A 999419-nucleotide genomic window follows, 5' to 3' on the forward strand; every position below is an offset into this window, starting at 1 on the left:
TAATTCATTTGCCCAGAAAAATAATTAATGCAAAACCGATGATGGTTTTTGTTTGTTCCCTAAAACAATGTTATCAGTACATGCCCTCAGTGCATTTTTACTGCAATTATAAAGGTTTTTCCAGCTGGAAAGTGAGTCAGCTTAACTTTTTTCTTTTAAACTAATGACCATTTAATGTCAGATAAAAGGTTTAGAGGAAAGGATTAAGTACCACTTTCAACGGAGATGGTGGGAGATAATTGACTCAATTTACCCCTGACATCGGTGCAGGACGCCCGCGCCTGCGTGCGCGCGTTGAAATACGGCAGTGCGAGGGACCCCACCAGAGACCCGGAGCTCTCCCCATGCAGGTGGGGGCTCCCTTTTCCCCTTCATCATTCCAGCGCGTCCCATTCGACATCCCTAACAGGTGTCCCTGTGCCCTCCGGGAAGACACAGCTATTCCCCATCTGGAACTAGCAACGCCCTTCAAACAGCAGAGGCAAAGCTGCAGGACGGATGTGGGGTCGATAATAAAACCCCAAAAAGTAGATAATGAAACAAAATGCTCCAGTTCGGGTATCTGCCCACAGACGCGGGCACAGCCCTCCCCTGATTCCCCAACCTCCGGCCACAGCCACGTTTTCACTCACACCCACTGCCGCTTCTCTGGAAACTTCCAGACCAAATAACTTCTGCTAATCTTTCATCTCTGCATGCTCCTTTGATCCATTTTTCTTCCCCCCCACCCCCGCCCCATCGCTGCCATTTGCACGGACTTGGGGCAATTCCTCCTGGAGCGAGGTTTTTTGCCGTTTGCCCGCACGGACAACCCCTTTGCGCAGGAAAGGGGCTGCTCCGGGCGGCGATGCTCCCGTCCCCTTGCTGCCAAACCTTGCCCGGAGGTTTTTCCCCGTGTCCCAGGGGACAACGTGGCCCTTTTTCTCCTCTGGCTGTGAAGCCGCCAGGAAAGGCTTTGATTGCTGTTCTGGTGAACGAAGCACTTGGCTTGGGTGGAAAGGTGTTTAATGAAGCACATGCCGTAAAGGTATGCACCCCATCGCAAAGGCCTGCTCCCGGCTCCCTTGCCATGCAGCGCTACACGGAAGCCACCTATAAATTTAAATGTCATGAATTCCACCTAAGGGCAGGGGTTTGGTTTATGCCCCAAGTCGGTCGCTTTTTGAAGGCAATCCCTGCCTCGGGGGGCGGCTGTGAGACGGTATCTGCCTTGTCCCACGCATCCGGAGAGCGATGGCCCGGGGAGGGCAAAGGGCTTCTCCAGGGCTCGCAGCTGAGGTGGCAGCGGTTGGTCCCACCACCCGAGCGGAGCCGCTGTCTGCTTGGAGGAGCCAGCTGGGAAGGGTGAGGGTCTGTTTTCGCCGTCTTCTTCCGAGAGCATGACGTGATCCCGGTTCACACACCTTGAAGAGGTACGAAGCAAACATCCAGCCCTGAATCACTTGGCTGCTGCGGCAGATGGTAGATTAGAGCACCTTGGGCCGGGTTCAGACCACCTACCGCGACGTCTGGGCTGGCCAGGCCAACCCCGCTCCCCCAGCAGGCGATGGAGAGGACACCCAGTTACTCTGCAGCGCCCTGGAGCTTTCGGAACCAGACTCGCCTCCCACCCGGCAGCTATTTTTTGATGCTTCGCAGCAAATCGCGCCGTGCAGCCCTTCGGGTTCCGTAGCAAAGGGCCCGCCGCGCGCGCAGATCTCCTCCTGAAATCACGGGAAGGATCCAGCCGCAACATGCCAAATGGATGGGACTTGAACACCCAAATCCTCCGGGCGACGAAAGATCTCAGCCCGAATGTATGCGAGGAGCTTGTAAAATCAGGCTCCCAAACCATTGAGCTCAAAACTCGCCGTGTTCAAGATCAAACGAGTAATCTCGACGTCTCCACCCCCGGAAAGGGATCGCTTAGTTGCCTGGCATGGCTGGTGTGAAAGGCAGCAAGGGTTGGAGGAGGCCTGGGTGACCCTGTGAAGGCAGGGGCTGGTAGTTCTCCTCTCCAACTCCAACCTTCTGGTGAGGGTGGCCACACAGCACTGCCACGTGCCAGCGCTGGAGCTGTCTCAGTGGTGAGCAAAATGGGATGGTGCCTCTGCCATGCAGGAAGGACTTTGGGACCCAAAAAAAAAAAACACCAAAAGAAAACACGGTCTAGGGTGGCTGCCACCTGGGCAAAATTCTCTCTGGGAAGAGGTGCCTGTGGAGCTTCTTGTGGGGGTGGAAAGGCAATGGGAAGAGGATGGACCCTACAAAGGTCCTACAAGGCCACCACAGAGTGTCTTTGCTGCTCCTTCAGCCAGCACAGGAGGGCGAGAAACGGCAGGCCTATGTGATAGGACCGGGAAAGGACCCAAAACACACCTGGAGGTATCTTGTGCTTTCTTCAGACGTGTTAAGCATGGATGAAACAAGGACGAACCACCATGGCTTTGGCTGGGTGGGATGGGAGAAGCACCTGCCATGAGGGGGTATGCTGCCCTTCCGAGGCCGGTCTCCAGGCTCTCATAGTCTGAACCCAAAGGTTAATCACCACGCCGTATGTTAATTTTCCCAAGTCAAGAACCGCTCTCTTTCAGCAGTTTTGAAGTTTGCTGCCTTTCATTGAATTTCCCCGCCTGTGTTAGGAGAGCAGGTGAGCGGGAGATCCCAATTTACTTTCTCTGCAGTCTAGACTATTCATTACTTTCCTGTCTCTAAATGAAGCAGGCGCAGTCCTTTCAATACCTCCATAAAGCATTCCCTCCCCAGGCCTCTAATCATTTTCATTGTCAGCCTCTGAACACTTATTATTTCCACTATATCCCCTTTGGAGATCAGATATCCAGAGAGGAGCCCGGCACGTTAGCGAGGGTCTCCTCCGGATCTCTGCTGTGAGCAGGCAGGCTTTCAGAAATATTTTACATCCCTCTCTCTAACCATCCTCATATTTTGTTTTACTTTTCCGACAGCAAAAAAAGGAAAAAAAGACCCCGGAGTCGTTGCGGATAGCTCAATAAAAGCGTAAATGATTACAATTAATTTGGATCCCGACGACGTGCATGCATAGCTCGAATTATTCCTCGCCGTGCCTTGCCTTGCAGTCATCAGGGGTGAATTTTATCTGCCATTGTGCTGCCCATTCACCTAGCTTTGTGTGGTCTGACAATATCTCAACCCAAGGTGGTATATGGTTGCAGGCACTGCCGCTCTCGTTATTTACAATGGCTAATTAAGATCCTGCTACAACCTTCATCCCACCCTTAATTCTTATGAAGCAGCCAACAAAAGGTTTTGATTTCCTTTTTGGCTGGAAGACCTTTTGGCTTCTGCAAAAAGGGGATTAAGAATGAAAGCACATAAAGGTATGTGCACAATCACAAAGTCATAACAGCTCTCCGAGTGCAGTCTCCCAGGAATGAAACGCAGCATTAGCAAGAAGGGCTAATTGGGACCGGTTTTAAAGAGTGCACATTGTGTAGCCGAGTCCGGTAACACTTTTGATCAGGCAGACAACACAGCCACAAATTGCTTTCTTCCCCCTCCAAAATACCTGACCCCGCAGGAAATGGTGTTTTACCTTTCCCAAGCAACAAAGACAGACAGACGGGCAGACGGACGGTGCGCGCGAGCTGGGTGAGCGCCCCACGTCCCACCAGCAGCCTGGAGAAGCCCAGCTCTCCGCAGGCAGATGCAGGGTCCCTGTCCCCCTCCCTTGACCCCAGGGTGCCCAGGTGCTGGCTCTGATGGCGATCGCCAATGTCAACGTGACTTCAGGATGGGATGGAGCCATACACATGTAACTCGCCCAGGTTTTCTCCCTGGGGAGCGTTTTGGGCACTGCCGTCGGCTGCGGGTTGCAGAGCAATGGCTCTCCATCACCTCTTTGCCTTCCCGGAGAGGCGGGTGCAGGTTCCCGGGCTCCGGTCACCTCCAGAGAAGCCTCCCCATGGCAAACCTTGCTCCGGAGGAGGCAGCCCTCCCCGCTGCCCGGCTCGCCTTCGGGCGGGCACCCCTCAAAGGCTCTGCCCGGTGTGTCCCGGTCCCCGGAGCCTGTCCCCAACCCAAAGGCCTCCCTTCTGAGTCCCCACGTCACCGAGCCAGCTCTGCAAGCCAAGCTGGGGAATCTGGTTCGTTAGCTCTTGGCAATGCCATCCCCCAAAATGTCATGGCATGCAGAAATCTATGAAAACCAGAGACCCGAGACATGTGTTTTTGTTTGTTTGCATGTGCCAACATTTCCAATGGCTCAGAAATGTGTGCCTGCGAAGGCCGCATGTGTGTTATTCATTTAGGATCATTTTCAGCCTTTATAATAGGAGGCTCATTTTATCCTTTTGAAAGCTCTCGAGCAGAGATGATCACAGCCCTAAAGCCTGCCATGGCTGTAAACAACATTTAAGCTCCACATAGCTGTCTCTCCTTGGAAAATAGTCCCACGAAGGAGTGGAAGGGTTTTCACTACGTGCTCGTGTCAGATACATAGATAGATAGGCAGCTCACTCCTCTAGGCTCCTTTGTAAGCCCCAGCCAAGATTTTTACATTCTGATTCATGCAAATGCGATCATATGATCAAAGTAACATGTGCTACCTCCCAGGAACTAATGCACTAATCGTTGGCGCCCCGCAGGCCATGGCCTATCGCACACCATCGCTTTGCCTCCTTGTTCCTGACGCTGCTTCCTCCTGTCCTCGCACACAACATCCCTCAAGCAGACAGCTGGCTCCCAACCAGCTGCGATGGGGGCTTCAAGCCGGCTCTCCACGTGGCCTAGCTAATCTCTTGGAGAACCTTCCCTCGCGTCCCCTCCGCTCCACCCAGGGCAAAGTCTCTGATGGAGCATCTCTCCCGGCTACCAGTGGAGAGGTGGCGTATCCCACAATGGGCCCGGGTCCCTGAGTTGGGAAGTTTGGGGGTGAAATCTTCCAATTGCAAATTTCTCCCCTGATTTCCATAGCTCCTTTCATTTGCTCAGGGTGAAAGCAGGTTCAGAATTGCCCCTTTTTGGGAAAAAAACAAACAAATGAAAAAAAGGCCCTTCCAAGCCTTACTCCATAAGCTGGTGAAAAACGCAACCCAGGGGAGGAGCAGGTCCTCGGCACCCGTCTGGGAAGGAGGAACTGTGGCATCACCTGTGGTGCTTCCCCTGGGTGGGCCATGATGTCCTTCATCCAGGACATCCCTCAAAATGCACTGGGAACCTTTGCGCTGACTTAACCGAGGAAGCAACTCCCATTAGAGGCTTCGATGCGGTTACACCTCCTGTTATACCTGGCCGCCGCGGTTGTTTTTTTCAAAACAAAGGCGGTGTTTTCTATCCTTTAGGCCCAAGCAGACCAATTCATCTCTCTTCAGATTGGTTTGATGTGGCTTGGGAAACTCAAGCGGTCGTTTCCCAAGCCTGGCGTAACTCGGTTGTGCTTCCTGTGGCTCAGCCATGGGTCCCCCAGGCTGGCAGGCGCCGGGGATGTGCAGACAGTTACCCTTTTGTCTGCTCCAAAACTGGAAATCAGCTCTTGCCCGGGGAGGTGTCGGCCACCTTCGGGCTGCCCTGGTTGGACTACAACTTTCCATAACTTTCTGAGTAGAAACGAATCCCACCCAAACCAAACACGGTCAGGTACTGCAGCGATCCCCACCAGCCCAGAGCTCATGGCTTGGCTTGTCTCTGTGGGCAACCACTAAATCTGTAGGTCTTGACCACCGGGGAGATCCCAGCATGTGCCAGACCTTGCTGTGGGACAGAGACCTTGCAGGTGATGCACCGAAGGGGATGCTCGTAGTCTACGTCTCCTTGGGTTGGCACCTCAACGTGAGTGTTGTGAGCTTAAAATGCCATGGGAGAAAGGAAATGGTGTTATGAGCTTTTTTTCCCATCAGTCAGGATTCTCTGGAGAAAAGGGGATGGCAGCAGGGGGGCAGCAGAAACAGGTAAGACACGACGAACCTGGAGAACGTTTGGGCTCTGGGCCCCTCAGCAGGCTCTGGGGAAAGGTGGTGGGAGTTATTGTCCCTGGCCTCGGCCAGAGGAGCAAGGTGGCATTTGCTAAAGAAACATCAAACTGCCACAGAAGCAGCGTTTCAGGTGGGGACTGATATCTATTCGGAGATTTTGAAAACGCTGAGAAACAACTGAGAAATAGGCAGGTGAGATTTTTTTTTTTTTTACACATCAAATACTGCTTTATGCTTTCAAAATGAAGCTTCTCATTTCTCTTTTTTTTTTCCTTCCCCCCTTTAAAATTACCTATATTTATAGAGATGAAGCAAATTGTTAAATTGGGTGAATTAAATGCTTTTGGTAAACCCAGATCTCTCCACCCAGTACTTTGTCTCACTGTTAGAAAAAGAAAAGTTTCAGTTTGACCTGGTTTTTCCTCCCTAATTTTTCAGCTCACACCGTTGGAAATAACAGAGTCTACGTAGGTTACATCATTCGTGAGGAATCTCCTCTCATCCGCCTCCAAATGAATAACAACAAACATTCAAAAAATAATTGAAGTTTTATATATATCCCTTGGCCATTCAGGTGGTATGGCTGGCACGAGACATAGGCACTTTAAACAGCTGTTGTGAATCTTAAGTATAAACTTCCACCCTTTGGCACCCCACCAGGAAATTATGCATAGGAATATACCTGCTTTCCCTTGCAGCAGACAAAAATCACGGTGTTTAATACCTTGAGAGTGGACGGGAGAGAAAAGCTCTTTTCCCGGGGGACGTCCGGGCTTTGTCTGGCCCTTTCTGCTACGTTGGACGAGCGGGTCCGAGCGGGGCTCTGGGCTACGCCGAGACAGGGAAAGGGCTTTGCAGGGGGTATTTGCAGCTACACCGACCCACACACGCCTCCTCCTTCTTCATCGGCAGATACCTGCATTGTAGAAGGAATTCAGTGCCCTGAAAAAGAACAGCTGCCACTCCACACACACGCTTTTTCACATGTTACAACCTTGTTTTTCAACAGTAGGAGCCAAATTCATGTATGTTTTCTGTTACTCAGCCTATTCAACCTAGAACCAACTCCGTTTGCTCAGAATCGGGTCTTCCTTGGTGGACTGACCCTCCTAGACGAGACAAAATCTAGATGACCTTCTTCAGCTGAAGGCTGAGGTCCTGGCTGAAATCGCATTCCACTGCTTTTGTGAAAGTACGGAGACACCAAAACGCTCAGTGAATCCGGGGAAAGCTGACGGACATCCACTGGCCAAAACACAGCCTGTAGCACAACGCATGTGCCAGTCACGCCTTGCTCCGAGAGCTGCTGTAGGCTGGGTGTTTGCTTAAACCAGACCTAAATTCCACCTTGCCGTGTCTCCGCCAGCCAAGGTAAATAAGCTATTGCAAAGACCAAGACGATTCACGGCGGTGCAGCTGGCCGGGCTGAGCCCAGCTCAGGCCTCGTGGTGCTTTCCAGGATCCTCCCCAAGCTCCGCTCCGTTTCCACGTGCATCCCCCTACAGACCCACCGGATTCATGGGCACTAGAGCATCCAGCTTATTTAGGCTATGGCCTTAACTCCAGAAGTCATGGACGTAAACACTGGTTCTTATCTTCTCAACACTGAGCATTAGGGCAGCATCCCTTCCCCAGACCTTGTTATTTTTGTCCCGAGGGCTTCTTCCTCACCTTGCCTCACCTTGTGACATTGGGTCCCAAAAGCCCACAGAAGCTAGTATTAATTGTGCAGGTGTCATACACGCTGGCGTGTAAGAGGTGATGTGGCTGAAGGGCTCGATCCCTCTGCATAGGTGGGCTGCACCTTTGGGCAGGTGCAATAATCCCCCACCTGCAGAAGGGCACAGATAAAACCGCGAGCGTGGCCCTGGAAGAGGCTTCCCCGCTGCCTCACATCTGCAAAATGCTCATCTCTAACTGTGAGAACCAACGCTACGGAGATGATCCCGAGCTAAAGAAGACTACAAGGACAGCCCAAGAAAATGAGCAACAAGTTTCACGTGCCCATGCTCCCGAAAGACATGTTGCCAAAAGCCGGCCGTTGGCAAGAGGGACAGATCAGGCTCAAACGGGGCAGAGCGGGTGCTCCACGGTGTGGAGCGCCCACGTTTGCATCAACAAGGCAGAGGCAGAACAGAACTACTGGCTGTCAAGCAGGAAAGACCACGCCAGCTCCAGGGCTCCAGCTGCAGGGTTGTCAACTTGGTCAACTGCTCCCACTCGCTGATAGCTTCACAGTCCAGGAAAGGTCCCTGGTGAGCTGGAAGACACCTTGCCCAGGGACCAGGACACTCTCTGTCTCCTCAGCCAGTGGTGAGCCCCACACAGGCACACGACAACGCCATGATGAAAGGTTTGTCCTGCTTGGACCAGACGCAGAGCCTGGCTGAGCTTTGACCGCCAACCCTTCACCATCACAGCAACAGCATGGGAGCCCCACCACCCAGAAGGTCTCACCAAACAGCTGTCTGGTCTGTGCGACACGCTCAAAGTATTGACAAGAAACTTCCCTGGACCTACAAAGCTTCCCTCCTGGGATGGACTCACCTTTCGGCATGCCCAGCAGTGCCTGCGCCCGGCTGCATGACCAAAGCCAACCATGGCATTATCAGAGCGTGCCACTGTCTGATCTCAGCTATGAAAACATTGCTACAAATCCAGCAGTATTTCTGACACAGTAGCTACAATATGCTTTTATTAAGTCCAATTAAGCAGTGTATTTCTGTAAAATGTGCCCACCCAGAGCTCCACACACATGAATGCCATCCGTTGCTTCAAGCAATCGCCTAGCGTTACGCCCCTCGCTGTTGAGGTTATTTCCACAATAGTAATTAAATCCTCATTAAGAATTTTCAATTATAAAGTAAATGATATTTAATAGCCTGCGCGAGGAATCTCAGCTCATATTCAGGGAGCTCGAAGACTTTCTGAAAGGAAGACATGTTAAACACCGCAGACAAGCCGCTGCTTTAGTCTGGAGGCCAGCAGAGAGACTTGTCCAACGGGGACGTTGACAACCACTTGCAGCTTCTGGCCTAACCACCAAGCACAACCCAGGCGCAGAAAGACCACATGCCTGGTGGCCGCAAGCACAAGGCCGTCTGTCGCTGGGCATGTGATGGATTTCATAGAATCACAGAATGTGTTGGGTTGGAAGGGTCCTTTAAAGGTCATCTAGTCCAACCCCCCTGCAGTAAGCAGGGACAATTTCCCCTGTTTCTGTTCGTTCTGGAACATCTCCTCCCCAGAGCACCCTTTTGCCCAACGTCAAGGTGCGCCTGAAGGGAACCTGGTGTGAATTCTTCTCGTCTTTGCCCCGCTTTCGTCGTTGTTAATAAAGCCTAAAGAGAGTAGATGTTCAAACAGAACTACTTAACGCACACCATCCTCAGCCAAGCAACCTCTCTGACAGCACCTAACCCCGGTGAGCACCAATTCTCCTCACCACGCTGACTTTTCACAGCCCAAGGGACCCATCTCACTGCTGTCCAGTAAACCAACAACACGAGTGCCAGAGGACCCTAGTGACAATCCCCTAGTTGCCACGTGCCAGTCTCCGAACCCAGTGGACATTGCAGGACCGGCAGCAGATCCTCCCTGGTTGCCCTCGGCCTCACAGGAGGTCCCTTCTGCCCAGCCTCCTCCGGCATTTGCCGCCTCCACCCCTTCGAATTTCCCCGACGGCAAACAAACCCTGTTGTTCTGACAGCGAAACCGTCAGTGCCATGGGCCGTGGTGATAGTTCAAGGAGAAAAAAGGCACCCATAAATCCTTCCTCACTCTGGAAATCAACTGGGTTCCTCCTCTTGGAGGCACCGACACAGCAAATCTCCAGCCGCTCCCAGTCCCCCACCCCCAGCGCTCCTCTGAACTTTCCCCAAATCTCTCCCACATGAATCAATCTGAAGGCAAAGCTGGCAAGGCCTTCCAGCCCCCACCAACCAATTCCACCACCGCGCCACCGGGTCCCGCTTCCGTCCTGGCCTTCCAGGTGCTCCAGGAGAGCAGCTCCCAGTATATTCACTGGGAGAGGGGCTGCTGGAGTGACCGCCCCTGCTCAGCTGGGGTGAAGGCATCACCTGTAAGGCTGCCCAGGTTTTTGTGGAGCAGCACGAAGTGACCCTGTTTAGCACTGTTCTTTTTTCTCTAGGCTTGCGAGGTTTGGAGATCGGTTGAGATAAGCATCCTCAAGCTTGCACGCTTATCTGCGCCATCTCCCAAAGGGCTTTGATCTGCAGGATTTGGCTGCAGCTCTCAAAGTTATCTTGAGAAAGCTTGTTGGGGGGGGGGGGGGGGAGAGTCGTTCTTCTGATTAACAAGAAAAAGCTTTCCGAGTGGCTTTGAGCATTTGCAGCCCTGGCTGGAATCAGGGAGCGTAGCAATGTCTGCACGCAGGGAGAAGGGAAAAAGTCAAGCGAGCTTCTCCTTAAAGCTCCACTTGGGCTCAGTTGTCATTTCGGCTAAAATTTGAGGTCAGCTATTGCATCGTCCTTCTTTTTTTACCCACTCCCTGTTTAATGCTGCATCACCCAACCCATGGCGGGGGTCGGTCGGTATATAGGGAGTCACACCTCGCGGCTCGACATCCTCCAAGCCCTGCGCAGAACAGCTGCGTGGAAAGCGGGATGGACCGCCGAGGAGAGCCACCGCAGGGCTGGGAGAGCTACGCGGGGTGAGGGAGAGGGATTCGCTCGGTCCAGGGCAAGTTTTTAAAAGATAAGAATATTGAATTAAATAGCTGAAACAAACAGCCCCTCTCAAAACCTCCAACGAAGGCGACACAAGCCACGCGTAAGTACGTGCTAATTGAGTCAGACGCTAATTTTCCAGTTTACCTTCTGCTTGGCCAAAGCTTTAGGAAATATTCGTTGGAGCGAGAAGTATCAAATTTAGCTCCTGCTCTTGAAAAATGCCAGCGTGGGTTCCCCCGCTCTCAGCCCATCGTCACCTCGCGCAAAGATTTCTTCCTTGTGGGAACAACGAGGGAGGAGGAGGAAGATGGTGTGGAAGGAAAAGGAGGAATTACAAAATTAGAAATGCGGTTTATACTGGGAAAACTACCCCGAACGTACCCTGCTGCCCTCACGTAAAAGATAAATCCGCATTAAAAAAACCACTACTCGGGGAAGGGGAAAGAAGTGTGAACAGCAAAAGTATGTACGTGTGTTTTAAATAATTTTTTTAATTGTTGAGGCAGTAATACTTGGTTCATGGAACTGCAATATACAGAGAGGTGAAATAAATAGCTTATATATATATAATATATATAATATAGCTGGTTTTAAAATATTCCCTTATCATTGGTGTACTAGGTCATCTTGTAGTCACTTGAATGTATTTAGCAGCATTCTCCAGAACTGAGCATAATGCAGGATCACGGAGCCGTGACACCTTATGTCGTCAGAAAGGTTACAGAAGATCGATGCGTCGAGAACTCCACGGAAAACTCAATCACTGCGGCACACACCATCTTGTCTGGGGCCGGCGTGCAGCAGACAATAAATAGATTACTGCAAAACCGGCACTTTTCGGGGCAGGGTCTCAGTAACTTTGGGAAAGAACTTTGGTTTTCTTTGGTTTTATTTCTTTATTTTTAAGAATTACTTTTTTTTTTTTTGTTGGGTTTTTTTTTTTTTTCCTCTCCTCTGGGGATATGCTTGAAAAGTTGTCCTTTCCAAAAAAAAGCGAAATAAGCACCTGTGTGTCATCAACAACAAGAAGTCAATTTAAATAGAGCAGTTCATTTTGTTTTTCAAGTCACAATAAATCCCTAACAGCTTTTCCCCAGCGTTTGCCATCTAGTCTTTTATTAATTTTTTTATTTTTATTTTTTTTTTTTTTAAACACAATGTACAAAAATAGAGCTTCTTCCTTATTTTTAATGTAAAAATATTCCTCTGGTGCAGTTTTTTTTTTTGTTTGTTTTTTTTTTGTTTTTTTGTTTTTTTTTGTGGTTTATTATTGTGACACTGTTTTTGTCTATTTTTAACTGGGGTTGGTGGGTCGTATTCTCTTAGTCCTCTTGGTGACTGTTGTGTACTTGAAAGGTTTCTGTATCTCCACTTGCCCCTTTGGGTACCTCTTCATAAAATGTACATCTTGCTGGTTTTCCCGGGTCTTGGGCCCTTTCCGTGGCCGCCCCTTTTTGGTGAATCCAACATACCAGCCCGAATATTTTGCTGACATCAGTGCCGTGTAGTTGTTTTCTAGGACTTTTTCAATGAAGACGCACTCCTTGCTGGTGCCGTCAGGCTGGAAAAGGGAGGGGGGGTGGGAGGGAAAAGAAGAAAAAAAAAAAAATCGTCATTATCCAAATGCAAGCTCAGTGACCAAAACCCAATTCGGCATAAATAAAATCATCACATCTGGACCTTGGTTTTGGTTCAAGCATTGTTAATAGGAGCCGTAACAAACATCAGCTGAAATAGAAATGATTTTTTTTTTTTTAATAAAACACGAAAGCATGAGGTCATCGGTTCATTTTTTTGAACACTCCTATCCAAGGAGAGAAAGACCTTTTTTAAAGACAACGGTTATGTTTATCCAGTCCAGCTCCTTCAATTGCAAGCAAAGCAAGACGTTTAGCTTTGCTTTTTCCATTAGGAAAGGAGGATGAATTGAACTCATGCCAGGAAAACATCATACTCAATCAGAAAAAATAAAAAAAAAACCACCCCAGAATCTTATATGGGCCAAACAACAGCGTTGCCACTTCTACCGCTCGCTTTTGATACGTTTTTCCGAAATACTTTATGGTCTCGCATCCCTAACTACCCAAATCCCACTAAAATCATTACAAGCCTTGGTCTAAGCCTTCCCAGAGCTTTGCGAACTCGCATCCCAACAGCAACATCCTGACACCTGGCAAATAACCCGCTCACTCTGGGGATGAGCCGGATGGGTCCCCGGCCCCACTCCAGTCCCTGTATCCAACCGGTTATGTCGGAGCCGCATCGCACGCCCCAGGCTTGGCTCCGACTCGCATCCCTGGGCGACTCCAGCAGTAGAAAGGGCCGTTCCTACACGGAGCAGCTCCCCAGGTGGGTCAGCATCCCACTGGCACCTGAGGCGATTGCAGCTGGAGGACTATGGGGTGTCCACAGCCACCAGATCCACCCCAGCTCCACATGCCCGATTTCACACCCTGCTCTCTCAGGGTTGGGTTTTGTTTGGAAGAGGGTTTCATCCCTGGTGGCAGAGGGGACGTGGCCCTTCTCCTTTCCCCACCTTTCTAATCTCAGCCTAAAGGCAGCCACCCAGAGCTCAAGTACCTGGCTTAGGAAACCACGTCCCTAAATGACGTTGTTCGAGGGAGCCAGGATTAGACGCAGAACCGGAGCTCAGAAGCTCCTGAGCATAAGTGCTGCTCCCCAGCCACCCTGCAGCAAAACGCCCGCCCGGCTGGGACTCCTTTCCCGAGGCAGCCTGGTGCAAACCCACCTCCCCGTCACTGCCAAGGGCTGCCAGTTCCCCAACTGCTCGCTGGGCCGAGATTTTGGCAAACAGGGTGTATTGGATTTGCGTGGCAAGGTTTTGGTAGGTGGCTTCTGTGAGAAGCTGCTAGAAGGTTCCTCCATGTCCGAAAGACCCAGTGCCAGATGGTTCCAAGGTGGACCCATTGCTGGCCAAGGGCGAGCCCATCAGTGATGGTGGCAGCACCTCTGGGATAACATGGTTAAGAAGCGGGGAAAAACCCAGACTGCAAGAGAGCAACCAGGAGAGAGGAGTGAGAGAAACAGCTATGTAGACACCAGGTCAGTGAAAAAAGAGGCGGGGGAGGTGCTCCAGGTGCTGGAGCACAGATTCCCCTGCAGCCCATGGTGAAGACCATGGTGAGGCAGGCTGTCCCCCTGCAGCCCATGGAGGTCCACGGTGGAACAGATCTCGCCCTGCAGCCCATGGAGGTCCACGGTGGAACAGATCTCCACCTGCAGCCCATGGAGGACCCCACACTGGAGAAGGTGGATGTCTGAAGGAGTTGTGACCCTGTGGAGAGCCCATGCTGGAGCAGGATCCTGGCAGGACCTGTGGCCCCATGGAGAGAGGAGCCCATGCTGGAGCAGGCTCCTGGCAGGACTTGTGACCCTGTGGGGGACCCACAAGGAGCAGTCTGTGCCTGCACCTTGTGGAAGGGATCCACGCTGGAGCAGTTTGGGAAGGGCTGCACCCCGTGGAAGGACTCACACTGGAGAAGTTCACGGAGAACTGTCTCCCGTGGGAGGGAAGAATGTGCGGAGTCCTCCCCTGAGGAGGAAGGAGCGGCAGAGACAAGGTGTGATGGGCTGACCACAGCCCCCATTGCGCGTCCCCCTGCGCCGCTGGGGAGGAGGTAGAGAAACGGGGAGTGAAGTTGAGCCCGGGAAAAAGGGAGGGGTGGGAGGAAGGTGTCTTAAGATTTAGCTTTTATTTCTCATCACCCTACCCTGATTGGATCGGTGGTAAATTAAATTAATTTTCCCAAGCTAAGTCTGTTTTGCCCTTGACGGTAATTGGTGAGTGATCTCTCCCTGCCCTTATCTCAACCCGTGAGCCTTCGGTTATATTTTCTCTCCCCTGTCCAGCTGAGGAGGGGAGTGACAGAGCGGTTTTGGTGGGCACCTGGCACCCAGACAGGGGCAACCCACCACAGAGGGTTCAGCTCAGCTTGGACATCTAGACTAACAGACCCAGAGCTGGACTTTGAACACAGCAGCACGCGGATCTCGGGCTGGCTTCGGGACACTGATTTGCCCAGCACACGCGGCACCGGAGGGGGAGTTGCAGCATCACACAACCGCGTCTTCGGCGCAGAGGAAATTCTTCTCGCCTAGAATTTTCTGCCAGCAAATACGTCCTTTAACTGCTGAGTTATTTGGTGCTACACCTAGAACATCACTCATCGTTGTGTGCACCAGCACTTCGGTTTCTGCATCAAAAGACATTTGGGAGTAGATACAGGCTCACTTCAGCCTTGGATGTTGTTTCAGCTCTGGGTGTCTTAGGGAGTCCGGACAGGGATAAGCACAGCATGGAGCATCGTACTGGACTTCATCTAATGCTCAGCAAAACCAAAGGAGGGATTTCCATTATTAGCGTGATCCAACTCCCTGCTGAAGTCAAATACTGAGTTTTTCAGCACAGCAGGCCTACGCTTACTGCTATGTCTACTATTACACTCTCTCCGGGCACCACGGCTGGGGTGAGGAGCCCAGCCCCACACCCTTACCACCCCCTCCCCGCGGCCAGGTCAGCCTGCTCTTTCCGAGGAGCCTTCCTAAAAAGTCCTGCAGTCACAGCAGAGTTTGGTGCGGTTTGTGGGAAGGGCAGGGGTTCGCGGGACAGGAGGGAAGCCCCCCCCGTGCCGAGCTGGCTCAGGCTCCCCCACGTCTCTGATCCCCAAATAACCGTGTACGAGCTACAAACGGAGCTGGGAGAGGGGAACCATCAGGCACGACAACACCAGCCTGGAAAAAGCTTCACCATCACCAGCCTCCCGGACCAGCCATCCCTCCCTGGACTGATACCTTTAGCAGAGCTTCAATTCCAGCGCTGCAACAATATGTGATGCTTACCCTAAAATCATTAACGTAACATCCTGCCTCAAAGGTCCCGTTACCGCGGGTAGGTCCCATTAAGAGGGTGGGGGGATCTCAGCAAATTCTGCATCAAACATGAGCATCCAGGGTCCGTGTTCCCTATATGTGCCCCCTAGATGGGGGCAAAGCCAGCTCTGGCCACAGGACCGGCAATCTCCACACTGGGCTAGACACAAAGGTCCTAATTTGATCATCTCCAGTTGGAAGCTCACAAACACTTTAATGAACGGCAGAACTGGGCAAAGCTCAGTGGTTCCAGTTCCTGGGGAGGGGGGTTGTTCTCCGAGCCCTGGGTTTGATCAAAGCCACATGAGTGGGGAAAGGGGGAAATCAGTCGGCACCACGGGGTTCCACCAGGTTTCAATGGGAAGCCATAAAACCAGCCCCAGGTTGCTCAGGGCTCAGCCCACTGCAAAACCCTTCCCCGGTGAATGGAGAATTTTTAAACAATAACCATGGCTGAGTTTCAAACCCACCCCAACCCAGGTGCTGATGAAGCGACCGGATCCGTACCGCAGGGGGAGCAGGTAATTGGAAGGGTTGTTTCCCCCGCGCTCCTGGAAAGGTCCTGGATTTGAGCCCTGACCTTGTTGCTAGGAGAATTAAGGTGTTTTCGTGCAATTTGGGAGGTTTCCGCTTGTACTGCAATGTCAGTTTCTCATGGAAAACCAAGACTGGAATGAAAAGAAAACCTGTGTGTAGGAGGGGGAAGTTATTCTATTAATAACAAAAAAGTATTTACTTATGCCTCCAAATTTGCCAACAGAGCCTAAGACGGGAGGTGGAGGAATAACAAGGTGCAACTTCAGGCCAACCTCAGGGCTAATTTGAAGTAAACAAGGTGCATGAGATAAAATAACTTTGTTCTGGAAGCGGAAGAGCTAAACGGTTTGATAACGTGAAATTACAGTAACACTTACAAGTACCTCGAGATAAATCAGGATAAGGACCTCACTTCCCCAAACAGAGCATTCCTGTTCGTGCTAAGACACGTCAGAGACAGACAAATGATTTTCAGATACTTACAAGATGATTTTACAGCATCTGCTATAATCCCCAATACAATAAATCACCCGCACACGTTACCTATACCGCGGAGAGCTGGACCCATGGCAATCTATTAGGGAAAAAAAGCTATTTATAAGGGTTTTCAATAATTGTTAAGTGTCCCCTTGTTTTCACCAGGTGCCCATCACTGAAGGTCTAATCATGCCCCTATTTAAACGGCAGCAAAACGATTGTTGGGTCTGTCACCCATCCCCTCACTCCTCCAAAGAGAGGAGGATGGAAGAGGAAAGGGAGACGGGCTTTGGCCGAGCATCAGCCCCTGCTCCAGCCACCTCTCGCCCTTCCCCAGGGGCTCTCGGGGCAAACGCCTGCTGCCGACACGGGGCTGCACCCTCCGCCGCCGCCGGCAGCCGGGGGATGCTGGCAAGCCGCATTTCGTACACGCTCAGCTGTCAGGATGCACCTTGCGGAGCGCTTGCCCTTCGAAACGTGGAGGTTTAGGTTTTGAACTGGTTCTCTAACCTACGGCAGAGCTCTGGAAAGGCCGGGAGCTGTGCAGGCCCCGCCTGGCCCGGTGCCGTGGCACTGCCGCGGGACGGGGGAGGACGCGCGCCCAGCCCCGCGTCCCCATCGGCGCCGCTGAGCAGGGCTTTGCGGTCCCTCGGTGTCCCACACGTGCTCGGGGGACGAGCTGCTCCTGCGTTTCGCTCACCACCGTCCCACAGGCAACGTCTCCAGCCAAACTCCCGGCACGGAGCGGGGCGAGAGCCGGCGCAGAGGCACAACTCTGCTCCTGCGAAAGGCAGGAGGAGTCGGCACCTCCTTACACCTGTGAGGAGCCACCCCCGAGTCACCAATTTTGCTCCCGGGAGCTGACGCCTGGCCGTGTGACAGGGCCGTTGCCACCGCAGCGGTGACAACTCGCAACTCGGTTCTTTGCCCAGAAATAAATTCACCGCCTTTTTTTTGTTTAAACACGCCCCTAATAGCCGTGGGAAGACGCAGTAGCTGCTAGCCAGACTTCTGACAAACAGCTTATAAAACCCCCGAGCTGATAAACGTCTTATAAAACGCCTGATCTAAACGCCACCTTCCACACAAACCCCTCGGGCAGCACCCAGGTCTGCGCCGAGGCGAGGGAAAGCGCAGCCGGGCTGGTAAAGCCCAGGCAGCACGAAGCACTGGCTCTGGTGGGGCATCTCCAGTAGCTCATGGCTGGGGACGAGCCCCAGTGACAGCAAACAACTGCCCCGTGACAAGGCGGTGGGACCAGAGTGGTCCCAGTCATGGAATCATGAAATCACAGAATGGTTTGGGTTGGAAGGGACCTTAAAGATCACCTAGATCCAGCCCCCTGCCCTGGGCAGGGACACCTCCCACCAGCCCAGGTTGCTCCAAGCCCCGGCCAACCTGGCCTTGAACCCCTCCAGGGATGGGGCAGCCACAGCTTCTCTGGGCAACCTGGGCCAAGGGCTCACCCCCCTCACAGCAAACAATTTCTGCCTCAGATCTCATCTCAATCTCCCCTCTTGCCGTGGAAAACCCTTCCCCCTCATCCCATGGCTCCCCTCCCTGATCCAGAGTCCCTCCCCAGCTTTCCTGGAGCCCCTTTAGGGACTGGAAGGGGCTCCAAGGTCTCCCCGGAGCCTTCTCTTCTCCACGCTGAACCCCCCCAGCTCTCTCAGCCTGTCCTCCCAGCAGAGGGGCTCCAGCCCTCCCAGCATCTCCGGGGCCTCCTCTGGCCCCATTCCAACAGGTCCACGTCCGTCTTGTCCTGAGGACTCCGGAGGCAGCACTGCAGGGGGGTCGCCCCAGAGCAGAGCAGAGGGGCAGAATCCCCCCCCTCGCCCTGCTGCCCGCGCCGCTGGGGATGCAGCCCAGGGTGCAGTCCCTTTACCAAGCAGGGTTGGAGCGGCAGCAGCCACCCAAGGGACATGTGGGGCGTGGGACCATCCGTACCCCACGGTGCGAAGGTTCAGCTGAAGGTGGTGGAGCAGAAGGAGCTGCGCTGGAGCCAGGGGCTCTCCGGGTGCCCTCGGCACACCACGGAGCAGGGCCGGGTTGTTTGCGCAGAGCATTTGGCGAGGGGCTCTCCAGTATTAAACCTGAAACACGCTGAACTGACACTAAAGCGGAATTACGTGCCAAAGCATTTGCTGCTTCTACAATTACACTCCGGAGCGCTTTGGTGCTCCTGCTTTCCTTTTTTATGACCCAACTTGGTCTCATTGTAGTTTGGCTCTCTCGTTTTAAGTTCTCCAAATGGAAAGGATCAAAGGGCTCTTTGTTGTCGTGGCGGGGGCGCTCCTCCGAGCGAGGCATTGCTGCCGCTAACAGCTTGCCGCGCAGGGGGAATTGGCGGCCGCCCCTGTGCCACCAGCCCGAGCCAAAGCATTAGCAGGTGCAGCAGCCGCCTCCGCCTCCTCCCCATTAGCCGGCCACGCTGAGCCACCTGAGCAGCGCTTTTTTTTCGCCCTTTTTTTTTTTTTTTTTTTTTATGGCAACGGGAGGCCAGGGCAGGTTTTTCTCATTTATGCTTCACAAATCTGGCTCCGTGGGCACCGGCAAATCCAAACTTCCCTCGGCTTTTACGGCAACAATAAGCCCGCGCGCGAGGGGCTCGGGCGACAGCGCGGCGCGGGGAGAGATGCCTCCGAGGCTGAAAGGTTTCTCCGTTTGCAAAGATCGGGGCACAAATTAAGCCCTTTCGAGTGACGCTGTGCGAAGCTGCCGTTAGCTAAAGCTGATGTTAAAACACTTCCCCCCCCCTCAAGCCCCTCCTCAAAGGAGGCTGCAATCAGGAGCTCTCTGGGTGAGGCGACAGAACGCGCTGGTGATGTGCTGCAAAGAATAACAAACACCAAACCGTAGGAAACACCTCTGTGACGGCCCCGCGATGCCGGGTTGGCACTGGGCACAGCGAGACCCAACCTTCCCAGTGGGACGGGGATGACTCCCCGCTCTAATTATCACCTCTCTGCAAGTTCAGCCCCCTCCCTGGGCTCAAAGTCAAACTGTGGAGGTACAAGCTCTCCCTACAAGCGGGATCGCCTCCCGCTGCAAGGAAAGCAAACCCCCTCTTCCTAGTTTTTTGGCAAGGAAAAGCCTGAAAATGGACTCTTTCTGCATCCCTCCCCCTCCGCAGACAGACAGAGGGGGGTCCCGAGCACCCCACCGTGCTGGATCTCACACCACCCCCGGGCACGGGGGACACCCGCTGAGCTCTGCAATTATTTCGCAGGCTTGATGAACACTTCCCTCCAACGCCGGCACTGTTGGGTTCACACACGGAAGAACTCCTGCCCTCTATTTCCTAAATTTCGGAGAAGGGAGGGTTCGGTTTTCAGGAGACGGGTGGCTCAGCAGCCCCAGGGAGCCGCTCCTGAAGCATCCCCGGGTGAGGACCCAGCATCACTGATACCCCCAGCGCTGTTTACGCAGCACCCACCTAGCGACACATGCTTTTCGGGAAGGATATTACTTCTCTGCGGTGTTGCACAAGCTCAGCTCGAAGTCAGAGCTCAGCCTGACTCCGCGTGGCTTGGAAAACCCCGAGTGGAAGAAGGTAAGGCAGGAGCTACGTTAGTGTGGCAGCTTTTAACACTCCCCCTTCACACGTACACCTTTTAAGGGTAGGTCAGAAAGCGTGACGAGGTGGGTACAGCAGCTGCCAGCTCCAGCAATGCTGTGGGAAATGTTTCCCCCTCGCAGCATGGCAGACCCGAGCCCTCCGGCTGCTGGCGAGCTGGGCCCAGACATCCTCGTGCGCTTCGTAGGCATTACCACGGGCAGATCCATCATAAGCATCCTGATGCTCAGCATCCTGGATTTATGGCAAGGCATCCTCGCCACAGAGACACCTCTTGACCCAAATGCACATTCTTGCTCCTCGACCGGGCTGTAAATCAGGGGGAGCCACATCTATAACTGCCAAGAGTCACTCAGCCTCATGCATGTTTCCTCCAGCTCGCTGCCCTCTGAACCTGCGCAATCCTCCCAGGAAAATACTTAGGAGTCATGATGGGCAGTTCAATAAAAGTGTCTGCCGGCGCAGCGGAGAGGTTAATTACGTGTACAGGACATCTAAGTGCATTCACGAAGGAGGGGAAGTAATACAAAACCCTTGCGGAGGAGGTTCTCTGAAGAGAGGGTACGTCTCCACGCGGAGGCCCTGTTTCAAAGCAGCGTTGCCCGTGTTTGCACCTACTCGCCCATCGGCACCGGGGTGCATCCTGGCTCTCCTGAAACCACGGTCTTGCATGCATGGGATGGGACCCACAGGCTTCGCGGAGCCCCGTCCCTCTTTGCGCCAGACACAACACAAGCTGGAAGACCCAAGGAAGGAAGAGAAGGGCTTAAAATTTTTCTTTCCTTCTACCTCCTATTGAGAAATTCCACTTTTCTCACTCATATCTCTTCAGTAACTGCCCTGGAAGAGCACTTTGTCACAGGATGAACAGGAGGATACAGAGTGTAGGGATGAACCAAGCAAGGCTGAGGCCACACCACGACATGCCTCCTAACCTGCTCCTTCCGTCACAGGCACATTTATTGCCGGCAGGACGGCACGTATCCGCAATTAGAGCAAACTAGGTTGGCTTCATCCAGAAATATGTCCATTTGGTTAATAGAAATTCCTAACTGCATCTCAGAGAGCTATGTGTACTTAACTGTTAGTGATGGGAAACACCACAGAAGTGCCTAGGCTGGAAGGGACCAACCATCAACCTAACACTGACAAAAACCACCGATCACTTTTTAAATGAAATTTATGAAATCAATAGAAAACTTAGGAAAATCTAATTTAAGTCAAAACTGCGGGTTTCTGGCAATGGGAAGGTACTGCTTCAGGAGAACTGAAACCACGGCCAGGTTTCCGACCCGACATCTGAGCAGATCTAAGACATCTACCATTACCTGTGCCTACCTGACCCAGTTGCACGTACGCTTCTAGGTGCTACCTACGGTAAGAGCTGGGAAGGCATTTCTACCCATCCCTACTAAGCACAGCTGGGGTTGGCTGCGTTCCCCTTTAGAACAGTCATTTTTCAGCCTCCACCACGACTCACAGGCTAGTCCTGAACCTTCCATAAAAGCCAACCAACTACGAGCAGCAGCATATTTTGTGTAGGCTTAAATTCATTATATAGGGACCTGTGCCGCTACAGGAAAAAATTTAAAAAAAAAAAAAAAAAAAAGTGTTGAAAACACTGTGTCTAGACAATGAGTGGAGCAAGAACACGGGACTCTTAACAGTTGCTGACCCCATAGGAGGTCTGGTAAACCCCAGGTTTATACCCATTAAACAAACATACGCGTCGACTTTCTAAGTTATCGCTTCAAATGAGTGCAACCTCATTCAGCTGATGCTCTGGGCAGTGACACCAGTTTCCCTGGGGCAAGTTTAAATCAGAGGAATTTAGGACCAAGCAAGGTCATCGATTGTCTGCAGGATGACATTACTTCTCTTCATGTCAAATTATATTACTAAGGAAAAAAGAGAAATCCATGATCAAATCAAGTGCCATCCATAAAAAACGATCGTCAAGAATTGCTTCAGCCTGTGAATGACAAACTTCCTTCTGTATATAGCAGGTGCAAGGCTTTGGAGACCTGTCCTCCTTTAGGAAAACCTAATATCTTTAAGCACTCGAAAGACAATGTAAGAAAATGTCAAGAACAAAAATATACTTAAGCAATATCTACTTTTCTTTGACCTTAAATGTATTGTAATGGCCATATCGAATAGACTATCTTTTGCTGCGGTTGGAGCACAGGTTTTATTCTCCACCTCAAAATTAGCCTCCATTCTCACTTCATATCCAAAAATGAATTGAGAGTCAAACAGAAACAGTCCTTGAGGAGCAGGATCCACCTGAACGTGCATCTCAGCTGCACCCAGTTGAGGAAGACAAGGCTGCGTGGCTTTTTCACTCGCTGTGAGTTAAATACACCAGTGTCTTTGCAAAGTGACATTCAGAAGAAACATCACCCTCATCACAGAGACACTCCAGACCCGCAAAAATCGCACTTGGGAGATAAGATGCTCTGAGGAACGCAATTAAATTCAACTTGATGCACGTGTCAGCACAAGACGCGTACAGCACACCCTCTCTACCCAAACAGGGTGAGGCACGTCCAGGGCTGGGGGATCCCCTCTCAATAATTTTAATTAATGTTTAACCTTAAGGAACTGAAATATTCCAACACGACACACAGCCGCAGCCACCGAGAAACACAGGGGACAGGATGTTAGCAGCTTTGTGGCGACACTTGCTCCCTTGAACACAGAAAGGATTTAATTAAATTGTCACGTAGCTTTCAAGAGGGTGGTATTTTTTCCACCGAAAGGGGATATATATATACATATATATATACAGCTTCCAGCCGCGGGATAAAAAAAAGCTTTAGGGGTCAAGCCTGGTCTGCATTGTGAACCTTGACTTTGCAAAACTCCAATTGGAGAGAGGGAATTAGTGCTTTTTAAGAATTTCCAGTTGAAGTTTGCTAAAGAGGGATCACTGGAAATAAAACATAAACCTGTTACATAGCTCTCTGGTGAGGAGACACAGCCCAGACAGAAAGTTCATAAAACCTAGCATAAAACCAATATCGTGAAGAAATTTATTTTTAAAAAAAAACAAAAGGACCTTTTGCTTTATTTTAGAGCAGACACTTAACGCATTGCGGCCGTGCTGAGAAGCTCAAGCTAACTGGAGACGTTCATACCTGGCTAAAACGTGACTGCAAGGACCTCTTGACCACCTGGCCTGGCCTGTGAGATAATGTATTAAGCACCAATCCCATCTCGGATGTTCCCGCTGCCATCCAAGGAAGCCCTGCTCACAGGATTCACAGCTCATGTCCCGCACGGTTCCTCTACCCACAGTTTGGCTAAACCAAAAGCCCCTGTCCTTGCTCAGCCCAAGAGGATCAGCGTCCACCCGGGATGCTTAGAAGGTCGCAAGAACCGATGGCAGCACAGAAGGACTTAGCACAGACCTTCAATAGTCCCATTATAAGATGTCAGGTGATGGCCAACAAACACTGTGAACGTTCTGCCTGGCTAATTCTAAATACGAATCCAACCTCAGCACCACAGTGTGGGCTTAAATGTGCTTAATGACGTGCTCCATTTATGAAACCCGTGACCGAAGTCCGTCAGACCATGCAGGTAAAGTGTAGACACAGCACTAACAGCTCATCGGCGAAGTGAAGACGTTGGTAAATGGCCTGTGTGGTGACCCAAGCCTCCCTCCTCATGCAGTGCCGTGAGTACCACAGTCTTCTGGCTCAGAGAGCCTTCAGGGCTTTGGCACCCGAGCTTACACACTCACCCTGAGGCCATGAAATGTCAAGAATTGATGCGGTTTCTAACCGTTTGTGAACTCAAGGGGTCTTCTCCATGTAAGGGCGTTTCTTCCGTCTCCTCAACCCCTTGTGCACTGCGTGAGGTGAAGCATCACCGGTGTCTCCCAGCTCTTCCCTCTGCAAACCCTCCCGTCCCTCCTTCCCCCGCCTTGAGGACATTCAGTGTCTATCTGCAGCCACCAAACTGCTCTCCCTCTTCTGAACGCACGGAGCTTCAAAATGACCCCTGCTCTCCCTGCAACACCGAGATCAGCCGCCTGCTATCCCACAACCCCACAAAACATCTAAACTTCTTCCGCAGAGTTCATTGCCTGCAGTCACCTCGTTTTACCCTGTCCTCCCCACCTCCAGAGAAACTTCTGGGCAAAACACTGCTGTAAGCAAAGGGTCACAAATACAGAACCAGGACAAGGCCCGTTGCTCATAGCAGATATTAACACTGCAAAGGTCCAGTGAGCTCACAAAAACTCCTACCACCTTGAAGGAACCACTGCAGCATCAGAGCCCATCCACTTTTGCGCCAAGGCAGCCTCAGGGCAATAAACACTGGAAGGTAGTTTGGCTGGGCTCAACCATAAATGGCTTCTTGGGCATCATTACACGGTTGTGCCATCCAGAGCCGGGACTCTTGGAAAAGCCGGGTACCGCTCGGTGTCTGACTCTGCTGAAGGACAGGAGCTGTGCCACAGGGCTCCTGCTCGCCGGGTGTGCAGATGCAACACAGCCGGCCCTACCTCACCACCCCATCCCTCTGCTGCCTACAGCTTCGCAACAGAGGGCAGAGCCACCACAGCCCCCTGGGGAGGTGCACGATGGGGTCTGGCCATCTCTTACCACATTACACCCACCAAGAAGCGACATGAGAAATTATCGTGTCCACGCACCCTGAGACTGCGTGATAACAACATCCCTACCATAACATAGAATGGTAGAATCACAGAATGTGTTGGGTTGGAAGGGACCTCTAAAGGCCATCTAGTCCAACCCCCTGCAGTGAGCAGGGACATCTTCAACTAGATCAGGTTGCTCAGAGCCTCATCCAGCCTGGCCTTGAATGTCTCCAGGGATGGGGTCTCCACCGCCTCTCTGGGCAACCTGGGCCAGTGTCTCACCACCCTCAGTGTAAAGAACTTCTTCCTAATGTCTCGTCTAAACCTGCCCTGCCCTAGTTTTGAACCATTAAAGCATCTAGCAACCCCTCCTTGGGGAACTCTTCTGACACATCTCCAGCACTGTGAAGATCTGAAACTGCAACAAATGAACCAGACGATACAAATTCCACCAGCATCCACAAAGGTTTGAATGCGATGCTTCAGGTAGCCCAGCAACGGGAAAGGAGCAGCTGTGAAAGGTGTTACAAAACGCCGCATGATATCCGGGGGCTGAGAATGGATTGCTGAGTTTAGCTTCCGCTCCTGCTTTTAATTTCACGAGAGCAGCCAGCTTCTAAGTTCCCAGAACAATAATTTAAAATTTTTTACACCGGTTGCAGGAAAAAGCCTGATTAGGTGAATGCAGAAGATAGTAATGGCTCAACCGAAAGAAAACTGTGTTTGCCACCTCATTGCTTACAAGACCTTTGCCATCCTGCAGGCCCTGATTCAAGACTTTCAGACACTTGAGGCTGGTTTCGGATCAGGTCCCTGTTCAAAGTTTGACAGGGTCCAAGGCTGCTTGGCTCCAGGTTCCATTGAAGGCGTTTATTTAGATGACTTAAACTAAAACAAACTCACAGGGGAGCGAAAGCCTGGGAACAGTTCGCTTTCAAAAAGGACCAATCCCACCCCATGTGAAGAACCAGACTACGGTCCAAAATGAGATCTGAGCGAGATCCAGCAAAAGCCGTGTCAAGTTTTGCTTTGGCATGAGATGCCAAGTCAGAACAGTTTATGTGTCACGAAGAGATCCGCAAAACGCACTCTATTAAACCCGACACCCCACTAATTCTGGTCGTGTCTTTGTCGCAAATTCAGCATTCAGCCCCAGAAATTGTTACGTTTTACAAGCCCCTTCCAAGCAACCCAAATACCGTGCAACTCCGGGAAAGATTCTGGATAAGCATCAAAACCCTGTGAAAGTCAGAGTTCTGCCCCAAATCCAAGATGCAGTTAGGCGTGGTTTTAAATACACAAGCTGAGGAGCGCAAACACCTCGTCTACTGCATCAAAGTTCCAAACTTCAAACCTCCGAGTCCCCCTCTGCCCTTGCCACCTCCTGATGTCTTTCCAGTACGTTTGGCTGGTGCAGGCAAGCACCAGGGAATACTCAAGGCCAAACGCCATGCAGGACTTGGGCACGCAAAGGGCATCAGGCTTGGAGCTCATCCCCAAGTCGCTTTGCCTCAGGCTAACACAGACCCCTGGTTTCCCACCATTGGTGTTTCAAAGGTAGCTTTTCGAGAAAGCTCAACCTCAGCCTTGACCAAAGTCAACTGATGACAAAGCTGGTCCAGACACACTGATAAGGCTTTGGAGAACCCACCTGGTGTCTCCCACCCAGGTAAGTCCTCTTGTCCTGCAAAGCGTGGCTCCCACCGAACCACCTGGAGCTCCTGTAACACAACACGCCTCTTCTCCCGTAAGGCCAGAGGTATTATAAAGGGCCAAGATCGCATGCATGGGCCGTAGCGAGCGCCTTCACTCTTTGACGCCATCAGAGCTTTTTTGGCCAACTTTCCTGACTAAACACACACATGCTTCAAGAAACCCCCTATTTTAGAGCTGCAATGTAAACAGCCCCAAATTATTACTATCCCCCAAAGGCTACTGCTGGCAGGCATCAGTGATAAAGCTCTGCCAGAGCAGTCTGGCATCTAGCAACAATTTGTTTGTTGTCCTGCAAAAATACAGAGAGCCTTGCCATATGGTATAAGCAACTTTTCTGGTAACATTAAGAAATATATTGGCTTGGAAAGCGGTTATCGCACCAGAGAAAAAAAAAAAATAAAAAAAAAAATCTTACGTCTCGGAGGCAGGTCTATGGTGTAAGTGGTGTGGGCACAGCGGTGCTGGTCAGGGCTGGGAGAGGTGATGGCGGCCAGCAGAGCCACGCCACCTCCAGCCCCCGGGGCAGACGACGTGCCCCTGGCACGGCCACGCTTTGGCTGGCAGAGCTTTTCCACGGGAGCTGGACCGTGCTCGAGGGCACAAGCTCAGCACTGCTCGTCCGTGCTTTGCGAGCGGCGGGAGGGCTCCAGCGCCACAGGCATGGCGTCAGCAGAGCTGTCCCCAAAAAGGACCCGAGTTACCTGTCACCGAGCTCAAGCCATGCCTCAGCCACCCCGAACGGCGAAGGGGTTCCTACCTTTCAATCAACAGCTTTTTCCCCACTGCTCATATTAAGCGTAGAAAAAGGAGAAACAGAACCAAACTCATTAAAATGTTTTCTCAAAAATAATGCATATCTGTTACAATGACTTTCTGAGAGCGTGCGTATAACAGCTCACTGAGGATTTCTGAAAGAAAACCCAAAAAGAGATGGTGCAGGTCAGCGTGTGGATTTGGTGGGAAATCACCTATTTTATAGTATCGGGTGCTGTCAGGCTTGAATTCTTAGAGGCGGATGAACTGATGTAAAGAGAAGGGACTTCTCGGGATACAACTCTACCGCTCTTACTTTCTGTAGAGCTCGCAGGGATGACACCTGTGGTAGACCCCCTTCTGTCTATCACTTTTCTAACTCTGCCCCTGTTCCTGGGGTTTTCTCCATAGCCACGTCCTACCTCAGAAGAAGGACTCGCCCCCATGCACAGTGGTGCGGCAGTTCCCCACAGACTCGCAGGGTCAAGGTTACAGCCACATGATGTGGAGCAGCATCACACGGGAGCACAGCACACAACTGACAGTCGCCACACTGTCCCGACTCCACCTGCACTCTGAGTCCCATCCCACCCTGAGGAGGCGGCTTCAGCACCCACCGCCCGCTTCTCCTTCCTGGAAGAGCTCAGGGAGTGACTTTGTGCACTGAGAGATGTTCTCAGAATGAAACCAACAGAGAGAACCTGCTGCTGGGTCTGGAAAAGATGTCATCCACCTCATGCCATGAAAGAACATTAGTGGGATTGCTTGGAGCATCTTCGGAAGAACTTTCTGGATCAAATCGAAGATGCACTTGGCTCTTTCCCCATTCTTCTCAAATCTTCTGGATTCCTTCCAGTCATTACTTAGCTTCCCTGCTTCTGTATCTTGCTCTGAAAACTGATGACTCTCTTGCTATGGTCTGCAGTAAGCAGCCTCTCCTCCTGCCTTGCAGGAAGCCAAGGTCCATTCTCCTCTGCCCTCGGTCAGTGCAGAAAACAGGCCTGTTCCCTCCTCTGCCTTTAGAGCTGGGAGTGCTCATCTGCTATAACCTCATCACTAGTGCTGACCAGACTGTGGGATCCCATGGGAAATTCCCTGGCATCAGTGTCGGGGGACCAGGAGATGCTCTGGTCTCCATGTAGCAGCCACCAGGCAGTGCCTAAAGTAAGGGGCAGGACTTCCATCATCTCATAACGGTGCTGACAGATCCGCTTTAAGCTTCACAGAGATCGCCGACCTCTTGCAAATGCTCTCCTGAGGAGGGCACTGGAACGGGGCAGGGAAAGGAAATCTCCACCGCGTCCTGCAATTCTAGATAGCACAAACTTGCTGTAAGGACAGGCACAGCAAGAGCAGTTAGAGGTGGCCAAACTAATTAACAGCCACCTGCTCACACCCCGGGGCTGCTATTCCTTGCTCCAGAGACTTGAAAGACGTATCTTTGACAGCCTTTTACAAACACGAAGTCCCCACTTCATTGACGGTCCCTATCTCAACGCACGAGATAAGAGAAGCTGGGGCAGAGAGAAAAACCACAGGAGGGCTCACCAGGAGAACCACAGTTAGAAACTCAGAGCTCTTCCAAAGAGACCATTATAGCTCCTCTTCTCCCCTGACCCTGAATTATTGCAAATGTTCAGAGTTCTTGCGTTCTAGGCGACCAGTCTCACTGTGTCGTGTCACAAGTGGCCAAGTCTCATTGTACCTTTCCTTGGAAGGAGAGCTGGACCTTTCAGTCCTCTTCTCCCCCGTGTTTGTAAGAAGCCTCAGATAATAAACAGTAACAACAATTTTTAAAAAAGGCAAAAACGTTTTTAACAAAAGCACCTAGTATTCCTGGTTCCGAGTTTTCGTACTTTAATCGCTCACCTTGTAATACAATTCCACCACAAAGTTCAGTGGTCCATAGATAACTTCAGCAAAATCAGAAAACTCAGGACCTACAAGTGCTACAGGTGTATACAGAGAGGCACCAAAATCCCACAGGAAAAAAAAAAAAAAAAGGTCAGAAGGAAAAAAATAAAATTAAACCTTTCTTGGGCCTTCCTCAACACAACACCAAGAATCAACGAAGAAACACAATCCAGTTTGTTTTCCCCGGGTGCTGCTGGCCTTTAACAGAAAAGTCACTCCCTGTACAACACCCACCCTGTCTCCAGTTTTCATAAGCAGCACGCGGAGCGTCGGTGACCTCAGCAAGTTGCATGCTGTGACAATAAATAAAGCAAGAAGCCTGCCCAAAACACCTCCGAGCCCGTTGGCCAACGTTGGCTGGGAACACGCATGTGGTAACAACCAAGGGAGGGAGCAAACCCAAGGTTTGGGGCTCCTGAGAAAGCTCCATCAGAGGGCCTCCACTCGTAATCGCTGGCGTCGGCGCAATTTCTGATCAATAATTGAAAAGACGCAAAGGCTGCTCTTCTCAGCCCCGTGCGTTAGTCTCTTGGCCTGCAACGCAACCGGCTGCGAGGTGGGGAGCGAGCCGCGGTCCCGGAGCTCCTGCGTGCGTCACCAGATCCAGAGAGAGCACCGACAACCTGTTCCGGTCCGCAATACCCTTTGTAGGTGATTATGGGAAACAAAAAGGACTAAATTCGAAGCAGGTTTTCAACTGGGGGGCATCCAAAACTGCTGAGTGAGGAGGAGAACAAAGCCAGATGGCATAGGCTGGTACTGTCGGGGATTATGCAGTGTAAGGCAATAGGAAATGAGGAGAGAAAAAGACCCGGGTTGGTCCCGTGGCTCCTCTCTTGCCAAATGAACATACCGGGGCGACCGTGAAACAATCACTTTATGGGTTTCATTCCCCTCCACCCCCAGACTGAACTTAAATATTTGTATAAGCCCAGGCGTAACTTTTATCTACTGTTTTCCTTGGGGTTTACTAGCTGTTTAGAGCATTCAGGCTAAAAAGCATTCCCTCAAACTCTTGCCGCAGAAAGAGCTGAAACTATGATACTAATTAAAACCACACTCTTTGGTATCAAGAAGACATGCTATTATTTTCTTTTTTCGCTCATGAGAAGCTGTTAATATGGGCAACGCGTCTGGAACATTTTCCTTCCAAACGCTCTGCTCCGTACCCCCTCCTGCTCAGGTCGGCTGGTTTAGGAACTTGTCAGCAGTCTGGGGTGGGAAGGCTCATATTTACAAGAATAGATTTAGTTGGGTTTGGGTTTTTTTTATATAACAAGCCATTTGCCAACTCAACGTTATGAAAAGCACACCCAGAAAAAAAAAAAAAAACACCAACAAAAACAAAAACCAAAACCAAAAGCTTTACGCTCTATGAAAGGTAACGCGCTAAAAGAACTGTCCTGCCTCGGTGCCCAATGGGCCAAATCGAAGGGCGACTCTTGCCAAAATATACTGTATGTTTTGAAAACCAGCCTCTGACTTTGCCAGGATGCTCCCGGACACTCGGCGCAGACCAGGAAAGGATGTGGGTTGCACTGTTCCACCCGGGGGTAAGGTCTATTAAAGAAAAAGGTAAGATTTCACGCTCATTTTACCCCACCTAATTCGGGCGCTTCTAAGGTCTCCGTTACTGTGGTATCAGCACCTCATAAACATTAACAAAATTATCCTTACAACGTTTCAGGGAAAAATGCTATTATCGCGTTTAAAGGATGGAAAATCAAGGGCGGGGGGGGAAACACCAAACCCAAGGGCCAGGTTTGGGTTCAGTGCAACGTTCAAAAACATCCACGTGTATCCTGAGAGGTCTAAGTCCGGTCAAAAAACAAAGTTCCTCGCCCAAGATCAAACGACGGTGCCTCGCGCCGGGCAGGAATTGCACCGCAGAAGAGCAGGAAGCAGGGAGAACCGGCTGCTTCGGGCCCACCCTCCGGCAGCACCCATTTCCAAATCCCCACCCCCACCCCCCGCAAGGATTTTGAGCCACGTGCCGGATGCTGCCGGCTTCGGGCAGGCTGCGGACAACGCGGGCTCAGCGTCGGCAGCAGCATCCGCCCCGCTCCCGAGGAAAAGAAAAGCCGGCAGGAGGCATCCTCCGGGGAAGGCACTTGTCCCGCGAGCGTCACTCTCGGGACCACGAAACTAAATACTGGTTCATCGGCGCAATTTGGTTTCTGGTTTCTGTTTGGGAGCGTGGCTTTGGCTGCGCCGACTCAAAACAAAACGCGGCTTCCCTTTTTCACAGCCGCAAAAGACGCCAGATTTTAATTCCCGGTGGTGCAAAGCGCGGGCAGCGGAGGAGGGGGGGCCTTCGAGGGCTGAGATGTTTTATTTTATATTTATTTTTTGTTTATATTTTAGCTTTCTGCGAGCTCCTGCCTGGTTAGCAAGCTTCTAGGTTCGCCAACAATACAGAAGGACCGCCTAAGTTACAAAAACAAGTTAATCCATAAAAAAAAAAATACGACTTCATCAACAAAGTTAAGCGAGATGGGCGAACGCGCTGTAATTCGTTACATGCTTCCATTGTGCCGGGATCCGAAGTAATAAAAGATTCCTGCAAAGCTAGAACCGTGAGGCCCAGCCCCAGTAGGATGTTCGGATTCCAGTATTAGCTCTGCCGCAGCATCCCCCGGCTCACCACCCAGCGCAGCCGTGCACTGCCTTCAACCTCCCCGGCACCCCGCTCCGCTTCCCCTTTTATTTTGGAATTCCACCCCAAAGAAAGCCCAAGTCAGGAATTTATCGCGGAGGTGGCCACGACGCCGGGAATGCCGAGATGCCGTCTCACGCCAACGCCAACCCGTCCGCATCCGAAGCGCCGTCGGAGGAGCCTGGGGCTGGCGGCGGAGCTCGATTTTATGGGGGCGGGAGGGAGGGCTCGGAAACCCCACGTCCCCTCCCCTCCTGCTTCTCATTTGGGGCTGACAGGCGAAGCCCGAACACATCATTACAGCCTTGAGGAGGCTGCTGAAGGTAACACTCATGTTACAAATGAATTAATAGGAAACACTTACCTTCCCCACGAGCTTGCCTTTCCTGTTCATGCAAAGGTAGAAGTCTGTCTCCTTCCCTTTGATCCGGACTTGACTGCCAAAAGTGTCTGTTTCCACTAGAAGCTGGGCTTGTAAAGGAAGAAGAAAAAAAAAAAGAAAAAAAAAAAGAAAAAAAAAAAGCGTTTACCAGTGTGGTCCCATTAAGTCCCAGCGTGCAAAGCTCATCAGCGCGTTGTCCCATTCCCTCTACCTGACCCCCACCGCGCCGGGATGCTCTGCAAGGGAACAACCCAAGGAACCACCTTGACCTGGGGGCTGAGCTCCAGGCTCGGTCACAGGTGCAGATGTGACACGTCTCCACTGACTCCTAGCCAGATGCTCCAGATTTAGCACAAAATACGGATAGATGTGCGCGTGGTCCATCAGTCCACCCCAACCCCACCACCAGTGCAGAGCCGGATGCTCTCCTTCACGCTGCAGGAGGGTTCTCAGAGGGTAGGAACATGGATTATTCTTCTCGTGAAAATAAAAGATGAGCAGGACAAGAATGAAAACCCTTTCCCCGCAGCCAGCAGCCCTCAAGCACTTCACAGAAGTGGTCCAGCTCGTGGTGCAAAACATCGCAGTGATCTCCTGAAGATCACCGCAACTGCTAGCAGGAGAGAAATTCAGCACCGCTCATTCTCTCTGATCAACACCCACCCCGCCGACGTCCTCTGTGTGTCTAGCTACGTTCCCAGGAGGCCACTAATTGCCTTCTGGCAGTCCAGGCCCGTGACTCCTGCTCTAGCTGGGAGAGATATGGCAAATCTTGTAGTGCCTCACACGTTTCTTGAGGCCAGAGCTGGTCTGCGGCATCGCCAGGAGCCGTGGTAGAGGACAGGTTTCTGCTGCGTCTCCATAAACCACCTGCCTCGACACAATTATATCTGCAGAAGCGGCGTAGCGTGCCATCATCACCCCGAAAACCTAGCCACGTCCAAATTCAGCGTTTCATTCCGCCTCTGATCTAAACAGGAATTCCAGTCATGCTCGAGGTTCGGATTCCAGGAATTTCCCCGGGGAGGCAGGAACGGGCAGACCGGACATTTTGGTTCAGATCCATCTCGGATACGGAGGGGGAGAAAGGAGACATGGTCGAAACACAATGCAAGAATGTGTAAGTGTCAGCGAGTGCAAATCCACGGTTCGGCTCTGGAAATACTCACGCTCGTAAGAGCCGAGCCTTACCGTAGAAACACGGCTTTTGCCAAACTCTGGAGAATGTTTGATCTGTGCTGCAAAAAGGCACGTTCTTTTTGGCATTCACATTTCAAACTTTAAAACCGTCTAAGAGCAAATACGTTCGCTCGAAGGGTTTGCCGTGGGGATAGAAATAGGAGTTTGCTTCATTTAAACACATTAATATTTTTCCCACTTGTAAAGTCAGCTTTTGGCTTCCGCGGCAGTGCAAATATCACAAACCTTTAACTCACAAGGGCCCTAAACGGAGTTTTCCCTTTGCAGCTCAGTCACATATGCAAGTTCAGGCTTTTCCAGTTACTAGCTGTTTACGTTTATTTAGATATATTTGTAAAACCTGTTATCACAGGGGAAATTTAAAGAATAACTTCTTTCTGACAGCGAGCGGGATAATGCCTGTATTACAGCAGAGTATTACTTGCAATCAGGCATGAACACGGATATTTATCGCGGTCTTTCAGAAACGCACCACGTTTTTGGGTATCGGCGGTGGAGGGCAGCTTGCCAGCGATGGCCGGGTGCCGTGGGCTTTCCCTCCACACCTCCCAAGGTGGCATCGAAGCAGCGACAACCCACATCCATCAGTGAGGAAGGGCCGCCCGAGCCAGAAAGGATATGAAGATGCGCCACGATGGGGGAGGATGGCACAGGGTCAAAGATGGGTCCTCAAGGGGGAGAGGAGCAGCGTGGTACCTAACTTGGTGAATGCCCCCTGCCTCAACACGTTCAGGGAGGCCGCTCAGACGCCATGAACCAGGGAGCAGCCAGCAGTAGGACTATCTTGAAAGAGGTGACCGTGAAAGGTCTTCCCCTCAAATGAACGAGGGCCTTAGAGGGGACTAATGGTCACCCTCAGACGGGGAGAGCAGCAGCCCACGCACGAAGGAAGGTTACGGAGCCAGTCCCAAAAATTGGCCCAAAAACCACGGCCAACACCCAGAGCATTGAGGAGTTGCCCGTAGATCTACAGTTTGACACCCACCCAGGGACGCAAACGGGCCCGGGGCCACCCACCGAAGGGCATCAAGCGAGGGCTCCACAGCTCGCAGGAACAGGAGACGGCAAGTTCCCGTCTAAGCTGCAAGGCAACCCCGGCCCTGCCAGCCTCCGCGCTGACACGAAAGCTGCTACGAATAACGCTGAATATCCCACAGGGGTTTTGGCCAGCCAAAATGGGAGCTGAAGTCGATAAAGCAGTCCAATGTGAGACCCTCGATCCGCGGGGTGACCCGCATCCCTCCGGCGCAGGGTCCCCCCCGGCAGCCCGCGCTCGGACGGACAAACACGGGGCACGCCAGCTCGCGCTCCCCACCCCCTCGCTCCGCAGCCAGTATGAGTAATATCCAAGCTGATTTTAATTTGAAAAATATCACCTTAAAAAGATGCCGGTTCCCTGCTGTGCAAATTAAAACCATCTGGATGGAGCGATTTCAAATAATTAATCTAGGTCTCCTTTGACACCGCTACTAATTAAAATATGATACCTTCCTCCCCCTTTTTAAATAAAGAATTTAAATAAAGTTTAAAGATCTAATAAAATAATGTCATAATTTAGAACTAAATGGAAGTCACCTTTCCTGCGGGCTGCAAAGGTTACGCCGGCGTGGAGATCCCTCCCGGGCTAATGCTGCAGCACGGACCCAGCAGCAGCAGATGGGCGAGCACCCAGCGCGACACCCACCCCAGTAAATACACCGGCATCCACAGCCCAGCGCCCCAGGGAGGCTCGTGAGCCCCCGAGATCACCCTGGCGCCCGGCCCCTAGGAGTGGGGAGCAGAGGGAAGGGGGTTCGGCAGATGCTGTCTGCTCCCCGCCGTGACCCCAGCTGCCGAAGCCCAGGCTAAGGCCACCCCTAAGTACCCGCTTTTGAAAAACCCAAGGCTTAAGACGCTGGAAATGTGTTCTTATTTCTAGGGATCCTTGACCTCTTTTTCTACAAGAGGTGTCAGCGCGGCTTTAGGGTTGGGTTCATAACCCAGTGGCACCCCTTGCAGCTGATTCTCCTTTTTACAACAGCCATCTCCCTAAATTCTCGCCGGAGCCGAGACAGGGACCTTAGATAACACACCTCGTCAGCTTAAAATCAGCTGGGATAAATCCTAGTCCTGAACGCTGCACCAAGAGTTTCTGGGGGATGGAGCCTGCTGATGTCTCCCACCCCACTCGCGTGCGGCAGAAGATCTCGGTCACCACCAACGGGACTTAAAATAACGGCAAGCTGAGCTCGGCTTGCGGTCTCGTTCGCCTTCACGCTAAAGATGCTACCGCCGCAACGAAAGCGCCAGGGAAAAGCCAAGGGCTTTTCCACCCAGAGCTCAGGTAAAATAAGTCCCACCAAGCTGGAGCAGCGTCCCCGCGGCAGCCTGCCGCTCAGCACACCTGACTTCCAGCTCCGTTTAGTCCCTGGATACACCGGAGAGAGATTACGATCTTTATTTTCAAAAGCCCTGCGCTCCAGCCTTCAGATCAGGTATTATTGTTTAAATTCTTTGACAGCTAGATATTCTGATATATTTTCCAAGGCTGGGGGCGGGGGGGGAAAGAGCTAAAGAGAAAAGATGTCTTTAGAGGGTGAGATCTTCTGCTACATGTTTTTGCCTTATTGGCCCATTTAACCTAAACCTTCCTGAAAACTCCCACTGGAAGAGACTGTAATTCCTCACATGTCTAGGTGAAAAGGATTACATATATATGTTGAAAAGCTATCTTCCAGCTAAGAAAACATGAAGTCAGGGAGATAGGCGAAGGTGGCAGAAAATATGCCAAATTATCTTTCAAATATTTCCTGGGAGTGGGAGGACGGGAGCCAGAAAAGCACGGGGAAAGAAAGGAGAAAGAGGGGCACCTGGGAAGCGGGAGGTTTACATACAGCTATCACAAAAGCCTAAGCGCCAACCGGTTCCAGATAAACGAAGAGATAAAGGGGAAAACACAAGGAAGGCGCAGAAGGACTGGATACTTTGGGTCTATCCATCCTTTTTTAGCCGTTTACGCTGCCCACCGGCATCCTGAAGCAGGCCAGCTAAAACAGATTTCCTGTTTAAAGCTCTCAGAGGAGACTGACATTTTGTTGCTTTTATTGTTGGGTTTTTGGTTTGTTTGTTTGTTTTTTTTTTTCCCTAATGCAATTACAAAGTTGGGAAAACCATTCTCGGCACTTGAAACCATTTTAACGAATGAAGAAGAAAGACGTAGAGACGCACCAAGGGCTGGGACCGCAGCGTTTGTGATGGAGGGCGGCTTTCCAGTTTAGTCATTCTGATGCTGTGAACCCAGACGAAGCCCACGTCCAAAGGTCCCAGGATACATCCCATCCGACGGGAGAGAGTAAAATTTACTCTCTGGTAAGACTGAAGGTTTCAGTGGGACCCCCCAGCACGGCCAAGGGTGCTTAAAATAGCTGAAACCTGCTCAAACGCAGCCTGCCCCCTGCCAAACCCACGGGGATCCCGGACGGGACTACGACACAGGAGAGAATGACCCTGTCCCTACTTCACGTCCATGATGTAATAACGAGGGAATGACGCCAAACTTAGGTAAAGTCTGGAGGGTCTAATCAAGCCTGCAGGCTGTGAACAAGTGAGGGAATCTAGGCTGCATCCTCGAGTTTTGTTTGCGTGCTTGTATTCTCCCTCCCAAGCGTGCCATTTTCAATAGTTGTAACCCATGCAGCCCAACCCCCTTCTCAATTATTCAGGTGCAAATCCGGAGCGACTACCGAAATCAAAAAGGCTGGTGCTCAGGAGGGCAGAGCTCTGACCCGCATACCGCGGCAATTAGCTCAGCGAGTCTGTCTTGAGCGAGCGCAGGATGTGTATGTCAAATTATTAAAAGGAATGGTCGTGGGGAGGCGGAGTAAGAGCAGATCCAAGCTCCAGGTATTTTCTTTTTCAAGGCACGGCTTTGCCCAAGCAAGGGGACTACCCGGTCTCAGAGCAGGGGGAACGCACGAGGAGCGGGCTTTTAAAAATGCCATGTCTCTAAAGGAGGTTTGCTTTTAAATCTCAGTTAAATGTCATACGTTTTATTTGGTCAGCTGATGCAGTTAGGGAAAAAGACGTGATGTGGAGGCACAGAAGCCCTGTCAACGCATCCCCAGACGCCAAGCGCCGGGCCCCCACCTTCTCCATGCCTGATTTTGGGGTGGGAAGGGGAGCAGGACCGAGGGCTCCACGTGAACAAAGGACAGACTGCAGAGACAACCTGCCACCCGCCTAACGGCCTTAGTAGCACTCAGGAACCAGACAGGTTAAATATTTGCATGGGAGACATCAGAAGAAAATCTATAATGCAGCAAAGACCTCAAAGGCACTTAGAGTGCAGCAACCCGATCCTGCAAATACTCTCACACAAAGGACTCCGCACACATCGGAAGTCCCTGGAGTGCTGATAAAGACCTCCGCACAGCTTCAGGGTCCTGCCTCTGCCACTGGCGGCATGGTTGGACATGCCGGGAGCACGGCTTCGGACACGGAGGTGTGATCTTACGCACACACACACACCCCCCCCAGGGCCGTCTCCTTGCCCTGCCAACCTGCGAGGTACCCGAGAGCCTGATGCGATGCAGAAAAGTGCAGGATCGCGGCACTTTTAACAGAGAAACACGGGCTAAAGTTCTCCTTCCTGGCGCACTCTGGGACACCCTCCTCCGGGTTTCACCTCTGCGCTAGCTGGTAAGAGCTTCACTCCCCGGGAGACGCTTTCAGGCCCTCTCATCTGCGAACAACCATCCGACACCCCGAAGGCGTCCTGTCCCATTCCCGGGATGCCGAGCGATCCCCTCGGCGCTCACTGGGCACGTCTCCATGACATGAGGCCAAGACAGGTGGAAATACCCACGCTGGTGCCAGCCACACCGGCCCGGCCCGGGTCCCCAGCCCCGGACAGACGTAGCAGGCATGGCACGGCACGGCACGGCACGGCACGCCGCCGCAGCGGTTAACCCCGCCAAGACGCCTGGGGAGTAAAATATCACTCGCACGCTCCTGAAACCTCCACTGTTTAAGCCTGTCACACCATCACAGCGGTCTCGCCTGTAGGGACGCCCGCCCCAAAAATTCAGCAGTGGCTAACTAAACATGCCCAGGGAACGATGCTGATGCTGAGCGTTCCCCGAGCATCTCAGGGACCATCTCGGGGCGAGCCTGCCTCCTCGCCCGGGAGGAGATGACAGATATGGCAATATCAAGGAAAAAAAAGGAGATTCTGAAAGAAATAAGTACTCTTCGCAGGACTGCCCGGGCTCCTGAAGGATGACAAAGCTTCCAGACACGGTCCCGATCAACTAACTCTATTCGCCGCATCTTGGGAGAAGCTCGAATGAAAATTCGCTAATTTGAGGCCTTCTATCAGTCCCTGCATATGAAAATTGTTTGATAGTTTAGCTGACGTAAGACCGGGATAAATATCAAAGTAGGTCTTAGAGATTTTCGCCCAACTTAAATAAAAATTTAATAAATCCCTGATTCTGTGAAAAAAAAAACCAAAAACAAAAAAAAAAAAAAAAAAAATACCCGAGGACAACGTGAAAATTATAAATATCATATTGCTGGCTGCGCTACCCAGAGTCCGGTCATCTTTCACCCACGTGAAAAAATGAATGTAAAATACTGTCATTCTGACACGGAGCCGTTTGCCCCCATTTGTAGATCTAAGAAAACAGGATTAAGCGGCGGGGAATCAGACTTGGCCTCTCGCAGATGTTTCATACATAATTCACCATAAGAGACACTAAAAATATTTTGGCAGTTGCTTCAATGACGGCGAATAAGCTTATTTAGATAAGATCCAGTAAAACTGGAGGCGATAGGTTGCGTGCTTTAAAAAAAACAAAAAAAACAACAACAAAAAAAAAAAACGCCGGGACGGGGAGCGGCAGCGAACGAATTCTGCGCTGAACTTTGCCACCTGCGCGCTGGCACTGACTAAGAAGCAGGGCTGGAAAGAGAAACGTTAAGAAATGTTAGCACAGAAATTCCTCTATCTCACCGGGGTGTCTTGCTGCCTCCAAACACAGCTCAAGTGGACAGTATTTCTACAGAGGCAGGAAAACTGCTTGACAAGCTGCCAGGCTCCGGAGTCTGGAATTAGTGAGGGATGAGCCTCAAAAAAAAAAAAAAAAAAAAAAAAAAACCACACAAAAAAACCCAGCTCAGAAGCTCTGTTATGCTTGAAAAAGCACCTAAAATGAAAAATAAAGGGCCAAACCCTCTGCTGTCTTTGATCATTCTCATTTGAATAAATTCCTACTGACACAGTCAAGGCCAACAGACAAGGACCGCCGAACCTGGCCCGGAGCACCTAGCTGAAACGCATCCAAAACACCGGAGTCTCTTGGGGCTGGAAACAGCGTGAACCTTCCCTGTCCCGCAGAGGGTTAGAATTACCGCAAGGACAAACCCTGCTGAAGTTATTTTGACTCTCTTGCTCCCAGTCTCAGTCGGACCCCCAAAAAAATACTGATGTACACCAAAATGACAGTAAGCGGAGAAAGACAACTATGGGAACCCCACGTACTCTTGCTTCTCCGACGCTGCTTTATCCTTGGCCAGCAGCGTAGGATAGACCACGTTTACTCGGAAGCGCTCGCCCAACTCTCTTGGGCAACCTGGTGGTTGGCTGCTCATCCTCAGCGATGAAGAAGGTGTGATGGTCGCACCGCCATATCCTCTTACCTAGGAGTCCCAAACACATAAATCCACAAAAATCCCCCCCCCAGTACGCCAACACCACGATGGCTTCACGTACTCCCGAAGTTAGTCCATCCACTGTTGTATTTGTGAGTGCTCCAAAACGGGGGTAAATCAGGAGAAACGCGGAAAAACATTCGCAGTGTTTGTTGAATTAAGATTATCCTGATGTTAAGTTCTACCAAGCAGGTTTCTTATTCCGTGCCAGTAAAAGTTGAAATTACGACAATTAATTTTACGGACAGGAAGAGAAGCATGCTCGCGCATTCTCTCAAAGGGGCTCATTGTAACTTTGCCTTCTTCCAGCAAGTAAAAAAAACACGCCGAAAATAAAGTTACAAGATGCTCCGGTGTTTTCAACGGGATTCTTGTGGCTCTGGAACCCAGCGGAGCGGAGGCAGCAGCGCAACCTACCCGAAAAAAATGTTCTGGCACTTGGGGAAAATTCCTCTAGGTTTTAAGATTTTAAAGAGGGTTTGCTCTTAGAGAGGGACGCAAACACAATTTCGAAGACACCTGGACTTTTTAACGCTTGCGCCGCTGAAGCTCACTTCGGCCAAATAAAAGATAACGTATCGTTAAATGAAGTACGGAAAATTGTCACTCTTCGATAAAAGTACGAGAGCGTGATTATTTTGGGGCGAGGGCTGAAAGAGTCGGACAAGAACTGATCTTCTGTAGCACCTGGGGACACACGTCCTCTGGAACCCCCGGCAGCCAAAGCGAGTCCCTCGGGTGAAGCCCCTCGGAGGAGGGTCCCCTGCATCACTCCCTTCGGAAAGGTCTCTCCCTGCAGACACAGCACAATTCTTTCAACTATTCTCAGAGCAGCGGCAACAGAAATAACAACAGAAAAATCAGATAGCCCATTAACTCTGCCTTCAGCGCCTTCGGTTTCGTGTATTCATTTTTGGAAACGCGTTCATCACGTGGCTTTTCTTAAACTATTACCCCCCAGTCCACAGCATAGGTAAGACTATTTACTTGCCTTTTACTGAATTTTAATTGCATGAGAAGTTTTAAAAGTCTTTTTTTTTTTTTCTCCTAGAGTCATTTGGGACAAAAGGCATCTGGCACTGGGTATTTAAATAAGACCTGTCAGAACCGTAAAATTAGTTTTACGTTTTAATAAAGGTACTTTTAAAATCTCAAGTATAATTCTGCATTCAAACCATAAGTGTTTGGATTAAGAAAAGGAGAACCCGTGTTAAATCTTAATATAAAAAGTAAATCAAGTACAGAACTAAGCCGGTCCTCCTCATCTGTGGCGTTATAAACAAGAGCAGCAAAGAAAAGGGGCAATACCTCTAAGAGCTTATTTTGGGGTATTCTGGGTTTAAAGAGGGAGCACATCACATCAGGGCTCTTCGGCCAGCTCTTTTAATCAGCGCATAATTCACTTTAAAAATCTTCAGACATAACAGACGAAAGACAAACCCAAAGGACAAACCCTCCTTCCAGCACTTGCTAGCCCATGCCCATGGGCACGTCCCTCCTCCCGACCAGGACACCTTGCCACTCTCCTACGTTATCTCCCTCTGCAATCTGTGGAGCAGACAGGAGGAGGAAATTCCCCACCACTATTTATACGTAGCAGACTTGAAATATTTCCAGGCAGTCCTGATGGCCGCATCTCCCTGCCAAGCCTGAGAAGCAGGGCCGCCCCTCACCTTTGCCACGGGAGGACGAAGCCACCTTAGAAACCTGCCAAGGTGGCCAAGTCACCCCACGCTCGCTGCCACCACCGGAGCTCAGCCGAACACTGCTGCTGCTGGAGGAGCTGCTGGTGGCCACGACAGCGTTCAAGGCCAGGCTGGATGAGACTTTGAGCAGCCTGGTGTAGTGGGAGGTGTCCCTGACCATGGCAGAGGGGTTGGAACTGGTCTTTCTTTAAGGTCTTCCTTTAAGGTCCCTTCCAACCCAAACCATTCTATGATTCTATGACACCCCTCTCCACCAGAGCCACCGGCACAAAGGAGCCCGAGGACGTGCCACACAACCCATGGGGCAAGAGACAGCCCTTGGCCAACACCACCTCATCCGCCAAGGCTTTATGGCCCAGCCACCCTGGGACTGACCTTGGCAGAAGAGAGTCATTTCTCCATCCAGGACCTCAGAGGAGCAAAGGAACCGGCTAAACTTGAACTAAGAAAGCTCCTGGTGGGGAAAGCTTTCCCTAAATGCAGGTGTCCACCAGGCCTGGCCCTCCACCGAGGTGACAAAGTGAGCAGAGACCCTTTGTGGACAAGGGGAGCGGGAAGAGCCGCAGGTGCGAGCAGTTTCCATCCTCTCCACGGCAGCCACCGCGCTGCCCTCCTCCTGCCGCCCGCCGCCCCGGCCCGGTGCGTCGCCGCAGGTCCACCTCCGGTGGGAAGAGTTAACGCTCATCCCCCGGCCGGGGCCGAATGAAAAGGAGACAAAAAAAGCAGGATGCTGGTGAATGACAGCAGTGGGTGGCCGGCGCGCTCGGCATACAAGAGGCACAGCCGAGTGTGTCTGGCACCAGACAATGATTTCGCTGGAGGTGCGCGAGGCGGGAGCGCCCAGCGCCATTCTCACGGCCGGGCAACGAGCCATGTCGGCTAACAAAACCGCTCGCCGGGAAGCCTCCCTCGCCTTGCTCCCGGCTCCTCACCCTGCTCGGGTTTGGTTGGGGTTTGTTTTTTTTTTTTTTCTGTGTTGTCCTTCCTGCTGGGGCATTTGCAACGATTAAAAAACAAAACAAAACAAAACAAAAAAAAGCCGGGTCAAACATCCTCAAATGGTGTATTTCGTGCTTCCCCTCAGGTTGCCGCCGTTTCCCTGCCATTTTCCTACCGGCCCTGGGAGCGCAGCAGTATTTACGGGGCAGGCAGCTGACCCCTCGGCTGCGGTGGGCGAGAGCGCCTGACGTTAAGTGCTGCTAATGCGTTCTGCATTTGTGCTCGGGGGCAGGAAATCTCAACTTCCAGTGCCAAGGGGTTAATTATAATTTATATAGCACGATCTCAGGCTGTGGGTTTGGTTTTGGTTGTGGGGTTTTTTTTTTGTTTTGGTTTTTTTTTTCCTCCAGCTAATTAAGAGGTACAATTACCTTTGAGAATCAAAGGGATATTTTGGTACCCAGCTCTTAGAAACAGATTACAGGCACTTAAAAAGTAAGGGCATCTTTGCTTTTCTCCGCGTGCTTAGTCTTTGATTTAGATCATTAACAAGAAACGGTCATATTCCTGACCCACCACCACAACGTCGGGGAGACCACCTATGGAAGCCATTGCAATAGGGTAACACGTAGCATTGCCGCTTTCCCAGCAATTACCTATGTTTCCAACAACTTTTTTTTTTTTTTTTTTTTTTAAACTAACACATCACCTCAAGGCTCTGGCAAAACTTTCTGCTTATTAATTAACGAAGCTTGCTTGATAACCTTGAGGTGGGTAATACCCAAGCAGACCGGTCTGTGCTCAGACTGCAAGCCCAGGACTATTTGCTCCCAAGACAAGTCGTGGGTTGACGAATATTATTGCTGTATTAGTAATAACGAGTAGTAAAGCACCCCAGGCAGGCCTCAGGAACTGGAGCGGAGGGATAATTAGCAGGGGCAGACGGGAGCACCCATCGGGGAGGCTGGTGGGCAGCACCCATGGGACCCAGCGGGGGCCGGGGGCTCGCTGGGAGAGAGCCCATCGCCTCCGCAGTCTCCCTCCGTCGGCTCCTTGCCTTCAGGTTTGTGTTTAACGGCTGCGGGTCTCTCTTTCTCACCGCTCTCGGAGGCGTTTGCTGAGCCGTTTGCAAAGGGTTAATGTGATTGAATATTCAGACACAGGGAGAGGGGGGTTTGGGCTAAAGACAGCCAGAAAAGGTTCTGGGGAACCCTTAAAGTCCCGCTCCGGGGAGTCACCAGAGTTATGCAGGCCACAACCTCAGCTTGACTTGGCACAGGCGGCGCAAATACGTCTCCCACCAGCTGTTAGGTTTTTAGGGACGCAGGGGGCCATCGGTCTCGGGGAAATGAGGCGCCGAAGTTCGAAACTGATGCTGTGTGACTGTTCAGCAGCCCCCAGATGCGGCGGGCTCCCGCGCAGCCGCAGCAGCTGCCTCCCCCTGCACCCAAAACACAGCTCGAAGCAGACGTGGGGCCAGCAACGAAGACCAGCTCTTCCTCTAAAGAGGGGCTCAGCGTTAGGACCAAGACGAACGGCTGGGCGTCTGGGTTAGAAGTGAAGCCGATGCCGCCAAAGCCAACAGGGGAGCTCAGCAACTGGTGTCCAACAGCCTGCGCGCACCGCGGTCGTGGGTTTATCGGGCTGCCCTTTGAGGTGCCGACAGCAGCAATTGCTGTGCTGAATTGGCCGCGAGGCGTACAAACCCAAAAGACGCCGTGAGGAGCATCACTGTTCAATTAGGAGGAGATAACGCAGTCGACACCTCGGCCAGGAGAGGTGCCGACCGGCACTGCTCATCTTGCAGGAGCTCCCAGAAGTTCGTTTAGAAACCTGACAATCAACGCATCTCTGACAATCAACGCGTCCTAGAGGTATTTCCATCCCTTGGAGGCACTCTTTGACAGGCGACTGCCGGAGAAGGGGCACATCAGCTGCCATAAGCCATTTTACGAGAACACCTACAAACCCACGCGGAGCCGTACCCAGCAGAGCGCTTCCAGTATTCCTGGAGACACCAAACAGAATGTTCCCTTTCGCTGCAGCAGACCTAAGCGCAGATCAGGAAGGCTGTGTAAAGGTTGAGAATAAGCAGGGTAAGAAGGAGGGACGGTATTTTTTAGAGGATTTATTTCTGCGTACGGGAAGGCGTCTCCCTCCTCGCCGGGTAGGGCAACCGGGTGCCGGTGCAGGCAAGAGGCCGGGAAAGGACCCGGCTCAGCACTGGGAAAAGCATGGATTACAAAACTGTTGCTTGTAGTCCCGGCTTAAGCCACTAACCCGTGTGACGTTCGGTGAAAAGGACTTGGTATGCGCTTCATCAGCGACACGGCCGAGTTATATGGGAAAGAAAAAGAAAGGAAGGGCAGATCCGGAGGGGAATACATCCGTACCGGCGTTACCTTTCCCTACAGCTTGCTATTTATTGAAGCGGCAGCAAAAAGCTCCAGCGCGCTTCAGCATACAAACGCTGACACGGAAATTCAGAGCCCTGAACCGCTTCCAACAGGGAAAATATACTGACCGCAGTCTGTTTGGAGGTCAAACAAAATCAATAGCCTTTCCCTCCAGTCTGTCTCTAAACTAAGCTTCTTTCAAAGACATCCAGAGAAAACGGATCATCTTTTGTTGTTGTGTGCGGTTTTGGGTCGGGCTTTTTTTGTTTTGTTTTGTTTTGCTTTTTTTAAGTGGTCAAACATTCATACGAGCGTAAGAAACTCTTTTCCTCCCTCAACATACTGAAAGGATTGTATAGAGGTCAAAACTGCCCATCAGTTTTGCTACACAATGGATGAGTTATCCACTTCTCGGGGAGGAAACCAAGCTGGAAGCCGCTTAACACTCGGTGAGAGAGGAAAAAATAAATCAGCGTATTCGCCTGATCGGGGTACGTTTAAAGCCGGTTGTCAATTAGTTCAACACAGTTTGCTGTTACAGAGCACAACAATTTAGCCCCAGGAGCTGAAGTTTGCCGCGTTTCCTCGGATTCCTCCTGCTGAGAGACAGATATTGGCTGCAGCCAGGTCAGGCACCGGGGAGGAGGAGGAGGAGGAGGAGGAGGAGGAGGAGGGAGGCTGGAAGTCACAGCCGCAGAGCGGGAGCCAGTGATGGGATACAGCAGGACTGGGGACTCCTTCCTCCCATTCAAAGTACGCGGTAAACCGGATTCGTGGCCAGAAAGGAGCAGAGATGACAAACTGGTTATTGCAGTGGTACAAAGCCTGCCGGGCCACTCCGCAGCACACACACCTCGTAAGATAAACTCTAAACCCCAAGGGTTTACATACCCTTGTGCGGACGGTCTCATCTTCGCAGCTACAAGCGGGTCACCCCCGAGCCGAGGGAGAGGGCAGGAGGACTGAAGCGGCAGAATGCAAAACTCCGCCTACGTCCAATTTTTTAAATAATGTAAATTCTTTAAAATCCCAGTACAAATAAAATTAAAAAAAAAAAAAAAAACAAACACACAAGGAGAAAAGGGAGGGACAAACCACAAACAGACACTTCCTGCGGGTCCCACTCAATGCATCCAAAGGAGAACCACCGCCTTCAAAGCGACGGACCAGTGATGCTGTTATCTGCCAGCTCCGTTCCGATAATCAGTGTTGAAAGACACCCTCCAAACCACGAAACAATTTAGGTTGGGAAGGCTCTCCAGAGGTCATCCAGCTCAACCCTCAGCTCAGAGCAGGGCCATCAGGGCTAGAGACCATCGCTCCCCAGCTGTGCCCCAGCTCCCCTCCAACCAGTTGCTCTCCCCGAGAAACCTGACGTCCTGGTCTCGATTTAAGCATTCCTACGGGTGCGCAGTCACCGCGTCCGAGATGGGGCTGGAGAGGGACAGATACACCTCCCGCTGACTGGGGTCCCAAGAGAAACTGCGAACAGCAGGAGCGAGCTGCCCATGGCAATGCCCATGGCCGTGACCACGAGCCTCCTCCATCCCTGCAGCCACAGCCCACGGAGCCACACCGATTCCTGTTTACCTAACGGCCATCCCACCCCGCCGATGTTTGCCGCTGTCGGTACCTATGCTAGCTATGTTAAAGCTACTACATGTCTGTAACCCCCCCCTCCCGCGAGCAGCGCACGCGGCACGCCAGCACGGGCAGGGACGCGCATCCTGACTCATCCTCCGCCCCGCGCTCGCGTATGCCGCAGGAAGAAGGATTTGTTCCACCAGCCGCCGGAAAGGCCGCCTCATTTCTGAGCGAACCTATTTAGCATCCTCTAATTAGGATCCTGGCTTCTTCTCATGCCCACGCGGGTCTAAGAGTTCCGGCGCCAGAAAATCCTGGCGAAGCTCAAAACAGGTTACAGCAATGGTGGCTGTCAGATGTTCACCCAAACTCACTACGGTTGCAAGAACAAGCAAGGCTAGTAGCTAGACACAAAAGCGCGGCCCCTTTGCAATGCTTTTTATCTCCCCTCCTCCGGTCCTCCCAGGTGGGACAATTTACCCGGTGACTATGCAGCTCTTACATTTGCTTGTTAGCACCCCCAAATTAGTAGGTGTAAAGTCAATATCCTCTTGCCTATTTACTCCTAATGAGTCACCAGCCAGCAACTTAACTTGAAAAAAGAGACGGTTACAAATGCAGATGCAGAAGCAAATGAAATAAAGGCAAGAATCACCGCTGAGCAAACGTCGCACAAAGGCAAGGGGCCGGGCACACCACGCAGCACCCCGCCATTGTCACCGCACACCACGCAGCACCCCGCCATTGTCACCGGCTAAAACCTAACAGCTTTGATTTGCCTCCCACCGGCTAAAATGGTTTGAAATGCAAGGTCTTAACAAAGGTGCAAGACACAGGAGGAATGGGAGGCACTGCTGGGCACTTAATCTCCTTTCAGCCTCACACAGGAGCTCCAGGAAGGGCTCTGCTGAAGGCGGCGGAGCTTCACGAGGGTAGGGCAGAGGATAATCAGGCCTCGGCTGTAACAGAGATTCAGCCCTGCGATCCCTCCACGCAACCAGCAGAAAATGCTATTTGGGCTTTATACCGAAGTTCGTTTTAGGCGAGCTCCTTTGCTACCGGAACCCGGGACCACGTCACTGACCCCAACAGGACAAGCCCAGCTTTCAGCAGCTGCGGAGTTCACCCTCTGCCTCGGCGCAATGCGTGATGCGAAATTGAGAACCCACAGCAACCTCACCCCTGCGAAAACCTGCCAGAGCAGCAACAGGGGCTTTGTGGCGAGGACACCCCTCACACCCCCACCGCACGGGGGCACGGACACCCTGTGAGCCTCATGGCTGGCCCAGGCCAAGCGTTGAGGCCATTTGGACATTATTTTTTTGGATTTACCTGGTGTTTACGTGCCGTCCTGTTCTTAGCCCTTCCCTGCTGCTTCTCCACGCTGAGGTCTTCACCGCCTCCAGCGGCTGTGGGTGATGCCCCCTGCTGCGAGAGCTCCCCTCCGACCACCCGTTCCCTCTTCTGCTTCTCCTTCCAAAAGCACTTGAGAACATCAGGTATAAACCAAACCGTACCAGCCACGTCAACTTGAAGCCAGGATCCCAAGCCCACCATATGCTTAAACCCCAGTGGCTTGTGTCACCATCCTCCGTCCCACCAGCCCCAGCTCTCGGATGAGGAACAGAAGCTGCCGAGCTGCGTCAGAGAACAAGGACTCCTCTCCACGGCACTACCTGGGGCTGGATCCTTCCAGCCAAGGCAGGGTCAACAGCAGATGGCGGGATTTTTTTCTTACTGCTTTGGGAAGAAAAGCGTCCTTTTTGGCAGCTGCAAACGCAGAGGAGGAGAAGGCCTCTTAGGCACTCATTTTGGCTCTCGGAGACGAGGGCAAAATAAATCTGAGCACTACCCAGTGATTCTTCAAGCTCAGCCCCTCAGGTAGCGTCAGCAAAGGACAGGCACATCCCCAAAGCGACTGCAGCAGAAGACAGGGAGGCAAAGCTCAGGAGGTATTTAGAAGGTCTCAGCCTCCTACGTCACCATAATGGCATGAATTGCCTGTTACGGGCATTCAGAAAATACTTAAAATTCATCAGGGACCAAAGCGTGCGCTATTTATTGCTGGCACAGCTCATTAAAAGGGATGCTCACGGAGTGCAGCCACGCGACCATCTCCCTCCAACCCCAACACCCCCTTCTCGTCCTCACCGTAAGAAAAAAAATGGTTTGTTTTTTTTTTTCACTGGGTCTTCTCACTCCCTTTACTTCCAGCTCGCCTTCCCCTTCCTGCGAGCGCTGAGACCGCAGACACTCTACACGTGTTCTCCTCTGCATCCGACTGGCAGGCAGTCTGGAAAATGCCAGTATTGGAACGGCCTGAATTCAGCGGTTTCTGAATGCTGATCGGACACTATTTCGTTCAAGCCACAGATAGTCATTTTTTTTTGGGGGGGGGGGGGTATTTTCAGCTCCCTTTTTGGACTCTTCCAGATTTCCGAGCGTCATGCATCAGCAATTTCTCCTCTTCGGAGCTTCGTTATTTTTCACCTTTCGGCCGAGCCCGAGGCTGGGTGCACTTTTGCAGGGGACCGGGCTCTTCCCTCCTCTTCCAGACGGTCACGCAATGCGACTGGCGTTGTTAATGTTTGCCGCGCTCCACCTCCCAGCTGCGGAAATTCCTGACTATCTGGTTTTCTAAAAGAGCTGAGGTGAAATCTGAGCGATTAAAGTGCCTTATTATTTTTTTTTTTTTATGAAGTCCAACACCTTGCTTGAGGAAACCCCAGCCTGAAAACAGGAATGGTCTCAGGGCATCTAAAAACACCAAATAATTACTTCTAACCAGGCTACCGGTGTGGTGTCCATTCCCACCGCCCCTTCACCATCTCTCCATTTGCGATGCTTTCATCCTGACGGCACACCTGCGAGGTGAGGGAATGGTGCAAGCCCTGCTTTGGAGATGAGGGAGGGACACACGAGGAGACCGAGAGGATGAAATTCGTGTTGCTCGGTTACACACGAGGAGCAAAGGTCCTTCTCTCTCCACTGTCTAGAGGGTCCAGCCTCAGTGTCCCACCACCAAACCTGGGCAAAGGGGAGCACGGGAGATGCTCCAGCTGAGCGACCTGGGTAACACCACCGACATTAAGTCTCCAGCAAAGCAAGCTACCGACTTTGCGTCTCTCAAACAGCAAGCCAGCGAGATCCCACGTTCTTTTCAAGCAGATGCGTGTCCTTTACACACCAAGTTTGGAATTTCCCATCCTGTCTTTAATTCGGCATCTTCTTAATAGGGTTGTTGACGTTTTTCATTTCCTCCAAACGTTTCTCATGAAGGGCAAATCTCAGTGGCCACCTGACAACACGCGTGGAAATGTACACCGACGCCAAAATTCGCAAGACAATTTGTTGACGATGTTTTCCTTCCTCCCTCTCCAAAGTAAAAGCAATAAAAAAAAACCCTTTTGGAAATGTAGACTAGCCTGTTCGCAGGATACTTCTAATTGCTTCCCGAGAACCGACTTGAATTCATGACCAGCCCAACGCTTAGATACGGGAAAACCTCAGATACCACGATACAAGGCTTGATACCAGACGCTAACGTAAAACAACTGCAATAAACTCAAAGGAACACCCTCCGTATTTGCGCACAGAATCGCTCATGGCCTACAAATACGTTTAAAATTACGCAGACTTCTTCCAGAACTTCATCATAGAAGGGTTTGGGTTGGAAGGGACCTCAAAGGTCATCTCCCAGTATCCACCCAGCAGCCCCCAGCTACAAATGTCAGATAAAAGTAATCTTTGGACTAATACGCACAGTGCGTATTCAGAGTCACGGAGGAGAAAGGAAAGCCCTAACTTTGTTTCTGCGTTATTTCACCAGAGCCAGGGAAGAACCTTCAGCAAAGCAGCTGCCGGAGCTTGCTGGGAAAAAAAGCGTAATCCCAGCAAGGCAGGAACAGATAATATCATATTGACCTGTCTTCGGGGTCTGGCATTCACATTTTCATAAAGCGTTTCGGAAGATAAATCACTATACTAATAATATTTGTATTGATTATCTAAACTGGAGCAGCAATCGACTCCATTGTCTCACTTCCTCTTAAATTGCTCACAGATGGGATCCTATTTCCTATTCTGCATTTCTAATGGGAACGCTTAAATCACAGCACAGAATTATACACACACACAAACTGTTAACAAAAACCCTGTTATGACTTGCACAAAAATAAAGATTTTATTTATTTTTTTCCCACTTTGTAGCTCGCTTTCCACTCCACACAGAAATTAAAAATGACAAATTATCAGCAGACCTCGAAATTACTTTTCCTAAGTAATTTCTGGGTCCCTAATATTTACCGACAGACAGGCCTGTGTTTTCCAAACCCTGATCGGCGATTACGGAGACCTGGAGTTTGGACACAGACCTGACGGTGAGTTATTTTTGATCCCCATGAAAGTCAAGGATCATTAAACTATCTCAAGGTCCAGAAGTAGGGAAATCAAAAATCACTGTAGTGTCAGAGGAAAAATAAACAGCGGTTTCTGCTGGTTTTGTCCCAAAGCTCTCAAGTACATCACTTACTACAGGCACAAAACAGGGACCGCTGCAGAAAGAGCGGAACTTCAGGTGTGAAGCTGGCCACGGCGGGAGGCCGGGGTAGCAGCTATCAAAACCAAAAGTAAAGAAAACCAAAAGTAAAGGAAATTGGCAACAAATACGTCATTTGAAATAGGTTTGTCACGACTCAGAAAGCAAAAGGCTTAGATTTTCCTTCCCAAACTTCTCATCCCGCCTAAGCAGAGCTTTCCCCTACCCTGGCGCTGGCACAGAAAACGGCAGAAGAAAAAAAAAAAAAAAAAAAAGTCTTAAATGTACAGATGGTCACAGCTTACAGCGCGTTTCAAACAGCTGCCGAACCTGTCAGGGCTGCCTGGAAGGTGAGGGCAGCTCCTTGCTGCCCACCGCGGCCTGGCACCTCCAGCCCCATCATCTCCAGCCCCATCACCATCCCCTCCAGCCCCAGCCCCATCTCCAGCCCCATCATCTCCAGCCCCAGCCCCAGCACCCCCAGCCCCAGCACCATCCCCTCCAGCCCCGTCTCCAGCCCCAGCACCATCATTCTCCAGCCCCAGCCCCATCACCTCCAGCCCCATCACCTCCAGCCCCAGCACTATCCCCAGTCCCATCATTCTCCAGCCCCAGCCCCATCACCTCCAGCCCCAGCCCCAGCTCCAGCCCCAGCACCTCCAGCTCCAGCACCATCCCCTCCAGCCCCAGCACTATCCCCAGTCCCATCGTTCTCCAGCCCCAGCCCCATCACCTCCAGCCCCAGCCCCATCTCCAGCCCCAGCACCTCCAGCTCCAGCCCCATCCCCTCCAGCCCCATCACCCCCAGCCCCATCCCCTCCAGCCCCATCTCCAGCCCCAGCCCCATCATCTCCAGCTCCAGCCCCATCACCTCCAGCCCCAGCCCCATCTCCAGCCCCATCATCTCCAGCCCCAGCCACCCCACACCGAGGTCAACAAAGCAGCCCTTCAGTCCATCCCACGCCTGCTTTCAAACAAAAACCTCGCCACTGCCCCACTGCAGACGAAAAGGGGAGATATTTTAAGGCAAAAAAAAGAAAAAAATTAATAACAATAAAGCAACGAGGAGATGTTGGGCAAGGAGGGGAAAAAACCCAGAGTCACAACACAGCAGCTGGACGGCAAAGGCTTCTCCGGCTCGGGCGGGTCCCCAGGACCCATATGACTGTACAGCTGCCATGGTGAGTGATCGTCCCTTGCGCCGAGGTCAGCTCTGCCCCCGGGCGAGGTAAGTGAAAATAAATGGTGGAGAAGATAAAAGGTCTTTTTTTTTTTAAAAAAAAAAAAAAAATTATTTGTCTTGTTGTCATGTCAAAACTGTAATGGGAAGAGACTGGAGGCAGCGATACGTCGTTTAAATAGGAAACAGCCATCCTGATGGCTCAGCGGAATAAATGACAAAGCAAATCACAGTTCATGCGGGGCTGAGCTGCGCCGGGACCCACGGGCCCTTCGCACATACCTGGTTCCTGGGAAGAAAAGCACGTTTCTGAATGTCCAGACAGTGGAAATACGGCTATATTTAACTATCCCAAATGGCTCCTCGGGCTCCGTCTCCCACCTCTCTCGCAGGTTAATTCTGCGCCGTCCAGCCACAATGAATTCAGTTATTTTTAATTCCTGATCTTCCCAGGAGGGGGATCAAAATTGATTTTAACTCTTCTAGGAGGGGAAAGAGTTAATCAGGTTTCCCAAGGCAGCTTGCTGTTAAGGTGCCAGAAATACAGAGGGGAAAGAATGACTTGCTAAAGATGGGACAATGGCACTGGTATTTTGCATTTGTTTCCAGGCTTTGAGATAGAACAAATGGGAGTCATTAGTGAAATGAGTTTAGGGAGTTCTAAATTAGCTGTCAGGCTGCCAAACCCGAAGAAGTGCTATGTCAGCTCATTAATTCCGGAGAGCACAGGATCACCCAAACCTAGGAAGGAATCCTGCAAAATGTAGAGTCAATTAAAGGAGGCTATTTTGCTATAATAATATTTTCCACACGTATTACACCTCCTCATGGAACAGAGCCCACTTCGACCACAAATGAAAATCTCTGGCGGGCTGGAGTGTGGCTGATGTCTAGACAGCTGTAATGTGCTCTCTATGGGCTTGTCCACTGGCATCTCTGGGAAGCTCCGGCTGGAACAGGAGGTGGGGACTGCAAGCTGCGGGGCGCATCGCCCCGGCTGGGGTGGCCCCAGCAAGGAGACGCCCGTCTCCCCGAGCTCCTTGCTTTCCCCGTACCACCCGGCAAAGCGCATCCATATGGGGACGTGATGTTCTGTACCGGGAACGCCCGTGAGAGGCGGAGGTAATGCCTGGCGTCGTGCGGGCACGCCACCTCTTGAACTTGCTTCCCTTCTTGGTCTGCCTGACCTCGGATTTGTAGACACACCGCTAGTTAACCTCGCCAACACCTCCCCAAAGCTCCTCTCGCAAGGGGCGTCTCACGAGTCCTGAGCTAAACCCCACTGAGCTCAGGGGGAGTCTTGGAGGGTCCATCCCCCTGGGGGGCTGAACACGCGGGCAGCGATGGGGTGGCGAGGAGGAGAGATGTCATACCTTATAGCAGCTTTCCAGTGTCTGAAGGGGGCCTACAAGAAAGCTGGAGAGGGACTTTATGCAAGGTAGTAGTAATAGGACGAGGGGGGACGGTTTTAAACTGGAAGAGGGGAGATTTAGCTGAGATCTGAGGAAGAAGTTCTTTGCTGTGAGGGGGGTGAGCCCCTGGCCCAGGTTGCCCAGAGAAGCTGTGGCTGCCCCATCCCTGGAGGGGTTCAAGGCCAGGTTGGCCGGGGCTTGGAGCAACCTGGGCTGGTGGGAGGTGTCCCTGCCCAGGGCAGGGGGTGGCACTGGCTGGGCTTTAAGGTCCCTTCCAACCCAAACCATCCTACGAATCTATACCTGTGCGCTGCCCCTTGCACGGGGTGTCCTCAAACAAAGCCTTCCATGCTGTAGACTGGAAGGTTTATAAACAAGGAGTTTTATAAAAAAGATGGTTTATAACCTTCTGGGGGAGCCAAGAGTGGTTTGTTTTTTTTTAAAACTGTGACAGACTTGTCAATGGACGAAATACCACCGGATAGCAACCTGCCTAATGACCTACCCGCACACGGCACATCCCAGCCGTCAGGACACCCAAGCGCTCGCCGCAAATAAAAGTGACCTCCCCAGAGAGGGCAAGCCCAAAGACCTCTCACACCCCCCCCGCCCTCGCCTCTCCGCCGATGGCTATCGCTTCTCACCGCCCCGCCGGACAGCAGTAGCCGGGGACAAATTAAAACAAAAATCACATGGCTGTGAAATACAAATGAGGCAAAAAAATGCCTTCACCCAACCAAGAGAGCTCTGTCTCCCCAACTGTGCCGGATACAAAGATCGTGAACAAACAGGATAGAATGTCTTCTGCCTTTTGTGAAATGAAAATAAATGAAAGGATCTAAGGTTTCAGGTCACTGATCCCTCTCTTCCCTATCTGTACCATTTATCGGAGGTAGAATATAAAGGTTCCAGGTCCTTTTCTTTTTTTTTTTTTTTTCTTGTCAGCACTTTAATGGTTGTTTTTTCTCCTTCCCCCTTTCATTTTCCGAATGAAAGGACCACTTAGGAACCTGTAAAGTAATAATAAGCTTATAACAGGAATATTGTTTTTCTGGGCCAGTGCAAACTCCTTCTGAATAGGTTGAAGAGATTAAAGTAAAAACGCAATCTGTAAATAGATCAGTCTTTTAATTATAGTCTGTTAAGAGATAATATTTTGCTCACATAGATCGTCTGTTATCTAAAGATCTCAGAGCACTTTAGGAACATCAATTAAGCCTTAAAAAAAAAAAAACAACCTTGGGAGATAGGTAAGTGTATTTAGATTAATTAGCGTTGCTGTGAGCAGCAGGCATTATTATTAGATTTAATTTAGTCCAATAATTGACTTATCTGTTAATGGATTCTAATTCATCTGAGAAGGGATCAAATCCATCTGATTAAAAGGATTACATCGACTCAATTAATTCTATTAACTGACTTAATTTGCCATTTAATAATTTGACACATGGGGCCAGATCTCGGCCCCCGAGAAGACGTAACCCAAAAAACGACACACCGGAATTGTTACGCCGGCAAACCCGTGCAACAACGGCAGGAGCAGGCATTTGCCCCTCGCACAGGGCATTTGCAGACCTGGATAAAACATTGAAAGGGGGCTTCCTTCGGCCGGGTTCTCCCAGCCCTGCCGGACCTTCTCTCCCTGACCCAGGGCTGGCTGGGTATCGCGCGGTACTCACGGGGCCGGGGAGCCGGGGCGGGGGGGCTGAATTCAGCAGTTCACCGCCTGAGACCTGCCACCTCCCCTCTTTTCTGGGCGTTCTCTTCAGGCAAGAGGTGAGAAGTTTTACAGAAGTCAATAAAAGCTTGCAATAAAACCAACCTCCCTTCAAAGGCAGGGCGACCCTCCCACGCCAGCCATTTGGATGCTGCGTATGTGCAAAAACAAAAAAAAAAAAAAAAAAAAAAAAAGAGAAAGGAGGGGGGGAAGGCATCTCTTCACTTCTCTTCACTTGGACACCGTGCTTTACCCAGTTGCGAATGCATAGGAGGAGGAGAGGGGAAAGAAGTGCTAAAACATTATTAGCTCCCCCATCCTCAAAACTGGCTAGTGCTAATTGCTGGCGATGAGCGCTATGGACCTTTAGCCACAGCCTGGCTGCTCCACCGAGCTTCCCACATTCAGACGGAGCCTGCGCTGCCCCGGCCTGATGTCACCTTCTCTTCGTGGGGCTGAGTTCTTGGGAGAACTCAGGGAATTCTCAGGGGCACCTTTTCCCACGTCTCTTGCCTTTTCTCAGCCATTGGCTCTTGCTGGTCCTCCCCCAGCCTTCCCCGGGCTGCGATCCTCGGGACACCGACCCACATCGCCTCCGCCACCCTCTCCCCTGTCAGCGGGGACGGGGTTAAGAGGGTGGAAAAGTGGTGGGAGACGGGCACCGTCAGCAGGGGGGAGGCAGCCAAGAAAGGAGCTGGGCGCTCCTGGCCAGCCCACAGGCAACCAGAGAGGGAAAAGGAGAGAAAGGGCAGGAGGAAAACCCGCCATCTGCTGCGCCAGAGGAGAGGCGTCCTCCCTCCTCCGGGGGCAGATCCGACCAGCAAGACGGAGACAGGGATCAAAAGTTTGCAACTGTTGAGATGCCCAAGACCTGGTTTAAGCTTCTCTCTGGTCTTGATCAAAGGTTACTCCGTCATAATGCCTCGGGGGGAGGGGTTCCCGGCACATAATGAATCCTGTGTCATTGCCTTTGTATCCAGTTTTGGCTGCAACACAGATGGTTCTCACTTCAGTAACTCCGACATCTCTCCCCCCTTCATTATCACAGCGAGGAGCTCTGCGTGGTCACATCCCGGACCTCCGCGTCCCACCTCACTGTCTCCCCGATTATCATGCTCGAAGCGTTCCCGTGCCAAGCACGACGATGAACAGATTTCCATAACCTTTCAGCAGGGCTAGGGACGGGAAGGCTTTTGCAGCTTGACGCGTCAAGGAGTTTTATTAGGAGATGCAGGGGAGGGAAGAGGCCGGGGGGGGGGGGTGGTCAGCAAATGGCCTCCAGGGCCGGAGCACTCCGGGTTGTTAGGATTTGTTAGCGGAGAGGATTTTGCTGGCGAGCGGCGAGGCAGGGAGCTCCCCGGATGGGAGACGCGGGGCTCTGCGATTGTGCAGCATCGCCACCGGTCACCAGCGCCGGGGATGCGTTGTTCAGGCGCCATTGCATATGCATGAAGGGGACAAGATGGGCTTTGACACATAAATTAGCACTTGTCAGCTGCTCATGGGCACACTTCCCTGCTGCACCCCACTGTAAATGCTGCCTTCTTTCATGGAGAGGAAAGCTACATCACCGTACCTGACAGTCACTGCGGGCAAGAGCGTTCCCCGGGAAGCCGGCAGCCAGCACGCAGCGACTAGTTTACATATCAAACCTTAAGAGGATGAATGGGATAAAATGACACAATAATTAGCAGCCGAGTGGCACTTTCCACTCTTGTTTTATCTGGAAATTTGGGAACGACAAAGGAGGAGGTCGACGAGACCTCAGGGCTGGGCTTTCTCTGAGACGTTGGGCTACGCAACAGCCGTGGGGGTTCATTTCGCACCAGCCAGGTGCTTTCTAGCCATCGCCCTGCTCCTCCGTCCTCTAGCTGCCCTCCACGCTCGGCACGGCGTGTACCTCATCCCGCCTCAAGGGACAACCGGTCCAGGATTTTGACCTGCCATCACTGTGGCCCACCTCCACCTCAGCCGTGCTGCCCGTGAAGCCAACCTCGCGTGAACCTGCACGCCGGCCAACACATACGCACACCTCTCCAGCAACGCGTGGACGCACAGGGCCGGACATCCGTAGCAGAAAAAGGACCGGTTTTCTGAACAGCCCTAAAATCCTTCCAAGCATCCAACTTCAGCAAAAGTATCTCTGCTGCAACCATCTCGGAATGTACCAGAATTACGGAGTTTTTTCGTCATTCAGCCTGCTAGCAGCATTTCTAGCACCTTGCTTGTGGGCAAATCACCGTGAGAATGACGCTGGCCTGGGGGAAGTTCAAATATGTGCATCCCAAGATACAACTTAAGCTCTGGACTACTCTCAAAGCTCCGAAGTCTGCTTCATTTCAGCTCAAATCAAATATCCCCCCACACACACACCTCGAAAGAGGAGAGTGCTTCATTGAAGCACTGGGTTCATCCAAACATGAGCCTGGAGTTCACGGGGGATGAACATCCCCCATCCACCAACCTGGGTATCATTGATGAATTCCAGTAGACACCCTGGGAGCTCATCCGTCGGGCAGAAAAAGATTCTCCTCTCCAAGCACCATCATACACTAACAAATCAGGGCATGGCAGTACTGCGGGAACCGCCTGCAGCTGGGAGTCAGACCGACAGCCTGCTCCAACACAACAAATCCCACGTTCTTAACCTGGAAAAGCGGGGTGGGTTTTTTTTCGCTTTTATCCTGTTTTTTATTGCCCTTCTTATTTTTCTCCCAAGAGGTTCCCAACATACAAGATTAAAGCCTTTGACCCAGAGTCTGGGGGATGCCAGTAAATATTCTTACCATATTTATCTCCATCTTCTCCTTTGGCACTGATCCTCCTGCCGAGCACTTGGATGTGTTTCCCGCTTGTCCTGCTGTAGAGCTGATAGAGCCGAAGCTGCTTCCTGCTCACGTCGTCCCTCGCCCGCGTCTGGTTCTCCACGTGTATCCGAAAATCTACATTCTCCTCGGCAGCGAACATCTGAGAGCGGGTGGGGAAGCGGGGAGAGAGAGAGAGAGAACAGAGCAGACGGTGAAACAAAGCAGGCACCTTGGCCAGAAAGACGGCACACCAACCCGCGCGGGCCGACGGGCGCGTGGCGCAAGAGGACTCGGATTTGGCTGCCCTTCGCTTGACAGCTGCGGCCGCGGTATCAGGCACTCAACGTGTAATTCTAGCCAGAGCTGGCTCCCGACAGCAAACCAAACCTGGGTTTTTTTACAATCAAAGCGTGGGGTTGGGTTTGGTTTGGTTTTTTTTTTTTTGAGTAAGAACTTCTGCTCAGTCCTGCTTTGATTTAATCCTGGCCAGCCACCTTGGCCATACGTTAGGTGCTCCTTTGCATATGCATAGCCTCTACCAGATCACACGGACACGTGTCGGGGAAAGGGGGTGGACAACTCCAGAGAATTTGTGCTTCACCTTCAGCCACCTTCAGATTCCCCGGATTAACTGCAGGGAAGAAGTCAAAGGAAAAAGCTATTTATGCTGACATTAGCAGACCGGACTCTAGCTTCGCACAGGCATAAAATCTACTACGATAAAAGTGTTGTCTGTACATGGGCACTCTTCAGGCTAACTTTTTTGCCAGCCCTGCTTTTCAGTGAAGCCAGCTCATCGGTGACCACCTATGGAGGCATCTCTGTCCGCCTCAACAGGGCCACGGCTTGGGGAGATGCTCACAAGGGCCAGCGAGAGCCAAACCAGCACGTCCAGCCGCAAGGCCGTTATCAGCAGGGGTCTGATTGCTTCAGCCACTGCATCTTTTTTTCAATGGATTAAATTAACCTTAGTTCACTACAGCCTTAAAATAGCACCAGAAACTTCCTCCGACGCATCTGCCCTTCTCTGGAGGTCTCGTTTCCTATCCTGACCGTTCCCAAGAAACACCAAAACAGGATTCCTGCTTTTGCTTCCAGAGAGTCATCGTCCCGCCTTGCCCGAGGTCAGAGGACCAGACAACCCAGACGTTCTCAAGATGCCCTCCCAAAGGGGAGGCTGGGCAGCCCGCGCCCAAAAGCGCTTCACGCCCAAACAATACAAAAGCCCACAAATCACTCCACAATCCGTCCCCCCGAGAGCGTTTGCACCACGACATCCACGCTGCCCGCTCCAGACTCATGTGTTGGTGACAGACTCCCTTCAACAGGACCAACAAATCATTCAGAGACCGAAAGCAAAAGATTATCGAGTGGCGCGCACACACGAATAGGCAATATTCAATTTGAACAAGACAAAGACCGTTCAAAGTCTACTCGTTGCCGGTGAGCTCTAATCCTGTGTACCGCTTGCGTATAAGACAAAATGCACCGTAAAATAAGAATCTCATGGGAATTTAATGATGCCTAAGTTTGGGACCGGCAGAGGAACAATATTTACTCCTATCAAGGTAGGTACCTCTCCTCCTGACACATTCCTGCTACGGCACGCGTGCCCTCCCCGCCTGCAAGCAACAGTGTTCTGATATATTGGGGCGGGGATGGAGCTGGCAATGCAAACGAAAAAGGGTCAATAAATCCTCGTTCAGGTCCATTCCAGGCTAAAACGCATAAGAGCAAGTGGCCACAACACGAAAAGCAGCCCCACCTCCGCCTCCTGCACGTGTCATCTCATACCAGCAAATATCTCGAAGCCGAATACTCCCCGAAAGTCAAAACCTCAGAAGAACTTTTTAGCGTTTCCAGTCAATCGAGTAGACCCGCAGATCAGCAGCGGGAGGAGAACTTTGGGCAGGCAGTGCTGCTTAGCACCAAACCTTCACCGAGCAACCCAAACAAAAACATTATATTCAACGCAGCGGCAACAGCAACGAGGTTCACGGGGATGTTGCGGGATCGCCTTTGCTGCCCTTATTAAATGCTGGGATCATGCTATTTGGATCCCAAGTCCTAGGAGGGAAAGCGATTTAACTCTCTTACGTTACCGTCAGAAGTCAGGAGGAGCCTGAGCTAAACGCGTAGGCTGAGCAAAAGGGGATTCAGGGTCTAAAGCTGGGTCTAAACAGACATTCAAGGTGACAGCCTAGAATTACACAATTAATCGCAGCCATATTACCCACTCTCAGAAACCAGCGCAGCACAAAGCCACGACCCAAAGCTACGGACGGGAGAGAAGCGGCAGCCCTGGCACCTGCCAGGAGGGCACCGGGGGATGCTTTGGACATCAATAATATTAATTTATTTATTTTTTTCCTCCCTAAGTCTCTTCTTGCTTTCTTTTCAAATGCTGTTGTTGCAAAGCATGCTGAACTACCAAAACCAGGGATGCTCGAGTAACGTTGACAGTCTGCCTCCTGCCCACACAAGCAAGGCTATTTGCAGTTAAGATTCTGGCTCTGTCGGTTTAAGATTTAAAACAGATTTTAAATCAAGATGACGTCGTTACATTGCTTTCACCACATGTTAATGAATTTCACATTTTTCCAGGAAAAAAAAAAAAAAAAAACAAAACAGGTGGGATCTGAATTGGGGGAAGGGCAGGTTGCTTTGCTTTCTTGGAAACTTCAAACAGAAAAGGCAAGCCGTCTTCCAGCGCGTGTTTTAATTCTCTCTTTTAATTGTCTCTGGAGCACTCGCACCGCAGAGGCCCCAGCCCGCCGCCGCGGTGCCCGGGTGGACGCTGGAGCAGCCATGGAGCCATCCTGCGCTGTGGTCACCTCCGAACATGCCACGAAACCGCCTGTGCATGTTTGTCACAGTTCTCCTGCCCAAGATCGGCTAATTGAGTGTCTCCTCCCTTGGCAAGAAGAGCACAACTGCAGCCCAGAGGGATGACATCTCCTCCTCCGCCAGCCAAGGGCCTGGCTGGCATCATCTACAACGCCAACACCTTGTCCAAGCCCAGCGGGGACCAGCAGGGGACACCAACCCCTGAAATAAAGCCAGCCCAAGCCTGCATCACTCCATCGCCTCTCCAGCAACAGGCCCAGCTCTAAGCCAGGGAAAGAAATCCTGGAGGAGGAAGGTGCTGGAGGTTCTCCTTGCAGCTGACCTGTCCCCTGGCCAAGCAGCCGTGGTCCAGAGCTGCAGCGAAGCCACCAGGATTTAGCCGCCTGCTCAAAGGTAAGGACGCGCTTAACCACGCTGTTGAAACAGGATGCTCTGCTGGAGCGTGGCCAAGGTGAATTAGCCGTGCCAGCCCAGGCTGCATCTGGCCCGCAGCAGAGAGTATCGATACTCTAAAATAAAATTTCATGCGGTGTCGATTTCAGGAGATAAAACCTATTTGATCATCGCTGAAATCCATTCTCACAGTATCCCTGCCCTAAAGAGTTTACTCCCTCAAGCAGCTAACTTTACGGAGATAAGGAAGTCCATTTATATATACCATAAGAGAGACTCTCTTTCATAAATCTCAAAAAAATTAGTAACACATGCCTCCTTCGGTAACCGAGCGCCAACACTCGCTCCAGAAGGTCACCTAAAACCAAGCCCATCCACCCCCAAATACCTTGCCGTAACAATCACAACACACAAAAACGAATGCAGAAACGTCTTTAAGTCCCAGCCCCACTTGAAAACTTTAGGGCTTTCACGTCCGTTCACCAAAGCAAAAGGAAATCTTTTTTTTTTCTTTTTTTTTTTTTTTAACTATTAATATGTTATTACATCACATAAAAACATCATACAGAAAATGACCGCTTTTTTTGGAGGGCCTTTCAATCGGATCATCCACGCTGGAGGTAGCAAAACCACCAGACTGTGGCTCCGGAGTGCAGCACAACGGGTTTTGGTGGGATTGGGGGTTGTATCGCGGTCTGTTCTGCAGATCTATCCAACTGCTACGGGCCGCCGTCTATGCGGGACAACTTCAGCATCTCGGGAGAGCAGGTTTCATACAACTCCGTCTCGTTCTTTGCCAACTGTTTATAGTCTCAGTCATTAAACCAGAGCACCGAAATTGGTTTCAGTTTTATTCTCCTTCTCTTTTTCTTTTCAAGCAGTTCCTCATCCACTTGTTATTTACTTATCACTACACCTTTCAGTGATAATACACAGCTACAAAGCCACCCTAAGAATAGAGTCGGCCATACAGAGCTTACGCAAGGGGAAAACCAGCATTCCTTTTAAAAACAACCGCCGACCCTCACCTCAAGCACCTGGTGCCTCAGAAAGGCCTCGCTCCTGAGAAGCAGCAGCCCAATTCAAGGTGGGCGCACTCAGTCCCATCTCCTTTCCAAACAGCCAAAGAAACCAGAAACGACATCAGTCTTCAGACAGCCCGCTCTAGGAGATTTTTCAAGTGCTTTTCTGCCGAATGATTCTCAAATAACGAGCAGGTTTCATTTTAAATGGCTTCACAACGATCCTTCAGCTTAAAGAATGACCCTCCTTTTTGTCGAATCCCAGGTGGAGGGCGAGGGAAAGACCATTTTGCTGATGCAGCCGGAGGTTTCGCCATCAAGTAATCCACGAAATGCTCAAGAAGGGCAAAAGCCTCCGACACCAGCACTGCGATGTTAGTCCTGCACCAGCTGGTGCCACATCTCTGCAGACATCGATGCCTTGTTGTGAACGGGAAGCGATCACAGTCCCGCCAAGGTCACCAAACCCCTCGCGGTGCCAAGCCGTGTTTACGGGATTGGCTTTCCATCCATCCAACCAACCCCCGTGCATTTCGTGTTTTCCATTGTGAGCTTTCCAGGCAAAGGGGACGTCAATCTGTTATTGTGCGTGTCATAAAGCGTTACAGCTAACACAGCACGGCCAAGTTAGCTGGGAGCTGGGCTTCAGGATTCCCTGGTTTTTTGCTTTTTATCCTACGGAGCCTCCAAGCCTCATCAGAGAGCAAACCATATGTCATCCCCCAAACTGAGCGAGGAATACGAAATCCCTCTCGCTAAGGGCCGTACCGATTGCAAAAGATAAACAAATCAAGCTATTCAAAGTCCTTTCAAACCCCATCTGATAAGCAGGAAATACTTATTACCTTTCAGCCATCAAATCAACCTAATATTAATGATTTTCTCCGTGACCTTCGAAACACACGAAAGTTGAACTCGATAAGGTCAACAAGAGGATATCCAAGACAGATCTCTCCCAAGTCCGCAAAGGCAAGTAACAAACCACTTTGCTTCCCTGACTTTGGCAAAATTCCTCTATGCCAATTACAGCAGGATTTGCTAGCTCACCATGACAGCCATCCTCCATGAAACACAATGCACCCCTTATTTGCTGCTTTTTCCTCCTCTTAACTGCAAAGTCAAGCCAGCGCCGGGATATCGTTACCTTCAGGATACAGAGCCTAGCTCGAGGCCAGGCAGAAGTGGATGCGCACTGCTTTGACGCAGCCGCTTCTTTGGGCTCAGAAGCACATTTGGAAATCCATCTAACACCAAGCCGCTCCGTATTCAGGTGCGCAGCGGGAAGCCGGCACTTCAGAGTGAATCCCCACGCGTCCAACGGAGGAAGGCTATGGCGTGACACCGCCAGAACCGCACAAGTGTAACTAAGCCTTTCAAAATACCAGAACTTAGACCTTTGGTGTTTGTTTCCTCCTGTTATCCACGGAAAAATATTTTTTTCCTTGAAAAAGGAATATCCAGAAAGCTAAGGTGCACTCTCAGTCTTGGGAGATGTCACCTGGGATGGTGACTGTGTACCCTCCAGGAGGCTCTGCGAGAAAAGGCAACACGGTGCCCCGTGGAAGTGGTTGCTCACAAGGACGCAGACATGAGACTCCCAAACTCCACAAAAGACTCCACCAGTGGCATTTACAAGTATTTTACTTGAAATGCTTTTTGATATTTTATTTTTTGTGGGTGAAAAAAAAAAAACAACATTTCATCGGACAAGCATGAATGTCCTATTTAAAACCAAGATGCCAAAAGATCTCGCTCCACGAGAGCTGTACCACTCAATCGCCTGTTCGTATATCAAGTCATGAACCATCTTTTGTCTTTGCTTCCTTAGAAGGCTGTTTCAGAAACACTTCCCTAATATTCTCTACCTTAATTTTCTACCTCATATATTTACATCCGTTTATTCTTTTACCAACAGCGTCCTTCAGCCCGAATAATACTTTTCCCCCACTTCTCCTTGCGGTGCTTTCAGGCTACTCCCTTTCTCCGCTCCCTTCCCAACCTCCGTTTGACCATGCTGGGAAAGGAAGAGGGCTGAGGACCAGACCGCCTCCACCACCCCTCCTGCGCCTGCCCTCATCGCAGAGGAGCTCCTGCCCGCGCCAAGCTCTCCCTTGGCATGGGGCCATGCAGAAGACATTGGCCCATCACGGGGAGAAACGCCGAGCTCTCCCCTGCTCTTGCACAGATACGCTTGGAAACCGAGCCCCTCACTCCTTTGACTTGAGCGCTTTCAAGTTGCTGCAGTACGTGAAATTCAATGACGTTGGCTCTTTGTTTAATGCACTCCAAGTGAAGTGCACGTCGGGATGGAGCCGGAAAGGAGAAGGAAACGGGGTGACGAGGGGGTCGAGCCTGCCTGTCCCTTTGGATTTCAGAAATGTTAAACAAGACCCAAAGAGAAGACGTTTCCAGGGCTTGGAAGAGGGGACATACGGCTCAGCGAGGTGACACATACTTGGATCCAAAAGCTGCTCTGCAAGCGGAGCCTCCTTTTCTCCCGAGAGCTGCCTGCCGCATTCAGAGAGGCCATACATTAAATCTCCCAGGGCAGCGTCAGGCCTTCGTTCTCTCCAAAACACGCAGCCCCTGAGAAACAGGGCTCTCCCTCAGCCAAACTCCCCAGCATCTTCCCGAGATCCCACCAGCTTTCCAAGCCATGCCCCACTGCTCTCCAGCTCCCCTAAAGCAACGCGTCCATCGGGCAGGAGACAACAGCGTTACTGAGCCTGGTATGGAACCAGGAGGAAGGCGGGAGGGAATGCCAAAAAAATGGAACCTGAGAGAGTTGGAGGAAACTAATGTTTTATGGGCCATCAGTCAGTATTTGGCGATTTTCTAGAGAAAGATGATGCCGCCTTCGAGAAACCCAAGCTTCTCTTTTTGATGACGGAGTGAGCCTTCGCCAGAACTGTGAAAACGCACCGTTTGTGAGACGGTGACATTTTAAACTTGTTCCACCTTGGGGAATGGTTGGGTCTGGGGAAGAGCAGGGTTTCAGTCTTGATTAATGACTGTTAAAACCCCAGCCGTATTCATGCGCAAGCCGAGGAAGGGAAGGCGCCTCCAGCCAGCGCCGCCCGCCCGTGCAAAGCCCAGCACGAGAGTGCTGCTGAGGGGCTGCAACACCCCCGTCCTCCACTTCTCCACCTGCGTCTGCACACTCTCACCGAGCCAGAACCAGGTCACGGGCTGCGGCCCCCAGTTCATCATAGAATGGTTTGGGTTGGAAGGGACCATGAAGATCAATCTAGTTCCAGCCCCCCTGCCCTGGGCAGGGACACCTCCCACCAGCCCAGGTTGCTCCAAGCCCCGGCCAGCCTGGCCTTGAACCCCTCCAGGGATGGGGCAGCCACAGCTTCTCTGGGCAACCTGGGCCAGGGGCTCACCGCCCTCACAGCAAACAATTTCTGCCTCAGATCTCATCTAAATCTCCCCTCTTCCAGTTTGAAGCCATGACCCCTCATCCTATCGCTACATGCCCTTGTAAAAAGCCCCTCTCCATCTTTCTTGTAGGCCCCCTTCAGATACTGGAAGGGGCTCTAAGGTCTCCCCAGAGCCTTCTCTTCTCCAGGCTGAACCCCCCCACCCCTCTCAGCCTGTCCTCACAGCAGAGGGGCTCCAGCCCTCGGATCATTAATATAATCACCAGGAGGAACAGCAGCTCAGCAGCCTGCAAGGGGGAGCCCACCCCTATGGCATCCGCCTCCCCAGGAGCCTGTGTCCTGTTGTGGGGCAGCAGCACCCAAGGGGCCAAGACCGGGCCATCTCCCAGCACCAAAAGGCACCTCTTTCTCAGTGGGACCAGTTCCTGCTACCTGCGCTAGCCCAAGCAAACCAACCCCGCGCATCCCAGCTGCAGGGGTACCTGCAGGACACCATCTCTCACCACGAGCTCTTGACAGTTTTGACTCTCCAGAAATACAATTCCCACCTTAATTCTTTCTCTTATTTTCCTCCAGTTGTGATTTATTTTATTTTATTTTTTTTTTAATTCGGGGCTGGTATTATTTTACCGCAGCTATCAATCAGGCAATGAGCGATCAGGGCTTTTTCTTTCTCCCTTTCTTTCTTTGTCTTTCTTTCTTCTTAATGCTTGTTATATCTCTGCTACATACTTCCTCTCCACACAGAAATATCCCTTCAAAGCTTGATATTATTGAGCAGCTTTCAACCATGCCCAGCAGAGCCATGTATTCTCCGCGTTTGTCCGGCCTTTGTTTCTAGGAATGAAATACCAATGGCTGAACAGTGTGACTTCATTTCACTCCTTCATTCCAATACTTGTTCTATTTCTATCCCACTGGGTCAAACTCACCTATTGTGAGACCTCACCGATTTCAATTACATCAGGGATTAATTTGTTCCATTGCGTTGAAGCTGTTAATACAATCCGCGCTGGCTCCAGATGAGAAAAGGCACGGTGGGGACCTCCCTCGCAGGCAGTGTGCTTAGCAGCGGTCTTGATCTTCATTTTTGTTCGGCGGTGGGGTGGGATGGTTTTTTTGTATTTTTTTTTTTCTTCCCTTTGTGCCCCTTTGCCCCTCTTTTCACAATCTTCCCCTTCCTTTCTAAATTGCCCTTATCAGAACTGGGTGGTCCTTCTGACTTCCACGGCGGCTGGCAAAACGTCGCCTTCCAAAGCCGCTGCCCAGGGCTTGCGAGGGAGGTCGGCGCTGGAAGGAAGGTCCGACCCGAAGCCACCAGACGCAGACGCGACTGCTCCAGCTTTGGCACCTCCTCTCCCCCGGGATGATCGCCAAGAGTCGCTGCAGGTCCCCGCAGGTCCCCGCGCGCCCAGCGGGATCTGCAGGTGCTCCGTTCCGCAGCTCCCACCGTTGGCCGAACCTCAGTCGACCGAGGTCTCGAGGGGAAAACCGGGATCCTCCACGGACGCGCCCAGATGCACATTTGCCAAGTAACTCAGGTTGTCCTTTCTGCGGTTCCCAAACTGAGACACGAGACCACGAGAGAGCTTCAAAACGTCCGGCCCTGTGGTCTCGTAGGACATCTGTGACACCAGCTTAAGGCGATCTCGGCAATCCTGACTCAAAGTCGTCGTTTATCCACGTGATGTTTGTCTCAGGAAATAGAGATACCGCTGCAGGGAGACTCAGGGCCCATGTGGGTGCAATGCAGTTTAGCTTTGCTCGAGTGCTACAACTCTGTCCCGCTGCTCTTCCATCGCAAAAAATCCCACCCCATCTTAGTGAAACTATGTTTTTTAGGAAATAGCGTGACGATTCCAGAATAATAAAAACGGGAGATTCAAAAAGATAAGTGGGGGGGGAAAATAGAGCATATTAAAATAAAACCAAAGAAACAGCTCAACAAACCGATTCCTCCCTTGCCTACTGAAATACATTACATTTCCATGGTGGTTTCATGAGGTCGCCTCGGGCTTCCGCGGGGCATCCCTGCGCAGCCCGGGCCGCGGGAAGTTGCCAGGGTCAATGCCGTAGCTGCCCAACTTGCCAGACAGAAAGCGGACAGGCTGGGTTCCAGGGCTCCAAATTTGTTCCCATGTTCCGCACCCAGTTTTCCAAAATGTACAACATTCCCATTTACTACTGCACTAATTTTTTTTTATTTTTTTTTTTTTTTTACTGGAAGAAACATAGAAATAAGCTGAACTCGTGTCACCCAGCTGTTTATTTAGCTCTGCCACCCGCCGTAGGCCTTGGCAGAGCCATGGAGGGACAGGGTGAAGTCCCCGCGTCCCTTCCAGGCGCTTCCCCACCTGCCACCCGCTCCGGTCTCGCCGCCTTTGGTGCCAAGTGTTGCCTGAAGAGCACTGCCGTGTAATGACACGGCGTAGGACCATGGCAACCCAAATCTTGGTGCCAGCAGAAACCCTCGCGCCTGCCCAGGAACGAGACCTCATGGCACGCACGTTGCTCCGGACACGTCCCGCCGTGCAGACACACAACCCATGGAGAGAAGCCAGGAGCGGCTCTGGAGGACGGGCCACACTATAACAGCCTTCACAGCAGCCCTGATCTGCAAAAATAACTGCTGCCACAAGCCTACGCTTTCCAAAATATTCCTCTTCACCGTCAAAATCTCCTACCGTGGTTTCTCCCCAGATGGTTTTGCTCGGGAAGAGCGAAGCTCCCGTCGTTGCCACTTCGCTGCAGTTATTTCTGACACCATCAAGTTCAGTGAGGACAAAACAAACCACAAAACAATTCCCCCCCTTCCCGCCGTGCTTCTAAGGGGTGCACTCTCTGCTCGGGGGGACGTTTCAATATTCATTAATTCCCCACACCAGTGGCAAGGTCCTTCAGGCGTCGCACGGGCCACGCACGACCCAGGGTCCCTGCACGGTCTGTGCTGCTGCCACCGCTCCTCGCCGATAGCGCCAGGACATAAATATCTTTTAGAAGGCGATTCGTGCCCGTGTCCCTCCTCGTGGCACGGGTGTCACGGCAAAGAAAACCGCAGCAAGGCTTTGCAGAACAGCCCCAACCAACCTCGGTGAGATCATGGATCCACAAAGCCAGCAGCTGCATTCGGGGAGCACGGCACGCTACAACTGCCTTCACTACCTTAACAACAACAAAAAAAAAAGTTCATTTTCTTTATGGAGAAAATACTCCTGCTGAAATAAACTGCCCAGATACGCAGGAATTAAAACCATTCAGCCATTCAAGCCGTCACAAGCCGTTGCCCGTTAGTGTTTGTGAGCCGTGGAAACGGGCCTTCAGGAAACAAAAACCTCGAGAGGAAACCATCGAGTCTCTCCAGCCCAAATCACGCCGAGAGCAAACCCGGTCCCGAGGAGGCGGCAGGGCAGCAAACCCGCACAGCGAGCCACCGAGGAGGTCCCTTGTGACGCTGACCCAGCAGCAGCCGCAGCCGACCTGCTCCCCAACAACTTAAAACCCTTTGCCCAAAGCACAGGAGCCCCCCTCACAAGGGCGAGGGGGCTGTCCCTCCCCTGTCCCCGCTCGTCCCCGGCGTGCTGCCGGCCCAGCACACGGTTCGTCCCCATCGCCCTCCGCTCCTCGCCCCGCGTCACACCCGGCTGGAGGAGCCCAGCTCGGCCACGCCGGTTGGGTTCAGCGGAGACCAGGGCAGTCCTGCCAGCGGGGCGCTCCTGGGACAAAAGCTGCAGGCACCCCACTAAAAATACTTACCAGCAATTTGGTTTTTTTCCTCTCCCAACGAGACCTGAGCCCAATTATTGAAAAGCCTGCCAGGTTCAAAGCACTCCCGACCTTTTCTCTTCTTCCCTCCGTCATCGACATCTTCCTCCCAGGGCAGATGCTCCAGCCGCAAGCCCGTTTGGCGCCGGCAGCAGGGCAGAGTGGAAACCCTAAGCCCACCCCCCCCGAGACCAGTCAGGGGATTTCCAAACCCTGGAAAAAGGCAGTCTCGTTCACCCCTAGGACTCACACCACCAGTTTAAAGCGCAGGCCCATCAGGTCCAAGGTGACATCTCCGGCTCTTCTGCTTGATGCCAGCCCAGCTGGGACCTCCACGAAAACAGGAGCAAAAGCGCAAGACATGGGAAACGCAAGCGATCCTTGGGAAAACACCGCTGTCAGAAGGAGACAGAAGATCACCAGAGACCAATCTCCCCATAAAAGCAATAAACATTTGCAGTGGCAGCACCGCAGCAGCGATCCGATGTTTACCCTGGTAGCTCCTTTCATCCCGGTCCCCTGACATCGTCCAAGGAACACAGAGATCCCTGCTCCCACTGCAGAAAAGCAACTCCCTCTAGGGTAAAACATGGCAACTGCCGAGCAGCGCACACGAGTTCAGGGCAGGATTTCCAAAACGCCTTTTCCCATTGCATTTGCAAAGAAAATAGAGATGTGGCTAACAACCACCTCCCCGGACAGTAGCTCCCAAACACTGGTCTCATGTGAAATCCCAGCGGCTTCTCCAAAAGGACGGAGCTGATTCAGCAGGGACGCCTGGAGACCCGATCGAATTATCCCGTGCCACTTCTTTTCCTCTCTGGAAACCTTTTACTAAGTTCCAACTGGTCCTGCTCCTGCTTATTCTGGCAAGACAACACCTAGTGACCCTACGCAGGAAGGGTGCCGAGGGGAAGGGGACCTCCTCAGGTGTCACTGCTCGCTCATGCCATCACTGGGCAGCCTCTACGCAGGGCTGGGATATAAGAAAAATGGTTCGGGATATAAGAAAAATGGCTCGCGGTGTAAGAAAATGGTTGTGACCAAGGACAGGGAGGTTAATCCACCTAACAATAAGTGGAGGCCAATCGGGGGATTTACTGAAATTGCGGGAGTCGTTCCGCTGGGAATGTTTGTGCTGCTGATACCTCACTTCTGCCTCGCGTTCTTTCCCGCTATCCTGCCTCCGTTTTTTTCATGCCTGCTTTCAGGACTGGCTGACGTTAGCTGTGTGAGGCCCAAAATCCCTCCCGTAGCTTGCACCCTCCCCTCCTACATTTAAACTTTGTCTTCTCCATCATTCACCTGAGCATCTTCTTTGCTCCCACCCTCTCCAACGGCACCGCTCCGAAGGGAGACGTTTGCAGGTTCACCGCAAGTGTTATGGAAACTACGGAGACCACCGAAACGTCGCCGGAAACTGGCAAATACGCAGCAGCCTCAACGGTTACGTGTCTCGTGAATACCAGCCTGCTAACATTAGTTATGGAGGGGGGAAAGTCCTGTCTCTCTGGGCACATCTCCCTCTCAGAGTCTAATTACGACACCTGATGGGGATGCCCAGCATGGGGGGAGCCTCTCCGGGCTCTTCATCCTGGCTCTGCCGTAAAGGCCGTGACAGCAGGGCTGGTGTTGCTGGACGTGGCTGACGCATGGCAGCACGACGAGGGGTCGCTGCGGACCTGCCCTTCCCCAGCCGCCGGAGCTTCTCGTGGTCAAAACAGGGAAAGGAGTTGTACATGAAGAAGACCTCTACAAACTTCAAGCTACGCTTCACAGAGACGGTGACTCCTCCTCAGGTCTGAAAACCCCAAAAAATACCAACCACCACTGGGCATTTCCTTTTCTCCTCCCGCTTCCCACTCGTCAGTGATGCTGGGAATATGTAACGACGTATTCTCTGTCCTTGAACTTCACCCACCATATCCGAATGGTCTATCAGACGAGCCCTGGCTTGGGATACTGTTGGAAGAGCCAGGGACACAACACTTCCTTTTTACCAAGCAAAGTACACAGCTGTATCAAAACCCAAAACTCACAGAAAGGGGACAGAGGGGACGCAAGATTCACCCGCCCTGTTCACGCAGGGGTCCAGAGATGCTCGGTGCTGCCACAAGGAAGGCTTAGGTTTGGAAATGACGTTGGAGGGAACCGGGACAACAACAGCACGGCACAATCCGGCAGGAGACCAGCTCCCAGGAACAAGCCACTGGAGCTCTCTGAACCCACTGGGACCTGTTAAAGGCAAAGCCCTGGGGTAACAACAGTGTTGAGGGCGAGCGGTCAGGGTGAAAGGTGAAGCAGGCCAGCAAACGACCTCAAAATAAATGGCAATTTGTGAAGTCACAGCCATGGAGATGAGCACCCCCTTGTCCTTCAAACAGCTTTTCCCCATTTCAGTTGCACGCTTTGCCAACACATTGCTGACGAGTTTCCTTTTCCTCTCCCCAAGTTACCATGACCCAGCACCTGCAATATCAGAGTTGTTCCTGCAAGTTCTCTTCCCATGTACATGAAAAACATCTTGATTTACAACAGTCTTGCAAGCTATTTCTGGAACAGGGCTTTCCAGAGATGATTTTGATCGGTAATTCACTTATTTGAAACATAAGATGCAAGATTTCCTGCGCCTCTGCAAGGGAGATATTTTCTTTTGATCTTGCTTTACGCTTTGCCTGCCTTGCAAAACCTATTTCATGAACTGTAAGGCAGGACGGAGCTCTCTGGATGTCCTCTGAACCCCAAGCACATCACCACGGGAGCCCCGCTGAGGTAGGAGGTGGACAGAACCAATTTCCATTTGAAAATGTGCTACTTACTTACTTCAAATAAATCTTTTCAAATCAGCTCACCTGGGAAGACCCCCTTTTATTTAGCAAAATCCAACTAAAGTCACCATTAACAACAGCCTTTTCTGTTTCCTATCATTTCTCCAGGGTGGCCCTACCTGAAACCATGCCCTGAGCTGCTGCACAGTAACACACCGCCAAGCTTCCAGGAGCGACCAGCAAAGCCCAATTTCACACTGAAAACATCCCCAAAGTAAGACCAAGGTGTTCAAAAACGGCTTAGAAGTTCGCGTTCAGCGAACAAAGCGTATGGCCGGCTCCAAAAGTTTCAAGGGAAAACAGAAGAGATGGGAACCACCTCTGTTTCAGTGTCGGCACCCAAGATGCTCCTCATCAAGCTCGTCTCACAAGCCTGCAGAGAAGCTGCCAGCCCTTTCCACCGTGCCCTGCCAAAGGTGGGCAGCAAACTGAGGACCTACAGGAGCTAAGCGCTGAAGCTGGGCATCCCCCGGCCCCAGCGCAAAGGCATGTTGGAGGAGATGCATCCCCGCACCTCCCAGTTCACTGATGCCCTTCCCAAAACGATGCTCCTGTACCGTCACAGTCCCTGAAGGGGGCCTACAGGAAAGTGGGGAGGGGCTGTTGGCAAGGGCAGGTAGCGACAGGCCGAGGGGCAATGGTTTAAACTAGAGCAGGGCAGGGTTAGATCAGACATGAGGAAGAAGTTCTTTCCACTGAGGGTGGTGAGACACTGGCCCAGGTTGCCCAGAGAGGGGGTGGAGGCCCCATCCCGGAGACATCCAAGGCCAGGCTGGATGAGGCTCTGAGCAACCTGATCTAGTTGAAGATGTCCCTGCTGACTGCAGGGGGGTTGGACTAGACGGCCTTTAGGGGTCCCTTCCAACACAACACATTCTATGATCACTGCTGCTTTCAGCCCGCGGCATGCTGCCATGCACGGTGGCAGAGTCCCCTCGGCTACACGCGGTGACGTGCTGCAAGGCCTCCCGGCAACGAGAAAAATGGCTTTGGAGCAGTAACTGAGGGCTGCCAGCTCGGTACCTGCCAGCACAAGGGTCGAGCATCTATTTGGCGTTCCCGGTTTCCCTTTATAAAAGCCCTGCTGCCACAGCGTCCCCTTCCCGAGGAAGCCGGAGGGTACCGCACCGTTGCCTGCTCCTGACGTGGACATCAATTCTGCTTAAACAAGTCCCCCCCGACGCAAACCCCAGCCTGCTGTCTTGGGCTAACCGGCTCCGCCAGCGTTTTCACTGTGACTTATCAACTCCATGGAGCGCCCACAAAACCCATCAGCCATTCAGAGGGAGCAATAAAAAAAAAAAAAAAAAAAAAATATCCCGGTTGGGTTGGTCCGTAAAGGTTCTTCCTCCACCGCAGCCAGCCATCGCCTCATACCTGCCAACAGCCACAGAACTTCTCCTTCCCCAAAAAGTTCTTTGAAATACATTCCCAAGCCCTATTATCTCTCCCGTTTATACCGCGCTCCTTCCATTATCGAGAAATCTCCGAGTAATTTATAAGCCCACAAGCTCCTGAGCTAACAGGGCAATAAATCACGTTTATATACCCCGTCGCCTACTGTTCGGAGGGACGCGGGGCCGGGCGGCCGCGGGGCTGGGCGAAGGGAGGTGGCAGGGAGCAGCCGCCGCCTCCCCCAAACCCTCCAAACCCTCCACAACTTGTTCGGAGGAGAAGGCAGTTTTGTTCTGCATCAGTCGAACGTTTTTGGTTTTTTTTTTAAGTATCCAGAGAGGATTCCAGCCTGTGTCCTACCTCACCATGTTTTCCCCAACACGAGCACACAGAAGAGGGTGGGGGTTTGGGGTTTTTTGTTTTGTTTTGTTTTGTTTTTCTTTTTACAAAAATCAAACCAAAAGGAGGAGGACGTTTTTGGCGCTTTTCCTCGAGGAAAGAGGTTGCCCATCTAATAATCCCTAACTGGGCAGTGGGTTGTTGGGCTTTCATGTGTGCCTCCGAGCCTCCCCTCGCCGTGCCAGGTCGCTGGTTTGCTTTTCCGCCGAGTTGCAAAACCCCTGAATAACAAGGTCTGTGCGTGGAAGTGCTGACACAAACCTTAACTACAGCATCCTGAACATGATACCAGAAGAAGGACGCTCCCTGTGTGGCCCAGCCTATGGATAAATAAAGCATTTCAGCAGCCAGCGCCGACAGATCATAAACCTCCACGAGCATAAATACCAACAACAACCCAAAAAGATTAGAGGGCTTACGGGCGAGGCAGGCTGGGATGATTTAGAGTTGGGGTGGAAGGGTCATTATTGCTGAATAGGTGGGGGGCAAGCGGGCCAAAGAAATCAATAAACCATTCTGCTCCCAGGGAAGGAAGGGGCCACGCTAATTGTGCAAACACACATTTCCCGTTTGAGGCTTGGAGCTCCCCGGCTCACCCGACAGGGACGGATACAGGGATGGACACAGGGAACTCGCACCGTCTTGCTGAGAAACAAGGGCTTTCGCCCCGAGACAGGTGCCCCAGGAGCTCCATCGCTCACCCAAGCACCTCGCTGGGTGCAACTCCCTGCTGGAGGCAGCTTCAAATGAGCAATGTTCATCTCCAGCTCCGGTGATTTCATATTTTATGAAGTTAATGTATAGTTGGGATAAGGATCTCAGCTGCTTTCAGCATCACCGTCAAGTCAGAGCTTTTCCAGTGCCCGGTTCTAGCACCGTACGGCCAACCAACAGGTCCTGCCAGCACCCGTTATCTTCAAGCACCGAAGACAAGCTTTGGGACCCACTTCACCCCTGATAAAATAAGCACGTTTGCAAGTTGCCAGGCTTGCATCGGAGGTGGAGGTGGCCCCCAAATTAGCCACAACGGATCGCTGCATCCTACGGCGAGGACGGACACAAGGCTTTGCAGCCTGGTTTCCAGGCACACAACGGCTGAGCCGCAGAGTTCAAAGGCGACAAGCCATTCCTCCATCGCCTCTTCTCCTTCCGTCCTCCCCATTCGTAGAACGGTTCGGGTTGGAAGGGACCTTAAAGATCATCTAGTTCCAACACCCCTGCCATTCCCAATTCTTCTACCTTTTACCCCCACTTTCTTTCTAAGGAACTCCCAATTCTTCCACCGTTTTTCCCCACTTTCTTTCTAGGGAACAGAGCAACGGCAGAAGACACCAGCTTTGGAGAGCGAAGCCCATTTGTAAACAGAATAAATATATACTATACAAATAAACAGCTACTTGTACCTAATGGGCCAATGTACCTAAAAGCCCATCGTTGGGACACACCGCAGGAGGTCGGTCAGGGAACCAGCGGACAGTGGTAATGCCGGTTATTCCCAGGAAGAAACCCCAGCTCATGAGCACGTACGGGCGCGAACGGTGACGCTCTGCATTCCCAGCTAACCAGGACCGCGAGCTGATGCTGGTGGTAAAGTACAGGAACCTGCTCTAGTCCCTCTGTGCGAGCCAGTCTCCTCCTCTGCTGCCTTTTCAAAGATATTTAAAGAAAACGCTCTTTACATCAGTTAAAAAAATAGGCCAGGTCATGTCCAGCTTAGTGCCTGCAGTTAACAGAGTTCAACGTTACTTGGGATCTGGAGACTTTTTAAAAATCGGTAATTTCATCTTCCCTCCAGAAATAAATTCCTCCACGGTTTCACTGCGAAAATATTCCTAGGAACGGACAATCCTGCTGCTCGCGTACTAAAGACCGCATACACCAAAAAAAAAAAAAAAAAAATCAGATTAATATTGAGCCTTATCAAAAGTACGGCATAAACCATGTGTTGAATTTAATCCAAACCAAACCGTCGATCTGCCTTCGGGATCAGATATAACAAACATGTGAGCCGAGGGCCAGGAATGAAAAGCCCGGTTTGTTTTCGAATAGCAGATTTGTACCGATCTCTGTTAGCTGCGCTCCCGCGTGGAAATCTTTCCACTGCAAACGCCGGGCAAGTAGGATTTCTTATCTTCCTGCTTTGTTGGGTTAGGGAAAAGTTTCATTTGGCTTGAATTCGTTTAGAACGCAGGTTTCCCATTTTCAGGGAACAATTCTCAACAGTTTTGGAAAAGAAAGCCTTTTTGAAACGTTTTAAGTAGGGGGGAAAAAAGGAAAAGAGGCATTACCATCGCTAAGGCGCCTTCCGAGGTTTGGGGTGCCGCCTCCCCGCGCGGTTCGCGGCTACCGGGGAGAGCCCAACACGCTTCGCTGCAGCCACCACCGGTGGGGAAAAGTGCCGCTGGGGGGAAATTCAGGCCAGCCGCCGGCAAACACGGCGAGGAGACCTTGCGACGTGAAGCTGGAGATTCCCCAACGGCCCCTTTCTTCTGAGCACCGGGATGCTGTGAAGCGCCCCGCCTCGGTCCAGCCACCCCCTGTCCCCCTGCGCTCTTGAGCATCCTTTTTGGCGAGGGGACCTGCCGGGGCGGGCCAGAGCCCCACGGGCACCCGGCACACAAACGGTGCCAGTAAAAGAGTACAAACTCTTTTATGTTATTAAGAGTACATGCTTCATTTATTTAAATTTAAATGTATTAAAATTTAATATAGCAGCCTTCCAGTGCCTAAAGGGGGTCTACAGGAAAGCTGGGGAGGGACTCTGGATCAAGGAGTGTAATGATAGGACGAGGGGGGAATGGTTTTAAACTGGAAGAGGGGAGATTGAGATGAGATGTGAGGCAGAAATTGTTTGCTGTGAGGGCGGTGAGCCCCTGGCCCAGGTTGCCCAGAGAAGCTGTGGCTGCCCCATCCCTGGAGGGGTTCAAGGCCAGGCTGGACGGGGCTTGGAGCACCCTGGGCTGGTGGGAGGTGTCCCTGCCCAGGGCAGGGGGGCTGGAACTAGATTGATCTTCATGGTCCCTTCCAACCCAAACCATTCTGTGATACAATTCCCAATTTATTGGTCTGGGAATGCCTACAGGGCCCCACCGCCCGGGCCCGGGACCGGGCTGAGAGCGCAGCTTTGCCAGCCCAGCCTTGCTGGCCCAGTCTCGGAGTTAACCCAGGTTTTCTTCAGAAGTGAACACCCCCCCGCCCCCAACTCAACCTGCTGTTCCTCAGCTCCTCGGCACGCAAGGGCGATGGCGCACGCTGGGGAAATGGGGCGCCCGGAGAGAAATGCAAACTGCGCGAACAAATTCCCTTTCCTCGTTTGCTACATTCCAGCGGCAATTAAATCCCTGTTACCTACTCCCTCAACACAAACGGCACAAAAGCAAGCCCTCTGCCTCCCTGGCAGACCATTCCCATCTATTTGCTCCCTCTCCAAACCGGCGAGCGCAGCCGGAGGCTCCGCCGCAACGCTCACGCCATTGGGGTCAGGAGTAAGGACGATGCTCTCGGGGATCATCCCAGTCCCATCCCTGACCCTACCAGTGCTTTGGTGGCTCAGCTGCACCTACACAGGTCTGGGGAGGTGGGGGGGAAGGGGGGACGGACAGATGGACATGACAATCCCAGCAAAGGACTGGAAGAGGCACCCCATCGCCGCGTCCACATCTGCAGGCATCTTCACATCTCTAAGCATTCAGCCCTGCCATCTAGCTACCGATTTTGCCACAAATCGGTCAGGTTTGGCGGGGGAGAACTCAGAAGAATTCTCTTGTAGGGGCCGAGATCATGCTATTAATACAAATAAAGTAAAATCCACAAAATAAATACCCCGTATAACTCCGTGCCTGCCGGGCTGAGCCGCCCTCGCTCCTCCCTCCCAACCTGGACAGACCAGCTTTGCTCCTCCTTGAAAACCCCCACGGAGAAACGCACCCGCTCGGACTTTCACATCTAATTTTAGGTGAAGTTTGTAGTTTGCCTGTTCCCCAGGACAGAAAATGCCACGCGTCCGCGGCATCACGCGTTATTCCTGGAAAAGGCCCCAGCAACCAGAGCTGCTGGTTTTTCTATTGATTGCTGGGGGGGGGGGGGGGGGCTGTTTGCTATTCCGATCTCAGCTGGTCGGAAGTCTCCCCAATCACCGCAAGGTCGCGACCACGGGGTCAGAAACCTGCACGACATACATCATAATTTATTTTACAGATAATCAATACCGCACTGCGCCGTGCGGTCTTACAGTACAGCCTCACGCGGAGGGAAACTGATGCGACTCCTCCAGGACGGGCACCTTAAGGCCCGGCAGCTGAAGGGGGGCAAAACCAGCTTTCAGGTGGGAATCAGGGCTGGAAGCAGAGCACGCACCCCACTCGCTGTTGGTTTGTACGTTCGTATCACTGCGTCAAAATTCTGCCCGTGGTTCGAACGCAACTTGGGAAAATAAATATTAGTAACTGGTCAGGTTTATATCTGATAAGTTTGATGGGAGAAGCCCCGGGAGCGGCACGGCCGGCGGATCGCCCAGGGCTCGGAGGGAAGGAGGTGACCCCAGTCCCCACCTGCGGGTGAGGGAAACCCCTGCGACCTGCGGACCAGCCCCCGCTTCGCAGGGATTCGCAGCACCAGAAGAGCAGCAAAACGCCCTTCCATCAATAGCCGCCCTTCATCCCATTTTCTAATTTATATCCCCGGGGCTTCACCCCCCGCCAGCCGTGCCCAGGGTCACCCGGCGCGCGCGCTGCGAGCCCAGGGATTTACCAGGCTCTCCGCCGCTCCCGGCTTTTTCTTTTTCCTTTTTTTTTTTTTTTTTGTTTTTTCCTGTTCTTTCTGGATTTCTGCAGAAGAGTAGCTCAGGGTAGTCCAAAAGATACAACAGCTTTTTTAACAAGCTGTCCTTAAAAATGATGCCAAAGACGGTATCTTAGCAGGAAAGAAAGGGATTTGAAACACGCAGCAGGAGAAAAGGGAACTGGGAGGAATAAGGAGTGCTGGAAATAATACCTTGTAGGAAAAGCAAGCCGTTATTAATTAATCGCTGCATTCTGGTATTTGCATCCATGCAGCGTGCAGTTCCCTGGGACCTTCACCACGGTTTCGCATCCATCAATCGCAACGTGATTTGGATGATAAAAGACGAACAGAGGAAACACGGGGCACAGCCTGCCCCGCACCACCCTGCCTCCACTCGGTGCTGCCCCCACCCCCGTTGTTTGCAGGATCGGGCCCCTCAGCCTGGCCACCGCCTGGGGTGCTCGGCGAGCCCCGGCACCCCCCGCCTGCCCCAGCGAAGCCGGGAGAGCAAGGCTTCGCCTTCCAACCTTCCATCTCGGCGTGGGGCTCTGCCCCATCTCCCGGCCAGGCGGCGGGGAGCCGGACCTGCCGGACAATTCCCCACCACCCGCTTTTTATCCCGTTTCAACCTGCCCCCCCGGCACGGGCTGCGATGACCCACCACCGCAGGCTCAGACCTTGCCCCGTGCCTCCAAAGCAACGCTCCCTCCAGCCGGCATCGCCAGCTGGCCCGACGGACACGCGCTCGGCTGCAGCCATGGAGCAGGAGCAGCAGGGCAGCGAGACGGGAGGATGCTCTTAGACCCTCTTATTGCACTCCCAGGTCAACACGCTGAAGGCATTTCCGATTTCCCAGCAGCACGGCTCCTTTTCCACTGGCCGCAGCAAAAATAAAGCGGATAACCTCACGAAAAAGCAAATGCGTGCCGCGAGCGGGGCGTAAGTGGAGTTTGGTGCTGTACCGGGGGAGGATGGTCTGTCGCTACGTGGAAAACTCATGGAAATACAGCTGTTCTTGCGGGCAAAACGGGCAGGGAGGTGTGGAAGCCCAGCCCCGTGTCGAAGGGAGCCGGGTAGCCCAGTGCCGGGGCCACGAGCCCCGCAGCCTGGTCCTGGCCAAGCCGGGAAGATTGGCACGTCGGCTCCCACCCACCGCAGCCCCCGGCGCGGCGAGGAGCTCGCACAAAGGGAAACACGCAGACCATGACAGGGTAAGCCTCCTCCTTCCCCTCTCTCTTCCCCTTTCTTTCTCTTCATGCTATGGCGAGGCTGCTGAATGCCGATAGGAAAATACTTTGGCAGAGCCAGACAGTCTTTTCTATTTTGGTTTTCGTTTTTGGTTGGGTTTTTCTGTTGGTGTTTTTTTTTTTTTTTTTTCCTTATTTTCCCTGCAGCTGCTTCGCTGGATGCCTAATCCTCCACGGACATCTGGAGAGGGAGCAGGACGCAGGAGCGCCGCGCCAGGTAGGCAGCGCAACGCGCAGCTCCGCGTAACTTCTGGTTGTACCTGCTGTTACGGCACAGCGGGCGGGCGAACAGAACACAAAAACCCAGGGGAAGACAGACAGCCAAAAAAAAAAAAAAAATTAATAAGGTTCGGACCTGTCGGGGCCACAGATTCCCAGGCGGAAGCACCCCTCAGCCTCAGCAGCAGAGCATGAGAAGGTCGCGCTTTGCAGCCGAACATCGCTCTCCGAAGCATCCTGGGGGCTGGCGGCTGCCGTCCCCCTGGGGGCCGCGCGCTGGGCTGATGGCAGGAGGGTATTTAGGTGCCTCCCTGCGCCCAAGGCTTGGCGTGACCTACCCCAGCCCTCCGCAGAGACCCCAGGCAAGGCCCTGGCAGCGGGTATCCATCCTCACAAACCCCCGCCCAGGCACCAAGAGCAGCCGCTCCTTTATTTCCCCCCCTCCCCTTTTTAAATCACGCTGTTCCCTGAACACATTTTTTCACCTGCTGTTATCACAACTGATACCTAAACTGTCCGTATCTGGGGAAAATCAAAGCCAAAGCAGCAATTGCTCAGCGAGGGCTGGAGGCAGGAGAGGAGAGCGCGCGGCAGGGGTTTTCCCAGCTCCTAAGGAAAGGAAGAGACCCATAAAAATACTCCCAAGGATCCAGGAAGTAGCTTTATAGATCCAGAAAAACGATTTTCAACCCCAGGGGAGTCTTTCTCTTGAGCTCAGCCTCCCGCAGAGGAGGGAGATATCCGCTCCCCCGGCTGACCAGCTTGGCGCTATCGGCTTACAGCAAAATCAAATATTCCGAGCGGCCACCTGAGTCCCCCCTGACGCTGCTCATCCGACCTGAGCCCCCAGAAGGCCTCGGCAGTCACCCCCGCGCCCCCCCTCGCCACGTCCCAAACGCACCCGCAGGGCTTGGGAAGCATCACCCTTTGCCTATTCCACCCTTTTCTCTCCCGCCTCGGAATGCTACGGGCCGAGCTGCTCTACGAGCAGAAAACGAGCGGGGTTTGAGCGGGCATCCCTCTTCTGAAACCCAGCACTGCTCCAAGCCCAGCAGCCATCGCCTCTGCCCAGTCTTGGATGTGCCGGGTGCAATAAGGAAAGCAAAATAAATAGACGTTAAATATAACCGCCACGATGCGCCCAGCTGTCTCCAACCGGGGAAAATCGGAACCCCGCACCGACAGCGCCCTGCTACGCGCTCTCCTCAACAACACCCGAGTCCTCCTCTGTTTCTCCAAAGCATCTCGCACCTCTCTAGAGCTCTGAGAAGGCAAACTGCAGGACGCGCGGGTGTGCGGCTCGACGCCTCCGAGCAGCCGCTCCGCTTCGCTGCCCGTTGCCACAACACGCCCGGAAAACGCCAAGCCCCCACGTGCCGAAGGAAGTTCACGTTTGTTTCTGCCTCGCTGGGATGGGAATCTCGAAACCAGCCTTGTCCTTGCGAAGCTTCCCGCGAAACGTGTGTTTGGGGAGGGTCTCCTGGCAGAGGACCTGCCCCAGCACGCTGCAGGCGGTGGGAAGCAAAAGCAGCGTGTAACTGGGGGGGCCGCGGGCTGCCTACCCCCATCTCTGTAGGAGCAAGACCCACATCTGCACTCACCCCGTGCTGATCTCAGTTTCTCGCCTCCCGTGGGAGAACCAGGGCCCGCATCGGGACAAGTGCCAGGACACCGCCACTCAGTGGGGTCAGGCTTCCCCGATCCAGCCCAGGCAACCGCCCCGAGGTCTCTCCTCTTCTCCATGGCCCAAGGTGTCTCCTCTTCCTCCACACCCCAAGGTCTCTCCTCTCCCTCCACCAGCCTGAGCTCTCCGGAGGCCGGGAGGCAGGAGCAGGGCGCGAGGGGCAGCTTCAGGACACAACACTTCACAGACGGGTGCAATGAGTCAGCCGGAGGGGAATAAAAATCCCTCGTGGCAAAGCGGCGTGGTGGTTTCCTGGAGAGCAAGGGGGTTTTGAACAGGAGCAAACGATGTCATACATGACCAAACCCTGCCTCTGCGGGTCACAGGCCAGCGGAGCCGCAGGAGCAGGCACTGCATCCACTGCCACAGTCCCGCAGCGTCACAGACCCGGAGCCATGGACCATCTCATCAGCTCCAGCCCGTGATGGGGTCATGCACTTCCTCAGCATCGCTGAGCTCCTCCTCTTCTAATTAAATCAAGCTTTGCAGTTTCTCTTATCTTCTCAGGGCCTAATAATTAAGTGGGCTGCGACCAGAAAAATCAACAGAAAAACTTCTCGGCCTTTCCCAGACCACCCTTGCCCTATTTTGTCCTTCACAGCGTCGCTTCTACAACCTGCACAGGCGCAGGGCGGGTACTGCGGCACGGCAGGAACCACAGCAAGACAAGGTTGGAAAGCGGAACTCAGGTCAGAGGTTTTCATGGAGGAGGTTCTTCATCTGAGGAGGTGCGGACACCCTGGCAGAGCGGGAGGCAGGTGCCGGCATGGGGACGCTGCGCCGAGGACTGGGTGGTCCTGGGTCCAGGCGGAGCAGAGATGACAAGCACGGGATTTCCCAGGTCTTGGCAGGCGGGGCTTCGCCGCGAGGAGCGGGAACGGTTCGATGCGTCAAAGAAGCACCTGCCCCATGCCACAGCGTGGGCTTCACGAGCGACGCAGCGATGCCCGAGTCCCAGGGCCTCCATCCCTGGCAGCACAGGCCGCCTCGGCCACCATCTCAAGACAGATGCTCCTGCCACCCAAGGAAGGCGAACATGAGAATAACCCTGCTGGGGCTGCGTCGCCCAGCACCCTGCCTTCGGTGCCGGCCACCGGCGCTGTGCCAGGAGGGCGAGGGCAGGGCGAGCAGGGACCACAGAAGGGGCGGCCAGGAGCCCCGTGGCAAAGCCAGCCGGGGCGGGCTGTGACAAAGACCACGCTCTGGCTTGTCCCCAACGGTGTCCCCGGTGCCGTGCGGTGGCACTGGCGTCCGAGCCCCCCTCCCGGGGGGAGGACGGCTGGGGAGGAGCAGACGGGGAGAGGGGAGGGAGCCGCTCGGCAAGGCTCACGCCTCCGCCATGTGCTGCGCGCAGCCTCGCCAGACCGCAGGATCTGGCTCACTGAACGCATGGAAGAAGCAACACTTCTCTGTGTCTCACTTTACAAAGCCCCAAACAATAACTGTCTGTCGCTGCACAGGAGCTTTGGAGAAACAGAAGTTGCTATTGGCATGGCGCGCGGCGGCCTTCCCCTTACACAACACCAGCAGATGTGAAAATAGCCCGGTGCTGCCTCGCGCGCTCCTCTGACCTCCTGTTTGCTTCTGGATCAGCTTCCAAAGCTGGATCTTAACCTACAAGAGCCATAGAAGCAAAGGATTTGGCCCTATCGGGGACCTCTTCATAATCTAAGGCAGACGCGCTCCACGCAGAACACGCCAAGGTTTGGCAGGGCAGGGGAGAGGCTGAGGCAGCACCAGCCCCGGCCCCGGGGCCGCCCGCGCCGGCATCGCCCCACGCTCCGGCTGAGGGTGCGCTGGAGTTGGCCCAGGGACAGAAGAGCTGGAAGCTCTTGCAAACCAGGGCAGCACCCAAAACCTCACATCCTACCGCTCAGCCTACACCGACGCCACCTCCAGCCCCCACCTGCCCCACGGAGGGGGACCTCCGAGCTCCTGAGGTCCCACGTCCCAGAGCCCGATGTCCTAAGGGCTACCAGGGCTGGCACAGCATGGGAGATCCCTTCCATCCATGCAAGGTGCTCCCGGGGTTTCTCATCCACGTGAAGAGCAAGGACTGACTCCAAACCCAAAACCGGTCCAGGACATACAGAGGGAAAAAGCACGTGGAGGGCAAATTTCTCCTGGAAGGGTGAAAAGGCAGCGGAAGAATTAAACCGAAGGACGCTAAAGATAAGCAATAAAGGGAGAGTTTAGTAACCAGAAGTGAAAGGACATCTCCAAGAACAACCTGCATAAATAAATTAATCTCTCCAGTGCCCCCAAGGATATCCAGTGTCCCTGCTGCCTTCGGGACTGCGCCAACCCCAAGCAGCAGAGGAACTTCCCGAGCTGCAGGAGAAGAAAACAAGGCAGAGACATTGCTGTCACTTGGGAAGGGGCCACAGAACGAGCTGTCCTCCTCGCAAGGCACGGGGCTGCTCCCACAGCCATGCCGGCGCGCACCCATCGCCCGCCTTCCAGCAGCTCTCCCCTGTGACCCACCACACACCACTCCCTGTGGGAATGTCACCTGACGGCAAAGCCCCGGAGGAGTTAGACTCAGCCGGGAGTCTAAACCCTGCTCCCAAAAAACCCCCATCCCTCCGACCACCCCACGGTCCGGGCTAGGGAACACCTCGCCGGTGCTGCCCCAACCCACCCACGGGTGATGCTACACCCGACGGCATCACCTACGGGCTCGGCGCCACCGAGAAAGCCTTTATCCACAGCTGAGCCACCGCAGCGCCTGACCGCAGGCAGCTGGCGCGGCAACCCGTCCCAGCCTCCGCACACGAGTAACTAACGTAAGATACAGAATACCCGAGCCGTGGTATTTTGCCCCGAAATACCTCCATCCCCAAAGCAGGCTGGAGGGATTTCTACCTTTGCGCGCAGAGCCGCGGGGTGAACGGGCAGCGGCAGAGGAGCGTAATGCTAAGACCAACACGCGGGACAAGCCGCTGGTCGCGGCTTGCGCAGGAGGGCGAAAGGCGGCCTTAGAATATAATCCATTTCAGGCGCTCTTAAATCTCCCCAATACAACGCAGAGCCCTTTAAGCAAGACTAAACAACTTCCTTTAGCCTAAATAAATATTAAACCTAAGTGATGCATTAATTTACTCCAGTTCACCAAAGGCTAACTCCTACCCAAACTGATCATTATAAAAGAAATCCTATAATCCCTTGCTCCCATTCAGGCTCAAAACATGTAATCCCGTGAATAAATCCAGCAAGAAAGTGTAACAAAACGGGCAATAAAAACTTACGGCATTCACATCTTTTCATCTACCATTAATACTGTAAACACTCACTCGAAGGCCCTTGAGTATGACTAATCTAATGTTTTGGCTCCCAACGCTAATCGCCGAAAGAGCTCGCCTCTCGCCGTAACACCCAGCGAGACCCCGCCGCCCCCCCACCCCCCCCCCCCACCCCAGCGGGGGCCCAGGACACCCCCCAGCGCCCAGCCCCACCAAACCCCCGCCTCAAATCCCGCAAAACGCTGCGAAACCAGGGCGAAAAGGGAGCAAGTATGGTTCTAATAGCGCCGGAGCGCAGAGATTTTATTCCTCCCCCCCCCCCTTTTTTTTTTTTTTATTATTTTATTGCTTTGGAAGCCTGCGAGCTCCAACTGTATAAATGCCAATAACTTCCCAAGTTTTAAGGCTGCTGAAGTAAGAGATCAGATTTTAGCAAGTGCTTTCCAGGCAGCCGGCCAAACTTTTTCTGATTCACTAAAAGCACCAAAGGGGGGGGGGGGGGGGGAGGGGGGGGGAGAGGGAGGGGGCCGGAGGGCTGATTAACTTCAGTTACCGCACAAGCGCAAAAAAAGAAAAAAAAAAATAAAAATAAGGAAAAGTCTCCCCGCTGCAAAGGGTGCCGTCGCTGCGAGCTCTGAGCTCTGCGCAGCCTGTTATTCCTGGGGCTTGGGGAAGTTAAAAAAAAAAAAAAAAACCAAAAAAAAAAAAAAAAAGAAAAAAAGAAGAAAAACAGCACACCACACACACAACGCACCGGAGAAATACGGCAAACGCCTCCCAACCGCAGGGTGATTTACAGCTGCGGATCCTCTCCCGATGAGGAGGCTGCTCCGCCGAGGGGAGGCTCTGCTGGTGTTAGGTTCAAGACGGGGTTTTCAGAAGGGATGAGATAAAAAAACGTGAATTTTTTGAGGGGGTGGGGGAGGAGGGGACGGGGCTGGTTGGGGTTTTAGCTTGGCCGCAGGGATGGAGCCCCCTCCCGTGCTGCGGCCGAGCTCATCCAGGACCGTCCCTCGCTGCCATCGGGTATCTGCGAGAGGACGAGCAGGTGCAACCCCATCCCCGGCACCCCTGCAGGGACAAGGGGGTGGCACCCGTGGCCCCCGGCCCCAGCAGGACGGAGCCACCGAGGCAGCGGCACCTGCTCTGCCCGGCCTCGCAGGTGGGTCCCGCTGCGGGATGGATGCCCAGCTAAAACCCCCATGCCGGGGAGGCGCGGGGCTGTCGCGGGGGGCAGCGGGCACCCCGTCGTCCCCCCACCCCACCCTAGCCGCCGTCCCCGTCCCGCGGGCGCCTGGGCTGCAGCAGAGCCTCGCCGCTCAGGGTGTTCCTCCAACGGCTTCATTCCTGCCGAGGCAGGATCAAAGGCAGGATCTGACTTGGACGGCTTTCTACTGAATAATGGGGAGGGAGCAGGCAGCCTCCTTCTCCTGGCTAGGAAAACGCGTGTTTTTCAAAGTATCAGTTTTTGGGAGCAAGTTCCCTAGGAGGGGAATAAAAAAAAAAAATAATATATATATCTAATAAGGAGGAAAAAAAAAAATAATGAGGAGGGCGAGCAGGAGAGCGCCTGCTCTTCCAAGGCAAGTGCATCAATCAACATTGTGCGAGGAGGGGAGTCCAGCACTCCCTCTCACATCATTAGCCAGGCTAATGCACTCCAGAGGATCCCGCTACGGCAGGGCAGGCTACCGGCGCACCCAGCCCGCAGCGGGCGGCCGCCCAGCCGCCGCACCAGCGGGCACCCAAAAGCAGCTGGGCGAGAGGGGCAGCCCCTTTCGCAGGGCCACTGACACACACTCCAGCATCTGGCGCAGGGATCGGTTTTAATACGGCTATAAAAACTAGAGGGGGGGGGGGGGGGGGAGGAAAAAAAAAAAAAAAAGAAAAAAAAGAAAAGTGAAAGCCCTAGCCAAAACTGCCTGGCACTCCGAGAGGTCAGCACGCCGCCTTTGTTTCTATTTTACAACCAAAAGCGTAAGAGGACAGAAAGGACACGTACCTGTACCTGAAAGCACAGCAGCAGGAAATGTAAACATCTGGAGAGGAGAAAAAAAAAAAAGCAACAAAAGATCAAATGATGCGGTAAAATGGTTAAAGTTGAAATTTTTATTATTATTATTTATTATTTTTTTTGCGCTTTGTTTTTGTTTGCAATTTTTTAAAGGGCGCAGAGCGATGCTCTGCTTATAAAAAGGCTCGGGGGGTCCCGATTAACCACCTGGTTGCGAGGAAAACGCAACCGGAGCCTCCAAAATGAAAGTTTAAAAAAAAAAAAAAAAACCAAAAAAAAAAAACCACACCACAATTTAAAAAAAAAAAAAAAAACACGTTAAAAAAATAATAAAAAAAAAAAAATAATGCCATAATCCTTACAGGCAAGTGCAGGCTGAGAGCAGTGAATACATCGCTGGGCGAGGAGAGGGGGGAGGTCAGTGGCTTCGGGCTAGCGGAGTGCAGTCCCCCACCGCCGCCCTGACATGGGAGCGATCCGGCCGCCGGGCTCCGCTCCGCTCCGCGCCGCCCCGCGCTGCTCCGCGCCGCCGAGAAGTTGTGGTACCGCCCGCTTTGCCTCCTCCGAGTGACTCGCTTCGGCATCAGCTCTCCTCTCCCCCTGTCTCTCCTCCTCCTCCTCCTCTTCCCTCTCTCTCTCTCTCTCTCTCTCTCCGCCTTTGGGGGGGATGAAGGTGCTTATTGTCAGTAACTTCCGATCATCAGCAAGTGCCCCCCCGCCGCCCCCCCGAGGCGGATGAAGGCTCTCGGCGGCCCCGCGCCCCGCTCCGCGCCGGCGGCATGGCGATGCGCGGGCGATGCGCGGAGCGGGAGGCGGGACCCGCCCGGGCGGCCCCCGCGGGGCTGGCACCGCCTGCGCGGATGGGGCAGCACCGCCTGCGCGGCCCGGACGGCAAAGCGTTTAAATTTTAAAAAAAAAAAAAAAATAAGGAAAAAAAATAAAATAAATTTTTAAAAAAGGAAAAGGGGGGGGGGGGGGCGGGGACGGACAGCGCGCTGCTCCAACCCCTCCCCGCCCCGACGGAGCGGGCTGTGCCGCTGCTCGCCCCGAAGGCGAGGGGAAAAACACACACACACACAGCCCCCCCCCCCCCCCCCGCCGCCAGACCCACCGCTCCGCTCCGCGCTCCCCCGCGGTACCCTTACCTCCGAGCGCGCAGCAGCGCGTCCCCTCGCCCGAGCGGGAGGGCGAGCGGCAGCGGGGTCCCGCCGGCCCCACCGCGGCTCCCCCCCCACCGCCCGGTGGGGCAGGGCAGGGCATGGCGGCGGCCGGCCGGGCCCATCGCCCCCCGGCCCCGCGGCGGCGGCGGGACAGCGGCCCCGGGGCCGGGGTCCGGGCTTTGCGCGGCCGGCGCTGCCCGCCCGCATGGACACGCTTCGCCTGCCCTCCAGCGGCCGCGCCGCCGCAGCGCTCCCGCAGCGCCCGACCGCTTCCCCCCGCTCCTCACCCCTTCTTGGGGTTGGTTTTTTTACTAAGGTAAAGGGGAAAAAAAAAAAAAAAAGAAAAAAAAAAAGAAAAAAGAAAAAATCCCCACGCCGAGAGCGTGCGGTAACTCTGGCCCCGTTCTCTCAAAGCTGGTTTGTAGCAGACAAAACGCCAGGAACTGTTAACCTCCGCGCACAGCCTAACCCTCCGAAGAGAGCCGAGCGTCAGTTAACACCTTATTAAGTGAGAACGTAACCATAGCTCGTAACTAGCAGCTTTCCAAATTCGCCGCTCGAGTAACAGCGGAGCGTTGGGCCCCGCTGGTCCCACAGCCGTGGGGACCGAAGCGCGGGCTCCCGCCGGGTGCTCAGCCGCAAATCAAGCGGCATCCCTTAATCCCCGGAGTTCGTCACTGGGGATCCCTCAGACACCAAATCGCAGGGGTTTTCAGCCCATCGCTTCAGGCCCAAGAGGCACAGAAAACGTTAAAATTTTGAAAACAGTGACCAAAGCAAAAATACCTCCAACACACGTATGTGATGTATCTAATAGACTTCAAACTTCTTGTGTTATGGATCCACAAACCAATGAAAAAAATCCAAATCGCCGTCAATTACCGATGCCACCGACATCAGTGGCACCACGCACCCCCCGTACCAGCAGTGCCACAGCTGAAGGCTCTTTCCGGGGATGGCCAAGACCATCAGAGCCGCCTTCCCAAGCTCTGCAAGTTGAGCTCGCCGAGATGCCTGCACAGAAACGGTACGAACAGAATTTGGGCACTCGCAGGATGAGAGCATTTAGCTCAGGTGTGGAAATATTCGAGACAGTCCTAATCATCGCAAATGTCTCTTTCCCTCAAAGCAGTTGGGGTGGGGAGGACTCCAGCCTACACCACCTTCTGCCGGCGGGCGCTGCTCACTCACCCATGGGAAAGGCACCCCATGGCGGGGGGGTCAAGCCCAGCATTCCCACGTGCATCAGCCCATCACCTCGCTAAATCCAGTATCTGCCGCCCAAGGGGACCCCGCACAACACAGGCGGCAGTTCTGCAAAGCCAGAAGGCGATAATTCCTCCCTGACACTCGTAGCCGCTCGCAGTCATCTGCGAGCACGAGCTTTGACGGCTCCTCCTCAGCTTTCCTGACCGCCAAACCTGGGAGCAATCAGAAAATCCATCTGAACTGTCCCAGAAACAGCCCCTCATCCTCAGCTGAAACCCAGACTTCTCCTGCTCCACCAACAGCCTCTTTTCACCTTCCTCTTTTCCCAGCCTGACTTACCCTTGCGGAAGGAGGATCCATGCAGAAAACGGGTACCCGAAACTTGCTCCCCGTCCTTGCCGTGAGAGCGCCAACCTGCTGCACGTGTTACCATTGGCTTCATCCTGCCAAGCCTCAAAGCTCAACCTTGCACACGGGTGACATTTTGTGCTCCTCCCACGAGAACTGAAAACACTCAGCAACCGTTACACGGGAAGTCGGGATTTCTGGGTGAGATTTTCAAATCCAAAGCGTCCCATGCACGACCTGCCCCGTCTTCCACCCAAGCAGAGCCTTCAAGCTGCTTTACGTTACCAACACATGGGCCGGCCTCAAGGGCCTCAGGGTCTTTAAGTAGGATGATGTCTTACACCTGTAGAGCCCAGTGACGCGAACGGTATCTAAAGGGAAGCTCGTGCTGTTCTACCGTGTGCCCTCGCCGGTCTGATGTAGGGATGCCACTGGTGATGCACTGGGGAAGGGACGGAAGTGCCGCGAGCACCCGTCCCACCGCTTCGGAGCTTTGCACGGCGGCAGCCCCACCACCCGCCTCTGAGAAAAGGCTCCTTAGATGGCAACCGGTGGCCTTGCCCAACACCCGAGCCAGCCCAGGGCTGCTGCGCCCCGATGGAAGCAGCACAGATAGAAAAGTCATTTGTGAAGCTGCTGCTAATATTTATAATGTCAATTCCCCCCACCAGCAGGGAAAAATCACAGCAGCTACAGCATTGCTGCGAGCCACCCACGGAAAAAAGTCATCACAGGCGATGCTGCCTCCCACCGCCGCATCCCGACCGGGGCTTTGGCTGCCAGAAGGGACTGGATCTGCACAGACCAAAAGGCACCCGGACACCTCAAACGGCGAGAAGTGCCAGGGCAACACCCGCCGGGGGGTGTTTTGAAGAGGGCACGTTGGATTTTCCTTTTTTCAATTACGAAAGCATTTCAGTTGCGATCGCGCACGAGCTCTATATTTAAACTAGACCCAGGTTTTGTGCCTCGTTAAGTTCGACAAAGCCCTTTAATCTTTAAAATCCCCATAGTTGCCTGGAGAATAATACTGATATTAAGCGAATCTCGGGCTACCAGCCTTGAAGAACACCGGGAGCACAGGAAATAAGACGAGGCAGCTCACATGTGTCTGTGGAAAAACAGAAATACCGCTTAGCTGCCTGTTGTTGTGAATACATCTATGTCTATAGACAATATGAAGAGGTCTGCGCCCACGCGTGTTGCTTCACTGCTGAAAGGCTGCTATTTGACCCCATTCCCAACACAAACCCAGCGCCCACTGGGGGAAGAACACCTTTATTTTAAGGTGTTTATTTTTCTGACGGCACACCGAGGGTGCGAAGGCTGGCGCAGCACGTTCCCGAGAGCTGGATGCTCGCGACATTCGATTAAGCAAGAGACGGGCCAGGTAGGGTCTCTGCACGGCAGGGCGATGCCTGGGATCTCCCAGGGTTACTGCCTCGCGCTCACCCGTGCAAAAGCCTGAATTAAAGGCTCTGTCCTACAGCGCCTCGGTGGCTTATTGGATTAGCGGCTGCTCAAATCAAAGTCCGAGCAGCATGACCTTTCCCTCGCAGGGCTGTGAAGGTGCCCCCGGTGAAACGAGTTCCCCTCGCCCTGCTCCAGTGGTTCATATCGCCCGCGGCGCGGACGTTTCACAGAGCGTGGAGCCCCTTCAATGGGGCCGAGGACTTAGCAGCATGCTTGAGTGGGAAACCTTCCCACCCACCGGACACCCCTGCGGAACGTGAATGAGAAGCCGGCGGCGAAGGCTGGCGCGGGATGCGGCCCCGCCGCACCCGGCACGCCTTTAGATTCAAGATTTAAAGGAAAAAGAAAAGGCCCGGGCTGACGTTTTACAAAGACCAAGTTCAGCTCCGCATCTCAGCCCTGCCACCGTTTGCTCCCATCACCTTCCGCACCTCCAGCCTTGGGTCATTTCAATAAGCAAATAAGCTTATTTTTAACCAAATAACCAAATTATTAACCAAATTTTATTTTAACCGAAGCAAATAAGCATTTCAACCAAAAAATCAACTCGAGAAGGAGTTTCTACGTTTTATACCCTCGGTGGTAAAGGGAAAGACAACTTTTAGAAGGGCTGTGGGCCATTATCTTCTGTCTCTACCCAGTTTGCACACAAAGGGGCAACTCCACGCCAAGGATTTTAGAAACGCCTCTGCCACGTAGCCTGGACAGGCAGGGAGGGAGGGGATGCTTTGCCGTTAGTGCCTTTTGACAGCAGAGCCACCTCAGAACAACCCTGAGCCGCTACCCAGGAGGACGGGACTTAAGCCTTAGCGCCGTGACGTTCAGTCCCAACCTTGCGGGAGGAACGCGGCGAATAAATCAGGCAGCCACAGAGCGCCGGGCTACGGCCCGCGCTTAAAGCCCTGCAAGCACGAAGCCATATAAATATATAAACATGCAAATCGCTTGCAGGATGCTCACACAAGTCACCCACGTGGCAGGATGGCCAACAGCCCTGCTGATACTCACACGTGGGAGACGAGAGGGAAAGGCCGTGCAGAAGGTCGACAAGTAAAGCTGTAACTTCTAAATGAAAAATGCATCCCCCGAGCCTCGCAGGGAACCGCAGGGGAAGGATGCTCAGCGTCAGGCGGGTCAGAGCAGCCAGGAGCAGCGGAGGCGGAGAGCTTTGTTCTCTTTCCATAGCCCTCTTTGTCCCCAGGCGCCCTGCCACGCTCCCCCGGCACAGTACGGGGAACAGCGGAAGGCAGCAGCTCCGCACTCCCGCGCCTTGAACATAAGAAGAGCGGGCGACGATTCGGTGTTCAGCGATTCGGGTGCTTTGCAGCCATGGTTGGTCCCCAGCAGCTTTGCGCACTGCCAGGCTGGAAAGATGCTGGGTGCCGGCGCTCAGTCCCTAAAGCTCCCGGATTCCACTGCATACCAAAAGGCGTAGGGAAGGCTCACTTATCTGTCAACTCCAGACGGAATTTAGGTTTTAGCGCGCTGAAGTTTCTCCCCGGACACAAACAGACGGCGCGTGGAGGAAGAAAAGTCAACCCAAACCATACGTTGTCAGCTTTCACACCGGGGGCTGACCGTGCCCCGAGACAGACGAAGGGCCAGGGAGACCCGCGCAGACCCAACACGTCTCTGCAATCGCTCCGCTGCTTGCCTGGACTCTGAAAATGCACGGAGGCGTAGGAAATGAGCTGAAAACACCCAACAAAGGCGTAAATACAGTGAAAGCAGAAATGCTGAATTCCCCCACCGAGCATTTGAAACACTCAATCACAACACGCGCAACAGAGCCTTCCTGCACGGCCCTGAAAAAAGAACCCAAAATAGTGCTTTTGCTGCCGGGTGCCTTACGCCCACCGCGTTTTTAGCTTGTGACCATTGAGCTGTGCTTTGTAAGCCCCACAGATCAGATACCACACTGGAAGACATGAACTGCGCCATGCCATGCCAGCCAGTGGAGATGGCACCAGGAACTAGAGACGTTAATCCCGCAAATACAGAAGCATCAGTCCCCTGCAGTGACCCAGGACCTGGGTGGGTGGGTTTTAGTCGAGAGACCTGAAGACTGGCACTACTGAGACGCAGGTGTGGCATAACCCCATCTTTTTAGCAGGAAGTATTTGCTATTTAATAGCTGCTGGCCTTCCTGGAAAAAGGTGAAGGTCTCTATCCGGAGCCTGGATGAAGACAACACGTCCACCCTGCAGCATTCGGGAGAGAATAGTTGCGAGGAACGATCTGAAGTCCCTCAATGGCAAGCGAGAGCTCAGGGAGATGTGTCAGCCCAGCTCCGCTGGAGTTTTACCCTGCCATGACCAGGGGAGGCCTCTTCTGGCCACCAGGAACTCCTGCCTTGGAGAATGAAGACTGAAAAAGCACAGCGCAAACATAAACAAACAAAGTAACAGAATGGAATACAAAATAAATAGGAAACACAAATAATAGGATACCAAGCGCAGCAGCTTTCATTCTGTAGCATAAGAGGGACAACAAACTGGACGGCCTCCTGTGGACTGGAAGGGGAGGGAGCCGGGCAGGGCAGAGGTGGCCAGGAAAGGCCAAAAGCCACCACCAGCCAGCCCAGCACTGCAGACAGGCCATCCCAGCTCCAGAGAAAGCTGGGGTAACTCCCAAGAGCTTCTGCATCCGATAGTTCTTCTGGACTTCTTGGGAACAAAGGGAAGAGCAGCGTCTCCTCCAGCTCTAGACCACAGACATGTCTCAGGCCCACCAAAGGGAGAAGCAGCATGCTACAACCCTTGCTCTGATGTGCACCGTTACTTCGTAAGAAGAAAAAAAGCTAACAAAGCCTCTTATTCAGCAGCCAGGGTGGGTTTCAGGGTTTGCAAAGGTTTTTCTCCACTGAAACACCTCCTGAGTTTCAATGGGATTTGGGAACTGAAACCTCAGATTCCTCAGAAAGCTCCCGCAGGCTCGTTAAATAAATCTCAGTGCTTTATCAGCAGAGGAACGAGGAAAATGACGTCACAGAAAGCGATGGACCTCTCTAGCTAAAGGAGAGACAAGTGGACCAGTTTGATACGCTGTGTATCACCACCTGATACACCAACTCTGGTGGCCAGGGTCCCTCAGCCGGTGCATGTCCCCACCCCACGTCCCCCAGCCTGGCCACCCCTGCTCTGGCGTCCTGCCTGTCCTCCGCAGGAAGGATGCCCATGGGCTCTCCCTGGTCCCACCACCCAGGAGCGTCGCAGCTCTTCTCTGAGAGCATGCCGCAGCTGCTCGAACGCTTCTGAAGGGAGGCAAGAACAGACAAACCCCTGCAGACAGCCCTACACAAACCGGTGGGAAATTCCACTTCCCAGCCTTTGCGCTGCATTAAATCCTAAGGCTCGGCTTGTTGGATTTATATTCCTCCATGGTTTCATTTTTCCCTAAAAAGAAAAAAAAAATAAATCACAAGCTGTTAAGCTTCAAAACTTAATATTTCCTTAACTTGGAGCTTTTCAGCTCGACAGCTCTTAAACATAAACCTCTTTGACTGAAGTCTCCTGAATTAGGCTGTCTCCAGCAAGTCACCATCTCAACCCCCGTCTGCGAAAGCCTCCTTCTCCCGGGGATGACCGATCCCTTCCCACACCACCACTGTGGGCTCCTGCCCACTGCCCCTGCACCCCTCCGGGTGCCACCTCACAGGCAGGACCTCACCTGGAAGCTGCACCACCACACACGTCCCCGCAGCTGGCATGTGCCACCCCTGGGGCACTTCAGGGTTGATGCACACATAGCTGCAGGCACTGCACAACTGGTGACGTCCCGGACCTCTCAATGCCCCCCATCATTGTCCTCAGTGACGGCACAACTCAACAAGCAACTCGGAGCAACTCAAAGTGGGCCTCAAGGCAGACGCAGGAGAGCTCTTCCAGAAAACAACGCTGAAAAAAGTATGTTTCTACTGATCCTTCTGAAAAGGAGCTGTAGGTCACACCACACTTCAGAGCAAGAACTCAAAAAGTCTGACAGATGGGTGGGTCATCTTCTTTGCCGTTTACACAAAAAAAATATACCCAAACATGGCCTTTTTATGGAAAACCAATGTCACAGGGCAGCAAAGGGATATCTCTGGAGGACCCATTTTCCTGGGGCACGCACGAGCATCTCACAGCCCTACAAGGGAATGCTCCGTCCACTTGGAGCCCAGAAGGGCTGGGCTTCTACCATCAGCATTCTTCACCATGACTGAAATGAGGGCACCAGCCTCTGACATGCTCTCGGGGACGCTTTACCAGGCAACACAGAAGAGATAACGGGATTCATGCAGGAGCACCGCATCTGCAAAGGGGTTCAAACTTCCTCTAGAGAGCGCAAGACTGACAAGGGAAAGACAGGGCTGTTCCCAACAGCAGGAGGTAGAACAGACCAGAAGTGGAACCGACAAGGATTAGAAGTATAAGAGAGCAGAAGCCTAAGGAGCGGTGACGAACCAAGTTCACAAGGAGAAGGTTATGGCAAGATGTAGAACTGGGAATGAGGTGGAAGGGACTATCTAGAACTATAAAGCCAGAGGGAACAAGCAGAAGCATCTCTCCTGGTTTGAGACCGTAAAAAAAGAAGTCAAGTCTCCAAATCTCCCTGTCCTTCTGTGGTCTCTGGAGGTCGCAAGGGCTGGGCCCCCTTCACTATGGTGATCCCATGCCATGCTACTGCCCTCAGGTATGCGGGGGGTCATGTCATTAAAACCTATTTCCATGTGAAGAATTTGAGGAAAATGCTTATAACTATGGGAAAGAGTTAAGGGGCAGGGAAGAATGTCCTAAAGGCCAGAGGCGGCCTTACTACTAAACTGAAAGCTCTACCTATTAGCTGTAGTTGTCCGCCGTTCTCAGTGCCCACACACGTTCCTTTACATAGAGGTAACGGCTAAAGCAGCAGGTTATTACGGGAAGCAACACTCAAAGCAACACTGCGATAACATATACTGCCTCAACACAGCGCGATCTGTGTCACCAGAAGCCTCTCATCAAGGGCATTCTTGGGCAAGCGTCACAATCACAAGCTTTGGGACGAATGTAAGGAGTAACGGGGAAAAGTTACACGAACCAGGCACGGATAAAGGTGACTATGGCAGTGAAACGCCAAGTACTTCAACAAGCTACCATATGCCTTCAACTCTCCCTGCAGGTATTTCTCATGGGGGGGGGGGGGGGGGGAAAAAAATCAATTAAAAAAACCTGAGGCTTAATTTGAAAACAGCTTTGAAAACGTGTATCCTCATTCAAGAGGAACTAATTTCCTCTGAAATACCAAGTAAGCCAACAGAATTGGACTGGGCTCGGCAGGCTTACAGCCCCAGCAATTAATTGAAGGGCTCTTCAGTAAGACCGCAGGACCCTTCTAACGAAATTCCCCTTTTCCCTTTAAGGCCCTCCTGGCTCGGTCAGGGCCAGCTGGCAGGAGCGGTGGAAGGGGAGAAGAAAGTTTCTTCAGAAAGTAAGGAACAGAGCGAACATCATCCCCATGCACCTGACCACAGGCCATGCACGCATACAATTACAAGAGCCCAGCGGTCTCCACCACACACTTATCCCACCTTAATTAACGTTGAATATATTTCCTTAGTTTATTGGGTCCAAATAAGGTATGGCTTAAAATCCACTTGCAAAAGACAACCCAACTGAAGACAGCCACTGAAGAGATGATCCAACACAACACAGAATTGCTCCCAAAAGTGTAAATGCCGATAAAAACCAACCAGCAAGCAGACAGTAGGGGATTCCCTCTGCTGTCTCCAAGGGGAAGGACAAGCCAGGCCCTTTCAGACACACCTCGAAGTCCTGTACCCCTTCTCCTGCGCCCACAATCACACGAGCCCAGCTCTCCTCGTTCAGATTCCGAGAGCCAGGACTCCCTGACAAAGCAACCCTTAATAAATACCAGATCACAAAACCTCCAAACCTCACTCAACGCAACCAACTGCGCTCGCCGCTGCTTGCCAGGACCTGCCGACAAGGCCAGGGAAGAAAGGCGCTCCATCTGACGCCTCGCTCCAAACCACCCAATTCACGTGCAGCTTTTTTCTATGACATTTCCCTAAGCAGGATCCAGTCTTTACCACCCCTTTGGGAAAACGGCAAGAGGAATAAGGATCTGTGTGCTTGTTCCACGGGGAAAGAGGGAAGGAGAAGTTGGGAGAGTTTGGCTGCTTGTCATTAATGGCACTTTGGAAGGAGATAGGACATAGCTTGGGGTATCTGGGTAAGATTTCTAGAGGAGAGGACAGCGAGCGTGTTCCAGCATGAACTTAGCCCCTGAGGGACTGTCTGGGTGGCAAGAAGCCCAGAACCACCACCCATCCTGGCCCTGTTTTCCATTACCTCAGCCCACACACACTCCCTCCCACCCTCCTGCCAGCCACGCTCCAGTCGCTCCTCTCCGAAGGCTGAACAATTGCCGAGCACAGGCAAAGGAACAGAGCCCCGTACCCACCATCGCGCTTGGGCTTGAGACACCATTTTGGCAAGACAGTTTGATTCACAGGAGCAAGCAGAACCCTGGGACACACCTAAGGTGGCCAACAAGCGCTTTTCTTGAACACCCCAAGGAGTAAGACACAGACCAAGACCTCCTGAAGCTGGAAAAGGCTGTTTTACTGCAGGACAGTATCCTTATATTATCATTTCCTCTGAAACCAGACGTCCAGAAACACCGGAGACTTGGGAGGCAAAACAGATCCACGTGGAGCAGCCAGATCCGCAGCCAACACCACACAGAGGATAGTGTTGCTGCACACCCTGCCTTCCCCATGGCCTCTGCTGGGGAACACCACCCCGTACCTGCTCATTGTAAGGAAGGAAACACTTTTGGGAAGAAACGAAGCATGAGAAAAGCAAGGAACACAAGGATCCTGCAACAGGAAAGGCAGGAGGGGCAGAAATTCCTGAAGAAAGGAGAGGACAGCCACCTGGAGAAGTGTTTTATCATTCTGTAAAGGGAAGGAGGGTTTTTTCCCCATGGTGAAGCCTGTATTTGCATCAATGCACTTGGGTTACGTACCTCCGTGTTCTTCAATAAGCCATCCTCAAGGACCAGGATCACACAACCCTCAACACAGCTATCAAACATCAGACTTTGGTGCAATCGTGTCATTATTATCATGGTCGAAAACACGTTTAATCTCTGCACAAAGTCAAGAACAGTATCTCAATAGCCCACATCTGGTATTTGGGATCTTCTCTTCAACAGGTATTTTCACATCTGAGCTTAAACTAAGATTTTTTTTAATTCAACCTTTGAGGCAGCGGCTCAAAGAACTCGCGGTGAAGAACTGACAGCTGCATGTGAACGTCCCAGAGGACACGGCTGCACAGCCCAGCAGCCCCATGGAACCATCGGCTGGCCAGTCCCAACAGGAGCGGAGCGTCCGGAGCAGGAGCGGGCGAGCTCTGGTGCTGGGAGGGATGGGGCAGAGCGCCACGCAGCCGGGAGCGGGGCAGGGGACAGCCACACTGACCCCTGCTCACAGCCAGAGCTGCAAACCAGCAGAAAACAGAGAGGAAGCTAACCAAGTTATCATTTTTATGCCACGACGCAGACGCCTCGCCACGCTTAACGGCAGCCTGACGCGTTTGACTTAACGTTATACCTACGCACAGGAATACGTTTTCCTTCAGAACTGCCCACGTAGGCTCCGTCTTCCCCCTGCCACCCTTCTGCCCAGCACGGCTGCGCCCCGCAGACCCGCTTCCCTCCGTGACCTATCGGCAGACAACACCCTGGCCTTTCTTAAACGTTTAATACTCCGAATATTTTATTGGCTGGATAGCTTCTTACTGAAATTACTGTACAATTTTCACTTGTTTCAGCCAAAATTGAGGGCAATTTTGCTTAAATAAGCCTGTCTGTGCCATTAGCTCTATTTCACCAGGGAAATTTGCTCTCACTTGTGCACATGACATCATCTATTGACATAACCCCACCGAAACAGGCATTTCAAACCCTTATACCCTGCCATTTCACATGCTGCAATTACGCTCAAGCTTAAATGAATTTTTGACACTAGGCTTGCACTGTGTTTTGCTTCTCTACCATGCACTTTGCTTAGCTTTGTTTTTCCAAAACGAAATATTTGCTTCTGGAGACTTTGTATTGATTTCCACCGTGCCCAGAATCTCCACTATAGAAACGAAGGTTTTTATACCAGCAAACCTTGAAAAATATTTCCTGTGACAGTCTTAGAAACCAAATTATACATTCTGCTTCTAGAACAACTTGGAAAAAAGGAACCTCCAGTAAAAACTAAGAGAGCCCGTGCCCAATTAGCACAACGCAAAGTTTTTTACCATGTCTTGCGAAGGTAACTGCTGTAGGACCTCAGCTGCCCAAGTGGGAAAAAAACCTCAACCTGGTAAAAGGCTGCTTTAATGCCCTTCTGTTCTCAAAGTGAGATTTTTCGGCTGTGAAAAACAGAAACCAGTTGCATTAACTCTCACGCACAGCAAGGATTAAATCAGTTTAATAGTTACCATACAACCGCTTAAATGTTTTAAGCATCCTTTCTGTCTTCATACCATTACTGCAGTGACTACACAGAGATACAGCATTCAAGCATTTGAAGCGATAACAGCATTGAGACAAGAGCTTTGCGGAAGAGTTCAGTGCCAGGCGTGATATCCACCTTTTCCTTCCCCTCCACCTGAAAGAGCCCTTACACCTGGCCATTTCTACTTCGTATGACAACTAACAGTGGTCCAAAAAAGTTATTTTAACTCAGCCCCTTAGTATCATCAATACCCGACAACCAGAAAAGACCCAGGGAACTGTGCTAAGGACTACCTGCTTGTCTGAGCTTTTGGGATTTGCTGGAGATTAGCTCCTCATCATTCCCAGGAATGTATCCGCTGGCATCGATCTCCCTCTGTAAACTCTCCAGGCACACCCTTCAGGCGTTCAAGCAAATTCTCTTCTCCACAAAACCCTCACGGGAGTCATTACGCGAGACAACCTCAGAGACTGCAGCCCCTCAGAAGCAACAGCACAGCCAGCAATTCCCAAATCAAAAGTATTACATTTTACAAGCGGAGTCACAAGCCCTACAAACTCAGTTGTGAAGAGAGAAACCATAAACCAAAGAGCAGTGAAGCAGGTCAGAAATCGAGATGCAGGAAAGGCTGTTTTAGGCAATTATATCATTAGTGGTCACTTCCAGACAAGACTAAAGCCCCGCTTACCACTTAAGTCTTCTCACCACTCATCTGCCCCGTAGCTGTAACGCTCATGGAACTGGACTAAAGCTGACAACATAAATGAGACTATCTGATGTGTACCTGGTAGAGAGGAGCAGCTAAAATACTCAGCAGTCGTTCCTATGAGAACTTTAAAGCCCTGTTATCTTCCGGCTTCAGTATGCAGACTACCCCCCAACCCCATGAAAAAAAAGAAACGATAGTACTTTATTAAAATACTAAATTTTATTTTTTTTTCCACGTACATTTAGTCTCCCCACCATTTCCATTTGTCTGACCACCACCACCACCACCATGCCTTATCAAAACATTCCATACATACTTAAAATGAAGCTGAGGGTGGAGTCCTGTCTTTAAAAACTAAACAGGCATTTTGGACAACACATTCTTGGCAAAGTAATCTGGATGACATTTATCAGACATGGTAGGGAAAGCTCTTTCAGCATTTGTAAAAAGGACAGCCAAATAATGGTTACAGAAGTAAGACTGCAGATTTTAATGAACTGCTTAAACTGTTTTCTTTTCTTACAGAGTCTGTCTCCACTGCCAGAGAGCTTGAATGACCTGGAAGTGTACACAAAAAGTTAGAAATTGCGATCCATTTTTCTAATTATTTTCAGTTTACTATCTCCACTTACTCCACAAAATATTGACATTAAATTACAACCAAAAAAAAAAAATAAATGCATTTCTTTCCGAGAAAATCAAGTCGAAAGCAAGACATTTAGGTCCTTTCTGCTAGAAGACTTATTCGCTGTAAGTCACAAGAGTAAGAATTCAGTGAAGGTAAGCGAGAGGATGGGTGTGGACCAGCTAGGCAAATATTGGCTGAACTCTGCCTACCCTGGCTAATGTCAGACCAACTCCAGTAGCTGAGGCTAACTGCTTTTAAACATTCTTTCAAGAACCTATCAATTTGTCTATCAGACAAGTTTACTCTGAACCGCTGAAGGAAGCAGGAAAGCGTAAGGAATTCTGTCACTGGAAGAAAGTTCTAACTTAGAGGAATTTTGATAGGGAAATCTAAGACGCATTTTAGCCTAGTATACGTCGAGTAATAACTAACTCAGAAACTCGCTTCCTGATACCACCTTTTGGCTTGCCCTCTTGTAAGAGTTCAGTTGACTTTGGGAGAAAATGTAGCATGAAAGCCATAATCTCAATCGCAAAACAGTTCCCCCTCCCAGACACCCTCCCCAACAAAAGGCTGAACAGCAGACTGGCCTAGGTGGCCAAATTCAGCAGCAAGGAAAACCACAGCTCATTTCCTTAGCCAATATGGTGCCAAAAGGAAAATTCTGTGGGTTTAGTAAGCAAGAGATAATTTACCAACCATATAAAAGCTGGAAAAATGTAATAAAATATTAGCTTTCCCATCTTAGCCAACTAAACCCTTAAAACCGTTCCCATTTATTTAATTTGAAGTATTGTTCGTGGTTTGTAACCCTTTGAAACAGTCCAAAGCTTGTAAAGATTAAGAAGTGGAAAAGAATCCCTAAGTCAGGTTATAAAAGTTTTTGGACCTTATCAAGTTCCAATAAATTCAGTTACCTTCTGGTCCTCCGTCCTGAAGCAATTCTTAACATAGTTGGCAAATTTGGGTTCCAGCTTAGGAAGGGAAGAACCCTATTTTGAAAAAAGCAAGCAGGTCATTTAATGACTCCAATAAATTACTTATTAAACTTAAACCCTTTGCAACACACATGGAGATTTACTGAACTTACCTTGCAACATCCCAAACCAATCTGCTTTTAAACCATTTTTAAAAATTTGCTTCTCTACAGTACCCAGGTATTTCTTCCAGAAGTGCCTCCACACCGAAATGGCTGTACAAGCATATCTGCTCATGCTCAAAAAGATAACCGCAAGCGCTCAGCACGTAAGATAACCTTGTTTGTACTCAACATGGGCAGGCTATTCAGATAAACTGAAACTAATTCCACGTTTACGGATTCTTACTACAGCGTGCAGCTTGAGACGTTACCTTTGTAGGTAGGTTTTTTGACTTCATCTTTTTAAAGCGAAAAAACCAACCTGATCTCCCACCTACCCTTTAAAACTCATTCTAGTACACCAGATCTAGGAATTTAACGAGCTGTTCTAGAGATGTTTGCTTGTATCTCTGGAATTGTATTTGATACGTACTCAAAGATACAAAGCAGATTGAGCAATTCATGGATCTAGGTTTATCTTCATGTCTTCTATCTCCAGGCAAAATAATACAGCACGCTATTTTAAAGAGACATTGATTTACTTTCACATGCCTCGTGAGTAATATTCTTCTCGTTTTTCAGGTACATCAGCTGAAATCTACCTTGCCAATTATGACGGTACACTTAGCTGCTACTGGGCACATCGCAGAAGACAGCAATTTCATGTTCAAAGGAAACAAAGCTACATTAGGAATATCTGAAACTGCAGAACTGCAACCAAAAAGCTGGGATTTGGACAATGTCTTACCCCTCGATTCTGTGAGGCAGAGATGCTTTTCTGTTGGCTCGCTGACACCTACTTACTACACAATACAGCGGTTCCACTTTCCGACACCACAGTAACTTGCTGGCTGTCAGCTAGGAGTACTACTGTATATGGCAACTCACAAACCTTTTGCCTTACTCGGGTACGGTCTAGCACCACCTTGGCAAACACTGAATTAAGGTGCCTGCTATTGCTTCCACACAATTGTGCTCAGACAGCATTTTGCAGTAAAAACTCTTCAGCAACAGAAAGTATATGCTAAGGCTGCTTGCCAGTTAACCTGGTCTGCATGCTTCCCTCCATAGGGACATCTGTCCGCGAGCGGCTCGGCCACTTCTGCTGACACTGCAGCAACACCACTGATTGTGGCTCCTCTGAGTCATGCAAAAAACCACCGAGCACCCACCGGATCCAAGAGGTTAATCTGACCTAGTAGAACGATACCATCCGTCGCTGTCAAGTTCACCATTTAGGGATACGCATTTTGATCCTGATCACAACCTGTCATTGCTCACTCTGCATCCACTCTGTATCGAAACACTTTTTCTTACTTTGCATTCCTGGGACAAAACTGCCTCGAAACATCAAGAATCTAAGTAGAAGATAATTCTAATTCTTTAGATGACTTGATGGCCAGCATAAGAGGGAAAGTTTACCATCTCAGATCAAACTAAAAAAACCCTAGAATTCTTCATAACATCTACATCAGTGTAGGCTTTAGCCAAAAACAACTCTCCAATAAAGAATCTGGTTCAGTCACAAATGATGTACAGGCACACTCTGGAGAGACAGTGAAGTAAAACCAGAACCGGCATCACCTCGATGTCAGGTCGTCACCACCACCTATTCCACAGCACAGGTGTGCACTGAAGCACCCCGGCTAGCACACAGGTTTCCAAACCTGGCTAAAGGGTAAAGAATTGCTATTATCAGCTACATTTTTACCCATCCAGCCTAGAACTGAAACACCGTTTTCTTTTTTATATTTAAATACCAGCAAAGAATAATACTCATATGCATAACCATGGATTGTTAGTCAAAGCTGATAGCAACCAAAAGCCAAGTGACTGCTCTGTGACCTTCGAAAGATGAAACATCCATTGCAGGGAGACTCAATTAACCCCAGATCTCCATTTCAGAAAGCAAACACCTCCAGGTCTTCGCTGATGCGTTAATGCATATCACAGGCAGCTATCTCCCCCTTCTGGAAGTTACAAAGCCTTACAAGCCATCTGGGTACCAAAGCTGGATTCTGCTCTAATACCAAGCAATTCCAAGCACGTGAAGAACTCTGCTTCACTCTAATTGTCTAAAATAAAATGTGTACACTAGTTAAAACAACTTTAGGATAAATGTCACTTAAGGTTTGTTGCTTGGGTTTTGTTTGGGGTTTTTTTGTTGGTTTTTTTGTTTGTTTGGTTTTTTTTGTTTGTTTTTTTTTTTTTTTTTTTTTTTTTAATTTTAACTGAGACAGTTCACTAAGAAATCCCAAATTACTACTAACCACTACCGGAGGAACACAAAAACAAAGTAGGTGGTTTTGCTTCTCATGAGTACAGAGGCTTCTTTTTGGCCCAAATGAGTTTCCATTTCTCTGAGCTTCAATATCAACATGCTCTGGTAATAGCACAGCAATCATTGACACGTACCCATTTCTTAAAATTCCAAAAACTCACCTTATCTATGGACGCTTGCATTTTTGCTTTTATCTCCTCTACCGACAGAGGGACTTTTGGTGTTTTGGGAGTTAGGGATTTATCCTTCTTGGAATCTGGAGTCTGAAAAGTATTCGTTTCATTAAAAACTTGCACATACATAAAGCTGCTTAGTATATAGTATCAAGTTTTCTAAAAACTTGTTAAAACCTACTGTAGAATTTATACAGAATAAAGGAACCAGCTGTCACATAGATACTTCAGATAGTTTCCAAAAAGTCACAGAAGTTAAATTTGTGCTTCTAACACATTCCTCATAGAGAAGGAGAAGAACATTTAAGTTTGGAGTTACTATAGTTAGCGTAGCTAATATCCTCTGCTTCCGGGCACAGCTCCTTCTCCCAACAGAAATGGAAGTGAAAATAACCCCAACATTCAGTGTTCTAGAGTTTACTCCACAACCGCAGCCAGATTAGGTCATGCTTTAAAAGGCACACCTCCGTACTGCTTTTCAGATGCTATCCTGCCATCCAGACCGCACTTATTTGCGTATCAGCCTTCCCGGCATGCGTGTTCAACGCACGCAGCAAGGAAAAGCTGCATAAGGAAGCCTGACAACTAGAACACAAATGAACAAGAAAACTGTCTGTTCTCAAATGGATCAGTTAAGTGAGACTTCCTTAACAGCAGCAGCCGCAACACAGCTGGCACTTGTCCTCTTGTATAAGAAGCTACGCAAAGAAATAGACTTGTATTTTAAACCATGGGATCATCAATACTCCCAAGGAACAGCATGTCTGACTTTGACTCTCGGCTGTTGTAGTTACGTATTGATCTCTAAAGCATTTCACAGAAGAGCACAAAGCAACGAACAGTATCACCAGCATGCTTCATATAAAGATTCAAAAACCTAACTTAATGGTTAGTACGCTATTGAAAGTTACTGTTAGGCAAAGAAACTACTTTCCACCCTAGAATAGGCATTTGTTTTACTCACTTTTGATTTAGATGCTGGTGTGGACGGCTTAGAGTCTTTTCCATTTTGCTTTGCTTTCTGCATATTTTTTCCTGAAACAGGAACAGGCTGAAAAGAAAACATTTAAGTTCATTTGCAATGAAAAACGGCTAGTAAATGTTAAGCTCATTAACATAATACTCAAGACTTACTGACAAATACATTCTATTTAACCTGCAAAAAAAAAAAAAGCAATCTCACTGCCCATGCAACATGAACAACGTCCATTATTTAAGAAAAAAGAATTACACTACAGGAACTCACAAATGTTGGTGCAGCACAAAACATAACCAAGTTTTGTTATGATGCCTTACAACTACGTGGAACCACCACTATCTTCTCCTTACATATTACCTCTTTCCATATGTATTACCGTACAGACTTCTGGGGGCAGATATTGCATAAGACTAATTCTAGATGGCACTGCAATTCCAAGATCTGACTTGGTGCTACTTGTTTTTTGTAACACAACCTCTTGTTTGGCATTTCATACAGAAATATTATCTGGGATGAGTGTGGGCAATGCCACATGCACATTTAAGAACTGGATTTTTATATATCTATGTATAGATCACGGGACCACTTCGTTCAACCACGCTAGATTTAATTAGATAGCAGGAAATCTGCAGTTCAGATGTCTTCACCAGGCCTTAAACTATTGCGCACTACCACCTATAGAAATTCATTAGGACAGAGCAGCATATAGTGAAGTAAAACATTAAGTGTTTGTTTCTAAACAGCAACTATGCAGATTTAAATTCAAGCCAAACTACTCGTGTTCAAAAAGATTACTACCTTCTACCTCTGCAGTTGCCAAGCTGTCTTAGCTTATTTTACCACCAGACGGCACTCAAGGGCTGATGTGATTTCACATTCGAGCACTGGGCTGCCTGAAGTGAACCTTTTCCAGCGGGCTCACACATTTAGACCCTCCTTTTACTCCAAGTTAGGTTGCTAAAGTGGCCTTTTTTACAGCGCACAGGACCGACAACTCGCATCTTTGAGCGGGATTTTGCTTGCTGTACCCTACACCAAATCACACCAGTCTTACAACCGCACACGCGCATATGCACGCTGTTGAGAACACAGCCACCCCTCTGCAACGTGGACTGGATGCACATCCACACCTCAGCACTCTTACTGTCTCATTATCATTTCTTTATACAGACTAAGCTAAATCAAAAGGATCCTGTTCACACATTCCAAACAGCTGCGCTTTAACTCATTGATTTAAGCGACTATCGGCCCAACTACCGTCATCCCTTGTATTGCTATCTAGTCTATTATAGAACAGAATACTGCACAAAGACGACGCTTCAATTAGCTTCTGCATTACGATAAATCCAAGGTTGACACCTAAGCAGCTACCTCACTGATGCAAACACAGCTTCCCCCTGCTTCTGTTTTAGGGGTCTTCATATGAATCCCCAAAGATGCCTCAAAATTAGGACAGTTAATTATAATACCTATTTGTAAGTTAAGAGGTGCTAGCACTTGCTCCCCATTTGAATAAACTCAGCTGCATACATTAAGTCCAGCTGGTGTCATCACTCACTTCCTTTCAAGTTCATTAAACAGGCTGTTTAATCCTTCATGGGCGAAGAGCGTCACAATGTGTGTGTGTATATACCACTTACTTTCTTCATTGGTGTTTTCATTTCTTCCTCATCATCCTCTAAGTCATCCTCATCCCTACAATTAGAAAGGTAGCCAATGTAACTCAAGATTCATACCTGTAGCTTTAACCACACTAGGAATTAGTCTTCTCCCCGCAATAAAATGTTTTATTCATGAAGGAAGCAAGTCACCTTCCCAAGTCTACCTTATACCTTGTTTTAACACATGGCAGGGTGTTAGGTCAAATACTCTACTTACTAAACTAAAGTTAAAGCGATTAAAGGCGCTGCCTTCTGCTTTAATACTCAACGCACGTATCTTAAGACTTCCACTATCTTAAGACTTCCACTACTAAGAAAGAAATTATGCTTTTATTCTAAGTTAATGAATAACACAAAACCAAGTCTTATAACCCAGTATGACATATCTGAATAACACTAATTTAGACTGACAGATTAGCACAGAGATAAATGAGGTAATTCTGCCTTTTTGTAGCCAAGATAAAGTAGCTCGTTTACTTAACATCCAGTTATGTCACACAATTCATATTCTGGAAGTTTACCCTGTATTTCAAAACACATTATCAAAACAAGAGTACATACTCATCATCATCATCCTCATCTTCATCATCATCCTCGTCATCTTCTGATAATTTTGCTTTTTTCTTAAAAAAAGATCAAGTATGTTAAGCGCCAATACCATTTTGTCTTAATATACACCAACTTTGTCCAAAACAAATTGTGGCATAATGACAAGACTATCTTTCTTTAATTTAGCTAAAATCAACAAGTTACAGCTGACAAGTCAGAAGCTATTGACAAATTTACGCTCCGCTCTGAGCATACAAACCTTTCCTTCCACACTACAGTTTTAACAGCATTTAAACTCTCGCAGTACGCCGATGATTAATACTAGAATCTGCACGCACCCAGTTACTGCAGTGGACAAAACTTCCACCTAAAAGCAGCCTTTATATTCGCCCCTCCAGCAAAGCTTTGGAAGCTATTTGTACTTAACTACACTTCCGTAATTTAGTACTTGTCAAGACCCAAGTACAAAACAATCCTTCCCCACAGATGTCAAGCAACTACGTATCAAGTAAATCACCACAAGCCACCTAACTGCTTACTCCTAGAGGCGGCGTTAACAGCAAAGAAAATTCAGCAGGCAAGCTGCCTGCTGGTGTTTTATATACCTGTGGTGTTTTAGCTCCTCCTCCACTCGCTGGTCTCTTTGTTGAAGTGTTCACAATTTTTGCATCGTCTTCCTCATCGTCTGATTCTGGTTCTTCCTCTAATGCTGATAAAATGATGGCAACGTGTAAAAAAATCCGTCTCGTTTAACAATACTTAAAACAAGACTGCTAGTAAGAAACCCACAACTAAATAGGTAAAGTCTTACTGAGGTGCTGAAATGATAGGAGGAAGCTTCCTACTAGCAATCTAACCACTGAGATCAGAAACTTTTTGAGTTGACTGTACGACACTGAAACCCAAAATGAGTGAATAATCACCCATACGCTGCCTGTAACACTGCTCACAGAAAAGAAGCCATAGAAAGTCAAGAATAACATCAAGGAGACACACTTAAGAGAACTTCCAGGGAGAAAGATCAGCCTCAAAAGACAATTCCACAAAGGAGAAGACTAGTTGTGGCTCAGATTTTGGTGCAAACTCAAAACTGTTTCCTGGGCAGTCTTCTCACTCTCAACTGATACGCGGTGAGACACTAACACCAGGAACCTAACACCCATTTTTAAAGACAGAAGCGAGAACTCAAATTGCAAGGATGACAAACTCCCCTTACCCATACAAACCAAGAGGCAAGAAAAGGTACGCAAGCACTTCTCTGAACTCTTTTGACCTACGGTCACCTCACACCTCCAAGGACAGCGAATTCAAGATTCAGAGGGTCAGCATTAGAGGAAATACTGCTTGAGATACTGGATACATCACTCCAGTTCTGTTGGTGCTGACAGGTAGCAAGATCACAGGTTAGTAACCAGAGTAACACATACCTACGAGATGTTGACCGCTGACGTAAACAGGCCCTGAACCACATTTCAACCTCAAGACCACCGGCGGTGTGATCTCGAAGCCACCTAATGAAACCTAAGGAAAAGAGGATTGTTATTTATTCAAATTTTAAAGGCAAAGTGTGCTTAGCAGACAACCCATTCAAACGAAACCAAGAGCACTAACATCTGTAGACTCCAAAGCTAACACAGTTACTCCACATTTCCATCCGATAGAATATTCCAGAACTGTTTAAGAGTCAAATCACGGTCAAAAAGCCACTACAGGGTTTACTACACTCTCATTGCTTATCGTAATTAAAACACAATTTTCAAAGCCAGACCAATCCACAAATCTGTTTGAACATTATCCATCACACCTGCCCCCAGCACTGTGCAATTCCACTTGTACAACACCGATTCAAATTACATTCCGGATGGCAGGAATGACAACTAGGGTGCCCTTTAATCAAGAAAGGGTAGCAGTCACCTTTAAAATCTCTTAAGAGCTTCGGACCTGCAGAAAAACTAGATTTTCCTCATCCCAGGCTCAAAGCAAGCAACACGTGCTACAGATTGCATCTGCTTGCGAACACCCATTTGTCTATGTAGAGATGATATGCATAATTACTACCACTTCTTTAAAAAAAAAAGCATAATTTGAACAAGCCTATCATCTCCAGATGACGAGAGTAAATCCACTAGGCAAAAAAAATACATTCATATTTAGCTTGTATTTGCTTACAAATGCCAAAACTGGCACTTGTCTGAACCCACCCACCACTATGCAGTTGCACTAGAATTCAGTCAACCAAAACCCTTTCCAACTTGTCTTTCCCACCTGTGACCAATTTATAGTAGTTTTCCAAGTTCCTGTACTTACCGTAGGCTGCACTGACATTTTCAGAGATGCCAGTACTACTTTAATAGGGTTGCCTTCATAGTCCAATGCTTCTGCTTCTACAACGTGTAATTCGTCTTTGGCTCCAGCCCCTAAAGTAACCTGTGAAGAGCAGTGCACATTCTAAGCACCTTCCAAAAATATTCAGAGGTCTTTTTAAACTCCATTCGCTGTTTCGTAGCGCTTAAAACTGAAGTTTGCATTTCTGACTGCTAACGATTCAAGCTGCACTCCTCCCCAAGCCAGTATCCTGGTTTCCCTATAACACTGGCACTTCCAAGGTGCAACTCAAGGCATGTGTTTTGATGAGAGTGAAAAGCAGACCTTTCGCTACTGGATTATTGCATTTAAACGGGCCAGTGACAAGTCCGGTCAGCAGCGAAGCTGGCCCAACGGAAGAAGTACAAGCGCGTGCCTAAGGAAGGGAAACAACTGCCATCACTACTACAGAATCACAGCCTTTATCCTTCTCCTTCCTGCCATGTTTCATGTGCCGATTGTTTCACTTTACCACACTACAAACTTTTTGCTTACTTGATATTCAATGAGAAGTCTTAACAACTGCCCAGTTCAGTACTGTCAATTTATGTATATGCCTTCTGCATTAATTCACCAATTAACTGAGAGTTGCTGCCCTAGAGCATTTCAAAACTCAATTTTCAAATACTGGATTCCTTGAAATGCCTGGATTCCTTACACTGAGTACAAGTCTGGCACTTTCTGAAGATTCAAAAATCATCGCTGCAGGGAAGCAAACGAGTGACAGACATGGGACAGGCCTGAAATTCCAGTTCTCTGAACCTCTGGCATCTGAGTCAGGATTACCATGCAAGAGATGTGAAAACCCAAGAATCTGCTTGAGTACTACAATTATTCTCAAGACAAGTGAACAAGACTCTTGTTTCCTTTCCCAATGCCCATGAAGAGAAAGCTTTTCACCCTCTGTGGAACATGTGGGTGTAAACACTTCAGGCAGAGGCATATAACTCAAATTTCCACTTTCCAAGAGCCAGGTTTTAGGCAGGCTATAACGATCCACACAAGATGTATCAGCCTGAAGACTGAGGAACAGGATATAGGATTCACTCCTCCCAGCAAGTTTTCTTACTCTTAAGTTTAAAGAGGTGAAATTGCTGCTCTGATCTCACCTCTCAAATGGGTTAGCAACAACACTGAATCATTCAGCTGGTGGGACTACCCACCAGGGCAAGAATTTAAGAGCATGCCCTCCACCCCCAGTCACTGCTGTCATTTCCACCAGCTGAAGCAATCCTGCAGCACTGCATTTATTTACTGAGTGTCTGGAAAGTATCCATTCATGTGCTTTAATTTCTGCACTGAAGGAATGCACACTGGCAATAAATAGGTAATGAAGCAGTGATCATCCCTCTGTATGTTCTCAGCTATCATTTGTAAGACATCTACAGAAACCCTCATGCCACTTTCTACCTCTACATGCACCAATCCTCCCCTTTTCACTTTTTTCCTTTTGCCTCCCCACTTCTTTCTGTGCCTCATACCCAAGTCCATCGCCACATCTGCATCTTAGCTGACAGATGTCAGTCAATCTTTATACATCTAGCCTTTTATCAGGTGCGCAGATCAGTCACCAGGTATTTGCTACCTTCACACTTTATCTTCCATCAGCTCCTTCCTCTGCTTGCCAAGGCATTTTCTGTTTGTAGCTACGTCTAAGATCTTCCAAGCCTCTTAGACGTTTCCAGATTGACATTAGTATTTCAACCTCCATTCCACCTGCGCATCATTTTTTTGTCTTTAAAAAGGCAGGTTATCAGATTAGACTTTTTTCCCCACAACCCCAAAAATTTGTATGCATCCAGTCTACTTTACTCCCCCTGAAGAGTGCACGGCATCAAAAGAAATGCTATAGGTAATTTTCCAAAAATGGGATCTTTGGATAAAGCCGTATAACTCAAGTATCACTCAGTGACTAACTTCATTCTGCATGACAAACATTCAGCTGTAAGAACTATCCGCATGAGTTTGTCCTATACGCACTTTACTGTTACATTCTTCCCTCAAAAGAAAGTCTAATTAAGATCAAATTAGTCATTGTCAAGTCCAGGCTGTAATTTTCATCATATGCAAGGACTGAAGACATATGATTCACAAAACCATAATGCCTACTTTAAAGTGTTGCAAGTACCACTGTGAACAAGTTTGGAGAGCGTTACTATGCAAGTCTCCCGCAGGAAGCAATTCTGCTGCACGAAGTAATCCACGATTATAAGACTCTTGTGTTTCCAGGTGTCATCAAGGTATCTTTGTATTTAAATAAACACAGTAATAAACCATAAAACAGAGAGATGCTACAACTCTTTTTAATTCCTTGCCTGTGAAGTTGTGGCATATTATCTTTTTGCTAACCAAAAGTAACATCTTCAGCCCAGAGCAAAAGCCTTGAAATGTTGTGCCTTGCTTGCTGTGGCAGCATAAAGATCCAAGGACACATCTAAGAATATCCTGCTCGGCCAACAGGCTGTTAGATGAATTATCTGAACGAAAAAGAGCATTTCTCAGCTCCGTCCTTGGAAAGGGCAACACTAAGAACAGTAAAACAAAACATAACCGCTCCCCCATTTAGAATTAGTTATCAGCACTGGAATTACGTTTGGGGAGTATACAGAAAAGCTTTTCAAACCAAAATTTCTAATGAAGTTCCCATACATGATTCTTATAAACCTGTCGTCCCCCGGGCTCCTGCAGCATCTGAACTATTGCATTAGAGATATCAGTGTGTATATTCTGGCCTTAAATTCCATTTAGTGTACCTCTATTAACCTACTGTGAATTCATTTTTAAACTTTTCCAGATTTGTACTGCTTGCTGTAAATTGCTTGCTGCATCAGTAGTTATTTTAAACTGTTGGCTTTTTTTTCCAATACAGCAAATACACGCACAGACGTGGTATGCCCCACTGCCAATAAGAGCTTATTATTTAATAGATTCACATAAAAGCACTTACCATCTAAGAAAAAAACCCAAGGTTACGGAAATAAGAGTACATGTTAAAAAACACTTCTCACAGTATCGCACAGCACTACTTAAGAAATAAAAACGAAACAATACTTGCCGTTCTCAGAGACAACTGATGCTCGTTTTCTTCATCATCTACTTTGAACTGGTACTCCTTATCTGCTTTAAGCTCGCAGCCTGCGAAAAGACCGTTAAATCATAAACGCGCTCTGTAATTTAGACGCCGGTATCGGCAATTTACAAATTTGCGCAAAAGAAACCACGGCACCGCGGGCACGCCGGAGAAACACGTGGGGCGGGGAAAGCCCCGGCCGAGCCCGCGGCCTACGCGCAGCTCCTCGCCTGCGCCTCTCAAGCCCATCCCCTGCAACACCATCCGCCTCCAGGCTCCTCCGCGCTGCGCGGGGATGGGGGATGCCATCTCACCCCGCACCGGCCCCCCAGCCTGCCCCGGCCCGCTGCCCCCCTCCACGTGCTCCGCCTCCCGTCCGCGCTGCCATGTGCTCCGCGCCCGCCCGCTCCGCGCCCGCCCGCCTCCCATAGAAACGGGCGGGCGGGCGCGGCGAACAAAAGCGGGCCGCGCCGCCGCCACGTGCCAGCGGCGCGCCACGTGGGGGCCGCGCGCGGCTGTAACGACCGCGGCCTCCGCGCGTCCCCCCCCACACGCGCACACCCCCCCGAGGCCCTCCCCGCCCCGCCGAGGCGCGGCACCAGGCCGCGGCCCCCCACGCCGGCCCCGCCGCCTCCCGCTGGGCCCCGCGGCCTGCCCAGAGGGGCCGGCAAGGGAGCGGCGGTCCGTTACCGAAGAGGAACGTCTGCGGGCGCAGGGGCCCCATGCTCTCCATGTCCATGGCGCTGTCCTCCATCGTCTGGGCCTGCAGGGGAGAGCGGCGGGGCAGCGAGACGGGATGCGGCACGGTGGGCGGACGCGCACTAAAGGAAGCCCCGCGCCCGACCGCTCCCCTCATATAGCCCGGCCGCTCTCGCGAGACCCGCGAGACCCGGTCCCGCCCCCGCGCCCCGCCCCCGCGCATGCGCCGTCCCGCCCCCGCGCTCTCACGCGGAGGATGGGAGGGGGGTCGCGAGCGCGGCCCGCGCCGCCCCGCCGCGCGCGTGGGGTCGCTGAGGCGATCGCAAAATGGAGGCGGCCGCACCGGCACCGGGATCGGCGGGCCGGGGGCGGAACGCAGCGCCCCCGGCGGGCCGCTCTCTCAGGCGTGCGGCCGGCGTGGCCTCGCCGGGACGGGGCGGTGAGCGCCGCCCAGGCAGGTGCCCGCTACAGCCTGAAGGGAGCGGCCGGGAGGCGGCGTGAAATGGCTGTCCGCCGGCGCGAAGGGCCCGATGCCCCGGGGTGCAGCGGACCGGGGCAGGCGCACGATGGGCGCTCGGTGCTTGCCTGTTCTCCTCAGGTGCTGGCCCAGCCGGCTGAGGGGAAGGAGCTGGCAAGGGCAAGCCGCCCCGCGCGGTGGCCAGCCTGCACGGACAGCCTCCCTCAAGAGCCTCTGCGGCTGGCATGGCTCTGGGGCCTCGCCGCGGTAGCAAAGAACCAAAAGGCTTCACGCTGTGGCCAAAGTGACAAACTCCGCTGAGAGGCAGGGTGCATAAGCACAGCCCAGGGCTTCCACACCCGAGCCACGGAGCTTGAGCAAGGCGATGAGCTGCGTCTGCGTCTGCCCCTCCGTGCAGACCAAGGCCCTGTTGCAGCGAGAGGTACCCTCCGTATTGCTCTATGGCGTGTGCCACGAGCTGACGGCTCCCGTCAGCTTTGATAAAAAAAAAAAAAAAAAAAAAAACCAAACAAAAAAGCACTACTGGTCTCCGTACCTGTTAGGATGAGCTGCCGTTCCGAGTTATTGCTCCCCGTGCCACTGGGCTCTGAGGACCAGGCAGCAACGATATTTTAGGAACCCCTTTTCAGCTGGTATGTGGTGGGGCGGAATTTTTCCATGTGAATTGGCACATGGGGACAGCTGCGTGTCATAACACAAAAATCAGGTTGGTTTTTTTTTTTTTTTTTTTGGAGTGAGAGCCACAAGCTCCGAAAACGCTCGCTTTACACATTACCACGCGTACTCCATCACTGGCCCTGGGCACGGCACACCTTCGAGTCGCTGTTCCAGGCTGTCCTTGTGTCTGGAGGCTGATCTGTAAAAGTCAGATGTGTCAGGCGCTGTAAATTAGCTCATCTCAAAATTACTTTTACCTGAACACACACTTTTCAAAAAATAAAAGTATACAGCCTCTTAGTGCTCATGGCTCGCCATTAATTTGAAAGGCATGGTTTGTATTCACAGCATCTGCATTCATATTCATAAAGTAAGAAATTCTGTTGCTGAAAATGAGACAAATGGAAACAAAAAAGAACCGATGCAGTGGTAAAAGAATCTTACCTGTCAAAAGGTGGCATTCACCTTCTTTCTCAATCTCGCACAAAGCTCACCTCTTTGAAAAATAGCAAATCCAGTTCCACAATACGTATATATTCAGCTTCTTTTCAAATGTAAAGTCTCCTGTTTGCAAGATACAATTATTTTTTTCCGAATAGGAGGTTACCTGAGCCATGGGCTCGCCAGGATACGTCCCCCTACGATCCTGTTAACATTAAAGCAGATCGTCTGCCGAGGTGTTGTCGAGTGGATCGCCACGGGCTGACTAAAATACAATAATAATAAAATTGACTTGTGTGTGAGAACAAGGTATAGGAATAAATAGTAGAGCAGCTGAGTGAGGACGGGGCTTTGGGCTGCTGTGAGAACCCTCGTTCGGAGTCACAGGATAATTTTGCCCGGAAGGCAAAATTTTGCCTGGAGGTCACCCGGTCCGGCACCCTGCTCACCATGACACCAACACGGGTGACACTGCGAGGGCACCGTCCCTGCAGTTTGTCTGGGCCAGTTTACTACAGCAGCACAGTAACCGATACTAATTACATCTGATTTGGAAATGCTGATATGGGTTAAAATTAGTGAGGTTTTTTCCTCTTTCTCTTCTCATCTTCTTACCAGCTCTTCCCTTTGCTTAAATGTGAGGCAACACGCTTGTAGCGTGCGACAAGAGTATGTAAGCAAAACCAGAAAAACTAACAAATTTTTTTTTTTGTCTTCCTTTACATCCTCTAGTAGAAACATTGTTAATTTGCAGCCTGTGCACCGCTTGTAGGTATAGAAATAACACCCTGACGGGTGTCAAAGTCAAACAAGAGGAGAGCAGGGCCGTCCCTTCAGCATCACGAACCACCCTTCCCGTTTGCCCCACTTCAAATCTCCCTAGGAAACCAGGGAAGGAACAGTGTTTATTTCATTTTCTAACCTTTGGTTTCGGTCATTTCTTTTTATCTTTAAGGAGCAATTACTTCTAAGGGTGGTCCTTAAAGTGGGAAGCGTGGCAGTTTGGCAAGGAGAAGACGTGCACCGGGAGTGGTGAAGCGGCAGAGGCAGGGAAACCCGCTGAGTGTGGCGGCTGGTGTCACCGACAGAAGAACAGCATCACTAATTAGTGGGACATCTCAACCAAGAGGAGCTGTACGGATGCAGACAAGCCGTTTGTTTGATTTGGCTTGAAAATGGGAACTAGTATCAAGATTTAAAACGAAGTGTTGGCATCACCCCGGCGAGAGACAGGCTGGAGCGGGAAGGTGAATGGTAATGGCGAAAGGCTGCGGCTGCTTGCACGTACATTTACCTGGTGTAACGCCCACAGGAGTACATGGCTACTGGTCAAAACCGCCCAAAAACCTGCCCCACGCGGCGCTGAGCGGCTCACAGGGCAGACTGCCGTTACAGAAGTCCGTCCAGCGCTGTCACGGGGGGGAGCGGTGCAGCCGCAGCGTGTTCTTGTGCGTACTGAGTCGCTTTTAATTCAATTACAGTCTTCCATTACTGAGGAAATAAATGTGGGAGGAAACAAAGGACAGACACAGAGAAGCAAAACAGGGGTAGAAGTAGGAGATATATGCTTACTGCGTCTTGTTTGGCTCCACAGGGCTTTAGAAGGGCTGTCATATATCATGACATTTATTATTTCTGCCATGTACTAGGATGAGAAGTCCATTACAATATCGATCATGTTACTATGCTCAACTCCACGCAATGTAATACTCAGCGTAGCTGAAAAAGCTTACAAGTGATTTCGAAATAGCTGTACAGGGAGAATTGAGGAAGAAATCGGAGTCAACATGGTTTCCCTTAATGGAATTCTCTTTTTAGTAAGCTTTTACAAAAGTTAGGAAATTGCATTTTAAACACGGTTAAAGCCGCAGCACAGTTGCAGTCAAGCAATCAGAAGCTACAGATACAATAAAGATTTCCTATGCAATCTTAATTTACACGCTGGCATAATGACATAATCTTCAGCTGCGTTGCCACATAGCTGTCACATAACATCTTCACCGGGCTCCTCCTCCTTTCACCGGTCAATAATTTCTTCCCTAATGAACTCCGGGCCAAAAATCTTAAAAGGCATCAAAATGCTTAGCCTTCCTTGACATCAAAAAGTCTACTGTCAAACCTGAAAATCCAGATATTTCAATTTAACCTGAAATAACTGCAGATGCCGAGCATCGGACGGGGCAGCACAAGGGAGGCACGAGCTATTATCATTGGTGTACCATTAGCGGTACCTGGCATCAGGAGCAGGACGCCGTCCCAGCATGGCAGCAAGGACAGAGCTCTCCTGTAGCCGTTAGATCATCCCAGGCTCCCAGACCATCCTGTGCCCTAAACGCGGAGGTGCGGCACAGCTGAGAGCTGCTCTGCCTTGTGGGGTGGCTTTGAGAAGAGTTGTCCTCAAGGTGGAGAGCAGCCCTGAGGAGAAGGAGTTGGGGGTGTTGATGGACGAGAAGCTCGACACACTCCGGCAATGTGCGCAGGCAGCCCAGAAACCACCACCCCCCGCAGCCCGGGCTGCATCCCCAGCAGCGTGGGCAGCAGGGCGAGGCGGGGGGGATTCTGCCCCTCTGCTCCGCTCCGTGAGACCCCCCTGCAGTGCTGCCTCCAGCTCTGGGGCACCAACAGCAGAAGGACACGGAACTGTTGGAGCGGGGCCGGAGGAGGCCCCGGAGATGCTGGGAGGGCTGGAGCCCCTCTGCTGTGGGGACAGGCTGAGAGAGGTGGGGGGGTTCAGCCTGGCAAAGAGAAAGCTCCAGGGAGACCTTAGAGCCCCTTCCAGGAGCCTACAGGAGAGGTGCAGAAGGCCTCTTTAACAGGGAGTGGAGCGATACAACAAGGGGGAACAGTTTTAAACTGGAAGAGGGGAGATTTAGCTGAGATCTGAGGAAGAAGTTCTTTGCTGTGAGGGCGGTGAGCCCCTGGCCCAGGTTGCCCAGAGAAGCTGTGGCTGCCCCATCCCTGGAGGGGTTCAAGGGCAGGTTGGACGGGGCTTGGAGCAACCTGGGCTGGTGGGAGGTGTCCCTGCCCAGGGCAGGAGGTGGCACTGGCTGGTCTTTATGGTCCCTTCCAACTCTAACCATTCTGATTCATTCTGTGATTATAATTTCCCTCCACTTCCAGGTGGGTTTCCAGCCAGCTGAGGACAGGGAGATGTGATGGAAGACCATCCTTCGTTGGTTGCCTTCTTTCTTGCCTGCAGTCTGCTTTTGACTGCTGATCCTGCCATGGGTGGACGCTAGAACTTTTCTTCATCATCCTTCCTTAATGTACTGTCTGTTCCACCCCCGGCTTTGCCTGTAACATGTTATTTATGCAGAGCAGCATGAAGGTCTGCACCGGAAGATCCTTCAGCACTGGAGAAAGCTGCATACTGGAAGGGGAGCCAAGGCAGGCTGACGACCTGCCCTACGTGCTCGTGACAGCACGTGCTGGTGCAGCTCCATCTCTGCTATGTTCTTGCATAGAGCTTTCAAGGCATCCTTCTCAATGTTAGGGCCTGATTTCAGACATTCTTCCCTAAAAGGGAGGAACGACAGACCAGCCAGGATGCTCACAAGGAAGGCACTCGGGTTGCGCAGCTAGATGACACCAGGCATAAGCGTCACAACAATAAAACTTGAGGTAGCCTGAAATTTATCTTGTTTGCTTCTTCTTTTTTTTTTTTTTTTAATTTCTTAAATACTCTGAAAGTCATACCAACAGACATAGGGTTTTAAAAATTTGGTATGAATGATCAAGCCTTGAGTATGGGAAAATTAGTTCTAATTTAGAGATACTACAACATGTATCTGAATATAGGTCCCTTAACAAAAAGAGATCGGAATTGTACACTTGGTCTTTTTGCGTGCAGCTGGGGTTCAGATATGGCTCTACTCAAGCCCAAATGGTGGTAGTAGCCTGGATGTCAGCCAAGTATTTGCAATAATAAACAGTCTAAGTTGGATTTTTGTAGTGACTTGGACCATATCAACACTTGATGGACCAGGTCAGGGCTCTGAGTGTCACGGGAGCTAGATGTTGGAGTATCTGGGTTGGCATGGCCACACTTTGGGAAGGGAGGGAGGGTATAAGAAGGATGCTTCTCCCATCGAGTTATATGACCTGATGCAGGAATGAGCTGTCTCTGCTTGCCTGGCTTCACGCTGGACGTGCACTAGAGCCATACCTTTAAAGAGAAGAGGGAAAAACTGTCTACCAGGTACAATTCAAGGGGAAACAGTATCCTGAACATTTTCACTACCCCTTGCCAATATTCAGGACAGTCCTTACCAAATGAAGGTCTCTGGTCCTTAAACAGGACATAATCAGCAGATAAACTGAATGCCACCAATTTCTCTGTATTGTGCACATACACTGCTTCGCAGCAAGCAACGTTTTAGGTCAAGGATCCTATGGGCGCTCCCAGGTGCTGTTTCTTCCCTGGGAACCGTGACTCCAGGGCAGGAACCGTGACTCCAGGGCAGGAACCGTGACTCCAGGGCGTGTCTTATGCACAGATTGCTTCTCCTGCGCTGTTTTCTGGATTATTTTTTTTTTCCTGGAAAAAAATTTGCCCTAAAAATCAACACACTTTGAAACTTTCCGTGCCCTGTTGGTCCCAAAGGCGAGACCACCTCCCAGTAGAAAGAGCAGTAAAAGTTTGGAGTTGGTGGTGCATGTCTCAGGCAGGAGTATGTCAGTGAAGAGCCCCACAAGCCATGGATGTGTACCGCTGGCAAGGCAGACTACACGTCACCGTTTCAGTTACCCTGCTCCAATGATGCCGGATGCCCTTGCCCCTTGAGCTTGTCTACAATGTCTCCCCCTGGAATATCATTTGCCGCTCTACACTCCTACTACACCTGCGGCCAGCCCACGGCATTTCTCTGCTTGTTAAACCCAATCAACTTAATTCCAAAATAATGCTCTGCATCACTGCCGACATGCATGAGTTCTGATGACCACCTAGAGGCGACCAAGGCCATGGAGAGAGGGGAGAATACATGGTACTCCACGTAAAAGAGCCTGTTCTGGTCACTTTTCACATCTACTTCTTTTACAGTACAGACTTCAAAATATTCTCCCCCACGGTTCCTGCAAGCTCTGGGTAGGGCAGAGCTAAGGCCATGGGGTGGGAACGCAGCACGCGCTTGTCCAATTCCTGATTTTCCTGTGTTTGTTGTACTCCTCTATCTCTATAGCTTCGCTGTCAGAGCCTGAAGTGCGGCTCCATTCAACGTTTGGGAGGCAGGTAAGACACTGTCGGTCAACTGTAATTTTGGGTAGATGCTCTGGGTACAAGATTCCCTCTTCTGAGCTGCCTGTTCTTATACCAAGATCAACAGCACCATCTAGTGACCCCAAATCAGCTTCCCACAGCCCTGGCTGCCTTATCTCCCACATACCATACGTTCCTTCGGGTCTCCCAGATGAGGTTTGTCTGTGCTTAGCTACACTTTTCCTGCTAGAAGGTCGCTTACTAGAAGGTCTTGCATGGTGGAGGCTGAGGGCACCCAGCCATGGTCGCAGACCTCTGAGCTGGGATGGGGTGATCCAAATTAACTCGCAGGTCAATAAACAGCACTGAGTTGCATGCCAGACCCCGTTTGGCTCAGCAAGAATCTTTTCTGCCTTGCTGGGCACCTCTCACAGCTTCCACATTCAAAAGAAAGCTGTTCCGGGAAAGAAAATAATCCTCCCTTATCCTTCCCTTGGTTCTCTGCTGTGTTTGACCTTGCTCACACGTTGTGTAAGGACCCCAAGCACACCAGTCAAAGGTCACGTGTTGTCCCCCAGATCCCACTGGTGTATGTAGCCGATAATACAGATGTCAAGAGGGTCAAAAGCACGGCCAACATTATTTCTCGTCTCCCAACTTAGAGCAGCAGGCAGACGGGCAGCTCCACATCTCCAGCATGCAGCGAGCCCTTCTGCTCCTTTCCCCATCGCCCCTACCCGCAAAAAAAACCCCACAAAAATATAAATCTGCAGAATCTGCACACTAACCTGGAGAGGACGATGTTTTCTTATCATCCCACCTCCTGCAGTGCTGCGTTTCACCCACAACACTCTCCAGGGCCCCCATGCCGGGTATAAAGACAGAAGGACGTCACGTCGCTGGCAGTATCATTTTATGTCTTTTTTTTTCCCAATCAGGGCAATTTCCACCCTCTCTACTTCACTACTGCATTCTCTCGGTTCCTTGAGTCTTCATCAGGGCACCTTGCAAGCTGAGGATGCTGCAGGGAAGGAAACGAAAGGACATCACGTTTTTGACTGCTCATGGTAAGGAATTTTGATGCAGCAGGCACCTCCTCCAGTGTCAAAGTCATGGCCAGGAAAACCATACTATGTGAGATACGCGTGGCGAGCTCTTATATTTCTATTTGCTCGTGAGGCTAAAACAGGTCCGCGTTCCCAGCCTGGAGCCATACACCAAGATCTGGATCGCAGCTCTCAGCTTGGGAAAGGTCTTTCAAAAGAAACCGCTTCAGAATCTTGAAAAAGAGCAAGACGGATGTTTAAAGCCATCCCCGTAAATCACTTTCTTTCCTGGACTTTATTGAGCTTCTCTAATGTAGGCAACAGTAATAAGCCATTCCGCATTCTGGGTTATATTTGCCCAGCTGGGGTAGCGGCATGAAATTTTTAAGCATCGCAGCAGCATTCCAGGGTGGTTTACTGGCTCCTGCACATAAAATATCCTCAGTTCACCTTATATCCTTATACATATAGATGCTTGTATGCTTATAGGCTTCCAGAGGCTTTTGGACAAAGATATTTACTGAAAAAATGAACATTTATCACATTTTCAAACTACAGTTTGTGAAAATTTTACGGATGAAACAATGGGCTCTGGTCTGATCTCTGATCACAAATGTGACTTTAGAGATGTAATACACAGCTCTACGATCGGTCTGAAGCATTGCAAAGGTCAAAAAAATCAAACTGCATGTTAGGAATCACTGGGGGAGAAACAGAAAATATCATTAGGTCAGTGTATGAATGCAGGGTACAACTACATCTCGCCTACCACTATAGGTAGCAATAGTCCTGTTGTGGAAAAACACAAAATAAAGGGCTATTCAATAACAAGAAGCATGGAGAACGAGAAATAACTGTCTGCTGTCTCTCCTAATACGAGAAATAGAGGGCATAAAATGAAACTTGTAGGTGGCAGATTAAATAAAAAAAAAAAAAAAGAGGCGGCAGATCCTCACCCACCACGTTGCAGAACTGTAGAAGTCACTGCCACAGGACGCTGGGGACACCAAAACGTCACGTGCATTGGGTACACGCGTCAAAGAAAAATCAGTCAAGGGGGTGGGGGGGGGGAGGGTCAGGCAGACAAAAGACAACATGCTGTGGCTCAAGAAGTCCTTGAACAGCTTGGGAAGATATTCTAGGGAAAACATCGCTGTAACCTTCACCTGCTCCTAAACATTTCTTCCAGCCACTGTTGGGGACCAGGCAGCGGGCTGGCTGAGCATTTCATCTGCTCCAAAGAGGGAGGAGGCGAGGGGCTCCTCAGCCCAGGCTCCATGACAGATGTTCCAAGCAGACCTGCAGCTCAAGAGCCCTTCGGCCCGGGCTTGACTGCAGCCCAATACGCACTGCAGTGCTGGTTACGAGACCCAGATGCAGAATCAAGTTCAGTTTCGAGGCTGGTCACACACTGCAGTGGGGTCCCAGGTCTGGCATCAGAGGTTTAGGATATTTTGGCCGGCCATTTCCATCCGGGCGTAGCCATCTCTGACAGTCCCACAGTGGAAGACGGTTCAGTTATGGCAGGGGCTCCTACATCCTTGTACTGTCACCTACATTGGAAACCCGACTTCAAATGAAGTCTCTAGGTTTTACTGCTGGTGATAATTTGCAGCAGGTCGAGACCGAAAGGTGACGAAATATCACATGACCATCTTGATGCTCATCTCACAGCTTCATCCTACAGTGGGGAAAACTAATCCCCAGAGCAGTTACATACAGCGGCCAAGTTACCCAACTCTCTTGACTCCTGGATGACACAAAGGAAAACCATGTGGACCTCCTGTTTAATTCTCTGCATTTCCCACACCAGTTGGGAGCTGGCTGGTAACCAGTTGGTCACGAATGGTGCATGTCTGTGTGACTCAGACTTTTGAAAAGCAGGTGATGGGTTTACCGGTGGTTGGGGTGGTCCAATGGGATGTTAGTTCTCAAAAGAACATCAAACTTCTTTACGAGAAAGAGGGTTTCTAGCTTCCTCAGGAAGAAAGAGATGATTTTCCAACACTTCTTCAATTTCATCTGAAATTTGGAAGTCTGAGTGCTAGCAGCGACCTCAAAATAAGAGTTCCCATCTGTCTTGTACCGCGCTTTTTCAGGCTTTGCTCTCTTTTTGCAAATCTATTTGGCAAAGCTTCTGTGGAACTCTTTGCCTCTTTGCCAAGATCTTCACTTTGTTTTGTTAAGTCAAAACACTAACTGGTCTGGTACAACCAGATGTACTGCTCACATCTTGGCAGCTTCCTGCTGCTGCCAGGTCGGGCTCGTCAATTTAATTTACCTTGGTTGTGGTGCCTTTTAACATTTAATTACAAAGCAGCACTCGTCAGTCACTTTACTTATCATCTGCCATTTCTGTCACCTCAGCAAGAGCCCAGAATCCTTCCAGCTTCTTTGGCCAGCAGAGCGTTGAGGTGGGAAGGTCTGTCCCAGGAACACCTTTACTAGCTAGCTGTTGACAGGTCAATTAGCGCTTGGCACTCCTAAAGTTAGTGTCACCCACGTGCTGTCATTGTGTTGCGCTCGCTTGCAGGATAGTTCATCACTCTTGTACGTTCCTGTCTAGCAAACAGTCCTGGCACGTGGCAGGGACACCTCCCGTGTGCCCGGGGCATCCCTCGGAACAAGCAGCACGTGGCTGTGCTGGAGCTGAGCAGGAGAGCAGACGGATGAGCACCACAAGCTCCCTGAGGTCCACCATGGCGTCCCTCTGTGCTCTGTCATGGCCATTGTGGCGTCCATCAACAGGTCCCATCAAACCCAACCTGAACAGAAGCAGTTCCAATCAGGTGCAAGCCCACAATGTGTATGTGGGCCGTAAGGAAGCAAAGGTCAACTGAGGGGGTCCCAGACACCCACTTGTTAGACCTGGCATTATTGTTACCTGCCACCAGCATGCAAGGTCCTTGCAGAGCCATGGTACCTCCACTGGTCCTCCCAACACCATCCCATAATGCGCCTGCTCCTCCCTATACCGCTGAAGGGTGCGTAGCCTCTGGTCCACAGAGGCTCCACTGGTTTTGTTTTACAAGACGTAGCATCGTTATAGAGATGTTTCCAACAGGAATAGATCCTAAAAAAAAAAAAAAAAAAAAGTCACTGCATGTCATGAAAAAAGGGATTAGATAGAAATGTCATTAGTTGGCGTAAGAACCTCATCCTTTAGGTATGTTCAGTCCACAGGAGACAGAGCAAGGATTACCTTGGCTCGCTTATTTCTTGTTAATACATTGGGAAACAGGGATCAGTTCTGCAGCCACGCTCAGGCAGCGAGGCTCACCTCCCCTGGTGGCACCAGCCCCAGAGGAGTGTCACCGCTGAGACAAGCTCCTTCTCCGACTCAACCAAGGGCCCACGGTCCGGGTATTTTTCTCCTCAGTGGCAACATCGGACCGTTTCCATCACGGTTTTGGGCTCTGGTTGTGCCATCAGGTAGGCAGAGCCCTTCGTTAACTAACGAGACGTCGGGGAGCTCCCAGGGTACCCAAGCTAGGCTCATGTCAGTGCCTTTACAGGATGGGGACTCGCATGTGGGTCTGATTCCCCCTCGTAGGAAGGGTGAAGCAATGGGGGGAAATAAATCGAAGTGCTACGAGCGAGTGGATTTGTCAGAGGGAAGAGGCGTGAGCCAGGGCGATGCGTTGGGGATGTCTGTACACCAGAGGGCACTCTGAAATTGCATATGGCGAAGGGAAAATAGATCAAATTATCGGGGCTGGGAAAAGATCTAGGAGAGCAGGAGGAGCGGGGATTTCACCTGTAAACAAAAGACTTTTTAACCTTTATGCCACCACGTAAGGGCGACTTTAAAATATTAAATATTAGAGAAACAGAACATTTTGCTAACAAAACATTTGTGAAGCCTTGGAATCAGCAGTGTTTAAAACGGTCCTTGCAGCGTTTAAGTTTTGGCTTGATTTACCTTTCATTGACGGAAGTACAACTTAGCAGCAACTTTGCTGCAATCAGACCCATTTAATCAACATTAAATCCGGCCTTTTGCTTATCTGAAGCTGTTACGGATGACTATTCTGCAAAAAAAAAAAACTTCACAGTGCCATCATCTTTCCTGGAAAGCTATGGAAATACGGGCACCGACATTCCTTTGGATAAAATCGCTGAATAAATAAATGCCGATGGCTGGAGGGACCATGCCAGCCGGACCTTGGCTGGCCATCTCGCCGCTGGAAGGCAAAAGCAAAGACACAGAGGACCAGATTAGCTCTCCAAAGCCCCTGCTTCCAGCCCTGGAAACATCCCCCTGGGGCACACGGCACTGCCACCCTCGGCTCTGCCAACAGATTTCTCCTCCAGCGTTAAAAGTCCGGTTTCTTTCACCAGCATTAGCATTTAAGATGATTCCCTGCCTGCACCCTTAACAACCTAACCATGTCACAGCAAACCCAAAAGCGATGGGGTTTGGGTGACAAACCCCAAAAGGATGGGGTTTTGGGTAACGAACCCCAAAAACACGACATCTGCAGGAAAACGCAGGACTGCCCGCAGGGTTGGGGCGAGCCCTGGAGCAGGTCGAAACCCGCAGGTTTCCCGGGGAAGGGAATCCTGGAGGTGGTGGAGGGATCTCTGTAAGTCAGTCCGAGGATCCCAGCTCAATAACAGCGAGACAGATAATAGCATTTGAACACTATCTTCTCCAATTCAATTGTATTGATTTATTGCCTGTCCAATGAAGCCATCAAGTGTACAAAATGGTTAATCTTTTTTTTTTTTTTTTTCCCTCCTGCTGTCTGCTCGGAGGAGTGAAGTTGTAAACACAGAGCCGTGTGCGAGGTGGGTATTTGACTTTTTTTTTCCGCTGGGCTGGCTCCCTCCTGTTGATACAGGGGGCTTAGCAAGGCCCGTCTCACCTGCACGACTTACCGACTTTAAAGCCTTACCCATTTAAGGGAGGGAAACAATACTCCAGCCCACGCCGGACGACCCGAAACATGCAGGAGGTTGCTGCTGTTGGAAAAACACCGTTTCAAAATAGAGGGTGGCACAGTTGGCTGGGACGAGCGGGTCCCCGGCTCCGGCACTGGACGGCTGGGAGAGAAGGAAAACGATTTTTTTTTTTTTAAAAAGTCTTTTCTTTCAAAATGTACATTTGCAATTAAAGGCTAAGTACGCTGTATATTTTATTAATGATGCGGGATAGCGAGGCATTTTAAAGCTCTCTCTTGTTTTGATGATATTTTTTTTTTTTTTCGGAGGAGGAGGGGAAGGAATTGAAATGGAAAGCTTAACACTTATAATTTCAAAAATTTGGCTTATATTTTAGGTTCTGGTAACATGCAATTACAGGCACTTAGAAAGAATTCCCTTTTTTTTATACTATGCCCTAGAGCATAAAATTAAGAGGCCAATTCAGGCTTTGTACTGCTTTCAGAGGCAGTTTGCTTCAGCATAGATCAACACGGAGACTGACTGTCGCCTTTCTATTGAATTAGGTCTATATTTTTGACAAGTATGGCAGCAGTATCATCACTTTAATCACCAACAATCCATTGTGTCTCTTTATGCTAATAAATAAAACATTCCGTGTTAAATATTTCCCAGTAAGCACTTGAAGACCTGCAATCACCACTCCTTCTATATGTTCCCAAGTAAAATAATATAATGGCAATAAAATCAAATGATGTCTAGGAGTTTTATAGACAACTAATAGCAGTTATTGCAAAGTGCACATCAGATACCAATTGAAGGTTACATTTCTCTTTAATATAATATAGCATGCATATTTCACTAACTGTCTCTGTATATGAAATGAATTAAACAATATGATGATATAGGTCAAAAAACGGAGTTCTTTAGGAGAGGCTTTAGGCAGAAGAGTTTTACCGGAGCTGTGTGTTAAGAGTGGGAGCCTCTGGAGCGCTGGATGCAGAACATGGGGACATCATCCTAAGTTAGAAAGAAATTGCCAGAGAAACCTCCTGCCCTTCCCGGCCAGCCTGGACCCTCCGGAGGGCAGGGCCAGCCTTCCCCATGCACTGGGGCTTTGCTCGAGGGGTTGACGGTGGCAAGAGTCTCGCAAACCATCACAGAAATGGCCGGGAGGGACCCCCAGCCCATCACCCCGGCCTCTGTTCCGGAGGAACACGCTGGTCTAAGACCAGCTCCTGGGGTCAGTCTCTGCTCCTAAATAACAGGCAATAGGACAAGAGGAAACGGCCTCAAGTTGTGCCAGGGGGAGGTTTGGGATGGATATTAGGAAAAATTTCTTCACCAAAAGGGTTGTCAAGCATGAGAACAGGCTGCCCGGGGAAGTGGCGGAGTCACCATCCCTGAAGGTGTTTAAAAGACATGTAGACGTGGTGCTGAGGGACCTGGGTTAGCGGTGGGTTTGGCAGTGCCAGGTTAACGGTAGGACTTGATGATATTAAAGGTCTCGTCTAACCAAAACGATTCCATGATTCTATTCTATAAACATAAGCACAGAGCAGAAATTCAAGCCTTAGGAGAAACACGACCAGATCGACAGAGAGCAAATGAAGGCACTCGAGCATCCTGCCACCCACCGTCCAGGGGGAATCTGCCACCAGCTCGGCCAGGGCTCGGGGATGGGCTCCCGCAGCATCCCGCATCCACCAGGGACACGGGGCGTGCCCCATGGGGTCCACGGTCCCACCGGCTTCCCTGCTCCCACCACCCAGGTTACCCTGGACGCCCCAGATCCTCCTGCCCCTTTCTGCTTGGCCATCCCGGGGCCGTGCAAGCCCCGGCACGGCTCCGATGCCTCGTCCTTCATCTCCCTCATTTCCCTGGCTTCATTCCCACACTTCCCTCTGGAGTCCGGGAGCCTTGGAGTCACCCTAAAGAAACCCTCCCTCAACTTCAGCTTGTCGAGAGATTTTTCCCATCCCCGTTACTAATATCCCTAATATATTCAGGGGGCCCCGCCTCAGTCAACATGAATTGTAAACCATTCCTCTAATCCCCTCAGCAATACCCTTCCCCAAACCTTTTTTCTATCTTAATTAGATATTCTATCCCTTTGGTTTAAAATAGTATTTAATTTCACTTAATGATTTCAACAAAAAATATTAGGATTCCCCAAACAGACATGTTCCCTCTGAATTCTCTCATTCTTTTTTTTTTTTCAAGGGCTTCGGTTTCATCTTTTTGTTGCTTTGTCAAAACACAGCTAATTGACTGTCCTAAAAGTACAATTTTAGTAATTTCTCTCAATGAAGCATCGCCGCCTCCTCTATTAACACTGCCTAATTGGACTTTGAATCCCCAGCCAGTGACTTCACCCATGCTACGGGCCCGGATCACTGCAACAGTAAATATCAGCATCCCGGTTAAATGTAGGTTGGCTCACATTCCCCCAAAATTGGCTTTCTGCTCCTCGGAGTACAATCTGATGTAATATTACATTAACCATTTTTTTTTTTTTTTAAATTTTTTTTTCTGGGGGAATTGGAGGAAGGGAGGAGAAGCCGAAGCGCAGATCCGCATTTCATCTCCTCGGGAAAAGCGCGTTTGCTCCCCGGCGCTGGTGAAGAGGGAGCGCTGCGGCTCGGCAGAGCCCGGGGGGAGCCTTTGCAACCTCCCAGCCCTCATTTCCAAGTTTGTTTCTAGCAGCTCCAACTCCGGAGAGCGCGGCAGGTAAGGAGAGGGTAGCGCCGATCCCCGTGGGCCCCACGGCTCCGCGGTGGTACCCACCACCCCATCCCCAGCACATCGCCCGGAGATGCATCCCAGGACAACCCCGCTGTGGGCAGCCGAAACCATTTCCCGTTCTTTCCCCTCCTTCCCCAAAATACACGCTACGTGGCACGTGGCTTTCAACCATCGAAGACCTTGGCACGCACCGGGGCGGGGGGGGGGCGGGTCGGGAAGGTCGACTGGCCATGCCACACCGCGTGCGGCAGCAAATCGCCCCCGGTATTATCTGCAGTGGCTCTAATTATCTTACAGCATCTGCTATTAAAATGCAAGCATCAGGCCAAGCTACAAGTAGAAAACAGAAACAGAACTCCTCGTTGATGCCTGTAATAGGCACCAAAGGCATATAACTCTGCATAATTGCTAATTGTTATTACTATTGCAGTTGATGCCAGAATTGCCCAGAGATGCCTCTTGCTGCTCGCATCCCTGTGGGATTCAGGAAGGGTGTTGAATCCCACCAGGGCCGGAGGGGTTTCCTCGGCGGAGACACTCCCCCCCCGGGGCGAGGGAGGCCGAAGCCTCCTGACCCTTTTCACAGAACGCCAGCGGCGAAAACCGCAAGGGACAAAGTGAACTGCAAGTTTTAAGTGGGAGATGAAAGCGCGCGAGGATTTACAAGGGACGGGTCTTTGAAGCCCCGGACAAAGCGCTCCCCGCCACGCCACGCTCCGGCTTTCAGCTCCGACAACGAAACCCTCCGGGGCCTCATGCAGCCACTTGACCTCTTGCTCCCCCCATTCTCCCGTGCCCAAAAGAGGGTATTAACCCCCCTGAGAGGCAGGCAGCCGAGGGGACTCGGGTTCGACGAGCCCTGCGCACAGCTTCGGTACACCGTCAGAGACCCCAGTCATTGTGCAGGGGTCGGAGAGCTCTTGAAGATACACAACACTACCAAATATCTTTTTTTTTTTTTTTTCCCCTTTTCTGCTGCCCTCAGTGAGGATCAGCCACAATCTAACTCTACATTGCTGAAACGCACTGCGTTTTCCATCGCTCCCGCTCAGACGGCTCCTCGATCCGGGTGCGAAGCCCTTAAAAATCCCACCCAGAAAGCCCATTTCTGCTCCCTGCTCACACGACCCACTCGCAAATCTACAGCCAGCTGATCCCCCCCTCCTCCAAAGCCGTCCACCGGGCGGCTTCTCCTTCTTGCCAACGGCCCAGGGATGGTTTTTAGGGCTGGTCGGGGTTTTGGTCCCAAGGAGACGGGGCCGTGCAGCACGGCAGAGGGCACTCCAGCCCGGCCAGCCGAGCGGGGAGGACCCCCCCATTAAAAGATGTTGCTATCAGCTCTTTCCTTATTGCAGGCAAGTGCTCCAGCGATAAATGTTTTCTTGTAAACATGCCATAGATGGAGGTAGGAGCCAACAAAATGGAGATGCCAGGAGCTTTTTGTCTTCGTGATTTAGTTTCTTATTAGAACATGCTACTGGGAAAGAAAAGATATCATTGATAAGACTGACATCAGAGTCAGCCAGTAAAATTAAAACCCCAAGGACTGGCCTGGCCCTTTTCTTGTCAGGCAGGAATACAGATTCTCTGCCGAACCAACACTTTCAGATACTCGTAAGTGTTAGGGACAAAACTTTCAAATAAAGAAAGGAAGGGTTTTTGTTGCCTTCAGTTGCGGCAGAACAATTTTGGATGCTATGAAGGGGCTGGCTGTCCCCTTGAGCACTCGCCCTCCTGCCCCCGAAAAGGACCCATCCCAGGGAGGTGCCGGCAGCCGTGGGCTCGGCGCTGGAACCATCCTGTGCTTCTGCAGCCTTCCAAAAAGAACTTTGGGCTAAACGATGCTAGAGAAAGCAGGCCTCGAAGCACCACGGTGAGCGCGTGAGGCCAGAGCTTGAGAGGCCACGTGCGTGGGGTGACGAGAGAGAAAACCAGTTCAACACCAGTTCCTCTTGACGTCTGCAGGCTCAGGGAGCTGGGGCGGGAGGTATCACAAATGCCGAGCTGTTCCCGGCCACGTCTCGCATTTCCGAGCTCAGATAAACGCTCTGATTTAGTCTCACCGGCCTCATTCTCCTCTTTCATTTTTACACAGAGAAAACCTTGCCCAGAAAGCACAGGTTTTTTTGCACGACAGGGTGAACGGTCCGTTCCGCGTCCGGGTCCTTTATCGCAGGGCACAGAGGGCAGAGCCTTTAAATTCGGCCGCCTTGTTCCCAACCCTGCGACCAGCAGCGCACGCCGAGGCCCCGGCTTACAGACCCACCGCCCGCCAGCACCGTGCCGGCGGGGACAACCTCTCCCCCGCCTTGCGCGATGTGGTTTGGGGTCCTTTGGACTTTGGGGGCATTTGGACTTTCCTGTGCACCAGGAGGGTGCACCCCTCAGCCAGCGCCGGGGGTGACAGGGGGCAGAGCTCTGCGCGTCTGAGCTTGGCTTTGTCCTCCGAGAGTAAAGGGGGACACAGCAGGTTGATGAGGAAAGATGGGCTTACATATGCACGGCTCACGTACGGATCTAACCGAGCGCTGCCCCTTGTCCTGGTTTAGGGATGTGTTTATCTTAGAATTAAGCCCTTACAATAACCTTACAGCCGGCACTTCAAATAATCTTACAAATTAGCACTTCTGTACGTGCTCAACCAGCAGCACCAGGGAGGTGACGGGACTTAAATCCACCTCCCCTTTGGCAGCACCAGCCCCGCGGCCACCCGCCGGGCAGTGGAGCAGCAGCATTTAGCCGGGCTCACAAGAGGGCTTCCTTAATAAATTCTGATTAATAGCGAACAAGTTCCTCCTCTCCCTGCCCCTTCCCCAGCCTCTCTACAACCAGCCGCCCGAACCCGCTTCCACACGTGTGTTCCACCTGAGCCTTACACCAACGTTACATGTCATTAACAAAACATAAACCAGCGGTCACATCTTAACGGGAAAAGTTAAATCTCTTTATGCAGTTAAATAAAGATACCTTGTCCAGTCATTAAGAAGTGATTAGCTTATCTAAGGAATAACAGCGCTCGTGCTGTCAGACTGGCACACAAACACTAAAAAGAGCAGGGATCAGATATCACATTAGGCTAATTATAAAGAGAAGAAAAGACAAGCAGAAGCATAAAATAGCCATGTGGACAGTATTTTGCTGGATTTTTTTCTTTGCACGGAAAAGGCTAAACGCATTCTGCAAAAGAGAAATTTGCGTATTAAAAAAAAAATTCCTCTTCTGGTTTTTATTCATTTAGTAGGGTACATAAGCAGGCAGCGCACATGCATGCAGCCTGCCAGGTTGGGTGAAGCAGTGGCCAAATCCTGGTCAGGACCAAGGTTCTGAAACCCAAGAGAAATCCTTAAACCTCTGCCCGATCCACCTGCAGCACAACCCCAGCCCTTGGAGAACCTTTGCAGAGCAGAAGGTGCCCGTCCCGCACACCGCCTGCTCGGCCCCTCGCCGTGGCCACCTTCCTCCTGCGCAGCCACAGAAGCTCCTCGGCGTTTTTGGAGATTGGGTACACTCAGTTTCTTGCTAATGGTCACCAGAGCCACCGTGCCCAGCCTCAAAGTCCAAAGATGCTTAGTTTTCATCAGTAAGAAGCTCAGCACCCTTCCTGCAATTTCTATCCTGTTTACGCTCCTAGAAATGAGGTTTGCCCTCCCGCTGCTAGCCACCAGCTGGATGGGTTCTACCTGCATCTCCCCTGTCCCACCGTGGCTTCCAGTGCAGGAACTGAGCATCGGTTCTGCAGCAGCCACGCCATCCTTGAGCAAGATTCACGGGCCGGCTGTCCCGAGACCTTAAGCATTTTAATCCCAGGTTATACTTGGGGAAAAAGCTCAGCTTCTAATGCCAGGAGACGAAAATCCGATATACCAAGCCAGAAGGTGCCCAAGAGGAAGAAGGTGCAGCAGAAAGCACCAAAGCTCTTGGGTCCTGGCCGGAGAGAAGAGTCTGCTCCTACCGGGGGTGATGGCTGTGGCTGCCCTCCCTCCTCCCAGGTTTGTAAACCACACGGGTCTTCTCTCACTCAAAACACAGAGAAGTGATGCTGTCCTTAGGACACCGAAAGCCCGCATTAGTGTCCCTCTTCTGCTCAAATTACAAAAGATGGTTGACCCTGTTTTCTGAAGGATGCACGAAACACCCGTTGCCATATAGACCCAGTACTTTCACCCAGTGAATACGGCAAGTCCTTGCTCTGTGCCCACACGACCTGCAAGGTCCGGTCAGCTTTGTCGGGACACGGGCACCGAGCACCAGCGGATCCCGGAGCAGGAGCCGCCCATCGATGCCATCCTGAACATGGCAGTGCACCTGCCGCGGGGACACTGTGCGGCCAGAGCACAGCTATCACACAGGACCACAGAATCACAGGATGGCAGGGGTTGGAAGGGACCTCTGGAGATCATCCAGTCCCACCCCCTGCCAGAGCAGGGTCACCCAGAGCAGGTGGCACAGGAACGCCTCCAGGCGGGGTTGGAATGTCTCCAGAGACGGAGACTCCACCACCTCTCTGGGCAGCCTGTGCCAGGGCTCTGCCACCCTCACAGCAAAGAAGTTCCTCCTCATGTTGAGATGGAACTTCCTATGGTCACGTTTGTGCCCGTTACCTCTTGTCCTGTCGCTGGGCACCACTGAAAAGAGCCTGGCCCCATCCTCCTGACACCCCCCCTTGAAGTATTGATAAGTGTTGATAAGGTCCCCCCTCAGCCGTCTTTTTTCCAGACTGAAGAGACCCAAATCCCTCAGCCTTTCTTCACAAGAGAGGTGTTCCAGTCCCCTCAGCATCTTGGTAGCCCTTTGCTGTCCCCTCTCCAGCAGCTCCCTGTCCGGCGTTAGAAATCCACAACGGTCTTGGCACTTGAGAGGCTTCGGAGAGGCAGAAAGCTGGGTGCCTGGTTCTGGGAAGAACCCCCAGAATTAACTGGAGGTTGTGAGGATCTCCATTTTGAATTTGGGCTTAAAAGCTTAGTTTTGCGGGAGCAGGCGCCTGCCCACCTTGCTCCAACACCCGGCTAAGCACAGAGCTGTGCTCGCCCTCCAGCCACAGCCAGAGACATCCCCAGCTCTGCAGGGATGCGCCGATGCTGAAGGGATACCCGTCCCCTCCTGCCACAAGTCAGGACACCACCCACAGCAAAGTTTTCCGACAAAATTAAAGTACTGGCCCAATACGCAGAGGTCGGGACCCGTGCCTGAATGACCAGTACAGCCAGAAATATCCGGTCCCTGCTCGGGGAGAAGGGAGGTGGTTTTCCATTTTTAACACCTGCGTCCTTTTTAAAGCTTTTATTCGCCAAAACCTGATATTAATAATGATGACAGATCCTACTTTCCTTGAGGTAATGCCAATTTTAATGCATTTTTTTTACATAACTATAGTATTATTGAGGAACAAGTAGTAAGTGATAGATACTTTAATGTAATATGAGTCAATACGTATTTATATGTGCTTTATGACTTAATCAATAATGCTACATTAGCAAGAATAAATACGGTGTTTCCTTTTCTGGCCCTGGAAGGAACAAATAAGGAAAGTCACATTATCAAGTTTAGGAATGAATAAAAACTCCGCGTTTCCCAGACAATTCAGGAAATCTCTGACATTCATTTGCTCTCCAGAGCAGAGCAGGTACCTCCCTGGGGCAGGCGGCACCCGCAGACTCAGCCTGGGCCCCTGCTTCAAGTATTTTACAGACAGCTTCCCAAGAGGAATTTTAAAAAAGGCAACAGGCCCCAGCAGAGAGCGGAGGTCCACTTCAGCATCCCGAACCTCAAGCTGGAGGAAGGGTTTTACCAACGAGAAGGTGATTTAGTACATCTCAACCCATTCACTGCCGCGAAAACTACAGGTTGTGACAGGCATAGGACGCCCGTTTTTATTGTGGAACAGAAACTTTTCCACTTATTATTTGTTCCAGGGCACCGGCTTCACCCAGCACAGCAGAAAGAAGCCCAGTCCCACCAGCAAGATGTATGTTGATCCTACGCATCCTACATATCCATCCTACAGTGGCAGGCCTTTGCCTGGAGGAAACCTGCGGGGAAAGCGCATCCCCAGCTCCTCTCTGCCCTTGGCTGCCCCTGGGTCGGAGTCACGCTCCTGGCTTCTCCTTGGGTACATATCCCGGACCACCAGCTATCCGTGCACGGTGCAGTGCCACCTCACCTTGCCCCTGAGGGACTGACGCAGGGAGTGAGATCCACCACGTGCAAACTGAGTTTGAGCACCTTGATGGGATGCGGGACAAGAACGGCTTCTGATGTTTCTTGGAGTATCCTCAAACGGCACCAGGAGAGAGAAGCCCACTGCTATCAGCACTGCTGGGAGCCAAATCCCGGCAGCGTCTGAGAAGAAAGATCACAGCTCTTCTTCCTGCCCCAAAATCCCCCAAATCCAAGCAAGGAGTATGTATTACTACTAGGGCTTCCAAGAATGGTGGCACTTCTGGGTGGAGCAGAGTATTTAGCACTTTCCCTTACTCGTGATCTACCCTCCAGGATCTAACGAGATGGACACAGAGCGACGCTGGTCTAAAGAAACAGCGCTGGGGAGCGGCTTGCAGTTCAGCCTTCTCTAACGGCACCGAAAATGGCTCGAGCTCCAACGCTTAAGGCTAATGTTTCCGACACCACTTAAGGGCTTTGTCTTGAAGACCCCAGTGAGACTCCTAGCCAGGGAGTTTAAGGCAGGGTCTTAACTTATCTCATCTGACTAAAGACACTCAGAGCGGGGCTCGGCAGTGACCGGCGTCCCTCGACGTCGCCCAGCACACCTCCTGCCCACCTGGCTACAGGGGCTCGGCTCATTTAAAAACCTCCTTCCAACATGAGAAGATCTCTCTTTGAGATGGACCATTCGGTGCCTTCCCTCACCAACACTCACCCAACCAGAAGCGACCGGCCCAGCTCCATGAGGACTCGTCCATCCTGGCTTCTGGTCGGCCGTAGGCTCAGCCTTTGGCAGACGCTGTCCCTGTGCCGCAGGGGACCAAGGTGGAAGGTGAACCTGAGATAGCTGTGACCTGAGATACCATTTCATGTGCTCCTCCAGGGGGATTAACCTCTGGAAACCCAGCTAATTGCTCATTACTTCTACCTTTGGCCCGAGCCAAGCTGGTTCTGTCTCCGTCCTCCACCGCTGGCCTTCTAAGCTACTCAAAATATGGGTTTTTTTCCCTAGAGCTGGGCTAAAAGCTTGTGCCAGCAAATGCCGAAGCTCCTGCTAGACCCAAAGCTGTGGTTTGCATCTCCCAGGCAGGAGCTGCCCACTCACACCCCAGCATCACTGTGAATTAAACGCAGCCTCTTCCACCCCGGTGGCCTTCTCCACCCCCTCCCATGGTACCAGGGCGACCCCCACCACTGTCCTCTTGCCGTTCTGGATTTACTCCAGTTTCCATGGGGCCGGAGCCTGACCTTACAGCTACGACTTGCGTTAAGGACAGGAGCGGGGGAAAAAAAAAAACCAAACAAAATCTCCTCTATCCTCGATTTGGAGAGTTTTGGCAGCATTTGTTTATTTTTAACGGACCGCCCCCGCCACATTTCAGACCTTTTCCTGTTGTGATCGTTAGGACTTTTAACTGGATCATAAATCTTTTATTAACGTTTGGTATTATACTAATTAAAACTGTTCCATATATGTATTATTAATTTCTCCAGCACTTCTTGCAAGGGTGACGTTTTTAGCTGGCTTAGCAGAATACACCGTAGTAAATAAGGAGAAACTCATTTCCAGGCAATTAGGCTTGCAGAAAAATAAGTTTCTTAATGGAGGGCACGATCATTACAAATTTTACCTAAATAAACAGGGTTTCTTAATGGTAACTCTTCAAGCTAAGTAAACAGATTGGTGTGGTAATGTCCTAAGCAATACTTAAATGTAACTGTTTAATAAATTGGTAAATTACTCATTTCATCTTAGAACAAAATGGTAATACTGTAGTAATAACCTAGTATATATTCTGTAAATATGAAGCATTATCACTTTAGCTCTGAAGAAATCACCACAGTGATATGTCAGCATTGATCTAAAACTGCAGCATTTTATCTCAAGTTTATTACCCATTTTTGAGAATCGCTGAGATTTTCAGAGCATAATGGCAATAAAAGAAGAATTTAAAAAGCGCTTAAATGTGCATAAGTTAATCAGAGGTATCCTCGGGGGGAAAAGGAAATTTGGTAAAACATGAATTATAAGCATCATTTAAACTTACTTTGGACACTAGAGATAATAAATGGCACCATAATTTAGAAATAGCTTTTAACATCAATGACTGTAAGTAGCACTTTACTGTTCATAAGAATTGCAAAGCAACGGTGCTGAGGCCAATTTTATTAGCCATTTTTTTCTTTATAAAAGCAATCCAACCATTTCCAAACTGAGCAGACAGGAACAAGAGTTACGTGTTAATATGCAAAATGCATTTGAGTTGGGGGTTTTTTTGTTGTTTGGGGGTTTTTTTAGGGGGGGGGGGTTTGTTGTTTTTTTTTTTTTTAAATAGCCAGCAATAAATTTACCAAAAGATACAGTCCGGAGACAATTGAATGATCGTTGAAGGAGAATAAAGCTTTCTCCGAGTTTACATATTTGGCAAAAGCAGATGAGAGGAGGAAAAGGAGGGAGGGAAAATCGTCCGTGCATCCCTATTTACTGGGGAACGTCGCGGCACTTCCGAAGCGGAGGAGAGCAGCGGTAAATCGGGGGGGGGGGGGCGGGGGGTGGAAAAAGGCTTCTCCATGCCAACTTTTCGGGACTGACAAAGCCGTGAGGCAGGGGTCCCCGCGGTCCCTACAATACCCCATTAATGCGCCGCCTTCCCCGCCGGCAGGGCGGCCGACAACGCGGCTTTCAGGGCTACCAATTATCGTCCCTCGCGCTAACCAGTTTGGGACAAGAGCCCCTTTGAGCGTTATTTGGAGGGCGAGGGGGCTGGGGGTGGCCAGCTGCTGTGCCGTGGGGGATGCCGCATCCCAGCCCGGCCCCCGGGAGTCCCCCAGGTGTCTCCCTGCAGTATCTGCCACCGGCACCCACCCACCCCCCCAGCGCCGGTGGGCACCCGCAGAATCGACGCGAACACGGGCTTTACCCCGGCAGTGCCGTCCCCACACGCTTGCGGAACAAGCAAACAAGCCGAGCTCGAGAATTAAAATTTATTTGAATTGTTTTCCGACTCATCCTGTGACCAGCGAATAAAAGAGATTAATATTCTTGAGACTCCCCGTGCCTGAAGCATCCGAGATCCTTGACACATGGAGTAGCCCTGCTTGGCAGAACGGGTTGTTAACTCCGAACCTCAGGAGAAAGCAAATATCTATATTTTAATTATTTCACTCCTGGCCACTTTAGCGTAATCAAGATCTAACTACAGGCGCTATCCCGCATTGCCAAACCGACTCCTCCACGCTTTCCGAGCTGCTGGGAGCCTCGGCTCTCCAGTTTGTCCCCCAGCAGCTCCTGGGACGTGACGTGGTGAGGCACCATCCCCAAGATAAAATAAGAATAAGGTCACTTGTATTATTTCCTGGGGAAACAAATTCAAGCCGTACTGGTAACAGCCCGTTGCTGGTGTTGTGTCGGTGCTGGGAAGGTTAATTCAACCACTAAAAGAGGAGCCTCAGCCCAGGAACTGAAGCCGTACAGCAGAATAAGTAAGAGGCGGGGGGAAGCGTTGTACTGATTCCTGAGAGCATCCCCTGCTCCAGGACTTCGCCTCCAGCGAAGCACATTTCCAGCGGGAGAGATCCCTCTGGAGGTGAAGAGAGGGGTAAACAAAGGGAAAACCAGGAGGCGAAGCAAAACTGAGTTTCCTACGTAGGACTCTGAAATGGCAGCGTCGAGCAAACAAGCGTGCCACCGGTCCCGGTGGCTAGAAGCTAAAATTATACAAATTCAGGCAAAAAAAAAAAAATCCCAACAAACAGGAGCAAGGGATCCCTTTTTACTGTGACTGTGACTAGGCACCTGAATTCCAAATCGACTCGCCATCATGAGGGATGTTTCATTCAAGCCTGGATTATTTTCCACATGCCATGTCTTAGCTCAAATCAGGCTTTATTCAGGATAAAGGCAATACCTGTGGTATTAGGCACTGAATTGAGATGAACTTGCCATGCAACAACCATATTTTAATTTAGCCTTCATAATTAAAAGCAAATCTCTGAATACGTTAGGCTGATTTTTTTTTTTAAGCATCCGTTTACCTCTTCCCGGTGTTCTAAGCGGACGCCTTAAAACACCGGAGGTAGGTACCAAAAAAATCCTAACACTGAGATTCCTTGAAATCTGGCAACATGTTTTTAATTAGAGAACTGGAGCGCTGCGCTCCGCGAGCTGGGAAAGCCCAGCTGAAGGGGTTGAGTTTTGCAGCCCTTTTTTAAGGCCGGTTTGAGAGTGGGGGCTCATGGGGGGGGGGGGGCGGGAGGCGGACAGGGGGGTTTGGTGCCAGCCTCGCCAGCCAAAAATATACAGCTCCATCCGATCTCTTCGCGAAATCCGCCGTCCCTCCCCACGTACGGCCATGGGTCTAAGCAGGCGTTTGTACACGCAATCAGGAAAACTAAATGCATGCAGTTATGAAGATGGAAACTCGAAGCAGAAACGTGCGCCGAAGCATTTGGCAGCCGACAGGATTGTTAAACGGTCCCCGCGAGCCAGATTTTCAGTAAATCAGAACAGCTCTATGGATGGCCCGTCCCAGCGCAGGCGTCGTTCCCGAAGAGCGCAGCAAACAGACTTGTGCCGCAAACATCGGGAGGCGGCGAGTTCCCTCCGGCCGCCCCGAGTCGGATGCACCCTGTCGCTCCTGGCAGGCGCTCACAGAGGGAGAGGAGGAAAAATCCCCCGTCGGCTCTCCCTGGGCGCTGGGGAGTGAACGGCCCTCGTTTATTGGCGATATTCTGAATTGACGGCGGCCTCTCAGCCAGAGCGGACGGGTACTCACTGAGCAGGGGAGGCTGGATCCTCGGCTGCTCCCGGCCCCTGCACGGACGATGCCAATTCAGATCAAGCCCTGTTGTACCATAACGACATTCGGAGAGCACAAGCCAAGCGCTGGGAGCAGCTGAGCTCTCCCACTGCCTGGCGGGTTCAGGAAGAGTTACAGGTGTAGGATTTGGCTTGGCTGCTTTGGGGTTGTTTTTTTTTTTACCCCCCCGGCTATTTTCATACACGTTTGAGCCTTCCGTGACACGTCGCTAAATTCCATACACAAAAATTACCTTAAAAACAGATATTATTTTTTTTAAAGAATTAAAAAAAATAGTAACGTACTGCGCTCTAACCAAGTGACAGCTATAAAAGATACAAGCACAGCCCCTTCCACAGCTACTTTAAGATCCCCCCCCCTCCGATATAAACCCCCGGCGGCGGGTGTCAGCCCCTACCTGGGGGCCGCGCACCGGATGCCCCTGCCCGGGGCCTGGGATGCAGCGGAGCATCGGGGATGTCCCCGGGGGGGCCTGGGCGCGCAGGCGGCCGAGCAGGTGGCTGCGCACGCTGCCTCTCCCACCTGCTGCCCCGTGCCGAGCTGCAGTCAGCTTGTCAGGCCCTGCTACTGTCACCGAACACAGATGTCGGCTGGGCAGCCGTCCCCCGCGCCCCGCTTCCCCCGGCCGGGCTCCAGCCCCTCGCCACGAGGCGCCGGCCGAGCCGCATCCCGGATCACCCCGTTGTTCCGTGGGGCGTTCGCCCGGGTTCCCTCACCCACCCGTTCTTCTTCCTTCCACCCGCCGCCTTCGTGTCGTCGCCGCCGCTTTCTCCCCTCTGCAGGATTTTTGGGCCCTTCTTGCCCTGTTGTAGTCTGTTTGCTGGCTTCTGGCTTGCTCGGTGATCCGGTGGTTTCACCACGCATCTGTCCCAGTGCTCGCCATCCCATGGGATCTATGCACGGAAATCCCTGCCTCCCGCCCCTCCGCATGGACTCGCACCAAACCCGCTCCATCTCCAGGGCAGTGCCTGGTTGCTTGCTCACACACGGCCCCACTGCGCTGCGGTGTCAAACGCAAAACGATGTCTTTTCCAGCAGAGTCTCACAGCAGAGCTTCCCACCACTCCAGGCAGCTCCGTGTCCCTTCCCCACTGCTGCCTACTGGGGCCTTCCCCTGCTCTCTCCCAGCCGTTCCCATCTCTCCCACCTCCAGCTTTGCTCTTTGTTTCCATTCCTGGCTTCTTCCTTCCTTCCATCTCCAGTTTCCATGCATGGACAGAGGTCTGGGACGTCTCCTCCTGCTGATCTTCCCCTGCATCTCTCCCACTTGCTGCACTTCCACCATTCCCTCCCCTCCGGCCCCACCAGCTCCATCCACCAGAGCTCTCCCGTGTCCCTCACCGCGCCACGGCCAACACGGCCGGTGTGAATCACACCGGACACCTGCAGTTCTGCCTCTCTTCATTTTAAGTAATAAGAAGGAAGAGTCTTGGCCAGAGAAGACAAAGAGCACACTCATGAAGAGGAGCCAACGCTACGGGGAGGTGGTCGGTTTGCAGTTGGGAAGCTGCAGACTGGCACCAAAAGCAGGCAGGGAGGCAGAAGGAAAGCGAGACAGACAAGACGGAGGCAGGTTCTCTTTTTTTTTCTCCCCCCGCATCTGAAATAGTGAAGAGTGACGTGCGTTGTGCACATCGACCCCGTTTCCTCCGGTTTAGGTCCCACTCATGGCGGTCCCACCCGAGCTGCAGAACCACAGCCTGGATCTGGACGAAGGACTGACGGAGTCTGCCGCGCGTAGCCCAGAGAAGGGAAGACAACCGCCTTCGCGGATCTGGCAGGGTCACCGGGGAAAATCGCTTGTCCATGTGAATTTTGAACAGCACGGGAAGAGAAAAAGCTTGAACTGGGGAGCGGGAGGTTTGTGTCGGACGGGAGCTTCCCTCCCTAGGAGCGGTTTGAGAGTCAGCCACGCAGAGGGGGTTGGAAGCTCCATCTCAGAAGGTTTTTGGACAACCGCCTGCGGTTTGAAAGAGAGTCCTGACACGAAGAAGGGCCTTTATTTCCCCTGCCTTATTCAGTACGGCAAGCGAAAAGAGCGTAGTGATTTTTACCCCCACCCCCCCCGCATGCAGCAGAACTATTCCCTTTCCCCTCTGAGCACTTGGCAGGGATCGAAATGGAGAAAGGCAACTTCATAGAGATCAATGTAGGAAAGCCACAAGCATGACAAGGCAGTAAAAAAAACCCCAACCCTAAAACCCTAGGATTTCTACCCTTGACAAGTTTAGAGGAGGATCACGTTTCGGATCTCCAAAAAGGTCGTGCAAGTGTTGTTTTTCTCCTGAACGTGTCACTTATTCCAGGTACTCCAAAATATTTCAGCCTGGGAGGGGCAGAAAAGGCTTTTTCCCTGGTTGGGCTTTCAGAAACGATCTCCTCTTGCCACACGAGGTATGTGTGCCCTGGCCCGGGTGGCTCTGAAACGGTGTTTCGAAGTAAAACCGCTAACCCTGACGTGCCAAATCCGGCACGGAAAAGCCTCCTTCCCCACCGGCCCCACGCTCGCCAGGGGCCTCCTCCTGCCGGATAAAGGGGTCGCATTCAAGTTTCCAAGCGCTCCCGACGAACAGTCCCAGGACACGAGAACCTCCGCTGCTGGTGACAAGCTGGAAGCGCTGCCGGGTGCGACAGCTGCTCCGCTGGAGCGCCCAAACGGCAGAGCTCCCCGGCGCACGGCGACAGCTTCAGCGAGCGAGTCCCCGACTGTGCAAACTGCTTTCAGAATCAATTACCCATCTCAGCCTCTCCTGGGCAAGATGCAACATCCCGCTTGTTTGGGGGTCCCCCCCCCTGCCCCCACCTCCGCTCCGCCACCCTACAACAAGACGACAGAGCGACGCCAGGATGCCATTTCAGCTGTAAAATGCTATAAGAGGGGGGGTCTTGGCTCCAGGCGGAGAGCAAACGCGTGCCCAGGCAGAGAGGGAAGCTGGGAGCAGGGTGCTCCTGAAGCCGAAATGAAGGCTGAGGAACGGCACAAGACCAGAAAGACACAGACGCCACGAGGAGGAGAAGGAATATTTTAAGACGCCCCAGGAAAAGCGCGGCCAAGTACCGCTCGGAAGCACTGTTCAGGGGCACAGGTCGGGAGAATCCACGAAGCAGGGTGCAGGACTGGAGCTCCCCAGACCTATTTTTAGATGCCAGAACCAAAAGGAGATAAATTACCACTGGTAATTCATAGGTCTCCGCCGCCCGTGGAGGAATCGGCTCCTACGCATCAGCCCCGCAAAAAGCCACGTTCTGCTGGTGCCTGCCCACGTGTGAACCTCAAGGGTAGAAAAGGCATAAAAGTGGAGATTTGACAAAAAAGGCTGGAAGGAGCGCTGCCGTCAGCTCCCACACCTGCAGCTCGGTGACAGCCAAAGCATCCCTGTCCTCCTCTCCGCTTCACCTCTGCTCCCGGAGCCGGCGCTGGGTTGGAGAAGGAGGGGAAGGATGAGCAGAGCCCATGGGCTGCAGACAGGAGGCTTCGCCCCCGCCCGCTCCTGGGACGCCCTTTTGTCTGGACTCAGGAACATTTTCTGCTGTGGCAAAACTCCCTGTTCTCCAGATTTCCAAGGAAAACAGCTCACGCCGCGGCTGGTGGCACGGCTGCCCGCAGCGATGGAACGGTGGAAGGGAAGAGACGCTGCTCCCCCAGCCAGCCCCATCCCGGGCTGCGGCACACGCCGAGCCCCGGCGCCCTCGCAGCTCTCCTTCCCCTCAGTCCCAGGGAAAGATTTGGAGGCTTCTTTAATTATTAAGCGTTTTGCTTTGTTTTCCCTCTCCGCTTGAGCACACCGGCTCTTCGGAGGCCGGAGAGCGGCTTTACGGAGCGCCAGCCCTGGCGGGACCGGCCATGGGGCCGGCACCAGCCGTTCCCACCCGCGGCTGCTCCTTCCCTCCCAGGCTGCTCCCATTACCATTAATGGGAACGACGCGTGCCGAGGAGCGAGAGGAGAGAGCCTAATGCCTTTATATTACGCCACCAATTAAGTACTGGGGGTCATGTCCTCGGCTGATGTAAAGTAGAAGAGATCCACTGAGCTTAATGGATCTCTGCTGATTTACACCAAAGGCGGAGCTGGCCCTCGCTCGCTTGTATTAAAACAGGCAAAACTGTTCCAGCAGCCTTCGTGTTTAACAGCTCCGTACTCTAGCCAGGCTGTGCTACCACTCCAGTCCATAAACCACAAGCTTTATTAACTAATAATTAGTTTTTCCGAGTTAAGTTTCACGGTCGGGTTTTAAGAGCTGCCGCCCTGGGGTCAGGCGGGGAGGTTCGAAGGGACCGACGGAGGTGGGATCTTCAGACCCTGAAGATACAGAGGGTCTTTTCCACAAACGCGTCCTCACCTACCGCCCCGCGACCGTACCCGGGAGTTAAACGCCTCGAATTCAAGCCGAGACGTTTCTTTCGCAAACACAGAGCGGATTTTAACCGCACCACCGACCTCCTGGATTTCAGCAAGGGTCCCGAGCTGTGCGAAGGGAACTGGGCACCAGCATCTGCCCGAGAAGGGCACAGTATAAACGCTGAGGTGTAAAGTAGCGTAAATTCAGCTAATATACGCATGTAACGTGGTGTAATTCAGGGGTAAAGTAGTACCTGAGCACACAGAGCATTTCTGGCCCAGGGTGAGCAGGGTGATTTGGAAGGACACACTAACGCCTTCCCTAATTTTATTTTTCCGGTTGCACGTAACTAATCATTGAGCAGAAAAGCGGTGCGACACTGGGCCACCTCCTTCCCTGGCAGGCTGCTGCCTCGGGGTGCTCGGGCGCCTTAAACACACTAGCCCAAAAAAAAGGGACTAAGCTTGAGAAGAACGCTGGAGGAAGCTATAAAAAAAAATATTTTTCCAACGATAGATAATTTACTCTCACTTTAAAACACAACTTCCCAAACCGGTATACGTCAGCTTCAGCAGGCACGCGGCTTTGCTCCTTTTCTTCCCTTCTGCGACCGGGTTGAATAAAGAGCATTTAGTGCGTTTCTGCCACCAGAAGGAATAAAAGGAGCATGCCATACGGAACTGGGGGGGGGGGGGGGGGGCAGGAATCACGACAGCCTGCTCACACAAATGTTCTCAACGAGGAACGTAATATGGACAGCTCTTCCAGAGACAGTTCTCGCGCAATAACTTAAACAGTACAGATTACTACTTGGGGAAATAAAAGACAACATAACTTTGAAACTTGAAAAGCTCTTTCTTCGTTGTAATCAATTGCAATAATCCATGTCAGTGATTTAGATGAAGATCAACTTTACCTTTCTTTGCTGATGACACAAAACTAAGAGCAATAAAAAAAAAAACCCAACACCAAAACAAAAAAAAACACTTAAGTGCCTTTGCGCACAACTAATGGATTGGATGTGGCATGTGCCAATGGAAGTCGGAATGTATAATGCAGCATCCACTGGATGCCAAATTAATGGGATCATTTGGGCATTCTGGAACACTTGTGGCATTGAGCTTAAGTCATTTAAGGAGCCTGGCAAGGGTTGACGACCTTCCATTTTCAAAAGACTGAAGGCAGCCGGTAATACCACAGGCAAAACACGGCAATGAATTGTATCCCCTCCATCCAGCTGCCGTTTAGTCCAAAGCCGAAAGACAACAAACCCAAGACAATGAGCCCATGGCTGGCGTCCCTAATAAAAAAAGTATATAAAACTACTGTTTCACCTGGACAGGCAGCTGGATGTTCAGGCGCACAGAGGACGGAGCAGACACCGCCAGGCGTTCACATGCAGCCCGACCTTCCTGCCAAGCTTGAGGACCTTCGCTGGGCCGTGGGGCTCACGCACATTTTCCACGGTGTCCTCTTCCTCCCTGGCTTAGGTCCCAAAGGAAGCCGGTCATAGCACGGAGGGAAACGCATCTCACGGCTAGATATGGCACACATACCTGAAGAGGCGCAGGGATTCGTTCAGAGGGGACAGAAACCGCTGGGTCTAATCCCTCCGGTGCTGCCACGGGGCAGAGCGGCAAGGAAGGACCCAGCAAACGCCACGCGCTGGTAATAACGGAGGTCCCGCTCCCACTGACTCTTACACGCAAACGTCTGTGATGCTCCACAGCGAAGCAGCAACGCTCAGCTGCGCTCCCGGGAGGTGAATACTGGCAGGCGGAGGTTGGGAAGTTCACTGAGGATCAACACGGTACCCTTGATGTCTGTACAGATGCTCCAGATGTTACCAGGAGATCTGCTGCGGGACTCCACAATCCAGAAGCGGATTTAACCTTTTTATTATTATTAATTTTTTTTTTTTTTTTTTTTTTTTTCAATCTTGAAGGTATTTTGAAGAACGGGCTGAGGTCTGGATTTGCGAGGGTGTTTAGAAGCCGCTCTGCTCCTCGCACCGGTGAGCTCAGGCCACTCTCCAGCGGAGCACGGTGCCTGGACGTCCAACATCGCAGCCGTTCCCTGGGCTCCACCGCCCAGCGCAGAGAACAACGCATCGCTCCTAAAGAAGTGCCGAAACATCCTAAAGAGAGTGAGAGCCATCTCAAACACCTCTGCTCCGTGCTCCCCAGCTTTTCCAGCTCTGGGCATGTCCTACAAAGGACGTGTGGACACTTCTGAACGCACGATGCCGAGAAGCCTTTAGGCAGCTAGCTCTTCTCTTCTATATGACTTGGAAATAGCATTTTACCTCTTACCCTTAGAGAAAATTGACAGAATTAAAATATCTAAACACCATTGCAGTTCTAACCTTAGCAGCAGATGTTCAAGAGTACTGAAATGCCTAAAAACGCAGAGAAACCCCCCCAAGAAGGGGGGAAAAAAGCACATAGGTGCCAAACTGCCACCAACTGTGCTGTAGCCCTGCCCCATCGAATCTAACCAGGTGCCTCCAGGAGGCAAACTCAGATCCTCAAAAACACGGGTGCGCCAAGTAGAAATATTTATTCCACTGCTGTGAGTCAGGAAAAAGTTAGGAGGTTAATGGACTCGAGAGGGTGGGCAAGGGAAACACGCGGCGTTGAAGGGAAGTGCCCTAAATGGCCTAAAGCAGACGGTGCGTGTACCCCCTTCTCCCAAAAATGCCCACCTGCAGAGAAGGCAAACACCTTTGGCCACCTGGTCCAAGCTGCTCAGGCAACACGTGAGGAGGGATTCTACCAACGGAGCGAGAGCATCCACACCAGCAAGCGCCCACCTGAGCGAGCCGCGGCCCTTACATTATTCCTCATCAGCGATGGGGATGGCTGCGGTGGAGAGATACGTGCTTCAAGGAAAATTGATAGGCGTAAGGGAGGTGTAAATCTCAGCATTATTTATGTTAGCTGTAAATGAGCTAAATTATGACCTAGCTGAGCGAAACACTTTTCTAAACCAAGGCTTTGAATATTGTGTATTTCGCATGTTTAACAGGCCCGGGCTTTCATCAGGGAGCGGAGAAGGAGAGCTAATAACCCATTGATTTTAGGGCCCATTTAGGAAAAGAATTGCCTATACAGATCTGATCACCCTGCATTACTGCGTATCATCTAATACCCTGGGCACAAAATAATGCTGAGAGAGGCAGATTACAGAGCCATTTTTATCCGGAGAGGGGCTGTGCCTGTGCAGGCGAGCGCGGTACGGGGGCTGCTTTGGGTTCGGGCTTACGGCAAAGCCAGGAGGGACCCCGAGGAAACGGCCCATGTTCCTCCCCGCGGGTCTCGTTACCCTGAGCTCTGCCTTCTGCATCCACCCGCTCAGCTCCACGCGGGAAATCACTTACACACGGGATTTAACCAAGTTCCGAAAGCGATCTGCCCAAGTCCCACTGATAATTCGATAATCCTTAACTCTCCCTGCCTTTTTCCACCCCCGTCCAGCAAACACCAGTTTTCCTGAGATTAAAACTTCCGAACAGGAGGGAATGTGAGCACACAGCGTGGGCTTCCCGGAGCGCACGCGCACAGGCACAACATTTCGCTTGCGGATTTAAGCCTGCTTCGGGAAAATCATCCAAACGGCAAGAATTATCAATTTCCTAGCGGAATCAAACATCAACATATCAAAACTCAGCTCGATGGGACGCACGGCGTCTTCAACACTCTCAGACCACATCTTTTATCACGGGACTTACACTGCCCACACTCAGATGACTGCCCCTGAATTAGCCGTGCTGCAATACAGTTGGAAGAGCCGCTGCTGCCCTCACGCTGCCTGCACACCACCGCGCTTCATCCTCTGCTAAATGGAGTGTTTTAAGAAGTCTCCCATGGGGGTAAAGGACCCTTCAGTAATGAGCGGGAGGGTAGGGGATAAGCCACGCTGCCCCACAACTAGCCAGAACCCATGCTGCAAGAAGACTGTATCAGAAATTGTGTGGTCAAACTGCTGCCCCTACACGACAGCCCGACTCGAGTTGTCCACCACACAGCCCAAGTGGCAGGATACGGGCAGGACAATCGGAAGGATCAGGCCAGCAGCCAGCCCACCCCCAGAAGATGCCGTCTCCTCCACGGGGCACCCACACCCGCCAAAATTACATCCCTTGGTCGGAGAGGCTCAAGCTGGTAGGGTCTAAAGTCCGTGCAAATCCCCGTGGGTGGCTTTGTCTATTGATGGACCTTCAGAGATACACGGCGGGGACCATCGGACAACCCTGTCGCACCTGAAGCGGGCTGGCAGGAACACGGCTTTCATCCACAAAGAGGGAAATATTGTGTATTGGTGTTTCCCCGGGGCTGCTATAAACACCGGGGTGGGTTTACCAGGCAGAGTGATCGGAGGTAACCCCCACTTCTGTCCCCTTCAGCACGACCACTCGCAGCAGCACCCCCACACCGCCCATGCAATCTTGTTTTACATGACACGGGCAGGCGAGGCAGCCTGTCTCCCTCGTACTCAGCGCAGCTCAAAACCCCGAGACCAGCTCCTCCGAAACAAAGACACCAGCCATAACCCCAGTGAGCCCAAGCACGCTGCAAACCAGCGCATAAGCCCCGCTATTTGGTAGCTGTTCAGACGGCTGAAACGGAAGCTACTGGTTTCTGAAGTCTTTTGGAAAGTTGGCAATCCCAAGGCTTGATCTGGCTGCCTTTGGCACAGCCCATGGGCAACAGTGGCAAGGAGAGCCCGAGCCCAGCCTGGGCTGTCACCGCCGAGCTCAGACCCACTTGCGCTGCTTTTAATAACAGGGCTGTAAACGCTCCCCGGGTTTGCACTAGATCCTCGCCCGCCACAAAGCTGATTACTGCAATCTGCAGCATCATTATGCTCTCTGCAAATACACGGCTTCTGGCGTACAGCAGTTTGGGAAAAACTGCAGGGAAATCAGGAATACAGAAGTTTATGATCATGGGACGCCCAAACAGTTAAAGGCTGTCTTGAAAACAATGCAGTTTATAGATGTTAGAGGCTACGGGTAAAAACAGAACATCGAATACACACGTGAATACGAGTACCCGTTTATTCCAACCCCCTCGCGTTATTCAGAGCTTGACTCTTCCAACATTTTCGCCAAGGCGCGGGTTTCTCCTGGCTGCTCCGCGCTCGGTGCCGGGGGTTTCTCCTCTCTCCGAACGCAGCCCCATCCCCTGCCCCTGTGCCCGAGCGGCGGCGGGTGACAAGCCCAGGGCGGGTGACAAGCCCAGGGCGGGACCCGTCGCCGGGCTGCGGCGTGAGCCCCCTCCGCGGGGCCGGCGCCCGACCGGCAGCACCGCACCGCACCGCGGGGGGGGAACGGGCGACACAAACGGGGAAAGGTCGGGGCTGGCGCGGAGGAGGAGCGGGGCGGTGCGGGGGGACAGGGCCAGGGCCACGCACGGCAGCAGCGCCGCGTTTCCCCACACCCCGCACCCAGGTATAGATTTCCCCGTTGTGTCTTTGATTTTTTTTTTTTTTTTTTTTTTGACTTCGCTGCCAGACACCTCCCCTCCATGGGTGCTTTCCGACACCAGCCGAGCAGCCGCACGGTCCCAGCGCCATCACCCCCGGCGTGACAGGATCCGGCCCTGCCTTTGGACCTCCACAACCTTCCCCCGACAAACCAAACCCCGGCTGCGACCCGAGCCCCTGCCCCGCTCCCGCTGCGGAAAGGGCTGGCTGAGGAAATCATTTCCTTATTCCCTCGCCCTGCGCGACTCGCCGCCCCTAAAACGCCGTTTGCCGTAGCCGGGCCGGCGGAACAGCGAGCCCAGCACCGGCAACGCCTTTCGACTTCTACGGGCTGCCGGTGGCCGCACTCGCCCGCCGCGGGAGAGGCAGAGCCCACCGCCCCGCGGGGTCCCGCCCGTGGCTGGGGGGAACCCACCTGGACCAGCGCTGGGTTCTAAAAAAAGTGTAAAATTTTGCGGCTTCCCCCCGCCCTGGACCCGCAGAATTACGGGAGTTTGTTCTTAAAAATACCGCTCCCCACCCCGCGCCTCCCCGGGCTGTTAAACGAGCTCCGGTGCCGACGGGCGCCCCGGGAACCGGCACCCCGGTGGCCCACGGCCACGGCAACACGCCGTGCTGTCGCCCACGCCGCCGAGCAGCGGCGGGGCAAACGAAAACCGTTGGGTGCCGGCCGGGAGGCGGCTCGGTAGCGCGGGGCCGGGCTGGGACCGTTACCGGGGACCGGCGGGACCCTGCACCGGGACGGCTCCGACGTCGTCCCCAGCCCGGGGCTGCTCCCGGCCGCCGTCCCCCGGCGGAGCGGGCGGCAGCACCGCGTACGGCCCCCCCGGGTGCGCTACCGGAGCCCCGCTGCGAGCCCGCCCGCCGCCCCCGGCCCCACTCCCGCTCCCGGCCGGCTCCTCACCTCCGTCTCCGCCGAACGACGAGAGTCTCCCGGGCGCCGCCCGCTCCGCAGCGACCCGTCCCCGGCGCGGCGGCAGGCAGGGAGCGGAGAGGCGTTTTTAAAGAAAACGTTTATTTACACGTCTCGGCAAGTACAAAGTATTATACATGGTCTGTGTCAACCCCAAATCTTCTTTATTATGAAACATAAGGCGCTTTCTCTAGAGCCGGTGGCGAAAGGAGAGGGTGCGGATGCTGTTTCGGTGCGCTAAAGCTCGTCGGCTGGAAAAGTGAGGACAAAACCGAGTGCGTGGTGCCTGAAAGGAGCCCTTATTACTACGGTGAATAAATTACAGCTGACATTAACTTCACCTGGGACAGATGGAAGCGACCGCTTTTCAGCTTAATAGGGTTTCCTAAGCTAATGAGTCATCACCGGCTCCACTTAGTCCCCTCCGCTAAGTGATAGGTAGGTATTTTTTTTTTCTTTAGACTATCCTCAGAACAGGAAAAAAAAAATAGCCTTTTGTTCCAAAGCCAACACAAAATACCTATGTTCAGATTTCGATATAAATAATCGAGGTTTTATATAACTCCATATTAATAGTGCCCAAAATCTCGATGCATAAATAAATTAAATTATTAACACTTCTTACAAAAAGTGACATTTTTCCCTTCCTAGTGGAACATCGACACGAATATACAAGCGGAGCGCGGGGCCCCGCCACGGCAGCGCCCGGCGGCTCCGCTCCGCGCCGGCCTCGGGGAAGCGCCGCGGCGGCTCCGGCCCCGGCTCCGCTCCCGCTCCCGCTCCCCGGCCCCGCGGGCCCGGTCCGCCCCGTCTGCGCCGAGCCGCGGCCCCGGGGGCGAGGGGGAACCGCCGGGCGAGCTCCGGGAGCGAGTCCGCTGCGTGTCCGGGCTACCGGGCTCAGACGAGGGAGGTGACCGGGGGGATCTTGGCGCTCTCCTCCTCCCAGGGCTGCAGGTTCTGCAGCGCGAACAGCGACGAGTTGTGCAGGCACAGCGGGTCGGGCTGGATCGACTCGTTCAGCGACTTCTGGAAGGCGTCGTGCTGCAGCTGCAGCATCAGCCGGCTCGCCTGCTGCCGCTCGGCCTCCCGCTCCTCCGCCGTCTGCCGCCTGCCGGGGGGGTGGGGGGGGGTGGGGGGGAGACACGCTCAGCCCGCGCCCCGCCGACCGACCACCCCCCTCCCCGGGATGCTCCGGGGCCGCCGCGGGAACCGGCCGCGGGAATCGGCGCATCCCGGGGCCGGGCACCGCCGGGCCGCGAGGCCTGGAACGGAGGGATCGCGGGCGGCGGGAAACGCCTGGAAATCCCCCCCCTCATTCCCCAATAATCCCCCGTTTCCCGGTGTTCCCCCGATTTCCCAATATACCCCCGGTTTTTTTTCGAATAATTCCCCTTTTTTCGAATACTCCCTCGTTTTTACGAATAATTCCTTTTTTTTTTTTTAATACTCCCTCGTTTTTACGAATAACTCACGGTTTTTACGACTAATCCCTCGTTTGTACAATTAAGATGCCGTTTGTACGAATAACCCCCGTTTTTACGAGCAATCCCTGGTTTGTACGAATAAACTCCCGTTTGTACGAATAATCCCCGTTTTTATGAACAATCCCTCGCTTGTACGAACAGTCCCTCGTTTGTACGAATAACTCCGGTTTTACGAATACCTCCCCGTTTTTACGAATAACCCCCGTTTTTACGAATACCTCCCCGTTTTTACGAATAACCCCCGTTTTTACGAATGGGGGACTATAAAAAAGAAAAAAATATATAAGTAAACATAACACTACTATTATAATAATAATAATAATAATCCCGCTCCCCCCCCACCCGTTTGGCCGCCGGCGAGGAGTGCGCTGCCGGCCGGAGCCGGGGCTCGGCCGGGAGCGGCGGCGGCGGCGGGACGGGGCGGCCCCGGGGGCGCGGGACTCACCGCCACTTGGTGCGCCGGTTCTGGAACCAGGTCTTCACCTGGGCGTCCGTCATCTTGAGGGACTTGGCGAGAGCAGCGCGCTCGGCCGAGGCCAGGTACTTCTGCCGGTGGAAGCGCTTCTCCAGCTCGCAGATCTGGACCCGGGAGAAGGACGTCCGCGGCTTCTTGCGCTTCGGCGGGGTCCGGTTCTGGTAGGGATGCCCGATCCGCCGTGTCACCGTGAAGGGCGTCAGCGCCGCCGCCGCTGCCCGGGTGGGAAGCAGAGGGGTCAGCCCCGCGCCCGCACGGTGCCGGCCGCTCCCCCCTCCCCTCCCCCGGGGCCGCGGCTCTGCCCGACGGCCGCCCCCCGAAGGGACCGTGTCTCCCCGAGGTGCCGCTTCCACCTTTCGCCGGAGGGATGCGGAGGCGAGCGGGGGCCCGGCCGCCCCCCCGGGGCGCCCGCGCTGTCCACGCCGGCAGGAGAGCGGTTTTTCGGATCGCGGCGAGCGCGGGGAAGGGAAACATCCGGCGGGCCGCCTTTGCTTTTATTCTTACTGCTATTACTAGGGTTATTTCGTTTTCTATTTTTTATTTGCCCTCCCGTTCGTTGCCGGGGAGGGCTCTCCCTCTCCGCCCCGGCGCCTTACCTGTGAACCGGTCCTTGACGAAGCGCCGGCTGCTCTCCATCCAGGGGAAGTTGAGGCTGCCCAGGCTGGGCACGGCGGGCATGGCCGGGATGGCGCTGGAGATGGGCGGCGGCACGGCCCCGGGGATGGGCCTGTGCGCCGGCACCCGGATCACGCCGGCGGGGGCCAGGCTGAGGTTGACACTGTAAGATCCCGAGTCCTCGAAGGGCGCGGCGATGGCCGGGAAAGGGGCCGGCAGGCCCGGGTAAGGCGCGCCGCCGCGGCCGCCGGGGCCGCCCAGGAAGGTCGCGCCGTCGGGGCCCCGGGGGGGCGGCGGCGGCGGCGGCGGGGGAGCGCTCTCCTGCTCGGGGCTGTTGAGGATCTGGTCGATGCCGAAGCTGATGGGTTCGTGCTGGTGCTGGCCCTGCGCGCCCGACGGCGGATCCATCCTCCTCCGCCGCCGCCGCCGCCTCCTCCCCGGCCGCCGCCGCCCCGCTATAAGCGCTGCGCTCCGCCGCGCTCCGCGGCCCGGCCGGCCCCGCCGCGCCGAAACTTTGCCTGAGCGCGCGCCGCCCCGCCGCGCGCCGCCCCGTCACCTCCGCGGGCGCGCCCCGCGCCGCCCCGCGCGCCCCCCGCGCCACACCCCCGCCGCCATTGGCCGCCGCCGCCCGGCCTCTGCGCTCCCATTGGCTCCCCCGGCGCGGGGGGCGGGGCGGGGTGGGGCGGGGGGCGGCGGTGGAGGCGGGGGGGGACCCGCCGCCGCGGTGACATCACCGGGGCGCGCGGCCCCCATTGTTCGGCGGGGCCGCCGTCCCGCGCCACGACGCCCCCCCGACGGGCGCCCGCCCCCCCAACAACGGATCGGGCCCGGCGCCCCGCGGCCGCCCCGGGCTCGCAGGGACAGGCCGGGCGGTCGCCCCGACGGGGAGGGGGGGACGCGACCCGGGGCCGGCGCCGGAGGGGACACACACACACGCGGAGCTTCCGCGGGGACGGATTCCGTTCGCGCCCCGGCAGCCGGGGCCCGGCGCCGCCCGGCGAGCGAGTTTGCAGACGCTCCCTAACGTCCAAATTGGACTAAAGGCGTTAAAAATTAAATAACGTTCAGCCGCATTTACTTAGTTTCCCGCTTATAAAGGGAAATGAAAACAGGGAATAGAATTTCCCCGTTAATAGAATGTAATGGCATTTGATCAGCACCTGGCAGGGCCATCCCGGGACGCCGGAGCGGTGACAGGAGGGACTTGATTAGTTTTTAAACCTCGGGATTCAATTACCGCGACGCGCCCCTTCCTTCCGACGGCGGCGAGCGCGGCCCGACCCGCCCGAGCCACCGGCTCCGCTCCCCGCCCCGACGGCTCTGCCCCCGCCGCCGCCGCCCCACGGCCAACGCGGGCCCGGAGCGGGGGCCCTTCCCCGGTCCGGCCGGGCGCTGGCCCCGACGGCCGCCGCCGAGCTGCCGGCTCCCGATCGGCGGCCGTCGGGGAGGGGGGGGCTTCCCCGGCTCAGCGCACGGAGGGACCCCCGCCCCGCCCCGCCCCGCCCGGCGGTCATTAACACGGCTATTAAACACCGGGGACCGCCCGGTGCCACCCCCGAGCAGCCTAATCGGATTGTCCCCGCTCGGTGCCACCATCAGTTGTGTGTCCCCCCCTTCCTCTCCGGAGCGGAGCTAATCGGATTGACACGGTCCCCGCAAGATGGTGCGGGGCCGTCCGGCCCCACCGGGAACGGTCCCCGGGGGTGTGGAGGGGGGGGACGGACCCCGCTCCGACCGGCCCGGCGGCGGGAAAGGGAGAAAAGGAGGGGGGAAAAAAGGGGGTGGGAGGGGAGAAAAAAAAAAAAAGGCAACGGTGGGTGGATAAATAAATAAATAAAGTGACACCCAGTCCTGAATCAGGGCAGGCTTTGTTAGAGAAAATTGCAGCTTGATCTGCATAATGGGAACTCGGGCTGCCCAAGGCTATCTTTTTATTGCATGTGTGTCTGCTGTTATCAATTTTGTGAACGATTTCACAGGGAGCCTGGCAGACTTGAGCTGGAATAATATGCAAAGATGAGCTTTGAATAATGAATGATGTGCTTTTAAACCAATTCCAAAGTGTCTGTGATAGTACAATATGAAAAGGGGTGGTAAGTAATAGTATATTTAAAAGGCGCTAGTATGTTTTTATTACTATATTTAAAAAGATATCTATATTATTTTTGTGAAATGGATAATATATCACAGAGTCTTTGATAATCAGCTAAACAATACATTTTTCTTTGGGAAAACTCTCCTGGTTTTACACAGTTAAATATAGAGTATCAGCGTACAGCTTTGTAACGCTCGGCTACCTTATTAAATATTAACACTATTTTAATATTAGCTTTTAAATTTAATATGTTGACGTTCTGCAGTTTTACTTTAATTATGTTTTATAATTAATAACCCGGGACGTATGGTATCCTTAAATGCGGCTCTCCCGCAGCCGCCTCGGCTCCCTCGCCCCTCGGCGGGCCGGGGGGGGCGCGCAGCCCCGCGCAGCCCCGCGCAGCCCCGCGGCCCCGCTCCGCACCCCGAACCCGCCTCCGCTTCGCCAAGTGCCGCCTTTGGTGGCTCCGCGCCGGGCTCCGCCGCCCCCCCCCCCCCCCGCCGTCCCCGGGACTCACCCCCGCTTCCGTGCGCCCGGCGCGGAGCGAGCGGAGCTGCGGCCCCGACGGCGCGGCCCGGGACGGAGCCGGGTCCCCCCCGCCCCCGCGGCCCCGCTCAGGGCTGCCCCCCCTAGCGCGGCGGGGGCCGGCTGGGGTGACCGTGGTGCGGGGACGGACTCGCCCACCCAAACCCTCCGTGCCATCGGGGAGCCAGAGCCAGCTCAGGGCCGGCCCCGCTGGGTGGGGGGAAGGAGCGGGACCCCCGGGCAGGGACGGGGCACCCGCAGCGTGTCCCCAGCGCCCTGCGCCAAGGCAGCCCCCCATCACAGGGGGGAGCTGGGTGCAAATAGCCCTGCACCCAGCGGGGCTCCGGCAGACACCAGGCAGAGCACGGCGTGGTACAGCACGGCACGGGGAGTCTTTGCATGGCAGAGCGTGGCACGGCGTGGCCTTTGCATGACATGGCACGGCACAGCACAGCGTGGCACGGCACAGCATGGCATCATCTTTGCACGGCACAGCATGGCACGGCCTTTGTATGACGTGGCATGGCATGGCACAGCTTGGCACGGTACAGCACGGCATAGCATGACGTGGCACAGCATGGCATGGCCATTGCATGGCACGGCACGGCATGGCACACCCTCTGCATGGCACGGCACGCAGCCAGCTGCGAGTGCCCCAGCCGGGCAGCCGGCCGCAGGGTCACCTCTCACCCCGGCACAGGGAGGCTGAAGGGGTGCAGCCCAGCAGGACGGTGCCTGGCTGTGGGGGGGGTGCGTGGCCAGCACCCCCCGGCCAGGCAGCCCCACGGCGCCAGTGGGGCAGCCCCCAGAGCCACGTGGGCAGGGGGAGGCTGGGGAGGGAGAGCCCGGGGGGGGTGTGGGGCGAAGCGCTGCCATTCCCGGTAGAACTCGGGCAGCACGCTGTACAGGTATTAACTGAGATAATAAGCCGAACCCGCGGTGCCGGCAGAAGCAGCCGGCGTGGCCCCGCTGTGGCACAGCTCCTTCGGCCCCGGCAGGGTGCGTGGCTGGGCTGGGGGGGCCCGGGTTGGGCAGCGCTGGGCAAGAGAATGCTGCACCCAGCCACCTGCAAAGGCATGGCAGGGGGGGAGCATAATTAAGAGGCAGAAAATAAGTAGCGCTATGTAAGAAGAGTGACCGCCTTCCCGGAACCACTGGGCAGAAGGGACCCCTGCCCGGTTTGTCACTGGGAGTCACTGGGGGAAGAAAAGCAGCGTCCACCTCCCCCGTCCCCAAAGCCCAGAGCTGGCCCCAGGCCTGGCTGCCATGGGGGGTCACAGAGGGGGACGTGCCACAGCCCGCCACGGTCTCCGGGTTTGGTTATGGTGTGCACATGTGCTCCTCAGCCCCGGGAACGTCTTTGGGCTCGAAACACGGAGGGCCCCATGAGGAGGATGTCCTTGCGGCACCCGCGTCCTCGCAGGACCCCCATGTGCCCGGCAGCAGCAAATGCCACCGTTCAGCTTTTCAAGGGCTTCCTGTAGGATGAGGTAATAAAAACACGGGATGAATTACACACTGATCCAACCCCAAACGCCTTTCAGGAGCGAGGCAGCTCCAGCACCTTCTTCCACTGTGCCACCAGCCCGTCGGTATCTGCATTTGGCACGCGTTTGCCGGGCCCTCGGCTGCACCACGAAGGGAAGGGAACAGGGCTGCAGCTCCGGCAGCCATGGCTGCTCCTGGAAAGCAGAGGAGCGATGGGGATGGTCCCTCTCCTGGGCACTTCCCAGGGAAAATGAAATCCCCATTGGGAGGAGATTGGAAGTGCCAGGACGCTATTTAGTGCCTGGGGGTCATGAGGACAGGGAGGTGGCATGGGCTGGGGGCGTGCAGAGGGACTTCAGCTCCTTCCCACCAAGGGCACCTGGAGGTTCCCCAAGGACGAGCACAGCCCGTGAGAGCAGGGACGAGCGGTCCCTGTTAGGACCAGTCCCAGCACGGGGCAGCTGGAGACCAGGCAGAGAAGGACCATTCCCCAGGGCAGCCTCGAGCACCCCCCGCCCCCTCCCCCTGCCATCGCCTTGGGGCCAGTGACGGACGGGCACAAGAGGGACCCAGAGCAGCCCACAGATCTAAAGATGGCTGCACCCCAAGAGGGTCTCGTGCCACCCGTGCCAGCCCCGGCGCAATGCAGGGCCCCCCAGGGACGGGCTCAGCCCCATGGGTGGTGGGGGGGATACGCAGCCCTGCCTGGCACACGCAGCATCCCTCCATCCCTCCATGCAGCTCAGCCGCTCTGCTGCAAAGGAGCCTCGGTTAAATGTTTACTGTCAAAATTTAGCGTGGGCCAAATGATCCATTACACCTTTTTTTTTTTTTTCTTTTTTTTTTTTTTTTTAATGTTTACCATTAATTATTTTTAAAATGAGGCATTTTGTTTCTAAGGTGAGAGGGACAGGTTTCTGGGCACGAGACCAAGAGAAACCACTGCGGGGCTCCTCCAGCCTTTTCAAACCAGTAGGCAGCGTTTTATAATAATGGGCCGTTAATTGATGGTTGCATTTCTGCGCAGTTCCTACCGCGCCGCCTCGCGCAGCCGCCCGAGCACACGGGGCCGCGGCGTGACGGATGCTCACGCAGGAAACACAGGGGCAGGGAGGCCCCTCCGGATGCACAATGGGGTTCCGGACCGGTGGGCTGCCAATGGCCCACCCAGTGCCCGCTGAGGCTGCTCGCATGAGGGATGGGACGCTGCGGTGGGATGGAGTGGAGAAACCGCCCCGGAGCTGGGGACACTTCCACCCCACAGGCTTTAAACACCCCGTACAGCCTGCAGAGGCTGTAGGGGTAGAGGTGCAAGTGCTGGGGGCACACATGGCCAGTCGTGGCCGTGCCACCATCGTCCCCGGGGCTACGGTGCCCAGCAGCGCCCGCAGAGCTCATCCCGGGAGATGGCAGAGGCGAATTGGCCCGCGGCAACGCTGTGGAAATACAGGCTGAGGGGCTTCTGTGGGCCCAGGCAGCTCAGGGGCTGGATCACACCCGAAAGGGCTGAGCGTGTGCTTCCATCGCTCCTGAGCTGGGGTTTAGTCCAGCCGCGTGCTGGCCCTCGTCCCGCCTCGAGGAGCTCCTCGGAGCTGTGTCGGCTCAGCTGCTTCCCGCATTTCCAGCTCCGCTTGCACTGCCCACCCCGGCATGCCCCCCGTCCTGCACGCCTGGGGCTCCAGAGGCTCCGATTCCTCTGAAAGCTCCTTCCTCTGGGGCCCGGGATTGGCGATGGTGGCGGTGACCCTCACCCGAGGTAGTGCCCGGCGGCTGGAAGCCGGTGCCGAGAGGAAGAGGGGTTTGAGCAGTGTCCGACCCACAGCTCGTGTCTTCAGCAGTGTCTCCATGCTGCCTCGCTGGCCCTTTTTCTTTAAAAGCCATGTCAGCTTTCACGTATCAAACTCCTCTGCTGTCCTCAGCCCCCGCTTTAGCACGCAGGAGCTGGCAGGTTGGGCGCTGATCTCTGTCCCCGGCAGCTGGGAAGCCCCTCGAGCCCCAGCCCACCACCAGTGCCAGCCCCCGGCACAGGGCTGCGGGAGGCACCGGCAGCTGCGGGGACGTGCCATCCCCTAAAGGCATCGCCCATTGCTTCAGATTTTGTCCCTTCCCTTCGGGTGACGGGGAGCGGCGACGTCTCGCTGCGTGAGAAAGCAGCAGCAGATGCCGAGATGGTTTTTGCTGTAGCTCCTGGCTTTGGCAGAGGATCTGGGAGCGGGCAAGGCCGGCCCTGTTCCCCGCAGCCTTCGCTGGATGGATGTCGCTGCAGAAACCCAACGGGGTTTTGAGTGTTTAGCACATCACCGATTACATACAATTCACGTGGAAGGCAGCGCGACAGAGGACACAAAGAAGTTGTTCCGCTGTAGCCCTGGAAGTAGCATCCTTGTGGGGCCGGCGGGGTGATGCCGGTGTTGGGGCTGGAGAGGGACAGGGCTACTCCGCGTCCTGGCACGGGAAGGGGAAGGTGGAGGGGATGGTTGAAGGTTGAAAGCAGTTTATGCTCCGAAAACTGAGCTCTCAGCCCGTACCCCACTGCCAGCAGCAGCGCCCAGCCGGGGGGACACCGGGTGGGCAGGGTGGGGTGTGCGGACAGGGAGCCACCGTGGCCAACGGGCCCCAGGACAAAGCAGCGTCCTCACTGCCACGTCCCGGTGACGGAAAGGGACCCTGTTACAGTCGGGCCGGGGTGCGGAGCTTTCGCGGGCAGGCAGCTCGCTGCCCGGGGAGCGAGGCCGGGGTCGGGCACTGGGCTCACTGTGCTCAGCAGAGCGGAGCCAGGGTTTTCTCGGCCCACAGGGGTTAAATCAGCTGCTCTTTTTCCGAGGCAAGAGCCCTGGTGCTGCCGAGTCTGAAGGTCAGTCCCCTCTGCCCCTTCCCTTCAGCTCGGGAGGGTGCGTCCCCCGGCTCCAGCCCGGGAGAGCTTCACATCAGGGGGCTGGGGGCAGCCAAGGACCACCCTCACCAGCCAGGGACTATTCGCTCTCCCCCTCCGTGAGGTGCCAGCCCCCTGAGCGGAGGCTGACCACGGACAAGCCTCCTTATCCCTGTGAAGCGGGTGGAAACGGTGAAAGGCTCCTCACGGAGCAGCCAGTTAAAGGCGGCTCTCACAGCCCCTGACAGATGCGGTTTCAGTTCACATTTCAAAGCACATCTTTACGGGGTTGGTAACCTTAACCGCTACGTTAAAAATGCTGAAACTTCGTTTTGGTTCAGAATCCACGCGTGGGTCCAGGAATGCCTGAAACAAGCTGAGCCGGAGCGGGGTACGAGGGGAGGGAACCACGGCCAGGACGGAGGAGGGCGGGCAGATGGGGTTCCATTTCTCGCTGCCATCTCTGATAAAATCGGGCTGTGGCGACGGGGATGGGGAAGGTCCCGGTACTGTGGGCAAACCCTGAAAGATGGAAAGATGGCGGGCAGCAGCCCCAGCCCCGGCGGGGAGGTACCGGGGGTCCAGGCACAAACCTGGGAAAGCAGCCGGTGCTTCAACGTGGCTTCCGTCTCTCCTTTATTCTTATTTTATATACCGACACGCAGCCGCTGCCAGATTTTTCTACGAAATGTGACTTTTGTTGGGCAAATTACATTAGGATGGATGCCGCAGGTATCCATTAAGGTTTATTTATCGTGATACTGTTTGGATCTCACGCTTATAAATAACTTATGTTATGGCTTTTGTTTGTAGAAATGTAACTTACATATTTTATTATGCTTTCTGTAAACCTCAAAAAAGAATGTTGTCAAAGCAGCGCCTCTTAACAGCAGTCTAAACTACGGGACATAAAATCTACACTAACATTATTTTTTAATATGGCAAGGAAGCGCGTTATCCCTCTACAGTTTGAAAGGTTGGCTGTCATCATAAACTCCTACTACAATAAAATAGTAACAAGTCTAAGGAATTATTTTGAAAGGTGTGCAGGGCCTGGTGGCTGAGTTTCCTCAAAGCCTTGTGCAAGCAGGGCCAGGTGTTCAAACTCGGCGTTTTCCCCCCAAAAGGCGCCCCGCCGTGCGGAGGCAGCTCTCGGGCGGTTTGCTCTCCCTCGCAGCGGGGCAGACGCTTCCCTGAGGTTGGGCGGTCGGCGCTTTTCACTGTAACAATATAAAACACCTTTTGGGGAGAATCAGACCTCTTTTATGGTCCCAAGTTGTTCACATCCCAGGGCAGGCTCATGTTGGGTTCTCGAGATGGAATCACTCGGGGGCTGAGCGGCGTCTCCCTTCTGACGTTTCCCATTCCATTCTTTCCACTTTTTTTTAAAAAGAACAAAAAATCCACCCCCCGCTTCAGGCAATTATGTATTTTAAAAAAGCCAACCATAAGGCATTACACGTGCTTTGTAAACACGAGGGAATTCTGGGCTGTACCCCCTTTGACAGCGCCCTTTTCAAAAGCCGACAGCAAAGAGTCTCGACAAAGAACCTGGAGCCATAAACCAGGCTCTGTTTGCCCTGCGATCCGTCTCCTGACCTAAAAGCAAGCGCAGTTGTATGACCAGCTACTCTAAATATTCCTGTGGGCAATTGTTAACCAGGGCTGAAACGCTGTTCAAATCACAGAATGGTTTGGGTGGGAAGGGACCTTAAAGCCCAGCCAGTGCCACCCCCTGCCCTGGGCAGGGACACCTCCCACCAGCCCAGGCTGCTCCAAGCCCCGTCCAACCTGGCCTTGAACCCCTCCAGGGATGGGGCAGCCACAGCTTCTCTGGGCAACCTGGGCCAGTGCCTAAATACGCATCTCGCGTTTGCCCTGTTTGTGAGATGCTCTCTAGAACCTCACTGGGGCTGTAACAAGGGACGTGTTCGAAGGGAGGTTTCGGAATCGTACTTGGGGAGCCAGCAGCTGTATCTTAAAGCCAGCCCTCAAGTCCGAGTGTGTCCGGGAGCACAGGCCGATGGTTTGCAACCACTATTCACTTCCACCGTACGACAAAGAAAACCGGAGTCACAGAACCCACCAGCTCCCACCGGAGCCTGTAACGCCGGCGCATGGAGCTGCAGGGCTTGGGCAGGGGCTGCCCAGAGGAACTGCCCGAAGGAGGCAGCACTGCCGGGCACCCCGCGCCCAACGGGGACACGGGGGTCCTGTCCCCAAGCCCCTGCTCACACCGACACCTGCACCCACCGCCGGGGGTTCAGCTTTGCCGCTTCCGACACCTGAGCCGGCAGCGCAGATCCCGGTTCCCGTTCAGGATGGAAATGAGAAGCGAAGGACGGTACAAATTCGTACAGGTTTGATGTGCTGATAATGATCACACACAAAATCAGACCTCGGCATCGGGGCTCAGGTAGCGACACCCCAAACCCGCAGCTCTTCAGTGACCCCAACCAATTCTTTCCTCGGGTCCTCGGCGCTCTTGGACACCAGAGCCTCTGGCTGCGGATTAAAGACTTTCTTCCAGCTGAGCTCAAACGGAAACAGAAAACTGCGGAACAAAATGACTTCCTTTCCGATTTAGTTCCTGCAATTTAAAAATGTGCAGGAAAATAACAGTTGCAAAGAAAAAAAAAAAAAGGGGGGAAAAAAAGCTGTAAGAAATACAGGTATGAACTTTTCCTCTCTGTTGGCCACAATTAAAAATTCCCATTCTTAACTAAGCAGTTGTGAATTTCTACTAACTACACAAATGTAAGCAAGCATGAAAAGCACACGAAATCTATTATTTACATAAGAAAAAAACTCCCAACCCAATTCAAAGCCAGTGCCAATAGCTTGTAATGGCACATAATAGCTTTGCTACATCATAAACTAATTGGCTTATTGCTTAAGTTTTACTTTTTGTCAGATCTTGCTCGAATTCATTTGCGTACTTCCTTGGCCCACCACAGGCCGGTATTAATTGTTCCCCACAAAACCCGAGTGGTTTGGGCTGGGGGAGGGATGGGGGTTCTGGTACCCACCGGACTCTTCAGCATCTCCGAGAGGTGAAGACGCATCTGCTGAATTTGCCGTTCCGTCTCCATTGTGCCACACGCCCTTTAAAGACGGGCAGTGAGTCCCCATAATGACCTGCTTTCTTTTTTGTAGCGCTGAGCAATTCTATTCTTTTTAAACAGTGTTTTAACAACTTTATTTTCTTCTGTGGGTTTCCCCCCCCCATTTCTAAAGACCTGGAAAATGTGTACTTGTGAAATTAAAATATCATCAGTACTTCATTAAGGCTTCCTCCATCATCTCCTATTTTATTACGTGCGACATCCTCAATTTTCTTGCTAGACTTATACCCCAAAATGTTCATTTTTAGTCTTCTACTTCATTGTCCACATTGTCATTAAGCGCCAGTGCTGAAAAGAAATATATAACATTTCGTAGAAAAATAGCAATTTTATTATTTCAAAAAGATGTCATATAAAATTTGTACTGTCTTTCATCTCATTTTCAAACAAATATGGCCTGGAGTCTTTCGTTGATGAGATATTATTTCCTATTATGTGTAGAACTGAGAATCATTAACTGATACAAGTTTAGAAGGAATGCATATTTATTTTGCTCTTTGGTTAAGTACTGTTTCTAAATCGTTTCATAAAGATAAAACAACAGGATAATAAATTCTGATAAGAAAGGCTGAAAACGTTCTTCAAACTAAGGCTGATTTTCCATTGCTTTCACTATTATAAATCCTTACGTTTAGGCCAGAGTTATAAAAAGGCAGAAGATATTTTAAAAAAATAGTTTTCACAAGGGTCAAAAATCTATCTAACGATATAACAGGGTCCCAAAACTTTCCGAGTCGGTGAATTAATCAGTGCTCCGTTTCCAAAGTCCTCGTCAACTCATCATATCTAAAGTGCTGGGATCGGAGGCCCCTTCGCTGCGCAGAGCTTCGGCCACATCTCTTCGAAAGACGGACATGTTCTGAGTGAACCTGGGGGCAAGAAAGAGAACCCAGATGTTTGGTTAAAGGTGACCTGATGCTGAGAGGTGTGTTTGAAGGCTCGGTAAAAAGAGTTAACCGGAATGTAAATTTTAAATTGAAAGAAAAACAAGAGGAAGACTCACAAAACCATTAGGTGCCCTCAAAAACCAGTCCTATAAAGTAACAATGAGCACGTAGACATGTACGGGCAGCATTATAAACTCAGCCTACCAACGCTGGGAAACATTTCAAAACTCAGCCGGGAAACGACTGCAAGGAGAAACCTTTCCATCTCCCGTCGCTCAGAATGTGTCCTTTCTCCAAACCTCCAGCAAAGGGCTCTGTGGGACACGGCCAGATGGTCATCAAGGCGCTCTCGGACCCACCTTCCTCCCTCCTGAGTGGTGTCAGAGTTCAACCCGTCTCTCAGTGAAACGCGGTACCGTCACCCATCTGGCACAGGATGAATTCACAAAAATATTCCCCGACAGTTCTCACCTGGCAGGTGTAGGACGCGAAGTGCGTCCGGTGGCATCGCATCTGAGACCGAACGACAACCTGGACTCAGCTTGCGTGACAGCCCAAACCTGATCTACTCCCTTGGCCCATCCTTACCCGAAACGAAGAGTTTAATTGCCATTTATCACATCTCAGGTATGTATGTAAAAAGAAATAACCAAAAACCACACCAAAAAAAAAAAAAGATTTTAAAAGCCGGAAACATATATCGCCCCCTGCATTTAGGTGGGTTTTTTTTTTTTTTTCCAAACATTCTTTTGTTTGTTGGCTCAACTCTCTTCACTTTGATTGTGTCAGACTTTGCTGGCTCGCCGTAGCGAAGCTAATAAAGTTTCCCCAGGAACGGCTCCTTAGGGCTCCTTCCTGTAAAGGACGGCTGGGCAGGTGCTCGCGGAACTGATGGGATCTCAGCAAAGGTCTCTGTGCAGGACCAGGGGCAATAACCACCCCCGCCTGCCCCCGCTGCACTCGACTTTATGGGCAGCTCCAGCAGCAGTGCGGTACGCGGGGCTCGCTGCGTGTGGAAACACAGGATGCAATTACGAGTTCATTCTTTATTCTATTCATTTTTTTTTTTTAATTTTTTTTTTTAACGTTTGTGCTTATTTCCTTACTAATGGAAATTGATTTCTGCTCGATTTTTAAACAATCACAGTTAAAAGAAGCCTCCCGGTTCCACAGAATAAATCGGAGAAGGATTACAAATCAAGAGCTGAAAACAGAAAAGCCATCGTATTAACTCATGCTGCTCGTCGGGGGAGTGATGGCTTAAAAGTCTTCCCAAGTTAGACAGGCGGATGCTACCGAGACAGACGAGCTGCTCGTTCCACCGAATTATCTCTCTCCCCCTCGCACCTGCACCCATCCCTCCCCGCCTGCCCTTCCACAGAAAAGCTCTCCCAGAGCTTCCGCGCCACTGCCTACCCGAGTGTACTCCAGGTGAAAATCCCCTTTAAATCCGCGGATATTTGAACCTAACGCTCGCCAAATCTACTATTTGCTGGCAGCCCCGGTGACGGGTGCCTCTGCCCATGCCCTGGACGGGGAGAGCCAAGCCAGCAGAGCCGGATCCTCCACGCCGCCCAACGACCTCGGGCTCCTGCCCGTCCTGCTCCCCCCAGCCTGGCCGACGCATCCAACCACCCCCCTTTCTGCCCTTCAGGTCTGTCGTTCTCCAAATAAGAGAAAATGCACATCAAAGTATGTTTTTTCGCAGAAAACAACGTTATCTTAAGGACTTCTTGCCTTCAAGAAATACAAAAATAAAAATAAATTATAATAGTTAAATGAAGATACAGAACTAAGAAACTATCCAGTTATAAGAACGAGTTTTACTCGGTTTTTAATTTTTTCCTTTTTTTTTTATTTCTTCTGTTTTTTTTGTCTAAATCCTGAAGGACTGTTGAGTCAAACGAATCCCCTCGGCACTGACAGCTCTAAGGTCAGACTACGTCCCACCGCCCGCCCCTGGCGGCTCAGTTTTCCTTTGTTTTAACAGGCATTGCCCCCCTTCCCGGTGGCTCTCTGCCTTCTCCCCAGGTTTTCTGCTGATGCAGAATACAAGTTACACACAAAGCCCGTCTGATTTATTAGTGCCACGGATGTGAGCTCTGTGCTTCTCTGGATTTGCTTCCAAATTCCCCCTTCTCTGGCTGCCATCCACAGTCAGGCCATAAGGAACTTAAACGGGAATTTAATAGGAAAATGCAACAAAATTGTGGACATCCTAACGGTAAATTATTTAAGAATTAGACAAGTTCAACATAGTTTTCACATCAACAAACAGAGAAGAAGTCAGAGAAGTAAAATCACCAAATGGTTTTAGCCATCACTTCTCTCCAAGGCCCTTTCCAGTTTGTTTCAAGCTTTCCAAGAAGTTCCACCGTCTGGACTTCAATTCTGCCCCAATACTGTCAAGGTTTGCTTTGGTTGAATAATGGACATGGAAGAGAAAATGCAGCGAGCTAGTAACAAAACGTTAGCGTGAACATAAACTCGCCATTCCTTTTCTGAAGGCTTCTATTCTGTTTTTCAAATGAGGGAGGACCAGGTGAATTTGTGACTCACGTTAAAAACAAAAAAAACATCCTTGCCTCATTTATCTACAACGTGGAAGTAGCCCCGCTGGGTCCTTTCTCACTCTGGCATTTCCCAAGCAGTCTCCCAACTCCAACCCCAGCTAGAAAAGGCTCAGTCGGGGCAACAGCAGTGCCGGAGGCGGCGGCAAGTGCTTTAGCAGAGGGGTTTAAGGTTGGGAAAAGGAATCTCTGAGGCTCACCCGCTGAAATAAGGCAGTTTTTCCCAGGTGAAAAAACAACAGTTGCGGCCTGGCAAACCTTGACTTTGGGATTCAATTAGGAAATACGTTTCTGACCAAGAAATGACATAATTATCAAATGTTCCGGCTCTAACCGTTAAGTCTAGGGATGAATTCTGTGATAGGACATTGTCTTCCTTTCAAGAGGAACCGCAGTTTAAGGCTACCTGGAATACTTCCTAAATTTTTTTCCTAGTTAAAGTTTCCATTTGTCTTTTATTCTTTCAGCTGACTTATGTGTTATGAACTTACCTGTCCCTGTTCTTTACCAAAAGGTTTTGCTCGACCCCTTCCATAAGATTCCTGAAGCACTGGTCAAGGACCTCACGTTTGTTGTCAGGCTGGCTGGTTATCAAGGTGGCCCTTAGTTCACTGAAGTACTATGGGAGCAAAAGCAGAGAATATTAAAAATGAGGTCTGGAAATACAAATTCAGAGTTACTCATCTACATCTGGAGCACCTTGAGCAAGAGTGTCACACGTTGCCCTCTGGGAGAGGAGTTTGGCAAACAAGCACAAAGAGGTGCTGACATGCACCAGCGTCAGCCATACACTACCACCGAAGTTTAGTGCTAAGAGGTGACGTGCCACTTTACCAGCGGGTGTTGGCCACCTAACCAGTTCCAATACAGAAAGCCACCCAGGAGGGGTGGCAGAAACACCCTCGACTACTTCTCAAGTCTTTTCAGACTGTGCACTTCGCTGTGGGCTCTAATCACTTCAGTGCTGTGATGAGACAGACTCCCCTTGGCTTCTTTTGACTTTCTATATACATCCCTATATACCATCCCCGTTATATTCTGGCAGATTTATAGGCTGGTTCAAGTAGAACTTTTTATCACCTTAGAAAAATCTAGGTTTAGTCTAGAAACGCAGAACCGAAGGGGACCTCCAGTGTTATCCACCACCCTACTACTACAGCCAAGCAAGTCACATAATCCTGTTTAGCCTTTGTTATATTGGCTGTGTCAGTCAAAGTCTTATGGCCTTGGGCATAAGCACATCCATGGCATAAGCACTGATATATACAATTATTCAGAGGAGGATGAACCCGTGCCCAAGTACTTGGCAGAGTTTCTGAACAGTCTGATACCACAGCCAAGAATATTATTGCTGGTATTCTCCAAATTTCAGGCGTAAAACAAGAGAACTTGTTCAAGGTAGGATGAAAATCAGTTCTTAGTACGCAAAATTTAGTAGACTTTTGAAGTTGATGTAACTTGTTGGGTGTCATACAGAAAGCACAAAAGTCTGTGATTTGTTCGCTAGATTTTTTTTAAAACCTTTAACAGGTTTAAAGCTGTTTAAACCTTAAAAAAAATCTCAAGTTAAACACACAACTTTGCCATCAAAACTACAGCTCTTCTGTACACTGAAAAAATATGGGACATCGAAAGCAAATGCAGTAAAACCATAGCACTAACACTAAGCTCTGACAACTCAAGAGGGTTATCGGAAGTGTTTGCTTTAATGTCTGCTGGGCAAATCGCTTGCACTCCGTCCAGTTCCTCTCAAACCAGGAACATCCTGTATTACGCATCTCCGCTGACCACCGTGGCAGCTCTGGAAGTGAAGGCAGCAGCTGATCAAATAGCTGGGTCCCAGACTAAAACTCAAAACTGGGAACCACCTGGGAGCCGGCGGGAAAGACGAAATACCCGCCTGCAACAAACACGCTCCCAGGAGCCCCCTCTCAAGGTGACAAACGCAGAGTTCAACGTAGAGAAGGCCACAACCCCCAGATCTTGCCCGGCCTCCACAAGTTGTTTTTAGAAAAGAGGCATTCCGAAACTTCTTCAGTCAACCCCATAGTGGGAAGCATTAACAGCAAGGCGTAACATCGCTGCCTACCACGACTGAGCGCAGCATCCCCCTGAAGACTCCCCCGGCATCCCTGTTTCAACGCCGCGGAGCTGGAGTTGCCAGGGCTTCTCTGTGACACCACTTTTGTGAATGCCTGCGTTCTTCGGCTGAAGGACAACAGCAAGGAGGAGAGGCTGTCGCGATGTTATCACCATACAGAGGGCTTTTTCTGCCAACCTCTTGCCACCAGGATTTAAACTAAACTTGCTGCTGCACCTCAGTACGGGAACTGCATCCGGAGCCACGTGAACCACCCCATTTCACACTAAGCTGATGCTGTCTCAAAAGATGTAGTGCTGGTTTAGGGTAGACGCTGAGTACTCATTTGGGCCTAATTATCCCGATCGGTGCAAGGAGGTATAAATCCCAATTTTTCTGAGTTCCTAAGTAAACCCGACGCCTCCCCTTTGAGATGAATTACAGGCAAAGAAGATCTCATTAAAACAAAAGAAGTGAACAGGCAGTAAAACACGGTAGATGCGCGCTTGCCGTCTCGGGAACTGTAGAGACAGAGACCCTGTCTGAAATAAAGGAACCCATTTCCAATAAATAAACCACCAGTGCACTGCAACGAGCCAAGAAAAGATGACTTTTACAGCCACACGTAAGTCCGTGTCCTACTTTTTCCAAACACGAAATAAATAACCTTGATGCAAAAGGGGCAATACAAATATCGTAAATTGTATTTCCTGTTCTCCACCCTTCCAAAAGAAATGTAAGGCTTGTTCGTAAGTAAAGGCGCTTGTACATATCCATGTCTGCTAAGCAAAACACACAATCATTAGAACTAGTCTAATTTCAGTAAAAAGAATATTCTGCCAGTCACAAATTTATTCCTCATGATTTACAGCTCCGTGGTTTTATCTTCAAGTGAAATATTTAATTTCTTCTTATACCGAAGCATCAAAACCACGTAATTAATATGTAGTCAGGCTAATACTTAAACGCTATAAATCAGAAGCATTATATAAACAAAAGTGTCGTCTCGAACAAGATTGGGAATGCACAAAACTACTTATTTCCCACTTTTATAATGATGCAGTGACTCAGAGCAGATAGAAAATGATTAGTTTTCCTTCCAAAGTAGGAAATATTGCTTCCATCTGTAAAGTATAATATTGTGATGTCATAAAGTTTTCCTAAACACTGAATTTGCCCTTATTCCCTCTCAATCATTTTAAAAGAACTGCTCTCTCTTATAGAGCTTGGATTTAAATCACAATAACACACCAAGAAGATGAATGACAGTGCTATTGGATATGGCTAAAATTGGATCCTTCAGCACAGGTGAATGATGAGACAGCGCTTCTCTTCTTGATATATTTTCTTCTTCTATTAGTTTCCTTCCGTGGCTGGGATTTCAGTTTGAATTTTAATGTATGCGGTTGCTGCTAATCTTAGTGTCTTATTTTTTTCCAGCACCCTCTTATTGTATAGACAATTCATTCTCCAAAGCAGTAATACACTGAGGCTTGTGACTGCCCAGGAGATAAAGCAATTCAGAATAAAGTTAGAGCTAGCTCTGAAGTATGGCGAATACAACAGGTCAATATCTGCGGAAACAACGCCTTGCCATACCAAACATGCACACATTTAGATCCCCTCCCATTCATTTACTCAGACGGTTTCCATTTCAGACAATATTGTCTCTATTAAGTCACCAGGGAAACATGATGGGTATATCCAAATTCATAGTTTCGGATTTTATTGAAAGGGCAAATTGCAGAGTATTTCCTGGTTTACAGAATCTGCCACAGATGCACACAATCCAAATTGCAATCAATGCGAGTGCTTAAGTGTAAGCACTCAGATAATATCCCCCCCCCCCGCCCCCGGCCCCTCTAAAGCTAGTTGTTCCTGTGAAACCTTTCAGCAAAATAAATTGGTTAACTATTTTTCTAGGAAGCATTTTTTCTGATGCGATTTCCACCGTGGTGTTGTTTCATATTTCTATCTAAAAGCCAGGCGAGCTTGCAGAGCTTCTATTCCTGCTTAATTCTGGAAAAGCGAAGGCACAGAATTTATTAAAAAAAAGGCTAATTACATACTTGCGCGATCTAAGGTTGGGTGTAAAAGCTGGGGTAAAGGTTTGAGAGGATTTTTCATCAAAACGAAGCCACTCTGCGACATATCTGCAACATGCCTGTAGAGTACATGAGCTGAACCCCACGCTCCACCCGGAACGTGAGCACGAGGGAGCCAGGTCCCAAGGGAAGAGCTGGGGGATTCGAAGGGCAACAGCGGCTTTGTTCTATGTGAAATATTGCTTCAACTATTTGGGCACGTGAAGAGTGAATCTGGTGGGATTTCTGAAATACTCACTTTCTCATTGAGAAGTATAAGTCCGAGCAGCGGTCTTGACACAGACCATTGGTTTCTGCAGTCTTCAAAAATGATGGTGTTCATTAGGATTGACATCATCTGCAAGAAAAGTCAGACAGTTTACATGAATATGGATACTCGTGTTATACTGCATGATGTGGCGAGAAGGAAAAAAAAATCAGTGAAACCTTTCCTAACCATGCCGGAATCACTGACATTTCACATATGAGCATGGAATTACAAAAGCCATTCTTCCAAACAAATATTTCCATAACCAAAACTATCAGGTGAAGAAAGTTAAAGGAAACGAATGTCAAACTTGGCCCTAAAGGAAAAGCTGAAGTTAAAACAAATCTGAATTGAGATTTAGAGCTGTGTTAATTTAAGGTACAGGCTTTGCCTTTACTACAGGGATTCGCCCCGTTGCCCCACGTCCTGGTTTGAGGACCACAACATCACACTACTTCTGGGAGAGCAATACGCGTGCGACCAGTAATCTGTATTAGTTTCACATTAATCCCTAGCGGCTCTTCAAGATTCTGCTTTTCTCACATCCACCTTTCTTCGTGCAGGACACCGCAAGGTGTTTGAAGGCAGCACTCCCTGTTTCAATGAAGGCAATCCTGACTCCAGCAAGAAGCCTGTGAATCTACGCCATTTCCATCGCAGTTACAAACCCAGCCTCTGATTTTAGACATTTTACTTTACTTCTGTGACTGACTTTACGCAGCTCTACAGCAGGGATAAAGCCACTTCATCAACTCTATAAAGCACTGAGATCTATCAGCTCCTACAATTAAGTTCCACTGGCACCCAAAGTGAAGGTAGATAATTTATTTTGCTCGTTGGCTGGCACGTAACCAGAGCCTTCAGCTAATGCCACGTGGAGCGTTCTCCCTCCAAGGCCTCTTCTGGTCTTGCTGTGCTCCTGTACCTCTCCTGTGTGCAGCTAGGAGGGGTAGGACTTATTTAAGGATTGGCACAACTTTCGTAAAAAGAAATTACAAAATAACTATAGAATCCACTTAAAGATAAAATGCTCTAAGATATCCTCAAGTTATGTTAGTCCAAAATGCCAAAGGCCACAACATATGCGAACCTAAAAACATTACTCAGAGATTAAACAGGGGGAAAATTTGTAAAATGTCACCAGTAAATAGTTTGACTCACATTTATAAAACATCTACACCCTAAAACCAAACATAGAGGAAGTAGAAAATCATTAAATCCTTTCTTCTAGGCCAATGAGTAGCTATGAGCTGGGTCTCCAGAGAGCTGCCACACTGCAAACTAGCCTGTAATAACTGACCAAGGCGAAGTCAAACAGCATGTTTCACTAAATGAAAAAGATGAATCCGAGCACTACAAATCACCTGGAACAGAGATATCCACAAATTATTGGAGCTTTCAAGTTAGGAACATACGGTCTGGCATGGGAAAGGCCAATTCTTCACCTGACTTCGCAGTTTATACAGCAGGCAAGCTATTTTTCATTGTTCATAGGACAAAACCAGTTCTATATAGCTTTGGAACTAATGCAAACAATTCAAAATCTCTGCACGAGCACTAATAGGGGCTTGTTTTCCAGACATGAAGAATAATTACAACCTCTTGTAATTCATTCATCGCCAAGGTTTTCATCTCCATAGCTTGCAACAAGGCTGGCTGTTAGGACAGAAGCATTTTTTAAAGTAATTAAACAAACTCATTCAAGCTGTGATTTAGTCAGAGCACCACCACTGACATACCCATATTTCTTAGAAGCAGTGCTACACATGTAGAAAGACTTTCAATGTGACGTTTAATCTAAAAAGAGCACAACTGACCCAGAGGGAGAAGCGCCACCTCTTCAAACTCCAGCTTTATCAACCAGCTCCCTAAGGATGTCTTTAAGGTCTCCAGCCCAGAATGGCTACTAAATCGCAAATGAGCAAAGCAATTATTTTAGTAAAGTTTTTGGCCTAAATATGGAAGAAGGCTGAAGTGTCCAAAATTCACCAGGGGAACACTTGTCTCCAAGCGTAAGTAGTACGGACATTACTGACCGAAGCAAGGAATATGATGAATGTTACAATTCATAAAACCAAGGCCAATATAAAGCAATCTAGGTAACAGTAACTATTAATTGTGTGTTTCGATATTGGCCAACGAGGACGTGAAACAGTGAAAGCCTCCCTCCCACTTCCGAGCTTTTCCTCTGACGAGATCCTACTGACAAACACTTTTAATTCCACTTCTGACTCTAAGGATTAATGAAAGAGAACCGTTTTAGGAATCATTAGCCGTGCAGGGAACACCGCATTCAGGACTTAGCTAGGTCTCATACCTGGACGTGCGTTTCCTCCGTGGGCCAACCCATTCCTTTCAGTCAAACGAGACCGTTACAACACCGCAAGCGCTAATGCTGTCACGCAAAGGTGCCTCTGCTTCAAGGAGCTGCTGGGAATAGCGGTACCACTGCACTGATATGTAGCATCTGCCCGTGAGCTCTCTGGAACAGTGATTAATGCCTCTCATGAAGTTACGTACGTTTATTACTCGCAGAGCTGGACCATTTGCAATCCTGTTGCCTCTGCCAGATACCTTAAGACATCCCACTTCTTGCAAAGATTAAAAAAAAAAAATAAAATCAAGGTGTATGTTTTAGGATTAGGAGTTGCACGCGTAAAATGAGGGCAAATCTATCCTATCCAGACCTCTGTTGGAGGTTGTCAGGAGCGCATGATGGCACAGGCAGAAGACAATCCGCAATTACTGAGCTAATTCCACCAAGATGAAGGCCACCAAAATCCATGGTAACAGCCTTCAACCTCCTTTTCCTGTTTTCCATGTTTCTCTATCACAACTATTGCCGCTGCTTTGGTTTACTCCGCACCTTTGGTTCCCCGTGCTATTTCTGCGTGAGCCTACAGCAAGCTGTTTGCACCCCAGACCCTTCTTTGTCTTACAAGAGAGGTTGTACCCGCGGAACAAGTGCTTGGAGACCAGCCCTGCTGGAAAGAACTTCTGTCCAAGGGAGGCAGCCTGCCTGGAGTCATCTGCAGGGCAGCAGAGCTCCTCTAGACAAGGCTCATGCTACTTTATAATGAAGCTTTGCCTCAGCAAACAGCGCATTTACTGGTGATGTACCAGGCTTTAACTCTTTCTTGGGCAGAGGTATCAGGCTTTCATTTAATTTTACTAATTCCCTCTTTCGCGTAATATACAACAGCTTCTTCCTACGCTGACAAGTGTCAACCTCCGCTTCCTCCTTCAGACCTCGTCTGATCAGTGTTTTGACTGTTGTAATCAGGAGAAACAGGCTGACCCATGCAGGAAAGATTTTCTAGCTCCATATACATGCCCATTTCTGTTTCTCCCCTGCGATGTTCAGGCCATGAAGGAACTGAAACTCTTTAAGCTTCTGAAGGAGGCTCCTTCTTTGTATTTCATTTGCTGACATGCATTTACATGTATTTGTGTTCATGATGGCAACACGTACAAAAATGATAACTGCAATTTTCTGAAGAGGAGATCTTAGAATGATAGAATCGTCTAGGTTCGAAGATCAAGTCCAAGACTTGATCTGACTTGGACTTTATGTCAAGCCCAACCATTAACCAAACACTGCCAAAACCACCACTAAACCATATCCCTAAGCACCACGTCTACCCGTCTTTTAAATACCTCCAGGGACCATCTACTGACACGATCATGTTCATGATCATCTACCAACCTCCAAGAAATACCTACTAACGAGGGGGTGAGGTGCCATTACCCGGCCGGCACGGCTGTCCCAGCACAGCCCCACTCACCCCCGGGCCACCAGCTGGACCCCAGTACGGGAGCAAGCACTCAGCAGCCAACGGCAGCGGCACCGTCCGCATTTTTATTTCACTTCTTTGGAGAACTGCAGAGCATTTCCCAGACGTTAGTTACCTTCAAAAGTGTGCCACTGAGATATACCAGCATTACCATCACATTTCACAGAGGGGCCGACCGAGGAACAAAGTCTGCGAAGCCACAGTGATACAGACTGAGCCTGGGGCACCCCCCTCAGCTCCTTCCACCATCACCCAACCTTGCTCATGCTGTTGCTGGAGACCTGCAGTCCCTCTTACTGGGCAGCAGAAGCAGCTGGTGGGGTTCAGGGGGACCGGCATGTACGCGGCATGCAGGTGTCAGAGAGAAACCCTTGCTATGGTCCACCGTCCTTGTTCCACCTTTGGCAGGAGTCTCACCATCTAATTGGAGATCACAAAGCAACTCCATGGCGAAACAAAGCACAGAGCTCCGATGCAGAATTGATCAAACATATGGGTTTTTTGTTTTCTAGGTGGAAAATACCCCACTGGTAGGAACTGAAACGCTTTATTTGAGGAAAATGACTCGTGGGACCCTGCCCCAGAGCCCCTGCAGCGTGGTGGCACTCCAGCCCTCGCACGGACTCAGGCAGAAAACAAGGTCTCAAGGTGGGAGACAGACATTAAAAAAGGCGGAGGGTGGGGGAGCAGATAATCTATTTTCCACTTAGTTCAAAACAGCAACCTTGCCTCTGTTCTCTTCTCTTACGCATAGGGCATCACTTTATCCGGTTCAATAATGTTTCTCCTGACACATTTGTTCTTTACAGAAGGAACTATTGACAGAACAGGCCAGAATAAAGAACTGTTCTTCCAATAAATTAATTCTTCAGAGCCTCTCTTCCTTCAGAGCCTCTTCCTTTCTTAGGTGGAGGAGGAAAATGTTGGTCAAGATAACCCTCATTATAAAAACTTTTTCTAAAGAAGCTGGGAAAGAAGCTGCCTTTCCACTAAAAAGCCTTTTTTTGCTGCTCCGTTTTATCAAAAGAGCGCTTGCATCATCGCAAGTCCTGTAACTCATTTCTCTCTCCCATATTTGAGATGAAGATTTTATTTTGCTGCATCTAATCGCATTTTAACAGAAAGAACATTATGTTAACACCAGAGACAGCAGCATGTATTCCGTTACAAAAGGCTGAGAATGGTCTAAGAACACACACAGACATTAACCAAACGCTCGCCTGCTCAGAACACTCCTTTTTTCCACACAGATCTGGAAAAGATTCAGATTTTCATTGTTTAGCACCCAAAACTTGGTAGGTTTTCACAGCTTTGCCTTCAGACAGTCCGCTCTTAATTTAGGAGCTGCGATTACTAATTTAAATGTCCTTTGGAGTTCTCAGTTCTTTCATCATCAATTCTTCCTATATCAATAAATGGATCATCATTTACTAATAACATTAGGAAGATTTAAATGCTCCAAGATTATTAAATACCTTAAATTTTAATCTGTTGTTTTAAAATATTTATTTTACTAGAAAGCCTAAGTTTCAGATTGATTTTTTTCTGTGTTCAAAGTTAAAATTTCCAGATGAAATAAGAAAACTAAAGCCTTTATTTATGATGGAAGTGAGAACCGCCCCGTTATTCATGAACTAAAAATATTTAAGCGTCAGAAACAGCAGATGAGTTGGGATGCGCAGCTTTCCTTCTGGACACCCTCCCGCCTCTCCCATCCCGCTGTGGGATATATACATATATGTACATAAACATTAATAACTAACATTTCATGGCTCATGAAGCTTAAAGAAGCTGCAGCAATTACGAAGACTTAAAAAAAATTGTGAGGGACCCAATCTCCTCTGTCAATTTGAACTTGTTCAATTGGGTCTGGCCTTTTTGTTTCTTTTTATGAAAAATGGCTGGAAAAACCCAATCCTGATGTCGGGACAAGGCACCTGGGTGACACCCTGCATACCATGAACCAGTATATGCCTGCGTATGATTTAAGTGTCCGTATCGTTCCCAGGGTATGCCTATCGGTTATATGCTACATCCTGCCAGGAGAGTCTCCTCCTGATGCTGAGCAGGGATGGAAAAGCTGGCTGTAGATGGGAAAGAGAGAGTGGAGCTTGGCATTTCCCTGGATAGGTCTTCAGAACTGCCCAAAGGGCCACGAGCATGGGGGATTTCACTTGAGGTAGGTCCGAATCATAAGCCAGAAGAAATAATAATAGAATCAGATTGTACTAACTCACGTCAAACCTCACTTTGTATCTGACCATCACAGAGTCACAGAATTGCCTAGCTTGGAAGGGACCTTTCAGATCACCGAGTCCAACCATTGACCTAACACTGACAAAACCCACCACTAAACCATATTGCTAAGCACTACGTCTATCTGGCTTTTAAACTCAAAAGGATACACTTAGGCCGATAGTTTAACGCTAACGACAAGCACCTGCAATGGACCCATCAAACTGACTCCACCAGATCCACTGCAGTTTCTATTTTCTTCACTGCCAAAATAAACCGTCCTATGTCAACAGTACAGTAACACAGAGCAGTAGTGCAGAGTGGACTTTTCCAAGCTCAGCCTTACTCCCACTCACCGTTTCCTACCTCCAGCCAGCAGCAAAGTGCCTTTCCAGCAGCCGAGAGGATGGCAAAGCAGATGTTGGCGCTGGGCTCGGGAGCCACCGCAGCACAGCTGGAGCAGGAGCAGCAGCTCCATCCCGCGTACCAGCTGCTCACAGCAAACCATTCTGCCCTATACTAGCATGTTTTCAAACAGTAATTTTAATATTTTCCCTCTAATTTGAGGGCATATTCTAACACGACAGAACAGGTTCTTTTCAAATGACGGTTGCATCGGAATTTTTTACCTGAAGGACTGTGCTACTGGGTCCAGTCTCGCCCATCAGACCCAGGTCCATCTGTCCTAAGGGAGATGGTGCTCCTGGGTGCGCTGTCGTCCATGAGGGATGGAGAAGAGACACCAGCCGCCTGCTACAGACTCACCTACAGAAAAGCAGTAAGTCCCACAGGATGGAGCAGTTTTGCCTAGTCTAAGGGTTGGCTACACTAAATGCTGGAAGCAGAACGGTTAACTGCAGCAACGCTGAAGATGCCTGATGAATGAAATGCCTCCTCTTTCTGCAGGGAGGAGGGGATACATTTCATTAATTATTACCTTCCAGGGTGTGCTGACTTGCTTCCGTCTGCGCTGAATTTCATGTAAACCCTCTGTTGAATGTCACGTACTCCGATGCTGCCTCAAGTGCTAGATTTTGTATTTGGGTATCTGGTGTAGCTGACAGATGTTTACAAACTCGCATATCTGCACAGCTCCTTTTTGCCTATCCATCTGTGCTCCCCGATAGACAGCAAATTATTCCACCTCAGGCTGGAATAATTTAAGATTGTGACATCAGCCCTCGATCTGCATTTTTGAGCTGGTGGCATTCAGAGATTTTCAGTTACAGACACTAGAGTACCATTTTAAATTAACCTAAGATGATTATTTAAGATTCAGCCATTTCTAAACAAGTGGCTGTGACTGTACAGCGCTACAGTCGTTTTTAAAGATGACAGAACTGTGATTAACCGGGACTTTTGGAATGTACAATTTGTCATAATCTGTAACGCAAAATACAGGTTGCTTTGGTGTAGGAAAAGGCTGAGCTCTTTAAAAACCTTATAAAAGTATTAATTCCCATTCTCCCTCTGCTTTTAGCAGCCTGTGAGGAAGGAGCCAGGCTCAGGTCTTTGTAAACCCAGTTAGTCTCATCTCAGAAGAAAATCCTTAAGTGCTTTTTCTAGTCCGCGTGGTCGCTTGTACAGCCAGCACTCGTATCTGAGAGGTGACACAGGATGAAGTCGGTGTCTCCTACCAGCATCTCTGACCAAATGACTAGTTATTTAATCCTGTTGGGAGGGGAGAACAGCAGCTTCACCTACACCAACGTCTCCCAGCAAGCCTGTCCTCAGGAACGTGAATGGTCCCATGCCTAAATCTCTCATTCTTCTCCTTAACTGACACTGAGACTCGCAGTGTGCATCATCTTTAAATTCCTCAAACGTGAGCCATCGCTCTCCTCGTCTCCAGCTCCTGAGAAATTCACCCGTCCCTTCCCTTGCACCAAGTGCCGGGAGCTGATGCACAAACGCGGCTGGGGATTTGCAATGTTGCACCAGGATTTCAGCACAGGAACTGGGGTTGTACCTGCTGGATTTCTGAAGTCTCAGTTACAGGAAGGCCTTCCAAAATGGCCAGGGAAGACAAGGTCAGAAAATGCTATTCCTGGAAAAATAAAATCATTTAGTCTAAAACCAATCTGAGGCTAATCTCAAACTTAGGCGACAGAAATGTTCCAAAAATGTAAGAAGCTGCATATGGGGGGAAAGGCTGAGCGTGAGATCAGCTCTAAATCCTTCTTCCAAGGAACCTCAAGGTATCTCGAGCGGGCGTTTATCCCCGAGCTTGAGCCAGCCCTGTGCCGACACTGGGTGGAGGTGTGCTCAGCGCAACCTGGGGGACGCACACCCCACACGCCATGCAGCAGGTCCTTAAGCTGGGATTCAGCTTGTGCTCACCTGCAAGTCAAGCCCAGCCTGGCGTCTACCCGTAACCCACCCGTCCCGGCAGCAGCACTGGGACACGTGTGGAGCTCTCTTCGAAGAGCCCCGATGTCGCCAGCTCGGATTTGCCGGCAGCTCGAGCGTAGGCACAAACCCGGTGGACGTTTGCCAGCAGCAGAGCCAGAGGCAGCCACCACACAGCAACAGCAACCGGTAGTAGAGAAAATTAGAACCAGGATAATTATTTTACCCATATTTACCTTAGTTTAGCGCCGAGGAGGAGACAATCAGCAGGGACAGGGGGACAGGCTGGGCTTTTAAGCCACACCTTGAAGGAAACCAGAGTATAAGACACCCAGAACTTGGCTCTAACCACTGTTCAAGGACCATCCATACAACAAAGTGACCTGCTCTGCTGGAACAGAGCAACGCACTAGCGTGGAACTTAAAAAGACTAATCCAAGTATTAATCACCTATTGCCTACCAGATTTCAAACCTCTTCTGTTTTCAAACTGTTCACGCATTAATTCTAATCTCTTCTGTGGAACAATTAAAAGTATTTTGGTTATCCTGATAAACTGAACCGCAACCAAAGCTCTTGCAAATAAACATAAAAGACAGATGATAAAGATGGTAATAAGCATATTGCTGCTGTGTCCTGAATAGTCACCGACACTTCTTAGCGAATATCATCTTTCACAACAACAACAAAGGATAAGAGCACAAGGCTATTTCATGCAGTCATCCAAACAAAATGCACTGAATATTATATTTCATACTAAATACATTACCCTGGCAGTTTGACACTCAACATTTCAATAGATATTGCGTCTCTCTAACATTCTGCCTGAATTTCTGCAGATGGACTTTTAAGTATCAATGGAAGATTACTTTACTTGTCAGGCTAAAAAGATTTTAAAGAATGGTTGCACACACTTCATTTTTAATTTTTTTTTTTCTTTCTTTCTTTTTTTTTTTTTTTTTTAAAGGGGAAACGAATCACGAATTCAGAAACACGGTTACGCTGAAAGGTCAAATCCCATGTTGTGTCGTAGTCCTTTGTGTGTAGTGTTCTTTCAATAGCTAAACGCCCTCGTCTCTGACGCGCCCAGCAAAGCACTGGGAGGATGTGCTCGAGTTAAACTAAGCTAACCTAAACTATGCCAAGAGAAGCTGAGAGAAACTAACAGCGTTCCCAAATCTCATCAACCTGTTATGATATTGGGATTTTTTAGAAACGTATTTTACTTTATTTTTAAACTGTGTAGGTTCCTGGAGATAGCCAAATACACAAAAAATCTCGATTTTCAGTAAGAAAAACCCCAGAGAAGTGAACACGAGGGAAAAAAACCCCAGCTAACTAAGTTTCTGGATCTCACGATTTCAGAAGACACCCTGAGCACACAACTACCTCTCAGGCTCAGAAACAAAATAAAATGACTGCGATTCATTAGCCTAGGAAAAACATGGATTTTGATGTTTTTCCTCAATTCCAGAGTCTTGAAAATCGGCAATCTGTCAAGGTTAAGCGGCACGTGTATTTAATGTATGCCAGCCATTACAAAGTTTTCGGCAGCAACCCGGCCCATTTCACCTGAGACGTACCTTTCCTCAGCTCACAGCCAGCACTGACCCGCTCAGAACGCCCCAGCCACTGCCTCGCCAAACACCGCACATCTCTAGACGCGCGTCATCTCGCCCGCTGCCAGCTTCGACGGGCCACCGCTATCATAGCCAACCGCAATTAAGCGCCCCTGTAAGCCGCTGCTATTCTGGAATTTTAAATTTGATTTTTTTATTTATTTTTCCTTTTAAATCGGGGAAGGTGTTTGTTGACCGAGAGCGAGTTTCATTATTCATGTGGCAAGTCTGCCAGTAGCAGATCATGGAATGGATTGTTACCTTTCCCTATCCATTTTGTAAAGATATTGCTTTCTTTCTAGACTGCAAGCATCACTTCTAACTGGATTTTGAATTATAATGTGAACTTTACAAAATTATTGGTGCTATTCATATCGCTAGTTAGATTCTACGGAACAGCAATATTTTTTTGCCCTTCCCCAAACCAGCACCTCTTAGTGTTTTATATCAAACAACCAAGGCCAGCAGAAATCGAAACATTTCCAAGTAATGTAAAGTATTACATTGCACTGAGTAAACAAGGAATAAAACATTTTTATACTTCTCCTTAAACTTATTTGCTTTTTGAAAATATTTATGCAGCATAGGAGGCGGGAGGTTATTGAGAAATACAGCCAGTTCCTCTTCTTTAATTGAAACATTTACGCTTTTTGTTCTGCTAGCAAAAAGCAATGAACAGTAATAACGCAAGATAAATATACAAGAAACTTATAGATACGATTGTAAAACAACATCACCCTAATGTTTTCATTTAATTACCCTGAAACGTATTCTATTTAATATTCATTACTCAAAAGCCAATTTAAAAGAGAAAAGAGGTGAAGGGACTTATTCAGAAAGACGGACTGTCATTCACGGCGATAGTTATCTAATATACGGAAGTTAATAAAGCAGATTAATCTACAAGTCGCTTTAAGCCACGGCTGAGCTGAGAACAACCGCCTCTTTGACCCCTCGGGCTCCCGCTGTGCACCAGCAGCAGGTGCCAGCTGTACCCAAAGGACGGCCCAGGCCCTCCCCGGCACTGCCTTTTCTCGCCGCGCTCCTGACCAGCAGCTGACCCTGCAGGAAGGATTGTTCCCCGCGCCGCCCTAAAGGCTACATAACCCAGTAAGCGAGAGAAACAACAACAACAAAAAAGCATACACACGCACACACACACACGCACGCACGCACCAGCTGCCTCGCCCGAGGGCGCCCATCCAACACCCGCACCTCCAGCGGGCCGCCAGCCCCGACAACGACGCTTTTTTTTTTTTTTTTTTGTCTCCGACCATGAATTCTGGACAATACTTCTTAACCTCGCGGAACCAAACTTCTCTCCCTCCCCAAAGCCGTGGCGTGTAAACGATAGCGCAGTCGCGGGTGATTAAGAGGAGCTTCCCGATTTGATTTAGCGCCGTTATTAAGAGCGTGAAATCTTCAGATGCATCGCTAATGATGATGTATTTTAACATTAAAAGTCTTAAAATTAAATTACTCCATTCACACGACAACGAATCACAACAAGGCTTTAAACAAAGCAGAATTAGAGAAGACACTAAGCTCATTAATATTTTTTGATTTCTTAATTGACGGCACTCGTGTAGCGATAGCTATACGTTCAGCAATATACTTGAGACTAAGGCTGCCACCGCCTTTATACACGTGCAGTAAGAAGCACGCGTAAAAGAGAAGTAACCGTATTTTTCATTAAGATAAGATGGTTTGACATAGTTATTTTGCTGATACAAATTACACAACCACAAAAACAATCAGAGTAATGATTAAATGCAGTTATGTACATGGGAGACTACTAGTGCAAATGTTAACATATTTAAATGGGTTCCCTTCATTAAAAAAATTATATATGATATTAAACCATCAATCAAATCAAAACACTAGAGTCTAAACGTATTGTCACCGGTTAAAATAAATGACTCTGAGACTGAATTTTGGCTCACTCAATATGGTGCCTTTTCTGTTGCTTAGCCACCCAAGTCTCTGCTGGCTTGGGCTACAGCTGGTATATCTCCATCCCTTTCAATTAATACAGAAAGTTATGATAGTATTGGATAACATTTTTAAATTGTGCTAAGAGGCTGAAAACAGATGTCCCAATGAAAAATCCCTCTCGCTGCTGTATCAAAGCTTTCAAGGCTCGAGCTGGCAAAAGCCGAGCGCTCTGGTCCCCATTCAGCTGAGCTTTTCCACACATTTAATTTTAAGCATCGGAATAATCGCACCTGTGGGTTTGATCCGCTCTTAAAATTAAGCATATGTTCGCATACGTGGCTCAAGGTGCTCAGCGTCTTGCACAACTGCCCTCTCTCAGTACAATTCTCATTTCTTTTTGCGATGTGCTTACATGCAAGTGCCGCTGCACGGGCCATGAAACATGCATTATAAACACATCTCCTCTCCGTGTTTTTATTTCAATTACTGTGCATAACTCCACACTAGCTCTATATGGCACTGAGGTTTATCTGAAAAGCGAAACCATCACTGATTTTACTACATAAAAGGGAAAAAAGGAGAGCAGCAATTTATAACCGGTATTTATTTATATAATAACGCCACTTGGTTTTTCCTTGCAACTGGCGTCTTTGCTTTCTGTTTGACATTTGCTACGCAGTGCTGCTTCCCTTAGCGCACCTCTGTCACTCGGGGACGTTCTAGGCGACTCCAGTGCGCAGCCTGGCAAGGTTTTACCTGTCGCCGTTAAACCCCACGTCCCCCTGTTACCGCGGCGCTGCCCACCCTGTCCCTGCTCCCTTTTCCAGCACGGCCACCATCACCCAACGCCCTCAAAGTTCTTTGGTCACCCACGTACCTTCCCACCCACCTACTGCAACACTCCTTTGCTAGAGACCCCTCTCCAGCCCACGTACTCCACCGCATTTCCCTATGGCAGGAACCCCCAGCGCTTCCCACATTCCTGCCCCTTTTCCCCACCCTTTGTCCCCAGAAACGCTGAACCCCCCCCCGAAGGGCTCCAGCACTGGCACGACCTCCTCCAACAACAACTGTCCACCAGAACCATCCTGACATCTGTCAGAACTACGGGCGAAAGATGCTACAAAACTGATTGATTTTTGGAAAGAACTAACACGAACAGCACTTTACCACACCAAAATTGAACTAAGAGCCTAATGTCTACAGTTCAGCAAGATAAGCATTAACAGAAGATAAAGGCAGCATCTTAACACCAAAAATTACACCTTCATTTATTAAGTGGAGCAAACACTGGCTTCACCTGTCAATCCTGCAATAACGGGATAGGAAAGTAGGAGCCTTTTAAAATTATTTATTAAAGTGCTTATAACACAACGTAATGTAACAGCAATAGTTGAATGTAATAAACTTAATACCGCTTTCTATCCATTTATCTCAAATTACTTTACACATGTTAATTCAGTTTACTTGTAAGACACCATCAAGAAGCAGTTGTTTGCAGATTAAGCTCAGCCTAAGCAGCTCGCCCGGGGGAACAAAGCCCGTGGCACGGCAAAACGTAGGGCCAAAGCCAACAGGCAGTTACGCTTGAAAAGGAAGCCTGTTATGGTTTGAGAAACCCACAACAATTTCTTGTCGTTTAGACAATTATTCTCTCACCTGATGACCCGGGAAGGGGAACGGGGAAAAAAAATCAAGGAAACCTGAGGGTTGAAATATAAATAGATTTAATAGGATAAGACTAAATAATTAACATCAATAATACCAAAGAACCAGTACTGATCCTGATACCAATACAAAATATGCAAGGATTATATTCATTATATACTGATATATCAGTATACTGATATATTTTATATATATTATATCAGCAGGAGCCGTGCACTCCCCGCAGGGACAGCCAAGGTGGGACCCTGCGCGCGCTGCGGCTGCGGGAGGAAGGGAAGGGCTCAGGGCTCCGGCACCGGGGCGAGGAGTGCTCAGGATGGCAGCCAGGGAGGGAGGGAGGGAGGGAGGGAGCTCCTCAGCAAACTTTCCAATTTCTACCGAATGTGCGGTTCCTGGTATGAAATAACCCTGTTGGCAGCTTGGGTCAAGTGCCCGGGTCTCGCTCCTCCTCGTCCCTGCACCTGGGGAGCTCGAAAACACCGAGACCTTGAAACCCGCACCCCAGAGCTGGCTAGAAAGTAAATATTTTCACAAATTCGGACATTAGTGTCTTCTAAAAGTGCACTTTTCCCAAGCATTAGATGAGAAACTAGTCCTGTATTGCTCAAACCAGGACATTGCTGTAACTTGCACCTAAATCTTAAGAAGTTGTTTCACTTCCATGTTCCTCCTGTCTTTGCACAGCCACATCTGTGTATTAAAAAAAGAGCTGCTATGGGACTCCTGTTAGCAAATAAAATAAGAATTATTAGGCTTTAATTACACAACTCTGGTACTCTGGAGGCTGAAGGAGATGAAAGCCCCACTCCTGGGTGAACACCCGCTGACGGAACCGCAGCAGGGTGCTGAACCACCGCACTGAATGGCGGGCGAGCGCCCAGCTGGGAGCGCTCGGGCAGAAAACCCCTGAAACGCCTCCATGGCTGTTCCAGTGCTGCTGAGAACCAGCAACGCACCTTGTACACCCATCACCGGCACAACCCCGCTATCCCTCCCCAGGGGGGCCACCGCTCCCGCACCGGGCAGCCTCGGCCAGTGGGACGGCATGGGGCATGGCAGGGACCCCCATGCCCAGAGACCTGCCCGATCCCCTGCCCCATCCCAGCAGGCTGGGAACCATCCCGTGGAGAGCCCTCCTCCCAGAGAGCGGGCTGTTCCTCCAGTGCTGCTGGCAATTTTAATTATCCAGGTACTTCCAGAGATCCAACTTGGAAGAAAGGTTCCAACTAGTAAATAATTGCAGTTATCATTGCATCAGTTTAGTTTAAAGAGCTGACAAACCTCTCTAAACTCAAAGCACAATTAGTCATTAGGGTCTAGTTTTTCAGCACTGTTAAGCAATTTGTAACCCATTCCTTTTAATAGGGTTATGCATTACTTAACCGACACAGATGTCTTGAAAACTGAAACCGCTGGTTATGAAGCAGCAACCTTGTTCATTAGCTTCCATGATAGTCAAATCATCTATAAAACCAGTGTTTAATGGCCAGCCGATGAATAATCAATGTCTCACTTTTCATCTGAGTGTGAAAGTGAGAATAATCTAATACACCGTCCCCCTGGTAAAACGCGAGGCCTTGGGTTCCGTTTCTATTCAGGGCTGATTTATCACCCAATGGAAACCTGATGTAAACATATGATCAATGAGTCCCATCATTGCTGATAATAACCCCCAACCGGCCCACTCCCTCATCTCAAAAGCCATCCCTTTAGGCTATTAGTTTCGTCCAGCTAATCCTCTCTACTATTTCTGCCTGCTGCTTTTACCTTGGCCATCCGTTCAGTCCAGCAGACTCAGAAGTAATTTTATACGCAGCAGAGAGCGGGTGGAATTGATTTTTCACTCAGTGCTCAGTTCCCATCTGAATAATTATCAATTTTACAGCCTCATAAAGGGAAGAGTCAAAATTTCAAATCAATTCAAAAGAGCTTCTGAGACTACAGAAACTGTGCATGAGAATAAAGGTCAAAGTTGTCAGTGACCTCGGGAGATGATGTCAGATATTAGTACACTGAGTAGTTGACATCAGAGGCACTCAATACGATATGACTAGTGCTAATGCAAATCATATTTATGCTGACTACTGGAGACCAGCCATTAATATTTAAAAGAGTATGTGAAAGCCTGCATTCAAAATAAATATAACGTATTCCGCAGAATCTGAAGTTAATAAAGACAGATCGCTGCCTAGTCACATGCCGTGAAGCCGAAGATTACTGCATATTAACAGCCGAAGTATTACATCAAGATTGCCGCAAATGCGGGGAAGTCCAGAGCCCAGGCTGCCGTTCTGTCCTTTACCCTCAAATCACTGCACGCACGGTACGCCACCGAGCCATCTGACGCACCCAAAGGCCGACTTCTTCATTGCTAGGTTCCCACGAAACCCCTATTAGGCAAGTAAAACAGAAGAACTCGTAACGTAACAAGGGAATCATCATATTCTGGTAACGATGTTAATAATAAACCTCATTAATATTCTCGCAATATGCTATATACTGCCAGGAAGATACGAGCTACCATTAGCTACTTTTCACCTTCAATTAGAACAGTAAACAAATAACTGTGGTGACCGCATGCCAGCTTTTTTCCAAATGAGGGCGTACCTATTAGGCAAACACAAAGACAACCACACCAGTCATCTGCATTTTGTTAACAACTTCCGTTTTCATCGAAAGCCTCCAGACCCATGAAACACGTTTCCTGAAATGGCATCTTTGCGATGGCATTAGGAACCCGGAGATTCTTATAAATACGCATTTTCAAATAGTTTAATGAGATTTTAAGGGACCGTGGCACAGAGCAAAAGTGGAGATAAGTAGCCCTGATCTCCCCATGATGTACTTGGGCTGTGAGAGACCAGATGGAGTGGGGAAGGGGAAATCTCTCCTAAGCACTGCGGCGGCCACTTCCTTTTCAGAAGCATGAGATTTAATTTCTATTGTATTTACCTTTAGCAGAAAAAATCCCACTGAGTCACCCACTGCAAAATAAAATACTCAAACGCAATAGCATACAGACATTCAATTTACACATTTCATTACCAAAATGTGTGGTTCGATGCCAGAATTTGTTCTTCTTCCTCTTCAAATCCTTCAGAGGGCTTTCATTCCCATTTGTCTATAGAAATGTGTTGATGATCTTACCTCCTTTTACGAGCAAAAATGAAACACCAAGTTTTAAGACACTGTACAGCCAAATATAGTACCTATGCTTTGCAGTATGACAAAAAATACCTCCAGCCTTTGGTTGTCATGAGAACACGGCTGACACTACTCAGGGTTGCGTACCAGCATAGGGAGGTCGGTCCTGTTAGTGAATAGCCCATGCTACCCTGGTGTTCAGCACCACAAAAAATTGCAAGTGTCATGATACCCCACGGAAAAGCCCGCTAATTCACCTGCTGTAGAACTTCGGGGTTCTGCTGCATGAAATGAAGCAATCTCTGTCCGTCCTGGGAAATCTCTCTACACCTTAGAGTCTTCTTGCCTTCTTTAGCCAGGTGCTTGAAGAGGTAGGTGACAATGTAGTCTAAACTAGCGCAACAGCTGGAGGAGACAATTGTATCTGTGTGAAAAAAATGAAACCGTTTTGAAATTGTTTCCATAAAAGAATAATTAATAATGACATTTTATAGCACTTGGAGAGCTCAACTTTAATAATCTCTTTGACATTAGGCTAATCGATACATCGACACGTCTATTTTTGATACATGAGTTGACTAGTGCTGAAGACTGTTTTTATTAACACGCAGAGGTATTAAACCTTTGCTTTTGAGTAACTGCGTAGCGTGTACTAAAAATCTGATGAACTCCAGTGAATTTCATTCACTCCTGCATGAATGCTGCTGCCCCTCTGCGTAGCGGGCAGTGCAGGATGAGGGCGGATATTTTACCGATACTCCGTTTCACATTGCGAAGGCTCCAGATTCCTGGAAACTAAAATTCTGTGTTGATCTGCTTACTGAAAAGGCAAGGCTCAATCGAGTAGAGCTGCTGCTGCCCAGGTTTTTCTCAAGCAGTTATTTCACAATGTTTCTCTGCCCCAAATAGCTTCCAGTCAAGTCAGGTGGCAAAGAATGAACAGGGGCCATCAAAGAACAGCCAGTCAGTCATTTTGCTTAACAACTAATAATTCGAGCAGGTTAAAGTACATTAAATATGGCTGGCAACAACAAAACAACAGTCACTAACAAATACTTCACAAATGTCCCCAAAACTGAAAGCCATGGCAGCAAAAGAGGACGCTGTTGAAAAGCAAAAGCAAAAGCCACTTTCCATCTTTACTTACTGTTTCTCTAAGTAAGGGAGATTAAAAGCTTGAACCTATTTGCAGCGTAAATATGTCTGCCTGACGCTCTCTGCGACCTCAACCACCAGACCCAACCCAGCGGAGCGTTTAGGGCTCCGTCCTCTCGCCACTGGCTTCAACTGGAACCTGCCCGGGCCTTCTACAGTTCACAGTGTTTATTTCAGGTGGGCCGCGGGAGTAAGGGATGTGTGGGGGCTGCAAAAGGAATTAAACTGTTAAAATGCTCATTCTGCGGGAAAAGGGATTAGAAGGATCCAATTAAGTGTACCTTGAATTCTTTAAACTACACTAATTTGGAGGCCTGCCAACCTTGCGGTGTTCATTTAAACACATCCCTCTAGACACTGAAGTATTTTGATCCGTGGCTGTTTAACTCCTTAAGCTCGGCACTGACACTATTAACCCTTTGCCATCTCAAAACTAATTGTATTTTGCTAAGAGTGTTTACATTTACAGGCAGAGAAGATACAAATGGTCTCCTAAGACTCGATCTTCCAAGCAACCAGCTGACTTGGCAGCAGACGTCAGAGCCATCTAACAGCTCACAGAAAGGAGCTGGAGCATCCCCACTCTGCCTTCCCTGGACCAGCGGGTTTCCCGGGACCGGATTCCACGGGGCAGCATCTGAGGATGCGTTGCCGGAACAAAGCTGAGTGCAAAGTTACGAGTCTTGCCAAAGGACAGACTGCAGAATCGGGCACTCATCATCATCTCAACCAAAACAGTCCTGCTTATAAACTAGAAATGCAATTCGTGGTGGAATTGAATCACCATCAATAACAACAAGTGAGAGATTTGAAAATACATATTTCATAGGAGGGCTCTGCTGTATTTCTAAACCCGTGCTTAACTCTATTTCTTTTTAAATTGAATAATACAAAGTAAATCACTATCATCAGTTTACAAAACAGCAGTAGTTCTAAACATGCTGATACTGTACAAGTAGATATTTTACATTCGACAGTAAGTGATTTTAGCAGGACAGCAGACAGGTCTCTGCTATCATTTGCTCACGAGAATCTGATATGAGTGTTAAGAGCTACTTAAATTTGCCTATAACTATATATCAAATATGCTTCCCTATGCTCATTTTTCCTTTTGATTGCAAGGATATAACAGACAGGGAGCGTCAAGCAAACTCCCTTGAATGACTCTTCTGGGCATGTGGAACCTTGTGCTGGAGCACAACGGTGTTCTCACTAAACGGCAGCGAGACAAGCCAGCCAACAGAACATACACAAGGAGCAACGAGGAGCTACCACTTCTGAGCTATGGACAGAAGAAATGGATGGAGAAGACAGAGTAAAAGCAGAATAATAAAAGAAACTGAGAAATCAGGAAATTGGGAAAAAGGGACAGGCTGAGAGAGCTGGGGTTGTTCAGCCTGGAGAGGAGAAGGTTCCAGGAGACCTTAGAGCTCCTTCCAGTGCCTGAAGGGGGCCTACTAGAAAGCTGGGGAGGGGCTGTTGGCAAGGGCATGTAGCAACAGGCCGAGGGGCAATGCTTTAAACTAGAGCAGGGCAGGGTTAGATCAGACATTAGGAAGAAGTTCTTTACACTGAGGGTGGTGAGACACTGGCCCAGGTTGCCCAGAGAGGGGGTGGAGGCCCCATCCCTGGAGACATCCAAGGCCAGGCTGGATGAGGCTCTGAGCAACCTGATCTAGTTGAAGATGTCCCTGCTCACTGCAGGGGGTTGGGCTAGATGGCCTTTAGAGGTCCCTTCCAACACAACACATTCTACGATTCTAAATGCAGCCAAACCACATTTCTCATTTCTGGTCGACTCAGCTCTGTCTCCTGTGAACTAACCCTTTGGGTCATGAAGCAAGCAGGCCATGGTTACAGAAAACGCCAAACCCAGCTCCATGGGATCTGCATGGATCCAGCACGGATCCAGTAACAGTTCTGAAGTTCGGTCAAACAAAACTGAGCTCTCTGGACGTACTTGCCAGCAAGGCTGGTGCTGGTGGTGGGCAGGGCACAAGGCTGACGACTCTGGCACCAGTCACCACCAACGTTCAGCTAGACCTTTTGATTTCTTCTTCGCCAGTATGCATTCATTTCATTTTTTGGGTGCCAACTTTACACGCCCGTTTTTATTCTCTCTGTGTTTTTCCCTGATGCAGGGAATTCCAATCAGACATTAGCTCAAGTAACTAGAAGCTGAGCGTGTATGTTAGAAGGGGTTATATTATTTTCAAAAAGCCAACAATCCTTCCAAACAACTCGAGGATGCCTTTTGGTCTCAACAATATGACAACAGCATGCTGGAGGGGAATTATTTTTCAACAGTTTAATGACATTGCTGAATCCCTGCAAATTAAAAGATTTTGTTCTGGTTTTCACATAAAGGCAAGGAGAGGGAGTTAAGTGGTATTTTCCCTGTCCATCAATTGCTTACAGTTCAATACTGGCATTATTTGCCTTTGAGACTAAACCTGGAAAGTAAATGGATTTAGCAATTTAACATCTAAATTAGGCAGCAAGACAGAAAAAATGTTTTGCTTTTTCCTCAATGAATAGCACGCTATACTATTAATCATATGAGAATTAGAAAAGCTTCGCAGCTATTAGTGACAACATGCCAGGCAGACTACATTAAAAGGCTCTGATCCACTGAGTCAGCTGTGAAAAAGCCAGGTAAACACTTTAGAAGAGAACTATTGGAGTGTTTATCCTCGCAGTAAAAGCTTAGATGAGGGCTTCCATTATAGCTGATTTACAGCTAGAGGCTTCTGAAGGAATACCTATTCTTTCCCCGTGTTTAGAAAGCGTGGAATCAAGCAAGGTATTTACTCAGTAACAGAATGAACGCTCCTCAGAAATAAGGATTTGGGGAATGTTTACCCTACAGCTGACAACAATGAGAGTCTCAAAGGCTTCGCCTACGTAAAAGGGAGTAGAGGAAAAAAAGTCAGATACTTTTTTTTCCCCGTGAAAGAGAAGTGATCTCCTGGTATTTAATTTTTAAAATAAAAAGACAGCTATTTCATTTTTAGAAACATTTCTGAAAGCAACTGGTATGTTCTCATCAGTTTAAAACACAATTCCCCCTCAGATGGCTTATAGCCCTGAGCCCTACTATTCTGAGATGTTCTTGTGGCACTGATGTAATTCAGTGAAAAGGCAACGCTTGGATCCGCTTACCCCTTTTCCAAGGGCAGAAGGATGTATGTGACCAAGTAACGCATGAGAAATAAATTTGTATTTCACTGTCTGACAATTGGAAATGCCTCAAATATCAAAATTTGAAAAGGGATAAAATACTTAGCAGAATGACTCTTAAGAAAACGCAGTGACAGGTAGCTAACTCTTGAGGTGATTAAAAATAAATAAACGAACACCAAGAGCTATGAAGTGACCAAAGAGTAGTTCATCAGGACACGTCATCAGGAGAGTATGGAAAATTATTCCGTTCACTACAAAAATAAACCCTCCTGAACACAACTGAGGAATTTAAATGCTGACATCGATATCAGTTCTTGATGCATGTAGTATTAAGAAACATGATATTAAGGACAAATAATCACTTTATCACTTCAACATGAAAGGTTAAAAAAAAAAAAAAAAAGGGCATTTTCCATCTGACTCATCCTGGAAGTAAGAGGTAAATTATTTTATTATTACAAAAGTAAGTATTGCTTTTTATGTGCCAGAGAGATTAGGGGATGCACAGGCCTTTGGACAGGATAATTTGTTTTAGAAAGCGAGACAATGCAAGTGGAAAATGTAAGAAAATTATCAGTGGGATCCTACGGGTGTTGGCAGAAACCAAATGCGACCATCCTCCAAGTCCAACCTCCTGCCCAAAACAGGGTCAACATCAGAGAGGTGTCTTAGGACCTTGCCCAGTACCTGGGAATATCTCCCAAGGATGGAGATTCCACATCCAACCCTCCTCCCCAAAACAGGTTCCTCATCAGAGAGGTTCCTCAGGACCTTGTCCAGTATTGGGGAATATCTCCAAGGACGGAGATTCCACATCCAGTCTGGGCAACACGGAAACAGCCAGGTCTTCCTGACAGGCAAATAGACCTGGCAATTCTCTAAGACTGAGAAACTACTTGAGTTTGGAGGAATCAGAGTAAACAAAGAAAAAAACGAACACGAAAGCGAGCAGAATAGCTTCTGATGGACTGCATCAAGCCTTCAGTGAGGTCACACCAAGTTAAAAATTCTTACACACTTTGTTTTAGTCTCATATGTTTGTATTTATTTTAGGTACTTTAAGGACCTTAAGATGAACTGAAGGACAGCTTTGGCTAAGCAGATCTATGGTTTATGAAATGTAAAAAAAAAAACAAAACAAAAAACCAAAGCGAGCTGTTAACATTTTTGTTGATACTTTTCTCAGCAGAATAGCAGCAATTCCACCAAATAGTTTTCTAAGATAACATCTATGCTCCTAAAAATTAATAATTCTTCATGACTAAACTCCAAGCTACTTAACTTACATACTTTTCTTACCCCTCTTCCCCACCTTGAGTGAGAGCTTACGTAGCTTTGACCTTTTCTTCCCTCTCTTTTACATGAATTCAAATTGGGTTTCAAAAAGACGGTTAAAGCAAACCTGGTATGCTAGTGAATTCTCTAAATGAATATTACCAACATCTCAAACGGAAGAGACGTAACGCGGAGCGCTAATGGGGATCAGGAGCAGGGCTGGCTAAACGGGTAGCTGTCAGCCGAGCTCACGTTCAGTACAACGTACCCACCGGCAACCCACCCCCAGGCAGACTCCCAGCACAACCAGCCTACGGGCAGAAAGTGCTGCACCATCATTACAGGTGACAAAGCACTCAAAATATCCAGGAGAAGATGGATTTCAGCATTATATAATAAAATGACCTGAATATTTCTTTAGCGCTGTTGCTTAGCTGTTCACTACCTATTTTCTCTCTGAGAGGAGGCTGCCTCTTGCAGCAAAAACTGCTGAATGTGTTTAACATCGCAAATGCTTTCCGAGTCTCGGTGCATTCACACATTCCTATGGGGCTTGACTGACACTTGGTGGTAATGAGAAACACCAGCTATTACAGAGTAACATCTATACACACTAATGTTATATGGCCTTTTTTTTTTCTCCTTAGTAACCGCCCTAATCAATAAATACTACTGTAAGGTTTGAACAGCTTCTCAGTCAAAAACTAGATAAATGCATGGCATTCCCAGCTGATCAGAATGTAACTGCGTGATTTATTTTTCCTTCCCCCAAATGCCCGGTCTCCTCCTCCGTATTCCAAATGACTTTAGGTTACCATTCCCACCCCAGCACCCAAATTTTGGACAGTGATCTGTTTAAAAAGCATAAAGTAAACCATTCAAGAGACTGAAAGGAACTGCAATCCTGTACATTTATCGTTATTTTTATTTTTATCATTACTCTAAGCATGCTTCTGTTGCACTGATTCTCCTCTGAAGTACCTTCAGCAAGTACTGAGCAACCAGTTTCTTTTTTCCATGGATGAAGATACATTTCCGTTTCTCAAATCATATCGCAGCTGTGCAGAACAAGCACGATTTATACAACAGCGATGTTGATCCAATAAAAACAAAACCCCACAGATTCCCGTACACATTTTAATACGTGTTAGTTCTGAGTAACAAATGCATTAATTTTCAGTACAATCCTAGTGAAGGCACGTTAATAATTTTAACGGCTTTGGCTTGTAAGAAAAGATAATTTAAAAATATTATCTGTAAAAACTTACAGGTTGGATGTTGAAAAGAACTTAGCTCCATTAACCAAAACAGTCACATTCTTAAAACGTTCAAAAGCCAGCATCTTCCACTGTCGCTTGATACTCATTTTTTTAAGATATAAATGAATGTGCTTCTTTGAAAATCCTAGATACCTAAATACTTGAACTTTTTCTTTAGGCACGTTTAACTGATTCTTACCTACTGCAGTAAGTCCTTCAGATATCGAAGTAAGAATATAGATTAGGACGTGAGGTTCTAAACTGGTGATGAAACTCATGTGATCTTGGGTCAGACACTCCAAAAGCGGGTAGTAAGACTGGCTTAGTTTTCGATATTGCTGAAAAAAGAGTACATGTTTGCAGTAAATATAGATATTACCATCGACTAATATTAACAACATTAACAGATGACAGAAGAATGATCCTACAGGTTTTATGATGTGATAAATTCTAATTCAGCCACTAAATCAAAATATTTAGAGAGACAAAATATTTCCTGTCTTTGGTAGATTTCAACTTTTCAATTTTACCATAGGACATAAACTCACTATTGGTTTAAAATAAGCTCAGGCTAATACAATAGTGCTATCAAGCTTTGACATTCTACGCAGCTATCAGTCTAGTAAAAGCAGTACAGCGTCCTGCCCGGGGTGTTAGTTTGGCAGGATTACGGCCCGTATCTTACCTTCTGCAGGAAATCTTATTAAGATTTAGCACAGATTTCCCCAAAATCATCTCAGAGATGGACTTTTTGGGGGCTTAAGTGAGGTCCTGTCTCAGGCTGTGCACAGGTAAAGGCACTTGCTTCAACCCATTGGCCCAATCAGCGTCTTACTCTGAAGGACCCTTATTTAGGACACTTATTATTGGATGGCTAGGAATATGCTAAAATATGCACACTGCACTATACAACCAATACACCAATTTTAATTGAGAGCAACTTTTCAGTTCCGAGGACTTTATTTATGTGGCAGGCATAAATCTGGGTATTAACCATCTTCAACTACTCCAAATTTGTCCCTTCCTGCAAGAAAATGACAGTTCTGGAAGAAAATGTCACAGTTCAAATTTAGGCTGATATTGCACAAGATCTGTTGTCTTCCCACAGAGAAGTGGGAACACGGTGTACTTTAAAACAAAATTGTTAAATTTTATGGGGAATGCACAGTGACAATTTACAGATTGAAACTAATTGCAGAGTGTCTGGATACGTGAGGATGTTTTACAGGGCATGCAGGCAACTTAACTGGGTTCGCAAGGACAGAAAGGAGCAGAATTTTGCATTTCTCTCTTTCACGGCAAGCCTCGTGAAAATTCTGGAAAAGCTCCTGTTTCACAGGGCTTACCTGTATTTGAGATGTTACTATATAAACACATTCAAGTAATCGAACTGAAAACTGCATCTGAGCTGTTCTAGATCCCTCTGTCTCATTAGAACAATACAAAGCCTGTGGTGGTGTTATTTCATATTTCACGTAAAGACTCCCAAGATGAGTAATTGCTTACTAGCAAGTCACTGTGGGATACTGAAAGCAGCATTTTGACAAAGGCCTGAAGTACATTGTCAAAGTGGTTGTCCCCGTACAACTTGAAGACGCCAAAGCTGACATAATTTCCACATAAGGCAGATTTGAGTGCAGAGTAACAGATGGAAATGCCCTTGAGTTTCAACGGATAAACCTGATCTTTTGACAAAGTCCCAAGAGAGAGGATCTGATTACCTGTTTTCATAAAAAGAGAGAGAGAGAGAAAGAAACTTATATGAGCAGCTGCAAATCTAAAATATTTTGATGGCACTATCTAAACTTATTTTTTGTCTTTATTGTCATTATTATTTGGAAGAAAAATTGTTTCTGCATTTGATGTAAAAGATCTGTTAAGTAAGCATGACTGCAGCTTAAAAGCCACCAAGGAATTAGTATGCAAAATTTAAAATATAAGCTACGGAATTCCCATCATCGATGTACAGCCAGACCACGACTGGGTCTACCAGCACGAATTCCTTAATCTGAACGGAGCCGCAACACATGGTTTTACAGTTTTTCGTGCTGCAGCAAAACCTGGTTTTGATCCATTACCACGACGGTCTCTTGGGATGGTTGCTGATGTACACACACACTAAATATATCCCTCAGAAAACAAATATGTCCATTACAAAAGCCTCTATTTTGCCAGTCACAGATGGGAATGACTTTTTAATTAAAATCCATGTTTATAATGTAAAAGTAACAGCTAACTGTAAATATTTGCTGTTGCTATTAACAGATAATAGCGACTTTCGGATCCACTGCGCAGCAGCACAGATCCCGCTGCAATCCTCTGTACAAACCTAATTATTCAAAGGCCTCATTACCAAGTTTTCTAAGTATCTTGTAATAATTTAATGCTTGTCTTCACAGCACCCCAGAGTTAGTTAGTCTTCATGACAAATTTTTTTTAACCCCAAGTAATTAATGAAAGTGAGATAGAACAGTAGAACGAACACAGCCAAGATTAAGACCCCATCTGATGTTGTCCTCGGCCTGCACAAAACCCAGCTCTTCACTCTGTTACTACTCATCATTTTAACTTGGTCATTTTAACTAGAGGAAAATAACACAAAACTGTACATTTTTTTTAAGTTTTCCTACAAAGAAAAGCACAATAGTCCACAGAGAGATGCTTGGATTGTTTGCTTTCAGTGTCTAAGCTACCTGTCATGGCTATGACGACAACTTGGACCAAGGAGCAACAAGCAAACTGGACATTAACTACTCAAAATTCCAAATGTTGCCAGTTGAGAGAGGTAGTTATGACAACTAATTTTTGCTTTTATAATAGGCAATTAAAAAATGCCCCTAAAAACTTGCCTGACCTCACAGATTGTGTAGTATTGTTCAATACGCATTGAGGCCTAAGATTAAACTGCGTCTGTCTCCACGCAGCTCTCCTTTCTACCCATGCAAATTTCCACCTGCAGATCATATACCTGCCTTATTTTAATTCTTTCTCTTGATGTTATCAGTTGATATGATTTACAGCATATAATTAGAAAAATGAGGGGGAAAACATGTTTTTTGTTTCTAAACACCCAACGCATCAAAGGATCACCCACTTGATATCACTTAATGCAAAGAGGGAAAAAGACCTAAGTTAATCGTTTAAAACATTAACGTTGTTTACCACTTCTTGCAAGTACAAAGCAATTTATCCATCAGGTTGTAAAGGAAAAGTAGATTTACAAAAAAAGACTGAGAGTACGATCAGGGATTGCTTAGAAGTAGTAACTGGGGTCTGTAAGAGGTGGGAATGTCATCCCTAGAATTACGGAAGGTAGGAGAAGAATCAAATATTTAGCTAGGAAAGATGGTCACTTACAATCAAAATCAAGCCCTCTTAATTAAAAACATTAAAAATTTATCAATGAAACTACAGAATGGTTTTGATACCGTAAACAGTCACACGAGCACCTCTACTACCCCAAACGCTGTAGTCAGGAACACAGCGTAACTGCGGAAGAAGGTACAATTCCAGTGACTGCTACTGCATAGAAATTCATTCCAAACGTTGTTAAATCTCTGTTATGCTAAAAACAACCAGTATCCAAAAGATCCTCTTCAAAAACCAAAACAAGTCAGAAGAACATCTTCTAGTGTACCTGGATATTAATTTATTGTAATACTTTACACTACTGAGAATTTGCATTTACGTAAAATTCAAGGTAAACTCCACTTAGCTTACTACAGTGCCCCATTTAAGATATCCCAGCCAGGTCATCTTCATTAACATTAATCTTTCTGACAAGATTACTGATCTGACCAATTCCTGAGAAGACCAGTGAATTTCAAATTCAGGGTAGGGGGTGGGGAAGAGAAATAAAAAATAATACAAAATTCTGTCTGTGAGATCAAGTGGGAAGGTGCACACCATTTTTGAAAGCCGCTTTGTAAACAGTGTACAACTCTTAGGGCTAAAGCGTGCTGTAAGTTAACCTCATCTGGTCTCCTCCACTATTAAATTCTCTGCTGAAATAACAACAGAAATATATATCAGAAATAAGCAAAGACAAAGTTCTGGATCCCAGAAAGTAACAGCCCTGAGTTTATAGCTGAGCTCTCCGAGCACAACCTGGTGAAATCCTAGCTCCTTGACGTACTTGGTGTAATACGCAACAACAGATGGAAAAGAGCTTAGTAGTTGTCAACATGGCAATTATGTACTTAATATGGAAATTAATTGGAAGCCGATGGAAAAAACAGAATGATGAGCAGAGAAGCTGAAAAAACCCTAGGAATCCCTTAGCCTGGGAACATGAGTTCTAGGAGGTATCCACTAGTGTCGATCTATCATTTTTATTACTTAACAAAAAAAAAATAAATATCACCCTTATAATTAAAACTTTCCATCCATTGACAGCATAAAGCATTCACTGCAGGAAGGCACAAGCCCTGTCGCCTCCCCCTGGGTGGGCACGGCAGAAGAGGCGTTCAGTACTATCCCTTCTAATGAAAACCCCGAGAAGAATCTGGGTCCAGCGCAAGATTAAAAGCTGCTTTTTGCAAGTGGGCAGAGTCCACAGAGAACCGCTGTGTGTTCATGGACTCATTTTAAAAGGGCCTAAGAGTGGGAACCGCTGATTTCAAATTAGCAGCCGAGGTGAAAGACCACGCAGCGCCTGTTACCAACGCCCCAAGCCATCAGCCTATGATTCAGGGGATGCTAGAACAAAGACCAGTGTTTTAGCATTAGTTACTGAAAAAAATATGAAGTATGGTGCTATGCCTGACTAGATAAAAAAAGAATGATCTACTTGTAACATTTAGCAGGAGCTTCAGGGGAATATTTTTACACACCATGGATACTACTGAACATAAACTAATTTACCGAGGTACTTGGAATCAGGTCAAGAACAACTCCTCAGCTACTGAGGATACGCTTACATTTATAATCCCTGTAGTGGAGGACCAAAATACAATTTTATAAACTCCTATTGTTAAAAGAAACAATTTTAAAGAAATTAAATCAACATAAAAGTGACCTTCGACATGCTGAATTTCAAAATTGTGCTTAAAATTCACGGCTCCTGTCAAAATGAAAATTCTGTGTAGACTAATCAGTGTTCCTGCTGAGTTAAAAAAAAAAAAAAAACACAAATGAAAAAATCCAACTTGCACAAATTTCTGCTTAATGCGGGAGAAACTGGATCGCACAATCTTAAAATATACCGACTTTGAAAATTCTCAATAATTTCCTGCAATACAACTTTTTGCCCTGCATTTGACAGCAACGTCACTTACAAAAATTACAAACCCTCTGAGCCTCAGAGGCGGATAAAAAATTCCGACGGGAATAAGAAAAGGATTTTTAAAGACACTGGGCAAAACTGTTAGCTAGGAAATAAGGGCTTTAATTGAAGCCTGAAAATGTAAGAATTTCATTACCCACAGATTCCTTAGGTACGTAAACAAAGGAGCTGGAAGACAGACGTGTGTGTATGCAGAGGGGGGACACAAGGCGAGTTAAAAACCCAAACCGGGATGCTGTGACCGAGGATAGCAGAACCGTGCCTCGGAATCCCGCCGGCAATAGGCACCGGAGCTCTGCGTGCAGCTCGTTCCCTCGCTCCCTCCTGGATGCGGGAGCACGTCAGGACAGGCAGCTTCCCTTTCAGCTCTCCTCCTTAATTGCTTTTACAGTAGAAGCTATAATACAAAAATGATTTCCTTATGGCTGCGTTTCATTTAAGCAGGGCTTGTTCTAGATTTCAGTCCAATAAGTGCTACCTATAATAATACAAATAAATCATATTCTAACGTGTGTGAATTAGATGGAGATAAAAAAAGACTTTGGTGAGATTAAACAAAGGTCGTGAAAATTTATCACATTTATAGAGAAAAAGTGTTTTTTGCCTTTTCCCCTTTCCTATTTTTATTATTCACCACTGCCCCATAAAGATGGTTTTGAATGTATGCTTTCCAGGCATTCGGAATGCTAGGGCAGTATAAAGAAGTGGCCATATATAGAAAAAGAAAGGCAAACATGAATCATAAAGATGAGAGTTAGCTTCAAAACCTGATCTTTTCTTTTATTTTTTTTTAAAAGCTTCCACAACAACAAACCATGCATAAAACCTCTCGAATCAGCACAACGAGCATGCATAGCACCAAGAAAAAAATTGCCAAAAAAACCTGATTATGAAATCTGAGTCAGTAATGAAGAGCAATACATTTTGGAACCACTATCGCAAAAGAGAGGAGGGCAGAGCAACGGCAACCGAGAGCAGTGAGCTCTCTGCTTTTAAGCCAAGCTGCTGACTAGAAATACCTGTTATACAGCAAGAATCGCTTTCTCCAAAATTTTGAGGAAGAACCGTTATCTTATGAAGTTGCCGGCACCGAATGGATTACCACGCTAAGTTTTGAAATACATGTTCTGGAAGCAATTTAAAGCTCATTAGAAATAATTGTGTCTGGCTACTGGAAAATGTGGTAAAATTTAATCCACATCCAAATGCTACCTGGGCTGTGAGGAGAGGAAATTGTTTTGTGCTACTGTGGCTAACCTCATCCCTGACCTTGAGCAGTAACTGCTACAACAGCTGAAAGCTGAAGCAAAATTAAAAACTTACATCAAAGTATATCATGACAGAATGTAGATAAATAAAAACAGCATATTGAAAATATCATTTTTATGTCAGTCTCCTATAATGAAAGAGAAGAGGTTTACTAAAATGTAAAGAAACCACAGAACAAAAATAGATGGTCCCAAGATGCACTGAAACATCATTCCTGTACAACTGGGAGTTCAAAAACACATAGTAAGGAGACTTGTACATACAGAATTAAAAGTGAAATATATTGGGGATGAAGAATGGCGAGCGATACTATTCCAACTCCTTTCAATTTTCTCCTCTCAGTTGTTTATTTTAAATCACTCGCTCACTCAGACTGGCTCTAGCCATAATGGACAAGACACAACACCCCTTGCCAAGCAGCTGCAGAGCCCTAACGAGGATAATTGACTATTTAAGTGCTTTTTGCATCCTACGCCAGGCTTTACATCTTTTGAACATATAGCATTTGTAAAGACATCTCCGAATTGTCTTCAGCGCTGGATCGGTATCAGTGATAAATGAGCAGGACAGGACGCACCAGTACTACCCTAATCGCAAAGCTGGAGCTGTTAAGCCGAATTAAACACTCGCTGATGCGCTACTTTTCAAAACTACAAAGAATTCCTACTTTTAATTTTATTCACTGACAACTGAAGGTGTTTAGCTTATGTTAAAAATAGCTATTTGGGATTTTTTCTCCGCTTTGCACTCAAACATAGGAAATCACTATATGCCAGCCTAGAGGAGAAGAGAGTATATGCTTTAGTCTAGAATTAAAGAGATTTCCGCATCCAGACTCACAAGTGTTCCCATACCTTCACATCCCAGTAACACAGTTCAACCCTCTCCTTCCCCCGTTTGTTTTCAGCCCAAGCACAGACCTTGCGGTACATACAGCTAGGAAGTGTGGGTACCGCTCGGACATAAACGGGCATCACAAACGTTGGCAAAATTGAAGATGGAAAGAACGCGACATGCTGGGTTACCAAATGCTTGTTTCAAAGTCATTCCCATGTGAACAACCACACAGGGTTTACAAAAAACAAATCCCCATATAAAGTCCAGATGATTTTCATCGCCTGAAGAAGGCCAGATCTGCAAAGCGTGTGTTACCCCAAACTGCTTTGGTCAGTGCAGGACTTCGGAAAAATCAACATTATGTCAATAATCACCAGTGCGCTGTGCTCTGATGTTGGTGAGAAGGATCACCTGATGCCACCTCGTTTCAGGTACTAATTCCTTGCCTAAGTGTTGACAGGCCAGAGATATATTTCAGATCACATTTTCATGTACCTATAGACTTATATAGCAAGAAGATTCCCAGTGGACCTAAGCCATAACTGAAAATTTTCGCATTTAATTTGGTGCAGGTGAAATTTCTGAAAATAATACTTATACGAGCATTTTCTATATATCGTTACGTGTGAGAGAAAAGAAGGAAAAATCCTGTTCTAAAACAAATGGCCTCAAGGTGTGCCAGGGGAGGTTTAGATTGGCTTTCAGGAAGGTTTTTTTACGCTGAAAGGGTTATCAAGCATTGGAACAGGCTGCCCAGGGAAGTGGTTGAGTCACCATCCCTGAAGGTATTTAAAAGACCGGCAGACGTGGTGCTGAGGGACACGGGTTAGTGGTGGGTTTTGTCTGAGTTAGGCTGATGGTTGGACTCGGTGATCTGAAAGTTCCCTTCCAACCTAGGCAATTCTATGATAAATTTGAATTTCACTTAACAATGGAAGTACAATGCAATTTAGACATATTTTCATTTATTGTTTGTACGTTATATCCTTGTAAGAAGAGCAACCAGGCCAGGCTACGCGGTCTGTAGGAGAGGGACCGAGCCTTTCCCTGGAGGGCTACTGAGCCATGGATGGAACCTCTCTCTGCCCAGGGCAGGGCAAGGAGGAGAGGCAAGAGGCAGCGAGCAGAGCTGGGAGCCTGCTGTTCAGACAGGGATTGCCAAGAGGAACCAACATGGCCAGGTCTCCAGGTGATGGAAAGAAGAACATCTCAGGGATGAGAGGAGTTTGGGTGGAGTTTATGGCAACCCCCTCGGCCAATGGATTAACCAAAGCCCAGACTGAAAGGAAGGATCCTCCCACCAGGACAGCGTGATGAAAGAAAGATGTTTGGTTCTACTTTTCCCCCGTCTCACATCAGCAATTTGTATTTCTCTCAAGTTTAAAAAAAGGCAGCTATTATAGTAGGGATTTCAATTAAATCTATCTTCAGTTTCAAGTGTCTTTTTGATCAACTTAGAGGAGCCAACTACAAGCTACGGGCATAGACAAGAGGTTTGGCCAAGTTGGCAACATAAATGAGCATATACTGTCTGTTGTCATCTCTTGACATTTACTGGGTATCTTCTATTTTCTTCTCTAACGCTTCAGCCATAAAATCACGCTGAATGTGAGAATCTCAACCACGTTCAGAATTTTAAGTTACTTGCAGTAACGGTAGAGCAGAAAACCTGAGAACTGAACCCAAGGATTACAAGGCATGTACGTATTCATTCTTTTAACTGAATCACACAGTTTTTCAGAATGTGGGGCTGGAAACATTGCTCAAGAACACCAAAGTGAATTTTACCATGATCACTTGGTTTACTTCTGTATTTTTCCCCAGATGTCCGCCAAGATTACTTATGCTTAAAAGACAAACAGGCTTAAAAGAAAAGTCATAGAGTATTATGCATTAAAGTTTTCCTTAAAAGCACAATTATTAAGATTTTCAGGAAGGAGCTTGGAACTGATGTAAAATCCTTTAATATCAATATTTGTATAGGAATTTGTATGTTCAAAAGATCACACATAACTAAAGTAATGAATCCTTACAACATATTTCCAGAAGAGTTATGTCTTTCTGTACACCGGAAAGGAAATCTCACAAACTAGTAATTGGTGATAAAAGCTAAAAATGTTAACCGCAATTATCCAAAACTGGTTAATTGTAGTAACTTCAAATACTTACAGTGGGCAGTAAAACCCTCCCAGAGTGTAAGCTAGTGACCGCTTCAGCAATAGCTGTAGCGGTTTGCAACAGGGCTAATGTGGGCTGTTTATCAGAGCGCCCGCAGCTGAGCCCTGGCGATGGGCCGGCCAGTGCTGCCCATCTGTGCCAGCGTGGAGCCAGCTGGGTTATTTGACATCTCCGCTCCAAGCGGCCAATTTAGCCCACTGTACTGGGAGGTCTTTCACGTTGACTTCGCACTGAGTCCAGTCCCGGAATAAATGCTAGCAATCACTCATGGAAAAGAAAACTTAAATAATTCCTCTAAATGTCACACCTACGTAGTGGAAAGATCACTGATGGGACCCTTTCAGACACTGATGATAATATGAATGTGTTTTAAAATCAAAATGAAAAAAAAATACATACATACATAGAGTGGAGGCTTCCTCCCACATCTACGTCTTTCCTCCACTTTTAGTTGCTAGGTGATTTTAAACTTTTCTTTTGGAGGACATTAAGAACAGTCCTCCTCTTAAACCTGTGCCGAGTAAAATCTCATCCCTCCATAGGAAAACAGTTATGAAAGACACAAAAGAGAAGCGTGAGAGAAAGCTCTTACGGTCATTTCACTTCTTTCTATGGCACGCGTCTCCAGACAGATGCCACACATCCTTAAGTATCTTCCACATAATTTAACAAAGAGGGCAACATGTGTTTGAGCACAGGCTTCAACAGGCACTACAGCTCCACTGCTTAGTTTTAAATCTTAAATCCACACTGTCCTGAAATTTCCTTTTACGTTGCACAATTCAATTCTAGCACGAGACAGAAAACGTTGTCTGGTCCTTATGTGCAAGAGCTACCAATATTTTAGGGCTGAGAATTTTATCAACATCACACACACACCACGAAAGCTGCACTTGAAAGAAAAGGTTTCTTCATAGAGTGTTTTTCAGGCATGAATTAGGAACGAAGCAGGGTGAAACCAGCTAGTGTGGTTCACTCAGCAAGGTTCAGAAACTTGATGCCAACAACTGAGATGGATGGATGCCCAATAATACGGTATGTTTTTCATAAATGCAGAGAGGACGGTAAAGGCTGATTAAATTAAAAATTCGATCTAAAAAATTAAACGGGAAAATATAACTGCAATGGAATCGGTACCATAAGATAAGTAGGGTTGAAGCAGCATCATGACTACACTTGATTATTTTTTTTAAATCACCAAAAGAAAGCTTACAGCAGCTAAGTACAAAGGCTAACAGAAATTGAGTAGGAAAATCTAAAAATTTACCTTGTATCTTTTCATAAATGGAAAACCTTATTTCCCTTTTGTTAATTTTTCTAACAAGTTTGCTTAAGAACACAGCCGAAAAAACGTGCTAGCTTACTGTGTACTTTCCGTATTTGAAAAAGAAACAGAAAAATGACTTTGCAAGAAGCGAGAGTTACTTGGATGCAATTTTTTCCATCATAAGTAAACGCTATATTCAATCTGCATATACTGTTTCCATGCCCTACAGATCAAATGCAAAATGACATTTGAATTTTTTTTTATACAGTCATGTAACACACAGTTTCCAGATCCGAAAAGCAACTTGAAGGCAGTTAAATGCACCAGTTTTATTTCTTTAAAAGTAACAGGACATTTATGGCTCTTCCTGTTTACGCAACGTACAAATGAGGTTGCTCTACAAAAACTTGGTAATGTTCCTTTCAAATATTTAGAAAGCAAAATTGTAAGCTACAAAATTAGTTGCAGTGTAATATAAACTGCCGGTGTCAAAGACCTGTTGCAGTTGCATGCAGGAGTGGGAGTAGTAAAATGGAGCAACTTATTATAAACACTTTTAACAGCGCTCTAGGGTAAAGCTGTTATGGTCCTATTATGTTTTGGAACTGCCGGAATATAATTTGAATCCATAAAACCAACCCACACCTATCAATCAGTAGCCTCGATCAAACACCTCATGAGTATTTCTATCTTTGCTGAAATATATTTAGTTGCCAGAAGACTGGCGTTCGAGTTAAAAAAGCGATACAAGCGACCACGCTACCTGAACGGACCCTCATCTCTGAAAGTCGATGAGCTCCACACATCTGCCACGTAAGCTCTGCGCTTTGCAGAGGGCTGGCACTGGCTGTGCCGCATTACCGTCCCGCTACCGACTCCACAAACCCATCGGTGCTCAGCAATATGAACTAACGGGATTTGCGTATCACCAGTCAGGCAAAGGATTACACTGCAGAGGAAACGTGAATGAATACCTACCATAGGTACAAATCATTTTACTAGCTTCTCTGAAGAGAAGAATTCCATTTGGAGATGATACATCAAAATTTAAACGTTGCGATCTAAAAAATAACAGCAAAAATATTCAGATGGTCATCGAAGCAGAAAACTGCAATGGATTCATTCCTAAAACAAAAAAAACATTGCCTGATTACAAGGGACAATTATTTGATAAACTAATTCTAGCTTTCAGTCCAATGATATGTTATCTCTAGTTATCTCCATATGTTGCCGAAGAAACAATCCTTTGACAAAAGAGAGAACAATTTTAACCAAAAAAGGTGATCCGACAATACACACAGACCTTTCGGTGACCCGTGAACATCTTGTGCCCATACACAGTTCAGAAGGCGGCTACAAAGGCTCCATAATCCCAGTGCTTCGGCTAACTTTTACCCTGCTTTTGCATCTGTATAGCTTTTAAAACCAAACGAATCCCCCACTGGTTATTCTGCTACGTCAGATCTGTGGCAATTGCACGCCAGTCCTCCGAGTGTGAATTGCAACACACGCTTTTTATGAACATTCAGACCTGAAGACGACTGCGCCAAGTTGGCTCCCCGATGCACAGTATTACCAAAACCAACACGAACCAGTGTGTTCCCAATCTGGAAACCCAAGAAAGCCCTTGCCAAAGTCCACGCTGCATCTTTCCCATTTGTCTTTGGGATAAAGAAACCTAACTTCCAGTTCAGGCCTAAAAGTTAACTTCCAATATAGGTCTTAAGCTTCTAAGTAACTTCAGCAAAACTTACCCTTAGTGTTTATTTGGACTGAAAGGGAAAGGAGTCATGTAATGATTCCACAGAATCACGGAATCCCAGGTTGGAAGGGACCTCAAGGATCATCTGGTACAACCTTTCTCGGCAAACGCATGGTCTAGACAAGATGGCCCAGCCCCCTGCCCAGCTGAATCTCAAAAGTGTCCAATGGTGGTGAATCCAGCACTTCCCTGGGGAGGTTACCGAGCCATCGCTGAGTGACGTGAACCAGAGTATCCCCTGGGCCATTTTTGATCAAGCGTGGAGCCCTTGTATCACCCCTATCACAGATAGCAGAGGTATCCTTCTCTGCTGCAAGTCCAATTTTTTGTTGTCCGAGTCTCCCTTTGCAGGGTCCTTCGCTGCAAACTCTGGAGTAAATCTGGGTGTTTATAAATGAATGAAACGTGCCTCATATAAAACATCTGTGCTTTTCATATGCAAAAAATGGTAACGGCTGGCAGAAGTAAAACACCCAAACCCAGCACGTCATCTGATCAACGCCACCAGAGTAGCATAATGCACAATCTGATACCCTGTAACACATTTTAACCATGTCAAAGTATATTGTACGATGCCTTCCAACCTGTAAAAGCTAATGCAGTACACAACTCCGGAAAAAACACCATCCCAGGTGATGTTTTCTAAAGGGAACACGGCAGATTTTCTGAATACCAATAGGTAGAAGCATAACATGAATATGGAAAGTAGCTTGAAGAGCTGCCTCTTGCATAAGATTTATTGTTCCAGTTCCTCTTTGCTTTTGTTTACTGCTATTAGAGTGCTGTGCTTACGCTTTAACAATCTCCTCCTTGAAGTAAAGTTGCGGCACTATGAGAGCATACTGCTTGTGCATTGCACCATGAATAAAAAATAGGTTAAACTTTTCCAGCAATTTATTATACTGCTACCAGGATCAATGATGTAATTAGCCTACGCTAACCAAAGAGGGAGTCACATTAAGTCAACACAACCAAGAAAGGGGGAACCCTGCCGTAAGGCTTGTGCAGCCATCCAGGAACTAAGCGCCCATCGTACACACCAGCGTCTGACCGGGAGCCACGTCTGAACTTTAAGGCGCCAATTTCCTCCCACTAGATTAAACTAAGTATTTTTTTTTTTTTTTCAAACTTCAAACATTTCAGCTTTTTTCCTTGAAAGTTTGATTTGCAAGGCAAGACGAGAAGCGATGAGAACACACACTGCTTTGCTGAAAACTTTTAATTACTTTGAAGATACTCAGCACAGAGACTTTAACTATCAATTTTTCATTTAAAAATCTTTTTTTCCTTTGGGCAGTACACTAAATATTTCCAAGTGTAATGATAATTTCCCCAAATAAATTGTTCTGTTACTGGTGGTAAAACCTAACTACTGCAATGTCAAGTATTGAAATCACCTCCCGGAATCATTGTGAGGCCTTTTTTTAGTTAGCCCGCAGAGAAGATTTTAGATGTGGGAGAAGTTACCTACGTGCTGATTATAAATATTGCCGTATTAGATACCATTCTGCCCTGTTTTGGCTGGAAGAGCTGAGTTGCAGAAGAAACTGCAAAGGGAGTTTTACAGGCACATGTGTGTGCTGCTTGGCTTAAGGCAAAAATTCAGCCTGCAGCAAATCTTGACAGCAGACAATTTTCCAATATTTAATTATAGTCGGTAATTTATCCCTAGTTAAAGCATATACTTCCACTAACACTGAATATAAAACCACAGTAGTCTCTCATATACATTCCTGTAATTAATCCTTACCTTAATTTTGTAACATCTACCATTTTGGTAAAACAACACAATGACAGTGAAAGCTGGGTCCTGCTTGCGAATTTTGTTCCGAAATACAAAAGTAGCTGTCTTGAAGTCAAGGTCAGCCGTCGTGAGGACAAGCAAAACATAGAAAGATGGAACACAGAACGCGCACCACGGCAGTATTCATCACTTACATAGATTTCATGTGCTTCTTACCTGTTTTGCATGAATTCTGCCATCAGCTTCAAGATGGGGGTTGTACAGGCAGGTTCGCGGTACCACAGTTCCACGGCTCGTTGCAGAACGGAAATGTAGGCAGGGTATCTTCACCAAAGCAGTTAAAGAGAGTGCACTCATCAAACAACATCTTGGGAAACAACTTCCCCTAAAACCGTGCTGCAGCGTTAGAGGGGTGGGCCAGACAGAGACCCCACAGCTCATCCTGACAGAGGCACTGCCTGAACCTGTACATTTAAGCAAGTCTCCACTTAGAATCCAAAATCCTTTGGAAACATTAATGGTTAAGTGGGAAACAACATACCAGAGCTGTAATGAAGGAAAAGGAAAGCGGCTTGTATATGTGAAGCTAACCTGTAAGCACATATATAAAGTTATCTCGGATTTTTAATGAATGGCCTAAGTCGCAAATGGTAATTTAATTTAAAAACAACACAAATTTACAGATTAGCAAAATCTGGCCCTCAAATTTCAGTGCCGCCTCATATATAATATATTTGAAACATAAATGGTTGAGAACAATTTGATTGTATGAAGTTGTTTCCAGAGCACTCAAGAAGAGAATTCAGGCAAACTGTGTGCGGGGGAGACCAGCAAAGTTACGATTTCTGAGAACTCCTTCAGGAGAGCTGTGTGCTCAGCAGCACCCAAGAGAGATCCAGGCTTTTAAAGCAGGATTTAAAAGAACGCAATACAGAGAGAAAAATAAGTTTAGCAGACTCTGCTAGGTAACTTAAAAAAAAAAAATCTTGAGTCACTGACTGTATCAAGGTATTTTATGCAACAATGTGATAGAAAGCTGACCCACAGTTTTCCCAATATGCTGGAAAAAAAGAGTTTATTTGGATAAGAATGCGCATTGGTAAATGGAAATGAGGTAGCACAGCTTGAATGGCAAAGAATTAAACAGGTTTTTTTTATATTGAATCAAGGGATTTTAACTGTACAATTTGCTATTAAAACATGATCTAGTTAATCTCGTCAATGGTCTTGTTTAATAATATTTTTCATTTTTAACTTTGTTTCATGTCATATAATTCTGCTTTATTTAACCACGCGAGAAATAGCAACTGTTCTTAGGAAAATACTATTGCCTACTCAGACAATAAAGGCAACCGCCGTGAATCTTACAAAGTAGAATCCAGGCCAAGCACTCAACATGGGATCGTGAAAAAGAAGTCTGGAATACATGAAGGTTTACGTGCTTCTAGGACACGTAGCCAGAGTGACGGCTCGGTTGGCTATAGCTCTGGTGGAGGCTGAAGCCATCAGCCCTAGCCCCGCTGCGGGACAACGGCACTGAGCAGACCGACGGAATGCGCTCTGGCTACTGCTGTCTGTCAGAGGCACCTAAAAACTTGTGCATTTTTGCTGCCAGCTGCTTGAGGCACTGCAGGCATTAAATATATACAGCGGCTGACATGGGAAATACACTTTTAGGCCTTGCTTCGTGCTCCTGTGTGGCATTCCTTACATTTTAAATCCAACAAACTAGAGTTAAACGTACCATGAAGAGTTATCCAGTAATAAACTGGGATTTAAATTGAAGTCTCGCTTATCTGAAATATCCTCAAAGGGCATAGATGGTTCATGCCATCTCATACCCGTAACAACTCACTGATGCCAGTTCCATTTTTTCCGAGGCGGACTTCCAACCCAGCTCACTCCCAACAGAGGTGGCCACTATTCCCCAGATGCAGCAGATGTCACACAAGGTACAGAACTGAGCCGTGCTATTAATTACCCTAGGGTTATCAACAACCCTAAGTCAAGTCTCTTCCTTAGCCTTCCTCGTAGCCCCACATATGGGAGATTGTGCAAGGCTGCAAAGCCCCACGGTGGAACTCCATGGGGTAGAAAACAATTGCCTTTTCAGATTTCATGGAGAAGAAAGTAACTTGACAGCCAAATGCAAGTCATCAGTGTCGAAGGCTGCTAATACATCCAATCTGATTATCTATCTTCATTCAAAACCTTAAGCACTGAGTCCATATTCATTGACAAGGAAAGACTGGAAACTATAGGCAAATTTTATAAAAGCTAGGGTCAACGGAAAGGCTTCGCCAATTTATTATTTCTTTTCTAAATCCGATAAACTGGAATAAATTGGTTTTAAATATATTATTATTTTTAAGTGTTTTTAACCACAAGCTTCAAGGAATCTGAAGTCATGAACTTAACCGGACCAGTCAATTCAAGCTCAAAGGAATTCAAACTGCAAAAAATGACAGTGGGGTTTGAATCAATGCAACTGGCAATAACAGCTATTACAAGCAGATTACCGATCAGGCAGCCTTGTTTCATGAGAAAATGCATTCTCCTTTTCTCTTGTGATCAGGAAATTTCAGTCTCTACAGCTGTTTGTTTGGCTCTCTCAAGTTTGTCCCTAATTGTGAACCCTTAAAACATATAAACTTCAAAATCTAATTCTTCAAAAATAGAATCATTTTTAACAGCCATCTTATTGCTGCACGTGGTATTACTTTGTTAAGAAATGCGATGCGAATTTGGATAAATACGTAACAATGCTAGTGTGGTGAAAAGGTTGTTTTGCTTGTTCTAGTCATCCACATCTGAAGCTGCATACAATCCGATATCTGAATATCTCGGTGAATTGGAACTTTTAAATGACCATTAGATAAAACATCTCAATGGCAGAACACTTTTCCATAAACTTAGCGTCTACGTCTCTAGACACATAGATATTTTTATATAGGCAGCCCATTCCATGCACTCACGCATATACTCTCTACATGCTATCTAGCTGACTGCAGCTCTGAGTCAACCTAATAATTTTATTCTTGCAACCCATTTCCTTATTGCAACCTTTTTCTTTTACTGACAACAGAAGTCATTAACTACTGAGAATCAACCGGGAGGAACGCAGGAGAAATTGCCTATGGGTTACCACCTAACTGTAAGAAACACTAAATGAAAGTACGAAAAAAGTGGGTATTGCCCTGAACTCACAACTGAATCTCCGTGGACGTAGCCGACTGCGAGACCAAGGGCCGGAGACTACAGCCTGATATTACTATGGGGGAAAACAGATTAAACATTCAGTGTCTTACCCAGGCAGTCTTCAAGTAAACAGCAGAATGAAATACCTAAGGAGAACCGTCACTGGTAAGAAAAACCAGGTTTTGATGCTGCTCCTATTGGCATACCATTTTTTTTTTTTTTCAGGCCACACCTGTGCGTCCAGGACTGACCTACAAATTACAGAGGCCACACGTTCGGAATACAAAAGGCAAATAAACTTTCCAAAGCTCTGGTACTGGAATCGTCATTGACAGCTTGACATATCAATATTTCAGGAAGAATAAATGACTTTCATATCCAGGGTTTCAGGTTTTTGTTTTGTTTTGTTTGTTTGTGCGATGTTTTTCTTCATCTTCCATTACCGGATGCTTTGGGAAGATGCTATACATAACACTTGGAGCTGCTTAAAATATTTGGAAATATTTTAATGAAGTCTTTTGAGAGATCACCTAATGCAACTTTAAAACAAATTTTACTATTATTATAAGTATTTTCTCTTCATCCCTTGCCAGAGGAAAACTATAAATCTTGTCTCAGCTGAATGAACACCATTTATCATATTCATTTTCTTGTCAATACAATTATGAAAAGCCTTTGGCCTTTTTCCAAGGAGCCTGATTTGCTCGAGAAACTCAATTAGTATAAGCAAGCCTGCTACAAAACAGCCCTATTTGGCAATCCAGCGCAGCTTCAGCATACCTGACGATTCACCTCTAAACCAGGATCCTAATGACTCAAGCGTAATGGTAAAATACAAGATACGACGGTGTCCCCCGTGCCTCCCCCCCTGCTTCTCCCCTCCCTGGACCAAAAGGACTTAAAAGAAATTATTTCTGCTCATTTTTGCCATCTACTGGACAAAACTTAAATCCTAAATGTTGCGATCAGAAAAAACCAGAAGAATCTCTCAGGTGAGAGATTACCAAGCGTCATTTGTTGTGTTACGGACAGGGCTTAGAACCAAAATATTTCCCGCAATCCCTTGGAAAGTTCATCAATACATTCTCCTACCAGCAATATACAAGTGACTATATCTGACAGTTTTCAATAGAGAATAAACATCAGTTTATGGTATATGAAAAGCTTAGCCCTTTATCCCTTGCCTCTTTGTATCGTTTATTTATTGAAGAAATGCAAGTAACTCAGATTTATTTTGGCTAATATTCTGTATGTGCCATTTTCAGTATTGAAATAATAGGGCTTCAAACGTAACAGAATAAAATCTGTTTGGAAAACAGCTTTTCTTTGCTATTAAAACCATTTTCTGATGATATATTTGAAATTACAAAAGAAATGTGTTGATCCGAAGATATTTAAACTTTTGTGATAAAACTGGCATTTGACCTTCCCTTTTCCTCCCGTTTACATTTCTGTCTTTATATACGGTAACCAGGAGTTGTGATAACAGCAGCTTATTCTGCTCTAATGCTTGGGATCGATACCTGGATGAAGCCGGGCTCAGCCAAAGGAGGTGAAATCCCCTGAACCGAAGCACGCACTTATCCTTCACAGCCAAGGGTGAGGAGGAAAAATAAAAATTTGAACCTGTGCAAGGGAAAAGAAACCGAGAAGGCCTGAGCTCTGAATCCCACGCAAAGCTACGTTTCAGTCTATTTTTATTGTTCATGCAGAATAACAAAATCCAAAAGTTGGAGGCTGTTTTTATTGATTTGAAATAAACTTAATTCGTAAACTGGAAGGAATAAATTAGTTAAAAAAAAAAATAATCAGGAAAGGGTCCCCAGGATTATATATCCTGGATCCTTGTATAAAGAAACACCTCCACGGATGAATCCATCTCTTTCAAATGGAGAGGAGTAAATCTCTCTTCTCCCTCCTCTTACAGCTGGAGATTTGCAGTTCTGCACAGGAGAAGAGCATGACACCGCACCAGGAAAAACCAAGTTAAAACAATCTGAAATGGAAGCAGCGCTGAGCTGCTTTTACATATCTTTCTGCTTTTATTATTAAGTTTCAGGGGAACACAAGCACAAACAGTACTAACGAAGTTAAACGTACCCAATGGTGCCCACTAGAAAATGAGATGCTAATTCACAGTCTGGCTTCAGCAGTTTGTGGGGGGGGTTTTTTGTTGTTTTTTTTTTCCTCCAGTCCTCTAAAAATGAAATGAAGGGATGCTTTCCACTGATTTTAAGAGAAATAAAGATTATACTGCTTTATGTTTTGGGCTTACTTTCTGCACGCTGACCCTGCACGCGGCCAGAATCACTGCAGGCCTGTGAAGGTCTCAAATAGGGTTTTTATCTGCATGGGCACCAGGACCCTACTGCCCACCACACAAGGACATCTACCAGATCCCACCAGGCTCTGCCGTACAGCTTTTCAATCCTCAAAGGCTCATTTCCTCGTTGCAATTCTACATCGACACATCCCTCTTTCTTAACCAGGAAGGTTATTAGTGAGCAGTAGGGTTTTATTATTTACTTAAAATAAAAATATTTTTAAAAAGCTTGATTTCTAGTAAAGCATGCGATTGTATTTGAATGTTATTTTTTTTCTGTCCACAAAACAAATACATAATTAACTTCCATAGCTTCGAGGGATCTAAATTATAAACCAAATATTTTCATAGCTGCTTCACTGTGTATTTCAGCAGTTTGTTACTAATATGATTGTGAAGAGAGAATTACAGCTACTGTATTTATAGAAATACAAAACATTTTTCTATAGTATTAAGAAAATACCCATGAGTATTATTGTGTTTGTCGGCTTAAAAATGTATACAATATTTAAAGCAAATAGAGTTCCATTATCATTACTTATTGAAGGAAACTACAGCCTAAAGATGATAATTTTGTTTGCAGATGTCCATTTTCTTCTGGATCAAGAAGACTGCAGGTGTTGCGATATTAATAGAGTTGACATAAATAGAAAGTAACTGACTAAATTAAAGACATGATTCATACCAGAGAGAGAAATCTCCCCAGATAGCACTTGTATAGTATTTTTTAAGCACTTTCGATGTTAAACCAAATGTAGGTACATTGTGTTTGCAGTTAAAGATGCAGCTTTTTTTTTTTTTTTTTTTTTATGAAAACATTAGGGATTTATGAAGGGAAGAAAAGCACTTGGATAGGTTTTCTCGCCGAGTAGTGTGACACAACAAAAAAGTGACCTCTCTCTCCCTGGTCCTTCCCAGTTAACTGCATGGTTGCCATTGTGCTGTAATTTTAGCTGATTACACATTAGTTCATTTAGCTTTGTTTCCTCTTCCCCACTGTGCCGCACTATTAAACTAATGCAAGGGGCCTGGTACCCCTCTGTGCACAGAGCTGGTATTGTCACAGCGTAATAAGGATACATCCAGTGGAACAGCATGGTGTAGCTGGTCTTTGTGTTCAGCGCAAAGGCGATCCCGCGAAGATCCCTCGCCAGCCCCATCAACATACGCTGCCAGTGGGAAAGAGACACAGTAATTGATTTTCACGTTAGCGCAGAGCAGATGGAGTAATAATCAGCCAATAATGACCACATATCTGATTTTGATTCATTAGTTTAAATGTCTCGCTCAGATCTTTCTTTCTCTCTTTTTTTTTTTTTTAATCAAAACCCACAAAGATTCTTTGAACAAACAAGATTTTCCACAAGTTTTATAGTGATAACACTAGGAAATGCTTTTGATTATTCTATATGCTACCCGAATAAATAATGCAAATTAAAACATAATATATGAATCCTGTGTATTGAAGTTTAAAAGTGCTTCCTGTATTAATATATTTAAAGTAACAATAACAATAAAATGTTAATTTAAGCTTGTAATACTTTGAATGAGGCATAAGACTAAGTGATACTCGTAACCAGCTACAATTAAGGTTGCACTGAGATTCTCACTGTACTGTTATTTTAACGTATCTTTTGTTCTTTTTTTAAAAAAAAGTATTTTCCCAAGTTAGATTTCTTCAGAAAGCAACTTTTGTGTTTACGGAAGACCACGCAAATCTCTATACCTGTATTAACATTAGTTCTGAGCAGCATTTTTTTTTTTTCCCCTTTAATGACTGAAGCGTGGCTTCAGAATCCTTCCAGCCGAAATGCAGACCACATTTTATGCATAGATAATTAGCCCCTACTTAGGGGATGTTTTCAAGATAATTAATAGACATCAATAAGAAACCCTAGTGAATGAAAAAATATTTTAACAATAGAAACAAACTTTGCAATTTACTTAGACATAAATAATATTTTTCAATAATTAAGTAGTTTTAATAAATTTTATCCAAGTGTTGCAGATGGGAGTTGTACTTTTTTTTTTTTCATAATAAAAGACCACAGGACTGCAAAGTCTGGTAAAAAAAAAAAAATAATCATAGAAGCATGGCAAAAAACCCAGTAAGGATTTCTCTCTTTAAAACCAGAGTTTATAATAACGTACCACTTGGTGCTAACACTGTAATACTTACAGCGTTGAGAAATACAAGAGGTAAGATTCACATATTAATTTTTACTTGCTGATATAAAGAGCAAATTACGGCTGATGCCCTGTTAAACCGCTAAATGTCACCTTACACACGGGCTGATTTCTACTTTTCGCATACGGCCCCGGCAGTCCAGCTGACCTGGGTGGCACACGCACAGAGATTTATCCAAGCATAAACCGAGGTCTCTACGAACTGTCGGTGAGGTTGCCAGGAGTATTTTAATATTCGCATTTCCTTTCTGTTGCGCGTCGAAAAGGCCTGAACTTGCAAGATGCCGAGAGGTCTCAACTCTCATTAACTTTAATGGGACTCTGAAATCACTGGAGAGGAAGTGTTCAATACTGAGAAGATGCAATATGAAATTGTAACTTTATATGCATCTGTATTTTCACACTTTGTGTGCTGTTTTGTCCATGCAGAAAATAACGGGTTAGCAGACATGGTGGCCAAAAGAGAACGAAAGGAACTCGGCAGTAACACTTTATAGTTCTTTCTGAAGGGATACAGAGATGCAACAATATGTACAAGGAAGCAGAAATCTTCCCGATTGATTTTGGTTCCTTTGTCCATTCCGGGCACAAAAGGGAGATGAACAAGCCAGCACAAAGGACAGGCTGGAGCAGGAAAGAAGGGGAATTCCAGCCCCTGGCAAGTCGGGAACTTGCCTTTGTTTGAGGATGTGCTGGGAGGGAAAGAGCTCACCATCTTACTGGGGCTTGGAACATGGATTAGGGAAGGACAACCAGCCAAACCCATATCCCTCCATCACACTTACTCTGCCTTTATAAAAAACAAAACAAAACAAAACACAAAAACGGTTCTAAGAAAACACTCTTTTGCAAAATTATTTGAGAAACAGTTTGGTTGTAAGACCTTAAAAACTATTAATAAAAGTAGATGTGCGACTTTTCTTTAAACCATGGTCCCAGATTTCTGGGAATTTACACCAACACCAGGCAACTTCGGACATCATTTGGCCTTGAATTCCAAAGAAAGGAGAACAACTACTACATAAACTACATTTCTTGCTTTTCTATTCTTTAAATGCAGGTATTGTTATTAAAAAGCCCATAGCATCAACCACACTACTCTTAAGAAATGACCTCAATCTACAAGGCACCATAATATTCTTGGCCTGTGAAATCCCAGCAAACTGAGCGGTTCAGGTATTATCCACTGGAACTCAACTTTATAAACTAACACTGCCTACGGTTGGCAATGTCCGAACAGCCCATATAATAGCCTACGGAATCCTGAGATAAATCCTCATCCATTTAAGTCACTGGTAAAAATATCTTTAAACTCTCATAGGAGCAAAAATCACCCTCGATTCCACGCTCGCTTAAGTCACATTTAGTAAGAAAAAAAACCACCAACATCCCAAAATCCCAAGACAACCTAGTTTTAGTCCATTTATGCGCTTACGTGCATAAAATTTATTAATGACAAACGATGTTAACCACTTATACATCTACTTTCTGTCTGTCGCCCTGTGGGACTGGAAGTGCCCTGCAAACTTAACAGAGTAATTTGAAGAAAACACGGAGCCACTGCTCCATTCACAAGTGAACACCGGCCACTTCTGGGGCAAAGTGACAGGTAATAACGCCCCTGGCAACTGTGAGACGAGGAAGACGAGAAGCGAAGGACAGTGAATACAAGAAACAGAGCAAAAGCTTGTCAGCGGGATGTGGGTTTCTTTGCTTTTCTTGCTAATTGAACAATTTTGTTCAAATTTTGGTTTTGAACTATTCTTCCCTGAATGTCAGCGGTAGGTTTACTTAAGATGAATGAAGACAAAGCAATTTTTAAAATAAATTCAAGTATTTTGTTTCCAAGTCCCAAAGAAGATTTTTCAAAGGAAAGGAGCTGAAGATTTCAGTATCCACAGGAAAAAAACCCACCCTGTGAGTCGCCGACGCGTGCCAAGTGTCTGACTAACGCAATTTAAAACAGACGAGACTACTCACGCCACCCACCCCCAAAACGGGGCTTGTAATGGAAAGTCTGACAGACCCTTAACTATAGTGGCACTACTGGGTGCAGCTATAATATTACCCTCATAATTCTACTATATAATAACAACAAAGGAAAAAAAAGGTGAAGGGTCATTGCGCTTTGTCTTTAGAATTAAGATGGCTGTCTTCATCCTTACAGCATACTCTTAATTCTGGAGACACGTCTTAATAACCTCTAAATAGTTCCAACAAAAGAGCCGTGTCAGAGGAATGAGCAGGCCCCAAGGTGTTTCAACTGGAGTGTTTTCATCTGCCTTTATTGCTCTATCCCTCTCCAGAATTAAGGCAATAACCTGTGATAAATTATTCAGGAACTGCTACAGGGATCAAAGCAAAATCATTCTGTTAAAGTGCTGTTTGCAACATTTGGCACTTAGTGTGAAAACTTTTAATGTGTGCAAGCTGAAAATCAAGGATTTTAAATAATTTAACAGCATGGAGTTTCTACAAACCAGCTAAAGATAGCACGTTGCTATTTAACTGCTTTTTCCTCAGATCCCTTTTTTTTTTTTTCTCCATGCGTTTCTAGCAAATCTGATGATGTCACAACGATAAACAAAGTACTACTGAGATTCCGGCTGCCCAGTCGATATATTACTTAACCCGACCGTCAAGAGAAACCTTGAAAAATCTTAGGAGAAAATCAGCCACTGTTTTAATACTGGACATTTTTCCTATTAATATAAAAATGTGAAGAAGGGAAGTAGCCAAAAAGAAGAAAAAAGGAAAGCAAAGCATATAATTACTTAAGCCATCTTCAATTATATTTGATCTCCCTGGAAAAGAAACCTAAACATATGTTTTGTAGGCGGATTTAATGATTACAAATGTATTTTAAAAAGAAAGAGCTCCCTTGTTGTGACTGTTTTTCAACGGTGTATTTCAGAAATATTAAAAAACTCAAACAAACCCCGGCCAGTTAGAAAGTCCTAGTAAAAACCACAAATTAAATGAATTTGGCAGTCCTGGACCATTTTCATAGTGATATTTTAACAGTGTCATCTCCCCGTGGATGGGAATACTAAGCATTTTATTGAAGAACCGAACTGGTTTTGTTTTCAGTACTCGCAAAATGAAGTACCTGAAAGCACTTTTGCATGTATTATTTATTCATCGTGATAGAAAAATAGCTTTAACCTAATAAATTACATTTAAGAGAATTTAGAGCAAAAGTTTTGTTTATGATAAAGCAACAGATTTAGTTCTTTATCAGTAGCTTAAAGCACCAAGTTTTCTGTATACAAATTAGACAGATGGTGCTTACAGTAGAATTTACTAAAGGTCTGTCACAACAAATGCAGCCAAGCTGCATATTTAATCACTGCAGAACCTTGTCTACCTGCAGCTGCCAACTGCTAATCCAATTTCCCTGATAAATGTGGCAAGAGACACGATCAGCAATAAAGAGCATCTAACTCCATTTTCCTGCAGGGCGTCTTTTGATGAACATTTAGGACGGAAGCGGGGAGTGCACTGTGTGGCCCTGGCTCGTGGCAGCTGCATGCATTTTGAAGACACAGTTCTCAGGTTACTCACTTAATTCTGCCACTATCATTATGTTGCTATTGATCTCAGTAGCTCTTGTCTACACAGCATTACTCTAGATGAAGCTGAATCAGGCAGTTATCATGCATCAAACTTGCTCAAAAGCCTGGAGATTTCCCCTTAATTACTTGTGATTTTATTTGCAAATACCGTTAAAGTGTAATCAAGCAGTCACTTTCCAGGGTCGTTAAGAACTTGCTAGTTTAGGAATATATCACTGGCACTCCATTAAAATTTCTCTACTAAGATGGTTTCAAGCAAACCAGACAGGACAATGGCAAAATTATTTTAATAAACTCAATCCTCACACGAGATAAATAGCGTTCCCTACAGAAAGGGTGATGCTATCAAATGACCTCTTCGTTCTGATTTTTGGGATTTATAACTTGAAAATATAAGAAATGAATCCAAGACAGATAAACTGCATCTAATAAATGAAAACGTATTAAAATTAAATACCTAAAGCAACAACAAATGAGGAAACCAGAAGTAATTAATTGTTGAAATAACCTTAAGTACTTTTTTTTAAAAAAAATATCAGCCTAATTCAAGCGATTATTGTGAACTGGGCATCTTCTGGTACTGTCAGACATGTACTGTAGACAAACTATTTACTAAATATTTCTAGCGTATCTGCTTATTTTCTTACAAAAGGAAGCGGGTAAATACGATGATGTAATATTTAAGTTTCCATCGTATTTTAAAACGGCAAATTAAAAATTCCAGCGTGGGTTTCTTCCAAATGACCCCGTGTAGCTGAAAGGCGCGCTCCAGTGCGCATCGTCAACTATTTATGCAGTGAGGGTACAAGGGGATCTCTTTAATGCGACACCGCTCTAATACATTATCATTCCTGATGATGCAGCTTGTATCGAGCAAGTCTTTTCCTTCCCTAAAATATACTGTTGTTTTGACACAAACAGCTTGCTACACTTAAGGATTTTACTAATAAAACATAATGTTGTGCTAGATATTATGACTGTTGCCACAGCTGAACTGACTTGTCAAATCAATCCTAATATGGCTCCCACAGGCACATAAAAACCTTATTTAGCTATCAGTTATCCTAATCACTTTGTTCAGTTTAAGGGTGCAATACTTCAAGACCAGTTCCTATTTATACATATATGCCCAGCCATTTAATAAAGTCTTGATTTATATAATAAATTCTTGTTTGAAAAAATACTTTAAAGCCGCGGTGTTTTATCAAGTGTGTTACAACATGTCTCCTCATGCCCCCAAATAAATATGTTAATATACGCAAGCGGGACACTTGCATGGCAGAGGGGAATATGACATATGAAAGGGGTAAGCTATCACCGAAGACAAATCTGTCCCTTTGATTATACATGGGGATCAAATGAGGTCAACTTGATTTGCAAAGGGCTGAAAAATCCCAGGGCCTCTATAAAAATCTTTGTACAAAGTTTATTTAGGATAGTCAGTCGTAGCCTTTGTATCTCGACTGTCTACATTTCTAATTATATAGAATATATAATATATATAAGGTATAAATACACAGGTATAAATATACATCTAAGCATACAGGTATATACACACCAAGAGAGACAGAGAGGAGAGATGACAAGCTTGCTGCTAAATGCTTGCCCCACTATTAGTTCTTCCCATGGAGAATTTCTTCCCCTACCATTGAAACAAACCTACCTTTGCTTCTTCTTGTTCAAAGCTACCGTTGAATATCCGAGTCACGCTTTCAAACGAAACTGTGAGGGGGAGCATGAAATTCTCAAACTCATCCTCGTCTTCACCTACAGGAAAAGAAATCACAACAAAAAGCATCACACCATATTCAGTCTGTCGTTCGGAGGGGTCAGTCTCTTCGGCTTTTATAGAAAAATCTCACTGACATCATGGGAACTTTCAATATGACCTACAGAAACAAAAACCTGAGGTCTGACATATTTTTACTGAGTTATAAACAAAGAAGACGGATTGTTGATCGCAAACAACGTGTATCTGAGGCTGGCACGTCTCTGCGTTTCCCAGCTTTCTCTTTTTCGTATTTCTGCTGTCTCTGTTAATCTGACAGCGTTTGCTCAGTACCCTGGAAGAATATTCACAGAAGAAAAGTGAAGGGTCAGCAGTTAGAAAACGTTAAATTTAAAACGGTAACAACAAATTAGACCCTTTCACATGTGTACTTTTTAGTGTGATGTTTAAATGATCATAGGCTATTTTTTCTACCTCCTACCTATTTAGTATACGGAATGAAGCTGCCGTGGAAATAAATCTGGACTGCACTGGGGTTATTCATGTGACACTATTCCCTCATTTGTTTCAGAAGGTGTGAATTTTTGTTTCAGAAGGTGTGAATTTAAAGTAAAAGAAACAAGATGTTGTGGGTAGGGAAAAAAGAGATTGTCTCGGTTAGACAGGTGAAAGAGAACCTGGAAGTCTGGATTCGTTCTGTTTTGACATAACACTGAACGAGGACCTATAAACAACTTTTTAGAAATGGCCATTTGCACGAGGATTGGTACTTACGCTACTTATCTTTAGGCCCTTAATGAGGGTAGCTTGCCTCTCGCATGCAGAGTCCCCTCGAGAGTAATTCAGAGTAGGAATTTAATTTATGTTCTTTAAAGAGCTCTTTGCTATAGGGCTTCTCTCTCTTCTCTCTGCACTGGCAAGTCTGGCAAACTAAGTTGCAACTGAAGTTACGAGCAGTCTTTTGTGTGTCAAACCGGTTGTGCAAAGTTGGTGTCAGCTTAGTGTCAGTTAGTGTTAGTTTCTACACTTCATATACCCATCTGTAAAATGGGCCTAATTCCAGCCTCTGATCTCTAGGAACGTTGCAAAGACCAAAGCACTCACCCCAGTACAACAGTAAGAGTGAGAGAAAAGGCCAAGCAGAAAAATAGTCACGACAGAAAGCAAAGCATGGACTAAGACATAAACCCAGAGGACAACCATCATGGTTTTGGCTGGGATGGAATTGTCTTTCTTGCTAGCAGCTGGTGTAGTCCTGCGTTCTGGGTTTGGGATGGGAATAGTGTTGATAGGACAGTATTGGTTTTGGTTGTTGCTAAGCAGTCAAGGCCTTTTCTGCTCCTCACACCGCACAGAAAAAAAGAAAATCAAAATACTCAGTAGCTTCTCATTAAGTCAGAATGACAAACCTTCTGAACTGAAAGAGGCAAATATCCTCTGAGAGAAATAATTGTGATCCTGCAATTAAAACCGCCTCACAACAATGTGGATATTTACAGTGGAGAGGAAAGGAAAGCAGCAGCGGCAATCCCAGTTATGGCACTTCCACAGTTCTGAATACTTGGCTCTGTGATCTGAACCGCTTCCCTTTAACACATGGCTTTCGTGCCCAGCTTTCCAGATTTTTTTCTTTAAAGCAAAGGAAATACTTTCAATAACTTACTGCTACTGCACTGGCCAGCCCCGGTTATGGACCCTTCACGTTGCAATCTATGCTCAAGAACTTTCTTAAACCAGCAAAGTAACTGACCCAACCCGCGACGTGCATCCTGCACCTGGAGCTGAACCAAGGAGGCCGAGATGCTTCGTGCTAGATTTCAAAGCTACTGCTGGCAGCAACAGGGTCTGGTGGACTTTGGGAAAATCCCATCCTGTCCATCTTTGCCCGTCTCCTCTGCCATCTTCCCTCTGCTCCTTTCAACCCCAGTCAGTGTTTTTATTTATCTTCTCTGGACCCTTATGTCCACCTTCTGACTGATCACAGTAACCCCAGACTGTTCCTCCAGCTTTTTGTTTCCATCTCCTTCCTTTGCCAACTCCAGCTCCTCAGGCAGTTCCAATACAGTATTAGTTTCTGTGCTCCCAATCTCTTTGCTCAACCAGCTTCTCTCACCCTCCTAGGAGCTAAACTATTTCTATAGGCATTGCATATCCTGATGCTTTTCTCCTTTTAATTGCTCATTAGATTTTCCTCAGAGCAAAAAAATTAGTAAATAAAGACCAAGCATTCAGAAAGAGTCCCGTGCCAGTATGGTCCCATGCCAGCGCAGAGGCTGACAGAAGCTATTTGGGTACCGCTCTCCGCAGGATCGACGCTCAATTGCCATTTGCAGAGTTCTCAGGAGAAATTGGAGTTGTCACAACATCGCAAAAATAATACTCCCTCTCATCTAGGCTGCTGCGCGTCATTAGAAGATAATCTCCACGAGGATACTATGCACACATCCAAATTCAAGATGAACCCTCCCAGAAGGTAGAATCTCAAGCGTACTTTGTTAAACCAGGACAGCAGTCCAAAGGACTACCAGAATGTCCAATGTTGACCGGGACCAACACTTTAATGACAAACTCGTTAGTTCTGGAAATCTAAAAACTATTTCTGTTTTAAATTTCAGTGTAGGCAGTCAAGAAAGAATATACAGTTAGGATCCTACATAGTATTGCCCTATTAATCGAATAACTTGTAACTTTTGGAAAAGCAACACAAACTACCACCTATAAATTCTTTTGCATTCCTGTACAAGCCACATTCACATCCCATCAAGAGTACGATATTAATAAGGAAAGGAAGAAACTATCCTAAACAAACCTGCCATGGTAAATTGTTCATTTTTGGTACGTCAAACTACACGTACGCATCCTTATTACGTCATCTGAAAGAAAAGAGATGCCTCGCGTGTTAAGTTATAGTAGCTCAGCGTGTGGCTTACGGCAATAGTGTTTTAAACTTGCTTCACTTGGGGCAGTTTGGCGCCGAGCATGAGTGCGTATACCTGTAAGCACAGCACCCGGACAAATCACGCCCAAGAGCTCCTGAAGGTATATTCTACAGCTTGGATCTACCCCTTTTGGTAGCGCGGAAGAAAAATATAAATTAAAATTTATTAATCCTAGGAAAACCTTTTATTTAAACATAACTTTTAGCGGTGTTCTTGGATTAGTTTTGGTTGCTATATACTTCACACAAATATTCAGTTTACTTTAGAAATCTTGGACTAAGAATCTTGGACAAAATGATGCAATTCTAAATGACCAAAAAATATAAATTATTAAACGTACAGCCTGGGCCACGTAAGGAATTCAAAGTCTAATTATAGTCACGTGACCTTAAAGTAATTCAACAGAAACCGAAGTGCATTTTGAAGCAAACACCATTTAATATATTGCTGTTCTTTCCTACAATTAAATTTTGCCAGTCACTCCAACAGCACATTGTTCAAAATGTAAATATTCTGAATTTACTGTATTCAACTAATCTCCAAAAAATACTTCTACGTCAAACAATTACTAAAAACAACCCCCGCCGATAAAAGTTCATCTTAATTTTGTTTCCACGCAAATTGTTTATCATTCACGTAAAAGGATTTTATATAAAGCTGATTTAATTTGGAAAAAAAAACCTCAGAGAAGACAATCGGTACACTGCTTTTTTTGTCTAAAAAAGCTATTTTGCACAGTTTGAAAACATCTTCTGATTCACAAGAATGCTGCCATTCAATGCTTGCACACAGTTTGTGTATGCCTTACTTTTTGAATTTGGATCCTAAAAGCAACTTACACCTGTTTGTGTCTCTAGATGTGCTTTTCTATCAGTTCAAACCCAAACAAATTTATTCCAGTAGAAACACAAAGTAAATATTGAGGTATGCTTTTTCCAGATGTTCCTTAATCATTTCAGATCTTGTGGAGCTGCTAATCCAGAGGAACCACAATGACCTCTATCAGCTCGTAGCCAGTCATAAGCCACACGCCTGCATTTTGTCTGACATATGTTTACACAATCTCTACTTTGAGATGTAGTTTTTAAAACCTCTGATCTTGGTTTTACCAAATTCCCCCCCACCCGCAGGAAAAGTCACTGAAACTGCATGTGTAACCCATTTTATATTAGAAAATGTACCTCTTGCTTATGTTATACAACACCGAGCCAGTACCAAAAGCTGTTTAACCACAAGTAAATCCAGGTCCAGCTCACAGTTGCCATCCTTTAAGAAAAAGCTGATAAATACGGTTCGGTCTTGCCTCGAAGTTAACTCTTTTCAGCACCGTTCAGCAGCAGACAGTACAGGGGAGGAACAACTACTGTTGGCTTACGATTGTGTCGATCTCTTCTGCACACATATTGCCTAGGTGTGCGGCCCTCCTTGTATGAGGGCTAGAAATCAGGAGACAGAAGACTTCTCTTATTTTCTGAAGGCCCCTCACCAGTGGCCCGCCTCGCGACACCTACAGGCATCCATCCTCAGGGCCGGCAGAGCCTCAGCAGACGTAAGCCTGCTCAGAAGAGGCAATTGCAGAAGCGCTGCATTCTTCACCGTCAGCTTCTTTAACACGGGACTTGTTTCAGTGCTCATTTTGAGAAGCCCAGCCTTCCCCATTTAGCCAACAGAGCGCTAACCACGCAGACAGTGTTCTGCCTCTTACTCTGGTGGCCAAGGGCAGTGCCTGGATTCAAATTTACTGGGTCTTTTATCACATCTAGCTATTAAAGAGTGCACCGTGTTTTACATGTGTCCGGCCTCCCTCGTTTCCAAAGGGCAACTCAAAAGGTAACCCCAAATGCATGTTTAAGTATTTCTGGCTGAACTGCAGAACTCTCGTCAATCTTTTTATTAAAACTTGGATGGTCTTGTATATTGGAAACGCGCACAAAGAACTGAAATTAAAGAAAACCTACTAGAAGCTGGAAGGTTCTGGCATAATCGGTATGTCACCTGGAAATGCAAAACACTTACTCAAGCACTTAATGCTGTAAATCTTCAAACTTAATGCAAAAAGTGCTTCTGTGCAAAAAATAACTCCTCTTGCTTATTTCTGCAACAGAAGGCAAACAAATACATTGGTATTGCTTCATCTCCAAAGTTGACAGGCAGTGATTTAAATACCAATGATAACATATTTACTGTACAATTACACTGCTGTTTGATGGGCTTAATAACCTTAGAAGTTCATAGTATTACACAAGACAGTGGTGTCTGGGGGATGTGGGAGAAGGACCTTACCTAAATCCACCATGAGGAGCCGCGTGAGAGCAGTGTAGAACACCGTCCGGCACCGAAGGTCACTGAGGCTGTAATTATCGCTGACGCCCAAGAAAGGGAAATGCTTACTCTGTGGAAACAGCAGAGTACAAAAAGTTAAGCGTTCTACAAAATCTACTACACACAATGTTTTTTAACGCCGTAAGGAAACTTACTGTGTGATTCTGAAGCATGAATTTCACAGCCTCGATTTTCACAAGCTTTTTCAGGAGACTATAAGTAGCAGGCGTTAAGGAAAAATCAGCCTCGCAGTGTTAACGATTGTGTCATTGGGTTGTACAAACTTTCAGGATTTTTTAGTGAGAAAAAACCCTCAACTGAAACAACAACGAATGCAAATTAAAAAAAATTATCTGAATTTCATCTAGAAATATATGTCACGGAGATGTTCTTTAGAACATTAAAGACCACAATCTATTATTAATTAAAGCAATTACTTTTTATGGCATATATTCTAGTCACAAAAGAGACAAATGAACTAAATGACTTTTATCATTAAACGGAGAGTTTCTGCTAATAAATGGTGCTGGTTTTTCCCCAGATAGGCCCATGTTATCAGCATGTAAAAAAGAAAAAAAGAAGAAAAAAAAGAAAAAAAGTGGTTTTGCAAGTGGCCGTGTTGAAGATGACCGGCGTTGGCAGGCCTAAGCAGCACTGAAGTAATGGGGTGGAAATCACAGAGGTTTTTTTTTCAGTTACGACAGATGAAAATGCATCTTGTACGTACTAAGCTACGTTAAACATTTAACCAAGTAATTTCAGATGTCTAAGAATTAAATGGAAATTTCTTAAGAACATACAAAGTCTCAGAGCAAAGTCTGTGGCAAAGTACAGCTGGGAATTTTGGATGTATCTATACATACTTCCACAGAAGTCCCAGTTCCGTCAACTTTATAGAATTGAAGATTGGTCACCGCGTCCCTCCGGCAAAGCCCGCGGCTGAGGCTCCCCCTGGCCCAGCAGGGTCAGCTCGGCTCTGTCTGCACCTCCTCTATCAAAGGCTCCCTGGGAGACGCACATCAAATGACAGAGTTTCCTGGACTGCACGTATTCTGCAGAGCATCTATTCCAGCATCCCTTACTAGGCAACTACACCTGATGGAACGTAGTATTTTTCCGAAGGTTTCTATTAAAAAGCAGGAGAAATCGTATTAAATCAAAAGTTGAGTTTGCAAAAACTATGTTATAGAAGGCCGTAAAGCTCAGATGGTCAAGACTTGTTTCCCAACTTCAATCCTCTCCCAGCTGGGTGAATTACGGACATCTCTAATAGCATGAGGACACAGCGATTCCCTGTCCCAGATGGTTCAAACATTTGGGGTTGAGACAACACTGCGTATTCCAAAAATTGCCACGCCGACGCCGGCGTGAGCTTTTGCTCAGAGGCAACCGCTGCCAGGAGGGATGCTCGCAAACACGGAGCGAGGGAACGGCCAGAGCAATGGTCTGGATTTTCCCACTCTTGTTTCTCCTTCATTTGGCATAAAACTGCTGTACGACTTTCGGCAAGTCTGTTAAATAGCACTGTTTCAGTTCGGCATCTGTAAAATGGGGATATAAAAGGCTTTGTGATATCTGAGTATAGTAATACGCTTTTTCAGGAATTCCACGGAAAAAATTCAACCCCCAGAAACATCAAATGAATGAAATGACTTATGGGCTTGTACATGTGACAAGGAAAATTATAAAACCAGGACTCATTGGTTTACTGGACACTGTTGATCCCTGGCGTTGATGAAGTTCTTTAAGGAATAATCAGCAGGGCTGCATAATTTAGACTGCTCAGTAGTGCCTAGTCAGGGACAAACACAGAAGATTTTACAAACAAATACCCGTAACACTTCTTATCGTTACTGGGGTTTTTTTCTGGGTGCTTGCTTGACTCCGCCATTCCTGCACGTAATTGACTGAAGACTTTGATTACTTTTATGTGAATAAACAATTTCCCATTTCATTTTAAATGGATTAAATTCTTTTTACGCAGTTAAAAACGTAAGGATAGGTTTTATAGCTGCTATTGGAAAACCTCCTAATCTAGTTTTTAAGATGATGCTCCTTTGTCGATCTATAACATTTGACACAGCGTTACCTGTTTTATATCGCAAAGCTACATAGTTGGGTTTTTCCCCCCTGTGTTACAAGGGACAGCCTCTCATAAGGTAACAAAGACATGGATCAAGACTTCTTGAGACTAAATATTTTGCCTCAAGTTATTGTATGAAACAACAATGAAACTGTAGTTATTTTGCTACAAAAATATACAGTGGAAAAGTTAATTATTAGAAAAAGCTAAACATGCATGAGGGAGCACTATGGCTTCAAAGACATAAAGGAATGACTAACATATTCCATTATGTAAATGAATTCAAAGATATTTCACGACTGATCAGCTAGGAGGGACATAATGATTTATAATTCAAATAACTGAGCTTTGAAATCAAATTGGGCTAATATATTTCGAAATATGCAAACCTGGAATAATTGTGAAAGTAACGTAAACCATGACACCAGCTCCAATCATTTGTTGCCTCTACTGTTAATACTGACTTCTGTTTTTTCTTCCTTTTTTTCCCCCCTGTTATATAGTACATTTGCTGGAATTACGGTTGCTTTTAATTCCAGATTATCCTTTAGAAAAAGACTGTTATACTCATAAAAAAAGAAAAATAGCAATTTCTAAGACTGTATAGAAGCCGATTGACGCACACGAAAGTCCTGAAATTAAATAAATTATTATTTTAACCTTTCGGGCTAGCCACAATTTAATCTATATCAAATACTGAAAATTGATCCACTGGATCCAGCGTCTTAACAATACACTATTTCTTTCAAAGCAATATATACTTAATGCCTTTTAAAAAAACCCTAATACAATGTGAAAAGGCCAAAGTTTGCAATGCCAGGAAGTAGTTATAAACTACTTCATATGTTTGAAATAAAAAGTACTTCAGTATTATTATTAAAAAAAACCCTATTGGTAGAGTTTTTTATAGGAAAAAAATACATATCTTTAAAAGCCAAAATGACCAGTGAAATTGGGTTGTACATCATTTTCTGGGAAAAAGGAAAAACAGCTTCGACAGGTGTAATTTATCATTTTTCTGATTTAATACCAAAGAAATATATTAAAATAATAAAAAGAATCCTGAAATCCTCAAAATTTGTAGTGATAAATAGCCCTCCCTGTCTTTATTGCATTATGCCTACTAACAGAAATATTGCATGGTGGATTTTGCCAGACAAGGACGATTATTTTCCAATAAAAAGTTGCATATTAAATTCCAGCACAAAAGTGGGTGTCTAATACTTTTGAAATCTTTTATGGTTTGCCAGGGAACACAATTTTAAACTTAACTAATACAACATCACGGCGAAGTGAAGCAGCATTAGAGCTATCTCTGTACGACCCCACCCATCTAAGCAGAAAAGCTACTGTTCTCACAATTTGTCTGAAGCATTGCCGTTGTGAAGTAATTGAATGAATTTTTTGGTATTTCTGTTTGTAGTTAATCCCTCTTTTTACTAGTCTTTAAACATTTCACATCGATGTTTAAGATGTGTATTTACGCAGACAGTGCTGCTTTACATCCCGCAGTCTGAAACTGCCCTTGCAACAGTTTGCAAGTTTCTGCAAAGAAAAAAAAAATAATCACAATTTCATCTCAATTCGACTCTTCAGGAGAACTTAGGTTATTAAATATTTACTTTTTCATCCTTTCAAGGCCCTGGTATTATTATATCTATTTCACGAGCAGAAACTCATTTATTGCAAATATAATTTGAGTAATTCAAAACTGAAACTATCCAGACATTGCAGCCTTGGAAAAGTATTATTTGCACCAACAGTTTATACACTGACCATCGTTTTTGAGAGCTACCATGCCAATGCCTGCCTTCGAAAGCCTCCAGAAGACGACAGGAAACGCTAGCTGCTTGTTGGCTTTCGCAGTAATACGAGGCTGATTATGTCAGCAAGTACACACACAAAAATAAACACGCAAGCACTTTTTTTAGGTGCACTATGTTACATTTCTTGGTGATTTTGAAAGTGTTTTGAACCCTACTGAAGCAATAAGTATATAGTATCAAAGAGGAGAGAGCTCATTAGTCTCTTCATAAATCTTATTAATGAAATAAAGGGCTCTCCTTCTATTTTTGTCAAATTCCTTAGTAATGTTTCACTTTCAAGTCCTTTCCAGTCCTATTTCTGTGATGCCACGAGAACATAAACACATGCATACTTAAAATATCAAGTTAGCTGCTTAATGGTATTTCAAGTAAACATACAGAAGTACACATTGTATGATTTTCATTAAACAAAATTCACTTATGGAATGTGGAAACCCACACTCATCTTTCAACCCAAGGAAATATATTAAAATTCTTCTTATACGATTAGAGTTCTACAGAGAAATAAAATGATACCAATTGTCACATTCCAGATGCCTTCCCCTCTGCTTGTCTAGCAATCTCCCCTAGAAAATTACTGAAAAGTTGTTTTTATTTTGAAATAGCAAAGGATTTCAATATTGAATGTTTTCATGAGCTCTGGTGGTTTATTACCTGTCGTATACCTTTAAATATTGTGTCACACCAAAACCAGCTACTACTTTTTTTCAAATCTTCTTGCTCAATTGACTGCAAATTCAAAGAGCAAACATTCTTCTCCAACTTACAGTAAGTGAACTGTAGAACAAGATACAAAAGGTTTGCAACAGGTAGCAAGTCAGCATCCATGACTTGGGTAAGAATTTCACAAAAATACTTGAACCCAGACAGAAATCCACAAGCTTGGCAGGAATTCTAAGATTCTAAGGAACTTAGAATCAGGCAACAATAAAACATGTGAAGAGGCTCGTGTTTAAAATCTAACTCGTGCTTCGTATCTTAGTTGGCTCTTCCTCAAAGTAGAACCAATCCTGTTCTCAAGCGCCAACAGAACGAATCCTCTTCTTGATACTGCAGAACTCATCGATGGTACTGACGTCAAGATTAGGAATGGGATACGTGACCATGAGCAACTAGTTATGTGATTTCTCTTTCATTGGTAAGAAGTAGGTGGAAAAGAACACACCTTTTGAAAACTGAGTAAATATTGATACCCTAATTGAGTAAATGAGTAAATATTAATATCCTAATTGGTTTAAAAATGTGTCACACAAAACAACAAAAATCTCACATTAATTTTTACCTTATTATTTTCAAGCAATACGTTATGTCAAATCTAATAAAAAGGATATCCAACAGAAAGGTCATTTAGAAACTGAAGAGTTCTTGAAATCACGGGCTCACATCTTCCCCGGTATTTAAGGTTTGTAACACTAGAATAAACAAAAGAGTGAGATTTTATAACACATTTTCCTCTTTTTGAGAAGTGCAGTGCAAAAGCTCAGAGTAGCAGTGCATTATACTACAAATGTACTTCTGTAATGCGTCTTAGGATTTTCCATTTATGAGACAGAAAATACTATTAAAGGCATGTCATGTCTTTTTCCTGAACATGGGACTCAAACATTTTTGTAATGTTGTAACAAATACATTAATTTTTTTAAAAAAATCCACCATCTATCATAATGAAATAGATTATCTGAAGCTTACCCCTACTTATATCTTTCTCACTCACTTTTCAACACAATATCTGGCCACTTCTGTAGTATTTATCTACCCAATTCTTCACAAGATAAAACCAAATTGCTATAAATTCCCCAAGAAAATTTCCGTAGGAGAAATGGGGCACAGAAAAACTAAGGGCCAATTCACAGAGCTACTGATATACTCAATTCCCAGTGAAACTCTACCTTGCAGTTCTTGTACTCATCCCGATTTTTCCTCTTCCCTACACCAAACACTTAACTAGAGTCAAGACAGTTGGATAGGGATGATCCTGCATTTCCCTAACTGCAACCCCTCTCAGACACAGGCATTTAGGAAGCATACTCTGATTAACGAACCAATGCATAAATTATGATATAGGATAACACTAGACCTATTATCAATCCTTGGGGACCATCACGTAAAACAACTTACTATTTCTGACAGCAAACTCTTACAGGTAGCCTTTCAGTGAAATCGTGCTGCCAACACCAGGCGATGACGACTTGCTCTACGACCTTCCCTAGGTTAAGCATGAGACACGGAGCCGGGACCCTCTACAGGTCCTTCTGTACCGCGTGTAGGTCAGTGCAAGGACACCTGCAGATGGAATCTGTTGCGCTCACCTACCAGATTTATTAGGAGTTGAAGAGGTGGCAGTAGCCTTCACATGAAAGGGGTAAACTGATGCCAGGAAAGCGGAAGAACGTAACTTTTCTCAAAGGAGGAGTAAGTTAAGAGTCGCTGGTTTCGTAGCCCGCCGTTTCCTCACTTTCTTAGGGGAATGTCATGTAAGCCAGTAACAACAATCTCACTCAAGCATCAATGTCCGATATTTACTGGTTCCACTGCAAACTTCAGCCAGTGGGTCCAAGAAGAAATTAACACCTTCAAAGTAGCTCGAATATATTTATCACTGAATTATATACTGACTACTAGTAACTTTTTCTAGTACTCCTTTGAGGATCTAAGTAGGGCTGATCAGCCTATAACAAGTGTTTTCCTCCTGACCGCCTTTTTTCAAGGCAAGTATTGAGCCCTGCCCTTCTGGGACAGCCACCGTCACCCCTTAACTGCTCAGAAGCCCCCGTCCTCCAGACAGGGCGATAATGCCGTGTAAGAGATTCACGGCCGCATTTCTGATAGTGGATTCATCTGGAGAAATAAAACTCAGGCCATCGAAGCCTTTTGAAACACAGCCCGTTCAAATGAAAAGGCAGCACGACTTCCTGGCTCTGGAGGGTTTCAATTTTGGGAATATAGAACTTGAAGAAGATACGTTAAACGCCTTAAAATCAGCACTGATTATTGCTTTTACATATTCACAGGCTAAGGAATGTACTACACCACATAAACTAAATCTCTTTTTCAGGAAGTTATAAACTCAAGAACGCAGTTTAAAGCATCTAACTGTTTAGCATTATTTGCTCAGGAAAAGGCAAATAACAATGCAATTACCAAAGCAGCATTCCTCAATTTAGATTCACAAACAAACATTGATTTACTTTATAAAAATCTCTATGAAGAGCTACAGAGGTTCAGATTGCCTTAAAGAAATAGCCCATTCTAGCAAGTCCATAATTCACAGTTTATCCCTACTATGGGGAGTTCTGGAGATGTTTATAGTTGCACTAAATCCTTAACAAGTACATACCACACAAAGCAATAAAAATGAATTTGGACTACCCAGATTTGACATCAATATCAAAATCATAAAAAGGCTATTTTGCAAAAGAGCAAAATCTTTGTCCTTCAGTAGCCAGATGTACGACATTTAAAGAAAAACAAGAAGTCATGGTGACAGCTTGAAGAGAAAATTAAAACTGTGTAAGGAAGGCTCTTCATCCAACATTCAGGGTACTGTTGTACACATCTCTTCTTTCAGTTCATGGTTGTATTTGGATGCTGAAAGATGGAGTAATAATAAAAAAAGCTACAAAGTACTCGCAAGTGAACAGAGGCTGAAAAATTTCAATTATAATCGCAGCAATTCCCACTTCTGTTTCTGCCTTATCAATATCAGGCAAGATGACAGACACATAAAATGCAATATTTTAAGAAACATCTACAAAACATTGTAAGTATCTGAGAAAATTTGTAAAGATCTAGAGAGGAATCTCATAATACAAAAAGCAGTTTTCCACTATGTAAGGAAGAGAAGCCAAGGAATGAAAGAGGAGAAAAATTTACAGCTCTCAGAGAAATTATGGCAAGACAGCCCTTAAATCCAAGCGCTAGTGTCCTTGCCTCTTCATCTCTCAAGTGGCTTATTGATTTAAAATATGAACTAAATGAAACAGAGTCAAAGGAACCAATCATAAAGTTCCACATGAGTCACGGAAAATAAGAGCTCCATCAAAAGCTACGCCAATGCTGAAGTCACCAAAACACCTACGGTAGGTGAGCACTGAACACATTTTAAAGGCAAGTACAAAAAAAAAAAAGTGGAAATAAAAAGTGGCAGAGTATTCCCAATTTTGGTAACAATACCGGTATCAAAATACCAAACTACACACACAAAACCAAAGAGCACCGGTAACACTGATCCATGCTGAAAAGCTACGAAAATTTTAAAAATTCAAATGAAACAGCAGTAAGAATCCAGTAGACTTTCAAATATTTGCTTTTAGTTTGCCTTTAGTAAGAAGACAAGAATAAAACCTCAGCCTCTAATAGCTGCACCAAAGAAGCTTCCCAACCTCCGAACCCCCCAGCTTGCTACGGGACTTTGTCACGACGCCTGCGTAGTAAAGCAGCTCCAGCAGCACACCAAACATCTCTCCCCTTAAGGCACTGACTTCAAAGTATTATTTTAAAAGGCTTTGTATTTTTAACCTAAAATCTAGAAAGGGAAGGTAAATAATGATTATATACTTTAATTTACAGTTCTCTGGGAAAAGGCTTGTCATATCATCCACAGAATAATCAAAATTCTTTGCACATTCCACATCACAGTATTTGGTCAGGGAAAGAATCAAGGCAAAAGATATATCCACTTCCAGCCTCTTACATCCATTTCATTACTTTTCTGTTTGTATTCTATTGTCCTTAATTTCCCGCCCTGTCCTCAGCTTGTGATTTGGGGAAAGACCTCTTCAGACACACTGCTCTTAAAAGTTCTGCGTGGTTCACAGCAAAGGACAACCTTTTGTACAAGATGCAGCAGTTCTTAGGGCGATATCGGATGGGAAATGATACCGCTCAGGCATAGGAGTGGAACGTCCAGCTTAGAAGAGAAAAACAGGCGGTGCAATTAAAATAATTAAATTTTAGAGGAGGAGACGGAATCAGGGATGTAAGGTAGGAGAGCAAAAGCCAAGCGTAGTCAGCACTGAAAAGGGAGTGCTGAAGAGCGAGTATATACCGTACGAAGAGAGAAAATCCATTTGGTCACACGGATGGTGGTACCTTCTCTACTTACAACGTATGCCAAAGTGCTCAAATATTGCTTACAGACCATTTGTAAGCGCCCAAAGAATTCATCCATCCTCTTTCCAGGAGGCCTTGAACTCCTTCTCTGAAGTGTAATGGGAGGTGTGTGTCACAATAAAGCTGGGGAAAGCCAGGAATGCTGTACTACCTGCACACGCACAGGTCGCTGTACCTCGCCTGCACAGGAGATCTGGTAATATGGCAAAGAAGCAGTTGCAAGAGATAAGTTGCTACTGGCCAGGAGAGATGAGAACCGCTGCAAATCAGCAACTTTGGGTGTGCCGGTGTCTTTGTTTACGAACCATGTAAATTTAGAATGATCTTGGTCTCAACTTAAGAATATTACAAATACACTTGCATTATAAAATCATTAAGATTAAAAAAAAAAATAATCATACATTTTAAACAAAACTTAGGTTGCTTAAGGTATCTGCTAACCAATTTCCATTAAAGTGCAAGAAAAATGGGCATCCAAATCCCCTAAAAAGACTTGGAAAATCTCTTCCTTATGTGGTACTTAAATTTCAGTAATAACAAAGATGACGATTTGTTGGCAAGAAAGCTCTGTAATATTTTAATTATTCCTTGTGGATTATCGTCATTTACAACGAAAGCTCTCTGTGGCTGAATGACAGTGATTGGATATATACTTTTCATTAGAGCTGGACAAAAGTGAGTAGTTACAAAAAATGCACATTCTGCCATGAATAAAGGGCCAAGTTTTAGTTTGCTATGATTCATGGAGTTGTATCAGCATGAGTGTTCAGAAGATCCAGACTTTTTATATGTATGTATTACTTAAATATTGTCACATGGAATATCTCTGTATGTATGTATATGTGCATCCACCATAGCGAAATCATTACAGCATTTAAAAAAAAAAAAAAAGGCAAAAAAACATCCAACAGCAATGTTTGGGTTTGCATCTTTCATTTATGTGTCGGTTGTTTTATCATGATCAAAAATACTACATATTTGGGCAAATATTTTGTAAATCTAACTCAGAATAAATCACTTCCACATGAATTGGATACTAACTGAAAGGAACCAGAAGAGGATCACAAAGAATAAGTGAAGAAAAGGAAAGGTGCTTGCAGCCACAATAAACACAAGACGCTTTCGGCCAAATGCCCAGGACGGGCTCAGGGAGCAGATGGGACTAAAACTGCTCCAGTTGAAATATTTCCTTGCCTCTTACCTTTACAGGGAAGGAACAAAGCAGGTAGGTAGCTGCTGCTCAAAGAGGTGACAAAGGTCCTTGAACCTACCCGGCTCTTGCTAGGATGCTGAACGCAGCTGAGAAGACTGAAGATGCCTTGCATATTAGAAAAATTTCATTGGAGGTTAGGTATCTTTTCAGTTGGCCTTTCCCCTTCCACACTTACACCCTGTAAGGTGACAGTCAAAGCAAGCAAAGACAGTGGGTGCTAAAAGAACCATCCTATAAAATTTCTGGTAAGACTGTGATGAAAATACAGCCATTAATGGATATTCCGACTACATAAAACTCCATCCCTTCAGAAACGGTTTAACAGGAATTCAGTAAAAGGCACATTCATTAACTTCCAATGAAAAGGTGATAAAAGGTCTAGGATGTGATGTGACAGCAGTACTTTAAACTCCAGTCAGAAGGGCTAAAGAACACCTACTACATTGACAAATCTCAAAATATTTCCGTACTTCAAAGAATATCTTTTTCATAGAGCCTTTAATCCATGAACTGAGCAGTGGCTACTGCAGCTACTAGTAGCTATGACAAGTATTTCAAATTGTTTTCTGTTAAGGAAAGAACTCGCTGAGTTTGATCACCTATCCCCCATCGCAAAGCTGCTACTAATGAATTCAAAAGAACTGGTTAAAGCTACATATGTGAAAGCGAACTACTGAAAACACAGAGATCTGGGAAAAGACAGCTCAATAGAAAAGGAAAAATGTCATTTATACATCTAAACATTGAGCTCACATCAGGCTTCAGGAAACTAGAAACTCCATGTGTCAAAGAAGTTAAGTCTCCAATAGCAGAACAAAAAAAATAATTAACATGTCCTGGTAGACTACAACTTGTTTGACTACCATAAACTCAATTGCTATGTTTACTCCTCACACCAATTATAAAATGCTTCCTGCACACATCCTTCACTGGATTCTTAACGGCAAAGCAGAAGGAAATAACCTGACCTTGGCTTTTGATCATCCCACAGTGCTAATGGCAGATTACAAGAAGGTACTTTCTCCAACACCTCCTGATTCGAAAGACTGATTTGCCTGCCATTAGCCAGGCAACAATACCTTTTCAAGCACAACTCCTCTATTTCACATAATGCTCAGCAGTAACAAAACAGAAACTATACACTTTCAAACGTTTTGTGCAGTTACTATACGAGAATTCCACCACTTTAACAAGAGAGTGCACACTAAAACTTCCCCGGCATTTCCTTTTAACCTCACGTTAAGGAATAACACGTGACAAATTTCACCTACTTAAAGGAAAAAATGGATCTGTAGGGTAAGACAGAACAGTAGACTAGTGGCCTTATAAAATAACAGTGTGGTTAAAAATATTGACTACATAAACAAGAGAAAAAGGTGAACGGTCTCACAGCCATGTACCCTGCCCACCGCTGCTACCAACGTGCTAAGGTTATTCTCGGTTACAGAGCACCAGAAATGCCACCAGACCAGATTGCCCCATCTGACCTGAGTTTTTGGGTTATCTATCGGTATGTTACCGTTTCCCACCCCAGTTTTCCAACTGGCATGCTATCACTGGGGAGAAGCTAGTTTATTCTAATTGACAAACATGAATGTGTTTATCCAGTGGTTTCACAGCTAAGTCCTAAAGCTACTGGCTTAATTGTCCATTTCAGGCTGCACCATCCATTCTGCAAAATGAAATTGATCTTCAATCTAATCAATGAACACTTCACAAAGATGCTGCATGTTTTTAGAAAAATACAGTAAGCCATGAGGAACAAGAAAATAAAAATATAAAGTGTGTAATCTAAAAAGCAGCACTGATTTTTGCTTTTTACATACCTGGCTTTCTTTTAAAGTCTTCCACGTAACATTAAAACCCTAACTATATTTTTTTCTTAATCTACAGCGCTTGTGCAAATACAGCTCTATCCAAACTAAACACACGTAGTAATTATCACACAACTTAAGTGATAAACTGTTATTTCCTCAATTGGCAAAGGCAACAGAGATTTCCTCTCAACAGCAGCAACAAGTAGAAAAAGAGAAGCAAGCTGATGCATCTGGTCTCCAAACACGTCCTCTTCCCCGCTTTTTCCAGAGTTGTTCAAGTTCCACCGTAGTTTGAAAGGACAAAATGAAGCCCAGCCGTCTAGTACCAAGACATGGACTGCTTCCAGAAACCATACAAGAAGCATCCATCAATATTTTTCCACTCATCAACCTCCATTTACCTGTCTTCAAAGCACACTCCAGACAAATATCAAGGTTTGACGGGTACTACTCTTATCCTATGGCAAGATACAACACTCAGTTTCTAGTTTCGAGCAAGCAAAGCATTTCTGCCTTGTCTTCCGCAGAAAACTTAAGTCATATTACAAAATGACCTTGTCTTAATTGCTACTATTTCTCAAGGTTGGTAGTCATGGCAGCAAAAGACGAGCCACGTTTAATACTGTCCAAAGAGGTCACGGCTAACCTGGCAACATCGGCAGAGACGTTTCTCTAGTAAAAGTCAAAGTCTACTGCAAGTATTTACAGGTCTTATAAGTCAGATTTAGAAGACGTGAAGTAAATGACAGGATGCAGCATCTTCCTCGCCGTAGAATAAAGAAGTAAGGTACTGCTTTCTCTTTCTCCAGGCACACAAGGAATTCGTTGTCTCCTGGGGACTCCCAGATTTTTTTAGTGGATATTCACAATTTTTCAGAGGGACCATTTTGTTTTGCTTCAAGAGCAAAACGGATTTTAGATGAAACTCTTTTTGAGTCAGGAGAAACTATCAAATCTCATGAAGGACATAAGTAATAAAAAGACAAAATCCTAGTAGTTTTGCTGGCACCCAAGGAAAGCGGCTGCAGCAGAGGCATGAGAAAAAGGTAGCTGCTCCAGAGTAATTTTCTAGGATTATTCTTAAGAGAAAGTATTGCAATGCTCATCTGCCAGAATAACACGCCATCTTGTTCTGCCAAACACCAGAGATGAGAAGACAGCTCATAATAATGCCCCTTGTCTCCTTCAGTATGAGGCCTTAAAATCCTCCTCTGTGAATCTGTATTTTTTAAGAGAGCAAATTTTTCCAGATCTTGCCAAAAAGCAATCCAAAGGAGCCTCCCCAAACCAAAGCGAGATTAGTTTAACTTGGTCCGTTCCCCACTGTAAATTTTCACGAAGCTTTCCAGGCAATTGCGCTGACACCTGAGGGTGGCAGGAATGGGAAGCGGGGAAGGGCAGGGACTGCTTACACCAGGCTGCCACTGAGCAAGAGTCTGTGAAATCTCAGCTCCGGTCTCCCACAAGCCCTTTCCAGAGGTGATGCAGGCACCACAGAGGACGTATCTAGCTGCAAGTATTTATTTAGGGGCCTGCAGCACCTTCAGAATACAATATACGGGTGCTTCTGAAAACGCTTATCCCTTACTTCAGATGTTTAAAATTTACAGAAGACATTTTTCTAGCAAAGAGCAAACTTAATGATAAAATAAAACTCAGATTTTATGCAAACACTGAAGTGAAAACAAAATACATTGGAACCAAAGTAAACACTCACATTTTGGTCATAAATGTTTCCAGAACATGGTTGTCATCTGTTATTCCTAAGACTTCTGACATTCGGGCATACACCTGGAAATAAACATTTGAACAGTAACATATTATAGACAATTACAAGCACCAACATTTTCATTTTGTATAAAACCTTCCCTATTTTGATTTTCCATGAGAAAAGTACAGGCACAAATGCCTGTCCACCCAACCCAGCTGAAGCACTTGTAAGCAACAGCTCATACACTCTGCGACGTTGTTTTGTGAATTTGGGGCTGATAGGCTTTTACTTGCCCTTGCATCCATTTCTTCCTGCAAAGGAGACGTAACCCAGTAAGCTCACTTTGTTGTGCACAGAACAACGCAGTCCCTATTCAAAAAAACCTGTTCCGTTATAAAAAATGGCAAAGGCATGGAGAAAACATTCTTCACTTGGTGTCTGTCCCCAGTAGGATGTGATTCAACACTGTCTTTAGCTTGCATTTGCAAGTTCTTGCACTGCCAGTCATAAAATCTGGTAAATTAGGTACCCTTCAGACATTCACGTTTGTGTTCTCGAAGGGAGGACCAAGGCCTTGGCAGCAACTAAGTTTAGTTGTATACTTTTCCCCTTTATTTCAGATCCAAGACATACATTAGAGGGAGCTTTCCCAGCACCCTGCCTAGCAGCTCAAACCGCTGTTACGATGCGGTAACAAACGCACAGGATACAGCCACTAGATTTTTTTTTTTTCCTTACTGTGCAATCTTCATCAAGTTTTCTGGTAATTTTAGTAATTTAACATTTAGTTTGGATAAAAAACATTTAGTTGGGTTAAGTCAACTTGAGAATCGGAAGGGAGACGTATTGCAAAATTTCTTTACAATCCTCTGCCAACTCGCTTTACGCTGAGCTCAACTCTGCTATTTGCTTACGACTGGGCTAAACGCAGATCTCCCAGTCAGCACGTTTCATTTCAGACATTTTAACCTTTAGCGACGCTAAAATAAGTATTAGGGGTTAGATGTAAGTCTTCCATATGATGTGATCAAGTCAAGCGTCACCGAGGTCTGAGATGAGAGCAGCAGGCAGAGCACACGCCGCCCCGTTACCCAGCGGTGAAAGCCTGGTGCCATCTAGCTGTCAATTTTGCTCGCCGACATCCCATATTCCACGCAAATACCAACCAACTTTAGATAACTCAATACTTCTGTTACTCTGCCTCAACTTGCTCCTACCAACTTCCCTTCTGCTAGTGATCTAATCCCACGACTTTGCTTAAAAACCAAACCAGCAGTATTCTACCTCTGCGGAGGTCAGTAATAATAATATAAATAATACGATAAAAATTGTATTTTCATGTCCCAAAGACTTTAGTTTTAAACCCAAGCACAACAAAGGCACAAGGAAATAAACTGGCAGCTCTAACCAGAAATTCCACCAAGATCAAGGATAACTTAACAAGTTAAGCTAACTTATCCTTTTATAATTGTATGAATGTAATTTATCGTGACAAAATCATAGACTGCTTTAGGTCAGAAGGGACCTTAAACATCATCTAGTTCCAAATCAGTAGTGAAAGGACAATCAAAACATGAAAAAAGCCATCTGTAATACACAATACGACCCTTCAAACGTTGCAAAATATTTTCATGCTGTAAGCGTGAAGTTATCATGTAATTAAACGTAGCAGCAATAATATATTCAAATATAAAAAGAATATCTTCTGATTTAAAACAACAAAAAAAATCACCTTGCTAAATAGCGCGCTGCTGAAACGCTACAGCAGGTGAAATTTTAGCAAAGTTTAAGAATGTCTGTATTTGAGGAAAAGAGAAAAAGAGACAGCGAGGAACACAAGCATGTCAGGAAAATCCCATCTCTGGGCAGAGCTCTCCCTTCCGCCCCGGGAAAGCAGCGGGAGCAGCGCCGGCAGCAGCGCTGGGCTCTGTTGTCAAACTGGGCCCTCCCCACATCAGAGTTTAACAAATAAAATACTAAACCAGCAGTCAGTGTTGACAAAGAGCAGTGCTTTAATCCACAATTATCCTTGTAACTCTTACTACTCCTTTTATCATCCATTAGCTTTGATTCCCATTATCCCATCAAGAACTGTGTCAACGCTTTTGTCCCTGGGGATTTCCCACAACTACCAGGATCTGACAGCCAAGCTTGAGTGCTAAGCAGGATCATTACCTCTTAAATCCACTTATCTGATCCACTGAATAGTAAATTGAAAAGCTCATTAACAGCAACAATCTGATTTGTTTTCACATGTGACAGGGTCATTTCAAGTCAGCGTGAATACAGCGCTTGTAATAAAAACTACCGCCCCTTCCCCAACGTGACAAATTGTACGCCGAAATAAATGTGATATTTTAAACACCACCTTCAAGATCATTTTCCAAACCGACATGCGCTCTTGGCATGTAAAAATAGAAAAGCAAACAACCCCCAACCGCAACAATGAAACGCCCTTAGACTTTTAAGCGCTATAAAAAATTAATGATAAAGCATTTTGGGCGTATAATAATAAAACACACTTCCACAACAAAGCCCGTGCTACATATTCAAAAGGCAGAGAAAAGGGCTGTTGAAAGGGGCGCTGAAAGGCGTGTGGAAGCGCTCCCACATCCAGCCGGGCTCCGGGGGGCCTCGGGACCTCCTCCCTCTGAGACTTCCAACAAGGGAAAAACCCGGCTTAGGCTTTAGTTCCCTCCAGACGTTTCAAGGAAGGAGCCGCAGGATAATCAACTTTTAGTAGGAAATAACCACTTCAAGACTCCTGGAAAACCTTTACACCATCATTCCCTAATCCTTACTACTGCAGGATTTCGAAGTTCCAAACCAAATCCTGCACCGACAACACGATCATCACCAAAGATGTAAGCTTCTTAATAAAATATCCCACCACCACCATCTCATTCTTACAACAGTTATGAATATCAGTGAAAGAAAAAAAAAAAATCGTCAGAAGCGCTAACGTCAGGGTACAATGTTGGATTCGCTCCTCGGGTCCAAGCGCAGAGGCGAGGTCCCCAAAGCAAGCTTGGGCTGGTACCACCACCGCAACCAATAACCCCCGGCACTGCTACCTTCAAAGGTGACAGCAATGGCCACGGCAGTGAAGAGGAAGAAGAGACCAGCAAAACACCTCCAATAATAATCAATAACAATTGCAAACATATTAAAGTAAGCGTGAAGGCAAGGGATCCAAGCCTCCTTTTTCCCCCTCCCCTGTTTGTCCCATTAAAGCCACCTCAGTGGGAGGAAGACAGCAGGTCGACAAGCTCCAGTACCAGGGAATATTTTACGATCTAGCAGATTTTTCAGTGGTTCAAATCACATAGCCGAATACTTCCCAACTACCTGCACTGTACCTGCTGCATTTCAGAAGGATGAGAAAATAAAATTGTGAAAGCAATGTTTTATAAGGCAAAGCACTTCTATGTAAATACAGTTCAAGAAAACGAAGAAATAATTCACTAGTCACAGTACAACTTTATTTCCCCATCTTCTCTACTCTTTGACCCCAGATATGTTTAACTTTGCTTTGTCTATTGAGGTCTTCTCTTTTTGGTACTACCATTATAACTCTGAAGAAGCTAATTATGTCAATTCTTAAATGTGAAGCAGATTACAGAACTGGGAAGCTCAGAATATGAGTTCCTAAAGGTTGTATGGCTATATAATGACAGTCACAGAAATTCAATAACAGCACTGTATGGAATGTACTCAAACGCACCCCATGAAACAAATTAAAACAGAGCAATGAATCTCTCACACTGTGCAAATAAGAAAACACAAGAAAATGTTGGTTTCTATATGTTTCATAAGGGCTATTATAATGAATTAAGATTTTGGATAATGAATCTTCAGAAAATTACAGTAAAGTTATTACCCGTAGGCACAGCATAAATGCGTAAGATATTATAACTTCCTTGAAGCTCTCCAGGCCTCGCTGCAGAGAACTATCACTGCAACATTAAAGTATTTTGTCAGGAACATTGAGGGCAAAACCAGCCCTTAACCATATTCACCCCAGGCTGCAGGAAGCGGAGTGTGGGGAGCATCCATGGCCGGGCAAGGAGAACACCTCCGTCCCTGGGAATCCACACGATGCTGGCCGACCACGGCACGTTTCTGAAGCCGCCGTCCCACCCTTCTGACGAATACCCCTGCACATCACCCAGTACAACTCCACACTTGCTTGGCATCCAGTGCCATGACACATTTAGTAATTTCCACTGCTTTTTAAATCCAAATCAGGTATTTTGAATTTTTGGCACTTAAAAGCTCCATTACAACACAGCAGACATCTAGCTTCCAAATCAGTGTAGCAGGGTGCCAGATCATCATCTTTACCTCCTGACCAAACTAAGGGTTAAAAAGCTTTGGCTTTTCTGTCCTCTACAGAACAGAGGAAAACCTCGGTCACCTCCACTCCTGACCAGCTGTCTTAAAAAGATCACAAAACATCTTAACTCTGAGTCTGAACCAAGAGAATGGGCTAATCTGATGTTTTATAATTAGCTTCCTAATGAAAAAAAAAATCCAAAACAGGCCATAAGAGTTTGCCTCAGTTAGTTCCCGACAGCACCTCCGAAGATGAAGTTGGGCTTTGGGCTACGTAAAAAGTAGGCGACGCTCCCGTTCACTGCTACACGTGTTTGTAAGCAACCAGAGGAACTGCACTGATTACAGACATTATATACTGTCTACTGTCTTACCTATAAACCTAGCTTAATTAAAATACTGCACAAAGTTATCCTCAATTTTAAGAGACCTAGTAAAAAATAACATTTAAAAATTAGGGTCTTGTTATTACAACTATGCGTTATGTTGTAGGGGAACGGGTAAATCTGCCGCGTGGCTCAGTCGTTGTTACAGCCGTTATTTCCTCCCTGGTCTGTTGAAATTCTCTGTCATCACCAGTTCAGGCAGTCAGAGGTATTAACAGTTCCCGCAAAGGCTGTTTTCCAGGCTCTCTTCCCCAGTCCCTGCCCAAATTCACCGGGCTCTGGGAAGTGGGAGCGATTAACTCCCTGCCTCCTGCTCCAGAAAGTAAGATGCCAGCAACAAACCTTCCCTTAAACGGAAACTGATCTCTATTTCAACGACTTCTCTCTGCTTTTATTTACTTATTTATTTATTTCTCCTTTTCTTAACTCCCGTTTTCTGAAACATCTTGAAAGAAAGATTTACAATTCTGGTGAACTTACTATGGGAGACCTACTATGAACTAACTGTGGTTATTACCGGTGCGGCATGAGAGGCATTCTTCCGAAGAAGAAAAAAAAAAAAAAGAAAGAAAATTGGTTATCTACTAGCTTTTCAGTTAGCCAATTGTTAAAAAGGCGCTTAGCTCTACAATTCTTGTTTAGACTTTCATTTTTGTAAAGCACCGTTAGAGATTTTTAATTCCACTGTCTCTTTTGTTCTCCTCCAGGGCTTAAAGTACAGTGAAAACTGAAAAATACTATTAACAGCTATTACTTTTTGAACATCATCTGGAAGATTTTTAGTTTTTGAAGCACAGTTCTGTGCTGCGCTCTCCATCAGAGCTATGCACTGCACTGCAGAGATTCAAGTCATAGGTGCCGTCAGGTATTTGTTTAACAAGACGCCAAAATGCTGTTTTAAAATCCTCTAATGACGGAAACGAACCCAATACTGTACAGATCACAAGAGTAGATCTGTGCCAGTCAGAAGATTCCAAAAGATAAATATTATAGGTACTTCAGTAGCAGTAATCAAGACCTTTACTTGCCCCTGTAACTATTAGAAGTGTCCAGCTTAATTTTATTCAGTCGCTTGATTCTATCTAGACGAGTGGCCCACTCAGCACGCTCACGTGCAATAAACCTCAATCCTAACGCATCGACGTTAGTTTGGCACTTAAAAACAAGTAATAAAAACCATAGCTACTTATTGTAGTTCTAAAATTTCTCTATCAAAAACTATTGTGTTGTAGTGACTAACACAGCTGCAGGTGCTCCCCGCCTCAGGGTCAAGCCTTAAGCATACGGCTTTTAGCGCTATTACCTATTTTGAAAAGGTTTTTTGCACCAGGGCTGTACGCGAGAGTGCTTTTGCACATTTATCCCACGGCATAAGGAGAGGTGTTACAGCCACCCCAGCTAATACTAGCAATTTGAACAACCCTCTTTGGCAAGCCAGAAATAAGATAATTGTTCAACATAGGCTGGCTCTTCTGAAATACTGGAAGCATTGCCTGTAATTATAGACATCTGTCATTGCTAGCCACTCAGTAGTAACCCTGACATCAATATACAACTATAACACTAAACTGCCTGCAGGCACAGCAATGGGAGCCAGAGACGAGAGGCGGGCAATCATCTGCCTCATCCAAACTATCTGTCAAAGGTTGCTAACCACAAATAGCTCTTACGTTTTTGTATCCTTAGGATAATATGTTGATTTATTTTAGATCCTCTAATATTTACAGTCTAGGCCATCCGCTAAAAGAAAGAACCCAACCTGATGGCTAATGGAGGCCGTTAGGGTTCAGAACCACCATGGAGGGTCACAGCCCACCTCTCCAACGCCCAACACCGACGGCTGCTCGGAACACGCACCTGGGTGTCAACCACCGTCCCTCCTCCAGGCTCACGCCTGCTCAACCTATAGTCATTGCTCTTCCCTCATCAGCCAAGATTTTAATCTACCGACCCGAAGAAATATTTACATTTTCAACCTTGAGAATATCAGTGCAAAAACGTGCCCAATAAGTTCCAGCATCCCAGCGCTCACCCTGCCAGTAGAGAAACGAGAGGAGCTCTGCGGAATTATCGTCAACGGATGATTTTGAAAAACGAATTGCATTAATGATATAAAGTATCTTTACAGATTAAATACTTCCCCGGTTCTTAGCAGGAAGCTGACGTATACCCTTAACCAAAGAATAAAGTTTCTTGAAATTTACAGATAAACGTGGATAATTTCTTTTTAATGCTAAGGTGAAAATCATGCTGAAACCCTCAATCTCTACTTTTTTGTCTCCGTCGGAAAAACAATCTCAGAAAGGGTCAAAAAAAGATTGTAGGTTTAAACTAATTAGGAATTAACATCCTTACAATTATCATAATTTGTTATTAACAAAACTGAGATTTCTTAGTATGATTCACAACAGCCTCTGCTGAAGAGAAACTATTAATTACTAGACAGACAGTTAGCTTACAAGTGAGCTGCATTTTAAAAACCTCCTTTAAAATACAATTGCTAAATGCCTTACAGTGCTGTAATGTGAGACAGGTTCAAATCTTATTACTTCACTGAAATTAAAACCTAAGTTTTAATACTGTTCAAGTCGAACAATGATTCCACACTTTATTGCTTTTGAAATCCCTTGATGATCATAGGAAAAAATGCCCCCGAGAAAAAGAGACTCTGTTTTCGATAAACAGAAAATACAGTTTGCACTCTTAGCCTCTTTGTCATCACAAAAAAAGGATTTAATGCCAATTCTTTAAAAAAAGACTTTTTTCACAAAATGTGCACCTTGTGTGCCATTTGTAAAATCAGCTCACTTTCTTTTATTTATTACTGCAGCGCGGCAAGGCAATAAAGCAGCTACTGATAGCTAATAAATTACATGCCTTTTAAAACAATTCTCCAGCTACAAAAACTTGTAACTACAAAGGCTTACATTTACATGGTACATCCTCTGAAATGTCTATATTTATGTTCTATTTAACCACATAAATAAAATCTGACCCTTTATTAAACAGCCGAGGACAAAACAGGGGCTACACGCGAGATTAAACAAAGGGTAACTTTTTAAGGCTTTTTTAAAGATTTACATAATTAAACACAAAGTGTAACAAAAAATTGGCCTCAGCAGTTCAGGTGCAAAGTGTTTGAAAAATAAAACGCATTTTTAAGTATGCCCTTCAAGCTACCTTCAGGAAAAAGAGTGATCACCAATTTTTCAATTATTGCATGATAACAATGATTTACTCCTGAATCTAAAAATTACGTAAGGTTTTCAGTAAAAATTGCAACATATTAAGGCAATATAAAACAATAATTCTCCATCGTATACCATGAAAGCCAGTTTTTGTATTTTTAATTAAACTAAATATCAGAGCTTTGGGAAAGCATTTTTTTTTTTTTGGTTAAAAGAGATTTAAAATGAAAAAAACCTGCAGTCTTCTTTCATCACGTATCTCTCTCCAAGAAACGCTTTAAATCTATACGTATCTATTAAACTCATTGAACTGCTCTTAAAATATTTCCCCTTCGTGGCTGGCCGAGCAATGAGAGCTAATCTGCGCAGAACGCTGAGGTGCCCTGTCTTTTCCTGTTGTACCGCATTATTTTTAGGCTGATGTGCTAAACTATTTTCATACTTTTGTTCCTTACCATTTGATCGTCTCATAAATCATTAAAGTAAGCACTGCATGCTTTTTAAATCGTCTCTATATCATCATGCGTCTACATTTGAGATGTGTAGTTCTCATATTCATTTCCTCCGCTCCCTGTTACTTTTATAGCATCCGGGGCTTTGGTTTTGCTCTGCTCACACAACTTTTTCTCATTGCTGAAGTTCCACAACGGCAGTTCTTTAATTAAGCATGAAACCAAACCTGAACTCCCTACAAATAAATGAAAACATTTAAAATACTGCTGTTCAATTTTAAGATAACAACCCCTGACACGTTAGTAAAGACGCTGCACGATTCCGAATTCCTCCCCAAGCCCACCACCGCCACGACCATCAATCATGGCGAATGGAGATGCTGTGGGGCAGATCTTTCACTCTGACTGAGCGTTGCTCGATGCAAAATGAGATGGAAAAGAGTTTTCAGATGCTTTTCTGCTCCCTTAATCCTAGGGCCACCTTTCCCTATGGTAACACTTCAGTAATACGTATTTTCTTGTATTTTGCACATGTCATCAGGGCTTAAAATATCAAGACAAAAATCTTCATTATCTAAAGCAGACAAAAAGGAGGCTTAACAAACCAAGCAGCCAAGCCAACAAGCAAAGCCAAGCCCATGGTTTCCTAATTAAGGTTAGTCCGACTACTTGTGGGGATGAAATATAGCTGCAATTTTAAGATGGTAGAGAATAAGGAGTGACTGGAGCCTGGTGCATCCTTTGCCTAACAGGGTGCTGAGTATGTAACAGGACTCTTACAAAAACAACAGTTTGCTTTGAGATATATATATCTATGTGTATGTATAAAAATATAAATAAATATATATAATATATATTTACACATATATTTAAATACAAAAAGAAATAGTGATACTCAGCCACTGAAAATTCAACAACTCCTAATTTCACCCAAGAATTTAAGCTAAAACACAGGACACTGAAATCAAGGAAGAGCTTAGGAGAAGGGAGCAACGTGGTCTGACCTATGAACAGAGAAAGTCTTGAGAGGTGTGTTTTGAAGAGAAAGTTGTCAATATCAAGCTTTTGTTGAAATTAAGCATCTATAAATGTAGCCAAAATTTGACGGAGCATACTATAAGTTAAGGAATTCCAAACACAAATGTACTATACCGGTAACACAGAAATAGGTCCAACTCCGGACCACCAGCAGGGAAGAGAATTATAGTTACATTGAGTATTTATTGAAAGGCTTACAAAACTAATAAAAACTAATGAAACCGATCAATCACAATTGGTCATGAATCTTCGTCAATAAGTATTCTCAGCAACGTGGGAAGTCTCAGACTTCAGCCTCTGATGTTAAAGTAACGCCGTGAAGTTGTGCACAGAAAAGCATACTGCCTTGGCTCCGGCCGGAGAAACACAGGCTAGCATTCAGGCCAAGAGGGAAAAATACAGAACATAAAAATAAGGCCATCTCATCCAACATTTAAATTAGCCACACTAGATCTGAAGAGAGAAGCCTCGTGGAAGAGGCAAGAGCAGCTGTCCCAAGAGGCAGACGTCACACGCCACCTCCACGGGTCCTCCAGGACTCGGGAACGTGGCCGCATCATCCACATGGTGCAGCTGGTCCTTCGTCTCATGTCATCTTTTTACAGCATGACTGATAGTAATGGTCTTTAATAATAGAGAGAGCAATATTTTGGTTCGTTTTGCCGAGCTCTTAAGCAAACAAGATAATCAAATCTATGCAAACATGACAGATAACAGACCGCCGTCAGACACGGCTCCTCTCTCCAGTGGAAGAATCTGAAACACTGGAGCAGGGAAGGCACATCCAGTGCTGACTCACGCTTATCTTAGGGATATTGCAAAACTCATGTTTTAGCTCCAACAGCACACACGTTTAGGTGATTATATAAAAATCTAAATAATATTCTAAATGTTACTGCCATTCAGCAGATTAGAATGAAATTGGTTATTAAAGAAAATGCATAAATTAGATGTACTTGTGCTGCTAAGAGATGGTCTATTCATTCAAAGCTGGTCTATTACATTAATGCTACTTAAATCATCCGTTCCTGTGCATATTCTTACAAAATCTGAAATAATAGTATGATTTTAAATCAACTTACATACAAAAGTTTCTACATATCTTGCGATGAGCCACATTATGGTGTAGATGATATCTACACAAATCATTTAATACTTAAATTGATATAAAAAACCCCTTGCTTCAGAAATAAAACTTTTGTTCCCAGAAGACTTCTTTCTCAATAGAGCTACATGCCTCAAGAAACAACTCGTCAGTGGCGAGAATGCTCTGGAGAAATAATACGGAACCTTCCTCATGGCCTTCCTAACTGCGGTTCTTTTGATCCAAATTGACGCCAACTACCGACTCTCCCAACAAAGGAGATACAGATGAAACCCATGTGGAACACATCACGGAAATACTGGGGGTTTTTTCCCCGCTCCTCGCTTCAGAAAAATGGCAAGTGGCAGAAGACAGCCAACTGTTTGCCTTCCTGTTTAACTAAAGTGCGTTTAAGTCAGACAAGGATACTTTACAAATCTGTTCCTGTACGTGAAACAGGAAAACGTTACTAACAATTCTGTATTACTCTATAAGCACGCAAACATCAGAAAGAGTTCTAAATAGTCTGATAAAAATAAAATTTTGGGAGGATCTGTGTATCTAACGAAAAACAAAGCATAGCCCAAATGCAGTATGTTTTGCAAATTTGCGTTCAGGATGTGGAAAATGCTTATACACAAGCCAGCAGCCCCCCCCGTGCCAGCCCTTGTGCTGTCGGGGTGGGACACCGGCATCGCTGCTCTTCCACTGGGCAAATGCACGAAGATGAACTAGTTGTTCTGCCGTCTGCTAATCCAATTAGGTACGAAAATCACAGGCTGGTACTTAAGATACTGACCAAGTCTAACGCAGACCTGAACGAGACACTCTGGAGAAAATGTTTATTTGCATTTTTATTTTAACCGAAATGCACGTTTTCGTAAGGGAAAAAAGAAACCCTTCCTACTTCAAGCACTCCACATACAAAACTAAGTCATACTGCTTTAAATATTAAGGCTGTCAGTCTCCCATTTTTTTAACACATTATACACAAGCTAAGGAAGCCAGCTGGCTCCTGTGGTGGCTCTAGATACCATAAAAAAGAACATCCAACAATTAACAACGAATTATCTCTTGCCTTTGTTGTATGAAAGAAGCGGAGCTCTGACAGCTTCAGAACATCTGTGAATAAAGGAGACAGTTGGCCGTAAGGTGTTCCACTAAGTCATCGTAAAGTATGTCAGTAATACTCAGAAAACGTTTCTCCTTTCTCTCGCCCAACTTCATATTCAGTGCTTTTGGCAAAATATGTTCAAACAAGAAGAGTTTCCATACTATTATTTATTACCTATCTTCACTCATCTGTTATCAACCTGAAGACAGCTAGAGATTTTTTCCAGGGTGAAAGTACTGCTAGGGTGGATTATATTCTTAAGGACTGTTGAAAGAAATTTATGAAATACCTTAATTCTACCATTTTAGCTACAGAACCACAGATTAAAATTGAGAAGAGGATATTTTTTGGCCCAAAATAAACAAAGACTCCTCTCGCCTTGCTCCCCAAATCGATTCCCAGAGCCACCCTTGTATTAAAAAGGAGCCAAGACTTGACTTATGCATGAGTGGTAGCACAGTGAAACAGGTGTAACTACAATTATCTCAATTCCAGCCTGATGTTCAAGTTTGCATTGCACTCTAAACCCCAGAGTAAGAAAAGACACCAAGTTATGGAATATGAAGCGGTGGAAATGACCAGTGGTATGGTGCCATACTCCACACTGGTACAGCTGACGCCCAATAGTACGGGTGCCTTCAGCTAAAAGAGGACTGTGCTTTTTAAGAAACATTTCTAAGTAGTCTTTTCTCCTTCCCATCAGCGTGGCAATGTAATTTAAGGTGGCTTTATAGGCATTTCTCACCTTAATATCTGAACGTCTTTTAAATGAGCCATACCACACATGAGCCAGCCCTGTGCCCCATGGCAGAAAGCAAACGGCGCTGGGGGGCATCGGGCAGAGCATCCCCAGCAGGTCAAGGGAGGGGGATCCTGCCCTCTGCTCAGCACGGACGAGACGCATCGCGGTCTAGTGACACGCTTGTATTCTCTTACGATACTTACTTTTAAGGCAGTTCTGTTTTAACCGTTATGAATTTTCAATTTAAATCACTAATCTTAACTCAAATTTAATTGCATTTTAACTTTTTGCTCTGAGAATCATTTTAATCACCAAGTCAGATGTTAAAGCTTTATATTAAAAATTAAGAAAGCCAGAAAAAAAGTCAATATGGATTTTTTGAAGATACATATAAAAAAAAAAGTAAAAAGCCTTTTCCCTCCCACTTTTAAATGTGGATTCACAACCAGCAAGCTTTTACTGGAGGATTAACGCTTTTACTGGAGGACTAACCTGCATTTTCATCTTTCTAGCACCAGCAGAATGGCACAAAGAAATTGAAGCAGTATTGCCGTATCATTTCAGAAATCTGCATTACTAAGAATTAAAATGAAATACAGGGTGAGGGAGGCCTTTTTTTCCATAGCTGTACTTTCAGCATTCCCCTGTATGTCCCTGCTTTAATTCTTCTGGCGCTGTTAGCGGGAGGAAGGAATCGGCAGCAGGCAGCCGTCCAAGTGCCAGGGCGCAAGAAGGCACGTACTAATCTTCAAATGGCACAGTGAAAGGACAGCCCTATTAATACAACACGACACACAACCAACCCGTCATACTGCTCTCCCTCTTACTACTCAGGCTTTCCAACCACCAGACGGATGGCACACAGTGGCAGGGAAGGAAGGTGGGTAGTTAACTCTGACACTCTAATGAAAGCCCATTTAACAGCACTGCCTGTAGCCTATGGACATCCAGAAGCTACATTAAATTGCTAATGGCTTACTTAAAATCTACTTTTGTCAAGCTCAGCCTACGTGCACAATTTTTTCTTTTATTCACAAGAAGTTTTTTTTTTTTCTTTTAATCTTTTAATTTTTCTGCGCTGTAACTTTTAATATCTGCACGGTAAGTGTTGCATCTTTCAATCCAAATATGACCAAATTGGGACAGATGGGTCCTAATAAGCCCATTTACTGTACACACAAGACCCAACCACTGGAGCTGGGTAGGTGTTTTACAAATTTTCCCCTTGCAAAAATGCAACTCCCTCAGTATTAAAGCATTCCTTGCAAATATCCCAGTGGCCCCGAGAGCAGCAGGGGAATGCTGGTTCCCTGCTATCCCTGCTCCGAGGCCAGCAGGCTGGTCTTCCCCTTGGATTGCTTTCCACAGGGGAAATTCTGTTCGGCTGCAAGATCTCCCATCCGAACACGTGCATGGCTGCACCTTCCCGTACACAATTACCCATCGCAACTTTGAACACGGAGAATGCCACTAGAGGGCTCACATATTATAAAGATATCACATCATTTCCATGCATGATGGAAGTTCACAGAATCCACGTTATTCCACTAGTAAAATTCTTTTAAATCCAGAAAAAAAAAAATTGTCATTGCCAAATATGTTATTGGGCCATGGTTTAACTGAAATAGACTGAAAATGGTCAACAATCGATTGTGTAGCTAGTGTTAAGTCAGCAAAATATATCTGTATTTTCCATGAAAAATAAACAGTTACAATTCTTGCTTTCTGTGCAACACAATTTACCATCCAATGCAGGTCAGTGTCAGTGTCGTACTATGTAATACAATACTATAATGAGACACTATAGATAGCCTTACACACTTAATGGTGACTTAAATGCAGATTTAATTGGAATGATTATACTCAGTAATTACAAAGGTGATAGAGATGCTGGCTCTGAATCGCTTCATTTAGTGAGAGCCGTATAGAACTCCATCCCGCAACATGACAATCGTTTCCCGTACTATTTAGTGTGATAAGAGTCCGTGGTACCAGTCCCGTGGCAGGTCGGGCCTTAATTGCCCGGCATCACCAGTTTGCCACTTCAGAGCCCAACACCCGAACCAAGGGCAGCAGTGGAGTAACTGCCAGGACTAACCTTATACCTCTCCCGCAAGAATAAAGAGAGGAGATCTAGCTCAACAGGAATCAACAGGAAGGAAAAGAAATATATTATGTATGCACTAGATACAGACAACGCATTTTTATTCCTGTCCCCATTACACTGTGCTCCAAGACAGCGAAACCGGGAATGAAATATATCAATCAATTATTAAAGGAATTAAGTTGAAAATATTTTGATGCCAAGTGATAAGGCTCTAAACAAGTGTTTAATTTCAGAGCTAAACACCAATACTATACATTTTAGACAAGAATACTAGACGACAATGCATCCTGTTTGACTTAAAAATCAACTAAATAAAAATTAAGATTAACACAGCAGCATGAGAACAAAATTAACGGTCTATGGCAGATGAATCCTCTATTGCACCTGTCCTCCACTGTGCAAAAGAACATCAGCCTGCCACTGATTATTTCTTTTTGACATGATTTATCGCCTACTATTCTTTAAACTTGATAAAGCAAATTAATCTTTGATTGCAGGAGCCACTGGAGGTTGTCATTAGTCATGTAGTTTGGTGAGGCTGCATGTGTTTCATTTACCAGTCACAAAGAAATGAAAGCCCAGCAGCCATCACTGGCTGCTTCAACTGTTTTCCTGATCCACCCAAGAGAAAAGACAACAGAATTCAGTACGTGGGATTTTACGCAGCTACTCTAGAACTGACCCACATAAACGGAACAGAGTATTTGCTTTTCCAGAAAGAATGCTGATGCCCCAAAATTTATGTTCACAGGCAGAAAAGAATTGTCAACAAACAACAATTTGATCCAATTAACATATATTTCAAGCTAGCAGTCTACTGAGTTGTATGAAGGGCAGTTTTATGGATTAAAAAATGAAAATGGACTCCTTCTATAATCGTGTACTCATCTAGAAGACACGCTGGAAAAATCTGAGCGAGTCTAACAAACACACATAGACTGAAAAATACCCCCATACATATATATATATACACACACAGACGCACACACACATATATATATACACACAGACACACACACAAAGTGTGTCCCAGCACGTTTTCAGCTATCTTTTCAAGCCTGCCTGATTTCATCATAACTTTCTGTGCCCACATCCTCCCTCCAGCTCCAAACCCACCACCTCCCTCTCCTCAACTGGGGCGGGCTGGCAGCACCTCAAAACAGGGACAAATGACAAATCCGAGTGATTTTACTGAGCGGTCTTCACAGGATTGAGAAGAGTCGTTCCGGACAGAAAACAACTCTGAGATTTAGCTGCAGAGCAGCCGAAGCGGGTTGGTCTGAAATGTGCCTACGCTGTCCAGGCAGTGCCCCGAGTCACGCAGCCTTAAATAACCACAATGAAACATATTCCACAGAAAAGGTCAGCAATTATTTCCGTTCGAAGTTCTCCAAATCAAAGGAACTGTTCCAAATCAAAATGTAATCGTATGTTTGGTAATCCTACCTTAAAGTACAAAACTGACTGAAGCACACTACAAAGGGCTACTGGTTGCACCTCCAGATGATTAAAGGACGCTTGTCAAAACATAACAGAGTTCCGGATACCATACGGACACGGACAGAATAGAAACAACATTCCTATATTAGGCAGTAATACAGTACAGTATGTGTATGTTAAAAATCAGCTCGTTTATTTATATATCACTATATTTAACACAAAACCTATCTAGAGTCTTTCCTTCAGCATCTATTATAACTACAAGTTCTACATTTTGAAGAAGTTTATTAACTGGTGACAACTGGTAACTTTTGAAACCAGTCAGAATTTTGATGTAGAAACCCCAAACAATTATGGGGCCATGCTGTCTACCTTCTTTAAGTTACATATTTAGAAAAAACAGTAACGTGCCAGGAAGCTCACAGAACCAGGAAAACAAAGGAACATGATCCAGCAACTCAGGGTGCTCCTGAAATTGAGCACTGCCATTATTATTTGTATCAACCTTTTATTATCGCAACTTCATATGTTGAAGAAAAAACTCTGGAGCATTTTTTCTATCTCTGTCTGCAGGTTGAAAGTTAAATAAAGATTTACAAATTGTTGCGGGCTGCTTAATTTGATGCATGACTGTAATTTTATCTTTTTTAAACGGAGTACTTTAATTTGGAAGTGTTTATACGAAAACTACATTTTGCTACCAGAGACGAGTTTTGTATTCCAGAATTAATAGTAACAAATACAAACAACTGTAGGAAAAATCCTCAAAAATATTGCCACAGGATTCTTTATGTAGATACTTGAGAAAGCAGAATAAAAAAGAAACAGTCACTTAACTGTGAATTATGAATAGCAGTTTTCCACATAAAAATGCATTTTTAGAAGGTGGAAACCTCTATATTCAGTAGATGTTCCGCTTTTTTCCTTAGTTGCACAGATAATTCTATGTTTATTTAACAGAAATACAAGTACAATAACTTACTATTCATATATAAATACACACTTACTGTTTGGCTCCATTGAGAAGCTATAAATTCCATCTATTGAACATTAGCTAAAAAATTACATGTGTTTATCATCTGGATTATTCTCAGATTAATAGAGATAAATGACAAAACATAATCAGCACCAACTCTGCAACTTAATCATTGCATCTGAGCTATAGGAAACACTTAATTACTCTCATTTACTAGGTGCAATCTAATGAGAAGACATTAGCCAAATGAAAAGAATGCAGTACAAACAAACAAAATAGTTATACCATCATTAAAAAGAAACTCTGACAGTGCAGGTGACAGCATATGCAGGATAAATTACCATAATGTCCTAAATGCTGAGCTGTCAGCATGCTAATGCAGTGATCGGATACCCTGGGAATCTCCGCACTATAGCTGTCAGAAACAGGGATCATAAATCACCGCTCTCCACTCTCCTGCTCATTATCACAGCTTTCTTATACACCGTTCTCAGCACAATTCAGCACAGACAGGCAAGAAACAGTCACCCTCATATAACATGAACGCAGCGCTGCTTTCAGCATCCTTCAGAACAGAGAGAGAACACTTTTATCCAGAAATCTAAAGCATCCCTCAGACTCAGTTTCACAATAATAGACTAAAATATCATGCTGCAGATTCTCGCCTTTTGCTTAGAACAAACTAAATTCATCAAACCACAATAAAGGAAACGATATTTTCTCCTACACACAGCCACTTCTTTTATATTAAGATAATTACTTGCACGTATTTGTATCTCGGAATCTTCGAAGGGATACACAAATTAGGAAACAACCATGGTAGAATGGCACACCCAGGCCTGCAGGTGTGTCAGCTCCGCCTGCACGCATTCCCCAGGTGTGCCAACTACGCGAATGTAGGAAATAGCACGCTCATTTTCTTGCAAAAGAGATTTTTTTTTTTTCCTTCACTACATCACTGGAAATATAATGAAAGGATGAAATCGGGAAATCAGGTACGTGTTTATGTCTTCCACAGCTACTCCCACGTTTCATTCTGGGTAACACACACGGCCACTGAAGCCACCATCCAGGCTAGAGGACAGCAAAAGAACATCTTAAAGTGGACCCAACATTCACTAGAAAAAACCAAAAGATATACAGTACCTTGGGCTACTGGTACCTGAGCACATGCAGGTTAAAATATGCTTTAGGATTTATATTTTTTACACTCAAAGAGATAGGCAGAGTTAACATTCGTAGCTCAAACTGCCGATGAGAAGAGATACTACTGGTTGGTGTGGGAAGCACCCTGGGCCTGGCACCAAATCCCACCTTCAATCTCAGACACTAGCTTCAGGATACACAAACAGAAGGTGAGAATAAGAGAACGTATGGTCCTCTTGCTCCCAGTACCTCGTACCTTTGACAGCAGGAACATCAGAGGGAAAGAATTTGTAAGTCCTTCTACACAGCTTTTGAAGACATACACCTAACATAAAAACCACAAGAAAGCAGACCTTGTGAACACGAGAACTTGCATATTCAGTCAAAATCTTCTCCCTGATGGGGTTTTATCTGATCTCCAGAACTAACCGAACCCTCAAATATGACTTCTGATTCTACTAAGTTTTGTTTAAGTTATACCAAGTTTATGTTTTGCTAAACACACGCTGAAGTCAGCTGTACTACCAGAAGGGGACAATTTACACAGAACTGTCTCTCAGGACTTTTCTACAGCTATCTTCTACAATGGAACACAATTCTTTCAACCTCACTAGTAAGCGTACTTCAAATATCTTCAAAAATTATAACTTCGGCTTGAAGAGTCCATTGTGAAGGAGCAAATAAAGAAAAATACAGCGCAGAGTTCTCCTAACGAAAGCATCTGCACCCAACGCTCCCTGCTCACATTTTGTGAAGCACCAACCATCAGTGGGAGCGACCACCGCTCTGTTGTACCCAGCCCAGCCCCCCGAGCTGAGCTGCGGATAAAGCCTCTTGCCCCCGCAGAATTACAGGGGCCGAGTAAATCATCACGCACAGTACAGATGCTTGAGTTGAAGGTTAGGGTTTTCTTCCCCCCCCACCTTTAATCAGGTAACGCCACTTTGGACAAAAGCTTGCTTCAGATTGTTCCACACAACACAAACCCACAGTATCAGTCACGAATTTTTGGACACAAGGATTTCTCTTTTTGTTTTCTCTCCCCACCTCCCCGCCCCTTTTTATCACTAGTGGCAGTGATGAAAATCAGTGAAAAAGGAGTGAAATAATACCTTTGTTTTTCATTTGACCTTTCAGATTTGCTACGCAGAGCACAATAAGCATTCATTAAACTTTGAGAACTGTAAAGTTTCAGATACCTGTGGGTGGGTCCAATTGAGCGTTCTTCTATACACACACATTCATCTTACCTTGCCTTATTTTGAGAGGCAAAGTCGTAAGTGATAGAAATGCTAGAGAAAGTGCAGCAAGTTTGAAAGATGAAACTATTTGATCTATAACAGAGCAACCATAAATCACCCTCAGATGGAGGGAAGAAATGAACTTTGAGAGCCTGAAATGATAAATTCTGAGAATTAAAGAAATTTTAGGTTCCCAAATGCAAGAGAAGAGATCCTATTATTAAGCAACCTGATTTTCAGATGTGTCAAATTCCTGCTGATTTCCATGGCATTAATAATACTGATTGCTTCCAAAAATTAGGCCAAGGGGCTTTTCCATTCATGGATCTTAAATATTAACGGAAGCGTGATAAAGAAAATATTGTTCAGATATTGGAAGCCTAGTTTGTATTTAATACATTTATTCTTGTGGGAAAAACTCTTCCCCTTTCCCAATTAAGATGTGGGAAAAAAAATAAATAAGCACAATAAGGAATCCTGTTTATCTGAGATTTTGAGCTTGTGTCTGCAGAAACTAAAAAAGAAAGAAACTGGAAGGTTTTTATTTGTGTAACGCAGATATCGCCTATGTGCAAATGCGTTTGAGAGGGATAATTATTTTAACACTGTGTTTCATACTATCATTCAAGCAACTCTTCAAAATATCTTTTAGTAAACATATTATGAAGCCATTCATTTACCGGAAAGGCAGAGGGAGAAGACGGAGAATGGAATGACAGACAAAGAAATTCAATAGGTAATAAAATATTTTTGAATTGCTTTCAAAGATTCGGAATTGAATTTGGGTGACATTTCACGCACTGGTAATTGGTAATGGCAATATTCCCTGAGTGCTTGCGTGCAGCCCTTCAGAATTCTTGCCGGACATGTAAAATCTAAACTAACAAATACCGATTTTCCTCAACAGACTTCAAAACCAGCAGTTGTGCAAGATATATCGTGTGGTCACAGCTCAATGCGTTTGCTTTAAAAAAGAAAACAAAACACCCCCCCCCCCGAATTTACCACTGTCATCTCATTCCCAACACATCCCTTCGTTTGCTCCAGAAACCCTGCAGTACCTCACGCCAACTCTGACACTTGTCTTCGGAACAAGGACAGGGGACACCAGTGCATGTCGAAGTTGGAAGACCTGAAGTTGGAAAGATAACACTCCCAGTGGGCAGGGAACTTCTGCGCAGATAGCGGAGCACGCAAATCTACATCATTAAATCCTGACTGAAAACAAAATTAATTTTTTTTATTTTTTTTTTTTTAAGTAAAAACTTACATTATTTGTATTTTATAGAACATGTGTTTTCCCTACATTCTACCCAGGAATCTATAATTTCTTTTAAGAGAATTAAATACAATTTTATTTTTTCCAAATCTAACAAGTAAGGATACGGAAGGAAACGTAACATTTTGAATTCATGGACCATGGTTAGACTAGTCTTACACAAGGTTCATACTATTTTTTACATAAGGCTGTGTGTGGTCTGGTAAAAAAAAAAACCAACCAAACCAACTTTATAAGGCTCCTTTCTTGTGAGAACAAATGGTCTCCTAAAAGCCCTTCACTTTGTTTGCTGATTGACAGCCTTAATTAAAAATATGACCCAAATATCTTTAAACCAGTTCACAAATCCATACTTACAGAAAATAACATTTATTGCCTTTCAAATATGACATATTCTAGTAATTCTGTGTTTATTTGTTTAAGTGGGTTTTAAAAATCAGATTTTCAGTACTAACAAGAGAAAAGGGCGAATAAGAATTATTGAAGCACGTGCTAAAAATCTTCTATATATTATGGACATGTAATAGGATTTTTTTCTCTATCATAAGATATTGCAGGGGTGGACAGATAAATTACTGTCTGTATTCATAGAATAATAATGAAAAACTACTCTTAAAGGGAAATACTTCCAGATCTGTAAAACACTGGTGACAGCAGCAATCAACCTAAGAAAAAGCAGTCACTCCTTGACTGATAGCCTCATTCATTCTTACGATGAATGAAGTATATCACTGGGAAAACAAACGTAAAAAGTTTGTTTAAAAATACTCTGCATATTCATACGGTACTGTGTAACAATAAAAAAAATCAAATCTAACTAGAATATAATTTGCTCTGTATATAACAAAGTAGCTATAAAGCATTATCATTGAGTACTAATCGGAATAAATATTTAAATTCAGTTTATCTGAGGACAGTTAACAGACTCGAAGGTTAATAATCTCAAATACTGTTTTTAATTCATGATTTGGTTTAAAAGCTACAACAAATAAATGGACTCTGAAGTCCCTAAAGAATGTAAAACTGATTTTCCACAGACTGAAGGGTTAAGCATTTGCGACATCGATCAAAACATTTATATTAAAATATGGAAACACTGATAAAATTGTCTCATTTTAAAAAACGTGGATTTCTTTTTATAAAGCATTTCTTAATTCAGGTTTATAACTAATTTATTTGTGAACCCTGTTAATGACAGACACAGGGTGTGACCTTCTGTGTATAATGCACCAAAATATTGAAGCTATGAATTAGGTATTCCTTATATTTACTATTTAATGAATCGTAAGTACTTTTGTTACTTTCTGAGGAAATGAGCAAATTATAATGTCTTTTCTCTTCATAAGAAACCCTCTTTGGGCAACTATCAATTGAGTATGACTGTAATTGATAACCTGAGCTGATTTTACATTCTGTTACAAATCCCGGTTCAAAAGGTTAATTATGGCCCGGCCACAGCTCACGCGGGAACGGGAGGCCGTTTGCTGCCGCCTGTTTAATGAAGATGTACTGCCCGGGTTCCAGCCTCCAACAACCATTTACATCCCCTCCCTCCCGTCAGCTGTCAACGCCAGAGTTTATAACCCTGTCGGCTCTCTCATTCAGAAAATATAGCCCTCTCTTTGGCCTTTCGGATACTTTTTGCGTTGCTTTTTTTATTCTGTTAAATCCAGGGCTCAGTAAGGGCGTGTCAATCCAAAATGTGCTGCTGATTAATATCCAACAAAATTAAAATGAGGAACGACCAACTTTGCTACTTTTTCAGTCACTGAATGTAACCGTGCATCAAAGTAGCCTCAGAGTCTTAATGAAACACATACACAATCTTAAAAACATTTGAGAATTACCACAACGAACCACTTACACGGCAAGCAATGATATAACGAGCAGTACATTATAAAAGAACAGTTAAATGATTTCATCCAGAAGACCTGCAAAAATAAGACCCTCTTACGCCCTCCAGACATAAACCACGGTTTCTAGCGCAGAAGAAAGGGGCTTACAATTTCCCAAAAATCTAAGGTGCTAGGGCAGAAAAACCACCAAACACCCTGCAACTGTACCAAAACGCACACTTCCGGCCACGCGGCTAATTCCGGTACGCAAAAAAAGAAGGAAGCAGAAATTTACTGCAGATACACAGTGTGCTTTATTTAGTCTTTCTGTCCTTGGAAGCTGAAGAGGAGGCAACGCAGCCATCTCACTGAGATCCTTAGCACCACAATTACCTGTCGGGGTGCACTGGAGAACACTAACAGTATTTTCAAACTTCACTTATAGTACACAGCACCGATTAATAAAAATCCTCTTTTGACCTACTGTATTGTACTCCTTATGCAAAAGGCAACCATTGACAGAAAGTAAAATAGGCAGTGAAAAAAACCAATTAATGCCAGCCAGTTGTATTTTCCCAGCTAACTCACTGAGGGCGTTCCATCTGCAGAAACACAACTACTTTCTGAAGAAGCCCTGCCTTCTTTTTCTCTCCAACCTGACAGTCTTTGAGTTGGAGATTATTTTCAAGTTTCGCTTTCAGACCAAAAAAGGAGACAAAAATCTTATTATTTATACTCCATATTCATAGATTCGCATGTATTAACACAAGATTTTTAAAAGGGAAACCTAAAATTAGCTTCTAAGTGATTAAATTGTGAAAGAACAGTTAAAGTATAGAAAAAGACCTAAAATATTTAGAAGGGACCTTGTGGATGCCGAGTAGTTTCTTACCAATACAGGCAACCACATCACTTAATCCTTTTATAAACTGCTCAAACTTCATTTTAGAATCTGTTAATAATTTTCCTTCCATAACACTCCCTTTGGGAGGCTGCTCTGGAACCTCCATCCTTGGATGAGCAGAAACCATTTCTGAATTTCTAGCCAAAGGTTATTGATAGCCATATCCATTTGTTCCTGTGCCAACAGCATCCTTAGTTTAAAAAGCTCTTTTCCCTCCCCAGCATTTCTGGCCCCGGCCCTTCCCTTCTCCATCCGTATTCATGGCCATCAATCCCCTCCCATCTCAGCACTCATCCCTGGGGCTCACCAATGCGGCAAGACGAGGTCTCCATCTCCGTTTCCCCTTTACGGCCTTTTTTCTCTTTTAAATGAATCTCTGACGTTCCATACAAAGGTGGTGAACGCGCACATGTTTTTTTGCGTCACGTTTGCAACGGGCCAGGAAGTCTCAGATAATAGATTGCTATACCTCAGGTGCCGAGCAATTAAGCCACTCCAACACAATCTTTTGTCGTCATCTCCCACCATGATAAAGATAAGCCAAATAAAAATTCTGAACCTCCAGGCCAAAGGAGTTTGGTGTGTTTGGTTTTTTTTTTAAGATAACACAATCTTCATAAATGGACGTAGAAAGGAAAAAAAAAAAAGAAATATAAAGTTTGCAATATGCTACTGAGGCATTCAATGGTTAATCAACCCACATAAAGCTTATTCATCTTTAGTAAAACACCATGAAATCATCAAAATAAAGGCTAGTAATGATAACACATATTTAACATTAATATATTGCAGATATTAAAACTCTAAAATGTATATGATGCTGAAGGGCTGAAAAACATTAAGAGAAGTGCTTGCTATTCAGGGAAAATCTCCAAAGAAGCCCAAACTTCTGGCCCTGAAAGAGTCAGGTATCCATGCCTTTCTTCTTATAATAATGAAAAAGAACTAAAGGCAAAACTTCAGCCTGTTGTTGCAGAGCAAGAATGCCCTGAATGTATAAAAATCAACTACAAAGTAAGCAAAATTATCTACTTAACAGCAGCAAATCTAGAACATGAGCAGCTAAACTACTTAACATGAGCTAAAGAGCCGGCAGATTATATGCATATTTCCCTTTTCTATGCTTCTTTGCTGTGTGTTGTTAGCTATTAAAAAGCAGTATTTATATTTAAACACATCAAAGTCATCCGAAAATAAGGTTCCAGTCCTGAAACATCACTGCCATTTCTGTTAGAGATTAGTTTTATGTTAAAGGAGAGCAAGACTGCCTACTGCCATCAAAACCCACCTACTGGAATACATGTAGGAAAACGCCTACAGAGCTGTCCTGTAAGGAAGACTTTCCTTATTTTCCATGCACTGGTGTCAAATTTGGGTACCCTGCAATACGTTCACTGGCTAAGCAGACAACATAAAACCTCATCGCACACCCATGCTCTTCACGTAGGTAAATAATCCTGGAGGTTTCAGGAAAGCTACAGCGGCGCTTAAAAATAAGCAGACGCTTAAGCCACCTGCTGACGGAGGGCAGACTTCTCACCGTGCTGGCGAAAGGATGCGCTAATGGGATGCGGCTCTATTCCAGCCCCACCACTGCAGGACACAAGGGAAAGCACAACGCCAAACGCAGGGCAAGAAAGAAGGAGGAACTGCTTTAAATGTTTTTCGCCACTCTGTACTCAATACGGCTAATCAATTGAGATAAACTACTGAAAATATTCCATCAGCCTGTATGTAATAACTCCAGTTTAATAATCATTGAACACGGTTGTAGCCAAAGTACTGCAACCTTAAATCAAAGATCACTTCATATCAGGAAGTCTTAAGGGACGATTTTGTCTAAGAGTATATGTGGCACGCTTAGATATTAGCATAAAACTACAGTCGCTACAGTTATTTTCAATATAAAAGGTTGTCTACAAATCAAAATTAAATCCCCTTCACTTTATTCAGAGTAAATGGCTGCATAAGGATGCAAACAAATTAACTGAAAGCTTGAAAGTCAAGTTCTCAATTACTATTTAACAACAACTTTACTATATTTGAATATAATTTACTGTATACTTAGCTGTTTTAAAATGGAATCCAATACTGTATAATAAAAACCCAAATGGCACAACAAATGATTGATGATGATGCAAATGTATGAACGCTTGGGTCTGAATAGTGCTGTTTGTGGATATATTGCTAAATACTGTACCATCCTAGCGTCTAATAAATCATTCATGAAAAGCAAAACTATACAATTTGTTGTGCAACTGCTCCAAACCTGCATCCTTTCTAAACGACTGCTGAGGCAATGACTTTAGAGCAGCTTTTATTCTCGGTTATTAAAAGAAGTTGAGAACTCTCACTTAAATGAAGCTATTTCTATCGACGTGGGGAAAAGAGCTAAAACGGAAAAAGTTATAAACAGCAGCCATTAGAATGACAGAATAAAGACACGAGTTCATCAGTTTAAATATTATCAAATACACATGCAATTATTTTGCTGACCTGCACCATCCATTAATTAGCAATATTACGAAGCGGCACCACACTTCGATGCGTAAAAAACACAAAACATCTGCATGATCAGAGAGAGACATATCTAACATCATCTTTATAATAATGATGAAGAGTTCTATGCAGAGTGTTCTATTTGCAGCGGTGATTCATTGGGCTAAGGGAAAAAATGCTGACACTTTGAGAAGATATTTTCCCGTAAAAGGTTGAAGTCCTTAAGCAGCAAAAAACACCAACGTCCATCATCTTTAAACTCTATTGATTTCTGGTGAAGATTTAAAAGGCTGTTTACTTATTTCCCATCATTTCTGTCAGAGCTGTAACAGTTCTCTTCCCACTGAATAAACCTCTCATGATCCTCTTGGTGATTAAGGTCAGACAAAATGTCAAACTCCTAATGCTAAGTGCTTTCACATTAAAAATTAATACCAAATCACCAAGTAAAATCCAAACAAGAAGTCAGACATGTAAACAGTACACAATAAGGGTAATACTGACCATTACAAAAAAGAGCTGTAATGCATACATGAGAAAACATTTGGCAACAGGTAAGAGCACATTCTTTCACTTTTGCATCTTTAACCCCCTTTCTTATTTTAGAGTTATTGTACTATGTTTGACACAATCCTTTTAAAAATCCTTTTTCCATTAAAGCTTGCAGTCGTCTCCTCTATTTACCCCCAAATGCCATTTACTATATGACTCAAGTATTGCAAGGATTGTTTTTATTTTATTCTGAACTTCAGCCAGGAAGCAGGTATTATTTTTACAGCTGCTGCTGAGTACGAAGCCAGTATACAGGTAACCAAAGGACATCCAAAGGTCCCCCGAAAACTAAACCAAATTAATTGCTAATTATCTAGACAGTATTTTAAACCAGAAACCATCGTATGCTTGAATATGTACATACATGAACAGAGGAATACGGAACATGGCCCTGAAAGAGGCTTCCCGTGGCTTTTTATCCAGGCTGCTGCTACTTCAGGCAAACAGACCATATTACTTCATTCATAAACTTATCAAGTTCAATCCCAAAACTAATTACTTTCTTCAACCTTTTAAACAGTTACTTGTATCCTGAGGAAAAGCATGAAACCAACCGTGTAGAGCCCAACCTACAGGGAAGCCTGCAAGTAACTACATAATAAACTGTGAAGGGAAATCTTAAATAAGGTACAAAGACAGCTAAGGGTGAAAATACCAGTTTTGTATAACTAACTGGGAGTTTATTTAAGCAGATCACTTTAAAGTTTTGGTCCGGCTTGCCAATCTAACTCCAAAAGATTGCTCTAGTTTAAAATACATTAACAAGATAAATGAGATATTCACAGGTGTTAGGAGGAGGAAAGAAACTCTTTATACTCAGTGGGTTCTGCATGACCAAACTGAAGCCATTTTTGGTTTTGTAATGTTGGCTGTAAGCGGTAAGAATTGTTCTGTCTCCTCGTCTTTGAGCTGATGCACCAAGCACTTACACAGTATTCCCAGTCTGCAGTGGAGAGAGCTCCGTTTATTTACGCACGCTCCTTACCTACATAGCTATGCATGCATTTGGTGCACCTGCCTAGAAACTGATGAGGAAAATAAGAGTATTGTGCAGGCGTTTGCGTAAGTACCGTGGGTTTGCTTGACTCTTAGAAGAGTTAGCTCGCTTATCAGCAAGAACAACTGATTTACGAGCAGCTCCTGTCATGCTGCGGATACTGATAAGCTCCTTCACGCTGCCTGCAATCCTACTGACCTGAGAGACGACAGGACGTCATAATGGAGAAGGATGATTCTGTGACAGACTTTAATATCAGATTAGGAATATTAATTAAATGCAATCAGTTTGCACGACAGATCATTAAAAAAAATCATCACAAAGCATAGTAAAACCAAAGTTGCTACTCTTCTAGTTAATAACCAACTGGTTAGCTTTTAAAATCAAAATAACTACACAGGGAATTCAGGTTTGTTATATGCTAATTTTTTTTTTTTTTTTTTTTTTTTTTGGGTGCTACCTTGCTCCCACAAGACTCTGATGTGAAAAGAGATGTCCATGAAGGGTCACAATCCTCGACTGTAAAATACAACACTAACACAAGACGTTCGCTTCGTACGCTTTGTTTAGCAGAGAGGAAACCAAGGACAGATTAGTGGCCTGGCAGCGATATAACAGAGAAAACGGAGAATGAAAGAACCCTTAAGATCTGCATCAGTTTTGTGATATATTTAACCAGAAATTACATACGTTCCCATAAAATACTCCTTGGGAAGCCCAATGAGAACCACAACTCTACTTAAGCGCACGTTGAAACTCTGTAGTTGAAACTATCAGAATAAAAAAATAAAAACCAATGAAAAAAATCACCATTACTCTTGCGATACATTATGGATGGTATGATACCTGCAACACCAACAGAACATGAAATTTCATACATGGCTATCTAATTATACACAGTAGGGTTAGATAAACATATGAATTACCGACATTTAGCCTATATCGCACCTTAAGAAGTTGTCGGTCAATGAAGTGAAACATGCTTATGCAGAGTACTCAGTATGGTAACAAAGCGCGTAGAACCCCAGTTAAGCATATTACGCGTATCTCTTCATTATCACAACTTTAGAACTTGATCTGCAAATTGTATTTACCCCTGTTTAAAGATTAAACATTGGAAAACACAAATGTAATAGAACTCAAACAAAAATAATTTTCATGCTTTATCTGAAGTATTTCAGATATTTCAAGATCACTTCCTATATTAATGGCTATAGTGTTTATTATTTCTTAAATACTCATGTCAGATATCAACACCTAAATGCTTTAGGAAAAATCTTGCATTTCTGATCCAACTAAAACTTCTATGATTTACACTTGTTCTCTTTTTTATTAAAAATCACTAACTATCGTGAATCTTAAAGCCTTTTAAAAAGTCAAAAAAAAAAATCTTTATTTCCTGCCTTTAAGGCACAAATCTGTATACAAGGGGGTTTTTTGTTTGTTTTAGAATGAGTAAAATTGCCTAATGACATAACGATTTGTGTACAGAAAAATGTTGTAAGTTACTAAACAAAAGAAATTATTGCTAAGAATCTTTAAAATGACAAATATTAGTTGGAACTGCTATAAAATCTCGCTGCGCTCGTTTCCTTGATGTCCTTGCCTTCCATGATTGCTTAAGGATACTGGTTATGATCCCTACTCTCAGCATCACTTCATTTTATTTGTAAATCAATGAGTGTTAAATAGAGATGTATAAACAATCTGCAGCACAAAGATGACCTCCCTCCAGTCCAAACCACCTCTATGCACAGAGGTGCCTCTTGCTCTCCCTCCAGTCCATCATTCTTGTTCGCACAACGGCATTGACTGAGCAAGGAGAGCAGAGGACACGTCAGCACGGCACAGGTCGCAGTCCAGCAGTTCCGGCACCCACCTCCCAGGTACGAGATGCAGACCCGACCCCCCTCTCGCCTCCTCAAAGCTTAACACAAACTGAGGAGCTGCCTTCCTCTTCCCAGGGGAAACATTCCAGCTGCTTATCTGTTATACACAGAAGGGGAAGTATAGAACGTGCTGCAAGGTCGTGGAAGAAATTCATATTCCAAGGATGTCAATGAAAAGAAACATCAACTGAGGATGGATCAAGGAGTCAAACTGCAACCTTAATTTTTACACTACCTGCTCATTATGAAAATAAACTGCTGCACTGTAAGACACCCTATTTCCTTTGTTTTCCTGGCTCTCAGAGTCCCTGAAGTTTACAAGTCTTTTGCTACTGTAGGCTGAGAAGTCTTATCTTTTTGGAAAGACTCAAGCTCCTGGTCAAGTCTTCTAACAAGAGGTTTAATGTCCCGGCATGACAGGGCAACATAACGCAGTATTTGCAGCAGAAAGATGTTCACATACCCAAGAATTTGCCTTTTGGATTTCATTCAGTGACCACACAGTCTCTCTAGTGCACCGTTGAGTCACAGCAGGAGGTCCACCAAGTGGGTACAAGGAACGAAGTTCAGCGCTTCTTAATTAGCAGATACTTGATGTCAATATTATAAAGAAATCAAACCAAATAAAAATTTTAACAACTGTAATGGCGAATTTTTTCCAAAGAAGAAATTCTGTTGATCTGAGGAGAAGAGAAAGGTTTAGTTCTGGACCTCCAAAACTAGAATTTGAATATAGAATATAGAATAGAATTCCTGTAGTTCCTGGGGCATGCGAAATTCTCCTGCCGTCATGCACAAGGAGACGTACTGGATAACAGCAGGTCCCAAAATCCTGCTGTGAAAAACGCCAGCTCAATCTCAAGGTAGTTGTGAGACTCTCACTCACTTCAATGAGACTTAACTGATAAAAGTTTGACACGTAAGAAGTATCCAGGGACTTGCTAGACTTTACTTTTTAATTTTATTTTCATCAATCTACAATACTCTAAAGACTACTATTTATTCTCAATATCTTGCTCTCAAAATCCTCTTTGAGACTCACAGCAAGTCCTGCTAGTGAGGAGTATACAGGTACCTGCTGAAGAACTATTCTCTAGATGGTTAGATAATGAGGAGAGAAAGAAAAGTCAAGTAGCCGTAGATCAGAAAGAATTCATGAGAAGTATGTTAATTGATAATACCAAAGTTGTTGTTTGATACTGTTTCCACTCCCAAGATAGGCCTAACTTGCTATTTTGTAGCAGTTTTCTGTCACTCAAAGAGATGAGCGAGGACACTCATCTTCACAGCAGAAACTTATGCACATAAATCCTCACTTTTCAAAGTCAGAACACAAACCTATATTCAAACACTACACACAGACAAAACAAAAAAGATGGTCCTTATTTCCTCCCTGGATTTCCAGTTAATCTGTAAAACCGAGCTTCTAAACTACTAAAGAAAACTAAGGTAACAGCCTGTAAAAATGAAAACTTCATGTACGAGAAGAAACAATGAAACAGATTAATTTCCGCTTTTATAAGCCAGAGATTAATCACGAAGGAATATAATTAAGAACATCTAAATTACTCCTCACTGATAATGTTTTGCTTTCCACACTTACTCAGCTTCAAACAACAGCCCTCTCATGTACATTTTATATTAAAGCCTTATAAACCTTCTACAGATGTTTTGAAAAGTCTTTTTTTTTTTTTAAGGGAAAGAGGAAATTATTTAGACTAAATTAACCGGAAGCCTTTAAGACCAATTCTTCTTACTTTGAATGTGCAGATTTTCATCTACTAATGCAATTAAGCATGTGCTTAACCTTTGAAAACAGTAGAATTTGACTATATTTGTGTTTTACATTATACATGGATAATCTACTGGTCTGGAACCTCAGGGAATTATGTTACTCAATGATTTCTGTTTAGTTTGACCCCACCTCTGACGAAAAGCAAGTGATTTTTCCTTCACGTGACCAACACTCAGGAGTCTTGAACCACATCAACTTTTCCAAAAGGGTGTTTTTCAGAAAAAAACCCAACTTATTCTACCTCACATTTCAAAAATCTTTCTATGCCAAGAATTTCTTCATCATTTGAATATTTTGAAACTAGAAATGTGATTTTTAGAGAAGAGTCCACTATGAGCATTACAAAACTGTTGAAACCGTTTAAGTTATATATTCTAATTAGTTTGGCAGAGCTAATACAAATTACGTTTACAGACTAACAATAATAAAATTGAAGTACTAGTTAAATATCTAAAATAATTAAAGGAATCATTTTTAGCCTGGCATAATTAGCTAATTCACTTTACAAGCATTTATTAAAATGAATTCACATGTTATATTCCATAGGTAGTTACACAATAGTGTTTATACAGGAAAAATATAATGAACCAAACTCTTTGTATCCAGCCCTCCACAATTAAAACGAAGACTCCCCAAGTAATATCAATCTAGGATAGACTAATTAAGTTTGGTTTGATAACCATTCATTTCTTCTATTGCCTCTGAGCAAATTGTTTATTAGAGAAAGTTATTTTACACAAATCAAATCAAACTGGGTAAACCATTATATTTGAGAGAAACCTTAGCCATCAGTCAATTAATCCATCATTTTCTCCAGACACTTTTGTTTAACGAGCAGATCATATTATCAACAATTTAGATATCCTATGATTCAATTATGACAGAAAATTTATTGACAGCTTCTCTAATACTTTTGTTATGAATAAATATTAAATGTTCTCCACTTTTGATGAGCAAACCAAATGCAATCATGTGTTAAATCTAATAGTCAAAACCTGAGTGATACTTCCAAATGAAATGTTTTAAAAAAATATTTAAACCATAATAATTTAAATTATTAAAAAAAATATAAAATCAAATGTACGTTGCAGTTTCTAAGAAACAAGCAAACAAGTTATTTTATTTCCACTAGCTGACTAAATGAAAACACAAACATAAGAATATCACCAAACATGCATAGCAGGGGGGTTGGAACTAGATGATCTTTAAGGTGCCTTCCAACCCGAACCATTCTGTGATTCTGTGAATATAAATAAATGGCTTCATGTAGCATTCTATAAGACAAAAGGCATTATTGTGTAAAAATGGTATCACCACAATATAAAGTTAGAGACTCTTTCTGCAACTACACGAAGGAATTGCCTAAACATTAATAGAAGTAGATTCTCCAAGCCTAATGTGAAGATATTTGCTGCTAGGAAGCATGTCTATTAAAAAAAACAATTTGTGAGATGTTTATAATTACTGCTGTCTTAAACTCAAGAAAAGAATATTGCCGAACACAGATTACTCCCAGAATATTCAAACCTCCTGACAGACAGCTCTCTTTAAAGAAATAAGATACTGACGCATTTACAACTGAGCTAACCAATTCATGATGAAAGGACCAGAGGACAATGGAAAAGCTCTATCTAAACTAATGTCCATTAAAGAGATAATGGAATTACGCAAACTTCTATCAATATATTAGAACATCATTATTACTTCAAAGTATTTTTCCTTGAGACAGGGAAGTTGCTTTTATAATGAGGTGGGCTGTAAGTAGGTTTACAGCTGCAAAGGAGAAGTACTGCAGCTGAACATCTGAGAGCTAAGTATCCACATAATGAAAATGGAGCATGCGTTTATTGTCTGTCAGCATCTGAAGAGTAAAAACTGCTTAACAGTGAATAAAAGAAAGAGGTGCTCACGTGAACCTCAGACAAAAGCCCTTCTTCAGGTTTTCCTGGTCTAACACATCCCATTCCTAAGAAGCAAACATGGTTTTATATGTAGATTCCATATCAGCAATATCTTGCGACCATTCCTTAACATGGAATGCTCTTACTGTATGTCTCCAGTTAAAAATATCTTAAATACATCTTTGTGGTCAAACATCTATAAAATACAACAAAACCCTAATTTCCTACCCCATCCTTACCTCCTTCAATTTGGACTGGTATATAATAATGTATTGTGGTTTAGAGACACTGCCTCTACTTGTTTTAAGGCCTGAAATGACATTGTGAATTTATGCCAAACGGAAGCAAAAGAAAGGCCAAATGTACTTCATTAAAAGGCACATATTTCCAAAAACCCTGGCAAAAGTGATTTCACATCAAGTCGCTCGCTGCCTTTCAGTAATGGCACACTCTCCACTGATGGTTTCACTGGTATCTATTAAGAAGTCCAGAAGCTATCATGCAGAAATACGGAATATTGCTATTATTTTATGTTCTGAATTGTCAGGTACATAGCAGAACATTAATTTACAGTAAATATAGAGTTTTACAGAACTCAATGGGACTCTGTACTTACAGGCTTTTACTTCCATATAAACACAAAAGTTCTGATGCATCGGTGTTGTAGCACGCTTTACAGAAAATGGACATTTCAAGAATTTTTTGTGGGAATAGCTGCTCATTCAACAGGAAGAACTGCATAAGTTCTTTCAATATAACTCCCAAATCAAAATCTGTTACTTTAATTGGAAACCTATAATTAAAATTACAAAGAAAGTTATAAAACGAGTGAATGTGTTGTAAGAACTCCTTTCTGACAGCTGCCCATGTGCCTGAGAACACTAGTTCAATATAAATCAATAGTAAAGAAGAATGATTAATCAACATAGTTTTTCACGAGGCTGCTTGCTAGCAAGACAGTCGCATCCATGGTAGCTCCCACTTGCTTTCACGGACAGCAGCAATTATGCGGTCAGGACCAAAAGCCAATCCTGAAACGAAGAAACTAGTAACTACACAGCCACGCAAGCGGCAACGACAACGCAAGAAAGACAGGCAAAGGGCAGAATTACCTTTTCAGCAGTAAAGTGGTTTTATATCAACTTAAATGGACCATGAAACTGTATTGTCAAACTTCATTAAGTGTGATTTCTGGAGCTGTGACATCTACATTGATTCCTCTTCCAACAGATCCGATTTCTACCATACATGCATTTCAAGCACAAAATTAGCTTTTTTGCCAAACGAGGCCACTTACCAGTACCCAGAACTCCCTGCAGCGTAAGGTCCACTTGTGTGTCTTACCGCTATTGCAAACGTAGCCTATTACTTAAGGATAGGGGCCTTTCCCCTTTGGTAAACATATCATATCCACAAGATTAAACTTAAAACCTCAACTTTTACATGCATGACAAGACAATTTCATGCAAAGCATGCCCAGTCCCACTTCACTGAGCACTAGAGACAGGTGAGCTTAGAAAGGGAAGACCAAGAGGAAGGAAATCTCTATTTGGACTATGCAGCTAAAGGATTCCTTTTACTGGTAAATAATTCTTTTTTTTTTGGTTTGTTTTAGTAATAATTCAGATGGATATTCATACAGTGAGATAAAACAAGTAGTAACACAGAGATTCATGTTTATGTTACAGAAGGCTCCAAGAAGCCACTCAGCAGATGAGAAGAACGAAGAAGCTTTTCTGTGTGGACACAAATGTAGATTTATCTCTGGAAGAAAGCGTTGGGATAAATGGACAAGGCTTCATTTTGATAGCCTCTGTGAAGTTTTAACACTGTCTGTTACCTTTTTCAGCAACCTCTGCATGGAGATAACCAAGCCCTCAGGAGCTGGCTCTCCCAACTCCTCACCATCCAAACGCCTACAACCCTTGCTCATGCAAAAATTCAGCTCCTCCTAACTTCCAGAAGTAACATATTTCTACCTGCCTAAAATGAGAAACGGTTACCACGTTTTGCTGTAATACTCTAAAAAGTTTAGAGGGGAAGTATCAATTATTGATGAGTGATGGCATAAACTATAGCACAAATTTAGAAGGGTGAGAAGACTTGGATCCTTCTGAAGAGGCTAGTAAAAAGGATGTCACAACATCACTGAAGGATGTTGACACCTTCTTGTCACCATGACAGACCATTATACCTTTTCCTTTTTCAGAAACGATCTTTGAAATCTCATGGTAACAAACAGGGTACAAAGAGAAGCTTCCCTCTCCGAATGTCTCATGGCTGGAAGGCCTAAGTACCAGTCACCAGTGAATAAAGAGGACTGAAATTAATTTTGCGTTTTGACCTTGTCATGCCAAGCCAGAGAGGTGAAAACACATCCATCTCCATCCTAAAACACCTACTGCCATCAGCAGTGCCCAGACTGGCTCTGTTGGGGCTTAGCTACCTACTTACTATCCCTGCCATGAGTTTTCAGGAGAAGCAGTGTGATACTTCAAACTTTAGGACTCAGCTAGCAAAACTTTTCTGATTAAACATAATGATGTAACCTGACATTTGAGAGAGTAACCAAAGGAAGACAAGTTCGAGACCTGGACGTCCACGCCTGAAGTGATATAAATGAGCACACACACGGACAGAGATGTCAAGAGTGGAGAATCACACCCACGTTGCAGTTCGGACAGTCTTGAATACTATTCCTTCATTGTAGTCATGATGGGGAAAGATTCTTCTAGAAAATAGCAAGGTCTTTCCGTAGGAGATCGACAGTCATTATTGGGTAAGCTGAAAGTACAGAGTTAATCTCATTTTTTCACTTATCTACGGTAAAGTTTATCAATACTTCTCTAAGAAGAAAATCCCAAAGATTCTCTTCCTGCTCACAGCAAGAATATTGCTTAATGGACATGCAGATCTCAAAAGTGCTAAAGCAAATGCACTTACATTTCAAGGGCCATGCCTCCCACAGAACAGGCAGACAGTAACGGCCTCCACTTGGGTTGTCAGTCCAGGAGAGGTGACCAAGCTAGAACACTTTAGTGATAGGGAAAGCCAGGAGTGGAATTGAAAGAACGCATGAAGAAAAGCTTTGGTATAAAATAAGCACTTAAATAGAGCTAAGAGTATTTTGCCTTTGCACTCACACAGGGTGTGATAACACCTACACTGATGTTCTACCTGTAGGACTGTAATGGCAGAGGAACTGTCACAAACTCTTCTGGTGAGAATCTACTATTTGTTTACAGGATAGCAACCCATGCAGAAATGCAAAAAGTTAAAAGGCTATTTATACTTTCCCCCTTTAACAACAAACGTTCCTAATGAAAACACTGTAGCATCTGTTAGTCACTTACACATAAATACATTCGTAAGAACTACACAGGAACTTCCCATTATTGGGGAAAAAAAAAAAAACAACAAAGAAAACATTTACTTCTGTAAAAGACTTGCTTATACAGTCAAAGCCTTATTCACACTTGCTAAATCTGACTTTTAATAAAAATGAGTCATGAGTCACAACAGAGTGATTGGCAGGTTAAGTGTTATTTTATTTAAAGAAACTTAGCTGAAAGCCCGACGAAATCTCATTTATCTCCAAAATGTACCTACCTGAGCTTGACTGTTAGAAAAACTGTTGGATTGACAACGCTAAAATGAAAAATAAGTCTGACAAAAAAAGAGAAATCAAGCAGCTGTGCATGGTAAGAAAGCTCTAAAGATATATTTGACTCTATTATTTTATATACTTACTAATCTGACTTTGGCTTTCTGCTCAATTACGGTGTTGGCAAAGCTAATTGGAGTATACTTAAAATGGTTAAATATCTACATGAACAATTGCATTGCCATTTAAATACTCTTGCCCATACTGTCCTGTAGTTTTTATACACAGAAAACTGTACGAAAAAAAGTCAACACTTATTTGTAACTAAGCCTTCTGACCAAAAAGTTAGACTAGTTTTCAAATACAATATCCAACACAAGAAAACTGGAAATAATTACACATATTTATTCTCTCGCACACTTTATACATCCATATTATACCAGCAGTATAGTTTTTAAAAATTAAATTTGATTGATTCTCTTTGTCTGCTGTGTGGCTAATGGGACAGATGATAATAAAGCTCTTGTATGATAGCAAGTATTAGCACCGCCCAGTGAAGTGATTTTTATGTTTATATTTAGATAATACCTCCAAAAGAAATACATTAGGTGTCTGTTTTTAATAAGAGTTACACTAGAATCAACACACCTACTGCTACTTGAGAATAAAAACAAGAGTTGGGAGCACACAACTGAGGTACTGTAGGGTAAACCTGCAGAATTATGGTCACTCAGCGGCAAATCACTCAAGTCTTGTAACAACATAATGCTCCTAGACATTGAATGCCGCTCCTAGACCGTATGGGGGTACACAGTCACAGTCTTATTTTACTTTCTCTTTGTTGTAAGGATCTGCTGTCTCTCTCTGTACGCTTGCCTACAAGCTCTCAGAAACACTAATTACGTTTTCACTATGGCTGATAACATACAGCAAAGGATGTTTCTACCTACCTTCTCCAAACGTACACTGATAGTTTGGTACCCGAACACAACCAAAGCTTGTAGGTCCTACTGAAACACAAGTAATTGATCACTGCAATAACCTGGAAGCAATTCAGAAACTCTGAATGTTTCCATTAACCCTCAGCCAAACAGGGCCTACCTGGCCTAGTCAGAATAAATCCTGTAATGGAATATCTTGAATTCTACACCAAAAAAAAAAAAAGCTCTAGGATTACGAACGAGTTAACTCAAATGTCACTTCAAATTCACTGAAGAGACGTATCAAAGTTGGAAATCATTGTGAAAGACGAAGAAAAAGTGAGTGCGAGCAAGCGGGGAGAGAAAGGCCTGAGGAAGGACATGGGAACACAAGGGGGAGAGAGCGAGTACGTGAGTGGGCTTGAGGCATCTGCAGAGAGCGACACAAAACTTCTTCTGGAGCTGCGGTTCTCTCTCCACTGACTCTTTGGGATTAACTCTGGGTGACCTATGGGCCTAAATCCACTCCAAACTTTAGAAAACTGACGTAAAACCGATTTTTCTTGTAGCTGAAGTAACACCTTGAGCGTACCCTGCGAATGCTGGTGTTGTACAGGAAAACCCCCAGTTCTGTCGCGAGAGATTTTTTAATTCCCAAAGTCCAAATTCAGTGTGCTTTCTCCTCTTTTAAGATCAAGGTATCATGAACTCTTTCACTGCAGCTCCTAAAATTCCTAATCTACGCTTTGCATCTGTCTGTCTGGAGAGCGTAATCACTCCTTAACAGCTGATGTCTGCTGATGCACTTTTTCTTCTGTGTTTCTTCCCAGTGCAACCCAAGAGAAGCATGCATTGCCACGGACGCCCTACCGCCCACCCCGCCACCTCCACAACCACACCAGGACTTCAACAGCGGACAAGCTGTCTCTGGGGTTGAACGTTGCAGCGCAGCTCCCCGATTTTAAATGCTTAAATACAAAAGAAGGCCTATTTGAAATATGAAAAGGACGTGACTCATGAAATGAGGAAACAGTAACTTGATCATAACAAATATATTTGACCTTTAAAGTAGTAACAACAAACATTAAAAACACTCAAGTTCTCCTTTGCTGCCAAGTTTATTTTCCTCATAAGTTGTGCCCCATTATGCTACAATAATCCTTCATTATTCCAGTACAATAATGCACAGTCTATCGTCTACCTATAGTTGTCTGGTGTCTATTTAGTTTTATAGCAAGCAAGCAATTTGAGAATATGGTAATAAAGCCTCAATCACAGTAATGATGTATGATGGGCTGTAATTTCTGTGTGCTAATGGTTTACAAACAGTATCACAATGATGACGGGAATCTCATTGATTCATTATATGAGCGCAATAATATCAAAATGACTTAATATAGATCACTATTTACTCATGCACATACTGATAACAACCTCTATATATTTCTATATACAGATATATAGAAATAAAATTAGTATTAGTCTTTCCACATAAAAGTTCACACGGCACAAAACATTTTGTGTTGAGTTTCCTAAATCAATGTTTAAAGTTGAAATTACTGCATTGAACGGGTTCTTTGAAAAGCAACCCATTGATTTTAATCTGCTTGAAGCAATCAATTACTCCCTGTCCTCTTTATTCCAAACTGTAATGAAAACTAAACTGCGTTGTCTTGAAAACTAAATGTGAAGATGATCATAAACAGAATTTAAACTCCATGGATTATTCATATCTACCCATTTAGATTTGCCATTTCCATTATGAGTACATTTGCCATGAGCATTTAATGGACATCTAAAAGGGAATTCATTAAAGCAGGAGCTGTTGGCAGCACTTATGGGCTTCAGACTGCTTTATGTTTGCCTTTAATAGCTCACTATTATAAAAGTGATATATTGTGTTCATCCCATTAGTAGTTTGCAGAAAGGTCTGTAAGACATAACAAATCCTTTTGAGTATTGTCAGAATCAAAACTAAATCACAGGGTATTTTTTTTTCAAGCAGCATATTACGACCCCAACAATGTACCATTTTAGGGCATCTAAACTTTGATGATCTTAGCCAAGTAAGAATTTAATGACCCTACACGACAGTTTGTTCTTTTTTTAATGAAACATACATTAATTATTAATGCTGTCTCAAATGCACAGATTTTTAAAAACTTGTCATAACTATTAAGGTTAAGCATGCTTAAAAATGAAGCATGTGTTCTCAAAAAGTATTTTCTCACTTGTTTTAGGCCAAAGTAGTATCTAGGCAAGTTGGAAGCTTAATGCCACCAACCTGTAGGTGAAGACACTGAAGAGCAAGGAGCCTCCATCCACCTGCTTCCCTCCCCTGGCCCTCCGGAGAGGAACACAAGGGGTATATTTGCACAAGGTACTTGCTTATTGGCAAATGAAGAAAGCAAAAGGCAAACTAGAACAAAGTCAAACCGCCTCGTAATCAACTGCTAAGAGTAATCCAAGGTCCATGGATCGAAACACCCCTACACATCACAGCTCAGTTCCAGCTGACAGTTCTATATGCCTCCAGAAATAACATTATATAGTTTACCGTCTAAGCGTATTCAAGCTGGCAGTATGAAAGTGTTACTGTGATTAAATCTTTATAGAAAACAAAACAAGCAAGTATTTGATTATTCACTGCTCGTTCCCCACAACCATTACCACCACCAGCCCTTTCCACCAGATACAATTCCGTTGTTAACTTGTGCTCCCTCTGCTGACTTTCTAGTTGTAAGACATACTATCTTTCCCAATAGATGCTATTTATTTATTTATTTGTAAAGAAAATGGTGGATTTCACGATGCGTACAATTAAAACTCTCTACTTTTAAAAGGATTACAAGTACTAATAAATACGAGTCATAAGCGTCTCTCTGATACTAGATATTTACTTTGCAAAACACAAACTTCATTTAAATCCCCGTTGTTTAGGAGAACACTTTTTTTCCTTACCTTCAAAGGGTACTGGCAGCTTTACAAAGCAGGCCTGGTACTATATTAAACTTGGCCACAGGACCATGACACTCAGGAATCACTTATACAGAAGGGCTGTATAAACTGAAGTCAGCTGCAAAGCCTGGGTAGTTCGAACAATTCTCTCATACCTCCATACTTTCAGCAAGCAAGTTCTCTAAAAGATGATAATTGTGAGGGAATAGGCAGCATTTATCATCAATCAAATTCAAAAGTGTTCAGCACAGAGCATCAGCTTATGTGAAAAAATGATGTATGTGCGCTGCAACTACTACAAGTGCTGGAATTTCTAGTTCGTGGAAACTTACCTGTGAACTCAGTTTCTGCAAGAAAATTACAAATCACCATAGATTCTACTTGGAAAATTATGCAGTGCCTTGTGTAGCCAAGCTCATGGACAGCACAACCAGAAAAAGTAGATTTATCATTTTCAGTCCTGATCTCAGCTGAAATCATTGATTTCAGAGCGTGCTATGAACACCTTCAAAAGAGTCTCATTAGTCAAAGCTACAGAATCCAATAGTCCGTTTGAGGGTAGAGCAAAAGCCTGTATATTTAAGGAAGACCATGGGAATTCCTAAACTTTGACAAGTTCATACTGTAAAATGTATTCAAAATGGTTAACAATAGATGTGAAAGGGTTTCCAGCCTAAGCAGTTTGGCCTTGAAAAAATAAGCTCATGTCAACGCCTTGAAAAACTTTTGAGGAAACAGGCTTCTTCAAAACATCTATACCAACCCTACCACAGATACCTAAAGTTGCTGATCTCTCATTGCTTAAAATAATCCTCAGTGGATTATTTTACTTGGATGGAAAGCACACTTAAAGACACCGACGTGTCACCTGGACCTTTATGAGTGGTCCTGCATCTGAAGGCAACAAGCGAAATCTTCTCTAAGGAGCAGAACTACCCAAGGTAGGTTGGTTTGCCACAAGACCTCCCAGAAAGATGCTAGTCTTCTGTGCACACAAAAAAAAATAAATAATACAGTAGCAATGGGTTCAATTTCCTTTTTCTTTCCAAAAGTTTGGTTTTTGCTCCAAGTTTTCAAGGACAGGCAGCCTATCTCTCTCAAACTTTCATACCACGAGCCCTAATACAGAAACTTCAGATAACGCCAGTTGCCTTAGTTTCTGAACTCACTAGGTCAACTGAATAGAAAATAAGGTCTTCAATAGCAACTCAGCGAAAGCTGACAAAATTTCTCTGAACTGCTAAAATTCTTCCTACCTGCTTGTAAGGAAACATATTTGCTGAAGAAGCGATAATTTCTGAGTACATACTTCAGCATCTTATGAAAAAGAAATAGTTCTGTTCTAATGAATAATCACTCTACACGTTTTTTACACTCAAAATTATCTCATCACAAGGAAAAAAAACTGACTTAAGAATGATTCAGCATCTTCTTTTCATCCCCATTTTTATGACGGTTAAGGCTGTGGAAAAACCCCCTCATCCCTATCCTACTTTTCTGGTGAATGACTCTGCTCTTAAATCTCAGTAAATATTTCCAATGAGCATTGAAGCAAGAACAACTTTAAAAAGGATGAGAAAAATAGGTTGAAAATACCCAATTAAAATTCAGGTGTCCATAAAAGTCACTCACAATTTTTCCGCAGCGATGTCCGCTTTTCTTTTCCTCATCATTTCATTGATTACTTTTAATGACAGGAACAGAAGAAATTCAGTTTCCAAACTCCCTGGGCTTACTATAGAAAAAGTAATGCTTAAAATAGTACCTAAGAAGAAACTCACCAAAGCCAGTGACTTAAATGAAAGATCCCACTAGTGTAATGAAGGAACCTGCGCTTAATTGATGTTTGGACGGACCTTTTGAACTGCTGGTTTCATGCCTTCTTAGCCCAGGAAGTCCATTCTCTCTTTTTTTAGGGATTTCATGTGTCCACCACGTCATCAAAAGAGGGACTAAGTGCAGTAGGCAGAAAAATTAAAATTAAGTTAAACCTTTCTGTCACAGAGATTCTCCAAGTATAGCATGAACCTTTACAGCTCAACTGAGAAAGGGAAATTCCCCTGCACAGAATTACCGGTCATCTGATCACCAGCTATCAAACAACTTTATTTATTGTCTCCTATTCCTATTAGGAATTAACAACTATTGTTTCTTCAGTGTCCTTGCATCTCTTCAATCAACTTGAAGGATAAGAGCGTCTGTTGTAGTTATACAGACCATTCACTAGCGTATATCTACAAGTTGCTGAAAGCACTGGTGGTGTGGTTTAACCCCAGCCAGCAACTCGAACGACGCAGCCTCTCACTCACCCTCACCAGAAGGGTAGGCAGAAGAGGGAGAAAAGGAGGGGAAAGGAAAAAACACTCAGGGGTTGAGATAAAGACAGTTTACTAGACAATAATGGAAAAGGAAAATAATAATAATAATAAAAGAATATACGAGGCACAAGTCACACTCACCTCCCACTGAATTGGTTGCCCGAGCCGAGCACCCCTCTTCCCCCAGCCAACCCCCATTTCTATACCGAGCATGACATCTATGGTACGGAATATTCTGTTGGCCATTCCATTGTTCTGTCTATGCTCCTTCTCAGTTTCTATGGGAAGCTGAAAAAAGTCCTTGACTAATACAAACATCACTTGGCAACAACTAAAACAATAAGCATTATTGACATTCCTTTCATACCAAATCTGAAAGCACAGCAACCACTATCTATCTCAGCCGAAACCACGACAACTGGGGAAAACAGAGCGCAGGCATTATCAAAATGCTTGTATGAGCCATGAACTGACACACAAATAGGAACAGGAGCGCGTGCCGGAAGCCCTTTCCTTGTCTGAGCAAAATGCAGTTTCTGCAGAGATTTCTGTACAAACCTTTCTTGGTAAAAGTTATTTTCAGACAGATGCAAAAAGAGGGACACAGGTATGACAACTCATCTGCCCCGGAGGAAACCTTTCACTTAATTCATCAAGAAGCATTTTACAATGACGTGGGTGTTTTCTTCGATACACTAATCTCAGAAAGCACTATCAGGCCATTTACGTAAGGCATGCGAAGCCAAGGGCAGTCCAAATAAAAAAAAAACAACCAACCACTTGATTCAGAAATCTAATGACTTCATCAACCTGGAAAGTGTCCAGATCAAAGGAACTGCAAAATAGAGGAAGTAGCTGAAGCCTCATTTATATCTCAAACCCCAAAAGGTTTCTTATACTATATCCTGGATTTGACTGCTGCTGCTCTGCAGGAAATAGTCCTTAGCAATTCAGCTCCATTGACTTTATCTCTTCTAGAGTGGGAGTGATGTATTGCTGGTTAGACTGCGTGGTTAGGTGACAACAGCTTGATGAAAAGAGACCAAGTTTTCTGTACATGCTCCTCCGCAAATGCTTTTCTTCTTCATTTTTAAAGGGTCAGGTCAACATTGATCTTTCAATACAAATACTTGTAAATAAGTCTAAAAAGCGTGAAAAAAAATATATGAATAAATCACCATAATAGGAATGCAAACTACCCAATCCTGTTTAATTAGAAAAACAGGAGTAGTGATATGAAAGGAAATGGTAAAAGGAGAAACAGAATGTTCTTTGCAATTCTGGATTATGGCAGAACTTGTGCCTATAACTAAATAAGCAGAAAATGCTCCAAGAGACTGACAGTGTATCTGCAACGTTTAGCACAGGTCAGAAACTGGACAAGGTCAAAGCCAGCTGATCTTGAGGTCACAAAGAGTGGAATTCTGTACTTTATCTACTCAATAATCGCGTTTGTTTCCCATGTAAGAACAGAAAACGTCAGTGCATAAAGCTACCTGGAAAGATTATTACTTGAGTAAAATATCTTCTCATTTAGGAAAAAAAAAAAAATCTTTAAAATGAACTTGAGTTACTGCTGTAGAACAATTCCTATTTAAGAACACTGCTATACAAATACATATTCCCCATATAAATTGAAAATGACAACACTATTCTGAAGGAAAATTTAAAGGATCATCTAGAGGACTGTTTTAGTAATATACTAGTTGCTGGTAACTAAACTAAGTTCCTAAGTAATTTTGAAGGAGATGCTAAACAGCTGATCGGCTAAAATCAAACAAAAAGCCTTTCAGCATTGCTGACCAGCGCAGACGATGAACACAGGACCTAACCTGAGTGATGTGCAATTCAACCAGTACCAACAAGAGCAATCTAACCTCCTAGGATTTTACTGGTTTGTTCTTTTTTGACAGATGTACTTATCATGTGTTATTTTGCATATTTTTCCTCTCTGAATTACACAAATATGCAATAAGCATTTTCATAATTAAGTTTAACTTGACTCATAAAAATTGCCGTAGTCTAATATTAAAGAATTATTCACTCTGCTGTGAACTCTGATGGTTAATTTACTTACTGCAAGGTCTGGGAAATTAATTCATTAAGCCACTTAAATAATGAGGCTATGAGGCCAACATACAGCAACAAAACCAATATATTTTAGATGAGTAAGTCACAAGATTTCCTGTTTCCCACCTCCCCCCCCAAGATTCCCTATCCGCTGTTTATTCCTTCTTGCTAAGTTGGCATGGGATAAACAGCACAAGTGGAAAGGTCCAGCAGTTAGAAGTTACTTGGAGAATCTGCTTGAGGTGCAATGATAACTGAATTATTAAACAAAGAACATAATCAATATAATAATTCCAAACAATATAATAAATACAAAGTAGCATTTAGTGACATGGACAGAAAACCTACGTAGTGTCATTACAACCGAGTCCAGTCATCAAAGACAAAGCAGAGGCAGGTAAGCAGACGAGCAGGAATGCAAAATGTGAAACTACTTTTGTAAAACAGAAAAAGGATGTATATTAGGCTGTATCAGATAAAAATCACTGAGCTATGTAATAGTTCCCCTGTGCTAGAAAAATTTTAACTACACTTGCATTCAAACTAAGATGAAAAATGCCTGAAGACTGATTCTCTTTAGCATGTATCCCCCACATCAGCATTCCCTAAATCTCAGTTTCTGAGACAGGTAAGGAAATTAAACAAACTATTGGCTAACAGTCACACACCAAGGGAACAGAACAGAAAATTAATCGATGCAAATATTTAAAAGTCAACTACCACCACACTTATTTTGCTTATAAAAACAAAACGTGAAAAGAAAGGGCATTTTACTACAGATCCAAACGTCTCCATGTGTGTGGAATTACATAGAGGTGACTTCGCCTAGTTTTACAAATGAACTATCCACCTAACTTCATAGGAAATTTCAGGTTCTTCTGTCAGCACAAACACTAGAATTTTTCAGAAAGTAAATCAATGAACAGACTCACTCTCATTCCTCTTTAAAATATACTTCTAACATTATTAGCAAAGCCTTTTCCTTATTCTCTTCTTAGCACGCAACAGGCTTTTTTGTAGTTAAATTGCTGTACTAAATTGTCTGAAATGTAACGCTACCGCAGGAAAAATTAATCATGTTTGCAGCATTTTGTGACACGCTGTACCAGTGTTTTATCAGCATTTTGCTGTTACCAGTTTCTCTCTTCTCCTGCTACCAGTTCAATTTGTTCTGGGCACTTGCTATTAGAAAAATTGTAGTCTCTCTCAAATCACGAATTATACTCACATCCAAATTACCCAATAATATATTTGCCAAACACTTAAGTCGTCAATAATTTGGAGTGGAAGTAGGATTAGTTTTTAAGTCCGGAAGTGATGGTATCAATTCTGAAACGTTTAAATATTAGTTTACAAATATTGCTTATAGCTTAATAGCATCATAGACGTAACTTCACAAAGATATTGGCTCTAGACAGTAATTATATCCTCAGCCTAATGTTGCAGTTAATGGACATACACATTTCAATGATAATTGCAATGCCTGAACGTGATAATGTGCCTTTATTAGCAGCTACAAAATAAAGCTCAGTTACAGCCAAGTGCAGAGCTGAACTATGCTAATTATTTATTTTTAAGATTGCCTGATTTGTGTTAGAAAATTCTAAAATAAAATAGCACAGCACTTAAACCTGTGCTTTAATTGCAAACATGCGATTAAATAATACCTATATGAAGATTCATGCAGGTTTTAGTTGTCACAAGCAATGAGCTAAAAGACAATAAGTTGGTAAGATAAAGGTGTAGGTAAACGAGGAGCAAATACACTGCACAACAAAAGAAAAAAAAAAAGGAGATTTTAAGGATTTAAAGATTTTAAACAGCATTGCAACGTAAAATTTGGGAAAAGAGAAAGCAAAACAAAAATTCCCCAAGCAAATGCAGAAGAGAAAGTGCTGTATAGTCTAAGAAGAAAAATATATTGATTCCTGCATAAAACAACCAAGCAAAAAATGCCAGAAATAAGGACACGTGAAAATGAAGAATACTTTACAACTCAACTTCATGAGGAAACCAATGTTTATGACTCTGCAAAGTTCTTAGCGTTTGTCTTTATGTCCTGATAGGTTCTTTGCTGCACAAAATTTCCAAGTAATGGAGAAATTCAATAAAGAAATGTCTAAAAGTAGTTAAAGAACAGGCACGGTGTATTGTGATTTAAAGTTTGCCAAGGCATTGTAAGTAAGAATTGCTGTCTAGTCCCACGAACTAAAATGTCACAGATTCTAGCTCACTTCTTTTTTGTTCATTGGTTTGTCTTTTTTTTAATTTAAAAAAACAGAAAAACCAAAAATTCTGCACTAAGTACTTAAAGAATTCTTCAAAGTATTAGATTTCTTCAAAAGAAATCCAATTATTTTTCACATGAAGCAAGATGGTCGTCAGTGCAATCCACAACCCAGAATTAAAAATAACTACACATTTTTATAAGCAATGGCACAACTAACTTATCTTGTACAACCTTTAGACAATTAAATAAAGTTCAAATATTAGTTCAGGAATGTTTGCTGAAAGTTCTTTCTGCTTATGGCAGGACAGGAACTAGGACAGAAAACATGAAAGCAGGTCTGCCTGAGTAATATTTACTTGAGTAAATCTTCTCTAGCTCCTCAACTTGCTAGAAATTGCTAAGCCAGTCGAGAAGCCAGAGTCTCAAAGAGGAGAACACCAATGCAATACACACGAAGCAACATTTTTTCTGAGAACTAGAACAAATAAACCCCACACTGCCAATTCTTTTGTCCAAAAAAGCTGATAAATTCCAAACAATGAGCTGCTGCAAGCCAAACTGGCAACTCCAATCCCACAAAAAGATCCTGCACTTCAAAAGTCTGAGCTACAGATTTGACTAGTTTTGTGGTTGTCTCCATGCTGGAAGATAGATATTTCGTTCAAGAAACATTAAATGTTCTCATCTCATTTTTGCTCCTTAAAGCTTTGGAAACAGGATTTTTCTTTAAAAGGTGTCAAATAATACAACTGTATTTGTCCATTTCAGTCTTACCTTTCCCAGCATTTTGACCATACTGAATGCTGAATGTACGTAAAATGCTTGAAATCTCTTGGAAATTTAAGTTGGTGCCTTGTAACCTCTTAAGTTCTGTAGGTAAGCATAATATCATACTTGCTCTGTTTTAAAGCTAAAAATGTTTAAAAGAAAATGTTTACAAAAACGTCATTAATAAGATTTCTTAGGATATTTGCATCAGTTCTACAGATTTGGAAAAATCCTGCAACAATCTGATCACCCACCACAATAACACTTGCTTATTTTGATTTCTGTACTGGCAATTATATTCTATTTAATTCAACATGGACTGCTACAGGAATTTGGAGGCTTTTTATGACCAGAACTATGCAGTGTTTCCCTCCCATCATTTATCTGGAAAAAACACATACCTGTTGTGTTTGATAAAACAACCCCAGTTCTGCTTGCTACATTCCTTTCCTGCACATATAACCAAAGAGGGAAGGCTACGCGCTGCCTCAAAAGGCAAAGAATTTTGCAACAGCTGTTGAAGCCTTTCATCAGTAGCAGATGGATCCCAGCCCCACTGAAGTCAATCCCTACTTTCTTTTCCTATATGAACTGCACGGAGATTGGCTGAGCACGGTGCAGTAGCTATGAAACAGAGGAAAAATGAGATTTGGCCCAGGGAAGTGAAAAATACCAGTGCCAATATTTTTCTTCCGAAACAACCGTTCTTTATTCTTCCTAGAATATGCCTTAGAAATAAGTTGTACCCAATTCTCACTATGATGCTTCCTTAACAAACTCTAAATGTTAAACTTAAATGAGAGGCATTTCATGCAATCTGAAAAATATTCAGTTCAATTAAAAATAATTGATGCATGGTGAAATAATTCTTCCCAAAGCTGCTGTAAAATCTTCAAAAAATAAAGCTACTTAATAATTTTCATCTCCTACAGGCTAGAGAGAAGCATTATTGCATATTAAAAATTGGAGTGTGGTTTTCCCAGAGGTAAAAGAAAGTTATTAAAACAACCTATTTATTGTTGATATAACTATCCATTTGTGCTACACAAAAAGTAACAATTTCAGTACATTAAAAGAAAAGCTAATTAAGGCATAATTAGTATTTTCTATGTTTTGATAATTAAGGGTTAGTTGGCTATTTCTTTTCAAATTTCTATTTGATGTACCCCAGCAATGCCTTTAATGAGCAGCTAACACTATTGAATCCCTGATGGCTGAGGAGTTTAGTGACCACTACTACATTACTTTCATTTATCACTGCCTCTTTACCTATAAATTAAAGTAGCCCTGTAGCTATGTTGATCTACTTTATATCAATTTCTTCATCTATATCAGCTGAATATGTATGGCATTAACCTCATTTACTAGTTTGGAAAAGCTGAATTAAAATGAGATCTAATTTCTAGTGCACAGAACAATTTCAAAACTGCCTGCTAATTTCCAGCACCTGTCAGTGTTGTGATCTTCACCTCGTTGTAATGAAATAAAACAGTATATATATTTTACAGCTCAGAGAAGGATAATCATTCATAAGTGTTAAGATATCATTAATCACGAAGATGCGAGGACCCAGAATCTTTGATGAGACGCCCAGATCAACGGCTTTACTTGCAAAGATCCCCATTAAAGTCAGTGGGACTGCTGCAGATCTCTGGGTCTTAAATTGGGCAGGGTGAAAAGTAGTCATATTCTGCACTGCTATGTATATTTTTTTTCCCTTTTTTTTTTTTTTTTGGCTAGGTCATGCTTCTGTGTCTGCAGGCAATGTAATCAAAGAAACATACATATGCTGAAGAAATATAAATATAATACAAAACTAACATAAGTCAACAGAATACACATTAGAAGACAAACCTGTGTTCAGAGGCTAGATGATACCTGCTTACGTGCGGTTTTAGCTTTCAGCTACTGCAAACAACATACAGCAAGGAAATAATATTTTTTCCTCCCCTCTAAACACACTGTAGTCTAAATTCTAAACCCTCAAAATATTTTCTTATCATAACGTAGATCTACCTCATATGTCAAGTCTATAATTTAAAAGCTTTAAAAACATATATAGATGCATCTCTGAATGTTAATACAGTAACTTCTTTATATTGACCACATAAGCAAACAAAATATGTACAGGATACAGTAAGAAGTCCCATGTACATCCCCTCACCCCAGTTTCTAATCATGTTTCTTGTATCTGTAAAGGCTCTTGACGATACACCAATCTATGCTCGACACCCTTCTTCACTCTCACCTGCCCGAGACTGCAGACCAGAGGGGGTTCCCCAGACTCCTGAGCTGATGCACCTTGGGAAGGTGACAACTGTATCCCTTCATTTGCACACGGGGCTGTTTCCCAGAAGAATCAGAATTCTAACTCCCACTTTTCTCCCTTGGGTACCTACCACTTTCACTGGGGCAAAACAGAAGCATGGCTCACTAGAACACTCTGCACACTAGCTTCCCTCCTGGAGGGATCCCTCAAATGACTGCCACCTGGTACAGATTAAAATTACCTCCAGACCTCTCTAAACACATCCAGGGCTACTGGTTGATTGGAAAGAGCAGAACAGGGAGCCATTAACTGCTTCACAGCGGAGCAAAAATATTTACCAATAAATTCTTTTTAATATACAAGAAACCACGGAGTTTGCAAGCATAACTATGCTGGTTAAGACTATGGGTGGGATTGCTTAAAAATTGCTCTGCCTATAAGAGCTGAAAAAAGAACATAATCTGTAATCAGGCTCTGTTAAAGAGCACAGCTGACTCAAACACTTGCTAATTCTAATGTTGTTTGCCCCACACTGCCCTTACCTAACGTGTGAACAGGTTCCAGTTTCGAGCTCTGTTTCAGGACTGGCAATGGTAAACCAAAGGGATAACTCTAGTTAAATAGCGCCACATGCTGTAGAAAGTAAACATGACAAGCGCAAAATTAAGATAAAATCCTTCATCTCAGGCAGAACGTCACCAAAAAACCAGAGTGTATGTACATGATAGACAGTTCTATACCCTAATGCTAAACCCCACAATAGACTTATTAAATACACTCATATTATTAATGTAATTTATTTCTCACGTATAAAACCACTTGTAATCGCCCACTAAATACTTCTATTTCCAATGACAACATATGTAACCAAAAGCATTCCCCCCCAAAACTGAAGATGCAGAGGAACTAGCAATAAAAACAACTTTACTTCTGGAAGCATACATTTTTTAGGAGCACACTATTAGCATAACTCTTAATTGTACCTCAAGAGAAAAGTCTTCAACGAAAACCATCTTTTTAATAAAATAATTCTAAGCTGTACAGACATGAAAAGCTGAACTGAACACTGTTGAAAGTGTCAGGACTCCAAGTTATGAAGATGCCTTAAACTTGTTTCAAGTCAAAGACACAATTCTAAGTTAACTTAAGAAATTTTAGTAATTAACTTAGCTAAGTTGAATTTCCTATGATATATTAATCGGCAAAACTTATCCAACAAGTTGCAGTTTGATTTACTCTTGGCAGTCTCTCACTAGCAATTAGAGACAGTGGGAGAGCCAAACGCGGCCGCCCATGCCATCAGCTGCTCATCCAGCCTCTCCGGGGGCCGTTTGGAAGAGACGCAGCTTGGACCACCCCAGGGAAGGCTGCGAACCCCTCCTGTTGCTCAAATCTCTGATGTGGCTGGAAGCAGGGAAAGGTCCTGGCTAATAAGTCTTGCCATTTTATCCTTGTTTAGCCTAAACTGGCATCCCGAGTGCAAACATGCTGAAGTCTATCATGTGTGTTAACAAATCAATTCTGCAGTAACACAAGCAGCATTCAAGCACAAGGAGCAGACCTCCAGGTCTGGTCTACCTGCCACAGCAAGGAAAGATCTTGCATTGTTACTCATGAAGCATCTGCTCTAAATAAAAAAAAGGCAAGTAAAATACATTCTTAGCAACGCCACCTTATTTTTTGCACTTGCCATGGGAAGTTAGCAACTTAGCGGAGATGTCACCAGATCGTCTCTAAATCACAAGCTACCCGATGAACATCTCACCTGTGGCTGGATAACTAAGACAAGATCTTCCTTAACATGGATAAGTGAGGAGCAAACTCATGTTTTGAGCTGGAAAAGGAGTCAGTCTCCTCTGCCAACTCTCCATATTCAAAGATAGTGTCATTCCTGTCATCTCAGTACCCATTTTCCTTTTAAAATGGTTGAAATGAGTTACTTGAAACATGCCAGGCTAAAACAAAAGCCTGAAATAAAAGAAAAAGTCTTTATCGGTGGTTGATCGACGTAACACACAACGCAAACAGGAGGGCTCATTGCCCCCCTAAGCATGCCTTTCACTGGCTAAGCCATAGCAAACAACCATGACCATTCATAATAGTCTTAGTAGGAAGCATGAGATTAGACCAGCAGGACTTCTGGTTTATTCTGCACTTTACGGAAGAATGAATTAAGCATACCTGGACATAAATCAAAAGCCCCCATCGCATCTTGGGTAGTACACGCCAGTAGTCCATTACTGGTACAGTTAAAGAGCTTTTCCTAAGTCTTCCTTGCTACAAATAAAGCCAATTACAGCCTGTCTTTCCCTTGAAGGGCACTGAAAACATCTAATCGCCAGCTTTTCGAAAACAACTCTTGGCATCCTTTTTTTTTGTCCCACCCCAATATTCTATTTGCTAAAGCAAGACACAAAGGCACTGCTTTGGTTTATTTGTGTTGTTGCACTCTCCCATGTGTCTACAGTTTACTTAAAAGTGTGGTGCCCAAAACCAGACACGGTATTCCAGCTGAAGCCCAGTCAGAACCAAATATCCAGAATGGAGTAAGAAATTCCAGCACCTGACACAATATTCCTACTACTACATCCACAAAGATGTTGTATTTTTCTTGTGTGCAAAACCAACACATACTGTTGAGTTACCCCTGCTTAGAACACATCTCCACAGCATTTTCTGCCTGATCAGAGATTTCCCATTGGTAGATGTAAGCGGGAATCTTCATTCCTACGCATGGTGTTTCACCAGCATTTTAAACTTTCAGGTTATTTCTCCAGCTTACGAAGACCTTTCTGGATTCAAATCCCGTCCTTTGCGATCACATTGCCTCCCAGCCTAGTGCCACTTGCAAATATAAATAAATAATTGGATAGTTGTTGATATGTTAAGAATATTGCAAAGGAAAAGTCTCGTTCAAAACAGCAATGTTTCCTCTAATAAACAACATGTGTTTGACGTCAGGAATCAGATTTCAAGGCAATATTACACTCCGTAGAGTAGTGGCTAACAGCGGCACACTACAGTAATGCTAAAGCTACCACAGATAGAAGCTGAGACTACAATTTCAGTAAAGCACGCTGCAGTGCTTTTCCAGCCAATTTGTTCCCTACTAGCCTGCCAGCATCCAAATCAGCAATATGCAACAAAAAGATGACTCTATGAAGGCTAAGTCATATCAGCATTTAAACAAAATATGTATCGATAGACAAACAGATATTAATAGTGTTGTACAGTACCTGAGAATCCAGTCTAGTATTCAACAGAAATATAATAAATATGTTCATTCAAATGTCTATCTGACGCGAAAGACAGTATCTTGATGTATTATTTTTGTATCATAAGTGTAATCGTACTAAAAGTATATTACAGTGTCATGGAAGAGATCTCCGAGGGTTTTGCTAGTCTTCCTTAGTCAGCAAGCCCCAGTGGAGTGTTTAATAAGAATTTACCTAGCCAATTTTCTTTTTCTATAATGAGTTTGCTTTTGTTATGTACACATACTTAAGAATATGCGTTAATTAATGAACAAAACTTCTATATTTATATAGACTTGTTCTACAATTTCATTAAGACTATTCAGCCTCCTCTAACACTGTTTTTCTGTATGTAAGCATATGATCAAATAGAGAAATAGTCTCAAAAAATTATTTCAACGTGGCTGAAGCATGCAGAATTTCCATTATCCAGTCTGTAAATAAAACAATTCAAGCAATCCTGAATATTTATATAAATGTGTATTAACTTAGTCATTTGATATATGTCTCATTTTTCTGCTTCCAAGTGTGAGCCTTTTTATTGCATATTTGTAGATAGCTGCCAGCAAGACACACAGTATCAGAGGATTTACAACTGTGAGGGTAGAATGCCATCTGCTGCTATATTTGCTGCTACAGCAGGATAAAACAGAAGAGTCACACAAGTGCTGCCTTCTGCCTTTCTCTTAACTGCAAAACGTATACAAACGCCTCTTTTTGTTTTATTAAAAGTTTAAAAAACCCCACCAAAACTGTGAGCACAGATGCCTTTACACACAGCTTTTGTTACAACATCTGGTAAAATAATGTTGGACCATGGGATTCTATCAATGCAAATAGAGGCCGGTGTATCTGGCCTATTAGAACAAAACCAAAAAGGAAGTGTAATTTGACTGCAAACTAAATTATAGTGATAGATAATGTAATCAAACCACAAAAAAAAAAAAAAGGCACACTTTGAAAATACATTTGCAATGAACTACGGAGTGGCTAGACTGCAGCTAGAATTTAGAGACAGCCCCCCTCGAACTGTTATGCACCATGAAAGCCTTGCTAAATTCCCACTTTCCCAGTCTGGTTACACGCAAGACACACATCATAAGCAAAGGCAGTATACGGAAAATGATGTATTAAGAGTTTCATTCACGTCCACTTAACCAGGTGAGGGGGAAAAAAAAAAAACCACAAAAAAACCAAAACAAGACAACAAAAAGCCATTTTCTCAAATTCATACTACAGTTTTGCCCCTCGTCCTTTTGGTAAAAGCTAATTCTTTCTGTTCAAAGTGCTCTCCAATATCAAATGAACACATTAGCCAGCATTTTTCTCAATAATTAACCATTTAACCTTCCACACACAATGCAATTGCAGAGGCAGTCTTATGGTTATTCAAAACATATCGCTGAGCTGGATAAATCCATACGTATTGAATTCTTGTGTAGCTGGCAAGCGTTCAAGTTTCACATTTTTTCTACCAACAACGGAGCTCCAGCTGATTAGGTATAAATAATGTACTTTTTTGCACTCTGCATCACCCCCACACAAACGCTTCTTCCAGCTTTCTGTAAGGATGGACATAAAAAGCTTGGGTATACAATCTCCTGTAACAATCTATTATAGCCTAGTATACATCAATAGGGCTTCTCCATACAGTTACACCTCAGTCAGAATATAAGGTGAAATCAAAACCCTCAAAAATTGGATAGAAAGAAAAAATAATCCGGGAATTACAACTACTGTACAGCCATGTTGCCTTTGCAGGGCCGTCAGCAGGAGTTTTGCTAATGAAAATACCAGGAGCTTGAGCACGTTTTACTGTGTACCTTCTATTACTTAGCATGAGAGCAGTGCATCATATTTAAAAATAACAAATCAGCTTTGAGAAGTGAAAGGAACACATTGCTTTCATGAAAAAGTAATTCAGTATAGTGTAAAACTTCATTTTTAATATTAAGTGAGGAACCATTCGATAAAGTCGAAGCACAGTTCAAACCTGAAGGGATAAAAGAATTCTCGAGATTGGGACCGCTCACCAGAAAGCAAGGACAGAGTACTACACAAGTAAAACCAAATCTCAGTCACTGTCACAATTCTTGCTAAAGATTTGCTTGGGGCTCCAACAGAATTCTTTCAGTCTTTCTCAAGATCAATTGATCTCATCTTACTGACATTCTCTTTATAACATCTATATTATGACTGTCCCCTACAGTTAAGGTGAATTAACTGCTGCTTCTTCAAAAATGCATCTTACTTTTCCCCCTTCCCTATTTAAAATGCAGAAAAGCCAAGTAATGTGAGAAATACAGTGGAAACCACATAAATGAGTAACTGTCAAAAGAACAGAACTATTAAAAGAATAAATCTTGTGTACCCAGCTGTGAAATATAACACAATATAGCAGAACTCAGCTAAATGTTTGAAATAAAAAATTGAAATGCAAAGTAACCTAAAATGGTTTAATGAACATAGCTGTTAAAATATTAACTCCTTGCATGCCAAAACTCAAAAGAATACATGATACGGAACCCGCTCAGATGAACAACGCAGGAATAAGTTCTCTCTCTCTCCATCCATCTAGCCCATCAGCCACCAGCTAAGCTCAAGACCTTTTATGTGTAAGATATATTGGCAGGTCAATTTCTGCACAGGCTTTTTTTATTTCAGATGTTGTGGTTTATAGCAAATATTTACCTTTGAGGTGTGCTGAAGCTGGTCTCCCACATATGTTTTACGGAACTGATCCAAGAACCACAGAATTGCCAGTTCTACTTTTTCATTACTGGACTGCGGTAACTGGGCATCCATCAAAGATATCAGCTGAAAAACTCTTAATGACAGAAAAAAAAAAAAAAGACGACAACATTTTCAGGAAGAGTTCTCCAATTAAATTATACTGTCATAGCTAATTTCTTTAGGAACCCATCAGCCATTTTTTGTTTGCCTAAGTTCCTTCTAGGATTTTGTTTTGTTTAGATGCTAATTATGCTAATTGACCACTAAAAACCTAAACATAATGCTTTTCTAATTACTTTGTGACTTAAAATTTTCTCAGATACGTATGTTATACTGTGGTGAGTTTGTAAAATGTTTTTTTCTTTCTTAGAGCATCAATTCCATGATGAAAGAAACAAAGAAATCTGAGAAGCACGGGTTGCAAACTGCAAGTGCAAGATAAGAGCTGTTCGAGTTCCCTGGAAATTTAAACTATTCTCCTTATAAGTAAGTTTATGCAGTATATAACGCACTGTCTGCCTCGCTTCTTCCCATTTCTGTCTCTCCAAAAACATCTCAACAAACATGTATTTTCTGACCTAAATCCTTACTTGGTATATATATCTCCATATTACCAGGACTAATTTCGAAGAATCAATTTTGGCCTACACCAGCGAAGAAAAATTTAATGCCTTTTTTTTTTTAAAAAAAGAAAGAAATATTTCCTTATTTAATTTCCCCTGTTCTTCTGCTATCTATTCCTTGAAATCCTAATTCACTAGCAATTCAAAAAATTATTCTCACCTTTTGCCAGTTGTGAAATATATAGTCAGTAGCTACTTCATCTGTAAGCCTGTATATTAAAACCTCTCACTTTTAATAAAAACATAGTGGAAGACTGCTAACACCACAGAGCCCCAGGGTAGATTAGGAAGGCAAGAAACAGAGGAGGGAACGTAAAGCTTTTTATCCAATTCTGAGTTCTATGCTGTTTTTCCTGTGTTAGCTAGTGGATGTAAATAACAGGATCAAATATGCACGCCGTTTTTAACAATCATTGTTTGCACCCACAAGTATAAGAAAGTGTTTCCCACAAGGAATACATGCCATTCACAATAGTCCCTAACTCATCCCTTGCCCTAAAACTTGCACTAAGACGACTCTAGCACACATATTTTTTAAATCTAGAGCCTTCTTTTTTTATTCCAAGCTCTAGTGTAAAAATAAGTTTAAATTTTCAGTGGTTGCCCAGCAGTTCCTCTGCACTTTACATGCATTAATTAATATAAAGGAAGTTGTGCAGAAAATAATAGCCATCACTCACAACTAGTTAAACTAAAACTTGATACAAGCATAACACACAAATGAACACAGGTGGCTACATGGGCATATCTAAACGCTGCTTACAGTAAGAGACATATTTGCCTTGAATTCTCTTCCCTTCCTCTGAAACGTAGTTTTGAAATGATACCCCTAACGACTCCTTCACTGCTCACAGTGATGAACCAGGAAAGATCGAAGCCAATGAAATTGTCTTAATCCACAGAAAGTAAGTACAGTCTTTGAGCACCCACCATCCAAGAAGTGGACAAAAACTGCAACATTTAAATTCAGAATATCTGCTGATACTAAACATCATTAAAAAAATAATCAAAATAAAGAATTCAAAACAAGCACTACTTACCGACAGGATAATTCTCCATCCATGGCATCATGTTCATCAGTACTAGTGTACGTTAATCGTCCTCCCACAAAAGTACCCACAAAATAGACAAGCCATGCCAGACGTCCTAACATTAAAAAGAAAGAAGAACAGTTAATGATTATAAACCATGATGCTAGTACAATACATCTCCATAAGGTATCAGTAGTTCTATAAGGTATCAGATTGCAGAATGCTGCCGAGAGAATGGTTTGGTTTCTCCCTTTACCAGACTGAAACCTACCCAGACAAATCAACTAACAAGAACATCCTATTAACCTGGACACGCTTATAAATAAAACACAAAAGAATTAACCTAAAATGCAAATTAAGCAAACTCAGCCTGGTAAGATTAGATATGCAATTAATCTAGTATCCTCACTTGCCTGCCACAAGTTACTTCAAGGCATGGAACAATTTTACCTACAGTGGGGATGCTACATCTACTTATCATAATAATTGAGACTCACTACAAATCTACTTGTTTCTTAGTTCTATTTCAAATAAAGAATTCTTTGAAATGTTAAACTGCTATCTAAAGTGATCTGCATCTAAGACAGTATTTATGTCATAAATATTCTTCAAGAAAAGTTTGTGAACTACCAGATAGTTTTGAAAGTCTCTGTGGGCTGTTTTCCAAGAGGGTTTGAAAGACAGAGCTCACCCCTTTCAAGCCCTGCTGTCATGCCTTCCGATCTGGGGGATTATTCAGCTGCCAGTTTCCACTAAAGCATTTACAGGATCCACTGGCAAAGTCCTTATCAAGTAAAGTACAATGTCAGGATGATAATTTCTGTAAAGGTAAGGTTCCATAAATAACCCCTTGAGTTCATGTACGTAGTGTATTTTGTATAGACTTTCAAATACCAAAATCCTACTTTATGAAAATGGAACTCTTAAGTTTATAAACACTGAACTCAGGGGAATTCTTTTTGCCTTTATCTGCTGCAAAATCATTGCCATGTTGCAAAACCTGGATTATTTTAATCTCTAACACATTAAGGTGGAATATTTTAAATTGGACCTACTGATACCTACTCAAGCCACACAGATTCCTACTTCAGCTTTTTGAGTTGTGAATCCAGTAACTAATTGTTTCTCAGGAAAGATGCATTATTTTTCCCTAAAGTAAAATCAAAACCAAGACCCGAATAGCAAAGTAACATAGAGACCTGTTAAAACTTCAGGATACTGATAAAGGTTTCTTCCTCAACTGAAATGCACTGAGACTATAGAACATTAAAGCTACTTTTAGACTCCATCTTTCTTCGGCAAAACAGACTTTGTAATAAATTAACACGAATTGTTTGAAAAAAACAACCCAGCAAAGACAACTCGGAATAGTTTCCATGTAAGTTAAATCAAGTTACAAACAAGGCTTCTCAATAAGTGAGATACTTACATAAACTAGAAAAAGTCTTGCCCTCATGGTGAGCATTTTACCAAGTGACAACAGTGTAACTCACAAGAGTGAAGACAATACCCTGATGAATAAAGTGTCTTCTGAACACATTTTGAAGTTGAACATAAAGGATAAACTACAGAAAAACAAATGAGGTCACGATGTGACCTGTGATTTCGGATATTTCTACATACGACGACATGCACAGTATCTACCAAAAGTCTTGAGGTTTTATTTCATGTTTGTTTCAAATCTCTGATAAACTAGTCTTCATTTACATAACATTAAATTTCACTTCCCTCATGTTTTGCATTGCTGTATTTTGAAAAACCCAGAACTGAGCACTGAATGCTCTACTTCCAAGCTCCTTCAACGAGCCATGATTAACAGTTCTGAGTATCCTTCCAGTATCCTTATGGCCTGAATCTGGTGACTATAGATCATCAGTACTTCTGTTTCTGTCAAAGGTATATAGTTCAGTATGTTCTAAACATAAAAAGGATGCTGTGGTCAAATATACATGAAAAGATAGTGCAGAGTATGGAATAACATGCAGATGATTTCAACACAAGTACGGGAAAGCATTACGGTTTATCCTAAATCTCAGTCTTATTTTTAAAAAAATACCACATAAGTACGTGTCCAGGTTGGACGGGGCTTGGAGCAGCCGGGTCTATTGGGAGGTGTCTCTGCTCAGGGCAAGGGGGTTGGAACTGGATGAGCTTTAAGGTCTCTTCCAACCTAAACCATTCTGTGATTCTATGTAATACAGTTTGAGATCTATAACAGAAAACACTGTGTGACAGGGAACAAATGACTTTTGAGACAAGACAAGACACGACACATGAAGAAGACTACCAAATATCTTCTCGTATTGTTCCTGTTCCACTCCTAATAACCTGGAAGGACAGTATCAACTGTCCTACAACCAACATATTTCCCTGTTTCAAGACCTGTGCTTCTTCACAAACAAGACTCTTCCAAGGCAAACCCCATCGGACACACTACACATTACAGTAGCAACAGCAGTTAATTTAGGACACTAAGAGATTGCACCATCATTAGCAAAACATCAAGGAACTGAAGCCTCCAAGAGAACAGACATTGCTCAAATGAGTTTAGCATTAACAGCTACTAAAGAACGGCCATTTGAAGATGTACCAAAAAGCAACTGTGAAGTGGTGCTAGTTGGTTCAAAGAGCCGAGCCACATTTAGGCCAATAATCTTTATAAAAATAAAACCCTGTCTTCCTTTTTACAAATTGCAGTAACTCATTTTTAAGCACGTAGTTATTTTCCTGCCGATAGCCCTCTTCTCTCAGCACAATAGCAATTAATAGGTATGACTTCCTTCCCTCCTTTATACCTTCACTATTTAAAATTTTCAGTGCATTTGCTTTTGCAATTACTGAGGCAGACAACATCTTTTCTTTTAGAAAATAATTATAGCTGTAATAATCTGTAATTATGGTTTATAACAGCAATAATCCCAAAGAAATCAGTCATTACCATAGATCACAAGTAATCATTAACTACTGTTAATGACCCATTTCTTGGGGATTATTGTTTTAGTAAACCATGACTGCATCACTATTGATACAGAGAGCAGGACAGTATAATAAAATGAGATCTTAATATTACATTAACTTATTTTGTAACATTAAAAGCCATTAAACATCTAAATTTAACTATGTATATCTAGGGGATACAATGGTTATTGTTCAATATGAGCACAAGTGTTTAGTTTGCAGAAAAGAAACACAATATTTAACCTGCATCAAATGTTTTCTGACGCATAACGGCAATCCCCAGAGCACTGACACTGAAAGACTCCAGCCGACTGCTTCCCTTTGGCCCCCCATGACTGGGGAACCCAGTATAAATTCAGACCACAGCTGGTCAATGAAGTCAGGTCATTAGTGAAAGTTCTCCCAAATAAAAAGTTGATAGGTGCATAGAAGAAAGTGGAATTAATAAAAAGATAAGAAGGTCCTATGTAAATTAGTGAAAAATGGCTCCTATATAGAAGAAAACCAGCATATTCAAACTGTCGACAAAAGAACGGCAAAATAAATCACAAACATTTAATAGCATGCAAAGAAACAGCTGTATTATGCAGTAACCTGTCTCACCTTTTCAAAACAACACCCTTTATCCATGTAAAGATGCAACAGCCATAAGATAACTATATCAGGAAAGAGCCAGTAGTTATAAAGACAATATAAATGTGACACAGAGAGGACCCAAAATAGGTATATGAAAAAAAACATATTTAAGAAGTACTTATTATTTTTACAGCTTACACTACAATAAGTAACTTGAATTTCTTGAAAATTAGGTAATTCATCTTAACAGAGCTGTCAAATAAATGAAGGTTTTTAATGTTGCATTAACTTTAAAGACAGATAAATGCAAAAAGAACAAAAGTTAACATCCTCACTTCCAAAAAATGCTCATCAAGTTGCAGCTGGTTCCCATGAGGCATTAAAACGTTGATTTTTAGAAATCAGACGTTTTTACAGCTCTCATGGCTATATTCTAAAGGCGTAACAAGATGTTAAAACAAACGTATCAACTGTCAATGTATCATATTTAATACAACTAGTGAAAATGTGGTGCAAGGTGACTTGATCATTAATTCCTGTTTGAGACAAGGTCTATCTGCCGTAAGAGCACCACTCTTTCATATGCAAGTATAGGGGTACTGGAAAATAACACACAAAGTAAAAATTAAATTAAATACTAACCTTCCTGAACTGTGATTTCTAGTGGATTCCTACTAGAAGAGTGCAATAGTTTCTGGTAGTTTTGTGCATTTTGGTCAAACAGCTGTACAAGAAGCGTACAGGTCTTTTCGTATTCACACCTGCTGACTGTGCACAGTTGCTCCAGCTGTTGGAAAACAGTAGCTGTATCATCCAGTGGATCTTCTAAGCCATCTCTGGAATAGAGATAAAAAGTAAGCACTTAGCCGCTATTGCTTAAAAGCTGATGCTGTTTAACCATGCAGATCTTGAACCACTGTCACTGAACTGCTGAACTATAAAAGCCTTAGCAGCTGGTGAACACAACAGACAGACATACGATCTCATTTTATTTACACACACGCCCATACACATCCATACAAGCACAGACACAGTATTCTGTTTGTGCCTTCCTCTCAATAATACATAGTTTAAAAAGCAAAGAAGAGAGGAGATGAGGTTGGCAGCATGAACACAGAAAGGTAAATCCTGAAGGATTAAGGTCCGCTGTGCCTGAATAAAATATCAATGAGCAGAATCTTTCTCAGATTGGAGGAAAGAATGAAATACTTAGTAGAAATGGATTTTGCATATTCATCAAATTAAGCCAACAAGCAAGCTTCAGTAAAATTCCATGCAACTGCTTTATAAATTTTTATTTTATTCTGCTGTAAACAAGCTGTGACCCTATGGAATGCCGGTAACCGAGACCAATAGCTCTTGCCATGAAGTGTAACTATACTCATTACACAAATCCCAATAGGAAAGGTTTATTCATCAGAAGGTTACCCTTTTGGTGCACAGGCAACAATCAATCTATAGAAAAAGACAAGATCAAAAAAGCTAACAAAGCTAACAGTGCTAACATTCGAACTTTGAAAGATACACAGCAGCTGAAAATCCTGATGTTCCAGATGGGCTGAAACAGACCTCTTTCTCAGGTATTTACAAATATACGAAATAGAAGTTCTCCTTCTATTTTGCAGAAAACCACTCTCTTGTAGACCCTTTGTAGAAGAATCATTAGTTCTTCACTCAGCCTTATTCAAACAGCAGAATAGCTACTCAAACGCCTGAAAAGGGCAAAAGTTATTTTCCTTCCATTGTTCCAAGATACTTCTTTGTCTGAAGGACCAGCTGGATGGCTCCTGAACGGAGGGTGACGTTATCGACTACACTGGTTTGCAAGAAAAATGGTCATTCCAGAAAACGGGATTTGTTTGCAAAGATATCAATTAATCTCCTTGGAGCAAACGGAAGAAGTCTTATGAAATCAGTTCCCAGACATCCCATGTTTCTCAAGAACGGTCTGGACATTTGATATTAAAGTCTACATTTGATATTGCTGTCTACAGAAATGCCACAACTAAGGGCCTTCATCACGTAAGAGAATAAGACAATACCCCAGAGGTATACAAATCACTTAGAGCTAGGAACAGATACATGCCAACAGCATGACCAAGACTGTCTTAAGAATGATACGTGCTGGCAGAAAAGATCACTACTTTCCTCACCTTCTCCCTACTTTTTCAAAAATTAGAAGGCTTACTCCTTCACAACGTAACAATGACATCCAGGAGAATCTCTCATCAGTGCTAAACACAGAAACTGAATTTTCAGTGCTGATGGTGATGCTGAGGAAGAAAACAGCACATTTCAATGGAGCTGGTCATGCCAGATGGTTTGACCCAGAAGCTTAGCCCTACTTACTGAGTGCTTCAAGTCTGGAAGCTGATATGGAACGTACCACTCAATAGAGAAGAAAGCCGAGACATGAGGGTTCAACCCTGAGATACCACTACAGAAAAGCTGAACAGAGAAGAAAACTTAAAAATGCCAAAAGAAGCATAGGCTGGTTGAGAGGAGGCCCAGAAGAACTGACTGCACCTGCAATCACCTGCTTGTCCTTCCCTGTTGTAGCTCTGGAAATTCCCCTAGGTACTCTTAATTCTTGTTCCTGAGACAATGATAGAGAAGCTCGTGATTTTGAGCCATTAGGAAGTCAGCTTTTAACATACCTATGGTGAGAACATAAGGCAAATAACACCAACTATGGGTCAGTCTCTAAACAGTAAGATTTGCAGATGTGAGATTTTGCCTGAGACAAAAGGAAAACAATAGTGAAGTGGAATGCGCTTCCTCACACAAACAGAGCAAGTGACATCATCCCAGTAATGTAAAATTGAAAAGGAAAAGCAGATGTGGCTTGTTCTGCAGTCCTGTAGTCTGACAGGAGATCCTTCCAGCAGGAATTCATAAAAGCCCTTGGAGAAAATTAAATCCTTTCAGCAATCTAAACATTTTTTTCTTATTTCCTATATTATAGTGTAGACTGTAAAGCCTTTACTTAGACTGTTAAAAAGAAGTTTTGAACTAAGAAATTTTAAATTGGCCAATTTCAATCTTGCCACTCTCTATCTTGTTCTATTCTGTCTCATCCTTTCTTGTGCATGGGGTTCATTCTGCTTTCCCCCATTACTCAACCCTCCATGGCCCTAGAAAGTGACTCATCGAGAAAACACGTCACAGCTGAACAATATAGTTAAATTTAGATAGTCTTAAAAAAAAAAGGGGGGGGGGAAATAGGCTTTTTTCAAAGCACAAAAGCCCAAGAGAGGAAAAACAATTAGAATTTACATTTGATTTTGTCCTGGATTTAATAAGCAAAAGGAGAAAAATGGTATCAGCCGATTAAGATAATCTAAAGAAATCACCATGGTAACCAGAACCAGCGTACTTAGATTTTAAACATAATCGAAATATAATATGCCAACAAATCAGAAAATTAAACATTCCATATTACAGTTTTAAAGTTGCAATTACAAGTTTACCTTATAACGACAGGAACACATTCCAGTCTAGAAGTAATATAAGCTTTTGTTATCTCAGGTGCATATGTATCTAAGAGGTGGGGTTCTGCCGTTTTCACAAAAGGTACAGACGCTACCATTCTTTGCCACAGAGTTAGCAAATAATGAACGCTATTTGGAGCAAACTCCCAGTGCTACAAGAAAACAAAACATACTTCTGTTAAAGCATCCCAGTGTGAAATTTCAGTTGCGAAACGTGATGCTTTTACCTTAAGTAGTCTTACTCATTCACGTAACTACTAAAGGACCCAGTCAGAACTGAGACACACATTATAGAGTAGATGCAGAATTACTTGTAGACACTCTCGCCTCCTTCAAGTGAAATCCACGATTCGAAACGCAGAGCTAGGCCTAGGTTCTTACACAGTGCATGCTGAGATTCAAATGCTAGAAAAGGGCCATTAAAAAATCCTAAACCTTGAGTGGAAAACTGTCTAGAGCCACCCAAGAGGAAACGCAAAGAACAGAAATGCACCTCAACGTTATTTTCTCTTCAGAACTTACGGAGCTGCCATTGGCAACGCAGAAACGCAAAGGTCAAAATGTTCTCCTTAAGGTCACTACCTTCAGCTGTTACTCTGAAGAGCAGAGAAAGGTTTTGGAGGAAATGCTGAAATAACAATCGTATTACTCAAACAGTGTGCATGCCTTTACCTCGCTGTGCTTAAAAAATTAATCTGTAAGATTTTTAACACTGTGAGAATCTCGATCCTGTGATACGTGTCCTTCTCCTACAGATATCGGTCCCCCAAAAAGTTAGACGTTATTCCAGGTAGCTTCTGCTCTCAGCAGCTCAGCATACAGGCAACTGCGTGTGTGTACATATATATACGCACAAAAGTAGAACTCAAGAACCTAGTCATTGTAGGCACTTCAAAGTTTACATGGGCGCACAGGTGTAAGTATTTTAGGGTTGGATAAAGGGTTTAATTTGTTGGATTTTTATTTTTTTTTTTAAGGGTGAAGACTAAGGCTGGAGGATTAACATCCATCAATCTCCAAGTTCAGTTGTCATTTTCGCTTTAAATCTGCTCCCATTACAAAACTTCATAGGAAGAGCGTGAGGCAATTCTAAAGAACTCAATAATCTGAGTTTCATCACTGACAAAAAAATATTTTTACGTAAAGAAAAGCCCCACCACCTCCTCAAAAAACACCAACACGGAGAAGCAGGATCAGTCCTCTTTGTCATTCAAGAGTTGAAGAAAAGAGAATACTTCTGTATATATTCTTACCTGTAGGCTAGTAATAGTAAAATTTGCTATAAGTTGGATGACTTCAGGGTAATCTTTCACCACTACTAGCTCTCCCAGTTGATAGTTTGTCTTTAGCCGAGCCAAAAACCGACAGAATTCATGGTAATTACCCGGATCAGATAAACCCTAAATTTGAAGAAGCAAATTTTTACAAGTTAACAGCTTAATCTGATAGAAATTTTATGAGCATTATTGCTAATTGGGTGACAATTCTATTTGCATAGGGGTTTTGCTTTGTTTTGAATAGAAAATCAAAGCAAACAGATGTCTGGCTGAAAGTGGTTTAGATAGATTCAGTAAATTAATGAAGACTGTAACTGGAAAAAACAAATCCACACCTGTTTTAGCATTTCAAATAAATAAAATAATAAAAAAAAGATACCTGTGGATTTTCAAGTATTTGTTTCACTCCTTTGATGAGATTACCAAGATATTTGGCACGTTCTGGATTGCTGAACAAAGATCTCCTTGTAGAAGCAAACTGAACTAAACAAGAAAGTGCCTGAAGAATAAAAAAAAAAAATATCCTAAGATTAAGAAAAGTTAAACTTTCAGAATAATCATCTCAACGTTTGCAGCAATCCAACGTATTGCTGTCTGTAGTACATTCTGTGGCTGAAGATTATTTTTGCAGCAATGTCTGTACCATCATTGAACACAATTATGGCTCAGTTTTAAAATGCCATTCTAGAACAGCTTCCGACTTCAGCAGAACAATTGGGTGGAAGTTTTCTATGTGGCTGAGTAGTGCCAAACTGGTGGAGGAAGGATTTAAATGCTTTGAGTTTCAGAAATGAAAACTGGGGCTGAAGTTCAAAGAAAAGACATCATGACTGGGCACTGAGCCAGGAGTCTCACAACATGCTAATGCACAGAGTAAAACAGGGTCTTTAGGACAAAGTATAGATGTAAAAAGACTATTTTCCGCAATTACTTGAGTGCAAATCACTGCGTGTCACTTACTAACTGAGACAGCATTGGTGGAAGAGAATGATACAAATCAAAAAACAGGTCCAAGGTCTCTGGCTCCAGGAAAACTACGGAAAAAGATAAGTTGGTTTTATCACTCTCTACAAGCAGTAATTAAGTACCTTTATTTCACTAGTATCATCATCTTTTTAACAAAAACAAATAAGAGTGACATATCACTGTAGTATCAACTATGAGTAGATGCATTAGTTCATTGAACAGTATTAAACAAAGCATTATTCTCTTATCACATTTAATCTATCCTATAGTTCATAAAGAATCCTTCCTTTAAACTGCAGATGATGCAATACTTTGACAGTTGCTGGTCTGTAATAGATGTAGGTAAACTGATTTCTTCAGGTTACTACAGTAGTACACTAAGACACAACAAGTTCCACGTAAAAAGGATTAGTTTAGTCTATATTTAAAGAAACACAAATTTTTAACAAAAGTTCCACGGCCTATCCTGAAGTCTACAGACTGATAAACAGAAAATCATACTTTTAAACACCGAGTTACCTATTCACTGTGGAATCACATCAAGTGAACTATAACATTACCCTGTTTTATGAAGGGGTAACAACAGGGTACAAAGAGTTCACCAATAATTCATAATTAAGCAATCCCACAAATTAAGTAACATTTCAAAGTTGTTCCATTTATAAGCATGATTTTATATGAAGACTTGTGTAAAATAAAGCATCCCATAACAAAGGTTCATTTCCTTAGGCACTCTTTGTGTTTAACAACGGACAATTTAAACTACCTAAACTAAAATCTTGGGAAAACCTGTCCCCTTCTCCTTCCTAGGGGGTCTTGAGAAATTACTGTGACTTGCCCAAATTCAGCCTTTTGTCAGTATTCCCGTGCTTGCCATATATTATTGCTCTTCATCCCTCACACTGCAATTAGAGGCTACTGTACATTAATGGAGATGGAATGGAGTTATGCATGGAAACTGATGAAGAACAGCATCATTGAAATAAGGAAGAATATCAAACGCTACAGAGTGTCACGCTATACAGGTAAGCCAGATCTAAACCCCCCATCTCGGGTGTGGGAAACTGTGTAGTTGCTTTAGCTAGAAGTAACAGACTTCCAATCAGGCTCATTATTTTGCCAAGAAGCTGGATAAATTAGCCTACAAGGAGCTCCATGCTGCTAGTGCTAAACTGTGTCCATTACCCAAGGTAATTTCATCAAAGCTAGCTTGGACATATTTATACCAGTCTGCCATCTGCACTGTATAAGCCCAGCAAGTCAAACCTCTGGAGTCTAAGAGCCAAGATGCAACCCTTCTGCTGTCTCCATTAAGAGGCTCACACACTAGAGGAAACAAACACGCTACGAAAAAATTCACACAGTTTTCTCATCAGGAAGAAAACAAGAGAAAACAGACATGCTACAAATGCTGTAGCTCTTTCAAGCTGTTCATACGTCAGGGATGAGAACAGTATTTAGCGTCTAATTAGAATAATTTGATCTACTATGAATATCTTTGTTATAGACTACATTTACTATTTCTGCCTATAAAAATAAAAATAGCAAAAGTATGATAAAAGTAGCAGAAGAGGTTTAAAAATAACCCACCAGCAAAAAACTCCACATTAAAAACTACTTTATATTTGCAAGTACTGTGACGAAAGAAGTAACACAATCCACAGGCTACAGACTTCAGACTACTAACAATTATGATCCATTCTTACTTGTTCTCCAGTTTGTTGGAATCTGTACAGTGCATAGGTCATCTGCAGATTCATCAGCTGAATTTCCAATGAAATCAAAATTAAGACAGTTTAGTACAAGCTTCAAAAGATGCATTGCTAGATTCTGTTGCCGTTGGTCCTGAAGGGTTAAAGGTTTTGCCAAGAGCTAAGGAGAAAAGAAATCCCATTAGGTCGTCTGCATAGAACATGCTTTAAAAACAACTTTGAAAAAGTAAAATGTTTGGATGTAAGTTCAGAGCAAGAGAACACATACTGAGAGAGAAAGAAATCCTGCAACAGTAAAAGGTATAGTCTTTCCGTGAAGGCAAGGGGCAAATCATCATTACCACCTCAGAGACATCTTCCACACCAAGCTAAAGCTCACAGACTTCTAAACAATTTTTAATCCTTTTGCCTAAAATACTTCTAGGTAAAACTCAGCATGTCACTGATCCTGACTGCTAAAACAGTGCTGATGTTCACTGCAAAAATTAAACTGTAAGCATTCATATTTTTCAGCTCCAGATCAGCGTGGAATATATGCCATATACATCATATAGTTAAAAATTATCTCAACAATCGGGTATTTTTCACAGTTTGATGTCCAGGCTGCTAAACAGTAAGAGTTTCACATTATGTATACTCAAAAGACTGTTCCTTTGGTATGTCTAGAAAAACCTGGCATTAAAAAACAATGAAATGAACAGGCTGTAATCTGAATGTAGCTATTTACAACACCTGTACAAATACAGCTGTCAGTGTCTCTGCTGCTTTATAACCCCTGTAGTGTCAGAATAAAGAGGTACTTTGTAAGCAAAACAAGCTGTTGGGATCTGGAAGTCTACACTCAACATACTGTGAGCAAGAACACATGTTTATCGATCCTCTCTGTAATTATGATAATTTAAATAACATTTTATCTTAATGAAAGTACTACCTCAAGATTACACATAGAATATAAAGGCACTGAAAACAAACCTTAAATTCATTAGTCGCTGATGCAGTTCATCAGCATTAAAAAGAAAACTGACATAATTTTGTCTAGGAAAAAAAATAAAATAAATGCAAATGCAACAATTTTATCTAGTTCATCTGCTCCTTATTTAGATTCAAAGTCACATCTCTCAAATTTATCAACAAAAAGTTTTTAAATTCAGATGATGGTAATTAAAATCAACTGTGTGTCATCAGATGCCTCATTAACTTGATAACAACTGTTGCACCACATTAGAATAGACACTAAATTATTAATTTGGCTTTGAAATCAACATTGAATTTTTGTATGTCTTTTATAAACATAACCTGTTTTGCCACTAATCCTGTGTGTCACTTTCAAACTCTTGGAATTATTTCAGTGATTCGACATTTGTTAGTTGAGTGTATTTTTCAGTGTATTACAGACAACAAAATATTTCTAAAACCAGCTTCTTATACTAAAATTGGCATTATAAAGATACCAATTACAATTTTCTTATATTTCTCTCTGGAAACCTGTGTGATGTCACTCAGACAAACCTTTCAACATATGAGAGACTAAAAAAGTACCTAGGAAGTGGCTGCTGCAGGATACAGGTTCTCACAAATACATTTATTGTTTTGATGTGTCATAGGATTTACTATACCTAAGAAGATTCTTCAAAAAATATCCAATTCTTCTTTTAAATTATATATGTCGTCACTATTAATATACAATTCCAACAGTGTTTTAAAACATCCTGTGTACATTAGCAGGGCATTCCCTCTTCAGAGGTGAGGGCTTACACATTATTTTATTGCAATATATATATTAAAAAAATACTCTGCCTGTCACCTGAGCACTGGTAGCTTACCACGTGTCCTTTAAACATATTGCCAATGTAAAGTAAAACATGCTAGTTAGACTAAAAACATACTGTGAAAGAAATATAAGCAAACACAGTTTATCTCATACCTCAACCCTGAGAATTAAAGCTTGCGCCAAAAAGTAATCACTACCATTTTCTACTGACCCACTGTGATGGCATCTGTGTTTAAATCCTTAGCTTAAACACCTGTGTCCAAATTACAACACCTAATTCATTGGATTTTCATGAAAATTGCACAAACCGGCTCTCCCAAATAAGTCAAAGAACAGAAATCAGGCAACATTTAAAAAATAAGCTGCTCCCAAAAGCAAAGAGTTGCTTGAGCTCAGGAGAAGTAAAATGGTACCTCACGGTGCCCCTTCCACTGCTACGGAAGGCCTTCTTCAGCACAAAATGGGAAGCGCAAATTCCAGCTCTGATCTCAGTTCACCCTACCTGGTCCTGAGAGACCAGCACGCTGCTCTTCACCACCTCTGTCAAGGCTCTTGAGAGGCTGCAGCCTGAATTACCCCAAAGTGTTACAGACAGCATAAAGGAACTAGTGAAGGAGAGAACACCCTTGGCCAGATTCGACTGTGCTGCCACACCACAAGAGAATTCGTCTTTCTGTTTGGTTGCCACTAGTTTAATCAATAATTCTTTTAACAAATATTGAGATGGCAGGCCCAGCAAAACTGAGATACAATTAAATTATGAAAAAAATCAAAAAAGAAGACTAGCTCAGAATTTAGTCAGGTCATCCTTTAAGGCAAGATATAAAGAGAGAAAGACAGCACAGAGACAAAGATTGAGAGAGCGAGCAAGAGAGAAATGGAGGAAGGAATATTGGAATTTTTGTCTTTGAACATTTTTGGTCACTTGAGCTTAATTGGGTGTCACGTAATCCATTTAAACACAGAATTCATCAACTCAGAACATATAAGGACTCAAACTGGGACAATCATGATGTTAACAGTTTAGGTTCAATTATAAAGAGCCTCACCTCCTTTAAAAGAGAGCACGCAAGCATCAGTATGTCCTTTAGAAAGGTGTCACGGAACGAGGTAGCTATTTTACGGTGTTTTGCTGAAGGTCTTGAATAATCAACCTAAGAAAAGTTAGGACAGAGTAAACAACGCTCCCTTCTTTGCTAAAACTAGATGATAGGTATATCTGGCAGATTAATTATTTGACACTAGAAATGAAAATTATGGTCCAGCACTAAATATAGATCTTGACAGCTTCCTGAAGCACCTCCTTTTTTTCCTTCAAGGTTGTCTCTCTTTCGGGATGGAGAGGTTGGAGGCACTTCCTCATGTTAAGATGTACACAAAAGTAAATCATTAGCAGAAATACAATTGAAAAAGTTGATCATTCACTTTGCTTTACTAGTTCTAGTGACGGCAATGGGAGAAAATTTACCCATAGCAGATATGGTGTGTCTGGTACAGGTAGAGTCCCTGCACTAAGAATTTCTTGTCTCTCTATATATTGGTGGGGAGAGGAAGGTGTGTTAATCCCTTCACGGCCAATAAATGTTTTTCCAACCATTTTTACAAAGGGCAGAAACATTCAACACACTGCTTGATCGGCAACACATACACCCCTCGCAGAAGGAAAGAAAAACCAAACGTGCTTACTAGATTCATTTCCTGAGTCAGTTCTGAGAGAATCATTACTCCTATTGTACAATGGTCCACAGTGCCCTACAGAAAAAAACAGATATGATTGCTCAAACATCGCACCTTGTATTTAATATTTTCCAACACTTCTAGAACCAAGAGGAATTCTTAGGCTGAGATATCCAAAGCTGTTTAGAAGGCTTTCGGGCCAATTTCTATCAATAGTAATAGAACTAGACCTTCAAACTCCCTAATTAGCTCTGAAAAAAAAACCCCTCATCGATTAGCTCTGAAAAAAACCCCTCATCGTAAATCCTAAGAATTGTTTGATAATAAAAACCCGTCTCAAAATAAAAGTCTATGTAACTGCAATCTAGAAATTCACTATTACACATTTCTCAAAGGTCTGTTCAGTATTTTAGAACTGGTAAGGCAAGCTGCATGAAATTCAGATCATTAAAAAAAAAGTAAGCCATGGATGGATGACAGGGCACACAGGAAAAAAAAAAGTTTTGGAATGCTCTCTACCAAAAGAAACGAGTTCTCTTCACTCCACAGTAGTATACAATGCACTGGTTTGAACTGAATAATATATTCCATCTCTGACAACTTGTATCTAAAAAGCAAAGCAGTAGGCGTCAAATATTCACACCTGAGGGTATGATCTCATCATCAGTATTTAAGTTCCTTGGAACGTTTCAAAATTCAGATACAGCGCAGAATTTTGCATTTAATTAATAAAATTTAGCTGTCTTCACTGAGCTATTACAAAGCATTTATAGAAAAATTAAATCTGCTTTTTTAAACCCAACTAAAATCAACTGCAATTAGGCCTTGCCATTGAGTTGGGGGAAGATCTCTACTCCTACTTTCACAGCTGCAGTTTGCAACCCTAGCTCTCCTGGCATCCAAAAAGTAATGCCATCCTGGCCAAAAATGTTCCTGATATTTGTCACAACCACACTCATTATTTTCGCAACTCTGAAGATCATCCAAAGCTCAACTAATGAAGAATCTGCCTGCTTACCAAAGGGCCTGAATTTTCACTGTCATCTATTTTGTGTTATCACTTACACCAAAGCAAATCAAAAGTGAAAATTTCGGAGAACTCTCCAGCAAAATTTATATTGTTACCCTATCTGCATTCAGTAAGATTAAACATCTCATACTGTAATTGGAACAGAACTTTCTTCTGTGTTTCACATTCTTAAAATAGTCTATATGAATGTTCCTTAGATCACACAGACCTACAAAAATGGAAAATGCAACCTCCCCTTTCCCACAGGTGTAAAAAGCTGCATGGGGAATTATGGAGCTGGGAACAGAACTGCAGACCTAGCCACTCACCCCTTCCGTATTAAATCACACTCACATTCACTCTGGATGAACTTCAACCTGGAATGCTAAAGCATAAGTATCTGAAACTACCGTATGTTAATTATTACCATATTAGCATTGCTTAGGGATTATTTTTTCAATATTTATATAAAATTTAATTCACAAGTAGATCTATGGCTTAATTTTCTTTTCTACAGGAATTCTTAATTTAACTAAAGAAATCTCTTAAGAAGCTAAATTTTGTATTTAAATCCCTACTTTTAATGAACTACACACTGAAGAGTCACACTGCAATCATTTTAATAATAAATGCAAAATCCAATTACAGTACATTCATAAAAATAACTGCAAGATGGTGAAGTATACTTGAGCTTGTTTTTAATAAACAGGATATTGCAGCTTATCTTTTATTAGACATTCCCAATGTAAATAAAAAAGTACATTAACTTGAACAGTATTATAAACAACGTAAGACTGAAAAACAAATGAGAAACTCAGTGGCAAGAAACATAATAAACAGTAACTTCCTATTTTCTTGTGCTGAGTTGCCAGGATCACAACACATACACACAAAATGGCTCATTTTGGAAGTAAATCTCCAAATAGCTTAAGTTTTCTGATTATTTTTTCTCTAAATAAGTACTAGGCTTTACATTCACACAGACACTCAGAAAGATTAATATGAAATAAGTTTTTAAGCAGCTTAGCTATCTCCCATAAAACTTTTTAAGAACCTTTTTATACATGTTAAATGTATAAAATAACCAAGCCTGGCTAATAACCCATGACATCCAATTACACTCTCCAAACTTCTTTCACAGAAGATGCTGGATGTCCTTTATCTTTAGCTACTGTGTCTGACAGTACTTACTCTACATTTGACATGTAAATTTGCATGGTGAACAGTCCATAGTGAATGGCTGCACTCTGACATTAGGAGGAATTATTTCCAATTTTCAAATACTATGTGCCAGGATCACCTCCCTATCTTGTAACTCCTCTCCTCTGGAACAGTGACCGTGGCAGTGGGGGAACAGGAAATTATATGGAAGGAAGTGTAAAACAAGAACATTCCTGCTTCATCCAATTACTGGAGAGGGAAGGCGAGTGATCTTTCCTCCCAAACTTCCTCCTATCCCTACCTGGAATGCATATTTTTTGTGATTTCTTAGATTTAAATACATATGCAAAAATAGATAAAGTTATAAAACACTATATTTATTATCTATCTCCCTATATTTTACGCCGTAATCCTAGGAGAGACAGAACGCCTTTTCTTTTTTTCTGTCAGGTCTCTTTACATGTATGGAGAGAGAACATACGTATATGCAGGTATCTAAGCACCTATGCACACAAATATGAATCATCCATTTCTCACAAAGTGAAAAAGGAATGGGGCAACCAAGAACCACAACCATGTAACAAATACATACAGTATCTTGCAATTTTGGATAGCATAGTTCCATCTTTACACAAGCTTTCCTCAGAAACTTCAGAAACAGGGCTATCTAGAGAATTCTGCTAAAATGTAAAGTGCAGGTGAAGTCCCACTGCTTATACAAAAAAATCAACAAGGTAAGACCATAACAGTGAACACTCCAACAAATAGTTTATAAAGCTACCTTTTTGATCAACCCTCCATGACAGGCACTTGAAAAAAAGATAATTTGAACTAGTTCCAGAACTGAACAGTTCAGTACAATTCCAGCTGTCATTATTAGAAGAATCACAATCAGATTAATGCTTTAAAACATTTGACTTTCTTACTCTTCAGATGGTGCAGTCCCAGTGTTTCTAACCAGGTAACTGGAGCTAACGCTATCAGAAACGTACCTCCGCATCCATTGAAAAAAGGATTAAGGCATTAAATAGAATGGCTTGACAACAGGGGCTCACGTTTTACAGACAAATTATGAAAAAGTGCTTTGGAAAAAGAAAACCAACAGAAAAACCAACACGACAGCATAAGAATACTGTGAGGTATCAAAACGCACATACTCACACAGGTATCAAACCTGCCCTGGTTCTTCATTGTAGGGCGATCTTCTGTTTTAAGCAATGCTCTTCAAACTTTTTCCACCCAAGTGTACAACAACTAAGTGACGTAACATGCCAATCGCTAAAAATGAAGTGGTCCAAACAGCAAAAAACGGCAGAAGTGAACAATTGTTTCCTACCTGCAAAAATTTTTTTACATCAGCAATAATGTCTCTGAAGATGAGCTGATCTTTTAGTACCTCAAACCATCCTAATTTTGTAATTTTTGCAATGACTTGAACGAGAGCTTGGATGACAAAAGGAGCCAGTTTGGGTTGAGATGCTACATAGTTCAGAATGTAATTTCCTGTAAAGAAGCATTTTAACATCAGCAACACATCTTCCATAAAGAAAATTAATTAAATGGTTTAATAAAAACTTAAGGCATGGATTTTAAAATAAAACTGTATTCTTATGGTTAGTACAATAACTCTGAGTTACATTAAATCATTAAATACAGCTAAATATTTAGTAACACAAAGCACATGACATATACGATCAGTATTCTGGGATACATATGACAATAGTTTGTGAATTCAGAGAAGAGGTAAAACAGTAATTTTTCATTCTGGTCCTATATATTGGGCACTGACTATTTCACTAGGTAACAGCAGCTCTCACAGACAATTCAAAATACACAAAAGTTTTTTCAGATGATGTTCCCTATTGAATGCTCTCAATTCAATTTGGAACATCTCTTTGGGTAATGCCCATTGCAGCTGCAGAAATTCCCCTCTAACCATAAGGAAATTAATCTGCTCCAAAAGCTGTTGAAATGTATAAAATGAAAGTTGATGAAAGCTAATTTTTACCTAAAAGAACACTGAAATCTTTGATAAGAAGCATCGGATTCTCAGCCATGCATTTCAGAGTACTACTACCCATAGAACGGATAAAACAGTGCAGATTTTCTAAAAATCCAAATCGAATCATACATTCCTCGTGCAAAGCCTTTCACTATTAAAGACCTAACGTATATTGCTTATCTCTTTTAGGATATAGCAATGACTTGAACGTAGATGCTAAGAAGAAAGGAAAATTCTGTAGGATCTTAATCCTTCAAGTAAGAACCTGACCTGGAGTGACTTTTACAAATGTTAAGAGCTGATCATAAGCAATGCTACATGTAAGTGACTGGTGGGCCTACAAGGAATACCTGCATCTTTTATCCTTTACAAGTGTGAACTAAATCTCTCTAGCATCTTGTGAGATAAAGAGTCTATCTTGAAAAAATAGTATTTTTAAAAAATATTAAGTAATCTGAGCTAACATATTTATTTGTTTTAATTTTGAAACTAGGAAGTGTTATTTTTGAGCTAATTGCAGAGAAATAATGGAAGATCTCACAAGCACCTTTACATTCACTGTCTGACAATGACTACCATATGAATAACACGCTTGGTAAATGGGGAGAAATAGAGAAAAACACTAACTATCCACTGGATTGTTGCTGTGCTAACATGAAGTTTTAGATCCAACTAATATAATGACATTTTAACCACGAACGCTACTTACGAATGTCAATCCTTTGTTCAACAGGTAATGGAGATGCCCTGCTTATAAGCTTAGACAGGCATGTTGCTGCTAGAAGCTGAGCATAGGACGTCTACAAAAACACATCAAAAGATATTATTCAAAAATAGGCTAATTAAAGGCAGTGACAATAAGTCAAAACCTGATAAATAATCAATAAACCAGATTGGTTATCAGGTTCTGGTTATGTTTGTTAAGTGTACCAAAAATTTATTTGAGGATGTATTTCAGAAATATCTTTGTTTCATTAAAAACAAACATAAATTACAAAACGCTAATAAAATACTGGAGACCAAAAAATATCATCCCTTTGGATGGAAACCATTCACCTAAAAGTAATTCACTATTCAGTGGAGTTCTTTAGTTTTGAAACCTGTTTTTAAAATCACTAAAAAGTTTAGAACTATGAGATGATTACCATGGGTCCAGCCCTGGATAAAAGATATTTTTAAATGTGTTTCCTTTTTTTCTTTCTCTCTGTTTTTGAATTATTTGAAAAACACAGCAAGAATTATACCGGATTCAGCTTGGACTATTAAATCAAGATCAACTCCCCTATCACTTTATCTGGAGTTAACCATGAAATTAAACACACAAAACTAAACTGAGTAATGCTAAGGTTTAAACTAACAGACAACAGATAAGCAGTTTAAAGGATTTTTTTTTTTTTTTAAATAATTTTTTTCCCCATTGTAGCTCATAGCTGGAAATAAGAACAAGGTGATGTTCAAACACTGGGTTATACCACACTGTGTTCAGACACTGCTCTACAGAGGACACAATCCCCGATTACAACCCTTCTGAAAGTAGTACAATTGAAAGCTAAGATGCTTCCCCTTTTTGTCTGTGACATCTCTAATGTAAGGTATCATCACTTCTACAAAGAACACCTCCAAATGAAAAAGATTCTAGAATCATTTATGAAACAGAGTATGTACAAAAAAATCATAGAATACCAGGTTGGAAGGGACCTCAAGGATCATCTGATCCAACCTTTTTTGGAAAAAAAAGGGAAAAGCATTTTGCTTTTATTGTACTGACATGGTAATGGCCCAAAGCTGAGAAACCTATGTGAGGTTCCATCAGCGTGATTATATTTATGGGTAACACTTCTTTCAGATACTTACCGTTCCTTGTTCTAATAGAAGCTGGCATTGACTAAGACATTCTGGGCTATCAATAAGCTCCAAGAGTACCTTCTCAGCTTGCATTCGCTGGGCTAGATCAGTTCCTTCATATAGGTGGTTACATAGTACTTCCAGTTCTGCCAGACTCTGTCAGGAAAGAACACAATTGAAACATCCATGAAGGCTTTTCAACCACGTAAGATTTCTTTAAGCGTTTATAAACCTAGATACTATACCAGTAACATGAACTGTTACCTATCCTAAGCTTTCCAGATGATTCACATTTAAATAAGAGGCCTTCTGTGACAAAAAGCCAAAAATAACTCTGAAAATTAAGTTGGCATTTCTTATTCTCTCAGCTACCGAAGCATTTTCAGTATGGTTCAATCCATCTGGTTTTCTGAGTCTTCAGATGCAAAGCCCACAGCTTTTCCAAAGAGAGATGAAAAGATGGAGAACAGTGAACAGTTTGAGCTATGCTACTTGGAAAACTTGCAGCAAATTTCATTTTAAAAGCTGCAATTACTCGTCAAATTCCTACACCTGGAAAAAAATAGCATCATCTGTATCTGTTGATGCAAATACCAGTGAAAGACGGGACAATTCAGAAGCTATAGTAGCAAAAAAAGAGCTAAAATTCCTCTCCACCTAGAAGTTGAAAAAAAGGTCTCTGGTAAGAAGGTGTGGGGGGGGAATATCTCTCTCCTGTGTGAGGGATATGATTTATTTCTACTAGTCACTGTCTCACAGGAGATAAACCCTTTTTAAGCACGTTTCGCAATCACCACACAAACAGAAGTTTCAGCATCCATCCCAAAGCCTACGTAACTCTCGTCAATAACTGGTCACACCATTAGAAGGTACCCAGTAAATATTTCATGACTTGAGTTTGGCTTAGAAAGAAGACGCAGAGAGAAACCTGCAGAATTTGACCAGTCTCATTTAAAGTCAAAATCCTGCTCAGCAGCCCTTCCAAACAGATGTTTTGTACTTGAAATAAAAGATTTGGTTCGGCACAATCTAGCATCACTTATGCTGTAGCTCAAATGCCTTTCAAAAATCCAAGACAGTAACAGTGTCTTTGACAACCAAAGTACATGCGATTTTGTCAATCAAAGCATGTAATTTCTGAGACGCACTTCTTATCTTAAAAAAATAAATCATGGTCTTTTTCCCATATTTTTCCTTCTTCTTGTTGTGCAGATGGAGTTCTTGGGTTTGTTCAGCTTTTTCAGAATTTCAGTAATAATGACACTTCAGGAGTCCCTGATTTGCAGTCAAAAAGTAGCCATGACTTGTTGCTTTGAAGAAATTGTAAGAAATAGCACATTTGACCTCTGGAATGAACACATCTAATACCTCAAATAGAGCTCAACAGAGACATCCTTTGTTTCCCTTCCATGTTCAAAGGAGTGGAGAAAAAATAAGGAACAGGTAACAATCCCAGTAACACAATTTTAAATGAAGCCCGATCCACGCCAAGTGAAAATTAAGACTCATAAAATTCAAGCATACACGTTAGAGAACATATAATACAACACAAACGCCACATAATTGGGATAAAACATGGGAATAAGGACATCTAGCAAAGATAGTCTTCAGACATAAATTACAATGCATCTTTCCGTAATGGAACAATTCTAATATAATCTGAGAAGCACGAACCAAATTATCATGCCATAACCAGCAAAAATTAAAGACCCTTCTATATTTGACCTGAAATTTGACTTCCAAGTCGGGCCAACCTCAGCAACCAGTTTGAGAAAGTCCAGAATAAAACTGGGATATCGGCCCAATCACCAAGGCCTAAATCATCTGTATACTAACTAGCATTAAAATATCAAACCATTTATAAGCTGGCTAAGCAATAATTTATATACAAAGAATTGATAGCGGATTTCAAAAACAAATAAACTTTAATGCACGGTATCAATATGTTAAGGTTACACCAAAATTTAGAAATTTAGGCTAAGGATTAGAGTTAACTTCTTATTGACAAGTTAAAACTGTGAAGCATTTTATCTGATGGATGAGGGAATCCCACCACAGATTTTTAAAGCAAGCCCGAACAACAACTAGATAATGATCTTCAAAGAAAAGCTGGTTTATCGTCTATTGAGACGGATGGCCTTCAGCACTTTGAAATACTTTATCTGGACATTTGGTCTCAAGAGAACATTATGACACGTTTCTTATTGGTAGGCTTGAGGTACGGCCAGAGATGTCTCAGAATTCTCAGACTGCCAAGGAACTTGTTAGATGTTCTCTGGGTTATATTTTATGTGTAGTACACCAAGAAAACGTGCCGTGATTCAGATAGCGAAACCAAAAAATACAACCTGAAATCAGCAAATACAACCATCTTGTATATGACGGCAACTCAGATGAGCAATAGATATTATTCAACTTGATTAAGAAAAAAATATTTGGAGAAACCAATGAGAAGTCAAACACTAGCTCTCTATATTAGATGTATATTTTCTTCGAGAAAACAGAAGACTGTCACAATCCCTTTTTATTGTGACACAAAACATGTGAAACTGATGCCTTCAGAGACCTCCTTTACTCAAGTTCTTATCAATAGCTGAAAGGTGACTCCTAAGAAAACAACAATACTGTCGACGAAGAGGATGTAGCAGTGAGCCGCTGGCTGCTTTAGCAAGTCAGGAGTAGCAACAGACCTGTATAAAAAGTGGCATTTTTGATCACAAAATGCAACTTTTCCCAAGAAGCAGATTCACATCCTAATGAAAAAGCTTAGATACTGCGATTATTTTTTTTTTCAGCTTGTCACACTTTCATAATGTTCAAGAATAAGCTAAATAAAGCTCTGCAGACACTTCTGGTCCCACCTCCCCAGCTCTCAAGAGTCCCTGGCAGCTCTCCTACTAGCCCATGAAAGAGCCAAGGTCCAGAAATGCCGGGGGCCCAGCTCAGCAGCAACCCACCAGGCAAGCGGCCAAGGAGCCAAGTGAACTGGCAGGAAACCAGGTAAGTTCACGCTTAAAGTTTTGCTGACACTGACAAATTCCCACAGACATTCTGATTTTAATCAGCCTTTTCTGACTGAAAACATGCTATGAAGAGGGTTCCACCATCTCAACGTGAGAGCAACAGGACAGGCATAACCGTTGAAACGCTACCATATGAGGTGACAACAAAAGGTATTTTAGTGGTCCTTTTACATAGCGCACCTGGTGCCCAAGTATTTCAATAAAGGCCTTAAACAGCCACTGTGGAAGCTGCTGCCACCACTCCAGTGGAACCCCAAGGGACTCCAGGTGAATACCTGACACCTCAGGATGCTGTGTCTTCTGGGGCCGCTTTCCCGCCCCCGCTTTTCACCTCCATTTTCTGAGGCACCGTTTCGGTGGACAATGCCCCCCCCGGACAACTCCCGGTGAGGGGCTGCCTCTGGCCCTCAGGGCTGGGGCCGAGCTGTGGGCCCACCAACGCCTTCGGGAAGAGGTGGCCACAGGCGAGCAGGTGCAGCTAGCTCCCACAGGCCTGGAGTAGCCACGAACCCAGCATCCCAAGCGAACAGACACCAACGCGATGGGAAGTGTGGAAAAGCCATGCACAGCCGGCCAGCCCCGCAGCTGCCGGCGCCACACGCCCCCCACGCTGTGACATCGCGGCTCCAACTCCCACGGCGAGGCCAGCACCACCCGCGTCCCCCCCGCAACCCGACATCCCCCCCCGCCTCACCACAGCTCACCCGAGACCGCCACCGCGGTCCACAGCACTCCGACGGAGCCCGCTCGCCTCAACACCGCCCGCTCCCGGCCACCCCCGCCCAGGGCGAAGCTCCGCACGCCGCGGTCCCCTGCCCCGTTCGGCCGCCGCGGCCGCAGCCGCCCCGCAGCACGCCCAGGGCTCCCCCGCGCCCCTCAGGACCTCCCTATCCTCTGCCGTGGTTCTGCCCCAACAGCCCGGCCGTGCCCCAAGGTACCCCGCCGCTCCACCCGCCGCGCCGCGGCCGCTGCACTGACCTGGAGGCGCCGCGCCATCTTCCCGAGCGGCGGCGGGAGCGGGCCGCGGGGAGGGGCGGTGTGCCCGGCCGGGGCTGGGGGCCGGCCGGCTGCCGGGGGCGGCCGTTGGGGCGGTGCGGGGCCGCCTCCCGCGGGCGGAGCGCGGCAGCGGCCCCGCCTGGGCCGGGGCGAAGGGGCGCCGGGCGCGGGCGGCGCCATCTTGTCCCTGCAGCCCCCATTGGGCGCTGTGGTGTGCGGCGAGCGGCTGTCGGCGGGCTTGCCTTCCCCTCCTGCTGCCCGCAGCCAAGCAGAGGCATCTCTCCTGACTGAAAAGGGCATGTTTTTAACTAGTTACCGCATTTAGGTGCTGATGAAAATTGATATTTTGCTTTGCACAATGCAGATTAAGATACACCTTTCCAAAGAATTTACTCTCCAATTGTGACAGCACCAGCGAAGGGAAAGCTTTCCTCAGTGAACGTGGGAGCTTCAGGTCAACACAGTCCATGAGAGATTGTAAGAATATTCCCAATTTATAGCCAGCAATTCACGAGTTGCATGGGTGTGATTCAATGTAGTGTTAATTTCCTACATTTATAGCTCAGTAAACATGGGCCAAGCCAGCACAATGCCTCCCTGTCTGTGCTTCTTAAAAGACGCAAACTAAAGCCTGGGGTGCTGAGGTGGATTTTGAACCAGGGCAGCATCTTGGATGTTGATTCCAGTTTGGGAAGTGCTGGAAGGTTGCTGAGAGTAGAAAAATCCTTGAACTCCGCTTCAATCCAGGAGGCCAAGGAGCGGACGCTGAGGTGGTTGCAGCTGTGCCTGAAGGGACGGGTGCCTCAGTTACTCCAGATAAGGGGGAAAATCCCCCTCTACAGGTGCCTAGAAAGGAGAGCAGAAACTAAATTGAGAGAATAGAGTTGTCTCAGTCTGCAGTTGGATGAGATGAATCCCATCTTTGCTAAGCGCTGGTTCAGATAATGCGTGGGGTCTGTGACATCAAAATTAACATAGATATTTCACTTCTTAAGTTCAAGCACTGCAAAGAGAGAATCTTATCCAGTACATCCTTTTTCTAGAGTTAAAGGAATAAGTCAGTGTTAGTGAAGAAACACACCATGTAAGTGGGAGACAGAAAAAAGTCAGTATTGAGATTATCCACGTTAAGGACATAAAGTGACTTGAACAATGTCTACGAGTATCTGCATGTGAAAAAATGTCTTTTAATGCAGCTAGATTCTTAACTTCAAAGAAAAAGGTGTAATTGATTCTAACCACTATGACGTGAAGCTGGACAACTTTGGAACAGAACTAAGCAGTGCTGGCAACTCTCTGCCGGAATAACTGGCACCAAAGGATGGGGTATTCCCTGTCCCTAGAGCATGTGGTCGCTTTCCTAAAAGGTGATGCTGTAGGTACGTGAGCTGCTGCCTTGGGCAGAAATTGGTGAGGTTGTCCGGCGTGGGTTGCAGAGCCCGTCACAGACTGCGTGCACCTGCAACATTGCATCATACGCAATCAGAGAGCAACCAGTTTTTGTCACTAATGAAGAAACCTAAAAAAGGCCAAAGCAAGAGGAGCATGTCTGTATTCCTTGTCCTGCTAAAGGTGAGCGGTGGTACTGTACGGCATAGGGCCACACAGTGCCCAGGGTAAAACTCAGCAATGCGTATTAGTTTAGGCTTCACGAGACACTTTTGGGGTCAGTGGCATGGGGAGGAAGGAGGATTCAAGATCAAGAAACGAAGTGTGATGGAGGAGAGGCAGCGAGGCCTGCTGCTATAGCCAGCTGAAAGCATTTATGAATATTGCACCCAAAAAGCTTGAAATTTTTGTTGGGCACGCTGTTGTTTGGTGTTTTAACACAGTAGGAAGGATTTTTGCCTCGACTTCCCCTGCTTTGAACTCCATGGTAGTCCATGTCATTTTTTTTCCGGTTAACAGATGATACAGGGCCTGAGCAGTTTGTGTACAATTATTTGTGTTTCCCCACCGCTCCATTGCCCACATTGCAGAAATTCCTATGTGAAGTGTGGTAGCCCCAAAGAAAATGTGAAATGAGGACTAGGGAATGAAATGGTGACTTGGGGGTAAGAAAAGTCATCCATAAATTATAGTGTGGAAACTTTGTGAGACTTTCTGATGCAATACAATTATAAACTGTCGGAAGAGCCAGAAGCAGCTTGCCAATGCAGGTCAAAAAGGTAAGAGGAAGTTCTTGCGTATCCTTCAAAGACCTTGACCCTGTGAGCTGAGTTTCAGCTCTAGCAATGACTCCGTGTCCTGCTGCAGGTGATGGGCTGTTGCCTAGGCTGTGCCACTAAGCTACGCAAAGGCATGCATAAATGAGGTTAATAAGTTAAATAGTTCAAGAGCTGAGCGTAACCTATGGACAGCATAGGTAGCTAAGCGTACGGGAGTGTGTTTTCTCTTAGCCAGAAACACCCTCTCCCCTCCGACCCGGGTCTCCTTTCTGTGTCGGCAGATGAGCACGGACAGAAGTGAGAACACAGAGCTTGTACCACGCGGGAGGCAGGGAGCACAGGCTCTGCTGTGTGCTCAGCGACACAGTGCAGCCATGTGACTCTTTGTACCTTATTTAATCATCAATTGAATCATTTAATCTCTCAGATGCAGGCAATTGCATTTCTGTATCCGATTTCTGTCAACTATAGCCTGATTATTTTAAGGGGAAAAAAATTGGTCTAGCTAAAGAATTAATGGATTCCTAGACTAATACTTGACAAAACTCCTGAGATTTAACACAGCAAGTAAGAATGTTAGACTGTGAAATTACCCCAGACTATGTCAGAGTCCTAGTCCAAAGGACAAAGCTGCATTAAGGACTGTAATTTATTAATGAACTTTTATGCCATTCCGTTATCTTTATATGGGAGGGGGAAGTGACCCAGTGAAGGTGCTTATGTGATGGGCATTGACAGGAGGAAGTTGTGCCATGAAATTCAGACTTGCTTCCCTGGAAGATAACGACAAAATTCTTGCTATGTTCCAGGGAAGCTGAATTAAAGGAGGATTTTAGGTCTGCCTCACAAGAGACCTCCCTGCAGTATTATTATACAGTTTCCAGCTCAAGTCTGCCTTGTTTTCTGCTAGGTGAAATAAAATCAACTTCCTGAATTTGATGTTACTTTGGATTATGTGAATAGATCTGTTGCCCCAGGCAATGCATTCACAATTAGATCCATTTGTTTGCCACGCTGCTTAGAGAGGGCTGAATCTTCTCCATGCATTTTTTTTAAATTTATTTTAAGTGATGTGATTAAAGCATATAAACAAAACCAGCCATTTCTGTCCCTCCCCCAAAAAGAAGTAGCAAAGATCAGGGTACATCACATCAGGATTTTCCCTACCATGCAGTTTTCTTACTGAAAGGAATGGCTGATAATTTACAACAAATTATTAAATATATATATAAAAAAAATACAGAGAGAAATGCAATATATTTAATTTAGAACCCTTTGTTCTGGGAACGTTAGCTTTATTTAAATCAACATAGTCCATCAGGCCAAACAGTCGCAGACTGATATTGGATGTGGTTCTGCTACACATTTTCTCATTCAAACATTCTTTTCTTTCTGTTTTTCATTTTTTATTAACAACAGCAAAAGGCCCTCAAGAATTCTAATTTATTTCAATGGCTAATGATTTCAAGATCATTTTTTGTGCCATGTACTAGTCTATGCCAATATATTGCCACAATTTAGTGACTGGTTTAGTAATGTAATTCACTCATTTGCAATGCAGATCACAATTGATTTTGAATATGTCTGCAGATTAAATAGTTCCATAGAAATTCTCACTTTTAAAAAAAATTCAGTGATTTCTACCAGACAATTTTATGTTCAAATTAATATATAGTAGATAATAAGAAAAAATTATTAGACATATCACTAAGAAGACCAGGAAGAGACCAAACCAACAAAATCAGTAGTTAAATAAGAAGCCATTTCAATGACACAGTGGCATGCTTTCTACTTACAAGTTCACAGTACTCCATGAAGTCTGGGACAAAATAAATTATTCTTTGCTTGTTTGCTACCTGGACACAGATCAATAATACCTCAGGGCAAACGCAGTCTATAGCCAATCTCTTAATGTAATTCAAATTGAAAGGAAAAATCTGCCTAATGGCAAAAAGCACAAAGCGGCACAACATTACAGGAGGAGTTTGTGATGCACTGCATATACATTAATAAAATCTACACAGTATGTGTATGTATACAGTAAGATTACCCTTAAAGCTTCCATAATACCATTAATTTAACTTAAAGTTACCTCAGTGTGTGCAGCGTATGGGATAAAGACGACTGCAAATACTGAGGCTTTACATTCAGATGCCTGAACTTTTGCTTCCTTAGTCATTCTGTGATTCTGTGATTAATGTCGTTCAGTAATTTACTGTTATTCATCTGTCCTCAGCCAATGGCAACCCGTAGGTGTAACTGCCTCCCAAAGGTGGTTTTCATAGTTTGGTCTCTTCCATCACCTATTAATGGTGAGCCAGCCTTCACGTAATTAGTTAACAAAAGCAATTGGAGACATTTTACAGGGTGATTACTTGGAAGTTTTGTGGTTTTGAATTGCATTTCATTTGCTGTCTAATTCATGCCGATCAAGAAGTGGTTGAGACAATTGGAAAAAACGTGCATGTGTTCTGGTGGTTTGAAGAAAAAAAACAATGCCTGCTTTTCTGTCTGCCCTTTCCAGAAGTGTGGCAATGCGGAAGATGTTTTAGTTGGACATAGTATAGATGGGTCAGACATAGGAGCACGTCTTGGACATACAGGAGCAAGTCTTGGACATGTAGGAGCAAGTCTTGGGCAGTCTGAGACAAAGGACAGATACTGGCTCTGTTGTGCACATCTCGGTGTGTCTGAAGGGCATGCACTGAGCTACAGATTAGCCGCCTTCTTTAAACTGCAGTAATTCTCACCAAACACGATGCTGTTAGGAGTAAAAATATTGATCCCAAATCTTGAACCGTTGCCTCGGCTGGTGGAAAGGAGCCAGCACTCTTAGGAGTAGCGCAAGAACAGTTACAAAAAGAGGCCAAAAGGTGTGCTCATCTGTTTGAATGCACAAGAATTCTTTTCTGGGCGCTTTGGAATATTGCTAGTAAAACAGCTTACTTGCTTTAGACTGTGATTGCTTCATGTATATATTAATTGTAAACAACCCCCCAAAAGACAGATAATTTGCCCTTGATGAGACTAACCATGGAAAATTTCAAATGAGATGGGAAATCTTGCTGAAACTTACAAGAAAATATGAACTAAGGAGATTAAAGTCTCTTTTGCAACCTTCATATTTAGGCTTGTTGCCATGTGAACAATCTCTTGATATTTCTTAGTACATTATAGAAGCATGGAAATTGATACAAGGTACAAATTCTGTTTAACTATGGACATTTTTGGTAGACAAATTAGAATGCTTGAAAGAAATTACAATTTACATTTAAAAAATGCATATTAAATTTGATCCCTTCAGTATACTTAGTAGGCAGGTGCATGTTTAAGAATTTTATTTAACAGTCTAAATATATGAATTTACAACTGTTCTTATTTCTGGTAAGTAGCATGATACACTTCAGCCAAAGTTCAGTTTCAGGAAGGTGGATACACAGGTGAATGTGTGTTATCAGAGGAGACGTTTACAGCATAGAGACTGCTAGTGAATATAATAGAGTCTAAAAGGTGTTGGACAACAGATGTATAACAATTATTATTCAGAGTTGTTTCAATTTTCATAGTCCCCGGATTCATATTCTTCCTCATCTTCATCATCAGAATCATCATAATAGTCCCCATATTCAACGCTGTAGCTTGCACTTCTACTGCCAGCAGTAAATGCAGATGCAGGAGACGAGCCTGCAAGACATAATTGCATCCAGATTAAATTAGTTGTAGATAGGAACAAGAGGAAAGTATGGGTTTGGATCTGTACAACAAGCTCAGTGTTTCTGAATCCTTGTTAAGCTATCTATTAAAAGGAGAGGGTTTTTATCCAATGACTTGACCTCATACCATCAAAGCTCTTGGTATATGAGCAAATTTCTGTATCATTCACATTTTAAGATGTTGAAAATATATTTAATTCCCAATACTAGTAAACTATGAGTTCAGTTCTCTGCAGATCCTATGCACCTGAAAATATGACCAGAGCTAATACAGCTGTGAAAACCACTTGCTGAAACAAGGTCAGTGACAAACTAGACTGGTGACAAACTGCCCTAGAAGAGGAGGCAAATTTAAGACAATGCATCTTTATCCTGCGTTTGCCAGGAAACCCAGTCCTCCCCGGAGGAAGAAGGATGTTATTTTGCAAGACTGGGCCTAATGCAAAACAATAGTAAAGCTATTTCTTAGGTCTTTGCAAACACTCTCATTAAGGAGCAACAACTGTTTCCTTCCTTACTTTATGAAAAACAAACAGCTAAGCAGAACTGCCATGGTTCAAAGACTCCCTCAGCTACAGCAGTTGTTGTTCTGGGTGCAGAGCTCCTACTAACATCAAAGGAATTCTGTAGGATAAGGATAGTGGAATAATATGCGTCTCGGCTGTGTGGCTGTAATCCACAACTTTCTGTTTTCTGAAAGCTGGTAAAATTTGCATCAAAATATTACAATACTAACGTGTAAGTATTTTTTTCCCCAAAATTCAGAAGCACTTCTGACTTTTAAATACCTAGGACTAAATCTCCTGTTAGGGGATAAAATAAAAGCAAAGCACACAGAAAAATTAAAATATGGACATCTTTAGGTAATTTCTCATATCCTTTATTTGCATTCTGACAAACCCACCCTTTGCAGCCTGCTTGTATGCATTTTTATATTCTTCACATCCAAATAAAAAAAAAATTACCATCAATGACTTTCAATCTTGCAGAGGCATATGTTGCACCGTACTTATTTTTGGTGTGGCAGATGTAAACGCCTTCATCTGATTTTTTGAGACCTTGAATCTGCAGCCAGCCTGTCACACCATACTTCTGAGGCCCACCTCTTGCCTTTGAAAAGAGAAAGAAATAGTTGAAATTAAGTAGCTAGGAGACACCATGATACTTCTCAAAATGGTTGTGGCTGAATTAAACATCGTTCCAGTCTTTGCTTTTTGTTTATTGCCATCATGCTTTGGTTCTCTTTGATTCTACTGCCTTATATTTTAACACCCTGTTGTCTCTGTGCCTCCAAGTTCATGCTTCCCCTGCTCTGCTGTTTAAACCTCACAGTGCTCTGATTCCCTGTCCTTTTGGTGCTTCTGCTTCCCAGTACTCCTGTCCTGTGTCCCAGCACCGCTTTTTGCTGCTGCTTCAAAGCATTGCCACCTCTTCTCAAGCTCATGAATTTCTGCAGGATGACAGCGGCAAGTCTGGGTGAGTTGTTGAGGGCCCAGGGCCCTGACCAAGCTGGTGCTTATCCTGGTTTTAATGGATTGGCATGAGATACCATGAGCTTTCACGCTTCTGTGACAGTCAGTTTCAACTTACTCTGGCTAAAGCCTCTTGAAGGGGCGAGCTTTCTTTTCCAAACAAATAACACAAAACCGTTAACAAATGTTAGCAGAGGTGCTCTCATGCTGACTCTGTTAATGAGATAGGTTAACAGGGTTCAGTTTAGCCTCCGAGGTGACGAGCATTTGGATGTGGCTTCTCGCACCATTTTTTCTGAGGAACTTTTAAGTCTACTAATCCCACCTGCATTTATCCTGTCTCTGGAAATATTTCTAAATAATTTAGACTCTCAGTATTTCAGTACTTTGGTACTTTAGCTAGCTTTTCCTGTGCTTTTTCTGTCTGCCTTTTTCTTCAGGTTATGTCCTGTGGCCATTGGATCGCCTCATTTTTGGGTTGTGTATCCAGAAAGCTAGATTTTCCATGCATTTCTCTGCATGGTCTCTGTTCATATTCTTTGTGCATTGGGGAAGGCATGCAGATGCAGGCTTCAGCCTTACTGCAGTCTGCCTGTACATCTGGCTTTATTAGTTCATTTCCCCAGAAAATTATTTCCATTTAAAAGAATTTGCATTTTCATTTATTTAATTTTAGCTCAAACTTTCAGGCTGTATCTAGATTTGCTTGAACCGATACTAATGTCATTCTCCTCTTTCCCCTCAGATTAAAACACAGTGTGCTCCATAAAATGAACAAGTTTCTTTGCTTTTCTTTTGAACGCCTCAGGGACTGAACCCAAATGGCAGGTATCCAGAAACAGCATATTGCAAAGAAGAAGTTTAGATACCTGCCAGAATTTACTTCTGCATCAAGAGTAGAAAAATGGTTGCCAACAGCCATCCTTCCCAGCATGCACCTTCTTTTTGGTAGTAGCCTAAATGGTTCCATTTATATGTTCATGTAGTTTTTCCAGAATCATACCTACATAAGGAGAATCTTCCATCTTTTCTTTCCCTGAAGCGGGCTGGCTGGTCCCCTCCCTGCAATTTCTTCTGCTTGGACTGCCAAAATAACGATCCTTGCACTGACTGAAATCAGAATCCTTTACATAGTCAGAGGGCCCCTGTTGGGAATCTATTTATTGCAACAGTATTGTATCCTGTGGGAGGATTTCACTGACTAATTCCCCTACTCCTCATCCCAAATCCCATATGACATGGAAAACTCAGGTTTTACCTGTACTGAGATGTGGGTGTCATCTCCTGGCAGAAACATTTTATTCCCCTTTTTTTTCCATTCGAGGTGTGGCATAGGATAGCCTGACACCTCACAGCCAAAAATGACATCATTGCCTGTGAAATTCTGGACATCCTGAGGTGGCATAGCAATAACAGGAGCTGCAAAGAACCAATGTAACCGTGCTTTAGAAGACAGTGAGCAAAAGACAACACAAACACAAAAGCATTTAACATAAATTCCTAATTTAGGTGATAAAACCAGGTTGCCCTTTGCCATCTCACACATTATGAAGAGCCACATGATTCCAAGCAGCTTTTAAAGCTCAGAACAACTTGTGTCTCATTAAAGGGTGAACAGGCTTTTTAAAAACGCGTATTTCAAAGGACCCATCTTTCCCTTACACAAACCCAAACTGAAATTCCAAGTTTAATTTGTGTCCCATGAGCTATCATTGTGGACTAGACTCAGGGCCCACCAGTAAAGCAGCCAGTACTCGACTAGACCTTCAGAGGAAAGCACAAGAAATTCTGTAGCAGACAATCACAGAGTTAACTTGATTGTACATGATAGTGCTTCTTAATTTGTGTTACATTTCGCTTAGCTTAAGAGCTAAAATACTGAGACTACTAGCTTGTCAAAATTTGTTTTCTGAGTGCGTTATTGCCTTGACCTTCCTAAATTTTGTCCCCTTCTCTTACCTATGGAACCTCTTACCCATTGCTGCAAGTTACAGAATGACACCATTAATAGGTTTCACAGTTATCTTCAATTGCTATCAGTTTCATCTGACGGTCTTGTTATGAGACAAGTGATAAACTGATTGAAATCCAGTTATTTTTATAAGGTTTTGTGTTATTTTTTTATAATTATTAGATTTCCACTTACTTGTTTCCTATTGTTTTCTTAGCCTCATCCCCCTCCACTGTTTGTTTATTGCTTCTGAATTATCCTCTCCGACTTTTTCCCAAAGAAAAAGCTGACGTTAACCACGAGAGGGAGCCAGTTTAGGGATTTGAAAACTTAAAAAAAAGTGGACTATCACCTGACGCATTCGTATACAATTTAAATACATATCCCTCTGTAAGTACTTAAGAACATACTATATGTTATCAGGAGATGATAATACTTATCAGCAGAGAGCGAAATAACATCTTTACTGTTATCGTAGCTTTCCTGTTTTGGAGATCTCTGCTTTTTTCCTGATCTATTTGTCCTCAGCAAGAAATGTTTTTCCTTCTGAAGTCTCTTTTCTTTCTATTTCCATGCCAGTGTTTAAACATGAATGCATGTTCTGGGCAATTAAAATTTTATTTAATTATTGCTTTTATTTTTGTACAGATCCCAGATGCTTGGAAATAGAAACTGATAGTAAATAATAAATATATTTTACTTGCAATATTTGAATCGATATGTAGGTACAGTGTTTATGGTTCAGCATTTGAAATTGTAACAGCCTGTTGCAGGTTTTCGAGCAAAGTTTCTAATATATTTGTCAGTTTTTCAGAATCGATATCTGTGCAGAAAATATCAAATGTACACTGATTAAAACTAATTGCAAACAAATTCTACCAGCAAAGTTTCAACTTCCCCATTTATGAATGCCTCATTAAGCAATCCTGGTACTCTTCAAAAGTAAGATTTTCGAAGTAGGATACTTAAACCCTTAAATGCTTGTTCTTTCATAAGAACTGTACATTCAGAACCTGTATATTATTTCAAAAATCATGTATTAAATCAGCATTAACTGAATAGCTTGGATGAGAAATTTTTTGCTTATGAACTTATCATGTAGGGTCTGATATTAAAACATACTTTGAAATATTGAATCTCAGTGCAACCACATTCCTTTTAATAACACATCCACTATAGTTAAGATTAAAGTGTAAAAAAGAAACCACGTCTGTGTTGACTCACATGAGTTCTTTAAATTATTGCTGTACAGAGGCAGCATGAAAACCTTTTTAAATAGGCTGATGTTGAGTGGTTAGTGCTTTTGTTCTGGTGTTAACACAGGTGTCCTACAGATACACAGAAAACACTGAGGTATGGCTAAGAACCGAGTCCTGCTTACGTGACCGTCCACAGACGGGGCTCAGCCGCGCAAGGCTGAGGGCTCTGGCTTCACAACGCTGTGTAAGCACATCCTTAGACTCCAGGACGTGGGAGTCTGAATTACAAATCTACATTATAGCTGTTCACATACGAGAAATTTGTCTAGCACTGTCTACCATACACCAAGAGCAATTCCACACTGGAAATACCCCTTTCTCCATTAACTGTAAGGAGAATCCAGATGATAGCTTGGATGGAAATGCCTAGGCATGGTCTGAGTCCCACCCAGATGAGTACTTTTAGAGAGGTCGTTAAGGCTTTGCCAGACCAGGGCTGACCAGGACTGGCATCATGAGAGGTCACGCCCATAGCAAGTAGGAAGAACCACAGTTTTGATTTAACCAAACTGCCTTTTCTGAGTCTGAACACACAATAAATACTTGCATTATCTACTCAAACTTGAAGTGCCTCCAGAAATAAAATAATACTTGTCTCACAACACCATTTTGCTGTATTTTACAGAAGAAAATTGAAATAATGATGTATCATTTTAACAAAAATCTACAAACTTCATTTTTCAGTGTTTCAGATTTTGTGTTCAGCCAACTTCTCCCATGCATGTCTGTGTGTACTATTTTTGCACAACCTTGTCTTTAGAAACAGATCTTTACTGTTATGATAACATGTCATTTTGATTCCTGGAGTAGATACATTTTTTTTGGATAGCTACAGAAAGCATTCTCATGGCTCAGTATCTGGAGGTGAATGCACAGTAGTTGCTCCTTTCCTTTTACAGTCCCAGTCATGAATTATCCTCTTGTGATACATAAACCAGAAGCCAGGAAAAGTCAAAATACTGCTTCACCTTTCACAACCAACATTAACCCAGTATCACTCCAGACTAATGAATAAGATAATATGCCCTCCCCCCCACCCCCTTAACTCATGCTAATTTTTGCTAATCTATGTCTGATTTGATGAAAATGGCAGAAAACTTCGTGAATTGATTGATTGTTTTTTACTCCAAAATTTACATTTAAAATAAATTATATGCTACATTTAAAGAGAATCACTGCTAGATTGTACTGTTACTTTGTTAAATCATCAGCAAGAGAGGTTTGAATGTGAATGGGGATGGATTAAGTGTGGAGAATCTGTATATAGTCAATGTACTTAGTAACCTTGGTAAATTATTAGATAAACTGATCAAAACTAGCTTTCAGGAAAAGAAGGGCTTTTTCAGTGTTTCTTTAGGGAGCTAGGCCTTTTTCTTCTCCTTTTTCTGGTGACAGACGAAAGATAAAAGGCTGTACTCTTCTGATGAAAGGAGTTTATTGTTATTTATTTATTCATTGGTTGCTGTATACAATTAATCCATTTGGCATCAATAGGAAACAGCAGATGCTTTGAAGGAGAAATAACAAAACAAAGTACTTTGAGTTGAGTGAAGGTTATATTTATAGCTTGGTACCAAAACCCCACAGTGTTCAGTGTTTGTTTCTCATGCAAATTGGAGTCAGCAGAAAGCTAGTGCCACAGTGAGGTTGCTCCTCTTAGAGCCAGACTCCCCGTTGCCTTTTGTCATCAGCTGCAGCCATGAAAAACCAGTCTAAATCACGGTGCGCTTTCACATGCCCGCTGTGCTGGTTCAGATAGCTGCTGTGGCAGAGAGGGGGCTTACTAGTTGTCTCTTACTGGGGACAGAGGCATGGCACCCCCTGGTAGCACCTCTGTGCCCTACTGCTTGCTGAAAGGCCCAGGCTCCTTCCAGGGTCTGAAACAGAAGCTACAAACGCAGGATGGCCAGCTGCTGCTCTGAGAGGGTGAGAAGGGGGGCACTGGTGCTCCCCTTCCCCGCAAGCCCAGCACCCGCCTCAGGATCAGGGGCTCTGCTGCAGCAGGGTGCATACACAAGCTGGGCACTTCCCTCTGTGAGAGCCAAGGAGACGGGCCCCCATTTTTCTTAACTAAACTCTGCACCGCACTGACACGGCTATGAACTTGCCTCCAGGCTTCTGTGCAATTCAGTAAGCTGAGCCATCCTCGGAAATTTTTCTGCATTCCTGGAGAGAGGGTCCAGCCTTTCTGGGGACCCAGGGAAGCAGTGGGAAAGCGCTGGGGGTGATGCCTGCATGCAGAGCAGCTTCCTCCTGCTTGATGAGCGGTGTTGTGCACGTCAGGGGTGACTGCAAGGCCTGGTGGATGGCCAATTAAAAGTGGGAGTACTTCCAAATTAAAGCTTTTTGTACACGGCCAGTTCTGTTTAATTGATTAGAGCAGACCATTGCTTTAATCCTGTATTCCTGAACAGCTGCCTCTGCTGCAAAGTTAACATCAGTTGCTACTTGAGTGGCACTTCTAACTGAAATATTCGCGAAGGGGCTACACCGCAAGAACTAGGGCTATTTTAATCCCAAATAAGAACACCTACCCGAGGGCTAACAGGCTTTCAATCATACTGTGGGCTGGTACGCATTGAGTTTTCTGAATGTCTCTTTACTGACAAGCCTCGTTTTCCCAGCTTAATACCCTAATGACAAATAAGAGATTCTTTAATGGATGTTTCTCTTGCAACTAGAGAAAGAGGAAAGAAGTCTGGTATTAGCTGTTCATCACTTTTCCTTTTAAGTATTCAATATACAGTGTTCATTCAATATAAAAGGGATTGGAGGGAACAGATTGCTAGCAAGGAGTGGGTAAAATCTACCCAAGTTACTCTCATATATGAACCTTTGACAGAGACGCATTTTTGGATTCTCAGAACTGTGACCCATTTGTGACCCAGAGACCTCTTCTGTTTACTTCATTTGAGAAAATATTTCATTAACTTAAAAAAAATAAATAATTCTCATTCAGGAAACAAAAGCCTGTTCACTTTTTCCTTTTCATTTTATATTCATGTGACTTTAGGTGAAAGGTGCCCAGGAGTAAAGACTTGTAATAATGTGAAGAATGAGAACAGCGTATGAGCAGGAGGCAGGACTCCCCTGTACAACCCAGCTAAAAATCCTTCCACTAACAGTCATCACAGAGAACTGTTCATGCACTCTAAGTGTCTTTAGGGAAATTCTTTCAGTTTGCTTTTGTTCTAATCGTTGGATTTCTACTTAATGGGTTAGCTAGATTTTATGATGATTATGAAATTGGATTATTTTGGACTTTTTTGTGACAAGAATAGACCTGTTAATTAAGCCCTATCTTCTTCTATTGCCTCGACTTCACTGATTAGCATATATACACACAGGTGGATACATACATGCATACACATTTATATACATACATACATACGTGTACGTGTGTGTGTATATATATACATGAATTAGATCTGCCTTGCTATCACCACTTTAATATCAAGCCAGTCCTCATGTAATAATAATCGTTTATCCAGTCCTCCCAGACTATCCTGTCTGTTACCTACTCCCAACTACACATACAATTTTTGTAACAAATATCTCATGCTCTGCTCATTCAGAGCAGAACTGGTCTGTAGATCTATGGCTTATTAGTCACCATGTGATTTAAATCCACTAGTCTAATATAGAGGCTTATAACATACAAGATTAAGTACCAGCTGCCGAACCGCATATTTAACAAAATAATGATCACTATAACAGAAATGGAGTATTAGTTTAATAAAGTTAGACTACTGTGTCTAGTAACAAATCTGAAAATAAGAATCAGATCTTTTTTCAGTTTGGAAGCGCCTCTGTACGTATTACCTGATTCACATGGTCCTTTATGTTTCATGCTGATATTTCTTTTCGTAGCGTAAGCCTTGTTGAACTGACAGATGTTCTCATAGGTTTTCCCTTCAGGTCCGCAGATACTCTCTTGAGACTTGCACACACATTGGGGCTCAGGGACTTCCCCAAACCTCGCTTCATCAGCATCCAACCTGCATTCCAGGTTGTCCCCACATTGCCCGTAAAAATGGTTGCCCTGATCCAAGTCGCAGATCTGACCTTCCACATTTCCACATTCAGGACAGCAGCCGCAACGGTCTAATACAGTCCCAGCTGGACAGTCTTTAGGCTCAGAGCAAAGTGCCAAATCGCATTTTCCACAACTCTCTCCTTCCCGTAACAGCTTCCACCAACCTCGATGGTACAAGGCAGGGAAATTCTCAGAAACCTGCACCAGTACGACCAGCACTGCTGTAACCATCGAGTGCTTCATCTTGAGAATGTAACAAACAAGCAGAAAAGGTCCTTGGAGTAAAGCCAGAGGGGGAGAAAAAAAAAAAAAAAGAAAAAAAAGAATGACCTAGTGAGAAAAAAACATCACAATCCTTTTTTTGTTTTAGAATATAAATTCTACTGAAAACACAGGCTTTAAGAAGAAATTAGCATCAGATTCCTAATCTGGAACTGATAATAAAAACGCATACAAACCCACCGGCTTTTCTCTAATGCAGTTTGGAATGCAAGTATTGCTTGCACAGAAACCAAACTGCCCCTTCTGACAGCTGAGTTGAAGCTCTCTGAAAAGCTGTTTGCTCAGTGTCTCCTTGAGCCAAATTTGCGAAGCGTTGCTCTGCTGAAATGACATTATATTGCAGCTATTGTAGAAAAGGGAACAGGGCTAAATTAGTGTAAAATGAATAAATTAACTGTAATGAGCTTCTTTTTTTCCCCTCATCAGTCGAAAAAAAAAAGGGTCACAAAAAGATAAATGTGGGTACAAGGTGGCACCCAGGATACCAGTACCCTTGAGCTGAGCCAGTGCTCTAGAGACTGGAGCAAGGTTTAACACTAGATTTCATCCATTAGAGATCGCAGCTAGAGGGTTCTGAATTAACAGTTTGCTTACAGGCTCTTTACAAGCAAGGGACAATCCAAGATACCAGGAATTGACTTTAGACTCTTGGATTTAAGATGAGAGGTGCCTAGACCCATTAAAGAACCCATTGTTCTCTCTACATTTAGCTTCTTTACAGTTTGGTTTGCAACTCAAAATAATGTGGTCCACGTGCAGAAGGTTTAGGACACAGACAAACATGAGCAAGCCACCACAGCATCTCTAGACACACCAGAAGGAGGTTTTGCTAAAATATTAGATGCATCATTCGTCTTTTCATAGCACTGTCCTGTCATCGTTTCTTAAGAGGTACTTAAACTGTGACTTATGAAGGAGGATGAAAGAGGTAACTGATTTCTTTTCCCACTTTTTCTGTGCATAAATTTCTGTCAGTTCAGGGAGATGGGTCTGCAGGGTCATTTCTTGCCAGGCGTTGCGCTTTCCTTTGTACATCTCAGGATTTAGGCATGCTCCGTATCATCCTACCTCATTCCAGAAAACTCCCCTCCCTTGCAGTGCCGAGGGAGATTTCTTGTCTGTAGACCATAGGCTGCTGCTACCACTGCGCGAACCACGTGCAGCTCAGCAGAGATGCGTCTTACTGGCATAATGGACTTACAGACCCTGCAAGTATGACTCAATAGCATGGGTCAAGGATCACCACGCCTTACAAATAGAACATCTCTCTGTGTTTGTTAGCTTAAAATAACTCTATGTGCATCACATTTTCAAGATGTAGGACTAAGACATTGTTAACAAGATGAAGTAAAAGAGAAATCATGCTTGTGCCTACTCGTCCAGAAATCATCCATAAGCAGCTTTTTCTACCGTTTTTATATTCACGGTGCTTAGCTGCTTACATAAGAGCAGTGAAGGATGTGTTTTGTTGTACCAGCCTTACATCCTCCGGTCACATCCACAAAGGCAAATCTTTTGGGGACGTATGTTTACTTTCCATCCCAAACAGCTCCATGGCTTTTCCCAAGTTCAGCATCATACCTTCTGCACCAATTGAGATTACCTCTCGCTTTGAGTGAAGTAGCACGCTGCTTCAAAGTCACCTTCTTCTCCCGAACTGCATATAAAGCGATTTCCCCCTGGCCTGCATTGGTGGAATGCTTCTTAAAGCCAGCCTGGAGAGACCTACAGGGCACTGCCTGTTTCCATGTCATGGCTGGGCTAATTCATATTCTGTAATGCATGTTTTTGCTTTGAACATGGAATCAGGCTGTGAAGGAGTAAATTATGTGTGTAATTGATGCTTTTAACATTGAGAGTCAGGAAAAAAAAGTAACCACTGAATGTAATGGGAAATTGATTTCTTGTCCCACCTTCTTATTCTGCTTAATGTGTTTTTTTTCACACTTCCTCATCAAATTCGAATTGGACATTTAGTTTTGCATTATAGGGTGTTCTCATCACTGTCTATTCTATTATTTGTGCCTACAGCTGTAGGGGATGTGTATCTAGAGGACAAGGATTTGCTAGGCTCATATAAAGTAAAAAAATGTTTATAGTGGTGAAACCATATATACAAAGTGGAACCAAAGCGGGGAGGGGCTGCAGGCCAGCAGTGCCCCTGTTAAGGCTGAACTTTGCCTGTCATCTTCCAGAAAAGGTGTGATTTGAGAGCTATAAAACAGAAGGAAGTGCCTCCTGTGCCCTGGCACTGAGGAAACCCATCATAAATACGCAAGAAAGCATTTTTGGCATTTATCTGACTACTGTAATCTGAGTTCTTAGTGGGTTGAGCCTCTAAATTAAAAACTGGCCATGCCTGTGGTCTCGTTTGAACAGCTGCCCCTTGGCAGGTGATCTACAGCTGAAGGTTATTTGGCCACTGATTCCTGAGCTCACCTGGAACAAACTGGGGAGGGGAGAGGTTAAAGCACTGTGGTGTGATGTGGAGACATGGCCTGACGGCTCCCTAAGATGGCTTTCATTAGCAAGCCAGCTGTGACAAGCTGAGAAGAGTGATGCTGTAACTCTCCACACTGGATGAACGTGTGGCAGGGTCGGAGAAAGGGGGAGCAAGGACAGAGAGTGGGGTGTGCAGATGGGTTTGAAGCAGCACATCTAAAGGCATAGTCCCACCTGGTTCAGTAGTAAAATATGCATTATTTCAGTATGTCTCTAATCCCTGAAGCTTGCTTTGGTGGGTTTGGAGGAAAAAAATACTGATTTTCATCACAAACCTTGAATTATTGTAACCCTAAGCATCTCCCAGAACAAAACACACGCCCCAGTGGATTAATGTCATTGGTGGAGCTGCAAGACAGGCATCAAAGTACACTGTCTGCTTTTCAGACACCATCCCCCAAATGCTGCCTGGAGAGCTGACAAGTGGCACAGACGAGGCCTCCACGACCCCTCCAATGAGGGGAGGAGGTACACAGCTGCAGAGTGTGAGGGGAGCTTTCTACCATCAGCTGTGAAATAATGTTTTGATGAATAATTTCTTTAACAGGCAGGTTGAACAGTGTTAGTGTCCCCCTGGTCTCAGCAGGAAGGGTTGTGCTGGCCATGCAGCAATTCCTTGACTTTTTCTGGATATTTCCATGTGGTGTGATCAGCGTGAGGAGTTCTGCCAACACCTCATGGAAGGGGCAGTATCCAAGTTGGATGGTGGGCAGTGAGGGGACATGGCAAAATGGCCCAGCTCTTCCTGTACCCTCAGACTGCATCTTCCACCAGGACATGGGCAACGTCTTTCAGAGTAATTCCTGTAAGTAAATTGTTAAGGAAATTGTATTCCTATTCATTTCCTGCCGCCTTCTTGAGGCCCGGTGTTATGCTAAGCTGCTGACTTGTATTGTATTGTTCTACTTTGCATGGTAATAGTTAAGGTACATGTCTGATGCAATTTGAAATCCTATTGCTAGTGATTCCTGAGGTGCTGCTTTTTCAGACAAAATGTGGTTCAGGTCTTCATTGTGTCTGTAGTTTTACTTAAGTACAAGTTTCTGAATCTGGTTCCTGCCAGACTCACAGATCTGGTTCTTACACAGAAATACTCAGGAGGAATAATGGCAAAACCCATGAAGTTTTTAAGTGTCCCTTTCTACCTTCTCTGTCCTGCAATGTTTCCTCTCCTTGAACAGGTTAAGTCAAGTTTGGAAACTACAGTGCTCTGTCTCTTAGATTGCATTAAGTACCTATTCTTGAGATTCCTTTAGAGTAGATCTTGGTTGACTCAATGTGTTTCCATACAAGAAACTTTATACTTGTGTTACGTGTACAAAAGAAGCATTAAAGAAAATTAATATTTAGTCTGTTACAGTGGGTAATAGCAGACTACAGGTGGCAGTGCTTATCGGGTATGTGCATTACCTGATACTGTACCAATCTCCTAGGATAATTTTTCTTCCTGCAGTATCCAGAACGGAGCTTCAGTTGAGGTTCTCAGCTCACCTGAAAACAGTATTTGGTTTTGTAGAAATAAGTGACAAATGGTGGAGATTAATGACAGATGAGGCAAAAATGGTTGGATGCCATTTGCGAGTTCCAAACGGAGCTGCTGACCAGCAGCAATGCAGGCACCGGCAGTCCTGGGATCTCCAAACATTGCCTTTCTTGGTGCCAGTCCTCTTTGCTGACACGTTGCTTTCAGGACTCTTATCATTAGTGCTGTAAGCACATGAAGTATAAGTTAATTCTACTGTAACGTGATTATTAAATCCATTAATCAAAGGCAGGAGATCCGTAATTAACTTATTCTCCAGCATCAAGTAAATGATTCTGCTGTGAGCTTTAAGAAAGCAATTGTTCACTAATATGCAAAATACAGCGGGGCTATTAGACTATAAGGCTGTGTAATTATATAATGAAATTATAAATTTTGCATATTTTAATAACATATATATTTTAATTATTTTCTTTGTAAAGTTAAAATGGAGGATCATTATATTTGCCTTTTTTTTTTTTAGCTTTAAAAAAAGAGTTAATGTTTGTCCCCACCTGAAAGTTGAGTGCTTTCATGTAAGGCTTTGGCTAGGCTTTTGGTGACTCGCCTTGAATCTATCTCCAGCAGGGGCTGACTACAGATTTCTTCTGTTTCACGTTTCAGCATCGTCATTGCTGGTGACTGTAGGCATTCAAATTTACCTGGCAAAGACAAAAGAAGGGCCTGCTAGCACTGTTTTAGCACCAATGCTTGGGTTTGATTTTAATATAAGACTTACTGATTCCTTTTCTCGGGCACATTCCAAGGGGCCAGATATTTCAAGGGTTCTCTTCAAGCTTGCTTTGGGTCTCTGCTATCCTTTAAGTAGACCTAATTTTCTGAAAGCTTTGTAGTTTTACCCAGAAACACCCGAGCCTCCTGTCCCATAACTGGAAGCATTTAGGGAGTCAGCGGTAGGTCATCAAGCATTTCTCTGAAGCTGTTCTTTTGAGAGGTGAGAGTTACAATGAGGAAACTTGCACACAAAGTATCACTAGGGCATTTCCCTTATGTGTCCTGCCCACATTTCCAGCCCAACAAATCTTAGTTGCTCATCTTAACCTTTCTCTATACGCTTTAATCACAAGTGCAATATAGAAGCAATAGCCAGCATCAGAGGCAGAGAGGAGGCTTAAGCCCGAAGATGACACTTGTGGTGCTAGTAGTTACCTGTACCAGCAAAGTTCTTAAAAAGAAAAAAACCACAGTGTTTCCTGGGAGAGCCTAACAGAGAGGGAAATCTCTGAAACTTGCAGATGATGAATATGGAGTCATTTTTCTTGGCAGCCTTAATGTTGATGGATAGGACAGTTTGCCTTGTCCAGTTTATATAAGAGCAGCTGATATAAAATGACTTCATAGCTGGATATTTATGAGAAGTTTCATTTCAAATAATATAGTTTTTGCCTCTGGCAGTGCTGTGGTTTAGCCCTGTTATTACTGGGAACTAAATCTTTAGGATATTCTAACTATAACTGCAGGGCCTGTTTGATCTATCCAGCAAAGTTAATATTTTTCAAAGCAACGGAAACTTTATAATGGAAAGTCTCATTAGCAAAAACTACCTGTCCCTAAACGCAGCCAGGAAATCAGGCACAGAGAGGAAACTTGGAGGATTTTCCTTCAGCTTCACCTGCTTTCTCTCACACAGCAATACTGAATAAAGAGGTGTTCTCTGTTAAAGCAAATGTACAGATAAACTGTAACGATCCTCCAGAAAAGCCACTAGAAACAAACTTCTGCTATAAAGCAAAATTATTCTCTCTTGCAGCAGCTTGTCTCTGCTGCGCATGGATCTTGCATAAAATACTTTTATCTCGAGGGAAATGGGATTCACCCCCTGGTGCCAGACCCTCCGCCCAGGCCAGCATTGCTCAGAGATCTGCGCAGGAGAAGGGCTAAGGAGGAGGTACTCGTACCCCCACTGAAACTTCCAAGGTTTTTTTTTAAGGTGCGAGTCTTTCTTGTCTTGTGCCAGAGCAGTGGTATAAATGGGATATTCTGAAATGATTCAGCTGCCCCTTTGGAGCATGCAGAGCTAAGGCTGCAGTCAGTGAGGCCCCCCAGCCTGCATGATGTTGGTAGGGCCCCTGTAGTCCTGCAACAGTCTGAAAAGGCAGAGGAGGAGCTCCTGGAGCTGCCAGCAGGGCTGAAGCGTCCCTTTCCTCAGGCTAAACCATAAACCAGACTCCAGCCCTTCTTCCCATATCTCCTTCAAAGACACAATTAGCTCTGACCCTTGTTACAAAGGGAAACAAGTCTGCAACAGACACAGGTTCAAGCGGTGAGCTCTGGTAATACAGCTTCCAAATAAGTCTTGCAAAAAGCCTATTGCCTGGACAAAGGTGGTCAGATCAAAATGACCCAGCAAAGAAGCTGAAGAAAAGAGCAGGAATCTGCTTCCCACCACTGCTCTTTGGTTGGAATTGTTGCAGAATTTAACATAGACATTTATGTTAATCTGTGACGAGAGAGCTTGAAAAGAGGTGCACTGTGCTGTCAGGGGAGGTGACATGCAGGTTGTGTGTGGGGAGGGGAGGCTTTGCTGATTTTATTCTGGAATGGTTTGGGCACCCATGAGTTATGCAGCAATAGGAGGTGGAAGCTGTGAGAGAGGACAGGAGGAGGATTCAGAGTGAATAAGGACAGAAAGAAATGCTTGCAAGAAGATCAGAGGGCCAGCGCTTACCTCTAAGAGAATGGCTGAGAGCACAAGCAGTGCCTCTTGCTGTTACATTTCTTGATGTTCTCCAGACTTTGTGTGTTGTCTGCAAACAGGACTGCATCAAAGAATCCTGCAGATTGGCACTCCTCGGCTTTCAGGCTCATGCCTCCAGTCAGAGGAGTAATCTTCAGACAAGATCATACATCTAAATACTTGGAGATTAAAAAACAAACAAAAGAACATTGGTGGAGCTCTATCACAAATGCTGAAGACCACATTGTGCCTGTGGGAAAAGGAGGCTTGTCTAGGGATATTTGCTAATCCTACCTCTCATTAATGCTTACACTTTTGGGCTCAGGATGGGGCAGGGCTCTGGGTTGGATTTGCCAATTTCTAGAAGCCCAGCGTTCGTCCTGGCCCTTTTCCTATCCTGCTGTTTCTGGGGGTCACAGTAACGTGGGTTGTTCATCTGTGATAGCTCTTAGCTTTGCATGTTTGTTCCTAATAAAAGGCATGGAAGCTGGAAACAGCATTAAGTGAGGGAATATGAATGAAAACTCTGCATGAGCACGAGTTAAGTAAAGGCCTAAGTCCATTTAAATCAATAGCCGGACTCCCATTATCTTAAATGGGCTCAGGGTTTCACCCAGCGCTTTTAGCTTAGCCAGCTTTCTGTTTGAGTTGGCAGGGCAAATGGCTTTGTCCCCGTCCAGCAGGGCGTGCTTCAGATTGTTTTTCTGTCCAGGCTGATGAAACACTCTTAGAAGTCTCAGTCTATCCCAGCCACAGTGTGGCTAGAGACACCAAGCACAAACATCTTGCATGATGCACTGAAAGTCGTAATGTTTTTGCATTAAATGCTGACCTACTTGTCTGGAAGCACAAGCTGTCTTGAAGAGCTGGTCTGGTCACGAAATGTAGTGACAAATACAAGACAACTGACACGAATCTAAATCTGCACTAAAGAGGCTTTCTATTAAGCGACTACCTCAGCTTATCGAAAATACCAGTCAAGTGGTATCCATTGATGCTGCGGGAGTGGGTTGCTCTTATTTTATCAGCAGAGTCAAAAGGATGCTGCTGTCTTGCTGCTCTCCTGTACTACAGCACATTGCAAGGTAGAGCCATTCGCGTTTGTGCTTTAGAGACGGGGGTTGTGGACTGCAGGGAAAGAATGTGGCAGGACATCTCTGGGAAAATCTAAACTGAGAGTATAAAGCCAAAACTTACTGTCTCCTGGGGGAGCTGGGGAGGGGGGGAAATAATCTCTGTATTTAAAACAAGGCACTGCAGGTGGGCATATGTCTCAAACTGGATAAACGTAACATTCTGGAGTGGTGGGAGAACTTGATCCTACAGCAGTGATGACAGCCATCTGCATGGTCTGACCCTACCCATGGAGCTTAATTCCACGTTCTCTGAAGTCTGAGGATTTGTTTTCTAGGGGCCTCTATCCAACAAAAACATAATAGAGTACCAAATTAATAAAAATCTACATTTTTGTAATTCAGTAGAACTAAAAAACACTGAAACAAATACAGGCCATTTCCATCCAAATCTCTCCTCTTCTGGTAGAGGATAAATGAAGGGACTCTGCAGTGTGAAACATACTGGAAAAACCAAATAGAGGTGACTTCAGGATTCACAGGCTTCCAGAGGGCCAAGTTCTCAGGTCATGCCTGCAGGCAGTTCAGTGCGAAGCAGATGCGGCTGCCCAGCAGACCCAGCTGAAGCCCTCTCCCTGTAAAGGCAGGAGTCAGGACCTCATCGTGCAGGTACACCCTGAATCTGAACATCTCTTCAGTTTCAAAACTGTGCCAGTATACGCACATCTCTGCTTAGGATCTGGGATCCCCTGTAGAATACACTCACATTGTACATAAGCCTTTGTTTTTGGAGGAGAAAAAAACCCGCGTCTAAAACTAAATTTGCTTCTTCTTCTCAGGTCCCAAAATATGGATTTCTTGTTTGCAGGCTTAAGTACCTACACAAATCTGAAGAAGAAAAGAAGACATAAAACAGATTTTTGTGCCTAACCAAAGCAGCTTGTAGTTCAATATTGAATTCTCCTGGTAGATTGTTTCAAACCACAGGAACTTTAAGGAAAACTGCAGTCTGTTTGAGACACAGATCTCAAAAGAGGAAGCAGAAAGAAATAATATGCATCAAATTATTCATTCTGGACTTAACACTCACCTCAGATTAACAAGAAGCCCCTTGTCTGATCCCAAGTGTAACAACAGGCTGTAATTTAAAACAGCTTTTATTCATTAATGAATAGAAAAGTTATTTCAGTGAGAACTTGGAGAAAACCTCTGCCAATTACCCGCACTAAACAGTCCTTCCTTGTAAAGACATGACTTGCTGGCTGGCTGCATGTTGTGACACTAAATACAGTAAGCAAATGAGAGTGGTTTCTGCTACCAGTTCAATCAGTAGGTTTGAAATGGAATTAACCTTTTAAAAATGCAAAGTATTCCTTACAACAGATGGTAGTGTTTGCATTTACAAATACCTCTCGGAAATCATAATGTAAACCACATGCTCTGAAACAATAGGATTCCTGAGCTGAACCTTTCATCCTCCTGAAAATGAAAAATAACACTCTCCGAGCTCAGACTGGTGGCTGCTGCAGCAGGAGCAGCTCCTGCTTGTGCTGGGGTGAAGTGGGCACGAGAAGAATTATCGGAAAAACAAGAGGGGGGGGCATAGAAGGAAGCAGGAGGATGTTGTGATGTACTAAGAGGTGATGTTTCTCTATCACTGACTGCTACACTCTTAGACATATATGTATTACGTGTTAGCCTGCATTATCTCTCCTCTACAGTGCATCTCCTTCATATTTTAAACTGGATAAGTGAATTCCCAAAATGCTTTATGCTGCTGTGGCTAGATTTGGTCCCTGCGCCCGTGAGGGTGACTCTCCATAGCATATTATGAGGCTTTATATTCCTCTGGGTTGCACCAGATACAAGCATTTGCATCTCTTGAAAGCTCCTCAAGTTACCCGTGTTGCCTGACTGCTGCGCACTCTCCATCATGCTTTCTATGCCAACACGCATTCACAACCATTTGTCCACGAAGGCTTAAAGTAAGTCCAAGCATACTTAAAAAGAGACAAAGATTCCAGAAGCTGCAGCTTTAGCAAGTACATGTAAGGAAAGGTTACAGCAGACCAGAACATCACTGCAAAGCAGAATTATCTTAAAAAGGTAGTCTTTTTCTCCATAGATTCACATTCTGCCAAGAGCACAAACAAACTGGCACCGTGGGGGAACAGTAAAGGTTGGGGTTAACTCTGTCCTGTGGCTTATCCAGGTTTGTGGTGCCGAGTTCTCTCAGAGCTATAGGGCAGATGTGGTCAGTGGGAGGTGAAACAGCTCCCAGCCCAGGAACTATCAGCCTAGAGGCTCTTTCAGAAAGTAGGCTGCTACTGAAACCCTCTCCTGTAGAGCCTGCGCAAGGCTGAACCCTTTAGCAAAACAGCACTGTGTGCAGTGCTTACCTGCGGCTTTGCTCTCATCTGCAGCTCACGTGTTACGCACCAGTCCTTTGTGGGAAAGGCTGATTTTCAGTTGGTGTCTGTCAAGATATCTGGGCTTATCTTTGCACACCAGTAACACGGAAGCTGTTCTGCACTCCGCACCTATCAGGACGTGAAAGTCTCATCTTGAATTCAGTGGTGCTTCTAGCTTGTGTTAGACAATACCTGAAAGAGACAGGAAGGACTTGGGATTGTGCAGGGCATCATCCTGACCACTCCGAAGAATGTATCTGGGCTCACAGTGCTCATCTGTCACTGCCCTCTGCCCAGCGTCACGTGTGGGACAACAGCAACACCAGGAATACCACCAGCCTGCTCCCGGACATCAGTGCAGCTAAGCTGACTTGCTTCGCTGTGTGATGTATTAGCAAAAATTAATGTTCGTCCCTCTGACGTGCCTGCTGTACCTACAGTAGGATGGAGGCTAGGTGGCTTGCTTACTTTGTCCCTTACTTTCCAGATCTGGTCCTTGCTGAGCATTCCTTTGACCAGCGAAAGGGCCTTAGGACCACTCTGTGCACCCCACTGAGGCCAGCGTGAGTACCTTGGTGTACAGCTGGGCTATATAGGGAGACAATCACGTGTGAGGTGTATTAAAGTGGTGAAGTCCATCAATGAGAGAGAAAATTACATGTAGGAGCAAATAAAGCAGGAGTCCATGCTTTCTAGATTTTAAGACTTTCTGAAGTAAGATGTGTCCCCTGGCCAAGCCAACAGCTCTTTAAGAATATTCTCAGGAGGTATCGGGGGGAAAAAAACCCTCCTTCCCATACAGTCTTCTGTTCCACTCTTCTTGAAGTTACCAAAACCAGCAATAAATGAGAATAGACAGAGCTGACGCTTTTGAAGACAACATGCTGTTCTCTAGGCTGGGTCAATAAAAAACATTTCACTGCACAGAGGTATAGCTTAGAACAAGTCCTGAGCAACTTTAAAGCAGCAAAGTTGTAATGAAAGCTGCATCTAATGAAAACAAGCCTTGAGAGTGGCAGTCTACTATAAGGTACAAAGAAATTCCTTTTGTTAATGTTAGTATTTGGCAGCCGGTGTAGAACACATTAGGGCATTTTAGTTGGGTTTTAAAGAAAGAAATTGACACAGAGAGAAGGCAATGATTTTTTTAATAGAGGATCTCTCTGGGGGTTTGTGTTCATATCACAAACATTCACTTTATTACATTTTACGGAATGGACTTTAAATGCCAATATATACAAGCCAACATTTCATTATTGGAGTTTGTGTTTATTTGCTTGCCATTGTCAGGCTGTTCCCCTTTGTCTTCTTGTGCTGCTCGCGTTGTAAAAGCTGTGATTTATGAATATGTGGTTTAGATCCATCACAATATAGTGTGGTGAAGTGGTTCGATAAAAAGTTATTAAAGTAAAAAAAAAAATAAAATCTATAGTTTCACATGCTTTGCCCACCTTCTATAGGAACCCCCAGTAAGAGACACTTACACTGAGCAAACACTGTGTGCATGAGACACTAATACAAGCTACAGGCCTTGCTCAGCCAAAGCTCCTGCGGAATGGTAGCCACCGCAGGCAGTTACAGTTTTGCCTACATAACTGCAGGATTATGCCCTCAAAGTTATGAAAGTTGCATAGGCCAAAAAGAGGGGGGTGAAAACCTGCCATAAAACATTAATTTTAAAATCAGAAACTTAAGACTTCCAGTAGCTTTAAGCTACATAGTACCAAATGGCATTTGGTTCTCAAACGTAAGCCTGTGCGCCCACATTCAGTTTATTTTTAAAACAAAACTCTCAGGCCTGCTGATTGCAGGATAAACAAAGCTGACTGGCAGTTTCCAGAGCCCACTTAGAATCTGAATTTCTACAGAAACGTAATACTGTTTCAGCCTAAAATAGAGAGTGAAAGGCTGATTTAGATCACCATACCTCACCCCATGCTTGGTTTTCTCACCCAGCAGCACTGCTGACTTGCCACAGCTGCACAGCCACATAAAAGAGGGGATGACAAATTGGCCACTCTTGCATATGGCTGGCAAGAAACAAGAGCTGCTTATAGCAGTGAAAGCTGAAGGAGGCACTCTCCAGGATGAAAAATATTTGTGAGGAAGACATGTAAGATGGTAGGATCTGTTCAACTGCAGCACAACAGGAAGAGTCTAAGAGATGGGTTACAAAACAATTTTGCTGCCTATGTTTCATGTTCCCAAATCTCTGAAAAAAAATACAGCTCTACAAATGAAAAGCCCCCTGTCTGTCCCAGGGATGGCTAACTTCAGCAAGTAAGGATTACCTCAGTGAGTCTGACAGGTATTAAAAGCAATGAGGCATACCATGGTGCCGATGCCAGCAGCACCGAAATCACCAGGGTCTGGCAGGGCATCACCCCCGGGACCAGGAAGCACCATGCACGGGAGCCGTCCCTCTCTGCGCATGGCACACTGCTGCCTTTGCGTTCTCAGACTTGAACAGAGGAGCTATTGAGACAGCAATCACAGCCCCTCTGTTACTATTATCTCTGGCAAACAAAGAATAACAGCTATAATCCTACATCTTTTTGGAGATCTAAACTAGAAGGTTCCAACCTGCTTCAGGCTACCAAGATAATTTTGCCACCTGTAGTGCTCTGTGGCCTGCCACATGCAGTCCTACACACCCCTCTCTGGCCAGGCAGGAGGCTGAATGCTGGAATGAAAAGCAGGTACGAGCACAGAAGCCCAGCACAGCCACTCAGCTGAACAAGCAGTTGTCCAGAGTCAATGTTGCTAATGCTGAAGCACCAAGACTTTGTGTCTTGCATACCTTACCACTCTTCTGCTCTGTACCCTCAGGAAACACAACAGAGCATTTTGTCCACATTGGATTCACTGTGGTTGGATACCCAGATGCCCATTGGCAAGGTTCCTCTCCTGCTAAAGTAGGAGCATGAAACAACTCATTTCTACTAAAAATATAGGTAATAAGCCCAATAGAACACATTGACAAGCATGAAAAACAAAGGGAAAAGCAGTTTGGAGTAATGGTCTACATTGCTGGGGTTCTGAATTGTGAAATAACCAATAATCCTGTGCATTTTGTTTCTCAAGACACATTTGATTTTCTCATGAGTTTTCATGGTCAAGCCACCGCAGTTAACATTGTCGCTGGAAATCTCAATGCTTGTAAAGCTGATTTTCCGTTTATAGCTGGTGATGGAGCTGTTGAGGATGTTAGTGATGTTGACTTCCTCCATTTCTTTAGTAAGTTCATTTGCAGGCCCCTAGGAAACAAGTGTACAGTTTTAGGGTTTGTCTTCTCCTGCAGAGGAAAAGTGCTTTAATCAATAAGGAGGCCATAAGGATAAAAGAACACAGCTTCATAGGCATTCATCAAAACCCCCAACAGTCAAACAGGCCTTTCAGCTGCTGCCTATTTTTAGGAGTGCATGAAGTCCCAGAGATGCCTGTGTTCCCACCACTGTATTTCTAGAGGTGTTCTGAGATCTTTGAGCGAGTTTCACTCTATGTCACTTGAGCAATCCAACATCTGTCTCCTACAAGACATGCATCTCTTCATGTCTACACAGTAACTTAATGGCTGGGGGATTCAGCAGCAAGGTGGGAAACCTCTTTTCCCTCTGACAGGATTTGGGCCCTCGATGACCACTGGACTATAATCGTCCTTGACTGTTTCATTTCTCCCACTGAAGCAGAGCATTTTGAACAATTCACGCTCCCTTACAACCTCACAGAACATTGTGGGACTGATATTTGATACTGTCTTTGGGGAAGGAAGGAAGAAGGGTTCAGCTTCCTTCTGGTAGAGGAAATGACCCTCCAGATCAGTGTCCTAATCAGAGTTATTCCATAGAAGAGCAAAGAGGTGAGTTACACTGGCTCTTCTTTGTCTGCATTTGGAAAGGAACAGAGGTGCATCACGCTCTCAAATGAGCTGAGCTCAGGGCTACGGACCTGATTCTAGCAGTAGGCCAAAGCGCCTTCCTGAATGCGGTCCTGCAAATCTAACGTGACTGTCAGCTAAGGCTGCTGCTCCTTGGGCTGGTGAGCAGAAGTCTATGTCAGAGACCCAGAGGCCTAGTGCTATTCATGCGTTTGTTGCACACAAAAATTTAGATTTAAGGACAATCAAGAGAAGCAATTGTTACTGTATCCATAACAGAAAGACCATTTGTCTTACTCAGTTAACGGAGGACTAATGTCCATCTAAGATAACTAGGCTTATTAACGTAGATCAGGCTTTACCTCTTGAGGTGCTTTAGCTGCACACTTTTGTGATGAGCTGTAGTGAGCCACTGCATATTCCACAAGGGCACCAAAGATGAAGCTGAAGCAGATGCCAAGATAAACATCAATAGCCTTAATGAAACAGTTAGTTTTTGAAAGTGAACTTCGTGAGCCGATCATCAGAGTTGTCATGGAAAGCACCGTCGTGACTCCTTGGAAAGCGGAAAAGGAAAGACCTTCTCTAGTGGACGCTTTGGAAAAAGCTTGGCCTGTCCTTCTGCACGTGTTGTCACTCTATTGCTAGCCAGATAGAGCAGATCCCTTCTTACCAAATCCAAATTATCCATCAACTGTAATGCTTTTCTAGCACTAGCTACTAGCTTTACACAGGCTCTCCCTACCTTTGACAACTTGGCTCCCAGAGGCACTTGGCTCTCTTATTTTTTTTGCTTTCAGTAAAAAATTCCTCCCCTCCCAAGCACATCACAAAGAACTTGTGCTCTGCTCTCTGCTGTGAATCTATCAGCAGCCTTGGCCCTACACAGCTCTGCAAGTGTGCCAGCCACAGCGCATCTTCGTGCCTCATACTGCTAACCCAGCTCTGCCACAAGTAAAAGCAGAATGTGAGCAGACCAGTTATCACTGAGCAGAGAGCTCAAGAAAGCTACCATCTACCCAGCCCTCAGAGGCCCCTCTGCCTGCTTAAATCTTCTCCCTTCCTCAGGCAGTAACTCACCAATGCAGGTTCTTGCAGGCACTGAATCCAATGTGATCCAAAAAGAAACCCAGGACAACATGACGAGCAGAGTGGATGGCACATAGGTCTCCAAAATGAAGTAAAGGACATTTCTTCTCAGCTCAAACTGCAATATCAGTCGTGGGTAACTGCCTGTTCAGGAAAGGAAGAAACCGCAGTGAACGTGGGATTCCCAAGGACCCTTGCACTGCAGTTGGGACAGCCCCGCACCAGCCCTTCGGCTGCTGTAGATCAGCAGAGCTGCACCGAAACGCTGGGAGATGCATTACTTGTACAAGCCTGACTGCTTGCCTCAGAGGCCTTACTTGTCTCACAAACCCTCGGCAAGGGGACGCGCACACAGCATTGCTGGACAGGAGACATCTAAAACAAAGCGCGGCTCGCAAAGGGGCTCCTGAACTCAGTCCACAGTGGAAATTTTATACCAGTGTCTTAACTCAGAGGAGAGAGGGGCTGATCTCTGAAGGGCTCATCTATTCTCTTACGCTTGACACAGCACGTTTTCCCCAATAACCTCTTTGAAGGGGCATCATCAAGTTCAGTCTTATCTGATAGCTGAGAAATAAACAAAGGATTTTTCTCTTGATCTCAGCAGGCTCTGGCTCACGTCCCAAAGCATCCCAATATCTTATCACCACAGGGAATTCGACCCCCTGCATTCATTAGTAATTTGTGATCTTTGATAACTGTGTCTTTTTGTGCTCAAAAATATTCAGTCAGTTTTTTAAAATCAATTTGTTATAATACTGACATACGGGCTCTGGGGCTGGACAGCTAGTATTTTCAGGAGATATTTCTGTTGTTTAAACAATAGTTCCCTTTGAAATGCAGAAACAAAACCCATGTTGTTCGTGGGCTGTGCACGCTACAGTAAACAACAAAACATTGTTGTTTTTAAAACCTGGTCATTCTAAGGAAGTTTTGCCCCCTTTCATAGCATCTGTGATTGGAGAGAAGAATATTTACACTGGTAAAGACATTGAATTCTGATATACAAAGGGATCTTATTTCATCATAACATGATAGAATTGTAATTCACAAGCAAAATTAGATTTTAGAAGTTAGTTTTAAGCCCAGTTACTGTAAATGTGGCTCTCTACAGTACTTATAGCCTGCACACCTGGGAGGAAGGGAGAGAGTTTATTCAGGTATGTGTGGAAAAGGAAAGAAGTGGAGAACTTAAAAAAAAATAATTGAAAATCCATCAGGTGAATATAGTTTATTGAAAACCCCACCTTTCTGCGGATTTCCATCTTACAGAATATCCTGATTGCAACTAATTGGATTTCACCATCTTTCTGTCTAACTCTTTTTGTGAAATTAAGATTTGCTAAAGACTTCGCTCGAGCAGGCTTGAGTCTTAAGATACTGACAGACAGAAGGGAAGGGAGGTGGGAGGGGAAATACTTGAGAGCTTTTCTCTGTCACTGATTTACCTGTTTCCTGCTGTGACGTCGAGACCAGGGTATAGTAACGTTCCACTGTGTACTGCGAGAGACGCAACTTTTCTATGCCGTGCACAGAGTCATTTCCTCTCAACCACGTGAAGATGACATCGTTTTCATCATAGCCCCCTGAGGAGAAAACAAACACCCGCGTTACTGTGGTTTAGCCAGTAAAAGCCCAGCTATTGCCCTGCCCTGTCTCCTGGGTGGGGACAGAAACACGATGTAGGCACTGTAGCCTGGACAAAGACCCTCCTAACTGTGTCAGACTATGGCTGGACGTTGGCTCTTCTTTCATTGCTGTACTGTCAGTCTGCTGGTTCAGATTTCAGTAGGAACGCACGCCACCGTGAATGATACACAACATGCAAGGCTGCTGAGAACCTATTTAAGTCATTTACACGGGGTATTTCTATTTAAAGTATTTTAACATTTTAAGAGATAATATATTCCGGTCATCTGCAGTTTGATTACGTGCAGCAGGATAAAACTACTGCAGCAATCAACCCTCAAATATAGTCTCTTCAGTCGTTAGAGGAGAGCAGGAGAAATGCAGTGGTTAAAAGAAGAGAATGCAGATCCCATTGAAGCATATTTCACTCAACTGTCTGTTCAAGTGCTTAAAAATACCAGAAAAGGTGTCTACAGTTAGTCGAGAGCTTGGAGCTGAGACTGCTATGCAGTTGTGAACCAGGCTCTTCTGACTGTATACGCGTTGTCCAGAAAACTTGCTCATAAAAGCAGCTTCTCTACAAATCATTCCTCCTATCCTCAAAGGCTTTAAGTTACTGAGGACAAATAAATACATCCGACATTTAAGTAACACCGAATTCCTGCCTCAAAATGGTGGAACAGATGAGATCAAGCAGTTACCGGTAAACTCCATATATGCTGGCTGCATAATTGCCTCCAGGAATGTAAATGCCAGCACACCATGACCGCAGGTTGGACTGAGGGATGAGGCTTGTACTGAGTCACCAGCCTGCCATTCGATTCAAAGATTTCACTTCATTTGTGAAACAAGCCCATCAATCCCATTAATTTGATCCTTTTATTAAGTGCCCTTCTTTGAGAAAATGAGTAGGGACGCTTTGATTCCGCTAATAACCCGTTCATCCCGGTAGAAGGAATAAGATGCAGTTGCAGCTCTATTTTTATCTAATTGCGTTTTCTTATTAGACACAAATTACCAGAGCTTGAGTGTGATGAACTCCTAAATTAGTTGTCCAGGGTATGAATCCCTGTGTAGAATCCTAAGCACGTGCCTTTTCAAAGTTTCTAAGCAGTTTTATAAATCGTGGTTACTCAGGAAAATTGCATAACAAATGATAGATTGTTGTTAATTCATCTGGCATATATTTAAATAGTATTATTTCTGGGCACTTATCCTAATGAAATCTCCAGTGGGCAATGTGCATGTAATTTCATTGGAATTAAACAGCAACTGAGCATGATGTAGGACCCAATCACTTTGAAAACAGGCCCAAACAAGCTATGCTTTAGCAGAAGAGGCCAATCACTGTTATTTCAGAAGCTACTCTTTGTAATAAAGTTAACCATGGTGAACTAATATGATTTTAATGTGAAAATAATATGTGCTTCCAAAGGTGCTTCATGCTGCAACCCCTGAAGTTAAAACCCGGTCTTTTCAGTACTGAGATTTTAGATGTTGGGTTTTGGGACACGAAGCGGGAGATTGTTGCTAGCGTGTTGTGGAGCTTCACAGATAGAGAGCAGCAGCACTGCTCTTGCTGAGCTCCGTGTAAAAGCCCTGTAGTGTCCTAAATTTCCCTGGAGTCTTTCCCAGACAGCTTTGCCATGGATGACTTTTTTAAATTTAACTGAGAGCAGAACTCACTGATTCCTTTTCTTGAGACTTCCAAGGCTGAGACTCCTCCTGTTGATGGGGGTCCCATCATCTGCATCACTGTGACAGACAGCCCTCATGGAGAAGCAAATACCACACCGTTGGGTTTGGCCTTAGTTTCAGTTCCTGAGTTTGAGAGGCACGTTCAACTCATATTCTAGGAAGAACCACCCTTCACACTGTCTTGTTACAGTGGAGGTTTGGGAGCTGCAACAGGTGGTAGATACCTACAAATGTGAAAAGTTGTTCTTACTGTACTCTAGCCCACGTGCTCACCCCACTAATTAGTTTGGAAGAAGCTGCGTTTGCAAAAGCGACCAAATTTGGAAAAACAGACATTATTACTTCATCCTTTCTGTGCAAAATCAAACTACCGGCTCTTTAATAAGAATATGATTTCTTACCACTCTTTTTATATAAATTGCAGAGTGACAGGAATCCTCTAGAAACTGTGGATTCCAACACAAGCATCTGAAGAAGGATGAGACAAAGTTGTTTTCTTTTAGACATTACTATTTGCAAGGATAAAAGTCTACTCCAGAAAGCCACTGTGATGAATCCAAATATTCAATTACATACAAATAAACAAATTTAAAGTAAAGTCAGGTTTTTTTTAAATGTTATACTCACAGCTTTCTAGCTGCAGTCTGCACGTTTGTGTGTCCATGGGATATTTTGACAGGTCCATGTTACAAGCAACAGTTGTAGTGATTCTGTAGGAAAAGAAAGAACTCCGAAAGTTGCAATAAAAGCCTGTAATGAAATATCTCTGGTTTTCATAGCAAAGTAGACCACAAAGACTCTGTCATTTAGATAGTTTTGGCCTATAAAATGAATGGACTGATCATTAGAGAGAGCCCTGCTTAAGAAGATATGCTCTCTGCAGCTACACTGATGAAAATGTAACCAAAGGAAGAATTTTGCTTTGCTGTCGTGGGAAATTTAGTGTGAAATCACATGTTTTCCAGTACTACGGTTTGCACATCTTAAGAAGTTACTACTTGTCACCTGAGGCACAGTAACTGCCTGCACACATGCTCTGGCTCGCTCTGATGTGGGGGGTAAATGAGTTAGTTTGCAGGACCTTTACTTTGCAGTCAAGGTACCTGGGAGACAGTTACTGTGAGCTGAGAAGAGAGAACGCTATAGGAACTGCTAACAACTGCAGCAAACATTTCTGCAGTACACGTACAAATACGCTTTTTGCTAAAAAGCGGAAATCATGGCTATGTGGCACTGGATAAGCAAATAGTTTCCCACTATCTGTTAAACTTCTACTGTTACGATGTCCTCCCTCCCTCCCTCCCGCCTGACTGGGACAACATCTAAACTCGTGAGCTTTCCAAGCAGGCGCTGTGCTCAGGACACAGCACATACCATGATGGGGAATCCCGATCCTTGGCTGGCATTTCCAGGTGGCCAGAACAGGGGGCAATGGATCAGAAAAGTATGGTCCCGGTTGGCTTGTTGACCCCAAACTCATTACCCATGACAGTTGGCATCTGCTGTGCAGCATAACTCTGGAAATCTATTCTGAACCACCATCGTCAACAAAGCCAAAGGCTGATCTACCTTAAGGCATACAAGATAGTGCCATTAGAGAACAGTCTGATGAGGCGGTTCCCCACGGTGACGTCGTGCAGGAAGGACCTTTTTGACTCCACTATGTATGTGTCTGGTACCCAGAGCAATTCCACTAGGCGAGCATCTAGCGTGAAGCTCTTGTTGCCATGGAAGACCAACCGGGGGTCTGTCCAGCGCTGCCGCAGGTATATCGTAGCTGTGTAATCCTGGGAAAGAGAGGAAAACCTGTAAGGATGTGTGTCCAGAACACCTACGCAGCATAGCTAGGGGTATGCCATGGGTGACAAAGAGGCGGGAGACACATTTGTTTAACCTATTGAAACTCAGCTTCAAATACACGCAGTAAATCTGATAGATTTTCATCATAGCTTTATTTACTGTATTACACTCTACAGTTTAGTGCTTGAGGACTAAATGTTATACTCACAGTACTTTTTTTTTTTTTTTAAATGAGCAATTATTGTAATTGATTTTTGTGGCATAATTACGAAATTGGCTAAAAATACAAAAGTACAGCCTTGTTCACACATTAAGGAAAAGTATAAAATCAAGAGGCTTCTGAGGTAGAAAACAGCCGCAGCTGGCATGAAGAATACAACATCTGTGGTTCCCTGATAAGGGTGCTTGTGAAGCTACATGAGGTACGGGGCGGGATGCAATTATTCCGCGGCTTTACCTTATGATATATAGCAGATACGGGAATGGGATGATACCGTGAAACAGATAAGCTGCCAATTAGCTGCCTGCTCGATACTTGGAGCCAACATCTTGTCAAATTTTGATGAAATGCTGTCCTTTGTGTGAACTTCGCTCATTATAATGTTATTATAATACCAAAACACACCTCCCTCCCGAAGGCTACCCGCCTCCAAGGTGCGACCACTCCTTCTTGAGTCTGCGCCCTGAATTTCTCGTAAACTATACCTTTAATTGTGAAGCGAGAGAATTTTACACCAATCATAATAAAAGTATGTATGACTAAAGTCACTCAAACTCCACTTTGAAGATAACAAATAGTATAAAAATAGCCCGAGAGAGGGGGGATACCCAGGGAAGACACCATCGCGAAGAATTCCATTGCTGATTTCCGGGATCAGTCAACGGGCTGAGCCTTTCTTCCCCCCATAGGGACGCCTTTGGGTAAGACCTGGATTATACCGAGTGCTTTCTTGGGAAACTTAGAAATTTCTCTAGAGAATCTCTTTCCTACATTTATAGCCAGGCTATATCGCTTACAACTTTGTTGCACGTTTTGTAGATGTCACAATACTTTCATTTGCACGTGCTTTGCAGACAGCGTATTTATCACCGGCAATCCTAAGAACCTCTATATCTGTTGTTTAAATAAACTGCACTGTTTAAGTAGCTGGTCGTTTCGGTTTCTCACTGAACGCGACCAAAGACTCGAGAGTGGCTGTGCCAGTTCAGGAGCACAACTAGACTGAAGGTGCGGTCCACTATTAGCGTACCCAAATCGTAATAGTTTAATACATATTAAATGTGATTGGACTGATAGTGGCGAATTGGGCATCACTCAGAATTTAAACCTAGCCGCACCTGGCCTCCCACCTCGGTGAGGAGGGTTAGAACGCAAGGGGGTTTATTTTCTGCCAAAACCGCTTGGCCCCTTTCACGCAACAATTTTTTTTGTGTCCATTTTGCAGGTAAGAAAACAGATGGGAAGCGCACACTTGAGGCCACTCAGCAAGTCACTTATATTAAAAATCAGTCATTGTCTAGAGTTGGAAAATTACACACGTACTATAAATGTGATCGTGAAAGAGACATCAGCACTTTGAAGAAAAAAGGTAAGCAAATCCAACCTGTTGTTTCACTGAGGTCTTAAAAAAATGCGAACAAATGAAAAACCAAATCCGGTAGCATCCTTTTTTACAGGAGTTTTGAATCTAAGGACACTAGGATTAATTTGAGTTTACCCTGCCAAAATCCACCTGCAATGACTGGAGTATTTTCACAGTGCCCCATCATACAAGAATAAGCAGTACTCGGCTCTAAAGGTAATTCTTTACCGAGCCTTCTGGAGAGACACAGGGCACTGTTGTACTATTTCCCTTCCTTCCTTATCAACGAAGTAAATGCAACCAGTTATGCCTTTTATTTTCAAAACACCTCTGTCACAGACAGACTGATAGTGGCAATTGTATTAAGAGTGTGAAGTCATTCTGTTTTACCACAGATGTGCTGCCTGTCTGCGGAGGATGAAGCAGTTCTGTTTCATGTGATCTCTAGTCTGTAAAATGCTTTAAGAGAAAAGGTCTAAGTAAATATCGGGTATCGGCATTTAGCTTTTGCAACTTCAAAAATTTTACTCTCAGCCTATGACAGAGGAAAAAACCACTGTTATGGCGTTCAATACAGTGAATTATAAAGTGACAAAAGTGAAGAATCCTGGTTATTTCCAGCTTTTATCGAGGTACAGAGTAAGCCTCTGCAATGTTTTCCATGTGATCAAAGCAATTTAGGTGGACCGTCAAGAAGAAAAACTCCAGAACAAGAGCTATTTTACAAGGCCCTTTCATTAAGTTAGAGGTATGTGAATAATTGATTTTGTTGGTTCTGCCACTTCCCCAAAATCAATAGCTTTATCAAAGTTACAATATTTTATTTAGTGAATTTGTTTAATTTTGGGGGGGAAGAGGGAAAAAAAAAAAAAAGTCAGCGATGTTCTTGAAAATGCTGAAATTAGGTGTTGACATTCTTCCTGACTGAACTTCGGACTGTTTGGACTGAAAGTATTTGCTGAATTTACCCAGGTTGCCCATAGTTTTGGTCAAGCTGAAACAGGAATTTTCAGCAATCGGTGTTTGAAATCCAGCTGTTATCAGAAGTGGAGGGAACCAGACTCATCAGTGGTGGGAAGATGTTCTCTGTATATTTGAAAATTATTATTTTTGTTTCTTGGGATGACCAGTTCTTTGAGCCTCAGACGGTGCTCACAGCTCAGAACCCCATTTCTCCTCCTTGAGAAGAAACCCTGTCTGTGTCTCCAGGCAGCGCCAGCAAGTCCAACAGAGGCCACCCCTACCCTACGCAGAGGACTCCTACACGGAGGAAAGGTATGAGAGAGGATTTTTTCCACTTCAAAGGAGCCTGATTTCCAGGAGGTGCTGAGTTTTTGACCAGTGGGACCTTTGGAGCCATCCCTGTTTACTTAAAAGCCCACGTTACTATGGTATCTATATAGTCTGCAGTCATGAAGGAGCCCTGTTCTCATCACACCTCTGAATACTGAGCTGTTCTCATCACACCTCTGAAAGTGGTCAACAGATACAGAAAAGCAAAACAGCTTGAATATGATGCACAGGAATATATGGCAAGTCTCTCAGGCAGATCCTACTCTTATCTCTTATAAAATAAAAATTCTTTCACTTACCATGTCGCTCTCGGATATACTAGAAATACTTGCAATGTCCAGACTCATTGCAATTTGAACGGGTTCTCCTGTGGAGGGAAAGAAAAGCTTAAGCTGAGAGAAGTGTAGAGCGAAAGGCACAATAAAACCGCTCAGGATGCTGCGCAGGGTGGGCTCTGCTCACGTGTCCCAGAAGCCCAAAGGGTTAGACACCGTTGCAGAGCATTAGACTCACAAATGACGTCATGATCCAAAATAAAGTTTTCCCTTTTAGGGAGCTGGAGTTCTGTATTTGGTGATGGTAGCAGAGAGCAAACACCCACCAGCCCTAGCTATGAAGATCAGCAGTTTAGATAAGCGGCATTTCAGTGGCATTTGCCGACGGGCAGGCAGCCAGGCCAGGTTATCCCTTGGTACCCCGTGCACTACACCCGCAAGGGGCAAGAACGGTAAACATTGTACAAAGCAGTTCTCGCGCACAGCTCTGGGAGGACTCTCCACAAGCAGGTAGCAATCAGCATCCCTGTTTCTCAGAGAGGAAAAACTAAATGGCAGAGAAATTCAGTGAGTCTTGAGACCATGCGCTGGGTTACAACCAGAAGCGCAACGGCCTGCACCTCCTTTTCGTTACTATATTACTGTCCTATTTACAAGCAAATTTTCAGCACTAAAATCCTGAATCTTGGTAGTTTCCACTCTTAAAATCCACCACGAGAGGGCAGCTCCTCCCCAGGAAATGTCAGGGCCGGGGGCTGGAGAGGGCTGCGGTCCTGCGCGGAGCACACGGCGGGCTCTGCCGAGCGGTTGTTGGACAAGCAGAACGACACAGGCTTTCCCTTTGGCTTCGCCTGGTTTGTCTGATCCCCAGCATCAGTCTGGGGCTCCGAGGAGGGCTTGGTGCTTTCTAAGACAGCCCTCTCTCCCTGGGTGACAACACAGCAACGCCTTTCCTTGGGACTCGCTGAAACTCCTTTTCGTCGTGTAAATCGCATTTAGGAAAGGCCAAGAGACACAGCTGCTAAATCTCCTTCCACGCGGCTTTGGTTTTGTTGGGGTTTTTTTGTTTAATTATTTTAAACGGTTCCAAAATCCAAAATGTATTTCATTTGTAAAATGAATTCGTTTGTATATTTTTTAAAGTAGCTGTCATTCACGTCCTCTATCTTATTTTCAGAAATTTAGACACTTGAAGCCCACTCAAATTAATGACTAGAGGGTAGATCTGTGAGGACTTGGGGCTTCTGGAGGAGGTCAAACCAGAGTCCTGACCTTTTTGGTTTAACATTTTTGGCTCAGGTAGGTGTCGGCTGGTGTAGGTGCTGTTAATCTCCATTACACCGTTCAGAAGCATCTGTTCACTGACGTGGCAGGATCTAGAGAAGCTTTTCTATTCCTGCATGAGATCAAACATTCTAGGCATAACAAGCTGGTAAATTCTGTATTGTCCCAGAAATTTATCACCATGGTCAGGAAAAGGAAGAAGCTCAAAGCTGCCAGTAGCAGGTCAGTCTGCAGGAGCTACGACGGGAAACATCCAAGTCCTGGTGAAAGCTGATGGGGAATTGTTCTATTGAGCTTAGTTTCATTAATGGGTTCTGGCAGGAAAACAAAATTGTTAAAAATAAAAATTTTCATAGCTGTTTTTTAAACTTTCATCAATATTTTTCAGGTGCTGAATGTCACTCTGAGAAACCCTTTCCTCTGAGTGGTTACAGCACTCACCTGGAAGGTGGGAGACCTGACACCCAAATCAGACAATAGCCTCAGGTAAGTTCCTAAATACCCGACTGTCCTTCAGGTGCTCCCTACTTCCTAGAGTTTCACCAGGGTTTAAAGCAGGTTTAATTTGTGTCTCAGTGCAAAGTGAAAGCATCCATCAAAAGTCAGTATTTCTGGCCGGGAGAATGACTTCATTTCTCTATAGCCACAATCTACTAAACAGATATACATGAACAAGAATAAAGCAGAAAACCACAAGGGTCAGAGTCTAAACAAAAGCATTTATAATTAGAGCAGAATTTAAGTTACTCTGTCAGGTCTTTCACAGAGGTATTGAAGTTTATAAATTCTCTGTTCCTAACCTCACAGATGGGCATGTTCTCGCACCCCACACGCGCATGCACAATCTATTCAAGACAGCAGCGGATGCGCAGAGAGGAGGGCGGCCTTGGCTACTTGCTAATTTCAAAGGAACACAACCAAAGGGACTGGGGCATCCTGAAGAAAGCTTAAAGCATGCTCTCCCCTCCCCACAAGCCTTGCATACCACCAAAGTAGGGCCTAAGGTATTTGTTGTATCCCATGGTGAGGTTCTCAAATCCAGGGAGGGACGCTGTGTCGCCGCCGCGCAAGTCGGATATGTGACCCAGGGAGCACCTCCTGGGGACACAAATAGGTACTGTTACGTGTGGCTGGGCACATCTGGTTTCCCGCTCATGCTCAAACAAGCAAACAAACTACAGAAAATGGTTATTAAAAATAAGTAGTGAAATCACAAGCACTTGCTCACATTGCTTACCTTGGCTAAATAATTGGCACCTTGAAGAGGTGGGAAAATGGCAAATTATCTCAGCTGATAGCTACAGGTTTGCACACACGGTAGCTTAAGGACATTCTTAAAATGCCCCAGACAAATCAAGCAAGGTCTATGTATCAGAAGTCATGACAATAACCCGCGGTCTCCCCCTTCCCACCCCTCCTCATACAGTCTCTGTAAGGAACGTGCATTTCTGTTTTCCTCCTGCTTGTGACAGCCTGAGACAAATCTTGCTGACCAACAGCTCCTCCTCCCCCGTCTCTAGTCCCCTGAAGAAGCTGTCACGCTCGTGTTAGTGTCAGCAGCGTCCCCACAGCTGCTGTCAGGAGTAAAACCTCTGGGTACACCGACGGGGAAAGGGAAAGCACTGAGCACTTCACAGACACCAACGAAGCGGCCAACCCCTAGAGCTGCTGTGCGTACAGAGGGTTCAACTAATTTACAATGTCAAAATGAATGTTTCGTGGATGGACAATAAAGCTAGTACCTGACATTATGAGGCTCACAGATCTGTACCGTCACACAGGCAGCTGGAGAGACAGGGCTTTTGGACCGTAAAAGTTAAGTTTTATGGTGCAGCGTCCCTGTGTGGTCATGTGCTCACTTGATGAAAATGTGAATGAGTGACTCATTAAGAGTTTGTCAGAGTCTCGGGACCACTGGTCTGTGCAGTAAGAAACTTAGCAAGACGGTTACTCAAAGCTCTGATAAATTTTTTTCTTCTATTCCCTTTAAAGCTGGGTTAGTAGTCCTTGGAGCTTTGCTGTAGGTTTTAAACCAAAAAGGACCGTCCAGCAGAACGATGCTCACATCGTGAGCAAGTTAATGCACAGCATAAACATAAACCATTCAAGAAATTTAGGACTTGTAGGTCCAGGGAAGGTAGTAACAGTGCTGGGAGTCCTGCGGCAGACGTTTCCATTTCCAGCAAAGACTGCAAACTGTTCTGGTCCTGAACAGCAAATAAGAGGTTGCACTGTTAATGTACATACTGTGTTTTGGGGACCTATGCGGGCTGCTCCCTTCTATGCCACAACCCTTGCTGCACCCAGCTTTCTTTGGATGGGCTGGATAATTGGGAGCATAGTTTCCGTTTGACCCACATTATTTATATGAAACGTAATTCAGACATTCCCTGTAAAACAAAACAAACGCTTCACTTACTTACCTTTGGGTTGGAAGGAAAAGACACAGACTGAGGAAGCAAAAGTATCTGCAGAACATCTCTGGAGATTATTTCTGTATTTGCTCTGCTTGTCTGTGAAGCAGAAAAGAAAGGCAAAATTTTGTGAGTTAAGAAAAATTATTTTGAGGGAAGGGGACAGGGAAAAGAAATCCTGCACAGTCAGAACCACACTCTGTGTGATGTTTAACATTCCCAACACACAGTGGCTCCTGCCCTTTTTTCTAGCTTGTGTTTTTCAGCACCGTGCTATCTTAATGCTTTCCACATAAAAGACACTAGTGACAACTCAGCTCCTGCAGTCCTTGACAGGGTCACCGAATTTTAGCTGCCACTTTGTTTTCGATAGGGCTTTTCTGCTTTCAGCATGGGATGGCGATTAGCTGATGTTGAGAATGGCACCATGGGAAGGGATCTATGAAACAGAAAAATGTTTTGGCAGTCAGACTCTGAAGCCAAGCGAGATCCTGCCCACGTATGATGGATTCAGCATCTTTTAGTTCAAGGCTCCACTAATCAGCCACACAGAAATGCTGCAGCTCTGCGCTCCATTAGCTTGTACCTGGGATAAACACGTGCTATTAATAGTAATGTTGGCAAGTCACTCAGCATGCAGTACAGGATAAAATCATTTCACTTTAAATGGGTTTCGTTGACTTTTCTGGGAGCGGAACCAAATCTTGGCTCCTGGCCCGAGGCTCCCACGGGCTCGTGCTGGCCTTGGAGCAGGTGCCACGATGGGCAGCTCTTAACCAAGCTCTGCTCCGCTCCGCATTTCTGCTCCCTGCCTGAAGCGCCGCTTCAGCTGCACACCTTTCCTTGAGCATAGGGACAGCGCTCTGCAGGATGGGCTGGGCAGTACAACTGCCACAGCTGCCACGGGGAGATCGTTACTCAGCCATCGTTAGTTTGAGCTGGAAACACAACACTGCTCGATCTGCTCCGCTATGCTATTTGAAGCGTGTCAGAGTTTTCCTGCAGATACCGGCAAGCCAGCATCATTTTTGGATGGACATGAGTTTTCCTCTTTATTATACTGTTACAAACTGGGAGTGACTACGCAAATCATTAGTCCCCATGCCTTGCCACCAGCGAGAGCAAGATCCCAGCAGCTAAGGCCTCAACTTCAAACCTGGCTGTTCCACAGTAACCCAAATATCAGGAACTGGGTTAGATTCTTCCTGCAGCAGTTCACCACAGCCCAGAGGACACTCTGCCTTCTCAGCTAGTTGCACAGCTCTGGTGCTGTGCCATGGGACAACAGGGTTCCAGTCAAGGAGAACATCTTGGCCCATACAGAGCCACTAAAAACACCTGAACATTCAAGAACCACCAGTGCAGGTCATCCCACTGGAGAAAGAATGTTTTTAAAAATAAAATATGCTCTAATATTTGTCCAAAATCTGAATTCCTAACAAGGCTTTGCACTTCTAGCCCTTTCTCTGAACGTCACGTTCAGATGTTTCCAGATGTTACCGAGTGCTCCTCACTATAAGGTGATTGTGCAGGGCTAGAGAGAGAATCATTTACCCACCCACAGCAACGTCAGACCACAATTTTGGTGTCAAAGGAGGAGGATGAATCCAGGCAGTTTAAATAAGAACTTCTAGGAAGAAAGGATAACTCTACAAATTAACATTTAATTAAAGTATGAGAATTCATGAACTTCAGCTGAGGAGCAGTCCCTCATGAGCATCTGTTTTGCACAGGGGCTGTGACTGCTAGCATTTTGGTGCATCGGAGTAAGTTTCTAAACAGTTTTATTCTATCTGATCCCAGTTACCAAAACCTTATTTTGAAAAAAAAAAAAAAGAAAGCCAAATTCTATTTATTTTGATGACTGACTAATAGAATAGAGACCTCTTATGTAGTCAAAAGCCTTCTTGGGACCCTGTCACGTCTTCAATTAGCAGAAGTGAAGCGTGCACTGCAAGTGTGCTACTGCCCTACAGTGAAGACCACTGAAACAAACCCACTCAGGTACATTTATAGTTGCTGCTGCCACAGACCCAAGTGAACTACACAGTCTAAATTTCCCTGTGACATTGCTAATTCTTTGCAAAACAAGGAAAATCTTGTTTTCCTTCAGAAGGTGGCTGCGAAGATAATAAATACATGAAAGACTGCGAGGCAGCGACAGGGGGATCTGTAAGTACCTAACAGAGCTAGGAACTAGCCATTCCAAAACACTCATGGGCAACTAAAAGCTGACACCAGTCCCCAGAGCTGAATAACCAAAGCATTTTTTTTACTCTTCAAGTGTATCAGTTAATACTGTTGCAGTTCTGCTTTTATTGGGCAGGAGCTTTCATCAGAGGTTACCAGCTTCGTTAGTACAGTACACTGTGAAGAAATTAGTGTAAGACTGTGTATTTATGTTTCTCTGTCCAGTAAAGGATTTCAGTTTTCTCTGATAGGACAAAAAAAACCCCAAACCTTAAACACTGTTTAATCTGGGCGTTTTCCTACGCTCAGTGAAAGCACGGCACAGGCAATACCAGAACAGCAGTAGTCATGAAGGCAGCACTGGTACAACTGGTGGGGAGACTGCTTCCAATGCCCAAGTTATATAAAAATCATTCATTACGTAGACTGAGAGATAATAAAAACCTTGAGAATATAATAGCTTACTTACTCAGGTCCGTGTTCTCCTACTGGCTGTGCAAATTATACAAAGATACAAGTGTTATAGTAAAATAGATCCAACTTAGAGTCCTCTGCGGAAGGCTGTGTCTGCTTCCAGAGAAATTTCATAAAATAATGCTTCTTCACAGCAAGCAACAACAGCAGCACGCGTATCCACTGCAGCTCAGTCTGTGCTTCCTTAACTCGGCTTTATTCCTCTATCTTTGATGGAGTGGTAAGAGAGAAAACACAAAAGGAGGAAAAAACTCACTGGCAGCCGCAGTGATTGTGTTTATAGGGAATGGGCTGTGAGGTGACAGAGATGTACAGTCACCCGACAGGGCCCAAAACGGTACCCGGGCTCCTTCGCACCACACCAAGGTAACCCAGAGCGACCGGCTGCCCCATCTCCGGGAGTCATGAGCTGTGAGGGAAGCCGGCAGGAACCACTGCTGTCCTGCGCCACCTCCCACTTTACTCTGTAAGCACTATGTCTCACTGCACAGAGCAGAAAATGAGCATATTGGCCAATTTATAATGGCTGATGACATCCCAATGCCAGGCAATAGGAGCATTTATGAGAATCTAAAAATCCACCCAGGACCAAACCCGTATGACCAGTGTACTAAGCTTAAGGTAGTAATTTACAAGGTCAGATTTTACTAGAGCCAAATTGCTATGACTGCAGAACACGGCACACAGGCGCGCACGCGTCTCAGAATAAAACCCGGCTAGGAAAGATACAGAAAACAAAATAAATGCTGAAATAAAACCAGACTGCATTTAATTTGCCCATTTAGGTGTTACCTCTATTTATTACACAGAGTTAAAGATTTTCATGATGAACTCAGGCATCATTTGTCTGTTCTACTTCCCTCGTGCTGTAAGGGAAAGCTCTGCAGGGAACACCGCGGGCTGCCTGTGCTGCGGGCAGGGGCGGTTCACGAGCACCGCTGGGCACAAGTGGTCCAAGGGCAGCCTGTGTCCCACAGCCCAGGTCCTCACACAGTCCCCGCAGCACCCGAAACCTCAGCCTGCCTGCGCCAAACACAAGCGAGGCCATATCTGAAAATTTTAGGCAACCATTTTCACTGGGGTGTTTTCACAAGTGCTTTGATTCCCAGGACAAGGTTTGACAAACACCATATGAGGACACTTATTTTCATCTCAGACGTGGAGCGATGTGGCCAGGCTTTGCCATGGCTTGTCTCTGCTGGAGAACCAGCGCAGCCCTGGCAGCGCTTTCAGAACCTTTCTTCCACCCAGGCCCAGGCGCGTTCCTCACTCATGGCCAACACGGCCGGCGCACGGGGATGGTGCTGCAGAGAGGCTGGACTCAGCCAGGGACTCCCCTTTTGCTCCCTGTGTTCACTCCCGAGGAGTCACTTTCCAGGAGAAGGCGTCCCTACACCATCACCAGCAGTTTCCAGCTTCATGACCGCCTCGTGCTGAGCTTGCTTTGGCCACTGACGCGAATGCACTAGTTGCCAAATACAATTGCAAAATGATGAAAGAGGCAAAGAGCATCATACACCCTGGGATCAGACTTCCCTGGCTTTGCCAAAACGTGACTTCAAGGGCAACATATTCATTTATCTAGAGAAGGTTTTGAGTGATTTAAGACAGATATAATCTGTCTTCCCTTTTTTAATGATTCTTTTTCCCCCTTGCCCAGCCTGAACTACGAGCAGTTTTCTGATCTTGAAAGACGACTGCTCTGGGGATGTGCGTGGGCAGGGGATTCTGTGAGGAAAGGTTCACGGCCTGACAACTGCTGCTAAAGTCAGGTATTCTGATGATTTATTAGGACAGCTGTTCAAATTTTAACTTACTGACCAAACAAACCATTAAAGGCTTTCCTTTTCAGTTGATCTAAAATGATTTGTCTCTCAATTTCCTCAACTTTAACTTGAAATTTATTGTTTTGAAACTTTAAAGCTTGTTCTCCCCAGAAAAAAAAAAAATAGCGAATTGCTATGTTTTTTATTTTTGAATGTTGAAAATGTATTTTGTCAGGCCAGGAGAAAATCTGAAGCAACTGCAAGGAAGAGAACGGAGTTAACAACAGGGAAACTTTTTTGTGCAACGTTTTTATGCAAGCCACTCTTACTGAAAACATTAGCTATTTGACACTAAAATCAATTTATACAGAAAACCCACCATTATTACAGAACTAAAGAGCTGGTGGGATCCTGTCACGTGTCAGCAGATACACAAGCTCCCTCCTCGGCTGGTCAGGACAAAAAGGGACACTGGAGGCTGACGGAGGAAAAGGGGACGGGAGAACCTGGGAGCAGTGCCTGTACCGGCAGGTAGGCAATATAGAAATTATTTCTTATTTTTTAGCTTCAAAAATCTCCTTTCTTGCTTATGATATTTTCGAACTAAAACAAGAAATTGAGAAAAGACTTCAAGTCTGTTAAGTAAGAGAAGATAAAACAAAGCACATAATTTGGGGTTGAAAGGAATGTTTCATATTGACTTAAATTTTCCATGGTTTTGTGTTCTGCCAAAACCTCACTCAGTTTCTGGTTTGGTTGGAACTGGACTTTTTTCTGCCCTGCTGGTTTCCCTGTTTGAGAAAATCTGAATTCAACCAGGTTGTTTTAACAACTTGACCAAGTCCAGAAGGCCCTCATTGGCCCAGTGGTTGCCGGGAAGGGCAAGAGGTGCGTTTCAAAGCAGACGCTGTGGGGGCCCGGGCCCCAGCAAGGCACGTGCTGGCTGTGGCGGGGTGCGACAGCGGTGCTGAGAGCTGCCTGCTCAGTGACACACACCAACTGCTTTAGTCTGCTTTTTGTTTCTTTTCAGTTGCTTGGAGCGGTTACCTGAAATCGTGGACAGTTACACGTGGTACTTGTAGAAATCCTTCAAGAACTTCTGTGAACTTCTGCTCTTGGTAAAAAATAGATTCTTTCCATCCACATCACTATGATTACATCACATGAAAAATTACCTCTCAATTCCAGAAACCGCAGGCGCTGCCGAGGTGACTTGCTGAGGCTATAGCACGCACCTGTGCTTGCTTGAGGCAACCCTCGCCACGTTTCAGCGCACGGCCGACCCTCAGCGCTGTGTGGGGACCAGCCCCTACGGCGGGTGACCCACCCACCCACAGGCCATCAGTGACCGCCCAGAGAGAGTCCCACGGACAAAGCGACACCAGGTAACTTAAAAATACAGAGCGCACTCCTAATTTCATATGCACTGGTACCACGAGTGGCACACACGTTTATATACACAGACATTATATGTATTACTACTCTTAAGAGAGGGGAACCAGGCCTGTTATTTGCATGACACCCATAAACCGCAGGCCTGATTCCTGTCTGTCTTACTCCAGCGGAAGTCAGAAGCAACTCCAAGATACAAGAAAGGTTTGCGTAAGATTAGATTCAGTTCTTACATAAGAATGCAAAAACCATGCCTGAGTAACGCATTTCTGTTTTCAAGATGTAAACTCTCATCCTTCAAGCTACTTGTGGGAAGTGGCAGCTTATGCTCACGCATCTGCCCACCCAACGTGGTGCACAGGTCTGCCTGCAGCTTGCAGGACTGAGCTCTGTAAGTACATACAGAAAATCTTAAATTATATAAAAATCAAGGTTTCTGAGATTTACTTACGTGAAATAAATTCTTCCTCCAAAATGTCAAGTTTGGCTTCTGTTTGGTCAATTCATTTGCTCTGTTTGAGCAAATACAATGTACATAAAATTTATAACTAATTACAGTTTTATACAGAAATTAGGCATGCTCCAGGCGGCTCTTCTTCTTCTGCACTAGACACCTAAACTCTAGCTCATCTAAACTTGCCTGCAGTTGTCAATCTCCGGTAGCTGCAGACCCGTGAGCTCGCAGCTGGCTGTGCTCAGTCCCGTTGGGCAATTACTTGGGGTTTCATTCACTGGGCAAACCTGCCCCTCGCTGCCGGCAGGGATCCAGCGCTGGGTACAGAAAGTTCAGCTTCCCTCCTCTAACAGGCAGGCAGCTCGCGAACCCAGCAGCGCCGCTTTCTACGATTTTGCTCTCTACTTGCCAGCCCCGTAATTGTAACACTATATATACGGTCCCTCCCACCTCAGCAGTTCTGCTCGCTGAGTCGCCTCCATTGTGTATGTGCAGGTATTTTATGTGAGACATAATTATTCCTGTTCCTATCAGCTGAGACAAGCATCCACAGGATTAACTCCCTCGCGGGACACCAAATTGTGCACCCCGAGTACCTTCTGAACTGTACGTGTGAAGAAGAGGATAATAACTGTAGGTACCTGTTACATTAACAGTAAATAAAGCAAAGGTGGTTTGCTGAGGCGCATTACTGAGAGCTCTGCTCAGTTCTGGGCATGCTAGAGAAGGAAATGGGAAATAAAAGGTAATTATTATGGAAAGATTCTCATGTGAGCAGAATTTGGAAAGAATGAGAGCGTGTCATTTAGAGAGAAAGTAATTGCAGAGACACAAAGCTAAAATAAAGGAATACAGAGAGAAAATGCATCAGACGTTTTGTTTCTGATTATTCTCACATTCTATGAGACCGAGGGCATGGTCAATACACCAAAAGGCTACAGCAGACACACAGCCACAGCGAGCATGTGGAAATTTTTCTTCCAAGCTTCCAGGCAATAGGTAAATGTAAAATAAGAAACCTGCAAATGCACCGGGTAATTTGGGATGGCTTTCCTTGCTCATCTTTGATGGCTGTGACAGAGGGAAGCAGTTTCCCTTGCAGCGCTCTGCTGGCTGGCCGCCATCACAGAGTTCTCGGTACCATCTCCTGAAGCGTGCGTTGCGGGCGGACCCGCAGGGCTGTTAAGCAACGAGTGTGATTTAGCCGAGCGATTGCTACGTGCCCTGGCCCGCCCCGCCAGCAGGAAAAGCAGGAGGGACTCGCTGACCTCTCAGAGGAGGAAAGGAGCGATGGACAGAATCGCTTTATTTTGTCTTCATTCTCGCTGAGCATCTGCCTGCTTGGAGCAGATGGGTGCCGTGGTGTGCCAACCTCAGCAGCACCTTGCCGAGGGGGGAAAGGACCTGGCGTGGCTGAAGGGGGGGAGTAAGGATGGATAGAGCCGCCAGTAACTCATTAATTGAAGGCTCGACAACACGCTGACAAATGAGCATGTGAGAAAAAAATATGAGATGGGGCCCCAAGGAGCACGGTTCAGACGTAATCATTCATCTTACACGCAGATTAGTCTGAATTTCTGTGGGGCGGTGAAACACTCCTCACCCACAGTCAGTTTTAGGGGAAAACCAGCCATGTAATGTCCGGAATGCCTCCACAGCCCACTTTTTCCCAACACCTTTATTTTGCTCTCGCAGGCAGCACAATCAAAGCTGCACTGCAGCTGCACGTCCTTTCACGCCAACATTCATTTTTCCTCAATAAATACTCAATATCCACAGTAAAACCACGCACATAGAAACACAACATGCCAGCATTTAGCTTTTAGTGATAAATCCCTTTACCTATTGCATGAAGAGGAGTAATTCATATATGAATAAATAAAACCTTAGAGCCAGTGAGCACACCCACAATAGGCCACTACAGCTTCGTATGAACAATTTAGCTTTCTTTATAATACTTTTAAAGCTGTCACAACGCCTTGGCATGGTGGGATTACCTGCAATGACTGGCAGGCCGGTCCCCATGTGCCTATTAACTGCATGACCTTGCAGCCACCAAGAGCTTATTACATGAAGAGAGTCACCTCTGGACACCAACTGGAAGCAGATGAAGTACTGAAGAAGCGTGACTGACTTGCCCACAGTAGCTGCCGCAAAGAAAACGAATTGAAACCAAGTGCCCCACGTGCTGTTTGCCTTCCGCTTGCTCCGTGCAGTGAAGGAGATGTGTCCCAGGCGTCCTGAGAGCAGAGCTGTGGCCCAACAGAGAGCTGCGTTCAGATGCTATAAATTTTACTCAAATCCCTGCATTTGATGTTTCCCACTGACTAGGTGCCTCTGTGGGTTATAAGAACACTTAAAAGCCAGTCCACCCAAAATTCCAGACGCGAGGTGACCAACTCTGAAGGCACCTCAGATCCTTTCAGGTTTGTCAGCTCTTGCCAACGGTTGGTGGCAGCTTTGCACCCCTTGCTTACATTGTCCCCGCTCCCAGGGCACCACATTGCCACGGTTTGGTACCCTCAGCCCGGGCTGGGAGGGTTTGAATATGCCCCCCGGGGCCTCAGTGGTCCTCCCATCCCTTCCCTGAGACAGGCTAAAATACCTAAAGGTATTTAATCCAGATTCATTTTGATGTTACCTTCTTTTTAAAGACCATTCAGCACCATGTTTCATAGTGCAACATGCCATTTAATAGAGCAGTAAAACAAACAAGATTTTTTTTTTTTCTATTTGGACTTCTCCTCCTTTTAACTCACTCAAGAAACAGCATAAATGTTGCCCATTTCTAAGAATAGTGACTTAAGGTAGCAAGAGGCCAAGGCATTTGTCTCATAAGTGTTATCAATATCAGTCAGACTATCTGCCAAGAGAACGGCTCCTGCAGAAGACGTGCCAACAGCCCGTGGCTCAGAGCAGTACCCAGTCCCGCAGCTCTTCGGGAACCGCCGCTGGGCTGCAAGACTGCTGAACACAGGCAGCCACCGCGGGCTCTCCCCACGCAGCCGCCCTACACTTTGCACTGTGTTATCTTCCCTCCTTGTTTCACTTAGCCAGACCCCAACCATCCCCCCTCGCAGCTGGCATGGCGATGCCACCCCGTGGCAGGCGTTGGGCTGCGGAGCACCACCTTTATTTAAAATAATCCTTCACATGCGCAATCATCGATAACTGCTAACCTACTCCCTAGAAGACACAGACCAATTGACAGATTATTATAACCCCTTAAAATATTAATGCCCTATCAGGAAGCAATTTCACTGGGCCTAGAGACTCTTCCATTATTAGAAATTATGCCCCAGCCTTAAATAAATTAACTCAATAAATGTCTTACCATGAATACAAATTCCTGCTTAGGGCTTGCAAATAAAATGATTTAGAGCTGTTCTCTGAGGAAAGATGAGGTGTTTAAACTTGCAAAAGAGGAAGGGCTACCGTATTCATTAGTCTTTTGTTTTAAATGGACTTCTTTTACACTGAAGGCATCCCTTTCGGAACAGAGGGGGAAATCTTTGGAAAATTAAGTTGTTACAGTTTCTTACACTGGGCCGCACGGTTTCAATTCTGCAGACACCCAGATCTCTGCTGTACTCCAAAGGCAGCTCTGGGGCCGAGACCACCGCAGCCTCGGCAGCAGCTGCCCAGCGCCATCAGCACCACATCCCTGTGGGGCATGGGGGAGACCCCACAGTTCATAGGGTGTCTGTTAATAAAGCTTCAGCCTTAGCAGGTGTTTGTGATTTCAAGAAAACATAAGCATGAGCAAGCCCATGAATCATCCCAACCTCCTGTCAAAGTGTCTGCCCTCTTCGTGTCGATGAATCGACTGCAGCAACGTGAAGGCCACACTGTCAGATTTCATTAGAGCTGCATTTCACACCAAAGGCCCCTGATGTTTCAAGAAGAGTATTACAGCTCAGCATCCTTTTACGAATCTCTGAGCTGGCAAGAACAACATGGAACATCAGCAGAGTAATACCTTGTCTGTCCATTGTGCACACTTCCACCATTTCCATTTTTGGCCACTTTTTTAGGAGCAATTATACACACACACAGACTTCCTGTGCGCTATTGTACTGCCTCCAATGCAACTGATTTTCTCAGGTGAGCACAGCCTGGTTTGCTCTATCTGGCCCATCCTTAGGGACAGGACAGCCCTGGACGGGTAGTCTGCAACCTCAGGAGATGCGTAGGCAGCACCCCATGATTTGGTTATCTGCCTGGCAGCAGCTGCCAGGTGTCACCGCCCGCCTGTGGGACATCCAGAGCCATGTCCTACAGCAGAGAGGGGCACACCTCGAGCTCTGCTGCAGCGAAGCCCAAGCACAACATTTCCCCAAAGGACGTGCCTTAGCTCAAAATACAGTGTAAAGACAGACACGTTCCTAAGACAGTGCAGGTAAACAGATGCCTTCTGCAGATAACAATCAACAGGAACACCATGGGGAAGATAAAGTCTCTGTCTTTTCTTTGTGCTCAGGAATCGATTTGATGAGATTTTGATTGCTGATAACCACAGCACTCTTGTTTGCCCGTGAAGAGCTCACATGACTCTCTCGGTCCTGGTTTAAGATTAGAGCATGCCCCGAAAATGGACGCAATGTTTCCAGTTGTTACTTTTCAGTTTGTACACACATGAACAGTTCAGTCCCAAACCGCAGGTTACACATAAAAGACACAAGTCAGGATGAAAACAATAGCCCCACTGATTCCACTGGACTGCATCATAAAGGTTTGTAAAGAAGACCATAGATTCAACTTACTGTTTTCCCTTAGACAGAAATTCCATCAAAAGCCACCCACAGAGACGCTTAACACAGGGAATTTTGCAAGCGGAGCAGGGCGATTGCCTTGGCAGCAGCCTTCTCCTCAGCGTCTCCTCTTGCTGGCATGGACTTTGCACTTGTACCTGTTGCATTCCCAGCTGACCCAGCAGCAAGCTGTTGGGCTGGTGACATGAAGCTGCCCAGCACGAATGCTTGCTTGCGTGCTGCAGCTTTTAACCACGGCATCTGAATTTGCTTCTTGCCACCCTTGAGGGCTGGGATAAATATAACCCCAGCTTACACATGCGAGAAATGGCGAGAATGGGCACGTGGGGGCAGGGAGAGGGGGCGCAGCCTGCTTGGGTCGGGGGGAGAGGCAAGCAGAGGAGAGCAGCTCCCCCTCTCCCTTCCTCCCACCCTCACCGAGCCCCCCATCCCCAGCCCTGGGAGCCCACTGCTGTGCCTGTGCCACCATGGGGCCTTCAGGCAACCACTGGCACCTGCGGGCACCACTTCCCAACCACGGCTCCCGGCTCAGAAACATCCCGCCTGCCTCAGTGTCCCCACAGACCACGCATTCAGCAGTCACAGGCAGCCACCAGCTGCCCTCGACAGGAGATACCCCCCATGCCGGCCCCATCCACAGACAGCCCATACAGACACCATCAACAACCAGTTACGTTACATTTAAGGCCACTTAGCCCTCAAGGTCTATCTGTGCAGGGATAATGTTTCAAAGCAATTTGGCAAAAAGTAAGGTTAGAGGAGCAACTTCCCAGCTCTGTGCAACAGATTGCAGCCTCGTGGCTTCCTGGGAGTGTGGCACTTGTGCCGCTTGTGGTGGCCACCCCCTCAAAGCCCCTGCTGCCACCTCCCTCCTGTCCCCAGCACCTGTGGCTTCCCGCTCTGTCTCCAGCGCTGGCCAGGCTCTGCTCTGCCGCGGTGCAGCCGGCGATGGTCCTCGCTGAGGCCGGCTGATGCTTTGGGAGATTATTCCTTAATAGGCTGATCTCTGTGCTAGCAAAGGACCGGGGAAGGGAGGAATACATTATCAGCTCTAATCTGGCATTACAGCGTGCTTGCTGCTTGGGTTCTGCCTCCCAAAAGCAGAATTAATTGCTGGGCTAGAAAATGCACATAAATCAATCAGCTCATACACTACATTTATTTTCTGTAGCTATGCATTGGGCTCCTGGCAGCTTAAAACAGCAGTGACACCCACTGTTGCTACAAGGAGGGATAAAGGTTGGGCTCTTGCCAAAGGCTACCTGCAGAAAGCTGTGGTTGCCCAGCACACAGGCAGGGCAAGGTGGTGGCACAGCTACAGCAGCCACCTGGAGCTAAACACCATCACAGCAGCAGTATTTCTGCCCCATTTCAGCGTTTAAGGTGACTGTCAGTCCAGACCCATTGCAAAACTTACCTTCCTAGCTTTTCTAAAATAAATGCCCGAAAGTCAGGATAGAAAGAGGAGGCAGAAAACGGATATTGCGAGAAAAGAAATGTCATCTTCTACTGTAGACTTATTTACAGCAAACTCCGTGACTTGACAACGGTGTCTACAGCAACAAGGAAAATAAAACACTCAGTCATTACCAGTGTGCTCTTTTTGAGTGGAACGATAGAGCAAAGACAAACCTCAAGCCAGACTCCCCAGTCTGCCCAGGAACCACCTCCTGCTCGGTGCTTTCCCCCCCAGGGGTCTGGTCCTTGGCTGCGCTCCCCAGCCCTGGCTGCGATGCAGGTCAGCCATGACCATCGCCTGAGGCCTTTTGCCAGGTGTAAATGCAGGTAGTGACCTTTCTTTCCCACTTCCTTCCCTTCACCACGTGTCTGATGTGAGCAGAGCAGGACATACCAACACCCTCAGTGCCCTGCTCCTGCCCCTACGTCACCTCTGCCCTGCACTTTTCCTCCTGCACTAGGAAAGGGACTTCAATGCAGAAGTCCTCGCCCTTGCAGCACTGCCTCCCTGCAGTGTGGTGCCCTCCACGCCTCCCATCCCATCCCATCCCATCCCATCCCATCCCATCCCATCCCATCCCATCCCATCCCATCCCATCCCCCTGCACAGAGGTGCCTGTGCACAGCGCACCCCAAGACATGATGGGACAGAGACATCCTCCAGGAAAAGAACGGGGTAAAAGAGGGATGTGAGCTGCTGCTGAGCGGTGTTGGAGGTTAGAGCGAGCCTCTGTGTTCTCTGAAAAATTCCATCCTTGCTCCATGCCTTAGATACCCACGTGAAAAATGGAGATAATAGCTGTTCACACTGTCTCCTAGGGACCTCTAAAGACAAAGACTCATGGAAACGTGCTTTTCTGTTGATCTTCCCTTATTTTGACTCTCAGTCACCAGGATTTGTCGTTCTTCTCTCTGGCACACTGCGGGGTCACAGAAGCCAGGTGCCCCATCCAGCCTCGGCGTGAGCCCAGGCTGCCCACGGACGCGGCCCCCAAGCAGCATGGCATCCCACTCCAAAACAGAATTTATGTGTCACAGAAGCAAGAGGTGACATTTTACCTCTTATCCAGTATTTAAAACCCTTGCAATGTGTGAACACTTTATGAACTGCCAGTGAAAGGAGATACGGGGCACAGGGGAGCCGGGCTGCAGGACGGCTGCCTGTCAGCATGGTTTCCTCAGCCGATGTGTCCGCAAGAGCAGCCGAACACCCCTGGGCAGCCCTGAGCCAACCTCACAGCAGCCTGGTGTCCAGCACCCTGAGAAACCTTACCCAACGCTGTAAATTATTCATGGCTAGGCAGCTATTCGCTGTAAAACACGTTCCAGGTTCCAGCTGCTCTTTGAAAAACAAGCAATGCTAACAACAAATTCTCTGTCACCCATACCCGCTTGTTCTCAACACGTCTAACGTGCCAATACTGCTGATACTTGAACCAAAACACATTTCAAGTAGGAACAAAAGTTCTGGACTGCCATCAGGCATGTTTTTTCCAATCTGAAAACCCATTTACTTATTTCCATTATGATGTTGCCCATTACAACCTGAAAACATTATTTTATCTGCGTGCACATCAGCACCCAATGTTCATGCCTAGATTCTCGTACAGCTTTCTAACGTCGCTTTAAAATAACGAATATACTTAAAAAGTAAAAAAAGGTCAGTGTAACCTCTTGTCAGATACAAGAATGAGTTTGGGAACAGACAATTAATTGGACACTCAGTTTCAGGAGCACAACACTTTGTTATTATCTCAGATTAATGCACAATTGCGGTTTAATCTTTGGCCAAAACTCTTACCTGACTCATTGTGAATGATGTCATTCCTTTCTGCTCCCTAACTTATTAAATGCATATTTCATCCATATAAGTGACTTCAGCTGTCAAAAGCTGGACAGATGTTTTAACTGGCACTAGATTAGGATCTATTGCGGTGTTGCTTATTTTTATGTTAATAGGATGAAATACTCTCCGAGACAGCAGATCAGATCAAGATGTACTTATCAGACAAGCTGCAGGAACTACTAGTTTCTGGTTTACCTGTTCATGAGAAGGAAAGTTATCTCTATTGGTAGTGCATGTTTTTTGGAACTGTTCTGAACGCCACAAACATAAAAGCAGCTTAATTAAAAGATTTTTCTTTTTTTTTTAATCAAGAACTTTCCCCCTAAAGGACTCGGTCTACATTGTTATATTGTTTTCAGGGGAAGGTGGAGTCGGGGTGGGAATATTTTTAAGGAAAAAAAAAAAAAAAAGTAAGCCAAAATACTTGGGCCAACACTTAAAATTGCTACATGAATGCTTTATATGCTGCTCTCCAAATGGGATGGCACTTACCGGTGGGATTCATCCCCACTGAGGCACAGCAGTGCCGCCACTGGAGCAGCTGTAAAGCCTTGGGGAGGTGATGATGCAGCAGGGACCCCTCAGCACCTCTGTGCATCTCCTGAAGCGCTGCAGCAACGCACCCAATTCAAAATCTTCTAGGTTTCCATTTTGTCCCAAACAGTCACGGAGAGCTGATATGGACACACTCCAGTGTTTTGCTTCTGAAGTGGCTGGATGCTGGTTACAGGAAGACACTTTGTATTATTATTATTATTTTCACTATTCAAGAATACTAATTCTTGCTTTATGTTATTTTTGAGCTGAGGAGTTCTGGATAGCGGAAGACATTGCATTCACGTTATCCATGTGAAAAGTAGCAATGCGCGCTACCAGCAGATGAGTAAGAGAGCAGATAAATGTCCTACCGGAAGCTCTCGTCCTCCGTCACTTGCCGCATCCCATCCCACAGCCGCTCACTCGAGAGGAGCTCCGGCACAGCGCCAACATCGAAAAGTCACTCAGGTACACACTCGTCAGCTGCATCGGGCCCAGGCGTGCGCACGTTCTGTATCTCCATTGGAAAGGACATCTCTGACAAGCTTACTCACAGAGCACTTAAGTCATTTCCAAGATTAATTTCCAAGGAACGAGCATTTTCTGCTTTTGGAGGAAACAAAATGAGGTGGGAAAATCACCTTGAGGTTCACGTGGGTTTAGCTTCATATTTAGCTTACAAAACAGCAGTAGTAGCTTTGCCACCAGAAAGAGAGCTCTCGTTACCAATGCAGTACAGAAACATTTTTTGTGTTTAAAAATAGTCTCAACTATTGTTAGAAGGGATTAAGCAATGTTTTTTTTTTTTTCCTTTATCAACACAACAGAGCAATGTGGACAAAGTAAAAGGGTAACTGTTGTTACTCTGCGAATGAGGAAATACTGTTTTATCTAATTTACTGCAGCCTGAGGTGAAACATTAACTTCGCTTTGAATTATGATGGGATATAAAATAGCCTGAACGAAAACATTGCTGGGCTCTCTTTTGAGGGCATGAACTTAGAGGTCTTCAAAACTGAGTTTGAATGGTATCACCTTTCGTTTTATTGAAGCATTCACTGCAATGTTTACCTTTGGAGTAGATTATTTTAAGCATCATGGAAAAAGGGAAAAGGAGAGATATTTTACATGATGGATGTTTCCCAAAAGACTATGAAAATCTTTTAAAGGGATAAAAAGAAGTAATTGCAGACTTACCTTCAGTTTTGCATTTCAAAAGATAAAAAATAGTCTCAGCAGCATTTAAATAGTTCAGTAAGTGCTACCTGCAGAGTTCCCTGCTCCTTCTGCGTGACGAAGCTGGTGTTGGCTTCCCACATGTTTTGGGTCGGAGCCAGATCGGTGCTCCTTGTATGCGTATCTGGGATAAAGTCTCTTTCAGGCCACTCCTCCTCAGAGCCGTTCTTGATCTTTAAAATGTGTCAGGGACATAGATACCTGTCCGCCAGGGAATGCACATCACATCAAAAGGGGAATTGCAAAGAGGAGGAAAAAATCTGCTATTTTCACTCCAGTGATTATTTACAGTTTATGTTTGTTACAGCATGAAGTACCTGCAGCCCTTGCACAAATAAAATAATGAGTTCCTGTTACCCAAAAATCATTGAAACACTTGTGAGCTGATGGAGAACATGACCTTTGGGATGACTCTGATAACTATCTGACAGAGAGAAAATGTCTGGTGTCCTTAAAGGCCCTATACCCTATTTACTGCTACAGCTACGGTCACGTCAGATCATCACACACCCCTGAAGAAGTTATGTGGCATCTGGAAAAGTACTGACCAGTGTCCCCACGGGACCGTTGGTACCCAGATGCCCTGGCAGAGCGCCAGTACAATTACCAGAATTTGCTTATGTGGAGCAGTATATCTGCCTACGCGCTACAGCAAAAGGGAGACCACTAAAAGGAGGAATAAACCCGATGTTATCACTCATGCAATTATTTACAATTTATTTCTGTCGCCACATTAAAGTAGTTAGCACTCAAATAAAAATGGCTAATGAGAGAAGCTACGCCACCACCCCAAAATACGCCGTGCGGTTTCTGTTTCAGCTTGGCAGCCCCGGTGGATCGTAACCATCGTTCAGAGCTGCAGGACTGTGTTACATGGTACGAATGACAGAGTGACGGCACTGTCCCCAGCCGCTCCCGCCAGCAGCTCAGGTGCCACCCTGGCTCAGGTTAGCTGGCTCTCTGTAAGTCTCGTCTGCTAAAAGCGCTCTGGGGAAATTAATAGCTACTTTGGGAACGCTGCGCACTCTTCCCTGTAATGTCCCACGAAGCACACTCTTGAGACACAAACCTGACGGCATGTCACATTTGCACGGGAAAATTTAACTCTAATAAAGATTAATACATGGGGACTCACCACCACATTTTTTCTAATTGTCTTTCATTAACATTCTCAGCAACCTTGAACGAACACCACGGCCTTTTGTTTTCCTGTTTGCCAGCCAGGGACTGCACGAGGCACAGCCAGTTCTCGCTCTATAGGAGCAACGCATTTTCACTACGGACTCCTGCACTGAGGTACCACAAACTTTTAATCCCCAAATGTCTCATAACAGCCTCTGCTTAGAGGAAAAATCTGCTTTGCAAAATTGGAGCAATGCAGTGTGAATTATTTGTGGTGAAACAAGAAGAAAAATAATTCATTCTCCTCTGTAAACACCCTCCCGCACCAGAGCTATTCGCACAGCGCTCCAGGAGCTGCTGCCTGGGACTCTGCAAGCGCGACGTCTTGCCCAGCTCCTCCCCGGCCAACTCAGCTCACCGCAGTTTCCCTGAGGCCCTTGAAGATATTTTTCAGGACATGGGACTTCCTCAGGGAACAGGCACAGGGTATAGTGCATTTGTGACAAAGAAAATAATAGCACATAGAAAAGGAAGGAGCTTTTGAAAGACCAGACAGACATATGGTCCGATTCTCATGTTGTTAAATCAGACCCCTGCAACTTTCCAGCAAAAATCCTGTAATTTCTTCTTACGCCAGTTTGCTTTAAATCTTCAGATCCTCCCTCCTTCATTGCTCTAAAAGCTAAAATACATTTTTATAGCTGCCTGAGAGCCCCTGTTCCTGGCCAAAGACACCATCGCACTATTATGCCTGTTCCGTCACCTGACTACTGAACACCAACAATAGCCCAAAATATCCCTCAACGTTGGGCAGCTCAGCTGCAGGTACCAGATGGCTGTTCCTGCAAACCCAACACGAGCACTGCAAGAGCCTTTGAAGGTTGTTTTATTTTAACGAATGACATTTTGGTGTTAAGAAAAAAAACATCGTACTGGGAAATTCAGACTATCCTGACATGTGTGGTGATATTTTATGGACAGAGTTGGTGACTATAAAAATCTATTGCATCGTCACGATAGTGATGATATTGGCCATTTTGCCCAGCTCCAGGCAGGGAGCGGGGCAGCACTCAGAGGTGCCTCCAGCCATGGGGTGGGTACAGCCTATTCCCCATGGAGGTCTCAAACCATTTGCTTGCTTCGGTGCCAACACCCCAATATCTGAGGGCCAGATGTCTTCTGGGTTAATTCCTGACTCTGCACGTGCTGTGGGCAGAAGCTGAGGGTTTGGGAGAGCTGCAGTGCTGCCTCTCATTGAAAACAAGGAAGAAACTCGCACCGCCAGGGCCCAGGTGCCCATATATCAGTACACTAAAAATACCTTGAGAGCGAAACCATAGAAGACCAGCCAAACAACATCTATTGCTCCCCTCTTTGCCAAGCGCTAAAACAAGCCAAAGGAGAAAAATCCCAGCACCAGAACAGGTTTGACCAGCTTTGTCACATTTTTGTGCTCCCTCCTCTCTAACACAGACCCAGGCAGGGTTTTGTCTATCCCTTCCAGACTTTGTCAGTACCATAAGGCACCTCTGGCCCCTTCCCCGAGGGAGCTCTAGCCCACTGCCGTTACCTTCCTCCAAACCCTTACAACAGGGCAACCTCTTACTCCATGGACTTGTCCTTGGAGGGAAGGAATTGCTAATGCACAAGGCCTCATGTAGGCTATGAAAGTCTTAGTTCCCAGCTCTGTCAAAATTACCTCCACAATCAAACAGCTTCTCTTGGCTCCTACACAAACGCGGGCAAAAGGCAGCACCTCCCAGGCTCACTGAGGGCTCTGGAGATAGGAGATGGCAAGGTGTTCAGATACTGTCAACACGGGTCACACAAGTGTCATAAATACTGTACCAAACCCACAGTAAAGCCACCATAAAGCCACAGTAAGGGAACAGTACTTCTCTCCTTGTCAATTATATTTCTGAACGTGGCTTTGCTGTATCTAAAATTACCTGGAGGTAATGCCCCATCCCTGGAGGTGTTCAAAGGCCAGGTTGGACGGGGCTTTAAGCAACCCGCTCTAGTGGGAGGTGTCCCTGCCCAGGGCAGGGGGCTGGAACTAGATGATCATTAAGGTCCCTTCCGATCTGAACCCTTCTGTGATTCTACGTACAGGTCTCTGCAACGTCACACCAGTTTCTGCAATGATCTTTTTTTGCCCTGCGTCACAGGCTGTAATGGGATTTCTGTTCCAACTGGGCATTAAAAGTGCTCTCAGAAATGTGAATTTTCAAGCTCTGAAATTCTGCTTTTGTACTTTGAAGATGCCAAAAATCTAGACAGTATTTTTGCTTTCTTACACGTTGCTTTATGGCATGCACTAAATATTCACTGCTACAGTAAGACATAAACTAAAAGCTTTAATATTCTGTTAATTTATTGCTAAAATCACTGCAAGACATTGCTCTGACTGAGATCTCTTACCTTCTTTTCATTTCAAAATGTCTCGTTTGCTTGTGTCCAGCTGTTCCATTTGAATACAAAAGGAGACTGATCTAGAAAACAGTTCAAGAACTTGTTTGTAGCAGATGTCCTTAAAGATTTTAGCATTATGGTATCTCAGCGTAGTGCAAAATAAAACAAATATAAGGCAAATTAACTACTTTAAGATAAATTTTTAAAAATCTGAAACAAAAATCGGGAACAAGTTGGAAGTATTTTTGCAGCTGAGTTTGTCATAGAAACACATAGGTTTTTCCAGAGTTTTACTAGTTCTCAATTACAGCACAGACAGGTCTTCTCTCCTCTCAGTGCAATGCCCACCCGCCAAAATCCATATTGTTTTTCTTACATACAACTGGTTGGTTAAATAACGGTGAGTAGCTTTCCACAACAGCTCGTGCCCTGTGAAGGAAACGTAAGTCTCTTGTACTTCTTCATGTTCCGAGTTCTCTACAATTTAGTATATGTGTTCAGACAGAATACTGTCTCCTTGTATACTTTCACTGATATATATTTTCAACTCCTATTGATAAGTAAATCAATAAAGTAATTTGAACAAAAAAGTTGGATAAGTTTCTGTGAAAATGTCACCAAAGTCTATCTAACCCTGGGATTGTACGATGAATCTTTGATTTTTTTAAATCAACACTTTCCAATAACTTAGTATCCTAATGGAAAGTTCTGGGTCAGCACTAACTCTTCACAGCCGTTTTAACGAGAGTTGACTGTTCATTACTAACAGCGGTCCTTTCATCTCCACCCTTTACAACATCAGCGTACACACTCCTTGACTTTCCCTGCAAATATAAAGACTAAATACATCCTCTAAATAAAAACCAGGAAAATGGCAACATGGCTTCATCATTCTTATGCCCCCTTCACTCGCAGGCAGAGAAACCTGAGATGTGGCTTGGGTTTTGGAGACAGTGTGGGCATGGTCACGAGCAAGCCTGTGGCATAGGGAAGGATGGTCACAGGGTTTCAGGAGGAGTGTTCAGGCTGGCCAGAATGGCCTCATTCTTACATTTTTTTAACCTGGATTCCTGGCCCTGGATGAGGGTAGTAATCATCCGGGCTGATTTTCTTCTGCGGCTAGACTTCAGATCAAAACTCATTCCTACAACCGAAATGCTGCCTTGTTGTGCTGCAACCCTGTCCCTGTCCTCCATTTCATGGCAGCTGGCCATCGTGGCAAATCCCAACAAGAAATAACTTTAAAAGCGTCCCAGGTTTTTAAAGGAAATACTCCCCCCCTCCTCCTACCACCAGAAGCATTCCAGCCTCTTGCAGAAGCCCTTGTCCTGAATTAGGAGTGCAGATTACCCTCATACCATCTTGGCTCTTCCACAGGCCTCTGCGTGCAGTGTGGGGAGCTGCCTACGCTGGCCAAATGCAGCCCCAGGGACAGGACAGCAGATGAGTTCCCAGGGGGATTTCACAATCAAATACAGCAACTTATTCTGTGCTGCCCCAGGGAGGTTTCCAGCCAGAGCCCCACTGATGATGATTGTAGTGATGGGCTCCCTACAATAACAGATGGAGAAAGACACACTTTTCTTTTATAAGACAAAAAGGAAAGTTTAAACAAAACAGGCTAGAAATAACCACATCCACTGAGGATCTGGAGATCCTCAGTTCATTTTCCACCTCCTGAAAGGCGAGTGGGACAGGTCTCCTGTTTGCAAAGAACCAGCCTCTCCTGGCAAAGCAGCAGGGGCAGGTCCATCGCCAGTTCTCCAATCAATTAGAACATACAGGATTTCTGCTTACGCAGCTCCCATGCTTTATCCCACACAGTACACACCTGATGCAATAAAAGGACACCAAATTTTGCTTCAGTTCCTTTTCTGTAAATTAGAAACAATTACTTTGCCCTAGATTCTGTTCTTCAAAGTTCACCTTCCCTACTCTTAGATATATCTGCATTTTAGACATATCTTCAATGACCACATTTATAAAAAAGTATCACATGCCCCTGTTACTATAATCAGTCCTCAAAGCCGGCTGTGGAAGATGATTATGTATGGAAGTGGTTAAGTTCGCACTGTGTGACACCTGACATCTCCTGCCCCTGGGATAACAAAAGGTGGTGCAGGCTGGAACCCGCCTGGCTGGCCCTGGCTGCGTGCGCCGGGAGGGATCTCAGTGACATCTAGTGTTCCGTGCCACAGCCCAGCAGGCAGCACAGCCCACTGCACACACCGCCTCCCTGCTGCCCCGTCAGACCCTGTCTTCCAAAACCCAGACATCTATTTATTGGCTGCGGAAACAGAAGTTATTTAAGCAAGAGGTAAAAATTATGATGATGGTAATTTATTTTTTACAGAAACCAAACCTATTCTAGCTGAGAGACAGTGCATGGGATAAATGCCACTGACAGGGTACCTAATATGTTAATTCATGAAGAGTGAGAATCATTATTGGCACAGCTCCAGTTAACTAACCTGACACCAGGCTCTGGGCTACGATGAGATACAAGCCAATACATAAAAAACGTCAGTGTAATTTAGAGCAAACAGGAGGCTGATCAGTCCTATTTGATTATTATTCTTTTTTTTCCAAATCTAAAATCAGTGTAGTACACACAAATACAGATACGATATGCCTGGATTTGTCAAAGGTGAATGATCTAGACGTCTTATGTACATAGATATTTATCTTAACCTCCCTTTTTTCTTTTTTTTTTAAAGTATTTGAGAGCTATCCCACAGCTGGGTTATTTCAGGGGCTGAAAACGTGGCTGAGTCTTCTTGGAGAGCAATTGGTATGTACAAACAGGAAAGCCCCATGGGGAAGTGACGGTGCCTGACCCCCTCCATCTAAACCACTCGAACTCTAGCTCCTGACTTGCAAGATGCACACTTTTGGGACAGAATTCAAAGAATTACAAATTCAAAAAATTCAAAACTACCACTGGAAACCTGTACGTGCTCACCTGTGCTGTGCAGGCTGGGGTGACCGTCACCTGGACACATAAGGATGCATCACCTCAGCTGGCTTCAACGCTGTCAGCTGGAGACAAGAAAAAAATCGGGCTTCAGCTGACACCGATTTCATTGTACTTACTACATAGGTAGCTTATAAAGGGATGCCTATCCTTGACTGGCCTGTTGTGGTTGATAACCTCCCACATTAACTTGATGACTTAAATACACTGAAGATTTAATATCAATATTACCAATACCTTGCCAATTTGTTTTTACTTTAACTGCATTTTTTATTATTCTTTAACCTTTAGTTAGTGTGACACAATTAGCAGCTGTGTCTTCAAATTTGTCTGGTCATTTCTGTTTATTTTTAATAACATTTATTTATAAAGACTTTCTTAGGTATTCCTTTCATTTGGCCTAACTGACTGAAGATCATGCTAGACTCAAGTCACCTTGTTCATGTCCTCTGTACTTGTCTGCTATCACCAATTTGAACTTGCTTCACAATGGCAAAGGAGTTTAAATAATCCTGAGCAATGAATCGAGGGGCACGTGCTGCGGTTTCAGACAGACTGCAGTTAAGGAGGTAATTCAGGATGGAAGGCAGAAAGTTAACAAGCTGCCCTCTTTCCAGCAGGAGTGCTCAGCTCCACTTAGGCTTGGACCTCTCAGAATTGATCCCAGATATCTGGCTTTAGAGATGATGGTAATCTGGGATTTCTTCCCTTAATGAAATTTGTTAAATTAAATCTAGACCAACAGATACCTGTTATCCCACTGTGCTCCCAGTCACATCTCACTCTAGCTGGATACAAGCCTCACTTTCCCCAGAACGCTGCACAGTTTCTCCACGTTTCTCTGTCTCAGGTGCATCTTCTGGCCCCAAATGCAAGAGAACCGGGTAGCCGATAACTTCTACTTGTGCAGAGAAGTAGATCTTCAAGTGCCAACATACCCAGGCCTCTTCCATTTCCAGCTTTGCTGGACCTGCATGGGTAAGCAAAGATTACAGAACTAATCTCACAGTAAGAAAAAGCTATTATTGCATTCAAAAGTAACCTTTTTCACATGCTGAGTTGTGGCACGTACCTCGGTTTCACCCTACTGCGCTCTGGAGAACCTTCCCAGAGATGCTGTGGGACAGCCCTCATCCCTGCCCTCTTCCCCACTGTCCCTTCAAACTATCAGACACAACGCCCCAGACCACGTAGGCAGCAGGATGGGATGCTCAGCCTGCAGTGGTGATGGGCTGGAGAATAAAATCAGAGGTGGCTAATGTCTCACAACAGTAACTAAAACTTCAGACAACCAACTCGAGCAAACCTGATGCTGAAAACTGAATAAAAAGCATACGCACATGCTGGTGAGCCAGAGTCTACTTGGCCTAGAAGGAGCTGGGTGCACGTCGGACCTAGTGAGAGGCGCAGGCGGCTTCAACACCTTCCCCTTGCAGGGACAGTAAGAAGTCCGGTTTGGCATTTTCCACAGGGAAATGTCGTCTCCTCTGAGCGGGCTGGTGCCTGGGTGGTAGAGATGGCTGTCCCCAGGCTTCTTGCTCCATCCGCGCAGCCAAGAGCTGGCCGGGGGGAGCACTCAGCTGGGCAACGCGACCTGGTTAGGCACTGCAGTGAGACCAACACCACATTCCACACAGACATCTTTATTTTCACATTTCTGCACGTATGCAAGAGAATGTTCTTTTTCCTGGGATGTGCTGGTAGACATACTATACCCTACAGAATAGAGTTTAGCAATTCTTTTTATATATAGATATAGATATATATATATGTACACACATATATATAGTCTCGCAAAATTTCTTCTGCATTTTTTCCATGTGTCAGAATGGATGTTTACAACAAATCAGAGCTAAAGGGACACTGCGAGGTTTTGTTTTATTTTTCTTATCTCTAAAGTAAAAGAGTGCTTGCATTTTTCTTTGACTTGATTGCCTGTTCTCCTGGTTATACTTAAGCAAAAATGCTGAAGAGAAAAGACGTGCCTATAAGCTTTCAATCTTTACTACTCTGAGATACTATCAGTGATGCAGGTAGAATATTTTTGAACTCTTATTTACACAAGGGCCGGACTATCAGTTAGGTGTATGTCACTGCACCAAATATAAGAGCACCCCTGAATCAGTGATGCAAATAAATCATTCGCATGTAAATGTTAGCTCACAGCACAGTTCAGCAGTTTAACAGCCTCTATGCAGACAGATATGTGTTTATAAGAGTTTTACTTTTAAAAGATCCCTGTAAATTTTTAACCTGACAGTGTCCCTTAAGAAAAAAAGTACATACTGGCTTAAGAAAGGACACCTTCCAGGTATTTTCTTTTTATTATTAAAACCAACATTTTTAAAACCATTCAACAAAAAATTTAATACAAATTACCATTGGAGAATAGCAATTGTGAAGCTATGCATTGCTGCTCCATTAACATGGCTTCAGTTATCACAATTTATATTATTTGCACATTTCCTTAGGTCTTTCATGGCACTTCCATGAAGAAGGAAAAAAGGTGGTTACACTGCTGCTACCATCTTATCAGAGGTGACACACAGACACAAAGATGTTTGTTCTCAACACGTGTCGCAGTCAGGCAATGCCAGAGTTCTGCCCACAATGCTCGAGGCTCAGGATACCTGTACCTCAGATTTATAGCTTGACTTGTAGTTACTCACAATATTGCAATGCATTCAAAGTAACAGGAAAACAAACAGCGACAGTAACAGGCACGTTATTTTTTTTTTTTTTTTTTCATTATCATTAATCACATTCCTATTTTTCAACAGATTGTTGCCTAAAATGCATGTTAGAAAGGCTTTTTTTAGAAAATGCTGGCATGAAAGTGCAGACTAATGTTTGTAACTAATGAAACAGTCAGATCAATGATTCAGATGTTATTTAAACATTCACAACTTTGAGAAAATTTGCACAGCTGATAGCACAGACAGATAGTCTAACTGTAACTTAGAAGCCAGCATAGTAACTACCTTCCACATACTGGCAGTAGGATTTATGACAGTATGAGATTAGAATAGCATACTATGTTTTATTTAGAAAGCTGTAGTAGTAAGTATTTGCCATAAATATTGCAAGCCCCATTTATGAGCAATGGGAGGCTTTGCAGGTTTACAAAGTAACATTCACGAAAAACATAAAAAAGAAACCCAAAGACATTTCCATGCAGAGTACGATTCTCTCACAGTCACTGGATCTCTGTTGGCTAAAGCACACACGCCATATACGTGGATGCTGCTCACGGAAAACCCAGAGGCCTTCTATGCACTGACGCATATCAGTCTCTGGCTGGTATTGGTGGGATCAGGGACAAACACAGGATAATAAATGGTTTGGCAAAGGCAATGACTCTGCCACAAACAATTTTCAGTTAGAGCTATGTGAAAATACAACTGTGTGTCACTTTGCCAATCCTCCTATGTCAACTCCACTGGACGACCCAGGGCTGAACACCAGGTATGCACAGGTGGGGTCTGGACTCCTGCAAGGCTGAAATCGAAGTTATGCCTCAAGAGCAGAATCAGGACCAGTGCGGCTTTCAGCATCTCCCTCTCTGCCTAATGCACCCCCATCGCTGAAAACTGACGCTGGAGAGCAGATAAAGGGATGCCAGAACTGTAGGGTCACTGATGGGAGCCTGATTTCAGCAATGCACTTAAGCACGTACTGAGAGGAACATCCAAATGTTTGATGCATGTTGCCAAACTGGGTCCACACTCAACAGAAAGCAGTTATAGCCCCTATGAGACAGGCACCCAGCGTCACCCACACAGAACTGCTGCTGGAGACACAGAAAACATACCTGAGGCCAAATTAATCACAGTAACTCCGGAAATTAATTTAGCTTCAGGGACAATGGTATCATGCCATTAATAATGTTTTCTTTTGAAAAGGGCACATTCAAAACTTTTCAGGCTGTATGTGCCATCTCATGAGCACATTTGGAGCAACACTGTCAGAGGAGAAAGGCACTGTGCTAGCCCGATGCAAATGCTTGTTTTCCATTATCTTGTCCACTTTTCCCTCAGCTGAAATTAACTGCTTAGACTGATAATAGACAGATGCTCTTTTGGTGTGGGGAAAAAAACACCAGGTTATTCATTTTATTAAATTCTGTCATTTGCTAAATCAATGGCAAGAAGAATCAAGAAGGAAAAGTATGAACGTTGTGTCTTGTTTCAGCTACAACTGATGTTTTTAATCAAGTGCCTATTAAATAAAAACTAAATAGACAATACCGGACAACTGGAGGACAAGGCTACTCTCACAGCATCGCATCACTCTGCGAATCACCGCACATTATTGGAGTAGCTATGCTCTGTGTCATTGCTAGGAAGGAATTAACTAATGGTATTTGTATGAAAGGCAGTGAACAGGATAGACTAGGGTGTCACTCTTGCGTAAATATAACTTCACTCACTTGAATAGCACTTTTGATGACAAGTGAGCTCGCCACCATGTGAGAAACTGAAGGGAATAAAGTTAAGACTACAGAGAAGTGTATGGAGGAACAAAGTAACAGGGGAAAATGTCCCGTCTTGGGAAATTAGCATAGCATTACACTAGCACTGATTAGATCTACTTCTATAATCAGGAGTACTTCAATAGATTAAATTTTTATAAAATATAGGGCTCCAGAAATGAGGCATTTTATATATTTTGTATTATAAAAAGCTTCCACTTACATAATTTTTAAAATATATCTTCACTGCTAACAGTATATTTGCAATATAGTATCTGGTATAATAAAAATATATGCTTACTGGATGGGAGCGATGAACCACTACGGCAGGGACTCTCCTTTCTGTGTGGTCTGAGCAGCTGGAAAAGTTGGCTTTTCCCTCCCCTTCCCTTGGTTTCTCAGCCATCACCTGCCTGGAGACTGCAACGGCACTCTGGTGTGTTAACTTTCTTAAGCGTCCTCTGCAAAGCAGGGTCTGAAGCCTGCTGAAAAATTCCTCAGCTGAAAAATAATCTACTGGGCAAAATCCAACCTTGGTGTAAATTCACTACATGATTCATTCTGTTTTACTAATTAAAAAACCCAGACCCCCCCAAACCATTGCTCTATTTGGCATTAGTAAGGAAATGGGACTTTTACGAATCATGCAACTGACTTGTAGGAAAAAAGATTTTGCTGTAGAAAATGTCAAATTAGCCCAAGGGACATATGGGCCTGGCAGCTAATGTACAGGGCACTCGGTGGGTGCCAAGGCCTGTATACGGAAACACAGCTGCATCATCTGGGCCCTTTTTTGCACTAAGTAAAACTGGAAAGCTTAAACAAATCCATAAAGTGGGTAACATTTTACTGTAACTTCCAATGGAAAAATACAAACATTCAAATGATGAATCTAGGAAGCATGTGCCAAACTACAACGAAAGGCCAACAGCACACGACCATGGCGCTGCTGAGACGCAGACTGGAGAACGACTTGGTGTCCCACCATGTGCTGGGACTGCAGAAGGTGCCTGGGACCAGAGCAGGTATTCATCTTCCTGTACCAGCCCTTATAAACCTGCCCGGTCTTGCAAGAACTTACCATCATTGCACAGGATTTGTTCTGTAGTTCGAAATTTGTATGTGCAACACACGTTTTGCTCCTTTCTGGCTCACCCTGGTGTGAAGATCCTCTAAGCTACTGTGTTCAGGAAAAACTCCAACAAATTCAGTGTGGTGGCACCAGTGCATGTGAGAGGAAAACCAGGATCTCTGCAGAAATGGGGATTCTGGCTACACAGGCTGTCTGCTTAGTGTCCTGGGTACATTTACTGTACATTTTTTACAGACCACCCTGGTAGATTTGACTTTTGTCAAAGCAGATCAATGGCAAGGCATTCATAAAACATTTTGCCATATGGTAATATTGACTGAGCTTTTCACTTACAATAGATGGCCGAGTAAGCTATCGACATGTGCTATCATATGTAATCAAGCTCGCTAGATTAAAAGCGGGACTTGTGCCTAGCAAACAATGCTGTATATTACTCATTGAACTTCGAGCAGCAGTTCTCTCTTGTCAGGTTTTATTAAAATATTCACATGCTTCCAAAACGAAACAAAGGTCCACCGGCGTCTCTTGGGGAGAAGAGGTGGGATCGGTTGCATTCAGTTGCCATTTGGTTGGAGATGTCATACAAAATCCTCACACACTGAACATGGCTGAATTGTAAAAATCTTTCACCCAGAAAGGAGGTCTTTGTTACACAGAAAGTCTCCGACTCCTCCAGCGTTCACCAGACATGGTTACATCACATTCTCAAAGAGCTGTAAGGATCGCATGATATTGTCGTCCTGAAAGCAATGAGAAGACATTTTCATAACACTGACAAGCACGGCTCGTAACTTTGCACAGCACAGGAGGGGCTCTGCAGCTGCTACTGCAGGCAACGGCCTTGCTTTCATAACGCTTTTCATCCTCGATGAGCTGGAATTGATTCAGTGATCAGGTCCTGATTCAGCAAAGCAGCTGTCTCTTACTTTGGCACCTTAGTTGGTTTGAGGCATGCAAGCCCAGGGTCTTCTCATAAGCTTGACATGCAGCCTGGGCTGTGCTTTACTGAAGAAAACTGGACACCAGCACTGAGCTGGTGACTCCGCTGAATCCTCAGGCTTTAGTGCCCAACTACATTTCGTTGACCCTGAATATGCAAATATGCATTTAGCTAATATGCTTCAAATGTCCAAATGAAATTGCGGGTTTCAAACTGATAAGTAAGCTGCCTTGAAGGACCACTTCACTTCAGAAATACAACCAGCTCAAACCCAAAATACATGCAATCTCAGCCTCTCCGAGGCTCCTAGATCCAAACAAGAAAGTTGGAGACACACAAGGGAAATCCCAGATCGTTTCTCATGATGTCTTGAAATTGTACTTCAGGTAATAACCAGAGTAATATTCAAAAACAAAATTCTTTTTCCCCCCTCAGGAATTCAGTTATTCCAAAACTTAGAATAACTGTTTGCCTGTAACACGAAAATAATTTTCCACATTGAGCAACTTACGAGATCTACTGCATCTCATTCCTCTTTTATTTTACAGCTGCATTCATCTATCTCACTTTTCACAGAGTTTGGTGGGTACCAGTACAAGGTATCACCTTGCATGGGAAACCAATCATCCTCTCCAAAGCCATACTAGGAGTTCACTGCCCCATGAGCCATACCCTCAGAAACGGCAGAGGTAAGCACGATAGGGCACTTTGGTTTCTTTTCCATAAAGAAAAAAACCAACCAAACAAACCCAAAACACCAACATCTTACTGTTGCCAGGCTCACTCCTATCTGCCAGGAAACCACACGTGACAGTGCATCGGACGGCATAGCTCCTAGAGCAAGCATGTCAACAGAAGGAACGAAACCCAACCTAGACCATTAAACACACTCTAACAGTTAGCAGTAAAGTGAAGCTGCTTCAATACTGAGGCCGCTAATCATACATATGCATCCAGCCTGAAGGCAAATTACAAACGTGAAAAATAATATGCAACACAAACAATCCAATTAAAGACAAGGCAAAAAATAAGCTAAACAATCAGGAGGGACCAAGAATGAAGTAACTTAAAAAAATTAGCCATGTATTATTCATCTGCTAACAAGGATTTTGCCGCCTGAAGTCCCTGACTAAGAAGTAACCTGGATGTTGCCAGAGCCAGACTTAACACAGGAAGAGCGGGAAGCCAGCCGAGCCCTCCACAGGGAGCATCTTCCCGTTGCTCAGCTACAGAAGAGCTGTCCGACTGCAGAACAGGAAAGATTTTTCCAGGGAAAATCAAATACACAAGAGGGCTGGTATGCAATTATTTGCACCACTGTAAACTTTCTAAAATGCATAGACCACTGTTGTACTGATTAAATATTAGAAATATCTGAACAAACATTCCACAGCCGATTACAGTCTAAGACAATAGACACTTGGCCAATTGCATGTTAATGCTGATGTCTTTGTGCCAATGCTAAAAATACCAGCAAATATTTATTACAGGCAACCTAATGTATGGAATTTGCAAGAGGAAGCTCATTTCCAAAACAGAGAAAAAAAAAATATCATTACTATGATGAAAGCATTTGCTTTTAATGTTTGACCGTGAAAACTTCAACTGGTTTTATAAGTCAGTGCTGTAACCACAAGATTTTGAGAGACCTTTGGCTCTGGGCAGTTCCAGCAACTGGTACCTGCTGCTAATGACATCCAGGGGGAGCACGCAGACACAATATCAGTCTCTTAAAAAAACACCAAAAAAATCTCAAAAACAACAACAGAAAAAAACACTAAGGAAGGGCATTATGAGCTTTCTCTAGAGTCATCTGATTGTCTACAGAACCAGGTAGTGCAGTTCACTCAGGAAAATAAAAGCACCAGCCACCAGCACTGGAAATGAAGAGGACCTCTCCAATGATTTGACTGAGCACCACCAGAAACTCAGTCTTGAAACTGACTTTTTCACAGAGCAAAGGAAACCTGGAATCCTGAGCAGCATCTTGTTTCAAACGGAGTTTGTCCAAAGGGAAAGCAAATGCTGTGGCATGAGCTAGGCCTTTCATTACAGTTATAATTTTGTCCTTACCTCCTGACATGATTCAATAAACTCATCTAAAGTTACAACACCATCTTTGTTTTTATCCATTTTCTGCAAAATAAAATAAAACAAAAAATTATTTCCATAGGTAATACTGCAGTGACAGTATAATACATTATTTGATGCAACGTGAATAAACCTACGTGACTTTACCAGCTTAGATTGCAGACTCAGTGTCATTAGGTAAATCTGTTGACTGCTAAGGACTTGTGTACTCTGCTATTTGGAGCACTTTTGCGGTCATCACCAACTAGTCTATTCCTTCCTTGACATACACATCATCCTCCTTATTACTTCATTTATTTATTCACTGCCTCACCAACCAGCACCCATATTCCTGTCTCTCTGTACGGGCAGGTGAGAGAAGAAGCACTGAAGGGCAGCAAGGCTTCAAACTTGCTGGATGTCACACCCCACAATGCAAAGGGTTGGGCTAAGGGGCAATGGGATACCTTGGAGTAAGAAAAGCATCAGACACTGTAGAGTTAATCTGAATGGCTGATAGGGTTTATTTTGGAATATATAGCGGGGCATAGGATTCAACTCTGAGCTAAACTTACAGTAAAGCATATCAGTGCATAGCTCAAGCGTTAAGAAAAACACAGCAAAAATCGAGTACCTGGAAGAATACTTCTACATGTTGCCTTGGAGCATCTTCCTTGAGCACTGGATATGTGTACTTTCCCATCATATCATAAATTGCCTTTACGATATCCACCATTTCCTGCAGTAGTGGCATGCCGGCACAAACACAAAAGGGAAATTAGTAGAAGTGATAGCACATTTCTTTCTTTCGTTACCTTTTTCTTCACCCTCTTCACAGCACAGAGAATGCCTACGCATATGCATGAAAACACAGACAGATGTATCATCATATATAAGTTCATCTATAAAAATGAAGTGCTTCATTCTGACAGTGCCATGACTTTGCCACAGCCACATGGGAGGTGGCTGCAGTGCTCACTTCCCTGCTCTGCCCAGGCAGCACTGCAGGACTTGTGGGACGGTGCTGGGCACTGTGGCACCGACTGTCCTAGAGCTTCCTCCAAGGCCAGGGACCTTCACAGCAGTCACTGGGAACCCAGCCCTTCTCCACACCTTGCACAAACTGCCACACAACTCCACAACCAGTAGCAGCAACCACAAAACCCTCCAGGTACACACAATAGTTTTGAGAAGACAGACCAAGATATATTTGCAAAATATTCATGTTACCATGCTCAAAACCCAAGGCTTCCCACAAAGGGAACAAGCAATACCAGGTAAGAAGATAAAACCATATGATAACACAGGATTTGGGAGTGGTGCTGGGGGCTTGCAGTGCTTCAGGTAAGCCCACACCATACCTCCCCAGTGCAGCCAGAAACCCCTCATGACTCAGTCACCGAGTAGCTACTGTCACCGTCACCTTCCCCTTTGCAAAGGTTATAACGTTCATAGCTGTGACTAGGATTTTGCTCCTGGCTAAAACAATCCATTAAAGGTGCTATAATATAGAAAAATATGTCTACAAAACCATGTAATTTAAGATCACTGTGCACTTTACTTAGACACAGATAAATGCTCGAGTCCAGTCTGATTTGCATTTAATTAGCTACATGTAAAATTAGTTGTGCCCTGCAACAGAAACCAGTTGGCTCTCTCCAGAAATCAACCACACTTGTCGGAAACAGCCTTACCTCCTTGTTTATATAGCCATCCTTATTTATGTCGTACAGATTAAACGTCCATCTTAGCTTTTCATGAACAGTTCCCCGCAACAAAATGGACAATGCCATCACAAAATCCTGGTTCAAGGCAGAGAGAGAAATGCGAATTTTCATCACATCCTTTTCTAAGCCACCTTCTTTATATAATGCCAGTCAAAAGACTTATCTTTTTAGGATAGAGCATATGGTTATCAACCTCTTCTGACTCCCTTTTCCAAAAGTGTGTCCTCTCTGACTGAACTCAATGGACATAGCATCCGCTAAGATGATCTGAGTACTGACACACTAATAAATGTGTATGAGGTAACAAGGAAAATCAGAAAAGTCAAGTACTCAGCTGCAGCCGCTGTAAATCTTATGATAAGGGTTAGGCAGCTTAGCAAGGCTGGAAGGGCAGAAAGACCTAATGGGTGCTGCAGCCTTAAACTCTTCTAGTCCTGGGGTGAGGGGTATGAAAACAGCAAGAGATTAAGAGCAGATCCAGTCCAAGACAGGCAGACTTAGATCCTAAAGTTGATAGGACATTGGCTGTTCCGGCGCCTTGGACTTGTCAAGAGCAGCACAGCATGCTCAAGGCCAGGAAACGGGACACCATCCTTGCTAGCCATTCAAGTTTATCATCCTCCAAACTCTAAATACTGCACAAATGCAAGCATGGCAAAGTACACGTCTGGTTTTTAAGAGCAGTGCCAGATGCTCCAGTGGCCATTCCCCTCCTAGAAATGGTCTGCTGCAAGGAGTCACTCAGATTGCCACCGCCTCATTCAACACAGCTTCTTACCCGCAGATCGTGGGTGCTATGAAAGAGGGAGGAAAATCTGGCCTTTTTTCTGCACCCATCTTGCGAGGGATGGAGAGATCCCAAATTCCTCTAACACAGGGAGCCTCAGGTTTTGGCCTCTGGCAAAATCTCTCAGACTTGACCAGATGCTATTCCCCCACTAATTACTCAGTCTGGGACGCAGCATTTTAATTGTATTTTTTGTTTACAGTAGTTATTACATCTAATAGCTTTGAATTATTGTTTATACTGCACAATGGCTCAGGCACTGTAAGCAGCATCCCTACAGGGATTTATTAGCACAGGCAAAGCTTCAAGCTAACAGAGCTATACAGTTCTTGATACCTCATTTAATGTACTTAGTCGTTCCTATGTTATCTCCATTAGTTCTGCATGGGGCAGTGCATCGCTTCTTAGAAACCTTTGCTCCTTTTTACCAAGGCTCAGAGGAATTTGAGTTTGCTGAACAATGCAAAAAAGGGGACAAAATGCTTATGTTTGATAACCTCTACAGAGACAGGTTTGCCAGGAAGGAAAGCTTAGCACTTTTCTCTTTTTAAAACTTATCTAAGCATTTTCCCATGTCTCAGGCTGTTTAGGTTTCTGGAAGCCTCTTACTACTGAGCATCTGCCATATACAAAACTCCCACTACAGCCATCGCTACAGAGACACGCATACACACATTGCAACATTCCCATTTTACATTTGTTTAATGAACAAATTTGCCAGTCTTACCTGGAAATTACCAGAGTTCTTGGCCATTTGATGGAAAAGGCAAGACTGTCAATGATTTCTAGTTTTATGATCTTAGTTAACTGTCTTCAAAACTATGAAGTTCATCCTCCACAGGCCTATGACTTAACACATCCCTTTGCAGCACTCCTACAGCTATGTGTGTGAGCTTGAAGAATGGCTATTTGTAGCCACAGCAACAGGCCTTTTAGTTAAAGGGTGGATTTGGTTTCCCTAGGAACGAAGTACCTGAGATACTTCTTCAATATATCAAATAAGCTTAAAAAACCCAAACACATTCCAGGAACATAAATATAACCTTGCAATGCATGATGACTGCAGACGACACACAATGTACTGGCTTTTCTTTGACATGCAAATTATCTGTGCAAATCACTGTTCTCTTTTCATATGGGACTGTCTTCAGCCTCTCCTCTCTACTACATAAATCTCTGCACTTCCTCCCCATGGTACTGACTAACATGATCTGTATGTTTCTTTAGTGAGAGGAAACATGCAAAGCCATCTGCATAAAATAAAGTGAACCAGAATTTAAAATATCAACTGATTTTAGACTGAAACCTCTAACCCATCACCCAACAAGTCCTACTAATTTACAATGAAGAGTTGATGGAGAAGGTTAAAAACACAAAGCTGAGAAAGAGGCATCAAAGGAGGACGCAAACCGCTTACCTCAAACTTCACTGAGCCATTTTGTGCAGTGTCAAATGCGTTAAAGAGATAATGTGCATACATGCTAGCATCTGGGGGAAAAAAAAAAAGGCACAGATTGGTACAAGAGTTCATTATACGCTAATGGCTCTATGCAACATTCATGACTTTATTTTCCTTTTGTATGAAAACCAACCTTGTAGTACTGCCAGATATTCTATGACCTCGTAAATGTTGACATGGACTTGCATACTCCTCATGCCCTCCCTTAAAACAGCCTTGAAATGTAAAAGTTTTTGTTACAGTAGAAGATATGGATTATGGGGTTGCACTTGACAGAATGAGAAAAAAAAAAACAAAACAAAAAACCAAAACTTCCCAAGAGAGTCTCTGGGGCAAGTGGAGCATTGGCTCTGGTGGGAAATGCAGCAAAAGCACCAGAGTGATTGCAGCATGTGTGCTTCCTTCCTCTATCTTTTTGCTTTGTGTGAGATACAGCAGAGATGCCCCAGGCTGTTCAACTTCATCTAGTTCCAGTAAGATGAGTTTGGCCCCTGACTGTTAAAGAGCAATCTCATCCAAGGCATATTTTTGTCCTTCTGAATCTTAAACCACTGGTTTTAGAAAATCTTTTCTATTGAGAAGAACAGTTTCTATGGCCATGTAAAGAATGGCTGTTAACCAGTAAAAACAGTCATAGTATACGGAAAAAAAATAATAAAAATCAAATAGGTGTATGACCTTAAGACCTTCCCTGGCCTGTTCTCTGCTCTGGAGGCCATTCACACTGTTCTCTGCATTACCAGAGCCCAGCTTTTCAAGATGGAAGCAAGTGACATTAAATTAACTTAATTATTTCATTGCTATTCCAGCAGCCATGCACTTTTTTGTCTCTTCTGTTCTTTGCCCCTAGCACGCTGCATTAGTCTAGCCTGAGCGTTCGTAACGTATGGGTATTCGGGTGAAGCCTGGTGCCCTGTGCTATGCAGACAGTCAGGTGGAAAGACCCAGCGTCTTTTTACTCTGATTTCTATGAAGTGATTAAATATTTTCCCGTTGTTCAAATCCAGGAAAGTGTAACAGTGTGCAGAAAAATCAAATACTTAAGTCACTGTCATCTGTAAGGATCGAATACACTGGACTTTAGGAAAAAAACTGGCTACTGCATTTTTAAGAGAAGGATTACGAAATAAAATAGCTCTAGAAGAAAACCATAGAATTATCTGTGTGACACTCCTACAAAAAATTCCTATTAAGCTAAACTAAACGATAAACCAAAAATATTACACTAGATGTCTTATTTCAATAGTGTATAATGTCCACAGATCACTAGTATCACTTGAGGAGGAGGAAAAATGAAAACCTGTCAAGGATGGGAGCCCTACGTAATGAAAATATCACAGGCTTGGGATGACAGTGCACAAAGTTTTTATAATTCAGAGGTACTTTAATACCTCTGGAACGTACAAGTTTATTTGGAGAGAGAGCCATAAAAGTGAGAAAATCTCTGAGGAATCTGGAATCTCACAATTTATGATGCTAAGGTTATGCAAACAGTCTGGAAACCAAGTGAAAGAAAACAGTTGTAAAATATGAAATCACATCTGTTGTTAAACTGCTTTATTATTAAGCTTGGTTACACTACCATCATCATTAACCAAGGGAGAACCACATTTCAAGGGAATGGGACACACAAAAAGAAGAAAAAGCGAGTCTTTGTCAACATCAGTAGGGCAGAAAAAAGTTATCTATCCATGAAAAATTAACTTTCTGTACCTGGTATTTTTTCACACATGGGAAGGAAGGCGTCACCTGACGTGTGTCGCTCAAAGGAGTTAATGCGGTTACCTGAGGTAACTGGAGTTCCTTGGACTTACCGGAACCGAAGTCGAAAACACAAAACACATCCAGAAGTACATAAAGTTGAAAATACTTTTTTTTTTTTTTTTTTTTTAAAATAGTTGGCAAGATGTTCCTGTTTATTGCAGGGGGGGTGGACTAGATGACTTTTAGGCGGCCATTCCAACCCAAACGATTCTATGATTCTATGTTTTTCGTAACGGAATCATCAAGTCCATACTGAAATTTAATGTGAACTTTTCATAGGTGTACATCTTTGAGGTCATATGCATTGTAAAACATAAACATAATGTGTTTTATCTTGACATTTATTTGTGAAACCACTTGTTAATGATCTTCTTAAAGTAAATGCACGTGCATACACACACTTGTGCAGAAACTTCCAGTCATCATTCCATAGTGAGTGCAACCTGCAGCCACTACAAAGTGGAATATATTCAGAAAGCCTCAAATACTGCAGCTTTTACTAAAAAAGCCACTTAAACCCATGACTCATTCATTTCAATTTGGGAACAGTATCCCCATGGAACATATTCAGTTAGAAGAACATACGTGTTTTTAAAAGGCAAGAACACACATTAATTGAGAGTTTTAATACAACACTTTATATGTTCCAAAACATGATGTGACCGTGTCTTAATTAGTCACACAAACACCAAAAATGATCATTTTTGCATCAGGTAGCTCACAGCATACATCAACTAAGAACTACTTTAAGAATTTTAGGGAAGTTTTGATTAATTTGCAGGCCAAAATAAAGTCTGGGACTCTTCTGACACACACAGCAGTCCAACAGCAGGGAAGCAGGACACACAGAGGGGAAGTGATTTAGCTTTCTACCATCCAGAGAGTCAGTACAGAAAAAAGCATCAGTCCCCAGTTTCTCTCCCAGACTAGTGCACTGTTTACCGGAGAATAAAGAGATGACAACTAGGGAAAATCTTTAATGTGGGTCTGTCTCTATTCTTGTGAAATGACTGTTCAAAGGCTCTAACTTAATTTTATTACCCTGCTGTCTGTGTTTCTGTTTAAGATCCTGCAAAGCTTAAGCTCATTTCACTTTTTTTACATTATCTGAAGTAGTTTTGCAGCCAGCTGGCAGTAATGAATGTTAAGGCATGCTTCAATAAACCCAACAGACGCAAAGTAATACCGCTTACCTCCATGAGGAAAAAACTGTGCATAGATCTGTTTGAATGTTTCTTCATTAACAACCCCACTAGGACATTCCTGTTGGAAAACCAAAAAAGAAAAATCAAGGAAAAAAATCCCAGCTCTATAAAGGTTCATTTGGAAAACCCTACAAGCCCAAAGAGAGCAATTAAACAAATCAAATTCCTATTCTCACAGTGCTCTGGATGCACAGGCTGTGCAGCTGAAGAAATTAAAATAATTCAGACTGCAATTTCATCTTAAGTATCTCATAGACTAGGTTCACCATTATTAACATTTTTAACAGCATTTTCAGCAGTGTTTAATCCCTGTTTTATAGGATGACCTAGAAAGGCAGCGCGTGCCTTTTGTCATATGAAGCTCTCATCTAATAATTACAAATAACGTTACTGCCGGCTAACCATTCCCTGTCGAATGCCCCCGCATATATGAATTCATTAATCCTCAGCAGAGGACTGTAGCCAGATACTTGACACCAGTTCCACGGAGGCTAACGGTATATACTATGCTCGTAAGTCCCTACAAACAAGCATTAGTATTAGGCTGAAAAAGATTAGATCGTTTTTAACCTGTTTATCCGATCAATCTTCTGTAAACTTCCAAGAAGCCAGACTGTGCCCCTGCAAAATCTTCTAACCTGGCAACCTGTGGGGTTATTTTATTTTTAAGCTCTGGTACTAGAATGTAAAGCATTTCATTTCACTTTTGGCTGCTTCAAATAAGGACAAACACTTAGGAAGGAGGTGGCAGACTGAACTTCTTGACCTACTTGATTAGCATTCAGGAAGGGAAAAGGGAATCCCTGCCTGGAAGGCTCACACTTACTCTGCTACAGCTGAGCAAAATCCAAGCCGTTATGGTAGGTTGGGGTGGGAGGTTCTCTCTGGGCATATTTGCAGAGTCTGGCAAGCGCCTGTGAAAAGCGAGACGGGGCAGCTACACGGAGCTGAGCTGCCGGGTGCTTCACCCCGTAAGTGATACCTGAACTGAGGTCCTCACATCTTCCCCAGCAGGATGTGGGACCACAGGCAATAGAAGAGATGGGTGAAAAACAGCACAAGAACTGTCTACAATTTGTGAATCCTGTTTCCTGATTCTCAACTCTTTTTATAAACTTAAATTACCTGGACAATTTAAGTAAAATTCAGGCGCAAATTTAGCTTAACTGTGGTGGCTTTGCCACCCCTCCCAACAGCTCAGTGCTGTTATAACACATGCTGACGTACCACAGAGAGCCCTGGGCACTGCCATCTGACTATGTGAAGTTTTCAATTATACAGAATATTTTTCAGTTGATGACACTCTTCATCACAAATGTGCCTATCAACCAATTTTGAAAACTAAACCAGAGTAGAAGAGTAACATAACCAATGGACTGATACTTCTTCTCAGAGCACAGAATTATAGATATAGAAAAGTCGGCTTATTCCTGTGTTCAGAAATACCCACTGGCAGAGACACCACGGGTCTGATTCCCTGCAGCAGGCAAGAGAGCAAACACTTGACCCCAAACCTTCTTCTATCTGCCATTTGTGATTTTGTGGATCTTCCCTTTGTCATCTCTTTTCCAGGCTGAAGCATCCCACCCTGAGAATCACAGAAGGCACCAAGCATTCTTTGACAACAATCCCTTCTCTGCATCTTTCCATTTCCACCATACCCTTTTTGAGCCGGCAGTCCAGGACTGCACACCATGTTCAAGATGCGTTCCAAAGTAAGGGAAATTCATTTAAAGGTTTATTCTCCTGTGCTAATGCGTGGCAGCACAAGCAAGCTTGGGGATGAACAGACGTGAGTAGAAAGAGCACAGAGCTGCAGAGCCTTTACGTCCAAACACGCTACTGCCACATTACACTAGCTGGAATATGCATGCTACACCACATGATGCTTTTGGGGTGGAAATCCTCCTAATCTCCCTATAATTCTGTGCTTGGCCTGGACTTCATTAACAGAGCAGGCTTGGGCGTGCATATCATGGTCCTAGGCAGGTTTGCAAAGCAGGGCAGACATCAGTACTGCTGTAGTTACTCACCACTGGCAGCCTGGAGCTGCCATAGGTGCACACACTCGCTGCGTGTTACATCCCACTCTGCAGATCCAAGACAGACAAACGCTTATTCTGGTAGCATTACAGGTTGTTCAATTTGAGATAAGTAAACTTAGGAAGTCTAAGAAAATCCCTTTGAACTGGTGACACAGAAAGCTGGAGAAAGATTCAAGTCTATGACTTATTTATTGATGAGTTGTTTAGATACCTTTTAAGAACAAAAAGGACTTTGACAAGAAATTCTTCCACCATGAAAAGCCTCTAAAGGTAAAAAGGCTTTTTTTTCCAAGCCTCTGATCTGCCAGCATAACCCGCTGCTGATGTGCATTCGCTAACCATGGAAAAGGGACAGAACAAACAAGAGAAATCACTTTGTTCTGTGCAAGTCACAGAAGGAGAGCCATAAGGGGTACTTCAGGTGACATCAGAGGCAGGTCCTTAATCACATACCCGTTCGCTATTGAATTAGGGTGATTAGATCGGAGTTCCTTCCTCCAACACAGAAGAAAACCTGTTGTCTTCTACCCGCTATTTGGGTAGAAAACCATCAGTAATTTAGGAGAGATTTGAGCTAAGCAACAAATTATTCTTTACTTAAAAAGCCCTGAAATTATCTTTTAGTCTGTCTTCATGTCCTGATAACTGTCTTTCCACTGGTTAGGTTTAAGTGTCCCAAATAAAACCCAAACCTGGCACTGTGGTTTTGACCTTGCCGGGGTCACCCCTTCTCCACTGTTAGTGTTCAGGGCTTGTTCCAGAGCAAGGGGATGAAAAGACGAGCTGGACTACCTATAGCCAGTAGCTGCAGGACCAGACTTGGTTTTCCATTTATAGACAAAACTAGCAAAACTTTCTAATTCTGTACAGCAGAACTCCTGGTTAGATGAGTATTTTCAAAACTCATCAAAGCTCCTAATAGAACAGCCACTTCCAGGCTTCGATGTCATGAGAAAAGTGGTTACTTTTTCATCTGTTTGTGACACTTCTAATAAGCTAGGAAGCATTAAAAGAAGAATAGTTGATAGAAGGTAATAGCTACCATAAAAGTATTCTCCCAAAGTTCACGTTTCCTAAAGCTTGTAGTCTAATGTGAGTTAAATAAATAATTTGATATTTATTTATAGTATCTTTTAATCATAGATCAGACCAAGTACCCTACCAAGAGACATTCTTTGGGTAGAAATTTTCTCCTTGGTCACTGGAGTACTGCTGCTCCAAGACCCGCACTGGGCCTTTGCAGAACTTCACAGTATTTGACCAAATTGTCACTCTTTTTAAAACCAGGTCTAGCAGAGCACCTAACCATCCTTTCCAGAGTAGCACCACTGGCCAAACACACTGAGTGAAGATGTATTTCTTTCTCTCATCTTGATAAATACAACTATTATATTCACTGAAAACCATCACTTCACATGCTTAAAGCCAATTTATAAAGGTAGGGACTTAGCATTACCTTCTCTATACCTTCCACGACTACAGAGTCCCTTGGACCTCTTCCACACTATATTAATAGCCCATGTTTACTAAGAGCTCCAGCCCACCACTGCCAAGCCCGAGAATGAAGCTGAAGTCTGCGAAGGGCAGGCACAGAGGAGAGGCTGCTGCTGCAGGCACTCTCCTCACAGAGGCTGAGTCTCCTGTAGCAGTTTTGGCCATTGTGCCTGATTAAATTTTCTGTATTTCCACATGATCCTTATTGCTTCTGATGCTCCATCTGGAAGCCAAATGAAAGTTTGCATCAAACCTCCAGGAGTGCTGGGGAGAGGCAGCGCTGACATTGATCAGCTTGTTTAGCTCTCTATAACTGGATTGCTTTCAGACACATATGCTAGTACCAATTCATTTGTACTTAATTGACCACAATTTTGTCTTTATAAGAGTCAAATAATGCTCAAGAGGCCTCATTAGTGCTACAGTACAACTTAATACAGCCAACTCAAAAGAAATCTCTCTTGTGAAAAGGAGCAGGTAAGCTTGGTGTCAGTTTAAATTCCACTAAAGATAACAAAGGTTTACTCATTTAAGAAAAACGTCTTGGCAGTATAAAAAGCATGGTCCTTCTCCGTAACATTCCTAAGGCCTTCCTTCGATGGCAGAGGGTTCGATTTCAGGTAAACGCCTCTCTTTTCTTTAACCTATGAATTCTTTTAAAACATCTAACAAGACCAGTGAACATTTTTTTGTATCATCAAGCATGGAAACAACCCCTGATTTTCAAAAAGCTAACTATCGGGCATTGGCAGCGTGAGTCACGCATCGCATCTACCCTCGCAGACTTCTTTTTAAAATACTAAAGCACAAAGGAGCTGAATCCACATTAAAATAAATATCTCAAACAAAAGTTGCACTTGCTGTTCTTTCTTCTGCTGGAATCAGAAATTAACTCCATTGATCACTTTCAAAGATGTACCGTGTGGGCGGGCAAGCAAGCAGCAGCAGCGCTGAAGTGGGGCTAAACGTAACCTGCCCATCAGATTGCTCTCAGCTCCCTTGGCCAGCACGTGAAAAAAGAGTATTCAGGGGGTCACAGTTTGCTAAACTGGAGGTATTAAGACCACAGATAGACTCTAACATATTCTCCTTCAGGATCCACAATCCCGATTTGCATCTCTAAGCATTCACACATCCCACATATTTTGTTGCTCTTACTACGTTCTCCCGTTTTGGAAATATTTAGGGCGTTATTAAAGTATCAGGATGTTTCTTCCTTGCTTATACTGCTTGCTTTAGTCTCCAAAAACCTGATTTCTTGCAGATAATTGCATCTCCTAACACATTCCATTACAGACTTACTAAAATAGTCACGCTAAAGCAAGGTAAGAATGTCTCCAACAGCCTCTCAGTTATTTGGGTTGTCTGTTTTCTGATTTAATATTAGAAAATTATCCCTTGCTGCTAGCAACGATTTCCCCTAACAGCACAGAGCCCCCTGAATCGAGCAAAAAATCCAATAAAAATCCCAATCCTTTTAAATCCATGCACACAATTCCAATGAATGCAAGGCATTAGAAACATGGTCTAAATGGGAGGTATTGAATTACTGAGCTCAAACCTCTGTCATTGTTGGTCACTTCATTAGTCATCAATTTATCAATTTTAATCCTAAAAATAGTTTCTCATTCTCCTCCCTCCAATTCCATAACTTTTCCCCAAACTTGACTCTGCTGGGGAGTGGCAACTTTCTTCTAATTCCAGCATATGCCTGTTCATGGCCATTTTGTTCCCATGCCAACATTGCTTTTTAGCTCAAACAATTCTCTCTCCTAATGTATTACAGACAGAAAGTACCACATTTTATTTCGTAAAGCTAAAGCAAGGCAAGACCCACCAGATGTTCTGCTAGTTTTTGCCATCTCTGTTACCTTGCTTTTGCAGAACCAGGGCCAAAGCAATCAGGCCAAATACCTTGCATTAATCTGGCTCCAGCCTGACAGCAGCTACCTCCAAGGTGTAAAATAGACTATTCCGCACAATGCTAATGCACCTTGGGGACAGAGATAACTGCTAAGATAAAAGTGGACTTTTGGTCCTGGCATCAAAAGATGTTGGAGGACGGCACTCTTTCACAACTGGAAAAGAAAGCTTAAGGCAAAGAGAGAGGGGACATTTGGCCAGGCAGCAAGAATGCGGGCCTGGTTAGCGTGCTCTGCTTCTCTGGAGTGGCAAGGGATCTGAATTTGCTGGAAGCCTCCATCAGTCTGATGCAGAAACACCAGACCTGACAAGGGATACTGGGAAGAGACTGGGAAGGTCTGGAGGGAGTGGGGAAACCGATTTCAGAGATGAAGAAAGAGCAGGAATAGAAGTACTGAGAATTAGGACCCTGGTCAGCCAGGGCACTAGTCCAGAGGCTACCCCAGGCTGCACTGAACTGCCTTTGGTCAAACACCATCTATGTTTGTGAACATCAAAACCTCAGCAGCTGGGCTGAGCAGGACCTTGTTCTCCCTGCGTCCATTACAGGTACCTGTAAATGGCTCTGTGATTATCCAGGTGTTGCCTCATAATTAAACAGCACCTGTGCAATCACTGAGAGCAAGCAGTAAGTACAAGCCAGAGAGAGGAAAATGACTGTATTCCCACAGGGATTTTGAATCTCCAGATGGCACTGTAACATCATCCCAAAACGCAGACGGTTCAGTACAATAGCAAATATGGTAACAGCTGAGTCAGTTTGCCCGCTGTGCATAATTACTCATCCCATTGAAACCATGATTTACAGGCTACAAACGCTAAAGCTACCCTTTCATTTCAATTTAAGCCTTAGATATTAAAGCTTCTTGCACATTTTGTGCAAAGCAGCTGGAGGAAAACAGACTGCTGTCCTAACAACCTGATATCAAACAAGACCTTGCCAGCGCTGCCAATTAATACCAAGACCTTCAGCGAGGTCTTAGGAAAGGGTTTAGGTCACAAGTTAAATGCACTTGTCTGTCATTCTCGCCCTGGGAGGTAATGCCTGTGTACTGCAAAGCGATAGCACAATTGGGAGGGGCAAGGGATAAATGTCATATCTGCTGAGAGCGCGGCAAGGCTGCCTCTCTGTTTGCCTTTGTAGCTGCTGGCACAGCCAGCTCCTCTTCTCAGCACGGAGCAGTGCTCTCCCACACAGGATTCCCACCAAACACAGCAACACAGAAGGCATTTCAGAGATCTTAGCAAAACACAGCGGTTAAGAACTCTCTGAGTTTATTCTCCCACTGGAGGCAGTCATGTCATATTATACCGTACATTAACCTGTCAAGCTCTATCTCAAAAGCCATATGGTTTCTTGGTGACTGCCCAAAGCGTGAAGAGCTTTCAAAACATCAGTCTTCAGTGGTGAGAAAACCTCACACATGAAACGACCTCCTACGTGCAGCAAAGGCGGTACAAATACAGCACATGCCCCGAACAGACCAACACAGAAAGCTGAGCTATGGCCTTGGCCTGCTTAGGTGAGCGGTGAAATAGAGGACGAAACCACCAGACTCCTTGGAGAAGTCAAGTATACATTGGAGATGTGATTCAATCACATTTCAAGAATCTGTCAAAAAGAAAGCCCTTCTCAATGTCCAGCAGGTTTCCCTCAACATTGCCTGGATTTAAGGTTGCTCAGCTTCGTTTTGGCAAGTTTTTACCCAATAGACTTGACTTGCTCTTTCCAAGAAATGTCAACACTTCACTGTGACAGTAGCTGAAACGCTGGAACTGTCCTGCAAGACAACTTAAAACCCACACTGTTTATTGAGCTGGCTTGATACTGATCTATTAATCATCATGAAAACATCATCTGGCACAAACCACCTGGGTGACTAAACACAGACCCTCAGGCAACCATGTAATGAGTATTCATTCTTAAAGGTCCATAAAACATCTGCTCCATGTAGCCTCAAAATTCCCTGTTTCTGTTTATTATGATGAGTCCCTATGAGGCAGCAGCAGGTGACCCAGAAGCTGAGGCTCACAGAGGCGCAGACTCCCTGCTCCCACAGAGAATCTGGCTGGAACGGTGGATCACAAAGAGGAGCATGGTGCTGTTCTGTGCACAGTCATGCCAGCTGGCACGATTCTCGCTTTCACCTAGATCTGTAGCCTCTCTCTTGTCTCCTCAGTCTTGATACCCATTTATTTTTTTTCTTTTTGGCTCCTGCCACTCCAGCCTTATTCCCCACCTTATAATCGTAATGTGCTTTAATAATATCCTACTACAGGAGTAAGATTTCTCCAGCTAGAGAAAGGAGAAAGAAAAACCATCCTGGGCAGCTAATCACAAGCAAACAGTACTGCTCATATTTGAACACGAGGAACTGACAGCAAGAATTAAATAAGTAACCTTAGAAATATTTTCAGGTTATCCTGAAGTACAGGCATGGTTAAGGAAATTACAGTGTGCTTACTGACATCTGGGAAACAAAACTGATGAGAGCATTACGTGCTAAATATTCATCCAAGCCCAGTTTTAGGCAGATTACGGTATCATAAATATTAGATGTAGAGGCAGATTGTGCTCATTTTGCGATGGTAAGGGAGGTCTAGCACAAAACTCTTAATGTTTAGCAGGGGAATGATACAAAATGCAGCTGAGCAGTTGAGGCTGGTAGGGACATACATACTAGACTTGGTTCACTACAGTGCTGTTCTTACATTTTTAAATCCTCTGTAAAGCACTTGAAGTTCTCTTTTAGTGAAATTGGTTTGTGCTTCAAGCTGTTCCAGTCCTTCGGGTCTATGGCACACCGTAGTCATTTCTAATTCATCTTCAATTTTATCTGAAAGAGAAGACAGGAAAATATTTATTTTGGTTGTTACCTTTGCTCTATTAACATGATGGATAGGACAGACTGGATTTCAAGAGCAGTAGAGAAAAAAGAAACCATCAACAGAACTGATGTGTATAACCATTTTCAACCTCTTGAAAGCAAAATAAAAGCCGTATGAGTAAAGCAATAGCTCACATTTCTTACTGGGCTGCCAATTAGCACCCCCATTCACAAAGCCAAAATTGGGAGTGAGGAGAGAAGGGCAGGCAGCAGACTCGTTGCTCCAAAAGGCAACACCAGATATTTCTTATCTAAATATTGAAACAGCATGGAGGAATAGGCCTTTCAAAGTACTAGCTTTAAAAAAAGCTGTGCAAATAGAAGTGAGAGAGCAGACATGCTTAAGCATATTAGACAAACGCATTATGCTGAGGGTAAACAGTGAGGGAAACTCTTCTGTGTGCTAACCAAAAAGCCTGTTACAGAGACACTAAAGGTCACTTCAATCCTAAGAGAAATTCAAATGATGTCCGTAGTTGCTGAATCTGGAATGAATCCAGCCTGCATTTGCATGGACTTTTTGGGGAAACAGATAAGCAATGGAAAACACTTACGTGCATTTTATTCAACAGATCACTCTCCCACAAGGAAGAAAACCACTTGAGACAGATCCCATCCTGTATTACTGTAATCTCACCTCGTTTTTGATGCATGTTTTTACCTGGCAAGCCCATTTCCCCAGCAGTGTAGGTAATGCCCAAATCCATACAGACACTTAGTGTATGTCAATTTGAGATTCTTCAAACTTCAAGGACCAGATGCAGGTTTCAGCTGACATGAAAATCCCATCTACATCCCAAAATGCTTGGAATGTGCTTTTATGCTTGGCATAAAAGCTAACACTCTCCTTATTATCAAAACTGCACAACTTTTCCCCCGTAAAAATGTTTTAGATTATTGGGCTCAAGTATAATATAGTAATTCCTATTAGTATAATAGTATATTATAATATATATACTAAATATAGCATAATATAGTAAATCCTAAGGCAAGGATTTCACAAGTGTGTGAGGAAATGGAGTCACTCTGAATAGAGGAAAGGCGTGAATTCAGAGCAGAGTGACCTCAGTGAAAGAACAGATTAGAGTAACGCTATCTTTTCATAAGTTAATTAATTCTGTACATATATATGAAGGTTATTAAGGGATGACACACATAAGTGAGTCATAATGGTTAATTAACATTGGTTCATTGTTTCAGTATTAAGAAATCAGTTTGAAATATTGGTGAATTCGGGATTAGCTATTCTCCTAATCCTCTGTGCCTGGAGTTTCAGTCAGCGTTTGTGGGGCTTGAGCAGTGAAAATACACACCTAAATACCGTTTCTCACGGGAGAACAGTATTGCACAGCAAGGGAACAAAGGTAAAGGACTGTAATAGCATGGGACAGGAGGAGAAGTATCACAACCATTTACGATGCAGAAAAAACTATTAAACACTGGCAAGTGGCCAGAGGAGGTCTGAAGGAGACACCTTCTCCACACAAAGAGAGCATGAAGAGTCTAGAAATTATAGCTCCTGTTAGAAGAAAGGGGATGAAAAAGGACGTCTGCTACAAGATAAAGAACAGATAACGTGAAATTAGGAAGAAAAGCCTTCTTCGAAAGAGAACACATGCCCCAAAATGAAGGAATGCTGAAGAAGCTGTAGAGAGAGAAAAAAGTGGGGAAGAAATGCCTTAAAATGAGGGAAGGGGAATGAGTGGTTCAAAAAAGGAGAGGAAATCCATTTAGAAGGAAGCCAGGTTAGGGGGACTCATCATTAATCCGTACATTCTGTAGCAAATACCTTGTTTACCTTTGATTAACTGTTAAGTTACCTAAGCCCCTTTAACAAAATGCATGTAACCTCAGACCCCTTCCCCTGCATTTCCCTGCTGTCTCCCAATGCAATAAGCACTTTACACACGACCTTGACAGTTGTTTTGTTTTTCCATAGGGAGACATACATTTTGCGGCGTGCTGTATATAAGCAAGTTAGGCTCTGAGCCTTTCTCTGCTCTGTAACATGCCCAGCTTTTCACTGACATTTCCTATTGATAAAGTCACTCTAAAGCTATTTAGAACTTCAGTCAGTGTAAAATGTAAGTGTAAAATACTGGCCATCTAGTCTTTATATCCTACAATATAATTCAACAGAGAGGAAAAAAATAATAATCTATGCAACCTCACGTAAGCAGTGAGGCTAACGATGGAAGCCAGCCTGATAGATTACTCTCATACTTGGTTTTATTTACGTTCCTACAACGTGGCTGTTCACGTGGCTTCTACAGAGGCAGGAAAGATCCAGCTGAGAAAAGTCACGCTCTTTGCAAAAGCATTTTGATATGACTGATTTTTTTGCGGGTATTTTATTTGCCATATACTTCTTAAGCAACCATTTTTCCAAAACACTTATTGGAATTTGTGTTAGTATTCTCAAAACCAAGTAATTAAAGAAAAAGGTCTCACCCATGGAAAACTTGCTCTATAGCTCCATGATGGCTTTAAACAAAATCTGCAGAATTACAGCTCAAAACTCTCACTTCTTTGGCTTATCCAGATGTCTTTTATATGAGCAGAGCCAAAATTATGGTCTTGGAATTTTTTATTCAAGAATATTTTGAAAAAATTATTACTTGTTGAACATTGTAATTTAATAATGATACATTGTCTTTTGACAATACTAGCCTCATTCAGTGAATCATTATTTCAAAAGAGTGCAATTCATCTTCTTCAGCTTATCCTGCAAGAATAGGTTTTTCCAACGATCAGTTCATGAGCTTTGGTCCCACAGGGCAGATATTTCTATGTTAAAAATAAGCCAGATTATTGTTGTAGATTTGATTCTATTTCCCATGCTGAGAAATGCGGCTCTTTTCTTTATAACAAGCTGCAGAAAGGAAATTATGAAAAATTAATCCCTTTCAAAGGAACAATCTATTTTTTCCTTCCTTTCTCTGTTCCAGAACCAGCATTAATCTCTGCCTCTGAAGAGCATCTGATGGTTCCCTATAGGTTAATCCTTTCATCTGCTTCCTCTTCCTTTCCCAAGGGAAATATTTTGAAACTTAGCAAAAAAACTTGTGAAGCTTTAGATCCGGCCAACGGGGCACTCAAAATGACACCAGACCAACAATTTTCCAGTAAACACACTGTAAAAATTATAGGAATTGTTCCTTTGGTGGAACATGCCCTGATGCAACAGAAGAATCCTGGGCTTTCCTTGGAGCCTCACTGCAGAAAATAAATACAAGATCTGTTAGTTCGTTTTGTCTATCACTTGCCAACAGAGAGCTATTTTCCATGGTGTTTCATGATAATACCTGTTTTAAAAGAGAAAACTTATTTTTGGAGTAACTACTTCACATTAATAGGCCTCACAGGTCAAACGTTCCCTCTCTTGAGTTCATCAGATATTTACATTTAAACTTTTCTCAGTTGTCATCCCACATTCAAAGACTTGCCTTCAGCAACGTCTCTGTTCATCTCTCCTCCCGCCCTGGCGAAAGCCCGCAGCGGGGATAGCTCGGAGCAGGGGAGGACCTGCAGCTGGAGACCTGAGGACACAAACTGCTCTTCTGCGCAAATCCATTGTTTCCAACTCAATAGCCCCCATCACCCACAAAGATTTTTTTTGTCGTTATTTGTTTCCTTTCAGTGTTTTCTCTCTAGTCAGCTCTTTTAAACCTTTTTCTTCCATTCTCTGACACCCTATAAATTAACCACAGTAACTTAAGTGGCAAAAAAGGAGATTGTCCATTCCTCATCTGCCCTTGCCTTTTATCATGTATATTGTATCTCCTCTTATTTACATTTTCATTATCACACTGGCTCAGTCCCTCCCAGCTCTTCAGGGATGTCACCGTATGAAATATGAGCCCTTGCATTTATAAACGCTGCAATTTTATTAAACTAAAGCTCACTTTATGGTGGCAAGTGCAAGCAAAAGTGTTTATACAAAGATACAGACATGCAAATTTAAAGTTTTATTAGGAAAGCACGGTGTTAAGATATTTTATCTAATGTCATGTTCTTCCTCAGCTTTGCCTTGTTTACAGCTTGCTGAACACCCCCGAGTGATTTTTGAGCATGGGAAACAGGCATACCACTGGTTTAAAGTTAATTTTCTTCTTCAATTTGCAAGTGCAGGAACAGACCTAGGGACTGACTGCAGACACTGCAAGGGATGTGCGCGGTCACCTCCGCAGCTCAGGTGACACGTGTGACTGGCCACAGCAGAGATGAGATACAGCTGCTGCTTACAGCAGCCCTTTTGAGCTGGAACCAAGCACAACTCTGCTCAGTGGAGACACCCACCTCAGGGGCTGGGTACCATACAGCTGGTTAGGGAGAACCTGAACCTTAGCAAAAAGGTCCGAATTTATTATTATGGGGTTTTTTTTGGTTGGCTTATCTGTGCTTAGCAATTAGGTGTACTCAGTAACTAAAGCAGGAGGTTTCTCCTGCTTACATGTACTGATAAATGATTTATTTTTTTATATTTTTTAAGTCCAGCACTTGTTGAAATCATGCCTGGATTAATCCCTTCCACGTCAGACAGCTGCGTTCTCGGTCGAAGATTGCCTACACTGTTTAGTCGGTGCAGAATGCGCTCGTGCATTTGCTTAGCTGTTTTCTTGCAATGGCTTTAAAACTGGAGGAGTGAGAAGTAGCACTTTCTGATTTAGAATTTGCCTCTGGCCATATTTTTATGGCTGCTTCAATAGCAAGGTACAAAGTCTGGGCCTGGTAGAAGCGCCTGCAGTAATCTTACTCCAAAGTAGGTCCAGATTATAATAATTACTTAATTTTGCATTTTTGTGGAAAATATCGTCTGTATTTGCTTAGCCCATAGGACAGGCACATTCTGTATATCAAATAAAATACAGTGGGCCTTCACTTTATGAAGAAAAATAATCCTGACATACTTGCATGCACATACATATTTTATGGATTGTTGCTAATGAAAGATATTGTATTTCATTTCTCTGCTGCTTGCTCAAGAGCAGAGAATGAGTTTTCATTAGAGTAGATCAATATTTTAACTGAATACACTTTAGAAATTACTTAACGAGGCTTGGTTTATACATCCTTTCATATTTGTTCCAATTTTACCTTTTGTTATCTTTACAATTTGAAGATTTCCATACTTAGACTGCCTGCAAATGGCCCTGTGTTTCACTGCTGTAAACTTTGCTGAACAGGATTTGCATTTCTCCAAGTGATAAACTGGAGTAATTTAAGCCTATTCATGTAAAAGCTGTCTTGTACATCTACATGCCTACAGACAAAACTGTTTCATCATCGAGGAAAACAGATTTTCAACCACAGCTGACTACTGCTCTCCATCACAGAACCCGGCAGAGGGACTCAGTCCTTCCCTTACCCATAGTAAAGGCAAAAAAATCTATTGATTTTGAAGGAAAACAACCTGCTCCAATATTTCACTTGTCCCAGTCTTTCCATTCCATTGGACACTGGCACATTTATCTGCCATGTTATGGAAAACACATTGTCAATTTATCTTAAAAATACGCAGGTAATGTAACGCACATCCAATCCAGCTACACCACCCGAGGCACTGCCTAAAACCAGTTCCTACACGTGCAACGCCCATTCAAGACCCAGTCCGTAACTTGCCAGCACTATCAGCAGAGGGCAGACAACGTGCTCGTCAGCACAGAAGTAGAGTCCCTAAAAATCCTCTGCTGACAGCACAATCTTCTAGTATTCCCTTTAGTGACCTATTTCCACGCCTCATCAATATTCTTCAGCTCCAACAATCCTTTCCTCATAAGCAGAGCAGATTGGCATTGTCTGTGACCAATTTAAAGTTGTATTCATGTATAAAATTCGTGTATAAAATTGGAGACAATTGTTATTTACCAGCTGCTTGCTCGGCTCTGGTTTTGAACAGTCATTGGGCCCAAATTTATTAACCAGCCCGTCCTTCCTCTTGCTGGCACCTGCCTCGACACAAGCAACATGTTGCACAAAAGCAGAGGGTGGGTTTCGCTGGGCCAAATTCACTCGTGAAACACGAGAAATCTCAAGCACCCTTCTCACAGTGGCCACCTAAAATACTGCAGCATGCCCAGCCCTCCAACCTATGTGCCCAGCAAACGAGCAAGGGCAATGTCTCATTACATCATTAGGGCTGGCCAAGGACAACCCAAGGCTTAAAACACAGTTTAAAGGGAGGGTGTAAATGATGATTTAATAAAAATGCAAACGACCCTGTCCCCTGCTTCCAGAGGCTGCAAGGTGAAACCATGTAGTGCCAGGCTCCATGGCTAATGGGAGGATTTTGAAAACATGTTGCTTATAATAAATTCTCTTTTTGTTAAAGAAAAAAAAACGAAGACGTAAAATACAGCTAATGTGCCCACTGTTAATTGTAAAACTGACAAGTATTAGATGAAATGGGTAATTTTACAAATACAGCAGAAGGGGATTAAATTACGTGCAAGAATTATTAGACCGCATCTCATTTTTATTAAAAAAAAATTAGCTATATTTTAGGAGCAAGGACCTGAAGAAAAAATTAACTCTAGTTTATCCATGACATCTTTGAAATTAATCTCCAGACAGAATACTTGCTTGGCCACATCTCGCAGGAAATAGATCCTGCCTGTGGGAAACCAATTGCAAATATTTGAAAATTTCATGAAGAGAAATAACTAAAGGCCTGAGTCCATAAATGCTCATTACGGCAGAAAGTTATGGGAATGGTAGTCAGGCGAGAGCTGTATTACTGATGCACTGGCTTCAGCGATCCCCCATTGGCATAAGTGGGAACTGTAGGAAATAGCGCTTTTGTGAAGTCCTTCGAGGTCTGTGGTTCCAGATCCCTGGGGCAAAGGCAGCGACCGAGTTCAGCTCCGCTGTCTGAACAGTGAAAATATTTCTGTGCAGTTCCATGTTCTTCCACCAAGACAAAAATCTAAGTCTTAGCCTTTAAGCGACCCCATCTGGCAAATACTTACAAAACACCAAGGCTAGCATAGCAGACAACAAGAATACTGTGGGCTTGTTCCTGCCGATGTTCCCAGAATGACAGCTCAGATAGAACTTAAAAACATGTAATCTGCACATTTATGAATCTTAAAAAAGGGTTAATTAAACCCGCTCATGGTAAATAAACATCAATAAAAAAATGGCACTAAGGTACTTCCTGACGTATCAAATATTAAACACATTTAATTAAATTTGAATAGTCCTTTATTAATAAATTATTATTATTATTGCCTGGCTGGAGAAATCGATTTCCAAACCAAAAGGACTCTCCAGCCAATAAAACCAAAAGGAACTGATGTCTCTTTATCCACTCCCTTTTCCTGGAATGATTTTTTGACTTATTCACGTCCATTTTCACCATAAATCAGCAACATCAAATTTATTACACAGTCCAGCTTAGCAAGGTTGTTCTGCCTGTGTGAACCTGCAACACCACCAGTTGGCAGAGAAAAGCTACATGAAAACCCAACACTCTAGAAAATTCTGATATTTAATAAAAAAAAAGTAATAAAATTTTAAGATTTCTTGTCTAATCCTTGCAATGATCGATGCAAAATGTCACGTATGAATACTTTCCTCTGCCTCTATAGTCCTTTAATTAGTTTCACATTGGTACACAGGGAAGCTAGAACAAGGTTATCCTCTGAAAAAGGAGATGCAGGAATAGTCAGAGGACACAGGTACCTCCAAAATGTCTTTCTAGTACACAACTAAGACCAGGTACAATGATTTGAATGTGAACTACATAACGTCAAATTTGACTTTAATTGTTTCTGCAGACACCGTATTAACTCCACGCATCATTAGAAATAGCTCTGCTGTGGCCATTCCTCAGGTAGGAGAGGGCAGGGTGTCCTCCCAGTGCAATGGACCTTACCTGGGACAGTACCTTTTTTCCCCAGTTTTCCTTGCACATTCCCACCTGTCTTGTAGCAACACTTATAAGGGAGGGGACTTGTCAAAACAGGTGGAAAATCGCCAAAAGCTTGATGGGTTCTTTGCTGCTTTTCCATGGGGATGCTGCAGAAAATGTGCTTTTTAAACAAGTGCTTTCCTCCGAGCAGCTGTTCAAAGGTAAATTTGCAAAAAAACCTCACTAGAAAGGTTAGAAAATCACCTCCCTGTGATAATTTTTGGAAAATTCCCACTAATACCACCTCAAAACTTTACATGGAGAGTACCTGTATGTCTAAGTACTTGACTTAGCACATCATGCCATACAGCACTGCACACCGAAGGACTTGGAGGTTGAGTAAAAGCTGGGACTGCCTTCATCAGTGGGGACTTGGCTGCTCCCCAGGCTGCAGCCTTACCCAGGAACTGGGCAATTTTCAAACACCTTTAATTGTATTTGCTGCCAGCGTGGAAAATTAGAACAAACTCAACCAGGGGGAAACTGTTTCCTGTCTTAAGAAAACTTCTGCTACAAAAATTATATGACCGATCGAGTCAAACTGGTTTAAATTTTACCTCTCTGATACACGTAAAACCATCGGGCAGGGTCTAGGAAAAAGTAAGAAAAAAAATTAACAAAAACAAAGTGACAACCATACATAGCTTTGTCTTTTGTTAATTTTAAGGTGACATTGGATGTGTTCTGCAAGTGCCATAGGGTTCCCTTTCCAGTGACAGCAGGATTGTTTCCAGGTGTATTTTACATGTTTTGGCTTGGGTTTTTTTCTGAATTGCCTCTTTCCTTACCCCCAGGGGCAGGAAAGGAAGTCAGAGCTTGCTGTCCCCTGCATGACCATGAAACTCGGGGCAGCATGTGAAGGGAAGCATGCACACAGTCATGCACCCATGCAAGCATCCATGCATACAGCAAGACAGCAATGCAGCAGTCATCCTAGCAACTCTGATATGGGATAAGGAGGACTTTGCATGCAATTTTTGAAGTCTGCTAAGAGGCAACAAGAGGCCTGCAGCCTTCTGCTTCCTCTCCACAGCTTAGCTCTTTGACAGCCTGCAGAAATAAAAAAGTGATTAGAAAGAGTGAAGAAGCCTCAGGTGGTCTGGAAGCCTCTAACTGGTGCTCTTTGCAGTCACTGCATTTGCAACACCGTCAATTTGTACTATCTTCACATCCCCTGGAAGAAAATTTTATTAGCAAATTAGGTTAAAAGTAAAAGAAATAAATATTTATTTTAAAGATATGTATACGGCTTCTCATGGCATCAGTTTCTTTTTACGGGAGAACTGGGTACACAATAGGATCTACAATAACCTGAAAAAGGCACAAGAGTTTTGGTCAGATATTACTCCCTGCAGCTCCTTGACCCTAACTCCAGCCTGGGCAGTTCCTGCCCTCAGTCCATCTGCCATCATCTACTTCCTTCATCTCCATGGATTCTGTGCCTCCAGCTGCCCAAACTTTCCTAAGACACCCTCTCATCATACCACCGGCTCTACAGCATCTCACCTGCTGCTGCCCGGGAAGCCACAGTGAGCCCACCTGGTTTCCTCTCACACACCACCCAGAGCAGTTTGTCCTGCAGTTAGTGCATCAGTTACAGGAAACGCAGTGTATGGAGATGTGGTGGGTTGCCCCTGGCTGGATGCCCAGTGCCCATCAAAGCCGCTCCGTCACTCCCCTCCTCAGCTGGACAAGGGAGAGAAAATATAACAGGAGGCTCACGGGTTGAGATAAGGGCAGGAAGAGATTCCTCACCAATAAGAAAATGCCTGGTCAGATAGTATTGCCAAATTGTGGTGCTTGGCCTTGCTAATTCTGTCCCAGCTTTCCTCAGCCTGAGGAAGGAACAATTAAAGAAAAAAACCCAAGACCAACATAAGAAAATGACAGTGGATGTTCCAGTTGGCTGCTGCAGTGCAAGAGCGATGGTGATACTGAGGACAATCACATCAGAGGATCAGTAACGGAACTGAATCCTGAATGACAGACTACTTGCACAGGGATATCATTCACAGATTAGTGACTGCAGACACCTCCACACTTTCCCCTTTTGAATTGAAACTTCATGAATACTTCCAAGAGAAGCTGGTCTCAAGAGCAAAGAGCCTACAAACAAGCATGGATTTAAATCACGTATATAGACCACAACACAAACTAAAGACAGAGCAGTATGTACTAGCAGCTTTACTGAAAGCATACAAAAACAATTAGTAACATTTAATAAACTCCACTGTACACATGCAGTATAATCACATGACTTTTCAACCTTCTTGATCCATCAAGATAGGTTTGCAATAAATAAAGAGAATGAGCAAGTTGCTTAAGAAGGCCCTGAATATCTGCTGAAGCAAAAGATGTTGAACCATTAGCCATGAAATCACCCACCACCAGGGAAATTACACTTTGCTGGGCAACCTGAGGACAGGAAAAAAAAATAATCTCCCACTTCAAGTCTAATAAAGGGAGTTCTAAATTTGCATGTTAACACTAGCTGCAAACTAATTTCCATTGATGAGAACAAAGAAATGTAAATGCAGCCATTAGAAAAAGCATGATAATAGTGTCCTGATTTAGTAAGGGTGAAACCAATGAATAGGAAGAGCTGGAGTACAGGGAGAGGTCCCACTGTAAATACTGGGCTTGAAAGGAGGAAGATGCACCAGAGATGATTCAACAGATAGCAGGAAGACAATAGATGTGCTGCAAAAAAGACAAAGATCATCTCTTTTTCTGTATTGGGTAACCTTGTGGGTTATCAAAACTTTAGACTATAGATAATACCTTCTGGAAAGAAACAACGTTTTCTTTTCTTCCTTATAGAGATAGGAAAAAAGCCCTTAAAAAAAGAGAAACAAAAAAAAAATGCTTCTTGTAACAATACGTTTTTCTTCATTGTATGAAAAACTTCACAGAGTCAGCTTTCAAGGGTTCAATTGCAAATTAATTCCCTTCCACATTATTAAAATTATAACTAAGAGGTTTTGGTTTACAGTCTATATTTTGTACTTAACACTGAATTGCTCTTTTTTTTGAAAAACAGCACTTTTCAATAAACTCAACAAAAAACTTCTTAATCATCATCTCAAATTCATACGCTTATGTCTACTTAGCATATTGAACAGTAGAAACAGGAGAAACTACAATATTGTTACCACCACTTATCTTATGATTATTTCCCCCACCCAAACCCGCCAGATTATGGATTACTCTCTGGGCAGTGAAATAGAGCAATTTCTGAACAACGAAGTATCAATGAAAGGGAAAGAAACTGGCAGAAACTCAGTTTATAATTTCTGAGGATTATTTCTAACATGCTAATGGTTTGTCTACAAACAGCAGGTAATGCCATAACGAATCCATCAGGGCTGTGCACATGGAATGGGACTGTCCACCTGTACCTGACCAGGGTGAGCTGCAACAGAACTGCAGGAGCAAAGGCAATATAAAACTCTACTTAAACCATACAAATCCAGTTGCATTTTTCAATGTAATTTGACTTAAAATATTTTCATTCCTTCACAGCCTAAAGAAAGATGAAGGAAAATCAAACACAAACCTTGCAGGTACCAAAATAAGAGGCGGAAAGCAGTGATAGAAAAATGGAGAAATGCAAGACTGAATTTGCAGACACATAATCCTATTTCAGCAGTGTCAGACTAATAAAATGGTTAGATTTCCCCTGCGACATCTGCATGGCAGCATTTTTTATTTGTGCCCATGCCCAATCCTCTGAAAATTCAGAAACTATCTGAACAACAGTGCATTTGTGCTGGCCGGGAAGCCATTACACACCCCAACATTAGTGTTTGATTTTGTTCCTATTATCTGAGAAAACAAGCACGGCAGATAGTATTTATTTCAATACAAAACCCAATCCTGTTGTAGAGCAGAGTTCTGGTACAAGGTAAAAAGAAGATATTTGCCTTTTTCTCTCACTTTTAGGAAACTAGAGTGCTGCAGGGTGTGATAGGACATTGAGCTGGCCAGAGGTACATCTGCCCAGATCTCTTGTTTATCAAGAAGGCTTTCAAAATCCAAAGGCAATTTTTTAGACTCTAAAACAGACTAATTGTTTGTTTAATGGAGTGAATTTAGAGGAACTCAATGGAATATATAAAAAATGGCTTTATGCACAAATCCCTCGCTGCCAAACATACTGAGGGGATGGGTCCTTAGCTCCAGGATTGTCTTCAGCCAGCTCTGTTTTCTCAGTTACAGGACCCCCAACACAACCTCCCTGCCCTCAGGGAGAAATAAATTTGTTACATAAAGGTTACAGGACCAGTAGAAAAACTACTGTCCTACAGTTGTGTCACATCTGTTATGGAGGTGGCAAGTAAATAAAATAGGAGCTTCTTTGCCCTTGGCAGGCTCTAGTTAGGTCAGCTGAAAAACTTTCTCAGATTATGCGATCTGCTGCTTCTCTGAGTAGTTGGGGGGGGGACGGGGGACAGGGGGGGATGGCTCAAAAAATAAAGATCTCAGTGCCCAGTGTCAGGGGAGGGCAAGCTGCATACTTGCCACAGTACTGGAAATGGTAAAGACTCTTCTCACCGCATACTCTCAGGCAGAACTGCTCCTACACCTCACAGAGAGAACCTCTCCTTTCTCTACAGACCTGAGCAGCACCACCTTCATGTCACTGACAACATCAAGCTGGACACGGCCCCCTGCCTAAACCAGGCACCTCTGCCCCACCCCTCCTCGCCTGTACAAAGAGCTTCTCAGGATGAACAGCCTTTTTTTTTTTTTGTACACTTCAATCTTAGTCACTTTTGAGTGATCTCATGAGTAGCACAGGATAAGCACGTTCTATTTCTCAGTGTTACTCCTTACTGTTTAAAAAGTCACATTTCCTTACATTGTTGTAACAAAGCAATTTCCACCACAAATAAAGCTTCACGTTACACTACCCACACCAGAAAGTGAGAAGTGTGCTCTTGATTATTTTTGTGCTTTGTAAGAAACATAGTGCATCACTTAGCATTGAAACAAGATACTGAAATGCCATTTGGTAACACACCAATTCCCAGCTGAAAAGATATTTAAAAAATGAAAAATATTTACATACTGACTTTTTACACAGTTGAGTAATTTTTGTATGGTTTGCTAAACAAATACATTTCCTGCAATACATACATTTTACAGGTCATGGAACCTGGCAGCGCCTTCCATCTTACTCTGTTAATATGAAATTGTGAATACATTCAGCATCACTTCAATTCAACTTCAGACATCTCTGCACAAATGACAGCTCAGGCTGGCATACATTCACCTTCTGAGAGTAATTCTATTTTGTGTGTTTTGTCGGGGTATTAAAGGCTATCTCCCCCAAGTATATAGAATCTTAGTTCCATAGATGGGTATATAGCTTGCAGTCTCTTAGGGCAGCGGCAGTTTGGACACAGCTCTAGGTAGTGTCTAATGAGTTAAGAGATGTGCTCATTCCCAGAATAAAACCCTGAAACATCTCCTTAGTGAAACAACACCTTTTCCGGCAGGTGTCCAGGCTGGGGTGTGCCGAGGGGCAGGGACACCAAGCCTGTCTGAAGAATTAATCCAAGGACAAGCACACACAATCAAACCATTTCAACGGCAAGTCACAGCTACAATTAAACTGGAGGACTGCATGTGGAAAGATGAGGAAGCTTTTTCTCCAACCCCCCCAAAAAACCCAACCCCAAACCCCAACTTTTTGCTCCTTCTAAGATGCCCTTCAGCGGGAAACCTCAAGCCCAGCAAGAAAATCCTCCCAAGCACATTAATGGCCTCACAGCAAAATTCACAATAACTCATTGCCCTTTAGGGGAATCAAAGAAACAAACATTAGAATACACCGTTCCCCTGAAAGAGGAGTTTTGCAGAACTTGCAGTATTTTGCTAGAAACACAAAATGGTTTATGCAGATCAGTTCTTACATCCTTAGCAGGACTTGGACTGCAGAGCCCAGGTATTCAAGAAGAGGAATGTCTAACACAAGCTGCAATGCAACCTAAAAGCTATCTTCCTTGATAGCACTGATAGCTTCTTTCAGCCTCCTAGTCATGATCATCAATAGCATCAGCAGCGTTATTTGCTCACGATAATGTATTACAACCAGGCAGTGCCGTTTCACAGCATTCAACTGCTTATGAATCTATTTCCAGCCCTGCTATAGAAATGAATTATACCTCAGCAGCTCTCCAGCAGAACAGGAAGAAGTGAAGGTAATTTGTAAAGCTCCATCAGTAAAGTGGGAATAATAACACTTATACATCCAGACACGCTTTCCCAGCGCTTCACGCAAGTCCCCTCAACTTCATTAGCACTCCGTTATTGCATCTCCCTCGTTATAAATGGGTCTGACTTTGTACTCTGGTTTTGTGCAGTTGCATAAGACAATGCTCCACTCCAGTTACAGCAAGGACTCTCCCAAGACTTGAATTTTTCCAAGGTTGATATTTAGGCACTGCTTAAAGTACAGTACTTGCTTCTAAACCACTTCAAGTACTTCAAAGAGCAATCTAAGGACGCAGCCAAGAGTAACAGAGGGATGAGGCCAAAAGATGACCAACAGGAAGAACTGACGGCAAACGAGCATCTGATTATGAAGATAGGCTCAGAGAGTTGGGGTTCAGCCTGGAGAAGAGAAGGTTCCAGGCAGACCTTATAGCAGCCTTCCAGTATCTGAACGGAGCCTACAGGAAAGCTGGAGAGGGACTTTTTACAAGGGCATAGAGTGAGTGATAGTACGAGGGGTAATGGCTTCAAACTGGAAGAGGGCAGATTTAGATTAGATATCAGGAAGAAATTTTTCACTATGAAGGTGGTGAGGCACTGGAATGGGTTGCCCAGAGAAGCTGCAGGTGCCCCATCCCTGGAAGTGTCCGAGGCCAGGCTGGACGGGGCTTTGAGCAACCTGGTCTAGTAGGAAGTTTCCCTGCCCCGGGCAGGGGGTTGGAACTAGATTGATCTTTAAGGTCCCTTCCAACCTCAACCATTCTATGATTAAACAAATATAAAAAACAGTGACTCATCTGAAGGAGGTGCACCACATTCTTGCACCATATTCCCAGAGCTACTGGCAGTATACGCTGCTGAGCTTCCTTTTGACTCTAGCACTAGTATAACCAATCAGGTTTAATATGGCTGCTGCTGTATGAACACAGCTATACACCTACTGCCTTACCCAGAAAAGCAGGGACATGGCTTCCCAAGCAGGGAAGCAGATACCTTTCGTGCCGTGCTCCGCTACGAGCCTTTATAACAAGAGCCATAAATCGGCCATGGGGAAAAGCGTAATCACAGAAAAGAGAGAGACTCAGGGCTGGTACAACAGGGAAAAACACAGTTAGCAAAGGGTAGAAAGTATTTAGTCTACCTTACCAGTATCTGCCTGAGAATAGCACAGTGACCGCCAGGGAACAGCTAGGAAACAACACATAATGTGGTAACTAATCTTCTTCCCAACAGCAACACCAGCAACTTCTCCTGAGTTGTCCTGTATTTCATAGAACAATCTGAGCAATCCAGGGTGATTTCCAAAAAGGAGAGAAGCATTCCTGATAGAGGCATGTTAATTCTGTGACTAGGCGTGCTCCTCTTCAGGGACTTTCACCTGCTCAGGCTCTGTAATGTAACGTACTCAGGCACTCACATTACAGAATTGTTTCTGTGCTGTGAAGTCAGGCTCGCCCTAGATCTGGGGCAGGTGCTGAACTCCAGCTAGCAAGAATCCTTTACTGTGCAAACTAGCAGCAGAACTAAACAAAAAAAATCAGTATTCAAGAAAGCTGCAGCTCTTGGCACTTCACAGTCTAGCAGTGTGCCCTGGGAACAACCTTTCAGTATTATTCTCAAATCAGTATTCCTCATTTCTATCAACCTGTTCGCACTTTGTAGGATTTTCTTCTTGGAAAAAATGAGACATAAGAATGGCTGTCTTGCACCAGACCAAAAAATTCATCTAACCCAGGGAAGAGAATAAGAACAAGATGAACATAGAGCGATACTCCTGAGAGCCCTGTCCTGGTCTCTAGCAAGCTGAGCAAGATTTCCCAATCCAGAGCTGATATCTTTGCACCCAAGAAATGCACAGCTCTTTAGTAAATTTTGAGCCTAAGTACTTTCCTAATACGCACAAGTATAATATAACAAGCTTACCTGCTGTAATAAAATGCAATCTGGATAGCACTGAGCATCATCACAGGGAACAATAATGTTCATGGCTGAGACCTTTATAGCACCCAGCTGAGCTCACAGAGGGTAACTCCCCTTCTGGAGCTTGACTGGATCCTGGTCTCTGTCGATTGTATCAGCGATCCTGAAGTCAGAGCTCCACCATTGCACAAATACACGGTAGGGACAGTTCCCATAGCAAAGGTATGTCATTTCAGCAGGAAACAAAGCATAAAGAGCGTCCTTTCCAGTTTGGCCAGCAAGAACAAGTGCGCAAGAGTAGAGCAGAGGAGCTTTTCCCGCGTGCCAAGGCTGTGGCAGCCTGGGCAGCCCTGGCTCAGGAACATTTGATTTACAGCTGCCCCTCTGTCAGTAGATTTGCTCAGAGTCACACAGGGAGCCTGGGACAGAGCTGAGCTTACTCTGAGATACCTGCAGTCACACCTGGGTAGAGGAAGAAATACACTGTTAAAGATCATAATTCATAATTTTTTTTTTTTAAATTGGTCCGAGGTAGAGATGAAGAACAGAAAATGGAAAAATGTTCAAGCAAATCCTATTTCCTGAAAAATTACTATCTGGCTAACTGCAATGAAATGTCCCTTTCCACTGACAGTCTAATAGAATCACAGAATCGTTTTGGTTGAGCAGCTGGAGATATGACAGCAGCTGAGGGGCAGTCCTAGCCACCAGCGAGGGGCACAAAGCCCCACATGTTGACAAACATCAGTCCTGCAGAAGACCCGTTTAATATTAATGCGTAACTAGCCTGGCAGGAAACTCCTACCACTGCTACTCAGAGCATTAATCTAATAGCTTAAACATATTACTATACTTTTACCAGACTAAAGTTTAGATCAGTAATTACCACTTGGGGAAAAAAAAAGAAATTAAACTGTGGAAGCCTCCCACGTATGTTTTAGTAAGGTGCAGAGAAGGCAAATAAAAGATATGGAGGCAGCAATCTCCTGAAAAAAGCAGCACCAAGCCACTGGCCTTAAACAGGTTCCCCCAACCTGGGAAATGCAGGGCGAGCCAGGACCAAGGCAAGATTTCAATTTCAAAGCAGCAAGGGAAAAGGAAAACCATGAGAATACGTCAAGCCATCCAACTTTGATGCTTTTTCTGAAGAAATATCAGAAATTCTTCAGAGGGCACTTAATAAATGAAATAGTTATAGAAGACTTCTGAATTATAAATGAAATACCTGAACTTAATTTTTTTTTCTTTTTTCGGAATAGGTTATTCATCAAAAAACCTCTGATGAGCCAAGACAATGCATTACAAACAGACTTATTCTCTCTGAGAAGAATTATTGCTGCCAATGTTTTTTTTTCTCATTGAAAAGCAAATGAGACACTTCAAGTCCCTGACTTATTACTGCACCGATTTCCATGAACATTGGTTTGCTCTAGCTTTGAGTTAGAAAAAGGCTTTTGGAAGAACAATAATCAATGAATATATAATGGAGGGGAATCAAGCAATCAGAAATAGTAATTAGTTCAGTGCCTAATTCAAGGACATGTTATCCTTGGGTTATGATGGGAAAAGTAGAATTTTATATTTGTGCATTCAGGCAGGTTTTAACTACTGTCTAAAAACTAAGTTGTTTTCCCCCTTGGGGCACCTTTTTTGAACAGGTGGGATTACATACACTTGGCACTGGCTGCAAACTGACAGGAGAACTAAGCAGATGTTTGGAAGACAATGGTGCAAGGCCAAACACAGCTTAAACTACATAAAACCCTTATAATGGACACTCTCAGTCACAGATACAGTTCTTTAAGGTCATGATTGCAGGGGATCACAATTCACCTGAGACAGATTTCTTTATTCTGGACTGGGACTTTTCACCTGAAGAGAGAGCGTTATGTGTATATGTATCAACGGCCTCGCTGTGCCTTCCCGGAGGCATCCCTGTGCTCAGTCACTGCAGGCTGCTGGTGGGAGTACCTAAACGCAGCCGCAGACGTGAAGGATTGCTGCAGCAGCCTCTGAGAGAGGACGAAGCATGCTGGGCCCATCACCACCCAAGGGCCAGATGCTGCTGCAGGCTGGTGCCTCCTGGTGGGTGCCCCATGGCCATGAGAGCGCCGGAGGGGCGGAAGGTCCTTGTGTCTGAGCCACCCTTTGGGTGCATGGGCAGCTTGGGCTGAGTTCCCCGACAGGGCACGGAAGCTCTTTGGAATTCAGACTGTTTTGTGGGATACACGACTCTTTCAAAGGCGACATTCCATATGGTGAAAAATAAATAACTTATTTTCCACAAAATGGAAGTTTTGACTGTGATTTAGAAAACTTCATTTTCAAAAAATTTTTGAATGTCATTTCCCACAAATATTCACATGTCATTGTAATAGAGGCAGAAGCCATCTCCACCTGCACCATGTTTGTGGTCAGTCTGTCTCAGTCTATTTACAGCGCAGCAGCTTCTTGCAGCTTTTCCTCTGTTAAGTTATCCAGTTCCATAAATTTTTACTTCATTACTGGGCAGGCACCTACACTGGAATTCTGCACAACAGAGATTTCACACTAAAGATCTTTAAAAAAAAAATTAGTTGTTATTTCTACTTTTTCTACCTTAAGTTTCAATTTCTTAAAATCAGTTGGTTTGTTTTTAAAATGAAGCTTTGTTTGTTTGTTTTTTAAACAGAAATATTTCTTTTCCCAAGCTGAAAACATGTGTGGGTTTGCTCACATTTATTAAAAAAGAAAAGAAAAAAGAGAACATTTTCTTTTCTTTATTAACATGCACATCATCCTGCTTGGAAACAGTAGTGTGTAAAATAGAATTTGTCAGATAACTATAAGGCAATGCTAGCACCGCCAGCAGAAGTGAATTTGGGAGCAGGTTTCCTCCAACAATAGCAGACAGGATAGCTCACCACCACGTTATGGCAATTCACCTGTGCAAAGACTAAAAAAAGTACGAATTGTTTTGGTCCAGGCAGAATCGAGGAATGAAACACCGCTATTAAATATCTACACTACAGATCACATCCAAATGAGACAGTATCACCCAAAAGATCACTTCTTTCCATTTCACGGAAGGTGTTTAAGTTGAGCAGATTGCTCCAAAATGTGAAGCATAATTAAGCAGAACATAAGTACCAATAAGGCTCTATTTGCACAGAAGAAACTGCTCAAAAAATACGGTTCCAATACATATCCAGATTTTTCAATAAGACATGAGAAACTTTGCCAAAATGCATTTGCTCATGTAAAAAGGCTTTTTACTGAAATACCTAGTACGCGACTGTGGGGGAGCGGACAGCATCAAACCTCAGTTACAGCTCTAGGAACAGAGAGCTGGCAGTGGGCATGGGTACATTTCTGTAGATACGTTGTTAGAGGGCAGCACCTACACCTCAAGCATTTCAGTGGATCTGATCTCAGGCAATATATGGAAGCAACCAATAGTGCCTGGACTTCTTGTTCGTAAAAAACATTAGCGTCCTCATTTCTGGTTTGCCAAGAAGCTGAACAAGAAGTGGGTCTTCAAAACACTAATGTAAATGGACAGTGCCTAAAACACCCTTCTGCCACTAGCAACTCTCTAAAAATAGCCCACATACTTCTGACTCAGAAATAGAGCTGCTTCAGTACCTATGTATTCATTCAAATTCTTCAACCACATCTTTAACTGTTGTGCTCAAGCATTTTGAACACAGATGGCTATAAATCAGGTACTTGCTTTTATACGTATGCATCACTGCCCAGGACTGAGGGCATTAGCTCGCTTAGCTCTTCATCCAAATAAATGTTCGCTCCTGATGTTAATTAAAAAAAGTACAGAAAACCCCACCCAACACGCTAGATTCTTCAGAGTTAGAAAAACTCCACTGTGAAAGCAATAACTTGTTTCAAGACATGTAAGGAAATAAAATCTCCGTTACAAGGAAACGTTTTTCCCTTTTGCCAGGGCCGTACCTGGCCTGTGGTGACGCTCCCATGAGCAGCTGTTTCAGTCAACTTGTTTGCCGCTAATCCCTTCCCATCGTCCCCCGTTACTCTTCACCCCTCACCTTCCCCCACGTTCCTACCTCTGAAAAACGGCATGAACATCCTCCAGGCTAAGAGCAGGCTGTTTTGTGCTCTGACGGGCTCTGATCCGCTCTCCAGAGAGGAAGCGATCCAGCTTCACACACCCACTCCTCCCAAGGATGGCGAGCACGCGCCGGGCTGCTCTGCACAGCCTCATTAATCCACAGCCATAGGAACGGGAGACAGCTTCAAATGTTATATGGGGGCCAGAACAAACCTCACTGGAGCATTTTGATCCAGTTATAAGTGTTCAGAGAATTAGCAGAAGACCATTTAAAACACATTCCCTAGGAATGAGATGGGACTTTTACTACGAATTACTAAAAAGTGATTTCTTTTCAGCAAGTAGTGACACAATAGCACCCAGGGAAGCAAACGGCTTCCAGGTCAGCCTTTTCTTTCAGTCAGGAGTTCAGGTCTCCCTCCCTTCGCTCAGCAGTCTGCAGTGGTCTGCTGAAACCCTACAGGCACCCATCAAGTGGTTCAACAGAGCAAGGAGATACCTTTGGAAGTGCCCTTAGCCACTTGTGCCTTTCCTAGAGTGAGCAAACAAAAATACATGCACAGTGTGACGACGACAAGATTTTTCACGTGGCTTTCTATGTCCCACTGTGCAGCATAAAAATCAAGGGAGAGAGGGATACGACCAGACACATTGGTAGCAAGCAGTAAGCAACCCATAAAATAGGAGCGAAAACCCAAGCCTGCCACACATATGGTGACAGACTCTGCTATGGTCAATATACCAACTATACCAGCACCATATACCAAAGCAGGGACAGAACTGAGCTAGGCCTCCCTAGACTCCCACGTAGGACCCAAACCACCAGCAGTTACCAGCCAGACAGCAAAGCAAACAGGCAAGGAGCTGAAACCCCAGCAAACAATGGGAAAGTTTCAGGATACAGACAATAGCTTAGTAATTTCCAAAGTTTAGCCCAGCTAGTGCTGCTGTGAACCTTAAAAATTTGTTCCTGCGGCAAGAGGTTAATGGGACACACACAATGCTTGCTCCCATTCTTCTCTCTCTTTATTCTGCTTCTCCTGGAGGGGCAACAGGGACTGCTACAAGGCTCAACACTGCGACACACCCTGCTTAGGATGTATGTGCAACCAACTACGCACTCCCCGAGTCGTCATGAAGTCAAAACACGTAATTATTTAAAACTATACTGTCCTGAAATTAGGAGCTTTAAACTCCACTAATTCATCTAAGGATCCTTCTGCTTCTGAAACATAGTAATTTTCAGACTGGAAGGGAACAGCCATGTGGCTTATGGTTTCCCAGGCTGTGGCCTGGCTTTGATCAACCCCCCTAAAAATACTGGCAAACTCAGAGATCTGGTCTATTTTCAGAATACCACCAACAGAGAGTGATTTGAGGCTAATAAACTTCAGTGCTTGTAAACACTGGAGCTGTTGTGGTTGACAATGTCTGAGGACTTCTGCAGGCAGAAAACAAATACACAATTGAGGATATGGCCAATGCCAGAATGCAGCTTATTAAACTTTCATGCTGAGTCTGATTACTTTCATTTAGCAACACAGATGTGCAACCAGGATGAGGAGATACAGTGCCCATGAGTACTGGGAAATGGCTGGCAATATGAGCAAGATTTGGAAACCAGTCACCAGAGCAAATGCTGCTCACATGTGCGCTCATCAGCTCTTACCAGTGACTCGATTTTAAAAAAGCCATGGAAACATTTTAATATATTAGGTTTCATAATTCTGATTCTTCCATTCTGCTTTAGGAATGTCACATAGTAGTCCACAAATGAGTGAGAAGAAGACAGGAGAGCATTGCTAAGAACAGTTTTTAAAAAAGGAATTAAAAACACACTGCAAACATGACCAGCATTAAATTGGGATATTTTGTCTGAAATGTCATCAATATTTGCTGAGCAACTCTGATCTATTCTGTACCACCAAAATTCTAACACACCAAGAGGCAAAAGAAACAGGTTTAGATGGACATGCCATCATGGGTAAGTTCATCCCAGCATTAGCCCAAGAGCATCTCAAATACAGAGCTGCTTGTGTCCATGAGCCCTTTGGCACTTTCCCTTTTGCCCTGGGCTCTGACATCAGGATGCCACAGGACCACCGACACAAGACCCACAACCCGTGTGTTGATGGGAACTTCTGGTCTAGGATCTACCTAGGGAGGCCTGACCTGTCTGTACAGGTGCGCCCCCTGATTTCTTTTAGGGAGGAAGAAACATTTAGCTTGAAGTATTTCAACTGGATCACGTGAAGAATAAAGAAGGAAAATTTCCCTTTCTGAATGCTTCAGATTTCATCCTGTAATTTCAATTCCCCTTTTAATCATCTACAAGAAATTTAATAAAGCTTTGGCCTAATCCCAGAATAACAGAAAAATGGAGAGTTAGAGCTTTGCACATACAAAAACACATAAAGGGAGCCTCTGCAGCTGGAGTCAGCGTGTGCTGCCAGCCCTGCGCCAGCAGTTGGGAGCCCACCCTCCTGCCCTGGGGCAGCCACAGCAGCCCAGAGGTGTGGGGATAGGGCACCCGCCTCTCCTGGCCTCAGGGACAGGTCTGGCAGCTTCACCTTTCTCCTCTACTATTTGTGCCTAAAAAAACCCCACCCACCGTCAGACAAGTACTCGTGCAGAGCAGCAGATGGATGCGCATGGCACTGCAACAGACCCACAGAAAGCTGAGGTCAGTGCTGTGGGTACAGCCACGGCCCCTCATTGCCTGTGGGCACCACCAGTGGCTGCTTCGCTTCCCAGTCCTGCTGCTGGGTGGGATCATGGACCGTTACAGCACTGCAGTCAGGAGGCGTAGTGGACATAACATGGACAAATGAAACGTTTTACTCTTTCCACACTGTGAAATCTCATTTTAAGAGAGAAAGGATTAACTGTTTAAGTAGTTAAATTAATTAGGACTTAATTAAGATACATTTAGACATGCATCCTCAATTCGAGGTTCCCATGTGTAGATTTAAGAACCATGGGAGAGGGATTAAGGTAATGTTAATTATGTTCCATTTATATTGACTATTTAAATAGCTATCCCTTTCCAATTATGAGCTTCTCTAACTCATTTTCTTCAAGAAAAGCAGCCGTACCCTGAAATTCTCAAGGATGTTCTTCAGACAAAAGAAATGTCTCCCCCTACAACTGTAAATTTATTGAAGCCAAGTGAAATTATTCTGGATTTCAAAACATGGCATGTTAGAGTAGCCCTCTTGCGGTCCTTGCAAGTTTTTGAAAACAAGCAGACAATCAGGCAAACACAGGCGGGTTAGTATTTAGACAGGTGATGCTTCATGTCAGTGACAAGCAGTTCAGTAACAATGCAAGAAGCTGGACCACAACTCTCTTATTAAGACTTAATAATAACAAAGTGTCCATGATAACTTGGCAAATCAGTGACAAGGATGAGCAAGTTTTAACATCCCACCAGAGCAAAGCTATCTCAAAGACTGCCCTGGGGCCAGTACAGGGATGCATCCTCAAAACCCAGGTAGATTCCTAGAGAGTTCAAATTATCAGCCTCAGGTCACACACTTCTTGTTCCTCCTGCCTTAATGCCTCCTTCCCTTCCCTTCCCTCCCTCCTACTGCAGATAAAGGTAGATCTCCTGCCGCGGCCGCACATGTCGCTTTGGGACTGTTCACTCAGGGGCACTGCGAAGGCTGATACTGCTCCAGGAACTCACTTCAGGAATGAGAACAGAAAGCACAGATTGCTCTTTACAGACTGTACTAAGAATGATTAAAAAAAATATATATCTTTTTACAAGATTCCAAACACCTTTTGAGTAACAATGATCTAAGTTATCATTAATGGCATATGTCAAAGAACTTTATTTTTTTAACCTGGCCGTGTCTTTATGAAATGAATGCTGTTTTCACACTATTTAGTTTCTATAATTTAAAGATGCACGGACAAAAAACCAAAAAAAAACCCAAAAAAACCCCCCAAACTTATTTTCCTTTCTGCTGCAATGAGAAACCACATTTATTTCATATAAAAATTTACCACCATTATTTATTAACAGGCAGAAAGCTTCTGGGTATAATAAAAATTTGGTACATAAAGCTGCAGCTGCCTGAGGAGAGGGGGAATTAACTCTAATGAAACTGGTTTAAAGAGCCTCATAATATCACTTAAAAATAAAAAAAGAGAAGGGGGTAGAAACAAGAGGAAAAAGAAAGATTTTTTGGGAAATCACAAAATATTACCTGTTCTTTCTGCTAAATTCTCATATAAAAACAAAAGACAAGTTTTTTTCTCTTGTCTTTGCATTTAAGATGTATTCCCGGAAGGAGCATTTTCTTCTCCGCATATGTTAGTATTGGAGGATGCGGATTTCTTCCTCGGTGGCAGATTTTTTTATTCTTAGTTTAGAGACTTTTGCTGGTCATAACACAGGTGATGTCTTTAAACACAACTAACCTCCCAGTTACTTGTTCCTTGGAGATACAAGGAGCCCAGCTCACAAAGCTTCACTCAGGAAAATAATTCCAGTAACACCCAGAAATGGAATAATTTCCCTTTGCAATGCAGTGGCAGGACCGAGGAAACAAAACATGTCGAGAAATTCAGTTACGGGGAGACCATACAGTCACTTGTACGCTCAAACCTGCACCACAAAGATAGCTTAGAGCAGGGTATCTCTCTCGCCCAGCTAAGGCAGGCAGTGATGCCATTCCATTTACTAAGGCATTACAAATTCTCACCACACACGTTTGCTTTTAGATACCCAGCTGTATTTAGGTTTTGTGGGTGCTTTGGTCACCTGAACTTTAGCATTTGGTAAAAAAGCTTTGGTGCAAGTAATACATATGTATCCAAAGCCCTCAGTACAACAGATATAGAATTATGTAAAATTTTAAAAAGATTTTTAGAAAGATCATGAATGGTAGGTGTCTGTAAGCTCAGACCTTTGTATTGCCTTGTCAGACAGGCTCTGCAAGCAGATTTGCTGTGCAGCCTGTACCGTGCTGTGATTAGACTGCTATGGGGCCTCAAAGAGCAGGGAAACCCTTGCACAAGGTTATTCATCTTGGCCATTTTAATGTATAAAATTCAGGTCATGGTTTATTTATAAAAGCCAAAATACACTATTACTATAGGACACAACTCAGACTCAACAAACTGCTGGTTTCTTGTTTGGCTACTCAGCAGCTAGGCAGAGCTTTGCATTATTGAACTCGCCTGTAGAATCACCTTCTAAGACGGAAAGATAAGCTGCCAAACTTCACCCTGAACTAAATCCGCAGCTGAGTTATAAATCAATAACCAAAACTCACTAGACAGGATCTCCATGGGTTTTATATTTTTGTTCCTGAAGCAGTCTTTCTCCTTCACTCTTTCCCTATGGAAAACTGCTCAGGTTCATAGTACATAACTAAAAAATAAAGTATGGACCCTGCAATATGAATTTCAGCAACACCCCAGCTGAAAAAGCTGGCAGTACAGTGTTCAAAGTACAGGTGGGCTTGAAAAAAATTCATCACTGCATTGTGATGAATCTTGGTGCATGATACTACAGCAAAACACAATGGTTACATGGCAAGCAGGATTGTATTTAGATTGTTGCAAATGACATCCACTAATCACCACAATCAGCCTGTATCCTAACATTATCCAAGATAAACCACATTTCATTTCCTAATTCTTTATTATAATGAAAATTAGATATTTGTATTTAGTCCACTATGCAGCCTAGATGTGTTTACTGACACAGACAGAAATAGCCCAAACCCATCACATAGTACCAAATATGAATTGTTAAACATTTTGCCAATAGCAAGATACTAGATAAGTCTCTAGGAAAGGGGGGAAACATCATTCATGGCTGTTTTGGTTAGAATTTTTCCCCCAGAATCTAAAAGGATGAAATGCAAAATATGGGCTCTAGAGATTTCATTGGAAGTGCAGAGAACAACCGCAAACCACACAGATGGAAGTGTCACAAGAGCGCTTTTCCTTTAGCTCCCGCTGTATCCCATAACCTTGATTAAACTAAGCCAAATCCTTCCTCCAAGATTTCATATTAAACAAAAAGGTTTCATGCTAAACAACTTAAATTAAACAGCATTCAAAAAGATATATTCATGCTTAAGTCAGCTACTTGTATGTTCTTTCAACTTCTACAGCTCCTAATAGGACAAACGGCACTGGGCTCCACTTAACTTGTGCTGCGCACGGTGATCTTCACAACGCTCGAAGCAAAGGTGGCAGAACCTGCACCACTACTTACGCTTTTTATAAGGCTAATTATGTGTCTTGTTGCTGCTCTCTCTCAGGAGACCAAGCCAAGCTGCTCGCTTCTTCTTTGAGGAAAGAGTTGTTTTCTCTTGCAACAATGAAAGAGAAGCTTGTTGAGAATAACATCTTTGATACAGGAAATCGTTAAGATTGAAAGCTTTTCAGGTGGGAGAGTACTTGGAGACAATACTATATATGTTTGTTCACCTCCCTCTTACCCACATACTCCCTCTGGCCAGTGATGCACTGACAATTTGCAGCCCTCATGATTATTTTATGAAGCTGATCCTGTTTTATTCTACCTCAGCATCAATGGGCAGGTTTATGGTTGAGAAAGCTGTAGAATTTGAGAATAAACTAGCTGGATAGCTTTGTCCAAACTTTACTACGCTGTCAGATACAGCTCCATTATGACCAGTGCTACCCCAGCTGATGCTCTCCGACATCTCTCTCAACAGAAAATGGGAATTATGAGGTACAGAGAGAACTCTGGAGAGGGCATGTGTAATTCAAGAGGGATGAAGTGTGTACTCTGCATTTCAAAGTGGTTCTGTAGTCCACAAATGCAGAATCCTTTTTCTATGCTATTAACTACCTTAGAAAGTTTATAATGGTGTTAATATCGCAGAGCGCTTTAATTCTGAAGGAGGTACAATTTCAGGGTTAGTGAATTGAATGTCTTTTAGCATGTTCCAGACAGCTAACTGATATATATACATTATTTAAATTATTACAGAATTGTGGGGATATGAATTAAATTTTCAGCGAAAGCAGATAAAAATGGGGGAGAGGTCTGGAAGAACAGATATACATGCCCAGCCATAAGTAGTCTGTATTAACATCATCATACACAGAGAACATACTAAGATTTTCAATCATTTATACATTTAACCTGCAACCAAACACCAGCTCCTTTTGTGCTGCATAGACCCAACCTGCACAGCTGCCACACTTCCTCAAACTCTATTATGTTTCAATTCCATGAGAAAAGCCTGGATTATCATCTTGTAGCTCAGTGTAAATGTAAAAACATATTTGACACCAACGGAATTTAAGAGCTTCTGTCTGAAAAGTATTATACATTGCACGCCTCGCGCACATAAGATCCTTTTTATTTTTTACTGTTGCTTCTGTAAAACTGTTGATGCAAGGAAAAGAAATAGGCATGTAAATAGTGCTCTGAGAAAACTTAAATAGCGACAAATAAAACAATAAAACTGATAGTCATTATCAAAGTATTGTACTTCTGGAATAGGATGGGAAGAAAATTAAAGCAAGCTCCATTCTGGCTTCAGACAAATAATTCCCTGAACAGTTCTAGCAGGCAAAAAGTTGCATTAGAAATTAGTCTTCATTACCCAGACCTTACTGATGGGACTGATTTCATGGCACGTCAGCGAGCAGGACAGTGGCCATACAGGATTAAAATCCAGATCTTTTCTATCCTCACCCTGAATTTCACCTATCAGACAGTATTTCAAGTTATATGCCCCATTAGAAGGCAGGTTGTCGTGATTTGGGCCAGGTTGGCCAATGGTAAGACAACAGATGCTCCCCCAAACCAGGACATAGGTAAACACCATAAATAGCTGGAGCAGATATATTCTGCTAGTTTGTTTGGATTTCTAGATTTGATAAAAACTATTCTAGCACTCCCTCAGTGACACAGTTCTTGTGCTACTCCAGTGCCTGCTGCACAGGAGGAAGTCACCGCGTTAAATATATTAAAGTAGACAGAACACTACATTGTATCATCAGCACATGCACTAACTTAGCTCCAGAACACACCGTAATAAGATCAGTGTATCATTACAGGAGCCTCTAAGGTGTACAAGCAATTGCCCAATTGAAAGGAAGAGAAAAATTACATCACCCTGCCAGGGTCTACATGCCGCAAAACCTGAAGGCATCTGAAGTAGCTGACAGAGCTGGAAGGATCTAGAGAGGTGTCTGAATTCCTTCCTAACAAGACTGGCTGACATTTCAACCCCTTCAGAAATATTCTGGTCTTCTCCAAAGCCAAGTATGCCCAAAGGAGTTTTGCAAGAGGACATTTAGTATCACAAGATGGCTTCCTTAGAAAGCTTGTCCTTGCACTGGTGCTCTCCATCCACTCCAGCAACAGCCCACCGCTTCCTCATCACCTTTACCAGTCAAAGGATGGCTGCATTCAGGTGCAGCTCACAACTCAGACATCCATTCTAATCCCCTGCAATATGACAAGCTCTCACTGCAAGGAAATAAAACTTCTCAGCATCCAGATAGACTTAGCTTTTCATTTAAAACATCTTCAACTCGTGTCTCTAACTTGCCAATACATTTTAATTAAATTTATCAGCAAAGATGTGCTTCACCGAAGATTGTATCTATCCCCCTGTGGGATTAGTAGATAAGGACATTTAGAGCTTAGACTGGATCCTTCAGATCTGTTGACACTACGCAACTTTGCTCCTGTAATACATTTGAAAGACCAAAAAAAAAAAAAAATCTTCCTGTGAAAATGAAATCTCTCCGGATTACACTTAAAATCTCTGCTTTAACCTTCAGGAGGCTGGGTTTTTTGATTACATTGTTTTGGAAACACTCTCCCTGCTAAACAAAGTAACCTGCATGGGACTGATGCACAATCCTGCCTGAATCCCCCATCATCCAACTGCTCTTCCATCCCAAAATACATCAGAGAAAAGTCTTGAAGGGGAAGAGACAATAAACAGTGAGAAAACAAAAGACCAGGCTCATCAAGGGTACCCAATTTGATCCAGACCAATCAATCACAGACATTATCACATCCGCCAAGCAGCCTGACACCTAGTGCAGTAGCACTGGGGCAGCTCTAACTTCGTAGCCAACTTCCACAGGTTATAAATTAAGGATAGCTTTGACAGCCTCTCAGAAATAAGCTCTGCACAAGGACAAACTCATCTTCAACCATGCTGCCATTCAGTTTAGAAAATGGTGTGCATATATTTTTCTTAACCCACACTAGCTTTTCCTTAAAACAAGCATCTGCTTTGCAGGCCCTGCATGCACCAAAGTCTACGCCCTGCTCCACCCTGACTGCATCTACCCCCACTGAAACTTGATATGATGTGGATCCGCAGGTACAAGTGCAGCACATGGCATCAAATCTGGCCTCACGCATGCTGTGTTTCTGAAGTAGACCGGCTACCTGTAGCTTGCTATTTCACAAGGTGAATTTGATGCAGCATGCTACAGTCCACAGTCTCTCTTGCAGGTCTAGAAAACAGGTAAAGCATAAGATCGTCCTCTTTAGAAATATCCTACAACAGCTTATCATCTACGTGTTCTGCTGTGGTACGTTGGTATATTCTTTCTGCATGCCTACCATGGTCCAAGCAGGCCTCTTTGAAGTTATGCTTAGTAAAATAGCTAATAAAGATGGTTATGTAGCTGATTCATCACTACCACAAAGGTTTGCACTTTTCAAACCATTAACAAACTTCTAAGTCAGCTCAACACCCAAGTTCTTCAAACACTAACGGATAAAGCACAATAAGCACTTCTATTTCACAGAGTAGCTTGCTTTTTATCTCCCCTCCAGCGCTCTGTCTATCCCACTGAAAACACATGCCTTTCTTCTCTTGGCCATATGCTGCAGAATTTCATGGAGGGCACTTCTATACTTTCAGTCATGCTCACTCCTCCAAAATGCTTACATGCAGTCTGCTGTGCTTGGGCTTTCTCTTGAAGGCACAACGTTGATTAAGTAAAACACGTGGTTTGAGCTCCAAAAGACAATGCAAAACACAGGCCGTGCAAGACATCTTCCGTCATATTCTCATCCTGTGTTCCTTCCTAGCTTCCCAGGACTGGTGATCACTGTCTCTTCAGGAAAATGGGAGACCAAAGACAGGAACTTCTGTTTGTCCTGGAAGAGACAAACAGCTAAAGGAGAGGGAAGGATTACAAGACCACATAATTTTTTTGTCTTCAGTTCTCAGGAAATACTGGAACAACCAGTGATGTATACTTACAAACGTGGGTCACTGAATTGTCAACATTGCCATAGAACAAAACTGAACTTATATAGTACATCCTCATGCAGAGGAGAGAAACAGCAAATGCATTACATCTTCGTCTGAGTAAAACTTTTTGGCCCTGTCTCATATATCATTCTCCTCTGGAACCCAGGGAAAAGAATGGTCTATGAAACTGCCGTGAGGTAGATGGAAGCTGGCTGGATAGCAATTCAGAGGGCAGCTCTCAGTGGTTCAGCACCAGAACAACAGGAAGGATCACGCAGTACGCCACTGAAGTCTTTCCTGGGTCTATTCATGGTCAATGTGTTTGCTACCAAGCAGGATGATCAAACAGAACAGGTATCATCACGTTGGAAAGGATGGCGGGAGACCTTCACAAATTTGAAAAAAGGCCTGAAGGTAACTAGATGGAATTCAGTAAAGACAAGTGCAAAGGGTTACAATTTCAACAAGCAAATACACCACACAAACACAGCTGGCCGGGCTGGAGATGTGCGCATTACTGTGGGTCAGAAGCTGAACATAAATGATCGGTCTTGTGCTGCTGCAAAGATGACAAGCACTTCACCAGAAATACGAAAAGGAATACGCTTTGCCAGCCATGTGAAATAATCCCTCTGCTGTGCTCAGCGGCAGTTAGGTCACAGCTTCAAGAAAGATATGCATTAACAAGAGATACTTCGGGTAAGAGCAGTGGAAGTGATCAGAGGCTAAACCACGTAACAAACAAAGACAGACTGAAAGAATTAGAGTTATTTAGACCAGTAAAGAGGAACATGAAAAAACATAACACTCTTTATGAGGCTTGTACAGAGATAAAATAAATCCTCTGTTCTCTATGTCCATTGGTAGACTGTAGACAACATAATACTCGTAATGAGTTTGTCGGCTGACACAGACAGGTACAACCCTGCTTTGAGACAGGAGGACAGACTAGGGGAATTCTTCACCTTCCACATATACTTGCCTATAATTTTATGAAGCATTTACATACTTTTCCTATAACAGCTTCCCACCCACCCCACCCCGAACAACAGTTAAAAGCTACAGCTTTGGCTCTGACCAGGTGAGTATAACGCCTCCAACAGACTTCCAGTTTTGTGCCTGTGCAAGTTATGGGGTGCTTGTGGGATACTTGTACCTACTGATGCTAACCCCAAATTTGGAAAGTAAAATGCTTTTAAGTAACTGAATTGTTATGTCTCACTCAAGGAATTTGTTAGGTAAAAACCGCGAAAGTTTCAGCATTATTGAATATCCCTGAAGAAAGATGTTTTTTACTGAATTGCTGCAGAATGTTAACTGTTTTCTAAGCAGATCTTTGCATAAGGAAGGAAGAAGCTGCTAGTCTCTAATTCAGGATCAGTACCACAGTTTATTGCTTCACTCTCCCTTTCCTTTTAGAAAAGATAGAGTGCAATACTGTCCCTTGGGAATTGGGAAAATATGATTCCGTCTGTAGAAAGGTTAAAGTTTTTGGCAATAACTTTAATACTGTTTTTTATAGAGATCAATATCTGCTGATATGGTTTAGGAGACATGATAATCTGCCACTTTCCGCTTCTCAGTACTTAACTCTCCACTCTAGAATAACAGACAGATAACAGGAGCATTAATAGCACTAGAAAAGGGGTACTGTGTTAATTCTACCTGTTAATAATAAATAATCAAATATAAACAAGCTCCTGATTGCTTAAGCAGGAAGGCACTAATCAAAGTAAGCAAGGAGACATTCAACACTTGCAGGGAAGTCTCTGGACCAGACTACACGCTAAAGACAAAGTAAATGTTCAAGAAAATCTACCTGGGAAAGATGACTGGCTAGCAACTTCAGTGTTGCCTTTTTTACACACATGGTTTCTGTTAGTCTTGCCTGAACACAGAAATTCAAGTAAGTGGAACGAGTAGTTTTAGTACCAAGTTGGGAGGGTGGGATTGCCCTGGGGCAGAGACACTAAAGAGCAGAACTACAGGTCTGGTCACAGGTTCCGTAAAGCAGTAATATTTATAAACTTTTGATAAAAAGCAGAGTGACATTAACAGGGCAAAGTGCAAAAGACAGGGTAGAATTTCAGATCAGCAGAGCCAGTCAACACAGCTTTGCTCCTTGAAGGGCTGTACCCTGCTGTCATATAGACACTGGGTTTGAGAGCTCCGCAACCCTGGTCACACTACAAGGCTGCTGAGCGACAAAACTCTACAAGGGTGGAAAAGGAGGCAAAACCAGCAGTGACAGAAACAGCGTATGTATCTAGATTAAATCTGAAAGCCCAGGAAGTGTGACCTGAAGAGCAGAACTAAGTTGATAAGGCACCAGAAAAATAAAAATTGGTATGCACACGTACAGACATACACGGCAGTTTTACACAGACACAAGAGGACACAGGACAGAGCTGTGAAACATGGGAAGATTTACTACAATGTGAACATAAATGAGTAAGAAACTACTATTTCAAGAGAAAGGTTAGTAGTAGAGCAACTATAATAAACTTCAAAGTATAACCAGTGCAGTAGTGCAATACGCTCTGGTAAACACACAGCCATGAGTAATTATAGCTACTAATTAAATCACACCATAGATCCAGAAGGTTGAGGCAGAATCTCTGCTGCTAAAACAAATCCCTTCTAGTTAAAAGGTTTGAATTGTCTGTCTGAAAGAGTGCCGGACACTAAAAGCTTCAGTGCTAAAACAGCAATGGCAAGAACGACTCAAATTAGGTTCCTCGGGGATTGGAATGACTGCAATTAATCCACAATGTCACAACCTCTCCCTCTCCTTAACAGAGCTGAAGCTGAGAGAAAAGCCACAGCGCATCAGAAGCGGCTGTCAGAAGCTAATCTAGAGAGACTCCTTAAGCACTAGCAAATGCCACCAGGCCTGGGAAATCAGAAGATGACGTGCAGCAAACAAAATTCACTCCCAACTGCGAGCCAACAGCTCAGGCTGTATCAAGGCTACCAATCTTCAGAGGCTGCTTGTATAATGAAGTCTAGGGGCCATCTAACTGGACGAGAGAGGAATGCCTGGAAGTGCTGCTACACATTCAGAGATTTCATTACAGGAAACTTGTAATAATTAGTGGGAATAACTTTAAAAAAGCTAAATCGAAATAGATTAAAAATGCATACAATGCAGCTCGCCAGACTTACACGGACAAAACCCTATGCAAGGAGAGTGCAGACAACATATGAAAAAACAGGAACTGTCAGTTTAGTCTTGGCTGCACAACCCTAGATCTGTCCCCTTGTGGGTATAGATTATGCAATGTTGTTTTACTATATGGACATGAAAAATACCCTCATGAAGCAAGACCATGCTCAGAAGTATTAAGACTAAGCAGTAGCAATAGTTCAGGCATTTATCTTCTGACTGCTTCCCTTTGTAATGTGGGACTTTGTCTTACAATGTGTCTAAACGAACTGAGTATTTGAAAGTGTAGTACACCTATGCAAACATGGACATATGAACACAATGTTCCCATGATACATCCCTGGCTAAAAAAAAGTGAGGCTCTGAAATTGATAAACCACCACAGGTTAGTTGTTTGTTTGGGTTTTTAAAAAATATATTTTTACTGACTTATCTCAGAACCAGGGTCTCACTGTTTCCAGATGAACAGTAAATAATCACGTAAACTCACTCAGACCAATATCCTATGAAAAACCTGAGAGCTAGTGGAGATGCTGGGATTTAACAGTTGCAGTAAGAACCATAGCCCAAAATGTCGATCTACCAAATTGATTCAGTTTCCTACACTCTCATGAGCAGGAAAAAAATAACAACTTTGCACAGAGTCATGAAGACACGGGCCTGCTTACGTACACCACCACAGCTTATGGACAGCTCGAAGGCTAAAATCATTCAAACTCACACTGCTGCAAGATGTGGAAATGGATGGGGTTGAGAGGGAAGGGGGAAGGCTACTGCATCCTCAGAACTCTTCACACAGATGGGGAATGATCCAGGATGGCCTTGTCAAAAAACTCCTCCTAGCAAAGCTACTGATACCCGTAACATAACTAGTTACGTGACTTCATGTGTAAAAGGAAAGAAGTGTACCACCTCGTATGCAGATGATAACACATATAAGAACAAGAGGAAAGTTCATCAAAGAATAAAAACATCAAAATTTCCATCCCAGATCAAACTACGCATGTTTTCTCTCAGATTTTGTGAACTGTACACAAAACAGTCACCTTTCCTTGCAAAGAGCAGTGCTTAAAATATGGAAGTTCAATCATAGTGGCAGGCCCATTACAAGGCTAACGTGGCCTGAGGAGGTAGGGGAATATTCTCACTTCAGTGGCATATTGAAACATATCATGTTCTATCATACAACTAACTGGAGTTTTTGGAAGTCCAGTTCAACAATCCTTAAGGCTAACAATTGTTTTCCTTAAAATATTAAGGCCCTTAACTTTAGAAGTTTTACAGGTGCCTGCCTTTCTTATAAAAATAGGTCCCTGCCAGGAAGGCAAGTACGTGAAATAATGGAAGCCATTTTCGGGAACTTTCACAAACATTTTATTTTGCACTGCCTTGTATTTAAAAGTAAAAATGTTTAATTTGCATTGTACTTAGCTCATCTGAGCGAGTATGACTGAAAGTCAAGGTAGGAATGTGCCACACCAGAATACAGCACAGAAAAACTTGAGGATTGAAAAAAATTGCAAGCAACATGATCCAGCCAGCACTAGCACCAGACACACCGTTTAATTAACCAAAAAATGGCAATTCATACTGGTGGGAAAGAACAAAAGAGAAACTGCATCAAGGAAACCAACAGAAACAGGATCCTACAGTGAGAGTAACTGAGGGCTCGAAGATGCAGTGCGCAGGCGCCTGCTACCCTGTGCTTCAGAGAAGATGTACTGTAATTATAGACTGCATTTTTGTAAAACCTCTCATTGGAGCTGTTTGAAGAGTATGAATAATAGTTATTCTTATCTTGCCTATGAAGTAAAAGTAATTGCATGAATATAGCAAAGGGGAGAACTGGCATAGAGGGGAAAGGAACTGGACTCTTGGATTCATGTACTGCTCCAACCCGTCCCAGCATTGACACTACTGAGGCTCTTCAGAAGCGCCTCCCAGCACGGCACCCTACACAACAGGCTGCTTCATGGGGGCTGAAGTCACCCCTGGCTGATGGCAGAGGTTCACACCAGCTGTGTCTCTGAACAGGCTGGGGTGGCAGAAAGAACGCATGATTTCTGCCATGGATGGAGAAAAATCTATGCAAGGGTCAGAATAATAGAAAAGAAATCACCGGAAAGGATGCAAAGAAACATCTCAATTCAGCTTTAATACAGCCTCTGCACCATCAGCATTAATAGGCTGAAACCAGTATTTTCAGTCCCTATTACCTCATAGTTGAGCACTTTCACAGGGTGCTCTGGAGAAGAAAGGGATTCCAGTTTTTAGTCTGTTCAAACCTCTCCCCTTTCCTTCTCTGAAGTGGGTTTGAAGTTCCCAGCTGAAGCTAGAGGAAAGAACATGCTCTCACAAGAGCTTTTATATAAGAATATTCCTATTCCACATTTGGATTAATCAGTACTACCTTACTAAATGATGAGAACAAGCCAGAATATACATTTCACTGCAGGTCAGCTAGTATCTGTAGCAGCTGGGCAATAAATGTCTTTGTAGAGCCGGGCTCAGGGGGCCAGAGCAGGAACCCTGGTCCGCCCCATGTGCAGAGCTGATCTCCTCTTCAGAGGCTTTAATCTTTACGTACTATTACCTAAAACCATACAGTACCTCATTAATCAAATCAATATTTTATTGTCTTAGGCTATTCCCAGCCCCAGCACTTGCAACAGTACCACAAGCAATAATAACAGGAGGTGACCAGTTACCAGATTATAAATCTTACCTCTTAGCTTAGGATCTGAACTCAGGCAGAGTTCCTGCTTCAGGATTCAGCTGGTTTTGTTTTGAACTCGGCTGCTGACAAGTAAAGAACAGGCCTTTAGCTCCAAGGTCTGGATTACTTTAAGGGTTACTTACTACAACGGTAATTGTTTATCTGCTGTCTCCATATTACATCATGTACTGGACACACCACGTGAAAACAGATGCGCCGAGAAAGACTTGGAAGCACTTGTTCTAGTGAAGTTACAGGGAACAGGCTTTAAGACCCCATCTCCACTGGCAATCCTATTAAAACTATTTCTCTCAGTGGCAACTGAAATCTACCAATTGGCAGTATATTTTTGACATACTGTTCAATCATGCAGACACATACAGTAACAACCTCTGAAGCATCTGAGATAGCTGATTTGTAAATTTATTTATTCAATCAAGAAAAATATTTGAGCATCTGCTTCTAATCTTCTGTCATAAAATAAGCGACTACAACTAAAGAAAGAAGGCTTTCCTGCACTGAAAAGCTAAATCCTTGACAATATACTTGATGGTATATTTCACTCTACTTACTTTCAGGGGTTTGTACTCTGCCATAGGTATTACTGAATCAATACTGAACTAGTCCAAAAGCACAATTCATATTTGCTCTGGGTCCCTCTAACTTGAAGAAATACGATTTATGAGTGCTTCAAGGGTACCTGGAGGATGGATGGATGTTGTGCAAAGAAGTTGAGTTAAAGCCCACTCATAAAACAAATGTATAGCCAGAATTTACTCTCACTTTACAGAAAAGGTTTTTGGTCTTCAACCATAAGTTAGTTCAAGGTTTCACCAGGTGTTTCCCCAAATGATATGTAATACATATAATTGTGGATGCATTGTTGCACTAAAGAAAACTGATTTTCAGCTTTTAGCCCACCCTTTCGGTTGTGGATGTGTGTAGCTCTTAGGAGCTGGGAACTACCCTAACAAGGCAGCTCTGTCAAAGCACAGAATGGCAGCAAGGACACGGCCAGCAAACACGAACCCCCAAGAGACAGAACAGTGAGACAGAAGCATAAAGCAACAAGTTATCAAGATTTCTGTATCTATTTGGGTCACAAAAAAATTGCCCCATGCTTTGCAGAACTTTTCAGTTAAGCAAATTTTACCTCTTAACTATATCTAGACACTATATCCCCCTTCCCCATCTGGTTTTAAGCAAATTGGAACAATTTAATGAAAAATTCAGAAAACGCCAACAGTGCAACTGGCAAAGATCTGATCTTAATAGAGCTGTTCTGATCGGCTGAGTTTCAAGGGATCATTTCACATAGACTTGCTCCACCTGCACTTCAAGTGGAACAAAAAAAACCAGGAAAAAAATTCTTTCCTATTAAAAAATGCCTAGCAGTTTTAGGTTGTGCTCGGAGATTAAAACTGCCACTAATGTCTCTGGTTTCAGCTGTTTCCAGTCAAACAGATGAATGAACTGACAGCAAGAACAGGACCTCACCTCTGGAATGTAACTAACAGAGAAGGTGGAACAGAGCAAAACTGCATTCAGCTTCAGCAAATTCTAAAATTTCACATTTTACAAATTACTTTCTACACTATTTCCTTCTCCATAATTATTGCTTCTATGTTAGACTAATGAAAAATCAGCACTCAGGTTTTGCTTTGGTTTTTTTTTTTTTCCTTCCGTCCCCCCTCCCCCCCTTTAAACAGGACAAAGGACCACTGCTTAAGTAAGCCTGTTCCATCTGCAGGAGACAGAGCAATTCTAGTTCTAAAAAAGAATAAGAATATAGCCAGTTTCAGTGTCTTATTTTAGTGTTATTACACACAGCCATGAGAAAGCGCATAGAATTTCTATATGTTTATAAATAAAAAGCAGTGATCACTTCTAGTGCATATAAAGATGTTGGAAATATTTATGTTGCAACGTAAGCACCCACTGTACTTTTCCCATCGCTGCCACCTAGCACATCAAAGAAATGAGTTTAATGCCACCTTAAAAGATTTCCAAGTGATTGAAATCTGCACTGCACGACATTAATGACCACCTGCATTACATTAGTGTTACTATTTACACATATAAGTAATTCTTAGCACAGGTACTGAGTCAGAAGGGAAAAACACAAGCTTATATAATTTAATGAGTACCAAATAATGAGTACCAATACCACATCTTGGTCTCCAAGTGAACTGTTTTACAGCCAGAAGAAAGTAATTCCAAGAAAAATTATCCAAAGCTAAAAAAGGTTTATAATATCATGCTCCTGTACACTGTCAGGTAATCCATCAGCAATCAGGAACTAAGTGTAACAGTTATTCTGACAGTGTTCCCTTATAATGAGTTAAAAGAGAGCGCTAAATCTTTCTATATTTGTGTGGATTGAGTGATTATTGACTGATGACAGCAAACAAAATGCAGAGCTGTTCAGCGAGTACAAGTTGGGACTATTTGCTCACTTTTGCTCATTTCATCTTTGAACAGGCAACTTCCTCACCTGTCACATATTTGACTTTGCTGGGGAAACACTAGGGAGACTCTTCTGGGGAAAGCAATTGCTTTGAAAAGAGCAGACATCGGAATTACAGCAATTAGATCTGGAAAGAAGGTATAAAAATGTCCTTGCAGTTAAACAGGTAGCAATGAAATTGCCTCAAAATTTGACTTGACAGCTTATTTTTAAGGTGAGCACTTCTCTTGCCATTATTTGAAATTAATTGTCTTTGTCAGATATCTTATTTGCAATCATGTAATTGAACTCCAGTGACATTCTAGGAGTAAACTGAAAGCTCCCATGGTATTAATTTTGCAATAAGGAATATCAACATTCAGGTAGTGACAAATACACGCCAATTTACATCTCCTCTTAGTCTAAATAAAATAAATCTTTTATTTAGGCAGGTTTTCATATTTGTTCCTAATCCTGCAGGAGGATTTCTAGGATTATGTGACAGCACTGATTTTACAGTAGCAAGGTTAAAATTCCATCTGCTTTCTTGCTTTTAACATTATCCAGTAAAACATATTTAATATACAAATTTCCTCTACTTTTGTTCAATCTTTTGTAAACCTTAGCTAACCCATATTTTAAAGATAATACATGAATGTTTATACCAATATAAAATGTTTATGCTAATATGTTATCATTGCTTTTTCCTTCGCTAGATAAACTTGGCACAGTCAATGATCAAAGCAAGAATACACTCAGTGACTTGAGGGTCCCTTTGTTTTAAAAAAAATAATAATAAAATGTTATTGCCTTCATCATGAAGTTATTTTCATTCAAAATTTAGTTATACCTACATCCTTTTATGAATAGATAACATGATCCCCAAAGCTCACTTAATTGTTAAAACACATATGCTTTCCTCAGCCAGGAAAACATTTAAGAAAAAAAAAGTTCATTACATTGGTAAGACGAAGAGAGACCAAATCTTCCAGTTCAATACATGAAAACAGAAATATTTCTCCCTAGGTTATTTTACTTCTGGTTACGTTGCTGAAGTGTCTGGAACAGCAAATACAGAGAAGTTTTGCTTTATTCACATTCATTCTATCATGTCTTTAATCTGCAAATGTCACAAATAAAATTATTTTAGGTATCCATATGAAATCATGCACCTAATTATCAGCTGTGCTTCCATTATCCCAAGAGAGACTCTCCTTTTCCCAGGTTGGTACTAATTTATTTTTAAGACAGAAAAAGAATTAACAATAAGAAAAATTAATTAAGATAATGTGATAAAATAACATACGAGGCAAAAAAAAATAAAAATCACAGCTTCAGATTCTCTCTGGCTATGGCAATATACCTAAAGCAAACAAAAGTCTTTAATAAAGCATAAAGCATAATTCATTCTTTGCAGCCTGTATGATTCTTAATAAAGATGAAGACAATCAGTGCACTGACAGACAATGCTTTCTTTCCCACAGCCTATCTGCTACTTACAGTGGCTTTCCTGAAACAGATTTAAACAAAAGTAAACAGGAGCTTGAAAACTTGGAAGTTCTCTTACCATCTGACAAGTCAATTAGCCCGAGGTAGTGCAAAAGTTTCAGAGAGGAGCACACCACCACCACAATCCCTAAAGTCTGGAGTCCCTCCGACTCGCCTTTAGTCCACATCCTTTAAGGCACCACACAGATACCTACTGGTGTGCCTGCAAACAACTGGCAGACATCTAAAGCTGAGAAATCCTCTGTTTGAGGCTTTTCTTCCTACTGCTCAGCTAAGTGTACAGCACATTTCCCTCTCCCCCTCTCTCGTTCTCACACTCCCTCCCTTTCTCAACCTCTCTCCCTATGTCTAGTTCTCCCTCTTCCCTCCCCACTTGCCTTTTTTTTTTTTTTTTTAAAAAACATGCAAGAAATTTCCACATTTAACAGTAATCTCTGGTTTTATTTTCTTTCACGTCAGGGTAATTCTCTCAAGAGTTTACTCTGCCCCTGAACAACTTAGCACTCTGTTGCCAACCTCAGCAACATCTCACACGTTTTTTTTTCTTTTTCTTTTTAAGATACCCATGATACCAGTCAATTTTTGCATTTGGGATTTTCTCAGTAATCCTGCCAACGCAGATGCTTTTTGTCAATGCCTCTTCTGTGCTGCATAAGAGAATATGGCACATCATAGGGGAGGAAAGGAAAGGTCTTTCCATTTCTTAATTCCTCTCCCCACCGACATGCTGGGATATACATAAATGCACTTCCTACATACCTGTACAGAGCCCAGAACCTACACAGCAATTGTTTGTAAGCAACAACTCCAAACTCTGTCCCTCTGGGTTAGCTGCTAGACAGCAAAGAGTGCATTTTGCTGGCATTTAACATTTACCCAAACATCAGTGTGGACCAATGCTGGCCTGGAAGAAGCATCCTTTGCCAGCAGCTAAGGAAGACAGACAGACGCACTTGTTCATCTTTGCAATATTTCACCAGGCTGCTGGCATGGGGTGGCACTGCAGGTTGCTCTCAAATTAAGTCAATTATGTATTTCTCCATTAGCACCACAGACAAGCAAACACTTGGCAGGTTGAGTGTTTTATCAGGATGGCAGGTGCAAGATTGCAACACCAGTGAAAGGCAGATTTTTCAAGCATGCTCTTAGTGGAAGATGCTGGTATGCCCCATGTGATACGTTCAGGAGAAAAGAGAGAGCCAATGTCTTTTATTTTCCAGGACTCAGGAGCTGCCATTTTCGCCACACTGTGCCCACATTCCTACCCTGCTCCAGGCAAGCGGTAGCTCCCTTTCCCCACAGTCCCAAACGAGCAGAGCAGGCTGGCTTTCACCCGCCACACTGCTGCCATAACCTCTTCTGATGCTGCCTCTGCCTTAAACTACTGCCGAACAGTAACATCAGGTGCAGAACCCCAAAGGGATTTTGTATACCACATTAACTAACACACTTGAATTGCTTAGAGATGTTCATATTAAAGCCAGGTTGGAGGTGCAGAGTACCCTCACACACTTGAGTGATCAAGTCACCAAGTAATGAATGCTTTAATTGAATTTGAGCTTTGTTTCTGTATGCAGGTGGCCAAGGAAGAGATCACACTTGCAAATGTGTTATTCATGAGGGTTTTCTGTCATTGGCATCTACCTATCCAGAGCTCAATGGTGTGATATCAAAGCCACTTCTACTGATGAATACGGCAGACCAAAGGATTTTTTTTTTTTTTTTTTTTTTTTTGTACTCTGTAGCATCTGCCACATTAGGTTTTCATTGCCCTGGCTGTATGACTGGCTATGATGCCACACTATGGTTCATAATTCCCACATTAACACATTCGGCTTTAAAGATACCAAGGAACTGAAGTCACTGAAGTTTCTTTGTGATGCATGAATCTCCTGAATCTACTAATTATCACCAAAAAAGCAAAACTAAAAAATGATGAGACGATAAGCAATGAAACTCAAAACGCCTGCTTCCTACCAGTATGCTGTGCAAGTCTACAGTTGTCCTACCATAGTGTCCCACCTTTGCATCTTCTAAAGCCCTGCAGCAGCACCTTAGCAAGAGGCATAGGGAATGGCATGACTAACTGGTAGTTCTGTTGTTTGTGTTACTGCAATTTATGCCAACTCTAACGTTTCTGATTCTTTAGGTGTTTCTGATATAAGCAACTGCAAAATAACATTTGCATTTGGTCCCTAGAATCCTTGTTGCATGCATGCCAGAAGCTCAGAGTCCATTAGACAGGATATCTAATGCTGTCAAAGCCAAATTCATGATTTTTGCCAAGTTAGTTTTTTAAACAGTCTTGGAGGGAATGCTGAAGGAGAATTTTTCCATTCAGGACCTTCAGGCTGGTTTGGGATCACCTTGAAGCCAGCAGTTCTTCCTGGATGCTGTTTCTTCTCCCTCATTTCCCAAAACTTCCCTCCTTCTAGTCATTTAGCTCATTCTTCACCTGCTCGTTACTGCTCAGAGAATGAGGATTCCTTACATTAGATATGTTCGTGTCATGTTATGCTAACTCCTTATGAAAATTGCTACCAGTTGCCTGAGAGACAGAGCATCAGACCCCTCCAGCCAGCCAGCTTAGAAGCCACATACTGAGCTACCATTATGGTGTGACTATTAATTCAAGCAAATCAGCTTTCTGCTGCTATTTAAACATTCAAATAATCAGGAATGACTGAGTAGAGGGTTCGCTATGGATGCCTTGTGGGAGGCAAATCCTATGGACCCAAATGTTCATCTGTGTTTTCCCCACTATAAGAACTAATTTAAGTAAAAGAGAGCATCTTTCCTCAGAATTTTACTCTCCCAGCTTGGCCTGTTAGTTACACCAACACTCATTCTTTACCGAGAGAAACTGGTTCTGTGATTTAAATGAAACAAAGGCTACTCAGTTGAGTTCTCCAATAGAAATCTGCACAGAAATAGAGGATGATCAACTCTTAACAAGAGGCAGAAATATTAATCATGAGTTTATTAGGTATTTTATTTGACTCACTCACAGAGCAATGAGGAAAAACCCAAACCAATGACAAATAAATAGTGGGATTCAAAATTTTTGAGTTCTACAGCCTAAAAAACATTCTGCAGATCTGCAGCAGCTTTTGGATCGATGCTTCCCAAACATTCGTAAATCTGCTGCAAAATACACACTGTTTTCCTCAGAGAGGGCAGCTCAAGGGACTACATGATTTTAACTAGAATCACACATAAAATAAATAGCACAAACTGAAGCACCTGATTTTCTATCGTAGCCACAGAACAACACATTGTATAGAACAGCAACTGGAAGAACATTTTCGTAGCTATATACAGCCAAGGTTAAGCTCACCAGTGAAGCAATAAGCTTTATTTTTGCCAAATCCTAAAAACAAGAGCAATGTAAACAGCCAAATGTTTAAAATACCAGATGTCTTGATAATAGATGTTCTTGCTAATGCCTACCCTACATATCTCTCACATGCAGCAAGAGAGGTTGAATGCCTCAATTAACTGTGAAAAAGGTTTATGCTTGGTATGTGCAATGTGTGCCCTCTGGGAACATAAGTAGGAACTTTCTAAAGATCAATCAAAATAACATGTAATGAAAAGGATTTTGTGGTAACAAAAGAACTGCTATGATGAATCATATCAATGATTTACGTAATCTATAACCAGCTCTTAAAATTGGTTGGGGGAAAAACACATCACATGAAGGTGCAAAAGCCACAGCCAAATACAGTAATATTCCCCATAGCACAAGCTTCTCCCAGTGACCAAGCTATCTGGGAAACATTTACACTTCCAAAGAGGAGGATTTATCTTCTCACTTTGTTTTAAAACAAATGCAGGATGACATGTTCTCATTATCCACACCTTTAAGAAAATTCCAGTGGTATTCTACGATTAGACTGGTATAAAAACCTGAATATTAAATTTTTGTCATTTTGATTGAATATTCCTTTGCTCTTGTGTTATAATAAAGAATAAACAGGAACACCTGATTGATTCTTCTTGTACAGTTCATTATTTCAAATATCGCTAGAACACCTCTGTTTATGGATCTTCTGATACTTAGCAGTCCTGAACAGTCTTCTCACACAGCTATTGTCCATAAATCTATTTTCATTGCAGGTCTCTGAAGCCCTTCCATTTCTGTTGTATTTTTGAACTGGCATAATGAGATCATTCACAGTATTGCAGGTGGCTACAGCATCAAAAGTATGAAATTACTTTTCTATACATCTTTATCCAATATGATTTCTTTTTTTGCGTGCATAAAGTTAGTGGGTTTTATTGCTATTTTTATTTTAAGCTAAGCGAACCAAAATGAAAACTTTCTCGTGAGTGACTTTAACTTACCTAGTCCCAAGCAATGATATTAACTGCTTAAATTGCAGCTTTTTATCAGCTTGCCTTGGTCAAGAGTCATTCATCTGCCCTGTTCACCACAAGGCGGTTAAACCCCTTTGGTGCTTCTCAGATTTCTCAGGCTCTGACTAGCCCTAAGTAATTTGTGCCATCTGCAAATTGTGTGGAGAGAAAACCATTGATTGGTAACTGCTAACTACAATTTCAAAACAATTATGCTATGAGGAAATAAGCAAATCTGATATTTAAGTAATTGATGTTTTAGGGTGCCCATCTAAAGTACAAGCAATCTCTGTTAAACTAATAGCCATTTTGTGACAATAAGCTCAGGTCCCTTCCCATTTGCACCACTACAACTCCATCCTGACCCTTCTGACTGCAAATTAACTTGGCTTCATATCACACTTGCATTTCCCAGCAGTTATTCAGCAGCTAGGAATGTTTTTGGAAGCCCTGGCTAATTATCAGTTATTATTTTTGTCACTAGAGATACATTCTGTATAACGATAGGTGAACCACGAATGTCTCATTAGTTGGTTTGGGTAATACAGAAATTTGGATGCTTTTCTATTAGTGCTGCACAGGGAGCTGGGAATAAGGAGCTCAGTTCCTCAGCCTGCTACTTCCTCGCTGTGTGAGTGCAGGTAAGTAACCAGCACATGAACCCTTGTCCTGACATAATATGAATTGTTCTTCTATGACAAAACCAGCTATAACTCCATCAAAAATTTCCCCCATAGTTCAATTCTTCTGATGCGTGTGAAGGAGCTGCTATCTTTGTTCTATCAATGTCTCCCACTTTGCTGGCAATGGTATGATGTTGTTGGGTCTGAAGACCCATGCACAACTTATGCGGGAAGCAGGAGGATCCCACACATTTTTCCCCTTTAAGAGGGCTGTCTAGAGTTAGCAACTTCCAGCCTCCTGTGAGTCTATTAGTACAACTCACCTCACTAACTTTGAAAAGATGCAGGAACGTCTTTGAAAGATTCCAAAAATCCAATACATCATTACTAACTTTTTTAGGCCAGTTGGAGGCACAGACAAGTACATCCTACCTTGAAGCTACCACAACTGCTGAATGGAGGACTTTGCTTTACTCTGGACCTCATGATGGCAAAAGCTGGTGAGTGTAAACGATGCACACACAGACCAAAGCTAAAGCAAGCTTCCTATCAAGCTACAAATCATGAGAAGACCAGCAACCACTGAAGAAACCATATAATCTTGAAGGTCTAATATGAACCACAGTTTACACACACATAGTCTGAAATTGGATAGTATACAATTGAGGCAATATATAATTCATGAAAGGGTAATAATAACCTCTCCCAACTATTAAATACCATTGACAGGAATTCAGACAGGCTCTCTTACACTTTTTCCTTCTATTTAACTGGTTTTCACCTGTTTCTCTCTAGATTTTTATTTGTAAACCAACATAGTTGCAACATAGCCACAGCAGCAAAACAAAAACCAGCAGCCTCCCCTAAGACCACAGATGACTATTAGACTTGCAGAAGTGCAGTGGCTGCTCTCAGGACTGACCCAAGGAAGTTCTCCAGCACCGAACTTTCTCTCTTTTTAGTGCTGCTGTTTAGGCCAGATGAACTGCTAGCAACTGCTTAATAATAAGCTCAGCTGCACTAGGAGGGGAGACAGGGAAAGGCTGCAGGACTTATCTGATTGTCCTACTTTTTAAGCAGACAACAAAAGTTGAGGAGGACACATGCTGCGAGGGAAGGAAGAGTAGGGGAGAGGAAGTGAAAAGTTAAAAGAAGAAACAGCATAAGAGGGTATTTCAGGTCTGAAATAAGGAACACTGAACAAGGGGATGTAATGCAAAGACCAGATCTGGGAGAGGCTGGGATGGGGCCACGCACAACCTGAAACTGTGCATAAAAATATAAACCCCGATGTTTCAATTATACTGGAGGTTCATTCCTCACACAGGGAAAAATCGCACAGCACCAGTCCATGCAGCCAGCCTGTGCTGAGCCCCACATCCAGCTGAGCATTATCCCTGGAACCCACATATGGAGGTGAGCACTCTTCTCATCAGCAAATATGCATAACTGATGGCACTAAAAAGCAGACAAAAGAAGTGTCAAAAACCACAATCACCAGAACACAGATGTGCTCTGCAGTGGCATTTTCTTGCTGACTGGACTTCTGCCACGTCTGAGGAGACGCGACCCCTCACTCGTGGCACTAGCAATAACTGCTTGCAGAACCTGAACAGTAAAGAGGCATAAAGCTGAAAGCCCCTGCTATCAAGTCAGGCTGCAGTAACTTTCTCATCATAGGTGGATTTCCCCCATATTATGTATTTCCCATGGGTATCAGCTTGTCACAGCTTCATTCCCAGTTTTAATAAAAGTGACGATTAACAATGCAGAACCTCTGCTCTCAGACTTTTTTTTTCCTAATGGGCTTTGTTTTTCCACATTAATATTGAATTAGGTATATCAGAATAACAATGAACAGGTTGGTTTTCTTCCCCTCCCAAAGACTTAGAAGTTCATAAAATTACATCACAGAAAACTGATGCAGGATGAATCACAGTTTAAAAACTAAACTTGCTTAATATCAATCACAGACAGTTATTTGACATAAGCGCATTTGTTATTTACAGTTGGTACAACGACAAGTATCTTACCTTTCCCATTCACGTCAACTCGCTGATGGCTGCTAAGATGCTGCTTCTGACCACATCTTTTGCATATTCCAACATTATGGGTAAAGGAAAAGCCCTTGAGGGGTAAAACCATCCAGCACCACATATGCTTTACTACTCTCACGCTCCCTCTCCCTGATGGATCCTCTCTTGACATCAGTTAGAGCAAGAGAATAGGTAGCTGGTTTTCATTAAAATTATGTGAATCTACTGGTGTCTCCAGGCACTTCATAATTTCCCAGAAGTGTTAGTTGGAAGGAATACCAGATATCACCCACTCCAACCTGCCGCCCAGAGTAAGAGCTGCCTCCCTGCCAGCACAGCACTTGCCAGACTAGTCAAGACTTTAAGACCTCCAAGGATAGCAAGTCCACCACCTCTGAGACAGCTGCTCACTCAAGTGCTGCACCACTCTCCTAGGGAAGAGGTTTCCCCTAATGTTCAATCTAAACCTCTAAAGCTGCCACTTGGAGCCACTGCCTCTCTGTTATAAAAATGTGTATCTTTCAACAGTGCTTGCACTGGGTCACCTGTAAGCCACAAGCCTTCCACCAAGCCGCCTAGCTTTTTTTTTTACCCATGGGGAAAAAATGTACAGGCTGCTCTTTGCAAGGCAGCACTCAAAGCCAATGCTTCTGGGTGTGTTCTTTAGAGAAAGCCTTTGAATATGGGCCAAGCCATTTTGCTGCAGTTTGGTTTGCTCCACTGCTGCCATCCAAAACCTTTCAGATTATCCCAAGAAGGGCTAGACTACAGGCCAACAGCACGGGCCCTTCCCCATCTCATCAAAGTGCTTCCAAGTAAGATGCAAAGAGTTTAGCTTCCTAAATTAGTGGTCCAGTCATAAAGTTATCTATTATTTCAAAGGTCAGACTGTAAAGCGCACAGATAGGAGCACTTTCTGAAGGAGAAACATCAAGGCTATCTTCCAATGCGGTCTAATCAGCAAGCAAGAAAAGGGCTGGTTTGGATTGTAGCTCTGAAGGTTGCATGTCTGACTAAAGACAAGGATTAGAAATATCAGGAGCTGTAAAACACGTTTTGGCCGTGTTGCACACATTGCTTGGCTACTCAAGACTTCATATGTGATTCAGCCCATAAGAACACACAGTGACAGGAGGGTGGCTTTGCATCTTGAAGATCAGTGTGATTCTGCACTAGTCTTGAGGGCAACAGAATCCAAGTAATCATGAAAAGACAGTAAAGAAATTAGTTTTGAAACTCTGAGAGGTTTGTAGGAACAGTTGCAAGTTTGGAGGAAGAAGAAGAATGCCAGAAAGCCTGGCCTTCACAAGCAGTTAGTATCCCTCTTGAAAAGCCACAGAACGACACTGAGTGCCATAAGATATATCTCTCTTGATGACACCTGTGCCAAGCAGATAAAGAGAAACTCATTTCTTTGTCTCATTAAAGGTCTGTGTAGTTATTTAAGGACTGTACTACAGAATATGATTACATTTCCCACCATTCCACTATGGTAACACATGTAATTTAGTCATCCGTAGTCATCACATCATGTTTCCAATCAAGACATTGGCTTCTCCCCCCTTATTTACAAGTTTCCCTTTATTTTTAGGTAGTGAACTGAAGAATCAGCCTGTATGGTGCATTTTTTCCCCATGCTCTAGTGGAATATTAAACTTTGCTCCTATTTTTGCATGAGAATTATGCAAAATATTGCCCGGTACAGATCCTCTCATAGATTTTTCTTAGTTACAATATATGTATTACAGGGTTAAGCACTGAACAACACTCTCCGCTTGAAGAATACTGTTCTTTTGCCTGTTACAATAAACCATATTTTCTCACCACTTTTCATGCTGTTATGGATTTTTTACTTTTAAGTGGCCTCAAGCAATGAATATATGCACATGGTTTTCTAAATAAGCATATATTTCTTTCTCTTACTGACCTGTTATATGAGGAAATACCTTTAAATATTCTTGTTGGCTCTTTAATAGAATCTCATCTTCATTGTACCATCTATGCATTACTTGCACTAAAGTTTTCATTTTATCATCTGTAATTTATATTCCTGTTCTCCCCTCAGCTTGAAAGATTTAATTTAATTAGTTACTTGCATAATTATTCTCCAAAAGATAGTGCCACAAAAATAAGGTTACTACTAGATCAGAGTAATAAATTCATGAAGGAATTATGAAACTGTACAAAACTAATCATATTTTAGATACATCACAGTGAATTCTGAAACAGTATAAAACTATTTTAGATACATCATCGTCTCAAATCACATCATCACAAAAACATTTGGAAACCTGGGCCAAGCAGCAAAACTCTCAGCATTTAATGCTTTGTAATGAAACAGAAACCAAGAACAAGGAGGTCAATTTATAAAGCCAAAGTCTGAAGTTACACTTTCTAAAGAAGTAATATCAAGTTTGTAAAATATAACATAGACAACAAAAACTAAAAAAAAACCAATTTATTCTGTAATTCTAAATACACAGAAAGTTGAAGAACTAGCAGAGGGCGCTCTGAAAAGGGGGCTGGTTTTGCTTCTGCCTCCAACTATTAGATGCATACAGCTATTTCATGTAATTTGCACTCAGTATAGCATTGGATCTTCTGTATAGGGGTCAGCTCTCCAGAGTTTACCAGACTGCCTCTGATTTATGAATTATGGTTTAACTGCTCCTCTAGTGGCACCACTATTTAAATTCTGCTTCTGGGCACGGCACAGACGGGCTGACATTCATGGAAAATGAAGGTCTGACCAATAAAGCACTTGAAGAGCTGTAAAGCGAGTGCACGCGACAGAAACTATACTTAGAATATTAAAGCTAAGCAGTAGCCCTAGATAATCAACCTCCTTCAAGCCTTTTCCCTTATGTGTATCTAAAAATACTTCATTACCGATCAAGCTGGACATTGGTGATGGAGCCAGCATTCTACTCACTGCCACACTGCTGCCACCAGTGATAGAGCAGAGGAGAACAATATGGCAACAGCATATACTGTCTGTACTGGGGAACTGCAAGGACAACAAGGGAAAAAGAGTCAACCTCAGAGATAACCCCTTCAAGAAAATCAGCAGATCAGGAAGTAAAGTAAAATGCCGAAAGTACATCAAGAGATATGAGATACATGGAAAAAAGCAGTAAGGAAAATGAAGGTGCCAGGAGTTTTCTGCAAGCAGATTTACATTCAGAATTTAAGCTGGAATTCAAGGGCAAAAGCAAACTGAAGTAGATTTATGACTATAATGTCAGATCTGGCAAAGGGCAGCACAGGTAAAAGAATGATTTGTACACAGCACGTCCCAGGTCTGTAAATATTCATATTTGGGGCACACTATGTATCATACACACTTCATCAGTTAAAAATACTCCCCCAATAATCCACAATCCTCTTGAATAACTAGATGTATTACAGGGGCATTTCCATGGTTGAAGATGGTATCAGAAGTATAGCTGAGGGGAAAGAAAGGTGAATTTCTTCAAAGTCGTCAGCATGCACAACTCAAAGGCTAACTTTTTTCCAAGAAAGGATAAGACACTTGAGAGCCAGCTCCTGACAGAAGAAAAGTTCACCTGCATGAAAGAGTTTGTTGGATCTTATTGCAGAGGCACTTACCCTCTGAAGCAAAAGAGCTACGCATCTCTTGGGCTAATCCCAGTGTCAAACAGAAAAAAACCAGGCTCGGGTAAAGACGGACAGAGTTCAGTGCGGTTTAGAAGCACTGGACCTTGTGACTGGAGGGTTTCTTCCAATGTCTGCAGAAGAATGTCCCTTACATAGGCTCCTACCACAGAGCTCTCCAGACAGCAACTGTACCGTAGGACAACACTAACTTCAGTGCTGTGAGCCTGTGTGAATCTACACGCATACAAAAACTCATCACATGGGCATTTACATATATCATTTGTACTATGCCATTTCTTAATAAAAATCAAATACAGCATGCAAGGTATGAAGATGAAAGGCTAAATCCCACTGTGATTTGCACTGGTCCAGTTCCACTGTCAATCTAAATTTTGGTCAGCTCAAGCACAGGAAGATCATTGCTCTTCAAAACATTACAACTGACCATCCAAAGAGCTTTTTAAGGAAAAGTTGATTAAATATGTCCACATCAATTAACTAGGTATTTTCATGATCTTCTGTAGTACTCACTGGAGATCTTAATAAACCGCTGTCTCTACTTAAATATTCCTGTCAATTTGCTGATTGGAACACATTCTAATTAAAGGGAAATAGTATGATAGAGGACACTACTTTTCCCTCCTTCCCCACAACTTAATTAAACTGCAACTTATTAATTGCAAGGTACTTTCTTGTGAAAAAAGTGCAATGCCTAATTGCCATTATTAAACTAAATATCAGTTTGGATACATCAGTGGATTCTTCACTGCTGCTCAAATATATCATAGCTCAGGCCTAGGGGGTAATACATTTAGATGAAATGAAAGGGTATTTCAGTTGTGAGCACTTAGAGCTCTTTCAGGCAAAGAACAAACTCAAAATCTAGCAGTGATGCCAAATTATGTCCGGAGGTATTGGAGATGATAGTTTAGTTAATCTAAAACACAAAACACTCTTCAGTACACTGCAAAATCCTTGGCTGGAGTTTTCTATATCCTTAAGCATTTCACATTCACAGTGAGTAGCTAATTACGATTAACTCTTTTTGCTAATCATCGGGAAACCATGCCCTACAATAAACTTTTCATATAAGATTTATCCTCCAGTTACAGCTTAAAAATTCTGAACAAAACTATTGACAGGAATTCTAGAGCTGTATCTCTAGACATATCTCTGCCATTTCCAGAGACAAAAAAAGATGGCAGAACATCCAGGCACTTTACTGAATAAGTACTGAGCAGTATCACATTTCCAGCTGGCCTTGAAAATTGAAGGATGCTTCTCTGCAGAAAAAGAAAAGCATGCAGGAAAAAGATTTAGGAAATGAAGGCAGGCAGAAGTTCTCCCAATTCTGACAGACCATGAAATCATCCTGCCAGTTTAGGCTTCTTAGCGAGAACTATAGCACTTTGGTGATGGAAATTTAACAGTTTAAGCAACTATATGAAGGTTTAGTTTGCTTGAGGGAAGCTAGATGATCTATGCTGAGAAAACGCACTATTTTCTGCCCTCCATTCCCACCATTTTATGTGATATTCAGTTATCAAAATGCAGCCTTTACAGACAGGCCACCATCTACAACTGAATAGGAACAGAGGCTCAGATGGCACGATTAGCATCTTTCTGCATAGTTTTGCCATTTCAGCTGTATCGGCTACTTACAAGGATTGTTTTTAGATTACAAACAAATACATGCATCTGTATCTTAAGGCACCATGGAAAACCCCATACATCATAATTACTTTTCCGGGGGGGGGGGGGGGGGGTGGGGACCGGACATAAATATGTTAAGCTTTGTGAGCCTGAACACCGCAAGACTCTCAAATCATCCAGTTCTACAAAGTACACTAATCCTGATTCAGTTGTTAGCTCCAATATCATCAAAACTGGAAAGTGGAAAAACACTTGATTTCACACCTAAGCACATAGGCAAATTGGCATGGATCCTGCTAAATAATTGATCTGAACAGGAAGGAATTTTCTAGTGTCTAGTTTGTTGCCCAGACTGCAAAGCTACCATGGACAAAAATTTGATTCCTGTTTATTTCTCCTGAATACCAAATAAGTAGTCTGTAGCTGTTAGAATGTAAGCACCAGCCAGCATTAATACTGAGATTTCTTCAGACCTGGGTATAAACTATTTTCCAGTGTGAGATAGATATATAGATAGAGATATATATCTATATATATATATCTTCCTGAACAACGAAAGAGTGCCTGGAGAGTCAGTTAAGAGAGAAATAGCATCTTCTCAAATAACATCATCTCAAATCTACTAAAAATTTCACTGTTATAACTCTAGAAAGAGAAGGTGAAGTTAGCATATTTATTCAATACATTCAGTTCAGTTTATACAGTAATTGTGCTCAGAGGGGGCATTAGACAGCGCATAGACTTGAAAATGCCAGACAACAGCCTTAAACTTTAAGTGTCAACTGAGGATTCTGGTTATCTCTTGTTTATGGTGATGTTAACTGCACAGACACTCAATTGACTTTAACAGCACAATGTCATTTCAGGCTTTGTTTTGGTCTCTGCTACAACTCCAAAGCACAGAGACAGGGGAATTAACTGTGCCACTAAAGCTGAACCAACAAATCTTAAACAGGGGTTTTACTTAAAAGAAAAGCTGTGCCATGCACAGGTGAAGGACTGCTCCTTGCATTGTAATGAATTGTCAAAGCTGAGCAAACAGGAGCAATTTCTTCAATACCTCTCTCCCTCAGTGGGCTGAAAGCAAAGGATGCAGACTCCCCTGCTCATAGCCAGGCAGCAGCAGAGCACGATAAACTCCTCATGCTTTGTATCACAGACATACACAAATGAATCACAAGGGCATGAGAGGCCCCACTGCGACTTAGTGAGGGCTAGTTGCAGATACGCTAGAACTGTCAATGTGACCTGGATGGGAGCTACATGAAGTCTTTCTCTGCCTGACTGTCCATAAAACCCCTATACTAATAGTTTGGCTTTGGGGGCAGTGCTCTATTTCTACCCTATTTATTTTTATCTTGGGCACCTCTAAGTCAACACCACTTTGATACTGGAATTAACTTTTTCGCCTTGATGTTCAGACTTGGTTAGCTGAAGCCTTGTTCTGCATCACTGCCATTATGGAACTCTTCACAGTTACTGCTGGGTTATCACTCACACATTGCTTCAACTCATTAACAGCATTTAAATAGCAAGGGCATCAGCCCTTGCTTGCTCCTAACTGGTAGTCAGAAAAAGAGAGAAAAAGTGGATGTTAGCCCGATACTTTAGAACCTGGTTGCTCTGCTGGGGAGAAGTTGTGAAACCATGGCCAAATCACAGACACCGAGATGTCCCAGTGTGTTTAGGGGCCCTGAAAGGAGGTGCACATCCACCCTGAGCTCTGTGCTTCGCTCCCCCTTTTGCAAACAGGCTAATGGCACTGCCTCAGAGGGCTCTTATGAGAATAAGTGTGCTAAGTGCTGCAAAACACTAGGGAGTTACGGTACGGGGGCATTTAGAGAGTCTTGAAGCAGGGCTAATAAGGTGACACATGGGTAGAGGAAACGTGAACGTAAACCATACAACACAACAAATTGAAGCCATGAAACATCCATTGGTATCATTGGAGGCATTAGCACAAGAAAATAACTGTATGTCACAAAGTCTTAATATCCTCTTTATATGAATTTCAGCATCTCAGAGCTTGGCAAATCACTGCTGACTTCCTCACAAGCAGCCAAGGACACTTGTCTTCCAGGGAATCATTTGGGATAAAACTAGATTCCTTCCCAGGTCTCCTTGGCATAATTTTGAAGGTTTCTTGAAAAATAGTTCTGCCCTGCTCTTCTAGGATGTAGGAAACAAATTTTCAGCTCACTCCATTTCAAAGACTGTCCAAACCCCATAAAGGGGTCCCCTTCATGCGGAGGTGCTCAGTAAGACATCAGCTGCTGGGCACGTTGTGATATGGGTTTGCTGTGACTTTAGGGGAGGCACAGACCAACATTTCCATTTTAATAAAGAAATCAGTTATAAAAGATGCCATCAGGGGAAGGTAGTTCCAGTAATGGGAAATTAACAAGTTTCTGTAATTAGCCAATTAATTATCTTGAATCTAATTCATTAAGAACTTGCATGTTCTCATTTCATTCATTTCTCCTCCTGGCCTCCTCTTTCCAAGTAATTGTAATTGCAGAAAGAGGTGGGAAAGGTTAGACCCAGAAAGAGACATCTAGTTCAACTGCTACGCAGTCTCCAAGAACACTCCAAAGCCAACCCACATTGCACAGTCATCCCCACTCCAAGGAAAGCCGGAGAGACTCAGCAATTGGCAGGTTTGCCCAGGGCCAGCTGCCATTACACAAAATAGGGGTAATTTTCAGTAGCAGTCTGAACGTGATATTGAACTACTGATGAACCAACCCAGATCAAGGCAACACCTGGCCGCACAAACCTCTGTGCGGGGTAACCCTTGTGTATCAAAACATTCAGGATGCACTGCCTAGAGATGCCTCAAAAACCTTCTCCAAGACCCTGCTCTGCCAACACAGCATATGCTCAATACATCGCAAAAATCAGCAAAGGGACAGGTACAGGAAACCTTAACTCACACCTTTCTATCTGCCTGTCACTGGGTCCAAGCTCAAACATTAAAGCCTGATGTTTCCAAAGGGCATAAGGAGAGCAGCACTTCAGCTCTGCCTGAAAACCACTAAAGGAGAGGGAGTGCTGAATCCCCTTTCACAGCAATTTTTTTTCCAAGTTATCAGCTCAGCTCCCTGCGTCCTTGCTTTCTTAGCATTTAAGATAAGGAAAAACACAAAATGCTGGATTCGCTTTCATTTCTGCTTATAAATCAAGCCACAAAATCTGTTTAGCCTCTATCTGTTAACTAGGAAAACATTCACTGGCTATATTCTGAACAGGCGCTTCAATTCAGTATTCTTTAGTATAGGATTATTTCTTGAGAAGCAAGGTTGACACAAAGGTCTCCATTTCCCAGCTACAGCGAAACAGAAATAAGCCCTGAGAATCCCCCTTTTGTAGTAAGACTGCAGATATTTTTTCCAATTCTGGATTATATGGTTTGTAGACAATATTGCTTAAATGGGCTTTAAATTTATATACTGAATTAAAATTTAGCAAACGGCTAAAATATGGGACAAAACGTCCACACAACCTATGAAATAAACAAATTCCTGCAAAAATAAAAAAAAAGGGCAAATTATTTAGACAGAAATTCATTTTATGTAAATACCAACCAGGAGAAGATTACTGCTTCTATTATACAGCTTTCACCTATAGTTTTGGAATATTTTACAAAGAAAACTGTAGTAAGGAAATTGAGAAAAAGCAAGAGAACCTTTCCCAGAGCTCTGAAGGGAAGCCAGGGCCAGAGGTCAGGTTTTTTGAGTTTTGAAGCAGCTTAGCTTGGTACACTTCCTTTATCTGCTGTCTCACCTGAACCCCATAAATCGAATTATTCAGGTTTATACACTACTTTGCCTTCATTTTGTTCACTCTTAATTTTAATGCTGTTGAACGGGCTTATCCTTTAGAAAGCTTCAGAACAGAAGAGAGAAGAATATGCGGAGGAGGGGGAGACAAAAGACAGGAGGAAATAGTGAAAACTGGGTGATAAATCAAAACTAAAAAGAAGAGAAACATCTGATAAAAGTCAGTTTATCCATGCCATATGTGCCAGCCAAACTTATGTCGATTATTCTTCTAATCCTAAATAGAGATGCCTGCCTTTGTTACGAGAAATATGTCAACTTACTGAACCAATTTGAGGAAAAATGCATTTCAAAGTCAGAGAAAAAGGTTATAATGAGGAGATAGTCTACCACAGCCCCAATAAGCAGCTCAAAAGCCCAGGACGGATCTAAAGCATTTATCTACATCCAAATACTTTTGGAGGTAAGAGGAGCACAGCCTAATGTCAGGTACTCCTTGTTTAAATCTGCAGTTACCCAACAAGAGCAATTCTGTTACCCCTGCAGATGATACTGGGCACAGATGGAGACAAAGCAGAGGCCAGCAGCAGGTTTTCCCAGTAGGATTTTATTTCAAGGAGTAATTTCATAAACCCATTTGAAATTCTGCTGAACAAAGATCGCTCTTGGACTCAAAACTGAGCAAGACACAGGCAAACTGCAGCTCATTAAAACTTATAGGCCAGTTCTTGAGGTCCTTTGCTTTTACTTAGCAAATACCCATAAAACCATTTTGACTTTGCAGAGAGAAAAAACAGGACAATCATGGGGAAAACAAAACAAAACAACCAACAGAAGTACTAAGGCTGTAGACTGTTGAAAGGGAAATAAACACTGAAGGAGAAAGCAGTATCATTCTTGTATCTCATGGCTGAGCATTTTGTTTGTCGAGCTATCACAAACCCCACAAATTCTTCTCTGAACAATAAAAGGTTTAACTTCATTGGGAAGCTACTCTTTTGAGAGAAAAAAAGTTAAGAGAATTTGTAAATTCTATTTGCTCTTCAAAAGACTCTTTTGGACTGAACTCTGGTATGACACAGGAAAAGCACATAAGTGGATTAGCAGTAATGATTCTTTTAGCAATAATGCCAAGAAAATACTGCATTTGTGCTGTGAATTGTACCAACACACATCATGCAGAGAGTGGAGACCAAGCTCACTTCATTTCAGAGGAAGACTGCAACAGCTAACAGACACTTCAGCAGAATAAAGCCGTTGTCTTAAAAGACAAACTTTTGTACAAACCACTGGATATTATGTCTCCATTGGTTGTTTTCTACCCTTGGAAGGAGCAGGAAGGGCAGTCAGAGGGTGAAACCAATAGACAGACAGCCGTAACTGTGCAGGGTAGGAAGCATGCTGAGGGGATCCTTGAGACAGCACAAGGTGCATGCGTGAGCACATGCCGAAGGGGATTTTACCTCCCATCTCAAACATCCCGAGCGAATTTTCTAACCATTAACGTATTGCTTAAGAGAGGTGTCACGCTTTGTACCAAAGGTACCAGACCACTCACGCCTGTGGGGTTTAAAACAGCAGATTTGGAGGAAATTTAGCAAAACAACCCAAATGTACTTGTTAGGCACATCAACAAGGCTTCTGTTGTCTGTCTTTTATTAAGTAAGAATATTAGAGGGAGGGAAAGAACACACACATCAGAAGGAATTTGAAGTTACTTATAATCCAATTCGGTATTCTCAGCACTGTTACAAAAAAGTCTAAAAACTGGTGACTTTGTTTATATTGATTTGGAATTTCCTATCCATACGCATTGAGATGGAATAGTTACTTCTGCTCTAACATTGATTACATCCATTCAATGCCGAAGTTCAATACCACATTCAGAAAAGAATAAGTCACCTTTGGGACAGAAGAAAAAAATTCTCTTGCCTTCATTCCTGAACCTGCATGTATTTTTGGGTACCCCCAATAAAGCAGCAGCTTTAAACAGATTAAGTTATTTCCTTAAAATGAGTCAGACCTACTCTCCCAGGCTAGGTCCCCTCCAGAAGTCCGCATTTTAAGTGAAATTTATTCCACAGTCCAGTGGTTTTCAGCACTGAATTTCAACTAGAGCCTCAGAAGTATGCTGTAAAGTTATATACGTATCTGTAAGTTGTTTATTTTAAGCCACATTAATACTGCTCAAGACATAGGAATTTTAAGCCCACTTTAAATTAAGCTGGACCCTTGCCTAGCACTAGCTAACGCACTCTTTGTAGATACACAAAGATATTTTAAGTCCCTTTCCAGTAACATTTTTTGCTGGTACCATAATAGAGACCTTGAAAAGCCACGCATAGGACACCTGGATATTATGCCATCAGGACTTTCGCAGTAATGCATAAGACACAAAATTTTTATGCATCTTGGTTCTCAGAATTATGCTAGAGCACTTTTCCAAGGTCATTTATAATCACCATCTGCAATGACAACAATGCCTGCAGTCTTTCTCCTTCCAGGTCTTATCACAGGTCATTCCTCTCATGCTTTCCAAAACTATCCTAGAAAAAAAAAAATTAAATAAAAAAATTGTCCTCCTCCAAGAAAAGTTTCTTTCACCAGTACATCCTATACTAAATTGTCAGGCAATGATAGTTTACTTCATCAGCTTTACACCAACCCGTAAAACCAGGAAATTCATTCTGGACTCCGAGCTATAACCAAGAACATAAAAAGGCAGGTTACAAATAGACATGGGTGCTAATGTTTCTGAAGTGATGAGCTCCAAGGAAGTAATTTGAAATACATAATTTCTCACTGCTCAGGAGAAAGCAACAATTTTAAATTGACACAGAGGTAGGCAATCTGTAACAATAAGAAGGCATTCACATTTGGTGGTCTATCCAGAAAGCCACTCAGAGGGCAGGCACTTTATAAGAATTTTTCATTAATTACATCCAGCACCAATACAAACAGAAAATTAATTAACATGTATTTGGAAAGCAATACTTTTTCTTTTTGCACAGAGAATTTTTTTAAGTTCTACACAGAGAGAGAATAAAATAGCTGTAGCTGAAAAGCTCACTATAGCAGATTTAATAACCTTCACTCAGATACATTATAAAGCTATTAAATGTCTGCCATTCAGGTAATTATTGGAGGTTTGCCATATCTTTTACTGTCTCCAGGCCAAGATGTGAGGAAAAGGAGAGGGGAAAAAAAACAAAACAGGAAGGGAACTTAATGGATCCAGCCAAAGAGCTTTCCTCAGTAATTATGCCTGATTGGAAAATTGTCTGCTTCAAAGAACAGAAACCTGAAGCTTTATTAGTAATGAGAGATCTCAAGTTTCTAATTAACTGAAAACAAAAGTACCACACATTTCACATTGTACGTTCTTGTCACACATAAACCCCTGTTTTCAAATTACTCTCTGAAGGACTAATTTGCACATGGCATGATGGAGAGGGGGATGGGGAATCTTAGAAGTAAAATAACATAAATCCAGTGCTTCAGGAAATACAGCTTGGCTGTCTAGAAATCAGACTGTTCAACTGACCAGCTAACTACCCTAAAGCTGCCCAAATTCAAGTGCAGATGTATACTACCTTTTATGCTTACCTTTATGTGAAGGGTAATAAACCCAGGCTCACTGTGAAGCAAACCAGGAAAAGTATTTGAATTCCATGTTTTTCTACATGAGTAATAAGCTGGAGCTGCACGAAGTTAGGGAAGAAGCCTGCACAGCAGAGGGCAAACTCCAGTGCAGGTTATTTTCACAGGCACGTTAACACCCCTTCCCCTTGTACCTCTGCAAGAGCACAAAAGTCACCTTCTTTAAGGAATAATTCTGTTCTTACAGTTTCCCACTCTGCGTACTGGGAATAAGCACTGGAGTTCCCAGTTGAAGACAGAAGTCCCACAAGTGACAGACCTACTGCAAACACCCACCACGTTAGAGTCCTGGCCCACAGAAGCCTCATTCAGCACAAAAAGTTATACCTACCCTTCATTTCTGCGCACCAAGAGCTACCTATCCCTCTCTTTCACCAAGGCTGGCAAGGCAGAGCTGAAGGACAGGACCTGGAGGTCTCCACAGAACCTGTGTATCTGGAGGACACCTGAACTCAGTGGAGACTGGACATTACGTGCACCTCAAACAGACCTATTTCCAAGCACCTGCTTGTGAAATTCTGTACTTGGTGTTCAATTTGCATTTGTCGGCCTCAGTATCACCTTTAACTGAACCAACACTTCTGAACAGCAACAGTCCTTGCACCGATTCACGTGATGTCCTAACTTGATCTAATTTCCAGCTTTTCAATTTCTTTCCCATTTTTGTAGGTTATTAGGAAGGACACTGTCTGACAGCATGAGAAATGGCAGAAAAGATGTTGCTTTCTGCATGAATTTGTATCTACCAGGAAAACATAAGTAATCTCACCAACAGGGAATTGAGAGGAAATAGAAGTAAATTCTTCCTGCTGAGCCAGGCTGCTCACTATGTCCCAAGCAATGAGTTTAGTGATCATCAAGCATAGGAGAAATGTCCCACACTGTTTTTAGTTAGTGACTTTTGCTAATAGGCCAGGTAAATATTTCAAAAAGTTCATCCTGTTGCAGGTGAAGGCAACATCTTCCTGTGGCATCTCCCTGCAGCCTGGCGTTACAGGGCACACACACTGCTCTGCTAGAGACACTGGTACTATTGGCACACCGCTATCTAGTTAGCAAAGCCCTGTACAGCACTGGCCATGCACACTCTGGTGTGCCAGACAGTTCCCATGGGGTTTCAAAAGATGCTACACCTACTCGTTGCTGATGCTGACAACAGTAAATGCTTGAAAATTGATGCCAGAGTCACTGCAGGCTTGGAAGACAGACACAATGCACAGCACTTGCCCCGTTGGACATGGAGCACAAAGCTGACACCACTTCTGAAGCAATATGCTACACTTGTGCAGTGCAAAACAATACAAAAGAAGTGGTGTGAAAGAGCTGGCACCAAGGTCATCCAAAGCTGGAACCACAACTCGATATCGATAACAAAGGGATAGATAACGCTGTTTCTAATCCCAAAGGGGGAGATAAAGACCTACTCCTATCCCTTCAGAGCAGCAGGGGGAAAAAAAAAAAAAAGTCAGGGTGGGAAGACAGAGCATAAATAAGGGTATATATGGACTTATCACAGATGAAAATAAAGACTGTTGGTTTCTGCAAATCCATGCAAGGGAGTGGGGTATGTCAAAGACTAACTGAACATGACTGCATTTAGATTAGAAAATTGTGCATGCATTTGAAATTCTTGAAAATATTAACAATTAAAATTGTTATTACCACATTGGCTGGGGAGGGAAGTAATGAAGAACTACACTTTCTAGAGCACTCAGAAGTAGCTGCTATGTGCATAGGCTCTTGTAACATGGGACTGAGAAGGAAACCTCCACAAGTCTCCAGGGCTCCGAGAGATCACTGAAGAACACAATTCTTACGCTGTCCTAAAACAATCCGACAATTCACTATCACAAGGCTAATTGCCTGTCCTTTCAGAGATTGCCATCAACCTGCCACTGGATCACAAGCAATTCATTCTTTATGGAGAGGAGCTGTAACATACAATTTCTCCTTCAAGCTACGCAATATTGTTATTTAGATATGATACTTTTTCAGCTTTTCAGATCTCATCCAAGAGCTCTGAGGGTACCATAAACCACGCATACACTTCAGTTTAAGTCTGACATTACAAACTACAGCACTAAACGTAAATCTTCCATGCTGTTTAAGATGGCACTGGTAAGTCTTTTCAAAGAACCTCGCCGAAATACCTAGCAAGGTCTGGGCCAGGACATTTCCATGCTTGATCTCTTTGCTAATATTATCAGCAAGAACATGCATTACATCCAGCTGTGGAAGCAGACAGAGAAGAGCTCCCCTGGCCAGTGACAACTGGAGTAAGACTGTCTTATTTCACAGATGGTAAATCCAACAGTTATTATCTGGTAATGACAGAGCCAACATTTAATCTATCACCTACACGGATAATCAAAACCAGGATGCCTGTCTCTACTACATGTCCAATGGAAACAAAAATGGCATGCAGAGAGGGCAAATCTCATTCCCCATTATATGCTGCACACAGTATAATAGAACTTTGAAAACTTTCTTTACCCCCTGCTAGAATGATCCTGAAGCCATCCCTGTACTTCTCATTTCATCAGAATAAATCAAGAAAAGCCTAATTTGTTGAAAGATAAATACAGCATTTACTTTAAGAGGTACAATTTATCTTCTCTCCTCTGTCAAATTGATTTTGCAATTTCATCTCCTCATTGCTCTAGTGTAAGATTGAGAAATTAACTTTTTTTTTTCCTTACACAGAATCACAGAACAGTTGATGGTAAGAAAGAATGGAAGGCACTGCTCTGAAGAGACTTAACTAGAGCCAGTTGCTCAGCTTAGTTTACAGTCAGGTTTCCACTGTTTCCAAGGATGGAGACTCCACAGCCTCTCAAAGTAACCTATTCCAGTGTTTGACCTAAAACCTGCTAGAATCAACCAGCAACCTTCTGCTGACTTCAACGCGTAGTGAGTAACCTTGCACTCATTATTTAGGCTCATATATACTCTAGAAAGATCTTGGAGGTTTTCCGAAATCAAGTGCTTCTGCACTCTACTGCATGAGACAGTTTGATGCATTGGTATAGGAACAGGACATAAATCATTCAGAACAAGCTGGAGTGAAATAGCTTGATGTCTGTACATTTATCAATTTTCCATGTCTCATTTGAAGACAAAAAACCAAACTAAATCTCTCAAATATGCTCTTGTAATTCACAATTTAAAAAGCAGAGAACTTTTTTTCTGTTTCATACTGAATTTGTCTAGATACTTTGGCTTTAACAACTTGTAATAATATCAAATAAAAGATCTTGGCTTAAGACCAAATTAAGTATCATTGTAGTAATTCATTAACTGAATCAAACTTAAAAAACCACCAGAAAGGCTACACAGTTTACATAATCATATCATGAAAACAGTGTCTTCAGAAAACTGGAATATTGCTGTTTCAGCTAGCTCTAAAAAACCCTCCATCAGCTTTTCGTTATCTAGAACCAAAGCCTAGGAAGTGTTTTGGTGCTTGGAAGGCACCACTTCATTGGAAAGGACAGTAGAAATAAAGAAAAAGTCAAAAAAACTATAGTACTAAGGAGCAAAGAAATTTTGACAGAGCAAGAGTTTTCATCCCCCTCTACACTTAGATACCTAAGTCTATTATAAAGGCTAAAACACTTAGCTAAAGCTTTTTTGCTGCACACAACCCACACATATACCCATGTTTTGTTTGGTTTTTTGAGTTGCCCTAGCTCACACTGATGAATGCATCAGTAGCAGCAGAAAAAGATAAAACTTTTGTCTAAATCCAGGCAGTCTGGATGGGGAAAGTGAATTATGTAGGGGCAAAAGTGGCTTCGTGTCCTTTTGCCTCTATTGACAGACTCAGGAGACAAGCGCAGGCTTGTGTTAGCCCCTGATTCTGGCTGATGAGACCACGAATCTAAAGCAATCTTTCAAGTTTTTGTTGATTCAGTATATTCATTCTATTCTCTTCACCTTAAAGATAGTAGAATTTATTTCCTCCTTAAGAGAAAGGAAATATTGTGGGAGAAAAATGTTACTTAAAATGTTCAAAACTGAAAAAAATCTCGATCACATTAACTACTGCAAGCTGTCTCCTTTCTTGTTAGGCTCGGCAAAGGTGGCAGTGCATTAAATCACATACTACTGCAGATGCAGCATGGGAGGAAACACAGTGCTTTCATTCCTTGCGCTTGCCGTATTTTGTAAGGCAATCATGCCCACGCTTGAAGAAAGGACTTCTCCAGACTCTTTCTCCCAACCCCCCCAACCCTCTTAAATGCATTATATTCCTCCCAGCTCCTATTTTACCGGGATGTTTTAGATGAAACTTTTTACTTATCCGTTTTATTACAGCAATGTTAATAAACCTTATCACCATGAAAACTACAGCATGGATAAAACCCGAGTGTAGAAAAAAGATTTGGGGAAGGGCATACCAACATGAAGTTCTATCAACAAGATCTGACAGTCTGTTTGTACAGTTCTTTATTATTCACTTGGTATCCTGCAAATGCTAAGCAATGCACAACATTAGTTCTTTCCCTAATTACAAACCAAATGAAAGCGGTATTTAGTAGAGGGATGATGGTTTAATTAAAAAGAAAACATTTCATAACTAAGACACAGCCATGAGAAGCAATTACACAAACCTTCAGAGATCATTGAAAGCTCTGGTCAGCCCTTTTAGGAGGGAGGCTCAATTTTGGACTCCTTCAGCTAATTCTATTAGTCAACATGCACTTTCTTACATAAGGCAAACTGCTTCACTCACAGAGGACTGCTACAAAGTCAACAGTAAGCTCATCTTTTCAGTGTGGACAGCTAGTTTATCCTTTTTTCTTAACAAGTCACATAAGCAGATAATAAATACATAATATTTTAAAGAGTTTTAAGAAAAGTGTTCCACCTCAGCATGTTCAAGTTAATTAATCCATAACAGTCAGGACTCAGAAAAGACACATACTCACAGTAGCATGATTAAAAGTCAACACAATAATAGTGCCCTGCAAGTTGTAGTGCTAATTGGATTTATTAATTGGATTGGATTGAAAGGGTTCAGTTCTACTTTTGCTGAGGGAAAAAGAAATGAGAGACAAAACAAAACGAGAAAAGAAAGACTGATCCAAATATCTAGATATTAGATACAGGTGTTACTCTTCATTTGTTTACTCAGTTCACAAGCAGCATTGGACAAGTCCCCAGGCAGCTCAATAAATTTATATTCTGACAACCATTTAATGATGGCACACCATTACTGTTGGACTGATCTTCAAACTGTACAGGAATTATGATAAGCCTTCAATAAATGAAAACAGACTTCAGTTTGCCACAAGAAAGCCACAAAAACCCAAATGAGCCAAGATGCAATAATGCCCAGCAGGTGTGAAGATATAAGAAAAAGCAGGGTACTGCTTTATTATAATAAATACTAGCTACTATGGTCACAGCCACTAGAATGAAACTCGACACATTTTGAGTGATCTCTCCTTTGTGACCCTTTACCTCACAGAGCTGATGTACACTTGATTTTTTATAAAGATCTGTAGCTCCAGTCTCAAGTTGGTGGAATGGGAACTTGCTGTTTCTCTCAGCACGTCTCAGCTATCAGTCACACATCTTGGACCCACAGACCTGAACTTAGAGGCTTCTTCTGCAGTTCTTTATCATCTACATGATAAAGGAGAAACCTAGCAAGCACAGAGCAGGACATCGGTCCATCTGTGAGGACGCAGGTATTACACCTTTGTCATCAATGCATTGCTGTGAGCAACCTCCCTGGGCAATAAATTAACCTCACATTGTAAAAGTGAAAGACTGACACTTGGAAGAAGTTTTTAAAGGAATACAAGGTCTCTAATTTAATTCTTAATCACCAAACGGATTCTGAAATCCACAGTGAAAGAGGCTCTTAGTTCCAACCCTTCAAATGCAGGCTACTGTGCACTTCCCCCAAACCCAAAGGAAACCTGCAGTCAGCCCACACTGTAGCATTAGGAGTTAGCTTCTACTTCACGTCTTTTTGGAACTGAACTAGTATCCAAAAACTGTGGGATGGAAACAGACTAACACATTCTTGAACAAAAGGATTTGGAGATAAAAATCCTGAAAATCCTACGCACCGGTAACAGGTTGCTGAGCTATCTCTTTCCACAGAATAAAAATAAATATGTGTTATCAAGCAGGCTGATTGCATAGTAAAGATTTGTTGATCAGAATACACTAGAAACGAGAGGCTCAGTTGAACAGAAGCCATGCTTTATTTCATGCAGAACTGTATTATTGATTTTCCTGAGGTCTATCATTCATTTGAATACTGACTCATTCGATGGCACTGAAATGAGAGAGTTTAAATTAGGTTGTTTGGTACTTCTGGTGACAGCTGAATTGAGATTTCGAACTGTTTCCATCCATTGCTACAAACAGAATAAGCTTCGATTTGCCTTCTGATCAAGTTTGTACAAAACATACATCAAACAAAGCAACTTGCATCTCTTGAAGGAAAAGAGAAGGTATGTGAACTACTAAGAGAAAACAGAAGTGAAAGCTCTAGAGATTCAAGGTCTTTCATTTATTCTCACAGTAGATACAACAGCATCTCTGTGCTGTGTCTGCACCCACAGCCGCTACCTGCGCCAGCCCTGCTCTGCAGTGCCGATCAGATTTATGTGTCTGCTGCCTCTGAGCAATCTGTTACATTGTATGGGGAAGAGGCTTTAGCTACCTTCATTCAGATGCAGCCCTTTCATAAAAAAAAAAAATAAAATAAAATCCATATTCACTAAATCAGTAAAGCAAATCTAGGACAGATTTTAAGACAGCAGTCAGGTCACTCCCCCCCCCACACACACTGCACAGAACACCTATGGGGTTTGGTCACTTTCCTTCCTCTCTTCATTTACTGAAAACTCAAAGTGTTTTCCTTTACAGCCTTTTTGATACTACATGGCTACATCACAGGGTTTTTTTGGTACAACTGCTGTACCTACAGTAAAACAGCAATTCACATGGACCACCCACTGTGTGACCATCAACTAATACTTAGCAGCTGATGAGCCAGGCTCTGTGCATGCACATTCAACACATTCATCACAGTGCTCAGAAATGGCATTTAGTAGACAGCAATTAACTAAATTGGTATTCCAGAGTGAAACCTTTCCATCACGTGAAGACCACAGTTAACGATATTTGCTACTCTCATCCTGTACAATATGTAACAAGCATTGATGCATGCTGAGCATTTACCAGCTCAACCACAAGCCATACTAGGAAATAAGTAGATGCTGCTTTCCCTGCATCGTAAGTATGCTTTGAGAGGTGCTTCACATTGAGAAAATAAAAATGTTAAGTTAGGAATTGGTCAAGCTGGCAGTTACCCACGGAGGCAGACAACTGGGGGCTGCTGCCTCCATCACCAAAGGGGCTCAAGGGAGCAGCTGGTGGTGAGGTACCACCACAGGGGGTAAGGACTGACACACCCCTCTGGCTGCTCCCCCTCTTCCTCTTCTCCCACCTGCCCCTTGTGCCAGGGCCACAGAAATTAAAAGCAGAGGCTGCTTAGGCAGACTACACGTTCCTTCCAGATATGAAAACAAACCCATGTACAAAATACTCATCTGCTTCCCCTTCTTCTGCCTTTCCTCTCCCCACCCAGAAATACATGAATGTCTTTTCAATGACATCTACCTGTTCAGCAGAAATTTGAGAGCATCCTAATCCTTTCCAACTTTGGCAGCCCTGAGAAATCACAGAATCATATCACCAACTTGAAACCATTTCCTGCATATCTAACACACATGTTATTTACAGCACAGCACTCCCAGTATTAGTCACCCCTTTGTAGCCTGGACCTGTGCAGGCAGTGGGGCTGCATGCAATGTTAGCACTGCCATGTGAGGGGACAGCATGCTGATGCCTGCAAACCGGGATGGACTGGGGAAGCTGCATGGCTCTGCTGAGCACTTGCTTCAGATGAGCATGGGTAAGTGTAGGTCAATGTGTTATTCACATCTTCCAGGCACTGTGCACTGGACCTGCAGAAGCTTTGAACAGTCACAGTAGGAGCTGCAACACTCAGCAGCTGTAAACCAGCATGGCCGTTTACCAGGCAGAGGGTCCCAGAGCCTGGGGAGCAGCCTGCACCCTGCCAGCTCGTACCACCTCTGCTCTTCCCCAAGGATGAAGTGAGGGACAGATGTGATTCCAAGTTCAAAAAGTTTATCCCAATTTTTTCCCCACCAGATCTAATGAAGGTAATCTTTTCCTTACAGACTTTGTTCCTCTTTTCAACACCAGCATAGATAAACAGCGCTATCTTCAGCTGGTTGTCACAAGTGTTTTATATCCGTTAGAGAATGATAATTTTCAAAAAAACCGAATTGAAGCAGGCTGAAGTGTGGCTTTAAGATGCTCCTCACAGGTCGAGACAGATGGTGACTTATGAGCACAGTAAGATTTGAAAAATGGACACCACGGGATTAGGCTCTGCAAAAGATGTTTCCTTCCATAGGTTAGAATAATGCTTCCTCCTAATGATACCTCCGTTTTTCTGCCTATTCTAGAGCTGGAATAAATCTGTAACCTGCTTGATAGATCTTTAGTTCAAGAAGGAATGTAAGTCTTCAGTGCAAAGAGGTGTGAGGTGATGCTGGCTGGCATCCACCCTTTCAGGACTTGGAAGAATTTAATAAGGAAAGCTCCAGTGGATTCTTCATTTGTACACACGCAGGTAGATGCAAAATGTAATCCACAAAATGGTGGGGTTTTAAAAGATTACTGAAAATTCACGCGGATCACAGTACATTCAGAAGAGTTCTGCTGTATGTTTGTGAAAGCTGAATTATTTCATTTTCTGTTATAGTTAAATGGCACTAGTGCTTGTGGAAGTTATTAGATCTGCCAAATTACATTTTGTGCCCCTGATGTCAGCTGAACTTTATCAGCCTCTTTAAATGCTAAAACTGACATCTAAGAACAGAAAACAAGTGCTTCAAGGAAACTCTTTGGTTATATTTGCTTAGACCATATCAGAATTTCACTTAATTTCCTGATATAAGTTATTTTACACACTTACTGGAACAAGTACTATTCACAAACTCATGCAAACGCATATAGGTAGTACTGAGCTGTCTGCCTACCTTGTTGACATTGTATGCATCTTAGCTAGAAAAGCGATTCTACTTTATACTCATCTCTGGATGGTCAGGAAAATTTACACACACTGAGTAACCAAGAAGTTTGCTTGGAGATAACTCTGCTGCAATGTTTGCAATACCATTTGCAGGAAAGCTTTCTTTATTTTGCTCAGATCAGCCATCTAAGAGGTAAGACCTTGTATAATTCTGAAAGGGCATCTGGCCTAAAAATATTCCAGGGATATTATACCTGCAGCAAGAAAAACACAAAAATAGAGCATTTTTTTCTTCCCACACAGTTGTGAGGGAGGGTTCAAATGTCAATTGCCACTAAAACATCTTTAAAAACTTTGTTCAGTACAGCAGTCTGAAATTCCAGAGATAAGACTTACTTCTCTGCAGGAATAAACAGTGTGATACATTTTAAAATGGAAGTTTGGTGGTTTTTTTTTTTGGATGTAAATTCTCATCAAAAGCTTCATCCTCAAACACATTTCACAGTTCATTCATGCTGAGAAGCACTTCTTATCTTCTGAACCTCCAGACTGTTGGGCTGAACAAAATGTGTACGGTTTGCTTTTAACTGTTTCAGTGCATCGCACAGAGAGGAAAGCAGAACGCCAGAGGGATTTCCCTGACCTAAGCAGCAGTCATTTAAGCTGAGAAACCCAGTAAAAATCCAAGTCATTCCATCTTCACTGCTATTTTAATCTAAATTAATCAGCTCAGTTTGGCTATTGTTAATTAAGACTCTTCTCTTTCTGGAAATGCATCTATCAGCTGTATTACCATTTCAGCTGTGGTTAAAAAACCCCAAAAGCTAAATAACTCACTGTAAGACAGAAATCATCAAGCATATTACAACTCTACCTGTCAGGAAATGTAATAAAGACAAGGCCTGGATACTCTAGAGAAGAGGGACAATGAAAGACTTTAAGCAGAGACAGGAACAGAGCAAGGACAGTCTACTTCTACGCAAATTCTTAGTCTTACATAATACCTTGCTAATTTGACAAAAGAATAGATTCTGGAGGATTAAGAAAATATTTAAGAAATCCATTTTTTTTTCTAAACAGTATATTGTCTGCTTCTGCAAGAGATAACTGTGCAACTAAGTTTATAACTCAGTTTATATTGCTTTGCTCCCCTGCCATTATATCCCTGCTATACGCTTTGTGCACAGAACAAAGAAACAGACCTTCAGTATTGCTGCTCAGAGTAGTCTGCTGATTTCACAGCTCTGCTTCCTATCCCTGGTACAACCCAGTTTTTTGTAAAGATGATGCATTAACAAGAGTTTTTCCAATCAACTGTTCTCTGCAACACCTAGATTCTTTGTTTTAATTAAACAGTTAATTAAGAAATCATTAATTTCCTTAAGAGTGAAATCATGTAGTTCCTTCCAATTTGCATGATCTTGTAAATATAATTTAATACAAACAGCTCCGAGATCCATCTGGATATTCACAGAACAAACCATGAATAATAGGTTAATGATTGTAAAGCACTTTGAAGACAAGAAGTGGCAAATACTCTCATCTATCTGTGCACTTTGTTTAAACTTGCCAGGGGCTCTAATAACTGAAGCACCTTGCTGAGTGAATAAAATTGCTAGTTTCTCTATTAAAACATGTAAAATGTGATTCTAGAACAAAATCACAATGAAGCAAGCAACAAAACCAAAACATGTATATATTTTGAAAAAAGAGGTGGGAGGGGAATAAATCCTGAGCACTTTTGTTGTCAAATGCCACGATGATTAGCCTTTGGATTTTTTAAAAGTAGTTAGATGCTACAAGAATCTTAAATTACAAAGAGACAAAAAGACATTTTTGTTGAAAATGGCATTTCATCAGGTTCCTAGATAATAACAGACACTACTAAAATACTAGTTCCTTTACAGTGCATTAAGAGATAACTACAACAAAAGTTAGGCTTGTAAATAAGCAGTGAAGAGGAAAAATCGGATTTCTTTCAGGTGAGTATTTCCTCCAGAGGCGACACAGTCCTGGCAGTCCCCAGCTCCTGCCCCATCAGCCGTTGGGCTGGTAACCCTCCAGCCCAGTGCTGGGAACGTTCCCATCTGAACAGCATTTGGGACACAGGCCAAGCTCAGGCCTGACCTACACCCACCACAGGCCTAAAGACTTAAGCTGACCCTTAGGCAGCATCAAAGAAGAAAACACATAGGTCCATTCTGTCATGTTTCTGGGGAGGGGCTCATGAAACTAAGCCAGGACCCAGGTTATTTCTGCAATGCAAGTTAAAACTTCTCCCAGCTCCAAAAATACCACCATTTTATTTAAGGCATTAACGTCCTCTACAAAGGCAAATGAACACTTCATGTCGTGCCTGGGCCAGTAAGACTGAATGTTCTGCCTACCAGAACTAATGAACTTCCGTGCTTTTGAGGGCCACCTCATTTAGCTAAAGTTCTCACTTAAAAAAAAAAAAAGTCCTTTTTAGCACACCACATAGACACTAAGATCACACACCTCTTCTGTCTTCAGCCATACAATAACCCCCTACACTGTATTGTTCACCTACCACTGCACAGTATTTCTGCCAGTTATCTGCACACCACCTGCTTCACACAGTCTGCAAACACACAGGCACACATTGCGTGGGTTCATGAAGTTCCTTTAACAATATTTATTCCCCTTCCCTCCAATAAGACACAAGGAAACCTTCCTAACCAAGAAAACATCACTCTTTCAGAAAAAGAAGTTACAAAGAACAAATTCAATGCTTATTTACTGATTTTCAGTCCTCACCTCTCCACTGCCTATCCAAAAACTCTACTCCTCTCCTCCCACTTCAGAGAGGACATTTTAACAGACAACATTTATTCCTGTAGAAGATCACAGCAGCCCGCTTCCCTTATCACCCTTTACACTTCCCTGCTTTCAGTTGTACAGCCTGAAGCCTCTGTCTGTATGCTAACATTTCCCCAGGAATTCTTCTTTTAATCTGTTGAATGGAGACCTACTTGAAAGCAAATTCAAAACGATGAAACCTCATTCCACTCTCCCTGTAAGAAGCAAGTACAACAATGCATATTTAAATGCTTTGAGAGCATGGACAGGATTTGCCCTCCAAGGGCTCTGCCCTGTATTAAGTGCATGGCGTGAGCCAACAGCTGCCGTAACTACCAGCACCAGCTGTACTGCAGCCCAGCATTAACGCTGCTCACTGCTATAAGAACCAACGGACATGGTCCCTACAACCCAAATCCACCATTTCACCACCAGCTCTACCAGGACATACTCCAAACTCATCACAGCTTTGGCCAAGCCAGGGTCAGCCCCATGCAGCAGCTCCTTTCATAAGGCTCTCTGTAACCATCTGCTCTTTCCATTGAGCTTTTCCCTCCAGTGAGGATATACATTTTCCTATTCATGGGTGACACGCCAGCAGTGGCAGGCAGGGAAAGCGGGCCAGGCCACCTCCAGCTTTTCTAAGGGATTTCACCGGCTCAGTCCCCAAGGACAATAAAGACCATTCTCCTCCAGGCTCTCTCCTGAAGCAGAGCTCCTCCACTGCCCCCATCGGCTGCTGTAAGCACTGTTCACAGTATTTTCATCAGGAGAAAAACTGCAGTCAAGGTCCATTTCCAGGTTGAAAAAGTGATCTCTGTAGCATGCAATTAGGCAATTTTATATATGACAGATTCACAGGAAATGGTTTATTAACATTTCATTCAGTAGAGGCAAGGTAGCTAAAAATTACTCTAATTAGCAACTTTCTGGATTTTTATAGTTATCCCCCCTGCTTTTAAAAGCCCAAAGGCCCTTTTTATCAAAAGCTTTGATTAGATTAGGATAAGCAAATTACAGTGAAGTTAGCCCAGACCTTTTTCCATTTACATGCTTACTTTCCTGTAGCTCATCAAAAAGCAACTAAAATCAGTCGAGGTATCCAGGAAATCTATGATTTATAACAGTATGAATGGCAATAGCCAGAGCTCGTCTTAGCCAGTAATTCTGATAGATACATAGTGCAAAGTGTGAAATTTACTCAAACTTTGTTTGAATATAAATGTTGAGGTTTAATTATTGGAAAACAATCTTTTAGACAAACTTGAAGCAAGAGAAACAAAGCAGGGGAAGCAAGGATAAACACAGACATACATTTAGACACGCACCATTTTAACAGTTGGTGTAAGTGAAATGGAACCGTATTTCCCATATATTTTTTTTTAAATTTCAGTAACATTTCAATTGTCACGATTCAGCAGTGGTTTAACAAATGTTAATTTGAGAGCCTACACATACTTAAATGATTGACTTCTCTTTCCAGAGGGCAGAGCCGTGGGAGCTGTTGGTGGTGGTACAGAACAACAAACTCTTCGTTCTGTGCTTCATGGGAAGGGAGAAGACTTACGGCAGCTCCTATAAAGCCACTTGGTGAAAATCCTCCTATTATCTGGCTCAGCACCAGCCTCCTGCTCCACGGCATGCTGCATCAGGAGTATTAAGGATTCATGTTCTGGGTGTTTGGAAAAGCTTTTCAAATCCTGCCTACGATTAAAGGAGTCTCTAATAGCTGATCAAGGAGGAGCCTATTGTGGAGTTTTATTATCAGTTGGGCCCACAAGCCCCATGCTATCTGGCATAGACCTGCTGACACACCTGCCTGCACCCGCAGCACCTGAGTGCCAGGCTCCAACAGCTCTCCCACCAAGCAGCCCCTGTGCTATGGCAGCCCTGGCCTGCCAAGAGCTACAGTGGCAAGGTCCTGCCTCTGTGCTCAGAATGAGAAAAAGAGCGAGGGCTTGCATAAAAAGCAATTACCACTTTTTAGAAAAAAAAACAGCACCAAACCTCAACTATATTTATTGCTAATCATTACTAATTCATTTTGGGTGCACTGCATTATAATAGCAAAGCCATTCAGTATTCACAAGGGCTGAGAACATAGACTGAGGTTCTCACACACTGCCTGAGAAGGATGCAAATGTTATGGCTCCTTTTTTAATGTGGAGGTTTGGCTTTGTGCCCCAGGAGCAGAAGAGCGAACTATCCTGCATGCGGCAACACACTCTCTGCTTGTATGTGCAGCCCTCAGAAAACAGGGCCCTAGGGAACAAGACAAAGCTTGGAAATCCTCACAGACCTGCACCACATTTCACCTTCCTCAAAGGTTACTCGGTGGACTTTGAACAGGACAAGGTGGCTTCTAACACAACACACACTGCCCTGCGGGCACCAGTCACCTCCTGCCACCTTGTTACTACATGCCACCACCACAGAGGTTTCCCATATCTTCCCCCACAAACACTGCAATAGGGCATTACCTCAACTAATGTAATGAAATAGAAACAACTATGGTGTCCTCCAACATTGGCATCAGGGCCTGACACCCTTCTCCAGAGAGCAGCTAAATGGTTCTCCCTGCTTGCAAGCTCTCCTTTTGCCTGGGAAATCTTGCCCTTCAAGCCGAGAATCACAACTTGGGATGATTTCCACCACCTCCATCTAATTCACTGCAGTAAGCACAACCAGGCTCTTGAGCAACAGATCACCTGCAAGCTACAGCTCTGTGTCCATACACAGACTCCCAGCAGCACTGTCACATCTCTGCTAGTGAATGAGACCCTCTTTGCTAAAAAACAAACAAAAAAACACCCCTCAGTAAAGCTGGTGCAAAGGCTCCCTCCTAAAATTCCTTCAGAAGTCACCAAATCTAAGTGATACGTGGCAATGATGTCATCACCCTAAACATTAACAGGGCTCATGTTGAAAGTTAGAGAGGAAGGATCCCCTTCCTGTGTTCATTCCCAGTAACAAACCTGGGCTTTAGTTTTATACACTATGATTCTCCAGTGAGATCCAGAGAGGACTAACATACATTTAAGGTCTATAGCTTTCCCAAATTTCAAACAAAAGAACTATATACACACCACCACATACTTTCCATGCTCCCTCCCGTCACTTCCACTTTCCTCATTTACAGAAATGCTGAAGGAAAAAAACCTCACTTGCTATGAAAAAGACAATTCCACAAGTGTTTGTATTCTGCTCCTGATAAAACTCCACAGCAGTGACCAAGTGTTATGCCTTCAGGAGAAAACAAGCATCACCAAAGCTAGCTTCTGTGACCTTCTGACAAAATATTATCTGCTTTCTAAATACTGCATCCCGAGTGACTGTATGTTTAATAACATGAGGAATACTCTGTAGCTCTGTTTTTAGAAAGGGAAAGATTGATCTCAGGCCATTTTGATGCAGTCTGCTTTTGGCTATGATATTGCTTCACTGACAGCAATTAACTAAGGTCAGCAATATAATTTACCCCATTTTAAATTATAGTGTAGAATCATTGCACAGAGGAGCACATAAAGTGCGTGAGATTTAGCAGTGACCTGGGAGCTTGATCATTAAGCACACAAGGGGGCATATTCTCTTCACTCTGAGTGCATTTCCCATTAATGCTAATAGCACGTTGAGAAGAAAATATACTCCATAAACTGTCATTACTCACTTCTTCCCTTGCTCTTCGACAAATGAGTTGTTGATGTAGACTCAGAGGTAGAAAGTACATCCAATTCTCTCTATGCCAGTACTACAGAAAACCAGAAAAGCTCTTCCTTGCAAGTGCAGACACTCCTACATCTCACACTGTGGATTTGATTAAATCTGCTTTTAAGCCATTCAATTCCATTCAGTATTTGAGCAGAATTCACAGATACGCTAACACTGCCAGGAAGGACAGTCCTCTTTCTTCCATTCTCACCCGCTGTCCTGCCCCCTGTGTTGCACCAGCAACGTGGTGCGTGTCTGATTCCTTGGAGAGTCAATCCACCCCATTAACTGAGCAGAAAAATAAGAACTTCTCTTCTAGCCAATGAGAAAACTTGGGTATCTCTAGATGACTACTTACTCTCAAAGAGGGTAATTTTTTCCACAGTCAGCTGGCATCCTGGTGGCATTCCAAGTGTATAATTACTTTCTGGCCATTCACATTCCCATAACACTTCTCTGCAAGATACAGCTTTCTTTCTTTGTGTCCTAAACCAACTGTGAAAGAGCTGCCACATGTCACTTTACCAGTGGCCAAATGTTGCTGATGAATAAAGTAGCTCTGAACAAGGAAAAATATTGGTCCAAGAGGAAAAATTGCAGGTGTTGAAATGTCTGCTTTGGATATCATCACACAATTCACACACAAATGGGAGATCTGGTCATTTTTCACAGATATGAGGGACTCAAAGTGATAAAGTTGTAACAACCTCTCAAGGAGGAGCCTTCAGAAGTAAAGGCAGTTATGGGATGAGACAGTCACCAGAAATGTAGATACAGCCGCAGTCCATGCTAGCAGGGGAAGAAAAGGGAATTTTGGGAGGGCTACCCAGGAAGCATCCTGCCTCCTGCAGCTCCCTGCTACACCAACAGCTGCCGTCAGAGCTCAGAGCCAAAGCTGTCATCCCCACGCTGTCCTTGTGGCCCGGGGTTAGGCAGGACACTTGGTGCTGGCCCAGGAGCTCTCTTTGCCCTGTCTGGACAGCCCATTCCCGCTCCCCGCCTGTCCATTCTCTGCAGGGTAATGGGAGCTGCAGGTAGAGGTGCTTTGCTCCATGGTGCTTCTGACAGTTCTGCCCCTCCCCACATTTATTCTTGGCCTCAGCCACCTCAATTCCTCTTCTCTCCTCAGCCACTAACAGGGCTGTTTTGGGGAAAAGTGGAAAAACCACATCTGGACTAGATGCCCATCAGCATTTCCTTTATCGAAGCGTTTGCTTTCATCAGAGCGCAAATAACACTTTTATTTCTTTGGCTGCTGGATTTTGCAGGGGAAGAAGAGGATGCTTCTTGGAAAACTGACTGGAAGTAAAAGGCTACATGGACAAATGTGGGTACATATAAGTCACAACAAGTAGAGGGAAAAACAAGCCTGAATGTGCCTTACCAATAGTGCCCCATGCCCCAGCTCTTCCATCACCTTGAATCCACAGGGCTCCTTCCTCCAAACTCAAGCTGGCCCCACATAATTCAATTTGCTAAACACAATAGTCTCACACTGACAAAATTCAGTTTTATCCAGAGTAACAAGAAGCCTTAAAACAAGTCTAACTTCTTGAACCTGATCACCCCCTTTCAATCTGCATTTCCATCTGCATTGGAAAAAAACCCAACCCCATAAGAGTGAAATACAGCAGAAAATCCCACCCTCTCCTAGAATTTGTTGCTTCCAAAGCCTCTACCCAAGCTCCCCATGCAGCCATGCCACACTCCTCTTCCCTGTAAACTCTCAGGCCACCAGCTCATAAACTACACCTGAGTCCTTGACACAGTGCATCTGCCTCCACTAAAACAAAACAATGGAGACACAGATTTCTTTTTTTTCAATACATTTACAAGCTGGTTGCTCAAAGCCCTCTTGGTTCGCTTGAGAACTGACAACAGTTTGAATCAAGAACTCCTTATTAAAACATGCAAGTCTAAAACAACTCCACAGCCTTAGACAATCAACCTTTATTCCGAAGTAATGTCCACAGTCCACCACGATTTCCAGACTGAAGTCTAGCAGGGAATCAAAACTAAGCAATGCATTTAATTCAGCTTCAGAGCACTCCTGCTCTCTGCAAGCCTAATCCACTGTGCAGCTACACAAGCTCCCTAGCACACAACCCAAAATTTTTCCTAGACTAAAACAATTGGTAAGTCCATTTACAACTAAATAACCTAGCAAAGAAAAAGCAATATGCAAAAAAGGCTTCAGAAGCACTTGATATACTTAAAGAAAAAAAAGACGGTTTTGAAATTCGCACATCAATATCTTTAGCTTGAACACAACTGGAGAAATAAATACACTACTCAATAAACGGTCTTGAGAATAAGTATTACAAACATGCCTGAAACAGCTCTACTGCATCTGAGCATGTCTCTAAGCCATTCAAGGGTGCCAGGGTGGATAGACATTGCACTTACCCCTTTTGAGCCTTTTCTTGCCTGGTACGCAGCCTTCCTTGCATTAGCACTCAGCTCAGGCGCTCACCTAGCAGCAAGAGCCACTCCTAACAAGGCACCATGTTTCGCACAAACACATTTTTTTCAAGCAGAAATGCTGCATAACAAATGAATCTCAATAATAACATTATATATTAGTAAATATAACATTTAGCAGAAGCATACATATACCCCCAGAACATACTCACATTGAGACACGCTGCAACACAGGCATTTATTAACCTGGAATATATATCACAGGTTTAATGGAAACAGCTGCAAATAAACTACAAACAGGTGGACTGAGTTATAGGAGGTCTGCTGATTGGCAAACGAGCCGTCACCTCAACCTCTTGCAGCAGCTGAAGCCGGAGATGATCAGAGCCTGGGGCTGGTGTCCCTAATGGCCACTTCTTCATCCAGCCACTGTCCTTAAAGGCTGGTGCTGCCAGTCCCTTTCTTTTGCCATGAGGCAGAGTCTTGTCTCCCTGTGCAGGGGCAGCGCGCAGAGCGGCTCTGCCCCTCCATTCCCACTCCCTCTCAGCCAGCAAGCACTAGCCTGCCAGACTCCTGACAACGTGCACATGCAGCACCTTTTCATTTTAGCAGGGCTCATGCCATACCAAAGGGCAGAGTAGGTTCCTTTGAATCAAAAGCTTTCAACAGCACACACATAAGTACAGAAAAGGAAAGCTTTATGGAGGTAATAACTGCTTTCTGTTATCACACACACAGATTCCTCTTAAAATTCACCTGCTATGCATGAACTGGTAGAAAGTGCTGACGCTGACAGGTATGTGAAACCAATGTCTACACGAGCAGTTTTCATATTAAGCAGGTCTTCAAAAACCACCAATAAACTAGAAGGAGCTGGTGCTATCTGGTGTTGAAGGTTGGGGTGTTTGGGGTTTTTTGTCCTGTTTTGAGGGGATTTTTTTTTTCCCCAATTGTAGGTCAAAATTAGTAGTTTTAATTAAATAACTTGGCTTTCAGAGGTACTGAAACCCATAAAATCTCTGAAAAGTTCAGGACTTCAAGAAAACCAGGTTATTCCTTTCAGGCCTAGCTATTAACATGGATAATTTTTAAAAATCATTTTGTCTTAGTTTCTTCAGCAGCTATTTTAGGACACATTTCATAGTCTATCCTGACACTTGATCAATTCAAATCAGTGTTAAAACTATCACTTTCACAAACAGTACATTCACTCCAAATGGGAAAGTGAGCATCTTATATATTTAATCACTGAGCGTAGTTCTTGTAAGGTGATGCTCTGACTTGTGATACAGCACATGTGCTACAGATTAACTGTAAACTACTTTTAAATATTCAGTATTCTGTGTGATAATATCAATGATCAAAGATGCAGAGAAATTCTACTTATTAATTAATAAACCAGGCTTTAAACCACATATGCAGAGCAACCAGAAATAGGAAGCTGTCATTCATGAAACATAAATCACCATTTTAAATTTCTTTCCCCCCCTAGCTAATCACAAACAGTAATGAACCATGGACAAAAAAACTTAATGGCTTTTTGGGGAAAAAATCAATGCCAAAATGGCCCATTTAACCAACTGATAGTAATTGCCTAAAGAACATTATCTAAACTTCAGGTTTCTGACTAATTACTGTAACAGGGAAGACATGAAACACGGAAAGAAAAGGGAAAGGATTCACAACTTTTTTTTATGGCAAAACCTGCAAGGGAAATTGAAAATCCTAGTCATACTTATATGGATCTTGATATTCACAGCAGATTTTCCAAGTTGTATGAATTTTTATCACAGATTACTCGCATCCAAATATTTACTTTCTTAATGGACATTTTTTCCTTGAATGAATGCTAAAATGTGTACTGAAGCAGAAGGTTATAAGTTAATTGCTATTGTCATTTCTATTCAATTACTGCCTACACTAAAGCTGTCATGCAGTAAAGGCAAGACAGAGAGAGACACCACTGCTAATGGTGAATTCCTTGGCTTTTATCACTGTGTCAAAACATTATCATTCTGTAATCACAGGCTTTCATGCAACATAGCTCAAATGGCAGCAAAATCCTGATGCAAAGCATTTTTAAGTACCAGCTTAGTGATGGCAAGGAGGATTAAGCACTTAAGCACTGCTTTTTAGTAAACTGGTACTCAGAGGAACGCCCAACCTAAGCATGGGCCAACCCTTCCATGCCACAGGGAGACAGGCTCCTCCGAGGTGCTTTTGACTGGCTATACTTTGCGTAGGCAGCAGGATGGTGGTGGGAAAGAAAAGGACTGATCCTGTAACACAGGGCAGTTGGCACTTCCCTCCAGTGGATATTCACTGCCATGAAGCCATTCCTGCAATTCAACTTTGGGGATCGGGATTCCTGGCATTCATCAAGAACAAAAAAAACAAGTTTATATTGCTTTCCTGTGCCCTAGGTTTCTAAACCCAAGTAATACTTGGAGTGTTCTTGCTAACAGACACGATGGTTGCTCTCTGCCTTTGTGAATATTAAGCCCATCTCTATTACATGATGAACCCCAACTAAAGTTGCACAAAACCACCTGGACCAGAGTACCTCTTGGTGTGAGATACGTTCTCCTGGGAAAGGGGAACATACACTCAAATCTCACTTCATAAAGAAGGAATTTCACCCCTACACCAGACCAGTGCTCCAGCCTCTTGGGAGAGGAGTTTCCTCCTCAGGCTCCACAAATCTAGCTCGTGGTTTCCTTAGCACCTGCCTAGACTCAACTCTTACTACTCCGTGAACTACCATAACTTCTAAAATAAGTTCAAAAGAAGTGTATTGTATTTATGTCACTTAAGCCACTTATTTTTGGCTAAAACTAGTTATTAAAGGCGTCAAATTTATGAAGGAGTTTGACCGTTCTGCTGCATAAATATTTCAATAGAAAAAATTCAATACCAATTCCACAGCTGAATCCATCAACTCCTTTCAACCCCAGTGTAATGCTTTCCTCTCTATCACAGTTCAGCCCTGAAACAAAGTAATCTGAGACGTACACAGAGCGCATCATAGACATCATAGTGCTAATGGATTATGACACAAGATAATGACACATCAATGTAATATTCTATTAACAGATCCACAGCTACAATCATTAAACAGCAGCTGAATCTACCTATCGAACTGTGCACGGATTGCACACTTTCAGCTGTGGACATTTTTGCATGGCATTTGCAAATCCCTGAGACGGAAAGTAGATTAGCATTTGTTATTTTTAATCACATTAGGCACACACACTTACCATTCCTCTGCACATGTGTAACCTTCACTCCACACAGGAGGCTCCACTCCTATCCGCAGACCTTTGAATGCTGCATTTAGATTTTCTTTCTGCAGAAACCACTAGTGCTCACAGCAAAACTTCACCAAAACACAGGCCTGCTTCTAAGAAGCAGTATTTATTATAGATGAATTTATATGCCTCAGCAGCTCTTTTCCCTTAAGTCACTCAGACATGATCCTTTCCCTGGAAATGAAGCATGAAAGCGTGGGAAACTATTCACAGCTTGATGACTGCATTTCTTTAGGTCTGCGAGCCAAATTACTAGGAGTGTGTGAATACATAGAAAGCTCATTTACAAATTAGGCTGTTAGAAAACTTGGATCCAAAAAGAGGCATCTGTGTGTTCTCTGCGTTACAAATACTCATGTTAGGTTGCCTAAAAGTACTTGTTTCTTTGGGTACTGGATGATACGAAGACAAATTATGAAGATGATTTCTTAGATACTTGTATGTTTAAAAAAAAAAAAAAGCACAGCAATTTACAAATAATAATTTCTTCTGCTTCTCAAATACCTAAGGAATATCACTGGGTCAAACCATGAAACCAGTACCAGACTCCCCGGGTATGGAAACCAGGGCAGGAGAGTACACAGTACTGTACAGTTCCCAGATTGGGTGTTGGAGCATTGGCCATTGGTCATGGAACATTGACCATTTCTCCTTCAAATTTCAGGATGAGCCTGCCCATCCCCAGCTAGAAGGCAACGATACCAGAGGCGTGTGACTGATACATTCCCCCACTGGTCTTACAAGCAGTACTGCAGTTTTCCAAGTACTTGCAGTGGCACCAAAGAAAAAAAACCACACTAACCTAAAAAAAGAATTCAGCGAAATGGCTGAAGTCTTGCATTAAATCCAGCTAAGGAGCAAACTTCCAACAAGTGTTAATTTATGGTGCTTATAGCAGTGACTACCAAATCCTCTGAGTACACACAGATACTGAAGCCTGCTACGTCCATGTGAGTTAGGGTTTAGTTACCAATTCATTAAAATACATGGAATTGACATGCGTGAATTTCCTTGTCTGTTTACAAATTTTACACATGACTAAACAAACATCAAGTCTAAAATCCAAGGTTTTAGACTTTTTTTCTTCACTTAGGATCAGATTTTGTCACCAATACTGCACGTATTACAGATCATGGCAAGATAAGTAGCTGGAATCAATTTTATTGTAAGAACCATTTGTTTGAATTAATTCCTGGAGTAATGAGTAATTTACTTTCCCATTAGAAGGGATGACAGGCACCAGAACTTGCAGAAAATCATCATTAAAAACAACAGATGTTGTATTCACACTACTGAAGAAAACTTAAGCCTAATGTATCTGGGTGAAAGCCAGGCTTTTATTGAGAAAACAGTTAAATATATTTTTTAATTGAGTGGCTCCCTTGGATGTTACAGGTCTATGCTGGTGCTATGTACTTCCCCAAATTAGGACTAATGTTCAGAGAGAAAGAACATCTGAATTGGATCATACTGTCTGTACCATATTTTTTAAAAGCAAAAATCTTCAATGGCATAATTTTCTGTCAGTTTATGTGGTTAGAAGGGCAAGTATTTTCATTTAAAACTTGATAACGAAAGAAAGCTGCATAGCTTGTTGTGGAATCCCATACCGACCTCCTGTTTATTTGGTTTGTAAATTGTGTTAGGTTTTTCCCTACAAGCTGAATCCCATCTCCTCAGACGCCCTCAGTCCTCCCATCCTTTCTCAAGACCAGAAACGTGGTTTGGGGATTACGTTCATGTGGACTCACAGATTGATCATTTAGAAATTGTTACAACATAATGTAACATTCGGTTAAAAATGGGTCTTAGTTAAAACATTTTGGTTAAAAACTAAGATGCGTTTTGAAAAGTACCTTGGCTTTTGAGAAAAATGGTGGTGAACTTTTTGACTGGAAATTTTGGGAATTCACTTGGAATAACCGAAACCGAATTTTCTCTCCAGCATTATATCATGAGTTTCACATTATTTTATACGTAATGTTTATCTATTTCGTTTCTGATGAGTGCTGACATACAACAGCCTTTTTATTATCTTTAAAATAAGGAAAGCCATCATTTTCCAGAAACAACTGAAACTTACCTTCTAGATCAAAGCTTTTCTTCACTCTATTTTCACAAGTTTCTTCCAGGCGGGGACACCTTGTTCCTCAGGCTCCTCTGACCTCTCCGTCCCCAGGCCTGTCCTGGACGAGGGTGGTCACGGCTCCTCCCTGCAGTTTGATTTCCCGCTCCCACCCTTCCCGCTTTACCCTACCAAGAGCCTGAATTCCTTCCCGGATATAAAGCAGAACTCCTTTTTGAACAAAGTAGGAGACTGGGAAACTAAAATGCCTGCCAGGGCCTTGGGTGTCAGTGCCCGGCTGCTGGCGAGGGCTGAGGGTGGGCTCCGTGAGGAGAGCCCCGCCCTGCCCCCTGCTGGACTCAGCCGGTTCCAGCTGGTTCCAGCCAGTTCTGCAGCAGCCTCGCTGCCAGCCACGGCTGAGCCCCTCAGGGAAGCTGGTGGTACCTCTGGAAAGCGTTATTTAACAAAGGCCAAAAGGCTGCCCGTGAGTGAGGAAAAACAGGGGAGAAAGAATCCTGTGAGAGCAGGATGGGGGAGTGGGAGAGCACTGGGTGGGCTGCTGGCGGCTGGCCAAGGGCAGCCCACCACAACCAGAGAAATTCGGCAATTTTTGATGAAGAGTCAGCGTCGTGGTCCATTTTTCTCATGGTTGGTGTATTTAAGCACAGCAAAGAGAAGAGGAGGGGCAGCAATCTCCTTACATATACAATCAGAACAGCAGTTTTCTTTCCAGTAACAGATAGTGGTTCATTGTACTGGCCCAGTTTCACCACGGCAATAAAAAGGAAACAAATGCTTTCCTGATATTGCTGACACCCATTTGGATGCTGTTGTTAGGCTTCATCTCCTGTCACAGGACTCTCTCTCACAAAAAAAAAATAATACCTGTAGACAATCATTTGCCTTTCTAGGTGAGTTCTTCCCCATCAGGAGACATCAGGCACGCCTTGTGCTCTCGTTCAAGTTTTTCTCGTGAATCGGCAACTGGAACGTACCACCTCAGCCCAGACAGCAGGCTGGACCTTAACCTTTTACAGATTCTGCTTTTAATTAGTTGGCTCCTCTTTCTTACACAAATGTTGCCAGGACTGGAGAGAGCGGGAATCGGGGAGAGCTGGAAATGCCTGTCACACTGCAGAACTCTGGAAAGGCCAGGGCAGTCTCTGCCGCTACCTTCAACAGGCACTAGGAAAGACATGAAAGGTAGGTGCGATGGCAAAGCCCACAGCAAAGGTGGAGAATGACACTTCAAACTATTTTCATGACAAGCGGTTTTTCAGTAAACAGAAACATTCCTGTCTGGAAAGACGCCATTTAGTCTTCCAGAACATGCCCTCTTTGCTCTGTTTACTCACACAAGGTGGCAACAGCAAGTCAGTAGCTGTATGTCTTCGCTCATGACACAACCCAGTTCACCGTTAAATGCCCATTCCCCAACAATTCGATCTTGGCTCACAGGAAAAAGAGATCCAGTTATGTGTGTGGGAAAACTGAAGCACTCAGACAGAACGTGACACTGCAACAGGCTGTGTCCTCCACCCAGCCCTTCACCGCTGCTGTTTGAGGGAATACAGCCCATTTACACCAAATTTGTAGGATCCTGAAAATGCCAGAGGTCCCTTTGCCTCTGAGAGGGCAAAGCTATGAGAGGTATGGATAAACTCACCGGGCAGAGGCTATCAGGACTAAGTAGGGAACAGATTTTGCATTTTAACAGCTGAAATTCAAAACTTCTGAGTTAGCTAGGGATTAATCTAAAGCCCTTGGCTTGAGTCAAAAAGAAGTGCTTTGGGGTTTTTTTGTTTGCACTTTTTGTGTTTTTTAAAAAACAGCGCTTTAAGCATTTAAGAGAAAAATAATTTCCAAATCATTTTTTAAAAGTCATTGTGAAATGATTTAATATTTTCAAAAACCATCTATTCCATTTTCTAGTCAAAACCTATTTGCCTTGTACTATCTAGATTTCTAAAACTATGGAGACTCTCCAATTAATATTCAGGTTTTACTTCAGGTTCGAGACAGCGCAGGGGAAACCTGGCTCCACTGAAAGGGTCAGCAGCGGAGCGAGGACGGCGAGGCACTGAGGTGGCACCGGCGGGCAGAGCAGCACTGGCAGACGTGCAATAACACCAGATTGGTGAGGTTCATTTATTTATTATTTTTTCATCACTGTTCCCTAAGGACATGAAGGTCTATAAATTTCAGTTTCCTCATTGCAATTTCAGTGTTTTCCTGCATGCTCAGGAAGGACAGAAACTCCTGAAGCATATTTTTACAGTCACTCTGTTTAATGCCACATTAGTAAAGGACGCGGTTTAGGCTTTGCTGTTATTTTTAAAAACATACATTAACTCTATGAATTACAGGTCATATGTATTGTAATATATTTAGAATTGTTTGAGACTATCCTAAGAAAATGAGGTGTTTAGTTAGAAAAGAAATTACCTTAGTCTCTTCATGGGCTTCTAAAAAATCTCTTAGAATCTCTCTATGTGTTTAAGCTGCGTGAATATCTTCGGAAAACAAGTATCTTTTGATAAGGTAGAAACAATTTCTTGAACTTTATATATGTATATCGAATGCAAGTGGGTTTTTTTGACTGTCAAAGACACAGCTGTTCCCTAGTCAAAGGCTTTGCAGCACGCAAGACAGTTGTGAAAGCTTATTTATGGCTGGCTATATTTTTTTTTCCTAAAGGAGAGTTGAGACCAAGAGAAATATTTGACCAAGAAATTTCATAAAAGGTAAAAAAGCACTGAAAATTATCTTAAAAGCAGTGTCAAACAGCCAGCCCTCACAATAAATTCTGCCTCGGGTACATGACACTCATCTACAATTTTTGTAATTTGAACTGGAAAATTTACTTAGAAAATTTCAAAGGTGACAAACATTTTATTACCCCACAATTAAATCACAAATTAGTTGGGAAAAGCATTAAATGAAATAGTAGCTTTAGGAATGTCCCCCCAGAAGGTCTAATCCAGAAGAATTGAAAGCATCAGTGGAAATGGAAGGTTCTTGTCCCAACATACATTTGTAAATGAGCCTGATTAAATCACATCATAAGTGGGGAACTAACTTGATTGTTGAGGGCCCATTTTATGGCATCTTAAGGTCAGTTTAAAACTCAGCTAAATCTTATCTGAATGCCTAAAATGTGTACCTATGCTATGTAAAAGCTGACTAATTACTTCAGCAGTTTCTGCACAGGACCATTACTGGTTTGTGTATTACATCAGTTGAATCATTGCAAATGATACGCGATCTCAAAAGACACACACAATTTTTGTTAATCATAGCATAGAATCATAGCGTCATCGAGGATGGAAAAGACCTTTAAGATCATTGAATCCACTGCCAAGTCCATCACTAAACCATGTCCCTAAACGCCACATCTGCAGGTCTTTTAAATACCTCCAGGGACGGTGACTCAACCACTTCCCTGAGCAGCCTGTTCCAGTGCTTGACAACCCTTTTGATGAAGAATTTTTTCCTGATATCCAATCTAAACCTCCCCTAGCGCAACTTGAGGCCTATCACTTGTAGCTTTGCAAGTGAGCCGAAGGGTCCCCTTACTGTAACAGACACTTCTGTTTCACCCCCAAAGCTTGCTGCAATGTACTGCAAAGGAGAAGACTGAGCTTTACTCAAAATGATATTTACAGAAAAAATTCAAGACTTTCATGGGACCAATTAATTGTTATGCACAACATCTTCCTAAAGACACAAGCAAAATTCATTAATTAATTTTCATATTTACATGCAACTTACATTTGAGGGAATATTTTAATTTAATTAAGCTTTTCACCATTGAAAGGTGTTAGTGCAATCTTAATGATCTAGCAGTGAAATTGGAAATGAAACACAAACTCAGCTTTAGACTGTCAAACACACATTAAATGGAATAATTTGTCATTTCTATGATTAGAGTTGGATACAAGCCAGAGACCTTTAGCTGCAGCATTTTATTTCTTTACCAGTAATCTCTGACAATCAGTACTATCTTAGAAGAAAGCCATATTACATATGTGTGCCCTGCATCCTTCAATTCATCTGATGCTCCCCCTTACCAGACTGTGTTTTTAATTGCTTGATCCTGGGATTTTTAAGGATATGTGCCTGCATCGGGATGTCATAAAAAACCAGAAACTGAAAAAAGTCTCAAGACAAAGAAAGCTCATATGCTGGGTAGAGGTAAAATACATTGTCTTCTCTATAAAAAGTCCTGGAAAATTAAGGAGGCAACATCTTGCTGTGCAATAAAAGAAACAGGACTGCAAGGGGAAGAAAGGATGGGTTTGCTTATGAAGTATTTGCTCAGGGCACTAAATTAAAGCTCTGCTAGTAAATTTAAATATATTTTCTAACTTTCTGAGAGCCTGGTTTTACAATTCATGCAACTTTTGCACTGTGTCACACAGCACGCATTCACACAAACGCTACAGGCTCTCATTAAGAAGGTTCAGAAATCAAACACACTTCTGAGGGCACCGCAGTCTTCATTCTCCTGTCTCATACCTATGGAGCCTTTCACGGCTGGGTGACACAGGCTTCCCCATGCCCACCCCAGCAGGTCCCCAGCTTTCCCTTCTGTTCCCTCACATGGTGGGTTTTCCCCACGATCTCTGCACAGAGATGCCTCCTGACTCCCAGATCAGTCTTCTCTAGCAGGTCTTCCTATCTGAGCGTTCCTTCTTCTAGATTCTTACTTTGATATTGCCTCCAGTTTAGCTCCTTAATTTAACTACTGACTAGATCCTTACCCATTTAAATCCTCAATTTACCTCCTCCACTCCCCCTGACCCTCACAGCTCCAGGAACACCAAAAGCCAGGAAACCCCTTTTTCTCTTGCAAGTTATGCAGGCTTTCCTTCTCCCCACACCCAGCTGTGCATCTACACTTTTTGCAGCTGAAGCCAGAAGTTTTGCCTGCTGTCCAAACTGTCTCTCATTACAGCAGTACTGAACCCAAGATAAAGAGCAATGTCCAACGATTCATACTCAGAGCTTTGCTACCCACACAGATATACTCCCTGAGTTGCAGGACCCAAGCCTTGTTGCTAACACAATCCTTCACTGCCTGGCAGCTTTCAGAGCAACAAGCATCCTGGGGTGGGTGCCTTCACTGCCTCTGAAATGCAGGTCTGAAGTATCTCAAGTCAGACGCTCCAAAAATATCCCACACTGAAAGATAGCGCCTTTGCCTGAAAACGTGGCTCTTCAATTTTAAAATGCACAAGTGGCATAAGGGTTTTCAAAATGGACTTGCTACCTAACTTCATTTCTAATATAATAAGCCTAAGTCTATCAATTCTCAGTGAGTGAAATGAGTGACAGGATTTACAAAGAATGTTAGCTCTGAAATACTGCACTATCTTACGGTTCAAAGAAGCAATTAAACTTGATATAGTTGGGAGAACAAATAATCCCAAAAGCCGAAAGCACACTTTCAGATTTCAATGTAAACAACAACAAAAAAGCGCCATAAGAACACTGTGGTAAAATACAGATCTAAATCATACACACTGTTTCTGCTTCTGTATAATTTTGCTGCATTGCTTAATAGCAAACATTGGAAGTGAAGACCTGTCACCAACTGCAACTGAACCTGCATCTCATCCTTTCTCATAAATTAGCAGAACTGTAAAGCTGCAACTATTCCAAGTTTTTTAAACACTTAAAATATTCTGTTTATTACTTTCCCCATTTGGTCAGCAGGTTAGTTCTGCAAATACTGCCAACTGGTTCCAGTAGAGAAGAGAGAAGTTGCTGCCTCTTTGGTATGACCTTCTCTATTTATAAGGGTTTTCTTTGCAGCAGAAATCTGTCATCACAACACTAGTCCCAGCTACTGTGCCAGAATATCCCGTTTCCAGCCAAAACATCACATCTGTACTTTTGAATTAACCTTCTCAATTCAACTCAAGGTCACTTCATTTTCTCCTTCAGCATCATTTAACCACTATCCCTTGCAGTCCCCAGAACCTCATGGTACTTCCAGTTCCTGCCATGTTTCATTTCCCTTCACACCTCCTCAAATGCCCTTTCAGTCTTTCCACGTTTCTAGTAAATTCTCTCCTAGCTGATCTTCTGGTTTCCTGGTTCCTGTAGGTCTTGGCTGAGGTTTTCCTTCTGCTTGTGCCTTTCATGCTGCAGATGGTTGTGCAAGCTTTTCTCTACAGCTGCAGAACTACTCTTCAAACAGGCCCACGCACAAGACCTCACCTCAGATCTGCACACAGACAGCATTGCCTAGGAGTGAAACACCCAAATGTGCATTGCCTGGTGTGTCCCCTGAGGGCAGGCTCCCACACCAGCCTCCACCACAAGCTGAGTGGTCGGACAGAGCCGTGAGGCTCCTTGCATGCCAGCCCAGTGGTCCCTTTTCCTTCATTGTCCCTGACAAATCTCCAGAGCTAAAGAGGACACCACAGAACAAGATCTTATTCCCTTCTGCTGCTACAGGCAATCTCTTGGTCGAGAATAGAGGAAATTAACTCAGCAAGTGGGGTTTTTTTTAACATTTTCCTATTGTTAAGAAAATCAGCTGGTGATGTATCCCATCCTTTTCAGTTTGGTGTCATCTGCTAAAACAAAAAGTTTTGCCAGAAACTTCTTTTCAGCTAGAAGCACCTATTGACTTCTAACATTTTCTGGTACAGGATGGCAGATCCAATATAAAATTTGAATGGTGGCTAATTGACTATTTCAAAGGAAAGGAAAGATTTGCTAAAGATATCCCCAAAGTAATCTTGGATTCATTTATTTTCTTTTACTTCAAATAAAAGTATGCTGTTATAGTAATGTGTCACAGAGTTCACAGCAAATGTCAGCAAATCCTATAATGAAGCCTGCTGTATTTGCATATGCAATTAATACTGCATATGGTAGCATTCAGTTTGTTAGTTATCTCTTTAAACAGTGTTCAGTAATCTGCACTTCAAGAAGTAACACACCATGCAAAGCTTTTAAAGTGCCTGACAAACATTTCATTAATCTTCAGCAACTTCTTGAGGTGCACATCATCATCCTTACTCTACCAATGGATAAAACTTTGCACAGAGAATTAATGTACAATGTTTCAAATTTTATTGTTTAACCCTTATTAAGGCTTAATAACCAGGTCATGCATCAAGGTGCCAGAAGGAAACAGAAAAGGTCCAAATGCTGACAACACAAACAGCTAAGGCATGGGGATATTTCCGCATGAGGAGAGATGAAATAAGAGTAGAGCTAGTTAAAAGAGAATGAACATATGGCAAAGGAAGCATAAGCAACCAGAGCACAACTTGCCAGTGCCTCTTCCCTCCTCAACGTGGTTTAACAGAAGCTGCAAGGGGAGATGCACTGAAACTCGAAGGCAGGGCATTTAAAAAGGAGACAATACTTAGTACAACCAATGTGAACCCATGACCATAGGAACTCTGTAGCACAAGAAAGGGCTGGGGACACAGTGCCAGGCACAGGGGGAGGCAGGAGCCACCACCCCCAGCGTCTCCCTTCTGCAAGGCCGTAGCTCTGGCTCAGCCTCTCCATGAGTTGCAGGAGAAGTAAGTACGAGCAGCAGCTCTAAGTGAGCTCCTCTCCTCTCCCTGAACATGGCTGTTCCCTCCAAAAACACTTGCGCTCCAAATAAACACAGCATGCATTCCTCTTCCATCACCCTGCATAAGGATAAAAGCAAAGATATACCATTATGTTTGCTAAAATACATAGCTGGAATCAAACCTGCTTTAGGTTATGAACAAGCAATACACCGTGCAGGGCTTGGAAAGTGCCTCCCAGATGAGAATATTAATTCACAATTGTTGGGGAGGATTTTATACTTTTCTTTTTAACCCTACCAGTTCTCTTCCACTGATGTTTCCTGCTCCTGCCTCTGCAGCTGTCACTGTAAGACTCACTAGGTCACCAAGAAGAAAAGCATAAGACGACAGACTGCCTCTGTGCCTTTCAGAGGAAGAATCGGAACAAAACAGGCTTGCAGCCAGGGTTGCGTGGCTTGCAGTTTGCATGCAACTTTTCCAAGTGCTCTGAAGGTAATCTGGCCTGATGTCATTAGATTTGTAAGCAGGGAAGTTATTTGATTGCTGAAGGCGTTTGGTTTCTGAAGTCAAAAGGAAGACTACTTCAAAGATGAACACCTGAAATCCATACTGTAGGAGAAGGTGCTATTGGGGGGGGTGAGGGGAAGAAACCTTGGCTCCTATCATAGTAGAGAGTTTAATAACCCAAACTGACAAATCAGGAAGATAAGAGGAATGCAACTTTTTGTGTGTGTCAGCATGTGAAAAAACGACCTTGAGTAACAAAGACAGAAGCCTCTAGGAAGTGATAGTATACAGACGTGCCTGGAAAAAGCATGGTATTGCCAACAAGGTTATCGAATTCAGTAATTTTTTTTCACATAGGATGTGGAAAAAATCAACTAGAAAAGGAGTCATCCAGACTGGATTCTAACTGTAAGTATGGAAATGGATAAAATCACTGATATGGGACTAGATTTTTTAATAGGGAAGGAAAAGGGTAGAGGATACTTAGATAAGCCAGAGGTTTTGAAATTGGCTGGGCCTGATATAATTCGTCCTCGGCTGATGAAATCTCAGGGCTGTTAGAAGTTCTTGGCAATCCAGTGTTGAACAGGGATGAGGTGCAGAAGACTGAAACAAGATAAATACACTTCCTGTCTTTACAAAAGGTGGAGGATGAGGAGAGGGGGAATTAGATACCTAACAGCTTAGCTGCAGTTCCTAGAAACAAATAAAACCAAACAATTGGTAAGCAGAGAGAAAATCACAAGAAAATGAGTGGCTGCCCGATTGCATCTGTTCCGAGTAATTGGTGTCAAACCAATCTAGTTTCCTTCAATAGTAAGACAATAGATTTTGTGTCACATCTTGATTTCTCTAAAGCTTTTCACAGTATTTCATCTCACTTTCTTGTATATAAGCTAAGAAAACACAGTCTAGAGGAAAATACTAGGGGTTGGATGCAGAACTACTTAAAAAACTACCCAGAGTAGTGTCAAAGGTTCATCCTCAAAATAGAAATAAAAAACTGAGCCTCATGGGTGGCTCTCTTAGGTCTGGTATCAGTCATTAAGAACAGCAGATGAATTAGTGTACTTAATAGATTTGCAAATAATGCCAAGCTGGGAAAGGGGGAAAATAGGTTGAAGATCAAATGTTGAATTGAAAAATATCTTAAAAGTTGAAGTCTGAAAACAAACAAAACCAGGTTTCTATTCAATAAGAACAAATGCAAAAAATCTACACCTATGCTGGAATAATCATCTGCACAAAAGTGGGGTGGGAAAGAATTTTACTGGTATTAAAGCTCCATAAAAAAATTCAGGAGCTATAGAGGATCAAACCCCATGTGTTACAAAACACGGGCAAATGCTCTTCTAGAAGCACAAGCACAGAGATAGCCAGCAAGACAAATAAAATACCCCTTCTCCACACTATGAAAGCCTCAGCTGGAGTACAAGATCCAATTTTGGGTCATGCACACCCAGGAAGATATAAGCCAATTAAAGAAAGTCCAGAGCTGTGAGAATGATCAATAGTCTAATAAACAAGACCTAAACAGATTGAGGTTGCTCAGGAATGGAGAGACCAAAAAGAGATGATAAGTACACAGAAGACTAGTGCAGAGGAAGAGGTTAATCTATTCTACGCGTCCTTGGTGGATGAGAGAAGTAACAAGCTTCAAGCTTAGCAAGGAAGAATCAGTTTGGTATGTGGAAAAAGCTTTTCACTGAAGAAGGTAACAAAGCACTGAAATAAATTGCCTAGAGAGACTGCAGAGGCTCTGTGTTGGGAGGGGTTTATGAACAAGTCAGAAAACAGCTGCCAGAAGCCGCCTTGGGGCAGACGTATGGATCAAATTGGGTCCACAGGAGTCTACGCTATCACAATGCCTCTGCTGCCTTATGCCCACACTGCAGCCTGCCAGCTCATTTTCATACAAACCACGGGAAAATAATCAAAAGCAGATATCCTGTATTTGGTATGGAAATGACCTAAAAAGGGGTATCTTCCCCTTTCCTACTGAAACCCTTCTACACCTTAATACCTTGCACGTCTATCATGCCCCGAGTGCTAAAGGTCTATACATACCTGCAGGTATTAAGGGATATTAGGAGATGTGATAGATAAAATTCTCAGCAAGAACATGCAAGGTCATACAGAAAGTCAGTGACAGAGCAAGTAACGCTGTTTCCTCTGGCTCAGGCACCCTTACTGTCGCCAGCTGCTCACTCTCCCCTCAACTATTTTAATATGAATGTACAACAGTCATTAACCTTTCTCACCGGACCAGAAAACTAAAATCCAACTCCACTTTCCTGAGCTGCTCAGGAAGTTATTGCTATCTTTTTCCCATGCATAAATATAGAACCAATTTAATTTTCTGGACAGTAAATTTTTAATTTAATAAAGAGTTCAGGCAATAGAGCTGGATGTTACAGAATTACAAGCTCTGTAACAGCTAGCTGCTATGCTTTGGGACATGTTCATCCTGATAGATACACTCTGCTAGAATTAGCACTCACTTCATGCTAAAAAAGTACTTATTTGCACCTCTTTGGGCCCAGTTCCCCACAATACCGTGCTCAGCAAAGAACTGAATTCTGTCCGTGTTCTTGCTGGTGCACCTAGGACACATTCCTGGGTCACATCTGGAGCTAACTCTCTTCTGCAGTCTGGGCTGTGGCATGCTTCCCAAAAGCGCCATTTGTTAACAACCACCCTGCTACTGCACAGGGTACAGTCATAGATTTTCCCCACTTTCCTGGCTTTTGGTACTTTATTAAGTTCGCTACAAAGTCCTGCAAATATTCTGGGGAGTAAATGCTCTGTGGGGTAGCTGGTGGCCTGTGCCTAGAAAGGGACGGACTTGACATCAGCATCGTCCCTTCTCGGGTCCCTTTAGCTGTGCTCCCAGCTAAATCTGGAGTTGGCCAGCAGAGCCCCTGGGTCCTGACTCTGGGCTCGTCTATTCCTTCCACCTCCCTTTTCTATTTACATCTCCTGTGTCCTGGTTTATGGAGGAGGGTGGCTGTCATATTGCTTCACTTCACTGAGAGATTTCTTTATAATTTGTATGCATGTGTGTTTGCGTAATGGCATGCTGTGGAGTTCAAAGCTGTTTTCTCACTTTCAAAGTAGTCCTTGAGTGGAAGTTGTCCCAAGTCTGATGTGCACCAGGCTTGTATTTTTGTTCTTGATTGAGTACTGCTGCACTATATTCTTTTTAAAACTCTAGCTATTCTGGGAGAGGTGTATAATTTAATATGTTCAATAGATTTCTTGTCAGGCATTCATGTACAACTTCCTTCATCTTGCATTCAGATGTTTGATTTTCCACAGTAATTGGATTTGCCGCATTTGTGTTTACTTTTATGACCTATGGTAAACGCTGCTTTTTTAGCCAAGGACTATTAAAGGATTTGCCGAAGCCTACAGTAACCTACCATGTAGGTTTTCTGAAACTTACAATGTTAGTTTTCAGGCAATTCAGAATTCTTTTTACATAGGGTATTAATGTACAAATTAATATAGCCTGAACACTACATTAAGCAAAAGCTCTTCTGTACAGTAGCAGTGGGCATGCAGTGTAACATTATTAACTGGCTCTATGGTTAGATGCACAGCAATCCAGCACATTTGTAGTGGGCCAGCCCCAAGTATCCAAGCAGAGACCAGGAAGAATAACTTTGCCCGCATGAATTGCTCTAAAGTCCATTCACAGGCAGAACTGGCCTCCCCATTGAATCAAAATGAGAAAACTGAAGATACAGTGCAAGGGAGACCTTCAAAACCTTCCACAGGGACAGAGCCAACGTCCCAAGGAACTTACAGGCTGACCTAGGACTGCAGAAAACAAAAGCTGTGAAGATGAGAACAGTATAACATCTGAAGCCTAGTCGCATCATCTCTGCCTGTAAAACCGAAATCAAGAAAAACTATCTCCTTTGCAAGCACTACGAGATGCGCTAAGGACAAGTGCAAGACTATTACTATTGAGACTGGGGGGCTGCCATCACATAACTAAGACACCAGGCTCTTTGCTTCTGCCAGCTTTATTAGTACGTTGCCTAGTTCTTTATTTCAGAACCAGTTTCCTTTCCTGTTGAATAGATGTGGGAGAGTCAGAGCTGCAGGTAAAAAGAGAGGCCAGGAGTAACGATGGGTTAAAAGACAAAGGCTTCAGGAAATCACACACTGGGCACACTTTTAAATTTTTCTCTGATGCTTGCACTGGTGGTCCTCAAGTTTCTCCTACAAGTCCCATCACATTTGTTTTCTTTCTTCTCAACAATATGCGCACGTTGTATCCTGGGTTGTCATTTGTGCTCAGTACTCACAGTAGCTGCTTTCAACCTTTTCCTTTTGTATTTAAAAAGCCCAGCTGGGAGTTCTAAGCAGCTGAGCTCAAAAAGAGGCTTTTAAAACCAAGAAGCAAAAGTGCAAACAGCTGCAGGGAGCGCTACTGAAACCTTCAAAAGGTGGAAAGGAGCGTAAATGCTCCAGTACAGCTTGCTGATTCACTGCTTGTTCATGCAGGATGCAAACCTGCCAGCAGTGGCTGTGCTCTGTACGGCAGTCCTAATCGGCTTGTTCTGAGCAGGACTGACCACAGGTTTTTCCTGAATGCCTTTGCAGGGACAAGCTGGTGGTAGGAACTTGGTCCTTACAGCATTCCCCACTATTCATCAAACTGTCTGGTCTGCAGGCGGTCTCAGCACAGGATCCTCAAGTTGTATAAATGTGAAGAGAGAAATCAAGGAAAGTAAGTGTCCAGCAGGTAAGGGACAGCGGATGGTGAGCAGACAGCCACCAACAGCCAATGCTCCTCCCGACAAGCAGAAACAAGCCAGTACACAACCCTGCTAAGAAATAAACTTAGGTGAACAGGAAGCAACTGACATGTTCACGTTCTTGGGAAAGGAAAACAGAAAGCAATTACTGGAGTCATTCTTACTTACACAGGCGAAAAAACCATCATAGGGTGTGGGTAAAGGAAGCAGATAAGTGATAGCACGGGCAGCATATTCAGGTCTCCCAAGTTCCATGATGGGTAATGATTTATCATCCTAGTAAGTTTTCAAGTTATATTAGACTGGTACAACAGCTCGCTTGCTGTCCTAGACCTGATGCCTTTTGAGTTGCAATGTATTGCTCCCTGCTAAAAGAAAGCCCCAAGGTGCGTCCACCAGCTGCTGCTCTTGCAGACTTCGGCCTAACCTTGTGCATGAGCATCGGTCCCACACAAGGAGGCCCTTAAGGACTGGCAGTGGACAAAGTGGGAGAGCAGGAGCCCTGTGGTCCTTACCTTCTCTTTGGTCCATTAAACTCTGACCTGTCCATCCCCCAGGCTGTATTTAACCTCCTGAGATGCCATAGAAGTACTTTTTCTTCAGGCTATTTCACTCCTGTGGGCTTCCTTAATCCGTTTTTTTCCAGTGTGGAAGGACACCTCCTGAAGTAGGATCCTTGAGGTCCTCCTCTTGTGTTCATTCCTGGGCTGTCTCTTCACCCTATGCATTTTGGTTCATAGAAGGCAACAATCCTCCACCCTCAAAAGATAACGCTGATTCTCCTATGGTGTATAACACTGTGACATCTGATAGAACTACAGTACATCACCCCTGAGGTAGAGGAAAATGACTTACCTACATTTTCCATGAAATACATTAATTTAATATGTACTAACCAAGGCAGTACAAATTAGTGACTGTATGTGAGAAAATGTGAGCTCAAAGCATTGCAAATGTGCTATAGGAAGCACAATATTTTGAACTGTATGATAAATGAAAGCTAAGACGCATCACAGTTTTATGGAGTCCCTCTTCTTTTTCCCCTCCTAAAATATGCATATTGTACAGTAAAATTTTCACAAGAATGAACTGGGGAACAAAAAAAACTGGGGAAGATGTCAGAATTAGGTCATCTCAACATTGTTGGGATGTTTATTGAATTCATATTTTTCCACCTCATCAAATGACAGAATAGAAGAAATTCTTTAGGATTAGCAACAATTCAGAGGTCAGGACAAAAGGCAAAAAAAGGGGACAATTTTGACAATTGGTAAAATGCTTTGAATCCAGGAGAATTGAACTATGAAGCAATTTTAAGCACAGAAGCATCCAGTTAGGACAAAAGTGGGTCAGGTGTTTAATGGAAAAGCACAGACTAAAGCAAAAAGTTTTTTTCCAGTTCACAGAACAGAAAACTTGGATTAAATAACAAGCCCAAAGCTAGAGGGTTTTGAGATATAAAAATAAAATTGACATTCTGTCAATACGAACTTGGTATTATTAAGTAGTATCCTATGAGTGCCCCAGAGAGACGATGTCCACCACAGTGGACTCTGTGGGAATCGTGGGGCTACAGAAGCTCCCCTGACCTTTCAGAAAGATCTGAGATGATGCAGCTGTACATAGAGACAGGCTTTCATATCAGCTCACTGTATCTTGCATCCAATTTCCAGCCACCTTGTCCTACAGTAGGATTTTTCAGTGATACATATGTTCCCTTGTGAATGGAGGTACAATGCTGACATGGAGCCGTGCACCATAACTGACACGGTAACAGCAGCTCACAGTGACACTTGGAGCTCACCCTTTCTTTTCCTGATACAATTCTCCCTGGGGACACCTGTATACTAGCAGTTCCTGCCTGAGAAAATAAATCTCATAATTTTTTGGAGACTGATCTGGATGATAAAACCTAGGCTGTTCCAGTTGTGAGCTTCTTTAAGTTTTCCCAGCTCCTCTTGAGCTTTAAAATGTTCCCCTAGAGCCTCCCAGGGCACTGTCTCCAAGGATGCCCACTCATGCTCAGTGGCATCATGTATCACCATGTATTTGTAAATATAAATATTTTAATCTGGTTAGGATAAGAGTGTGCATCCCTGGCCAGCCTCAGTGTCTGCAGCACTGAGCCCGGCTGTACTCACTCTCTATTAGCTGCAGCTCAACAGCACAAATCCACTCTTTACCCCCTCAAGGACCTTCTTGCTCTCTGGGGCAGAAATCGTTTCTACAACTGAAGCATGAAGTGTTGTGCTATTTATGAGGCTTTTTTATTATTACTATTATTTTTACCTCCTTTGTGGGGTGTTTAGGCAAAGTAGCCTGTTAGGCACTTGAAGGGACAGTGCACCAACCGCTCTTCATTCACATGGCACTAATGGAGTAGCCAAAGAGATTGTACGTGCTTCTGATTTCTCAGACACAATGAAGCAGCGCTTCAGCATGGCTGAGAGAACCTTTTACAGTTTTTGCCATGTTGAAACTTATGTAAATCTTCTTGTAGTCTAAATTTTGGTGATACAGGAAATAGCGTAATTATTAATGTGAATGTATCGACATCTCAGAAGTCTTCTCTCAATGAAAACACCAAAGAAATTAAGTGAAAGAGGTTAATGAAATACTACTTTACAAGAGTTCTAATCCAAATCATGACACAAGTGAATTCAAGCACAAGCATATTTAAACCCCCATAAAACGGGGCATTTCACTAGCCCAGAGCAAAGCGACTCCTCATCCCCACCTAGTGACAAAGGTGAAAAAATTATTCAGCTTTCGTTAAAAACCAAACATAGGCTCCACTGGGTATCGCAGCTTTCACACACACTGGCCACTTGCAGTTCACCTGCAACTAAACCTACTTCAAGCTAAGCTGAAATAAATTATTCAAACCGTTTCATTATCTCACGAGATAAGAATATAAAGTAGTCATACTTGTATTAAGTGGGATTTTAAAGGCTATAGAAACTCTTTAAAATATTATTTTAAGGGCCAATAAGTTAATCTTACATTATGCAAAAGCTGCCTCTGAGCAAATAGCTATGCTTATAAAGCCCAACCGAACAACTGGACTTCATATGCAGCCTCCTTTCATATGTACACAGATCATTTTCCTGACAAAAATAGTGATCAAACAACATTTGAAATGAGGGCAGCCATTCTTAAATCAAAGTGAAGAAAAAGCTGCATGCACCCTATGTTTGGAAGCTGTGCAAATATGCTCACAAAAATCAGGGCCATAATACAGCATTTCCAGTTTCAGGAGAAAACCTGAGTGAAGTACAGTGTGAGAGTGCCACGTTATTCTTACAATTTTGAGTGACTGTTTATTTCCCTGCTTTTGCACAATATGCTGGATGGGCTAACTTCTGCCCCGACTCCTCTATTTAAGAGACAAGAGGAAAGATGATCACCCAGAGCATCACCCGCATATGGACTGTTCTGTACCTCCCCACTGGACTGAAACCCTCAGCATGGAACAAGGAGGTACAAAAAATGAAGGAAAGTTCCTCGGAATTCTGTTTAAAAAGGAGTCTGGATGAACGGGACACAAAGGATGCCATGCTAGAGGGCCTTCAGGCTCCATCTCCCAGCCCGGTGCTGACAGCTGCTTAGGCTAAGGTGGGCAGGCTGCTGATCTGCACAAGGAGAAGCCGGGATGTTTAACTAGAGGCAGTCATATCAGCCCAGCACGTTCATTAACCTGGGTCTTTAATTGACATGCTCAGCAGGTGGATAACGTATTTCTGAGAGACTCAGCTCTTTAAATTCCCTCAGCGGAGGAGGCTCTTGTAAGGAACTAAACAAAACCCTTCCAACTAAAGGATCCAAATGAAGAAATGACAGTGCTGATGCCTGGTGCTCTTGGACCTTCCCCAGAATACCTCAGTCCAGCTGCGCCGTGTACCCACTGTGGGTCTCAGCCGCTCGCTGCAATTGATGATAGCACAAGGAGCATGATCACAGTATGAGACTCACTGCGCAAACAGGTTTCCAACGTAAGGTATAATGTTTTAGTGGTGTATTTGAGGAGGAAAGAAAGAACACTCAGTACCTGTTAAAATGCCTGCGTGCCGTTTGTGCTGCCAACATCCATTTGGGTTTGTCCCTTCCCACATTTGGCCTTCAGCTACAACTTACCCTTTGGTCTCCTCTGATACGTGAAGCAGGTTAGCCCCACTTAAATCTTTTCCCCTTCCACACTCTGAGCTGCCTTACGAGAAGACATCAGGCACATCTCAGTGATGTGTAAGAAACAGACTTTATCTCTCCCAAGAAGTCAGTCCCAGTCCTATCAGAATTATCAGATTCTCTCTCCTCCTTGCTGTTGTCCTCTATCTAGGATGTTTGGTAAACTGAAATAGCAGCTGATATAAACACAGACTGCCTGCCAGAATAAAAATAACCTTTTTGCTTGATATAGAAGAAGACCAGGAATGACAGCAGTGTGCCAATGAGGGAAGTTAATTCCACTTAGTCACTGTGATACAAGACAACACTGAAAAACGCATTTAGGAGACAGAATTTTTATAACATTTTTAGAAGTTCTCTTATCTTATGTAGCAGTAGGAGTCAGGGAAAGACTATTCTTACTCATCCTGCTCTATCTGCAGTGAATGCTCCTCCCCACCTGAGAGAAGAGGTACATTCGTCTGCCCTAACCCGCTTTGCTGCCTCCAACTTGACAGCTTATTAGGAATTATACACTAAGACAGAATCTTATTTTGTTACTTTCTACATCTGAAGGAAATGTATATGCCTGAGGAGTACCCTGAATATGAGAAAGGTGCAGCTGTGTATTTACCTGGAAAACATCAAGCACTTTCAATGGAAAGATTTTTCAAGTGTAGGTGATAAGCGGAGATGTAAAATATCCAGCTGATATTACAAACCAAAAGCGATGTAAGATTAGTGGAAAAAAGTTAGGATCCTAATTCTGCATTACACCCACCACGTCTTCTGTGACGCTCTCTCGTCCAACTTCTGAGGAGTAAATTAGATGATCGCTATGATGAGTCTGTCGTTGGTGGCAGAGCAAAGAGAGAAGTTTATTATGTGCACAGCAGTACATAATAGCACACACTGTTAGCAGATTCTACTGATTTAAAGTCTACTGATTTAGTACCTTTCCATTTAAGAGTTCCAAGTATTTTATGGTCAAGGTTAAGCTTGGAGGAAAGTGAATCTGGTCATTACTTTTAACTCCACTTTACATATGAATAAATTGAGCATGGAGAGAAAAAGAAATTCCGTCTCTCTGAGCATCACCTTGGAGAAGTGAAAGGAAAACTCTGACAAACTCCTGTTGTGGTTAGGATGTAGAAAATTGTGACAGACCGTAGCAAACAAGCTTATTTCTGTTCAGAAGGTCCCTATCCTTTGGTTATTCCGTGCTCACAAACAGTGGCACAGTCCTGTTAGCTTTCATGACTGTGCACAAGTGATTTGTAGGCCAGAGCTCCTCTGTAGGTATAAATGCTTTCCAAAGATTTCCTCAGCCACACAGAAAGCCAAGAACATGCAACAGCTAAAAATCCCAAAGCTGGAGCAGAAAACTGAGTACTTGCTACAAAGAGTTCATACCGAGTCCAGATCTGAAGCATGCACCCCCAAAATACATTCATTAATGACACCAAATAACACCACTGAAACTGCCCATTTTTAGATTAATTGCGGTAGCTTAGTGCAGACCAAAGCAGAGGTGTTGACCAAGAGGTGGAGGCTCTCTTGAAGACAACGTTGCGTGGCATGCTGTGGTCAAAGGAGTGAGCGTGCACCTAAGTGCGCACCAAGTACCAACACAGATGAGAAAAGAGACAGCAAAGAACCGTGCTGTAACTGGTAGGGTAACACAGCGAAAATATTACAGCTCTGATAACGATTTCCTTTCAGCCAGCGAGTGTGCGACAGCTGGCCAGCCTTGTCACTTTTTGCAAGTACACTGTGTATCTCTCCGTTCGCAAAGGCAAATGCATACACAGTTATCTTGTTTGTTATTCTGGAAGATGCTGTTTTGGCTCAGTCTGTATGCTCAAGGACAGCCTTCTGAGCTCATTCAGGGGCACTGGCATGGGGAATTTTTTTTTAAAGACAACAAGCAGTCACAGATGGGCCAGATAGGGGATTAGCAAAGTGAGAAATCTCAGTGTGGGCACCAGAAAATACAAAATCAGGCCTTTCAATCTATTCTGCAACCGTGGAATTAGCAGTGCTCTTGGCTTTTCTTGCATAAAAGTACCAGCGCAGTCTGAGATGCCCTGCTCACGGCTCACACACTCCATCCAGTTCACCACACGCAGAGCTATGTGTACTGCAGCAGTCGTGCCATTGCCTTGAGAGCACTGCAGTGGCCTTTATGCAAAACCTTTGCCCAACACCCAAAACAGCCAGGCTAGAGCAAAGCAACATATGGGAAGTGAGCCAGGGCCTAGTCTCAAAAAGGCAACTTCTTAAAGAAAATAAAGGAGGAAAATTAAAAGGAGGGTAAGAGATTTGAGGAACACACAGCTAAAGTTCAAGATTACATGCTATCAGCTCCCAAAAAGGTGGGAATTAATATACAGGTGTTCAAACCAAACTAAGACTACAAAGTCCACGTGGAGATTTGAACTTCAGAGGACAAGAAAATCACCTCATCAGCCTGCCTTTCTCCAGAGACCCTTAGCATCCCTTCCCTTCTCCATTCTCCACACTGTGCATTGCAGACACTGTATAGTTGCTCCTACGCAATGTTCACAAGAATACTGTTTCTGTAACAGTTGTCACCACAGAGGAAAAAACTAGACACGCTGCCTTTCATAGAGTAACTACTTACACTTAACACAGTGTTACACTCTTCAGAGGACCATTGCCACGATACTCGGACCTCAGCGGTTTGAGTCTCTGTGCTCACAATGTGAGTGCTGCTGACCCAGGGGCTCTGTACCTGGCTCAGAGGTGGCTGCTGCTGCGCACGATCGCACACCCTCAAAGCTGAGCCCGAGCCCGGCCCCATGTGAAGTGGTTGCATGAAATCAGCATAGAAGGATGACCATCAGCAAAGACGACTCCCTGCAAAGGGCTAAGACTGTATCTATTAAATAATTGTTACGAAAAAATACTGCAGTGGTGGTAGGGCTGACAGAGCGTGCTAGAAATGCAAGGTACAAGATAAGCTCTGGGAGAACACCGAGTGATATCTGAGACCTGTCAATTCATGCACCATTCTGATTCCTGGTGCAAATTACTCATACTTGGTCTGGACTGGCCCACAATGAGCTGCCTTTGTCTTTAACGTTTATTCAGTAGCTGGGAGATAATATAAATCAGTCACACCATCAGATCACTCTACTGTCCAGTAGCAGAAGAGATGGGCATGATGCTAAATCAAAAAGAAAAGCACAAGTTTGGCTTCTAACAGCCCAGAATGACATTTCGGTTTGATACTGTCTGCTAAGTCACAGCCAGTACAGGAGTCTTCGAACAAAAACTATGGCTCTTCATCACTAGAGACAGCAAGTCTCGTATCTCAGGGAATCCGGGAGCTGCTGCCTGGTCTGTTGGGGTAAACTTCACTTCTTCCCTTTACCCCACAACAAATTCTGGCACCTGATAAACCACCAGTTGAAGCTGAAGGACAGTAGCTTTCCTCATGAACATTGTGTTGAGCAGCTGCTACAAAAACCGTTCTCCACTATATTTTAATGCAAATGGAGCAGATGGGGAATGGCATGTAGGATTTGGGTTTTGTGAACTTTTGTATATTGTTTCAAAACCGGTTTCGGATACAAACAGAAGCTCAGTTAGGAAAACCCTGAAGTCCTCCCCTCCACTCAGTTAAGGACAGGTGGTTTGGGCTAATGCTTTTGCAAAGCAGGTTGAGTGCTCTGCCTGATATTTAGACAGGGGCACTTTCTCAATAGTACAGAGTCTTCTCAGCTGGTCTCCTGTCCAGATGCACACAAAGGTTGGATACAGTAAGAGCAAAAAGCCCAGTCACAGCCAAGAACTAAACTCCAGCCCTGCCATCCCCATTTAGTGACAGTGACCTTCAGAAAAGCATATTCATTACTGGCTGGAAGGGTGCTGCAGAGTTTCAAGAAGTTTAGCCTGTGTCTGCCCGTGGTATTTCTGGTCCCTCTTCCTCCATTTAAAAATGTATAGATTTTAGATTTCATGTTTGCAAAAGTCACTTTGAAAGTCCCTATATAGACAGTACTGATGAGTTTCAATAATAATTACAGTGGTTTCAGCATGTAGACAGAATGTTAGCAGTGTACTTTTGTACACTGTTCAGTACAAACATGGTCCACAACTGTTTCAGGAAGCTGGAACTGGAGCCATGAGTTATCTAGCCCAAAGGCACCTTCCAGCTATTTCAGCTGTTGTTTGCTAGCACTCCATATGCTGTGCTGGAGATTTAGTACGCACCTTTCTACTGCTATATGTATCCAATAACTCTTTTCTCTTTGCATAACAAAGTGTGGGCACAGAAATTTGTTTTCTTGCTAGGATAACCCACACTTGAAGAATTTATACTATTCTGGCAGTGTGGACTCCTGTGTAGCAGCATACTCTGCAAGTCCTACGGTGTAAAGCAGGGCTACTAACATTAATAGAAGTTAACAGCAGTTACAACTTTTTGCCACTAGAATATTAAGTATAGTTTATTTGTATAAAAAACAGCACGTAAGCGTTAAGAACAAACCTATTGTAACAAACAATAAGTTTGTTAAATAATGAGTGACAACCCCATTCAAGCCATCTGACCATTAAAGCAAAGCAAGCAGCAGATTTCACAAGGACGAGCGCTTCACTAGAGCACGTATGTTCTTACACAAGGGTGGACATCGCAGAAGCAACTGCAATGAAACGACCATTGTGTATGTTTTTAAACTAGAGCCTGAATACGTCAACTTCACCTGAAGTTCTAACATCTGGATGTAAAATTTACCTTATCCCTTTTTCAGTATAATCCATAAAGAATTCTGAATCTCCTGCTCAGTATTTTAATTCAAACTTCATCAGAAAACAACTAGACATCATTATGATTCACTCTGAATTATTCAAATATTTCAAACTTTCTCTCTCCTTAGGGATTAGTGGTACCAAATGTGCAATTCCCCTCTCATGACATGAGTATAGCTCACAAGTACGTGAGAGTGGGCACTGGGAAGATGCAGCTACCCAAACCCCAGAAGCGCTCTCTCTTAAAGCTTCCTTCTTCAACGCTCTTTTTAAAAAAAAAAAAAAAAAAATATTTTTTAACCAAGTTGCTGGATAGCATCTGCCCTTTGAATGCATTCAAGGCAGACAACAGAAGCATTCCAAAAAAACAGGTGCCCAGACAGAGCAATTCATAACGGACTTTGGTAGAGCTGGAGAGAAGAAATTAACTGTACATCAGGTACTGTATAACACTTTTCTGTGATAGGAGCACACAGACTTCTGAGGGCTCACAAAAGCCAGAATAAATGCATTTTTCTGTTGGCACTCTGCCTTGCTTGCACAATTTGGTCATTTCAATAGATCTTGCAAAGCTAGAGCTGATACGTAAAGCAATTGCTAAACAATCTGTATTACTGCCCTAGCTTCAAAATGCTGTGCAACAATTATCACCAGGCACCTCTTAATTAATACAACATATAATAGGTTATGAATAATAATCAAAGAAGCAGGAAGTAGGAGAAACAGGTACATGCATGAGTACTAAACCAAACCACCACCGAACCGAAAGTTTTATAACTTTTTCCTCCAGTAAAGTACTTGCTGCTAGTCTCCAAGGTTCTTTGAACCTTGTACGAAATGTTGTCATGTAATTAATATGAGGCCAGAAACCTCGCCTTTTCCAGGCTGTCATGAGCTCTGAAGCAGAAAGGAATAATTGTTCGGTATCTGTGGGTAGCTGAAGGTTATTTTAATACCCGCGTACTTGTAGCTTACCGTGAAAAACGACCCTCAAGTTTCTATAAAAAGCAGCTGTTCAGTGTATATCATATTCGGGAACATTTAGAAACACTGTAAATCTACTTTTCCTATTAAACAGTGAGGCTATCTGCACAGACATGGTTTGATTTGTAGAGCTCACTGTCTAAAATTCATCCCTCTGCTTCTATTTAATATTTCCAGGTTTCTACATGAATTACGTTGTTTATAAAAAACAGAGAGGTAACAAGAATTAAAGTATCTTTAGCAGTCAGCTCCCTCAAACTATCTTCTACAAAGCATATTTACATTTCAATCGGTAGTGTTTTCCTAAAACATACATGAGACCAGAGAGCAAGACAAGGCAGATTTCTTAAAGATAAATATTCTGAAAGAAGGCTAAACTGATTACAACACAAACATTCATCCAAATAAGCTCAGCAAGGTTTTTGGATTTTCTGTTAATAATAGCCAGTAGCTAAAAATAAGCCATGACGTTTCCAGCAATTAGAAATTGAGAAGTTACAATTATAAACTTACTAAAATGTAAACCCTTCTTTCATTCACAGCTTCGGAATACAAGCTGCAGTTTACTAAAGCATACAAATCTGTATTGAAGTTCTTGAAACAATCTTAAACATAGACAAAGAACAGTTTAAGATTATGTCACATTTATTTTCAGAGCTGCAATGAGAGCTACAATACTATATTCACATTTAAATACATTTCATTTGTCTAAAGAAAGCATTTAAAGTTATTTCAGTTGCTGTTCAGCTCCTCTACTCAAACACTGCACATGCACATACAGATTAAAGTATAATGCTCTGCAGCAAATGGCTTTCAGAATAAAATATTTTCTATTTCTTAACATCCTACCTTCATAATTGCCTTCTAGGAGACCCAGATGCTCAAGTGCCTTCACAAATCCAACAATTATCACCAGTACAACAATCATTTCAAGTCCCTCCAAGTTCATCTTGAAAAATTATTCATGTAAAAGCATCTTTTCTTAGGGAGCGTCCTGACTTCAGAGTTAGACTTTAATTAAAAAGCCCTCCTAGTCCAACACATGCCACACAACCAGATTAATACAATGCCAAAGAAGCCCAGCATATTCCCACCATAAAACATTTCCATTGACAGCAAGATGAACACAGGAATGTAAGGAAGTCAAACCTTACCATGTCTGCATCACTTGCCTGCATAGATACAGATGTTTCAGTCTCTAAGGCAACAGAATATACAGTAACCACTTTGTTTAGCATTTCCTCTCTGTCACAGCCAAAATTCACCAAATCTGTCTGATAGCTAGCAAAATCTGATGCTCCTTTTTCACACCGAATTACAGTTTTAGAGAGATCCTGTAGTTTAACAACACAGAGGAAAAAGTGCTTGATACTACAGTGAACTTCAGAAAACTCAAAGCAAAATCATTTCATTTAGAAAATGACTTATTGCTGTATTTCCCTATCGAGTGAAATACAATTACTGAATGTTAGCTACATGTTCGAATATCTTGTTTTCCCACACTGCACACAAATTTTACATCAAATACAGAAATATAGTAAAATATTTAACATGGTAGACTTGTTAGAGGATTTTAGGCAGTTTTAAAGTTTGAGGGATATGTGAGGAAAAAAAAAAGCCTTTCCCTTTTGCTGCACAGCCCTGGGGGCTCTGTGCAGATGGTGGAACAACTGCCCTTGGTGTAGGTCAGCTGCTGTTCCCATGGCTGTTCCCAGACGAGGAAAGGCAAGAAATGGCATCAAGGACACAGTATGCCCATGGCCGGAATTCCGTGCGACTTACTGCTCTGCCTCAGGAAGCACTTTTCCAAGCACTCAGAAAAACAGAAATTGTTTCGAAGTCCTTGGACCTGACAGTTCGGAACAGATTCTCTGGAGGACCTTACTCTCACCTGAGCACCGTAATAGCAGACATTAGCAAGCACTTGTCTGTCCTTTCGACTTACTTTCACTCAGCTTTCCATAGTTGCAGCCAGCTTCAGACAGGCACAGAATTAAAACAAACAAACAAACAAACAAAAAACCAACAAAAAAAACCAAACCAAAACAAAACAAAAAAACCAAAAAACTAGAACCAAAACCCAGCAAAAACCCTTTTGAAAGTCTGGCCGCTTGTTCTGGTAACTTTTGATTATTTGGCTTGCAGTGGCTGCCACTTCCATGCACAAGGTCACCTACCACACTCGCTCTTTTAGCTTGTTTTGAGAAAATATGACTTTGCAAGTAAGATACATAAAAGTCTAAACTTATATTAATATTGTAATTGTTATAATATTACATTAATAATAATCATCCTCAAGATTGAAATCTGACTCACTGTTTTCAGTTATTGTTTTTTAACCATTTGTGTACTTCTCTCTTTAACTGATGTTTTATGTTAACATCTCCCAGGATATTTTTGTCCAGTTGCGTTAAGGACTTACATGATGTTACGAGGACTTGAGCGCCAAGGCCTTCTGTACGCACGCTCGCTTACCCTCCTGGAACTACGAAATGGACCCCGTAGTGCTGTATAGAGCAGAATCAGTCCCACAGACTCTTTTAAAAACTGGTAAATGGTTTTCTTATTCATTTCAACAATGCTTTGCTGTGTTGCAGGGTGTTGCTAAGGGCCTGGACAAGCTGTTTCCCATGATTATTCCAATGTATTAATATTTTAGAGGTATTCCTTCATTATCAATATAATTAACATCATCAGCATCTACAGCTCTTCTTGGGTATACCCATTAAAAAATAAATCTCTACTTTTCTCTATCAAACTTCATTTGAGGATCTCACAGCTCCTTACCAAATCTCTCATTGAGCCTGACCACTCCTGAGGGGAGGTTAAGAATTTACTGAAGTATCAAATCCAATTACCAGTGGAATGAAACCATCTTTGGGACAGTCCAGACATAAGGTATTATAATTTACAACAATAAATAATGTTTTAGTACAGAAAGCAAAAGAAAGAAACACCACCAGATGGAAATGGACTGGGATAGAGGGCAAAAAGAAGCAAACAAGCTGAATTTTAGTCAAGTTTAAAACCTCTGCTCCTACTAAAAGTGACATGAGCTGGGTGATGACAATAAGCATTCAGGATTATTTTCTTTCTGTTTGGAAAGGGGATTTCCTACAGTCCAGTGCACTTGTACCACTATTCTGGTTTGCTCCTGCTCTAAGTTGAGCCACCAACACAAGCAATTAACAAATAAATAATTTCTTTTTCTTGTCAAAAAAGTCCATTTTGTAGAAAATAAAAGTGTTCCACATCTAGAAATGGATCTCTTTCATAAAAGCTACATTTCCAGAGCAGCCTAGCTCCTTAATATGTTCAGGCATCCTCCCTCCATGCTTGGATTGAAGAGGCAAAGCCCAAGTTCTGCTTTAGCCCGTGCAGAGCAGAAAGCTGCCCTTGCTCAGGGCTTGAGCTCCAACCGGGGAGTGCCTCTCCCACCCCCAAAAAAGCAGAGAAGGGACTTCCACAGACCCTACCTTCCTCTTCTGATGCTTTTGGTATTGAATTATTGGTTGCTCTGTACCCTACTTCATGGAAGCTATTTGAAAGGCTTCCTCTTTTTTTCAGACAAAAAAGCAATTTTTAAACCTCAGAGTACTTCCCAGCTGTTTTCTGGCCAGCCCAAGACACCGGTAATAGTCTCTTTGGGGAGAGCGAGAAAAGGAACAAACTCAAATATACTCCAATCAAAACTTACTTAGCTTGGGCGAGCCGACAGAACAAAGCTGCAGGCTGTGCATTTCATACTAGTTACTTCCTCATAGCAATATATCATATTTGTAACAAACTCTCAATATAATTTCCAATTGTTCTTTTTTGAACCTGAGCAATTCACCGTGAAGGAAAATGCTTCTGTCAACTGAGAAGCACAGGAGAGTGTTCTGGGAGGAAAACAGCCAGTCACCGCTGACTGTAGTACCTGATTATCCGTTCCCCTCTCCACGTGCAGCGCAACGGTGGGCATTGCAACCCTAATTCAAGGAGGAAGGCTGGGCGCCCGGCCAGCAGCATGCTGCAATGCCAGGGGACAAGTTATCCAGTGGACTTCCAGGCCATCACAGTGCACAGGAGGGACACAGAACAACAACAAATCCAACGCTGTCACTACGATATGCATGCAGAATCCAGCGTTCCTGGGAGTTCATTACGTATGGACGCTAGCCCTAAGTAACTCCTTAATTAGCATCTGCTTTGCAGTTAGTATTCACAGCATGAAATAAAAATTAAGGTGCATGAAGGATGGAACAAAAAGGAGAGGAAGGGGAGGCACACACAGATTAAAAAAAAAAGCGCAAAACTACAGGCAGCTTTTTTCTAGGCAGACTTTCTGGGAGATGCTCACATACTGTGCTCTGATGTTGGGTGAAGTTTGAACTGGTGCAGAACTGGGCATCCAGATGGGTCTGGCAGGTAAGGTGTTGGGTGCAAGGCTGGGGACAGCACGGATAAATGGCTCACGCCACTGTCCTCACCATGCTTGTGAGAAACATCACCTTTCCATTCCCAGCAAACAAGGAGAGGTCTCTAAGCTAACTCACATGTGCATCAAACAGCAGGAATTGGGAGCACCATCAGGAGAGCACCAAGACAGTACCTATTTGTTCGTTAAATTTTCCTGTACAGTTACCCTTAAGGGCATGTCTAAGATTTGACCCTCCTGTACCAGTTCACTCTGACAAGGGTACAACTGACAGCAGAGCCCCTGAGATTGCCCACTCTGATTAAACCCAGCCGCTCCTGATGGCCTCAGAATTACATCTACCAACTGAAAACAAGGTGGATCACTGCAGAAAGCCCCCCCAGCACTCATGGGCATCCACCCGGGGACAGCTGTGACACAAGCAGAGCTGCAGACCTTTCCTCTGCTGCCTGGCCCTTCACTTCACGCGAGAAATAAAGAAGGGGACGGTACCAGCTGCAACATGAGACTGTTTTGCAAACTCAGTGTATTACAGAATTACACGGCTAATTCAGGACAGGGATTCCCAAGCTAGTCCATATGCTTCTGCTCCTCAGTTCTTATTGCTTCGCTCCTCTAGACAGTAACCAGTCTCTCAGCTGAGTCTTGTTGCAGCAGACGCTGCCTGATCCATCATTTTATTAATAGTATGATTACAGTATAAATATTTCATTCCGTGGTGTGTGTAGGAGGCTTCATTATGCCTCGGTATCTTTGCATGCGCATCCTTTTTAAATACAGCTCTGTTAAACTTCTGGAAAATGTGTCAGTTCCAGCTCTTTCAATATTTCCTTTAATGCTCTCAGTATTTTCTCAAATGCTAATAATGTTAAATTCAAGGCCAATTTATTCAGTGAATAAAATCCACATCCAATAAAATAATTTCTTTTATAATACAGTCATACAAAAAGATGCAGTGAGAATTTAATGCAAATGGGAATTAAGTCTTCGAAAAAGAGAGCTGTCATTTTCCTACTTTATGTGCTGTATAATGAAATGGTACAGTAAGTATTGGTTAGGTGTCCAGGGCAGTATTTTCACAATTCAGTGTTTCAAAGATAAACTTTGCCCTGTTCTAGTTTTGTTTTGTTTAAGTGTCCTAGTCATAGCCTTAATATAGATAGTATCATCTTATTTTTTTCAGAGTACTGACCGTGTTCTTGATATAGATACTGCCAACGGTGTTCAGTGATTTAATCCAGGAATTATCAGCAGTACGAACGCCCAATTACACTTTTAACACAAGCAACTGCCACACTTCTGTTTGCGGCTCCATCCTAGAAAAGGCAGAACAAAACACTTGCAAAGTGTATTTCAGTTTTCCCAGCCCCCAGGGTCTGCTAGCAGCTCACGGTTCTGATTTCAGAAGCAACGTGTGACTTTCTCAGTTTAAATAAATATAAAATATTAAATTAAGACATCTCAAGTAGAAGTTTAATTTTCAGGTGAATGCTGAGGAGAAATTCCAGCTTGAGTCACAAAAAAAAATAATGATACTTCGGTTATGGTTCAGTGATACCAATGGTCTCCAAAAGCGATTACGAGGCACACATCTACTTCCAAAGTAACCGTTAACATCTGTACTAAGCTTCTAGTTACAGCATGGTCTATTTTTTAAAGAGGCTGTTTAAACCTGACTTAGAAACGTAAGTCCATGGTTCCATATGCAGGTACCCGCAGCAAGAGAGGGCAAAATCAGCTGCGAGCAGAACAGCAGCAAACCAGCACTGAGAGCCGCTGCGGAAGCAGCAGCTGAGAGACAACAGCAGTAACATCCCCTAATGCTCGGTAATGCGCTTTGTGAACCATTTCCAAGGGTGCGGGTATATCATGGACCCAGGTCACATGTGGAGAATGGGATGCACGGTGTGATGAAGCAATTTGACTAAGGTCATTGAGCCTGTCTTGGCAGTGCCAGTGGCAGAACATGAGGCTCCCAAATCATTCTTCAGTATCCTCCAACCATACGAAACCATTCTGCTCTCGTGGATTTAGCAAGGAGGACAATTAACCTTGTGTAAAAACCTGTCATTTCAGATGAAGCATGAAATCGGGGTTAAAAGAGAGAGCCACCACAGTCTCGTGTGGCTGTCAGGGATATGTGCTGCTTGCAAAAGCACTGCTTACGGATCCTCATTTCCTTCCCGAAGCTTTAGTGAAATTGGATGCATCACAGTGACAGGGCTTTAGAGAAGCCTTAGCTCCCTCCACTGAATGACAATGGAGAGCGTTCCAGACACCCAACACAGGGAATACTGTGACTGCCTTTTCTCTGTTATTTAAAGGAGATAGATGGTGCTAATGGTATGAGAAAAATACCCATATGGTGCAGAGCAGAGCAGGGGAAAAATAAAGCAAGTTTTCAGAATTTTGGTGAAATTTTACTTTGAAGAATTTTTCCTCTAAGCAATCATCACAGTAGAGAACAAGGCTTAATTACAGGATCTGCCAGCAGGAAAAACCTGGAACATCCAGCATCTGAACATGCAGTCACCTGGTTTATGACAAGCAAAACTGTATCAAGTATTCACTGCACAAAACTGTCCCAACCACAGACAAGGCTTAAATGTGTTACTGTTGTCGTTACATAAATGTGAGGGAAAACCTGTGAGAAGGATTCCCTTCACTGAAAGAACTGAACTAGGAAAAAATGCAACTCCTTTGATTTTCTTGGATACACCATTTTTCTCTGCTTTTTAAAAAGTTTAAAAGTGGCTAGCATAACTATTTTTAATATGCAACAGAAAATTCCTAGGGAAGAGGATCAATGAACCAGGAGTCTGCTCAAACACAAAGAGGCACCATTGGATTGAACCAACCCTGCCTCAACAAGCAGTATATGATACCCAAGAACGGAAACATTTTGTCTTTTTTACATTTTACTCTCCATTTATGAGACTAACATATAAGAAATTCTTGAAGAAAAAAACCCCTATCTTAGCACAACATACAGACCTGCCAAAAACCTCAAGATCTATTTTAATCTTTAACTTAATTACATTAAGCTCTCACCTTCCTGGTCTTATTGTAGAAGATGAACAGCCCAGTGGCTAAATCCCGTACTTGGCTTGCAGCTGGAGCGTGCGGCAGGCTTTGTGACCACTGAAGCAGTACACCCGCTGAGAGCTGCAGGGATGTGGCCACATTCTCATCCCAAGTACGACTTATAGCCCAGCCACGACGCCTGACCCGCAGCTTTTGCCGTTAGTTTATAAAACTGCATGGCAGCATTAGTAGGCTGGTTGCCTTCACTTGCTGAATTCTAATTATAATGAGGAAAAAAAAGCCTCAAGACAAAGTCATCTTCAAAAAGAAAAATAAGAACTATATTTGAAGACAAACTATCCTGCAAACTCTCCCATCGTATGTATCAATTTCCAGCAACAAACGTCCTATAATCTAAAGAATCTGCTATCTATTGCATAAAGACACAAGTTCATTCTGGTCATTGGCCACGTCTACCTCTTTTTTCAGCCATGGCTGTAGCGCTGGGTATCAGCTCAGTGGATATTCTTCTGCCATTCTCATGTCTGCAGCCACCGGGGAGGTGGCAGCAAACAGCACCCTGCAGGCTCAGGCCACAATCACCACAGAATGATAGAATAGTCTGGGTTGGAAGGGACCTTTAAAGGCCATCTAGTCCAACCCCCCTGCAATGAGCAGGGACACCTTCAACTAGATCAGGTTGCTCAGAGCCCCGTCCAACCTGACAATATGACAATTCTCCTCCCTCCCAGCTCTTAGGTGAGAGGTAAGTACAGCTTAGCAATGCATGTGGTTGTAGGGCACGAAGGAGCTGCTTCCCACCACCACCACCAGCCCTGCTGGGCACGTCCTGGGGGCATGAGGGGCAGGACAGTCACTCCACTCTCCACTTACTTTCCAAGGTCTTCTCCATTCTTGGGAGGGCCATCTACACCAAGTAAAGGCTTGTATTCAAACTTACCTCATTCAAAGGGCTGATGAGAATCAAGGTCATGTCTATGATTGCACCACTAAGAGTAGCAGAAGTAGGGCCTGAAGCAAAGGTTCTGACTTGGGCTAAAAATTCAGTATATATGCAATATTGTGGCACAGGCACACTTTCAAAGACACAGATATCCCAATGCATTATTAAGGTTTTGCATGAAGTCTCTGCTTCCTTTAGATTCATATCTAACTCTCTCTACATCACTTAGAAAGCTTTGGCACTTGAGAAACCCATTGAAAAGCCTCCTTTGCACCGTACTTTATTGACTTAATTAGTATCTACAGTTGCTGTTGTCAAAGGATGGAATCGAGTTACCCACCAACATTACAACTAGTGAGCCGTGAAAGCACATTAGTGCTATCACCCAGTCAGCTACTTAACACAATATTTAAAATATATATTCAAACTGTATTTTCAATGCCAGTATTCAATCTATAGCTTGAAAACAGATGTAACGTCAGCATTCTTATTAGAGAAAACAGCAAGAAACTAGCCCATGAAATAAAGCATTTCACAGCAACGGATAATGGCATTGCACTCCCTTTCTAGTGGGTAAAAGTGCACAGGCTTATGGGTGGAAGTAGTTTCTTCACCCATTACTGGTAGATACTATTTAAATTGTGCAAGTTCACACTTCAGACACATAGAGTGAATCTTAATGCAAAAGAAACCACGTAGAAGATTCAAAATTGCCTACAAGTAGATCTAGTTGTGCAATTCCTCAAAGCTGATAATTAGTTGTTCAAAGCACTCTGCCTTTGATTAAAGTTTGTCCAATTTATGGCAGAAGTCCAAAGACTGTTGTAAACTGTGGGACTGCTGTCACAGAAGGTCCTGCCCTGTCCCAGGGGATCTGGGAAATGCAGTCTGCCCAGCGAGACTGGTATTCAGGACATACTGGTGCTGGGGAAAATAATGAGAGGATAATTAGATACTGAGTATCTGAGAATCTCTTGGTTCAACACATCTCACAAAATATATTGCTTTTGGAGTAATTTTAAACTGGTACCAAAATCAGGACTACAAAACCACCCTGGGATTCACCACCATTGTTTTGCTTCCAGATCTACTGCGAGTCCCTGGTGATTGAATTTTATCAGAGAATCCAAAATACCACTTCCTTTTTGAAGGAAGCGAATCTTATACTTAAACACTGCTCTCTAGAATAGCCAGTTTAGCCAATATCATGTCAGATAACATAGAGTAACAGCTTAGGAAAGGTTATTTATTAATGGAAGAAAACGCTATATTTGTTTTAAATCAGCCTTCTGAAGATGCAACATGCTGCTTGACAAGTAGACTGCACAGAAGTTACCTGATTTGTCTTATGTGTGGAAGCACTCATTTCTCTTATAACATTTGCCATTAGACTTGCTTAGTAAGGAAACCATTTCAAAGTGACTCAGTGTTGAATTTTGGCTTTCCCCCTTTCTCTTTTCCGAAATTAGAGCTGTAAATTGAGCTATGCAGAAGATATTAAAGTATGCCCTCTGCAGCGTAGCAGGTCACAGAAATTCACATCTCAGGCTCACACGCCACACAGTAATTGCACCACCACGGCCCTGGGCAGCTTCCAACTGCTCAAAGCCAGGCCCAAGCTGAGCGGCTGATCCTGTACAGCAGCAGGAATGAGAAGGCTGTGTCCACAAGGCTGCTAGAGATGACTTATAGAGAGAGATTAAAAAACTAAATATTTATAACTTGACTCAGGAAAAGGTGTTAACTGTCCATTTATATTTAAAGGGCATAAATATCGAGGAGAGAGAGGAATTGTTGCGGAGGTTTACAGAGCATAACTGAAAATAATGGGATGGAGCCATGCCAAAGAGAAGTGCAGGTCTGACCCTGATTTTCAAATACAGGCAAGACTCCCACTTAGACCCACAGAACTTCACGGCCAGAGTACTCTGTATCTGGGTTAATTAAGATTTCCCGAAATATTCACTGAAATCTGCGCTCGCTGACGAAGGGCACCAACAATGCATTTCACTGAGATCATTTGCTCTCTGAGAGCATTTTCAAAGGGCTGACTCATCTCGTCTTGTCTCGCCCCGGTCTGTGCTGGGAGTGCTTTGAAATATGGAAGCGTGCAATAGAGACGCTCTCTCCTGCAGATGCCTGACCAGAAACCCAGGGGAATGAAAGACCTTTTTCCATGAAATACATATCAACACACACCCCTACAGTGCAGGGGAAATCTGAATGTGCTGTTTGATCTTTTTCAATACAGATTAGTGGATAACAGTGACCCCCGGTCTCTATGAACATCAAATAAGAAGTGTGCAAACATGGTCAGCAACCATATTTTACACATATTTTACAGAGGAACTGTAGCTGGGTGGACACCTGCAAGAAGACAGCAGAAAAGTAATGGGGTGTTGACTGAGGTACTCAGTTCTCGAGCTCACTACATCCCACAGGGGGGAACTGTGTAATGTTATCTAATTTGAGCAGCCTGCTCTAGTGGGAGGTGTCCCTGCCCAGGGCAGGGGGAAGGAACTAGATGATCTCTAAGGTCCCTTCCAACCCAAACCATTCTGTGATTCTATGAATTTCCTAGAATTCGTCCTTAACAAAGAAATGGTCACTCTAAAGAACAAACAACAGAATTTAATCGACTCAAAATAGGCAACAGAATTAGAAAGGTTTATAAGGACAAGGGTGACAGGAAAGAAAAAAAAAAAAAACAACAAACAAATTTAATTTTCTCCTATCCAAAACCGAATGCAACAGGCTTTAGAGATCGGGCAAACTTCCAAGCGTTGTCTAACCCAACGACGATCAGCTCAACACAGGAGAAGGAATCACTGAGATGCTCCAGCTTTGCTTTCATACCACACAGTTTTTCTTGGTGATACATTTACCTTCAAACTCCCCCACTCTCTCATGGATTGATTAATTCTTAACTAATTCAAGAGAACATTCCACTTCCTCCTCCCAAAGCATTAGTTGGTCTCAACTCTTTTAAGGTGCTAATAAATTTCTGTTAGGCCAAGTGCCATTCCCCGGTCTTGACTAAATTATTAACGGGCTGTAAACTGAGAGCAAAAAAAATGCTTTTCAATTTGGTGAGGCAAAGTTTAGTACTCCCATACGCTGTGCTTATATTTAAGAGACATATCAACAAATAAACTTGCCTGAAGCATGTTGATAAATGCTCGTTGACACTTCTCAACTCAGATCAAATACAACAAAAAACAACTGCTTTGGGGCAAACATCTCAGGGATACAGAGACAGACATCCAGAAGATCTAGAAAAACTACACAGAATGAGGAAATCATGTTTTGTCATGATAATTGTGTCATAGTGGCAATTTATTCACCTGCTAAACTGTTTATGGCTCTAACTAACAAGCAGAGAAGAAATATCACAGACCTATATAAAGAAAAATTATGAAGATCTGCACACCACGGTAACAGAGGGAGATGGTTACAGCAAGAAACAAGTTACTGATGAGATACTTGAACACACAAAAGATGATACACTCCAGCCACGGAACGGAACGGATGCATCTTCTCTTAAGGCCTGTCTGCTTAAGATAAAAAATATAAATGGATTGAATTGTGGGGTTAAATTCAGCTGAGAGTTGAAAGCAGGAAAAAGAAGCTGATGTTTTACATGCATGAGCCTGTCTAAAGAAGAATTTACCTGTCGTCTGAGACTTCACAGACAGGCTGCCTTACAGCCACACTTCCCAGCCACAAGACATAACACTTTGCTTGGTGTAGCGTGTTTGTCTTTTCACTGTCAAACATTTTCCCAATAGCAAAATATTGCATTTATTAGAGAGCAAAGCACTGGTGATCCAGACACTCCTAACAGCTTGAGTGGATGTGTAGCTATGCTCAGTGTTTTCCATTTTTACAGGAAATAACATTATGACTGAACTAAAAAGCAGATGGGCAGTAATCTGACAGTTTTCAAACATCACAGATACGTATCTGTTGGTTGTAGGGAAGCTGCCATTGCTTTGGCATACAGGAGACAGTGGCACAGAAAACATTTTCTTCCATATGCTATTTTCCACCTTTTTTAATAGCGATAATTTCAGACAAAGATGAAGAGATGGTGAAAAGAGGTCTGAAATGCAGGCACCCACCTGAAGACAAAGCTGAGCTAGCAGGATTAGCAAATCTAACAAAACCAGAGGCTACCTGATTTTGTACTACTGAGGAGAGTTTACGTCCTCCATCAGAAAGAAAGGGGCTATCGAAAGATGTGTGGCATTCTTATTACGTCTTCAACATCGTGAGAGAAAGTTGCACCAGGAGCACAAGGTGCCGGTTTCATTCTCCTCAGAAGCCTAGAAGTGATGCTGCCAGCTAAATATACGTTATCCCAGTATAGGAAGCCTTTTTATCCTCAGAAACTTTGGTTTAACCCTTGTACCCTTGTGACTAGGACTAAAATTCTGTAACATCTAAACTATGCTCGAGAAGGCCACAGATATTTGCAATTTTACATTGCCACAAACACCAGAAAAAGTGCTTCAGAACAAAACAGGTTTGTCTCTGGGTTTGGCAAGAACTGAGCTGTTCCTCTGTTCATGGTGTGGCACTTAATATAGATCTGCACATTGATGAGACGTTATTTTAAAAGCCTATGTACTCCTCCATATATAAATGACTACCAAGCACTCAACTTCCACCTCAGGGAAGGGAATGTTTGGAGAACAGATGGTGAAATGGGGTTCCTATGTAAATCTTCAGTTTTTTACATAAATTACTTCACAGAAATCTCAAGACATGCTCTGTCTTTTAGACACTTCTTAGTGCCAGAATCATGTTATGGACTTCAGAAATAGGTGGGTTATCCAGACACCCTGATGATGTACCCGTTTCCATCCTCAGTACAAGCATCAGCAGTACAGAGAAACATAAAACTCAGGGAGAATTCTTATGTCAGGATGTTTTTCTGACACAAGGGAGACGTTACTATGGGAAAAGGAACAATGAGAAATAATGTAAAACAATACAAGACAAACAAATCACCTGAAAACAATAAAAAAAAAGCCAAGCCCCGTTTTTCTCTTCCACAGTCTGTTTCACAATAAATTTAAGCCATTTAACTCCAAAGCACTAAGCATCTCTACTTCAGGTGGCAAGTCATTTGGTTCCATTTTGTTTCAGGGGAGGGAAGCTTCTTTCTCAGCTACTAAATTGCAGTGGAAAACCAAGAGCAGTCTGAGGTTTCCTCCGGGTTTTTAACTGAAGTTGGTTACTTTATATTTCAACTTAAGGTTACAGGCTAAAACATTTCCACTGCTGCATTACTGCTCACGCAGTGCCCATGAGAGTCGTATCAGTATGATTTTTCACCTAGGGAGGCCTCGGGGAGTTGACTGGCGTTTCAAGGACCAGCACGGCTGAGGCTGCTTAGAGGAGATTTAAAGCACCCTGTTCTCCAGCACCTTGCATCATAGCGGTGCTTTCAAGCCCACGCCTGCCAAATATATAAATCTACAGAAGGAAATGCATGAAATTTTGACTCTGTGGCTAAAGCTGAGCAAACAGTTCTGTCAATTAAACACAGAAGTCATATTTCATTTCATTCAAAATCAGAGAAGTCTTTACACATGAACATGAGCACAATCAGTTCCCCAGCCCGCGGGTACTTGGAGAACTACAGCAAAAGAAAAAGTGCAGTAAACAGAACTACAGTTAAACTACCATGGCTGCTTTATCTAGGCTAATAAGTACCATTTGGGTTCCAGAACTGAAAGGTTTAAAAAAAAAAAAAAAGTATACTTTTAATCTTAGAACTTTACAACTTTATTTTCTTCCCCTCCCAACCACATTAGCAATTTCTTTTGCAAAAGCGCCTGGTAAGCTCAATTAATCATTAAAAATACCTTTTCGGTCACATCAAACTCACTTAAATGTCTCGCCTTGTGCTGTGCCTAATCAAGTAGGCAAGACCGAAAGTGAAGGTGCCCCCTGCACCCTGCAAGACTCCTCTACTAATCCCAGGACACCAAACAAATACATTTAAGAATATATTTTAAAATGTATTTTTAAAATGTGCTACGGTTCTGCACTCTAGTCGCTCAAGAGCAGCACAAAGACCCTGAACAAGCAGAATTCTTTTTATAAATAAACATAGCCCAGCCTTTATAAATACTGATTTGATATTAAACATAAGAAATAAACTTACTCATTTTGCATACTAAAATTGCAAATATCTCAAAAGCAGGAATCCTCTCCACCCCTTCTCTGTTGAATTTCCTTGTTGCTTTTCCACTGGTGGTATCCCAATGACCTGCCTGATCTAACCACAAGCCTCTCCTTCCTACACTCATCCAAGAGCAATAGCTTCTGACTTGTTCCCTTTCTCTACTGAAACAATGACAAGGAGGATTTCGACATCAACATAAAGGTATAAATCACAAACTCAAGGCTGTCACAATAAATTTCAGAGTGCAATACCGCAATCAATCCTCAGAGCACAGCCCACCAGGTGAGCTGGAGTAGATGCTTCCCATAACAATTCTCTTTCATATAAAGGACTTCCACATATACATATTTCCCAACGCTCCTTGTTTCACAGCCTACCACAGTCTAAATCCACAGTGCAGCTTTCTACAGACACCAGACAAACCAGTTACTGCTGAAGATAACTGCCAATCCTAGCCTTCTGGGGTTTAGGATTCATTTTGTTTTAAGGCAGAATATTTTTCTTTGTATATCATCATTAGCCTGAGGGCAACAAAGGAATACTACTCATTATGTGAGCCTTACAGAAGAGGTATATTTTTAAAAATTAAATTCCAAAGCCTGATGAAATCTACCATAGTGCCGAGTTCTGAGATACGCTAGGGTAAACGACGGCTATATACAGGCAGCCTTTTCAAAAGCACTCATTTTTGACTTACCTCCTAAAACCCTCAGCATCGTTTCTGCAGCCAATGTAAGGACCGTGTGACCCGAATATTAATTTTTACTTCAGTGTATTTGCAGGTTATTTTTTGTTTATTTCTTTAAATTGGTGCTTCTTTCCAAAATGGTACTTCTAACTTAGACTACATCAGATGTGTATTTTTAAGGGTTTATTTTTGATTTGTCAGTATTCATATTCACATCGAATAACTTTTTATCTGCTTACATCTAAAAACCCTTGAAAGAGGCATTTATACATTTCAAACAGAAATGTTGAAATACAAGCCTGCTTTTTATTGTAATGAGACACGATGGATGGTATTTCCACATCCCACCCCTCTTCCATTAATAGTTCCAGAGTTCCTTAAAATAGGAGAACTACTACACAGCCTTACACTACCGCATATTTATTCCATTGATAATGTGCAATGTGCCTGGTTCAAAGTGATGCTTATTGCTCTCGGAGGCAATGAATAAATTGTTTGAGGAGTGTGGAGACTGCTCCTTGTGCAGAACTCCCCAAGCCAAGGTTGATGAGGCCATCTAAGGAATGTGGAGGGGGACTACAGCTGGGTACCTAAGGTATGAGCTCAGGACGTCGTGTATGAAAAGGCACAGAAATATCACATGTCATGACACAGTCGATGGTACACACATACATTAGAGACTGATCAACTGCTGCAGAGGAAAAGAATCTGCTCACCCAGGCTTTGGAAACCAAACTGATTTCAAAGGCCAAAAATGTCAGGATGGAATCAAAAGGCTTGGAAAGGATCAAAGCGTAACCCTTCAGTGGTGAATTATTTGTTCTATACCAGGATAGTGCAGGATGCAAGCTACGGTATAAAACTGGTAACCAGAAGGTGCTCAAAAGTGGATGTGACTGAAAATTGAGGATGTTATGTCTAGTATGGACAAAGAGACACGTGAGCACGACCAAAACCATCGTAATCTTTCTGAAGAAAAAATTACAGCAGCTACTACAAAACTGTAGGTCATTCAGAGACAGAAATATTTCATATGTGAATCTAGTACCACATTTTGCCACCACCTCAAATCTCAGCTTCACTCCAGAAGTGAGGCACTCGCTCGCATGGGAAAATACTCCCTTGGTATTTCATCCTCAACATGTTAGTGGTGTTATAGCTGTAAAGAACATATGGCCCCTTTCCTCAGTTGATAAAAAACCATCCTAACATCAGTCAACAGAAGCAGAGAGGAAAGGAAAAAAGCCAAGCAGAAGAAGTTTCTTGGCATTCATATAAAATTTTGCTGGCTGATCTGAACAGTAATTGAAATGAGATAACCAAATGCACAAAATCTAGAGTGGCGCAGAACTAATCAATGAATGTGAGGAGAGTGAGTAGCTTTTACAGTGTCCAGCTGAAATAAGAAAAAATCTGTATTTGGAAAAGGAACAACTTTAAGCTTCACAAATGACTGCAAGAGAACATGCCTTGTGTTCCATTTTCTGTATATGGATCATCAATATCTGTCCTGAAAATAGCACTGATCTGAACAGATACCACAACATGGGCGTACAGAAATATTGCAAGATTTTTGTTACTGGTACATGAACAGGAACCAGAGATAGGACAACAGAATCCTTCATAGTATGGACTTCTAAAGAAGCCACTGTTTGATTTACGCAGACAACACTTCAAAAGAAAGCCAACACCAGAATTCAATGAGAGGTGAATTTAATTGTTCCTGGAGACAATGGGAGAAGAAAAGAGAGGAAGAAAAATTCAAAGGAAATAATGTTCAGCTCTGACACAATAAACATGACACCATCTCAATGGAGTCTGCTCATTCCAGTGCAAGGAAGCTTGCAAGGTTAAGAGGTTTCTTACTGCTAGCAGGAGTTGTCACAGAGCAAGGGTTAGGTAGGAAGCAAGCATGCCAGTCCAAGAGCAGTATCTTACTGACTTATAGCAGGATCCTATTGCCAGGTGGTTAACAAAAGCTAATCAGTTTGGAACAATCCACAAAGTAAGCTTTTCAGCGTGCGACCTGTTAACTTGGCTCTATTCAAAAGGAGGCATTGGAATTTTTATATCTGGGACTCTATCATAATTAAAGAACTCTCATTTAAATGATCGATGAAAAAACATTCAAAAGGGTAACATGGATTTTTAGAATATCAGCGCCATGCGTATTTCATATTATCTCCACCCAATCTTGGTTTAAGGCTGAACTGGAGAAACAGTATCCCACATAATAATTCTCAATAAAACCTATTTGTTTTGTGGCATTCACATCCAACATAAACAGTAAGGTTGCATTGTGTCTGCATAGCATATCGATCTGCAATTATATTATGCATTCCATTTTCATTTTAATTTAAAGTATTAGAGCTCAAAAATAAAGACAACACTCTGACCTGGTTAACAGGCTGGGACAGCTTGAAGAAGGCTTACTTTGTTCACTTACATTCCCAAACTGAACAGTTCAAACAGACCAATCCAGACTTACCTGCAAGAAAACAGAATACAAATTTTGGGTTACAGCTTCAAACTTAACAAAAATCTGTCACTGAGAAGTGAAAATAAATAATGGATCCCTGAAAAAATTTCACAGTACTTAGAGTTAAAATAACTTTTTGCAGTATAATGAATTATTTATTTAACTGTATTTTTTTTTCCTTGCCCTTAAATAATTAAGATGGCCTTTTTCATCCTGATAATTTAATTACCAAAGGTTGCATTGCCAAAGGGCAAAACATAGTATCTGTTGACTTTCTTCTTCTTACAAAGCCCTGTTTTGTCTGCTCATATAGTCTTGCCCCCCACCCCCAGCTCTCCCTTCCCCTGCTGCTTCACAACGCAACCGAGTATTTCAGCATTGCTTAAAACAACACGACTGAGTGCGAGAACTAGGAAAGATGAGGTTTGTACACTTTAAAATGAGCTTTTAAATAGAAGAAAAGTAACAAGCCACCAGCCACACGGCGAACTTCTGTGTCTGCAATGGAAGCAAGCGCTTGGACCCTAAACGAGGGAGTGAAGCCAGCTGAGCTTTTACAGCAGTGTCCTTACATCAGTCTCCCAGCTGTTTTCTTCACAGAAGGAAACTCGGGTGAAAACCGTTTGAGAAACACTTTTTCCACTTGCCAAAGCACAGTGAATTCATTAATGGCAGTTTAATAAGCATCATGAGCAGGGACTCTCCCATGATGGGTGACAGGCTGCCATGTCCACCTCAGAGTGCTCCACGCAGTATATCCCACCCCGGGTTTCATAGGTTTCTAACACCACTGGCTGCCCAATCCATCGATATGATCCAGACGCCAAACGACAGCATGCTCCTTTATAAACCCGAAGGATGATACCACCACAAACAGCTCTCCCACACGCAAGGTCTCCACTCCCCTTCACCCCACAGCCCCGGGTGCTGCGATACGCATTCCCCAGCACAAGCGACAGCAGCCGCTCCGCAGCTCCCACCCAGCAGCTCTGGGGCTGCATCCACCACTGCACACCTCTGTAGCTGTTCACAGTAAAACCTAAGGAGATCTTTTGCCATCCCCAGTGTCAGTGTATTTTGACAGCTCTGTAGGAAACATCAGCCTATTTTTCAGACGGGAGACTTTCCTACTACTTTCCTACCAGTACACAGGATCTGACTATCCAGAGTGTGTTTGTCTTCCCGTGGCAGATGGGCACGCCTGGTCTCCTTTCTCCTCCTCCTCCTGCCCAGGAGACAAGCCCTGCAGGGAGGCAGGAGGGAGTCCACAGTTTTTCAGCTCAGAATTGGTGGGGGAACACAGGTACCTGACCTGGGGGTCTGTCTCAGTGGGGGCAGTGGGATCTGCCAGGAGCCACCACACAGGGGACAGCAATCCCATCACTGAAATGAGAAGGTACAGGTAGTCCAAGAAATGCTCCTCATCTGAAAACTCAACGTTTACGTAAAAAGATCCCGCCAAAAAATGACTTCCAGGCTCGGCACGCTGCCCCTCAGATGATATTACAGCCCCAGGCACCCAGTACTCAGTATGTCAGAAAGGAAGAGTGGCGGTTCTTGCCAGGTACACGTTACGTGGTACGCTCCAAGGATATTTTCACGCCATGAGGACCAGGGCTTGTAATGTGAGGCTGCTCCTATCTATCTATAGAAGGCCTCATCTGCTCGATCTCCCTCGTCAGGTGGCCTGTAGCAGACCCCCACTGTAACGTCATCTCTCCCTGCCCTCCCTTTAATCCTGACCCATAAGCTTTTAGTCCACTCTTCATCCGTCCCCAGGCAGAGCTCGATGGACTCCAGCTGGTCATTGACATACAGGATGACACCCCCTCCTCATCTCCCCTGCCTGTGCTTCCTGAAGAGCCTGTATGCCTCCATTCCAACGCTCCGGTCACAGGAGCCATCCCACCACATCTCCATGACGCCAATAAGATCGCAGCCCTGCAGGCGCGCGCACGTCTCTAACTCCTCTTGTTCATTCCCTGTGCTACGTGTGTCTGCATAGAGGCATTTACATTGGGCCCCGATGAAGGTGACTTACCACCACCACGATGAAGACAGCACTGCCCTCTCTAACCGTCGATCGAGTTAGATTTATCTACTTTAACATTTTACCACCACACTGCTGATTCAGGCACTAGCGTCAAGGGGCTGCTGGAAAAGGCCGGTTGGAACTGCAGGGTCCGACACGGTCTCTCCGACACGTTAGAGCTGGCAGAGCCGTGCTGAGACGCGCACAGCACCACTGAACACACCAACACACCGGGGCTGTATTTAAACACTCCTGGAGGACCTAACCTGAATAAGTAACCGGGAACAAAGATCCAATATAAATCTAAAAAGAACCTTATCCCCACCTGGTGGCATTGATATAATTGTCAAGAAACAAAAGCAGCGAGCCAGCAGTCAGCCTGAGCTCGGAAATACCATTTCCTCCAAATTGCATTTCAATCCTACTATAATGGAAATACGCTATTCGGTATTTGTCAAACGCTGACAGTTAATGGCAGATGCAGTTAAAAAATGCTCAGATTCCTGGCCTCCGAACTTAATGAAAGACTTACCAATCTTTTAAACAGAAAAGCGCCGCTGCGGCTTTCCCTGTTCAATCTGCACCTTTCCCATGCTCTGTGTTACAGCCGCCTTCCTTTACCTTGGGGGCTTGATTTAATGCTGGGAGATGGTGGGATACTGCTGCCCTCTGCTGTCACTGGCTCATACAGACACAAACCCTGCGCTCTGTACCCAGGAATAAAAGTCATTAACGTTGCAGGAGGAAAGAGAAAAATGGCGATAACTAGAGAAATTTAGGTTTATCTCTACGAGGAATTTTCCTCCTTTCCTGGTGAATAAATGGCTCCAATGTGCGCTTTACTCACTTTGCACATTAACACTCAAAATTTCAAAGGGACTATTTGGGCAATTCTACGATAACCTTATGTTGCTGCACAAGTAAACTTTGATGCTTGTATGTGCAATACTTGAAGAATCTCTCTTCCCTCCTACAGGAATTTGCATTTGTGGCCCAATCCCCAATGCCCACACAACAGCAAACATGCCACAGCGGATGGTAGCAAAGGGAGGAGAACTTGCGATGGGTTTCTAGCATACGCACTGTTCTGCACCTACTGGGGCAAGAGCAGAGGCTGCCCGCTCGCCCAGCCCAGCGCAGGGTGACACTCACTGACAGCGCCGAGAGGGTGCTGTGCCCCCGCACAGGGCTCGGCGTAGCCTGACACGGGCGGCAGGCAGAGAGGAATGGGGAAGTAAGAGCCAAGGAAGCAGCAGGCAGGAGCAGCCAGGGCCTTTCTCTTTTTGTTGTTGTTTCATTTTATTTATTTTCCCAATCCCCACCCAGTGCCATGACAGGAAACAGCTAAAAGGCAGAGCTGAGCCCCAGCCTAGCTCTGGGTGCCACCAAGCCAGAGCAGCCGAGGCTGGCTAGCCTGTGGCCCAGGCAGACGCCAGCTCCAGCCAAGAGCATCCTTTAAGGCTTGTTTCATACCACAGCCTTGCCAGGCTCAAACTCAAAGCATTTAAAACCTTCATTCAAATGAAGTCGATGGATGTTAAAACACGCAAATATAGTCATAAGCATTCCATCGGATTTGCGTTATTGAATTTCTGCCCTTAAACAAAACTGCTGGCGATGGGGTGCTGAGAGGTGATAAGAACATCACAGTGCCTGTCCCAGCCACAGGACACCTCCGGGACCATGCCTGGCCCTGGCAGGAGCAGGATTTAAGTCAGAGCCTCTTCTAGTGAGTACAGAAGGGTGATGGTCACTGAGAAGAAAGGACTATGATAAAAGATGAAGGGGGTATAATAGAGGGTGCGATGAAATGTAAGAAGCATTGGTTTGATGTGGATGTGTACTAGATCAGGCTGAAAGGAGAGGAAAGGATAGCCCTGAAAATGAGGGTGTAGGAAGAAGACAAAGATATGACGTCCCGACTGAAAAAAAGGAAATGCACCAAGAGGCCATTTGTGCCAGCAGCTGGCACCATCCACAAGGTGGTGCCTTTATGGCTTTTGCTCCTTGTCCTCTTTTGTCTAGCACAGCACTGGAATGACAGCCAAGCCAGAACCATTACAAATATTCGTCAGTCCCTTCCTAAGCGACCTCTCTCCTTTTGGGAGAACAGAAGATTACGTGAGGTAAGGGCAAGACAAGGTGCTTAAACGCAACGGTTACCTGCGGACCAATTGTTGGAGAAGAAATAGACTTTTTAACCTGAAGTCAAAGGATGGCAGTGCATTGCCTTCTGGCTAAAATCAGCCGCAGCAGATGTTTTGAACTTACTGTCTTATATTAACATAAAGCATATACTTAGAGTCAACAGGGACTCCCTGATAACTGCCAAAATTATAGGCGCTGCTTTGCTAAATATTGCCGCTTTGGAAAATTACACCCTTAACACTCAAGCCTTCTTTCTGTTTTTATACCCAGTTTAGGAAAGTAACTCAAAACCGAAGCACCTACTGAGATACATATTTCTCTCCTGAGCGGTGGGGGCCTCCCTTTATGTGAGCAGCACCCAGGTGATGGGCTTATTCTGACTTGGCGATACGCTCCCTGCATTCCACAGTTTTTAGGAGGAAAGCAAGAAAACTAAAAACTCCTCGTTATTAGAAAGTCTGCTTTACAGACCACTAAGACATCTTCTCCCAGGTACAAAGAAAGCATTGGGAGAAGGGCTTAGTTTTTTTTCCCAGCATAATCCACTTTGTAGGTACTTTCTTAACAGCTTCTCCCTGTTTATCACTCAATTGACAATCCCATGAAAGAAATCATAACCCTGAAGCTAAAGCAGCTTTGCATTCTCAGGATTGTTTAATGACAAACTAGAGTGATATAGACACCTTTTGGAGTAAATTACGAAACGTTTGCCAGTGGCATAGGCAGGCACCAGGCCTCCAGACCACAGAAACAATAAATAATTAGTCTGCAGCAAACATGTTAAATACTTGGCCAGTGTTTTGTATTTACACTATCAATTTCTTTGCATTTCCCAAGAAAACTTGTCATCCTGTGACCATCTCCTTTCACTCTTACACCTCCTGAGGATATAAGACTGTTACCTTAGCTATAGATACACATGATGATGTGGTATTTTCATACCCAGTACGTGTATATGCAAACCAGTTTGGCCATCGCCAGAAGGATTCAAGGCCTTGTGCCAGCTGCTCCGGCACATGAAAAAGGAAGCAGATCCCAGCTAGACAGTCCATCTCAGGGAGCTTGTGTCACACCAGAGACACAGAGACCGACAGCTGATGTCTCGCAGGTCCCCCATCAAGTCCTCTTTGGTGGCAGTTACTGCACAGTGAAGTTAACGAACCAGGGCCCCCAGATCCGTTGTGTGGTGTAAGCTCAGAATAAGGCAGCAAGGCCCCCCACCAAGAACATCCCAGCTTTTATGCAAGCACAGCAAACCAGTTTCTTCCTTGCCTGACTCCTACAGAATTAACCACTCTCAACTTACAGGAAACGAGGGAAATGTTGTCATTTATGTCTGACCTCTAACACAGCCGATGAACTAAACATCTTGAGCTGTGAGGGCACTCTGCAGAGCAGGAATGGAGAAAAAACAGCCTGGAGCCCAGGAACTACCCAGTTAAAAGGGCACAGACAGGGTGATGGACACCCAGTTCATCTTAGCATTACTGATAGCCCACTGCACCAGTGGCAAGTTGTCATAGTGCAAATTCTGCAGGATGGGTTATATTCCACATGGTTAACCCCATTTAGAAAAGCGTTCAGGCATATGGGTATTCCCCTCTCTATTCAGAGCACTCAAGGATATACTTGGCTTTCGAGCTGATGACATCTAAGCACACGCCTAATTACTGATTTGAAAAAAGTCTGGAGATGCTGCAGTGATGGATAACACAGAAAACCCTAAGCGAAAGCAAGATCTTCTGAAAAGCGAGTGGCTAAATTGAATGAGCTACACCCCCTGTAACTGCTAGGTCAGAGCATTTTGCAGGCTACCCATCCGTAAATTAACACGTTTCCACCAAAGCCATACAGCTCCTAGCTTTATGGCATTTAAAGGCTGTCCTTAATATTGCTTTTATGCAACTAATGCAACAACAAACCAAGTCTTTTCATTATCAGCCTATAATTTACAACCAGTAGAGACATAAGTGGTTGGAGACTGCAGTCCCTGCAACCACTACCTTCACCCGTTCCTTATGCCAGGGAAACTCCTCCTCCTTAGAGAGGATGGGGCGAAAGAGGAGGGAAAGGAAATTCCTTACAAGCCCAGTGAAATCCATATAATTGAAATGTGCCTGCAACATATTTTTGCATCAACAACAAATATTACAGCATGAAACACTTCATAAAAGCATGAAAATGCGTCTGGGGAGCTCTGGAGATGGAGTCCCTCAGGTCTTTGGCTGTACCAAAGAATAGACGGGGCAAGGCCAAGGCTGTACCACCAGCTTTTCATTTACTCTAGTCATTCTCTCACAATATATATGGCAACAATTAATTGCTTTTTCAGAAGCCCCAAACAATGTGACTTTCTGTTACAGAAGAGTTAAAGGTGAGTTTTGTCTTAACCATCTCAGACATTATTTTTGCAACTGAGGAGACTCCAGTCACAGAGACAAGAAATAATAACTAGTTACCTGATGATTTTCATGTTTTGTTTTGTTTTTTAAATTGATAAGCAACGTTAAAAAAGGACAAACAACAGCGTAAACCCCCTCAGCTTTTTCCTTTACCCAGATACCAAGCGCAGTCCAATCTACAGTGATGTTTGTGCTTCTGAGAGACTGGGAAATCCTCCTTTGAGTACATTGCTCCCTTGGTTTTGTATGATGGTTAAAAAAAGCTTAATAAGCAGCCTGAGATTTCTTACTTGCCATTTTTCCATTTCCTGTGTTATCACAGGCAGTTGGCATAGCAGCTGATAATCTTAACAGAGTGAGAGAAACATTTTTATAGAGAGACTTACAGGAATTAACCTATCTCCAGTGAATTCATTTCCCCTTTGAGTTTTTCTACAATCTCAAAGGCCATCCCCATTTCACACTCTCGGGCGGCTCAGATGATGTAAAGTGTTCTGTCATAATAGCATCAAAGTGAGAAAAAGTATTACATTTCCTCTCGGGTACATGGATGTTTAAAGTTCAGGAATTTGCAGTATATGTGAAGTTTCCGGGGTTTTAATTTCCTTTTTTTTTTTTTAAATTACCGTGTAGCAGCTAAATCCTTCCTCAATTTTGCGTGGTTTGTCCAGCCTCCTGTCAGTAAGATTACTTCACAACACACTATAGATGCAACTCAAGGCACCAAAGACCGCAGCCATCCCAGTGCTCCTCACTCGCAACCGGTGTAAGGCACCCGGTGTCCCTCTTGCCTGCGAATCCTGGGGCGTCCTCATCCATGCTGCCATCCTGCCGACACATGGACATGGCCCAGCAAAACACCCGCTGTGCCTCGGGTGGAGTATAATTATGCCGGGGGTGGAAACTTAGCACAGATTTCTCCACCTAAAAGGCAACTGCAGTCCTGTGGATGGCTTGCTGCAATTAGTAAAAACAATAGGGTGACCATGAGCCAGCCATGTGCCCTCGTGGCCAAGAAGGCCGATGGCATCCTGGGGTGCATCAAGAAGAGCATGGCTAGCAGGTGGAGGGAGGTCATCCTCCCCCTCTGCTCTGCCCTGGTGAGGCCACATCTGGAGTGCTGGGTCCAGTTCTGGGCTCCCCAGTTCAAGAAGGACAGGGAACTGCTGGAGAGGGGACAGCAAAGGGCTACCAAGATGCTGAGGGGACTGGAACACCTCTCTGATGAAGAAAGGCTGAGGGATTTGGGTCTCTTCAGTCTGGGAAAAAAGGCGACTGAGGGGGGATCTTATCAACACTTATCAATACTTCAAGGGTGGGTGTCAGGAGGATGGGGCCAGGCTCTTTTCAGTGGTGCCCAGCGACAGGACAAGAGGTAACGGGCACAAACTTGACCATAGGAAGTTCCATCTCAACATGAGGAGGAACTTCTTTGCTGTGAGGGTGGCAGAGCCCTGGCACAGGCTGCCCAGAGAGGTGGGGGAGTCTCTGTCTCTGGAGACATTCCAAACCCACCTGGAGGCGTTCCTGTGCCACCTGCTCTGGGTGACCCTGCTCTGGCAGGGGGTGGGACTGGCTGATCTCCAGAGGTCCCTTCCAACCCCTGCCATCCTGTGATTCTGTGAAACGTGGAAAACAACTTTCTGCTCTGCAAAATGAAGTAATAGCTCTCAAGGACTAACCGTAGCAATTGCTGCAGGAAGGAAATGAGAAAAAAAGCTAGTGCCAGGCAGAGAGCGCGGAGGCAGCTGGCTAACTGAATTAGCAAAACAGCTGCTCCTGAGCACTTCCATTTAAACTGCTGTGTACAAATTAGAAGCCAAAAGATTCCCTTCCTCTCTGCTGTAGTGGGAAATACAGCTCACAAAAATGAAGCGTTGCTTTGAAAGTGACAAAGTCCACTACAATAAAAGGGCAGTAATTTGGAAATCCTACCAGTGTATTACAGCAGTCCACCCACAAAGCTGACTGGAGTGAAAGGACTCACTACTCCCATTAGCCTGAAAACATGACATTCGAGCTGTTCTCTGCCCTGCACAGAATTACCAACACTTCAAAAGTCATGGGTAAACAGACAAATAAGAATACACTTCTGTTTACCAGGCTGGGGTCAGTCTGATCTGTTTCTGACTGCTGCCAAATTCAATAGCTAATTCCAACCTAAAAATACAAACAAATATAAAATGTTGCAGGCTTCCATTTTGAGATGATGTTGCAGGACAAATTTGGCTGCCTTTAACTTTTTATTTTAACTGTTTTCCCCAAAGGTAGGGGCTCCCTTACCATAGCCCTTAAGTGAAATTTTGGTCAAAACAAAATCTTATTTATTGCTGGTTTGCTTTCGTTAGTTGAATTTGAATCTATCATTAGATATCTCCTGTCACAACAACAGCTCCACAAAGCTGATATTTTAACAGTGCTCGTCCAGAGATGAGTGCACACAAGCTGATAGGCCACGAACAGCATTTTGTTATGCCTTGCCATACTTTAGGAAAAAGCCACCCACCAGGTGTTTCGGAGATCGAGCTCCAATCTTACATCCTACAACCCTGATTCTTCTGGTATCTGCAGTCTATAACAGCGTGAGTCCATTCTTCGTAAGGCAGGTATTGCATCTATCACTGCTGCTTTTTGGATGTTTTTTCGATGCTCGGGACAGCTCACTGAATACACAGGTCACAAGTTACTCTCATCATGAAAGCCTGTCGATTTCACATGAAGTAGAAAATCACCCCCCAAGCCAGAGGGCGGATGTTTTCCATGATGAAACAAAACCTCAGTGTAGTGAAATGAGACCCCTTTCACTACTGCCCAACCTTCTAGAGTAATCCATGTGAACCAGAGCCCACTTTAACCACCTTTTTCTCCTGAGAGCCCCTGGGACCAGTCTAGTGTCTACAGGAATTGGACGCCCACCTTCTGCATGACCAAGGAGGACTGTCCACCCAGTGTACACAGCCCACCGACCCTCTCTTTCTCCATCTCTGAAAGACCCTCAATAAAAAGGAAAAATTGGACAAACCTACCACTAGAATACGTCTCATGGCTCCTGACAGAGCTGATGGGACACTGCCGCTCTAGTTCTTCAGGTCAGCATCACAGTGTTTTCAACTCCAACAATGCTGTCCCTGCAGACTCGGGCAACAGTCCTGTCTTATTGGAGGTGGTGAGAAGAACAGAGACTGGTTTCCCTCCTTGTCCAGGGCTAGTGTGGCAGCTGGCAGTAGATGCCCTGCTTCTCTCATTCCTTGTCCCACAGCAAGTCCCGCCATGTCACAAGGCCTTCTTACGGAGAGACAGATTCCCAGAGCCTGACTGCTGTTCTTTGGGTGCTGATTTCCATAAACTATAGCTATAAAATACCTCAGGCTCTTCTTGGATTTTACCCCCAGGTATATCCTTTTTTCTCTCCGGAGAAGGAGGCTATTAAGAGTGATCAGCAGCTTTCATGCAAAAGCCTTGCCTTTTGCAGGGGTCTCTGCAGATTTTCTCTATTTTAACGATGACATTGGGAAGTATCCCAAAGTATCCCAATGACTCCCTGCTTCCCAGCGACGTTAGAAGTGCTTGTACTCTATCAGAGACAGAAACCAGCCCATGCTGCAAGAAAGATCCCTGCATGTGATTAGGAAGAACGGATGAACCCTCTTTAGCTAAACTGAAGTCTCTGTGGCTCGTGCAAGAGCAATAAGTAAAGCTCTTTTGTCTGAGCTGCATTTGCCCCAAGGACTGCCTTGGCTCTACACAGACACCAGCATTTTCATCTCTGCAGAGCTGTTGCCTTTGCAGAAGAGGAGCACCCTGCTCAGATAATTCCTTTCCTTTCAGAGAAAAAAAGGTTAGACTAAAAGCATATTTTTTGTTACGTATAGGATGCATTATCTTAGTCTGCTGAACTGAATCATAGGCTGCTAAGTGCTCCATATCCGCGGGTACAGCTCCATGACTGAATTACAGTGTTTTGTCCTGGCAAAGATGGGCGGGGGGAACTGGAATGGGGGCATTAGTCACAGTGGAAAAATAACACTGCGAGACGTGATCATCTCGCACATTTTGAGGAACACGCATTGAACTACTGGTCCTTACTTTTCAGTTGGAGGTATTTCTACTGTTCTGCCTCCAAAGCAAGCTGTCTCATGCTATGCAGAGCCTTTCCCATAAGTTCAACCAAATTTTAAATGCAAATACCTGAAATAGGATTTATATAAAATAGAAGCATATGGATTCACAAGTTGAATATCTCTGAAACAAGAAGAGCTAAATATAGAGATCTGGATACGGCATTTAAACTTAAAATCCTACTTCATGTGCTAAGCATAGAGTGATACCCCTCCACAGGGAGGTCTATGCAAAACCGGTGAGCTCTTCTCATTAAGAACTGTCACTTCATATTATGGATGAGGTAGTCGAAACAACCGTTATTTTAAGTGCAGCCCTTCTAAATTATTCTGCAAGGCCTGTGGAGTAGAGCTCGGCCTATGCTGATTCCAGATCAATATTTGCATGGCAAGAAAAGAATCTGTGAGAACAGGTAAAAACAAAGATGACCCATTTTTGTAGGGTTATAGATATGCTTGGCTAAAGCAAATAAAGGAGAATCATTCCCAACAGCAGTCTAAGGTGAAGCTAAATGCTGCTGATCCCCACTTTGGGCAGACTAGCGCACAGAAGCACATGTAGAAATCCCCTCAAATCCAAGGCTGCCAGTGCACATTTCTGCCACAGACCACCCTGACTGCAGAAGTGTCCCCTGCCTTTCCAAAGGCCAGGGACCGTCCCTGCCCCAGCCCCTGAAGGTGTCTCTTCCTCTCAGACTCTCACACAATGTGCTCCTGAAGCAGCCCGTGTAGTCAAGTGGGCGCCCATCCTGCTGCCTTCTGGATATTTGGCAGCAATGTGCCACTGCTCCGGCTCTGCGTGAGCAGTCAGACGTGCTGGTTTCAAACATCGCTGCAGCCGTTACAACAGAGCTCTCCTGCTGCTTCAACATCACCTTTCACTCAAGTCAGTTATCTTAAAAATGTAAAATATGTATTCAGACCACACACAATAGGCACAGTTAGAAAAAAGTGGCAAAGACACAGGTGGTAAAAAAGGAAAGAAAAATAACACTTGAGCGACTTCACACAGCCTCACGCTCAGAACCCTGCCTTTCTTTCCCACCCCTCAGCCCCAGAACTGTAGGCACTTACCTCACCCCTGGGGCCGGGGCTTCTCCTGGCCAGCAGCCTGCACGCCGTCCCCAGCAGGCTGCTTTCCATACTCTGTCCCTTTTCAGGGTTTGCCTGGGTTGTCACCCAAAAGTCCCATGGATTCCTGAGCCTCCACTACATCAGGAAGCGGTTTCAATGCTCCTCCTTCCACAGGGACTGTCCTCCCTTCTTCAGAAATAAGAATATCCCCTGGGCAGTCGGTCACCAAGCACAGGGGTCCCCACCTGCTCGTACGTTGCTACTACAGCAAGGGGCAGAATTTCTTTCTTATTCCACGAGGCAATGGGGAAGGCTCTGCAGAAAACCTTTTCAAACACTGAATTTATACTTTGCATCAACATGTAAATTGAAACCATAGCTGGCATTTAATATACGCAGCTCATCGTTAGCTCTTGATTGAGATCAGACAATGGCAATCAACAGCTCTGGGAGGGAATGGATTTGAGATGACCCCAGTCAGATCCTTCATTACCATTTACATGTGAATGCAAAACACACAGCCTAATCAGCAAACATTTTCCCAGTTAAGGGTATTCTGATGGTCTGTTTTTGGAGATATTCTCTGACCTGCTTTAATCAGGCTGAGGTGATGCTCATTTGTAACTCTATTTCAAGCAGGCAGGGATCTGCTGGGATGGATGAAACCCTCCTGTTAGAGTTGCTGCAGAAGGGAAACACCTATCCAGCCACACGGGGTGAATTCTACGGGGTGTTTTCCAAAGTGTTCCATGTAGTTACGGATGAGCCTGATCCCTCCTTGTGAGCTGCCTTGTGGAGAGCCAGGCTCGAAGGGGAACTCCTGCCAAATTAATTCTGCAATGCTGTGGATGGTACTACAAGCTACACACATTATTGAGCTAAATTAATTTCTGCTGTACCTGACCTGCAGCTGAGAAATGTTGCTTACTGGGCTGGGAATAGCTTGTTTGTTGGATCTATAAAATATTGTTACTTAAACAGTCTGGAGAGCTTCTCTGACACAAGCTCTCTTTCCCCTGAAGGGTTTTCTTTCTAACTGGAGTTATTGATCCCTTTGGCTTTAGACAGGAAATAATCACTGCATTAGCAACCACCAAAATGGTCTTCAGTCCCCAAAGACTGTTCCCTGGCATGTCATTGATTTGAATTTTTTGAGCTGGGAATGTTGTTAAACTCTTTTCTGATAAAAAGCACAGCAATGTGCAATGCAGTTTACATTTGACTTTGTGATCTGGAGTTACAAAATGTGTGTGTGTGTATTACTTTTCAAGTACATCTCAAACAATTGCTGCTAAATTTTGCTACAAAGCAGCGCTACTTTATTTATTATGGAGGAAAACTCAATCGGTGCAAAATAGACATCTCCAGCTCCAACGTGCTGGGCCCACTTTCTTAAACCTGCTGCAACAGAGAGGATCACACCAGTTCATGGGCTTATATTAGAGTCCCATTCGTGTCCGCTCCTTAATGGAGACGTCTGACCTCAAGCCGGCAGCTCTACCAGAAGATCGTGCGATCTCAAGCTGAGAGCTTCCCAGCAGAGTCCCCTGCCTGTTTTTAAGACTGCATGTATTTTCACCGATGTCACTGAAGTGTTTTGCTCTAACTTACGAATACAGAACTCTGTGAATCCACGACATTTGCATTGAAAACATCCCACTTGAAAACTGTGTGATTGGGGCGCTGATGAAGTGCTCTCTTGAGCTGCAACCTCATTTATGGAGAACGCTAATCCATTAAAAAGGGCTTAGCTTTCAGAAGAACCTGCATGACCTCCATAGTAATTTCAAATTTATAGAGCAATTTAAGAAAATGTTATTTGCAGGACATGACTGCCTTGGCAAGAAACGGCAGCATCAATACTAACCTCCAGTAAGGGCTCAGAAGGTTTGTAATCAACTCAGGTTCAGCGTATCTGGCTGAAGAGATCTCTTCTAGTATTGGTGACCAGTATTGGCTGAGTCAGTGTAGTTCAAAGAAAGCAGTGACTATGATTTTTAAAGATCTGTCCTAGCAAGATTATTTACCAATTTACTGACATTCGCAGAATCAACACATTGACTGTAATTTTCCAATCTCCGTATTGTATGCGGAAAGTAATGTGAACTTTTTGAGTATAGGCTGGTCTAACTGAATTCCTGGCAAAAGACCACTGAGCTGGTTACCGTACAATCCTCCAGGTCTTCCAATGTTGATATGTGAATATTCTTCATGATTTATTTTAAAACAGAAGCTTCTTCTATGTGTGGTGTAATGAAACAACTTCAGTGGTAGCAGCAGTGGCCCTGTGTTCAAAATACCACTGTGATGCCTCCACTGTGATGCTGCACACGTCTTGAAGCGACATAAAACCAAAAGGGAAATACCCGTAAAAGCGATTTCACTTTCTTTTACAAAAGTAAAGAATTTTTATGGGATACTCGGTAGCAATAATTTCATGAAAAGAAGAAAAATTCTGGTTTAATCTAGATTTCACAAAACCTGCTTCCACTAGCCAGCTGCTTTGACTAAATCTGCTATAGTCTTTTTTTTATTGCTACCGTCGGTTTATTTTTTCATCTCAGTAAACAAATGTAAATTCAAGTCAGCAATTAAAAAAATTAACTGTGTTCATAATATGCCACCTCCATTAATAGACAGCAACGTGCTGTAAAACTCCAGGCTAAACTTTAGCTTTCCTGCAAGATCAAAAAATGTCCAGTGTAGCTTCAGACATGCATAACGCTAGATAGCCCTTTTCATACCTATCTTTTTCAATACATACGTTATTCTAAATCTACTTATTAGTGAATAGTTAATTTCCATAAGCGCTTAATTTACAACCCTCATCAGCAGGCTTAACAAGCCAAAGTCAAGACCCCATTAAACCTGCATTTCATGTTCCTCGGGTTTACACAGTAAACCCCATCAGCCACAATTTGTTTTCATCTCTTAATCAGCTAATAAAAATTCAAGAGTAATTTCTATTTGTGCTGCACTATGGAGTTGTAAACATTTATGGAGACATTAAGAACAGGCCATCAAAAATATTAACATGCAGATTTTTACCTCTCACACCATTTCCTCACTGTTGAGGTGTCTCTGACACTTCCCCAGCAGAGCAGAGGCAGGAGGAGCAGAGATGGTGAGTGGTTTGTTCAGAGCAGAATGAAAAACAAGTTCAAAACCAAACCACATTTTTGGCAAAGTAGCAAATTTGCTTTCTTTCACTGAAAAGGGCATGAGGCTCCTGGGGAGGGAGGAACCTGATTGTCCTGACCAGAGCAGCCCCATCCCAGCCGTTGCCTCCTGCTGCAGGCAGGGATGGTGGGAAGGAGGGATGGCTGGAAGGATGGATGGTGACGGTCCTGCCCCTGGGCCGCCCCACTCCCTCCATGGCACTGTAGGGTCCCTGAGTTCCTGAGGTCCCTGCCAGCCCCCATTCTCCAGCCGCATGACCAGCAGTGCTGCAGCTCAGGGAAGAAGCCATTAAAAGCTGTTTTGGAGGGAAATGCTCTGCAGTGGCCATAGTGGTCACAAGGGAGAGCAGCAAGGCCCTGCATCATCCATCCTACTGCCAAACCACTGCACCTGGCCCCAACAGCAGCCCTCGGGGGGGCAATTATCCTCTACATTCACGTATTTCACTGGGTGTGAAGTGTAAATGATGTGCCATGGGGGGGCCTTGCTGCACAGTGGTGCCAGGGGAGGGACGAAGGATGCACTCCCCCGAGGTGGCCACCCCCGACCCTTGGGGCCACTGGTGCCCCCGAGCTCCTGGACACACACGGCCAAAGCAGCCCAGGCTGGGGGAGCCTGGCAGGACCCACCTCACACTAATGTCCAAAGAACAAAGTTAAAAGTTTATCAAGAAGTTTTGGATGGGACACGGTTGAGACATCACTGAAGGTACCTAACCTTGAATAGGATGTGAAACAAAACTGTCTGCTGTGGTCGTCTGCTGTTGCTGACTTAGACATCAGATAGCAAAATATATAACTTCTAGACCAAAGTGAAGCCAAGAGTATATCCCAAACAAACCGTGGGTAATTAGAATGCTAAGATACTCACCACTTTGTGAATAATGAGCATGCTAACCAGGTAACCTCCCTAAATGTTTTAAACATGAGCTTAGACGCATATGTATAGTTAGGAGTGGTAAATGAATCCTTATTAACAAAACAGCTGTATTTTATCCTTATAAATATCGGGCAGTTAGGAACATGTGATGTGCTGTCTGTTGTTAAATGCCCGGCACCCGATTCTGCAGAAGTGAAATAAAACCAAATATCTGGACTCAGTGTGTGGATTGGCTCTCGCACACTGGGTGAAGAGCGCTCGGGGAACACCACCACCACTACCAGCTTCAGTGAGAAGCTTAACAACTACTTCGCCCTCCCATGCAGCAGCCTATCATGGGGGGGGACGGCACAGACACTCAAGTCTACAAACAGGAAGCCTCAGTGGCCGACTCTGCTGCAGTGGTTTTGGGCCTAGGCAACAAAATGAGGATTTGCCTGTCCATCCCGCATCATGTCACTTGCTACAGCTCGCCACAACCATCTGGCTTTTCTCTGGTTCTCTGCTAACAGGAAGGAGAAACTCTGCCACAGCCTGAGAGCTTCAAGCAACCTGCTTTGGGAGAAGCTGCTTAGAACAGCTACCAGGGATTTGGGGCTATATTTTAGTGGTTCTCGGGTTTCAGCTAGTCTGAGAGATCGAGGATTCCCCCACAAGACGTGTGTAAAACTAACCTTCTGACCTGACCAGATGTACCTGCCTTACCCAGCTATGGCAGTGGTCCATTCTCACCAAGACAGACAGCGTGTTTCTAGCCAAAACGTGCTCCTCCCTGTGGGATGTTTCAGAGCAGAGGAGGGCAGCTCACGGAGGGGTTTCAGTTCTGAAGAATTTTTAAACTGTTTGTCTGAATCCAGTGAGGATAGAGGGAAGGATATCAATTTTGCTTCAGCTCTTTTTTTCTGCCCAACTCAAAGTGATCAAAGATGAAGATCTCTGCAACTAACGAAGGAAGAACAGCAAAATTAAGCCAGCTGTCCTATATTAGTGCTGTTGGCCTCAGGTTTCTTGGGCTCAGTCATCTCTTTCTGAGACGAAATAATGTTGTGTTCCTCAGAAACGTTCCAAAGATTCCCTTTTTGCTTCCTATAGGGTGCAAAGCATTGAAACTTTGACAACTGCTATGCAAGAGAGATGGTTTTTGTCTTCAGCTAGTTTAATACTCTCTTATTCTAAGCCCTTATTAGACAGAATATAACATATAAAGGACTTTTAAAGCTTTGGGTAACTCTTCAAAATTACTTCATCAGTTTAACTTCTGGAAAGTCTGTGCAATACATCAGCCGGCACTGGGAGCTGGAAGATATCTGGTGATCCCCGTGGATAAAAGGCACCCAGAAACATTAGGGTTTAAAACTTAGTTTTAAACAAGTTTTTTTTAAAATCTTGCTATTTGGTTAAACGCTGCACAACTTGCAGAGAGGGCCTTTGTGGAGATTTAGCAGGATACAGATGTTTATTCCAAGCATAGAGGAACGGTCACTATCAAAAATATTGCCTTTACACACAATTAAATGACTTTTCTCCTCTTGCACTACCTGACAAATTGCATAGCAACCACAAGGATGACTCAAGGGTTTTAATATACATAGAACATTCATAAGAGCATTCTCTACATTATTTAAACGTCAAAATGAATCTGCCCTGAGCATTCTTAGCAGTACCCTCAGCCAAGTGGTTCTTAGACGCAGTAGCTCGATGAGGAGATCGTACGGCTAGAAAGCAACCCCATCACCCAACAGATGTGTTCTCAAACTGTGATTTTAAAAATTAAAGAACCTGACAGTAAATTGCTTCCTCTCTGCAGGCTCTTTAGATCTTCCTATGCAATTAAACACATAGTTATATCGTGCAAAAAAAAATAGAGATTGGTATAAAAAATCCTGTTTAAAGGCCACTGCCCCTGATTAAATTCTACAGGGCTTTTAAAGGTTAAGACTTAACCTCAGCTGCTCTCGGCTCACCAGCTTCAACGAGAGGTTTGCAGCAACGTTAATCAGCATGAAATAATGAGGCTGTGAGAGGCAGCGTGTGATTTCTTTATTTCACCTTAATTATAATTTAAAATTTTAATGTCAGGAATTTGACAAGTGTTCGAGCACGAGGGATTATTGCCTCAACAGCGGTTAAGGTCAGGCAGAGAAATGTGCTCAATCCCAAAGAAAAGCAATGAATTTGTCCTGTAACAGCAACGCAATTCAAATTGTTCTGCCGGCTGCTGCTGACAGCAAATGGGCTGGTTCAGAAGCCCAACGCTCCTTCCAAAACGTGTGTGTCTCATCTCCAGCCAGAAGTTGACCGTACCACAGGGCCAATTTTAGCAAATACCAGGCTTTTGGGAAAGGAGCATTTGACCCCACCAGAAGAGAATCTGTTCTATAACAACGAGCAGCTATAATAAAGTTGTATTGCATGGCCACGTTCCTGCAACAGGTCACGACGTTGGTCTTGCTGGTAAGGAAGAGGCAGGGGAGGCACTCCCAGACCTGGCCCTGGGATTTTCCTTCTAATTCCTGGTCTCCCTCAGCTGCAGAGCAAGGCCAGAGGTCTTACCCCTAAAGACTGGAGATATCTCAGCCCAGGTAGGACATCACACCAGTGTGTGGCCCAGCACGGGCAGTGAGGACAGCACAGGCTCATGGTTTGGATGGTTGCCAGGACTTGGGCTGTAGTCCCTGTGCCTGCATGAGACCATTACATGTGTGTGAAGCTGTGTTCCCTCAAACGTGGAATACTCGGACAGCATGGCCTAAGGCCAGCACTGCTCCTTGGACACTTGGCTGGACTCAGAGCCAGTATCACACTGTCTCCTTTTCTCACTTGCAGCACATCACACTCCCTAAGCAATGTATAATGCCTTACAAAACCTCTTATTTTCACGATAAAGATTCCAGCCCAGAGTTACAAAAATACAATTCCTAAAATACAGGTTTCAGATTATACAGGACATCTTAGGCTGCTGGGAGAAAGGACCATGCCGTACTGATCCAAGAGATTTAAAAGAATTAGTAGAAATTAAAATGAAAGCTAGAATGAGTTGCTACCTAGGTAAATGGTTTACTTGAGAAGATCATCACAGCTTTACAGTGGGGAAATCATGCCTTACAAGTGGACATTGTGAGAGACACGACAGCAGCTATGAATAGAGGAGAAGCACCCCAGACCCAATCTTTAAAGTACTAAAAGAAAGAAAACAGTCATATGATGGCAAGTCTCTTTGCACAGCAGAAAAGATTTCAGTTCCTTTGGCAGCGGATCTGTTTTCCATATAATAGCACCTTTTGAAAGGAATTTTTACAGGCAGGGTAATTAATAATATAAGCCGGAATAGAGCAGCATTATTCACTGGTAGCGCTAAAGGAGCAGCTGCCACAGTAGATAGGCATTACTGCGTGTACTTAACCAGGGCTAATAAATAGGATTTTTAAGAACAAACCTTCTCATAGTGAGTTCTTTCAAGAATGAATATGAGCAGGAAAACAGTCCGTTAACTCAATTAGTTGTAACTGTGTATAGAATTACAGCGCATTTATACCTCTAACACCAGAAGAGCCTTTACTTTGATGGAAACAGGGTTTATATCACAACAGCTGGTATGATGCTGGGCAGGGAGAACTGAAGCTAGTGGATGCAGCAGGATGCCTGTCTGGCAGAAACTAGGAGCAGAACTTCAAACTGTTTCCGTAAGACCAGCAGAACCACAAATAAGCTCATTCTCAGTCTCAGCAATAACTTAAAACGTGGTTTTGGCAGTGCTACCGACACTGCCCTGAGGCTGCATCAGTAAGGTTTCAAAGCACCTGATATATATCATATACTTCCGTAATTCTTGCTTATACTTATGTTAAGAAGCTAATCTGTGCAATTTGCTTTGAACTCTATTACAAAATGGCAGATCCATAGTGAAAATGACTATCCCTCTTTTAAAACTGCCACAACACAGGCTGTCCTTTCATAAGGCAAATTGAAGCCCAGGGCTGCAAAGATGTGGCACTGAAGGGAGAGGACAAGCCCGGATTATTCTAACACAGCCGATTCTCCCCAAACTGGTGTCAGTTCTGCCTTCAGCATCACCACCTGATGAGCATCAGTGGGATGCGGGCCTCTCCTTCAGGTTAGACTTTCAGCGCAAGGGATGTGCGCCCGCTTCGGGTTATGGGGTGGGTATGTGAATTGTGGACATGCAGTTGAAAAGATGGAATTAGGCTGGAGTGAAACTTATAATGAGTAATCCAAGTGTCTCATTGAATCAACAAATAGTTGAGGTTGGAAGGGACCTCTGGAGACAAAGTACATAATGAAGGACATTTTCCATGCAGTACAATCCTCCCTAACAGTTTCACTTCAATGACTAGTGAACCGACGGGTTTGCTTTCCAAAACCAAATATTTCTCCTGTGCATTTCACACTCAAAGTCATAACCGAAACTCAGCCCAGACTACAAAAGCCTGTGTGCTCACACTCCGCTTCAGCCAGCCCAAACGGGGCTGCAGCCCCCCTGCCCGTGTCCGGCAGCACATCCTGAGCACAGGGTCACCGAGAGCCCGGTTACAGCCCTCACCCTGCACTGCCCCCACGGTGCTGGTCGGCAGGACCCTGCCGCGCGTACAGCCCTAGGGAACAGCCCCGGACCTGCTCCGGATCAACCACACAGAAACACCTGTGAAAAGTTTATAAAGGAACAGATCACATCTGTAAATGCGACCGCACAGTTCTGGGCCTACGAAGATCAATTTTTTAAGGCTTTTCTCAATACCTTGCTTCTGAAAAAACATTATCTTGTCCACAAAAGATCTTGTCGTTCTGATCCTTTGTACTTTAAATAAATACTCTTCCAGGTGAGAGTCTTCCACTACCCCTTAATTGAGACGCTTCAGACATAAATAACCAGCTTTGCACAGCTGGATAAAGAAATTTGACTAACAACAAAAGTGATGGTGCACAGGGTCTGGTCTTTAAAACCACAGCAGAGAAAACATCGTGCATTGGTACAACAGCAGGTCCAACACTAGATTAAGGAGCTCAACACATTATACTGAGCCCTCACCTCAGTGCTTTGACAATGCCTTTTGGAATAGGGTAGCACAACAGAACAACCGTCTGCTGGTTTGCACTTTCTTCTCGTTGTTTTCTGTTCAATGAGTAAACGCAGCCTCCTCCTGTACAACATGGGGGCAATTCCAAAAAGTTTAGCAAGTTGTCCTGAAGATGTGATTGCACTGACACAGAAAATAGTTCAGACGTTCTGCCGAGGCCACTGGAAAACATTTCTTAAGCATAAAGCACTTAAACTGTTCTACTTTCTATGCAATCCTGGTTGACATTACTGTTTTGGCAGAACCAAACTGGCTTGCTTTGCCCACTTCCCCAGGCAAGTGCGAATTACTTCTTATTCACCTAGGATCTCAATCTAGTGTAAAACAACTGTCATTTTGCAACAGGAGTGAGTTAAACGAACGATCAGCATTAATTCCAGCAGGCTAAACTCATACACTAACACTCTTACTTCTCCAGGTATCCACTGAATCTATTAGATATCCCATTTACTTGCTCTTGGCCCTCCAGATTTCAACCTCGCCCACCCTGAATTGTACCAAACACCACTCTAGCTCCGTAATAGCTCTAAACATAAGGCAGCAATAAAAAGAAAATCTCAAATACATAAGACTGAGATAAAGGTGTAGCTGGTAATCTTTCTTGAAATGCTTTCAACAGAGGTAGTTTGTACAACCAACTGAAATCATATGATGCTTTAATGTACTTTCAAATCGTTTAAGTTGAATTTCCATCATATTGTTGATTGCAACAAACATAGTAAATATCTTAAGGATTTGAATGTTTATTTTCCTAATTAAGTCCACTCTCTCAGTGTGCCCAGTAGCATGTAATTAGTAGTGTTTTAATGATCTAATCCCCAAAGAGGTGTATTTCATCTTTCTTTCTTTTCTTTTACTAAAGCTGTACTTCAAAGTGAGCCCTATTCCCCTGTTACCTAAAAACCTGGCTGTAATTCTTGGGAGTGGGGAGTGATTCATATTTGAACAGCCTTCTCTCATTTTTTGTCTAAAAGCAGTAGAGCGGCTCAGCCGCTGGGACTCAGGATCCGGGCTGGGATGTGAGATATCAGCGTGGAGGAGCCCCGGCCAGGGTTTGGACACTGGCCACCTCTCAGGTCTGGAAGGTGGCAGGTGTGTGGTGGGGAAGGAGGAGGGTGTGGGTGGCCTGGGGGACCTCTCCACAGGAGGTGTAAAGTGGGTGTAGTTGCAGAGAGGGTGGTGCTTGGCATCCCATGAAAAATTGAAAAAGCATCTCCAGAAGCGACGAGGTTTAGCTACTCCCAATGCAGTACAACCCACAGTGTATCAGAGCAATCCTTGTGTTTTATGCCCTTTGATCCTGTTATGGCTCTCCTGTTATTTTAAAGTCATTACCCATGAGATAAAAGGTCGTTTGTTTAAATATGAAATAACTGGCTCCCTTATAGCAGAAACTCACAGAAAATGAGGCTTGCAGGGCTAATTGAATTTGAGCTATTAAAACGATTACAGATTTATTGATGATGGACTATAATGTGCTTGCATTAAAGAAACAGAAATTCCAATGAGACTTACTTGTTAAGGATGTGAGTTAATGACCTTTATATTTAATTATATTTTTTAATATTTTTTTTTATTTGGCTGTTGGCTTAAGCTCCAGCAGTGAGACGCCTGCAAATGAGTTAGTAGGTTTCCATGTGACAAAATTACTTACATTGCCTGTATTTTGAGTTTGAGATAGGAGGACTTTAAAATATGCAGGCAATTAATCACTGACCTTCCCTCCCCATATTCTCTGTAGTGCAACTACAGTGAAAAATATTCTAGGAAATTGCTGACAGGTGGATATCTAACTTGATGGGAAACTACTTCTGTGCAGAATCACCTACAGACATTAGTGAGCAAGGAGTGTGAAAATAATGCCAAATGAGCTGGCCCCTTCCATGGTCAGCTGCACGCTGAGACCCCATACATCCAGAATTGTGGTTTTGCCCCAGCCGCTGTTATCCTAACAAAACAGATGTGCAAAACCTACAGCCAAGGCAAAACCTTCACAAAGAGATACAAGACTCTCTGTCTTTCCCTGGAGATTACCCGTTCATGGGATAGAAACTCTGTGATGCAGAGACCCTGGGAGCGGTACGGATGTGAATTTTAACACAACAGGTAGATGTAAAGTGAGCCCGACCAGGGCATGGACTAGAAGAACCACAATTTTTTTCATTTCCAAGACTAGAAGTTGAGTTATGGGACAAGGAAGGACTCAAGAGTGGTGCCTGCCTAAGTGACACAGTTCACATGAAAAAAGAGATGCATGTAATTAGCATGTGTAAATATCTTTTGCACGTGGAAGGAAGGTGTGACAAATAGGAAGGTATAGAAATATTTTGGCACACGTGCTATTCTGTGAAGCTGTTCTGGTAATTCAACCTTTCACTTTTCCGTACTTTGCATACATGAATGTTGATGAAACATAGTTCCTTCCCAGGAAAGATTAAATGATAGATTTAAATAATTTAAGTAGAAACTAGAATCCTGACATTTCATTTAAAATGACATGAAAATTGAGACTGGCCTAATTTATGGGTGGCAAAGCCTTGCACCTTTTATAAAACTGCCTTCCCCGGAGAAGGAGCAGAGCGGGCACCTGGCAGCACAGGGAGCTCGCGTTGCCGACGGCAGCAGGGAATGCCCAGGGCCTGTGTGTGCCAAATTATCAACCAACAGTCCCAGATCTGGGAATCTAGAGTGTTAACTCCCACGGTGAGATAAAGCCTGTCTCTACTGATGCGAGGGCAGCCGCCTTCCCTCGCTGTCTGCCTGCATTTTGCCAGATGAGGTCAGCAGCACCCAGCTACGATGAAGTTCCCGACCGGCATCCACACAAACATAAAGCTCCTTTCTGACAGTTCATCTTATATATTTCAGACCATTGTTATATTAGCCAGACTTATCAATACCAGGTCTGCAGGAAGCACAGGTTTTCCAGTCTAGCTTGTGGCATGGACCACAGAGACACCAATAATTCTCATGCATTTAAACACCCTTAAAAATGCTTGCTTTTGTTTGCTTCATCTCTTTTTGTTATTTTGATCCTGCCGGAGTGTTGGTTTACTACCCTATACAGGCACAGAGCTGTCGGTAAGAGGAAGCGCAGGGTGTCAGAGAGACAAAGCAGGTTAGAGCTGCTGTAATTATTTCCGACACGCATGTACATTTCAACAGTTGAGTGCATTTAAAGAGCAGTTTACATCGGGCTTTTACAAATGTGATTATTTTACACCATCAGACATAGTCTTAAAAGCCTTTCCCGTTTACCACCTACTGTTCCTCCTGTTAGCAAATCTTCTCACACTTTTTGTCACTTGACCTGGAATGCACTCACTCATTGTGCTTATTTCCACAATTTTCAGACAGCAGTTCTCTTTTAAAAATATTTTCGCTAAAACAAAACCTTTAAGGCCACTGCAACCAAATTTAAGCACCGTCGCTGCCTCTTTGCGCAACAGACCTGGAGAAACTGGCCTACCTTGACCCGCTGGTCTCATCCCTCCAGAGACTTTCTCCTCCTTGCCTTGCCCTTGGCACCAGAAGTGCTGGGTTTTCCCCAGAGGTATGACAGCTCCCCGCGAGGCCACCAGTGACACTGGCAAAATAGCGTGACACAGCTCCAGGACAGCCCTGACCGCTGAATTATTTGATTCCTTAGCTCTGCCCCTCTTTGTGCACGCAGGCACACACGTACCTACTGAGCACCCTGAAACAGCCACTGAAGAAACTGAAGCATTTCCTTCCGTGATGGTGTAACTCTACGGTTCGGCTGAGCAAATAATTTGTGCTTGGATTACGACCAGGGAAGGAAAAAAGCAAAGATTTCAGCTTGATCTCAGCTTTACTAGAACTAAAATGCCTCATTCAGTCTGGAGGGAAAAGTCACTTTCAAGCACCTCAGAGTGGCTGGAAGCATCACCTGGCTGCTGGAAGACCAGGACAAGCCCAAAACGCTCTCGCAGCCCTGTGGTCAGAGCAGGTCTGCCCCCCCAGCTCTGACACCCCGAGCAAGCACCCAGACCAGAGGAGTCTGCAGATTCTCCCCCAGACTAACCATTTCAGCAGCTGGTGGGTACAGCTGAGATGCTCACACTGGTGATTTACAGGAAAAAGCATTAATATGGCTTTTAAATGATATAGATTATACTACAAAATGCAGATTATAGATCCCCATGCTGTTGCTGGAATTAAATGCTGCCTCATCATAAGCAACACAATTGCTTCAAGAATTGTTTGTTGAGTTAATTTTCAGGTGTCTTCACTGCTCCTTACTATCAGTTACATAGATACATATACAAGTACATACATATGTGTACACAGAAACATTTCAAATACCCTAAATTACCTACAACAGATAGCGAACGTTTTATTTTTCTGCCTATAGAGTCCATGAGAAGTTGATAAAAAGAACAGAGACTGAGATTTATGTGCCACAAAATAACACGTCATCTCAGATTCAGACTGCTCCAACTCAGTCCCGATGTCTGTCTTCACCAAAGGCAGATTTAATTTCCCGCTGGCAAGCCAAACCCGGCCAACCCAAATGCCTCTATGTGGGCTCCCGAGCCCAACGCCAGTGTTGGCAGGGCTGGCTGGAGCTCTCAGTCCCTGCCCGCACCGGCGCAGCCAGCGCCTCGGGCTGCACAGAGCCGTTTGCTGCCCTGGCAGCTCAGGCCACTTCTGCATGTGCTTGAAGATGCTTTTAGAGGTGACCTGGGGCTGCGCGCATGAAAGGCCCAAGAGTAACTGGGAAGACTAAGTAACATCTGCCACGAGAATTTAGGCTCCTAACACCTTCGAATGCTTTTCAAAATGTTGACTAAAATCTTGCCTGTAGAGCATCATCTCAGAGCTGAGCTTTACATCCCAGAGAAACTAACCCCTCCCAAGCACAAACCTTCCCATCCTGCCTGCCTGGCATCGCTGCCTCTGGTGTCACGGAAATTCCACTTCCTCATACTGTTTACATTGATTTCCATCCTTCACTGACCCGCACATCACGCCCCATGCTGCCAAGTCTTTTATCATACTCTGAAACACAAATTTTCCGTAATTTCTTTTATCATACTCTGAAACACAAATTTTTCGTAATTGGACCAAAGCACTTCACTGTCCCCTGAAGCTGCACTCTTGCTTATGCCCCTGCCAATAATAATAACTCTTTTTACAGTCCTTTTTTTTTTTTTTGCACTGCACAAAACCACAAATTTAACCTTATTAGAGGCAACTAGCTGCTTTTGAAGGCTACTGTTTTCTGCTGTTCAGACCAAATAACATGGGACGTATAAACAATATTATCACCAAGCACAGGATGCCAAACTGCTGCTTCCACTGGGAGGCATAATCTTGAGAATTTTCTTTTGAACCATCAGCTAAAGATTTAAAGACCAAAACTCAGACCGGGCTACTGAAACGTCAGTGGAAAACTAGAATGTGTGGCTCACAGGTTGTGGATTACCGTTGGAACAGTAAAATAGGAAAGGGTTTGACAGTCATTTGCTCCTTATGTGCTGTCAATATGGCTGGCACTGCCAGGGAGAGGAGAGGGTGCTCTGCCTCCCCGCATTTACAAAAGAAAGAGTGCCAAAAATAATAATCAGAGAAGACACCCACACAGGAGGAGATCTCAGAGCTAGATGTAAATCCCTTTCCTTGTAAACCGCAAAGGTAATGACATGATGTATGCAGATTAGTACTTGTGAGCCTCAGAATAAATGGGTTTTCAGAAGGGATTTGACTAATGAGTAAGTGAAACTCTTCTGGCAAAAGGACTTAATGCCTAAAAAGCAATACTTTAACATTTTTTAAAGCACAGAATTCCTTTTATTTATTTCTTTGTAAAGCCTTTGAGCATTTTTGGTGCCTGCAGTTAATAGCAAAGGCTGAGCTGAACCTGCTCGTAGCTGGCTGGAAGGTGCAGCGGGTGCCCTCCACGCTGGCCGATGAAGATGAGGGAGGGCAGCGCTGCGTCCATAGGCTGCCACGGGGCAAACCCGGCAGAGGCAGGAGGATGAAACGCTCCGTCAGCCCGTGGGCAGCCTGCGGGGCTGCTGCGGCTGCAGGCAGGGCCCTGGGGAGGGGAAGGCTCAGAGCCTGCCTGGCAGTTGCGCTGCACAGCATCTTCACGCACCGGAGTTAATAAAGCCACGTTTAACTAGCTGATTTATGAGAGTGCATCATTTGTACAGCTTAAGGGGGTTGTAAACAAGGAATGTGTTGGCACCATATGGCGGGGGAAGCGGTTGTAGTCTTCCCCTCCAAACCCGCGGCTGGAGCATCATGGGCTCGTAGTTCAGTTGGTTCCTTGCATTTCTCGTTAGCAAGGATAATAGCATGAGAGTCTCTCTGCTAATCTTTGATTACAATAAATAATTGTGTTTAATTGTCTCCTCTTAGAGACAGAACAAGATCTGCCCATTTATAGGCAGGCCAGGCTTGGGGTTTTTTTGCTAGTCTGTTTTTTTTGGAAAGGGCATAGTTGAAGAGGATTCCGAGGCAGGCGGAGTCTGATTTAGTGGAACATAAAGGATGGGTGCAGCCCCACACACAGGCACTTCCCCGGCGTGAACAGCAGATCAGATGCTGGCTTGGAGCACGGCCTTCACCTTCACACCAAGAGAAATCTAGACAGAAACCCCCATGGTTCCCACTTTGCATTCTGCATGTGTCTACACAGGTAATGGCTGTGCTCCCTGCACCAAAGCAATAGCAAATGCTAAATCAGAAGAGGTCAGAGGCTGTTCCCGTGGCTGGGGTATCTGCTGAGCTGTTACCAACCCATGAAGCAGAGTCACCCCGGCGCCAGTCGTGCCAAGGATGCAAGCAAAGCCGGACTTCTACCAGCAGGAGTTGGATTAGGTCATGCCAACAAAACCTTCAGAGTTTGCAAGACTTGGGAAAAAGCTGAGCCAAGGTCTGCCAGGAAGACACGGGCAGCTTTCACCTGGGGCAAGGGAGCATCGCAGCCTTTGCCCCGACTTGGTAAGATTTACCGGGGGGTGCTGCACAGGATTGCTGCTCCATCAGGGGCGGGTGCTTCCCCCATCACTCTCCCGCAGCCCCTGCGGCGATCTCTGTCTTGCCCACAGCAGCAGCAGGCAGGTTACTAGGGTTTTATAGCAGCTGCCTTTTCCCCTAATTCATAGTTGTTAAAAGCTCAGCTCGCTGTAAATCCTCTGTCTCACAAAGCCTGGACATGCATCCAGCTCCCTCAGGAGCCTGAGGTAGGGTAACTGCTTAGGAAAACAAAATGTGCAGAGTTGAAGATTTCAGCCCATTTTCTCCATCTTTTGGGACAGGCAAACCAACCTCTGTAGCATGCATAAACCTCACATTCAAACACTAAAACTCAGTGATGTTTAACTTCTCTTCTCCCCTTGTGTATTGCTTTTCCTCCTGCCAGCTGGAGATGAGAGAGCAAAGGGCCAAGCAGATGGGGCAGGAGCATCAGTTGCTGGGAAAAAGCAAGCAGCGGAGCTTCCATCAGCTAAAGGAGGGTGATGGCAATTAGTCAGCAGCACACAGCAGGGCCACAGTGTCATAACTGCACCCCCCCAGTGCACATGGCTATTTTAGGTAGAAGCTTTTAAAAGCTCATCTATGAAGTCAATGAACTGTGGCTCGAGATGGCTCCCTCATGAGGCAGCGCCTGGCTTCTTCAAACAAAAGATCAGCAGAAGATTTTCTCTTTTACCACATGAAGTTACATCCCCTTCTATGTTTAACTCTTGAGTAGATCAACACCGTTTCCCGTCACAGCTATGGGAAGAATCGCGCCACACCAAGCACAAAAGACCAGGAGCGATCCAAGAGACCTGGGCTCCAAGAGATACACTTGTCTAAATAAAAATCCTTTGGCAGAAGACCATTAAGTTCAGAACCTGTCTGAAACGTCAATTTTATATCTTAAACTGTAAGATATATCTTTTTAAAAGAAATCAATGTTGTGCTACTGAAATCTCATCAGCTAATTGCCCTGAAAAATGTCTCTATTCCCGCTGTCCAATGCACCAGCCTCCTGCTCTGTCCCCACTGGTGGCTGTGAAGGCCGTAACCAGGAGGAGATGAATTCTGCCCCTGCTGTCACTACCACCTCTGCCAAGAAGTGTGCCAAGCATGAGGGGAACATGTATTTCCCAACAGACATTGGATACACATCGCCAACTTATTTTTCTTAAGTCACTAGTGAATAATAAGAGGGAAGGACCTCCCAGCAGCACAGGCAGGGAGCACGTAGTGTCACACACTCAAGTAGGTGACTGTAGGTGCGGATATTTTTCACGATAAAGTAAACACCAGATGGGACTGTACACAGATCACCAGCTCGCAGCTAGAAGTAGGGCTGGTAAGAAATCCTTGGCCACAATAAAACACCAGTTTATCAAGCCCCAGTTCTGCTGCTGCTGAGCAGCCCTGGTATGTGGGACATGGGGAGCGCTCTGCAACTCTCCCTAAAACTCATGTTCATGCCAAGAATGCCCAGAGGCTTTCCAATTCATGACTATCTGGGTTCATCGCAACTAAAATAAATCAACTCCCCCACCCCAAAAATCTACTAAGAGTTTGATTTAAAGTGAAAAAACCTGCTTATCAATGAATGCTACCTGTAGCTATCAGCAACCAAAGTGTTATACAACCAGTACGAAACCTGCTGTGAAAACGGATGGGAAATACAAAAAAAAAAGAAAACCTGGGTATCTAAATTATTTACAGAAATATGCTTCTGTTTCACTAAGCTGTGACACCCGGGAGGAGAACGGGAGGGAGTACCGCGAGAGCAAGGCTGTTCTGTGTCTGCAGCACACAGACCGCACGCTGGAGGATGGCTCCAAATCCGCGTTGAGTGCACAGTAATTACGGGAAGGCAGCATGTGTCTGCGTTAATTGTGGCAGCCAGCCGGGCCAGAGTGATTCACTGCTGTTCACAGAGCCACCGTCGCTGGCAGACCAGGAAAGCCTTGAGCCATATTCAAAATGAAGCTCTTGATATAGGTTGCTGCCTTCAAAGACATTTCAAAACAGAGTGTCCATAAGGTTAAATGTCATTTATTTTCCCCCCTGACGTGGGCAAACCTTTTTCATTAAGACGTGGGCATTAATGCCATCTTGCAAGCATGTCTTGGAATCCAAAGAGGGCTCTTAATCATTTCAGAGAGGGTGGAAGAGATGGAACTATATTAAAAATATTTATTGCATGTACTAACACAGAGGTCCCCAGCAATCTAGCAGTTGTATGATACGTCTTTGGTCCTGCTGTAGAAGGGTAAAAGCAAAGTTGCTTAAAAAAAATTCCTATATTTCTAGATAAGCAGCTGCAGAATTAAATCAAACTAGGATGGAAAATGTGAAAGAAATAAGACAAGAACCGTAATACACCATTCTTGAGCTGCAGATTTTTTAAATTGTCTGTTGATTGATGATTTTATTTCTCTTTTTTGTGCCTTTTCATCCCAAGCGAGTGATTAAAAGCCAGACAGAGGCGTTCTTCAGGCAGGCCCTGACGCGGTTCCCCGCTGGAAGAGGCTGGGCGGCAGGAGTGGTGCCCGGGGCGCCCAGCACCCGCAGCAGGTGCTCGACCTCCTTCCTGTGTGAGGAGGCAGCACATGGCGTGCAGCACCCCACAGCCCCTCTCTGGCGGGGCCACAGGTTCAGCCATTGCAGACGCATGGCTGAACCCCGGTTTTAGTCAGAAGAGCTGATTTCCGGGGCTTTCTGCCCGCAGAAGCCTCATCCTCCCATAGAGCTACTTGCGGATCTCCCCAAGGCCCCACCCAACGCACCCCTACTGGCAAGTCCCTTGAAGAAGACACATCCTGTGAACCAGTTGCTGATGTTTCACTTGCAATTAAGATTTGTGCTGGAGTTGAGGCCTTTGTGATTTCTATTCATGGTGCGTCTTAGAAGCAGCCAAATTAAAATCCTTATCATTAAGGAGCTGATAGCTCCCATAATCGCAAGCATCATTCTGTATTAGCTGGAGGGAGCAGCATGACTCACTGGCTAACAGAAGTAGATCTGTTCATAAAATCAGAAAACTTTGAACCAGAGAGAATTTCCTGAGCCATGAATTACTTTGGAGAAAGTACTAATTTCAAACAAATTACTTCTATAATTTGTGCTGTCAATACCAAAACCTTCTAAGCTAAGAGTCTTTTTGCCGTGTGTTGCTCTGAATTACCCTTGGGGCTGACCTACAGTGCATCAATTCATGATTCAAAAGAAAGATTTTCCCTGAGGGATGAGTCACAGCTCTCTACTGTCTTTCAGGTTAAGCCACAGTCCCCCTTATTTTCCACAGAGTACATATTTTAAGAGTTGATGAGTTCAACAATTGCTATGTTGATCCATTTGCCCAGAATACTCTTAAAACAAATATTAAAATATTCTTATTCAAGGCACCTGTTCCCTATGGAGCTATGTTTCTCTGTGACAGAACGATCTTGAGGGAGAAAACCCATGAGGATACAGAGCTAGTGCAGGTTTAAACAGGATTTTTCAGGTCTTCCGAGGTCAGAAAAATGAAATGGAAAGGTGGTAATAATTGCAGCATGCATGAAGGGGTTGGCTTGTCTCACAGAGTTCATTTCAGGAAGACTGCAGTGCTAAAATGGGGTAGTTTTACTCTAGGAAGAGGCTGCAACATGCAGCCAGCCAGGCAACTAATTTAATGTAAGTGGTGACAGGTCACAGCCCCGCAGGACAGCAGCTAAGCCACTGTCAAGCCCATTGCAGCTTCAGTAAGAGCTCCATTTAGTTACAGGCTCAGTCCAATTTGGAGAATTTAGCCCAAGACTAAAATTAATAAGTGGTCTGACTGGATGAGGTGACTATTCTAACCTCAGGAGTGCTTAGACTAAGGTTTAATACCAACCTCAGATCTCTCATTCGAAAGATTTATTCTAACACTGGGCATTTTTAATGTAGCTGTGAGCTGAAATATCCAGAGTGTGCCACCAGAATTTCAATACCTTCTCTTGCTTCCCGTAGGGCTCCATATTAAAAAAAGTATATTTTTAATGCTCTGGAGTCTGTCTGCTTTCTCCTTAGCAGTACATGGGGAGGGACGCAGCCCAAACACGAGAGAGAAGGACAAATCCCCCAGGTCTGCAACGGGGCGGGAGCGGGACTGGGCCCCGGGTGTGGGATGGGGAGGGCACCCGGGCTGCCCTGTGGCCCCTCGCCTACCCAGCACCCACAACAGCACCCACAGCAGCACCCAATGCTGGAAATCATGGAGAAAGGTGGGTGGCTGGAGGGGTTCTGGTGACGGAGCTTGATCTTGGAAAATGTCTAAGAAGGGAGAAAAGAATTGCAAACCCTGCCAACGTGGCCAGGAGCACCCTGCGGGACCACGTGCAACAATAACGATAGCGAGTGTCTCTCGTTGCAGCCCTCTTGCTATCAGATATTTGTCAGTACCGGACCAAATTGCTGAAGTCGTTTGATAGACAGGCACCAGGTTTTCCTGTTATGACACGTTGCCTTTAAATTGGAATTTAATATTAAATGCAGCAAAGACCCTGTTGGATTGTTGTAGAGCACTGTTGTACTTGAGGAGGGTAAAATTATAAATGGATTAACAAAACTGTTCTTAAGAGTGAGATAAACCCTAGATCTGTTACAAGTGTAAAGAAGCCAGAAGCATGAAACATAAAAAATTATACAAAGAGGAAAAACCATCTCTCAAATTACAGGACAAGCGAGAGCGCTGAAGAACAAGCAAGTGAAATTAAAGCCCTGGGTTGTTGCACACAAGACCTGGAAGGCAGAGGGAATGTTTTCTGAACAATTTGCCACATCAGGCTACCAGTAACTGGAGCCATGGGAAAGCTGGGCATCCCAGCTTCATCCAGTTGCACATCACCAGCGCCCTGCTCCCTGCGTGTTCATTTCACTTATTAGTTTTTTTTCACCTTTTTTTTTGTCCAGAGCAGGGCAGTAGCTTGGCTCTCTCATTCCTACAGCTGGTGCCATGCTATCAGCAATGCTGTTTCCTCAATAGTTTTCCTTGAAGATGGAATGGCCTCATTAAAGAGAGTTCTCATGCAGGACATAAAAGGGGCGAGTGGCTTGGGTGGCTTAGGCTCAGTGAGCCAGATGCTTGACATCGACCCTGAATGTCAGCTTACCCTAATGTAATCAGAGTTATCGCAGGGCAAATGCCTGGGGAGTTCATGAAGAATCACGGCTTGTGGAGTGATTCCATGGAAAACTCAAGAGAAATATGAAGAAACAGAATAATTGAAAGATTTGGTGATAAGGTATGAATTGATTCCTCTATCCCTGCCGATAGAGTCTGACTCCAGCAGCTACCACTGCAAACTCCCTTGTGTGACACCTTTACGAAACAAACGTGCCTATTAAAAGAAAGCAGAGACTTGGTAAAGAATACCAACATACCAGGGAAAAGCCACAGATTTATATTTTAGGAATAGAAAAAGAAAAACATACCCTATTTTACATTAATATGTGCTTGAGCTCCATAATTTCCATATAATATGCAGTTTACTTCCCACAACTTAAGGAAACTTCATTGCCATGAAATAATCTTGATTAATATTTGCAATAGTAGTAATAAAAGCCATAAGAAGACACTAAAATTAGTCTTTTTTAGATTATTTTCATGCTGGTTTTTCGTGGGTAGAAATGTTTGGTTAAGCCTACACTTGAAAAACCAATAACCGAATGCAACAAACCACCTAGAGCTGTATGATCTCGGGGACTGCATGCCAAGGCTTGTAGCTTTGCATTGTATATTCTGCTTCCAAAGGCTACATCCGAGTTAAAAATACCCTCTTGGTGTCACTTCATATCAGCTTGCTTTTTAAAAACCTCCCTGCTCAAGGGGCGTACTAAAGATTTGCAAACTCCCCAAAGAGGCAGGTGGCCTAAGGAAAGAAGAAGAAAACTTGTACAGAAACCCAAATTTGCCACGGGAGAGTGGCAGCACAACAGCAAAACAAAGCAGCCACCCTTTGGGAAGTAACATCCAAAGGAGAGACAAAACGCTTCGGGAAAGCAAGCGGAATTGGTTCCTGTTACGGGGCGCTCACTGATGGCGGTTATTAGTATCACCGCTGGAGTGCCAAGCTCTGTGTGGGAGGAGCCAAGTGAGGCTCCTCACTTGGACGGATATGGGTTTTGCAGCCATGCGCAGTTACAGCTCTCAAAATCAAGAGACGCATCACCGCATGGGCTCACAGAAAGCCAACGAGCAGCAAAGATTTTTATAACATGACACCTGAGTAAGACAAGTATTTTGTGCCCACAGGTGCACGCTAAGGACTGGGTGTCACTCTGGATCTCCAACCTGTAATAGCGTGTCACCCAGCGGTCACTCAGGGGCCACGACGGGCTCGACCCACTTCCTCTGTCCCCGTTCCCCAAGCGCGAGCGGAGGAGAGAGCCCTGCGGGACGGCCAGGCTCGTGCCCCCGCCCTGAAGTGCCGCGGTCCCTTCTGCATGGGACTGCTTTTGTCCAAAGCCCTCACTTGACACCGCGGGGCTGTTGGCAGCATTTCCCTGGCACTGATGGTTATTGCACATTTTCAAAGTGCTCTGGATGTTGAAGCCTCCTCCTAACACCCAAACCAGGACTGGTGACCCCAAGGCAGCCCGGAGCAGTGGTGCAGGGCTGTGGCACCCCAGCGCCTCTCTGCTGTGTACATCCAACAAAGAGGATTTTCTTGTTTTTCTGTCTTTCTATTTGGGTTTCACAAACTCAGGGGTTTAAATTTAGCCATCCCACAGCTCGCAGTGGAGCTGCATGATTTATCACAACGTGACGGTCAGAACATTTTTTTTTTCCCCATCTGCTTTGGTGGAGATGTCGTTCCCTGCACTGTTAATGTGGAATGGGCACCAGCTGCCTGTGCTATCACACAGTCCTAGCACTGAAATACTTTGCCAAGTTTTAAAACAGAATTCAAAACAGCCCACAAGACCCCTTGGGCTCTCTGTGCTCTCCCTGAAGCCGTAGTGGCTGTGCCCACTGTCGGGAGAGACCAGCTGGACGCTATTGGTGCTGGCCGTGTTCTCCAGGCTCACAGGGAGCATGGGGTCTGCAGGCTAAGCTGAGGCTGGCTCTCCCGGACCCTGGAATGAGGAAAATCCCAGAAAACATCAATATCGCTGCAAATTCCAGTTGTAGACAGTAGCTCCTTGCTCCCATATCTCCTACTTCATCTGGGCAAGAATCCACAGGCATGCAGGAGCAGGAGTCTGGCTCAATGCACATGAACAGCTAGCTACAAAAGCACCAGGACTTTTACGTATACCCAAAATGATTTATTCCAATTCTGCTGACCATTGTACAACCAAACGTCAATTCTGAATTTGCTGCACTGTTAATGAATGACCAAACACAGCACTATTTCATCTCAGAAGCAAAAATATATGGCTTTGTAAAATTATTTATGCTTCAAATTATCTCAAGTGTACAGAGAGACCATTAGAAAGCAGCAGTACTGATGCTCTGGTCCAGCTTTGCAAACATCACAGTTATTGTCTAATTTTAAGATTCTTCCATACTGAATATTCAATGTCCCACCTTACTACCTCACTGAGAACGCAGTGGTCCAGCTCTTGCAGCATGGCCCTACTAGCCATGGCACGGCTTAACCTTCTACCGGGCTGCCCTGCACATGCCAAGGGGCTGCTGAAAGAGTTTCTCCAGGGCCTGCTGTCCCCCTGGGCCTGGGCCATCCACATTCCCCTGAAGCACTTCCAGCCACACACTCCTGAGACCTCCACAGCCAGAGGCTGAGTGTTTGGGGCTCCTGTGAAGTCCAGCCCCAGGGTGGCAACTGACTCCCATCACAGCACCCCCTTTTTCCCCAGCAAGCATCACCACAGGAAGAAGACATATTTAGACAATGAGAATTTCAAGCATCTTTTTATAGGGTTCTCTCTCATGGCTTATCCAGGCACGTTCTTACCTATGTTAATTTGTTCTCCTCCAGTCTAATTACAACTCAATGTATAAGACAGTCTCATTAAGATCTTAGCTTAGGTTGGATATTTATATTCTCAGAATCCCCAGCAAAATGTATAAGAAAACTGGTGTCGGGTACACCCGCAGCTGTAGGTATGAGTATATGAATGAGCAAAGGGCTCATTCATTCCCCACAGCAGCAGATGGGCAATCACCAGAAGCTCCACATATGAAGGCTTGAATTTTTTGTGTCCTGCACTTAGGGGAATTATGTGCCCTGTTCTGGAATGTTAAGGCTATACAAGCACCTCATTCCCTTTGAAAAATCCTGCCTTCATTTTGGTACAAATAGAAAATGCAGCTGCTAGCAAATGCAGAACTGATTTTCTGACACCAAGGAGTGAGAAATGTTGAGGGTTTGACTAAGAACAAGAGAATATAACACTACAAACACCTGACTGCTGAGAGCTATCAGGGACACAGCAGAAGGAGCTGGTGAAATCACAATGCTTGAAAGGTTTTGTAGGGGGAGAAATGCCCAGGGGACTATCACGATGGAAATACGAGGTCAAACTGAAGTGTGAAACCTTTTGACTACATTTCCAAGGAAGAAGTTCAAGATTTCAGACTTTGATCAATCCTTTGTAACCACTGTGACATCAATGAAATAATATGATAATTGGTTGCTAAACCAATACAGGATTGTTCTTACAGGAATGTTAGCCACTGGTTGAGTAGTCTGAAGAGTATTTGGAAGAATATTAATGAATTTCAGTCTTGCACAAAACCTGTGCTTTCCGCACTTTTCAGCTGGGTATGCCTGATAGCTTGGTTTACCTTTGTATCAAAAATCAGTAAAACACCATGAGAAGGTGTAATCCTGGATGCAAAGGAGTCACCCCGACATTACGTTCCCCAGCTAGCCTTGTGTGCTACAGCCCCTCTGTAAGCCATGCCACAGCAGGCAGTAGCCCGGGCTGGGCAGCGGTGGGAGATGGGACTTGCCCTGGCTGTGCAGCCCCAGCCCTCCAAGGACCAGCATCACTGACTGCCTGCAGACACGTACAGCCGCTCTGCTGCCTTTAACCCAGATAGATGGGACAGATCAGACACACACCCCACGCTATATATCAGGAATTACAGGCACGTTGTCTAAATACAGACTTTAAACCCTTCCTCTTAGTATAGTCCAATAAGCAGCAGTACAAATTGAGGTGTATCAGGGTTAACTGAAGATTAAAGACTCCAAAGCAGCACCTACGTGGAACACTAAAATTAAAGTTCTCTATTACTACATCATTACAGAAGAGGCTTTCCCTATGGAAAAAGGGAGAAGCAATCCAACTGGCAGCACTGGATCATGAGCCGTGGTTGGTCAGGGACAACGCGGGTGAACAGGGTACAAAAATTCCTTAATAAACTGAAAAATAGTTTTGCTGAAAAAGTTGTGCTTGAAGTGGCTTTTCGTGAAGATGAAAAATTATAAGTTGTTAGCAAAAGTAAAGGCAACAAGGTTTGTAGCAAAAGGTAGTCTCTTTTGGCAGGCCAAATGAAATAATCAGTCTAAAACAGATAAGGGATTTGAAGTGCTCGAGCCTCCAGGATTTGCCTTGTTTGCTACTACGTTGGTCGGTCTAATAACATGAGACTCCTCTTTTCAAACCTTGCCACCTTGGATCATCTTAAGTGATGGCGTAGAAGCTGCTTAATTACAGTTTGGTGTTATGATTAGCTGGGATGTTAAATTCTCTTATTTTAAAGAGAGTAATAAAAACCGCTTATTTAGTCTATAGATTTTTGTCCAGAAGTCCAATTTTTCATGAGATTTCAGTTGTCAGAGTGTATATACAGCAAAATGTAGCGTTTTACTGATTGGACGCACTTTCCCTCCCCTTCCACATGTTCCAGCTCAGCAACAGAGGCAGGCAACTCTAACCAAACCAGAAGGGCAGTGATTTGGGTTCACTGAGAGCAGGAAGAAAAAAAAAGCTTTTACTTAAGTCATAGGAAAAGGGGAAAAGTTTGTGTACCTCAGATGCTGTATTGATACATCAATAAAGTTCAGCCCGGGCATGTCTGGCAGTGCTGAGCTCAGCAGCACCCCCCTCACGGAGTACAGGAAAAGGATGGATCCTTCTGGATCATCAGGGAAAGCATCACCTGGAGAAAACAGACTCCTGTCGCAGCCTTTAGTAATGATCCTTTTCAGCCACCATCAATCTTTACTGCTCACTAATTGAATTCACTGTTTAGCTGACGGTGCGCTGGGTGAGCCTGTGGGCGACACAATCCTTTTTCATATATTCTTCAAAGCCACAGAAACTTGACCGTAAAAACACTGCATTACAGCAGGCAGGCAGATAACCCCTGTGACTCTGCTCCTCATGCAAGTGATGTTAGGAGACCGAATGGGAGATGAAGGAAAGGAGCAAAGGAATGGATGAAAGCAAAGAAAAGTGATTCTGCCTGCAAACTGGCACCAAAAGAGTATTTGATACTGTCTGTTAGCTGTGGTGGCATTCCCCTAGTGACAAAAGAGCCACACACCCCCTACCCTGAACCTTTCATTAAACCTCAAAAAGCAAAGGAAGCCTCTGCTCTAATGCAGTCATTAAACAGGGTAAAATTTAATGGCACTTGTCAGAACTGAGAAGTTTCAGGCAGACTGGCTGGTACGCAGCGTTTCAGCCTTTCACTAGGGAGCGGGTCCTCCCAACAGGCTGACGTCAATGGGAAGTGACTGGGAGAGCTGATTCCAGCATCTGGGGGGGGCACACACACTACCAAGTATGGAATACTGTATGTCCCAACACATATGAGGCAAAGGCTCAGTGATGCTGAAAGCATCGTTAGGGTAAAGCAGCAGGACCAGGCTCTGTGGATGCTGATAAGAACTATTTACTTCTGAAACCTTTTCCCAAATGCAGTGCGCAGATACTTGGGAGCTGCACCACCTACACGCACAACACAAATGTAGGTGGTGAAACTGTTCTTTAACTCATCGGGAAAAAATGATTTTGTGAATGAAATAGGAACTTCCATGGAATGGCTCCGTCTTCTATAACTCCTCATAGCTACAAGCAGAACGCAAGATCACCAGTTTTCAGATCAGTAGATAAGGATTCCTCTTTGCTTTGCTTTGCTTTCTATACCAGAGATTTTCTAGAAGGAAAAAATTATTCAGAAACATTCCCAACTTTTCCTTGTTTTAACCTTGTGGTAGGAAAAGAGCCAGCTATTTCCAATCCTCTATAGCAGAATGTAAGAGGTAAAAACCTTCTAAAACAACACTACACTGTCAAAAAGCACACGGGGCTCTCAATTTACAGGCATTTCGCAAAAGAGGTGGTTAGACCTCTGTAAGCCATCGGCGCTCTCTGGCAGACGCACTTCCCAAACCGCTGCATTCGTTGCCCCTTGCTGCTGCCGCCCTCCCCCCCCCGGCTCCCGCAGCCCCCTGCTCTGCGGAGCAGCAGCCTCGCAGGGAGGTATCATCTGCAGCCCTGTACTCTGCCTTGCTTCCAACCAAATGTCCCACCGGGACTGTAGCTGCAGAATACAAACACAAAGCCCAGCGTCTGCTCTTCTATAACCAACTCCACGCAGAGGGAATTAGGGAACAAATCCCATCGCACTTAGCCCTGTAGTTTCCTCAATACAAGATAATGTGGCTCAAGGACAAGATCATCAATTTAAAAAAAAAAATAAAACAACACCGTACAAGAATAAAATGTAAGGGAATACCCTACAAATAGTCTCCTAAATTAACTCACATTTGTACAAGTCATCAAAGGGTGACCCAACACACTCCTGTTTGAGGAGGTACGATACTTAAATCTTTGCACAACAGAATTCTCCTCTGTTTTGTAACTGAAGGTAAAAAAATATTTTTTTTTTATGGTGTGACAGCAGGAATAGGAAAGATTAACCCTGGCTGCACGGAGCTGCGTATGAACAACCCTAACACATCCCATCCTTCGTACACAAGGTGAATACTGCTGCAGCTATCTGTCCTTCCCTAGCCTGAGATTTCATTAAATATTTTTCCAATTAAGCAGCCTTTTTTTTTTTAATGAACATGGTGTGCTGAAATAAACTTATTTCTGCATAAAGATGATCTAGCTCAAAGTGAAATTAGAAGAGTGTCCTAAAGGACGTGTTCAAGGCCTATAAATGTTAATACTGTATTTTCCGTAGAACTCTGTTTGATAAACTTCTTTATGAATATTCCAGGCATGATTTCTATTACAGCCACATTTCCCCACTCAATCGCTGGATTTCATTTCACTATGAATAAGTAACTATCCAGGGATTTTTGGCAGCTTAGTGTTGTTCTAACCCGTTGGTCTTGTAATTACTTCCAAATGTTGTTTTCGTGAAGCCGTATTCTTCTCGATGTATCCTAAAGTCCCCAGCTATCTTCTATACTTAGCCTGTTATATTAATGCTAGGGAAAATTAATGTATAAATAGCATTAAAATTGCAAAAAGCTGCTGCCTGGATGTTTTCCAGGTACATCTTTGAAAAGGGAAGGGTTTTTAAATGTTCTACACCTGAGGATGCACCAAATCTCTATCTTCTGGAATGTACGTGTAACTTGGTATTCAAAAAAGCTGGGGTTTGCTCCACAAGTCCTTCAGGCAGGGTGGCTCGAGACGGTGGAGCTCATGGCATAAACAACAATCAAATCTTGCACAGATTGGCTCTTCCTGAGAGACTGTATCACCCTTTTTAGTTCACATCCTATTTTACCACCTAAATACCCTGCTGATGTAAGGATACCAGCACCAAACAGAGACCATATTTTAAGACTGATGCTGGGACTGAAGTATCTGAGGGGACGATTTCATCCTCAGTATGGAAAAAGAAGCGCCACACACTGTGCCAGATGCCAGGGGAAGCTCTTCCCAGAGCGAGACTTGACCGCCATCCAAGTTCATCAAGGGGGTTCTTCAGTCTAGCGATCCGTACTGAACATTTATGTATTCTTTTGTATATTTATATACTCATGTATATGTAGATAGTTATACATATGTATATATGAATTTTCCAGACCACGTCAGCCTGAAAAACTGTTTTGTCCAGAAGGGAGAGCTAATGATGAATGAATTCTCACTTTGGCTTTTGTCTTTATTGACACCTTTTAGGCAAGTCCTGCACTTGCTCTCTGTATGTTCAGGTGGGCAAAGTGACCCAGACAGCAATTGCACTGCGGGGCAGAGAGGTACGCGGGGAAGGATCTCTCCATCACTCACAAGGCGGGGGCGAGAGAAAGGTTGCTATGGGCAAAGCGCCTTAATCCAGTCCTGACTGGGACCTCCCTCTGTGAAATCACGTAAAACGATTATTTAAGGAATAATTAAGATAAGTTTCAGGAGTGCAGCCCTGAACTTTCCTACTACCCAACACTGGAAAGGCCCTAAAGCCCAGGAGAGATTAGAAAACTGCATCCTCCTAGATTCTGGCAGGAGGTTACCAACATGGTTACACAGCCACCAAAGAGCTTTCCTTGTGATTTAATCCAGTGTGGCAGGAATAAGGAAAAGCATTATATCAGTTAAATACTGGTTTACAGCTTCATTGGGTCTTTTCTTACAAAAAGGCCAGGCGTAAACCTGCACGAATGGATTAATTTTATAGCAAGAACAACTCCAGCATCCCTCGGGTGACTGCTGGACAAGGGCGCTGAGTCAGCAGAAAGCCCGGCGCGGTCCCTGCCGCTGTAACGTGCAACATGCTGACGCTCAATAGAGGCTGGTCGACTGCTCTCCTTGCCTGAAGTCACTGGAAAGTTGTTAGACCACTTTAATTTGTAAACCTATTGATGAGCATTTAATGTTAATGAAATGTTACTGCTGAGTAATTCCGGCAGATGAAACTCAGTTAAGTTCATTGTGCATCTAATTTATTTAGTGCTAAATGTTTGCCCTTATTTTCTTTACACACTGAAGTGAGATTTGGATAAAAACTTTGCATCTCAAATAAGACAATTCTGTGGAAAGTTAGGCAAATTTCTATGTAAATGCTTGACTTTGCCTTTTACATGAAACTCTGCGCGGGGGCACGTTATCTTACCAAGATGGAAACGGGAGGTGTAGGCTGCTCCCAGTGCCTACGTACTCATAAAACCCACGATGAAGGAGATAGTTCTCTTCTCTACCAAACCGTTTTAGTAAATGCAATGGCAGTGAACAACTGGAAGAGATCTTAGACAACCCCATGGGTAGGGGAAGGTTCTGGCTGTGCCGATGGATCAGGAGGAGCCTGATTCTGCCACCTCCAGGTACCAAATTCAGAACATCTGTGGTATCCTGCACCGTGACCGCCACAACATCCTAACTGGCCATCAATTTATTACATTACACCCAACATATTAATTGCGGTAGCCATCAGGAAGAACAGACAATCTCAGTGTAAATAGGGAGGTATATAATGCCCTGCGCACCAGTCCTGGCGTGCAGCACGGGGCACGCATGCCCGTGATGGGCAGGGGCTGGAGGAGCTGCTCTGCTCACACACCCCGCTCCTGTGCACTCTCCGCCGTGGTGAGTGGCTTTTGACACACAACAGCATAGGTGAAGACAATCTGATATAACACCTTTCAGCTGCCTTTCTCAAAGAAATATGACTGAAATAGGACAACATTAATATCCACCCCCACCCAAGAAAAACAAATCACTCTTTGCTAGCACACTGTACCATAACCCTGTTTACCAATACTTTCTCTATCTTCTACCTGCAAATGTAACCCTGAGCTAAAGAGATTTTTCCATTATATTCATTTCTAAATGACTGACTAAATCTCACAAAGTAGATGGGAAAAAACGTGCCCTATCGCAGATCCCTGCACAACTGCATGAGAAATGTTTTCTGATTTGTCCTATCTCTACCTGAGCACGCTGACCCCATCAGGAGGCCGGCAGCGAGGAGGAGGAGATGTGCCGAAGCCGGCAGCTTAGCTCCTCCGGTCCTCATTAGTATTCATGGGCTTCTATAATGATATTAGAACACAGCTCCGCAGTGAAGTTTGGGCACGCGTCCCTTACAAACTTCACCTGGTTTAAGCAGAAAGCTGTACTCAGGGGAGAAGGGAGGCAACCCAAGGGAGGTACGGCTGTAATTTAATTGTTGAATGTTTATTTGCCAGCAAATCCCTAAACGGTGATATATTATTACACAATGTGCCAGCCATTAGCTCAACTCATCCCTCTGTTTCACAGGGCAAGATAAAGCATGGGGAATCCCATCGGAGGGAAAGCTGCTTCAGAAGGGTCAGCACCTCTAACCATTAAGGTCAGTACGGAACAAGCCAGCGAGTCCAACTCCTACCCCCTGGCACGGCGGAGCTCCTGCCAACCCCGGCCTGGCAAACAGCTTGGTACATGAAACACTGGAGCTTGCATCAACATTAGCGTTACAGCTTGTCGGAGGATACATCATGGAAAAGCCCACGTTGAGGATTTTTCAGTACTGTTGGGATAGGATTTTGCTACAGCTCCACATGAAAATAAGCTGTGCTCTTTTCTTTTCTTTTTTCTTTCTCCTCTTTTTTAATAAAGGAAACATTTCACGTAATCAGAATAGTTGGAAGGTGGCGTGGTTTAACCCCAGCCAGCAGTTAAAACCACAAAGTCACTTGCTCACTCCCTGCAGTTGTGATGGGGTAGAGAATCAGAGGAGCAAAATTGAAGAAAAACTCGTGGGTTGAGATAAAGACAATTTAACAGGTAAAGCAAAATCCACGGACGCAAGCAAAGCAAACCAGGAAATTCATTCCCTGTTTCCCATCCACAGCCATCTCCAAGAAAGCAGGGCTCCATCATGCATAATGGTTACTTGGGAAGACAGAACGCCATCACTCCAGATGTCCCCCTCTTCCTTCTTTTTCCCCAGCTTTATATACTGAGCATGGCACCACGTGGCATGGAATAGCCCTTTGGCCAGTTGGGGTCAGCTGTCCCGACTGTGTCCCCCCATCCTGGTGGGGCGGTGCGAGGAACAGAAAAGGCCTTGACTTCTCAGCAACACCCAAACCCACCAGCGTGCTATCACACTATTCCTACCCCAAATCCAAAACCCAGCACTACGCCAGCTGCTAGCAAAAAAGTTACCTCCATGCCAGCTGAAACCACAACACAAGGAGAGATGGACATCGAGGCAGAACATCTCTTCACCATAAAGCGTGAGAAATAGAAACAACAAGCGTTCTGTTTCTTTCTTTTTTCTCACATTGGCCAAGGCCGTGACTTGGAGAGCTGGGACACCTTGCAGCAGGTAAAGGCTCAGGGGACACGCGCTGCCCCAACCACTGCTGGCATGGAGCAATCTCAAGCATGTGGCTGATTTCCAGAGGTGTTCTCTACAATGTTAGTGAAACTTCAAGCTCAGGCAGCAGCTAAAATAAAATCAAAACAATAAACATTCATTCTGCAAAAAAGCTACCAATGAGCAGTGAGCAGAAAGGAGTGGGGCGCTGGACACAGAGAGCCTGTGCTGGGAGCGCTCCACAGGCCGGAGGGGAATATTTCACTTTTACTATTTCTCACGTTGAACAGGTGTGCACAAAACTGAGACAATAGGAAAAAAAAATATTTGTTCCTCTCTGAGATTCCTTTCAAATTCTTCTAAATGCAAATACCTGAGTTACCACCTTTTCTATTTGGTGTGCCTCTGAAATGAAAACAAGGCTTTCTGCAGGTTTTTATTGTCGTTCTTTTTTGCTTTTCCCTTTGTTGTGAATGTTTCTGAATGGAAGGTAACAAGTCACAGTGCTGCAGAGAAAGCAGTTAACAGCCATTCATTCTGCGCAGGCAAAACAGAGAGCTTTGGCATAGAGAATGAAAGAAAATAAGGAGAGAGGAGGCACTGCACTTGCATTCCTCTCATGTTCAATCCCCCAGTGAACTCCAACCGACGTTTGGTACCAGTTTGCCAATACTTTGCTTTTATGGTTGAATGATAAATTATTAGATTTATCTGATGCCTAGCAACTATCAATTAACACTTGGAGACTAGATTAATTGATACGCCTTAATTTCACTGTTGTTTTCTTCCGGGCAACATGCCTCCAGAGACCTGGAACCCCTCCTGCTTAGAATGAGTAATATTCTTCGTCTCTGCTCCTGCCACACCACTCACAGGGATGGATGTTTTGGCAACACATTTTTATTCATTCAGATTGTCACAACTGCATTCTGCGTCTGAGACAGCTCGAGGTGCTTGATTTATGGTCCTGTCCTTTAAAACATGATCAACTTTGTAAAATCAATCAATGGAAGCTACTATGGCAGATTAAACAAGGGAGGCTTTTCTCAAAGCAGGTTGTGTGCTGTCATTTTATTATTTAATGTTTCGCTACCAGTAAAGCAATTCTGAAGTCTCCGTGATGAGCGCTACCTGGCAATAGCTCGTCTATTTGCCAAACTAACATCAAAGTAATGTCCATAGGATTAACTATGGAGTCAGAAAGTATAAAACCAGTAGATACGAGATGACATATATCACACAAATACAAATCATACAGGCACTCCACTACATCATGGATTAAATCTTTGTAATAGATTATTTATGAAGTGTCTGTGGGGGGCGGGAGCAGCCTGTTAGCGATGCTGCCTGACACTGCCCGCTACAACGTCCTCTGCTCATTGTTTTAAGTTAAAACTTTATAGAATTTGAAAAACACGTCAGCCTAATTTTTTCATTTTGGGAATTCGGCCATAGCAACTCAGCTGGTTTTGTAGATGAAACTACAGAAAATCACCTGCTTTTTCTTCTATTAAAATAAGTGGACAATCTCTTTGGCCTGGGCTTTTCCTTTCCCCTGGCTCCTGACGCGTTTCTCCCCACTAAACCCACATTTCCAGGATTTACAGCCAGGACTGCAGGTTAATTTTGTACAGAAAACGTTCATTCTGGCATCCCTGTGTTTTGAGTGCTTAACTTGGCCACATTTGTGTTCTTTGATGGGAAGTACCTGTCTGCATGCGATGGAAGATCACCGTGAAGCCAGCATCTCTGCTAGAGGAACCGCCATGTAAGAGGGAACATAGATAACACTTTTTATTTAGCTATTACAGCTAAGGCGCAGCTCACAATAATAAAGGAAGAGCACTTTCCCATTAAAAGAAAGGATAAGCGAGGATAAGCGAGAGCTGAAAGGTTGCTGAGTCAGCTGTTGGGAGCACAAACACAGATGCCCCCTTACTACAGACAAACTGCATCCAGCCTGTCAAGACCCAGCATCACATGCTGCAGACCAACTCAGTGGAAGTGCCACAGGAATCTCTTTATAGATACCACTAGCCTCAAAAAAGAACTGTTTGGGAAAACCATTATGAATGCTTACCTTCAGCATTCATGGTTTTTTTACATTTGCAAACCCACCTGCTGTGTGCCCTTTCATTGACAGAAGGGAGGTTCATAGCATGAGGAATATATAAATATGCATCACTTCATCCCCAGTGAGATAAACAAACAGCTATATAGTGCCAGGGAAAAGGTGGAAATTTCATCTCCCTTATTCCCTTTGCATTTTTATGACAGATGCCGTTGGATTTCTTTGGCGGAGTTCCTGTGAGCTCAAGCATGAGGAGCATCCCATGAGACGTGGTGTGAGGACAGCCCTGAGCAGCCAGAGCATGCTGGGGGACCGCAGCCCGCCCCGCCTGCACCCACAGCCATCCCGCCCAACAGCATGGCTTGTGATGTTCAAAGTGGTCTTGGGTGAGGTACTGGAGTCAAAATCCACCCCTGAAAAAGGCACCGCGCTTTTGGGCACTCCAGCTGGGAAATGGGCTCCTGACCCTCTGCACCTGCAGCCGTGGGACAGACACGTGCTACGCGTGGCTGCGTCCCTCCCCGCTGCCCGGGGCGAGGAGGCGGCACCGGTTGAACACACTGAACATGGCTCTAGGAACCAGAATAAAGCAAAATGTACATAAACAAAGCAACAAGGTAAGCTACATAAATAACCATTTTAAAGGTCTGTGTTTACTATCTGTCACAACCTAGCTACTCCTTATATTCATCTAAACCAACCACAGTAAACTTTCAAAATATTGTTCTTTTCCACAAAAACACCCAAACACGATCCATCCGGCAGCACCCAAGTGCCTGGCAAGCAGGGATCGTATCCGAGGGAGAAAGGGCATTGCTGGGGGTCAACTATCTCCTTCCCCTCCAGACACACGTGCTGCAGTTGCCCCTTCATGCCCAGGAGCCAGAGTTTGCCCCATGGCCCTGCTGAGGCCAGCAAAAGCCTGGCTGTGGCCAGGGGCTGCACCAAAGCCCTCCCAGCATCCCAGCCCAGAGAAATTACTCAGCTCTTCTCCAATGCGGTCAAAACAGTTAGCAAATAAACAACTAATACGGAGTGGAAGAAGCGTTGCTGAACAGCAGATTGCAGAACTGTGAATGAGATTCATGGCTGTGTTACTCACAGTCGTCTTACTCTGTCTTCAATATTTTAATTCAATGGCATAAACATGATTTTATTCATTGCAAAAAGCCATTTGGGGGGATGCTGAATTATTTATTGTTTGAAGCGGCCAAACAAACTGCTTGTCAAAACAGATTTTAGAACAGAATCTCAAGTAAGGAAGTGCAGTTTAAAAGGCGCAGGGTGTACCCTCTGTATTTTGAACTCCTTTCCAAAAACCTGGGCAAAGGAGCTGCCTTTTAACTCCTAGGTGCTGGTTTTTCTCAGGGCAGGCATGTGGCTGCCCACTCTGTGGTGCTCCCAGCTTCTCCCATCCCATCCTGAGCAACGAGGGCTCCCCAGCATCCCCGACACCCTCACACAGGGCACACCTGAAGCCTGTGCTGAAACCAGGGGCAAGATTTGCTGCTTGGCCCATCCACAGCCCCTGACTTCGTAGAAGCAGAGGAGTTGCCCTAGTCTTTTTTAGCATGTTAGATTCAGACATCAATTTGCTGGGCTTGGAACCCCAGTAATAATTAAGTTTTTTTAAAAAACGCTCCTGTCAGCACTCCCACTGGAGGCTTCACACGCACTCGGGGAAGCAGCTGCTCCCCAGGCTGCTCATGGGGCACAGCCAGCTGTGGCCGATGTGCCAGCTACCCGTGTTCCTCACCAAAGCAGCAGGACACCAGGCTGTGGTCACAGATGGGGCAGAGATGGACCATGCGGCTGGAAGAGCACTGCCTCATCGGAACACGGCGCTGCTGGTGGGCAGTGGCTGCCTCCAGAAGATACCCAGCCCTAGTGCAGCCCCAGCTAAGCCCTCACTCACATGTACCACACCACCAATATGCAAGTGACTCACTGCAAATCACTTTAGGTGTCTCAAATCTTGTTACAGAGACTAATATAAACCACATCTAATTCTTACTGCTCACTGTGGCCTTGAACCAAATGACTGTAACAGAGACTAAAGCAAAATCAAAGTAAAACAAACAAACAAAAAGAACTCTCATGGAATTTTGCATAAACTATGCCAGAACATACTCCCTAATTTCTTAATTTCACCAAATTCGATTAACACACTCTTGCTTACAACACAAGTTGGAGGTGGCCCTCAAAGGACCAATAAGTTCCCGCAGGCAGTATGTGTTTATCTGGTTCCTCCATTGAGCTCAGAGCCCTGTGGTGCCAGAAATGCCAGAGCAGAGATGTTGGCTGCACGTAATGCCTTAGGCCACTTCTCAGTGTCTTAAGGCACACTCCATGAAATGCCATTAACCTGCACAACGGTTCCCAACCACATTATACCAAGATGAGATAGAGAGCAAATGGATGGGGGAATACTTGACAGCAACCTGGGTCGGCCATAGGACCTGTCTTTTTTTATTTGTCTACAAACTGTATGTGACTTTGCAGTACCATTCTGTATAATGCTCACATCTGTAATATTTGTGGTTTGTTATTCTTACACTCTATGTGTCTAGATGCTGAGATTCGTGGTTTTAAAGATTTGAGAGAATGGGCAATGCTCACTGGCAGAGCGTCTGCCCAGGCAGAGGGACGGATGGTGGGAGCCCTTTGCACAGGGCTCATGCTGTGGGGGAAGGATGGAAATCTGACCCTGGAGCATAAACCCAATAAAAATCCCCGAGGCAGCACTGGGGTTGTTTGATAGAACAACGAACGTCAGGAAATCTGAAGTTTTGCCACATCTGCTCCCCGCAGGTTCTGGCACTCCCCTAAATCCGTAACATCCCCACTGCGAGGGACCGTTTCTTGCATCCCCTGCTGCATGTCAGCGCGGTACAGGAGGCCCAAGATGCTCTTTGCACAGCACTTAAATTCTACGTCCTTGTTTGAGCATTCATAGGATGCTATTCTTTTTAAAGTACATTTCAGGCCAACGTCTATGAGGCCATCCAAAATACCAAGAAACCTGGATATAAGATATCAGTCGGGCTTGCAAAACCACCCCAGAAAATTCCCAGGATCAGCACCAAATCTGTTAGCAGCTTTATACCCTGAGAGCAATTATTCTGCAAGCTTTCACATCTGTCATTTTCAATTTTATTTACAGTTAAGATTGCCAGAGCCATAAAAGAAACAGGAAGGCTTTAGCATGAAAGTGATTCCTGCTGTTTTGAAGACTGGTCAGGTAGTCGAGACTTGATTAAACAACAGCTCTTAGGTATTTTCCCATTTCCCTTTTGTTACCTAGCTAATGTTTAAACATTGTTAGTAAAAAAAAAAAAAAAAGGAAAGAAATAGAAATAGGGATTTTCCTGAATTTCATTTTAAAATAATTTACTTTTCTGTTGTGGAACGATCATGCTGACTTTTCCTTTGTACCACAAGAGAATAAGAATAGGGGAAAAAGAGTTTCAAAGGTTTTTTTAAGAACACAAAATATTATGTCAAAACTGTGCATGGAGGTACAGAATTACAAAGCTCTCCATCAAGAGGTTTTCACACCAAAGAAAGCATTAAGCAGAAGGTAAATGATCTGTAGGTATATTAAGAGGTATGTCAAATTGTAATTAAATTAGTGAAAATTATTTTCCTTCATCTCCTGCATGCAGAAAGAAGTCATGATATTGCAGAACCTGTATTTAGCTGGAAGTAATGTTTCCTGTACTCTACAGATAGAGTTTTCACACGAGAGGCTTTTTGGACCACCTCGCATGAAAATAACAGCCGTCATTTAGCATCGCTTTTTGACATGAAGAAAATGGTTTGCCAGTGTGGTCTCAGCATCTTGGCTGTGCCTGTATCACCGTTCATCATGAGATATGGCGGAAAGAACATGTGTTACGCCTTGGGGTCATTTTGATCGCAAATGCATTTTCTTCCAATTTGTTTCAGACTATTTTCTATTATCCGCCAAGTTTTGGAATACCATTGGGTTCAATTATTACCCAAAGAAGAAATGGAGCTAGAGTTAGCAAGAGGGCATATTGGGGACTGTGTAATAATGTAGAAAACATTTTTTTTAAACTCTCTAAACCAAAGGGCATTTTTCTGTAAGTATGAATATCAGAAATCATGAGCTCTTCAGCAATGGTGGGGAATGGTAAGACAAAGAGCAGCCTCAGGTTGTGGGACACATGCTAGGAACATTTTAGAAATTTCGAGGAGAGAAGCAAGTAATGCCCATGCCTGGATGAAAAATCATTCATTGACAACCCAATTTGGAGCGAGGAGTTGGAGGAAGCTCTCCTGTGTCTCCAGGAGGAGGCCAGGCCAGTTGGGCTGTCTGGTTGTGAAAGCTCTTCTTGCAGGCGGGACATGTCAAGAGGAGGAAATAAAATGCAGAGATCCAGCAGCAAGGACATGGTCCCGGAGAAGGGTGTTGCAGAGAGGAGGTCTGACCCAGGCTCTCCCATGCCTTGCCAAGTGCTCTAGTCACTCGGCTAATGGGCTTTGGGAGGGGGAGATGTTACTGCCACAGCATGCTAATAAAGCACCTGCCTCTTTGCTACACTTATAAGGGCTGGAAAACAAAACATTTTTTACATGACAAATGAACAATTCCAGCATTTTCAGTATGCTAATTGACAAAAACCATTCCTCTGCTCTGCCCGTCCTCGGCCTCCCCTACTTTCAAGCACTTCTCCTGCTTGTTCTCTGCACACATTGCCTTTGCTGCGGTCCAAAGCTCCTGTGAAGCGCAATTCTTTAAATGCACTGTAGTTAACCCACCTGGCAACAACCAAGAATTTAGTCCCTAGACTAATTTTGCCCTCTACCAAGTAGTCAGTAAAAACTTCAGTCCCTGGGAGGTACCATAATCCCCCCAAAAATATGTCCTGATCTTGGTGGCTCATTGCTCACTCATCTCACTGGCTGCATAGCTGATGAATTGCCAAGCAAAACCCAGCCCATTTTGCATGGCCAGAGGATGCTGGAATATCATCTCACAATGACACCGGACAAAGAAAAAGCCATTAGCATTAAATTAACCGCTCTCAGATAATTTCCCAGATGAATCACCATAAAAGGCTCTGAAATGGTCTCTTGCTCTTTTTCTTTGCATAACATTTCATTGTACTCAAGACTTGAGGATCTGTAATTCATCAGGCTTTCATCTGCACCAGGGCATTGTTTTCGGCAGAGCCCCTGATTATGGGAGAAGTGGCAAGGCCGAGTTTGCCAGGCTGGAGGATTGACCTGTAAGCAGCAGAACACAGGTCATGGCTCCCGTGCGAGAGGAGGTGGCTCTAACAAAGAATAGAGCACAGCTGGGTGCTAGTGATACCCCTCATCATCTCATCTGGGCAGCATCCAACGCTTTTTCCTTTATGGATGATTGTTCATCGGGAAAGGGTATGACATGGCGTGACCAGTCCCAGGCACTGGGCAGTTGCGTAGCTGTTCGCAAAGCTCAGACAGGCCACCTCTGTCTCTCTCTTGAAAACCTAAGCCATCACAGTAACTGCAGCGATGGTATCATGGAATTTTTTCTAAGTCAGACTTTTGGCGGCTGTCCTCTTTTCCCCTGCCCTCAACGCCCTGCACCACCGCCCTCCCCACTCTGCTCCAGCACTGACCTGCCCCACAGCCCCCGGGCACCCTCCCAGCGCTCTCCAGGCAGGTCCCGCCAAAGGCTCCCTGACCGGGGAGGTACCAGGGAGCAGGGTGTCCGCTGGGCTGATCTCACAGCCAGGCTGGGCCCAGGCCACGTCCTCCTGCACACAGCAGCCTCCGAGACAGAGAAGGAACCCTGCGCCGGAGCAGCCCTACGTCCTTTTGTGACTGGCAGAAAGGAATTAAGAAAACAAGCTCTTACCATCCACAGACAGCCGTGAAAATAATTAAAGAGAGTAACTGCCATGACAGGGAGCTCCGCATCACGCAAGAGGAATGGGGCTAATTATAATCTCCAAGGCAATGTTGAGCACTGGTTGCTAAACACACCGTGTGAAATTCCAGCTGCCTCCTTCACAAACAGAGATAAACACACAAAATCATTTGCTCCAAGCACACGTGTGTGGTTGTTTTCCTATTCAGAGTAACAAGATCGCTACAAAGCTTATGGTTTTTGATTTGCTGAAAAATTTGGCCAAATCAATAGTTTGTGACAAAAGAAAGTAACAAAACCTGTAATAAACACAAGCGACAGAGAGTTGTTGAAGAAAAAGAAAAAGATTTGTGCAGTTCATTAGCTCTGATGTTCTTGCATCTAATGTGATTTTGGGTGGAGAAAAGTGACACAGTGACAGCTATTAAAAAGGTTATCATATATTTTTTTCAGAGTCCAAACTGTGCTGCCTGGCCTCCATGCAGAAGTTCCAGGCAGACCCACGGCGCCAGGTGGGCTCGGCTTCAGCTCCAGCCAGCCCAACACCAGGAACCCGGCAGCAGGAATTCAGGTCTCTGACCACGGCTCACAGCCCCTACCCCTGCGGCCACCGAACGCTGGGCGGTTTGCTGCACGCTGCGGAGTTTTGCCACTTTATCCCCGTGTATTGCCACTTTATCCCCGTGTATTGCCACTTTATCCCTGTGTATTGCCAGTGCCGTCTGGCAGCAGCTCCTGCACTCTGGTTTCTGTGCAGTTATAAATGGATCAGAGACCTGTCAGGCTGCCAAGTGAACCATCATTATCATTCAAGATATCATTTAGCACATACTCCACATGGCAGTCAATTGCTTGCGTTATAATCACCTCGTAAAACTGTGACTCCATAGATAAAATATCCCTGCGAGACAGTCTTTACCTGTTACATTAAACTTACAGATATTTAAAATGTCAGATAATCTTTCATCTGAATTGCACTGCTGTCTAATACAGTCAATCAGCCAGCTCCGGCAAGCAGGTTTTGGTTCTCGGGAAAGAGGCGGGAAGAAGCAGCTTTTCTGCATTTGCTCACAAATGTCCCATTTGTCTTCAGATGCAAGAAACTAATTTTGCTGTGTGTAACCCTGAGTCCTTTGGATATTACGCTGTTAAATTTGAAAGATCATCCTGCAGTTTGTCACGGTGCAAAGTCATCTCTTTTATGTTACCTTCACTTTTAGTATTGTTTCGTTACCTTAATTTCAAAGTAAAATTATGCTAAAAAGATATAACCATTGTCCGCACATTTTTTTTAAAAGTGTGTTTCACTGTTAGCATTTAGCCTACCAGAACTAGTGTGGTTAGTAAGCTGAGGAGTCTGGTTTATTATCTACACAAGCTTCCAGAGAGGACAAAGCAAATTCTTTTCCCTTTTTCTCAAAGGCAAGACGATGGAGCGCTCAAGGCGATGAGAAGCGTGGCTCAGCCCTCCTCCAGAGCCCCCTCTTCCCGCAGCCAGGACTGCTGCTCCCTCCAGCCTCTTCTGGTTTACACACAACCGCGTTTGCACAAACACCCAGGTTCCCCCCTGCTCGCAGGCAGTGCCGCCAGCAGAGCCATGGCTGGTACAGGCAATACACCACAAGCCATGCTCCCAGCACATGCCAGCATTCACACAAACATCCCCACTGTCCTTTGGGACACTGTGGCCCCAGCAGGGTCACCCCATGCCTGTGCGACGCTGTGCCCGAGCCTCCCTCTGCTTGCTGGGCAGGGTCACTGGTTCCAGCTCCGCTGTTCTCACCAAGCCTACACAGAAGCTGCAAACCTTCCCTTCCTCCTTTCAGGGCTCTTACCCAACTCCACTCATTCCCCAGGTTAGCAGCCAGGACCAAAGGAACAGCCCTATATCTAAGCCTGGTGAAAGCCAGTGTGACAACGCAGAACTAGCCCCTGCACTCGCTGGCACAAGATGCCAGTGCCTCTTCCTTTGCCGTGTTCAAGCAGAGGAGATACTCCAAGCAGCAAGATAAACAATACTGGTATTTATAAGAGTTCAACTCTAATCCTTGAGCACACACCTTTGACAGCCAGGTCGCATGCAGCATATTTCAAACCTTCATGCTGTGCTCCAAAAGCGGCAGCACTGTCCCCTAGCACAGCCAAGGCCACCTATTCCCCGGACGCTGTCAGGAGACAGCAACTGAGGCAGGTGTACGACTGCCGAGACCAGGCGGAGTTGGCAGTTGGGTGCTCAGAGCGCAGCAAGGTCCGAGCGTGCCCGCAGCACGGCCGGGGCCTCTCTGGGAGCCGGGACAGGCTCCTGGGTGCAGCAAAGCTTCTGCTGTCACAGCCTGCTCCCCCGATGCTCGGCAGGAGTTTCATTTATATTCCCCAGAAACGATAGCAGGAGTCATCTCCACCTCTTCTGTGTAACTCGGTTTACTGATAATTGCGTTTATTGCTAGCATGCTGTTGTTTACATGTCTCTGTTATTAGATTGCTTTGTGGGGAGCTGGTTTAATTCAACATTCGACACCTGGGTTTATATTACTCTGTGTGAGCATCAAAAGGCGAACCCAAGAGACACGTTGTACACTCTCGTCCAGGTTCTTTCCCCAATTCCCAGAAATGCTTAATCAAGTTAACATCTCACCGAGGCATCTCCAGATCTGTTCGTAGGGATTTCTGTGTTTCTTTTACCATGCAAAACGTTTCACATTGGCCACAACATTGTTATGGAAATAGAGCGTCGTAGATTTGGACAAGAAAAAGAATTCCCATGACAAGTCTCAGTTTAAGGCATACAGGACGCAATTCAGAGGACGCTGGGAAATCACATGCAACTGCACAGTAAAGCAGAACCTGTGCTTAGAACGAGCACTGGAATCAGGCAGGGGGAGCTTCCATCACCAAACTTCCCCTAAAGCTAACAAAACCCAGGGGCGTTTAAAGGCCTACATTAATTACTGCATGTGCGCATTCAGCACTAGCGCTCATGAATGAAGCTGCTCTTTGCAGGAGCAACGGCAATTTACAAAGGAACCTGTTGTTATAAATGTCTACAGCTCATTTTGCAGGTAGCAGAGGCTCAGCAAAGCCCAGTCTGAGCATCTGCACATCACCAGGCCATGCCCAAGGTCCCATCATGCACTCTCAAGCGGAATGAGACAGGTCAGTGGCATTATTTCCAATAGAAATAACGTGGGGTTTGTTGCTCTTAAAAAAAAAACCAAACATAGAATTAAGAATTTCACATGCTATAGTCACAGCAGACCAATGTAGGAGAACACAGTTTCCTTTCTGGAGGACAACTACGAAGTACTTGCAAGCAGGGTCAAAGCCACCTGCCTTCAGTCTGGGGGGACCAATCTCAAGCAACATACTTCTAGCTCCCCTTCCTTTACCTCTCCACATACACCTTTCAGCCAGCAAGACGATGAATAGCGTAGACATTCACACGCTGTACCACCTCAGGGTATCGTCTTCTATTTGTTACAAGAAATAACTATTTTTCTATATGCCGAAGCACAAAAATGCAGCAGCGACAGTTCTCCTCCTCCTCTTTCTTCCCAGCGTGAGTCAAGCACTATTAAAGACCTGCACACTTCAAGTGCTATTATTTGACTTTATATTCCCCATTGGCAAGCTACTTGTGAAGCTCCAATGCTGATCAAGAGAAGTCACCAGACACAGGGATCTAGCTCCACATCTTTTTAGGCTGGTGTTTAAGCGTGACCCAGCCTTTACAGCATTTCTGCTCTTGGATGCGAATTAGCAGTTCTGACCTCTACACCTGCTTCCCACAGGCAATGCTGACCCCCCGGTTTCCCAGCCATCCCCATTAGCTGCATGGTGGTCTTGGCCAGACTCAGCCCAGCAATGCAACCAGCCATCAAACCTCTTAGCTATTTGTTTGCATCTTTTTAGTTCCGATGTGTTCTGCCCTACGCACAGGTCTACATAAAGCTTACTGCCCCATCCCTCCCTCTACTTTGAGCAGATGGCTCCTGTGAAGCACAGCGGAGCCAGCTACAAAAACCATCATTACAAGCGTCGTGGGATAAGCACGGCAATCTCACCGAGAGTCCGAGTCCATCCTTATTTGCACCTCAGTGACGTGCTGCAGCGCTTTGCCTTCCCAAGCCCTAACGAGGCAACACATGCCCAACTAACCTTTAGCTTCTTAGAAAGGGGTCCAGCCTCTGAACACCCTACTTAGAGCTCCCCGTTACATAAAGGACGTGATATGCCCCGTTATACTCTCTTCTTGTATAAATCCTCCATTACCACAAGGAGAGACCAACAGAGGGAAGCAACTCCCTTGCGGCTGGAGTTCCTCTGTCACATTCACCCCGTGGATCCTGGAGAGCAGATCACACAGAGCGACCATAGCCCTTCCGCTACGGCATAAGATAGGCATGCGATGGTTCTGAAGGTTGGAAAGTGCACTGCCAAAGTGAATGCTTGTAATTACAAGTTTTTCAAGCAAAATAAAAAAAACCAAACCCTGAGAGCTGGATTTTTAGAGCGAGATTTCTCTTCCCGTGTTTTCATTTCCTCAGAATATTCTGGCACAGCTGCAGAATACTTTTAACTGTGGTTACACATTTGCTTTAACTTAATACTGATCTATTAACGGTGATACTATTGATCTAGTTACTGTGTTATCAAACAGTAAAAATACATCCTATGGCTGTACCTCAACAGACAGGCCTTGAACACTGTACACAATCAAAGAACTGAATTGCACAAGAGACTTCCAAAAAACTTCTCCCTTCTTCTTTAACCCCAGTTGACAACTAAGCACCACACAGCCGCTCACTCACTTTCCCCTGGCGGGATGGGGGAGAGAATTGTAACAGTAAAAGTGAGAACACTCATGAGATATCATGAGAAAAAGACAGTTTAATAAGTAATGCAAAAGCCACACATGCAATCAAAGCAAAACAAGGAATTCAATCACTGCTTCCCATTGGCAGGCAGGTGTTCAGCCATCTCCAGGAAAGCTGAGCTCCATCACACATAACAGTGACTTGGGAAGACTTGCCATCACTCCGAATGTCCCCCCCTTCCTTCTTCTTCCCCCGCCTTTATATACTGAGCATGAGGCCACAGGCTATGGAATATCCCTGGGGTCAGCTGTCCTGGCTGTGTCCCCACCCAGCTTCTTGTGCCCCCCAGCCTACTCCCTGCCAGGGTGATGTGAGGAGCAGAAAAGGCCTTGACTCTATGCAAACACTGCTCAGCAATAACTTAGACATCCCTATATCATCAATATTGTTTCCAGCACAAATCCAAAACGTAGCCCATACTAGCTACTACGAAGAAAATGAAGTCTACCCCAGCCAAAACCAGCACAGTGCCACAAAAATTCCTCTTAAGTTATGGAGACATTTCCCAAGGCGATTTTAGTCATGACAATGGGACTATATTGCTTGGTAAGTTCATTTCAAAGTGGGTGAATTCTCCAAATGCAGGAATACTACCAGTGACTGCTTCTGCTGCCAACAAAACTAGGGCCTAAGGAAAAGGAAAAAGACTACTATTAATAAGAGGAAGTTTATTTAAAAGTGAGCTCATTACTCACATCTCCACCATAAGAGAGATGTTTAAGTCACAGAAGCACAACAGGTGACGGAGTGGGCTTATTCCTGGGACTGCAGCAGTACCGGCACCTGCGTGTTAACTCCAAACATGGACTCAGTGCTCAAGAGTGGGGAAAAAAGTGATGCTTGGTCATTTGGATCCTGTAAGGAGGCATAACATTAGCTATGATAAGCCTTACAGCAGCCACTACTAGGTACTTCAGTAGATGCTCTATAACAGACTTTATTCATCTTGAGGCTCAGTTCACACTTTGTCTTGCATGTGTTAATAGAAGGGAAAAAAAAAAGTTAATTATTATCTCTCTCTCCTGAGAGGTACGTGAAAGTAGAATCAACACAACGCTACAAGCCCACCAACTCCAGTGTCTCCACTGAGCACACCACCTTGGAGAAGCAAAAGCCAACAGATATGTTCTTGCTTATCCAAATATTTAAGTATTGACACAAAGTCCCTGATAGAGTCTTCATTTAATTGGTAATGTTTTTTCCCAAGGGACACATGGACTGGGGCCATCTATCCAGTCCCCTTCTGTAGCAGCATTTTCTTTGTTCCCCTGCATCATTAAGCAAGAACGGACAGCAGTGATAAACTACTTTTAATTCTTGTCTGTATTGGCTACGGAGAAGTCATTGTCAGCTAAAATAATTGGCAACTGCCACTATTCTTGCTGGTGAGCTCTTTCTCCAGAATGTTTTAATCTTACTGTGGTCCTTGGCATATGCTGCAGAGCTCTTGTCCTGGCTTTTCACTTAGGATATTTCTAATTATTATTATGCTTATTTATGGTGTCCCTGAAGGAAGACATGTGCAGACTTTAATAGCAATGTACCAAGAAAGTTATTGTAAAGCACTATAAAGTAGATTGGATCTTTGCAATAACCCTGATTTTTGGCACGGAGTGGACACAGAATTAACTTCACTGCCAGAGTCCCCAGAGCGCGGAGCGGAGACAGTGACCTCGGGCCACCAGTCCCAGCTGTGAGAGCAGCCTGAAGGCTACCCAGTCCCGCACAGGGGACAACCCAGCCCCACCACTAGTGGGAAGATCAGGATGCAAAAATTTCCCATCTCCCCAGCAATAGCTCAGCCAGAGAGACAAAACCCATCAGGTCTCTGAACCACCCCTTAGGCTCTGTGCTAAAGAGGAGCCGGTTAAAGCCTCCCCAAGAAGTGATTTATGCCTTTTGTGCTCTCTCTCATCCTTGACAGGGAGCTCAGTTTTACACAGTGACAGACTGTCACCTCAGACCAGCAAAATATTAAGCACAAGGGCAGATCAAGTCCTTGAGCATTTCCAAACACCTTCAATGTGAAACACATCCATAAATACCTGAGTTTATCCAGGAAACCTATGTAAAGAGGAGGAGAGTCTGACCTTGCCAGATTATTTCTTGCAGATGCTTCCACTGATGCTCAAACACTTGGGGCTCACCCCTGTTTTGTAATTAATCAGTGAAACATTAAAGCTCACTTTAGGTCTTCAATGTTCAGGGTAAGCCTCTGAATGTAAAAGAGACGATATGATCTGCAATTGCTTTGCAGATGAAGCAGAGGGTGCCATGCCCAAATCTCCATCTCTTTGATGGAGATCTGAGGACACAGAATCATAGAATAGTTTGGGTTGGAAGGGACCTTAAAGATCATGTAGCCCCCCCCCGACCTGGGCAGGGACACCTCCCACAGGCTGCTCAAAGCCTCATCCAACCTGGCCTTGAACACCTCTAGGGATGGGGCAGCCACAGCTTCCCTGGGCAACCTGGGCCAGGGGCTCATCACCCTCAGAGTGAAAAATTTCTTCCTAATACCCAATCTAAATCTCCCCTCTTTCAGTTTAAAACCATTACCCCTCCTCCAATTGCTACATTCCCTCATAAAGAGTCCCTCCTCGGTCCCCCCAAAGGCCCCACGCTGCCTGCACCACTTTGGAGATCACATCCTCCGTCCAAGGGACCCCAGCACAAGCTCAGCTCACCAGCTAAGTGCCGTTCCCCTCACCAGTAAGGTCTGGATCCTTATATTTGAGTGCTGGAGCCCAGTGGCAGCCCCAGGTAATTGGCTTGTCTCGGCAAAGGCATGAGCCGGCACTCCAGTGGGCATGACCTGCGGCTTACCAAAGTCCCCCCAAGGGCTCTCGGCCCCTGTGCCCCATGCTGCCTGCACCGCTTCAGAGATCACAAGAGCAAGTCAAGATGCTCCTTCTCTGAAATGAAATTCGACATAAATAGCTGTCTGGGTCTTTGTCAGCAGCTCCTCGCTTCCTCCTGCCCAGGGGCAAAGCCATAAATAAGTTTCGTGCTCTCAGGAAATGTGACAGTTATTATTCAATAACTGAATTATAGGCTCATTCTTGGAAAGGAATAACAGAAGGCAGGGAAGGGAAGGGAAGGTACCGTTTTACTTCACAGGAACTGAAATACCTCAAAGAAATATTAAATCCATGATAGGAAACACTGGTGAACGCTTTGTACTTTGGCAACTTTCTCTCATTTTGGTATTACTGCTTTCAATTTTTAAAGGTGTTTGTGATGTACACAATACAGAACAGCAAACACATTAAAAATGCATTTCCCTGTCACGTTGTATCTTTATAATGTGCTAGGAGTTGTGGAAGTGGGGAAGGTTGGGATCCGGTGGGAAGGTAGGGAGTGCAGGCGCCTACCGGGGCCATGTCCCACGCTGTCCGCACCCATCCCGGCAGCCGCCAAACTCCGAAGCAAAAACTGTCACTTCAAATATAAAACTTCAATGTGGGGAGCAGGGAGCTCACCCTATTTTTTCTTGTAAAGAAAGAGAGATCTTGTAAAGATCTCATGAGAGCCGAGATCCCTGTGTGGGACAAGCCCTGTGCTCACCATGGGACGAGGTGTCCAGAAACGCCTGTCGGCTGGAGGGATAGTGCTAAAAATTGAGGCTTTGTCCTTGAAAAACCAACCCGGAAGGGAGACACAAACTGGAGAGGAGCTGACTGCCACTGTGGCACACAAATACATGGGTTTCTTTTGACAGATCCAACTTTTGCCTGAATGTATCCAGGCCAAAGGGATCCTGGATTCGGGAACAGCTGGTCAGCCCAGAGTGCAGCGATGGGCGTAGGAGCAGGGAGAGACTGTCCCCTATGCCCATGGACACAGCATCTGCCCCACATCATACCTCGGTCCATGTGTACGCTCACAAAATGACAAACTGATTCACTCGGCCCCTGCACGTTTGGTATGCTTAGGTTCATTCATCATGAAAAATCTGCTCTGTTTCCACCTCCCTCGGAGGAACACCACTACCTCACACGACAAGCCTGCCAGCATCAGCCTCCGGCGTGCTCAGCAAAGCCTCTGCTTCTCCAGGTGCCTGGAGCCAGGTTTCCCGGTCCCACCAATGTCCCCTGAGACACTCAAAGCCCATCTGCGGTGCAGGGGGCCGGGGAGCACAGACACCTGCACCCCACCTCCCACCGACCGCCAGCCACGCGAGGTTCTGCCTTAGCCGTTAACAATCCAATGACAGGTGTTAAGAGCACACAATATTGGAAATATTCCTTTTGCAGAAACAATAAGTAGTGGGTTGTTGATGCAGCAAAGCAAGGGCTTGTCCTGGGAGCCCTTTATGAAGGCACCTCCACCCCGATGGGCAGGCAGCCCCACCAGCTGTGGGTGGAAACGCCGGGCAGGCAGCATGCGCCCATGGAGGGAAACAACATGGAGTTTGAACCCCTGAGGAAGATGTTATCCCATATGCTCCCATTTCACTTACGATTAACAACAGACTTCATGGCTTCTACAGCATCTTTGTAATAAGTCAAGCTGTGTGGAAAGAAATGGGCCATGCTAAAGCTCTTATTACCCATAGAAAGATATCATTCAGCATCAATGAAATGGATAGCAAATTTCCTTATGCACAGAAATGATCATTGCTTCAGATCAGGGAATAGCACCAGATCTAAAACGACACAATATTATTAGTTGTGAAGCGATCATTATGGGGAGAAGGTCTAATAAGGCTCTGCAGACAGTAATGAGGAGGTACACAGCTCTTGAGCTAAACAGACTCATTTAGCCAAAACAGCCTGACAGAGAAAGTAGGGAACGAAAGGTGTTGTTAAGTTATGAGGAGTACTGCCCTATTACTGCAGGCTAATTAGCAATTTGGAATGGCAGTGAATCAAACGCTATCGAACACCACTTTTTTTCTTCCATCAAAGACTGTCCTTTTTCAAAATCAGAGGCTTTCCAATAATTGGCTGGTATGTTTCTCTCTTTCCAGTTTTTCCCCTCCCCATTAATTTTGTGGGTTTCATTTAAGTCTTCCCTTTTTGGAGGGTTTTGGGTTTTTTTGAACTTTGTAATTGCTTTTGGAAAGAGCAGAGCCTAAGGCATGATTTGCAGCCCTCTCTATTTCAAGGAAAAAAAAACAAAACAGAATCAGAACAATAACTATTTAAAAAGGTGGCAGGAAAAAAGCATCGCAGTTTTCCTCCTATTCTGTCAGCGGTTTTAGCCCAGTTTATAAGGATGTAGTGCACAGAAGGACAGGGGACCTGAGTAAGCCAGGAATATCGCGTTCCGTCACCACTCATGGTGTATATCACGACATACCCAAACGTGCACTTGCACAAGGGACTGCCACAGAGGTGCACAGGCTGCATCTCAGCCCCAGCCCTGGTGATGTTTTGAGCTTTCTCGTTTGTTCTCCTTGACCTTTTAAAATTTCTCTTTTAGAATAAAATGATAACTTCTGCAGAGCTAGATACGCTGATTTTACGGCAACATGTAAATGAAAGCACAAGTATTGTGCATGCCACTGCTGCCGCTCACCCTGCAGCGCCTGGCAGCACCAGGAGCCCTGGAGTCCTCCCTGCTCTGGAGATGGCGGCACTCGCGCCACCGCCGCCACCACCACCACCCCTCCCGGACAAAGGAAACCCCACATCCCTCCAGAGCCCCGTCACATGCCTTGCACCCTGCAAAACCAGGGCATTTTAAAGGTCCTTATGTCTGATTTTCTAAAGGCATTAGGTGTATAGGAACTAAGTTCCAATTCCCCAAGCCTGTCAGGGAGACTCAACCTCCTAAAACCTTACAGCCCTTCTGAAAAGAGACTTGATGGCATGTTTGTGAAGGGATTTAACTACCTAAAGCCACAGCTGGGTAACCCCACACATCCCGACAGAGGTATGTACCTAGGCCTGGGGGCGGGGCTCTCCCCTTACCAAGTGCATTTTCAGGCTTGACTAAATCCCCTCATTTTCATAGCGAAATGCAAGACGCGGGATCCTTTTAACTTAGAAACCTCACCAATTGGTCTGTGCCTTTCAAATGGGAAAGTAACTAAACAAATAGTAGTGCCTGAGTCATGTGGAAGCATTTTGAAGCGCCAGGAACCTTTTTGAGCATTACTGGGTGCTTTTTGCCTGAGCTGCACCTTCTCCATCACTGCTGCCAGCTCAGCTGACTTTGCAAAAGACTGACTTCTGTAAAGCTGGGAGTGGTAGAGATTAACCCCCACTTCAGCACTCCCTGCCCTGCTGTACGAGGGACCCAGCTCCTCCGAGACAGCATCCCTCGAGAGCGGCTCTCATTCCCCTGGGATGCCGAAAGCCATCCCTGCAGAGCCAGAGCGGGAGCCCGGCTCCCACATGCCACCTCTGCTCCCATTCACAGCAACTTGTGCAGCATCTGGGTTTGTGTTTCCATTCCCGTAAATAACGCTGAAGTGCTTTTAGTGGGAACAGAGAGATTTATCGATGGTAACAGTAAAATTATTTTATCTGCATGAGCCAGAGACAGCATATGTAGTCTATCAGGTGCATTTAGCCTGCTACAGCGACTAGAACATTTTCGTTAGAAATAGCAACAAGAGCGTTACGAAGTTGGAAACAACATCTTGAATGATCTGCCACGATAAGAAAAATGCTTTCCTCTTCATGTTTGCCTTCTTAAACTCTACTAATTTAGTAGAAACAGAGTTTCCCAGGCAGTCATGAAGTCACTAATTGTGCTTCGATGCTAGCCGGGTTCCCAGGGCAGGGAGAGGAAACGCTGCTCCTCCCGGAGCAGTCCGTAGCTGCAGACCTACCATGTTTCTCCTTTGGAGAGGCGGCGAGCACGCTCTGTGTCACAGTTACAGTTCCAAGATAAATTCCAATAATAAAAAAGTCACAACATCAGAAGAGAATTGCCTTCTCGGTCGCAAGGGAGATAAACTGGACGGGAGCAGCAGAGGTGTAAATCAATTCGATGGGTTTGACAGGGAGATTACAGACAGCAAATCCTGAGCTGCAGCACAGAGGCAAACAGAGTACAGTGGCCAGGATAAAATAAGCAAAACATCTTGGGAATTGAAATTCAATTTTTTTTTTTTTTTTTTTTTTTTTTTTTTTTACAAGCTGAAATAAATTAACTTCATTTTCCTGAGGGACTGCGGATTGCTTTCGTGCAGCTTCCCCCGCTCCTTCCTCCAGAAAAGCCATCCTTTCCCAAGCCTGCTTTCTCTTGAAATGGTGCTGCTAATCCAGTGCAACAGACTTGCTGCTGTAGTGAGCACATTCTCCAAAGGTATTGCTTTGAGCAAAAGAAAATATCAGTAACCTGGCTCATTGGAAAAGTTTAAATATCTGATTAGTCTCGCTTTGAGCCTGATCCTGCTGATTTGCCACCCGCCTGAGAGTGCAACTTCCTGGCCACGCTTGCTCAGCGCGCAGGAGCCCAGTGGGAGGCAGTGTCAAAACCTCCAGGACCCCATAGCTCCTGCCCTCCCACGGGTCCCAGCGGGTCCCAGCCCTGCCACAGGCCCTTCTCCAGAACAAGTGACAGATGCTGGCCAGAAAGCAACCTATAGCTGAGGAATACATCAGCCTTCCCGCAGCTAAACATGGGGGGTCCTGAGTTCAATGGGCTGATACACAGCAATAAGAGAATTCCAGCTAATGCCAACACAGTATTAAATGCTTTGGGCTATTTTGGCAAAAGTGTCAAAATGTCTGTAGGTCAAAATGACTGTAAAATCTGTCATTTTTATTTTTCTTAATAAAAATGAACTTCTGGGAAATTATTTTATTTTCTGGGAACTGCATCTTCTCTTAAGAAAATTGTTTGAATAGGAATTTCTCAGCCAGCTGTCCCAAAGTGCCATTATTCAATAACACCTTGGTGAGGGCTCTTTGCACAGCTGCAAGGGGCACCATCTTTAAAACGAAATGTAAGTCACGTCTTCCATTTCCTAAGTTCATTTGTTATATTTTAACTCACTTCTAACAACCCCCTTGCAGACACAGACCACTGTGTTTCCATTAGAAGCAGTTTGCTGCCTCTTCCATCAGCTGGGAGCTAATCAAGCAGAATGATGACTATTCCAAAGCCAAATGGAGGAAAAGTAAGGGCGAGCATGAAGTAGACAAGCACAGAGTGTGTAACCTTCCATGGCAAATATCAATTTACTTATCAAGCCGCCCAGCTGTTTGGAAATACGCTACTTCATCTGTGGTAAAGTTTTCTTTCAGGCCTGGGAAGAAGCTGAGAAACCTGCAACAGGGCCAGGAGGGCTCCAGCATCTCTCAGCAGCAGCACTGTTAAATACTCCAGTTCTCTTAACTAAAACCTTTAAGGTAAGCGTGGGCTGTAAAAGGAGCAATTACCTTAACTATATTTGTAAGAGAAAGGAATTTATTGTAATGAGAAGCGCTGGAGTAGAAATCATAAAAAGAGCAGGCGGTTTTAGCAGAACATACCTACACGTAGAGGGACATAAGCAATAAGACAGATGTGTCTGGGAGATTTTGGGGGTTTCAGCAAGTTTAAGATATTCAGGACAAATGCCATGATGAAAACACAACCTGGGACTGAAGACACGTCCCTGCTTGGCCAGGCATTCAGACATGTGTTTTGGACCTGCAACATCAGTGAGATCAAAATATGTTCAAAAGCACTGCTGAAATGGGGCTTCATAGAACCTATGGTGGCAACCACAGCCTCAAATTTCCTTTCTCAATACATTTAGTAGGCAACACGTGATTTCTGCTGCCTCCTGAAGATGGGGCTGAATAGAAAGACAATGATAATCCCGTACTGCAACAACACACAAGTCTTTCTACCCTCCCCATGCAATCCAGGAAGCACGTGGTAAGCCTTCCTCTAGGACTAGAAAGGGATTTCATGTTTCAGCTGCTGGGGTTGTCCTTAACTGGATCAGTACCAGGTTCAGGCAGGAGGCCATGGTAACCGAGGGCTGAGAGCTTGTGCTGTGGTGCACGACCACAGCCTCGCGCTACACACGGCTGAGAGCCAGGCCTGGTGGGGACAGCCCAGCGATGCCCTAACACACAGCCCTGCCGCAAGCAATGCTCCCCCCCGGTTCTCCTCCAAAATAAGCCAATTGAGTGGGTTTCTGAAAATACCTGTTTCTGAAGGAGGTTTCCGGGATGAGCTTAACCAAGATATCTAACATTTTAGCACTTTGCTAGTGTTTGTGAGTCATCCAGGCTCTTTTTACTCAAAAGAGAGGAAAAGCAAGTGATTCATCTCCTACTAAAATAGGTGCTCAAGGGAGGTGGGATGGAGACTTGCATGGAGCTGCCTCTCTCTCTTCCAGGGAGCACTAAGAGCGCCTGCCTCACTAGCCCAGTCACAACTTCTACATTGCTAATTTATGCAAGATTAATTATGCAGAATGAATTAATACAGCTAACCCTAGCCTTCACAAATTATTATTGAACAGCACGGGCAACCAGGAATAAAATGAACTAACAAAGAACAAGGCAATTAAAAATCCGCCTGTGTTTTAGAGGGAAACTGGAAAAAGTTTAGCTCAGGTGTCCCTCTGCACCTGCGAGTGATGGGTAAAGCCAGAAGGCAGAGAGGCAAAAGTCTTGGGTTTGACAGCACCTACTTTTGAAGCACTTGCTATTTTGACTGCTTTTGAGCTAAATTCGTTGGAAAAGATCAAACCTCAAGCTTCAATAGAGAAATATGAAAAAGAAGCTATTTGATGAGGAGGGACAGGCTCAGAACCTAGGTTAATTTAGTTGTGGCCCAGAGGTGCAAGTTCTGAACATATGTCTGAACTCCATTAATACTGCAAAATACTTTCTTGCTTCTTGTTTTACTCCTGTGAACTGGATTAACTCCTGGATCCGCATTACTAGGTCTGCTCCTGAACTACCTTTAAGATACTGCTCACGGGCTTGATGGCCGGCCCGGGTCCTTAGCCAAAATCTAGGCAACAACGGGGCAAAATCCTGGGGCAAATCAGGCACATGCAGATTGATACCCATCTTCCATGGTGCAGCTGCTTGCTCTGCCCACAGGCCTGTTCCGCGTTTTATAAATCTAAGCATTTTACAGAATTGTAAGAGGTCTCAAATTCATCCCAACACAAAATTAATTTGAATGCTAAAACCTCACTGCTCTCATTTCATAGTCATTCCTGTGTTTCTAAATGTTGCGCCCTGACCCTTTCCCTCAGAGCAGTATATATTGCCAAATTAAAACCACAGGCAGTTGTTGCTAATGATACTAATTATTGTTGCTAATTGTAAAAGTAACAAGAAGGTGATTAAAAAGTATACAGTATTCAGTGTTCCTTTGAAGTGCCTTTAGGATGGTGATTTGCATTTCTGTTTAGCATAGATGGCACCAGAGTGAATAGTTATATTTTAATAGTCCTTATGTAAAAAATAACATGGGAAAACAAAAGAGTGCAAGAGTTGCTGACTTGCACTGTCACTAAGAATGGGGTCAATATCAGCCACACTGAACAACTGTGGCAGTGTTAAAAATTACTGCACAGGTGGAATAAACAATAAAGAAATAAAATACAAAGAGAAATTCAAGCTCTTACTTTCCAGACTTGAGCCCAAACATTTAGATCGCTCACCACTTTCCTTGCCTTCCCCCTCGCCCCCATGCTAACAGTTTACATCTTAGAGCAATTTTATTCATTAGATCTTGGTTTAATATTGAGTTAATACTGTCCTATTCAAGGAAAGATTTGCAAATGAAAGGAGAGATCCCCTTCGCTTTCTGCGTCATTCTAGGATCCAACCATGACTTAGGATCCAATATAAATCAGGAAATTCTATTTCTGATAGAAAAAGCTTAACAAAACAAAAACCAACAAACCCCTCAGAAATCCAAACTAATAAACTGGAGGCTTTATTTCCTTTGTAAACAGAGGAAAGTTAACAATTGGCATAGCTTGAAAAGAACCCAACTGTTTCATACTTTGCCATCACATCCTTGCCATGCTAACCCATAGAGGAGATAATAAAAAAGATGGAATAACAGTATGAGTATGGAAAAGTATGTATTTTGAAATCTCAAATGGTTGTAGTCTCAGATCATTCTTATTTCCTAAGCAGCTTGACTTATTTGGAATTTATCTGCGAGACTACATAAGCACGGAGTGTAGCGCAGCGTGCTCATGCTGTAAAAACGAACAGGGCATCTCCTCGGTCCCTGGAGCACTGACACCTCTGACTTGCCAGCATGTGCCGATGACTTGGCAGAGATTTCCTTACGGAAACATTTTTAAATAAGAACTGATGATATTTGCCCCTGGAAGACACAAATAATTTGGGCATTTTAAAGGCTCAAAGGTATTTTAAAGGTATTTTTGAATCAGGGTGAGGAGAATTCTTAGTCGTGTCTTAGTGAGCATTTGTGGATGGACAGACTAAAACTCTAAGGAACCATCTCTTCTATTTTTTGAGGATGCCTTTCAGCAAGCAGAAAGAAACAACCTTTGGAAATGTACTTTTAACATCAATTAATTCACAGCGAACTCCACTTAGTGCAGTGCTCCAGTAAGAAGTGATCCCTGATCAACTGAGTGTAACCCCCAACGTACAACAAAAATGACCCGGCAGCACCGTGGTATTATCAAAGTAGTTCACTCAAAGTGAACTTCAATCAAAGTAGTTTTTGGAAGGTTCTGGGTTAATTTCCTTGGCTTGTCTGCTTTAGCTTGCATTGTATATCAGGCTTCTTCTCAAAGCCACCCAGCTGCTCTCCTATGGAAAGGGAACCCAAGATCCTCCTGGGATAGAACAACTGTTAGAAACAGGAGTTCATATCCATGTTCAATTTTTTCTTTCTAAATTTGATTCCAGACATCAAATAATGAAATTAACAATCGTATTATTACTTTATTTATTACCTCAGAAAGGTACAGTTTTGATCAAGTACAGCCCATTCTTTTTAGATGTTACAAAGCAATTTAATTCATTTATAAAGGATTTCAGACTGTCAGTACCAGATCTAACATTATAATCTCAGATTTGAAAAAGACAGATGACATCACTTGTCCCCCACCAAACGTGCATACATTATAGATTATTCCAAAGCCTCATGAATAGGGTAATTTGTAATCATTAAAAATTAAAGAGAATGCTGCTGAACAGAAAACAAGAAGGGCAAATTTTGCTCTTGGCTCTACTGCAATTCCCCCGCAGTGGAGCTGGGACTGTTTTATGGCATAATAAGGGAAAGAGAAGGAACATTGCCTCTCTGCGTGGCAGACAACCGCTCAGAGCTGCACAGGTGGTACTGCCCCAAGAGAAACCACAGGGGCAAAGGATGCGTCAAGCCCTGCTGGCAGACCCACTGCAATGCAGCCTCCTCTGCTCGAGCACAAAGACTTGGAGCAGCTCTGCAGGCTGCCCCGTGTTGGCTGGTGGCCTCCAGAGATGCCCCTCCTTTACCCCTTTCCCTTCTGCCCTGCACTGGCCTCAGGAACAACCTTCAAAAGATGAAACAGAGCTACCAACGTGTGTGGCCTGTGGTCAGTAAAGACGGTTATCCTGTGATCACAGGATAAGGTGCTCTGGCCCTTTATAGTTTCCAAGCAGATTTTTGCTCAATAGCAATTTAAGTGTTTGGAAAACAAATGTCATTTTCACAAGTATTCCTGTCAGTATTTCCTAAGAGGGTCGTGGTTCTCCAATGCACTTGGTCAAACCTTCTCAGTGCCTGTCCGGGCACGCAGTGACTGCTGTCCCAGGCATTACCAACTCTAAGTTACACATGTCCTGGGAATAATTAACTTTAAATTCTCTCTTTAAAGAACAAAACCGTGGCAAGGACCTGAAATCACAGTCACATTATCTAGCTATTTATGAGGCTGTCCCAATAATGAAACACACGTCCCTCGAGAAATGGTACCAGCTCAAGAAAAGGCTTTTAACTGACATTTAAATGTCAAGCTATCATGTTAAATGTTATGGGCATTTCATTGCTCAGCCCAGGAGAAGCATGAATGCATCAAAAGCTCCTTAATAAGCAGCGACATTAAAAGCTGATGGGCTTTGTCACCTGGAAAGGCAACTATGGATGATGTGTTTAACCAGGGCTGATGGATATCTACCTGATCCAGCTGCATGAATGCAAACCAAAACACATCTTCAGTAGGCCACAGGGAGTCTATCAAAATAATTATTTCAAGGATAATACATTCATTCTGTCTGAAAAAGTCCTATTTCCCAGAGTTATATTGATTCTCTTTGCTTTACTTATTGTGAACCTGCTTGTATCCTACTGGATCCTTAAGGGCTAAAACTAAGTGAAAACTTGCTTTGTTCATCATAAGAGAGAGTAGTAACTCATTATCCACAGCCGTGTGTTTGCCTAGAAGACCATCAGCAGTGCCTCTCCATTGACAACCTACATTCATCTGAAACGATCCATTAGCCTTGTACATGTAATTCAAAAAGGGTACTAGCAATAATCTCTCTGAATTAAAATAATACACCGCAGTCCAATAAATTCTTTAAAAGGTAGAAGAGGAATCAGTCACGCTTGGCAAACCCAACAACCTATCTTTCAAAGCTCCAACAATAGGCTAAATAAAGTTAAGAGCAGATAATAGACGTAAAGTGCCAAAGCCACCAAAGGAGTAATGAAAGATTCAGATCAATACTTGATATTCCCAAGCCCATCTCCAGAGAGTCTGCCATGGCTGTTAGAGAGTGGAACACAGTAACGGTCACATACGTGGTCTTTGCTAGTATTTGTTAGCTTTTGTTAATATTGCACAGTCATTTCTGGCAGTGTATATAGTGTGTCAAATTTTAATTTTCATTAGTCAGAGTTGTGTTACCATAACTACTGGCCAAAAATACGAATTTCTTGGGCTCACCTAGAACTTAAGCTCTCTCCCCTAGCTATAGCAGGCTTTCAAAGTGTTATCTGAGAAAGCAAGCTGGTTTTTTTCCTGCCCTTCCTTAGGAGGACCAAAAATAATGAAAATATAGAATATAATTAAGACGTTTAATCTTCCTAATCTTCACTGCTATGCAAATGTAACTCCTTTCAAATTAACAAGAGCCATATATATATATATATATATGTATTATTGGGTGTGGGCCTATGTGAAGACTACATAGTGATTAAAAAACTAAGCTAGACTTGTTTGAAAAAGTGCTGAATTGATATTAAGAATTATAAAAAGATGTAATGAATGGCTTGGTACCCAGCAGCTGACAGTTCTCCCAGTAACAGGTGATGCTCATCTCAGAAATGGCAGAGGTGCTGAATTTAAAAACTGCCTCCAGTATTGTCACTGATAAATGATCGTATCATGATGAGCACTGAACCATGCATCACTGGGGATGCCAACTCAATGCATTCTCTGCTCCTTTCAGGAACCGAATGACTAATTTCTATATATTGTATAAAATTGAAAAGTTATGGAACAGTCTTTACAGCAGAGACCACTTGACTCCTGGGATTCATTAAAATATCTTTGCATTATAACACAGCTGAGTAGCAGCGCAAGCCAAGAAATTTAGCAAATTTACCACGGAGTTTCTGTCAATAGCAGGACTTGGCAGTTGTCACATTGCCAGAGTTAATGAAAATCGTGGCTGGGGCAGAGAATCCCACGGCTGCCATCAGCCATCACCTCAGTTTTGACAAGTGAGGCAGGATTATTATTTTGTACCTGTGCCCAAGCGGATAATTAAGCTGCAATTTTAATGATTACAGCTGATATTAATGGGTAGAAATGCCCAGAATATTTATGTAATCCATGCATACACATCACTAGTTTTCTTTGTTCTGGCTTTCTTATGAAAATATCCTATATGGAAAGCTATATGTAGTCACTTAGCTCTCTGCTATGAACTCACTCACAAAGTCCCCGCAGTAACACTTGTAGCACTCTTGCAGATTTGCCTTAAGGCCTAGCTTGTGCCCTGGCTTTTTCTTAACATGAGCAGCAGAAGAAATTGGTCCTGCCTCCTTCCTCCCGGGTTGTCAGGCCCAAGGATGCTAACGGGATGCTTCAAACCCTTTGCCAGCTGCGGAGCAGGGTCGCTCCTTTCAGGAGCTGGTAGGGGACACGCATTTCCCCTGTGCAGAAACAGGAAGGAAGACAGGAGGAAATACAGGTGCCTACCAGGGGTGCTTTTGTTGCTTTATGTATTAAAGGTTTGGAGGAAAAATGGGCTCAGCAGAATACTACTGCACTCAGCCCTAATAGGTACAGCAGCTGGAGTAAGCGGAGCAGGACCTTTGTGTCAACCAGGCTGTTGGGCATTCGTTTTTGTACAGATGAGGGCCAATGTGGCATGTAAGCCTTTGATAGTGTGACTGCTATATTCTTGCTCTTAGCTGGCTTTCTATTAAAATTACCACGTTACATGTGAAATCTGTGCTCAGCGTAGCACAGAAATAGCTAACACAGTGGGAGCTAAAGATTTCCTTGCCTGCAGGATGCCTCTATGTTTTGTGCAATAATTCACATTCCTCTCTCCAAAGTCTCGGTGGAGAACAGTATTTAAAAGGAGACGACACAGACCCCTTCTCGCTGATGCTGCCTGCAAGACCCGTGATGTGTGCATGACCCCTCTGAACCGAGCGCGGAGCTGTTTGGGGCAGGAGCGTACAGCATCCCTCCTCTGACCACTTTCCTGCCAGGTAATCCAGGTAGGATGTAGGTATTTGCCAGACCTGATAAATGAATTCAGTAAAACTCAGAGATGCTCCTGTTAATAACAGTTTCTTTTTCCCTTGGTCAGCCTGATTTTCATCACGCTAATTTTCTTAATGCTTATTAGCACTCTTATGTCTTTTAATGGGAAGAGGTTTGCTCTTAAATAGTAGTTTGAGACTCAAATGTTCCCAAATTGCCTTCTAGCATGGCTATGTTGACGCCTTACATATGGACCATCTTTCTCTATTTTATTCCACAACAATAAAATGACACTACGGAGATGCTTTATTGTTGGCTATTCTATTTATGATGATTCTCTTGTTATAGACAGCTCTGGCACTGAATTACCACTGGCTATTGGAAATTTCTCATCTTTTAGAATGAATGCCTTTGAATGGCATTGAAAAGTCCTGTTCCAAACACAAAAGAAAAGCTCAGCCCTTTTGAGAAAGGACAACCGCTATTTTTCCTTTGTTTATCTATTCAGGACTGCTTCAGGACTAATTAATTCAGGACTAACATAGCTTGATAGATTAAACAGGATCTAAAAAATTACAAAATGAAAACAAACATAGTTTGCTTAACAAACTATATATTATATATTATATATATAATAAGAAATATTAGGAATATATTTTCTATATATTAGAAAAAAAAAAGATACAAATCAGTCCCAATATGAACTGCATACATCTTTCTTAGTTTCCAAAAGTTATGTATCTTTGATTATAGAAATGCAGTGGCAGGCACTAATATTTCAGGCATGTAACTAGCTTACACATAACTGGATTTGATAATAACCTTCTGTATCCAGGCAATAAGGCTGTGATGTAGAGACGTAACATTAAGCTGGTAATAAAACTTTTTCACTCTCATGAAGCCTCAATTTCAGTTAGATAAATGTGATAATTAATTATACTAACCGCAGAATATCTATTAAGATTTTAGTATTTTATCAGAACATTTTAATTAATGGTTAAAAAAGCAACTCTAGCACTATAGGCACTCAAGCTTCAGATGCAGGGAGTGCTCAGTTTCTGCTGAGGCCAACAATGCCCAAGTCCTGTTGGAAGCATTTAGAGATATTGAAAATTTGACCATAAGTATCTTAAACTTTATATTCTTCCCAAATATCACTTATGATTTTTTTTTTCTTTCTAGCCTTACAAAATATGGTGATTGAGAAGAATTGTAAATATCCTGTCCAATGCATACAGTAAGGCTACCTGATGCAAGCATTGAGAAGTAACCATATTATACCTGCAGTCAGAGCAGAAACATTTAAGGTACCTTGGTAAGTCCTCCATCGGCTTTGTAGTTACAGTGTCTTGTCCCTGGTTGAATTTCGTTATTTCTGTTGCCAGGAATGGGAAGAAAAAATACTGATTGCACAATGTACTGCCTCTGTTAATCCAGTTATGTATCTGTTGTTCCAGATTCTGCACAATCAGTAATTTTCTAGTAACATGAGACCAGAGCAGAAGGGAACAGAAAAGCTCCTCACTGTGTGGGCACCAGGTCACTGCCTGAGACATCTTTAAACGCACTGGGAAAGATCAGGCTGCCAACGCGACTCTGGTCTCCGCCTAAGCTCCATTAGCTATATGGATGGTATTATTGAAAAACGGGAAGAATTGATTTTTACACTATTTTCATATTAGCACAGTGTAGGTTTCCTCCATCACCAGTCTGCCAGCTCACAGGTAGTGCCGTTCAGCTGCAATGTTCCCTACAGCATAACAGGCAGGATGGGCAGAAACGGTCTGCCGAGGCTCAGCCCCTGTTCTTTGGCTGCACGTTCCCACCTTGTAAATATCCACCTTTTCACTCTTTAGACATTGCAAATGACCAGAAAGGAGAAGGAAAAGGGCCCTGATTTCCTCTAGAAAGGAGCCTTCCAGGAGATACCCCTCTCTGCGTGCCTCCCCATCACCCCTCTGTAACAACTTCTGCATGTTCCAGCTCAGTCCAACTAACTTGATCTGCTGGTGGGGAATCATAGAATTGCCTAGGTTGGAAGGGACCTTTCAGACCATCTAGTCCAACCTTCAACCTAACTCTTGACAAAAACCATCGCTGAACTATATCTCTAAGCACTATGTCTACTCGTCTTTTAATTGATGCCTCAACCACTTCCCTGGTTCCACTTCTCCTGGAAAACAGGAGAAAAGCCTTGAGGACAGTTAAACTGCTACGGGTGCCATGAAAACAGGTAATATACAGGCAGTAGCCAGAGGAGAAACTTTTTAGAAGTGCCTATACAGAAAGAAGAGCTCCAGCATCAGAAACCATTGGAGACTTTGCGTGAGAAACACGTGGTTCAGGCGTTGTGGCCCAAAGCAAAGTTCTGTTCATACCAGCCCCTGCAGCACACAGACCGAGCGGCTTTTTAACCTGCCGCAGGCTGGCGTGGCCATCAGACAAACATCAGTCTCACCTCTCCTGAGCACCAGTGCCTGCCTTGCCACCAGCTCCTCCTCTGCGCTGGCTCTAGCCCTTGTGCAAGTGGATCCTTCAGGCACACACCCAAGCTAAGTTTTAACGCAGAAGACCATTATACAGAGGAGATGGGAAAAATTACTGCTGCTTTAGCTCCAGACTAAGAATTATAGGGAGTACTGGAGGTAAATAACACTCATCTGCACTTAGGTTTTGGTTTTCAGTCAATTGCATTTAAACTTTTAAAGCACCCTGAGCTGCACTGCAGAGTTAATGAATTCGACAGATAACAATACTGGCATGAAAAGCTAAACTCAAAGCACACATCTCTGTTTCTGCCTTATCAATGATAATTGCGTTCCTCAGGAGCCAGAGCCCTTCACACACGCAAACCTCCCACTGCTCTTAGTGCAGAAATGCTGCCTGCGATGAGACTGCGGGTCCCAGCTTCCAGCTCAGGAGAGTAAAGCACAAGGGAGCTGGGTGGGCTGCTAGCACCGACAGAAGAGCTGAAGCGAGGTGTGTTTGGGGAGCGAAGACAACCCAAGCGGTTAAAGCCACCCTCCTGTGCTGTTCACTGGAGAGTAGAGCTTTCTCGTGATCTGGAGGCATCCCAGATTCTCTGGGTGCAACACAAACACAGGACCTGGCTGGCACAAGAGGCTATGGCATCCTCAGATTGTCTCAGAATCCCTAATGATCTCTAAAAACTAATAAGGTTAATGACCAAGACTAATCAGAGGCTAATGATTAATCCGGGTCATCAACAAGGTAAGTGCGGAGCTCAGCATTAGAAGATGAAGCAGGCTGTATGATGAGGGAGATGGACTCTAATAAACTGACTTTCTCCACACCCCTGCACTACCATGTCTGCACATAACCCCACTTGAAGCTCACAAGAAAGTTACTATTTCCTGACATTAATATCTTTAAAGTTTTCAGAAATAACTGAAATCAATCTCTTGAGTTCACGGCGCTAGAAGGTTAAGGAGATCCTCAATGTATTCCTTAATTGGTAGAAACTGTCATAGCTCCACAGGACTATACTCATCTTAACGAAGCTCTGACAGTTACCAGCACTTGACTGTTGCTCCCTTTGACTCCAAAATCAAAAACCAGGGAAGGAATGAGACACTCTGGAAAGTACAGGTTACAAAAATTCAAGTTTTCCTTTCCAGTCCATCTCAGGGCATCTGAAAAGCCGAGGTGCCTGGCGGGTCTCTGCATCAGGCAGCACCAACTCTGTGTGTAAAGACTGCGTTTTCTTTTCACCTCAATTTGAAAACCACACAAGCTTCCTGCAGGCGCACTTGGTAACCGAGGCCTTAGTTCACACCACGGAGACTTGAAACATTAAGAGAGGCTTGCTTACCATTACTGCCTATTGAAAGATGGTGTATTACATCTTGGTGTACAAAAGCCCCTTCTACCTGGAATTCATTATAATTTCTTGTCATTTAACAGCATACTCAAAGCACCTCTTCTCATTCAGCACCCAATGCCTCTGTACGCCCGGTCACTAAGGGAACTGCTTATATTAACCCCAAACACTAGGAATGATGTTCCCTTCTGCTGCCTGGGACAGGTTCAAGTCAAATATCCTACACATGGATTTAGAGGACCAGGAATGAGAACTGGAGCTTCAGAGCACCTCCCTCCCTGCTCCTGGGCCGGGCAAGCACAGCCAAACCAGGCTCACCTTCCCGCTCTGGGATGGATGTGCTCTGTATGACATGGCCTCTCCCTGCTAATCCCGCAGCACAGAACCCTGACAACGCCGGCTCACATTTTGGTGAGGAACTTGAGGTGGGCAGGCAACAGGGAAAGTCTGAGTCATTAACATAACATCACTAACAAACTGTGCAACAAAGTCAGGAAAACAATCGTTATTATTTTGAATTCTTACAAAAAATTCAGTCCTATATTTTTCACTGCAGGTACAAGGGGTCTCAGAGTAGTGCAAAGATGTGACTGTATCTGGCTATAAACAGAATGAAAGCTCAGATTCTCTCCTGTAACAGAGATCATGGACAATCAAGCAAGTTTTCTTCTATACATTGATAAATCCTGGGCTACCACACCAAGCTGCCACCAATGGGTCTAGGACCTGAAACCAAACCCTCCATGGGGAGTTCTCAGATTTAAACAACATCCACTGCAAATCATCACTTCATCTCATTACCCTGTTAATTGTTGAAAAGAATTCGGAAAGAAGAGATGGGTGTACAAGAAGGGTGCTGTATTGGGTTGTTGTACTCCAAAACACAAAGAGAGAGAACTATTCCTGACACAGTGCATGTCTCTGCTCTTTCAGCATTTGTGTAATTATAGCCGAGTCTTTTGAACATTCGATGCATCTCACAGAAAATGAGACATCCACATATTGCAGCTTAATGAAAAGAACTGAAGGAAATGTACCAAATTATTGGTTAACAGGCAGCTGCTTCATAAATGCTTTCTCCCATCTGTTTTCTCCTTCTCCTTATATCAGCTCATTCAGCCTAATCCCTATAAAACGCTGAGCCCAATGTTTCAGGGCTTCTCTAAACTCCCCTGTCAGTGCTCACGGGCAGCTTCAGCAACCGTGTCCTGGATTTGGCTGCTCCCACCGCTGCACGTGCCCCGGGCACGGCCAGGCAACATGTACTCTCGTGCAAACACACCCCATCGTGCAGGGAGAGCTAATGCTGCAGTCAATACCCAGTCAGAACAATTAAAAATATATCTTTATATTTTTAGTGAATTCAGACCCTAATGCTAACAAACCTGTCAATACAGGGTTGAGTTCTCCCACTTTTCTCTTGAGCTCCCTCATTTCCGTGGAGTCACTCAGTGATTAGATAGATGCGCGTTAAGTAAATGCTGCGTTCACAAACGCCTCGCACAAGTTTGCTCCTGGGAGAGTCATTAGACTAAATACTTTGTTTTGCAGGCCGATAACATACAGAAGATTCCCAGCGGCACAGCCGGAGCAGGTTCCTCTGCTCTCCTGTGAGACCTCAGGCGTTAGCCACCGGTGGAGGCTACTGAACTTAGAGGATTAATGATCTGATCCAGTAAGACGTATTAATTTGCAGCTTTCTGAGCAACACGAGCAGCAGCCTGTCCGAAAGATCTGCCATGGAAGCTCTCGTGCAGGAGCAGCTTAGTGGCAAGGGGTCTGCGTTGAGGCCGTCTCAGAAACAAGGCTGCTCCATGCCTGCCCCGCTCTCCAAATTGTTGTTTGTCTCCTCTCACACCATCTAGCTGCTGCCACACGTGGTATTAAGATCAACATGCACTGATAAGGGCCAAGTTTGCTCAGCCACAGGGATGTCAAAGGGATCAGTTGATGGTCACTATGCTGGGTAAAGCCTCTTCTGATCTCAAGAAGATTCTTGAAAATCACGCCCAGACAGGCAGTGCATTGCTGAAAGAGGGGAAGATGCTTTTCTTTTCCCGCTGTGCTCTACCTCTTACATGCAGGGCTACATCCTGTCCCGCTGATCCGGCTTAATCTAACATAAGAGCGGACAACAGCAATCAAATCCGCACGGCTCCCCAAGGAGCACGCAGGAGCAGGTGTGTGCAGACTGCGAGCAGTGAGAGCCATCAGCCAACTCCCACACTCCCCACTGTGTGGCTCAGCCCAGTAATCTGGATAATATCAACACTAATTCCTTCCTAATTTACCAAGCTAGCAAACCTGCACAAGCAAACAGGTGTGTGTACTTGTTGTTTTTTTCCCCCCTAGCAAAAAGAGTGATTACATTTCTCTTCATTCCAACTAGAGCTGCTATCATAAAATATTCAGCTCAAGCCATCCAGTTCCACATTATAATTACCTGCCAAAAACTGCTAACAGATCTGCTTCTGCCATCAACATGAAGCTGGCTAATCCTCTGGGAACCTCTTTTTAATTAAACACCTAATACAGTACGATAAACATTGAAAATACGCACTGCTCCTCTATTAACAATGCAGCTTGATTTCTGAAGTGCACCTAATCAATTCAAGTGTAATATTTACCGTGGCAGCAAATCTTTAGGGCTTAATATTTCAGGTAAAGGTTGTTTTAGCGATTCTATTAAGAGAGGGAATGAGTGAGCGCAAATAAAACACACAATCCCAATTCAGCTTGATTGTTTACTCCAACCTTGGGTTTCCCTTCTCAGCTGCTCGCGGTGACCCAGGACTCGAGTTCGGTGTGTGCTCAGCTCCAGACCTTCCCTTTCCCCTCCTGCTCTGGATTGGGAGTTTTAAGTGGCAACATTCACTTAATCTGTAAATGCATCTTCCACCCCTCGCACAACATGGCAGGGGCTATGAATATCTCATGTAAAGCAAATTAACATTAGTTAAGCTCTGGCTCTGTAGCATCCCCATCTCTTCGTTCCTTTGGTGCATCTCTCACCTCCATCTCAGTCTCACAAAGAACCAATCCTGTTACCACAACCTCAGTGTCACCAAAATGTCCTTGTGGACCCTCGGTCATGTTTGAATTGTTGTTATCTACTTACCTGATAGGCTTGGAGTGCATCTCTCTACCTGGTGCATCAGAAGAGCTTCATAAATAGTTTGACTGCCGTGATTTTACTAACGAAGTTGCTGCAAACTGCTGTTTGTAATACATAGGGGTGCACGCAGGTTCAAGGGTACGGTGCTGAGAACGTCCCCCTCCAGCTGAGGGGGATCTAAGGAGCCAGACCTGCCTGACCTCCCCAAGCAAGATGTGAGCACAGTCCTAGGGACCTCCCCTCCACAGGCATCCCTGGCAATACTCGAATCCAGAGTCCCAGAAAGAAACCAAAGGATTTTAAGGATCAAACAACACAACCACTGATGACAAGGGATAGCTACCACAATTAAGACAGATTGCCTATAAGAATTGTTATATGAAAGTCTTGTTTTCTGGAAGAACAGAGCCCAGTGCAAAGCCATGAATCATTTAAAAGCCATGCAAGCCAATCTGGTCACTACTACGGTACGGATTTGAACAAATAGCAAGGTTACAGAAACTCCCTGTGTTTTGAAGGCAATTTGCCCAGTATAATAAAACCTACTTTTGAATGAAGAGCATGTACAGCCTAGGCATACTCATCTGCACTCCTTGAAAGGAGGCACATTCATGGCTGTGAATGTGTTACTGTTAGTCCTAAGGCTCTGAGATAGATGGAGTGTGATTAACACTTGTCCTCTGATTGGGAAACCCAGCTCCCAGCCCAGAGATGGAATTAGATATTTCCCACACGCAAGCTGATTTCACAAATGACATTTTCCCGACATTTCATAATCAAGCTTTTCATGCACCTGGAGACAGGGAAACAAATGAGGATGAGAAATCCCTTTACTCCCAGCTACTCCAGAGCAACCTCTGCAGCGAGTGCCTTATGCAGTGTGGTAAAGGCAGGTGCTCCTTTTGCCAGAATAGCAAATGTCCAGGACTTAAAAGCCATAGCTGCGATTTCCTATCTGGAATAGGATGTTTAGTTATTGTGTTGCATATACTCATGTAATAAGCAGGATCTTTTTTCGCTTATCCGGAAGAATGAGTTGGAGAAACAAATCAAGCTGTCAGGGAAACGAGGACATCTCCCCTCTGCCGATAGCTAAAGCCCCTTATTTCTGATTCAATTCACAGGTGCACTCATGCATCTGTCACTGAAATCAATGAGACTTGAGCTTATAGATCCCAGTGTAAATTTATGGATTGAAATGATTCTGAAAAAGCATTAAAATACCATGGGGCCAAAGGCTGTCTGAAATCACATTCACAGGTTTTTCTGTAACCACATCAAGTAGCAAACATAGCCCATGTCCCTAAGCCAGGACAAATAAAAGTACTCAATAAAAAAAAATAAAAGAAAAAGAAAATGTCAAGGGAAAATATAACGGCATTTACATGCATTTCTTCTAATCCAGATTTCAACTTTTGCACAGTTTCTCCTAAGTGGGACCAAGACAAGCTGGCTTGCAACTAAAAAGGCGCTACTGAATGCCTTCAATAAAGACTATCTCAGCGCCTCACATACAGCCCGTTCACAGACACTAAAAGCTAAACACACGAAGCTTTGCAGAGGGGATCGTGCTCATAAATGATACATGACTTAAATTCATACCATGCTTAACAACAGTCAAGCAAAAACCAACCGTGAGTCTCTCTGGACTGCACCCCCACAGGCTCGGCAGCGCAAGAGTTTGAGGCGGGTTTGCCAAAGGCAGAGCGACTGACTTTATTCAATACCAACTCCTGGGCGTTATTATTTGGAGGGCAGGGACTCTGCGAGACATCCTCCGACTGCCAGCCCAACCCTCGCATCACCACAGGGGCTGCCAGTACTGTCACCTTGGTGCTGGAGAGGGTCAGTGGCGCAGGCATCTCGGCAGTGGGCAGCTTTTCTTAACGTGCAACACCGGGTACGGGAGCAAGGCAGGCACGCTAGACCACCTTGTTCCTCCCACGGTGCAAGGAGGTGGCACTATCATTCTACCCAAAAACAATGTAAAGAAGGAATTAGCTGCTGTTTCTTGCTCCTTAATTATAGATACCTTTAAGAAACACCATAGATGTCAAGCTCTGTTTTCTGGATGGGATTTTCAAAGGGCCATTAATACCATGTCAGATCTGTCTTGGCCTCTCCAAGGAGGTGAACCTGGGAGAGAGCAACTTGGCTTTCCACCTGCTTATTCCATGAGACATTTATTGAGATGTGGCTGACTCAAACCTTGCAGTCACGTATGAGCAATTGTTAGCAGTAGACTGCCTGTAGGGTTACACTCAATACTGCATCCTGCTGAACACTCCTCTCCTCTGGCTCTGAAAATCAGGCCCTTCAACAAGCAGCTCTCTTCCATCCCCAAGTCTTCACTATCGGGTACATGTTTCTCTGGTTCATCTATTTACAGAGGGACTGTAATGTCTGCAGGGGTTATGAGCTACTTCCCACCTTTGTTCAATCCTCAGTGTCACCATCTCAAAATGGAAAAGGAAGAAGAGTTATAATCTTTCCACTCGGGATCTGTTTCTAGGAAGAAATAATTTTTTTCAGTCCTTTTCCCCTGGGGATGGCCAAAGTGCGCAAGAGCTGGAGAAAGGTGCACGGCACGTAGTCGAACGTACCCACCAGCCACTGAATTGCAGTGACCTCCAGGGAGGATCAAAGAGGCCCAAAGGCCCCAAAGCATTTGTTAGAAGGCTTTAGTTGCCATTCCCTTTTCTTTTTCCAAAGAAAAACTGATATTTCAATCAGGCAGAAGGAAGTGCTTTTAGGCCGTTTATATACATTTTTGCTGTAGTTAAATAAAATGATGAATAAATGGATCTGCCTAAGTCAATATGGGACCAGTCTACGGAGTGTGTAATGGATAATCGTATTTATACTGGTGTTATCTTGGTTGATTGCATTAAGATAGGAGTGTGTAACCTACCATTCTGCTTTAAGCTCTGCAAGAACCACCATGCTGTCTGCAGCTGATGCCAGCCAGGACTTCAGAGAGATGCAAAACACCCGTTCAGCTAAGAGAGTCATGCTAGCTGTCTAAAAACATGTAGTATTTAATAACAGAGAGAGATCATCTACCAGTCCTCTAGAAATCCAGAAAAGCCTTTGTAATTCTTTTTATATTTATGGAAATGAGCACTCAGGGAAAATGTACGTGCAAATAAATCATTCATCGATTAACAAAAAATACCAGAAGAATTTAGGTCATGAATATAAACTTCCCTGCTCTCAACACACTGAAATCTCTATTAGGTTCCTTTTAAGTTTCAGCAAAACAAAGTGGTTTGTATCTATTTTTCCAGCCCTATCAGTTTCACTAAGTTATCGGTCCAATGAGAACTATGCAAAACTTGCAGAAGTCATCCTGTTTCTGCATTTGCCATGAGAGACAGCAGCGGTTTCATGTGCCATGGCAATGCCCAGGCACCAGAGTGACTCCTGGAGATCGCTTCTCTGACACTACGGGCGCTCGTGCTCAGCCACAGCAATTTGTAACAACCAGGTGTTAACTGAGGGTAGTGATAAAATCCCTCCAAAACCCAACAGTAGCTCAAAGGAGGGCTTCTTAATAACGTCTGTACTTTTGGTGCTTTTTCAAGCTTCAATGGGAGCAGATTTTCTAAATGAAAATATAAGGAAAGTCAAAATATGGTCAAATATAAGGAAAGTCAAAATACCAGAGCCCTTCTCTGCAATTTTTGTGTCTCAAATAAGGATAATGGCCAGTGTCTGCATGGGGGTCAGGCCCATAGAAATAACGTAGAAATTATGTACAAATTGATGTTCTCAGTTTTGGTCCAGGATCACGTGCTGCCTTTTTCTGGTAAAACAATGCTGACTTTTCCACATTCAAACAATGATCAAGTATTTAAATCCTTTGTCAAAAGCAAAGCATCAGCAAAACAAAACAAAACATACAAACAAAAAACCAGAGCAGGTGGAACTTCACTGTAAACTTTTTCCTTCAGGCAATGTCTCACCAAAAACAAAGCAGCCCTGCAGGACTCAGTGCTGCCGCGCGCACCTCTTCCTGCTGCAAGGACTCACCATCTCCAGATAAGCTGTACGCAATAGAGCTATGCTGTTGTCAGTTAATTATCATCAGTCTTGTTGCGCGAACAAATTTTTAAATGAAATTTTCATCAAATTACTGGTTACTCTGCAGCTGGGCTGAGTGGATACACCGGCCTGGGTCTGATCAACAGCAGTCAAGAAAAAACAGCTGAGATTTTCTAGCAAAGCAGCACTGATATCACTCTTGGGTCCTATGATTCAGCCTGCCTTCCACCTGGAGATCATGAGCATGGCACAACACGCAGACTATGGGACAAATGCAAATATGACAAAATGAGCTCTGAATCCTGAAGCCAAACAGTCACACAAGCACAGAAACTGCTGCCATGGCTGTTGACCACATAGAAAACGGACGGTTTTTGCTCAGGTATGATGCCCTGCCTTCTTAAAACCACTTTGGATACCTTCACACTAGGCTCCGCAAAGCGCTGCAGTTTCTTATAGTTTTAGGAGAGATGGTTTAACTAGAGACAGTGACTGCGATGGGGGTGTTTTCCCACCCGTACAGACCAGTTTTCCCAGACACCAAGGCCCAAGGGATCACGGCCAGCCCGCTCCTGGCATTCCAGCACAGAATGGCATGAATGTCACCCGACAGCTGACCCAATGCAAAAGAAAATTCCTTAAGTTTCCTCTTTGGCTGTGCCTGTGCCTTCTCATTAAGTGTTTTGAGATCCTCACAATATGTCTTTCAGCAGCTTAGCTTTTGAGGATGACGTTTCCTTGCTACTCCGGCTTTTGTATCGACAAAAATCTGCATTGAATCAACTTCAGAAGACAAAAAGCTGTCCCTTGCTTCTCTCTGCCAAACGAAGCAAGGAAAAACAAACTTAAAAAAACCTCAAGCCTGACCACCGACACCACAGAGTCCTACATCTGAATTTTTGTGGAAAGGGATCTGACAAGCTCGCCTTCTCGCTGACCTCCCTTAGCTGAATGCTGTTGGGATACACGTTTACAAATCAGGCTTTGGTCTCTAAACCGAAAAAAACAGTTGTGACTTCTCCCTGCCTCTGACCTCCACACCGTTTGCTAAGGTGGTAACTCCTAACACCAGCGCAACTCCATCGGCTCTTCCCAAGACAATCCTCATGCAGACCTGAATGTCAGTGTCCAAAATTTAGCCCTAGCCTGGTTTTCTGTTTCTTGGAGGAAGTTAAAAATATGGGGCACTGTACAGATTTTAAGCACCGCTCTTCAATCAAGTGAAATATTAAAACCAAAACTAATTCAGTGTCAGGCAGCAAGCATTGGGGGACCCTGCCTTATCTAATTTGCTGTCATCTGCAGTAATCTCCGCTATTAATATTACCGTGAAGAACATGTCAAAAGCTTAAATTCATCACTTCAGCATGGTCATTCAGGGAACGTGTGCCAGCAGGAGTGATTGCTCCTCTTGCCTCCTCAGCCTCTGGTCTGAATGTTGAAACCCCAACTGCAGTGCAGCAACCAAGATACAAAAAACCACCCAAATGGCTGTGCAAGGTTTACGGCCATCAGGGATCAGTGATAAATATTCAACAGAGTTCAAGGAATACATGGGGGTCCAAGTACTTCCAGGAACAGCTGCCCACCATTAAATGTGGGATATGGAGCTTCTGTGGCTCCTGATCCCAGTACAGACCGAAAAGACAGAGACAGACCAACCATCACTCCTCACCCGACATATAACTTGCATTTTTGGTTTGTATTAACAAATACAATTAGAAGATGAGTGGACCAAGGGGTTGTTAACCTCACACAACGTAGTGAACTGCTGCTTCCCTGGGAACATGTTCTCCGCTAAAGTCACCTGGTGTCACAAATGTCACAACTGGCCCAGCACACACCACAGTAACACCTCTATTTGCTCTGCAGCCATACTGACAGTGTTTCAAATCAGACGTTTATGCCTCACCCCACACCTTTCTAAATATTAAACTGTTCTCTATGTTCTGACATCTCCTCCCAGTTAGACCTTCCTTCCTACAAAGTATACTTTTCATTTGATCTAATTTAATCTTTCTATTCCTTATTGAATTCCCTGACTTAATAAGATCGCAATACCTTATAAAGCAGAGGGCAACAAATGGCAGCTAAATAACGTTGCTATTATATCATGGAGACCTGAAATGCGCAGAAAATACTCAAAGAGGATGAGAAGAATACGTCCAAAGCTATCTCTGCAGCAGAGTTGCATATTGTACACCAAAAATCTTGGACAGTATGCCCTGTGCTGGGGGGGCAGAGGGAGGGCATTTTCCTGGATCTGCTGTAATCAGAAGCATCCCCTGCCAACTTGGGCACTCGTGCTGACAGATGGTACGTGATGCTCTTCAGTACGAACATTGCTGGCGTAGGGCTGGAACGGGGGATAGGAAATCCAGTTCAGCATTATTCAGCTGCTTTTGGATATCATCCAAGAGAAATAACCCATTGCTTATCTCCTGGAGACACCACACCACCGTGCACTAACGCTGTCTTTATCACAGTGATTACATGAGGTAAGAGAACACCCAGCAGAATCCCAGCTACAATTAATTGACATCTAAAGGCCCTCACAAATTGTACGTGATGTTCACTGTCCCCTCAATACCTTTTGCTGCTATTAGCTGTGGTCACTGATTTGTTGCTGTTAGTCAGACTAATAAATAGTACAAAGTATTTTATCCCTTCAGCCAGAGCTGGAAACCACTCAAATGTAGTTCTAAGAGATTAGAGTTACATTGCGGTCTGGTGAAACACCAATCTGCTGAAAGAAGAGTTGTTGGGAGGGAGGGAGAGCCCCACCAGTGCCTGGGCAGCCATTAACCCCTCTGGTGCTCAGCTTCTACCACCAACCCCAAATCTCGTGTTTTATTGACAGGCTTGAGCCCTGCTAGAACCAATACAGAGCCTAATCACTAGTCCAGGAAGATCTTAAAAGTTTTATGCAAAGCAAATGCTGAACTCTCTTACAGAGCACACAACAAGGTGGCCCCGGAGCTCTCAAACCGGGTTGGACATCGCTGCCTACATGTCACAAAGCACAGACACCACCAGAGGTTAAGAGAAATTTAAAAAAAAGATGTTTAACAACTATATTCTGTGCTTTAACACATTTCTGAATAAAACCATTTTGGCATTTTTTTTTTTTTTTTAAATCTTTGTTTACCAATTTGGATTCATCACAGATTTTGAAATACAGAGACATTTTCTGCAGAAATGTCAATACTGACGCTTGTGCAACTCCTGGTGTTGGAGCTGACTATGAGTAACCGTGTAAAAAGTTACAGAACAGGCTATGAAGACTTAAAAGTTAATCTAAGTATTTATGAATAAAACTGCCATCTTAACCCACACGAAGTCCTCTGTTCCTGCAGGCCTGCCCAGCCATCCTTCCACCGCTCCTCAGACCCCCGTGCAGCCACCTCTCGCACCAGACCAGCACCATCTCCCCACAGGCACCCCACCATGCACAACAACGACAACAAAGCAGGAAAAATCAAACCACACCAGAACCCAACCGTATGGTCTGCAGACCATGAAAGAGAGCCCAGCTTGTGAGAACGCTTCAAAGTTCTGCAGTATTTTTTCATGTTTTGATATTTGCTTAGGGTTTTTTTAGAATTCAGGCTTCAAGCAAATCAGTCAATAATGAGAAGTCAGCACAGAAGACGCTCAACTCTTTCGCTGATGGAGTCTAATGCTGTCTGATTCATGCATTTATTATGGACATTAAATAATTTAAGTTTTTTTTCACTCACTTGTTCATTGTCTGGCTTTTCAGCCTAATGAATGTATTCATCTGTTTACCACCAGCAGCAAATAAGAGTTTGTGGGATGATTTTTTTTTTCTTTTTTATTACTCCATTCCACTACCCCATACTGCAAAACTTCAACCACATCTCTCCCTGCCATTGATTAGATTCTGAAGTCTTTTAATCAATAATCATTATAAGCCTGAATGTATCCAGAGGAATGAGATGGTGAAAGGGGATTAGTGTGGCTAACATGTGTTAGATTCTCTTGAAGAAAAAAAGAATACAAAGAATAATAAAAACACAAAGCAGGTTGAATCTTCATACAAGGTGCCTAGTTACGCACAGTTCTCATGTCACACATGAAAGCAAGTCCTGTGGGTTTGGGTTTTTTTTGTTGATGTGGTTTGTATTTTTTTAACTTGATGACGTTCAGTAGTATATAGAGCTTAAACTGCTCATAAGAAAAATGCTTTCTCAAATCCTCCCATAGATATTTTCTCCAGCAGACTTTCATGACTTTCCTATCTTTATAGGGGGAAAAAAGCATACTACAAAGCTAATGCTGATTAAGATACTTTGTAGTGTAACGGTAGACTCAGAAAATAATACAGAAATTTTCCATTTTGGGGTTTTTGCTGTACTACATAGTTCAAAAAGAAGGTACCCAAAAGAGACAATCATAAAACCTGCAGGATGACTCTCCAGAATCAGAGACCTTTCACTGATAAACTAATTGGAGATATTTTTGCTGTTTGCTTGCCATTGGAATAGTGTGGACCAAAGTACATCCTTTTCCAGGGTTTCCAAAAAAGTACATACTAGTTTTAAGGAGGGAAGAGAGGAAGCAAAGGTCCCCTCAGAATTATTCACACCTGAGAAATGAATGCCACGTACTCAGTGGTGGCAGACTCGCCGAGCTGAAGAGTGAGAGGATGGATCAAGCTCCCTTCTCCCAGGCAGGCTGGGCCAGGGAGGCTGCTGCCAGCTGCCCGCCGGGCTGCTGGGCTCCCCCTGCGAGCAGAGCACGGATGCTGCAGAGGGGAGACTGTCACGGAAGAAACAATCTGGGAAAAGATAACTGATATTAACTGACATCTGTATTCAGAAGAACTTGAGAGACTTTAACACCGCACTGTAAGAGGTTTATGTGTATCCTAGCAGGCATCTGCCAGTACAGCCTTTTTCCTTTCTAAATAATTGCCGTATTTTATTTTTTTTTTTTATTCAGTCCTTTCTGTGACATGCAATACACTTATCTTGCTGCTAGGATTAGTGACTCAGGGCCGCCATTCTGTATTACATTCTGTAGGGCTCTCATCAATACAGGATTTAGGTACACAGCGAGATGCTGGCGGGGAGGCTGCGGACTTAAGCAAGCCGGCCACGTGCCCATGGAAGGGCAGCGTTTGACCCTCTTGTTATTGTTTCATATTCTCTTCTGCAGAAAATATCAAACAGCAATTCAGCGGAGGAAGAACAATCATTTTTCAGATACCACATGAAAGAAATACCAGTCTGGTCTGCACTAGATTATGTGGGACAATATGTAATACATTCCTAGCAAGTTATGACATTGATTCATTCCTTGTATTGAATTTGTTCACAGTAATGAATGTATTACTTGTTCCCTGAAGGCTCCAGTCTTTCCTCTCACCTTTATTGATCAATGGTTTATAACTTCGAAACTATTTGCAAAAAGTGATTAACGTAACTTACTTTCTAGTCTTAAAAACAGCGTAAGCAATTAGGGTTCATATAGCAAGCCCCTGCCTAGCCAAGAGTAAAACTGCTGGAAGCGGGTGGCATTATCTGATACATTAGCCTATATTTCAGCACAGAAAACACTAAAAGGTTGCATCAACACTGAACTGAAGCACGTTCATCTCTTTGAAATCACTTTATAAAATATGGAGGATGGGCTAAGAAAAATTAATGGCTACTGCAAAATCTCTTTATAATCTTTAGAAGTGGTGCATGGAAATAACCAGGAAAGTGTGATTCTTAATCAAAAGCTATGGCGTAATTCTTGGCATCTGCAAGACGACCAAAGAACTAATAAAAGCTTGCGGTTGTTAGGGTGGGAGGACATGGGAAGGTGAGCTAAACAAGCCTTTAGGAGAGATGCACCATTTAGCTACAAAGGTAAAGATGAGACTGAAGGATGCAACTTGAAGCAGATGAATACCACTCTTGAACCTTTCAGTAATTTCTTAAAACAAAGTAGTTAATTGGGTCGAAGTCAGTAGTAGAGATCTGTATAACGCATTCCCTCCCTAAGCTCTACACCATAAAGAAACAGCAACAAACCCTCTAACAAACTCCTACAGGTAACTGGCAAAACCGGCAGCTGCTGGAAGAGCCTAAATGAAGGCAGGGGGAGGACAGGCAGAGAAAAAGCCTGACCCGAGACAAATGTGGCCGTGCCTGGAGCTCTTTAAAAAGCCTGAAAATGGAAAAGAAGTTGCGTTAAGTCATGCTAAAATGGTTTTATCTAAAGCTGCTTCATTTGCTCTCATTTGCAGAAGGGCAACAACCTGCGAACATTTAATGCGCACATGAAGCATGCACACAGTGACATCGCCAGAAACTCTGCTGTAGGTTTGGAAATAACAGCTTGCACCCAGGTAACATTTTCAAATATGATTAAAGTAAAGGAATATATTCTGCAATTGAACAGTGATAATTTTTTTATGCAGTCCCAAACAGGGCTGTTTTTTCAAGTTCAATAAATTGAAAAGGTAGGAAAACCTGTTTTGCTGCCTGGGATTCCAACATGACTTCAGAAAAATGCAGTACATTTGTAGAGCAATAGCCACAGTCGGACAGTCATTTCTACTCCTAAGTACAGATAACCAGGATGAAAATGGTCTCTGGACAATAGCATTCACAATTGTAAGAGGAAGGAGTGAGAGCAGCACAACAAAAGCGGTGCCAACAGAGAGCCCAAGGGTGCAGGAGAGCACACTCCCCTTTTTCTAGGAAGTTTCTCTCTAAACTGGGTCTTAACCCCAATATCAGCTTTCAGACTCCATCACTTGACATGAAGTGATGATAGAAAGCATTCAATATAAATGCCAAACATTAAAATTCCCCCAAAGCAGGGATCCAGCCTGGGTGGTCTCGGTTCCTCCAGGGGACCCTCAGTCCAGGGCGCATGGGGAGCTGATCCCAGCCTGGATTCAGCAGACTTTTGCCAAGGCTTCAGGCATGGGATGTTCCTCTCAGTTTTGTAGATGCTTTTAAATGCAAATGCTTTCTAATAATTTTCTAGTCTTTCAGCAGCCAATTGCCAAAGTTCCCACTGCATGTAGGGAGTGGCTATCAAATTGATGTCCCAAAAGCCCTGAACCTTTGCTGAGTGGAGCTTGTAATGCCACCAAGATAATCCTTAGGAGTGGGAAGCAGCAAATTATCTCAATCAAATTATCCAGAAAATCCTGGTGAAGTTTGGGAAGCCCAGCAGTAGATCGTGAGCGTTTTGAAGCTTTCGGGTGTCTTATCTCCCTCTCTCCAAACACACCATGCTGCCAGAGCATGGCTGCAGCGCCACATGCTTTCAGACAGCAAGCACAGAAAATGAAGGTTTTAAGTGGGAAGAAGAAATAGAAAAGTGATCTCTTTGTGGACAATACTTAATGTGAAAAAGACGTGTTTTGATAGAGGTTGCAGTTACGCTGGAAATGCTTCACCTTGGCACTGTATTAACTCCGCTTTCAAGGAAATCTGTTGATCCAACAGAAGACAAGCAGCAGCACAATGCCCAACCCCATAGTGTCCCCATAACACAAAGCCTGCCTTCTCCTTCTCACTGACAACAGGAAACAATTTTGTGTAATTAGTAGTTCTGCTATATCTCTAAGTTCAGTTTTACAATGTGTGAGACTGACCTAGCGGCTGCACTCCCCCAGGTTTCCCCTGGGCTCTCAGCTATGGAGATACAAGGTGTTCCGGGAGAAGGGGACAGGCTTGCTTGGCAAGAGGCAGCCAGGCACCCTGGGAGTCCTCATGTGCTTCCTCCTGCAAGGCGTACCTGTCGTGGTTTAGCCTCAGACGGCAACAAAGAACCACGTGCCGCTCGCTCGCGCCTTCCTAATACAGGAAGGATCGTAAGAAAAGGCAAGACTCTTGGGTTGAGACAAAGGCAGTTTAACAGGACAGCAAAGGGAACAGGCAAACAACAACAACAACAACAACACGGATAGGGGAATATACAAACGCGATTACGGAACCGCCGCTCCCCGCGGCTCCCCCGGCCGGACCCGGGACGCCCCAGCCCGCTTTTAAGCAGCAACTTCCTGCCCCCTCCCCCGGCAGCTCAGGGTGGGCGTGGCTCACATGGCATGGAATACCAGGAAAAGTTAACCCTATCCCCACCGGAACCAGGACAGTACCCCACTGGGCCAGCAAGACATACCGCTATTTCTTGGATCTCTGGAGAAGATAACCCAGGTACTGCTATAGAATGCCAAAAGCACGAGAACTGGGCTTGGGCTGTGCCCAACAAAAGCTCTCAAGACACACGGGACAGGGCGAGCGGCCGCACCACGACGTGCTCCCACTGGTACCAGGACCTCTTTACCCTTTTCTCCTCCCAGGTAAGATGGTGCTCAGATCATCTCGGTGCTGCTTCTTCACGTCTGAAGATATGCACCTAGAGGAATGCTATTCTTGCATGTTTTCTTCATTACACTTACGAATTATCACTCAGTGAATAAAAACACATCTCCCAAGCTCAGTGTGCACCAGGAGGAGATCTGTTGCCTCAAGGCTTCTCCTCTGATAAATCGACATTATGATATAGTTTAAAAACAGTAACAACCAAAAAAATCAATCCGCTGCCTGTAGGAAAAAACGTTGTGGCCTACTCTCACGGATGGTACGAAAGCATGTGTAACCATCATTCATCTAGAAGAATACAATGCAAGACACTGCTCAAAAGAGCAAGTTTTTGTTGATTTTTTTTCAATGAAAGCAAGTGCAAGCATACAATATAGCCAGTCTTTTCCCTGCAACAGCCTTACCTTTCTTGTACTGTATATATACCAGAAAAAAAATATAATTCTAAATGTATTTCCTTTACAGATATGTCCAGATCCCCACAGGCCAAATTAGTCATTAGCATAGTTCACTTTATGTTACTAGAATTATACTAACATGAGTAAACACCACTGTGTCTCTAGCAAAACGAAATAATTGGAGAAAAATCCCCATCTAAACAGAAACATTTGTCACTTTTGCATTCAGTAAAACAAACTGGCTACCTCACTTTGTGCACTGGTATGTAGGTCTTACCATAATATGTGCTGTTTTCAGGAAATTTAATATTATTTACCAACAATGCGTTGTAATATTAGAAAAATGTTTTCCAAAACAGTGGTTTCCTGAGGTCCAGAGCTTTGTCCCTTACAGCCTGTAACCACAACTGTTTTTTCCAGTTTATGAGCTACAAAATTACTAGGAAGAGTGATGAACCTGAGCCTCAGAGAAGCAACAGCATCATCCGCTGCATGCAGAAATCCTATAAACTGAATTTGGAATCCAGAAAAGAAGTGACTGCAGTCAAGGCAGCAGATAAAGATGGTTGGAGCGTGCTTTACAGCGGAGGTGAAGATCATCATCACCAGATAATAAGGTTACAGGCACAGAAGACAAACGGGAGAGCTGAGTTGAAAGCAAAAGTGGATGGAGGATGTGCTGGAGAGTTACTGCTCATGTGCAGGAGCACTTGTTTCTTTGGCTGGTGGTGTGTTGCCTATAAAGCCAGCTCAGAACACAGATATTTTGGCATGACTTTTTTTTTTAACAGCACCATAGTGCAAGTTATGACACAAGTCACCAGGAGTGATTTATCATAACCCGTGCAGTGGAAGACAAGGCAACTCATTTTATAACTAACTAAATAAAATCAGGTTAATACTAAGGTAGAAACTGGAATCTGAAAATTGCCTTTACTTACAAACACACATACATATAAGGGCTCCCCTCTGACAGTCATGCCATGGTTTTTAATATGTTCCTTCTAACACTGAGGCATATGCAAGGATCAGGGGACAGCCAACTGCAGTAATAAGTGGGACTATTTTGGTGGTTATTTTAAAAGACATTTAACACTACAGTTTGTTCATCTGACCACAGTACTCATTGCTGGGGTATACGGGTCACGGGACTTCCATGGGATTTTTCTTGCCTCATAATCCCAGGGGTGCACTAATCACAATGGTAGAACAGACTTCTCCTAGGGAATGTCCCTAAATCAGGAATTGCAGGGTCTTTGGGACAACTGCATCCTAAACCAAGATGCTTCTTAAAATACAGACTAAAGAAAACATTCTTTTTATCGTGTTTTGAGAACTGAGATCAGTTTGAGCATTCACAAAGAAACTGTAAAAAAAAAATCTATTCTCTGAGCCTAACATTTTACATAGACAAAGCATTTCTGGTTAGAAATGGGTGCTTATGATGCACCTTCATGCTCCATGTCTAACTGTGAAATCACTTCCCACATTGGTAAAGCAGCTGCTAAATAAGGAATCACATGCAAGAGAACCAAGAGTCTAAACAGCCCCAGAATGACATAGTTCTGAGTAATAAGCACAGTACTGAGCAGAAACTACGTCAAACCATTGGTAAAGTGTTCCATACAAATGAAAAAAACCCCTATGTTTTACAAAAATTGTGTGCCTAATTGAGCTTTTTATTTTATTTTTAAAGATACCCAGGTCAAGGATATTCTTAAAGTTAAGTTGTGGAGAGTTTTTTCCAAAGCCTCTCAAAGCTTACACACCTTCATATTGGTTTGCAGCTCATTTTGCTTTGCAAATGAAGTCTGTGATTTGAGTTACAACCTGAACACCCAACCCAGCTGAACAGTGCCAAATTTTGAATGAGTCAGCAAGCAATCACCAGTTGAACAAATAATTGAGACTCAACTGCCTCCAGAAAGAGCTAATTTTCCACACGTAAGAGAGCTGCCTGCCGCTCCGGCACACGGCCCTGCAGCTCAATTAGTAGCTGCTGTGGTTATTAAACAAGGTATCCTAAGCAAGGCATCCTACCTCACATTTCCAACAACAAAGAGAAACGGTTTTGATTTGAATCACTGATTCCTCAGGAGCTCTAAAATACAGCTCTTCTACGCTGGCTACAGAAGAAGGATTCTGAAGCCTAATGACCCACTTTAAAATGTGAAATAAAAGCAATGGTCACATTTTAGCAATAGGCAAAGCAGCTACCTTAGGGACCATAGGGACCAGGAGATGCCTTTCCATACTTACTAACCACTGGTAGCACAGAGTGGGGCCACAAACGTCCCCTACCACATCCGTTTTTTGTTTGGCGTTCATTTTTCATATTTCGCCCATCAAAAATTTAGGCATTGAGTCTAAAAAATAGTCAGTGAAGAGCAATAAGCAATTTATCCCATTTTCTCTTTGACGGACAGATTGTCCTTTGGAGAGATGGATCATTCCCCATTGACTGTAACTGGGCCCTAGAGTAAAAGCTGATCTAAACATCTACCTTTCAGCCAGCTGGAAGTAGGGGAAATGAATCATACCGTGGGTACTCATACAAATACTACAGTGATAAAAAAAGAAAAAGAACCAAATGACTCCCACTTAGAGGTAATAATCATTTGGGGGCCGCTGCAGCTGCACACTTTACATTCAAGTGATAGACACTTGTCTGAAATTAGTACCTAACATTCAAATACAAGCCTGAATGGATAATACCTCCCAGATGCTACAGACAATATCAGTTTGGACTAGAAGGGTAGCTCTTATCTAAAGCCATGTTCAAATAGGGTCAGGAGATCAAAAAGCCCTAACGTCAGGCACAGAAGAAAAGCTGTCTTACTGCTGTCAGTCTATGCAGCTCAGATGATCTATTACTTAGGGCTTCAAACAGCATCTAAGTACCAAGCAATTCAGCACAAAAAAAGGCTTCCTGACCCTCAAATCAGTTGACTTTAAAGAAATGCAGATGCAAAGCACATTTTAATGAGGGGACATCTTGATTTTAGATCTAAATTTGTTTCTGATAAGGTATATTCCACTCATTATCTAAATTGTGATGAGACTTTCGAGTTCTGCGCTGATATAAGTGGTACCTAAGGCACAGGAGGAATAACTAAAGAATTCACAGCAAGTCAACTCTGCAGACTACAGCTTGTTTAGCAATTACACAACGTATGAAACTAAAGGAATTTAAAATCAGCAGCATCTCTTGGAGTCCTATGCAAGAGTTCACCCCCAAACCCAAGTCATTAAAATGACAAGTCAAATAGGATTAAACAAGATTCACACGTCTGTTCTGCACTGATTACAACCTCACTCCATCACTCCCAGGGCGTTTTACTGATTGACAGCATACAAAATAAGGCACGTTCAGGACTGACCTGATTCTCCTTGTCGACATACCTGTTATGACATTGCTTCATTACCACCCAACCTTTTTTCCCCCCACTCGGACGCAATAATGAGAGAAAGATGCATTTCAGAAAAGAGAGATTCTAGTATAAGAAGCGAAGCATGGCAGGGTTTCACCCCCAGATCACTTTAAAAACGTAGGCCCCAATTATTTATAGGAAACAACTTTGCAAGCCAAGGCCAGACGGTGTCACCTTTACCAGCAATGACAAACAAACCCCGGAGCAAACACACGACACATCTTATCTGAACACGGAGAAAGAAAGTGGGCTGTGCAACTCTGTGCCCAAGCCCTGGCAATCATAAATTGAGCCAAGGATGAGAAGCAGCTAATCCCACCGGTTTATAGCTTTCCCACCATGAAAACTCCACTCTAGTTACTGCTACAGGGTGCGTTCTGGCATTACAGGCCACTGTCTGTAACATTTATTAATGAGTCCGGAACAGGGTAAGTATCTGCAAAGTCTTTGGTGGTGTTTTTTTTTGTTCAGAATGTCTCCATGAACCGAACACATTATTTTTTAAATTGCCATTGACCTTTGGATACTTTAGTATGCAATACAAAAATTTTAATCTCTCCTGATCAGCAGCATAGGATGCCTGAAACGTTTCTTTCTCTATTCAGTTTTGTAGCCAGTGTTTTTTTATGGATTAAAAACGTTCTTCTTGAAAAATACCTTAAAATATTTCCTTAAGCTTTCTTCAGACTACTGGGAGCATTACTCACAGTCACGTTCAACCACAATTCACCTGAAGTCCTTATCTGCTTGTGTTTCTCCATTTGTATGACAAGGGAAAAAAAATGAAGTTCTGCTGTCTCGCGGTGCAGGCTGGTTCTCTGAGCTCTGCCCCATGCAGGGAGATGAACACTGTGGCAGGCAGTGTGGCTTCTCGCTCCTGACCGCTTGCCCTAAACACAGAAGTGTAACTTTTGCACAGTGACTTTACTCCTGATACAAAGGCTTTGATTTAGTTTTTCTGAGTGTCCCCGAGCACGAGGTTGTCCCTCGCCTCATGCTAAGGCGCAAGCACACAGGCATACAAAGCTTAGTCTGCTTTCCAGTTGAGATTTTTCAAAGCTTTAGCCCGTAGGTGGAATGATGTGTCATCTACCGGGCTTGCGAGCCATCTGTTTATGTGGGACAGCATTTGAAGATGAACACTTCTGAACTTCTCCTCCCAGGGCATAGGTGATTTAGGGACAAGACATAAGGAGCATGACCAGTGGCCTGCCATAGCCGTGTTTCTTCCACGCGCACCTGGTGATACCAGGCTGCTTGAACAGCCCTGCAGGAACATATTAGATAGAAGAATTAAAAAGATGGGGTCTATTTTAAAAAAAAAAAAAAAAAAAATACTGTGCAACCACAGAAGTGTTACCATGTACAGGGCGGCAAAAGAGTTCTCGATAACACTGTAGGCTCTGAAATTAAATACAGTTCCTAAGAAAGTGTTTGGAGATCTGTTAAAGGAAGGATTATCTTTCTGTAGATAAAGATATTTGGAAGGTGCTGTATACATACCCTCAAGCTACAGTGTGAAGAGCTTTTTATCATAATTTCAAACTTAACCCAAAGATGATATAAAATCCTACAGCTTTATGTAACATACAACGTACAAACATAAAAGTCATAAGTGATCCTACTTAACAGACTTTTGGTTTTTTAAAGTGAAGTCTTTGGAGAAGGTTTTCTGGCATCAAGAACCTTATTTCTAGTTACAAGAGCAAAAGAGCACATGTTGGCTTTTGATGGATGTATTCTGAAAAGATGAAGCCACAAGGAAGCACAAGGGTACCACAGCCGCAGGGAAAGACCTGGTTTGCTGCTTTTATTAGGCACCAGATCTGGAGGAGAGAGTTTGAGAGCTTTGTATAAAAGGCTTATAGCCACCAGAATTTGAAAAATTCCATGAAAGCCTTCTGTTTTCACCGGGGCAAACGTGGCAGGAAAGATGTTCAACAAGGAGGCTGGTGAATAGTTTGCATTAGTGCTCCCTTCTGGACAGAAACCATTCTCTTGAGGAGGTGAGGAGTGAAGGACTGTCTGAATAGCTTCAGGGAACTATTGGCATATGTTTTTTCCAAATATTAAGCTTTGATGCCACTATAGGGAGTTATAGCAGAACTGAGATTATACCAGTCTCTAGGATTTTATTCTGAGCATGCCTATGGACTGACTTCTTCCCTAAACCCACAGGTTAGTCATCATCTTTGTGCTGCTACTGAACTGACCGGGCATAAAGGTATCCTTCAGCATCAGTTATTTTTTCCTAACTGGGAGTCACAGTGTATGTCAGTAACGGAGTTGCACAGAATAGAAAGATGCCTGTAGCAGTCACTGCTGAAGACCTTATTTGGGAAAAAGACTTCACAGCAATTTCATATATGTGATCCTTTTTTTTATTTCCAAATAGTCCTCATACGTCTCCTCGTCATTAGGGATTAACCTTAGCCTTTCTGAACCACCCTACTCTATTTTACAGAGAAGAAAACAGAATGTACTATGCGTCAAACTTTTAAATGTCTGAAAAGGCAGAGAGGCACCTGCTTGGATTTTAAGATGTGCCAGAGCTGGTTACATGTTCAAATGAGATAAAAGGCAATTGAAACTGCTCAAATACTTTTAGGGGAAAAAAAAAAAAAAACCTCCAACCCTTCTGTCCAGTGCCTGACTATCTATATTAAAAACATTGTGGATCTAAATCCCTTTGATCATGTAGACCTCAAAGGATTTGTCCATGCTCACAGAGGGTGTCTCTAGCTCCTGGGGACCAAAGTCCGAGCCCATCTATTCCCTGCTGCAGGCTCACACTTCACAGCTGTAGCCCCACAGCTCTGCTGTGGCACGTCCCCCCGAGCCAAGCGAGCCTGTCTGAAACCGGGGTGATGCATCAGGAAGCAGAGGTATCTGGAGATAGACAAAAGGACGTTTTCCTCAGGGGACCTTTAAACTAAGATCAGAGTTTCCACAGGCAGCAAATCTGCTCTAAAGTATGTCTCAGCTTTTATTTTTCTTGAGAAAAATATGCAGAGGAGAAAGGCAGCCAGCTGGAGTAGCCTTTTATCATTGCCATGGCAACGCCTGTACACAGTAGGACTTGGGGGATAACGCCAGAGGGAATCCTTGCACAGAAAGATTAATTAGTCAGCTCCAATGTGGGATGTTACCTGCTTCTTTCAAACCCCAGCCCCAAAGACAAACAGGGGCTTTCGCTGGAGACCCCTGACAAAGTAGGTGGCTCACAACATTCAGCTGCACTGGGCTGGAGCTGCCATCAGCGACAGCCGTCATAGAATAATTTGCTATAAATCCAGCAACTAACCACAGACCAACTGCGCTATTTTATTCTTTTTTAAGATACAGTATTTGGGAGCATGTCTTTTTCTAGAGATGCGGCTCTGCCAAAGTATCCAAAAGAAGAAGTTAATGAGCTTCTGCTAGTGAAAGCTTTGATTTGCAGCCCAGCTCTTCTCCGTGAAGGGCTGAGGCAAGCTGGCAAGTTGGAAGAGAGATAATTCACCACAGAGGACTGGGAACATTGGTGCAGTCAGTATTTTCCGAAAACGGCGTCCATGAGCTGCCAAGCTTCCTGCAGCTCAGGTGCCACCCGCATCCTCCTGTGGTGCTTGTGGGGATGCAGGCACAGGCTGAGCACTGCCCTGGGAGCGCACACCCATCCTCTGCTGCGCTGGGAACCCGACTACAGCCTTCTCGATGGACTGAGATAGTTTGTCACCTTCATTAGTGCACACAGCAAGAAAAGAAGTCAGTCTGTCAGGTATCCGGGGAGGGGTAGGGGGGCAAGCCAAGCCCCAGACTGAATCTCAAATCCTAATGCAAAACAATCAGGCTATGGGGAGTCATTGTCTCCTAAGAGACAGCGCTGGAAGAGAACTCTGCAACAGGGCTCCAGTAGTTGTCATCCAGCCATGAGCCAAACAGCCACTATACTTCAGCAGGTGAGAAATCCTACAGTGAAACAAACTGGGAGCACAGAGTGTTTTTCCGCTTTAGTTCACAACATGTGCCCACTGCACCTGTGCCCTTCCTCCTCCTCCTCGTCCTCCTCCCGGGGCCGCTCGGCTGACGCACTGGGGGATGACCCAGCACCACCACAGCAAATGCAGCCGCTTGCAAACAACCAGGGAAACTCCTCCCTGAAACCTGTGCTCTTTTTAGCACCCTAAACTACATCTGTTGAGGCAAAATGCTCTGATTAACAAGAAATTTCTACAAAAGGAGTAACATGAATGAAGAGTCACACAATCGCCAATGAAGACACACCAAGCGCTGACTGCCCATTGTAGACGTATGGCAAAGGTCTGCACAATTAAGTCTTTTTTGATCTCACATTAGCTTTTAGTAAGCTCTTCTGAAATATTTCCTATTGACTAACTCCATTTTTACCACAAACACCCATAGAATAGAAATACACAGAATTGAAATTTCACCACTAAGTATCACCACGAAATCCAGACTTCATTCTTCTTTGGCCCCAAGCCCCAAATTCACAACTGAACCTGAAAATCAATCCATACTGTAACCAGGCCACCTTCTATCCACGTCTGGTTGCAGGTTACAGCCCTGACTCTGCTCTCGCTTTGAGAATCCTTCAGACACAGCTAAGAGAATAAAACCCAGGGGGAAAAGGGGTTCTGTACAGTTTTCTTCTCTGTTCAAACATTTCAGTTGTCTCCAAACAGTTTGAAAATAAAGGAAAAGCAACAGTTAAAAAGGTAGCCATCCCTGTGACTCTAGAAATAGAAATTATGAAGATTTGTTAAAAATAACCCATATATCCCAAGATGATTAGAAGTACCTTTGAAGTAATAGGTGGATGCTTTGATGACAGCCAAATTTTTGTAGCAGAAAGTATAAAATTTTTGCTTTGTTGTTCAAAACCACTGTTCAAATCGCAGGCACTGTAGCATCATTTAGAACGATGAGTATCTTTTAAGAGTGTCACACCATTACTTTTTATTTTCTTACCCAAGTGTAAACTTGAAATTTAATGCCAAAAATAACTGAATATACTAAACCTCCTTTACTGATCAGACTGAAATCTCTACCCAAATAAAGAAATGAATGTTCAAGAAAACACCCTTTTGCAATCATCTGGTTGTTTCTACAGTTAAAATGAACAAATCCCGGTATATTTTAACCTCTCCTGCATTTAAAATATACTCCAAATGGTTTCAGGAGGGTGTAGAAGGTGAACATTAAGTTCACCATTTGAGTATCTAATCCTCTAACCGAGGGGCTGAGCACACGTGCTGCCTCATACATCACCCAGGAAATCCCTTGTAGCCTTTTGATGAACCTATGACACACACAAGACAGAAAATGATGTTTCAGTTGATCTAAACTCAATTCCAGCCTGGGAGGACTCCCACATAGCCCCAGATTTAACTAAGATGGAGACTTCCACATGCTTTTCCTTTACTGACACTACTATCAGCAAGCATCCCCAAACACACTCTTTTAGCACGTGGCAGCAAGCTCGCTCAGTATTTTGCCATAACTGTGACAGACAGTGAATTTCTGAGATAGTCACTCTTTGGCTTCACTTACATTTTTCCTCATGAAGTGTCTCCCTGTAGTGCCGGCAAAGAAAACCCACAGTTAATTAACAGCTCTGCAAACCATCAGCCTTATGAAAAATTGCCAACATACTATTATTATTATACTGCATTTTCCCCAAAACACTAGTTATGGTAGAGTTTTAATTCTAAGCATTCTTGTTGGCACGTGCTAGAAGATATATTTTTAAATAGATGCTCTGGAGCACCTCGGGCATTCGAGTACTTCTGTCTGCAGGTCTGTAACACCCTGGGAAAGGCGAGGGAGGTCAGTGCTGTGGGAACACGTGTTTCCTACCTCTGAATGCACCACGCACCCTCTGCTTTGTACTAGAGGATGTCTAAAGAAACAGATAGGATGAAGGGTAATGGTTTCAAACTGAAAGAGGGGAGATTTAGATGAGATCTGAGGAAGAAATTCTTGGCTGTGAGGGTGGTGAGCCCCTGGCCCAGGTTGCCCAGAGAAGCTGTGGCTGCCCCATCCCTGGAGGGGTTCAAGGCCAGGTTGGACGGGGCTTGGAGCAACCTGGGCTGGTGGGAGGTGTCCCTGCCCAGGGCAGGGGGTGGCACTGGATGGGCTTTAATGTCCATTCCAACCCAAACCATTCTGTGATTCTGTGATATAATGCATATATGTACCCCAAAATTGACGCAACACCACAGCCTACAGATAATCTACTGGCCTGTACTATGTATGTTAGCAGTAAGATATATATATATATATACATATATATATTTAAGGATGGCAGATCATAGATGTACATCCCCGGAGTGTATAGCCACCAGCCAGCAACTATTTAAAACCAGCAGCTGTGTGGGGACAGGGACACACATCGGCTATAGCCAACAGTAAAACCAGAGAGCAGCAACCAGCAACACAAGCCGTCTCTCCAAGTGCCACGGGTTGGCTGACCCCTGCCCAGGCGTTGCACCCCAGTTCCCGCGCTGCTCCTTGCCCTTGCCGTGCTCTCTGCTCGCTCCCCACGCGCTTCTGTGTCCGTCAGGAAACAGGATGGGGTCTAACCAGTTTAATGCCATTAAAAACTGCTATTGTTTCTGGCTACATCATTATTCTCAACTCTGCGATCTTTTCTAGATATAAATCACTCTTTTCCTAGGCTTGCAGGACCAGTCACTGTTAAAGATCAAATATCTGCCTGGCATACGTTAGAGCTCTGACAGGTCTATTTATAAGCTCACCAACAAACTATCAACTACAAGCAGACTTTGCCGATGCTAATCGAGCTATTTGTTAGCCCTGGGTATTTAAATATAATTAGAGCTCCTCCTAAAGCTGCAGCTAGTGTGAACCTCATTGTATCGTCTCTATTCAGAAAGCAATATTATTTAAGATGAAGCATGAGAAATCTTGAATATAGTAAAAAAAGGAAAAAAGAGAAAAGCAGATTGAAAGTCTCCCAAGTAAAGATATCATTTTTATGCCTGTTCTTTGAACGATTCTGTGATTTGGGGTTAGTTTTAAACTGCAATTCTGGATCCCACACAATCCTCTAACATTATATAGAAATCGGGGTCGGAGAGGTAGAAAGGACTTGCATTCACTTTACAACAGAGTAAATTGAAACCTTGCTGGAAAGATTTCCTCAAGACAGTGGCAAGTGGGGGCAGAGATGGTGACACGGCCCCTCCTGCACCACCTTCTCAGAGCTGAGGTCCCTGATGGGACCACCTGAGCTGGGGCTCCTACTGCCCCGGCTCCTGCAGGCACCCACCAGATGCCGCCATGTCCCCATGGCCTGCTGGGTCTCCCCTACACGCCGGGCACTTGCTGGCAGCTGCAGTGGAAAAATGCACGTCTGTGTAACGGTACCTGCAAGGGATGGACTGCCTGGTGTCACTGTCACCTTCCCACTGCCAGCAAAATGAAAAAACAAACAGGGATTTCCCTTGCCTTATCTAGAATTTAAGATGTTAAGAAGGACACACATGAAAAAGTTGGCTCAGATCGCTGCTGGGATTCTGTAAACTTTTGGAGTTTTTTTTTTTTTTTAACAGTTTGGACCAAAATTCAACTTCAACTCGGTACACTCAGGATGTGGGATGCAAGTGAAGACATTTAAAGACACGTTCCTGAGCATACCCTGGGCCTCTGACAAAGAGCTACAAATCAAGTAAAAGACAGAGAAAAAGCAAGATGTGAGCAGTGTAAGGCGGCACATCTCAAAAACGATGATTTCCCAAGACATTGTACAAACTCAGATCTAACCAGTAGTGCAGCAAGACAGATATTTACAGAAACATACCTCATTTATAGCCCCGCACAGCTGCCAAGCAGGACAGTACTTGGAGGATCACCACTGAGGACACATTCAGTGTTTGGGTTTGGCCCCATCACAGCCTCTAAAATGTTCCAGCGAGCGACACACGCAATTCCAGCATTAAAAACAGCCCTAAGAATGTTGTGTTTTGTTTGGTTTTGTTTTTTTTTTTTTTCCTTTTAAATAATAAATGTGAATTCTTTCAAAAATCTGTCTAAGGACTTTGGTACTGTCTTGAAAATCTTGCTTGCTTAGTGGAGTGGAGAAGGAGCAATCCATATAAGCTGACAGAAAGACTCCCTTTGGCTTCAGTGGGTTGGATCCAGTCCCTTAAATAAATAAGCAGTAGCATCATTTAATAATGATGGAATCAAAAAACAACGCACAGGAGTGGGGAACAGACTGCCTGGAACATAACTAAAATAAAATCAATTCAGCAAATAAAGCAACCAGATGACTTTTTATAGAATGGTGGGGAACTGAGTGCCTAATTTTTTGGTGCAAGGATTACTTGGCACCAAAAGTTTGTTTTGTGTAACGGTTATCTTTCCATTAGCAGCTGCCTCCTCTTTTATTTCAAAGGGTTTCTACAGTCTAATCAGTTTTTAAAATGTTTCCCAGCCCAGGACAGAGGTGGGATTAAAACCGCTGTATTGGTCTGAATTACATCTTTATAACTGGCAAGACAAACTGTGGTTCACAGAGCACAGAAAATTCAAAAATGTTTCAATTTGTTCTTTGCTTATAGAAAGGTTCAGAAGAAACTGAATTACTGCACCAGACATGAATGTCAATAAACCAGTCATGGGCTGTCACAGACTGCTGGTGACACACTGCACCGTGGCAAACCCTGAGAAAGATAAACTTGAAGCTGCAGAAAAGTCTGTCTCTACTTTCACGTGTGGTTTTGCTAGTAAAGTACCTGAAAACGGGGTTGTCCTGGAGGGGGAACTTTGACTAGTGTTGCAGCCCTTCCTGAGCACCTCCTGGGGTTCGTGGCTCTCATCCTGGTCAGCTTTCTGGGATGTTCACACAAGACTAAGGGGTTGTGGCCCCAGTCTCTTGCATTACATCAGAAGTGCCCTTTGGGTTTCCAGGAAAGCCCGCAAGATGGAGACCCACTCCCCTGCACAGGAGCTCAGCCGGGATGCTGGTGCAGGCACCGACTGCCGCTCCCATGCCCTGAGCAGAAGCAGCTCTGGGCTTTGCACTCACACCTGCGCGTCCTGACAGCCGTGCGGCCAGCTGTGAAATGTGGTATGATTTAAGAGCCATCACAATGCGACTCTGAAGCAGAGGCAGCCCCTGTTTTCCAATGCAGATGTTACTTCCCTCAGGAGGAAGATCCTCGTTTCTCTACTCAGAACCCATCTCGTTCACAGCTTGCTACCTACCTTGTGCAGGACGTACAAGGTGTCCTGCCCCACCAGCCCTGGTCCATCCCCATGGAGCATGCTTCCCACACATTGAGAAAAATAAATGTGATCATCTCATTTATGCCAACAAGGACTTTTAATCTGTCTCAACAATGACTGCCATACTGCTTCCAGCCCTAAGCTATCAAGTATAGGTTCTCCTGATGCCCCCAAAGCTTCTTTATATCCTTGAGAGAGAAATGATACCCATTTCCTTACAAGTGTCCTAGACGTTACTGCAATTATTAACGTCATTGTTAAAAGGCTGCTTGATGACAGCAGCACCATAAATTGTCAGTCGGTGGTGCACGAGGCTCCCTCCTCCTGTTGTAGCACTGAGCAGCAATGCTGCACAGCAGCACAAAGTTGTCCTGTTAAAAGGAGCTTAGAAAGGGCAGGATGAACCAGTCAGACTCCGAAGCTTCCTATGCACTGGGGCAAATTCGGCTTCTAACACAAGGGCGCAGACTTAAAATTACAGCAACAGGCATATACTGAATTCAGATGTGTGCAAGAGAACCCAAAATAACTGGTTAGCAGAGCAGAGCTCACCAGCGCGATGCAATTTTCTCAATCCTCATTAACATCAACCATCCACAAAAAAAGGGAGCAGGGCAGAAGTGAGGTAGAGAAAGCACATTTGATGGCAAGGCATATTACATTGGGAGATTTTTCTTACCTTGCTTTCTAGTCATGACTAAGTAAGATCAAGATTTCCTTAATAGCTTCCCCCATGTGGTGCTGTATAGCTCTATCGGAGCCCTATAAACGGGCAGCTTCACCACCACCGGACAGCTTCAATACCCCAGAGAGGCCCACAAATGGCCTGACTTAAGAGACCAACACTTCTACCAACCCTTGAACGTGCTCTGCAATGCCATGACCTGGAAAGGACTAATGGTTTCCAAGGACTACGTTTTAATATAAAGTTAGATATCTATTCATAGAGTTCACAAAGCCTTTACCATATTATCACCCCCCTACAGGCAGCAGCCCCCCAAGGTATGCTTTGACAGAAAGGAAAACTTTACGTTCTAGCAGTTATCCTGTCTGCTCATTTTGCAGAAGCCATGGTTGTGATTTTAAATGCATGCTGATGCTCCATCATACGAATGACAACATATTGTCAGATAACAGTCTTTGTCCTTTCTGCTTGGTTTTTGGCAGCTTAGGATAACAAAAAGGCATGATAAGAAAATAATTACTACGTGGTCATTTCATCGTAAGTTCAGAAAATGCCAGAAGAAAGGTGATGCGCAATACTATTTGGCATGTACATAAGCCTCACCAAGTAAATAGATGTTATTCTGAAGTATGACCCTGGTTTTATCCCTTCAGAGGGGATGGAAAAGCTTTGGGAATAACCCCCTGGGCTGTAACCAGCAAGGTAACTGTCTGCGGGAGCACTGGGTTCTCCGCCAGTTCAGGAGTGAAAGGAGAGGGAGGGAGGGAACTGCAGGAAGAGGAATGGATGATCTCAAAATTGGTAACATTATTCTTCTGGAGAAAGGGCTACACCTTTGCTACAGAGTTCTTGTTAAATCATTAATTGCAGAAATAGTCGCTAATTGCACATTCATCGTTCTGTGCTCAGCATGAGAGGCTGGGATTTGATTTGTAAAATGTTGAGTGCTCAACAGCTTCAGCTGCCGTCGATGTGATCTGCGCTTTGATCCTCTAAAGCATTACAAAACAGGGAATAACTTGAAAAGTGAGGCCATGGGTATTCCCCCTGCACGGCTGCGCCTGGCACGCTGATGGTCTGTATGATCACAGCCTCATTGTGCCGGAGTGCTGTCAGGATAAATGCGTTCGGGTTTATAAAGCACAGGCTGCTACAGTGATGGACAGCTTGGGAAAGCGAATGCATAAATCACCTACTCACACTTTTAGAAAATATTTTTCTACAGCACTTGTGAGACTTCAAACTGACCATCCACATTGGAGATTGTGCTACAGATGCCCTGAGCTAGAGACACACACAGTAAACATACCAAAGATTTTTAACTCCAAACAACATACCTCCAAGCACAGCCCAGCATCCTGTGAAGGTAAAAAACCTCTCACAGCAGTTTTGCTGCTCTGTGGAAATCAGCATTAATCCCTGTCTGGAACCTGCTCCAGGTTAACCCTTGGCTGGCAACTGCTGCAAGTGGCAAGAAACACCGTTCTCAGACACTTTCTTCCCAGCACCATGCTGATTTCTCATGAACAGTTAGAACAAAACCCCTAGAATAATGTTCCAATCTTGCATTAACCACATTGGTGGTACAGCCTTAACCAACCATGAGAGTTTAGGCACTGCAGACAGAGTGGTAAACTGGGACAGAAAGTCTGTCACCTCTTAATAACGTGCAGAACGTGTAACACATTTCCAAACTACAGATGGCATTCCTCTCCGACTCCACCTTCCCTTACGCAGGGCATGCAGGTAGGTGTTTTGCCTTCACCAGGTAAAAAAAGAAGCGTGAGAAAAAGCACCTGTTGAAATACAGAGAGCTTTCACTTTTTACACATCGTACCCTGATTTGAGTATGTGCTTGTGGCAGTGAAGAAGGTCAGAATCTTGCCTGGGAATGTAGCTGGGATACATCTCTACAGGATTCAGAAGAAAGCATGCCAGAGGGGAACCAAGGAGGGTTGCCCACAGTTTTAACACGTGGTAAGCTTTGGTACTATTGCTTTAATTGACTAATAGGTGACTGCCTCAGCACAGGCTGTTACCCAAGTAGGGCAGTCCGGGGCGGTTAGGGACAGGAGAAACATGCTGGGTGTCCGTGCAGCCACTCATCCCCACCACCTACCCCGGGGGGGAACCCGCACGCGCTGGGAGAAGGGGCTGTTCCCTTAAAACGTCTCAAAGCATTTCATCATCATTTTGATTAGATTTTGCAGAATATTGGAATTCTTTTTTACCCACTACTAACATATCTATTTTTGTTTCCATACAGATGCATCTGAGGATTTTTGGAATACACTTCTGTCCCTCAGGCGTGTTTTTCAGACAGGAACAGTAAACAGAGCTCTTTCCAACCGCAGCCAGCAGAAACGCTCTTCCCAGTCTCTGAAAATACCCACCATATTTTTTCCAGTTCTTTGCTTTGTTCCTCTATTTAAAATACAGCCACAATAAATATCTTACATTTTATCAAAGTCATGGTGAGCACCTGAGAGTGCCCTGTTGTCATGGCACCTCCAGGGACTTGCCATAGTAAGGGCAGAAATGCTTTCTTTGGGCAAAGCAATGTCTGTTTTAGGGAATTCACATTTAACAGATCAAAATGCCTTAAAGAATCTCTGCCCCACTGTGTAAGATGGTTTTTTTAACTAAAAGCTGGGTTTATATAAACTGGATGTTATGTACATGAATAATCCCTACATGTTGGCAGCACAAGTCACCCAGTGACACAGGGCTCTCAGCAGAGCTTTGTGTTTGGAAGCACAGGTAGGATGTCTTTTTAGAGCTGGTTGAAATTTGGTTTTAGTAAGAGAGTTATTTATCAATTTTATTTTTAAGTTGATCTCCAACATTTCTCTAGGGGGTTGAGTTTGTTTTGTTGGGGTTTTTGTTTTGTTTTGGGGTGGTTTTGTGTTTTTTGTTTTGGGTTTGGTTTTTTTGTGTTTTTTTTTTTGTTGTTGTTTGGTTGGGGGTTTTTTTGTTTGTTTTTGTTTTTTAAGAAAAAACTTCCTAGATTGAGGTGCAAAATACAATTTCAGGCTACAACATACTAGAGCAAGCCTAGCCTTTTCTGCAGAGAAGCCAATAGCTGGCAGCTGAAATTGTCACTTGGGCAAGAGAAGATGCAAGTACAGGTTGCCATCCTGCCTGCTGCAAACTAGGTCTCAGCCCCGACACTGCCAGGCCCTTGCTGTGGTTGCCCCACACCCTCATCTTTCTACTTTATAAAAACCTGGTTTGTCTCAGTTTCATCCTTACGTGGAACCAAAAAAAAAAAAAAAAAAAAAAAAAAAGAAAAAGCTGCTATAGTCTCAAATCATTCTGTATGACTGAACAAATTTCCCACCAATCGTCTGTGGTTTACAGGTCTTTTGAGACAAGACGGTTTGTACGTGGAGAATTACAGGACCCAAGGAAGCCGGGGAAAGTGACACAGTGCCAAGCAGAGCCTTAGGAAGAGCCTACTGCACAGGACGTAGCTGTGACCACCAGCCACTGCCAGAAGCTCAGCAGCTCAGCCGGAGAAAGAGCTACTCATTGTCTCCTGCATCCTCCGCCTCCTCCCCCAAAGCTGAGCAACTCCTCTCCAAAGCACAGGACAGAAAGGCAGACTCTCTCAAGCCTGCTACAGAAGAGTAGAGCAGTTCATTTACTATGTTTGAAAAAATGGATTTCACACTTTCTCAGTGACAAGGTAAGAAACATGTATCAATAAGGCAAAAAAAATTGTTTTGACATATCCTGCTCCTCTCTCACGGAGCTGGAGTAAGAGGCAGCCCAGCAGGCTCCCCAGCCTAAGCCTGTGGCCAGCCCAGCACACTGCCAGCAGCAGCACAGTTTCAGGACTATCTGGGAGTGCAAAGCTACTGGTAAAAAACCAGGAGGACTAAGAAGCAAGTGGCTTCTCAGACACAGTGCAGGTTACAGGAGATGAGCTCCAGCAGCAGCTCCAGCAGGGACCCACACAACTGGCATTTCCCTGGGTTCTCCTGACACGAGCAACCTTTGACACACAGAGATGTACAATTAGAATTAATTTATGGAAAAAACCAACCAAAATATATTATTAGAGGCAGGGAGAGATATCCCTGTCACTATGCAACACAAATTACATAGAAAGAAAAACTTAAAACAAAGACCTTTATTACACATCTCTGAAGCTTCAAATGATTGCAAAGACCACCCACTGGTACTATTGGCTGCAAATTTGTCAGCACCGAAGTCTCTGAAGGACTTCAGTTCTTGCAGAACTCAAAAACATTGCAGTGCTTTTCTTACACCCACCTACTCTAGTAATTTCAGGCTTAAGTTTTTCCCTGGTACAGGCCACAGGATCACAAATGGAGGAGGCTCATGCACTTCCAGCCCTTCTAAGAGCACCACAAACCCTCTTCAAAGGCTGCATCTTCCAGATGACTAAACACACTGTTATGTGCCTAGGTGTTTCCCAGCACACCTCACAAGCTGTTGTTGCGCTCACACGCTTTAGCCAACAAAATCCAATTCTGCTAGATATTCTGCTAATATTTACAGAGCAAGTTCAGGACTCCAAAGTATAGCTGTGTTACCCAAACTGCCCCGACACCAGCTGAACCTTTTACTCCCTGACATTTGGAGCAAGGCAAAATACTTGCGCTGCTTTTGGAGGAAACACCAAAATCCAGTTAAAAAGAAGAAAAGTGACATAGGAACATATGTACTAGATCAGACCACAATGAGAATAGGAAATGCTTCGGGAAGAGTATAAGAACAAGGGAAATATATAGATATGCCTTCCCAGGCTCCAGCTATTTGTGACTCAGGGACTTCTTGACCTAGAAGTCACTGTCTTGATATGTAAGAAAGCCTATTCAAACACATAGCATACTTGGAGTTTCATTCTACTGTGGAAAACGCTCACCTAAAGACGCAGCTGAAGTTTGATGTGGAGAGCAGGAAGACACGCGGTGTCATGCAGTGTCCTTGGAGCTCTCATCTGCTGTCCCTTGGTGTCCCCACGTTACGTGAATGGACACAAGCAGCACACCAGAATTCTCAGATTTGTGATGTCATCTCTGAACATCACAAACCAATGTGGTAAGACAAGTCAAAAGGAAAAGTCTCTTTCGCACTCAGAATGCTATCTTAGGCATGTAAGAAACTGTAAAATTAAGGAATTAATCGTTAGTATGGGAAACGTCAATGCCATGAGTGGTTATATTGTATTTATGGAGAATTAATTTGTCCAATCCTGTGAAAAGCAGGAACACCAATCTCCTCTGCTGAGGTTTTAAACCAAGGCAGAAAGGTATGTTTAGAAACTGCTCATTAGGGGTATAATCCAGCCCAAAAAAGCCTGAGTGCAAAGCTTTTATACCAAACACAAACCACATAAGCCCCTTTGTGAGGTTTCAGTGATCCAAAGGCTTTGCACTGGCACCCAGCTGACTCCCTCCTGGATGGCCCAGTGCTTAAAACTCAAGCAGTGCAGAAAATGCTTTTCAACAGGTTGTCACAGAGAGGGGTTTGAGGAGGAATTAGTGTCCAGTTCATTACTGGTTTTGTTTGATACTTAAAAAATCCATTTAAAAGACAGAGTTCCTGCAGTGAGGAGGAGACCAAATCTGCCTACAGGTGAAGGTAGAAGCCATTTGAATGTTGCACAAAGGCAGGGTGTGGAAGGAAGCAAGGACGAAAACATAAGCGAGGAGAAACTTGGCATGGAAGGGAAGCGCAGTAGTTACCGCAGACATTTGTAAAGCGGTTGACAGGTTTAGAGTGCCTTGAACCCACAAGCCACTCAATACTGGCCCACGGAGGGAACCGCAAGGGCAACCAGGGTCAGAAAGACTTCGCAACATTTTTGACGATTGCTGTGCTTTGAGGAAAACAGAAATACCAAAACCAGGATGGCAATGGTAGCTGAGGAGTAGGATCCCAGGACTGTTTCTCAGGTGTAATCCACCCCCTTTCCTCCAAACCACCCGCCTCTGGAAGAAATCCCTGCTCTCCGAGGGGCTGCACTGCGTCAGAGCAATGGGAAGGAGTCACAAGTTACCTCCCACAGCAGGAAGAGAGAGAGAGGTGGGAAGAGGTAAAAAGGAGACAGCAAAACATCCAGTGAAAAAGAGGAAAAAAAGACAAGAAAGAGAGGAGAATCACATGGCAGGGAAAAAAGCAGAAACGTAAAAAGAAAGGTTTAGAAAAGAGCAGGATGTTGAAATCAAGAAGCAATTAAAATAATCAGTGCCAAAATGCCTGGAGACCAGCCCAGAGCTTTGGCAGGAGGACAGCGCAGTGGCAGAATCTACATCAGGAATAACTTTTTCACCAGGGCCCTTTTATTATTCAAAATACAGCAGTTTTGAAGCTGGAAAAGAAGAATAGAAAGTACTTAAGTGCTTTGTTAAAGGCCTCCAGAGATGCCTCGTGAAGATACAAGCTCACAAACTTCTAGAAAAACTACAAAGCCTCACCTGAAGGGTGACACTGAGCATTTGCCGAAGCAAGGGAAACATCCCACCACCCAAAACACTGTTTTACCAGCCCATAACCCATTCTGCATGCCTGCACGGACAGTGGCATGACATCCAGAGAGAAGTTTCCTTCGGTTATTTTTAGCTTTACAAGAAAAACGGTGAGCTTTGACAAGTGAAATATTTGTCTTGGTTTGAGCTGCCGAGTAGATCCCCCAGTTCCCTGGACTTTGCTGCTTCTCCAGTTGGGTGAGGGACGCGGGGCTGCACACACGGCACATCAAGCTAAGCAAGTCATGATTTTTAGGTACGCATCTCTGAAATGTCACTGCTTAAGACAAGTGTGCTGCATCCTGAGCGTGGTGCGGTGCACAGGAAGGGAATACGCCAGTGGCAGAGGAGGGCACGGAGCTCCCCAGCAAATCCACACTCACTCGTCTCACCAGAGACCTAGGACAAGAATATTGAGATGAAAAGTGATGTATCTGAAGGAAACACAGAGGTGGCTGAGTTGAGGAAGAATGTTAATGTTCACACTTTTGTGTTGCCAGTCATGCAGCATTTAGGATCGTGTTCTCCTACATACACTTATGCACAGATGAGATGGGAAACCTCAAACTTTAAAGTTCTCACCTAACCCATTCCATCCTGGCTACACAATGGAAACTCCAGTACCTGCTGCTTCTTGAGCTATTTCAGCCAACCTGCACAGAGCCGGTCCCATGGACAGCTTTTTATCCCATTCCTGCTTTCAGAGCCCATCTCCTTACCCCCTCAGGTGCTAATTATAGCAACAGATATAGCTCAGCAGTTTGTTGGTGCAATTGAACTACTGAAAATAAGAGACAGGAGCCATGCTCCACAGCCTACCACTGATCCAAAGCTGAGGGATTTGGATTACAGGGAATCTTTTTTTGTAATAGCCTAAGGATGGGCTGTATAACATGACTTATTTTTTCCCTACATATTACAGCCATTCTTAATCATCAAGCATCCAGCAGGAGCGCAGCTCATTCCTGTGCCCAGGCAGCTGCTGATGCCTGGGAGCTCCTGCTGCCATCAGTCACTGTCCCCACCTGTCCCATCTCACATGGCTTGTGACAATAATAGACCTCAAGGTTTCCAAGACCCAAACTCACTCTTTATATAGGAGTAACACAATAGCCCAGGCTGCACCGGTCACTGCCTTTCCAGAGAGTTTCTCGCTTCTGGTACATGAGACAAAATGCTAAAAATAACACAGTGTGAATAGTAAGAATAAGCAAAATACCTGTCAGATGGGTCACTTCCTTCGCCAGCTGAAATCGAGAGGTCTGAGCAGCTTTACAACACACAGTTTATTAGGGACCAATCCAAAAGCTCGCACTGACTACTCTGGGGTGCATCCTACCTGCCTTCACGTTTTACAGCCTTGTTCAATAGAGACAAATGGTTTCCCTGCCTTTTCTTGGCTGAGCTAGGTGGACGGTTGTATTCCATTTGCCATCTTGATAACGTTATCTGCTTTCCTCTTCCCCATCCCCCCACCATTTTCCTTTCACAGATTGTTACCAAATACCTCTTCCCTTCACCAAGACTGGGGAACATACAGAAGCAGTGTTGATACTAGAAATTCATACCATTTTCTAACAGATAAAAAAGTCTTGCTTCTTCCTTGGAGCAATTTTGCACGTATCCATAGAAAAATACTAAGCTGGTTTTGTATGGTACTTTTTTCTTATATCGTATTTAAACTTATATCGTATTTAAACAAACACATGTAAAACCTGGTGAGTCCATCTTGACTGTCCTAACAAGAGATTAATGTCGTACCTAAAAAATAAACACATGGGCTCCTGACGTTATCTTGTACACTCGTGTTCACAGATATGCAGTTCCTTCCCCATTAATTTTTATGACCCCCTTTTCATTCTGGTCCTAACCTCTCCCCATGTTCCTTATGACAAGGCAAATGTACCCCGAGGACACACAGGGCTGTAGCTCAGGCTGGAACTTCTTGACCTTCTTCTCAGTCGTTTCAGTCCCAGCTCCCAACAGTGGCTTCCCGAAGCAGTCTAGCCCCCGGCGCGGCAGTGAGAGAGTCAAAAAATGCATTTTGCCAAGGGCAAAACCCTCATTCCCTTATATTCTTTCTTAGCTTGTCCCTGAAGCTCAGGAAATAGTGAAACAGTGAGGACAGCCCATCATACAATATAACAGTTGGGACTAGACCTTGGACTTCTTTTTAAGAGCTTAATGAAGGGAACCTTCATCTTCTGAAGGCTTAATGGCTTGAGTTCAGGCAAAATCTAATCTGCTTATTTGAAAGGATGAAAAGAGGAAGTGGAATATTCAGAGACAGGACGCGTACTTCTGAGGTTGGGTAGCTGCAAATTTTTCTCAATATCTATCACTCTTATTCCTGCCATTCTTGATTAAATTAAAAAAAAGGAAAAAAGCTACAAACTAGGACAAAGATTATAAACATTTGTCACCACAAAGACTCTATTACAGATAGACAAGATTTTTGGATGAAGGCAATAGGGCTTTTGACTTTATAAATTTATGACCTTAATTCAATAATCTTTCTCTGTAAAAGATGGTGCAGTTTCTAAACAGTACATAAACAGCTTTCTGAGCTGTATGAACAATGATCTCACCAACATCGCGGTGGTACCGGGGACCTCACCTCATGCCAGTATCCTCAGGCCATGGAGAGCAGGGATGGTATTTACAGCCTCAGCCAATGCACTTGCTTTACGTAAGGTGAAGCTATGGATGCATCGCAGTTTGGCAAGCAACAAGGCAAAATGCATGCCCGTACATCCTGTAGTTTGGGAGGCTTTCTCCATAGCCTGTTGGTCACAGCACTGACACCTACTTATATTAAGGAGTACTGAGCTATAATCTATTTAGGAAGACAGTCTACAATTTACACCAAAATTACTTACTAAGCATAGGCAATGACTGCATTCAGCACAAACTGTACATGAAATCAACAACGTGGCTGTAGGTACAGTATCCCTGCACGTGCCTACAAGTCAGTGGGGAGAGCTGATAGCTGTCAGCGTGTTCACCCATACAGCAAACTGCAGGCCAGTTTTGCTAAAGCCAGTAACAACAGGGTGGACGAGCACAGCCAGTAACGAAGTGGCCCGGGTCCTGCAGAGGGCAAGGGAGAAAAGAGCAGGGTTGGGAGCTGCGAGAGGAGATGTGGAAGTGTACAAAGAGGCAGGGCACGAGCCCTATCGCTGCCCTCTTGGATGGTTAGATACTGGGCAAGTTCAAAACAGATTTTGTTTAGTGACTTTTTCCTTTAATGCAATTTGGAACAGCTAAACTTCTACAGGCTAATGCAGGAAATCAACTGAAAAACCTCCCTTTAGAGACACTTGCCAGACACTCTGGAAAAGCACAAACCCCTCCCCTTTCCATGGGTCTTGGTGAATCCACAAGGTCCAGTTCGAAGCCTTCTCCAAGAACACCAATCTACATTTCACGTGCATGCGGCACAACTGCCTTCCACCAGCTAGAAACTCACCGCTCAACTTGACTCTGAATATCTACTGCTACTGGATTTAATGTCTCCAATCCAATACTTGGCTTTTAATGATACACTATTTGCTTGTCACTTGCCAAAACAGCGGCTCCCTCCCACTTTCCTACAATAAAATAACCCAAACTGTTGCTGCTGACAATAGAGCTAATATTTACAATTAATCACTGAAAATATTTTAAGTTTTGTGGATCATTCAGTGAAAGACAACAATTACAGATAAATTTACACTATAAGATGTGTCACAATAGACAAAATTCTGTGGATATCTGGTATCTACAGATATTTAAATAATTCTGTAAATCATATAGACATTGTACACACAGAAGCTCTTTTAAAATAGCTATTAAGATGATTTCTGCCTCATGCAAGAGAAAATGGATACAGCGGAGTGAAGCTGTATTCCTCTTCACCCCTGCACAGGCGCCAAGGCTGATGTTGGGTGATTTATCATCCCACACACTTGCTAAAACTCCTTCAGAAGAAAGTAGCAGTGTGTGCTCAGCTGGGCTGGCCACACTTTCTTTTTTCTTTGGGCGTTAGAAATGAAAAATGTCTTTTTGAACAGTACCTTTCAGGGAAAAAGGACATATAGGGTTCAAGAGGTTTTAATAGAGAGTGAATTTGGATTCTCCTTTTTGCCCTCTTTTCCACCAGGGAAGGAAGATATCAAAACGTGCTTTGTGTTTTACACTAAATACTGTATTAGCTGTAATAAAAAATAAATGATTGCCAAAGTTTCATCATATTTTCAAAAGTTTTTGGTACATTTTTATGATCTGTATTAATAGTTCAAAAGGACAAAACCGTGTCCTACTTCTGCCTGCCACCCTTGCACAGAAGGAGATGTCCTATTTGGCTTTAAAGGAACTTGTGGAGTCTGCTAGAGGGGAAGCTCTTAAACAAAATACATTTCTACCCAGAGAACAAGGAGCATACCAGTTGTCATTATACAAGCCTCTTCCTTGCTTTCCAGCTACTGTTGTTGCAATATCCCTGAAAAATCAGATCCGTGAGGCCCCACGCACCCTCCTTGAGCAAGAGAGGGTTTCCTCTGCTTGAAATGTAAATATATTTCTAAGCTGGCTGCTAAGTAAGGGCCCTGTGTTCCTTACACATCCATAAGTGACAGTGGTGGAATATGGCAATTCTTCAGGCTGATCAACAGGGAATGGGATGCTGCTTTTCAGGGCAGGTGTCCTGAGCCAGGAGAGCCCTTGGTGGGTGCTGAGCAGCCCCCGTGCGGTGGGGTACGGGCAGGGAGCAGCAGGAGAGGCTGGGCAGGCAGGGTGCAGCCACCTCCCTGCACCATGGACCCGCTCCCAGGGAGGTGGCAAGAGAAAATCCCATCCCAGACCCCCGCAAAGACTTGGAGGAAGCTGCAGACTGAGGCTTTGATTCCACTCCTTTAAGTAGGTTATGGCCACCAAGGGGAGCAAAAGCCTGTAAATTAACCTGTACGCTCATCTTCTCCCTGCCCACCCGCAATGCCAAAGTGTGCAACTCCAGGATAAATGGGAAGAGACTCACTGAAGAGATCTGCACCTGCAGCACAGCCAGCCCCAAACCTTCCAGGCTGAATCAAGCTCCACAAGATCTGATAAGTTCCTGGGCAATTAGTTCATGCCTTCAAACTCTTCTCATGGACTCAGAGGATGCTATGAAAGGCAGGCTAACATTTTTCCTATACTTGCTGAAGGTTAAAAGCTGAGGCTCAAGGAAAACAAGACAGGTGCCAGCTTGAGATGTTCAAATTGAGTATCCTGTATATGTTCCAGCTGGGAAAGGAGGAGATTTGGGGGGCTGGGTTTTACAAATCCGCATTTCTATTTTATGGAGGTGTTCAGGGTGACTAATTAGAGCGCTGCAAAAGTAAAGCTATCCAACTTATTTACTGTGTTCCCCTACATTGCTGTGTGTCAGCAGGTTTAGCACCCAAGACCGTTCGCCAATAAATCCCTTCTGTAATGTGATGTCAACAGCAAACTGCGTTACAGTGAACATCTACACAAAACAGTAACACAAGCGATTTCCCTCACATTTGTGAGCAGTTCCATTCTGTAAATATCTCCTTTCCTACTGCAGTTCAGTTAGCATCTCTAAGACGGAAGTAGAAGGCAGCTGAAAACTCATCTCTGGTTTGAGACTGAACTTATTTACAGGAATTTAAGATCTCTACTGTTGTTCCTCTAAATTATCTTTAGTTCTGCAAATATCTTACTTATGCTTTAGGTTCTCTGCTTCAAAGCTACACGAGCCTGCAGAGACTCCAGGCATGTGCACTCGGCTGGATGCTCTGGTGCATGTCCCAGAAATGCATATGCATGAAAAGAAGAACCAAACAGCAGGGAAAAGTGTTTTGCTCCATTTTCTGGAATACCTCAATGAAAACAGAGGAGGGAAAGAGACAATTTTGGCAGCGTTTCCGCATTTATGCAGACTGTGAAATGCAAATCAATTTGAGGCTCTCTTACTAGTACAAGAAACGTTCAGTTAACAGATGCGTTGTTCTCTGGGAACCAGATCTAGAAACCACCTCAATATTAACTTTGTTAGAATTTATTTAAGTCATACTCTGCTGTCTTTTCCAGCACAGACACTAACACCTCCATCTCTCTTGTCTGAGCTGCTCTCTCGCTGCTGCAGGTTCCTTAACATCACCTTTCACAGCAGCAAAGAGGTCAAAATCCAGAATGCTATATGAAAGATCACACTCAGAAAATCAAGGAAACAGGAGGAAAATAGAAAATTATACATTAGTTTACCCTGCCACTTAGCTTGAGGTAACTTCAACTTGACTAAGGGTACACTGCCCTGTATCAGAAGAAGGACACACTTCAAAATGCACAAAGAATTTAAAACATAAGGATTTGAGCAGTTACTGCTGAGTTTTCTTCCCTCTGTACAATATTTTAAGGTAAACAACACAGAGATCTCAGGAAGGTGATGCTGACCTTCCATGCACATGCGGCCCGGCCCAGCTCTGCAGGATCCTGGCTTTCTCTGTCCACTCACGGACACACTCAAACATTCCCACTTGTTGATGACCACAAACGTTCTCATTGCTGCCCTACATCCACTGTCCACAACTATTCCTGATCTCAAAATATCACTGCAAGAAATCCCTTCCCCTGTGTGAGAGGCATCTCCTCCAGCTGGTGAGCATGCTCTGGGAGCCTCTTTCACCCACCTTCCAGGACATTTCACTTGTCCCTCCAGATGCAGTGTGGAACAGCGCAGGCCCTTACCACACCTGACAGGTAGCAATTGGAGATGGCCAAACTGTTCCAGTGCAATGTTGCCTAATCTACCAGAATTATAAGAGCAACCACACTGTCCCGAGCTCCTTCAACTACAAAGGATTAAACTGGTTCCTTTTCTTCTGTCTGCGTATCCATTAAAAGAGTTCCTAAACCCAAGAGATGCAGAGAAAATTAACTCTCCTGAACTGTTGGAAAGGATCACAACTCCCATCATGGGCTAGGGAACAAACATTTCCCTGCCCACGTTGGGAAGAGACCTATACCTGTAGCTGTCTCAGCATCATGTAGCCTGTCCATAGCCCTGTCAGCCTCTTGAAGCACAGCCCTGAAACTACCAGCAACATCAAATCTACTAGTTGCTGGCAGAGAGCAAAGCAGGTGGTGACACTACAGAAGACGATGACTCTAGGACACACTCTTTAGAAGTGGCATTTGTTATTCCAGCCTCCTATTGCTGTCACATAACATCAGTGGCTACTAGCTGCGTAAGACCAGGAGCATTGCTCCACGGAGAAAAGCCTCTGCAGGTGAATTCTGTCAGACTATCTGCCTGATGTCAACCTTGCCCTTTGCCACTGGCAACAGCCACAGGGAACTCCTGAGCCAAACACCCCCCTCCCCCGTCCGCAGCAAATCCACATGAACAACCTCAACCTCAGTGGTACTCAGCAGGGGGGTCTCTGTGCTGTTTGACACTGGAAAACAGCACTTACAACAAGAATAATGATGCTTTAGCTTTGACCTCCCATTCTCCTAAATCTCATGTGCTTGGGAGCTATCTCATAACGCTCAAGAAAATACAATAAAACTAAATCACAGCAAGCAGGCAAGTGACAAGCAATTAACTTAGGCAAAACTCTACAGCTATAAGAGTTATCACACAAAAAAAGACAGCAAGCTGATGAGGATGACCAAGGGTGCCAATGCGCTGCAGCTTGGATGCACCACCTCCCCAAACTGCAGACCAGCAAATTCAGAGCAGCGGGTGCACTGGAGACACAGACCTGAAGAAAGGGAAAGCACAGGCTGAATCAGACCCCCTGCAGCATCGTCCCCACCTCGTCCTGCCTCGGCAGTTTGATTTATAGGGAAATGAAGCTCTTTAAACAGATTGCTTTATGTTCAGGCTAATAGGACAGAAACACAGCCATTAAGTAAATGAGCACGATTTGTGTGGGCTTCTGCAGGGAAGCACCTCTTCACAGGAACGCAGGGGCATCATTAAAGGCTCGCTGCCTCACTTTTTGCTCTTTCAGGAATTCAGTAGAGTTTGGAATGTTCTTGCTGGTGGAAAACATTACCAGATATGCGCGTGCCTCTACTATTTGCTTATAGTTGTTTAGCTATTTTTACACACACAATTCAGGCATATTAACTGAGAATACGGGGCCTGACCATAAACTATACCGAGCATTTTAGGGCACTGGTCTCCAAGCAGGAGCACATCCGTCAGAAACACCAGATGCAATACCAAAGCAGAGGAGTGAAGCTGCACCTGCACTTCCCGGCTCTGCCAGGGACATCAGCTTGGCCTCAGCCCCAGCACTGCTGGAGCCCGAGGGGAAAGCCAGGGGAAAGCAGCAGCACGGCAGGACAAAGGGGAAGCAGCCAAGGCAGAAAAGGGGAGGCTTTGTGTTTTCTGAGGCATCAGAGCCTGAGATGTCAGAGTCAGTGTGGAGATCACGGGGATGAGCTGCAAACTTCACACCTCAGCAGCTTCAAACAGCCGTCTGTCCGGTTTTTGTCCAGTTTTCAGCCTGGAGAAGAGAAGGCTCCATAGAGGCCTTATAGCAGCCTCCCAGTACTTAAAGGAGGCCTGTAGGGGAGAGGGGGAGAGACTCTTGATCAGGGAGTGTAATGATAGGACAAGGGGTAATGGTTTTATACTGAAAGAGGGGAGATTTAAATTAGAAATTAGGAAGAAATTGTTTGCTGTGAGGGTGGTGAGCCCCTGGCCCAGGTTGCCCAGAGAAGCTGTGGCTGCCCCATCCCTGGAGGGGTTCAAGGCCAGGGTGGACGGGGCTTGGAGCAACCTGGGCTGGTGGGAGGTGTCCCTGCCCAGGGCAGGGGGTGGCACTGGCTGGGCTTTAAGGTCCCTTCCACCTCTAACCATTCTATGAGCCTATGATCCAGATGGAGGTTAACAACGTTCAGCAGCTAATTCCCCACTATCAATAATTTCCAGGCCAAAACTCTAAAGGGACACTGTTTTGCTAAAAACAAACAATGCAAAGAGATGTGAGAAAATACATTCCACCTCCAAGCATTTCCAAAGTTTCCAAAACATCTCACAAACTCTGCAGGATAAAGGAAAGTTTCAGGTTTGGACCAAACTTTTAAATCTAAGAATTAATTTCCTTTGGAGGTTTTACAAACCAGTAATACGCAGAACATGAGAGTGCACTTGCTCCAATAGATACAGCACCACATTTTAACTTACACACCATTCAGCTACATCTGAGCTGGGCTGTGGATGACACTCAAAATGGCACATTGCTGTGTTCTCTCTTGTGCATTGCTGAACAGCAGCAGCAGCCAGCGCCCGGGGAAGGCACACAGCGCTCTGATTTCCTGCATCGCATGAACTTTTGAACTGCAACTACTTTACCTCCATCAATAGTCAGGGCAGAAGAAAGAGAAAGGCAGCATCAGCTAAAAAAAAATATGCAAATGTAGCCACATAAAGTGCTGTAGCTGATGGCATTGCCCAGAAAATGCCGGATCAGAAAATTCCCTTTGTTTGACAGGGTACTTTCCTGGAGGGCTGCGGTGAGACACGGGCAGCCCAGCGCTCCACTGGTGATTAGAAATGATAGGGCAGTAGCTCAGCTGTAATGTCCTCACTCCTGCCAAGTAGAGGATGTCAAATTGCTATTGGAAGTAGCCCCTTTTGATGCCTTAAAGCTCAGGAAATTAAAGGCACTTTCCTGAAAGAGCAGTCTCTGGTTGGCTTTCTGTCCCAGCACCAAACCTGCTCTGTGTGCAGGTCCGGCTCCTGCCTACACAAGCAGGAATGGACCTTGTGGGACCAGATTTCCTTTGCAGAACTGCTCCCGCTTGCCTTTGTCCATCATTCAGTACATACAAACGTCTACCCAGGAAGGATTTTCCTAATGCAGCTCTTTGTCTAGATGCCTGTAGCCTAGCTAATTCTGTATGCACAGGACTGCAAACTAGACCTTCTGTGAGCTCACGTGTTAAAATATTAGATAAAAACAAACGCTGTGTTACAGGGATTCAGATCCCCACAAGGACATGCTTTCAATTCCTGGGGCGCCAGTATCACAGTTTGGGGTCACATCTGACTCCCCCAGCGAAGCATGTAAACTAGTGTGCCAATTCAATTACTCTGGTTTATTAGGATTAGCAGGCAGCAATCCTCCCTGCACTGACATGAAAGTTTCCTGCTTCCCATTTTCTCTTTCCATGCGCTGCTCCCAGTTCGGACAGCAATGTGCAAGTCCCTTGAACTGTAAGGATTAAGAGTGCAAATGGTTGCTGATGCTCCCCCACTGCATCACAGGGTTCACCTGCATGGGATGAAACAGTTTTCTTAAGGGAAATTGTCCTTCCCTGCAGATGCCATGTTGGCTCCCAACATTTTGCAGTCAAGGAGCTAATGGCGATTTCCTTCCCAGGGCTGCGTGCATACCCTACGGAGAGCAAGCCTCAACTCATGCAGTTTGATGTGTGAAATCAGGGGTCTTGCCTGAGCTTTCAGCTGATAATAAAAAAAAAAAAAATCTATAGGGCTGATGTGTAGCATCTCTCACTAGAAGGAAGCGACAGCAGCCTGGGAAAGCATACCTGGGAGCTCGGCCCCAAGCTGCAGGCAGGCAAAGTTAGAACTGTTGTCAAAACACACAAACTCCGCTTCTGGAACTGTGCCCTAGCTGACTACATCTTGTGAACATCCATATTTTCCCGCATATAAATTCGACGGGCAGAAACATTTATTTTGTCAGAGCACTAAAAGCCCCTGATGTTCAGTACTGATCTCTGGCACACTGTCGTTCGGTTCCCCCGTTCCGAGGTGACACTCTCCCTTTTCCACCAAGGACCCTTGAAACAAAACAATGCAGGCGTCCCTCGGGTTTCCTAGAAACCTGCCTCCAGCAGCACAACACGTATCCTCACAATCACATTCTCCATTAGCTGTTCTCAGCCACGATACAAAATGTCCTGCGCTCACCCATTGGCTTTCAGAGACCCTAGCTGTGGCCATCTATGGAAATTCTGGGCACCTCTGAATCAGCCACCCACAGAACGAGCACGGGGGGAGAAGGGTTTTCGTTAAGCAAGAGAAAAGCAAACACTGCTGTGTGTGAAGAGCTGCAGTTGTTGAATATGTCAAGAAAGTAATGTTTGAATTGAGGAAAGCCAAACAGATGTGGCTAAGCTCTGCCAGGAAAGGATGGCTCTGTTACCCAGTTCATGTCCTCCTTAAAACTTGCCCGCACCGCAGCCGGGCCAGCTCCCCTCCTTCCTGGGCTACCTCCCTCAGCCTGCCACAGGTAGGAGCTCAGCATCCAGGGCAGCTCCGCTGTCCTGTGTCTGTCCGTGGCACACGGTCCTTCCCTGCCTCCCCGCCAGCCACGCTTACTGCCTCTGAGCCTCCCCTCATGTCTGCTGTGGGTGGTTTAAACTCTTCAGACAAGCCCCACCGTTCCCTCCCAATGCCAAGCAGCGGCAGCACGACTTACATCCCCGTCTTCCTGAACACGGTTAGAAATTAACTGACCACTCTCACTATCATTTTCAGTCTGGGCCAGAGACATCACCCCACAGTGACAGCCACAAACACAGAGTGGCAATATCTGGGCACAGCTTCCTTCATTTTTGACTCACCTATTTTGAAAATGTGGATACAGCTTACACTTTTAATCATTTTTGATTTTTTAAGTACAATCCATGTTACAATCACGATTGCAGCCCTTCCCCCTGGCGTCTCTCAGAACAAATAAAAGGGGAAAGCTTAAATACCTTGCTTGGAACCCTAAATATATTTTAGTTAGAAATGCTGCTGTAGTACCAATAGAGCAGGTTAGAGCTACTAACCTGCGTTTCCCAGTTGCTAAGACCCCTGCCATGCATTTCGGTACCGTCCTGCAGGGGAGGATACAGGGTGCCTACAGCATCCTGCACCTGCTGGGAAACACCTCTCAGAGAGAAATGCAGAAGTTTCTTACCTTGCAAACAGACATGCCGTGAGCAGCGACATGACTCACAGACCGTGAGCAGGTACCCAAACTTTCTGCATCACTGCCATTCAGTTCTCTAGGTAATGATTTTGAATAAGAAACATGGCACTTGACATAAATACCCAGGGCTGTCCCCCGCTGCAATGGAGGAAGTACTTTAGCAGTTACACTTCTCTATTTGCATCTAAGACTACAATAAAATTACAAGCCAATAAAATGTTTGGAAAGTTTTGGTGAATAAATGCAATTAAAACCAATTTTGATTAATTTTCAACTAAAAAAAGAAAAATCACTTAATTTTTGAAAAACCGATAAGTCTTTAGGATTTTTAATAAAGCTTAAATAAATACCAAAATAAACATTTTGATTGTAGGTTTATAAGTGGAGAAATAAAACATTTGTACTTTTCCCATCATATTTGACAAAAATCAGCATGAGTTTATAACTTGCTTTGGTTGACCTAGGTCTGCTTTTTTATAGCTAAGTTTTTCCTCAAAAAATTTGTACAACCCTAACTGACTCCTGTTTACTTCTTTGGTGACATTAACCACTGTAAAGGTAGGAATTGAGAAAAATCTCTGCTAAGTATTACGTTCCAACCTTTTCACATCTACAACGGTAAATATTTTCAGTTGCAAAAATCCAGGTGCTTCCTAGTGCCCGTTCCAAACATGAAATATCCAGCAATTCACACTGGGAAAGCTGACAATGATAAAGGTTGGAAGATTACCAAGGCTGGAAGTTAAAAGTTAGAAAATATTTTCTTTTTTACCCTTTTGGATTATTGTGGAACAAAAAGAAACTTCAGAGCACTGCAGCCTACTGGCATGCAAAGCTGAAGTCTCTAATCGCCTCTTTTGTGGTGTGATTTCATGGCTCTGCGTGGATGCGCTGCAATTTGAGTGGCACACAGTACCCGTACCCAGGGCAGGAAATAAGCACACACGTATGCTAATGCAACATAACATATAACACGCTATTATAGTGTACTTTCCTCCATCCGTTTTTCTTTATGCCAAACCTCCAAGCTGGGTCCGACTGCAGTATTTAGGCAGACGCTGTATGGCTGTAGGAAGCAATCAGGGACACACATAGCTTATTTTAATTTAATCAGTGCTATCCAGTCTTAGAACCAGCTATTTGAGATCACTCTACCTTGCTGCCAGGAGTTGTATTTATAGGGAAGCAAGTAGGAAACAAGGCAAGGGAAGAAATTTAGAGCTAGCAACTGCGTTAAGAGCTAAAGAAATTTTGGCTGAAAAATGGGGGAGCGGGGAATAGAAGCAGCCACAAGTCCATTAGTCCTACCTACCTCTAAGCAAACCCCACACCCACGTGAGCTCTGGCACAGGGTTGCTGAGGACAGGGGAAAGTGGGGTGCCAAGAGCTCCCTCGCGTCTGTGCCACCCATCGCAGGCATATCCCAGCCATATGGCTGGCATGTTTGGCTACTGCAACGCCGAGCAGCCTCCCGTGCACCTCTTTGTCCTTTGGAGAAACTGAAGCGTTTCACACAAAGCAGCATATTCTGACGAACACTTACTGGTCATCACAGTTTTTCTAAATTGCTTCTGATTGAGTGCTTACATCAAACAGTTTTGTTGCTGAGTGCTGTTTTGTACACCTACTGCAAAGACAATTCCCTAGAAAAAAACTGCCTGTCAAACCCTCGGTTTTCCGTGCAGGCAGCTGACCACGTACCTGACCTGCCAGACTGTTATCAGATGATGATCAGAAAAGACTAGGGAGAGAAAATGAGATGTCAGGATTGTGTATCGGCTCTTGGGCACAGCCAGCAGAAACCAAATCACCATTTCTTCCATTCACTCAAGCGCCTGCAGGCGCAGGTCTCCAACCAGAGGGCAGGATGCTGTCCTTGCGCTAGAAGGAAAGTGGGTGGCGAACTGAGATCTTCTCTCTTTTAAAAAAATACTTAGGACACAAGGCTGTACGGTCAGAGTCTTCAGGACACACACATTCATTCCACAACAGGGGCAAGCTGTCAAGTTTCTTTGAGGAGCAGAAGAAAGAGAAGGGCAACTTTCAAAGCTTTTCTTTCTGCCAAACCTGAACAGATTTTTGAGGGATAAAGGTAAGTCTGTCACTTCTGCTGGATGAATTTCAAAGGCTGATTGAGAATAAAGCTGCCATAAACAGCCTACAAAAAGTTATTTTGTAATGATAAGTACTGGGAAAAGTGAATACCAGGGCTGCTCCCCTGCCCAAATCTATCATCTCCATTCTGCAGCCGTAGGTCTAGGGCTGAACAGGACTGATTCCTTGAAATACTACTGAGCTGCTACTTCTCCTTTTGAGCAGTGAAGCAGGTTGTTCCAGCGCAGGGAACTGAAAGGGCACAGCCATGGCCAGCAATCTTAGGAGCTCAGGCCAGTCAGATATTCTTATGAAGGCTGACGAGTCAAGCAATGTTGAGTGGTTTCCTGGTAAGTCAAACACTTGAAAATACAGCTAATCAGACACAAAATCTGATGGTTTTGGACAAAAAGCCATTTCAAAACAAACCTTCCTTCAAAACAAAGTCTAGAAATTGGTCACTATAAAAATGGGGCAACTTACATTTTGTGCAAAGTGAATTCCTGCTGTTAGCTCTTGCAAAATTAAGCAACTGTGCCAGGCTCCTCTTGATATTTTAGGTTTGGGTGGCCTTAGCTCAAAATACAGTTTCTCACATTCAACAGACTTGGATCCCCAACTGAAAGTGGTGTTGCTTTCTGCTGGTGCACCCAGGGTAAGAGCTGGGGCTTGGAGCTCTGAGGCCAACACGATTCAGATATTGAGAAATATTTGAGTTATTTCACTTTCACTGGGGGGAGGGGGGTGTAGAGAAAAGAAAGAGCAAAACATAGCTAATCCCTTATTCCTCAATTTTCCTTTTTTACTGTAATTGAATTTGCTGACAAATGGCAGTGTAACCATCCCCACTGCACACTAACACAGAGGTGCAGGAAGCAGTCAAAACAAGAAATTCCCCCTGCTTTAGCAATCTGCTAATCCGAACGTTTCCATGACGAATATGGAAATGGCTGATTCTAGCCACAAATTTGGTCATGATTGGCTGCAGAGTGCAAAAACACATGAAAAAAAAAAAATCTCTATTTCTGCAGCGAGTTGAAACCAGAGATGCATTTGTGTGTGCATTATCTGCTATGTTGTCCCTCTGCCTTTTAGTGTTGTGGTTTTGTTTTTTTTTTTCCCTAACTCATTTATCGTTTTATTGCTTATGTTTGCTGGAGGACATACAAGCAACACGAAATTCTCAAGCGCATCTTAATCTTGTATCTAAGCACTAACTGTTAACATACTAAAAGAGGACCAAGCACTTCTCTCAGCTTCGTGGTCCATACTGAACTCTCAACGTTTTTTCCTGTTCCCAGTACCCCCAAGTCCTTACATGTTTTGGGTTTTTAAAGAGCCAGAGGGTGGATGAGGTTGGAAGGGACCTCGGAAGATTGTCTCATCCAGCCTCCTCCTCAAGGCAGGGTTAACTACAGCAGGTTGCTCAGCACTGTGTCCAGCTGGAATTTGAGTATCTCCAAGGATGGAGACTCCACTGTCCCTCTGGGCAGCCTGTTCCAGTGTTCAGTCACCGTCATGGTATTTTTTTTTTCTTATATTTAAGTGGAATTTCTTGTATTTCAATTTGTGCCTATTGCCACTTGTCCTGTCATTGGGCACCACTGGGAAAAGCTTATCTCCGTCACCTCTGCTCCCCCCCATCAGGTATTTACACACGCTGGTAAGATCCTCCTGAGCCTTCTCTGCTGCAGGCTGAACAGTCCCAGCTCTCAGCCTCTCCCTGTAGATCAGATACTTGAATTGTTTAATATTCCTCGTGGCCCCTTAGTGGACTCAGTCCAGGAAGTCCCCATCTCTCCTGTACTGGGGAACCCAGCACCTGACATGGCACTGTGGATCACGGAATTTTCAGAGTTGGAATGGACCTCTAGAGATCATCTAGTCCAACTCCCCTGCTAAAGCAGGATTGCCCAGAGCACATCCCTCAGGGCTGCATCCAGGCGGGTCTTGAAAATCTCCAGAGAAGGGGACTCCACACCCTCCCTGGGCAGCCTGTTCCGGTGCTCTGTCACCCTCACCATAAAGAAGTTTCTTCTCATATTTGATCGGAACTTCCTATGTTCCAGCTTGTGCCTGTTACCTCTCATCCTGTTACTGGGAACCACTGGAAAGAGTCTGGCTCCATCCTCCTTCAACCCACCCTTTAGATACTTGTAATCGTTAATAAGGTCTCCCCTCAGCCTTCTCTTCTCCAGGCTAAAGAGTCCCAGCTCTCTCAGCCTTTCCTCATAAGGGAGATGCTCCAGTCCCTCAATCATCTTTGTTGCCGTACGGTGGACTCTCTCCAGTAGTTCCCTGTCTCTCTTGAACTGGGGAGCCCAGAACTGGACACAGTATTCCAGCTGTGGCCTCACCCAGTGCAGAGTAGAGGGGGACAATGACCTCCCTTGACCTGCTGGCCACACTCTTCCCTATGCAGCCCAGAATTCCGTTGGCCTTGGTGACAAGGGCACATTGCTGGCTCATGGATAATTTACTGTCTGCCAAGACCCTCAGATCCTTTTCTTCAGAGCTGCTTTCCAGCAGGTCCACTCCTAACCTATATTGGTGCCTGACATTCTTCCTCCCCAGGATCTCACCAGTGCTGGGCAGAGGAGAAGCATCACCTCCCTCAACGTGATGGAGATACTCTGCCTAATGCAGCCCGGGAGGCTGCTGGCTGCCCTTGCTGTGGGGACAACATTGCTGGCGTATGGTCAGCTTGTCCCCCAGGACCTCAGCCAGGCTCCACCAGGACCTCAGGAACGCTGTGCAGCTTTGCTTGTCTGAGACACAAGCGAATATTTTCTTTTACTAGGCCAACTCAGAATGCTGGAAAAGGCAGACAAGAAGAATCCCAACAGTGAATGAAGTTAAAATGCCATCCAATGAGGAGATCAGAGGAAATAATTTCTAATGAAATGGACAAATAATCTGTGTCACTGCCCTGAGCCACTACTGATGCAAACAGCACAAATCTCAGAGACTATCCGGAGACACTCCAGTGAACAGGGAAAGCTTCTGCAGCTTTACTGATGGGATTGCAAATATAAGAAGTAGAAATCTTTATCCCACAGGACAGGACACATGGCTCATAACCTGTCTAGACAAAATGCCCAATTATGTTGGATTAACTTTTCACATTCAAGCCAAATGAATTATCTCCACTCCTCCCCTACAAACCCACAACACTGTCCACTCCCAGAGAAAAGGTCTTGCACTTGATGGACCACTGCCCTCAGCTTTAAGGCAATTTCTGTGTTACTCCTGCCTTTATTGATTCAGGCTCCCCATTTTCATTAAAACAAGGAATTAAATCTTGTACTCTTGAACAGTGCTACAGTATACCCTCCCAGCTTTGCAGCTCGCAGATGGAATTACCGAACCAGCCACCAGTCCCATTGCCAGTGCCCCAGACCTGGCCACGAGCTGGGTGCGAGCGGGAACAGCACAAGCAGAGCCTTATAATGCACTGAAGCTGGAAGGGTTGAGCACAGGCCACTTGAGCCCACTCTGCCAGGATCCACCACGTGTTTACTGACATTAACCCATCTCTGGAAACTCTTCACTTTAGTTAGACATGACCTGTTTCTTTTACCTGTTCTTAAAACTATTCATGCATGGTTTTTGCTTTTATTTTATTACACCAAAGATATGTAGCTTTAGATACACGTGTGAGCTGCTTAGCTAGAAAAGGCTGTACAAATTGTCTTCAAACTGCTTGGAAGAGCACACATTTACCAAGATGACCGTGTATTTGCAGAGGTGTGGATCTAGCCCTGCTATAACTATTTCTTCAAGTCATTATTTTAGCAGCAGTATTTCACTCCTACATAAATCCTGAAATATTCAAATAAACACACAGATAAATGCAATAAATAATAAATAACAGTAGACGATAATCTAATAATAAAATAGATAATAAACACTTTATACTCAATAAAAGGTAGATGCAGTGATATCAAACGGAACAGTTACACCCAGGCATCATTTGCAGGTGCCCTGTGGCAGAGAAGGCAATCCCCACAGCAAACTGCATCACCAACACAGCCAGCACTGGGACCAGTGATCCATCCCTTCTGCTCGGCACTTGTGCGAACACATCCAGAGTGTCGTAGCCAGTTTTGGGCTCCCCAGTACAAGACACACGTGGATAAAATAGAACATGGTCCAGCAGAGGCCACCAGGATGGTCAAGAGCTGGAGGAGATGCTGAGGGAACAAGTGGGAAACACTAAGGAATCCATCACATAGTGGTGATTGACTGCTACCAACTATCTCACAGACAAAGAAAATTTTCGGATTGCATTCAAACCCAGCACATATTAGTGTTTCATTGTTGAGAAGGTGAAGTGCAGTGTAAAACACACCAAGCAGCCCAGAGGCATGTGAGGCAAACATGCCTCCGCCACTCCTGTTTGGAGATCTGCGGGATCCTCTGGGCATCACTCTAGAGGAACATCTGCAACTGGCTGAAGTCAGCCAAAACCAGCAGCGTTATTCTGTAATGCTCTTTCCTGCCAGGTAAATAGTGACTAAAAGGTGAGAAATTCTGCCCTGGCTTTGAAAATAGCCAAGAAAATTAAAGGAATTTCTTCCAACTTGCTCTCTCCAACCGGGTGCTTTACTAACCGGCAACAGCACATGGATAACACATCAGAGCCAAGAGGAGATAACTCTGGGAACACAAGTTTTGATAAATATAGCCGAACAACCACTGCCAGCAGGCACCAGCAAGATTGAATCCCACTGTAAATGTTCAAATGTGTGACCAGATGCTGGAATTTTACTGCTTGAGAACTCCAACAAAAAGCAATTTCTTCCATCCACTAGAGAGCTGAGCCAATCACAAGACAACAAAGTAGTAGAGAATAGATACATTCAGCCCAAAATTATCTACGTTTAGTGGGAATCAGATCCAGCTCCCAGGTCTTTGGCAGGTGGATAAGACACCCCTAAGTGTCACAGCAGCCACCATGCCCAGCATACCGTGTTCGGCTCTCGTGTACTTCACAGTGCCTGAACACAACTCTCACAGCTTCAGGTGTCACTCAGGGCTTAACCAATTATACAGTTATGCTTACAGTATAAATAATATCATATACATCCCAGATGACTGTAAATTATGGTTGCATTATAATAAACTATAATAAAGCGGTGAACTGTAAATACTCTAATATAAAATTTTACCCTACCCTACCTGTCTTGTATCAGGAGCACAGAATTTTACACTTGCTGACAAACTTGCCACAACCAAATTCCCTGCACAGCCCTTCCCCATTTCTCTTTAGCACGATTGCTTGATGTTTGATATTTGCCAAGACAATTGTAATTGAAATTGCTAGAAAATCCATACCAACTTGCAATTCAAAAGTATACATAAGAACTGAGCGACAGATCCAGTGGAAATAGAGACCTACCCTAGACACACCGAGAGACTGTTAAATGCAGAGGTTCTGTCAGGGAGTATTTCCAAATAGCAGAAAGACTTGCCGAAGTTACAGTCTTTCTTTCTGGTTTCTAAACAATACTCATTCTGTATGGTATGGACATGCCCCTGACAGTGCTTTCAACTTTCTGCTCAGCAGCACCGTGGAATTTTTGAATTAACCCTGAAGGAAATTGAGCAAAGCTCAAGCAAACACTACACAAACCTGACCTCCTGAAAAATCAGCATCTCTCAGACAATATTTATGGATTTAAGGATTAAAATCCCTGGGATTGCTGCTTACTTTCTTATGAGCTTCTCTCTCCTCTCCTTCTCTGTGAAAAGATCCTAATTTTTCCCCCTCTTGATAATCTTTATAAAACACACATCATTAGAACTGCACACTTGGTGCTGGATTACTGAATATGCAACACTGACTCCAACAATACTTTCTGAGAAAGAAACCACAAGGTATTGAGAAGAATTTGCTGTGCGTCTACATTTTATTCCCTTCTCAAAGGGTTTATAAAGCATGGGATTTGGAAATAAACAGGTCTCTTCTGCAAGTGCTCTGCATATGGAGCCACTGAGTTTCTCCTCCTCATACATGCCTGTACGAAGGATTACAATATTTCAGATGATTTTCACCCCCCAAGCCCCTCCACAGCCATTTCCTCATGCCCACACGTTCCCTCCACCACCTCACATCCCACTCTCCTCTGCAAATTACACCTCACATAAACATTGCTGGGTTACTTGCAAGTGGCACACGTTCATTTTCTCCTCCCTTCCTAACACAAATTTCTCTCCTAGCAAATATACAGAAGGGGCAGGAAAAGCAAAACAGGAGGTCTTACCTTTTGATGGTCTTCTTTGTTTCGTTTGTAGAGAAGAGAACGTACCCATTACAGCACCCATTGCAAAAGCTACTTGTGAGTTTTTAGGGACGATTTATTTTGGCTGGTTTGGTTTTGGGTTTGTTTTTATTCTTCTTACCCCACCCCCCCCCACCACCAGTGAACAAAATCTATGTGAAATGCCCCCAAGAACAAAACAAAACCGAGGAAGTCAAGAGAAGAAAGAAAAGAAGAAAGGAGGAGGGAAAAAGCAAAGCACTGCAGCTCAGCGTTCAGCAAGCGTTAAGCTTTGAGGTTTTTTTTTTTTTTAAGTCAACACACATGCACTGACTCACAGCCGGCTGCACTGTTATTATTCAAAACAGCTCCCCATCAAAATTTAAATGCTAGGTAGATTCCCTCAGACCAGAGCTGGCAGCAGATGCATCAAAATATTTACTGGAGCACAGCCACATAAACACACAGGCTAATTCTTCCTCCCGTTCCCTTATGGCTCCAACCAGCAGCCTGTAGGTCTAGCGAGGGAGCATCGGCGCATCTCTTCCAGTGAATACTAAACTGGAGTCCTGTAGACACGCTGAGGGTCTCGGGGGGGAAGCCCGGGCTTTGGGCTGGGTACCAATTCGGAATGAATGGATATCTTCTGAGTGGGAACCGATAGTGAGCGAGGCATCAAAGCCCCAGCTGTGCGGACTGCACGCTCCTGCTAATTAAGAGTCTGCCAGAAAGGTAGAAAGCTGCAATGTCTAACAGTCTTCTCAAGCAGAAAAGTCAGGGGAAAAATAAGTAAGTGCAACAGGGGAAGCCAGAAAATTTCACCACAATCCTTTTCCTGCACATCCTTTCTCATGCACCAGAAGCATGTGCAAGACAGTTGTTAATAACTTATTTTTCTGCAAAGTATGTATGTACATATCCTTTTTAAGACATTAAACCAACAAACCATTGAAACAAAATTCTGCAAATGTCTGTTGGCTCAAAGGAGGTAGAAAAATCCTGGCATTTTTTACAGTTCTTTCATATTTCAAAAAAATCAGTTACGCCTCTTGTTATCTTTTCTCAGAAGGTGAAATAGCAAGTGCTCAAGTAGAGAAAGAGTTAAATATACTGAGGCGGCCGTCGGAACCAGAATTAATTTTCTATTTGCACAGGGTAACTGAGATTAAGGCAGCATCTGTGCAAACGTTGTATTTGTCTGAAGAAAATCATTCCTACACCAGAGACCAAAAGAACCTTGTCTCAACAGGTTTCCCCAGCTTTCCTCTAACTTTGCAGTAAAGATTTCATCAAACACAGATCCCTGAGCCCCCAGGATCAGAAGCTGCACAGCATCGGTGTCCCTGGAGGTAAAGCCGCGTGTTACCTTCTGCTCAGCCGCTGCCAGCAATGCTGCCTTTGCATGCACAGGTGTATTTGCTTCCCTTGTGTATACCAGCAAAGAGCTTTCAATTAGTTGCTAGTCACAAAAGACATTACAGAAAATGCCTTTTATTCCTCCTCCTTTTTTTTTTTTCCTTCTTGTTTTACAACTCAAAATAAAACAATTAAACAACTTCTGAGCAACACCTGAGATAAGGTCCTGTTTAGATGCCAAAATCCTGAACTGAAATGTATCACTTTGCAGGCAGGTGAAAAGTTCCCAGGACTTGGGGCCCACAGTGTTGTCATCGCGGGGGACCCCGTCCTGGCTTGTGCAACACCTCTGCCCCCCATACTGCTCCCCCAGGCTGGCTCACAGCTGTGATCCTGCAGCCCATGGGCTGGCTAGCAGGCTTCTCCAGCCACCCAGATCCACATGGGGGTCCCTCAGACTAACGTGATCTCTACAAGGCATTGAAAAGCTCTCTGAGATTCTTAACGTCTTTTTTATTTAAATATTTATATTTATTTTATGAATATTTTATTTGTGTTTACACATTGAAATATTAGGCTACAATATGCGTGTGGAAAATCACTGCTCTTGATTGCACACAACAAGGCTGGAAGGTGACCAGAGGCCACGGTAGATGTGCCCTCACGTAATGGTGGCTGCCTCACACCATGGTTGCCAAGATGAGAAACCAGCAGGTACAGACGTACCTGGATATGTAATTTCTCATGCAAACAGGGAGCAAAGAGAGATGGTGGGACTCCTGTCCAACAGGCTGGGTTTGCACTCCCTTTGCCACCTCAGTGGTACATCAACTGCCCTTACTGGACACGGATGCCATGACTGAGCCTCCATGGGTCTTGGGGCAGCAGCTGTACTTCTGCAACTGAGCGGTCACCCCTGTATCGGACCTTCACCAGTGGGTGAGGGCTGCGGTGGTTCTGCCTCCCCGCAGCAGGTCATCTTGGTGCCATCTCTGGAGTCCTCTATTGGCATCAGGACAGCTAAAAGCATCCTACCACCAAAAGCAACAGCTGCCATTGGCACGCTGTGCTCCCCTGTTCTCTGCTCCCAGGCATGATGTCTCCAAGATGTCAAAAAGGGAAACCTCTTCAATGTAGGCAAAGTTGTTGCTAGCAAAAGTCAATGACCCGCAGCTCCTGTCACATCGTCCGCTCACAAAGCCACACGTCAGTTGACTCATGCACTGGGAAAAACAGTGTTATACGCCTAAAAGCTCCAAAGTAAATGGTTCCAAAGACCTACACAGATTATCATAGAATCATTTAGGTTGAAAAAGACCTTTAACGTCGAGTCCAACTGTAAACCTAGCACTGCCAAGTCCACCACTAAACCATGTCCCTCAGCACCACATCTACATGTCTTTTAAATGCCTCCAGGGATGGTGACTCCACCACATTCCTGGGCAGCCTGTTCCAATTCTTGATAACCCTTTTGGTGAAGAAGTTCTTCCTAATAGCCAATCTAAACCTCCCCCTCATGACTTGAGGCCATTTCCTCTCATCCTATCACCTGTTACTTGGGAAAAGAGACTGACACCCACCTCGCTACAACCTCCTTTCAGCAAAAAGCACCTAGAAAGTCGCTGGCTTCAGGATTCCTCCTGACATCGGTTGGATCCTGGCCATGCAGAAAGCAGTTGGCCTGGGAGCAACAGATTAGGCTGCCCATATGGTGAGACACCCTAGAAAAAAAAAAGTAATTTAGGAAAGCAAAATTGCACCGCTGATGGTGCACTGTTGTTTAGTTGAAACAGGATGGTATATGAAGGCAGGGGGCAAATGGGAATATTCAGTCTTATTAGAAACTTGGGAAAAAAAAAAAAGATTTGTCTTGGCTGGAAACCAGTATTGACAGATCCCTATGAAATCACGGGGATAAACAGTTACGTGCATTTTTGTCTGCATGACTCAAATATACAAGCACGGGGACATGAGGAGGGACCATGTCTGTGCCTGGGCAGATGAGCACAGAATCCCAGATCACCAGTTCAAAAGCAGCTGCTTTCTCTCACAACTGAAAATGAAGACCTCAGAGGAACTGAAGCATTGTAAACACTAATGAATTGGGGTATTTGCCCCAGCAGGCTGGAATTCTCATTCCCCAAAGATGACCATCCAAATTTATCAACCTAAGAGATAATACTTGAGACATAACAAGTGCTGATGGCCACCCTCTATCTGAGGAGCTGAATATTTTTCAGAGTATTTCCTTTAGAAGAAAAATGAAGACTGAGTTCTGACCGTGATGGTGAACACACAGTTCAGAGCTGTGTGGGTACCTAAGCCACCATCCTGGGTAAGAGCTGCTCTCAGAGGATCCAAAGTACCTCGGGGAAAGGAGACACCGTATTGTGCTGAACCTGGCTGCAGCCCCTGGTATTGACTCACAGAGCTCCAGAGCCCAGCCACTGCTCTCTTCCCAGGGCAATGAGAAACCCCAGATGCGCACCATGGGGCTCTCTTGCGGCATTATTCACACAGTTCTCAAGGATTTGCTTGCACAGCTGAAGGTATGTACCACTTCATGATGCCTGTGCCAAGCGTAAACCCACCCACTGTCCCACAAAAAAGTTCACCCAGCAGGTGACTTGTGTGACCATCCCAGCAGTCACTGCTAAGGAGGGGAGAGCCTCCATGGGAAAGGGCCGAGAGTGCTTCATGCAGGTGATGGGCAGACACACGCTAGGCATGCACGGGTACGGCAACACACAAAAAGTGCCCATCAGGCTATGCCTCTGCTCGCTGTGTACATACATAGGCAAGCACTCAATTCTGGGTACTGATCTCCCAAGCTAGATCGACAGGGCTGATGTGTCCCCACGGGCCACCACTAATCCATGATTGCTGTCTGCCAGCGATTAAATCCCATTCCATCTTTTTACCACTACTATATACCATATCATAATAAATTCTGTCTACTGACTAACAAAACCATAACCTAATACTATTCACTGACCCTCTTCCTGATTTCTTTCCGCCTCTTAACTCCATACTATTGCTTTTAACAAGCATCTGTGCGACTTTGAAACATCAGAGCAAAGTAGACAGACACTGGCAGTGATGTAGGTGCTTATTTGCTGGATGTAGCCAGAAGGTTTGGTCAGCCTAAGCTGTCCATTATTTTTAATAAAAGCAAATACAGTATCTTCAATTAGGGAGTTGTATCACCAGCTAGCTGATATTGGAACAGGATGGAAATCTCTGGGAGCATGGTAACAGGGGTTGGTACAGTTCTGCTCCCTGATGCAGGATCAGGTCCTCTTCCCACTAAAGACCACAACTGGTACAGAACGGAGCCAGACCACACTTGAGTTATATCTATCCTGAACTACACATTTCTGGTATTTTTGTGTGAATATACAGGAAAGTAGAGGGGGAGGCTGTATTTTTCATCATGAAGAAATGTGGACCGTTGCCAGGAGAAAACACCCTCCCTAAGCACAGTATCTAGGGATGTAACCTTGGGTTTATCAGCCATCCCCTCCTGCAAGGCAAAGCTGACAACGTCGATCTGTAGGATTAGCCTCAGACATACCCAGATTTTAAAACTTAGGGTACTGATGAAATTCATTCTCTTTTTTTTTTTTTTTTGGTCTCCTAATGTACAGCAATGAGCATTTGCATAATAGGAACACAAATAAAACCTGAAAACTGCCTGTTTATAGCAAGCCCTTGTCATTCACTCTGTGTCTATCAGCTTTGAGTGGTTCCAGGTAGGTTCTGCTTTAAAAAGCCTAAATAAACATGGAAGTGACTGATTCCTTTTCCCTTCTGGGTATTTTAAGACTAACGGAATTTTGTTGTTCATACTCCAGTAACTAGCACTTGTTTCAGGGAAGCCTTTTACATTTACCCAACATGGAGTGCTTCACTTCAAGGCAGAGGTGACTTTCTGTTCACCTGAGCAGCTACTGTTTTTCTTGAGGCCGACTGTAAAGCCAGTCCTTCCCATGAGCAACTGAGAGCACACAAGTAGCAGACTGGGTGCTGGGACAATGCCACATGAGCATCAGAAATGCCCAGACTCCTGCTTTCAGCTGTGTCCACTCAACTGTAGCCTGGTCAGATGTTCATAATTGGGACCCACTGTCACTGGCCCAATTGTGACTCAATGCTCTGGCACAAAACCGCCTCCAGCCATGGCAACAAGCTGGGTCCCCCCAGCAGCACAAACACAGTTGCTCCTGCAATACTCTGGACATGGATTCCTCCCTGAGGGATGGCAGCCGGGGGGAGCCGGAGACGTGAATTTTGCATCGATTGCACAGGCAGTGATATGGCAGCCCCTTTGCAGAAGCTGCCTATGCACCAGAAGAGCTGCACACAGGCTCTCACCCTCTCTACCAGCTCTCTGATTTTTAAAGCAGTTCATGAGATGCTGAGACTTGGCTATCTAGAGGGAAAACATAATAATCAAAAGCAAGAAGGAAAATGTTCCTTTTCTAAGAGAATGAAATGAGAGTTTCTGTTGCTTAGCAAATTTTTAACCAGTTGCTGTCCTCAGCTGTCTGTGCCAGAACATCCTCTGCCAAGTGCTTTGCCTGACCCTAAGCCCAAGGCTCCACAGGAGACCTGGCAGGAGCCTTTCTGAGCTACAACCTGCCCAATTGTTGGAGTCACTGCTTGCTTGGGGGTAAGGAGTTACAGAGAGCTCATCTACCCCACCATGCTGGAGCACTCCAGACATTTCCCCAGCATCACTGAAAGACTCATCCTTCAGGCTGCCTCCATGCTGAGGCTCCAGGCAGCAGCACTCCACACAGGCACAGACCAACTAAGGAAGCCAGGGGGCAACAACATGGTAGGAAATGAATAAAAATAGCTCCAGCTGGACATTGTAAGAGAAGAGGAAGAAATCATCACCTTCACGACCACATGCTGACGAGCCTCCATAGTGCAGCCCCCCCAGACCGCACCTGCAGGACTTTGAGAAGCAGGAGAAACACGAGCGCACCATTTCTCTTGCAGTAGTAGTCACCATTTTGCTTTATTTCTCTGCTATTATTAAAAATAAAAATAATTCTTTCATTAGACTACTAAGGTTTCAATTACATTAACCAATACGTTTAAGGTGTGTTTGTTTACTACAAGTATCTATTATTAACTTATTGAAATTGTCCCAGTGCAAAGCAGGAAGACAGCTAAGAAAAGTCCACCCACCAAAGAAACACGCACAGCCACTGCACAGACCTACAGGGATAAATTGAAGCAACATAGGACGATCTGCTCTGCCACTGGAAACAGCTTGATCACAGAGAGAACAAGATGAGGCCTGTCATCTGGTCTATACCTGTAAAAATTGTTTAGGGGTTTTTGTGGGCCATTATTTACCTTTTTATCAATGTAAGGACATACTGGCCTTCCTATTCTAGATTTTCACAAAGTCAGAATTCACCACATATGGGTTTTTTTTTTTCCAGCACCTATTTTTTGGAAATGTTTCTTCCAAAAAAGCAACAACACACAAGAGCCTAATTTCATCCTTTTTCTTCACTCGCAAGCCATTATAATAAACATGAATGTTTTCAAAGAAATCTTTTTGCTCTCGGTAAGGACAAGATAGCAGAACAGGAACTATTAAAAGATTCATTACTGCACCCCTACAGGCCCAAAGCAAATTCTCCTGCTAGCTAAACTTTGCCAGATCTCAAAAGCTAGAGGTTCCTCCCTTCCATTTTGATGGAAATATATTTTTCATGATATGAAAGCCAGTCAATAATAATGCTGAGAAATCAGATGGAATAGATGAGGTTTAAAGCTTTGGCAACATCTAGGTTTTCATGTAAATAAGGCACTTACAATATCAAAGTGCTGGAAAGCCACTTGCTTTCCAGCCTAAAGCAAATACAGCTATGCAAAAACAAATAAAATAAATGCAATGGCCATTTAATGCCACCGAACAGGGAACAAAAAGCCAGGCATCCAGGTCTGAGCAATAAGGGGTGCTCCTCCTCTTTAACATCCCCAGAAGGAGAGCAGAGAATGGAACTGGTATTTTCCGTTCTATTGTTCAGAGCAAGTAGTGAAGTCCCGATCTCCTGAAATTGAGATCAGATGTCCCTGCTCTGGCCTCTCTTCTTGCAAATGCCAAAACAGATCCCTACTGCAGCTGCACATAGGTAGGCATGGACAGACCATTTGTGTACTTCAAGGAAATAAAAAGAAAAAAGACCAAGGTATTGTTCTGCCTATATGAGACAGCATAGTGAGAGCTGAAAATAAAACTACATTATTGTATGCTGGTTCTTCTTTTTTATAGTAACAAAACTGGGCAGAACTCCACAGAGCAGACCTAATGTTTGCCCTAAGGATGTCACACTCAAAAACAGATAGCTGAGAGCTCAGGAACAGAATACTTCACATTTCTAGTGACAACTTCAACAAAACATGAGGTAGATTCTGGTTTATATCTTTGTCTGGAGTATTTCCTCTGTAAACAGGGGGAGACTGTTTCCAGATACAAATTTGAAAGAACAGGAAAGAGATGAAACCTGGGCAAAGCACTTGCCCGAAGGGTGGCATGGAGAAATGCCCAATGGCAGGAAAAGAGGGATGCTGCAGGAGCACCAAGGGGGGTCATCCTGCCACACTGCTGCCAGCGGGAGGGAGCGAACGCCGACAGATGGGCAGCAGGACACTGTGCTGAACCCTGTAAAGGTGATGACAAGAAACTTCAGCTAGGCAGAAGGTGAGAGAGCCAGGAGATGATCAGAAAAGACTGCTGGCATTTGTGTGCCAAAATAAAAAGGAAGGTTGCGAACAACTGTGACACGAACCCATCTGGTGAAGGGATGGAGCTGAGCAGAGGCCAGGAAGCGAGAATAGGAAACTGCTGTGCTACTTCGCAAAACACGAGGTTTCAACAAGGAAACTGTCAATAAAAGATGGGGTTTAGTGATAGGGAAACAGAAAAACTTGAAGAATTTAATAACAGCATCCATCTGGGAGGGGAAGAGGGATGGGGGTCAGTCCTGAAACCAGGCTGCAGAGCCACAGCGCTCAGAGGAAGAGCATCTGACACAGCCGGGAGGAGGCTGCACGCGGAGGAATCGAGAACTGCAACCTTTTGTTCTCAGGATGTCATTACAGTAATGCCTGAGGATGAAAAAGCTCACATTTCAGTAATGAAAACCATCTATTACCCCATGAAATCTGTTTGAACATTGTGCCAAGTAACTCTCGCCTTTCAAATTTATAAAATCCATACATAAGAAACTTCAAGATGGTTTGAAGCAGGAAACCCTGAGGAATATTTGCCAGAGCCATCAGGCCACAGAGAAGGCTGAGAAGCAAGACACCACCGCTGCACTGTGGCAACTGCACCAAAAAGAGTCAATGTCATTTGAAAAGTAGTATATGGATGTGAATGTAATGTGTTAAGGCACCTCGCACACACAGAACCGGCTTGGTAAAGGGAATTTTTGCAGCCAGTGGTAACGGAAGACCCCAAAATTCTTTTCCCTTTGCAGAAAAAGGGTAGAGATGCTGGAGCTGCAGCACACTGTGTCCCACAAAGCCTGAGACTGGCCTGTGTAAGGGGAATACAATAATCCAGCTGCCAATTAGGCATTGAGTCCCATTCCCTGTTATGGCAATATTCACAAAATAGGCACTTGGCTGCTAAAAACACCGCAGGGAACATCAAGTGGCCAACCAAGTACCAGGTACATGCACAAACCCAAAGCTCAGTGAGCCACCTTTTTATCTTAATACGCAAGCATTCCTCTCCCATCCAAAGCCTCTATGAACGTTACAGAGGAAATGTACAGCTAGATTAACAGGCTCAGTGTGACGTACGTTGCGACCAAACACAGCAAATGACCCCAGGGAAACGTGTCCTGGTTGTGTGCGTGATGACAAGGACATCTCTCCTAACAGCTGGGACAGGCAGTGCCGGAGCGTGGCACGTACATGCTCCCTCGCTCACACACCCAGCGTCAGCTTGGCACTGCTTGAACTTACAAACTAAGCAAGCTGAGCGACAGACAGGAATTCAATGGTGTTTTGTTCCCAGAAGCATTAAAGAGAATATGTCAAAACTATATAAAGAATGCAAACAATAAATGTCAATCCGGGTTAACAGCCAGTTTCATTTCTGTCTTGTGATGATGGTCAGAGAAGCCTTACAGAGAAAGAAAAAGCAATTTTTAATTATTCGGTATTTCCAGGGATGACTGCTAAATTGTCTCCAAACAATTGAACAGTCAGTGCATTTTCTTTAGAGAGAAGAGGGTGGAGAAGACATTCAGATGATCTTGGATCTCTATCTCTCCTTCCCTTTTGCTCTACTGCACTTCAAAGAAATGTGCCAAACTAACCACGTATAATTCAGGTCATTGAACAGATGCAGATACTGCTGGGTAACTAACCTGGATAGTTAACCAGCTATTTTTCTTTCACCTTTTACTTCTCACCATAGAGTCTTGCAAAAGAGAACAAGAGCAGCCATCAGTCACCCCTAGGTAAGTTCAGCTTGTGTCAAGTGAAATCACATCAGGTGAAAAATATGCTAAATAAAATAATATTCAGTTTGTATGTTTGTGCTGTTTCATTCTGAACGTGCCAGGAATGCACGACAGGCATGAACGTTTGCCTGGTCAGGTCCTGCTACAAGATGCTCTATAAAAGTCAGAATTTTTAGTTTTCTAATTATTAATGGCATCACACTTTCACTGAAGTGACATACAACATTCATTACATAACCTTCAAAATAAGCCTGACTTTCTTAATGAAGATTCATAATTTTATGTTTGTGTTCTATGCTGATATCTTTCCTGCTGGAAAAAAACCTGATAGGATTATTCTACTAAAGTGTTTGCTGTTTGAAGCTGGCTAAACCAATGCATTAAAATGAAGATTAGCTTGGCAAGTTTCATTAAGATAAGGTAAGCACCAACACCTCCCAAACTCATAATATCCTGCACACCAAACAGCCGGGCTCGTGTCTCTGCATTCTCCATCCCACAAACGCACATCTCCTGATGCTCTGCCTGTACAACCTGCTCACAGTAAATTAAGAGTTTGTTTTTGATACTCTTTTGATTGCATTGCCTGGGAATATTTTGATTCGTTGTTAACATGTATTGAACAACACTATTTTTGTGCAAGATGGAGCAGACTCTTTGCTGAGGACTGGACATAAACAGGCTTTAAAGTTAAGAGTGGCACCTGCCCTGAATAACCAACTAAATCCAGCTTATATCCGATACCCCACTGTAGCTACAAAAGTAAGCTTAGGAACAAACGTCAGATGTGAGCAGGGCAGTGGTTTACCAGTATCTATGCAAGCAATCATGGGGAATCACATCGTCCCTATGGAAACCTCAAGGTCTGCAACATGCACAATGATTACTGCCAGCAGTTAATATACTGAAGCCATTCACCAAATTAAAAGAAGCATTAAATTGCACCAGAAAGATCATACTCCAGTTTACATATACAAGTAAATGTAAAATTTACAAGTCAAGGCAAATTAAGTGGGATTGGAGGTGACTGAGAAAGTAGAGTAATAACGGGATCTTGAAATTGAAACCTCTTTACCACAGGACCTATGGGACAAAATAGGGTTTGTTCTACAGTTGTGTTCACAGAAAAGAAAAATAATAAAAAATATTATTTCAGGTAGCTCCCAAGTAGTTAAAATCACTGACATTGTACACTTTCACGAAACGTTTTCAGGATGATGAAATCTTGAAATCATAATGGGACCCAAATTCTTCCTACCTTTGACCGAAGGAAAAGAGCAGCCTTTTGGAAAAAAAAGGTTTGGAAAATCTGTTTCTTAAGCAGCTAGACTTTAATCTAGATTCAGATGCATTATAACATTGCAGAAGTACATGGAACTATGAAGTTAAGATGTGAAAAATACAACCTCAAAAAAGACACTCAAAAAAATCTTGACAAAGTTCAGAGGTGCCTGCATGTTGCAGAGAATTACCTGTTTGGGGAATAACTGCAGTGTCCCTGTAATGTGTTTCTCTCGGCAGTACCAGTGAGTATTTCCATCTATAACTCCATCTTAACTTTGTTTATGTGAGAGAATTCACATTAAGGTCACAGCAGATGAAGAATTCTTCCAATAAAAGGGATATATGCCACTCCTATAGTGCTAGCTGATGGGCTGAATTATTATTATTACAATTATCTAATAACTTTCATCTTGATGCTGAAGTGCTCCCCAAATCACATCATTAGTGATAGTTATTTTCAGATTCTGTCCAATACACCAATCCGGATACTCTCTGGAGTTATTAACTAATTAAAACCATTCAATTTCAAGATGTACCAACCGTAGGGTGGAGACATCTCTGACACAAACCGCAGCACTACTTCCATTGCTGGCAGCACGCTTGTGTGTGCAACAACCCCAACTAAAGCAAATGGACCCAAAACTCAAATATGAATATTCAGGGCAGAAGATCTATATAATTTTTATTTACCCAGTCAAGGGTGTCTTCAGAACTGAGTATCGTCACTTTTTGGAACATGTCGCCTTTACTGCGTGAGTTGAACTAGCCAGGCTGGCAGCGCATGGCTTCTCCCAGCCACAGAAGGGCTGGCAGGGAAGCAGAGTCCCTCCTGTGCTACCAGGGCCAAACCCTCCGCTGGAGAAAAGGATTGGTGCATCACACTACCTCAGGAAGCTCTGCCAATTTCACACGTACAAAGAAGTCAGTTCTATGTTTCCACACCTCATGCATATCCACACAACAGATATATATGGACAAAAGAAGAAATTACTGTTTGCAGAACAAAATTTCCAAAGCAGACAGAGTTACTGTCTTGTCCATTGGGTGCTTTTCACGCATGCAGAAAATGGTACTGTTATTTTTGCCTTTTTTTCTCTTCCTGTCAGTGTCCAGAGCATACCTGCCAGTAGCCTAAGAAGTTGACCCATACTGGATTAGTGTAAGTAGTATATAAAACTCTTATTTGTTACAGGAGACTCATTTCAACACACACTGACTGCAGGCACACCAAGAGCAGGCACTAATCTTCTTTGGGCAAAGCAAGTATCTACCGCAGCAAATTAACTGTTAGCCAGTTGTTACCTGACCTGTTTGGTTTTCTTGCAAAGCAAGACGGTGTTTTATTCCTATGCTGCACAAAGGGCAGCAATTAACATTCCCATAGATCCCCTCCTCAGTAAAACCCTCATGCTAATCCATACGGGGCAGGAATTTTTGTATCTCTGCAGAGTAACAGGGTGTAACTGGGAATGCCTCTCCATGGAAGAAAAGCTACACCATGCTTTGCTATAACACTGAGGGTATGTTAAATAGCTAGACAACTACGGCATTGGCAATTTCCTCATGAGGCTGATGAATAACTTCCCATCAGGTGCAGATCAGTAAATTCCAGTCAGTCCTTTGTCTTCTTCCGAGGTCCCCTCCATCCACCTTTTGCAAAAGACTTATTCCTTGGTTTAGATTTAATTCTTGCCAAAGGAATGACAGCAAAAAAATTAATAGCAAACTTATAGGAAACAAATCTTCAGCAATCCTCTTCTGTGAGCTAGGAAAATTATCATCAAGATTTCATTAATCTACTGGCAAAGGCCCTGACACAAAGCAGGAATCTCAGAGATGCCGGTTGGTTTCCAGCGGTGGCTGCTGCATGCCCAGCCTGGGCGCAGGCTCTGCAGGGTCCCCAGGGCAGAGCAGGTCCCAGCCACTGTTTCTCTCTCTGAGCCTTTACCCTCCTGCTTTACAGAAGCCCCTGGAGTGAGCTGCCCCCCTGCCGCAGCCAGTTAATGCAAAGCGCAAGTAATTTTGTGTATGAATGGGGCAGAGAGAGACAGGCAGATGTCAGCTTAAAGCCGCAAACCCTAACTGGACAAACACAGAAAAGTATTATGCATGAGGTTATCGTTTTCCCAATGACATTCAGACTACCCATTTTAAGAACTGAAATACAGATTATCTTCTCTCCTTAATGTGTCTAGATGAGAAAGTCTAATATTTTCCTGCTCTCCTACACGGAAAGACAAGAAAAAAATCCAAATTCAACACCAGGAAAAAAAAAAAATGGGAAAAAAGACTCACTCCTGATCTTAGTGGAGTCACCAGATTCATTGCTGTAAGACACAGCAATAAAAAAAAAAAAAACACAAAACAAAAAAAACCAAACAACAAAACCAACCCTCAAATAAAGTAATTCTTTGTTCCTGCTGTGAATATCAGAGCACTCCAGGAACATAAATCCGAGGCTCACCTAACTACTTACAATAAAACACCTACCGGGATGCACTGACCTTTCCTAGTCTTCTAATACAGGGCTGGCAATTTAAACAAAACAGTGTCCTGTAATAACTAGGAATTATTTCCAGTGACATGGGATGGGAAGGGAAAAAAAAGAAACAAAGGAAAAAAAGAGATCCCTGTTGCACCAGGATTGGCTCAATTCTACCTGAATAAATTTTGGGGAAAGTCACAATGACAATTTCATAAACTGCTAAAATTTGAGCAAGTATTACACAAAGGTTAAGTGTTTTCTACATTTTTTGGTATGAATCTTCAATGTTTGCTCTAAATATACATTTGTGGGTAGTAAAACAATCTCCTAAGTCTTGTAGTTAGTTTTATCCTTGCTGCCATTTACATGAAGATAAAGACTTAGATCCCAAATTGAAATTTAGATTATGCTTTGCCAAATGCTTAAGATATACCTAAACACACGTATAGCCATTGTTCTAGAAACTGGATATAAAAAAATAAATACATGTATACGCACAGCTGTGGGCTTCCCCTAGTAAACAGCATTCTTTCCCAGATGCTCGTAGTACCTGATAGTGAACTTAGGAGTCTACTTACATGTTTACATAGCCACAGCGCTGTATAACATCTATACGTGGAGTTAGTTCCTAGTCCAAAACACTTGGAAGGAACTGTCTGCAGATTTAAGTTGAATTAAAAGTTTAACCTAACTAGCCCGGGATTTGAATACTTTATAGATCCCAAGAACGGTTCTTTCAGCACTAAGCTGCTACAGAAGAAGTGCTTGTGTCAGAGCTAAGCCTGAGCTATTGCTGAAGTTCTCCATTTGAAATACGAGCTAAGTCCAAAGGGGCTTTTCCCCTCATCTCTGCTTTGCATATGAGCTCAACGGGATAGGCATTAGAAAGCTACAACATGATACATTTTGCAGCAGCAGGAGAGAAAAAAAATATTAAAAGTTACTAATGAAAGCATTCTTCATAATTTCATTTCTCTTCATGTTGGCAAATATGCAAAACCTTTCTGGCTGCAAATCCATGCTGGTTAGAGAACCAATGCACCGTAAATCTAAAACGTGGGGACCTGACTTCTGGTTGTTATACAGTCATTCAAAAGCAATTTCTCCCTAGTTTCTTGATTACAAATATTTGTTAAAATTATTTTTCATACCTTCCTGTCACAAGCAAGATAGCTGTGCCTAGCATCTAAATTATGGCATTCAACAACCTTGCTTATGCTAATTGGTACTAAATATATTAGGAAGGCATGGATTAGCAGAGCATAAGTATTCACATGTGAAAATGACTGGTCCAGACAGAAGCAAAAGAGATCAGCAGCAGCGTGTGCATTTGAAACTGTTCCATCAGTACACCCAATCCAACATTAATAACATTTAAAAAGGGATGTCATATATAAAATGTGCTGTGCCATGTCACAGATAAACCTGAAAAAGAGCTCGCTGCTTTGGTGATGAGCAGAAAATCTCTCCATTGGATGAAGTTACAGAAATTCACGGGCAGGGAGGGCAGAGACCAACTATTGCTGAGAAAAGCTGTTTTCCCCAAAGAGCTTACATGCCCTGTCCCTGCAAGATGCTGACCGCAGCTCACAAGCTGGGAAAGGAAGGGGTCCAGCTTGCAAACTCCATAAGCAAACAAACCATTACAAGCAGCAAACTTGAAACTATTTTAGATAAATTGTACTCGTGAATCAATGCCTCTGTATTTTACACACACCATTCCTCCTTTACTAATCAGCACCCAAATATCTGACACGGTATCTTTATCTTGTGCTCAATCTAGAGGATGAGGTTTAACACTGCCTCAGGTCCATATTCCTGGTGTTCCCTATGCCTCAGTTGCACTCCATGTCCAAGGTCAGACAGCAATAAAACTGGAATTCAACATGCACCAAAGGCGACTGAAAGAAGGAGCACAGGGATGAGCTATAGAGCATCATGTGGGAGAATGAGCGAGATAAAGAAAATACCCAACACTCTTGTTAAAGGCAGGCTTTGCCTTTAGTCTCTCACCATCAGACTCACCCACAAATGGTAACAGCACGTTAAATACTGAAGAGTGTGCGCACACACAGAAGAAAAAAAAAAAAACAGGAGAGGAGAATTAAAATATTTCTCCTTTGAAATTATTTGACCCTTGGCCCATTTGAGGTTGATTAAGCGTCACTTCACAAAGGTTGGCTTCCTGAAGCACTGGGAGCCATCACAGGCTCATTGCATTTTGGCTGATTTGAGGGTGATTTCCTCCAGCATTTCCTCCCTTCCTCGTGGCAGGTTGCTATCTTTCTGGCAGCTGACCTCCACCTTGCCAGGTGAGCACTGAGGTTGAGAATTCATCAAATCCCTCTGAGAAATGTCTGCTGCTTTTGTCAATAAATTGCTTCTTGAAACCCCGCTGAATTCTTCTGTGACCTCTTGATCCTTTTGTGCCTGAAAGATTTCAAGTTCTTCAACTTTTTGTGCAATCTTCTTTTCTCCCTTCAGCTTTGCTTTGCACTCTTCTCCGACATTGTGCTCAGTGTTGGTCTTTGATCTTCTGAGCCTTCTTTTGTAATTACATCTCACCCAAATCTTTCCAAAGCTGTTTTGGGAGATTGAATTTTCTTGATGGGTTCGAAAAATAATGGATTAGTGAGCAATTCTTTTAAATGTGTCATTACCTAACTCAAAGGTACAGTTCAATTTTGGGGTAGAAACTTGGATATATTCTGTATTGAATGACATTATCCTTTTCATGTTTATTGCAATTCCATGCATCTAGTACTTTCACAAAAGCTCTTGGCTGGTGCTTCTGAAGACAGGAGTATAAGGATTTACTGACAAGTACCTCTTGAAAATAGACAAGCTACAAAACTAATGAGACAAAAAAATAAATAAACCTGTTTTTCAAGTATCAATATAGACACATATGATATGGTAACTTAATTTTAGGCCTACTATGTGTTAAGAAAATGCCACATAACTATTTTTTTTTTTAACTAGTGTCTGTATTAAACAAGTGAGATGTGGGTATCTGGAGCAAATTGATTTGAGGAAGGGACTGTTTGAAGGATACGCTGAAGAGACTGTCATCATGCAATAACTTAAACAGCACTAAGTAGTGGGAGCAGAAGCTTTATCTTACTGGTAAAAGGCTGCAAGGATTTAAGACTTTTTCCAAATCCCAAACCAGGATTTTTTTTTTCTTTTTTAAACATTTAGTTAGTAAATACGACCAATTCCCCCCTGCCCTGACAGCAGCGCCCAGCTGCTCTGAGAGCCCCTTCTGCTGCCCAGCCTCGGGCACCTGGGCTCCTGCATGCCTCAGCTTGGATCGCTCTTGAGGATGAAGTTGTATAAAACACAATTCCCACTCCTTCAAATTCCATTCCAAAGGACACCTAAACTTCCCCTTAATTTCCATGTGGTGTTGCCTTAAAGCGAGTTTTATTAGCCTGCCAGGGATTGCAAACTGGAGCTCAAGTTAACAAAACACACCAGCCACTAATGTATTCACACTGCATGATTCAAACATTAGTTGGTGGTGTTGCGGCTCTTGCACAAGCTAAATTAATTCTGTAGTAATTAATACAAGCAGGGATGGCTCAGGGTAAGTCAGCAATAAACATAGCCCACAGGACAATTTACATGAACGGGCTTCAGGCAAGGAAATGAATAAAACTCTTCTTTGTGGGTAGACGAGCAGGGCTGCTTCTCCAAGGGAGATGATGTTCTGGCCTTGAAAATACCGCTGAGGAGGTTAAGGGACACATTATGGGGATGTGTCTGCTTTTCCCTGCAGAGAAGGTGAAAAGGCTGACTTGTGCAAGAGGGGAGGGAGCTCTCATTTGGACAGAGTCTGGCCCAGGGCTCGCTGGCTGCCCAGCGGGCCTGCACACGGGCTGCCAGAAAAACTGCATCAGGGCAAACAGCCCCTACAGGATCATGTAGGAAATCATGGGAAAACAGGATGCATGCAAACCACTGGTGTTTTGCACATGTAAATACGGGTCTTAGATGTGCCCTACTTCACCCTCCTCAGTGTACATCGGCTCCTCGTGTGGTAAAAGCTGTTTTTCTTGGCTGACAAAGACTAAAGTCTTAAGTGTCTCCTCCAGGCACGCCAGATCCTTAAGCAAGGATTGGCAGGCAGAGACATTTCATTTTCCAGTGAATATAGTCTTGACCAGCAGTAATACTGTAACAGGCTGTATTTTCCCTCCTGATTGCATATGTAATCAAATATTCACTCTCACTTTCTGTTTAATGATGGTGACTCCAAAGAACTCAAAGAGCTATTTTGGTTGTAATATTTTCTAATTGTTTCCCTCGGGAGGTGGAAAGACTTTAACTAAATGTTGTATCACGGCTTCATCACTACTTTGAGATAGCTAATATGCAACTTCAGATGTACCACAATTATTCCCTGCAATTAATACTTCCCTTTCATTTTTTGCCATTAATATCACTTTCCTACAGCCTAGTTAAATGCTATATCCTGGATTTATTTCATCACTGATGAGCTATTGGACAAACCAGTACAACAGACCAACATACCTTGTCTTTTCTATAATATTAGAGGTTATTGCTGATTTAATTGCAAAATATCTGTAATTGCTGATTAGGAGTTAAAGACCATTCCAGGTCCAGGAATGCTGGGATCAACACATCCAATACGGCAAGAATGCTACTGCACAAAGGCTGTTAACTTTGCTTATCTGGTTTTAAATTTACCACTTGCTTTTTCTGCAACTTGACTCTCAATATAGTAGAGCCTTTGGGTTGCTACTTACATCGCTTATGCAGACCAAGCTGAAAACATGAACAAGTAAATAACAGGCACGACCTTCCTTTCTTCACTGAACAAATGACAACAAAGCCTGCCATGTTTACAGAAACCAAAACCAAATTTTTCGCTGTGATAATCTGTCACAAAGTGAAAAACACATCATCTTACCCCCCAAAACCTCAGGTAATTACTTTGTTGGCTTAGACAGGTTGTCTCTTCTATCCTTTTGTCTTTAATGGCATCAACTTTCAGCCAGGTAACAATCTTTTTAGCTTATTAAATAGTAATGGCTGTAGAAAAGCTTGATTATTCAGATTGGGTTCTTGGGGAACCACCTGTATCAGAAGTGCAGGTGAGGGGAATGGAGCAGCCTTGATCAATACAATGAAGGTTCCCATCGAAAGCACCCAGCCTGTAGGCCCTTGGCTTTCTGTGACTCACGGATCACGCTTTACTTCAGGTTCAGTCCTGTGGGAGTGCTTTTTAAATATTCCTATTAAGGTGGGATACTTAGGACTTTGGACATCGGTTTACTTTTAACCTATGTTCCGCACCTTCAGAGGATAACAGGATAAAGGCAGTCCCGACATCTGTCACTTGAAGGCCTTTTATGCATAGTAAACAGGGTGTATGACAGAAGAGATGTACAAGGAAGACAGGAGGCAGCCACCATGCCATGAATGCTGAGAGAAACCCTTGTGCTGCTGGCACATGGATGCAACGCAAACACGCACAGTAAGACTGCACTGGCCAACTGCCTCGGGCTTGTTGGATGCCACTGACATCTCAGGTGTGACTACACAGCAGCCTGGACCCGTATTTTGAACTGACATATCATGAAACCAACGTTCACCAAGAGGCTTAGTTCTAAAATCCTGTTGAATACTCATTAAGAGCAAATTTGAAGACCCTCACTCATACAAAGCAGTAACAAATATTTCAGACTTGCAGAAACTGAGGATTAACTAAGCCTAATGTTGGTGCAGTGCAACTCTGGCTTGTTATCGACCTCCAAAACAAGGAGGGCTGTACATCCATCCACCCAACACTGAATTAGCCTTTAAATAAACAATCAGACCTACAGCAAATTTCTTCTCCCCAAATAACTACATTGCTAACAGACGGTCTTCAGAGCTTGCAAAACAAGACAGAAGCAAACTGCAATGCCAGCAAGGTACGAATAACACCTTCCTACAATTAACAAATCACATCTCAGAGCAAAGGGTAGAGAGTGTTTTGCCCAAGCAAAAAAGCCTGGAAATTCATCACCTCTGACAATTCTGGTAGCCAGAAAAGGTGGGCAATCCAAATCTTATTGTATATCTACATTAGAGACTTTGGAGAGTACAACTGGCTTAGGTATAGGACATGCTTTTGTATGGGAGAGATTAACAGAAACCAAATTACCCCCCAGTCTCAGACAAGGGCTCTTAGAGATGTGCCTTGTTTCTCCTCACCGACAGCACTGCATCTCAGTCTTCTCAGAACAGCAAAATTCTTCAGTAAAACGTACCACTTTTCTATAGCTAATACTAGGACACTTTTCAAAGTTAGTCATATTTGCAAATAAACACAATTAGTGAGTTTCGCTAGCATTAAGAAAGGTTTCACCCAAGTTACTTCAATATGCCACTACTAACATCCTATTAACAAATATCCTGGCATGGTTACTTTCTTTTCCTTCTAAACTTGAGTCCACGCTGGTACAACCTGCGGAAGGGCTGTGCACATACAGCTTGTACTCTTCTCCAGAAACAGTGGCAAGGGATAGGATGTTACAGACTACGGAATATTTATCTCAAAATATCTTTCAATATAAATCGAAACATACAAGAACCAGAATCACAATGCCATCAACTTCAGCATCTGGATTTGATACGATAAGTCAGTGTGAAAACTCCACAGGGAAACTATCACTATTCACACCATTTATTGTGCATACAGATTCTCTGCTGAAGTTTCCCTGTCCTTATGACAGTTATTTTTATGTGAATTGACCAGCACTTTTTAACGTGCTTCAGAAACACAGCAGTAGCAGAGCCATGCCCACAGCCCAGGGGCAAACAGCAGCCACAGCTCTGCTAAAGGTATTTCTGTCCTTCATCCCTTCTCCCCCCAGCCCACCTCTCCTTTCTGGCTGTGGGTATTTTCTTTGGGAAGGCTCTGCAGGGCACTGCCCAGCACCAGAGGTCTAACCCAAAAGCACTGCACCGGGTCAGCCTTGGGCTCCAGTGCTCAGCACGGAACATTATTTTTATGTAGCTGCTTCCCTGTAATTATAAAAATGTCAGCTCAAAATTGCATGGCAGAATTTCAATTCATTTTTAGTTCTGTGGAAGACGATTGTGGCTTTTTAAAAGTTCACTTGATATCAAAACAGCCTTAGAAAGAGCAAATGTAATTAAAATCTTTCAGGAACACTGTGGTTGATTAAAAGTTTAATCACCAGCAGTCAGTGAAGGAAACTGCAAATACCACCTCGACTGCCATCAGAAAAACAATTCAGCTGCTCCTGGCACCTATAGCCCGCTCCAGATTTGATCAAACCTGTATTTTTACAGGTTACTTACTATTGCTATAAGCATACGGAGGTTCCACTATCTGCCCATAAGCACACAAGAAATGCTCAACTTCAAACATTTCTTTGTGAAATTTGTGGAAATACATAAAGGTGTTTGTGCTGAAAATAGAATTTTCAATTCATACAGAAAGTTCACGCTGCAGCTGATGCTGATCGAGGCACAAGTTTGCAACCAGCCAGCAACAGACTTCCGTATTACATAGGCATTACCTACATCTCTGCCTCCTCTTTCATAATAAAGATTGAAAGCTGACTGCATGGGCCTCAGAATCATTATTGTTTTCAAGCTATGTAGGAATGTTTCTACTAAAGAAGTAGCTTGATAAAGCCAGAAATAAGACATTGGTTCCACTTTTTCCATTCTCAAAAAGAACAGAAAACACAACCTGTCATTGCACCACTCAAGCTTCAGTTAAAAAACAAAAAATAAAACACAAACAATCTCCAGCTGTAGCACATGAAGGAAGCAGAGAGAGATCAAAATCATGTCAGATTTTATCACCCAACTGGTATAAAAGGATAGTTTCTTTTCTTTTTTTTTTTCCACTGATTTTTGTGTGAGCTTGCAGAACATGAGCACTGCCTTGCAATTTCTGAAAGTCACTAAGAATAGAGTAACTTCTCAGTTGACTTTATGTTCTGAATGACAAAAACCAAAAGAATAATTTTTAAGCAGAGTTACATCTATGTTTGCACATAGACAATTTCACAATTGCTAATTTCACTATCAGCGTGTTCTTTTTAAGAAACTATTTTAACTTGCTGCTTATACGCCTTTTAAAAAAAATCCAGATTAATTACCCCTCCTTCCCTCTTATTTTTTTTAATCAGAACCCTCTATTTTCAAAGCAGCATATTTAAAGTTTTTCATCACAGCATGATTATAGCCCTGTGTTAGTGGTAAGCTTTATCGGCTGTGCCACTTACGCTTCTATATATCAGATCAGACTAGGTTTGCGAACAAGTCGGTGAACACAGCCTTTAAACCAATGGGAAAAGTAAACTTAAAACAAGAAACAGAAAGAAATTTGAATTTTTATGGTCACCAGCAGCAAATTAAGTTCTTATTAGGTTCTACTGGGCCTGTGTTAGGTAGCTGTAATGCTGCTGGTCTTCATATTAATAAAATCAATGTTTTAATAAGCATAGTTATTACGCACCGATTACTCATAGTGAGCAATAACACTTGCTCTGACATTGACTCCAGGTCAATCAGAAGAGAGTTTGTTATCTGGAGGATGTGGGGGGAGGAAAGATTGGAAATAAAACCAATACATTTTATAGTTTTCGTGAAAAAAACAAAACCCAGGGCCATTCTGAGTGTAATGCTTATTACTTATGGGTAACAGGAGACATTGCTTATGGAAGAATACCTACTGCAGTTCTGCAGCCTAAGCTCCATGTTACAGACATCCTACAGCCGCACCGAAAGCGCAACAGTAATTAGATCTGCATTTGCCCTTGAGCTGTAGAGGGGAGGGATGGTCTTTTCTGTAGAGCTGCAGGAAAGAAAAGTATTTATTCAAAAATAATTTCCTAGTGAAGGAAACATCAATAACTGATAGCACACTCTGCAATAAACTATTCAACCAGTGTTGCTTATTGACAGACTGGGAATTACAAACTTTGCATGCAGCTTTGCATTAAACATCAAAGCCAAAACCCCACCATTTGTAACCAAGCTGGGTATCGTCATCCTTTAACAGATGCAAAACTTGACATAGATGCCAAATAGATAGGAACAAAACAAGCACCTGCCCTTGATGTGCTCCTCACTCTGGCACTGGGACAGGCCAAGCCGCTGTCTAAGAAGAGTTAATGCCCTGCTCAGAAAAAGGTATTTTCAGGTATAGCTCCCAGAATTACCATGGCTTTTTTGTTGCCATAATACACAAAAATAGAATATTTGACCTGCAGTGAGACATTCAGTGACAGCCTTTCTGCCTCCAAATTTTCTCCTACTGCTTCAGTGTTGTGTGTGATAGTATTTCTAAAGGAAGATTAACTTTCTCTTTTTTTTTTCCCCCCTAAAATGAATCAGCTCTTAGTAGATATCCCACTCATTTTTCTAATGGTCATTGATGCCTTTTAAATTTCTCCCTCTTCAGTGGTGTTCTGATACCTTCCAATTTGGTATCATCTGCAAATTTCATTACCGTCCTGTTTAACACATCTTCCCAATCAGCAGTGAACTTGAATTAAGTCCAGCAATTGATTCTGGCAGCCCTCCACCAGAAGCCTTCCCCACTGCCTTTGTGTAAAATCTTTCAGCCAGCTGTCAATCCACGTGCCCGTGGTCCTATTCAAAGCAACTGGGACATTGTTTTTTTTATAAAATGGAAATCTGAATGAGGAAATATCAACTGAGTTTTTAAAATCCAAATATATCACATTAGGTGCATTCTCTTCAGCTGCTGAAACAGAGCAATAATTAAGTGGAAGTAAATTGGTCAAGCCCATTTATAGATAAAACCTTGAAATACAGCACTGGAGAGCTGTTAAAGCAGGTATCTGAAGAGAGGAAATATTTTAAAAATGCAGTGCAATCCAGCTGAACTACTTCAAGAGCAATCACATAATCAACCATGTGAGACTAATTATCATTTAAAATAAAGAAACAAGAGGAAGACAAATAGTGTTAGTCAGACCACTGTGCAAAAACCCAAGGTGGATCTGAGGGAGCTGGCTCCTCTGGTCTGAGCAGTGGACATGGCAGCCTGAGAGGAGACAGCTACCGCACAGGCTGCAGCCCGGATCCAGGTAACCTCCTGAGTCATCACTTGTACATACACAAGTTTTGGAGTCATTTGCCACTGTCTAGAAAATCACTGTTTGACCTGAACACCTCATTTAATTTCTTCAGGGCTCATTTGCATCCCAGCTCTTTAATACATTACAGGTTGTGATGCTTAATGAAGGAGTTCCCCCTCTTTATTTGTGTATGACGTGGGCAGTGAGTTCACCAGGCAGGGGTACAAGGAGGGAGCAAAACCAACTTAGGCACAAATGTACCAAACTGAGGTCTGAAAATTGAGGAGTGTTTGCCCACCACGCACAAAAGCACAATTTTTGCTAGGAATATGCAGACCCAGTTGTGTTAGCCGAGCCGCGCTGATGGAGGAGCACAGCACAGAGGGGACAGCCAGCGGCAGCGTGGCTCTGGGGGGCCTGTCTGCTCCAAAGCTCCTGTGTTTAACAGCTGGCTCTACCTCCCCTCACGATGCTGTGATTGATTTCTGAGAAGTGCAATATGACCACAAGTCTTCAGGGATTTATAGTGGCTCCTTCTGATTGGGTATCCATGTTTCATAAACACCCTATAATATTTAAGAGAAATTTTCCAAAACACAGGATTTCCCAGAACACGAAGTCAAAACACCAAACCAGCAGCTTCACGAGGCTCACAGCCAAAAGACACCACAAAGGGAAACCTACTTCGCCACATGCAGAGTCCCTTACTTGGGGCACTAACTTTGAACTCCTTTAAGTTCTGCACTGCCCCGTTGTGCAACAAGCACTTAATAAATGTTGTTACTTTACAACTCCCTGCCTGTTTTCAACACTTAAAGAAGCATGTCTTGCTCTAATGTGGTCTGCTTTCACTCAGAGCCAGCACTTTGGGAAAACGCTAGAAGCGATGAATACTAATTGTCCAACATTATCTAAAGCTAAGTAGTATCCAGGCTGTAAAGATACGCTAACAAGTACTGATTTTGCATCAGCTTCCTCAGCAGTTAGACTTAGGTTTTGAAATACATCACTATGAATCCTACACTGATATTAGCAGAGCCTTAAACCATCAGACTTCTGGGAAGATTTACAGCCAGTTGCTTGTATTAATCAGTTTAGGACCTGACTTGGGTGCAATCCAGGCTTCTATTATTTACTACTGACATATGCTGAGTTGAATTTTTTCCTAACATTTCTGCCTGATTCATAAGGACTCTAACAAGAATATTAAATACAAGCCATTAAATTTATTTTGACTTGACTCGGTTGTCTTAATTATTAAAAATTCTATTTAGATTAATACAAGGAAATCTCTTGACATATATTGCCTTGCAGCACTGAAAAGATTATGGGAAATGACTGTGTGTGAGAAGGCTTCTCTTTGAAGTGCAGTATTTGGGTAAAGACAGCTTGAGCAATGCCTGTGAGGCAAGCGTCACGTTCCACTGCTCAGGCATATATTAAAACCACAAGGCTCAGGTACCTAACGCACTGTGAGTTCAAGCGCCCGCGGAATGACAACATTGCCATAGTGCTGCCAGTCTAACAGTGCCTTTTTCTCTTGTGTATGCACCGTGCAAGGTTGGCCAGGTGAGGAAGGATGGGGGGTTTCCGCTCACATGACAGTCATAATTCTGCTTCCCAGAAGGGACCCCAGGGAGCGTAACGCAGTCCTTGCTGTGGACACCCTTTGTCTTCCCCCTGGTTGTTCCCACGCATGTTTTCAGCAGACAGCTGCTCACAGGCACCGCTCCCCTCTTAACCCAGTAGCTGCGAATGGGCTCCAGTCCCCTGCACCTCGCCTTGCCTCGCCTCATGAGCCTTGCTTCAGAAGAACAAACGGGATTTCGTGGCTGCTCTGAAAATAAGTACACCAAGATGCTTTCGCAGATGGAAGGAAACAAATTTCAGATCTTAAGTCCCTCAAGCAAGAAGCTCTCCATCTCTGACGACTAGCTCAGATACTGGCAGTAGACTCATAACTGCCCATGAAGAAGCTCAGAGACTATTTGTGCCTATTGAAACATAAAAGTGAAGTAGAGATCATGTACGTCCCAACAGAATAATTTCAAAATTCTGCTGAAAATTTTATGATATTTTAAATCAAGAATGAAAAACGCCCTCTGGGCCAGTTAGCATTTTTCTCTCAATCCAGCTTCAGGAGAGGAGCTCCACTGAGGTTCTTCATGATGTTTAAACTGGATGCAGAATATAAATGGTTCACAGGTCTTTTTCTAAACTCACTTAATGTTACAAATTTTGCCCAATAAGATATATAAAGATTTCTTACTGTACTGTGAACATTAACCTCTATTGCTAGGCTCTAAGCATCTCATTTCTATTGTACTCCCAAGTCACATAAGATCTTTTAGCCAAAGTTACAGGACATGTCAGTTTTCTACAAAGCAGCCCTCCCTAGAGGAGACATAGTACCACTCAGAGTTTGGACTATGCAGACTTGAACATCAGGAGCACAAAGAACCCATGTGCTACCTCTGTCTCATTTTCAAAGCCTTACTCTCCATCCCAAGACAGACACCCAAACTCACCTCATTCAAAAGAATTGCCTACCTTAGATTACAAAGACATAAAACCCAGCAAACGTGGTCCTCTTACACACACCAACCATTTGTCACCCACCTCTGGGTGAATTGCAGGATCTCACTGAAGCACCTTTTCTTCTTTTTTCAGAGTTGTTTTTTCTACAGTCTTTTTGAATTTCTGTTTCACTTTCTATTAATTTACCTTCAGTTCTCCCCCATTTAAATCTCCCCTCTCCCCCCCCCAAGACCTCACCTGCTGTGTTCCTCCCCTCTTTCTATTGCCCTCACTTCTCCTGCTGACATCTCAGGATGGAATTCTCTCCCTAGCTGGGTTTGAATCTCACTTTTCTTTCTTCACACAGAAAACATCCTGTCCCCCAAAATTCATTCTTTCTAGGGCAGGAGAGCATTTCTTACCTTGATATATTCTCTTCCTTACTTTGATCAGTATCTGCTACTTTATTTCCATCTGTGCATCTCACCTACAAGTTCTAACTCTATTCTTTGCTTTGAATCCTGCCAGCAGGTACCTGTCAGGTGTTTTTGAAATGCCTGCAGGAACTCAGCGGGAGTCTCCATACTGCAGAGGACCACAGCGGGGTCCCTCCTCCCAGCGAGGAGGTGGTAGCTGCCAGCTACCTCTTACTGGGGCCTTCTGCTGCCAGAGCCACAGATGGTGAGCTACTGGTTTAGACTCAGTGCTTCACCTGGAGGTAACTTAATCCAAAGACTCTCACTGGCCTCTGAATTGAGGATCTCCTTGGTTTTCTCTCTTCCCATTCCAAGAAATGGGATCACAGTCAGCCATGAGTTAAACACTCAATTAACCTTACAGGCAACTCTTGCTAGACTAACCAGGTAACCAAAGCCAGTAATAAAATTATCCTTTCCAATGCTCACATTAAATTTTATAGATAAAATTAATCATCAAATCAAAGGTGTCAATTGCAGATTTTCAGAAACTATCAAAATAACTCAGATATTACATTAGCTTAAAGAGGGCCCAGCAGTAATAACCGATCTGACAGGAATATAAATGTTGGCATTGGTGAAGGTAGTAACCAAACAGAGTCTGGGTATTCAACTCCTTACCCGCATAGATGTCCTTTCAGCGTAGCTAGTTATAAACCACACTCCATCTCTGCTGCTGTTTCTGACTGCCTCTTCATCCTCCCATGTTTGGGAACAGTCTGCGAGAGGACATGCTCCCTGGAGGGACCAAGGCAAAGCTGGTTGGCCTCCTGTACCCCTGGTCCTCCTCCTTGCCGTTTTTAAACACACGTGTAATACTAACAACCTTCCCTAGTTGCCGCGTTTCTTCATAGATGATAGACAACTCCCTGAGTCACTTTGGCTAAGATTTTCTGCACCCTCCAGCAAATCCCATTGGGCCGAATACATCCATCATCATCACATAGTCTCCAGCCTGTGCTTCCTTGGCTGCCTCTCTCCCTCCCACCTCCAATGGTACACAGGGGTGGCTGGGAGGAGGCAAAACAGGCATTGGGAACTACAGTTTTTCTGATATCATCTGCTGCTGGGTGCCTCTGCCAGCTATCAGCACACACAGATTTCTGAACACAGTTTGCAGAAAGCCTCGTCTGGTTGGAGGGGTGGCCTACACAGACCCCACCACAGCAGCCTCGCACCCACCACCCCCAGCCCAGGGCATGCTCCCTCCTCTGACTGGCACCAGGGACCTTCTGCAGGCTCATCACTGGCTTCTTACTGGAACTCTGCACAGAGCGGGAGATGCACTTGCTTCTTCATTATAACACATTTCTTTCTGCAGTACAACTATTACAGCCTCTTAATGGAACTAATCAGTATTAAACCCAATTAACTTCTTCAATAATTCAGCCTCTTGCTATCTATTAACCTCACAGTGCATTGTATATATTAGTAATATTAAAGGTTACTTGGTGTAAAACCTATTCTTATTATTAAGTTTGCCCATAGCTAGAGCAGCATGTATGCTCCCTGAGCAAATTAGGTGAGCTGAAATCTCCATTGCAGTTTTTGCAGCCCCAGTGCACCCAAAACATGGGGAACACAATTCCCTCAAAGTACCATGTTGTTTCTTGGTTACGGGAGATCAGCTTCTAAAACCATTCAACACATCTTTCCGGTTCCTTCCCTGCTCTGCTACCCCAGTCAAGGGTTTCTTAAATGTTAATTAAAGTGCTGATCTTCAGTTGCATGTCTTCTCTGTGTGTTTTAACAGTTTTCCATCTACAGCAGACAGAGCCTGGCATCCTGAAGCTGTTTAAAAGACATCACTGTTTTTACACTGTTCCAGGGATAAAAAGCATTGAACCCAGAGCACACAGAAAATGCAACAGCCATTGAAAAAGTACACCACAAAAGCTTCAGAAAGTATCAAGAAGTTGTAGTGTGCAGCACACACGCTTTTCAAAAGCACACACCTCACTACCGAAATCATGTGTTTGAGGCAGAGGCTCGGAAAATTATCAATATTTCTTTCCAGAAGCCATTATATAGTTGAAAATCAAAATATTAACATGGGAAAATTCTTTTCCCTAAGCCAAGCTCAAGGCACGTGATAACTACAAAGAGCCATTTCACGGTTCAGGCAGGCAGTGGAGGGGGAGCTGAACACGTTCTCTTCTATCTCGTTTTCCTTTTCTCTAATTAAACACTTCAGATGTGCAGAGAGATGTCACTTGGCTCCCACGCCAAAGCCGGCTCTGTGTGGCTCTGGGGTATTTATATTATTATTCCAAGGCAGCATTATCAAATCATAGTTTTTGGATTACTTTTTCCATATCTTACAAAGACTTTCAGTCTCCCCAGAAATAAAAAAATTTCCATGGAAACACACACCCATGAGATACATGTGACTTCGCTTCTCAGCTGGTATATAAGGCACTTGGCTGCAGTAGCCCTTCTCTGCAGAACGGAATCGTTGGTTCAGTCATTACTGGTTCTTTTCTCCTTCCTATCATTTATGCTTCTAATGAATTTGGACTAATTACACAATTGGGTCAGCTTATATTCCAGCCTTCCATAGACATTATACTTAAAAAAATAGCTACTAAAAAAAAAGCTCAGACATTTCTTATAAACATTTTCTCTAGTTTGTTTTTTTAGATCTGTAGTTGTGATTTTATTGTGCTTGCTTCATAGGGCAGATTTGCTCCTTTAATTTCACTTCAAAGCTGCACAACAACAGGATGTGTGGTTTGACGAGGCAAATCCCCCTCTGCCTGCATACTGTTGTAACTGTTACAGGATGGAGAAGCACACGGGTCCCCCATGCAACCTTCCTCCTTGCTGCTGCTGCTCAGATCCAGTAGGTCTTGAAAAGGGCAAGGAACGCAAGTGAGAGAGGAGACAGGCATCACAGGGGAAAGATGCGAAGAGAGAAACAGAAGAGCTTCAACCCAGAAGACCTTGTTTCTGCAAGAACATGCAACTGCTCTCACAGGCCCCACTTCAGCCCCCCTTTTTGAGCAAAAGCCCAGCTGACAGGACAGGCTCAAACTTGTTGCCGTTAAACTGTTTATTTCTCTGCATTTCTAGGTTTTGGAAATGTTTTTCTTCTGGAGGCAGAATAAAACTTTTATCACATCTATATTCTGACTCCATAAGGTTATATTACAAGTAACGTAACATTTTTTGTTAGCGTGAAAGTGGGTTTCTTGATTAACCATGTTATAGGGTTCAGATGACCCCAAATTAATTATGTTATATTTAAAGAGGACATTTAATACCTAATGAAAAAAAAAAAAAACTTTTTTACTGATGAGTAATAATATTTTCTTATCTGTTGAAAAGTTGCTAACTGTGATGTTACTCTTTCATGGGGTGGAGTAATGTGAGGTCACAGCCTTAAGTCATTTTAAGAGAGAAAACCCAAACTGATTTTAATTTTTCCTTCCATAAATAAATGTTATGATCAAAAACGCCTAAATTTACCAACATAGGTAGTCTAAAAGAAGCAGCAATTGTTTTCAACCAGTTAGTTATTACTATACAGAGAAAGAAGCTGTTTAACTCAAGTTTCTGATGTGAAAACGTTTCTGGAGTTTGTTTGGTTTTTTTACCCCATCACATTTGAAAACAGATTCTATGAGAAAAAAAATTTGAATTTTTTTTTTTTTTTAAAGTCATAGACACATCTTTAATAGTCTCTGTGGTTACTGAATACAAGTCTCACCAAGTAAATTCCTCCCAGAAGCAGCAGGGGCTCTCGCTGTTCTGCAGGAGACAGGAGGGGACTCACCTGTCGTCATTTCAGGACCTCTTTAAGGGTTTCTTTCCCCTGCCCCTGCAGCCTCCCCCAGGCACAGCCAGGCAGCTCTGCCAGCCAAGCTTTGCACATTTCTTCCGCAGGTCCTGCCAAGGGCAGCATTTTTCCTGCTTTATATGCCATGGGTTGCAGCATGTGCCGTGCCGGCAGGAGATGATGCTATTCCTAGGTTCCCTGCCTGAGGCTATGGCACAGTCTCTCTGGAGGCGCTCGCTTGTCACCTCTCCCCACCACTGCCAGTCTCAAACCCATCAGTCAAGCTGCCACTCAAACCCAGCAGGCCTCAAAAGTCACCACGAGTCCATGCACACAAAGCCACCCGGACCCGGTTAGTGCATCACATTGCCCTCTCACAATTTCTGACGTCCTGGAAAAGACAAGATCTGGGAGAAACCATCCTGTTTGCAAAAAAACAAAAAAAACCCAAAAAAAAACAAAACAAAAAAACCAAAAAAAACCAAAAAAAAAACAAAACAAAAAAAAACAAAAAAAAAACCAAAACCAAAACAAAACAAAAAAAAAAACAAAAAAAAAACTTCCCTCCACTCTTTCCAGCAGTGTGCAGAGTTAACGTGCTCCAAACATGCTTTAGACAGACGCAATATCTGCAGCATTTAGATTAGCTGCAAGTACGTATCCTGCCGATCTAGAACATCCACAGAGAGCAAGAGAGGCTTGGGTCCATACGAAGCAGAGATGCACTACAAATCATTGCAGGCAGACCCCTTCCCACACACAATTATGTTCTAGACTATATTTCTTTCAGTCTCACAGGATCAGAAGTCCAGCTGACTTGGGGCCCTCCTCTAAGAGAGCAATTCTCTGCTGTGCCCTCGGAAGTCAGATACCTCCTCCTTCTTTTCTTCTCTCTGTTTTATTCCCAGCTAGTGCAAGTGATTCCTGCTGAAGGAGTTTCTGAAGACTCCCTTCTGCCCCTCTCGATGTAGCACAAGGGAAGGCTGCCAGCCTCCCTGAGCACTGAGACTCCCACTTAGTGCCAATAAATACAAGAGATGAATTTCTACGTTCCTATGGCGTATTGCAGACAGCGAGTGCCGAGACTGCTCTACCTTTGCTGCCCTAGAAATATCCCCAGGGCAGAGACTATGGAGGTGCAACTTTTAACACTACAAAGCATCATGAAATTGCCTGTTTAGTTTTCTTCTCAGGATTAGAGCTGGAAGAAAACGTGAGGTAAAAATTGAGGGTGTCAAAATTCCCCCTGCCTGCTCTGTTATTCTTTATTGTTGCAGGAGATGCCCTGTTGAAATTATTCTCATACCGCTATGAAGGCAGAGCTTGAAAGCAGAGCACTCTGTGCCAAGAGCCGCTGAGTTTTGCAGGAGTACATCCTCAGGGAACGACACGTAGGACACCTCTCCCTAATGCAGGCTGTGCAAACAAGGGTAACTGCCCTCCCTCTCCCTCTGAAAGAAGGCTTGCCAATATTATCAATTTACCCTTTTCTAAAAGTAGAGAAACAACTCCTGCCTTACCGGTAAGTAAAATGTGGCACTGCAGGTTAGTTAGCGTTTAGAAGCAAACACAGGCAATCAAAGCAACTGGGGTTAGCAATGCGGATGGCACCAAGAGCAGGGGCTGTGACAAGGCAAATGGGCAACTTTCTTGCCAAGGGTCCAGCTGAGCTCTTCAAGGGGACACGTACAAACACATACAGTAACTGCAAACCACCAAAAGAGCCCACATTCTCCATTCAGTTTATATTCACTTTATAATGGAGTTTGCAAAATTCTTGCCTATTTTGAGGCTTTTTAAGAAAGAAGTAGAGCTCATAGGACATACATGGAAGCGCAAAGGCACACATCTTCATTAACATCTCCAGGGGACACAGGAGAAACTTGAATTCAAAGCAGCAGTTTGGATAAGTAGGAGAAAAATGCATTCTATATGGAGGTTGCAAGGGATGAGACTGTAACTTCAACTTTCCTCTCTTTTGGCTATTAGATTTGGTGAAGGGAGAAGGAGTTAAACAAAAAAAAAAAACCATAACAACAACAAACCAACCCACAAACATGCACTTTGGTATACAAAAAAGGTCAAACTTTCATGCTGTCAAACCCCTTCAGGCTTCTAATCCTGCCATTGATATTAGAATCTGAAATGGCAGAGCTGGAATCTTGGCTGGACTTTGGGAATCAAAACAGCTCTAGGAATCTACTGACATTACAGCCGGTGGGGTGAGATAGCAGAGAGGGGTGTCTGATGGCTGGCTCCGCCTCCCCTTCAATAGGAGCCGTAGAAAGGGGTTTGCCCTAAGCAAAGGCGAGCGGCAGAGTCAAGCATTGACTTTGCATAGGACAAACAGAATTTGCATTTCCCATGGGTAAGCAATAAAAGGCCAGAGGTAGCTGTCTGAGTTAATCATGTCTGAAATTCAAATGACATACTCAATACTAGACTTTAAATAACATTTTCAATTAATGTCTAAATATACAGTGAATTTTACAATGAAATTAAGTTACTGCAAAAACACACGTTACTGTCAGCTGAACTCCTTTCCTGCTCACAAGTACATACGCAATTATTTATGATATAGCACTCTTACAGATTTATGACATCATCTACTATTTTTCTGAATGCTGAACACCTCGCAGGCAGCTCCTGAGCGTGTGCTGCACCCAGTGAGAGCCTCTCATGAGCAAACACAGGGAGGCCTCCGAGGAGGCTACAACGGCAACTGAGAGCAGAGAATGGGCAGGAACCAGCTTGGGGGGACACGTGCATTGAGACACAAGCACAAAGAGAAATACTGAACAAGCTCAAGCTGCCATTCACTGAATGGTCCCCTGTGGAAAAAAATACTGTGTAATCATGTAACTGAAGGCTGTGGCATAATGCAGGCTCACAAGGGAGGGAAACAGCATTGCACAAACAATATTAATTCTGTCCTTCTATTTCAGAGTGCTTGACATAGTTAAAAAATAAAAGCGAACGATCACAGTGTATTGTGTAAAATTTCCTCTTTTTCTAAAAGAGAAGTCCCATTCTGTGTGACCCGAGGAGGATCTGCACACCACAGCACGCATCTCTATCACTTGGGCTGAAGGTCAGACCAGAGAAGCAGACATGAGAGGCAGGTAGCTATCCCTCTGTGGACCGACTGCTCTGAAGATAATATAACAGCAGGTTAAATGTGTTTGAATAGCTCCATTTTACATATGGAACAGATACGGATCCAGGCAGGGTGGATTTTTTTTCTGAGAGACAGAAGGGTATTCACACAGGTTATCTTCAGCCTAACAAGGAGGCTCTCTCTAGACTCCTCTCTGCAGCCGATGGTCAGAGACTGGCTCTGGAGGGTGATTCACACCAGCTAAACTGGGCTCCTGCTCGGTCCCTCTCCAGAGGGGCTGCTCATCCTCTGTTCTCTTTATAGAGGTCCCTGGAGAGAAGAGCCTCACCAGGCTGAAATTAGCCTTTGTGAATACCTTCCTGTATCTAAGCAGCACAGAGTCATACTGATCTCCGAATTTGCTGCTAGCAGGGATTATTGTCATTGTGTCACATTGGCAGGGAGCATGGTTTTATTGCTTTCCTCAACCAGTGGAAACAGTCATATCTCATCTCATCAGCTCTTTGCTATGGCAGGACCCCCAGACACAGGCAGCTCCTGGTCTTACCTGGTCGCAGCATGTGGCACATCGGTAGGCTATTCTCTTGTTGACAAAAATAATTCTGGTCTTTACTACGCATTTTTGACAATGGAAATTGTCTTCCTAGACATAATGAACCTCATATAAGCCTCCAGTTTTGAGCTTGCCTGCTTTTAAGTTGCATGAAAAGGTGAAAGAGTTGTGTTCTTAGCCTGAAGGCCTCCAGAGACCAGAAACAGAGATTTTAATTATTTCTGCCTCAAAGAACATCCAAGGGAGAGAAACCATCCTCTTCTCCAGTGCCCTACAGTGACTAATGAAAAGAAAAAGTAACAGAAGTAGCTGTGTGCGAAGACTGTTTGCACAAGTTTGGGTCTGTTCAGTGAATTAAGGCAGAGAGCCTGATGTATCATTCATTTCATGCACTTCGTATTCATGTGTTTGTTACAATCTTCTCTTCAATATGACCAGTGGGCTGATTCTTCCCCCCCTCTTTGCTGGCCTGCTCCCCCCTACTCCTCCAGCTTAGCCAGGCAGCATTGGAAATCAATAGTTACATCACTATCAAACCTGGGTTAGGAGGCCAGCAGAAACTGCAGAGTCTTGCTCTAAGTATTTGCTACTCTCACATCAGGAATACCGAGCTGGTTTCCAAAAGAGACTCCGCTGGTTTAAGCTGCTCCTTTAAGGAGAGCCAAAGAATTTCATTTGCTAGTGAAAGGTACAAAATGTAATTCTGTTAGGAAAGTTAATGAGAGTTCACAGGCAATAACTCATTTGTATGGCCCCAAACAAATCACAGACATCAAAATATCCTTCTGTATACTGTGGAAACTTAAAAATCCTATAGGCTTCACACACTGACAGCTTCTAAAAATTCCGAGGTGCCACACTACAGGCAGCAGAATCCATATTTCAAACACAAATATTCTAGTCCTGTACTACTCATAGGAAAGGCAGTATGGTTTATTATGCAGCAGACCCAACATGCAACGGAATTTCAAAGAAGCAAAAGTAAGAGCCTCCTGGCTCAGCAGCTACAGTAAAGAAAAAAAAAATATTGCACCCTGTGAGAGGCTTCATGGACTGTCTTGTAAAGGCCAGCACTGGGCATAACTGCCTTGAAGATGATCCTCTACTCTCACAGATGCCATAGGAAACACCAGAGCTGTTGTCACCAGATGGCTGGCTGGTGGTGTTTGTACAGAGAAGTGATAGGAGAATTTCTGGTGCGTGATGCCTTATCACTCATCTGAGGTTTCCCTACACAGGGAGAAATATGTTGACTATTTAAGAGGACACTGATAGAACAACCCAAATATACCCTGGATTTTTAATAAAAGAGAAAGCATTCCTTAAATCAAAAAAAATTAAATGACTCTGAAGCAGTGTCATGCCAGCGTAGATGAAGTGAATCACTAATACTAAACAAACAGCTGGAAGGCTGTTTAACTTAGCTGTGCTATGAAATAATCAAATCCACAACCTTTACCCAGTTCCTACTGCAGGTTCCAGCTTCTTGCAATATTTGACAAGTGAGGCTGACAGGGATCCTTACACCAGTCTCTGGGTTTGTAGCTCTGCAAAGAGCCTTTCCCATCGACTTGCCGAATAAGACCCTGGTGTGTCTGCAATGAACAGCCCCCTCTGGCAGGTACGGCTGCAGAGTTTTTCTGTTACTATGTTCCTCAGCCACGACTATCAACACAAATTATGACAATGTTAATCTTCTGTTCTCACTTAAAGTATGATTTGTCTTAGAAATGAAAGGGCAAAGATGACATCCCCGGATACTGGAGCTGATTATTCATAGCCCTTCACAGACCCTTAGTTACTAGAACTGCATGAACAAGCATGAGGAAAAGAAGGAAGGAATTTACTTTTGCTCTTGTAAATTCACCTGTCACTGTTACTACACGAATAAATAACAGATGTAAAAATTACCTTTTAGGATTTTCTAGCACAATTTAATCTGTCACTCTAAGGAAGTGCACAGATCTCTCCTGAAGCTCACTTTATTTACTCAAGTTCTATGACTGTTACAAAGAGGGACTGTTCAATGGCATGTCATCTCATGCCATAACTTACCTCGATTACTACTGCATACGCTTAACTGGCTTGTTTCTTTCCTGAATTTCACATTAACAGTTGCCTTGCTCTTTCATTCAAGACTTCCTTACAGGTAAAACTGTCACATTGCCTGTCTACCAAGTATCAAAAAACTCAGCAAAAATTAATGTTGGAACATGAAGAACATTACATAACCTGAAAGCTTGGCATCTTATTACCAAGAAAATCTACAAAAACTAAAAACAAGGCTGAGATACCAGGCAGTGAACAGCAAGCTAAGAGGAAAGTATGCGTGTACGCAATACATACAACATAGAACTAATACTTGTTTTATCAGACTGGTTAAATTAACCCATGATTACTAGCAAATGAAAGATTTCTATCAATGTGGTCTCCTGCAGTACAATGTAATTTCTCCTCTTGCAATTCCGACAGCAACAATGAAGCAGCAAAAACTTACCAATTTTGTCTGACTTTGTGTGCACACATCCACCCCCCACCTTCCAAAGGGGAATGAGCAATGGATTTTGATTGAGACCCCAAGTCACATTACATAAAGAGCGGTAAGACAGTTAAATCTAAGAGTCTCATGTTCAACATGTGAAAAAGCCAAGCTAAAAAGAAAAAAAAATAGGCTTTAGTTGCTTCCAACAGGGTGCATTCAGGAACACATGTGTAGATAACCCAGCAACATGGGCAGATGTGTCTCCTCATGTCCCCAGAGTGGCGTGGCTGCATGCAAAGGAACAAATGAATCCTGCCTTACCTACAAACCATCAAAATGTTTCCCTTATAGAAGAACAAGATGATGATGAAAAATCAGGTAGTTTATCCCCTGTCAGCTGCACCAATTGGTTCATTAGCAGCACCAGCTCCCAGGAAGCCAGAACTCCTTCTGCAACGTGCATTCACAGAGTTTTTAATCAAAACGTATCCCTCCCCCCAAGCCAAACAGTTGCTAAAGAGTGTGTGTGGGGGGGGAAGTCTTCATGAAACATAAAAGCGGCTCATCAGAATCTTTCTTTTAGAAGGAAAAACTGCTGAAGTCCATTCAGAAGGCAGGAGCCACTTCTCCGAAACAGTAACCATGAGAGGGAACTGCACAGTTAATTATTCAGCAACAAAGGCTTGCGATAAAACCTCATCTCCAGATGGATGCTGACCACTTAATGCAGTTCCTAGCATGCTGTTCATCAAAGGAATGGCTCATCTGACCTCAATTACTATGGCCCTCTTATAAGTTACTTCTGAGAAACTATTCCAAAGTTTTGGTGGAGCTGCAAACAAAGGGTTGTAATAATAAAAGTTCAGTTTTATATAATCCCGTGCATAGCCAAAGTGACCTTACAAAGTCAAGAAAACCATTTCAGAACATTCCAAATGTTCATGCAAAGGTTCAAGCATCTCTGCAGCTCCTGGGTCAACACAAGCAGTTCTGCTATGTGTTCGTGGCAATTACATGTGCAAATAATTAGAAAAAATATACTTGATATGACTGGTGATGCAAATAAAGACGTTAAGGTTTTTCTGATCCGCTACGGCCATATCTGTTGACTTAAGTTTGAGCTTTTTAAAAAATTAATGCTAAAAAACCCCAGATAATCTGTTGCTGAAACTCAGCCGTCTCTTAGAAAATTTGGTTTTCTTCACTTTATTTACAAAACAAAAAGAGAACTCTAAATATTTCTAAGGGAGTGCCCATACAAAGTTACAGATTTTACTAAACTTTACATAACTTGCCTAAAGAGACTGAAAACCAGTTTGGCCACTTGACATAACAGTTGTAACGCTACCAGACCAGCAATTCAATATTGTTTTCCCACCTGACAAGTTGCATCATCTATTCACACCAACCTCAGCATCGAAAAACCAGTCTAAGAGGCAAAGTACAACATTGGCAGGTTTGATTCTGATACAGGAATAAGAGCCCCACTTTATTGCCTCTAAGTAGCATTGAAACTGGTCATCTTACAACACATATTTAAATTTTCCGCAATAGCAAGAAGCAAAGTGGTGTGTTCCCACCACCCCGGACTCAGGTATAAAGCAAAAGAAAGCCATTAAATTAATTCCCAGCCTATCCATTAATCGGCCAAGCTGCAAGAGCCGTGCAGAAAGGACTGCCCACAGGAGGTGACATTAGTCCAAAAGTTTGAGAAGTTCCTCACTGCTGGCCGCTTGCTGGAGTAGAAACCACATGCTCCTCCTTCCTCTGTGGTGGGATGTACAGCTCCAGCTCAGAGTGCTCCGACCTCGCAGGGGAAGGGCTAAACCAGCTGAGAGCACCACTGCCACGGAGGCAACAGCACAGCAGCCACGTAGACAAGTACTGGCTCTACACAAAAATTCAGCAATCATTTATTTTTATAACTTAATGAAAAAGAGTACAATATCATTACTGCAAGAGACACGAGCGAGTGATATGAGGCTGCATTCATTGAGCTAAGACATCTTTCCTAGCCCTAAGACATAATACAATTTTTTATGTGTAACTGCTACAGAAAGATACAGGAAAAAAGATACAGTAAGATACAACACTGCTCTGCCCACTAAGCTATCAGAGGGGAAAAAAAAAAAAAAAGGGTAGAAAAAAAAATTAGACAAAAGCCCATCTTCAAGAGGCTTGGAGCAGAAATGCTGAAGTACTGCTGGAAGGCAGGGCGCTGCCAGGATAAACTGATACCCACCAGAACATCGTGTGCCACAGGCTGGCCAGACACTAACTCCCTAGCCAGGGGCTTGTGAGTACAGCCCCTGCATGTGTCTGCCATCCGGGAGGCTCAGCTGGCCTCTGCGCTACTGCTTTGGAGGAAGGCTGTTTCACAACTTGCTGGTTAAGTGCAGATTTGTTATTTATCAAATGTGTGGAACACTTGGTCATTTGACACAGATAGCATCCCAATGCTGCTTCCACCCCATCAGAAAACAAGTTATTACTTCATTTTATGAAGTCTGCTTTCACTTGTCCTGGTGAAACAAAAAATCCACTAACTTCCATAGCACAAACTCACGTTTACCTGCTTATTCAGCCAACCTTCCCTAAGATTCCGTAAGTACATGAACTCTCAAGTTTCAACAGATCCCAGCAGATCAACACATTTTTCAATCTAAACCAGATGAAGTTTGCAATTTAAACTAATCAGTTTAATTCCACAGTTTCAGCTAAGCTCTGGTTTGAAGTTGAGATGAAATCTCAAACCAACACTCTGTGGTTTAAACCACAGAAAGAAAAATGAGGTTTTTTTGGGGCAGCTCCCATTGTCGCCAAGAATTGCTGATTTGGCACAGGGCCCAATGTCTCACTGTAGTTGCTAAAGGAAACTTGTATTGCTTTCTAGCTTTTGGATATGTTTTGATACTCATCACTTCTGACACCTATTATCCTCCTCATTGCATCACTCTGATGGTGAGCATGAGCTGCTTCATGTGGTACACCATAGCAAGGACTCACTGATAGAGATAGGGACCACATGGGGACAAGAAAATTATTTTTCTTCTCAGAAATGTCCCTGATATGTACACCCCAGTGGACCGGAAATTGCCACATTGTCCGGGTGTGAAGCAAAAACAGGGAAAGAGAGATGAGGGTATCACAGGGATTAAAAAGCAGAAAAGGAAGCAGGAAGAAACAATCCAAGATGTACTATGCAAGTCTGAAAAGTATATTTGAGAAAGTGTATCTCACATTTCATATTAGCGATTAAACAAGCTGGATTCACCCTCTAAAACTGCTTATCATTATACTGATTCTATTTTCCATCCCGAAAGACAGATTATCCAGGCCCAGTCTGTCAAAAAGCATGATTACACAAATAATGCAATCTATCTTTTTTGAAGCTAACATAGTTACACCAGCAGTGAGTGAAGCTATCCTGGCGTAAGGGTGAGTTAGGGCAGTTGAGCTCAATGCTCCCTGCATGAGAACGGATATCCTTACAGAATGTGGCTACACTGATAGAATTGTGTCCACCATGGAAGCAGTTTACTGTCTTACAGTGGAAAAGAGTTAAAGCAGCACAATTCTGATGCTTCCAGGTCAGGTTGTGCTGGCAAGGGAGAAGCAGGAGCAATAACTGAGGTTTGTGAAGGCATAAATAACACCTTAAAGCTTAACTAGTATCTTCACTAGTATGAGCAGCCCTTTAAACATCCACAGAAAAGCTAGTCAAAACGTTAGCTGGTCTTCAAAGCCTCTCTGCTGGCATGACCTCATCCAGCTGCCACCAACTGCTTCTGGACTGAAGAATTCTTATCACCAAATAGCTTTTCATTTTCACTTACAAAGTGAAGGAAATATATCCAAAGGAGATTTACGAAAACAAATTTAATTGTCTAGGCCAAGCTATTGCCATCATACATCTTTATAGAGCAGACGTGGCACCTGAAATCTGGCATTTCCAGCACCACAGAGTAGAACTGAACAGAGCGGCAACTACAAATCAAACTGCAATTTCTACTGATAAACCAGGGCTTCGGATTTTCCCACATCTCCTCCCTGCACTTACTGACCAGAGCAGATGCTTTGGCAAGTCCCAAGCACACTGTGGCAAGACAGACAGGTTCCAACACCTTTAAGGCACACTGGAAAATATTTTTTTTTTATTATTATCTACTCCTTAGATCTCTGGCATATGAAAAGCGACTTCAGCCATCGTCCCAGCCCCTGCTATGGCTGTTGATTACGCACCAGCAGGTATGCTCATTCAATAATCTTTCTGACCCTGGGGCTTTTTGCATAGACAGCTTAACAGAGTGGTTCAAATTTTTTGGCAGCAGCCATGGACAAAACCTGCATTTCATTCCCTACACCTTGCCCTCAAGCTTCCCCCCATTTCTTTGCAAGAATTTAGAATCACCACCTATCTCACATCACCTTCACACGCATACTTGCTGGTGCGAGGAGCAATGGAGAAACATTTGGCTATTACAGCCTTTTACTAATGCCATACTCAGCAAAACTGCAGGGAGACTGCTAACAGCTTTCGCCTGTCAACGCAGACAAGTTGGGCAGCCCTGTGCGGTCCGGTAGCCCCATCTGTCCTCGCTGCAGGGCTGCCTCCAGCCAGGCACCAGTCTTCACTATTCACCCAGCCCTACCCGGGCAGCCCTCTGCTATTTGCACATCTCCATTTTATTTTATTTTTTTTAAGGAACACACAGTGGGGTAGATCTCTCTGACATGAGCCAGAAAGATAAAAACATAAGAGACACCACGCAAGATTCCCCCTGTGATTCCACCGATGTGAAATGGTGCAACTTTCCCCTGTGAGATCTGACCGTGTATTTGAACTGAAGCTCAGAAAATAACTCAGCACAGCTGCACAACAAAACAGCACGCAGCCCGTTAATACCTGCCTCAACAAGAAGAGAGATGAGAGAACATTACTGCTAACTTATCTGCAATGAGAAATCAGGCCTCCTGGTCTGAAGGAGCTGTGACACAAAACACAACCAAAAAGCAAATCTGGGGAGAAAAATAAAAATGCAGAAAAACTAAGACATTTCATTAATTCCTCTTAGGTTGCTGGGATATTCTGAATGAAAGATAATTCTAAGATGTAAAGATTGCTTCTGTATATTCTTAGTGAAATATTCACACTTTTCTCCCTGCAAGTACTGTTTCCATATACCCTTGTATTTTAATCAAGGCATGAGAAAAAAAGATTTAGAACATCAGAACTCCAAAGAAAGCAGCACAAATCCAGGGCAGCATCCCAACTATTTCCAGCTTCCTCCCATGCTGTCAACTGCATGCCACTGCACCAGACAATCAGTTATTCCCCAGCTGTGACCCAGAGACAGCTGCTTTGGGTGAGGCACCCAGTGCGCCCCCCGCTTTCAGTTGTCACAGGAGCCCTCGGAGAATCAAAGGCTGCACGTTACGGAACGGGGCTTCTAGGAACACATCCCCTTGGTTGGCTTGACTGAAAAAGTTAAGCTGCCTACAAACGACTGCCTCAACGCTTTGTATTTTAGCTGTCATGCATACTGTATACAGCAAGGGGGGAAGCTGCATCGGGTTATAGATTTAACCTTAGGGAGAGAAAAAAAACATCCCAAACAAACCTGTTTCCAGCCTGTGACTTTTGATCAATCAGTTCTCTTGTACGATGTTGTAACACCGTTGGTTTCAGAGCCGATCTCTTCCAGTTAAGAATATGGCCATCTGATCCGAGAATGATGACTTCCCACCGCCTGCTAAATTTCTGTATTTCTACCTATAAATTTACTGAAAATAGCAGTATTTTCCACTTGGTAGGACACTGAGAATGGACTGGTATTTGCCAGCATGCCATGAGAAGAGCTCAGAAACAAACATATCCACTTTTGTTTCCCACTGCCAGACTAACGGGTACCTGCCACGCCAGGCTTCCTCCCTGCCTCAACCACTGAGCCCTGCCGAACAACCACTACTGCTCATCACCACTTCTTGCCCCATTTTTGGATACATGTACCACTGATGATTGTCCCAGAGAGCCTGAGAATCTATTTCTCAGCCTGAAGAGGGACCACCACTTACACTGCTTCCCAAAATGTACTCCCACCTAAACCCAGGGGGCTTGGAACTTGTGCACAGGGGCTTGGAGACCACTCACCCCATGATTTTCATACCAAGCCAGATGATGTGAGGAGGGTGGCAGTTTTGGTGATGCGAACACCTATCCCCTCAGCTCATGCACTGATTCCTGCCATCAATACTTTCCCCCTTACACTTAGCTGGTAATAAGTTTTTATTTAAGACTTCCACATCTCACACCACAAACTTGTTCTTTCCTGTACCCATCCCATTTTATTTCGTAACAAGGTACTGATTTTCATGGCATCCTTGTCAGGACCTGCCCTGTGTGCTACCTGAGCCGTACAGCGGGCACTCTGCGGGGACATTGCGCCTCTTGGAGGGTGCTGGGTTTCACATCTCAAACACAGCAACAGCTTTATATAAACATCAGGTCCTTCATTTTAGGAGATTTAGAAGCAAGTTATATCATAGTCTTCTTGCTGCAGAAAGGTTATACAGTAGGAAGGACAGGACTGAACCAGATCTCAAGAAATAAGCAACATTAAAAAAAAAAATCAAGACAGCTAAGTGGTGTTTTATTTCTGTTCTGTGTCCTTGTCAAGATAATTTACTGAGTTATTTAAAATAGTTCACCACCAAATTCTGCATTAATCTCCTAACCTTGCTGTTCTCCAAAGGATTATAAAATTCATTATTATGGCTATTGAAACCAATCCTGTAGATGCAGACTTTCAAAAGGACTTGATAATTGTATAACTGTGAGCAGAACTAGTTATGCAAGATGAAGCAATGAGGTTAACAAAGTATCATGCTTCAAGGCATACATTAGAGGGGTCAGGAAGGAATTACACTCTGTGTACAGCTTTGCAAACCTGGCTACTATTTTTTCTCCGAGACAGAAGATAGTGTCTTCTGTAGGAGAAAAGATGAGAGTTTGCTGCCCCTACACATTATTCTTTTGAGTCAACTAACCACTAAATCCCATTGGGTTTAGGAGGCAACACACAGGAAGGACAAGAGATCCCCAGCTGGTGAGCTCCTTTGTTAAGGGAAAGCTGAATTACAGGAATACATTTAACCCTACTTTAATTTTTTTTTTTTTTTTTTTTTTCCAGTAAGCTGCTGTAAGTCAACCCACTAAGGATTGCTAGATATCATCTATGGTTTTCTTTAAACTTCCTTAAAGTACATCCTATGGAGCTTTCCTGCTCCCTGCAATGTTGTGTTGGTGACTCACACTGATACTTTTCAGCTCTGGGCTTGGGAATGGTAAAATAAGGAGCACAAACCGAGTGCCTCGGCCATACAGAGCTGCCCCAGGGCTCAGTGCTGGGGGAAGCGTCCTGCTGACTGCTCCTTGCACATGGGGGAACAACAGCCATGTCCAGGAGCAGCATGTGTATTTTTACATATACTTTTATATAAATATATATATGTATAACATACGTGCTTCCATGTAATTTCCCTTTTTTTGTCCCCAACTGTTACTATGACCTTATACAATCCTTGGCTGAGAATGCTTTAGTCAGGACATGATATTTTTGTGAATACTTTTAAGGCTTCAAACAGACCTGATACCTTGTCAGAGATGTCTTTCTTGGAGCAAACACCTACATAAGAAATTATTTTAACACAGCTAATAAACAACAGAGATGACAGTGTGCCAAACCTTGTGTTTATCTGCAGACTCACTCGCCCAGCCAGTCTACCTGGCATGGGGTGTATTAAGTCAGCTCTGGTTCTTGCAAGTGATACCTAAACTTGAACGATTTCTGGAATAATCACAGCAGCCATGTAGCAGCCCTATCCTGCTGTGTAGAACAGATTTAAAAATTATAAAGGCTTTCCATAAAAGACTATTAAAACAGCCTTTGTTTCAAGAGCAAAATCACCTAACAATTGGTCTTCTTTCATAGAACAAAATTATTTTTCTCTTTCTTTCTTCCACTGAATAAAAAGCAGGCATGCAAAGAAGAGAAAATCAGGTAGGAAAGGAAAAACACAGAGAAAAAAGCTCAAAACTCAGATGCTTATGTTTGGTCAGACATGGACCTTTTTCATGAAAGATTCTACTATCTTTGAAAAATGCATTTGAGAGGAGAGACAAAGGAGAGAGAAGCAGCAGCATTTTCTAGCCTGCTCTATAAAAAAGAAATGATTCTGCGTACAGAAAATCTCCTCCAGCTCACAGCGCTGCTGCTCCCCTGGGACAAGACAAAATTTACTAAACTAGAGCCCTTCCTCAGCACAACATTCATGTGAAGGTGCAACACCCTTTGTACAGCTACGGAGTGCAAGTGTGAGGCTCAACCTTAGTCCTGAATGCAAACCTGCATCCGCACTCCCTTGGGACTCATCCAGCAGCTGTGCTGCTTCCCCATGACAGGCGGCAGAAGGGGACAGCGCTGGACAACGTCCAAAAACAAACTCTGTTTTGTGTCACTCAGGTATGTGAGCGATTAACCTCATCCCAAATGATATTATTTATATTCTGCCAGCAAAAACTCAGACCAGTTTACTTGGGTTGTTTTCTTCCCCACTCCCCCAGCCCTGAGTCAGTGTCTTTCCCTTTTTAAGTGTTTCCTTCTGTCGCAGTGACAGGAGGAGGCGGCACTGGGTACAGAGCAGGAGCCAGCTCTGCCCTGCTGCTCCCAGCAGCAGCTCTCCACTGTGCCATGTCAAATTAAGAGAAAACTGTTATCAGCACCGAGTGCTGGGGGCTCAGGAACGCCCCTCGCCACTGCCGCCTGTGGAGCTCGCCGGAACCGGAGCTGGGAGACAGCTGATGCACATCACAAAACATATATTTATGAACTTCAGTGCTTCGGCAATATGCTGGCAAAAGCCTCTCCTTTTCCAGTCCAGTTAGTAGTTATGACACTAATGTCTAACCAACTGCTCCTTATTTGCCTTGCTTCCTAGGAAAGCAGCGGTTCTCCCAGGATGGCTGGGGCACTGGATGCCACCACAGCAGGATCCGAGCCATGGCAGGCTGCCAGGGAACCCCTCTAACGTGGCTCATATCCCACCACCAGGCACCCCCTTCCCTCTGCACTTCACGAGCCTGCTCAAACGAGAGAGAAGGGCCTGAAAGATGGTTTCCAACCTTGCCATCAGAAAAGGCAACCTCACCTTCAAAGCTCTTCTGGGGGAATGGGAAGAAGCCAACCCTGTGCACACATATACCAATGCTCTTCAATAAGATGCATGCAGAATAAAGATATATTAAACGAAGCAGAAAGCACCACAAAAGTTGTTTTCCCTGTCTATCTATGTAATGTTATGTAGATAGGTTAATGGTTGTATAGTACTATATAGACAGATGAAAGTATTACGACTGAACTTCTCCAAGGTCAGCCCTCTTGGGCACCTACAGGTGCTTTTATTCTCCAGCTTTGCTTGGCGTACGTGGCAGCAGCGCTCACTGCTTTGTTTCAGAGAATGTGGACTGGGTGGTCCACATGTGGATTGTGGGTTGCCCCCATGTGGATTGTGGGTTGCCCATTAACTCATCTCAATTAACATCATTATAGCAGACAGCGATATTTTATGGTAATACATTTTAGTGACAGAAACATGAGTTTTTAACACTTCCTGGGCAGAAAGAAAAAGAACACGTGGTTCCAGCCCTGACAAAAGGGTAAGTGTCGTGGTTTAGCCTCAGATGGCAACAAAGAACCACGTGCCGCTCGCACGTGCCTTCCTAATACAGGAAGGAAAGTAAGAAAAGGCAAGACTCTTGGGTTGGGACAAAGGCAGTTTAACAGAACAGCAAAGGGAACATGCAAACAACAACACCACCACCACCACCACGGACAGGGGAATATACAAACGCGATTACGGGACCGCCGCTCCCCGCCGCTCGCCGACCGGCCGGACCCGGGACGCCCCAGCCCGCTTTTAAGCAGCAACTTCCTGCCCCCTCCCCCGGCAGCTCAGGGTGGGCGTGGCTCACATGGCATGGAATACCAGGAAAAGTTAACCCTATCCCCACCGGAACCAGGACAGTAAGTTATGCTAGACCTCAGGCGGCCTCACAGCCAGATCCCAGTTACTGCAGCCTAAATGCCTCCAGATACCGTCACTTGGAGAGGATCCCTCAAGGCTTACCATGTGGCTCACCACTTATAGCCCCAGTGCAGCCTCTCACCAGCAGTGCCTTCACTTACCTACACAGATGATGTTGCTTAGGGATCTTTCCCTAACTTGTTTCTCAAATGATCTGCATTAATTTAATCTAATTATCCATTCTGATTCAAATCCGAGTACAAAATACAATGCAGTATCATGATGGACTCAGAGTATGAGCATATCAGTCACTGTATTAAATAACAGTAATATTAAAGAAAAAGTTTTAAGTGCCCAGATGACTTTTTTTTCTTCAAAGAAATGATATTTCAACAGTTTTACACTATCTTTCAAAAACATCATTAAAAGACAATTTCACTTCTTTCTTGCCAATTTGGAACTTCAAAGAGAATGTAATAGCAGCAGTGAAATAAAGATTTTGATACCAGTAAGAGTTTTGCCTTCATGGATCTATAATTTAGACTGCCAGACTTTTGGAACATTTATGATACAAAACATAGTCAGTCAGTAATAATCGTGTCCCTCAAGACATCTACTAATTTGTTTTATTGCCTTTTTATTTTTGTCCCCTTTCATTTTCTGAAATATAATCATAGTTCAGTGACTTCGTCTGCAAGGAATCCAGCAACAAAGCTTTTGCTGTAATGATGTACAACAAATGAATCACAATTCCTTAATCACCCTGTTCCCTTTACTGTTGCCTCATTTGAATTCATGGGTTCCAAAAAAAATTCAATTATATTTGCAATTTCTTCACAAAAATTGCACAGATGAAGAACTGAAAGCATAATGGTCCCTACACTTTCTGAAAAATAAAACAAAAATTAAAAATAATCATAAGTTACTGCGAAAATAGACAATACGTTTTCAGACATCAAAGCTTTCTGCATCCTCAGAGGAAGAAGAAATGGCACTGAAGAACTACATGTTTTTCTGCCATGTGATTCTACACAGTGCACAAAAGCAACTTTCCCCACTGGAATAAAACCAAAGGTGCCATTACAAAAGAATCATGAGATGTGATTGGAATTACAGTAGGTTTTTTTTCTATTCCCATTTAAGACTCGATAACGGCTAACAATATACTCCATAGCAAGAGAAATCAACGCCCTGATGCAAAACTGCTGCATGAGCAGCCAGGCACACGTGGCTGCAGGGTCTCATTATTGGCTGAAGAATCATCTTAAAAGTAATTTCTTAGTATTTGCATGGGAGAAAACACTTGTACAGGCTTTTTTTTTTTCTTTTTCATATTGTCTCTTGCTCTCACGATGATGAGAACAGTAATGAAATTCCCCTGTGCTGTACCTCAGAAACTGCCTTTTCTGTTGACATGCTCCTAGCTGATAGCTGTGATCTTGCTTCTGAATCTTTTTGGTTCAGAGCATGTCCCACACCTCGCTTACTTCGGTATTCTCATGAGATCCTGAGATAAAAGGCCAGCTTCTGTCATGCCCTCCAAAAGACTTTCTGCAAGCCTCAAAAGACTGGTTTTAAGTATTTCTAATGGATCTAATATCCCAGGAACTTTCAGGAGCGAGCAGAGATCCAGCCCCCTGCCCTATCCCAAAGCAAATCACCCAAAGTGGGGCTGAAGAGGCTCGGGATGACCCACAAAGCCCATCAAAGGTTGGAGGAGTGAGAGCCTGGTTCTAGAGCAAAAGACAGGGTCACACTGCAAACTCCCTCAATCTGCTCAAAAGATACAATGAGACAAACTGGTATGTACCTGTTCTTCCTGCAATTTCAACCAGTCTGTTTTCATATTTTGGGTTTTCAGCCCACATCCCCAAAAGTAATTTGCACATGAAAACTGGGCAAACAGATGTCATTCCACATGATCAGAGCACACAAATGCTGTTTGTGCATATTAATTACATTTTCCTATCCCCAGAAAATTGACACACTAAAAGGAAAATGATTTATCTTCAGGCAAGTCAAGAGACATCAAGAATAAATATTTAATCGTGCAACTAACTTTAAAAACAAGGGGATCTCACCAAGTTTAAGGAATCCTGTATTGTAATTGGATATACTGAAATTGGATGCTAATATTCAATTCCTACTTTGAGACCACGTGAAAATTTGGCTAAGGAGCTAAGGACATATCCCAATCTTACTAACGCTCTCGCAAATTCACTGACACCGAAGGAGTCAGTCTAGATTTTCACCCAAGGAAGGCTAGTTTTGACCCATACTTGTGTCAGTTTTGTTGGAAGACATGCCTTGGAGAGGTCATCTCTTTCTCTCATTTAATTATCTATTCCTTTTTTAGGAGAATAGTGTAAAACTCCACCAGTCTGAATTTCAGGATATTCTCTTCCTGTTGGGAGAGGAAAAGACTTTCCACACATTGATATAATTATTTCCCATAAACTCTATGCAAATCCGTAGCTTTCATTTATGGAAGGTGAGGAACTGCGCTTCCAGAGCAATCCACTCCAGATTTAATTTTGCAGAAGCAATTAGTCTTAAACTTGAGAACAAGAGAATTTAATTCTTCTCCTAAGAGACAGTAATGCTCTTCTAAATATATGCACAGGCATTTAGATATTATATATGCACTAGAATAACAGTAACTGATGAATAATAATTTGCAGTTTGCTCTCATTTTTCCTGTGGCTTTGGCTTTCAGCCCCGTGGGGTCCAACTGTACTCCCAAGGCCAGAGGGACAGAAGCAGAAACTGTGTTGAAACTCTGAATGCTGTCCAGTTTCTCGTTCTACAAACCCATCAATACGCCCAGCTCCTGCAGCCTCACACAGAACCAAAATTCAAAGCTAGGAACTAAATCTCAGGAGGCTTTTGCACAAAATTCTCAGATTTATAACTAATCATTTTTAGCATTGAAGTTCCTGCTAAGAAAACCTATGATGATACACAAATTTCCAAGCAAACGTGAGGTTGGCAGAACTGAAAGAGGAGCAGCGAGGAGCTGGGAGAGCCAGACCCGCTGCCCAGAAGCTCGAAACTGATGGCAAAATTAGCTTAAAACTTATTGAAGGAGTTCAGTAGGAGCCAGTGTCAGGCCTGCACAGCAGCAGTGACTGAGTTCAGCACTGATTGCCTCCCGTCAAAAACTGCACTTCAGTGAAAATATTTCATACACAGGGTAGTTTTCAAAGCTGAATTGATTATAAGAGGACCCGCGAAACAGGAGCTGTTCTTTTATGTGTAGGATTACTTTTGTGAGAACATGTCTGGTTTTGCCCAGTTGTGTAAATTACAGGTGCTTCGATGGAAGACTACGCATTCACATTAACAATCTGAATTAGTGTGAATTTTTGAAGCAACAGCTTCTCACATACAAGATTTTGTGCTTTGTTGTGCACAAAAAGTGCGTGTACAAACATGCACAAAACCTGTCAACCACTGAATAGGTTTAAAACCCCCTTGAACTCCCATTCTAGCACATCTGCTTTAAAGACCTAAATACAAAAAATATACCAGCAGAATCAAGCCATTTCACTGTGACTTCCGTTACTCCATCTAGATTTCAAGGAGTTATTATTTTAAATTACCCATTTGTCATTTAAGCCCAAATACTGCTAATAGCAGATGATACTTAAAATTGTTTTAACAGGTCTAACTCCCACACGATGAACATTGCAACACAGCATGGGAACCCTGGGGGAATTTGTTTCCCAGGTAGAAAAGTTTAGACTGTGAAGCTGCACAAAGAAAGAGAATAACCAAACATTTGTATGTGGAACAATGTGTTCTCCTAATAGAAATCTACTTAGGGAGTAGCCTACTGGAATGAGGGAGGAGATTAACCTATATCCCTTCAATTTCTCCTCTGGCATGGCTCTTTTTCTCTTAGCTGACTATTCACTGGCAGCGTAGAAATTCAGGGCAGCAGGATAAGCAGCACTACAATAAATATCCAAGTTGTCCTGGGACTTTGTTACTGTGCTGCTTCTGAACCATTCCTGAAGGTTTTCATCTTCAACCTTGCTTTTACATTATGAAGTTAGATCATTAAAACTATTTACCTCCCCTTTTTGCTACCATGCCATGCACACTTGTGAATAAGCACATACCTTCATATCTCCCAGCAGCCTCTGTCTCTTATTGCCTTCTGTTTTTATTCCCTGTCCTCTACCACTTCTATGACACTACACTTTTTAGCAAGTGAGAATTATACTTTTGCATGATTCCTCATAAAATCTTAGCATAGAAATCTGGTTGTAGCAAAGTGACCCTGGACAAGTCTACTTAAATTATTCAACTCTCCGTGAAACCACCCACTTAAGAATTATTTACATCAATCTTGTCTATCACCCCCACAAAACGATATTTCTAAAAATGCTATGAAGATAACAGCAAAGCTATTTACAGTTATTGTATGCTATACAATATGGAAAAAGGAATATGTGCACTTGAGCCCTACAGTTATCTATGGCAGCACCCTTCCCTCCATGCACCACAATTGCCATAGCTTAAGGTTGTACGGAAGTACCTAGCAAATACTAATAAGGCAAGAGAAAAATTGAAAGAAGACATTTTGGTGTATCCACCTTTCGCATACGTAAGAGAGGAACAGCAACTGTTTGCTAAAAGCATTTGCAAAAGTGTACGTAGCCCGCATTACTCTGCCTCCCCAGCATCTTTACTGGACTGTTCCCATTTATTTCATACTGGCAATTCTCAATAATATATTATTTGATTTAGTTCCAAACCTCTGAGAAGGCTTATCCCTCAGGTTTGCATAAACTGCTTCCCTTGACACCACACTCTATTTTCTTTGAAAAATCCCAATGTGTCTCCAGGTTTGCCGTGTTTCACTCACAGGAGGCCAAAACAAATTATTGTGGAGTAAATAGCGTTGCCAGTGAAACTACACTCCTCTGTGGGCATCTGCCTTATATTGTGCTCATACAAATGCATACTGCAAACTGCTGCTAGAAAATTCTCCAATTGTCCAACCCCATCTTTACTTGCTGCATGCAGAGCCCTCAGCAATAAAAACGGCATTTTCCAGCGATGCTTTTCCTTTACTGCTTGTACAGGGGACATTTGTTTCCTCACGCCATCCTTGCCTCCACCATCCCACTTGTTCCTTTAACCCTACTGACCTGTCCGTTCATTTTCCAACCCGCTGTGTCCCTCCTGTGGCACAGGCATTGCCACTCAGAGCAGCTTTGACAGCTTCTGCTGATGGGGAAGGCTTAAACCCTCTCCAGGAGTGCTACTTGACACATTAGGTGGCAGCTCCCAGACAGCCTGTACTCTGACAGCTCAATGCTTTTAATTCTTGAATGATCAAGTTGCCATTAAGTGTTTCACATGAGGGAATTCCAGGGGAACCCTCTCAGCTGTGTCGCTAACACAACGTGTCCAAGCCCGAGCAAAGCCCGTTCAGGTTAAACCAGGTTCAAGGCCGAGTAAAGAGAATACAAGCAAAGCTAAAGAAATCTGTCTGATTCTGCCTTGAACACACAGACATGGTGCCTATCCATGATCCCCCCTGTATAAATCTTTGATCCACTGCAGGGATTTGCAGAAGTTAGGCTAAATATCTTGACGCTATTCAGTTTCCTGGAGCAGGTTTGAAAGCTCTTAGTAAAGGGCGCAGGGTAGAGTTCAGAGATACTGGCATGAACCCACGGTCTAACTTTCATGCATTATAGCAGAAATATGTCCATTTTCAATATTTTTTTTTTCTTTGAAAGGAAGATAAGGGTAGCTACTTGAACACTAGATTTTCCATGATTTCCTAAAAAATACTTCAACAAAAAAAGCCACTCCTAGACTTTGCCCCAAGCTAAAACAAACTGTTTAGTTTCTCTTTAATTGATGAATAAAGTTCAGCTTCTCCTTTTGCAGATTTTACAATGTAGAACATCAAAGAACAACTTCCCTCCTTTTCTGTGTGTGAAAACATTAGTTTTCCTCACATTTTTACAAGGTACAAAAATAATTTAAGGTGTTCATTGATACAGCACTTTAGCGAGGACAGGTACAGATGCAGCGAAACATTTCAATATAATTTAAAACAAAGATTCAAAAGGACTCCCTGTCATCCAAGACATGACTATTATGACATTCAAAACCACAAAGGTATAAGGAAGTGTTCTTGAATCATAAAAAATAGATTTCAATTTTTTCTCACTTAAATATGCATTCATATTTTAATTTGAAGCTTTGGATAGGCTGTTTTAAAAGATGCATGTAATAAAACCTAAGGCAAAAATGGTTCAGAACTAATCTCAAACTATGAATTTTGGAAGCTTTTGGAGTTGAGTTTGCTAATCCTCCCAGTTATGAACACCTTTGCATATGAATAGCATCGTGGGCTATCAATAGCCCATGCCAGTCTACAAAAGAAGAAAAGAGATGACCTAGAAGCATCTCCAGAATTGTCTTCACTGTTGATCAGAGCCTTTTCTCTTGCTATCTCTCTTCTTTGCAATGAAGTCTGTGTTAGTAAAAGGAAACATAAGAGTTTTGAGAGTAATTATCTGAATACAAGAAGAGATGTCATGACCTCAAGCAGGATAAAAGCTGCAGAGACTGCCCAATAGAGGTAAATATGCTCCACAACACAGACAAAAAACCCATTCTCAGGCTCCTCTCAGTATTTACCACATACCAATAACGGTTTGCACTATATTGTCTCAAACATAGACATCTCTCTTGCCACCATGAAAGCTTATGCTGCATTTCATGGAAGACAGAAGATCCCTGCAAACTACAGAAATACCCCAGTGACTGATCGTTCCAACCAGAGATCGTCCCAGAGAGGAAGTTTTTACATTTCTGTTAGGAGGACAAAACACAAACACAGATGTGCCATTAGTCACCAACAGACCTTTTCAATGTGATAAAAATCTAGCACTAGTAGTCTACTCACTGAAAAATAATCTGGCTCATGGCTGCTTTCATTTTGGATGAGTTAAGCTGTAACAAGGCACACACTGAATCAGGTGGGGTTGTGTGTATCTACACCCTCTCTCTAAATGAAAGTCGCTTAAGGTTTTCTAGTTTAGGGTGAAACCACTGAAAAGAATCCAGCAGGATATTGCCTTTCCTATCTGTCCCTCTCTCAAGTTCAAATAAATCCATCTATTACCTTCTAGAAAATGCGAAGCAAATAAAATAGTAGCCATGACCCAATCAATAACTGAAGTCAGGACCTGATGTTCTGGAGGGAAGAAATCAGCTCCAGCCTGCTCATGGTTGAGCTTGTCAACTTTTTCCACTCCACTTCCACACCGAAGGAATAAATGCACTACAGCCCAGGTCCAAAGAGAGCCCAGCACGTAAGAGCGGGTAGCAGTAGCAGGTTTGCCAAGTGCGTAACAACACGTCCCCAAGGTGGAAGAGCTGCCCAATAACTACCTGGCTATGTACACAGACCCTAACACAACTTTAGGCATGAAAAACGATAAGTTTTAGGTTGTCATGAGAAACAAGCTTCTTGAAAACCCAAGGTATTTCCTTGATGACAGCTTTGTGTGAATTGCAATAAGAAAGCATCTTCAACAAACATGTTCCTGTCAGCGTTAAAGCCCAAAGTTTGTAACACCATGTTTGTTCTCTAATCAAAGGTGAGAGTTTATTTCCAGTGTCAAAGCTGAAAGAAAAGCAAGGCTAAGTGAGCAATTTAGACAAGAAAGAAAGAAGATTGTTGAAGTCCTTTTGCTCTTAGTTACTGAAAATTTCAAACCCAAAGGGAATTTTGTTTTCACATTTTGCCCAGAACTTTGATGAGATTTCCAGCATCAAATCTCCTTCCTGGCACAAGAAAAAGGGAGTTTACAAGGAGACATCCATTTCCAATATTTGTATTTTGTCATGTCCTTCTCTTCTGAGGAAGTCTTTCCTGGTTTTACCGCAGAATACCTGACTACACTGAGGCATCCCACTGTGATAATTCCATAGATAGCTGCTGTGCTGTTGAACTCCTGTAAGACGCATATGTAAAGGAAAAGCTAAAATCTTGGAAGGAGGGATGCAAACATTGCTACACATTGAAACATTTACTTATTTTTAAGTCAGCCAATGTCTTTGTGTCAAATATAATGAGAGAATGTTATGCACGTGATGGATTTCAATAAGTAAATTCTCCATCCTGCATTACTAACATGCAGTGACAGGCAGGTAAAGAAGGATTCTCAGTACTTCCTTTACAAAATTAAAAAAAAAAATTTGAGGTCTAAATGACTATGCTAGGCACCTGTCCTCATAAAGAATATTTTCTTGGCAATGATTAAGAAAAACCTTTTGGGCAGCACTGCAGTACAGGGCAGGGAAGATTGCATCACTTGGACAACATTAAACAATTCTTTACATCTGCTCAGCTGAGACGCCCTTGCAGCTCTGTGCTTTGTTAAAGGGAATTACAGATTTGCAACCAGGTAGTTTTCATCCAAGTTATAAACGTTGGAAAAAAAATCTCGTCTTGTACATGCTCAGTAGAGACTAGTTACAGTTAATTAATTCCCGTGTTTATGTGTTCTTCCACACCAGATGGCTTGGTGAGCAATTCAAGCACTCCCAAACAGGACTTTTTTTGGCAAGTTCCTTACAGAGACTGGACACCACTGGCAGTTTGGCAACAGCTTCGTACTGCTATGAACAATGAATAAATAACGCTGACAGGCTCAGCTGTTCCTCTGTGCCAGGAAACGTGCTTCTGTCTTGATAAACCAGCTTAGTGAGCATAATAAAAAGCCAGATCCAAACAGGCTTGGACTGGATGTTTATCCATAACTTCCAAATATGCAGCTTTTCTCCAGTAGAAGCCATTTCCATGGAAATTCCAGCAAGACACCATTACAAATTAATACTCTGGTTTTAGATCTAACTACAATTCAAAGTGAGAAATCACTTTGATGTGTGTGTCTTCTGTATATTTCACAGGAAAATGAGGCATCCATTTCACAGATGAAATAGCACATACCAAGATTTATATTAAGCCTCTAAAATGCTCTTGGTAAAGGTGACTAACAGCTAAACTTGGAGAGCACATAAAGGTAAAATAGGGCAGAAGATTGAACTGTCAAAAAGTCAGTGTTCTACAATTTTTCTGCAGAAAAGTCAAATCTATGTCAGGGAAAAAAAGGACTATTTATGCAAATAGCTGTTGGAAACAGTCAGGAATTATTAAAGAGAGAGGAATTTGGTTTAACAAAGCCATCCATTTTGCAGGTTTCTTATGTGCCTCAACTCGCAGTCTGCTCTCAGAGGTTTTTCTTTTCGTCTTCAGATGGAGAGCATCTACTTATTTCCAGTCCTCTGCCACACAGTTATATACACTGCTTTGCATTCAGCAGAGGCCACAGGGGAGCTGGTAAATGATCTTCCTGGAGTTTTTGCATATCAGGAGTAGGAAGAGGAGTACTCGCCAAAAAAAAAAAACCACCAGAAAAAAAACAGATCTGGAACTTCCCATGAAGTTAGAGTGACCTTCTCCATTAAATTTAACTGAAGTTAGATCTGGCCTTCATTGAACACGAGCAAATGTCTGCTCCGGCTGGTTTCCACATACCTGAGAAGAGTTTCCATGCTGAAAACCGTAGCTTCAAATAAGAGCACCTGAAACAACAGCCCCCTACAGCAAACCGAATAGCCTGAACTCGTTGAGAAGAGCCTCTGACTCACATAGTGGTAAAAACTCAGCAGCATTACAGACAGAGTTGGTTAAATATTTATTGCCTGGCAGTTTTAGCTCTTGCTTACACATTATCCACTAAGAGATCACAATTATAACAAGTATGTTAGTAGCTTATTGCTTTCATATATGTATGTGGGTTTTCAACAAGCTGAAAAATCTCATATCCAGACTTACTGTTCATATTTAGACTAGTTTTATACAGGTTAATTGTAATGACTTCCAAGAGTTACCACTGATTTCATCACTGCCTGCGAGATGGACTCAGAATAGTTCCCAAACTGTCCCATATGGAGAAAGCATGGCTGCAGCATTGACCTCAGTCACAACCCCACTGTTTGTGGCCATAACCTCATCTCTTAATGCTTAAGAAATTGTCTTTTCATAACTCAGTTTTTGGGATGTCGTACAACATACTCAAGAAGCATCAGGAGACAAAGCAGGAACAACAAATGATGGAATATTTTAAGCTTTACTATTGCCTGCATTTCGCATTGTCTCTTTTCAGGATATGGCTATAATCCCCAAATCAGAGAGACATCAATCATAACCACAATAAGCTCCCAGCTAGCCATCCGCTAGGAAGAAGAGTGACACCTTAGCTCTTGCTTATTACTGCAATATTCAGACTAGCTGCAATATTCAGCAGCTGTGCTGCTGAAACCCTGTTAGGAATGCAGTTATTCCATGAGGATCAGCAGGGCTGTGTTCCTCCAGTGGGAAAGGTGGAGGCTCAAACTTCCTTTAGGCTGTGCAGCCAGCAGCGAGCCCCACCAGAGCTATCCAGGGCGTGACAAGGACATCCCAGACCAGCAGTGCTAGTGAAGGTCAGAGCAGTTTCAGGACAGACATCCAACAGAGTATCAGGTGTTGGAGGAGCACAACAGAAATATCTGGTTCCCTAGGAAAGAGAAAGGCAGGTTTGCACTACCAGAAAGCAGTTTTCCTAATGCTTACGCACAGACAGAGCTGGAAAAACATTTCACCTTTGCAGAAAACAGAAACATGATTTTCATTTCTAAGCGAGTAATATTTCCCTTGTGGACAGCAAGTGTCAGTCAGCATTTCCAGCTTCTATAGTTCCAGGAACTATTACCTCAATGAATTTAGGAAGACTTTAGTCCTTCATTACAATTTTTACTCTCCAGCCTTTTAGCTTCACCTCAAAAATAATTCATGAGCTTTGTGGCAGATAAAAACACCCTTCTTTTAAAAGGAGTTACACCCTTCTGCTAAGAAAGCAGCACTGAAATGGGTCCTCTGGTTCATTTCTTTTTGTAACATTCACCTGTAATGTGTCTCTCTTGACATATAAGTAACTAAATTATGTGTGACTGAGATGCTTATGATTACTGGATTCGGTTAAAAGAATATGAGACCCTGGGAGCACAGAAGTCTCCGTGCACTGAGGCATCACCTCCCTCCACAGTTACTGTCCAAAACTGGAATAAACTCTGATTGCATTAAGAGAAGTTGAAACCTTCACGCAAAATTTGGAAAAGTGAAAACTAGAGGGAGGGGAAAAAAACCCATCACTTGGGTCTGAAAGAAAAGAAACAAGAAGTGGAACAATTAAAGCTCCTAAATAGGTAACAATCACGTGTGAAATTTCAAAATCCTGGAACATTTAAAGAGAGCCCTAGTATTCACAACTGAGACACATAGAAAATAGTGATTTTTCTTAAATGTTGCCCCGAAGCCCTGAAGATATCGATCTCCTAAATATAATTCAAGTAAACCAGGATGAGAGGGCAAGCTATTAACCTCCAGTTTGCAAGTCTGAAGAATATCGCAATCTGAAATACGCCTGTTAGGAGATATGAATATTAAAGACTCCTGCAGAAGGAAGGAGAGCCTGCTGAAGCATTTTTGACTGCTCTTAAATTAATGAGCCAAGTAGAACTGTGATACTTTGTCAGCTTTTCTTATAAGGCAGTGACTGTGCTCAAAGAAGAGACTGTTGACAGATACAGTTCTATAGGCAAGGCTGTTTCTGCCGCCAGAAAAATCATATTGCATTGAATGAAAATGTTATAGTGAAAGGAAGGTGAATCTAGACTGCAGACTCGCCACTTAGAGAGGAAACTGAAAACCAGAAGGTTGTAAGAATTCAGAAGAAATTTCACAGATCAAAAAGACAAGAGAAATGCAAAAGAAAGCAATGCAAAAGATATAGTAAAAATACAGCCCCAAATAATCTCAAGCACTTCAAAAACACTGTACCAAAGCTACAGGAATAGCCATTAAGAATAATGGAGCCCACTAGTAGTAGATGTAAAGGAGAGGACCACTGATAACACTGGTGGGGCAGCACAGGTGGCATCAGAGGGTCTGCCGTCAACAATCTGCGAAAACAAGAGCTGAGACAATGGCCCAGGTCTCTCAGCAGATGATGATACAACTGAATTTGAGATATTTCTTGGAATTACATATCAGCGCCCACAGTTCAACTTGAAAATATTATGGAAATCTGAATGGAAATCCTTATCAATGGGTGAAACCAAAAATTTAACACAAGGACAGTTCCTACTCAAAGACTGAATCAAATGCAAGCTACAAGGGAAAGTTCAATCTGTGCAGCTAGGTTTGTTATAATTACGGGAATATTAGGATTAAAAGCATGTGTAGCTTTGGGCTTGATTCAGTGAACAGACACTATGAGAGAGAAAACAATTACTCAGTCCTGAAAACAATGTAGAATACATTTACAAAGTCACAGGAAAAAAAAAAAAAACATAAAAAAACCATAAAAGCCCACAGAACACCATCCAGGTTGGTAGGACCACAAAAGCAGTTCAAAGCCAGACCACTCCAACTCAACTGGAACCATACACACAATCACAGAGCAACACTAGTGGTTTACTTACTGCTTATATGCCATTCAGTTTCTGAAAGGTAAATGATTTGATGCTATTTATTTCAAAAAGAACATAGTCTCAAAACCCTTCAAGCAGTTCTGAACATCTGAGGTCATGATTTCCCCAGACTCAGTATGGATGCTTCAGATTTACCAGACACAGCAGCGCATGCTCTGTACGTCTCTCTGAGGCTTGTGGGAGCAGTATGTCAATTCACTGTCTTGTTTGCAGTTTGAAGATTATGCTTATTCACATGAGTTTTCAAAATCTCAGGCCAGTTCCTTAGGTTCAAATGAATATAAACCAAAGACTTGGATATGAATAATCAAATTTCCACAAACAGGACATCTGATGTACCCCGTTCAAACACAGCAAGAAATGGCATTTCTCATAGCTGCCAGAACGCAGCTGGCAAAAGGACAGCACCATGCACAGTTATGCAAAAATAAGCTTTTAGTGATTTTAATTGGTGTTGGCTTTGTACTTCCCCCCCCCTCCCCCAATCATGGGTGTGAATGAACCCAAAACTTCAAAACCAAGTTCCACCTAAATTAATGAGTTTTGCATGACCGAGAGAGACTTGCTGAGCTGATATAACAGTCAGCAAAAGTTGCTGGAAATTCCTCTGAGGTTCAGTTGAAAAGTTAATGAGTCTCAATAAACCCAACTATTAATACAGGTTCTCAGTTTCATCAGTATTACAGGCAAACAGAAACACAAGCAGAACATCACACAAAGAAAGAGGTATCCTTAATTTCAAGAAATGCAGGGCTGGAGGAGGCTGCGAAAATGATGTGCAGAAGATGGCATAACTGTGCCTTCTCGCTGTGTGAAACAGGACTCTGACTACCTTCCTTACCATCCTTTCATTTGTTCATACCTTCATGAAGAAAGGAGCACAAAGGAAGTATAGTACTTGTCATCCCTCTTCATTATAGCAGAACTGTAGAGGATAACTGCTGGAGCCAAATGGAAGAAATTATACATTCACGCTGTGCAAAGAGACAAATGCATCAGGAAAAAAAAATGCCCTGCTTGCCAGCTAAGCACCAGGCCACAGACAGGTGCAATTAGAGGCAGATGAAAGTCAACCAGAGCACCAGGCAGTGACATCTCTAGGGATGGTTTGCAGGAGCATGTTTTTCTAGGACCTCCTCTGGGCAACTGGGTTGTTTAGCCTCTCATGTGAGCTTTCTGACCTCTCCTGGCAACAATTAGCAATTTTGCTCAAAAATTTGCAGGTGAGAAGTTTGCTTTCTCACTTTTCAGAGGAGCAATCCTCTTCTGCACCATGCCCAAACTGTGCAGAAGTGAGTGAAAAATAAAACAAATACAGAAAGTCTGAGCAAATCATCCAAGGAGCAAAGCACAGGCACAAATCAACAGAAATCTGAATCCAGTTAGCCACATTGCTGCTTTCTTGCACAAGTAGGACAGTCCTCTCCCCGCTGTTCTGGCAGAAGGGAACCATGAACATTTTCCATCAACAATTTTCCACAGAACTTGTTGTTCAGACAATTTTTCACGCTCTAGAAACACATGGAGAGATTGTGGTTGCAATACTCTACTGGATGCCTACATTTGGCTGCAGGGCACAGGAGCTCCCGCTGTCTCCAGCTGTAAGCGAGCAGCTCATTACCTGAGGAGTCGGGGTTTATGCAGAGCAGGCTCAGCTCTTCCCCATGGTAAAACTTCAAACCTGCAGAGCTGTCTGTAGTATTTGCTTTAGGTAAACAAACATATATCTATGAATGATTATATCATAGATACAGACAGGTGTTATTTGCATGGTCAGGAATATTTCCAACTTCTAAGTACTCTTTAGGGGAAAAAAAAAAAGAAAAATCTCAGCAAGCCAGGACATATTTTGCTGCATCACCTGCATTTGTGTTTATTAGTCACCTCATTTTTAGCATCTAAGACCTCCTGCACCATCAACGTGGTTCTGTTGCTGCAGTAGTGAAAAAAATGTCATTCATTAAACAGAACCTACTGAGAGATGTAACATACATTGGGGCTTCACGTTAGAAAAAGATCAATTTGATTAAGTATATGTTTTTATGGCACATGTCAGTGGAGCAGATAAACAAATGAACATTGAAATTAAAAAAACCTGCAGAAACAGCTCCCACCTAAGACTGGATACAAGAGCATCTACAGCTAAGAGGCTCTAAGCCATAACATCAGACAGAAACATCTCCCTGGTCTGGCAGGAGCAAAGAGAAATGCAAGTGTAAATGTGTGCTCATGTTTATGGAGGGTGGGAGAAAAAGTATATCCAAAGTCAGTCTCCCTTTGGATGCAACAGTCGAAATGTGCTTTTACAAACTTTACATAAAGAAGTCTTGATCCTGGCACTTGAGAGATCGGCAGAGCCTCAGAAGTTTGGTAAGGATGATGCTCAATGCTGCAAAATTCAGTGAAGTAAATCTCCCATTATCCCAAACTGAAGCTTGAGTAAGGGCAACAGGAGCTTCTTAATTATGATATCAACTCTTTCTTAATAAGAGATGTTTTGACTTCCTGGCCTACATGCACAACTTGTAGCCCCGATTTTAAAAATTCTAGTGCCCTCCCATTTCTAAGCATAGAGTTATATACACAGAAGCTCAACAAAAGTTAAGCAGGTAGCACATACCCAACAGCCCTGTGAAGCTAAACTAGTAAATGCATAGTCTTGAAGTATTCTCACAAGAATTAAAAAATCCAAAGTGACAAACGCATTGTATTAAGCAAAAAGAGACTATGTTGTCTCTGCAGAGAGGAACGTGCATTCTGGGTGCTGCAGCTCAGAGTGCCAGAGTCCTTTTGGGGAAGCAAAACAAATGGATCTTAAATCCCTTCTTTGTTCAGCACTAAATGTTCCCTCTCCCAGAATTCAAGACCAGGCCGTTTCTGTGTGGAAAAGCTTACCTTATCGGAAGCGATAGAATCAATTTTCTGTTAAGGAGGTTTTTCAAGGCTTTATTTTGTGGTTTGTTTGGGTTTTTTTTCCCCTCTTCCCTAAATGAGCAGCTGTTGGAAGCTGCTTGAAGGTCTAGACTGGCTGGTACCAGTCCCTGTAGGAATGTACGAGGGAGCAGAGAGTGGAGATGGAAGTCAAAGATGCATGAAAAATGCAAGTTATGACAATGCTGAACAACACAATTCTACAGCCAACTCAGGGGAGCCGCAGTTTACCCCCTAGGGGTCAGCACATTCAGCTCCAGCTCGCCAGAGACACATCCAAGCCAGCAGCACCAGTTTATTGAACTAAACTGTAGCAGTGACTCCTTGTCCTACTGGAGAAGATGGATCAGCAGCCTCTGAGGTGGGGAAGTGGGTACAGGCAAGCAGCAGGAGAAGACAGACACAGGGAGGCAAAAGGGTGGTGGAAGGACAGAGAAGACAAAGCAGATGAGGAGCCCAACCTTGGATTTTAGGGCCAGGGGCAGAGAAGAACTGTCAGCAGAACCAGCATTGTATTTTAGCACAAAGGCATCATTATGGTGATGTGGAATGGGACCATGCCGTGGGGCAGAGATGTATGCCACCTTGCTAGGAACAGGTCGCTTCAGGCATCAGGAGCTGTATAAACACAAAACAACTTACCATGCAAACCCAATCCGCATCTTAGCTCAGTGTTGTAGGCTGACCTGACACCGTGTATGTATAGTCCAAGCACCTCTAGCAAAGTAGAAGTGTCTTGAACAAGGTTTACAAGTTCATCTGCATTGGTGGGGTTTATTCCTTTTTTTTATTATTACTCATTTTAGTTTCTCTTCCTCTTTAAGCAGCACAGTGTTTAAAATTCAAATTTTAAATGTGAAATAAGTAACATGTCAGAGAAATATGCAGTTGTATAATTACAGTTGATAGACAACATGTAAATAAAATGCTCAGAACATGATGCCAAATTTAGAGACAATCAAGTTAGTTTCAGCAAGTAGTAATTTTTTAAATAAAAAAAAGGAAGAGAAAGAAAGGGAAGGGGCAAAAACATAAGAATATATGAAGAAAATATGCGAGACTGCATAAGAAAAAATTGTTTAAAAAGGTGATGTTACAATTCCAAAACTAACAGCCTATGAGAAAAGGAAGAGTGTCAAAATACCTTTTAAATCTTAAATGTTAGTTTATGATGTAAACAAATGAAACAACGTATCAGCATGGCCTCCTGTCCTTTGACATACAATTTTAAAATCTCACTCTTGCAGACTTGTATGAAGAAGGAAACCCCCAAAATCTGTAAGATCTTCAGCACTACAAGTGTTTGCTCTGTGTAACCTTGGTAAAGCCCCATGAAGTGGCCAACAGAGCTAATTTTTTTTTTAACCTGGAAAGTCCTAAAACTTCTTATTAAAGTAGATAACTTCATTACTGAACACAACAATCAGCACCACCACTGAACTGAGCAATGTATATGCATGCAGAGTGGTGCTCATGCAACTCTGAAACAATCTTTGATGAGAGGAACCTACCAGGGACACTCTCCACCTTTTCCTATCCAACGCGTGACTTGTGGCATGAAAACCTCCCACAGAAATCAGCAGGTTTTTACAAACGCTTCTCTCCCCTCAAACCTTCGACAATATTGCTTCCAAGCAAACTATCACGTACAGAGAAAACATGTCCAGGGATGTGTTCCTTAAGACTTAGGAAGTTCAAAATAAAACATAAATCAAGCCAAGTAATTGCCAAGCAATGGTGTGCCACATTTGATCAGGTCAAGAGCTCATAGAGTATGTCCTCTTTTCTGAAGTACTGCCTAATATCTGGTATTCAGAGGCAAGAGGGGAGGGGGAAAGGTCTAGTTATTCCCCAGCACAGCAAACCCCATGTCTGTGTCTCCAGCAGCACAGGCCACGTCACAGCATCTGCTCAAAATCAGAGGGGTGAGACAGGACACAGAACAGCAGCTTTCAAAAACAAGTGAGACCCTTAAAAATCTAGGAAGTTTCAATATGCAGAACTACATATCTCAGTCTCCAAGCTACCTATTTAAGCTGGTTTGACTTTCCTTTTATATTACTTTAGAAAAGTCTAATTTCAGTTTTACTGTTTCTTCCTGCCTTAGCAATACCGTGTTCCTCTGTCAGCCCGCTGAGGACACGGATGGTGCTGAAAGCTCACAGGCAGCCCAAGGGACATGGCACAGACCTTGGCTCTAGGATTTTCGCCTTCAGCTGGCTGGGAACCATCGTTGCCTCCCCAAAGACCAACTACCAACACAGGCTCCTCTGCCAGCTCAAGTGACACTTCCACCTGCAGCACCCCAGCTGGCCTAGGTGGAGGCGGCACTGCACAAGGGCTGTCAGACAGGGGACATGCATGGGATGGGGGCTCCTGACCAGGGCTCCATGCCACAATAGAGATCCCACAATTGCCCACCGATGGGAACAGTAATTATATGGCTGTCTTTAATTAGGTGTTGCTGTATATCTGATCTCACGCACCTGGGAGGAAGTGGATTTCTGTAAAAGGTGTGACATGAAAAAATAAAATTTTACCAAGAATAAAGCAGTAAGACAAAGTGCTAGCAGAGGAAGCTATTACAGGTGATACAGGGATGCTCTCAGGAAATCAGCAGGCCAGTAAGCTTTGCAAGCTAAATATCAACACCGTGGTACAGAGTTAGAGAGCTAATCGGTCTGTATTTGCTTCACACAAAAAATATTTTCAGTAAAGCAACAAAGATGTGTATATATATCTGCTATAAATATTTAGCAACTCCACATCAGCTTGAAACAAGCAGACTAAATACACCCATCACTTTGAACAGATCTCTGTTTCCAGTGGTGCAGATACAGGTAACACTACCCTCTGCTGTAGGAAACCACGAAGTGCTGCCCAGACCACGCTGCTGCTGGCACAGCCACCAGCCCCACAGAGGCCTCTGGACCCCATCTCCTCCCCACCCACACCGAGCACACTGCTGCTTTCCCCAGAGAGTCACCCATGGCCCATCCTGGTGGCTGCCCTGAAGCCACTGTGCAGATACGAAGGCAGCAGCGAGCTCCGAGGTCCCCACGGCTCAGGCACATACGGAGACACAGACCCCCTTAACCAGCCTCACAGCCTCCCCGCTGGCTCTGGCTCTGAAAGCAGGGGGTTCATTCATCGGTTTTGATATGGACTATCAGAGGTTTTATAAAAATAAGTGCATTGACTAGTTTAAATTGTGTCTGTGCTGAAATATACTCACTCAGGCCTTTGTTCTTTATATTCATTTATAATTTATATTACATATAAATGATCTCTAAGTTACACTCAGTCTTTTATTACCCTTTCCCCATTACGCATTCTGTTCCCTGCTCAAATTGCAAAGCGATCTGACCCAAATATTTACTTCCTAGAAGGCTGAAAAAGAAATATAGTTGCTTTGTTGCAATCAACAACCAAAAACCAGTGCCTAAACAGCACGGGCCGGTGCTGCTGAAGCATCTCCACTTCCAGGATACCTCCGCTTGTGCTGAGGGTCTCTCCTAACCCCTCAGGCACCCCCTTCTTTCCATCAGGATGGCATACCTTGACAGCACAAAGACAACGGAGACCACTTACATGCCTTACAAACCCAAGTCTGAGAAATTCCCAACTCCCAGGCTGTGCTAACTGAGGACAGGGAAGAGGGATTAGCTGAGAGCCGGACCCTGCGTATCCCCATACAGCCGTGTATGTGTGTGCTCACAGGGTAAACAAGGAGAAATCCAACTGCAGAGGGCAGCTGTAGAGTCTCCGGGGCTCCTCTGCGAGAAGTCCAGGCTACACTCACAGCCCTGGGAAAGTCTGGGATGGGGAGGACCATCCCGCATGGCACCAGTGGAGAGGCAGACTCCAGGGCCGGCTCCCCTCAGGCAGTCACATATCCCCAGCCACACAGTGAGGATACAGCCCAGCTCCCTTCCCTCCACACAGGGAGCACAACTCAATCCCATGAAAGATTTGCTCAAAAAGAGGTGAAACAGAGAAGGTTTGGTCCAGGCTTCCAGCCCAGTAACCCTCTGAATATTTGCTACTGGTGCCCTTGGTACTGCTGCTGCCAATTTAGCAAAAAAGAACCAGAAGTGCCAAGGACAACTTTATGGGAGGAGCATGAGGCTTTCAGTTTCAAACATTTCAGAAAACATTGCAAAGACAGATGACACAGGTGAATTTGCAGCATCGCCAACTGCACTCCTCACAAGACAGCAAGGCAGCTGGAAAAGGGTTCAAGCTTGAGGTTCTTTAATCAGAAGATGCATTTATACATGTTTCAAATCACATTAGTACAACTTCAGCTTCTATTTTGCAAAGACCAGATTGGACAGAGCACTAACTCAGTCAATTCAACAAAGAGGACGGTTGATACAGAGCTTTCTACAGTGCATTAACAGCTTTAACCAAGAGCAAAACCTCCGAGCTGAGACTGCCAGGGGTGCTGGAAGGACATACATAAGGAGGACCTGCATGGTAGCTGGCGTGCACCAGTGTCAAATGAAAATGAGTGATAAATGAGAGCTCTTGCTTGCACTTATTTACATCTAAGGTCCAGAGCAAGAGCTGAGACCTTTGAGATAGCTGAATAGTATCTTAATTTACATGAAAGATATAAAGTCACATTATCTAATAGTCTGTTTCTCTAGCAGCTCCTGCACTGAAGGCATTTGAAACCCCGCACCTTTACAAAGGTCAGGGCAAAATGAGATGGTATCAAATCTTCCTGAGTGTGAACGAGAGGGGGAAGACACATTCACAGCCTAGAAATACTTCCACAAACTCATGCTTGCACATCTATTGATCTGGATTATTCTAGGCCCTCTCCATGTGGAGGTATTCACCACAGCCCTGCTTTCAAACTACTGCAAAAGCCTGCAATGGCTGTTAGCTCATATACAGCTCTGTCCAACTGCCCTCAAACAGCAGCACGTCCCTTTCTGCATGTCCCTTTATCATCACAAGCCCAGACCATAATGCTGAGTCTCTCATGCTCAGTGAAGATACGAAAGTCTCAGACTACAAGAGTTAACCAAAGAAATATTTGCAGCTAGAATGAGCCATCAAATTAACCTACTGAGGCTGGAGTTCGAGCACAAGGAAGGTGTTTCACTGGGTAACACATAATTAAGCTGGGGAAATCCTTCCCATGGCTGTTACAAGTTATAAAATCATATTGTTTCATAAAATAACTGGAAAAAACCTCATGGACAAAAAAATAAAATAATCCATGAAGTCTTATTAAATTCAACGGTCTTACTCCTAAAGTTCAATAAATTTCTAGATTACCGATCTCTAGAGATTAGGAGTTTACTTAGGGAAGGATATGCTCGCTGTGCTCTACCAGCCTTTCCTTGGCACCCGATACCCACACCACCTAAGACAGGCTCTTGAGTTTATGAGATTTTGGGCTACCCAGTATGGCAGTACTTGTGGCCAAGAAAAAACATTTCAGAGATTGCACAGTTAAAAAGAAATGGAGAAAATTATGCAGCTGTAAGGTTTCTGTGAAAAAAGGCAAGAGTTTTTGTAAGTCCCAGCCTTAGGCTTTATGTATAGAGAACAGTTAGCAAATGAAGTTTTAATTGCTTCTAAAAGTGGCTTATTATGTATTACACCCACTTGTTCCTAATGCTGATGGTCTCTAGCCAAAATTGAAGTATCCTTTGTTGGAGTCAGTTTATTTTATTTTGAAAGAGAAGGAGAGATAATTCCTTTTAAAAGAAGGAGAATTTGGGGTACTTGAATCCTGAGAAAGAGCATCAGCAGCTCTAGGACTTAACTAACTGTAACAAATACAGACTGACTTCACACGTGAGGTCAGCGTGCCATAAACATAATTAACCTAAGATAGGAAACTGAGACAAAGATCTGGAAAACAGCTGCTTCGGGGCCTGATGTAGCAAAAGACTTATGGCCACAGGAACAGAGAATTTCCCAGGGGACAGAACAAAGGTCCAATAACTTGGGAGGACCAAGCTGTCCTCCTGAGGAACCCAATTCCTGTGTGACCATTTGAATTTTCCATCTGTAATGCAGAAATAACAGCATTTCTTTTTCTCACAACACTTAGACACAGATGCTAAAGACTGAGATACTCAAAAGCTATGGCTACAACAATCAGAAACAGCTGATGTAGATCTACTGAACTTCAACAGGAATTTTGTTACTTTTTTTCAGCTACCAGGTGAATAATAGCTTATCTGAAAGACTCTAAAGAACATAATTCAGACTCAGGCAAGAGGTCTTCAGACAGGCAATTCTAGCACCAGGAAGGAAAAAGTCAGTCTGTGTCGATATCTGTGATAGCAGAGTATGCCCCTTGCAGCAACTGCTACTTACTAGGCTGCTCTTGTCTTTTCAGAAGAAACCAAGCTCCCAAAACTCACAGGCCAGACTGTACACGGCTCAATTGTTTTTTTAAAGACCCTTAAGACAGCGCTGCTGAGCAAATGATAAACTTATATATCCAGAATTTCATTAATCGCCTGTAAAAACCACCCAACTCCAGAAGGTGGGCAGAATGACGCTTCCCTAGCTCTGCAAACCTGAGCTCCATGCTGCGGAGCCTGAAAATGAATTCAAAGATGTGGCACACCACAGGCACTGCTACAGCTTTTTTGCTTATGAGTAAGGCATAAACTAATAACACTCTCAAATGATTGCTGTGTCTGACTATGGGAGTGCTTTTTAATTCTATTATTTTTCATTCGACTTTCATTATTGAAGGAAGAGGGGGAAGAAAAGCAATTAATGGGAAAAGATAATAAACAAAACCCATGTAGATAAAGAATCACCCGTGCTCACTTGATCCATTGCTGCAGGCAAATTAGATAAGAGAAGAGGCAGGCAGAATTTTCTGAGCAATACGTTCTATTGCAAGCTCAAAATCTTAAAAATCAGACCCTGAATGTATTGAAATAATTACTAGAATAGATAATATTTGTTATAACAAATACACACTACAGTGCAGCATGCCAGTCTCTTGCCCACCCATACCCAGGCAAGAGCCAAACAAAGGGTATGAAATGCTCTTAAGCCTGGCTGCAAGATTTGGGTCTTTTCGCTAGAGATTTACACCCAGCCTTGCCAAAGATATGCTTTCTGCCCATGGGCTCATTTCCTTCGCTCTCTCCCTCAGCTTCTACATCTATGAAACGAGTGACAACCCAGAGCCCCTCTGGAAATAAGCCCTCTCCTTCTAGCTAAATGGTACTGAGCTGAGGATGGGCTTTTCCAAAGTAACACCTCAAGCAGCACAGAGCTGAGACATGAGACCATTACCTATTCCAGCTATGCCACGGCTGTACTTCAGCCATGCTGTCACCTCACCTAGGCTTAATGAATGCAGAATTAAAACCAGAAAGACCCCACCTGTCTTCATGACAGCCCTCCTCTCTAAAACTCAAGGTAGTGTGCATGCTTTTGCAGAACTCTTTTTGGATGAGAAAGCTTGGTATTACCTTGTTATTTACTGAGTAGGAAATTCCATAAATGCTGCCATAACAAAAAAGCACAGTCAACCTGTTCACTAGGGCTGGGAATAGTGAGGGTTGAAATAATGCTTACGTACTGAATTTGACATTGCAGAAAATATATTCTTGCAAAATCACAAGCACTTACTCCCTCCCCCCCGCCCCCCCGCTATCTTGTACCAGCAGCTTTACATAAATACTTGCAAAAATTTACAGAGGGCTGCTGATTATTTGAACTGGCAGGTGAAAGCAGAGCACTGTTAGGACAGACTGGTAAGGGTTAGGACTTTGGCAGACTACGCATCAAATGGATTTTCAGAACAGTCAACAACCTCCACGTTCACTGCACTGCAACGAGGCAGACAGACCCTGCCTGCTTGCACAGCTTTAAACCTTCTTGCTGAATTCAATCCACAATATTTGTGTTGCTCAGGCGATATCAGCACTGTCCATACTTGAAAGAGCAACCTCCAAAAAGTAAGGGAATAAGGACCGAGGTTGAACTCGCCTGCAGTTTTACCATGAGTGGAGCAATACAAAATGCCTTTGATAACACTGCTAAGTTGAATAAAAGCAGTGGGAGATGTGCACAAATGGGTTTTGGGAAGTTCCTCTTGTTGGTTGAGCTCTCTCCACCTCAACATGAAGTGGAAAAGCAGTTACTGGGGGATTGCAGTTACTGGAGGATTACATTTCCAAAAACTGCAGATAAACATGTTTCCCCCCAAAAGCATCAAACAGCTTTGTAGTTCAAATCTACTTTTTCTGGAGCTGGAGCTGTTCCTCTCTGCTATTCCATTACAGAAGGAGGCTGGGTGGGACACCTCGCCCTTGTGTACAGCTCAGGGCTCGTGGCACGAGGGCAATGGGAAGAGAAGCTATTTCTTGTGTAACCCACCAGGCACTGTCCCCTGCATAAGGTCTGTCTGTCTCCACACACAGCCTCACATTTCCCTCACTCTCTTGGTACCTTCTCATTTTAAAGCACAGAATTGCTTGCCTACTGGACACAAGCTGGGGCCTAAATGCTAACCTATCCCTCTCCTTAGGCTGCGCAGATTAGATTAATAATGGTAATTAGATTCCTGGGAAGAAGAATGTCAAAAGTCAACACCCAAGAAATCCTTTTGGATTTTGTCCTGGAGGCATTCATACAGCTTCACAGTCCTGTGTAGTCCATTGATCAGCACATGCGTAAATGGTGAAGGACTCCAAGCTCCAGAACAAGGCTCTCAAAACAAAAAAAACAATGTTATGCATATTTTGAGACTGTGGATTTCTCTTTAGATAAAGAAGGAATTATTTTAGTGGCTTTATCAAGAATCAAGAAAGCATTCCCTATAAGTCTTTTCTAAAGAAAATTAGAGCAAGAACACTAGCACATAGGAAAATCCACTAATTCTATATGCTACTTGGCGTTTAGTACCTTTCAAAGCAGGCACCGCAGTCCATTCACAGACTGAGAGCCAAAATATACAAGGAATCAAAAAGATCCTGGGGTCAGCAGCACGCCTGCAGCAGCAAGGAGACATCTCCTGAGACAAGCTCCACTAGGGCTGTACCACCACCGTGTGGCACAAGTGTTACAGCATCAGTCACTGATGGTACGACACAGACAGCCTGGTACAGTTATTAGGCTGTTTCCCAGTCAAATTAATTTGTAATCGCATACAAGTAGGATGTATGCAGCATCCAAACCCATATCATCAGTTATCGCAAAATATACTTTCATTCATGTCTGATCGTTCCTTCGGTTAAGGTTATTAGGGTAGTTTGTTGGTTCACTAAGATAACAGTAATGCAGATGCTGCAATATGGCCAAATGACATAACATAAAAAAGATTATTTAAATCCTTGTTTACTATTTAGTTAATTTGCTTCATTAAAGTAAACTACTACCAAGCAGCAAATACAGAACAGAAGGAAAAAGAGTCCCCAAACAAATAAAGACTCAACATTCACACACAGCATCCATAATAATTCACAAATATTCATTAAGTATTCACAAACATCCTGACTGTTTCTGGGAATGAACTTCACACAAATTCTTAACACTGTAGAGTTTCTCACTCGGCAGTGGCCCAGAGTTCTTTTCTGAGCACAAATTTGTGAAATAAGTTTTATGAAATGCTCCATCATGAAAATGCAAGCAGAAATTACACTGATTGCCATAAATGCCATCCATTATTTATTTCCTGCGCAATGGCTACAGAGGCAACTACTATATTTTAAAAGCATCGTGCAGACAACATGAAACATTTATTAAAGTGGTTGCACACTGCAGAGAGCTTGATTTAACCAGACTTTATCATGCTTCTCACTGGAATGAAGACTGGCAGTTTGATAGTCAGCATTTTTCATGGAAGCTTAAGCTCACTCAGAGCCACTGAGCACAAGTTTTTTTACCCTGGCAATTAAACAACTATGCAACTTGACACAGCACGACAGAGTATGCAAGTCTGAGAAAAAGACCATTTATGAGTAAGAACCATGCTTGTGCCCAGAGGTAACGCAAAACTTCCAAAGACCAAACTACAGATTAAAGAGAGAAGACAAGGCAAAAGTCCCATCATACAGACAAGTTTTTGGTTGTAATCTGGCACATCCAGATTTCAACTCAACCAGAAAAGTCTCTTTCTTACACTTTTCTACTCACAGTTTATTTTTCTGTGTGTTCTGTTTACAACTCTTGTAGTTGTGAGAGTAATGGGACCAAATTAACTGGTATTTCCTGCTGATTTTCCTGCATCTTTGGTGCATCATTTATTTTATTTTTCTTTGAGACGTTATAAAATTTATTTAACCCTCTGGATTAGCAGATCTGAAGAGCAGACTCTTTCTTAGCTTACATCATTTATCCAAATAGCAGTATAGCACAAGGTTCATACAAAGGTCTGTATCCCTTTGCTAGGACTTCTGCTCTTGAGTACTAAGTATCAGTAACTCCTAATTTGACTTTGCATCCTGAAGGGAAACGCTGTGGATACATGAGCACAAGCCTCTATATAATCAGACAACATGCAAGTGTTGCTCTAGTCTTTTTGCCTTCTCCTCTGGATACCTTCACCATTTCTTTTTTTCCTTTAAGACAAAGTAATTTCTCAGCACGTGCTGTTTTCTTTCTTTGTGAAAGCATCATCTACTGCATTCAAGAAGAACAATTCTTGGAATCAAAATGAAAACACACCCTGCAGGTGACACATGCTCAGCACGTGGAAGAATTTGCACCTGAGGCAGCAACGAGACATTTCTGTCCGTCCAGAAATACCACATGAAACAATCTGCCATGGTGCCACCTGGTGCCACTCAGTTATGTTACACAATCACCTTTTGAGAGCCAGGAAAAAAAAAATGCTTTTGCCATGATTTTCAAACACACTCACCACTAAATTTCTGTTTAAGATTAAGAGGCCCCAAGGCACCCATTAGGTGAGGATGGGCACAGCATAGCACTCTCATATCTGTTATTTTACCAATACACAAGAGGAAAACAGAAAAACTACATGTGCAAGACAGATTGCAAATACAGAAACTCAGATTGTGCTCAACAATGAGAAGTAAAAGGGCAAGGGGTTCCATTTGGATGAGATGTCCTCTCTTCTGGCCCAGTCTCTTCCTCTCTGCATTTACACAGGCAATGACAAAAAAGGAACAGGAATATCTGCAACTCCACGAGTTTAAACAAAAGAAGTGGCAATGAACAGAAAGAACTAAGTTTATTTTGAAGAGTTAAGTACTGTTTGAAACAGAGACACAGTGATTGCCTGAGGCAGGCAAACGACTGGCTGAATAAAAGGGTTTTTTAATTTAAAAAAAAAGTATTTTTGTCAGACATCTGCGCACACAGAGCAGTACACTGTCATTCCACTGGAGTGTGCTGTTTGTTTGCAATATGAATATCACCTCTTAGCTTGCTGGGGCTGCAGGTAGCGATCTCCATCCCTTTGTACCCTGCACACTGCTGTGTGCATCTGCAGCAACCCCTGCTCTAACGGGACTCTGTGTATTACAGATGTGGGCAGGATTTAATCAGCTGCTCTCTTGGCAGGAGCCCGTATCAGCAGCAAAAAGGAAGCTGCTCCATACCAAACAGCAAACTCTCACAGTAAACTTTACCCGGGACTAATCCCAGGCAGATCCCCTTGCTCTGAACTCAGCCAGCCTGGAGGCTAACAGAACTGGTTAACCACCGGCAAATACAGACCTTTCCTTTTGCTTGCTTATTCAATAGTTCCACTCATTAGCCCTCACGCAGGTTAATTAAAACAGAAAGCAAAGAGGGCAACGGCAGTCTGTACTTTGAGGACTGCAAAAGGTCTCAAGTTTGCTTCCTTTCAAAGGCAAAAAAAAGAAAAACAGAAGAAAGATCAATGCTGTTGCAAACAAGTCAGTGCTTGAATAACTTTGCCTTCCACAGCAAACATGGAGAGCCAAACCTCCAATCGGGTAAGCTGGGCTTGATTCAATGAAGCCAGCACTGGTTTATACCACTACAGGCTTGGACCCGTAGGACCCAATTTATAGTGGCTGCTCATGCAGAACACAGTCAATCAGTCGGAAATCAGTGGAAAGGAGTAAACTCTAAAACTGGATACCTGAACCTTCTCTCTTCATAGTATACATTAACCAGAACTGCTCTTTGTAGTAGCAGGGAACTTAAGGAAGCACTTACATTTAGGCTAAGAAGAAGTCTTATCATCAGCCCTCCTCTTTGTGTCTGTGGGAAAGATGCTGAAAAGCAGCTCAACTCACTTACCTGGGGCACTGTGTGCGCCCAGAGCTCCCTCCCTACTACCACCACCACTGCCAGGCAAGCAGCAAGCCTGGCCACCTCCTCGATGGCATGTCCGGGTCTGTGGCATTTCTGCTTCACAGCAGGATGGGACAAGGGAGCTCCAGTCCTTTCAGGAGAGGACAACCACCTCCCCTCTCGCCAGCAGGTGGTGGTAGAGATCACAGCCTACGTGTAAGGGAAGACACATTCAGTCTTACTTCAACAAGTTCAAATAAAGCTGACAAGACTTTAGCTTCTTCCTTAAAATTATGCAGTAGCATGCCATGTGGCTATTAAACAAACTGACTACCATCAATTTTTACTGCACTGTATATAGTGCATACATAATGCAAACACAATCTACTGCCCTAGCCCACAGGAGGGGACAATTTGTTTCTGAGATGAAGTTCGCTCGCTAATAATGGCTGGCAGCAACTGCTGCTACTGTCATAATGATAGTGCTTTCTTATTTTTATGTCTCTATTCCCTGCAACAATCTAGGTGCCTCGCCATGAACTAATGCTGCCATCCAATAAAACATTAAAAAAGGCATTAAGTACAGCACCATGCCAAAAGCTACTGCAACTACAAACAGAAGTGTCTAAATGGCCCTGTTTAAGAGTCAGGATCATATTAAGGACAATATTTTTCTTGCTTACATCATGATGACCACCATACATTCCTCATTGAACGCCTAGGTTGATGAGGCCAGGAGCAGGTCCCCAACAAGTAGGGATGAAGACAAAATTTTAATCTTCATAGCAGCATAAATGGGGCTGCCCTAGTCCCAGGCACTGCTATGGATCATGCATACCTCCCCCGTGGTCCCTATATGCAGTAGAAAGGTGCAAGCCTTTCTACCACTGTGCTGTACTCACAGAACAGGTGAAGAAGCAGCTCTTTAAAACTGCTTCTGCAAACTATCATTTGGATCCACACACTCTTAAAATGCACAACTGAAAGAACAGAGATATGGGGTAACAATTTTCCCTCAGTGATCCTCTAGGACATAAGAGCAGCCCCTATGCTGAGAACATTGACGGAGGAGGGAGGTGTTCCATTTAAAAAAATAGCAGCTGCACCAGTGAAGCCAAGTGCACAGCTGACTTTGCACTGCCCACCCTCTAAGCAGGGACACTCCTGGTCTGGGCACTGTGTAGCCAAATCAGAGCAGAACCAAGCCCACCATTACACCATGCGTTTGCTGTTAGGCCACAGTACATGGGCGTTTTTACTGATTGTCATCCTTTGCACACTGTCTCATGTCTACCTATCAGCCAGTACAGAACAAGGTTTTGCATCCCACAGGACATTAAAGCTTTTGAAGAGCATTATTAGCCTGCATTCCCCAAGAGACAGCTCTTGTGAGTGCGGAACAAAAAGATGGCACAACTCAATCCAACCCTGACAGCCCTGCAGCAGCCCCCAGCGAGGAGCCAGGCTCATCCTGCCCAGGCGGCTGCCCAGCATTCAAAGTCATTGACCCACCCTCAGGGGGAACCTCCAGGACTCAGCCAGACCAGCCTACAAGTCAGGAACTGGTCCTGAGAATCACAGGAATGAGTCTGTGATTCTCAAGTCACATAGCTCTGAAATACGAAAGGGAAGGCCTGTGCCATAGCTGTTTCACACAATTAATGGCATGGCTGTGCTGGATAATCCCTGCCGCCATCTGTCAAATGGCCAGCAAAGGCAGCTCAGTCTTAAGCTGACAGTCTAGCATCATCCTAAAACAGAGCAGTGGGTCTGTTGCAATCATCTGCCATGGCCTTCCTGGGGTATGTGAGAATGGAATTACACTGCTCACCGCAGGAAGAGATGGTGGTGTGCTGATCATAACCTAAGGCTTACTGACCAGGAACTTCACTGACTGTCTGAGCACAAAGCACTAAACTTTTTCAGCCTCTGAAAATCCTGTTGTTTCCCCGTCCAGTCTTAGCCCAAGCAGAAAGTGCAGCTTCTATGAAGTCAGCTGCTGACAAAGCAATTTGTTGAAGAGCTGATTTAACTGTGTGCAGGAAATCAAGCAGTGAGAAGCTGGGATAGACGAAGCACCTTCTCATCCACAATCTTGACTCACTGCAGTCCTGACTGTCTCCAGGCCTTGGGGATACGGATATCAAATACAACAGCACAGACAAGCCTGACAGAAAGTAGAAAGAGTGATTTTGTTAGTTTGTTTTCTTTTGTTTATTAGTTCTCTCTGTAGATTAACCACCATGCAGGTTAGTTAAAATAAGCAAATAAAAAGAATGGCAGCTGACAAAATACAGCCACCATCAAGTGGAACCACACACCCAGAGCATCAGCTCCATCCCTTAGCTAGGGGCAGAGTATTCAACCAGAACTAATGCTGCAACCTCAGCACTTTTCCTGTTATTCCCCAAACAAATATTGAAACTGAATATTCAAACTCCCTAGTGTGGCTGAAGGGACACATTATTTTAGCAGATTAATAATTACCATTTTCTCTCTGCACTGATACATTATTGTAGGCTTTAGAGATACGCAAAAAGGGGGAGAATTTCCCCAAGGCTGTATTAAATATAAAATCCATTCATTCTAACAGAACACCCTTTTTATTACAGACTGCACTTGCCAACAGCTCGCAGTTGCGTTCATGTTAAGATATCATCTCTTCAGCAGTACAGTGAGTTTCTTTAGAGGACGTGTTAAAAGACACCACTGTAAAGCTGATAATTTGCAAGAGGAAAAAAAAAACACCCCAGAAAACAAAATACAAAACCCATTGCCACCTACTCAGAAACATCTATTTATATATATTAAAGTCCTGAGGTCTAGTTACTTTAAGAACAAGAAAATTATTTCCACACTATTGCTAATAACACTTTGACATGTCCCTGTCTCTAGAGAGCTCCCGCTCTCCCTGGAGTGGCTGTCAGAAAAGCAACTTGAGAGCTAAAAGCTCTTGTGTTGCATATGCATTGGGAGAACATCAGCTACGGAGTATCTGGCAAATATTTTCCATAAGAAACAGGCTAAATACTTTGGATTAGTTCAAAACACATTTATGTCAAATTCCTGAAAATAATACTACATACTGGTATTAAGGAAGATGTGTAACTTGGCTGCTCAAATTTCTTTTTTTATTGTTATTATTTATAATTAGAGTACAGATGTTTGACAAACCATTTCTTTGCTTGACTGTGGAGACTATTTGTTGGTTTAAATGATCAGGCTGCTTTTTTAGGAACTGGATTTAGCACAAGCAAAGGGAGGGAAATTCCAGGTATCCTTGCTAGAACAGGGTGCAATTACTAAGGAACGGTGTTAATAAACTTTAAAAAAACCCTATGGTTTAGATCCCCCTGGTCTAATGTCTATTAGAACCTATAGATAGCTCTTGCTATTAAAAAATATTCCTCTCAGGAGAGTAAGATGAGCTGGCCAAGAATGCAGATCATTACAGGAAAATCAAGGCAGGAGCTTAGGAAGAACTGGGAGAATTCCCATAGCCAAACCAACCAACTTTCAAAAGCAGACTCTGCCTGAAAGTGATAACCTAAGTCTGTAGTAAACAATACTTAGAGCTGCTTGGAAAGAACAGCAAACCTTAAGAGTGATTTTGGACTAGCTTCTTAAGGAAATAAGCTTTATACAACTGTCTCATCCCAGATCTCTTGCCCCAGCTGTCCAGTTTCAGCTATATTCGATTGAGAAGCGATCCCCAAAACAATAATCACCTTCCAAAATTAATAAACCAGACAGGTAGCTGGAGGTGAGGTGCTGCATTAATGCCCCCACATAGGGCAAGGCTTGGTCGTTGCCACGAATCGGAAAACCCACACAGCAGAGAGAGCTAGGAACATTCCAGTCATACAAAAAACTTAACTTTCAAGTTAGACACCACCCAGCCTAAACATAAGAGGCAAAATGAGACGAAACCAGAAGCCTACCACTCTGGGAACTACTTGCCCGGTTTCACACCTTGATAGGGTCTATGGGGGAATCAAACTGTACCCAAGCTCAGCAGGGTTAAACTCCAGCTGTACAGAATCACCAGAAATAAATGTAAAGTTTTAAAATTATTTTAGCTCCTGCTCAAAGGGTCTCTGCTTTCCATAGATATGATCGTGTTGTAAAGCACAAGGTGAATGAATACACAATGCGTCTGATTAAATCAGTGGTTAAAAGCATTCAAGCATCGGGCTTTAGCCTAGCCTATTGGCTTAACATTGGCATTCCAGAAGCAGCGCAGTGGTGCTTGCAGCATCCAGCTGTGGGAAGGACGCCAAATACCCCGAGCTGGCACTGGGCTCCCAGGTGCAGACACCCAGGACAGAGGCTGGAGAGAGGCAATGGTCACCCAGACCTTAAGGTGCAGCAGGGCTGAAACCCTCTCTGGTGAAAACTGTAGATGGCACCCAAAAGCTATGCACTGTACCTAAAGCCAAGCAAAACCTCTCCACAGCCTTATTCCGCAGGCTGTGCGCCATTCCATGGGTCACTTCTGCCAGCGCTACGTTGCTTCTCCAACAGTTTGCTTTTCTACCAAAGACTGGCAGCATTTAAATACCATACCAGAGAAAAGGCAACAATCCAGACACCAGCTGCTACATGGTTTTTCTATTTACAACGCTGCTATTCATGTTTTCCTGACAGGGTATTTAAAACAAGGGGGGAAAAAGAAAATCCAAATGGAAGCAAACTTCTACACAAAGTGTGAAGAAACCGCACAGCCGAGTGGATAATTGCTCTGCACAGCCTCTCTCTGCTGAGGGAAATAGTCTTCAAATATTTACCAGACAGAATATGCTAACAGGGAACTCTCTAGTACTTTTACTCACCATATCCTGAAAATAGATGTCACTTACTTCTCCATATTATAAAAGTGGTAATATATTTACTTTAGGAATGTACAGATTGCAGATTTGCTGGTTTGCAGACTCTTGCATTCATCTCGCAGTTGCAGATGACAGGAAATTTGTTTCCCAACAAAGACACTACAGTTTAAGTGACACTGCTTGTCTCATTTTGCATAATTACTATCCTAATAACTTGGTCAGCTAGGCCACACCCAAGAAAGCTTTTTCCTGGAGCTATTAGCTTCACCACAGAAATATAACTTCAGTCTTCCAAAAACACTCAAATTCAAGTCAAATTAAATACAAAGTTCCAACTGAAACAGTCCCATTGACCATTAGGGACAACCTGGAGAGACGCATCAAGAAGCTGGTGGTGCCTCACCCTGTACTCAATTCCATTTTGCACAAATAGCTGCATTCACAGCACCAACCCGGGAGAAGGGATACCAGGGTCCCAGTCCCTATTCTGACAAAGACTTGCTTCTTCATACAAAAGCACATTTAGTAATTAAGGACATGCAGAGAACATGGTCTCCCATCTAACAAACCTTGGCTCCTAGCTTTTCTAAAAAGTACAAGAGGAGGGTTCACGCACTCAGAAGCGTATCTTATTGAACTTGTATCTCTCCACCTTAAATGTATGCTGTCAAAGCCCTGCAATATTTGGTTACCTCCCTTTCCAAATGTTTTGCTTTATTTCTGTCATTTATTCTGTACGTGCCCACAGCAAAACCCTTTATTCTGCAACAAAGGGAGACTGCCTTTTAAAAGAAGAAAATTTTTCCAGCATTGTATTTGGCAAGTAAAATACAAAAATTACATGTTTATTCCAGCCTGAAATGATTCCCCATTTGCCAACCCTGGGTACAGCTGTGAAACTAAAAGGCCTTTGCACACCCCTAATCATGACACCTCCAAAATCATGGTGGAGTTGGGACCAAAACCAGAAGCACATCCCAGAATTAACACAGTGAGGAACAATCACAGGAATTATTTTGTTTACTTAAGCCCTGTTTTTTCCTTAAAAGCTCAGTAATTTTGGTAATCCACAAACTCTGATGCAACATCCTTTTCTCTCATTCAGGGCCATTTATGCATTTGTCAGAAATAGTTAATAAGATACAAGGTGGTCAGAAATTTGGCCTAAGCACCTTTCAGCAATGCTCAGGATAGATGCTTCGGTTCGAAAAAGATACCAGATTAAAAAGAAAAAGCTTGACTTGGCTTTTTTTTTTTTTTCTTCTCCCCCCACCCCTTTTCTTTTACCTTTAAACTGCCATTGCCCTTGTACTTTTTCCATGAGAGCCATTAATCTTACAAACCATGCTTTCTCCTGAGCTGGAAACTATGAACTTCAAAAGCAAGTACCACTTGTTTTGGGAATTAGAAGGCAATAGAAGCCACAATACCACGATCTGTTCCTATTTTGCTCTCTTTAAAGGTGCAGCGTGTAACTTGGAAGCGTGTTCAGAGTGATGACTGCCTGGCTGTCAGCAAAGACAAAGCCATGGGGCATCGTGCCCGTCCAAGGCAGGCAGCAGGGAATCCCACTCAGAAGCGTCCCAAGGGCTCACAAAATTTTGCATGCATTTTTAAGCCATGGATACTATCCTTGAGTGATGTACATACCAGTTATATCAGCACCACAGCTAAACCACGCAGTCCTTACTGGAAGGAGATGGCACATGAACTCCCCCTGACAGACAGCACCCTGAAATACACATTTAATCCCAATTCCTGCAGTCCTTGGGAAACTGGGAAACACTAAGATAAAACTAAACACATCAATTTTCCAGTGTTTAAAGAGCAGAAACGCTCACCTGACATTTCATCTGCCCACATTGCCTAGCTGTTTTCATGCATCTGAAAGGGGCTTTTTACACCAGCCAGTGCAAGAAACAACAGGAAGAGAAAAGCAGCAAGCAATATCTTACTCATGCAACCCCAAGGCTTCCCAGGGACCTGTGTGCAGACAAAGGTGTTACTTGGTGGCAGGGAAAAGGACACAGCAAGCAAAACATCTCATTGCTGTTGTTTCTCTAATATATTCAGACATATTATTTAATGCTGAAGGTCAGACCAAAAACAACTACCAGGACAAATTCAGACTCCCCTGGAATAAGTGCTACATCCTGCCCCATGACTTTCAGAGTGCTGGGTTCACAGCTGATGCTTAACAAGAACAGATAAACAAATATATCTGTGTAAATGCAAACAAAAAAAAGCCCTCTGTCCTATACAATGAATATGCTTTCTGATGTGGGTAGGCCTAATTTGATCTGAAAGTAGATAAAACCTTGGATCCAGAAAAAAAAAAAACACACCAAACCACCCCTCACATATTCTAAATGAAGACAAACCAGTATTTCACTTTACAAACAGAAGAGAAAAGCTTTGTGCACAGCATAACATCTCCCACTGCTCTCAGAGCAGCAGTCAATAGGAATGACAGAGGGATCTGCATCCTTGGTGGGGGCCCAAGGAATGACGAGGGGATTAGTCAGGGCACTGCAAAGGACCTGGTGTAGGTGGGACTGTGTCAACTACAAAGTCTCCCTCGGGGACACTTATTGCTGCAGAACTGCCTGAACAGCAAACATGTGGCATCACTTGATGGCTTCATCCCTACCAGTCTCACTTGCATGGGCCCCCTCCAGCTACTGTGCCTTGTCTTATAGAAGATGGGAGCTGCCAGTATCATATTTGGGTCGCAACCTATTTTTGTCCCGTCGGCATTAACTAGACTTTAAAGAAAGTAATAGTAATGAAAAAGCATAAAGTTTTGTGTGACCTGAAAGAGCCGAGCAAAGCTAATTGATCCCTCGCTGTTTCCGCTCTCAGTACTGAAAAGTTATTTTGATGGCTTTCCACAAGACAGTATTTCAGCAAGCTATACACACAGAGAAATGTTATCATAAGTTTTATTACCAAAGGCCAAATCAACCCTGGAACAGAATTTCCTCAGGAAATAGGTTATGAGTATCAGTTTTAGAAATATGACTGTTTTCAGCTCCTACTTTGCCTGATTTCCAGGGCAGCAGGATCCGACCTGCCAGACTTTACAAGTTTTGCTAGTCTGGAAAAAGAATGAAAGTAGTGACAGCCATTTGGAAGAGCATAAAATGCAAAGAAAGTGCTAGGGTCTGCAGAACTATTTCCATATAGCATCTGGCTCCCTTTGCAAAGTTTGACATTAAGTCTGCAGCTGGATAATATTTCAGTTTATTGCTCTGTGCACAGCCTCACATGAAGCTCTCTGGAAAAGACAACTATTAATTAGTCCTAATGAGGATACAATTTGCTTTCAGCAGGCTTACTTTATTGAAAACAGCGGAAACAATTGAACTGAACAATAAAACAAGCCGCAATTAGAAGCTGAATGTCCACTGGCCCTAGAGCAACACGCACAGCTGATGGGTAGTGACAAATTAATCTACATCTCCCATACTGGATTTTGACCATAATGTAGAACATGAGAGAGGTATGGTATGTATCCTATCAGGCTTGAACTTCTCAACTGAAAGTTGACAAGGAAAAAGAAAAAAACCAACCGTCAGAGCTATTTTTATTCTTTGACAACTCTTTATTAAGAGCCAAAACACATCTGGAAACTGCAGCAGCAGATCTGGGAGGGAATCAAGAGACTGCTACCTCTTTGACATCCTCTGACCCTCTGAGAAGTCACAGGTATTTCTAACTGCTGAACTCAGTGCTGTGTGTGGAAGGGTATTGGATTAGATGAACCACTGCTATACACACGAATGCCAATTCCTGAATTGTTGAAGACTACCATAACAGAAAGGACTAGGGAAGTGGCAGAAGGGAATGCTTTAGATTGCTGGTGACAATTAGTAAGCCAAAAATGCCCCACAGAATACTAGGTCTTAGCAACAACAAAAACTGACATTAACTTTTTCTAGATATCTGGTATCCAGGCTATTTTCAGGTACTGTTCTCCTTTCCTTTTCACCACAGAAAGCGTACCCTCAGCTGATCCTGTTTGCCTCTGGAAAGGCAGCAGAAGAGACACTAACAGAAGGAAAGCCTGACAGGTGTCACCAAGGCTATAATCTGATGCAATCAAGTTGTAAAGGAAACCTTAAAAAAATTTTTGAAGAAATTTGATTCCAGCCATTTCCACACATGCCTTTTTCTCCATAATCCTTATTTTGCTACACAGAATATTATTTCCTATATTTCCAGTAGAAGTAAATCCATCAAACTAATAAAAAAAAGAGGCTTTTTTCAGTATCTCTTGACCTTAGATCATGACCACACCGAGTTGAACACAACAGCGATTTAAATTCTTTTCCAAATGCTTTTATGCAGCAAAAATTATTCTAACACTCATTTGCTGAACCTTGGTTATTTGTGGTACTCTGTGTGCTGGGGGAATACTTTAAGAACTATAGTCAATCTAACTTCTACATGCAATCAATATTAAGATTTTAAATAGCTCGTACTGTACCAAAGTGACCTTATGCAATACAAAAATGGAACAAAAAAAAATCTGGATTTAACAAAGATAAAAAGCTATACTCACAGCTGTACATGCCCACTTCAGTGAATAAGAAATGTTACACATCAGAAAACAAGCAATACTGAAGAATATTACAGTGTAAGTTTCCTTAGTACCAATCTTCTCCCATACTCCGTTTTATTCAGAAATCTATGAAGCGCGTAGTTATCAGAAGCTAAAAGAACTGAGACTTCACCAGTCTCTCAGAGTTTGGTTACAAGGGTACCTTTGAGCTGGTCCAGCCCACCAAAACCCAGTCTGTATCTCTGTATCACAACCTACTGCTCACCTTTTCTTTATCTAAAGATCACAGAAGCCAGGCAATAAATCTGTAGCTTACTGAATCAAATAAAAATTAACCCTGCAATAAAATGAGTAACTGGAAAGATCCCTGACTTGCAATGTGCTCATGGGAACTTTGGATCCAATGCAGAGGAATGACAGAAAAACACTACGTTCCTGTCATTTCATCAAAGGGGAATCTTGTCCAATCTGCTTTGCTGCTTATATAGTTGGCATCAGCTTGCGGGACTGGGTGAAGAATGAACTTTGAAGGAGATTAGATACAGAGGGTACAAAGATGGGTTTGGGTGCAGAGCTCCCAAATGACAAAGGGCTACTGGGTCCTGCTATGATCCCTTGCTTTTTGTTGTCTGAATTCTCCAAGCTTCAGCCTAATCTAAATCCACAAAGTCCAGTTTGTCCACATTTAATGCCCTTCATTCTTTTAATGTGTTTGGCATTGAGAAATAGAATTGTTAAAAAAAAAATCCGTTAAAAAAATGACAAAAAACAACAGCGGAGAGACTGAATACCCAACACCATTTTTCACTTAAATGCTTCAGTTAAGGAAATAACTAATTAAAAAAAAAAATAACTAAGAACACAGGAGATGATTCCCAGTTTTCTCCACAAAATATGAATTTTGGAAGGGCAAATCTTGTACTCAAATTATTATTGAAAATTCCAGTTGTCTGCATTTATATATATCTGCACATATATAAAAATTTAAATAAGGGTTCTCTGCATTGTTTTCTACTCATTTGTTCTACAAAAGCTGAAAAGCTTGGTGCAGAATGAAAAATTAATTAATGTATTTAGTCTGTGATCCCTACTTTCAGAATAGCTTTGCCACTGTTTTTTTCCACTCCTTTGTGGTATAAAATCAGTTAAATGAAACGTCCCACCAAGTTTTGAAAACTCAAGAGAGTCTCTAAGGAAAAGTATTAGTGCATGAAATTAAACTACATATAGAATTGTTCCACTCGAAATAGTTGAGCAGGACGTATTTTATTTGTGATAATGCAATTTCTTCACATTTGCAGTAAAATAGATACTGGTCAAAGAACAAGAGGCATCAAAACTGATTGACTAAAATTACCGACATTTCCCATGCACATAAACTGAAATCTTGCTTGCAAGTAATTTCCAAAAATGATTTTTTCACGGTGTAGCTACAGTTTCTTCAATAGCCACTCTCCAGTTGAACTAACTGAATATTAACCACTTACAAATTTTGGACCCAATATTCAACTGACATAAACTGAAGTTTGTTCCAGTGAGCTCATGCATCTGTTTGAACTAGCACAGCCCAGTCTTATTTTTCTGAACCCTAAGTGCAGCAACATTTCAAATTCAACTTTTTAATAAGCCTGGGATGTGTCTGTATTGTATAGTCATGCTACTACACTTCTGCCTTAACCTGTTGAGTGACAGATTAGCTGAATTAATTTTAAAGAAAAAAGTTAACTCTAACAGTTAAATTATATTGAATCATGTGGTAGCTGAATATTCAGATAAAATGCTTGGATAAAACACATGTGATATCTCACTCTAGAGTAGCACCATCAACATAAAATGCCATCTATATTTACCAATATTAATGAAAATTAGCAATCATTAGTCAAGGACATCCATTCAAAGGTTAAAAGTCGTTTTGAGTGAATACGTGACGGCCCAAACTATTTCTCCTGGGAAAAAAAATGGGAACTTATGATTGAATTAATTACTTCACATACTAAAGCAAATATAACCCAGGGGAAAAAAAAGAAAAACCAAAAATCATGTCAATTGAATATACATTTAGTGATTTCCACAGCCTTCAACAACAAGTTGCTTACAAAACTCAGTATCTAACCCAGGGTAAAACATAAATCTTCATTTGAAGGAAAGAAACTGCTGCTGAGAGCACAGGATAATGCTTACTAAGTTCAAGCTCTGCTGCTACATTGAGGCACAGCGTGGACCTGGACAAGGCTACTAACACCTCAGTGGAATTCATCCTCTCTATCCTGCCTCAGCCAAAATGCATCCTCCATAATCAAAGGACATACCACAGAAAGATACTAGTTCAGAGAAGCTGACACCCCATTTCGGCAGGCGAGGAAGCATTCTACATCTCAGCTATATTACCGTACCAGGCAGCAACTGATTGAACCCTGCTGTCACAGACTTCTAGCCTTACATTTGCAAGCCTCTCACTATCGCAGAGCATACACTACCCAATGCCTTGGAAAGAGCAGGGATTTCCACTTAGTAGCTGTCCCAGCTCCCAATGTGTACAGATCTACCAGGCACCAGAACAGACCAAAGCATACCTAACCAAATTTCTCCTAATAGACTTTTCGTACAAGTAGGATTCATTGAAGGAAATAAAAGTCACACAAGCTTGCCACTTCTGAATTTGCTTGCTGATGTTCAGATGAAATACGTCTGTACATTGATGGAATAGAGCCCTCAAAGCAGATAAGGCTCTTGACAATAGCTGTGAGAAATAAGCACGCTGGTAACACTCTGTACACCTTGCAACTTCCTGAACACAATCCAAGAGTCACCATCCAGCAGAGCTCTCAAACAGAATTGCTCCAGTCAAGAAATGTTTCCTCATAGCAAACAGCACTGCAAATTCAACATGTTCATCCCCAGCGGAACAGCCTGAGCCTCACCTTTTGTTAGACCTACACCTTGTTGCTTTTGGCCCTTCCTGTCCACAGCAATGTGATCCCGGTTTGGAAATGCAATGTACTTGAATTGTTTGTTCACTGCTTTTATGTGGGGTGGGCAAGGAAAACGAAGGAAAAGGCTCTGCTTTCCTCAGCATAAGTTACACAAAACAACTGTCAAAGGAGCCACTCTGAGTAAATTTTGTCCACCTTGAAGGCCGAGTCCTGGTATGCTTGTTTAAGTCTCAGGCCCAACAACAAGGGATGGGTTCTACCAGACTGCCCTGGCTGTGTCCCTGCATACACGAGCGTAATGGGAGCACGCAGCTGGGTGGAGTCACCTTCTGCCTAGATGACATCAGCTGTAATGGTCCTCGCTGCTTTTATTGCAGCCTTTCAAGGATAGTAGAAAACAGCATGAATTTGGATGAGCAGCATCCAAATTACAACCTGAACACGGCTGCTGGCATGTTGTAACCATGTGTTTTATAGTTGCTTGTTTCCTCACTTATAATTGTTATTCAGACAGATAAAATTTACTCATTTATTAATTAAAGGATTCCTGTTACTGCTTCCCCATGAACAAGCTTGTTCTCTCGTGTATCTACAGAGACCTTGAATAAATAAGCTTTGCCCAAGTACCTAAAAGAGGAAAAAAAATTACTTCTCAACTTGATGTGCAAGACACCAGGAAGATTCACTGACCTCCCATGGCATGTGGCTTCTCGGTGCAAAAAAAAAAAAAAAAAGTCAGGGTGGCAGAAGGATGTAGGGCACAAAGCTCCTGAATTAGGAAGACTTGAATTTAGCTCCTTCCCACCCCTCCCTGGTCCCCTTGCATCCTTAGTCACCCATCAGTAGAAATGGGCTTGCCACAGGTACCTCCTTGGTAAAGCACTCGGAAATAACCAGTTGAACAGCCTGATGACAGTTCTTACTGCACATCATTTTCCACCACTCTGAGCTGCAAATGTAAGACAGAACACCATAGCTGAAGTTAATAGAGCTTTTTATACATTTTTCTCTGCACCCTCCCTTCTTCTAAAAACCTCAAGTTTAAAAATCCCTGCGTTCAGGGTGGGATTTTAGCCAAAGCAAAACCAGATGGTTGCAGAAGAGGTGGTGCCTGTTCGCAGACTGCAGATGACAGGGACCACGCTACAGCAGCGCTCCTCAGGAGGGTGTTTCCTCCTGTGCCCCCTCTCCTGCACTAGTCATAGCAAGGAGACAAGACGGACACCAGTGTCACCTTCCAGGGACACAGGGAGAACCTTAGGGCTGATCCTCCTTTGCATACAATCGCCCCACAGGACAACCTGTTAAAAACAGCTCTTCCATTTATAGCTTTTGTTAAAAACCAAACTGAAACAAAACCCCAAACCCCCCAAAACAAAACACACGCAGAACAGCAAAACACCCCCAAACAAACAAACAAAAAATAATCAAAAGCAGCATTTTGATTACACTTTTACTGAAGAGTGTCTGTTATCAAGCAGAATACACCATCTTCCCAGCTGCTGAACTAGACAGGCAAGTCTTATTTGTGTTCCCCTGCCTGCCTCTGACAGCACACGCATCACAGCCTGGTTCCCCCGGCAGTCAGAGCTATTTCATAACCAGCAGCAATTCCCTCACCTTGGTTTGTGGTGAGGCACAAGTTCCAATGAAAAATACTGCTCCCAAACAAGCTAATGCTACAAAAGGGGCTAGTCCATCTCCTCTTACTGTGCATACAGAATGAAGCAAACTTCCTGTGGAGAAAATGAGCTTTATTGGACTATACAATATCGTTTGGAGAAAACCCACCCACACGTGACCTTACCTTGACACCAACCCTTCTTCAGGTGCCACACTGTGACCCAGCCTGGGGCAACTGCTTCCATGCACTGAATATGTACATAACATACCAGAATAGCAGAGGTCCATGCTCAAGAAGGCTGTGAACGCAGGGCAAAGAGGTTTATTGAAGCAACCTTTACTCTGTATTAGCCTCCACGATGACAGCAAAGGGACTGGAGGAGGAAGACAGGACCTCAGTAAAAGCTGTGCCAATTTCTTGAAGACTCTGGGGTCACCAAAGCCCATGTAACTGCATCTTTTCCACTAATTGTACTAGCTGGTAGACCTACCATGCTATGCTTGCATCTTCTGCTACAAACAAATACAGTTATATAGGACAATACAAATCTAATTAATAAAAATAAGCTAGAAAGCTTAAAAATTAAATTAAATACACTAAAGTGATCCTCTGATGTTTCTGCTCAAAGGCATTGATCTGCTTGCTTTTAACACAGGTATACTGCTGCATGCAAAGGCATGTGATTTGATGACATTTTAAAAGAAAAATATTTGAAACGCAGAACAAAGATGATCTTTACATGCCTTAGATATGAGCAGACAAAGGAATGTAAATAAGCAATGGTAAGATTTGCAAACAATGTCTTACAGTACTGAATTAAAACAGCAGCTGAGCAATACTTTGTCTTATTTCTCTAAAACTAAAAAAAAAAAAGCACCTGTCCCTTTCAAATACCATTTGAGATTTACTGTTTTAAGCTACTACTCAAAGTCCTAATATGTGTTAAAGCCAAGTTTATTAAAAGCACAAGTCCACATGGAAGTTTTTTACTGCCTTCACTATCTGGTGAAGAAATAGTCACATCTCAATGGGTCACAAATACATTCCCATAAAGCAAAACCGCACAAACCGTTTACAGCATCCTCCAGATTTGCATGCTCTTCTACACGTAATTCTCAACACATGCAAACTTTGCACCTTCAGTTACATTTACTGTTCATCAGTTACTTGGTTTAACATCAAGGTAAGAAGTCAATTTAAAAAATTCAAAGAAAAATTTCAACCAAAGTTTCGAGTCCAAGCAACGTACTCTCAGGATGGGCAAATATGCCAGAATCTCAGACAAAAAATGCTTCTATTTTAAAACTTGTTTCATGGTTATTTGCACTTTCTTGCATCCAAGTAGCAACACTTACTAGTTTCTTAAGACTTCCCTTCTGCTCACACTTAGTTTGACTTTCAGTTGCCATGTGCAGTGCAATACCATCATATCAAGATGGCATCTGAAGCGCTTGAAATAAAAGTGATTTAGCTTAGTGAGTACAAACATTGTCAGTCAAAATTATGCTTCCGTTCACCCCTCCAATTTTTATTCAAAGTATCTTTTTATTCATTCGACCATCAATTACTCTGTGCATATTTAAGCAAAGTGTTTTAAAGTATCTGAACACAAAGAAATTTTAACTAATTTAGCCTACACTATGCTACCATACTGATGTAATATTAAAACTTAAGTACTTCATTTTCAGAGGAAAGAGATACTGTTTTAAAAGAAGGTGAAATAGAGAATGGTACACACTAATAAGATTAAAATTAAATTATAATTGAGTAAATATTTATGAGACTTGCTGCTCATCAATAATGTACATCAGAGCTTCAGAGCAACAGGGCTTAATGGAGGTTTGTCCTCACAAACTGCCAAAAAGCCTTCAGCTGAGGAACAAGCATCTTCTCAAAAAAAAAAAAAAAGGGGGAAAAAAAAATCAGATGCTGCTGATTTTTTCCTCAATGTGAGGCTGATCAGCAAAATACAAGCTCAATGCCTGAGTAAATTTTTACCTTCAGCAGCTGGTTTTAGAAGCAGAGTTAATTTATTTATTTTACATTTGGCTTCCTATTTCCTTGCACCAATATAAAATGCTATTTGTAAATATTAAAAATTCATACAAAAAAAAGCAATCACTATAAAAATTATATTAAGCATGAAAGCTTTAATTCAAGACGTTAGTCACTCAGCAAGAGAACACTAGATGCTACATTTTTTTTCCTCCCTTTCAATTCTTTTAAATGGGCAAAGAACTCAAAGCACAAGAGGGAAAGCCAGCCAATTTGTTGAAATTATACTGAAGTACATTGACAAAAATTCCTTACTTCTGAAGCCTGGTCCACTTTAAGCCAATCTCATCAAGGGCAAATACTGTAATCTACTCTGTCTAGCCACAGGTTGCCCCTTGCCCCTGTGCCTTACATCAGGCTGCCCAAGCCCTGGGGCCGTCCTGGGCAGCAGAGCTGGGCATCGCTCCAAAGGACAGCAAGGCGATGGCAGCCTCTGCTGCAGCATTCCCTGGGTATAAATAGGCTCAGATTAGAGATGCTTTGCATTAGGTTTTCTGCTTAGTAGACGGATATTTTTTTTCTCCTTTATAACCAGTGTTTTATTAATTCATTTTATTTGTGTTTGCATCAGCCTACATCTGTGCATTTCTCATTGAATAAGGCAGAGGAGCCGAATCAGGTGCGGAATGGTGGGATGGTTCACTGTTCAAACTCATCCCCAGCTTTTAATCGAATTGCAAGCATTCATACCAACCTGCAATAAAGCTTCTGACCTGCAGAGGAAGACCTGTAACTTCAGCTCACGCTTTCCTAGTGCTTGTACATGTTCACAGTGGAATTTCAAGGTATTTCACCAATCGGAATTTCGTAAAGCAGAAGTGGCAGGGTTATTTGCTAAATGAGCTAAGTAGGAAACTGATATAAGATGGACACCAGATTTATTTTGTCCTTCATGTCCTAAAAAATAAACAGATGCACAACTTTTAGTGCCAGAGCAATACTGTGTGCTGAAGAGCCTCTGATCCAAGCACATAAAGCCAGGTGGAAGCTGGGATAAAATGCCTTTTCCTTTCTATGGAGATGAACCGTGCTACCAGAAAGCCTGGGTTTGGAGCAGTAGGACTAGATGACCATCTGACAAGGTCTGAACAAGAAGTATGTTTTTGTTAGACTTTTAGATGATGCATGCTGCACATATTCTGCAATTTTTAAAAAAGAGAGTGTTTATGACATCTAGCTGGAACACTCACACAACAGAGGGTAAGCTTACCTGGATAATTTTGGATAATTTCGACAGAATAATGCCATATGTCCTCAATGTAGAAACAGAAAGGATAATGTAAATGTATTGGATGGAGACATCAATACAGTGTTGGAGGCAGTTTATTCTTCCAGCTCTGTGTTAGGCTTTCAGTACCTGAGCAGGGAAACTGCTTGCACCTTACCACCTAATCACTTCTTTCGTTTCCAGAAAACTGGAAGGAAAGAAAAAAATTAAACCCCAAACCCAGAAACATTCATGACTTGCCTCTTCCAAGCCACGGGCAGAGAAGGAATTCTGGTTTTATCACCTGCCAGGACACTCAGCTGAAAAACACTATTTATGTTTTTACACACTTAGCTGGTGCCCTTGCACAGTTGACTACATCAAGGCTGTTGTGACAGTTACCTACATTCCTATTAACAAACGTACAACAATCCTGAACCTCACCAGGTGGAAGAATGGAGATCCCAACTGAGGGTACTCGCTATTACAGGCCATGCTATGCCTTTAATCCTGAACAGCACTCCAACATCGAAACTGCACAGAAACTCCACTAAAGACAAGAAGTTTTAATTAAAGGGCATACAAAAACTGCATCAAGAATTTTCTTATCTAGTTGATTTTATGTAATAGGTACAACATTCAGATTTTCTTCTTGTACAATGGATAAAGGCATGCATAGAAATTAAAACCAGATTATAAAAAGGAAAAGTTTTCCATAATAATACAGCAAATTATACCATCTTCAGCAAAAACCAGTATGAAAACAGTCAAAGACAATAGCAGGGTTGTTCTTTCGTTCTTTTATGATTTTTGAAGGTAGATGTATATTAAATTTATGGGTTTATTTCATAACTTTAATTTTTAATAACAGCACATACTTGAATATTACTTAAGATGGTAAGTTTTGCAACATATACAGAATTTGCAATTGATCCTGCTGAAAGTATCTGAACAAGACAATAAATCTACGTCAAACAAACATACTTGGATGTCCAAGTGCATACTAGAATACTAATGTTGGAAAAATGTAATAAATAAAACTTTTTTTTTTAACTATCTTTGTGAAGGACTGTCCATGCTTGAAGGAGTCTTGGGAAACTCAATCAAGCTTGTAATGCTCTCTCAGTATTATCTCTTCTGTGTGCATGTGGCAGTGCCACTCATCCCCCACCAACTCTACTCATGGAGATACTAAAAAAGCAGCACTGCCACGTTAGCCATGATTTTATTTCCTGACTAAAAAGCCCCGCAGCTCCACAGAGCTAAGCCATTTGGGCTCAGTGCCTCACTGAGGCAGCTGCACTGGTTTGGTTGTAAAGAGAAGCAAACTTTTGCTAGGACAGATTTTTTATTTGCAGCTGCTCTACTACACAATATACCACATCTTGACTGTAGATCACATTACAATAATTAAGGGCTACTAGTTCCTTAAAAACAAAGAACCATATCCTCGCATTGTATAGGAATAACATTACTTATATGAAATAGGATTAGTCATGTTCAACTCCCAAACAAAAAGGAAAGTGATGGAGTCCACACCATGCAGCAAAACTCTGCTCTGATCATCCTCTCCTCCTCTGTGCAAATGGACTCCTTCCTTTCCTGCTTCAACTCTCCTATCCCTATTGATATTTTATAATTATGCTCGCTTTCTAACAACTCATTTTCTGACTTTTCTTTCCATTTGCTTTAAAAATGACAGCGGAAGAAAGCTAGGCATGTCTTCACAGACAGAAATACTGACATACACTTCACTGCAAAAACATCCAATTTTGGTTCTTTTGATCCTCAATAAATAAACTATTCTTAGAAATAGAGGGCCAGTGCAATTAGACAGCCTAATTTTAGAGATGCTGGCTAGCTGGCTATTTTCTTGAGAAATCTTTCTCAAGAAACACAGATGGTTAAAATAACAGCAATTAAGAATGTGTGAACCAAATCATACAGAGCTCAACCTTAAAAACAAGCAAACCCAAAAATAATACCTTAAACAATTTGATTATGCCAGAAAGCATTGTCTGCACAATTCAGAGGCTAACCTAGTTTTGAATTTCAAAAGCTGTATATTTTGCAAGTTCAGGAGAGCAGTAAGCCATATTTTAACTACAAGAAACTGTGTAGGTTTCTCCTCTTCATGATGAGGTTTGTTTGGAATACTTTCCTTCTGTCAGAGAGTCTGTACAAAGATCCCTCAGATTTGAGAAGGCAACAGTTGCTGCATCTCATTTGTCCTGAAATGGCCTGGTGTTTTCACAGTACAATTTGTTCCTTAGGTATAGCTACGCTGTATGAAAATCATCACATAAAAATCCAAATTGTGGGGATTAAAGAAATAACAAGTTGACATAAGTGTTACATGGAGCAGCCTGCTTAGGGAGGCTCAGTCTCAAAATAACATGAAAAAAGAACATCTCCTGGGGGAAACACAAGTAGTGTAAAATGGAAAACAAGGACAAAACAGAATAAACTAATGTGAGATCTACTGCGTGTGGCAGATGCTTACACATCCAAGACTGATTTTATGTCATTGGTATCCATTAGCACTGTGCTCTTTGAGGAGGGTATGTTAGAGGAAAACACAGTCACCAATAAAGCAAAGAATGTTTGCTGGTTTAAGAGGAGGAAGGAAAAAAGAGCCATGAGACGGGGGAGGAAAATTAAAAGAAAACAATGCAAACAGAAACAACGCCAAAACATCTTTCAACATCTACCTTACAGAAAAGATAGCTGGTATAACAGAAAAGAGTTCTGACTAATATTAATCAGGCAACTTTCATGAGCAAGCTTTCTGACCTTAACTGACAAGCAAATTCATCTTCCTAAAGTAACAATCAAAAAAAGTATACACATAATTTCTTTAAAACTGCTGCATTTAATTAATCACTATTAAAAATATAACTAAGTTACAATACAGATTAGGGGGCAAATCACTGCAGACTCCTTTTTTGCACCTGAGGATTGAAAAATCTTTAAAAATAGATTAACTTAAATAATTTTCAGAATCTCTCCTTTCCTTACTGTCTGAAGTGAGCAATGGCAGAAAGAGTAAAAAAAGAAAGTATAGATGCCTCTCTACTACATTTCAGCAAAAAGCAGTTTTAGCAGCATGACTGCATTGCACTGAAGCTAATACTTGGGCACACCAACTGGGTTAAAAACATGATCATGAAAAAACTCTCACAGTTATGGGGAGCTGTTTCACAGAGCCTGCTCCATCCTAATGGTTTTTAAGAACTACCATCAATGCCTTGGGGACCACAAGAGTAACATTTGCACACCTCCGGACTGGCGCTCCTGGTCAGTAAGGCAGGGGGGATACTTCCTTGAGAACTAATGTCCCCACTTTCTGAATTGGGCAGCAGCCGTCAAGGCAGGTGATGAATTTTAGCACACTGGAGCTGCAAAGGCACACAGGACTCCACACCTGCCTGACAAGCTCAAGGCTGCTTCAGTGTCTTCCCCTTTCTCGCTCCAGGTACCGTTCTGTGCCTGGGCAGACTTGCTTGTAGCGTGCTGTGGCACAGGAGGGGGTACTGCAGAAACGCCTCCCTTGACTCCATACTGTCTGGGACAATGTTGGAGACTCAAAGAGGCTACTAATCAGTTTTCTACCTTGTCAGGGTCTCATGCAGTCCAACTCATTAGATATTCCTCAAGCATCCTGAGAACCTGGGAGGAATCTAATGTTTTATAAATGTTTCTGGGGAATTTTCCCTGCTAGCAAAGGGAACTTTCCCTTACAGCATAGCATACTCAGCACAAAAAGTAACAGCCACCAACTGATCCTGTTCAGTGCAAAGCATACTCCTGCAACAGTCACACCATCTTTCCTTTCTCCCAATCAAGGAATTTACAAAAGGAAAACAAGGAGATATTCAGAACTGCACTATATCTTATGTAGCTACAAGTCAATCCAATCCATCTTCTTGTATGCTCTTTTCTGTATGTAATAAATTTTCAAAGATTAAAAAATAGTTTTATAAAAGAATGCGAACACTGTGGACTCTCTGATTTTCTCTACTGCTAACTGTCTCAGCAAATACCTAGAATTCTTTACCTCTGGTGAATCCATTCTTTCATCAAAGGATCAGCAGTGCTAATCCTAGAAATCAAGGCAATCATTGTCATATCAGTTATATGAGCCAACCAGGTTTAAGATTCCATAAGTAAGTCAAGTGACTGTAACAGTAATTTATAACCCTTGAGGCATTCAGCAGCTCATCACTGGTCCAGGTAATAACGTGGAAGGATTATTTCTGGTTGGCTTTTTTCATAGTTGAATCCATTCTTGAGGGACAGAACATGTCCGTGACAGGTACACATGCTCATCCAAAGTCTCAGCTGTGCTCACAGAAAGATACCATACTTCCCAAAATACAAAAGGCTCTCTACTGGTCTAGATACAAATGCCAAATACAAGCAGATATCCAAATCTTCCTATCCTGTCTGCTAGTCTGCGTGTATTTTCATCATCCTACCTTAATTTTTAAGCCACTTAGGATTTGCCATTCTTAGTCATTGATAAAAAAAAAAATAAATGGTCAGCATCCCTCAGCAAACTTGGTATTTTGATTCCCTGCTCCATCTCCATGGAACTCATCAGTTTGGCTCAGTAAAATTCATCCTGGAAGTCAAGAACAAGGCTACAAACCAGGAGGAATTCAAAAGTAAGGCTGTAATTTTCTCAGGGAAAAGTTAAGTCAGCAAGGGGGGTGGGGGTGTGTGTGCAGGAGGTGGCAAGACTGTTGGAGGAAAAAGAAATAATTAAAAAAAACACACCAAAAAAACCCCCAAAAAACCCCACCACCACTTCAGAGTACTCCCAAAACTCAGATCTCTGTCCTAAATAGGTTTTGGAAGTGTTTTCCTCATATGCAGCTTTACTATTTTCTCAAAAAGAAAATGGATCTTTAAAGAAAACAGCATAAGTGTAAACATTAGTTAGGATTTGCTATTAGCAGCCATCTGTACAAAAGATCAGTTCCACTTACTGTGCGCAGATAGGATCTCTAGTTTACCCACAAATAACCCTCAAAATTGCGTTCCCTTTTTCAGCTGATGGTTCCAGTCCACGTCTATGCATATCCTGCCCTTACACAGACTATATTTGTAACAGAAAGACTTTCCACCAAGGTACAATAGCAGGCAGTTTGCCTTGCAATTAAAATAGTTGAAGAGAGAAGCAAAATTTAAAAGGTTACACATATCAAGACAATTCCCGCATTCACACTGTTGCCCCTCTTCTTCACTCTGAAGAAATATGAGAAACCAAGCACATCCCATAAAGTTTAGCTCTACAGCACAGCAAAGATCAGGGATGCGTGCTAAGCAGATGGAGTGATGGATGACAAAGAAGTTTTAAAGTATTTCAGCTTCTTATCTACCTCTTTGCAGTATACCGGGTAATAAAAATCAAAAAAGCATCCATTTCCAAAAGCTATTCACAGGCTCAGAGATAAGCAAAGCTCAGCACAGGGTGCAATCTTAACACATACTTATGGAAACATCAGCTTTCAACAATGTCTTATGACAGATTTTGGTGCTTGTTACTAATCTTCCTAGCCGGATATCATCCCCACGGAGCCATGATTACTGAGCTCCACAACTGTCACAGGCGTGAAAAAGGAAGCTGAATATTGCTCCTCATTTCTTCTGATCTTTCTTATCACACTCTGTTTCCCTCTTCAAGTAAACTCTTCTCATAATTTCTCTTCTTTTCCATATTTTTTCCCCATTGGTCTTCTTTCTGTTTCTCAGCAGAATAGATAGTGGCCTTAATAATGTAACAGAAAAACACTTCTGGCATCTCTGCCATTCTGATTCCCATATAGCTACAAGTCATAACAGTTAGTTTCAGCACGGCACGTATTCAAGCATTAAAAAAGGCCAAAAATTGACTGCAAGTAGAAGAAAGTAAGAAACTGTTTTCCCCAGTTTGAAGTCTGTTGTCATCAGAGAGAAGATGTAGCTGTAACAGTACCAACGCATGCTTTATTTCATTGTAGAAATGATCTTTCACCACTCAGGTTAGTAGGCTGCAGACTAACTCTCTTCAGGTTTTAGTAGTATTTTAAGCTATTAAGGAAAGGTGTCACAGCACATTTACTTGCAAACCTTTACTGAAGGCCATTGGCGGGCTCAGCAGGTGTAATGCATACCGATGCCCTACCTCAGTCCCGCCTCAGAGGTATCACCTCTTCTAGAGCTTGACCTCATGTATTATTTTGGTGAACTACTACGCTAAATATAAGAGCGCCTTCCTCACGCTGGTAAGTTTTGTCTACAAAAGACAAGGGATCCAGGAAGTTACTTCCAAAAATTCTCTGAGCCTTAGTAGTCCATACCAAACCCCAAAATTCATGCTTTCTGTTACAAGACTGTTTCTAGTGTTTTCAGCAACCCACCAGGATGCTATTTAAAAGAGAAGATGCTAAAGAACTCGGGTTGTTTTCTAAGTTATTTTCAACAAAAGCATCACAAGATTTGGTCTATTTTCAGGTTAGCTTCTGTGTCAGTCTTTCACCCTTCTGTCCCTCCCCATTTTTAGAAAAGGACTGTTCTGAAGAACTGCTGCAAAATAAAAGCAGTCCAAAGTTATTACAAGAGTCACATTACTAAGCTCTGTGTACCACAAACTACCTAGAGAAAAGCCATAACTCTGATTGAAAACAGAAACGCATTGATAGGAAATGCAACAAACAGAAGTCAAAATCGTGACTGCTGAGATGGTACCAAGCATGGGAAAGCTCCATTTGAGGAACTTGAGAGGCTGACTGCAGTCTCAGATGCAGGTCCAACGGGCTCAGTGTGAATCTGGAGCTACCCAAAAGTTTGTGATGTCAAAAGCAATGAAGAGGACTAAAGGAAACAAGAATATTTAGCCCAAAGGATACCACCTGTTCTGCCCAACAAAATATCTGGCATAGACTGTTTTTTGCACACATAAGCCCACTATCATTGACCTCAAAGCTGAAGTAGTTAACTACATGAAGCCTGCTTGCCAATGCTTTGAAAGAGTCTTCCTTTCTACATGCAAAAAGGAAAATAGTAGGAATTAGAAAACACTCCTGTTTCAGAGCACCTGCTGAAGGTACACAATATTGTCTCCACATCCCTGCCATAAGTAGAACATAAGGAAAGTCAAAGGAGCTAGGATACATCTTGTGGTAACATAATGCAGGCAAATGAGGCAATATGTTAGAGCAGCTGGATATTGTGTCATCATAAATTCTTGGCATGCGCACAGTTCTAGTCCCTGTGCTATCTCGGCTCTCTAGCACCGATTCAATGAGCACAGCCAGACTTCAGATTTTTAAAAGTTTGGATGCATTTGTGTTTTGGCCTGTGAAAGAAAATAGCAGGGCATCATGTGAGAAATCCATGCCATTTTCTTCTTTGGGCATCACAGAGGTCATAGCAGGTGAACCACAGGCAGACACGTGGTGCAGGTTCTGGGTCATGATCACACAATGTGAATATAAGTTGTAACTGTCCTTTTATCTTAGTTTCCATTATAATCATTTATAGATCATTTGGATGTCTTGAACTTGTCTTTAAAATCCAACAAGAAGCTTGCAAACCTTGCAAAAATAACCGATCAATTCTCTTGCCTGTTCCCACAGACAGATACCTGCCAATTTCTGCAGATTTTGAAGAGGTTTTGGCTAGCATGTCCTTAGTTATTTCCAAAATATTTTAATGAAGAAACTATGGAGATGTTCCCATACGCAGATATTATCCTGGCATAATTACCTTTGCAGGAATCTGATCTTGTTAATTTGAATGCGAGACATAAAACACTTCACATAAAGGGCACCTTGTACACACAGCTATTTAGAACACACCAACAAAAAACCCCCCAAATCACGTACAGGAAGCTTATTGCACTTCCTGCGCCTACCATGTCAGTGCCAGCAAACTGTAAGCTTTTTAGAGAGCACCTGCATCAAAAGCAGGGGAGGGGAAAGGGAGGGGGGAGAAATATAAATTATTGGTTCTTGCTTACATAAGGAGTCTCATTAGCCTCAAACAGTTTACACAGTAATACTTGATGATTATTTTCAGTTTGAGAACTATATTGTCACCCACAAAAAAAAAAAAAAACAAACAAGACAGCAGGCTTAATTTATTTTTTCAAGATGAAACTGATAAGTCACCTTTCTCTGCAACAGGATTACTTATCAGGAATACCCAAGATCAGTACCTGATCAGGGCACTCTGGGCAAAGTTCCAACCATTTATACAAAATTGCACCTGGTATACAACAGGCACTTAGTCTATCCCCTCCTATGTCACCATTCACTATTCCTTTAGCTTCTCCACGAGACAAAAAGATGCTCATACACATGCATGGTTGGAGAAAAGACACTAAACTGATCCACTAGAGTATTGGTTTGTGGCTTTGTTCCCTACATTTTTAATTTTCCTTCTTTTTAGCAAATCTGCAAGAAATACTACAGTAACAGATTATTCTATTTGTCTAAATTTTGCTTCAGTTGCTTACACCAAGTTTTAAATAACTCTGCACAGAGAATCTGCACAGGCTGCCAGCCTACATGCTCTTGCCACTGAAGTTGTGAGAAATCCCATCTTGTAGAGTCTACAGGGAACAACATTTTGCTTTTTATCTAGTATTCTTCACTCATCCTTATATATTAATGTTTTTAAAAAAATACAACAATCGTTAGAGACACCACCATCCACTCCCCCTTCACTCACTCACCCCAAACATCTAAAAGTCAAGACCATTGACTTGAGGCCCAGTTCAAAGCCTACTGTTGCAGAGTACCCATATTTCGCACAGCATCCCCATGAACAATGCAGTTTTTAAATAACTGATCACACATATTCAAAAGTTCAGGAAGCAGTTTTCACCTTGTTTTTCCTTTAGCCTGAAAAAAAAAAGCTTATTCACCTAGAAATTGAATGAGAAAAGCAACAGACTGAAAGAACCTGAGGGGAATAAAATAATTTTGCTAAGAACAAAGAAATCCAGGGGGAGTGCAAACTGCTGAGCAAGTACAAAGAAAGATAACAAAGATTAAACATCGCCACTGTTTATGCCCTAAAGTAGCGAGCCATAGCATTTCATCAAGAGGTTTCCAAATTCTGTAAGCTGTCTCAGAAGTTCCTATTAAAGTGCACAGCACCATTCACAAAGCTCACTAATGAAGGGCTAGGGTTTACAAGTTTGTTTTCGATGGAAACTGTGAGTTGAGACCAGTAAAAATTTAACACATAATTCTTGAATTTTCACAAGTGTTCTTAAAACAAACTCTACTGAGAAGAGTTGTGTACAAACAGTTGATACAGGCTGAAATAATATGTTTGATTTGGGTTTATTTCCCAAGGCCAAGTAGAAAATCAATATTTCTTAAGTCAAAACAAAGTTTTGGACAGAGGTCTTGCAGTTTTGCCCATCAAGTCCACACACATCCTCCTATTCTCTTCAATTTTACAATGTGACAGATGAACATCTCTCAGTTTCTCAATTCATGCTGGAGCTTTCCTACTTCACATACAAATAAACCCACAGAGGGGTGAGGGGGAACCTCTCTGGAAAGAGGAAAGTACCCATAGTCTGAGATAAGGTCACTGACATGAGGCTGGGATAGCGGATTTTAGTCTCTTCTCCAAGATATCCCCAATTACTTTAGATCACAAAGAAGCTCCCCTAGCGCTACTGGGAGGCATAACTTATTCCAGCATACTCTATAGCACAAGGGTTAGAGAACTGTCCTAAAATTGGTTTTGATTTCGACATCTTCTCTGGTTTAGGCAATCAGAACTATGACCTGAAACTAGTTTTCACATAATCTTGTTTACTGTTCTCTAATTCCAGTACCATGAGATACAAAAGGGGACATGAAGGTCAAGAAAAGTACCTTTTTAGTGTTCGACTCCCTTCCTCTGCAAGCAAAGACAAAATACATCCTACTGGGATCCAGTTCTCCAAGTACTTGTTTTTAAGCGCAGCAGAAGCATTTCACTCCACAGGGGAGTCTGCTCAGCTACAAAGATCTTTCCCTCTCGTAATCCCCCGCATTACAAGAAATTGAGTCTGTAAAACAAGGCTATAAGCATCAGCGCTCACTGCATTTGACATTGGGGAAAAAGAAAAAAACCACAAACAAAAACTCAACCTGGATTTATGGGAACAGAAGGAATGTCCTTATTGTAGTCACACTTGCATTCACGGTTAAGAACAAGGTAAACCAGGGCAAAGGAATTCACACCACAACCCGGGTCAGATGTCCTTCTCGGAGGCTTGTTAAGCATGTCCAGCCGTCCAGAGAACAGAACATCCTTTCCTGAAGGAAAGGACATGCTGAAACATTTAGGCCCTGCCAGATCAGTAATTCCTTCTTTCCATCTGCTTTTTTAAAACAAGCAGAAACCCATATCATAGCTCCTAAACAAAACACTCTTTCCTTTCACTTCTAGCAAAGCCTCCTGGTATTGCGGAACCTCTTTTCCTCTACAAATGCCAGCACCTGCAGATGGTAGGCACAAACATCAAATTCCTCCCAATTGTCACAGGTTTCTAGCTTGGTTCATCCGTCCATTCCTTCTCACAACACTGCAAGGTCAGCAGCAATAACACAGAAACCAAGAAAATAAACACCAACAGTGAAAACAGTAGGTTCCAAGGGAGAAATATACAGTTAAAGTAAGGAAATGTGACAGTTACAGAATATAGTCCGTTGGTTTCTTTTCCTCACAAAAAGAATTAGTGCTATTTCCTTTAACAGCACACATTTCATGCACGTCTTTGAAGACTGACAACTCAGCCCGAGATGACTGGCAAAGCTAAATCAAATTTCAATTGATTTTCTTGTCAATTTGATTTACATATAATTATCAAGAGGAGGACGAATTTACACACTGAAGCATGTTTTTATTAGTGAAAGGGAAGTCAATGCAGTGTAATTAAACCTATGCAAGCTGAATTTATTCCATGCAGGTATACTCTCAAGTCTTCCTGGTGGGGGAGAAGAACTCAAGAAAGAAGTCTGTGTTCAAATATAGCCTATATATAATTTCCAAAAGGATGTATGTCCTAGTGGATCAAATAATTTCTTTTGCTCAGCTTTCCTTCCCCTTTTCTCTTTGAGGAATGTAAATTTGCTCACAGAACTCCTTTTAGCTCTCTGTGGTAGAGGATGTGGATGTTAAGGAATTTCCAGGAGCAATTTTTTGCCTTTCTCTGAGGTGCAAACACATCTATGTGACACAAGAACCATTTGTTTCACCACAATTTCTGGCAACCAGGATCTCAGAGTGACAGCCGGGTGCTGCACCAAGAGAAGACAACACCGCAGTAAACCTGGAGAAAAAAGTGACACTGAAATGACCAAGCATCACATAGAATCTTCTGTCTTTGCCTGCCTTGAAAAATTGCTCCTCCTGCCTAGTATCCATGCCTCGTCTTGATATTTCAATCTTCAGTTATCAATAAAGCAAGCAAAAAAATTGTACCAGAAGCACAGAGACCAAGATTACAGAATAAAAATACTGCCCACCCAAAAGCATGACCAGTTAGAAAAGGTGCAGTTTGAAAATTACTTCTATTTCTGCTTCTATTCTGTCAAGATAAGAAGTTAGGGCTTCTGATGTGTGAATAAGACCATTTCTCAGCAATTCTCTCCAGCACTCCCCTCCCATTTTCCACACGCAGAGCAGCTGAGACTTTTGTTTCTTTGCATCAGCACAGAGTATATGTGCTTCAGCCAGTGAATCTGCAAAAATAGAAATCACAAACAGTGTTCCCCTCCTCTGCCGTGTATGTCAGGCACTCTTCAGCTGAGACCCACCACAAACTATGGAGAAGCCTGGCACCAGGTTGCTGTTGTAGTAGCTTGCATCACCTCCTCTTCTACACACTCAGAATTAATGGTCTCTGCTACCAATGGTTCATTTGAGTTTTTAATCACGGTGGAAATTGCTCCATAAGCCTAAAACTTATCTGCCGTTAACTTCTTGGGGCAACGTTACTTTGAAATGGATTAAAATTCCCCAGGTAAAGGAAGAGCTCAAAGTAATCATGTTACTTTCATGAAAAGTGTACAGTAAAGCACATAAAATGCCTAGATTTTAGGACTGCACTCTAAAAGGAAGTTTAACTGCTTCAGGGAACACAAGATCAATGCTATTATTTATAGACGACAGTCTCATTTACAGTAACTTTCTGCAACAAAAGAAGAATGTTAAGGAAAAGAAGATTTACTTTAATTCCTTATATCAATCTGTCTTTGGGCAAAAGAAAGAAAAAAGGAATTGTGAACTGTTCTATATAGAACAGGTGCAGAAGAGAAACAAAGGGCATTCCATAATATGCTTCCATTTGATTTTTTTTCTTATTTATCCTGCCTTTAAGCAATTTAATTCTGGAAAAAGAGGAACATCACCCTTTCCACCAGCAGGTTTTGTATCTCTTTTCTGGAGACTTCATAACTCACTGCAGCAAGGCTGATACACTTACAGTTTCATGTATTTGGGGAATATAGGAAGCTGAGCACATTCCCTCTCAATCCCCCTTTCCCCACACAGGGGAGCAGGAAAGGTGTGCGAGCAGTAAAGTGTGTCCATGCGTGAGCATGGATGGACAAAGAAGGAAGCACCTCACTTACAGTAATAACAGCAGCAGGTCAGGGAGCAGAGCTCCCAGCAAAGGGAGCAATGGCATCAGGGATCACAGCAGGCAGCAGTGGGATCCTCCAACTGTGGGATTTCAACAAGTAGTTCACGTGAACCATACCAACTGCCCTGACTTCAAAGTATTGTTTGATAAGCAACAACAAAATAATACCTATGGTATATGCCTTGTACTCCAGTTTGTAATATCCAGGCTCCCCAAAACACAGTTTCTCCCTCCAGTCAGTAAAGAAAAGAGATTTTATCATTTCTATATGACTCACTATAACCAGGCTGTCTGATGTCCAGAACTTGGGCAGCAAATTAAACCATGCAGAGCATGCTGCATTCGCTTAACTTAAGGTGCTTATCTGGCAATTGCATATGCAGCAGGTCTGACATATCCATAACCTGTTAGACTGCACAGAGCTGTAAACCTGAGGTTTGTTAGGCAGAAATACAGGACCTCTGCTTAGTTTCAAAAAAATAAGAGAGTTGTAACAGCTACTCTCTGATCTCTGCTCCTATACAATACTGTGCAATTCTACTCATCTGCTCAGAAATAACATTTCCCATAGTCTTACTTAACATCACAGACTGTCATGTCTAAATATCTTATTTTGTGAAAGCTTCTTTGCATTTCTCCTCTTTTCTGCCTGCATTTTGTCAGCCTAGCGAACTATCCAATAGGTAAAAAAAAAACCCCAACAAAAAACACCAAACAGGGAAAGAAACCCAAACAAACCGATTTTCCTGTCATTGGCCAGATTACTTACTGAGTTATACTCAGCTAATATACTGAGTGCTTTCCATTATGAAATTAGATTTCATTAACGCATTTGGCCTTAGAATAGTAAGAAAGGAATTATTGTTCCCATTCCATAGATGAGGAGTTGAAAGTCCTTCTTTCAGATACAGTACGAACACTGAACAGAGAAGGTTCAGCCATTCCACTGCAGAAACCAACTTCGCAGATGACAGCAGAGACTGTTAGCAACAACATTACCAGAGTCAGCCCTCCTTACTACCTTAGATAAGCATCTGCCCTGATTATGTGGTAATGCTTATGTCTCCCAGCATGAGCACATGGTACCTGTATACCATATTTCATACTTTATTGTATCAGAGAGTTGCTGTACTAAGTTCGCAAGTTCAAGAAAGGCCTTGTATTTGCTCTGTGTTGTAGTTAACCCGAACCTGAGAAGCTGACCATTAGTCTATGTTCCTAGCAGCTTGTGTTTGCCTGAAATCAGACACTACTCAGTCTTTGTATAAAGTTCCCATCAGCATCAAGCGTAATGTGATGTGCATTACATGCCTGAGACACACTTTCAGGCAAAAGCAGACAACACCAATTCCTGACTATGATGAAAATTTGTTATTCAGGTTTGCTTGCTACATATAACAGTGAGATAGCACAAGTCACTGTGACAAATAAAAGGAGTAAGGTGGAAGAGGCCACGGTCTCAGAGCAACCTCCATGCCTCCCCGTACTTCTAAACTACAAACTGGAGGGAGCACAGTGCAGAAACGCAGCAAACACAGCCATCTAATTGCTCTCACTTGCCAGGCGAAGGCAGTTATCCCCTTGCGCCCATCTAATAAATCAAGGATAAAAAATAGTGACCTCCCTTTGTAAAATACTTGTGAATTCACAATTGAAAGTTCTACACAATGTGGTGTGCATTCGCTTGTTTGCTTTGGAGGTTTTTTTTATGGTGGTGGATGGTTTTTTGAGGGGTTTTTTGTTGTTTTTTCTTTTTCCGCAATAATGATGGCTCTTCTATCTGGAATAACGTTTTTAAGAACTGATTAAACATACAAGATCTGAACTGAGAAAGAGCCTATACACTTATTCTCTGATTGAAAACCAAGCCCTTTTTCTCTGAAATCAGATAATACATGTGTCCAAGAGAGCTGGATGCAGCAAACAGTTAAGCATATACTCTAAGTTCAGTTTCAAGACACAGCAGTAAGAGATTTCTCAGTAACTTCAGAGAAAAATGAAGTCCTACCGCAGCATTATGCTCTACTACAGGTACAGCACACCGCAGGGAGGCCCAGGACGGCACAGCTACCTTTCACTCAGGGAATCATCACAATCACACAACCACCACGCTGTGAAGTTGAGGCCAAACAAACAATTCAAAATCCCTGCTTATGTGACAAGTTCTGAGGACTCCCTCAGCCACCATGAAACTGGTGAGTTACCAGCAAATCCAGCAAGCAGTTTGTTAATTTAGTTACTTACAAGAAAGCAGCTGAATCCTAAAGTTTGCCTGTGCCTGATTAGACATGCCAACACTTAGGACATCCCTCTCCTTCTAACTTGCATCATTTTTTAGTATGTGACTGTTCCTTGTTCAAGAGCCACAGCTTCTCTTTATGATTCCCATTAAAAATAACAATGTAGTACACTATGAATATGTTTCAATTAGGAATGGGGGAGCTAATAACTTTGCAGGGCTCTACGAAGATCCAAACAACTGTTTTCATTTCACAGCTCACTGATTCTTTAGAAGCAACAGAAAGTCCTGGAAATAAAACAGCAATACTTATTAAACTGGCTCTGTCTCACAGCCATTAAGTTTTTCTTATGCCCTAACATGAAAACAACCCTTATGGATGATCAGCTTAGAAGAATGGTATAAGCAGTTCTGACAAACATACTGCTTTCTCCCCCCACTTTTTAACTCCCAAACAGCTCTTTACATTAGAGCCAAAAGGGAGTCCACAGTTTGCAAACTCATATCACTTCTGCTTGCCTGCATACACTATTCATATAATCTGACTAGGACTCCCAGCAGGATCCACTTGTTACATACGACAGCCTAATGCGTAACAGGTCCCATGCAAACACAAAATAAGTTTAATTCATGTGATGTTACAGCAACAAACTGTTCAGTAGCAAGTGGAGTAGAACCAGGCTCTCTCAAGCTTCCTTGAATCACAGCAAAGTCAGTTCGATTCCTTGGGAGGGTTATGAGTCCTCTGAACTAACACACACCTGCAAGGGTGGGAAGCAAGACACTGAAAATAAAACTTGTTCAATTCAAAATAAAGTATTTGAAGTTCATAAAAGTCTACTCTGACATTGTTTGTCTTCCCTTTTTCTTCCCCCAGTTATAGTCAGGGATCAAACATTAAAACAGCACCTCAATCAAAGCTTGGGAAGGCCCTTGCAATATTTTTAATCTTGGCTAAAACTATTATTTGCAAAATGATCTGCCTTTAGCTCCAGCTGACCCTAGCTGGCCTCAATCTGTTCTGCCACCCATACTCAAAGAGTACTCTCAGGTACTCAGCCTTCCCAGCAGTGACCCGCACCTCCTCTCTGGGTCGGTGTAAAGCCAGGAGAAACTCTGCATCAACAGTTACGTAGCTTACAAACAAGCAACGATTAGTGTCCCAGCAGCAGATCCTCGTGCAGAGGCTACAGCTGGTCCCATGCTCCTCTGAGACCAGGGAAATCCTGCCTTGAACAAGAAAGTGAGAGGGTTCATGGCGTCCCACTGTGATAGCCAGGAGCAAGGCTAGAGGAAAAGCAAGCACTGCAGCTCCTGCAAGGAAAAGGAGTGCCAGGGCAAAAGCATGTGGTGATTTCAATCAACAGATTGTTCCTTTTTTCGTCCCTCTCCTCAGGTTGTGAAAAATTAAAATATTCTATGTGATTTTAATAAGACAGAAGGTATTTTAAACTGTAATGCGGAATTAGAGTTTATAATATAGCAAACATTTGGCTTTACCACTGATACAGCTCTCATGCGTACCCATTATTCAGTACAGGTCAGTGGCACATCAAAATATCCCAAGGTTAGAAGTGGATATCAGCCCAACACCTCCCTTTAACTTATTTTATTGGGTTAGTTCTCCAAGAGCCAGTGGATGCCTGGACTTGTACGTCTGCAGTGTACGTGAGCAGAAAAGAAACAAGCAAAAGGTAACGTAGCACCAGACTTGGAGCATCGCTTCTGTCTATTCAAATAAATCACCGGTGCACCTCAAACCGAGCCAAAGCACTCTACCACCGCTGCCTTCAGTACACTGAGGAACTTTAAAAATGTAATCTCTGTTTTGCGTGTAGAATTCCACAAGTTTTCTGTTAATTTTGCAACAGAACTCCTTAGCGAGGCAGTTAAAAATTGATCCATGTGTATTAGCCATTAGAGTTATGAAAAGCAGGCAGAAGAGGCAGCCAGAGTTGGAGATAGATGAGTTTCAGTCAGCAGGGGTTACCTTGTTTTCTAACCTGACTCACAAATCACACAGCCCAAAAATCACTTTTAATAAATTCCCATGAAAAGCCCAACTTCTGCTTGAGCCAAAGCCTGCATCTTTGAAATCACCAGCCTTTTTTCGTAAGTATCAAGAGATGATAGAAAACTCCACCCAACCAGATCATTTTTTAGCTGGGAATAAGTTTTGTTCATAATGTATTTTTCCCCAACCTTCAAATGTCATTCTTTAAATTTAGCTACATCACTTCTCAAATATTAAAAAATGACTATGATCATAAATCTTTCTGATCTAGATGATAGTAGTGGGCTTCATCTTACTTAGCTTTAAGTGTCTAACAGAACAGTTATCTAAATCCAAGTTAGCTTTGTGTGCTCTCTTCTGCATCAATAATAATAGAAAAGGTCCTTTTGGGGAAGATTCATCTGTTATCTTCAGCCAGCATGAAGTCTCTTAACACGTCAACTTCAAATCTTTTACCAAAAGCAAACCCACAAGACCAGGTTAAGCCGAAAAAGCTAATTATTAGATAGCTAAAACAGGGTGGAGAGGATCCTACCCTTGTTTACAATACACAGAACACTCTTAATGCTTTTACTGAATTAACTCATTTCAATTCCTTTAGTCTCCCAATAAGAGGAGTTTTCCTTTATCAAAAAAATATATTATTTTAGCTCTTCTCTGAAGCTCTCTGCACTAGAAGTCATCTATTTATATGTCCCAGAAGCAGACTTGGCGTTTTGGCTAGAGGAACATGCTGTACACGAATATATCTATAGCATGATAGATGCTTTGTTCTTTTCTATAAGGCTCTGATATACAGCCAACATTTTAGCATCTGTTGCACACAAACTGATCAAAACTAGTGGCAACAAAACATTCACACCCAGCTGTTAATAGCTTAGGTATTAAAAATCAGTACCACTGGTCATTGATAGAGTCAATTCCTTAAATCTCACTCAAAAGACATACTATATTTCTGAACTATAAAGCTGTACAAAAGGAGTAGGACCACAGCTTAAGACACATCTACTGGGATATGTGGTAAGGGGGCCCTAGGGTATGAGAAAATTCAGTCTCTTCAACTGTAGTTGGTCTTAGTATTGCGGCTTCCTGGTTTTCAGCAATTAATCTCAAAAAGTACAGTGCTCTTTCATACCTTACCATTTATGGTTACAGAAAGCTTCGTAATAGGGGAACCAAGCTAGGAGTTCAGCCACAGCAAAGCAAACACAGAGAAGTACAGGAAAGGAAAAACAAATAATAAAAATCCCTTTCAGCAAAAAGTCCCAGTACTATCCCAAGTCTGACATGTAACAGAAGCTTTTTCATCAGAGAAAGAAGCATTTCATCAAAAACAGTAAGTATATTTCTAAGCAACCATTTTTTCTTAGGAGCGTGCAATATAGCTTTGGGTTTTGAAAAGTACAGTGTTTTTGGAAGAAACAATCTTTCTAAATCTGCATCACTGTGGAGGACAGCCCAGATAGCCCATATGCTACAGAAAAGTTAAGTTGTTCTCTCTTTTGTAACTGGAATCAATCTGATAATTCTCCATAATTACTAGCAAAGGTAACGGCAATATTTTCACAAACAACGGAATCTTAGGAGTCTGCAGCCCATATGAGATCATAGCTTTTATGCATTTTAATGGTAAATACATACACCTTTACTCTTAGGAGTTTCATGGCTTTGGGTGTTCAGTATTCCTTTAAAGGCTGTGCTTGTCTACCTCTAAGTTAGAGAGAAACCACGTACATGAACTCTTGCAGGCTTCCCTGAAATCTACTCTTAAATTGATGCATTCTGTGCAGCCCTGTACTACACAGAATCCAAAAGCAGCACTCGAGAAAAACTTCAGAACTGCTAACTGAGCAAGTAACTTTTTTCTTTTTTTAAAGAACCCCCAGGTTTAAAAGCTAACAGAATTACTCTTAAACAACTGTGCCACATCAGGTAAACAGTTTTTAATAAGCAAAATGATAGAGCATATTTCATAAAATAAATGTAGTTGTGTCATGTTACCCAGTCAAAATATTGCTACTTCAGGTTTTCAAGACAGCTGCGTAAGTACATGACACAATCTTCTTTTCTGTGCACATTTCCATCAAGGTTCAGCATCACCTTATTCTGTAATACACACAGTATTTCTGGTCCCAGATGCCCAAAATGCTTTTTAAGTAATGGGTTCTTATCAATTTGCAATGAACGAAACTGGCATTCCCTGGCCCCAGAACCCCTGGCAAAGGCAGAGATGCAAGAAATGCTTAAAAACGCTAGGGTAGGAAACAGGGGGTGGGGTGGGGGAGAAGAGAAGCAAGTGCCAATGCAAATGTAGTTTGGACTTCAGGCCTGTTGTCCGGGGTGTAAGCGGTGGGGCAGATGATGAGAAAAGGATGAGGGCAGGATTGAATCAGAAAGGAAGAACCACCTAAGCAGTATTAAAACACTCATGGAAATAGGGAGGGAAGTGTGAGCGACCAAACTAATTCTACTCAGAGGCAGTAGTAAATACATAAGCTGGGCATCTCTGCCACAGCAGCGTAACCACTACAGAGCTCACATTCGTATAAAGCTTATGATTGCCTTCTGGTTGCCACACAAAGTACTTGGCCAATAAACTGAAAATGAATACTATGCTCTTCTTACACGCCCAGCAAAGCCAGCATTTTTTATGTTGTCCACTCAAGGTGTTTTGAGAATAAAACAAAATGACTATTAAGTTGGCACTTGATAGGAGAAAGCAGACAGCTATTTTGTAAGTGGAGGCAGTAAAGGCCGAAGGGTCCAGACCAGCTTAAAATCTCCTCATCGCTTTAGAGATACGGATGACTTGCATCACTGTTCTTGGTGTGATGTATTATTAGCACTTGATGCTCATATGAAAGCAGTACATAAATGCTCACTAGAAATTCAGCATATGGTGTGGGATAAACCAGCTCAAAAAAAATTACTAGCTCACTGTTAGTATTTATTCCCAATTTAAAGCCGAGATAAGAGTTTAGCACCCTTTCTTCTGCAAGTGAGCAAGATGAATTCATCAATGCTACTGATGCTGCCATGCCCAAGCTAAAAGCAGCCTGGAACAGCTCAAGAGAGAGGTGCCATCTGAACTCACGGAGGTCACAGCACTGGAAACTCCTCGAGAGATGGGGGAGGAGGCGGCAGAGACTTCCCGCTGAGTATCAAACATGTCTACTCATCAAAACAGGGGACTATTCCAAACCTGAGCAGATGGCATCCCTAGGATTATCACCAGCAGCTGTCAATGCAGTGATTATACATTGAAATTGCACAGCTAATGTACTGTATAATTTAACTAGACTGAAGAAGAAGATTAGGGAGAGGGAACATTATGAAAAGATTTGGAGCTTATATTTTCCTAATAATTATGGAGGCACCCCACAATCTTCAGTGCCAAAGATACATTTAGATTTCCTCTTGAAGGCCAGACTAAAACCCACATTATACATAGTCCAATTCAAATACGCTCAGAGACTTCCTGGGCCAATCAAGTCCTCTGCAGTGCTTCATTTTTAAAAGATTTAACAATTTTGTCAGAGAAAACACTTAATTAGCTCTTTCAACATTCCTCCTGATATACATTGACAGAGCTAGGAGACAGAAGAGAATAATTTTTAATCTGAAAAAAATTAACCTTTTAAACACTGGGGAAATACCAAATAAATATGTTTTTCTATATGCATGCAGTATTCCCTTGTCTTGAGAGCCAGAAAATGCAGGATTTTCAGCACAAGAACATAAGAATATTTATATGTGAAAGAAGAAAAAATGCACATGGGGTTTCCTTCACTAACTTCGGTTTCCACTTAAATTATTCTGTGCATGCATGAAATAGTGTTACAGATTTTTCTGGTGTTCTATGTTTTAAAGCATAAAAAAAAATACTGCAGGAAGTACGTATTTCGGTTTTAGGGACCACATTTACAGCTAATCTGGTGCAGCAACACAACAGTGACGCGAGCACCTCTGATTTACACTGCCTAAAGACCTAGCCAGGTTTATAGAAGCACTCAGTGAGATATTTTTAGACCAATCTTTCTTGTTAACATTCTCTGCATAATTCATATGCCCTTATTCTCTTTGGGGCGGAGCAGGCATCTGAACTTGGGAAGCAGAGGCAAACAGGATCACCCAGCAGCCCATGCAGAGAACTGGGGTCAGGCAGCCCGGCTGGTGTCAGGATGGGGAACAACACTGCATTGTGCTGGGAAAACTTCTTGGCCACTTGTGAAAATTTCCAATTTAGACATACAAATTCCTTATGTGTCTTAAAGAGGTAGTCTGATGACTTTAAGATGATTAGGAAGGATGAGCTTACTGGTACTTCTGCTGCGTTTGTGGCTGACATTGAAGCAGACTGATGGGGCAATTACATCTCTTATTAATTTTTTGTTTAATAGTCCCACAGTTCTTGTTTTCCATGTAACACTATTACCCCACTATTTCTCAGTGTAACTGGGACAGCTATGTAAACATTATGGTTCACCTAAAACTCAAGAGATTAACAGCACTAGGCCACTAGTTTTCCATAATCATGGTGGCAGTACCAATCTTTCACTTTTTCATTTTCCCACAGAGCTAATTAAAGATTAATTATTGTTACCGTATGTAAAACTTTCTTGCTAACAATGCAGGTTTTCACTTATGTATCATTAGCTTCCCACTGTGTTATAAGGAGCTACCACTCAGGTACCACATGTTCTAAGGGCCTGTGCTCCAGGACCAATGATGTTCTTTTATTCCATTTTCCGCTCTGACCAAGCTGCGCAATAGGTAAAGGAGAGTCAGTTTAACATCAATTGGTCTTAAGGTGCTGTGTTGTACAGTGTTCCAATAATTTAAATATTTTTAAATTCTTTTGTTTTTGAAAATGCTATTTCCACTTCTCCCCCACAGAACTAGAAGAAACGATAGAAGTTTCCAAGGAACAGTCACTACTGACATTTACCCAAGTTTCCTTGTGAGGTGCGCATGGTTATACACAAGCATAGAGGCACAGTGCAAGCACACCGACAGTGCTTGATGCCACATGTTCTATTTATAGCACCATAGACCAAGAACACCACAATACAGCCTTATTTAAGGGCATTTGCTCGCATTCTGTATTAAACTCAAATACCAGTAAGGAGGTAAGGTTCCTCTTATGGCAATTTCCAACTTACGATGCTTGTGAATTATACACGATCATCAGAAAAACAGTTCCCCTTAAAATGCTGTATGCAAAATTCACAGCAGATATTCATGTTTTATTTAAAGTGGAATTAAATATGGAACTGGACAAAATTCAGTATTCCAACAACACCACCTCCTTCTGTTCTGAAGGAAACCTCAGAACAGCCTTTCATTTTTACATCCTGTACTAGCAACTTCAAAATATATACTTGAAAAAAACCTGTAACTAGCCCCAAGTTATGCTAAACGACCAAAGCTGGTTTACTGTCCATAGTCTTCTATATTTTTATTGTTAATAACACTAATTCAGGTGTTACAGTAATCTAAATACAGTAGCATTTCAAATACTTTTTTACTTTGATCATTAATCAGTCGAAGTAAGGCACTTTTACCAGTGAAAAAGGGAACTAATAGGAAAGAACACAACATTCAGATTATATTCACATTCTTTCTTTCAAGAGCTAATGGTCTTTGTCTCGTCTTTCACCAAACTCAGTGTTGTCCTCCACCCTGAGTAACACCACAGATCTGCCAGCCTGGAGCAGCTGGAGACCATATCCCTCATGGTTAACCTGAAGAGCCTGTTTGTTAACTTTGGCTTGTGTTCATCTTACACTGTAGCTAAGCTTAAGTCTTGGTATTTAGTCCATTACTTAGCTGAACACAGGTGGATTTAGGCAGACACCGCTCCACCCTGAAGGCCAGCCTGTAAGGATAAACACTAAATAGTTGCGCACACTTGAAGCCGAGATCCTGAAAATGCACCAGCTACTGCATGAAGCTATGTACCATCATCTTGCACATGAGAACAGGACTGAAACCTGTTTTGGCAGGTATATTACATATTTTTCTCTTTCTTTTTTTGCTCTGTTTTCCCCCTTCTCCCAAAAAACCCCACACAAATCTTGCCAGTCTCATCATTTGCCATAACTATGGCTTGTACCATGTTTTCATGAAAAAAAATCGCAACCCCACAAACCTTCAGTTACAGCTGCGAGTGCAACAGATACTGGTGATGGGTTGAACTCTCGGTGACTGTTATGGCTCATTTATATATTAATCCTGTACATCAGTCATACTGATTTAGTGGCACATGGATTCACAGCTATTTTTATATTCTCTTTATCAAAGAATTGGCAAGATAATTTAAAATGCTATTTGTCAAGGGAGAGGGGGGAAAATGCCAATCACTCCCGAGCTCAGGTTCAAATATCTCTGCCTAAGAGTTCCTCCAGTGTTACACCAACACTTCACAATTTGCATTCTCCCAGTAGCACCAGCAGCAGTCCTGACCCGTGCTTGTGGTGAAATGAGAGCAGTTTTAACTGCTGTGTTTTCTAATCCTGTTCAGTTGTGGTTGGTGACATCATACTCCTTCCGTCTAGAAAATGCAGCTTTTCTCCACTATTTGGTTGGACATCAAGTTTTGAGCATCCCCAAATGGGCAAGGCCAAACAACAAACATTCAGAAGTCAGAACCAGGCATCTCAAATGTTAAATTTTACATTGTTTCATCTCTTTTGAAATAAGACAACCATATTTCAGACTAATCCAGAAGAAAAGGCGTAACATAAAATGTATTCTACTGTCAGAGGATTTTCCCTTCATGTAGCCTTTGCCAATACGCAACACAGTCTCTCTTACTTCAGAGAAAGCAGCAACATAAAAGAGACTGAATTAAGGCTGAGGACAATTGGGCAGTTAACAGAACTCTCCCAGAAAGTAATCCGGTTTTCCTACCCTATCTCCTAGCCTACACACACACACTTTTTACAGGACTATATGGTAGATATCAGAAAATAAAAAAGGAGTCTACTGATAACAAAAAACACGACAGCTTTTTTTTTTCCTAAATTCTACTTTTTGCAAACATCGGACTGTTCGTCCAAGGGATACATTGTATTTCAGAGACTTGTTACACAACTGCAATACCTGTAGCCAATCCTAATCATGTTTTCCCTCTCCTTTCTGTATTTTATTTTATACCAGAAACAGATTATTCAGATTTCACAACTCTAAATCATGTTGGGAAAAAAGTTGGTGACTGCACAGAAGCGAGGGGAGACAAGAGCCCTGTGCCTGGGACTGGGAATGGTCGCGTGCTCCGTGATGATGTACTTTTTTATTGGGATCACCATTGTGCCATTCTACACTAAAAGGTAATGATAGCCATTTGTTATGAATACAAAGCTATTTCTTTTTCCTGCCAGCAAATACAATTATTAAAACAGTGTCAAAATATATGTTAGTGTGTTGTACATTAAAGAAACAATATGTCTTTGAAGAGCACATAAGAATTTAAGACAGAAGAAAAGAGAAAGAAAAAAGGGGTCCGAGAAGCCATCAGACATTTACAGGTAAGCACAAGAAAGAGGGAATGATCCTCCTCAGGGCTAGAATGAGAACAGAGTAAAACAAAACATTTACTATGAAAATACCTAAAATAAAAACCAACCATGCTTATCAAAGCTTGACAATGGAAAACTAAGTCTTGCATAAAGAAAAAAAACAGGTAAAACAAACAAAAAAGGCTTTTCCATGTGCTGGACAGTGTGTTGTTTTTAATAAAACTATAAAAGCTTGAGCAACAGAAGTCATGGTAAAATTGTTCAGTCAAGAGTCTGTATCTTCCCTTCAAATCAACCATCATGCAAAACTAGTACCTTCAACAAATGTTGCAGAGTATGATGAATGCTGAAGAAATTACTGTTAGCCACATTTTTATTTCATTGAGCGAGTTCTGCCTCTACACACAAAACCAATTTGTAAAAAACTAAAGTAACAAGATGAAGAATGCAGCTCAGATTTTCATGCTTGAAGATTTTGATGGAGCAAACAAGTACATCCACCTCGCTCTTCTTGCAAAGAGCACCCTTAATCTAGAAAATGTTTGAAAAACATTATCTTTAAAACAGAGTAATTCACATTTACTTTATGTATTTTCCAGCCTCCTGATTACATTACAAAAGACATTTACATGTAAAAAGATTAGTTTCTTAAGAACTGGAGTGAGACTATTTCTTTACCTTTTTTTATCACCAAAGTGTACTGCTGTAAGCAAAAACTTACTGTGGTATCAGTAATAAGAGAGTATTTGAGAAAAAGGGATAAGTAACAGCAAAAAACGAACTTTTGCCACACATTTTGCAAATTCATGCAAAAGGTCCATGTAACACAGAAAAGGAGAGGGGGAGAAAAACATGGGAACTGATTTGTGTTCTGAGAATTTTTGAATGAAATTAGTCAAAATATTTTAGACATCAGAACCTCCACTATGCTCATCCAGATTTCAAACAATAAGGTCAAACTTTAGCACTATACCACACTTACAAATATTTACTACCAAACGTTAAAATCCATAGCAATTTTTCTTCCTTGAATAACACTTGAAGCTGATTACAGATGGGGTTAGAATCTAACGTCAAACCACAGAACACGTAACAAACAACAACAAAAAACTGCTTTCCTATGGCAGCCCTTCTCCAGGTGCAGCCATCAATCCAGGGTGGGCAAAGTTCACTGTACCAGGATTGAGCGGCCGTGAACTCTACCCATGCCACCACTCAGACCTGCACACACAGATGCATCTCCAGCATGTGACTCTCAACAGATGCTGCTAATGCATTTAAAAGTGATACCTTTTCTTTTGTTTTTGTAGCGTCTGGACAACAGAAACCACATGCAAGGTACTCAAAGCCAACATCATGGACAAAGTTCTTTGCCCAAACAGCAAAGGCTTAGAGGATGAGGATACCTTTCCTTACCCCTGTCTACAGGTGTGGGTTAATCTGACAGCCTCAGGACAAGAGGTTATGCTGTATCACACTGAAGATACACTAGAAAGAAATCCTAAGGTACCTGCAAGCCAGATTGAATAATTACTCTCTGCTGCTATCTAACACCTTTGAGAAGGGGTGATTGTTTTTAAAACCAAGCATCAGAGTAAGAGTAGGAGCTGTTCATCTTTTACATGTTAAAGTCTATGCTTAGACCAAGGCATTTTTAAAATATTCCAGAGATTACACGGGTTTTGATTTTATTTTAAACATTACATCAAACATTAACTTAATACTTTTTAAGGAATTACACCAGCTAAACCTGAATATATATAAACATGAATACCTGCTCCAGTGGGAGGTGTCCCTGCCCATGGCAGGGCATTAGAACTAGATGACCTTTAAGATCCCTTCTAACCCCAACCATTCTATCATTCTAATATTAACATTTATGAACATTTAAAAATACGTAAGTGTCTAAGTTAAAGACCAATGCTAAGAAATAGTTTATAAGCTGTGGTTTGCTCATTTTCTTGTTGAATTATCACAGAAGAGACCTGAAGTTAAAAACTGACCAAAGTAAGAGTACAAATCCCAATTTTACTTCCATTTTAGGTGTGTGATATGAAGCAGGAAAGAGGAAATGAGGGAGCTGTTGGGAATGTGATGCACATTTTAGACAGAAAGGAGAAACAAATCAGTAATTTTGGAAGATGACCACCCAGAAAACTCTTTTGTCTTTGGTTTGGTCTGCAACTGTTTCTGGCCAGGATGGCATAGAATCATCTAGGTTGGCAGGGACCTTTAAGATCAGAGTCCAACCATCAACCTCACACTGCCAAAACCACCACTGAACCATGTCCCTGGCAGCAGAAACCTGGACTCATGGAGAAGGCAGTGGCACTGTAGGAAGCACCTGTGTAACGCAGAGACACTGGGTACTGTGGTAGAGGTCCCCTGGTCAGTCATTTTAGGGATCTGCTCCCCAGAGGAAGAGTACTGACCATGTGTGGGACAGATATATGGGTGCAGAGTATTAATTTGGCTTTAAAGGTGTGTGAAAAATTAGGGAAGGGGATGAAGTAGGGGCCTTATTCAGAGGCCTTATTCCAGCCCAACGCTCTCCAAGGGTACATAAATTCAGATCCTGGATGCCCAAAACAGGAGCACTTCCAGAATTCAAACCAAACATGCTGAGACTACAAGTGCTCATCTTCTTAAAGAAATTATACAGATTAGAGTTTCATAGAGTGCAAACCTGATAGCATAAAACATGATGAAGAGAATTTCACTAGCTAATGCCTATCTTCAGAGTGAATATCTCAGAGAAAGCTACATACAATGAAGAGGCAAAGCAGCAATTATCCACTATAGATTGAAGTAAGAGTCTTGCTCACTGCACGAGGGAGGTGATTTGCTGATTTCCTACCTACTGTTTACATTACTACAAGTATAAACCTTCAGGTCAGGAACCATCCCCTTTCTGCCTTGGCCAGTTTCCAGACTAAGACACCTAAGCATTATTATGTATACAAATTAATATTGCAGAAAAGAAACTGTTATGAACAACTACAAGATATTAGTGAATCAAAGTCTGATAGTATTTCCACTGAAGAATAAATAACTTTGAATTCTTACTACACGTGGAAATAGTTCTGTGTGGTGAGGACAAGTAGGAAGCCTCATACAGCTGTGCTTTCCTCTTATTTTTCTACTATTTACAACCAGAGGTCCACAATGAAGCGACATCTTTTTCCTGCACACTGACAAGTTGTGAACTTCTAGTTGTGAATTTCTGCACAACTAACACATTTCTGCTGTGGTGGTGCCTAGAAGCTCTGTTAGGAATCCGAGCTTGGCACTGTAATAATAAAGTGACAGTTTCAAAGACTACAGTTTTATTTCAAGTACATATGTATTATTGGTTTCCAACATTACTCCAGTCTGTAAATCTCCAGACTGAGGGCACGGACACAGTGTCAGAAACAGGGAAGCATGGCAAATGGCTTATGGACATAAGGAAACCAAGATGATCCCCAGGCATGCTAGCCAAACCATAGAAGTTTCTGACAGTTTTTGTTTTATTCTTATTATAGTGTGTTTGTTTTATTCAATCTGACTTAACTACAAACACTGTATTATAGTATCCATTATAATGAATCATCTTGATTTCTTATTCCAGTGCTCGTACATCCCAGACAAGTTGGAGAACTCTAAAGAAGTTAAAGCACGAGTAGAAAAAATCGCAAGCAATTTCGAAAAATACCAGACTTTCCCATGCTACTATGACCCAGGAGAAACACAGACCAATGTCATTTTAAGCAGACTTTATCCCCCAAAAGGCCTCCTCTTTGCCTTCCTTTGGCCTACACTCATGTTTACTGGTGGATGTCTGATTATAGTTCTGGTAAAAATCAGTCAGTATTTTTCTGTTCTTTCTGCTTGGCAGTAGAAAATAAATATCTAGTATAGATTATTGCAAGATATTAAAGTGCCTTTATTCTCCCTGTCTTTATCTGCATTTTGTGACTTTTAATATACCAGATGTCAATCTGAGGGCAGGCATTCCAGAAAACTGAATCGCACCCACTATGGATGGCAATCCACTACATGAGGGAAAAATACAAAATTGGTTCCCAGGAATGCCTGAAAATACCTCAGAAGAACACAGACTGAGTTGATATATTGTTTCCTTGGACTTTGTGAGGTACAGTTGCTTTACAGAGCTATGATTCAAGTTTACTACTAAACTCTTGTTCCACATCTTAGACTGGGTCCTAATTTTCTGTCTGGTTGAGACCAATTGGTGCCGAATCCATATAAATCATTATTGGGAGACACACTCTGTATATACTACATTACTGATACAATATGTATTCATGGCATACTGTTGTCTGTTGAGAAAATAAGGGGTTTTTTATGGTCCAAAGAGATATTTGTTATCATGGATCTCTCTGCTTTTGGGAAAGGGGAGGGGGAAACACACCCAAAACCAAAACATACACACACAAACATGACAAAGTTTGAACTCTAAACACCTAACACCAATTGTATATAATGAAATACATGCATAACGTATAGGGTACAGTAAGGAAGCTTATATTAGAAGTAAGTTTTTTTATTTAATTCAGGTCTTAGCCTTGATTTACTTTGGAAAATAGTATACCACTTGAGGAAGGCTACCTGCCTACCATTTGCATATGTTATAAAACTGTTAAAGGAAAGGAAGTCACGATACAAACAACATCATTACGTAGTAGAAAATGTCCATGTCTTACTAAATACAGTAATCTAACATAACCACAGAAGTTTGCATGTTTAGCACAAAGATATTTCACTATAGAGACATGTTTGTTTCTAGCTCCAAGACTCTTAAGAATGCTACACATTTTCTGTTCTCTGAAAATAACTCTCTTTTGTTCAGCTAATTTTCAAATCACTACTGGACACGGGAGGAACACAAGATAATTCCTGCATGCTGTATTTGACTGGCACTTGGGGTACAGCTAGTACAAGCTTTTTCATCACACAGCTGATGAACCGCTTAGGTTTCAGGGCTTAGATACAAACTTAAATTCATTAAACTGTAGTGGAAAAAAGTTATTTTCATTAATGTGGCACAATTCTCTATTGCATACTATAAGAAAGAGGAAGGGTGAAAAATTAACACATCATGTACATTTACTAATATTACCAATGGAAGAGTGTCATAATTTGCTTTACATCATGATCAGTCAATCAAAATTAGACCAGGGTAGTATAAAACAGCAGTTACTAACATCAGCAACACTTGTCCAGCGTGAAAAATCTAGATGGTTATCTATCAGAAATCCAAGAGGAAAAATGATCTTCTTTAGTGCTTAAGATTCAGACAGCATAAGGGGGCTGTTAAAAAACAATAAAATGCCAAAAATTAATACAGGAGGAGAATTATTTCCACAAGGAGAAAGAAAGTATTTACATCTTCATACAACACTGGTGAAACGCATCTGAAGCTGTGTGTGTATGTGATTCTAGTATTTTCATTCAGGAAAGTGAAAGTGCAGCTAACACGGGCACAAGCGTTTTAGGTGACCAGAAGGATTTGCCAATGGGATGGGAAGGAGAAGAAATCCTGTTTTGTTAGTTCACCAAAAGCTGAGGCAAGAGTATAGTAACTGCTTAAAAATATAGTAATCAGACAGGGAGGATACCTGTTGAAGCTAATGCACTGTCCTGGTACTAAAGGAGGTGAACAAGCTAGCTGTAAATGAAAGAGCCTATTAAATAAACCTCTCTAATTTTTTACTCCAAATTTTGCTTTTCAGCAGTTTAAAAAGAGTCTCCAGTTTGCAAACAAGAACTTGCTTATGACTACTCTACATCCAGCCCAGCAAATCAGTAGGCCTGGCACCTTGCTCCCCTCTCAGCTCAGTAGAGATGAATGAAGGCTGGACGTTGCTGTTCCTTCTAGTGGTAGTCCCCATTGCCCCACTCACCCATGAGCCAGTAAGTTGTCTCTGAAGAGCAGAAGCTCTTGATCTTGCTGAGCTCTGAACTCAGGATAAAGACCAGGAGCTCCTGCTTCCAACTCCCACGTTGGCTTCCCGAGACCACCCCCTAAAGCCACGTCCTCCTTACCTTCCTGCTAAGAGTTATCCCTGATAGCAGTAAATGAAAATTTATTGAGAGTGCAAGCTGTGTCTCCAGATTTACCTCTACCAATAATAAAGCAAGTCAATTATTACATGAAAATAGTTACTCCCCTCCAACATATGTGCAATGCAAGTACAGGAAGAAAAACCTCACACAAATTTTGTTCTCCAATAAAGTAACATTTCCTATTTGAGCAGGAGATATTGCAAGTGAAAACAGTCAGTGCATGGGAAAAACCACACACAAATTAGGAAAACCCATTGTTTTGGACTCTCACTAAGCTCAGCTTCCTCTGTTGCCCAAATGAAATGGGGGATTTAAATTTAGAAAGCCAAATATTCTAATGTAGAAAACAAGCACACAAAATGTATAGGCACCACAGAAGTCTGTTCTTGTTTTTAAATAATGCTTTGCCCATAGTTTTCTACATTTGTGAGAAAGTTTAACATTAAAGCCATAGTTATTCTTTTTCCTTCACACTTTCACTTTCTCTAAAAGTCAAAACTAAGTGTTTTAACAGCGTGCCAGGTTGCTGAATTATTCTTGAGCTTTTGTAAACATTTTTCTATTCTTTTTCCATCTGCAAAAGTTGTAATTCACTAGAGAGTGAAGTTTTAATAACACTCACTCTGCTTCTTACAGCAGCACACAAGGAAGCTATATAGCCTTTGGGGGGTTTTGTTTGGTTGGGGTTTTTTAATGCTATTGGATTATACCATCAAGCCTACAATAAATCTGATAAATAAAATGCTATTTTTCTGAGACCAAGCAAAATACACTTCCTATGAGAAGTGCTTCAACACAAGCAGTGCCCATTGCAGTGACAGGTGTACACAACTCACTCTCTCAAGGCAGACTAGATGATCAAGGTATAGATTACAGCATTAAAACTCCTGCCAGGGGAAGAGAAGCAGCAGTAAAAGCAGCTGGAGATGAAATTCATACTTGAAATCTGTTTGACTACACATAGCTTTCACCAGCATCGATGCTTAGACCACAGTAATAGTGGAACGTGCAAGAAACACAGGAAGAATAAGGACAGATTTTAGGTCCTGATGAATACTTTAGTTGTACAGATCCTTTATATGTCTAAATGAATAATATTGTCGTGCTGAAATTATTAAAAGTCCTATTTTTCAAATGCTGGGCACAGACTCTCAGGAGTAGTTCACCTTGATGCCAAATAAGGTTTGGACATGGTGATTCTACTGTTGGAAGACGGAAAAGAACAAAAGCTACAGCACTATTCTTGAGGGAACTGGCATTTCTCCTAGAAAAAAAAACCAACAACAACAAAAAAACACCCGAACCAAAACCACCCCAATTGCAAAAGGTTGTAAAATGAAGCTTATCGCATAAATTGGAAGCTATTTTTTTGGATGAGGTAGATTCAGCTTTTAATAAGATCAACTTTCTCCAACTTTGATGAGGTAGCAACAATGGCAGTTTAAGAGGAACCTATGGGAACTGATTTGCTAAGAAGCCACCTGTGAGTCACCAGCGTGTTCTTAATATACACAAACAATAGCAGGTACCTTCTGGCTACCTCTAACAACTGTGATTTATGTATCCTGTTAACTGGTGCTATTTTTATTACCAGATCCTAAAGCAACAACAGAGCAGTAAACATAGAGGAGGCTCTTGTTCCCAAAGATCCCTCACTCACTGCATAAACCCACTGCACTTGACAACAAAATACCTTCCAACTGAGTAACAAGTACTTTGTTCTTAGCTTTTGGGGGAGGATTTTGGGGGTTGGTTTGTGCTATGGTTGGTTTGTTTTGTTGTTTGGTTTTTTGGTGTTTTTTTTTTTTTTAACACAAGAAAATGAGGCAAAACTTAACAAACACAATTTGGGGTCTCTGGCCTATTCACTATTCAGAAGCCATACAAAACAACTCAGATATTTTACTTCTGGCAAATTCCCTAACAGGAAAAAAAAAAAATAGTATTTAAGGTTAACTGGATGACTCCAAATTTACAAGCTGACTTGAAGATAGAAAAGATTTTAATACAGAAAAAATAATTATAAGTATTGAATGGAGGCAGTTATCCTTTATTCACAATAAAAAGGGTTGGTGGCTGGCACAAAGGGCATAGGCCAGGCACACAAACCCCATGCAAGAAACAAGTTTGGTTTATAAGCACATAGCTGTTCTCAGTCAGAAGGTGAAATTGGGAATCATCTCAGAAGTTCCTTAGAATCTCAAGAGCACAAGGAACACCAGAGAATCTGCAGAACAAACTGCAGTTTTCTTCTTCCCCCTGAAGTATTTGTATACAGTAAAAATGCTCAGAACTCATGTAAGGGATTTTTTCTTGTTGTTTATTTCTCCTGGAACGAGGTTTCTTTTACTGTGCTGCTATAAGACATAAGTGTCAGCTTTGATGACTAGAAGTTATACTGGGGAGATGCAATATTAGATTTTTTTTCTCCTTGTTGGGCCCAATTCTCCACACTCTTAAGAGCATCAACAGAAGGGAAAAAGATAGGGAAGACCAGATAAAGGTGGCTACAATCAACTTCCACGTAAAAGAGTCAGTGAAATGCAGATTAAAGAAAGTGTCTATTTATTATTATGGTCTGCTAGAACAAATACAAATTAAAAAAAAAATGATCTTGTCAAAGTTGAAGGACTGACAAGCTGTTCTTTCAAAGCTTCCTAAAAATATCCATACGAATCTTAAATAAATCCAAGTAGTCTCATTATACCCTGCACTTCTTTCCCTAGAAGCGTCATATGACATTTGCACAGAAATTAAGCTGTCATATGGATAAAAACACTCACACACTGCCATACCTAAACCAGCACAGGTATGCTCCCCTTTCTCTTTGATCACATACTTCTATCTATAATAAATCCAAAAATCTGGTATTATCTTTGCTAGATACGCATTACTGTAATTGCCTTATCTAGGAAAACCCCCTTTTTAAAGATGCACTTTCTACTTCTTATAATTCCAGGCAGCTTTTCAGAAAGTCTCAGTATGCTAAACAAGTTGTTCTGCATTCAGCACCAAAAGTGCGTAAGAAGAGCACCTGAAAATACTTCAACTTTAGCAATAAGATAACACAAGGTTAATATTACAGATAGGGGCAGGGAACAGAGTTGTTCGTAAGGCTCCATCTCTTCAGTAAAGTATTTGTACCACACTTGGAACAAGACAACCACCTGAATGAAGTAAGTATAGGCTGTTTAGTCCAATCAAACTAAAGGCCATTCTTATATAAACTCTTTGAATAGTCTTTAAATAATTTCATTCATATGCTTTAAAGTCTAATGAGACAATACAATCTATTAAAGAGGTGTCTAAAAAAAGCTCAATGACAGAGGTTGAGCAAAAGAATCATGTTTGATGCAGCTATTGGTTTATATCTTGCTAAAGCACTGCATAATTTTCTCTCTGCTGGAACATTTCAAAACATTTGGACATGCTTATTTGTAAAGTATGTAAAGAAGGAAATCTTGACTTCTTTTTGGACACTACTCTTGATAATCACATGACCCCAAAGTCAACAGGGCTGTCAGCCTCAGCAGCCTTAAACCATAGGACAAGACTTTACACCTAGTCTACAGGAAATAATTATCACCTCTCAGCTCATTAAATATTTGCAATGAACAAATGCCAGCAATTAATTATTCTTAATGCTATTTAGATTGACAGAAAGTTGATGATTGGACAGGCCTCAAAATTTAATTACCCTCTGATTTGTTGGGAGGAAATCCCCACAACCGTGGCTGAATCTTCTATACCCAGAATAACATGCAGACTGTCTGTACTGCAGCCTATAAAATACACAGCTAGGATGAAACAGATAAACAATGTGAGTAAATAAACTATCTGGCCTGTATAGAGCTTTGGCACCATAGTTTTTACCCTTCCTGCACTTTTTTTTTTTTAAAGACTAATAAACTTGTTTCATAGAGGTACTGTTCCCTGAGTAAATGTTTTCTACCTTTACTCAGACACACTGTTGGGTTTTTTCTATGATCCTGAAGCCCCTAACACGAGTAGGGGAACCAGCATCCTTTTATCCATATCTGTCAATGGCTGGAAAACCAGGGAGTTACAGCTGCAAGACCTAGATGTCTGGCTACGCAAGGGAGACTTGAACTCCTAAAGGTGAGGGAATTGAAGTGATTCATTGCTGACACAGAGACCACAGCAACAGCTGATCAAGATTCTTCTTTCTCCAACTCCGACCTTATCACATCAAACATTTTTCCTTGGACTTGACATGAAAAAATAGGTAGCCCTTTAACGGAATGTTTGCACAGTTATTTTGGAGGGAGCAGGTGTGGTTTTTGTTTATTTTAAGCCTTACACAAATGCACATTTATCAGATAGACTGTGACAACAGAACTAAAACCTGTATGAGAAAATCTGTATCAAGCAATTCATTCATAAAGATATACATTAATAGAAGCTTAAAAACAGCTTATAAAAGTTTTAGTCTGCCTTTCCACAGATAAAAATTTGAAAAGTCTCCGGTGTTCCTTTTATAGCTACTGATGTTCCCCTCTATAGCCACCGAAATGGTTTTTCATGCCTCACTAGTGGACAGGAAATAATTCATTGCCTTCTCAACTGCTTTAAGTACTGCTATGAAAGAGCACCAATGAATAGAACTTTAAGTTGTTAAAATACAGTACAATCGATCAAATTACCTGAACCTGAATAACATATCTTTTATTCTTTAGAAGTAGCATGTTAATGTGGAGACTCAACACACTATAAGCAAGTCAAGTTCACTGCCACACCTCAAGAAAAGAATTTGGGGTTCTTGATTGTCAGGTAAAAGAACTATCTATTATTTGATTCTTACCCAAAGAATTCCATACAAGCAAATAATTTAGACTGGAAGAATTAAGTCATCCTGGCAGGACTGAGGTTATGGACCTCTGCTGTTGTGCTCTGCTTGCATCCACAGAGCATTCTCAACTTCCCAATATTCTTGCAGTGTACTTTGGGGCAAATTAGCTGGCCTGAGAACAAGACAAAATTGCCCAACAAACTGCAATTGTTCCTGGCAGCTTCTATTCTGTAGTTGTAAGAGTGCTGCGCTCAGGATTCTTTTCCAGAGCAGCAGAATACGCTGCCAACATCCCTCAAGTAAATGCTCAGCGCACTTAGGAACTGATTTATACAAGGTGGCTTTATTTCCCCAAAATTGCCACCCCAGGGGGCACTTGTGCATTTTTTGAATGAGTACAGTTCTTTAAGTGTGCTCTACTCTCTGTACTTTAAGCACAGGACCTCTTGGCTTTGGTCTTAGTGTAACAATGTGCATTACAAGATTGGGTCTGCCACTGGAGATGAGGAAACTGAAGCAAATTTTTGGCTCAGATGTGAGCCATGTATGTAAGCTGTGACTCAGCCTGAAGCGTTCTGAGCCACCAGCTCAGGAAAAGCCATCCCTCTTACAACACAGGGATGAGAAATAACAGCGTTAACTGTGCTGTTACTGCTGATTTCAGCAGGAGCATCAAGTATTTAATTGACTCAGTGGCAGCTTCAGGCCAGGGCTGCTGGGTGACACCTCATTTTTGCCATAGGTCAAGAAGGCATTGGGTGCAGATGATCGAATTCCAGCCTTTGTCACATCTACCTCCCAGAAGTCACATACTAAATTGCGTTCAGAAAACCACAAGGCTATTTGATCTTTTTAATAGCTAAAACATCAGTTGCTTTCACAGGGCATTTAAATATGCACTATGTAACTAGCAATAGAAAACCTGCAAATAGCAGAGAGATTACAGAGAGAGATACAGATTACACTGAACTGGTGAGGCAGACTAAAACTAAGAACAGGATTTAATGCAATGGAGTCAAGAAACTGACTCCATTGCACACCATTAGACTCATAAATGAGGCTTAATGTAAGAGGATAAAAACCAGATGTTTCACCGGTAGATATTACTACAGTGTAAATGAATTAATGTAGAGTTAACAACATGATTGAGTTATGGGCTCTGTTGAAATGCCAAAACATTATGAATTTGTTTCATAATGACCGTTATCAAGTTTGCTTAAAGCTATTAAAAAATCGTGAATATTTCAGTTACTACTAAAGAATAGCTAAAATGTATTTAATGTCAGCAACCACGCAACACCCACATGACAAAACTGGTTTTGTTTTGTTGTGTTTTTTTCCAGACACACTCTACACAACACTGTGCCTAAAAGCCAGGTGCTTTCAAATAATTCAAATATTTTGCCTGGACTAAAGGGCACATGAGTATGGTGGAGGTTCTGGAAATCTTTGAGAGAAATACAAGAACGATAGTCCTGACCATAAAGGTCAGGTAACACCCTCACCAATGCAATCCAGTCTCAAAAATGTACACTTTCCTGGATAAAAAAGTAGTACTGCATAAATCCGTCAAAATGAAGGAACCCAAATAAAAAATATAAAAGCCTTCAAAAAGACAATAAAAAACCTCAATAGACCAAAAAAAGCCCGCTACTATTGGTATATGTACGTGACTGTTTTGGGAATGGACCGTTCAGGAGAATTTAAAGCAAGCTGGGTTATTTTGGTGGTGGTTGTTGTTTTGTTTTTAAAGGTGGGGGGTGGGAAGACAACCTTTCAGGCAAGGCGAGTCACAAAAATATATATCTTTTGTCACATAATAGGTATTTCCAGTCACACGTTATGAAAGAAATCAGCAGGCCACCGAGACAACTGACACAGTCACAGGCTGCTCCTTGAGCAAGCCACAGCTGATGGTAGGCTCTAGGCTGGGTACCCTATACACAAGAGGATCCAAATTCCGGATTGCACTGCGTAAACACATGGTTGTCAGCATGGGTCACCTAACAATTGAATCTCTCACAGTCCCCAGCCACTTAAAAAAATTCCTAGTAAATGAGGAGCTCCTGTAGTCTCACAGCCTCTTTAAAAGTTCAATGAATGGATCTATACAGGAAGTGTGATGCCCAGCTGGTTCTTCACTGGAAAGCAGTATTTCTTCAAAGTGATGAATAAAAACCTACAAGTAGCTGTTTTAGAACAAGACTAACAGCATGCTTGTTCCATTATTTTATATTCTGAAAACCAGCACTGTTTAGGTTCATGTTTGCACAGAATTTATCTACATGGAAATGCAGCAAATCACCCATTCAGCTGACATTTAAAGTCTCCCAGATGCTGTTGAGAGCAAGTATTTTATACAGCTTTAAAATACCAAGACTCTACAGGAAGATAGTATAGAAAAAAAGAATGAAATTTAAGGACTCAATCTGATGACACTTCATGATCGCAAACCATAGCAGTGTAGAGGAATATGCTTATGGCTATTAAGAACAGAAAAATTATTTTGCAGAGGATAAAAATGAATTCAAAACAAGAAGAATCAACAGGTGAAGTGTAATTCTGTCAACCCGCCTTCTCAACTCAACCTAATTCCATGTCAAAAACAGACATTGGCACCTGATTGCAGTAGTCACAAATACGAATTCAGAAACTAAAAATCTGTCTGACTGCCAAAAATGAAAGTACAAATCCCAGCTGTAAGAATTAATATATGCTTTTTTCAGCATTCAAGAGCTAAGTGACTAAAAGACACACAATTAATTCCATGAGACCATTCCCATGTGTCTCACTGTGGTTGAAAGAAACAATTCCATACAGACCAGTAGCATTTAGCAGTCTACTGTATTTCCTTGTAGCTGGAGATACAAGCAAAACTTGTGCCCATCTAGGCTGCTACTGCAAAGCGGTTGTGCTTTCTCCCAAGTCCTACCCATAGGGAGCTATATCCTAACACTATCTAAAAGCAAGTTTGCAACAGAATGAGAACAGCTCAAAACCAGAACAAGATAGTTGCTGTGCTGGAAGTGGCCCAGTTTAGGGGAAAAAACAACAACTAAAACAACAAGGGAAAAACCCCAAACACACACAAGAAATTCCAACAAAACCCAAACTCCCAAAACCAAAAACGTAAACACACCACACACTTCACGGGATGCTCCACATAATCACTGACAAGCTGGGGACAAGGAAAGGTTGGTAGTTCCCAGGGTCCTCCCCTCAATCCCGTATAACAACAGGTGCAACGTTTCCCTTTTTCCAGTCACCGGGGTCTTCACCTGACTAAAATGACTTTTCAAATATCACGGAGAGCAGCTTGACAAGTACATCAGCCAGTTCCCTCAGGACTCTGGGATGCATCTCGGCAGGTCCCATAGACTTCTGTACGTTTAGGTTCCTCAGGTGCTCATGAACCTAATCTTCTCTTACAATGGGAGGGACTTTGCTCCCCCAGTCCCTGTCTTGCAGTCCATCCACTTGAGAGGTGCGGGGAAAGAAGTTGTTGAATAGCTCAGCCTTCTCCTCATCTGTTGTTACCAGTTTGACAGTCTTGCTCATTGCGGGGGGTGTGGGGGGGTGTGGGGGGGAGCAGTATGCTTTCTTTGACCTTCCTTTTCTGGCTGACATACCTATAGAAGCCCTTATTATTATTCTTTGCATCTCTTGCCAAGTTCAGCTCCAGCTGTGCCTTGGCCTTCCTGACCCCATCCCTACACTACCAGGCAGTGTCCCTATACTCTTCCCAGGATACCTGTTCCTGCTTCCACCACCTGTGCATTTCCTTCTTACCCTTTCATTTGACCAGCAGGTCTCAACTCAGCCATGCTGGTCTTTTACCCTCCTTTCCTGATTTTGTATACCTGGGGATCAAGAGGTCTTGTGCTCTATGGAAAGCATCCTTAAAGATCTGCCAGTTCTGTTCTGCTTCCTCGTCCCTGAGGGCAGTTTCCAAGAGGGTCCTATTGAATAACTCCTTGAACAGCTGGAAGTTTGCTTTCCTAAAATTCAGGGGCCTGACTTTACTCTTTGCCTGACCGCAAACTCCACCAGTGCGTGACAACTGCAGCCCAGGCTGGGTAAAATTATCTCTAGTAAACTAATCAGATAAAAGCACTTTGGAAAGCTAGTTATAAGAGCTCACACATCACCAACAGAAGGAAAAAAAAAAAAACAAAAAAACAATCTCTAACCTCCCTCCTGAAATACTACTAATCTTCTATGAAGTTCTACAGAGCTGTCATGCTCCTAATCCCAATTTCTGTCAATTTACCTCACTAACTGTAAAAATGCAGATTCCCCAGCTGCATACACTTAACCAGAGCAATATATCACCAGATTCAGCTGATAGTAGAGCATATTTAAATGGAGTTTTTAAAAAGGACTTTTAACAGCAATTTCAAATGTATGATATTTCCTTACTTTGATTATAAAGTGTCAGGTACTGTAGTTTCAAACCAAAACCAAATAAAGCAGCACTGCACCTACTGTTTACAACATTCACACCAGGAAAGTTTTGCTAATAAAAGCAAATGAGATGGGGGTGGTTTTGTTGTGGATTTTTGGGGGGAAAAAAAAAAAAGCTGACTAGCTGGGGGTGGGGTATATTGGTTTTTGAGTGGGCAGAGAATGGTAGAGAGGAAGTAATTTCAAAATTGGCTCATCTCTCAAACAGTTGGGCTTTTCCCCCATAATTTATTCTATTATCTTTCTGTTCAGAAAAGTTAGGCTGGTTGACACATACATTCTCTTTTCCCCACACCATATTACAGATACAGTAATTTCTCTTCCCAAATTTCCTCTGTTCTCAGAAATAAATTCCAACAGCTAAAAGATTGCACAGATTTAGCCCTCAGTAGTGATTTTCATCAGGCACTACGAATTCAATCACATCTGATCTATCTAAATATATTTTAGCTGTTGTTCCCATCTCCGCTTCTCTTTCCTTGTGGCAATTAATTGTGCAAGGCAACAAGTTACATAAACTGTTTTTTGAAGGCTAAGGGAAGAATCAGCCATTACTTCAGCCCTGACCCACTCAGCACTCATGATCTTTTTCTGTTGTCTTTCTCATTTCCAGTGTATTTTTAGAATCTTTTATTGCCATCTCTTAAGTCCCCTGCCAGTTGTAATAACTCATTTTGCACCTTGGCCTTTCTGATCTTATTCCGACATGCTTCCACTATTTCATCTGTATCAGTCTCTTACAGTGCTTATCTTCTTGTACAATCAGGATCATCTCCTGCCCTTTTCAGCAGTGATCAGCTTTCTTAATATTATCTTCCCAGAAGACTACATGTCACCTTCCCAAGTCTGCTGAAATCTCTTTTTTGAAGCCCGTTAGTCTCATACTGCTACTGCTCTCCTTTCTTCATGTAGGACTGTGAACCCTGTCATTTAACAAATGCCTTCACCTAACACTGCCACCCTCCCTCACTCCATCCTAAAATTATGCAATTCTGAACAAAGAAAAATAACATTTGGTTCATTAGTAAATTCTTTAACTTCACCTGCATCTAGTATTATCCATTGTACCATAATATTAAATCCACTGCCTAACTTACTGATATAAAGAGCTATTTATTACCCTTAATACATTTATGGCCAGTAAAAATATTGACGCTTGAAGATGACAAAAAAGAAATATTTAAATTTAAGGGCTAAACAACAACAAACTGATGTTTAGCAATCATCTTGGTTTCATCATGAGAAAAAAAAAAAACCAGCCTGTTCAACTGATGACACAGGGCTACTCTCCGGATTGATCCAAGAGCCTCAAGATTCAGCTAGCATGCAACTAAGACCGACACTTCTGTCTCCCTTATCTGTTCCCACAGTAATAAATGCAATATGTGTTTGAATATGGTAGAACAGTATTTGAATATTGCCAGTAGCAAACCTTCAACATAACGACATATTTACACAGACTACAGTCCACACACACCCCTCCCCAGCCCCTCTGCACCTCTCATCATGCAACCACAAAGAATAAGGAAAAAGAACATTTTTGGCAGAAGTTACAAGTTACAGATTACAACACATTTGGTTTCAGTAATATTAATTTGCTCTCCAGTTCCATTAAAACTATGAACACGGTTGAAGACCTAAACAGAACTAATGCTGAGTTTTCAGAGACTGGAGAACATAACCCTGTATTCCAATACTTCTTTTTAGTCATGAAAATAGTGGGATTTTTCTTTTCTGTTTACATGCAGTTTTGGCAGAAACAAATGGGACTCTCACCTTCCTGAGGCAGGCGGGACTCAGGCTATCTATTTTTTGCAATTTACTTTCTTTTTTCTGTTCCATTTCATCTTTCCCTTTTGTGGCATTTGCTTTTGCACCAGTTTCTTGTTCTGTTCTCCACATTTTCTCACTTCAATGACTTCCATCTTACACAATTCATTTCATAAAGAAATTCAGGCTATAAACTCTAGAGGAAGACATCTACAATGCCATTCAACTATATGCAAAGAAAATAGCTGAACAAAGGGTGTACAAAAAGAAAAACTGCAATGACAGAAGTTTGTATTTCACTTGACTGTTCTTTGGGGAACTTGGTAGAAATTTATCATTTAACACTTAAAAATATACCAAATCTACTCCAGTTTTGCGCCTCTGATCTTTTATTCTTCATTTAAAAAGGTTTAAGAGATAACAGTAAACAAGCCTGACTTGAAAAATGTTAGCCAGTTCAAATTAAAGTTAGAAAACTCCTACTACATTGAATTCGGAGAATAAGAAAGTTTAAATTTGTATAGCTTTCAACCACATCTTAGTGTTTTAAAAAAAAAAAAAAAGAGACCCACCTCACTTCAATTCACTTTTGAATACAACACTAGAGAATCCCAGTGAAACATTCCTCTAACACCTTACTCAGTAGGAAGAAGAGTCAACCGTGTGCATCAGACACAAGCAGTGCAGCCTCCTACCATACGATTATTTTTCTTTTGTAACTTGGGTCATTTCCCTTTTTCTCTCCCCCCTCAAAAAAGAGAAAACCAACAACTACTGTACCTGCTCCATGTATGACGAGACTAATCAACCCAAACATCTCACTGAAGCAAACCTTGACACCTGTCATCAATCATGACTATTTCCACATTAACTCTCAACTTCCATTTCTAATCTTTTCTGCATTACTGATGCAGATTCATTTGAAACATGATATTGCTGTGTGGGTTTAAACTTTTAGTGTAATACATCTTCTCATAGCCATTTATAGAAAAAGATCACTGAAACAAATAAAATCTTATGCAATACCATTAGAGCAAAGAGCCAATATGGAACATTAAAAAACAAACAAACAAAAAAAAAACCAAACGACAACCAATAAAACCCCTCACCCCAAACTTTGCTTTCCTAAGCAAATAGTTGACATACTTTATGTTTGGAAAGAAAAGTTATGATAAACCTCTTCCTCCATAATACAAGCCATAACGTTTCCATTTTCTATTTCTACATCCCATAAAACTCTCAGATATACTACGTCATACTGGTCCTCTGCTCAAGAAATCAAAGCTACTGTGAGAACAATCTACTGCTTTAACATTCTGTAACCTGTATTTCTTAAACACTGTCAGACAACTATTGCTTGATCATATGGTACTCTTGAGAATCAAGAGACCTTGGCCTCAGAGTTAATTCCTATCTAATCCTGAGAAAGGAGTCAATGAGGGCACTAACTCTCAGTCAGGCTGCTGAATTGCCCCCAGCTCTGAAACAATCCTTAAAATGCTCGAGTATGTTAACAGGTTTAAAGTTATCTGTCCCAAAATACCTTAAAGTCTGATCACTAGACTACTCTGATGGCTAAAATAGTGTTACAGCTGATTTGATCTAACAACTTTTCCTGAAGCAACAGATACAACTCTCCCCTTGACCTACGCACGCGATGTTCCCTTTGATCCAGACACTGGCTCTCACCTTGGCATTGGGATCCAGCTCACAGAGAAGAGGCATTTTCCTTATGAGGTTAGATTCAGGCCAGTCTAACTCTTAAATTAACAGAAGAGTGTCATGGCAGTCAACAGACTTAAAACAAGTGAAAAGTGTTTCAGGATGGACTTTAAACACCTAATGCCACTAAAAACCCAGTTAATATTTTCTACAGAAGTCTGGAGATTTCTGTATTCACACAGAACCTCACCTCTTACCCTAATGTAGGTTAATTAGTGAAGTAAGGACCTACTGATCTTTCCTTCCCAATATGCACATATTGCCAAAAACTCAATTAGTTTAAATTAGCAGAAGACATTTTTTATTGTTAATCAAATAGATGACTATGAAAAGGCAATCAATCAAGGCCTGTGAAAGACTTGAGCAAAGATTTCATTCAGACATTTAGTCAACTCCCTTCACGAAAGACTGCAACCAAGCAGAACATTATCTGTTAGATAAACACATGAAGCTTTACAAAGCTCAGGAATAAAAACACAGCCATTAGCCTTCAATTCTCAAATCAGCTCTTGTTGGCTGGTATCTTGCACATTTCACTACTTAATTCATTCTGAAAAGCAGCATGTAATAAGCCATCCTGACATATATTTATTGGGTGTTCTTCACAGCCCAACTGCTGTTAAATTGCTTCCTACGCACCAAACTTTTCACCATCAATATTTTCAAACTGCAAACTTGAAAGTCCTTCAAGCCCTAAAAACTCCAAGTCTGTACAACATATACTCAGTGTGCATTGCAATAGTCTTATTGTGATATAAGGTAAACTTTGGTAGAAAGAGAATTGTAGCAAACTAGAGTATAGGGCATGGATTCTCACAGTACTTGAAGCTTTTTTACAACAGAACCACTTGGAAATAGAGGCCTTTTAAATTTTTTTAAGACTATAAATAATCACATAGATAGAATATGTGATTTAGAAACAATCCAATAGATTCTATTGGATAATAGAAATAAACAGAATTTAGAATAATATAATTCTAAATAAATAGAAACCAAATTGTTTTAAGAGGTGAACTGGAATAATTTCTTTGGCCTGTATAACTTGCGGTGTTTGCTATTTGCATAATAGGAAAACAACAGCACTTTTATGTAGAACACCACATCCTCCTTATTGCACTTGCTAGACAGCGCAGGCATAGCAATGAGCCTCCATCAATGAGCACAGCTCCATCCTGCCCAAAAGCCAGGTCTGGAAAAAAGAGTTCTTTCACCTTGATGACTCAGAGATTTAGTCAGAGGTGCATTGAGTACTAGCTACTGGTTAAAAAAAAAAAAAAAATTGTTTCCTGTGAAAAGGCAGATTCTCAACACCTTAAGCTGCAGCAAAAGGTCCTAGTCAGTGGTTGGGATACTAAGAAAGAAATATACTTCTCCTCTCTTCTATCTCCTGTTAGTGTGTTACAGTAAAGCCAGACAAGCAGCACACTAACACCTCCCAAGCACTGCAGGTGCCAGGCCACAAGAAAAGCAGGGCCTTTTAACAACATGCAGTGCTGAGAGTAACTTAGCCAGTAACGCTGTCTTCCTAATACCTCCCAGCAGGCGTGACTACATAAGCGGCAGATAGGTTTTCATTAAAATCACTGAGGATACTAGGGTGTTTACAATAGATTTGCATTTACAACATTTAGTTTTGGATGAGTGAGGACAGTACACTCTAAAAGTTCATTTCCAAGTTGAATGAATTCAATCAAGTGTCATTAACTTTTTGTTCCTTGATGTCATTAGCTGTTCAAATCTTGCTTGTTCAAATCAAACAGGGTTGCAACAGAGCCTAGGAACCCCATGTAGAGACCAAGAGGTCCCTATTGGAAAGATTAGCTTTCAGTTTTTTTCTTTATTACTACACCGACCAAGTGACTTTTCCTACATAGCTTGAATGTTGAAAGTTCTTTTATTTCTTGAACCCTCAGTCTGCTCAAAATCGTGCCTCTGTTCAAGGATGTGCCTGAGAGGATGCCAGAAGTCTCAAAGACCAGCATACTACTCTTCCCAGTCTCCACAGAAGTATGCAGTGCTGCAGGCATGAACCTCCAGTGCAGCAGTTTGAAGTGGCATTATTACCTGGTCAAACCAATTCAAATGTTACTTTGATCTGAAAATGGAATCATGCTGCAGCTGATACATATGTACATGCAATGACAGATCTCAAGGAGGATCACAGCTACACCATAATCAGTAGATTTTAGCCCAACACTCCTGCATACCACTATGTGAATCCATTAAGTCTGCTACAAATTTCTTCAGATGTAATTCATTCTACACCTGTAATGGAATTACTTTAACAGTTAAGCTTCTTCAGGTATGCAGCCAATACTAAATAGTCTGGTTGCTTGCAGTCTTTTTATTTCTCAAATACATTTTTGAGCTGAGTCAAATCTAAATGCAGAGTCTTGCATGAAGGCTTGTCAGTAGTATTTGTGACATTCTCTAAAAACTTTCAATCCATAAACAAATTTCTGCATTACAGTGATAACAAACACAGCATCATCATCTGTGATGGATAAAGTCATTACAATATTTCACACATCTAAAGGAAGCGGGGGAAAAAAAAAAAAAAGAGAAAGCCTTCTTTCACTTCTCGACATGAGCAAATTTTGAAAGATATTAAAAAAAAATTATCCTTATTTCGATTACTCTCATTATGAAATTTTGTCTTCAGATACAGATTATGCTCAACTCAAACAGGAAGAAACATTTCCTGGGAACAAACCATCAGGGAAATTGGCTGAAGTTTTAACTCATTCAAAATCTGGTAGGTGAGAGAACAGCACTGAAGCAGTAATTACGATGCAAACGACTTGTAGTCATGACTAAAAGTAAACAAAAAACAACTAAACAATAACAACAAAAAAGGAGTTGATAATATGTAAACATGGTGCTTGTTCGTGGACTAATGGAAGGCACGTGAAAGGATAAAGCAAAACTGTAAATTAGTTAACTATGAAACCAGAGCTCTAAAAGGACCGTGACTGGAATCATGCAAGAGACAGCAAGCACCAAGTTCTCCTTCAATGCCAAATCAACCCCTCCCTCTCAAAATACAGCTTGTGGGGAGAAGATTCCCATTAAATGAACTGAAATAGTTTGCTGCAATTTGATACCCTGGGCAAATGCATCTTTTAGCTGTCTAACCATCCACCCAAGAGCCATGCTGTTCTCTTGTACCCTGCATGGTTTCAATGAGCGCAGTCCAGGGTAGGTGGGAAATGGGGGTCACTGAACTTGCACTTCTCTTCCTTAACTGATGGAAGAGAAAACCGGTTCTTAATGTACAGCAAACAAATTAAAAACAATCAATACTCATTACAATTAAGCATTGTCTCTTCCCTGCCAAGTGGCATGAGATAGGTTTTCCTATAAAGCCTTCTTAACAAATGAATTCTATGCAGGGGCACAGTAGCACTAATACAAAATCATTAAAAGAAATGTCTCCAGCAGACAGTTTTCTTGGCTTTCTCACATTATGTTACTGGAAATTCAACAAGAAGCAAGGGCAAAAATTAATGAACTAATGAATTTAGAAAGGAAACACGCACATAGGTTGATGAGAAGCTTAAGTTACAGATAAGAGATGAGGCTTTGCCATTTCAAACTCAAGGATGGAGAATAACGAGGAAATTAAATTATTGTTCATGCTTTACCTGGAAGATAGAAACCAAGACAATTTTGTACACAGAAGACGTGGAACCGAGCATAAATTTAAGCCATTCTTTAGTTGTGACAGGGTCTTCTCCATTAAAACGTAGACACTAGCACCTAAATTATTTCATTTCCCTAGCCTTCTCCTTCAGCATCTCGAAACTGAAATATCCATTATATAATTCTAACAGCATGAACATCTCATGTAATTGTAACATTGATGTTGAAAATTACAAACTTTAATATCGTGCAAGCTGAAAAACTCTGAGGATATGATGCAGTATTTTCGGTGTGATATAACACTGCAGCAAACAAGGGAGAAAAAGCATAACCATTTGTGATAATTCTCTTGAAACCAGGACCAAAAAAGGAAAAAAAAAAAGCTAATTTTTGAGATTCCATCTCATGCTGTTGCTGCCGTCATCAGACAAAAATGCCAACTTTAACTTGTACACAGAAAACAGAATGGAGAAGTCTGCATTACTGTGCTTCCATGCACAAACGCCAGCTGATTCAAGCTGAAAAAAAAAAACATTTTTTACACAAAGGACTTCATAAGGGAGAGTAAAGGTAGCTCACCTTAGTTGTTTTCTAGTTCACTAGGGCTCCTAAATCACCTGGAAACAACTCTGATTGCTGGCCTATAGAAACTGCATTCCCCTCCTGAACATGGAGCTACAAACTTGCTTTCAAAGGATAACAATCCTACCTAAAAGCTGCTTCACAGAATTTTATTTGGCATGGGCAGGTTTGGGGTTTTTTTGTTGTTGATTTTGTTGCTGTTGTTTTATAGGAAACACATAGGGGAGCCCTTTGATCTCTGTAATGCCTTGTTTAATATTAGCATAACACTGGAGCAGGGAAGACACATGTTAGTGAAGTTGCACCATGACAAGTGCTCGCATAGAACATTTCTTTGCCTGGCTTCTCTGTGCCTTTTCAAGCTTACGGTCCTTCCTCTTCCTTGGTCCCTTATGCAACTTAATTCTTTATTTTATAATACTGCAATGTCATTACAGCATACTCCATCATTTAGAGCCTATACGACTTCCACTTTGGTGGGCTGGTATACCATACCAGTTTACAAACAGTTCCACTGGAAAGAGGAGTGAAAACCAGAAAGATTGCCAGCAAGTGCATTTCTAGCCTGGGTAATCTGCATCCTAGCAAGTATTATAGTTGTGCTACATTATGAAATGAAAGAAGCAATTCAAATGTTTGCAATACAAGACAGTCAAATCAAGAAGTATATCAGTAGCCTGTTGATAGCTTTATTTATCAGTATTAGAAGTAAAAAGCAGTGATAATGACAAGAGACATTGCTGTGGGTAAGCAGAAAATAAGAGTCCCTTGCAACACAGGGCTGACAGAGAGAAAGGCTTAGCAAATGCCAAGAGCAAGATTTCCAGTCGTTTTTTTCCTGATAAGTTAAAAAAAGGAACCTGTACATATTCTCGCTTAAAAAGAAAGTTTTGCATGAAAGACATAGGCTGCTCATACAATTATCTCTCTTTCCCAATAAGTCCTAAACTAAGCACAACATCTCTTGTCATGAGAGGCAGCCAGAGCCTTTTGTGTCTCAGTTCTAATCTTCTGTTGTGTCAGCAGGCCACTCTGCTGCAAGACCTCACTTTTTTCAGGCTCTCCTTGGGCTGAAGAATGTTCCTGTCTGCCGCATAACATTTAAGTCCCCTCCTCCAGCAGTCTGATGCCAGAAGTTACGTCCTCCATGCAAACCTCTATGGCCCAGGCACAGAAGGGCAAAGACAGCTGGGTGCACAGAACCCAACTTAAAACAAACAACTTACCAGCAAGTTGGTAAAACAAACTCTTACCAGCTCTTACCAAATCAGCATTTATTTCATTATGGCTCCCCCCCAAATACCTCGAGACAGAAGCTTCTAATGCTACTTCACTGAGTCCTTGTAAACACATCAGTGTCCCAGAGGAGCTTCGGCCTGAGAAGCACAGATTACATAGACAAGGCTGCATTTTGGTCTATGTTTTGTTGAACCTACAGTTTTAAAACCAGCTTGTTTTTCAAAACTTATTTAACTACTTGGGTAAGTCAATGGGAATTGGTCTAAGAGGTTTAAGGCTGCTAACACAACCCAATATTTGCTAAGGAGGAAGCATTTTTTACTGGACTCAATTATTGCAGTGGTAGAATTCAATTTAGCTTAATTCTCTGCATTTACAGCTCTGTATTAATGCCAAACACCACAAAATAAAAGGGTTTTTAATATAAGATGGCTTATGAGAAGATGGTTTTAGAGCCACATACAAATTGCCAATTTTTGATCCACAAGTCCATATATCCTTTTTTTGGTCTTTATATTTCTGGCATCAAGATCAGAATTCAGGGCCCAGGATTTAAGGTCTTGGACTGTTGCTTCCCTTTGTCCTCTTACAAAGAACTACTGCAAGTAAACTCACATTTTGCTTCTTGGCTTGCACAGCACAAGGCATTCCCATGGCAATATTCACAAGTTCAGTTCCTGAAGAGGGATGATCAGTTTCAAGTGCTATTTGTGTATACAGTACTAGTAGTTTAGTTTGCTTTGAATTTATTTGACTGACAACTACTCAGTGCTTTATATATGCACTAATACTATATGCAGGCATTAGCCGCCAAGAGTTTACTATTGACATTTGTCATAAAGAGTGTGCTAATGTAATACATACTTAACTTGCTTAGAAACATGTTTTTTATGAAGTAGGATGGGGAATGAAAACACGGTCTGCTTTAAAGCACTACTGCAGCCTTACAAAGGGATATCAAAGGGAACAGACAAGATACTGACCGCAGAAGTATATACAGGTAAAAGTAAGAAAACCCATGGAGAACTTGATTGACACAACACCAATTAAAGTGTCTCAAAGTTCCAGTCCAATCTGATAAAGAAACATTTAAGAATAAGCTAAAAGTAAAAATACTTACAGAAATAATATCATTTAACAGGAAGACTTAACCAGAACAATGTCACACAACCTCCTTCAGAAATTCACTTTCAATTGATTTCCTGCATCCCAACTGACTTCCAAGTCAGACTCTCAGGAGCGAACAGTTGGTTTGATGCAAGAAGATAACTGGAGCACTGCACCCGGTTCAGTACACAGACACTGTGCTTATTTATTCAAGTTGTACACAGCTAATAGCAGTTACAAAGTGTGATACTGACATAAGGAGCTGGACTGTCTGGAAAAGAAAAAAAAAAAGGAAAAAACCCCCCTGTTCTACCTTGAAGAGGGTGTCAGAATTGGACCCTTCAGAATTAATGGGATACGACATTTTGGAAACAGATGTTATCGTGTTTTTTCCTTACTATCTCAACCCAGAGTGTACACTGGGAACCTCTGAGATTGAAAAGGTGCTCAAACTAGAAAAACGGCCATAGTTTAGCTATTTATAACCTAGTTTATTCCATTCACTTTCAGAACTAACATGCTTCATCTGGGCTAAAACTAAGAGAGGACCTTTTGACACAAACAAGTTGAGAAAGTTGCCATTTTTTCATTATGGAAGGAGAGAAACAAATAAGCTTTTTTTCATGGGCCCATTTCTCAGGTTTTAGTTTTGTTCTCATTTTGTCAGTTAACTGATAAAGAGTAGAAATGGGATTAAATTGCAACTCGACAGCTGGAGGAGGAAGAGGTGAAAAAGGGGTAATAGGTGGAAAAGGTACAGTTAAGTACTTCGGCACACTGGAGGGAAACATTTCAGTTTACAGGAAAACAGGATTTACTGCATATGGCAGAAAGTGGCAATAAATGGCAGGCAAAGAGACTTCTGGCCACTTCACCGCTTCATACAGCTTAATGTATCCTGTCTAGAAGGCAAAGAATAGAGATTTGACTAAACTCTTCATCTCTGCCAGTTGCGGCCCTTGAAAGTAGCATTAGTCAAGTTCAGGAGAAAGGACAAAGGAATCCAATACCTAAGCACATTTTGCTCAACGGGAACATTTCCTGAGTGCTACTCTGCGGACTCCCTCCATGTCCATGAGCTGGGTAGCTCCTGCTTTAATCTAGCAAGCAACAATAAGAGTTGCAAATCCAAAACTCATTTTATACTATCATTAGGAGAACCACATGCCAAACTCTATTCCACACTAATTGCTTAAAAGTTAAAGGGTGTTTATGGTAGTTTATTCTTTAATAAAGTGAGCACTTGTAGGCACACTGTAATATTTACAGCGCTCCTTTAAGTGAACCAGAATTTTCCCCCCCTCTTTCAAACTAGAGAAAAAGGCTTTATTAAAGAATAAAATAATAAAAAACCAAACACAATAAAAAAACCAAAACCCCCTATAGATCTACAGTATCACATCCATGCCATCCCTTACAGTCTGATTTACTGTACTCCATCTGAAGCAATTCCTGGTTTAAGTAACATTTCCTTGCTTGTGCTATTAGCTGCATGACAGCTAGACACACCATATTTAATAAACATTTAAAGCTTAATTCCCCTCTCCCCCGACTTCCTAAAAAACCCGAGAAATTGTTAAAAGTAATGTTAGTTATGTGCTCCATTTTTCTTGCTTTTATAAAGTTTATTTGCATACTATAGATTGTCAAATATATTTGTCTAATATTGGCATTTCTTCCTCTAACAAAGACAAAGGCACAGCTTGTTTATCACAGCTGCCTTCACAAGACAGTCTGTGGTCTTGATGTTTTACCTCTCCTTGAAATACCGCAAATATGTTCAGCTTGCGATGGTTATTTTGCAGAAGTAATGTTCATAATGCAAATGTTTCTCCTGTTTTCCTGTATTTATGAGGAGACAGAAAACTCACAAGCAGAATTATTTCTAAGATGAACACGGGGAACAGTACGAGGTATTAACCCATCAATACAAATGCCAGCCCTTGATGCAAACAGCACTTCTTTCAGTTTCTGAAGGAGCGATTAGCATCACTAAAATTTCATGAGTGAGACCTTTTGAAAACCGAAAGGACACTATTTAATCACAGCTCACCACATTGCCAATAACAATCACTGCAGCATCCTCAGTTACCACATCTGCAGTATGGATTACATTTATACAATGCTTTTATTCATTGAATCTCAAATTGCTTCTCATGAAACAAGTGATAAAACTCCTTTCAGGACATCAACATAAACACACAATTCAACAACTGGGGAGCTTGCAAACATTTTCAGAGCCAAGTCAAAAACTCCCTGACATTCATGAGTTTCCCTAAAACACATAACCTAAAAAACTGCCACTCCCCATATACGATAGGTGTGACAGGTACTGGATTAAAAAAAAAAAATTAAAAAAAACCAATGCATTGCAGCAGACTTTCAGTAGGAAATCGAGAAGGCTATTTCACTTTTTATGTCTTTGTCAGCTTAAAGCTTACTTACCTCCCCCCAGTTTTATATTTAAAAATGTGTTTTCCACTTTTCCTGGCCTCCTCTTAGACTGCATCCAGATGGTTCTTACTCAATTTTTATCAACAGTCAGCTGCAGTTTTACTACTTCAAAGTGGTGTGACAAGAGCCATATTTCACAGTATTAGGCTAAGCATTTTGATGTACAACATCGCATGCTTATTCCTCTAAAGTAACACATTTATCATATAAATGATAAAAAAAAAAAATCTCTCTTACACTTTTTATTCCCAGTTTATTCCAGGAGCTCTATGCAATTGTTGGAACACTGATGGACTATCAGAGACTGATGATGAAAATCATCACTAACTTTACTGTGTAGTAATGATAATGCTTTTTCATGGATAACCAGAAGGAGTTGTGAATGTAAAAGGCAAAACCCAAACTGTGCCTCTCTAAGCATCACTATGTATGATTTCATTGGTCTTTGAAAGACATAGGACCTATTGTGTTTATCATTTACTCTGTTTATTATCACTAAAGCAGAGATTCAACCTGCTAAGTAACAGCAACTCATGTTTGTGAATAGTTATGTTAAAGTGCGCATATTTCAACAGATAGCCTGTTAGGATCTCAAGATTTTAATCTGCTAATTTTTTCCTCCACTTCCCCACATCACATGTTAACACTAGGAATTAATAAGGGAGGAGTTTGTTGCCTAACTAAACACAAGGCTTACAAGGTTCCCCTACACTTCCCTAGAGAACACCTGATTGATAGCAGAAGCAAGATCACAGGGCCCTCACAGTTCTCTTTTCTGAGCCCCACTGGCACTGAATACAAATCATGAAAACTACTGTCTATTTCTGAAGTAGGTGGGAAGAGTGAAAAAACACACATTAGGAGCACTTATTTAACTGGAACACACACACACACCCTGCAGCATCATCCTCCATTATCATCTTTCCAACTGAACATACAAAAACACTTAAAAGAGAGAATGATATTCCCAGTAGTGTGGTTTACCCAGGTGCTTATTATTAATTTCATTTGTAGCCAACACACATTTCTAATTTATACTGGATAATGCACATGCCACTATTGTGAATTGCTGCCTTAATCACAAAACATTATGCAACGCATTCACCTGAGGCACACAGCCTTTTGGTAAGAAAATACACAGATAAGACAATATATAAAAAATAAATGGCATTTATACCAAGACTATGAGGGTATAGAATCATAGAATTGCCTAAGTTGGAAGGGACCCTTCAGATCGCCTAGTTCAACCATCAGCCTAACTCTGACAAAAACCCAGAACATGTCAACCTCAACAGCAGATCGTATGGAAATACAACCAATTCAAAGACATTTTTAAAATCATATTTGTTTGAAGATGACCAACACCTTTATTGCAAGGTCTGAAAACATCACAGAATAATGTCAGGCATGCAAAGTATTGCATTACTTACATTGTGTTCAGGTGAGTTTCTATGCAAGTAAAGCTGGATCCACAGAGACAAATAAGTAATGCACTTCTGTGGATCCTTACCTTGAAGTCCATTCCTGCTAGTCACCCTGCACCCAGTCATCCAGTGGATATTTTCAAAGTCTGATAGTCAGAAGCCCATAAAAAAGAGAACAGCCCAGCCCCATTATCAGGTAAGCTGCAAGAGGGGTAAAGGAAGGCAGAGCAGTCCCACAGAGTCAGTACATCAATCACACACGTGTTCCAGATCTGCACCACAACTATATAATTCTATTAACTGGAGCAGCTTCAGCAGAACAGCTCCACCCAAACCCCCGAGACATGGTTACCCCCACCCAGCGTAATTCCGCAAATGATTGGCTGTTGAGGGGGGGTAAAACTTTCTGGGTTTCAGATTTGAACTAGAGCACCAAGAATCTTTACATGATTTTCCCCACACTTTTGGCACATAAATTTATAGCTAGAAGATGAAGGAAGCAGACAAGTTAAGAGTTTGAGATCCTCCGTATCATCTGCTTTTCTATGTAGATTTAGCCTTCTACATGCTTCATTGCCCGAGTTAGGAAAGCAGTTTCAGTATAAGATGGTTGCTGGTCCACTTAGTCAAACACACTGTTCTCCCTTCAAAATGGATGTATTTGTTCATTGCGTTTTCCATTACTCAGTTTAAACATGAACTTGTTGAAATAATACAGAAACAAGTATCTGATCTTCCGGCTACAAGAATTTACAAAAGGCAAAAGAACATACCATCATATTGTACAACATAATGAAAGCATTAGTAGAATATCATGCTGTTATTGCACATCTGAAAGACAAATTTATTTAAAAGTTGAAGGTGCCACTCAAAATTTCAAAGCAGGCAAGTTAAACGCTTGTTACTAGCTTTTTAAATCCTAGGGACAATTTTCAGTTTGCAATAGATTAAAACCATATTAACTTTTGCTATATGCAATTATGTAAGTTATATAACAAGGTTTTATTTTTACACTCTCAAAACTCTATTTTGGCTTTACAAGCTGAGCACCTCATCAAGCCTGTGGTAGTGATTTCTCTCTCACTCTAATGTAGGGCTACTGCACCAGGTCTCCCATTTATAAAAGAAAGCATTAATCACTCTTACACTAAACCTCAGACTACTTTACTTTTAGTTACCAGCATTAAATGTACTCCACCCACATGCCCTGCAAGCCAAATATTGTGCAACAGTCATTACGAAGAATTAAATTAGAAGTTAAAGCCAGCTGAGAAGTGAAAGTCAAATTATATATGCATGCTATTAGTTTTTAGTAAAGCTGTGCAAATGTGGAAGAAGTTGGCCATGAATATTCATTCCAATTACATCATGAGCTTAAACGCTGCCATAGTTAAAACCTTCCAATGGCTACTTTCCATTATGTTACCATTTATGAGCTTTAGTAATCATATTAAAACAACAAAAACAGAGGTCCAAGAACAGGAATCCCACAAATACTATCATGATGAAATGTGAGGATAGAATTTCATTTGCATTCCCGCTCAGAAAACCTGTTAGCTTTACCAAGCACCCAGCATGGAGCAGAAAAACCACTGCATGTTTTGTTGCTAGCACCAAGGTGATCAACATTTGAAAGCACTCTACAAACCAGGAATAATTCATAAAAATACACACAGAATATAGTCCAAGCAGAGTTGACTTGCAGCTCAAGACCAGTTTCCGAGCACAGAAAAGACAGACAATGGTTACCTTATTGTCACTTTTTGGTATTGTGCTGATAACTTACTGGAGATAAAACTACATCTTCAAATTACACTTCATGTGCAATTTAAGCTAATTTTGGGATGATTTAATACATACTACTATCCACCTCTGTCAGGCAATCTTCAAAAGTTACCCATTTACACTTAAATCCATTCATTAGGTGGATAGTAATAGGGTCCATTAGGTCAAAATATACTGTGGCATGTTCATTTTACACCATTTTAAATGACAAAACCTATATGGCAAATTAGCAGAACAATTAGCATATCAGTATAGCTACAGCATGGGTACAAATGCCTTAGCCCATTTGCCAGAAGCATACTTCCTGTCTAGCCCACTGGTTATGAAAAGAAAAAAGAAAAACCAAAAAGAAACAACCCCCCACCCCCTCAAAAAGCCTTACCAAGTTTGTTGGTAAGGTTGTTCCAATACTATAGAATTTACCATGATTACTTTAATGCTTTTTTTATATTGTTTTTTATTAGAGAATCTGCAGATTGATCCATCAGTTATGCAAAAAAAAAAAATCTATACTTATTTTCTCTAGAGAAACTGTTACTGTAGTCCTGAACACAGACCTGGACAGTTAAACTGATATACTTTGTATTTTTCAAACATATTCAGAGTAGAAATATCACAGTTGTTATACCATTAGTTTAGATGCTGGAAGAGAACCTGATTTGCCCCCTGATATGATATCTAACCATGCACAAGATTCCAATATATTCCTCACCATATTCCTATCAGACACGACATACACACGTTAACTGCAAAATACCATTAAAAAAACAAACACAACATTTCCTGAATAGCTTGCCAGAGGACAAGAAAATATTTTCTTGTTTTTTGAATAGGTAACATTATATACTTATCTTTTGGGGCTATATCATTCTGAACAATTAAGTTCTTAAGAAATTTCCAGCACACATCCAGCCATATGTTTGCAGAGGTCAGTTTCTAGAAGCAGAGGTTTATAAAGAGTTTTAGAAGGAAGACTGGAGTACTACCACTTCCTCTCAGTTCTTAAAATCCATGTAGCTCCTGATGAAAGACTGAAGTGGACCGCGGGCACATATATTCAGATTGCTCAAGTAGCACAGCCTTTGTAGAAAAGATAGATTTATTTGCAGTTAATTTTTCATAGACATACAATCGTGTGTAACATGCCAAACAGAGGGGTTTTGGCTTAGTGGCTCAAAGATTCATCAGTATGGAGAAAATATAGTGGGATATGCCAGGTTTTTTAAAAGCAAAACAAAAACCACGGACACACCATGCAAGAATTCCTACCAGCCATGCAATGAAATTGGAGAGCTTCACTGGGGAGAGTTAGGATCAGGTACTGAACTGTGAAGCCTCAGTAATTGTGGACTTTAAGATGCCCAGTGAAGATGCCCCTTCATAATGGCAGCCCCTCTCTAACTGGGGCTCTGCACTAGCATTTTATGTACAGAAACTCTCGCTTACTTTTCAGGACCATTTGGAAAACTTGGCCAAGCTCTATCTCTATAAAAGCACATTATTCACCTGGCTTCGGTAACCACTTTCCTTATTAAGCAACATTTAAAACACTCAGAAAAATTTTATGAGGAGAGAACTGACACATAAGAGCCTTTACAAGAGCCCTCTGAATCACAGCTTCTCTAAATTTGAAGGCAATAGCCAGAATTCAAGGAGTGAAGATGGGCTACACAACAGCAGGAGAATCAAAATATATGTCACACAGGTGCAGGAACCCTGGCGTCACTTGAACAACTGCAGTGAACCTTCCTGTGTCTTCAGGGCATCTAGCAACATTTACCCTACCCTTGCATTTTCAGAGGCTTGAGTCATGAAGACAAACCCAGTATGCTCCAAGGGAACAAGATTGACTTCTGCTGAGAGGAGACAGAGCCTATGTATGACTAAAAGGCTTCCTTACCATCTCACATAACATCTAAGAAGAGCAGCTGTAATTTGGATTCACAAAGAAGCAGCAAAACAGACCACACTGCTGTAAAACACTCAGTATACTTTTCTTTTGTGCTAGAGGAGGCTGTAGGGAGAGCAAGATGTTTGAAGACTTTATCACTGCAGTGGAACAGATAATTAGACAATTAAAACTATGAAAAGTGGACAAATTACCAGTTCCAGATGAACTGCATTGCAGAACAGAGATGGGAGAAGCAAGACAACAGAAATGAGAGCCTTTGGCAAGCATTTTAATAGCACAACTAAAAGAGGGGCAGCTCAGGAACAAAGGTGAAAGGGTAGTTAATTTGCAGAAGCTTATCTGCTTTTGCAAAGGAACATTTTGAAGGAGTTGGTCCCTAAAATAATCTTGCTTTTCTTGCACTGATAATTAGAACACATTAATAGAAATCCAAGAGGTCTCATTCCAGCTTCAGTTTTGGTCACTCAGTAAGGCCTTACCGTACTAGGTTTTTAATGACATCAGCAATATCTTCACACACACAGAGGCTTGTTGTTTAATCATTCTGCCCAACAGAACCCCCCCAAAAAACTCATTCTTACCACCCTTACTTGCTCCCAGGGCACGGAAGATGAACTGCCATTTCACATATCACAGAAGTAACATGAAAGAACGCTCAAACCTCACACAAAACCTCTCCTCCCTCGCCCCCCCTCCAGTTTGAGGCAACTGTGGTGAAGTTGCTGCTGCTCACACACACTGTCCATCACCACAGTAACTCACTTTCAGAAGCCTCTTCTGGACTCTTCCCTGCAGGTGCTGGGCCCCTGTTCAGGTCAAGAAAGAGAATAAGGGAGTTATTCTGCTCCCAGTAGCTGTAAAGGGGCATGCTTCTCCAGGCATGTTTTCTGTAATACATATATCTCACTGCACAAAGCTCTTGGCAGAAGAGGCCTTTCACACAGCAGCAGAGACCTCTGCTCTGTTACTAATGCTTTCCAAATAAGAACATACTAAGCGGGAAGCTGGCAAAATTTGCTGGTCCAGCTCTGCAGAAGTACCAGCTATGAACTTCTCAGCTTTCAACCTCATAGATTTGTTGCAGCTGCAGATTTAAATCAGGACATACCGAACAGGCTGGTCACCACACAGTGATACCAGGTGTGCCTACTCCCTTTCTGCTGACTGCAAGGGGAGGCTGCTTCTCATCACACCCTGTTGCAAAAGGAAGGACTTCATGGCTGCAGCTCAAGCAGTCTCATTTTATTATTGTAAATAATCAAGGGGAAAGAAAAATGCAATTATTAAGACAAGGAGAAGCCATAAAGCGCAGCTAAGGGTTACATCTCATTGAACTGTGGAATATGTCCCACTGCAATAACACTCAGAAAGAAGGAAGCAGAAGAATAAAATTAATCTTGTGCCTCACAAAGGACTTTCCTTGTAAAAAGTGTTTAAAGTAAAAACAAAAAAACATTAAACAGCATGAAGGAAGTGAGGTAGGAGTGGGATGAAGAACACAGGGGATATTGCTTGAATATTCAAGCTTATGTGTATAGTCTAATTTAAAAAAGCAATAATAATAGTAATATACAACAGTTTCTTGGCTTTACATGCAGAAGTTTCAGTAAAAGAAATACTAAACAATAAGCTCTGGATAAATGTACAAACAAACTTCCAGAGCATTTTTTTTTAAATTAACACTCCTAAGCAAGATTTTAATAATTTTCTTTCTAGTTATGAGTTTCACAGGTAATGATATGGAAACATTTATTTTAATTATAGCAGGTCTTTAATACCTGTGCAACAAACACATTTACACAATTTATTCCTTCCTGAATCAGGTTCTTCCAGTTCAAAACACAAGCAGATGAGTAGGAAAAAAAAAGTTTATCAGAGTTTTAAATTCTTTGAATCCTAGGAATCTAGGAAGCCGCTCTTATCTAATCCAAGCAGCTTGAAATGAGACATTACCATAGGAAAGATGTGGGTAAAACTGTATGATACCATTGCATTGTCTGCGAAGACAATGATAGCACAATGCTGGCATCTTTCAGAAGAAAGAGGGGGTGGGGGGAGCAAGCCTTGGACATTTTATACTCTTATTTCTAGCTCTCTGTACTGTCAGACTCAAACAGCAATGTATCCCTTTGCCAAAGCAAGGCAAGCAGTAGAGACACAAGAACTGCTTGAAAACTCCCCATTAGATGAACTGCTCTAGATGAGCACATGGAGAAACACTACCAGAACACAGGTTTCCCTTTGTCTTAAGGAAAGCTCAAGCAAACAGCACAAAGTTTACTGTTGATCACTTGTGAATAAAGCAGTATACACCCTGTCTTCAATTATCTCCTGAAAGCAGTACAAATAAAGTACACCAAATACACCATACTGACATGCTGTAGAGGACAAGGTCTTGTGAATAGTTTTCTGCCACTACTTTCTCTTCCCTACCATGATAATAAGTAATTTCTTTTGCTATATTTTCTTCTGTGAATTTCTCTTTTGTTTTTAATAATAAGGAGACAACTTGATATTAATCATGAATTATAACCAACATCTGACAGCTCTTCTCTGTGACAGTTTTACAAGTTTTTAATCTTTCCTCTGCTAGTGTTTGACAGCCTATGGATGATGGGGCTGGGGTAGAAGTGGAAAAAGAATAATTAAATACAAAAAGATGCAATTTTAAACCAATCTTGATTTTAAAAACAACCAACCCGTCCAGTATTCTTAATGTGGAATAGACATTTTTTCACGCAGATTTCTTTTGAAAACCAGCAAGGTTAATATAAGAAAGCTGTCTTAGAACTGTATTTCTTTTCTAGAGGGACAGATTTAATAAGTTTCTCCAGTTTCTGCAAAAGGAAGCTGCACTTAACAGTTCTCGGCACTTTCACATTTGCTATTTTAAAAGTCATCTCAGCCTGCTTTAGTTTATCCTAAGAAACAACTTAAATATTAAAATTCATTCAGGGGCACATGTGCTCCAGACAGACAACAGAGCCACACACCTCAGAGGATTCTAAACTTATCTGAAAAATAAATGCTTCTTTTTTGCTCCTTGACTATTAACACATTAAAAAACACTTCAGACTTCGTATTTAAAAAAAAAACCACCACATCATAACAGAGACTCTCCAGCTTCATACAAACCTCTCCGCTAATAATTTAGCCTGAACTGTATTATCAATTCCAAAATTCACACCCCCTCCAACCAAACACACACAAAACTCAGAGAAGTCCAACCTGCACCTAAACGTTGTCCATGTTTCAACAGGCAAACAGCAGTCAGGCATAACGGTGGTTACTATTGTCAGAAGTTCCCAAACAGATCACCAATAGTCATTTAATCAGCTACCATAGGTGTTGCTGAAAAGTATCGTTATTAAAGGAATGACCAACAAAAATAAGGTAACAACTTACCTCAGTGCACCCTCACAGGAACTGCTAGATTTACAAAGAAGAATGTTTATTTTGTTTACCGTTTGATCTTAGTTAAGACGACAGCATAAATAAGTTTGGTACCGTTCTACCTGCACATGGTAAGGCACACAGGGTGCAGGCGACAAGCAAAACATAGATAAACAAAAAGTACTCAAATGCATGTGATAAGCAGCGACCTAGATTTTGAACCAAGGTATACACATGCTTCAAACAAGCAGAAGTAGAAAAAAATGTAAAAGTAGAAAATGGCACACTGGAGAAACACTGATCACTGACAGTTATGAAGTCTTTAAATTTTTGAAGCTGCACATCAATTGCTTTCAGAAACACATCTCCAAAAACACTGAAATAGCCTGCTACAGTTGCAAACTACAGCAAACAGACAAATACAGGTTACAAACTACACAAGTTAGAAACAATTACATAAGGTTTTACAGCATAGCTCCAATCTTAACTGCACACAGCAACTTCTTTCAGAGCAGCCAATACCCAGAATTAAAACAGAACACCTCAGAAGAGATGATGATAAACTCTATCACAAGCCTCCTTAAGTGCTACAAAACTAACCCCCACAAAGCTAACAGCACAGAAGAACAGTATAAATTAAGATGTTTTCTCTTACCTTTGCTGAGAGTGCCTGTGATGAGCTTAAAAACAGTCTGGGCGAATTTGACAATCCCATGCTTGCATCTCTTTGAACAGCCACTCATGGTTCAAACGGGCGGAAAGGCTCTTCTCTCTTACAAAGTGCAGGAATAACAAAGAACAACAACAAAAAAAAACCAAAAAAACAAAAAAAAAAAAGGAGTCCTTTTCAAAGTTGAGATGCCAGTTTGTGCAATGCACACATCTCCGCTCTCACGCCCAGAGCCCCCGTCTCTGCACTGAGGTTTGCCTCTCTGGAGCTCCTAGGAAAGATTGCAGAGGAGAAATTTGCATCCCCTTTTTGTTAAAGGCACACAGCCTCCCGGCTGTGACTGCACACACACACGCTGCGATGCCCTGATGGAAGTTGCTGAGTCCAGGCAACACCTCGGCCAGGCAGGGGGGAGGAAGAGGAGGGCTGAGCTTCACCGGGCTTTGCACGGCGGGTACTGGTAATGCAGCAATTAATGCTGGAGTCACTGGGTGGTGACTGCTGCAAACAAAAGAGGCTGCCGTTCGAGGACCGTTTTCTTGGGGCTCTTTTCCAGCTGATTTCAATTAAGTTGTCAATTTTACTCTCCTCAGGCCCAAGGGAACCAGAAAATAACACTTTTTTTTATTCTATTCTACCAACACTGCAGCCACACTTTGCATGTAGAAGGCTGCAGAGCGTTCCTTTGCAAAACCTGCTAGAAGTAGGAAAGCAAAGCTGCACCCAGGAAGAGTCTTTCTTTTATTTTTACCAGCTTAGATGCCGCTCAGCTGGTTATTTGCTCAGGGATGCGCCAGTCGGCCTCCAAGAGCCTGTGGGGCTGGTGCTCACACCTCTGTGCCGCACAGCGCTGCTCCAGACCTTTACTTTTCTGTACGCTACCTCATGGTGTGCTCGCCCGATGCTCACAAGACTCCCTCTTTCTGTTCTGTGAGTTTATCCCCTAGCAACAGCCACAGCTCTGGCTTCTCCAGTTCAGTCAATTATTTCTGCGTGCCTGGAATACTCTGAATAAAGCAGCAAAGCAGAGGTGCCTCAGAGCTTCTGACCCCACCTGAGCGCTGGGTAGAGTCGGGCATCTTCAGGCTTTAATTCATGCTGAAATCCTCTCGGATGTTTTTAAACAACCCCTAAAATGCAGTATTTGCTTGTCCTGGGGTGTGTTACAATGCAGATTACCTCAGGCTTCTGCTCATACCCAGCTGCCACTTGTTATGTGACTTGATTAGCCCTGTTTCTAACGAAGCCACCTGGAGCCAGCCCTCACCTCCCAGCAGCGACAGAGGAACCCTCTGCCTTTACTGAGAAACAAGCGCAACAAACAGCTTTTCACTTCAGGGAACGACGATAATCCCCTCGCTTAGTGGGCACCAGACTGCTGTACAGTATAACTTACATCCTTCTCGGTCAAAATTCAGGGCTTTGCCAAACGGCTCACCTTTGTGCGAGAGGCGGCTGCCTGTCCCTGCCGCCCGGACGCGCCCTCCTTCCCGCCCCTCCTTCCCTCACACCGGCACCCCGCCCCGCCGCTCGCCGCCTCAGCGGCGGGCCGCCCACCACGGCAGAGAGACCCTTCGCCGCGCCTCGTTTTAGCTCACAAAAAGGTACTTTGGCGCGTAAAAAGAAACGTAGGGACTAACTGCCTTCGGTGACTGTCACCGGGCAGCTCGCGGCTGGGCTGCTGCTCCCGAGCTGAACCGTGGGGCACCGGACGTTTGGCTGACTTCCACACAGTTGCCTCTAGCCTTAAACAGCTAACACTCAATTTCAGGGTGTTGGGGTTTTTTTCAGGTTTAATCGTCCCCAGCTGAAAACTTACAAAACCCATCAAAGGAAACGTTCTGTAGAAAGCAGGTACGAGCTCATGAAGATGTCTGACCCTGGCCAGCAGAGGTAGCAGGAAGCCCCACACAGACATCCCCTGCGGCCTCCATCTTGGGGTTGTGCTCCCACACAACGTTTCAGGTAAATTTTTCCGTAAGTTTTTCTTAAGTCTTTGCGCTTTCCTTTGTTATGTTCCACAGGGCCAAAGTCAGCTGGCTGAGTGCTCAGACGCTGCCCTTTGAGGCCTCCCCTCCTCAGGGCTCTGCAGGCAGAGGAGAGGAGCAGGCTCCCTGCTGCCTCCAGCTCCTCCCCGCCTGGATTTCAGTACATACCCAAAGGTCTTGTGGTTCCAGCCACCATCACCTTCACACAGCCCAGAGCCTTCATTATATATGACTTCCCCATTTCAGAGATTACTATACTTGCAGGAATCCTCAGCCCAAGGTTATGAATGGGAAACCAAGGCAGGGATTAAAGATATTCCCGAACATTGTTAGAAACATATGGGTGAATAGAGAGTGGTGCATGAGTTTCAGGTGTAAAATAATATTTCTGTCCCCTACTCCACAGATTTCCAACCACTAAGGTAAACAGTAGAGAGTGGTGTAAGGATGGAGGGCGGGAAAAGAGAGGAGCAGGTGGCATTGAAAAAGCCAAAAGCTACTTTTGTCTGGATCGTTCTTGGCTTGACTACACAAAATGAATGATAGATTTGTGGAAAATGAAGTGCTAAGTAACTCCTTCATGAAGCCATCTCCAAGGCTGTCCTTTATTCCCAGAGATCCAATTCAAAGTTGGATGTGTGATGCTTCAAAAGAAAAAATAAATTGTAATAAGGCAGTAAAATGTCAATAGGGAAATCAAGGAGTCAGCAGGTTGTTAATTAGTATATCTCTATATCAAAGGTTTGCAGTGTGTTTAATTGCATTTATATATATATACATCAATGTATAATATGAGAGGGGGAAATGTAGGACAAAGGACATAATGAGTGCTAGGAGCTGTATTAAAAGAAGATATGGGAACTGAGAGGTCTTACATTGTAGAAGACAGACACAGTGTTGTATCCCAGACAGCCCTTTAAGCCTCCCTGGCACTCCAGTTTCACACAGAGAATGAGATTTCTCAGGCATCCATTTGCCTCTCTTGGCCCATACCACACAGGAAAAAATGAGTCAAAAGGAACACAAATGTACATTAACAGGAGCGGATCATCTCAACCACAGCATAAAAGCTGCAGCAGGTTCAGTAGAATGGTAGAGATTTGCAGCCCTGCAGTTCAGGGAAAGCTAGAGTTAACCAAGCTTCCGGCAGAAGTTTTAGCAGCCAAAAGGCCTTTTAAACATAGCCCCCAACACTGACAATCCTAGAAAATTACTTGGGCATAAAGATACTGATAACGAAAGGCCTCAATTTATGCACTGCTGTTATCTGTGAGAAAGTACAAAGGTGGCTTATTCTGCTTGCAGGCAAATATAGACAGTCTTCAGTAAATGGCTGAGAATGCCTCTGAGAAACAAAGGTGTTATGTCCCTTTTTGAGCTTTTTCAGTTCAAATGGCTATTTCAGACAAGATGAGTATAGACAGGTAGTATTTCTGTGTATACAGGATATAAAAATGTATGTGTATTGTTAGAAGTCTAAAGAGGTCACTCAAAGGTAGAAAGGTATACAAAAGTGAGGTTACTCAAAGGGAAAGTTGTGATGTAGGGGAAAGTATTTTTCGCTGAAAAAGCTTTGATATAATAAACTCCAAAATAATACACAGTATGCCCTCTAATTTATTTTACATGGGTTTTCAGCGTGCTTAATAAGGGACTGTGGTAGTTACACAGGATTCAGAAATGCAGCCAGTTCACTCACATCCATGCTTAGTTTAATTTGCTGCATGTAAAATCTGAGAACGCTATATAACAAGGTAATTGTCATCCCAAAGAAATATAAAAGTGCGTTGTAGGAAATTGTTCTTTCCTAATTTGCCATTCAGGATCACAGTGTGGGTGGGTGAGAGGTGAAAATATGCTCTAAGTATGTAATACTCTCATGAGCTAAGTTCAACCAGGGGGTCAGCCAGTACAGTTCCTTCTGACATCAAAGACAGCTAAACCTATTTGCATCAGGAGAAAATTTAATCCCTTAACTTTAAACCACACAGCAAATGCTCAAGAATAATCTCTGGAATAGGCACGAACAAACAGGCTGTGAACTTGGATGCCCTGCTTTCTTACAGCCCTCTGCAGCATAAAGGGAATAGCCCTATTTTCTGTGGGTACATGAGGTGTGGAAAGAGCAATTCCAGAGCTAACTGCTGCCAAGGGTGTCAGGGTATAGCATTCATGTTACCTACTTCATTCCACAGATGCAGTCATCATGCTGTGGAGGCTAAAAAGGCAAAAGGGGATGATTGCTGGGATCCATCATAGATCCTGGGTACTGTTAGAGAATACACTCTAGTATTTGTTTGGGTTTTTTTATATTCTTTTCCTAAGTTTCTGCTACCTGGCATTGTGCGAGACAATTGTCGACTAGTTAGGTATTTGGTCTAGTCCATTCTTATATCTGGCTGCAGAAACACTTTTGCACAGAAGCCAGAAAGTTCTCACCCTAAGTAGGATAATCCAAGTCACTCCTTTTCCCTGTGGTTTGGGGAGGTGTGTCATTGCAGAAACTACCTCCTCTCAAACTCCTTCCCATAATTTTTTTTTTCCTCTTAAGTTTTTCCATGTTGGTATGGTGCATTGTTACATTAATCCATTAAGAAAAAGTAGGATCTTTCCTCCTGCACTGGAAATTGTTTTTAGTTTCCACATGATTCTTCTTGAGCCTAGTGGTCCCTGCTTTCCTGTTTGTCAAAGCTGGATACTTGGCTGGAGCATGCCACAGATTCCCGCCCACCTTGCGCGCTCAGCTCTCCTTCCCAGAGAAGAGAAGTACGGGAACCAATGATATGCACTGTCTCACCCAGACGCGGAAAGGGAGAGGTGCTGGGTGTTCTCTTAGGTCCAGAAGTGTTGCACAGACATACTGTATCATCTTCATTGCACTCCCCTTTGGGGAGTTGTCTCAGGATAGATCATAAATGAAATTGTAATGATCTGTTTGGAAGCAAATCTAGCAGGTACAGGCAATTATTACTACTAGCTGTGTCCTAATTAGCTCTAGATTTGAAGTAACCTAACACACCAAGAATCATAGTCTTATTGGCCCCTAAGAAAAGTATAACTTCAAGGAACAGCTTTGAAAATTGATCTACTTAAAGCGAGGAATTGACACCTTACTTGACTACATGTAGCCTGTGTGGGTAGAGCTCTTGACATGCCAGTTCCCATGCCATTATTATTTGCAGTACACCACTATTAATACTGAGCATTTTCCATGTATAGAAATCCAGCTACATTGGACTAACAAGGAAGTTTGTATTAATCTCTGTTTTTCAAATGTGGTAAACAGACATACAACCAGATGGACTCACTTGCTTGTGATTACCTAGAACAAAGCAGCAGCAATGTCTCCTTTGTACCAGTCTAGCACTTCAGCAGCAGCATCCCAGCCCTGATATTATCTTCTCCACTGGTTTCTGGCATTACTGCCAGGCAGACAATGACCATACTGCATTTTCATTCACTCTGTAATCCCAGTTAGTATTATCAGTCAGCCTCAGGAACATCACATGGAGATTTCCTCATCATTATAGAACTTGATATTTTATGGCACAGTAGTTATCTCTAGACTCAGGCAGCATTTCCTGCTTTAGCAAGGGAGTTGGACTAAATGATCTCTCTAGAGGTCCATTCCAACTCTGAAATTCCATGATTTCTCATTGGAAAGGAATGTATATAGATACCAGCACATCAGTATTTTCCACAAACTGTCCACTCAAATTGGATTGTCTGTTTATTTAATATCCCATCTGTCAAGCGTGACTAATAGTTTATTTATACAGAAATCTAGGGGGAAAAGGGTGCTTATGAAAAAGCACGCACACTAAAATGGGCTTTTTAGAGAGCAGTGAGAAACTAAGAGAATCAAGGTTTGGGTACACAACCTTTTGCCTGAAGTAGAGGTATACATATATACAGAGTGCACATAAATTGAAGTTACAATTCTGTTTTTTTCCAGGAGCAGCCTGACACCTTGGACTTGGAAGTTACTCCAAGCATGTGGTTCATCTCTTGGACTGTGGAAAACCACATTGACCTCCCTGGAGCTTTGTGTAGGCAGAGCTTTTCCCTGCAGAGGGGGCTGAGGCCAGCACTTAGATCCTTCTTTCCAAGCCAAGCACAGTACTTGCCATGCAAGCGTCCTACAGAGAAGTTGGCTGAAGTTCCAGCACTCGTGATATTCCAGTCCTGGACTTCTCTTGAGGTACTTTGTCACTCTTGCTAAAATATACTGGTAACGTCATAATTCAGACTGGGATGACACTGAATACTTTTTCAGACTCTTGAATAGATTTGAATACATGCAAGGTCTAAACCAAAAGGGAGCTACACCATATCTCTGAAAATTACAGAGCCTCTGTCAAAAAAAACCCCACAAATCTGGCCAAACACTGTTCAGTTTCACATCTCTTCGCTACAAGCATCGAGGAAACATATTAGTGACGTGTCTTTGCTTTTATTATGTCTGGCCTTATCATATGTGTCAGCAGGAGATTCAAAGCAGCAGGAAAAGCAGAGCCACACGCAGGCTCTAAAGAAATATTCCACAGGGAGGTGAATTCTGCTCAGTAGAAAGAAACTTGATGTTTTAACATATGAAATGGACGCTTGCTGTCATGCTTCCAGCAGTGTGGTGATGTCAGTATATTAATGAGGTCCTGCTTAGCTTCCACCTTAGCCCTGTATTCTCAGGATAGTTGTGCCACGGAGAGGCGTTAGACACACTGTTCCTTTGTTCTGTCATTCAAACTCAATCCCAGTTTGCTTAACCATAACTAAGGACAGAGATACTACTTGTCAAATACAAAGCTTCTCAGAGAGCAAACAGCATATACTGAGCATAGGGACTGTAATCAACTTGTAAGTCTGGGAAGGGGTAGGTAATGTTCTTGCCCTTGCACATAAGGTAGTGGGAGGTGAAGGCAGCTTCCCCAGAAAGACATGCACCTTCCAGAAAAACTGGACTAGTCCAAAGGCAAGATATTTACTTTTCATAAGCATGTAAGCTCCATGGATAAGTCAGTCTTGGCAGAGGTGATTACAAAGGACCAAACCAAGAAGAAAAAGATTAAACCCTGCTTCCATTCACTTTGGTGGCAATAATTTATCAAAGGGATCTCCAGACTTGTAGGTGGGAGCGTTTATGTTGAATCAGTGGCTGCTCTTACGCCTCCCAGCTCCAATGACATGGAAGCATGCACACATTCATTTTTAATTTATAATAGTTTCAGAGCATGCATGAGCTTGAGCTGTCCCTGAGTGAAGAAGGAGGAAGGCAATGGCTAATATGTTAGCTGTGCTTCAGTGGCTTGGTAGGACAGGTCAGGAAAAGAAGGAAATAACACTGATGAGAACATCAACTGGAAGAACAACTATGGCAGTAAGGAGAGCATAGCTCCTTCCAGAGGCACTATGTCATGGAGTTTCCAAAATGAAATTTCTTCAGCATTTCGGTTTCAGGGAAAATTACAAATATATTTTCTTCACCCTCCATTCCTCACATACTAGGTTTTCACTCAACTTTGACTTAGTTCACTAACGCATTCATTGGTCTGCACCTGGTATATACCTTGACTAGACAAAGTATTTTCTTTCTGTACATTGCAGTCGTTATCTCAGACAGAATTGATTGAAAATACTCTCTCCATTTCTTTTATCTTGTTATGAAATTGATCTAATAACATGTACCTACCTTATACTTATTTTTGGCATCCCAAGAATCTATTTGCCTCAATAAAATAAGGTTTAATGACTTGGCACCTGACGGTTTTATGACAAACTGTCTTTAGCTTGGTGCAGGCATTATGAAACAAAGCACCTCCAGCCAATCTTTCCAAAGTCAGTAATCTTGAACTACTTTTTTGCATCCTGTCCATTCTTGAGGTGTAGTTGCATTAATTTATGCAGCAGACACTGAATTTCTCAGAAAACAGCAAGAGAGATTATATACTTATGCATTTTAATGAGCTATAACAACTTGTTCTACTTCAGAAAAATAAATTCTGGTGAAAGCAAGAAGACTTACATAAATAAAGTCAAGCAGGATTGGGAAGCATAGGTCATACTTCCTGACTGATCTCCTTTTGCCTTAACCAATTTTTTTTTTCTTTAGGCACAAAATAGGTGCGGAATCTTTTGAGCAAAAAGTTAGGCCCTTTCCCAACTAAATCACAATTAAAGTGAATGAAACACCTGCAATTTTGAGGCTATCATTCTTCAGTTAAATGCAGGGAACAGCTACATAGAATTAATGTTTCATCTGACTAAAACAAAGTGAAGCAAGAAAGACTGTTTACAGCAACCGGAAACAGTTGACCCAAACATAGCTTTCACAACTCTTAAGCTTTCTTTGTTTTCCTCTTAAGAGGACACGCCCAGACTATTTTGACAATCTTATAAAATAATGATTTCAAAGTTAAAAATTGACAAGGGTTTTTTGAGATTAAAGAGTTATTTGAACTCTTATGGAAATATTTTCTTGATTTGAAAACTCTAATGTGTATTAATATCTGTCTGGTTTTGTGAATAGGTTTATACCCCTTTCAATTACATCTCTAGCAGATGTTAAGTCTATGCACACACCCAAACATGGCTGTTAACATCCTGACTCTGATCATGACTAAATGGCAAATCTCTAATAGATGGAAAGCTATGAATGGCTTTTGGACACAACTACCATTTGAAGAAGCATGTCATAGTTACGCTGTGAAGAAGCCCCAAGATTGTTATGATACAGAGCAATAAAATTCAATACAGGCTACATTAATTTGATTATATCTTTTATGAATTTGTAGACACCTGTGAGAATTTTTTTTTAGAGTTTCCATGACTCTTGAAAGTTCCACTAATAAAAATGTAAGTGATAGTTCTATTATTATCTTGTTTAAAATTCAATCAACAAATCACAGAGCAGACATAATATCCTGGAATCAGCAGATTAACCATATGTGTATGACTACAGTATAAACAAAACAAACAGTCTGTAAATTACCCTCAGGTGAAATCTGTTCATTTGGACAAATCCACAAATGTTTATAAATACTCAGCATTTGGAAGTTCAGATTCATTCTAAAAAAAAAAAGTCAATCATTAATTAAAAGGGTAGGTTTCATAATAAATATTACTCAAATTGGCTTTACCCAGGATCCTTTTGAAGTACATGTTCCTCTCAACTTCATTGCTTTAGGAAAATACATGAAGGGAAGAAGTCGTGGCTCAGCTAACAATGACAAATTAGGTATTGACTTGAACAAACGTAGGGTTTCGTTCCTGATATTTAAGCAGTAAGATAGGGAGCCTACTGTTTTTGCTTACTGCAACTCACTCTTCTGCACACATGGTACGAAAGGCAGTACTCTAACCATCAATGGCCTTTTTTCATAAAGTCTACAAAACAGGTGCCCTTTGCTCCTCTCCAATTCCAATGCATGGTAAAGTCTTGTTATTCTAGGTTTTTAAATGTTTTTGTTAATTTAATCTGCTTTTAAATTTTTTACTTTATTTTTTAATCCAATAAACTGATCACTAAATCTCAGAATACTTTGGAAACAAGAAAAAGGTAAGTGACAAAAAAAGATGGTAGTTTCCTTATCTGCCAGATTAAGTGCATTGGTGCCAAGAGGCTGACATACTCAGTTTCTTGCAGCAGCAAGTGACAGGACCTATATCACAGTCCACTACTCTATCTAATAGATCTAGATAGACCGACTTTAAGGAAAAGAACTAGTTAATCACTAGATACAGGTGATTGAGAACCAATGTCCCTTTCCAAACAGCCCAGCAATGTGATATGTCAGCTGGATCATGGACTGAGGATAATTTTCCCTCCATTTTTCTTGTGTGCTACTTTATTTTATATGAGCACTTTCAGGTACTGCAGAACACACAGGTGCCTGGTGAGATTTTGGCAATTTTTAATATAGTAGACCATAACTGATTACTTCCATGAGTTCCTCCACGATCTGCCAAATATTTCTATAGCTATTGCAGCTAAAACACTCAGAAGATGGAGTGGGACGCTTTTCCTGCTTTCTCTGAGGATGGTCAGCAACAGTATTGAGTTATTAAGCATCATGCTCCTTATCAGTACCACAAACATTACTTCTGTATAAAAGCAGACAACCCTGCAATCACCCTTCAAGCTGGACTTTTGCAAGACTCTAACATGGTCTTTCCATATTCATTCCTGAATGAATTTAGCATAATGTGAACTTTGCATGCTTGTCCAAAGACAACTAAGTTGATTACTGTTGGTCAGGAATCAGAACAAGACAGCTTTTTGGCTTAAGGACCTTGTGAGTCAAAGCAAGATGGTGGGGAAAAGCTGTCAGAGTTCTGAACATTACTGCTCGTTGTGTGGAATTTTTGTTGCTGTTTCGTTCTTTCTCAAAACTAATCAAATGAAGTATAAACTCAGCATTGCACAAGTTTATCAGCACTGTTCTGAATGGTATCAGCCAGAGAGAATTTCACCAGACTAGCTGGGGTCCAGAAATACGTGCATCTCCCATTGCATCTGAGATTTATTCATGATTGTATTTAAACGCTACATTACCTTTTGAGAATTTGGAGGAACAGGGAGAACTTCCTATACAGTTTTACATTTCCAAACCTTCACCAGACCCCAGAAACATACATGGGAAGCAGGCAAAACTTCTCTGAAGATTACTTACATCTACTAGCTTATGGCAGATATGCTTTGGTCATCCTCCATTCTTCATAGATCATGACAGAGGTACTTGCTGACAGCCCAAAAAGGACCATATCTATCAGGTTAGTTTTGCTATGGGGCCAGACCAAGGTATAAATAGGTAAAATAAACAAATGATTGGAAGGAAGGAGCGTAACTAAATTCAAAGTGGCATACCCAGCAAGAACAGAAATTTGCACCTGGGGCAGCTACAAGAGTCAGGTCTCCTACCTCCCAGTCCAATAACTTCTGCAGAAGGTCACTTCAGCTCACGAGCAATAATGTCTTTTCCAACCACACATATCTTACTTGCAAGGCTTTCTGAGGATGGTAAATTTCATCTAAGTTGTAATGATCCTCCTAGTTAATTATCAGCTAAGAGGAAGTGATGGTCCAAGGTTACTTCTCAACACACCCAAAGCAGCTATGACTGGAGAAATAAAACACATCCTCTTGTGCCTTAGTATTTTATTTATAAGCATTGCAACTTACCTATACAATTAAAAGCAAAACAATGTTTTCTTATGCATTATTCTCCCATTTAGACAAGATGAGTCTTCCAGAATGTGTTTATTAGTATTATATGCTGTTCCTACTGTGTGTTATGCTATCAATTCCAGTGTCCTACAGTAACATTTCTCACTGTACACGTACCATACAGGTGGGCCATGCTAGAACAAGGCTATAAAGGCAGCTATTTATCACACAACTCTAGTTCTGAAAGATGAGAAACACTTTCAGTGCAAGAAGTTCTTGTCAAGTTTCCGTTTACCACATTACTGTTCTCAAAAAACCAAAAGCAGATACTATTGCATCTTGCTCATTTTAGACACCTACACTTTAAAACATCTTCCCCTCCTCTTTCATTCACTACCAGCTTTTCCCCATTATAAACCTTTCCATCTTGCCATTGTGCAATGGGAATTATGGTGACAAAGATCAAGACCAAGACAAGTAACAACAAGCCTGCTAACAGGGAAAGGCTGACCAATTTCAACCATCATTCTCCATCCCTTCTGGCTGTGGAATCCAGGAATTTAAAAGTTTCCCCCATCCCCCTGAGTGAAGCATGTAAGATTTCTAAGAACTACAGCAGTTTCAGCAGTTAAAAAGGAGATGAAGTGATAATTGATTTCCCAGACTTTACTGTTTGTACATGCTTACGTGAACACCACATTCATCAACAATGAGAAGTCCCTCCTGACTTTCTGCATAACAGACTACAGAATTTGGTTCCTTCTTTGAGTCAAGCTCTTTGTGGTTGAGGAACAGAAAATCCACCTTACCCCTTGGTAAACTGTTCCTGTTGCAGAAGTGGGCTCCAACTCAGAAATTGCTGGGTGAACTGCTTCCATGAGCATTGCTGTTGGTTTTGATATACCGGAAAAGCAATGGGTGATATATTTTTGGTTTTATCCTATTTTTGACACTTCTATTTTTAAAAATCAATTAAAGCTGTTGAGATTCATCAAAGAGGCAATAAAATGACAGACCGTGTAGCAGCAGGAGAAGACTAATTGAATACCTATCGGTCCTGCAGCTGTGCAATCAACTTGAAGATAGACTAAAAGAACAGCCACAGGAGCTATGGAGAACTTTACCGATGCAATGCGAAAAGAGCTCAGGAAGTTTTAGATACTGTAAAAAGAACAGCTTGAAGAGAGGAAGGATGATTTTCTTTATTTTTCACTCTAAAGTGAGTGGGCAAGCCTCAGTAGAACAACTTCTTTTAGTATCCTCAGACATGTGTACTATCTTACTATTTCTATGGATTATTTAAAAAAAATTCTCCCCTGATTTTTCTTATCCTTTACAAATCCCCTTTTGTGCCTTTCCATGCTTTATGAGTCTACTTTGAAAGCCTGGAGTTGGTCAGACCGCTGCTTAACAAAATAATCTGTTTTCCCAGTTTGGTATTCTAATGTCAATGAAGAGCATTTAAGTGTATTTTCTCTTTCAGCCTCTTATGTCTTGTAAGATTCTGTACACAGCTAGCCCTTAGGCCACTATTTCGGTATTGTCACTGCTACAGAATATCACAGATGCAGTACCAGACAACCAGAGAGGTAGAAATAACTGCAATGTGGTTTTGATTACCTCTTGCTCTTACCCAACAGGATTAAGGAAAGTTTGACAGTTTATGGAGCCATCAGATCCATCAAAGGGCAAGCAATAGTCCTTTTCAAAATTCAGCACCAATGGGCAAAACTTGAGAATCACTGAGTTTCAAAATTCAAAGCCAAATTAAAAATACAAAGAAAACCCCACCAACCCACCTCTCAAAAGATATGCTTTGTTCTTTCTTATTAGCCAAAACCCCATCATATTTTTATGACTTCTAGTATCTATACTGAGCCTGAGGCATAATATTGTCAGGAACGTACCTGAACAATGCACGGGCTTACTATAAATTATATAGCAACTTTACTCTCATCTGGGTCAAGCCAGCCAGACATCTGCTATCTTTTGGTTAAAAGATGTAAGAAAGACATTAAAATGTTAATATTTCCACCACAAAGCCAAATTACTTTGGATCTATAGGAATTTGTGGTCTTGGTCTTCCTAATTCAATAACCAAGCTTGCAGGTCATTTGAACTAGGCAGGTGGGTTGAAGTCTGAAAGTTGCTACAAAGTATGGAAATACTCAGGAGGCAGGAACTTCTGGACTAAATACCAAACACACTTAACTGGCAAAGACAGGCTTTCAATGACAAAGCAATTAGAATAAAAACAATTGCTGGAAGACTTCTGATAGCAAGAAGTCTGAGCTTCGCTGACTAAGATTGGCCCTACAACTACTTCTCTAACAGCACTTTTCCTTTAGATAGGAGAGAGGATTTTTTTCCAATGCAGAATTAGTTTTTAAATAGTTTTTATTAACTGTACTTAATTTTGATGTTAATTATGCCTTTAAAACAGATAAGTTGATATTTTCATTATAAACTGTCCAAATAAGACATTTAAATGTTAACTTTTAAGTCAGAAATGCTTTCTGAAATGGAATTAATGGATTTTAAGTGTAATCTCTTCAGTTTAGTTTTTATGGAAGAAAACTGACAGTGAGCTTCAAACAAGGTTTGGCTAATGTATGTCAAACATGAGTTCTTGCCCTAGTTAACTATCCCCAAACTGATTATAAAGCACTGTTAGATCAAGGTAGTAACAATGTCACACTTGTGTTATCTTAAACGTTGCAATATCACTAACAGTAGAGAACCATATTTCCTGACAGAGGACAAAGAAAGCTGTCACTGTGTGGAGAAAGTTGCTATTAAGTTTCTCAAACAAGGGAAGGTAGGACTGACTAATCAGTCCCTAAAAGGTGGGCTTGTGGCATCCAGGTTTCTATCCTTCTCTGCAAAGACCTCGCAGACATTTTGCCATATCTGGAAGTATATTAGAAGTTCACATTCACACATCTACTATTATTTCAGTCCGCTTCATTCACACAGCTAACTAGAAACTCACCACAATATTCATTTTCATATTAAAAGGATAAGCATCTAGTTTTATTAAGAGGCGTTGAGGTGAATATTGATTTTTAATCAAAACTTGTAGACTTTTGTAGGACCTTAAGACTTATCACATGTATGCCCCTTTCATGATACAGGATTAGAAATACATGATTACTCACTCATGTCTGCTAGTTATGCCCTTTACAAGACAATTCGTAATCATGCCTCCACTGAAGTGCAATGCAGTATTTGGTGCACGATGCTTAGTGTGTTTCAGTATATGAAGGCACACAGGAGTAGGTGTAGTCCCAAGATGTGCATCTGAATTCTGAAGTCTTTGAAGGTTTAATAACTGAATAAAACATCAGATCTGTGGAACAAATAAGGTTTTTTTGTATTGTCTAACTTTGTCAGTAGAATTTGTGGTAGAATACAGATTCTGGCACTCTCCCTGTGGGTCATGCCATAGCAATAGCCATTGGGCAAACAGCACTGTGGCACTTAGGCATAAGCAGGTGGCAGCAACCCCTCAGTGTCACCTTTTCTTCCCTTGCAGATGTGGTAGCTGGCTGCAGCAGGGTTCAGCTGCCAGGACATAATACAGGAGCACATGTTGTCCAAGGAACAGAAGGCGAGATGGGTGTGGGGAAGCACTTTGTTGGTTAGATCTAGCCAATTACTTGGCTGTTGAGCATAAAAGCTGATGGATGTATGTTCAAAGAGCATTTCAGTGGAAATCAAGCTATAAAAATATCATCCTGCAAGGACAAGAGAGAAGGGTAAATATAAAAGCAGAGGAACTCGTGCTTTTTCATGATCCTGACATATTTTATAGTAATAGAGCTAGTTATATATGCTATTTTATTCTGACACATGACATGAAAGATTTCTGTCCCAGAAAGGAATGATTCTAAGCAAGCTTGATGCAAGATGTGGTACAAATACTTTTAAGAAAGGATTAGAAGTCTGTTCTGTGCTCTTGAAAAACTCTTGGGGTTTTTTCCTGCTGAATCTTTCCCCTCCTGTAAACTCATAAAGTAAGAGAGATACTTAGATATACCTTCTTGAGTCTGTGTGTGTCTATGCCTAATTAACCCAATGTGTTTAGCCAGTAAGTGCTTCGTTTACACTGTCCTTTAGGGATCTCTCTTGAGAGAATTTGAACCCAGACTGTTGTATTTTATTTTGCTTACATACATGTTTGTGCAGGGTAAAACATACTGACCTCAAGCTGTTTTGGTTTAGCAATGGCTTTTGTTGACTTTAGCCAACTGTGTTCACCAAACAGAACCTGCCTCTGACAAGTTGCTCCCAAATATTTTCTTATATTTCAGTAGTAAATATACCTTTTGCTGCAAACCTTGTGTTAAGTACTGTAAAAGTCAGGGAATGCATTTTTAATTTCAAAATTGAAACATCAACAAAATTGATATTGTACATCAATAGCACCTACAAGCACCATCCACTTCTTTGTACAGGTACAAAGAAAAACCTGGCCATTCTTGCCTCTGGAATACCTCAGTTCCTGTCTCTACAGCCTGAACCCTGTAGGAACGCTCTTATATGTACCAACACAAGGGCTGACTTGCAATTGGAAAACTCATGAAGTGAGAAAAAGTAAAATTGTTTCCAATGGAATCAAAAGCAAATTTCTAATTAGCTTTAAGTGCTTAAGTACTTAACTGCAGTTTTGTTACTTCAGTTATTACAGTACAATTATAGTGGCCTAGTCCAACTAAGTTAAAACGCTGCATCCCAGGATAACTCTCCCAGTATGGGAAAAGAAGTATTTCTACCAAAGTAAGTCAAAGATGACTCCCACTGTCACCATTTCTGTTAAGTACAAAAGTGACCCTATAAAGTAAAATGGCTGTATTAGTGAAGTTTGTAGGTGTTTTGTAATATATCTCAGATCTCATCAGAAGGAAAGGTATATTTATCCAGGTCCTAATCATATAGGACCTTTTCCTTTCTACTTACAGTTTTAGTATGTTCTCTTCTGTGTAGTAAGTACGTTGGTTTGTAAAGCGCTTTACAGTCCACCCAGAGGAGGCTCACACACCTCCCTGTGCTTTCATCATGTGGTGATGAAGGGCTACCCAAGGGATTCCAGTGAATCTGTCCTCCACATGGAATAATCAATGTCAGACACTTGGATCAAATCAAAAGGCCAGAGAAAGGGAAAAGCAGGTAAATTGACAGGCAAAATTGCTATGGAAGAGTTAACTATTTTGGTCACAACTCCAGATCTTGAGCCCTTTAAAATGTGTAAAAACACTCACACTTGCTGGTCAAATGTTCATTTGTAGAATATATATATATCCATAACTACTAATTTCCTCAGTGTTTACCTCATCATTCTTTTTCAAAAGACCCTTGGAAAGTAGCATTTGCAAAGACATCCATCCTTAAGCAGTACTATGCAAGAATAAGGTGCTCTTTTGACTAAGTCACTATAGCAGTATTTAAAAATCTGTGTTTCTAAGCTCTCCTACAGTCTTTCAGTATGGCACTCAGCTGTGCATGAAGTTCCATAGAGAAAACAGTCACTGCTGCAAGGAGCCAACCGATCTAAGTAGACAAGGCTGCAAGAGGACAAGGGAGAATTGTAGAAAAGCAACCTGAATTTCCTGCCTTAAAAGAAAAATCCCACATTTCTTGGATTATCTCTCCTGTTAATGCAGACTGGAAGTTCTAAATCCAGGACTAACTCTTATTTATGCTAGAACTAAGACAATGCAGTCTCAATGTCAGAGGAAACTAAACACTGCTTTGCTACAGAGTACGAAAAAACAGTTAAGAACAAATAAACAGTAACCAGTGAGATTAATTATACATTCCTTACGTGCTTCCAAAACCTCAGTAATAATTGGATGTTAGGACATTTGTTCACACCAAGTTTCAGATAAGGCCTCCATTATACCTACATTAAGCTTATTGCTTCAGTCATTGAACCAGATTATTTTTCACTCATGGCATTAAGATTTAGCTCCACTTAAACTACCTTTAGACCGGGTTCTCTAAACATTGTTTTAATTTTGAAACCGATCAGTAATGCATTTTTCAAAAAGCTTATGACCAGAATTTGCCGTTCTTGGCATCTCCTCTAGATGGCAGATTTTAGAAAGAATTTAGCACATGATACATTAAGTGTCCAATTAAAGGCCTATGAATAGACCAGATACATGTAAAGTACTCAATCCTATATGTTTAAGTCAATAGGGTGCATTTGTGCATATCACCCTGGATAATACTGGATGTTCTAAATATTGATTTTGAGGGAGAAAAACTAACAGATTATGTTATATTAATATATTTAGTTGCCTAAGAGTGGTTAGTTATTCTACTACAAATTGAAGCCTTTCATTAAAACAGGTCAGATTTTCTGTGGTGATACTTCAGCTGTGCCCCACCATCACATATTGCAGCTTCTGGATCTGATTTTCATTCTAGACACTTTAAAGAATAGAAGGAATCAGATCTAAACACATTTTAGGCTGAAGTGGGCAGAGAAGTCACAATCTGTCAATTAATTCAGCGTTTCACCCCAAATTAATATAGTGTTTATAATGTAGTTTAGAGCATTCTGTGTTTACATGCATCTTAATTTGATTGGCATTTGCAGATTATCCTGTCGCCTTCCTGTAAGAATCTAGAGCAGAACTCTGATTCTCGTGTCCTTAGGTAGATGGCCCGTGTAGGCAATCTTGTGAATGTGATCTTTCCTACTTACTACTCTGAAATTAAATACAGAAAACATATGTCCTCCTTTGGGATGTTATAAAGCATATTCTCTCATATGTAAAGGGACCAGATTGCAGAAATAGAGAAGAGGGGTAAACTTTGCATTTATAATATAGCCAGGTGATTTCCTTTAAAATGAAATTTTCCTTGAAAATGAACTCTTATGCATCAGACCAGGGTTTCAACATTTTATATAGTAATTCAAGCAGATAAGGCTCTGATTCTTTCTGTTCCCTGCTGACTCCCAATGCATGAATGTATTTTCTGAAGAAGCCTGTTAAGTGAGTTCAACCAGCACACTGAAGATGTTAGTTGTATTTTCAGATGATGCAGCAGTGGAGATAACTACTATCTCTTCTCCTGAACTCAGTGGCAGTTTTAGATGAAGAACTTTCTGCCCTTTCAGAAGCAGAGTCAAGCTGCACCTTGCTTTGACACTAGACCACAGTCAACAACTTTTAAACAACTCGCAGTACATGAAGTTATTTTCTATATAAAGATATAACTATCCATATTTAGTGTTTTAAGCTTCAGATTATCATTCACTTTATCATCTATATATGCTTATGCAGGAGAATGGATTTGTCAAGACTGTCCGAACTCTGCCAATTTTCTTTAACCTCTGTATGAATTTATAATCTATCATTTTTAAAGCGTCATGCATAAAAGATGATCACAAAAGAGAGGAAAAAACTACAAAGGCTTTTTAGTTGTTCTCTGAAGATCTATAAAGCAACAATTATTTCCTTTGTTTTGTCTCCCACTTGGCTCTTCGACAGAGAGGCTCAATCGTATGACAGATCTGAGGGGAAGAATGTTTCAGGATGCAAAGTACCCTTATTTTCAAGAATCCACTGCACATTTTGGGAGTACCATGATACTGTAATCAAAAGCTTTCAAGTACCACTGAAGAACTAGTACGATAAATCCCGGGGGGGGGGGGGGGTGTCTAGAAGGAATTGATCTGCAGACAAAGAAACAGTTTTGGAATGTCATATCATTTCATTATAAATGTCTCACCTTCATCTGTACTGTCACCAAAAAAAGTAAAGTTAAATCTAGCAGTTGTGATAACAGCTGGTTTTTGCATACTCCGCTGCACACTGCCAAATCACACTAATGATAACAGGTACCGAGGAATTCCCACATTTAGCTCCTATTATCCAATTTTTATTCAGTTGGGAAGACATGATTATATTAAAGAACATTTCCCCAGAACTGAGTGCAATATCAAACAAGGAAATCAAAAGTGGGACTGTTAGAATAACAGATATTAAAAATTGTAGTTCTAGAAAAAAGAAAAACATAAGACCCTCTGAAGGTTTCCAAAGGATGTACAAAGACTATAGGACTAGACACAGCTAGGACCACTGAGCCTGAACTATTTTACACTATGAACATGGTAGTCCTGTAGGTAGGTTCTTCTGACAATTTTTTGAAAGCTGTATTAATTTCATCAAAATCTAGTTTAGACAGACAAGCATGAAAGGCAAAATTGGGTTAGCTTTTTCCCAGCATTTAACATTTAGTTTTCAAAAAGGAACAGCAGATTTTGTAATCTAAAAAAACCCAAACACACTGTAGCAAGATGTTAATATCTATGTTCTTCATGCAGTTCCATTTGTAACTACTGGTGGGATGATCAAAAGCAAGGAAGGTGCTTGGAAGTAGGAGTGTAACTGCTGTCTTGTGTTTCAGTAGAATTATCTGGGGCAGGAGTTATGCATCTTCACATAATGGTGTAGCAGGAAGAAGCCTAAATGTGGGAAAACATACCTACCTTAGGCAGAGGCACACAGGTGCCTGCTATATTTGAAAGTTTGAGTGCAACTTCTGAGAAGTTGCATGAGACCCTCAGGAAGATGACATATTGCACATAGTGTCACTCACCCTTAGGAGTGAAAGGGGAACATCTCAAAGCAAAGTGCCAGCTGCAGAGAGAGTGTGGGAACAAGCACAGGGACGTTATCTGCTGCTGTTGGAGACCTGCAGTGCACAGGAAATTAGATGTCCCATAAAAATAAATAAAACTGCATCAGGGAACTGGCTCTGCGGCCAACTCCTGTTCCTAACTAGGAGAATAGGTTTTGCCAAATAGCTTGGATCAGCATTGTAATTGGGAGCTGCAGGGAAGATCACTGCCTAACTTTTTAGGAATGCAAGACTAACAATAGTCTTTCTGAGTACTTATTAGATAATTTGTGCCGTAAAGAGACTGACCCCACAGTTCAAACAAAACACTCAGTTTTATCTGATTTATCCACTCCAGATTTATCCGTTAGTCAGAAATATACAGCTAGTGAAGAACCTATTACCCACAAACACCCCTGAGAAAACACACATTCACTTGTATTACTGTAAGAGACATCACCGCAGGGGAAGCTGTTTATTAGATCATAGGATTGTTAAGACATCTTTAAGGACATCGCAAATTTACGAGTGAAAGAAATAGGCTTGGAGCCAATCTAGCACAGTAATATACATTCACACTGTTGATATCTTTTCCAGAAGTTAAACAGAACTGAATATAGACCTTATGGATTTAAAAGAAAATTTCCACCTCATTCTGGTCTGATCAGTATGTTCACTCTTCTCTGGATTAGTTAGGTTAGTATGACTGCCCCCGGTCTTGTGCAGGAAAAACAACCAACTCAATGACAAACAAGTTGATTGAATTTAAATAAGTTCAAACTAATGCTTTAAGCACTGGCAACAAAAAAAGCCATACCACCACATATCTCGCAAGAGTTTTGAAGAAGAAATCAGTGAAACTGCAACCAAAAAAAGTGGGTTTTTTTAAATACTAAAGCTTCTTTGTAAGACGAGCAATAAGATCATAGTGCGATTTGCCTTGCTTAACTTTATTCCGCCAGGCTAAGCTGGTCACCTCAACCCCCTTGAAAGTCCACAAGGAGAACTGCAACATTTCTAGAGGGCAAATGAACCCAGCTATCTTCAGATGATTGCATTTTAGAGAAGGACTATTGCGTAAAGAAAGAAACAAATACGAGATGCCTCTCTCCCTCTCTCCCCATTTGCTAGATGCCACCTTGAAGACTAGGTAAGGCAGATGATTAAAGATAGGTGAGCTAAAGCCGGTCCATCTTGATTCATTATTGAATATGATTATTCCAACCTTAATTAGCCCAGTGGAGTCCTTATAATTTACTGTAATGTACTTATCCCAGGCCAGTAGAGGTAGACCATATTAATGCAAAAGATTCATTGATGTGTCTAACATTTAAGCTAGTCTTTACTATTAGAGGTATCCGATTTTCACCTAGAAAATGATTCAGCTCGTCACAACACATTTATGAGTAACTAAAGATGGGGTGAATATAACTTTGTATAACTTCTTCATGAGTGACAAACTACAGCATTCACATTTCAGAAATATTTAGCAAGTGTTCATAGTTTGCTTCCACTGTTCTGAATGCCTTCATTAAAATGATTGTGTTATAAAATGTTCCATAGCTTTTAATGGCTTCAGTTAGTACCTACCAGTAAGAAAGATAGCGTAATAACTGACGAAAACACTGGACAGTGACATTACTTAGCATTTTCAGTGTTTAAAGCCTGAGGTGGGTTTTTTGTTTTGTTGTTGTTTTTTTTTTCCCCCCCGAAACTAAGCACTCTGTACTTAAATGCTTAACATAGATTGTATATACCAAGACACATTTTCAGTCTTAAGTCCACAATACTCGGTGTTACTCATAAGACTTTAGTCCATCAAATAGGTACATAAATGAGTTTTTACCTATTTAAGTACACTCTAAGTGTGCATTCAGGTTCTGTTATTTGAGATCTTTGGATTCTCATCCAAAAGGTCAGAAATTATTATTATGATGGCAAAGGTCAGAAATTATTTTTTTTATAAAAATCTAAACACTCTAAACACTAGAGCTTTAAAGGAGAAAAATCAGTATTGTAAGGTTCATAATAAAATTGCAAAAAAACCTGACCATACAGTTTTCACCACTTGAGGATACAAACCTGTACACTGGAAGAAATTAACCATGATTTACAATATTAAAAGGGGCGAACAAGAAACAGACTTCCTGGGTCAGATTTATGAAAGCTTCCAAGTTAGGAGCACAAATCCTGCTGGTTTACATTTGAAGTCACAGTGGGTTCTTTTCTACATATAAAAATTGAACTCCTGATACAATATGACCAGCCATAATTCAGGGAATTCATAAACGAATTAGTCACAGCCTACATTTGCGACAAATGCATATTTATATGTTAGTGTTCTAAAAATAATGGGTAGCAATGGAGCGTTCTGTACATGTCCTTTCTGCTGATTATCAGCCAGAGCCACCAAGGTCCTAGGCATCTCCGTGAGCGACTCGGTGTTTCAATGGGTAAACTCAGCAGGAGATGGGGAGCTCAAGACCTAGCAGGATCAGTCCTGGAAATTCAGTCCTCCTGTGATGAGGAATTGGTAGAACCATTTCACGAGTGACTGATGAGAGGCGCAAGACATTTATCTGATTTTATCCATGTTTAGTCTTCTGCTCTTATCACTAGATTACCCAGCCTCCTGCTGTGCTAAGTCTGTAATTTTTTTTGGAAGAGGCCTATGGCAGGCTCGAATGACAGGTACTGAGGTGAGAAAGTACAGTGTTCTCACTGCAAACCTGAGAACATTGCTTTAAAGTGCTTGTTTTTTAAAGGAACTAAAATATTTCACAAAGAAGGCAGACAGGAAATCAAGCTTAAACTCACGTACAGTTTGTGTTTATGTTGTGTATAAATGCATCTTTGTAGAACTGGGTTTAGTTTTAATAGTTATAAAAAAAAAATCATGGCTACCAGTGCAGGAGGGAGTAAGGAAAGAGTAGAGCTAGACAGAAGTTCTGTACAAAAGAGGCCGTAAGTGCACTGCTCATAACAAGTGTGAGAACAGAACAAAAGCAAGCACTGGATCAAGTACGAAGCATGGACTGCAACAACTTACTGCCTTTAGCTATTATATGAAATTCTTCAAAAAATCCTGAAGGTAGTAGACTTGGATCATAGAATGGGCAAAGAATATTCTTAGAACAAACTTCACTGCAACAAATATTTAACTTTCAGAGGGTGGTTTCATCTAAGGCCCAGATATCAGCGAGCATATACTGATCAGCTAGCAATACTATCTTAAGTGATCTTCAGCCTCCAGTATTTACAGCTTCAGTGCTCAGTGATCCCTTATCAAACTTTCTACTTAACAATAGTATTTTAATTCTGTGATTGAGGCCATTCATACAGCAGATCATAGTAAACCTATAAAGCCATTCCTCTTTCTCACAAATGAAGAAGGAATCTCAGCTGCAAAAGCACAGAAAGGGAAAAGGCTCCCAAAGGTTACCATCCTTCTGAACTAATGGGATAATCAAGTAGCAAGCAAATCCCAACAATCTGACTCCCAGTGCAATCCATGGTCTATTACCAGGGCTGTGCACCTCAACATTACTGCTGAAGTTATAACCTACCAGCCCTGTCCAACCGTGGCAGTTAGTGGGGCTCAAACACATTCAAAATAGAGCCTCAACTTCTAGGCATCTTTAATAAGCCAGCGCCTGCCACCACTGATCTCTTCAGAACATAAGAATTCCTCGTTAAGAAATCAGGTGCCTCACTTCATGTACCCAGCTTTGAAATTTTGGGACCAAATCACTCTCTATGCTTTCCATGTAGAGTAAGAATCCCATTTGTCTCACAAGGGACACATTAAGATAACTACATACAGACATTTCATAAGAAACTCTGATCTCCAAAAGTGGCTAATGCAAAGCACTAGCACTACCCTTTCTTTCAAATATTCAAAAAAAAGGTGTAGTTTCCACTGTCATTGAAGTAGTGCCTAGAACTCAAATATGCCCTTGTCACAGGGAGAACTGCATTCCAAAGCAGGTAGTAAACTAGTTATTTGACTATACTTCCAAGGAGACTTAACCTTTACATAGAACAAGTAGATGATGAACAACATTATTATGCTTGTTGCAAAAGTGACCATGTGTTATGCTAATAAGAAAAATGTTCAGCTGCATGAAAATAACCTTCCCCCTGAGATTTTTCCATTAAAGTTTAATGTTTGCTCTGTACTTTCTTTTGAATACAGATCATTTGTTCGCAACATTGCGGTCCCATAGAATCATCTGTTTTTTCGCTTTAATGTCAAGGCCTCGCTAACGCCACATTCCATCCTCATTATCAGGCTTACTGCATTAAGCTGCTGTTCATAAGCTTTCAACAGTGGAAAATGTAATTCAATTTCTTACCATATTTTCTTTTTCAGAATTGTTCTTTTTTGAAGGGTGAATTTAAGTTTAGATGAATTATGTGTCACTTGCAACTCCTTTTAAACACAGCTCATCAGAAGCTACCTATAAACAGGTTCACAATACTTCTGAAGTGGGCCTGTCTTAGTGCATTCAGCCTGACAAAGGCCATTGTTTCCAAGTCATCTGACTTGACATTGAATTCATGTCCACTCAAAGGAAGCTCTCATTCACAGATCGTAACAGAGGGTAAAAACAGAATCGGACTTGAATGGAGGAAGACAATGGTTGTCCCTTAAGCCAAAGGCAACCATGGCTATACAAAGCTGGCTCTAAGTCATATTTACACACTCTGTCTCTCTACTAGTTGCTCTGGGCATACCAGTATCTTCACACAATCAAAACAACCACACTGTTACCTGTGCTCACATAAGTCTATTGCCAGGTGCTTTAGTGGTAGATGGATCCATAGCAACACCTTGTCCACACAAGAGATCCTTTCTTACTAAGGAAAAGTAATAGCAAAATGGCTTCCTGATGTTGCTTTGGATGCCTCCACAGTGCAGGAAATACCCGGTTTAGTAACACCTCTGTACCGCAAAATTGCAAATTTGCAAAACTGTTCTGATTTATGCCAAGTGATGACTAATTCTGGAAGACAGTTAATGCGCTGGACTGGAAATCAGACTACATAGATTAAAACTACTGCTCTGCTATATTCTTCCTGTGTGACCTTGTTGATATTCTGTGCTATACGGGTTCTCGTGCCGTGCTCATCCCTCTAACAACCAAGCACCTTCCAGCTCATCCACACCTGCACATTCGCATTAGCAAAAGGGAAAGGTTAAAGGAAACGGTTCTTGCGGCAACACAGGAAGATGTTGTCTATGAGGACAGTCAGTCATTCCTAGAAAATCTAGTTGTTCTGGAGATGTTTTCAGTCCCTCATTTGTAAAGTGTAATTAGCCTCCTTTCTCTTCTCAGCTTAGCTACTCGTACGTATTACAAGGTCTATAAAAGGATATACCATTGTGTGCTTAGTCTCACAAGACTTTGCATTAGGCAGCTGTGAGGAATGCAAATTTATGACACCCCAGCCAGCACAAGAACAGCAGTGCTTCATATACATGCAAGGTACTTCAGTAAAAATGTAACATGTCTAAGCAGTCTTAAATACCTAAACATTAGGTAGTAGGCTTTGTGGATCTTGGGATCCAAAGAATTTTCTATAACTTATGGAAAGATCCTTCAGGAGTCATCTGGGGTAAGAACTGTGCCTTTAGGAAGTAGCTGCTACAATAAGGCCTGTATCAGTTGCAGCAAAGCAATACTGTAAGAGAAAGCTATAAAGGAGGTATTTAAAGTATGACTGTGGTCTAGGTGGAAATAGACACTATTGTTTTTCCTGCTACACTTTAGACATGTTTCCTCTCTACATGGAGAGCTTGCAGGGGAAAACAAGTGTAATGAAAAACATCAGTTATGCAGACACTTACATTCCCCATGCAAGATTCTCCATCACCTCATCTCTGACCAGTAGCTCCTTCAGCAAATTAGCTTTCTCTGTTACAAGACTGAGAATGAGACTTACTGCTTTTCAGAAATAATTAAGTTACCAAATATTATACTGTACATGCCTTATTCCCAGCAGTTTGCTTTGGAAAATGGTGATATGCCTAGTTGGGAAAGGAAAGCTAGAATCTTTCTGTTAAAGATCAGTGTTCAGACCTGATTTAGATTCATGAATAATTCTGGTATAATAAAAACTGGGAAATGGAAATACTGTGGCTCAAGACATGAACGTAACTAAGTCTTCTTCAGAAAGCACTATGCTTAAAACATGGTTTGAATTCTTCCCCACCCTACCCACTGTTTTAGCTTGCTTACTGCTTTTTCATAAATAAAAATATTTACCTTAAAACACATTGTAGCCATGGTAAAACTGCTCCCATAAGTTACATTACAGAATTAACAGCTGCCTATTGGGCTTCCTCTGCAGAAAAATAGCAAGTACCATCTCATTGTAAGCAATGCAGTTACCCAAAGCCTGTGCCCATTTAAAATACAACAAAATTATTTTGTACCCCTTCCAGGCAAATGTCGCAGTAAAGTGAATACCTATAATTCTATAATCAACTTTTCCCCCCTTCCCACCCAGCCTTCTTTTTATATATTCCCCACCTGGGACTGATTCGTACCATTTGAAAAGTCTCAGGCGATTTTTCTTCATTTCATCAACCCTCTCTAACTATAAATTCCCAAAGCCACATGTGAAGTGGATCATGCCCAGCCTCCACCTTGGTGCTTTTTCTACCCCACTCCTCCCAACAATTTCTCTCTACAATCCTTTACCCTATGAATTTGGCAGAAGGAGTTCAGGATGTAATAATAACCACTGGAACCAAAGCATTTTTAATGTCTACACGGTACTTTTATTAATAGCAAAGCGAGTATACCCTAGCTCTATCCAAAGCGCATAGCAAGCCCTGGCCTGGGTCTTCCCGTGCAATACAACTGGCTTTGGATCAGGCCCTCTGCCTCCTGTCAGTAACCCATAAGCAAAAGACTCAAACCAACATATAGCACCTAAAGCAAAGATGAAGTATTTGAAGGTCATGTCCAGCTGAAGATTTGAACCCTCAATGACTGCAGTTTATGCTCTCGTCTTTCTTACTGCTCATGATTCTTCAAGTGTTTGCCTCAGAAGTGTTCTATTTTCCTATCCCTGCAACCAGTGACTCTGTATACTGTTCAATAATTTTATATTACCCCTAAGAAGATAGGGTGTAAAGCTTCTCATGTTTTCTGAGGAAAGTATTTCTTATGTCATTAAGGCACATTTCCAACAAAATGCATTTTTCTGAACCTCACGCAGCTTTCTGCTTTGCACACGGCTTCAGGCTGGAACATCTCATCCCACAGTAGAGCCTATGGGGAGACAAGATGAGTCTATCATGCCTCCTTTCTGCACTAGTCAGGGGCTGGCGCTTGTCCCTCTTCTATGAGAACAGTCACTGAGTCCATCTTCAAAACCAGTAAACATCAGCAGATCACTGGCCATATACTCCACCATAACAGTTCTGGTCATGAGCATACCAGCTCCAGTTCCACACCTCATAATCCAGTTTCACCTCCTTGCATGAGAGCTACTCTTGGGAACTTCTTCCTCAGTAACCCTACAAACACTGAGTGAGCAGTCAGTGTGTCCGTGCTGCCCTCATCACCTATCCTCAGCACATACCTGTTTTCCCCACTAACACCTCCATGTTGCTTCTGCCACACACACACACACCAGCTCCTCCTCCATATAGTCTTAAATGATGTTAACCTGAGCTCTGACAACCAGCCTGGGGTACGAGAGCTTGATTTGGTTCACACCCACAGAAGCACACTATTGCTTTTATTTATTTAAAACGAACTTCTGCACTTACCAAAAATTGTCTCAATAAATGTTGGGATTTAAGAAACTGGAGCCTGAAGCTAAGAATACCTAGGAACAACTGATTTTTATTAATAAATAATTAATACATACTCTTCTGCAAAGTAAATGGGATTATATGTGCAGTTGCAGTAAAGCAGATGTACTAACACAGCTCTGACTGGTGATGAGCACAAATGGGAACCTGAGCTCCCTTCATACAAATGGCTTTTCTTGTTAACCTGTCCACCTTCCCACAGGCAGCCAAAGCACATTCTGCAACTACGCTGTCCATTAGATTCTCAATATTATCCAAAACCAGTCTGCAACTGGCAGCTGTTTATTTGAGCAGCACAGTCACTTCGCTTAGCAAGTTGTTCATGTGGGATATGTGCCCCTCTTTGGTTCAATTTATACATATTTATCTCCACATAAATAGTAACAATTCTACTTTAGAAATGGTATCTGGGGAAAGGCCAAGTAAATTGAAGATTTGTGTACAGATCCATTTCCAGGAGCCTTAACACAATATTTATCTCTTTACAGAACTTCATGCTGATGAATAATGATTCTGCCTTGGTTGGATTACTACCAAAAAAACCCCATCTTCACCTGATAACCTCTGGAGGGCTGCATCCATAGTGCAGAACACATGAATGCGCAAAGGTAAGTCTGTTGCTGCAGAAATATGCAAAGAGAAAAAGAGATAGTTTCTCTATGTTGCCTAGATAGAGAGGAAAAAACACACCCCAAATCTGCTCCAAATTATACTTATAGGGCATTTGCTTCGGGGCAGACGAATAAAGGAAGTGTCTATTCCTATAAAGGAAGTTCTATTCACAAGTTTTAAGAAGGGTTTTAAATTTACTCTTTTCACTAGAGATATCAATGTCTCATTTTGCAAGAATTATTTAACTTGCCTCTGACCTATAAACACTCAAACTAGTGAGCAAGAACAAGCCTGCCTAGGTAAATGAATACCTGGTTCTACCAGGTCATAGTAGATATCTTGACCACATCCAGTCTCACTTGGACTAGTCTTAAGAACAGCAGCACTAAAAAGAGCAGCATGAAAAACTCAAAGTTCCTTATGAGGTTCACCTGTTAATCAAGGGACTGCAAAAAACTTCCCGTAGCTAACATATATATATACATATACAAACTTACATAGCCAACCTTTAACAGGATTTTGCACAAGCATTCAAGCAGTCTGGATTAATCAGACCGGACAATACATAAGAAATTCAGTAAGAGTAGTCTTGCAGGTGTAATGGCAGGCATGTCTATGGCCTACAGAAGAGAAGAAGTACAGCCCTTCTTCAAATGGCCACACCAGCCAGAAGAGTGAAAACTACAATCAGAAAGCAGTTATAGCTGCACAGTTGTGACATCAGGGATGTGGAGTCGAATTCCCATCGGGAATTAACACCCTATGCTTGACTGCTAGGCAAAATAGCTATACAGGTTCTCAACTGGAGTTGTGCCACAAGCACGCAGCTTGTGTGCACCCGGCTGCATAGGATCCATGTTTGAACTCTGTCATCTTGCTCCTGTATGCTGATTATACGTCTTACGCAGTAAGGAACCAGATTCATACAACACCTTACTTACATTCCCTTTTACATACAGGAGAACTAGTAGATACTAGACATTACCTCAACACCATTAAATTGGAGCAAATGCTGGGAAAGTGAGAAAGCACCCAACAGTCCCACGCACACATTGTAACAGCATCAGGGAACTACCAACATTGGGAAGTCATTCATTCTCAAGGCCATCTTAAAGGAACATGGCAACCTCAATAAGAGCACTGAGCAGCCCACATCTTTACATTACTATAATTAGAGCAGTCCAGACATTCATCATCCCTACTCATGTACTATATCAAGCCTCTGACTGATGTAATGAAGAATGGAAAGCAGAAAGTTTTGCTTGAAAGCAGAAGTTTTACTAGAAAGCAAATATTGCCTTACCTGAGGGGACCTCCCTGTGCCCACTGAAATTTTCAGTGACAAACATCTTAGCAAAGTCCTGAGCTGAGCTTAAATACAGCCCCAGACCATGAGCGAGGTGTGGGTGGAGGCCCCAGGTGAAGCCAGTCAGGGCCATTATGGCCTATTAGTGCCCTCAGGACCCTGATACACAGGAACAGAGGATATGGACAAATACTCTTGAGTGATCTAAGGACAGAATTTCTTGAAGTGAGAACTGGGTGAAAAGTAGAGCTAAGTCTTTCATATTGACATACAAGAGACACTTCTGCAGGCAGAGCAGGTGTTTGTAGTCTCCTGGTATACATTCATTATTTCTGCATCCAGACATGCTCTGTCACGATCAAGATTAATTTCTGAGTGACATAATGGCTTGGAAAATCTATTAGTTAATAAGTACTGTTTGAGATCAGCAGCTCCCTGTACAGAGGACCGCAACCATGTTTTCAAATATGGGGCTTGCTTGTCTTCTTTTTAACTTCTGTGCTAGGCAGACAGTCCAAATGCAGCGGCATGGGGTGACAGTAGAAGACAGTCAAATCTATATAACATAACCAGAGAGAAGGTCCTTGGATGAAAGGCTGCTACCATTGAAGGCAAACCAGTTTCCTCATGTTCGAACTCCTGCAAGCCAAAGCGCATAGGCCAGAAATCACATCTGAATGTGAGACTTTTGTAATCAGGAGAACTTCATCACAATCCAGTGTGGTGAGCAGATGTGCCCAGTATGGTGTATGGACATCAAGACAGAAAATCTGTTCACAGAATCTCAGTGACAAACTCTGCCTTTCCGTAGCAAAACAACCCCAACAACCAACCAAACCCCACATAAAACACAAGTAAGTATAATAAAGAGCAGGTCTATTTATTCACAGACTCAATAGCATATATCCAGTTCACACAAACAACCAGGAGCTTAATGCAGGATCTTCTTAATAACTTAAAAGTGATACAGGATGAGAAACAAGTGGGAGTTTTGCAGAATAGTTAAAAATAGACAGTTGTAGGAAACTTTCAACACTTAGAGTGCTGAGTTAAGTAGCAGACAGTTCAGACACTTCAGTGTCTGCCTTCAGCATTCTGTCAGTGTCACAGCTTGTTATTTATGTCACTTATAATAAAACTACCTGAAACTAATGTCTAAATTCTGCAACATATTAAACTATGCAGAGGATATGTCACGGGCGGAGTGATTAACTTCACTTGTAAGAGAGAAGTAGTGAAATATTTATTAACATAAAACAGTGATTTAACAAAGTTAGTAGTGAAAGCAACAGTGTTTTATGAGATTTGATGACAGAGTACACTTGATTATTACTGCATAGAGGCCAGGGTCAGAGAAGCTGTTGGGGAGACCCTCCCGTTGAGTCACGAGGTTCAGAAAGGACCCCCTTGCTTTCTAGACTCTTTCTCAGAGAGGAGTCTGGGTGTGGCTGGATCCAATCCTAGTCCCAGACTTGGTCAACGGTTTATGTCTAAAGGATTATATATGTGCAATCAATCTTTATACCACTTAGCTAAAATTTCAAAGTTTAGCATGCTATTAGTCACTTACCAAGAATCTGTGGCAGCAAGGAATCTCTCAGCCTTGAGGAGTAGAACCTTAACTAAGCGTCCCCACTCAAGGGGAGATGCTGGCATGCAGCCCGCTGCCGTGCAGGAGAGCTCCAAGGGCTCTTGGGCTGTTCACTATTTATAGAGTAAGATAATTGACTTATAGTCATATTCCCATGGGAACAAAATTTCTAGGTCCCCACTCCAGACAGTGTTTTGACTGCGTTACCAGCCATCCCCCAAAGTCCAGGTGCAACTCATAACAACTCCCGCTGATGGTTATGGCTTGAGCAAGGGGGAGAGCACACCGCCACAGGATAACAGTCAAAAAGTAAGCAGCACGTAAAAGAATGCTCGACTTTCTCTGGGAAACAGGATTTTAATTCTGTAAGTTTAAATTCTAAACAAGAAGTAGTGCATGCCCCATCAACCAGAACAAGATGGTGAAATGAGATTAACTACACAGCAAAAATGAAAAGGTTCCCATTTTTTTCTGGACGATCCATTTTGCCGATTTTATAATTTAATGTACAGTCTGAACTAGCATTGCTTCCAAAAGAAACATCCCAGACCTCCCTGCAGACCCAGTGCCAAAAATTTTTCTTGCTATGCTACACGTCCTACTCTGTGCATGCATAACCACTTGCATAGTCATACAGCGAAGCCGTATCAGGGAAGAGCTGCAGTCTGAAACCAACCATTTCATCATTATTTGTTATTAGATTTGGTAACAGAGCCAAATCACTGATCGTGTTTCCTCATGTGGTCACAACGAGTGCTTATGTTGGCACAAGCAGAAGCAGCACAAATACAGAACCCAGAGGCTGGGAAAGGACGATGTCTTGCAGTTGCAGCATGAGCTGCTTTAAACTGTCTTTAAGTGCATGTGAAAGTTCAGCAGTCAGGGGTCTTCTTTCTGAGGCTTTGAGCTTTTACACCACTGTAGCAAATGAAGGAAGGCCAAATCACATCCCTGCACTGCTCTGGGCAATGGACACTCATGTCCCTACTGACAGAATGTATTGTATCACTTACCAACAAGCAGCAAGGTGAGAACCTACTCTGACACCGCTGTTACTTTAATCTACATTTTGGGTGAGAGACCTAACTGATTAGAACTGCCCCAGCTGGATAATTACTTTTGTTCTGTGCTGACCCTCCTTCATAACGAGCCAGAGTATTAAAAATAATGGTTTCTAAGTTCACTCATAGTACATACAATACATGTGTACAGATTAAAACATATGCAAAAATCTTGTTTATGAGAAAAAAATGTCTCTTATTATGAACGTACTTTATTTTGAACATAAGGTGACACTGAATATTTGAAAAGCCTGTGGTGTTCAAGAATTCAGCTCCTTGGAAACTCTGAGCCAGTCATAGAGAGGAATATAAATATTGAAAACAAAACTAACACTAAAATCAAAACTATACCCGAGACTGTGTTGGTTAGCAGAGCTCTTTTTTTCTCCTACACACCTGTACTTCCAGACCATGCTGGTTTAGATGCAGCTAAACTACTGGTTCAAAAGCCCTTAGGAAATATGTAGAGGAGGAAATGTTCTGGCATTCGTGGGATGGTGTCTCCTCTGCCTGCAAGAAAAAACGTGTGCTGCAAGGATGAGAATGCTAAGCATTTCTTCTTAGCCCCAGCTTCTTGCTCTATCTGCTAGGAACACTGCAGGAATAAAGGAAAGTGCCCATAGCACCACTGGATTGCAAGTGTAACTAAGAAGCTGAAATATCATTATTTTCATCAAAATAGTCTCACAAGTAACACATTTTCTCATCTGGCATGAAAATCACTCTCAAGAACTTCCAGGATTGACAAAAACCTTTCCCGTGAAAGTCTGAAATGAACACCTATCAGCGTATAAGCTGTTGAAGCTTTTTTCTTTTTCTCAGCACTGCAAAATTACTAGTGGTTTTCTTATTGTTCAGTAAGCTGTTTAAATATTTAGAGAATTTGCAATATACTAGGATCGGAATCCAATTCTGAGTTTGTGTATGCTCTGCAGTGGCAACATTCACTCCAGATTTTGACTAGATTTAACAGCAATTGTTTTCTTTATATCAGGTTGCCAAGCCTTCCTTGTGGTGGGTGCAGTGACCAAAATTCGATGTCGTACAATAGTGCAGAGCTGAGCTGAAAGCAATGTAAACTCTGCAAGCTCTATAAAGTTAGCTTTGTTTGGGTTAAGAAAAAAAACTGCTTGTCTAAATAAAAAGAGGTCACTTACAACCTGAATGTCAGAGCCAATAAGCTTTTTATTGGTGTCAACAGTTCATTTGATAAAAATAACAAAATGGGTTGAGTTAAAATAATCATCATGTATTTAGCTGTCAGAATAGTGGTATAAAATTGAAATAGTGCTGTTTAATAAAAATGATGAAATAAAAATTACAATTTTTGTTACTGTTCAGTTGTCTTTGCTGAAAGAATAGTTTTAATTTTAATTTTTTTTTAACTAAACACGTACCCCAAAAAAAAAAAAAAGGCAAAGCAAACTGAAAGCCAGTACAGAAGCACGGAATGGGAATAGCTCGGGCTTCGGCGCCATCTAGGGATAAGAGGGCTTACGGACGCCGATTTCCTGCCCCAAAGGTGAGCACTGCAGGCCAGCCCTTGCCGTGGCTTGCACAGATGCCTTCTCTTGCATTTGCACTCCTGGAATCTCCCTTCAAACCCATGCTCTCAACCAAAAAAAAGATCAAAAGCAACCATGCCTTACATGTATTTTACCCAACTGCAGTGAAAGCTTCTCTTCCTTGCAGCTTAAGATCACTTTCAACTTCAGAAGCACTGTGTGTGATATTGAGAGCACTGACGTGGGTTGCTAGGGCCTGCATGGCAGTCCTGGGGTAGCACCTCCTCACAGCATGAGAGGGTTCAGCCTGAGTGGAGCCACTGCTCAGTCAGCGTCCAGTTGGCAAGCTGTAGGCAGCTTTGGATACACTGCACAATTACAGAGCCATTTATAACCATTACCAGTGCTGCTTCATAGTAAAGAAATGAAATAACATTAAATACTCCCCAGTAGCTACCTTCAGCACTGTGCAAGAGGCAGTATGAGCCCACTCATAAACACTGACTCAAAAGGGTTTAAAACAATATATTTCTTTCAGGGAAAGCACACCCAAAAAGAAGGCAATCTGGTAAATCCAAGGAGAAAAGCCCAGCCTTTTTCTGCATCCTTCTGAGCAGCTGCAGAGGTGGGCACTCTTCATTTTTCTCCCCACAATGGCTACTGCTTGACATCGCTGATCATTTTACAACACCCTTTGCCCTGCTTCAGGTCTTCAGAGGGAGACCCAGACGTATAGGAACCAAGACACAGAAAGGAAACATGCCTAGTTCGATTCACTTTTGTCCTTTTTTCTTCCTGTCACAGCTTTTATCACTGTTCAAAGTCTCTTTTGTTCACCTCTTTTGACTATAGCATTGATAAAAATAATTTAACCATGATCACCTCTTCTCATAGTCAGACCTAAACAGGAGGCTTTTACTCAGCGTAACAGCAACATTTAACCTTGTTTTAATTCTCCTTTTTAAGTAAACTCAAAATGCTGAGAATTGCCCCTAGGTGAGGTCTGGCTGTAGAGCTGGCAGGTTCCCACAGCACAGCACGGCACAGCCCAATTCTGTGGTGGTGCAGGGGAGACAGGAGTGTCAGGGATCAGGTGAGACCTAGAGCAGAAGCTGTTATAGCAAATGAAGCTGTACCAGTGGAGGAGGGCTTTGAGGGGAACTGCAGCCCTGCAGAGCCAAGGTCTTGGCCACTTCCCCTTGGCAGTAGTCTTGTCCGGAGCTGGTGGTAGCAGACCTGTGCTTTTTGGTAGCACAGGTGGAAAGGGTCTGAGCAGTTACCCCAGACTAAATGGTATATTTCTAACTTTCTTCATCTTCACATTAAATAACTCGAATGTCTCTGTCAAACTTCTATATTCAGTTACAAAAACTGTGTGTTCACTGGTAGAGTTCTGCACCTGGAAGACACTGTACTAAAATGGAGTATCATATCCAAAACTGAACATCTTTCCAGTTGTCCTTTTGCCCCACTTAGTTTCCTTCTGAGTTACAGCACAGCTGGCATTGTTTGCCAGTTTATGAATTGAGCTGTTGAATTGCACTGAACAGTCCAAAACTGGGCAGGAGAGTTCTTCAATCTGCAATATCTACTCTTCAAGCTCGCAGCTGCTTTTCTTGTTAGCAGAGCATTCACAGGTCACAAGAACAACTGACTGCTATCACCCAAAATCACTAAGTTTGTCCCCTTTTTCCTTCCTTCGTTTCCAACTTCCCTTTCCCAGACTACACAAAACATTTTTTTCAGTCTTTGCTCAGTAGACGTTGTTTCTAAGGCCTGCTAGGTGTTCTCCTCTGAACTTGTTTGCAGTGTCTCTGGACAAAGTAGAACATTCTATGCCACTTACGACCCTAACAGAGTGCAATAAAATATGCACCTGAAAAAACAGTACTCTTGCTAGAATATCTCTAACTACTTGCCTTTTTTTTACAGCACCTTAATAGATATTTGATTCTGTTTTCTGAATAGAGTTCAACTGCACTCTAGTGGCTGTGTTCTAGGATTTCAGGTATTTCAGAATTGCCTAAACTCTGTATTTCTACCTAGTCAAAGTAACGCAATTCACTAGCAATGGAAAATACACTTCTTTGAGTATGCAATTTATTTTTTTTCCATCCAGGAAAATCATTGCTGAGGGCTGAGTTCAGAGAGTATGCAGAAATTTTTATTTTTTTTTTTTTCTTTGGTGAAATTGGATTTGAAGCCAGTATCTCAGACACAGTTTTATTCAAACCATATATTTCAGATGCAGGTAGGTTGGTTAGCATCTCCTTCGACTGCTAGTCCCATTGAAGTGCCATATACATAACATAAGTATCAAATTTGTACAGTGTCCATCCCCGTTCTTTAAAACAGCAGTCGTTAGTGTTTGGCGTCAGTCTGTGACTCAGCCACTAGGTGGTGAGGAAGACTCGTAGTTCCATTCCTACAAAAGAGCTTTTTTAAGTTGGCAAAGACTCAGTTTTGGATCTTATATTAATGTACAGACATTGCAAAGTCAAGGCTAACACTTGACCACAAGAATTAAAGAAATAATGGATAAGGACATTTGAGGAGGAGAAGATGTGGCTCAGTGAGAATTAAAGACAGCAAGGATTTTATAACAATACAGCAGTGATTTTTAAAGGGTATAAAAATGAAAGCATTATTTTCTTGTGTTATAGATAGGTACGCAGCCTGGGAATAAGACATACAATGTTAAAAGAGGAAATATAGGGTGGCAATGGTAAGTATTCCCAGGATAAAAGGAAGAAAGTACCCAAGGCTTCTAAAAACAAAACTGGGCTGGGCAAAATAAAAACATGTCATAAAGATCCACTTTGCTTTGGGACTGAGGTGAACATGAAGACTAAGTTTTTATGAGATTTGAACTTGTTTTGCTTTGCTCTAGGAAAATTGACATGTAAAATGAGTTCTTCTAGAAAAATAAGCCATTTGGAAAACTGTTCAAAGTAAGCCTCTGACTCTACTTAAAACAGGGTGCTGCGGGATGGACCACCGAAAAGAGGTGAGAGAATCTGGAAAATAGTGAGGCTCATTGAAGGCAGCAGAATGTGGGCAGTGTGAACTTCCTTCCTGCGCTGCCTGAGATGGTTAGACTCTCACATTTTCAAAGATCAGTCACCAGACCATCGCTACATCTGAAAGAACTCTACCACTGGCAGCTCTTATTTGAAGAGACACATTTTTTTATGTGAAGGTTGTATCACTGCAGGCATCAACTATAAAAGGCCTACTTCTTTAAAAGGAGGGGAAAAAAGGTCACAACAGAAAAGGTATGCGTGTGATAATAGCTGTAAGGTCAATATTTCTCAGCATTTGAATATCTAAAAGCTTAAAATCCATTTCATGGAAGATTGCCAACTGAAGTATATAACAAATTATGTTATGGAACAGGTCTATCGTGTTCTGCCTACTTAGTGTGTCTTCATTTCTTGCGGTATAAGATTGAACTACTAAGATTCAAAGCATGTGATCATTCCCAGCAGACAGTTAAGATTGTCGCCTCTGAGATGGATTTAGTTGTCAACAAAATTTCTGCATGTAGCCTGTCAAACTTGGCAGTCTTCCCCAGGAACCCTCTGTGGCCCTGTCTGTCGGCTGCAGTTCATTTAACTACCCTAATGCTAACCCTGCGGTCATTCTGTCTTCCTCTGTAAAAATCAGCTGTGGTTGCTTCCCAGACACCCTCCCGTACACTCCTGCCCAGATCTGGCTAGAGATTCTGGTATGTGGGCTTGCACAAGTGTGGACATTCAGCTTTTTCTCTCTCTCGATTTCCTCTCTTGGTGACCGTCAGTGTTGAAATTGCCTCTCTGAGCAGAGGACACTGGAGGCAACAGAAGCAGCTGAGAGAAAGTGCCAATTCTGGAGTGACACTGAAGAGAGAAAGAGAAATAACAAACAAGTTGGAAAATACATGAAAAGTGAACAGAAGAACAATTAAAAGAGTGAGGCAATAATGTGGGGGCCTTTTTCTGGGATCAAGAGTTTCCTTTTGTGGAATATGGGATTTGCCACGTTGCTTTTCTGGGCCACACAGACAGACATTTAAAAGCATCTTTCAAAACAACTCTCGTCAGTCTGGTTGGGATTGGGGAGCATGACTCATACGTGGTTACTTGTGAGTTGAACAACATTTTCCATTGATACGTTCAAATACATACATAGGTTGGAAACGCAATTTAAAATTGTTACACTAATCTAGCAGTATATCTGAAAATTCAAATGTAGAAAATACAAAGTGATGTTTCCTCAGCAAGCCTCGCTTGGCCACCACATCCTATGTGTTTATCACATTACAAAAGAAGTTCTAGACAGAGACAAAGCTCGAGTACTCCTGCAGCTGGGTTTTTGCAAAATGCGTGAAATACACATATAGCTATAACGTACTCACAGTGATGTAGACGGGATCCAACCAAATAACAATGGTTAAGTAAATGTGTTGGAATTTCTGTGATAGTTGCTTTCTAGACAAGGAGATTGACTTTAAAGGAGACTGCTTTTCTCCTGTCTCCTCTTGTATCTCTTGTATGTGTAGGTGTGGTCTTTAGGGACATGATTCAGTGGTGGACTTGGCAGTGCTACGTTAATGGTTGGAATCAATGATCTTACAGGTCTTTTCCAACCTAAACGATTCTATGATTCTATCTCAGCACCAGAATAAATGATGCTATGATTCTTCTATAACATCATCAGAATAAATTTTGACCAGACCAATTAGTTTTATATTAGTACAAGTAGGGAATAACACAATTGAAATTAGAGCTGTGTCGTGGTTTTGGCCAGATTGGCCAATCAGAACGACAGATGGCCCTCCCCCCATCTCTCCTCAGAGAGGAGGGGAAGAGAGAAGGAGATTTATGAGTTTAGAAAAAGAACAAAACTACTTTAATGAAAATAATAATAAATAAAGAAAGAAGAAATAATAATAGAATAATCAAAATTAAAGAGAAAAAACAGTATACAATATATACCAAACCGTATCCAGCTCCCAGGATGACGATCGCGCCACCCGCAGACACAGGGAAAGTCCCAGACTGGAGCCAGTGAGGGACAGGAGCTGAATTCCGGAACTAGAGTCAGGAATGCTCGGATCGGAATCAAAGGCAGACGAACAGACAGGGTCCTCCTCAAACATCGACCATTGAAGAAAGAGCGAACCAAAGCAGCCTTGTCCCTTTGATCCCTCAGCTTTGATACTGAGTGTGATGCAGGTGGGATGGAATACCCTGCTGGTCAGCTTTGGGTCACCTGTCCCATCTGCTCCTCCCTGCAGGTGGGACCCCTCTACACTTCTCCACTTCTGACCCTCTAATGGGGCAAACAGTGAAGTTAGCTGCCCTTGGTTGTTATAGCAATAAGTCTAAGCAAGAGCCCCTGTGCATACCATTCCTTGGTATAACCAGGTCTTATCACTCAGAGTGAACAGTTTCTGAACAATACGCTGTTAATTTCAGACTTTAGTCAGTTAGATGAGGCCCAGCTAAAAAGTAAAATTACAAACCAGAAAATTGGTTCTGTTTTACCTCAAACCAGGACAAGCTGCTACGCAGGATTTGGGATAGAAATCAGATTAGAAGGTAATGAAATACTTTAATAGAACAAACAATTTGAAATTATAGCACAGGCTTCTTCCTGTTTCTGAACTTTAAGAAACTTGTTTCTCTGTTGAAAGACACGATGTGTGATTGGGTCTGAGATGTATGCTGTGTAATCTCCCCTTTACCATGGCTGCTAATGCGCCGTCAAAACAACTTCTCCTTTGGGGATTCTTTGTCACAAGTTAATTTAGTCCTATTTTGTCCCCAGACCAAGATTTACAATGGAGAGGTGATGATATTTCTGTGAAACTGTCAGTACGTGCCTCAGATGATTCATACAGGTAATTTCAAATAAGAACCCATAAAACGCTGCTGTATCATGTATTTGATAAATGCTACACTGTTTAGAACAGCTGTTACAGCAGTTTAGAGTTTTAAATACTACGCTGCCGTCATTTACCAAAATTTCTCCACAAAAAGTACGCTACTTTACATCAGACTGAATTTCAAAAGGAAAACTCTTATATACAATACTATAGAGACTTGTAGATATGAACTCAAATACATGCATTTGTATGCAAATATACTTGCAAATTACAGACCCAAGGTTAGAAGGTCTTCAATGACTAGAAATAGTGAAAGTGATGCATTTCATTAGAAAGAAGACATACTGTCCTTTCCAGTGCTTCAGAACTATGCATCTATTCTTACTAATATATGAAGCTTACAAAATACCACCTTTTGTGCAGCCTGCTGGAGCGGATGGGAACAGCGACCCCAAGCATTCACACCAGCACCACACTGGAAGGAAGAGAAGGGAGAATGGACATGCTGGCTTTTTTAAAAACAGCACATTTGGAATTAGTAAATGTAGTCTCAGCAAAGGTACCTACTGGTAGGCTGGTGCCTGAGTTGGCTATACATTACAGATGCAGTCTGTCATGTCCCTGTGGTCATATTATGGTTCTGTGGATTCTTTTCAGCCATAAAAATCCTTGTTAGAGGTAGATGAGAAATGGAGCACTGAAACGACTATGTGATAATTTTTCACCTAAGCTTGTCCATTTTTTAGTTTAGCTGAGAGATTCCTTATTTGAAGGAATACTGACTATAATTCCATCCCTAATTCATGCATATCTCCTTCTGTAGACCTCCAACAACTTTTATTGTTGTACAAATCAAAGAAAGATAGTGTGACACTTCAGGTAGTGAGGTAAGTGGAAGAAGTTTCTCTTAAGTGAATGTGTTCTTCTTTGGAGGGGGGCTTGTCTGGGTTAGACTTGTACAGAAGCAGTAACCGATATCTATGCAGATAATATGCCAATATATTTATACTGTACAGAGTGTGTAAATATGTAAATATTTATGTATGCAATTACAAGCAAATAGGGTCCATAGGAGCTTACTTAAATGTAGCAGGAAGAACACTTTCAACTCTTTGCTGTGCTTCCTTGTTTACTTATTTATATTCAGACAAAGGAAGTGGTAAGGCTGACTAGCTGACAACTTTTCTGAGAAGAGACCATTTTGTATTAGAGGAAGCAGTATCTCTCTTGGATGTCCTAACAACACAGTTCTAAATTAAAAAAAACGCCAGGTCTTAAACAGAAGAACCTGGGTTTTAAGCAAGGAATTACTGGACAGGCTGGAGGTGCTCACACGCAGGGACCGAATGGCTGTTTCATCGCTAGTACTGCTATGAACGATCTCTAACTGCCTAGAGGAGAAAACTTACAATGGATTTGCGAAACATTCCCCACCGTTCAGACGTGCTTGCGTGGAACCCAGATGACTTAGCAGAATATTTTAGGACGGTAAGCTTAACTGTGTCTTGTCTTTGTATGATGGAGGAGCAAATTACTGTAATATTGTTTGTGCTAAATTTACATATTTTTATAATGGGCAAAGCTTGCTGCAAAACTAAAAGCAAAACCACTAACAATTAAGATCCCGAGCTAAACTGGCCAGCGAAACATATAAATGAATCTTGAAAGTGTGTTTTAAATTGGGTATAAGAGAAACTCATGGCTTTTCAGAGAAAATACACGCTGTACTACAAGAGTTGTTGATATAACATATATTAACAGCTGTAGAAGGCTTTAATGTGTGAAGATTACCAGTTTTCTAGGTCAATGATTTTCAGAAGAGAGATTTTTTTTTTTCAAATTGTGCGGTGTTCACAAATGAGTCTATGAATATCTTTGCTAATCGAGAATCCAGCCCGGAACTTAACAGCTGTGGATACACAGACTCCTAATTCTTTTAGGCTCAGTTGGAAAAACCTTTCAGCTTTTGGTTTGACTTCGCCATTCTAAAACTTCTTGGGCAAAACTCATGGCTCAAGATTACTAGCTACCCCTTCTTTCCTGTCACTGTTACTTTTTCTGACATTACCGTGTGTGACTAGCTAGGAGCTTCTGTTTCTTCTGATACATTTTTCACTCGTGACAATCTGTAAATGTCATTATACAATTCAGAGGAGTTTCCACATTGAATACTGTGAATGGCCATACAGGAATTCACTACCAATATATATCCTCTGCACAGCAATGCGGACACTGTTGTAATTGCCCAGGAATGTGTAAAACTGAGACAATTTTACTGAAATTTCATTTCTGTGTGTTCTCTGTAAGTTGCTAATTTTTCAGTTCACATCGGAGATAATGCCTGCTGTGTCTCCCTTGCAACTGAATACATTCCTCCCAAAGTCCAAAACTCTCAGCCTGGAATTTGACATTGAGATCGATCAGAAGATTTGGGAAGATTTTCAAGTAATGCCAGCATAGCTGGTTACTTTTCAAGTGAGCTGTCAGACTAGACTTGTAAAACCTGGAACAGTTTGGGCTTCATTTTGAAATCATGCAAAATTTATTGTTTGAACGGCTCCTATATTAGAGTTTTCTTTGGGGAGCTGAGGCAAGTTTGATACTAGAATGCAAAACTAGCTAATAAAGACAAGCAGATCAAACACAAAGTCTGTATCTACCAAATCTCCAGAGAAGTGAAACTGCCAGCTACTTGCAAACCTCTAATTTTGGAGTGCAAGGGTTAGTGGCACAGGAAAGTGAAACGAAGAATTGGAGATGGAACAGATGAGATCATTATCAACAGGCAACTTCAGACAAATACAAAAACCATTACAACACTGGTGCATGGGGCTTTGGATCACCGTTTCCAAGAGACTAAGAAGGGAAACGGCTTCCTGAAAGAGCTGGTAATGATATCCTTAACAGTGATAAAAGGATTAACTGTAAGTTCGATCATAACTGAATGGGCCCAGTTACACTAATTTTTGAGTAACCCCTCTTCTGCTGATCCAGATACCCCCCCAGGGTAGAGATAATCTTGGCATTCCACTTTTGGGGAGGTGAAGCAGAGCAAAAGCTGCTTAAAGTCATGTAAGACAATAACGTCAGCCTAAGTCAGCCAGCTCTGGGCAACTGCCATAAGTGACCAGATCTTCCCCCTAGGTAAACTCAGATAATTTTCCTCACGCATATCATTAATGGGTCGAATGTTATACCTTAGCTATGCTTTATTTGCATCTGACTAATAGATTTTGCCTGCAGCCATATGTTCAAAGTCCAGAATTCAAGTCCAAGAGGGATAAGCAAATTTTTTTCCTCCTAAACTGCGATAATTGTGGGGTTTTCTCCTACCTGAAATGATTGGTCACGGTACAGGGCAGTGGTAATATTTTCATCAATTCATTGTTCGCTTACACCGTCATATTAGCAAAATTCAGCCAGCATACACATCAGTAATTTAAGTAACAATACTATGACGTATTACTGGTAGGAATAAAGTCCTCAGTTTCTGTCAAATAAGAATTCTTCATACTTAACAGTAACAACATCTAATTTATGATTCTAGGTGTGTTAACTTAAAGCCTCTGTTAATTTAAACCATGCATTCAGAATAGGGAAGGACCAATAAAGAACCAAACTTTCAAATATTTCTAAAGACTCAACATGTTTTTTTTTAGAAAAAGTAAAGATGTTCATATTTGTAATATCCTGAGGGTTATTTTGAATAGCTAAGCGGTATTTTTCATCAATGACTTGAAGAATGAGGTTGGGTCTCCATCACTCTGATATGTTCTGTCACGTATAGCAGTTGCTCACTGCTGCATACAGACTTGTGCTGGTAACGTCATGATAGCACTCACTATATGAAAGAGACGTTTTTTCCAGGTTTAAGTCCTCAGTCCGCACCAAAGTCGTAATTTGTATCCTAAAATATTTAGCAGAGTTAGGTCTGTTTCTGCGTGTGAGTAACTGAGGGTGGCTCCTAAAAATATTATCTCAGCTGTTCAGGTGTTTTCAGGATCTGCTGTCATGTAGCACAAGATTACTCCTTAAAATGAATAAATAGGATAGAACTAAGAAAGGACATGATGCTCCCTATAAGATGTGATCTGCTTTAGGGGAATTATCCCAGCAGCACAGGATCGTTTGCGCAACTTTCACTAACCAAAGTTTCAAGCAGGACCAGAGCCATTCTTCTGTCCTGAAGGCTCCAAAAAGTCACTTTGCCTGCCCACTCTTTGGGTTCCTTCTGGTGTGGACTTGATCAACTTTAAACAGAAAAGATATAGTCTAGCCGGATCAAAAATACAAGCTGTGTTCTCACATTATATACTGTTCAAATAAAAAAGAACTTAAGACACCCACTGGAAATATTTAAGAGTCATGTCTTGCTAAACGTGGCTAGTTTTTTGGCGCTCCACCCCCCTTTTTTTTTCCCATGTCCCCCAAAATTACTGTTAAATTTTTGCCTGGTAGGACCAGGAGCTTTCTTTCTTATGTACATGATCAACTTCTAAAATGCACGGCCTTGTCCTAGATGCTACTGGAAAACATAATATTGAGGAAAAGCTTTCCAAATATTATAAATATTATAGATAATTTCCAGGATTAACAAGCGACATTTCCATCGAGCAGAGGAAGCTTTTTCATCACAACAATGAATTGTTGCGGGATCAGGGATCAGCAACTGGCATCAGGGCTTCAGTATTGCAATACACTGAGGTTTTTGCTGTACTTTGGTTTTCTGCAAATGTTCATCCCAGTCAGTACCACAGCCGTCTCTGTTCCAAATATTTCTTTGGGCCAGGCAACTGTGGGGTGGTTTTTAGATGTGAGGAATTCTATGTTCCTACATGGATGAAAAGTCATCTGAAGAATCTTTGTCTTAAAAATCCATGTTCACAGAACAAAACGAGCCATTTCAACAGGCTCTAGCATACAAAATTTTATCTTGAACCATCTACTCAAAGCTAACTACGTCTATTCTTATAATTAAGGGTGCAATAATCACCTTCTTTTCATTGACAGCTGAAGTATAAGGACTGTGAGAAAGTCGTCAGAAAGCACAGCATAAATGGACAAAGGTTTTTGGTAAGTAGAGTTGTAAAATTCCTCCCTGTAAAATTCCAATCAAGTGATAGTTTTGACTCCTCCTTACTTTGCATTGGCAGATGCAAATTACTTAGCTCACAGATGGTTACTGAGGTATAAATATGAGAAGTAAACGTCTTTGCTAAAATCAGCCAGACATCTTACTTTAAATATGGAATGCTGGGAACCCAAGCATGTTGTTTAATATGCATGTATTTTAGTATTTTTTAAACTGACAGTGAAGTTATAAAACCACAGTCTTGTCTTAAATTCATCTCTTCCTTTGTAGGAAGTGCTTGTTTTCAAGTACTAACTATAGAAAACTCACATTTATTAATTGCGCTCTCCTACTAAAGAAGACACAGATCTGGTCAGATCACTGGCCTTTTATTGTGATCACTATTTCACGCCTCTATAGTTAAAATTAGATTTCTTCTGCAGCAATACACAAAATCAATGAACTTTAAGAACCCCAAACCTAGTGAGCAAAGTCCCAGTGGGTTTAAATCAACATTGCTCCAGGCTTTACCAACAACTTGGCTGAACTTTAGAAAAGCTGACAACTTCCATTGACATAGCTGCTGTTTTCAGCTCTTAAATACACATCCACGAAGATGTGTAAGAACTTTTATTAGTAGTCCAGTTTACTGATTTCCTTTTTTTATTTACCCCAAATATTAACTATTCCATTTTCCCCAAGAGTAGTCATTTTGGTGATCTGTAAAATTAGTCATAGTGGGGAGACCTACACATATCTCTTCTAAAGACTTCTTATTTTTTATTTACTTGCCCTAATGTATCAAGATTTTTGACATTTCATTGAAATGCGACATAAAAATTTTCGAACACCTTTTGTAGGAACAGGATATTACCCCTCCCTCTTACTGGGTGGAGTCAGGAATATTGAGATGTGTGTCATGGGATTTATCCTACTAACCCCTAAGAGATACTCCTTAGCTCAAGCACTAAGGATCTGTGGCTGGAGTGGGAGTTCTGGCTCTGGAAGCATTATGAAATTATAGAAGTTTGTGAGGTTCCTAAGTGATTTGTGTAATTTTTTATTGTTTCCAGAGTGTTTCTGTAAATACATAGCTCGGAGTGCAGCATTTTTCCAGAAACATCCTAACAGATTCAAGGGATGCTTTTCTATTAAGTAAGCGAGCAGCTGCTCGTGTCTGCTGAGACTTTTTTTTTAAGCTTTTGACCTACTTGTCAATTGTGTAATGCAAAAAAGGTTCACCTGGTAAGCAGAACAACAAGAGGAGACTTTAAGTGGAATATTCTAGAGTACAATGCAATCTTGAAAAAAATTCTTCTCTGTATGAATGGGTTTTCTACGAAATATCTTTTTACATTTTATAAGTTGTTGGAAACTGACAAATTACATATGCACAGAAGAAACTGTTAAGACTGAGCTTTTGCAGGTTTTGTATCTATTGTCAGATCTATATGGTAAACCTGACCATAAAAATATTGCTGTCTTATTCTTCAGAATAACATCCTGGTTTCAAAACCACATTTCTGTATCTAGTGGCTACCACAAGGAAAGTCCAGATGAGATGTAGTAGGAATAAAACCAGAGGGATTCCATGTAACTTACTCTAATAAAATTCTCTAATATTTAAAACAGCAACATGGACCTTTAATGAGAGTTTAAACCCATATTATTTGTCAGGTTTATTGCCAGAATAGAATTCCAGAGACAAGCTTAGAAAGTCTTCAGAGAAAATTATCATTCTTCAGTAAATCCTGCAAGCCATCTCCATAAAGGGAGTACATTTTTTATGTGTTTTACTCCTGTGAGTGCTCCCAGAGGCAAAATAGTGCTGGAAAACAGAGATAGGATTTGTTCTGTCCTGAAATTCTTTGATAGCATTATGAACCAATGTGCAATTAGAAACTTCTTATTGTCGGCAGTAAGAAAGACAGAAAGAATCAGGCTATCATCCATTTTCCAAAGAGTGTTTGCAAAGCTTCTTGTGATCAACTAAACAAAACACTTTCTCAAAAGTTTTCGTAATGCACGAATCTGCCCTAAACTTGGAGTTGGACATGATGGAAGAAGAGAGGGGCTGGCTCTCTGCAGCAGCATCTGCAAAGCTCTCAAGACTTAGCACATCTCAGCTCAGGTCAGCAGTAATCTGCAGTCTAATTGCTGTATTATGGTTGAAGGGGGACCACTCTCCCCCCCATCCCAGTTTGTAGGAAGATTTTTGTTAGGCTGCTGAGGCTGGTCTTAAGACCGAGAAGTTTTCCAGCTATATCTCCTCACTAGAACATCTGATTTTACATAGACTGTGATGTTACAGATAAGGTTCTTAGACAAAACTCCAGCAAATGGTGCTCTGTTTTAAAATTTACAATTTTACCCTGAAACTTTTCAGTCATGCACAACTTTGCTTGAATTCACTCTGCAGACATGAAGGCATTCAATATACCTAGCTTCTGAAAGTCACTTAAATAGCGTATTTTTTAGCTGTACTAAAAAGATGTGAAGCAAAATAGCATAAAATCAGAATCTATGGTAGAAGTTTGCCTTCCCTACTAGGAACAGCCCTTTACAAAGGGCATTTCATTGCACATTGCCTTAAAACTACAAGTGTTTAAAAAAACATTTGAAATATCCTGTCCTTTTACATTTACTGTGAGAAGCAGAATTCCAAAATTGTCAGGAATAATACCACCGATGATGATTTCAAGCAGAACATGCACATTCTGTTGAGCTCACACCCACACCCAGTAGCATAGGATGTTACCACGATGTAGCTCTCTATTAATTGTCTGATGCTGTCCACTGAGATGAATTATAGTATCTCAAGACTTCTTTAATAATAAATACATAAAGGATATGTCTTCCTGTATGCTAGGTGATGGCAGTGTACAATGAAAAGCATTATCTTATTTCCAGTTCTTTTGAGAAGCAGAGCAGGGATGGATGTTAACCTTGTCTGTAAGTCAATGTGACAATATAACATCAGTAAAGATCTGGGTTAGAACCCAAATCAGAAAAGCAAATTACTTGACTTTAACTTTGCACACAGTCCCATTAATTGGAGATTAATACTGGAAGAATGGCTCGTCTGCTGGTAAACAAACAAATTTACCCAACTCTCATCTGGTAATACCTGGTTTAAGATTTTACTTCTCCTTACAGATCTTCTTAACAACCTATCATTAAAACATTCTAGCTACAGAAATACTTCTCTTTGAAGTTAGATGTGATTATTTAGTTGAAATCCATTGTACGTTAAAAAATACACATGGTGTTTATTACCCTCCTAGCTAAACACAACTGTCAGCAACATAAAGTAAAAAACATCCAGCAAAACAAAAAAAAATATAGAGTATTTTCTGTTGAAATGGGTTCACTTCTCTCATGAGCCATGGGGTGGGCAGGCTGTTATCCTGCATTGCTTTTCTATGCACTTTATGTTCCTCTCAGTTGAAACTTCATGCCGTATTTCTGAATATGCACACTTCTGTAAGTCACGGGGTGTTCCCATGGACAATTTTGTGATATATACCATGTGTTTCCTTTCCAGAACATGTCTGAAAATGATATTCAGAAATTTCCCAAACTCAGAGTGCCGTAAGTAAAGCCAAACCAAATTAACACTAAAAATACTCTTAGCTCGTCTGCAGTGAAAACTTATAGGAAATGTTGGGCAAAGGATTTGCAAGTGATTAGTTAGAGACGTGTTTATTGCACTGTACTGAGAGAAAAAGAAGAATGTTCCAAAATAAAAGGAGTGTTGTCATAACTGCTCAAGCACAATGATGCAATACAAAAAAAAAAAGTCTGGGAGACATTCAAAAGAACTCGTCCATAAATTCTTTGACTAACATCAGCTACACAAAGGTTAAACTTTTTTGTGAATATTACCTTCGAAATATGATTTCTCTCTTCACTGCTTAACTGTTGACTTTAACTCAAAAAAAAAGTCAGGTATGCACACAACAGTTGAGGAGTTCAAGTGCTTTTCATCATGTGCTTTTCCTTTAGGTAGGTGCTAAAGATAAATCAGTCTGGAACATTTGATTCAGTGTTAAATATCTTTGTTGCTCATTTTCCAGTTCCATACTCACTCCCTCTATACATGTCTTGATTTTGCTACGGAGATAGAGTCTGCTTTGCCTTTTCTGATGCATCAGAGCTTGTGTAACATGTTTTGGTGAAGCTAAGAATACTGAAAAATTGTGAAATACCTGCATGGTCTGTCACATTCTTGCACTCATGGGTAAGCTGGTGGCTAGATGTGAGGGCAGGAAGATGCTGCTCTTTGGATCAGATATGCAAGGACTTGAACTTGAAAGCCTCAGACATGACATTTCGTAAGATCATATTGATATTTTCATACAATAAATTTCCCAATAATAAGGATTGGTCCTGTATAATGTATAATGGTCATAATAAGGGGGCCTAGATGCTATAAAAAAAAGATTCCCTGATATTTCAGCATTTTTAACTTGCTGTCAATTACAAGCAAGATTTAACTAGGTTACTGAGGCTGAAGGACCAGAGTTACACCAGATTTTCTGTGAAAAACTCACCATACTGTAAAACACATTGCTTATAATTCTCTGATAATTCGTCCCTTTTAATAGTCATTTGGCAAAACTGCCTTGTGTTTGTCTTTTTTTAACTTTTGAGAACTTTTGGTGATTTCCTTTCAAATTTGTGAGTCAAAAGTGGTCGGTGGAAGGTCTGATAAACACACACATACAAGAGATATTAATGTCATAGGTGAATAGGTAAAATGAAATCTAACAACGTGGAGTTGCTTCTATCTCCTCGTCTAATCTACTGATATCTCAAAAATGTTTTGAAAATTTGATTTTCACAATCCACTTACCTTGTAACACTTTAGCAGAAAGTGAACAGCCTTCTCTAGGCAGATCTTTTGGGCTTCTCAACAAGAAGAGAACTCAAAATCAAGAGCTTTAAAAGAAGAGTGAAGCTTGGTGCACAACTGGACAGACTGAGTAAATAAGTAAATTAATCAATCTGAATGAAATTTCTGGAACTAATGCCCTGGTTCTCAGCTTTCTCTATACTTACAAACACAGAAAAATATCCCTAGAATATTGTGAATATACATGGAAAAAGGTTAGTGTCATGTGGGGTCCTCCATCTAATGCCACTGTTTAAAACAAGAATTTAGAGTTTTAACAGGAAAGGGAACTTGTTGCCATTTAAAACATTAATTTAATTACTTTAGAATCTCCACACTCTCACCAAAACAGAAAGCTCTTGCTGTTGACTTTTACTAGAACACATTCACGCCTTACATCATAATGCAAACCTCACCCAGTAGGGAGAGTTAGTTCTTCTGCAAGTTGAAATACACATTACCACTGTAACAACAGTGCTAAAATCTAAGCGTATTCTGTAAAGATGCTTAATATAAATAGCAAGTGTCACACTTACAGCCCTGGCCAGTGAAATGAATAAAAAGTACACATACATGAGAGCTTGTTCTCCAGTACCTTTAGCAGGGTTATGCTGATCTACATGTGCTGAGAACAGAACTCAGCACTTGCAACTATACAAGGTTTGCAAACCACAGCTCACATCCATACAGACCTCCTGAGCTGGGTATGTGGTTTTACTAAATATATACATTTGAGCAAATCTACTGGTCGGGTTTTGAATATAACCGTGTCATTACTTGGGGATGACTCTGTGACTTTTAGAAGAATCTTTAAGTGTTTAAGTAGGTAACCGTTGTCATTACAAAGTATGATAGGCCATTTCCTAAAACTAATAAACCCGCCTCAATCTTCTGTTATTATTAACAGAATTATTATTTCGAAAGTTAATCTCTATCAGCCATGTTACAGTTGCACATCTTCACGAATTTTCTTTTGGCTTATTTTTAAATACCTATTTTAAATACACTATTTTGAAAATTAAAATACTCCATAAAATCTTCAAAACTCTCCATGAAAAGGGCTGAACTCGTTATTTAAAACTTTGCTAAAAATTTTACATATATTTAAGGGTACCATATTGTAAACCACGACACATATAAAAGTGACTGATGCATGCAGACAGTCCTGCAAGTTTTATACTGGCAACCCTTTTGCAGGCAAAAGGGTTAATGGACACTAAGCCTGCACAGGATTCCCTGCACCCGCAAAGGCCACACGCAGACTTCTCCAGGGACTGTAATAAACTCCACAGTCCTTTTACCTCCATAGGGATTCCCAGTCTTGTTTGCGCTCACCACCTAACTTTCTCGTATGCCTGCCAGAAATACTGAGCTCTTGTACACAAGGTGATCGCCGCTGGCATGGTTAGGGAAGTCTATCCTGCGTGTCTATTAGGGCATTATATCTTGTGGGGGATGGCAAACGAAGACTGAATAAGACTGAATTTTTTATGGAGTACTTGAGAGAATCAAACCCAAAAGTTGTCCTCATCTTTGAGTCATGTGTAAAGCTGTGCCTAACAGAGCATTAGACAGTTGGAAACTCATGTGCCTTCCTTTCCTTGCAGTATCTAGGCCTTGAAATAAACCTGTAAATTTGAAACTCTTATTCCATTTGGGGCTTCTCTGATAAATATAAAGTTTTTACTTTCATTCAGAATATTTGCATTGATGATGCTGTCACTCTTTGAAACCCTGAGACCTCTTGCACTTATGTTGCTATTACAGCAATCTTAGGGAGAAGTTTAGAAAATTAGCTTTGCTTAATGCTATATTTTAACATAGAAGCCTTTCTTTCATTCACCCTTACATGCACAGTAGAGTCAAAGTCGTGGCTCAGGCACAAGGTCCCAAAGCAAAAGGCTGAGTACAGGTAACTCCACTTCAGTTTCACCCTTTCCTTTAGACAAGAGGGAGGTGGAAAACGCCACCTGGTCTTTGCCAGTTCTGTGTTGTAGTTGGACTGCTCTGGCTGGGCACAGGGAAGAGGGAATGAAGATTCTTGGACTGGTTTAAGGCTCCAGTTCAAACGGCACATGCTGAGCTTCAGGAATCTCTTCAAGCTAAATAGAAAATGCCACCACATAGTATTTCTACTTGAATATATACATTTCTATTTAAAGATATGTAGTATCAGCTTTAAATCACTTGGGAAAAATTTGCTTTTAAGCATGCTAACCATATCTTAGGAATTTAAGCATAGTTGCCATTCTATGAAAAGTTACATGCCTATATGTTCCAGTGACCTACACAGATCTGCTATGGAACTGATGAAGGATCTTTGAAGACTTGATACTGCATGATAAGATGTGGTAGAACCCCGTCTCCAGGTTCCAGACCACAATGAGTTTTCCCTACTTCACTTGTTCACAGATTGAGTGGAAATCTATGGCCCAGGACACATTCAGCCATTACCCCAACATTATCACGTTGCCATGGACCTTTAAGGAGCAGCAACATTTGGGCCAAGTAATCTATTGGTAGGAACACCTAACACATACATTTCTTCCTCTTCCCACTGAGAAATTAAAATAAATAATTGTGACATTGTGATTGGGTTATCATGAATGTAGGTGTCATCCTGAGTAAGAGAGCGCATCACACCTGACCTGACAATCTGTTCAGTTCTTAATAGCTTCACTCAGTTGCAGCCTGTTTTCTTCAAACATACACTATGCTTAACACTCGGCATTTTTATAACAGTACGAAAAACTGTTAAAAACTGTAGTGTTATGATTTTTGTTGAACTCATTCATATTACTCATGTACTTACTATATCTTACGAAAGAACTATTTAATTTAATACTAATACTGCTAGGTTAACATACACACCTGAAGCTTCACAAACAACACACTGCATCCTGAAAGAGCAAGAGGTACAGTGGTGAAACGGGGAAGGGATATGGTACATTTACACAGAGCAGACATTGAATGTCTGTCTTATGCACTAAAGGAAACTCAGACCTAATCATGAGGGTGTAATTAACATTTTGGTATAAATCTAATGAAACAAAAGGCAAATATACAGCTTAAGGGACACATGGAGTTTTCTTAATGCTCATCATCGCTATTGGCAGTGACAGAAAGTCATAAAGATTTTTCCTTGTGGATAACAAACATGAGTCTCGCAAAATATTGTAAAGCACGTTCAACTGAATGTGCCTTACTTCATGTGGTTAGAATTACTAAACAAGAAAAAGCAAAGATCTCATACAAAATGTTGGTGGTTGGTCGATACCTGAATCTAAACCATGATCTAAACACTGAAGTTAGTCTTTGCCACTCTTATTGTTTACTATCTTGAGAGAAAACATTTCCAAGTTTTCAGTAAGCCAAGGTACTACTACAGGCTGTTGGTCCCTTTGGCTACCCTCAGTGGCACCTTGCTGGCAAACCTGAGATTTGAAATTTTCAACCTAGGTCTGAAAGCTTATTAGCTTATTAGCTTATTATCCCGTGGCACTTGTGAAAATTTCCAGTAATAAAAAACCCCATCATTTCACTAAAGTACATAATTGCATCTGCCAGATCAAACACAGGGAGTGTGCTGAGTTCTGAATGGGACACATTCAGAGCCTACAGACATGGCCCGGTCTGAAAGTCATTCTACTTTCAGGAGAGTCAAAGTGCAAACAAAAAAATTAAGAAATCTAGGGTGCTCTTCTCTTTAAAAAGGTATCCCTTAGGCAGAAGCGAATGTGTATGCACACATGCTCTCTCAGATGGGATGCTAAAGGCTATTGAAAGGTTTAGAACATAACTGATATTTAGTCAGTTTTGAAGCCAACATAATAGTATTGCATCTCCCCAACAGACTTTCCTCAAAGGCCAAAACAAAGACTTCACCACAAACTGTGATCTTGACAGTGTTCAATATGCAACATGCAACTTCCTGGCCATACAGGACTTTCCCTTCCATCTCTCTCACCTATCTTAAGCCCTTTATCCCAATACAGATAGAATGGATTCTACTCACAACAATACCTGCCATTAAGTGAACAAAAGCCAGTTTTGGAGCACTGCTTTGGGGGCTGGCTGTGCGGTGGTTTTTTTTTTTATTTTCAACTTCCTGCCAGTTTTAAGCTAAGCGTCTGGTGGAGGAGGTAGAAAGAGAAAGAGAAGTCTGAGTAACATTTTCTGCAAGTGCTGTTGCCTTATCCTCTCCTATCATCCACTCCCACAACTCACAGAGCAGTGTGGTTTTGGTACTTCCTTCCTCACATGGCTACAGACTCAGCTGCTCCGTGCACCAGTCTTCTCTAATAATGTTCCTTGTCAAGTCTTACCATTCTAAACTTTGCTGCCTTCTAATAATCCTGCTCAGGTTTAGTCCAGAAAGCTTCCAAACACTCATGTCTCATTCATACCCACGGAAGCCTGAACTAAAAGAATTATTAGCTCTAAAACCGGTGATCTTCATTTTCTTTCTTTAGCTGAAAATAAACACAATATTATGAAAGATCCTTCCTCTACCTCTTTGACAAGAGAGAATAAGCCACACACAAGTTCTGTAATCCACTTCTCAACCAAAGCACTGGTGTATGCAGTGCGCCGCTCACCCCAGAACATTTCCTGATGGTTCACATGGAATTTATTATTCACACGGCAGCTTCCTTATCACCTGCAGCACAAGGAAATTTCTTGAGTGCATGGGAAAGAAGAGCAAGAGGAGTCCTATGTCTATAACTTGGCATTTTTCTTGCTTTATACAATTTGTTTGGGAAATGATGTCAGATTTAGACAGCTGTAATCCTTAAATTATTAACATTTGTGCATGTGTTTATTTCAAAAGGGACAAGTATGACAATATTTGCTTCAAATCAGAAAATGGCAAAGTACTCTCTTAAAAAAGAAAAACCCACAAATTATTCTTCCTCTGTCTTTCTATTTACATACTTGGATCCTTGGGTACATCTTCATCCTTTTCAGACAGCACAATTATACTGATCTGAAATTGCTTGCTCTCTGATACTTGCTGGCAGCCCGATCTGTCCCCATAGCATTTTCCATAACAAAACACAGCAACCCTACGCCTTGATTATCTTTCAATCTGAATGACAGTAAGGTAGGTATTAGAAAAGTAGCAAGGGTAAGAGAAGGGACAGTCAACATAGAGAAAGATTTTTACCACGGTTCAGGATCCAAAAAGAAATAGTATGGTTTTGTTAGCTTTTTTTTTTAATAATAGATTGCTTGAAAGCTTGTCTTCCTTAAGTCCCAGCCCAGAAAAGCAGTTAGACATGAATGACGTCATTTGGAAAAAGCTAGGGGATTATTATTGCTGAGTAGCAGAAAAAGACATGAAAGAAGCAGAAAAACAAAATCAAGTGGTAACTGCCTGGCCATAAACAAAGATTTTACAATGCTGATATAAAAGTTGATTGACCAGATCTAAGAAGTATGGAAAAGAATTCTGTACTAACAAACAATAAAGTTAGGATTTTACAGAATTTAGAATCTGAGATAAACAGACATTTTGAGTTCCTGATTTCTTTTCATACTACTTTTATTTCCACAATTACTGTCTCTGATAGGCCTAAAGAATATAAGCTAGAAATAAAATGGGTTCTTTTTAAAACCAGATGTATGTACCCAATTTGCTTCGGTTGTCACCAGACTTTCTTGGTGGGACTTTCCTCAAAAAGAAATATTGAAAATTAAGAATGGGGGCATGACTTGTCAGAAGCTTTCTTTGAAATAAAAACTTTATTTGAAGCAAAATAATCATAGAGGCAAACTTCATTACTAGCAGAGCGGAATTCTGTTGCTCTCAGTGGATTTAACTCTGTTAATCTCAGTACTGACTGTCCTGTAGGCTCAGAGTTGTTCTCAGGGAGTCAGTCAATACAAAACCTCAGGCTATGGATGCCAGCAGTACTAGCAGCATAAATGTATGCTCCTGACTGAAATTTCACTCAAGGCTGTGTTTCATCAGTTGTTATTCACTGTACAACTGCTCACGAGTAATGACAAACACTTCAACTTGGAAAAATCTCTCTAGACGTACAGCTGTAGTCTTCATATGTTCCATGAATATTTCTGCCCTGCCCTGCAAATGTGCTAGAACATGGAACTATATCAACCCTTTCACCTTCTTTACAGGAGGGATTCTGGATTAGGTGTATTTTGGTTGCAAAAGGAGAGAGACAAAAAAGAACAGAGTAGACACAGGTTACCTTTAATCCCTGCTTTTGCAACCATAAACTTGGTAGAAGCTGTTTCCTGAAGCATAATCTGCTTTTTCCATGCAAAATAATACAAATGCAATCACCGTTATTTAAAGCAGCGTTCTAGTGCGTGATGTCTACCACACCCAAAGTTTCTACGGCTTGCTGGGTTTAATGTTTATTTTTAAACTCGATCCAACAATACGGGGTTTTATCTATGTAAAAACAGCCTAGTTTTCAATTGGATATGCTACAGTGCAACTTTGTAATAAGATGATAAATTCAACATTCTTACCACAGAGTAATTCTGAATTACCAGATTTAATTTAGCAAATATTGAGGGAAAGCAGCTAAGAGAACAACTGACAAGTTTCAAGAAGGTTTTCTTAATTTTTTTTTTGTTTCTTTTAAATAGAATTGTAAGTAAATTAAGTCAAGAAATCAACAGAAATGAAGGCAGGCTATCTTTCTTTCCAAAATGGTAAGTAAAACAATTCAGCTTTCTTTTTCAAAGCTTTCAGATATATCTTTTCTGGACTGTTTTCCATTTGATCAATAATACCTGGGTCAGAGGGACAGCCTGGAAATTATATAAAATAAAATGCTGTTTTGTTAGTGTCATCTGTTAAGAATAACAAAGCCTGAGCCCATGAACAACCTAGGTACTTCTGCCATGTCCGGAACCAAGTAACGTATATATTTCATACAATTTTCCACCTGAGTAAATTAATCTTTAGGAATGCTATAAAGCCTAGGCGCATATTATTGCAATAAGTCATCATTAATGCATTTCACAGACCTATATATTGTTACACTTTCTAATACTTTATGACTTACCATTGAATGTAATATTCCTGCAATAGAAAAAGAGCAAAAATTGCAAGAATCTTGCATGAAAAAAGAACATTTTATATACATATACAATGAAAATGGAAACATAGAATCCTAGAATAGTCTGGGTTGGAAGGGACCTTTAAAGGCCATCTAGTCCAACCCCCCTGCAATGAGAAGGGACATCTTCTACTAGATCAGGTTGCTCAGAGCCCGTCCAGCCTCACCTGGAATGTCTACGACACATGCTTTTACATCATCCGATAACATGATTTTACACCTTTGCATTAACTCGAGTTCAAAACTAGAATTGAAAACCATAAAAATATTTATCAGCCCTACAAATATTTATGAACTTGACTTTCAGCAGCTTGAATGGAATTTGTAAATAAAGTTTCTATTTTCAGGACAGGAGCCCCTGGTAAATTTATTTACCGAATCCCCTTGTTTCTAAACACTCGACCTCACTGACTTGAATTTTTTCAAGACAGTTTAGCTTACATTTAGGACCCTGTATGTGAAATATGAAGTAGTGGGGTTTTGGCATTTTGGGCAATCTCATTCTATTGTTACAGCCAACCGCTACCTTTATTTGCATTAGATTTTAGTATGCTTCAAACATTTAAGAATTGCAAATTGAAGGAATTTATTTGTTTCCGTCTTTGTTGTAGGGCCCAAACACAAAAATGTCCTGACAATCCAGGTAAGTGTGTATTGGCAGATAGTCTCTAACAACAAAAACCATTTAAAAATATTAAAATATTAAGTTAATCCTTGCAGGGGGGATTAAATGGGGGGAGAAAGGGGGGGAGAACCCAAAGCAACAATAGAAAAAGATGAGAGCACGAAGAAATTGCAAAAAGAATAAAAATTAGTTGCATGAGAACAAGTAAGAAAAAATATTTTTAAAACAGAAAAGATGGTGAAGAAAGGCAAAAGCAGAGACATTTAGGTGAGAATCCCCAAAGTACCTTTCTTTAACCCAATACATAGTATCAGTGCTTATATATTTCTGTTCCAACCCCTCTGCCCCCTGCTGCTACACCTAGCAGCACCCTGTGTTAGAGAGCCAAGCTTCTAGATGTCTGCCATGGTCTGAATTTTTATTTCAATTATTTTCTTAATAGGCCATGAGCACTTAACATTTCTGCAAGTTTCCATGTTCCCCCGGTCCAACTGAAATTAAAAAACCTTTTGATATGAAAGCTAAAATAGTATTAAACAAAGAGATAAGAAGTCTGTGCTCATTCTGAAAGCACTGTACTTCACATTATATTTAAAACTGGAAGCGTAGGACAAACTTGAAGTGACAGCACACACACAGCTCATCTCATACAAGGATAGCTGTACTTAGTTTTGAAGCAGAATGTTAGCCGTAGGATGTTTCGTGTCCGCCTGCCTTTGAAAGACCTACCTTGTTCCTGGGACATAGAACTGATCTCGGATTTGTTGTGTCCTTTTTTGTCAAGTTACACCTTGCCAGTTTAAAGTTGTACATGCTAAGAAGCCTGTGGTTATGCTTCTTTACACAGGATACGGTCAAGAAGACGGTGGCTGGTCTTCATTTGTGAGTATCAGGATTAACAAAACCTACTGGTTGAATGGGTGACCTCTTCTGTAAGGTCTGTCGTTTCTTGCGTTACCTACTTTGGGCAACATGGCTGGAGTGAGCAATGGTAAGGGGGGTTAGAATGAGGAGAAAGAGAAGCAGGACTGTGAATGATTGGAGCAGCTGCATACAACTCTCTTCACTGAGAAAAGGGTCTCCCTGACTAAGACAAGGCAGAGCTTCAGAACGGCAGTCCTGTACCACTGGCTTAAGCAGAAGCTCACAGCCTACAACCAGGCCACAGAGCCTTAGCTGAATTTTATATACCTATTTCCAGCTCTTAGAAGAGATGGCTAGGAAAGGAAAGGTTGCTATGTTATTCAATGGCAAATTCTTGCCATTTTATTTTCTAGAGTTGATTTGCTGAAGAATCTTATTTTTTGAAGCCAACTAGACTGCAAGAGTTCCTTCTGCCTTTCGGCAAAGAAAGTGCATTGGTAAACATCATTGCACAAGGCGTACACAACTCAGCTAGCTGAACGAATAAGCTGACTGATGCCCAGTCCGGGTTTATGACAATCTCTTACACTGACCAGTACCAATGTTTTTTTGCAAAAAATGGAGAGGAATTTTTAAAAACCACTTGCTACTAAGTTTGCAGGAAATTTGCAGCTATTTTAGGAGCACAAAAGGTGAAAATAACCACCTGTAGAGCACCTGGGCTGCATGTCAACACAGAGCTAGTCTGGAACTTTCAGCCAAGACACCAATGACGAATTGAAGAGGTTTTTTCTTGTAAGGCTGGGCAGGTTGCACAGGAGATGTGTGCAATGAACACTACCCTATTCTCACCGGGCTCTTACTAGAGCCTGCATGTTTTAGAAGCTGGTTTTGTCCAGATGGCACCAAGACCCGTATCAAAAACCTCATTTTTTTCGGAAGTGTTTTAAAATAGTTGAGTTGCAGGCTGCAGAGTACATGCTATTAAGTAAGAACGAATATCAACAGGCATCAACTGCTGCTCCAATGTGTTTCTAGGAAGCATTGAATTGTTTGCTGGTGCCCTGTCTGTTCCCTAAAAAAAAGGCACGGTGCATTTCAAGAAGCTGTCGCCTTATCTTGACCTTCCACTGCAGTTACTGCTATAAAATGAGACTCATTTCCTTTCGTAAGCTGTTGAGTGCTGTATGCATTAATAAAATGTTGCCTCCTTTCCCCAATTTATTTCAACAGAGAATTTTTTTCACTCAAACTGGTTGTAAAAACTCAATGTCCTCCAGAGTGAAAAATACCACAGTAAAAGGCCACAAGGAAATTGTAGTGCAGTGTTTAGTATCCTAGTGCAGTGTTTAGTATCCCGTTACAGCATCCATCCTTTACGTACGTTTGCCAGGATGAAGATGATGACTACGAAAGCCCGGATGATGACCAGGAAAAGGAAGATGAGGCTGACTATGAATCACCAACAGAAGAACCTGAGGAAGCAGAACATGACAGTGATGGCTATGAGCCGCCTCCATCCAATAACGATGAAGCACACCACAACGTCATATTTCCTGCCAAGTCACTTGCAAACAACACAGATTATATAGGTAATTACTAAAAATTAAGTGTTATTAATAATTTGTAAATTATATTTTTACACGTTGTCAGCTACATTTTAGATGGCTGGTAATGGAATATAGGTTTTTCCTGGAAGTCGACAGCGTAGTTCATGAACAAGACTTACAAGTGACAGACTTACTGCACGTTGGTGGCTTTGTGCCTTTTAAAGATACATTTTCACTTCAGACAAGCTCTGTTGGATTAAAGGTGTGTGCATTATTTGGCCTTTGGTTTGAATGTGCATGAAGTTATGTGCAAACTGTATTAGCTTTATTAGTGCGACCTCGATCAGAGAAAGTTGTCACAACAGGGGCAAAAAACCAGTGAAAACTGGGAAAAGAAAGAGATCGGCTTCCTCTGCCTGTCATTTTTTTTATGTCTAATTCTTCAGCAGCCTGTGGTTGTGGAGTCAGATAAAGGAGTACAAAACTGCCATTTCGACTGGCTGGTGATTCACACAGTCACTGAGCTGCAGGGAATGAAAATAAATAGCGTGGGCCAACAGACGAGCAGATGGAGTCACCTCACCACCAAAGGGACAGACAAGCCTGTAACTCCCGAAACAACGTTGATCGTAGAGCAACTGTCCATTACAAATGAAAACAGTGTCTTTCTGATGTAACTTAAATATGCAGGTTATTGCAAGGGTTTTTTTCATAAAGATCTAATGCGACTAAAATAACCAGACACTTTCTGTAGTTGTTTAGTTTGGTGTTTTTGTTTTCTTCAGACAGACCTCCAACAAGTAGATCATCACATCAGCCTCCAGTACCACCCCAGCGACCTGGCCTGTGCCCAGCACCAGCCTCATTTGGGGGAAGATGTGCTTCTGTATGTTTCTTTCTTAATATTTCACCTAGATCCTTTCCTGGTACCTTCTTAGAAGTCAAAGTGCCATGCCATTTTTATTCAGATAGTGGATGTAGAGGAAGAATTTCAGCCACCAAAATACATTTGAACTCTATTACAGGGTGGCCATTTTTTCACGGAACAATTCAATTTCATGGGACAAATAGATTAAATTATTTCACATTACTTGGCTGTTTCTTACACTGGAAATTTGTATCCACTTGTGAATGCCTCTCCCGTATTAATTATAGATTTGTAATAGACCCCTCTTTGTTACTTTTGTGATACTTGTAAAATGAAAAAAGGCTAAGTCTTTCCAAGCTATACTTTTAGCAATTGTCCAATTGAAGTAAGACCACGTAAAAGTGTAAGTGACTGTATAATGAGAACCCCAATGAAAGAGATTTTTTTTTTCCTTTCCCTTTTTTTGGTCCTGTGAATACTTCAAAACCAAAAGTTATTGTGCTGTTTACAACTGGCACTATAGGTTCACTGTATGCCAGAGCAGATGTACGTTAGACCTACCCACGTACACAAGTAAAGGTAATTTTAGGATGTGATATAGGGACTTTTGGGTTGATCCAGTGTCATAGCTCATGTAAATAAAACACACAGGACTTTTGGGTATCATGAGCTCTCAAGACTGCTGTCACAAATTGCTGCTCTGTTTTTTTTTTGGAATAAGTATAAATGTTGGAAGGCTTTTTTCTGGAGAAATCTAGGTTTATATGCAAACACAATGCTGTTTGACCCCAGCTCTCCCAGTAACAAAGAACAGTCCTTTCTCCCCCTGCCTTGGTCAGCAACAGTCAGTAACACAGACTTAATACAGATTTCTCAACTTCAAATTTACATCCACTAATTTCAATACCAGTTTTCAAAACTAACACCAGCTGCATTGAAGGGGCAAAGATAAAACTGCATTTTTGAAGCTCCTGTTTCTTTCCTTTGACAATACTGATACCCTCCCCAAAGATAACATCCTGCTAGAGTATTCCTTGTGATACAAAACACATTGGAAGCAACTCTGCATCTAACAAAACCCCATGTATGTGAGTCATTCTTCAGGAGCGTTAATGGCGCCTATCGTTCCTGTGTTGAGCAGAGACCTACTAATTGTGCTGTACCAGAGACAAACTTTGGCACATGTGGTGTGGTGGGCTTAACATACTAAAATTAAAACAGAAAGGTGAAGACACACTTTAACCACATGTAAAATATTTGTTTTAGCTGCCAGCTTTTCCTCCTCCACCAAGCAACAATGACTTGAGTAGAGACAGAAATATCAAGCCTTTGAAACGTAAGTAGAGCTGGTTTTCTCTTTGCAAAGCTTTTTGCACAGGCTACAGAGCACTTCACCTTTGCCTATATCTCCTCACTTCCACTCTCTTCTACTCTTGATACAGAAGCCTCACTTGTTCCTTTAAGAAGCAACACCAGTTCCTAGCTATGCAAAATAAAGATATATTGACTTACAGCAGCAAATCATCTTACACAGCTTTTGTGTTTAGCCCCTGCTCCTTCTATAGACAGAAGCACGAAACCCCCACTGGATCGCCTTGCTCCACCATTTGAAAGAGAAAGCCCAGTGTCAGGTCAGTATTTGCTTAAGCTAGTATCAATCAGCTTTTTTTAATTTTTCAAAATTATCAGTTTGAATATCATTCATGCAAAAGAACAAGGCTTAACCAAACGTACTGTCATCCAGTCGCATACAAGGTGATCTGTTTAATGAATAAATAATGTGATCAGAACTTATAAGTGAGAGAAATCGTATCTAGGAAGAAGCAACCTTAGCTGAGGACTAGCTGAACAGAAGGTCGTTATGAGATCCCTGTGCAATAAAGGCTTGATGTGATACTTAAGTGAATGAACAAGGAAATACTTAGCAGGCTAAAAGAGGAAATAACTTTTGCATACAAAGCTAATGAAACTCTGCATACGCTAGTATATGTCATTTGTCATACAGACTTAATGCTGAGAACTGAAAAAACATGAAAAAAACTGCATTTGTTTCAGACCTGAAAAACAATATTTTCAAAGAATCTAAAGAGATACTCCCTGTTTGTTTTTTTTTTATTATCTAATCACGTTCAACTGGTATATAATTGTATAAAAGTATCCAGTAATTCAAAGCTGAACCATAGAAAATATGATTCTAAAACATGCAATGTTGAAAAATTTTAAATTTTCCTTTGATAAGAGATATTGCAATTTTGCCATCTCTTGCAAAGCTAAAATATTTTTCTGGCTTACATCTCAGAAAGCTGGGTGCTTCAATCAGCAAAATTCACTTTCAGTCATATTCAAGATTTGTTTGTTTCATAGAAAGTTTAATTAACTATCTTAAACGTCATTTTTTCTAAATGTAAGCTTTTACTGTTTTCAGGGAGGAAGCCAGGCTTTCCTGAAAAGGTAAGGCCTTTTTTGTTTGGTGCTTATTGATGTTTTCCCCCTATTTTGATACGCTTACACATTCTCTTAACTATTCCTTGTTGTTTTACAGCCTCTGACTTCGCAGCTAAGGTAAGAGTTTTACGTCTGGAAATGAGACTCTCGATACCAGTGTTACCCAGTTATTTCTTAGTAAGCAGCTTTCCCCCTTTATTTCATCATCTTGCTCCTGCTTTAGGTCCCTGGGGGAACAGCTAGCAATGATGCCAAAACCTCCTGTCCCACCAAGTGACAGATACGAAAGAGGCAATCCACCTCCTCTAAGGAAGCAAACCCCTGTAAAGTAAGTCTTCATTTAATTGAAATTTAATAATGGATAAATTAAATTTCACAAAAATATGGATAAGCAACACAGGATAGTATAATTTACTGCTACTGCCTGACAGCAGTGTCTGCAGATATCAAAGTTTTGCTTTATGAATATGCACGGGATGTGCTGTAAGCTACAGAAAAGCGTGAATGCAGAAGCAGCTCTCTCCAGTCGTTATCTCAAACAGCCATTACGTCCGGCATGACTCACTTCCGAGCTCCACACAGAAGTATATGATCCATGTTTTTTCCACCAGATCAAGCCCTTGCTCTAAGGAACATTCCGTCATGAGTCCTATTGCTATTTTTATTAGGATGTTAGAAAAAGAAAGCTTTACTTTCCTACCACTGATTTCACTCACCTGCAAAACTCCTTAATAATAGCAAACAACATCATTCTCTAGCAGAACCAGATCGTCCTCCAGCATTTTCTAGATGGCTTGTGGGCACAGTGTGACTGACTGGAAAACAAAATAAGAAAGTAATTGAGATCTGCTGATCAGCCAGAATAATTTATCAGAGAAACAATGACTGGAAGGCTTATCATGGGCTCCACCAATGTTGCTAAGTACTAGAAACAAGTTCAAGACTTGAAGTCTAATGTTTCATCATTGTAAAAACTTGTTTTAAGCTTTAATCTTATAGTCAATTCATCAGACATTTTCCTCGTTGATAGAATCAAGATGGGCTAAGGACTAGCATAACATTTTAGATAATGGCTGAAAATGAGAATCTTAGATATGTTTATGAGGAAAAAATAAGTTTCTGCATTCACTGGGTCTGTAAAACTTACTATAGCTTCATGTCTTAGTTGAAAATACGGCCTAATGCACACAAAGCGAATGAATAATATTCCTCCTATGAATCATGTTTTGTTTTCTCTGTTTCGTTTCAGGCAGAGTTGGCCACCACACAAAAAAAATGAAGTAAGTATCATCTCAAAGCAAACATTAAAGATATAGGGACTACAACAAAATGAAGTCCCTGTATAAAATAATAATTCTGGAAAAGGTAAACTCGTTTCTTTTATCAGTTATAATGAATACTCATGGATCTTTCATCTCAGTTTATTCCCTGAGTATTGCATGTCAGATAACAGGAAGAATAAGACCAGATTTATTTTTTTTGCGACATGGGAGAAGTGATTTTGCTTACACTAGGTTTTGGGGTTTTTTTTCAGCTTAAGCTGACCTAAGGATTTCACTGTGGGAACCTACACTTTCTGTGAGGATGAGGAACGTTTACATCTGCTGAGAGTTTCTGACTACTCTGGGACAAGAGCCATTATGGGAAATGTACCTCACAGCTTATTTGTAAATAATAGCTGTACCTTAACACAAGACCTAAAGGTTATTTGGTGTTGCATGAAGATAGAAATTCCAGCATTTTAGATGATAGTGACAGTATAGAAATTAGAGTCCTTGTATACTCAAAATTCACCAACTCCCATGTTTTTGTTTTGTAAAATATTCCTAAGAACTGTGCTGTAACATGTTGCTAATATTTACTTTCTTTTGGCTCCCCAGGAAGAAGACGACAGTAAGTATTTCTACACCGATTTTTGAAACTTTCCCTAAGTTGTTTCTTTAGAGCCATTTCAAAAAGTCAGGTGGTACCTTGACAGGCTGTAGAATGCTTACAAAGTACCTCATGCAGATTTATATATCAAAGCCGCAAAACACAGGAAATCAATAGCTAACAGCTTCCTTCAGTCAGCCAGTTACGAGACAGCAGAAGTTCTTATTTTGAAACACATGCCATTGTAGAGAGCTGTGATCTGCACACAGCATCAAACAGCTAGGCATGCAAACCTCATATCTTCCCGCTTTTCAACAAAATATTCAGTCAAACCCTGCCGGTACTAGTCTTCTGTGTAATGTTATTCACTCTAAAGAGCAAAGGCAGAACTTGTTTCATGTAACAATGGTATTTATAAATTACTTCAGAATCCTGGTTCCTAAAATTAAGTAAGTTGGTAAAGTAATGCCATAACAGATGCAGAACATTTGGCCAAGTCTCTACAAATTACCGCTGCCTCTAAGACTCCATAACGAACAGGGCTATTTAAGCTGTGCAGAGCACAGCTAATCTGTTCCCCTCTTACCAGTAGTTGAGATTTGAGGACACTGGAGAACGAAAACGTTTTATTTTGTGCTGTTGTTTATGATAATATGGGAGAAATCTCACAAAGGAATGATGCTGAAAAAGGTAACCTCAAATACGCTATTTTAGAAGCAATGTAACAGAGAACACATGGGTACATACCACCTTCAGCTCTGCTGCAGTTAATGTACCTGAATTGTGGCTTATCCAAAACAGAACTTAGAAAATGTAAACGTTGCTTATGTCCCTTTCAGTTTATTTTTAATACTCAGATTTTAATTTTAATAAGTTCTCAGATGACCATATGCGTTTACAAACTATAACATATCGAGCACTTTTTATAGAACGGCTTATTCCGTTATGTTTATCTAATTAAACAGCAGTAATGGGACAGCATTTCTTCATTCTACCTCGTTTAAGAATGTCTCACATAAGTTTTAAGTTTCCTTCTCTTCCTCTCCACAGCCGCACCCCAAAGACCAGTGCCACAGATATCTTTGCCCCCGTACAGCTCCAACACATTCCCTTCCAAATCTGTCAAGCCTCCACCTAAGCCAGGATCCAGCAGTATGCCTGCTGTAGAAAGGTTTGTTTCACCCATTATTGTGTCATTCTTTTTGAATCTCAATCTCTTTGCAATTTAACAAATCATAGTATATACGTGGCTACAGGGTTCTCAGGCAAGCACAAGGTAACTACTTTAAGTAGTCCATTATTTTTCAGGCTATATCCATTACACCCTAATTTGTGTTCTTCCTACTATCAAGGAGAATTCTTAATATAATTGAAGTGAAGCAGATAGTGTACATCAGGCAAGCAAGAAAAAATTCAAATCTCTCAGATTTATGTCAAGGAAGCATTTTAGGGCCTACATGGTACAGTCCTCCATTCATGAGACACCTCACCCATTGCCTGCAGAATCCATAAGAATGACAAGCCCTTTTGGGGAGGGATCATCTTCTACAAAACTGTGCAGGAGGTAGGTCAAAGAGGTCCTTCTTTAAAAGGATTCTGCACATCCGAGGAGCCCAAGTGCTAAAGCTGCAACTACTAATTGCTTCAAAACTAAAAAAAAGCCCACAACCTTAGCTGTCTAGAGTTGAATTTGAAATAATTTCACCACCCTTTTACTAAACTTCACACTAATGGTTAATAATTCCTATTTAAAATTGTGAACCTTGCTTCAACTGTGAGTTCTTCTAGCCTCAGCTTCCAGATATTAGATTGTTACGTCTTCATTTGCTAGATGGAAGAGCCCTTAATTAAATTTTGATTTCTGATGCAGCGTGCAACAGACTTAGCCTTTGATAAGTCAGAGTGGGCTCCTTGAGTCTAAGTCTGAAGAACATTTTCTAATCTCTGTGTTTTTTTAATGGCTCTTTGATGAATTCCTCCCACTTACCGCCGTCCTCTGGAACTGCTGACACCCCAGTAGAACAACTATTGCATTAGCAACAACAAGGTCATATGCAAATATGAACTATTCCTATGATGAACACTTTGGCTTCTATTCGAACAGCGTTGCCAAATTTTGCTATAGCAGAGGCCCCCATTTGGCTGATTCTCTCCCATGAATCACGAGTCATGACAGGGTCTTTGTGTTGTGCAGGCAGAATTAACATACTCATCTGAGAGCTTTCTGTAGTTCATTTAAGCAGAAGAGAAATATGAACTGTAAAGGAAAAGCCTGCAGGAAGTTTGTTCCCAATTAGGTGAATAAATAAATAAGATTGGGACTTTTCATTTTAAGAAGTTCTGGGATCAGGCCACAAAAGGAAATTACAGATTTTCTAATAAAAAGCAGAAAAATGAACGCAGGAAGGAAAGTAAACTAAGCATAAGCCCGTGGAAGTGCCACTGTCAGCTCACAGCCCAAGGAATCACAGAAGGGCTGATGTTGGCAGAGACCTCTGGGCATCATCTGGTCCAGCCCCCCGGCTCAAGCAGGGTCACCTAGAGCGGGCTGCCCAGCACCACATCCAGATGGCTTTTGAATATCGCCAAGAACGGAGACTCCACAACCTTTCTCAGCAACCTACTCCAGTGCTCAGCCACCCTCTCAGTATAAAAGTGTTTCCTGATGTTCAGAGGGAACCTCCTGTGTGTTAGTTTGTATCCACTACCTCTGGTCCTGGTACTGGGCACCCCGGAAAAGAGCCTGGCTCTCCCTTCAGGTATTTATATGTGTTAATAAGATCCCTCCTGTGGCTTCTATTCCAGGCTAAACAGTCCCAGCTCCCTCAGCCTTTCCTCATATATGAGATGCTCCAGCCCTTTATCATGTTAGTGGCCCTTCACTGGACTCTTTCCAGTAGCTCCACATCCATAGTTGCAACATTAATGACGAGAAACTGCATTTTCATCAACAACGTTAAAGAAGCCACAAGAAAAATGACTCCAAAAGTGGAACCTCACAGAAAGAAACACATCTAGCAAGCTGTTGCTTGTGCTTCCTGCTGTAGGGGAATAAAGTCATTCCCTGTGAAAACTCAACAAGCTGAAGCAGTTTCTGCATTGATCCTGATAAATAAGTCTTGCTGGTCCATTACTGGTTCCTCTATCTTATACCCAGATACTGAGCTTCAAGTAAACTTAATGGTGGATCTACTTACATAAAAAGAAGGAAAGAAAAATAAAAAGAGAGAGAGGCACAAAGTCCAGATCAATTCTTTAGAGCACAGAAATATCATATAGTAATGTGTTTATATGTTTATATGTATTTATATTGACTACTTTTTTCTTTTTTTAAGCACTTGTAGAAACCTGTCTTCAAGCGGCTCACTACCACCACGCTTACATCCAGGTTTGTATGCTGCATCCCTGCATTTTTTGTAAAAAAATGACTGAAGGTTGAAAGGTGTTTCAGTGCAGTTAATATAATCCTTGGTTTTTTTTAAATGGATGTTTCTGGTTGTACTGCGAACAGAAAACCATCAAATTCCAAAAGGCATCTTCTGTAACTTGCTTAGGTTGAAGCAAGATGTTTTTCTCCCCTGAAGTTTGTGCTTCCTGCCTCGTTAAACCACTGACAAAACTTCATATAAGCAGCTTTTTCAGTATAGCTAACACTACTGAGAGCTGAGCAGCGCTACCTGCAAGTCTCTGTGGTACGCCAATGCTCTTGAAAATGGGAGAAAACACTTCCCATGTGAAATATGCTGCATATTTATCTCGTAATAACAGGTAAAAAATAAAGGAAGCTTAGAAATCAATTGCTTTGCAAATATTTTTTCACATAGGGTAACAGCTGCCAATGTCTTACAGTGACATTTTTTAGTTTCTACATGCTGAGAAGGCAAGGAATGCAGAGACAACATTACTTCTGTCTCTAAAGAAACCAGAGGTGCTCTCAACTGAGTAATTGTGGTACAGAAGCTAAAAAGGTGTAACCTCTGTTTCAAGTTCACCTGATGTTAAGGAAACCTGAAGTGCAAGAGTTCAGTTAAAGCCCCTGTGCACCAAGGATGAATTTATGTAAAGAACCTGGCTCTCATAAAGTGGCCTAAATCTGATTTCAAATCAATTCAAAGTATCTCAGTATCAGAGTGATATAAATTCTTCATGTCTCACAAAATCAAGATTCCACACCACGTATGCACTCCACAGATGAAGTTACTTTCCTGGTTTTAACATTTTTTCTACTTTTATGCCTTTGAAGGCAACAACAGCAGATCTCCTTCAAGAGGTGCAGCTGATATAAGACCCCCGTTGCCAATTCCTAGCAGACAGACCGTTCACCAAACAAACATGGAGGAAGATGAGGTACAAAAACATTACAAGTATTAACCATAACTGCTAAACACAGCAAAAGTTCTGATTTCAAGAGAGACCGTTCTTCAAAGTTGTTTTTCTCGTCAGTAGCCACTGCCAGGATGTTAGTAGGTGCTTTCAGTTTCTTTTTCTGTGCCAAACTTTAGTGCCTTATTTCATACCCACCAAGAAAAACAGCATCAAAAACCCAGTTAACACAAAGTAAGAGAAATACTTGTTTGCTGGGTTACTTGTTTTGCACAATTGCCTTCAACTAGCATTACATATTCAGTTCTTCTTCCATAAAACTTTGGTAAGTAAAGAATTCATAGCTTTTCAGTGCATTTTTGTTTCACATTTCTTTAAATACGACAAGTTGAGAGCAAACCACTCTCAGTGATAACACTGCTGGGCAACCATACATGGTATGATCACAGGAAGTCTGCATTATTGTTTCAGATGATAGTTAAAAAAGAAAAAATAAAATAATTAAAAGAAAAAAACCCACAAACTGGAACCAAAATAGAGAAATGAGGGCAAAGGATGCTAGTGTCCTAGCAGACAAAAGAGCAAATGCACTTAATATCTATCTGTCACTGAAAATATATGGAAATGTCCATTTTCCGACCTTACTTGCAGACGTACTGTGGCTAGGTCTGTGCTATTTTCAAGTTTATCACAGTGAGCAAGTAATTTTAAAATCATTTAGTGCCACTTACCATACAGTAATATATACTAGTATGATCCCTGACGCTCATACCTTCAGAGATTCTGCACGTAGACCCAAGTATCCCTCACATTCAGACTTCTCTCTACTTATTTCTATGTTGTTAACATCACAAGCTAATTCATTGGCAGCTGACTTTCTCCTTTACCCTCTCTCACCACCCACAGGACTCGCTAAATGAGGAATGGTACGTTGCTTATGTAAGCCGGCCAGAAGCAGAAGCAGCTCTTCGAAAAATAAACAAGGTACTCTTTAAATTGGTGGTGAATCTCACCATCTCCTTAATGGTCTGGCTAGACGGCCTGGCAGTCATATGGGAAGAGTGAAGTAACCTGGTAAGGTGATAGCCCCAATATAAGATACTTAGAGTGAGGGATTCACCTTAAATATCTTTACCCACATAGAAGTTACACATCTAGTCTAAACCAGCCATGAAGGCTCTTGTTTTCCGTAGTCGAAGAGAACAAATCCTGTGTCTCCAGAAAGCGGTTTCACCTCGCCTCCCTTAGAAGAAGCGACTTGATCTCTAGAAATAGTTCTCAGTCACCAGTGAGGAATTTGATGCAAATTCCAATTTTAGATCGCTTGAATTAGATGAGATGAATCCCACCTTTTTCTAGGTCATATTTCCCAAGAGAATGAAGCACAGATTCAAAGAGATGAAACCCAGGCTGAACTGTGTGTACGGAGATAAACCAAACTGTATCCCGTCACTGTGGGAAATCTGTTTACGATGCTTCACAGCACGTGCAATGGGCTGAAGGTGACACATACAGCATTTCTGACTTGTACTAAGGTCCAGCTTATGAGATCACGTTCAAGGCCTTTAAGAAAGGGTGTTTCGATGGAAGGCTTATTAAACCACATCTGAAATGAAGAAAAGCAGAGAGAGAACACCTTTACCAAAATTTCACAGACACTGTCATTGTTTTAGGCTGTCTGTAAATACCTCACGTAGGACTCTTGATTGGCACTTACCAGAAATGAACTTCTCTTGTGGTTAAAGTGGTATGAGGTTTGGCCTTCAATATTTTACTCCCGCCTTTAATGGAAACTCCCTCATAGAACACCATCCCTCCCTTCCCTAAAAATCTGCATTTGTATCAGATGGGGAAGTTTTAAGTAGCAAATGGAACGACAAAACCTTTAAGAAATTACCTAAATTATTTAATAATGTAGTTTCTCTTACCAGGAGGAAAGAGAAAGATAAAATGCTTTAGTTAAGGTTGTTACGATGATCAAGCCCAGAAGTGACGTTTATTTGTCATCTTTCATTTTTTCATCTTTCAGGATGGAACTTTCTTGGTAAGAGACAGCTCAAGAAAAACTGCTACTCATCCATATGTACTGATGGTGCTGTACAGAGATAAAGTATACAACATCCAGATTCGTTACCAGGAGGAAAATCACATATATTTGTTAGGAACCGGCTTAAAAGGAAAAGAGGTACTATGTGTTTTTCACGCTACTTCCCTTCATCTTAAGGTATCTCCTATCTCATTCCTGTGTCAGGCTACTTACCCTGGCAGCTGTTTTGCTCCAGTGGAATTCTGCTTATTGCCTTAGAGTTATTCCTGATAGAATATGTTACTGCTGGAAGTAAAATCAGATTCCCCTGTTTGCACTCAGGGAATGAAGGGATGGCCTTAGAATACAGCTATGAGAAATCCATATGCCTCATTAGGGAATGTTTGTTTACCACTAAGATGCCAGATAGGGGAAATACACAGTTGAGTGCAAATCCGTATCTGCCAACTTTACTGCTTTGCTCCCAGACTGCTGGTTTACTTAGTCCAGCAGTCCTGCGTTGGATTTACGTACTGCAGTTCTGATCGAGTCAGAACTCTCTGAATGTATCAGTCAACTTCTTGAACTTTCAAGTACGATCATTATGTCAAGTAGAATGACAACATCATGTATTAAACAGGCTAAGACCACATAAATTAATTCTACAACATTGCAGTAGGTTGTACACACAGCTACAGGTTATGGCAGGAATGAAAACAGCTGATCTGATAGTATTTACCAGACCTTATAAGACTGCTAAATATTTAAAGTTCAAAGAAAAACTTTTGGTCTTACTAATTACTAATAATTCTGACATTTTTGACATAGCCTTCTCATTTTTTCCATCCCACAGGATTTTTCTTCTGTAGCAGATATCATTGATTACTTCCAAAGAACACCTCTTCTTCTCATTGATGGAAAAGACAGAGGTTCAAGAAACCAGTGCATATTAAAGTATGCTGCAGGACATATTTAAATGAGACCTTAATGAAGATCACGTACTGTACTGAAGCCTAGTGAAGTTTGTAAACTTTTTCAGCAAAGTAAAATGAAGTAATTAAAAATCCTTTTAATTTTAAGGAAAATGGACAATGTTATTTTTAAATTATGCCTTAAATGCAGTACTCTATAAATCTCATTTTCCTACAATGTCTTCGTTACTGTCCACTAATCATACAGTACATGAGAATTTTTTATCTTCCAACACATGTGTATCTTCTTGAAATGATTTCTGCACCAAATTAAAGGACCCATAAATAAATAACAATATAAGTCTCTGCTTTCATAGGAGGGGGAAAAAAAAGAAGTTTTTCAGACCAGAACTGCAGCAGCCATTATGTTATTTAAAGTGATACAGAGCAGACCCAAACCTTGTCAAAGTTGAGAAGCAGACAAAAGACAATAAAAGCCTATTTTTTCCCCACAATACACTTCCCAATAAATCTAACTATGGCCACTTCTATGAGAAGACTGGGACTGCAGCCTGGATCCTGAAGATACCTCGATTTCAGTGACACCAAAAAAACCCCAACCCTGGATATGCAGCTGCCTGGCAAGATCTATGTCTGTGTTACTCAGCTGAAACTGCCTTTGTTCACAGCTTTCTAGAAAAATAAAATGTCTACAGATATTATGTTGTCTCTGCCATACCACTGATGAGTCACTGATGGCATGTCTTAGCCCACAAACTGGAATTGTGTATCTCCTGGGATCCTCCAACCTCACTCAGAAACAAGCTGTTCTCCGGTAACACAGAACTCTCTTCACCTGTATCTTTCTCACTCTCAATTAAGCAACTACTTTTTTATAGGAGACACATCAACAAGTTTATCATCATGTGATTCTTAATTGGTAGAACACAGCTAAATCTCTTAGAAAGCAGACAGACATAATCAGGCTAAACTTAGTTCCTTTGATACAACTGCGTTGTGGTTTTACTGTATTTTTTCAAGAAAAACAGTAACTAAAATATAAGTTGCAACTGAGGACGAGTGAAGCATACTCTATTAAGAATTTTTCCCCTCTCCTTTGCTAACTGGGATTTATCGAACTCTTTGCCTTGGTTTTCTATTGACTTTTGTTTTCTGACAAGATCTTGGTTTGATAATTATGTTAGATTTTGTCACGCTTTTTCTTCTTCAAAGCCATTTGTGTGTATACCACTTGAAACATTCAAAGCAGAGAACGATCTTCCATGTAGTCTGTACAGCTTCTCAGATAAGATAATCAGAACGGTTTTACTTTAAATATATATGTTTTGTAAATATTATCTTCCTTTCTAATATATTTAGCCAGGAGCTGGAATTCAAAGTTAGCAAATTTCATTTCCATGCCAGTATGAGTCAAAAGAAAAAAGAAAAAGAAAATTTTAAAAATTATTCAGCTGACAAAACCAGTTTCTAGCTCAATATTTTGTAAGAGCTCACTACTAATCTTGTGAAAGGAAAGTCAGTTAAAATGTATGTTTTTAAAAAAAACGCTAGAATGAAGAGCAAAATTCCCCATATCACCTGCGAGCTGGAGCTTGTAATTCCATTGCACTGCCTTGAAAAGCCTGACAACCCAGAAATACCTCCTATGGAATTGTGCTTTATTTGTTTTAAATCATCTGATTAGTGAAACAGCAATAAAATACAAACCAGCATAACGAATGACAACATTGCATATTTTTTTTCAGCACAGTAAATTTTGATTTGATTATTCAGATAAGTATACTTTGCATATGAAGGAAAACACAACTCAACATTCAAACACGTGCACAAGTAAAGTGTGATTGAATATTAAATGTAATGAACCACAGGAAAACATTGGCTACTCAAATTTGGGGCCAAGAAGATTTCATGACAGAGTATTGAGATGTCTCACACTTTCTTTCTTTTCTAGCAAGGCGCGTTAGAAAGTCACTACAGAAACTAGAACGAAAGTACTTTTGGTTTTCCAGAAGTAATCTGCTCTTTGGCCCCTTCCTCAGCAACATTTTTAGAATGAGGAAGAAGATCAAATGACAAGTTGCAGTTCCTCCTTTACTGACTGTTTCTTATCCCATTTTCCAGAGCATAACTAAGGTAAAAGAGCAATGACTTGACATAAATTTTTTTTGTTTTTTAAATTTAAATTTAAATTTAAAATTTTTTTGTTACTGTTCCAATATGTCTTTGTTTAAAAGGAGACAACCAACGTGAAAAACTTCATGCCCGTTTTCCTGACCTTTCTAGTTAACGTTATCAGTCTTTCCAGCTCCAGTGGGCTTAATTTGGGAAATTTGGGTTAAAAAAACCCTCTCAAAATCAATAACCTACCTATAGCATTTTTCCACTCCACATTTTCAGTTTAAAATAAAAATAGCCTAACTGCAGGAAACCATGCTATCATTTTATGGTTCAAACGGAAGCAGTATTAATAGAATACGATGCGTAAAACTGGATGTTACTACTTAATCTGTCAAACTCCAAGTTTTTTCTTCAGCTTCTCTTAAATCTTTGGCCTTCACAGGATGGCTGAAATTCAAAATAAGGTCACAAAGCAGCAGCTGGCTTTCCACTGAAAGACAAAGGGCAAGGCATAATCATGGTATTCAGTGCATGGTAGATGCGAAGTGGATGGCAATTCATATACGGCACCTTTGGATGCCTTCATCTATCAACTTTTCGAAAAAGGGTTGCCTTGTTTTGTTTACATCCAGATGGTTAAATGGAGTTTGTATTGCACACTGTAATATTTCTATTAGGAGACTATTACTACTCTTCCTGCAAAGGACTGACTTTGACTACCTACCAGATTTTTGCCACGGTGAGTTAATGATTCTGTTTCTATGTAACTACCGTTTCACTATTTTTTCAGAACAAAAGAGCAACTGTATTGTTTCATTAGATTAAAAACCAGTTGTATGACGTAGAAAACATGAGCCACTCACAACTGCACACTTTTTAACAGTGTCTTAAACAGCTTCATGTTTATCAGGATGATGAACTCAGAATTACCGTTTAGTTTCTTCAGCTCATTGGACATTTTCTCAACATTTTTAATGGCAGCTTCAAGGTCAAACTGCCGATCAGCGGCAGCATTTTTGAACACCTGGATGAAATTGAAACAAAACGTAACTGGCAGAATACACAGGATTGATAAACTCAGTAAAACAGCGAATCATAATCTTCACGATTTTTTCATTGATTTTCTAGAATAATATTTTAACTAAAACTTACTTACACACTTTTATAATTATTTACTTAGATGTGGCAAATTGCAACTACTGAAGGCAACTACTAAACACTCAGGCTTTATTTTTATTTTTTTCCCTGTTCAAAGGAACAGGAATTTATTTAAAAAAAAAACCAACTGCAACTAAATTAATCATATCTAAAATTTCTTTTCCTCACCATCATTTTTTTCATTTTTGTTTTCAACCTTTTCCTATAAAATCTCAATGAAAATTAATTGTCAAGTAATATTTAGTCAACCACAAGATGGAGCTATTGTGACATTAACATGCGTAAAAGAAATTACTGTCAATATTAGCACTGACTATTAATGAATCTGTTAATAGCTGCTCAGGAACATTTATGTCTGTATAGGTAATTATTTTACAATCAACATATTTTTGCTTATTTTGAAGATCGTATTCCCTCCCTCTAACATTTAATAAAAAACAAAAGTCTGGAGACAATTAAGACTAGAAACTGAAGTTAAGTATAATTTGAATTTTTAAATTTATACTACACTCTTTTTTAGGATTTTAATTTTTTTTTAGGAAAAATATTAAAGAAAATTGCACATACTATGTTTTCTGGCCTAGTTATCAGCTCCCTATTTATAATTCCAAAATTATAAAAGTAAAATCTGTAAAACCTCTGGGTGATTCATAAATAATGCTCACTGTGTAGAACACCCCGACACATTCGACAAGTATGACAAAAAAACGGAACATACATTTAACGTAGATTCTTTGTCCAAGTCTCTCTTCCCTCCAGACAGTAGCTTTGCATTGAGGTCACCAGCCAGGGCCAAAGATCCTAAAAGGACAACCCCCAAATTATTATGGAGTAATATATATATGTATATATCTCATATCAAATATATAATAACATTTGATAAATATAATGACCCTAGACTCTACTTTCAAATAACGCTAGATTTGTTTTTATGAGTGTTATTTGAAAGCAGAGTCTAGGGGTTGAATAGTTTTATTTCTTCCTGAGGATATAATCTTTTTTGTTTAAGTCTTCAATTTTATTTATTTTACTTTCTTTGAGAGACAGTGCTTCAGAATTTTTTTAGGAGTTAAACATGGAACTAGTGATAGTGAATAAACCTATTTATAATAGTGACGAAGAATTCCTCAAACAAAATGCTGTATTTTTTTTAATAGAAAACTTTATAAAAGATCTAAAAAGGCATTGCACTTGCTTTCTAGCATCAGTTTACGGTAGGAGAATCTAAAGCACAGACAGAAAAGGGCCAGGTGCCAAATGGCTGCTGGTCAGCAGCAGAGCTGAGGTTAAATACCAGATCCCTGGGCTCGCTCTTCTGCCATTCTCTCCGCTCTGCTCTCCTCGCACATCAGAACGCGCTCGGGTGAGCTGAGGTGTATGACGTGTGTATGACCTCACTGCAAAGCTGTTTCAATGCTGAAAAGGGAAAAAAAAGAAAAAAAGTAGGGTTTATTTCCCCCTGGTGCTGTATGTGTTCAGAAACGGTGCAACGAAACGAAAAAGACCCTGCTCTTGGCTAAAGGGCAGCTAGATGAGCATGTGGCCTTCTGCTACTCCCCCGAAATGGCTGGCGGTGAGTGCCAATCCCTCCGGAGGCCCCCAGCTGGGACCCCCTCAGGAGGTCACCAGCTCCCATGTCACACGGGCCACCATGGAACCTGCCAGAAGGGAGCCCCACAAGGCTTGAGGGTTCCCTTGAACCAGGGGCTGCTCTGGATAGCAGTCATGCGGGAGGGGTGCTACACCAGGCGGTCCAAGGGCTGAAACACAGCGATGGCAGCTGCCCCATAGGTGGGTCAGGCCACGGTGACAGCACGGGGATGGCCCAGCTGCTCCTGTAGGCCAGGCTGGTGGCACGGCCGGGCTGGTGGCATGGCCCGGCTGTCCGGCTGCCCCCATGCCCCAGCAACTTGCCAAACAGCAGATACTACAGGGGGATCTTGCTGCTCCTCCCCTGCTGCCACGAAGGCGAGCAGGGCTGTCCCTGAGGGAACCGCAGCCTGGCTGAGCCCCGGCACCCCAGAGGTGCTGGTGGGGTCTGCAGGCAGGCAGCAATGCAGCCCTTCCCACCAGAGGCGAGGAGCCTGCCATTACCAGAGCCGGCCTGTGCCATGGCTTCCTCCCGGCAGGACGAGCTGGTGGCTCCCGTTCGACCCTGGGAGGCACCGACCCCCGGCTTCATGGCCCTCTGCTTTGCTCGGCAAGGAAAGCCCCGCAATGTGTCCCTCTCCCAGCACACGAAAGGTCGTCAGGCTGCAAAAGCCCTGTAGGAGTCATGATTTTAAGAGTGGGAGGTAAAAGGTTACCACAAATGTTGCAAGAGCTGAAGAAGGAACGAAGAGGAGAGGACGGAGGTGTCAATGGGGGAGTGGCGAACGGCCATTTCCTCTCAGCCTTTGAGGCCCTGCCTGTGGAGCGCTTATTGCGTGTTGCTGCAACTCATTTATAAGCAGTTGGTTCCTTTTTGTCATCAATTTAAATTCACATGGAGTAAGAGTAATTTATGATGAGTAAAGACAATGAGCCTAAATTCAAGGAAGACAAAAGAGGTACTTTGCTCGACAGATCTATCAGTTTAGACTCCAGCAACGATTGCTGCCCTTAGGTGCACATACCTGACTTGAGCTGAAATCAACACAAACTGCCAAGTAACGACCTGGAGTCGGGCACTGTTCATCATCACTTCCCCAGTGTGCGCCCCGTAGTGCTTAAGGACAGGGACACCAGGCAAGGGAATGGCTCTCAGCACTTTTATTTAATTTTCTGCAACCACTTTTCCTGCTGCTCAGCGTTCACCTGGATTTTGAACTCGCTGTTCGGCACCAGTGGAGGAGAGTTACCGGGACCTCAGAGGAGAGTGGAATTATTTGGATGTGCAGTAGAGGACAGAGAAATCACCTGCCTGCCATTTACTTACTCTTCCACTCTCTGTCTTTTTCAGTGGCGTGCTTTCACAAAACTACTTCTTTAAAATAAAGCGTTCTAAATGTATTGCTGTATTGCCTGCTGGTGAAGCTAAATCGCAACTCAGAATAGCATTTTCTGTTAAGGCACAATTAAACTGTGATTCAAAGAGAAAACACGATATGCTGCTCAGATTGTGGGGCTTTCTGAAGATGAGAAATGCAGAGCAGGAAACACTTCACATGTGCACTAATTCCTGTACTAGAGTCTTTCGGTTTATAAGGTCTTGCAAGGCGCCCAGTGCAAAGAACTTCGCTGTGCCCTTTCTGTACGCCTCTAAGGAAAAAGTCCCCCATGGTTTGCAGAAGCTGGTGATTTTGCTGGCAGAATACCAGAGTATAGGTGTGTACAAAGGAAATATACAACAAGGTGTTTTTATATTTCCCTTATATGTAAAAGAATATATAAAAGGGAATATAAAATATCTGTACAAAAAAGTAGCCTAGCAAGTTCCTGAAAACATTTGTTTTAGTAGAAGCAGAAGTTATTTTCTTCAATACCATGGAAAGGAGAATGCTGAAATGGCCGCCAGGAGCGGGGTTAGCAGAGGAAGCTGTACTGAAGGTGAACAGGCACCTGCTGCACTGCACGACTGCTGGTACCCCGGCATGGTAGCAGGGGAAGGGAAAGATCTAGCTGACCTCAAGAGAAGTGAACTATCGAGTAATGGGGAGTTTTTCGAGACATGGGAGGCCACATTGACCTCTGTTCAAATATTTTGTTTACTTTCTACATTTGGGGGTTTTTTTCCCGTCCTGTGAACAATCTCTCACATCGTACTTAAATCCTTCTGTGAACTAACTGTAGAGAATATTGTAACCACCAGAAAAATGAGATTCAAAATATATACAATAAACTGAGTTGTCAGAACTAATTGGACAAAGCGGTTCTTAAATGCAAGGCCTTTCTGAAAATAATCTTCAATAATTTGAGATACTAACAAGCGAGATGACCAACAGTGTAGGAGATGGACTGTACAAAGCATTTTAAGAATGATTTAAAAAAAGAGACTAAGAAGTATTTAATTTCTACAATCAAATTTACTTGGAACTGAAAAACTTTCTGGATCTTTTTATAAGGTGACATTTCAAAATGAAAAATTGAAATTCATAATTATTAATTTACACCTCTAGGTGAGGAGTGCTCTCATAAGTGTTGCTAACAATTTCCTATCAGCAAGTCAGTTTACAAGCTGCAGTTTCAGCTTTACCTGAAATAAACCTACGGGTTTATGTGCAAAGATAGGGGCAGTTGAAGTTGATTGTAACTCTTTTTAATCAGGGGCTGATCTGGCTGCGTGTGCTGCTTCCAGCACATCAAACAGCCGTCTCCCTGGAGCCTCTCTGAGACACATGCTGTTATGGAAGGTGAAGCCATTCAGCCACCTTTATGAATCTCAGATAAAGAGAGAATTACTACCAAACCTGTTCTCTAAGGAGGAAAAAAGATCAGGGAGACTAGAACTGCATTTCAGGTCATGAATTTAGGATTATGATGTGAATCAGCAAGCGCTGCAAGCAACTACAACGGTGCGGATCACTTTACAGACCTGCCATTTGCTCTTCCTTTGAAAGCTTTAGCTTTCATAAAAATTTCCTAGCAGATCTAATAGGAGAGTTAGAAGTTTCAATGCACGTTATTAAACTTTCACATAAAAAGCTCTAACAAAAGAGGGACTGCTTTTTTACTATTGCCCGAGTATAAAAAATGTTAATCCAGATTGCAAGGAAAAGTCAAATAGAAACCAAACCAACACACACAAAAAATCACGCAACCTCACAATATGACAGTTCTTTCTGATGAAATAAGGTATTTCATAAGCTTTAAGAACACATGAAGGATTTTCACAGATGAAAACTGGAAAACGCTGAAGGCCAAAAGAAGCGTGACCCAATCATGGTACAAAACCGTAAAGCAAAAGCCAGACTTTGTCTTGAAAAGTTCACAACCCAAGTAGCTGAGGCAAAGAGCGACAGGTGGAAAAGACTGCTAAGTGAACTGACTCACCTGAACACACGCTGATGAACCAGGAGGTGTAAACCTTGAGTTAAATATATATTTGTGACACAGTATATATTGGGTTGTGAAACTCTGCTGCTTGAGGAGTTTTCAGCCAGAAAACTTCAAGAAATTATATAATACAATTTTTCTGAGAATGCTTTAATAGTACTTGATTAAGAAAACACCAGTGTTCCACCTACAGAATGAAAACCATTACAACACTTCCCAGCAGTAATGTAATTAAGTCTGTGTTGCTCTAAGAAACTGACTATATGAAATGCATACATTTAAAAAAAACAAGGGTTCAGACCCTGTAAAATCCGTCACTTAATTTAGTAAGTGCTTGTCTGCATACTTAAGTTTGCTGATTGCTGTATGCATACCATTATCAGACTTAGAGGCACATATCATTGCCTTCCATTTCAGATATTAATTTCCATTTAAGGAGACCCTGAAGAGCAGCAGATTATAGAAGGCAACATGTGAGGATGTCTATCTAAGCACCTGCTTTAATACCTTCCCTACAGCGGGCACAGAACTAAGAAAATACGCAGTGGCATTTGAGTGGAAGATGGACATCACTATATAGAGCCCCATTTCCTTCTTTGCTTGACCAGGAAACATCTTTCTGGCCAGTGCTGTGTTTTTCAAGCTGACAGTACATCAGGTTTTAACATCTCAAGATGCTCTTGTCTTCTGTTTGTTTGCATGGACAGTGTAAATTCTAACATCAAATCTACAAGGTGCTTCCTGTTGCTCTGAAATATTTTTCTGAAAAGTATCTTTAAACAATAAACAGCATAAACTTATGTTTTGCAGATATGCTGGAAGGTCTCCACTTGGTGATCTGGGAAGTTCTTTTATGTGGTAATAGGTTTTAAACTATAGCTTTTCAGTAGTTCCTAAATGTAGTATTTAAATTAATTATATGGGATGCTAAAGATGTGAATAATCAGTGATTGAAGACAAGTGCATGTATAATGCTAATAAGACAGAATCATCTGTTGAAACTACTTAGTTGGGATGAATAACTTTTATGTAAAAATAAAGGCATATTTCCTGGAGTTCTTTTCTTTCATATATAACATTTGTGCCATTCAGTTTTTTAGTAAAGTCAGATGATTAGGTGGTTGATTTTTGAAGAGATAAACAGTAAATATCCATTAGGTAAAAAATAAATATAGTAAAAAGTAAATATAAATTCTGGTGGGATAGTTTGGGCAATTAATCATAAATGTTATGCTTAATGGAACTTTGGGAGATTCACAAATATTTTTGCTTTCTTTATGGTCCATATATCATGGAAAGGGAGAAGTACTCAGGAGAGCAAGTCTTGCTTGACATACAAGGTCTGAGCCAATGGCACTTGGAAGCACAACTACTCTTGCACGGCTTTTAAAAGAGAAATTCAGATACATCCAGGAGCAGGGCGGAAGATTTCCAAGAAGCATTCAGGAATTCCTCACGCTTTTGTGATTTCACAATAGAAGTGATTTCTGATGTTACCATATATTTTTCCCATTCCTAATAAAACCACGGAAATGACACAGGACTTCATAGCTACTGTGAACATTTACTCATTAGCATGTGGGTATCTAGAACTATAGAACTAACTGTATTTGCGTCTAGTTCTTTTATACACTCACATATACTTCTCTACAGCCTTTCACATACCAAATGTCCATTCAGTAAGATTTTTCTCATCTGCCTGGGGCAAGTAAGTTTATAAAACAAGGAATTGTGAAACTGTCTCCAGATCCTAAGAACCCAGTGATTTCAGATTGCCTTTCGGAGAATGCTGAGCCCTTTTGATTGAGATGGCATTGCTTAATAGCTCAGTTTTTACAGCTACCTTATCATACTGCTGTTTTATCTTCCTAGATTTTCACAGCAATACCAGCAGACTGCCTGAAATACTGCAGAGAGAGGTGAGGGAGCACGCTAATATCAGTAAGTCAGGTTTATCATTTGCTACACTGCAAATTATCCCTTCTTAACTTAAATTCATTTAATACTATAAACTGTAATGGTTAGAGACACAATGTGGATATTACTGTTCTATAAGCTGTTTCTATTTTAATTACCTACATTATTTTTCATTTGCCAACTCGCATACACTTGTACATGAAATATCCTATAAGCGTTAGAGGTATAGAAATGAGAATTAAAAAGAACAAAAGAATCAATCTGCTGAAAGAAATTCTATTATTATTTTGAAATTACAGGCTTGATTACTTTTGTTGCTTTATCAGAAGACTTCTTTCTTATTAACTCATTAAATGTTCATGCATTCAGCCACAACAAAAGATCCTGAAACAACTCCTGTCTCAGCCGTTTGACTGGGGCACTTCCCTGTAACGAAGGCTTTTCACAAATTGGCTGTCTGGAATACAAAAAAACACAACAGACTTTTTTTTTGCCATGATGTTTGTGCTGTATAAATACAACTGTGTCACAAATTCCACATAATGCACTCTCAGTATTACAATTTCTGAAAATCACAATAGTAGAAGTACAGAGCAACAAAAGGGAAGCCACTAGAGGCCCTCCTTCCCACAATTAAAATGGATTAGGCAAAAATAAAATTGACAGCAGCAATATGCTTGGCTGAAAAGGTTGATTTAGTCCCAATGTGAAAATGACAAGTATGTGATATGTCAGATAATGAATATGCCTTAATAGCATCCTGTATTAGCTTCCCACTCAGTGATATTGTAATCCTAGGGGGAAGGGATGTAGCAAGAGGAAAGAAGACGCTCACAAAAGCTACTCACACCAGACTCTCTCTCTGCTGTCAGAGTGATTATCCCTCACAGTGCCATCCGCAGTGGGCAATTCAGGCTTATTCAAATAACCCGAAAGAAGCCTCTTCCTTTTTGTTGACTACGGTGGCAGTTGAGAGAACTGGACCTCCCTGTACTGAAGTTAGTTTTTGATGAATAACTCTTCCAGGTCTCGTGTCACACACAAACGTCACACCGTGTTTACAGTGTTAAAAATAAATAAATAAATAAATCTCTCATCCAGGTTGTTTTCTTTATTGAATTCAGGAAATAGCATCAAGTTTAGAGGACTGCTGACTCTACCAAACTGTAAGTAGCTCATCCTTGACTCCAGCTTTTGCCTTTATCTTGTGGAAAATCTCATATTTACATATCCTGTCTGGGCCTGCATAAAAATCATGTGTTTACCTGGATAAGCTGCCATAGTGTACATGCAGACATGGTCGAAGTTGCATTATCTTCTGAAACAGAGAAGTAAACTGAAATACTAGAATTCTGTTCAGGTTCTTTTATCAGAAGAGAGAATGTGTCAAATCAGTTATTTCAACTGAAGTTTAACAGTCTTTCAAATGTGAACAAGACTGCTCTGAAATAACTATGATACAAGTTAACAAGTTATTAGGTGTGATTGTTTAGTGGCAACTACTTAGCATCAAAGACTAAGACCTCACCTCCCTGCATTTGCATGTCCTGTCTTGGATTTCTCACAGTGTGACAATGGCCACATTGTGTTAAATAAGTTAGGACAGGTATGAATGTGAATGTTAGCTTGAGAACAAATATGCAAAATAGAGCACAAAAATAGAACTTACTAAGAGAAATAAAAGTCAATATTCCTCTTAAAAATACTTTTCGTGAGAGAGAAAATGGATATGGGACAAGAGGAGAAGGCAATGTAATATACCTTTATTCTGACCCGCTCTCCGAAACTTTGCAAACTGAAGCACATGCGATGGGGGCCGTACCCGCATGTACATCACTTAGCAGAGGAGGGAGCGTGGAAAAGAAAGGACAGCAACGGCCTCTATCTCTCCCTTGTGTTTGTCACCTGGGCTCAATGAGGAAGAGAGAGACTGTGCTGCTGCATGATTAGTGTTACTGAGCTGCAGGTGCCAACTAAGTGAGCTTCACACACAATGTACAAGCCTGGCGGGTCCAGATGGGAGTGAAGATGAAAAACAGTTTTGTCTGCTGGATCTATCACCAGCAATCGAGTATGTCATTTTATTGTTTAGTTTTACAAGGATGTCAACATGAAAAACAGTTGAAATAAGACACAAAAGAGATTTTAAAAGTCTAATCAAGCTTCAACTCCCTGCAAAGGATAAATAGACTCATTAAGATCTCAGAAGTCTGTCTGGCTCACAGGCCAATTAAGTTATGATAATATCATCCTCCCAGTATTTCAGACTCCACTGATGAGCATTAACAGGCAGATAGTGTTTAACAAATACTTCTACAGGTCAAAGTTAAGGTTTCTCTTGAGGTTCCTACACAAACTAAAATGTAAAGTGAACAGTTACAGATCTCTCTGTATAATTATTGATCATGTTTCCCAAAATGGGAAGCGTGGTCCTTCTCCCTGTTGCTCCCAACACTTGGTTTATAGCTAAGAAATTCAATAAAAAGTAATGCTAAAATTATGCTTCTTTTCAGGGTCTGTCCTGTTCAGATTAATTTTTACATAAATACCATTGCTTTCATTCTTTCTCTAATAAAAATAATTTAAAATGTACCATCATCAAACTGTATAAGGAAAGAAAAAACAACCCAAAACCCCTCAAGATGACAAAAAGGAGAATTTGGAAGACAGTTCCTGGAACCAGTCTGAGAGTTGATAATTTCTCCCTTAAACTCTAAATAGGTGAAATATCTTATGACATTACTATATTTCTTTGGCACCACAGAGAAATTATTTTATGACAAATCAGGCACATTTAAATGCAGCAAAATGTCTACAGTTATATATAATACTCATTTCTCTGCATTCTGATATATTAGCACTGACATTTAACCACAGAAATATTTCACAATCCTTTTTAATTATGCTCATTTCTCAAGAAGTTTGGAAGCTAGATAAATCATACAAAGGATCCGTGGAATTTGGTTACTAGATTGATGCATGCTACAGGCACACACTCGAAGGGCATCACAGCACAAAGAAATGGTAGGCACTCCCACAGTTCCCACAAATAATGCAGGAGCTGGCTTTAGCTCTAAATAAAGGAAGTCAGTCCTAACACTTGCAAACTGTACGAACGTGAAATACCATATATAAATTTAACAAAGCGAAATGTGGAATAAGGCCATCAAGAGTTATTAACAGCTGACAATATACTTGTCCTGTGAATCCAGGCATCCTTTCAGAGCCCTCTCCTCTTTCTTTCCCTACATGTGCTGGACCTGTGTATTATTCCAGGAGGGTAAGAAACAGATTCCAGCCACCTTTGGGTACAAGTTATGGCATGTCTGACAGACCAACTGCCTCTTTGCTTTCTGTAACTATGTCAGCTGTGTGGCGACCCCAGTAAACTCACAAAAAAATATTTTCTGCTGGAGACTACTGGAGTCACCACACAGCTGACATCAATGAAAGGATCAATAAAAGCTTTTTCTTGGGTTTCAATGAATCCAGAACTAATTAATACCTACACACTGTACCTTCTACCCTCATCACAGATACTCTAAAATCCAGAATGTCGAGGTCCTCTGCAGAACTGCATATTGTCTGAATGCTTGCAATAAAAATATTCTATTCCAGACCAGGCAGATGCTTTAGTTACCCCTCAGCAGGAGACAAGTCTTTTTCTGAACCTTCATAAAGTCCTGTGAGGCCTTCTCCCTTGACATCACAAGTATACCTTCTGGAAACGTGATATAATATTTAAATAAAACGGTGCTGTGTTTGCTAGACATCCAGACAGGACTTGCTTTCCGAAATTAGCTGACTCGGTTACAACCATCAACAGTAGCAGCAGTGTCTCCCAATGCCATGCTTGGATGGGGTTAGTCATTCCACCTTGCAGAGAGCATGTCACAAAACATTTGCAGATTCTTGCACTCTGCTGTTGACTGAAATTACATGTCCAAAGTAACCCTCTTTTCTGCTTGGCTCTCACTGAAGATGCAGAAAGATCCTTGCAGCAAAGAGCTGTGGGCCCAGCCAGAACCATGTTTACAAAGCACTGGATTAGGCTCCACATGCACCAAGAAAATAAAAGTGGCCAATTGCAAGTGAATCTTTACAAGCCAATTAGACAGTAGGTTATTTTTGTTCCTTTCTTCCTCAAGCACTTGAGGTAGTTAATAGAAAACAGTTAGTTTAACTTTTGAGAGTTCACAAACATTCACACATAACGTTACTTGACAGGTATTACACCAATTTCCTAATCCATTCGCATAACTATTCTGCACAGTCCACAGAAGGAATGAAAATAAACCAGGATTATTTTTTTATGCCTAATACTACTTAATATCTCTTTCGACACCTCTGGGACGTGTAAATCACTATTAATTTCCTTCTAAAGTTAAATGAGATATACTGAAATTAAGTAAAACAGAAATGGTAAGAATATTCTGACATTAATTGCCGATTTATGCATAATACTGCAGGTTTTTTGTTGGTGACAATTGTAAGAGATAAGTCTAAATAATTAAGTAACCAACCTATGAAATTGAAAAGTGCTTTACCCCATAAATATTTACTTTTTCTGAGCAAACTTATTTCAGTATTTTATTCACATAATCCCTCCTGTAATTTTCATTTGAATTAGTATTGCACAAAGATATTTTCTTGTGACTTTAAACTCTTGCAATGGAGCTTATTTAAAAAATAAGCAGCTACAAAATAAATAGCTTACTGCTGGTCAGGCTCCTTGTTCATGATTGTAATGACTCTGCAGGGTTTTGTTACAGAACCGCAGAGGTTAGCGTGCTTCAGATTAGATTTCCCAGCTCTCTGACAGTGCCATCATGCCTTTTTATTATACGTTTTGCCAGGTTTGTGTCCAGTCTCATTTTGGGTTTCCCAAGCAATTCTTTCATGGGTGTATTCTGCAATGTACTCCATGCTGCATGCTCTGCATCCTGCATGTGCAAAGCTGTCCTGAAAAATATTTCTGAGGAACTCTGTGCTACCTTTCCCCACAACCAATTACTGGTAGGCAGGCTGTGTACAATGGAACCGATATTTGGTAGTACATAAAACATAAGCACATTTACTGATAGCAGGTTTGTTTTTAAAACATCACAGTAGATTGAAAATAATTATAGCAAGTTACAAATGTTGTTAAAGAGTCAGCCACCTCTCTTTTCAGTAATCAGGACAGCTGACCAAGAATATTTTTATAAACTTTCCTCCTACTTATTCTGTTAAAAAGTGCAGAGTCGAATATAAACTGTTCACAAAATTGAATCAACACCTGGGAATCTGAATTTCAAAAGCCAATCTCAACTCTCCATCTTTAAAGCATCACAAGTAAATGTTTTCATTATTCTGACATAAACACATTTTCACTTTTTTTTTTTTTTGGTTGTGGTTTTGAATTTGTCCCAATTAGACCAGACTTTTTTTCACAAACTTGAGAAATCAAGATGGTGACATGCATTTCCTTCATTCGTTGTGACATTCCTTCATTGTGACATTCATTTCCTGTCAGCAACTTTCCTCTCTTCAGAAGGCGAGATTAGAGATTCCAGGGTGCGTGTTTGTATTTTATTTTCTAAATGGAATCACACTACGATAGTGATTGAATATGACTTAATAGAGATCTTGCTCTTCTAACTTGTGTCCTTTCTGTGTCTCAGGGAGAAGAGAGAGAGCACAGAGCAGATTCCCACAAACACCCTTTTCACAAGAAGTAGGTGATGTAACAGCCAAGCAAACATCACGCAGCAGTGAGGCAATTAACATCATCTTTTGCCACAGGATAACTAAGACGACCCAAGCCCAGCTGTACTTTTAACAAACCTATCTTGCACAGGTGAGAGAGAGGCCCAAGAAGCCAAAGGTTGAATTAGGAAATGGCCCAAGAAGACACAAAATCTCTTGACTTGAAAAGTTACGGAAACTACTTGCTATCTCGAAGTGGACCCAGAGCAGGACCCAGACTCCAGCCTGGGCTTTGCTTTTACAGAAAATGAGACCTAGAGGGACCCTAAGGAGCTGTCTCAGAATCCAGGCTCTGCTGAAGAGTGGAAGAACTGGAACTAAATCTGTGAGAGCACAAAAATGGTATTCAAACAGAAGTACAAGATTTTTCTTTTTATCTTTGTGTTAGTGAAGATTTGAATACAACAAAAAGTTTGGCCTATAAGTATTGTGCTTAAGTACTGTGTCTTTTCAGCAACTGAACACTTAAAATCTGTGTGTGTGTCTAAAATCAAAAAAGAAAATAGGAAGAATAAGTATCACGGCATAAAAAGGGCTCTGCTCAGATATATATCCATTAGTAATTTAGACAGTGATATTTATGCCTTCAGTTGTGGTCTTAGCTACCTTGGCATGGCTGATGCCGGCAACTGGTCACTAAATGTAAGGATCATTTCAGTGTCACTGCTCTGAGCTCATCACCTTTTAATCTCCTTTCACTAGCCACATGCTCTCCTGCTCTACCTTGTTATTTAAAGGAAGAAACGGGCCTCCACAAAGACATGACAGCATTTTCTGGAGAAAAAATATGACATTTTACTGGCCAAGGTTTTTGTAACACCTAGGTTATATTGCTTCAGTGTCTGCTTTTTATAGCTTTTTCCTCTAACAAGAACTTTCAATGTAAATATTTAAGAAAAGTATAAAAAACAGTAAAGAGAGGAATTTAGAAGTCTAAAATCCCATGCTGACTTTTTTCAATCAACATATCTCATCAGAGCAATGTGCATTGTGTACAGATCCTAGCCCCTCTTGCAAATCAATCTTTGGTGAAGAAAAATTCATCAGTTCTCCGATACTCAATGTTATATTAGCTACTTGTTGGTTTTACTCTCAAGAAGTCTGTCTTCTAACTGTTATACATTTGGTTTTGATAACCGTACCAGTGGAAAAAAATACTAAAAATGCCATAAAAATATTCACAAACATAAGTATGTAGTCATTCCAAAATAAGGAGGTCAATTTACTTCACGAAGATGATTCACTTAAGGTTGTTTTATTGCTTCCTTCTTAAAAGTGTCTCTGACACAAGGTCCACCAGCAAGTGAACATCACTGCAGAAGTAGCATGGCCTTGGTCACTTTTTGGAAAAGCTGCAAGAAGCAATTTTCGTGACATTGTTCATTAACACTTTGATCACACCAGCAAGGATTTGTTGGCGACTGCTGATACGCTAAGATATATGTCTGTTAGGTCTTTTAAATGCTTTGGATGTAGAACCTACTGTGCCTAATCAGACTGGCATTGCGCACTGTGGGAAAGCACTGCATGATTTATCACTTTGCCCAGGCACTCTCATCTGATTAAACCCCTCTTTTCTTGCTGCTGGGAAGCAGAATTGGCAGCAATGAAGCATCTTTAGCATTCTGTGTAGTGCAGCTCTGGAGATCTTGGAATACGTAAGTTCAAATCTTGGTTTAAAAAGATCGCTAAATTGGATTTTACTTGGCTGCAAATAGGCAACCTGAAAATGAGCAAATAAAATATTACAGCTGATGCAGAAGAAATTTAAACTTCCACCTACCAATGTACTTCAAGGTGAAGCTTAATTGTAAGTGAGAGCATGAGTCACAGATGCCTTCTCACCTCGTCTCTCTGCAGAGCTTGCGAGCCCAGCAAGTCTGCCACTACTAACAGCGACTACAAGATACAGTAGCTGGACAAGTGACACACAGTCACTTTAAATCTGCTCTGTACACCTCTCAGATGGCTAAAAATTTTGGACAGTGCAAACAGCTCATAATGTGAACGATAACCTGGTCAATAGACCTAGTAACAACCCATTTAATAGTTTTCACAAGGAATCAATCTGAAAAACTGCAGTAGTAGCAGTAACCTGCTGGTAAAATGGAATTCTGTATTTGAGGTCAAGTCTGAGCTATATTAGAAATAACTGAATAATATTTGAGGAAAAAAATCCACATTTAACTATGATATAGATATAATACGGACAGCAGAACAAATGAGTCTCCAGGTCATATTTCAAATGATCTTGCTGGGTTTGAAAAATACATAGTTTTCATTGTGTATGGCGGGTACATAAAGTATGATGCACGTTACTCAGGAATACATGTGCCAGGACATATGATGTACTAACAATTAGCAATTCTATTGTTCCTATTCATTTGTCTAAGCTTTAATGATGTGACCAGTAAATGGAAGCACTTTGGACTGAATTGTCGAGATGTTAATTTGACTACTCTGAAACTATTCACTCTAATGCTATGCTGTGGAGAGCTATGCAAGCGATGAGATTTTGGGCCAGAAACAGTAAGCATGGCAGTCTGGCTCGCCGTGACTCTCACACAGGAAAGAAAAGGGGTTAATTTGATTTATGGATTTAAAATTTTTCAGGGATTTCAGGGAAAAAATTATATTTTTTCAGGGATTATGTTCCTATGTAAGAAACGCCAGCCATTTGTTCCAGTATTCTGCATTTTTCAAGCATGCTTACAATAGTGATTATTCCCTCTGTGTCCTCAATGAAGAAAGAAAGAAAGATTGAGAGATAGGTATTGTCTTTTGTGACAGCAGAAGTTAATTATTACACTTTTTAAACCTCTTTACATCACTGCATCCAACCTACCTAAGACAAAATGAAACCTCCTTTAAAGCAAGAACTATACAAGGATCATATGAATTGTTCTTTGCTGAAATTTAGAATCATATTACCTCTTTGTTCATTAACATAGATTTTTCCTACTTTTTGTCCCCTCCAAAACCAGAGTGTAAATTGGATTCTGTGCCGGCTTGTGAATCACCAATTGGATGAATTATTTCAAGAAAACACTTGTACTGTAGTGTCGTTAATGTTCACAATTTGCAAGCTGAGAAGAACTAATTGTGTCTCTTGACTCTCAAGCTGGCAAGCACGACTGGTCTTGTTTGGGAGCTGCCTGGATTCCTGGGGCACAGTCAGGGCAGAAGCCCATACTGCCATTTGAGAATCACTTTTACAGATGTACACTTTGACAGATCTAACACGTCTGCTTGTGTTAGATAGGAATAGGTGGGGGATATCAAAATGTCACTGAAAACATTATTTCTTACTTGGATTTTTGCAAAGCTTTTGACACTGTTTCCCACAGCATTCTCCTGGAGAAACTGGCTGCTCATGGCCTGGACAGGTGTACTCTTCGCTGGGTAAAAAACTGGCTGGATGGCCGTGCCCAGAGAGTGGTGGTCAATGGAGTTAAATCCAGTTGGTGTCCAGTCACAAGTGGTGTCCCCCAGGGTTCGGTGCTGGGGCCGGTTCTCTTTAATATCTTTATCAATGATCTGGATGAAGGGATCGAATGCACCCTCAGTAAGTTCGCAGATGACACTAAACTGGGCGGGCGTGTTGATCTGCTTGAGGGTAGGTTGGCTCTGCAGAGGGATCCGGACAGGCTGGACCGATGGGCTGAGACCAATGGTATGAGGTTCAACAAGGCCAAGTGCCGGGTCCTGCACTTGGGACACAACAACCCCATGCAGCGCTACAGGATTGGGGCAGAGTGGCTTGAAAGCAGCTCGACAGAAAAGGACTTGGGAGTGTTGGTTGACAGCCGGCTGAATATGAGCCAGCAGTGTGCCCAGGTGGCCAAGAAGGCCAACAGCATCCTAGCCTGTATCAGGAATAGTGTGGTGAGCCGGACTAGGGAAGTGATCATCCCCCTGTACTCGGCACTGGTGAGGCCCCACCTCGAGTACTGCGTTCAGTTTTGGGCCCCTCGCTACAAGAGGGACACTGAGGTGTTGGAGCGTGTCCAGAGAAGGGCTACAAAGCTGGTGAGGGGTCTGGAGGACAAACCTTATGAAGAACGACTGAGGGAGCTGGGCATGTTTAGCCTGGAGAAGAGGAGGCTGAGGGGAGACCTTATCACCCTCTACAACTACCTGAAAGGAGGTTGTAGAGAGATGGGGGCTGACCTCTTCTCCCTGGTGACAAGTGATAGGACGAGGGTAAACGGGTTCAAGTTACGTCAGGGGAGGTTTAGATTAGATATTAGGAGACATTTTTTCACTGAAAGGGTTATTAAACATTGGAATAGGCTGCCCAGGGAGGTGGTGGATTCACCATCCCTGGAGGTGTTTAAAAAAAGGGTAGATGGGGCACTTAGGGACATGGTTTAGAAGTGGCTCTTGTCAGGGTAGGCTAAAGGTTGGACTCGATGATCTTAAAGGTCCCTTCCAACCTCAACAATTCTATGATTCTATGATTCTATGATTTCCTTTCATTCCCTACCTTATCCACCTCCTTCTATAGCCAGTACTAAAATAATTCAGTGGCAGAAGCAAGACACTGCTTATTGTTAGCAATAATGTGCTTAATATAAACTCCAGGAATGAACTCATTAAAATGAGAAACTGATCTCCACATGAGCTTTCAAAACCAGTATGATCAGGAACAATAACACAAAACTCCCAGCAAGGGGCACTGTTTCGCTAAACGTCCCTCACCATCCATTTTACACTAAAAAAAAGGTTATTGTACAACTCACCCATTTAACATGAAATATAGAACCACATCCACCTCACAAAAATATTGAATCTTTTGTCACTTTTAGATGAGGGCAATCACTTTCATTAAAGCATTTTGCGAATTTTATTCCTCAGTCAACATTTTGTCGGGTATACAGGACTTGCAGTTTGACTAAATTAAGATATACTTTTGAAAAATAAGATGGAATTTACCTATTCCTAAATGCTTGGATACTTCAGAGAGAAATAAAGTGTATATATATAAAGGATGAACTGTCAAGAAATTTGTGGGGGACACTAGAAGGTGTTTGGAGACGCAAGGAAATAACAAATCCTTTGTACATTAAACAAAAACAAAATTAGTAGATATTCAGCAGATCCTGCTTTGGGGAGTCTAAACACAAGAGTAAGCACAAATCTGAACCAGTGTGTTATCATTAAAAGAAATCCTTTGGAGATTTTTGTCTTTTCCAAGATTAAGAGGGGAAAAACTTCAGTCACTAAAATGAGAGATTGTCCAAAAGGCAGTTATAACAATGAAAAGCAAGGTATATTTCATACCAACCCATTTGCAAACAAAATATCAGTACTAGATTTGGTATGTTTTGTCTCAAAAACATGTGACTACTGAAACCTTGCCAATGTGTAGACATTCTTTCCAAATCAGAGTACATGCTGCAAGAAGGGCAACACAACTGAACTCAACAAACTTTTAGGCAGAAGAAGGTTGTCAGCAGGTGCATACCATTAAAATGCTGTTGAGGAACTGAAGTCTTATCTCACATTTTTCTTACCTTATATTATCTCCAGTGTTGTGGCCGGTACAGTCAGATCTAGCCTACTCTCAGCAATATTTTTTTTCCAGATAAACATCGTCCTGAACACTTCTGAAGTTTTTGGAAAACGTGGTTCTTGGGGTTTTTTATGCTACAATGTCTTCCTTTCCGTATGATATTTCCTGGCTGATTTTCATGTAGTTTTTGTAAAGATATTTGTAAGAAAGCATTGAATAAGCGCTTACTGCTCTATGTGTCGTATTTGATGAATTTGAGAATTCAGGGTTTACTCTGAAGCATAAATGAGTATGTTACACTAATCAGAGTGCTTCTCCAGCAGTTAAACACGGCAGACTTCAGAGGTACTGGCCCAGATATCAGTTGGGAAATGAACCATGACCTTAGTTCTTCAAGCGTTTAAAATATTTTAATCTTTCTAAGCGTTTTATTTTTGAAACAAGGAAGATGCAATAAGTAAAACAACTGTCCTCTTACCTCTGTTAGTCTCTGCAGCCAACCAGTGTCCTGCAGATTGTTTAGTTCTGGACAACAAGGGAAGGACGCAGTCGTATAATCCTTTGCAAAGACAAAATGCAGAAGCAACGTTAGACAGGATTTTGCCAGCACTTCTAACCTACCTCATACTTGGCTGCAGAGCACTCCCTTCCCTATTCTGATTTTGCTGGTATGTAGAGCTATACTACCAGTAGTTATCCAGCTGCCTGTAAGACTTCTTTGCTCCTCAGAGCATTTTATCACGCACTTTGACAAGTCAAGCTAGGAAAGGCGGCCATATCTTGGATGGGTATCATTTCTTTTTCTTCAAAGAGGCATAATGGTTCATTTACTTCTGTCTGTAATACTGTGGTGTGGTAACAAGTGAAGTGACAACTAGGCAGTCTGGAAGGGCTGCAGATCTTAAAGCTTTTTAAATGATCAGAATTTGGTCAGGTCTGGGCTTGAAAGACAGACTGGGTGAGGAAGCAGAAGACTGTGACTGCTTTATACAAAAGAAAAAAACATTTTTATGAGGTCTTCTCTTTCTTTCTCTCCCCTCCATTTTTAGCATTATGTGAGGCTTAGTGTGGGTTTCTGACATCCTCACAATTTAGGATGTTCAGCTAAGGAGTTTCTTTTCATTCTGTAACAAGAAGCTTCTGTACTATATGCAGTCAGGAAGTATTTTCATGGTTTCAAGGTTATAGCAACCCTTGCAGACCTATTTCTGAGGTTCTGATTGCAGGTATGCTGCAGAAGTACTGTCACAAACCAATGTAAGGGCATGCTGTTAATGTGATTAAGGCACACTAAGTGGGTGGCTGTTGCATTGATTTTTCTTCAACTATTTCTACATGAAAGAGAATGTTAATTTTTTTCATTACTTTTATAGCTGTCTTTACTATGTAAACTCAAAGGAATGAAAATGTGCTATATACTTTTCTCATGCTCAACTCTATCCAAATCACAGACAACGTTTAAAAGAAGACATCAAAAATTGCAGGAGGAAATCTGTTGTTTCTCAACTACTTCCTCATCTAATATGCTCAGCGACATAACATGATGCGAATTTGTGACGCACTTTAACTCAGCAACTGTTCCACCTCAGGATTTATTGCTGTACCTGAGTTTCTGCATGCATGCCTGTACCGCTTCAGGAAGACTATAATTTCTTTTTCATTGCAAATGGATTGCCTGGGATAAATACATGACTCTTATTTTGTAGGCAGAGAAGGTCAATAACAGTCTCTACAGAATCTCTCCATAAAATGTGACAATAAATAACAGTTTAACCTCTAATCTATATTAACAGACAACCCTTATTTATTGTTTGACTTGTGTAAAGACAGACAAGTAATCCAAATGGAGCAGTCACAATAGACGCTAATGACCTTCTTTTACAAGAATGTAGATACCAGTGGGCAAAAACCATTTCAGCTTCAGCATCATGCAAAGGGCTATTTTGCAAAGAAACACTGTGTGTTAGTTGTTGAAACTTTTTTGCGCATTCCCCGAAACAAATTACACTATTCTGAATATTTTCTTTTCTGTGCAGTAAATAAAGTCTTTCGTGTTGACAATGCTAATATTATATTTTAAAATATATTTGCATTTGTGTTTTTTGTCATTTTTTATTGCATTGTATAAATCCCAGAGCAGAGATCCACTAAGCTCACTTTGAGAAAGCCCCGTTTCTTGGGATAGCATCATGCGGTGACACAGGTGATCATACGGCGTTTCAATATGGTTTACTGGCTGAATCTATGGGAAAGTTATTTCAACAAGAATTGTGGATACAAGGTTAGAGTACAAGTCAGGGAAGTTATTTTCAAGTGATTAATTTAGTCAAATTATTTCATACAAATAATTTTCAAGGGTGACTATTCCTAATGCAAAGTAATCTTAAAATATTTTAGTCTAATTAGTGCTTTAAATCTACTAGATAATCATGGGAAGGATGGGAAGGAGGGAGGCAAGAAAACAGTTTTATTACTACTTGTAATTCTGGGATTTAGCAAAGCCACTGTGGCATTGGGGGGACAGAACAAGAAATGACTAGTAAACATTTCTTTTTAAGGAAGAGTTATGGACATTTTGTGCTCTAGCTAATAAATGTTATCTAGTGCATGAAGATATGTGTGTAATTAAGTTGGTTTTACTTACTTTTACATTTTAGTGATGCATAAGACAGGTAGCTGGAAATTCGTTTCAATCTTAAGCCATGTACCTAGAAATAAGAAGTTAATTTTTATTTACAGAAATACTGATCCACATCTGCTGGTTATTTAGTTTTTTCTTAAAATACATCCTCTTGTTTAAGAATAGCTTAAAAGCGCACTCGTTTCATTTTTTAGTCTCATTTTATGCTAAACAAAGGAATCAATTTCTAGATAATTTTTTAAGATTTTTTTCTTCCTCTTCCTACTTTATGAAGCCTATTTTTAACACCAAATAGCAAAAATCTCTCATACATGTAAGCAATTGAGAAGGCAGCCTCCTAAGATTTATTAGAGTTGTATTAATGTGAGAGGTGTTTCCTTAAGGTACTGATCTTAAGTTTTAGGACAGTTTGTCTTATTTTAGTGTAGCAAATATGAAAAGAAAGCCGTAACATTTCTGAGAATGGAAGAATTTAATTTTCTTTTCAATTAGTCAAGGAGTTTGACATCAGTTCTGTAAATCTACAGGGTGTGTTTTCCAGACTTAGTCTGATTAGTAAGAAATTATGACAGATCTTCTCAGCACTAGTGATGCTTTTTGAAAACTAGGCCTTGGAGACACGTTGGCCTCACAAAATGGAGTCATCCAAAATTGCTGGTCTTTTTTGCTCCATTGTTGGCTTTGCAATTTAGCTTTCTGTTTCTCACATTTTCATTATGTGCAATATTGTGCATATCCATCCTAATAAACTCTATTACTTGGAACAATGAAGTTGAGCCTAATTCAAATCCTGAATTAAATGCAAATCTAGCACCAGAAAAATGGATTAAGTAGTATGATAGGATTTGAAATGTAAATGCTGTATCTTTTCTGAACATAAAGTTCAATTAAATAAAGGAAATGGATACTCATAAGCACTGTCAAATTCAAGCTAGCATTTGTATCTGTAAGTAAGCGACTAATAAAACGTGTGCACCATGAGAACAACGTGGAGATTGAACACTGGTGCCTTTGGAAGTAACATACAACTGCCTTTATAAACATTTTTACTCATTTTTAGACAAATAGTCAACTGGAGGAACCTTAGGAGAAGACGACTGTCCCTTTTGCAGGGCGAATGATGTTTTTTTTTAATATGACAGCATAAGGGTTTTATTTGTTTGTGTCTGAAATAATGACGCCTTTCTACCCAGTGGAATTACCGCAAGACTATTGCATTATTTCTTTGAATTCTGAAATGGAAGAAGAAAAGATTTCCAATCATATCAGCAGCCAGATAAGTGCAATCTTAATTTTCATATATATGCGCTATCAATATGGAACAACTTTAAATGGATTTATGGCTGTGTAGTCCGTTGTGCTAACATGTGGCTCAGAATAATATACAATGGAGTTTGGCTACAAACCCAGGACAATATGCCTAGATTTCTGCTCAGTAATTATTCTTAGTTGCAGCGGAAAAATGATGGTGCTATTTTCCTATTCTTTTAATAGGGAAATGGCTTTTTTGGGGGAAGATGCTACTTTGTACATAGACAAAGGAATTCAAATAATTGTCTGATGTTTAGAAACATGGAAGACCATTGTGGTGTCATTTCACTGCAAGTACATAAATCCCATAAATATGGAAAATGTACTCCTGAGGGAAAAAAGTGTCCTATTTCCATTATGCCAAACAACTTTCTTGACAAATTGACACCTTTTGCAAAACAAGATTTGGCAACATAATGTTGCAGATAATTGTTATAATGCAACAGAACTGAAACTAGTTACTTTTTTAAATGAACCCTTTCTAGCAACTAGGAAGTAAGAGAACATGAGGCAAAGTTTTTCTTCTGTATTAATCCATTTGTTTCTTTGAAAAAAAGTAACTGCAGGCAGACTTTAGTTGGCTGTGACTGCATACATACAGCACATACTTCCATTTGTCACAGTCTCATGACAATCAGAGACAAAAATATAATTGTTCAACATATTCAGAATACATAACAACAGGCCATGACTAACTTCTGCTCTCCTCCAATTTAAAGTCAGAGAACCACATATATGGATTTAAGTGCAAAATTCAACCTTCTGAATTTAGCCCATGTTCCTTCTAAGTAATTTTGGCAAATATATTTTCTTTAACAATTCTTCACAAGCAGAAATAGATAGAGAAATCAAAACTGACTCATGAAGTCCTAGGGAAGGCAAGACTTTGCTTACGACACTTTAAACTTAATTTGAAAATTCCCTGATTATCACTGACATTGCCAAAACTACTCAGGAGTTCTGTTCTGTAGTATAAAAAAAATATTTATCTTGTTTTTAGCTCGACTCTCTTTCAAAGATATTTAATTGAAATATTTGTTAAATTTGGAGCCCCGAGACAAACAGATGTGATAAGTATCAAAGATTAGGTAATACAAAATTGGACATAATCTTAATTTTCTTTCAAGCTTATTGGAATTTTTATGTTGCAGATAAATAACACGACCTGTTTCTTTACTTAAAATTAATTAAAATATTTAACATATTCAGCATATGTTACTCAAAAAGGTCATCTGCTCTCTGCATAGCTGGCATTCTCTTGTAACATAAGAAATGTTAATAGTGCTGATCCTAAAAACAAATGGTTTCCAAAAAGTCCCAATTGAAATGTGAAATATGAACATGTGTTTAATTTCCACTTATATACTATAGCGTTGCCTAATCACATAACAGAATAGCTTCTGCACACAAGCCATCACCTATTTCAACCTGAGCCTTCAGGTGTTGTGTTAATTTCCTTTGCTGCAGAGTAGAACGAGTTCTGCTACCACTGCATAGAGACGCTGTGCATTGCATTACAGACATGACATAAATTTCAGCAGAAGCAGTGCTAAATTTCATGTCTAGCTTGTAATTTTACTCAGTAGCACCTTTGTACATCTGAATTATGTGAAATAATGTTTTTTGCTTATTCTTTTGCTAAGAAAGTTTCCAAGTTATGAAACAAAACCAAGGGAAAGGAACATTGAAAGTGTTACTTGTGTTAACACAGGGATGTCTGAGGTTGTGGATAGAATCTGGCCATAGAGCACAGAGAACAAAGCTAATTTTATCTTGCTTCTCAGCAAAGTAAATTAGTCTTTACTTCCTCAGTAGGTTTTCAGTGACAGATACGATGATCCAAAGATGGTTCAGGATCCCAACAGTCTGCAGCATAGAGTATAAATAAAAAAGAGAAAGATTTGTTCAATTTGACTTGCATTAGTTGCCATCTAATAATTATCCACGAGCCAGTGCTGATTTTCTGTGAGTTTCTCTCTGCTACCAGAGCCATCGTCAAACTGGGGCTCCGCAGCAGCACAGCGTGTCACCTGGGAGCCCCTCAGTGAATCTATGCTTGAGAAGCTCAATTGCTCTAGTGTAGAAGGCTGCCATGCAACTCTACTAAAACCAAGATAAAGCAAATAAGAGCGTTTAAGCTGTGTGCTACTATCTCTGTCAAAAGCAAGGAATAGGGATACTTCATACAAAACACTCATCCTTTTCTGTTCAGCAACTGAAACAACTTTTGCCCAATGATATTGGTGTTTGATTTGCCAAGTTATGTTAGTTCCCACAGGCTCATCATTGGTCCCCACCAGGTCATACAAACTGGTTTTACAGTCCCCTGAAAATCAGCCTGAAGATCTTTAGTACTTACAAATTTTTACAGAAATACCATTAACAATTCAAGTCACTTCCTTCTGTAAATGCAGGCAAGTGCTCTGACCTGGTTTTATGCATTTATTTCTCCACTTTCTTTTTATCCCTGCTCTCCTAATTAAGAGGACACTGCACCATTGTCCTTAGCTTTTGGAAACTTCCAGAACATGAAGTGGTCTCTGAGAAGACAATGAACAGCACACAGCAAAACCTGAACAAATTTCTATCCTATTTCACAGAATACTAAGTCTAGTGCTTTTTGTACTTCCAAAATTTAAAACACAACCTGCAGCATGATAAGAGAACCTATTAAACATCAAAGCTCAACCTTTCTGAATTCAACATATATACATATTATGTTGTTTGAAAAGACTGAAAGGTATACGTTTTGCACTTATCAATCTAATAATAAGATTTCCTTAAAAACAGATTAACTTCAAATGTCTTTATCATTAGCATACTGGTATTTACCACAATTTGCATTTGCTAGCAACCTTTTTGTCCTTCCAGGAGAGAACGCTTGTACTTATTTACACAAAATAACGATAGCTTCACTTCATAAGTTCAATATTTTGGGCAAGCAATAATATACCAGTCTGCTAGCCAGTCTTAGCAGGAAATAGTCCTAGTGCTGATCACAATGAGATGACTTGTGGTATCAGCTCATTTTGAGAAGTTTAGCAAACATGTTATCTCTAGCAACACGTCTGATGTAATGTTTATAAGTTCAGTCTGTCCTTTTTTGCCATTGTTGGTGATACGTTTGTTACCAAAACAACCTAAAAGTCTTTTCTTCATCATGACCTTCAGAAGGTCACATAAAGATGCTGTTTCACTATGATCTAATATTTGAAACATACGTTTAAAGCGAAATCCCTCATGCTGTCAAACCATTTTCCTGAATTTAAAACTCTAAATATTACTTATAATGAAGCTTGAACAACTTTATACTGCAGAAAGCATTTAACTGATAATCTGATCTTAATGAAAATAGGTTCCATTTTCTCCAAATAACGAATATGCCAAATTGTACGAGGGATTATCTATATGACTTCAAATGCTTACTTAAAATTATGGTCAGATGGCCATCTATATTTGTTTAGTGAAAGACCACTACATGTCCTGCAGGACACTTGAGCCCAGGCTGACTCATAATCACAGGGGGAAAACTGTATCGAGGGTCAATTAGAAGGAAAGAGAAAACAAGTATGCAATCTGTATACTGTCATTCTTCAAGATTCTGAAAAGGCATCAGGTTTGTTCATACTCTTTTTACACTCAACACATTTTCTACTTCAATCGGTGTCTTTAAAGTTCTGAAATTGTTACTATGATCACATCACACACACTTTTTTCCCTTTAATTTCCAGTCTTGTGGACTGTCAGTTTAAATGAGTTCTTTCTTATCCTACCAAAGCCAGGAGAGATTTGCAGGCTGCAGTGATTCCATCACCTCTGTGCTGATGAGAGGGTCTCTGCGTACATGTCACCATCTAGAACCTCATAAGAAATGCAGCTAATGCAATGGAAAATGAATCCAGCTCCCCAATTCTTAGCTGAGTTGGGTCAGTGGGACTAATGTTTGAAGCAATGTTTCTTTAATCCTTTTTCTTCATTAAAGAAAAAGGTTATAACTGAATATACACAGCATGAAGATCTGACTAATAAGGAAGTAAGATTTGTAGTAAATTTTCAGAGTAAAGTAACACTTCAAATTTCTCAGTATTATATATGTACAGAATATGTATTATATGGAAATTCACAACTACTCCTCTCATGCGTCACTGTGGCAGGAATGAGTAAGACGCCATAGGGCAAGGTCTCTATTCAAGACCTTCTCAATAACTTCTCTAATTACCTCCAAAGACAGAAACTTCTTTCTAAGACAGACTTTTTTGGATTGTGCAAGTCTTTTGGTTCTTCCTACCTTTTGCTTGTGGTTAAGGTCCTCAGGAATTTCCTTCATTACTTCACTAGGAAGATGCCCATGACAGCTTAAGGGAGAATATAAAATACTTTCTATTTGCTATGTACATAATCTTTTATCATTTTTGTCTCAGCTGTCTGAAAAGTAGGGGTTCCGGGTCTATGTACAAAACAACAGAACTTAACTTTGTATCTGGATATCTGAAAGGGTTAGAGTTGTGCCACTTCAGAAGCAACAAGTATATAGTAGCAGAATGAAACCATGTAAAACAAAATGCTCCATTGCCAAAAACCAGAATCTGAGATGACAATTTGTATAACTTACTATTATTAACTATACTTATCTAAGGATTACTATAGCAGTATATAATATCTTATCTTAAAGCCATAAAAACAGTTGCATAAGAAATTCTAGTAATATAATACTGGCTGCTTTTAAGCCTACAATGTCTATGGACGGTTCTTCTACCAATAAGACTGCCAAAACATGTGACAAGCCCAGATAATCTGCTGAAGTCACATTACATTTTCTTTTCGGCTGCATACATCTTTGCAGATGAGTGCTTTTACAGGAACTTGTGCTGAAAATGAGAATTTTGGTCTCATAGGATCTCTATATAAAGATTTCAGCAAAAAAATTATTTGGCTCTGTCAAGATAAAATATCTTTTTTTTTTTACACTCCTCAAATTCTGAGACAGAAACAACTTGTTGCTAGTTAATAATACAATAATACTTTACACATCATTTGTTTCATATTCTGATACCTTTCTCTAGTTTGGATATAAAAATGCAAGGATAGAAAGAGATATCTTATTTATAATTTAGAACAAGACTAAATATGTTAGGTTTTGATGAAATTGTACTTTGGCCAGCATTTTTAATAACAACACTTTGCCTGCCACCTTGTTCAGTACCAACTCAGGAAAAAGTGTGTCCTTACTGAATACGTCCTCTCTGACCCAGCGGTAAGCATTGTTACTGAAGGTCATTTCCTGTTTCGTCACAGTTTAGTACCAATCCAGACCAACCTTGTTTAGCCTGAAATCAGACAGTGTCGGAGTTCAAGGTCATATGGCTTCAGGCAAAATGAACCAAGGCTAGTCATTAAGTCGAATGTTATGTATAATTTCAGTTTTAAAAGAAGAGTAATATATAAAACAGCAGTTTATAGATGCTGAGTTCACAGCTGCTGCTTTGGTTTACTGATGCATATTTCTACTGCATACAAAAGCTTGAGCTTTCCTCTGTTAAGGCTGTAACACAGGAGTTTAGGGAAATACGATACAGATGGTGGTTGGCAGAATAAAATAGATGAAATGTAGCACAGAAATACACAGATACTTTACAGCTCCTACTAAGTGTGTGCTTAGGTTTCATGTCAGAACTTTCACCAGGATAACAGCAGATATTAAAACTAAGTGCACGAGCAATGCCTCTATTTAATGTTAATTTGACAACAATGAAAGGAAAACTAGGAACTTCACAACAGCACTTTCCATGAACTTCTGCAAACCAATACAGCAAGTATGAAAAGTGCATGAATCTCAACAACAGCTCTACAACAGTTTTTGCATGTGAAATATCTAAGCAAGTTTTCACTTGGAGTACCTCAGGGTCCACAGAAAACCTGAAAAGCACTGCTCTAGAGGTTATAGGCAAAACATCACTGAGTACACTTGGCTTACAAAGTTACACATCGATTTGGTTGCATATGCATTATCTCAAAGGAAGAAATTTCTGAAGAATTGAGCTGTCATTGAGACAGAAAATAGAGTATAGGCATTTTTAAAAATGCCTTTTTGTTACCAGTTGTCATCATGTCCCTAATTCTATTTCTGAGAGTTCTTTCAGCAATTTTGCTCATAAAGCAGCTCTGCATCCTGGCCGTGTTTGCAACAGTATTCTTATAATTTATCCCAGAACTGTGTATGTGTCACTATTTATTGTTTTGAAAATTACTTTCATATTTGTACTACAAAGAGCAGAATATTGTACCTGGCAAACTCTCCTACTCCTGAATATTTACTCCAGATGTTAGGTATGCTTGTGCAATCTGGGTTGCCGTGGCTATATTCTTGTAGATACCAGGCTTGCATAAGGGGAGTGATACTGCTCACTCTGGAGATGTTCTGGGCATGGCTGAGCCCTGAACAGGCAGAACAAGTCCAACAAAAATCTATACTGCCTTCCAGCAGCTGCTCTTTTTTTGTCAGAACTGGCAGTTTTTACAGAAATTGTTTCAGATCATAGGTATTATTATAATAAAAATTCATGATTCTTTTTTGACAATTCAGCAGCCCTAGAGGTGACTGTGTTTGGATAAACTGGGGTGATATATTTTCCCTTTTGAGCTTTTTTTCTCATCTGGCAGACATTGAAGAAGTCTAATAGTGTGTCAAGGAGTCTAATTTGTGTGCCATTATGTAACAATTACCAATTTTAGTTAGATGAAATAGGAAACTACATAGCTGTGAATGGGTCCAGACACCCATGGTCAGGGTGGGTACAATGAACAGAGAAGGACCACTAGGGAAAACTGTCAGGGCTGACAGATCTTTCCTTGTTTAACCTAGCAAACAAAGGTGGAAAGGAACAGAAGCAAATCCATTGATAACAGCAGGCAGGAGGAAAAGACATGAAAGCCCAAGGAGAACAGGGGCTTAAAAATGATTTGGCAAAGTGAGGCTGGAAATTAGAAGAAAGTATCTGAAATTCAAATGAGGGGCTGAGCACTCCAGTAAACATAGCAGGGGTGAAAACCTTGCTAGCTTTAAGATGGAGCTCGAGCTATTCCAGCAATCTGCCCTTACTTAGATCTTAGAGGTACACAAGTTGTGCACCCGGAACTTCAGGACTACAGGGAGGCATTTTAGCACCTGGGAGACCTACTCTACACCCATTTAACACTTTGGAACATCTTTCAGACTAAAGTCCCTCTTTGTCAAAGTCAAATCCTACCCTAAAAATTCTGCAGTCTACAATGGTGAAGATGTATCCCAGATGTAATCGAGAGGGGTAGACTGTCCTGTTAGAAATTATAGAGTGGGACCAGCAACAGGCTCAGAGTGCCTTTTTATGCCCACTACGTGTCCCATCTTTCCCCTGTCACAGTGATGTCAGTAGTAACAAGAAAAAGGGACTAACAGCTCTAATTCCCCCTTATTTTACTTTCCTCTTTATCTATTTCTTCCCTCTCCAGTAAACAGACCTTTAAAAAGGGAACACGAGAGCAACACCACTAGAGAGGTGGGAGGCAGCTGAACATAAATCTTTTCTCCATTTATTTTTCTATAATCACGCACCAATATCCTAGGGCATAAGGACCTGTGTCAGTATTTTCAGTTTGCAGGTCTCTAAGAAGTTCTGAACAACACAAGTGACGAGGCATGCTGTATCAGGCCGGAAAGCTGCTGAAGAGTCACATTGCTGTGAGAAGCAATGGGTACCTGTTCTGCATGAGGGAAAGAAAAGAGATGGTACTCAGTTAAGCTCTCTTCACATTAAAAGTTTTGTCTGGGAAAAGTAATGGTGTCAGTAAATAGTATTAATTTTCAAGAAGAAACTTAAGTTTTTTGTGTCAGCAGTCCTGCTTCTCAAATTAGTTCTAAACACATTCCATACTGGAAATAAAACTCTGTCAATCTCTTGGGGTTTTTTGGGTTTGTTTGTTTGTTTTTTTTTTTAACATGGTTGCTGACCCTACCAGGTATATCCTGGATCTGGAAATAAGCATGATCATTTAAAAGTGAATGTAAATGTTTGGCTTTCAACTGGGCAAGCTGTAAAAAAGGAAGTTATTTTTCACTATAAACACTTCTAGTTCATTTTTTACTTGGCTTTTTCTTATTTGTAGTGGTGGTTTACTCATTATATGTGCCAATCGTTACAGAGAGAATAAAAGAATACTTAAAAATATGCATGAGGAAGTACAGTACTGGGGGCCTGGAAATTTTGCATACAAAAAGACTGGCTAAGGAGTATTTATATCTACTCTTGAAAAAATAAATACACGGACCATTGCCTATTTTTCAGGAATTTTAGAAGATACCAGAAAAGGGCATTAGCTTTCCTTTTATATGATATTAAGAATACATACTTCTCCTATATTTAGTAACACTTGTCCCTGTAACGGGAATGGTTTTGCGGTTCATCATTGGTGTTAATCATTCCATAGATATTTGCTCAGTGAAGCACAATTACGAGTTTCTAGTCAAGGCAGGCAGACTCGAGATGCACTACAAGGACCCATGATTCCTGTTTGAGCAGCTGGAATGGAAATTTATAGGCTAGCATTCATTTTGGCACTGCTATTACAACCGCCAATCATTCCCACCCTCATTGCCAACCAAGTGTTGTCTGCCAAGCACGGCAGCCAGTCTGAAAGAAGCTTCACCAAACATCGCACTGGCTCTGAGTCCCACTCATGTTAACACAGCTGAGGCTTGAAATGAACCCTCAGGGACAGGCAGCAATTATTCTAAAACTAGATGGACAAATGGAAACCTTTGCCTCTAGTCAAGGCAGTAGAAGCTCTGTCAAACTTTCTGCCACTAGAAAACACTCCCAGTATAGCTCTGCTTCTAGCTGCTATCATTCATCTTCTCTAGGAACCGCTTGGAATGGCACAGGCACTGTGCAGCAGAAAGGGAGAAGACAGATGGCTAAAATGTCTTCTCATATCCTGTCAAATCCATTGCTTACAGTGGCACAGGAACACATGGGACCTAACCAGCTCCCTCCTCTTTTGTTCCAGTCTGTTTGTCTCTGATGAACACGTTGTACTATAAATTGATTCCCAGAGCAAGGAATAAAAAATGAGCAATTAGGCAACCTACTTCACCTAAGCGTATTCCCACCATTGTCCATCTGGTCTCAAGTTAAACAATTCATTTAAGAGAGACTATTACACAGAGTCACTCCAATAACTTCACTTTTTTTAATGTTAAAAAACCCCAAACCGTCAGAGGCAATTTCTGTCACACTGTCTTCCTCCTCTGTGCTTATACTTTGCATGTGCTTTACAACACTTGTTCTAACCGCTTGCATTCCTCATTTTGCCAATATAGACACATTTAATTCTCTTAAGCAATCATTGCAAATGGGACACTGCAGTTGGAAGAAACGATCAGGCAGCCAGATCTCTGTAGCAGAAGATGTATCAGTCACTGTATCCCTTACCACTGTTAACAGTAGCAGGACTAAACTCATGCAAGACTGTTGGCCAATGCCAGAGTTCTAGAAACGTGATTCCTCCCACTGCTGCAAATTATTTCTGTGTTTAAATCTAAATAGAACAATGTTTGTAACCAAACAAGCCTATGTCTACTCCCAGCCATTGGCACTTCTGCACATGATCCTCTAGATCTTTTGAGGAATTAAGGTGGAGAAATTACATTTGCAAGGACTCGCATGCCCAGTTCCTTTTGGAACATCCAAAACATGGAGATGGCTTTGAAATCCCCAAGCCTAATATGGTTATTTCCATAAGAAATAGATTTTCATTAAAATGTCTTTTTCTTTCCAGTAACTGGCTAACAAACCCCAAACCCAAAACACATATGCAACCTCAAGAGGGCACCATGGTATTTCAAGAATCGCCTTACAGAAAGGTAATAATGCCTTAGCGTAACAGCAGGCTCTAATGACAGCATAGAATTAAGGTTGTTGTAAACATTAATTATAAAAAAAAAGGCAAAAAACAAGGCAAGGCCAAGGCAGTATCATTAGCTCACCTGCTTTTCTGCTGTCCATGTAGTGCCACATGACCCACAGTAGCAGATGATGCAGGACTGCAGTTTGCAGATATATGTCCCATATGCTGTAGCAGCTACATCTGCATAGCCCTCCGTGTCAGTCCTTGATTAACCAATACCTCCTAAGAGCAATCTGTTAAAAATTGTGATAGCTCTGTGTCTAGGGCAAGAAACAGCCTAGGTCTGTGATAATGAAATTCTTGCCTGTGAGTGGTAATAATTCTGTTCATTCCTTCAAATGGTACACAGAAATTTAGAATTATAGGAACACCAACTGCAAGGTGATCTCATGAGTAACTGAGTACTGTTGCCTTTTATGGCACTGCATAATTTTGTCCTTTTATAAAAGTATTATGTTCCATCTTAAAATTAGATTATTTTTCCCTCTCACTACTTCTCTTGGAAGACTATTGCAAAATTTCTTTGCTCTAATCGACGACCAAAAAAAATTCCACTCCAGATTTATTCTTAACCAACTTACAGCTTTTGGTGCTTGTGTCAACATTATCTGTTAGCCCCAACACTGCCTCTCTTTTGCTTAATTAAACACATTTCTCTCTTTTATGCTATGATGAAACCCTCCAATTCCTTGATCATTTTAGTAACAATTCTGTCTGCCTATTTCCATTTTAATCTCCTTCCTTGAGCACAGATGATAGATAATAACTATATTCCAGATGAATAATCCCCAAATCACTGGCCTTAATACTTCTTCTAGTCTATTGGAAATTCATCACGACACCACATGTGCCTTTTATAGCACTGATGAGTTAGGGATGGCAAGTTATCATGTATTCTGAAGACTTGGAGGAGGAATAAAACGAGAGCTGCAGGTACAATCTCCAATTCTGCCATCACTGTGCAACAGTTCAAGACAAACGAGACTGTGTCTCGGGTACCCCATTTTTGAATGGTGATAATATCCACCCATGCTCCTATATAACTGATACCACAACTATAAAATTATATAGAAATCTCATACACGCTATATGTCTTAATAGTGTACTTTTCAGCTCATTAAATTAATGGATCTGCTGAATTCTCACAGTGATCCATCCAAGGTCAGCTAAGAACTTTGATACTGGTACATCACTGCATAACTGATAGTAATTCACGTATTATGATAATTTCTTTTTTCAATTGAATTTTCTAAAATAAAACCTCTCTCATTCCAGGAGAATGCCTTCTGGAATTATTCTTGAAATCAACATGATTAGTTCCATCATAAATCTTGTGTACTAAGGAGAAAATTTCTAACAGTACTTTCATGACCACTGCTTCTCAACATCTTCCTCTCTCACAATTGTAGTACATTGCAAAATAAAAACTAATTTCTTCCTGATTTCTTTTGCAGGGTTGGTTGTTTTTGGGTGTGAGTTTTGGGTTTGTTTCTGAGAAAGCATTTGACCTGAAACACAAAGAACTGCTCCTGGCATCAGAAAAGTGTTCAGCGACTGCAAAAGGGAATAACCAGCAACATTTATCATATAATCATGATCTCATACTTGATATCCATCCCAAATGTATAGATTCTTCCAAAATTATTTGTGCTTAGCACTGTGTGTTTTGATCCTACAGCAAATTATCTATGGCTGGGCTCAGCCAATCCTGATGGGGGACATTCAGATAGCATCAAAACATTGCAGTACTTGTGCTGGCAGGACTTAGGTGAGTGCTAAACCCCTCCCAGAGGCCAGTGCACTGGTGATATATGCATCTCTGGATGAGATATTTGTGTTTGTGACTTGGGTAAAGATAAGCAGAGCTACAGGGGAAGAAGAGCTACCACATTCACTGGCCTTATGCTCACATCCAGCAATTGATTTTCCCTCTGCCTGTGAACATGAAATAACACACTGTGAAACAACACAATATCCAGGGTATCTGGTATTGCACAGCATCCTAAACAGAGTAAGTTTCATTCAGTCCTTGGCCAAGGAGCTCCATGAAGCTAGATACCAAATTCAAGCCATACTGAAACACAGAGAGCTCCACATACCAAAGAATTTGAAAAACGGTTCAAGGAAGTGGTGGCAGATATTTTATCTCCTGCATGCTCTGTAGTTCAGCAGCTAGACACAGTTGACACAAAAGAAAATGCAACATACTTTTCTGACGTTCTGAGTTCAACAGATGGTTTGCTAGGACATTTTGTCTATCAGAACCTAACACGGCCTCTAACATTTATTGGGGGAATCTGTTCTAAGACTTCTGCATTTAAAATAACAATCCAATTAGATGCTCTTGATTTTACAAAGTTTCTATACATTTAATAAGTGTTTTGATGTGAAATAAAGCAAACACAAACAGTTTCCAGACTGAATCACCATACAGCTTAAAGACAAAACATACCAGTGACTAAAAAAAGGATCTATATTGTCATGACTGTCCTATACTGCTCTGTAATCCAAGCAGGCTCTGCAATTTCATAATTCCTAGGAATTTAAAAGTAGCACTTCTACATGCCTGAATCACAAATTCATTCTGGTACTGTTTAATACTTCTGCTTCTTTTAATGTATGGCCTGTACACATGCAACCAAGTGGATTGTTGACATTCAGCCAACTTCTCTCAGAATTCTGATTCAGAGATCAGTTTTCTTGCAGAGAAGGATGAATACATTCACATCTATGGATTAGTCCTGGCAGCTTTCTTCCAGATGAGAAAAGAAAAGAGAAAAAGTAACAGGCTGTGACTTCAGAATAAATCACTATCTCATGCCTACAATGCTAAAACAGCTGTTCTGATATGGCTTCATGAAGCTGGGGAAACTTCAGCTGTAAAAGTTTCTGGTAGCTTTTTTCCTAGCTGATCTCCATATTTCATTGTCCCAGGTACCCAGCAGTATTCAATTACATAAAGAAAGAAGACACATATGATGCCATTTACACACAGGCAACTACGTTATGATAGTGAAAAAACATGGGGGTGGGGTTACACATCATTTATCCAGTTGGGAAGCCCGCATACCATCAGCTCAGTCCTGCACTTTTTTCACTCCCCAGCTCCTGAGTCAGATTCAGGGTGTAACCATTCTCTGTTGGACAACGGCCGAGACAGCGAGGCTGTCAAGAGGCAAGCTATGGTGCTCTCAATCTCTTCCCCAAAACCCAAACCTGGAGAAGGTTAAAAGAGATGAAAATCTGCTTTGACACTTGCCAGATGGCAAAGCTTAAAACTGTATCCTCTGAAAAGAAATAGCAGAAAGACATGTCTCTAGTCACATTTTCCTCCATCCCCAATACACACGCTGTACCAAGATTAGTGTTTCCTGGGGACTGGATACACATTCAGGCTTCCCAGCTGGAGAATCCTAAGTACCTCCTGGTCAGCATATACTGTTTCAAACCTGCATTGGAAGTAAAGTAAAGCCAAATCAGCCCCTTTTATTCATGCTTCATTCCAAGTGCCTGGAAAGTACATCCATCCATACAGACTCCTCCTACCCCCAAACCCAAGCTTTACATAACTGGAATGTTTACTTTTTTAGCAGTTAGCAGGTTGTACATTTCATTATTTATTATTTTAAGAAAAATCAAAAGAGCATCACTGGGTCTGAAATTCACTGAAAAAACATTAAGTGGGCCAACATAAATAACGCTTTTCACACTTAAGTCAGATATAAATGATGCGGATGCAGTGAATTCCTTAGTATATATATGGTCTGATCCAAGGGCTCAGCTAAGTTATTTAATGGTGTCTACTGTCTTCTGTTAAAGTCTTTGTGGTATTAATGGGTAAAATTAACTCATAAACAGAAGGCTGGAGGGTGAAAAAGACAGTAAACAGCTTTTGCACCCTGTCCTCCAAAGACTGAAAGCAATATATCAGTCCAAACCACTCCAAGTGGGAGAGAACATTGGAGAAAGGTAGGATCCAAAACAATGATCATAGGGCAAAATAATACAGATTAACAAAAATTATGTAGGAGTCCTGTTTCTTAACATGTGTTAAGATTTCTATCATTGCTGATGTTAATAATTGACATGAAGTACACAGTGAGAGTTAGATAACAGCAGGAACGTTCAGGCCAGGAACTCATTTCATTTTCCAGTGATGTGAGGCACTGGGTAATGGGGAAATGCATAACCTCATTTCAGAGATGAACTTGCTTCGCTGCCTTACATTTCGAGGAATTTTATACTGTCTAGAAAGAGATTTCTGCCTATAGCATGTAACAGGAGGTGTTCTTCAGAGAGTGGAAAAAGAACAGGATATGAAATTTGTGTTCATAAAAGTGAGGAATTAATAGCAAAGCCTTAAGTCAGATATAAATTGCGTGGGTATTATGCAAGCCTCATCACACAGTACTGCCATCTCACCCCAATTTATGACCTGGAACACAGCAACTTTTACAGCTTGTGGCTGGAACTGCAAGTTGTACAGAAGCGTAGAATGATTTTATAAATACAAGGGAAAGAGGTAAAAGCTCCAAATTCCTTATGCTCTTTAGCCTAGCTCAAGTATAAGCTGGACAAAATCTCATGACACACTGCACCTCCTGAGCCTGCAGATCACATTGCTGGTATTAGAGTTCAGGGTTTAAACACAGTCAATGTATCGCCTGAAATCAGAATGCACACGCAAGCCAAGATCTGCTCTCTAGCACAAGCAACTACAAGTAAATGAGCAGGGTCAGCTTGAGCATGGGTATGATCTGCACAGGCTGCTGAAATCAGTGTCGCTGTGTATAGCTTGCCAGGCCCAAGAATTCACCAGAGAGAGGGAATTCAGGCTTTTGCTTCTCTTTACATTGCCAGAGTCCCTGTTTTCTGGTTCATACCACCAAACACCAGCTTAAACCAGAGGTGAATCTACTACAGGATATAACAAACGGCTATTGCTCTTATTTGTCCCGTATGTTCTTATCTTACCGTTTGCAAGTAATCACCACCCTGGAAATCAAACACTAAGGTATTTGTACATTCTCTTTGAAAATAGATTTCAATTTCCTTTTACCTGAACTGCCCTGTCCTTTGCCACACCTGCTCAATGCATCATTCTGCATAGCACACACTGTACACACCTGAAGAGTCTGATGACCCATGCTAGACAGGGAACATAATCACCACAGAAAGAATATAAGATTGAAAAGTGCGATGCAATTAAAAGGATAGAGGGATATCTTTCATTAGCAAATAATCACATCTGTACAGTGATGATAGTTATAGTACATCATGACTGAGGATTAGGTTCTGTTCTCAGTAACATGAAATTCTTTTCAATGTGTGACCGTACAAGTTACAGGAGTACCAAGTTCCTACTAAGCACCAAAGTCATGTACAGGAAAACTGTAAATCTAATCCCATTTATTTGGTATGTACATGTTTTTTGATGCTAGCCTTTGTGATTGTTGAAATCACAAAGCTTATTCTCTTCTATCTGGAGATATTTTGCTCTTTGCAGAGAAGACAATTGGGAGAGGCTGATTTTATGGGAACAGCAGTGCAGATGAATTGGTCTCCTATATAACATTTATAGGGAAGGTTTCCTTGGTTTCAGCATAGCTCACAGGTACAGCTGAAGGTATAGCTAGTTTCTCTGTACTGCCATTAAGCTTAGAGTACTCATCGGGTTTGGAACAAATAACTTAGATGCCCAAAGCTGTCCTTGTCCCTCATCATATAACCTACAGGGACTGCCCCATTCCCTCCCTCAGGTGATGATGGTTTTGTATCTTTTGTTTTTAGTACTGAAATGTTTTTGCCATTCTCTCATGGCAATATGAATTAATAAGTTGTATTTTGCAAATATGCAAACAGATGGCTCTGGAGATTGCTAGGCTTCCATGTGACTGAACGACAGTCACGTCATTGCTGGAAACAGTCTCTGCTTATTTGTTTAAAAGAACTTAATTTCTATACAGAAGGGCCTGAAATAACTGTCTGGAAATGCTGAAAGCAATACTCCAATTGTTACACATCCTGAGACTGATTCAGTGAAGTTATTGTCACAGATGCAAAGTCACATCCAGTCTGAGATCTCCTCACTCTCAAATTTCCAGGAAGGAAAGCAGTTTCAGCAGTGCTAGAGCTGAGAAAGACGGGCTTCTTAAAATGTTATAGAATCACTGAAGTCAGCAATTGTTGATCAAAACTTCCATGAGGATGGCATACTCACAACGGTTCTCAGCTTGTGTGGATTGTGCAATGTCTGTAAGGAGACACTGTGCACTCCCCCTGTGTGAGGCACTGTTGTACATCAACCCTCCTTCCCTTCTTCTTCTTGTCAAAGATGGTGGAACTGGTGAATATGAAGTTATAAGGACAAAAGGTGGAAGAGAAAGACACCATGATCAAATAAACACCAACGGCTAAAAATAAAGTTATCTATAGCATTTCAGAGAGTCTACTTGGTTGTGAGGAATCTAAAAAAGCACACATTTTCAGTCTTACATTTATGCATTGCTTGTATTAATGTGGTGTGAAATACCACATCTTCTGAACCAATACAGAGGCTGAGCTCTGAGTCTGATGAACTTGTGTCATGAAAGAAGGAATATGAACTAACTAATACTTTATTCAAAGTTTTATTGGCAGCTTGTCTGTCCTGATGATTTAACTGTTATTTACACTGAAACCAACATGCAAGAAGATTGCAGCCTATGACTCCCAAGGGAGCAGCTATGGAATTTTTGCATTCTGCAGAATGTTATGGGTTGGCAACCACTCCTGTGTGCTACACAGATCACTTCAATCCCCTGTGTTTATCCTATAAACAAGAAAGTGCTCCACACTGTGCTAAAGAAAATAACTGAAATCTAAAGCAGCTCAGTCCTGTTTAAGCTGTCCCCAGACACACTGCCTACCACGCGGGTTTGTTTTTCATTTATTTGTTAATGAAAACTGGCAGCAGACGCTACACTTTTATTGAGCACATTAATCATTGAAAGAAAACAATATTTCTGCTGCACTGGCAACTCCTGTACTACACATATATTAGGCCTGCTGCTTTCCTGTTAACCCTGTACATAATGTAGAATCCCCTAAAGCACTGGGTTTCTTTGCAGTAGCATATTTGTGCTGTAAGACTGGATGCCTAGTGTGGATTAAAGTAAGATCTGAAACCATCCATCTGGCTTCTGTTTCAAAATTCAGCTTGTGGCAGTAAGTACAAACAATGTGTGACAGATGCTTGGACGCTTTTGAGACGTAAGAATGCAATCTTGATCCAGTTGCTAGATTTCACAGAATAGCAGTAAGAAAAAAAACAGCTTAACACTACTGATTCCTGTAATTCATGGCTATATTATAGCATCCACAACAGTATGTTCTGAATGTCTGTAGGGGATTAGGGAGTTCCTTCGGCAGGTGCCACACATAGCCCTTCATAAATGTATAGCCACTAGCAAATTCACTTGCTCATCTTGTTATACGGTAACATGAAGGGTGTGTAAGTGCACAACCTACCAGAGATCTAATTAGCCCTTAAGCAAACTTTTTATTCTCCCCACTCCTAGTTTATGGGTTATGTTATTAATGGCTCTCTTGGGACAACCTTCTCTCTTAAGAGCAAGCTACCCTGCACACACTGTTCTGACAAACTGCTTACAGCTCAACGCTGTACCTAAGAGCTCCAAACGTTTAGATTCATTGCCACTTCTGCTAATTTGTGCCATGCAGCAGAATTACAGCAGACTACCTGTGGGAACCTCTCCAGAAGGCAGGATGGCACTGTTTGGGTGGTGTAACAGGTCTTAAAGTGCTGTTAACAAATGCGACCTACTCTCTTCAGCAAAGCTGCACTACTGCAGAGGATAATCATAACTTTTATATTCTCATATCCCCACATTTAAAGCTTTGACCGTATTTCCGAGGAAGAAGAGTAAATCAGAGAAATGCAGTTCATGCAGCTGTGGAGGTACCAATCCAGGACCAAAGGAGCCATCAAGTACAGGCTACTGTAAAAACATTTCACTGATCAAATAACCTTTTAGTCATACATAGTTTCTTTATCTCCTGCAAGGGAAAAAATCCCTGAGGTCTATCTATTAAACTGAGTGGAGACACCAATGATGAACGTAACCTTCCTTGTGTCTCTATTATTGGATACTCTAGATTACACAGAAGGATGTACTTGGCTGATGACCAGATCATTTGTGCTGCAGAATTACGGAAAATTATTCTAAGAGTTGAGTATAACAAAGGAGATGACAAGCAAGAGGGAGGTCTGCACATACTAGTCTACAAAGAACAAATTACCACGGAAATCTCTATAATACAGAATAATTTACTGTACTGAATTAGGCATTACTTTTTTGTTTCCCCTCTAAGCCTAGCTTCCAAATTGCTTTCTTAAATCAGCCCTAGGAGAAATCATTTGAATGCATATGTCTTCATTAGTCTCTGTAATGAATTCAGTGCAAATTATAAATATACCAAGTAAATTAGTTTTACTCTGGCCTACCTGGGAGCAGGTCTCTTAGCTATATCCAGTTTTATTCATGCTTCTTCCCTCTTAGCCCACATGAGTTCAGTAGCAGAGAAAAGCCTGGGCTGAAAAAACATCTGTGAAACATCACAGAAACAGAACAGTGCTAACAGGTACTCTTCAGGTCTCAGGGCACTTACGGTAAGCACAAATTTCAGTTTCTTGTTTTAGACACCTCGGCAATAGATTTCCTGATATATGGAAAATGCACTTGTTAATTGTGCCTGCTTGGTAGTTAAGTGCATATCTGTCCAGTAGATACTGCATTTGCCAGCCTGAAACAGGTGTTTTCTAGTAAGGACTAGTCCAGCTTGGTGTTTACATGAACTTCTGTGCAATCTCTAGGTTCATTATTCTTCAAGTTATCTTTTAGTTTTCCTCTGTCCTGCAGGTTCACCTTAAAGGTATAAGTTTATTGTGAACAGTATTTATTAAATGAAAGATAGTAACAGTTGCAGCTCTGAGAATAATAAATAATATTTGATTTTGTTATTTCTTCCTACATGAATGTTTTAAGATCTATATGACTGCAAACAAAATATCCCAGATGAATACAAATGCTAGAATACCGATTCTCTTTCTTTTTAGTTCCTACCATCTCTAGCACAGGAAAAAAGGAGAGATTAGAACACACTTCCTTAATAATCTTTAAACTAAATTTGCCACATTTCACACTGAAAACAAACTGCTCATGGTTTACTGATGTCAGTGCTAAAGAAATTCCTTCATACCAGATCACAAAAAGTCTGTTATTATTTGCCTGAACGGTTACCTAAAAAGCTTAAATATATCCGTGGAAAAGGGTCTGTGAATTAGATCTTAGACTAACAAAAAAATGACAAAGACCTAAGGCAATTATGTCACTGTGCCTGATGAAGTTTCTCTTTGCTTGTATCAGGCAGGTAAATCTATTGCTGCTGATATTAGCTAGTATCAGTGTACCTCAAGTAGTAAAACTTAAAAATACTTAATTATTCTGCATGCTTAAAGAGTTTGGATGCACAGTTTAACATGTTTTATAGGAGTCCGATAATTGGAAAATCAATCACCATCTAAGTGTCTTAACCAAGGAACTTTTCAATATTCAAAGTCCTGGCTTCAGTATTTTGCTGATTCTCACCAACGTTAGCTCTAATACTGCTATAGCTTCTTGGGAGATTTGAGTTTTTTAAATTTTTATTTCTGTCTTCCAGATATCTGCAAAACTATGAAATTCAGACTGGAGCTGAAAACTACATGATGAACAGGTAAACGCTAAGACTGGCTCACCTCCACACACTGTTCCTTTGAATAACATTTTTTTGAAGTAATAACTTGTTTTTCTCATCTAAATACAGATGAACTGTTGACAGAGAAGAAACAGAAGTATCAAAAAGGAGGTACTGCTTTTTACAGCTACTTTTTCTAATGAAACGTATGCATTAACTTCTGGGTTTCCATCTGCATTTTTGGGGTACATCCCCTAACTGGAAAAACACACAGTCAGGTACCCATGACTATAGAAGGTGACATGAGGCTCTTCAGAAACTTTCCAGTCTACCATAAAAGAAAAATACTTTTTCTGGAAGGAGGATGTCATTACTTCATAACACAGAACCCTTTAACCCTTAACCTTTCCAATTCTACTTGTCTATTATCAATCATACTTAATATTATTATATGTTTATATGGGAGCAATAGTGTGGCAGTACTTTGCAGTATAAATGTTTCAATTCTGTTAACTGTGCAAGACATTAAACAAGTGGTATAGCAATAAATGACAGCAAACTACAAGGAAAGAAGATGGAAAGGAAAAAGGAAAAGAAGACGATCTGTGAAATATTTTATGACCTACCATGATAGATGTTCATGAGCCTGTGAACACAGAGGATATATTTTACATACCGGGCATATTTATGTCCACTCTAGCCAACAGAATTCATCCTCAGTGTAAAACAGTGAATGTTTCGGTTAAAAGATCTGGGCTATTAATTTCTGTTCATGCTAGACTGTAATTGTGAGATAATTTAAGCTTGGTTTCTCCAGCAAACCACGTAACTATACTTACTTGTTTATAAAATGTACTGATAACAAAATTACAAAACAAAAAACAAGTTATTATTTTACACCAAATTGTTTGGAGTCCTTGGAAATAACTTAAGTTCTCTGACACGTTTGGAGAAGGGGAAGAAGGAAGAGACATCAGGGAAGACAAAGAGTGAAATTAGGATATTCACGGGTCCGCCAAACCAGCTTAGAATATTAGCTTTCTCTTCCAGGAAATAAACCAAAGCTAATTGTTTTTAAACTCTTCTGTATTACGTCTTTAAGCATTGTATCTTTAATTAATATAATGCGCACTTAAAAATTATTTCCTAACTGAATTGCCTGATCTTTTTATGGTAGATCTGTTTAAATTTTTTTTCTTTCTTTTTCAGCTTTTGCTTCGATGCAGATGGATACAGCTGGGAAACTCCATTCTTGATGGAATTAATTTGTAGCCAAAATACAGAGTAGCTGCATCGGTAAATACATGAGAATATGACTATACGCCTTATGAATTGCAACTGCAGAACTGCTAGGTTGCCATGATCTCTAACTACTGATGACTTTTGCAAGTAAGATGATCTAGCAGACTTCTATGCATAAAAATAGTAAATCACCAAACAGATGTCAGCAAAAAACCCCAATAAATAAGATTGCAGCATTTCAGTATGTATGGTTGAACCAGAACGCACAAGTACTTAGCAGGCTGACAGTCCAGAGGAAGCCATCTTTCCTTTCATAATGCCATGCTTTGACGTTGCTATCAGCAATAATACTAAACTTCTGAACAACATTTAAAACCGATAGTGCCTTGAACCTTTTATACCATAACCCCAAGACAATACATTGAAACATCAGTCTTATTTGTAATTAGAACATATATCAGAAAAATTTGTTACGTGTAGCATGACAGCAAAGGCCTGAATTTGCTGCCACTTACACTGACAGAAACACAGTCTCATTCTTGCTGAACTTCTCCCTAAATATGGATGCTGGCATGCACATCAGAGACTGTCTGTGTACAGATGGATTAAGGACAATGAGTCAGTCTCTCTGCTTTAATGAAAAAAGATACAAACTTGTAAAAACACTCAAGTGATTGTTAGTAAATCAGACAAGGTTATACAAATAAAATACAATAGCCATGTGATTTCACTAAAGCCAATTACATCTAAATACCCACAATACAGAGGTGTGAACTGTTCTTTGCCAGTTACTCATTAACCAATCTTCATTAGCCATAAAATATGTTTTTACACGATTCTTGATTCTGTAACTGCAATCTCACAATCAGCATTTTGCTCAAGTGGCCTTGGTCCAGCTACTATCCATTCTTTCCTTGCTAAGATATTTTGCAATAACAGCTGATGAGTGCAAGTTACAGAAAGAGGTTGTAAGCCTATGCTACAGATGAAATCTCTTCCAGATTAATCTTGATGTTTCGGGATTTTTTTTAATCTTAAATTTTATAATCAGAGATGAGAAAAGTTTTCACTTACCAATGAAGAAATCAAAAGATATTTTAGATACTTTTCATCAGAACATTTACAGCAGTTCATTACCTGTGGGAATGTATTTTATAATACTTTCCAGGATAAGTACAAAATGAAAACAAACATAAAAGCAATTAAATATATTTAATTTGTTGCAAGGACTAACAAACAAAACTGAGCAAAAGCAAAAATCAAACTCTATACGAAGCTTTTTCCCCACTTTTCAAATCTAATTCAAAGTCCTGTACATCTTACCCCCCCAAAAAAAAAAAATATTACAAATGCAGAAATCAAACCTCATTTAATCCTGTGACTGCAATACCACCATATCTGTAGCAGCCAGCATTCCAACTTCGTGCTAGGTTTTATTCTTTTCAGTCATATGATACTACTTAAACTGCTCTATATACAATGGAATCAATACTTCTAGAAGAGACAGAAAAAAATGGAAAGGAAGGTATACTAATTAAAGTAATTAAAATCAAAACCAGGAGTAAAATCTGCACATACTAACAGTCTGCATGCAAATAACAAATGTGTGCAGTGCTCATGCTGCAGATACCATTTTACCTTTGTTTACATCCTGTTCATTGCAATGCCTTTGCAGTTGTATTCGTCTATGAAAATAATGGTTAACAATTACAGAAGATATAACCTAGCAGGTGATATAAGTGGCAATTTCTTATGTTTCAAGTTGAAAAAATGTTACGTTATCCAGAAAAAATGTAGTAGTTGTTATTCTTCTAGACATAAATGCATTAAATTGAGGCAGGTACAATGATACAATAAGGCCAGGTTGTAACTGCTTTGCAGAAACATCTAAAAGGAAAAAAAAATCAAATAGAATAATTTTAGGAGTATGTCAGTTCTTCCTTCCTTGGCCTCATGCTCCCCCACTCAGCCAACAGAAGAGGCTTCAGTCCCAGGAAAGCCTAGATCTCAAGAGAGCCACTGAAGACAATCAGCGTCAGAAACTTCATACACCTGAATTACTTCCTTGCAGCTTCTTGGAAAAGTCTTTCAAGTCACTAAAACCCACGACAGCTGGAGAAATATCCTCTCCCAAAGGGCAGGAAGGTTTACACATTACAGAGGGTAAAATTCTCCAAGTCTGACATCCAGGATGGAAGCAGGTTGGTATGATACGATCAGGCAGACTTGGAGCAGGGCTAATGAACTGCATGGAGAACACCATGAAGTCAGGCTGGTCAGTGATCCACTGCCAGCAGTTACACTTGTATAAACAAGTATAACCCCACTTGTGTCATTCCCACTCATTTTTGCTTAACCACGGAGTTATATTATGTAGTTGACTACAGAATCTGATCCAGGAATGCCAGACGTTTATTCCAAGAAACCTGCCTTCTTCCTTAGAAAAGCTGTAGATAAAAATTAAGATTCAAGGCTGTGTCATTCAGAGTAGAACTTGACTCATCAACATAATCAATTTGCATTAATCACTAATGACCGTGCATTAACGCTTTCAATGAAGGCATATTTCAAGTGGTGATTTAAACAATACTGCAAGGCACAGCTTTCCTGAGAGTTATTATGGCAACTATAATAGGCAGCTGAAATATATTCCCCAAATCCAACGTCTGAAGTCTAAAAAACTTAAAGGTGATCTTTTCCCCCAAACAGACACATTCTTCTCTCTCAAAAGCAGGAATGCCAAAAGCTCAGCCTCAAAGGTTGCTTAAACTATCCTGCCCTTTTCTTCTGTGACCACAGCTTTTTGCTTGCTGCTCTTAACCTTGCAGATAGGCACAGATAACGTGATGCTTATCTCATAGGCAGGAGGTTTGGCAAGCTGCTTTTCAGAGCCCAAAACAAACAGCCTTCTGGGGATTGGTCAGCAGGATACTAGGGGATATAAAGCCAATTTGGCCCCTCCCCATGTCCCAGTATATCAAGGTTTAAGCTTCATTGACTCCAGTATACCGACCTTAATCAAGATTTTTCATGCTACAGAGAGCAGCACAGCTGCTAAACTTTCTTTAATAAGTGTTTTATAGCTGTGGAAGCTGAACAGGAATTAGCTGAAAAGAGATGACTTCCTTCTGGCCTTATTAAGCAGCAATTTAGTATAACTCAGGCTCTAACACCGTTTTGCTCTAACATGAAAGAGGAATGTTGGTTTAAGTGATTCAGCTAAGTCATTGATTCTGTTCCAGTCATCCTCTGCATTTTCTCTTGCAGTATTGGTTTGCTTCAAATTCAGGAAGCCAAATGCACTGTGATATGTCTCAGGAGAAAGACCTACATTTCTAATTTCCCATCAAGTAAAGCAGATGCAGTCATCTTCCCAGGACTTAGTGGCAATATGGTCTTTACGAAGCTCACCTTGAGATTCCATAACTATTTTTATTTTAAATGAAATTAATTTCCTATTACCTTACTGAGCCCATGTTGGCAATGTTAACAGAATATTCTGTTAAAGAAGGCTCAGGTATAAGGCAGGTCATGAAAAGTGGCCGCACTCTGGAATTTCAGTGAAGTGGCACTGAAGATTCTTTAATGGAATGTATTTTAGCTTTGCAGACTAGTTTTATTGAGGTAGATTATTAAAAATTCTCTTATTAAAGATCAAATACTTTTTTTTAAGGGGCATGTGACTCATCTTACTACAAAATTCTTAAAGGAATAGGCACATAGTAAGCATGACTCAGCATTTAGGTAACACTATGCACACATTGTACAGTATGCTGGCTGTTCAATTAGCCTGTCTTGCCACATCCATTTCCACAGCATCATACACTTATTGTTTTTCAAAAAATGCCAGTTTTTTATTCTAGCTAAAGCTTTCAGATATACATACCTAAATTTGATCTAGGGTACTATCAATAGCTGTATGTGCAATTCAACAGTGAGTGTGTTTCTGTCAGACTCAGCAATGAACCCCTGTCATGGGCACCCTGCTCCTGAAAACACTATTATTATTATTACTATTGCTGTTAATAATGTAAATTCCTATGGTATAGAATCTGAGAGTAACACACAACAGGATGCCGCTATACTAGATGCTGTAGAAGGACAGCTTTCAGACTGAAACACCTTGAATGAAAGTAAATATTTAATCTAAGGAAGAGAAGGAATCCCTTGAAATGCATGCAAGTGCAAGATGACATGCCATTCTGAAGAAATTCAACACCAAGACTTGGAAGCTAATCACATCTCCATTTCTCTAAGGCATTAATTTTCCTCATGTACCATAACCAGTCTTACGATTTTCTTAGTAACGGGCTCAAAGCTTCCATTCAGGACACAGGGTTAAAAATCCTACAAAATCTGCCTATAATGAAAATACATAAATCTTTCTCTGGCAAACTGCTCATTAAGACTATTCCCACTGTTAGCAGGATCTACTGGTGGTGAATACTGGGTCAAAAATCTAATACCCTTACAGTCCTTTTACTGTACTTAATGATTACTGAGAGTCTGGAAATGAGAGCAAAAATATTTTCTTCATTCAACATGACATCACCTTGATTTATATTCTTGGAAAATTAATAAAATGCCTCTGAGACAGACTGTCTCTGCTGCCAGGCTTGCATAATGTATCTGCTTTATCTGCTGACCCGTGCAGAAATGTATTAGAGAATAATACTCCTGCTTTTAGTGTTGCATTTACTGTAAATTTGCATTCTTCCAGGAAAATTCTGACAGACATATTTAGCATCTGAGAGCTGACTTCAACAGGGGCACTTAACTATTATTAGTTCTGCTAATCTTTTTTGAAGGAAGACCTAGCAGTTAAATTTGATGCCAGGGCTGAAGACACAGACAAGGACCTATAGAATCATAGAATCTTCATGGTTGGAAAGGACCTTTGAGATCATCGAGTCCAACCATACACACACAAAAAAACCCCCTAAAATCTCTGTCACTAGAGCATGCCCTGAAGCGCCAAATCTAGATGTTTCTTAAATACCTCTAGGGATGGTGACTCAACCACCTCCCTGGGCAGGCTGTTCCAGTGCCTGAACAGTCTTTCAGTAAAGTAATTCCTCCTAATATCTAATCTAAACCTCCCCTGCCACAACTTCAGACCATTTCCTCTGGTCCTGTCATTATTCACCTGGGAGAAGAGGCCAACACCCACCTCCAACCTCCTTTCAGGTAGTTGTAGAGGGCAATGAGGTCATCCCTCAGCCTCCTCTTCTCCAAACTAAACATGCCCACTTCCCTCAGCCTCTCCTCACATGACTTGGTTTCCAGACCCCTCACCAGCTTGGTAGCTCTCCTCTGGACATGCTCCACAGCACTTCGATGTCCCTCTTGTACAGAGGGGCTCAGAACTGAACACAGCACTCGAGGTGAGGCCTCACCAGTGCCATGTACAGAGGCACGATCACTTCCCTACTCCTGCTGGCCACGCTATTCCTGATACAAGCCAGAATGCTGTTGGCCTTCTTGGCCACCTGGGCACACTGCCGGCTCATGTTAAGCTGGCCGTCGACCAGCACCCCCAGGACCTTTTCTGCTGGGCAGCTTTCTAGCCACTCTTCCCCAAGCCTGTTGCGTTGCTTGGGGTTGTTGTGACCAAAATGCAGGACTCGGCACTTGGCCTTATTAAACCTCATACAATTGGCCTTGGCCCATCGATCCAGCCTGTCCAGGTCCCTCTGTAGAGCCTTCCTACCCTCAAGCAGATCAACACTTCCACCTAGTTTGGTGTTGTCTATGCAAGAGGCTGGAAAAGCAGGGAAAAGGTTTCCTTCCCTTAAGCTGCAGATCCCTGTAAGCCATCCCTGCTTCTGAGCTCGCAATAGAAGCAGTGCCCAAGAGCCTTCTTCCATACCAGGGTTCCTCTTTCCATAAATCAGCAGCATCACATGCAGGCAACAGCACTTACTCTCCTGTACAACACTTAATTGGGTGTTGTTAGATTTACCCAATTCTGCCCAACATGCAGGCAACAGCACTTACTCTCCTGTACAACACTTAATTGGGTGTTGTTAGATTTACCCAATTCTGCCCAACAAACAGCATACCAATTATCCTGTATTTTATTACACGCCACAAATATTCAATTAAAACTAGCCCAAATTCTTGGTTATTCTTGGTGATGATGACACAGGCTCCACTGCCAGTCACAGACTAAAAGGCATAGTTGATATGGGATTGATAGTTGATATGCCAGGGAAGGAAAAAGTAGAATATGCTGTTTTCAGATTTTTAAACTTTAGGTAGATTTTCTTAGTAAATCATTTATTACTCTGCTTTATCCTGTTTCCTTATGATCCTACTTTTCTCTGCTGTGAAAACGTATTCTGTCCGACCAAAGAGGAAGCATTGTCAAGAATGCCTACATCCACACAGTTCAGGAAGTAGATTTACAACCAAGGTACAATTAGATTTATACAAGGTATAAATGTGAAAAGTCACTGTGTTTCTAAGAGGGCAGAACAGCTGGTAACTTAACAACATTGAGGATTAAATGTGAGCTCTGTGAGACTGGAGCTACTGTTTGAATGGAGAAAGCATCTCCCATCACCAGCCTATCCACTCCTATATTACTGATAATTGGGTTTAGATTCATAGAAAATCCTTGTTTGCTGACTTTCAAATAACCACTGAATAAGTTAATCAGCAGCCAGTAACTACATACGGATTCCAGAATAAGGCACTAAGAGTGAAAAAGGAAGTCAAGCACAATTGCTGCACCATCTTTTGTACCCTTATCTTTAAAAAGTCTGAGCCCTTAAAGCTGCAAGTGTTAGTTATCTGCTACTCTGTCATGTAACGACTGTGTTGGTGAGTCAGAAATCTTTTTGGTAATAATTTTCATGCACTGAAAATGCAAAATGGAGCCAAAATAAAAAAACAGTTGGAAAACAGTTAATAAGCAATAAACTACTCTTACTTTACTACAAAGTTCTTGAAAAGTTGTCCTTCCGGTTGCTCACAATTCTAGATGAACATATACGCACAACGACACACACAAGTTCAGTCTGTGTTTGCATGTTTGCAGATCAGTTCAATACTACATGATCTTTATCAGTGATATTACAAAATATCATTGCAGACTTGTCTGTGACACACTTCACAAGCTGCTGAAATAGGTTTCTGTTTGCCAACAGGTTTATCTTTTATCTTTCACCTCTGAATAACAGAGCAGAGTCTATTATCAGCATTTTTCACAGTTTGATTTTGGACAGCAAAGAGTATCATTTTGGACAGCAGAGATATAAGCAAATTCATCTGTCTTTTTCATACCTCTGGAATAACTGCGTTCTCTCCTTGGAGCTTATCTGAAAGCTTGAAATTGAAATAATGCAGATCTTAGGGGAAAACACAAACTGTACAATAAAATACATATACAAAAGGATCTGAGCATCCTCACTCTAATGCACTATTCAAAGAAATTTAAATGAAAAATCTTTTAATTCTTCTTCACCTACCTGCACTAATAAATGCTACACATGAATCATATCAGCATATCATACAACTTTGCTTCAGATGCACCCAAATCAAATGAATAAATGTTTCTTTTCCTAAGTGAAAAATTGATTTTGGAGAAGAAAAGAAATCCAGCTCTTGCCCCTTGTAAGCGAGGGGAAGTTGCTACTAAGTGGAGGGGGCACAGAAGCAGGATTCCACACAGGCACAGAGCACAGCGGGGCCTAGTGACTCCAGATGCCCAGCCCCACGCATAGCTTGCGACTGCACCTTGACCAGGTCTGCACAGAGCAAGCAGCCAGCTGTGTGTGTGAGCACCACCTCACTGGACTTAACAGTGTTCCACAGCCCTTAGAACATGCAGTGATCTCTAAAGAGCAAACACCGACAAAATATTTAACGTTTCTAATGCCTTGTAAGTCTCCAAACCATTTCACAAATTGCTTTCAATCCCTGTCAGCATTTTGCTGTATTTTCATCATCCTACAGCAAGGGCAAAGCTTATGGTTCATGCTCCACTTTTATAAGAAACACTGAGTGTTAAGTGGAAGATAACCTCATTTCCTGGGAAGGTACCTGAGATTTCGTTTTGAATGAAGAGTTTCCTAACAATTTCATAAACTTCTAGAGAAAGTGCACTAAGTCCATAGATAGCCCTGCATTTGAATGCAATAGAAAGCCAAACCACAAAATGGATTTTTTTTCATAATAAATTCATATAAAATTCATTAAAAAACCATATTAAATTGCATACAAACAATATAATTTATAATATAAAAATTTTCATTTCCAAGACTTCCAAAGATTGATGGGCAAACGTTCAACTTGAGCCAAATCAAAATACCAGATACTGGACCGTTTAATCAGTTAATTGCTTTTCAGAGGTGCGGAGAAATTTGTAGCTTGCTCTGCCTGATCGCAAGTTTCTTCTGTCTAAAGAAAAATGTAATTCTGATTCTATCAGTTCATTATGCTTTAAACCAGAGAAAAAAGAAACAGACCAGCAAGAGAAGCAAACATTATCAATGTTAACAGGAATGTTAAATGAGTTTTCTCCCAACATCCTGTTCAAGATCCAATCATTTTAGTAATAGGAGTGAAATAAATTCTAGACATTTTGTTCTTGAAGTGAAATGTTACTATTTCTTCCTTCTAAAGATGCTTCAAACATAATGAAAGAATAGTTGTCAGAAGTTCTTAATTCTGAAAGACCCCCTAGGGAGGATAAAAAAACTACACATCCAAGCTCTTGGCATTTATAATCATAACTCTTGACAAGAAAGGAACAAACTGTTCATCTGTGTTGCGTAAGTTTCCAATACAGAATGTATAAAAATTAATTCATGGAATAAACTTCTTGGCAACTGCTTTCCAGTTAAGTACAACTAGTTTATTTCCAGATCAGTGATCTTGTTTTGTAGGTAATTACGTTTTAAAATTATACTTTTTCTCAATATTGCTTCTAAATGTCTCTTTGTAGATCAGTAGATGTAGATGTAGATCAGTACATAAAGCCAGGCTTCTTAGTTCTTCTGATATAAATTTTGATCAATATTTAATTATTTCAGTTGCTCTCAACTAAAAGTGTCCATATTCTGGAGTTTCATACCAGCTTTCACTATGGGTGTCATCCAGCTTCCTCTAAGCCTTTTGTTAACATCTACAGCAAATCAAAACAGATTGTCAGATTTTTCCTTTAGTCATGCAGAAGGGCAGTGGGTTTTCTTTCCCTTGTTGCCAGAGTCATGTCTAAAAGCTGTGATATTCCCTAACTGGGGCAGCTTAGAGCTGAAACCCAGACAAGACACTAGTGTGTATTCATACTGCAGCCTAAGAAACACAACACAGAGGAATAAAGTTGTAACAGGCCACAGTTGGACACATTTTAAGGTTTTTTTTGAAAAAGTATTCTTCCTTGTGCTAAACCACTCACAGGAAAACAAAATGCTAAGCATAAAATATGTTGTCTCCTCATTTGTTACCAGAATCGTTGAATAGAAAACACAAACACACTACCATATACAAAAATATCCTGCTAGTGCCCAAGCATATTAAAATACCAGGCCACAGACAGGTCTGTACAGCAAAACAGCCTTAGCATTCATGTGGGACTATGGAATGGCTCCTGTCTGAGAGACCGACCCCTCTTTTGGCTCTTCATCTCTATTTGACATCACTGCTCCTAACCTCTATGTCAAATATTTAAAAAAACAAAGAACGAGTTTGTGATCTTTAAAGTACCATTGATTACTGCATAAATATATAACTAGAGAAAACAGAGATTAATTTGCCTTATTTGACTAAAAATTCAAACAGCTATAATGATCTCTAGTCAGGAGTACAGACAACTGAAATTTCTGGACACACAGGAAAACATGTAGAATACGAGATTGACTTGAAATTTTATCTTGCTTCCACTAACTTGCAGGGATGCTCACTGGCTTTAACAAGACTAGGGTAGGCTCCTAAATGTCTCTCTTTTAAAACATGAATGCCCACCCTACATTTCACAGGCTGAATATAGCCCCTGTCCATGGATTGTTTCAAAAGCCCATGGAGCTTTAGTGACAACATCAGGCAAGGAAGCAAGCTGTTATCAAGAAAAAAAAAATCATACAGCCCACTTCCTTTCTACTCCCTTCAAGTCCCAAGTTAAAAAAAAGCAGCCAAGTACAATCAGCATTACATATGCTCATGATGGTTGCTATCTGGAACACGTCAGAGAAGTTGTGGTCTGATTATGCAGTAAGGTAAAAACAAAGAATATAGCTCTTCTCACCCCTAGAATAAGATAGGTCACCTGTCAAGATGGATAGGAATGGGTAGATTTGTTCAGAACAAGCTGCAAAGAGATCTAGAAATATTATATTCAAGCAAAGTCCTTAATTATCTTGCCATGATCACAGTTGTCAGGACATAGGGACAAAAATGCTGCTGAAGGCAGCACCGGATGGTTTCTACTTCCCAAAACTTAGTGCATCCCTACAGAAATACAAGCGTAACTACACAATATTTGGGTCTTAGTCATAAATAATCTACAGCAGCAAATATAAGGATGTTTCCATTTCAAATGTACGTTTTTATTAAAGGTTTGAACATTTCCTAGTACTAAGCACTACAGCAAGACCCAGTTTCTTCTTTTCAGCTCTCCAGTGCCATGTTAGTAACATCAACCTCATAATTATCCCTTCCTATTTTTGACCCTTTTCATTATCTCTTTTCTACTCTTTTAGAAATGTGATTTTTAAATTACTGATCTCACTGAAAGCCTTAATCTTGCACTGTGTTCTCCCATCTCAAATCTTTCCTTTAGTGCACACTTTTTTCTCTAATGAAGATTTCAATCATGTTTGTTTGCTTTACTGTCAACCACTTTGACTAGCTGTAAGCATAATGAACTGTCTGAACCTCAGAGGAAGGAACTGCAAAGCTGTCAGGGTTAATGGTCTTACGGGCTGGTGATTTTACTCCACGCTCTCTCAAAGGCAGAGGAGAGTCCAGCAGCCTGACCTCCACTGCCATACTGTTTGCCAGGGAGTGGGAGGGAAGGAGGAGGTATGGTTAAGAGAGCCAGGCACGCTCCTGTGTTTTCAGTAAACACTGCCTGGAAAATGGGCCTGCTTTATAGCACAGATTAGAGACTAAGATAGATAGCAGCTGGCTGTGACGGAGAAGCCTTCTGAGGGGAACTGCAGGGTTTGCTTGGGGAAGAATGTGCCGGGGAATCAGGCAGCAGTTGGTGCAGAGAGATGTAAAAGCAAGATTGGTCTTGGTGCGGTAGCTGAAGGTTGTAGTATGGGTAGAGAATTAAATTAATGACATCCTCTGCTACCATCACAGCTGTGCAGCTGCTCAGTCACTGCACAAACCTTCCTTACTGCTTTCCTGCACAGCTGATCATGCATCTGAGCCTCACTTTTTAGGGAGTTTCAGCCCCTGCCCTAAAAATGATTTGTGAGGGCACACACGCTATAGTAACTGCAGCTCATCTAGGTGAGTCCAAATTAACGCAGGCACTATTAGTGGTGTATTTGGAAGCAGTCCCCAGCTGTTTGGTATTCCATGGCGCTGTGGCTACATTGCTAAGAGTGTTGGAACTAGCTAGTTAAAAGATAGCTGGAAAAGTCTGCGCAACTTGCAGCACGCAATACCTCCCGTCCCCTCTATGAAAACAGCCTGACACAAACCAATTTGTCTCCAAAGAAGAGCAGTATGAAATACATTTCCAGGCAAGACACTGCAAAAGCAGTGCAGTTCTATTTCTACTGAAGAAATGACCCAGCCTAATTGCAATTGCCAGTGCCAATGGCACTACAAGTACAGGACATGTCCTGCATGGCATGTCCTCCCAGTGGAGCATGGTCTCAGAGTACCTGATCAATTGTTGGCTTAAACCTAGATTTCTTTTGTGACTTTGGTCATTTAAGTCACATACTCTCTTAGTTAATCATTTGCAAAATTAGATTGTACTGTATAGGAGTGTTGAGAGGATAGAAGCAATTAATGATTCTGAGATATTCAACTGGAGCAGTGGTACAGTGTGCCATCTAGATAGTTAGACAGCAATTAAAAGATGTATGAATCAGGGTCTGTTCCAGCAATTTCCAATTAATACTTTTTACTTACTCTACTTACTTACTTTAAACCTTATGAAAGACACAATCTTTCAAACCTGAAAGTAACAAATGCTGCGATTCCTGTATTTCCTCTTTTCTTTCCTTACCTGATGTTTCTAGCTACCATCAAATAATCAAGATATCTAGAATGAAGTACCTGCTTAATTCAGCAACAGATTCAGTGTTGTCATTGTCCTTCTCACGACGGTTATTAAAAGCATTTTGGAGAATACTGGCAAAGAGTTTTGCCACCTTTTTTTCTTTCTTTTCTGAGAATTTCTGAAAATGCATACAGAAGTAGCTGAGCAAATATTACTATCTATGGAGCAGAAAAAACAATAATTTCCAGGATAATCTGGCACATCTGGATATACCAAGTCACACAGGATTATGACTTTCTTCTTTCTGAATTCACAAAGACTTGACATTTCACTGCAAAGAAAGGACTGTTCATAGTTGGATTTTAATGGAAATAGCCTTAAACTTGCCCTAATCCTGACAGGGAGATTCAGTACAAGTCGTCTCAGATTCACACCACTTGGTTCAGAAGGTGGAATCAGTGGAAGATACAGTCTCCAGTGGACTTATCAATCAGGTCCTCTGCTACTCTAAATAGATAGGCTTCAGTGCTTTACCTGCAAATATGATTATTCTTCGACTGGTTAAATCACTGTATGGTTGTGAGAGACGTAGATATTTCTTACATGAAATGCTGGATTGAATCTATATCTTTGAGACGTCCCATTTTCCTTAATGCCCATAGTTAACTGAAATAGTAAATATATAAAGTGCAAGTCTCCTATTAATAAAGTGCAAGTCTCCTATTATTTAAAGTCTAAATTAACATAATTACCATAATTAAGACAACTTCTTTTTTCAGTCTATTACTTCTCATCTTTTCCTAAAGGTAGATTCATTATCTGCAGGCCAGCTTTTATCCATCAGTGAAAAAATTATTGAAATTACTACCATTAAAGTTCATCAAGACATGCACATCATCAACACCTACCTTAATATTACTGATTTCTCAACTGATTGCTAGGTGACCAGTTTTGTGGCTCATTAAAAAGACCAAGTATTAATTAAAACAACTTATCTTAAATACAGTCATCAAAGAAAAGGTGAAATAAATAAGGTTGGACTGGCAACATTAAAAGAAAATTACAAAAATCTTTAACACAGATTGAAAATGCCAATGGTCAAAGCCATGAAGTCTAAGATCAAATCTCACTATGTTTCCAATTTGGAATTTACTTATACTACAAAAAAAGAGGAACAAAAGAGCACAGATAGATAGACAATTTTTAGCAAGCCAAGTAGGATACCATCAAGATATTTGCAGCACAAGCTTCCTCACTGAGCGTATTCAAGCCCATCTTGACATCCACCATGGCCTTGCCTTCATGGCAATGAGCATAGGGATACCTTGACTATGTGTCTTTCTAGGCTTCCAAGATAAACACAATTAATTCAAAGCATGAATTTCTGATGGCTTGCCCACCAAAGAGAATAGCTATGAAGACACATTGCATAACAGTAATGGAGCTGCAGCAATATGCCTCTATACCCACAGCCACTGCTTCATCTTACTCTCAAGTAACCAGCTACCTGGAATACCCTTGCAGCTATCAGTACACAACCTGACAGCTTTTAACCTTCAGAAGAAATAAAATCAAGTTAAAATCTTTTTTTTGGGTTGATAATGCATATCACAGTGTGCACTCATAAAAGCAGTGCAACTTTATTTAAATATCATGTCTCAGTTATGGTAGCAGCAATATAAACTTTACTGAATGTTTTATTGTTACATAGCATTCCTTGCAATAAAGGCAACTCCATCACTCTTTACTCTGCTGGAAGGATTGCTTTCTTGTAAGATCAGTCTGACAATGAGCATACCTCGGTATGACATTTTCCTTAATATAAGAAAGTTCTTTTTATGTTCCACTACATGTTTTCTTCTTTATAAAAAGCCTGGGGAACTGGCTCAGAGGCCAGGACAATGCAATACATCATAGTGCAAAAAGGAGGGGGGGGGGGAAACCCAAAATATAAAACAGTGTTTCACTGCAGATGTTAAATTCCTTTATCATCCAAAGAAGTACAGCATAAACACTAGCAGCTCCCTGTCATCACACCTCAGCTCTCCCTTCCATGAAGCCCGTAAGAAAGCAACTGATTTCAAAAGACTTTTCTACACTTGCCTTTCCTGGTGAGAACAGCAGTACGAAGAAACATACTAACGGGACAAGGATGGATTCACTGCATTACCACTACCCCTACACACCTTCAAGATTTTCAGGTTTGCTGACCACAAATGTGTATTTATTGCAAACAACTCACCATGCTTGCCACCACTAAACCTTTTGAGTCTTCTCTGGCAAACCTGAGTCCTGGCAATCAGATACTCAGAAAGGATCAACTCAGGCACCAAAATTAGCATTCAGACTTTCAAAAAATTTCATCACCGTGCTAAAATTCAGGGTCTTTATTTGGTGCATGTTGCTGCAAGCTGAAAACCCAGACTCCACTATCACTGGCTGCCTGCTGTCACAGTGGCTGCCCACTATCAAATCTGTCCTTACAAATTAGTTCTTATCAGAAGTCAGACCACAAGCCGAAAGTTCAAGTGGGGTCTTTGGGATCTGGATATCTGGTTTCCATTTTTAGGAGTAAAACCCATTAAAATATTCTACCCTTATTTTCTTTTCCTGTTTGGTGAGTTTGCAGTATGCCAGGAATGCTAGCTGTTCATTTAATACCATTCATTACTGTATATAGGCTATTATTTCTTTCCCCTAACACCTGACTACTAAAGCACATTGGCAAGCTTATATTAGTGCAGAGCAGAACCTTTCCATGGCAAATAGTGCCAGAAATGTTGTTTTTCTGCTACAAATGATCAATCTTTGTGGCAGTCACTTTGCTGGTCCACCTAGAGTTATGGTTCAGAGACTGTTAATTTCTGGAACTGAAAGAAATTCGTCAAGTAATATAAAGCTCAGCAACTGTCCTGACTGTTTTCCAAGGCAATTTTCCTGTCTTGTCTGCTGGAGTAGCCAAAACCCTATCACCTTTTCTGGAAGATCAGAAATGTGCATCTTTAATAAAACTCATTACACCTGCAAAGCTGGATTTGACGGACTTTATCATAAATTACATTAACTCTCTGTTACGTTTATATAGAGTCCTTTACCCAAGCATAAAGTTATTTGATTGATCCCTTTCCACTGTAAACAACCAAAACGCCAGCTCTCATGATTCCACCACTTATATCAACAGGATCCACTCAGCAACAGCTGTTCAAACATTTGTTAAATCACTTCACAGCAAATAACAACATGGTGCAGCCGGCCTGTTCCTCATAGCAATATTTAACACACACACAGACACACACACAAAAGCATAAGCTGAATGCACAAGTATTAAAAAATAAATATTTCATCTTAATCAAAAACATCCTGCAAGTCTCAGAGGATACTGGAAAGTTCCACAGGTAAGTAGCGTCTAAAAGGCTGCAAGAGATTAATAGATTCATTCATCCTGAAACCTAATTCCTAAGAATGTGCACACAGGAGTCCAAACAATCTGACTTTACACTTTGGTGCCCAAAGGCTGGGCCTGGTTCTGTATTTATTCATTTATTCATTGTAGCAGAACCCACTACCATTAAAAATATCAGAATCATGTTGTGATAGACACTCAGCAAACAGTGAAAAGAATGTCCAGGCTTAACATGTTAATGTGAGAAAACAGAGACATGAAGTGACTTGCTGAAAGAAAATCATCTATGAAGTCAGCAAGCAAAATTCAAATTTTCTGATTTTTCTGTTAATGCCTGAGCCCCTGGACCCTTCTGGCTTCCCAAATGTGTCCTGACCTCCTAGAATTTCTTAGTACTGCACCCTTGAAGTTTAGACAAGCAAATTTGAAAATTTTGTCTTAATTACTGAGCTCTGAGTAAGGAAATCTTTCTTTCCCTGCATCTCTCCCTTTCCTACAGGGAGCTTAGCAAGAACTTTATTAACGAAAAAAGAGATCAGCATCTTAACTTGCTAATGCCTATTTCTATGCTCCTGTTCCAGGACTCCAGAACCATATTATACATCCTGGAATTTGCCAAGAGTGATGCAATAAGCAGGCAATCCCACTCAAAGCTGAAACTGCAAACACACATTGTTCCTTCTAGACACAATTTTAAGAAGGGCTGCTGCTTGGCAAAATGTCAGGAACCATGTTACAATTTTACACACAGGTGAAAGCTGAAGAATCCACACAGCCTGTTTTCTTGCAAAGGTGTGTTCAGTCACGTTGACAAAGGCCTAATGCAGCCTGCTACCCGCTACCGATATAAGGAAAAAGTACAGATGCCTTCACCTAGCAGCATTGGATTATAGCTCTTTTCTCAGGAGTGTTTTGACTACCCACTCAGTGTCTTTGGCGAGTCCATCCCTACTCATTTCCCCCTTACGAGAATTCTGTCTTCTCCTTACACCCTTACTATCAAATGACAGAAATTTCCAAATCTTTCCACTTTTCTGTTTTCCTCTCTGAGAAAAGCACAATGCACCGTATTCATAAATTTTAACACTGCAATAAATACCCTAATATAAGGCTGCATTTACTACTTACATTAAATGTGTTTGTTTTCATCAGTGGCACTCTTTCAGCTACTATGGCTTACAACCTACATAAATCAAACAGCACTGTCACTTAGGCAGTAATAAAATAATAACCACCACCTCTAAAACAAGAAAACAAATTCCCATAATTCACCTAAGCTCCCTCCTCTCCAAAAACCTTCAACTGGCATGGAATTGGCAGTCAGTTGATTCATTTTAATATAACGCATAGCGACATAAAACATGTCATGTTAGCACTGGTGCAGACACGATAATGTGTGCCTTCGGTTCTATGCGTTCTCACATGACATATTGACAAGATAGAAAACAAAAGTATCAATAAAATATAATTACTGATAATATTTTCTTTTTTATAAAGCATTTGCAAAAAAGCATACATCTTTCAAGACAATTTTTTTTTTCCAATATAGTGTTCTGAATCATAGGACCCATCTTACTTTTTTGGACATCCCACTTTTAAGTGAGATTGCTCCATAGAGCAAGGGCTGGAGGAACAACCTTGAGGTAATATAAGAAGCATGAAAATAAATATATAAAAATTTAAAAAAGCAATGCCCTTGTGTTTTAAACACCAACTTAGACAATAAAAATATTGCACATTTATTAATAAAGGTTGTTATTCTACACGATCAGACCTTAATAAAGTAACTTCTACAGCTTGTCCTCCTTCAAAAACCCCACACAGAACGTACAGCTGGAAAACTAGGCCTCATTGGACTGTAAGATTACCCAGGAATTGCTTACAAAAATATGCACAGAGCTAACTTCAGTTTGAAAGGCTGGACCCCCACTCCAAGCAGTTAGAACAAACAGTTTCATTATGAACTTCTAGGTCTTATGCTACTTAGGCACCAGGTAAGCACCGTGCAGTGATTAGAGGAATAATCCCTTTGGTCAGAATGAAGATTTAGGATTAAGTTTTGACCTTTGCTGCTAAATCTCAGGGAAACGTTAAATGATGTATAATGACCAGTCCTGCAACTAGTGAGACCCTATGAAGAATTCTACTGATTCCAGTGGGTTTAGGTTATCTGTCTGTTTCTATGTTAAATTCAGGTATTAACTGTCCAGGGAAAAAAAGTTTAAGATCTTCAAGTAACAGGTTGTGTGGAATCCTAACGCACTGTTAATGCGCCAGCCCAAAAGCAAAAATTACATGTGAGAGAAGAGTTTTAAGCAGCTGAATCATGATTTTGAATCCAGAAGAAACAGGAAAAAATAGCTGAAGTGCTACTGGACAAGTGCGTGATAACAAACCATATTCGTATGAAAGTTACTTTCTCAACATTTAGTAGCACTTTAATCTTGCTGATTGGTAACTCTTGCTCTCAAAATCTACAAGAAAAGTAGATGACAAGAAAAGCTTGTCTGTTGACAAGAACAGACTTGACTCAGGGAAGACAAGGAAGTTCAGGAATCCAGCCTAGCTGTTATGTAAACTTGTGTTCAATTTGACTTCCGCAGCTTTAAATAGAATCTATAAACTAACGAAAACCCTAAAATCAAAAGGACCTCAAGACTATGTGTTTTATATTATGATTTACTCATTGTATGCCTTCTCTCTGGCTGCTTCACCACACTCATCTTGACTGTCGAAGTGCTGATGTCATAGAACCTCAGAGATTTTTTTATGCCTTTCTCATAAAAAGACACTTCTGTAAAATCTCTAAGGTTGAATCATGTTTATTAAAGATAAATGGCAAAAGTATAAAGGAAAGCACCAACCCTACTAAACCAAGTGTCATTCTCACAGATATCTGTACTGTATTTATAGATAAGATACTGGAAAGTTCTTAGCAAAGCACGCTGGCACTTTCAGGAGAAAAGCAGTTGTACCTGTTCTGCATCTTACAACCATATTTAGTGAGCCAAATGCCACAGGAGTTCCTTTCATTTTTTTTTTTTTACTTAATCTAATTAGATATACCTATGCTAGCTTTTCCCATCATAATGTTCTATCCTTGAGCTGAAGAATTCAGCACATTTTTCAGCACTCCCTGCATAGTATCATTACTGTCTCAACTTGTATAAGAAGTTACTGCTTTTTGCAGAATTTTTCTCTTGAAAGCACAGTGTTCCTAAAGCATAGGCTACTGAAAATAGATAGCACAACTATTGTATATGAAACCAGAAATCATATATTAGACACTGCAAAGAGGAGGTTAACAGCCTCTGAAACACACTCATTCCCTAAGAGATGGGCATGACAAGGAAGTAGAATTACTGGGTTAATTAAAATCTTTCAGGAAGTAGATCTGCTAAACTAGGAGCTCTGTCCAAAACAAAACAAAACAACCAAATCCCTCAGAGAAATAGAGGTTGTGAAGGGGTTAGTGAAACATCAGTGTGTCAGCAAAGGGAAGTTTTCCTAAGCAGGCTTGTGGGAATATCTTGCTGAAAGTCCAAATTAGTTGGATTTGTTTTGTGCTTTGAAACAGGAGCGATTCATGTAATAGTAAGAAAGTGTTTTATACTTTGTTGAAAGAGGGCTATGCCAATCAAATAATTGGTCCTTTGTTTTGCTAAGCTACTGCTTTACAGTCACTCCCCAACATTTGTAAGTCTATTCTAACAATTACTAAGAATAAATCAGGCACACTTCGTTGTTTTGTGGGTGGTTGGGTTTTTTTTTCCTTTGTAGTGGTTCTACCAAGGAGTCATAAGAGTCCCTTCTCTTGAGGAGTGTGCTGAGAATGGAGTCTGGTATCAAAGAAAAGACTAATTTTTAAATTGGAATGTTTGTTAAACTAGCAGTGAAGGTATGAATTATTCCGTTCAGAACTCTGAGTATCTTTAATCCAAAAGCATGTTTCAAATTTTGTCCACAAAAATTTGGACTATTTCAGTAAGGCTTGGTACTGTTTTATTTTTCAGTTAAAGACCAAGAATCGAATTTTAAAAGTATTCTGTCTTCACCAATTGCTATGGCTTTTAAATGCTTAATGTACCTAAAATCCCAATTTGGCAAAGTAGTTAAAGCCTTTGTTCAGAAAATGAAGAACACAGCCATAGCACAGGACTAGCATGATTTAGGCATATAAAAGAACAAGATTTATTTGGTTATAAGGAAAAAGGAATAGTCTTTTTATTGGAAGTATTTGGTCTGTACCCAATGTTCCTATATGGATGCCAATTAACACATGGTTGAGTTTTAGTAATTTTTTCATTTCAATGTTTTGTTTAAGGAAATAGGGGAGATGAGGTTGGCAGTAGGAGGGAAGACTGCTTATTAGATTTAAATGTGTAGGCAGGGAGACATAAACAAGCTAAACAAGGACTTAAACACATAGGTTCAACCTGTTGATGCATATTTTCTCTTTTTTTTTTTATTTTCTCTTTCTGCTACTTTCCCTAATAGAAAGTCACAGCATTTTTCAAGCAAATTAATTTTGAAAGTCTGTTTCTAGGGCTGGTCTCCAACCTGAACACCTTACAGAGACTTACAACACAATTGTTACAAATAGCACTGGAGGGAAAAAATGTAACTGTGTGGAATGGGTATTTTTAAGCATTTAGGCTGTTATCTCTCACTGGAATTCACTGTGACTAAATTCTTTTGAACCGTCTTGAAATTATAAACCGTAGAATATAGTATTTATCTATTAAAAGAAAAAAAAAGAGTAGACATGACCCCTTTTAAGAGGACAGTGCCATCTGTGACCACTTACAGTTTGTTAGAAAGCTATTTATTCAGTTTACAGTGTGTATTTTGAGTGTATACATAACACAAGAACTAGATTTCATGAGTGATACAAGTTTGTTTCTGAGGACTAAGGGAATGTGATACTGGAAGTTCTCTATGAACTGTCTGAAAAGTTTTTCTGAAGGGATTACGAAAGCTTGCGGGGGGAGCTAAACAGAGAAATGTATAAATGCAGTTTGGGTGTCAGCAAAGACTAAATCTATATCACCTTTTATATTTCAAGATCTCTATCTATTTAGCAACTTTATTTCTCAACCTGTAGTTTGCATGTCTTTGACAGCCCTCATTCAAACCATATGCAAATACTAAATGTGTTACTGTTAGAGGTAACCTGAGATGATTTCTTATTCATTTAATCAGATTAATCTGTTAATTCCAGAAGACTGCAGTTTTGAATTATATAAATATTTGCATTACCAGGAACTGGGAGTCAGCTAAGCACGTGGTTGGTTCAGCTTTACAGAGGGCTATTAGAGGATTTTTAGTATTTTGCATATCGAATGTAGACTCCTTTAGGATCTCTAGGGACACTGTTAACTTTCTACTCTTTCCCTTGGCCATTTATGGCCACAGTTAGAGGCAGGATACTGAGCTAGATGGATCACCAGTCTGAGTCAGTGTAGCTTATAAAACTATATTTATACTCCGTAGTAGCAGGTCTCTGCTTCACACTAATTATCCTCCATTCTCCAAAAGAAGACTGGAGTCATACAAATAATGTTAAGTAGGTAAGTTAGCTGAAAACATGATGTGAATCACTGTTGCTTCTCCAAGCACAGCACTTTTATGGTGGCTTAGAAGTATCTTCTACTTATTTGTTTGATAAACTCACAAAAGCATGAAGTAGTTCTAGCCAAGATAATCCCATAAAAAGTATACTTAGATCAGCTGGAGAGTGTGTACAAGGAGCTGCACAGCAGTAACAAGGCTCAGAGTAATGCTGGTTGCAGTGCATCCACAACCTGAGAAGATGGGCTACACCCCTGAATGCGCCACTGCATTTCCATAAACATTCTTTGTGTTCTTTCAATTAACAATACATTTTAAAGTCGAAAACCATGAACATGTATGCTTGGAACATTCAATTTGGGAAACTGGGAAAGTGTGTTCATCTCTCGTGACTCCTTTTTCTCTATATTTTTCCTTAATAAGGCCTCAGTGTTTCAAGGCCACTGAAGAATTCAAAGAATGCCATTAACCAAGATACCACCCTGCTAATTAAAACTAAATACTTGTTCTGAAAGAATTCCATAGCAAATCTCAAGTCTTACACACAGAAACTCCTTTTAAAGCCACAATATTAAAGCTTTCTGTTTTCCCAGCCTTTCTTTTGTCTTTGCATTCTTTGTCCAATAATTACTGCATCACAATCATGAGACTAGAGGCTCCTGTATTATTATTATCCCATAACTTGTAAACTCCAGTTTTCAAGTTTTGGCCTCAAGAGTTTGTTCTCTGCTTGCTGGGTTGCTTTTAGAGTGTGGCTGTACTTGTCTTTATCACAGGAGAGAGAAAAGGAGAAGGGAAGAAAGGATTAAAGGGAGCAAGAGATGAAATAAATTGCTGGAACTTACGTTCACTTGGGGCAAGGAAAGATGTGTTAGTGGCTGAAAAAAAGGAAAAAAAAATCAAGAGTAGCCCCGAAACACTTGAACTTCCTGAAATTTACATATTTTCTATAATTTTCTATTTTTTCTGAACAGACAGGTGAAAACTGCAGCTCTCGGATTTACATTTAGTGAATTGTCATACATAAAGGCACTGAACTGGAAGTTTGCTTAGAGCCCCAGGACTGGCAGGAAGTCTAGAAAGTCTTTTGGCTACCAACAGTGAAAATGTTGCTGCATTTGCCGAGAAACAAATGCGAACACAACATCCACATGTAAATACTTCAGGAATCCCGTCTCCTTGCTTCAAAAATCTAAGCCATGCCCCACTGTTAACTTTAGGAAGAAAAATCTATTATGTGTGTCATAATACCCCATTTCCTTGCATACAGGAGAACCAAACAGCTCAGAAGTCGAGCACAACCTGCTCAGGAGTTGCTTTTCTTACAGTCTGCTGTCTCTTCCATCACAGACAGATGTAGCTGTAAGGCAGTAAAATTCAAGGCAATCTCTCAAGATCAAGCAAATTTCTTGCATTGAGTTTTGCCATGTACTTCTGTGCTTTTGGACAGCAGTGCCTTATTATCTCCACAATAGTTCTTCAAAATATTATTTAATGACTCTTGCTTTTACACCTAAGGGAAGGAAGCTCACCATCCTGAGCAGCTGTAACTTGTTTTATAATTGCAAAAACCTACTTCACAGCAGCTGTGAACATGCATAGCCTGCTCTGCCTGGATTCAGCATTATGGCAGCTATGTTAAATCCCTGGTCTCTGAATGCAAGGAGTTTGGCAGAAGAGGTTTTTTGTTTTGGGGTTGGGGTTTTTTTTCAGAGCAGCAAGCATTCCTTACTAGTATCTACAGTGTTTCGAAGTCCTTAGGTGCAGTCAGATTACCAACACCAAGTTTTCAAAACGTCTGGCTTGTGCAAACTAAGAGCATTGAGATTCCTATGTAGGAAGGGTTCGATTATTTCTGCTTTCTCAGCTTTGAGAGCTGCCTCTGCAGCCTATGAAGCTGGTTAATACTGTCACAAGGTTTCCATTCTAAATTCAAACCAGATCTAAAAAGCAGACAGACGCAGTTGCTGCACTTTTGTTTAAGAAGAGCTTAACAGCAGTAGCTGTGCCTGAAAAGCGCTACTCGACTCCACTTAAGCCCCATTAGAGTAAAGCTCAGGTTTTGCTCGGCTTGCTCTACAGAAGTGAACAGCGAATAATTCAAATGTTTGGTTAATTCTGTAAGAACAGCGTAATGTTAAAAGAGTACAAGTCTAACATGCCTAACATGTGTGGTGCATACGCGCCACTGGGGCTTGGCAGAGATGGAGCAGGGTAGTGTTCCCAGTGGAGGGGTTTTGTGAGGGGAGGGAGGACAGGGCCTGGAGGAACCTTTCCCCCACCTGTGAGGAAATAACTGTCATGAAGGTGCAGCTTAGGGATATTCAGAACAATCTGCCCAGTGTTGTGCCACTCTTCACCCAGCCAGCAGCACAAATACCTTTTTCTTTTCCCCTCTCCCACTTGCCCTTTTCCCCCTCCAGCCAGGAACCGCCACATTAAATAACCACGCTATTGTTTGAGGGAAAAGGTGTGTGTTCGGGGGTGGAGGTTCCAGGGGCATTACAAGGCCGATGGCGAAAGGCAGGGCTGACTCTGTACCTCAGTATTGGCTCGGAGAGTTAGCGCTGGCTCCGTCTCTGCTCCAAAACCGGCGCCGGGGGAGGACGGGGGGTTGCGGGGCGGCCCCTCGCCTCGCTGACAGGAACCCGCCGCTGGCGGGAAGGGCCGCTGAGGGGAGGGGGGCGCTGAGGGTGATGGTGGCTGTGGTGAGGGTCTGGCCTGGCGCACGGCCGGCGCCGGGAGCCGCCTGCTCTCCTAATCACTGCTTTAACACTTAGACACAGCGTCTACAGACTGGCAGAGTGCTTCAGGTGAGATCTTACCTCTTCGCCCCCGTTTCCATACGGACAAGTTGGAAGTCTGTCTTCCACAGCACGCCTAGTCCCCAGGGCCTTGCTGCAGTCCCATTATGGGACAGAATCTGCTGTTTTTCTTACGATGGTAATGGTGCCCTGTCAAGGAGGCAGTTAGACTGGTTTGGCATGACTTTTTTTCCTGACAAATTCAGCTTAGCTGTTCTTTCACTTTAAAGTTTCTTGGCATTTGAAATATATGTGTTTGCTAGCACGGTCAAAGGATTTTTCTTGGAATTCAGTTTAGCTGGCTGACTTACGAAAGATTTCTCCTTTCCCTCTCAAAAAAAAAAAAAAAAGAGTAAAAAAGTGTGTACTTTCCAGTGTTTGCAGTGCTTTAGCCATTTTCTGTCATAACCTAGAATAAATTGTGTCAGGTTTTATTAATTTAATGATTCATCTTAGTGCAACCTACGTTACCCTTTCTTCATTTTAGCCAGAGTTTCTCATACTTGATCTTTGTATTTTCTACTGAGAAAAATCGTTAAGCTTTCGGTAACAAAACAATATAACCACAGACCAGATTGGTAGGCTTTGAACAAGAGAACGTCTTCCAAGGAGGTGATTTTTTGTGAGTGTGGGGAAGAGTTTCTCACAGCTGCAAAGCTGTGGTACACCATAGCAGCTCCCGTAGCCTTCAAGTCTTGGTCTTTACACTGCCGTTGTCATGCTGTCCATTTAATAAGTAAATCTCCACTGGTTTCTTTTACACCAGTGTTCTTTATCACAACCTCAACATTTTGGCTTCATGCAAACATAAGGAACTAACTCAGCAGCTGTAATTCAGCTTGACTTACTGGAGAGCAAACTAATTAAAAATGAATACAGGGATCCTAAAGGAAAAGTGAGGTTTGCAAGGGAGGATAACGTGAAAGATATAAAGTGTGATCTAGCCTAGAAGGGATGGACTGGACTTTCTTCATAACATAATGTCAGATGCAGAAAAATACTTTAAAAGCAGACTTAAGATGTAAAATGGTGTGAACTGTTCATAGTATCAAAATGAAGGAAATCTGAGGTGCTGGAACAACGGGCTCTGAAAATGGAAGCTGTGTAGGCCGAATCAATTTCTAGACCACATCTAGTTGGTAACGGGAAAAGCTGAAATTTACTTTTAAATGCATATAGTGATTATATGCAAAAACATGATTTGTGAGAACACTTTAGTGTTTACTGCCTATCTCCATCTGAGCCCTACAGATCCTCTTGAGAATATCATAATATGTAACGTTTTGCTCCTGTACAATAAACACTAACTAGGAAGCAGTTTTAATTTAAAGCCAGCTACATTTTTGCCATTTGTAGTAGTTAACAGACAATAGTAACAGTTAGCAGACAATGGCTAAATGTACAGCATCTATGAATGAGAGATTAAAAATAATAATAATGAAGATGTATTAAGAAAAGGATTGCTTTTCATTACATCACACGCTCAGCACAAATGAACACATCCTTAAATAGGTTTTACTGGTTTAACTAGTTATTTCAGTTCCTAAGTAAACATCACTTGAAGTGATATCTAAAAATACAAGAAATATGATTTGTGTGTTTGTAAAAGCAACTGAGCTTAGATCTCCCACAAATTTGCACATCTTTTGATTTTGAAGTGACTTCAGTGCATAGGAGACTAGCAAGACTGATGAAAATAGTTACAGCTATCTGCACAAGAAACAAAGATTACATCTAGAAAAAACATCTGCATTCTTGGAATTCCAGTGTCTATTCATATACATGATTTTCCTCAAAAATATCAAGTGTTTTCTTTTCCCAGCTATATCAGTAACACAACTTAGGATCTTATACGATCACTATCTTAATTAAATGCGTATGCTTGATGTGGTCTCCCTTCTGTCCTGTATCATTGTTTACAAGGTCTCTCCTACCCGCATCACCCTGCGGCCTTTGCTTGCCAGCCCAGTCCACCACATCATCACCTGATTTTTGGCCATTATCTTGCTCCTCTATCATTCCTAGTTTATTTAATTTTCTGTTTTGTTTTGTTTTTTAAGCTATGGAGCATAATATATCTATTCTTTACTGGAGGCTTGATGACAATCTATTGCAAGCTTACAGGTGTCTTGTATAAGAACCTATTGTTGAAATATTACTATTTCTAATACTTTATTGTCCTTACTCTACTGCTCTCTGTAAGTGATCCAAACTCATTACTGAGGCAAAGTCAGTTTTTGAGCTCTCATGAGTTGTTCCCATGCATGGCAGAAAGAAGAAAAGCTTATTTTGTAGTAATCTGGCTAAAAGATTAAAAGTGGTGTTTTCTTTGTAATAACTCCCTGGATGTATTTCCCTCGAAGTCCTATGTAGAAAAGACAGAAAGGAGAGACTCTGTGGTGCCTTGGTTCTTGCTTACAGTTCCAACTTTGTGATGCAGAATTGTCTTCTGAGTATCTGGTGGGCCTCAATGTGGAAGTGTGGCAATCTACTTTTAAATCTTCAGAACAGGAAGTGGGGAATCTCCTTTGTTCAGGACACAATTGTGTTTTGTTTATGGACTGATAATATCAGTAGTAGAATTATAAACAGAATATAACCTATTTTTGAGGGCTGGGGAACTGTGAGAAATGAGTTAAAATAAAAGCAGCAAGACACTTGGGTTTAAAGCATAACAGTGCGAAGGACCAGGAGGAAGTCACCAGCCAGTACTTTTTCTTGTTATGCCTGATCTGCAGCAGCCTCAACATCTGTTGTTTAGGTCTAAACAGTTCAAAGTCAGACTGTACTTTTCTTGAAATAGTGACTTATTTATTTTTTAAATGAATGTCTGTCTTCAGCATTCCCACACAGAACTCAGACATTTGCAGAGAGACAGACCTGTTTCTGCCTTACCTAAATTGAATAACATATTAGAAAAAAACCAAGTACTTTCAGTTTAGCAATTGTTGGCATGTATGTCATTTCTATGTTGCAGTAAAATTTGTATTGACTTTAGCTTTGGGTTTGTCCCTCTATGCCTCGCTGTAACTGGTGGTGGAGGAAAGGGAATTCCAAAGACTGGGCAGGCTAAAACAAATTGGAGGGGAGTCATCAATACTTTGGAAACTTGGACTATATTGGGCCAGTTTTGATTTGCCTTGAAGAAGTCAGCGCTACAGATACACAGTAAATCTACAAAACCCACGCAAACTGGACAAAAGCAGAAAAATCAATCCTACAAACAAAACCACAATAAAAAAAAAAGCACTTGTTGCACTTAAGACTTAATTTTACGCTATGGAACTGACATCATGACCTCATTTTAAGTAAAGCCACTGCCTTAGAAAATGAGCCTCACAAACTTATTTGCAAATACAATTCATGACCCATTTCTCATCTTTAGTCCTGGGGTTTTGGGTAAATGTCTCTTCTGGGACTATTGGAGAAAAAGCTTTCAGAGCTAAAGATGGTGTCCTTCATGTTGCTACATCTAGGATGTCAACCACACCAGGTAAAAAACCAAATAGGCAAACAACAAAACAACAAAAGATGCCCAGAACCTCCGGCCCTACACCCAACAAAAAAACCCTAAAGTTTTACCACAGAATAAAATTGGCTCTTGCTGTATAGTAAACTAGTGTACCATGTTATATGGGCACCATGTATCTTAGATACGTATCGACTCAAATTAATCCTTTTTTTTTTATAGTGGTGAAGACAGGCTTGAGATGCCTCATGCAATGAAGTATTATTTTGATGCCTAGATTACCTTGACCTGTCTGATAACTTCTACCAAAGGGCTAATTTTCATAATTCATACGGGCTTTTAATCAGAAGTTTTCCACAGCCCCCACAAAAACTTCTGATACAAGCTTTACGAGGCTTACTAGCTGCCTCCTCCTGCATGCAGGGTAAGGCCATAAGCCACTTAGATCTGCACAGGAAGCAAATCCACTCTGCAGAAAGGACATGACTTCATAGTTCGCTATTGTCGTCCCGTCCCCTAGTGACAGAAAGTCACTTCCTTACAGCTTGCTGTGTAGCAAAGTTGACACCTGACCACCACCAATCTCAAAATTCATATCAGAAAGATGGCCTTCTCTCTAGTGAAGACAAATTCAGACTCTTGAGAGCCTGTCAAGCTTTCACAAACTGGCTTTCCAGGAATGTTAACATTAATTTGACTCAGTTTCCTTCGTACCAGATGAGCCATATCAAGAAAAACAGACTGACTGACAGTAAATACTTTATTTAAATTTCATTATCAAACTCACTAGCTGCGACTGGAAAAGGTAACTGGAAGCATTATCTATAAAGTTTAAAAGTGCAGTTTGGGGATGCTATGTGCAGTATAAATTATGCTCCACATTTAATAAATGACTTGAAACAACTTTTCAGAAGAGTATGAAAAACACAGAACCTCCTACAACTTCACCTCTTTATGTTGTTTGGGAGATCCCAGAGAGAGTATCTCCTAAATTAGAGTAGCATGCTTGAAGAGCCTTACCCTTTCCTCACTACGGGAGAGTGGCGCAAAGAAGTCACTGACAGTAGGAAGGCCCCGGAGGAAGGCATATGGAGCAAAAGTTGTTCTGGATTGACACACTGGCAGCAGGCCGTGCAAGCATCATGCAGCTCTCCTGAAATAGAGTTCTCATGTAGAAGATTTGGGCAAGCTCAGATTTCTGCTTTGCTTGGCTCTGATCTATGCCTAGTCAACAGTTTGTTTATAGATGTGAACTTTAGCTTTGACTGGAACTTCACCTTGCGTTGCCTCTAGGTGGTTTAGACAAATTAACTTTCTCCTGTGCTGGCTGGTTTCTCTAAAACCAATGCTATCTCACTGGAGCTTTGTGTGCTATAACATTACAATGCCCTAAGGCAGGATTAGGCCATTTGTTTACATATAAACATGTGGCACACTCCACAAGTACAAGTGTTTGGTTTTGCATACCTAGCAGATAACAAGGCTGTAAATTTTATTGCTAAATATTATAAACCTAGATCTATGACTTTTTTTCCCCAAGAATTGTGTTTTGGGCCTGATTCAGATCTCACTTTTACCAATTCTAGGTGGATATAGCAGGAACCTGTGACACATGCATGAAATTAGGGTAAAACTCTTTAGGTTGCTTTTCAATAGCACTGATATTACTTGTGAGGTTTTTTTAACATAATATAAAAAAGTTTTTATAAAAATTACTAGTTCACTTTTCAGCAAGATGCAAACATAAATGATTAAAATAATATATTTTTCCATAATTTTCCATTTGAATGCCTTATCATATATGTATACTGTATAAGGAACATGACACTTTTCCGACAGCATTACAAGAATGACTATTTCTGGTTTTCTTTATTCTGTACGTTACTGGGTTGTGTCTTTTTCCTGAAAATGTCTCTATCTAAACAGCTATTAACACAGATATTTTTCACTATTGTTTTACCTTCTACAGGTTCAGCATTCATCACCACAGAGAGCTGCTATTGCTGCATGGATCCTTCTCCACATTGTCTCAAACTGCCCAGGATTTTATAAGGTAATTTCAGTACTGTCACATCACACTTGAAACAGAATATCTACAATATGTGATTATGTTTTCTTATTTATATCATTAACATTTTGTACCATTTACATAATTTCTTAAGTTCCTGTAAAATGAAATAAACCATACACTAGAAACTCTTTTTTTGGAAGGATACTCAAACGTCTTGAGGGAAAAATGTGAACAACTTATTCATAGAAAAAACATGTCTGTTTTAACATAAAATTTGTTGATTTAGCTGCTCAAAAAAATCCAGTGAAAACGAATTTTAATGTCTTTGTGGGCTTCCAACAGGAAAAAAAGGCACATGCAGACAAATGGGAAAGGCAAGTTTATGAGACACATTTGCATTAGAGTTCAACCTTAAATTGCAAAAGAATCATAATCATTACTGCACTGTTTTCTGTCGTTCCTGAGTGGCTTTCAAATTTTGTTTTCAGTTTATCTGTAAAAGCTAACTGCAGTATCGCAGTTGCAGTGGTGTGCAAGGATTTGCTCTTCTGTTTGTATCTCTGGACACTATGAAACCCCTTTTCATACATGTTTCCTTTTCATTAACAGTAAATATAGGGATGGGATATCATGTGCTTCTTTGCGTACTATTAAGAGTAGAATGTCAGAGGCTTTAAGACCTTCAATAATTTCAATTCAAATGTGTTGTCTGAAGAATATTTCAAGAAAGGAAAAAAAAGTAAAACTGAACACAAAAAATATTAACTTTGTAATGGTTTTAGGTTGCTCAGTCAATATTAAGCTGATAAAAATAATCTAAACAGAAGTAAATTATTTCAGAACACAACTTTACAGATTTATAAAGAGATTTTCATGATGAAAATAATGCATAACTAAAAGAGTGTTTATTTTGGCATGCTTCACTGTAGTTTTCTACTTTCTAAGATCATTAATATGCATGATCATATCTTTTTGTACTTGGATTCTTAGGTTTCATGTGCTGTTTATGTTTCTAGTGGTATAAAAGGTTATTTTATTTGAATGTACAGTGTCTTCACTTGTTGTTACTTAAGTGATCTATTACAGAAGTGCTACAAATTGAATGGTAACAGAATTAATGCAGTAATGAACTACACGCCATAGACACTAGGAAATTGCAAATGCAGTTATGTTTGTATCACTAACTCAGCCAGTGGAATGCCTCTTTATAAATGTGCATCACCAACATGTGAGGAATGTCCTAACAGGGTTCAGCTATTCCATAGCTCTTCTGCTTTTATCTTACAATTATTTTGTGAAACATGTTGAATTAAGGAGTTTATGTCTTGCAAAGTGCGCCTGTTATACCATGGCAGGTGTATGGTGCACCTGTTTACCAGCACTAATCAGAAATAACTACAGAATGATCAGTACTGTTTAAATTCTGGTCTATTAGAAGAGTGTTTTCTAACCAAATAATGACAGATGCAGAAGGTTAAAAAAAAGACAGCTCCTGCTGAGTCTAAAAATCTGTATAATGAGGTTAAACTATATATACATATTTTTTAATTAAAAGTGTGATGTGATTCTTTAAAGAGTTATTCAGTTTAAGTAGTTCTGTTCACTGGAAATGCATGTTAACTCCTTTCTATAGAAAAGGTAAGGAGGGATTATTGTTTCTTTAGGGGCCTGCACCAAGTAGATAATTACATGCTGTAAGATATAATCACACAGATACAATAAGGAGTCTAGGGCCAAGCAGGATGATGATGTTTCTACTAGTACCTTTGATTGCAGTATAGGGAACTGCATTGTGTTACAATTTTTAACCAAGCACATAATAACCCAGGTGTGCTAGGTCCTTCATGTCCTCTCTGTAACTCTCGGCTGTCGTTGTAACAACATTGCTGTACCTACTAAAGGGGAAGGGATTTTAAAGGCTCTTAAATGGGATAAATAAACAGGCAGGCCTTAGGGGATACGTTTTGGGATAACTGGGTCCCACAATCAGAAGTGGGCATGGCAATTTCGAAATTTCTTCAAGATTTCTAGCACAGCCTTAGTAATTGGACTCATTGAGAATTGTTCTTACTTTTAGATTGTTGGTCTGCAAAGTATTTAGATACTGGGTTCATAATAAAGTTAAAAGGCTTAAATGAATGAATGAATTTTGAATTTTTCAGAAGAATGCTGTAAGTGAACATGCACCCGCTATTAAGCAGAATCCATAGCATTAGTAAATTGTTTCTTGTGATATCTTTTGGAATTGAGTTAATCCTTCAGAGGAGTGTTAGTCAAATCACAGGATGTCTTTGCCTTTCTCGGAACTTTTACTGTTCACAAAATGACTGCTAGCATTACATGTCAAATTTAGAGATCACAGCTGTAAATTATTTCATTCAGTCTCATTTCTGTTCAACATACATGTTGAGTAAAATCATGAGTTAAGCAGAAACAGTACTTTAGTATTAGCAGATCATTCTCTTGCAATCCTGCTACTCCCAGTGATGCCATCTAAACCCTGATGTACTACTGCCCATACAGAGCACACTAGTATGTACTGCTAATAGAAAATTAATCTGACCCAGAACTATTCTGTTTCTAATTCTGAGAAATTCAGAACAAAATCTTGCTCCTCTAAGTTCTTTATTATATCGAGTTGAACACTTGTTGATGACCCTCGATCTTCCTAGACAGTAAGCAGCAGAAAAATGATGAGTTTTCCTCTACTTTCCCAAGCTGCTCTATTGAACAGGCAAGAGAAGCCCAATCTGTGCCTTTATAAAGATGCCCAGAGCATAGGAAGAAAAACCTGTTCATTTTCACATTAAATTTCAAACTTCATTCATGCAGGTTGTACCAACCTACTGTCTCACCTCAGATATGTCCATTCATTCCAAACCTCAGTTTTCAAATCAACAAAATGCAAATACATGCATAATTTGCAGGAAAGAAAATCTTACAAGGAAGCCTAATGAAGACAATTTTATAAAACATTTTCCTTTCTTTGGAAGAAAAACATACACTGCACACACAGAGGAAAATATCCAACTGCATTTAATACATAGAAAATTTTTCTCTGTCACATACTAGAGGTGTTAAAACATAAGTATAAAGCAGACAAAGCACCAAGTTTGCAAAGCCAATGCAAGTAATTACATAAGTGTTGCGAGATATTAATTGTTCAGTTTTACCAGGCAGATGAACTTTTGTGGACTCCTTTACCTTAATTGATTTGTGTTGACAGGTTCAGGCCATCTCCTGCTTCAGTCCCCTTCAATACAAGCCAGGCAAGTTTTTCTAGGGAAAGAAAACCAAATAATTTTGTAAGATATTCATGACAAGCTTTTGTATCTGGGCGAAAGACCGGACTGTTGGGCTTTATTAAATGGACTTTGTTTTTTCACAGTATGAGGAAAATTGTTTCAGTCTTCCCCTCAGTTACTGGCATTTGTTTACTCATTGGTTCAAATTGATTCCATAAGTTTTTAAACTTGGGCAAGGCAAGTAGCATGCATAAAGCATCTCTTTCTTCTGTTGTGGTCAGAATAGGGTTTTCAATTTCTAATGAAAGATTTCATAGGAATAGTTGTTCTGCCTACAACTGGCTACCTGCATGAACCAGGAAAGATCACTGAGCTATCAACACAGAGTTCTCTGGTCATTGTGTGAGCAAAAAAGTAATTTTTTCATGATACCTCCTGCCTTCTCTCTCCTGACAAGAAAGTACACACTGACAAGAGATTTCAAAAGTGAGTAGTGGCTTTTTTAGTGTTTCAAAATGAAATAGACTTTAAAAACTAGAACTTCTGGCAGATTTTTCAGTAGGGCACTCTCTACAATATCAGACAAATTACTCCTGTGCCTTAAGTGTGGGGCAAATTCGGAAAAAGTCATCCAAAAACTCTGTGGGCAAATACTGTTTGGTTTTCAGGTGCATTTTCTTTTTAGGGAGTAATTGAAGAATGAGGATTTTTTTTTCCTTTTCAACTGTGGAAGTAAATGAACCATGTTATTGACTGAAGAAGGTGACTTCAATTAGGTGTGGTAGTTACTCCAGTGAATCTCCATCTGGAGACACATCTGAGTGCCATTTGAACTGGAATCCATAGAATTATTGCAGCAGGAACAAACATACTCCGTCTAGATTTAGTCTACCACAAATATCAATTCAATAAATACTACAGGTTCCCAGGCTCTCCAAACTCTACAGAAACTCTAGGCAACAGAAGTGGATGTCAATGTATTTTAGTGTGTGGAGTACAAGCAGATACATTCACTTTAGTTCACAAGTCTGCCTTAAATTTGTAACGCAGCCTCAGCTACACTGGGAGATAACAACCAGCAATTGTCAAAAGCCTGCTTCCAGGAGTAACTTCTGTCCCTTTTCACCAACTCTGAGGCAGCTTCATAAACAACCTTTAGAACTGGGCTGTTCCATTATTTGTATTTAATTACATATATATTTAATTTCCATTTTTAAGTTGTACATGGCTCATTTTCTCTGTTCTATCAATGTAATTATCCCTTCTCTTAAAAATAACTGCCAAGTCCAAAGTGCCAACGACTCTTTTTCAACCCAAGTGTGCATCTACATTACATGGTCAAAGCTTGCAAAGACCCAGAAGGCAGAGTGAATCTACAGTATAAACTGTTCTGATATCAGGTATGAGCCCTGATTCAGTGTAAATTGTACTCCTTTGTTCATCAGCTTTGTGAAAAAGCAGTGAGCAAGGAAGACCATCTCCCTTCCCCTAAAACACTCCTATTTTTAAAACTTTTGAGAATTTGAAACAGCTTAAAATTTTATATATTCTTTCTTGTAATAGATGATGAAAATGTACCATAGAGCAGTTTAGCTAAATACAGAATTTGCCTGGAATTATGTGAGACCATGTATGAAACTTTGTGACTTGGTGGCAATGTTAGTTTAAGGGGTTCCTGTGTTATTTCACAGCCCCTGCCTATTCAGTGTCACCCTTGCTCCACAAAGTACTGCTCCTGCCATCAAATCCTCCAGCTTATTACAGGAATGTGTGAAGTAGTGAATGGAGACAGGGTAAAATACACACCACTGTTGGTGTTTGGTTTAAGTTCTGGGTTATTTTTTGCCTTACCAGGAAAACGGAGTTCAACAAGCACAACTTGGAGACAGTATACTGGGGCTTAATACTTAATTTTCATAGAACTTCAGGAATACTTAAAGCTTAGCACTTGCTTAACTGCTTTACCTGATATGATTCAAATCCGGCTTGTACATACTTGCAGAATTCTTTGCACACAGTACACAGACCTGTGTGTTTTGTGCACGTAACTGTCCACTGAAATCTAATACCAAACATTTTTATAAATTTTAGATGAAAACTGTCCTTTCCAAATATAACCTGCAAGCCCAAACTAGTTAGCGGATGAATGATCTCAATAAATAAATTGTAAAAATGTAGTAATACAATGGACAACTTTATTGTTGGATCACATAGATAAGAATAATGACACCCCAACCACCCAAGGAACTTTAAAAGTCATGCAGAAACTCTTGTAACATTAACGTTCACAAATTACAGGAGGTATTTATATACTTCTGCTGTCACTCATGTCTGAAACAAAAACTTGGAAAACTCTCAAGTTGCAGACTTTTTGTTTGCTCATTGGTGCTCTGAATTCACACTCCAGGGTTTAGGTTAGCCCTTCCTCTGTTATGTTTGTTGATGTTATTCCTTCTCCAAGCAGTTATTTGGGATAACAAGCCATTCCAATCATCACCTGTCCCACATGGCAACAAGGAAATAACAGCAATATTAAAGGATTAATCTGACCAGAACTGATGGCTTCTGTTCCACTCTTGTTCCATAATTTTCACGTTTTTGTCACTGCATTTCTAACTTTGCTTTTGTTTAAGTAGACCTGGCCTATGCTATCCACAGCCTGCTTGACTGCTTCATTTTCGTATTACCAGTTACCATCAACAGGTTTTTCCACAGCTATGAACTTATTTTTCCCCTTCTGCACTGAGTTAGGAATGTTAAATACACTTTGATGGAGGGGAAAAAAAAAAAAAAAGTCCTGATTGACAGTAGTCTGAGGGCTTTCAGCATTTAAGGGTTACCTTACTAACTTGCCAGGGGATATAAGGCCATGCCTCTTTGCATATTTATTTGCATAAATACTAACATCCAGAATTGCATAAATTTAAAAGTATTTATTTTAAATAAGATTCTATCTGAAAACCAGAAATAACATATTGCAAGCAAACCTGCAAACTTAGATTGTCCTATCCTTGCTCATGGAGAGAAGATTACAGGTTCTTATGCTCTTTGTCTGCATCCATTTTATATCAAAGTGGTTTAAAAATACTGAAGGATGCACACGGTATACCAGGAAAATAATGACTGCTCTGCGTGCTTCCCTATCACATATCTACTTACGGAGCATGGAGACAGGATTAGATATAGCCAGATTTGAAGAGTGTCTTTCTCCAAAACTATCCAGAGTTAGGTCATATTTGCCACTTCCACACAGAACACGACATGATTTTGTGATCCTGGAAAAACGTTCATGTTTTGTAAGCTTTGCATTTTTCCTTAGAAAAAATCTGGGATCAAGAAAACTTAATGCTTAAACCACATCAGAAGTGATCACCTGTTTTCTAATGAGGTTGTATGTGAGAGGACATATAAGTTAAAATAGTCTCAGTATGTAACATCTTTTAGGGCTGTAACTCTGCACGCTCTCTACCAAGGTACTATGAATGGAGATGGCTTTCAGTGCAAAGTGAGATACTTTTTCAGAGAAACAATTAAATCGGCATGCTTCTACTATCAAAGAACCTGGGATTTTAGAACACACAAGACTAACCCCGTAGCAACCTGTGAAGTTTTCTATAGGTGACAAGAAAAGTATCAGATAAATTTTGCTCTAAAGTTTTCCTGTTATAGAGAGGCAGAGAGATTAAATATTTGATGGAAAATAGTAAGGATCATGTAGTATCCCAGAAATGGGTGGTTTTCAATATTTGCATTTCCATGCAGGACCCATGTTTTTTCACCATCTTTTACAAGTGTGATTCGGTCCACATAAAGAGACATATTTCTCATTTAGCATGCATGTTTATATTGTCAACCTGATAGAATTGCGCATAGGAATTAACCCAATGAAGTTAAATGAAAAATAATGCTTATTTTATCGGTCATTAAAGTAGGTCTACCCAATTTAACTTAAAGTAAGATAAGGACAGTTTATTAGTATTGTTTTTTAACTCATCTTCTAGAATTTGCTAGTTATAAGATTTTCTACCAAATTACGTACTATTATCTGAACAAAAAAATAAAAGACCCTAAAAAGCTCACCTTTGTGGAAATGTTACCTACTTCACTACAGGAGGGAAATCATCATGCAAGTTCAGGGGTTAAAGAAATTTCAGCATCCCAAATACATCCCCTGTCTGGCCAAGGAACAGTTGTTTCCAGTGCCAAAATGAAAGCACAGATCCAGGGGAATTCCTCAGACGAGCTAAATAGGGCGCTTCGCAGCTGTGGCAGGCCTGGGGTAGAGAAGGATCTCAGAATACCCTCGTTTGCAGCTGAAGCCACACTGTCCCCTAAAAAGTCCATAAAGCAACAGACAGGGAGACTCAGTAAATACCAAACTCTGCTTCCTTTCTTCTTCCATGCAAGAATAGTGTTAAACTTTTCTTTTCTTTTTTTTTTTTTTATAAATAAAATAAGAGTTAGGGATCTGCCCACTCGTGATACAGTAAAATCACTGTATCACTCATCTTATGGGCAAAATAGTTTAAGTCAAATTAGATGATGGCATTATCAGCACTAAATAGCCAAGTTTCCAGATGACAAGGAAAAAAAAAAAAAATCTCTCTCCACCTTCTTTGAACTTCTTGCATTCTTAGCGTTCTTTCCAAAAACCATTTAATAGCTGCCCTATTCATAGGAAAATGTATTGCTGAAGCTAAAAGGTGGAGGTTTTTTTCCTCTCCACTCCCATTGGAGGAAAACATAATAAATGTAGCCTGATTTGCATGCAAGTTTGCATACACAAAGCTCTTGTCATGAGCTAGCAAACAATAGGCTGCTCATGTCAGAACATGTTGTCCATACAGCATAAAAAATAGCTACTGAGCTGTAAGAAACATCAGTATTACCTCACGGCTCTGTGCTACTGATACTTTGCCACAACAAACCTGCACCTCTGCAAAGGCAACAAAAAGAATTAAACTCAGCAGCTTTGTATCTCTCACTGTGCTGCAATCCAAGTAACCTCCTTGCTTTGTGGGACATCCTGAGAAGAGGGAAAATGAGTCCTAGATAAATCTGTATGCAGAATATATAAAAAGGTTTCCCTGGAGACACAAATGTTATCCCTCTCAATGTGCTGCCTGGAAGCATACATCAGTTCATTTATTGGGCAATGTATAATTAGCTACTGTGTGTGTTATGTTGCCATGAAACTTTTGGCATTACTATGTTGAGGAGATTGCTTCTGCAACTGGTGGCATTGCAGGACTAAAATCATGTTACTTGTCCAGCTGGACATACTGATGCCATAGATCACCTACACAATTTCAAATATGGGGGGAAACTCTCTTGACGTGGCATGTAGTTACATCAGGGCTTCTGACAGCTCTTCATGGAAAGTATCAGCATGCCAAGGTTTAGCTCTGCTTACCTTACTCATCTTCTGGAATCTCTCAGAGGAACAGAAGCAAGGGTAACTAATTACTGTAACTCATCACTAGTCACTAGGAGGCAGCAGGAGAGGTTTCTGTCTGGAAAGGATTGAATGAGAGCAGTAGTAACAGTTCAGGGCAGTTACCTAACCAAAGCATGCCTAACCTTCGAAGAATATTGCTGTCAGTCTTTTTCACTTAGTGAAAGCACATTTTTAAAAAATTACAAAAGACATTAAGTGCAGAAAGCTTCTGTCATCCTTGGGCTAGGGTGCTCCCTACAGATTGCCTCTGAAATGTTTATCAGAAATGAATGACCGCTTCCAACAATAAGAAACTCTGCAGCAGGCAGACTTCACTATTTTTTTTGGCAACGATTTTAATTTAAAATGCACTCAGCTTGCACTGCATAAGCTATTTGTTTTCCTATGAGCAAAACGCATGCATACAGAATTTCCCAGCCTCCTGGTTCTACGATTGTGTGAACTGAGGTAGCTGGTTTTGCACTGCCTCCTGTACTTTCCCTTGTGACTTTTGACTCTGGCTGTTGTGTGAATGTGATGACATACTAACTGCAGGCCTGATCTGTTTCAGTCTACTATGGCAATCCTACATCCCACAATAATATTAAATCATTCACACTCCCCTCTTCATCTGCCACTGAACTAGAGTTGCACTTGGTATGAAATGGATGTTTAACAGGTGAAAGCAATGCCATGTTACCTTTTAAGGACATGATGTTTATAGGCATAGCTCCTAAACCTGAATTTGACAACCCATCCAGGGAGCTAGAATACCATTAGGTAAATTAAGATATGGCAAGGACAGTATAGGCAATTCAATTCTATGGATCACAAACTTTTAACTGGGACCAAAATGATTAGGGGCTCGGTTATATGGTATTCTAGTATTTTAGGATTGCATCACTACCTGCTCATGCTGATCTTTTTGACTCAGAGAATATATACCCATAATACCTCCTTTTTCATGGTTGTCACAGAGATGTGATTCCATAGGATTACAAGTAACATGGGTACATCTGCTCTAGCAGAAAGTTTATAATTGTGCAGCATAGAAAGCACTCGTTTCCTAAGCACCGCCTAAGAGCCAATGTATTAGCAACTGCTTTGCTGCTTTAAATTAAGAGGAGCAGGTTAGCAACCGTCATCCATCCTATGCTAAACCTGAGACTAAAAATCAACAGTAAGAGACTGAGAACAATTAGAGGGACAGATGGGAGACAGATACAAATAATTTCAGAAAAAAATGTAAGGATTGTGGCATGAACCAAAAAGATGCTGGTGTAATTTAGCACGTCCTCAACAGTTATGGGTTTTTTTCCTGGCATGTTTATGTTTACTCATGTGCTAACCTTAAAAACTGACTCACACTTAAGCTATTCAGCTTTTCTGTTGATTGTTCCAGTGATGATAATAGGTTCAAAAAAACGGGGTTTATTTAGTTAAAAAAGGATAAAAAGATCAGATCAACTCTGGGTTGATTTTCGTGCTACTAATTTAAAGCAAAGCAGTTAGATGGCCTGCTTGATTCATAGGCATGCTATGAATATCAGCTGCCTAATGTCAACTGGAGACATAAAATGGTAAACTAAAAACCCGCTGGCTGTAAAACTGCTGGAGCAAGAACAGAAAAAGGAAGAGGAAAAGAAGTTGAAAATGAGATCTTACTAATGTAGAACGGGATTATGAATAGGCTCTGCTGCACGTACCCATACCCTACAAGTGCTTTAGAGAGCTGTAAAGATTCTTCAGCTCTCCACTCATTTAGTTTCTGCTACTACAAATAGAAAATTAAGTATCTGATTTCCAGGTACCATTTCCAATGCTAGATTTTGGTAAGGACTTAGCAGGAAACAGGTTCAATTTTTGCACATCTGGTGGTCATTTCTGACAAAAGACAGCGTTTATCTCTCTGAGCAGACAAAAATTTCACTGAGAGGGAAAGCATTTTCGAGTGGCATTTACAAATACCATTGTAAAAGAAAAATCAGGAAAAACAATCCATCAGTTAATCACTGCCTTAGGCCCCAATCCAGCAAACTACTTTGTACTTGCAGAGGCTTTATGAAGCCAAAGAACGTTAAGAGGTGTTCTGATGCCCACATGTTGGCAGTGAACTTTGCAAAGTGAGATGCAGCAGTTAGTGAGCGTTGGCTTAAACAGGCAAGGAGCTGAGCTCTCCAGTTTCAGTTTAAATAGAGGGGAGTTGGGGTTCTTAGTAGTTTGCAAGACCATACCACGAAGATTTTACCAGGGACCTTTGTCAAAGGAACAATTAATAGTTTTCTACCAATTAACTTAAATAGGAAATGAGTAGCATGCAGTTAGAAATTAGGATTAGTTACTTCTAGAGTTAGCCTAACTTGCCGCATTGCTCTTGAAGAGCAATGGACATTATATGCTGCACAAGGCTAAAACCATAGTTTCCTGCAAAGAGATTTGGAGAGGAATGCTTTTAGGATTTAAACAGAATCAAACCCAAGATGAGGTAAAGCATAATTTGTATTGCAATTTAGCCAACACAAGACATGCAAAAATTAATTTAGGTAGTCTGAAAATTAATTTACACAGTATATCAGCAGACAGTATATTGTGCAAGTCCACTCAGGAAGGGTTGTTTGGGTAGATGAAGGTCCTTACCACCTTACAACTAGATCTGCAACATAAGTAAGAAAAACTTAAGTGTCTTTCTGTCCAGTTACTGACAGCCCTGCAGGTTTCTAGCATGTGACAAATACCAACTGAGATGTACTTAACAGTGATACCTCCAGGACTACAGCAATACAGATTCTTGCAGTTGTCGGCACTTAAAGCAGGGAAAGCTAGAAGTGTACAGCAGGCTCTTGGTTTATACTTTACAGATCTGAGGTGTGGGTTCTTAGGGAAAAAATTACATAGGTCTGGGTCAGCTGTTTCCAAGATCCATTGGAAACAGTTGTAAGGATTGCTCTGCAGTGCCAGAAACTAGCAGTGTAGCAAATTGGCAAACCTACTGGGAAGAAGTTCATTATTTTCCTCACCCAGAAATGTTTTCACATGAAGCAACAAAGAAACTATTGACACTGCTAAACAGTGAAGAATTTCATAATGTATCCCATCATGAGAGAAAGATTAGTGCATTGTAATTCAGAATGTATCTGGCAAAGCCCCCATTGCTATTTGCTGGAGAAGTAAATACTGGCAGGACCGGAATGATTTTCCTTTACAGATACCTGCACCACACCTCTTGGTGTCATCTTTGAATGAGAAGTAACGTTTAAGCTCTCATCAGTTTATCATCTGGAAGGCTGGACGTTCCAGAATCCTACAGTTAAATATAAATCTTTAAGCCTTGTGGTCTAGCTTTACTCTTCTTCCACTTTATAAGAACATTACAGTCTTAGGTGTTTGCATTATAAAACAGGTATGAATGAAACCTAAGGTATTTGCAGACTCTTTTAATGGTATGTTGCACAGCATCCTGCAGTTTTCTTTTTCTAATATTTCATAAATGATCAAAGAACTAAGGGAGTCATACTACATTTGGAAAACTAGGTAAACATTAACCAGACATTCATATCGCTACTTGTTTACCGAGCATTGAATGAGTATTCATCACTGCATCAAGAGGCTGCAGCATTTTAGATTTTTTTTGGTGTGTTATTTAGAAGTCTCCTATTGTTTACAGAAAGCAACGATGGTCTGTAATAGCCACACCGATTTTTTCCTCTCTCTTACAAAATGGTTTCACAGGGCAGTGCGTGCTGGCTGTCACTTGCCACTGATGAAACAGGGAAAGTTTTGTCCCCCAGCCCTGCAGTCTGTCACAAAGTATGAGGCATCTGCACACTGAAGTCTCTTATCATAATCACCCCAAAACTGATTCAGCACAAACTAATTAGGTTAACATTAGCAAGTCTTAGTAACATTTTTCTTGAGCCTGGTTCACTCTGACTGAATCAAAATAAGAAACGGTTACTTAAGCATTTCTGCAGGTAGAGTTATCAGGATGTGAAAGGCACTAACCACCCTGCAGGAGGGGGTGATGAGTGGTGGGAAGTTCACATGCAGTCAGAACAGTGAGGCAGCAGCTTCAAAGTGAAAATTAAACCCTGCACTCATAATTTAGACAAACCGTTACCATTAATAAATACCAGCATAGAATGATCTTTTGACTACTTTGCCTAATCCAGTAAAAAGCTCCACAACAAGCTTGTCCCTTAAAATAAATATGAAGCACAGAGCAAATTGCCATGCAGATTAATTACATTTCCTGCATGTTGACTGTAACAAGAGATTTAGCAGATATTACTGCTCTCCATTGTATCCTCATGATTAGTGCAAACTTTGCACCTAATGTTGCTCTTCTGTACTCTTCTCCTAAGCTGCCTGCAATTATCTGATCAACGAACTGGTTTAGATTTGGCAGATGAGAGTCTCACATTTATGTTACCTTGTTGTGACTTCATTCTGCTTAAATTTAGAGGTTTTTTTCGTTTGTTTGGGTTTTGGGGTATTTTTGTAAATGAATATTGTTGATTGCAAAACATTTTGTTCACAGCATTAGAGGTTTAGGAAAATTGCTTGAGTTGTAGATGGGGCTTCACCAGGACTGCTGGAGCATGAAGGACCCTGAAAGCTCCATGTCCTCAGCCAAAGCAGCACCTTGTATTGGAGTCCTCCAGGGTTTGCAACTGATCCCATGACTAGGTGGAACAACCCTGAGGCTGTGGTATGAGGGATCCCTGGCTGCCCAGGTCTCTGCTGTGAAGCCCCAAATCTCTGATGTGGTTTGGTTTTCAACACCCTCCCTGGTACTAGAGCCAGGGCTGAAGAGTCACAGGCTCCACTGGTGCAGACCCAGGACATGGAACCAGGAAACTGTGGAGTAAGAACCCAGGGAAGGTGTTTCTAACAATGTCAAGACAGTGAAGCTGCCCCAGGGTTTCAGCAGCAGTGTATCTCATTACTCATTTATTATTAGGACACGCTGTCTGCCAGTGAAGGCTTCTAATATTTGCAGTTTTCCTCTGGCAGAAAGAAAGCAATTAGTAACTTATTCTGACCACTTTAGGGCTGGATGTGTTTGTGGTAAGATGGGAGCAGCCTTTAAGAGTTAACTTGACTTTTAAACCTGGAACAAATAATTGCAGAGTCATGGAACACAGTGTCCACAGTGGTATGTGAAGATAGCTGCATCTCAATACAAAACACACTTTAAGAATGAAATAATCAATCAAGAACCTTTGCAGACAAAACTAGTCAGAGTTCTTGTGGCCCAAATTCTCTTTTCAAGCAGCAGCAGTCAGTAAATATGCTTGTAAGTCAGACTATAGGTCTGTAAAGATCAGCAGTGTTTTAAATATATTTTAGTTACAGGTCCTAGTTTAACAGCTTCTTTAACAGCATACTTAAAAACAACAAAAAAAGCCAAAAAACCACCCCTAAAACCCATATGCTTTTCCCTCCAAAAGCCATATTATATTGGTGAAATACACAAATAGGAGGATTACCTTCAACAGAGCAGTGCTGCTGCTCATATAGGAACGGTAGTCAGGTTTCCCTGCAGGTGCTAGACTGATGCGCAGTAGCTCCAGGAACGTATCAGCGTGGCTGGTTATCAAAACCAATTCTCTCTGAAAAACACAAAAATACGGATGAAGAGGAGTGCTCCTTATTTTTTTTTTGTTACAAAGTAGTTCTGTTTTGAGGAGAAATAGGATTACCTTGCATGCAATCATCCTTCCACTCCTCCTTGAACCGCAACTTCATCAACTGAGCTGATGTGTCAAGCCGGCTGAATAGTTGCAGGGGAGATAATTAATCTCTGCGGCCTGGGAACCCACTGGAAAACATACCTTTGTCTGTGAAGAACTGGCATGTTGGCAGCACACTTCCTCATTACGCATAAGCCAAAAGTGGTGTTTGGTTGACAGCATCTCAGAAGCAAGGAGGAACAAACTCATGTCCTTTTGCATACCTATATGGATTTCCTTTTAATATTTGGGACTGGGAACTAGGAGAGTCAAACAAAATGCTGAGTAACAAAGGAATTGCTTTTTACTGTCTACTGTTGTTTAGCAACATCATTCTTAACATCATTTGCACCTTATTTTTCCCCAAACTTTTGCTTTGTAAGTCCATAATGGAACATTTTCCATTTCAACACTAAAGAAATCAATTTCCTCTCACTTTTGTGAACTATATACTCCACAGGAACTATATTTCTGGGCAATTTGTTATATGTCTGCTGAATCCAAGACATAACTGCACTGACTGAATGCATTTCTCAGTTGGCACATGAGCAAGTCTCTATAACAACTGCTGCCAGCTGCTGAGTTGCAGGGCATATTATGGCCCACCTACTGGGCTGAGATCCTTGGAAGGGCTGTAAAATTCTGAGGGCAGGAGTTATAGTTCAGACCTCAGCACGTGCCTGACTTCGGAGAAACTTAAAGTCATGGCAGAAGGACACCACCAGAAGGTCATTTTATTTTTTCCTTAAAAAAAGATGTTAGCATTACGGGTAGGTTTCAACTTCTAAGTGAGAACTTAGCATAGTGGGTAGAAAACCATGAATAGTCAGGGCAGCCTTAACAGTGAAAAAGTTTAAACATAAAAAATAAAATAATGAGAATGCAGAAAAGATTGCAGTCATACTGGCCAATTAGCATGTAAAAATATAGTCTGGCTTCTGAAATGTTAAATGATCAGCACCACTTAGCTCCAGCAGGGAAACTCTAAGGATGACTTTTATTTAGTGATAGAATTTTGCATAATAGCAGCCAGTTATATTCCTCAGGCATGCAAATTTTGATTGCCTAGACATAGGCTATTCTCAGTCTCTGACCTTCTGTGACTATTATACTGCACTTTCCACAGGCAAATTGCTTAAGTCGAACTATTAAGGAGACTTTTAAAGACACAAGTAGTATAGTACACACACACAGGTACATACTCTTTCTATACAAATGCTTTATTAAAAATGCTTCTGGGAAGGCCCATAACAAAACTATACCCATGTAGAGTTACCAAAAAAAAAATATCAAGACAAAATGGTATCTATTACAATGCATTAATATGTTTTCTATTATTCCAAAAGTCTGGTCAATGCCCATATGTGAACAGTTAAAGCTTCTTGTCTATGTATGCTGCAGGTTATCCAGTTTGAGATATTACTCTACATAAATGTGGAACGTGATTCAAGTCTTGGTTTGAAAAAACGTCATACATATTTTGAAATTTTGTTTGAGGCTACAGTAGAGTTTAGAAAAAATAATCATTATTTCTAATATTTACAGAAGGACAAACAGCATGGACTTTTACAAAATGAGAAAAAAAAAATACAGTACAGGGACTTAAACTTTCTACCTCCCCTTTCTTCTTCCCCGTGCGCCCCCCGCCACTATTCAAATTCTTTACTCAGTACAGTAGTAATGATTCATGTAAAAGGTTAAGACAGAACAAATGTGTCTTGTTCTTAGAAAACACACGTATTAAATATATATATATTCAGGACAGATCCAGTTTTCCTTATGTGAATAGATTGCATGTGTAAGGAAAAATAAAAAAATTGACCCTGTCATTATAATGGAAAACATGAAGATCCAGCTGCACCAGCAGAAGACAATTCCATTCTATTTTGTTATGCTTCCCTTCATTTCAAAATGACTGTTGTGTCCATGATGATACTGGCTTGTTTCACAGCCATATTCCTCTTGGGGTTGAAAGGGGATCAAAATTTAGACAATGTATGCACTAGTATGAGAGAAAACCAAAGACAGCACTCACCATTCGAGTGTTGGTTGTTAATCACTATACAGTAGTTTTTATTATAGATCCTTCAGTGTCTCAAAATAGCTTTGGCCAAATAAGAACTTGCTAAGCATGTCCAGTACAGGCAGCTTATATCAGCAAGAGAGGATATTTAAAGATATAACCACACTTCTATTAGAACTTTTAAAAAGCACAGCAATATTAGTACCGTGCCAGAAAAAGCTTCACACCTAAGGCATGAAGTAACTTCTTAAGGATGTCTGTAGAGGACCATGGTTGGCAGCAATACAAGTGCAGTGTCTCAGAGAGAACTCTTCACTACACTTGCTGTTATGGATCCCTGATTTCTATGTGGAGCTGCCGAACGTCGAGTGTTTGTGATTTGTATGAATATAATGGGTAACAAGTTTGTTGCTGTCAGAAGGTAGGATGCAGTGTGGGTCCCAGAGACAACAGGCTAATGCTAATCATCTGCCCACAGATCATTTAATCTCATAAATAGCTATACTTTGGTGTCTTAGAATCTTTCATTTAAACCTCTGTTCCTTCCCTGGAATACAGAGTGTTATTTGTGCTGATACTGCTGTAAAAATGAGTGTTAAACTGGTTGAGCACAGAGTTGCTGTAGCCAAGGTGGCTAGAAGGCATAGAATTAGACCACTCTCCCACACCATGACTGGGGATGTTAGAGAGTGGAGAGTAGGAATTAAAGCCTACCATATTCTGTCCCATTTTGTCAATGGGTTCAGAGTTGAGTCCCAAAGGCACTGAGCGGCTCACGGAGCTAGAGCCGTTAACATATGCAGTCATAGTGGAGAGGAAGTTACTGAGGCATGGGCTGCTGGAAGATGGAGGTGGAGATCCTTTCTCAGGTGAACTGTCAGTCCCAGGTGATGAGTTTTCCAAGATATCCTGATGCTCTACAGCTTTGGGGCTGCCAGTCAGGGCACTATCCTCTGATTTCTCAGATACAAGAGTGGCAGTACTAGCCCCAACATCAGACTTCCTTTTCCTCTTCCTGCGAAAGTTTCCATTGTCAAACATCTTTTCACAGTTCGGGTCCAGAGTCCAGTAATTCCCTTTTCCTGTCAAAGGGGACAAAAGCACATTTTTAGTTTAAAAATATGCACACAGACAGCAAAGAACAGTTGCCTAGGGCTGTACAATGTTTCTCTTATTTCACAGAAATAGAATTGCGTGAGCAGAAGACATGTATTTTCTAATCACACAAAAGCAGAAGTCTGTTGAAATGAGAAAAAAATGTAAAGGTTCGGGCTCTATCCTTTAGCCCTGACTCTTCACACAGGTAAATCTACAAGTGGAGCCACTGGGACTGTGTTTTGTTTTGTTTTCTTGGTAAGGGAAGGAGATTTTCAGTATGCAGCTAGTCCTCTGAATTTACAGCAGAGAGTAATCAAATCCTGTACTGGACTGCTGCTGCAGATTCAGTGTGGTAGGATAGGTTTCTAACGAGATAGATAGAACCAGATTTTTGGCCCTCTGTGGCACCACAATTAAATGGCTTTTAAATGTTACCAATGGTTCTTAACAGCTATTGATAGAAAACGATAAATAAAGGAATAATCTGAGAGCGTATCAGCCAAGGGGTTGGAAACAGCAGAGGTGTGATTGCAAGCAAAATGCTATTGGAAACAAAGTAAAAGCAGCCTGCTCTCCTCTTGAGAAAATTACTGTTGACTCCCTGGATTTCTTTGACAAGTCTGAGTTTACCTTATCCCCTTTCCATTAATTCCCAGTTAAGCTGGACATAAGTTACACCAAATGGTGAATGTGACTTGCTCAGTTAGACTGCTCCTGTGCTTGCTGAGCCTCACATCGACCAGTTCTCAGGAAGACCTAGAGCAGTCAAGAATCCCTTTCCTTGCAGAGATTTAATAGCAACACTGATTCAGACCTCAACTATGCATAGTTGCCTTCTAGTTCAGACCTATGAGAAGAGCTGCTACGTGTATGTCCTGTATCTAGGCTATTATGTCTCTTTACAATGTATGAGATGTTTTTAAATTAAACAAGCTTAATTAGAGGGGGGGAAAAGAGGGTGAGAGCGCTATACCTGGATCGTCTTCATCTCGAGGCACCTTCTTGAAGCAGTCGTTGAGAGACAGGTTGTGCCGTATGGAGTTCTGCCAGCCAGCTTTGCTTTTGTTATAAAATGGGAAGTTGTCAGCCACATACTGGTAGATCTGACTGAGAGTCAGCCTCTTTTCGGGTGCTCCATGGATAGCCATGGCAATAAGTGCAGAGTAGGAGTAAGGTGGTCTAACCAACTTCATAAGCTCTTCTTGGGATGGGAGAGGAAGCCAGCCAAGGTCAGTTCCTCCCAAGCCGTGCATGTTAGGCAAGAGCTGCCTTTGCATCCCGTAAGACTGAGGAATGAAGGGACTGGCATTGGATCCTGGGAGATACGGTGGTGGGGTAATGGAAGGTCCATTTAGCCAGAGGTAAGGATTAGGAGTGGTGTTGTAATCCGTCGTCTCAAAGGTGCTCGGTCGCTGTGGACTAGGGATGTTCTGTGGATGGAAAAAGTTCTCATAGTAGATACTCATCTCTGGAGGTTCTTGACCAATATTTGGAAATTGCGGACTGCAGTGTGGTGGAGAGTGTGTTTGTGGATCAAAGGAGCTCATGCTCTAAGACAGGCGGCTGAGAAGTTATGACACACCTGTGCTAGTGCTCCTTTCCTGAGACAGGTGCATCACCTGTGCCCTTCCCTACGTACTTATGCACCTGTAAATGTTTCAGCTTGTGTTGCAGGCTCCACCCCACAGCCCTGAGTGGCTGCAGATGAGGACGATATCCTTTTTGGAATGCCGGCAGTCCCAGCCAGTCACTGATGTCACATCAACCAAACGTGAAAGTTACAACTGTTTATCTTCTGAAATGAATGAAGGAATTTTCCACTAATGTGATGCACATAAAGAAAGCCTAAGGTGCTTTGAAGTTAAATCCCCTAATCAGAGATCCTCCTCTTTCTACCTTTCACAATGAAGCTTTAGCATTTTGTATTTCTTTCCTTTTAAAGAAAAGCCATTTTGTGCTGCGGGCTAGTAACACCTCAGAATGCAAAAGCCATTGTCGCTCGTTAATGAAGCAGTAGGTATATATATATTTTAAAAAAAAAAAGGAAAAAGGAATAAAGAAAAGGTCAGACCTCCTTTTCTTTCTGTAATTTTAATTGCAGAATTGCTTGTTACTTCCCCCTAGGCAATCACAGTACAACAGGCAAATTCTGTAGCTAGTTACTCACGTGAGTAATCTTACTGATATAAATGGAATGACTCCCTGAAGTAAGGATTAATCTTGTGAGAGAAAAATTTCAAGCTTAATTATCAAACCTTTCTTTAGAGCTTAAATTGGTGAACTGAGATGGGAAATCGTTATTTGCTGCTTCCTCTTTGCTGCAGGATTGGTGCAGGGAGCTCATAAAAACCTCTTAGCTGAATTTCCAAACAGGAAAGAGGCATTGTTCAGCACAGCTCTTTTCTGCTAAGTTCCAATAACTTCATTTGTATCCATACAGACAAAAATGGATTCCTTAAAATTAAGTAACAAGGAAAAACCTCTAGGCCTTTTATGACTTGGAAAAATACTTACTGCTTTGCACGGCACCCTGCACTTGCAAAGCAGAAGAAAGCAAAGCTGCAGTCTCACCACCTGTCTTACGACTGTCATTGCATGGAAGACTGCACTGTAGTTAAAAATGATATTTGTGAAATAGAAGTGATATTTGCATATTTTTTTTATGTTTAAGGCACATACATACATTTGGAACTCAACTTTAATAACCCATGCAATTAAAGGAAGTCCTGGTATGACAAGGCCTTTAAGATGGCTCTAGTCCTATAATTTCTGCAGCAACACAAGTTCTGAGCTGTAGATTTAAATTCCTGTCTGTACCAAAGACTTTTTTGCTTTTTCATACATTCATCAATTCACTTAATCTTACGTGCTGCAGCACCACCAAGATTTCCCCCCTCCCTAAGCATTAGAGATTCAGTAATGTCATGTTCGTTTCCCCCCTCCCTAAGCATTAATGATCCACTAATGTCATGTTCATATTGTTGTTGCTTTGAAAGGTATGAAAAAAATTTCACTGGAAATACAACTGAAATATTGAGTACAGAGTGACAAAGCTAGCCAATTTGCCAGCTCAGAAGTGCATCTCTACAGCTGTTATTTAAAACATACATGCTTTCATTACACATAAAATCATTTGTTCTGCAACTATGGACAAAGAAGTTGCTATTTTAATTTGAATGAGGGAGTTCAGAGTTTGTAAATGCTAGCTACACTATGCAGAGATACACATTAAACAGACAAAAGGTAAGTGGAACACAGTGGGGCTGGCTTATTTTCTAAGTGAAAACTGCTGCGCAAAAGGTGACTTGGACAAAAAAACCAAATGATTCATTTTTCAGGAAATAATAATGCAAGTATCTCCCCCCTCAAGAAAGCTATCTGAAATATTTATTTTCTCCATACGAATCTGTTAGAAACAGGCTATTTGAGCAACATTGCCTACAGCTTTCTAATTAACTTACTAACATAGAGATATATTTTAAAATCGTATCTGCACACCTGCAAATATTAACGCTACAAATATAATAAAAAACCACATTATTTACAGGAGTCAGTGGAACAAAACATTTAAGAAATGCACAACAGAGTAAAGAGAGTTTTACAGTGAACCAAAACCCAGAATATAGTGTGTAAAATAAACATAATAAATTTTTGATCCTCTCAACAAATTACATCTTTGCCAAAAAACCCGCCTGAAAACAAGAAAAACTTGCAAGTTTATTACTGCTCAGGGTTCATTTATTCCTAGAAGTAAAAATTCAGCTAACTGCATCATGGACTTGGACGAGTGGCATCTAAATACTTATTCCCTGAGGTGCTCTGCATGCATAGTTCCAGTTAAAATACACCGAAGTGGGTGCTGAGTGAATACATGCTTTGAAAATATGTCAGCCTTTACAAAGGAAAAAATATTACATCTGCAACCAGAGACTGATGAAGGCTGTAAAACTTCCTCTGCAAATTAATCTTGATGAAGTTTTGGTGCGGTTCATTTTAGCAAGGTCAACCCCTAGCCGTGCTCTGCAGCTGCCTGAGAATGCATCTTACTACCAGACCTACCTTGATGCAACGTCTTTGCAAAATATCACACAGAACTAAGTAAAGCAAGGACTGAAGTGAAGAATGACAAATACTCCTTTTAGAGCAATGAAGTGCAAGGACAATTGCAGGCTTCTGCTTACGGAGCTGTGAAAGAAAGTGCAAAGGTCTGAGCCCTCCCTTGCACATGTGCGCTGGCACAGCTTCCAGCATAGGCACCATCCCATCAGCAACATTTTTCTTCCAACTGACTGTGCCTGATTTACTCAGATCGGAGTATAAACAATGCCAGTAAAAATGGCGCTTTGTCAGTACTATGGGCACACCTTCATACTTGAGAACCACTGCAATACCTGTTCCTATATAGCACTTCTGGTGCAGATGCTCATATGTGGGCAAAAGGCAGCAACAAAAGAATCAATTTCACTCGAGTTGTGATTGCTGAGCAGGGCTGGTCAGAACTGGAGTTGAGTCTAGCCAGGAATACTGCCCTGGGGTCCTCACCACTGAGAATCTTCTTCTTGGCAGGGCTGGAAGGAAAAGGTAGTAATCCCAGAAGTGGAGAGGAGAGAAGGAAAAAAGGTGAGGCTTCCATACAAAGAAGCTGGGGAAACGTGATATGCTGATCGAGCTATGCTAACAGATCGTGTTTAGGGCTGAAAGCTATAGAACGGAAACGGAAGCTGATGCTGGAGTCATAGTTTAGTGATCACTATTTCCAAATGCATTTGAAGATTTGCTCCTTTCCGTTTCTTAAGCAAAGATCCGAAATCTGCAAGGTTGAGGCCGAGCCCCTGCAGAGCCATCGTTCTCTGTAGGTTTTTTAGGTCAGCTTCTATGTACCCCTCTACTCCAGCCAACAGTAATATTTCTTCACACTGATTTCCCTTTTACAAAGGAAACCAAAATTGTCTGAAATCTTGGGTTATGAAAACTTCAAACTAATTTCATTAAAATGGGGATTCTTCAGCATTTTCACTTACACTCTAAAGTAACCTATAAATTCAGCGTTTTGAAGTGCAGTGACTTGGGGAAAGTGCATACACACTAGCACACAGTAGGAAGTAAAAGCAGGGGGGCCAAAAGGTAGAGAATAATATGGGGAACTCTGTACACTTTTGTAATGTTTTGGTTGAGATAGATACTTCCAACTACCTTCTTAATTGCAACTTTCAAAATGGTAAAGGAAAATAAAGCATAATACCTGCTAGTCTCACAAGCACATTTAGGTCATTGTGCTGTTTCACAACGTGACAGTTTTATACAACTGAGATCAAAAGCACCATGCCTGCACGCTGCAAAGTACAACATAGTGCAAACCTACTCTAACGAGTCAAACGTTAAAAATTTTGTAGTAGTAACTTCATCCTGGCAAACCTTATAACATGCTGCATATCATTTGTCCCACATACAGCCAACATAAAGCACTATCATGTACTTCAGATAATTAGTCAGAAATTAAATTGACTGTTTACACTTGGATCCAGATCTTGATACATGTTGCCAGGTAATCCCATGCTGTAGAGATCTATTTTTAATGAATATGAAGCTTTAGGCTGTACTGTTAACATTGTGTATAATACACCAGCACGGTGTATTATCGCAGTTTAACACCTTGCTGAAGAAAAGTCCATACAAGTATTCATGTGGTCACAAAGAAGAGGGGAAAATTGTTTTTAAAAAGAAAAGTGCTCATCTACAACTCTGTATACCAAGCAACCCACCTGTTTCAAATAGTTCACACACTGAATTCTGAAACAGTTCACTATCCATCAATAAGACATTTTCACATAATGAAAAATTAGCTGTATTCTTGGCTGTCTAGTAGATTACTTGTAGAAGTCTTCGTGGCTTATTCCAATAATCATCTGCCCAGTGCATGCACAAAATAAACCACACCATCAGAACAAGTTGTAGCAGGCAAAACAATGTCATCTCAAGGTCATTACAAAAGCATAGGAAATGTGAAATACCATATTGCAAAACAAGGGAACTGAGCTTTATTTCTAGAAATGCAGGTTGAACATTAAATTAATGGAAAAGGCAATATCATTTGGATCTGTGCCATACATGCTGCAATGCTAGAATGCCCTTAGACTTTTCAAGTCTTTCAGAACAAAACCACTGTGGATTTTTAAAGCAACTTTATAACTGGAGTTCTAGAAGACTGTAAAACCTTATAAGGGTGAGTAGCTGCTTTCTGACCATGAGAACTATGATAATAAAAGTAGTCATAACTCCTGCTTCAACAAAGGCCATCCACCATCTTGCCAACATACAGTATGGTAGAGGGGATTAGCTGTCCCCCGACTTATGTATTAGTCATGACAGGCTGTAGGCAGGCAAGAATCTCTAGCTTCCATTTGGCTGCCTATGGCTCCCATGGGATCTGCTGCATTTAGATACACAGACATGCTCAGCCCTGCAACAGAGGGATACCTCAAGTCTAAACCAGACTTGGAGAGATTCTGCAACAAATTCCTCTCGTTAGAATCTGAGGTGTCTCTCAATTATGGGAAATTAGTACAAATATAGATACTTCAATCAATCATTCTTTCACAACCTCACTGCTGCTGCCAGCTTCCAAACAGCTGAAATGCTTGCCTGTTTCAGATTAATTACTCATTCTTCTATGCTTGCCACTAAATGTTTGTTTATACTAGAAACAAATGGTGCTAAAATCAAATGAGGTGTTGTATTAACATCAGTTCTGTTTACCAAGGAAATTAATCTGTACACTTTTCCTAAACCCTCAGAGTTTAAATTCTTCTATCTCTATAAAATGTGCATTTCAATGAGATGCACAACAGGATGTATACAAAGGAAAAATAGTAACATGCTAATATCTCTGTTTCTGTCAGATTTCAGCATTGAGGTATTTGCTTGTATGGATAAATCAGCTCCTCACACTCCACAATTTATATGGAGATCTTACTGAAAAGACATTTTAGAACCAACTATATTTCAGAAAACATAACTTCCTCTTTTCTTTATGTTTTATTCAGTGTTCTACACCCTTTGGTACTTGCATAACACAAACACTTGGGGAAAATTAATTAGCAACTAAAACTGATAAGTGAATTGGTACAGTTGTAAATGCAGTGAACTACTCTATGAACACACCCAGGCCAGGCATAAATAAACTTCAGGTTGTTTTAATGTACCCAGGGTTTAACTGCCGTAAACTAAGATCATCTAACTTGTGAATACGATGATTTACAGTGTTAATAATCCTTGCACTTCCAGTTGTTCCACTTTGGTTTTCCCGGTATCTGGGCAGACAGATCAGTAGTTCTTCTATTATATGGGCAAAGTATTGCAACTACGTATCTCCCCCTAGTGATAACTTTTGAAAATGTATTGAATTTGTCCAGATCTGCCCTAGAGATAACTTAGTAACAAATTTTTGTACTGGCATGATCACTGTCCCCTTAGCAATACTACATAGATCTAGATTTGCAATTCTGGGCTCTGTAAAAGTAACCAATGATATATGTAAACATTTTTAATCTTTTCATCCTTCATTTGCTTTGAAATTCTGTGCAGAAATTCTGCTAACTTTAGAGACATACGTCTGTCTTTAGGTTTCTTTCCTTTGCTCTTTTGTTCTCCAATACTGATCTCTAATAGTACTGTTTTCTTGTCTTGTGGAAGAAGTCTAAAAGCAGTTGTTAAGAAAGATTCTACAAATTCAGGCATTGTGCATAAGTACTACTGAATGTGTCAAAGCACTACTGAAGTATTGCCAAGTGTGTCAAGGCAACTGTGAGTAATGTGGAAAAGACTTTGCATTCCTCAGTATTTCTAGAATCCAGGTATCCAACTGGATACATGCTTTATTGTATGAAAAAATTCAATATTCCTGGCTAAAATAGCTGCATCTCAAGCAACTCTATCCAGGGCTGTTCTCTTATGTATAAAAACATACAAGCAAACATTGTGGGGAAAATCTTCCCTCAAAATATCTGTCAAACATGGAATTTTTAAAGACTTTTTCTAGTTACAACAACAGTGCCAGATTCCTATACTTCACCTAGATAAGTCTCTTTTTTTGGCTGCTGTCCAGCCAACTTAGGGCATAGATACCTTAAATGACCTTTTTCTGATCCCCAGCACCTTTCTTGTGCCTTTTGAGTCAATCACCACTTAAACCCATTGTAACACCATCGACAGCCACCTACCATTAGCTGAACTAATTCAAGTTAATGGCAAGGCCTATGAAGTGTTAACTGGGAATGAGAGATGGTTCGTGCCTCTCACATTAACCTGTTAGCAAATGCAGGTTGAACAACCACATGCATAACGAGGCACGTGGAGCTGCAGCACACACTAATACTCATGAAAAAAAACATGAACACAGAAACTGTACTTGTTACAGCGCAGATACTCAAAGTGGCTGTCTAATTCTAGGGTCAGCCACATGAAAGATCACTTATGGCACAGCGGGGCTTTCGGCTATCCTGGAAGAAAAAAAAACTACACTGAAACCAGATAATTATATCCAAAACCAATCAGATCAAACTGTCCTCACTTTAAAACCATGATTAAATTTATCTAACATTTTAAAGTTTATGAAATCCATGGCCTACATGACGTTTGTTTGCAAAGCAATTATTCGTTTACAGTGTTAATCTTTAGCACACACTGCATTATGATAGCAAATCAGAATAGAAAATTACAGACTGAGTCAATAAAGAACAACTACCCTCCTCACCCCACAGCAGTAAATACTGCCAATGTTGAAGTTCTTATATCCAAGGGCAGCCCCTGGAATGTTGCTCAACGTTCCCTCTCAAACAGGCCTTGAATGCCTAAGAGCAAGTAGGAACTTCGTTTTGGGAGGGAAATGTAAGTAAATACTATCATAACTAGTGACCGCTCCAAGGCATCCAAACAGGAGATGGCTGCAAGCCTTTTTCATGGAGGCTTCCATATTCCTCAGAAAAAAAGATTATGTAACAAGATGGACATATCCACCTCCAAAAATTAATGAGGGAAAGGATCTTTAAATTGTTCGTTTTCCTCCCTCCTCGGAAATGGTTTTAAGACTAGGGATGATGCAAAAAGCAATTTGGCTTTAAATTGGCTGAATTCTCTTGATTTCTACATGGGAAGGATCCTGTGTTTGGCTAAGTTAATCCTTTTATTTTCCTACACTCTGGAGAACTGACCTATGCTATTGTTTTAAACAGAAAGCCCTAGGTCTAGATGATTCCCATTGATGTCGGCATATACGGAACCAGTCTCTGGGATAAATGTTTCAGCTGGTAAATAGCATTGCACTGAAGCTGGAACAAAAAAGGGGTCTTTTGGTCTTTTCATGATAGTTAAGTTAAAATCCTTTAAAATTGAAGAGCAAGTTAGCATAGAGAATTACATGATTAGATGGCTTTACACGCAACTCCTGGACTTCAGCTGACTTAAACAGAAACAACATTTAATAACAAAAAAACCCATCATCTTCTGTCCTACCTTGCTATTTTAAAAAACACATTTAACAGCTTTTCTTGTTTAAAACCCATGATCAGGGTGGAACAGACCTACTTGGAAGCTTGACAAGCTTTCAGTGATTTAAGTTACATCATTATTTCAAAGATGCCTCCATTGCTCTTACTTAGGCTGAAATAAAAATCTCTTGATAATCAGCCAGACACAATACAGCTGCTGCAATACTGTTGACATTAGCAAGCACCTTTGATTCTGAATCTATATTCTTGCAAGTACAATGAAATACTTACGGATTTATCCTAGTCCAAAGCAGAAATTTATGCTCATTAGTGCAATCAATGTAAAATCTCATCATGATTCTGGGTATAGATGGTCCCGTGTGATTTACCAGCCATCAATTGTTGAATTGCTCAGAAGCTTCATATTCAAACTGAGTCAAATAATCTAAGTCCACTTCACTTTCTCAGCAGTTTCCCATCATCATTCCAATTCTTTTTCTTGCAGGATTCCTTGCACGTGTCTTCGACTTATTTTAAATGAAAGTCTGCTCCATCATTGCCACTAGCAACGAAACTAGCAGCAAAATAAGCAAACAACAAAAGCCGTGAATATCAAATGGGTTAAAGACAGCAAATCAATCTCTGAATCCATTTTGTCATTGCAACGTCAGTAACTTCAGTACCATGACACAAAAGCATTAACCTGTCCACCCATTCCCTGCTCTTCTAAGAGCTGTGAACAAGTGCTTGGCAGAGGTTTATTGCTTTTTGCCAGTTCAGGTTAGGAACTGCTCTTCAGCCAGTTTTTACAGTAAAACGGCTGCTGCATGAAAACACCGAGTAGAGTATAGTAACTGGTGCTAAAAACTCCTCGTCACCAGTCTGGCCTACTTGATGTCCTACAGATTGAGGAACATTTTCCACTGCTATTCCGTTACGGCTTCCTTGTATCAGTAATGGTGGGAGCAAACTGCCCCTGCATCTCAAATATCATAGGAATAGTCCACCATGTTGGTCATATGAGTTCTATTCTTCGGAGACCAGGATGGCACAAAGTTCCTTCAATTTAAACATGATGAAATTGAACACATTCCAGACTCTCAGAGTCTTCTACACTACTAAGGTACTGGTCATGTGATGCATTAGTAATATAGCTAGGAAAATCTACTTACACAATGTTGTACTGCCTTTAGTTGAACATACTGGACTGAGTTAATTTGTTTGTTGTGACCTTCTATCAACTACAAACAGGCTAGAAGGGGAGAAAATCGTTAATTTAAAATTCTGCACTTCTGAAATTATGAAGAAATCCAATCCTCTTTCTGTCCCATACAAGACTGCAGTCTCCCACGATACAGAGTGAGAATTCTGCCTTAATGAGTCTTTAAATAGAGATTTGATAGGTCAGAGACTTGATGAAACAAATGTGAGAACTAGAGAAAAAGCCAAAAGGCAGACCAAACAATTTCAACAAGGTAAATGAAAAGAGATCCCATGATGCCTCATATGCTTGTGGACTCCATACGGAATAGCCCATATGGCAACCATTACCTCCACTGGGGACTGGAACTAGATCTTTAAGGTCTCTTCAAACCCAAACCATTCTATCAGTCTACTCACCCAAAATTTCCATTGTCTAATAAAAAAGATTACAAACTGCACGTGATACGGCTAAAATGTCAATGTCAAGCAGTACCTGCAACAAATACACAGGTCTATCACACATTAATTCTCAGTTCAAGAACACAATGCGTTCCTAAGGTCTGTAAAATCTTTAATAAAACTCTTCTTCCTGCTCAGAAACTTGATCCTTATTGCCTTATACTCTGAACACCTTCCATAGCTCACCCCAGCTAATTTTTATTGAAATTTTAAAAGCATTAAATGCCCATCCCACTCCCCCCCCCCAGTGAATAATTAAGTCATAATTTCGTAATGAGGACTTCGACAGTATCACTCATGGCACAGACAAGGGCAGGCTGGATACCCAAGTTAGTTAAAGAATACCTTGATGTAACAGAATGCTAACATTTGCTATCTATGACCAGACCTTACGCTGCACTGAGACAGCAGCTCTTCTGGAGCTACACCGTTACTCCTAGCATAGTGTTGCACTCCATGAGAGATAAAGCCTGGGTGTCTGTGTCTATACTTCGGACACTAGCTAACTGAACATACATAGCATGCGGCTTAAAATGCATCTTACATTGTTGCACTGTAACAGCTTTCTACAGGTCAGCACATAAAATCT

The 999419-nt window shown here is 42.9% G+C and overlaps 10 protein-coding genes and 2 long non-coding RNA genes across 26 annotated transcripts; 4 read left to right on the forward strand and 8 right to left on the reverse strand.

Moving 5' to 3' along the window:
* Window positions 1-11128: 11128 nt before the first annotated feature.
* On the reverse strand, window positions 11129-88449 carry FGF18 (fibroblast growth factor 18). The gene is made up of 5 exons (XM_074604317.1): window positions 87883-88449; window positions 87509-87545; window positions 58283-58463; window positions 32118-32224; window positions 11129-12182 (listed from the first exon to the last, which is right to left on the reverse strand). Exons 1-5 carry the CDS (start codon window positions 87912-87914, stop codon window positions 11916-11918), a joined length of 624 nt encoding a protein of 207 aa, XP_074460418.1. The 5' UTR covers window positions 87915-88449; the 3' UTR covers window positions 11129-11915.
* Window positions 88450-101116: 12667 nt separating this feature from the next.
* NPM1 (nucleophosmin 1) lies at window positions 101117-114588 on the reverse strand. The gene is made up of 11 exons (XM_074604088.1): window positions 114393-114588; window positions 113688-113767; window positions 110576-110695; window positions 109696-109789; window positions 108874-108977; window positions 108281-108342; window positions 107699-107753; window positions 106044-106130; window positions 105068-105169; window positions 102465-102539; window positions 101117-101477 (listed from the first exon to the last, which is right to left on the reverse strand). The coding sequence occupies exons 1-11, from the start codon at window positions 114556-114558 to the stop codon at window positions 101439-101441; spliced, it is 984 nt and encodes a 327-aa protein (XP_074460189.1). The 5' UTR covers window positions 114559-114588; the 3' UTR covers window positions 101117-101438.
* A 37881-nt stretch (window positions 114589-152469) lies between these two features.
* Window positions 152470-154554, reverse strand: TLX3 (T cell leukemia homeobox 3). The gene is made up of 3 exons (XM_074604031.1): window positions 154128-154554; window positions 153502-153745; window positions 152470-152680 (listed from the first exon to the last, which is right to left on the reverse strand). Exons 1-3 carry the CDS (start codon window positions 154552-154554, stop codon window positions 152470-152472), a joined length of 882 nt encoding a protein of 293 aa, XP_074460132.1.
* A 10008-nt stretch (window positions 154555-164562) lies between these two features.
* RANBP17 (RAN binding protein 17) lies at window positions 164563-324344 on the reverse strand. Its single transcript, XM_074603816.1, has 28 exons — window positions 324256-324344; window positions 320264-320410; window positions 319119-319209; window positions 317744-317910; window positions 314247-314312; window positions 313610-313714; window positions 310784-310949; window positions 309072-309145; window positions 308491-308610; window positions 308088-308234; window positions 306814-306986; window positions 303986-304179; window positions 299819-299924; window positions 298114-298249; window positions 242138-242211; window positions 233610-233690; window positions 228525-228588; window positions 228331-228439; window positions 223043-223146; window positions 216698-216786; window positions 210313-210420; window positions 207569-207651; window positions 197262-197476; window positions 195955-196093; window positions 189141-189307; window positions 172132-172230; window positions 168200-168327; window positions 164563-165120 (listed from the first exon to the last, which is right to left on the reverse strand). Exons 1-28 carry the CDS (start codon window positions 324271-324273, stop codon window positions 165024-165026), a joined length of 3267 nt encoding a protein of 1088 aa, XP_074459917.1. The 5' UTR covers window positions 324274-324344; the 3' UTR covers window positions 164563-165023.
* A 5209-nt stretch (window positions 324345-329553) lies between these two features.
* Window positions 329554-339502, reverse strand: LOC141749759 (kazal-type serine protease inhibitor domain-containing protein 1-like). Its single transcript, XM_074603817.1, has 5 exons — window positions 339335-339502; window positions 338659-339115; window positions 332885-333045; window positions 331120-331264; window positions 329554-330125 (listed from the first exon to the last, which is right to left on the reverse strand). Exons 1-5 carry the CDS (start codon window positions 339485-339487, stop codon window positions 329995-329997), a joined length of 1047 nt encoding a protein of 348 aa, XP_074459918.1. The 5' UTR covers window positions 339488-339502; the 3' UTR covers window positions 329554-329994.
* Window positions 339503-349966: 10464 nt separating this feature from the next.
* Window positions 349967-390248, reverse strand: GABRP (gamma-aminobutyric acid type A receptor subunit pi). 6 transcript variants are annotated; one of them, XM_074603584.1, is made up of 14 exons: window positions 389685-390248; window positions 388924-389000; window positions 385971-386041; window positions 381563-382628; window positions 381147-381374; window positions 366312-366401; window positions 364874-364986; window positions 362629-362696; window positions 359223-359440; window positions 358281-358363; window positions 355775-355912; window positions 354318-354470; window positions 353600-353793; window positions 349967-352617 (listed from the first exon to the last, which is right to left on the reverse strand). In XM_074603584.1, the coding sequence occupies exons 6-14, from the start codon at window positions 366365-366367 to the stop codon at window positions 352303-352305; spliced, it is 1338 nt and encodes a 445-aa protein (XP_074459685.1). In that variant the 5' UTR covers window positions 366368-366401; window positions 381147-381374; window positions 381563-382628; window positions 385971-386041; window positions 388924-389000; window positions 389685-390248; the 3' UTR covers window positions 349967-352302. The 6 variants fall into 6 exon arrangements, with proteins under 6 accessions (XP_074459685.1, XP_074459683.1, XP_074459684.1 ...); XM_074603582.1 differs by lacking the exons at window positions 381147-381374; window positions 381563-382628; window positions 385971-386041; window positions 388924-389000; window positions 389685-390248 and adding exons at window positions 378236-378361; window positions 378768-378884; XM_074603583.1 differs by lacking the exons at window positions 381147-381374; window positions 381563-382628; window positions 385971-386041; window positions 388924-389000; window positions 389685-390248 and adding an exon at window positions 378236-378467.
* On the forward strand, window positions 360273-366785 carry LOC141749686 (uncharacterized). 2 transcript variants are annotated; one of them, XR_012589453.1, is made up of 5 exons: window positions 360273-360374; window positions 360899-361042; window positions 362167-362311; window positions 364277-364374; window positions 366676-366785. It is a non-coding gene; the product is annotated as an uncharacterized LOC141749686 (long non-coding RNA). The 2 variants fall into 2 exon arrangements; XR_012589452.1 differs by lacking the exon at window positions 366676-366785 and adding an exon at window positions 364696-364830.
* A 379-nt stretch (window positions 390249-390627) lies between the features above and the next one.
* On the reverse strand, window positions 390628-899024 carry KCNIP1 (potassium voltage-gated channel interacting protein 1). Of its 8 annotated transcripts, XM_074603589.1 has the most exons (11): window positions 898970-899024; window positions 898394-898476; window positions 897448-897541; window positions 421271-421303; window positions 412626-412750; window positions 404440-404509; window positions 401441-401511; window positions 399204-399311; window positions 398144-398248; window positions 397513-397575; window positions 390628-395239 (listed from the first exon to the last, which is right to left on the reverse strand). In XM_074603589.1, exons 1-11 carry the CDS (start codon window positions 899022-899024, stop codon window positions 395192-395194), a joined length of 855 nt encoding a protein of 284 aa, XP_074459690.1. In that variant the 3' UTR covers window positions 390628-395191. The 8 variants fall into 8 exon arrangements, with proteins under 8 accessions (XP_074459690.1, XP_074459692.1, XP_074459691.1 ...); XM_074603591.1 differs by lacking the exons at window positions 421271-421303; window positions 897448-897541; window positions 898394-898476; window positions 898970-899024 and adding exons at window positions 822258-822543; window positions 823711-823760; XM_074603590.1 differs by lacking the exons at window positions 421271-421303; window positions 897448-897541; window positions 898394-898476; window positions 898970-899024 and adding an exon at window positions 822258-823322.
* KCNMB1 (potassium calcium-activated channel subfamily M regulatory beta subunit 1) lies at window positions 778877-789162 on the forward strand. The gene is made up of 4 exons (XM_074604372.1): window positions 778877-779045; window positions 784871-785040; window positions 786540-786735; window positions 788840-789162. Exons 2-4 carry the CDS (start codon window positions 784904-784906, stop codon window positions 789107-789109), a joined length of 603 nt encoding a protein of 200 aa, XP_074460473.1. The 5' UTR covers window positions 778877-779045; window positions 784871-784903; the 3' UTR covers window positions 789110-789162.
* LOC141749688 (uncharacterized) lies at window positions 824145-830021 on the forward strand. Its single transcript, XR_012589454.1, has 2 exons — window positions 824145-824237; window positions 828216-830021. It is a non-coding gene; the product is annotated as an uncharacterized LOC141749688 (long non-coding RNA).
* On the forward strand, window positions 862996-895811 carry LCP2 (lymphocyte cytosolic protein 2). The gene is made up of 20 exons (XM_074604284.1): window positions 862996-863320; window positions 866843-866905; window positions 870448-870494; window positions 878419-878484; window positions 879506-879537; window positions 880367-880401; window positions 881777-881975; window positions 882719-882819; window positions 884068-884137; window positions 884349-884432; window positions 885227-885252; window positions 885344-885363; window positions 885470-885574; window positions 886496-886530; window positions 888169-888289; window positions 890454-890506; window positions 891362-891465; window positions 892348-892425; window positions 893471-893626; window positions 894321-895811. The coding sequence occupies exons 1-20, from the start codon at window positions 863243-863245 to the stop codon at window positions 894441-894443; spliced, it is 1596 nt and encodes a 531-aa protein (XP_074460385.1). The 5' UTR covers window positions 862996-863242; the 3' UTR covers window positions 894444-895811.
* Window positions 899025-987113: 88089 nt separating the features above from the next.
* On the reverse strand, window positions 987114-989230 carry FOXI1 (forkhead box I1). Of its 2 annotated transcripts, none has more exons than XM_074604230.1 (2): window positions 988660-989230; window positions 987114-987388 (listed from the first exon to the last, which is right to left on the reverse strand). In XM_074604230.1, exons 1-2 carry the CDS (start codon window positions 989228-989230, stop codon window positions 987114-987116), a joined length of 846 nt encoding a protein of 281 aa, XP_074460331.1. The 2 variants fall into 2 exon arrangements, with proteins under 2 accessions (XP_074460331.1, XP_074460330.1); XM_074604229.1 differs by having other exon boundaries at window positions 987114-987667; window positions 988657-989230.
* Between the last annotated feature and the right edge of the window lie 10189 nt (window positions 989231-999419).

Source organism: Larus michahellis, chromosome 11, assembly GCF_964199755.1.
Source record: "Larus michahellis chromosome 11, bLarMic1.1, whole genome shotgun sequence".
Taxonomy (NCBI): domain Eukaryota; kingdom Metazoa; phylum Chordata; class Aves; order Charadriiformes; family Laridae; genus Larus; species Larus michahellis.

Bases quoted from the DNA above. Each gene is read 5' to 3' on its own strand.
- FGF18 (XM_074604317.1), bottom strand. From the start codon at position 87,914: ATGTATTCACTGCTCTCAGCCTGCACTTGCCT. The intron at 58,464-87,508 runs GTACGTGTCCTT...ACCCGCTCTCAG, and splicing joins TGCTGTGCTTTCAGGTACAG to ATGTTCGCTGCCGAGGAGAA. The intron at 12,183-32,117 runs GTAAGTGTTTCC...TCCCTTTTCCAG, and splicing joins AAGGCAAGCTCGTGGGGAAG to CCTGACGGCACCAGCAAGGA.
- NPM1 (XM_074604088.1), bottom strand. From the start codon at position 114,558: ATGAGGGGAGCGGTCGGGCGCGGGGCTTCCTTTAGTGCGCGTCCGCCC. The intron at 109,790-110,575 runs GTAAGTACAGGA...TCTTTTCCTTAG, and splicing joins AAATGTCAGTGCAGCCTACG to GTTTCATTAGGTGGCTTCGA. The intron at 106,131-107,698 runs GTAAGTGGTATA...TTTTCTTTTCAG, and splicing joins TGAAAACACCAATGAAGAAA to CCTGTTCCTGTTTCAGGAAA.
- TLX3 (XM_074604031.1), bottom strand. From the start codon at position 154,554: ATGGATCCGCCGTCGGGCGCGCAGGGCCAGCACCAGCACGAACCCATC. The intron at 153,746-154,127 runs GTAAGGCGCCGG...CCACCCGGGCAG, and splicing joins CGTCAAGGACCGGTTCACAG to CGGCGGCGGCGCTGACGCCC. The intron at 152,681-153,501 runs GTGAGTCCCGCG...CCCCCCCGGCAG, and splicing joins AACCGGCGCACCAAGTGGCG to GCGGCAGACGGCGGAGGAGC.
- RANBP17 (XM_074603816.1), bottom strand. The intron at 223,147-228,330 runs GTAAGGTCCTTC...CTTTTCCTGTAG, and splicing joins GCTCCTCATGGTGGATTTAG to GTGAAGACGAGGATGAGTTT. The intron at 210,421-216,697 runs GTATCCTTATTA...GCTTTGGTGAAG, and splicing joins ACCATGCTGTTCCACTGGAT to ATACCCTGCCTACATTTCCG.
- LOC141749759 (XM_074603817.1), bottom strand. From the start codon at position 339,487: ATGTCATTTCAGCAGAGCAACGCTTCGCAAATTTGGCTCAAGGAGACA. The intron at 339,116-339,334 runs GTGGGTTTGTAT...TACATTCTCAAG, and splicing joins ACTGCATTAGAGAAAAGCCG to ATGAAGCACTCGATGGTTAC. The intron at 333,046-338,658 runs GTAATACGTACA...GGTTCTTTGCAG, and splicing joins TAAAGGACCATGTGAATCAG to CTCCTGTTATTGCTATGCCA.
- GABRP (XM_074603584.1), bottom strand. From the start codon at position 366,367: ATGTTCTGCAGATACTTTTGCTTCCTCAGTCTGTGTCTTTTCCTTCCA. The intron at 362,697-364,873 runs GTATGCAAGGCT...TTCCCTCCACAG, and splicing joins CCTTAGGCCCTACTTTGGTG to GAGAACCCGTTCAAATTGCA. The intron at 354,471-355,774 runs GTAAATCAGTGA...TTTCCTGAACAG, and splicing joins GACGTCACAGCAGGAAACAG to GCAGTTACCCACGACTGATA.
- KCNMB1 (XM_074604372.1), top strand. From the start codon at position 784,904: ATGTTGGGAAAAAAGTTGGTGACTGCACAGAAGCGAGGGGAGACAAGA. The intron at 785,041-786,539 runs GTAATGATAGCC...TTGTTTTTGTAG, and splicing joins GTGCCATTCTACACTAAAAG to CGTCTGGACAACAGAAACCA. The intron at 786,736-788,839 runs GTACCTGCAAGC...TTCTTATTCCAG, and splicing joins CACTAGAAAGAAATCCTAAG to TGCTCGTACATCCCAGACAA.
- LCP2 (XM_074604284.1), top strand. From the start codon at position 863,243: ATGGATTTGCGAAACATTCCCCACCGTTCAGACGTGCTTGCGTGGAAC. The intron at 884,138-884,348 runs GTAAGTAGAGCT...TTTTGTGTTTAG, and splicing joins AAATATCAAGCCTTTGAAAC to CCCCTGCTCCTTCTATAGAC. The intron at 888,290-890,453 runs GTTTGTTTCACC...TCTTTTTTTAAG, and splicing joins AGTATGCCTGCTGTAGAAAG to CACTTGTAGAAACCTGTCTT.
- KCNIP1 (XM_074603589.1), bottom strand. From the start codon at position 899,024: ATGTGCGAGGAGAGCAGAGCGGAGAGAATGGCAGAAGAGCGAGCCCAG. The intron at 398,249-399,203 runs GTAAGGCTGTTT...CCACTACTGCAG, and splicing joins ATGGCTATATAAACAAGGAG to GAAATGGTGGATATCGTAAA. The intron at 397,576-398,143 runs GTACTCGATTTT...TTTATTTTGCAG, and splicing joins ATGTAGAAGTATTCTTCCAG to AAAATGGATAAAAACAAAGA.
- FOXI1 (XM_074604229.1), bottom strand. From the start codon at position 989,230: ATGAGCTCCTTTGATCCACAAACACACTCTCCACCACACTGCAGTCCG. The intron at 987,668-988,656 runs GTATAGCGCTCT...CCCCTTTGACAG, and splicing joins TCGAGATGAAGACGATCCAG to GAAAAGGGAATTACTGGACT.